This window comes from Marmota monax, unplaced genomic scaffold (assembly GCF_021218885.2).
Source record: "Marmota monax isolate L192 unplaced genomic scaffold, Marmota_monax_Labrador192_F-V1.1 WCK01_AAM20220418_F8-fsc00026, whole genome shotgun sequence".
In the NCBI taxonomy this organism is placed as follows: domain Eukaryota; kingdom Metazoa; phylum Chordata; class Mammalia; order Rodentia; family Sciuridae; genus Marmota; species Marmota monax.
The window spans coordinates 17,506,572-18,610,139 of NW_026693108.1; the positions used below are offsets into that span (position 1 = coordinate 17,506,572).

Sequence of the window (1,103,568 nt, forward strand, 5' to 3'; positions counted from 1 at the left end):
GATGACTTCTCTTTTATATACGTGATTCCTCTCTTTCTGATACTTCCCACAGTGAACCAGCCCATAATACTTACAAATGTAATCCCTTCTCATCAGGTTTGCCTCACCACCTGTTCCACCTACATGATTTCTTATCTATAACACAGAAAGAGCCTTCGCTCTTCTGGTTGGATTACAGTCCATTTTCAATTCAAAGTTCAAAGTGACCTGTTTAAATCCTCTTGCTACCATGTTACTCCTCTGCTTAAACCCCTCCAATGGCTTCCTCAGCATCTCTCCTTACATGGCCTCCACATCTTTCCTTGGATAATCTATTTCACTTCATCTCCATTTGCTCCACACAGTAATCTTGCTTCCACACCTTGACTATACCAGTTTTCTTCATTTTTAGGGATTCTTCATTTGTTGTTTAATCTTTTTGAATTATTTTTCTTACAGAATCTATCCGGCTGCCTGATGACTTCACAGGGGATTTATCTGATTACCATTTGAGCTATGGATGCTGCATTGTTAATTCTCCACATTTAATCATAGCATCCTGTGTTATTCTCTTTATGGTGGTAATTGGTATCTCCAATTATCTTCCTTATATATGGTCATGTGTTTACTGTTGGTGTTTAACTAGGAGGGTAGAACTTTCGTGAGGAGAATGTTGCCTTGCTCATCATTTCATATCTAACTCCTTGAAATATATTTGCACTTAGGAAGTAGTTTGTAACTATCTGTCGAGTGGTTAACACTTGTGGTTTATTTATATTAAGATATTTAAATGTACAGTCTCAGAATTAGTAGAGTATAATTGTATGGGAAAGATAGCAAATTCTGCATTTGCCAGATACCTATTCCTTAGTGCTAGTCAGCATCAGAGACTACCAATGTAGGCATATTTTATATAGTATCTCTGATCATTGCTTCCCATGTTAGAAAAAGTCTACTCTTAGAACTAATTTTTGCATTTGTATGTTTGAGAAAACAAATTGCAAGCCATTAAGTTTATCTAAAATGATTTTTATGTATAAGCTTAATGCTGTTTACCACTGATGATGCCTTTACTCTTGTTACTTAGGGCCATTATCCCTTTCAAAGTCACAGACTCGCTTGTAAGGTTTGTTACACCAATTTACCAGCCACATTCAGCAGGCTTTTAAGAAATTTCTCTGAAAGGCCACCCTTCCTGTTTGGGGTATTTCACTGAATTTTGATGATTTTCTTAATTCAGTGATGCTCTAGCTTTAATGTGGAGGAGAACCATCTGGCCATCAAGAGAAGAGTCACAAAAATGTGATAAAAATGTAGATTTATGCTTCACTTCCAACCTGGCTCTGAAAGCTATATTTTAAGTAAACACAGAAAGTGATACTGATGCAGGTGATGCCACATTTAATTCTCAGGTAACATCACTCTGATTGACCCCTTGAGGAGCTTCCTTTCTTAGTGGATGGCTGTAAAACAATATCTTGTTGGTAATTAGTATGTAAGAAATACATTGTTTTAAAAAATCCAACAGGTACCAAAGAAGTAAGTGTTAAATATTACTTATAATCCCATGGCTAAAGTTAACTACTATCAAATTAAAACACAATATATTTCTTCTTTCCCCCCTTTTTCTAAGCATATATAGTATGTCAGACATTCTACAGAATATATATATGATGAAAAATGTCCCTGTTCTCACACCTCACAAAGCTATATTAGTATTTTTTTCTTTTTCTTTAAATTTAATTTAATTTTCTTATTTTAAGGTTTGTGTGTGTGTGTGATGCTAGAAATTGAATCCAGGGCCTCATACATGCTAGGTGAGCACTTTATTACTAAGCTTCATTCCTAGTCCCTTAATTTTGTTATCTAGTTGATAAAAAATAATATATATTCATCATATATGACATGCTTGGAAATACACACACACACACACACACACACATTACGGAATGGCTAAATTCATGTTAAATAACACATGCATTATCTCACATACTTATCATTTTTTTGTGGTGAGTACATTTAAAACGTATTCTCAGCTATTTTAAAAATTATGATCCATTGCTAACTATAGTTACCATTTCACAAAATAGATCTCTTTAGCTTAATCTTTCTATCTAACTAAAATTTTGTATCCTTTGATCAATATCTTTAGAAAAATTGGTGATATGGCATCAATAATTTTTAATGGTTACATAAGATTTCTATCCAACCCATCTATTCAGCATTTAGGATGCACAATAATCCTCTTTTCAGATAAATATTCATGTACATTATGAATTATTTTCATAGATAGCTTCCTAAAAATTTTTCCAAGCAGGGAACATGAAAAAAACAGCAAATAATTATTAAAAAGGTTTTTGTCAATTTTCACTTCCAAAAGAAATGATCTTGTAAGTTTCATTGCTTTTTAGGAAAAGGTATATTTAAATTTTAAAATATGTTTTACTATTATAAAACAATATAGATTTATAAAAATCCAATATGTAAAGTGTTTTATAATATCTTTAAAAACAGACTTTAAAAATTATAATTTTAAGCACACAATTAATAATTTATGTATTGTTATTACTACCATTTATTTATTCCTGAGTTGTCACATTACAATGTGAATCTGTGCCCACTGGAATTGTACAATATGGTAACTCTCTTGTATCCACTTTTTGTTGGAAGGGAGAATTAATGATTTGCTTAAGGATCCCTTTAATAATATGAAAATACTTTCACAGTTATTTTCTCTAATTTCTAAATTTTCTCCCACTCATATTATTGATAGGAAATTATTTTAGTTATTGTGAAAACAACATACTTAAATCCTCCTTTGTCTTTAATATTTTTTCTATTCTCGATTTTTAATCTGCATAGGATTTGTTGCAATGTATTTTGGGCCCTAAAGTCAGCCAACAGTATTTACATTATTAATTTTCAATCCTGATCTCTTTTTTTCCTTACAGACTTCTTATATAGTAAGCTCACACATGTATAGGGAAATTGTTTTCTTTTAATGTCTTAAAGTCAAAAGTTTTACCAGACTTCTTTTCCAGCTATATATATTTTTGTTTAGTAGCATGATTTTATATTCAAAACATGATTCAGTACGATCAATTACTAATGGCTAGCTGTACAGAAGCATTCTTAAATTCTACCCTGGGGGCTAGAATGAATAAAGCAGGTGCCAAGTCTTATGTATGAATTTTTCTGTGGAAAATAATAAGCCTTTGGGTACACTTGGGATAAAATATAATATGAACTAGAGATGACTCTAAACTGTTGCTTCCAACTGATCATTGAAATGTTTGATATTTTCTTTTATTCAACTCAGTTTTCCAGAGTAAAATATATTTGAGCCAATAATGAGGAGGCACTCATCTCTCTGATGGAATGTTTGTAGGAAATAGGCAGTGAGAGAACTGATTTTTAGTGTGATACTAGAAAACATGGGCCAATCAGATGCAAGCTGGCATCAAGCGAATCAGAATTTCTGAATGTAACCTATGGAAGAATCAGTCTTCCCAGAGGATGTAGGAAAGACACAAGGTGTATCCTTCTTGTTCAAATGATGCTTTCACAAACAAATGAAAATAGGGCCCAACTCAGCCTGGACATCATCCAAGACAGAGGATCCTTGATCACATCAGCAAAACTCTATCTATTCTGATAGAAACCAGGTGATTACCATAGGTTGGCCAGAAATGAAAAAAAAAAAAAAAAGCGGAGAGAAGATATTTGGAATCAATTCTATGTATTTAGGACTCCTTCCCTTTTTTGCTGATTAATACATAAGAAAACATTTTGTTAGCTAAGCTATGGAACAAAACAAGGTGCCTTCAATAGATGGATGGATAAAGAAAATGTGGCACATATACACATGGAATATTATTCAGCCATAAAGAAGAATGAAATTATGACATTTTATGGTAAATGGATGGAACTGGAGACTATCATGCTAAGTGAAATAAGCCAATCCCCAAACACCAAAAGCTGAACATTATCTCTGATATGGGGATGCTGACTCACAATAGGCAGGGTGCTGGAGGGTTGAGGTTCACTGGATTGGATGGTGGGGGAGGGTTTGGGGGAAGGAAGAGAGGATGGAAATGGGAAAGATAGTAGAATGAATCAGCTTTCCTATATTCAGAAGTGAATACATAACCATTGTAACTCCACATCATGTACAACCACAAGAATGAGAAGTTATATTCCATGTATATATGATATGTCAAAATGCATTCTACTGTCATATACAACTAGAAGGAACAAGTTTTTTAAAAAATAGGCAAAAAGTGAAGGAAATGTTTTGTTTACAATATTCAATAAGCCATATAGTTAGAGAACAAAAATTGACATAGGCTTTAAACTAATTTATTAGTCCAAATTATTCTATCTTGGAAGTTGACTTAGTTCTTAGTTTTATTGAAACAATGCAAATATACTCTAATTACATTCTGGCAAATATTTCTTCTTTGACTCAACTTGCCATGAGTTGCATTTGTCCTCAATGAAGCTGTAATGAAGTGAATTTCTATTACTAATTGAGACCTTTGGATCTATCTTACTCATGCTTCTGAAAGCAATGCGTTCGGCTGGCATTTTCTGGGTCATGGACTTCAAAGATACATCTCACAAGATGACATGCTCCAATGGAATCATTAAAAAAAATATTCCTGGCGGCATCCAGAAATGATCATGCATATCTTCAGGGATTTACTAGGTTTGCAAATACAAGGAGTTCATAACTGTTTATAGCTATCTTCCTCCAGTCACTATTTAAGACAATAGGGTAATCAGAAAATTTCATCTAAATGCTGTTTTGCATCTTGTCACTCTCTCACTCATTGTTCTTCCAATCCAAAGCCATCCAAGAATTTATAAACTTATATCTCAGAGTTAAGTTCCAAGAAATAGTTTGCTCCTTCTGAAGAATTGTACATTTCTTTTATTGAAAAATAAGAATCACATAATGAATCATGTATCATTTTCTGGAAGAGGCAGTTATCTCCTGTTATTTAGCAGTCAGCAGCAATGAAATGGAGACCTCACTTGTATAGGAGTTAGATTTTAAAGACTGCATAGAAGTCAAAATAATATATCATCAAATTCCTCCTTTAAAATCTCCTTCATAGGTCACATCTTAGAAGCTAACCTACCATGTTCCAATAAATCAAGCACAACCAGCCAGCAGCTTCTTCAATATTGAAAATAATAGCTACTCCTTAGGTGAAATTGCTTTGTTTACATATTCAGACTCCACATTCACAAGCAGTGCAGTAAGACAATCTCACTGAGACAGGCAGCCAGGAATTGAGTGAAGTTATGTATTGGTCAGAAAAGTAGATTCATCTCTCTCGGCACAACCTCATTATGGGGATTTGTGGCTCAGTTTCCTGCTTGATTTAGTGGCTCTCTCTCGTTTCTCGTTTCCACAACTTTCTTAAAAGTTAATTCACAATAGTTAGGGGGACAGATGAGTTGCACTTTGTTTATAATCTATGGTCTGTATGTATCTTTTACTCTAATTTCTACTAGTTCTAGGCCTATCTCTTGCATTTATAATTTTATAAATTTCCAATTTTCATTTAACTTTTAATTTGTGTACACTATGTGATTATAGCTTAGGTGAAGAAAAAATAAATTGAGTAGAATTAAACACAAACATAACCACATAAGTCAGAAAACCCTTTGAGAGAGAATGTGTCTCACTTATTATTTTTTCCCTTGGATGAAAACTGATCTTACATTTAAGTTTTGAAATAACTTTCTGTTAAAAGCTTACAGGCTCAGAGTTGGCTTTTTGGAAGTATAGGGGAGAATCAAGGCCAAACAGGAGGGTTATGATGGAGAGACATTGGGTACTCTGACTTACCTGAAGCCATGTGATAGCTGACCACACATATACTTCTAGGAATGAGGGAAGAAGAGGAAGATTCCCTTTCAGATAAATTTAACAACCTCCTGGAAGAACTAAGTCTTCCATGGTGATCCTTGTAACTTCAGAGAAAATATTTTTAGGTTTGGAATCCCAGAGGCCTTCAGTGTTGGGTATTAGAAAAGTAGAAGTAGTCTAAATATCCATCAACAAGGAACTCATTAAATGAGTGTAAATACACTACAACACCGTATGGAATTTTAGATAGCTATTTAAATAACAATAGGATTGTAAATGTGCAGACATAATAATATCGGTGAGATTATTTTAAAAGAAAATAAAGACCAATAGCAGCTTTGTATAATATGCTACTGTTGGAGTAAAACAACATAAAATGAAGAAAATAAATAACCTATAAAATAGATAAAAGTATATGTGTATTTGGAAGGGAGAAGTAGTGAAAATGAGTTTAAGAAAAATGAACTGAATGCATACCTTTCCTAATGGGGAGCCAATAAGCATGGTCTGGATTTGACTTTTTAAAGCAAAGGCACATTATTTAGGATCCTGGGCATAGCTACAAGAAGGAAGCCCCCAAATGACTGACTCTTACAAAGGTTCTCAGAAAAGTGAAGGACATAGACTTCCTAGGCTTAACTTTGGACAGTCCCCTGCAGTTCACTGCTAAGTTGTGTGACTTTAATTAATTCAACCATTTCCTTCATTGTAAAAGGATGATAAAAATAGAATCTATGTCATGAGGATGTTGTAATTTTTTTATTTTTTTATCTTTTTGTATAAGGAATAAAAGTCCTTAGTATAGCACCTGACAGATACGAACCAATCAATAAATATTAGAAATGTTAGCTATTATTATTTCTGAGATAACGCATATATGATGGTAAATCTTAACCACAGATACTGTATACATTTAATTTACATACTTTTCTACCATAATTCATTGAGAGAAAAAATTTAAAACGTGTCTCATAGGAGAATTTTTCAAACCTAGAATCCCTAATAAGAAGCAATGGAGGTGGGAGAAAAATAAAGTAGCAATGGAGACCTATGTGATGGGTATCATGAAGGGAAGGGTTAGGAAATTGAACCTAAGCAAATAGAAACATAAAATAATATAATCATGAAAAAATAGAAAATGGTGGCAAGAGATCCAGTTTGGGCTAATGTTTAATTTAGATATGTTGAACTTTAGGAGACATCAACCTATCCAGACAGAAATATTCAAATTCATTTACACTTTGGAGCAAGGACTGTCTCATTCATCTTTGAATCACTAAAACCTGGTTTACTTGTTGTTTTGGTGTCAGGGATTGAACTCAGAGGCGCTTAACCTCTGAGCCACATCCCTAACCCTTTTTTAATATTCTATTTAGAGACAGAGTCTCACTGAGTTGCCTAGGGCCTCACAAAGTTGCTGACGTGGGCTTTGAACTTAGATTCCCCTGCCTCAGCATCCTGAGATGCTGAGATTACAGGTATGCAAAACCCGTGCCCCACAAACTGGTTTAGTTGTGTGGAGTACAGTAGCACTTAGTTCATGCTGTATGAATGAAGGTATGCATATACGGATGGATAGCTAAATAGATGCATATTGATTTAAGTACCAACTATACAAACATAATAGGGAAAATATCAAAGTGTGTAAGAAACAGAGGAAAAAGAAGAAAGTCTTGAGGAATATTCATAATTCAAGGGAAGTGATCAGAAAGGAGATTAGTGAGAAACCCAGAATTGGACATTATGTCATTGAATGATGGGAGGAAGGATGAGTTGTTAATAATATTGAAGGTTTTTTTTGTGTATTTGTATGGATGAATTCTGCATTTGATAAGATAAATTGAACAGAAATTCCTGTGTAGCAAAAAATATAAATTTGTGCCTTTTCTAGAATAGAGATGAAGTTACTTAGAATGTTTTAATAATTTAAAAATAAATAATGTTTCATATCTAGTGTTTGTTTATAGCTATTCAATAAACATTAACTAGATTAAATATCTTTGCTCAAAGGTAATGAAATCATTTCATTTCTCTCAAAAAAAAAAAATCACCATACATGCTAATTATAAGCAACTGAAAAAATTGCAAAGAAGAAGAATTTCCTTTATAGTAATTGTTTTGATTACTTTTGAATTTCTAAAGTTTTTATATTACATTGATTTCTGGAGAAACAATTACCTTGGAGGGATTTTCATATCATTGGATAAATTTTAATTTGTTAAAGGCATCATTTCTAGGTTACACTGGGAAATGTATATTTTATATCATATATTTCTCAAAGGACATTCAGTACATTTTAGTTTTCATGTTTTAAATGGTTTTCATCTTACACAACTTTTTTGTTGATTTTTGTATTTATTACACAATGGTGAATACATGTGGACTTCATATTTCACAGCATACCACTTGTGACAATGTTCCCTTTAATATTCTGAATCAATGGTAGATAAATTTTTGTGATTTTAATGCAGCTCTGATACCAAGTCTCGGTGGGATGTCTTAAATGCACACTGTCTGAGCAGACTTATAGTAGCCTGTGATAGGTCTTCGGGACATAGCTTTAACTCTTCTTTGCCTATGCAATGAAACATGTAATTTGACTAGTAATGATGCTCCTTAGGCTACAGGAATGTGAAATGGGTATTTTCAAAGTGAAGTTGCTAAGTAACATTAAGAAAATTACTATGAAAGCAAAGTTAATGATCTCAGTTGGTATCATTTAGCCAAGGCATTTAAGCTAATGGCAGCATCAGGTTGAATTTACTGTAACTCTGCAGTTCCTTCTCTGTTTTGCTAGAGACATCTTTATTCTCCAAACAACAATAACAGTTAGTGTTTTCATTCTTCCAATTGCTTAACGAAATTAACAAATTAATACACCCCATCACTGTGAGTGCTTTTTCTTCCCATCTCTCTATTAGCAAATAATAAACAAATAATGTGATTGGATGGGAAAATAAAAATTAAGCAAATTAAGAGAGAGTCTAAACGATGAAATGCATTAATAGCAAGACATCCATAGTTCTGCCTCAAATATTATAATTGTGTGTACATAATAATGGTTAAATTCTTAGAATATATTCTTATAATTCTAGATTTTATGTTTCAAGCAGTGCATTGCAATGGACTGGGGGTTTATATCTCCTTCAGTACAAAGATTTACTCCCAGTCTGATGGTTTTAGAAGGTGGGACCTTCGGGAGCATTAGGTCATACAGGTAGGGTTCTCATGTCTGGGATTACTACCTTTATGAAGGAGATCCCAGAGAGCTCATTCACCCTTTCTGCCATGTAAGAATGAAGCAAAAGTTCTGCAATCTTTGAATCTGGAAGAGGGCTCTCACCAAACACCAAATGACAGAACCTTAATCTTGGACTTCCCATCTTCTAGAACAGTGTGAGAATTAGTTTCCGCTGTGTATGAGCCACTCAGAATTCTGTTGTAGTATCCTGAAGAATTAAGACAAGTGTGAATACAGTATACAGAATCCCCAAAATAGAAATTAGTGGCCCTGATCAGCTGACTAGATTTGCTACTGTGGTTCTTATATTGTAGCAATATGGAATTTTTTTTAAAGAAAGACATTAAATGGCTCATAGAAAGTAATCATTGGTCTTGGAATTGTGAAACATGACTACATCTTTTGGAATTAGTACTACCAGCCACTGGGACCATCTCCTTTCTACAGGGTTTACTGAAAGATTATTGTTGAGAACCAGTCTTTTATGTACTCAATTTTGTCTAACATAAGAGAGGTGAGTAGAAGGAGGACAGATGCAGAAAGACATTGGTGCTTGTCTCAAAAACAGTTATTATGGTTTGGATATGAGGTATCCCCCAATTAGCTAATGATGACAGACAATGCAGAAATATTCAGAGGTGAAATGATTACATTGTAAGAGTTGTAACCTAATCAGTGGATTGATCCGTTTGAAGGGACTACTGGGTTGTACCTGTAGGTAGATGGAGTCTGGCTAGAGGAAGTAGGTCACTGGAGATGTTCCATTAGGGATTATATTTTGTCCCTTTCTTCTCCCTCACTCTGCTTGCTGACTGTCATTAACTGGGCAATGCTCCTCCACTAGGCCTTTCTGCCATGATGTTCTGCCTCATCTCAGGCCCAGACCAATGCAGTCAGCTGATAAGGGATTGGACATGTGAAAGAGTGAGCCCCAAATACACTCTTCCACATCCAAGTTGTTCTTTCCAGGCATTTTGGTCAGAGGTGAAAAGCCAAGTAGCATAAAAGTGGAAGATAATGTGATAATTCTTTCCATATGTGAAGTCATATGTGCTTGTGTGTGTAATGGAAGGGAAGCAGGGTGCTTGAAGAAATAGCTCATAAAGTTTCAGGGTACAGGGCACTATGGGAAATTGGCCTCTTGTTTGGGGATGAAAGCCCAAATTTTGACCCACAGAATTCATGGATTCATTGACTTGCAGAAATGTTATTTCCCAACCAATAAATGGGCCAAGGACCTGAACAGACACTTCTCAGAAGAGGATATGCAATCAATCAACAAACATACGAAAAAATGTCAACATCTTTAGAAATTAGAGAAATGCAAATCAAAACTATTCTAAGATTTCATCTCATTCCAGTCAGAATGGCAGCTATCAAGAATACAAACAATAATGAGTGTTGGCGAGGATGTGGAGAAAAAGGCACACTCATATACTGCTGGTGGGAGAAATTGGTGCAGTCAATATGGAAAGCAGTATGGAGATTCTTTGGAAAACTTGGAGTGGACCCACCATTTGACCCAGCTATTCCACTCCTTGGTTTATACTCAAAGGACTTAAAAACAGCATACTACAGAGACACAGCCACATCAATGTTTACAGCAGTACAATTCACAATAACTACATCGTGAAACTAACCCAGATGCTCTTAAGTAGATGAATGGATAGGGAAACTTTGGTATATATACACAATGGAATGTTACTCAGCATTAAAATAGAACAAAATCATGGCATTTGCAGGTAAATGGATGGAGTTAGAGAATATAATATAAGTGAAGCAAGCCAATCCCCCCAAAACCAAAGGCAGAATGTTTTCTTTGATATGAGGATGCTGACTCATAATGGCGATGGGGGTGGGTAGCATCGCATCAAGGAATGGAGGAAATTTAGATAGGGCAAAGGGGAGGGAAGTGAAGGAAGGGGGCAAGAGGGTGGGAACGATGGTGGAATGAATTAGACATCATTACCGTAAGTACATGTATGTAGACACAAATGGTGTGGAAATACATTGTGCACAATCAGTGACTTGAAAAATTATGCTCTACATGTGTAATATAAAATGCATTCTGCCATCATGTATAACAAATTAGAATAAATAAATAATAAAAAAAGAAATCTTATTCCACTTGAAATAGCATTCCAGAAAATTCTGTCTCAAGTATGTTGTCCTTGTTTAGACCCTACCTGCCGTCAAGAAGGGAAGTGAAGGACACTGTTCATGTATTCACTGAAGTTGAGAGAGATTTTTAAAACAGAAGCTAGAGCTTTCTTCAGTTCCAGAGACTTCTGCAGAGTAGTGTGTGGCAGCAGGGCTTGAAAAATGGTTGTAAGAAGATTTGCTTCAGAAGAATATGAAGCAACCTCCAGCGAGTCTCAGGTTCTCCACAGCCCTTGGAGAGGCAACTTTTTTTTTCCCTCTTCACTTTGTTTTATAGTTTCAATGATGGTGCATGAAACAGCTCTGGGAAGTAGAGTGGTAGGTAGGAGTTGTGTGACTTTCAGGACATCCAGTCCTGAGAAGGGGATGAGGTGTATGTTATGATTTGGATCTGGAATGTGCCCCCAAAAGCTCATTAGATGGAGATTGGATCCAATGTGTCAATGTCTGGGAGTGGGTTAATAATTTGAGTATACTACTGAGAGGAGGTATAAACTGTAGGCAGGTGGAGCATGTTTGGAGGAAGTGGGTCAGTGGGGGTATGCCGTTGAGGACTATGTCTTATCCCACGCCCCTCCTCCCCTGCTTCTTGGATGCCATGAGGGGAGCAGCTTTCCTCTGCGTACACTTTTGTCATGATGTTCTACCTCACCACGGTTTCAAAGCAATGGATCCAGCTGACCATGAACTGAAACCTCTGAAATCATGAGCCAAACTAAATCTTTCCTCCTCCAAATATTTTTTTAGTTGTAGACAGACATAATGCCTTTATTTTATTTATTTATTTATGTGGTGCTGAGGATCAAACCCAGTGCCTCACACATGCTAGGCAAGCGCTCTACCACTGAGCCACACAACCACAGCCTTCCGAGTTGTTCTTGTGAGGACTTTCCAAGCAGCTGCAGCCGTGTCTTCCCTGCCCCCCGCCTGGGGAGCAGGACACCACTTCGAGACCCAAATCCAAACCTGACCCTGAGGCACGGTCTCACAGGATCTTGCTCCCTGTGCCCAGTGACAGTTTGAGTCCCGAACTCTCCCTGGGGCCATCTGGGCCATCTGGGGCTGCCCAGGATGCTGCAGGCAGAAGACAGCCCATGTCCCTGAAGTTTGATCATTTCCAAGGCCAGTAACTACAATGGTTCTCCCACACCTAGAAGCTAATGAGTAATGAGCACTATTAAGGCTTATTTCAAATGTAAAAAACCTTGAGATAATGTACTAAATTGTTCTGAAGGTTGTTTTCTTAGTGGAATGCTACAGGATTTTCTCTAGCCAGCATTGCTGGAGTTCCTGCCTTGTCCCAGTGCCAGTGAAGACCAAGGTGGAAGAATTTCCAGTGTTGCTGAGAACAGGACAAGACTTCGGATCAACTAGCTGCCTGCAGAACTTACCTGGACTGTGATTTGCCTGGACTGTGAGTTAATCTATTGAGACACTGCTTTACCTGGACTGAGACAACAAATTGTAATCTACAAATTGTAACTCAGTATCTTTGCTAACATTGTCATTGCTGGTATAATTTTTCCAAGGGCTTCTTGCATGGAGCCATCAGTTGGCTTGGTATTGTGGCATTTTGTATCCTCCCCTTCTGCTTGTAGCAGATTATTTATGGTGTTTGTGTAAAAAACCACTATGGTCATTATTTAAATTAAACAAAAGGGGGAAATGTTAGAGTCTGTAAACAAGTCAAAATGGCACCTGGCATTTTGCAGAGGGAGTGGTTTGTGAAGTAATGCCAGGAGCCATTAAGTGTGGAGATAACCCCCCCCCCCCAGGTTATTTTGCTGCAGCAGGACTGTGGCAGAGACCACCATTAGCTGAGTGAGGTGGGTCAGGCAGTCCACGTGGTCACAACCACAGCTCAGGAAGAGCAAGAGGCGTATTTTTGATGGTTTTCTTTGAAGTCATCAGTAGCAACAGGTGAAAGTGTGCTCTAAACCAAGTAAAAGGAAATTTATGGAACTTGGCAAAGATGCCATTAAAGTACTTGCTACATAGAGGGAAAGAGACATTTAATAGTCTACTAATAAAAGGAATGATTGGGAAAACCATCAAGTCATTTCATGTTTACTTCCTACTCCCCAGGGTTTTAGGGTTTCTCACTTAAATGGTTCCATTCTATTTGTGACTAGTTTCCATTCTTTAGCAATAAGAAAAGGAATAAATGGGATCTATAAATGGAAAACTTCCAACATAATGTCACCTTTAGATTTTCTGCTGGGAGAATAATTAAAATAATAACTACCTAAGTCAATGTTGAATATTAAGTACATTTTGGCTTGAAATAAATGTTATCAGAAAATAATTTTATGCTGAAAAATAAAGTTTTAATCAGAAAACAATTGATTTTTAGTCTATAAATTATTATAGGTCATCCCTTCAGGAAAAAAAGGTTGGCCAATAGCCCTTTGACCCCGAAGACTAAGGTTGGATGGAGGAAATATGTCAATAGAAACATAGCTTTGAAGACTAAGGATAAGTCAGAGACAGATTGTGCCTTGAGGGAAAGGAACCGGGTGGAGGTAGGTGGAGGGAGGCTTGAGTTTAGCAGCAGGTCACAGATAGGGCTTGTTCATCCATCTTCTTCAGTCAATGACCTATGGCCAGAAGGCTTCAGAAAAAGCTATGCCCTTTGTGAAGAAAAAATGTCCAGACCACCCAAATAAAAAAGAATGAGGAATGGAGAGGGCAGGAAAGAAACTAACGGGATCTCTTAGTCTTATGTGAATAAACTCAATAAATTACCCTTTCCATTTGAGTTCTTGGTAAAGAATGTTTACAAATGTTAAACCATGCCAGTGGACTAGGGAGGAATTTCAGTATTCTAGTTTATGAAACATTTCCAATGATTGTCAAATGTCAAAATAAAATGACTATTATTTTTACTACAGGTCAAAGAGTTTATGTGCATAATATGAAATTAAAAGTCAAACATGTGAGTTCAATACTGCTAAATTTATTCTTTATTGAGGAAGCTGAGGAAGACATTCAATAATATTTAACATTGGCCATTTCACCTGGATATAATTATAGTCAGGATTCTATCTGAAATTCTTATTCTGGAGATTCACCTCTTTCCAATATACAATGTGTTCCAGCAAGAAAACACCATTTAAGAGAGAGCAATGGGTTATAAAAGGGGGAAAAAGTCACTTGTTAAGGCCAGAAAAAGCAATAACAATGCTACAATGCTTAACAGTTTCTCAGTTGAAAAAATATAGATACAGCTTGATCTTGGCTGTAGTCTAATGAAGGATGCGGCTTCTGTCTCATTTTTTTGAAAGCTCAGAATTGTTTTCCTGCAGTGGAGATGGTTCTGCTGATGACCCAGGTGGCAGTCTTATTGATTTTTATGAGTAAATGAGTTACGGCTGCTTATATGCATAACTAGTCTTAAGTGCTTCCCTGAGTGAAATTGACAGTTCATTTTATTTGGTTTGCACAGTCTTCTCATCCTTTACACATCTTATGAACAACGTGAGGAGAAGTTGTTTATCTACTATTTACACCAGACAGGCAATGTTTACTCTCCAGGGCTGTGGATGGGCTCCACTGAAGGGCTGGGAGGGTGGGATAATATTTTCATAGCAATGATCTTATGCTTTCAGCAGGCAAGAGTCCTATAGATAAAGTGCTTACCCAGTTTTATTTTTCTACCTATTTCTGCGATATTTCTGGTAACTAACCTTTCCTCCTGTCCAGCATGCAAAGCTGAATGTGAATCAAACTGGTTTGCAAGCTAAGATTGATCTGCCAATGTCTCAAGAGATAAAGTGATTATGGGAAGACTCAGACTAAAGTACAACTAGTTGCTCTCACCTACATTCTAACATGATGCCTTCAGACTATGTACAATATTTTAAGACCAAGAATGATGAATACATATTTTAGGGCTGGCTTTATATGTTTTTCACAATTCAGAATTTGATAAGTTAACGATCTCAAGCCTCTTGTCTTTGCTCCTCCACTATACCATCAGCTCTCTGGTAATGTTATCTTCCTCTATTTTTCATGTAGATTCTTTTTTAAATCAATGCATTCTCCTTTTCCCTAAATACATACTCCAAATTCCTCTAAATCTCAATCATCTGTGCTCCCATCTCTGTATTATCAGTGAATAATCTGGTCTCTTAATGCTTTTCTAGTATAAAAGCTTTATTGAAATACAATTCACATAGCATATAACCCACCCATTTAAGTGTCCACTAGCAGTCACCTCCTTCTCCACCTTGCCAGCCATCCCTGCTCCTCACAATCAATCTATTCCCTGTCTCTATAGATTTGCCTGCTCTGGAAATTCATATATATTGAAACATATACATTTGATTTTTTGTGTCCAGCTTCTTAGTTGTTACAAAGCTCATCCATTTCTAGCATATATCAATATTTCATTGATTTATTATGGCAGAATAATATTCCACCATATATTTGTAACATATTTTGTGCTGATACAAATATAAATAAATATAAAGTATCTTATCAGATATATATGTTCATCTGGTTTTGGACACTTGATTCTTTTTTGCCTTTTTGGCTTTTATGGATAATGGCTGCTATGGACATTTGGGTGCAATCTTTGGTAGAGCACATGATACCATTCCTGTTGGGCATGTATCGATTAGTGAAATAAAATCTTTGTGTGTAATCTTTGAGGAACTGTCAAACTGTCTTCCAAAGAAGCTGCACCATTTTACATTATTTCCAGTAAAGTATATAGTTCCTCTAGTCACTGCCTTTACCTATAGTTATCTGTTTTGTTGTTGTTGTTGTTGTTATAACCATCCTATATATGTGAGATGGTATCTCATTGTGGTGCTGATAAGCATTTCACTGTTGGCTAATGAGGGTAATGATGCTGAACATCTTTCAATCTCATGCATCTCTTGAACATTTGAAACACCTTTAAAGAAACAGCTATTTAGATCCTTTTCCTATTTTAAAAATTGGGATGCTTTTTAAAATTATTTATTTGAAAGAGTTCTTAGCTAGCTACAAGATAGATATAAAGTGTATTATCAGATATATATGTTTCACAAATTTTTTTTCCTATGTGATAAATTGTCTTTTTTCGCACACAGTATGGTATCTTCTGAAGTAAAACCTTTTACAATTTTGATGAAGTCTAATTTATTTTTCATTTTGTGTCTTGTGCTTTGGATGTCAGATCTAATAAGGCTTTGCCTAATTCAGAGTTATGAAAATTTACTCCTAGAATTTTCTTCTAAGCGTTTAATAGTTTCAGGTACTATATTTATATCTATGATACATTTTGAGTTAATTGTGTGTGGCGTGATGTAAAGGACTAAGTTAAATTTCTTTTGCATGAGGATATTCAGTTGTCTCAGCACCATTTGTTGTAAAGACTATTCTATCTCCATTGCTCTGTCTTGGCACCCTGTTGGTCTGTTTTATATACTTTGGTGGAGCATAAAGTTTCACAACCAAATCTGCAAAGTTGCCTCTATCTACTTCATTCTGACCTCTGTGTTTTGGGTCCCTTATACCCCAAACATCCCTTCTTTCTTCTAGATCTAGAAGGACAATATAATTTATCATCTAAACCTATATGCTCAGTGATGGAAAAAATGTCATTGCTAATAATTTTGTGGTGACAACAGATGTCAACTTAAACTTTTAGGGTAAACTAGGATGAATTTCCCTTCACTGAAGCCCCAGCTACATCCTTTCCCATTGAGTACCTCTTAGCAGCATTCTGATATGCTGCTTCTTTTTCTTGCCTTTTTAAAATGTTCAACCCCTGGAATTAACTCCTTCAGTGTCACAGTTATCAAAGCTCTTTTCTTCACACAGTTGCTTTTCTTGAAAAAGTCGTCTATACTTGTTTACTGTATGTCTTTACCTACAATTTAGGCTTAAATATATTTTCAATCTGATTTTCCCAAAGAAATATATCTTGCAAATTCACCAGTAAGCTTCCTGTTACTACATATAACAGACGTCTTTCAGTGCTCATCTTATTTCAGATCTCATCAATTGACTCATCTTCTTTGATATGACCAGAGCTCCTCAAGGAAAGTTTCTCAATATGCTCTTATTTCTCGGTCCCTCTGCATAGCCTACAATAGTTTGTTACTACCCCTCTCCTAACATCAGTTTTTATCTCTAGTTGGGATCTTCTTCCAAACACTGGATTCGTATCTAGCTCCATATCTTGACTAGATATTTCTCGGATATTCCAATTTCAATGTTTTAAAATCTAACTCATGATATTTCCCATGAAATTTTTAGCCTCAGTGTTCTCTCTCATTTGGTAATGCAATCATTCACCCAGTCACAGAGACTAGATTCTTTCTTAAACTTCTTATTTCCAATATCCAATTATCTACTACATATAAAATTCTTTATATTATAAAATGATCTATATGTATAGTCTTATTTTCCAAAAATATAGCATAACTATTTGATTTCTACTGGCTCTACTGACCCTTTATTTTATGTTCCACTTGGATCACATTACTTATTTTCTTTTTTTTTTTTTAATTTACTCTGTTTTTTCCCTTTATTCCACTCTCTGGAGGGCTTCTTTAAAAAGCATGCTTCCATTTAAAATCACATAGCTAATTTGAATTTTAGTAGGACAAAACATTTTCATCTCCAGTCATTGTCAAAGGTTATATATAGCCTTGCCTCTGCCCAGCTCCTCAGCTTCATCCTTTCTTCTCTCCCCTCACTCCCACATTCAGACACACTCTATTTAATTTCTTTCAATTCTTTCATCAGGTGAGCTTCCCTCCATGCTTTAGAGCCTGTTTAAGTGTGCTTGCCTCTGCCACATTGTAGCCATATTTAGAGAGAAAACACTTGCTGTGATCTAAATGTTTAAATGTCCCCAAAGTCACATGTTGAAAGCTAATCCCCAAGGTAATGGGATAGGTGGGGCTTGGGGAGGTAATGAGACCATGATAAACCCTCATAAGACATTAATGCCTTTATAAAAGAATCTCAGAGAGGTGTTTTTCTCATTCTACTCCGTGAGGACCAAATTAGAAAGAACCAGGACACAGACCCTTGCTGACACAGGATCTGCCAGTGCCTTGATTTTGAACTTCCTAGCCTCCAGAAATGTGAGAAATCTATTTATGTTGTTTATAGTTACCTAGTCTATGGTAGTTTGTTAAAGCAACCCAAACAAACTAAGATACTGCTTATAATCTTTAATTTCTTAACCTATATATAATCCTCCCCCCAAAAAATCTGTTTCTGATTAGATCAATTCCCTCTTAAAAGCTTTCAAAGTACCCTGTACTTCCCTTCATAAAATTTTGAATAATCTTAACTAGATAATAAATTATCTAATAAGCAGTTTGTTATCTGTTTCTACAATAGAATTTGAGCATAGAGAGGAAAGAATCATTGTGATCTCAGGGACCACATAGTTCTCAGGCATAGTATTTGACTTGATAAAGAAACTCAAGAAGTATTTATAATTAGTGAGTATCTCTTCAATTTTCTTTACTAATAATTTGTTCTGGCTTAAAAGTCTTATTTACATAATAAAACAGCAAAATATTAGAAACAGAATTAGAAAGACAAAACCAGGAAAAATTTAAAAAATGAAAACACTTTGTAGATTATGATCTCATCCATTCTTGGTTAGAAAACATGCACGATAAGAAATATATTGAATTTCTCATAAAAATGAAAAGCCTTAAACCCTCCCTTTATTCTTTAAATCTGCAAATGAACCTCAACATGGCCTTCCTTCTCTTCCTGGTCTTGGAAGTATAAACCCTGAAGACAGGCTTACTCTATAGCCTTTCCACTGACACAGGCTCTTGAGCCCAGTGCTCCCTCACCTGATCCCACAGCTCACATTTATCTCTGATTATCTATGCTGATGCTGCAGTGCTTTATAATATCAGTCCTTTTCCTGACATCTCAATCTTTCCTGGTTCTTTATTTGATGGTCTGTTATTTGTCCCACTATACCATCATCCAACCCACTAAAAATGAATAGTAAGTAACTAATATTCCTGAGTTAAGTAAGCATAAAAAACTTAAGTCAGGGTTAGAGTTTTATAGAGTGCACACGTTGTTCTTATGATAAAAGCAGAGGCAGAATTCATTAAATAGGAACATGCCTGTTTATAGTGTCTACTGAGAGGAATAATCTTTATATATTCATTTTATTTAGGATTTAGATATTAATCTATACACTTTCAACTCAAATTTCAGTGTCAACTGATTGCCAAGCAGTGTTAAGGAGCTATAAGACTAATATTCTTTATAATGAATGACTTAAGATAACTCTAGGATAGAAGGACCTCACTAGACTCAGAGTCAAGAGACCAGGATTTAATCAAATCTCAATCACCCAGGTATCTAACCTGATCATGGTCAAATATCTCAAATTTCTTGTATCTCAATTGTCTTTGCCTGTAAAATGGGAAGAGAAGTACCTATTTCAGTGGGTTGCTTTGAAAAAATAATTTGATAATGCAGCCAAGAGCATTTTGGCACATAGTAAGTATTCTATTATATTTTTAGTTTAATGCAAATCATATTTTGAATTCTACATTTGTCTAACAATAGAACATCTATTACTGGAGACACTTAGGAGACCTGACAGGTCTTTTTTATATTTCTTGCCATAAAACACCCCAATGTTTGAATTTTAATTTGGAAAAGCTTCTAGCAAAATAATGTATCCACAAACTGATATCTAGATCTGTGTACATACTTATTAACTAAATTTGAATTTGTTTAAAAAGGTAAAATACTACTAAGTTATTTAATGTAAAGGTTGGCAAACTTTTCTGTAAAGGACCAAGTGGTAAATATTTTAGGCTTTGCAAGCCATTTTTTTTTCTCTATTTCAGCTACTCAACTCTCCTGATACAGCACAAAAACAGCTATAAACAATATGTAAACCTCCAACATGACTTCACGTCAATAAAACTTTATTTGTGGACACAGGAATTGTCATTTCATACAATTATTGTGTTCATAAAATTTTTTAAAGTTTTTCAATCATTTAAATGTTTAAAACAATTAACTCACAGTTCATACAAACAAAGGTGGCATGCCTGATCTGGCCCAAGGTGTTAGTTTCCTGTTAGACATACTCTATCATTACTAAATTATTATATTTATTTTTTCATGACCCTCAACCCTTCATAATACATACACTCTATAAACTTAGGGTTCTTTATTTGCTTTCCTGTTAAATTACAAATACCTTGAATAGTGGCTGGCATAAGGTAGATGATAAACACTGAAAAACGAATGGCAAGAAAATGAATGAGCAAAATGTTTATTCCAGGAAAAAAAAAAAAAAAAAACCTTAACGATGGGAAATTCTAACATTAGCATCATTTTAAGTTTTCTTTCACATGTCTTCATGACACAGAGTAGAAGATTTCAAAAGATGAATTTTATCTTAATGATTATTACTCCAAACTAATGTTACAACTTAAACCATGAGAGAAGAGAATTATATTGTAAAGGGGCAATAATATATTTGTATTTGTGCGTAGGGAGTGTGCAATTATTTATAGAGAGATAACTATATAATTCACATGTATATACTTAATTATATATATTTATACATATATGGATGATATATGGATATGTATTCCATAAATATTTTTCTAAACATATAAATTGTATTTTTGATATCATATGTTACATAGCTAATTCATATATGATATATAAAAATTATTATGCACATGTAAATTTAATCTTTGAATATGATACTTAAACAGACGTTTGATCAGGACACTTAAATGGTAACGAGATGAATTAATCACAAAGTGAACATATCCACCTTAGAAAAACTAACACTATTAAAATATCAGCAATTAATTGGCTTTATTTGAAAATTGCAAGATAATTATTTTCACACAATGTCAAGTGTCATGTTGAATCTATGTTTGTATTCAAAAAACATAAGGTTCAAACCTCTTTCCATAAATCTTAATTTCCATTGGCCATGGAAAGGAAAATAATGTTTCTTAACAATGTTTACATATTATGATTTCTCAAAAAAATAGTAAAATAAATTTGGGTAGTTAATATTTTAATTTTCACTTTTAATAGTACCTGCAAATTACTGGGATGTTTTATATTGTAGATCAACTGGTCATTTTTAATTTTGTAGGAAAGTTAGCAGACTTTCTGTATCTCAAGCAATTTTTTGATAGGCAAAAGTTGAAATATATTCAGCTGTCAGAATTACAGCAAATCTTTAATGAAAGATGGCTAAAAAAATAAGTAACACTTAAATGATCTTACAATGGAGTTATTGCTATGGGATTTATTCAAATAGTATTAGCAAAAAATCACAATTCAGAAGTTACAAATTTATTGTTATACTTGAATGCTTGAGGAGAACAATTTAATCCACTTCTTAACTCAAGTTAATTAAAACGGTTTTTATGTTATTTGCAACCAACTCTTACTAATATTTTGGCACTCTTTTTGCATTGCAACAGTTCTCAATCATTTTTTTTTGTGTTTTTGTTATCATAGCTAGAAAGCTTAGAAAATTCTTGTTTTTCTCAGAACTAGAAAAAAGCATCACCACTAAGATTAATGGGTTAAATAAGTCCACTTTGTGCAATGTTAATATGTAACATCTAGTTCCCATTTTAGTAGTATTAATGACATCTTCAAACAAGTAAACAGAATTAAAAAAACCTCAGACACTTCAGACATATATATGGTATACAGACAACCATAGCACTTGCATGGTAAGAGAATGATTTAAGTATTATGCAAGGATTAATTGGCCCATAGTTTATATTTTGAAACAAAGAATTATAGAATATCAACAGTCATTTATTTCCTGTACTTCCTTCCCTGGAATAGTTGACAGTCACCTAACCCCCAACATAAATGTGGTCAATGCCAAATATATAATATAGAAACCCTCCAGACTGTTTCTCTGTAATTTTCATTAATTAGTGCTTATTTGAGTCTAAGCATGCAATGTTCTATAAAATATCAATTATCAAAGAAAAATTTTGCTTGGATAATATGTAAATGAATAACATATTCAAATATATGAAATTGTTATGGTTTGGATATGAGGTGTTCCCCAAAACTCCTATGTTGATGCAGGAATTTTCAAAGTTGAAATTATTCGGTTATGAAAGCAGTAACCTAATCACTGGATTGATCCATTCAATGGATTTTTTTTGAAGTTTTGAGTTTTTGTTGTTGTTGTTTTTGGATTTTTTTGTTTGTTTTTGTTTGTTTGTTTGTTTGTTTGTTTTTGGGGTTTTTTTGGTACTGAGAATTGAATCTAGGGCCTCTTTAGTACTGAGTTACATTCCCAGACCTTTTAATTTTGAGACAAGGCTTCCCTAAGTTGCTTAGGGCCTTGCTAAATTTTCTCAGACTGTCCTCAAACTTGCAATCCTCCTCCCTTAGCCTCCTGAGTCACTGGGATTAGAGGTGTGTGCCATGGCTCCTGGCTTGAATTAACAATATGAAAAGAATACTGTGCTAGGTAGTAACTATAAGCAGCTGGGGTGTGACTAGAAGGAGTAGGTCAGTCCTTGGGGACAGTATCTAAATATATAGAGTGAGTTGGAAAATAACCTCTTTACCTGTGTGGCACATGTATGCATACACACATACATCCTCTAAAACTCCCCTTGCAAACTGCTTGGTCTCTATCATCCAAACTACTTTCCTATGTATCTGTGCTTGCACATATACACACTCATTCCTTATTTTCATTTAAATAGGAGTATCCTTTGTGGATTCTTTCTTATCTTATTCTTCCTTTTTGACTTTGTGTCTTAGAAATTGCTACATGCCAGTATATATAGCTCTGTGGAATCCATATGTTCTGCAACCTATATGCATCACAATTCATTCAATTATGTTGATGTACCTTATATTGATTTGCATTTCATAATATGATACACTATGCTGCGGTGAACATCCTTTCCATAGACCTTGTTCATAACGGATGATTATTGTTCTAGGATTAATTCCTGGAGAGAAAGTGCTAGTTTAAATGGGATGCATATGTTAAAGAAGAAAATAGGGCTAATTTCTCCTTCAAAAGTGATTCATCTTTACAGTCACTGGTTTTTATATTTCCTTATTCACTTCAAGTATGATTAATCCTTTTGGTGATGGTCAATTACAAAGATATAAAATAACACACCATTGACTAATTATATTGCATACAATGTTAGTGAAGTCAAATAACTTTTTATATATTTTTGGAAATTTTCAGTAATTTTTGGTCTCTTAGCTAAGTATTCTTAATTGTTATTCATCTTTTGTTGGATTCTCTTTCAGTCACTGTTACATTCTATGTCTGTTGTGTTTGTTTAAAATATCTACTTTTGAAGAGAGGAAGATGGCGGCGAGGGGAATGCATTGCCCCCATGTGCCGTGTCACAGTGTGGGAGTATGACGAGTCAGGACGGCTAAAGGCTATCTTGTTAGGAATTTCCAGCAACAGTGGGGTGCTCCGGAACCTGGAGGAAGTATTTCCATCGCACAAGGATAGGCTACGGGGACTCAAACACGAGAGATTTGTCGCACGGAGGGTAACACTGCTTATTCAGCAAATCGCCCCGCGGCTAGAGTCTGCAGTGCGCGCTGGGAAACGAGGAGATAGCGACGCAGGGATACAGCGCTGCAGTTTCTGCCAGCCTTGCAAGCACCGTACTCAGTGCTAAATTCTGGGTTCGAGACGGGGGAAGGAAGCGGTGCATTTCGGTTCTCCACACCGGTCAGACCACAGAGGAGGCCATCAGCCACCATCTTGGAGAGCTGATGTCACCATCCCTGTTTTCGACTGACCACAGCTCATTCAGCCATAGAACAGGTAATTTCAGGCTGCCATTCGCCTGCGGCTTGCAGACAGATTACTCAGGCTCAGTGCTAAATAACCCACGGAAACTACTTCTTGGAGCCTGCTCTTATCAGAGCATACACCGAGCACGGAGCAGCCGAGTTCCGGCTCCCGGAACTGCTCTGGCCCAGGGCTAAGGAGCCCGCGGAAACTGCTTCTCGGTCCGGGTCCTGCTGAGGGCCGGTCAGGACTCACCCATTGCTTTGGTTACCCGGCAAAGGGAACGAAATGCTGCCATTCGCATAGGATACCAACATGGCAGAGATCTGATGTCATCAGAAAGCGGCAGAGGAGAGAACTTCATCAATACCAACGGCGACAGAAACAGTTGGTCTCCTGGTAGGGAGGGTGAGGCACAGATACCCGAGTCTCTCTTGATTTGTCATCGAGCCAGAGGGGAGGAGCCAGGCCGCCGCCCGCGCCTGGAGCAGGCCCAGCGGCTCGCCGGCATGGTGGTCGCGTGACCCCAATTGGAGAGGGGGCGGAGCGGAGCCGCCACCTGCGCCCGCAAGGTGGGCAGACCCGCGACCCAGTGGTACACGGGCGTGGTAGGACTGGCGGGTCAGGCCCAGCGGCCTGCCAGCGTGGTACACACGTCACCCCAACTGGAGGAGGGGCAGAGCAGAGCCTTCACCCGCGGCCGGATCAGGCCCCGCCAGTGTGGTGGTCACGTGACCCCAATTGGAGTGGGGGCGGAGCGGAACCGCCACCCGTGCCCGCAGGGTGAGCAGACCTGCGACCAACCTGCAGATCAGGCCCAGCGGTCAGCAGGCATGGTAGGAGGGGCAGGGCAGAGCCGCCGCCCGCGACTGCAAGGTAGGCAGACCTGCGACAGACCGGCGGATCAGGCCCAGGAGCTTGCCCGTGTGGTACACACATCACCCCAATTGGAGTAGGGGCAGAGCAGAGTCGCCGCCCGTGCCAGGAACAGGCCCAGTGACCTGCCGGCATGGTACTCACGACACCCCAATTGGAGTAGGGGCAGAGCAGAGCAGCCACCCGTGCCCGAAAGGTAGGCAGACCTGCGACCGACCAGCGGGACAGGCCCAGTGGCCTGCCGGTGCGACAGACACGTCACCCCATTTGGAGTAGGGGCAGAGCAGAGCCGCCGCCCGAGCCCGCAAGGTAGGCAGACCTGCGACAGACCAGTGGAACAGGCCCAGTGGCCGGCCGGGGTGGTAGGCACGTTGGAGTAGGAACAGAACAGAGCCTTCGCCCGCGCCCGGAACAGGCCCAGCGGTCTGAGGGTGTGGTAGACAAGTCACACCAATTGGAGGGGGGGCAGAGCAGAGCCGCCGCCTGCGCCTGCAGGGTAGGCAGACCTGCAACCGACCAGCGGATCAGGCCTGGTGGCCTGCTGGCGTGGTACACTCGTCACCCCAATTGGAGTAGTGGCAGAGGAGAGCCGCCGCCCGCGCCTGCAAGGTAGGCAGACCGCCGCCCGACCCTGCAAGGGAGACCTTTCAACTATACAAGAGCAATATAAATATATAGGGGGAAAAAACATTTCAAAAACACAACAGTTTCACCAAGCAGAAAGAAACGCAAGCAGTATGAAAAGACAAGGAAAGAAAGGACCACAAGCAATGCAGGTCAACTCAACTTTAGAAGAGGTAACAGCTGCAGCAGATGGAATGTCAGATAAAGAATTCAGGATATACATGCTTCAGATGATCTGGAGTATCAAGGAAGACATTAGACAGCAAAATCAGACAATTAAAGATCACTTCGACAATGAATTACACAAACAAATCCAGGAAGCAAAGGATCAACTATACAGGGAGATAGAGGTTATAAAAAACAAACAAACAGAAATCCTAGAAATGCAGGAAGCAATAAACCAACTTAAACCTCAATGGAGAATACTACCAGCAGAGTAGAACACTTAGAAGGTAGAACATCAGACAATGAAGACAAAGTATTTCAACTTGAAAAGAACATATACATCTCAGCAAGACTGTTAAGAAACCATGAGCAGAACATCCAAGAAATATGGGATAACATTAAGAGACCAAACTTAAGAGTCATTGGGATACAGGAAGGTACAGAACTCCAAACCAAAGGAATGAGCAATCTATTCAATGAAATAATACGAGAAAATTTCCCAGACTTGAAGAATGAGACAGAATCCCAAATCCTAGAAGCCTACAGGACGCCAAATGTGCAAAATCATAAGAGATCCACACCTAGACACATTATAATGAAGATGCCCAACATACAGAATAAGGAGAGAATTTTAAAAGCTACAAGAGAAAGGAAGCAGATCACATTTAGGGGTAAGCCAATCAGGATAACAGCTGATCTTTCAACACAGACTCCGAAAGCTAGAAGATCCTGGAATAACATATTTCAAACACTGAAAGAAAATGGGTTCCAACCAAGAATTGTGTATCCAGCGAAATTAAGCTTCAGGATGGAAGATGAAATTAAAACCTTCCACGATAAACAAAAGTTAAAAGAATTTGCAGCTAGAAAACCATCTCTTCAAAACATCCTCGCCAAAACATTACAGGAAGAGGAAATGGAAAATAACAATGAAAACCAACAGTGGGAGGTAGGACAGTAAAGGGGGGGGGAAATAATCAAAGAGGAAAACAAACCATGTTTAGTAACAGAAATAAACAAATATGGCTGGAAGAACAACCCATATCTCAATAATAACCCTAAATGTTAATGGCTTAAACTCACCAATTAAGAGACACAGGCTAGTAGAATGGATCACAAAACAAGACCCAACAATATGCTGCCTACAGGAGACGCATTTGATAGGAAAAGACATACATAGGCTGAAGGTGAAAGGTTGGGAAAAATCATATCACTCATATGGACTTCAGAAACAAGCAGGAGTGTCCATACTCATATCAAATAAAATAGATTTCAAGCCAAAGTTAATCAAAAGAGATAAAGAGGGACACTACATACTGCTCAAGGGAACCATACACCAACAAGACATAACAATCATAAATATATATGCCCCAAACAATGGTGCAGCTATGTTCGTCAAACAAACTCTTCTCAAGTTCAAGAGTCTAATAGACCACCATACAATAATCATGGGAGACTTCAACACACCTCTATCACCACTGGACAGATCTTCCAAACAAAAGTTGAATAAGGAAACTATAGAACTCAATAACACAATTAATAACCTAGACTTAATTGACATATATAGAATATACTACCCAACATCAAGCAGTTGCACTTTTTTCTCAGCAGCACATGGATCCTTCTCAAAAATAGATCATATATTATGTCACAGGGAAACTCTTAGACAATATAAATGAGTAGAGATAATACCATGCATCTTATCTGATCATAATGGAATGAAACTGAAAATCAACGATAAAAGAAGGAAGGAAAAAGCATACATCAATTGGAGAATGAACAATAGGTTACTGAATGATCAATGGGTTATAGAAGACATCAAGGAGGAAATTAAAAAATTCTTAGAGATAAATGGAAACACAGACACAACATATCGGAATCTATGGGACACATTGAAAGCAGTTCTAAGAGGAAAATTCATTGCTTGGAGTTCATTCCTTAAAAAAAGAAAAAACCAACAAATAAATGATCTCATACTTCATCTCAAAATCCTAGAAAAAGAAGAGCAAAACAACAGCAAAAGAAGTAGAAGGCATGAAATAATGAAAATCAGAGCTGAAATTAATGAAATTGAAACAAAAGAAACAATTGAAAAAATTGACAAAATTAAAAGTTGGTTCTTTGAAAAAATAAACAAAATCAACAGACCCTCAGCTATGCTAGTGAAGAGAAGAAGAGAGAGAACTCAAATTACTAGCATACGGGATGAAAAAGGCAATATCACAACAGACACTTCAGAAATACAGAAGATAATCAAAAATTATTTTGAATCCTTATACTGCAATAAATTAGAAGATAGTGAAGGCATAGTTAAATTTCTTAAGTCATATGATCTGCCCAGATTGAGTCAGGAGGATATAGACAACCTAAACAGACCAATATCAATTGAGGAAATAGAAGAAACCATCAAAAGACTACCAACTAAGAAAAGCCCAGGACCGGATGGGTATACAGCAGAGTTTTACAAAACCTTTAAAGAGGAACTAATACCAAGACTTTTCAAGCTACTTCAGGAAATAGAAAAAGAGGGAGAACTTCCAAATTCATTCTACGAGGCCAACATCACCCTGATACCTAAACCAGACAAAGACACTTCAAAGAAAGAAAACTACAGACCAATATCTCTAATGAACCTAGATGCAAAAATCCTCAATAAAATTCTGGCGAATCGGATACAAAAACATATCAAAAAAATTGTGCACCATGATCAAGTAGGATTCATCCCTGGGATGCAAGACTGGTTCAATATACGGAAATCAATAAATGTTATTCACCACATCAATAGACTTAAAAATAAGAACCATATGATCATCTCGATAGATGCGGAAAAAGCATTCGACAAAGTACAGCATCCCTTTATGTTCAAAACTCTAGAAAAACTAGGGATAACAGGAACATACCTCAATATTGTAAAAGCAATCTATGCTAAGCCTCAGGCTAGCATCATTCTGAATGGAGAAAAATTGAAGGCATTCCCTCTAAAATCTGGAACAAGACAGGGATGCCCTCTCTCTCCACTTCTGTTCAACATAGTTCTCGAAACACTGGCCAGAGCAATTAGACAGATGAAAGAAATTAAAGGCATAAAAATAGGAAAAGAAGAACTTAAATTATCACTATTTGCAGTTGACATGATTCTATACCTAGCAGACCCAAAAGGGTCTACAAAGAAACTATTAGAGCTAATAAATGAATTCAGCAAAGTGGCAGGATATAAAATCAACACGCATAAATCAAAGGCATTCCTGTATATCAGCGACAAATCCTCTGAAATGGAAATGAGGACAACCACTCCATTCACAATATCTTCAAAAAAAAAAAAAATACTTGGGAATCAACCTAACAAAAGAGGTGAAAGACTTATACAATGAAAACTACAGAACCCTAAAGAGAGAAATAGAAGAAGATCTTAGAAGATGGAAAAATATACCCTGTTCATGGATAGGCAGAACTAACATCATCAAAATGGCGATATTACCAAAAGTTCTCTATAGGTTTAATGCAATGCCAATCAAAATCCCAACGGCATTTCTTATAGAAATAGAGAAAGCAATCATGAAATTCATATGGAAAAATAAAAGACCCAGAATAGCAAAAACAATGCTAAGCAGGAAGTGTGAATCAGGCGGTATAGCGATAGCAGACTTCAAACTACACTACAGAGCAATAGTAACAAAAACAGCATGGTACTGGTACCAAAACAGGCGGGTGGACCAATGGTACAGAATAGAGGACACAGAAACCAATCCACAAAACTACAACTACCTTATATTTGATAAAGGGGCTAAAAGCATGCAATGGAGGAATGATAGCCTCTTCAACAAATGGTGCTGGGAAAACTAGAAATCCATATGCAACAAAATGAAACTGAATCCCTTTCTCTCACCATGCACAAAAGTGAATTCAAAATGGATCAAGGAGCTTGATATCAAATCAGAGACACGCCGTCTGATAGAAGAAAAAGTTGGCTACGATCTACATTCGGTGGGGTCGGGCTCCAAATTCCTCAATAGGACACCCATAGCAAAAAAGTTAATAACTAGAATCAACAAATGGGACTTACTCAAACTAAAAAGTTTTTTCTCAGCAAAAGAAACAATAAGAGAGGTAAATAGGGAGCCTACACCCTGGGAACAAATCTTTACTCCTCACACTTCAGATAGAGCCCTAATATCCAGAGTATACAAAGAACTCAAAAAATTAGACAATAAGAGAACAAACAACCCAATCAACAAATGGGCCAAGGACCTGAACAGACACTTCTCAGAGGAGGACATACAGTCAATCAACAATTACATGAAAAAATGCTCACCATCTCTAGCTGTCAGAGAAATGCAAATCAAAACCACCCTAAGATATCATCTCACTCCAGTAAGATTGGCAGCCATTATGAAGTCAAACAACAACAAGTGCTGGCGAGGATGTGGGGAAAAGGGTACACTTGTACATTGCTGGTGGGAATGCAAATTGGTGCAGCCAATTTGGAAAGCAGTATGGAGATTTCTTGGAAAGCTGGGAATGGAGCCACCATTTGACCCAGCTATTCCCCTTCTCGGTCTATTCCCTAAAGACCTAAAAAGAGCATGCTACAGGGACACTGCTACATCGATGTTCATAGCAGCTCAATTCACAATAGCAAGACTGTGGAACCAACCTAGATGCCCTTCAATAGACGAATGGATAAAAAAAATGTGGCATTTATACACAATGGAGTATTACTCTGCATTAAAAAATGACAAAATCATAGAATTTGCAGGGAAATGGATTGCATTAGAGCAGATTATGCTAAGTGGAGCTAGCCAATCCCTAAAACACAAATGCCAAATGTCTTCTTTGATATAAGGAGAGTAACTAAGAACAGAGTAGGGACGAAGAGCAGGAGAAGAAGATTAACATTAAACAGGGATGAGAGGTGGGAGGGAAATGGAGAGAGAAGGGAAATTGCATGGAAATGGAAGGAGACCCTCAGGGTTATACAAAAGTACATACAAGAGGAAGTGAGGGGAAAGGGAAAAATAATACAAGGGGGAGAAATGAATGACAGTAGGGGGGTAGAGAGAGAAGAGGGGAGGGGAGGGGAGGGGGGGATAGTAGAGGATAGGAAAGGCAGCAGAACACAGCAGACACTAGTATGGCAATATGTAAATCAATGGATGTGTAACTGATGTAATTCTGCAATCTGTATATGGGGTAAAAATGGGAGTTCATAACCCACTTGAATCAAAGTGTGAAATATGATATATCAAGAAATTTGTAATGTTTTGAACAACCAACAATAAAAAATTTAAAAATAATAAAATAAATAAAATAAAATAAAATATATACTTTTAAAACTTGGGATAGATGTAACTCATTTAACATGATAAAGGATATATATATGACAAACCCAAAGCCAATATCATACTGAACTGGAAAAAAAAAATTGAAAGCACCTCCTCTAAAATCACGAACAAGACAAGGATGCACAACCTTACCATTTCCATTTAATGTGGTACTTGAAATTTTAGCCAAGGCAATTAAGCAAGAGAAGGATATAAAAGGGATACTCATTAGAAAGGAAGAATTCAAATTGTCCATTTGCAGATAATATGATTCTATACTTGGAAAATTCCCCAAACACCACCATAACACTTTTAGAGCTGACAAACAAGTTCAGCAAAGTAAAATGATACAAAATTGACATATAAAAATCAATAGATTGTATACATTAATAATGAATCTTACAAAAAAAAGAAATAAGAAAAATGATTCCATTCATGATTGCTCAAAAACATATTTAGGACCACTACTGGTGATGCTCACCTGCAATACCAGCAACTCAGGAAGCTAAGTCATTAGTATCTCACGTTTGAGGCCAGTCTCAGCAACTTAGACCCTCGACAACTTATCAAGACCCTGAATCAAAAATTTTTAAAAATACACAGGACCGAGGATTTAGCTCAGTGGTAAAGTGCCCCTGAGTTCAATCCTCAACATCTAAACAACAACAGCTGCAATAACAAAAAAACAAAACAGAACAAAAAAACCTTGGGAATAAATCTAATCAAAAAGGTAAAAGACCTCTACAAGGAATATTAAAGAATACAGATGAAAGTATTGAAATAAGACAATGGCAGGTGAAAAACCTCCCATATTCATTGATTCATTCACAAAATTTATATTGTTAAAATGGTCATATTACCAAAATTGATCTAAAAATTCAATGAAATCTCCATTGAAATACCAATAAAATTCTTCTCACAATTAGAGGGAAAATTACCAAAACTTATATGGAATAACAAAAGATCCAGAATAGCCAAAATAATTCTAAGCAAAATGTCAAGCTGGAGACATCACAATACCCAACTTTAAATTTTGCTCAGAGCTATAGTAAAAAGAAAATGTCTTAATACTGACATACATATGGACATATCGTCAATGGAACTGAGTAGAAGACAATTCCACATAGTTACAGTCATCTAATTTTATATAAAGCTGTCAAAAACTTACATTGTAGAAAAGATGGCCTTTTAAACAAATGATATAAGGAAAACTTGTTTTCCATATGTAAAAGATTGAAACTAGATCCCTGTTGCTCATCTTGTACAAAAGTCAGCTCAAAATAGTTAAAAGAATAAAATCCAAAACTTTGCAACTGCTAGAAGAGAACATAGGGGAACACTCCGATATTCAGGTATGAGCAGCAGCTTCCTCAACAAGACCATATAGCTCAGTAAATAATACCAAGATTAATAAATGGGATGGCATCAAACAAAAAAGTTTTCACTCAAGAAAGAAAATAATTGCTTGAAGAATATCTACAGAATTGGAGAAAATTTTTGCCATATACTCTTCCAACAGAGGATTAATATCTAGAATACATAAGGAACTCAAAACTAAATTCCAAAAACAACAACAACCAAAAAATTCCACAAATACTTATTTAATACACGGTCAGATGAACAAAACACACTTGTGTAAACAAGAAGTACAAATAGCCAACAATTATATGAAAAAAATGTTTAACATTTATAGCTATCAAGCAAATGCAAATCAAACTTGTGCTGAAACTTCATCTTATTTTACTTGGAATGGCAAGCATCAAGAATGCAAATAACAATAAATGCTGATGAGGACATGAAAAAAAAATGAACTCATGTGCATTTGTTAGAAATATAAATTAGTACACCCACTACAGAAATTGATATGAAAGTTCCTCAAAAGATTAGGAATGAAACTATCATTTGATCTTGCTATATCACTTCCCAGTATCTATATAAAATAACTAATCAGTGGATCCAAGATGGCAGGCCAGAGGGAGGCAGGATTCCGTGTTGCTCTGTGACTTGGGATTCAAGTAGTGAGAATACTGTTTCTCTGCGAGCAATATTCCTGCTCCCACACAGGAATCCCACCATCATGCAGGCCTGCAGGTCTCAGCATCAGAGTAGGTCTCCCAACTACTTGCCCATGCAGGACTATTGGGTACCCGAGCAAGATCATTGGTGGCAGCAGCACTGGCGTAGATCTTTTGGCCACCCATCTAAGCAGAAATCACAGATGCCACTCCCATGCAGGCCACTGGGCAGCTTCCCACAAGTAGGAACTCCAGCCACCACGCCCATATGGACCCCCATCTACCAACAGGGGGCTACCTCGGTTGCCACCATCTTGGGACTCTACAGCAGAGGATATAGTCCCCTACGCCCCTAGCCTGCCTGCACCCAGGAACTTCATTTGCAAAGTCTCTGAAGTCAGCCCAAACCACACACTGCATGCCACAGAGCTCTCTGAATACATCATCCAGGACTAACACCATCACCCAACTCCCCCCATCCAACCTGGCGCCTCCATCTTAGGTCATCTTCATCACCATCTTTAGTGGGAGCAACTCCCAGTTTGGAACTCCAGCTGGCCAGGTACCCAGTTTTTAACTCCCCCGTGTCCCCAGGAGCCTCCAGCCTGGCACCCTGACTCTGGTTACCTTCGCCATCCTGACAGCGGAGATATCAGCTAACAACAGACAACCACATTATTGAGTGAGAAGGGAAGCAAAAACGATGCTGATCTACAACCAAAATAATCCTTGTTTCTTCCTTAAAGATTTTCTTTTTCTTTTTTTTCCCCTCCCCTATTCTCCCACCCTCACATTCCCAACATATGTGAAACCAAGTACTTTGCATGATTTAGGATTTTGAGGACTGGGATGTCTGAATACTGTATTACAGTTGTGTTGTATATTCTTTTTTCCCCACTAATTTTTACTATCTTAACATTTTTTATTTTTCTTAATATACATGTGTATTTGTTTTATATCCTCTACTGTCTTCCCACTTACTTGTCTACCCCAAATGACTTCCTCTATATTCTCCGGCTACTAACCTTCTTTAGATTTCTCTTCCACACATCCTAAGATGTAATAACTCTATATACTCACCTCAGCATACCATCCTACACCTCACCCCTGGTTCTTTGTCCATCATCAGAAACAGTAACCCTTTTACAAACCTACAGATTATATTGTAGAAAATAATTGAATTCGTGATTTCTGTACATTGTGACCAAACTGTAAACATCTTAATGGCAACTAATTGTTTTTAAGGTTGTATATTGTTTATATTGGGATCTGTTAACATTGTCCTTCACCTCAAAGGAGAGGTATTGGAACCCTACAGGGACACTGTAAGTCTATAAGGTAAAAATGGTAGTGCCTGGGATCCACAGTGCTAGAAGGGAAGATATACAAGCAACACAAAAAGAAAAGGGAGGAAAGTGCCACCGAACAAATTAAGACACCACATTATTAGAATCCATGGCCAACACAGCAGAAGAAATTACAGAGAAGGAGTTCAGGATGCACATAACTAAAATAGTCTGTGAATTAAAGAATGATATAAGAGAGCAAATACAGGCAGCAAAAGATCATATCGACAAAAAGCTACATAAACAAATACAAATACAGTAACAAATACAGGAAGAAATACAGAGATAGAGGTTCTAAAATATAAATAAATTAATGAATAAATAAATCCTTGAAATGAAAGAAACAATAAACCAAATTAAAAGTTCAATTGAAAGCATCACAAACAGATTAGATCCCTGGAAAGACAGGACCTCAGACAACAAAGACAAAATATATAATCTTGAAAAGAATGTAGATCACACAGTGAAGATGGTAAGAAACCATGAACAGAACATTCAAGAATTATGGGATAGCACAAATAGACCAAATTTAAAAGTTATTGGGATAGAGGAAGGCATAGAGTTCCAAATCAAAGGAATGGTCAATCTTTTCAATGAAATAATATGAGAAAATATTGCAAACATGAAGAATGAATTGGAAAACCAAATTCAAGAGGCTTAAAGAACACCATATATACAAAATCACAACAGATCCACACCAAGGAACATTATAATGAAAAAGCCTAAAATACAGAACAAGGAGAGAATATTAAAAGCCATGAGAGAAAGGAATCAGATTACATATAGGGGAACCAATTAGGTTATGTGCAGATTTTTCAAACCAGATGCTGAAAGCTAGAAGATCCAGGAACAATATATATTAAGTTCTGAAAGAAAATGGATGCCAACCAAGATCAGCAAAATTAAGCTTTAGATTTTATGATGAAATAAAAATCTTCCATGATATATGAAAGTTAAAAGAATTTACAGCTAGAAAATCTGCACTACAGAACATCCTTGGCAAATATTCCATGAAGAGGAAATGAAAACCAACAATGAGAATCAGCAGAGGTAAGTAAGTATTACACTAAAGGAAAAACTAATCAAAGGAGAAACAACATTAAGTCAGATAATAAAAGTAAACAAAAATGGCTGGGAATACAATCATGCCTCAATAATAACACTTAATGTCAATGGCCTAAACTCACCATCAAAAGACATAGGCTAGCAGATTGAGTCCAAAAAATAAAAAATTTTAAAAAGACCCAACAATATTCTGTCTCCAGGAGACTCATCTCATAGGAAAAGCCATCTACAGATGAAGGTAAAAAGTTGGGAAAAATCATACCACTCACATGGTCTGTAGAAGAAAGTAGAATTTTTATTCTCATATCAAATAAAGTAGACTTCAAGCTAAAATTAATCAAGAGGGATAAAGAAGGCTATTTCATACTTCTCATAGGAACCATACACCAACAAGACATAACAATTATAAATATATATGCCCCAAACAATGGAGCATCTATGTTCATCAAACAAATTCTTCTCAAGTTCAAGAGTCAAATTGACCACAACATGATAATTTTGGTTGACTTTAACACACCTCTTTTGCCACTGGATAGATCTTCCAAATAAAGCTGAACAAAGAAACTATAGAACTCAATAATACAATCAATAACTTAGACTTAACTGTCATATATAAAATATTTCATCCTTCAACAAGCAAATACACTTTCTTCTCAGCAGCACATGCATCCTTCTCTAAAATGGACCATATATTATGCCACAAAGTAACTCTTAGCAAATACAAAAAAAGTAGAGATACTATCTTCATTTTTTCAGATTATAATGGAATGAAATTAGAAAATGACAAAATAAAAACCCCTGGATACTAAATAATATGCTACCAAATGAACAAAGGGTTGCAAAAGACATCAAGGAGGAGATTAAAAAATACTTAGAGGTAAATGAGAACATTGACACAACATATCAAAATCTCTGGGACACTATGAAGTCAGTACTAAGAGGAAAGTTCATAGCATGGAGTTCATTCCTTAAAATAAGGAAAATCAATAGATAAATCATTTAACATTACATCTCAAAGCCATAGGAAAAGAAGAACATATCAACACCAAAAGCAGTAGAAGGCAGGAAATGATTAAAATTAGAGCTGAAATCAATAAAATCGAAACAAAAGAAACAATTGAAAAAACTGACAAACAAAAAGTTAGTTCTTTGAAAAAATAAATAAATTTGACAACCCTTAGCCATGTTAACAAAGAGAAGGAGAGAGAAATCTCAAATTACTAACATACATGATAAAAAAGGTAATATTACAACAGACATTACAGAAATACAGAAGATAATTAGAAATTATTTTAAAAACTGTACTCCAATAAAATAGAAAATATTGAAGGCATGGGCAAATTTGTAGAGTCATATTATTTGTCCAAATTGAATCAGGATTATATACACCATTTAAACTGATCAATTCAAGCAATGAAATAGAAAATGCCATAAGAAACCTACCAAGCAAGAAAAGCCCAGGACCAGATAGATACACAGCCGAGTTCTACAAGACCTTTAAAGAAGAACTAATACCAATACTCTTCAATTTATTTCAGGAAATAGAAAGAGAGGGAGCCATGCCAAACTCATTCTATGAGTCAAATATCACCTTGAGTTCAAAACCAGGCAAAGACACATCAAAGAAAGTAAACTTCAGGCCAAAATCTCTAATGAACATAAATGCAAAAATTCTCAATCAAATTCTGGTAATCAAATACAAAAACATATCAAAAAGATAGTGTACCATGAACAAGTGGCATTCATCCCAGGGATGCAAGGTTGCTTCAATATACGGAAATCAATAAATGTACTTCATCACATCAATAGACTTAAAGATAAGAATCATATGATAATCTCAATAGACAGAAAAAGCATTTGACAAAATATAGCACCCCTTCATGTTCAAAACACTAGAAAAACTACATATAACAGGAGCATATCTCATCATTGTAAAAGCTATCTATACTAAGCCCCAGGCCAACATTATTCTAAGTAGAGAAAAATTCAAAACATTCCCTTTAGAAACTGGAACAAGGCAAGGATGCCCTCTTTCACCACTTCTATTTAACATAGTTCTTGAAACACTGGACAGAGCAATTAGACAAAAGCAATTAAAGGGATATGGGTAGGAAAAAAAGAACTCAAATTAGCACTATTTGCTGATGATATGATTCTATACCTAGAAGACCCCCCAAACAAATTCTATCAGAAAACTTTTAGAATTAGTAAATAAATTTATCAAATTAGCAGGATATTAAATCAACACCAATAAATCAAAGCATTTTTGTATTCAGGGATAAATCCTCTGAAAGGGAAACAAGGAAAACTACGCCCCCCCCAAAAAATAAAGTATTTGGGAATCAACCTAACGAAAGAGGTGAATGACCTCTACAATGAAAATTACAGAATGCTAAAGAAAGAAATCAAAGAAGACTTTAGAAGATGGAAAGATTTACTTTTCTCTTGGATAGGCATAATTAATATTATCAAAATGACCATACTACCAAAAGCACTATACAGATTTAATGCAATTCCAATCAAAATCACAATGGCATTCCTCATGGAAATGGAAAAAGCAGTCATGTAATTCATCTGGAAAAATAAGAAACCCAGAATATATAAAGCAGTCTTTAGCAAGAAGAGTGAAGCAGGTGGCATCACTAAACTAGACCTTAAACTATACTACAGAGCAATAGTAACAAAAACAGCATGGCATCAGCACCAAAATAGACCTATAGACCAATGATACAAAGTAGAGGACACAGAAATTTACCCACTTAATTACAGTTATTTTATATTAGACAAAGGGGCCAAAAACATACATTGGAGAAAAGATAGCCTCTTCAACAAATGGTGCTGAGAAAACTGCAAATCCATATGCAACAAAATGAAATTAAATCCCTGTCTCTCACCTTGTACAAAACTCAACTCAAAGTGGGTCAAGGACCTAGGAATTAAACCAAAGACCCTGTGCCCTCATAGAAGAAAAAGTAGGCTCAAATCTTCATCATGTTGAATTAGGCCCTGACTTCCTTAATAAGATTCCTATAGCGCAAGAATTAAAACCAAGAATTAATAAATGGGATAGATTGAAACAAAAAAGCTTCTTTTCAGCAAAAGAAACAATCAGTGAGGTGAATAGAAAGCCTACATCTTGGGAGCAAATTTTTAACACTCACACGTCAGATAGAGCACTAATCTCTAGGGTATATGAAGAATTCAAAAAGCTAAACACCGAAGAAAAAATAACAAATAACCGGATCAATAAATGGCCAAGGACCTGAACAGACACTTCTCAGAAAATGATATACAATCAATCAACAAATATATGAAGAAATGTTCAACATCTCTAGCAATTAGAGAAATGCAAATCAAAACTACTCTAAGATATCATCTCACTCCAGTCAGAATGGCAGCTATCATGAAGACAAACAAAAATAAGTGTTGGCAAGGATGTGGAAGAAAAGGCACACTCATACATTGATGGTAGGACTGCAAATTGGTGCAGCCAATATGGAAAGTAGTATGGAGATTCCTTGGAAGACTTGGAATGGAACCACCATTTGACCCAGCTATTCCACCCTTTGACCTATACTCAAAGGAATTAAAAACAGAATACTATCCATGGGACACAGCCACATCAATGTTTATAGCAGCCTAATTCACAAAAGCTAAGCTGTGGAACCAACCTAGAAGTTCTTCAGTAAATTAATGGATAAAGAAAATGTTATGTGTACATATATATATATATATATATATATATATACACACACACACACACACACAATGGAATATTACTCAGCATTTAAAGAGAATAAAATTATGGCATTTGCATTTGAGAAGATAATGCTAAGTGAAGTTAGCCAATCCTAAAAAACCCAAATGCTGAATGTTTTCTTTGATATAAAGAGGCTGATTGATCGAGTAGTTGGGAGAGGAACATGGGAGGATTAGATGAACTCTAGTTAGGGCAAAGATGTGGGAATGGAAGGGAGGGAGCATGGGATAGAAAAGATGGTGAAATGATATGGATATCATTACCCTAAGTACATGTATGAAGACACACACACACATATACACACCCACGCACACAAAAAAACTAATCAGCATACTATAGTGATATATACATACCCACATTTATAGCAGCACAATTTACAATAGCCAAGTTATATAACCAATCCAGGTGTCCATCAATATATGAATGGATAAAGAGAATTTGACATACATATGCAATGAAGTTTATTCTGCCATAAAAAGGAATGAAATTGTCATTTGCAGGAAAATGTATGTAACTATCGATATCATGTTAAGAGAAATAAGACAGATTCAGAATGATAAGTGTCATAGGCTTTCTCTCATATGTGGAAGCTGCAGAGAAAATGGGGTAAAAGAAAAGGGATCTTCTGAAAGTAGAAAGGAGAACAGTAGGATAGAGGAAGAGGATCAGGAGGAGAGAGGGGAGGAAAACAAGGGGAAATTCTGGGAATTTAAATTGACCAAAGTGTTATATGCATGTATAAACATACTATTATGTATTATTATTATACCCTAGTAAACTATTCAGAAAATGTGGTTCTTCTAGTTGTCATGTGCATTCTTAAAGTTATATTTTACTTTGAAAAATATTTGGTATTTAGTCAATCAGTATTTACATTGTGGCTTCTGGGGTTTTGTTCTTACTTAAGCTTGTTTTCCTTGCCAAATATTATAAAATTATTTCTCCAATTATATCTTAACAGTTTAAATGTGTTAGTTTAATGTTAACTCTTGACTTCATCTGAAATGCATGTTTGAATATTTATTGGGCAAATGTGTGAAGAGTAACGAGGGTCATTTATTTATTTACCAGCACATAGGCAATATTCACAGTTGGCATCATTTTTTAATACATGGTAATAGTGGAATGCATTACACTCATTATTACCCATATACAGCACAATTTTCTGTAACTCTGTATATATAGTATGTTCACGCCAAATTATGCCATTATACATGTACTCTTTTTTTGCATTACAATTCTTAATATACATATATACCACAATTTTTCATATCTCTGTCAGAGTTGGCATCATTTATTGAGTAACCCTTCTGTATTAAAATGCCAACTCTATCATAAACTATATTCCTGATGGAGTTTGTAATCTGATATGTGTTCCATAGATCTGTTGTTCCTATACATGTATGTATCTCACTGTTTCTTTTATTGCAGGTCAGTGAAGTTTTGAAGAATATGGCAAGAGAGGATCACCATCATTGCTATTCTTTTGGAAAACTATCTTTATTCCTCCATATTTTCTCATTCCTATGAATCATAGAATAAGTCTGCCATGTATCACAAAAAATATCTTTTGACTATTCATTGATACTACATTGAACATATGTCTGCAAGGAAGCTTGTTAGCAGAAGTAGAAACACATGACCAGATGCCAGTTTCTCACTGCCCACATCTGAAAAGCTACCCCTCATTGCACAGGTGAAGACTGGACTCAGACTTACTCACAGATAACTCAAATTATAAAACATGTTCAAGTTTAAATGTATAACAGAAAGGATAATTGAATATTATGCCTTTGTGACAGCCCTTGCATCTTCCACGTATTATATTGTTTCCATGTAATGAGCTACAAGGGAACACAAATTATAATTTAAAAAGTTGATTGAGCATGAAATAAGAACAAAGGTAGTCCATTATTTAATTCGAATATTCAATGGTGTAATGGATACAACTATTCAATGGAGACTCATAAAGCACTTGGCTTGGATAGATAAACTCTGTGTGATAAGTTACCCTATAGGTCTTTTGTCAATAATTTCTTCTTCTCTGTGATATCCTCTATACTTCTGCTTCATAACAGGCTCCCTTCTATTTTTTATACAGATATTTTGCATTTGTTAAAAATGTGAGAAAATATGAGTAACTGATACCCTGATTAAGCAGCTTCATGGGCTATATAGTGAATGTAGTCAAAGGAAAGATGGCTGTGGATACGCAAAGTGCTATCTAGCCCACAGTATATAGTACCACATAGAGCCATTGCTCATAAGGTACTAAATAGCAAATCTCTTCAGCCTAGAGATCACCCTCTGATAAGAAGACTGAGAATATCCATGCTATAATTTTCTATGTTATTATTTAATAGGGCTTTGGTAGATATCTAATCTATATTATCTCTAAGTTCTTTGGAGCCATTTCATTCATTTTCAAGTGGTCTAGAAGTAATTGGCTTTCCACTTTCATATTAGAATTCTTCAATTGGTTAAAAAATAGCTGCCCTGCCTCTCATGGTAGTTTTACATTTTGCATATTTGTATGTTTTTCAAGTACTACCTATAATTAGGATGTCACTATTCTAGTCAAACTCTTATGTTTGAACTTTACTTAGTGTACACCAAAAATATAGAGTTGTGACTAGACAGAACATGTCTGCTGTTGGCTATCATGAATTCTTACTCCTTTTTGTATTGCAAAATATCCAGCATACTTCCTTGTTACACAGTACGTGATCTACATATTTTCATTATTCATGTTAATGGGACTCATTTTTCATCACTACAAACATATTTTGCTCCAAAATATCTCCTTAATACTTTTGAATCAATGTTTAAAATTTCTACCATTGTAGTAAAAAAAATGAAAAATGCCAATCCTTGTACTCATAGGTTTACAAGTGTATTACGTCACAGCAATCGAGATCTGCATGTTAAAATACAGCCAATGTTTAAAAAATGCACATGGTCCTCCACATGCCCACACTCAAAACCTTCCTTTGAAATGTTTTCCCATCAGGATGACTTTAGGTGAGGGCCCAGAGGATCCTGTGGCCCCTAGATAACCCCATTTTCTGGTCAAACCTGAGTTCACAGATAGATTCCTGTCTAGTCCATTTGCCTTGGAAGCATTTGATTCATCATCCACACTAATCCAAACAGACGCTTCCTTTCAGAAGTAAGTAACTGCAAAACTATAAAACTGAGACAAAAACTTAATGCCTATGGTAGAAAGGAAAGATCTTATAAAACAAGGCCTTAACAAAGTTACATGCAACTCAAAGCTGGAGGTACAATGTAGTCAAAGGAGCAGAGCAAAGCTCTCCCTGGAAAGGGAACTGAGGAAAGCAGAGCTGTTTGCCTCTGGAGGTCGAGGTAGATTGGGAGGCCTTGACTCATGGTTTTCATTTGGCTACGGATGGGGTTTTGTCCTGGATAGCTATAAGACTCCCCTGTGGCCCATCAGTAAGGACCTCCTTATTGGAGGTACCAGAGTGGACTTTTTGCTCCAAAATATCTATCCTTACAGTAACAGTATGAGTGTATAAATCAGGCATTGTAAGAACAACAGAACAACTGATTGTACTTTTTGATGTGAGGGAGTTATTCACTGAGAAAGTAGCATTTGTGCTGGGTCTTAAAGAGTAATATCAATTGATAAGGAAATGGAGTAAATAATTCCATGCAGGGAGAAATGATGAAAGAATCTGGATTATCTGGGGATGTTAAGGAAATAATTGACTACTATAAGAAACTGAGACATAGATAACCAAAACCAATTAAATGCTTAAAAGCATTAGGCAATAAGTGGGAGGGTGACTTTGTTTAAAGTCCTTAACAAAATAAGGGGGAAAGAAGGCATGCAGCTATCTAGGGAAGAGCACCAGACAGAGGGAATAGGATGACTTTGAGCCCTCAAGTAGAACCTGACTGACATGTTTTGAGGACTCTTAGCAAGACAGAGTGGCAAGAGTGAAGTGAACAAGGAGTAGTGTCATAGGAAGTGTAGGATTGGGGACCAGAGTATTTAGTGTTCCATTGTCCTAAGAATCTGGGTCTTTATGCTGGTACAGATGGGAAAACATGAAGAATTTTAAGCAGAGAAATGATATGATCTGAATTTAGTTTTAACAGAATCATTTAAAATGTTCTACAGTGAATTACAAACTCATAATGACTACTTGTAATTTACAGATGGCATCTCCAAGAGTGTAATAGTAATGCAGTCTCACTGTCTGGTTTAGTTGACATGAACATTACTGAAAAATGAGATTAATGGACATACTGTATATCCTTCAGGGAACCCACAAGCCTCTCATTATCTGAATGTTTAAATAACAATGTAATAGCATATCATGTGCCAGTATATCGTACAACAAAGACCCAGAGCAAAGAAAAATAATTTTTCAGATTCAGTATAACAAAAAGTGAAACATATATTCAAAAAACACCATATAGATTGGCACACAAAAGGAATGAAGTTACTGCTAAGCTTTACTGTTATAAATTAAAAATAAGAGCAGCTCCATATATTTTAAAAATCAAGTTACAGATCAAAGTTCAGGTTGATATTCTATTTTAAGAGTGAACCGCCTAATAATTACATATTGAATATCTGTTTAAAGCAATGTAAATTTGAGATGAATACTAACTATACAGATTAATCTGTTGAATAAGGTTGTTGGTATAAAACAACCTTATTAAACATCAAATGATATCTACCAAGCTGATGACATTTTGTTTTAAACTAGTTCATCTTCCACACATAGTTTTAAATGAAAATCCAAGGGAAATTAATTACAACATGATATATTCCATACTTCTATAATTATGTCAAAATGGATTCTATAGCCATGTATAACTAAAAAGAAAATAAAATAGCAAGGCCCATGTAAAATTTTCAATAGGATATAGGAATTATTTACATTGTTTTGAATAGAAAGTCACTTATCTTTAAATATAAGCTATTTTTCTTTCATTTCCACTCTCACATTTTGTTGCTTGACCATTCTGAATAATTAGAAGCTTCCAGAACACATCATTTACCTACCCTGTAACTTAGTCAATGTGGTTCTCTCCATCTGGATAGCTCTTCTAGTTTGTCTACCTGGCAAATTTCTAACCATCCATAAATTTCAGACAGGGCCCCTCCATGGGGCTTTCTCCTATGTTCCTATTCTTTCATCATCTCCTAGTTATCTATTGCTGTTGCAACAAAATATATCCTTCTCTGACCATAGCCCCATAGCCTGAAAAGTTTCTCCAGTTTGAAGGACTGATATGATTAGATTGGAGACAGGTTTATAATCCACACTAATCTCCCAATCTCAAGGTGTTTTTTTGTTTTTGTTTTTGTTTTTTTTTTTCTGTGTGTGTGTGGGGGGGGGTACCAGGGATTGAACTCTGGGATGCTCAACCACTGAGCCACATCTCAAGCCGTATTTTGTATTTTCTTTAGAGACAGGGTTTCACTGAGTTGCTTAGCACCTCACTTTTGCTGAGGCTGGCTTTGAACTTGGAGCCTTCTGTTTCAGCTTCCTGAGCAGCTGGGATTACAGGCATGCGCCATTGCACCCAACTCAAAGTTCTTAATTTATTCACAATTACAAAAGCTCTTTACCACTTAAAGTGATATATTAACAGGTTCTAGAAATTAGGATGTCAACATTTTTAGGGGCATTATTCAGACTACCAACTACCAATTATACTATTATTCCTACAACTTGAAAGCATCCACTACTAGGGAGTAAAATTATTGGTTTGCACAGTCTATCTCTGCTTGAAAGTGCACAGGAATATAGGGTTTACATCTGTTCTACCTGCCATATATAACATAGTGCCGTATTAATTATTAAGAACCTCAATAAATTATTGATGAATAAATTTATGAATCAACAACTATATGTTTAAATCTACATAGAATTGTTGAAATAGACAGCTATGAATAATCAAAGAAGAAGTAGTGACCATTCATTTTAGAGAATTTATAATGTAAATAATCTATTCATAGGGATTTTTATATTACATAAATATAAGGTTGTTATATATGATTTTGGTCACTTGTGTTTATTTTACAGAAAAAAGCAAAATAGAAGTACTTTATATTTTTCAGTGCTTTGGGGATATTTTTACACTGTGAACCACTTTATAAAATTAAGAGATAAGTTCTGAATTTGTTATGTGTATATTTTGATGACATAGATAATGAATTTTACAGATTTGTTAATTATGGAATTTTAAATAATATTGAGATTTTATTTGTTCTTTCAGTTCATAATTGTTTATGTTTTACTGCTGTTTGTTTATGTATTAACTATTTAAAGTAGGTCTTTAATTGCCAACATCTATAGTCTCTAAACATAAGGAATTGATGTTATTTTCAGAAATAGCTGGATATGAATGTGGATAGACTTTATTTTTTTCCTAAAAATCATACCAAGTAAAATTCATCCACTATTTTGTTAAGAAGTTTTTAAAGAGCTATTCATGTGATTTAATGGCAGAATCTTCATATATGGCTTTAAATTAATTGCTTTTACCAATTTAAACATTCATTAAGCATATGCCTAATATGTGTTTCTCTGAAAAATTACATGCAGAATGAAACCAAAGACTGAAAGATGAGTCTGCTTAATTTTACATAGTAGGAAATGAAGGTCTGAAATATCAAATAAGTCATGTAACAACAATGCGTAGCACAGTGAATGGAATTTGTGCATTTTTTAATAGGAGAGTTCAAAATATGAAGAAATTATTGTATATCTCATAGTGTCCATAAAGTAAGCATGTCATGATTTACTATATAAAATAAGCATATTCATAATTCATTCTTTGTGTTCAAATTTTGAGGATATTTAAACAAGGGCACATATTTCAACATATTCATTCATCATCTTGGTATGGTGTGATTAAATCCTCCATCTTGTGTTAAATACAGGCAATAGTGTTAGTATTCAGGATAATAATCAACTTCAAGTAATAATGAGCATTATCAAGTGCTTTGCTAAGATCAATGTATATTATGTTTGAGCTTTCCCTTTATATATAAAACTTCTATTTCCTTAAAATTGATTGAAATTAATCTTTTCCATAAACTTCTATTACTTTTCAATATTTATCATTTTATCTTATTCATTCATAGGTTTTTAAAAAAATTATTATGTAATAAAATTAGACTAATCAAATTATAATTGTATTTTTTATGTCTTCATATTTTCTTCTGGATTATTCTCTATTCTTCAAGTCTTTGAGCACTTTTGTTTGTAAGTCATCTACCTTTCCTTAAAGTGAAGCAATGCTTTGCATCAATTTGCATAGCTACCTACTAGGAAAATGAGATATTATTTATTTAATTTAATTGAGCAGTAATAGAAGAAAATGAGTCGTTGTTATTCATGAGATACCAAACATAGGAGGATATCAGTGAACAGCTTGGGTATTCTAAAAACATATTTTCGGTTAAACTCTTTTCTTAGTAATTTCACATAATCAAAATCATTCATATTTCAAATAGAAAGCAATTTATTGAGCATTAAGAATATTATATAATTTAATGACAGTTAAATGAACAAAGTTTATCTGGAAAAACCATACATCCTACAATACTGATTTGTTTTTGAAAACACAATTCCCAATAACTTATTTTTTTAAAGAGAATAAATTTTTTTCAACAAAGAATATTGCTAATACATTAATGTGTATCAGCTATTTATTTTGAGGAAACCATTAGCTCTATGAATATTCTGTCATTTGACAAGATAAAGATTTTTAAGAGTTTGCAATATACACATTATTTACAGAAATCTACATCTTCTTTTCCTCTCACGAATTAAGAAGAGACAAATAAATATTGTATGCTAGTATAAAATGCCTCTAGAATATTTAAAATGCTAGCAAGTTTCAGGTTGCTTTTATAATGCTTAATGAACAGAGGAAAACTATATATTTTTAAATTGCTTTAGGCTAGTTTATATAGCTGTTACATTCTTAAACCCAGACTAGTAACATATCAGCTGTACAGTAACTTGATACAATTTTGTAGGCAAACTCAGTAGCATAGAAATGTGTTAGACAAAAGTAAATATGAGAACATGGTACAGCAGTTCTATAGTGAAATAGGGAATTTGAGTTGTTACAGTTGTCTATTTATATGAACATAATGAATTAAAATTTGACATAAGAAACATTTTCAGGTAATCATTAAGGAGATTTGAAAAGAAGGCATGACTAAATTCTTCCAGAGAACCACAGTAGAGCTATGCAGCTGCAATAAGAAATAAATCTCAAAAATTTAAGGTTGGGTGGTAGAGAAGCATGAAGGGAGCTACATAGTTTTCTCTATGAATCATCCATGTTACAAATAAGATATTCCATGAGCACAATTAACTCAAGGGGGCCTTTTAAATAACAAAAATTCTTATAGATTTGTCAAGAGCTTCCTACTGACTTTCTAGAAAAGCTTTTTGGCTTCCATTTTGATTTAGCAGTGACAAACAAAGAAGCCAGGAGCTTAACCACCTAGATAAAAATAAATAAACAAGTATACACAAACATGGTGGAGGACGTTGATTAGATCATGGCATCATCCAAGAAACCGAGGAGGAGAAACAAGGAGCTAGGGACGAGATAGACTACTCAAGGCCATACCCCAGTCACATATTTCCTCCAGTTGTGCCCCACAGTCACCACCCAGTCATCCATTCAATTGTTAATCTATTAATGAATTAATCTACTGATGAGATGACATAAGTGCCTAACAGTTCCATCACTGAACTTTCCTCCACTGGGGAATATGTTTTCAATACTTTCAGAGGACATTTCTAGATTCAAATCACACCGGAATATAAATGAGAAAATCTTATCTAAATTTAGTTTATATTTTGGTTAGAATCCTATATAGTTGAATAATCATGCTTGCTAACTTCAGTCCCATTCAACAAATCATCAAGGAGAATATATACTTTGAGAAAAAGGAACAAACTAGTTCAACTGTTTTTAGTAAGGGGCTTTTGATGGTTTAGTAATAGTAATTAAAAATGATGATGTTGTCTTTCTCTGTAAGCAAACAAAATTTTTATACTATCGTTCCTGCCAATCTACACAGTCTGCCATAGGAAAGCTAGCAAATTGTTATTTTAAACCATTTATCTTTTGAAAAAGGTAGAGTATGCAACAAAAAGAATTGAAGACCCTATATCTTCATATGTATGTAGTATGCATAATTTATGTATTACTTTCTTAATGCACATGTTGTTTTTTCCCAATTGATGTTCAGGGAACTAAAAACAAAATGCTGGTATAACCAGTAAAATTAACTACAATGATCATGCTACTTAGCCTTCAACTGCTGTGACAAAATACCTGAGACAATCAACATAAACAGAGAAAGGTTTATTTTGACTCATTGTTTTAAAAATTGCAGCCCATGGTTACTTGGCCCTATTCTTTGGGTCTGTGGTGGCACAGTGCATCATGAGGGAAGTATGTGACAGAGGAGCTCTGTTCACCTCATGACAGTCAAAAAGAAAAGAGAGTTGTAGCTCAGTGGTAGAGTGCTTACCTAGCATAGGGTGAGGCACTGGGTTCGATCCTCAGAACCACATAAAAATAAATACATAAAATAGGGGTATTATATTTATCTCTAACTAAAAAAAATTTAGGTGCAGAAAAAACTACCTGAGATCGATCAGAGCATTTTTTAAAAAATTGACCCCAAAAGCACAAACAACAAAGGAAAAAATAGATAAATGTGATTATATCAAACAAATAAAAAGATATTGTATAGGAACTGTATGAAGAGACAACCTTCTGATTGGGGGGGGGGGAAGCCATATAGCCATTAAGGGCATTAATATATAAAATATATAAGAAACTCAATAGCACACCCCCCAAAATATCAAAAATGTGCAATGAATCTGAATAAATATGTCTTCAAGCAAACAAACAAAAAATAGACACACACATGAGCACAAAATGCTCAACATCAAGAATCATTAGAGAATTGCAAAGTAAAACCACAAAGAGATATATTCCACCTGTCAGAATGGCTATAATCAAAAAGATGAAAGATAACAAATGTTGGCAGGGATGTGGAGAAATGGGAAACTTGTATACTGTTGACAGGAATGCAAATTAGTACAAATGAAAATTAGAAAACTGTATTATGTTCCTCAAACAACTAAAATAATTAAAATATTAATTATAATATAATACAGGAATTCCACTTCTGTATATTTACTCAAAAGATTTGAAGTGTTTGCCAAAGAAATTTCTGCACTCTCAAGTTCATTGTAGCACTATTCACTATTGCCAACGTATGGAATCAACCTAAATATCAACAGATGAATGAATAAAGAAAACGGAACAATCTCTCTCTCTCTCTCTCTCTCTCTCTCTCTCTCTCTCTCTCTCTCTCTCACACACACACACACACACACACACACACACACAGAATACTATTCAGCCTTTAGAAACAAGGAAACTCCAGTTATTAGAGGGAATACTTTCAATTTTTCTCTATTTAGAATGATATTGGCCTTGGGTTTAGCATATATAGCTTTTACGATGTTGATGTATGTTCCTACTATCTGGATGCTAATTCACACTGGGGAGAGGTGGTGAGGGAAAAATTAAGTTACATTAGATTAGGTAGAGGGTAGTGAAGGGAAGAGAGGGGGTATGGGATAGGAAGGATATTAGAATGAGTCAGACATTATTATCCTATGTACATATATAGCTATACGAATGGTGTAAATCTACACCATGTACAACCAGAGGAATGAGAAATTATATTCCATTATATATGATGTATCAAAGTGCATTCTACTGTCATATAAAACTAATTAACAAAATTTTCAAAAGAAAATTCTGTCATTTGTAACTATATGGATGGAACTGGGGAATATTATATTACATGAAATAAGGCAAGCACAGAAAGATGAATACTGAATATGTTTTCACTTTAACTAGAATCTAAGACAATGACACTCATAGAAACACAGTAGAATGGTGCTTTTAGAGTTTAAGGTTGGGAAATGGGAAATGACAGTTCAAGTGTATAATATTTTAGTTAGATAATATATATTTTTTGAGATGTATTACACAGCATGATGAATATAGTTGATAATAGAATATTATATATTTCAAAACTGCTGAGAGTAAATTTCAAATATTTTAGCACAGAAAATGATGGGCATTTGAGGTATGGATATATTAATTAGCTTGACTTAATTGTTCACATTCATAAATCATAATTGCATGATATCTCATAAATGTATACAATTATAAATTTTCACTTTGCAACAAAAAATAAAAATTAGTAGCAAGTATGCAAACTATTGGCCAATTGAACAATGTTCTGTGCAGGTATAGCACTGGAAACTCCATTTGGGGAATAAAAATGAAAAAATAAGATTATTTTTTCATAAAGCAAATTATAAGGTCATGTTGAAATAAAAGGTGATAAGTTATATCCCAAAATATACCTAAGATTTCTCTAAATAATAAGAAAAAAATTCAGTTCCCCACCCAAGAACTGATATCACTTTTTAAAAAAATACCATATAATTTCAGACAAAATTTTATTTTTCAAGTAATCACAAGATTGAAATAGAGAAAGCAAATATGAATCTACCATATCTCTATTTTTAAAGTATTTAATTTACCAAATTATATAAAATACTCTTTTGAACTCTTATTAGCAAAATTAAAAGTAATTATAACACAAGACAAAATGATAAATGTCATAGGAAATACATTTGTAGAGGGTCAAGGCAGAAGAAAGACCCTCCGATACAGGGGGAAAGGGAATTTCATGGCTGTCATGGCATTTAGCTTAAATCTTTAAAAACATTAAAATTGGGGATTATGGGGAAAAGTAGGATGGACAATGAAACAGCATGAGTGTAAAACTAGACTCTGGAAAAGCAAATGGAAATGCAGAGGTTTCCATTATTAGGTTAGGTGGCATGAATTAGAACAAATGATGGGATATAAGGATTTGGGGGTTAGTAGGCAAATCATTAAATGCCATAAATACAAAAGTTACTGTCATGAAGTACTCCCAATGAAAAGAGAGAACATGGTTGACTCTAGAATCTTCAAAACACGTTTATATTAATAGCTTTGTCAAATGCAACTGGCTCATATGATATTGATTGACACTAGTGGTGCTTTATGTTTTTTGTTATTAAATACTTTTTTAGTTTTTGATGGACATCATACTTTTATTTTGTTTATTTTTATGTGGTGCTGGGATCTAAGCCAGTGCCTCACACATGCTTGGCAAGTGCTCTACCGCTGAGCCACAACCCCGGCCCTTGCTTTACGTTTTATCTCATTTAGAGTTCAGAATCTTATGAATAGGTCTAAGATTTGATTAGTCACCAGTTTGCCTATTCAATTGTTTTTAAAAAATGAATTGTGTAGAGGAGGTGATTCGTGAAGAAAAATGGCAATCCGTGGCATGTTCCACATGCCAGGGATGACTGCAAATTTGAATGATTTTTTTCCCCTAAATTAAGCCAATACCTGACCACAAACTGAATTATGAAAGCCTACAGTCAGCCACAAATAATTTTCCATTCCCTACTGGGGTGGATTGCTGTGTTAGATGCCCCTGGGAAAACAAGTGTGCAATGTAATTATTATACTGAAATAACTAGGTTTTCTAGTTGAAGACATGAGACAGAGGCACACAAAGTTCATATTTAGGCAAATATGATATATGAGAATGAGTCTGAAGTGATAGTAGTTTTTAAACTGTGGTTCTCAACTTGCTGGGTTTTGTGGTTAATAACTTGCTTTTCATAAAGTTATGTTTGGTATTACACAATACATTTTTGGAAATTCACCTTTATTTCTGCCTGGAATCATATGCACTCTAGGTGAAAATAATTTCTTTCATCAGGGCAACAATAGGACCCTGCTGCAGAGTTTTAATTTGTGTATGCTTGTACGTGTATGTTAGTTATAGCAGAGAAAGGAACAACTGAGTTTTAACTTGAGGAGTACCCTGGAATGAGTAGACTGGGTGAAATGATGTCTGACATTCCTTCCAGACCTTATTTTTATGAAAGGACCAGCACAGGATAATCTTGTGGGACCAGAGAATCGTCCCATAGATTATTGTCCAATGGCACTTAATAAAGGTTTCTGCCTTGATACTCATCACATTTCATGTTTTAATTATTTTAGAGGTCTCTATTTTATCTCACTCATTTATGATATTCTATTTATTTATTTATTTATTCATCAGGGATTGAACCCAGGGGGGCTTAACCACTGACCCACATCCCTAGTCCTTTTTTATATTTTATTTAGATGCTGGATCTAGTTGAGTTGCTCAGAGCCTCACTAAGTTGCTGAGGCTGGCTTTAAACTTGTAATCCTCCTGCCTCAGCCTCCTGAGGTGCTGGGATTACAGTTATGCGCCACCATGCCCAGTTGTTAATGTTACTTGTATTCATCTCTATAATCTCAGCCTCCATACATTTGCATATATTTGCCTAGTCTGCAATCAATAAGGGTTTGTGAAAGAAATGCAGATATAGAACCAAATCATGGAGTATATTGAATAAAAATTGGCAGGATCTAATCTGTGAACAGAGTTCTGAAGGGTAGTCTGTTTTGACCACACCTCTACTTTAGGAAGATTAGTCCAGTAGCATCATGAAACCAAGATTGGAGAAAGAGGTAAAGGGAGAGACAAATTAGAGACTACTCAAAGAGTATTTAATGGGCAGAAGGAGGATCTGAGGATGGAAAGTGAGGGAAAACAGGAAATGGATTTCAAAAGAAAATCAAGTGGATTTAGCAATTATTTCTATATGAGGTCAGGAAACAAAAGACACCCTATAGTTTCTGAGATTTTAGAACTGTACCTCTGGTAGAATCTTTAACAAAAATAGGAAGAAATATATTTTTTATTCAATGAAATGATTATTTTAGTTGGGGACACATGGATTTTAAGGAACACTTGATGTGATTACATGGTAATGTTTGGCAGATAGCTGAAAACTTAGAGAAATGATACTGGACTAAAAACATGGCTGGGAGAAACAAAGAATATTGCCCTATACATCTGGGGAAAAGGAAGGAAGAAATCAGACAAAAGAGAAGTAATGAATAAGTTTTCAAAGCATTGATGTTATAACTGTTTAAGACCAATGAATTGGAATTGTTTCAGAAAACAAATTATTCAGAGGCTGTAACATTTTATGATTTTTACACCAGGGAATTATGACACGAGTAGCTGCAACAAATGTTCAGCCCAATTCTTATGTAGATTAACATAAATCCTCAAAGTAAAAGTCTGTATTCAATAAAACATATTTGACTTTCAATCAAAAATTACAAGCCATGTCAGAGGCAAGATAAAATAGACTGGAGAAGCAAGGAATTATCAAAAACAGACTCAGAAATTACACAAGTGCTGAAGTTATCATACAGGGAATTTAAATAATGATGGCTAATATGTTGACTCTACCTTGCCATCATCATGAAGCCTAAGTCTGAGAAACTCAATTTGGCCAATTTTGTGTGAGACATGACCTTCTAGAGAGTGATAATCCATATGCCTTCAATTCTGTGCAAGTGCCTAAAGGACTTGGGGGTGGCCTCTTAAGGAAGCCAGAATAAAATTGGCTAATTTTAGTAGAAAAAGGTCATGAATAAATGTCATATCAGATGTTAAAGTAAAAATTAGAATATATATTATTCATATAAAGAATAGTAATACAGAAGATGGATATCATAATTTTAGTAGTGAATGAATAGATACATAGTATAACATTTTATCTACAAAATAGGGTCTTTGGAATACTCCATTATACCTGGAGAGGAGGATTATAATGTATGCAGAGTCTTAAATATTCAGTCTAAGTTCCCAAGAGAGGTAAAATACACAAAGTTGGGTTTCCATCCCAAAAAAACTTTTAAATCATCTTTTCTATTAAAGCAAATTACTGTGAGAAATTTATTATTGTACCCTATTATTCACAATAGTGTAATTTGTGTTCATGGTTGAATTGTAGCTTAATGGACAATCATATCTCATTACCAGTAAAAATTTAAAACTAATAGAATTGTGATATAGCCCTTATCCCTGCAAAATTAGTATTTACAGTCACAAAAGTAGCAACTAAAAATATAGATTGAAGAATTCACAACATTAATATAAAATGTAATTTGTTTTTTCCTATGTTTAATAAATACATCATGAATTCTATTAATAGGGAGATCTGTCCAAGTGTGATTTGTGATACTTCTTAAGCAGTGCAGGCGGCCAGTCATCTTGCTTATATAGAGTAAATTAAAGAGCCAAAAAAATACATAGAGTAATATAAATGAATATTAATTTCTTCTATGTTTGTATAATTTTCTCTCTAAATTTGAAGTGAATTATAATAATTATATCCAATTCTAATTCTCAGATTTAAAAATAAAATTAAACCATGCCTTGATAACATGAAAAATTGAACCAAAGCCTTACATCTTTGCCAGGCATTTGCTGAAAATAGATATCACTAATATACAAAATTTAAAATGAAAACTTCTTCATTAAAAATATAACTTGATAAACCAACTTCAGTTTCAGAAAAGTTGTACCTTTCTCTGGTTGAAAAAAAAAACACACTATAAATTTGTGCATAAAAAGTCAACAAGAATAAGAGAAATATACTGATGAATACAAAGAATCACAGAAACAGAGGAGACCTAAGCAAATATCCTGCCTGGGATCATAAATACCAGTGTCTGCAGAGGGATAAAGTATTCCAGGTGTGCGAATTCCCTTGACCACAGTCCCATAAAAGGCAGCTGCTCCTCAGCCCCAGCTGATTATGTCATGCAGAAAGGTGGGACACACAGATGTGTCTGTCACCCTCATGCTGGTTCATTGTTTACCTTTGCCTAGATCAGCTTATGTTGTTTTTTTTTTTTTTTTTTTCCCCCAATTAGATCAATACTCTTCAGACTAAACAAAAACGTGCCACCAGCTGCACTCTTTATAATCGGCTGGTGGTCTACCATCTTTAATCCAGACCATGCACAGTTCAAATAATCCACTTTCCTGATACAAATCTTCTGGGCTAATATTTGTTGCATTATCTTCATTAGATAATTTAAAGTCTCAAATAAAATAATTTTTGTCTGCTTACTCCAATTTTATGCTGACTTTCTAACTATTGCATATTACTTTTATTTTTTGACTTCTGGTTTGCATTGTAGATTACTATTTTTAACCCTTTTTTATGATCACTTATGTCATTTAAGCAAATTCCCTGAATTAAGACAAAATTCTAATCAAGTTGTGAAATGGTGATAAGATTATTATTTTAATATTACCATAATGCCAATTTTATCTGACAAGCTGGTAGAAGTTATTAGAAGCAAATTTTCTACATTACAAATTTTACCTGATTAGCAGCTAAATTGCTACAATTCATATTTTTAAATATACTTTTTAAAAATGTATTGCTTACATAAACATAATCAGATGAGTATCATTTCACATTTTGTCAACACAATTAATTACAATAATATTAGTGTTGTACCATGTTCATACACTGATGGCCTCAGAGTTTATTATACCAATTGTCTTTATAGCCAATGTTTCCAAACACATTTGTTCTTTGAATCCATGTGTCTGTTAATTAGGCATTTCTGTTGCACGCTTTCTCTACTAGTAGTTAGCAATGAGGAAAATGAACAAAAGTTTACCCTCTCCCGGAGATCTTATTATTATCATTTTTGTACATGTCTACTCAAAGCTGCAGCTGTGGCTAAAAAGTTTATTAGAACAGTACCTAATGTAGAGTGAGTAGATCCTATAAGAGATCTAGAATGGATTTAAAAGGAGCCCTTTTTTTTCCTCATGCTTGCTGATGCAGTTTTGAAGAAAATTGCCCATGCTGCATTTTTAAAAGATATGGGCCCCATCCTCTTTCTTCTGCATGTAACTCAAACACATGAAGGAAACATGCCTTAGTGGAAACAGGACACACTAGAGAAACAGTTTCAAGATCTCATCCTTCTAAAGTCTGTAACATTAGCTGAATTGTGCCATCTCTCTCAGTCTGTTTCCTCAACTACGAAGAAGGATGATATTCTCTTCTTGTAAAACCAAGACTTTTGTGTAGTAAGTATAGTGTGGTCATGTATTTGAAGCATCCAGCACAGTCTTTGGCACTCAGTTGCTATTCAATACATACTGATTTTATTTGGCAATATTTACTGATCATACATTATGAAAACAATAAGGAAGAGACACAGAGTGCCTGGCTGCTTCTTGTCACAGTGGGATTCTGGTGCTTTCCTGTTGAAATAAACAACTTCACAGAACATCACTCCATGACCATATGGGAGCACCACAAAACAAGACTTCATCATCATTTTTAAACTTAGGCAAAACATGTTTTTGGAAGAAACAAACTGATCAAACTTCTCCCTAACCTGGTTAATATGAAGCACTGTACTTCTTTGCCAATCACAGTTTAGTTTCATTCTGGTCTCTCCCCTTTTTGAAACTAGTAAAATATTAATCATAAAAGTACTTGTGCTTCCTGACAGTTTTCCTCCAGAGGCCAGAACTGCTTTCCCAATACTCTCCAAAGTATCCAAAGGATACATAAATCTTCAAGTCTTCTGAAAACCTTCTGAGTTGCTCCATGGTTCCTCAGGATGTGTTTTCCTTCTCAGGGTGAAGAGCAATACATTCAACTTGTTCAATTGCAGGTACATTCCTGGTCGTGTGAGGTTTGAAAGTTAAACTGGGATGGCCATTTTTTTTTTTTTTCAAAATGACATATACAGCCATGCTGTCCTTGTCACCATGCAGGCCAAAAACCACTTTACAAAGATAGTATTTCTTTCCAGTTAGATCTCATAAACTTAGATACCAGAGGCTATAGTAAATAGCATAGTTGGAATTAAAAATCTATTTGCATTTCCTTATACATATATATGAATTAAAGATTAAAATAATTAATTTACTCCCCCCTTTTTAATTAACTCAAGCAAGCAATGTATTAACAAAATGGAAAAAAAAAGTCAATTACTTTTCAAATTTTCTTAAAGGTTTTTAAAGTAGTTTTAAATTTTTCAAGTTAATAAGTGCTACTTTAAACTTTTAAGATATGAATTATGCTGTAAAAAGTTCATAAGGAATTTTTAAACCATACTAAAGCTATATTTTGAAGACTAATATAAAAAAGAAATCTACTTTAAGACAGAAATTATATATGATTAATTTTAATTTTGGTAATAATTTGATATACTAAATCATTGGTAAGTATGAAAAATCTAGAGTAACAAAATCTTAATTATAAAATATAGGTTGAATTGGGGCAAAACCTCAGTCAGCATAATTGAAATAAATTCATTATATCATGATCTATTAATTGTCTGCTATATAGGTACTATCCCACATGCCTCAGGAAGATTATCTGAACTATTTTAATATACCCCTTGGGTATAAGTTATAATAGTTTTTATTTTACTGGTATGGAAATCAGGGCTCAAATTGGTTAAGAAACATATTTGAATTTACATATTTTGATGATAGAGTTGGAATTCAAACCCATAAAAATCTAATTCTAGAGCCACATGTTTAACTAGGAATTCCTTCTGAATCTCCCATGGGTTCAGATTTGTCCTAGGAACATGGCACATTTCCCTACTTGGGAACTCTATGTTTGATAATAGGGATTAAAAAACTTCAGAGGGCCATCTGTGTTGAAGCTACACTATAAATTCCCAAGAAATCAGGCAGCGACTGCTTGGTAAGGTTAAATGACTCAAAGGCTAGTGTGTATGCTTCTGACTCATTGATTATAACCTCACTAAAGATATTTGCAAACAAGATAATTATAGGCCATGCAGCACATGATCTTTACTGGGATGTGATATCAGGAAAGCAAAGTTTTAGTGCTGACTCAAAGTCAGTGGAGAAGTCAAATAAACCGCTCTTCCTCAGTGGTGAGCAAACTGGAAGTTGAGCTCCCAAGGAGCTAGTAAAATGTCGGTCTTGCTTCTCATGGTTAATAAGAACAGAGTGTCAGAGTAAAGACATAGTATAACACAGTAAATTATGGATTAGAATTAAAAGATGGAAACTAGAGAGATGTTTAATAAAGATGTTTAATTAATATGTATTCTAAAAAATACATATTTTAAATACACAAAGTCAATGTCTTGTGATGAAGCATATCATGTTCAAGTTTGTGAATGGCTACTTGTTATCAAATATGTAGTGGGTATAATATCACAAGTATATATTTCAAAAGTAGCTGGAAATTGACTTCCCCATTTAGTGATTAAATCATACACAATGTTCAACTAAACATTGTGCTAGATAAAAATGGTATATTAAAAACAATTCATCTGGAAAATAGTTTACTATCTCTAGGTGAAGATATGTGGAGAGAAAGAGATTCATGCATGCCTTCCAGAATCGACCTTTTGATCATATACTTTCATCATATCCAAGTGTCATTTAAAGCACATTGATCATGTCTGCAAATTACTGTCCCTGACCTTATGAAACAAGTAAAAAGAGATGATATTAAGGTCCCTTTGGGTCTCTACATATAGTTAACAAGTTTGCTTTTGCAAAAGGTTTCAGCCACAGTGGCAGAAAATAATACTATACTTAAGAGCAGCAAATTGCCTGGGGTTCACATTTAGCAAATTCTCCATCATGAGTTTAAAAACGTTTCTAGGATTCTACACCTTTACAACATTCCTAGATTTTTCACGGACCATGATTTTTCTCATATGTTGAACTAAGGATTTAAAAGAAACTACATCTTACTCGGTTTGCAAAGCTTTAAATAGGCTTAGTTTAATTTGATGAAGTAGGCAAAGGTAGTTACATCAATGGATATTCTAAGGTTCATTACATTACCCTAGCTAGAAATAGGATTGTTTTATGAGGTATATATAGCTTCTTCACTTTGAGGCCAGCAACTACTTAATCTGCTAATGCTTAAGTGAGTCACTTGGGTATGATTTTATAGGTCCCTAAATGAGGTAGTTTATGTTTTATATCTTTTCCTCTTAAATTTTGTGTGTATATATGTGTATGTGTATGAGATACATCTACAAATAGCACATACATAAAGTACACAGTCCAATGGATATATGAGAGCCAAATTCAAATTACTAGTGTTGCCATAATAGCTAAAATTGAGTGAAATGTGTAGATAGAATATTTATACAGGATTAAGTGGAAAGGAGTAGGCTACCATCAGGGTGTTTCAACACTCTTAAATGAAAGACAAGGTACTTTGCTCCGCAATGACAATTGGAAAAAAGAAAGGCCATTTTAGGCCTAGTTTTCATGCCTCTTCTACAGATAAAATATTGTTATTTTAGTTATCCTGTAACATAAGCAACCTGGACTTACCAAGTTAGTAGTTACATGTATACATTGTAAATCAGAGTAGATTAGCCTGGAGTGTGCTTTCAAAGTCAAAGGCGGTGGTGTGAAGGGAATTCTGGATTCTCTGGCTACATATCTAGTGCTTAGTGAACACATTCAATGAACATCTTCTTGTCCTAGATTTCAATAGAGCATGATTCCACTCATGCCTCTCTGAATACAAATTGCTCAGAGGTGAAAGAAGATGATAACCACCGGGGGCATAGCTATTGTTCCCTTATGCCCACTATGCTGCCATCCTTGGCCATCACTTCCACACTGGTTTTCTTTCTCTGAATGATGGCAATGCTATTTGTGAGGGTACCTCACTCCTCTCTGGCCTCCAAGTCTATATGCTAGAATTGTCTGCTTCTAAAATCACTTTGAGGGATTTTTTTTTTAAAGAAAGAGAAGTGACACACATTGCTTTGTACTGGTGGGATATTTATGTTTCAGAAAAATATTATAGGATATAACTATAAGTTGATTAAATAAATGATGAAATTATAATTAGATTTCCTTGTCATGCTGTGTCTTAATAGAACTGACTACAATAATTTGATTTTTAAGAGCAAGTTTTGTCCAACATAGATGGAAAAACCAAACAAAAAATTATAAGAGCAAATAAGTTTTGTGCTTGTGATACTTCATCCTGTGTCTCCAAGTGAATTTCAGAGACCTGCAGCAGGAAGATGAGATTGATTACAAACTGGGCACAAATGCCATATTTGCATAATCATCCAATCTTTATACAAATGCTTCCTCATTTCCTATGAGATTTGACCAACCTACCAATTAGTTTTAGTTATGTACGTATCAGATAGCAATGGAAAGAACCCAAAGTGAAAAAAATATATATTTATATATACTCTCTCTATATATCTACCTTAATATGGCAATCTTTGTATATATTTAATTGAAAATATTTCTCTCTTCACTGGTCAGAAACTCTTATTTTTTTTTTTAACTTTCAAATGAGAGGAACTGATGAACAAATGACCTTAATTAACTGAATTGTACTGTAGTGGCGTTGATGAATACTTAGAGGTATTTGAAATTTAAAAGTGCTAAGTATTTAATTTTGTTCTCTGGGCAACAGTGTTTACAACGTGGCAGCTGCATTCTTAGTGTTACTATTGGTATTTCTGCAGAGTTACTCTTCATAATCTCAAAAATTATTTTTCTCAATAACTTTTTAAATGCCAAAAATTGGAGTTCAAATATAATTTATTACTTACAGTAGGTCTTGAGTTGTTCTTTAGTTCAATCTCAGTACCCCCCCCCCCCAAAAAAAAAAACAGGCTTTATTGAGATGATTAAATAAAGAGGGATTCGTGATGGTTAGTAGAATATTACTGAAATATTTTATTGATTAAAAATCTAGCAAAGATGCTTTCTATGTGTCGAACATCAGGGTTCCTTTCCCTTTGCAGACTCTTACTTCCAAAGAATTCAGAGTCAATATACCTGTGCACTAAATCAACGTAAGCATGCTAAAACCTTCATCTTTGTTCTTTTACTCTTACATATATGCAAAATTAAATAATATCTGCTTGTTTTCTTTGTTTGTAATGTTATTCAGTTATGTGACAATCAGCACTACATGCAAAACAAACGTGTCAGATACTGTCTCCTTTTGGTTTTGAAAGGCCATTAGATCAAATAATCTACCCTTAGGTTTTAAAGCAAGTAAGCATTTTATGAGTAGGTACTTGGACCATTTCTGCTTTATCCAGTGAATTTTAGTTCTCTAATACAGCATGGTAATTTCTACATAAGATATTGGTTTAAACATCCTTTACATTAACAAAGAAAAAAAGAAAAAGAAAAAGCCCCCACTACTTTAATGTTTCCTCTGGGAAACAAAATGGATTTTGAAGAGGATGTGAGAACAAGGAGTATCATACATATTAAGATGAGATTGTCCTTTTTATGGCCAATGAACTGAACAATCTTGTCCACTATCTTGTAATTATGGAAGTATTCGGCACATAATGTGGTTTCTCGTAATGTAGATGTTCCATTAACTAACAATTTTCTTATATAGCACTTGGTCAACATTTTTACTTTAAATTACACTTTAACTTTTGTCCATATAATGGAGTCCAGCGTGTACCACCTCAACCAAGAAAATTTTGAGGAATAAATTCATTTAAATATATCCCAAAACATGCTCTTCTCATTGTGATCAATTGTGTTGTAATTAAAGTAAAAATGCACTGTACCCATTCCCCAGATTAGTGAGATAACCTAGATCTCCAGCCGCATTGCAGAATAGGTGTGAAATCAGGCTTTTCTAATGTTCACGTATTCATTCAACATTACTGCAAAGTACGACACATATAATTAATGTCAAAAGCAGGAAACCAAGGACCAGAGAACACAATTTAGTTTGCAAAATTAGAAGCAGCTGGTGTTTGACAGACCCTACATCTTGTGCAGTGTTCTGTGAAACTTTGTTATAAAGAGTAGGAAAAAGATTTTACAAGGTTTAGGGTAAACACTCAGATCAGGAAGAAATTGATATTTTGAAAGTGTTACATTCAAAGCATATGCAAGGGCCTGGGTTCCATCCCTAGCAGCACAAAAATAAAGAAGCTTGCTACACTCTATAAGAGAATGTCGAAAGGAAATTTCCCTGTGGCCTTAAGACGGGATGAAGTCTCAAAGGCAAAACCTTAATATGCTCATACTCTAAAGAGCCTTAAGGAGCTTCCAGACTTACTTTACACAAAACTTGCTAAGTTGGCAGAGCTGGCTCTGTTTCCACCAGCCGACAACACTCCTCCAGTCTTCATGGGCAGAGCTAGTAGGAGAAAGGAAATTGAAAGCATTCTCAGGAGTGTAATGTTCTTGCTGAGAGATTATGTGGGGATGGACCTGGTTACCTGTCTCCCAGAGGTTAAGCTAAGTAAAGAGAGCCCACCAAGGGAATAGCTTGGGAAGGGGGCTGCCAAAGAAAGGGAGACCAATATCTCATTTCCTCACTGGAAATATACTTACGCAGTGGGCTTCCTAATCTCTGCACTCTGCCAAGCTGAGAGAATGAATTCAATTGAAATGGCAGGCTGCAGGTAGTTTAGCAGCAAAGCAGCCTGCATAATAACAGTTTGACGTGAGAAGGGTGAGTGACCTTTTGGCACATAATGTAGACACTGTTGATAGTAACCAGGATTGAGCCATCTTCCTGGCATGCAAACAAAGAGGCTGCTGGTCAGGTGAGGTCCTGCCAGAATATCCACTTAGCTGAAGGACAAGACGCAGCAGAAGAAGAAAATGTCAAGCCAAAGAGAATCTCTGCTCTGAGGCATGTACAAGCTCTGAAAGAGGGAACACTTGAGAACACAGAGAGGAACTAATAGTGCTAATCATGCTAACAGCTTTTGCCTCTTTATTCTAGTCCCTCATTTCCCCAATAATGAAGAAAGAGGAGAAGAGGGGAAGGAATAAAAGAAAAGAGGATGACATTTTAGGTGGCTCAGGCTGGGGCCTGGCTAGCTTTGGAGAGGAGAAACAACAGGAGCACTGACTTAGAAGGGACACCGATTCATTGAACCCAAGTGGACATGACTTGACTAGAAAAACCTGGGCTCTGCCTCCCATCATATCAATAGGGGAGTATGTGTGTGATCTCAGTGACTAAGGAAAGAAATGAGTCATGTCTGAATCCTACCAAATTAATAAACTGGCTAAGTAAGTAACCTTTGGCCAGTTACTTAATACACTTATTAAGCTACAGTTCTCTCATTTTGAAAAGTGAAATGGTTAATACCCACCTTAACGTGTTTATTGCAGGAACCTCTGTTAACTGCATATTGTGTGGCTGATATAGTTCTTCTGAAAGAAGATCAAGGAATTTGCATTATGTTCTGTGTATTATACAGCAGTGCAGAAAGTTAGAATGATTGCTCAAGGAAAAACTTTCAGGAAATCAAGGCAAGGTAAAAGATGCCTGTCATTTATTTTTCATGAACCACATGCCAGAGACTATATACTATGCACTTGGGAAAATCCCACTGCTCAAGGTACTTATAATCTAGAAGTGAAAACATGTATGCAAATAATTATGTTTTAAATCATAATAAACACAATGCTAAAGTTTCCTTTTCATAGGTCACAAAAAATTTGGTAAAGGAGGTCTCATTAAACCCAGTTTTATTGATGATAAAATTAGGTCATGTTGCCAAGGAAATTTATATGGTTTGAATAAAAGCCTTCTTGGCTCCTAAACCCATACTGTTTTGAATACATCGTTAATTATAATATCAAAGACAAAAACAGTGTATATCACAAATCAAGTTTACAACCTCAGTTGAATTAAAGTCTGGAAATAACATGTTAAAGGATGTTTGCTTGTTTTGTTTATAAATAGTCCTTCTAAAAGAATAATTTCAGTCTTCTTTTCATGATGAAATGATGAGCAGCCATGGTTTTCATAGTGGACATTTTCTTTAACTATCTTGAATCTCTTTGTACAAAGTACCACTGTTAATGTATTACGTTTAGTTGAGAATTAAGCCCCATCCCTTCCTTCTGTATGTATTACCAAAATGAGTCATGTTCTTCTGATCATTGTTATTTGTTCCAGGGTAGGCCAATCCAAAATCTCCATGGGTCTAGCAAGAAAGTGACATTTTCTTTGGGTGGTATCCTTACATGTGAAAATGTTTTAAGCCTGGAGCCTTGGTGGCCATATTTCCCAACTTTGAGGAGATCTGCCTGATAATAAAGGTATTAGAAGAGAAGATACTGTGGGTGGGAGTTGGCAAGACAGTGAGTGAATGGCAGAGATTGAACCTCTAACTCATTAGAAATACAATGCATAGCTTATATCATTCAGAATTTCACAGAAAAACATTTTAAACCTCAGTTCACAGATAAGTATAAACTCACATATGATTGCAAACATTAGAATGAATTTAGACTAAAAGTCCATTTAAACTACATTTGAATAATAGTTAAAATTTTAAAATTTTGTCAAAAATCATTAAAACGCATAAAAAAATGGTGGACTCTTCAAAATCTGGAAATTGGTGCGTCGTTTAGTGAATGTTCTCTCTGATCTTCAAGATTTATTAATCATAGGATATGGACTTTGTGGTTAACATAAGGACACTTCATAGATTAGTGTACTTTTCCTAGGTTAGTACACTTTAGTACTTTGTGCAGGCCTGACACACAGTAATCCTCATAAATCCTAGCTTAATGATTTCTAAAGATAGGGGAAGTTGAACAATTTAAAAAATAAATTATTATTAACAAAAATTTCTGGTTGGAATTTTCAGGTAACATTATCAAGACAAGTATTTGTGTCTTTGCTTCCATATTGTTCAGTACTTAACAATTTTGCTTCATGCCTACACTGCATATCGGCCAACAATACTTAGAATATTATGCTAATTCAAATGTAATTCAACTCACTGAACACTGTACTAATCTTGTCCCTCTCCTCAAGGGGCTTAGACAGACATGCAGAATGTAATTAAACTTCATATGAGAACTGTAGCAATGCAAGCAAAAGAAAAGTCTGAAGATAACCCAGAGGAGTGATTCATTCTGTGGAGGAATTTAGAAAGACTTCATGGTGAACTTAACTCAGAAACTAAGGTTTTGGGAACACAGATAAATTCACTTCATAACTCTCTCACCTCAGGGAAGTTTCTGCACCTTGCTCGAATTGATTAGAGATCCTGTTGAGAACCCCAATTGTGGACTGTAATTCAAAACTACAATTGAAGCTTATCAAACAGAATACACTATGTCACTAAATTAAATCTCCTTCAGAATATAGTCCTCTGAGGTAAAATTAGCCCAGATGGAAGAAAATATTGTACTTAATAGAGTTTGATTAGCCGAAGATCAAAAAATAAACCTCTATGTAGACAACAGGTATGTTGAGTTTGGTATGCTTTGAAAACAAAGTGATCGCCCTACTTCTGCTGGACCACTTATCGGGGACAGTGGGACAAGAAAGGGAACTTTCACATGAAGTCCTACCTTCCAGACAGGAAAGAGTTCATGTAAGGAACGATGATATGGAAACTAAAGAATATACTCCAATCTGTCACTAAGTTAAATAACTGATATTATAATCCCAACTAAACCCTCAAAGAAATCTCTGACAGAATCAAAAAGTCTATTGTAAAATACCAAGGCTTAGTTTTAGATCCTAAAATGGAAGAACGGAAAAACAATATGGCTAGGTTCTTCACTCAGATAATCTCTGGTACTTGGTAAACAGAGACTTGTTGGCACGAGATGACTTTGAATGGATATTAACTAAATTTCTCAATAAAAGTACTAGCCTCAGGGACATCTCCTCTGAAACTAGTCTGTGCCCTTCTAGGGGGAGTCATGGCAAAATATTGTAAGGAACTCATATACTATCCACAGGTCTATTACCAACTGGCTGTAGCTGCCCTCCCACAACATCATCTTAAAAGTCTTCATGATCTTCATTAAGGAGTTTTAGTGTGCTTCAATAAATGTCAGAGAAAAACTGATCTTCAGTCTCATTGGAAGACTTTATCTCATTAGGTATTGTTAACAGTAAATACAACAATGAAACTCCAAGGAGTTAATCTTTGCTTTCACATTTCACAAGTAAAGATTCAATTTTTTCTTTCTTTTCTTTTTTTTTTTTTTTTTTGGAGGGGGTGGGTACCACCGGGGATTCAATGAGTTCAATCAGGGGCACATGACCACTGAGCCACATCCCCAGCCCTATTTTGTATTTTATTTAGAGATAGGGTCTCACTGAGTTGCTTAGTGCCTCGCTTTTTGCTGAGGCTGCCTTTGAACTCCCCATACTCATGCCTTAACTTCCCAAGCCGCTGGGATTTCAGGCACACACCACCGCACCTGGTACAAGTAAAGATTCAATAGGGGACATGAAACCAAGGGTTCTCATAGATCTTGTACAAGTACTAGTCAACTTTTGTAAACAGAGAGCTGACCCAAAATCTTTAGAACTAATCAATATCCTTGAATAGTATACCTCTTCTATCCAACTCCCCTGCCTAATTTGTTTTTACTATTTTGCATTTTATCTTCTTGTTGATAATAATTTTTTAATTTTTAAACACTAGTCATTTTAAGGCCTCTTTTTCATTGTATTGCTATGTCAAGGATACTCAATATATCAACATTCTTAGATTATTTTAAATACTAGCAACCATGCTCAGTCCTTCTGAGGCTGGATATGATACCTATCATTGTAACACGATGATAAAAATCTCCAGGTGATTCCTATCTAATCCAACAAGACCATATAGAATCACTGATGATGGTGTTAGACTTGCCCACCTACGGACAAATTACTTCAAACAGATCAATTTATGACTTTGTTAGCATCCTCCCTTCCACAAAATAAACTTGGTCTTACTGTCTCTTTATCAGACCTCATGTCATTTTTATGTATTTGGATTTGTTGGTTTTGTAAGTTTATAGGCCAATTAAGTACTTGACACCTAGAAAACTAATAGAGATCCAAATATAGAATTCTGGCAGTATAAGGTCTCATCTCCAGCCTTATGTCATGAATAACTCCTTTTCTCCTACAACTCTGTGCCCTACCAGATACACCTTTGTGGCCAGGAATCTTCATTTTCTTTGCCTCAGCCTAGCCCCTCATAAACTCTAGGAATAGCATGCCAACACTTGCTGTATGGTAAAAATACTCTGCTCTTCCAAAATTCATATGTTGAAATCCAGTTATCAGTGTTTTGGTATTAGGCAAGGCTGTGGGCAGAAACTTGGTCACAAGGAGTATGACCTAGTCATTTATAAAGGCACTAGGATAGTATCTTATAAAAGATGCTGAGGAATCTTATTTGTCTTTTTATTCATGTGGGAATTTATCAAGAAGTTAGCATCTAGGAAGTAGACAAAGCAGAAAGAATCTTCCCCAGATGCCACATCTGCCAGCACCTAGATCTTGAACTTCCTAGCTTCCAGAATGGTGAGTAACAAATTTTGGCTGCTTACCCAGTTAAGATATTTTGCTCTAATAGCCCTCACTGACTGAGACACTTGTCTGTATAAAGATACTCCTTCCATAAATAGCTGAGTCTGGAAGGTCCTCCTCAGACATGATCACCAAAATGAGGTCAACTTGCCCCATTCAGGAACAATTTTAGGCTAGAAAAATTGCTAGTTCACTGAATATGAGAACAATTGGAGCAATGGTCCTCATCTTGGTAAATGTGTAAGTAAGAAGGACTAAGAAATTTATGAACTAAGAAATTTCATACATCATTAACAATGTCCCCTCTGCCTTGGATGGATTATCAGTCACAATTCATTGTCACAAGTAGTGCTGGGCAGTTTCATTGCTCTAGACTTTTTGTTGGCACATCATGATGATATCTGTACCATACTGCTAATACTTCTTGTTGTACTTATATCAATGTATCAGCTAAAGTACAATAGGCACTAGGTTGTCCCAAGGAGAAAGCTACAAAATCAGGGTCCACTGACACTATTGACTCTTCCTTTTCTTAGTATCCTCATCCATGGACTTAACCAACACCAGATTGAAATATTGGGGGAAAATATTATAACAAATATTTACATAGCATTTTTAATAGGTATTGTAAGTAAACTAGAGATGATACAGAAGATGTATCTGTGTTGTATGCAAGTGCCATATAATTTTGTATAAAGCATTTGACCATCCAAGAATTTTGATGTCCATGGCAAATCCTGGACCCAACCTCCTGCAGTTACTGAAGGATGACTGTAATTGTTCTCTTGGTCTGGGTAGGGCAATTGGAGAAAATGGTTCTGAAGTTTCTTTCATATATTTCTTATTATTGTTTTTTGTTACAGTGTTCATGATGCTGGTCTACTCACTAAATTCTATTTAGAGTATTAAATGCCTTTATGTAGCTACTAACTCATCATCTAATTGTCATAATGTTCTAACAACAACAAAAAAAAAAGATTACAAAGATCCTTGAAGATACAGTTAACTATGCAAACAACTGAACAAGTTTTGGCAGTGAAGATCTGAATTTCTAATCTTCCTTTCTATGGCCAACCTCTTCCAAATGAGAGAATGACCAAAACAGATTGAATATACTAATGGACAATACCTGACATAAGAAAACTGACCCACAATCTCTGCAAAAATCAGTCTAAAATAACAACGACGTGGTAGGTCACTGCCACCTTCCTGATTTTGTTGCCATTCCCAAATCACAGTTAAAGAAACTCAATTATGTTCTGCAAATTCTAGTTAGCCTACTCTCAGCTTCCTCCTACCAACAATCTCTAGTAAGAGCATACTTGAAACTTTTTTTCTTTTTTCCTGGAAAATCTTCCCAATCCTCCGCCTGACTGTGAGGCTCTGATGGTGACTGAGTCTCTATGAATGAATAGCCTCTCTTCACTTTTTGGTGGGTCCTCATTTATTTCCATATTAGCAATGTCACCAACTTAACATGGAGAAGAAAATATGAGAGATAAGTAACAGTTTTGACAGGTTTCCCAATTAAATTGGACTAGGATGCCAAGGTCTCACAATGCCTATGTTTTCCTCCTGCAATGATGTGCCTGTAATGGATTTTACAGAGCTTGATATGAACATATTTATCAACAGCTTAGGGTGACCGCTCAGTTCTAAACTGCAATGCTCATTTAAACTTTCTTCACCAAATTTTGCATCATCCTTATAGGACTCTATATTATGATCCATATTTCCCACAGAATGTTTAATCATATCTTGGAATAACTTAAAACATCACCTTTCTCAATCATTTCTCTTGTCTCCTCTTACTCAATTCTCACATAATCACATTTCAGTGTTGATGGATTTTCTTATGCATCTTTTATGTGGCTGTCATTTGTTCCTGGCTAATATCCTATTTTAAATTGCCAAGTCCCCAAGGCAAAGAAGGATTTCATTAATTTCCATTGTGACACCCCCTACACACACACACACACACACACACACACACACACACTTACACACAAAGAGCATAAGTTTCTAAGCATTATGGATAGTCAAGTCATGCTCGTGAAAGAACGATGCTACAAAAGAAAAACCCAATTAATTTGAAACTCTATATTTTTTGTAGATGTCCTTAAGTTAAAACCCAAATTCTTTAGGCGTCTAGATTTCTCTGACCACTGGTCTTCAAGGTGTGGTCTTTGGACCAGAATCCCTAACATCACTTGGGTGCTTGTCAGAAATGCAAATTGTTGGCCCTCTCCAGAAATACTGAATCAGAATTTCTGCTGATTAGGCCTAGAAAAAAAATGTGTTTAAAAAATGGCCACATGTGACTGGCATGCCGAAGTGTTATAGTGTCTTACTACCCGCTTCAACTGTGGTCTAGGACAGCAATTTTGGTATCATCTGGAAACTTGTTGAAAGTGGAGAATGTCAGGACTATACCAAACCAATTAAATAAAAATCTGCTTTTTAAATAAGAACCTGTTTGGGTGATTTGTTTGCATATTATAGTTTAAAACACTGGTCTAAGTGAGTCTCATTGTGCAGAAACTATTAGAATTATTTCAAGAAAATCAACAATCCATTTTATTTTTTATCTAGAAAAAGACTCATTGACTCATGAGAGCCAATGGTGCAAATACCTTATTGACTAAGGAGTTCGGTGACCTCGTGCTGACAGTTTTAAATCAATCATTATGGAAGTATTTAAACCACAAGCCAGTAAATACTACAAATCAGAGCCTCCCACTCTTGCCTTCTCTATGTTAATAAGCATAGCAAGGGTCAAAGAGCTCATTTTCTTAAATTTACTCTATCTAAGGTATGGTGTCTCTAGTTAATAAGGAATCTAAACTCACAGATGAAAGAGTTATTGTACTTCTGAAACATTCCACAGGTTTAGAGAGTGTGTTTTGAACCAAGATTGGAATCTATACCATGGTTTATTTCTCTGAAATGAAAAATTTACCAACTCTGATTCTATAGTTATGCAAAGAGTCAATAAAATAAGTAAAACTCACATCAAAGCTCAGAGTTTTGTTTCATTTGTGGGATAATTGCAACTCAAGGTCAAAGCTGTATGCTATAATATTAATAGAATTATTGAATAATTCCAAGAAAATATGAATGGCATTTTAGTAACTACACCTAGCAACACTATACCAATCATATTATTATGAATTATTTATCAGTTCCATGAAACTAACAATTCTGCCTCCTTCACTGTTAATCAGATGAAAGGACAGTATTGTGACCTTGGTTAGTTGTGGTGGGATTTGTCCCTTTTAGACAGAGTAAAATGAAACTAGCTTGGAGCTGAATACAATTTTCCTATAGTGAAAGTTCATTAGAATGGACTTAGTGATGTATAGAATTTCACCTCCATAACCTTTATGCAGTGCTTTAAAAGAATATTTTTCATTAGACATGTTCAACAACAGAATACCATTAGGGATATGAATTCCTATAAGGTAGACAGAAAGAATTTATCATCACAGAACAATAAAGCATTTACCAGAGAAGAGAATACAAAGACCAAGTTTTCTAATAGTTTGGACTGAAATCCCCAAAAGTGTACCTTGGGATTCTCATGTGAGAATTAAGAGCAAAGATGGGAGATTTGGTAGCTGCTGGCCGGAGTTACTGGTTTCCATGGCTAGTACTTAACACCTATCATTTCTTCCTAAGGAAATAACATAACATGTAGCTTATGGAAACTTTGGTGTCAATCACATGGGAATCTGTGTCTCAGATTATTAAAAGCAGTGCACATTAGTGTTAACAAGTATATTACATATTTAAACATTTTAAATATGTATATTTAAAATCTAGAATAATAATTTTTAGAATAACTTTAATTAAAACTGCAAAACTCTTTGCCATGTAATGTGTGTATATAAACATATATGTGTATATATAATATAATGCATATACATACATAGCATATAGATTTTATATATATATATATATATATATATATGTATATATATAGTCACACATATATATGGAACAGCCTGTTGCTCCTAGGCTACCATGAACAAGGCAACATGAGACTAAATCAAGCATAAGAGGAAAAGATGCATTTAACAATCATGGTAATCATAGATGCTGCTGGTGTTCATGTGGCATGGTGTTTTACAGTAAAGTTTGATTTTAAGTAGGAGTTGACTCTAATAAAACAATGATGAAAAGCATAATATAGTAAATATGTAATTTGATAATGTATTGGTTTATCATTATAAAGTACCATATACTGTATATATTTGCATATACTATACTTTTATAGACTTGGCAGCACAGTGGGTTTATTCACACTAGCATCATCACAAACCCATGAGTAAGTAATGTGTAGCACTGAACTTTGTTCCTGTTCCACTAGGTGGTAAGAATTTTTTCAACTCCATTATCATCTTACAAGACCACCATGTTATATGCAGCCCATTATTGATGGAAATGCAGTTGAGTGGCACACAACTGAAGTTTTAAACAGCTGTAGATGACAGTAAAAATTCTAAGAAAATCAGTAGCCTTAAATTTGAAATACTGTTTTACTGATCCTGTAGCAGGGGAGAAGGAGTCATCTACGGAGAGTGCTTACTAAACTGGTCTTAAAAAGAACTTCCCTGTAAACATTGACAGGATAACACATATATGAGCATCATACTACACGAGCTTATTAAACATGTGTTGATTTTCTTTAATAGAATTATAGAATTAACATTTGAAAGTATATAATAAATCTTTTTTGGCCTTTAGTAGAGTACTTATTTTGGTAACTTGTGAAATTATACAATAAAAATCAATTCTAATTACTATATATAATACAGCACAGGCACAAGATAAGGAAATGAAATGTTAATGGTAAGTGATTATGTATTAAACTGCAAGGATTTTTATGATGGGAAAGTCTGAGACTTGATATTATTACTGCTGTTAATTCATTTTTATTGAGGTTCATTGAGCAAATGGCTCCAGACTCATAGTTTTCCTGGAAGAATTGGTAGAACTCATCTCCACAGCTCCATTCGTTCAACCTTTGCATATTGAGAGCACTCAATTCAATATGCTATGTTGGGTACTGGGGCGGGGGGGGGGAATAGAGCAACAATTAAAGCACTAAAAGCAGCTCTACAGATGCAGGGATGATATGATAGTTACAATTTCACATATAATATTTAACTGCCTTATCTTTTTTACTAATCAGAATCTTTGTGGGAACATAGATAGAAACTTATTTACTATTATCTATAGATCTAGCCCAGTACCTTTCAAACAATAAGTGTTCAGTAAATATCATAATTATTATTTGGGGGAGGAGGACTAGGGATTAAAGTCAGGGGCACTCAACCACTAAATCACATCCCAGTCTACTTTGTATTTTATTCAGAGACAGGGTCTCACTGAGTTGCTGAGGCACCTTGCTGTTGCTGAGGGTAGCTTTGAACCCATGATTCTCCTGCCTCAGTCTCCCAAGCCACTGGGATTACAGGCCTGCGTCACCCTGCCTGGCAGTGAATACAATCTTGGATTTCTTTTGTAAATAGAAATCTAAATTTGACTTTGATAAATAGCAGCAAAACAGTGTACAGGTGTATGGAATTCAACGCCATAGATTCATGTTTGACTGCAACACATAAAGATGGTTTTGCTTCTCATACATAGGAATGTTAACAGACATTCAGTGGTTACTCATCTCCCTAGAAAACCAAAGGGAATTCTTGATTAAAAAATGTGTATATTTTTGTGAAGAATATCCTATTTTATTTTACATGGAAAATGTTAAAGGACAAATTCAACAACATCAAGATGGAGAATGGGAAGTCTAAGGGGTGCGGTATGATTAAGTTTGAGTCACCAGAGGTGGCTGAGAGAGCCTATGGATGATGAATTGCAAGAAGCTGAGTGGTAGAGAGATTGATGTTCAAATCCATACAAATGCTTAAGCAGTTGCCTTTTTAAAACATCAATACCAGACCTCTGAATTAGTATTTTTTCTTGTTAACCATTTTAATTTGTTGGTTGGATGCATACAGATTTTCAAAACTTTTTTTAAAATGTGTATGTTTCGCTTTAGTTAACTTAGTAGATTCCAGTCTTTTAAAGGAACTTTGGTTCATACTAAATTCTACAGCAATTCGAATAATTATCCTTACACATTTTATAATCAGACCAGAATTTTAAAGTGGCAGTTTCATATTTTAATTTTCAGATTTTTTTTAATCTTTAGAAATGTGTTTCTGAGGCTGGAAGAATGGTTGTCAGCTTATTGGTGACAATAAAGGCCTTTGTCTCAGTAATTTTAATGCTTTGCTACTGACCATTCCAATACACAAAGTTGACTTATCATCTCCAGAGGCAGGGAAGCCTTGGGATTCCTTCCATATGCATTGCCCTCATTTCAGTGCTGGGGGAAACCCCTATATTTCACATTTCATTCCTGATCACTATGACCCTAGAGAAATTGTGTTTTTTATCATATTGCCTTGCAAGGTAGGGAGGAAATGGGAAAACACATTTTAAATTCTCACATTTCTTCATGGAAAAATCCTTGGGTTTACCCAGTTAGACAAAGTTGTAAGTCTAGAATGTGGTGATCTTTGGGGATGAAGTAAAATAGTTTTCAAAAGAGAAAAATATCATTGTTACTGAAAGTGTTATATACCGAGTATAAATTGTCTCTTACGAACCTCAGACTTCTAATACCAACTGTATGACAAAGATGAAAAATGATGTTTGTTCAGAAAAAAAGAAACAGTGTGACAATGAAATGTTGTTACTGTTGGATATGTTAGCAAGTATATCTACATAACTCTGTCCACTCTGAAAATTCTTCATGAAAGAGTTTTGTGTCAACAAGTCTTTCTATGTAAATGTTCCAAGGGCCTTCTAGAACATAACTCTTAATGAGATCATCATGCCAATAAAATAAGTTTGTAGGTGGTATTAACAAAATTATTCACAAAATAATATGTATGTGCCATAAATGAAGTCTCATAGCTTTGAAAATGCCACTTTTTATTATATTAAGAGTAGAGAGCCTGACAGCACCAACTCTTTGCTTGAGGACTTTGTAGCTATTGTTAATGCAATATTCTTTGCCTCATTTTGTGTTCGGTTGTTTCTTTGTGTATGGTGAGGTACACAAAGAAACATACAGTAACAAACGGATTACTAATGCAACTGTCCTGTCTAGAATGAGTGTAAAAATGATGATTCAATACAGAGAATTTCAAACTATTCTTTGAAGTAAAATAAATCTAGACAATAGTGCTAAAAGCATACCAAGTAAACTGCAAATTAAGTATTTTTGCAATATGTCAATTCTCAAATCCCTCTATCTTGCTCTTCAAATAACAAAATTGTGTTCATATCTGTGATATGTGCACTAATCCTGAAGTGCTATTACCAATGTCTGAATAAGAATGCCATCAGGGATTCAATCAAAGAATGAAATTTGTATTGATGCCTGCATGACATTTTTTCTCAGGTGTAGTGCTGAACACACTGAGCATATGAAAGACAGTAATTCTCTGTCTTTTTCTCTGACAAATATTTAATGGAATAGCAGTAGCTGTAAATGCTGGTAGCCTTACCTTTGAATTGAAATGTCAGATATAGCACCCAAATCTGAATATATCTCTTCAGACACTATATTTAAAATTAAAACTCTTATAAAAAGATGTTTTAACATTTATGAATGCAATTGTGAAGAATTTCAGAAAAAAAAATCTTGATGCAATAATGATAACTTTATTATAAAAAATGTTATGCATGAAGCACCTATTCACATTAGGTATTAAATAACTAAGCAAATGAGAAAAAAACTAGAAAAATTTTAAAGAGGAAAATTTCTCAGATCATAGATGGAAAGGAAAGAAATAAAAGAGAAAAGCAGGCAGGACCAGAATTGAAATACAGAGAATCATGCTGCTCTGTATACTATTTTTAAAGAGTAATTACAAAACTTTATTTGTTGTCTCATATATTTATGTATTTACTTGTAGGATGTACTTTATTTTAAATCATTATTTATCTATGGATACTCTTTGACAGAGGAAAACATTTTACTCTCTTTCAACCTTGTACAAAAAGTTCATACAAATTGGCGAAGTATCAATTGCCTATTCCTTATTCTCACAGAGTTAACTGAGGGAGAACAAAGGGAGGCATTATATTTACAAACCTATTTAGGGTCAATGCTAAATTGGCAAAAAGAAAAAGATGAAAATAATATTTGAAAAAGTTATGATGAATTTCAAGAATAGAAATGTATCAAAACTGCAACATCAGTTGTTGATATCTCTTACAACTCATTAAAATTAGGCAAATATTATTTTATAACAAAGCTCACACCTTACTATAATTAGAAATAACTCCAGACCTGTTTGTCTTTCCAATATCCCTTTAGAAAATATGGAATTACTAACTATGTATTAAGTAAGTATAGTGCTCCCTACCAGCAAGAAAAAGATGAATGAGAATATATTAAAGTAAGCCTGTAAGGTATCTTTGCAGAATATTACCCATGCAGTCCTCTGAATTACAATTTTCACGATTTCTGAAATACTGACATATGCTCTAGTAAACCCTGTGGGATATCTTTGCAGAATACTACTCCAGCATTTCTCTGAATTTCACAGTTTTTGTAATTTCTGAAATATAACTAGACTTTCAATTTTCAAATTTATAAGCTTAATAAAACATTTATCAGTTCCTTTTTTATATCTTCCAATTCTCTTCTAATCATGGCATGTTCCCTCTACTCTCTGGAACATATGGAGTATAATTATAACCACAGTCAGTACATTCTTGTCTACTTACTTGTTCCATCATCTTTCTTAGTTGTAAATCTCTCTTTATCTATCTCCCTTCTTCCCAAATATGATGGCATGTTTTCTGTATTTTTATTTGGCTGTGTATTCATGATCGGGTGCTTGATACTATTCATTACTAGATTTTGATGTCTTTTAATCAAGAGTGCTGACCACTATTCTGACATTCAAGTTGCTCTTAAGTTTCACGAACAGATAGAAAACAGCCTTAGTCTAGGGTCAACTTAACCCATTGGTAAGAAACAAATTTATGATAATTCCATCCAGTAACCCATGTACTTCAATCTTTGCATTCTAGATGGTGGAAACAGTAACTATTCACAGCCTAGTGTAAATTGTTCTTTTGCTCTCTAGTGTTCCCCCAGTATTTTGGGTAGTTACTTTTTATTAGGTGCAAGTTATTTCTCAATAGTGAGAGGATTCCCCCGTCCACGTTCTTTTTCACTATGTTATTCTATTCCATAAATTTTAATGATCCTGGTCACTGTAAACTCTTGTCTCTGCTTCCTCAACTCAGTGACTAATACTGCTGGGTTTCACCATTTGTGCAATGGCTTGGAAACTCCAGGGAGCAAGGAGAGGCATTTGTCCAATCTCACCTTGATTCCCTGACTATTTCCCTGCCTTCTGCCTTCTTCCAAGTGTATGAAAATCATTTTAAATGTATAAATCATCCAATTTTCTAGTCACTTAAGATAGGAGGGTAAATCTGGCCCATTGTTCCATCTTGAGAAGAAGTAGAACTCCCCAATATTAATTATAACTTTAATGCAGATTCTTTATCAAAACCTATGAAAATATTCTTTTACCTCTAGCAAACACAGTTATTTTTTTGGGTGTTATTTATTTAGTTGGGGGCTTTGTTGTTGTTATTTTTTTTACCCTGAAGAGAAATGGAAGAAGTGAGCAATGGATTTTCAAGCTGAGGAAAATATTTCCTGTGAGTTCTCAAGGTCTTATGGATTTACACTCGGGTTCCTGGTGATGAGAAATCAAAGGACCATCAAAACCTATGCTTCTGCTGGGGTGAATTAAGTACTGAAATCTTCAAAGATAGAGGGAACATTGCTGTTGAAAATACTCACAAAAGAAGGATATTCAATCCTCTTAATAACTGAAACAAGGTGACTGAAATTGTCTTTTTCAATTTCTCTTAATAGAAGTAAATCCTGCCACAGTATGTCAAACAGGTTTGCTTCTTTCTCTAGAGACTGTGAACAGCTAGTAATAGTTTCTTTGTGGTCACATCTTAAAAAGACTAAAGAGTCTTTTAATCCTTAATCATAAGTTTCATTTCTTGTGTTCCCACAAATTTGTCTTGACTTCTGACTTCCTTCAGTACTATAACAATATCCAGTTTCATTATCTATGGACTCAATACAGTTTGAAATGAAACAATCCTATAGTCCAATAAAAAAGAGAGATACTACAAAGGCACATACAAATTCACAAACATGTCTGGATTTGAAGTAATTAAAGCATATAAAATGTTCACTGGGTAAGAGAGGATGCAGTAGTAGAAGATTGTTTGATTCTTCTGCATTAACTTAACGCAAACTGGAGTTAGTAGGAGTAATAATTATCTTTTATTACCCAATATCTCAGTTGAAGGATATACCTTTCCAAGATATCTTAAAAGTATGTCTAAGTTATAGAGCAAAAATGTAAAAATTGCATTAAACTGTCATGTCCATTTATATTATACACATTTATCCATATAGATCATCAGCATTTTATACTGTCATCAAAGTCAGAACTGGAAATATCAAATAGAACTCTGATAAGTATCATTTTTCTTGCCAGATAACCCACTAAAAGGTCACTAGATATAATGTATACTATGTTGAGATTTTTTAGAGACAGACCTTTGTGTTCAGTTTATTGCTAAATGATCAACACCCTCTTTCTCCCAAGATAGTCTTGGCCCTAAGAAGCAAGAATGTTACCATGCTTTTTGCTTGACAGCATCTCACCTGGTAAGCCTCACTTTTCACTCCCGCTCAGACATTGATATACTAGTAGGTGATGTTGAAAAAAGAAAGACCTTTCTTACCCTCTTTCATTTCATGTATTGTCATAAGAATGCTAGCTTTGGTGACCAATGTGGCTAGCTATCAAAATCTAGATCCATGAATCTTAAGAAAAAGATGTTGATTTTAGCACTTACATTTGCTCCTGCACTATGCCACCCTGCATCCCTAGAGCAAGAGACTGAGACAAAGACATTTTAAATGATTGGCTTTAGTAAATCCAACAGCGTAATTGCCCCAGTAGAATTTAATTTCACATCTTTCAATTCCAAGGCTAACTTTAGTTAACTTTAGGGTCCTTCCACCAGATATTTCAAGTTGTGGCAAGTAGATAGACTTATTTTACTATAGTTTATCTTTAGCATTACTTGTTGTGTTACTTTTTTCTTGACTTGAGTCAGTAAATATAATTTTTTAGTTTTTCTTTTTTGTTCTAATTAGTTATACATGACAGTAGAATGCACTTTGACATAGCATACATAAATGAAGTATAACATTATTATTATGGTTGTATATGATGTAGAATCATATCACATAAACAAGCAAATATCAATTTTAAAAACTAATAATATTTTGCTTTATGTAAATAAATATAAATATTTTTATAATTGAAATTTCCTGGAGTTAGTGGCAGATTCCATGATATGCCTACATAGTAGTCAGCTGTTACAACATGAGCTTCTCAGTCTCTAGGATTTCCTGTTGTTGTCTTAGTCTTTAAGAAATCTGAGTTTGAATTGTTTGTTAACTGGTACCAAGGTCACATCGTTCACTTATGTGACTGCTCTGCCCCACTGACATTTATGTTTGAAACTTTGTAACGCATACTGTATACTCACTCTCTGCAATGCAAGGTTAATAATACATAGGGTCACCAGGCTTGGTGACACACACTTGAAATCTCAGCTACTACGCAGGAGGCTGCGGCAAGAGGATCAGGAGTTCAAAACCAGCCTCAGCAAAAAACGAGGCATTAAGCAACGCAGTGAGACCCTGTTTCTAAATAAAATACAAAATAGAACTGGGGATGTGACTTAGTGGTCGAGTGCCCCTGAGTTCAATCCCTGGTACTACTACTACTACTACTACTACTACTACTACTACTACTATACTACTACTACTACTACTACTACTACTACTAATAATAATAATAATAATAATAATAATAATAATAATATAGGGTCAGAGTATTTAAAAATTGTTCCACGCTCAGTCTTCCCTTTCACAATAAATGGCATTCCCATCCTTCCAGTTTCTCATGTTGCACACTGTGGAGTCATCACTGACTCACTCTTTTGCTCATATTTATGTCCCACTGTCGATAATTTTTTGGGGGGTTCTTTCTTTAAAATATATTCAAAATCCAACAACTTCTCATTACCTCCACTAGTGGGGGTCTGGCTTAAGACTCTATTCTAACTAGAATATGTAAATACATCCTAGTCAGCCCTCCTGCTTCCTTTCTTGCCCCCACCCCAGATAAATATTGTAATAATACTTTTCAAAACCCACCAATAGCCCCCAACTTACTGAGTTAAAGCTGAAAAATTTACAAGAGCAAATAAACTTGTTCTAGCTTTCTTTCCCTCCACCCTCTTCATCTCTTTGACCTCATCTCCCACTGCTCTTTATCTGGGTCACTCCCTTCCATCCCCCCTAGACTCCTTGCTATCTTCATCATATTATATACATAAGTATGTGTATTCTCAATAAAATTTACATAATAAATGCTTAAGTGAATGAATTAAATAGTTACTATACCAGGACTATATTGGGTGTTTCTGGCCAGGAAAGACTTTGGAAAGGAGCAGGGAACTTATCTATTATAAGATAAAAGAAAACAGCAGTGTGCAGAGAGCTGAATTTATAATAGAGCTGAAATTTGCCAAATAGGAATAACGATGAGAAAGAGAGTTAAAGAGGTTCGTGTATTCATGGCAGAACCCCCCAAAAGTTATTTATAGGAGGAACCCCAAAAAATTATTTATAAAGAGACAATGTGAATCTAAGTCAAATAATGAGGGAAATGAGGGCTTAAGGAAAATAGTTTATAGTGAAAAGATGGTAGGGTCACTGAATGAGAGATGCTGGAGCAATCAATTGTTTCAATGAGGCTATTACAGATAGAAAGAAGGTTGTTGTTAGTAAGTGGGTGCTTATAATTGAATTTTGGGAAGTGGGCTCCTCCTGATAATGACCAGGTCTATGAAAGGACCAGATAGTATGTGACTGATGTGAGTAGTGGACAGGTAGACACTGTCCACCTGTAGTGGACAGTGGACAGAGTGGTGAAGTCCATCAGCTGGACTCATCATCTAGGTGGGTATCAAAAACATCACAAAAGGAAAATCATTAAAGAGAAGTCATAAGCAAACACTTAAATCTTTATTAAATGAAGGGGACAGACAGGAGGATGGAGTTGACAGAGAACATAAGAGGATCACATGATTTAATTTGATGGAATGCACCTGGTGTTAGTCAGGTTTTTTGTTCATGGGACCAAAATACATGACAAGAACAACTTAGAGGAAGAAAAGTTTATTTTGGGCTCTCAGTCTCAGAGCTTCAGTCCATGGTCAGCTGACTTCATTGCTCTGGGCCTGAACCAAGGCAGAACATCATGACAGAAGGGTGTGGTGGAGGAGAGCTACTCAGTTCAGGGCAGGTAGGAAACAAAGAGTGAGTGTAGTGCGAGGATCTGGTAGAAGATATAATGCTCAAGGCATGCCCTCAGTGATCCACTTCCTCCTGCCACATTTCACCTGTCTATAGATACCACCCATAATCCATTCCCATCATTAATCCATCAAATGGCTTAATCCATTGATTACATTCCAGCTTTCCTATCCTAATCATTTCATATAAAAAACTAAAAAATGTTTTGAGATGAATATTAAATTTGAATTTTTTAAATTTGAAAAATATATATTTAGATCAATTGCCCAATTTTTACCTGGATTATTTGAGGGTTTTGTTATTGAGTTTATTCCCTTATATATTTTGGTTTTTAATTTTTGTCAGATATACAGTTTGTGATTATTTTCTCTCATTCTTTAGGTTATGTCTTCATTCTGTTCAGTTTTACCTTTGCTGCACATATTTTTAGTTTGATACAATTCCACTCATTTATTTTTTGCTTTGGTTTCCTGTGTTTTGAGAATTTTCTAAAAAAAAATCCTTATCCATTCTAATTCTGTGAAGCACCCACTATGTTCTCTTATAATAAAATTGAAATTTCCTGTATCCCTGGAATAAGTAAGCTGAATTGTTTGTTAACTAGTACCAAGATCACATCATCCACTTATGTGACTGCTCTGCTATGTTTTTTCTAGTTGTTTCATAGTTTCAGGTCTCACATTTAGGTCCTTAATCTATTTTGAGCTGAATTTTGTAACTAGAGAAAGGAGTTAAGTTTCATTCTTCTGCATATTAATATGGGAAAACTGGTTTTCCCAACAGCATTTATTGAAAAGAATGTCCTTTACCTGATATACCCCTGTTGACAATCAGTTGACTCTAGACACATGGTTTATTTCTAGGCTATTATCCTCTGTGTGTCTATTTTTATGCCAATACAATGCTGTTTATATTGCTGTCACCTTATATTTTAAGTAAGGTAGTAAAATACCTTCTGCTTTGTTGTCTTTGTTCAAGATTTATTTGGCAATTTTGGGTTTTTGTGATTCTATCACAAATTTTAAGATTTTTTTTCTAGTTCTGTGAAGAATGTCTGTTATATTTTATTGTACTGAATCTATAGTTCATTTCAGGTAGTTTAGATATTTTAACAATATTGATTCTTTCAATCCATGAACACAAGATGCCTTCCCATTTGTGTGTGTGTGTGTCCTTTTTTATTTCTTTTATCAATGTTTCATAGTTTTCATTGTAGAGGTCTTTTATTATTTCAGTTATACAAATTCCTATTTTTTGAATTACATTGTTTATTTCTATTTCATATCATTTGCTACCGGTGTTTAGCGACATTATTGTGTCTTGCATATTGATTTTTTATCCTTCAACTTTACTAAATTTATTAATTTCAGCAGTTTTGTGGTGGAATCTTTGGGATTTTCTGTATATAAGTTCATGTCATCCACAAACAATGAAAGTTTAACTTCCTACTTTCCAATTTGGATGTCTTTTTTCTCTTGCCTAATCATTCTGGCTAAGATTTCTAGTACTTTGTTGCATAAAACTGGTCAAGATGTGCCTCCTTATTTGGTTCTAGATCACAAAGCAAAAGCCTTAGTTAGCCATCCCCATGCATATAATTTTAGTTATTGTCTTGTTATATATGGCCTTACGTATGTTGAAATATATTTCTTCCATATATAATTTGCTCAGAGTTTTTAATCACGAGGGAGGTTATAATCAAATGCTCTTTCTTTATCTATTGAGATGAGCATATGGTTTTTTTCTTCCTTCTTTTGATGTGTTCTAATTGTATATTGATGTGTGTATGTTGAGCCATTCTTGCACCCTGGGAACGAATCCCAATTGATCATGGCAAATGATTTGTTTTTTGTAATGCTATTGGATTTGGCTTCCTAGTATTTTGTTGAGTACTTTTGCATGTATATTCATCATGACACTGGCTTGCAGCTTTCTTTTTGTTTGTTTTGTTGTCTTTGCCTGGTTTTTGGTATCAGTGTAATACTGGCCTCCTAGAATGAATTTGGAAGAATTCCTTCCTATTTATTTTTTCAGAATATTTTTAAAAGAATTGGTATTATTTGTTATTTAAATGTGTAGTAGAACTCATCAGAAAAGCTATCTGTTCATGGACTTTCTTCTAATAGCATAATTTTATTTCTGATCTAATATCATTGCGTGTTATTGGTCCATTCAGGTTTTCTAGTTCTTTATGATTCAATCGTATAAGGTGTATGCATATGGGACCTTATTCATTTCTTTGGGTTATCAAATTTGTTGGTATACAGTTGTTTGTAATATTTTCTAATGATCCTATGTATTTCTTTGAAGTCACAGTTGAAATAGTCTAGCTAAGAATTTGTCAATTTTGCTGGGCAAGCCTGTAATCCCAACAGCTTGGGAAGCTGAAACAGGAGGATCTCAATTCAAAGCCAGCTTCAGCAACTTAGTGAGACCCTGTCTCAAAACATTAAAAAAAGGGCAAGTGTGGGGGATGTGGCTCAGTTTTTAGGCAACCCTCGCTTCAATAGATTGTAGCAAAAAGAAAAAAATTGTCAATTTTGTTTATCTTTTCAAAGAAATAGCTCTTCATTTCTTTTATCTCTTACGGGGTTTTTTCTTTTTGTCTCTATTTCACTTATTTCTTCTCTGATATTTATAATATATTTCCTCCTACTAATATTGTTTTGTTGTTGTTGTTGTTGTTGTGCTCTAGTTCCTTGAAATCCAACAATAGTTTGCTTGAGATTTTTTTTTTCCTTTGATGATGTGGGCATTGGTTAATATAAACTTTGCTCTTAGTGCTGCTTTTGCAATTAGAGTCTGATGGGTTTACATTTTCATTTGTTTCAAGAAATTTTTAAATTTTCTTCTTAATTTTCCTCGATCATTGATTATTCAAGTTTGAGTTACTTAATTTCCATGTGTTTGTCTATTTTCCAAATTTTTTCTTGTTATTGATTTCTGGTTTTATTGCATTATGGCCAAAAAAGGTACATGATATTATTTTAAATTTTTAAAAATTTGTTGAGTCTTGTTTTGGTACTTATATTATGATGTATGTTAGAGGATGTTCCACACATTATTGAGAAGAATGTGTACTATGTAATTACTGCAAAGACTGTTCTATACGAGTATGTAAAGACCATTTGACCTCGAGCATAATTTAACACTACTATTTCTTTGTAGATTTTTGTCTGGATAATATGTTAATTGTTAAAAATGGGTTGGGTTTTAAAGTCCTCTGCTTGCATTATATTGGTATCTCTCTCTTTTAGTCTATTAATATTTTCTTTTATATCTAAGTATTTTGATATTAGGATATATTTAGAAATACACATATATATGAAAAAATTACAGAAAAAAAATTATTTTGAGGCTCAGATTTTAGAGTTCTCTGTCCATAGATGGCTGATTCCACTTCTTGGGGCCTGAGATGAGGCAGAACACCATGCTAGAAGGGTGTATCAGAAGAAAGTGCCTAGAGGCATGGAACTAGGAAGGATGGGGGGAGGAGGGGGGAGAAGAAGAGGGAGGGATAGAGAGGGAGAGGAAGAGAGAAAGAAAGAAAGATAGAGACTCAGACTCTACTCACCAGGGATAAAATACACATCCTGAAAGTATGCTGCTAAGGACCCACCTCTTGCTGCCACATCCTACCTGCCACTCCATTCATCCCTTTCAGGGGATAAATTCACTGATTGGGTTAAGGCTCTCATAACCCAAACATTTTAATCTAAACTTTATTACATTGTCTCACTTGTAAGCTTTTTGGGGACATCTAATGTCTAAGTCATAAAACACACACATACATATATAGAGAGATTGATAGATATTGCTACAGCACAAAGAAGAAAGTTTATAGTAACCATCCTACATCAAAAAAGAAAAAAAGATCTTAAACAGCCTTTTGTTAAAGTTCAGAAAAGTAGAACAACAACAAACAAAACTCCAAATTACTAGAAATTAATAAATGATAAAGGTTAACAGTCAAAATAAATGAAATAGAGATGAAAAACAGTATAAACCAATATAAACACACAATTGCTATTTCCTCTGGCTTGATTCACTCCTTTATCAATATGTGATGACTCTTTTGTCTCTTTTTACTGTTTTTGATATAATCTATTTTATCTAAAGATGGCTACTCCTAGTTTTAAACCAAATTTTAGATAGGATCTCGCTAATTATACATGGTGGTAACCAAACCATTATGGATAAACATTAGGATGGAGCTTCCTACTACCTGGAATTCACAGTTAATGCTTTCTCACCCAACAAAACATCTTATCAAATCAGAGATTCACCACTTAATTCTCTTGGAGAAGAAAAATGAAAAGACTGCTCTTCCTAGATTACAAAATCCCCTACCTGTTTGAAGCAGGCTGGGAAGAAGAAATAACTATTAGAAATTATTTTTTCAAGTTTCTATTATCTCAGTTCCATAAAAATGCAAGTTTCTACCATTTTTCCTGAAGAAATGAAAGAGAAGGAAAATAAGCAGAATTTCAATAATTTGTTTTCCATATCATCTCCAAATAGCTGTCTGGTTGTATCATACTGCAGGAAAAAAGTATCCACTACAAACGCATATTTCCAGTAATGCAAGAACAGTTTCATAACAATACATTGTTAAGAAAAGGAAGCTCCAGGAATAGAGTAATAACATGTACCCTGTTTTTTGGATGAGATCTCTCTGAAACATCTTTATAATGCTTATTTTTTAGTAGGGTTCAATAGTAATACTGTATGAAATAAATTTTTCTGAGAAGTATAATGGTGATAAAAATTATTTTCATAATTTTTCTATGTAAACTACTTTCTCATTTTTATGAGAACACAACATTTTGATCAATACCTTTTAGAAAACACTTCAACTCTTATTTTTTAAAAATTAAGATGCATCCTGTCATTACTGTCAACTTCAACTATTCCCTAATAGTGAAACTGGACATTGGATGAAAGAAAATAGAATTGGATAATAATACCTTCATAGTAACCTTTGATAGGAAAGAAACTAAATATATTAATTTTTACATAGAACAGTCTTGGACAAAGTATAAAAACCCTGCCATATTTAATTTAGGTAAATTAGTGATGGCAATTTTGTGGATTATGTCAAATTTTGAAACTGTGATTTTATAATCATTATCAGTGTTTGAAATGTGCTCAGCATTAACAGGAATTTATTTATATCTTTATTTTATAATAATCATGCCCAGATAGGATCATTTAAGTATAAAAAAACATACTCATATTGTTTCAATACATTTCTAATTTCTAACAAAATAGTCTAGTTTGCCTAATTTGTCAAATGCAGAATTTGAAAATTGTAATATGGAATAAGTAGCTTTAAGAAAAATAAAAGTATAATGTTTCATGAAGTTATTTCAGTTTCATTTTAGAAGAAGGTAAAATAAATGTACTTTGAAAACAAAAAGATCAGCACAGCCATAAAAATCAAACTGAAAGCATTGTGAGTTTTTCATAACACAGGGCAACTGAACTTCACTTAGTCTTCCCAACCGTATCACTAATTAGCAATTTGCTGCTCTCCTGAGCTTTTTGGGATGGAGGCTCAGACATATCGATCTAACTGTAAATTATCAGTTTGCATTAAGTGTCTAAGTGGTGTTGCAACATCCAGTACTTTATTGTAGTTAGGAAGAAGGATATTACTAGATCTATTTTATTATTATGAAATAAGATAAATCTAGTCCCTTGAAAAATGAAAGAGAAAACTTATGGTTGTAACCACCCTACCATGGAAATGTTTCATATATTATCTATTTAAATTATTTTAATTAAAATATTAAATATATACATATGCTGCATAGATGGAGACAATTAGTTCACTAAATATTATATAAAAGTGAAATGTATGGAAAATTTTGTACATGGGTATGATAAAATAATACATAAAAGTTTAAATAAATGCCCTGAAAATTAAGTATGAATACCTGACTGAGGCTGGAATAATAGAAAATAGGCTTTGGGGTTTATTAGGAATTGAAAAGTCATCTTAAAACAATGAGAAACAATGAAAACTTTTTAAACCAGAACTGCATTAAAACATTTATATTTTGAGGTATCATTTGGCACAGTCAGTCTCTTTGGGCTGCTGTAATTTATAAATGACAGACATTTATCGTACACTGATCTGGAGGCTGGGAAGTTCAAGATAAAGACAGCAGATTTTGTGCCTGGTGAAGGCCTATTCCCATTGATGGTGCCTTCTCAGCATCCTTACAGGGAAGAAGGGATGAAAAGACTCCCTCAGCACTCTTTCCTAAGGGCAGTGATCCTGTTTATGAGGATGGAGTCTTATGACCCAATCACTTCCCAAAGGTCCCCCTTCTTAGACTCCTGCATTGGGGTTTAGATTTCAACCCATAATTCTGCATAGAGCAGTGGACTCCAGTACCCAAAGATGGAAGATCTAATAGATCGAAGTAGTAAGAAACTGCAAAGATCAGAGGTTGCGGCCAGGTTTAAGATCAGAACAATTGGAGGTGAGAGAGCTTCTAGGTGCCACTGGGAATTTGTGATTATGGTAAGGTGGAGAAAACGAGAATTGGAGATGTCGGGAAATTGGTTGAAATAATAAACTGATCATCAAGGTTTAGAATGGAAATTTTAGGAGAATAGCAAGAAAATGATAAATTCATGTCCCATGCAGGAAAACAGTATTTCTTCTCAAATCTCCCTCCCATCCCATAAGTATCATAACTTTTATTGTCCATTTATTTATTTATTTATTTATTTATTTATTTATTTTTTATTGGTTGCTCAAAACTTTACAATGATCTTGACATATCATATATCATACATTTGATTCAAATGGGGTATGAATTCTTATTTTTACCACGTGTACAGATTGCAGGATCACATTGGTTATACATCCACGTTTATACATACTGCCATATTAGTGTCTGTTGTATTCTGCTGCCTTGCCTATCCCCTTCCTATCCTCCTTCCCCACCCCTCCCCTCCCATCATCTCTCTCTACCCCATCTACTGTAATTCATTTCTCTCTTTTTTTCCCCTTTCCCCTCATATCCTCTTATATGTAATTTTGTATAACAATGAGGGTCTCCTTTTATCTTCCATGCAATTCCGCTTCTCTCTCCCATTCCCTCCTACCTCTCGTCCCTGCTTAATGGTAATCTTCTTCTCATGCTCTTCCACCCTGCTCTGTTTTGAGTCGCCCTCCTTTTATCAAAGAAGACATTCTGCATTTGTTTTTTAGGGATTGGATAACTTCACTTAGCACAATCTGCTCTAATGCCATCCATTTCCCTGCAAATGCCATGATTTTGTTATTTTTTAGTGCTGAGTAATATTCCATTGTGTATAAATGCCACATTTTTTTATCCATTCATCTATTGAAGGGCATCTAGGTTGGTTCCACAGTCTAGCTATTGTGAATTGTGCTGCTATGAACATTGATGTAGCTGTATCCCTGTAGTATGCTCTTTTTAGGTCTTTGGGGAATAGTCTGAGAAGGGGAATAGCTGGGTCGAATGGTGGTTCCATTCCCAGCTTTCCAAGGAAACTCCATACTGCTTTACAAATTGGCCGCACCAATTTGCAATTCCACCAGCAATGTACAGGTGTACCCTTTTCCCGACATCCTCGCTAGCACTTGTTGTTGTTTGACTTCATAATGGCTGCCGTTCTTATTGGGGTGAGATGGTACCTTAGAGTCGTTTTAATTTGCATTTCTCTGATTGCTAGAGATGGTGAGCATTTTTTTGTGTATTTGTTGATTGATTGTATATCTTTCTCTGAGAAGTGTCTGTTCAGCTCCTTGGCCCATTTGTTGATTGGGTTATTTGTTTTCTTATTGTTTAATTTTTTGAGTTCTTTGTATACTCTGGATATTAGGGCTCTATCTGAAGTGTGAGGGGTAAAAATTTGTTCCCAGGTTGTAGGCTCCCTATTTACCTCTCTTATTGTTTCTCTTGCTGAGAAAAAACTTTTTAGTTTGAGTATGTCCCGTTTGTTGATTTTTGATTTTAACTCTTGTGCTATAGGTATCCTATTAAGGAATTTGGAGCCGGACCCCACAAGATGGAGATTAGAGCCAACCTTTTCTTCTATCAGAAGCACAGTTTCTGGTTTAATCCCTAGCTCCTTGATCCATTTTGAGTTAAGTTTTGTGCATGGCAAGAGAAAGGGATTCATTTCATTTTGTTGCATATGGATTTCCAGTTCTCCCAGCACCATTTGTTGATGATGCTATACTTTCTCCATTGCATGCTTTTAGCACCTCTGTCTAATATATGTTCTTCCTTCCCTCTGTCCTTATATTTTTATTGGTAAACTTTTCCCCCACAATAGGTGCTACCCTCTAAATTTTCTTAACATTTGATTGAATATACTAAAACAATTACTATTTTATTAACAAAAACTAATTTCCATTAAGAGTTGATTATTTTAGTAAAAACTTCATGTAATTTGTAATCAATGACATTTTACACGATTTTACTTTATGAAATCAGCACTTTAACTTCTAATTATTCAATAAAGATATATTTGAAGAAAATCTGCAAAAAGGGTTTTGCTATAAACAAGTTCTTAAAACATTTGTATGACTGTTGTAAAATTACCTATACAAATAGTTTCTTTTAATCTTATAATATAATCCACATTTTGTTCTATGGTCTTAATAAAAATGAAAATAACCTTTATGGCTTTCATGATTATTTTATTTGTGAGTTGAAAGTTACTAGTGTATAGTTCACCAATTTACTTTTATAGATTATTCTCAGTATAAAGTATAAATGGAGATAGAGTATAAATTTATTTCTTCCTTTAATGCTTGTTAAGATAAATACATTGTGAAATATAAAGCAAAGCCCTTGAAAGTCCTTTTTATGGGTGGAAAAATTCAGACCACATCAATGATGCTTGTAATTTGGTGTTTTTAACCAAATATTTTATCAACAAAACTCTTCTTTGCTTGAGAATGTGGACATATTTCTTTTAACCAAAACGTTCTTGAAACCAAAACAAAAATGAAACATTATTTTCTTTATTGCTAGCACAAATTTCTTAAAATATGTCTACTATTAAAATGTCAGAAATTTTAACTAAGATGAATAAAGCAAGCAAATGTAATTTTGAAAAGCACTTGCAAAAGGGAAGAACACTTGTTTTTTGAAATATTTCAAAGTAAAAAAGTTTTAAAGTACTTAAAAATCTAATGTTTTCATTTTACAATTATTCTCAAAGGTTATTTTAAATTTAGGTTTAATCAGATTTCAGAAATTGGGAAAAATACATCTTTATTTAATTGCCTCCACTTTTTCAACATTCAATTTTGTTTTGAATTATGAACATTTCATTGAATGGAAGGCTATTACCCCAAATCCACCACTTTTTGTCCTTGAAAGTTAACAAGTATCATTTGGATACAAAGTTTTGGTACAAATATGTAATATGAAATTCCTGATTATGATCTTTACTTACCAAAATTCCATCTCTTCTCAAACATTAAATACTAAGGTAGTATTAATTTTTTTCTCTAACCTTGATCATTTAATATTTATCTTGAATATATTTTAGTAAAATATTTAAAGACATGTCTTTTCTTCATATAAAAAGCAAACAATACACTCATCCTTCTAAGCTGTTGTTCATAGGTACAAATAGTGTGCATACTTTTGCTTAATGCAAAGAAAAAAACTGAAGATATATGAGTGTGAATTAGCATCATAAATGCATTTAATACATTGTAAAGACAGAGATATAAAAATAACAGGAGGGTGGATGATGGGAAAGGCAGCGGAGCACAACAGACACTAGTATGGCAATTTGTAAATCAATGGATGTGTAACTGATGTGAATCTGCAATCTGTGTATGGGGTGAAGGTGGGAGTTCATAACCCGCTAGAATCAAAAAAAAAAAAAAAAAAAAAAAAAATAACAGCTGCCAGATATAAATTATTGATTAAAAATATGTGCTTGCTTGAAATAATCATAAATGTGACAATGCTTTACTTTACCTATCATTTGCAGCCTTCTGAGAAAGTGTAGATCTGCGGAAACACTTGCATAGTTTTATTGAAATTAATTTTAAAATAGCACTACAGTTGCAATAGTAGTGCCAATTCCTTGGATGTGAAACACAAATTTTTATATATACCCAACAAAAATTTTCTGGTATTAGGACATCAGTGATTTTTTAATCATACTTCAAAGTGCAAGTTGCTAACTAATTGAGTAGTTATAATGCCATTAATTCATTCTTTAATGGAAAGTTGAAAGAAATATGGTAGAAATCTGGTTAATGTTATGAAGGGTGATTCTCCAAATATTTCTTCTCATTTTGAATGAAATAAGATGAGCCAATCTTACAGAAAACACTTAATGGCTCCTTAAAAATGCCACTGATTACTCAAATACACAATCATTCTTATGTGAAGTCTGTGAAGCAAAGTAGAAAGTGATTCATCAAAATTAACACATCACAGCATAAAAATCATTTTACCCAACAAAGTAAGGAAGAGAAACATGAAAAAATATTGGAGACAGGGATGTTACAGATAAATACTATAGAATACATATATTATATTATATATAATATCATATTACAAAGAAATATATGTAATTTATTATATGAAAATATGATATATATTCGATTACATATAATATACATATATATATACATATATATATATACACATACATACATATGTTCCAGATTCACTTCTAGTTTTTTTCTTTGAATAGAAATATTTTAAACATTTTAATTTATGTCAAGCAAGTACTTTAGACCTTGTTTCATTTTTATTTTTCAGTGTTTTTAGGTTCCAGTAAAAGCTGAGAGTAAGATATATAACTTTCTCAGACTCCTGTCCCCTACATATAACAGCTTCCCCTGTGATCAGCATCCCCCACTGAGTACTACAGCTGTTACAATTGATGAGTCAACAGTGTTATATCATAATCACACAAAATCCACAGATTACATTAAAATTTACTATTGGTATAGTTAAAATGACATTTATTCACAACTACAGTTTCATACAGAGTAGCTTCACCACTCTAAAAAATCATGTTTATTCTACCTTTCAGCCTTATCCTTTCTGCTCAGCTAACCTCTGGAAACCACTGGCTTTTTTTTTTCTGTTGCCATAGTTTTCCATTTTCTAGGATGTCATATTGCATATAACCCTTTTGAAACTCTTATATTGGCTTATTTCTCATAATTTTTATTTAAAATATTTCTGTGTCTCTTCATGGCTTAATAGCTCATTTCTTTTTAGTGAAGAATAATACTCCATTGTCTAGATGTACCATATCTTATTTATCCACTCACCTACCATAGGGTAATATAGCAGCTTCCAAGTTTTGTCAATTATGAATAAAACTATAAATGTTCATATGACAGTTTTTGAGTGTACATAAATGATTTCAATTACTTTCAGTATCAAAATTGCTGAAATATATAATAAGTATAGATTTAGCTTTATAAGAAGCTGCCAAATTGTCTTTCAAAGTATCTACACCATTTTTTATTCCTACCAGTTCCTGTTGCTCCACATCCTCACCAAAATATGGTATCATTATCATTAGTGTTCTGGATTTGGCCTAGCAGAATGCAGTGATATCTCACTGCTGTTTTAATTTGCATTTTTCTGATTATAAAATTATGTGCAACATCTTTTCATCAGCAGATTTACCTTTTTTTTTTTTTTTGGTCAGGCCTCTTTTAACATCTTTGGTCTGTTTTTTAATTGGGTTATTTTCTTAATTTTTAGTATTAAGGGCTCTTTTTACATTCAGAATAACAGTCCTTAATTGAATATGTCTTTTTGGAAATATTTTCTACCAATCTACAAATTCTCTATTTATTTACATTCTCTTTTGCAGAGGTGAAGTTGCTAATGTCATTGCAATATAGTTTAACAATGACTGCTTTCATGAATGATGCCTTTGCCATACCCAAGAGTACCTCAATTTTCTTCTGTATTACCATCTAATATTTTTATTATTTTTGTGTTTTACATTAGATCCATGATACCTTTTGTGTGAAGGGTGTAAGGTCTGCCTCTAAATTTTTTTTCTTTTCTTTTTTTTCCATCTAACTATTGTTATTCCAGTGCCATTTGTTGAAAAGATTTTTTTTTTCTGCACTATATTGCCTGTATTCCTTTGTCAAAGATCAGTTAACTACTTATGTGGGTATGGTTTTGGACTCTCTATTCCTTTCCATTGATCTATTTTTCTATTCTTTGGACAAAAATATACTATCTTTATTACAGTGATTGATAATAAATTTCAGTGTCTGAGAGTGGTATCCTGCAACCTAGTTCTTCTCTTTCAACATAGCTCTTCTGTGTCTTCCACCTCCTCAAATAGATTAATTTGCTGCAATTTTGATTGGGATTACATTGAACCTATAGTTCAAGTTAGGAAGAACTAACATCCTGACTACTGAATCTTCTTATTAATAGAGTTTCTTCATTTTTATAATTTAGTTCTTCAATTTCTTTTATCAGAGATTTACTTTTTTTCAATGTAGATATTGCATGCATTTTATTTAGTTTATATTGAATTATTTCATTTGGGTTGCTACTATAAGTGGAATTGTGTTTTTATGTTGCACTTGTTCTTGGCTGATACATAGAAAAGCAGTTGACTTTTGCATATTAACCTTGTGTTCACAATTTTAAATCTTGCTATAAGTACTAAATATTCCTATGAGTTTTTGATTATTTTAAATATTTTTACATTGATAGTCAAATCATCTGTGAAAAAAAGTTTGATTGCTTCCTTCCCAATATGTATACGTTTTATTTCCTTTTCTTATTGTAATAGCTAGTACTTCCAGTATGATGTAGAAAAAGAGGACTACTTCAGTTTCAATGTTTTTGATCCCTAATACACTCTTTTTTGGTTCTTTCTTAAGATTTTCATCTCCCTGCTTACATAGCCAATATGTTCTGTCATGTTGTTTACCCATTATAGCCCTTAGCATAAAAATATACTTGTTTAAATTCTAAGTCTGATAAGTAGGTTATTTATGGCAGGTTTGATTCTGATGCTTGGCTTTATCTCTTCAATTTGTGGGGTTTCTGTTGGGGGGCTGCATTGTAGTATGACTTGTTTCCTTGACATGTGACATGAGTTACTTGGTAAAAGGAACTGCTATCATAAGTCTATGGGAATGGGTGACAAGGGATGGGAGGAAACAAGCATTCTATAGTCCTATTATTAGGTCTCCATCTTTTTTGAGCCTGTGCCTCTGGTCTATGACTGCGCCAGTGCTTCTTAGCACCACCCCTGCAGGAGTGCTACAGGAGGCTGAATTTGTATATTTCTCTTCTCCCATATGGAAGAATAGAATAAGCAGGGGTTGTGTATTTCCTTCTCTCCATTTGGAAGGCTAGATATTGATGAGGCTGGGTAGTTCCTTTTCACCAATTGGTTAGGTTCTGGTACAACCCCATCAAGATAGGCTCTGGTTAACCAGTTACTCCTGTGGACAGACCTCCTTAGAAAAAGAATGCTCTGATATATTTTAAAATGGTCCCTTTCTCTCCTCCTAATATCAGGCAGAAGGGATTTTTCACTGATATTTATGGAGAATGTGGTCAAATTCTAGGAGGTAAATCTCACCAAAGTTTGGAGGCCCCATGATGTTTGGGTCTCCCTAGAGATTTTAATTCTCAGACATCTATTTTGAGCTTCTACCATTCATCAGTTCTTCAGGTATTCTTCCACAGGATTGGGTCTTGGAGAGGTTTTCACAGTGAGTTTCTCCCCCTGTAAACCATGACTCAGTGTATTCATTGATCTGTCTCTCCAACCTATATGGTATGATGAGAGGAAAACATCTCCCTCACTGTCCTTTCCCTTTTATTTCTATATAGGGGATGAAATTCAGATTGAAAAGATAATTAGAAATAGCTATTTTCTTAGAAAATCAAATTACTTTTATTTTTGTAATTTGTGATTCCCTTCAAAATTAAGTTACTTATAAGTGATTGAAAATAATGATTGTTTTGCCTATAATAATAAAAACAATAATAATAATTAACATGTCAATTATTTATATTGTGCTGTGATATTTCATATTTCTATTAAATGCCTAGTGCCTTAGCTCCACTTTTAAAATTTAAAAAATTCAAGATTGAGGCAGCTATTAAGAAGAATTATTCCAGGAGATACCCATATTAAATGAATCTGGGATGGGGCCAGATCCCTAGACTTTAAAGCTCTTACAATTGATATTATTTCTGTCAATCATCTTTCATCTCATTGCTAATCATCATGTAACCAGTAAAAAAGAGAGGACAGAACAATATTACAGAAGTTATCAAACTGACACCCTCAGTTTGTTTATGCTAGTCCCATTAAGAAGTATTACATTTCAAAAGGCTTAAGTGGCATTCAAATATACCCTGTCTCACCTAAAATGTATAGTTTAGTATTATGTATTCAATCAAAACTTCTGAAAATGTATTACTGAAAAGAGCCGAAGGATTTCAAAGTTATTATCATGAAGAGAACCATTTAAGAATGGGGGAACAGTGTACAATAGACTGATGATATTAGCAATAAACTGCTTGGGAAATATTTTGAAGATTTCCAGTGCTATAAAAAGGGAAATTTGCACATGTATCTCTAATTACACACTTTATACATGGAGTTGTTTATACAGTGCTGAAAACTGTAATTACTTCTCACTCTGCTTAGTAATCGAAATTTTATTCAGTGCTTCAACTTTTCTTATTTTTGTTATTGAATTCAAATGATAACAATAAAGAACCCCCTACTGCATGCATCTGAGTAAGCATGCAAAAATACTCATTTCTAATAAAAGTTATAAGAGTTTGGCAAATATCTGAAGACAGCTGTTGAAATCAGAGTGCTTTTTTGGTGATCAAAAGATTGGTTATGCTGATATAAAATATGAGGTGAAATAAATATTCAGCTCAGCATTCAGAGAAAAAACTGATATATATCATTAATCATTTTTGTGAATTATTTTATATCAAGCTGAATAAATATTTACTCCTGGCCTAAAAGAGTACAAATTAGAGAGAGGCTATTTGAAACCCTATCAGTTATCAGCACAGCCAGTGTTTATATGGTGCTTCTATTTCAACCTAATATCTTAGTCACTTTTATTTTGCTTTATAATTAACATTATTGTGAATACAAAAACTGAGAAAACTATTTATTTTTCAATTTAGTCTTCTCTTTGGTGAAACTTCAAATTTCACCATTCATCAACTTCTCATTATGGGACAAAGAATTCAGAGACAAAGAGAGGATCCGGATGAGATGAAACAGCTTAACCCTGCAGACTTGATTCATTTTGAGAAGATATCAACTGGAGGCATTTTGTAATAATTATGCTTCAAAACATTTTCCTACTTTGTTTTCTGCTTCACTGAATTTAGGGTATACTCATGTGCATTAAAAGATTGAGAGGGAAAAAAAAGACAGACTGGATCATTGAAATTACTCCTTCAGATTTCACTCAAGAATGAGCTGAGATAAAGCACAGGTAATTAAAGATTCACCATGTGACATGTCCTTATTAGAGTGTCTAAGAAAGCTACTCAGATGTTTTCTTGTTAAATTGTTTACAATGAATTTAAAATGATAGGAGCAGTAAAAATTAATTATAATTTAAGTGACCTAAACTGTAAAAAATGAAAAGAACTGTCTGCTGTTTTTATTTAGAATCAGTCAAGTTTGAGAAACAATAATAGGTTATTGTTGTGGAAGCATAAAGAGAGCAAGCTCGTCATGTGGTCCCTTAGCCTTTAATAATAGGCTATGGTTGGCTGTGGCACCAACTGTGCTCCACTATTGAATTAGGTGCACTGTGTTCTGGAAAAGGTAACCCAGGTTAGACACATCTCACGTTTAGTTTTGGCTTTCTCTCTGGGAAAATTGGCAAAGCATCTAATAGGATTACTGTTAAATAAAAGTAATACATAAATATGTTTGTAAGGGAGTCAGTTAGAGAAGATTTAGATGAAAAATTCTCTGAACAATTTCCCAATTCTTGATTCTACTTTCAGCATGCCAGGAGAACAATGATCAGAATATTTTTATATATTTGTTTATTTTCACATTGTGGAATTATGCATATTCCCTTCTTAAATCATACATACATAGAATTACAATGTACGTGGAAACTGCTTGTTAGATTGATGGGTGAATCAAACTAATGGTAAGTGATGGAGAAATCTGTGGGAAGTGTTTTCACCCCTAAGATAAGCCAAGAGATGGTAACAGGACTATGTCCATATAAACTGAGGTGAAGGAACTTTGGAGGAGAGGGGTGGGGAGTGAGAGCAGAACCCCACCATTGGCTGCAGCACCCCTTCATGGCCACCTCCATTTACCAGTGAAGAGAAGTAATGGAGGGATTAGAATCAAGATTGCTGCACCCTCCCTCAGGGTCAGATCTTGAGTCTTCTTGGTATACCAATCTATTACTGAACACATTCTCTCACCCCCAAATGATTCACATTATTCCTCAACTTCTGAGTATTCCAACTGTTCCATTAATTCTCCATCTGACTAATTAGAAGTTGGCTCAGGGCAAGGATAAGTAAAGGAAAAGCTTCCATTTCACAACACAATAGTCTCATAACCACCTGTTCTCCATAGATGGAAGGGGAAAACACAAAAACTGGAAAACTTCTTCCAACTCAAGAACAATAGTAAGAGCCCAGTTTATCAGTGGATGTGAGACACCCTTATCGAGAGATCTCTACTCTGCATCCTAGCTTTATTAGTGCTTACCAAGACAGTTGTCTTTTTTTTTTTTGCCACTCTTAATATAATGCGATATTCATGGTTTTCTTTACTTTGCTAGGCCTGACATCTTTATTTGAAGACAGTCTTCAAATTAAAGTGAATAAATAAACTGCTTGACTCCGTAGAAGGCTCCATACCCTGAGCTTTCATCGAGGTTACTTTACTCAAAATTCAGGGTCATAATCCTGAAGTAGCCTGGGGCATAAAGCCCTAAGAAGGAAAAGTTGGCAAGGGGTAAATCAGGAGTGACCTGGTAGCTGAGCAAGTAAATTCAAGTTGGAAAACAGAAAAACAGCTTTGAAGGGCAAAACACACTGCATCACTTATTCAGAAGTCTTAAGTATTAGGGACTAAAAATAACAACAACCAAAATAAAATCATGCATGCAGGGGAATGCCTAACAGAACCAGAAGAGATACAGACCCTAGAGTAATTCTTTCACAATGTCCAGCCTTTTGATTGACCCTTCTCTCTCTCTCTCCATTAAGGTAGAGTGATAAGAATGAATTTGACCAGACAAGGACACCCCAGGATAAGTATGTTGTTGGTCATGGTCAGTTTAAGGAAAATTACATCTCTTTTTGGCTTAGATGTGATGTGTCCACTTAAAAACTCCTGTGTTATTGCATGAGGTTAGATGATTAGATTATGACAGCTATCATCTAATTAGTGGGTTCATCCATTTGATGGATTAATAATTTGAATAGATTACCAGGTGGTAACTGTAGGCAGATGGGGCATGGCTAGAGGAAGTGAGTCATTGGAGCCATGCCATAGGGATTATATATATATCTTGTCTCTGGCTCCTCTCTCTGGTTTGCTTTCTGGTTGTCATGAGTGGAACAACATTCCAACCCCATGCCCTTCTGCCATAATGTTCTGCCTCACCTCAGGCCCAGAGCTATGGCATTTGCTGACCATGGACTGAACCTCTAGAATGGGGAGCCCAAAATAAAATTTTCATTAGCTAAACTGTTCTTGTGAGGCATCTTGGTCACAATGACAAACATCTGACTAACAGGGCATGTCTGGTACCTTGTTCCTTGTTCAATTTGAACTTTGTACTCTAATTCATTTCAAAAGAACATTTCTAACTTAAACTCTAGTTCCTGTAATGGTTTCATTGTCTTTGTTCTATGTCCAAGACCTTAATTAATACTTTCTCTAAAACAATCAATTTCTCAAGAATAAAATTATCAGTTTTTTCACTTGTTCTCTTAGGAAAAAACAAGAAATCTAATTACTCCAGAGTCTACATCTTGGTCTCTTAGTTTATAATATAGTTTGCCCCTTTGGGGAATTTCCTACTGGATTGTATGTCTTCCAGATGCTATGCTCCATTTCCCTTATTTTTCTCACAAATAAAATTTGGGGATCCACTACAATGTGCCAAGCATGTGTATATTCCTTGAAGTACAAAGCAAAAAATCTATTTCCTACTTAAAATAACTCTCATTTTAATAAGAATTGTTTCTTAATGGCTGCCTGAATCATAAGAGGTACACACAATGCTTTCTTGGTCCCCAAACAACACAGTTGTATTTCCACAGAATGCAACTGTAAGAAGGTGACAAGACTGCCAAGGAAATTTTCACAGGGTCCATGTGGGGCTTTGGACTTGAGCTCAGACTTCACTCAGGTATGACAAGATGGAAGCATTTTCCAGATGCAGGGAACTGCATTATGAGTGGCATGGAGGAATTAGAAAACCTTCTGTGTGGGGAAGTGAAGGCATCTGCTAGTGAGCAAAAGAAGAATGGTAAGAATGATGCAAGAATTGTGGCTTGGGGACAAAATGAAGGGTCCTTGCATGTCAGACTCAAGAGTTTTGACTTTGTTCTATATGAAATTCAAGAGCCACAGATCACTTTTAAAATGAGAGCATAACTACGTCAGTGATTCACAAAGAAGAGGCTGGTGGTTTTGTGGAAGATAGCTGCTCACAGTAAGACCTTCACCAGCTCTTATTCCTGGGAGCTAAACATATTACTTGCTCTGCTCTTGCATATGCACCATTGCCACTGAACTTAGCTTCCTAACTCTTGGCCAGGGCAGCCCTTATATTTTTAAGGTTGAATGCTTATTATCAGAGAAATCTTACCCTTCAAAATATCTCAGAGAAGATCCTAATTTTCTGAACCAGACAAGTATAATTTCCTCCAGTGTGTAAAATGGTAACACAAGCATGTGTAATACCCAGCAGGAGACAGTAAAGAATTGGAAGTGTTTTAGAGTGGAAAGTGTTTTAAAGAGATAAATTGGGCTTCTCTGATAGTATAGCAGCAAGTCTGAATTAAGCAAGAACACTGCAAATTAAACTTGGGCATTTGGTTCTTTGCTATCAGCTGGGAGCAAAAGATAATGATTTGAAGAAGGCAAAGACAAAAACTATAGTGAAATGGGTCTTGGTTCCTAAAGTAAAATATCATTAATAGTGCTTTGTAAAGAGCCTATTTCTCTCTGCTAGGAAATCACCAAACTAGGGTAAACATTAATTCTCCAAATGTAATGAGCAAAGGGAACATTGAAACAGATTAGCCCAAGCAGATAGGCAGATTTAGAAGGCTGAGGGCATAACTCAAGAAGGGCCACACTGGTCACTGCAGTCAAAGCCACAGGCTGAGCAAGAGAAAAATGTTCATGATCGGTGAGAGGTATTCCTCCCCAACTCCACAGCCTGATTCAGACAGAGGTGTGACCTGGTGTCCTAATACCTGTCCTTAGTGAAGTAAATAAAAAAATATCAAAGAAAATATTTTAAAGTTACTCAAAGTAGACTTGAATGTCAGAAAAATTAAAACAGAACAAAATTACATCATTTTCTGCAATAGTTAACATAGTAAAGCAATAATCAGACTTCAGCCATATAGAATTGAGGTTAAACCTTGGCTTCATCACTTACCAGATGACCTACTAATGCCTGGCATCTGGCAAGAAGCTGCCCATCCCTTGCCTTTATTTTTTTTTATCATGTATAAAACAGAGATTCATTAAAACAGCTTTATTATTAAGTTTTTATGTGTAACAAATAGGAAACAAAGTAGGATAGTATATAGATTGTGCTTAACATAGAACCTACAAACATTCAATAACTGTTGTAAGAGAAAGATGCATATTTTCTCTCTAGACCAAGAGAAATATCTGCTCCCCCCCAGTAGTATAATTCAACTCATGAATGATGAGATGTGGAAGAAAAAAAAAAGAAAACTAATGACAAATGAATCTCCATGACAACAGCAGGAAAGGTGCAAGCTTTCCTCAATCAGACATGACTCCAACCAGCCTTGATACAAAAAAGCAGATCAGACTTGTGAGTACAAACATGAAATCCAAGGTCAGAAATCATCATCAGGACAGAGACTGTGGTTAAAATTTATCTTGTAAAATATGACCCCAAATTTGGAAATAGGAAACTAAAATTCATGGTGTGTTTTCAAAACAGAAGTAGTTCAATTTGCTAGAGGAATTAACTTCCTAAGTACATGTACTTTTGATTTCCTATTTGCTGTCAACAAGTACGTTTAGCAATTCTTTGAGAATTGGGTTTAGCATGTAGAAACCAATAGCAATGCAAATGATTATTGTCTGAGGATAATGAAAATGAGTTTTATTCAATAGCAATATAGATAACTTCTGTCCAGGATAAAAATTAACACCAGATGTTACTGTTTATTGCATTGAAAGACATTCATCATTTTTGTACCTATTAGAACATTCATTCCCCATTCCTTTGACTGATCAACCTATAAATTCCTTGATTTTCTTTTGAACTGGTGTTAACATCTTACTGGTCCCTTCAGTAATTAATATGCTAAATGAAATCTTTGGCATATAGACAACTTTTATGTTTGTATGAGGATCTCATTTTTAATATTTTGAGAATTATACTTGAGCACAAACTTATTTAAATGATAGTACAAAACACTTAGAGTAGATTACCACTTGAATTTTTCAATATTACATTTCAGTATAAATGTCTTAGTTAAGTATCTGTATGTAACTCAATCCAGATGTTATTTTTGGACCTTTGCAATTAATATCTCCATTTTTAAAGTCCCAAAGATTCTCATCCAGGTGTTGCTGAAGGAGAAACCATGAATCTAAGGGAATTGGATCATTGTTCTGGAGGGACTACACCTTGATGGATTCTGCCAAGGTTTCCAGACACTTACATTACTTCTCCTTACACAGCTGGTGCCTGATTTAGATGACAACAGGACATTGCATCTTCACAAAAACAGCTAAAGTACAAACACTTGGCTATCTTATCACTCATTATTTCTATGTAGGAAATAGGGGAGAGAGGCGAGGGGGATAGGCTTATCCATACATCACTTCAAGCTATGCCAGAGCAGCAGCTTCAGTGAACTTCTGCCCACACTCCTGTATCCCTTCAACACACACCCTACCCAGCACACTCTGGCCATAGGGAATGAGTGGAGATTTCATAGCACACATTCTCTCAAAGTAAAGCACACACACTTTTCTGAGTAATGCATGTTATTCTTTTAACTTATAAACAAGTTCTCACAAATGACATATTACTTAGAAATTAGTGTTCAATAAGTCCTCACTATGTGCAAGGAATTCTACAGATTGTATGTGTATGTACTAAAAATGGAATATGAGGCTTTGTCCCTATAATGAAAGTTTTATCATTTATAAAAATACAGTAATAGCAATTAAGTGGCCCTGAATTGTTCATTGAGAAAGGCCTAATTCACACAAGAATTCTCAGTTTACTCTAGACAAAGATGTTTCCTTTTCTTGATTCAACCAAGTATCAAACTGGAATCTCACAGTATGACCACTGAAACCATCCTTGGAACAAACAGACCAGCTAGGACATTAGGGCAGCATGTAAAAACAAAAGAGATTGTCTGACTGAAGTACTTACATTTTAACAGCTTGGAGAACAAATTATTTTTTAAACTATTGATATTTCATTAATTTTTAACAGAAACATGAATATTCTGTCCCTATTATAAATTTAACATGAAGTCTAACAGATTTATACAAGCTTTTAAAATAAAGAAAATCAATAAATCACCAACAGCAAACAATATAAATACATGTACATATTAGCTAAAGTTTCTCGACAAAACTAGTTTTTTTATGGAAGCTGTTTTATAAAATATTTTAATCCTAGACTATATATATTTAGGCTATAAAAGTTAAATGTTTCAGTAGTAGGCAGAGGAAAGAAAATATGAGAATAACACTTTCCCATTTTGTGCAAGTCTAAATTATTTTCATGGATACATAAACTACTTACTGGTAAAAGGAATTATACCTGAACATCAGAAACTTGATTTTTTTTTTCACTTTTTACCCCCCAACTAGCTATCCTTTACTCAGGTTGGCAACATATATATAACATAGTAAATAATATTTCCTGCCTACATGATTCCAATGTTTTTGAAAGATCTTAAGATCACATCTGTGATTCAAGGATTATTGATCAAACTGGCTCTTGGAAAGTCACTTTTTAAGACATCTTTATTGGAGTTTAACTTACAATAAACAACACACTTCCATGTACTGTTTGGTAAGTTTAACACATGTAGACACTTCTGAAATCCAAAATAATAGGCCAATAGCTGTGGCAGTGTGTTGAATATATATTGATGATTGGTTTCCATGTAACAAATGCAGTATTATTGTGTTAAACAATGTCGTTGTAATCTACAAAACCAACTGTATTAACTCTACCCAATCTAATCACTATGGACTTCTAAAGGTATGGACTCTTTCTTCAATTCCCTCTAGTACCAATGTACATAGTTCTATAAGTACTTTACTCTGTTTTTAAACTGAAAATATGTGTAAACATCCTTAAGACACATACACACACACACGCTCTGAGAATATATTTACTGTATATATTTTGTTAAATCAATTTGTCCTTCTACAAATTTAACTAATTATGCTTTTATTTTACATTTTTCAAAATTTATATGCAATATTAAGAATTGTGAGGATGCCTAGATAAGCCATTTGAAAAATGACTCTAAAACTGATATTGGTCAAAATTTGTCTTTTTTTTGTGATGTACAGGGCTACGATAATTTATTCAGATTCCTTAAATCTCTAGGGGAAAATATGGAAGAAATTGAAAGTCACCTACATAATAATATTTACAGCATTATTTTTAGTTTACCAAATAATAGTGTTTCAAGCTCACACTACAACAATACACTTCAATTATGTGCTATCATCTCATTATCATTTTTAAATTCATATTTCTCCCTTCCTATCTCTTGATTTGGATCTCATTTTCTGATCTCAACTCATCTACCATAAAAGGCCTGAGAGCTGCCTCCTGTTTAACTGAGTTTGACTCTCAGTTACTTGTTCTGCCAACTAAACACTTAAAATATTTTATTTTTATTGCAAAATGTTTCTTGTTGAGATAATATTAAGCATCCATATTAGATTACAAAGTTTTTTGTTTTAAATTTGTCTACAGAAAACATTATGTCTGATCATAACCTAGAATGCAAATGTGGTTCTAAGCAATTGTACAATGTTCCTCATTCAAATCTCTCTGTCCTTTGTGTGAGGTAGGTATTACAACCATTTTAAGTCTAGCATTGGAACTAACAATCAACAGATGTTTTCAGTATCGCATACTACTGAATATATTAGTTCTAAATGTATACAATGACCTATACCCATCTATTGGCTTTTTTATCACTAATATGGTAAGTAATATTAAAATTAATATTAGATATAATATTATCTCTAATATTCAATATAAAATTAAAATGTTATATATAATATTAAGTAATGTTAAAATTTTAATAGTATTAAAATTTCCAGACATATATTGAAGTTTTGTTCAGTTTACAGTACAGTACTATCTTCTACACATGCAACACACTTTATTTTGAGGTGTATACATTTCCTATTATATTGTAAAGTAAAATCTTCACAAAAGGAAGAATTCTGTCTTCATTGATTTACTCTTTCACAAATCTTTAATAAATAACTCCAGAAATCTCTACAGATTATATATGATATAGTTGAATCTCTTGACAAAATAGAATTGCCATAAAAGTTTTCCTAAATGGAAACAACATCAAAACAACAGTCCACAAAATACAGCAGATAAAAGGACATTATTAAAAGTGTTCTCATCTTTATACAATTTGTGTAAAATAATTTTTTATATAGTGAATCATTAATTCTCAGACACCTTGAAATCACATGTAATAGTGGGCTGTGGTTTCCACTACCTTGGTGTTCCATCTACATGCCTTATCTCTATAATAAATCGCACTTTGTGTGCATTATGTACACGAACACAGATATTAGTAGAGCAAAGAACTCTGTTTCTGATCTATTGACTTCACCAGACCTGTCCTTAAGATCAGGATTCATGCACGAGGAAACACTCCACTTTTTAAACATTTTTTTTGTCTTTTCTGTTCAAAAAACAAATTTTAGGCACAAAATTAATCTTTATTAGGGATTTGATAAATAATTAAAAGTAAAAAATTATTCTATTCACTCAGTTACTTGGTTGCTCACCTCTCTTCTAAGGTTATATCTAAAGCTCTACAAGCACTGTGTACATAGTTACCTTACACAGGTAATTTAACCTCTGTGAGCTTCAGTCTTCTCACTTGAGTTCAGAGAATATATATCATCCTCGTATTGCTAAGATGGGCTAATACATTTTGCATTAAGTAAATGCTTGGTACATGGATAAATTCATTTAATTTCTGCTGAAATTAATTTCTAAAGTGAAAAAAGAAAAAGTATATCAATTAAAATCACAAAGACTGTTTCACTATTATTATTCATGTTTACTTTTTCTCATTGACATGAAGTTTCATAGCGACTAGAACCTTTTCAAAGAAAGTGGTCAAGCAAAACAAAGATTTTTCTCAACCTCTTCAAAGTGTCTGAGAGACAGCAAGCAAACACAATAACCACCTATCCTGAATTACAACAGAAAATATAATAAAGATATTTAGTGGCATAATCATCACACTACAATTTATAAACACATAAAGATATAAATTGTTTCTGCCTGATTTCCTTTCCATTAATACTTTGATTTGATTCTGCTATAGACTCATCTTCAACCTTATCCTCTTTAATTTATGCATTTTAAAGTTTTTATGTTTAACTTCCTATCTCACATTTAAAAGTAATTTACTTGGAGATACATTGATGTAAAATGATGACAACAGAGAAGTCATTATCATTTGTTAAAAGGAGGGTTGAATAACTTACTCCAGAAAAACCTTCCACGTTTTCTTTTTAGGAGGTTATTTCTAAGAATCTGGTGCTACATTCTACAATAGAAAAAAATCAGTAGAAGTTGCTATTATCAAGCAAAATAATTCACACTGAATTTCAAATTTAATAAGATAGCATGTATTCATTGTCAATGATAAAAGAATGTTGATTTACATATTTCTGTGGATCATTACTGGTTTTTAGAATCCACATTAAAAAAAAAAACAACTTCAGTCTTTTCATAAACAGTGCTGTACTTCAAAATCTTTAAAACAATTCTATGTACATTCAGGCATTGGGGGCCTTAATTAATTTTCTGTCTTACAGTCTTTCCAGTTGTTAATCAGATTTGGCATTTGCCTTATGTTTTGATGAGAAGTTTGCAGCTTTGATTAGAGAGAGAGATTTTAGACAAAAGTATATTTTCCCTTATCAAGGGTCATTAAGAAATAGGGCATCCAGCAAAAGGCAAGCTGGAACTCATTAGTTAGCTTAATAAAACACTTATGAGGAACACCATGTACTAAAAGAAAGAGTATATTTATATGGCCTTTTAAATAAACAAACCAAAGCCAAAAATTACAAGCAAAATGACATAAAGTAGATTTATTGAAAGGTAAAAGTTGAATAGCTAGAGAAACCACCTGGATGTCATTATCCTATATACTATAGAAATGTGTTTTTCTTCAATAGAGTAAACAAGGTCTTTATGAAATTTATTTAATCCTATATCATATTTTATTTAACAAAATGGTTAATATTTTGGTTTTGATTTTTACTTTTAAATATTTGAAATGATAACTTAATTCATTAGATCATTAAACACAAATATTCATGAACCTCCCTATTATGCTAAGATTTTGCATCTCTTTCATATCTAGGACAGAACTTGAGAGCCACAACAAAAGAAAGTGGTATTAAATTTAAAGTTAATTCATCAGCAACGTCCCACACTACTTTCACTCAAAAAGAAGTACATTAATAACCTTGAATTAGAACTGTTTATTAATATGTGCTGAAGATTCTTAAAGTGGAGAAAAATATAGGGAGACTGAATGAAGCAAATGAAGTTACAGATTAATAATTCTAATTATAACACAAAACAATGACACATAAAATGACTCATGTTTTGTGCTCTAGAGAGGACTGTTTTTAGATAGATAGTCTTCAGAATTGGAATGTGACTTGGTGTGAGAATTTTTAAACTCCTTGAAAATTCTCTCTGAAAAAATGATGATGATAACAATGGTGATACTTTGTGTGTGATGTCTGAATGAGTGGGAAATCCTATCACCAAGTCAAGAGTATATGTTCAGTTAATGTGAGTTACTCATATCAATAAAGCAGATTATTCCCTTAACAAAAGTCAACTGATACTGTAGAAGCCATTTCAGTTACCTTATGGAGTTTCAGTATCTTTGTGAAAGACACACAAAGATGCTCACTTGCCAGACAGTGTGTAGATGGTGGAGAGGGATCAAGCTCTCAATATTAAGAGGGTTTCACACTGGGAGTAGAATTAGGCAACTTCCATAAAGAATGTATTTCCAACTAAATCAGTATTTTCTAACTGAATTACTTTTTTTTTTCAATTTTAGAGATGCATTCTCATGAGAAAAAATAAAAATACTTTGGTCCCAAATTGTGATAAAGTACATAGTTAAGATTCCTAGTGTTTTTACAGAATTTCTCTGCCTTTGGCAATATAAAATGCATGAATATTTAATTCATTAATTCCAATCCTAAAAATGATGGTGAAGAAACAGTCATCTCTAATCATTCACACATACAAATTATCCTTTGTTAAAAATGCAACAGATTTTATTTCTACTTTATCCGTGGTTTTGACTGAGAGTGACTTGAAGTTCACACTGCTGCTCTGGTTCAGATATTCTCAGTATTCATGGAAAGCCTGAGTGTATGGAAATACCTGTCACCAAGCCAACAGTGTATTTTCAATAAATGCCAGCTTATCGTATTAAGAAAGTAGCTTCATCCTCCACTCTCTCAGTTTCCATTGTCCACTCAACAACCATCTAGAAGAGGAAATGGAGATAACTTTGCAGAAAAGGTTCACATTTAAATAAAGGAGTCCTTGCTCTGCTCGGCCCATTAGCCCCATATCTGTCTTTCATTCATTCAACCAACCAAACAAGAAACATTCACTGAAGATACCCTTCATACTAGGTGCTGCAGCAGATTTTCATTCGAGGGAATGGGATGACACAAAAAATATTTACAGAACCAAACCAAACAAAATTCAAGAAAAAAAAAAGAGCAAATATACCATTCCAGCAAAGACTTCAGAGGTTAGTGAGGATACACGCAGATTAAAATGGTAGTACCTTTTGATAATGTCTAAAATAAGAATAAAAATGCAATCCTGTGGTAAAACAGAGGCAAAGACCAACTTTGTAACAATAACTGACTGCCTAATTGATCAATGCTTCTTAAGATGGATAGCATTTCTGTTCTTAAAAGAGGTGTACTACTGGTATGATAGCAGCGATTGTCAAGGGTTTGGGGATCCAGTTGTTAAAACAGTCTACTCATTGTGCTGCATTTCACAGTTTTCTATGCTATTGAGTTTATTTACCTCTATATGGTGGAAAAGTTTAAAAGGGTGTGTTACTGCATATCTCTCCCCTCTTCCAAATTCAGTGAACTCATATTGAAAATGTTCGATCTGTCATAAGAATAGTTATATCCCAGCACTGCAATTCAGGTTTGCAACAGTGCACATGCACACCTGGGTGTTCCTGTGTGTATTTTAAGCAAGTTACTTGTTAAATATTTTCCAGTATATCATTAAAAGTACTCAAAGCAACAATTGTTTCACAATGATATCAGTAGCAAAGAAAGAAAGAAAGAAAGAAAAGAATGGGTTAAAGTTAGTTGGTTTCTACGCTTGAAGATATTTTAAATATTAAGAATATTTTCTCCAGTTCCATTTTTAACTTTCAGATAGGAGGCCATCAGACCTACATTAATCACTGAATTCTGGGAGATAATTTATGCATTGGTTTACATTATCCAGAATGGAAACTCATTATGCTTGAAATACTTAAAAATCACATTACTTTCAACATCTTTCAGATTGTCAGAGCAGTTAGAGAAGCAGAGTCCAACAGAAATGTTAACCGGAATTTCAAGCACATATAGGTGAACACAAGAACACATGGGGAGTAATTCTATTAAAGTCCTATCTTTTCCTATAGTTGAAGCCCCTTTTCTCCCTAAAAAACTCAATCTCTCCATCAGCTATCTTTCTTCACCACCCACCTCAACCCATCCTTCCACCCAGAGCATTCCAGACTAATCACAAACAGCCTCGCCTTGCTGCCCACAGCCCCAGACAGTCTGTTCTGATGTCCCAGGCACAAAATCCTTCACTATGATGGCTTTTATCTCAAGAATCCTGCCCTTTGAGCAACTTCCAAACATGCTCTTCAGGCTTGAAGAAGGCTCTGGACAACCACACATTAATAATGTTTGGCTGATAGAATAATACAAACTTTGACGTATTTGCATTTTAAAAAATATGAGAGCTTATGAATAACATTGCATGCATTCTGATTTGAAATGAAATATGCTATGATTTCTTCTGTAATACAGAAAAAAACCCAGATAAGACCACATACAAAGGAAGGATAACAAATCATTACATTATTGAGGATGTTATGTAGTATATTTATCATCTAGAAATAGGAGCAATTTATGAGTGATAAAGAGAAAAAAAACCACCCTGCATGAAAATTTGAGGTAATTAGAGATAAAATGTTTTAATAGACAAGAAAGAACAAAGCAGAAGAAATAATGTTCAACATCAAAATTTGATCATGAAACCCTTTTTTTTTTTTTTCCATTCAGGATATTTCCTTCAAATCTTTAACCAATAATGATACATGTGTAACTTTTCAATAGAAAATATATCTTCAGTTACTGTATCAAACTCAATGACAATCTTTTAAAAATTCCTTATACATTTATTTGAGAGGTTACTTGAAGTTTATCCAATAGGGAGTCATTGCTTATTCTGTTAATAGGCAGAATCCATAATTTGTCTTTTATTATTATACTTTGCTTTATGGAAAGCTATTTAGTAAAATAAAAACAAAACAATGACAACAAAAATCTTTACATTTAAGCTGTTATCTTTTCATGAATAAAAATTAATTTTACTGAAATCTAAATAAATATATAGATTAAAATTATGACTCTATTAATACCCAAAACTGAAGGAAATATTACTTGAAGGAAAGGTAATAATTATCCTTTTATTTCCCATTGTTGAGAATTACTTTTCCTACTACTTTTTGAGAAGAAAATCAATTAAGATTTATACATACATACACACACGATATATTTACTTAAATTGCAAATATTTAAAATCTGAACTTTTGATTGGACAGAAGAACATTATTGGTCAATATTCATTTTTTCTAAATTTAAACTTGCTAGTTTAATTTTCATTAAAAATTTATACTAATTCTTACCCTCAGCATTGTACATGGATTTCGATGTGATGAAAAAGTATTTTAAAACAATGAAAGATTTAAACACAATGAACCCCTCCAAACCAACACTCTCTGAACCTGTATATAATTAATAGAAAAGTTTATTAAAGTGGCAATTCATTTTAATATTATACATGATCACATTACTTTTTGCAAAATTATCTTTAACAAATAAAAATTATGTTTATTCACTGGTCTTTTATGTAGAGATAAGTTCTCTTCTTTAGGACAAATGTTCACTGAATGATTGAATTGTCTTTGCATAAACCACACCCACCCATAATAATCATCTGTGTATCTCTCACTCTGTCTTTCTCAATCTTTTCTGGAATACCTTGTGTCAGTTATTTGTATCTTTTGGATTATCAAAACACCTTCAAGGTATGTGTACTACTATGGAAAGATAATCTCAGAGCTACAGAAATAAGTGTAATGAGAGACAGAGAGCAATGCAGGTGGTTAACATTTCCCAAACAAGAGCTATAGGATTAAATGATTTCACATATGGCAGTTATTGAATAGTAACTGATATATATTTTTTCATGAATATATATATATATATATATATATATATATATATATATATATATATGGTTTTGTTGTTTGAGACAGGGTCTCATCATGTTTCTCAGGTTTTAATTTCACTTTCTTTAAAAATAGCAAAAATTAAAGTATTAAAAATTCTTAATTGAGTGAAAGTCCCTCTTAGATATTTACTAATTGTTTTTCTAATCCACACCTAACCCAACAAAATTCTTTTAGTATTATACCTTTACTGGACTGTTTTGAAACTTGAGTTTTCATATTTTTAGAAAAATCTTCAGTTTCTCTTTTCCCTTTATTCTTGATGTTTTGTGTTTCATTAAATTAAGCACTTGTATATCAAAGCACAGGACCGAATGAGAGGAGCAAACAACCAACTTTGGAAAGTGAAGCGTTGAGGGGTGTTTAGGTAGCAATGACCCTGTCCTATGGACCTGAGCTGGAACCTTTTCCAGAGGGGGTGAGAAGACCTGGTAAAACTTCTAAGGAGCTGAAACTGAAACTTGAGAGGAAGAAGAAAACATCCAGGAGTCCAACTCTCATCCCCATATCTCCTTGAAATTCCTGGAACACTCTACTTTCCAGTCTTACTGCCATTACTCTAGCCCAGTACCCACTCTCCTGCTCCTGGCCTACCCCAGAGCCTTCTGTAAGTGTCTCTTCCTGTTTCCTTCACGCCCTTCTCTTATGTCCTAATATATTGTAAAGTTAATACTCTCTTACAGAATCTTCAGGATTATGTTACCCTTGAATTTAAAACCTAAAGTAGTGTTTTAACTGATTTTTGAATAAAAGCCAAACAATTGAAAAAAAAAAAGAAACCCTTGTAATGGAACCACCATTTGACTCAGTTACCCCACTCCTCAGTATATACCCAAAGGACTTAAAATTAACATACTACAGTGATGAACCCATATCAATGTTTATAGCAGCTCAATGGAACCAACTTAGGTGCCCCTCAACAGATGAATGGATAAAATAATATTGTACGTATACACAATGAAATATTACTTAATCTTAAAGAAGAATGAAATCATGGCATTTACCAGTAAATGGATGGAACTGGAGACTATCCTGCTAAGTGAAATAAGCCAGTCACCAAAAAGCAAAGGCTGAATGTTCTCTCTGACATGTGGATTGTAACACACAATAAGTTGTAGCGGGGAGAATAGAAATTCACTGGATTGGACAAAGGGGACTAAAGGGAAGGGAGGGGAAATAGGAAAAGGAAAAACAGTAGAATTAATTGGACATTACTTTTTGATGTTCATATATGAATACACGACTAATGTAACTCCACGTCATATGTAAGAATGAGATCCCAAGTTATCTCCATGTATGTATAATGGTCAGAATACACTCTCTTGTCATGTATATCTAAACAGAATTTTTTAAAAAGACATCTTGTAGTTCTCCCTGCCTCAGTGTCCCCATAATGCCATGATTACGCTATCCTCTGTTGCCTTGTGTTTTAGGTTTTCCCCCTCATCATCATGTTTTCAAACATAATTTCTCTCATTTTGGAAAACACTTCTGGACATTTTATTCAATTTCTCCACTCTGACTTCCATCTGTATACAATTATTTATTTATCTGGAGTCAGCTCATAGGTATTTCCTTACCTCCTGGAGCAGGTTGTTTGGGTAATTTTGTGTTCATAAAGAAACCCCTTCTATCCCACCATCCCCCTGGGATTGCCCTTTTATCATTTGCTGTTCTAGCTATGCTCCACACAGAATACCTAAGCATTTATAATCAATCAAAGAAAACTGATGAGTAGTGAATGAGTAAAACGAATAAGTGCTCTTTTGAAAATCATAGTTAAATCAGGAACCTTGGTGCATGCTCGCAGTGACTCAGGAGGCTGAGGCAGGATTGGCAAATTCTAGGCTAGACTGGGTAGCTTAGCAAGACTTTGTTTCAAAACAAAAAGATGAAATAGAACTGGCAATATAGCTCAGAGGTAGAGTAGCACTGCTTTCAACATCCACTACCACAAAAAACTTAAAATCACAGTTGGGCACACTTGTAATTCCATTTACTCAGGAGGCTGAGGGTGGAGTGCACCAAGTTCAAGACCACCCTGAGAAACATGATGAGACCCTGTCTCAAACAACAAAATCACACATACACACACACACAAAAAAAAACAAAATAAATATTATAGTTACTATTCAATAACTACCATATGTGAAATCATTTAATCCATACCTCTTGTTTGGGAAATGTTAACCACCTGCATTGCTCTCTGTCTCTCATTACAGTAAACTATCTTGTTGCAGTTATTTCTGTAGCTGTGAGATTATCTTTCCATAGTAGTACACATACCTTGAAGGTATCTTGATAGTCCAAAAGATACAAGTAACTGACACAAGGTATGCCAGAAAAGATTGAGAAAGACAGAGTGAGAGATACACAGATAGACAAAAACATCCAGCAACTTCCTAGATGCCCATCCTCCAAGAAAAATCAGGAAAGAACAGGTATGGGTGAACAGCAGGAAGTATTGTAATGTAAGATGTGATAAAAATATTCTTCATTTGCCTCACAAAACTTCAGGAAAATCCCATGAACTCCTTGATTCAAACTTCATGCGCATTTTTTGACAGTATCAGTGTTTTGAGCTGTTTTATTTTAAACTGATGAAAGGACCTATGATAACGCTGCCTTGCAGGGCCAGGTGAAGAACAGAAGTGCCTATTTACCCAAGTAATTATTACATCAGCATACGGGAAGACCTTTCTCATTTTCTTCTCTTTTTTGTGTGAAAGATTTTCTGTTATGAAAACGAAACTAAGGGTTGAGAGTATGTAAGACAAAGGAAAGGTCCCTATGGGACTTTTTCTCGCTGGCCCAAGATTTGACCTTAGGTAATAAGGAACTTGATAAAGTGTGGCATGGGGTAGTACTTGATCCCAATTAGCTTATGCTGATGACAATAGACTAGGGATTTGTGGTGAGAAATCTAGTCGAGCAATTTACTAAAGTAGCCTTTCTGTATCTCCTCTGTCTCATTGCTTAGGTAAACTGGCTACATGAAATCTTTTGGCCAAGGCAAGGGAAATTTGACATCTGGTACAATCAGCAAAATAAAACTTCAACTTCTGAAAACAGTAGATTTTAGGTACTCCATATGTATTTTGTTTTGAATAGCTTTTTAAATAATCTTATTCCTGTTGTGTTGCTTTGTCACAAATTATTTTAAACACCTGCAGTGCAGAAAGATCATTTCCTTTGGGTGCAATTTGGGGATTGTGTGAGTAAGGTAGATGAAGATAAAAGTCTGTTACTCTTCTCAGCATGATTCCCAAGGATTAACATTGGTGTGTTACTCTCTAGGGAGTGAAAACTAGTCAAGAAGTTCCCAGACCTCTGTTGGCCAGAAAATATGCTCATGTACGTGGACAGCTAGGTTTCAATTTTATTTCTTCCTCCTTATATTGGTTTTCTTGTTCTAGTTGTTTTGGTTTTTTTACGTTTGGAATTTTCACTTCAAGGACAGCAACTTGACAGAGTGGTGTTATTTAGAAAAACACTCCATATGAAGGAGCTGGTGGTCCACATCATGAACTCCATATTACTATCCCACTACATGTGGGATTCTTTGAAAACTGGAAATCTGAAATTAATGAATGGTATTGAAATATAGCATTCATTTGCATTAGAAAAACTAAATTCCTATTCCACAGAAGACATTTTAGATATAACACAGATATTGAATATTATAACCAAGAGCTAGAAAAAAGACTTTTTTATTTAATTCAAGTGATTAAAATCATTAAGCAGAAATGTTACTTGTTAACAATGAAGGCAAAATTAAACTCACAGACAATTATTACCTTCTAATTTTATATGAAGACTTACTATGTCTATGTCACTTTAAAATAATGTCAACAAATAATAATTTTATGATTAATTCAAGGTGGAATTTTGGGGAAGAAAAGAATACTTGGATTTTATTCAACAACTAATGAATATTCAGGGTAAAATATTAAGCAGTTAGTTCAATTATGAAAATAAATGTTAGGCAATAATGAACCATTACAAATGGGTATGAAATAAAAAGAAATACCTTTCTCATATAATCACTCTCATTAGTTCCTGGGCATGGTCACTCAAAGTTTATGTTTTCAAAATATATAACACAATGGAGTGAGTTTTGAATATATTACTTTGATAGACTCTTCTGGAATGTATTTCAGCATTTAACAGTGCTAACACATCATATACAAACACATCATATAGTGTTTCCCATCTCCACATGAATCGTATCTCATGGCAAATGCAAAGTGAAGATCCTAGAAAGAGTTTCAACATTTTTTCCTACAGAAAAAGCCTTGAAATCCACATCCTTTACAATTCAACACGGGTTAGACTTGAGCTAGTCCCACAGTCTACAAAGTAACCACTTAAGAAAGCAATTCTGATCTTCTCTTTGTCATAGTTAAAATTCTTTAATGACCTCACTTTGTACTGGGAATAAAGGACAAAGTCCTTCATGTGGTCACTATGCTGTGATTTATTGTCCCCATCTCACCTGGCTTATTGCACTCTCTCCTGCCTCTCAACTCTGGCTTTCACCAAATTCCAGAACTCTCCCTGCTCTTTCTGTTCTAAGGACCTTCACACTGGCTCCCTCCCCTGTGGATTCCTTCCCCTTTTGCTGCCTCACACTTTCCACTCCTCAACACATTGGCAAAAGTTCTTTCCTCACAGAACAAGTCATTAGCATGGAGATTATATCAAATTCTCCTATACCTTCCCTTTGCCTTTCACAGAACATATGATGACTCATGAGGTCAATAAATGTTTTTAAATGTCAATTTCTCCAGCAGAACTCAAACCAGGGGGAGCAGCAGCCACACTTCCTGCTCTAGGCTCGGTGGCTATGATAGATCTGGCACATGCTAGCTGTTTTACAAATACTTTGAATAATGACCTTTTTTTGTTTTTTTAATGACTGTGGCTTTTTTATAATTTAGAATTGGCTTAATCTTTTTCATAGATTCCCATACGTATACAGTATATTTATGAATTTATAATTATTTGTTTTTCCATAAAGAACATAAAATGTCACTTTTCTCTGTGAACCTTTTATTTTCTTTTCCCTCTACTTACAATTTCAGACTACTTTAACATTTGAAACCTAAAAACAATTACTACCAACACAGAAAATATTCATGAATGATGATACAATACATCTATCTTGGGTAATCCTCCAAATATTTATTCACCCAAACTTTGCTTCAAAAATATTTTTCATCAAAGCTATCACTATGAATCAGCAGTTAGCCAGTCACTATTTGCCTCCTACAATTTGGTAATTATTTGTATTCAAAGTGCAAGTTCAATGTTTTTTCTACATTTTCATATCTATTCAGAACATGCATATATTGTAATACAAAGAAATAAGGTCACAATTTTAGAAAAAGGCCGCAGAGAGGATAGAAAAAATATGATCTTATTATGAACACTTTTGTAAAACAATTGAGAAAATCTGTCTTTTTCTAAGACATGGAAAATCTGCAGATAAAGTATAGGTTTGATTTTCTTACTAATTTAGTTTCATGACACTTTGCACAAATGGCTTTACAGGTGGCCATCAAATGAAGCCTGCGTGAAATGGGATCTAATGCAACAATTATAACCACATTTCTGATTTCCTACAAGGTAGAGCTTTTCCATGGGGCCAAACTTTTGGCAAAAATACTTGCATCTTTCTGCTGCATTATTGATGGATACAAATAAATACAGAATTGAGTAATATGATGACGAAACACATTCATCAATTTTGCTCAGAGTTTCTAATCTTAGAATATATAGTACTGAAAAAAATTGGTCTAAATCAAATGTGTGAAAATTAAAAGCAAATAAAAAATAGGAAATGATGCATATGGTTATTTAGGAGAAATTTAAAATTATATTAGCAACAGCCAATATGTAATCAATCAATAGATGAATGGATAAAGAAGATCTGGTAGCTATGATAGATATTATATTTTGTATGTTTTATTTAAATAGAAAATGGAATATTATTCAGGCTTTAAAAGGAAGGAAATTTTGTCATTTATGACAAGATGGATGAACTGGCTTTATGCTAAGCAAAATAAAATTCAGAAAGACAAATACTCTCTTACATTTGCAATCTAAAAAATTCAAAGTTATGTTAACAGAGTGTAGATAGTGGCTACCAGGGGCTGGAGGGTAGGTAGGGTGGGGAGTGATACACTGATGTTGTTCAAAGGATACTAAGTTTCATTCAAACAGGAGGAATAAATTCTGAAGATCTACTGTACAGTGTGGTGACCACAGTTAATTATAATGCATTAGATACTTGCAAATTGCACACAGAATAGATGTTAGATATTCACACCACAAAAATAATTTTTAAAGATAATTATGCAAGGTGAATACATTAATTAGCTTGATGATATTAATTTCACAATGCACACATATATCAAAACATTATACTGTATACTGTAAAAATACACAATTTTTCTTTGTCAAGTATTCCTCAATAAAACAAGGGAAAATAAATTTCATCAAAATACGTTAAAATGGACCGGCAAGGTAGAGGGAACTGTGACCACGCACAGAGCAGGCCCAGCGGCCTGCTGAGGGGCAGAGCCACCCCCCACCCCCCGCGCCTGCCAGGTAGGTGGAACGGTGACCACCGACAGAAAAGGCCCAGTGGCCCTTGGCGGGACAGAGCTTCCAATCACTCCTGCAAGGTAGGCAGGCCTGCGACCCACCAGCAGAAGAGGAGCAGCGACCTGCTGAGAGGCAGAGCCGCCCCCTCCCCCTGCACCGGCAAGGTAGAGGGAACTGTGACCACGCACAGAGCAGGCCCAGCGGCCTGCTGAGGGGCAGAGCCACCCCCCACCCCCCGCGCCTGCCAGGTGACCACCGACAGAAAAGGCCCAGTGGCCCGTGGTGGGACAGAGCTTCCAATCACTCCTGCAAGGTAGGCGGGCCTGCGACCCACCGGCAGAAGAGGAGCAGCGACCTGCTGAGAGGGTGAGCCGCCCCCTCCCCCTGCGCCGGCAAAGTAGAGGGAACTGTGACCACGCACAGAGCAGGCCCAGCGGCCTGCTGAGGGGAAGAGCCGCCCCCCCACCCCCCGCGCCTGCCAGGTAGGTGGAACGGTGACCACTGACAGAAAAGGCCCAGTGGCCCGCGGCGGGACAGAGCTTCCAATCACTCCTGCAAGGTAGGCGGGCCTGCGACCCACCGGCAGAAGAGGAGCAGCGGCCTGCTGAGAGGCAGAGCCGCCCACTCCCCCCCGCGCCTGCAAGGTAGACGGAACTGTGACCACCATCAGAACAGGCCAGACCTGCAACCGAGAGACAGAACAGGCCCAGTGGCCTAAGGAAGGGTAGAGCCGCCCCCCCCCGTGCCTGCAAGGTAGGCAGACCTGCGACCCACTGGCAGTACAGCCCCAGAGGCCTGCAGAGGGACAGAGCCGCCGCCCGCGCCTGCGAGGGAGACTTTGCAACTATACAAGACCAATATAAATATATAGGGGGAAAATTCAATAGCACAACAGTTTCACCAAGTAGAAAGGAACGCGAACAGTATGAAGAGACAAGGAAAGCCACAAGCATTGCAGGTCAACTCAACGTTAGAAAAGGTAATAGCTGCAGCAGATGGAATGTCAGATAAAGAATTCAGGATATACATGCTTCAGATGATCTGGAGTCTCAAGGAAGACATCAGACAGCAAAATCAGACAATGAAAGATCACTTCAACAATGAATTACATAAACAAATCCAAGAAGCAAAAGATCAACTATACAGGGAAATAGAGGTTATAAAAAACAAACAAACAGAAATCCTAGAAATGCAGGAAGCAATAAGCCAACTTAAAAACTCAATTGAGAATACTACCAGCAGAGTAGAACACTTAGAAGACAGAACATCAGACAAAGAAGATAAAGTATTTCAACTTGAAAAGAACATAGACAGCTCAGCAAGACTGTTAAGAAACTATGAGCAGAACATCCAAGAAATATGGGATAACATCAAGAGACCAAATTTAAGAGTCATTGGGATACAGGAAGGGACAGAGTTTCAAACCAAAGGAATGAGCAATCTATTCAATGAAATAATATGAGAAAACTTCCCAGACTTGAAGAATGAGACAGAACCCCAAATCCTAGAAGCCTACAGGACGCCGAATGTGCAAAATCATAAGAGACCCACACCTAGACACATTATACTGAAGATGCCCAACATACAGAATAAGGAGAGAATTTTAAAAGCTACAAGAGAAAGGAAGCAGATCACATTTAGGGGTAAGCCAATCAGGATAACAGCTGATCTTTCAACACAGACTCTGAAAGCTAGAAGATCCTGGAATAACATATTTCAAACACTGAAAGAAAATGGGTTCCAACCAAGAATTGTGTTTCCAGCGAAATTAAGCTTCAGGATGGAAGATGAAATTAAAACCTTCCACGATAAACAAAAGTTAAAAGAATTTGCAGCTAGAAAACCATCTCTTCAAAACATCCTTGGCAAAACATTACAGGAAGAGGAAATGGAAAATAACAATGAAAACCAACAGTGGGAGGTAGGACAGTAAAGGGGGGAAAATAATCAAAGAGGAAAACAAACCATGTTTAGTAACATAAATAAACAAATATGGCTGGAAGAACAACCCATATCTCAATAATAACCCTAAATGTTAATGGCTTAAACTCACCAATCAAGAGACACAGGCTAGTAGAATGGATCACAAAACAAGACCCAACAATATGCTGCCTACAGGAGACGCATTTGATAGGAAAAGACATACATAGGCTGAAGGTGAAAGGTTGGGAAAAATCATATCACTCATATGGACTTCGGAAACAAGCAGGAGTATCCATACTCATATCAAATAAAATAGATTTCAAACCAAAGTTAATCAAAAGGGATAAAGAGGGACACTACATACTGCTCAAGGGAACCATACACCAACAAGACATAACAATCATAAATATATATGCCCCAAACAATGGTGCATCTATGTTCATCAAACAAACTCTTCTCAAGTTCAAGAGTCTAATAGACCACTATACAATAATCATGGGAGACTTCAACACACCTCTATCACCACTGGACAGATCTTCCAAACAAAAGTTGAATAAGGAAACTATAGAACTCAATAACACAATTAATAACCTAGACTTAATTGACATATATAGAATATACCACCCAACATCAAGTAGTTACACTTTTTTCTCAGCAGCACATGGATCCTTCTAAAAAATAGATCATATATTATGTCACAGGGAAACTCTTAGACAATATAAAGGAGTAGAGATAATACCATGCATCCTATCTGATCATAATGGAATGGAACTGAAAATCGACGATAAAAGAAGGAAGGGAAAAGAATACATCACTTGGAGAATGAACAATAGGTTACTGAATGATCAATGGGTTATAGAAGACATCAAGGAAGAAATTAAAAAATTCTTAGAGATTAATGAAAACACTGACACAACATATCGGAATCTATGGGACACATTGAAAGCAGATCTAAGAGGAAAATTCATTGCTTGGAGTTCATTCCTTAAAAAAAGAAAAAACCAACAAATAAATGATCTCATACTTCATCTCAAAATCCTTGAAAAAGAAGAGCAAAACAACAGCAAAAGAAGTAGAAGGCAAGAAATAATTAAAATCAGAGCTGAAATTAATGAAATTGAAACAAAAGAAACAATTGAAAAAATTGACAAAACTAAAAGTTGGTTCTTTGAAAAAATAAACAAAATCGACCGACCCTTAGAGATGCTAGCGAAGAGAAGAAGAGAGAGAACTCAAATTACTAGCATACAGGATGAAAAAGGCAATATCACAACAGACACTTCAGAAATACAGAAGTTAATTAAAAATTATTTTTAATCCTTATACTCCAATAAATTAGAAGATAGTGAAGGCACAGATAAATTTCTTAAGTCATATGATCTGCCCAGATTGAGTCAGGAGGATATAGACAACTTAACAGACCAATATCAATTGAGGAAATAGAAGAAACCATCAAAAGACTACCAACTAAGAAAAGCCCAGGACCGGATGGGTATACAGCAGAGTTTTACAAAACCTTTAAAGAGGAACTAATACCAAGACTTTTCAAGCTACTTCAGGAAATAGAAAAAGAGGGAGAACTTCCAAATTCATTCTACGAGGCCAACATCACCCTGATACCTAAACCAGACAAAGACACTTCAAAGAAAGAAAACTACAGACCAATATCTCTAATGAACCTAGATGCAAAAATCCTCAATAAAATTCTGCCCACTCGGATACAAAAACTTATCAAAAAAATTGTGCACCATGATCAAGTAGGATTCATCCCTGGGATGCAAGGCTGGTTCAATATACGGAAATCAATAAATGTTATTCACCACATCAATAGACGTAAAAATAAGAATCATATGATCATCTCGATAGATGCGGAAAAAGCATTCAACAAAGTACAGCATCCCTTTATGTTCAAAACTCTAGAAAAACTAGGGATAACAGGAACATACCTCAATATTGTAAAAGCAATCTATGCTAAGCCTCAGGCTAGCATCATTCTGAATGGAGAAAAATTGAAGGCATTCCCTCTAAAATCTGGAACAAGACAGGGATGCCCTCTCTCACCACTTCTGTTCAAGATAGTTCTCGAAACACTGGCCAGAGCAATTAGACAGACGAAAGAAATTAAAGGCATCAAAATAGGAAAAGAAGAACTTGAATTATCACTATTTGCAGATGACATGATTCTATACCTAGCAGACCCAAAAGGGTCTACAAAGAAACTATTAGAGCTAATAAATGAATTCAGCAAAGTGGCAGGATATAAAATCAACACACATAAATCAAAGGCATTCCTGTATATCAGCGACAAATCCTCTGAAATGGAAATGAGGACAACCACTCCATTCACAATATCTTCAAAAAAAATAAAATACTTGGGAATCAACCTAACAAAAGAGGTGAAAGACTTATACAATGAAAACTACAGAACCCTAAAGAGAGAAATAGAAGAAGATCTTAGAAGATGGAAAAATATACCCTGTTCATGGATAGGCAGAACTAACATCATCAAAATGGCGATATTACCAAAAGTTCTCTATAGGTTTAATGCAATGCCAATCAAAATCCCAACGGCATTTCTTGTAGAAATAGAGAAAGCAATCATGAAATTCATATGGAAAAACAAAAGACCCAGAATAGCAAAAACAATGCTAAGCAGGAAGTGTGAATCAGGCGGTATAGCGATACCAGACTTCAAACTATACTACAGAGCAATAGTAACAAAAACAGCATGGTACTGGTACCAAAACAGGCGGGTGGACCAATGGTACAGAATAGAGGACACAGAAACCAATCCACAAAACTACAACTACCTTATATTTGATAAAGGGGCTAAAAGCATGCAATGGAGGAAAGATAGCATCTTCAACAAATGGTGCTGGGAAAACTGGAAATCCATATGCAACAAAATGAAACTGAATCCCTTTCTCTCGCCATGCACAAAAGTTAATTCAAAATGGATCAAGGAGCTTGATATCAAATCAGAGACACGCCGTCTGATAGAAGAAAAAGTTGGCTACGATCTACATACTGTGGGGTCGGGCTCCAAATTCCTCAATAGGACACCCATAGCACAAAAGTTAATAACTAGAATCAACAAATGGGACTTACTCAAACTAAAAAGGTTTTCTCAGCAAAAGATACAATAAGAGAGGTAAATAGAGAACCTACATCCTGGGAACAAATCTTTACTCCTCACACTTCAGATAGAGCCCTAATATCCAGAGTATACAAAGAACTCAAAAAATTAGACAATAAGAGAACAAACAACCCAATCAACAAATGGGCCAAGGACCTGAACAGACACTTCTCAGAGGAGGACATACAATCAATCAACAAGTACATGAAAAAATGCTCACCATCTCTAGCTGTCAGAGAAATGCAAATCAAAACCACCCTAAGATACCATCTCACTCCAGTTAGATTGGCAGCCATTATGAAGTCAAACAACAACAAGTGCTGGCGAGGATGTGGGGAAAAGGGTACACTTGTACATTGCTGGTGGGACTGCAAATTGGTGCAGCCAATTTGGAAAGCAGTATGGAGATTTCTTGGAAAGCTGGGAATGGAGCCACCATTTGACCCAGCTATTCCCCTTCTCGGTCTATTCCCTAAAGACCTAAAAAGAGCATGCTACAGGGACACTGCTACATCAATGTTCATAGCAGCACAATTCACAATAGCTAGACTGTGGAACCAACCTAGATGCCCTTCAAGGGATGAATGGATAAAAAAAATGTGGCATTTATACACAATGGAGTATTACTCTGCATTAAAAAATGACAAAATCATAGAATTTACAGGGAAATGGATGGCATTAGAGCAGATTATGCTAAGTGAAGCTAGCCAATCCCTAAAAAACAAATGCCAAATGTCTTCTTTGATATAAGGAGAGTAACTAAGAACAGAGTAGGGTCGAAGAGAATGAGATTAACATTAAACAGGGATGAGAGGTGGGAGGGAAAGGGAGAGAGAAGGGAAAATGCATGGAAATGGAAGGAGACCCTCAGAGTTATACAAAAGTACATACAAGAGGAAGTGAGGGGAAGGGGAAAAATAATATAAGGAGGACAAACGAATGTCAGTAGATGGAGCAGAGAGAGAGGAGGGGAGGGGAGGGGAGGGGGGATAGTAGAGGATAGGAAAGGCAGCAGAATACAACAGACACTAGTATGGCAATATGTAAATCAATGGATGTGTAACTGATGTGATTCTGCAATCTGTATATGGGGTAAAAATGGGAGCTCATAACCCACTTGAATCAAATTGTGAAATATGATATATCAAGAACTATGTAATGTTTTGAACAGCCAACAATAAAAAATTTAAAAAAAATACGTTAAAATGATGTTTACAGATGTTTACATTTCTTAGTTATTAATCAACAAATAAGCTAAATGAATAAGCCAAACCAAAGCAGTAGCCTGAATTAGCAGTACCAAAAAACATACTAAGCAATTTTGTTTATATGAAAACAGACTTAAATTACTTGATTCTTATAACACTATGAATAAGAATCCATATGTGTAATTAAACATACATATTAAGTCATGCATTCTCCTAGTCAAATGTCTAAAATAACCCTTGAGAAATCATATAATTATGTCCTATTTCAGGTCTGGGTTGATCTTCTACTCATAGATTCCTAGTGAAAGAAATATATAATTTTTGCCTCTGTCATTGCAGTGTACTGCAGCTCTTACAATAAGAAAATTGCACATTTTACCTTCAATTACCTTTTCCCATTATATAAAGAAAATATACCGATACAATATACACAATAGAGTCTATATTCACTCCATTCTGCTGCAGATAATATCTTGTTTTCAACAGCTATTCTTTTTTTTAAAAAAGCTAGTGTTGCTTTTGTTTTTCATTTCATGAATGTGCTCAATATTTGCATAATGAATTCCTCTCAAAAGATGAGAGAATGAATGAGGAATAAATAAATTGCAACCTCCCTGCATAATGACTCTACCTTTAAAGATGGATCACACATGGCCATGCCTGAATGCATCCAATATATCAATATTTATTAAGCAGACAGAAAGTCAATTGAACCATAACTTGCTTTGTGCTAAGAAAAAAGAAACACAGAAAAAGATATGGGAAGATTATTAAAAAGAAACTTAAGAACCCTACTCAAAGTCAATACCAGAAGCTCCTATTGAATCTTTTTTTTCCTAAATCTGTATGCAATTGAATAAACCATATACACAGGGTATTAGAAAAAGATAACTAAATATGAAATGGCCATGCTCTGTCACAAAACCTCATTGGGTTTTTAAAACAAGGATCTTCAATAACCATTTATAAAACTCTTCTTTTACATTCACATACATTGTACGAGAGTTATTATTTTGTCATTATAGAGAAATATTTGTTTCCCCCACCTGGACTGAATTCCTTGAGAACAAGGTCAAGCTTCTCATGTATTTTAAGTTGTGGGAAAAAAAAGGTTTAATAATTGTCCACTAGTGGGTGATGGACAACTGATGCAGCATATTTGAAAGGCATCATATGTATAAATCATGTATATGTTATATATGTGAATGATATACAGAAACATACACACACCAAAAATATGGCAGTTCTAAGTATGACCTTATTCTTTTTTTTTGATTATAAAAATTCTATTTGTAGAAGATACTGTGTGCCAGGCACAGTGTAAGCTCTTTCCTACATAACTCTGCCAAATGCTATGGGTTGGGTTTTATTATTTTCATGTCACAAAAAGGGAAAATGAGGTTTGAAATCGTAGATTATTTTGTCCTACAATATGAAAGGAGTAACTCCAGGTATAGAACAAAAGATTTTTGTGTTTTGTTTGTTTTTGTTTTCCTGATTCCACAGACCAGGCTTTTAATTGCTATACTATATTTCTTGAAACACACTGTGATAACCTTGGAAAAGATCAATCTGAACAAGTGAATGAGTGAGAGATTTAATATTTAATGTAAATTTTCTACCATCAATTTCTGACAATCAAAATTGTAGTTCCACAAATAGAAAAGCAAATTCTTCCTGGAATCCTATTGATTCAAAATCTAAAGTTATATGGCTAAATACAGCATGGTTTTCTGGATTGGATCTTGGGAAAAAAGACACTTGTAAGAAAGGATAAGATCCAAATTAAGTTTGGAGTTTGCTTAACAATAATGTGCCCATGTTAATCTCTTGTTTTAAACAAATTTACCATATTTATCAAGGTCTTAACATTAGGAGAGACAGGATGAAGGAAATATGGTAATGCCCTGTTCTGTCTGTGTAAACTTTAAACTTATTCCAAAATGAAAATTTACTTAAAAAACTTGTAGCACCAACCAGAGGTATGAAAAATTGTGCTCTATATGCGTAATAAGAATTATAATGCATTCTGCTGTCACATATAAATTTTAAAAAATAATTTAAAAAATTGTAGCACCATACATATTTAAGATATGTATCTGCATGTATTAAACATGAATGTGACAAAATTTGAAAATATTTATCTCTAGATAGTGAGAAGAGGGCCAAGCTCTTTAATTTCTTACTGCTATGGGTTCTAAATCTGTTTCTTGGAAATAAATTGTTTGGGTTTAATATTTTAGTCTTTCTGGGTGTCTTTGTATTTCCTTTCTGTGTTTTCTACCTGGTTCAGTATTCAGAGATTTATCACAAAGTAGATGAGAGTAAAGTATCTTCAATCCTTTATGATCAAGTTCGATCTCAAAGGAAATTTCTTGGGCCAAAACCAAAATGCTAAAATCTCAGAGAAGAATAGCAAGCTTTCAAATAATGAAGGAAAAAAAAAATATATATATATATATATAGATAGATAGATAGATAGATAGATAGATAGATAGATAGTAAGTGTATGGTTGTATTTAAACAGAAAAAATTGCTAAACGTTTTCTTCAGGTTGCTAAATATTTACAAAACTTTCAATCTTCTGTAGAATTTGATTTAGTTGAAAATTTCGGTGTATAATCTTAATTTAAGAATCTACTTGTAATCTTAAAAAGGAGATAACATTATTTTAAAAAGAACACACATTTTTCCAACAATTATCACTTTTCAGCATGAATATCTTATCAACAGAGAGGTAGTTTATTTAAGGAGCTGAGAAAATATTCAAAATTTCACCTTTCTATAAAAAAATCAAATTTTAAAAAGAGGCAAAGTAGTTAAACAATAGACATTTTCTATGTGTTGTGATTCTTCTTCTATTGATTCTGGCTTTTGTGCCCTATCAAAAGATCTTTCTTAAAAAAAATTTAATTACGGTTTTCTGAATTAATTGGTTCTAGGGACTCTGAACAATTGATCTCAAATATAGAAGAATAATGCTGCCACAGGTTGAAGGTGAGATTGGGACAGTGACAAAGAATTTTTAAATCAGTAGATGAATGGGTAACAAAAAATGTGGTATATAAACACAATAGAATACTATTCAGCATTAAAAGAGAATAAAATCATGGCATTTGCAGGTAAATGGATGGAGTTGGAGAATATGATGCTAAATGAAGTTAGCCAATCCCCAAAAAAGAAATGCTAAATGTTTCTCTGATATAAGGAGGCTGATTCATAGTGGGGTTGAGGCGGGTGGAACATGAGAGAATTAGACTAACTCTAGATAGAGCAAATGGGAGGGAGGGGAAAGAAGGGGCTTGGAGGTAAGAAAGATGGTGGAATGAGATGGACATCATTACCCTAAGTACATGTATGAAGACACAAATGATGTGACTCTACTTTGTGTACAGCCAGAGATATGAAAAATTGTGCTCTATATGTGTAACATGAATTGTAATGCATTCTGCTGTCATACATAACAAAGTAGAATAAAAAAATTAAAAATGTATTTTGCAAATGTATTGTATAAAGACAACTTTTTCTTTAAAAAATATGCATCACTATATTAAATTTGACTTCAGTATTAGGCATTTCCCACTTGTTGAAAGATAATAGAACCATTTGCTAATACATTATCTGTATAGTTTAATGGTTTAACATTTACATCAAAATTTCATAGCTTTTCATCAGATTACAAAAAATTGATAAATGATCATTTTGAAAACATGAAAAAAATACAGGATAATGAAGTATAATGAAGAAAGTAAAGTGATCTCAAAATAATAGCATTTAAAACTTACAATAGGTTAAAAACATCTTTTCAGGTGTACTCTTACTCTTAGTCATACTCTATTGTCTGAAAGTGTGTATGTTTGGGTGTGTGTCCATTGCTCTACACACTCTATGAATTCAGATATTCTCACTCTACAATCTATTGTAGTACCTCTTTATGTCAGTTGATATAAATATTTCTCATTAACATCAGTGTTTGCACTTTATACCTTTTCATTAATTTATTTTAATAAAATTTATCAAACATCAAAAAAAATTAAATTGATTAAAAGACCCTCTGGGTCAACATTCACCATATGCTATCTGTATGGCTCAAGGACTGAGAGTGGCAGGATCTGGGTGGAATTAGCTCTAACAGAAGTGAAGAGACTCATCTGGCTGGAGCAGAGAATCTCCACTAATCTTTCTCTAACATGAAGGCTCCTCTTGTCACCAAATAAATTTGCTCACCTCTGAGGATACTTCAAACTCTCCCTTTCCAGTTTAACAGTTTACTGTGTACCTACTTAGTTATCCTCTTTCTGCTATTTCTTTCCTTCTTATTCTGTTAAAATTTTCAAAATCCTGGTCCATCTTCACTTTGCAGATTACATTGCTCAATACTCAATCTATGACCCCTAGGTCTCCCTGGGGAAAAAAAGGGAGGGATACAAATTCCACTTCATACCTGTTTAGATTTTCACACAAGATTTCATTTAAAAAAATGGACTTTCACTTTGGAAACAAAACATATCTAAAGCTCAAAAGCATTGGTCTATTCACACTTCATTTAATTTCTTAGTGCTCATTTACTTTCCAATCTCACCACTCCATGGAAACAATCCCTTAAGAGACACAGCTGGACTTAATGGATGCAGCCAGCTCATTTGTTTTTCTCAGTCCACATACTTTCCCATTCTTCTGTATCACTTTAAATAACTGACAGTTCCCCCTTTAAAACAAACAAACAAACAAAAAAACTATTTCACTTCTCCCTTCCTGGGCAATCTACTATCCTAGTTTCCCTCTTCCCCTGAATTCTTCACTGAATCCCATTTTTCAAGCCACTATCGATAGTCAAAGCAATTCATGGCAGGAAAAAAATCATCAACTTGGAATCTGAAGACTTGGGATTAAATTGTCTTGGACATAATAAATGCTTAATAAGTAATTATGAAAAAGGGAAATAGTAATATGATGAGGGAACATACCCTTAAAAATTTTTGGACATAAGTTTAAAATGATACACTTATTTGCTTTCGAATACTTTTCATGATGTTCCTTGAACTGAAAATTAGTATTTGAAAATTGGATGATTTAGTTTTATAATCCATAATATTTCCATAATAATAATACTGTGTGAAAGAAAAAAAATATTGAAATAGCCAGTTGATCTAGTCAGAAAAATGTCCTGCAGGTAGATGCTAAGGGACAACTATCTCACTTTTCAATGTAAACTAAAAAATACCATTCAGTCAACTGAATGTTTTAATGTCAGGAGAGTTATTTTGGATTTTATCAGAATCTATATATTTTATATATTTTTTAAGTAAAAAAATACATACTTGATTAGATAAATGCATATGATGTATGAATTTTGATAACTTTCAACTACCTTTTGAACACCTTTTTAAACATCAGTAACTTCTGCTTTGAAGGGATGGTGACATGCATTGTCCTGTGCTTCAGTGAATGTAGCTTTAATGGCTGATACTGATGATAATGGCACTTTCTCAGTATGAAGAGCCAAACATGAGCAATGACCAAAGTATTCTAAGAACATCAATTAACATATTTTTAACATCTTTGAAAGTAAACAATATTCTGTTCATATTTATTTATTTGAGATAATGGTGAGGACTATATTATTTTGCATCTTTTATAAAAGGCAGCAAAATGATTTAACACAGATCTTGACTATGATACCATGATCCATTTCTCACAATTATCCCATTAATTTCAATATAACAAAAGTTGGGGAAATATCTCAAAATCTAAAAGGAAACAAACTTTCCAATTTTACCAAGTAACAATACAAATTTATGATTTTTCTGAGAATGAATTTTAAATGAATACTGTTAATAAGCCAGAAAAAATTATAAAAATTGAAATAGGCATGTGTGGAAGATCTTTCAGAAAAATTACCACCAGTCACTCAAAGGAAGCATTTGAGGGACTAATCATCTTCACAATAATAAAGAGAATCACAATAAAGATCATCTATCTATTTATCATTTCCCCAAATTGAGGTTCCAAGGAACAATATAAGTTGAAAGTAAATGGTCACATCAAACCTTTGCATTAAATTCTTAGAGATTTCAGTACCTGAAAACTGTGAGTGAATAATACAAAATATGGCTTTTACCATAAACAGATAACATGAAGCCAGGAAAATTACACTTCATGGATGAATATTCACCATATTTCAAGAGTAAATAATAATGTGTATAAGTTGATAGAAGGACATCATGTATATAAAGAAATCATAGCATGTTCAGGGTCTTTTTCTACTAGTGTGAAATTGTTTATTTAAGTGCTCATCCTCTTACTTTGTGTATAACAAATACTGAGGGACCAGCGCTTATGAACTGCTATGGTCCCAGAACTTACTACAGAGTGCCACCAAGTAGACACCAAGTGCATACTGAATGAATGAGTAGATTAATATACCAATGCTACAGGCAATCACTTCCTAATCATTTGTTTTCTGGGCTTTGATTCTCTGTGCACAATGACCTTGGTAGGGGTTCAGGTCTTTGTAGACTAGCTACTTTGGTTTTGTGTCTGGCAATGCTGCCTGGTCAGTACCAAATCCTTGAGACCCACCATTGGGTGTTACTTTGCTTATAAACTAAGCCTTAGTCTCTATACTCCTAACTTGTTTCTTGTCTCTGAAGTCCTGTTTCTTTAGTACAATTCTACCTGGCCATCTAGATCTATTTTTCTTAAATTTTGATTATTATTTCCAATAACCTTTTACATGCTGACCTATTTTGAATCTTAACTTTTGTTTTTCCTACCCCACAGGCTTGAGATTGTTAGATTTTGAGTTTGGTCTATTTCAAACTAGGTATTTTTCACCTGCCTTTAACTTCTGAACACTAAGCCTTATTGGTTATAATAAACTTAGTAATTTCTCTAACAGGTTCAATGCTCAGGAATCCTTTGGATCACACTGAGACTCTGGCATGGTACTTTGGGTCTCTCTTACAAACAAGGACTATCCAACTTGAGTCTAAGCACTATTAGCCCCCACACCTCTACTCCATACTGAATTTACCTGTACTATTTTGACAAGACCTGTTTCAAAACTGTTAAGAAAGGAACCCGTGAGAAAAAATAATAATAAAATATTAAAGAATAAAAAGAGAAAATACAAGAGCTGGTTATGAAAAAAAAAAGATACAACTTAATTCTAGACCATAGGTGGAAAAGTAATTTGGATAACAGAAATGATGGTTTTCAAAATGCGGGAAAAGCAGAAGAATGGGTAAGGATATTAAAAAGTTTAGATCTTCTCTTCACTCCTTTGGTCCTCTTACAAGAATAATAGGAGAAAGACTTTATTTCAAGAGAGAAAATTGAAAATGTTGAAAATCAGATGCTAAGGAAATAGAGAATGTGTTTGAAACATTGCTATCATTCCCCAGGGAATAAAAATGCTATGAATTTAGGGAAACAAAGGGTATTAGTCCAGGTGATGCTGCACAGCAAAAATATGCAATTGGTCAAATCTCATTATCATTAAATGCTGAGAAGAGTTCCTACCCACCAACAGAAGTGGATCATGAATCATGATTAAACTTAATAGAATTTCTCATATGCTACTTTAATAATTTCTAAATAAAGGAATCGTCAAAAACAGAACACTTTAATAAAATAGTAGAACTAAAATAAATGCAACACTCAGTTTAAAAGCCAATTCTTTTCATGTCTGGTTTGATACATTCTTTCCTTTAAAGCAAACTACAATAACAAAATGGAGTTTCCATTTGCATTGGGTAATGTCCAAGGGCACCATTCAAATTCACAATTTTCACTCTAATAATTATACTAAGATCATTTAATTCATGCATAGAAGCTTTTAACAAATCTGTGTCAACAATTGTGGTCCTTTCTTTTCTCGAATGATATTATCTTACTTAACTGTCCTCAAACAACATTATGAAAAAAATAAACATTAAGTATATCATTAATTCAAGGGCAGACAATGAAAATCAACATTTCATTTGAAAAAATCTTAATGGAAGAATAATGTATAGAAAATTACTGTCCAGGGGGTCAAATTCGTATATATATATATATTATTCATGACATGATATATTATTAACTTGACTACTTCACTATATATATTCAATTATCTTAAGAACAAGTTAAAACAAGTGAATAAGTCTAACCTATAATCCTATTAATAAAAATAATAAAGGTTTAGGCTTATCTACAATTTCAGAATATATAAAATCTTTTAGAGCTGTGACACTTTTTGATAATGATCCTTAGGAAAGCCCAATGAAATAAACTAAGTTATAGTTAGGTTAACCTACATGTGCCAGGTCAGAAAGCCAGTAAAAAAGTCAGTGTTTTGCAAGAACCCATGTTTCCTAACTTTTAGATAATTATCTTGCTACTATATTTTTAAATATTTTGTGTCTATCCACACACCAGTATAATCTTCAAATCTAACAAGCTTCTCAGAAGTCTTTTCCTGCCTTGGCACATCTCATTCACCCATTTACAACCATAGGAATTGCAAATCTTCCATCTCTCCAAACTCTTATCCCACTCTTGACTTCTGTGCAGGAGATGATCATGTGATGTACCACTTCAAGAAATTGCTATCAAGAATGAATACCAAACTGATGCTTATTAAATAACCTATATTTTCCTCAACATTTCCTTTTGATTAAGAATAAAAGGAATCTCTCCTTGACATATAAGTATATGTCATTTGGTGCCATCTGCATTTTAATGTGCACTCCTTTATCTTAGACTCTGTGCTATAAGGTTACCCTGCTACTTCAATAAGGGCACAGAAGACTTCCCATGTTATTGTTAAAATTATATTGAAATCCTACTAGTCGGTAATCCAGATTTTTACCAATTTCCAGGGAAGAGGACCAGGATATTTATATAAAAACCACATTGTGTTTTGTCATGTTTAAATTAGCAAATCTTATTTGATAGCAACAAAAATAAAGTTATTCAGGTTTTGCATTCCTACCACACTTCCTAAGGAAGAAAAGAGTTTGGCTGATAGGCTAATGCAGTATCAATTGAAACTAGAAATGGAAGGAAAGTTTATATCATATTGCTTGAGAACCTGAAATATGATAAAAAGGCTGAATTCGGACATGTTTTGTTTCTTCATCACACTGTATTAAAAGATGTCATTTAGAAAGCCTTTAAGTTGGAACAGCACATTCTATTTACCATAGTTCTCACCAGTGCCTATTGATTATGTTTTCCAATGCCTCTTGAATTAACATTCCTGGCCTGGTCTATAAAGAAGTTTAAGTCAAATAATTAGACTCATGCTTTAGGTTACTATAATCCTTAAAATAGCTAGATCAATATCACTTGAAATATGTTAGAAGTTCATATTTTGTGGTTCTCACCAGATCTAATGATGATGCAGCCTAACATCTGTTCTTTAACACAACCTCCAGGGATTCCATGGGACCTCACTTTTGATCATCAGGGTGCTTGCAGTGAAGAAAATTAGGTAGAATAAAGAGGAAGCTGGAATCGCTAAAGGACTTTCAAAAAGAAAATCAGAGATATTGATGCAGTGTATTTGGGGATATGGGTTTTAGAGACCACACTGCTATATGTAGGTATTTATACTCAAAAGAACATTCTGGGATAATATTCAATATTCTACAGTCCTCTACAAGTGTGTGTGTGTGTGTGTGGGGGGGGGGGTGCTTCCAGAAGACCTATCTTTGGGAAAGAATAAGGGGTTCCAGCTCTATGTAGTTTCTAACTAAAATGAATATATTCTATTATATGCTATTAATCAATTGCTTTCACAATGAGTTTAATTTAAAAACATTAAAAATTAAACAATTCCCAATATTGTTATTAATATAACATGATAAAATCTGGTTCCATGGAGTGCAAAGTCAGTGGGTAGTCCTTACAGAGCACTCTCACCAAACAGTTATTCACAAACCTTGGGGTGACTAGATGACTTACCTACCATAAAAGTAATACATCAAAATCAAACACCGACAGCTTAAAATTATCATGCATACTATACTTAGATAAAAGACTCATACTGCAATAAACTTCAATTTAAAACAATCATTACTGATGACTCTTTAGTGAGTTAAATGGGCTTATGATTTTAGATACATAAGATTAAAAAAACAAATGGTTGCATGAATTTTTAAACTAGAATAGTACCAGTTCCATTTTTTATTGTGGCCTTCAGAAATAATCATAGTTATAAATCATATTCTGATAAATGAGAAAACATCCTTGTTACATAAATTTCTTTTTATATTTATTATGTTATTTGCTTATTACCCCATGTATATAAAAATTAGTTTGTTATAATAGCAATGTTAGGATTGGTAAGATCATTTCTAGACATTTAAAACTTTCATTTAAAAGGAATTGTTGGTATTGGAAAGTGACATTTATAAATCTGAACATTAATTACAGTCATTATTCATAGTCACTCCTCTTTTGGAGATCAGGATAATGACCCAGTGTTTCACCTTTCTTTGAATAGATAATGAACCACCAGAGGCTTTCTCCTATGTATATCAGTTTTTGTCTAGAGATCTTCATTACTCAGAAATGGACTAAGCTCGTGTATGGTTTATGATGTGGAAGTTTGCTCTGAAGTTCTTAATTATATCTTTAAAAATAGATACCTATAACAATCTTTGTTGTGTGTTGTGGAGCAAAGAAAAAAAATGTTGTAAGGCATTTTAAGAGTTGGAAAGATAAGCTTCATATGTTTCAAATGTCTTTTCATTAAAAGTACTCTTTACAATTCCATAAACTACTGGAACATACTGGAAAACAAAAATCATATAAAAATTTTTCTAACTGTAAATTTGATTAAGAAAATGTCCAGTTTCAGATTCACAGTTTATTTATATCTGTACTCAAAAAGTTTACTAAACTATATTTTTATCAACAAATATGCAAAGTAATGGGGTTTCTCACATTAATTATGGTTTATGTTTATAGAACAGTGCTATAATAAAAATAAGGTAAAGCAAATCCATTGTTCATATGAATTAGGTTACAATGGAGGCTTATATTCCTTACCAAGAGTCCACTGTCTATATTTTTATAGTACTAGGCAAATTCAGGATGCATAATCTACTATCAATTACTTACTTGTTGATTGTTCCACACATATAAATTATAAATAATCAAATCCATTTCAAAACAAAAAAGATAGTTTCAACAGGCCTATAATAAGTAGAAATAAAGACTCAATAACTAAAATGCTCAACTCAAAGCCAAGTCCAAAACCCAAGAAACTTCACCAGTGAATTCTACCAAACATTTAAATTATTAACAGAAATGCAATCTAGAGTCTTCTAAGAAAATAGGAGAAAAGCATTTTTAACACTTCCTTATAATAACATCCAAAAGATAAAGAAAATATGGTACATGTACACAATGGAATATTATTCAGCCTTAAAGAAGAATGAAATTATGGTATTTGCAGGTAAATGGATGGAGCTGGAGAATACCATGCTAAGCAAAATAAGCCACCACCCCTCTCCCCCGCAAAAAAAAAAAAAAAAAAAAAAAAAAAAAAAAGGCCAAATGTTTTCTCTGATAAGCAGATGCTGATCCATAGTGAGGGAGGGAGAATGGAAGAATGAAGGAACTATGGATTGTGCAGAGGGGAGGAAGGGGAAGAGAGTGGGTGTGAGGATGGGAAGGATGGTGAAATGAGATGGACATTTTTACCCCATATACATGTATGATTACACTAGTGGTGTGATTCTGCACCATGTACAGCCAGAGGAATAGAAGTTATGCTCCATTTGTGTACAATGTGTCAAAATGCATCTACTGTCATGTATAACTAATTATAACAAATTAAAAATAACATCCAAAAGAAAAAAATAGGAAAAAGTTAAGGAAGTGCAAGGTATATAAATTTGTACATTAAAACTCAAAAAACATTGCTTTTAGAGAATTAGAAACTACTCAAATAATGGAAAGATGGCCATGAATTGAAATACTTAGAATTGTTAAGAAAATAACATCCCCAAAGTATTCTGTAGTTTCTGTGCAACTCTTATCAAAATCCAAGGGGTCATTCTTGGGGAAATGGAAAATCTGATTCTCAAATAAATATGGAATTAGAAGTAACCCTGAATGGCCAGAAAATGCAAATGAAGTTTTAAGACTCACATCTCCTGATTTCAAACTTACTACAAGTTGCAGTAATCAAAACTGTGGAACTGGGAGGAGGACAGAGATATTGAAAAAGAGAATAGAATTGAGAATCCAAAAACAAATGCAAACATCCATGGCTAATTGATTTTGAAAGTGGTGCCAAGACAATTCAACTGAGGAAAGAATAGCTTCTTAAATCAGGATAAGACCACCAGATAACAAATGAAAAAGAATGAGGTTGAACCTCAATATTTAGATTAAATTTAATTCAAAATTAACCATGACCTAAATAAAAATCCAAATAAAAAAAATGATTGCAAGAAAAAAATAGGGGTAAATATTCATGACTTGGTATTTGGCAACAGGTTCTTATCTGAGCAACAAAAGAAAAAAATAAAGTGGGAATATAAAAATAATCATAAACAGTATATTGGCTACCCCAAATTATAGAAGTTGTTCTTTGAGACTCAGTTAATATTGATGATACTTTTGTGAATTTGATATTTTCTAAAAGAATAAAATAATATTTCAAATTTATTCATCATAACTATAACCTAATAGATAGGGAACATGTTCATATATGAGAGGAAAATTATATTTTAAATCAGATCAGAAGCAATTCTTGCTCTATATGTAGACTTAGTGTCCTCTAAGTACCCAGGAACTTCAAGATGAGAAGCACTGCTTTAAATGTTTCAGCTAACAAAAACAATATGAATTCTAAAAAAGGTTTAAGTACATAAAAACTTTAGGAGCTAGGGTTATAGCTCAGTGGTAGAGCACTTACCTAGCACATGTGAGGCCCCGGGTTCGATCCTCAGCACCACATAAAAATAAATAAATAAGTAAATAAATAAATAAAAGGTATTGTGTCCAACTACAATTGAAAAATAAATGTTTTTTAAAATAAAATCTTTAAACTTCAAATTCTTAGGGAATCCATTTGTTAAAAAAAAATTCAAAACCTTTGTTTATGCTAGTATGTGAAATAATATTTTCATATTCTTATTTTTGTTTTCCAAGTGTAATAGTTATTTTGTCAATTTTTCATGCAAGTACTAGGATTTTTGGCTAATTCTAGATAGCAATATCCTTCGGGATATTTCCGTTCGTTTCTTTCTAAATAACAATTTAAATCATTGTTTATTTAATAATGAGTTGCTTACATATTATTAATCAAATAGTATTTAGAGATCAGACTAAAATAAGAATATGTAACTGTATTTTTCTTGTGTCTAAATGTCATTAACCCAAGGATTAGAGATAGGGAAACATGTCTGCAAAGCAATTTTTATGATAAAAAATTTGAACAACCTCAGTTTTAAACATAAAAGCTTTTGATCCTTTAATTTTACAGTGGCCATCATCCACAGCAGAAAAAAAAAAGTGCAAGGAATTTTTAGTATTGAATTTGAATGTATGTTTAAAGTGACTTATTAAGCATCTTATTAGCAAGAAAAAAAGGGAATGAATCATTAGTTTACCCATATTTTTGAGTTTGGGGAGGTATTTTCAAACTGTGGCATCTTTCACTGACAATCCTAATTTTGCTATCCTAATTTTGACCATTCTCAAACATAATTCAGAACTATAATTCGGCAACAAATAGAAAAACTAACGTATTACTTCTTAACCCCAATTTGAAATCATTACTTTAGAATATATATAAAGTGATTAATTTGGTATATGGCATTTAAAATTCTCTTCTATACTTTCTCCTAAGTAACCTTTGTATGGTCATTGACTTTGCCTTTTATCCACTGCCCAAGGACACTCAAGCTGTTTAGTGTTTCCAGTCCCATGGTGCAAGCCTGTTTTCTATGCTCTTGGAAGAAAATCCACACCAATGTGAGAAACATAAAACTGAAATGGAAATTGTTTCTATTTTTCATTATTTAATAATAATAATTGTAAGGCAAAGGCAAAAAAATTGTAGCACTGAATCAATCATGTGTAATTTCGACTAATCCCAAATGTAATAATCAATAGCATATTGTTTTAGTATTTCCTGTAAATTCAGGGAAAAGCCAAAAAACATTACTAAAAGCAATGCTCACTCTTCATATTTTCATAGTAATAGAATAATACTGAAAATAAATATCTAGTCTTGATGAATAAAATTCTCCTTGCTTCATCGTTTGAAATTATTTTCTATGAACTTTATACTAAAATTTTATCATGTAAGGCTTTCATCTTTACTGAGGAAAGATGTTAACTAATGACAATGTTAAAAATATGATAATAAATATAATCTATAGCAAGTCATTACATATCTATTGGCTCATTGCGTCTTAGGATATATTCTAATAATGAAAAGTCATTAATTCTGAAGAAATAATTCACAGAGCAAAGCACAACACAGTGAAAACATTCCCTGTAATGTGTTTTGATAACTGCTAGGTAGGTAGGTAGTCAAAATAATCATAATTCAGTAAATAACAAAGATGAAAATCTAACACCTATGAATCACATTTTTTCAGAAGCCCAGGAAAATGTAATAATCAACTTAATGCTGAGTTATTTTTAGTTGTGATTTCAAATAAGAGTTATTTTTAATTCTCCAAACTATAGTAATAGTACAATAATCTCAAAGAATATTTTGTCAAAGGATATATTTGTTTTCAAGGGAAAAACTGAAATAATTTATGGAAAATTAGAATTTCAGATCCTAAGAATAGGTAAGAACAAAACATAATGGTTAAAAAAAAATCCACCATTTTTAAAATTAGAATGATTGGATGTATTGTGGATCACAAATTATTGCATTTAATTTTTAAATGAGTTTAGACATCTGTGAAATTTAAACCCTAGGGCCAATGAATGTGTGGCAATATATTACAGAAAGAACAAAGCTTTGACATGCAAATTCGATCTTTATGTTGTATCAGCCCAGGTAACCTTGCAAACAACCTTCATACATACACTGGAAGCTGAATGATGCCTCCCATATGGGTCCATTCTTCCTTTCCCCTTCCCAATCAAGTTGACAGCAATTCTCAGTTCATTTTCTAAACAGACTGATAAAAGCTATGCTAGGCCTATACCTGTTATTAACCTCCTTTGCACTATTATTACTCATATTTTTCCTTTGAGATATGCAACAAATGCAGAAGATGATCTTTGCATATGGTGGGCTATTATCCCTCCCAGAAAGAATTGCAAATGTCAACCTATTATTGGGTCATTAATGTCAGGTCATGATATTTCAGAGCTGGATATTTTTAACCTCTACAGACATTAACCCACGTATAATACAGTTTTGAAAAAGAGTTTATTTATCCTTGGTAACTATAAATACATGCCCTAAGAATATTGTCCTATTATATTAGGTACTATGTATTTGGCAAGGATCATTAATTACATTTCTATAATAACTACTTCTTCAGTTTAGTTAGGTCTGTCATCTATTACTTGAGAGAATCCAAAATCAAGGAGAAGAGAAATGCTCAAATGTCCTATAGGAGAAATAAAGAAGAAAACAGAATTTAATGGTGTTCCCTTTTATTAGACAATTATTCCCCAATTGTAATTTACTGTTTAGACAAAGATTGCAAGGATATTATCTTATTTCATTTATTTTTCATTGGAAATCAAAATTGTTTCCTGATATGAAATTCAATGAAGTCAATTTCACCGCATGAAGTAGTTTTACTGTGTAACATTAAAGTTATAATTCAAGAGGTCAAGGAAAATCTATAGTGAAATCATTTAAATAGGAGATTCTGCACACAGTTGTGGTGATGCTCACATTGCTGCAAATATATGTTATTTATGTAATGCAGATTTCAAAGCATTAGAAAGAAGATAGGGAGCTTTATTTTAAATAATATTTTTAAATAGTTTTGATGATTTAGTTTTGTTGTAATTATCTTTTTATTATGTCCCTACTTTTTAACATAACTAGTCATGTCTTTCAAAAATATTTTTAAAAGTAATAACTGAGGGAAAGTATGAAAGAAAGAATCCAGTCAAGGAAAAACTATTCAGTGAAGTAAATTAAAGGAAGGGATATCTGCTTATTTCTCTAAAGTAGTTGCCATATAAACCATCTACACCTTAGATGAATCCTTCATTTGGGAACTTCTGTCTCTCAAATCATTTTTGGGGGGGGGATCCTTTTTTTTTTTTACCATTGCTTTGATTTTCTAAATCTATATAATGAAATATTTTACCAGACCCCGTCTAGGGAGGTATGATTCCTTTCATTTTGATTAGAACATCAAACCGTCTTCACTATTACACCTAGTTTTATTTTGTTGTTCCTGTTTTAATATAATGATAGTTGCTAACATTTATTCTATATCTATTACTGGGCATTAGGACAAGTACTTTTTACATGCTATATCCCTATATGGCCTTAAAACATACTTAGATGATATTGTTACTATCCCTGTTTTAGAGAAGAAACTGATGCACAGAAGGTCATTTCTTCAAGCTAATGAGTGCTAGTGAGAGGATTCAAACTGACCTGCTCTGGGATGAATCTAAAAGTCCATTTTGATTAATATTAAATCATCACCCATAGATAAATTCAACAGATACTTAAAAGACATCTACAGTATTCAAGCATGGGATTGGGTAACAGGAATATTGTAACTACAGAAGATAAATCTCAAAATCTAGAAGACTTTTTAAAAGTTATTTTATATTTAAACTAAAGAAATCATTATATCTAAAGCAATAAATCTCAGCAATAAGAGAAAACCCTATTTGGTTTCAAGTAAATTTTTACCAAACAATTTTCAGAGAAATCCCAGGGAGTAATACCACCTGCTCTTTGATTCCCAACAGTTAAGCTCCCCAACTTCTGCCTTTACAGTGTCAGTAGTGCTTTTCTCACTGATATTTTGTTTCCTATTTCTGTATTTTGCTATAGTCTGGCTTCCTATTCTACTCAATTTGGAGTCATGCTACGTCTCCAGCATGCTATCAAGGATGTCAAATTACTTTCCAACATGTCTATGGTCGCCTTAGGAAATCATTTATAGAAGTGTGTTTTCCTTTGAGTCTCAGATTCTATTCCCTCCAATTTACAATATATTCTTCTGAGCCCTGTGGTGTTGGGTTCCATTACTTTTCGAATCCTTAACAACAAAGGAACTAGGCAAAATTAGCATATGCCCTTGGTTTTGATCAGTAGTTACACAGTGCAAGGACCAGGCTAATTCCTTCCTGTGTAGTGGAGTAGCATTTCCCAGTGCCAGTTCTCCAGTATGCCTTGGCCATGGTCCAGCATGGTCCTCTGACAAGTTAGTACAATTTCAATGTCTGGGAGTATCTTTCTATCGTAATTCAAATAGGAAGATCAGTTCTACATCATAAATCAAAATGTTGCTATATAATTAGACCATAGGGAGGGTTTGCAGTATAGCTCCAAGGCCTTGTGGCTTGTGGATATTCCTCTCAGGAACAGACAATGGACTAGCTCCCAGGCTCTTAAGCCCTATCATGACATGAGCTCCTCTTCCTCCCTTCCTCTGTTCCTGTCTTCTTCCTCCCTTCCATTCTTTGATTCTTGTACTATATTTTGCTAAACAGTTTTTTGGGGAAAGGTGTATTAGAATCAAACAGTCAAACTAAGTTTTACATATAAAGTCATTTATTCCAATGTTAACCTCAACAAGTTTTAAAACTTAGCCCCATCCCTGCCTTCAATGGATGGGTACAACAAATAGAGTTGTCAATTAGAACAGAGAGGATGCAGATTTTCCAGGTGAAACCAGGGAACCCCAACAGAAACTGTCAGAGGGTATCCTTGAGGGGTCCTGGAACCAATCGTTCTTGGATGTTAAGGGATGACTATAGAATCGAGGAGAAGGAAAAAACCATATCTTTAGTGTCACCTCTTTATTACTTACCTAGTCACAATAGAAAGAGCCATGCTGGACTCCTATCTACCATTTCATTTATCTCTAGATCTCTACCTTCTGCCTCTATTCAGCTATCCAGCTTCTTTCCAACCTCACCCTGTACTTCTTTATCTCAGAGGAACAGCTGTGCCTCACATCCTTACGAAATATGCTTACTATGCAGAGGTGACAATGGAGAACTTTCCTCTATTTTATGACTTACTGTGTCATATGCCTATAGCATTCTATTTCTGTCCATCAATTTCATTCTTGAAAAGATGGTTTCACCAGTTGATTTTATACACAGCAACACGTATCACCAAGCTGTATACTATTTAAGGCTTCTCTCTTTGACTCATGGCAAACTATGTTCAAGGGAGTTAACAAGTAAGGTACAAGTCATAAAAGCATAGGGTTAGAAACAGAGTGTCCATCTATCATGATTGCTGGGAAAATATTTTTGCTTGAAGTGACAGGTAGCTCTCATTCTAAACTTAGTTTAAATGTGAAGCCAAATATGACTGTACAATGTTTTATTTCTCCCCAAAATGTTACCTTTTGGCAAAGTGCAGTGAACGTCTTACCCTGCTGTTGCTCTGTACGGAAAATTACTTGGATGTTGTTCAGAGACAAAGAAGAGGTCACATATTTGTTTCACAGCACTGGGACTCCAAGGAATTAGATTCTAAATTGTTTCTGTAGAGGACTAGAAACTACTGTATTAATCAAATGATAGGTCAGTTCCCAAACTCCCAGTGTAGACCTCAGAAAACATGTTTACTGTTTGAAGGCAAAACTAAATATTTTTAAAAGGAAATATACTCCAGCACTCAAGCATATAGCAGTGATGTGAACAAACCTACACAAGCCACTAGAGCTAAAATGGCTCTAGGTGTGCAAAGATAGAGAAGTTTATATATTATATAAGCATACTATAGTTGGGACTAGTTTAACTTTTGCAATTGTTACTACTTTAGAAAACACATTATATTCTCTATTTTTTAAAGGAGTTTAGCTTTGTGATACACCCAAAACAGGATTTAAATGAATGAATTGAATTCAGTACTTATATGTGAAGATTTCTCTATTAAGATGAAAACACAGATATTTTCACATTATCTCCCTATTATGTACAATTTACATTATCTGGTACTATCTAATGAAGAGGAGTTGGTAATCATCCTCATTTCCTAGATACACAGTGTGAACATCCATTTCACTCCATCAGCCATTAAAAATAGCTTCTTATAACAGTATGTATGCTTGACATACTTATGTCACTATTAAATATGGTCCCTGTTTTTTCCTATTACTGTGACATGGGAAGCTTCGTCTCCCCACTGAAGCCCTCCTCACTCTGACTGAACCACAGGTCTCATATGACATCCAGCAAGTGCACATGTCTTACAGGGACACATAACATTATTCAAAGAATGTGACTGCAAAGTACCTGTGCTAAACTGGGCTTTGGTGAAAACAATAATTAGCAAGAAGTAAGAAAAATTCAGAAAATGTACAATAATTGAGTCACTCATCAGATCTGGGAGTTCTGAAAAAGAAGGAAATAGGGAAAAACAAACAAAACCTAATATCATGCCCTACCTTAGACAAATGGCTGTGACCCACAAGACAAAATAACTTGAAAGCTATGCAAGGATTCCAAAGAAATCCTGCAGAGTATGTACTATGTACCTTATATCATTTTAAATTCACTTATATAGCTATTTGATCTAAATGGCAAAATTAACTATTACTTTTATTCTAAACCTTTTTTAAGTGGTTGAGAGAAACCATAACATTATTTCTATGTCTACCTTTGACAAATTATTGATTTTTTTTTCAAAAACACTTTTCATATTGTTTAATAGGATGATTTATTATTCTTACTTGCACAGATGTATTATGCTCACTATGCTAGCGTGAAGTTCTTCAAAAACAGATCCCTCTTTTTTTCATTTTCTGCAGTTCTTAATACAGAGTTTTGCATATAGCACATGTTCAGTGAATAATTATGATGCTGAATATGTTTTGGGAGTACTTAGCCAACATAGAGCAGCAGAAGTTTTACAGAGCAAGAGAATGCTAGGTCAATAAAGTTAGGAAATACTTTAGTGACAAATTCCAAGCATCACTACTGTGATAAATCTAAAACCAGAGATGAGTAAGATAAGCTGTTTAAGAGTTTAAATTTAATAAGAATTTAAATATAAGTCAAATGAGAATTAAAATGCAAAAATGGATGTGGAAATGAACAAAGGTACTGTTATTAAAATAGCTTGATGTGGTTGACAAGTAGAAAATTGCAAAGAATACAGTAAAGAAGTAAAGTTCAATATATAGCACTCGGGGTATTTCAGTTCAGTGAAGAAAGCATGAATGAGCCCTTAAAGAATGAGTTGGGACAATTTACTCTACAGTTGCAAGAAACAAAATATTCCCAAATGCAGCATACACTGAAATCAATTCCAAAAGGATAAGGGGTCCAAGTATTACAAAAGAAATAAGAGTAGTTTTAATATCTGTTAAGTAGAGATCCTGAAAAATCAAAGTAATGAAGTGTCCCCAAGAGAATAGTTGGCCAACCTGATTACATTAAAAGTAAAAGTAACCATAAATAATGTTTAATGATAAGATGTGAGTTGGGAATAAAGCATCTAAAGATATAAACAGATGAAATGATATTGTTTTTCCACATGAACTTCTATGCATATATCTAAGAGCAAAAAAAACAGAGGTATATGAAATAATACTAACCTGCAATTAATGAAAACATGGATATAAATGTCTATTAAACATACTAAAATTTTGACAATATGAATGATAAAAATATCAACTCTGAAAGATTAGTTTCCTTTTTCATTGACAAATATGCATTTTGCTCTGAACTAAAAATGACTCCGATAATGCTCATTATCGGAACCTCAGAGATACCAATATCCTCAGAGGCTCAAATTTCTTTTATAAAATAATGTAGTATTTGCATATAACCTACATACATCATCCTGTATACTTTACATCATCTCTAGATTATTTGTAATATAAAATACCATGGAAATGTTATGTAAACAGTTATTAAACTATATTGTTTAGGGAACAAGAACAAGAATAAAATCCATATGTATTTGTTGCAAACACAATTTTATCCTGAATGTTTTCAATCCATGGTTGGTTGAATCTGCAGATGCAAAACTTGCATACATGGAGGGTCCACTGTGTCCAATAATAGAAGGCTAATCAATGCTAGCACTGACAAAGAGAAATAATTATTTTAGGAGATTCATGTTTGAAAGGAGGTGGTATCTCTGTTGTGTTTTGAAGGACAAAAATATCATTTCCCAAGAGACTGTAATTTCTGAAAGCATTTGAGATAGGGAAAAAAAAAACGTATAAGGACACAGATGCAAAGCATTTAAGGAAAAACAAATGCTTAGGAACTACAGAACTTAAAATGCAATTTTGAAACAAATCTCAAAAGAGTGTTAAGAAATAGATTATGAAGAGCCTTTCACATCCTTCTAAAGAAATTTTGCTCTAGACAGAGGTTGGCATTTTTTTTCTTCCAGGGTCAGACAGTAAATGTTTTAATACACTCTCTGTCAGAACTACTCAACTCTGCTGCTGTGGTCAAGCAGCCTGACAATGTATAAATGAATGGGTGTGGATGTTTTCCAATGACTTTGTTTACAAGAAAAGCCATAACCCAGCTCACAGGATGCAGTTAGCCAAAATAATTGAAGAAATAGTAGCTGAAACTTTTCCAATTTCAGTGAAATATATAAATTGAAAGATTTAAGAAACTGAGATCTAATCAGTATAAACTTAAAGATAACCACACCCAGACATATTAGAATCAAACTCCCAAGAAACTAACCTACAGAAAGAAAATTGAAGAAGCTGGAGAGAAAAATGAGACAAACCTCTCTTCTCCTCCACATATACACATGAACTGAGATTTAAATGATTACAGATTTCTCATGAAAAGTGGAGTATGTCATAGAACAATGGAAGAACCTTTTTAACATGCTTGAAGTGAACCATCAACCCAGAATCCTGTATCTAGGGAAAACATTCTTCATCAATGAAGGCAAAATAGAGATAACTTTAGCTGGAAGACAACTAGAGGCATTTGTCATCACTAGAATGCTTTAAAAGAAATGCTGAACAAATTGCTCCAGCAGAAGGAACATTAGAAATGAAGAAAGGTATAAAAAGGGGAAAGAACAGAGTAGGAAAATAAAGGGAAACTATCTTAATAAAGGTTGTTTGCTTTTCAAATTCTTCAAAATATGCATTACTTGTGAAAGAAAACTTATAACATTGACCGTGAAAGAAAAATTAAAACATTGATATTTTCACTGCAAGTAGATGTTATGTAAATGGCCACTCCGAGAAGGGGTGCTGATCAATACTCACTAGAAATATAAAAACATCAATTAAATAATACAAATACATTGTCTAATTAGACAAAAAACAAGATCCAAATGTATACTATAAAAAAACTTTTCTTAAAAAATGTAGGTAGATTAAAATTTAAATGCTGAGAAAGGATATCCTATGCTAACAATAAAGAAAGTTACATTCACTATACTAATATTACACAAAGCAGACTTCAGATCCAAACCAGGGAAATGACTAAAGATATTGAGAAACACTATACAATTAATGAAAGGATCAGTTCACTAAGGCAATATAACAATTCTAATTGCAGAGCTGGGGGTACAGCTCAGTGGTAAAGCACTTGCCCAGCATGCACAAGGCCCTGGGTTGAATCTCCAGGACCTCCAAGGGAAATTAACTAACTAACTAACTAACTAACTAACTAATTCTGTGTATGTACCCAACACCAGAACTTCAAAAGTAATAAGCTGAATGGAGAAACAAACTAATTCGAAACTATACTTGGAATCTTCAACATCAATAGAACATATAAACAAAAAAAAAAAAATAGCAAGGGTGCATAAGAATAAAACTTGAACATCACAGTTAACAAATTAATTGACTTTTGTGGAACACTATACCCCAAATTAGAAACATACAGGTTTCTTTTCAAGTGCACATGGGACGTTCATTAAACAGCAATGCAATTAACCATCACACTATGAGTAGGGGGAAAGAATTTGGTCTTCAACCATTAAGGATGTTTTACCAAATGTTAGCACTTTCTCTGAACATATTAGTTATTTTACTCGAATTGTTGTATCACTCCCTGTATTTCTTTCTCTCTTAAAATCTGAAAACTGTAGAATAAATCCTTGAATAGTATTCTGGTTTGCAGTTCCCTTTTATTTCTGTTTAGTGGCTATTTGTATTTTATTTTCATATTTTTTGCTTCATTAAATTTCCTGCCTGCTATATCTTTTTCAGACATTATCTCCATTATTATTACAAAACACTGGGTTTTGGTAATATTTAATGATGGCCTAAAGGAAATACTCATCAAATAGAATCCCACTCTTGCAGGATTTCACTGATAACCATCTTCCTGCTTTCAACCTCTTCTGTGCCTTTTACCTTTACATAAATTATTTCTTTGGTAATTTGCCAATTCTGCTATTAATTTCTACTCCAATATTAATTTCAAAACTAAAACAACAATTAAATGCAAAATAATATAACCATAAACACAATAATATAATAACCAACACAAAGTTCCCCATGATATTTAGCACACACTTAATTCTTCTCACTTCTCATTCTACTTCCAGGTTTGGGGATCATTTGGAACTTTAGATACCTTTTTATACAGAGTTTAATGTTAACAAAAGCACAGAATCATGATATAGATTAAATGTAATTTTTTTCCTATTACGAACATATAGGATGAGAGAATCTAATACTTAGTGTGCAATCTTTCAAAAAAAATCTTGAAATGATTGTGTACATTAAAGTAAAAGGGAAAAAGATGAACTTGTGCTAGATCTGGGATATTGTGAACTCCAAAACTTGCACTGAGCATCCATCATTCTACTTTGTTCTTATAAAGAACTTCAAGTTTGGTACTAAATCGTGCAATATAAAAACCCAGTTTCCATATTGCAGAGTATTTTTATACAATTTAACAAGCAAAATAAAACACATATTGACTATCATATATTAGTAACAATGCCAAGCTTAAAAAAATAACCGAAAGGTGGAATTTGACCTCACAAAACAACTAGTTTAATGGGGCAGAAAAGTAAATGTTAACTGCAATAGAATGAATTAGTGTACTGGAGAAGCAGAGTGATGGAAAGCTGCTGAGTGTAGCAGGAGATTGTCAAGGAAAATGGGGAGCTATAAGAAGCCAGAGTGTTGCCAGGGATCTTAGGCACAAAAAGCCTCAAAACTCTTATTAAAACTCTGGACCTTCTCCTAAGGGCAATGTTATTAATTCTAAGTTTGAGTAAATCAGAGCTTTAACATGTCATTATCCTAAATAGTAGGCACATTTTTTCTTGTTAAAAAGCTGCAAAATCCACATGTATATTGACAAAAATGACAACTTCAAATCACTTTCCAAGGGATCCCAGTGAAAACTAACACACAACTTCATGAAAGAGAAACATTACCTAGACTTCAAAAGAACAGGTGAAACAGGCATTAGAAGGCAAGAGTATAGTTTAAAACTTTGTGGTCAGAGACATTCAAATTGACGGCAATTTACTGCAATTATACTTCATAATGAGCGTAATCAGTTATTATACAGATAAAACCTGCAACAAAATATATTCTTGAATTGTTTCAAAACTTTATTTGTAATAAAATAATTTTTCTTTGCAAGAATTTTTCCCCGTATTTCTTAATGTTGACAAGAATCCTGAGAGTTTATCTCCTGCTGAGCCAAAACAAATACAGATATTATTTGCTTTCTCAGTAATCAACATAAAAATTACATCTTTAGTTTTGAAATGGAACTAAAGTTTAATAAATATTCAATAGTTACATCATCATACTCAAAGTGAATTATGGTTGAATACAAATGTATGGATTCATTTTTCAACGTCTAGGTTAAAAATATTTCTTTATTATAACTTTTTAAAAAATAATCTCAATAATAAAAAGTAGCTTATAAATTTGGAAGTAAGTTTTTATTGTCTTAATTATGATATGTTTTTAGAGGTAATCAGCATATCCAAAACAATGTGTGCTAGTATGAAGCATACATTTGCAACCCAAATCTATAATAACTACCCTGAACAATATAACATTGTCCCCTGCATTTTCCTACCTTGGCCCTAAAGTGTTATTTTTCTGTTGCCTTGCTTGAAAATGATCTCAATTTTTATTATTTTGTCATGCTATTACTATGTGAGAACCTGCACATATTATCATTACATTGTAAATTTAGGTTATTTTCAAAGTAACCATAGCTAGATAATATCTAAAACAAATAATAGCCAGTGTTATTCCTGTCTCTCTATAGGATTGCTTGTGGCCAGAACAAATGGTAGCACTTGGTATGTTCTCCATAATTATTTGTCAAACATTTGAATGAAGATAAAAATAATTTCAAATTTATTACCATACAATTTATTCACATTATGCACAGTAGTTATTTTTTTTATGAAAACACCAACTAACAGATACCAAACCACTGCCTATAGGGGAAAAATAGGGTAAGGTTGCTGGGACCCTTTGGTCACATTTTTATCAAATGATCAATGCATACCTTGTTTGATATGTTTTTCTGTTTAGAGACAGTACCTTTAGTATATATTGTTCATTCACTGACTTTGAACTCACAGCCAATAGTTCTAGAGCTCAAGCCTAAAGGCGTTTATCTCACATTCTCATTTTTCTTTGAAGGCCCAGTAGGCTCCTTGCACTTAGAAATACTAGGAAGCTATGGTGATAAATATGGGCTGTCAACTTAATTGGATTAAAAGACTTTGGGGGTGGTTTAGAAAGGGTATTTTCACAGATTATTGACATGTAGGACAGCAAAAGATTGGGGTAGACCCACCCTGAATGTTGGTGGGGCTGGGAGCCTGAAAGAAGGAGGTCAGAGAAAGGTGTAAGTCAAAGCAAATCAAGGTACCCCTCTCCCCCTTCCCCTTCCCTCTTTCCCTCTCTCTCTCCTTCCTGACCCCACCATGTGCTGAGCAGCGTCCTCCACTGGGCACTTCTCCCATGCTGTGCTGCCTCTCCTTGGGCCCAGAGCAATAGAGTTGGCCATCTATGAACTGGGACCTCTGACACCGTAAGCCCTCAATAAAACTTTCCTCCTTTAAGTTGTTCTTGTCAGCTATTGGATTCTCAGCCAAGCAAAGGCCACCTAAAACAGCAACATTTTAGTACTTCACTCAAGGGCCACTTTAAACAGCAAACTCACCAACAAAAGGCACAGAAATTATGTACATTGAAAACTGGAAAATACTACTGAAAATCTTTTAATAGGTTGAAAAAGGAGATAGAAATTATGTTCATGAAATGAAAGATTCAATGTTGTAGAAAGATCAGTTCTCCTGAAATAACTCTAAAGAGTCAATGAAATACAAATATACTTTTCATATATTTGTTGATTGATGGTATATCCTCTTCTGAGAAGTGTCTGTTCAGGTCCTTGGCCCACTTATTGATTGGGTTATTTGGGGGTTTTTGGTGTTTAGCTTTTTGAGTGCTTTATATACCCTAGAGATTAGTGCTCTATCTGATGTGTGAGGGGTAAAAATTTGCTCCCAAGATGTAGGCTCTCTATTCACCTCACAGATTGTTTCTTTTGTTAAAAAGAAACTTTTTAGTTTGACTCCCCATTTATTGATTCTTGATTTTAATTCTTGCACTATAGGAGTCTTATTAAGGAAGTTGGGGCCTAATTCGACTTGATGAAGTTTAGGGCTTACTTTTTCTTTTATTAGACACAGAGTCTCAGGTTTAATTCCTAGATCCTTGATCCACTTTGAGTTGAGTTTTGTGTATGGTGAAAGATAGGGGTTTAATTTCATTTTGTTGCACATGGATTTCCAGTTTTCCTAGCACAATTTGTTGAAGAGACTATCTTTTCTCAATGTATGTTTTTGGCACCTTTGTCTAATATAAGATAATTGTAATTTTGTGGGTTAGTCTCTGTGTCCTCTATTCTGCACCATTGGTCTACCCATCTGTTTTGGTGCCAATATCATGCTCTTTTTGTTACTATTGCTCTGTAATGTAGTTTAAGGTCTGGTATCATGATGAAATGTTGATGATCACTAGCAATTAGGGAAATGCAAATCAAAACTATTCCAAGATATCATCTCACTCCTGTCAGAATGGCAGCTATTATGAAGACAAACAACAATAAGTGTTGGCGAGGGTGTGGGGAAAAGGTACACTCATACATTGCTGGTGGGATTGCAAATTGGTGCAGCCAATATGGAAAGCAGTATACAGTTTTCCTTGGAAAACTGGGAATGGAACCACCATTTGACCCAGCTACCCCTTTCCTCGGTTTATACACAAAGGACTTAAAAACAGCATACTACTGGGACACAGCCACATCAATGTTTATAGCAGCACAATTCACATTATCTAAACTGTGGAACCAACCTAGATGCCCTTCAATAGATGAATGGATAAAAAAAATGTGGCATATATACATAATGGAATATTACTCAGCAATAAAAGAGAATAAAATCATGGCATTTGCAAGTAAATGGATGGCATTGGAGAAGATAATGCTAAGTGAAGTTAGCCAATCCCAAAAAAAACAAATGCCGAATGTTTTTTTCTGATATAAGTAGTCTGATTCATAGTAGGGTAGAGAGGGGGGTGCATGGGAGGAATAGAGGAACTCTAGAAAGGGCAGAGGGATGGGAGGGAAAGGGAGGGGCAGGGGGTTAGATATGATGGTGGAATGTGATGAAGATCATTATCCAAAGTACATGTATGGTGTGCATAAACTTTATATACAACCAGCAAGAAAGAAAGAAAGAAAGAAAGAAAGAAAGAAAGAAAGAAAGAAAGAAAGAAAGAAAGAAAAACTACAAATACAAAGTTTAGCAAAATATCTTTCTACATTGTTTGAGATGATTCTGAAATTTATATGGAAATCCAAAGGGTCTAGCCATGTTAGAGACTTTGGAAAGAAATAACAAAAATTTCAGTGAATTTATACTTTCATGCTTCCAGATTTTAGAATTCTTATAAAACTGCAGTAATAGAGATTGTGGTAATTGTGAAGAATACTATAAATCAATGAAACAGCCTCATTCACACATGATCAACTCATTTTTGGTAAAGGTACCTAGATAAATCAATTAGAAAAACAATGTCATTATTTCATAAATATGATCAACAATGGAGAAAGAATAAGTGATTCTTTAAACTATAAAATACTTGAAAAAAATAACCTTAATGAAAACTTAAAAATATATAAGTAACAATAACAGGATTAACTTTGGGGTATATTTAGCAGAGTGATAACTGAACAAATGCATTGTTTCTCATAATGCATCCCATTGAATCTATTAGCTATTTCTGAGCTCCCTGCCTTAGACCCAGCTCATTTCACATTACAGCACAACATGTGCACTTATCAATTACCTCTGGGTAATTTTAAAGAACATAGAGTCTGAATTACTAGTCTTGAAGTTAAAATTTTCTTCGTGAAAACACATGCTGCAAGGCATCAGACATTTTCTATTGGTGACAGAGAAATAGAAATAAAGAAATTTCTGAAAGCTGGTTCAATGTAGGATTACCACTGCTTTATGATCTTTGATATTTGTTATTTTTTATAAAACTCTTCCAAAGGTATGTATAAACTTAAGATGAACAATTTCTGAAAGCTTTGTTGGGGTCCAAATTACAGGTTCTCAAATTTCAAATTTGGTGAGGTAATAATAATATTTGAATAGCTCTAGAGCTCCAAACTTAACATAAATGTTTATAATCACATAAATATCTAAAATTCCAACCAAAGGAAGCTGCACTAATTAATTAATGGTAGCTTTTTAAAATTGATATTAACACCACTTTATTATATAATATTAATATCTAGGTAGAAAAGATAAAAAGAGTATATGTGTTCATAAGACTGGATATTAATATATGCCTAGTACTGAAAGCATTGATTGAATTTTTTAAAATGATTGAATTAACGTATGTATTAAAAAATGTTTCTTACTATATAGCTCCCAATATTTAAAACTACTTACACACACACCCTTTATTTTTACTATTTATCAAAAATAGCACACAAAATTTTTGGTTCAAAATAGGAGAGTCAGCATAAGTTTAAAATTAGCTGTTAGCAGCAAAATTTTCATAAACTTATTAAAATATAGGCCTAAATAAGTGGAGCAAGTCTTCTGTTAAGAAAAAATTGTTTCAAAAAAATAATTCTAATATTTTGTTTAAACAGATGTCATTATGACCTTGGTTTTGCTTTTTTGTTTTTTTTTTTATGATGGAATTTTGTTATCAGGGCTTATAGAAATATTCTGAAACTAATAAAAAATGAAAAATATATGAGAACAGAAAGTAGATAATAGTTCAGTAACCAGTAATGAACAGATAGAGCTCAACTATGTGAAAATGCTGGCTCTATATAAAGGAGTATAAAAAGTATAAAAGGCAATTGAACTTTAGATGTTTTCTGAGGAATTACAAGCAAGGAATGTAGGTACCAAGTTGCTTTACTGCCAAAGAGAAAAGAAAAATCATTTTCTGGAAATAGGAATTCTATGCCATTCAAACACCCATCAAATTGAGTAAACTGAGAAACCTTTTTCTATAGCTTATCTGGAGTTAGAATTGTTTTGTGAACTAAAACTGATGAAACATCAGTATAACCAAAATATCCTTCTCCACCCTAATATCACCAGAGACTTTACAGACCTCTTTTAGGACAAAAAATATCATATGGTATATTAAATTATCATAGTAAACTCAGACCTCTTCATTTCAGAGGCCTTAGATAAACCAAGTAACAAAGTAAATATAGTTGTGTGATTACTGTAAACTCAAGATATCTTATTATGAACCAACTTGATAGAGAAAAATAGAGCTTTAAGAAATAATTGTTATGTTGATATTCTCATTTTTCAAATGTTCATATAGCAAAATTTAAACTATGTGCTTCCTACCAGCAAAGTATATTTGGTAAACAGGAGTCACTGATTTCTTTGGTATCATTTATTCCTATTAGCCTATATTACAAGTTACTTATAAAAAATTTAAAGTTATTTGAATGTTATGCCCAAAACGGAATGTGAGAGAAAGGACTTAAGCACGTATTTAACTATTTTTTCTTCTAAACATTAGTAGGCATATTAGTAGGACATTTGTAAATGTAAATTTTCTACTAATTTAGTCTTAGTGACAAAAATTTTGCTAAGTACAGGGAATCCAAAGATAAATGTGTATGAGCCATCTTTTTTAATTTTTAAAACTGAACTATTAAATGTACACCCAAGAAAGCACACAATATAAAAGCAGAGTGAATGAGTTTTCAAACTATATGTTAAGTGTCTAGCCAGCACCAAAATCAAAAATGAAATGGTAGGTTTATTCTGGATTTCAGTAGGAAACTTATGAATTTTAACCATTATGTAAGATGTCAACTTTTGTTGTCAAGTTTATGCTGGCCTTATTGAAAGAAAAAAAGAAAAGTTGGAACTCTCCTCTTCATTTTTTTCTTATCCACTGAAAGAATTTTTTTTCTTAAATCATAGTAAAAATTGACTATTGAAGACATTAAACCTGGAGTCTTCTCTGTGGGAAGTTTTCAGGATTTGTTTTTAAATAAATATCCAATCCCAATAATAGAATTTGGACTACTGAAGTGTAAGATTTTATTATAAATTTGCTAATGTATTTTACTATGAATTTGTGCATTTCATCAAAAAAATTTTAATTTTTTTTCTAAAAATGGGATTATGCTGTTATGCTGCTTTCTTATATATAATACCATAATTCATAAAATAATGTTCTCTTTTGTTTGTGATATTAGAATTCTGCCTTTCTCCTCTGAGTTTCTCTCTCTCTAGTTCTTGTGTCTCTTTTTCATTTTATTTCTTTCCATAAAGTTTTTGTTTTATTCTTTCCAAAAAGAAATTATGACTGCTTGTTTTATAAGTTTCTACTTTTATCATTATGTGCTTGCTTCTTTAATTTGTAGTTATTTTAATTTTTTTTCTCTAAATACATATGTTAACTTTCAGTCTTATTTTACCTACATGAACATAAAGCTAGACATTTTCCCCTTGTCACAGCCATAGTTGCATACCACAGAATTTTGTGTCTTATTTTTGTTATCATTTAATTAAAAATATTGCTAATTATTTCTCCTTTGACAACATGATATTTAGAAAGAAGTAGATTAATTCCTGATGACACAGTTTTTTCTAGTTTTTGTTATTAATTTCTAGCTTAAGTACCCCATATTCATATAATATGTTCTACTTGATTTAGGTCCTATAGAATTTATTGAAACTATTTAACAATCTTGTGTGTTTCGGTGTGTGTATGTAGCAACTCAACAGCAAACCAAGAAAACACTTATAACAAAATGGAGTATGAAGGCATCCTCCCAAAGAGTAAAACAGAAGTGGATAGGAAGAAATAACAATCACAGGGACTATGGGTTGACTGTCATCATCTGCATGGGAGAAAACAGAAAAAAGCCACACGTTACCTGAGCACAGGAGAACCTGAAGGCTGATCTCAGTTCTTAAAGGCCAACTATGATGTCTACTCATGTGGGCTTTGCCAATGTGGTCTCTTCATCAGGCCTCTCTGGATGGACTCTGACTTGGTTTCTTATGCAACACATTATGGTTAGAGAAGTGACATCCCTGTCAACTTTGCCTGTTATCTTGCACTCTGGCCAAGCTGGTCTTTCCAGACAGTCCTTCCTTTCAGAATATTTCACTTATGAACCCCAATTTCGTATCTAATATGTGTTCCTCCAAAAGAAATGTAAAGGTCTGCATAGCCTCCCACTTTCTTGGCTTCCATATTTTATTCTCATTATTCTTCTATTCCACTCAGCTACTGCGGTGGTAGATCAGAGTTTAGAAAAGGCTTGGAGGTAAAAGACTGTACCAAATTCTGGGCTCACCTCTACATATTTCCTACTTCCAGGATCTATGTTGTTGCCTTGGTTCAATTTTAAAAATTAATTCTATATCCATGCCTCCATAGAAACATTTATTATTTTTCTTGTTGTTAGTATATTTGTCCTCTACCTAGATGAGTTGACAATTTAAAAATAATACTAGCATACAAAAGAAAATTTAGCATACAAAGCATAACTTTATTTCTTTAAGAATTTTAGAAAATATTTATGCTAATTATGCTATTATTAAACATTATGGAGAAATATATGTATGGTTTACAGCACTTTCAAATATCATAGCAACTGCTTTTGCCTCTGGATTAGATAAAATTTATTTTTATTTATTTATTTTTGCACTAGAAATTGAATCCAGGGGCACTTTACCACTAAACTAAGCCTCTATTTATCTATTTTTTGAGACAGGGTCTTGCTAAGTTGCTTGGGGCCTCAATAAGGTGCTAAGGTCAGCCTTTAACTTGTGATTCTCCTGCCTCAATCTCCCAAATTGCTGGGATTACAGGTGTGCACTAAGCATGCCCAGCTTTAACTTTGTTTTTAATCAATAAATAATGACTGTATTTATGGGACTAATGTGATGTTTGATATTCATTTACAATGTGAAATGATTAAATTCACAAATTCATTATTTCACATCCTTTCTTTGTGAAGCCACTTAAAAACTACTGTTTTAGCAATTTTGCAATATACAACAATTATTTATTATAGTCAACATTCTATGCAATTGGCACAGCAAATTCTATAATAAATGGAGTCTTTTCAATTTCCAAAAATTCAGTTGCTAACCATTTAACTAAATCTTTGACCTATCACTTTAAAAATGTTACAAGTAATTTTGGTTTAAAATATAGGGAAAATTTTTTTTTCAGGTGACCTCATGTCAGCACGGATTCTTAAGCTTCAAGAGAAAAATTGAACACCACCTGTCAAGTTGTTGTCCCCATGTATAAATGGGCAGCATAAACAAGTTCTCCACTGTAACCCAGTAGAATTTGAAGTATTTCCTAACTCCAGAGCTCAGTTCTCTACTCCCTACTCACTGTGGATCAAGCTGGATGGAAGATAGGAAACAGAAATGTAAAAGATCTAAGAAGGGAATGTTGTCCTTGGAACTCAGAATCATTCTTGTTCTTAAATTGAGAGCAAGAGAGGAAAAAAAACGATAGAAAGAAATATTGTTTTAGGGAGGAGGAAAGAAAGAAAACATATGTTCTCTGAAGTCCATGTTGACTTTCTTAGCTGAGTGGGCAGTGAGCTTGCGCTCAGGACGGCCAGTGAAGGAGCAGTGGGTTGGTGAACTGGGGGTGCATCCTGGAGGCTTCACATGACCTATGTTTCTAGTTTGGAATGTAAATGTCTCAACAATACTCAGGATAGCCTTCCGTTCCTTCCATTTTACCTCTCTAAAAAGTATTTCTTGTTTTCACCTTTCTGCACAAGGAAGAGAGACCTCCAACTCCTCCAAAAGATAAAATAGTTACTCTCAGTCAAAAATTCAAATAATTTTTATATTTTAACATTTTATAACCGTGTACAAAATATAGTGTCCCCCCTGATAGCTGAATAATATGGGAGTGATGGGACAGAGAATAATTGTGGGATAAGAAGAACAGTTTTATACAGAAGGATAAATTCATGAAGCACATGATGAAAATGTGATAATAGGAAATAATTCTCAATTCTTTAAGTTTTTTTTCTCATGATTCTGCAGGAGGCATGTTTTATATTAGTCTTTTAACTTGAAATTACCTATGATATGAAATGTGTTTGAACAAAACTACAGATAGATATGGATATATAGATTAGATTACTTGTAAGGCAATATAATAAGGAAACCCCAGCTTATTTTTACTATTGAAGCATTTGTCTGAATTCATGACTCATTACTGTCTAAGCTGTATTTTATTGGTATTTGACAATCATTTTGTTCAAAAGACCCTATTAAGTATGCTCTGAAAATACATGAGCTAAAACGCATGGCATTAATGCTAAATTTAAAGATTGTTTTAGTGTTTGTTGACCTTCTGGCCCAAAATCCTTCATTCTGAAAGAGAGATAGAGAATGACATATCTATTTTATTATATCAGGTCTTAACCCAACATTAATATCAACTAAATGAAATCAATTTTAAAACTCCCCCAAATGTCACATTATTCAAATAGACCATGTTGTCACAAAATGTACTATCTATTAAAGCAATAAAAGTAAAACAGAAATGCCCTGTGTTGACATTTCACTGCATAGCATCTCTACAAATAAGACTTTGGCTCTGGTTCTAGTTACATTGCACTTGTGAAATGCTAGAAACTAAGTATAAATCAGATGTTATGAAGCAGCTCTAAGCTCCCCATGACTGTCCAAGGACCTGAAGCGAAAAAACTAGAAAGAAAGGGGCAGAGAATTTGGCTTTTATTTCTCTCACAGATAGGCACACATTGATCTTTCCCTTTCCCTTTTTAGGTATATTTCATTAAAGCAGTAATTTTGGAAAAGGAAGAATCCAACTCCAAGTACTGAAAAGTCTCAACAGATTTTTTTAATTCTATCTCAAACCCTATTTACAATACTTCAATAAACTCCTTTTAAGGATATGCTTGCATGCATACATAGAATTGTGCATAGGATGTAGATTCACCATTATAGCCTTTGTTTATATAATATTTGATCATATGCTATTTCATATTTCCATGTAGTTTTTTTTTTACAGTTGCATTTAATGGTTTAGAGAAATTTCCCATGTAATCATTATTATTTTTCCCATCTGGGTCAGTTACCCTAGCTTTAATATACCCTAACATATGAGGTGACAAAAGGAAGGATCTGTCCTTGGCCTTACCCTCTTATCTTCCTTTATCAGTGAACAAGTTATCTAGTTTCTGTTGTTGTTGATGTTCACTTCTTCTCCCCCAAGTTTGCTATTTTAATGAAATTACTTTTTGTATGTTTACTTTAAATATTTTGAAGTCATTTTTCAAAAGCACCATTGGTTTTCTTTAATTTGCAATCACTTTTTTTATCAAAGCAATAATTCACTTAAAGTTCTTCCCATACTTTTTCTCCTCACACTTCCCAATTACTTAAAATTGGTCATATTATGCTTTCATTAAATTGAATTAGAGTTTGTTTTTGTTCATCTATATAAATTTATTCAGGAGATAGTAATAAATAGTTTTAGAAAGACACTAATACTTGGACAACTTATACACTGAAAGGTACTATAGTAGAGATATCTGGAGGGCTTTCACTTCCAGGAAATCTTTTAGTTAGCCTCTCAAGGTTACTTTGTGTACATTGATTTTATACCCCCCCAATATATATATAAATATAAATAAATAAATAAATAAATAAATATATATATATATATATATATATATATATATATATATATATATATATAGACATTAATATTCACCAGTGGAAAGCTATGGGATACAGTTTTATGTTCAAGTCATGCTATTTCCTTTGCTAAACCAAATGAATAGCCATATTCTGTTTTGTGAAGAAACAAATAATCATTTTTAGAGGAACACTGGGTAATTTACTTTGGCTCTTCATCTAATGAATCATTTTACATTAATTCTGGAGATTGAGATGCTACAAAGGATGGAAGTTAAATGTCAGCATGCTTTCATTGTCCTAGTCCTTATTAAAATTTAACAAGTGATTTTTTTATGGATTAATATCTTTTAAATATGAAAACAGTAAAGTTTTCCTATTGACCTATACATCATTCTGCTCACTTGTATAATTAGTGGTAATTAAATATTATCTGTCAATCAATTATTTAAAGCTGACAGGAATCAATTCTACATTCTTTCCATTTAAATGAGTAATGTACATTACAGAGATTTTGTTTCCCATTAAGGTGAAAATATACATTTCCTTTTTAGAGACAATGATCCAATCACTACATTAGTGACTAACCAATACCAATAACTCATATATAAATTTTTTTATTACAATAAAGAAACCGATTGGAAAATCTTATTCTCAAAACATTTGTGAGCTTTCAATTGCCTTGCTTATATAAGATAGTGAATGGAAAGATTATAAGATTGTATGGTTCTACCTAAATTTATAATTTTCACGTGAAGTTATATGAGAAAAAGTGACAAACAACAAAAATTAAAGAGCAAAAAATAACACAATTTTTTGACAAAGAGCTAACCAATGTTTACTAGTTATTTATCTACTCTTCACTAAGTAATATATCATAAAATTGTTTCCACATTATTTTAAGCAGGTAATTTAATGACTTAATTTTACATACTGAAAATGCTTAAAAACTAGATGTAATGTTCTGATGGACATTGTGGTACCCAACTGTTGTTATATAAGAAATGACATTAGTTTTAGAAAATTTATATGATGTATAATTCCCAATACGTTTTGTTATTTTGACTATTATAATAGCTGAACTTTGAGGTCCTCAGAATTAACGTTCTTAGGAAGTAGAATTAAACATGTCACTTTTGATTCATACTAAATATAAATATCTTTAAGCAGAGAACGTGTAAAGGCAAGAGAGAACTGGCTGGCTCTCAATTCTTATGTTAATGAAACCAAGTAATAAGGTAGAAATGAAAATGAATGTAATATAATAGGCTTTTCTATCAAGAAAATAAAAGAATATTATGAAGAGGTAAGAAGAGACAGAAGAGAAAGGAATAAAATCATGGCTTACAATAGTGACCAAATCTACCCTATTCATTTCCTATGGCTTATGTGCTGGTTTTGAAATCTCAGTGAGGAGTTGCAGGCATGACAAGAGGAATGAGAAGCCAACCGAGGCCCTAAGGCAGGACACAGTGGAAGTAAGAACAGAATGCAAGGTGGGGAGCACAGCCCTGAGCCGAAGGTACAGCCCAATAGCTTGCTAGGATGAGCATGTCCCGTTGTCTCTATAAAGCAGGGTTTTCTCTCCATGCTGCCATGATGCTAACTTAGTGTAATAACAGGGTATTGAAATGGAAGTCTTCCTGTCTTATTTTCAACTGAGGAATGAAGATAATAGATGCTTTACTCCGAAGAGAGTTAGATAAACCATATTGCAAAGTTTCAAAGAAGGGGCATAGAAGTGAGTAAGGAAATTCATTACATTGGAGATTTGAGAATCCCTCTAAGAGTTTCTGGAGAGCTGTTATATTTTTAGCACCTTCTCCATATGCAAAGTAGAAGAGAGGATAAGCGCTTACATCTAATTTCAGTTGGACTTTGACTGAATGTTCCAAAGAACTTGACATGAATCCCAGCCTCAGTGAAGAGAGAGAATTGGCTTATATGTGGAAACCTAGGGGGAGAGGAATGAGCAGTTGAGTTGCTCTGGTTGCAGACTATAGAAAAGTTGCTATAGCAACAGGCTTAGCCTATTTTTCCAGAGCTTTTTGAGTCAAGGATTGCATGACTATTTCCCATCGATGAGATTTGAGTCCCATACATGTGAAAGGCAGCATGAGGATTGCCTTGGACTTTAGCCAAATGGGCCACTTAACAGGGTGATAGAAAACTGAACCGCCAGAGGCCAACAGTGAATTTGTGGTCTGTAGTATAACAGAAGCAGGGAAGCATCAAGCCAGTGAAGAGGGCTTTGCTCAAGTCAAGAAAGCTCCAAGGTCCCCAACTGATGAAGACTGATGTGATCACAAGATCCTCCTTGTGAAGAAGGATTCTCTCTTCTTCCCTCCCTGATGCCTTTCCCTAATTCTGGATCAGTCACCCATGGTTAGTATTATGAGAAACAGGAGTCAAACTATATACCAGGAATGGGGGACAAGGAAGGACAGGCTATGCTATGTATAAATTTGAACCTGATTTTTTACTTAATGCCACCAAAGGGTTCTATTAATCAAGAGTGGGCAGAAAAGTATTAGAGACTACGGGAGTCTCAATCAGGAGTAGGGAAGAAACTTTCTCCACAAAATACATTATAAAGGGATGGTAGGAGACAAAATTTAGTCTCTTTCTCATTCTATTCCATGCATCTTGATTTTCAAAATATTTTATAAGCTTCTACTTATCCTTGGATGCCACCCAGACATAAATAATGGAAAAGAAAAGGCAGAATAAAGCTGAATATATATGATTAAATGTTTACTCCAAATGAAATAACTTATAAACCAAAAGTGAATGAGGAAACTTGAAGTGACAAATGTAAGTGGTCCCTCCTAACAGCAGAAATGGGAGCTTGGAAGCAAATTGATTCCATTTCAGATAGAAATGGCATAAGTCTATGTATCCAAAGAATGTTCTGTAAGCTCATGACTTCTGAAATAGCTTTAGGCAGAATTGCAGTCTAGCATTCCCTTGAATGGTAAATGAACATGTAAATTTCACTTCTCTCACAAGACAAATTTTTACCAATTTGACTGGCAAAAAATAGAATCTCAGTTTTAGTTACCAGGAAGCCACAAAACTGATTTTATGTAGTATATGTGTTTACATATATGTATGTATGGGCGTAGTATAATGTCTGTTTCAGGATTTACCAATTATAATTAATGAGATTTAAGAAAAAATCCACAATATTAATTCTAAATATTAACAAATCTAATATATTTGGAGCTATATTGTAAAAATAAATCCAGAAAGTGTTTTATCTTTGTATCAGCTCTGTGAGAAAAACGTTTTGGATTCTCTACTTTTATGTTCCATAATATTAATGCATTAACAAGAACATAAACATACTGTTTAATAATTTGAATCACTGGAATTTCCCAATTTTGTTAAAGTATCACAAAGGCTACAGCAAATAATAGTAATATAGCAAGTACTGTAGTTGTGATTTTTATCCAGAAGAATTAGATCTTTCACCAGGTTTTAGGATATATTTCTGCACACATTAGAAAATGCCTTACGATTTGACTTAACCAACACTGGAATTAGCATTTTCTGGTACTTTGAGAGATATAGCTCTATATTTTAAGTGATTTGCTTTTGAATCTTCTTATAAATGAAATTTTATCTTCTCACCAAATGTTATTATGAAAAATAGCCTAAGCATTTAGGTATTAGAAATTAACTTGTTTCTCACTGTTTTTTTTTCTTTTATATTATAATGCCTTTGATATTTTAATTCAATTATTTACTATTGAGCAACTAATGAGTCAACAATGTTATTATAATAAATTTTTGAAATTTTAAAAAAATCTAAAAATTATCTTTTATTTTACCTTTAAGAAACTTGCATTGCTTCTAAATAATTTGGTTTTATTACTATTAAATAGAAAGTTTAGTTTATGAGCTCTACAATTCAAATGACAATGACTTGTCAGAAAAATATTTGTATTACAAATTTTCCCATGTTCAGTTCACAATATATGCATGTATGGATTTGTCACAGTGAAAACTATTAATTTATAAAATTTAATATGTTAATAAAGAATTTAATTAGCTCATTTAAATGTTATGAATATATGTAAGGTGCCGAAATTTATGTGGACTCTTGCACCTAGTAGCAATTGCATATATTAATATAAGTGAAAATATCCCAAATTTCCCAATATCATTTTCCAGTTATATCATCATGCTTAAGTATCACAGGTTATATTCTTTTCAAGGACTTCCCTGAAGTTAAATATCTAGTCTCAGATGAGCAATTTCTTAGTTCTTTTTAAGCTTTATTTTGTTGGTGAAATATGTTAGTCACAGAAAGACAGCTAATGCGTGATTCCACTTATATGAAGTATCTAAAAGAGTCTAATTTATAGAATCAAGAGTGGAATGGTAGTTGCCAGCCTCGAGGAGTGGATAGAGAATGTTCAATTGAAATTATTGGATTGTGAGATTCTTAACCTCATCAGTGGATTGATCCACTTATATGTATTAATTAGGTGGTAGCTCGTAGACAGGTAGGGTGTACCTGGAAGAAGTAGGTCACTAGGGGTTTGCCTTTGAGTTTTTACTTTGTCTCTGGTGAGTGGAGTGCTCTCTCTCTCTCTCTCTCTCTCTCTCTCTCTCTCTCTCTCTCTCTCTCTCTCCTTCCTGTCGCCATGTACTGAGCTGTTTTCCTCCACCATGATATTTTGCCTCACCTTGGGCCCAGAGCTATGGAGTGAGCTAACCATGGATTGAATTTCTGAAACCATGAGCCAAATTAACCTTTTTTTTTTTTTTCTCCTTTAAGGTATTCTTGTCTGGTGTTTTGGTCACATTGAGACAATAGCTGACTAAAACAGGATAATTAATAACAGTAATTAAGCAAGCTCACTTAATGTTATGCGTTTTTAATATCTTAAGGATACTCAGAAACTATCTCCTTCTAGTATAATTTTTAAAAATTAGAATGCAAAAGAAAGGATCAAACAAATCAAACTTGATTTTGTATTTTCAAAAAGATGAAGGAAAAGTCTACAGAAGGATAACATTTTTGTTTTGTTTAGAAGAAGATAATAGAATATAAATCATCACTCCAGGAACTATTGATTCAAGGATTGGTTTTCACTGGCACAGATTCATATTGAGCTAAGCAAATGTTTTATTATTACATCTTTTCCTTGTCAATGAACAATCAATAGGTCAAAGTGAGAAACATGTTACATTTGAAAGTACAGAGTAAATTACTACCTTGAGAATTACAAGTAAAAAAGATAAAAGTAATGCTAAAAAGTAAATAATGAAAGTACATTTTCTCCATAGCTGCAGAAAGTCCAAGGACTCTCAAATATTGTGAAGTCTGGATAATCCCTGTTGATCTTCTAGATTTAAAAATATCTGTAACATTTAGAGAATTGACTTTGTAAATTAACCTACTTGATTCTTGTTTTTCTTTCTATGAAAATATGTCTGTTCCAAGGAGATCTTATGACTATTTGAGATTATATAATGTGCTATACATAATAATTTTTATAGTTGTACATGCATGTACATTCAACATTCAATACCATTTTTGTTTTATTTAGTAGAAGATAATAGAATTTGAACCATCACTCCAGAAACTATTGTGTCAAGATTGGTTTTTAATGGTACACCCACAAATAGTATCCCTCATGTGCTAGGAATTATATATATGTATCTACTCATATTCTAAATCAAAACCTTCTAAAAATAAATGAAGTCTTCTTCAAGAATATGTAATAATGGATATGGAATTTGTGGCACCTTAGAAAAAGAAAGATATTATTTTGAATCAACTTAATAGTGGCATTCAGAAAAATCTATATAAAATATTCCCTTCTTTCTCGATGTTATATGCATTTTTGAAATTAGCAAGGCAATGAAAATCCTTGGAATAGAGCTAGATACAACATAAACAAAGAAACAAATGCATAAATAAAATAAGGACAGAGCTAAAATAAACAAAATAATGTGTTCCAAATGCCTAGATTCCAAGGGACCCAGCTGTGTTACTGCTGAAATTTATCTGTATGCTAACATTCAGAAATCTATGAAGAGATCTAATGGGGAAATCTAGACTAGGGCTGATGGTATAAAAAAAAATCTGCCTGAGCCACTGTATTTTATTTCTTAATATGGAGCCTAGATGTCATGATATTTAAGCTCACACATGCTTATTACAATATTTTCAAATATTGAAGGACACATGACAATCTAAAATAACTCTCCTTTTTATTTTTCAAGCGTGTGTGTCTAGATGAACAGATGTATGGAAACAAAACCATTGCCAACCAAAACCTGAAGGGATTTATGTTTTTTAAGTTTAGATGTGCTCACAGGCAACTTCATGGATTTGAATTACCCTGGCTTCTACATTAAGAAAAATCATATTATTGTTTGATGTACAGATGGAAAGTGTGTACATCCTAATTAAGTAGAGAACTTTTGGGGGTCTGCTTTCACAGCTGTTTTACCAATATATTCTTTTCTTAAGGAAGTACCCTGAAGTATAGTTTCTTTTCCATTTGCCCAGCACAAGTTGTTTCTTTTTCAGGCCAAGTAGATAAGAAACTAGTTTCAAAGTACTTTAAAGTGAGTATATGAAAACTTTATTAAATGCAGAGTACGTGTCATGATCTGAAGGTTCTTCAAAGATGCTTCCATTGATCTTTGAGTTTGCCTGGGGTATTAATTAGTGAATACATTCTGAGTACTTGTCAGTACCACCAGAGCCCTTAACTAATTCTGCAACTCCATGTAAAGACTAGTAATTCTTTATGCCTATTAGATCTCTCCTTGCTCTCCAGGATTATTCTCCCTCCTGTCACAGAAGGCCAACATATATGGATTACATCAATTGGTTCTCTGCTGTTTGACTTCCTTTCTCTTCAGCCAATAGAGAATCTCAGCTGGATACTGAAGAAAGGGAATGGAGTGACATTCAATCTTTTGTTGTGGTTCAGGTCTTGTGATGTTGCCTTGGGCTGAGTGTAGCCTTTGACTTCTTCCAAGGCTCTTACCTTGAAAGAAATTATCTCTCCTTCCAACTCTAACTGCCTCCCCCACTCAAGCTGAGAGGTGGAGTCTGTTGAGCTGCTATGTGCTCAGGGTTTCTGAAGTACCCTTTCTCAAACCCTTACTACTAGTTTATGCTCTGTCATTTTGAAAACCAATTCTGTGTGAACTACCCTGCATTTTTTTTTCCTTTGGGGACCCTATATAATGAAATATCTTAATCTTGATCTTCCTAAAATTAAAATCATTAATTTCCCCAAAATATATTCTTTTTTAAAAATTTTCTCAGCTCTATTGACTAAACAGCATTATTTTCTCACCATGTTATTATGCTAATTCTTAATAAAACCAACAATATGATTCATTTAGAGTATTTTAATTAGAAAATCCATTTTGTGTACATTATCTCATTTAATTTCACAACCACCTATGCTATGCTTTATTATATCTGTTGTACGCATTTGAGATTTGCTTTGCAACACCATGCCCATAGTCATCCAGAATGCTATCTTAGCATCAATGCAATTGGTCTAAGCTACACACTGACAACTTCCTTGATCTGCATGGCTACTTAATTTATTTCCATTCTCTCTCTGTAGTGCCTTTAGTATCATCTCTTTCTTTTCTACCTTTCATTATTTCTATCTGTAAGGCTTTTAAAGAAAGCCCTAAATAAATTTTCCCACAAGCAGATTCTAGTGTGTCTCACTCATGCCTATCTATGAGCAGAACAAAACCTTTGTCAGACCTCTCATGGTACAACCAAGGCTCAAACCCTTCCAAGACTTATTATTACCCACTAATAATTTTCAGAGCTCCCAATTATCTAGCCACCCACTACTATTCTGAAAGTTACTCCCTGTACTTCAGTCAAAATAAATTACTATAATACAATCTTACCAGATTTTTTCCTATTCACCTTACATTTCTTCCTTTCCTTAATAAAATTTCTTCAGTTCTTAGAAACCAATAGAATATTCCCCATCTTAAAAGACCCAGTTAAAATGCCACTATGGGTTTCCTTGGCAAGAAGGAAATTGCTTTGCTCTCGAAATTCCCATGACACTTCATACCCTTCAACTCTCCTCATCTCATTGTCTTACAAGTGGGTTGTCTATGTAAATATTTTATATGTCCATCATTGTATGTTAGACCATTAAAAGGTAAAGAATGTGTCTTATTCATGTTTGTGGTGCTCAAGTAGACAATCTTAATTGACTCAAAGAATTAGGCTCAAAGAAAATGATGTTTGTAATTGTTTTTTTAGGAATGTCAACTCAATATTTGGTGAGTAGCAATGTTCCTTAAAAAATTTTGATTGCTGCTTTTAACAAGTGCTTTATAAAATCCTTTTTACTATTTATAAAAACAAAATCTTCTGAGGTATGTTGTATAACTTGATAAACATCAGCAGTAAAAATATAATCCAAAAGAACTCTTTTTCTAGAATGATCATTTTAATCTAAGAATGTAAAAGTATAGACCCATGTAAGTAAGTATATGCCTTTAGATGTAATTTTACTCTATTACATTCTAATATCAAGAACAAAGCCATCATTTTGCAATTTTAACAAAAGAAACTTTAAGTAAAAAGCAGGAAGAGTAAGTATTTCATCTACTTTTGTATTGATGGTGTTAAATACTTTAATACTTTGGTAGATATGTAATACCTATTACATTGCAACCACAGAAGGAACTTCTCTCTTATGTATTACATTATTTTCAGTTCATAAATGAAATATCCGTGGTTTACACAGTTAGCCAGAAACATCCACAGTTTACTTGATCAATCTCCTTGTACTACAAATAAAACCTAATATCATCTTCAAACACACGTATCTTCTTACTTCTTTTCTATCCTCTTTTAAAAAATAACATGGGCTCATGTCAGAGTCCAGCTGTGTCATTAATGCCTTCTCAGATTGAGTGCTACCTCAATTCAGTGTGGCTTAATGCTCCAAGCCACTTAAGTTCCAACTTTTCTCAGATAATTTATCTTTTCAGATGAGACATAACATTAAAGTATATAACCACATTGGAGATATTATTTTACCTTCTGACTGCATAAACTCAGTTTGAGATAATTACATTAGAGTGTTTGATGTTCTCACTGCTTCTAACTACATTTACCCTTGTTCTGCATTATTGGATGATGCTGTGTTATAGATGGGAACCAGCTTCCTCCGAATCACACATGATTTAGAAATGAGCCAGAATAAATACAACCAATTGGGGCTATGAAGGGTTGCTTCATAGTAGTTAAGCACATGTTGCTCTGCCTTAATAGAAGAACTCGTGAGCATTCAGTTTTATTCCACCTCTCACTATCACACTGATATTATCATTCAAGGGCTTGTATGAGTCAGGTTCTGTGCTAAGAAACTACTTCCTTCTGACTCCTTTTAAAAAGTGCATTTTAGGAAGATGGCCGCTGCGTACGGGGGTTGCTGAAGTGCTGAGCGTGGTGCTCAAAGCAGCGGCTTTAATAGAGATTTCGCACAGTCTGTTAAAGCTCCTTTCACCGTTAATCTGTAGTGGACCACTTTGCCAAGGAGCAGGAAGAACAAAGAAATCGAAAAAGAGACGCTTGGCTGCTCAGAGCCGCGGGCGCTTTGCTCCCATCTGCTTCCTCTTTCGCTTCGCTCCGGGCGGAGAAGCTGAATGTGCAATCAGCAGTGGATTGTAAGTACCCGAGGCAAAGAAAGCTCAGTGCGCCCCGCCTTTTTTTTTTTTTTTTTTTTTTTGAATATTTTTTATACAGGGAGAGTTTGTGGATTGGGATTGCTGGCGGGGCTGTGGTTTCTGTGCCGAAAATCCATTCCGCGGGAGCCGCCATTTGCTTTCTGCTTGCTGTCTTGATGGCTCCGTATACACTGTCCGGCAGCCGCACCTAGAGGTTGCAGCTGGGCTGCGTGCCGAGCCCTGTCCTCCGAAGGCTGGACTGCAGCCTCGAGCGTCTCTGTGGCCTGTTCGCCGCTGCACCTTCGGGCAGAGCCTGCTCTGGGGTCGTTCTGCACCCCCCTGCCAGGGGACCCGTGCTCCGGAGGAGGGGGACGGAGAGCCGCGGCGGCAGCCGCTTGGGCCCCTGGGGCCGGGCACCGGGCTGAAGAGCTGCGGAGGCCAGGGCGGCTCTGCTACGGGCGCAGACAAGCGCGGACGCTTGCCAGGGCGGCTCTGCTACGGTCGCAGACAAGCGCGGACGCTTGTCAGCGCGGCCCAGAGTTTCATTTCTAGAAATCTGGACTGGAAACAGAAGCAGCAGTTTGTATAATCCCAAGAACTTGCTTATACCAGGAAGCTGTAAGGGCAACATGAATATCACTGAGGAGATGTAACATGGTGGCAGGCGCAGAGAGATCAAGTCTCTGACATCTTCAACTGTGCGGGCATAGGGAGCCGTAAACTGTCTAAATGCTGTTTGCTCAGGATCACTAGGCAATGCTGAGCTGACGTGGATCTGGGGTGTACAGGCTGGGCCCCTCAGAACACACACACAGAGCCCGAATCGGAGGCAATTAAGCTCCGGTTCGCCTGCTTCATGTGACTCAGCACTAATGATCCCGCTGAAATAATTGGCCGGCCCTTAGGAACTTACAGAGGTAAAAGCCAACCGAGCCTTCATAGGCAGTGGCCACAGGACTGAAACGGGGATTGGGAGAGACAGTCAGGACCCACCCGTTGCATTGGTCATCCGGCAAAGGGAACAAACGGTCACCATTTGCATGGGATATCACCATGGCAGAGAAATGGCGTCATAGGCGGAGGAGATAACTGCAGTGAAACCAGCGCGACAGGTGTGTAATCCCCTAGCCATCTCTCTCCACACAGCGGGGGAAACCTTAAGGGCCACTCCCAGCTCTCCTGTGAACGCAATAACCAGACCGAGGGAACCAGGAGTGGCGCAGGACTCGCGGCGCGGAACTCCCGGCTACCGCTCCCACCAGTGCTGACAACTGAGGTCTCTTGCACCAGCTACCGGGGGCGTGGCTACAGGAGGGCAAGCAAATTCGCTGGGGGATCTCAGCCCCAAGCTCTACAAACTTAGGGTCTGAGGGAGGCAAACAGGGAGAGTGAGCCCAGGTGTTCATGAAAACAGGGCTCCCAGGAGCAGCAGACCTGGCGTGTAGACAGTATTGTGGTGAGCGCCACAGGTGAGCACGGCCTGGCTTGAGGAAACACAAGACAAGGCCCTAGACACTCAGGATTGGAGACCCGCCCAGTCTAGGAGAAAGAGCTGCTGCACAGTGAATGGTTCCCACCTATTGAGAGGAGAAGCTTGGCCCAGTGGGCACAGCTCCACCTACTGGAAGAGAAGTTAATAGAACTCTAGGACTGCATTTATTATTATTATTATTATCATTTTTTTTTCTTTTCTTTTTCTTTTTTTTTTTCTTTCTTCTTTTTCTTTCATTTTCAATTTTTATTTGTTGTTGTTCTTTAATTTTTTTTCAATGTTTCTATTTTTTTTAATTTTTTTAATTTTATTATTATTTTTTTTAATTTTAATTTTCATTTTTTATTATCACTATTATTTTTGTTAAAATTTTTTTTCCGTCTTTTCTTTCTTTCTTTATTATCTAATCTTTGTTATTCTTGTTTCTTTTGTCTTTTCATTTCTTTTCAATCTTCTTATTCCCCCTTCCTTGAATTCTACCTGCGTACTCTCATTCTCTTTAGTGACTTCTTCCCTTCCCTTCTAATATCTTTCCTCTCAAGCTTCAAATAAATCTATAAGAGTAAACAGTAACTCAGCAGTCAAACAGAACAAGAAGTAACATGAGCAGCATAAAAAAGCAAGGAAGAAAAGGAGTACAAACAATGAAGGACAGCCTAAATATTCAGGAGGACCTAGAGTCAGCAGAAAAATGGTCATATAAAGAACTCAAGGAATACCTTAGACAGATGGAATGGAACCTTAAAGAAGATACGAGACAGCAAATCCAAACAGTGAAAGAACACTTTGAAAATGAATTACATAGACAGATAAAAGAAGAAGTTAAGCATCTTTATCAGGAGATTGAGATTATAAAAAAAAAAACCAAACAATAATTCTAGAAATGAAGGAAACGATAAACCAAATTAAAAACTCAATTGAGAGTATCACTAACAGAGTGGAGCAAGTAGAAGCCAGAACATCAGATAATGAAGACAAAATATATCATCTTGAAAAGAGCCTAGCCAACTCAGAAAGGCTGGTTAAAAACCACGAGAAAAACATCCAAGAGATATGGGATAACATAAAGAAACCAAACCTATGAGTCATCGGGATAGAAGAAGGTACAGAGATTCAAACCAAGGGAATGAGTAACCTGCTGAAAGAAATAATTACAGAAAACTTTCCAGAAATAAAAAAGGAAACGGATATACAAATTGTAGATGCATACAGGACACCGAGCACACAAAATCACAGTAGACCAACGCCAAGACACATTGTTATGAAGATATCCAATATACAGAACAAAGAGAAAATACTAAAAGCTACAAGAGAAAGGAGGCAGATTACATTCAGGGGTAAACCAATAAGGTTAACAACGGATTTTTCATCACAGACGCTGAAAGCGAGAAGATCCTGGAACAACGTATTTCAAACACTGAAAGACAATGGATGCCAACCAAGAATTCTGTATCCAGCAAAATTAAGCTTCAGGTACGATAACGAAATAAAAATCTTTCATGATAAACAAAAGCTAAAAGAATTTGCAGCCAGAAAACCAGCATTGCAAAGCATCTTGAGCAAAACACTACACGAGGAAGAAATGAAAAACAATAACCAAAACCATCAGTGGGAAGTGCCTCTATAAAGACAGAGGGCGGGGGGAAAGCTAACCATGGAGAAACAAACTAAATTAAAAAAAAAAAAAAAAAGAAGATAAATAATCAAACATGGCTGGAAGTACAAACCATATATCAATAGTAACTCTAAACATTAATGGCTTAAACTCTCCAATAAAGCGACATAGGCTGGTAACATGGATTAAAAAAACAAATCCAACAATATGCTGCCTCCAGGAGACACATCTGATTGGAAAAGACATACACAGGCTGAAGGTGAAAGGTTGGGAAAAAATATACCATGCACACGGTCCTCGTAAGCAAGCAGGGGTGGCCATCCTCATATCGAATAAAATTGACTTCAAGACTAAATTAATCAAAAGGGATAAGGAAGGACATTATATACTGTTAAAAGGAACCATTTACCAACAAGACATAACAATTATCAATATTTATGCACCAAATAATGGTGCTGCGACGTTCATAAAACAAATTCTCCTCAAGTTCAAGAATCAAATAGACCACAACACAATAATTATGGGTGACTTCAACACACCTCTCTCACAATTGGACAGATCCTCCAAACAAAAGCTGAATAAAGAAACTATAGAACTCAATATCACAATCAACAACCTAGACTTAACTGACATATATAGAATATATCAACCATCATCAAGTGGATATACTTTTTTCTCAGCAGCACATGGATCCTCCTCAAAAATAGACCATATATTATGCCATAGGGCAACCCTCAGTAAATATACAGGGGTGGAGATAATACCATGCATTTTATCTGATCATAATGGAATGAAACTGGAAATCAATGATAAAAGACGGAAGGAAAAATCCTACATCACATGGAAAATGAACAATATGTTACTGAATGATCAATGGGTTACAGAAGACATAAAGGAAGAAATCAAAAAATTCTTAGAGATAAATGAAAATACAGACACAACATATCGGAATCTATGGGACACAATGAAAGCAGTTTTAAGAGGGAAATTCATCGCTTGGAGGTCATTCCTCAAAAAAAGGAAAAACCAACAAATAAATGAGCTCACACTTCATCTCAAAGCCCTAGAAAAGGAAGAGCAAAACAACAGCAAATGTAGCAGAAGGCAAGAAATAATTAAAATCAGAGCGGAAATCAATGAAATTGAAACAAAAGAAACTATTGAAAAAATTAACAAAACTAAAAGCTGGTTCTTTGAAAAAATAAATAAGATCGACAGACCCTTAGCCATGCTAACGAAGAGAAGAAGAGAGAGAACTCAAATCACTAACATACGGGATGAAAAAGGCAATATCACAACAGACACTACAGAAATACAGAAGACAATTAGAAATTATTTTGAAAACCTATATTCCAATAAAATAGAAGATAGTGAAGACATTGATAAATTCCTTAAGTCATATGATTTGCCCAGACTGAGTCAGGAGGATACTCACAACTTAAACAGACCAATAACAATAGATGAAATAGAAGAAGCAATCAAAAGACTTCCAACCAAGAAAAGCCCAGGACCGGATGGGTATACAGCGGAGTTTTACAAAACCTTTAAGGAAGAATTAATACCAATACTTTTCAAGTTATTTCAGGAAATAGAAAAAGAAGGAGCTCTGCCAAATTCATTCTATGAGGCCAACATCACCCTGATTCCGAAACCAGACAAAGACACCTCAAAGAAAGAAAACTACAGACCAATATCTCTGATGAACATAGATGCAAAAATCCTCAATAAAATTCTGGCGAACCGGATACAAAGGCACATCAAAAAAATTGTGCACCATGATCAAGTTGGATTCATCCCTGGGATGCAAGGATGGTTCAATATACGGAAATCAATAAATGTTATTCACCACATCAATAGACTTAAAAATAAGAACCATATGATCATCTCAATAGACGCAGAAAAAGCATTCGACAAAGTACAGCATCCCTTTATGTTCAAAACATTAGAAAAACTAGGGATAACAGGAACTTACCTCGACATTGTAAAAGCTATCTACGCTAAGCCTCAGGCTAGCATCATTCTCAATGGAGAAAAATTGAAGGCATTCCCCCTAAAATCTGGAACAAGACAGGGATGCCCTCTATCACCACTTCTATTCAATATAGTTCTCGAAACACTGGCCAGAGCAATTAGACAGACGAAAGAAATTAAAGGCATAAAAATAGGAAAGGAAGAACTTAAATTATCACTATTTGCAGATGACATGATTCTATACCTAGAAGACCCAAAAGGGTCTACAAAAAAACTACTAGAACTAATAAATGAATTCAGCAAAGTGGCAGGATATAAAATCAACACGCATAAATCAAAGGCATTTCTGTATATCAGCGACAAAACTTCTGAAACGGAAATGAGGAAAAACACTCCATTCACAATATCCTCAAAAAAAATAAAATACTTGGGAATCAACCTAACAAGAGAGGTGAAAGATTTATATAATGAAAACTACAAAACCCTAAAAAGAGAAGTAGAAGAAGATCTTAGAAGATGGAAAAATATACCCTGTTCATGGATAGGCAGAACTAACATCATCAAAATGGCGATATTACCAAAAGTTCTCTATAGGTTTAATGCAATGCCAATCAAAATCCCAACGGCATTTCTTGTAGAAATGGATAAAGCAATCATGAAATTCATATGGAAAAATAAAAGACCCAGAATAGCAAAAGCAATTCTAAGCAGGAAGTGTGAATCAGGCGGTATAGCGATACCAGACTTAAAACTATATTACAGAGCAATAGTAACAAAAACAGCATGGTACTGGTACCAAAACAGGAGGGTGGACCAATGGTACAGAATAGAGGACACAGAGACTAATCCACAAAGCTACAACTATCTTATATTTGATAAAGGAGCTAAAAGCATGCAATGGAGGGAGGATAGCATCTTCAACAAATGGTGCTGGGAAAACTGGAAATCCATATGCAACAAAATGAAACTGAATCCCCTCCTCTCGCCATGCACAAAAGTTAACTCAAAGTGGATCAAGGAGCTAGATATCAAATCAGAGACTCTGCGTCTGATAGAAGAAAAAGTTGGCTCCGATCTACATATTGTAGGGTCGGGCTCCAAATTCCTTAATAGGACACCCATAGCACAAAAGTTGATAACAAAAATCAACAAATGGGACTTACTTAAACTGAAAAGTTTTCTCTCAGCAAGAGAAACAATAAAAGAGGTAAATAGGGAGCCTACATCATGGGAACAAATTTTTACTCCTCACACTTCAGATAGAGCCCTAATATCCAGAGTATACAAAGAACTCAAAAAATTAAACAATAAGAAAACAAATAACCCAATCAACAAATGGGCCAAAGACCTGAACAGACACTTCTCAGAGGAGGACATACAATCAATCAACAAGTACATGAAAAAATGCTCACCATCTCTAGCAGTCAGAGAAATGCAAATCAAAACCACCCTAAGATACCATCTCACTCCAGTAAGATTGGCAGCCATTATGAAGTCAAACAACAACAAGTGCTGGCGAGGATGTGGGGAAAAGGGTACTCTTGTACATTGCTGGTGGGACTGCAAACTGGTGCGGCCAATCTGGAAAACAGTATGGAGACTCCTGGGAAAGCTGGGAATGGAACCACCATTTGACCCAGCTATTGCCCTTCTTGGACTTTTCCCTGAAGACCTTAAAAGAGCGTACTACAGGGATACTGCTACATCGATGTTCATAGCAGCACAATTCACAATTGCTAGACTGTGGAACCAACCCAGATGCCCTTCAATAGATGAATGGATAAAAAAAATGTGGCATTTATACACCATGGAGTATTACGCAGCACTAAAAAATGACAAAATCATAGAATTTGCAGGGAAATGGATGGCACTAGAGCAGATTATGCTTAGTGAAGCTAGCCAATCCCTAAAAAACAAATACCAAATGTCTTCTTTGATATAAGGAGAGTAACTAAGAACAGAGCAGGGAGGAAGAGCAGGAAGAAAAGATTAACATTAAACAGATACATGAGGTGGGATGGAAAGGGAGAGAAAAGGGAAATTGCATGGTAATGGAGGGAGACCCTCATTGTTATACAAAATTACATATAAGAGGTTGTGAGGGGAATGGGAAAATAAACAAGGAGAGATATGAATTACAGTGGATGGGGTAGAGAGAGAAGATGGGAGGGGAGGGAGGGGGGATGGTAGAGGATAGGAAAGGTAGCAGAATACAACAGTTACTAATAGGGCATTATGTAAAAATGTGGATGTGTAACCGATGTGATTCTGCAATCTGTATTTGGGGTAAAATTGGGAGTTCATAACCAACTTGAATCTAATGTATGAAATATGATATGTGAAGAGCTTTATAATGTTTTGAACAACCAATAAAAAAAAAATTAAAAAAAAAAAATAAAAAAAAAATAAAGAACAATACCCATGAATAAAAAAAAAAAAAAATAAAAAAAATAAAAAATAAAAAGTGCATTTTATAAATGAGGTTCAAAGAAGCCAGCTTTTTCCCCACAAGGAGAAAGTTGATGGAATTAAGTTCTAATTCTTTAGAACTTTCCTTACCTTATGCTGCATCCAAAGGACTCTTCAGAGAAACTGAGAGTAAAAACAGCTCTGATAAAGCCCAGCACCTTCTTGGAGATATATATATATTGTTTTTTGCATTTGGATATTTTATGGTTTTTATTCTTCCATGATGGCTACTTTCAGGACAATGTGAGATCAGAGATGTAGACATGGGAATAAATGTGTTCAATTGGCTCTTGTAAGCTGATAAGAGCTAGCTCAAGTATGCCCTTGAATATTGAAAAGGAGGAGACAGTATACTATCAAAAAATAAAAATGCAATGCAAATAATCCCCACCATCCATGGATAGTTAGTATTGAAAGGTAAGTATGAAGCAGACATACCTTCTGACCAGATATCGCTTGGCCACTCAAACATGACTTTTTTTTTAAAAAAAAGCAATTGTCAGCTTCAGAATTGAACTTGAGAGTGCTCAAGTGTTATTACAGAAATATATTATCATGAAAGAGTTTCAACAGTCAGAGATTGCATTAAGGAGATGAAGACACTTGACAGAAGAGGAAGGTAAGGTGTTAAAGGCACTTAGAGCATCTATCTAGATTCAACAAAAAGCAAAGCGTTAGGAAATGTTATTATGAATCCTTCCAATTTTGGACTAGTACATAATTTCATAATAGCAGTTTTGCATATTCATAAACTATTTAATTCACTCAACAAGTAATAATCATGCAACTCCATATGCCAGGCATTGTTTTGGACCTTGGAGATAGACCAGTAACACAAACAGATGATATATCCTGCCAAAGTGGGCTTATATTCTATTAAATAGTGACAGAATTCAAACAGTACCAATAAAAAGAAAATATTTCATATTCCATTAAGACTCAAAAAGTAAAATTTTACAAAGCCCAAGACAATATCTTTAAAGTTACAGATGACAGAAGAAATCAACCTTTAATGCAATGTGTTTTGCACCTCCATTACATTTCTTAAGTGGTATCCTAGAAACTTAGAAGAAACATCATTTAATCCTTCAAAAATATTTCTTGAATGCCTACTAGATGCAAGCAATATTATAGGAAGTAGGGAAGCTATTTTTCCAAGTCATTTATATTTCTTCCCCACAGGGGATTTATATGCTAATGTAGGAGGGAGACAAACATTCACAAATGAAATTCATGGGTAGTTTCCGGTACTGATATATGTTGTAAAAGTGATAAATAAGGGTGTATGACAGAGTGTCCAGGTGACAACTTGTTCTAGAGTGATCAGTAAAAGAGAGCCTGAAGATGTGGATCAGAGAGCTTTGAAAATACTACCCCTGGTACACCAAACAGCCCCCATTCCATTCCAGGCAGAGGCAACGTGAAATACAAATGCATTGAGGTAAGTATAAGTTATTGTATTTCTAAATATATAAGAAGGTTCCTGTAGTCCAAGAATAATTAGAATAATGGATTTCATTATTGAGATAAAGGCAGAATGTTCTGCAGAAATATGTCATAAGTAGTCCTTCAAGTTTTGGTAAATTATTTGGAATTTATTCTAATGCTAACATGAAGTCATTTGTACATCTTAAGTAGGGAAGTGACACAATTTGGTATATTTTTTAAAATGATCATTTTGACTACAGCTCTCACCCTTGAGGCCTATGATGGTGACATGGAATAGGGTATGGAAAGGAATATGAAGATAAATGGGCAGATATGGGAGTGCTTTAGAGGTAAAGCGGACATATTCAGGCATATTCAGACTCAGCTCATGAGTCAGAGAAGACTTCTGGGCTACCACATGTCAGAGGCTCATCTTTCCCAACATAAGGGACTATCTCCCGTAGACCTACCTCATTTTCATTGAAGCATTATCTGAAATTCTCAGTTTGCTTGTTTGGTGTCAACTCCTTTCACTAGAACACAGCGGCATGCATGCTAAGAACATGTCTATCATGTCCACCACTACATCTACAGTACACAAAACACTACATCTACAGTACACAAAACACTACCAGACACATAATAGGTACTTGTTAAGAGAATGAGTGTGCAAATGAATTAATTAATGAATACAACTTCTATCCAGTGGTTCCAGAGCCATATTTATAAATTTCTATTCCACAAGAAAGTCCTTAAAATGAGTGAAAGCCACCTCTTGATTTTCTCTTGTCAATGCTAATTATTTAAAGGATCTTCTTATACACAGTCAGCCCTCCCATATACATGAATTCTGTGTCAGAGAATTCAACCATCAATAAAACAAAATTACTTAAAAAAATTATGTCTTTATGAATCTTTTATTCCTTTTCCTATTATTCACTAAACAATACAGTCTAATAATAATTTAAATAGCATAGCATAGCACCTGAGAATCTGCAGATTTGGTATCTGCAACAGTGGTCTTGTTACCAATCCCCATTTGTAACAAGGGAGAGAAGACTATTTTTTGCTAATTTCCTAAATATCCTGGTCGATTTTAAAACTTTGATCCATAGAATGAAAAATTATGTGTTTCTATGCATTGTACACAAATGTACATAAATTATCAATGATTAAATTATTAATATTGCATATACTCATATTCATTACTAATACCTGATTTCAGTACATCCTATTCTATATTATTTTTCTGAGGGTTAAATAGTTATCATGGCAGATCATACAAAAAAGAAAAGAAATATTTTACTGCTCAGATTTGGTCAAACTAAATGCTCTCATGAAAATGGAAGTAATTTTATTGTCCATAAAGATAGTACTTAGTGGTAGAGACTGTTGGTTACCACTCATGACTGTTTTTCGGTAAAAGGAAGACTAACTTCATCTGGTACTAAAGTTATCCATTCTATCTACTGCTATTTGGCCATGACTGGTTCTGACCAAGTATATAAATATAGAAGTGTTGAGCTGAGGATACAGTTTAGTGGTAGAGTGCCTAGCATGCAGAAAACCCTGGATTCAGTCCCCATTGCTGCAAAAAAGAAAGATATTGTATAAGAGTTCAGAAAAGACTGTTTAAAGCAAACTAGCTATGTTGGAGGGAGGGGCCCTGTAGTCACCCTCCTGCTCCTTCCACCTTCCTACCACTTAGTAGATGTAATGTGATACTACAGGAGCTTCTGCAGTTATCTTGGACCAAGAATCAACGTTAGCCATAAGAACAGAAGAATAGAAAATTTGAAAAAAAAAATCATGGTCCCTCCTAGTGTAAGAGATGTTAATTGCTTATTTTTCAATAAACCCTATTTGGTATCTTCTGCTATATGCAGATGAATCTAATCCTAACTGATGAGGAACTTCATTTCTAAATTTTTATTGTCTTATAAAATCATTCCTTGAAATTTGTACAAATTATTTTCCCACTTCTTTGAAAACATATAGGAAAATTTCACTATAAGAAACCCCCAAACCAGCTCTAATGCTTTAAATATTGATTGAAACAACACCGAACACACTGTTGGACTGGTTTTCTTTATCTAGTTAGTTTATATTTCTTTTCTTTATGACTTCTTAAGCACTTTGAAAGATAAATTAAATTGCCAGTATTATTTGCTTGTTGGAAAATAAACATGATTATGTTAAGAATGAATTATTATTTAAAATTCACATTTTTAAATTTTCACTATTGTACTACAAATAAATAATCATTGTTACTGACATGATTAAGATAAAACTAAATCAGACATTGACTGACTATATTCCATGTTAAAAGAAAAATAAAACTATTTAATTAAAACTTATATGAAATACTTATGAACTTGATCTACCTAAATGTATAATCTTCCTTAGTCCACTTGAGCTTACAGAAAATAAAATCGAATCCATTTAGAAAATCTATATATATATTCCTAGTACCTATTATATTTTTGTCATAGAAACGTCATGTCTGCTTTAAGAATACCTGATATATCAAAATCCAAAAGTGCAAACACAAAGCCACAAATTAATATTAGAGTGTCCTCTCATATAGCATTGGTATGAAGTGACTTATCCTCTGTTAGTAGAGATGAACACAGGCGACACGACAGAATGGGACTCCTTAATGTGAATATTGTGATTGACACTTGAAGAAATTGCCATGTGATATGTGGAAAGGAAAGATTTAATCTGTATTGGCATTGGAGAGAGAGAGTCAGAATTCTTTAGCTTGGCCTGGAAGGATGAAGAGACAGCAGCAGGTGAAGAAGAGAAAGGAGAATTGAAACAGGAAGAATATCTTGGACACTGACATGGGCACTTACACAAGCCACCGGGCACTGGTATTTCCCAGGCGCAAACTTCAGTCTCACACATGGAAGGTGACGTCTGCAATGATTTCATGAACTCAAAGTTCCATTTTAAATGCTCTGTCTTGAAAACACCATCTCTTGTGTATCTAGCCTACTGTAGTATTCTCAGTTCATCAATCCTACCCTTAATTGTATTCCCAGCCTCACTTCCCGATATCTTAGATTTTTTTGGAGCTTTCCATGGCATCGCAATCTAATGGGGGCTATGTAGCATTAGGAAAGCATCTACACATATAGCATGTGAATCACAAAGAATACAACGGACTACAGAGAATCCTAAATATCGGCTTTTATACTTTGAAGGCATTACCATACTCTAAGGATTTAAACTACTTTAACTTGAATTTCTAATCCAATGCCAATTTTTGGAACAGATTTATTTTATTTTCATATATGCTATATAAACATCCTATTTAAAAAAAAAAAAAACAATGAAAATGACTCACCATATGCCATCATAAAGCCAGTCAGCGTTAACTTTTATTAGTTTTTTATCCTCCCTGAGTGGGACCTGAAAAAGCCTGAGAAAACTAATTACATCAGTCAGCCAAAAGTAGTTTTTAAATTCATTTTTTAAATAGATTTTACATATTCCAGTGATAGTTATTTCCTGTAAACAGTAACAAATTGTGGTTGTTTCACATGTCACAATTGGTAATATTGAAGTAGAGAAAACAGCAGCAATGGAGGTCAGCCACACTACTTCTGATGAGCCTTTCTGTGGTGTGGCCTGTGACTTCTAAGAGTTATTCTTTGTCTAAGTGTCTTTAAATATGCAGCCTCTCTACAGACATAAGGAAGGGCAAGGCGTGTGTGAACTCTGCTCAACTCAAGACACATGGTGTAAAGAGCATTGTCCTCTTGAGGACCATTTTGCACCACATTCAGTGACAGCTGTCAGCTGTGGCCATAATTATAAGCTGTCATTAGTGGGAGTTCATTCAAACCACTCTCCATTTATTTGAAGGCTAATATTAAAATGGACATCTGGCAGTTACCCATAGTATGGGTAAAACTCTGCCTAAAACCATACCTACGAACCTAAACACATAGTCATACACATAAAAAGCCATACATCTGCTGCACTAACACAAGTGCATGTGTAACACACAGAAGGCTGAATTGCTTTCTTTATCCCTCTCTTAATTTCTGTTGCTGAACATATTCAATAAATTTCTATCAAGTGCTTATGAAGTTATACCTCAATTTATAACCTGATTACCATTTTTAAAAGAAAAGTAAAGTGTATATCAATTAAAATGAAGGCAAAGGTGTTTATTATCCATTGATCCTTGTTACCATGTATTTGTAAGGAAGTTAATGATCTTTGGTTTTAAGTATGAATTTACATCAAATTTTGTTAACTAATTTACCATGTAAGATGACTACCAGGCGAATCATTCATTGTCCTGGAACTAAAGGAGATGAATGGATAATATTTCCACTGTGCAAAGTTTTCATGACATGTGTTTTAGAATATATACTTAGATATTTTGTTCAGGTAGAATAAGACGTTGACAAAATAGAACTAATTAAATAACTAACAGACCCTGAATGTCTTGCTATGCTCTTCATTCTCTACTTGGCCTCATTTTTACCTTCTGCCACTACCTTAAGTCTCCTAAAACATTGTCATTATCATATTAATACCCTCTCCCAAAAAATGTTAATATTCTCCTGCTATGTACTCAGACTCATCTGACCATGACCTCAAAGCTAATCTACAGCAAAAGAGAAGTAACAACAGGAAAGTTTTAGGACACACATAAAGAGATCCTGTGTCAGCTTTGGCTTCTGCTCATATGGACCATGTTGGATGTTCCATAAGAGAAGTCACACTGAAGACCCTTAGGAGCAGTTCTTTGAAGAGTCATTAGAGACATATTGACCTCAGATGCCACTGTATTAATCAAAGACCTTTGTACTACCTTTGTAACATTGGCTTAAAGCAAGCATCATATTTACCAAAATTCAGCCATCTCACAAAACTCTTCAAAACTTGAGGAACTCTACCATAGTTTTCCAATGCATGAAGGGCTGGATCAGGCATTCTTCCACTATTTGGGGTAGCAAAACCATCTTTAGCAGCAGAGAAACAGGGGTTCCTGCCGCAGTCTGGCTGAGCACAAAATCACCAGCCACCACACAGCTTGTAGATTCAAACAGCAACTCTTTATTCCCGAACTCACACCAGCCGTCTACAATCACATTCTGGGGAAATCCACGTTCTCTGCCCAAATCCACCCCCACTGGGCTTCTGTCTCCCAAAAAATACTGTCTGAATCCCATGAGAACTCAAGAGGAACTCAGGCAGCAGGATACGCCCTATTCCCAGCAGGAATAACCTTAAACCTGGAACGCCCTAAACCCAGATTATCCTAAACCGGGAACACCCTAAACCCGATCTGCCCTGGTCCTTGAGCAAGGTCACCTTAGATGCAATGTCACTGCAAAATGTCCTATTTCCACGAGTCCTTCCACTAAGCAACATGGGGTACGCTGGCAAGGAAATTGTCATACCTACTTGGCTAATGGCTCCCAGCAGGTTCCAATCTCATCACCTTGCATTCAGCCAGCACCTTGCGCACTTTGCAAGTTAGAACTGTAAACCTCCCTCTGCTGAGTTGAGAAATAATAATAGTTTAATTTTGTTATGAGTATCTCATGACCAATTTTTATATATTTTCTCAGTCATCCTACAACCCTTCATAGGGACAGTATTATTAGCAGTGTACACTTGAGAAAACTGAGGCCCAGAAGGCTACATAACTTGCTCAAGATCATGCTGTTAAAATTTAGTGAAACCTAAAGTATAAAGCAGCCTATTTGGTTCCAGAGACCTAACCTTTAGTTCCTATGGCTGGATACTTGGTTTTTTATGCTCAGCTTTCTTTCCTGTGTCTAACCTGTCACACATGGTCTGCTGGTAGATTACAGAAACACTAAGCTTGATTTGCTGGCATACTATTTCACCTTCCCTGATCCTAGTAGCCAGCCTTCCTGAATGCCTGAGCCTAATGGAATAAAAGTCCATTATTTTTCTATGGCCATGCCTCTACTTTGTGCTTCATCAACCCACCCAAGCATTCTATCTCCCCTAAGTTTCCCTAATGTCTATGTTTACATCCTCAGGAACTGCTTAGGTTGCCCACTGAGATATGATTTACTGGGCAGTTTGCCTGTTATCTCGGTCCCCAGCCATATGGAATGTGGTGACATATATTTGAACCACAGTACAACTATTAGGTTATTGTTCAATCTTAGATAAGACATTTAACAGATCTAAATCTTAATCTCTTCATAATCCATCTCACTGCTGTTTTCTTATGTGGTTCTCATGAGGAACAATCAAGGTTTCAGATAAACACATACAACACATATGCATACATAAAGGGTTTTGTGAACTTCAAAGTATCAGATATTCAAATATTAATAACTTTGGCAAACAGTAGTTTTCATTTTCTTTTCTTCGGTATCATTATATTTTAGAATGAAGCCAGATTAAATCACAGTAAGCGGCTTAAATGATATATTGTAATTGTTCAGTTGTATGTGATGTCATGCACATATCTAAGTATACTGCTTCTCTTTAATCACACGCAGGGCAACCATTGTAGTATGAGAGAATCATGATCCAATATGGCAAAAAAATGGAAAAGAAATAGTCACATCACATCAGAATCACTGAGCATAGATTTTACCACAGATACTTGGAGATTTTTGTCTAAGTGGATAATGAAAAGATTAGAGTTAGTGTACCAAATCTTTTACAATTATGATGAGCTAATTTAAAAATCAATGTTGAAAACCACAGTTAAAAAGATGAAAAACATTACACTGTGTCTAACCATAATAAACTCTAACAGAAAAATTGATTTATTCAAAAGAAAAACATGCTTTCATAGCCAGAAACTAGAATTCAAGAACTCCAAAGTTCACCTCTGGATTTTATACGATTTAGATTGTTTTTACATGTGAAGGATAGACCCTCTAATACCAGTATAAGCATCATCTGTTTTTCCAGAAAGCATTAGGAGACTGGGAACAGTCACTCCACCTTTTACCAAGTCTCCAATGTATCTATAATATCAACTGATAAGATGTTTTTCCAAGACCATGGGTGTGACATGGTAATTTACATGTATCATTTACCTCTGTGAATGACAGAGTATTCTGTCTTTGCTACTGAGGTCCCAATAAGGAACAGACAAGGACAAGCAATTAAAGCTTACACCATCATTTATTTAAACAATCATCTCCCACTGACTTAAGTAGCTGTGTTATCCTAGTGAGTGAATTCAATGATCATAATATTGTTCTATGGAAAACTAAATGTTTCAGTGTCCTCTAACCAACATGCTGATGAAGACCAAAATTGGATATAAAGACCTCTAGTTTAAAATGAATAATACCTTCCAAACCTAACATTCACAAGTAACTACTTTAGAATACGCAGAAAAATGTGCAGCGCAAACTATTCTTTGCAACTCAAATGGAGCAGAATGTTTTCCTATACTTATCTCTTATCTCTCAGTAACTCAGATCCAATAGGTTTGATCATGGGTGATACAATGGCTTTATGATTAATTTATTAGTCTTTTCCTGTGAATAGTGTCTACTTCTTATCTTTGTATTAAATAATAAATTATACAATACAGTGTTCTTTTTTATATAAATGTTAAAAAACAAACACAAGGGAAATCTCTTTTTTGTACAGTTAAATCAACATAAACCAAGGAGAGATTATAGGCACATGGCAACCAAAAAAAGGAAAATCAGTTTTCAAAGGAAAAGTAAATGACAAACATCATGCAACATTGGCAAATTGAAGTAACCCCAAAGCCCACAACTCCCCCAGTTTTAAATGTCTTACAACTATCCCATGGGGTCAATCCAAAAAGACCCTCTTTGAATCCATCCCTCTGGTCTTCTTTGCATTCTCCTGGAAGGGCAGCTCCTGGCAGTCTACCCACTCTCCTGGGGTCATGCCTTCCTGCACTCTGTCTGTCCAGTGACATTCTTCAGACACGCCCCAGTGATGGCACTGGTAGGTGAGGATGGTTGTACCTGATCAGTGATTTCTGCTCTCCTGCAGTTCCTCTAGCTTGGGCCATAAAGCTCCTCTCTTAATGTGTGTCCTCTCTTTGGATGTGTCGAAGCCAAAAGAAATGTGACAGACTACAGGAAACTAGCTTTTCACTCATTTCTGGTTTTTATTTTTTTTTTCCTGTTACCAGTTTTGACACTAGGCTTGAATGTATCAATCAATAGTCTAGTTCTTTGTATCTGTTAAAGGAAGCTCAAATGTTCATTGCCCCTTAGGTATCAATTCCTGGTAAATGATACCAAAAAATTGTTTTTTAAAAAAATGAAAAAGACACATCTTTGACATTCAAAGAGTTGGGAAAACCAAGTATAAACAATGGTAAGTTAGAAAATTAAGAGAAATAAGAAAATAGACATTTGCATGATTAAAACACCCTATTTTATTATTAAAAAAACCCACAAACTTAAAACCCAACACAGAAGTATACCCCATGCAGATGTTAAAATGAAAAATATTGTATGAAGTTTTTAAAAATATTCTGACTACATATATCCAAGTCAACATTAGTGAGTCTAGTATCCATTTGACTTATAGATTTAATGTTATGCTAATAAATTATCTTGAGAGCAAATAGTCAAAAAAACACCCCATTTTACACACTATTAAATCATTAAATCAGTAGCAGTAGAGGGGTGTCTGTACATATGTGTGAAATTTGATAGGTATAAAAGCACATAATCAAACATTTCATATAGTTTAACTCTGAAAGTATTCTGTGACTTAAATATCATGGTACCATCACCAGTGTATAAAGAAACAGGTGCAGAGGTGTTTATTAACTCAATCACTCATGCGTCACTCCTATTGTTTAGCACCTACCATAGCACCTTGGGTGTTAGGAATGCAATAGTAAATCAAACACATCAAATTCCTATTGTTTTGAGCTTTTGCTTTGGAATATAGGCATAGGGAGACAGATAAATAAATATAAAGTTCAAGTGAGGATAAACACTACAAATAAAAATAAATCATGGTAAGAACAAGTAAATGAGGGGGGTCCAGAAGCTATTGCAGATGGCATGGTAATGGGCAGTCTATTTGATATGATATAGGAGCAGAGATTTCAATAAAACAATGGTGAATGATGTATGCATACCAAAAGACTATGTTATAAAAAGAAAAGTTAAGAAAAAATATGAGGTAGTTTTGAAGGATGCCTATGTTTTAAGAGACACAGATATCCAAGAAGTTTGGAAGAATACCTGAAATGAATTATCCAGAAGGACAATATACAATTTTAAGTTGTTTTTTTACAATGATATGCAGTGATGAAAATGATGCTGCAGCTTGAGAAGGAAAAATATCTTATATGACTAGATCATTGTGTGAGTTGTTTGGGAGTCTAAAGATTGAAAAAAACAAAAAGCAGAGGTCTGAGTAAGAACTTCACTTAAGAAAACAAAATTCAAAGCAATAGGAAAAATATCTTGGATCTAGACTGGACCATGAAATTATAAATCTGAGAATTTATTGGAACATTAGGGAATGCATGGAGTTTTCAGAAGACGCAGAATATGGACTCTAGTCCTTTATACCTGGCCTATGATACTTAGGCAACTTATGATATTTCCTATATAGGTCAAAGTCACAATATCAAAAGTAAAATTCGGCCAAATTTTCTATTCTAGAAATCATCATGATTTCTAACTTCTGATGGTCTGAATTAAACATGTTGGGATATTGGAAAAAAAAAATTGCATTGTATCTACTTTGGATATATATATATCTATATAAATTGCTTCCTTCACCAATTTTAGCAGCAATAAGTTTTAAGTTATTCTAGGCCTTGAAGTTCAAAATATGCAACTATAAACTTAAACATTCAATTCTGTGTGAAAGTCTACCAAGAACGCCCATCTGTCTGATATACTGCCATATTCAAAGCCTACTCTCTACCCTAATCTTCCTCCACCTCTATGCCTCATTCCACACAGTTAACTTAGCCTTTCTTTTTAAAATTATTTATTTTTCACTTTCTGGCTCTATAATTCAGGGTCTTTCTTCTCCCTCATTTTCACATTTTCTGTTTCCTTTGCTGCAATATTTTCACTGAGCTACCCAAAATTATAGTACCCAAAAGGAAAGGTCCCTGGCGCTCCTTCTTCTCTAGCTATTCTCTATAAGAACACAGTTCTACTTCTGAAAGATTTAAAAAAAAAAAAAAACTATCATAAACTTCCAATTTATATCTGTTAACCAGATCTTCTTTGTAAATTTCAATCCCTAAAATCTTAAATTCTGCTCCTTCAGGATGATAAAAATTCATTTCAGTCAAATTGTGCCCATAAAATATATCTTAATTTCCTATCAAGTAATCAATTTCTTCACCAGGCCTCCTCACAATCAGCTAAGGACAGTATCATCGACATAGCTAATAAAACTAAAAATGTGGAATCAACTTTGTTTCTTTTTCTCCTGCCAGCCATATCCACTCCACCAATCCTAAGCGTGTCAACAGTAAAGATGTGCTGCAAATCTACCCATTTCCCCCATTTCTGTTGACAACAACATAATCCAAGCCAACCTCACATCTTTTCTATACTATTGCAGTAGGCTCCTAATTTATCTGGTTGCTTTTCATCAAACACTCTTTAATCTATTTCTTCAAAATAGAAGATTGCTTACAGATCATTTTTTGCAGCAGTGGGGAGACTTCTTTCTTGTAAGGTAAATTTGCAACTGGGTTTTAGGGAAATGGATCATCTGACAGAAATATTATGATCCACCCATAATGGAAAGAGTTCAAAATGTAGCCTTGCCTCAAAATAGATGGCTGTGCAATGTCTGTGAGAAATAGGTTTTGAGAGTTGCAAAAGAGAAATTAGGGTGAAATTATTGGACGCAGGTCAGATTAAGTCTGAGAAAAATATAGGCTTATGGGGAGTATCATTTCTAAAATAAGGCTTAAAAGCAGAGCTAATGGAAAACTTAACATTTAGTATAACTGTAAACAATGTTTATTGAGCAAAAACTATCAGAGAAAACTGTGAACTGGAGACAAATGTGAGGTTTGGGGCATATTGATTTAAGCTAAGTATTTGTTTAAATTATTTTGGATAATTACTAAATAAAATATATAATAGAAATTAAGTTAAATGTATAGAAACTTAGGGATTTAATATTTTTTTTTCTTTTAAATGCTTGTGAATACAAAAGTTCTTAAATGAAATGTCTAGTGTTTGGGCTACTTTCTAACACAAGGGCTAATGGTCTATAATTTTTTTCATGCTTAATGGTTTTGCATGAAGCACTAATGAATTTTTCTGAACAATTTCTGACATGACTTTAAAGAGAGTGACAATAATCTAAGTAGGAATAGAGTTAGATTTTTATGAAGTTCTAATATGAAAATGTTTTTGAAGCTGACTTCAAACCTGAGGAATAATTAGTTTTTAAAAATCTTAGAAAAAAAAGTGAAAAGCACATGCTAGAGTATAATAAAGGACTATTAAAAACTGGGACAGAACAAAACAGGACAACACTCAGTCCATTAAAATGGGAATCAAATTCTAGACATGTCTATTCAGAGATGAATGTACATTAGAAATTGTCTTCAAGGTATGGTTGTGGAGGCTGATACTGTGGTCATTTAAAATCAATTAAATTGTGTTTTGAGAAAAGCTGGATTTAACATCAGGTGGTAGTAGAAAGGTTTGAGCTGAATAGATTTTTTGTTTGTTTGTTCTTTACTTCTGCAGTTACAGAATTTGAATTTAGAAAGTATTAAGTTTCTGGGATGAAATCTTCTCTTTGGGAGCTAGTAAATATGTCACAGAAAATTCTATACTAAAACTCATTTAACAGGGTACTTCCTAAGATTTTTTTTCTAAGAGAATTTTTAAGACCTCTCCACACTCAGATGAAAACAGTACAGAAACTTCAAAGACCCATACATTTCCCATATTCAGATAAGAATATTGAAACTCACTTGCAAGTTCTTCTTTTTATTTTTTTCAGGAAATAAAATGACACATTTTGAGGCTTTCACTAAAATTGCTGCAGTCATAATCAATCCCTCAGAAATAAAGCCATCTAATGCAATGATTTTCAAACCGTGTTCCAAAGATCTGTAGTTTTCATCTTTTGTAGGATTCGTGACACACTTCCCCAACTTCTTCCCTTCTATTCCTGAGCTACTATTACTGTGAGCTGCTAAAAATCCAAAATTGGACACACTAATCATTCAGTATTTGATTATAGAATATTTTCCTTCCATGTTTTCTATGCAAGGAACATTGTATCTCAACTTTGTTGAAACCTCCATTTCCCTGAGGAGTTTCACATCTCCTATTTTTGTCAATCCCTTTCTCCAATTAATTTATTTTAATTATCTTTTACATAATATGCCTATGTTTTCAACAACTCATTTAGAACACATCAATTTCCCCCCCTTTAATTTTCTTAAGTAATTCAACTATTCGTCAATGTTTTGACATAGCAAAATCAATAAATTATGGAAAGCAAAAAATAAAACAAAACAAAAACAAGATTATTGTCAATATTACCTGAACAGCTAGCTCTAGCCCTCCCTGAACTTTGGCTATGTCTAAAATTTTCAGCTGTATACTCAGTCCATTCTCTTATGTTAGTCACTTGAAATTTTAGTTTCTATTACTTGTATCCAAAATAATAATAAAATACAGTTTATGAGTTTTTAAAAAACTATTAAAAAGTGATTGAGAGAAACTTTAATACCTAGAAAAGAATTTAAAGAACTTAGGGAAAATCTTCTTTAAAAACACTAACCAGGCATAGGATTTAGATTGAATATAGCTAAAAGGAGAAAATTATTTTGTCAGTGTATTGAATAATATTCTTCTATACATAACATTTAGTATCATTACATTCTCATGTTGGTTGAGAAGCAAGTGCAGAGCACTTCATTATTTTTTGTAGAAATATTCAATGATTTTTCAACAAGATACCAAGATAATTAACTAGTAGATAAATACTCTTATCAACTGATAATTCTCTGACAACTATATAGTCACATGTAAAGGTATGAAATTGGATTCCTATCTCATACCATATATGAACATAATTTTTTGAAATGGACCAAAGACCTATAATACTAATAAGTATTAAAACAATAATATTTGTAGAAGAAAACATAGCATACATTTTTATGACTTTGGGTAATGGTTTCTTAAATAGGAAACCAAAAGCACAACCAAAGTTTTTAAAATACAATTAAAAATTTTTGCATTTCAAATAACACCATCAAGATAATGAAAACTTAACCCATACAATGACAGAAATTTTGCAAATCACTTATATCACAATAAGTTTGTGTTTAGGATATATAAAAACTCTAACAACTCAATAAAACAAAGGTAAATAATCCCATTTTTAAAAATAAGCAAATACTATGAGTGGATATTTCTTCAGTAAGATAAACAGATAGCCCACAAGCAAAGGAAAATATTTTTAACTTCATTAGCAACCAGAAAAATGAAAATCATAATCACATTGAGATACAACTTCAAGCAAAGTAGGATGGCTTGAACAAAAAAGATCCATGTGCTGGTGAGGAGGTGAAGAAATTGAAAACCTCATATGCTGCTGATGGTAATAAAAAAAAATGGTGCAGCTGCTATGTAAAGCAGTCTGGTAATTGCTCAAAAGATCAGAGTTGTAATATGACCTCCACTTCTAACTACATAACCAAGAGAAATAAAAACATGAATACGCACTTAAAAACCCTAAGAATACTCACAGGAGTATTACTCAAGAGACAAGCAAACTATATGTCAAGGGAATAATGAATGGATAAACAAAATGTATCATAAAATAGAGAATTATTCAGTCATAAACATGAAGTACAAATAAATGCTACAACATGAATGAATCTTTAAAACATTGTTAAATGAAAGAAGCTAGACATAAAGACCATTTATTGTATAATTCCATTTATAGAAATATCCAGAATACACAAATCTACAAAGAAAGAAAGATTTGTGCTGCCTAGTTCTGGGGGTAGGGTGACGGGTGGACAGAGATTGCTCATGGATGTGTGTTTCATTTGTGGGTGATAACAACTTTCTAAACTTTATTATGGTAATGATGTCAGAACTTTTTGACTGTACTAAAAACCATTGAAATACACAACTTCAATGAAAAAAATGTAAGCTTTGTGAAATATATCTGATTAAAGATGTTAAAAAAATTGATGGAGTTTTAAAATACAGCCATAAAAAATATGGTTGTGTCAAATGTGCACATTCTTAGAAAAATCATATAATCAAGAATTTTCTTTTAATGCTAATATAGAAAACTTGAGACAATACCCTTAATTTTTACCCAGTTGTTGTGAACAAAAGATCAAGCAAAATCTAAAGTGCTTTTTACTGTTATCTGAGCTCATATAAAAGCTCAAGAAGAGAGACTTCAGAATATGTCAACTTCCCTAGGTTATCCTTCAAGATACCAGGTGTGGAATGCTTCTATCAATACTGTGATGATCAATCAGAGCACTGAAAATGTTTTGGTAACTTACATTAACTAAAGAATGTGATTTATACAACTCTGATTGCATGATGAGATATATAAGATGATGAGCATAAAGAAATGCAAGCTCAATGATTTAAAAGAGATCATGGGCAAAAATGGTAAGAGCAGAAGTAATCCAGGCAAGAAAGTGATACATACATGTGAGGAACATATAGAGCCCGATTGAACAATTTTAAGACATTTGACATTGTGCTAGTTTTATCATAAACACTTAATAATTATGAAGTTAAATCAACAAGAGATACTTCATAATTAATTTAATTATATACATTAAGCTAAAACTAAAAGATGTCTAATCTTCAAAAAATGTAAATAATGGCTTCAAAAAGTAAATGGTAAAAAAAGAAACAAAATTGAACCTCCATTAAAATAATTATCTTAGAAATTCATATTAAAATAACATGTAATTATTCAAACAACTTTAACATTGAAACGTTAACTCAAAGTGGGGCAAATTCAGTTCCAGTTCCAGAATTTCATTGTTTCAACACATATATTCCTCTAATTTTTTGTATTGGGACATATAGTATCTATCTCATGATTTTGTACTTCATGCAGAAGGTATAAAATTAAATTTCCATGTAGATGATTTAAATAGATTTATGTCACATGTTATAAAATGATATTACTATAATCGTCTTCTTTAAAATATCCTTTCTTTCTCCATTTTTTTTTCTCTTACTGGGGATTAAACACAGGGGTGCTTTACCACTAAGCCACATCCCCAGCTCTTTTTATTTTTTATTTTGAGACAGAGTCCCACTAAGTTAAGTAGGGCCTAAATTGCTGAGGCTGACCTCAAACTTGTGATCCTCCTGCCTTGAACTTCTGTTGTTTGTTTTTTTTTGGAGGGTTGGGGGTGGGGTAGGATGGAGTTGGGGGTACCAGGGATTGAACTCAGGGGAACTCAATCACTGAGACACATCCCCGGTCCTATTTTGTATTTTATTTAGAGAAAGGGTCTCACTGAGTTGCTTATTGCCCTGCTGTTGCTGAGGCTGGCTTTGAATTCTCAATCCTCCTGCCTCAGCCTCCCCAGCTGCTGGGATTACAGGTATGCACCACCACACCAGGCTTCTCTCTTTCTCTTACTTAAATCAGTGTCAGCAGCATCTTTAACTTCAAGTACAATTAAAAATATCAGGGGCTATCATTGTTAGGTCAGTGATAGTAGGATAAAAGGGCTTGAGGCTTTGGGAAAATAAATACAAGGAATAAAGATTTTTAATAAAACAATGAGAAAAATGAGAGCAAAAGAATATATGAAGAAAAGCAAGAACAAATTGTGAATAGCAGCAACATAGGACATTATCCTTGGGGGCTTAGCCAGAGAATTAAGTTAGGACTTCCAATGAAGACAGGAAAATTATCTTTCCTAGTAATGTAAGATGTAACTCTCCATTTGCTAAGTTAATCAGCCGATCTTATTTTTGGAAGGAAAAGAAAAAGGATTATTTGGGCCACTGCTCTGAATCAAACACCATCATACAGACAAGTACAAAATTCAACTAAGCCAGAAACTATGGTGAGTGTGGATAGGAAAACCGTAAAATTAACATGTAAAAATGGGATATGAAGATCAAGAAAAAACATATCCCTGTAAACATACAGCTTTTACCTGGGTAATCAGGTAAATTATTAAATTAAGTTATATTTAATATTAAATACTTAAAAATGATGGTTGACAAAATTAGTTCTATTTATCAAGATTCTTTGCCATTAAATGCAATATTAGTCATCAGTAACCCACAGTCAATGTAGGTGTGTTTTGGTAAATAAAAAGTAAAAATTTCCAAATTTATTTTTAATTATGTATTAAAAGGCACAAAGCTACAGCAGGAACATGAAGACTTTAGAGACAATAAAAGTATAGTCTTATGCAGAGTTGAAAGCTCAGAAAGGAAAATGATTTTAAAATCTCTCTTTTCTCAGCCAACATGTTTGGTTGTTTATGGAACGACTAGGTTTATCTATTCCAAAATCCTAAGATATACTTAAAGACTTCTTTAAGGAATTTTTTTTTTCAATGTTCCCTGCATTTGCACTCTTGCTCTCTCTCTCTCACACACATACATATATATGTACATATGTATATATGTATATATATGATTGTAGATGGACAAATATTTTTATTTTATTTATTTTTACGTGGTGCTAAGGATCGAACCCAGTGCCTCATGCATTCGAGGTAAGCATGAGCCACAACCTCAGCCCCTACATTTGGTTTTTTATCTTCATGGATTTATTAATCTCTTTCTGCTAGGTTATGTGATCTCAAATTGTTGACTTTTTTTTTGTACTGAAGAAGTTAAGGCTATGCTATCCCAAAGTGTGCCAATCGAGCTTATCGATTATTTTGAGCTAAAGGCTCTTAAGAAATAGCAAATACAGAAAAGGATATAACCTGCCTTCTACTGGGAGCAAGTCATAAAAATTTCTTTGAATAAAGAACCCCCTAACATGTAGATCCAGGCATACATATATGTCTGGATCTATATGTTCCTACACAGAGTTAAAATGGGAGATCAAGGCTAGTTGAATTCAAAACATTTTACCTCTTAATGAGAGGGCTAAATTTATCTCAGGATGAGAAAATATCCCTCATCACCAAGACTGGGAATTGCTGTTTCCATGGATCTGTACATGAAAACTAACCTTATCTTCCACCACTTTTATACTCCCCGCCTCCCCATATACTTCCTCATGAAAATCCCACTATTTATTGCCCTTAGTTCAATCCCCTTCACAAATTTATCATTGGTCTAAAAGATGTATACATTTTCTGCTTTTGCCACTTTTTTGGGTCTTCATTCTCCTGTGAGGGTCACCAAGTACATGTAAAATTAATAAAACATGCATGCTTTTCTCCTGGTGATTTGTCATATGTCAGTCTAATTCGTAGACCCAAAGATCCCATGGGAGGCAGAGAACTTCTCCCCAATAGTTTCTTTGTCCCCATTTAAAAACATAGTCTGGATTCTCAGCCACTGTGTAAATTATCAAAAGTCAGTGCCATCAGATGGACAAATGTTTGCATTGTTAGCTTCTAACACGTGAGTGCTTCAAATGCTTGCTTGGGAAGGCTCAATTGCTGCAAACTATAGTAAAATGACAACGCCTCTTTAATTACTACAAACTTTGTTTTATAGTAAAATGTGATGCTTGGCTTGGTGACAGCAATGGGTTTTCTCTTCCATTCATCCAATCTCATAATTAAATTTGTTGCTATAAGGAAGGTTTGCCATTTAAAGATCCTTTTCTAATGTGGTGCCATAGGCATTGAACTTCCGTTTTCCTGAAATGAGATGATGACCAAGTGCAAAAGCATTCTGTAGCCAGAGTGGCAATAAAGCAATAATGCAGAGATAGACAGCCCCGAAAGATTGCATGGCAGCTACAAAGAGTAGCTGACATTTAGACATGATAGAAATGCTCAATTTAGTTCAAGCAATTTTTGAAAGAGCACTATTCATATATCCTAAGAAGTTCTTCAGGTCAAGTTGAAGATTCTCTTGAAAACAGCTTCAATGTTCTTGCTTGAATGGCTGAAAAAATGTGGAAGTTTTGATAACTGCTTCAATTACACATTTAATATGGTCAGTTTAGAATAGGAAACGTACATCCTACATAATATGATCTGTTTAATAAGATTAACTCCAGTAACCATGGGAAACGTCTACCTCAAAAACATTTTTATACCCACTGAAGTGTTTCGTACTATATTTCAGGCTGAAAATTTCATGATAAATTTCTAAAAATCTGCTTGAACTTTTTTTTTTTTTAGCTACCTTAACACTTTCTTTTGGAGGAAGATTATACAGTTTAAAACAAGAATTTATCTGTCAAGAAGACTAGTACGAGATCTGATGTATTCGAGTATTTCCATTAGTGAATGATAACAGATAACCTGCCAACTCCTGAGAAATACTAGTGATCCTGGCTAGGTTTCATCAGACATTGTGACATTCCCTCAGTTGACTGTGAGGATGCGGAGATGCTATGATCTTTAGGAGAAATGGGCAACGAAAATATCCTAACAATATTAGTAGCCAGACTGTCTATAAACTAAAGTTTAAAGAAGAAAACAGTTTGAATTTGATGTGTTACATAGAACTGCTCCATGGGTATGCACACACAAACATATATGCACGTTTTTTCTCTTACTAAACAGATCATATTATGTAGGATGTGCCTTTTCTAATCTAAACAGACCACATTAAATTCGTAATTGAAGAAAGCATAAAGACTTCCACATTTTTCACAGATATTGTGTTTATGTTAAATTTGGCTATATGGACATGCCAATAATACTGCTGAAACGTATCATACTTATGAAAAAAGTGTCTGTTATTTTTCTTTCTGCAATTAATAAAGAAAATTAGCAAATGTAAGCCAATACTTACTGCCACATGAGATTCTGCCAAAATACTTTTTAATCATAAGCTACTCACATGAAACTCCATTTGTCTCATCATGAACAAGTAGATGGTGGGAGTCTACTCTTGGGGAATTTCTGCTTTGCATTCTGTTTTGTTGTTGTTGCTTAATAAATCAGGCAAATCTTAGAATACATATATGTCTGGATCTATATGTTCCTACACATAGTTAAAATAGGAGATCAAGCCTAGTTGAATTCAAAACATTTTACCTCTTAATGAGAGGGCTAAATTTATCTCAGGGGAAATTAATTTCAGAGGGATGCTTTAGGGGTCTCTGCATCTATTAATGGACCACCAGGTGTTCGCCAAACAATTAGTACTAATTAGCATTTTTGTTGACTATATTGAATAGGGAGCACTGGAAGAAACACTTAATGGTCATATAAATGATTATCTCACCCTTGGAATTTTCTTTGCTGGCAAAGAGGTAAAATGTACTATGGAGAAGCATGGAAATAAAAGGGGAAATGGCTTTCTCATGAGTTAACCTCTTTGAAGAGTGGCAAAACATTAAATTGTGCATAATTCTAACTAAAGTCTCATCTCTTGTATAATAAGGGTCTGTGTTAAATCCTTTATATAATCCTCTGGAAAATCTTACAAGGTATGCAGTGATATTACCAACTTTACCCTAAGGAAACTGATATTTGGAAAGAATAATTAACTTATCCAAAGTTACAGAAATAGCAAATTCCAACTCTTGGCATTTCATTGAAAGAGACTTTACACTTCCATGATTAACTGGGAGACAGCAAGTTTTCTGTTTTTTTTTCATTTATTGAAGATTTCATTTATGAAAAAGAATGAATTATATGATCACCAATTATGATTTTATAATTTCTAATTTTATGCAAAGTCTATATTTTTTTCATTAATCAGTGAAATTTTGAGAATCTGCTATGTGCCAATCATTGTACCGGCCCCTGAGAAAATAGGATAATTAAACCAGTCCTTGCTCTCAAGTAAAAGTATAATTGATCATATTTCTATGTAAAATGTTACTTATGTTTATTTTATATTATTACTGATACTCAAGCTATATCTCATGGATTTTCTACATTCTTGGAAAGGTAACTGACTTAGTAGAACACTAATTAGCACAGTGAAGTTATTTCTGGTTTTGAAATACTGTGAAAGAAAAATAAGGAAAAGATAATCACAGATTATAGAAATCTCAATATTAAAATTTAACTAAAGTCAAGAAGTACATATGGTGATATCAAAAAGTAAGAAAATCATATAAAATTACTCTAAAATAATTTGTGTTGAAATTTTAAATTTGTATTTCTTCATTGTATACTACACTGATATTCTCTAAAATAATTGGTAGATGACAAATATTACATACAATTTGACCACATTTATTTTTAAATTTTTAAAAATTACACATTGCCTTATAGCTCCAAAATACCTCTAAAAATATACTCCTAGGGTTTCTATAATTTGTTTAATAAAATATGTTCTCCTGTAATTCAACTTTTTAATTTTTACTTTGTAGTTAAGAGTAATAGAGATATTAATCCAATCCATATGACTTGCAAAGCTAACTTTGCTCTAGATTTTTCATATTAGACCACATCTGCTTTGAAATCAATGATCAACATAGCTCTAATATGACTTTTATTTTTTCTCCTGTAGACAAATATATTATTATTAAAAATCTTTTCAAGCCAGGATGGTGACATATAATTCTAGCCATTTAAGAGGTTGAGAAAGGAGGATCTCAAGTTTAAGGTCAGTCTAGACAACATAGCAAAACTGTCTGTCAACAGTGTAAGGAGGATAACTATTTAAAATATCTCTATTACTTACATCATGTTTTTCACATTTTACTTTTCTACGTTTCTGAAAAGTTAAAGAGTAACCTTTAGAACCTCGAAAAACCAATGAATATGTTTGCTAAATTATACACAAGAAGCTAAGTACATGCTCAACTCACAATACAAAGTAGTAGATTTGCTTTCACCATCCATCCCTACATGGTCTGGTATTGTGATACAGTCTCTTAGTCTTTCTATATGATGACTACATTACCAGTATATTTCAGAAAGGGGCAAAAGGAAGACACTAGAAAAGCAAGCAAATATCTGCCTGCTTACTCAAGTCTGAGGAGGGGATCTAGATTTCTAACATCTCCATGTATTGACTTTCAACAATTTCCATCATTTATAGCTTTTAAGTTTACTGGTCCAAGTTCAGGGTCTTTGGGGTCCTCTAACTGAATATACTTGCTACCTCTCCATATTAGAAATCACTTGATCTCCATCCTAGATCCCACTTCAGTTTATATCTTGGTTGACACTTTGCCATAGTTCCCCATTTTTAAGAGGGAGAAGAAGAGAAATTATATTTGATTAGTCTGCTGTGGTTATTGAGAAGTTTACAATATGGTATTAGAATTGTAAATGTATATTTAATTAAATAAATAACTACATAAAGAATCATCTCTGAAATATTTTAACATACAGATATATCTTCAGAATACTTTATTGCTCTTCCCATACATATTCCCAAGACAATTATGTCAAATGTTAAATAAAAATGGACTTAAAATGTAATGATGGCTTTTAAATTTTTTTCTTTAAAAAAATTCTAAACAGTAGATTAGAGTAATGTTAACAGAAACAGAATTTAAAAAAAGAAAGAAAGAAAGAAAAAGAAAAACATGAAATTGAACCTTTGGGAAAGAGTTTATGAAGGCATTTTGGGGAAGAATTTAATATTGGCATTAGTTTGTTTTCCTTAGGAATTGCTCTTTCAACTTAAGAGTAGTTGCTGTTATGGGGCATGTACATACATGTTCATATACATTTTAGAAATAATAATTCAATTCTCTAGAGTAATTTTTGTTTTCTTTTATATGTATTCAGAAAACTGGCAGAAGTCCATGTATTTTATTTCAGGTCAATTAATCAAAGTTATTAGATTGCACTAATCATTTACAGACCACTAAATTGCTTAATTTTCAAATTCTATAGTTTAGTTTAAGACTTCCCCTCAGATAATTCAAGTTTCTGTAGAGTTCCAGAGATCAGACAGATATTGTGAAGCATCATTTACTTCAATGACTTATCAAAATCATTTAATGTGGTATTTGTACATTCATTGAAGTCAAAGACATGAGTCATAGAGTATAAGCAGCTATGGGTGTCACAACAAATATAATGTTCCACATTCAAATAGCTTAAAGTCAAATTGAGTGGTAGTATGCATACACAAATCAAATTCATTAATTCGTGGCATGAATTAATCTAACAAACTAATATAGATAGCCAAAGTCAGGATGTTCCAGAAAGCTGGGCAACAATGAGAAAGTCACAAATAATTTGAGAAGGGGTCTCATCCATGCCAGCATTGAAAAATTCAGTCACTAGGCAATGGGGTAAGGGGTCATCTAGGAGTAGGGCACAATGTCAGCAAGTACCAGTGTTTTAACAGGACTCAATCAGGTAGCAAAGGTAGGAAAGCTGGAAGGGCAAATTGACAAAACAGGTTTCTAAGATTATTGACTGCCCAGACTTGGGGATTTGCTAGGAGGATTCATAGGACTTACTAGATAGTAGTATTCATACCTCTGATTTTTTTTTTAAGTGAGAGATATTTATTTATTTATTTTTAGTTTTCGGCGGACACAACCTCTTTGTTTGTATGTGGTGCTGAGGATGGAACCCGGGCCGCACACATGCCAGGTGAGCTGAGCACGCTACCGCTTGAGCCACATCCCCAGCCCATACCTCTGATTTCTTCAGCAAAAAGATGAAGAGCAAAATCAGTAAAGAGAAAAGACAGGGTGCAAAGCCCCTAAGAAACAAGACACAAACTCCTAAGAGTCCTCTCTCTAAATTCTCCTAGCCATAGAATCATGGTATGTGTGAAATATTATATTCAAGGAAAACTCACCTGATCTGAGACAGCGCTTTTTATTGGGACTAGATCAGGTGGGTACCGTCTACCTACCATGCACCTGGTTTCCAGACATTCAGAAATGAAGTTCAGCATAAGCCACATTGTTTGTGCAGTTGTCTAGGAAAGTGAGCCTCTGTTATGAGTTCTGGGAATAATGGGAACTCTTGTGAAATCTAAATTCCCAGAAGCCAGGCAAGGGACAAACCAGCAAGCCAGCCACTCTCAGGATAGCAGCCTCAGGCCTGCCATGTGAGTTCTCTTCTGTGCAATTACCAACTGCAGAACAGTGTTTATGAAAAGTCTTATCAATACCAAACCCAGAACCCTCCTGAAGCATTAACTATTATCAAATATTACTATGAATCTACTTTTGATACCATATTAAAAAACTGACATGAAAACATCTTACACAGTAGAATTATCTAAAGTTTCATTTGATATTCTCCACTGTTCTCAGAGAAGAGAAAGTTCTTGGTTTAATAACAACATTGCTGATATGATTACAATCCTGATGGCATGGTACATTACGTAAAGTTTTCATTAGTTGTTTTTTTTTAATATCCCAGAATGTTTTCTCTCACAAATCAGATTTTTCTTTAAAAAATTTCAAGTCATCAGAACCTTTCATTTATGCATTGTGTTTTGTTTCAAATATGAAAGCATAATTTTCATACAGTTGTTACAAAGAATTAGATAAATTACTTAGGGTTGTGTGTGTGGTATGTGTCCTGGGTGCTTATTTTTAAAAAATATGACATAAATTGCTTCACTAACACATATTTTTTTCCTTGCTTGTTTATTTCCATTCATACTCTTGGAATTGGAATTCTCCTATGAGTTTCATGCAAAATGCTTTTTAAGCAGTAAGGCCAATCTGAAACTGAAATGCTCTTCACAAAACTTTTTTTTTTTTTCCCCACACTAAAATAGGTTTTATTGTTGCCTCTTTGGTTTTGCTCCTTCAAACTTTGATTTTTTTAAAATAAACTGCCAAGTATGCTATGACAAAGCAAGCTTTTGTTAAATATAAAAAGCTAGTTTCCAACAAACCTTTTCAACCTACTTTTTACACTACCCAGGGTCATAATTATTAAAGAATCCAAGGGTTAGAGAAAAAAGACAGCAATGTGGTTTCAGCTTTTTATGTCACAGGCTGATAACTCAAAACTTGGGCTTTCTATCAAGGTGACTGAAGAGGCAGCATCCTTTTGCAAACAAATGAGGTGAAGGAAGGAAACTACAACAAATAGAAAAAAAAAAAAAAACAAGATTATTTCCTTAAATAGCTAGTTATAAATCATCCTGCTGATAAAAGACTTCTAGTTTTAAAGATAAGGCTTTTCTTTGGCTGCTAAAAAAAAAAAAGCCTGAAAGAAAGGTTGACCTCTGATGTTAAATTGAATTTACTTTATCTCCACAATAGGGTGGGAATAAGTTTGGCTATAATTACTGGGGTGTAGCTAACATGATGATTGTTTCCATGTGTTAAACACAAGAGGAAGAAGCCTTTCAAGTTTACCAAGTCCAACTTTCATGAAACAGAATGGCTTAGAGGTCAGGTATAAACACTCATCTGTGCTATTAAACTAAAATCGGTACCATAAACTAAAATTGTCATTTCTTTTACCTTCAATTTTTAATGGTCACACTTCATATAAAAATTAGTTAATCTTTTATGAACAAGGAGAAAATGTGAAAGGGAAGGGATTATATTCATGACTGCCTTGTTCATGAGAAATTGGTGAATACTACTTCAGAACATATTTTTCAAACATTCTGAAAGAACTTAATTCTTCATACAGTGTGAAAACAAGTTCTGTAGTCTAGTACCTGGTAATATCGATATTTGCCATTAAGTTGTGATGGTTTATTTTTATTGAATTAACACATCCTGATATGCTATGAATAACAATTGAAAAGTAGTTCTAACCTATTAGCTAGAAATACTATTGATATTTGAAATACTTGAAATTCTAAAAGAATAATTGGGAAATAAAATATTCTAAATTGGAAAATATTCTCTAAAATGAAAGCATAAGAAAATTAGGGAGGTTCTAGAGTTTTTAAAAAAAGATTTTTTTTTTAAAAAGAAGAGACAAGAAAATATTCCTGAGAAATGTTAATAATTATTTAAAAATCAGTGAAAGGAATGGAAGGCATTGTTTTGTGTCTGTGCTTCATTTCTTAGTTTCCTCTCAATGTTTCCAATAGTTTCAAATTAGCATTTTCTTCTTTGACCATCTGTTGTTTCTGCTCCACAGTGTTTTCTTCTCTTAATTTACTGTAATTAAACTTCTTCTCTAATTATTTCTATCAAGTCTCTGTTTATGTGCATCTCTGTATTTAATCAACAATTGCAAATGCATCAAATAAATAGTACAATCACTGGATCATAAAAAAATATATATATTTTGTCATCATTTACAATTAGTTATTTAGTGATACTGTTGCCTCCCATCTTCCCATGCAGACCAGGCAAGTTCAAGGATGCCAGCAGTACTGGCCTCCTGTGCACTGAGGATTATTTTTTTCCTCAAGCTCCCACACAGGGTCCAAGGTGCTAGAGATCACAGAATTGATTGGAGATTCTACAGAAAGATAATCACTTGGCCACAACACAAGAAAGTGCTGCTTCACTGCACAGATTAGTCTTGGGAAAACAAGGAGATAAGAAAATATCCACCAGCTAAAGGTCAAAAATCCAACTGATTTATACCCAATCTTCAAATATCATGTTATTCATACAATGCTTCTCTTTAACTGCTGTTTATTCTCTCTTATAACTGGAGGATACTAATAAGACAGTAAAAATCTATTGTTTTGAGTGATAATTTGGATGTATATTGGCACTTTTCTCCAGGAATCTTAAGGAGCTAAACCTTATTAGCAGGAGTGTAAGTGTTTGAGTAATATCAAGAGATGTAGACAGAATGGAACCACCATTTGATCCAGTTATACCTGGACATATATCCAAAGGACTTAAAATCATCATACTACAGTGATGCAGCCACATCAATACTTATAGCAACTCAATTCACAATAGCTAAGTTATGGAACCAACCTAGGTGCCCTTTGACAGATGAATAAAGAAAATGTGGTATATATCCACAATGGAATATTACTCAGCCATAAAGAAGAATGAAATTATGGTATTTGCTGATAAATGGATAGAACTGGAGATTATCATACTAAGTGAAATTATCCAATCCCAAAAAACTAAAGGCCGAATGTCTTTTCTCATATGCAGTTGCTAACAAACAATAAGGGGGTGGAGAGAGAAGAATAAATCACTGGATTAGACAAAGGGGAAAAAAGTTAAGGGGGGGATGGGAATGGGAAAGAGTAAAATGAATTGGATATAACTCTCCTATGTTCATATATGAATACATGACTAGTGTAAATCCACATCATATACAACCACCACAATGGGATCCTAATTAGAATAAGTTATACTCCATGTTATGTATAATATGTCAAAATACACCCTACTGTCATGCATATCTAAAAAGAGCAAATTAAAAAAAGAAGAGATAGATAGGGTATCTGTCAACTGGAGTCCAATAGTTAATGTATTATCTTTTAGATTTGGAATGTTGCCCAATGTCTGTGTTGAAGGCCTGGTCCCAAAGCAGTAGTGTACAGAGGTAGGGACTTGGGGAAGTGATTGGATCATGAGGGCCCTGACCAGTGTATTAATCCATTGGGGAATTCATAGTTTGAGTCTATTATCAGGAGTTAGTGTAAGCCATAGGAGTTGGGTCCTTGTTGGAGAAAGTTGGCCACAGAGGCTGAGTCCTGGAAGTTCTCACGTTGTTTTTGGTCTCTTCTATCCTCTCTTGGCTTCCTGACCTCTGTGCAATGAACTGCCTCCACCTCCACACAGTCCTGCCACCACGATGTTCTGCTTTTCCTCATTCCCAAAGCAAAATGGCATTGAGATCCCTACCACATGCCTATTCCAACGGGAACAACACAGAAGGCATGGGAGCACTGGGAGGGAAGTGCTCAAAATGGGAAGGGTGTTGGTGAGAAAGAAGCTTCTGTCTGATAAATCGGACTTCCATCTCTATAATTCCATAAATCTGCCCTAGAGAATGCATCAATCTCAAAGTACCAAATTTAACATTTTATTTTATTCATCTATATAATAATACCTCTTATAAGAGAAAAATTGTCATTATGAGAGTCACAAAATGGGGGAGAAAAAAGATAAGGAGAATGAATTAGTTAACAGCTATAGGCCAAATCAAAACCAAAACCAAAAAAAAAAAAAACAAAAACTATTCCACATTGCTGATTGATGTCAAAACTTGGGCTCCAGCCCCCGGAGGCTGATCATCAGGCACAATTGGATCCTACTTCCAACCCAAACAATCTAGAAGCAGCAATTACTTTACATTAATGACTGTGCTCCTATCCCAAAATTCTTCTCATTTTGAATGACCCCACCCCCCTAATTTATAGCCAATACAGGCTCGATGTAAACAACGTATACTTATTTTTTACTTTAAATTTTCCTAATTAGCTGGGTACGGTGGTCCATACTTGTAATCTGAGTTACTTGGGAGGTTGAGACAGGAGGATCACAAGTTCCTGACCAGCCGCCTTAACTTAGTGAATATGAGAAACACAGAAACACACTCACCTGTCCAAAACCAAAGAATGGACGTGGACACATGAGGTGTCTTGGAATCAAGGCTTTAATGATGGTCTTGCAAGATCAGGGGTCTGGTGGTCAGAGTTACCTAGAGCAGTTAAAATCAGTATTTTATTCCCTAGCTTGCAAGGTCTCTCCTCTGGTTCCTCATTGGCTGAGTACTATGGGGTGGACAATCTTCCCAGACATTGCCTAGGTTTTACTGTCTCCTATTGGGTTATTTAAAAAAAATGTACCTTTAAGTCTCTACCTCACTTTGTCCTCTTGTGGCAGGAAGGCCTTACTAGGTTGAGTAAAATTTGACATTCGGGCAGTTCTTCTTTATCCAAGTTTCTTTGGGCAGAGTGGGGCAAGGTTCCAAAGATTGAACCCAGAGGGGGCATTTAAACACTGGGCCATATCCCCAGGCCTTTTTTAATTTTTATTTTGACAAGGTCTCCCTAAGTTGCTTAGGGCCTCACTAAGTTGATGAGAATGGCTTTGAATTTGTGATCCTCCTGCCTCAACCTCCCTAGCTATTAGGATTACAGGCATGCACCACTGCTCCTGGACTAAGTTTCTCTTCCTTAAAAGAGAAATTTCTATCTTTGTTGGTCAGTCCAACCTCTTCCCCTACCTCCCTTGCAAGGTCTGTTCAGGTGCAAGTGCTTTTGAATCTGCTGCTATTTCCACAGGCCATTGAGCTATTGTATGAGTTAACTGCTGCTAACCACTCTGCTCTCTATTTGCCCTCTAGATGTTTTTCTTACATCCTCAGTAATTTTACATTTAAAGCTCAATTCTGTATTCTGAAAATGGACCATTAGACTTTCTATTTCTCATAGTGAGACGCTGTCTCAAAATAAAAAATAAAAAAGAGCTGAAGATGTAGCTCAGGGTCTAGTAGACATTTTTCCAACTCCTAGTTGGCTCCATTTCTGAAACTTGCAAGAACTTGTTCAAGGGCCTAGTCCTTTTCTGGCTAGCAATGTCAATTTTAGCTTCTATTTCAGAGAGCTTTCATTCTTGAAAGTTTTGGTTTCCCACCTCTTAGCACCAGCACCAGCACCTTACACACTGTATATAGGAGAACAAATGATAAAATGCCGTACTCCTCCTCCACAAGAGGAAATGGCAATATTTCTCTCCAAGGAAACTGACTTGTTCCCCTACCTTGAAAAGGTCCATGAAGAGTGATATTAGAGTGTCCGCAACAAAAATTTTCAGAATATGAGCAACCAAGATCTCTGTCCATGTAAACAGACATTCCAATGAGATCTTTTACTATCCCATTTTAAATATAACTAGATATAAAATGACAGTCATCAAAAATAATGACAGAAATCCATAAAAATAGGAAATTGAGGGAAACAATAAAACACACAAAGCTGAATATATTAAAAGATATAGAAAAAAATATCCAGCTTTGACCATTCAATTTAACATCATAATCTTCAAACTTGTCTTCCCTGTCTCCTATATGGTTTGGTTTTGTGTTTTCCTTTTTAACATAGCATTCCTAACATACTTTTTGAAGCTTTCCTTCTATATCATTTCCTGCCTGCATGGAGCAGTAGCTTGCTCAGAGTTACTCCATTTTGAGTACAAATGCTAAGGGAGAATGGCTCAACATCTTGTTTATGCAAATAAACAGCCGCCATCTGCCCAGCACAACCATAAGGTACAGACTGATAAGTGATTTATTCGTGCTAATAAAAAATTGCCACCTGTGAGTTTATCGGACATACCAGACCAACCAATGGTAGGACCACCTCATCCAAGATGCATAAAAGCAGAGACACCTCAGACTGCAGGATGGCATAACAACCTACATTAACCGCTGCAGTATATTCATCAGTCTCTGCCCAGGAGATATCCAGGTAATGAACTGTCTGTCCCTTGTCTCAGCTTATTATGATCCACCTTGCTACTGACATTGCCCATTTCTGTGTGAGCAAGACCCTTCACTTCAAAATCTCCAGGATTCTGGTTAACCCCATACCTGGCCACCTACAGTGACTCCTGGCATTTGTTTTGACTCTTTTCATGGACACTTTTACTCCTATAGACACTCTACTCCCTTCCAACATCTGCTACCTAATACAATTGTTTTAAGTGCGAGAAGTGATTTGAGTGTTAAGACAATAGTGATTAAGATTGGAATGGAATAAAGGACTTGCCATGGTCACAACTCCAACTAAAACCGGGACTACTTGGTAAAGTAAAGCTGACGAAACTGACACAGCTTGCGAATTTATTGATATTCAATAAATCCTGACATTTTGGAAAGACAGAAACGTGGTCTGTGTTTTTAGGCAGAGCATGCAAACACCACTGTCCAAAGTTATATTTACTTCCCTACCTTTATTACATTTCTGCAATTAGATTTGCATTTCTAACTTATAGATGAAGAAACTGGGTTATGGAAAGGTTGGGTAACTTGCTAAGGTCACACAGTTGTTAAGTATGAAAAAAATGTATATCAGTATTTGAACACAAGCAAAGTAGTTTCAGATCATTTGTTCTTAAATTCTTTGTTCTGCTGCTTCCCCAATAAAATGCAAGCCCCTTAGAGGATTTTTGTTTTCTTTCTTTGTATTAAATCTCATTACCCAGAAGACTGGCTTTATAAGAAGGTGGGGTGCTCAGTACATGTTCATTGAATGAATGAAAGAGGAAAAAAATGAAGCAAGCAAGTGTATACACAAGACACTGCATGTTGAACTGCAAATATTTATGTAGTCATAAAAATGCAAACATTATTATTAATTTACTAAAATTATCATGTAATTATAGGAAGGTAATGTGAAGACAGGCAATGTTTATGTGGGAATAAGAGAAGACATTTAAATCCTAAACTGTACTGTAAAGGTAATAGAAAATGATAAAACTTGTAAAATTTAGTAACAGTGGTCTTTTAAGTTCTTGTTATTTTAAAAATATAGGAATGAATGCCAAAAGGAACAAAATCTCCCAACGGAGGAGATGCTTTGCCTCTGACCTAGTAAGTGATACAATGAGGCAGGACAGCAGCTGCACACAAAATGAAGCGACCTCTTTCTCCGAGATGGTTCCATTGGAGAATGCCAAAACCCACACTCAACACCCTGGGAGAAAACATGAGCAAAGCACACTCAATAAACAGACCATTTCTCACCGGAATGATAGGATAATTGGAATAAAGTCAAGGAAGGTAAGAGATCATATAGCTGCAATGAGCATACTTCCTTTAAACTAAGCCTGAAGTTGATTTCACTCCACTGTGGACATTGTTTTCCAAGTTAATTTTTATTTCCAGGTTCTATCCCTAAACCTGATACAAACAAAATCAACCAACTGCTTTAGTGAGAGGCTTTTTGCCAAAGGATTGCCTTTCTAATTAAGCCCTCCAACTCTTTAACATGCTAATTCCACCCATTAACTTGTAGATGAAGTGGTTTCAGCTGTTATCAGTGAATCACCCACTATAGAACTTAATCTACAACTCCAGGAAAGCTGATTGGAAAATCTCTTGCTAATTTTTGTTAAAGAAACTTCCAGGTCTAATACAGCACCCAATGTTTTCAGTGTAGGTGCATCAAGACTTTATGAACTTTTAAGGTGAAGAAAATAAAAGGAATTCTGTAGTGAAGGACAGAAGGGTATAAAAAGGATGCTGTGTGAATGATGAAGTGAAAATTCTGGAGCACATGCCTGAGTCTCTAGCTTTACAGAGCTTCATAAAGTGAAAGGTGAAAAAAGACACTACAAAAAATTTATAAGTGATGAAAATTTCTGGAAATATTATCTAAAGTAATATTACTTGACTGTGTTCACAGTATGATCAGAATCCAGGTGGAAAGGATTAGAAAAATAAAGTAGCAAAAAAGAACACTAATCTTAAAGAGAATGAAATCCTGCTTTCACTTAAAGATGAATCTAATTCTTTGTAACTTGGAATTCTGAACCTGTGGATACCTCAGATTCTGGCTGCTAAAATTGGACTTAAAAGTGGTACCAGTCTCATGTAATTGTTGGGGGATGAAGACATCACAGGTATTTTATGGGTTGTATTATTGTTATCACATTACATCTTCCTATAAGGTTATGGTGAGGGATTCCTGGGTTTGCAGAGTGCTATGCAAGCTAACCCAGCCTACACAGGGAACTGGGTAGTAAAAGTTTGTGATCATGAGTGTTTTTAAAGAACTGAATTTACTTACACTCGTTAAAGCACAGAAAGGTACAGTTTACTCAGAACTGTTTGGATAGGTATAGGGACAACAGTAAATAGTAAATTTGAAACCTTAAGAATGGAGGTAGATAGAAGCAACCAGCTCCATAATGAACTTCTGATGTCACAAGTTTAATGTCCCCCCAGCTCTTCATGCAGAACACAACTTCCAGCAAAGGAAACACACAACCTTTGAACCTTTGAAAGGGCATTGACTGTTTGTGCAAAAATACCCCTAGGCCTCCAGATCTCACCATCCAATCAACAAGCAGCCTTGCCTCCTATAAACTGTGCCCCACCCCCCATACACACACCAGCAACTATTATTGGAAGGCAGATTTTATTAAGTTGTTGGGGTTTTTGTTTTGTTTTCTCCAGCTCCTGGTCTCCTTGCTAATTGACTACTCCATGAAGATTTCTTTTTTTGCAAAAACTCGGTGCCATAGAACTGGCTACTGGTGGTGTCTGATATGAAGCCCTGGTTTGGTATTGACAGCAAGGTGATTTTGCAGTGGTGGAGAGAGGTTGGGTTAAACCCTGGATATAGCATGAACAAATGAGAATTTACAGACCAAGATGCAGGGAAAGGATGTCAGTGGATAGAAAGTTAGTAAGAGGAAACATCAGGGGTAAAGAGAATTCTTGGCAAAAGCACCGGGCAGTTACTCTTCTCAGAGACAGGTTAGGGTGATGGCCAGAGGGGGAGGGTGGTGAAGGATGAGGAACTGTATTAACTATCATACCCAGGGTGATCTGACGGGAGGGGTTCTTGCTAAAACTGGATTTTAAGATGGGTGCACAGATGAGCCTAGGAGCTTGAGAAGACTGATTAACGTCATAGCTCAACAGCTATGAATAGTTGTCAGTATATAGCCATTGTGAGTTGAAAGCATGCTTCTGTTAAATCTAAGTGGCATGTTCTAGTATATGGAATTTATAGTTATTAAGAATGCATTCTTCATGCCTGAAAGAGGAAACGAATAATGACTATCTAAAGCAATAAGCTGCCACTATCTTTAGGAAAGGTCATGTGATATAAAGGCCACAAGCTCTGGGCTCACATGGCCTGTGTCTGGTGTTAGCCCTGCCACTTTCCAGCTGTGTGACAGTGGGCAAGCTACACAAACTTTCTGAGAATCATTCTCTGCATTTTTAAAATGGTAGTAATAATAGTATCCAGATCCTGGCACAGAGTAGTTGCCCTATAAATGTAAGCTGTCATTTTTGTCCTGTTCTGTATCTTTCGGTGACATTATTATATTTCTAATCTTATTTTGCCCTTCATCAGCGTTTTGAGACACTGAAAAGGAGAAACACATTTTCACTAGGTAGGAATACAACTGTGAGAACTTTGGCTGAACAAGGAACTGTTTGTCCTATGTCAGTAATGGTGGTTCCCTGGGAAATGCCATTAGGCTACAACAGCCTTTGGACTTGTGTTTAGGAAGCATGTACCTGGCATTACAGGTTGGGTGTTCCTAATCCATCTATCCCAAATCTGAAATGCTCTGAACATGTTTGAGTATCGACATGACACCACAGTTGGATCATTTCACACCACATGACTTCATGTGGTGGACAGCAGTCAAAGCATAGGTACACAATACCGAAATATCGTATGGAATAATATTCAGACTATGTGTACAAGGTATATATGAAACATAAATAAATTTCACATTAAAATTTAGGTTCCTTCTCTAAGATATCTCATTATATATTTGTGCAAATATTAGAAAAAGAAAACAAAAAGGACACTTTTGGTCCCAAAGGATATTCCAACAGTAGCCATAGCCTCCCGGAAGGAAGAATATTCAAAGAAATGGCTGGGATCCCTTACCCAAGGTTTCTCACCATGCACTGCCCTGTACATCTTGACAGCAAAACCTGAAACAAGGTGGGGTGACCAATATTTCCTCAAACTGAGTCCACCACTGTCCTGGCTGGCCAGGGCCTAACACAGAGAAGATGAGCACCACCAACAAGTAGGACTCATCATGGGTGGTTCTGCATCTCTCACCACCAGGGCTTTTAATGCAAACTACAAAGCTGCAATGGGTTTAGCAGAGTCCACATTTGGTGAAGCTTCCCAACACTTCCAAGTGTCTCTACCTCATATTCCTCAGAACAACTCGGTCCATTTTTGTATGGTTGTACAGAGTGACACTAAAGAGAAACACAGATCTCCAGAGTTACCAGCTCATGATTCCTCCTAGAATTTCTGATAGAAAGTAACACAAAATTATGGAAGAGAAGCTGCATTATTTTACTTTCCAATTCATTTGCCGAATAGAAAATGTTGACGTATTAAAATTGCCTTAATTATCTTGTTTAATTGTTCCAGCAATTACATTTTCTCAAATTAATTAAGAGTGTTGTAAGTATTTTTAATGGAAATAAACTTGTTCAAGCTGCATAAAGAGATGAGAAAATATTCTAAACATTGATAGAAAAATAGATGCCAACAAGGTTTAAGTCACAAAACTTTTATAATACGTTAGTTTCTTTAAATTTGCGGATTCTCACCTCCTTGTTTTTTACCTGGTTAGAATCATTTTTGCTAAAATGATACTTTACTGCTCAAATCTGCCTTTTAAAAAAGATTTAAAACAATTGGAGTTTCTTACTTTAAAATTATAGTCATCAGAAGTCTGAAGTGGATGTCAGGTGTGGAGTAACATGTAAGCAGCGTCTCATTCCTTCAGGAAGCTCTGGGGGACAATCCTTTCCCTTGACTTTTCTACCTTTCAGATTCTTTCCTCATTTCTAGGCTCCTGGTCCTTTTCCTCCATCTTTATCCAAATCAGCAATGGCCAGCCCAGGCTTTCTCTCATGGCTTTCTCTTGGGTTCTCTCTCCTCCCTCTTCCACTTTTTAAAATTCTATTGGACTCACCTGGACAATCCAGAAACTTCCCCATCTCAAGGGTAGCTAACCGATTTGCAATATTAATTCCATCTGTACCCTTAAATCCCTAACATATTCTATAGGTTTCCAGGGATTCAGATGAGGACATTTTTGGAGAGTCATCACAGGACAGTGATGAAGGAGAGAGGGCAGAAAAACAAGAATCTCCCAGTCTTGCCCTCACATGCAATACTACACGCTTACGTCGGATCAGGATGACATTCCACAGCAGACCCAAGCATCACCATGGCTAACGGTATCAGAAAGCTTAAACAATAGTATTGGCAGCTAATTATGCACCTACACGAACTCTGTTTTTAGGGGCTCAGAGGCTAATGTTCAGAAGGAGGGTATTGGTTTTTGAACAGAATAATACTTTTAAACGAACACTTCAGTGCTGCTCATGAAGATTAGTAAACTAAACGCCACTGGTTTTTCTGTAGTGCCATGCAAAACCAGGGATATATTTCCTTACTTTAAAGTCATTTGTAATAAACCACAAACATTGAAAAAAGAAAAAGAAAACATAGAAGTACTGTCTAAACCCTAAAACAGACTTGAGGATTCAGACTTGAGCAGCCTTGCTTTTCACATGAAGGATAGAAGGTCCTGCCATCCTAGAGAATGGCTGGGAAGCTCAACATGGTGCAGGACTACCACAACCAATGAAAATGTGGCATTCCTCCCATCATGAATGATTTTTTTTTTTTAATCCTTGATCCTAGCAAAAAGGAACCCACTCAAGGCTTTTATAAAGAAGAGAAATAAAGAGCAGATTACAATCAGATAAATCAATAAACTGTTTTGTCAATGAAAGCTGCAACACAGGTGAATTTGAATTTTCTGCCTATAATCTTATGACAATTCCCTTTATAAAGGTTGTGAATCTTCCACCTTTAGCTTGTGAGATACATTTAGGTGTGTGTAATGGAAGCAGGACTGCAAAAGAGCACTCTCAGATGGAACTCAAGTGACCTAAACTATATTCAGGAGTTGGCTATATGGGCTTTTTGATTCTGAAGATGTCTTCTTTGATATAATGAGAGCAACTAAGAACAGAGCAGGGAGGAAGAGCAGGAAGAAAAGATTAACATTAAACAGATACATGAGGTGGGATGGAAAGGGAGAGAAAGGGAAATTGCATGGTAATGGAGGGAGACCCTCATTGTTATACAAAATTACATATAAGAGGTTGTGAGGGGAATGGGAAAATAAACAAGGAGAGAAATGAATTACAGTGGATGGGGTAGTGAGAGAAGATGGGAGGGGAGGGAGGGGGGATAGTAGAGGATAGGAAAGGTAGCAGAATACAACAGTTACTAATAGGGCATTATGTAAAAATGTGGATGTGTAACCGATGTGATTCTGCAATCTGTATTTGGGGTAAAATTGGGAGTTCATAACCAACTTGAATCTATTGTATGAAATATGATATGTCAATAGCTTTATAATGTTTTGAACAACCAATAAAAAAAATAAAATAAAAAAAAAGAAATACTGAAAAAAAAAATTAAAATAATAATAATAAAATGGTCTGGGGATGTAGCTCAGTGGTTAATCACTACTGGGTTCAATCCCTGGTATCAAAAACAAACAAATATTTAAAAAATAACAGAAATGAAATTGATATGAGGAATCTTATGTTTTACATCATTTTATATAATTAATAATATATAAGATTTTTGGAAAAAAAATTATCATCCTTATAATAGAGTTCTTCATCTTCAAAAAAAAAAAAAAAAAAAAAAAGACCCATAAGGGAACCCTGTGCTCCTGTTACTGGGATAACCCACATAAGTGTTTTTCCTGTGATTTGGGGATGTCACAGATTATTAACTTTTGGGGGAATGCAGTTATAACCTCCGCTTCCTAAGCATAGTTGACATAATGTCTTGGCCAGATTATACAGTCATTTCAGGGGCAAAGACAGAAGTTTTAAATTCTTCAAAAGGAATTATTCACTATATAATGATTTTTGTTAAGCAAGATAAGGCCTCATTTTCGGACAGATTCTCAAAGGTAAGTGTTCAATAGATAGCAAACATAAAAATTTTCTCTTCCAAGGCATTTCTTTTTCTGAGCTGTCCTTCTATTCACTGAAAATTATTGTATGAAATAAAATCTGTCTTCCCAAGTTTTCCATTAAAAAACTGATTTGTAAGCTCTAGGAGGATGGGGAGTTTGTCATATGCGTGTTTGATGTGAAGGAAAACACATTGAAAATATACAATTTATATTTAGCAACTGTAGGGAACATCTGTTAACTGAGGGACACCTCTATTATTCAGGGTAATCATCAACATAACTATTTGATCATTTGTCTGAGAAACCTGAGCTCTGAGTTCAGAGAGAAATCTCCCCTTTCCTTTGGGCTACTGCAGAGGAGAGCAGAACTGTGGTTTGTATCAATCACAATCTTATCAAGATTATGTCCTTTGGTGGTGGCTCAACACCTTCACTACCAACCTATCTTTTCCATTGGATATACTGCCAGGTAATTTTGGTGATATATCCCACCCCATGGACAGCAGAGTACAAGGAGGATATGGAGATTGCTTACCAACCATGCCAGTGAAGGCACCTACCAATTAGAATGGGCACTAACAATAATATGAGATACTGAGGTCCCCTGTGTGCCAGGGGACTCTGTAGATCCTGGACCAGAGATAGCATCTAAGGAGCTACAAGGTTTTTCCAGCATGCCCAGAGGACATTAGTGGTACATCAAGCAGCAGCTGTTTTTTTGATCTGAAGTTTTCTAGTGTTTTAACAACTGTTCCAGAGAAACTGAATATAAACTCGAGAATAAGCAAAGGAAATTCACTTCTGTTTGGATCTCCCTGACTCCCAGTGAAAGGTAGACCTATATGGCCTTCAGTTTGATTTAAACATGATAAGAAGATGTAATATCCTCTCTATTTTGTTCTTTGAATGATTGTCTTAAGAAATGGAAGGGTTCCAAAGAAACTTAATAAAGCCACTTATCAATTCTGCTGTGTTATCCCATTATTACTAATAATAGAAGATTGTTTTTTAAATGTCGCAACACATCTTTGGAGGAAATATAACATTACGTAAAATACTCAGACTAGAACTAGACAGCTGTCAGTTCAAATCATGTTCCTATCATTTGTCACTTCTGAAACCCTGGGCAAGTTGGTTCAACTCTTTGCTTCTGTTTGCATGGTTCAAGGTGAGAGTGATGGTTGCTACCCTATTTCTATTCCCTCTCCATCACTGATCTCTCCACACATCATCTTATGACATCCTCTCAGGAAGTATTACTGGACTTACCATCTAAAATTGCAAAAGGCATGCTGTCATCTGCCTTGCTTTATTATAATACTTATCACTTTACTAAATAAGCCAATCTTTTTGTATTATTGTAATTACAGCTTTTACATCTGTCTACATTAATAAAAATATAAAATCCATTAAGTTAGGATGTTATTTTGGTATCCTAATTCACATTTGTATGTCCAGTTACTAGAACCATGGCTGGCACATAGTACAGATTTATTGGATAGACGAATTAATTTTGTACATGTCTTAGTCCTGTATCCATTAGGATGTTTTCTGCTGCAGTAACAGAAAACTTGAGCTAAATGCATTTCAAGAATAAGCAAATGCCTTGTTTTTATTTCAAGAATTGGGAAGTGCCTTGTTCTTATTCAATTGAGGTCTTAAAGAAGAAACATTTATTTCTTACAGTCCTGGAGGCTTCCAATTCCAAGATCACAGTGCTGGCAGATTCTGTGTCAGCTGGCCCACTCCTGGTTCATGATTGCTGTCTTCTTGCTGTGTCCTTACCTGGGAGACTGGATGAATGAGCACTCTGGGAACTCCTAATCCCATTCATGAAATCTCCAGTCTTGTGATTTAATCTCTTCTCAAAATTTCCACCTCCAAATACCACACAGTGGAGATTAAGTTTCAATATATGAGCTGGGGGCTGGGGAGCACACAAATATTCGGTCTATTGCACTCAGCAAGAGGAATTCTCTGAAGCTGTGGAAAGTCTGCCAGCAGCAGTTGGAGCAATTTAGTTCATATATAAATCGATGGGATGAGGTAAAGCCTGTCACATCCATGACATAAAAGCCCTTCCCCTGGATCAGACTGAACCTATCTAAATCAGGTGCTGATCCCTTAGCACATTTAATTCTCATACTTGAGAGTTCATCAGGATCACCTCCAGGGCTTACTTAAACAAAGATTGCTGAGTTCCCTCCTCACGTTTCTTCCCAGTAAGTCTCAGTTGGAGCTAAGAATTTACAAGTCTACCAAGTCCTTGGGAAGCCAAGGATCCTGCTTGGAAAACCTCAGCTTTAGCCAATATCAGTCTTCAGGGAAAAACCACAAACTACCTAAATAAGGCTGGGCTCTTGAACAAATATCTGGCAAAGGGATGGAAGAACCATAGTTTCTTTGGCTTTCAAGAGCCACCTTTAGAGCTGAGGGCAGGATGGACTCTCCTTGACTCACAAGGGGCATAAAGTATCAGGAACAGGGGGAAGCAAGACAATGGACTCTGGATAGAAATTAGCAGCCAAACAACCCTCTTAATGAAATTGGCTACTAGCAATCATACACTATGTACTATATACATTTTCCTTTCTTCTTCAAAAGTCTTCCTAACCAAGAATTTACGACTTGACTCCTTAGCAAGACCCTATCTCAAAGTAAAATTTAATAAAAAATTGTTGGAGATGTAACTCATGGAGAACTCTACTGGATTCAATCCCCAGTAACGCACGGATACACAACAAGCACACACAGAAATTATTTTTCACTATCATTTATTTTACTCATCAATTTATTATGTGTCTGAGGGCCTGCTTATCCTGGATACTTTAAAGCATGTCTAGATTATTTATAAAATCTGATGCAATGTCAATGTTATGCAAATAGTCATTATACTAAATGGTTTAGAGGATAATGGCAACAAAACAAATATGTTTCTTTGAGTACAGATGTGATTTTTTTCCCTAAATATTTTTAGTCTACTGGATGTGGAATCCTTGGAATTAGAGGGCCACTATACATTGTCTAACAGATCTTAATTGTCAGCTGTAACACTGATTATCTACATCATAGTTTGTGTATCCAAAAAATTATAAATGATTATTATTAGTATTATTAAAGATTGGAGGAGTTCATTAGTTTGCCTGAAGATAACAGATAGCTGTAGATAAAAGAAAGTCAAGTGAGAACTTCATTTAAATATTAGTTACAAAGAAGAATCAATACTTTTTAAAATGCTAAGAAGAAAAAGATGGGAACTGAATCCCAAATCTCAATGAAGAATGTTCAAAAATTTCCCAAAGCAATGTTTTAAATGCATATTTACACACTTAAACATTTTGTGTTATTTGGTAAGAAATTAGATTCCACATTGAATAAAAGATACAAAACTTAGTAATTTCCATGATGCATATTGAAACTCTGAATCTTTATGGCACTGGAATAAAATCAAAATATGTTCTTATCATTTTAAATATTGATAACATGTCTACCATCTAGCATAAGGGTGGATGAGAATGTAAACGTAATTTTTGCATGATATAATAACTAGGCATTAATTTTATAGTTACTGCAGGATTCGCCTACATAGTTTAAATTTATATATATGTCAAAAGGTTGTTGAGAGCATTAACTATAATCAAAGAACTCACAGATTCAGGGTCAAGCTTATTACCAGCAGTCATTAGACCTTCAGCAGATGTTAGCTCTAATTCCTCATATTCTTTCATAGTTAGCAGGCAACAATTTATTATAAGTATTTTATTAAAAAAATGACTAAAGTTTGTTTATTTATACCCTGCACCCGGTGTCACTGAACAGAGAGAGACAAAGCTATAACTTAACCTCCCTTGTTTAAATGACCCCTTATTCTTTCAAGGAGGTGACACTGTATTTCCACTTATAGCTTCCAAACTATTCCCAGGTCTAAAGTTTCAGTGTTTTATTGTGAACGTCTTTAGTAGTGTACAAACAATTTTTGAAGTTAACCTGTTATTATAAGTAGATTTGTTTCTATGTTGTTCCAAACATTTATATAAATTTAAGGCACTCAAAAATAAGTGACAAAGATCTGGGGAACCTATCTGTTCATTTCTTGTGTCTAGATCAATTAGAAGTTGTGATGTAATTTATGCAGAATAGATAAAAGGAATAACTTCAAAATAAGAGTTATATTTGTAGTTTCTCTGTTCGATTAAATTGGTTCCAGGGTTGCAGTGTAGCTGGTAACATTACTCTGTGTTTAATTACATAATTTTAGTTTGATTTTTTTGATTTTTTATGACCCAGGCTTATTATCGTTTGATAAATTATCGTGATATACTTGAAAAGAGTCTACTTTTAGTTGTTTGGGGGCTCAATGTTTTATTAGTGGATGCAGTGGTCTCTGTGTCAATTAGAGCAGATCTGTAAATTATGTTGTTAGTCTGATATGTTCTTACTATCTTTAATCTGCTTTTCTTCAGTTATTAAAAGGGTTACATAAATGCCTCCCTCTAGGGCTATAAATTCTATTATTTTAGTCTGTCAATCTTTGCAAATAAATTCAGAAGTGGTATATCATTTTGGCAGTTTGATCCTTTTATTTTTATGAAATATCCTTTGTTCCTTATTGATATAAAGTCCACAACTTCATCTGATATTCATAGTTACAGCAATTTTCTTTAGTTTTTGCATGTTCTATCTTTCCCCATCCTTTTTATTTTTAACTCTCTGATGTTATTTTATTTAATGTGTTCCTGAAAATACTTTGTTGGTTTATGTATAGATGGTAATTCTAAGATGAACAGACAGCATCTTGTTTGGAAGTCTTCCATTCTGAAGAAGGTAACAATTAATAATTCAGAGGGCTGCTTTCCATCTTGTTTGCCCCTATATTTGGGTTTCTACTGACTCATGATCAGTGGCTAATGGTCTGCCTCTAGGGTCAGGCAGAATGGAGAACCAGTTTAGTAAATGGAAAACCATATGGAATAGAGCCATATGTAAGTCACTCTAGGAATTTAAGAAGTGATATTAAAGTAGGAGAGATATTCTCACTGTAATAGTTCAAAAAAAGAATTGGAATGGGTAATTGCAACCATTGCTAACTAAATTAAGAGTAAACAAAGATGAAAAGGGCTGAATACACATTTGCAAGAGAGCATGCTCACATTCAACATGAATGTGATGAAGGGAGGGTTCCCACTAAAGTGATTCATTTACATTTCTGGGGGGTTGGGGAAGTAAAATTTGGGGAGGATGCTGGTAAAACTATGCTATTCTTTCCATGATGGAGGAAGGAGCACATGGTGATACAACTACATTTTTTCCCTTTTTTCCTCCCATATATTCTCGATTTTATTTTTTTCTATCTGATGCAGAGGTATCAGAACCATGATGCAAATGTGGGTATAGGAAGTATAAATGACCTCTAAGCAAGAAATTGGAAATATATATTTAAGCCTTTATACCAGAATTTCTAAGAATGTAATATAATTCCCAGGGTTGATTAGGCCTTCATCTACATGGTGAAATTTAGATTAAAGATGGGTAGACCTGGATTTTCCAGTGCTCAAGGTAGTGCACTATCTATCTATCTCTACTGAAATTAATGGGAGCAGAAAGGGAAAGAGGCATTTGCTGCCTAGTATTGCCACTGGCATCTGGATGGTGCAGTGGCTGAATCTAACATTGCTTCCAAAAGTGGAAAGCCTTAGGTAAAATGACAAATGAAGAGAAAAATACATATAATAGCTGAAGGTAAATGTATGAAGGAGTAATTATGTAATGAGGGGAATGCAGTATTATATAAATGCTCATGAGTGGTTCAGAGCAAGAGATGACATTGTCTCTTAGCTCAGTTATCTTAGATGCCGGAAAGGGGGAATGCTCCTGATGTGGGAAGCTGGAGAAGTTGAATGGAAACCTACAAATCTGAGAGCACTGCTCTTGGAGTTATTTCAGTCCTGTGGTCATGATGTGTGGATTAATTACTAGTGGGAATCTAGTAACATGCTAGTCTGTTTTGACTCTGGTTTTTCAGATTTCATGTGTCTTACTATGATATAGTGTAACACTGGCATCATTAGTACGATAATAAAATCAATATTGATGGTTGGATGTATCGGGACATTGAGTAAACATTTTCTTTGGATTCAATGCCAATGGCTTGGCTAAGGAAAAACTGGATTTAGCTGACCATCAGCTAATTTCTATGCTAAAAAGTTAGGTATGACTTTATCATATGATACAAATAATGGCATATCAAGGGACAAAACTGAAAATACATGTCATAACATTATAGGATGGAGTAGTTGTTCATAAACTTACCATTATTCCACACTAGATTATTCCAAATGTTAGCCATAATTATATTGATATCATAGCTCTATTCGTCATATAAATGTTTTATTAAATGGAAATACCAAACAAATATGGCTTTGCTATAAGAATGCTTGACTGAAGGCCAGAGTGTGCCCTGTATAGCAAAGAATTCAGCCATGCTCAAAGAGAAATCTATACTTTGTTTTCACTCCCTGAAAGGTAACCTCTAACTATGGTTATTTCTTTAATGATAGGCACCACTTCCAGACATTACAAGAGCGTTAAAACCTTTTGACTTCATTTAAAGTCCTCTAACTCTTATTTAATTTGTATATATATTAATCCTCATAAACCATTACAATCATTTTATGGGAGTAAATGTTCATTTATAATTACCCATGAATTTAAACTTCCAACTGCTGTACGTTTCTTCCTAACTTCTGTGTTTCTCACCGAGATCATTTTTCTTCTTCTGAACAACTCCCTTTAGTGTTTCTTTTAATATAGATTTGCTAGAACAAATTTCCTCCATTACTTTTGGGCTGTTTAGATACACCTTTATTTTACTTTCTGTTTTAAGGGTACTTTAATACAGAATGAACTTTAAGACTGGCTGTCATTTTCTTTCATACATTAAAGACATGAAATCATTGCATTCTGACTTCACTTTTCTTCTATTGAGAAGTTATCTGTAAGTTCTATTAATGGCCTTTAAAAGAAAGCCTCTTTATTTTGGGGTGCATTTATATCTTCTCTTTGGGTTTGATATCAGTGGTTTTACCTTGAATTACTATTGGAAAGATTGCCTTTTTGTTTATTTTGCTTAGGAGGCTTTGTAATTTTCCTCCTGTGACTTGATGGATTTTTGTTTCCTAAAGAGTTTTTGGAAATTCTTATACATTATCTGTTCAAATATAGCCTCTGACTCTGTCGTCTCCCCTTCCAGGACTCCAATAGTGCATAGGTTAGGCCTGTCCTGCATTCTTCATGTGTTCTGAGTTGTGTGCTTCAGGCTGGGTTTTACAGCATTTCCTTGAGACAGTCCAATTCCTATCTCTTGATTTACCTTTATTAAATACTAGTCTGATAATGACATTTCAAAGAAAATTTCCAGTTGGGGGATAAAAATGATATGAAAAGTAGATAAGCAGAAAACACAGTTGTGGTGATTGAATCATAAACACACACAAAAAAAAGCCTTGGAAGCAGAATTTTAATTGTCAATGAATAAATTAGTCTAAACATTTTGTACCTTTGGGTGGCTGGAAACAATTTTCCCAGGATGCACTGCTGAGACATCAAAACAGAGAAATCAAAGGGCTAGATAACAAAGGAAAGGCATAACTGATTGCTAGAGATTATTTTAGTTTTAAAGTAAATGGAAAGTGAAACATATAAATACATGATTGAAGTAAATGTTAAAGGGTCTGGATTCTAACTTCACTTTATCATCCATTGTTTCTGTGGGGTTGAACACTTTATTTAATCCCTTTGAAATTCAGTCTCTTAATTTATAAAACTGAAAATTGAATATATGATTTTAAGCCTTTCTCTTAGTTCTCATATTTTGTAATTTTATTTCCTATAAATTAAAAAGTGAGGGTCTTAGGTTTTCCTTTGAAAAGTTGGCACAGGAGACTAATTGTTAAAAATGCTTCATTAAAAATGCTTTATATGATGCTACTATAGATGACCATGGTATTCATTTATCTATTTGGTTGTTGTGTTTTGTTCTATACTAGAGAAACCCAGGGGCACTGTACCACTGAGCTACATTTCTAGCCCTTTAAAGAAAAGGGGCTTTAGACTTTTTAAAAAAAATTTTAAACATGTCTCACTAAGCTGTTGATGGCCTCACTAATTTGCTGAGGCTGGCCTCAAATTTGAAATCCTCCTACTCAGCCTTCTGAATTGCTGGGGTTATAGGTGTGCACCACCATCCAAGCTGTCTTTTATTTTTCAGTAAATATTTCAATTAAAAGAGTTTGACTGGGATGATTTAGTTTTTGTCCTTCTTAAAGATGGGAAAAGGATTACATAACAAGTTAAGCCACCTTTGGATTCTCAGATACTAAGAGACCAATAGGATAAAATGTTAGGGCTCAAGTTTTGTATACAAGGCACTATATTTTCAATAAATGAGCAGCAGAACTGCCTGTGGCATCTGGGAAAGAAAAGAAATTACCATCTTATTGAAAATCTCATGTTCTTAATAACCATTTGACCAAGTGTGCTAGTATACAACCATTTGTCTGGTCTGGTCACAACTTTTGGTCTAAAAGCACTGGGTCAAGATGATAATGCTTCACGTATTTCTGAATTATAATTTAGTCTGTAGTAATTGACTATTTGGTATCCACTCACTTGATTAGCTGTCCATGAGCATTTTCTCCTACTCATTGCTTTACTGATATGTCTGAAGCTGTAAACACTAAATCAAAACACTAAGCACTTTGAAGGTGGAAAACTCATGTTATGTTTTGCATGGTAGATGCATTTCAACTGGGAACATTAGGTGTGTGATTAGAACAAATTAATCTAGAAATAAAATTAATATTAAAATGGCCTCTGGAAGTTATACAACTCTAAGCAACAGTTATGCTATTTCCAAACCATCTTTCTTGAAGAAATAATTCCTTTTTGCATTTTTCACTCCATCTAGAACCATGTGACTGTGTTTGAGACTGAGTTTTGACATAATCTACTCCAATGTCTTTACAGATTAAATGAAGATACAAGTATTTAATTAACTCCTTCAAGACAACATAATTAGTGGATGACAGAATCAAGGATTAGAATTCACACAATCTGATTCCTAATATAATAACCTAGCCACTCCATAATGTTGCCAAAATGACTCCCATAATGTAAAAATCAATTTCCTTTATTATTATATTTCACTGACATCAAAACACCATCAATTATAAGATGTAGTACTAATTACTATAAAGGAAATAAAATTCCTGACAAAATATGACATATCTTAATGAGAATTCTATATAATTTGGGCATTTAAGGCTCTCATGTTCTCAAATTTCTTTCCTTTCTTTTTAATGCATCTACCCTCATTGTTAATTTCTGTGGAGCCTGGAGCAGTAGCCAAGCATGGCATCATCTACTCACAGGAATCCTCCTTTCATAGATTCTCCAAAGTACTAGGTATTTTCTTAAATGGATTGAGTTCTTCAGAGTCTAAATATTTACTTCATAAATACCAAGTGCATGCATCATTGTTCTCTTCCAAGGAATCTCTGCAAACAAAATATTTTTTTTGTTTAAATGCTGAATCATAGTGTAATATTTCTCTGAAAATATTTCCTTTGACAGTTGAACTTGGTACTTGTATTATCAAGCAAACTCTTCCTCCCACTTGGCCACAGCAACATCTGACAATATTAATTATTAGTTTTAACCAAGTGGCAGAAATGTGATTTAGAACTGAACAAATCCCATTTTCAAACAGTTGATTAAGAATCTTGGGTAATTAAAATGTATGTATTTGTCCATCATATGAATACCTTCTTATTATCTTTGAGAGTAAAAGGCATACATAATAGCATCTCAAACTTCTAAAAATGAAGATTATGAAATATATATATATATATAAAGTCAATTCCTTAGCATTAGCATTCACTAGAGTGCAGAGATGATGATCAGTACATGTCTGATGAGAGGGAACATGAAAAAGTACAAAAGAGACAAAGTTGAACTTCCTGTGTGAGTCTGTGTCTATGTGAACTTTGTTTTCCTTCTCTGTTCTCCTCTGATTTCTTCTGGATAAAGTGTCCCGTACCTTTCATTTTGGAGGCACTTCTTCCCAGAACACAACCCATTCATGGCAATTAGAAACTTTCCCCCAGAAAAATAAATCTGAAAGATAAATTATTTTTCCACTTTCTGCTCATAAAGATGTGAAGATTCAAGCACTGACAACATCAGAAATCATGATTTTAACCTGAACAAAAGAGACAGTCTGAGAGTGTTTGAGAAGCAGAAAATGGAGATAGAGAATCTCGACTGTTTTAATTTGCTAGTTCCTCTTCTTGAAACTCTTCTACAGTTAATGTGAGCCAAATTACCTGCTTTACTTAAGTATATTTAAATTGGAATTCTCACACTTACAGCCAAAAGAACTGTGGATGACTTGGTTATTTAAAGAAATATATGCTCAGTAAATTTTTACTATTAAGGATAATAGATAACTGTAATTTTTTGCATGACAATCAAATAAGTACACAATATTTTAAGGTCCAGAAATGTGGTAACTTTATCAAGAATAACTTTTTCTTTGGATTTATTCTGAGTTCATGTTTTAAAAGTAAACGTGTGAGCAAAATTTTATTTGGCACTTGGGAAAAGAAAAAATATAAAAGAAAGAAATTAAAACAGATAAAACATAGTCATCTTTTCTAGATATGTTGTTATACAACCAAAATAAATATTCTCAATGAGAATACATTGAGTAAAAACTTAGGCAAGACGAGGTGTTTTTCAGGTTGACATTCTGGCAGAACTGAAATAATTCTCAGTTTACTCTGAGGTTTTATAAAAAATATATTGCCGTCTTTTACCTGTACCTATTTCCTCAAAGGAATACCTGAGACACAAAGTTATATATACTAGTCTAGAGGGATTTCTTTTGGCTTAAAATAAAGAGAAACTGTGTTTAAATTGATACTGACAGTATCAACATTTCTGCCTGAATTTTAAAATAAAACCTCTATGTTTCTTTGACTGATGTAACCTGTCCATTTTTTCAAATGGGCGAATCTCCTGAGTGTACAGAAACTCCAGGGACAGATTCAGTACTAATATTTCTTTAACAGTATCAGAATCTTGGGCCTTTAATACTTACCTATAAAACAAGCAAATGTACATAATAATAATAATAATGAGTAATGTTCTCTTTAAGATTATTTTAATTGAAGGGAGGCAATATTTCATTTCAAACCATTATGAAACCAACTTTAAAGTTTTATGAAAGAATAAATCATTTTTCATCATTCATTTCAAACATGGAGAATTAACCAATTTTTGTCACTGAAGACATTTACAGTTTTGAATTAAATGAGTGTATTGATGAATTTAGTTTAATTTTGCTTCTAACTTAAAGGAGGGGTGACTAGAATTAATGACTTCAATCCCCTGATATTTTATATGTCCTTTAATTAGGTGGGCCACAGGCTGGAATTTGCTGATTTTAGAGACTGAAAGAGATCCATGTGCTGAAACAGTAAGATGCACTATTCAAGGCTCTCCCCTGCTCCTAAGCAGGGATCATACACACATTCTTTCCAGAGGGGGTGACACTTGTGGCCCTGAGGATTCATGTCCAGAAGGGTTGGTTCCCTTTTTGTAATGCTGCCAGAATATTGAGGTCTCTTTAATTTCCTTGGATGTGAAGTTCGCATGACAGCTGGTGGTAAGTTCTTTTTCCATAGAAGAGAGTCAGACAGTATTTTTTAACTTCCCCTTGGCTGTTAAACACTTTTAGAAATGAAATTCCAATATGTATTGCCAATTGAGCTTACTTACAATCATATCGGGTCTGCCACCTCGATGGTTATCACAATTTTGGCATGAAATTAATGGAATAAGACCTGGCTCAGGCGCACTGTTTTCTTCTCATTTTTAGTTTGTGAACATGCCTCTGTATCTGAGATAGAGACGTGACCCTTCCTCCCCAAAGTACCATGAAGAGCTTCTTTGGATCCTTTTATAACTATAATATCCTTACAACGATTATACCAATGACCACTCAGAATCAGACGCAGAACTTCATCAGCCCGGTATATGTTCTTTGTCAGTGATTTGCAGGGCTGGGCAGGTGGTAGTTTCCTGTTACAGGGTGGCAATGAACCCTTCCAAGGTTCTGACATTACTCATGCCAATCTGCCTACATTTAACCCACATCAGTCTTTCACTCATGACAGAAATAAGAATAATATTTGAGCTAATTATGTTATATAAATTTTAAACTACAGGTCATAAATTTAAATCTCAAAGTGCTATGAAGGAACCATTACCTAGCAATTTACTAGTAAATTAATAAGGAATATATCCATGACCTGTCAGTGAGCTATAAACTAACCTCTGAAAGGGAGAAATTTCTACTGGGCATTTCTGAGTGATGGACTCAACTCTGGGTGCTGTAATACAGGGGAGCCCAGCACTAGTAAGATTCGTTCTTATGGAGGTAAGATAAGAGAAACAGTATAGAATATATAATACATAAACCAATATGTTACTAAGCATTTTTAGATTGGGGTAAGTTGTGTGATGCAGAATATTAGGGTGTTATAATAATGAGAAGATGAATAATCTCTTTAGATCAAGTAAGAAATCATTTCTCAGAGAAGGTAATATTTGACCTTTAACTGAAAAGATGAGAAGGAATCTCAGATACAAAGATTTTGGCACAAGAATTCCAGGATGGGAAAAATAGTAAGTGCAAAGACTTTGAGGCAAGGATTTGTTTGGTGTGTTGTAGATCAAAAGGAGGCTTATGTGTCTGCAATGTAGTAGCCTTGGCATGCAAAGGGTTGGAGTGTTAGAGGTAAAGCAGAATTACCATACAGAATCAGGTACAAAGCAGTGGGACATATGGATTTTATTTTAAGAGTAGCAATGTGCTTGAAGTGATTTTTAAAAAGCTTTGAAGTTCGCATATACATCAAATTTTCCAACATCCCTCTTACTGCTGGATACTAATAGATATAGATTTCATGTAAATATAGATACATAGATATCTATAGATAGATGATAGGTAGATGAACCAATCTATGTATCTACCTATCCATCAATATCAGGCAATAAGAAGGAAGGTGGAAAATATGATTTATGTACAAATCTGTCTAGATACAGATATCCATATCTAGGTATCAATATCACCTATTTATTTATAGGAAGTCTATAAGAAGAGGCTGGATTGGGGGACTTCATCTTCTTATTCTGTATGCTTAGAAGCTCATAGAAGGGAAACTGAGTAAATAGAAAAGGAGACTTATAAAGGGTGTTAGGATCTGTGGATGGAGGTTCTTCAAGGGACTCTTTGTGGATGGAGCCTGGACCATGCTGCCCTCTTCACTGCTGTCTTTGATGCTACTCATCACCCTCCTCTTCCAAGTTCACTCACCTTTAGTTCTACAGTTGATATTGCTTCCACTGTGCAGTTTTCAGTATCTAAACATTTGCTATGTAGCAGGCCCTCCTGAATAAATATCCTTTTAACTCAGGATCATGTCATTCACTACCGAATACTTTATATTCTCTAAAGATTGGAAAGGAAGTGTCTACCCCACTTCCACCCACTGCTTTCTCTGCTTGGAAATGGCTTCTGTCTCTGTGCCCTGTTCATCAGTAAGATGAGCTGCTGTTGCTGTTGAAAGTTCTCCTGGTTACCCCACGTCTGACATGGGTAAGGAGAGGAAAGGGCAGAGTTCCAGATTTTGATGTTGGCATGTTAGAAAGCAGAAAACAGAATAGCTTAGCAGCTAGAGAAATGTCACCTTCGGAGTGTGAACAGAAGGGCCATAACAAAAGTTTTACAAACAAGAGTGAAATTTCTCTAAGATTTCATGACTAAAATCCTAATGAGGCTAGCTAGGTAGGTTTTAATAGAGTTTTCATCTGGAGAGTAATTATATTCTAAGACTTTAATCATATTTTAGGACTGATTAAATATACAACAATAAAAAGCTAATCAAACTTCCACTTCTCCCTCTTAAAAAATAATTTCAATTAGATTTTAAAATATATATTAAACATACATATTTATATATTAAGTGATTTTGTACATAGAAATCTCCATTTCTATTCATACTTCTGTGTACAAAGGAATATATGTCCTTAAAATGAAACATAATATCTCTAATTAAATCTTAGGAAATATCAGGTGCTATCAGCATAAATGGTTATAAAATTAATACTTATATTTCAAATTATGAAACTAGTTACTTTATTGATAGTGTGTCATGCAATAACTTTTATTCAGTGCTATACATCCTTTTTTCCAATAAATATTCCATACAGAAAAAAAATTTGAAGGTATTATTGAAAAACAAAATTAACTTATATCTAATTAATTATCAGCTGTGTTTCTCCAGGTTCTTTAAGCTCCTATTCCAAGGGCTCCCTCTCAGTCTCAGGAAGGCTCAGCAATTCCGTGCCTCAGGGTCTGTGCACAGGATCTGCTGTCCTTGTCAAATGCTATACATTCACCTGAAACACTTATTCACTCTTCAGCTTGCTCTCAGAGTGCCTTGCTGAGTGCTAGCATACAGTAAGCACATAATAAATACAAGATGAGTGGATGAATGTCTGGATCAATGAAAACGTGGGAAAAGGTCAATGGCAAGGAAACTTTAATAATTAAAGGCCAAAATAATGATTTCATTAAATACATTAATAATTTATTTCAAAGTATAATTTGCACTTATTTACTTAGAGAAGTTTCATTGAAACCTAATTTGCCAGAGATTTTCTATTTGCCTTGTGCCCTAAAATCTACCTTCAGTATATGATTCTAGATCAATAGCTTATTCTTGTGCCCTGCTTCTCTTTGCCATGGCTGCTGATACATGTCCATAAGTGGGAATATGATGCAGGATTTGGCCTCAAACCAGTTTGGATCTGAATCCTGGATTAAAATACTTGCCCTCTAATAGAAGCCATTTAATGTTAGTTGTTTTGGGGACCAATATATTTCAACACAAAGGGTTAAAAATTCAATTAAATCACAACTAAAAAACTAATAAATATAATATACTTTGTATAGTGCCAGACTTAAATTTATTTTATTCTTTTGTAAATTTTTAATAAAAGATACTGATTATAAGTGTTGGCGAGGATATAGGGAAAAAGGTACACTCATTCATTCTGGTGGGACTGCAAATTGGTGCACCCAATATGGAAAGCAGTATGGAGATTCCTTGGAAATCTGGGAATGGAACCACCATTTGCCCCAGCTATCTCTCTCCTCGGTCTATACCCAAAGGATTTAAAAACAGCATACTACAGTACACAGACACATCAATGTTTATAGCAGCACAATTCACAATAGCTAAACTGTGGAGCCAACCTAGATGCCCTTCAGTGGATGAATGGATAAAAAAAAATGTGGCACATATACACAATGGAATTTTGCTCAGCATTAAAAGAGAATAAAATCATGGCATTTGCAGGTAAATGGATAGCTTTGGAGAAGATAATGCTAAATGAAGTTAGCCAATTCCCTCCCCCTAAAAAGTGGATTTTTTCCTCTGATATAAGGAGGCTGACTCATAGTGGCATAGGGATGGGGAGCATGGGAGGAATAGATGAATTCTAGATAGAGAAGAAGGGTGGGAGGGAAAGCAAGGGGGCAGGGGATTAGCAAGGATGGTGGAATATGATGGACATCATTATCCAAAGTACATGTATAAAGACTCAAATTGGGTGTCAACATACTTTATATATAAACAGAGATATGAAAAATTGTGGTATATATGTGTAATAAGAATTGTAATGAAAAAAAAAAACAAAGTACATGTATAAAGGCATACATTGGTGTGTGTAAAATTACTTGATATACAAAGATATGAAAAATTGTGCTCTATAGGTATAATAATTGTAATGCATTCCATTGCATGTATTTAAAAAAATAAAATCACTAAAAAAAAAAAAACAGAGAAGCTACAATACCCCCCCCCCACACACACACACACACAAAAGATACTGATTAGGCCCTGTCTTAGTTTTAAATACTGCCTAACACTGATTATAAAAGAACATCACATACCTCTGTTTTTATATTATAGATACAAAATATTTTATTTTATAAAAATGCATATACAGGGCTTGCTTGATATCAAATTGTATTGTAATGTTGATTTATCTTGAAAGACCATTGGTCTTATTGACTCAATTTGCAGATTTGTATCCTTGTGTTTAATTGTTATCTATGCTTTCCTAAATTATCCTTAGTGGTATACAACCTGCACACATCTATTGTAGAAACCTTTGACTGCTAATGCTTTTCTGATTTAAGGGTTGGAATTTTCAAATGATAATTACCATGAAATAACCCCTTATTTTTTTTCCTGATAAAATTCTGAATCTGCATCCCTTTAGCTATACAATCATGACCCCAACAATCACTTTCCATCTCACTCTACCTTAGATTAAGGGGAAATGAATCCCAGAACCATATTGTTGGAGAAAGACTATTGGAAATCAGATCTGCCAGGAAGTCTAATTTAAAAGGTCAGAAACAGTCTAATGTATGCCCTCTTCTAATCCCTTCAACATCTGAATTGTATTTTTCCTAGTCTCTTCTCTGATGTATTTGAGCATACCTGCAGGCTATGATAAACTAGAATTGGTTTCTAAATTCATAGGACACTTATCCTGCAATGGTCAGTTATTTAATTTCTGAATGAAGATGCTATTTGTCTGTGAAAAAATATGCAAAAGCATTATAAGACAGGTTGAATATGTACTCATGGGATCTCTGAGTCCTGGCCCTTTTAATTTGCTTGGAGACATTTTAACTTTTCCTTTTCCTCATCTTCAAATCACAATACCTGAACTTCAGTGATAGTATGAAGATTAAGTGTTTTTGTAGCAGGGAAAGCCTCTCACATATCACACTGATATGTCTGAGTGCCCCAATACCCTGACAGGAGGCACCTGGGATGGCTCCAGTTTCAAACAGAAATGTCTGTAGTTTCCATCTCCGTCACACAGGATGCACTGTACATCTTCAGGCAAGGTGCTTTGACTTTCTGAGCAGTAGTTCTGTCTGGTTTGCTTTCATTGTGAAATGAGGATGACACTTTACAGGAGTGTTAAGAGAGTAAATTGGCCTGGGGAAGCAATGGTGTTTAGATGGGCTCAATAAATCATAGCTCCCTATAGCTAGATATGGAATGCAAGTTGGGCAAATAGGTTGAAGGTTAGCAGCTTGTGGCTGACATATTTTCAGACCCAATTAAGCCTAGATACAAAAAGTCATTATGTAAACACCTAATTTAAACATTTTTTGAGTAGATCTTACAAATATAAAGTTTGTAATATGAAGAACTGGCATCTTAATAAAACTAAAAAGTCATAACTATTAAAATGTCCCATGTTTTTTATAAGCTAAAGTATTTATTATTAGGTTACATGTAGTCTACTGGCACTAAGGCTATATGAAATAAAATGTATTCATTAAACAGGATGCTATTCAATGCATCATGTTGCTACCCAAAACGGCTGTCATTTTCCGTGCCAAACGCTGGTGGGTAGGGTGAAGAAGTGACATCAGGCAGGGGTGTTACAGAGAGGGCTGTAAGACTAGGTTCCTGGGATCACAGAAAAGACAGGTGGTCAGAAACTTTGAGAGCATAAAATAATGTCTACAGATTATATCTAGAATTTAAAACGACATGTAACTGTTCATAAAGATTGAAAATTCTGTCATGAAAGGACTTAAATAATTGCCATCCTTCCCTCTTCCCTTCCTTCATTTTTTTTCCATTTCTTCATGTTTCTGCTATAGGGAAAACACTGAGTTCACCATGGTGCTGAATTAGAATGTTATTTATTTTATTCTAAAGTTATATATAAAATACACAAGTAAAAATATAATAATACATTGTTACTTGTGGCTGTGGTTTGACTACCCCTTGCTTAACCCATGTTAACATTTAATTGTCACTGTGGGCATTGGGACCTTTAAAAATGATTAGGTCAGAGGGATTCACCCTCATGAGTAGATTAACACTTTTTCTTGGGACTGGTTTCCTGATTAAAAAAAAAAAGGATGAGTTTGGCCCTTGTTTTTCTTGTTCTCTGTCTCACATATCATGGTTTACACTTTGTAATGTTAATATGCAAAGGAAGGCCCCCACCAGTCGTGGCCCCTTGATTTTTGACTTCTCAGCCTCCAGAACTGTAAGATATATATATATATATATATATATATATATATATATATATATATTATACTTATATAATTATTTATATAATATATAATTATTTATATAGTTATTTTATAGTTATTTATATAATATATAATTATTTATATAACTGTAAGATAGATAGATAGATAGATAGTTATAGATATATTTAAATAAATTACCAGGTAAGTGGTATTGTTACAGCAAAAGTAAGTGGACTGAGACACCTGTGTAATAAAATGCCTTATGGTCTATAATGGCAGCCCAGAGAATGGCTGCCATCTTCTTGGCTGGTCAAAGGCTTTTGGAAGGGCTGGGGATGTGGCTCAAGCGGTAGCGCGCTCACCTGGCATGCGTGCGGCCTGGGTTCGATCCTCAGCACCACATACAAACAAAGATGTTGTGTCCACCAAAAACTAAAAAAAAAATAAATATTAAAATTCTCTCTCTCTCTTCTCTCTCTCTCTCTCTCTCTCTCTCTCTCTCCTTCCTAAAAAAAAAAAAAGGCTTTTGGAAGAGAATGTAATGGATCTGAATATCATTCAATTGTAGAAGTCTCAACAACAAAGAAAGACTTCTGGGGCAGACCTAATGAGGCTCTTCCCCTTGCTCAGAGTGCTAGCAGAAGTGGATGTGGTTGCCGGAGTTGTTTAGTCACAATGATAATAAAATGGTATAAAGTTTACATTTCAGAGTTCACATGTAGTTGTTCTCAAGAAGTATTTTATCATCTTGATCAAATCCAGACTTTAAAAACCCTCTCATCTATTATCCAATGTAGTAAAATGTTCTACGTACCTTCACCATTAGTTGCATATCCATGGTAACATGAATTCTAGCTAGGTTTTCATACTATGCATATTGAGCTCAAAATTTGTATCACTTAGCAATATAAGTATAAATGTGCCACTTTGGTTCCATCTTGAATTATGTTCCTGTAAATTTTGTTATTTTTAACAGAAAAAGAAATATTTTGTTTCAGTGCAGAACTTTGTACATGGAAATTGAATTAATAATATTCTTTAAATTTCTACAGAGCATAATATTCAATATGTTTTAAATAAACTCTCAATACATTTTCATGTTTATTGTGTCTGATAAACATTTCAAATGTCAGAAAAAGTAATAATGGAAAATGTGTATATTTGTCATGCAAATTCAATGTTTTTAGACTTATTTATTATAAATTATGTTCTGCATTTAAGTAATCTTCTATCCCAGGATTAGACATAGAAATAAAATTAACCTAAAATGAAATTTTTTCTTATTATTCCCTAGCCAAGTAAAATTAATGAATACTCTTCTCTCCCATAGATATCTAATTCCATAATTACCAGATGCTTCAACTAAATAATACTTCTTCCATCCACATTCCAAATTAAAAATAAACCAAACTCATATTGCTGAATTTTTATTATTTCAAGATAATTAGGAAAAAGAAATGTGAAAAGGAACAACTGCTGTTATTATGCAGTTACATTTACTTACTAACTAAACCTATTCTTAAAATGTTGAATAATTCCTCTAAAAAAATTGATTCCCCTTATGCCTCCTACTCTAAAATGCACAACTTCCCAACAGACCTCCTACACAAAAGTGGTACAGTGTTAAAAATCTATGAGCCTGTATTGAAATCATCATCCAAAGTCCATAGATTACGTTAGGGTTCACTTGTAGTGTGGTATACTTTGAGTTTTGACAAGTGTATAATAACATGCATCAACCACTCTATCATCATACAGAAAGCTCTCTGTGTTCCACCGATTCATCCTTCCTTGCACCCCAAACCCTGGCAACCACTGATGTTTGTGCTATCCTCATAATTTTGCCTTTTGTCAAATGTGATATTGTTGGAATCACATAGTATATAGTCTTTTCAGATTGACTTCTTTCCCTGAGTAATATGCACCTAGTATTCCCCCATATCTTTTCAAGGCATGCTAGCTCATTTTTTGAAGCTAAATAATATTCCATTTTCTGATGTATCACAGCTTATTTATCCATTCACCAAAGAAAGGCAACTTTGTTACTTCCAATTATTACTGTCAATTATGAATAAAGCTGCTATAAATATCCATATGCGTGTTTGTGTGAAAATAAATTTTCAATTTATTTGGGTAGAATGATTACTGGAACATATGGTAAGAATATACTTAGTTTTATCAAAACTGCCAAACTGCCTTCCATAGGGGCTGTCTATTTTATATTCCCATCAGCAATGATTGAGAGTTCATGTTGCTTGACATCTTACCAGTACTTGATGTCATTACTTTTTTGATTTTGGTTTATCCTTAAAGGTGTGCAATGATATCTTGTTGTTGTTTCATCCTGCAATTCCCAGTGACATATGGTGTTGAATATCTTTTCATATGCTTATTAGCCATCTTTATATCTTAATGGAGAGGTGATTGTCTATTAGTTTTTGCCTCTTGTAGTTTGATACTCTGGTGGTAGATGCATGCACATTAAGGATTGTTATGACTTCTTGGAATGACAACCACTTTATCATTATGCAATTCTCTTTTATATCCCTGATAATCAACTTTTCTTGCTCTGAAGTCTGTTCTGAAATTACTATAGCTATTCCCACTTTCTTTTGATTAGTGTTGACATTGTATATTTTTCTCCTTCCCTCTAATCTATATGTTTTTTATATGTAAGTGGGCTTCTTTTAGACAACATGAAGGTGGGTCTTGTTTTCTCATCCATCCTGATAATCTCTGCCTTTTAAACTGCTAAATTTAGACTTTTGAGGTAAAAGGTGATTATTACTACAGATAGATTAAGATCTACCTTACTTGTTATGGCTTTCTATTTGTTTCTGTTGTTCTTTATTTCTGTATTTTGTCTTCTACACTTTTTCTATCTTTTATGGATTTAATTGAACATATTTATAGAATTCCATTCTCTCGCTTGCATTAGCATATCAATTACATTTTTTAACTTCTTTTAATGTTTGTTGAAAAGATTGCAAAATACATTTACAACTAACTCAAGTCTACTTTCAAAAACACTAGGCTATTTCAGAGATAGTGTAAGAACCTTAACAAAATAAAATATCCCTAATTACTTCCTCCTGTCCCTTGTATCATGCTGAGGTTCCTTTCACTTATGCATAATCACGTGTGAGTATATATGTAGATATATACAGCCCATAAATATACATAACCAAATACATTTTTGCTATTATTAAAGAAACTGTTATGCGCTAAATCAATTAAGAATAAGAAAAATGAAAGTTCATATTTTACCTTCACTTATTCATTCTCTAGTGCTCTTCCTTCCTTTATGCAGAGCCAAATTCATAATTTATATCACTTTCCTTTCTCCTGAAGAACTTATTTTAACATTTTTTTTACAAGGAAGTTCCACTGGCAACAAATTTACTCAAATTCTATTTGTCTAAAAAGTCTTCATTTCTTTTCACTCTTTAAAAAAAAATAAAATTTGTTGTGTATATTTAAAGTTTATAATGATGCTTTGGGATACATATATTGTAAAATATTTGTGACAGTGATGAAGACTAGCATATCTCTTATCTCAGGTACAAATTTGTCTAACAAGAACAGCTAAAATCTTATTTGATAAGCATCCCAAATACAGTATGATTTTGTTAACTGTGGTCCTTTTATTGTACATTAGATTTCTAAACTTGTTCATCCTACATATATCTTATTTTGACCTATGTTTTCTCATTTCTTTTTTCCTGAATCCCAATCTATGGCTAACATTATTTCATCTTCTACCTCTGTGTATTTGATCTTGGTTTTTATTTTAATTTCATATATGAGATAAATATTTTTCTTTTTTATGTGGCTTATTTCAGTTAGTAAAATGCCTTACAGGTCCATCTATGTGTGGTATTAAATTATTAGATCTCCACCTCTTTTAAAGCCAAATAATATTCCATTCTATCTATTATCTATCTGTCTATCATCTATAAACACATTATATATACTTATACAATATGTGAAATTTTATATAAACATATGATTACATTGGAATGTTCATGATGTTTTAGTCAGCTTTTGCATCACTGTGATCAAAATACCTAATAAGAACAACCTCAAAGAGAAAAAGTTTATTGAGAGCTCATAGTTTCAGAGGTCTCAGTCCAAGGACACTGATTCCACTGCTCTGTTCCCAATGTGAGGCATCACATCATGGAGGAAGGACCCAGCAGAGGAAAGCTACTTCGCTCATGGTGGGGTCAGGAAGCAGAGAGAAAGAGTGATAGAGAGAGAAGGAGATAGAGGGCCACAGGGAAGATGCTCCTTTCCAGGGCACACCCCAGTGACCCACCTTCTTCAGCCACACCCCATCTACTTAGTTACCTCCCATTCAGTCCATTCATACTAGGAGGACTGATAAGGTTACAGCTCTCACAATTCAATTATTTGACTTTTTAATACTCTTGAAGTAACAGGACTTTTTTTGGGGGGGCACCTTATATCTAAACCATAACAGATAGGTATTATGGTTAAATCTATATATTGCAGAATAAAATTTCAATATATGAAAATCAGTAGTTTTCCATCCACAAATAATGACCTAACTGAAAAAGAAGTGAAAAATCCATCCTATTTATGATAACATCAAACAAAATATCTAGGAATAAATTCTTACAAGGAGATGAAAGGTTTGTACACTGAGAACAATAGAACACAGTTGAAAGAAACTGAATGATATACAAATAATGAAATGATATCCTGTGTTCCTGGATGTGAAGAATTAATATTGTTAAAATGTCCAGACTTTGCTTTCTGAGCTATTTTTCTTCTCCCTGTAGTGCCCAGCCCGTCTTCAACATCCTGTGTCAGTCCCTTAGAGTCCTTCCCCAACTGTTTCCTTTTCCAGAAAAGATTGCATTAATTTACACCCGAGCATGAATTTAAAGAGATGCATTTTTTCTCTTGGATAGTTCTAATTTAAATCTTAATGCTTCTGCCTCTTTTTTACAATGTTTTTATTAGTACACTATACTTGTACATAATAGTGAGGTTCATTTTGACATAATCATACATGCATGGAATGTAATTTATACATGCAGTAAATATAATTCTCTCCCTTTTAATCCCCAGTATTTTGTCTTTCCTTCCCCTTAAGAAATAAATGGACACTCTTCAAAAGAAGAAAGGGCCATAAAATATATGAAAAAATATTCAACATTGCTAATAATTAGAGAAATGCAAATAAAAACTACATTCAGATTTCATTTCACTCCAGTTAGAGTGGCAATCATCAAGAATATAAATGGTAATAAATGTGGGCAAGGATGTGAGGGAAAAGGTACAGTCTTACATTGTTGGTGGGACTGCAAACTAAAATAACCATTCTGGAAAGCAATGTGGAGATTCATCAAAAGAATAGAAATGGAACCCCATATAACTCAACTATCCCACCCCTGGTATTTATCCAAAAAAATCTAAAATCAGCATGCTTTAGTAATACAGGCAAATCACTATTTATAGTGATAAGATTCATAATAGCCAAACTCTGGAACCAGATTAGATGTTCAACCCAAGATGGAAGGATAAAGAAAATGTGGTATATATACACAATAGAGTTTATTCAGCTATAAAGAAGAATGAAATTATGGCATTTGCTGGAAAATGGATGGAACTGGAGAACATCATGCTAAGTGAAATAAGCCAGACTCAAAAAGTCAGAAGTTCAAAAAGTTTTCTCTAAGCTAGAGCAAAATAAGGGGGGGGGGGGAGGAGTTTGTGTGTGTTGCAGGGGAGGGGTGTCCCTTGAAAACAGAAGTAAGATTAACAAACTAGAGGAATGAGGTAGAGGGGCAGGGAGGAGCGATAGGGAAAGGGAGGGACTGAGAATGAAATTGACTAAATTATGCTATATACTTATGTGAATATACCACAATGAATTCCACCTTTATGTATACCTTTTCTAATCTCAAAGGTAATTTCACAGGGTATAGAATTCTCCATTGTTTTATTTGTTTTTGACAAATATCCTGCTTGGTATCTTCTGAGTTTCCTGAATCTGTGGTTTGGGGTTTGACACTAATTTGGGAAAACTGTCAGTCATTGTTGCTTCACATATTGCTGATTTTTTTTTTCTCTCTTTTCTTCTCTGGTATTCCCAAGTTTGTGTTCTTCATCTTTTGTAGTTCAGATTTCTTGGGTATTCTGTTCTTTTTTTCCATCTTTTCTCTCTTTGCTTTTCATTTTTTTAAGTTTCTATTTTCATACTCTCAAGATCATCGACAATTTTCCCACATGTTTCCATCTACTAATGAGTCCATCACCAGGCACTCTTCATTTACGTGACAGTGATTTTGATCTCTAGCAATTTTTTTATTCTCTTTTTAGAATTTCTATCTCTCTGCTTATATTATCCATCTGTTCTTGCATGTAGTCTACTTTTTTTTTTCCATTAAAGCTCTGAGCATATTAAGTTTTTTTTTTTCTTTTAATTCTGTCCTGATAATTCCAAAATTACTGCCATATCTTACTCTGGCCCTAACACTTGTTCAGTCTCTTTAAACTGTATTTTCTGCCTTTTAGTATGTCTTGTAATTTTTTTTTTTTTTTTGTGGAAAGGCAGACATGATGTACTAGATAAAAGAAACTAAAGTGAACAAATCTTCAATAATGTTGTGGCAACCTTTGTGGGTGGGGTGCACACAGTCCTATGCTCAGGGCCCAATCTTTCTGTGAGCCTAAGCTCCTGCACTAGGAACTCTACTAGTGCTTCTAGTTTTCTCCCTGCTTAGATGGGGACAGGAAGCCAGGGCCCCCTCTTGGGTATTTACTTCTTGGGTATTTACTTTGTCAGGCTAGTTATGCCCTGACAAAACCCCAGCAGGTTAGCCACTGGTCAGATTCTCCTGAAGGCAGACCTTGTTAACAGGAATAGAACACTCTGGAATAATTAAGAATGGTTCTTTTTCTCTTCAAATGGCTGGAAACATGCAGGTATTTTTTCCCCCAGTTATTCACTGTGAGGACTTGTAGTGCTCTTGGCGGTAAAACTGAGAAGTGTGGAGAGCCCTCATAAAGGGTCCCCAAGAGGTTTCTGTTCTCCTGGAAATCACCAGGTAGCAGTGAGGTTGTCCCACTCGGCACTGGTTCCATGCAGGTTTCCACAGTTCTGCTCTAGAGTGGAATTCTGTGTCTGCTGCTACATCTCTCCAGCAAGGACTGCCCTGTGATCTTACCTCCCTGACAGCTGAATTTTCAACTTTTCATTGGTTTTTAGAAGAGAGTGGTAACTTCTAGGCCCTTTGCAAGCTAAACTGGATGCCAGATGTCCACCAAATGCTTCAAATTAAGGGATACTGTTTTCTCCACACTCAAATTCAAAATAAACTAAATTTATATTGTTGCCTTTTTATTTATTTTGTAAATATAAATAAAATTTATATAAATATAAATAAAATATTTTAGAATATTTAATTATTTTCCTACTTATTTCTAAATTTATTTTGAAAAACAAGGAGTGGCTATATCATTATTGGCTATATCTGTTTTAGTTAGCTGTTTCACTGCTATGACTCAAAGACCTGACAAGAAGAATTAAAGAGGAGGAAAAATTTATTTGGGGACTCATAGTTTTAGAGGTCTTAGTTCATAGACAGCCTGTTCTATTCCTACAGACTCAAGGTGAGGCTAAACAACATGATGGAAGAGTGTAGCAGAGGAAAACAGCTCACATGATGATCAGGAAGCTGAGACAGAAATCTCCACTTGCCAGATACAAATATATACCCCAAACCACACCCCCAGTGATCCCTGCTTCCTCTAGCCACATCTTACCTGCCTTCTATTATTTCTCCATTCATCCTGTCAGGGGATTAATTCACTGATTGGGTTAAAATTCTCATAACCTAATCATTTCTCCTCTAAACCTTTTTGCATTGTCTCACACATGTGCTTTTGGAGGACACCTCACATCTAAACCATAACAGGCTCTTATCTTTTACTTATTGAATCTAATCAATAAAATGTGAAACAATTCCTTTAAACAATGAGCCCATGTGTCTTTTATCTTGTCTTGCTTTGTTGTATTTTGCTTTTATTTTAATGTCAACATTTATTATCATGCACTTACTGAACACAAATGAAACAACTTAGTGAAAATCAAAGTTACAAAATAAATGCATACATAAAATGAGCTTCTTTATTCTTTCCTACCCTTTCTTTCTACTTTTTGACAGGTGCCATTTTTAGTCTCAACCCTGGCAATTAATTAATAGAGGGCTTGTTCAAAGCTATGCTTGAACTAAAATTTTTCTTCTTACAGTTCTTTATATATAATCAATCTGAGCCTCTCAGCTGTCAATAATCTACAATTTTCTTTCTTTCCTCCTGCTGTCAGTTTATGATACATTTAGCTTTACATAAAATACTAAGTTATCCTAGGTAGAAAAAAAATTGGTTTGTTGATACTATATGCTGTACTCATAATTCTAGAGCCCTGTTCTCCCAAAATACAGATAACCATCCATAGTGACTGAGAGATGTATCCACTTACCTCTGATTGAGGTAGTGAAAGAGGCATCAAGTCAAAGTGGCTACTGTCACATAATGACATGAATAACTAGGTTTCAGAACAAAATTAGTTACCTTAGTAGGATTTCTATTGCAAGGAAAGTAAACAAATAAAAAGTGAGACACGATTTATGATTATAAGAGAAATAAAGAAAACTTTATTTTGCATTTAGTCATAACGTTCTTTACATGAGTAATTAATTCTCAGAATATTGTATTGAGCAATGATGATAGAAATTAATAGATTCTAAATGAAGCATTTTCCTTTTATTCTCAGCAGCTGTTCATTTTTACTTGGTGTGCACATCTTTCCTCAAAATGACGAAAGTCAAATTATTCTTTAGGAAATTAATCACATGTGTCTCATTATTTCAAATAAAATGTTTAAAATCCAGCTTCTTTTTAGATAGAGAATGATCTCTTCTGGATACCCACCTTAAATGTCATCCATGAGGAGTGCAGTGCCACCTTCTGGAGGAGAGGGGTATCTCTTTTAACTGTCCAGAGAATTATCTGGAACACTGGACTGCAGTTGTGGATATGCAATAGGATAAATTAGAAGGATATTCTCGAGCATTTGTTTCATTCATCCTATTATTTGCACCAAGTGTAAATTTAGTCCATTGAGAACATGATTCAATATAAAGTTAACAAAGTATTTATGAGTTTTCATGGGAAACAAACTCTGTATCAAACTAGACATGGCTTAACAATTTCATATGTCAAAAGACAGCAAACAAAAAAATTTGTTTTTAAAAATCTATCATAAAAGAAATATTGATTTCAAGATCCACCAATCAAACATTAAAACACACTGTATGCTATTTTTAAGATGCATGCTTTAATTTATTTTGGAGGTTGATTTATGTATGTAAATACATATTACATGGAAGATTTTCATACATGCTGAGTAAACAGTTTCAGAAGTACATTTCTGTATAATATGTGCAAATGAATTTCCACTGAAATATGTTTGTATATTCATTGCTTTGTTTAATCTTTATAACAGCCAATGAAATAGTTTACCACAGATGAAGAAACAGGTTCAAAGTGCATAAGTAACTTCTCTTTCAAAAGACACTATGAGTGGAGTATCCAAATTGTAACCCAGGGTTACAACTCAAATTTGCTATTTTTCTCAAAGAAATGCCTTCTATCAGTCAGTTCACTGACTATCTGAAAGTTGTTCTGTATAAGAGAAGCAATATTTATTTCTCTTAACTTTTCCCAGAGTATTACTGTTTCCTTCCCCATGCCCAGTATAGTCAGTTAACTACTAGTTCCCATATATAGTATTTAATTACAGAAACCTATATAATTCCTTGTAAAAATTTATTCATTATATACATCATATTTCACAAATATGATATTGTGTTTTGATGATGGCTACACTAAAACACTTAGGTGGATAGATGTATAGATGTTTTCAGATAAACTTTAACTCAGTTTCCCCTGCAGTCATATCCAATGACAATGACAATACATTTTTTAATCTTCCAAGCATATTGAGGTTCTTTTTAATATTTCATTGCTGAGATACTGAAAAATTTAAAAGACATTAGGGATCCATATTCAAAACTTCTGGATTAAAATGGTTAGAATTAAATATTTTCTATAAAAATTCACTTGATAACCTCTACCACAATAATTTCTTTAGAAGATAAATTTTCTGGCTATTGTGTTTTCAGAGAAACACTGTTATGATCTGGTTCTGAAGAATAACTTCCTTTGAGGCCTCTATCTTGTCACTAAATCTTTAGTAGTTCCTGATTATGCTGCTTACATTTAACCTTAAGTTAATAATTCATTGCTATTCAAAGTGTTGTCATTACTTTTTCTAAATTTTTTTTTCATTAATTGAATCACTGTTAGTATTCTGTATCTGTATGTATGTTTATTGGAAGGGGATCAAGTTGTAAAATGAAAATAATGCAAGCCTTACTTTGTTTATTCTTCTCTGCAGTTCACTGAATACCTAATGATAATTTCATATTCTTGTTAAAGTAATGTATTTACATGGTGATCAATCAACACATTATCTCTTGGTTACAACACAGTGCTATAAGTTGATTGACAATGATACAGAACAATTTTCAATCTTAAAACATAGGGTTAATGTGGGGCTATACTATTTGATGTTTTGTTTCATTTTTTTTAACTGGAATTAAATTGATATTAATAAATCCATATCATCAGGTAATTTGCCAGTTTTATGAATTCAACTAGATCTTAAAAGTCCTAGTTCTATGAACTTGAGGAAATAATGCATTTCTTATTATGGGGGTGAATAGTGGCTCATTTTTAAAAATACTCTAAAATAGCCCTTTAATGTAGTTTATTGTAGATCAGTAGAATAGAGGAAGGGGACCAAGGAGTGGGAGGAGGGGAATGAGTGGAGAAGTGCTGGAAGAGGACATTGGCCAAATTATATTGTTATATTTTGTGATTATACTAATATGAAACATCAAATACCACCATTATGTACAAATATAATGCACCAATAAACAAAAGGAAAAAAATACCTTCATGAAGAGTAATGTAACCAATTTATTTCTGTCTCTGGAGATCTGAGTCATCATTACCCCTTTGAGGTTCAAAAAAAAATGGAAAGGCACATTTTACTGAGTTGAAGAGAATTCAGCCTAATATATTAATCTGGAGATCAGGTGCATATTATATATTGCTATACTATCTTGGAAATCCAAATTATCATGTAGTCACTTACACACATAGTGTCAAACAGGAAAAATCTCCATGCACTAAGAATATAGCAAAATTAAATTTTATTTTTTATTCTTCTGGCTCTAGTGGGCTGGAAATTGATAAAGGCCTCAGAATAAATATGGAATGATTCCCACACAAGACACTTCCTAGTCAGAACTGAAAGACTGGCTCCTGATTAATCAACAAAGGGAACTGATGTAAGCAAGTGCATAGAGCCTTAGGAGTCTGTTCTGTACTACTGCAAGTGTTAGCTTCCAATACTTAATTTGAAAAATTATCACAAATTTTTTCCTTTCTAGCATTTAAAAATTCCTGATTTTCCCCCATTAGTAAATTTCTCAGAATTTCCTCATTGGGGTCCTGGCACATTAGTAGACATGGCTTTATAATTTTTCTAGTTCTAGTGTTCTTCGTTTTATTGCTTTAAAATCATTGTGTGTACAATTATACATTAGTTATCAAGAAAAGAATAAATAAAACAGAGTTTTAGAGCTAGAAGTCATTAAAAAATCATAGATACCCTTTTATAATATAATGATGGGCTAAGATATTCTAAAATCTCTCCACTATACACCAAGATATGTTTAACAAATATTAAACAAAAATATTGTAAATGAATAGCTGAATTTACAAGAATAAAAAAAAGGAATCTCCAGATTTCCTAAAAGAAGGGACTTAAACTTAGAGCAATAAGTGTTTAACCCTTGACTGGGGTTTCTCTGAATAGTGAATATATTGTTGATGACTGCTCTTGGTTATGCAAAGATTAAGTTTAATGATGAAACAGAAGCAAAAACTTAAGTCTAAAGAGGAGGTAGGGTGTGGAAAGTAAGAGTAGTCCACAAAGCTGGGACCCTCAGAGGCTGCCCTTTCAAAGACTATCTTGGAAGAATCTAGGTAATGGCACATGGACCTAAAAAAAGGTTTTCATGGTCTCTTGACTCCAAAGAAAATAACTTTTCCTGAGGTTTTGAAGGAGCTTAAGTTTTTAATTAATGTAGTTTTATATTCAAATTAATAGTATATGCATATATGTAACTAATAAGAGATATCTCATAGAGCTAACACAGCCATTCTATGATATCTCTTTCTAGATGTATTCTCCTTGGGAAAACAAATTCAAGGGAAAACAAGTTTAATAAAAATACCCACCATGAACAAAAGACATCACACATATAAGAAAAGAAGATTAAATCACAGAAATTTGAGATAATAGAATGATAATGTGGTATACAATATAAAATATATTTGTTTACAATAATTAAAATTTTTTATGCAATATTTTGAAAGTATAATAAACATTAAGTTAATAGAATCAGTGATTGAATTAAAACATAATAGTAGATAGGGTCAAAGAGAAAATTAATAAATTGAATATAATGTATTAAGAAATTACACAGAATGCATTGTTATTAAAAAGATAAATTTTGTCAAAATGACTAAAATATAAGGTAATTTAATATTATAAATGACTTTTCTCCTCAATTTTTTTACTCCCCAATTTTTTTATGATTAAAAAAATTAAACTATAAATTAACTGAAATACAAGTAAAAATTCTGTTTATTCAGATTTTGATCTTATAATTCAAATATAAGTGACCCCAAATTTGTAGCAATAATTTTTAAATATCAAATTTTTAAAAATTTTTAATTATGGCAATTAAATCGTTCTTCTGTGAGTTCAAGGTTATATGATTGGAAAAAAAGAATGATATGCTTTTTTTGCAATTTTATGAATTTTTTAGTTTTATATATATATTGGAGTTTATTTTGACATAATTATGTAAGAATTTTATGAATTTTTTAGTTATACATATATTGGAGTTTATTTTGACATAATTATGTAAGCATGGAATATAATATGCTCTAATTCAATCCTCAGCACTTCCCCATTTCCTCCCCTTGTTCCCTTTCTTCTACTCTACAGATCTTTCTTCTATTTATTTATAGTTTTTTAAAAATTATTGCCTTATGGATATACATAAAGATGAAATTCACTGTGGTATATTCATATATGTACATAAGAAAGTTTGGTCAGATTCCAAATGATGTACATTTATGTTGCATTGGCAAATAAAAAAATTCAAAAGTGTGAGTATGAAAGAAAATGATGTATTAATGAAGAAATTGTTTTTAAACCATGTGTGTCTATTTGGAATAAAGACCATAAAACCAGACTCCTGGGCTGGGGCTGGGGCTCATTGGTAGCGCACTTGCCTGGCGTGAGTGAGGCACGTGGTTAGATTCTCAGCACTGCATGTAAATAAATAAAACAAAGATCTATCAACAACTAAAAAAAATTTTTAAAAATAGACCCCTATCTAATAATAGACAAATACATTAATCCTGGTTGATTGGAAGATCTAATTGTTGAAGAGATTTTAAGAAAAATTAAAACATATGAAAAATAATTTTTAAAATATCAGAGTGAGAAAAATTCCCTAAAGGTGCAAAAATATGTCAAGCATGAAGAAATGTTTAATAAATTTAAAACAAGAATTTGTTCATCAGAAAAGCATACTTATTTTTAGAAGGCAAACAGACATGTTGCTGTTTAGGAGTAAAAATTTTAAAAACTGATATCTCACAAAAGAATGGGACCCATTATGAAAGAAATTGGTTAAGTCAATAGGAAAAATATGCACACAATTAAAAGAGAACAAAATATAAATATACCTTATGAGAAGAGGCTCAACTTCAAAATTTTTTTGAATAATACAAAGTAAAATAAAAATGAGATACCTTAAATCCATTTTAATCAATTTTGGCAACAATTAGTTCTGATAAAATCAAATGACATCAGATATGCAAATATTTACTTCTAGTAGAAATGTAAATGTACAAGAGCACTCTGAAGGATAATTAATAAGAATATAGCGAATATAGTCAATGAAATTACACCATGGTGCAATTTCGGGAAGTTTGTTATTTACAAAAGGAAATATCTGGAGGAAAATTCCAAAACAGGAAAAAATTTGGTTTGTTTTAACATTGTCATATGATAAAAAAGCTGAAATAAATTATTATATGAGTCTAGATATGAATAACTAATAAAAAACTTAGTGTTGCAAATGATAAGTAAATAATGATAACAATTTTATAAATTTTGAAACAAAATAGATTTTTATATGCATCATGACATTCACTTTTTGGTTACATGTATTTACAAATATTAATATCAAGGAAGGGATCTATGATAACTCCAGGTTAGAGGTTACTTCTATTAAAGTAAGGAGATAAATAACAAGAAGTACAATTTTAGCACTATATACTAGTTTTATGTCATTAAGAAACCACACAGAATTAAAGCAACATTGGAAATAAAATAGTCACTAACCTGTGTTTATAATAATTCTTGGTGCTAAATTACTTTCTGTGTTCTTCTGTTTGTTTGAAAGAGTTCCATATTCCATGGAACTCAGAATTCTTCCAGTGGGGGTGGGGACATAACTGTTTTGAATTTCATTTAAAATTATCTATTTTTCCATATCAACAGAAATCTTGTATTGGATTTTTTTTTTTTTTTTGGTAATGCCACATAAAACAAGAATAGGGTTCTAAAGTATTCACATTTCATCCATGAAGTGCTTACACCCTCCCACAAAATCCAACGAGACATGATAGAAGTTGTTCAGTTCTACAAGAAGTGAAAGAGGTTGAGAGAAAGACAGTTTAGAGGAGAGTTGTGGTGTGTGCCTTAACCCTAGATGAAAGAGAAGAGTGAGCTCATCTCACAACAAGTCACACTTGTGGCAGCAGGTTCCATTTATAGAGCATGGAGCTTAGGCACCTGGGAACTAGTATTTTATTAATTCCTGAAAAGCCTAAAAGCAGAGAGACACTGTCCAATGCCAAACACTATGTAATGTAGTATTTTAGTACCTAAAAAATTATTAAAAAGTACACAATAAAACAGGTAAAATTAGTTTCAAAAATATATTTTATTTTAAAAATATATTTTTAAAATATTGTTATTTCAATATGCAATGATTATTAATAAGGCACTTTTGATTCTTTTTTTCACATTCTAATCAGCTTGTTGTTGCTGTTACCAAAATACCTGATAAGGCAACCTAGAGGGGAAATGGTTAATTGGGCTCATGGGTTTAGAGGTTCAGTCCATGGTCAACTGGTTCCATTGCTCTGGGTTTGAGGTGAGGCAGAAGATCTTGGTGGGAAGGTGCGGTGGAAGAAAATTGCTCAGTTGATAGCAATGAAGAAGCAGAGTGTGAGGAACCAGGTACAAGATATAGAATCCCCCAGCCCATGCCTTTAGTGACTTACTTCTTCCAGTCATGCCCACCTGCTTTTAGTTTTCATCAGTTCCTCCATTCAAATTATCATTTCAACTCTGAATATTTCTGAATTGTCCCATGAGTTTTTGGGGAGGCTTTCATATCCTAATCATAACACATACTAAGTCTATGCAACCCAAAATATACTTTACATTTGTAGAGTATCTCAGATTAGCCATGTTTGAGGTGATCAAAAGCCACATGTGGCTAGTGGCTACTATATGACATAACACAGGGTTTCAGGACATAGAGGGAACTTCTTCAGCCTGCCTGGAAAGGCAAAGTGGGTAAACTGCAAAGTAACTGCATTTCTATCAGTGGTAGGCAAAAACATGTGTTCTGGTTAAATGTGAATCCCTCAGAAGGGAAAGGTTTGAGGTCTTGCTAAAAGGGATCCTGTGAAAGAGGACTATTTGGAAAGTATAAGTTTCCTCATCAAAAGAGAAAATAGCCATCTGAAGCCCATAGAAGAAAGGTATTGCTCTGCTCAAGAGAGATGGAAATCTCCAGGAAGGGCAAAAATTCTCTTTGAAATGGAATTTTGTCTTGCCAAAACAAAAATAAAAACTGTCCACAGCTGATAATCTATCTCCTTCTCCAACACCACGGGAAGGCCAGATGTATATCAAGGAAGAGTGGGAAATGGGATAGATGGAACTAGGAAAAAAATGAGCTGACCTCAACTCCCAATCTGACCTCAGTCTTCCAAGAATGAGTCAAGCTCACGTTGATGGGAAGAGAAGTTTACACAGGGTAAGAGTTTGTCACACTGGCCAGAAATTCTTGATTATTAGACTGAAATAGGATTTTAACACAATAATAAAATACTATTTATTTATTATATACCTGTGTCCAGAAGGCTATGTGGAAGAACATGTACACAACATGAACTTAATGGAGAGTGACGGGAGAGAATAAGTTGGTATCTGCTTATACTCTTATCAATTCCACATTATTTAACAACCCCTGTATGAAAACTGGAATAAAACAGTATATAGTATATACTATTATATACTGTAAAACAAACTATAATACTTTGGAGACACATTAACAACTTCTTCCCAAAACAGACACTATAACTTAGACTATAGCTTCTTCTCCCACCTTGGTTTGGATGACTAGGACCTTGGAATAAAACAAAAAGTATTAAACAATTTAATATTTCTACTATCCAGCAATAGGATTTTCTTCACACTGTGAAACCTCTCAAAATATAGGTTACTTTATTAATAAGTAAGTATTAAATAGGACTTTGTCATTACTCATAATTTTAAACATTTTACATAAATTAACTTCTGCTTTCTGAAGGAAAATCCACATTTCTCAACCTGACTCTCAATACTCTCATCCTTCCCAAACACAGGGTTATCTTGACACTTTATTTCTACCCCTTGCTTCTCACTAGAAACCTTCTGCCCTACTTATCTGGTCTCTTCATTCATTCCCTCTCAAATGTTCTATTGAACCACTTACAGCATCTTTTCACTTAATCAGCATGAAACTCTGGAACAAAACAGGCTCCAGCTCTCGTCTTTGGTATGCTATCTATCTGTTGTGTTTCCTGGGTTTAGCCAATTTGGGCGATTCTTTTTAAAACATTTTAATTTAAAATTTCACTAATATACTTTCCTCAACAGTTCACAATCTACATATTGAATACTTTAAACAATTACCTGAGTAAAACTGTACTATCTTAAAAAAAAACACTGTCATGAAGTTAGCAAGATACATAGCAATGATTCCTGTATTCAAATCATAAATTATCTAGCACACCAAGAGAGAACTTGTGTTTTTTATTTGCATGATTAAATTCACTCATTACTCAGATTTTCCCCAAACACAAAATACTTTCTGAGAATAAATTAAAAGTGATGTTACCTAGTCTAAATTTATTTTAATTTAGTAATAAGAAATTGTGTGTTGTGGGTCTAATTATGAATGCTTTTTTTAAAATGTTCATCTCAGTGATATCATGTATCTACCTTTAATTTTCTCCTTTTAACTAGGATTTACTTAAGAAAACTCAATAGGCTAACTATTTTGGATGGTTAGGAAAGAATAGAAGAACATAGCCGAGCAGTCTGTGGCAAATGAGAGGAAGTTTATTTATTTTTTTCTTTTTGACAAATGATGTCACACAAGCCATGAGTTTAAGATGGCAATTCATTTGCTGTTTTTGTAGCTGAAGGAGTTCAGTATTTTTATATGCATTTTTCTCATTATTAAAGTAATATTTACTCATCGTGGACAATTACAAAGTAGTAATTAGACAATCAAAATCACCAGCAACAACAATGCTTAAAGGTAAACACTTAACAGTTGGAGAATTTACTTTCATTCTTTCTTTCTACAAATACACATACACAAAGAAAAAAGTGGGCTTACATTATTGTTGCGCTGTGTGTATTTCCTATTTTATTTTGTTTTACTAAGTATTATTTTCCCATGGCTTAAAATATAATTTTAAAGGTTATGTAGTTCTTGTTTTAAAAACCCAACAATTGGAAATGAGACAAAAGAAGGCAATTTAGACTATAAACCTGTGAAGGGGGCTTGGGGCAGGTGGAAAAGGAGTGTACAGGGGGTGGGAAGAGGACTTCTCAACCAAACCTGCTGTTTTCCAGCATAAGCAGGGTCTCTGAACTACCACATGCAGAAAAGCTAATTGCCAATTAGGAAGACCTACCTTGGACACAAACATAATATACATCCGGGCATACTTATGACAGCAGTTCAGTCTACCCCAATGGAAAGAGTTGTGTAATCACTATGTGTCTGGCTTACGACTCAAACCTAAGTCTATATTCGGCACTATTTGTTCAAAGTAAAAACTACAGTAAATCATATCAACTGAATTTTATTTCAATGTACTGTTATAATATCTTTCCAGATGTAAAGTTATGCTAATTTTCCTGTAAGTTTTCATTGTCACTTTATGATTTCAAATCCTAACATTTATCTATTTAATCTGTATAGGTATTAATTTGCTGTAAAAAAACAAAAAACAAAACAAAAAAACCCCCAATCTTCTTATGTGCCATAATGGAAAAATATAATCACATAAATCATCGTAATTGAATTTTTAAAAGCAAGTAATAAATCTGAAAAGAAAAAAAATGTAGGCCCTAACTATTTTTCTCTTCTTGGCTAGATTTGACAATGTAACAGTAGAATGAATAACGTACTGTTAAATATTTTACAAAAGTTATGATTCGATAACTTCTTCTGACTGAGAGAAGGTAATTGTAGATGTTGTATCTTCCATGATTTGATTATTAGTTCAATTACAGAATTGGGTGTACCTCTAGCAAAGTACTGTAGACAGATATGAAGGATCAGGTCTTCTAGAATTTGGCTGCTGGACTAACATGAGGACACTTACTATGGGTAAACTCAGTGTACCCAACAACCCAGAAAAACAAAGACACGAGAAAACTTCCCCATAGACAGCTGTACTTGGCTCTGTCATCTGTACAAGAGAGGGACAGCCAGGTTAATTTGGAGACAGTTCCATTTTCACATCATTGTAGGTGACTGAGATAGTATTATGTCTTTCTTTTCTTTTTCCTTTGGTTAATTTAACAAAAATTTGGAGGAATATACATTTTTTTTTGTTTTTCCCCACAGTAAATTTAGCATTCTTGGCCCAGAAATGTCAAATCAGTTATCACTTAACTCCCAAAGACATATTAATTACTCATTGTGTGAAGAGAAAAAGATGCCAATGAACAAAGGTAGATATTTGACCACAAATCATTTCAGGTGTAAAAAATTCTCATAGTCTATGGTAGGATGTTTTCTTTTTTTTTTTTTTAATATTTATTTATTTTTTTTAGTTTTCGGCGGACACAATATCTTTGTTTGTATGTGGTGCTGAGGATCGAACCTGGGCCGCACGCATGCCAGGCGAGCGTGCTACCGCTTGAGCCACATCCCCAGCCCGTGGTAGGATGTTTTCAAGAAAATGAATTAAACTACTTATTTCTAAAATTAAAAAAAACTTAAAATTCTTATGCTAGTAGTAATATAGTTTTTTAAAAATACAAGATAACATATATTCATGTCATGAATTAGCAAATATTGATATATAATACTGATGTATTTCTTTATTTTTTTGAAGTGGGGTTTCCTTCTTTTGCACAGTCTGCCTTGAATCCACAATCCTCCTGCCGCAGCCTCTCTGAGTATGTGGGATTACAAAAGTGTGCCTTCATACCCTACTTAAATATTACCATATTTCTAAGAAGACTTGGAATATAAGATAGGTATAATATACTGTATAAAAGAGTAATAGTATATCTGTTACTTGACAGCAGCTACAAGTTACTCATATATCACAAATTACTGTAATACTGGTATGTATGCATTTAATACATTTATAGGCATATAAAATTTATAAATATATACATAAATTAACAAGTACACAAAATGGCAAATTAAAGTGGCAAATACTTCCAATTTTACATGCATTCTCAATGGAATGCTATGAATGACTTTTTAAATAAAGAAAACTCTTTTCCACAACTGCTGACATGCTTTTCAGGATTTTTGTTTGACTACTGCCAATTTAAATCCCTAGACTGGAATAAATGCAGAGCCATCTGTTCTGCTGTGGCTGTGCGACGGTCCTAGGCTCACTGAAGCAATTGTTTCTATTACCCTTAGTACTCGTGATAAGCTTCACTTTGCAGCATCCCTGGTGTATAAATCGAGCCTAACTTGTATTGCAAATATAATTAGGTTAAGAGCTTGGTAAAATTTCTATGCACCAAATTAGTTTAACCCTTTCAATTCCAAGCCTCTACATTGTTTATAGACTGAACTTTTTGTGTTATTCCCAGCAATTGCAATCTTCCTCTTCATTAGCAAATGACTTTTGCATGTAGAATATTAAAGTATCATTTTATATGAGTATCTAATAGACACAGACACTGTACTAATATATCTTGTTTAAACTGGGAGGGAATTATGGTATATTGAGGTTAGTTTTTTATTGAGCTTTGACTTAAAGGAACTGATAATATGCACACTATTTTATGACTAGTCTTTTCAAGGTAGGAAGATTTAAAATGGGAGGCTGAGTTCAGGCATGTATTCAGGGTTGTCATATGGAGGAGAGGAAAAATATATCAAAGACTGTGAAGTAAACATGATTTTGCTAGCATAATCGGAAGCTTCTGGGCTGCGAGAGATCATTTTGATCAAAAGCTATTCATATCTGATCTAAATAAATTAATGGTAATGTGAGTAGGTAACACTGGAGAACACAAACAACATGCTAGCAACCCACTTTTTTATTCATACAAGTTCTACATTTTATAGGATGACAGGATATAAAAAATGGTAAAAGATTACTTAAATGGGCCAAATTTTTAAATTATTTATGAATTTATAAAATATAAATCATATGAAGGCAAAGTATTTGAAATTGTTGGAAACAAAAATTTTCCCAAAAATGGTTAATGATTTGAAATGGTGAATTGAACAAGGTGGGAAATGATAACCCATCATCGGAAAGATCAACTGCCTTGTAAGGCATTATCATTATATTACCAATGAAGATGCAGGAGCTCAGCAGGAATGATGGATGATACTTAGGTTGCAGAGACAATGTTGGCTCAAGGATGTAGAATCCAGCAAGTTCTAACAGAAGCTGAGTGCTGTACAGGAGTTTTGGGCTTTCTGGAAGCCAAGACTGTATAAGTTAAGAAGTTAACTGAGATGGGAAATAAGTTGGCTACAAAAAGAGGTATCCAAACTCCCAAAAGATCAATCCAAACAATAATGGGCATCTCAAAGATGGTTTTACCACAGTAGCCATAGTGACTGGATGAGACAATGTTTGGCATAGCATTGGCATTTAATAACTGATGAGTGGAGAAATAGATGAGGAATTAAATTCCAGTTATAGTACATAAACAAGAAGCACATGTCTAGGAAAGGCAGAGGAGAATCATGCCTTAGAGTAAGATAGAAATCTGTACAAAAGGGGCTGAGAATTCAAAGATAAGGTCAAGTGGGTTCATGAGGCTGGGTCCAGGAATTTGGGAGAGTTCAAAAATTCGGGTGGACATGGGGTCCTAGGGATGAGGCAGGCAGGATAGAGAGAAAAGGAAAGGGAAAAGTTGAAAATCCAAGTTGATAAGCCAAAGGAAAATCACAAGCCACAGGACAATCAAAATCCATAGCTTTGATGCCTTGGGCAAACTCTTCTCCCACACCCCAAATGAGTCTTAATTATTGCTTACTAGAATATCAGAGCAGTATACCCAAGTCTGTTGATTAAGTTCGATCTTATCTAAGATAGCATGTTGGGTGCCTAGTGGTTAGAAGCATAATCATAATGAAAGCACAAACCATGCCTTATTTCTCCTAGTCTCTCAGTCTCAGTGCCTCGAAAGATGACTGTTGAAACAGGAGGGACAGATCATGAATGGGATGCACTTTATCCACAGAAATTTCAGAGGTTCTCAAAATATGCCTCCTGCACTGGCAGGATCAGCATCATCTGGGCACTAATGAGTCACTGGCCCCTGTTTCAGGCTCACTGAATCAGAAATTCTGGTGTATGGCCAGCAATGTAAATTTGCAAAGCTCTTCAGATGATGCTGATACATGTTGAAATTTGAGAAAACAGAACTTAGTGATAAAGAGCACCTTTGTGGTCAAAGATAAAGCATGTTTCTCACCCTAGAAAATATGAAGTAGAGCTTCCAAGGTCCTATATCTGAGATTTTGTTAATATGACAAGACAGTTCTGAAAACAACTATTAGATTGGGAATGGGATCATGCATCTAGCCTCTAAAAAGACAAATGCACCTGATTGTAAGCAGATTTGTTTTCTTACTTTGAGGAATACTACATTTGCAAGTGCAGTAGTTATGTTGCTAATATAAATAGATTTCTAATGAGAATTGCTTATGATGTTACAGTTAATAAAAAATAGCATAGGTTAAGGAGAAGTAATCCAAGTTGAAAAAAATAATAATAAAATCTAGAAGGAAATGCATTTTCCCAAACCATAAAGTACTAAGCACACAAGCCCCATCTAGTGGCCTTTGTACCAAGAGTTCAGTGAAGGTTTCTAAAGGGGACAAGCCAACAATAAAGCCACAGACCACAATAAAAGCACTTCAGCACTCAGGTATCTCGACTACAGCCCAGAGAGCATTGCAGTGAGATCATCATATCCCCTTACACAATCATTCTTCACCTTTATAGAACCCACTCATAAGTTTCAACAAAATCTAGAACCAGAAAAGAAGAAAACATTTATTGACTTCCAAACACATGTCACGTCCTAAACTGACACTTTCATATATTTGTAGATATAATATGTAATATAAATATTGACAAAGATGTAGATAAAGATACAGATACATATACAGACATAGAGAGACAGATAAAGCCTTGGACATGAAAGGTGGCCATTGATTCTGGAAATAGGCAAATAAATAAATGTTTCACTAATATTCCAACACATGATAAAAGAAAACTTTATGTTTCCAGAATGCGCCAATAAAGAAGTTCAAAGGGGAGCATTTTTAAAGTCAAATGGTATGTTATTTCTGTTGTACCCTGTGCTTAACTCTACTAAGTATTTTTTTATTCTATACTTTTGCTATTTTTTCCTTTCATGTATGATTTTATACTAATCTGGTTTTTATACTTGCTCCAAGCATGGGGCTCAATAAAGTTATTAATAATTTTTGTTTAATAAATAGGTATATGGTGGTTAACTGTATGAATGAAGTAATATATAATTCATTTAAACTTTTACCCTTGTATTTCATATATATACATTTATATACATACACACAAATATGTATTACTTTCATAATAGTAAAATAGAATCTCATAGTCCAGTATGGGAGTATTTCAAGTTATCTTTAGCATTGTCTTCTTGACTCATAATAAAAGTAACTATTGATTACATCAGGGGTCTTAGTAAGGGGAAATGAATATTTATATAAATAGTCATAATATACTATAGAAGGAGAAGATGAGAAGATGCCACCTGCTTTTTGTTCTTTGTATTTTAATAGGAGGAATGATTTTTTGTTTGAAGCAACAAGGAAGACTTTAGTAAACTGACTTGGAAAAAAATCAGTAAAAGTTGATGTGTTGGTCAGTTTTCATTGCTGTGACCAAGTACCTGACAATAACAACTCGGAGGAGAAATTTTTATTTTGAGCTCACAGAGGTTCAGTCCATGGTAGGCAGACTGTTGCTCTGGGTCTGAAGTGATATGGAACATCATAGTGGAAGGGTGTGGGGGAGGAAAGCAGCTCACCTCACAGTGACCGAGAAGCAAAGAAAGTAGGAGCCAAGAGGATGAGATATAATCCCCAAGGGCATACCCCCAGTGACCCACTTCCTCCAGCCACCTGCCTACAGTTACTACCCAGGATAGTTGTCCTTTTAAAGTATAACTCTGTCAAATGGCTTAATCCGCTGATTAAGTTACAATTCTCATATTCTAATCATTTCACCTCCTATACTAACACGGGAGCTTTTCGAGGGCACCTCATATCCAAACAGTTGAATAAGAAACTATGATAGAAAGTATTTATTAGGAGGAAGAAACTAAGTAAAGGATATGTTCTAGCCTCAGGCACACTTGTCTCTAGTGTACTCAGGGCACATTGGACAGGAAGAGAAGCAACATGGCACTAAAGCCTGGAAGTTAAGTAGGTCAGAACAGCACAGCTGTCACACACCAGAAACCCCCAGACCCACAGATCTAACCAGAAAGGGCATTAAGTTAAGAAAAAGGTAGCAGTAAAACGAACTTAATGACCCTCGTGATTAAGGCAGAGCTTTATCTCTAATACAGTAATCCTACTCTTACAAAATTCACTAATTATTGATTTAAATGGGAGTTGCCTTTAAATCAATTGATATACGTTAATACTAAGTTCACATATCACAGTATATGGAAGATGAAGGACTTTGTCTTTGCACGAGTTTCATAAAACAATTCCATCAATAACTGAGAATTTGTTTGGACTAGATAAGACTTTGCAATGACACAGGTTCCCTGTAATTACAACTGAATATTGCCTACTATCATGTTTCTCGTCTTAGTAGCAGGTACAGTTGAATTAAACAACTGCATTTTTTTTCTTAAAAAACACATCTATTAGATATTTTCAAAAAATATATATAAAGAATGCAGAAATGAGCCTTAATTCCTTTAGGATTGTTTAATAATAGCATTAAATTGTTGAAATTGGAAAAACTAGTTTCAGCCATCATGTTGCCCATTTTGGGTTTCAATGGAAATAAAATAACAATGAGCAAACCTTTTTTAAACAACCTGTAGGATAGTATCTCTTTTAAGTGGCAAGAAGAGCCAGCTTTTTATAAAAGGCTCTTTCTCAGAAAATATTTTCAAGGTGACATGTCAGTTAAATGAAAGGAGCATTAGATGAACAAGGGAGACATAAAATTTATTATGACTATAAAGCACATGAAAAATTTCCCATACACTAAGATATCCTCCCTTTTTTACTACTTTATTTTACCCCCTAGAACTCTTTCAAAATTGATTCTATTCCTCAGATCTCTCAAAATTAAATTTAAAGTTTCATCTAAGAGTAAATTTATAAGGTTATGTTTTGTTTGAGAGTTTCAATACTGTAAAACCATCTCAGAGTTTTACAAACCCTGAATAATTTTTAATTTGGGAAATTTTATCCTAATATTTTATGTGGCTGTGATTACTATTATCTGTTTTGGAATCATCTTCTTCATGTACCTTCAGGTAATCACACAATTCATCTGGATCCCACACTCCAAAGTGGAAATTCTGTTCTGAACCACCCCAAATCCATAAGTGCACAGTACTACCTTTTCAACCATCCCTCCCTGCTTCCACTCACCCATTCATTCTTCTTTTCAAAAAAGAATTTTAAAGTACTAGAATGTGTCTTAGAACTGGCAACACAACCTTTTAACTAGACATACACAAAACTGGCAATATTGTAGGTTAAAACAGGTGAGCTGACATTTAAAATTCCAGTAAATAAGACCTATGATAATGAGAAATGTAGGGATAGGATAGGAGTTAAATATCCTATAGTAATAGAAACTTTTGTTTCATGGAGAAATCCTGTTTTAAAAATAATTAACATAATCAGAAAATCAATACTCAGTTTTACCATTTAAATAAGCTTTACTATGATTTTGCAATGCATTGGAAATTCAAAGCAAAAGAACTTCTACTCATAATTTTAAATATAAACACTGAAACTAGTCAACCATTCATTTAATGGAAAAATAAATATATTTTGTTAAAGTTTCCCAAATATTTTGAAATAAATGGTCCTTGAAATAAGTTAGTTTTACCTCGTTTCAAATTCAGCTCTCTACCAATTATCTATCTTCATTTTCCTAAAAAGACTCTGATGGGTGGAGAATTTATTTGTAACATTTCTCTTGATGCTATTTCCATCATAGTATCCTTTGCTGGTGGCTACAGAATGAGAGTAACGAGAAATTTATCATTAAAAATAATATTTAAAATGAATATTTTAAATTAGGAAAAATATCTTGAAGTTAGGGACCAAATAAAAAATGCTGACCAATATACACTTAAATAAAATAGTTTTAAAGACTTAGAGTCTACATCAACTTAATTTAATGTACTTTTGAATAAGGAGCTTTTGATTTTCACATTAAGAACCATTATGCTATTTCAAATTATCACATAAATTTGCTCTTTCATTTGATAACTGTTACTTGATATACTAAATCTTATATATTTCTCTTAGGGGAAAATACTCCCAGACATCAGACTGTAAATTTTATTTTTTCTCTTACCATCCTACAAAGTTTATGAAAAGAAAGGTTAATACTAAATAAAAGGTAAGAAATTCAAAGTTTATTCTATACATAAGGGTTTGTGGCATCCAACATTTAAAAGTGTCAGTGTTTTATTATAATAGCTTTTTGCTGTTTCTTCCTAATTTTTTATAAAATCATCTTTGAAGTAAAAGATAATAAGACAAAACAATAGATTTTCTCAGAAAAAGAAATGCATCATAGAGAAATGTGAATTTTTAAACTTCAAAGATATTTAATGAGGGTTTAGAGGTTGTATAATAGACTCTTTTAAATAAGATGTTGGAGATATTTAAGGTGAGGGGGTCATTTGGATCTTCTACCAGTGGGGATTGGTGAAGGCATTCCTGCACACGCTGTCTGACAGGGTCACAGTGTAGGGGATGCTATGGCAAGGCCGAACTATCTGGAAACCGGAACCATTAGGAATGTTACGTGTTTTGTTTATGATACTCATGATATGGATAATAGGGCATACGTCAATACGTAGAAGTACGTATTGCCTGAGATTGCAGGAAAATTCCCAGAATGAGACAAAGGATACAATGGATACATGCCAAGAGGTGTGTTTCAATGTCTCTCAGGATACAAAAATAGTGTTATTCCTCAAGCCTAAGCAATGAGAAATATTTATCCCATGGTTAACAATTTATACTAGCCCCCGCCCCAACTCCATCCTAAAGCCACAACCTGTACAATAGCCTAGTTACAGAAAAACAATTGCTGTGCCAACAGTACAAGGACCTATAGCTTATGGTATCCCCTCAAAGACAAGAGGCTAATAAAAATACATTCCCCAACCAATAGACCCTCCTTTGCTTTACGCAGAAACTTATGATGAAAATGGAAAACACATAGTTAATATAAATGACAAATGAGTTGAGGTGTAAAGCCTGCCCTTTAGTTAAAGATTACAAAGATATAAGAATTGGTGTGCTTTGACCAAGGATCAAGGAAGTTCTTTAAAAAAACAGTTGAATAGGTTATATGAAAAAAGAAAATTACCTTGGAAATTAAAATAGAATAATGTAACATTAACATAGATATATTTTAGAGGCACTTCAGAGTAGTAAGCTTTTAAATAATAGACTTTCACTACTTTAAGTGTGTTTTACTGGGATTTTAGTTTAGAAGTAAGAAAGCTTACCAATAATTGTAAGTATTCTTTAAAGTTAAAGGTTAATGAAATAATTATAGGTAAGCTTTAAAGTTAGAAGTGAATAATAGGTCAGGAGTCATGTAGTCTAGTTGCTTCGCCTAGCACCTAGTGATTGAGGTGAAAACGTAAAAGCTTAATCATGATTGTCTAAGGTTACAGAAAAATATTTTGAACAATGTACTTAATATCTTAGGTAATCAACGTATGTCAGAAAAGATTGTAACTCTTGAAAATTATGTAAATCAAAAAAAAGTTTCGGGCTTTGAAGCTATCCATTAACTACCTGAAAAAACACCTGTAAAAAAGGTATAAAAATAAAGGTCCCTCCAGGGGCAATGAGATGTCTTCTGGAGGTTTCTAGTAACTTGCAACCTGTCATCTGGACTCTTCTTCTTTTGCCGACACCACTCCTCCTTCGGGACCACCCTGGACCCTCATTCCCTTGACAGGGAATACTCACTTGTACCAAGTAGAAAGACTCCTGCCTCAATGAGAAGTCTCCTCTACTCAAACTAGCAGGTCCTCATCAGGACCAGGACTGCCAAGAAGAAAGGAGGGCCAACCTTGAGAAGCACATCAGCTGAACCTAAGATGACCCTCACTAAGGGACAGCTACCCCAGTCCCTTTGCCATCACATACTTCAAGGTCACGGAATCACACAAGGTTTGGACCCCCTCACTGGATCTCATTAACAACATGACAATTCAATTTGCAGGCTTTTCGGTTTGAGACAAAAAAAAAAAAATTGTTCTCCCTCCTTCCCTTTCTGTCCTGATACTTCTTGGTCTTAAGTTGACAGTAAAAACTAAAGTTTAACTAAAATGAAAAAAATTAAATTGATCTAAGAGGTCAATTTAAAATAATAAATGACATTTTCTGAAAGGCATGGCGCTCTGGTATCCACATGATTCCCATGACAGCAGGCTGGGATCTGGAAGCTTTTGTGTCCAGAGGTGGTGCCCTGTGTAACCACAGCAGGTAGTCTGACATGTAACTTAGTTTTTAACTTACCTGAAGCTACCCTCTGAACCTTTTTCTGTATGTCAGAGTCCTTACAATCAGCATTGCTTTGTCCTAACTCCTGGTACAGAAAACAGTGCAGTATCTCTTCATACATTCTTACTTATGCTTGGTTTTCTAGATTTGACTCTCAAGTGTATTTCTTTCAGCTTGAGTCATTTAAATTGTATTTACTCACTTCATTTGAGACAACCATGGAATGTGGATTTTTGTATGACTTGTAACTTGGGTCTCTTTCTTCCCAACATTAAGAACCATTTAAAAATTATTGTTACCAAAAAGAAATTTTTTTTTCTCTCTCCACTTCAATGCCCAGTAATGAACACTAAAATAATATAAATATTGATCATGAAATATAAATTGTTATAGTCTACTGGATTATAATGAGTCATTAATACTGTTCAATTCTGCATCTATAATTTTGATAATCAATATCATAAGGTCTTAAATATGTTTTCATATAAAATGGGCCATAAAGTTAACTATGAGAAAAATTTTAAAACACCTTATATTCATTACTTTCCCTATAAAATTCTGTTGGCAATTAGAAAAGAAAATTTCACTATTTAGGCGAGTGTCTGTGTGTGCGTGTGTGTGTGTGTGTGTGTGTGTGTGTTATTGTCTCATTTTGGTTGCTATCATAGTTTCCCATCTGTGTGTGTGTGTGTGTGTGTGTGTGTTATTGTCTCATTTTAGTTGCTATCATAGTTTCCCATCTGAAATGACCCCCACAAGCTCATGTATTGAAGACTTGATCCCCAATAAGTGGGGCTTTAGGAAGTGACTGGGGTCATAGGGCTTCAACCTCATCAGTGGATTAATCCATTTGATGGTTTGATTACCTGAATGGACTACTAGGAGGAGGTGGAAACTATAGGCAGATAGACATGGTTGGAGGAAGTAGGACACTGAGGGTTGCCCTCCTCCTCACTCCAGGACTATATCTTGCCCCTGATCCTTTCTCTCTTTCTTTTTTGTTTCCATCTGCCATGGGCTGAGCAGCTTTCCTACACTACACCCTGCCATTAAGATATTCTGTCTCACCTCAGGCACCAGAGCAATGGAGACAGCCAGCCATGAACTCAAGCTTCTGAGACTATAAACCAAAACAAGTCTTTCCTCCTTTAAGTTGGTTATATCAAGAATTTTGGTCATAGGGATGAAAAGCTGACTGACCAACATAGATAAGAGATGACTACAATATTCCTAACAAAACCTAAAGCAATTTTTCTGAAAAACACAGCCAAGATCACACAAGTGATTATTCTTTCTTATGGATGATTTTTCAGGATAGCTTCAGCCTTCATCTCTTGAACAAAGATCATTTTGATACCCAAGAGCTAAACAGCCTTCCCTGGAGAATAGCACCTATTCAGGGCCAATCTATTCTCCTTTTAAGTTAATCCATAGACTTATTCAGCACAAGTGCAAATCTGCAAGTCAGTACTTACAACACACCTTTCATTAGTCCCTTCACAGGTCTTTTGTTATGTTGTTTCTCTGGATTTTTCAAACGAATAACCTAACTTTGGCAAAGAGATGTGTTTCTGGTGGTCTTTATACCATGGGTTTCAAAACTGTGGCTTTCATCAAGATCAACTATACCTAAGATCTTTTATAAGTAACAACCATTCTTTTGTAATATGCCCTTCTCTGAAATATAAAGTTTAAGAGATAAAATAGATTTTGTGAGCCTCTATGGCAAATGAGATCCAAGTCTTGTTCAAGGTCCCTGGACATTAGAAATAGAACCACAATTAGAGGTCATATTACTTTATACATTCTCCAGTGTACTTCTTTTATGAAACCTATCACTTTATTGTAAAAGGTCATCCATGGTCCTCTTTAAAAGTGCAATCAAACAAATCCTTGCTCTATATGAAGTATATAACTGAACTGAACACTACTCACTTTTTAAATTGCTTGTTCATAGATTTAGACAAATATTTAAAAATACCCTTTCAAATAAATTTCTTTTGTAGTTTTCTATTTTGCCCATCAATACACAAATACCTTCAAAACTTTTAAAATATGGCACAGAGTTTCTTATATATACTCTCCCAAGACTACTCTTACATTATTTTTGGTTGAAGTACTATTTTTTCCTGGCTCTGAATTTTGGCTCTGTAGCATGCTAGCCAAAGTTAATGTAATTCATGGCAAAGGATTCAATGTGTATGTGCCAACAATATTACCTATAGGTTTATGTTAAGGTTTAATATGTTAATGGATGGATATACTCAGAAGGAGGCTGGGCACTATAATTGAATATCTTTGGATATCTATTATCTATTATTTTTATGGTGCCAGTGTGCTCTTAAGATTATTTAAAAACTCAATTTTCATATTTTATATTTAAGTTTTGTTAATAATAAACTCTTTGAGATAGGAAATTTTTACTACATGACTGTTCACTGAGCTTGAGCAAGTTTTGCTGAACCATCATAGAGGAACATTATGTCATGATGACAAGTTATCTTCAAGACATCAGAGATGCTGAACTTAATCAACCCAAATAAAGAAGAAAATAAGCAAACTACATTGTCATGATATAGGTATATACAAAATTTTAAATTAGCAGATGAGAAAGAAATCAAGTTCACTTGAAGAGGTGGAGAAATCATCAGGGGAAAACCATTTGATTTTCACTTACGTCCATCAATACTGTGGACTTGGATTACAGTGATAGGCCCTAAACTTCCTCTCTACATACATTCTTAAAAAAAAAAAAAAACATTCTTAACATTGCAATTTGAGAACTTTTGATAGGGAAAAATCTGAGCATCAGTGACTGGATTATGGGCACAGCAGGGTACTAGTAATTGGCTCATGAGGTGGCTCATGCCAATCTCCAGCCTATATTGTATGTAACATTCTGAAATTGGATGTAGTTCCCTAAGAAAGCACAGCTTTCTCTAATGATCAGGTTTCTGTTTCTGCTGCTTCTTTCTCTTTCTGTAGTGATTGCTTCCTGGTTATCCATGACTTTATTAATAATTATGCCTTCAGGTGTCAGAATGTTTCTCCTTGAGAAAGTCTTTCCATCATCCCCAAGACTGGGGGAGTTATCCTTCCTATGTGCTCCCATAAAATCTGCTTTTTCCAAGTAAAATTCCTCACATTGCACCATAACTTCATGATTAGTCATGTTTATCCCCTAGAGTCAGAAATTTGCATGGTGACTAGGACAAAATAAGTACCAAGAAAGTATTTGTTCAATCAATGCATGAATGAGTGGACATTGTGGAGGTAAGGGGTTAACTGCCAAGAGAAGATAATTATGGGGTTAGGACTACAAAGAAGAAGCAATTAGTGACACAAATTTAATTTGGAGTTCAAAATTTGTATGAAATTAGTGCCGTGTTATTTCCTTCTGAGCTCTATAATGTAGTTCAGATTTCAGGACAAAAACAAAAAAGGATTATAGAGACTATACTTGTAAAGTGAGAGTAAGAGCTATTCATAGTCATTCTGAAGTGTTATAATATAAAAATCCATATTGTTTGCATATTTATAACCAGGGAACTGGAATTAAATTTTATACATTGCTTAATAGGTAAACATAATTATTTATATTCTAAAAATTAGCATAAGAAATTAAAGTTATATGAAAATTAAAGGAAGTCAAACAAAATCAATCAAAAACTACACTTGAGCAATACTTATTGTATTAATGTATCTCCCTCAAAACTGAGACATTACACATTAATCTGGAAAATTACACTTTTAAGTTCAGTACTTTACACTTCGGTTTAACAATTAGCACTTAATAATTACTTCTTGATTATTAATTTTCACTCAAAATAGCACATTTAACTAATGTAAAAAATTCTAGTCAGGTCTCTACCAGGTGAAAATATGAAAGTTATTTATATAATTCATACAATTCATATTTGTTGAAGAAAACTATACTTACCAAATTTATTCTGTTTTAACTCAGCTTTGGTCTTTGCATATAAACATATTTATATTCATTTTGGTTTCTGAATAATATTCTTTACTACAATAAATGTCAATATTTTTAATTTGTTAGAAAATTTGGTTTTTAATGTTAATAAAAGACATTTCTTAGAGACATGTAGATTATGCTCATATCTATTCATGCAATTCAGAACACATTCATTAACTGTCTTGCATTTGGAGGCATTGTGGTAAGCACTGTGAGGCAGTTGTTCTAAGCTTTACTGGAAATAATGGTTATTTATTATGCTTGTTGAATATGAGTTTCTAGGCTCTTCTATTGAAATGTGATTTTAGTATTTCTGGTAGAACTCTACAATCTGTATTTTAAACAAGCACAGAGATAAGTCTTATGTAAGTTATATATTCCATGATTAAAAAAAGGGTTGTCATGGACAGAAAAATAAAAAGATGTTTCCTGACTTTCTCTAAAAAAAAAAATATCTTACAATGCATTATGATTATTGTAACTCATATGGAAAACTAAACTCTTGAGTGGACCATAGGAACCAATAAAGTTATCAGATTAGATAATTAGTCCATACTAAATATATTTCTGATAAATAAATAGGGTGTTTAAGAAATACTTGATTGTATTTTACAAAGTCAATGCACATATACAAAGTCCAGGTGAACTTGGTGTCAGCAACAATGAAGTAAAGAGACTTGAAATTTGTTTCCAAGACACAAAAACATTTCCTACAATGCCTTGGCTCTGTTTACTTTTTATTTATTTATTTATGAATTAATTAACATATTTCAATCTTCCCTAACTCTATATTATTGTCTCCATGGAAAACCCAACAGTCCCAAAAAGTCCTTCCTCAGAGAAGTAGTTTTCCATACTAGTCTCATTCTTGGAGTTTGATACAATATCAAATTAAATCAAAGATTCAGTGGTCCAGTGCTGCCTCTAGGGTACCTCTTACCAACAAGACAACAATTTTCTCTTACTCTCTGTTCAATATCCAAGCATGAATGAGTTATTTCATTGAATTTTCTAGGTGATCATTTTCCTCTGGAATTTGGGAAGAAATGGAAAATAGATATCAACCTGCAGCAGAATATATATCCACAGAAAACTGTAACAGTTTGAACTCCCTGAAAATTGACAGGAAGACTGGTTTTCAGATCATAAATAAGTCTTGATTCTAAATTTAACTTGTATCAGATAAGTTCCAGTCAAGAAAACAGAAACAATTTTAAATACAGAAATTGATAAGTAGACATGTAAAGGGGAGTTGAGGGATATGTATATTGGCAATTACAAGAAGCAGCCTTCATTCCTAGTATTGAAGAGGGAGAAGGGATAGGATAGCTAAATTCTAAGGACTCAGAAAAAGTATACACCTCAGGACGGACAATGGGAGTATAGCTTTTTCTGAATGATGTTCAAATATTTAGGAGGCACTATAGATTGGCAGAAGAGGCAAAGGTAGCTAGTACAGGTATCCTAAGCAGTAAAGCATATCTGCTAATATAAGACCTAAAAGTGTCTGGAGCAAGAGAAGATCCTCCATCATGGATGGAATACTAACAGGAACTGGAAACAGGAAGAAAGTAGTGTCTCTTTTATTTAATTTCCTTTTAGCATCTTTCATTGGTAGAATAAGTAACAGCAAGCTAGCTGGAAAAAGAATCTGGTAAATTTATCGGTCTCATGTAGTTTGGGAACTTGGCTGAAGAGTTTAGAGAATGTATTTTGCATAATTATAAACAATTAATAGAAGGGTAACCTTGGAGCTTACAACAAAATAGGCAAATGACCAGCATAAGAGCTATGGAGTTATGTTGATTTTTAAAGTACTATCTTAAGAAAGAAAGAACAAACAAATGCTACTATTCATTTTACTGAGAAAATTTAATTTGGTCAAATGTATCTCAATGTCATTGAAAGAATTAAAATTGAGTATTTACCCAGGTATTTTGGCACATGTATAATCCCAGCAATTGGGGAGGTTGAGGTAGGAGGACCATAAGCTTGAGGCCAGCCTCAGCAACTTAGCAAGGCTCTAAGCAACTTAGTGAGATCAAAAATAAAAATAAAATTAAAAATAAATGTAAGCACCCTTGGGTTCAATTCCCAGTTAAAAAAATTAGGTGTCTGAAGGAACAAATAACAAAAAGCTATTGTTCAACTGTTCATAAAATTTTGACACTGAACTATCCTCCTCTTTTTAGAGGTCTAATTCTCTGCCTAATAATATCCCATGGTGGGCTGAAGTCTCATATCTCAGAAAAGAACCAGACCATTAGTTTAAAAATGTCATTTCAAGAGGAGCAAAGAAATGGTCCAGAGAGAGCAAAGAGACTTGTAAGACAAGACATTATACAAACAGTTCCAGCCAGGAAGTTGAGGAACTATGCTAACAAAGTGGCAATAGGGATAAGGAAGAGAATATGAATACTTACATGCAGTAAGGGCAATGGGTCTAATTTCATGTGGAAAGGGAGGGAACCAGATGATAGTGGGATAACTTCACTTTCCAGCTTTGAAGGATGGAGACTAGTTATGTATCCACTTAAAAAGGCAAAATAAACTCTGCTTTGGGAGGAAAGATGGTAAATTTCATTTTAGACTTGTCAATTGCACAGTCTAGAGCTGACTGTTGCTTAACTATCACTAGCACTTGTTATATAAATTGTACCTTGAGCATTGAATATATAGATTTTCCTTTGGATTCCTTTGAAGTTGTGTAAATCCATTATTTCCTATAGAACAAAGCCCAGCTACTAGCCAGGCAATTATATATATTCTTCTATGTTACTGAAATCTCTGGCTGCTTTCCTAGCCTCTTTTCTCATTATCTCCTCAAAAGGTGTGTTTCAGAAAGAGCACACACATTGTGCACCTCTGAAAACACTGTGGTATCTAAAACTAGTGTGCTTTTTGTAAATGCTATGCCTGGAATGAATTTTATCCTACTTTCCATTCGACTTTCTTTGATTCTGCATGCTCACTTAGCCCAAGTGTAATTTCCAGGATGCTTTTCCTAGAAAAATGTTACCTTCTAACATTAATGCCCCCTCTATGCCTCATACTTTCCATTGGTTTTAACTTCACAGTTCAACATTTACTTGTTTCTCCTTCTGAATTTTGAGCACCTTATGATTATAAAGGCAACACATTATATCCTTAAAAGACTTGCCAGAAGCAGGAGATAACTTGCCAATCTTATATACTGACAAAATATTATTAGCTAGGTTTATAATAAGATATTTCAAATCAACTTTGGAATAAGATATTAAAAGGGATAAAAAAGAAAATTTACAAAATAGACAGAAAAAATGACCAATAAACAAAAGTGATGATCAACTTCACCAGTAATCAGTGAAATGCACTTCATTAAGTCAGTCTTAATGTAATCAGTCTTAACCTTGGGCCTGACTACAGAATCATTTTTTTCATTTCTTCCAGATCATAAGTCCCTGAAATTCTTTTTCTTAGAGAATGTACTTTAGAATACGTGTTACCATTTGACCCAGCTATCCCTCTCCTCGGACTATACCCAAAGGACTTAAAAACAGCATACTACAGGGACACAGCCACATCAATGTTTATAGCAGCACAATTCACAATAGCTAAACTGTGGAGCCAACCTAGATGCCCTTCAGTGGATGAATGGATAAAAAAAAATGTGGCATATATACACAATGGATTTTTACTCAGCAATAAAAGAGAAATAAAATCATGGCATTTGCAGGTAAATGGATGGCATTGGAGAAGACAATGCTAAGTGAAGTTAGCTAATCCCCAAAAAACAAATGCCAAATGTTTTCTCTGATATAAGAAGGCTGACTCATAGTAGGGTAGGGAGGGGGAGCATGGGAGGAATAGATGAATTCTAGATAGGGCAAAAGGGTGGGAGGAAAAGGGAGGGGCAGGGGATTAGCAAGGATAGTGAAATGTGATAGACATCATTATCCAAAGTACATGTATGAAGACACGAATTGAGTGTCAACATACTTTACATAAAGATATGAAAAATTGTGCTGTATGTGTAATAAAAATTGTAACGCATTCCGCTGTCATTTTTTTAATCCATAAATAAAAAATGAAAACATGTTACCAGAAATTCTTTTTCTGCCCCTTTGGGATGGAAACCTTTTCCTAGCTTCTTTCCAGGTTTACCACCCAGGGTCATCTTTTTCAAGGACCTGGGATGCATTTCTATGAAACGCAATCATTAGGAAAGGTAGTACCCTGTCCCACATGGTAGGAGGGTAGTAGTTAATAAAAGCACCAGTTAGCTAACAGATGGCCTACCTAATCACATTGACCAGCCTTACCCCTATTGCCATCCCAATATTTTTCCACAAGCTCACCTCAAGTCCTAAAACTTCTCTGCCTTTTGGCCAGTGAAGTTGAGTTAAATTTCTCTTCCCTATTGTAATACTCTTGAATGATGTCTTTCTTGCGTATTTAATTTTGTCTGGTGACATTTTTCTGTGACACACATAAAAACACTTGTTACTATGTAAACTCAAACTTTGGCAAATTAAAAAGTCTATAGATATGAAATCATGGCAAAAAAATCTAATAATTTATCTTCAGAGATAGTTCAAACATAAATTTTTACAATCACTTTGAAGATCAATTTTACAACCTGAAATAACACAAACTCATGCATAGAGAGGTTTGCTTGTGGCATTACTTGTACTCATTAAATTTGGAAACAACAGACAACAAATTGCTGCACATTCATACATTAATTGTAATGAAGTCTATTTCATTGGCAGAGACATAATTGGGTATATATAAACTTAAAATCTCTGCGTTTTAATATCAAAACCTTATAAATATGTCAGGACCAAAGATGTAGAAAACATCAGCATATCATCTATTACTGTCACATCATTTGTAACAATGATGGTGACAACATAGGTTGTGGACACCCCCAAATCCTTACATGAAATAGAAAGGATAATTTGATTGCAAAACTAACATCAAATGATGTCATTTTAAGCAAATGTTAGTGAAGAATTATTCTCATGATGCTGGAAACAGAAATGAGCAAGGACATACAATCTGCATACTTCTATCATGTGTATAAAGCATAAGTTGAAGAATTAAACACAATAAGTAAGGCTAAGAGGGCTAGATCTCTGAAGCCCAATAATCTCTTGAAACAAAAATTGGCAAGATTTTTATACAATTTTAGGGCAAGAGGAGTCCACAATTGAAGATAAACTTCTGGATTTATAATTAAGAACAATGGGACAAGGATAGCAAAGAGCTAGAAAGAGAAGATATGGATAAATGTAGGGATGAGAGACAGATCATCTCAAAAATCGAATCATTACATTTTCTTTTAATATTCGTTGAAAATATCAGAACTTTAGAAAATCTATGAGTCAAATCTTAATAGTAGAATGAAACAGACATTATTATTGTATGTATGTATGTGACTGTATGATCAATGTGACTCTACAATATGTGTACTCAAAAAAAGGAGAAATTATATCCCATCTATGTATAATACATCAAAGTATATAAGTGCATTCTACTGTCATGTATAACTAATTAAAACAAATAATAAAAATGGAAAATTTAAATTAACACAAAAATAAAGAGCAGAAAATCATCAAGATAAAATACCACAAAAAGCATTCTTAAGGAATCAGCATATTCTGTGATAATTCCTACAAACAATGAAAAGTACACCAGAAAAGTATATTCGAAAAAATACAATTTCCAAGTGAGCTAAAAGTCAGTAAAGAATACAACAGCAAATAACAACATAAATCAGAATTAGAAAAACTCAGAAAAGAAGTTAGAGATCCCCCAAATTAAAAAAAAAAAAATAGAAATTCATTTAAAAATATATGGCAACCTAGAAGTAATGCCAAAGCAGAGAAACCTCACTTACAAATGCAAGGAAAGAGAATGAAAACCAACATCTTGTGCCACCAAAATTGACTTTCAAATATAAAGGCATGCACCCTCTCACCTTGAAAGGACTTGTGCATCGTTTTTCCAAAAGACCTTCCTAAGGAAGGCACTAGAAGAATCCTGAGATAATAATGATACTTGCTTTTCCCAGGATGCCTTCTCCTTTCCATCATCAGTTCCTGAAATCAAATCATAAGTCCACCCTCTCATGTGCCACTTCCTCATAAATATTGCAGTCACAATCTGTTTGTCTGTTTCCAGATTGCCCTTTGTCTGTCTCCTTCACAAAGTATTTTATGACTTCCCCATTTGGATAGTCGCTCTCCTTTCCTTGAGTACACATAAAACTTTTGATTTATCTCCTCTGGTATTTAATGTGATATAGGGGATTGTGAAAGTTATGTCTTCAGTGTTCATCACAACCTGGAGGAGGTGATAAATGGGAAGCATTTCTGCTGAGAAACCAGAGGTACTGATTCAAAATGGAAGCAAGGGTAACCTGAGGACTTCCTATCCCAAGGAAAGATGAAAATAGCTCTCTTTCAGTGTTAGGAAGTAAATGTACCGCTCAAAAATAAAACTGAGGTGGACTTCAAAATTCATATAGGACAAGCCACCATTATTGGCTCAGTTGTACTGTTTCCTAATGTTCTCATTCATATGATGCTCTTTTGCAATAATAATGTAAAATTGTAGCTATAATCTTTAAAAGTTTATTTTTTTACTAGAGACTTATTTTGGAGATATAAATAGAGAAGAACTGTAGTAAATAAAGATATAAATTTTTGCTCCTTATAATGCATTCCTTGGACTACAAGCAACAGCATCATCTGATCATAAGAAATGTCCTAACTCCGTCCTGCTTTACTTTGTAATGGGATACCCAAGTAACTTGTATATATAAGAAGTTTTGAGAAGCTCTGGGACCAGAGATATATGAAAATCACTATATGAAAATCACTCTTTCTACATAGAGATAAAGAAGTCGTTAAAGAGCTGAAGGTATACTAAAACTTTCCTAGATGGTATACTTTATTAATTAATCCTAAGAGAGAATATTACAATTTCAATATCTGTACTATTTATTTTCAATGGAATGATATATGGGTTTGTTTATGATTTTTGTTGACAGCTATCATGACAGTCAAATCATGATAAAATGTATCTGATATTTTCTTGGGATTTTAATTTTTTATTTCTTTTGTTGGTCATATCAACATAGCACTATGCTGTTCAAAAAAGATGATAACATTATTTTATGTCTTCTGGTGTGATACAGATTTAGTTATGAGACACTGCAGAATTGCTAGTTGATCTGGGCTGCAAGGTAGGAGGCTTCTTTAAATTTTAATTAATAAGTTTTCCCTTTTCACCTCAGTGATTCAACATCAGTATAAGTCAATGCAATGAAAATCAACACTAAGGCATTCAAGGACAAATGCCTTTATTTCAATTCTATTTCTTAAATCTGTGAATGCAATATATACATTTTCAAGAGAATTAAAGATGATTTTTACGTGATTCATTAGATACCCATATTCCATTACACACAATCATGTTTAAAAAAATAGCAAACAGCTAAGACAAGTGTCAATTATTTATAAATCAAAATGGAAATGTATAATCAGAATATTATATTCATAGTGATCACATATTAATTAAAATGCAATTTATCTTAGATATACATTTCATTTTTCTTTGGTATAATTTTCATCAGTATCGTAGAAGTTTCCCTAGTTAGTAAAAATCAAAGTATTTACAATTTTGAACATTGAACAAGATCAAGATCAAGAAGTATGTCTTTGTGAATATTTCTGTAGTTTTTATCATTCAGAGTTCTATCTGATCCTTCAGTATGAGACACTTGTAAAATGTAGACCAATGTGCACAGCCATTATTCAAGATTATTTTCAATATGCCACAAAAATTTTAATCTAAATAACCCTATAAATATGATTTATGTTTGTATGAATGGATAAAGTAAACACATAATAAGCTCAATGTATACAAATGTATAGTTTAGTATTTCTGGAAAGAAAAGTAAAGTCGTATTTTTTAGCTCTCCCAAACCTACATGCCTAGCTGAGATTTTGAGGAAAAGGTGATTTTTGGTAAAATAAGTGTAAGAAACCCGAGATTTTTTCACTCACTCTATAATCCTGCATTACAAATAAATCAGCATCCTTTATTCTTTAATAGTCAACAAAGGGTTATTTTTACTTTACTGTGCACATGGAAAAGATATTGAATACAATATTTCCTACCAAGGTCATTCTTAGTATCAGGATATAGACTCATTTGCTAAAGACTAATATGAGGTTGCTAAGTGAGAATGCAGAGCACAATATAAATAATAGCCCAACTTATTTTACATTATAGAATATCTACCAAGAATTATTTCAAGATTTAGCAATTTAATATTCCAATGTATTATCCTACTATTTCTAAATTAATCTTATTTAAGTTGAATACTTTGGCTCAGTAATTCTACTTCCTGAAATGTCACCTTGGTAAATGCTTATGAACTGGATAGTACTATGAGTGGCAGGGAATCTTATTATTATTGTTATTATGACTGAGTAAGAAGTCTGTGGAACAAGGGACAATTGTAAAGCAAGCTAATAAAAAGCCTGAGAACTGAATTCTAGGTTGTTCAAATATTTAGTGTTTGGGATGATGAGGAATAGGAGGAAAACCTCAGCATAGGACATAAGAAGAGAGCATGAAGATCCACAGTCCTTCTAAAGAAAGATCTTGGATGGATAGGTAGGAGACCACTGCACAGGGCCAAGGGGTCAGAATGCTGCTCTGGTACTCTGAATGCCCTTGTCTATGTGAACTCATATTATGACTGCCCTGCAGGGACTCTGATGCCACCACAAGGGAAAACATCAATGGCACACACTGAGCAAACTTTGATGTCATTTATAGGACTTTCAGTGGAAGTAAAACTTTAAAAAAAAAACCTGCTAAATTACACCACATACAATATCATATAAAAATAATGATGAAAGGGCTGGGGTTGTGGTTCAGTGGTAGAGTGCTCACCTCGCACGTGCAAGGCCCTGGGTTCGATCCTCAGCACCACATACAAATAATAAATAAATAATAAAGTTTAAAAAAATTTGTAAAAAAATAATGATGAATATACAGATAGAAATTAGTTATGTAAAATAATTTGAAGACTTAAAATAAGCTTTTTTAGCATCTGGCATCTGAATGAATTTATGACCTCATTTCACCTGAGATTATTTCTATGAACCACCTTATTAAAATGAATTTGCAAAAAAATATTACTCATGGGTGATATATGGTTTTACAGCAAAGGTATTACAATTTAAATCATAATATCACATAAGAATTGTTGGAAATGCTACCACAGATGTTCAAAATCATATGTGGTATATTTTAACTATATTTGATCTTTAGTAGCACTCTGGTTTGATTTTTTCCACATTTGAAGTTATGGGAATTTAGAGGCATTAGAATAGTAGTTACACTGTTAAAGAGGTATTGATTTTAATGATATTTGGTTTGTTCTGCATTCCTAAAAGAAGAGAACTTATTTTTTCCATTGGTGTTTACAACCTACATGAAGTAGCTACAGTGGCAGATATCAGGTATGTTGGCCAGGGAGCAAAGTGAAGGTTCAGAGTCATGCCAATCCTGAAATTTCAGGGTATTAATTAAAGATCCATATCTATGTAAAGAGCAAATTAAATATTATAAAACATAGAAAACATTTCCTAAATACTGAGATTTTAAGCCACTTTACTGAAATAGGAAAATATTTTTACATTTCCTAACAATGAAAACTACATAGTATAGGTGGCTTATTTCTGTAAGAAACATATTAATTCATACTTTATAATAGGCTACAGGTAGGATTACAAGTGCAGATAGTTTTTATATTTTCAAAAAAATGTTAAATAATTAACGAAAATAAAATGACAACTAAAAGTTGCATAAATATTTTAGTGGTAAAACTTTGCCAAAATAAATACTACACTGAGTTTATAGACCCCTGTGTTGCATGAAAAAAAAAACATGAACAGAAACATAAAAAAAATCAGTTCAAGAGTAATTAGGAAAATATTTATCAACTTGTATATTAGCATAAATGGAGCAGAGTCATTGAATTTATAGGACACAATAGTAGTATTATTCCTTTAAAAACTGGGCTTGGGCTGTGGCTCAGAGTTACGGTGTTCACCTAGCCTGCATGAGTCACTGGGTTCAATCCTTAGCACCACATAAAATAAAATAAAGATATTGTGTCCACCTATAACTAAAAAAATAAATATATTAAAATATATATATATATATATATATATATATATGTACATGCATATCTATTTGTGTGTATATATATGTGTAAATATATATATATATTTATATAAAATCAGACTTAATTCCTAATCAGATATATAAAGTCTGACAATGAAATTATAGTGCATGTAAATATTCTAGATATGATGAAAATAAAAGATCATGGAATTGAATATAACCCTGATAGGTAAGTCATAATTTCATATCAGACTTTTGTTTCTTTTAATTCCTAATCAGATGTTATTCCTAATAAGACTTTTTGAGGTAAAAAATGAACTTATATTTATATTACATTTTATAAAAAATAAACATAAGTATAAGGAAGAAATAATGGCACATTCTAACTTCTTAAACCATATAACACTTGGTAAACTTTATGGAGTACAATGTCTGTAAGATATTAAGAACATCTGAAATGACATCTTTACTTGCTTTACCAATGTATCCTACCAGCCCAAACAGGAAAAATATTACAGTCTTTTATAAAAATAGAAATGGGACCTACATTTTGGTAGCTTTCTTATCCTTCTTTATTTCAGCATTCTATCTACAGTGGTTTCCTAGCCACTTATTAAAAATTGAAAAGCAACAGTTATAAGCTCTTAGAAACATAATGGGTAACCCACTTAGAGCAAGCAGATGTGGATTTTGAAAGGATGTTTGCCTGGAGTTGCTGAAAATCATCTGTATCTTAATCTCCCCAATTCTGATGGGTAGTTGCTTTATCATACCTGTCTATTTCAACAGTAATTGAAACTAGGATTTTGGAAGTTAAAAAAAAATTCTTGCCATCTTGACAAGTATAGTTTCCTGAGAAAACGTTAGCTGAATATCCTTCACTCTTTTTCTCTTATGAAACAAACCAAAAAAAGTTATTTATAACAAGTCCTTGAGCTTATAAGTAACTTCAGGAAGTGAAAAACCCCATACAGATACAAACTCCACAGAAGCGTGCATACACACACACACACACACACACACATTATAGATGAAATTTTAACCTGTACTCTTTTTCTTGTAATAATTTTGATGTCATAAAGTCCTGCAGCATTTAAATAACAATAAGATTATAATGTATGTAAATATTGTAGAAAGATGAGAATAAAATATTATTGAATTAAATATAACCCTAATAGATAAGTGTCAAAATTCCTAAATACAGTGGAGAACATATTAACTTTAAGCAAAAATGATTTTTTCCTAGAGCAAACCTTTTATTTTCCTTGTTTTTTTCTTAAAAAATATAAAAGGACTGTGACTAATTGTGTTAACACCAATTACAAGAAGACATATCCTTATCTCTACATATAAATATAGATACTTGATTTGCAGTAAGCACTTCATGGTCTTTTGTTCAAATCTTGCTCAAGTACACTAACTCCTATTTATTTACCTTGTATGGTAAATAAAACTATTATGTCAAATAAAATACCTTTACATTAATTGTATTTTAATTTTACATCTCTATTTGGTTTCCATTTCTTTAACCAATATATTTGGCTTATAAAACTACATTGTAGAAGAATGAAGAATGGATGCATGAAGCATTTGTAGTGTTCTTAATTCCCTACAACAGAACTGAAAAGTGAACCAAGTCTTCTTTCACCATAGAACATGTCTAAACAGGTGCAAAGCACCTCTGTGTGATTTGGAGGGTTCCTTGCCAACCTCCAAGTGGGGCAGTATGTGCCATCAGATGGCTTTACCTTCATATTTGGTAGAATCAGAGTTAAATGAATGGTTGAAAGCCAGCTGCTCTGGGTACCTTGACATTTATTTCTCAGGTGGTCACTCTGGTTGTCTTGTTCATAAGAGCTTTTGTAGGCACATAACAATGGAAGGCATAGAGCCTATATTCTTCTTCTTTTATGTGAAGATCAGAAAGAGAAATCCATTTGGTTGTTTTTCTTTTCCTTTCTTATTTTCCTTTTTGTTACTCGAGAGTTATATTTTTCTGTGGTAGTAACCTGTCTAGCGATACCAGAAATGGCTTTAAATTCATGCAATTAAACAAAGTGATCTCACTTGGTGAGATTTTTGGAAAAGTGCAAAAGAGTTAAATCCAAGTTGTTTTTAAATAGAACTAACCATATGTTTACCAATTTATTTGTATTTTGTTTATAATGAAAACCTAATAGAGAAAAAAACCTGTACATATGAGCATAATAACACTTTAAAAATGCACAATTTGATTATTGTACAGCACTTACCAATGCTGGTTTCACATTACTTATCAATATGCATTTAATATCCATTATGGTCTAAGAACTATTCCACTTTAAAATTTTTAATTCTCAGAACTAATAATCACTCATTGTTTTTTATGGATAAATATAATTTCCATTTGAAGCCATTAGTTAAAAACACACAAAATCCCCAAGAATACATGTCCTAAATAACTACAAATAAAGCTCATTTTCATTTATAATTATTGTTGTCTGCTTCTGAATTACTTGCCATTATTATTATTATTATGTATATATTATATATATATACATATTATATATATTTTTTATGATCATCATAATGAATGTTCTTAATTATATTTCAGAACCAATTCTTTAAAATCAGTACTGTAATCATCCACTTACAGTTGGTGATTTTCAGTGTTCTCTTCACTTCTCCACTCCCCGATCCTCCGCAACCATCCTCATCATCACAGTCTCCACTGACTTGCTCCACCATGCCACCACCACTGCCCAGCTGAATAAGCTCCCACTTGTTGGGTTTGGGTGACCTACCCTGTAACAACTAAATGCAGACACCAAAAATATTTATTATTAGCAAATTCACATCTTCTAAGAACACAATTCTTAAACTTAGGTAGAAATAACAACCATTCTTATAGGGATCCACCATTTTGGTATAGATACCTTACTAAGTCAAATCTTCAAAATATTAAAACAACTGAATTCATAATAATGGGCAAAAACTTACATTCATAAAGAGCTATACTCTGCCTATAACTTTGTGATAAGTCTTTGGATAATGCTTTAGGAAACAAATAAAACTAGTTTTTTTTTTTTTTTTTTTTTTTGCTTATGGGTAGTTTGGCCAGAGGATCTTTTGCTGTTGGAAAAATAATGCTTAAGCATGGTAAAGCAAACTGCAAAACGACACAACCACCCTTGTAGTGTGATTGCTGGTAATAGTGTACAGTTTTGTACTATCCAAAATTTCTCAAATGTTAGAATATTATCTTTCTAGAAAATAATTTCATCTAAAGAATTCGAAATTTTGAACACAAGCATTAATATCTCTATTTAAACTTTCTCACATAAAAAATAAGGCCCAATGTCTATGGCCCAGAAATGAATTTGGGTCAAACGATTCAGGTAGTGTTTTCAATTTCTACAAGGTATTTAAGAATTTTAGTTAACTTCTCAGTTCTTAAGGATTTCATTTACCTTTATAAGTAAAATAGATAGAATAGCCATTCTCCTCTGCAGCATAGGAGTGCTGGTAATATTTTTAAATAATATTGGAAGTGTCTGAACTCCTTTTCACAAAGGTGATGTTATAAATAATAGAATATTTCACTTAAAGCTAAAACTGAGTAAAATAATCCAATATGTGACATTTTCTACTCTAAGGTAGTTTTGGGGAACACATAAACCAGTATATGTCCAAGAGGGACGTGCTATATTATGAATGATATATACCTCTGCTGCCCACTTAATGGACATTTAGATTCTCACGATACTTCATGAAAGATTTAGGATGTGACTTCTGTGATTTTCCAAAAAAACAGTATCAATTTGCAAATACTAATTACACAACCCACATTAAATATTTCATGTTGAAGAATAGTGAAATAGCTTCAGCATATCTAAAATGAGTATGTTTAACATTTAAAGAATACTTATATTTATCAACTGGACTTTGACAATCATAAACTTCAAAATTAAAAAAGTCATGAATTCTAAATTATTACATTTTTTAAGATTTTGTTTTTCTAAAGGTATGTAAAACAACTGGTTTAAATTCTTACTTTTTTCAAAACTTTTAAAAAATTATGTAAGATGTGTTAAATTTAAAAGAAGATTTCTTTCAACATCAAATGAATTTAGTAAATTACATCTAAGAAACCTTCTTTACTATGTTTAATGTGCTGATGTATATGTATTCTATTTCCTAGAAAAGAAGGGCAGGTCCATGGCAATGGGGAAACATAAATATGCAACAAACCATATAAAAATTAAAATCTGAAAAAGAAGTGTAAGTACAAATGGTTTTATTTTACACCATTTATCATGCCATTCATCATGCATTTAGTATATTCACAAAGGGATTGGACTCTGAGGTCCAACCTACTTACATATGAATCCTGATTCTGACATACGCTAACCAAGACACATTGGATTGGGATAACTTAATTAAAAATTCAATTTACTTATATCTAAAGTAAGGACATGAATTTATGTATGCCACATTCATAGTGTGAGAAAAACTTATGTAAAGCACTTTGCAAATACTTAGTGTGTCAGCACATTAAAAATAATTCATGTTGGTTATTATTATCTACTTTATCATATAGTCTATTACAATATTATTTGAACACCCAGAACACATTACTTGAAAGAATTATTTGATAAAGAATCCAATTACACAACTCACATTATATTTTTTAAAGTATTATCTGACAAGTATAACAAAAGCCAACTTCTCTGGTAGGGTCCTGCTCCCTTTCTGACCCTGACATCTTTTTCTAACATTTTCCATATCAACCATATTTCCCTAAGATTTCTGCTAGTATTTTTACTGGGATCTTTACCAGAATCCTGGTGAAATCTCCTTAACAATATAAACAATGTATAAATCACAAGGCCACAACCCAACGAATTTAAACTAAAAAATTCAAACTGAAAAATTGTCCATATAAAACAAAAGTTACTATATTAGGAAATAAGATTCATTTGAAAATGTTTGAATATATTCATTGTCAGAGAATTATTCACTTATTTGTAGTGACTGATACAAAATAATAGGGACTTTTTAAAAAAGCATTTATTATGTTATCTATATTTCTCTAGAGTGAAATTGTAGGAAATACTTAAGGACCTCAAACTTTTAAGATTTAGGACTGTATAAAACTATATTTCAACTCAAACTATCTGTGCTGAGCACAATTGTAAAACTGACCCCAAGACTTCCTACTCTAATCCTTGGGACTGAACATATGATGTCACTTTCATGCCTACTACCTTACATATCCAAAGAAATGTTTCAAATGTTATTAATGTCAGTAATCAGTTGGTCTTGTACCATAAACAAGATTTCTCAGGGATGGATTCATATAATCACATGAGTTCTTTAAAAGGTGAAGATTTCTCTGGCTATCACCAGAGTCAAAAAACATTTGAAGTATGGAAGGTCAGGGACATTGAATGCAAGGAAACTATTTGTTGGTATATGTTAGGATGCTGTGGGAGCCTATTAAGGTTCCTGTGGCAAGGAATTGGACTTCTAGTGTCCTTTAGCAGCTGAAAGTGGAGTGATCTGCCATGCCAACAGCAAGGAAATGAGGCCCTCAGCCCTATAACTGTGTTCTCTCTACTGCCTACTTAATCCTAGAAGTGGATGTCCTTTCAGAACCTCCAAATTGTGGCTGAAAACTTGAGTTTCGCCTTGTCAAGTTCTGAGCAATGAGCCAACTCAGACTTCTGATCAATAAAGCTATGCACTAAAAAATGGAAGTTGTCTTGAGCTTCTAAATATGTGGTCATTTGCTATGTAGCAAGAATAAAATAATGTACTCTCCAATCCCTGATTGGGACACACTTACTTCTTGGAAATTTTGTCTGATATCTTCTGATTCTTTACCACATTCTTCAGAACAAGAGGTGAAAATTTTCATAAGACACCACCTTATCAAGAAGATGTACCCTTGGAATCATGCTATCAGGTTTCACCTTTGCATCAGTTTTCATTTTCTCTGCCTTTTCATAATCCTTCTCACTGATTTTCGTGTCTCTGAGTAAGGGATATAATTGCTGTTTCCTGTAATCAACTGATCCAAATATATCCAGGTTCCCATTTGATCCATGACTCTAGGTCTCCAATAAGACCCTCTCCCTCTGATAGGGTCAACATTTACCCCTTCTCATTCATTTTCTCACTTCTCAGTTACTACCTGACTGCAAATGTTCATCTTCATTCTCAAAATTTTTAAACTTTACAAAAATATTAGTGAATTTCCAGTCAAAAAAACCAAGGGGCTTTTAACAATAAGAACTTTGCTCATATTCATATTCTTTCTCTCTCTCTCTCTTTCTCTCTCTCTCTCTCTCTCTCTCTCTCTCTCTCTCTCTCTCGGAGTATACTATCCAAATTTCTTCTTTTGTTCACCTTTCTCCCCCATTACTTCAAAATAAATAAATAAGTAAATAAATAAATAAGAGTTTTTAATAAATGTGTTTCAGTGAAGACTATAAATCATCTAATCTTAGTCTCTTTCAGGGAGCTCATCCTAACAGATTAACAGATTGTGCCTCCACCTGTATATACATTACACTCTGGTTTTAACTCACATTCCATGTACTGCTTACTTCACCTCTAAGCTGTAATTAGAAGTAAAGATGAACTCACCTACTTTCTATCTTCCAGCAACATTATTAATCTCCACCATTCACTTGGCATTTCAAACATCTTCTGATTATCCCATACTGCTGGGGTCATTAGTCTCTCTTACCCAACACCACCATATATTTTTATTATCCCCAAATCAATACTTTTACCATATCATTTCTGATTCTTAATGCTCTTTGAGACACTCTACTGTCAAAAAGCACTTATAACATGTACCTAGAAGAGGGAATAAATGGGTAAAGAAAACAGTGGTAAAATTTTTGGGAAATGCACATGATTTCCCCTTTTTGGTTCTGAAAGCTCATGAGAAATATCACAGGAAGCAAACTTGTCTAATTAGGATTTACCTCACATTTTCCAAATTTACATAAGCAAATTTCCCATCTCCCCTCACTTAGCACATGCTGATATACTTTAGAAATGAGTCCAAGAAAACATGTCCAAAGGTGACTTGGCAGTCAAGGTGCCATTGATACATTGCTTCTCTTTTTTAAAAATTGTATTTAAACACAGCTCCTCAGCACCCAAATTTTGTTACAGAGCAGTCAATCATTCTCACAGAAATCATGTGACTTTATAATTTTGTTCATGCTTGTTTTATTGTACCCTCACTTTCAACTCCTGTTTTGCCACACAAAGAATACACACTTTCCTTTCAACTCATTATATTATATCTAACATTCAAGTTCAAACTCAAATATATCTTTTTCTATTCCATTTGTATATCTGTGATCTTTTAAACTCTATGCCATTTGCTGGCACTTAATCCGTTTTCTTGAACATATATCACCTTCTTGATTAATGGTAAGTTTCTCAGAGATTAGACCAGTGCCGCAGTCTGGCTGGGCACAAAATCACGAGCCACTCAAGCAGGAACAAACTTTATTTTTGAAACTGCAGCCAATGCCCTGTACGCTCCCGGGAAGATTGCCGACCGACCCGATTGCCTACCAACCCACGCAGCTTCTCCCAGGTCCCAACAGGAACTCCCTCCTCCGGAATTCCCTCCTACCGCACTTCCCCAACCAATGGGAACTCTCCAGGAGTCCTGTAGCAGGCCAAGGTGAACAGCAGGAGTCCAATATCCATATGAATGCAAATCTTAACATAATCATATCATCTCAATGGCTTGCTGGCATCACCTTTCAACCAAAAATGCCATGCATCATATTACTTGGCTGTGGCTCTTAGCAGACCAGAATTTAGATTTCTCTATACCAGTCCCCATTATGAAGAGAGTGCTTATTACAAGATAAATGTTAAATGTGTATATATTGATTGATTTAAAGTTTAAAAATAATTAAGCTAACCCTGTCTTTAATATCTCTATATCCAATTTATTAAAGAGCTTTCACTTTTACTGAAGACATTCAAGGCTATGATATTCTGGAATAACTTTGAATTGGTACTTTTTGACTGCCAGATTGATTGATTCACATATTAATTCATTAACTTTTTTTTGAGCATGTACTGTGTAACAGGTATTTTGGAAGCTAAACATCTATATCAAAAGAAAATACAGTGTTTTTTGTTTTTAAAAAAATGCTCAATGTATACTTTATTTCAAAGATGATATTCATGAATATGCAACAAGATAAAATTAAAATGAATTATATAATCTGAAAAGCAGGAAAAAAAGAAGAAATAGCTTGAAGGCTTACTTTTGTGTTATTACTAATTATGTTTCTTTATAATCTTAATAAGAATAATTTAAAACAATCTTATTTCTGAGAACCTGGAGACTTCTAAGAAATTGTTTAAACAACAACAAAAAAATTGTCATTGAAGAATCATGAATCATGCCAAGATATATTAGATATATTTGTGTTTGCATCTAATTGCTATAAACTAAAAAGGAAAGGGATCTTTCAAAATAAACATATATAATTGTTTCATAATAAATATGGACATATTGTTAAAGGTTGATTAATGCAAAAGGTCTGTCTTCTAGAGTAGGGAGGAAAGTTTAGCTTTACGATTTGGATCACCTGGTAATGAACTCCTGCCTTATTCCTACAGAAGGGATCTGTTATCTTCATTCCCCTCCCACTCCAGACACATAGCTACCCTCTGCTCCCTTGGTTCCACCCCCAGACACAAGTACAATTTGATATCCTACTCTCAACTAATCTTGAGAAGTAAGCATATTTCTATCAAGGAGGAGACTCCCCAAATGATAATTTAGTAAAACAAAAGGATTTCCCTGTGTACACATTTAAAGGAACATAAAGAAATAAAATGAGTTCAGAATGGTAATGAAACCAAAATCTATGAGCAACACATGAAAATATCTCAATTTATGACCACACATTCGTGCAATATACTATAACAAATCTCCTAATTTTAACCACATATATGAGTAGATAGATGTTCCATACAGTCATATAATATGAGAATTTTTAAAACTTAAAATCCCCAATAAATTTGACATTATGTCTCTGGGCCTATAGAGTCTGTATCTGTAAAATGTGATAAGAATGTCTCTTTGGAAAGCTTTATGAGTATTATTTGGGTTATATTATGTAAAGTGTTGGCACATTGTATGTGATCAGTGATAGTTATTTAACTTGATCATTGTTACCATTATTACCAGTAGAAACTGATACTGTGAAAGGAGGAAACCCATGTGGGAATAAAAATCCCTATCTACAATCCCACTCTGCCTTGGCTCTGTCATTTGAATCTGCCTCAACAAAACATAAAATGATGGCATTTTACAATCTCAGCCTATGGCCTGTCATAGAAAGTCAATCAATACATACATATTTATAGAACAATTACAACAGAGGAAAGGGCATGATTGAGTCGCCGCCACACATTAATTATGTGCCTTAGGCAAATCACTTAAGCCTATTAAAACTCATTTTATTCTACTGAATGATAATGCATGGAAAAGCACTTTATACACTATAAAGCTCCTTGACAGGGTTCTGTGCATAGCCACGCATCCATAAAATTGAGAAACCAACAAAGTGAGGACAGAGTGAAAAACAACAACAACAATAAAATGACCACCCTTCAGAGGGCTCTTCTGTTCCTCAATGCCATGCAGTTTGTGCAGGCAGCTGATTAGCTGAAAATAGTCAGTTTTGATGACTGATGCTTCCTGCTTATGTTTAATTGGTTTAGGAAGCTCATTAGGGATGCTATCTTGGAGGATGAGTTTGGTGGGCAGAATATCTGATGACTCTAAGGCAAATGTACTTTCAGCTGTTGAATTAATTTCTCAATAGACTCAATTTGCTTTATACTAACTGTCTGGCAATACCCTGTAGCTGCAAAAGCCTTTCAAACACTTGTGATAAAATCTGGCTATAGATAGCTCATACACACGTTTGCTGTGAAAGAGAAACACTCATCACGTTAAAATAATCACCAGACACCAGAGTAGATGAATATGCTTTAAAACACCAAACATAATGATAATCTCTAAAAATTTCCCCCTTCCCCCTTCTCATAGTCATTTCCACAGATACATGAGAAGTAAATATGTGTCTAGAAAGCATTAGGCATCCTATAGGTCATCCTAGTCATCTACTCAAATGTAAATATGTCAAGATCTGAAATTTTACTATTTTATTCTAATGATGAGACTATGTAGGCAAAAATTAAAATGATGGGAAAATTGCAAACCAGAAAACTGAAGATCTAAAAACAATAGTACTGTTCACTTTATCATTGATAAAACATCTTCAAAGAACATTTTAAATATAGACTGAAAAATTTTCTACATATATACACATTCAAATATGTACATATATATGAATCTAATTTTGTCATAAATGGATTGGTATTTGCATTTTCATATATTTTAAGTAAAACCCATAAAGAAATGTATATGAAACAGGAAAACTATGGAAGCTCATAAAATTTTCAATTGAAAAACTGATTCAAAATTCCTCATGAGCTACTTTTAATTTTATCTCTATAGGATATTTCAGATGAGACCTAACATGTTTTTATATGGCATGCTCTTGTTATTTTGTCTGCAATATAACTTCACTTTCCCCAATCCTCCAGATGTGCATCCAACCAAACCCATCCAACTCCACTCCATTTTCACCTCCTTCATTAACTTCTTAAAATCATCTTTTATACAACTCTTTTAGCAAACTTCCCCACTATTGCTCTTTAAAAATTTTTTTAAAAATATTTTATCCATAAACTCAAATACCACAGATCTCTAGATTTATATTTTCAAAAACAGTTAAATCCTTATAGACTATTCTACCAAAAAAGCCAAACATGTTTTACAATATGTCATGTTATGTTAAGTTGACCGGACACAGAAGTCATTTCTGTAGGATTTCTTTTCAGTGTTTGCTTTAAGTTGGAGCTTTCTGATCTTGGCTTCTGTTGTACCAGTAATTTGAAAGGTCACTGCTCTGCTGGCATTTGGCTTATGCAATGCAGTCTGGCAATTTATAAAAGTCTTGTGATTTTGTAAATAGAACACTGAAGTTAGAAAAGGCTTACTGAATTCATTCTCTATGTGGTACTACTGCAAAGTTATTGAATCTTGTTCCCATAAGAAAATTCTGTTTGTCTCCTTACCCCTATGTCTGATCCCTATCTCCAACTCAAAACAAAACCAGCCCATCTTCTGAGCCATCACTCCAAAATGAACTGTTCAAGTTTATTATGAGTTTGTGTCCTACTCCAAATTCAAGACTTCTCAGGAGGGTGAAAATAAAAGCTGAGTTAATGCAGGAATAAAAGTGGAAATAGAAAACAACCTCAGATAGAACTCAGAAAAAAGCGTAGGGCCAAAGGAGGAGAGTGCATGCCAACTTTATCAATTCTCCAACGTTCTTGTGCAACAACCCCATGAAATCACTCTAAAGATCTGAAGTGAATTGGTAGAAAAACAAACAACCTTTCTCATAAGACAACTCTAGAGTTAATTCTGGAGCCTTCTGTCACAATACCCATGTTAAGCTGGCCAGAAAGGTACAGAGGATGAATGACAGTGGTGCCGGGGGAAACAAAGACATCTTGTGAATAAGCAAGATGTCTGCATCAGAAGAATGGGAGAAGTAGGGGAGAAGAAAAATGAAGGTTAGAAGTAAATTAAATAACTGCAACACATTTAATGAAATAAGTAGATGTATAAATCTAGTTTCTTAGGTCAAATATTATATTCTGTAGGACATGATATATTATAATTATAGTTCCCAAAATTAAAAGAAAAGTGAGATTAGGTTCTTCAAGCCACTCTTTTACTTATAATTTAATATGTTAATTCTATAAATCCTTATTGCATATTCACCTACATCCACAGAATTAACACAAATCACATACATATATAACCACACAAATATACCTGGACAGGGCCATTACAAATAACTAATAGCTGATCCAGGCTGGTCTATGGTCAAATAAAGAGCAGTTTAAACAAGAATGAGATATTAAACAATTTCACTCTTTTTTATTGGTTAGGTATAGAATAAGTTTATATTATTCACAGAGTGCTTTATTATCAAGGAGTCATTTTTATTCAACACGTCTAAAGCCTGCATCTTTTTAAGCTGATCTTCATATGCACAGGAAATGTTTAACTATCAAACCAGTTAATAATACAGATTATTGGTTCATTTTTAACATATATATTTTAACATATTTTTCACAAATTTACAGTTACTTGTGGCCTGGATTGTCTCAGTTAATGTTCTCTCCTCATTATGGGTACCATGGTAAGCAAGGGTATAGAAATTTATTGCTGAGAAAATGCCTAACCGTTTGCCTACACGTCCCATATCATCTTTCTAAAATTATAGTACTCAGTAACCTAATTTTCAAAATCGAGGAACATACTGAATATCTACTGAGTGTGAGAATAGCAAATAAATATATTCCAAAACATGGATGGATTGACTGAAGGTGACTTTTAGACAACTCAGCATCATCTGGGGAAATTGGGTGTCTACTAGCCATGCTTAACAGAAGTTAAAGCAGGACTTATAGTACCAAGAATGTTTTATTTTCCTAGTCAATAAAGTAGATAGTGTTGATCTTTATATACAGTACCAAGGAAACGGGTTTCTTCCTTTTTTTTTTTTTTTTTTTGTATTGGGAATTGAACCTTAGTACTTAACCACTAAGCCACATCCCCAGCCAGTTTTATATTTTACTTTGAGACAGGGTCTCACTAAGTTGTTTAGGGCCTTGCTAAGTTACTGAGGCTGGTTTTGAACTTGCCATCCTCCTGCCTCAGCCTGCTGAGCTGTTGGAATTACAGGTGTTCAACACTATGCTTAGCTAAGTAATTTTTTTCCCCCTCAATTCATTTGCTCAAATTTGCTTCAGCTGGCCCAATCATTAGGAAAAGAATGGGCAACACTAGCTTTTCACTTATTGCCAGGGACAAAGAGATCATGCATGTACTTTCTACATAGAATATGGAAATCAGCATTTTTCATAATTAGAGTTGTTACCTTGTGACTTTTTTTGTTATTTTTATGTATCAAGAATACATTTCTAACAGGATTACAAGATTTATGTTCTTCAGATGGATGTGCTTTAACCATTGTCCTTCTAGTCTCCATGAGACTGACATCATTGAAAGATAAAGAAAAAATTTTTAAAAGGAAGAAGAAAGAGGACATAAGGAAAAAAAGAAAAAAAAAGAGGGAGGAAGGTGGGCTTTAATCATGTTACATTATCATGTAGGGTTCCTTGCTTAGTAAAGATTTTCATTGAATTCACCAAAATTTCCATTGCCTTTCTAAAAGAACTCTGAGCGATAGAAATTAATTTAAAATCTGACTTTGGCAACCAATCTAGATTCCCTTCATTGGCCAGCTGTGCAGAGATCATTCTCAAATGCTCTATTAAAAAAGAAAGATTCCCTTAAAGTTTCCCAGTCTATTAAAGGTTTATTTCCAAAAGGAGCTCATTCTGATCCCATTTAGTATGACACCCCTGTGTATGCCAGATGGTAACAAGCATTACAGCTTCACAAATGTCATTCCAATTTTCACCTTTACAATTAAATTCTCCTACCTTTCTTTACCTAAACCACAAAATTGTGGACAAAGATATGCCAAATGAAGGGAATATTTTGCTAGAAATATTCTAGAACTTATTTGAGGAAAATGTGCAATATTTGAAACTTTAGCTGCTTGGGGAGCTGGTGGGTGGGTATTTGACTAGGATTTTAGGTCAGATTTTCCCACTACTTAAATGTGTGACCTTAAACAAATCACTTAATCTTTCTTCAACTAAATGTTTCATTAAAAAAAAAAAAAGAAATTGAGGACACCGAAATTTCCCAAATACGTATCATAGCTCTAAAATTTTCAATTCTTATATTTTAAATGGCATTCTAACATTTGGTTTCGAAACAGGTATTATATCTTCAAGCCTTACTGCAAGCCTCTCTGACATTCATTTTAATTCTATTTGTTTTTCTGCTAGATGTAATATTTGAGATTCTTTAAATTGAAATAATATGCCTTTTTCAGGTTTAATTGTATTTTCCCCAAAACATATATTGAAATACTAACCTTGGATACTTCAGAATGTGACTTTATCTGGAAATAGGGTCTTTTACAGTAAAGACAAGGTCTTCAGAGTAGGATCTAATCCAGCATGACTAGTTTCCTTCTAAAAATGTGGACTTAAACACAGTAGGTCTTTCTTCTTAATTGTTACATTTTATTCCACTGTTCTACTGAAACAGATTATTTTATGTTCTCCTGTTCGTGGACATTTGTACTGTTTTGAGGATTTGGATACAAAAATAATCTTGCTGTGAGAATCTTGAAAATGGCTTTTGGTGTATCTATTTCCAAAAAATGCTGTGTAAGAGTAGTTGTATTATTTCTTAAATTTTTTAAAGAAGTCACCAAATAATCCACCTGTGCTTGGAATTGTTTGGTGCGTCAGAAATGTGCTAAATATATACATAGATTCTATAATAGACGCAGCTCACTCAGATTGTGAAAGCTACTGCAATATTTAAAGGCTGTTTTCCCAGTGAAATTCATTTCTTCCTGCAATTTCATGCTTCTATCTAGGATTATTTCTCCTTAGTAGTAATACTTTCACTAGTGTTTTTATAGTCCCAATCTTCTTGTCAAACATTTGCTAAAGAACTATTTATCTAAAATATTTTACTATACCTCAATTTTGTGTATATTTTCACTGACTAAAGATTTTTATATTGGTATAATTTTTTCTTCAGCATGTTCAAATGCCATTTAATTTTCTTTTGTTTCTACAGTCTCTGTTAAATATTTTTTTTTCTCTTATGCTTGCTCTACTTTCATTTAGTTTTGGTTCACCAATGGATTTGTGATGGTTTTCTTTGTATTATGCTGCTTAGGTTTTGTTAAGTTTCTTGAAAGTGCATTTATATCTTTTTATCAGTTTTACAAAGTGCTTGACCAATTGGTCTTCAAATATTGCTTATTTCCCCATTCTCTCTTACCTAACTTTCTTCATCTCCAACTACAGGTATGTTATATGTTTTTACTGCATGTTTTTTATGCTGTGTTTTGGTTCATCCAGTCTCGTGAGCTGAGGTTATTTCTATAGATTAGTTTAGATTATTACTATAGATTTCTCTTCAGGTTAACTTTTATTTTGCAGTAGTTATTCACTTCTTGTGCTTCTTGAAAGAATTCCCCACCCAAAGACACTTCGCCGGGAGAATTCCAATTTTATTGCAAAAAGCAGTGTGCTTATATAGAACTAAGGGGGAGATGGTAGGGTTTAGATAAATGGCAGGCAACCCGTTTATTGGCAAGTTCTTTCAGATATCAGCTCTGGAGCCCAGGAATTAGTTCTCATTGGGGCTAAGGTTCCCCGCCAGCGAGATTTGAAATTGGCGCCGGCGGGAGAGTTCACACGGGCAGGAACTTTTTGCGCCACTGCAGAAAAGAAGAAGGTAGGAAGAAGAGGTGCTTAGGCGCCATGTTGGGGTTTTTTCTCTGGGGTATGGCTGCCATTTATACTTTTTCCAACATTCCTCCCTTTTTGTTTTCTTAGGAAGTGGGACGTCGTTGGTCAGATCCGGCTGCTTCCTGCTGTGTGGGGGCGCTGTGGGGCCTAGAAAGGGAAGTGGAGGAATGCTCGGGGGGCAGGTTTGGGGATATCATGGCAGCCAGAAATAAAACCCAGTGGCTATAGACAGCTACTTCCGTAGGGGTGAAGTCTGTGAAAGTTCCCTGAAGCCACAAGTTGTCGATGGCATCGAACCAGTCCTGGATGGAGGAGATTGTTGGTATCAGCCACTGGTTCTGTAACAGAGACTCTAGGAAATACTGGAAGCGTTGCCTGGACATGGCGTCACCAGCACCTGAAGAAGATCAGAGCGAATAAAAACATAATGAAGATAAAAATTAAAGCAAAGGTCAATTTTTGGCAGAAGTTCCATGTTGGGGGACTGACAGAGAAGAGGCCAAGGGCCATGAGGAAGCTTAGAAGGACATAAAGACTCATGAATCCAGGATGGCAGATTAAGAGGTTCTCCGAGCTCCTTGTCTCCCGCTGTCTGATGTCCGTTGCATTCCATCGTGCCTGGTAGTGAGCTTCAGCACTGAGTGAACTGTTCTCTTGGAGATGTTGGGGGTTCATCGGTCATCAGAGGCTGGTAGTGCCTAAGCAAAAGCTGGTTGAAAGTTTGATTAGAAATTTTTTGCAATTGGGTTTGAAGGAACTTCATTATACAGGGCAAGAGAGCACAAAAAAGGAGCATCCCAATAAGGGGCCCCAAGATAGGTAGTAAGTACGTGGCAAGAGAGGATTGGAAGAACCCCGTTATGGGATTAGAGGAGGTGGGTTTGAGCAGTTGGGTCGATAATTCCTGCAATTTAACAACATTTTTTTCTATTAGCCCAGACTCATTAACATAGTAGCAACATTCCTCTCTGAGGAACAGGCATGTACCCCCTTTTTCTGCAGTGAGAAGATCAATCGCCCTTCGGTTTTGTAAAGTCACTTGTGCCAATGAAGTAACCTGCCGCTGCAAGGAGCCCAGAGACTCAGCAGTGGTATCGAGTGCTTCCTGCAGTTTTTGTTGCAGGTCATTGGATGCCCATAGAGCATGACCTATAGCTCCACCAGAGAGTCCGAGACTTGCCACTGAGGTTGTTAAAGTGAGCCCTACCAGAACCTGCAGAAAGACTGCCCTACGGGTGCAGGAAGGTAGGGCCAGCTGCCGGAATTTGGTGGGAGTATACAAAGACAGCTGAGGAACTACAGTAACCAAGAAACAGGTGCCAGAGACATTGATTGTTGAGGTACTTAAAGACCCGTTACACCAGAGGAAATGTCCAGGTTGCATAAATGCAGGGCTCAATGGGGTGCTATAGCTCAAGGAACAAATGGGTAAAGGATTCATTGTTGGCAGGTGGAAACAGATGAAAGGAAATGAAGTATTGGTGGAATAACTTTCCCACAGTGGGATACGTGTCACATGTAGGGGTTGTCCTTTCTTAGAGAAATTGTAGATTTTTGCTGAAATATTTCCTGCCGCTAATGGGACTGCTGCTAGAAGTGGACGAGTAAGTGAAGCACAGAGAAAGCACTGAGAAGTAGGCACAGAAAGAGGGGTGGAGTTTAATAATCGAAGAGTTTGGTGTAGCAAATTGAGCCATGTGGGAGGGGGGCCTAAGGGGGTTGAAGGCTCTGAATCTTCTTTGGATGGGCTATGGATAAGATCTCGAAGTTTTGATTCTGACTCCTTGATGTGTTCGACTACCTGGATGGTTGCTTTAGGTGGCGTAATCAGGGTGCGGCCAACAGTCATCCACCCTGTGGGTCTGGCTGAGGTTGTCCGAGCATAGACAGCAAACTCAACATAGTCCCAACGTTTGGCCTTGGGGTCAGGTATATCTAAAGTATACCATCCATTGTTATCGCATGAAGAGCCTTTATGCCAGTTTAGGTAACTAGAAGTCCACCCTTCAGGGTAACCAAGTGAGTGGTAAGAATAGCTACCACGTTCATCATGGAACCTGCATGACCAATAGGGGCACCCATTATATATCTCAGGCCACCAATGACAATAGTCTTTGGTTTGATCAAAAAGGAAGCAAATGAAAGGCCAGTTCCAGCTACCAGGGACGAAGGTCCTTGAAGGTGAAAATTTTAGGGAAATAGAGGTGCAGTTGTGGATGAAGCAAGTAGTTGCATCCACTGCGCGGACCTTCTGCATGCCATGTTCTGAGTATCGTTCCCGAAGAGTGAATAAATACATGGTAGGAGAGGAGGGTAAAGACCAGTCCCGACAGAGCACAGAAAATAAGCAGAGCACAAAAAACAAGCAGAGAGAGAAGACTAGGGTGTTGGGAGAGCTCATTGTGCCTTCTTTAAGAGGAATTGGGCTGAGGCGAACACCGTGTGAGCCGCAACTTAAAGGGGTGAGATGGGTGTGGAGAGCAGGAGTAAAGGGGAGGTTCAGGAGGTGATTCTTGGAGTTCCTCTGGGGTGGTCCTGTCGTCAGCAGGTGGGGCCTCCTGGTGATATGGCTTCAACCTAGAAATGTGAATCCAGGGAGTGAGACGGTTGTCTGGTAAGGAGAGTTTGGCAGCGGTGGGGGTACAGAGAATGACAGGATAGGGGCCTTCCCATTTTGGGGCAAGAGGCCCTTTCTCCTCTGGGGTGTTATAATAGACTAGACTCCCAGGTGTTAAGGGAGGAGTGTTTGGAGAGGAGACTGGGTCCGGAAGAAGCCAGTCCTGATATTTCCAGAGTTCCGAGCGGAGATGAAACAAGAGAGGCAAAGACAAATCTCGGGTGAGAGGTCCTTGTGAAACGACCAGCCCAGGGGGTATAAGAGGTCTTCCATACATTATCTCAAAGGGAGACAGTAAAGATGGTTTCTTAGGGAGAGCTCTGATTCGAAGCAAAGCCAAGGGAAGGAGTTTGACCCAGTCTAAGTTTAATTCCATTGTCAATTTGGTAAGGACTTCCTTTAGAGTACGATTTACCCTTTCCACTTTCCCTGAAGCCTGGGGGCGATATGGACAGTGGAAATGCCACTTGAAGGAGAGGGCTTGAGAGACCTTTTGTGTGATCCTAGAAATAAACTCAGGGCCATTGTCAGATTGTAAGGAAGTGGGCATACCAAACCTGGGGATAATGTCTGTCAGTAAGATTGAAGCTACAGTGGAAGCCTTTTTATTGGAAGTGGGAAATGCCTCAACCCAACCAGAGAAAGTGTCCACAAAGACAAGGAGGTATTTAGTGCGCCGTACTGTGGGCATGTTGGTGAAGTCTACCTGCCAGTCAGCAGCGGGAATGTGTCCCCGGGCTTGGTGGGAAGGGAAAGGTTTGGGCCTTAAAGGAGTATGAGGGTTGGTCTGTTGACAGATCTGACAATTAGAGGCTATATTTTGGAGCATGGCTTTGTCAGAGGGGGTGAGGGAGAAGAAGCTGTGTAAAAAGAGGGTTAAAGACTGAGAATTGGAATGGAATAGAGTATGAAGGAACTTGAAAAGACCCTTGTTCTTACTGGAAGAAGTAGGGGCTTCAGATGAGCTGTCTAAAGTGGCCATTATATGTCCCCCAGGGGGGCCATAATTGGAAGTGGTAGCAGCTATTCGTGCCGCCTGGTCAGCTTTGGCATTGCCCTCAGTGATGAGAGAGCCATCCTTCTGATGGGACCTACAATGGACAACTCCCAACTGGGTGGGTAAGTGGGAGGCCTCTATCAGATTGGTTATAAGAGCCGAATTAGTGATCGCATTACCTTTGGTGGTAAGTAGGCCTCGCTCCTTCCATATTGCAGCATGAGATAATAAGATATGGAAGACATATTTTGAGTCAGTATAAAGGGTGAGGGATTTGCCTTGTGCTAGAAGGCAGGCACGAGTGGCTGCTATAAGTTCAGCCTGCTGGTTGGTAGTTCCTGAAGGCAGAGCTTTGGCCTCTATAATCTCAGTGGCTGAAACTACAGCGTATCCAGAGTAATGAGTGCCGTTCTGCCTAAAGGAACTGCCATCAGTGAACCAGATAAGGTCAGGCTTGGTGAGTGGTCCCTCAGAAATGGAAGAATGACAGGGGAGGAAATCATCTAAGGTTTCCAAACAATTATGAGTTGGTGTGTTAGACGTGGGAGTCATTGGGAGCAGTGAGGCAGGGTTCAGTGCAGAGCAGGGGAGGAAAGTAATATTAGGGTTTTCCAGAAAGGAAGTGAGGAGCGACAGAACTCTGGATGGAGGAAGGGTTTGAAGGCCCTTATAAGCTAAAAGATCCTTCAAGTGATGTGGGGAGTGGATAGTTAAAGGGGCCCCAAAAGTCAGCTTAGAGGCTTCTTTGTGTAAAATTTGTCCAGCAGCCAGAGCTCTTAAGCAAGGGGCCCACCCACAGATGGTAGGGTCTAGTTGTTTGGACAAATATGCCACAGGTGCAAATGTAGGCCCATAGTTTTGACCTAAGACCCCAAGTGCTTGTCCCCCTTTTTCATGGACATATAGATGAAATGGTCTTGAAAGATCAGGAAGGTGAAGGGCGGGTGCCTTTAGGAGGAGTTGCTGAAGCCTGCGGAAGTGGTAGTTGGGGGAGGAGGCAAGAGATTCACTAGGGGGTCCCTTTGCTAGGTCATACAGGGGTTTGGCTAGAAGAGAATAATTTGGGATCCAGGCCCTAAAATAACGTGCTAGTCCTAGGAATGATAGTATTTCGGCTTTCGTATGGGGCACTGGAAGATTAGAGAGGAGTTGCCTCCTATCCAGTGTTATTTCCTTTTTCCCAGGTGTAAGACGAAAACCAAGATAGGTGACAGAAGACTGGGAAACCTGGGCCTTGTGGGGAGACACCCTATATCCCTTATCTGCTAGGAAATTGAGAAGCTGGGCGGTGTGGGATTGAGAGTGTTCCCAAGAGGGACTACATAGAAGAAGGTCATCGACATATTGAAGGAGAGTAGAGTCAGGAGAGGTGGGGTGAAAGGATGTGAGGTCCTGGGCAAGAACTTGGCCAAAGAGATGGGGGCTATCCCTGAATCCCTGTGGGAGGACAGTCCAGGTAAGCTGCGAGAATGGCGGGTGTGAGGGTCAGTCCACGTAAAAGCAAAGATATCCTGAGATTCTGAGGACGAGGGAATAGAAAAGAATGCATCTTTTAAATCTAGGACCGAGAAGTGGGTAGTAGTGGCAGGGATCTGAGAGAGGAGGGTGTAAGGGTTGGGCACTAGCGGGTGGATGGGGACCACAGAGGAGTTGACAAGGCGAAGGTCTTGAACCAGCCTGTAGGACCCGTTAGGTTTCTTAACTGCCAGAATGGGGGTGTTGAAAGGAGAGTGTGTAGGCCTAAGATACCCCTTTTGTAATAAATCCTGGATGATGGGTTCTAATCCGAGGAGGGCTGTGGTTGTGAGTGGATATTGTGGTTGACTAATATATCTTGAAGGGTCCCATAAGACAATATGAATAGGACTGAATTTAGCCATAGAGGGTGTAGTTGTGTCCCAAACCTCGGGGTTAACTGGTTTAGATAGCTGTGGAAGAGTGCGTGAAGGAGGTGTATCTGCCCCTAGGAACATCATGAGGAAATGAGAGGTAGGAGAGGTGTGGGGTGATATGTGAATGGTGACTTTCAATAGTGAGAGTATGTCCCTTCCCAGAAGGGGAATGGGGCAATGGCTCATAACGAGAAAGGAGTGTGTGAAGGACAAAAGGGATCCCTGCATATAACATGATAAGGGGGGGGGGGTTTTGAGGGAAAATCTGTTTACCTCCTACCCCAACAATAGGAGTTTTTGAGGGTGTGGTAGGACCCCAATACTCCCTCAAGACCGAAAAAGCGGCACCAGTATCCAAGAGTAAGGTAATGAAGCGTCCATCCACCAGGAAGGTGACCCTAGGCTCTTGCTTCTTGATGGTAATAGTTGGGAGGGATGGCCCAGGGCTCCGTCAATCCTCCTCTGCCAAGCCCAGGAGAGGCTGGGGTTGCCGGGCAGCTGACCAACCTCCCTTCCGGGTTGTTGGGCAGTCTGCCCCCCAGTGTCCCCTTTGATGGCATTTTGGCAGGGGTTGGAGGGTGTCCTCGGCAAAGGACAATCCCTGGCCCAATGTCCCTCCTTACCACATTTGAAGCAAGCTCCAGGGGGTGTCTTATTAGGACAGCGTGGTGATGACCTTCTCTGAATGACCTGGGCCAACATTTGGAATTTGGCATTTTCAGCCCTCTGCCTACGGCATTCACTTTCATCTTCTCTACCATGAAAGACCTTGAAAGCGACAGCGAGGATTTCAGTCTGAGGAGTAGCAGGGCCCTGTTCAAGCTTTTAAAGCTTGGCTTTAATGTCAGGGTAGCTTTGGGCCAGAAAATATGTCATTAAGACATGACGGCCATCAGGGGTTTCTGGGTCGAGGTTTGTGTACTGTTGAAGGGCCTTGGTTAGTCTATCCAGGAATTCTGAAGGTGTTTCCTCCTTCCTTTGAATGATCTCCTGCACCTTTTGAAAGTTAACAGCCTTGCGGGTGGCCTTTTTTAGGCCCGCCAAGAGGCAGGATGTAAAAAGGTCACGAGACTGTAAGCCTTCAGGGGTGTTGTAATCCCATAGGGGATCCTGCTCTGGGACAGCATGAGGGCCCGTGGGGTGGTTAGGATTGGTCCTATGATTTTCATCAGCATGGGCTTGGGCTAGCTCCCAGACCCGTCGCCTTTCCTCGGGGAGAAGTGTATTGGCCAAGAGCATGTAGATGTCATGATGAGTGAGGCTATATGCTTGCAGGACCCATTGAAACTCCCGAATGTAAGTGGTGGGGTCAGTGGTGAATGAGCCTAACTTCCTCTCTAGCTGAGTAATGTCCGACATGGAGAAGGGCACATGGACTCTGATGACACCCTCGGGACCAGCTACCTCACGAAGGGGTGCGATTGTCTTGGGGGTGGGAAGGAGTCCCTTAGACCTGGTAACAGGAGGACTGAAAGAGGCAGGCGGCGGACAGGAAGGAGAGGGAGGGGAAGGGAGTGTCTCTGTGGAGGAGGAGGAGGTGGAGCAGGCAGAATAGGGCGGAGAGGAGGGGGATGAAACGGAAGGCTGAGGATCTGTGGAATCAGGCAGAGGAAGAGGAGGGTATAGTGGGAGAGAAGGGGCAGATGGGGCTGGGGGATAAGGTGGGGGTTCATCTGCTGGGTCAAATGAGGAAGAATCTGCGAAGTCAGGAGTAGAAGTAGGGGAAGAGAGGGGTTTGCAAGCAAGGAGGACCTGAGAGGGAGGGCAGGAGGAGCAGAGAGCAGGGTGCTGTGCGAGAAGGCTAAAACCTTCAACGCAGGGAATCTCCCTCCACTTTTTCAGACGCTGGCAATAGTTAAAAAGGTCCTGGAGGAGGTTTGGATCTAAGGAGCCTTCTGGAGGCCAATGATTGCCATTATCCAGTGGATATGTAGGCCAATCTTGGGTACAGAATTTGATTAGAAGTTTGGGTTTGATGTCTGGTGTGAGGGAGAGTGTGGCCAGATTTTTTATTAAACATTTGAGAGGTGAGGCTTCAGGTATAGACGAAGAGGTGCCCATAGTCACAGGGAAAGATGGAAGAGAGAGAATAAGAGTAAGCAAGAGAGACAAAGAGAAAACCCGGGCTGGACCGGCTTCCAGGAAGCCCAGGGCGAACGGGGGTCAGGTGGGCGTCCCCAAAATGACCAGCCGTCGCGAGGAAATACAGAGGGCACTACCTGGTCGTCACCAGTGAAGTGCGATCTGTGAGACCCAATGGGGTCGGAGCCACAGGCAACCTGACGTCAGGAAAGTTTTCAACCGCAGTGGAAGAAGTCAGTAATGAAAACAGAACTCCGGCTCCGGCAGAACGCAGTTCCAGGCCGGGAGTTCAGTTTTCCCGAGCAGAGAGGCAGCTTCAGCCAGACACAGCAGCCCCGCAGGAAACAGCAACTCTAGCCAGCGGCAGCGGCAGCGGAGGAGGGAAAAAACCACAGAGCCTCTCGTGTAAACTCAGAAGCCTCACGCCCCAAAGGGAAACGGATCACCAGAGGGTCCATTTCAACCAGTAAAGGTCTTAGTGGGGTGGATTCCCTCCCCCCACCGGGCGTCTGGAGTGTGCTGGACGATCAAGGTCACAAATCCAGCGATAGCCCGAAGGGAGTTGGCGAGCCGGGGTCAGGGGACGCTTACCTACGCCAGATCAGTGGTGAATGCAGGCAGCCGGAGTCTGAAAAGAGCGGACCAGGGCGGAGTGTCTCGGCGGAGCGGGGGACGGGGCTCTTGTTGGAAAGAGCTCACCCGTATCCGAGTCACGGCACCAGAATGAAAGAATTCCCCACGCAAAGACACTTCGCCGGGAGAATTCCAATTTTATTGCAAAAAGCAGTGTGCTTATATAGAACTAAGGGGGAGATGGTAGGGTTTAGATAAATGGCAGGCAACCCGTTTATTGGCAAGTTCTTTCAGATATCAGCTCTGGAGCCCAGGAATTAGTTCTCATTGGGGCTAAGGTTCCCCGCCAGCGAGATTTGAAATTGGCGCCGGCGGGAGAGTTCACACGGGCAGGAACTTTTTGCGCCACTGCAGAAAAGAAGAAGGTAGGAAGAAGAGGTGCTTAGGCGCCATGTTGGGGTTTTTTTCTCTGGGGTATGGCTGCCGTTTATACTTTTCCCAACACTTCTCAATTTTAGGTTGTCCACATGATATTTTAGTAGAGATTCCTTTGGTAAAATCATCATTATCTCATCCAGTTTGTCTACTTCTAATTTATTATGTAAGCAATAATTATTCTCAGTTTTTGTTAGTTAAGTTCAGAACTACATTATCTGAGAATCTGTGTTTACTGTCTCTGAGTGTTGTTCTATTGATTAATAGACACCTTTTTCTACTTCATAGCCTAGATTTTTTTTGTTTTATTTTATTTCATGCTGGACATTGTATATAAAATATTAATGAACTTTTCAAATAATGTTAGATTCCACAGAATGTGTTCCTACTTTCCTGTGATTATGCAGGTAGGATTAGTAGAAAGCCATATAAATACAATTAGTTATTAGAAAATTCAGGATTGGGCTGTAGTTTTAGCAAGACTCTGCCACCTTTGGTGCAGTTTTATTTCTCAAGTATACTCTTCCTGAGCTTTCTGATGGGGAATTGCTGTATGTATTTCTTCTTAGGCTTGAAATTCCGTTGCACATTAAATTCTAATTTCAGGGATATTGAGCTTTGCCCTTTAGCATCTCACTCCAAGCAGCTTCAAAATCTTGGCAATGTTGTAGGTGAAGTGAGGGTTAGCCATGCATTTAAATCAGGCTTTGTTCCTTTCAATGATTTTATCTCACTGAAATATTCTGACAGATTTCATTGTATGTATGTATGTGTGTATGAATTTATTGCAGTTATACCAGTGATGAGAATCAAGGCCAAGTCCCATTTCCCAGATGTGAATATTGAACACCCAAGAAACACTGAGGCAGGTGCAGAAACCAATTTTTATTTAAGGATACAACAAAAGGATTTCTTTGAGGAGAAGGGGCCCCAGAGCTAGGTGTCCAAAGAAGTGGGGGTGTCCTCCCTCTTTTATAGGTTTTTTATTTCCTTTGTTCTTATGCCCTCCTTCTCCCCTTATCTTGCCTATGTGACTAATGACCAAAAGGTGAGCCAAAAGATGGAGTGATCTGAGGGCAGGAAAGAAGCCAGCTGCCCAGAGATATTGAGCAAGAAGGGAGAGGCCCAGAGGGCATTCATTAACAACTCCTGTAACTCCCTGCCAAGAGGAACAATCCCCTAAAGGCAGGTAACCTTGGCAACAGGTTGAAGGAGGAGGGGGAAGGGCTCTGGGAGTATTAAAATTTTCTTTCCTTTCCTTTAGAACCAGTCCCCATCTTCCCAGTCCTACCAGATCATTCTTTACCTATGCTGACTATCCCTTGTCCTCCCTCCACTCCCCCCAGCATTACTGGGATTCAATCCCTGGGTGCTCTACCACTCAGCTATACCCCAGTCCTTTTTATTTTTGAGTCAGGGTCTTACTAAGTTGCCAAAGCTGGCCTTAAATTTGTGTTCCTCCCTCAGTCTCCTGAGTAACAGAGACTACAGGTTCAGTCTGCCTACTGGAATTTTCTGGAAAAGTTCCTCAGACTTGCTTTTTGTACAAGAATTCAACAAATATGCCAAAGGGAAAACATTTTATTATGCCACTGCTAATTTCATCCCAAGATATGTCTGGGCCAGGCTCAAACCTTAGCCTCCACCTACGATCATAAAAGACCCTGCCTCAAAATAAGAGAAGTAGATATTGGCAACAGTTAGCAAACATTGTAGTTATAATATGTAAGTTCTTCTTTTCCCAGCTCTTCATCTCTAAAATTTAGAATTTTGTAATTTATTGATGTTGAAGCAATTCTGCTGACCTACTCTAACCTCCACAACTTACTTTTTTAATCATTTTCTTTTTAATTAGTATTTTGTTTTTAACATATAACCTTCCTTAATGTTTTTTCCCAATGTATCTTATTATTTATAAAATTGAGCATCTTAAATAATTTTTGAAGAACTACTCTAAAAATATGCGCAAATACAGATTTATTATCTTTGTTTACATGCTCTTATTGGAAAAAATCTATCCAGGATTTCTTCTTAAATTTAAAGAATACCTAGACTTTTTAATACAAGGATTTAAAATGGCTATTCTGGAGACTTTGCTAATGGGTCTCTGAATTCTTGATATAGACATAAGATAGGAAGTTCTGGTTAATGTAATGGCCACTCCAGGAGATATTATTGAGATATACTCTGAGAATCTACCACACAAGTAGATAGCAATACCCCTAGAAAAAGGAAAGTCAACAGATTTTAACCAATATATACTGAGATAGTAGCTTAGAATGTGATTGTGCATCTTGTTTTAGGTTATTTGACATAAGGCAAATCAAATATGGGATACATAACCTTTAGAGGCTTCCTTGAAGAGAAATGTGTAATGTCAGGAACACTACTATTAACCACTTTCTGTAAGTGGTTCTGAGAGAGTGATTTACTTTGGATTGTAGGGCTTTGGATAATGAAGGAAAAAAAACATCAAAGAAACCCTGAGAATCATATTGGAGTGACAGACAGGTATATCAGCATCTTTTATCAAACTCTGAGAGAAAAGAGAGAAGAGGAGGGAAAGTTGAATGACTCAATATTAGGTAGGTTTTAAAATAAACTAAATATTTAGAGGAGAGAAAGATTGATCTCAAGAATAGTAGAGAAGTCATTAGAAGAAGAATGGGTGAAGAAAAACCTCAGAACCTTTAGCATTCATTCTGTCTTCTATCACAGAGGGAAATTTTATGGGAGACTCAAATTAGCCCAATAATTTTCTGGCCTGGTGAATATTACCAAAAAAATGATCTGCAGTGTTAGATGGGCATATTTGTGTTTTTCTTTCTTTAAATATACAAAAATAGGTTTGGCATGGTGGCACACTCCTTTAATCCCAGTGGCTTGGGAGGCTAAGGCAGGAGGATCACAAGTTCAAAGCCAGCCTCACCAATTTGGTGAGATTCTAAGCAACTTAGTGCGACCTTATTTCAAAATTAATATTCAAAGTGTTGAAGATGTGACTCAGTGGTTGAAGCATCCCTGGGTTCAGTCTCATTATAAAAAAATAGGCTTTATTTTTGTATAAATGATTTATCACTCTTAAAATTTTAAGCAATATGGAAAAGCTTCTGTAATTCAATAACAACTTACACATTTCCATTTTAAATGTCCATCTTAGTGTTGTTTTTAAATCACTGTTTATCTAGTATTTTATCCTGTCCTTGTACCAGGTATGTGTTTTTAGATAGTTTATCCTACTGAGAAGTAACTGTTTTTCCAAACCTCTGTCTTGTGTGTGAATGCGTATTTATGCCCTGCTCATTCAAGAATATTAGTCTTTAATATGTTAAACACTGAGCATAATACACATGATTCTGGCTCTTGAACCCTACATAGGAGAACCCTATTTAGTTCTATTACAGAATTTATTTATGTATTTGTTTATTGTGGGGCTGGAGATTGAACTCAGGACCTTGTACATGCAAGGCAAGCACCCTATCAACTGAGCTACATCCCCAGCCCAAGAATTTAAACAACAAAAAGAATCTGGTGAATTTTATTTAAAACATCATTGTATGTTTTACTCCATATTACTTCCTTTCACACTATAGAAGGTAGCATTTTAATTTTAAACCTTAGATAGTAGAATCTTTTGATATATATAACAATGGCAGTATGAAGGGTAATACTTAAGTGCAAACTGGCTTCTCTTTGATGCCAGTCTCATCTCCTTCACCTTTCCTTTCTCATTCATGTGTTCCGTGTCTTATCAATAGACAGCTATTCACCCAGGCTTTCCTAGAAACCTGCAATTTCCCCTCCTTTCAATTATTATGATTTCTCCATCAATATTGTTATTCCTTCTAGGTTGTTGATCCACCTAAGCATTACAGAAAGGCATGACCAAGCTGATTAAGCCTCCTGACTTAAGGGCGTGTGAACAACTTTCTCTCCAAAATTGCATTCATTACAAAGGGAGGAGACTGTCAATTCAAGACTGTGGAGTCATGGGTCATCAATGGATCCTCTTTTACATAGTTCATCACAGCACACACATAAACACACACACACACACCCGCTGATGTGTACACACGTGTACCATACAGGTACCCACAAACCTCTCCTTTCCATTTCGGTTGTTATAACCCACTGGTTCAAGGCTGTAACGATTCTGGCATGATTTTTTCCCCCATTTCTTTTTACTCATATCCATGTAGATCATGTTCTTCTGAACAAACTTATTCTGAAAAGGGATAGACAGTAAATATTTTTGGCTTTGCAGGTCACACTATCTCCTTTGAAGCCATAGATAATAGCTAATGCATAAGCATGACTATGTTCCAGCAAAACTATTTGAACACAAATAAGCTGTAGACTGGATTTGGCCCGGGGGCAGTAGTTTGGTGGGCCTGAATCTAGATAAATCCTCCAGATTACAGTTTTTTCTCATGTTCTTTCCTTATTTAATATCATAATTTCATTTATTTCTTTATCAAACATTAATAATTTGTTCTATGTGCAAGACATCAATTATCTGTCCTGTGATTGCCCTTTAGAATGAGATGCTGATATTTGGCTGACAACTGAGAGGCATTATTTTCCCATTAACCTTCATATACCTGCAGTCTAGTGAAATTAAACCATCCACTTCTCTGTATATATTTCTGATGAAATTTTTGCTCTGTTTCTCAAGCTGGCCCCTCATTATACCTTAACCTTATTACCCCAAGTCTAACTCACATACACATGTCTTCAACCTCACTGATTGGATAAACTTCTCCATTCTCTATACATTCACATTATGCTTCTTTGCACTATATCATCTTGAATACAGGACTATTTTGAATGTTCTATATGTATTACATAATGTATTACCATTACAGATGCTTGGAAAGCAATGGTTAAGTTAATACTTGAATAATAAAATTCCACTAATGGTTTTACAGTTGACTTAAATGCAATACATTGAAGTCATCTCTTTCTTCTCTTTCCCTTCCTCTCTCTGTGCCCCAACCCCCATTATTGGAAAGCCCTTTAAAGTCTCACACTCATCTTTCATGCCATTCACTGATTCAACCTAATTCAGACCTTTCACATATCTATGTTGGACAAATAAAATAGTCTCCTAATTCATTTCTATCACTTATTTTGTCTCTAAACCATCTTCATCAGTTATCTATTTTTGTTGTGCCACATATTACCCTGACTTACCATTTCAAAATAACATAAATTTATTATCTGATAGTTTTTGTGCTGGCTGAGAATCCAGGTATTAATTAGCTGTGTCCTTTGACTCTAGTTCTTTACAAGTCTACAACCATTGCAAGGCTCAACCAGGAAGGTTTTGTTTTTAAGCTTATGACATGGTTGTTGGCAGGAGTATTTCTCATGAGTTGTTGTAATAAGGTCCCTTGGATCCTTGCCATATGAGAATCCTTATAAATCATGCAAAACATGGTAGCTGTATTAATCCATTTTCTGTTGCTTATAACTGAATACTACAAACTAGGTAACTTTATAAAGAAAAGAGGTTTATTTTGGTACACAGCTATGGAGTTGATGGTCAGGGGGCTACATCTGATAATAACCTTTTGTTGGCATAGTCTAGAGCAACACAGAGTACCACATAATAAGAAAGAGGGAGTACCCACATATGTCTCTTCTGGTCTTTCTTCCCCTTATTATAAAACCCAAAATATTCAATCACGGGGATTTCACCCTAATAACCTAATCTAATCCAATCAACCTCCAAAGGCCTCACCTCTAAATGCCTTAGTCAGATTCAGTGTCCAACCTCTTAATATCTCACAGTGGGGATTTCATGACACACATGCAGGCTTGGAGGACACTTAAACCATGTGCAAACCATAGCAGCAGCTCTTTTTATCCCAGCAAGCCAGAAAGAGGGCCATAGCAAATAACAGCCAGAGAGAAAGGGTTCGCAAGATGAAGTTGCAATTTCATCACCTAATCATGAAAGTTTTGAATTAATTTTTAAGGATTACTACTCTTACATACATATTTAAAAGCAAATGTATAAATTTTAATCTTCTTTTATTTATAAGAAAAGTATAAGGTTTCATAAATTTTGTCACTATACCTTCATGACCTTTATATATTCAGTTTTGTCCTCTTGTTTACAGTCTGATTGAGCAGTAAAGGTGTAACCATTCACCAATCAAAATGAACACTAAAAGGTCAGTGTATTACAGATGGTAGTTGCTTTCCAAAAAAATACATCAAGCATTCAAATTCTGGTACATTTTTGCAAGTCCAAACTTGTACAATAAATCCATGGTGACATAAATGAGATCCTGGCTCCTGATAAGACTTATAATAAATATGAAAAGAAAGTTCAACTCCCTGTCTTCTTTTTTATTTTCATATTTTAAAATCAGCTTCCAAAATCCTAGCAAACTATATATAGGAAGTGCTTCTGTTATGGATGTCATAAAACTACAATCTTAGAAATATTTGCTAAGCTGCAAATTTCAAATTAAGAAAATATCATCATATTTACATATTTGTACATGCACATATTTTGGAACTATTTGTACGTGTTAAATAATTTCTATTATGATGACTGTCCATTTTAATTGTCAGTTATTTATAAATGAATTATAACTGTCATTTCAAATAGAGCATTTGGCCTCATAAATTATCTCAATGTGTGGTCAAAATGAGACCAGTTTTGAAGGATAAATAATTTTTTTCTGCATAAATAACCTGAGCAGAACATATTTGTTTTATTTTTTGTTCTTACTTGGTTTTATTTTTATTCTTTAATTTTTTATTAGTATACAATATTTGTACAAATTATGGGACATGTGTGATATTTTAACACGTTTACAGCATGAACTGATCAAATCAGGGTACTTAGCATTTCCGTGTCCTAATGATTTCTTCACATTTTTTGGAGCTTTTTAGTTTCACCCTTCTAGTTCTTCATAAGCTATATGTCAGCTTGTTGTGAACTATAGTCACCTTACCATGTTAAAGAGCAACGAACTCAATCCTTTTATCTTTATTTTGGTTCCCATTATCTAAATTTCCTCAATACCCCCTTACCTCATCCTTCCCAATCTCGACTAATAATTCTACATTCAGACTGACATTTTTTTTAGCTTCTACATATGAGAGAGAACATATGGTGTTGGTCTTTCCACATCTGGCTTGTTTCACATAGGATAATATTGTCTACTCCCATCCATTTTGCTGAAAATGACAAAAATTTTATTTTCCTTTATGACTGATCCATTGTGCACATAGTCCACATTTTCTTTATCTGTTCATCCAATGATGAGCACTGAGACCAATTTCATGCCTTGGTCATTGTGAATAATGCTGCAGTAAACATGAAAATGCAATATCTCTTTGCTAGTGCTGTGTATTAATTATATTTTCATTGCTGGGACCAAAATATCTGATATGAAATACTTAAATCAAGTTTCATTTGTGCTCACAGTTTCAGATGTTCATGTCCATGGTCGGCCAACTCAAAGGCAGAAACATCATAGTGGAAGGGTGTGTCAGAAGAGGGCTGCTCAACACATGGCACCAGGAAGCAAAAGAAGGGCAAGGGACAAGAGAGACCCTTCCAAAGCACACTCCAGGGAACTCATTTCCTCCAACCAGGACTCGCCTCCTGCAGTTTCTTCTACCTTCCACTAGTGTCACTGAATTTTTAATATATCAGTAGATTAATTCACAGATGAAATCAGAGCCCTTCCGATCCAATCACTTCCCAAGAGCCCACCTCTGAATATTGCTGCACTGGGGGACCAAGTCTTCTTCAGATGAATTTTTGGTGGCAATTTCTCCTTTTTTTCCCATATTTTTAATTGATGCATTATAATTATACATAATGATGGGATCCATTGTTATATACATATAACATCCAGAACATACAGCAGTATAATTTGGCCCATATCATTCCCCAGTGTGTTCTCTTTTCCCTCTTCTCCCCACTCTGTCTCTTTCTACTATTCTGCTGTTCTCCTTTTGTTTTTCTTGAGATACCCATCCCTCATACTTTTCTTTTCCTTTTTTCTCACTTGCTTCCTCATGAGAAAACAAAACAAAAAACACTTGACCCTTGATTTTCTAAGATTGGCTTATTTTGCTTAACATAATGTTCCCAAGTTCCATCATTTTTCCCATAAGTAACACAAATTCATTTTCCTTTTTGGTTGAATAAAGCTCTCTTGTGTATATATGCCACATTTTTTTATCCATTCATTTTGGAGACACCTCATATCCAAGCCATAACATACTGATTTCATTTCCTTAAAATATACCCATAAATAGAAGAGGTAGATCTATTTTTAGTTTTTTAAGGAATCTCAATACTGCTCTCCCTAATGGAAATACTAATTTACACTACCCTTCTCCACATTCTCATCAACATTTGTTATTTTTTTAATAATAGCTATTCTAATTGATAACTCATGGTTATGATTGAATTTCTCTGATGACTAATGATATATAGCATTTTTTTCCATATATCTCTGGGCCACCTGAATTTCTTCTTTTGAGAAATACCTAGTCAATCCTTTGTCTACTTTATAATAAAAATTTTAAATGTTCTCATTTACTCATATATTCTAGATATTAATCCTGTCAGATAAATAGCTTGCAAATATTTTCCCCATACTGTGGGTTTTCTAACGTGTTGATTTTTTTTAATTTCCTGCACAGCAGCTTCTTAGATTGATATAAACCTATTTGTCTATTTTTGCTTTTGTTTCACGTGCTTTTAGAGCCTTATCCTAAAAACCCTTGCCTACATTGATGTCCTGAAACATTTCTGCTGTATTCTCTTCTAGTAGCTTCACAGTTTTAGGCCTTGGATCCATTTTGAATTTATTTATTTTTTTTTTTGTAGGATGAGGGTCAAGTTTCAATCCTCTGCAGGCGACTATCTAGTTTTCCCAGCACATTTATTGAAGTGGCTGTCCTTTCTTCAACGTACATATTTGGTGTCTTTGTCAAGTTTCAATTTCTTGTGAATGTATGGGTTTATTTCCGGAATCTGTATTCTGTTCCAATGGTCTGTATGTGTTTTTAAGCAAGTACTATGCCATTGAGCTTATTGTAGCTCTGCAGTATATCTTGAAATTAGGTATCAAATTGCTTCCAGATTTATTCTTTTTGTTCAAGATTGTGCTTTGATTATTTGTGGCATTTTGTGCTTCCTACAAGTATTAGGATTATTTTTGTCTAGATCTTTGAAGAATATTATTGGGATTTTGATGGGAGATCACATTGAATCTATAAACTCCTTTGGATTGTAGGAATGTTTTGATAATATTAATTCTTTCAATTCATGGACATGAGAGGTCTTTCCATTTGTGTGTTGTTCATGTGTGTGTCCTCTTAAATTTTTTTCATCATTTTTTAAAAATTTTTCATTTTAGAGGCCTTTTACTTCCTTGATTAAATTTCCTCCTAAGTTTTTTGGTAGGTTTCAACTATTTACTTCTTTTGCAGCTATTGTGAATAGGAGTGATTTCATTTTCAGTAAGTTTATTTTGGGTATATAAAAATAATACTGATTTTTATATGTTGATTTTTTTTATCTTGTAACTTTATGTGAATTTATCAACTTGGTCTTTTGGTGGAGTCTTTAAGATTTTTTTCTATATGCAAGATTATCTCATTTAAAATATGAGTAAACTTCTTCCCTTTTTATTTATATGGCTTTTTATTTCTTCCTCTTGACTCATTGCTCTGGCCTCTGTACTATGTGCACTGAGAGTGGTGAGGGTAGATATCCTTGTAGTGATCCAGATCTTAGAGGAAATGTGTTTAGCTTTTCCTCATTCAGTGTGGTCTGTTGATGTGTCATATATAGTCTCCATTAAGAACATATAGTTTCTAAATATTTTGCATTTTCAGTATACAAAAGAAGATAAAGAAAGAATTATGTACTTTAAACATTTTTTTTAATTATTTTTCTTGTTGCCAATATACTTTAACTGTTCTAAAGTGAGGTGGGTATTCAAGGTTTAGCCTCTGATGGAATAAAATTAAGTGACTAAAAATATAAAAAATGTAATCTGAACTTTTGATTAAGAGAAGACCAGGAGCAAAGTCTGTTGATAACATGAAAGATACCAAAATCAAACCAGAAGCAATGAGTGCTATTTTCTGTTCTGAATGGAAGGTGAGTTCATAATGAGAAAACTGACTGCATGACCTTATTTATGGAGAAGTTTTGAGAAGTTGGAGAAACTATGAGAAAAAACAAATATGATGGTTTGGGAATTAAGCTGCACACAGAAGGTATTTTCTAAGGTGTTAGGATAAGCACCTAATTAAGTGCCAGCAGGCTGCAGGGAGTGGAGACAGACTTGGATCTATGATTTCACACCTCTGTTGCTGAGAAGAGCTCAAGGCAGCATCTCCTCGGATGATTTGTGCTCCCGGGCCTCTAAAAGGCCAAGAAGTCAGAGTCTGCTCAAAGCAAAAAGGCCAGCAGATAAAGAAACGGTGCTGCTGTTAAAACAGACAATCTCACCATGAGACCAAGGTACACTGCCACCCTATGGACAAAGTGCATCTCAAAATGCCTAAGCTTCGTGTCCTCAAATACAATGTTCTTTTAAAACCACTATACAAGGATAAGTAATTAGTGCCTAATGGGCACTTGTGAAACTATTTTAATAATTACACTTTTTTATATCACATGATACTAGGAATATTGCTTCTGTCACTGGAATAATGTCACAGAGCCTCTAGGTGTATGATTTACTTCAGACTTTAACAAAGACTGAAGCAGAGTTTATTTCTTCTCTGGCCTTGATTTGATTACTAGAAAAGGTAACTGGATGAAAATATCCTTGCCCTAATTTCAATTTTAAACTTTACCCTACATTATAATTTTGTGAGCAAATAGATTGGGCACTTTCATCACATTTCAGCAACCCATTCAGAAAAGATGTACTTTACTTTTGGCCATTGTCCCATTGAAAACCAGCCATAAATATCTTGGGTATGAAAGAAAAGGAGGTCAGGCAGCAAGAAAATGCAATATCTTTTTGGAATTCAGAGGGTGGATAGGTTTGTCATGATGATTCAGTTGGAAAGAAGGGACCCATAGTTCCAGTACATGTACTGACAGAATTGAGGCAAATTTCAAACATAAAATCCTGATGTATGATTAGAACTTTGAAGAGGAACAGAAATTAAGAAGATTGAGGCTGTTACCTATGGAAACAGCGATGTAGGTCAGCCTTCCACTGCTTCATCTCACCCCTCCCCTCAGCTACATCTCTTGCACACAGGATAAAGCCACAGAAATACTCCTGGGGATGGCTTTGTCCAGGACAGGCCTGGTGAAACATAGGTGACTGAGACCTCAACCTGACAGGTCAACTTAGCAACCATTTTTGTGACTTCTCCTCAAAGAGCAGAAGAGACTAGCACAACACCCTAAATGACAATGAGGTGCGAGGTAAGTTCAAAGAAGAGTTCCCGTCTGGATCCCCACAAACATGTTTTTTTCTCCATATGATGAAGCCCATTGGCTTAGGAGCAACCCCCAAGGAAAATGTTGAGTAGGATCATCAAAGCCACAGCAACAAAATAGAACAAAGAACAGAAATGTTTTCAATGATAGTAAAAATCGTTATGGTCTATGTTGTTAAAAAGAAGTACTACTACTTCTAGTAGTAGTGGAATTATATGTATATGCATTTGAAACAGAGGGGTTGGGGCATTTCTGTCCTCCCTTACATAATAAGAGATCAAAAGCATACTCAATGAAGCAGGTGCTCAGTCTTTTCAGAAAAAGATTTTTGTTGTGATTAAAAAGTTTTGGGGGGCTTGGGTTGAAGCTTAGTGATAGACAGATTGCTTAGTATGCATAAGAACCTGGATTTGATTCTCAGAACTGCAGGATGAGGGGATTTGCTTGTGGGTAGGAAATAGTTAATTGTACCTGATAATTTCTACATAAATTGAAAAGTTAAATGTTAAAAATTCATTCAAATACATGTTTTTAAAATCTGGTTTAAGGCAAAGTCACTGTTAATATGTAGCCAAAGCAGGAAACTATAAAGGAAAAGTTCATAGATCAATTAGATAGTTTCAAATCTTCATTTTTCAATTATAAAATTTTCCTATTTAGTCAAGTAACTTACAACTTAACTTTAATAATACTAAAATTATATTTATACAAACACAAGTATAAACATGGTTATTTACTTATGGGGAAGAAAATGATATAGCATTTAAAATAGATTTAGATCAACATTAACTCATAACTTTATGCACAAAAGTGACACCAAGGCCCTTGGTTTAAAAATACTCATTAAAAAGAAGGCACTGCAGCAAAATAAGAGAGACAGTAGATTTGTCATGAAGTGTAACTTTTATGAAGCATGTACTCCTTGTTATTGCAGAGGGGTTGTAACCTACAAATTAGTGAGTGGAAAATGAGTTGCTGCAACTTACTTTCATGAACAACTAAAGTACTTTATTAATGCTACTTTCAACACCTGCACTTATTGTCTGAGTGATCAACTTTTCTATGATCTATGTTATCTACAGACTCTCTCTGATACACAGATTTACAAATCCCAGTGGGATCTGCCATTAACCTGTCTCATTCAAATATAGACTCTGTGTTCCTCTTGTCTTCATTCTTTGTATTGAGAGCTCTTATGCTTGGATGAACATGCAGGTCAATCATGGACAATATACTGATTATAGAACTTATTCACTGAATGAAATAAAATGAAACTACAAGAATACTTATCTGAAATTGGAATCCAAAAAAGGACTTTTTTTCTTGTAAAGTTGTGGGAGAATTAATTCATAGTAACATAAAACTACTTCTGCTGTTTTGGATGTATATAGGCAAAGAGAAGGGATTGGGTCTGAACCTGCTTTAAATTATACAGTGTATAAAGTGTTTAAAATCATGTCTTCCATCATAAGAGTACAGAATGAAAGTGATGGGTACTAGTCCAATTTGTGAACAATCTAAGGATTCTTTAAAAATACTTAAGTATAGACTCCTGGCACCAGCGAGATGAGTAAGTCTCCTACTGACTGAAATTAAAGTCTAGACATAAAAAGAAACTAATGAGTTCTCTTAAAAGTGAAAATAGCAGTACTCTTAAAATTGAAAATAAAGCCTAAATATGAAAATGGCCTGTAATAAGGATGGGTTTAATGGATCTTCCTTTCTTTCTTCCCCCAGCTTTGAACTCAGGGTGGACAAATTTCTGAAACTCTTTTTACCTAGAGAACTAGGAAATGTGGCCTCTGTGAAGTGGAACACATGTGGAGGAATAATCTTGTGTCTTTCTTTTTTCCCACCTAGTCTTACCCAAAAGGCCTGCTCTCATTTTTCATATACATTCTGATGGTGAAAGTACTAGTATAGTGTCAACAATGGACAGGCACAGAAACTTTGAGACCCAGAAATTAAAAGAAAAGATAAAGACAAACCCATATCCCTCAAGAACATATATAAAAATTTTCAAAAATGATTAAGAAACAAAATAGATATTAAAGAAAATAAAATGACAGTACTTCACAAAGACTTATGTTTGAAATTCAAAGTTGGTTAAACATTTAAAATTTAATGAATATAACTCACATATTAACAGACAGAAGGAAAACCATCAGGTCATTTCAGTAAAGCATCAAAGCACTTAACAACATTCAATACCCAGTCTACAGAAAACTCTCTGCAAAGTAAGAGTAGAAGAGACTTCCTTAACCTGTTAAAGGATAAAAACAAAAGAGCAACAATAAAAATTACCACTAAACTACACTTACTGGTGAATGAATGTCTGGTTGATTCTCCCTAAGATGGGGCTCAAGGCTAAGAAGTCTGCCCTTTCCACTTATGTTCAACTTCACACTGAAAGTCCTAGTCAGATCAATAATACAGATTTAAAAAAATCAATGATTCCCACAACTGAAAGGAAGAAATAAAACTTTTTTAATTTTCTGACTACATAATATTCTACATAAAATTATCCTAAATAACCTATTTAAAAGCTCTTCAATGTACTATGTGAGTTTAGCAAGAGTGCAATACACAAAGTCAATATATAAAATCATATTTCTATATATTAACTATGAACATTTGGAAATAAAAATGGAAAAATGTACCACTTAGAATGACATGAAGTGCTTATGAATAAATTTCCCAAAATGTGTGCATAAATAGTATTTTAAACAGCTAAGAAATGCTCAGAAAAATCAAAGAACTTAATAAACAGAGAGCAATATGGTTTTCATGGATTAGAAAAAACAATATTCTTGAGATTTCAATTCTTTCCAAATATACTTCTAGGTTCAATTAAATACCAGTCAAAATCCTAGTGGAGTTGTATTTTAGTAATTAGCAGCAACTTTATTTCAAAATATATAGGAAAAGGAAGAAAACTTAAAGTATGCGAAGATATTTTTTAAAGAATCAAGTTGGAGAAATCATACATAATTTGTGATTTTATGTTAATATATAGAGGTGTGGTACTAGAAATATCAATGGAACAGAATAGAAAGTCCAGAAATAGATTCACAAAAAGAGTATGGTGAATTTATTTATTTATTTATTTATTTATTTATTTTCCTGTTTGTGTCTGAAATGTTAGGGATTAATCCCAGGGCCTTGCATATGCTAGGCAAATGTTCTTCCACTGATCCCTATTCCCAGCTCTGGTTAACATTTTTTAGACAAGTGAAACTTCACCAAACAAAGAGCTTCCGCATAAAAAAGTAAAAAAAAATGAATAGGATAAAGATTCAACCAAAGGAATTGGATAAGTTACTTGCAAACCACCCAAGAATGGGATAATACTTGAAATTCATAATAATGCCTAGAATTCTCCTTTGAGAAAGGTGTATTGGTAATTCGACAAAGATACTCTTTTAAACAAATGGTACTAGAACTATTGGACATACATATGCAAAATATCACTTAAATACTTTAAAAAGAACTCTAAACATATAAAGAAACACAGGGGGGAAAAGACCTTTGTAACTTTGGGGTTATTCAAATATTCTTAGATTCAAAAACAGAAATCAACTCATAGAAGAAGATAAACTGATGCAATGAATTTCATTATAATGAAAAAGTTTTGTTCTGTGAAAGATGCTCCATAGAGAAATGACCAGACAAGCCATGGACTAGGAGAAATGTTTGCAACTCACACATCTGATAAAAGAATCGTATTGTGAATATGTAACAGCCTCAAAACTCAATAATAAGGAAACAATCTACCCAATACCACGGAGAAGAAGACTAAATAAATATTTTAATAAACAATAAATATTAATGACAAGCACATAGCATGAGGTTGAACATACCAGTCATTAGAGAATGTAAATTAAACTGCAGCAAGGAACTACTGTGGAAAAATAATCACAGTGTCAAGTGCAGGTATGAATGTGGAACAACTGGACTCTCATCAATAATGGGAATGATGGAAAATCACACTGCCATGTTGAAAATACTAAGGCAGTCTATTTGTAATGTTTAACATGATTCAACAAGCCCTCTTCTTGGATTTTTCTTGCTACATAAAAAGTTATGTTTTACTGACTTGCCTATAAATATTATGGAAGTTTCATCAACTGACAACAAACCTGGTGTGTCAATTTACTATGACTACCTTAACAAAGTACCACAGACTAGGGGGTTTAAACAAAGGAATATTATTTTCTCCCAGTTCAGGAGGTTAGAAAGCAAAGCTTGTAGTGTTAGCAGAGTTGTTTCATTCTGAGACCTTTCTCATTCATGGTTTTGCTTAAAGGTACCTCTGTGTCCCAGTATTTTTTTATAAGGACACAAGGCCCTGGATTAGGGTTGGTCTTAAGGGCCTCATTTAAGCTTAATTATCATTATTGTAAAAAGTCTGTCTACAAATACACTCACATTCTGATGTTCTGGGGGCCTAAACTCCAATATATAAATGGAGGTGAGTATACAGTCAGATAGCTGACAAAACTCAAAAACATCTTTAATTGATGAAATAATCAACTTCATCTGTATGGATATGCTATGCAGCAATAAAATATAATGAACTACATACACTTCAATATGGATCAATGTTAAATACTAAGTAAAAGATACCAGTTTCATGAGGGTATATTTCTTGTGATTCCATTTACAAGAAATTCTGGAAATGGGTTTACTCTGGGGATTGAGAACAGATTAACGATCTAATGATTGTCAGGAACTGGGGGACAGTATGTGGGATTTGAATGAAAAGGGACTTCATAAGGGAGTGTTTTATTGGTAGGGAAATTGGACTATATCTTGATACTGGTGGTACATGATTATGCATTTATTCAAACTTATAGAACTATACAAAAAAGTGGATATCACTTTATATAAATTCCATAATAACTCAAATAGGCTTATTCTAATAGCCTTTATTAAAATATTTGGCTATGAGTGTACCTTTATTCTGAAGATAAAAATAAAATTGACCCTCATCAGATTCTGTGGAAAAGTATATATAAATACACTTTAGCAAGTAATAGAAGTAAATTTGAATAAATTCATTTCATAAAGACCAGACTTAATTTATTTATTTATCATTATTTGTAGATAAGAAAAAAATATATATATATATATTTTAAATTTTGAAAATTGCTCACCATTACTGGGCTCTAAACTCAACCACACCTCCCTTTCTTATTCAGGAAGAAAGAGAACAATAGATCTATAGAAACCGAAGCTGAAAATTGATGTGTCCATACGCAGGAGAGTATCTATTTATACAACTGTAATCTGTGTAGGTTCCCATACAGGACTAATTTTTATTGATTCACATAATCTCTGTTTCTGAAAACTGGGAGTACACCTGTATGTGGCAGAATATACAAAGGCCAGGCAGTGGGACCCAGATGGAGAGAGTTGTTTAACTGTCCTGTAATGACTTATTAGTTCTCTCTTATCACAATGCATTATTCCAGGGTTTTTAACCTTTGGTCTTCTAATTAGTCTAGAAACAACTTATTTGCTGTCATTTGTCTCACTTCTATAACATCACCTTGTCCAGGCAGAAACAAATAAAGTAGCCCCAACAATCTGAGCTTCCACTCTTGATATGGAAGTCAGAGCTGGGCAAAGAAAAAAGATGTCCAGTGAAGATCTGAAGTAGGGCTTTGTGTGTGTGTGCATTTGTGTGTGTGTGTGTTTGTCTGCACTCATATATGTGCTGATGTACTGGCCCTTGGGACTCTCCAGTGGGAGTGGACATGAGACTCTGCCATGGAAAATTCCTCAGTATTGCTATGTGTATATCAAAGCAAGAGAAAGAGCAGATGAGAATGCTCCAGTTCTATACTCATTCATTTAAAAAAATTTATTGGTGTACTATGATTATACATAATAATGAGATTCATTATGCTGTATTCTTACAATCACAAACATAGGTTGATCGATCTCAGATCCCAGTACCTTCACTTCCCCTCCACTCCTCCTTCCCCCATCCCCTTGCTCTACCCTACTAATTTCCTTCCCATTATTATTATTGCTAATATATATATATATATATATATATATATATATATATATATACACACACACACACACACACACACACACACACACATATATATGTGATTCGCTGTGGTATATTCATACATATATATAGAATAGTTTGGAAGATTTCATTCTCCATGGTAATTCATTTTTGAAGTACAAAGTAATTACTAAATCTTACTATTACTTGCAATCACCTGTTATTCAGGTAAACTGCTACTTGAGGAAAAAGAGCAAATGGATGATATCTGTTGAAAACAAAAGAACCCCCAGGAAAAAAAATAGCCCAGAGAAATGGATGTGTGGCTTTTTCTTGTGATCCAATATAGCCATAAACAATAACCCCACAGTCAAATAGCAAATATTATGAAGAAAGAGCTAGCTATTCATATCACCTTTAGTTTTTATTTACTGGTTAAAAAGAAAAGTGAAATAAATTTTATTCCAAGTGCTGGGTTAAATGGTGATTCCATTCCCAGTTTTCCAAGGAATCTCCATTCTGCTTTCCAAATTGGCTGAACCAATTTGCAGTCCCACCAGCAATGTATGAGTGTGCCTTTCCCCACATCCTTACCAACACTTATTGTTGTTTGTCTTCATAATAGCTGCCATTCTGACTGGAGTGAGAAGATATCTTAGAGTTGTTTTGATTTACATTTCTCTAATTATGAGAGATGATGAACATTTTTTATATACTTGTTAATTGATTGTATATCCTCTTCTGGTAAGTGTTCATGTCCTTGGCCCATTTATTAATTGGGTTATTTTCTGTTTTTTGGTGCTTAGCTTTTTGAGTTCTTTGTATACGCTAGAGATTAGTGCTCTATCTGATGTGTGAGGGGTAAAAATTTGCTCCCAAGATGTAGGCTCTCTACTCAGGTCACAGATTGTTTCTTTTGCTGAGGAGAAACTTTTTAGTTTGAGTTCATCTCATTTATTGATTCTTGCTTTTAATTCTTGTGCTATAGGAGTCTTATTAAGGAAGTTGGGGCCTAATCGCACATGATGAAGATTAGGACCTACTTTTTCTTCTATTAGACTCAGAGTGTCTGGCTTAATTCCTAGGTCCTTGATCCACTTGGAGTTGAGTTTTGTGCACGGTGAGAAATAGGGGTTTAATTTCATTTTGTTGCATATGGATTTCCAGTTTTCCCAGCACCATTATTTACCACCTCCATAGAGTACTTACTGCATAGCATTGTTCTTTTTCTTTTGGGCATGAGAACAAGTCTATCAAGATAGAAATATCTATTATCAGCTTACATTCATTTTGTTTCTTATTTCCTAGTTGACAGTATCTTGTTTCATTAGTCACAGTGATGTGTGTGGCTAACATCTTGATTTCCTAGGCTCTGGTGCCTAGAGAGGGTTGTATGATTGGCTGGACTTGTGCCAGTGCGATGTGATCAGAAGCCTACTTGGCCTAATGATGGGGAAAGAGAAATCCCACCTGTCACGTGCCACTGCCTTCTGACATTTCCCTCTCCTTCTCTGATTTATAGAAGCCATGTACATAGATGAAGTTACCATTTTGCAAGAGTCAGAAAGAAAGGTGAAGAATGGCAGAATGAAAAGAAAGGTGGTGCTGGTTCAGTGTTGATACCAGGAAGACACTGAATTGCCAGTCCTGACCCCTTTCTTAGCAATGCCACCACAGCTGGGTTTCTGTCACAAGTCAGAACCAAACATGGTTCTGAATGAAACATCTTGCTGGTTCGAAAGGGAGCCATTTTAAGGCAGGCATTGTATTCTACATTTTAATAAATGGTATATGTGAGCTTTTGACTGGAAAAACATAACCAAGACGATTCTGTAATAAAGATTTCTCTCCTAAAATTAGGACATTGAGGGAAAATGTTTAACTCTGAATGAGAATAGGCATATTATAACAAAAAGTTATGTAAAGACTTAGAAACTTCTATTTCCTTAAATTTACAAATATGAGGAGAGAATGATACATTATTAGTTAGAATATTGAGGCAAACCTACAATTTTTGTATCCTTCAATTATCCCTTTAGCCTGAGAAAACTAACATGACATTACAATTACTTAATTCCATAATACTGCTAAATTATTTTCTTGTCATTTAATTCACTAACTATTAAATGGCAAGTACCAATTTTCCCCTTTAAATTCTGACTGTTTGAAAGATATCTGTCAGTCATTTTATTGTTGTTGTTGTTGTTAGAACAAATTTCATTTATTCATTTCTAGTGAGCAGGAAATTAGTGTCCATCTGTCAATGACTGAATACTCTGACATACACCATGATAGACAGAATGATTCATGGAAGCTACAGAAGGATCACTTCAGATTTTTAGCAAAACATGATGAGTCTGATTTTTGTGTAGACTTTTCCTGTCAAATAGTTAATAAGGTCCTGCATTCAAATTTGAGTAGTATTGATACCAGTAAACAGAACTGCTTAAGTTTACAATCAATAAAAATTCCCCTCTATTACCCACTGTTTAGTCTGTGTCTCTATTTGTATATATTTTGGGGTAGTGATAATTTATGTGCATAATAGATAAGATGAAATCAATCCTGTGTTTTTTACTTTTCTTCATCTATCATATCTGAAACTATCAAAAGCTGCCTGTCTGTGGCTTTGCCAATGTATTTAACTGGACTAGTTTATTTTTGGCTGACTACCTTGTTATATGGATTCTACCTCCTAAATAAAAATTTTAATTCCCTATATAGCCTTTAATTTTTCCAGTGGCTAGACTATAATATGTTGATTATTTGTCTGTTTTTGTCACTATTTTTGTATGTTTCCTCAGTATATAAAATTGGTCTAATCTATTGAATGTGTATTCATAAAATATGACATAGTATAGTATATACTTTCTATAAATAATAAATGGACAAATCAATAAAAATTAGAGTATCACAAAAATCATTTAAAGTGTTGTTTTTGTTATTAACCACCAAAGTTAATGAGCATTCGATGTAATATAATAATAATTAGTATTAACATTTTTTTTTCAAATTATCCTTAAGAGTCCTGAAACACTTCAGTAAGGGAGAAAACATAGACCATATGTGACATGATAAAAATACAGCTGGATATTCTAGTAAAAAGTTTCAACTATTTCAGGGTCCCGCTATTCTATGGTATTAGCTTCCATAAATCTGGTATTTTATTGAATCCAAATTAAGGAGAATTTGCTCTTCCAAAAAAAAATTTTGGATTGTCAATACAGCTTAAAGGAAGGAATCATCAATAGAAAGATTTTAGACAGAAGGGAATCTGAAGAAAAGAATTTGCATAGAGTAAGACCAAGCAGGAGATGAAATATTATGAAGATATAATAAGAAAAGTGTGTATGGGGATACAGAATGCTCTAGAAAGAAAATAGCAAGGAGGTAAGATCAAGAGGATTTGATGACTATGATTATGAAGGTGTGTTAGAGAAAGTAGTAGAGAAAGTACATGTAAATGATAAAGGAGATGGCATGTTTTATATTTCATAGTGTAAATACATGTACCTTAGACATAATCTGCACAGAGATGGCATTGAACTTTGGAGAACTAAAAGTGGTCAAGGCCAGGTATAGTGGTGCATACCTGTAATCCCAGGGGCTTGGGAGGCTGAGGCAGGAGGATTACAAGTTCAAAACCAGCATTAGCAAAAGAGAGGCACTAAGCAACTCAGTGAGACTCTGTCTCTAAATAAAATAAAAAATAGGGTTGGGATTGGGGTAGAGCGCTTGCCTGGCAAGTGTGAGGAACTGGGTTTGATACTCAGCACCACATAAAAATAAATAAAACAGAGATATTGCGTCCATAAACAACTAAAAAAAAGATTTAAAAAAATACAAAATAGGGCTGGGGATTTGGCTTAGTGGCTGATTGCCCCTGAGTTCAATCCCCAGTACAAAAAATAGTGATCATACTGCTATAAACACTGATGTGGCTGTGTCCCTGTAGTATGCTGTTTTTAAGTCCTTTGGGTATAGACCGAGGTGAAGGATAGCTGGGTCAAATGGTGGTTCTATTCCCAGTTTTCCAAGAAATCTCCATACTGCTTTCCATATTAGCTGCACCAATTTGCAGTCCCACCAGCAAAGTATGAGTGTACCTTTTCCCCACATCCTCACCAACACTCATTGTTGTTTGTCTTCATAATATCTGCCATTCTGACTGGAGTGAGATGAAATCTTAAAGTGGTTTTAATTTGCATTTCTCTAATTGCTAGTGATGGTAAACATTTTTTCATATATTTGTTGATTGATTCTGTATCATCTTCTGAGAAGTGTCTGTTCAGGTCTGTGGCCCATTTATTGATTTGGGTTATTTGTTTTTTTGGTGCTTAGCTTTTTGAGTTTTTTATATACTCTAGAGATTAGTGCTTTATCTGATGTGTGAGGGGTAAAAATTTGTTCCCAAGATGTAGGCTCTCTATTCATTTCACAGATTGTTTCTTTTGCTGAAAAGAAACTTTTTATCCTGAGTCTATTCCATTTATTGATTCCTGATTTTAATTCTTGCACCAAAGGATTCTTAGTAAGGAAGTTGGGGCCTAATCCCACATGATAGAGATTAGAGCAATTCATAATAGCTAAACTGAGGAACCAACCTAGATGCCCTTCAATAGATGAATGGGAAAAATGTGGCATATATACACAATGGAATATTACTCAGCAATAAAAGGGAACAAAATTATGGCATTTGCAGGTAAATGGATGGAGTTAGAGAAGATAATGCTAAGTAAAGATAGCCAATCCCAAAAAACCAAATGCCATTATAAGGAGGCTGGTTCATAGTGGGGTAGGGAGGGGGAGAGTGGGAGAAATAGATGAATTCTTGATAGGGCAGGGGGGTGGGAAAAGAAGGGAGGGGTATGGGTTTAGAAATTATGGTGGAATGTGATGGACATTATTATCCAGAGTGCATGTATGAAGACACGAATGGGTGTGAATATACTTTGTATACAGCCAGAGATATTAAAATTGTGCTCTATTGTGTAATAAGAATTGTAATGCATTCTTCTGTCACATATAAATAAAAAATTAATTTAAAAAATGATTAGGGAGTCTTACATGTCTAGAAAATAAGCAGTCTTGGAATAAAGCCATAAATAAAATGACATGGAAAGACAATAGAATCAGAAGTAATAACAGTGGAATGAGAGAAATAGGTTCTAGTGGTGAGACAAAATCTTGAAATTGGCAGGGCATGCAAAGGAAAAGTATGTTTCTGCATATAGATTTGGTTAAGTATCCAATACTATATAAAATCTGTCCAAAATAGGGCTGGGAAGAGTTGAGATGAGGATTACAACTACCAGTAAAGAAATAAATTTCAGTAAAATACTGGAAATTAAAATTATATTGTGGTAATATCAATAGGTTTATTTAATAGAACAAAGACTGTGAGTGTAGAAAATGTTAAATTTTCCTTGTTTGGAAGATAGAGAAAGAAGCAAGAGCACCCTTTATAGCCTAAAGGAAAATCAGAGCACTGCAGTGTCCCTACATATGTGATAGAGCCTGCTGATTTTGTTGAAAATAAATTTCCTCAATACCCAATGGGTATTACATTATTGTTTCCTTGAAATATTGTTTCATTATTAAATTATTGTTGATGCATGGAAAAACAAGAAAAAGTATCTGTAAAATACTGATTGCTCCTATCACTTGAGGCTATCAAACTCTCACTTCTCCACTCTTCCAAAGCGCCTCTGCCAGCGATTCTCCAGGGAGTTTCCAGAATCCTTGGGTCTTGGAGTAGGGTAGCACCATTGTTCTCTCTTGTTCTGGGGCTTCAACCTCTTGGATTGCACAGCTACTGGTTCCTCCAGCTCTCCAACCTGCAGATGGAAGTCCATTGTGGACTATCCAGCCTCTGGTGGTACAAAGCCATCTAATAAATCCCCTTTTTATAATCATACTTTCTGTTGATTTTTTTTGCTCTAAAGAACCCTAACTATTACACTCATATAGTAATCACTGTTGGGTATAATTATTGTTGATGTTGATGGGAAGTTTTAGGATGGAAGAATTTCAAGAAAATATATAAGGGAGAAGCTATAGAGCCTAAGAGGATAGCTGTAACAAAGAAATAGGTGGGTGATGGAGCAAAGTAATTGGCACAGCATTTCAGATACAGAAAGGGGCCTTGGAAAGAGGAGAGTACTATTTTTTTTCTGAAATGGGAGAGAATAAAATAGAAAAGTAATAAATTGAAACTTTCTTATAGAGAAAAGAAAAAGTAATTTGGAGGAATTAGTACTGAGTTGATTTAGTCATTTCAAGGAAGAAATCTGCTCATGCTTAATATGGTGAGCCTCTAGTGGTACCTCATGTTGAGAAGGGGAAAGATGGTTGAGAACAGCTTCTGAGTAACCAGGTAGAAATTCAGCAATGGAGTGATTACATCAGTTGGTCTCTATGTTCTGATGTATTCTACATATTGACTTAGTCTGTCAACTTCCATGCTCACTTACAGGTTTTACTCTAAGTCCCATGATATATTTTTGGCTTTTTAGTCTGAGAGAATCTAAAAAAGAGAGTAACAGAAATATTTAAGAGAACAGTAAAAAAAATCTATATTTTCCAGAATATACTTTCTTCAATTTTTGGAAATTATAACCATTAACTTTGCAATGGAAACTCAAGGACGGGTACATTAATTTTCAGGGTAAAACAGTTTTAAAAAATGTTCTGTGTTATTCTGGAAATAAGTCTGTTGGGTTATTTGGAGCTCTTTAAAGTGGTTTGATATTGGGAAAATTTGACTTTTTAAAAATATTATGAAACTAAGAATATCATGTGAAAATGTCATATGAAAATATACATGAGCTCAGGAATAATTTTTATCTATGGTATTTCTTGGTTATATTGCCAATTTGAGTGAAACAAAATCTCAGCTCTCTGTTTTGGTAGAAATAATAAAAGAGGGAGTTATACCTTGGATTCAGAGATGCCTAGAAATCACCTTCCATAAAAGACACCAATGCTATAATATAATACAGAGAATATTATATGACAGATGAAAATGTCTAGAACTATTAAATTTTGAAAAAGTATTAGTGCTTGCTTTGAAAGTTTACTTTCACATTTTAACAACAGTTGAACTAGAATACATAAAGTATGACTAAATATATTCAGTAAAAATAGAATGAAAATGTTAAATACATAGATTTTACTTCAACAGTTAATTAGTCATTATCCATTCTTTTGCTTAATAAACAATTTTATGCTAGAAATAAGCAGGTTTCTCCCTTCATATTATCTTTACCCAAGAGCAATTAAATAAATATCATTGATTACTTGCAAATTACAGATTGTGGATTCAGAGCTCAAAACTAAAGCTCTAAGGATATAATTCAATTAAAGGATCCATAATTGTGAATTCCCCTCACAAGTGCCCCTAAGAGAAGAAACTTCTTTTTCACATCAAAGTGAATTATTTTAATGACCATGGTCTACACAGGAAAAATCTATTAAAAAGTTAGAAACATTCTAACCCCTCTGCAGTTAAAAAAAAATCAAAAGCAAAAGCACAACATCCTTCAGTTGCTTCTTTATACCTTAACCCTCATGTGTTCTTTAAAAATATGAACACAAGTATGTGGGTCAGATCAATGATGGACCTAATCCAATATTTTCTGACAGTCCCATTTATTAAATGGTGGTGGGGTTGTCAACTACAACGTCACTGCAAAGGATTTGCTAGGGCTCCAAATACTCTGAATTTCACATAATCCATTTTATACCTGTCACCTCTAATTTGCCAAACCAGTTTGGATTAACCCTCTCAAGAACCTGAACAAGAGACACAGAGATCCATCCAAAGTATCCCACTAGCCCCCTTCCTCTTACTCTGCCTGCACAATTCCAAACTTCTACCTCTGTATTTCAGCACTTTACGCATCACTTTTAGCAGAAGAAAGTCTTGAAGTAAGACTTGGTATCCTCCGCTCATGTTTACCATTTAATTTTTTCATCCACAATCTCTCAGGAGTATCCCATAATAAATGGGGAATGTATATGACCTACTTCCAGAGCATCTGTGAGAACATAATTTTAAAATACATTGTAATTTTAAAACACATTGACTTCTAGAATGGTAAAGACCTCTCAAGATATACTTTTCTATAAGTCAAAGACAACACTGGGAAAAACTCAAAGTCAAATTTTCAGAACTTTGAAAAAAGGAGCATAATAATTCCAGGAGTATTTCTTCAAGAAAAATACGGAAAGTCAGTAAGCTTTGAAACATTTTAACTTACTCTATTCCCATCCCTGTCTCCCCAGCTCTGTGGTAAATTTAAAAACAAGGAGCCCTTAAATCATGGTAAAATCAACAATTTAGCAACCATTGACAGGGATGAGTGGAAAGGGCAAAACGGGCTTTGAGCTCCTGAAAAGCAACACTTTTGAATTTATTATTGTTTGACGGGCAGTTCCTTCAAAACTTCTTACATACTGCGTCCTTACTTGACCTAGTGCACACACTCTCAATACAAGCATAGCCTTCACCCGCCAGGGAATTTGCCAAAATAATCAATGGCAATGCTTTATTCAGCTTTCTAAAATGATGAGAGTAGATGGAACAAGTAAGAGGTTGACCACAAATCTTAAAAGGAATTCTGAAAGATGAGGAATGAGACATCTATATGGTGCTATGAAAAGCCGCAATATATCCCTGGGAATCTACAAAAACAATTGCGTGTGCAATATTGTATGCATTTCCATGAGAACCTGAGAAAGTCATAATCTCATCTTGCTGGATGACCATGAGGCACTGTGAAAGCAGTAAGTGAAGGCCAAGTTCCCATAGGAATGTTAAAAGTGTGGCCCCACAGAGAAAATAGTGGCTGCATTAAGGCACAAGACATTTAAAGAAATCATCTGTATCCACACAAACATATATTTTTAATAGGAAAGTTCCACAATAATTTTGGACATTTTCCTGATTTACTAGGGACAATATCCTGATCCTTGTTTTCTCCAAAACAAACATACACACAAAAAAACCCAAAACCAAAACCAGCTACTATGCTAGCATTGCAGAAAATGGAAGGAAAAAATCATAATTTTCAGTGGCATATTAATGCTTTAGGAAGGGCAATATTTTTTAAGTAAGACAAAATTATTTTTATTTGTTCTAATTAGTTATACATGATAGTAGAATGCATTTTGACACATCATACATAAATGGAGTATAACTTCTCATTCTTTGGTTAAGTAAGACAAAATTTAAGCATTTATTTTTATATGTTAAAAATATTAGAAAAAATATTTAGAATGTCATGCATGTTTACTTATCTGGAATTGCATAGGAAAAGCAAAACAAAACACCAATAATACTCTGTCCCAAAATCTGATTCATAAATATGCTAAAATAATATCATAGGACCATGTTGTTCAAAACTTCAGTTTTGTTCTCAGCAGTCTCCAGAAAACTATTTCATGTTATTCCTTATTTTCCTCTTTCAAACTTTCTAAATATTTTTATAAGCTTTCCCCCCCTCAAGTTTACCATTAAAAACTTTTCTTGGTTTCATCCTTTACAGAGAAAGAACCAGCATTCAGGTATACTCCATTTAAATTTTCAGATCCAACTGGATACTGATCCTTACGTATATTACAGATCTTTCCCTACACAGGTTCTTTTAGAGGAAAAATGAATCCATTCTACAATCCTAAATGAATCCTTCTTATTGTGCTACATAAGCCTGGTCTTCTGTCCTTACCACCCTGATCAGGACATTTGAACTGTTAATACACTCTCTTTCCCACACTCTCCAACTCTCCTCTAATGTTATTTCTCCCCTCTTATCAACAGACCCAGACTGCTTATACTTTGGGAAAAACAGTTATTGTTTCTGACCATATTGGCTACATATAGTCCTCTTTTTACAATCATAAGGAATATCTTAAAAAATATATAAATAAATGAATTGCTATTCACTTCTTCTTTTCAACTTTCTTCTGGGCCCTCTGGTGTCTAATCTCTGTTTGGCCACCTCTCTTGCTGTTTAAAGAAAGTTAACAAAGACACACTAGTTACCTTGGGCTATGGTAATCTTTCAGGCTTGTCTTTGACAACCTTATACTATTTGATATGGTTAGGGGTCTCCTTAAAACTATTTATTTTTGCTTTCTGAAAATATTTCTGTCGGGCTTTCATAATTTCCCCCATCCTTTTACTTCTAGTTATTTTCCCTATTGCTTTTTTTAAAAATGGTATTTTTTTGTTTTTCACCCATCTTTCTCTTATGCTGTCTGCCTTTGTAAGGAAAGCTCATCTATTTACAGGATGTCAATCACTGACCATATGCTTATGAATGACAAATCTGTAGGCCCTATCTAGACCTTTTCCCAGACTCCTTATATTCGCCTTGCAAATTCTTCCTTCTGGATATTCCAAAGGTAAAAGAAAATCACTGACTGTTGACAATATCCAGAGAGCTCATATGCATTTCAGTTTGGCATTATACTATTACTTTGAATATTTTGAAGTTGCTAGTTTAGATTTATTTTTCCCTCTAAAATCATATATTCTTAATTTTTTCATCATATGCCTGAGGCACAACTGGTGTTAGCCAGGATTTATTTCAAGGTGGATAATTGTAAAATCTTGAAAGGAAAATTATTGTAGAATAGACTGACTTTTTAGAACACATCATTTTGTTTCCCAGAACCAACTGCAAAGTCTAAGGCTATCACTATTAATTTTGAATATTCTTGCTACAAATGACTTGAGGTAGAACACATAAATTAATTTGATATTATAAACTGTAAGTCACCCATGTTTAAACACTTTCATCCTAATTGCTGAAAATTTCAAATTTAAATTCATTTCTTCCAGTTTGTTTGCATCCTAATTAAATGATATCAGGGATAGCTCTGGAAAGAGTGAATATATGCATAAAAGCATACTGGGAATTCACTGTGGACATGGCCAGCCTATGGTAACCAACATAATCTGTGTATAGACACTTACAAACTCAACAGGGTTCCTGTAAACAAGCTAGCTAATTATATCCCTAAGGAGTAGGGTTGCTAAGCCCTGTATTTGTCACCTTTCAGTGAAAACTAAAACAAAATATCATCTTGAAAGTGAGCAGCTTATTGGTGCCTTGGCATATTAAATAGTAACATTTTATTTCCCACCAGGCAAAAAATTAAAAGCAGTGTGAAAAAAATTAAAAAATATATAAAATAATGGGATAAGATGATATTTAAATAATTTTATTTTTTCAGAATTCATTAACTCACAACTAATATATTTATCATTTGATATTTTAATAGGTCAGTTCCCTATCCCTTCATTGAATAGATGTGTGATGAAAACTGCATTGTTATAAAAACAATCCTATTATCTTTCTTATTAATGACCACAATTTATCACGCTATTGAAACATATTGGTAGCAACTCTAACTAGAGAATAAAAATATATTCAGATATTGCATTATTTTACTATGTCCTGTCTAATCTTTACTGTATATTGTGATAATCTGATATGGCAAATGGACTGTGGCGAAAGGTTATTCTTTATTGATGTCTCTAAAGTTGGTCATGCTGTAATAATGAAGATTCCCTAGATGCAAGAAGGACCTTGCATGTTTTAGCTTTCATGGTTTAGTAAAACTTGACTTTCAAGCTCCTTGGTCTTGGCCTTTCTAGTTATCCCCATTAAATTTTTCCAAAAAGATATAATAGTGGATTACAACTAACTTTGAGTTTCAAATATAAAATGCTACATCATATAACAATGTGTTATCCAAAACTATGTATCACCCACGACTTGAAGATATGATCAATCAGTTCACAGAAAAGTACATACAATTAGGCAATAAATATATGAAAAATTTTAAACTTGCTAAATTAGTATTGTGACTTTTTTCCTATAAGATTTTAGGCTTGAATTTTAAAAGAAGACAATCCTGTAGGTATCAAAACTGCTTCTTACTTTTTTTAAATTTCCATCATAATCACATAAACTAATAAATACATGAAACCAAAGGAAATGAGTCAAAGTAGTAGTATCTTTTATCACTTTATATAATGACCTCCATTTTGGAGATGTTATTCATTAGACATGTTCAAAGATTTGAAGAATTTTCTACTTAATTTTGAGTAATAATAAAGTGACATCTGTAGTATGAAATTCATTTTTAAATAAAGAATTATATTTTGACTTTTAAAATTTCAAGAATTAAATTTTAACTAAAACATTTAATGTTTATGTATTGCTTGGTCTTAATATTGATATATAAAAATGAGAGTTATGTCAAACTTGAGTTATGCTATAATTAGTGTAATTATTTTGAAGTATTTATTCTTCTGATGTTATCTGAATTTAACTTTTTTTCTTGTTGTTTTGTAAGGAAATATATTCTACTTGTCTCTTTATCCTCTTTTTTTTTTTGGAAGAAGTAAAGGTGAAAGTGAAAAATAATCTGTATTTTAAAAATACACACACACACACACACACACACATGCACATTTAAAGTTTGTGGGGCTATCAGAGGTGATAACAGATGTTGATAGTAGAACCATCATGAATGTGATTAGTGCACTTATAAAAGAGCCCCTAAGGGCTTCCTTGCCTCCTCACCCTGTGAGAACACAGAAAGAAGGGACCATCTATGAGTCAAGAAGCAGCTCTCAACAGACATCTCATCTGCTGACACTCTGATCTTGGACTTACCAATCTTGAGAAAAGTAAAAAATAAGTTTCTATTGCTTACAAGCCACAAGATATAAGGTGTTTTGTTATAGCAGCCTCTACAGACTGAGACATCCATATTTATGTTCTGCAATGAAAGTGGAAATGGCTGTGCTAGTCTAATTATCATCTGTAAGTAAAAGTTTCATTTCTGTGGAACTATAGACCAGAAGCACTCATTGGATTAAATTTGATTATGATTACTATGTTTTGTCTGATTCATGTACAAGGTTATGGAATAAGACTAACAGTGCTTAGATTTTACAATATCATATATCACATATTTTAATGGAATCTCCTAGGTGTTTTGAAAAATAAATCTTTCCTGCTAAAATTAATAAAGAAGATTTACTTAAATGACTATCATTTTGGTATATAGTAGGCTTGTAAGCAATTTTATAATGTTTTTATTTTGAAGTAATTTTAGACTTATAGGAATATTACATATACAGGCACATATATTCAAATTATTCAAGTAAGAAAGCTAACACTAATGTAATAATATTAACTTATCAACAAATTTTATTATCTAGAATCCTATGTGGCCTTTGGGTGTCAGTATTTTTGCTCCAATTTGGGAGAGTTACTCAGCTTTCCCTTATCTTTTATGAATGATCCTTTCATATTGGCTAGTTGTTTTGTACAATGTCCCTCAATTTGGGTGGGCCTAGTATTTTCTCATCATTAGACTGAGATTGTGTTCTTTTGACAACAAGCTACTGAAGTAATGTTTCATTCTTCTCAGTGCATAATATGATGCTGGCATGTCCCACTGCTGGTAATGTTAACTTTGTTTACTTTTTTAAGATGGTGCCTGCTTGGTTTCAAATATAAAATGAAAAATGTTAAAGACTGCTTGAAAGTCTAGGTGTAAGGGGTATATTAATTTTCTATTGCTGCATAACAAATGACAAACTAAGAGGGTCAAAACAGTGCACATTCGAGATCTCACTTTCCATGGGGTAGTTCTGTCAGGGATGATGGGGTTCCTGTGATCTGGGTGTCCCAAGGCTACATACAGTCAAGGTGTTGACTTGGCTGCATGCTCATCCCAAGGTTTGACTGGGGACGAACTATTTCCATGTTCATTGCTGACTGTTGGTGGGATTCTAACCTCCAGTCCTAGAAGCTGTCCTAGTTCCCCAAGACATGGCTTCCCCACAGATAGTTCACCACTGGCTGTTTGCTTTCTTCATATCCGCATGTCAATATTCAACATGGACCAGGACTTAAGTCCCTGTTTCAAGGACTTTGCTGTAAGTCAGGCCTGCACAAGTTAATCTCCCTTTTGATTAACTTCAAATAAAGTAAATTGAGATCTTAATTATACCTGAAAAAAATCCTTTCACCTTGACATTCTGTTAACTAGAAACAAACCACAGGTTCAGCTTAAACTCAAGGAGAGAGAATTATACAAAGGTATCACTTAGTGTGTGGGTGGGGTGGGGTGGGGTGGGGTGACAGTCACATTAGGCTGAGTCTAGCACAGTGGGGGAGCACCTTAATTAAACTTACGCAATCAGTTATTGATCAGCTACTATGCAGCAGGCACTCTGACTTTTACAAGCCTTTAAATAAATAATCACTGTTTATTATATTAAACATCAAGATAGCAATATGCTCAGCAAAAGAAGACAGCACAAAGCAGGAACAAAGCAGGAACCCTGCAAGTAAGGGTCAGATCTTGGAGAAGATGTAATTTTAGGAGTGTAAAAGCAGTTCACAGATAGGAACATTGTATATAATGGAACAGTAAAAGCCAAGAAAGAAAAATACCGAAGAACATGGTATTGAAGTAGTTCAGTATTCACTCAATATTAACTATTAACACAAGGTAGGTGAGGAGGGGTCAATTAGAAGGACCCTGTATGGAGAGCTCTGTGTAGCTTTAATAGCTTAGATATTAATCTCTAGCATAGGTTATGGGAAGTCATTGAAAGATATCAAAAAAAGGTTTGACTTGGTTAGATGGAGGCACTTTTAAGAATATTAATAGACTCTTTTTATTATTTATTTATTTTTAATTGATTTTTTAAAAATAAATGACAGCAGAATGCATTACTATCCTTATTACACATATACAGCACAATTTTTCATATCTCTAGTTGTACATAAAGTATGTTGACACCAATTTGTGACTTTATACATGTACACTTTTAAGAATATTAATAAACTCTTGTTAAAAATAATGAAACTAATCAAGGAACATGTAATTGGTGTGGAGACAAGATTTATTTTTGGAAAAATCAGGAGATCAGTTAACAACACCCATTAATTGATTAGATGCAGGGTTTAACAACAATAGAAGATGTAAGAATGATCTCTAGCATCTTATGTTAGGGAATGTTTTAAGAGGAATCTGTTAAACTGAAATAAATGAAGAGTCAAGAATAGATTATTGGTTTCCAATTACTGTAACAATTTACTACAAATTTAGTGGCTTAATACAAATGTCTGATCTTACAGTTCTGAGGGATAAACATCTGACATCTCACACTGGACTAAGATCAAAAAGAATTCCATCCCTTCCTAGTGTTATGGGCCAGGCTATATGGGCAATGACCAAACAGACTCCCATAGGAAAGCTTCTCCCATGGGAAAGCCCCACCCCTGTACCCATTAATAGTTACCTAGCATAATATACTTGGCAACACAAAATAGCAATTCTTATACAAGGTAAAATTGTTCTCTTTGGTTTCCATTTTTCTTGGGTGATGTACCCTGTCAGAGATTGATTGTCTAGATATTAGTAACCATTCTCTAACTTGTACTCAACCAGGGTCATTTTGACCCACTTTCCTTCTGCTTGCTTACTGCTATGCTGATCTGGAAAATCCTGTGGGAAATACCAATGTACCCATTGCATTGTCTCACTAACTGCCCAATCCAGCTTCTGTACCTGCTTGCTTATAGCTACATCAACCCAGATGTAGTTTTTACCTTTAAATATCCTAACATGCTAAAGCTTGGGGCTGTTCCTTGCAGAGACAGTTATGGGTCCTACAGGGAGCGGTCACCAGCTGGCCAGCTAAATAAAGACTCTTCAATTTGGACAAAACTGGGACTTGGTGTGTTTTCTGAGTGACCTGACCCACAACACTAGAGGGTCCAGGGAAGCATCACACATCCTTCCTCTTCCAATTTTAAGAATTCTTATGATTACACTGGACCACTTGGCTATCCCAGGATAACATTCCTACAATGAAGTTGGCTGGTTACCAACCTTAACTTCATCTGCCATCTTAAGTCCTCTTTGCTAACTTGGCATAACCACAAGGTTCCAGGGAATAAATAGAACATGGATATTTTGGGGAGTATTATTCTGCCCTCCATAGTTTTCTCTCAGACTTCCAATAATATCCATCCATCTCACACGTGAAATACCTTAATTACATTTCAATTGTACAAAAATTTTCATCATATTACAACAACTCAAGGTACATTTTATCTAAATTCCAAATCAGCTCAAAAGTTCCATATTATTCCCTAAATACAAATTTGGACAGGTATAAGATAATAGTGATATATATATATATATATATATATATATATATATATACACACATACATACACACACACACACACACACACATACACACACACCATACAAATAAAAGAAAAAACGGCATTACAGTTAGAAAGAGTTTCACAGCTCAGAGGAGAGCTCCAGTGGGATTTGATACTTAGGAATAAACCTCTGGTTTTGGATCCATTCTCTGGGATGGAGGCTAAGCCCACTGGCCTCAAGGCTCTGCCTCCTGGATCATCTTTCCCTTTCCATGAAGTACAGCATGTGTTTACAATTGAGTAGATTTATCAGCCTGCTTTATCTCCATAAAATTTTGGAATCTGATGGCCATCTTTTCATTCTGTGTCCTTCGTGTCCTTTACAGCCCAAGCTTGCAATGTCTTGCTTGGTATAGCATTCTTAAGATTTTTTTTTCTGTATCTCTTATAATACAGGGTTCTCTCTGGTAGATCAAAAGGTTGTCCACAGATAGTCTCATATAATCTCATTTCTATTTAAAGGTTATAATGAGATGTTAGAAGTATAGTTGTCACACATTTAACCTCATCACATAACATTTTCTGCAGTGGAAACTTTCCATTTTGATCATCCTCACTCAGGTTTATCAAAATATTTTCCAACCATAGCCTCAGTTATTTTAAAAGTATGCTTTACTTTCCTGAGAGACAATATTTTATTTTTTTTTATTTTTTTATTGGTTGTTCAAAACATTATAAAGCTCTTGACATATCATATTTCATACATTAGATTCAAGTTGGTTATGAACTCCCAATTTTGCCCCAAATACAGATTGCAGAATCAAGAATCAGGCGGTATAGCGATACCAGACTTAAAACTATATTACAGAGCAATAGTAACAAAAACAGCATGGTACTGGTACCAAAACAGGAGGGTGGACCAATGGTACAGAATAGAGGACACAGAGACTAATCCACAAAGCTACAACTATCTTATATTTGATAAAGGAGCTAAAAGCATGCAATGGAGGGAGGATAGCATCTTCAACAAATGGTGCTGGGAAAACTGGAAATCCATATGCAACAAAATGAAACTGAATCCCCTCCTCTCGCCATGCACAAAAGTTAACTCAAAGTGGATCAAGGAGCTAGATATCAAATCAGAGACTCTGCGTCTGATAGAAGAAAAAGTTGGCTCCGATCTACATATTGTAGGGTCGGGCTCCAAATTCCTTAATAGGACACCCATAGCACAAAAGTTGATAACAAAAATCAACAAATGGGACTTACTTAAACTGAAAAGTTTTCTCTCAGCAAGAGAAACAATAAAAGAGGTAAATAGGGAGCCTACATCATGGGAACAAATTTTTACTCCTCACACTTCAGATAGAGCCCTAATATCCAGAGTATACAAAGAACTCAAAAAATTAAACAATAAGAAAACAAATAACCCAATCAACAAATGGGCCAAAGACCTGAACAGACACTTCTCAGAGGAGGACATACAATCAATCAACAAGTACATGAAAAAATGCTCACCATCTCTAGCAGTCAGAGAAATGCAAATCAAAACCACCCTAAGATACCATCTCACTCCAGTAAGATTGGCAGCCATTATGAAGTCAAACAACAACAAGTGCTGGCGAGGATGTGGGGAAAAGGGTACTCTTGTACATTGCTGGTGGGACTGCAAACTGGTGCGGCCAATCTGGAAAACAGTATGGAGACTCCTGGGAAAGCTGGGAATGGAACCACCATTTGACCCAGCTATTGCCCTTCTTGGACTTTTCCCTGAAGACCTTAAAAGAGCGTACTACAGGGATACTGCTACACCGAGAGACAATATTTTAATTTTAATGTCTTCTGTAATATTGATAACATGAGAATTTTCCAAATAAGCAAGTCCTGGTTCCTTTTTGTTTACCAATTCATTTCTCCTTTCCCCAACATTTTACTACAAGCAGCAAGAAGCAGTTCTGAATGTCCAACAATTTCCTGGGATATTCCCTCAGCTAAAAGTACAATTTGCTTTGTGTGGTGGCCTATGCCTGTAACCCCAGTGAATCAGAAGGTTGAGGCAGGAGTATTGCAAGTTCAAAGCCAGTGTCAGCAACCTAGAAAGGCCCCAAGCAACTTAGTGAGACCCTGTCTCAAACTGAAAAATTAAAAAGGGGTGGGGATGCGACTCATGATGGTTAAGCAACCCTGGGTTCAATCTCCAGTACAAAAAAAAAAAAAAGTGATACTTATGTGCTTTCCTTTCCTTATAACTGCAGGTAACAATTCCACTAAACTTTCTGTCACTGAATAACAAGGACCTTTTTCCCTGTGGTTCCTAATAAAATGTTCCCTATTTTCTTCTGAACCCTCACCAGTAGATCCTTCAATGTCCAGGCTCCTACTGACAGTCTATTCATGATAGTTTTAGCATCCTCTGAGGGCACTGCTTGTGCTCTATCATGCTCCTCACATCCTTTTAAGTCCTAATTTGCAAAGTCATTATATCCACAGCTCTGACAACACTTTGTTAGACAATCCAGGATTATTTTATCATGTTCATCACAGTTCTTACAGCCTATATCCATCACCAAATCCCAAAGCCTCTTGCACATTTTTAGGTATTTGTTACAGGATATTATTTCCAGGCATCAAACATTTTCAGAGGCTACTGTATATCACAAACCTGGTGGCTTAAAACAGTGCAATTGTTATCTTACATTTTTGTAGTTCAGAAGTCTAACAGAGGTAATTCTCTAAAACTGAGGCATTGCCAAGGTATATGCTCCTCTTTGAAACCTCCAGAGAATAACCAGTTTCCTTGCCCTTTCAGCTTTTAGAAGCTATATGCATCTTTGATTTGATTGTCTCTTCATACATCTTCATAATCAGTTCCTGTGAGTCTCTCTGAGCATTCTTAGTAGTCACATCTAAAAGGTTTCAGAGATTATTCTCTTCTGTCTCCTCTTTCATTTTAAATTATACTTGGGTTATATTGGTCCCACCAGGATCAACCAAGTTCACTTTCCTATTTTAAGATTAACTGATTAACAGTTTTAATTCCTTAACTGATTAAAATTTTAATTTCATCTACAAATCTAATTCCTCTTCATCATTCATTTTAGCCCAAAATGAATGTTGCTATAACAATATATCTGAGATTGAGTTATTTATAAAGAAAATAAATGTCTGAAGGCTGAAAATTCTAAAATGTAGGCACCAGCATTGGTGTCTAGTTGGGTACTTCTTGCTGCTTCCTTGTAGGGCAGAACTGGGGAATGCTGTGTCCTCACATACTATAAAATGGAAGAGGAAAAAAGCCTAAGCTGGTTCCCTCCAGCCCTTTGAGAAGACAGTAATTTATTCACATGAGTAAAGCTCTCATGACCTAGTTATTGCTCCAAAGGCCCCACCTGTTAATATCACTACAATGGTGATTAACTTTCAACACATAAATTTGGGAGAACATTCAGACCATAGCACTGTGTAACCAATATATTCACTGTAATTATCCTGCCTACCACAGACACCTTGGGATACAACTGATGGGTTCACTTCAGGACACATTCAGTGAGAGTTTCACTGAAATTTCTGAGTTGATACAGTCATGAATATCTGGATTTTAATGCTTTTAGTGGTGGAGATTATTTCAGGATGACTCTGGGGAGGGGGTTTAGTGGAGTCTGAGGTCTTGGGACATTGATGGGAGAAAACAAACAAAACAACAAATCACAGGTGTTCCAATCCTGCCTGTTATTTGGGCTGGGGATAAAGCTCACTGTGAAAACCATGTCTGAGGCCATGGGTTTAAGCCCCAGTACTACAAAATAAATGCTGCCCCCCACAAAAGTTTCATGTTGTTAAGACAAACAATAAGTAACATAATGATGTATTTTTCTAAAAGGGCCATTGCCTATTTGACATGCGAAATACTGAGCTGAAGGGCTTCAGAGTTGAAAGGTGAAAGAGGGAATAGATAAAAGAATCTGGAGAGCTACTTGGTGATACTGACACTGACACCTGTAAGACTTGTGACCTTGTGAAGGTTACTCTGTCTCAATGATATATTTCCCCTTACCCATAATATGTGCATGTTGTGTTGCACAGAGTTCATGTGACAATCAAATAATAAATAAGAGATCTCTATAAATACAAAATATATGTGTGGACTTGCAAAATAATCATTTTGGGAAAACTATTACAGAGAAAAGAAGAATTGGAAGCAATAAGAACTCTTCTATGAACTGAATGAAACAGGAGAATTGATACCATAACTTGGTAAATTTACTTTAATAAACCCAATTTGTGTTAGTCCCTTGGTGTTTCTTCCTGCTCTGTGAATGTATATTCTTTACTTCCATTTTATACCATTTCTTCTTTCTATTCTTAATGCATAGAGGGTTGTAACAAGTTCTGTTCTCAAATTACATCAGGCAATAGATGGCTCTGATTCCCAACTCAGAAAAATCTCATTTTCAAGAAGTGTTTGAGCCTTGACTTTGATTTCATTCAGAATATTTTGGTTCAAAAGTCTTGCCTTTGTGTAAAATAAGAAAAGCAGTTTTGAAAACTACATCTACAAATGGGAATATATGATAAAGAAGATAAGCTAAAGTCTAAGGAATAAAATAAAACATAAAAACAGAAATGGAAATACAACATTACTGTATATAATGTTAATATTTTTTAAAATACAAAAATATCAACAAAAGCATTACATGAACAAATAAATTTGGGTAAAACAAAATATTTTGAAATAGCACAATCTGCTGAAAACATACTAAAGGAAAATTGGAATATTTCTGAAATCACTGTTCATAATATTAGAACATGTATGTTAAGAGAAAAAGGTGACTCTAAACATGTATGTGGGCTAAATAATACAGTTTATTACATTATAAGATAGTGTTGACAAAAAATCAATTTAAATTTCTTATTTGAAATGGAATGTTTTAGACAAATTTCTTTTGCCTAAAATATACTTAAATATTGACAAATTTAGGATAATCAATATCAAATTATATTTTAAGAAAATTATGATGCCTAAATGTCAAATTATCAAACATTAAATTAAATGTCATTAAATGTCAAAGAACTATCAAACATTAAATTGAACCCCACAAGAAAAAACATAAATGATTTGGACTAATTATTAAAAACAGTGCCTAAAAAGGTCAATAATTTATTGATACCAATGCTTTCAAAATGTAAACAGTAGCATTATAAGCTAAAGATTCATTTCAATGATATTCCATCATTTTCATAAATCAACTTACAGTCACCTAAAATGGACTGTTTAGTTTTCTATTATCTCTTTGACCAGGATGAAGGGAGGAAAAGTTTGACTCATTCTTTGTTTTTCATTGTAATTTTTTTTGTTAAAGTTTTTTATTTGTTCTTTCTATTGTTACACTTTCTAAGACATTAATAGCTGAAAGCTGAAATTAATTTTGAACCATTTATTGTTATATTTACCCTTAAACAACTTTTTTTTCAGTAATTTATGTTTGATAATTCATAGCTGAAGTCAAGGTTCTAGTCATTTTTGTGTACCCTAGTGGTTTTCATAATTGTTGGCACACAGTAGATCTTAATGTTGTGTTTGATCAAAACAAATCAATGAGGTAGCATTCTGCTGATAGGGTTTTATGCCACTACCTTTAATAGAGTACATTAGCATTCTTAAAAGGGAAAGGCTAAAGGTTTCAAATAGTGATATACAAAGTTCTAGTGTTGTTTTATTACATGTAAAATTAAGAATAACTCCTTGATAACATAACTTCAAAAAGGTAGCACAATTTTCAAAAACGTTATCTGTGTATAGATATACATATTCATACATACATATATAGCAGAAAAGATATGGATAATGTTTTTGTTTCTCTTGAAGAAAAAAATAAACTGTCATTAGGTATTTGTAATAACACTTAATTGATAAACTTGGTAATTGTTTTATATTCTGTCTCCTTTCATAAATTTTTCATAATACTAATTTAACAAAATAAAAATCCACTTAATGTTCACTACAAATAATTTTCAGACATTTTCTTGGAGAAAAATTGAGAGAAATTCTGAAATAATCCCCAAAGACTCTTAAAGATTTCAATAGAAAATTTTAGGTGATACTATAGAGTTTCTGTAGCTTTTGCTTATTTATTGCTTATTTTTCACCTTTTTGGTTTTTTTTATCTATTTCACAACTGTGTAAACTGTAAATGATTCTTGTCCATTGAGGTGAAAATTATGCAGGAGACATATTTTATCAGCTTCCTATAGATACTGACGAACGTTGCAAGTTTTGCAAGATTAAGCAAATTCATTGTAGCACTTCTGTCTTGCTTCTTTGTCTGTTTTTCATCACACTTTCTAAGATATTAATGGGCAATAGCTGAAATTAATTTTGAACAATTTGCTGTTATATTTGCCCTTTTAAAGAACACTTACTCTGGGTGATTTATTTAAAAGTTCACTTTTTGGGTTCTCCCTCGAATCAGTCACAACTTCTTACCTTAACTGATACTCGTTAATGAATTAAATAAAATCTTTAGCATACATCTAGTTTACATTTATATGAGAGACATAAACTTCCTTTAAAAAAATTATCTTGTGTTGTGGTATCATTTGCTTAAGACCTGCCAGAAATGGAGGCTGTCAAGTTTCTCAAGGTCAATTCCAGGGAAAAACTAATTTTAGTTGGATCTGATGTCTGACATTTCCCCTTCCCATAATCTTGACATTTGATGTAAGGCATATACCTTAATCTGGGGATGATATATGGTCCCAAATATTTCATCAGTGATTTTAACAGTACTTGATTACTTTCATTTATTTAATATTGAGTACAATGCTGTCCAGGAGCACTGTGGAATTAGGTAATTTTAACAGCTTTCAGTTCTATTTCTTCATTTTCTCTTTACCTATGTAGAAAATAATGTTTTATAAGTCAAAGTGTTGGCATCAAGGGGGCATGATTTTAATTTGTTGCCAAATAAAATGCCTCATCAAATTTGTCTAGAAAATAACTCATGATTTATTAGTTTTAGAGGTGTACACTCTGTAATCAGGTACAAATATAGTAAGTACCCATGAGGTATGCAGGGAGCATACTACTTCTCTTCCCATCCTTTATTTACAGCCATTTAGTCATGAGGCCTATTAACTATTAACGAAGCAGGAAAGAAAAAAAATCAGGTGGTACTTTAAAAGAATGAGAGATTATTAACTTGCCCTTCTGCAAGTGTTTGGAATGAGAAGAATGTAAATATCTTCCTTGGGACAGGGTGGAATTGGAATTGTGATTTACAGTGACTAGAAGGTGACTGTTTTCACAATCTCTATTTTCACTGTGGGAGTTGGAATACTTGACTGATTCATGAGTTGGGAACTTTTGAATTTACTAAGGAAATTGACAAAATACAGCATGACTCCTTATGTGACATTGCGGAAAATATTTTGTGTTATTCATGGCACATTTATCATATTTGCCTGTCTGTTAGTATTCTGTTATTCCACTGCTGTTCAAATTCTTAAAACTCCAAGTACTTTAAAGCCAACAGGGACTGATATACTATAATATGTTTAACGTAAGCAGCTATAAAAGCCAATGAAACCAAGTATCTACAGATTCCAGCCATTGCTACCATCAACATGAAGAATGTAATAGGCAAAATGTTTTACATGGCCAATATGCACTACTGAATCTTGTACATAATTTTTACAGTTTTAATTTAAAGTACACTATTTTGATATTTCATCTATGCCCTGGTATGGTAATAAAAATTTAGATGCTACTGAAAAAGAGAAAGCACACTTCCAAGTTAAAGTTTCAGCCTGACATTTAGTATTTCATTCCATATTTTTAATGCTTATTTAATTTTCTGGTTAAAGATGGTTATGGGGATAAAAGTTAAAATAGATATTTTATGTTCTTCTATCATATAAAACTTAAATTAAAAAATTCCATTACTACATGTAGTAATAGTAGATCTGAAGCACGGACCAAGGGACATTTAGGAAAAAAAATGTTACTATTAAATACCACCTCATTTAACAACACACACAAATATGAACAAAAATTATTCTATGTGGTCAAAGAGTAGTGGCCTCTAGAAAATAACAGCAAAAAGGAACCATGAGGCTTATAAAGATACAATAGATTAAGAAAGTATTGCATTCTGTGAGATCAAGTAACATATGAATAGAAAATAAAAATTTTGTAAAACTGGAAGAATAAGAAATTGAAACCAAAGGTGAGCCACTGGAGTTTGGAAATACAATGTGAATAGCCACAAAAGACACCATGATTCCTCATGAAGCAATGTGTGTGGGCTTCAGAACGGAAGCGCATGCTACTGGAGATTAGGAGACCACCAAGGCACTAAGTCAGGAGGTTGAACATATTTTTCACAATACCACTAGAGTTACCCAGAGTGATAGCAGGGGGAAAATACTGAGGGCTTGTAGCCAGAGTTTTCTTTAGAAAACAGATGCCCCTTCCTAGAAAGCAGGAAATTTTAGAACCTGGAGGGGTGTGGGTCATCCAGGCATGACTCACGAAAGTAGTGAAGTACTGACTTGAAGCAGCAATGCCCTTTGGGGAATGTGAGCCACATCTGGCACGTGGACATGAAACTTCAGGAAATTTAGATGAGTCCTCCAATGTCCTTTCCTTAGAGAAGGCGATACAGTGTCAATTCCTAAGTGACTATTCACATTTATATTCCAGATGTTGGAATGTAATGACCTATCCACTTAAAAACCTTGCTGGGTATCAATTGTTTTTGTCCACTATTTAGAGGGTCTACCAATTCAACTCATGGTTCATCAGGATTAAAATGCTTTAAACAACGTGAGCCATAGAGATACATTTATAATAAACTAGAATTTTCAGAAAAATTCATAATATTCCTATTGCATTTTATTTGCTTCAATGCCATATACTCGTTTCTCCTACAGTATTCTTGGATATGTTTTTAAAAATCCACAGATTTAGGTTTTACTGAATCAATCTCTCTCTCTTTTCCTATTTCTCTCCCTCTCCACTTGCATAGATGCTTGTGTGCATGTGTGTGTGTGTGTGTGTGTGTGTATTCTTTTGAAGCTAAAATAAATATATTGACTTGTGTTAAGGTCTGAATATACATGTCTCCTTAAAATTCATATTGAAATGTGATAGTAACAAGAAGTAGGGCTTTGAGGAGTTGATTAGGTAACCTCTCAAATGTTATTAGTGCCCTTATAAAACAGGACTTAGAAAGCTCCATCATCCCTCCCTCCAAGTGAGGACCTCTAAAGGGTGTCATCTAGGAAGCAAAAAGTAAGCTCTCTCCAGACACCAGATCTATCAGTGTATTGATCTTGGATTCCCACCCTCCATAACCATGAGCAATAAATTTCTGTTGTGTGTAATTAGCTCATCTAAAGTAGTGTGAGTAGATTAAGAAAATTCAGCAATATAAGATATCATAACTGTGACTTAATATAAAAGCTCATATTTTAAAATGACATGTATTTGCTAGAAAGATATGTCAAATCCTGTGAAACATGTTACATAAATTACATTAGTTAATCCTGACAACAACCTGAAGGTAGTTACTGTTCTTTGCATTTATAGACAGAGACATATAAGGCTTAGATGGCGTAAGTTTCCTAGGCATCCTACTGCCAACTGCAAAAATTGGGATTCAAACCCTAATCAGTCTGACTCCCATAACTCTGTTCTTAGCCAGTGGTTATACTGCCAAGAAAACAACTTCAGAAACACATCCACAGACAAACATCAATTTAGAGCTGCAGCACAAACGCAAGTGACTCCCAGCAAGACCTACCCAACTCGCATCTCACCTCTAGCCTAGCCAGTTTAAACATTCTATGCCTTACCATTTGTAAGAATTTATACAAGGATAAATATGTGAATAATATGACATAGTGCTATGGCTTGAAAAAAAGTTAAAAGGTGATTTAAAAATACTTCAAGCTTCTAACCTCATTTTGTTAATATCCCAAGGAAATATATAATACAAAGTAAACACCTTTATATCCTTCATTTGTGCCTTTCCTTGTTTTGTCTCCCTGGTTACTTTATATATATATACATATTTTTTTTTCAGAGGAAAACTCCCCCAGACTATGATGCATCTTCCTTCTCAGTTTATCCCCTTTTCCCTTCAGGTTTTCTAGTTCTGATTTCCTCTTAACCACTGTAATGATATGGACAACACCGAAGACCAAATCACCTGTCAGCCACCAGCAGTGTCAGAGAACAGCAACAGGGACAAGACTGAGCCGGCAAAGCCAGAGGCCCTATTTACAAGCAGAGAGAGGGAGCTCCTGGAAAATACATGCATTAATAATTTTTATCTCTCAAACGGTAGTTCTATAAAATAAATTTTATTACATTTGTATAGAGCAATTCTTTAAATATAACTCAAGTTGAAGTATTCTAAGCCTACCCAAGGTATTCACCTAAAGGAATAAACTTAATGAATCAATTTATAAATTCTGTTCACTTATTTCTTGTGGTTTTGGCCACTGATTTTAGAATGCCATTAAAAATAAATTTCTCCTAACTATTTTATTTCATGATCCCAGGTAGACACATCTCTATATTGGATTTCAATAAGTCCACAAAAATTAAATATTTACTTTCAGTAAATTTGATGTTCATTAGTTTAATTCCAACATTTAATAACAAAAAATGTAAAATAGCCTAGCACAAGGATACAACATATAGTGAGTATCTGGAAGGTGTTTTACTGTCTTTCTTAATTTAATGAAATAATGGCTCAATTATAAAGTGTTTCAGGGGAAAATTTGACTCTTGTTTATTAATTACCAATAGTTCTGGACAGAATACCCTACTCTTCAGTTTTAATAGAGACACTGAAAGCTTTTGCAATTTATTTATTTTAGGAAAACTACTTTTTACTAAGGATTTTTTTTTAAAAAAAAATGTTTTATGACACTTTAAAACAACTAGAAAATCTTAAAGTGTCACCCCCAGAAATGAATATTTGATAAGGACCCCATCTATAATAAACTACAGAAGATCACTTGGGTATTTATAATACTTTGGCTATTATAAACTTTAGACTTGGTCAAATAAGACCACGATAAGTCTACAAGCTTGAGCTATTTGCTAGTCCCTAAAAGATTTTCTTCCTCTTAATTTTTGAGGATAGATTACAGGTTATGAACTCAGGGGCATTCAGCTACTGAAAAACACAATAAATAATCAGGTGAACTCCATTTTGTCTTTTAATACAGATAGTTGTCTTTTAATACAGAAATTTTTCTTTTAATACAGAAATATTGTTGAAGAGTATTTTCATTTAATGGACCATGTATCTAATGTCTTAGGAAAGGCATTTACACATAAGTAAGTACTGCATAAAGTTTCCCCCTCCCCTTTGGGGAAAAGTTTCTTATTAATTAAGGGGAGAAATCCTTCAATAATGCTATCTTTAATCATAATTACTACCTTTGTTAGTTGGAATGAATACTTACATTTCCTTTTACCTGGGCTTTGGTTTTCTATTTATTTATAACTGCTCTGGATGGATACACACACACACACACACACACACACACATTTTCTTTTTTACACTATATGTTTGTGCTTTAGTATAAAATATTTTTTAAACAATATAACCATTACATAATTGATGAAACAATTAAGCTTGGTCTATGCACAATAATTATTGTGATTAAAATAATTTAGTTAACACATGGGTGTGGGAATTAACTTTTCCTTCACCTTTCCTATGAACTTCATTGAATTATGCTTCATTTATGTTTGGATTATAATCCCAAGTGAACAACTTACATAGATTATCAACATTATATGTTGGGATAAGAGAACATATTTAATTCTCAAAGTCCTTTCCTCTACTTGAGAATGTAGAAGTATAGGAATAAATCATAGGGAACGTTAATCTCCATCTGATCACAACTATAGAGACCTTAGAGTATACTATATTGGCATATTTTTTGTTAGAAATGTCCCCACTTGGATTTTTGGAATCCATTTCATTATCAATATTCAGCTGTTACTCTAACACTTTGCTATGTGATGAAAAACACAGTCCAAAGGATAAAATAGACAGTTAGATTAAAAGAGACATAGATATGATAGTTCTATGAAAAGAAAGAAAAGAGCAATCTAGAAGTATATTAAAATAACACTACTCCATAGTCTAGGGCGGAGAAGAAATTTTTTGCAAAGACAACATGTACACGAGCACTGTGGTATCAGGGAACATGGGCTGGGGGCACTGCAGGAAGTTTGATGTGGTCAGAATAATGTGTATAAAGGGGGTATCAGGTGGTGATGAGCTGGAGATGTAGCCAGGACTTATTTATATTTTATGCTACAGAGATGAGAGGTTATATCCAAGACAGGAAAAAATGAATGATTTCTAGCAAGGTAAACTAAACAGAAATATATTTTAAGAGCATAATGACATGAAAGAAAGAACTTCAAGGAGATCAATCATAAGAATTAAAGTCCAATAACCACTGTGGTGAGGAGCATGAAAATCAGAGATTCTAATAGATGCAAGAAGAAAAAATCTCAGCATTTGAGTGAAATGATACAGAAATCATAGTAAGAGATAGCTTGTGGGATGATTCACTGAGATAAGGAATTCAAAAGGGAGAAGCTTTGGAGAGTGGGCCTTTTCATTTTGTGGCTTTTTGAGTTTTATCATTGAGTAGTATATTCAGGTAAAAATTTTAGCAAACAATTATATACCTAGGTCTGGAGTTGAGCCAATGGCTAAATGTACACGCTTGGTTGCCATCGTGGGAATAAAATCATTCAAGGGGAGTGTGTACTGGGGAGATATTACAATTCTAGAGCAGAACCTGTGGAGTACTAGGTACAGGTAGAGAAAAATAAGAAACAGAATATGTAAATAAATATCTGTGTGAGAGTTGGGAAGAAGCCTCTTCAGAGAAGTTTGTATTATAAAAACCAAGTTAGAAAGGATTTTTAAAAGAGATTTGGTTAATTGTGGCAATTTCTGGAGGCAAATCAGGTAGAATAAAGATAGAAATTTCTAATGTATTAAAAAACACAGTGATCATTAGTGTCCTAGTGAACACAGATATAGGGAGATTGTAGAAGTTACAGATCACAGTAGGTAAATATAATTCAATGATACAATAAATAAAAATCCCCTCTCTGAGACAATTTACTATAAAAAGGAGGTGAGATGACAGTGATAGATACAGTGTTAATGGAAGCACTGCAGAATTACCAAATTGCTTATAATTATATAAAACTTTATAATTATATAAAACAAGCTTATGAAAATATGGATGTAGAGGAGAGTGGGTACAGATTACTTATACATGACAGAAGCATTCTGATGAGGTGGAAAGGTAGATAAGCAAGGGATATTGAATTTTTTTTTTGGTTTGAGGTTGGTTCATATGAATATAAGAATGATTACTACCACAAAAGGGTTAATGGTAAGAACTTACTAGTTAAATGTTTACATGGGGATCTAAGCTTGAAAAGGAATTAAGTAGAAAACAGCAAAAATCTAGTTTCCTAGGAGGATTATATGAGTCAAGACACCAAAAGTATAGATATGGATAAAACTTAGAAGCAGGTATTGTTGAAATAAGGAAATAAGTATTCTTGTATGAAAAAGACTGCAATGAACCATCTCTGTGAACATTTACATCAAACAATGTTAGCACATCTATTAGGACAAATGCTGTGAGCCACAGGTCACAATACTCCACCACGGGGCTCTACTCAAGCCTACCCCAATGTTGATATTTGCCCTCCTGCTCTTTTCCTCTAATGGTTCTGTAACCTATTATCAGATATTAGATTAACAATGTATCTAATCATACTTATTCACAAAAAGATGTGGTTACTTTTAAATTATTTTCTTGACTTTCTAAGTATTATTTGCATTTTATTAATTTAAATGAATCTATAGTTGGTAAAAATTTTGAGAGTATGGCAAAAACAAGCACATATCAGGTAGAACAAGAGTATTGTTATGATTGAGATTTAAACCCTTTTGAGAAATGGAAACATTAACTTAGTTTAAAACTAATTTATCCTTTTGTCAATGTATAAAAGCCTAGAGCAGAGGTCAGGAAGCTATGGCTTATAGATCAAATCTGAACTATTAATTATTACTTATTTACGTAAGTACAGTAGTCCCTCTTATCCATGGTTTTGCTTTCCACATTTTGTTTACCACTGGTTAACCATGGTCCAAAACATTAAATGGAAAACTCCAGAAATAAGCAGTTCATAAGTTCCAAATTGCATGCTATTCTGACTAGTGTGAGGAAATCTTGCACCATCCTGCTCTGTCCTGCCCAACACTAATTATTTCTTTGTCCAGTATATCACATCCAATGTAAGTTATCCCATTGTTCAGTGTATCCACACTGTATATGCAACCTGCCTGTTAGTTACTTGTATCCAATTTGGTTATCAGCTGCATGAACAGCAAATGCTTGTTTTTAACCCTTATATTATTTCAGAATGGCCCCAGAACACAAGAGCAGTGATGCCAGCAGTTTAGATTAAAATTTTTTAAAAAGCCATAAAATGCTTCCTTTAAGTAAAAAATGGTAAAAATATTGTTATAATAAGGAAAGCAGGAAAAATTATGTGCTGATATTACTAAAATCTATTCTAAGAAGAATAGGAAAAAATGTAGGTTCAGGATAATCCAAAATCTAAAATGCTGCAAAATCTGAAATGTTTTCAGTGCTAATTTGATGCCACAGGTAAAAATTCTGCCACTGACCTCATGTGATGATTTGCAGTAAAAACATAGTTGATTATAAAAATATAAAAATATTGTATAAAATTATCTTCAGGCTATGTGTATAAGTTTTATATGAAACACAAGTGAATTTCATGTTTAACTTGGGTCCTATCCCCAAGATGTCTCATTTTGTATATTCAAATGTCCCAAACCATAAACACTTCTGATCCCAAGTGTATTCAACCTGTTTATATAGGATTCACTACTATAAAAGGTTTCAGACATTGACTGTGGTCTTGGAGCTTATCCCCCAAGGATAGGGGAACTATTGGAACACAGCCATGCTTATGTGTTTTTATTTTTGTTCATGACTGTTTTTACACTATCGCAGCAGAGTTATATAGTTGCTGTAGTGACTGGATGACCCAGAAAACCTAAAATATTTACTGTAGGGTTCTTTACATAAAATATTTGCTGATCAGTGGGAGACTAGACTTTCCTAGTCTCTTTTTGAGAGGTGCAAGTTGATGGTAAATGAATCTCACCTTGATTCAAATCTTTGTAGTATAAAGATGTTAACAGGTATTATTCAAAAAAGAATTCCTTTTTCAATTAAAAAATAATAATAATCACAGTGACATGCTGAACGTCAAGATTTGAGAAGTGAGAGCATGGATGGTGAGTGGGTATGGGACCCAAGAAGTAGGATCCTGAAGTGGAAGGCGTAGACATTCAATCATAGCAGTTAGGAAAGGATGAGGGCAGGGAACTGGAAGACATCTCCATGGGGCACTGAGGAATCAAGGATTATGAATAGGTTTTTTGATACTTTCAGAGATGGTGAACCTGAAGGCCAAACCTTCAATGGATATCATCATAAAGACCAATAAAGAAGGGATAGATGATGGTACACAGCTGAATGGTGCTGTCTTGAACATGAGACAGCATAAGTATGGGTTACAAAATGTCAGCATGGAAAAAGGTGAATGATAAACCGACCTAACCTCACGGTAGACTAGCAATGGGCAGGCTGAAAGGAGAGAGAAAGCTTTTTGTTTGTGAAAGGAAGGTCTAGAAAACAATGTATAATGGAATGAAAATAAACAAAGTTAAATGTTGGAGCAAGAGTAGAAAAAGAATGATTAATGTTAAAGAAGGACAATATACTTTGAGGAAAAAAAAGAGAAGGGAAGATGTATTTTTGATCATAAAAATAATAATTGTATCTAACACTTAACTGTATTTATCATATGCTGGACTGTGTTCCAAATATGGTAAATATATTAACTCTTTTGATTTTGACAGTAACCCCATGAAATAAGCCTTATCATTTAATGGAAAATTTAAGAAACTTAACCAAGTTCACATAGATAATAATACAGAATAAGCACCAAAGCAGAAGATATGGCTCCTTGTCTGAAATATAAGGAAGTCTAAATTGCTTCTCTGGTGACAGAAATAAGAATCATCATGGCATCAAATTGGTAAAATGTTCACAGCAGCACTAAGAATAAAGGTACTTTATTGCTTTCTGAGACTCAGTAGAATGGCTTTAAATGTCTTTGACTTGAATCTCTGCCACAGAGAAACTGGATGAATTGCTAAAAACTATGGAATTAATCAGATTAAGACTCTGATGTGTATATATAGATACACATATGAGAAAATATTAAATAACAATTAAATGTGTATATTATACACATACACACATATGTAATATATACAAAAGTATCTTTAATTCAAAACATCTATCTTCTATTTCAATCTATATTCTCTCTTAACCCACCCACCTATCTACATCTACATATGCATGTGATATTAAGCTCTACTTTGCATTCTTCTAACATGAGGTATTTCTTTAAATGAGGTATTTCTCCTCAATTTTAAAACTTCATCCTCTTGTGCTCTCACCTACACTTTTGCTGGCTTTTTACTCTCAGCTAGAACGTCCCTTCTGTGCAACATACAACTTGTCAACTAATGTTGCAGCTGCTGCCAGAGCAGCATAGATAAGGAGGAAAGTAGCAATTTTGGAATTTGGCCTCTTTGTCTGATGACTGAAAGTTTTCATCTCCAACACAGAATATCTTCTTCTGTAGATGTGCATTCTGGGATAATGCTACCATGAAGCTGTACAAATCTCCAGTTGGCGATACCCCTGGAGTCACCATTCTAAAGATCCCCCATTGCAGGAGATTCATAGGCATAGGGCTGCCAACTTTATTAAAATTAGACTGACAAAAAGTCCCTTAATTTGCTGCTCTCTACATTTGTATTATATTAACAATGGAAACTCAGTTTATTTGGTAGAACAAGTTACTTAAAAATAATGAGTTACCAATTTTTTTTCAAAGATCTTCAACAGGTGGCTTGTGTATTCACATATATAACAACTCAGATGTAAAACAAATTTAACAAAAGTCAACAGAAGATCATATAGGGAAATTTATAGAAATAAGGATCTATGAAAATTATAATTTCCCTTTCTATGACACAGGTTTATTTGATCTCACACAGATGTTGCATATTAAATGTTCCTTTTAAAATTAAGTGTTCTCATTTTAGAAAGTTATAATCTTGAAAAAAAACTATTGGCTGTTTTCCTTAAAGTATAATAAAAAAACTCATGATAATTAGCAGACTCAGATAACATACACTATAAAGCTCAATTGATGTTATTGATTAACTTAAAGAAGTTTATTGAAATGTCACAGATGTGCAAATTAAGAATAATATGTCACACATATTTTGTACTGACTTTAAAATGCACTAAATCACTTAATTAAATAAAATTAAAGGTTGCAGGCTTTTAATTGCATCAACAGAAGTAGTAATAAGCCAGTGAATGAAAAGCTGCTCAAGGAGAAATCCTGGGTCACAATTAAAATGTTTCAATATATCATAATCTCATGTGTATTTAAAGTTTAATAATGAAAATACAAAAAACAATCCATTGAGACATTTTAATTTAGAATTTGACTTGAAGTGACTTGAAAGACACTTTCAGTATAACTAATTATTTTTTTAAAAATTTATTTATTTTTTTAAATTTTTATTATCAGTTGTTCAAAACATTATATAGCTCTTGACATATCATATTTCATACATTTGATTCAAGTGGGTTATGAACTCCCATTTTTACCCCATATGCAGACTGCAGAATCACATCGGTTACACATCCATGTTTTTACATACTGCCATACTAGTGTCTGTTGTATTCTGTTGCCTTTCCTATCCTCTAATATCCCCCCTCCCCTCCCATCCCCTCCCATCTACTCTCTCTACCCCATCTACTGTAATTCATTTCTCTCCCTTGTTTTTTTCCCTTTCCCCTCACTTCCTCTTATATGTAAATTTGTATAACAATGAAGGTCTCCTTCCATTTCCATGCAATTTCCCTTCTCTTTCCCTCCCACCTCTCATCCCTGTTTAATGTTAATCTTCTTCTCATGTTCTTCCTCCCTGCTCTGTTCTTAGTTGCTCTCCTTATATCAAAGAAGACATTTGGCATTTGTTTTTTAGGGATTGGCTAGCTTCACTTAGCATAATCTGCTCTAATGCCATCCATTTCCCTGCAAATGACATGATTTTGTCATTTTTCAGTGAGGAATAATACTCCATTGTGTATAAATGCCACATTTTTTTTATCCATTCATCTATTGAAGGGCATCTATGTTGGTTCCACAGTCTAGCTATTGTGAATTGTGCTGCTATGAACATCGATGTAGCAGTATCCCTATAGTAAGCTCTTTTAAGGTCTTCAGGGAATTGTCTGAGAAGGGGAATAGCTGGGTCAAATGGTGGTTCCATTCCCAGCTTTCCAAGAAATCTCCATACTGCTTTCCAAATTGGCTGCACCAATTTGCAGTCCAACCAGCAATGTACAAGTGTACCCTTTTCCCCACATCCTCGCCAGCATTTATTGTTGTTTGACTTCATAATGGCTGCCAATCTTACTGGAGTGAGATGGTATCTTAGGGTGGTTTTGATTTGCATTTCTCTGACTGCTAGAGATGGTGAGCATTTTTTCATGTACTTGTTGATTGATTGTATGTCCTCCTCTGAGAAGTGTCTGTTCAGGTCCTTGGCCCATTTGTTGATTGGGTTATTTGTTTTCTTATTGTTTAGTTTTTTGAGTTCTTTGTATACTCTGGATATTAGGGCTCTATCTGAAATGTGAGGAGTAAAACTTTGTTCCCAGGATGTAGGCTCCCTATTTACCTCTCTTATTGTTTCTCTTGCTGAGAAAAAAACTTTTCAGTTTGAGTAAGTCGCATTTGTTGATTCTTGTTTTTAACTCTTGTGCTATACCCATATATTAAGGAATTTGAACCCGACCCCACAATATGTAGATTGGAGCAAACTTTTTCTTCTATCAACGCGGAGTCTCTATTTTGATATCAAGCTCGTTGATGTTGATCCATTTTGAGTTAACTATTGTGCATGGCGAGAGAAAGGGATTCAGATTCATTTTGTTGCATATGGATTTCCAGTTTTCCCAGCACCATTTGTTGAAGATGCTATCCTTCCTCCATTGCATGCTTTTAGCCCCTTTGTCAAATATAAGATAGTTGTAATTTTGTGGATTGGTCTCTGTGTCCTCTATTCTGTACCATTGGTCCACCCAGCTGTTTTGGTACCAGTACCATGCTGTTTTTGTTACTATTGCTCTGTAGTATAGTTTGAAGTCTGGTATCACTATACCGCATGATTCACTCTTCCTGCTTAGAATTGCTTTTGCTATTCTGGGTCTTTTATTTTTCCATATGAATTTAATGATTGCTTTATCTATTTCTACCAGAAATGCCGTTGGGATTTTGATTGGCATTGCGTTGAACCTGTAGAGAACTTTGGGTAATAATGCCATTTTGATGATGTTAATTCTGCCTACCCATGAACATGGTATATTTTTCCATCTTCTAAGATCTTCTTCTATTTCTCTCTTTATGGCTCTATAGTTTTCATTGTATAAATCTTTCACCTCTTTTGTTAGGTTGATCCCAAGTATTTTATTTTTTTTTGAGGATATTGTGAAAGGGGTGGTTGTCCTCATTTCCATTTCAGAAGATTTGTCGCTGATATACAGGAATGCCTTTGATTTATGCGTGTTGATTTTATATCCTGCCACTTTGCTGAATTCATTTATTAGCTCTAATAGTTTTTTTGTAGACCCTTTTGGGTCAGCTAGGTATAGAATCATGTCTTCCGCAAATAGTGATAATTCAAGTTCTTCTTTTCCTATTTTGATGCCTTTAATTTCTTTAGTCTGTCTAATTGCTCTGGCCAGTGTTGCGAGAACTATGTTGAACAGAAGTGGTGAGAGAGGGCATCCCTGTCTTGTTCCAGATTTTAGAGGGAATTCCTTCAGTTTTTCTCCATTCAGAATGATGCTAGCCTGAGGCTTAGCATAGATAGCTTTTACAATATTGAGGTATGTTCCTGTTATCCCTAGTTTTTCTAGAGTTTTGAACATAAAGGGATGCTGTACTTTGTGGAATGCTTTTTCTGCATCTATCAAGATGATCATATGGTTCTTATCTTTAAGTCTATTGATGTGGTGAATAACATTTATTGATTTTCGTATATCGAACCAGCCTTGCATCCCAGGGATGAATCCTACTTGATCATGATGCACGATCTTTTTGATATGTTTCTGTATCCAATTTGCCAGAATTTTATTGAGGATTTTTGCATCTATGCTCATTAGAGATATTGGTCTGTAGTTTTCTTTCTTTGAAGTGTCTTTGTCTGGTTTAGGAATCAGGGTGATGTTGGCCTCATAGAATGAATTTGGAAGTTCTCCCTCTTTTTCTATTTCCTGAAATAGCTTGAAAAGTATTGGTATGAGTTCTTCTTTAAAGGTTTTGTAAAACTCTGCTGTATACCCATCCGGTCCTGGGCTTTTCTTAGTTGGTAGTCTTTTGATGGCTTCTTCTATTTCCTCAGTTGATATTGGTCTGTTTAGGTTGTGTATATCCTCCTGACTCAATCTGGGCACATCATATGACTTAAGAAATTTATGGATGCCTTCACTATCTTCTATTTTATTGGAGTATAAAGATTCAAAATAATTTCTAATTATTTTCTCTATTTCTGTAGTGTCTGTTGTGATATTGCCTTTTTCATCCCATATGCTAGTAATTTGAGTTATCTCTCTTCTTCTCTTCGTTAGCATGGCTAAGGATCTATCGATCTTATTTATTTTTTCAAAGAACCATCTTTTAGTTTTGTCAATTTTTTCAATTGTTTCTTTTTTTTTCAATTTCATTGATTTCAGCTCTGATTTTAATTATTTCTTGCCTTCTACTACTTTTGCTGTTGTTTTGCTCTTCTTTTTCCAGGGTTTTGACAAGAAGTGTGAGATCATTTATTTGTTGTTTTTTTTTTCTTTTTTTTTAAGGAATGAACTCCATGCAATGAATTTTCCTCTTAGAACTGTTTTCATTGTGTCCCATAGATTCCGATATGTTGTGTCTGTGTTTTCATTTATCTCTAAGAATTTTTTAATTTCCTCATTGATGTCTTCTGTAACCCATTGATCATTCAGTAACATATTGTTCATTCTCCAAGTGATGCAGGATTTTTCCTTACTTCTTTTATCGTTGATTTCCAGTTTCATTCCATTATGATCAGATAGGATGCATGGTATTATCTCTACTCCTTTATATTTTATAAGAGTTGCCCTGTGTCATAATATATGGTCTATTTTTGAGAAGGATCCATGTGCTGCTGAGAAAAGTGTAACTGCTTGATGTTGGGTGGTATATTCTATATATGTCAATTAAGTCTAAGTTATTAATTGTATTATTGTATTATTGTGTTCTATAGTTTCTTTATTCAACTTTTGTTTGGAAGATCTGTCCAGTGGTGACTGAGGTGTGTTGAAGTCTCCCATAATCATTGTATTGTGGTCTATTTGACTCTTGAACTTGAGAAGAGTTTGTTTGAGGAACATAGCTGCACCATTGTTTGGGGCATATATATTTATGATTGTTATGTCTTGTTGGTGTATGTTTCCCTTGAGCAGTATGTAGTGTCCTTCTTTATCCCTTTTGATTAACTTTGGCTTGAAGTCTATTTTATTTGATATGAGTATGGACAGTCCTGCTTGTTTCCGAGGTCCATATGAGTGATATGATTTTTCCCAACCTTTCACCTTCAGTCTATGTATGTCTTTTCCTATCAAATGCATATCCTGTAGGCAGAATATTGTTGGATCTTTTTTTTTTTTTTTTTTTGATCCATTCTACTAGCCTGTGTCTCTTGATTGGTGAGTTTAAGCCATTAATATTTAGGGTTACTATTGAGATATGGTTTGTACTTCCAGCCATATTTGTTTATTTATGTTACTAAACATGGTTTGTTTTCCTCTTTGATTATTTTCCCCCCCTTTACTGTCCTACCTCCCGCTGTTAGTTTTCATTGTTATTTCTCATTTCCTCTTCCTGTAATGTTTTGCCAAGGATGTTTTGAAGAGCTGGTTTTCTAGCTGCAAATTCTTTTAACTTTTGTTTATCATGGAAGGTTTTAATTTCATCTTCCATCCTGAAGCTTAATTTCGCTGGATACACAATTCTTGGTTGGAACCCATTTTCTTTAAGCATTTGAAATATGTTGTTCCAGGATCTTTCTAGCTTTCAGAGTCTGTGTTGAAAGATCAGCTGTTATCCTGATTGATTTACCCCTAAATGTAATCTGCTTTCTTTCTCTTGTAGCTTTTAAAATTCTCTCCTTATTCTGTATGTTGGGCATCTTCATTATAATGTGTCTTGGTGTGGATCTCTTATAATTTTACACATTTGGCATCCTGTAGGCTTCTAGGATTTGGAATTCTGTTTCATTCTTCAAGTCTGGGAAGTTTTCTCGTATTATTTCATTGAATAGATTGCTCATTCCTTTGGTTTGGACCTCTATACCTTCCTGTATCCCCTCTTAAGTTTGGTCTCTTTATATATTCCCATATTTTTTGGATGTTCTGCTCATGGTTTCTTAACAGTCTCACTGAGCTGTCTATGTTCTTTTCAAGTTGAAATACTTTGTCTTCATTGTCTGATGTTCTATCTTCTAAGTGTTCTACTCTGCTGGTAATACTCTCATTTGAGTTTTTAATTTGTTTTATTACTTCCTGCATTTCTAGGATTTCTGTTTTGTTTTTTTAATAACCTCTATATCCCTGTATAGTTGATCTTTTGCTTCTTGGATTTGTTTATGTAACTCATTGTCAAAGTGATCTTTCATTGTCTGATTTTGCTGTCTAATGTCTTCCTTGAGACTCCAGATCATCTGAAGCATGTATATCCTGAATTCTTTATCTGACATTCCATCTGCTGCAGCTGTTACCTCTTCTAAAGTTGAATTGACCTGCATTGCTTGTGGTTCTTTCTTTCCTTGTCTTTTCATACTGCTCACATTTCTTTCTGCTTTGTGAAACTGTTGTGTTATTGATTTTCCCCCTATATATTTATATTGCTCTTATATAGTACCAAAGTCTCCTTTTTGTGGAGAAAGATAATGTTAACAGTTCCCAATATCAATAGTACATCATCTAAGTACATGTTTTCCTTATTACTACATTTATAGCTAGACTCTATGTCTACAAATGTTGGTTTCAATTATCATTTACAAATATAGTCATTAGTTTCATGAAAGGCATACTGTTTCTGGTAGCATGAAGAAAACTGAATTTCAGGTGTAGGATGTTATGTTTAGGGGGAAAGGAGTGAGGGTATGGGGTTAATCTAACTTAGTAACTTTGGAGAGCTCTAACCAATAAATGGGTAATTTAAGTAAGAATGTATAGATTCAAACTCCTATCTGTATTTATAAGATTACCCTACTTATGAATAGTAAAATTTAGGGGGTTGCAAGTGGGATAGAGGGAGCAAGAAGGATAAAAACAAATAACAAGGAAAGAAAGAGAAAAAAGAGAGTGGGAAATAGAAAATAAGAGAAAAAAGAAAAGAAAAGGGGGGAGGGAGGTGAGGCATATGCACTTCCTCTGTATTATATTATTCTGGTGATTCAGTTGTTAAAGACCTTTTTCATGCACAATTCTTGGTTTCACATATGTTGAGGTTGCGAGGAACAGAGGGGAAAGGGTAGGGGAGACTGGATGAATGGATGAAGAGAGAGAAAGAAGAGGAAAAAAATGTCTCTCAGAACTCTGTTTTCTTTTCTTCCAGTAGGTGGCATTATCTATTCCTAGCTTGAGTCTCTGGGTTCAGGGTAGTGGTGGTAATCAGTGTGAGAGGACTTGAGCTTCCACCTGTGGCCCCTCTACTCTTATTCTCTGAGATGTAAATCAGGTTCCTTATCCGCTGCAGAACCAAGCTGGTAGCCACTCCCACTGGTTGGTGGGTTTTAAGGGTTGGTGGGATTTTCCAAGATGAGTTCCATCAGTTTTTCTCATAAGGTGTTTGATGAGGTGAGGGGTGTTGTGGAGACCTTATGTTTGTCCAGAGCTCCGTCAGGTGACCGCATGGGCAGGCAGCTGGGCCCCTCCTCCAGTTGGGGTGGTCTGTCTACCGCGCAGGCGGGAGGCTGGACTCCTCCTCCAGTTGGGGTGGTCTGTCTACCGCGCAGGTGGGCCGCTGGGCTGTAATTAATTATTGATTATATAAAATTTTTAGAATTTGGCCAAATTAATTTTCTACTCTGATAACTTAGTGAATATTTCCAAATGGTCTTGAGACTAAGAACTAAAAACTAAAGATGGTTCCATTATAAAGCATCATGGGCCTTCAAATGTCTTTGTATAGCTAATTTTAGGGTACCTTTCCAGTTATACTTTTGAGAAATTTTGTCATTGCAAATAGTATAGTCTTTAATACTACTGACAGTATCTCTAGGATGAAATTTGCTTGAGATGAGAGTTTTCTTACAAGGGCAATTTGACTTTGCTTATTATTTATTTATTCATTTGTAGCCACAAAGGGCTTATCACGTGGTAGAATAGTCTAAGTTAACATTAGTATCTGGTGATATCATTGAAGGTATGAGCAGGATATATCAGGTGTATCTTCTTGTCATTTTGCAAAAAGTTTCCCAAGAATACTGTGGATGTTATCAGTTGAAAATAAAAGAGGCAAATGCAAAGAAGTTTTATAGACCAGCAGAATCATGAACTATATTAAAAACACACAAACAAGAAAGCAAACCCAAAACAATAAAACACAGGCAAAATTAAAAAAAAATAGAAGGAAAATTAATTCCACAGTATGCAGACACTGTTTGTCAATAATCTAATGTGAACAATACACTACTAGGAAAAAGTTGCCCCTTCCTGAGCATACTACACTCGGGGGAAAATTAAAAAACACAGAAGTTTGGTGGTGACTTGGGAGGGGTCACTTACCTTTGGGGCTCAGTTCCTGTCACCCTCTTCTGGTTCCCATAAACAAATTAGGTATCATCAATGGGTTTCTATGTTTACAAATATTACTGCCTTCTATCCTTAAAGAGTCTTAGGGAGGGCCATTTTCTCATGGTATTCAATAATCCACTGAAGTCAAGAACTGGGATTAAGATAAAACAATGAATTACATAATTCTGTGTCACACTGTGGCACAAACCTGCCTATCCAGAGTCATTTTTTAGAAAAAATACTTTTAGCTATAGATGAACACAATACCTTTATTTTGTTTATTTAGTTTTTTATGTGGTGCTAGGGATCAAACCCAATGCCTCATGCATGCTAGGCAAGCACTCTACCACTGAGCCACAACCCCAGCACTCCCAGAGTCAGTTTTATTACCTACCAATGAAGATATCTAGCCAAAATGAAATGTTTACAGTTCCTCCACTCATATGCCCTTTGTGAATGTGTGCATGTATATTTCTAATTAAAAGCTTTTGCTTATACTTCAAGAACAATTTCCTTATATGTCTGTCAATTTATGTTCTTCAAAGATTTTTCTCAAATAGCTTCTCTGGTACATTTTTAAATAAGTATTATTTTTCAAGTCTCAACTCTCTATAAATCCCTACCCCCCATTCAGATATATAAAGATACTATATATATGAGAAACTATATATATAAAGTTTTGTTAGTTTTTACTAACGCTCAGCTCTTTTGCCCATTCTCTTCATAGCTCAACTTCTTGAAAGTCTTCTGCTCTTGCTGTCTATTCTGTTTACAGCAATTTAGCTTCTGCTCCCACTGTTCCCAAAACCTCTACAGTAAGTGTCTCAACTTATTATGTCTTAGCCTTGAGCTGAACACACACCAGCTGTTCACAATGTTTGCGGTGAACTGAACCACACTGAAGGAGATGAGGAAAGGAAAAACAGGTGCAGCAATAGAAAGTTAGGATGGGAAGCATTTCTTGCTGCTGTGACCCCAGTAGTTTTATGTAAAAGTGTGGTAAGTTTATGGTCTCAATGAAACAAAAGTTGGCTGCTCAAAGATATTTTTAAAACCCACCAAACTTTGGTATACTGATCAAGAATGAAGAAGCCTCAAATTACTAAAATAAAGCATGAAAATTGGGCCATTGCTGCTGCCCTTATAGAGACAAATAGAATACTCTGAATAATTTTATGACAGAAAATCATATAATTCTAGATGAAATGGACAAATTCCTAGAAAGATATGAACTACCATAACTGATACAAAACAAAGCAGAACATTTGAAAATATTTATCAAAAGTAACACTATTAAATTAATATCCAAAATATTTCCCATAAAATTAAGACCTATATTTCTTATAATTGGTTATCCATACTAATTTCAGGACTATCCTATTATTGGAGAACACTTTTAGATATGAATGACAGGCTCTTAAGAATGATCTATTTTCCTAAATGCTGTTTTTAAAAAAATTTAAATGGACAAATCTTTCTTTTTTTGTATTTAAAGAATAATAGAATCAATAGACTCACACAAAAATTAGAAAATGAAAATAACCCACAAGACTTAAGTATTAACATTTACTATTGATATTTTGGTGTGTGTCCTTATATATGCTTTATAGTCTGTGTATGTATATGTGTGGTTGTGGATGTAGATACCTGAGTGGGAGCATACACACACAGACACACACATATGTATATGTGAGAGACACACAGGAATGGAATTGGTTGGTGAATAGACGGATAAATTTAATTCTGCAATTATAATCTTCATATATTTAAAAATTATTCATATTTCTGAGTTTAGACAACATGGATTTTAACAAATACAGTAATTAAAGTAGAAAGACAGTTGTTAGGGCAAAAGAGGAGAAGGGAATGGGAAGTTATTTTTTTAATGAGTACAGTTTCAGTATTGCAAGAAGAAAAACATTTGTGGAATTGATTACTGAATGATGTGAATATATTGAACAATTCTGAATTGTGCATTTAAAAATGGTAATCCCAGTCACTCAAGAGGCTGAAGCAGGAGTACTGTGAGTTCAAAGCCAGGTTCAGCAAAAGCAAGGTGCTAAGCAATTCAGTGAGACCCCATCTTTAAATAAAAACACAAACTAGGGCTGGGAATGTGGCTCAGTGCTAGAGTGCCCCTGAGTTCAATCTCTGATATCTGTCCCCACCCCTCAAAATAAAAATAGCTAAAATGGTAAATTTTATGTTATCTCTATGTTGCTACCATTACATTGGAATTTTAAAAATAAAATAATTTTAAAAGCTTGAAGAAAATCCTAGAGTTATTTGTATAATGCACATTTCTGAAATGCTATTTTCCTGCACACACACACACACACACACAAACACACACACATATATAAACATTAATTACATTCAACACATGTTGCTCAGACTTCTTTCCTTTAGATTCTCATTTGAAGTACCAATTGGCATATCATTTGGGAATGTAATATGTACTATGTTGGAATTCTTCTTTTCCTAAAACATACAGCTTGAAAATACACATAGTGTTTTCATACAACTGGAAGGATGCACACATACCAGAATTTAAGACTTATAATTAGTCTCCTGCTTGCATCCTTAAGCAATCCTTGTAAATACCACTTTTCTTATTAACACTGCCTTCTGTTCTCATTAAGTTTCAACAGGGTACTCTTAGGAATTCAAAGTATATTGTTCCCTCATTTAAATAGATAATATCTCATTCAAAAAAATCTATGAACCTTAAAGTGAACTTGTGAAAATAGAACAAATAATTCCAAATATTTTAAATAACAGAAGCTATAATTAAACTTTGTGTGATGCCTTAATAGGATGACTAATATAACAAAGATTTGGTTCTCTGATTTTCATCCATGATGGTTATAGTCTCTTTTTTTGTTTTTTACTGTATTTGAATGGCATACTTCATTTCACACATCCTTTACTTGCTGTGTGAACCTTAATATTGCTAACAGAGGAAGCTTACCTAGCTCAATGTTTGTAAATGTCAACTAGCCAAAAGATATTTGGAAGCCTATGAATGTTCACCTTTCTAATATTTGCTTAAAGCCATCTGGAATTAATGTTCTCCACTACTCTCTCCTGTCACCATAAAAAAAAAAATCTGTATACAGCAATTGACACAGAATATATTAAATAAAGGCTGGCATTCAAATCTCTTAAAATCAAGCACAAGCACAAATTACACATGCATGTAAAAAAGGAATTATCTTGATAGTATGCTGTGTACTTATTGTCAAGTTACTCCTTGATATATCTAAAAACTTCCAGTAAAACACATGCTATTTATTTTGGATTAACAGCAGGCTCTTACAGGTCTACCAGGATTCATTTGCTGGCTGAAACAACTAACACAATATGCCCTTCACACCAAGTCTCATGTTTTAATATTATTTTCCTACTTTGATTGAAGAGCCAACATTTGTGAAAATGTGCAATTTGTAAGGTGGTACAGAAAAATAACTTGTGAAGTTAGCTGCTTGTGGAAAATCAGCTGCTTTTTCTGTTTGGCCTCTGGACTATGAAGTAGGAAAATGGAGTCCGTAGGACTGAACTCTTTCACTCTGGAAAACCTAAATCACCTCCAGATAAGCTGCTCATATATGACATGAAAGATCCAATGAATTGCCTGGGTGGCTAGCACATGTTTAGAGATCTTGGCCTTGGCTGTGCTCCATTAATCTTTTCTCTCATTCCCCTTTCTAGGTTCATTCTATCAAAACCTAATGTACCACAATATGAGTAAATCATAAACTTGCTTTCCTAATTTCCCTATTTTCTGGCATGATGCCCTCATTCCATAATCCAACAATTATTTACTAAGTGTTTACTAAATCCCTTCTCTGTAGAAAGCATTTTAAAGTATCTGATTAGACGTGGAATGACTCACAAATGGCAGCCTTAAACCTTAAATGTCACAGAGCCAATTTGTCTATTTTCAAGACCTTTGAGTATTATGTAAGTATGGATCTTAAGCACCCAGGTTTACCTAGTCAACATTTCCCCTTAAGCTTCTGCCTTCTTCCCCTCCCCCCGCCCCGCCAATTGTTATTTGTTCTACAAAAATCCTAAGAGAAATAAAAACTAATTTTCCAATAAAACAGATTTTTTTCACTTTATCAAGTAGTGACTCCAATTTCAAACTCCTAGATTCATTCTTGTCTTAGTTCAATCTTGTCTTTTGAACTCCTTCACATCAGTTACTATTATCTCAAATGACCATAGAGCTATAGTCTTTCAAATTATTCAGACTCTAATAAGACTTGAATAAAGAAGCTTCCAAAAATTTTAAAAGTGGCTACACTATGCAGTATCTCAAGAAAAAACAGTCAATGAAATTTCTACAAATATTTTAAAATATTTATACATCATAAACTAAACTAATAAAAAACATAAAACAGATAAGTATCTTATCAATTATTTTGACATAAAATTTTTTAAATGTAAATTTAATCTTTTCCTAAACAAAGAACTATGAAACAGTAGCCCACTAGTAAAGGGCATTGTCAAAAGTAAAACTCATTTTGAGTTTTTTAGGAACCAAATCGTCTGTCTAAACTAGAGCTAGAAGATACAGAATGATAAGAAGAAATGAGGTTTTAGCACAATAGCCATGAATATTGAGGCTATTCTCTGTTGGTTTGGAGTGCTCATTTCTACACTAATATTCAGCTTCAGGAATTTAGGGACTCATTAACTTTGCTAAACATGGAATTTAGGTTTTTTAAACTAATTATTTCTTTACTAATTTTATATCCAATGCACTGTTCTCATTACTCACAAAGGACAAATCTTCACCAAACCCCAACCCAACCCCTGTAGTCAGGGAAACAGTTTCATTTGAGCATCCCTTGAAAGCAATTATTTATGGTCTCCACAGAAAATTGAGTAAAGATTTTGTGGTCCCATTTATTTTTTGAGAGAATAAAGATTACCTGTAAAATAATTTCCATACCTGAAAGTCTGACTTATAACTATTTGGCTAATATATTTTTAAAAATAGAGCAAAAGCAAAGGAATGATCTCTACCCTCCTATCAGAAAAAAAACTTGGCCTAATTTAATTGACCTTTCAGGGACTCTCAAGGTTATACTGATTTTTATTTAACAAGACTGATTTGAGGAGGTCTTTCAGCATTATCAAAATTTTATAAAACAAAATTATTATCAACAATAGTTTTAACAAAAATTACGCTGATGATTTTTATTGTAAAAATTACTTACATTGTTGTTTTCACGATCTCTAAATAGAAAATAATATTTTTAATCCAAGCTAAACACATATTTGAGAAATCCTTCACTGTGTATTTTCCCTACCTGATGTGTCTTACCTTTGACTAATATGCATCAGTTACTTTGCCATAATTTCTGCAATTCAGTTGTTTCTGGGTCTCCCTTAATATCTCCATGCTTCTCATATTTCAATTTTCTTTGGAGCAGCAATTCTCAACTAGGGCTGCAGAGTCCTAATGTCCAGCCTGGACCCCAGACCAATTATATCAGAAACTCTAGAGGTGGAATTCAGACATCAGTAATTTCTAAAACTCCCAGGTGGTTCCAAAGTGCAGTAATGGTTGAAAAACACCATTTCAAGTGAGAAATGACCTCAGGCTATCCTAAACTTTCCTATTAATAACCTAACATATTACAAATGGCAAAACGGCATCAGTGAACAATTTATGGCTGTAAAATAGAGCTATTTGTTTGTCCCATTACTGCTATTTTTGTAAAGCCACTGTTTCTATGCCCCTGTAATTTGAAATTTGAGCCATTGAATGGTGATAAAAAATTATTGGTATATTTAGTTCATAGTTGGAATATGTTTATTTAAAAATGGCAGCTCTTGGTCAAATTTTAGCCATTTAATATGCATCTAAAAAGCATACTTTAGACATAGGGTCATTCTTAAATAAAGAAAATAAGGAAAATTTTAATAATTTTCAAGTAAATAGTAAGCTGTAGATTTCATTTATTAAGATCAATTTGTTAATACATAGAGTTCCTAAGAGCATCTTCACTTCTGAGAATTGACTTACATGAATTCTTATGTATTAAATACTTTCTGTTAACCTCTGTAGTAAATAAACTCCTTTGTGTAATATCATTAAGCATTTTAGCTTACAGAGAGGGAAAGTCCTTGTTATGGCACATTCTAAGGTGATGTTGATCTCACCTTTAAATTTTAGCCCCAAGTTATTTATCTATCTATTCATTTACATGAAATTTGCTTCAGAGTTAGTTTTCAAACTCTCCCCTAAGTTTGTTTTTTAAGTAATTTATTTCTTAGGTCCACAGCAAGGTAGGAATAAATAAGATACCTTTAATTCATGAATAATAAGCACATCTTTCCTCAGAAGATCTCTCTCAAATTTTTACTTACTGCACCATTTTAAATAGGCATAGGGTTGCTTCTAATATTTTTAATTGGAAAACAACTTTGCCCTTTTCTTTAATGGGACCTAACAAATTTTGAGTTACTGATTTTTTTTTTTGTAAAAATAATTTTCATATTACAATTTAACTTACCAAAAATAAAGTTAGAATGTGATTATTAACAATAATATTAACCCAACTGGTCTTGAAAACACAATAAATCTCATGATAATATGTTTTACCAGACCTCATTCCAAGAGTTCTTCTATGACCCTAACTAGAAAATTTAATTCAGGAAAGGGTTGTTGATCCAAGGTTGTTGTGACCTGAATTACCACATAAATTTGGTGTTTTCATTTTAAGTCAACCATACTTTTCATGTCAATTCTTAAATTGATGAGGTGGGATAGGAAGTAAATCTCCCTTAGGTAGTCTTTCTCAACCTGCATCCCTAAGTAGAACTGAATACTTTCATCATCTTTCCTTCCTGTGCATGTTAATATTATAGAACTCTGACTATCATATGACAAACCACTGTTCTTATCTTTCTCCCCATACTACTAGGGTAGTGAGTTGATCTGATTCATTATCTGTATCTTAGTGACTAGGGGCTAACCTTAGGTACTCAGTAAATATTTAGTGGATGAGTGACACAGAGGTTTAGAATTTGTTAAAACTCATCAAATTTCGCATTCAGTATTTGTATATATCATTTCATGCAACTCATACTTTAAAAAGAAAATGTTTTAATTCCCCCTTGGAACACGATTTCAGAACCAGATCCCAAACTATTATAAAATATGAGACTTACTACTTTGTCACTAAAAGATTACCATCATACTTGATGTTCTACATTCTTAAAAAAAAAAATTATTTTACTATTTTACAAAGCAGAATTCATCCTTAAATTTGCCACCAGTACAGATATGGATATTCAAATACTGTTCAGACATATGGGACAATTTCAAGAGAAATATCTTAAATACCAATACTTTCACTGGGATAAAATTGGAAATTTCTACAAATACGTATTTATGTATTTTATAGGATTATGCAAATTTGGGATGTTACTAAAAAATGACAAAAATCCCCTTTTTGTTTTACTTTGTATAAAGGAAACATGATGATTTATTTTTAGAAGTTCTTAGAAAATATCAGAATGTTAAGGATAAGTAATTAAACATTAATATTAAAAATGGCTATAAAATAAAACAATATAAATAAGCAGGGGGAAAGAAAGTATATATTTCCTACAAGTGAAAATCTTTCAATTTATAAATAGTTATCTAGCCAACCCTTTTTTACTGTTACCTAATTAATCATTTTAAAATGACATACAGAATAAGTGCATAAATCCCTACTACTCCCCCCCAAAAGCTCACAGCTTTCTGTTTCCTAATTTTAATATTCTTCTCTCTTTGACATCATTACTTGATCTTTTACAGATAAGAAATTTTGCAAAGTCTAAATTTTTCTTATGAACTTGACAACAGAAACTTGGTTTAACTGACATCAAAAACTTAAAACATATTAATTTAGAAATGGAATGGTAAATTCTTGCTATTCTAGAAAAATAGAATACTAGGCATAAAAAACATTAGAGTCTAGAGTTTTGTTTCTTAAGAATTTTTTTTAACAAAATATTCAACATGTCAATATATGAAAATAAATAGAAAGTAATAGAAATGGACGAATGCCCAAAACGTTAATTGCTGACTCATTCTTTCACCTTTTCAATGAATCCCAAGAGATAGCTACAGGAAAATTAACTTTAGAAGATAAATATTGTTTTCATGTAGACAGCAAAAGTATCCCATTTCCCTAGAGGGCATGACTGTTTCTTGGCCACAGAGTTAGTATTAGTGGAATATATTACATGCCCATGATTAATTTGCTTTTGCTTTATGTTTCTAGATTATATTAAAGACATAATCCCTTACAGAAGTGATCATTAACTTTTAAAACTTAATTTCACAAATTCATTCAGTTCCCATAAAACAGAAATAGCATTATTTTGCTCTGTAGTTTGAATTTTTCTTTCTTATCAGTGCATAAGATTGCTGCATATGTAAATGCACCATACCTCTTAGCATTTCTTATGTGCTTTGCAAATGAAGGTGTCTAAAATAAATTCTATAACTCAATTTCTCGTTTTGTTGTAAACCACATACTAGTTAATAGCTTAGCACACCTGATTTGACTTGACATTTTAAAAATTGATTTATTGCACTCCCTACAAAACTGATTAGCTCTAATCTTGCAAATGCAATAGGTTCCTCTTGCTATGATTATTATTATGCAGCCTATAGGTATGTTATGTCTTCACCCAGTTTATATAATTGTGATTTATCATCCATTTTCAAGAGAAATCATATCCCCATAGCAAAAGGTTCTGCCATTTTCTACTGACTACAGTGCTGCACATTATCTCAATAACAACCTGGTTACAAAGAAGGACATATACAAATCACCCTATTTTAAATCCAGAATGAATTCTGGGGAGGATTTAATGTGTCTTTTATGCTTCACAGTAGATGCAGTCAATGTCTTAGAATTTAAACACAATGTAAAGTACATGGTATGCTTTTATGACTATGAACAGTTGTGGAAAATGGGCTAAACATGATGGGATTTCTAAAGATTTTTAGAATAGGTTGAATAATTAAGTAGAATTGGTGATGATTTGGACTACATGAAGGAAATGACATATTTTTCTACTTTCTTTAATAATTTCCTTTCTCAAATTCTAATTCATTTTTTAAAACTGAAAACAGCAGCTTGACAAGCATTCTGCATGATTACACTTCCCAATGTTATCCAATGTGCAACAAATTATATTGATTCACAGTAAAAACATATAGATCTGCCATCCTGAATAGCTACTCCATACCCATATTAGCAAGTTACTTTTATATCCATGTTTTGTTTTCATGTTATTATTAGGTAACAAAGGAAACTTTGAAAATTCTTTATCTTTTCTGTGATTGATGAGTACCCTAATTATGTTATGTTTAAAGAGGTTTTGGAATATTACCAATATACTGTTTCTCTGAGATTAGATTATCAATAGCAAAAGTGGTGAAGCAATGGGGAGTCATGTTAGAGAAAATCATAATTTTTATATTGTACATGGGGACAAAGAAATGAAATAATTTTAGGAAAAACAAATTATTTTAATATATATTCAAATTAAAATATAACAGATAGAGTTAACACAAAGGCATCAACTATAATAATAAAAACTACATTTAAATCAATAATTCTTGTGTTTATATTTACATAAATTATATGAGTTATTCATTATTATTACAAGCTTCTTTGAATAGAGCTTTGATCTTTATAAAGGGCAATAAATGACAAAATGGGAAAATATAGATTATCCTTGAAAAATCACATGAAAATTCTATCTATAAAAATATATTATAATATTAAGAATACTTATAATATTAAACATATTAAATTATCATGAAATCCAAAATAAATATGAAAAACTTCTTTGTACAAAATGAACAATACATATGAACATTTTTATAGCTGTATGCAAAAGTCTGTTTCACACCTAAGGGAATATATTTTATATATGTTTCAGTGGTAAGCAAATTCATAGCTAGGAAGCTATTCATAGTATATTATTTATAATAATAATGGGTACATTGTAAAAGACAATCTTGGATAAATAAATGAAGATACACCATTACAAAGAACAACTAGGTAGTCATTATAAATTATATTGTGTAGAGACATGGAAAGATCTCCAAAATATACAATTAAGTGAATAAAGAAGCTTATATCCAAAACTATACATGGTTTATTTCCTTTTATATAAAATAATGCTAGAGTATATGTATACAGAAATATGCTTGTATATGTATTTAACTTATGAATAATGGTTTCCTTTGGCAAACAGATTTGTATTGAAATATATTTACTCATTTTAAGTCAAAATGCTAATAACATTAACCATCTTTGTGCAGTGAGTCTGAGTGTTTTTGCTTACCCTCCAGATGTGCCCCATTGTTGAGAAATTGAGACTACCTGTGGTTTTCTCATTTGAGGCATTGTAAGGTAATGTAAATACAAACACATTCTTAACAGTTGTAGTCAAATAAGTAATTCTTTTGTGAATATTCCTTAAATCTTTATTCAAAAGTAATAGAAAACATTTTGAGAACAAACATATCTTAGAGATAAACTGTTTTACATGAAATATATGGCTTTATGAGAAGGGAAAAAGTCAATTCAATTTACTAATAAACAAAAATGAGGAAAGGCAAGATAATTACAAAAGTGTGATGGAGCACAAAAAATTGCATAGGACCAGAGTCAATGGTTTTCTAATTATGATGGTAAAGGCCTGAATGTTTGCTCCCATCTCTGTAGTAAAGCAATAAAATAAAAATATAAAGACTTACTTCTGATCTGGACTTTAGGTGATAATGATGTTAACATTTGCCCACATATTATGACAATTATACTGCTCTCTTGTCGGATGTGGATGGTGGGGAAGATTGTACTTGTGTGGGGACATGGATATTTGGGGACTCTCTGTACTATCATTACAATTTTTTTCTATGAAAACAAAACTTTCCTAAAAATAAAATTTATCAATTTTTAAAAACATAAAGACTGTCTGCTAATTAAGTTCTGGAATTGTGGTAGTAGATATCTTCTGACCACTTTAGAAGACCCAACCAAGATTCTATCCATCTCTTCATTTCTCTCTATAATCAATAGTCAGAAGATTAGGACGGAGTCAATAAATGAAGGTACACCATTACAAAGATATGATCCCATTTATTTTCCTATCAAAAGAAAAGGATCTATGAGATTACAGCCCTCTATCCTGGACTAAAACTAATATATTTCAAAGGTATAGGAGAGGATCAAGATATCTCTCTCTCTCTCTCTCTCTCTCTCTCTCTCTCTCTCTCTCTCTCTCTTTCTCCCTCTCTCTCTCTCTCTCTCCCTCCATCCTCTCAGTAACCCAATGAAAATCTGCTTCAGAAACTGATATGAAGATTACAGAATTTGTTTTTGAAATACAAGGTTAGGAAACCATATACATACATGGAGAATGAACAATACTCTTTAAAATGAATAATGGATTACAGAAGAAAAAATACTTAAAAACAAAGGAGAAGAGTGATACCACACATCAAAATTTCTGGGACAATATGAAAGTAATTAAAAGAGAAAAAGTATATCAGTGAGTGTCTACTTTAAAAAAAATAGACAATTTCCAGATAAATAATCTAATAATAGACCCAAAGCCTTATAAACAGAACAGCTAATTCCAAAATCAGTAGAAGACAGAAAATAATTAAGATCGGAGCCAAAATTAATAAAATTGAGAATAATAAAACCCACAGGATCAATGCAACAGAGTTGGTTTTTTGAAAAGATAAATTAGATTGATTAACTCTTATCCAAACTAACCAAATTAAATAAGAAAAGTTCCAAATAAATAAAATTAGAGATGAAAATGATATATCACCATTTTGAAAACTTATATTCCAATTAATTGGGAAATATAGAAGACATTGACAAATTACTAGACACATAGAACCTGCCCAAATTGAACCAATAAAGAAAACCTAAGCCGACCAAAATCAACTAATGACATTGAAATAGAAATTAAAAGCCTTCCAACAACAACAATACAACAAAAAGCCCAGGACCAGATGGATTCTCAGCTGAGTTCCACAAGCAGTCTAAAGAAGAACCAACACCAGTCTTCTTCAAATTATTTCATGAAATTGAAAGGAAGGGAACACTCCCAAATACATTTTATGAAGCCAGCAGAACCCTGACACCAAAACCAGTCAAAGAAGACACAATAAGGTAAAGAAAACTACAGACCAATATCCTTGATGAACATAAACATAGATTCAAAAATCCTTAATAAAATATTGGCAATCCACATTCAAAACCACATCAAGATGATAACTCCTTGATTTAGTATGTTTCATCTCAGGGATGGATGTTGGTGCAACATACATAAATCAATAAGTTTATTCACCACATTGATAGAATTGAGGTCAAGAATTATATGATCATCTCAATAGAAGCAGAATAAGCCTTTGATAAAATCTAGCATCTATTCCTGTTAAAAATCCTTGAAAAAATAAGGGATAAAAGGAAGTTACTTCCACATTATAAAAGCCATATATGACACGCTAAAGCTAACATCATACTGAATGGAGAAAAATGGAAAGCATTTCATCTAAAATAAGGAATAAGACAAGGATATCTACTTTTATCACTACTATTCAGTGTAGTTATTAAAACTTGAGCCAGAACAATCAGGCAAGATAAGGAAATTAAGGAATACAAACAGGAAAAGAAGAAGTCTAACTATCTCTGCTTGCGGATAACATGATTCTCCATCTAGGAAAGAAAATAAAAGAAAACAACAACAACAATAAAAACTCTACCAGAAGACTTCTGGAGTTGAAAAATGAATTCAGCAAAGTAGAAGATACAAGATCAACTTTCATAAATCAATAGCTTTCCGATACTCCAATAGTAATTCTGTTGAGAAAAAAATATCAGGAAAACTATCCCATTCACAATAACCTCAAAAACAACAACAAATTTGGGAATTGATCTAACCAAGAAAGTGAAAGATATCTACAATGAAAATAAGAGAACACTAAGGAAAGAAATTGAAAACAAAAAGACATTCCATGTTCTTGAATAGGAAGAAATAATATTGTCAAAATGATCATATTACTAAATGCCTTATACAGATTCAATACAATTACCCTCAAAATACCAATAGCATTATTCAAAAAACTAGAAAAAAAAAAACAGTTATAAAATTCATTTGGAAGAATGAGAGACTCAGAATAGTGAAAGCAATCCCAAACAAGAAGAGCTATGCAGGAGGCAAGTTATACCACAGAGCTATAGTAACAAAAACAGCATGGAATTGGAATAAAAGTACATATTAATACCAGTGAAAAAGAATAGAAGACACAGAGAAAAACCCAAATTTATATAGCCTCTGATACTTTACAAAGGTGCCAAAAATATATGTTGGAGAAAAGATAGCTTTTTAAACAAATGGTACTAGGAAAACTGGATATAAGGTATGCAGAAGAATGAAACTAGATACCTATCTCTCACTCTGAACAAAAGTCAATTCAAAGTGAATCAGAGACTAGGAATTATGTCATCAACTTTGCAACTTCTGGAAGAAAACACAGGGTCATCAGCATCATATTGGGCAGGGATTGACTTCCTTAACAAGACCCCTTAAAGCTCAAGAAATAAACCAAGAATAAACATTAATTAAAAATCTGCAAAACAAAGGAAATGATGAAGAGCATTAAGAGAACACCTACAGAATAGGAGAAAATTTTTGCCAGCCAGTCCTTTGGCAGGGGATTAACATCTCAAGTATATAAAGAAGTCAGAAGATTTAACATCAAAAACAAAACAAAATCAAACAAAGCAAAACAAATAATCCAATCAATAGAAGGACCAAAAATACTAAATAGACATTTCTCAAAAGAAGAAATACAATGGTCAACAAATACATTGAAACATGTTCAAAATCTCTAGTAATTAGGGAAATGATGATCAAAAGTACACTAAAATTTCATCTCACTCTGGTTGGAATGGCAACTATCAAAAGTAGTAATAAAAAATATTGATGAGAATATGGGGAAAAGTACACTCCTACATTGTTTATTGGACTGCAAATTAGTATAGCCACTTTGGAAATCTATATAGAGATTCCTTTAAAAACAAGGAATGGAGCCACAATATGATCCAGCTATCTCACTCCTTGATATTTATCCAAAAGAACTAAAATCAGCATACTATAGTTATAAAACCACATCAATGATCATAAAAAAATTTACAATAGCCAAGCTATGGAACCAGTCAAGATATTCATTAATAGATGAATATATTAAGAGAACGTGGTATATATTCACAAATGAGTTTTACTCAGCCATAAAGAAGAATGAAATTATGGCATTTTCTGGTAAATGGTTGGAACCAGAGAACATCTTGCTAAGTGAAATAAGCCAAAATCAGAAAATCAATGCTTGAATGTTTTCTCTCATATGCAAAAGCTAGAGCAAAATGAGGGGGGAAGGGAAAATTGGATATCATAAAGATAAAGGGAAGATCAGTGGATGGAGATTGAGAGGGAGAGGAGGAATTAGAAAGGGAAGGAAATGTGGAACGAATTTTTAGAAAGCACCCTGTGTACATATTTAAATACGTCAGTGAATTCCATCTTTTGGTATATCTATAAAACACAAATAAAGAATAAATAAATATCCAGGTGCCTGTAGTCCAAGTAACTTAGGAGGCTGAGATAGGGGGATTACAAGTTCAAGGCCAGCTTCAGGAATTTAATGAGGTCCTAAGAAACTTAGGGAGACCCTGTCTCAAAATAAAAGACAAAAATTAAAAGGGGATGGTTTAGTGGGTAAGTTCTCCAGGGTTAAATCCTCAGTACCAACCAACAAACAAAAATAGCATAAATAAATAAATAAGTGAAAGGAAGACCAGTAGAGTTAGAGGAAGAAGATTAGGGGGAGAGAGAAGTGAAGAGAAAATGGAATGGGGGCTGGAGACAGAATGGAATAAATCAAATACCATGCATGTATGATTTTGTCAAAATGAACCCAACTATTAGGTATAAATGTACTATTGAAAGGAAATAAAAGAATATCATGGTAAAGAGGGCAAAAGAGGTAGATTTTGGTCAAAGTATATATAATTACAGTTAGAGGGAATGTATAATTTTAAAAGTACAGAATAGGTAAATACAGAAATACAGAAAGAATTTAAGAGACAGCCTGGGACCTGGGGCAGGTGTTGGTGGGGGAGATAAACTGGGAATGACAACTATTATTTATGGAGATTTTTTTTTTTAAATTTTGAGTGATGACATGTTCTAAAATTGATTGTGGTGACAGTTGCATAATTGAACAGACGAATAACCTTTGGGTTGTATACTTTAAATGGGTGAATTGATGATAGGGGAATTATATCTCAATAAACCATTTAAAAAATGGTTGTTGTTGAAAGCTATAAGTTCTCTCTATCCACATTACAAATTTGTCCAAGGTGATTATTGTCCTCCTAATAAAAATAAAATTCAAGACATTGTACTATCATCCTGGATCTACACTAAATAAAGTTAAAGCTTTCACCAGACAAAGATAATATAGAAGTAGCCGTTGTGTCACTGGGAGATATTGTATCATATAGACATTTCAAAAAAGATAAGAAAAAAATGAAATTTACTTCTGGATGCATCACAAAAAAAGCAAGAGGCATAGAGCTGATTCTTAAAGTCAGTTTACTAAAGAAAGTCACCATTTGCTTATCCATTAGTAAGGAACAAACTACCCCACACACACACCTCAATGGCTTTAAACACAACTTTTTTTTTCTGATTACACAGGTTAGAAGTTTGGGCAAGGTTCAGCTGGGATGTGTTCTGTTTCTACAGGGCAACAGATGGGGTCAGTTGTCTGAATGACTTTAGGAAGTCTCCACATTCTGTCACTACACATTGTCTCTCTCAATGGGCTCTCTTAGCTTCCTTTCTGCACAGAGGTCCCCAGAGACTTGGATATCCTATATGTGAGTTGTCTCTGAGACACAGTGACCAAAGAGGGAGAAAGAGAAAGTCATAAACCTTTTGACACCCAAACTCCCAGACACACATCATTTTCAGTCCATTCTATTTGAAAAAGCCAGTCCCAGAGCCTCCCAGATGCAAGAGAAGGAGGAATAGATTCCCTCTTTCAATGGGAAGAACGGGAGAGAATTAGTGGTTAACTTTTAATCTTGGAATAAGGGAAATCTTAATATACTGTTTTTGACAAAAGATTAGTTTCCACTGTTCTGTAAATGAGGTTAATCAAACTAGGAACTGTTTTGTTAGATTTAAACTAATATTTTCCTCCTTATCTGGGTTGGGGAGAGAATATAAAATTACAAACATTGCCTTAAAAAAGTAAGGTCATATATTGTTCTGCTTTATATCTTGAAAATTATATAAACTTATGGAAATGAAACAGAAAGAAGCATACAAACAAAAACCGCTCAGAATGTATACATTGGATCCAATTTGTACGGTACTGTACCACAACATTTTCTCTCTTCTTAAAAAAAAAAGTAAGGTACAGAAAAAAATGGTATTGAAAATAAGATTAATTCTCATATTTAATGCATAATACTTCCTTCTAAGCTTATAAATTAATATTTATATCACATATAATAATAAACAATGTTGTTACAGCAAAAAAGAATTATTCTTCCCCTTTACAAAATATTTCCACATCCAAATTTCCAAAGTCTGTTCGTACCTTGCTTTACACAGCAAAAGGGACTTTGCAGATGTGATTAGATTAAGGAATGTTTGAGGTGAAGGTTAACACAGATTATCTGGATGTACTCAATGTAATTCCAGGATCTTTTCTAGGTAAAAGAGAAAGGCAGGAATATGAAAGTCAGAAAAAGTTGTGATGAAAATTTAGGAGGATATGAGAAGCCAAAGAATGCAGGAAGCTGCTAGAAGTTAGATAAGGAAGGCAAGGATGAGATTCTCTTCTGGAGCTCCCAGAAGAAACACAGTCATTAACATTAGCCTCATGGGACCCATTTCAGATTCTGACCTGTAGAACTATAAGGTAAGTTTATAAAGCCACTAAATTGGCAGTAATTGGTTACAGGAGCAATCGGAAATTAATAGATTATTAAATATTTTGAAAATGAGCTTATAATTATTTATCTTAAATGATAGCTAACATAAAATAAATAAATCATCAGAAAAATGTTTTTTCCTAATTGTATGACAAAAGAAAAACTACAGCTATTTAAAGTATGACATGAGATTCAAAAACACTGTAATTTTTAAATAGTAGAATTGGAATAAGCGATCTTAATAAGGGATCCTAAGGCATGCAAAATATGCTTTGAAGAGGCATCATGGATATATAAACCCTCTCTGAGGTATATTATATAATCCATATTAAATTTTTTGAAATATAAATACCCAATTATAAGTTATTTATTATTTTATTTTAACCTATATAAGAGACATGGAATAAGTTTCTGACTTGTATATGTAGGACTACTCCCCATATAAAATACAAAAGTAAAAAATATTATAAAACTGATGAATATTTATACATATATAATCCATTGCAATCATTTAATTATCCACTTTTAATTTCTAATTTATACATATATGTATTTGTGTGTGTGTGTGTGTGTAAACATGTACACCTAATCTCTGTTCTCCTAAATAACTTAATTGAACAAGGCAACCTAGGGAAGGAGAAGAAAGAATTTTACTTCAAAACTGTTTAGTATGATAGGAAAGCAAGTACTAAACATTGCTTTACATATTAAAATAGCTGAAATATTTAAACTTTTGATATCTCAAGAACTTTTCTTTCACTTAGAGCAAATTCAGTAATTCAGAATATTTTGTTACCAAACAAAACACAACATGGTTCATGCAGTTCTCTCCATATATATTAGTCCAGAGACATAGTTTACGTCTTGAATTTTGTTAGCAATTTTTAAATTACAATTTATTAACTTAAAAAATTTATGAGTGTAAATCCTTTAATAATCAATTACCACATCCAATTAGTCCATAATCATTGAAATATACAATTGGGATTAGAGCTCATTTCAAATCTCCAAATACAAAGTCACTTAATTCAGAACTCCATCTGTGTCTTGGTCTCTAGAGTCTGACACACAGTCTCCAAATTGTCTTCTGAGTTTTCATCAAAACAAGACACCAGTTTGGAGTCTATTTTAACATTACTTGCATTGTATAGGGACTCACAAGGCATCTGGTTTGACTTTTCTCTAATCAAAGTTGCTAGCTGTTCTGTGTCAGGAAGGATGTAAGTATTCCCTAGAAACAGTGCTGTTATTTAGAACACAACAATAGCAGAATCGAAGCCCCAGATCTTATATTTCCTATTCATAAAATCGTAATTGGCCTTTTTATGCCTGTGTTACTCTTGAGACTGAATTAACTTTATGTACATATATAGAATACCCGTAATACTCAGAATAGTTCAGATTTTCATTTGCCAAAAATAATTATGAGTAAAATCTAAGTATACTTTTCTTTAGTCTTCGGGAGTATGAGTAGTTTAATGTTATCCTTGAGATGATATTAAATTTAATTTATTGGAAATAACTGGCAAAGGAAGAACTGTAGTATAATTTTGTAATAGCATTGTAAATAGAAAAAAACCCTCAAAATATTTATATTTCATTTGTAGATCAATGTGGACTCCTTGAAAATATCAAACATTTATATTCTACTTTAGGCCATATTGCCCTGTGTGCAGGTTTTATTGGGCAGTTCACTTGGTTCAAGGTCTGTTTTCACTACGCCTGTATGATCTCTGCTATGACTTGGACTCACTGACATCCAGTGAGCCTGCTTTTACTTACATGCTTTTGTGTTTAAAAATGCCTGCATCAGGCATCTACACAAATTTAGGCATATAAAATGTTCAGTACAATTTCTAATTCACAATGAATGATCAACAAATGGTTGCTAATATTAAGAGCAATCAAACTGAAACTGAATGGTTGTTGTCTCAACTCATGAAGAATCAAGGTTCCAAAGACAGAAAGTTTCCTTGCAAGAGCTAAGAAAATTAAGGATATCATTTTGCCAAACAACCAAAACTATGCCTTGGCCCTTTGTCTCTATTTATTATTTTATGTGTGTACTTAATAAGCAAAGTTAAGGTTTTTTCAGCCCTTGAATGAGAACTCACCAAAAAATTCCATAAAGCAATTAACAATTATGAAATAAATATACAATTTTGATGGTACAGACGATATTGATGTGTTTTGTACATATTTCCAGATATGTATGTGTTGAATTTTTTTTTTACAAATAGATTACCATGATCTGATATAATATCTCAAAATCCACATAAAAGAATGAAAGAGGGAACAAACAAAGAGCCAACTTAAAATTTACAAAGAGAAAAAAAATAAATCTTGGGTACACAAGTAAATTCTCTGAGTTCAAATTCTTACATTTTATGTAAAAGTGGTCCTTCTCTCTCCTCACTCAGTAAATGGGCCTGATTATTTGTATCGAAGCTCCTTTATTGATTCGAAGGTACAAACTGGAGGTAAGAAGCAGAGACAGTGGCCACAGTGAGAGGTGACCACTGACAATGGTTGAGAATAGATCTGTCCTAATTCTCTGTGACCAGAGTGTTGAACATGCCTGACTCCCAACATAAACAAAACATAGCTCACTTCCATCCTCCATCATCTCCGAGTGGAAATCCACTCAGCAGTCCTCTTGTCCATGTGTTCATGAATGGATTTATCAGATGACCATGGCTTTTTTGCTCATTATTAGATAAGAGAGAATTCTATATCATATTAAGTGCCAGTTTAAATTTAAGTGTAGTTAAAATTTAGAATAAGAAATCAGTGCAACAACTCAAGATTTTTTTTAAAAAAAGAAACAATTTACAGTTTAAACTTAAATTCCCCTATATTACCTGCTTTAAGATAGAAACCTAGAGGGGGACCATGGTAGGGAAGGGCTTATATCTCACTCTTCTCAGGACACTTGAGGCTTCTTCCTGGACCTTTCCTTCAGTCCCTTGACTCCGGTTGAGCCACCTGTGCTCATTTGCAGTAGTTCTTTGCACTGTCTTCATCACTTCTGAGGACACAAAACCTGACTCCTGGAGTTCTCTTTGTTCTGTGATTTATGGCAATCCTAATGGACATGACCTAAAACAGTGTTGTTTGGTATTCTCTTCAATGAGTTACACAACAGGTCTGTGGGAAATGATCATTTACCTCTAAATGCCAAAAGATTACATACAGAAGTACAGGTTAATTTTACTAGGATGTCACTTAAGCATAAATCAGACCTAGTTGACAATCTGTTTTAGGAGTCCCAAGAATGAGTCTGGTACAAGTACTCAGTGTTCCTCAACCTCAAGTAATATATTTCAACATTAATCATTTCTATTTTATCATCTGCTATTAGGTTCGGGTCTCTAAGGGCATTTCTCCACTTCTATTTTTTCAAAGAAAGGCTAGGACTAATCCCAGCTCTCTTGAAAGAGCCCTGTCAGTAATCTTTCTCCACATCTGACACTTTTTCATGGGTCTTGTCTAGAAAGTGATCTAGGAGTTATGGAACTGTCTTCTTTCCTTGATCTCTTTGTTAATTTGTAGATGAGAAGGCCTTATTCTTCTGTTTTATGCCAGCCAACACTGAAATAGAGGGATTTCTACTCAAATTATTTGTTTCACATCATAAGAAAAATAGCTGAAGCCATTGTGTAAAAGCAAGTATCTGTCCATATGTCAGTAATCTCGGTGGCACTGCATAGCCACCATGTTACAGGGCTGTTCTGCTCACAGCATGGGTCTAGACCACAGCCTAGGCATCTCCCGAGACCTTGTTTGAAGTAGAGTATCTCATATACACCTCTAATAAAACTGAATCAGAATCTACATTTCAGAATTTCTCTAGGAAATTCATATGGTATTAAAGTTTGAGAAACACTGAAATAGTGGACTATAGATAGTGAGGGTTTCAAAATAATTTTCCAAATTGTGCTCCTTATAAAATTTATATGTTCCAGAATATGTTCCCCAAGGAATAGATTTTATAATCAAATATTTTAAAAAAAATAGTAGGTTAAGTGTATTTCTTTGGGATTTCTTACCACCCAATTAAGCATTGTTATATTCTAAGAGAAAAAATGGCATATACAATATTTCTCCAAGCTATTTGACCTTGAAGAAATGTTTTGTTGAGGTTGTATATTAATGTCCCTTGGAACACTGGAATTTGTAAAAAAAAAAAAAAGTTTGGAAAATGGTATTTAAAATTATGAAGAACTGATTAAATTCTATCATACAAACTCTACTTAAAACATCAGAAAAAGCTGAGTGTGTATGGTGGTGCATGCCTGTAAATTCAGCCACTTAGAAGGCTGAGGCAGGAGGATCACAAATTCAAAGCCAGCCTCAGCTATTTAGTGAAATTCTAGCAATTTAGCAAAACTCTGTGTCAAAATAAAAATAAAAATTTCTGGGATATAGATCAGTGGTAAAGCACTCATAGGTTCAATCCCTGGTTCAAAACAATAATACCTGTTTGAGGTTTGAAATTACACATTACAAAAGCTGTTTATGTGAAATATCTTATTTTCTTAAAATTAAATTTTAAAATAGGTGATGTTTGCTCCCATTTTCTCACTGCTGCCTCCAGACACATTACTTCCATTCTGTCTTTTGGGGTCAGGGACTTAGTACATACCTGAATATCAACATCCATTGATATAATCAGACTCTAGATGTTCCCCTTCTCTTGGCCCTTATCAGAAAAAATATCATTATTACTTTCCTACTAAAGTACCACCATAAACTCTCTGTTCAAGCCATCCTCTGATAAGAAATACCTAAAATTGCCTGGATATGTTATTCCTTATTGGTTTTTTAAATAGAGAAGACTTAAGGTTAAAAATCTTCTTTTCAGAGAAAAAAGAATTATATATGTTGTTAACAATTCAAATAATGTTGTATCTAAAAATAATCTCTGTGAATTGCATAAATATGAACTTTGTTAGATCTTTGGAATTAAGAGCACTATACTAATAAATTACTAAATATGAAAAAAAACACGTTAGTATACTCTCCTCATTTCATTGAATGATCATGTTCTCACTGAGTGTTTCTTTCTCAGTTGTTCCATTACTTCAATGCCTTATAAATTTTTTCCATCATTTTGTAGGGTCCAGGAAGACAAGTTTTACAATCGTGAAGTTTCATTGCCATCTTTTCCTCCTTTCCTTAGAGCTTATATGGACAATTTTGATCAAAAGTGTAAGTTACCTGTGAATGTGTTGTCAAATTTTTTTCAGCCATATTATTTTCTAGCTAAAAAGTATATTATTTTCAGTCTCATTCATTTTCTCTTCACCGTTATCATATAGAGTTTGCTTTCTCTTATAATTACTTGCAACATAATAAAGGTTAGTTAAAATTTCAAATAATTTGCATCATAATAAAGGTTAAAGTTTCAATCTAATTTCAACTGACACACCAAATTATAATTATTTCACACATTCAATAACTACAGAGACAATAAATGATTAAAACATTATAAAACATAAATTTATACATTACAAATAGTCAGACTCATTTTGGACCATGTTCTCTACTCAGCATTTCATAAAGGAATTATTAACATCATTATGGATAATTTAAGAAACCAACTAAGCAGAATTAAGAAAATGCATAGAAGTTCAATGATATATAAACACCTATAATTCTTGCTTCCCTTGAGACTTTTTATTTGGAGCCCAGATTTGAAATCAACCCTTGTTTACTTTCCCTCAGTACTTATTTATTCAAAAGATATTTATCTAGTGCATATTAAATACCTTGCTTAGGGGATTTAATAAAAGTTTAAAAAATAAATACAGAATATCAGGTAGTGATATGTAGTAAGAGGAAACAAAATCATTTAAACAAACAGAAAATGGCTTGAGTAGGGTAGTAAGAGTTCACTTATTTAGACACAATCAATCAGCTATGTTTTAGGTATATATTTTTTTATCAGATTATCCCAGTTATACCCTGTCAACTCAGTTCCACACTCAGTTTTAGTTACTCTAAAATGATTAACTATTAATGAGGTACATCTCCATGAACTTTCTGTAACCCCTATTTTTCAGACCATATAAAATATTATCTCCAAATTTATTCAAAATCTCTATAGCTCTTTTTATTTGGCATGATGAGATAGAGAGAAAAAAAAAACCTCATCTTACAGAAATAAATTAAATCCAAATGAACTCTGTTTAAGTTGGAGCTTGTAATTAGGTTAATAATTATAATTATATTTTTTAAGGAAAAGTTTAAGGAAATAAAAATATGTATTGTTATATATTTTTTTCCACATTATGATTAAAATCTGGTCAATGTAACAATGGAATTGAGAACCATATTATTATGAGCTACTTGATATCACATAATGCCATGGTTTGTATGTGAGGTGCCCCTCCAAAGCTTCTGTGTTAAAATAGGGTTATTCAGAGGTGAAATGATTAGATTGTGGGAGCTATAACTTAAACAGCCCAACATAGTTTGAATGGACTGACTGTGTAGTAACTGTAGGCAGGTGGGGGCACAGCTCAAAGAGGTCAGTCACTGGGGGCATGCCATGGAAGTGTTCATCTTTTTTGTGACCCCCTTTCCCTTTTTCTCTCTCTACTTCCTGTCTACCATGAGATGGGCTACTTTCCTCTACTATGCTCTTCTGCCAAAATATTTTACCTCATCTTGGGCCCAGAGAAATGGAGCTGGCTGGCCATTGACTGAATCACTGAAATTGTGAACTGAAATAACTTTTCTGTCTAAAAATTACTCTTATCAGGTAGTTTGGTCATAGAGACAACAAGATGAATAACACAAATTGAGAAATAGGATAAAATCTAATAAATTGTATTTAAATGTTTTCTGTCAACTAAAAATGAACACCATCTGTTTTCAAATTTACACAAAATAAATTAGAAATTGATACTTTTGGCCTACCGTACAGATGCTCATTTAAGTAGAATTTGAGCATGCAAGAAATCTCTTCACCCTCCTGGTTGCCTTTTTATACTCTCACACTGAAACTCTGCGCTCCAATCTGCTTTTGTTTTAATTTATCTTTAGTATTTGGTGGGATCCATCAAGAGATTGTTGTGAATATCCAAGATTTTTATCATAATCTCAATTTTGAACACAAGTTTAATATAATAATATATCTTATCTGTAATTTAACATAAATTATGTAATCATATCAACCATATTATTACATGATATAACAATATTATATATGATTTTATATATATAATCATAGTGGAATAGTAATGTTTTAGTCACGGTTTTCACTGCTGTATTAAAGGATCCACCCAGAACTTAGAGGAGGAAAGGCATTTTTAGAGGCTCATGATTTCAGAGGTCCCAATCCATAGACCACAGGCTCCATTCCTCAGGGTTCAATATGAGGCTCCAATATTATGGCAGAAGAGTGTAGTGGAGGGAAACAGCTCACATGATGATCAGAAAGCAGAGAGGGATGTCTCCACTTGCCAGATACAAATATATTCCCCAAAGCCATGTCCCCAATTCCCATTTCCTCCAGCCACACCCTACCACTTCAGTTACCACTCAGTTAATCCCTGTCAGGGGATTGATTCACTGATTAGGTTAAGACTCTCACAACCCAATCATTTCTCCTCTGAATCTTCTTGCATTGTATCACATGTGAGCTTTTGGGGGACACCTCACATCCAAACCATAACAAGTATTACATATGTTACATAGAATTAAAAAACAAGACTAACCCTGTCAGACAGGTTTTACTATTTCAACTAACGTGTAAGGAAAATAAGACTGAACTTACATTTGCCTCCATGTCTTCACTTTTGTAGTATTATGCTATCAACAATTTAAAGTCTATATATATGTGCTAATAGGATATATGTTGAATTATTATATTTTAAGTAATAAGTCATAATAAGATACTACTGTACCATGTTTTCTATGAAAAAAAAATGAAGTAAGAAAAGAGTGGTGACATTTTTAGAAATTTCTTATTTTTATGTCCATTAGAAATGAGCTAGGCATAAGGCTGGATCTCCATTCTTCTTTCTGTCAATCATTGTTTTTTTGATCTTTGTCATATCATTCAGCTTCTCTATATTTCAGTTTCCTGATTTCTCTCTCCAACCCCCCAAGATAACTTAGATTAGTAAATTCTTTGTAGATTTAAAATTGTTACTCCAACACTTACTTGAGCACGTGCTACATCCTGCTAGAACACTGTGGTAGACATTAAGAAAAAAGATTTTTAAAAGTTGAATATCTTATTTCTTAAAGTACAAAAATCCTAGTTAAAATATGGTTAAAGGGTTTATTAAAAAAAAAAAACCTACTGTAGCAATACCTGTATATGCAACACAAGCCTTTCATTGATCTGGCTTCAAAAAGTTTAGGAGTAATTACAGTAATAATAATGCCAGCATGTCATGTGCCAGAATTTATGCATAATATGAGCCTCACTAGATTATGGGAGCAGATAGGGAATTATAATGACAAGGCAGAAATCAAGAGGTGTGTTCTCACAATCTGATAGAAGACGACATTGGTCAGTGTGCCAGGTGCATTTCGGTTATTGGAACCCATGTTCCTGGTGTCAGTTTTTGTTTTCATGCTATTCTACTGAGGATTCAGGTCTGAGATGATCTAATTAATGCTGTTTTTGTAATCTGTTTTTCTACAAAAGAAGAAAGTGATCAGGGACCACCTAATTTTGCTAGAATTTTGTAGCTGTTAGTTAGCAAGGGATTGTTTTCTTTTCCTTTACTCTGGGTTCATATTAAACCAGGTTCCTGAATGGAGAAATGAAAATGTAAAGCACTGCATAGGTCTGTGTTATCATTGTGTGTTCTTGAAAATTGAATTCACTTTGTACCAGGGAAGTAAAATAAAATAAACTGAAAAATCACTTAACTCAATGTATTTAATGAGATAAAAATAGACCTCACATGTGCTTTTGAATATTACTCTTCATTGTTTTATAAAAACATTAGTGATTTAAAAATGTTAAATGGGTATCATGTGCATTTAAGAAAATCCAAGCAAAAATAAGCCTACACTTATTATAAAGACAATAGACCACTTGCTATTATTTGCTGCTTAAAGGTAAGATAAAAGTATGTTTTTATCTTTCTTTCCAATAATGAAAAATTATCTCTTTGTATTCACTCCATGGCTTATTTATAAATACTTGAGCAGCAGAACATCTTTACATTTGTTGGATTTTCTAACAAGATGCAGAACTGTGTGACTAATTAGCAGAATAAATCAGAGGGACTCTTTATTAAGGTAAGAAGATAAAGGTTTTTAGGGACAGAATGAATGAAAATAAAAGTAAATTTTCTTCATGGAAATTAGTATTCACTTGAAGAAAACTGGGCTAGAAATGAGAACATTTGTTTTCCTTTGGTTGAATAATCTCAGCTTTATCCTCAAGATAGTTTAGAATTATGAAACATCGTATAGTATCCAATTGAAACTCCTAACATGCTTCTCAACTCTCAAAAGAAAATACAATGAAGAAAATAAGCTTTCAATATAAGGACTCTGGATGGTAGGGTTTACGTGGAGAATATGAAAACAGGATGGCTTGTTCATCTGAAATAAAAATTCTTTCTTGAACTTGTAATAGAATGATGAAATATATTTGGAAAAACACAATGTCATAAAGACTAGATTCAGAGAGATTTTAAGAAGAATTAATCATCTAGTGAGAAGTAGGTAATTAAGAATTACATCTCCTAAAAGATCAAACTCATTTTTTTAAAATGAAATTGTAAACTGGTCAGAGCCTCTAGTATGAGGTAAATCATGACTTTTCTTCCCCCTCATATCTGCATAAGAACTACACTCTGAGTTTCCACACCAGTATTTCTGCCAGACCAAAATTATACCTACCTCCCTGAGCCTCCTTTAATTAACTCCATTGCCACAGCTCTGGTGTGTCACTCAGCCCACACATACTTCCTGGAACTCTACTCTACCCAACAATATATATTCTCTAATGACAACTATAAATCTGCCTTGGGCTTTCACTCTCAAAATCTTCTGGGTCTTGAGTGCCATGGGAGCTGTTCACATAGTGGATAGCTCTGCAAATATTTGAAGTGATATTAGTGTTCCTTGTTCATGATCCTAGTGGCAGCATCAGTGACAGTGGGAGAAATCATCCCCTCCCTCTATAAATGTCCTGGTAAGCTCAGAAAAGATCTCAGGAAAAATTAGGGGAAGAGGTTAGCCCTGCTCTTTATACTAGTATCATCCTTTGATAGAAATGATCTTATTGGTGAGATCATGAGACATCTATTTGCTTAGGTCCTTCAGTTGCACAGGTTCAGAGTACTCTGTTACAACTGCTCTATTGAGAACTTTTTTTTTTTTACAAGTTCTATAGATGGGAAAAAGTAAGATAAAGGTCTTGTTCAAAATCCAAGATATGTTTTTCTATCCAGATTTGCACCTATGAAAAACAGATGATTTCTTCCTCTGTGACTGTCACACATTTCCATACAGGTTTGGAATCAGGAGAGAATAGATTTGTTGACCAAATGTGTAAAATAATGATGGTGGTCATGATACCGATTATTCTCACTAGCCTTTTCAAGCTTAGAAAGCCCCAAGTTTTACTTTTCTGCCAAAAGCAATCATCTGCAAATAAGACTTTTCTATTTAAAACTTTCTTAGGAAAATACTAGAAATTCACATATTGAGTTTGGGGTTGAATATGTATATAAAGTCTTTGGCATCATCATATTTTGTTAGTGCATTTAGTGATGTTACTCTATTCCAAATTAAATTAAAGGCCAAAATCATATACCTGATAGAAAATAGTCTAACATTCAACATTCACCCTAACACCTTTCTAGCATGTATGGGTTGGATAGAAACAAAAACAAAAACAAAAACAAAAAACCTACAATTTCCAGAATTAGAATCCCTTGCTGCTAAGGTTTCAGATATAGTTTATATTTTGTTAATCTAATATCAGGTGGAAAACCTCTATAGAGAACTGGGACTTGAAACAAAAGTATTCATTTGCTTTGAGGCAGCTGCCCAGAACCCAAATTAAATAGCTCTCTGACTAGTTTTTGCCTATGATGGCAGCTTCTGATTTCATAGCTTAGAGTCATATGGAGGTAGATGCTCTTGAACCACCAGAGTTCAGCCCTGTCTAGTAGGGGGCTGTTCTCAGAAGGCCTTGTTTTATAACCCTTTGAATTAATCCATGAGATAGTTTTGCACTTTATAACATATGTATTGTAATGCAAAATAAGATCTATGCTGCTTTTTGTGGATAAATACTTTGGTTAATACACTCAGTAAAATTATTCAGGACTGAAACAAGAATACGGTTAAAGAAAAGAATATAGAATGTAGATTTAACTTGCCCAGGAAATATTGTACAGAATAGAACTAAGAAAAATATACCCAGATTCATGGAGAAATTATGAGGTCAAAGACTATTGAACAGAATATAATTGCCAACCCTCCATGATCAAGTCAAAAGGGTCACATTATGATACACAATGAGAATTATAATTGCAGTTGAAGCAATTGAATTTTAAGCACACAGTCCACAGAAAAAGGGAACATTCAACTTCTGGTTCTTGATTCTCTCCTGCTCAATCCATCAAAATTTTAGACTTGCTGGGCGCGGTGGCACATGCCTGTAATCCCAGCCATACATGAGGCTGAGACAGGAGAATCACAAGCTCAAAGTCAGCCTTAGCAACAGTAAGGCGCTAAGCAAATCAGTGAGACTCTTCTCTAAATAAAATACAAAATAGGGCTTAGGATATGGCTCAGTGGTTGAGTGCCCCTGAGTTCAATCCCCAGTACCAAAAAAAAAAAAAAAAACCTCAGACTTAATGCTGGCAAGTTTCATATACATACACATGACTTTTCCAGTGCCCTGTATTCCTAGTTCCCTAAATGGTTCTATTCCATGTGGCACATGAAGGACTGCCCTTCATTAATATGATCTCCTTTCTCTGTTCCTCATTCCCTTAATGCTCTGGCCCTCCTCTCCTTATCCAGTCTAAATTCCCTGGTCTGTAAAATCACCTGTATGTCCCCTTCATTGCTGTGTGCCCTAATATTTTTATTTGCTTGTTCTGATTGCTACTCTAGTTCCATCCAGCTTTCCCCTAATGCTATCTGACCCACATGAGCAAATATAGCTGGAGAATTCTCCACAACTGTCCTGATTCATCCACTTGAATCTCACAGTTCTCAGAGACTCTGAAGGTGATTACTGTATACATCTTTGTGTTTCCAATGATTATTTCTTGGATTTTTTTTTCTGTCTATTTTTATTTTCTCCTTCTGGTATCTCATTATGCAATTTTTTTTTCTGGTCCTAGTAGTCTCTCACATTTTTTTTCTAAACTCTGTTCAGTTTTCAACATATTTTTTTTTTCTTTCTGTTCTTCAGGTTGTATGATTTCCATAGATTTTTGTTTAAGTACATGGACCCTTTCTTCTGTTTGTTAAAATCTATGGGAATGCCTTTCTAAAATATTCATATTGATTTATTAGATATTTTAGCTTCAGAATTTCTACTTGGTTCTCTTTCATGATTTCAATTTTTATGGATATTCTGTATTTGATAAGACACTGCTATCCACATTCCTTTACTTCTTTAAGTTTGATTCTTTTAGTTCTTTGAACATATTTTGAATATATTCATGATTGCTGACTTGAAGTCTTTGCTAAGTCCACCAACTGGGCCCTTTCAATGGCAGCTCCTTTCTGTTCCTTTTTTTTTTGCACACTAGGGGATAGATCCAGGGCCTCCAGCATGTCTGGCAAGTGCCCTACCACTAAACTACAATCCCAGCCCTTAATGGCAGCTTTTTAAAAAAATTATTTATTTTAATCTCTTGTTTGTTTGTTATACTTTTCTTTCGTGTGAGTGTCACTTGGGCAAAATTTCCCTGTTTTCAAATCTCACAAATTGTTTTGTTTCATAATGTAGATATTTTTTGTTTTCATTCATGTATTATAGTTATATATAATATTGGGGTTCATTTTGACATAGTAACACATTCAGTAATTCACTGTAGCAAACTTGATGAACACTTCCCTCAGCAGTTTCTCCCTTTTATTGACTCCTTGGTCACTTGTTTATTCATTTAATGATAAAGCAAAACAAATTCTGTGAAGTTTCCTTTTCCCATTGTGTGTGGCCTCTCATGTGTTTTCCCACTTGTTTGTATATTTTAGCCTGGCTACTTAACAATCATCACCCATAAGTTACCATAACCATTTACTGGTAACAGGTTCTGCATAACCCATTGGCAGGTTAGACTTTTGCCCTTTATTTTTTTATATATATTAGCAGCTATTTTCACAGTTCAGAGCATTTACATTTTTTGCCCAGTGTTCTTTACTGCCTAATAGTAGCATGGATGATCCCCTTTTAATAGCAAGGACTACAGCTCCTGACCAAAAATTGATGTGTGATCTTTCAGATCCAATGATAGGGCTGGGTGTGGTGGCACACTCCTGTAATCCCAGCAGCTTGTGGGGTTGAGGCAGGAGGATGAAGAGTGCAAAACCAGCCTCAGCAACTTATAGCGAGGCTCAAAGCAGCTCAGCAAGGCCCTGTCTCAAAATATAAAAGGGCTGGGGATGTGGCTCAGTGCTTAGACGCCCCTGGGTTCAATCCTTGATATAAAAATAAAAAGATCTACCTGGCAGGCCACATGGCAGAAGCTGCCCTCTCGATACAGGTGTGATGCACAGTGCTTTGCAGTCTCTAAAGGAGCTGAGGTGAAGGACTCAGCACCTCTGGTCAGCCTTGCTTTTGCCTACATGCATTACTAGCTCAGTGCCCTTTTTGGATGTTCCTTCCCAGGAGCCTCTGTAGATATTCCCTTATTAGGGGGTGGAGGGAAACCTTTGAAGATACTTCACTCTGAACCAGTAATCTATACTTTCCCACTATTAGCTCCCCTATAGTATGTTGATCTCACCTGTTGGTGCGGAAACAATGGGGGAGCTGGCACCTTCTTTCTGGGCTCTTGTTTACCATTGCAGTGAATGAATAAAATCTTAATCATTATTTTCATTTAAACACACTGTCTTAATTTCTTTAATACATAGCAGCTCAACTCATGACAGTCACTTTTGAGTGGACATAATCTAGGTATGCAGGTGGTTTCCTGAACTGCTTTTTAAGTCTTGTTTCCTAGGAGTCACCTCTGGATCAGAGTTGCTTATTGTTCAGTCAGTGTTTTTGTCAGAGTTGTTTTTAACCTCTGGGTGCCAGTGACACTATATTGATGTGCCTGTATGAGGTTGGGAATGCTTTAAAAAGTCAACCTCATACTTGTTCTGATTACTCCTGACTTGAAGGAGTCTCATATCCTTCTCAACCCTCAGGGTTAATTGTGATTCCAAGGGACCTTTTGGGTTTTCCATCATTTTGTTTGTACTGTGAAGCTGGGCTCATCTTAATTGCTTGCCACCAACATCTTTGTTGTTTCTAAGAACATTTTTATATAAAGGAACTCTGCATACTATAGCCCAAATAAAGTTACTCCCCCCAGCAGAGCCATGAAGAGGGGTAAGGCAGAATAAACACTGTTGTTGCCTGAATTAGAAGTCCTAACCCCAAGGACCTCAAAATGTGACTGTATTTGGAGATAGGCCTGTGTTACCTATATATGCATTTCTATGACCAAAATACCTGAAAAGAACAACTTAGAGAAGGAAAAGTTTATTTTGGCTCATAGCTTTAGAGGTCTTAGTCCATGGCCAGGTAACTCCATTGCTCTGAGCCAAAGATGGCACAGAACATTTTGGTGTAAGGGCATGGTAAAAGAAAGCTGCTCACCTCATAAGACCTAGGAAGTAGAGAGAGGTTTCAAAGGCAAATATATATATCCCCAAAGCATGTTCCAGTGACCTACCTCCTCCACCATTTCCCACCTGTGTTAGTTACCAACTAGTTAGTCCATTCAAATTATTAATCCATTAAGTGGATTGATCCACTGATTAGTTTATAGCTGTCACAATCTGATTATTTCATCTCTGAACATTCTTGCATTAACACAGGAGCTTTTGCAGGACCTAATCCAAATCAGAACAGGTCCTTTAAAGAGGTAATTATGGTAAAATTAGGCCATAGAAATCAAATAGGACTGATACAAGAAAAAAAAAATGAACACAGACATGTGCGCCGTACAGGAAAGATGATGTGAGGACACTATGAGAAAGCAGGTATTATAAGTTAATGAGATAAGCCACACAAGAAATTCAAAATGTGTATACCTTGATTTTGAAATTTTAGCATCCAGAACTGTGATAAAATGAAATCTGTTTTAGGAATCACCAAGTCTGTGATATTTTATAGGGAAGTCCTAGTCGACCAATATAGCTATGAGTCTTGCTGATTTTACTAAAATTTAGTAGATACATTTGAATTAATATTTCTTTACTTGTTTATGCCATTAGAACCATTTATAGATACTTTAAATAATTGTTGAATTTTTGTTATTATTTGTAACTTTCAAAAGTTATACTGCATTCTGAAAGGGCTTATTAAACTGACTTATAAAAGTTCTTCTGCCTCCTCTGTTCTTTCTTCCATTATAATTTTCTAATCTCTACTGATAATTTCCATTGGCATACAAATATGCTTCCTTTAAAAAACTCCTTTATTCCATTTCTTCCAACTCCTTCTCCTGTTTTTGGCAAAAATCCTCAGACAGATTGACTGGACTCACAGTCTCCAATTCCCCTCTTTTCTTTCTCTCCTAAATCCATTCCAATCTGGCTTTACTCCCACCACACTTCCTACACTGATCTGATCAAGTCACCAATTATCTCCTTGTTGCTAAATTAAATAGAAAATTTCAGACATCTCCTTATGTGACTTTCTAGCAAGATTTCACATAGCTGATCTCTCCTTCCTCTGATACTTTATCTTTATATGACTTCAATGAGAACACACTCATTTGGTTTTCCTGACACCTCAGTGGTTGTTTCTTCTCAGTTTAAATAACTTGCATTTCCATTTTTCAACTACTTTTTAGTAGTAGAACTCCCCAATGTCCTATCTCAGTTATTGCCACTTCTCTATTTTTTTGAGATATTAAATAACACGTAAGTGCTAAAGACATATCAAACTTATATACCCAATCTAGACCACACTTAGGTCCCATGTACATCTGCTTACCCAGCAGACACACAATAAACACTTTGTTTTATTATGTTTCAATCTTTGTCAACTCAATGTTTATTCTACCAGTATTCTCCATTTTGGTACCAACTCCATCATTCCTTTCATTCAAATGAAAATTTTGGAGCAATCCTAATCCCCCTTTTTCTTTCATGCCCCATGCCCAAGCCAATGGAAGATTTTTGTTGGTACCATCTTAACCATATCTCACCATCTCTACTGATAACACTGCCACCTACCATTACCTTTTACCTGATTGTCATCAATAATCTCTCAAGTAGGTCTCTCTACTTCTACCCTTACAACTTGCACCATTACGCTATCGCTTAGTTTTGTGGTGCTAGGAAGTGAACCCCATAGACTGGGAAAGGACTCTACTTTATCGATGGGAAATGAATCTACTTCTGAGCTATATCCCCAGCTCCAATTAGGTTATTCTTCAGAGTTACTAGAGAGATCATCTTAGACTACAAGTAAGACCATATTATGCTTCAAAATATTCCAGTGGTGGCCCATTTCACCCAGAGTAAAATTCAATGTCTTTCAAAGGCCCCAAATACCACACTGAATATGTTTCCTCTATCATCAACTCCACCTTTGATTCCTGACCTCTCTGTGCCTCACTTAGTTTGTATCAATCACACTGTTTCCTTATACTTCCTTCAACATTCACAACACCTCCCAGCCTTTGCCCTTTTACTCTAGCTATCTCTTCTGCCTGGGGTTCTCTTCCTCAAGCATCAGCATGGCCAACTTCTTCTTTCTTTTACATACTAATCAATCCTAAGCTTCTCAATTAAGACTCCTCTGATCACCTCATTTAACATTGCACTTGCGACAATTTCCACCTCTGACACTCTCATCAGTCTCTTTTATTTCCTTAATATATTAAAAATACACAGTCCTTGTAATTTAAAATATAGTTTATATGTTTACTGTGTTCACTGTTTCACAAAAATAGAATAGGATCTTCATGAGCAGGGACATCTTTGTTTTGTTTAATGATAAACCCCAAGCCCCTAGAAAGTACTTAATCTAAAACAGGTGCTCCATAAATAATTGTTGAATAAATGAAAAACACAAGGAGCAAATTTTAAAATATAAAACTGGGAAACTAGAAAAAATAGGGAAAAATAATAATGCTATGCGCAGTTATACGTGCCTGTGGTTTCAGCTGCTCAGGAGGCTGAGACATGAGGATCACTTGAATGAAGGAATCTGGAGACAACCAAGCAAGTTAAATGAATTAAATGGATGAATGAATGAATAAGCAAACAAAACTGAAAAGTTGGAAATAAGTAAGGAGAACTTAAGTTCAATTTCTCATTGGAAAACATTATGTCCTACCAGAAATTTAGGTACCAATCATTGCCTATATTATGATGTATCATTTAGTTTGATACTCTGACTTGTTATTTCACCAAGCATGTGTAAGATTAGAAGTGGTTCGTTTGACATAGAATTTTCAGGGACAAAAAGTGTTTAGATAGCATTTAATCTCATTTAATAGATTAAGCATAGGAGGTCCTAAACAAAGATCACCTAGATTACATTTAGCAAAACAACATCTTGATTGCAAAGATTAGTCATCTGCATATTCCTAGTTAGGCCTATGCAAAGCTCAAAGACAGGCAGAATTCTACATTGAACCTATCTTCAAGTACTTTTACAAACTATCCTTATCAGGAAAATGATAATATTTTTATTTTGTATCATATAAGGTTCTGATTTATGTACTTATAATAAATACATATCACTAATAAGTAATGTGTCACACTATGCAGCTAGTAATGCTATTATAAGCATAGATATATTTGAAATACTACCAAATTAGGGAAATTTAAAGGGCTCAAGTGCCCTCTCAACTTCATAAACAACTATAAAAAATTACATACTATGTGTCTTAAAGAGTTAGAAAAAAGGGTTTTGAATGCTTTCCCCATAAAGGCATGATAAAGGTTTGAGAAGATATATGAGATTAACCTAATTTAAACATTATAACAATGTTTATCAAAACAGCATATGGTATCCCATTAATATGTTCAATTTTATGTTTTTACATATCAGTTAAAATTAATTTGATTACTAAAAATAAGAAATCTTTTCCCATGTAGAGATTGTATATTTTTATACTTTCAGTTTTAAGGCAGTGACTGACAATAAATGTGAATTCTGTATGAGAAAAAAATGTCATTATGTGTAAAATAATTCCATTTATACTCTTGCAAAGACTTTTTATTAAAGATTTAGTATAAACTGTCACTCAAGGAGTTCAACCACACTTTATGCAATGGAAAGCCCTGGGTTGATAATGAAAATATTTAGATTATTTTTTAGCTTTGAGTTAATCTAATCTTTGAAGAGATGATAACTGAAGTTTATTCAGAAAACCTTTGTCAAAAGCAATTATTGCTTGACAAAACCCTAACCACCTTGGACTGTTTTATGAGTAATGCATACTTGCCCTCCAGAATCTCATCATGAAAAAGAGAAAGTATGATATACAAATGGAAAAAATCATAACAGAATACAGTAACTTCTTATTTTGGATCTATCTTCACATACACAAAAACACAATCTAGAAAAAAGATTTAGGGGCTGTGTTACTGAATTTTGTGTTACCCAAGAAGCAAACTTCCAGATGAAGATTAGCATGCAGAGGCCTCCTTAGCTCACGCTCTGAGATTGTCACCTAGAGGGGCAGCAGAGGAAGTAGCAGGAGAAGTTGAGCAGCAATGTATTCTCAACAGAGATCTCAGCTGACAAATAGGAGTTCCAAAGCTGAAATGACTATGTAGAAGTGTTCTGAGTTGGATCAGGGAGATGGTCCCCACCAAAAAAATCAGTCATCAGATGGAAGCCACTTGGGGACGAAATCTTTCCCAAGGCAGTTATCACCAGCCAAGGCAAGGCCTGTAGGAAGGGGCCTTTCCCAGTTAACTATAGGCAAGGTAACAAAGTCATGAGATAGTGTACCTGGTGGTCATTAGGATAAGAATATCAAGAAAAGGGGAATGGGTATGTCATACCTAACAAGGCAGATCAGATAATGTACTTTCGACTCAACTACATATATAATATGACTATATTAGTTTGCATGGGCTGTCACCACCCAATACCAAAGACTTGGTGGTATTAACAATAGAGATTTACTTTCTCACAGAAATGGGGGCTAAAAGTCCAGCATCAGGGTACCAATGTGGTTAATTTGTTATGGCCTTTCTTCCTAGCTTACAGATGGCTGATTTCTTCCTGTGTCCTCACATGGCAGAGAAAGAAAGAGTTATGGTGTTTCTTCCTCTTCTTATAAGGACATCAGCCCTGTGGGATTAGGGCCCTCTGATCTTTATCAGATTCTCACACACCCCATGCCTATAGTCACACTTGGATTTAATATTTTAATACATTATTTCAGGGAGGACACAATTCAGTCCATAGCAATGGCCTACCTCATGTTTCCACCACATCATATCCTCTGGTTTAATGAAATTTAACATGACCCAGAGGAAAGCAATCAGTTGGGCAATACAAAGGAGGAACAAACAGAGATGAAGGAGTGATTTAGGTTACTGACTAGTGGTACTTCTCTTGGGTGATTACACTTGAATTTTCTGGAGCACTGTAGCAGGAGGGTAACGAAGGACTGAACAGATGCTGTGTAGACATGCATAAATTTAAGACAATCAGCTTCCAGATCCTCAATTTCCTCATATGTATGCTTCCCAAAAAACTTATTTGGCTAAGAATATATCTGTGTTTTCTATTTCTCTTTTTTCAACTCTTTTTCTAAAATCTTTTTATTCTTCTTTACAAATGAAAAGCAAACTTCTCACCATTTTCTGTATTTCATGGCCTGCTATGTGAAAAACTGGAAAGCAAAACAGAGAGGGCAAAACATCATGAAATATTTATACCACACCTCAAAAGGTTTATGAACCACAAACCTTAGACTTAGACTCAGAACACCTGGTGGATAAAATAGGGGGGCATTTTATGTATTTATTTGAAAAAACAAAAATATGATATAAAATTTAATTTCCTGATGAGTTTAACACTGAAAGTGGGCTTTACCATGATTTTATTTATACATTAGAAGGGATTAAACTGAAGTTCTAATGTATTTATATAAATCATGTATACAGTAAAACTATCCAGAAAAATACATTATTTGCAAATATTTAATTTTGTAATAAATTTTGAGATGTCAATTTCAAGTGACAATGGAGGATATATAACTTTTCAAAAATTCTTTTAGGGGTTGCATGAGCAGTTTTTGAAAACCACTGTGTGTCAGTGAGCTATCTCTCAGTGTTTTCTAAACAATGCTCATATGGCATCTCAAATCTTAGCTCTTCCCTATGAGCCATAAACACTTGTCATTGTAGGTTACCTAAGAGCTTCTGTGTATATAAAAGTGGACAATATGGATTTGTATTCCAGAAAAACACAAATTCAATTTGATCATAAGCACATCCTTGCCAATAGACCATATTACTCACTGAATTTTGGGCAAGACTCCCTGCTTCATGAATAGTTCTCAGGATGATATTTATTCTCCTCACATCAATTAATTCTGTTTTATTTGACTTTCTTCAGATGTGTCTCTTCCTTACTCTCATTAATATTGCTAAGAATTCTATATTAAGCCATTACTTTTTATACTATATGTGATCTACATTTTGTAAAATCCACATTGTCCTGAATGTCAATGTCAGATATCCTAAAATGAACTTATAACCCTCCTATCTAAATTTTTTCTTCTTGCTTTTCTGCTTATTCCTGTTCAACAGACAGCTGCGTCTTGTGGAGTAGCTCCAGCTACATTCTGGAGTTGGTGAAGAGTGGAGTAAATGGATTTAAATATAATGGGCTCCTGTCACCAGGGTGCATTTAACTCCATCAATGACTATTGTAGATACTATTGCCATCAATGACTCCTTCATTGTCGTGAACTTTATGGTATACCTGTTCTAGTACAGTGAAGGCTGAGAATGGGAAGCTTATGATCAATGTAAAACCCATCTCCATGTTCCTGGAGTGAAATCCCCAAAACATCCATGGGGCTGGAGCTGAGTATGTTGAAGAGTCCACTACTGTTTTCACTCTCCTGGGGAAGACTGAGACTCCCTGAAGAGTAGACCCAGGTTATCATCTCTGCTTCTTTGCTAATACCCCCATGACTGTAATGGTTGTGAACCATGAGAAGTACAACTCCTCCCTCAAAATTATTAGCAATGTCTTCTGTGATACCAACTCTCTAGCCCCTCTGGCCAAGGCCTTCCATGACAAATATTTTAGTCAGCTTTTTGTCACCATGACCAAAAGACCTGACAAGAACAATTTAGAGGATTAAAAAATTATTTTTGTTTATGGTGTCAGAGGTTCAGTTGATAGATGGCTGACACCATAACTCTTGGCCTAAAGTAAGGCAGAATATCATAGATGAAGGACATGGCAGAGGAAAGCTACTCAGTTCATGACAGTCAAGAAGCAGTGACAAACCAGGGACAAAATATGAACTAAAAGAATGCCCCAGTGACTTACTACCAATACCCCATCTGCCTCTAGTAACCACTCCATTAATCGCATCTATGGGTCAATCCACTGATTAGGTCACAGCTCCCTTGATCTAATCAATTCACCTCTGAACATTCTTAACTCAAACATGAGCTTCTGGAGGAAAGCTCATATCTAAGCCATAACAACAACTTTGGCTTTGTGGAGCGAGCTATGATCATAATCCATACCATTACCAGAAGACTATGGGATGACCCCTGTGGAAAAATATGATGTGATTGGCCATGGGACTGCCCATAACATCACCTCAAAGGTGCAGCTAACTGTGGGAAAAGTTCTCTCTGAGCTAAATGGGAAGTTCACCAGAATGGCCTACATGTGTCCACCTCTAACATGTTGAATATTGATCTGATCTGCCTTCTGGTGAAATCTATCAAATATGATGATATCAAGAAGGTGGTATACAGGCATCAGAGGGAGAAGCCCCTAATGGGCATCCTGGACTACCCTGAGGACCAGGTTGTCTACTGTGACTTTAACTGTGATGCCCACTCTTTCACCTTTGATGGGTCTGGCATTGCCCTCTGTGATCACTTTCTCAAGCTTGTTTTCTGGTATGGCAATAAATTTGGCTATAGCAACAAGATGTTGGGCCTTATCATCTATCAGCCTCCAAAAAAAATAAAAATTTCCTGGACCACCAACTCCAGCAAGAATATAAAAGGAAGAAAGAGGCCCTCAACTTCTAGGGAGTCCCTGTTCCAACTCATGTCTCCAGAAGACTGAGAATCTCCCCTCCTCACAATTTATATCCCAGACTCTTTAGGGAGCTCCATTTGTCACATTCCATCAATAAAGTCCATTGTAATCAATAAAATAAAATAGTTATTTTCCTGTATTCTCTACTTTATGTGCTATTTCTAGTTGGTAATCTGGGAATCATTCTTGAATCCTCCCTTTTCATCACTTTATCATATTTAATCAGTTACAGTATCCTGTCAATTTACATAATACAGTTATCAAATCCTACAACTCTACTAAGTAAGGTAGAGTTACATCACTCTTCTCAAATATTGTAATACCTTTCTCCAGTGCCCTTGTCATGAAGTTCACTCTAGGGCATTTATCAAATACTTTAATATTCTTCTGGAGCTCTAATGCTTACAATCTTTTGCTTCTTTATAGCAAATATGAGTAGCTAATTTTTAATGTATATCATATCATTAACATGTTTTTAGAAAGTACCCCTTATTATAGAGTATTTATATTTAAGTCATGCAACAATAACTCCAGTACTTCTTTCCCATACTTTCTTAGATGAGTGTAAGGCCTCTTGCTGTTCACATCTCCCATATGAGACACTTTGGACTTTCAGGATTAAGACTAAATTTTGTCTTTAGCATGATATGCAAGGCTGTCCACAATCTGTTCTCCAGTGCATTTTTAATTATATTGAATTTATTGGAATTACCTATTGATGAAGCTGTTATTTTTGTTAGAAAATCACTTAATTCATGGGAGCTATATCTAATCTACCGCTTGTCACAAAACACTAAAACATAGCAAGCTAAAGACATGTTTGTTGTATAAGTGTCAAATGTTTTGCCCATACATCTTTTCCTTTTTAATTATATTATTGAACAATCCCACAATTCATTAGATTACTAATTGGCAAAAAGATTTATAGTTATATTGTTTTAATTCTGTAAACACCATTAATTCATTAAAATGTACTGGACATAAACAAATATAAGTTGTAGAAATATATTCATCTGATTCTGCTTAAGAATAGAAAGATGGTAGTTAGAAGGTAAATTAAAAATTTCAGCAGTAAATAGTAAAAGATAATGTGATTGTGGGTATTAAACTCCTCTGAGTAAATTATCTAGATAATTGTTTGTTTTGGATACAGGAGAAGTAGGTCGAGTGGCTAACATTATGGATTTTGGAGTTACAATGCATATATTTAGTCTGTCCTTTATCATTTTACTGTGTAGCAGGAAAAATTGCTTACCATAGCTATGACATCATATCTCATACAAAAGATAATGATAAACATTGTGCCTACCTGACAGAACTTTTATGAGAATTAAATGGGATTATTCAGGTAAAGTATTTGCAATATTCTAATTTGACATATAAATATTTATAGAATATTCACAGTTGTGCTAAAGAATATTTTAATCTACTGACAACTGACAATGAAGAAGAAGAATTGAATTTAAAATCAATTTCACTCCTGACAAACAAAATTCCAGAGTACCCAAACTTAGGATATAAGAACTCAGGTTATAATCACCAGTGCATTAGCAAATGGCAGTTTTTAAAGCCCACAGGGCATGAAAAACTTATATTTTTCATCAAAGTTTCCCATGACAGTATGGTTCATGCTGTGGGCTTTTTAAGTGTTGGTTGATTAAGTTGTACAAATTTACATAATAATTTGTTGATGACAGAGAGAAGATGTTAAGAAACCATGAACAGAACTTCCAAGAATTATGGGATAACATGAAAGAACAAATTTAAGATTTTTCAGGATAGATGAAGGCATGGAGATACAAACCAAAGGAATGTACAATCTTTTCAATGAAATAATATCAGAAAATTTCCAAATCCAAAGAATAAAATGGAAAATCAAATACAAAAGCTTACAGGACCCCAAACGTGCAAAATTATAACAGACCCACATCAAGGCACATTATAATGAAAATGCCTAGCATAGAGAATAAGGATAAAATTTTAAGGGGTATGAGAGGAAAATATCAGATTACATATAGGGGAAACCAATCTGGATCTCAGCTCATTTCTCAACCCAGGCCCTCAAAGCTAGGAGGTCCTGGAATGATCTATACCAAGCTCTGAAGGAAAATGAAAGCCAAACAAGAATCCTATATATAGCAAAATCAAGCTTCAGATTTGAAGATGAAATAAAAACTTTCCATAATAAAAATTAAAAGAATTTATAACCAGAAAGCCTATACTTCAGAATATTCTCAACAAAATATTCCATGAAGATGAAATGAAAAAAGTAAGTGAAAACTATTGAATATATCTTTATTAAAGAATCTTCATGCATTCAGGTACTTCTTCTAGGCCTTAACAGTCCATTAAAGAACATAAGTCCTATTTCTCATGAAATTTATACTCCGGTGGAGATGATATATACATCATTGTGACTACTCCTTGAGAAATGGAGGAGGAAGGTACTTGGCTACTTTGTTCCAGGAGAGGGGCAGTGAGTGAAGAATGTACTAACCTGAATGGAAACAGTTGGAGATTGTTAGATGGTAGACCTACACTGTTGAAGATCTAATAAAAAGAGAAAAGTCTAATATATCTTTGTGTAACAAATATTTGGTTTGAGTAACTATGTAAATTCTCATGGAATATATAGAGAGGTCTAGGGTTATAGTAGAAGCAGATATGGGGGGAAATCAAGAGTTGTCTTTAGGATATGAGTTACTACCTTGACATCCAAATTGAGAGAAAAACTCAGCAGAAAGGTTCTAAATATTACATATAGAGACTGGAATAAAGTCGGGAACAAAATCTATTTAATAGAAAGATTACATTAATTTTCTTCTCATGCTTTGATTCAAACAACATGAATTTTATATCCATTTTTTTCTCATAATAAGTGACTATTATGAACATAAAAGAGGAATCAATAAAAATCTATAAAAATTATTAATTTTATTTCCTTAAAATTGATAATTTTATTCCTATAACTTGATCAAGAACGTGCTGTTTATTTGGGCCAATAACTAGACATCAAAGCACCTTTTGTGCATGTAGTTTTTTTAACACTCTCCTATAAAATGAGATCTTTGCTCAACTGTTTCATTTATTTTGCACCAAAATATACAAGAAACATGAAACAAATAAATAGCAATGTTATAAAACCATTAATATGTCAAATCCATAGCAAAAGAGTGTTTGATGTATAAGCAGTCAGAGATGACAAGGCCCTGCTTGATCAAAAACTTCCTGTTAATCAAGACTAATAGAGGATAGAGCAATAAATAATCTCTGACATAGCAAAAGCAGCCACATTTAACTGGAAGATAGATTTTACATATGGTTGATGTGATAGAACTATCAAGCTAACAACAACCCTTGGGGATAGTTTGAATATTCATTAATCTGCCCTACTTTGGATTTAACTTAGAATGCAACTATCAATGAACAAATGAGCCTTTGTAGAAAAGGTGATAAACAAAATCCAATGAATTGGCAAATTGGAAAGTCTTGAAAGAGAATAAATGCTGTAAGATTAAAAACTGAATGGAGGATTTTAGCTCAGATCTCTGCAGGGAAGACAAAAGCTTCTCACCAAAACAGGTAGCTCCAGAGATTGTTTTTTAATATTTTCTTAGAAAGGAACATCTAGTATAATAAGGGTATATGTAAAATAGTTTTGAAGAAAAATTAAACTTTTTAAGACGCTTATTTTCTACTGTACTTTGAAAAGAAAGACTCTACATAGATATATTATTTTTCAGTTTGAAAACTACAAGTCTTATTTCCCAGATGAGGTGACTTCTTCAAAATGTACAAAGAGGTGGTTTTCTCCAAAGGCAGAGCAATAATAATGTTCATTAACACAAGTAGCAGATTGACATAATCGGTTTAGGGTGGTGATTCCAATTTAAACGCCTCCTGGGATGAAGTAGTTCAAAAGCATTCAGGTGTAAAAACAAAAAAGAAACAGAAAAACATAATCAAATCTATACCTCTAACTCTAACACAATGTTGAGTAGATCTGACACTTTCAGGGACAAGGAATGACAGAACTTGAGAAGAACTGAAAGTCCCACAATTTAACATAAATAAAATATGAAAACAAGAGAGTACATAAAACAAAGGTGTAATTTAACACAATAAGTATAGAGTAAACATATATGTAACCATCTCTCAGCACCAAGATGGAATATTTTCTGTATCCAAGCAGTTCTCAATGTATCCATTCACTATCAAAATCCCTCCCTCCTGCTCCTTCACTTTGTCATACTTTTTATAACAATTTCTTTGTTAGAGTTATCCGTGTTGGGTTTGTTGTTGTTGTTGTTGTTTTGTTTTGTTTTAGCTATACTTCCTTCATCTTCTTTGAGAAGTTGTGCTCAATTTTACAAGCACACCACAAAGTATTTATTCATTAATCTGTTGGTGGAAAATTATTATATTGTTTATAATTTTGGATTATTAAAAAAAAACAGTTTTTCTTATTTTTCAAATGAAGAAAATTAAGGCTGGAGGTCACAACCATTAAGCAGCAGGGCTGAGATAAAATTTCTTGTTTAATGTCTTATGAGTTAGTGCTGATTCTACCAGTCGGGTGTGTCTTACTGGCAATTTTTTTTCTGAGTGAATGTAGATTCGGTTCAACATCATAAAGACTGCCAAAGAAGGAAATCCATTCCAGTTTAAACATCAGGGAATTATATATTCCTTATATAACTTCATTAAATATACTCTTCAGAATCTTATTCTATTTAAATTGCCACTGAAAATTTTCAAAAATAGAAAAGAAAACCTACAGTACCAAATATTCATCAGATATCAATACCATCTGAAAATTGGATTAAATGTATCAGGTATATACATTTTCAACCTCCAACTAAGAAAATGATGATATTCAGCAACTATCTGTTTGTGCTGCTCAGATGTTTGATGGGAATGAGGTGCAGTTAGATGTCTGGAATCAAAGATATGAAGATGGTAATGAGGTCTGAGATTCCTCAGGGAGAGAACACCCAGCTAAAAGGGAAAGAGGCTTTAAAGCTAAGTTTTGAGGAAGTACATGGTGCAATGCTGGAGTGAGATAGGTGAGCCAGTGATGGGAATCTGTGAGAACTGGCCTGGCAGTAAGAAGGGAACCAATAGACCAGGGTGTCACAGAAAACAAGAGATGAGAACATGCCGGAAGTCAAAAGAGGGATTAAAAGCTACTGAGAGACTAAGAAAAAGGAGTGCTGAGATTTAGTGCCAGAAGTCACTGGTGGCCTTACTGAGAACTGGTTTGGTGGAATAACAGGAGAGAGATTTCATTGTTGAGTTTCATGGAATGAATAGTAGGAGAAGACAAAATGGAGACCATACTCACAGACAACATTTTTCTTTGAAGGTTTTGGGAGGAATGAGGGTTTTTTACTGAACTTGAATGAGGAGAAGGAGGAGGATTTGGCATTAGGATACTAAACCATTACTAAGAAGGAGATAGGATCTAAAGCAAGTAAAGAGGTGAGCCTGAGAAATAAGGAGAAATTACACTAACTAGTGTCATAAACAGAAAGAAGGGAAGCCTGGTAGAGAACTTATTATAACAGGAAATTGAGTGATTTCCCAGAAGAGGCATCATTTTTCTCCAGCCATAAGCTATGGACAGAAAAACAAAATTCTGAAACATTTTTTTTCTGGTTCTAACAATATCTTTCAGAGTATCATTAATTAGTAGTCTCGTTTTATGCCCAATATTCATAATGTTGTCTCAGTATTTGATCTAAAAAATTACACTGTATGCTTGCCAGGCAATGTTTAAATTGCAGGTATTTCTAGTTTCAGAGAAAATTCTCAGGAGGTCTGGTGCATTTTCTACTCAGTGTTATGGCCTGTAATTTTTATGATCCAAACTAATTTTCCTAGTACTTTTTCTTTCAGCTTCCTTCAGTAAGCAATAGATTCATGGTTAATTTTCTATAGACTGTATTAGTGTGCCCAAGCTGTCACATTTGATATTTAATGGGAGGAAGACTGGCATACCTCATCTGTTTTACCACCTCCCTGTGGAAACATCAAGTTGATGTTGGATATTGTATCAGTCAGGATCCATCCAGAAAAAGAGAAACTACTATAACTGAAGTGAAAGGAATTTAGCTCAGGGAGTTGGTTAAACAGGTTAAAGAAATACTAAGAAATCAAACAGCAGACAGTGAATCAAATTAAGGGCAGAAGAAACTACTTTCTCCTCAAAACTGGAGAAATACAGGAAGAGACAGGAGCACTAGAGTTTAGGAGCTAAGGTTGTGCATCAAAAGTTGCCATTACAGGGAGGCTGAGAAGAAGTAGAGCCTGGGACATGATGAGATACTATGGCACCCAGGAAGCTCAGGCAAGGCAGAGAAGGAAAAGGAGCATGTGTGTTCTCCCTTCCTTCTTGTTGAAACAGCCTGGCTCAGGAAGCCCACAGACAACTCTCACTTGCCATCTATGACAGTGTAGAGCAGAAGGTCAAGAATGATTCCAGCAGCACAGACCCAATGCATAGAGATCACCTGCCCTCTATGACTTGTGCAAAGCTCTACTGAACATCAGATTTAAGGACAAAATGAATTGCCATGGATAAATTACTGACTTAGTACATGATTTTTATAACACAATGACCCAAGCAATGGTATCTTTCCTCTTTTTTTTTTTCATTCCTCATAAAGATAATTTAATTTAGCGCCCCCCCCACCACCACCACCTTCATGATAATTTCTAAATGCTTATGCTAGGATGCTGTGCTGGCCATGTAAAAATTCCCAAGGGAAATTAGATAAACATGTAGACTTCTGGCTCATATAATAAGTTTAAGTAGAGATCAGAGATTTAAATTTAGAAAAAAAAAACAGTTCTAACAAATAGTTGTGTTAGTGAATCCATATTCAAGGAGGAAGTATAATCATATTTGTACATATATCCTATCTTACTTGAATTTCTTGCTACCAGCATCATGGGATATGACTTCAAACTTCTTCCTGGTTTTGTCAGATCCTTTGTCAAATCCTAAATGCTTAGACATAGCCATTTGACTCTTAATAGAGGGACCTGCTTCTTTATGACAATGGTTTGAAAACTAAAACATTTTCCTTTGTTCCTCCCATTTATCCTTATCTCACCATTTCTTAGATATTCACAGGAGTTACTTAGTGACAAGACTGTATTTTAAGAGAGCTTTACTTTAAAATAGAAATTTGGGGAATTTAAAAACAAGCAAATGAAATTTAAAAAAAAGAAGAAGAAGAAAATGTTAGGCTAAAATTCAATGCCAAACAAAGCACATAACAAATGGTGCAGTGAAATTACCCAGAACAAATACATTTTAGATTCTACATCAAAGGAAACCCTTTTAATTCAACAATTAGACTTACTTTGGAAGATGTTCACCTGAAGTTAAAAGAATATCATTCAGAGTAGTAACAATTCAAGAACTACTTTGCCCTCCTCTTTACAAGTACAATGCCTAACACAAGTTTTAATGATTTAACAGTTAGCATTTTAGTCCAATTACTAAGCTCCATATGCTATATGATATTTAAACAGCTGGATCTGGTCTATCTATATTAAACAATTTCCTTTTAACAAGTTTATGATTGGTAGTAGTGCTACTGATTTAATGAGTCATAAGAAATTCATTTTTTTCATAGGGAGATGACTCTCTCCAATACAAGCAGGTATAAACTATTTTTATAATGTTAATCATAGTGTTTGGTTTTGAAACAAGGCTTAAAATGGAAAGTCAGCTAAGCTTCTCTAGTTATCATTATGAATCTGCCAGCAGTATGCAGTTTTCCCCTCCACATCAACATCTTATTATTATTGACTTTTATTGGTGTTTTAGTTAACATCTGTATTTCAAAAGCAGTTTATATAATTAGTCCAATGCCTGTTTCATTTGGTTTTTAATTGTATCCATTTGATGAAAATTATTTTGTATATCAGTGTATTGGGTGAGAGGGGTTAAGGAATACTGGTATTTTATGAAGGGAGGAAGGGAGGAAGGGAGGAAGGGAGGAAGGAAGGAAGGAAGGAAGGAAGAAGGAAGGAAGGAAGGAAGGAAGGAAGGAAGGAAGGAAGGAAGGAAGGAAGGAAGGAAGGAAGGGGAAGTAAGTAAATCCTTTCTCTGAACCAGAGACCTTGTTATATCCGTGTCAGACAACTCCTCCTTTCCGGTTATCTCATTCAAGGCTCTTGTTCATCCACTAGGTGTTGCGTGGGTGAGTTCAATGCCAGTGTCATCAGAAACCATGGAAATTCCTTTGATGAAAGTGTTGGAAGTTGTGGAACACGATTAAAGATGAAATAAAGAGCATGTATTGAGATTTAGCACTTTAAACTACTGGGTAACTACATAATCACCATCCCAGCACTATAGGCACATTTGGAGGATGGAATTAAATAAAATGGTGACGTTTTTGAGATATTACTCTGCTTCTTTCAAACACTGTATGGTGTGTGGCGTCAATAGACTGTGACCAATTTTTGAAGGAGTTTCATACAGTTTATCTTTTACTTTTAAAATGGATGTGTAGAAATAAACCTAACAAAAGTTTTCTCTTTTATTTGTAACTTTATGTCACCTTTATTTCACTTTCCTCCTAAAAGGAAATTCTGTACTTATCAACATTGGTGATAAAAACACCCGATATGGCTCAATCATTTTCATATGAATCCTTTGTGATTTCAACAAAGACCTGTTCCACAATATAATTCACTTCTCCTCAAGTTACTGGCAGAATATAAGCTGATATTTCAAGTGAATACTTAAAAATTTGAACTTTTACAAAGGTCTGTCAAAATTACTACACATCCATTGAATCAAAACAAACCACTTAACATGTATCTGAACATTGGTCACATTTTAGAAACATGTTAACAAAAAGGAATCTTTACTATAGATACCGAGATAGTTTTACTGTGTTAGGTCTAAAAATACTGTAATCCATAGGTCTAGCCATCAAAATAATTTCTGCTACTTATATCAGTTTTCAGCAAAAAAAAAAAAGAAATTTAAAAGCAAAAAATTTTTTGAAAATATATTCTCATTAAATTTGTCTATACTTAGAACAAGCATAAATATGGAAAATTACATTAAAAAGTAAAAAATATTGTATGAGGTAGTAGGACTGGGTTATATGCATGACTCTAGAGTAATTCTATAACATACATTACTTTATTCTTTTTCTTATTTTCTTCTTACTTTACAGAAACAAGGATTCAGAATTTTTAAGACAGAAAGATAGGTACATCTGGAAAACAGTTTCAATTCTTTGGACCACTTGCCTTACAAGCAACAAATTTTGTTATAATTACAGCTCAGAAGTTCTGTGAAAATACTGTTTATGTGTGGAATCATTCAAATCTGTCCATGAATAAGGATTTATTTAAGCAGTCTTAAAATATTTCTGGCACCAATTTTGATTTAAACCAACACCAGATCAAGAAATTCATGAAAACCAACTTTGGTACACTATTTTTCATGTTGCATGTGCAATTATGTACATGTCACTGTGTACACTGCCTTAGATAATGTTAAAAAGAATGACTTAGGTATACATTAGCTCACATGTCAAGTACCACAAGTAACTGGGTTTGTATATAAAGCATTGGTTATCTATCATAATAAACAAAACCAAGAATGGGCATTCACATAGGATACAACAGATGGTGGTACCCCATGGGCATGGACAGTACAAGACACCTCTCCCTGTACTCATGCTAGGCATATGCTGACTCAATTGGCTAAATACTTTGAAACACTAACTTCCTGTTTCTAAAGTTCATAGTTAGATCCCTCTATGACCTGAAGTTAACCAGCCCCAGAGTCAGCTGTTAGACCATTTCTGACTTGAATTCTACAACAATGCTCTTTCCAGGGTCCTGTCTTTGCTTGTGGGCTGCTGAGACTTTATCAGCTGAGCAGGAGGGAGTGAAGAGAAAAAAAATACAAGTCAAAAATATATTTAGGTGGTTCCTTTCCTTCTTTAGAATTTTGTCATCTCTCTCTGTAAACAGAAGTGTTTGGGAGGTTTGAAGGTGGAGGAGGAAAGAACAAAAATATCACTTTTAAATGTTTTCATCTCTCTGCCTTTTGTTCTTGAGCTCTTTACATGGTCTTGGGAAAAACTGGCAAAAATAAAAAAAAAACAAAACAAATAAATCGAAGATCTTAATTAGACTTTGTTTAAAATCAATCATCACCCAAAAGCCAGATAATACCAAAACCATATTCTACCCACAAGGGAGTTAACAGGAATAAAAAGGAAAAATGACAACGACAACAAAAAGGCGACAAAATATGGCAAATGAGGATAGTACAATGGAACAGGCAGTTAGTGCCCGAGTTCTGTTGGACCTGAAGATTTCATTTGGAGGAGTGTTTCTGCTGTATGATGACGGGGAACAGATCTGAACGAGCATGGTGATTGTCAACACTGCTCACAAATTTAATAAAATCCTAGAGGATCATAAACTGGCAGCTGCTTAGTGAAAATGAAATGCTAATGTTCACAATTATAACTTTTATACCCACAGCCATAAAATACATAAAAGCATTAGGTCCCTTTCTAAAGCAGTAGATGTATGATTTATGTGTCGTACAGAAGATTGAATGTTTTGAGGTAAGAAGGGGGGAATCATTGGTAAGTACGTATTTACACATTTGAAATAGGCCTACAGTTTTATCTCCAAAGCACTTAAGTAGATAAACACCTAGTTGAAGGTAAGAATACAAAGAAAGCTTTACCTAAGCAAGAGTAGTAATAAACACCATCCTAAAAAGAGAAAGAGTTTTTGCCATGCTGCTGTAATTTTAAATAATCTCAGGTAGGAACAAATAATTTTATAGGTTAAGATAGTTCATTGTAGATCATTTTTATTTTTTTTAAAGTTTTCTTTAATGGAAAAAAATAGGGAAACACCAAATAAAGTTAATTTTTGGTATAGAACCTTAAAGTGGGAAAGTGTGCTAAGAGATGAGAGAGAAATATGAGCAACAGTTACAGTAATCAGATTCCCAGTGGGAGTAAACAATGAGAGGTCAAAGGTCCAGACATCACTGATGTTTATCTTTGAATACATGTTATAGCAGTGCCAATAAGAACTTTTAAAAGCTAAAAACGTGGAAAACAAAAAGGAAGTAATCTATAGCAGTTTAGGGGTAAATATGAGTGAAATGAATGGGTTTGCCAAGCAACCAACTTACACAAGTTGAGAAAGCAGAGCCCTCTTTCTGAAACTAAATATTGATTCCCTTTATTAGGAATCAATATTTATTAGGCACTATAACAAAGAGTTTGTGAGCATCAGCTTTAGAATGAGATATATGTGTGTGTGTGTGTGTGTGTGCGCTCGTATATATACATTAATATATGTATATATATATGATTAAATTCTGGTCCTACTATTAAAAGCTATTTAATCTAGGGTAAATAATTTCACTGCATAAGCCTTTTTTTTTTTTTTTGGTACCAGGGATTGAACTCAGGGGCAATTGACCACTGAGTCACATCCCCAGCCCTATTTTTATTGAAGGACAGGGTCTCACTGAGTTGCTTAGTGCATTGCTTTTGCTTAGTCTGGCTTTGAACTTGCAATCCTCCTGCCTCAGCCTCTCAAGCCACTATACCTGGCTATAAGCCATTTTTAAAAGATAGTGCTATAGGTATAATAATGTCACCTCATAGGATGATTAAGGAAAGTCAATCAGTTGTATTTTAAAAACTATACACACACACAAACACACACACACACACTTATCCTAGAAATAATTTTCAAAGACTTCATGTAAAATGAAGGCTATTATCCAGAGATGAATCCAATGGTTGGAGGACAGTAGATAAATACAATAATTTTTAAAGCAGTTAGTGATAGTTCAGGCATGTTGCCATTTATGGATTCATTTGTATGGGCAAATATATTTGACTTAAACATTTAAAATACATTTGTAATTTTATTTCTGAGTGTGTGTTCTCAGTAAAGAAACACTGTTAACGGCAAAGAGATCTATTCTTAAATCAAGATGTCACAGACATACACCCTCTGAAATCTCAATATTGTGTAAATAACCCCCAAATCAAAATCATATTAAAAGATATTCAAATTTAATTTGTTGAGACTAAAAACACAACTTTTGCTATAAAATGTTCAAATCTTATGAACCTGTCATTCATTAAGTACTTTACATGCATCTAGTAAACACAAATTTGGCTATTGATTTTTCTTACATAACAATTGAGTATGGATAACATTATTTTTCTTTGATGAATGAAGCAAATTATATAGAGAGTGAATAAATCTTTCACTTTGAAAAATATATTTAGAATTTTTTTGCTTATTTTCTGTTTGGCTTATAATTTCTTCTGGTCATTCATGACATAATTTGAAGACAACATTTAAAAACAGGGTCTATGAAATTAAACAATGATATTAATTTTTTTTAAAAAAATGGGTCTATTAAAGAAGGCAGGGAGATTCAATATTGCAGGTTTTGAAAATGGTGGAAGTAGATCATGAGATAAGAAAGGTGGATAGTCTTTAGAAGGCAGAAAAAGGAAGCAATGCATCCTTCCTAGACCCTACTGAAATTCATGCAGGTCTACCAACATCTTAATTTTAGCCCAGGGGTGCTTGTGCAAATTTCTGAACTACAGAACAAAATAATAACATACTTGTTGTTTTAAGATACCACATTTGTGGCAATTTGTTATAGCAGCAGATAGAAGTCTAAAGCACTATTTAAACTAGTAAAGAGTTGCCATCATTTCCTTTGTAAATTTCGATGCACAGTGAGTGCACCCTTATGACAGAAAGTTTTTCCGCAAGCATTACATCACAGAGATTTTACCCCTGTGTGAATTCTCAGACTGAGAGTACAACCTGACATGGTTGAAGGCTTTATCACATTGAGCGCATTTATACTGGGATTCTTCCCCCATATATATCTTCTGATGCATTGCGGGTTCTAATTTGCGAATGAAGTTTCTTTAACATTCAGTATTCATAGGTTTTCTCTCTCCTATGTGTTTGCTGATATTTAGTGAGTTTAGATTTTTTACAGAAAGTTTTCTTCAATGTTTACTGGTATAACCCAAATTCATTATATTTACAAAAGGTCTCTTGCATATGGATGTTGATAATTTTGCCTCTGTGGAAGGCTGTCACTTGTCCAATATATTCAAACGATTGATGCCCAATTTGAATCTTGTAATAAGATGCACATGAAGGCTAAATATTTCCCTGATATACTATGACCATCATGTTTATCTCCAGCATGGCTCTTATCAGGCAGATGATGGAGAATTTCATTATCACAAATTAAAACTCTCAGGATTTATTACTTCATAACTTTTATTATCCATAATTACATTTGGTAGTGTTTGAGCTCAAATTGAATGTTTCTCCAAATTCATTCTCTAATCTATTCATGTGTTGCTTTTGGTGATTTTTAAAACTTTTTTATTTGTTTCTTTTAGTTATAAAAGACAGTTGAGTCTATTTTGACATATTTATATTAACATGAAGTATATCTTATTTTAATTAGGATCCCAGTATTGTTGAGGTACATAATATTGAGATTCACTGAAGTGTATTTATATATAAACATAGGAAAGTTATGTCAGATTAATTCCACTATCTTTCCTATTCCTATCCCCCATCCCTTCACTTCATGCCCGTTTGTCTAATCCAATGAATTTCTATTCCCCGCCCCCACCAACCCTTGCTGTGTGTTAGCATCCACATATAAGAGGGACCATTCGACCTTTAACTTTCTGACAAAAGTCATCACTTATACATTGCAGAACTCACACAGGAGAGAAGCTCTAAGAATGTAATAAATGTAGAAACACATTTACTCTGAAGTCTAACCTCAGAGTGCATCAGTGGAATCCCACAGGGGAAAATCTGTATAGACATTAATAATGAGTGTGGGAAAACCTGTGTAAAGACATCCATATTTTACATTCCAGAATCTACACAGGAAAGAAATGCTTTTGAATATAAAGAATGTTGTAAATCATTTCACCAGAAGTCACTTGATTTCAGCAAGAACCAGAGAATCCATAGGAGAGGAACTTTATTATTATAGTTATAATGAATGTGGCAAATCTTTGGTATGAAAAATCACACCTCAGAAAACATCAGGGTACTCATGAGGAAAAGACCTATATGGTAGAGGATATATATATTCAAAAACCCACTTTCTTTTCTCTAGGACACACATATTCTGCATTTCTCAACCTCTTGTAAGATTACACCACATAATGGAAGTTTATCTGGGAAAATCAAAACATATGTGATAAACCTTACTTCCAGGTCTGACCCATATAAAAGCTTCAAGGCAGTCCTTGATCTCTCATAATCTTTGGTACTAAAATGAAGATGACCTCCATGGCAGGCTTGGGAACCACAGAGGATGTTACTACATTTTAAAACAGAAGGGACTGATTGGAGAGAGCAGAGATTTTCCTGTTTCTATCCCAAACCCCCAGTATTTACTTTATATGAGCTAGAATTAAATACTCTCTTTAGCTAAAAAAAGGGGGTTGCCATCATGTAAACAAGATATAATAAATAGCAAAAAAGGAAAAAAATATAGTACTGTTCTTCCATTTTTGTTTGGAGTTCAAGGGCTGTCTCCAAAATGCCATCTCTTTTATCTATATGATTTTCCTTAATTTTTATTGATTCCCAGTAAATATATTTTCTTGGCCAAAACCATGCATCTTAGTCATATAATTAGCTCTCTGTTTTAACACTATAAAATTTCTAATGGGCATTTGAGATCAATCTGACCATACTTAATCATCATTAATTGTAAAAAGGAAACAAGAGTTTCATATAATAATTGGAATGAATTTGCTCTCCCAATGGTAGAATCATATCATATAGTTATATACACAAGGCTTAACAAAATAAAGATAAAACAAGACTTAATTTTTTTCCTTTTAGGTTGTGCATATACATACACATGCTTATATACACACATGGACACTACTACAAAACATTCAAGAAGCAGCTAAGGGCTGGGATGTGGCTCAAGCAGTAAGGCGCTCATCTGGCATGCCAGAGGCACTGGGTTCGATCCTCAGTACCACATAAAAATAAAAAATAAAAAGATGTTGTGTCCACCGAAATATTTGAATAAATATTAAATATTTAAAATAAATATTAAAAAATTCTCTCTCTTCTCTCTCTCTCTCTCTCTCTCTCTCTCTCTCTCTCTCTCTCTAAAAAAAGCAGTTAAAATCATACATATAAGTTGCATTTTCTGTCTTAAAGACCAGCAGTACTGGGATATTTCTTTTGAGATAATAGATTACAATAATTTCTTTAGAGATAATAGTAAAACACTTTAAAATATATTTGCAATACATATTCATTTCAAATATATCATAACTGAAAGGAAACTTTAATGGGAGAATGTAAAACAACAAAGAATACAATACTTAAAAGATACTTGATTCCATTAGCATATACGCACACTTATGTTGACCTAAAATAATGGCTTATAATTCTCTTTCAGTAGAAACAGAATTAAAGGTATAAAACCATTACTGCATTTTTGGCTAAGTACCAAAGAGTCTGACAATATTTAGAACATTACTACTTGAACTGTTAGTGTACAGTCAACCAAATCAATCATTTAAACTATATTCAACAACAACAAAAAAAGGTGGCCATACATCTTTCACTTTTTCTACTGGGTTTCAAACTAGAAATGATTTTCATTAAAATGACCATGCTACAGAGGTAGATTTGCATATTCATTGCCATATCTATTGAAAAGGATACTCTGATTTCTTAGCAATTATTTTTGATTGTAACTAATCATTAAAACAATTATGTTATATCTTAAAGTAGAAGCTAAAGACACTGAAGAACTTGAAAATCTTGATTTCTAGTTATGTATTTTTGATGACATCTTTTGAAGTTTTCAGTTTTCCAGATTTATTCTTCAGTTTCACTAAAATATAACCTGACATAAATTGTCCCCTCCTCAGAGCTTAAGGCTCATCAGAAACATAAAGTGATTAAGTTTGGTTTTCCTGCTTTGTATTTTTTTCCTTATACACAATTAAAGCACAAATGTATATGCTGAACAAATGATATGTTGAACAAACCAAAACAAAACAGGTGCTATTTGTTTTCAGTATGGAAATTAGGCTTAATTCTGTGCTCTGTATTTTAAATTTCTGTTCTAAGGGTGTGATACATTAGAGTCTTCATTTTTTCCCCTCTCTCTTATGCATTTGAACATCCCAAAACTTTGTTCATATCTACATAAAACATCAATTAAATTCTTAGATGAACCTTTATTTTTAAAATGTTCATATGAAAATTATATATTTATTTGTAATTCTAATAATCCCGGAATATTTTGGAATCTAAAGCATATAATTGGATGCTGAATATACTTTTAAATAAAAGATTTATTACTTGTAAAGATAAATGCCCAAGGATTCCAGTCTCAGAAATGATGCACTCAGGTTTGCATTTCATTCTCATTGAATCTGGCAATTCTTGTACTTGCAAAAGAGATTAGTTCTGCAGGTAAAATACACATCACTAAAGGCCGAGATACTCTGAGTACGTGTGCTCCCATGCGCATATATGTCCTGTAGTTTCTAAAGGTCACTAAACACTGGTTTTTATGCCAGCTATGGAACCATATTATTTACATTAATTAACTTTTAATATAAAGACTCAACTAGTAGTGCTACAAATATGTGAAGCAAAAATTGATAGAACTGAAGTGAAAGATGGACAAATCCATTATTACTATTAGAGACTTTGACACCAATTAGTAGGTAAAGAAGTCACAAATTAAATAAGAATATTAAAGAACTCACCTTTAGTGACAATAGACACCATCGAACAACAACAGGATAAATGATCTTTTCAAATGCTTTTTGTTTGTATGCCAAGATACCCCAGATCCCAGGTTGAAAAACAAGGCTAACAAATTTTAAACGATTGAATTCATGTACATTGCCTTTCTTTTTAGCCACAATAAAATGAAACTGGAAATCAACAGCAAAAAGATAATCTCTAAAAACCTTTGAAACTAAACAACACACTTCTAAAGAAACGTGTTACTGGAAAATCTCTAGGGATATAAAAAATATACTTGGAGAATTTATCAGCAATTACACAAAAGTAAAGAACTAAAAGAAAAAGTGTAGACAAAACCATTATTAAAATAATTGTGAAACAATATCAAATTGTGTCAGTTTCAATAATCAGTACTAGGGAAAAAAAAGTTATAGCACTGTAGGCTAACATTAAAAAAATGAGAAAAAGTATCCAATTAATCTAACATCCACTTCAAGAACCCAGGAAAAGAAGAACAAAATGAACCCAAGAGACTCAGAAGGAAAGAAATTACAATTAGAAACAAAATCAGAAAAGCAATACAAGAAAATAAATTAACCAAATAGATTTTATTGTTTTGGAAAAGACAATCAGATTGACAGACTTTAACAATAATAATAATAAAAAAAACATATCACTACAATCTATAATGAAACAGAAGAAAACACTAGATCTTTTAAATATATATATATATATATATATATATATATATATATATATATATATATATATCAAAACAGTAATAAATGAATACTGTGAACAACTCTATACATGTAAATTTGACAAAAGTGGTAAAATGAACCAAAAACTTTTTTTCAGAAAATGAAAAACCAACAAAAATTCAAATTTTATCCATAATATTTAGGTCAGCTCATTCCAAACAGTTATGAATCTGCTTATTTTCTTGTTAGTTTTTTTCTATCTTGAATTGGATTTGTTGGTTAATTGCCTTGATTCTACTTATTTAATATAATAAAACAAAAAAAGATGGTTTCTTCAAGTACTTGAGGTTTATAAAAAAAAATTGGGAAGATATGGAGTTTAAACACCAGCAATTGTTGTTTTTGAGTATGAGGCACTGTAATTGTTACATAATGGGTATATTTAATTCAGAATAACTTCTTAGTATAAATAAACTGCTGCTAAAATATATTAAATGCTTACTTTGTTTTATACATGGAGTTCATCAATTATTAAAATATTTTTACAGAAGACAAAGCTGAGGCCTAGATTTTAATAATCTTAAGGCTAAAAAGCAGTAGAATCAGTATTTGGTTACTATTGCACATTATAGATACTTCATATATATATATATATATATTTTAAAGAGAGATAATTTTTAATATTTATTTTTTAGTTTTCGGTGGACACAACATCTTTATTTTATTTTTATGTGGTGCTGAGGATCGAACCCAGCACCCCGCGCATGCCAGGAGAGCATGCTACCGCTTGAGCCATATCCCCAGCCCCTATATATATTATTTATAGATAATTTTTCCTTGTAAAAATTAGTAGTCAGTACTACTTCCATTTACATATGAGAAAACTGAGGCTTCAAACAGTGAAATAAATTGCAAAAGGTAATTCGTCTAAAATGTAAAGTCAACAGCTGAATCAAAGGTTATCCACCCTAAATTAATGCTTATAACAACTACAAGGGAGGATGGGGATGTAACTCAGTGGCAGAGCATTTGCCTAGTGTGTAAAAGGCCCTGGGTTCAATCCCTACCAGTGCAACACACACACACACATACACACACAACAACAACTACAGGGGATTTAGCCTTAGGCAAACCTCATTATTAACATCATATAGTTGAAGTGCTTTCACAAGACATTCCTTGTAGCTGAGAAATGAAAATAACAAATAGGTCCTGTGTATATTATGTGAATAACAAAATAAATATGTCTTACATATCAGAAGTGCTGAATAAATCATAGTTATTTCATTTAAATTCTATACTTTGGTGGTGGGGGTCTGGTGGAGAACCTTTTCCTTTTTTATTGCTGGTCTGTCCAACAGAAATATATGTTCCAGGTGCCACAGCATGAAGTTGACACAGGAAGTAGGTACTTGCCCAGCCCTCCTTCCTCAGCCCTACTTGTACCTAGATGTAGCCATGTACCAATTATTGTCAGTGCAAAAGTAAAGGGAAGTGATTCATATCAAGACAGAGATTTTACAGGAGACTGTGTCTTTCCACTCCTTTCCCTGAATTACTATGTGGAGGAAGCTGCCCACTAACCAGAAACAATTATGGCCAACTATTATATAAACAAGAAATAAACTACTGTTTTATAAGCTTTTGAAAATTAATAAATTAAAGATTTATGTTCAGTAATGCATATTTCACCTGTGTCCCAAAGCAATGATTTCATTCACTCATTCCTTCATATGTAGGAATGTGTACATGCACAATTATACTAAAAAAATACACACACACACACACACACAATCTTAAATAGGTTCCAAGGGAAGATATATAAGATAAATAGAGATGGTCATCAATAATATTTGAATGGTGACCATGTAGAAAAGCTATTCAACTTACAGATTGTAAAATTTTACTGGGCATAATATCTAAGGCCCTTGGTGTGAATTCCCCTAATGAGTGACCTGGAGAAGATTCTTCTGAGTCTCAAAATGTCCAAACTACATTGTGAGGGAAACAGAAATACTGCCTCTCAAAAACAAATACAAATAATACACAGGCATACATAACTCTGCTATGCCCATTCCATTGTTTATTTGTTTGTGTTCTGTATTTTTCCTTTTGAAGAAAATATCTGGGTGAAAGTTACCGGGAATCATGTTTCTTCTGACCATAAAAACTAATTTCCAGAAAAGACTTTCGGCATTTGTTTTTTTGGGTTTGGCTAACTTCACTTTGCATAATCTGCTCTAATGCCATCCATTTCCCTGCAAATACCATGATCTTATTCTTTTTAAGTGCTGAGTAATATTTCATTGTGTATAAATCCCACATTTTTTAATCCATTCATCCACTGAAAGACATCTAGGTTGGCTCCACAGTTTAGCTATTGTGAATTGTGGTGCTATAAACATTGATGTGGCTGTGTTCCTGTAGTATGCTGTTTTTAGGTCCTTTGGCTATAGTCCGAGAAGAGGAATAGCTGGGTCAAATGGTGGTTCCATTCCTAGCTTTCCAAGGAATCTCCATACTGCTTTCCAAATTGGATGCACCAATTTGCAGTCCCACCAGCAGTGTATGAGTGTACCTTTTTCCCCACATCCTCTCCAGCACTTGTTGTTGTTTGTCTTCATAATGGCTGCCATTCTTACTGGAGTGAGATGGTTTCTTAGAGTAGTTTTAATTTGCATTTCTCTGATTGCTAGAGATGATTAGCATTTTTTCATATATTTGTTGATTGATTGTATATCCTCTTCTGAGAAGTGTCTGTTCAGGTCCTTGGCCCATTTATTGACTGGATTATTTGTGATTTTTTTTATGCTTCCCTGATATAGGGTGGGTGACTCAAAATGGGGTAGGGAGAGAGAGCATGGGAGGAAGATTACCTCTAGATAGGGAATAGGGGTGGGAGGGAAAGGGAGGGAGAAGGGGAATAGCACAGATGGTGGAAGGAGACTCTCATCATTATACAAAATACATGTATGAGGATGTGAATTTGTTGTATACAAACAGAGATATGATAAATTGTGGTATAAAGGTGTATTAAGAATTGTAGTGCAAATAATAATAATAATAATAATAGAGCTCATGTATATTGGCATAATTTGGCATGAACATACTTTATATACAGAGTTACGAAAAAATGTGCTGTGAATGGATAATTATGATTGTAATGCATTCCACTATCATTGTGTATGTAAGAAATAAAAAAAACTAATTTCCATGTGTTAAATGGTCTTCTAAAATGTCTAAGTTTAAAAGAGGATTTTGAAGAAAAAAAAAGATTCTTCTTCTAGATAGGTAATAAAAACAATAATACTAATGTTGCATGTTTTCTTAATCTAAGGCAGGATTTATCAATAGCAATCCCTATTTATGTTTTAATCTTAATTATTTGTTGTGGAGACTTGCCCATGTGCTGTGACATAAAGCAATCCTGGCCTCTGACACAGGAGATCAGTATTAATTAATTAATTAACCACTCAGATTATCAGAGTGACAATCAAAAATGTCTAGACTGAAAAATGTTTCCTTGTAGGACAAAATTTCCCCTTCATTAAGAACCTCTGGTTAAAGGAATTTATTGAATGTGTCTTAGAGTATTCAAGGTGGGAAAAATAAGGACTTTCTGAGCAAACTGACTAACACTAGAGTCCCCTGCACTGGACCATACATACACAGGGACTTTGTTACTCAAAGCAGCCACTGAAACTCTTCTGCTTCAAATAGTCAAGGCATTCCCACACTTACTGAGAATATTCAATTTCTAACCAAATTCTTTTTGACAATTCAGAATCATCTTTTTAATGCACAGATATGAATACATTATTCTACTACTAACAGTACAAGTATATTATAAGTCAGCTCAGAAAATATTCAAGATGTTACTAAAAATTAATTCAATAATTAGTACTCCATGACAAATCACTGTTGTGGTCAGTATAAAAAAGTTTTTTGACTATTCATATTGTAATGTATTGTAACATATACTTTCATTATAATTGATGTAATAACATCAGAGAAATTTTCATTATCAATTTTTCTCCTTAGGTTTTTCTGGATCAGAGTGTATTAGGAGGGCGCTGAGTGCTGTCAGTGTTAACCGGGGCACCGCTGACAACACAGGCTGAAGACCTGTTATTATCAAAAAACAATAACAACAACAACAAAACCACAGAATTGTAGTCTAGCCATTTCACTCATCCAAGTCACAGCATCAGAAATACCTGAGATATCAGTATATAAAACAAAGAAAACATGTTTCACAGTGAGTATTCTGCTTGCCCAATCAAATTTTGACTCTTGAATTTTTCGGATCTACTTATTGATCAACATTATACCACAGGGTTGTGCATGATGAGCATTTGCTGAGTTTCAGCTACTGTGCAAGAAGCTAAGGAGATTTAGGTAAGTTAGAAAGTGCTCTATCTTCATGGCACTTGTGATCTAGTATCTATAAAAATTATCAATGTGAAAAGGAATTTGGCAAGTAAGTAAGTTTAATTATCTTAAAATGTTTAATTATGCCAACCAGCAACTTCTTGGAAGAAGCATGATTACTACAGAAGTATGATTTCACTGTATCTGTAGGCTTTTAATGATACTGATGTAGATGACACCACTGTCCCTTTGGGAAAAGAATAAAAATATATGTCATGCTTTAGTTTTGATTAATAAAGCTTTGTATGGCAATTTATCATGATTCTCTTAACCCATACTAAAAATAATTATAATGTAATAATTTTTTTCTGTGTTAAATATATGAATAAAACTTTAATAATCATATCTCTATATAAATTCAACTTAGGCAATTTATCAGTGGGAAAAATGTGAATTGACTACTAATGATTCCTGTCTTGTTTCAAAGTCATTTTACAATGAAATATAAATTTATGGCAAACAAACAATAATATTTATGTAGAAATAAATACTCTATATTATTCTATGATCAATTTTTAGGTTGAAATACAATTTAGAACAAAACAATGATAACTTTTTTGTTTTTACATTTACAGCAACTAAGTAGATAAAATATATGCATAATTAATGAAGTTCAATGAGGTTGATCATGTGAACAATATGTTTACTTAACTTTCCCAAACCATCAGTAAAAATGTTATATTCTTTTATTAGAATGACTTTTTAAACTACTCATGATTTGTCCTAGTATTCAAATATACAAAAAGAAAATACTTAGGAAACTTTGGATTATAAGTAATTTAAGTTGAAAGTGGCAGCAGGGATAAAAATGTTTTTATTTATAAAAGTATCACTTTACTGTTCGGTATAATTAGCATGCTTTCAAAGCTTAAGTCCCTATTCACAATATTTAAATCAAACTTGTAGAGAAGAGGTGGTGAGGGAATGAAAAAAATTAAAACTTCCTAAAATTAGGCTTTTAAGAATCTCAGACAAATGAGGGCTATTGAAAAATGAAATTTATTACTGAAATGATCTTATAAAACAAATGGAAATAAAATTTAATTAATAAAATGTATTTTACTAAACTTCTCAGGCCTAGAGCTACTAGAACTACTATATGTTAGATGTTATTATATTATTTTCTAGATGTTCTACATTGACTTAGTCAATTATGTCAGGGTCAATTCCACAGCTTTTCTTATGGACTCCCATTTAAACTTCCTCATTCTAATTGAGAATGGAAGATATAGTAACTGGAAGGAAACTCTTTCTTGTAAAGATGAACTTTTAAAAATTTTGTCAATGTGAACTATGACCACTAAACATTACAGAAATTAATTGTGGTAGTGTGAATTCTAACTTTCTCAGTGTTCACTCAATTATAAAATGAGTAGATTAATTAATGATGTTAATATACTGATAAATATTTTATTATTTAATCCACTGCTGATTCCAAGCTAACACTTTATAAACTTTTTGGGTATTTTTAATTGACTGTAAAAATGACAGATAAGGAATAGTTTTACAAAATGGAGCTCAGTGGTTCCTTTAGAATTCCATTGTAATGTCTCCTAACAGGATGTCAATTTCTTCTATCATTTTTCAGGCAGCATCTTCAGCACTCAGAGGCAAATTAGGAATTAAGCTATTAATGATTGACAAACTCAAGGAGTCTTAAAAAGATGGATCAAAATTTAATATTTTGCAAATTTTGGATCCCCTTGTGGAACATGATAGAATATATGCTTCATCAGGAAGGGGCAGTTCTGTGATTGTTACTTTTAGACCAGAAGAGGGTAAGATTTCAGAGCTAAAACATTGTGGTTTTAATTTCTTATTTTTGTTTTATTTTTTGTACTAGGGACTGAGCCAGTGCTATTTCATCACTGAGCCATATTCCCAGCCCTTTTTAAAATTGATTTTAAATTTTGAGACAGGGTCTCATTAAGTTGCTTAGGGCCTTGCTAAATTGCAAGGTGGCCTTGAACTTGGAATCTTCCTGCCTGAGCCATGCATTGCTAGGATTACAGATGTGCACCATTGTACCTGGATGTGTGTTTTGATTTTAATTTTTTACATAATAATGGCTAAAAAGGATTCACAAACTGATATATTTATATTCATAAAACAATCTATTTAATACAGGTCAAGGAGGAGAGGGAGTAAAGGATATTACTCGCTGAATCCTATCATGGCCTAGATACAGTGCAATGTTTTGCCATACTCTGTTTTCAAATGAAGTAAGTGCATTCCTTAGAATGTGTTCATTTTACATATACACATGTGTGTATATGTTCTCTGTATGTAGTTAATATATATGTTTATCCATATTTGATATATGTAGTCATCTGTATCTATTGAGAATTATGATTCTAAATGCATTTTATACTGTTGAAGAGTATGTACCTCTTTCTAAAAAATGAGTAATAATATTTTGGCATATTTGCTCCATTTATTTTTAAAGAAATAGTGTATTATCATTTGTATTCAAATTACCAGGATGCCATAACAGAGTACCACAGACTGGGTAGAATACAACAAAAATCTATTTTCTCACAATTATGGAGATTGGAAGTTCAGAATCAAGGTTTAGGTAGTTGGTGTCTGGTATGGCTCCTTTTTCTGGCTTGTAGACAACAACCTTATTGCTATGTTTTTATCTGACCTTTATTTTGTGTACAGAAAGAAAGAAAGGGAGTAAGAGAGAAAGAGAACTCTGGCATCCCTTTCAATCCCAGCTTGCAGATGACCACCTTCTTGCTGTGTTCTTACATGGCCTTTCCTTTGTGTTTAGAGTGAGAGAAAAAGAGAGCTCTGGAGTCTCTTCCTCTCCTTATGAGGATAGAGTGCTGTGGGACTAGGGCTTCATTCTCATGACCCCATTTAACCTTAACTGCCACTCAAAATCCTGTCTCCAACTAGAGTCACTTTTCGGTTAGTGTTTTAATTAATGAATTATAGAAGACACAATTCAAGCCACAAGATTGCTGCAATTAAAATATCCAAAAAACTCTTCCTCCACCATGTCTCTTTCTTTTCCCTTGTCAGATGCAAGACTTACATAGTATTCATTTATTTACTCAATCAACTAATATCTATTCAATATCTACATATGTGATTTACTATTTTTTATACTGGAAAATAACAGTCTAAAAACTGTCAATATCATCACACATTCATGTGGTTTTACTCTGCTTTGGATATAGAAGGCAACAGAAAATAAACAAAATAAATATGTATATATGTAATAAGTTAAATAATTATAACTTAATTTAATATTTATTAAAGTATTAAACTATTTTTTCAAACTGGGAAATAGGGTAGGGAATGGGAATGGGTTGGGATCACAAATAGGATGGAAATGATAAATCCTCACTGAAAATTTGGCATTTCAAAAATATCTGAGGAATTTGAGTAAATATGCCAAGCTTATATTATCTTTAGTGCATATGTATTTATGTATTGTGCTATTTATCACATTATTGCATTTGTGTATATCTATACAAAGTCCTCCATTTTTGCAAAATCTTAAAATCAATTTTACTTCTTTCCAATATTAAAATAAGACCTAGTCTTATTTTCATGCCATAAATAAATGAAATTTGAGAGCATCTATGAAATAAATGCTTTGAACTTGAAACACATGTAATACAGGACTTTGATCTGTAAGAAAAGATAACCAAAATGGTGAGTCCTTTATTACTTGGGCTCTCTGCCTGAAGGAAATTTGAGAAGGTGGTTCAGGAATGTAGTCACCAAGTGAGATTGAATGGCCCACAAGTTGAAGAGACAAAGACAATTGTTTGTAGCCATTAGAATTTGCTGGAAATCCAGAGGATACGTCAGAAAGTGGAGAGTTACAAGGAAAACCACTTCCAGAAATTTGTACAGGGTTCCCTTTGTCTGTGTTGCTGAATACTAAGACATATATGTACAGGACAAAACTCCACATGCCTGGGCAAGAGTAACTGGGGACTGTAAACTGAGCAATCCCCACATTTGAACCTGCCAAAGAGGAGATATGAGATGTACACTGTGAAAACTCCTAAGAATATTTCCCCTGGAAAATGTACACATATTGCCTACTAAATTTTTCTGGTTTATCTTTCATAAAGGGCATATAATTCCACACTAACCACAGATTTACTCTATCATATTAAATGTCACAAGAAAGTGATCTATATGATAAATGGAATTATTACTTGATTAAGTAATATGATTATATTCATTTTATTAAAATGCAATTCACAACATCCAAAATTATTAAGAATGAATTATGTGATAAAACAAAGTTAATTAACAAATGAGCAGATCACGAAAAGCTAGCCAACTTGATTGTTCTCCAAGTCTATAAGCTATAAAATGAACAAAATTAATTAAGGAATATATACCTGCTAAACCTCTATGTTTGTGTTTGTGTGTGTGTGTTCATTTATTTGTGTATGTCTCATTCTTTTCAGTTTCATTATGTGAAATAATGAAAAGTCAACTGAGAATTGCAGCCATCTTTGCTAATAAGTCCTGGTACATCAAGAAAGTTCTCTTTGAAAGTAACTTAAATAAAAAGCGTTTTCAATTGCATTTGGCACTAGATAAAGAGTTTACTTGGATGTGGGTTTGCATTAGGAGAAAAAAAATCACATCCCAGTGTAAGACAAAAGTAGTAGTAAAGCACTTTTGTGCTAGACAAATAGAGTTTCAAACAGTTCGAGCCAAATGGAAATCAATTTTTATTTACTTTTTAAAAACACACAATTTCCTAGTCCCAGAGAGTGCTAATTGCTTATCACAGAAGTACAACTTTTCCAGATAAACCAACTAAACTTCATGTAGGAAACAATCTCATATCTCACATAGTCAAAAATGGATATTTCTATCATTTCTATATATTTAGTTATCAATTATCCACTTAATTTATTTTGTTACTTGTTCTCACTGTAGTTCTGGTTCTTCAGAATACTGAGAATACTTATTCTATATTGTTTGGCCATTTGTTATCATAAGTCACAATCATTATATAGTTATAATACACAAAATTGGTGAACTAAGATTTTCCCTTTATAGGTGGACTAGGTATTTCTCCAAGTGACGAGATTAGAAAGAAAAGGCTTTTTCTTTCAGGTCATGGCATATGTGCTCATTTTAGGCCCTGTGTGTCCTTCTTAGTTATAAAGCATGTCCATCAATATATTTGAGTCTCTTAGAGAACGCACAAGCATGTTCATTACTTCAGTAGCTACTGGTAATTTACTTAATGAACTTACAAAATCTTTCTTTCCCAGGGATAAAAACTCAGGAAATATTCCAACATTATTAACTCATTCATTCATTCATTTGTTCAACAGATATTTGTTGGCCACCTATTACAGGCTAGGCAATTCCTAGTGCAAGAGATACATCAGCGAGCACGATCACTGGTCCTAGTTCTTTTAGGGTGTATATTCGAGTAAGGAGATAAAAGTAATTAAACAAAGTCTATATGTGCATATATTAATGAACAGTGTACACATATATGTAATAACAAGATACACTATAAACAAAAGTAAGGGATGGGAGGAGGATAAGGAACATTGAAAAGAAGAAGTGGTAAATTCCTTCTATGATATCTATTTTAGATATCACTGGAAACATGATGTTGGTGTAAAAACTGAAGAGGTTGAGGGTATAAACAATGAAAATCCAGAATCAAGAAGGTCCTAGACAGAAGGGAAGGAGAAACCAAGGAAAAGCCTCAGAGGGAGAAGCCTGGGCAGGGAAGTAAGATTTGAGCAAGAGTGAGTTTTTAGCTTTAGATTTTTTAATAAAAGGCAAAAGTGTACCCTTTTACACTGCCACTATTATGTGAAGCATAAAAATTTTCCAGGGCTCTCTTTTGATTCCTCTTGATGTAGACATGGAAGTCATGCAAAGAAAATCTTAATGCACCGGGGGGGGGGGTTGTTTTTGTATAAACATGTGATGCTATTCTTTCTTATATTAATTTTATTTTAATCCATAACTGCATGATTGTATAGAGCCACATACACCTTTTAAGGTAAGTATTCATATTTGCATGCCAAGCTATACTGCCATCTAAGCGCATAAGAAAAATCAAAGCTTTGAGAAAATAAAGTCGAAACTACTCCTAGATTAATGGAATTCTGAGAAGTATATGCTCTACAGGGAAAACAGATTCAGCTAAATTATCCTATCAGTTTGTTGTTCAAAATTCTACTGATGATCATAGTACATATTTTATGAAACTCCTAGTGGTAAGGGTAGGGGAACCTTTTAATTTTTTAATCCACTTCTGGCAGCAATGAGGGATTATAAGGGGCTTGTTTTTAATCTTCTCATAGATCAAATTTAGTGATTTTAATTTTCTCTCATTCTGTGGTTGTGTTGCCTGAATTCTGAGGTGTAACATTTCATCAATATGGATCAAGACTGCTCATGATTTACTGCTTTATTGTTCATAGTAAATGTGAAAGAGCTGTTACTTCTTTATCTTTCTGCTTGTGTAGTAATCAAGGAAAGAAGGGACTTGTATAATAGCAAAAAGGATAAAAATAAAGAACTGATGTGCAATATTAACATCAAGAATTAACTAATTAAACCATTTGGACTGAACTTTTTTTTGCATCCATCTAATATACAATTCAGCCTTACTTTGAGATACTGACAACCTATGACTTATTAAATGTTATTTTTTGAATTCAAACTTCTGCATATAGAATTGACTCTAATTTTTAATTAAAGAAAACAAACATCCTTGACATTGATAAAAATATGTATTAGATTGCAAATTTCTGGTGTTTTACAGATTGGAACAAATACAAGGTGCTTATCTTCAATGTCAAACTTAATAATACTGTTTTTGCCAATGCGAATTCTGTCAAATACCTCAGGGTTTTCTACTCATTAGTTCCAATGCTCTCCCATACTTTGCTCTTTTTTTCCTAACTATCAACATAGGAGACCACTGTGGTTGCACAGAGTCACTTTTACATCCATTCTGATTCACTTCTGCAGTTTGTTCTCAGCTCATCTTAACTGAATAAAGACAAGGACTATTTTCTTTTTTACAGAAATGGAAAGGAATATCAGCCATTGATACATTTTTGCTTTACAAAAAGCTTTCTGGTTCAATTTATGGGCCCCATGCCTACCTTGCTTCCTGTTTAATTTAAATAGAACATTGACTATTTGAGTTGTTTCTTTTTTTTAATACTTTGCATGTATTTTACTCTTTTTCTATGCCTATTTAGATTTATTTTCTAACTTGATACTATGAAAAATGTTCTCTTCTCCAAGATATCCAACACAATGTTATTTATGTCAGCTTGGCTTGACATCTTGCAGTGGTATTTTGTTCTTTGTAGAACATTATGGCTTACTGATTCCTGCACAGTTCTGGGAAGGATGTTTCTGGTCTGTATTTTGGCATAAAAGGAGAGTATTTTAGTTCCTTATGGTGACAGATTAGAATTTCTTTCTTGGTGTCAAAGTGAAAGTGCATTACCTTTCACTGAGTGGCATCATGGAGGTTAAGGGCAGTGGTATGCTCTTTGTATACCATTTGACAGACCTCTTAGTTCTTGCTCTGCAGAAGCATTCCATTAATCCTTTCTTGCTTCTTTCCTTATGAAACAGAGATTGATATCTCCAATCTATAAGTCCCTCAGAGAAGCAGAATCAGTTTCTCCAAAATACTCAGAAAGCATTTTAAAAAAGAAAAAGAAAACAAAAAACAAAAGCAAAACAAAATGTTTCCAACTCTCATACATCAGTACTTGAAATGTTAGGGGAGCTAGCAGGTGCAGAGACACAGAAAGGGTTATTCTTTATTGTACACAATTCATTTTGGAATGTTTTACCATGTTTTCTGCTATGCAAAAATTTATGATCTACAACACATATAGCTCAATAATATAAAATTGATGTCAAAACTAGAAACTAGGATGGCAAAAGCAATTCACATCAGATGTATTAATGTTAGAAAAGTTAAATACCAGGTAGGAACTGGAAGAGATATGCCCTTATTTTCTAGGGGAGGGGAGATGCTGCCCCCTTAAATGATTTTCATTTGGTTTTTGTTTGTTTCAGAAAACACCCTCCAGAGAAAACCAAAAGGTGCCACACAAAATTGCTATAGTCATTCTATATGAACTTTGTTCAATATAATCTCATTATGATGTCAAATTCTCCACCCAGGAGATACTCCATTTGTTATTTTTGAACATGTGATATATGAAGAAGCATAATCAAATTAAGCATACTCAGGAAAGTATCTACCTCTTCATGTAATAAGTCTTTCCAATATGAAGTGTTTTAAGTTTTCCTACTAGTATGGAAGTATGTATAAACGTGAATGTATAACAAATATGATCCTGCAATCTGTACACGTGGTAAAAATAAGAATTCATAACCCACTTGAATCAAATGTATAAAATATGATATGTCAAGATCATTGTAATGTTTTGAGCAACCAATAAAAAATAAAAATAAATTAAATAAAAATAAATTTAAAAAAATCCTCCTGTCTCCTGTGTTGAGGGAGATACTACTTTGGGACTTACAGCCATGCTGTTCTTACTTGCTACAAATAGTAACCTCTCTTTCTCAATTTCTTGTTCTCACTCTCTCTCTCTGGTCTCTTTTTGTTTTTATTGGCTTTGCACTTATCAATGGGTGAACCCATTGTGTTCAGTTACAGAAATGCTCTGCACACATATATATCACAGTCACATGTGGCATAATGGTGCTTCAGAGAATAACAGAACACATATATGATGGTGGTCCCTTAAAATTATATTGAATAGTGGGTGGGGGCTGTGGCTCAGGGCTACAGTGTTTGCCTAGCATGTATGAGGCACTGGGTTTGATCCTCAGCACCCACCACATTAAGAAAAATAAACAAACAAAATAAAGTTATTATGTCCATCTACAAATAAAAATATTTTTTAAATTATATTGAATAGTGATATCATAGCCATCTTGGTTTGTGTACATATACTTTATGATATTCGCACAATGAAAAAACTGTATAACATATTTCTTAGAATGCATTTTGCCATTAAGTAATGCGTAACTATAGATCCAATTTGAGTACGTATATTTTCATATTTTTTTCATAATTAATTGTCACACAGACCACGCAAATTCAAGAATATCACGATCCATGATGAGCAAGTGAGGTAAGATTGGTAAGAATGTGTTATTTGAATTTAGTCCTTAAATCCCTAAATATTAATTCCAACTGCTGATTATTACAATAAGAAAAACAGATTGTTTGAAAAGACCCTGTACTTTCATAAAATAGTTTTACTATGGGAATAAATATATAATATGATGGAATACAAATTAAATTAATTTTATACTACATTTTGTGTTCCAATTCACTTTTCTTAATATAAAGTGTTAAAGGCTTTGCTTTCACTTACCAAATGGCCATTTTTTTCTAAAAATTTACAGTAAATTGATCTTTTAGCATTCCACTATTAATATTAACATATTATCTAGTGGATTACAATAACTTTTTTCAAAAATAGGCAAGGCAGATATCTTGGAGGAGGGGGAAAAACCCTAAGAACAATAGTACAAATGAACTGATGAAAAGTGCTTGGGATTAGAAGTGTTTCAGATTTTGGATTTGATGGGTTTTGGAATAGTTGCATAAACATGAGACTTCTTAGGGATAGGACTCAAATCTAAACACAAACTCATACATGTTTTCACATACACCTTACACATGTAACTAGCCTAAAGTTAATTTTACACAATATTTCTAATAATTTTGTGCATGATATAAAATTTCACTTAACAGATTGGGTATGGAGTTTTCCATTTGTGGTGTCATGTTGTTATTTAAAAAGTTTAGGATTTTGGAGAATTTCATATTTTGGATTTTTGGGTTAGGAATGCTCAGACTCTATTACAAAAGAAAGCATCAAATTTGTAATGAAATTGTGACATGTTAACTGCAATTTCATGTTGAATTATCAAGACTGACCTTCAAATAACTCTTGGCACTAGATATTCTTTAACACAAAGCCAAAACTCATAAAAACCTTTATAGGATAAAACAAAACCTTTTTCCCAGTAATAGAAGCATTCAAGTAGCTAATTTTCCCAAGGCTGATTGCTTTTCCAAGTAACACATTTGTGTTTAGTCAAGGAATGCTTTCACTAGGGATGAATATAAATTATATAATAGTACTGACAACTTCACCTTCAATAGCTTTGCTTAAAATAAACATACTATAATGTGCCTGTTTCAGTTTTAGAATTGTGAAGATGAATGTGATCAAATAGAAGTCATATTTTGATATCCATGGAAGGCATGTTTGCTAAAAGTATAGTATGTAGCAGGTACTATGCTGGGTGTGGCAAAAACAGAGCTAAGGTAGACCATCCATTTCATTTGTTTCACACTGTGTGGTGATCATTTAGTCCATACATTCAGTTTTCTCAGTGGCTTGAGTAGGATGTGCATAATCTGAGAACCTTCATAAATGCATAATGTACAAAAATGCCTGGCCATAGATACACTATTTTACATTGCTTAAGTTAAAAAAAATATATAAAATTTGTGGCTCCTCTGAGTTTCAGAGGCATGCTAAATATCAGGAAGTCCTATTGCATGATAGGTCTGCTACTTGCCAGTGTTTGAGGGTATGCTATCTGCCTCCCTTTGGCTATAATTAATGTGCTCCCCAGAGACTTCAGGCCATCCACGGGGCACTCAAACAACACATCTCTGTGTTTCAAATAAAATGAATTTTGGCATATTTCATTAGGGAACTAATAAATATCTATAGTCACTTAAGGTCAAAACAATACAATTTCCTACATTCTTCCAAATAATGACTATAATTTTAGATAAACAAATCAATAATATACTGTAGGGCTGGGGATGTGGCTCAATCATAGAGTACTTGCCTAGCATGAGCAAGGCATGGGTTCAATCCCCAGCACTGCAACACAAAATACTGTTTTATAATAACATGCTACTATTTCAATAATACTCAAGTAAATGTGTTTTACATTAAAGTCTCGTTTTGTCTTAAAAACGAATCTATATTTATTTTTGAAGAGTTGAATCTACAAAATATAAGGGTATTAGTCATATTTTTCAATACCTGTTTTTCTTTATCCAAATGTAGCACTATTTTTAAAAAACTCATATACGCAACAGTGTTTGTGCTCAGTGTCTCTGAAAAACCATCTTTCATGTAAGCACATGCTGTTCAGAATTTTCTTTTGAGAATAAAAAATATGAAAGTGACTACACAGGAACTGGGTAGCTAAACAGGTACCTATGGGGTTGAAACAGATGGTTGTTATTGCATTTAAAACTGTATTCATGGATTACATTTTTTAAAATGTTAGGTTGATTTCATCTTTAAGACTATAAGCTCTCTTAAAAATTAAGCCTATTTTGTAAAGATCACTGGCCAGGTTTCAGTTCAGTAAACATACCTTCATTTTACAAACAGACATTTATAGTTTATTGTATACATCAATGGATCTGATCATTTAATTTTCAAAGCAACTCCTTGAATTTTCAGATTTATTTGTAAATACAGAAAATGGGACTTAGCAAAATTTAATTTGTCCAATATGATATAATAGGATACAGAGCAGGGGTTCCATATATATATTTGTGTACTATTATCATGTCATTTCTCTATACTTAAATGTAAAATATAATTAAGATGTCAGAAATGGATTCTGGCAAAGATGGACCAAATCTGGATAAAAAGGAATGCACTATTTTTTGATTATGCTCTGTGAGTATTAGTTTTGCTTCTTAGAGGAAATTTAAGGCAGTGTCTAATATATTTAAAAAGGAAAAAACATCATAGACCTCCAAGCAAGTAACATCTTTGAATCTACAGGGAAACAAAAGATCTGAACAAGTCAAAATAGGATAATTTAAAGAGTTAACTTTTTAAGGAAAATAAAGTACATATAGATAAAATGATACCATAATTCTATTTTTCCCCTCCATGAGGTTGAAGTTGATAATGTGACTGTGGTCATATTAGTTTAATTATTCAAAATTATCTTTTGAAGAGATATTTTTACCTACTTATGTTCAAAATTCTGATGTGTTTAGAGGCCATGTGCTAGTACTCACTATGGAATTAAATATTAATTTCCTGTGTTAGAAGATGTTTCATAGTATTACACACACACAAAATTTATTTCGATGCACTAGAAGAAGAAGGGATTCTTCATGAAATGAAGTGAAATTTCTCTTTCATCAAAGAAAAAAGTTGATCCTATAGAGAAATCACAAGAACAAATTATAGCAGTGACCCAAACTGTAAAATTTAGGTCAAAGAGAAAAAATGTAAACTGTCAAAAAATGAGAACTTTCAGAGCATATTAAGCTAGAACTGTCTGCTACTAAAGTTCTTATTAGCTGTAATAGAAAAGGCTCAGGGAGATTCTATTGCCTACACACAAATATATATTATAGGTTTCAATTTAAAGCCATTCTCATTTAGTTGTTGTGCATGTCAGATAATTACATTTAAAACTTCATTTCTGGGACTTTGACTTTTGGAAGGTGAATTAGCTAACTCAGACCAATTTCTTGCTAGAAAAAAAGAAAACTAGAATAACTGTGGGTGAGCTTTGTGAGTAGCTAAGGTGTTGAATAGTACTTATGGCAGGAGGAGGAAGTTTGAAATAATATAGCCAATAAGGAAGGAGGGAGACCATTCCAATGCTTGGCTTGAGATCATTTGGAGCTACATAGTCCTTGCAAGACCCTCCTTAGTTACCCCATTCCATGATAAACATTAAGACTTTGGATTGTTCATACCACAAGTGCCTTGCACAAGGAAATACAAATCCCATCGGTAGCATGAAGAATTCACCATGGGCCTCAAACCATTTCAAGAAATTGCCAAAGAAATAAATCACAAGAAATGTTATCAGCCACTAAAAGGAACAACAAAACAATGAAAACAAAAAGCATAGAGAATGTACATGGGAAAAGATTCACAGTAACTTCAAATAGATAGCTATTGTACAAATAAATTAATATAATGGTGCTTAATATTCAAAAATACAAAAAAGAAAAGATTGTAAATTTTGGCAAAGAACAAGAATGGGCATAAAGTATTCATTGTATAAGTAGCTCCAGCACTGAAAAACACATGAACGAGAATTAAAAAATGAACAAATTCATTAAATAGCCAATTAGACACAGTTGAATAAAGAATTTTTGAAGTGTTAGATAAATTTAAATAAAACATCCAATAATAAAGAACAGAAGGATAAAAGAATGAAAAAAAACAGAGGAAAATAGTAAAGGGCAGTTTGAGAAAATCTGATATATGGAAACTCAGTACCCTAGGAGGAAGAAAAAGGGAGTCAGAAGAAAACCTTCAAAGAAGAAAGCCTTAAAAATTTTCAGAATTATTTGTATCTCAGTATATAGATTTAAGAAATTCTACAAACTCAATGTAGGAGTTTTAACATCTTAATTTAGCTTCCTATAATAAAATTAAATTACAAAGAGGAAAAGTCCAAATCATTTTCAAACAATAGGAGTTAGTACATATATAACATCTCAACAGAAATAATGTACACGAGAAGACAATGAAATATTTTCAAATGGCATACATTATATCTTGATTGATACATTATATATTATATATATATTTATGTATCTTAGTTATCAATCAAGGATGTGATGTCCTGTGAAAAAACATCCATAAAGTGACAGACTTAATTTTCTTCACTTTTCAGTTCTTATAGAATAATGATGGTCACCTAAATAAAAATCATACTGCTCATCTTCTAAAATCCATAGAGATCAATAAGGAGAGTAAATAAAATAAAATAAAATAAAAGTCTATTTCCATGCCAACTACAAACTAGAAACCAAAAAAAAATCACATTCCAATTTGCATACAAAAGGAAAAAGAAAACATTTCAGTTTCAGAATGCACACCAAAACAGAGTGGAGAGATTCAATAAACATTAATCTTTACCTTACTTAGGAATGTCACATGGTGATTGTAAGAGTTTGGAGGCATGCTTCAATTCCAACAGTAGGGCCTGAAAGTTAATTCTTACTCTCTTTTCAATCATTATTAGTTTTTACTTAAAAACTTTTGAACTTCAAAGATAACCAGATGATAGTTAAAAAAAAGGAAAAATTAAAATGGATAAGGAAAGTGAAAGGTATTACCTAAAGTCATTTAAAGGAAGATAAGTTTCCAACTCAAAACACTGTCAACCAAAAAAATAAGAAAATAAATAAATGAATAAGTGCACAACTTAAGTTCTAATGGAATGAAAGAAATACCAGAGGACACGAAATTAACTTCATTTCTTTTCTAATATAGACAGTTGCTAAAACAGAAACCAGGTTGATTCCAGGCAAAATTCTAGAACAGACTGTTTAGCAGATGACTTTTACATAATTAAAAATGGAACTAGTGAGTTGTAGTATGCTAAGTACCCTGTTCTATTCTCTGGCAATTTCTGGGGAGCTCGGTGAAAGACTAGAATATATATCCGGACTTGGGTAAGACAAGGGCCCTCACTGTTTCCTCCAGGGTAGATGAGATAGTATGGGCTTCATAGTATAACATTAGGTAGATTTATATGATTAGATGTGATAAGAGTTTAATTAAAAATCATTAAGAACCAACAAATTTCAACTAAAGATGTATGATTCCTTTTCTGTTTTAACTCAGTATAAACAGGCATTCAATAAATATTTGCTGGATTGTGAATGAATTTGCTCTGAATGTCATGTTTATTGGTTGCTTAGATGATGCATTAGTAATGTGTCAGGCACATTTGTGTTTAAATGAAATTGGGAGAGGTGAGTGAATGTGTTGGATGCTATTATAAAGATTCCCCTCCCCCCTAGGGCCAGTTCATTTGATAGTCTTCCCTTTTGTAAGGCATAAATTCATATTTGCTTTCAATATTGCATTTAGAAAACACTGTCCTTTTCTTACCATTGTTTTTTATTCCTTTGAACCTTCCACTAATTCATAGGCAACATATTGGCAATAGAGCTAAAGTGACATATACCAGTGAAAACGTCAGAAAAACATTCTCAGCTTGTAGGCATTTCCCTGGTTTCCGTGTAAAAAAACATGCTGACTATAAAATTGCTTCTGGGATTTATGTCATTGCATTTCGCTGTCCCCTTTTATTAAATTGGCTTGCTTTCTTTGCTCATTCCCCACTGCTCTTGGACTTCGTACTGTATCAACTATCACTTGATATATTATTGTTACAGACATTCTGGTCATTTTCTTATTTCCTAGCTCAGAACTAAGGTGACTGAATTGTTGAGGTCCTGCACTACAACTGACACTTTCAAGTGAGATGAAGACTTACTATTAAACATATGAGGTACTTTGAAATCAAGTTAAAAAGAAAGGAACTGGGCTTTCACCAATAAAAATGGGCATTTCCCTCTCATGAAAGGAATATTCAATGTGAATATTAAGATAAACCTTGAAGCAACATTAGTAGATACGCACACATGTGTATGCACATGAGTGCAACCCCCGCCACCCCCCGACCCCATGCAGCTTGGAACTCACCAAAAATACAGGAAAAGTGACCTGAGATACCTTAGATTTATATTGAATTTTGACAAATTCTATTCTTTATTCTTTCATCTGAGCTTACAAAAAATCTTGAGTATTATATATTGCTTTTGAAATCAGCATTCTTAAACAAATGGGGGAAATCAAAAGAGAGCCATAATTCAGGGAGGATTCATGCAGAAAAAAAAGTGTGCTTAGTTTTGAATGATGGTGGCATACATAATATGTGGCACATTTCAGAAACGGAATGGCAGTGTGATGGTTTGAAGTAAAACTAAAAGAAGGATCTGAGGCAGGAAAAGGCTGATCAAGGCAGGTAAAGAGAATCCAGACCAGGAGTGAAGGCATCCAGCAGAGTTGTGTCCTTCAATAAAATTTGCTCACTTTGAATAAATGTTTTTATTCCTACTGTGAAGAGCAAAGGCCACTGGGCAATATGTGTTTGCCTCAGAAAGAGTACAAATAATCAACACAAGTTATTTCATGGAAAAATTTAAGATATATTAAGATGGAGGTGGTACTAAAGGAAAGATGTTTAGATACTATATACACATTTTAAATGTTTTGAACATTCACCAAAAACACTAATTTGCTCCAGAAAATTAAAGTTTCCAACAAGTGAAACATAAAGTAACAAATTCCTTAAATGGTTCCCAAGTCACTTGTGAGGTTACAGCCACATCATGACACATGCTGTAAACAGGGGATGGGGTCAAATGAGTTAAATCTGTTCCTTTGTGTCACAGCTATTTCATTTATCCTGCAAGCAGAGGGACACCTTTACCCCTTTAGGTGACCAGGTGATTCTAAATGTGACATTTTCCTAGAACTACCCGCAGAAGACCTCTGTTGTGAACATTTTGTTGTAGTTACCAGTAATGATGTTAACAAGCAGGGATATGCTCATATCAAGGTTTGCATACGAACAATTACATAGAACTTTACCAAAAAGTAAACAGCTTTATTAAAATGTTAAAAGGCCAGATCTTTAAACCAATTTCCTTCTGTAAAACAATCTTTTTAAGTTTTTAAAGGAAAGCAATGATCATTCCTACTGGCTACTGGCAAGGTTATAACTATGGCCCTTATTTATTATCCTAGTGAATAATATAAAATTAAACAACTGTTATGAGTGCAGTAGGCACACATGTGAAAGTAAACCAACACTTAATTTTCTTTATATCAAAAAGTAAAAAAATAAATTTTCTAACTACACAGCTGTGTTTACAGGATGTTTAGTAAGACTGTGTGGCAAATCTAAGATACCAAGAGATTAATTATCTTGAGTTACCATTTGTACAACATGGAAGACAAATAATAGAATACATGATGCACTTCTAACCAAGAATATGCTAAAAATCATAATATTTTTCCTTTCATCACATGAAAAATATTCATAATATAATTCTTTTGGGAATTCAAAAAATTGTAATCCCACATGCATACTTCCCAGTTGTCTAATTTAACACATAGGCAAAAAATAATAATATAATTTATTATATCTCTATCTTTCTTATCTCTCTTTCTTTCTCTAAAGAGAGAGAAAGAAAGAACAATTTCTTCCTATTATCTCTATCCTTCCCCCTTCCTCTTAATAGTAGTTATACTTAATAATTAGTACTATCTTTCAAATCAGCTCACTTAAATAAGTACTGTCTTTGATATTTTCACAAGACATTACTTTTGTGCATTCTCAAAGAAAATCTCTCTCTCCCCTTCTCTTTCTCTTTCCCTACATATGTGAATTTCTTCCTGTATTTCTTTTTTATTCTGGCTTTGCACTCAGCCAGCCTAGGATGTTTTATGAAAATATCAAAGATAACATCTACTTCAAATGAGTCTATTGAAAGACTACTGCTAGTTTTTAAGCATAACTACCATTAGGAAATAAGATATACTTTAAATACTGTTATGGTTTGTATATGAGATGCTCCCCCCCTCCCTACAAGCTCCTGTTAATGCAGGAATAGTCTGAGGTAAAACAATTAGATTATGAGAGCTGCAACCTAATCATTCCATTCTACTTTGAATAGCCTAAGTGGTGACTTTAGGCAGGTGGGGCATGGCTGGAGCACATGGGTCACTGGAGGTTCACCCTGGAGGGTGCATTTTTGCGGTGCCGGCCCCCATCACCAGCTTCCTGACCTCGATATGAACTGAGCAGCTTTCATCAGCTGGGCCCTTTCCCCATGATGTACTGACGCATTTGGGGGCAAGAGCCATAGAGTCAGCTGTCTATGGACTGAAATCTCTGAAACAATGAGCTTCAGATCAACCTTTCCTCCTCTAAGTTGTTCTTTTTGGGTATTTGGATCACATCTTCACAAATCCTGACTAAATCAAACAACACTACTCATTCATCATTTGCTGACCAATAAGACAGGTTGTGTCTCTGACAGCATGAAAATTGCAAGCTGTCCTGCAATATTAGGTTTGGAGTCACCAAACTTTAGGAATTCTCTTGTTTAGCCCTTTCACTTCAAAGAAGAGGAAAGCACAAAAATACAATTATCAGAACTATGAAAAGGGGGTGAGATTCTAAATATAATGTTATAAGAGACAAATAGCCAATGAAAGCCATTGTCCTGGTTATCATAGGTGCATTTTTTTTAGGCTGCACTGCTGTTGACTAATCTGTGCTGTTGGGCAAGTTCCACTACTTTGACTACAAATGCTACATACAACTTATATGTTGGGAAATTTTCCTTCACAAAAACAGACATTGTCCACCATTTTTAATGATCATAGCTATATATTGAACATAATTAAATTGCCTAATAAACATAGTTAAGTTGCCTATTTATCCCATGGCTTGGAGATCTGGAGGTTGTTTCCAACCCCATCTCTGACACTTTTAGAGTCACAATATTGTCTCTTCTGGCAATTTGCTCACTTTTACTCAAGTCTGAGGATTGTAAACATTTTTTCAATGAAAGAGAATATAACTTATATCCCTCACTGGTATAAGTGATATTGTGTACATAGCTATAAAGAAATAGATTTATTTCCTTAAATCCAAATAATAAAAAAATCAAAATATTATTTGTATAGCCACATCACAGATAGAAACTCTAACATTATCTTGACATCTATTTGAAAATAGAGATGTTATTTATAGCTGAGGTATTTTAAAAAATACAGTTATGCATATGGAACTATGTGAGTTTTAACTTTGTATTACAGAAAGAAAGCAAAAAAAAAAAAGGAGGGCATTTTTTTCCCTCGGCCTCATCCTCATGTTTTGTGCCCACTGTCAACCCAATTCAATGTATGGGCTACTGAAATTACGGCAATAATAATTTTATATTTAATAAAATTAGTAATAAACTTATATTAATAAAATACACCATTAACACTTATGTAGTATTTTTAATATTATTGCATATTGGTGCTAATTCTTACAGAGAGATAATTGCTTACTACTAAAGGTTAATGATAATTATTAATAGCACTTACTTATTGAACCAGGAAATTATGCTTTGAAACTCCTAGAGAACTGATGACATGCCTGTTATACTTTCCTTCCTATTTCTAGTACCTAGCATATAGCAGGTACTAAAAGACACTTATTTTCAAATAATCTTTGAATGCAAAAATTCCACCAAAGTAATAACTATACATTCATTAAAAGCACAACTTTATGTTTCAGCTATACAGTTTGAAGTCACCTCTCACTTCTAAGTATTAGATTATTTTACATAAAAATTGATATTATCCCTATGCAGGAAGCATGAATTCAGCTTCTTTTGATTTCAGCATTGCAGTATAAGTCAGAGGCAGTCACATTCATCTTACACGTCTGGAGTTGTGGGAATCACACGAGTCGTAGAAGCAGACATCTGCAGAGTGGAGACTACATTTAAATTAATTTGTATAATATTTCTTTAACAAACTCGAACTCTTCTTTACCCATGATAATGCTGAAAGAACCCATTGAGAAACCTATTTTCTAAAAATGCCTGGAAGAACTAGGTGTTCTTTTTCAGAAAAGGAGATTTGTGGCCAATGTGGCTCCACTATAACAAGTTCCCTCTGGGGGCAGAGAGACAGTGGCAAAGGAGGGATCAACAGGAACCTTAATTCCATCTTTGCTTTTCTTCTTCTTGTTCTAGGACATTAATATAGTCCATTTCTTTTCTGAACTTCAATTACACTATCTATACAATTGCAATAGTGATACTCAACATGACTATTTTTAATTCTTTCAAATAATGCTTGTGAGGTACTTCAAATCTTGTATAGAACTTCAGTACTGAGGTTTTTGACCTATAGCTAATCAAGCCACGAAGATGTTTTAGTCAGCATTTTCATTGCTGTGACTAAAAGATCTGACAAGAATAATTTTAGAGGAAGAAAAATTTATTTGGAGGTCATGATTTCAGAGATCTCAGTCCATAGACAGTTGACTACATTGTTCTGGGCCCGAGATGAGGCAGAACATCATAGAGGAAGAGTGTGGTAGAAGGAAGTGACTCAAGACATTATATCAGGAAGCAGAAAGAGCTCTGCTTAACAAAGACAAAATACAGACCCCCAAAGACACACTCCCAAAGACCTGTTTCCTCCAATCATACTCCACCTGCCTACAGCTACCACTCAGCAAAACCCCACCAGGGGATTAATTCACTGAATGGGTTAAGGCTCTCACAATCCAGTCATTTCAGCTGAAAACCCTCCATCATAGTCCCACTCAAGAGCCTTTGGGGAATAGACATTGAAACCAGTAGTAAACCATCATTTTGGCATCATCAGAGTATTCCACACAATTGATTTTAAGAAAATTGTGTTTAAATCATGGTTGAAAATGTGTCTCTAAAATACTTTTTGTAGTTATTTATTTTTCTGTTCTACTCAGCATACCTTAAATTTCCTATGATGACTAAGATCATAAGCATGACCATCAGTAATTGTGTGACTGGCACTCAGGAGCTCTGATATATGTTTCTTCATGTTGGGTATCAGACCACTGGTCTGCTATTGACAAGCCTGTCTTTCACAATCCACTTTGTATTTGCTGCTTTTAATCAGCTTTTGTCTGAGAAATCAGATAACCTATCCATTCAGAAACCTGTGTAGTCAATTGGTTTTAAGAAAGTGTCTAAAAGACCTTTCTGAAAGTCAAGACAAAACTCTGAAACAAAGATTTCAGGCTAAGAGTCTTCCTGACTTCCATAGGCAGGGATCTTTGATGAAAGCCAAAATTCAACTGAGAATTGAGCCCGTGGTTGAATTTTGTTCTCTGTCTCCTTGAACTTGTGGCTTTCTCATATGAATGAACATTCATAACATTCCACACCAAATGTTTATTATATGGGTTAGAAAAAATACAATTTTTATTTTGGAGGAAAAACAACATGTGATTTTTGGGTTAAAGTGTGAAGGCTTCAGTCTCTCTTTCAAATGTTATCAAACAACAGAATTGAAATATGTACCTAAAAGCTTTGTAGGCCTGCTGTTTAGCACTATGAAAAAAAAATTAGAAAATGGATAATTCCTACTGATCACATAAAACAAGGATTAAGCAGTGGGTGGAGTGGACTTTTAGTCAACAATTTCTGGGAAATTATATGCAATCTCCATTTATTCATCTTCATTTGTCATAAATAATCATAATTTTTAAATAAGAAAAAATTTAAAAATAAAAGAATACTAAAACAAATTTAAAAAGCAACGTTTCTCCAGCAATATTGGAAAAGAGGCCAATATGATGCTAAATATTTTTCAAAGAAATGAAAACACTGTTTTTAATCTGCCTGATTTTTCTAGCAACAGTGAAATTCATAAAGGTCACCCTGACAGATGAACTAAAACAATATGCTTCTCACAGTCATTGCTGTTACAGTAGCAGTCAAGCAGCAGATTCATTTTCATTTTAATTATGTTTGTAAATAGTAGGAGAGGCAGGCAGAAGCACCAGTGAGCCTCCCACTGAGACTCCATTGGTATCTGCAGAATTACAAGGATCACCTTTGGAGGTTTCATTATTTTTCAGTAGAATTTTATTGACCAGGGAGGGGAGAGTAATACCTTATTAAAATTCTGTTAGTTATAAAAGTTGTTTAAGGAAACACATGCCTTTGCCATAATGTCTTCCCACCTGATTATCAGTTCATTTATGGCTTCCCAGCTAACATTTATTCTTAAGACAGTGTAATTTTTGTGTAACCTTGATTGCTATCTAATTTGCTTACCAACTGATAATTAATCCCTGATATATTGCCCCTGGCACACAAACCCCATTGCTTAATGAAGCATTCAGCTACAGTCACCTCACATCTACAAAAGAATCCATTGACAAAGCAGTCTTGAAAATTAGCTTTGGCTTAAGAATGCTGTAGCAACACCTAGGATTTTACTGATGTATATGTCATGCAGGCAATGTCAATGTGTCAACTGACTGTTCTGCTTTCATTCTAGGTGAGGCATTGTGATAAATGATATTGGAATATATATATATATATATATATATAAATGGGAGCTGACCTAAAGAAGCTAAATCTAGTGAGGATGATTATACACTTGCCTAGATAACAATTATGTAAAGTGCTATTATGCAAACATAAGACAGCTACTGAGAGATGCTGACCTCTGGAGTCTGGTAAAGCTTTCTAGAGAAAGTAGAACAAAACCTGGGGTAGGAAGTGACCATATGGAAGAACCACAGGAAAATGCAGCAGGGACTAAGAAGCAGTCAAAGGAGAAGGCAGGTCGTAGACGGGTGCATTTCTTCTAAAGGAATAAGCATAGTTAAGCGCCAACACAATCTTAAAAGGTTCAAAAAGTGGGAAATGAACCCAGTCTTTAGGCTAAGAATAAATTAGAAGAATGGGTTTTAACAGGTCTTGACTACTTGGGTAATAAAATTCATCTTAACAATTGAGAGGTTTGGCAGGATTAGGGTCCTATATGCCACTGAAAAGTGAAACTACATTTTTGTTTTCATCTTTTTGGATGTATTTCCTAAGAATTTTCAGAATGCAACTTTACTAAGTTATTTTGAAAGAGTTATACTATGTGCTGTTTTTAGGCATTGCAAGCTGTGCTTTCCCTGTAGGGTTTACAACATATGTAGAAATAAAATATATGACAAATATCTTAACAGGCTGGAGGGATGGGGAAGTAAAGTTAAATAATAGAAAGTTTCCTGGGTTGTTTGGGGGAAGCAGTAAACGTACTATTTTATAACTGGCCAAGATATATCAAGAATGTATGTTGAAAATGAGCTTAACTACAAAACAAATAACAAAAATGATTAGCTAAAAAGCAAGTTCTAAAATTATTTTAAATGAAATAAAAGTGATGAATAAAGGATTAAAGGGAAGATAGAGCAAATAGAAAATAAATAGCAAGATGACAAATATTAAGCACAAACAAAAACACTTTAAAGGTAGGTGAACTAAATACTTAAAAGGCAAAGGTTGTTACAACAGCATAAAATGTTATTTATAATATGTGGACAAACATCAATATAAAGACACAGAAGCATAGAAATAAATGATGATGAAAAGTTTACTTGAAATATATTCAACAAGGGAAGCTGCTATGCCAAAATAAGTCAAAATAGATTTAAAGGCAAATTTTAGAAGATATCATTTGGTTTCTTTGTGATAAAAGAAATAGCTCAACAAAACATGAAGCAAATTCTAATGCTGAATACAACAAATTATATGACTTCAAAATATGGATGACAAAAGTTGAGAACAGAAAATGGAAAACAGACAAATACATAGTCATAGCTAAATATTTTAGCATTCCTTTATAATTAGAAAAAGCATATAAAATGTCATTAGTGACAAAGAGACACAATTTGCCAATTTGAGTTAATTTGCCACATTTGGAACTGTTCAAAAAAGTGCATAAATACATTCTTTAAAGTGTGCATTTGAACATTTACCAAGGCAGACCATATTCTTGCATCATAAAGCAATTCTCAAAAATTTCAAATTATTTAAATCAAATGGAATATATTCTCTGTCCACAACATAATTAAGCCTGAAGTTAATACTGCAAAGTTAAATAGAAATGGACAAATGTAAATAATTTGAATACTTAAAAAATAATGTTAAAAAAATTAAAGAAGTATTTCACAGAAAGGATACTAGGCACATATTAGGTACCAAGGAAATGCAAATAAAAACCACAATTCAATACACACAACAAGAATAACTAAAATTAAAAGTCAGCCTTCCTGCTAGGCATAGTGGCACATGACTGTTATGATGTGGTGAATCAAGAGGCTAAAGCAAGTAAATCTTGAGTTGAAGGCCAAATTCAGCAACATAGTGAAATCTTGTCTCAAGATTAAAAAATAATAATGATAATAATAAAGGAGTGGGATAGAGCTCAATGGTAAAGCATCCCTGGCTTCAACCCCGGTTACACATAGAAAATGACTACATGGGCATGCTTATAATAGGGCATCCCTGATTGAACCTTAGAAAGGTATGCTTCCTAGCCAAGAGTATTGCCTGCAGTTTAGGTCAAAGAATTCACCTGAAGTTACAACTGATGCCACTGGCTGTCTTATCTGCAAGTTATTATCACTGTGGACAGATGTAGCATTCTATCAAATTTGTTGATGTCAATGGCCATGTTCTTTTATTACTGAACCAGACTGAGCCATGATCTGTGGTTATGGAAACAGATACAACAATTTGGTCACAAAATCATCAGAAGACATAAAGTCAGCAACTCACAAGACTCTCCTCCTAAGTGACCTCTCTGCATCTGCCTCCTCTAATCTGGTCTTCACATTATTGCCAGTATATTTAGCATAGACCTGACCATGACATTTTCCTAATTCCTCAGTCCCCGTGAATTTTAGAATTAAGTATTTATGGTTTACCACAGCAAGGGAGGACCCCTGAAGAAGGTATTATATTTCTGAAGAGGATGTATACTATACCTCTTTTCTCACCTCTAGCCAACTCATTCATTACTTGCTTTTTCTTTTCTGCCTAATATGTCCTGTTGAAGCATATCAAACTCTTATCCTTTTGAGTCTTTCATTATTCACTGCTGCATGTTCAGCTTCTGACACAATTGAAGAAACAGATGAAAACAGCCCATAACACTTTTAATGAATAAGCTAATGAATCAGGATTAAATGGCCCTCCTACAAACTAATATTACATCTGGTCCACATATCTTTAATCCTACCAATAATATTTCTTTTTAATCAATTTTTCTTCTATGCCAGTTTCATGGTGATAAGGACTATACCTATTGCAAAATGTTAGTTGAATAAATAAGTAAGTGGTTGAGTGAAGTCTATGTCTTTCACATTTGAAGATGGAAATCCTCATGCCTATGGGTGTAGTGTCTCTTCCAGTGAAATAAAGCTAATTTAAGTGGTAGAAGAAAGTCTAGCTATCATATCACTAGTTCTTAATTTAGAACTCTTTCTAGTAGGTATGTGGCATTTTTATAGAAATATATAATAATTTCTTTTCCATAGGATTGTATTTTTTAAAACTGTATTTGTATTAAAATGTAAAAGAATTTTTTCTCCCTATGATTGCTCTCCTCTTTAATAAATAGATGACCTAGTCCCTTTACTCTCTTGTTTAACTTCAGTTATTCATTATGATAATCTCTGGTTCATCTACCTCACTCTTTCATTGTGGAGGTTAAAATAAAAGATGCACCTATTTATGAAAGAAACAACACATTATATGAGTGATTTGTGATTACCACTGTTTAACATGGTCATATTATTAACAATGCCTTATGCAAAGATGTTTCTGATCACACAGAACAGAATTTGAGGACCTGTGGACCTATGAGAGAACAAAAACTGTTGGTACAGTCTTATATTTGTGCCTATTGGAATTTCTGAAAGCCTAAAGAACATGAGACAAAGAAACAGAAAAGTAAATGTAGAAACATGATACTGATGCATATTTTCACCAAGCTCCCATCATATCATCATAACATCAGTCTCAATTGCTCTGTGGCTAAGATGCACAAGGTTATCACAGATTTTGGAGAGGTTTATCATGCATTATCTAATAGCTAAACACATCACACCCATAGCACTCACAGAAAGGAGTCATCATCTGAAATTGCTGAATTGAATTAGAGATTGACTAGCACACTGTGTATGAATAAGCCATGTGCATGGAAGAGTAATAACGTAACTCCCATACAGGCAACAGGTTTGAAGACGTAGTACTAGCAGGGCATTTGGAAAATATTAAAACATGGTATAATATGAACTTGAAATATAAGTTGAATCAGTGAAATATGGCTTTGTAATGTATTGGGCTTTCATTTTAATCCCTATTCTCTACCTGCTGCTTCCACAAGGAAACCTATCCTGACAAATGGCTCAGAATGCTTACTTGCTGATGATGACAAAGGTTTTTAAAAAATAATTCATTGCTTTGTTGTTTTGTTTACTTCTACATCTCTCTCTCCTTTGAGATAAGAAAATGTGCAACTATCTACCTGCTCAGCATCCCTGCTTCATGGCTACTCAGGCATTTCATAACCACAACTGTAGACTTAATCTCTACTGTTACCCAAACATAGCTCTCTTTCTATTACTCCTCAGTAAATTGTAAAACCATCTACCCAACAACTAGAGCAAAATACTTGTAAGGCCAATTTGCCTACTTCTTTCACTCCCTGCATTCATTTTATCAACCTGTTCTGTCAATACTTTCTTCAAAGCAGATCATAAATCTTCCAAGTCCTCTTCGGCTCTGCTACCATAATCTCATTCCAAGTCATCATTATATCTTACCTGGACTGCTGCATCACTGAATCAATCATCCTGTCCCTGGAGTAACTATTTCCCACAAAGCTGATAGATGGATTTATTTTTCTTAAATGATGTCTTTCTTCCCTTAAAACCCTGAAATGACTCATTAATACATTCAAAATAAAACTAAACTCCTTCCCATAAACCACAAGGCTCTAGATGAACAACAGTCTCCAACTCCCAGCCTTCATCTCTACTTTAGGAAAATCTTATTACATATATGTCTCTTGGTCACAAATCAAGTGTCAACTATAGAGACTTAACCTCATTATCTAATCTACAGTAGCCTTACCCTGTAAGCCTCTGTCTCACACACATACATTTGCCAGTGTTATTCTAGCACATGCCTACCACAACTAGAAGTGTCTTATGCATTTATTTATTTAACTCTCCATCCAAATACTGTACCATAAAAGTGGGGACTACATTCTAGGTGCATAGGAGACATTTAAAAAGTTGTGCGATGAATGTGCTCATTCATAAATTAATAAGCAAATAGAAGTTTGGAACACAGCTGAATTTCTAGTAATAGAATTTGGGGGGAAATAGCAAGAATCAGAACATGCTGATATACAGCAGGTAAAATTTTACCTCTACCTCCTTAAGGGTTGCAGCTAGGCCTAAAAATTAAATTGATATAAAACATAATCTGGCAAATAGAGTAACAGGAGAAAAGAATACAAATTTAGTATGTCTCACATGATATACAAATCTTCATAAGGAAGACCCAAAGCAGCAAAACATAAATGATCTGAAATCAGATTGGACAAAGAGAGATGATTGTAGAACACTATTTTATGTGGAAAGGCTAAAGATAAGAATTATTTTAACAAGGTTTGCTTGAACAAAATCCTCTTTGCTGAGGCCACTTATTCAAGAATGTTCTTTTCTCCTGGTCCAAGGAAGGAATCGTTCAGATGAGATTCTGTTTTTTAATCTCTTGATTTTAGGAAAAAAGAGAGAGATGAAAATATCCTCTTTGCATCTGTGAATCTTCAAGTGCCTTTAGCTCAAAATAATCCTTATGCCTAAATGGTACACTCTACTATTGAAGATGAGATTCTAAAACACATCTGGCCTGTTAGGCAGTTGTATGACAGAGACTGAGTTAGAAAAAGAAGTACTGCCTAAAAAGGGTATTCCCTCAACTGTTTAATTATAACAAACTACTTTCTTTCTTCTTTCTAGGTTGAGGGAATATTTAGTACTGCATACATGGTTCATTCCTAAGCACTGATTTTTCCCTCATGGTGTTATGAATAAAATAGAAAAATAAAGTCATGAGTTAAGAAAAAAAGTATAATTATAAATGTACATTCTAAATAAACCTCATGCTTGTCCTTTTATTGTTTGAACTCAATGTGTCTCTTTACATATTTTAATTTTTAAAAGTTTTGGTTTTAGTCACACTGTTTCTAATGTTTTCTTGTTTTTTTCTCTTCATTTTTCCAATTTACTAAAGTATAATTGAGAATAAAAATTTACATATCTAAGATGGACACTGTGATGATTTGATGTACACATACACTGTGAAATGATTCTCACCTGCATTTGTCACCTCCCACTGCTGTCATCTCTTCATTGTCATCAACTCTTTGCAAATTTCAAGTATGCAGTTCAGTATTAACTGTAGCTGCAATATTCATAGCAGGAGATGCCCAGGACTAATTCATCTTAAAACTGAAAGTCCGTGTCCTTTGACCAACAAACATCTGCCCCTACTCCATTGCTCGCCCCAACCCCTGACAACCACCATTCTACTCCCCTTTCTATGAGTCCTACTCTTTGATCCCACGTTTAAATAAAAACTCATGCAGTCATTGGCTTTTTTCATTAGCTTAATGTCTTCCAGGTTCATCCATGTAGTTACATATGGCAAGATTTCCTTCCTTTTTAAGGCTAAATATATGTACACAACAAAATGGAATACTATTTAGTCTTAAAGAGGAAGGAAATCTTGCCATATATAACAAGAGCATGGATGAAACTGGAGGACATTATGCTAATGAAATAAGCCAGTCACTGCATGAGATTTTACTATCAAAATATTCCCACCCTTCAATGAGTAGAGTAATATGGTGGCAGCAATAGAGTAGAATGTGCTATATAGACAAACCTATATTAATATCATATATAATCGTCTTGCAATTTAATTCTACACATATGTATACACACATACACACAACATATATACATGGGTGGGTATGCGTAGTACTTTTGGTATGGACTTAGTTATATTTTGAATATTAATACCTTATCAGATGTATTTTCTTCCATTCTAAAGGCTATACTTTCATTTTGTTGCTTTCTTTTGCTGTGCAGAAGCTTTTTGTTTCAGCAATTCAACTGGTTTATTTGGGCTTTTGTTGCCTGTGCTTTTAGTGTCATTTAATGCTCCCCCCAAAAAAATACTGTCAAGATCAATGTCAAAGATTTTATTCTCTGATATCTTTAAGACATTTTACAGTTTCAAGCATTATATTTAACTCTTTAATTTATTTTGAGTTAACTTTTGCATTCACATTTGATTTTGTAAGGAGATAAATTCAGAGATGCATACTATTTGGTATAGAGATATACTTTTAATAATATCATATATAATTGTCTTGCAATTTAATAATAATACTTGAGCAATATAATAAATATTGGGAAAAAATCTTACATACTCATACTATATATCACAATTATATCTAGAAAAATTAATAGATTAAAAGTAAAAACTAAAAGGCTTTTAAATAGAAAACATACATACATGAATATAATTCAATTTTTGGAATGTATGAGGAAATATTTACTAAGTACAGAAGCAATCAAAACTAAGTAGAGAAGTCACTGTACATAAATAAATAAAATAAATTTCTAAATGAAGAAAACATGGTTAACAAAATAAAAGCTGAATAAATTTAAAATCTGTATTCTACAAATCTGACAACTAAACATTAATGTAATTAATATAAGAAACTTATTTGAACTCATTGGAAAGAAATATAATAGCTAAATATAACCATGGTGGTAACAGAAAATTTAGAAAAGGAACTATTTTAACTGATAAATATTTGACCCAAAATACTGAATTTCAATAGTAATTAGAGAAATGCAAAATAAAACAATGAATACTTAAAACAATGTTGGCAAGCATGTGATAGGAAAAGGAATTCTGATATGAAAAAGGGAGTTGTGAATTTTGCAAACTTTAGGTTAAACAATGTGGTAATAAATATTAAGAAATTTTAAAAGGTGTGCCTTTTATTCTAGAAATGTCTGTTTGGAATTTTGAATATAAAAATAATTATAAGATTAAAACTACATATACATGTTTATTGTTAATGGCTATATTATGGGACATTCACCTAGTAGCATATTATGTAGCCATGGGAATGATGTATTTAAAAGCACTGATAATTTTCAAAATTCCTTATGATGCATTTTATCATTAAAACAACATGTATATCACTGAGCATATGAGCTTGTATAAAATGAATCTAACTACATTTCCAAAAACAGGGAGAAGGCAAACGACTATAAAAATAAATGTAAAAATGTAATCATTTTTCAAAATATGGCTTAGTTTAAGATCTTGATAATTTTTATAGTTTCAACATTCTAAATGAGTATAATTACTTTTATAAAACTAAAATATATAAATATTTTAAAAATATAAAAACAAATAATTAAAAGGGAATAGTAAATGAGTGTGACTGTAACATATGGAAATAGGGTTTTAATTATTTAATTTCAAACTTTTAGAACTGAGGGGATACATTTCTTTGTATATAATCAAATTGCAATTTTTAATTTAAAATCTCAGTTGTAAACAATGACTACAATGGTTTCTGTTTCTTTATTCTCCCTCCTTTTAAAAAATCAGTATTAGTTTTTAAATGATGCAAGTCTTTTATAACTTACACAATTGTTCAGGTAAAAAATAATAATAGTGATGCACTTTTACAACTGCAAATATCTGATTAAGGTAACTAAACTTTTGACTGCCAGGGTCAATGAGATTTTGGACTTCTGTTGTCTTTTGATTGATCAAGTAAGAATAAATAGAATAAACACACATACATTGCAAGGAAATATTATCCTATAAATAAACACAATTGGAATGTGGGTGTATTCACCTATCTCAATGGCTATCTGCATTTCTTTCGTTTAATAAATGCACTAAAAAATGTCACTAAGAGGCTATTTGTTGGTTATTCTATCTTTTTAATTGCTGAAACAAAACACAATTTTTTGCAATCTCTAGGTTAAACCATATCCCATGAACAGTGACAAGGAGTCATCATTCTGACTGTGTACTACTCTTTATATGCTTTTGATTATATTATAGACGTTTATTACTTTTTCCACTACTTTTTCTATGCTAACTCTAAAGGGAGATATTAAATTAAGTTTGTTCTTGAATTTTTTAATCCACTGATGTTAGTCTGCTGAACAACCTAAAAATGAATCTTTATAGTAACATTGCCGAGCTTAAAACAAAACAAAAATAACAACAAAACAGCTGCCTTCACATGCATGTATGAGGAAGGAATCTTTCAGTTGTCTAATTATTTCTATTTAAAAGTTCAGGAAGTTATGAAGAAAATTTCTATTTTCTAGTAAGTACATCCAATTTTGCCATATGCCAATAAATTGCAAAAAATAGCATTCTTCCCATATGGAAACCTACTTTACAAATTAAATTTATTTAATGTTTAAATCAAATATTCTAAGAATTATAACTCAATGGACTTATTCAGTTGAAATTTGCATTTCAGAGGAAATTTCATGATAATTACATTAGGAAAAACAGATCAATTTATCAGGAAGGGAAAAAATTCCACACAATGGCAACACAGCTCAAGCTCCGAATCAGTGAATGGAACTCCATAACCACAGAGTGATTATTTTGACACGCTCAGCTGTTTAATATCATGCCTGACTGCCCCTTTCTGGTTGATGATTTTCCTTTGTAGGATATGACAGGCCTAAATGAATTTGAACCCTTGTGAATTAAAACCCTCTCATTCATTTACTTTGGCTAAAATCCCTTATGCTCTCAGCAAATGTGTCTTTTTCCTCTTGTGATGCATTTGAAGATACAACTACACGTGAGGATATAAGATTCCTATAACTGGAAGGACAGAAGAACTAGTTAAGTGAGGATAGAAGAAGAAATGGGAATGTTCTAAAAATCTAATTATTTATTTATTTATATCACAGTAAAATAGGTTAATGAGTAATGTAAGGTTAAAACACTTTTCCCAATGAGCATTCATTTATACCTGACTTCACAACTAAAATGCCTTTGGAGTCAAGCAAGTTACATATGTGAGTGTACAGCTGACAAGTTTTGAGTACTCGTGTACTAGGCAATATTCTAGGTGATTTTTAAAGTATTTACTTTTTTAATTCAATTCTTGACATATCTTTTGTTATTTTTTTTCTTTTTTGCCCTACTGGGGATTGAACCTAGGAGTGTTCTACCACTGAGCTACATCCCCAGTCTTTTTCGTTTTTACTTTTAAGATAGAGTCTTGCTACATTTTCCAGGTTGGCCCCAGGTAGTGGGGATTATAGGCTCTCACATTACCTTCTACAAGGAAAGCACTATATGATTGGCATCCCATCAGATTTCATTTAATTTCATTTTTGAAAAAAATAGTAGAATGAACTCAGAATGTCCCATTTGATTACGGTTTATCAACATCATTATCATTTTTTATTGTTTTTAATTTATTCCTATTCTTATATTTTACTGCCATTACTTTCTGCCTATGCCATTTGGAGTTAATGATTAATGTGTTTATCTACATCTTTTTGTTTTCCCAGGTTCTTGCAAAAATGTGTATGTTTGTTTACATATTTTTCATTCATTTAAATCTTGTCATAATCTATATTTCAATGTTTTTAACTTTCTCTGTCCCTGTTAGCCTTTAAGCTCCATCCATATTGCTCTGTGTGCATTTATTGTGTCTAACTACTGCGAAATTCTCTTTGGTGTGTCTCTGCTACATTTTACCTACTCATTGCCTGTATATTTATATGTTGCTCCATTCTCAAAAATTATTCTGTTCTTCTGTAATATTGATCCTTGTGCTTATTCCTAATATTCACAAACTTCTTTTATCCACAGTTTGAAGATGAGAAATCAGAGGTACCAAAATATTAAGTAAATACCCCAAATCACATAGTACAGCCAGGATTCAATCCCAGGTAGTCTGGACTCAAAGCACGCAATTGGTCACTATTCTCTACTTCGATTCTAGAAGGCAGAAATAAGGCTCCAGGATGAGTAATAAACTGAAGAGTGTAGGTACTGCTATGTGACATTTAAATATGGAACAAAACCCCCAAACAATAACTGAAGAATATAGTTAAATATAAATATTATGGACTTAATAGTGAAGCCATTATTATCTGATTTCTATATAATGATTTTGTTCCCAGGAGAATCATTTCTAAACCTGTTTTCATTTACTACCACCAATGGGTAAAGGACAGATCCCATTGTGAACCAACTTCATCTGTTTTGTGTGGATTGTCCATGGTTTGTTTGTTTTTTAACAATTAGGCAAAGGCTATCACTACTGGCAGTACTTTTTTTTGTCATTTTTGAGTCACAAAGAAAATTTTTAAATGTATATCTGATGCCATGGGTGATAACAGATAAGTACATTAAATTGCTACCAAGATTATACAATAAATTTCTGGCAATTCAAACATAAAGGCCAAGAATGTATAAAACAATCCTATTGTTCTATCAATCTATTCTAGAGATCACATAGCCCATATGTTTTAGTCAGCTTTTTTGCTGCTGTGACTTAAAGAACTGAGAAGAACAATTATAGGAGGAAAAGCTTATTTGGAGGCTCACAGTTTCAGAGTTTTAGATCCATAGACAGTCAGCTCCATTCCTTGGGCTCCAGGTGAGGCAGAACATCAAGGCAAAAGAGTGTGGTGGAGAGAAGCAGCTCAAAGCAAGAGGACCAGGAAGGAGAGAGAGAGAGAGAGAGAGAGAGAGAGAGAGAGAGAGAGAGAGAGAGAGAGAGAGACACGAAAGAGCAAGCAAGCCCTATTCTACTTGCCAGACACAGAACATGTACCCAAAGGCATGCATGCAATGACCCACCTTTTCCAGACCTACCCTACCTGCCTTCAGTTACCATTGTTAATTCCTATCAGGGATTGATTCACTGATTGGGTTAAGGCTCTCAGAATCCATTCATTTCACCTTTTTGCATTGTCTCACACATGAGCTTTTTGGGAGACACCTCATATCCAAACCATAACAACATACAAAGCAGAAACAAAATCAAATCATATTCTTTGTTGCAACTATCTTTAAGTCAGGAAAAAAGTTATTCCTCTAATGATTTAAACAAAAGCTTGTTGAAGAAGAGAATGCATATTCATAAAAAAATTTGAGATTTCTCCAACACAATTCTTTATGCCTAGCAAAAGGGTGTTAATCTAAATTACAAAAAGGTCTTAGCATTTTGGCATTTACTAACACTGCTGTGTCTTTCCCCAAGCACTTTTCAGCACACTCCATTCTGTATCTACCCCACACCACTGCATCTGAGACGCTTTTTAGAAAGTCATCAAAGACCTTCTAGTTATGAAATTCAATAACTGTCTCTTAGTCTTCATCTAAATTTAATACCTGTCTGAATTAACCAAAGTCATCTGTTTTATCATTTACTCTTTACTTTTTCTTTCCCTTTAGTATAAAAAATATTGTTGACCCACAAACATAGAGCTACAGATTAGTAAGTTTTCACAAAGTGTTCTTGTCTAGGTAACTTCCAAGAGACAGAATAACAAGAGACAGAATAACACCAGCATATCACAAGTGTCCTTCCTGTCCCCTCCAATTCACTCACTTCCTTCCTCCACAGAATACCATCCTGATTCCTCTTAAGATTTCCTCATGTGCACTTTCTTGGGACTACAGACAATTTTCTCTTTTTTGTGTTTGACATCTTTGGCTTGAAATTTTGCTAATGAGATCCATCTATGATATATGATTTATATTTATAAATATTTATGAATTTGCCACAATTTGTCCATTCTCCTTTTGAAGGGTACATGTTGCTTTTGTATTCAGAATTCTACATAGAATTCATATAGTTATGAAAATTCACTTCCTTCTGAAGCCAGTGTATAAATGTTCCCATTATTCCACATACTCACAAGATTTGGTATTCTCAGTCACCTGGGTCATTGATCAAGTGGCTATAGATGGGAATACCTCTGTCAGAGCCCTATTCTGTCCCATCATTCTTTGTCCTTAATTAATTAACCTTTATATCTTTTTTAATAATGGCTTAATGGTGAGTCTTAATATGTACAGGAATAAAGGATTCTAACTTTGTTCTTCTTGAGAATTATCTTGAATATCTTTACCACTTGTATTTCTCCATAGTATTAAGAATCTTATTAGTTTAAAAAGACACACAGGTGAAATTTTATTGGAAATATATCTCTAGAATAGTTTGGGGAAAATAGGCAATATTGTGATATTGAGCTTTCCAATACCTCTGCAATTATGTTTTTCTTTAAATTTTCCCTTAATAAGATCATATAGTTCTTAGGTTATATGTCTTACACATCTTCTGATACTTATTCCTATGTATCTGATATATCAGTGAGATTTTGGCATTTTGTTTTGTTTTACTTTTTACTGTTTCCTAAATTTTCTTGTTAGAGAATACTTAAATGATTGATTTTGTGTTATTGAATTTACATCAAAAAGCCTTGCCAGAATCAGTTATTAATCATAATCATAATTATATTTATATTCTTTAGGGATTTTCCCTGATAATCGCATCATTTTTCAATGAGTGATTTTATTTCTCTTTATTATGATACTTACAGTTATCTTTTTTATATTTGTTCTATTTTACTATTTGTCCACTATAGTAATTATAGAATAGAATTAATCATTTCAAGCATTCTTTTGCGCCTTCTCCATTTCAAGAGAAAAAATTAATTATTTACATTTACTTACAGTATTTGTAGTGAGGCTTTTTTTTAAGTAACTTTATTGGGCTGGGGTTATAGCTCAGTTGGACAAGATAATGCTGAGTGAAGTTAGTCAATCCCCAAAAAACAAATGCCAAATGTTTTCTATGATGTATATAAGGAGGCTGACTCATAGTGGGGTAGGGAGGGGGAGCATGGGAGAAATAGATTAATTCTAGATAGAGAAGAAGGGTGGGAGGGAAAGGGAGGACAGGGGATTAGCAAGGATGGTGGAATGTGATGGACATCATTATCCAAAGTACATGTATGGAGACATGAACTGGGTGTCAACATGCTTTATATACAAACAGAGATATGAAAAATTTTGATGTATATGTGTAATAAAAATTGTAATGCAAAAAACAAAGTACATATATAAAAAATAAAATATGGCAATATCTGAAAATAAAAAATATAGCAAAGGAAAAAAGAAACTATCATATTGAGATTCCCTTTTATTGTTAAGTTAAATGATAATTTTATCATGTGGTTATTAAATTTTTTCAAGTTCTTTTCTGTTTCTATTGAGATGATTGTATGTATTTTCCAATTTACATTTTTCATTTATATTTATTTGGTACCTTACACTAATTAATCTTTTAATGTTAAAGCAAGCCTGTACTTCTGAAAAAACTGATACTGGTTTAGATGTGTTATTAGTTCAATATATGTCTGTATTTCTTTTACATATATTTTATTTAGTATTCTTAAATTTATATTCATAGAAAAATTGAACTATAATTTTATCATTTATTTTTCTGCCATGCTTTAATATACATGATTTTCTGGCTTTATTAAATGTGTTGGGATAGCACTTTTTCTCATCTGTAGCATACTTGGTATAAGAATTTTGACATGCCTTCCTAATATGTCTGGAAAATGGTATTGTTGAAGCCATATAGGACTGTATCTTTCTCTACAGGAAGATTAGATCACAGAATCAAATACAATAATAAATATGGGACAATTCAAATTTCTATTGTACTTTAACATCGGGAGCTTTGTGTTGACATAAAGTTATTCTTTATACCTTTTCTATGATTTGAATGTTTATGCCCCCTTAAAAGTTTTGTGATGAAATCCTAATCCCACAAGGTGATAGAGGTTTGATTTTTGGGAGGTGAATAAGCTAAGAGTCCAGAGACCTCATTAATGGGACTAAATCCCAGAGAACCAACTAACAAAACTATATGAGGACACAGTGAGAATGAAAGAAACAGGCTTTATAACCAAGAAACAGGACTGTTTTAATGTTTTGTTTTGTTTTCTTACTGTGACCAAAAGATACAAGAACAATTTTAGAAGAGAAAAAGTTTATTTGGCACTCATGGTTCAGAGGTCTCAGTACATAGACTGCTGATTCCGTAACTCTAGGTCCAAGGTGAAGCAGATTATTATGGCAGAAGGTCATGGCAGAGAAAAGCAGTTCAGGACTTGACTACCAGTAAGTAAAGAGAGAGTTTTGCTCACCAGGAACAAAATATAAACCTCAAACTCAAACCCTGAGTGCCTATCTCCTCTAACTACACTCCACCTGCCCACAGTTAATCCACATAAGTGGAGTAAACCATTGATTAGATTATACATCTCATAACCTAAACATTTGCCTCTGCATGTTCTTGCATTGTCTCATACATGAGCTTTTGGGGATATCACATATCCAAACCATAACAAGGTCCTTGCTAAATGCCAAATTTGTCAGTATCTTGGTATTGGACTTATCTTCCAGAAATGTCAAAATTAAATTTTTGTACTTTACCCTACAGTCTATGGTATTTTGCTGTAGCAACCCAAATGAAGAAAATGCTCTGATAATTGCATACTCTTGTGAGCAGTGTACCTTTTCCAGTCCTCACACTGCTAATGGATGCCTCTCTTATTTCTTCTGATAGGTTATACTAGAGATTTACCTATTTTATTTTGTCCTTTCAGAAAACAACATATGTCTTCTACATACTTATTATTTACTACTCTTCAGGCTAACCCCAGAGAGAGTACATATGGAATCCAACTCCACTAAGAACCAGTTCAAATTTAGAAATATAAATTGAATCCCAGCAAGGAATTTTTGGAAATGGGAGTTCTCAGCCTTCCAGACTGTCAAACACAGAGGATAGTACTAAATAACAAGAAGCCATTTTCCACATAACTTCCAGCTTCTTACCCCTAACATTGTAATATTCATTGGTCCGTTTCAGAAATATAAAATTAAACATATCTACAAATCAACCACTTATTCTAGCCCAGCTTGTTTGTTATCCTGTTTGTTTCTGTTAATATCAATATGCTATTTAAGCCATAAATCTTACACACAATTTTGAATATCAAATTTCCTCAAGCCACATCCAACTACTGGCAAAGTTTTACGACTTTACCATGTTTTAAAATATCTAACATTTATTTCTTCTTTCCTGTTAATAGCACACCATATTATCTGTTTCATGAAGTGAGGCAGTTACTTTTTAAGTTAATAATCACCTGTGATCCCACCTGATCCAGTTTATCTTCTAAATTAGGATACTTAGAATATGAACTATAAAATGCAAAACAGAATATTTCACTTAAACTTATTTGGCTACCATTACAACTAATTTTGTTGTTTTTACTTCTTCTGCCTTAGAGACACACCTCTCATTTTATCCCTTAATTTTGTTGTCATCAATAACAAGGAATCTGTATGAAAATATATTTTAATGTTTTTAAAAGTGTAGCTATTTGACAAAAAATGAAAGAGTCCTCTGCTTCTGCCATGAATGCTTTAAAAATGTAAAATTTGTGCAAAATTCCATGTAGGAATTCAGAAATGTTGTTTCTAACACAACCCTCAGACATGCTGCAGTTATGTAAACTGAGCTAAAGGGATTAAAACCACCAGTATACTTTAATATTGGAGACTAATTGTTCTTATTTTCTATCTAGAATTTATAATCAAGACACTAAATGAACATATCTTCCTACTCTGTCTTTACATACATAATACATATACACCTACACATATGCATACATAAATAAATATGCATATCATATATACACAGATACACAAGGTTTGTCAATTTTAGTAACTCTTGACAGTTATATTTCATGATGTATAATATGTTTGCTAGCACTATAGAAATTGGTACATAGTTGTAAAAAATGATATTCTTGGCCATTTATAATTCCTAATTTCTTGCATATCTATTGGAAATTTAAATTCATTATTCAGTAAATAATTATTGAGTTTGTAGTATGGGCCAGGCATACTAGATTGGCAAAAAAGATAAACAGATCACCCTGAAAGAGCTCTTAAATTAGTTGTAAGGTAATATAGATGAAGAATAAAATATAAAGCCACATGATTAGTGCTAAAACTGTGTGAGTAGTCCCATCATCTGGAGGAATTGTCATAGTGGTAGAAGTGGCGTGGTGGGAAGTGGGTAGGGTCTGCAACCACACCTTAACTTTATCAGGAGTGAAGGTCATATGCAGGAGTTCTACTGAAACTTTACACACCCATGGGTTCAGATTCCAACTCTGCTTCTTACAGGCATGTGACATTGGCAAGTTTTTAAGCTTCTTTGTGCCTCCTTGTCTATTTTTTGTACTAAGGATAATAAAAGGAACTATTGAGTTATCACATATCAAATTTATTTAGAAGAGTGGTTGGCTTATTGAAAATACTAAAAATATTCACTAGCATCAATACCAGAAAACACATTGTGCACAGCAGCATTTAGTAGATGGCTGTGCTGCCCTGGATATCTTATAAAAATTGACTTATTCTTACTCTCACAAAATTCAGGGATATGTTATTATTATTCCAATCTTTAAAAGGAAAAAATTGAGAATCAAAATTACTAGTGATTTGTCCTAAGTCAAACAATGAATAACTTCTAGACCTGGAATCCAGTCATGGCTGATGATTGCATGTATTTTGAACCAACCACTTAGCACAGAAGATGGAGCAAAAATGTTTTCTTTTGGAATTCAGACAATACTGATTAGAGGTGTTTAGTCAGGTTTTCCTCACTATGACCAAAAGACTCAACAACAACATCTAGGAGTGCTGAGAGCCACGGCCGAGTCTGTATGGCCCCTGGCATTTTGCCAACAGTATTGATTGACAGGCGAGGCATTACTATCCGCCTCTGCCGCAACTTTTGAGTTCTCGCACTATTTTGGAGTTCTCATGGGGATTTCCGGGGATTCCCCGAGAGTTCCTATTGGTTGGGGAAGTGCAGGAGGAGGGATTTCCGGGAGAGATATTTCCGGCTGGGGGTTCCTGGACAAGCCTCGTGGCATTTGGGAGGATTCCCCGGAAGCTGTGTGAAGTGTTTTCCTGCAGTTTAAAAATAAAGTTTGTTCCTGCTTCAGTGGCTCGTGATTTGTGCCCAGCCGGACTGCAGCATTTGGCTGCCCGTGCGGGGAACGTCTGAAGCTTCGGGGTAAGTGAGATTGCTTGCCCCTGAGGGAAGGCGAGAGAATGGGTGACCATTTCAAAAAACAATGTGTTCTTGTTTTGATTTGTTTTGTGTTTGTTTCAAGCTGCCTATCCCTAGAATTTTCTCAGGCAGATTGGGAAAAATGGTTGGCTCAAGGTTTGAAGTTGTTCGCCCCTGAGGAAGAGATAGAAATAGACCACAAATGCACATGTCAAGAAAATAGGAAAATTGATACAACGATTTTTTGTTCCGTTTTTGTTTCATTCTGTTTCGGTTTTGTTTTGTGTTATCTTATTGGGTTGCATTATCTTTATAACAGATTAGAAATTAGTAAAAAACAAACTGAAAGAGTGTTAAGTAAATTGTTAGAGGTTCAGACCATGGAGAAAGACATTTTAGATCAAGCAAAAGAGAAGGTCTCTCAAGCTAGTCAGACAGAGGAAGAAAATTTAAAGGAAGTAAGCTTAGAGGAGAAACAGCTATTAGGGAAAAAGCTACAACAGGAGGCTGCTACTAACACCTTTCTATCACCAGAAGGCGTAATTCAACCAACAGCTCCCCCTATGGAGATAGCTGAGTGGCCCTCAAACCCTGTAGTTGATAGATGGGATCCTGAGACAGGACCTCAAAGATTAGCATGCCCTGTACTTGAGCAGGCAGGAGGGCAGCGAACTCACTGTGCTTTAGATTTCAAAACAGTGAAGCAGTTAAAGGAGGCTGTAACAACCTATGGTCCTCAAGCACCGTTCACTGTAAGCATGGTCGAATCCATTACCAACTTGGACATGATGCCAGCAGATTGGGCTAGTATGTGTAAATCTGTGCTAAATGGAGGACAATATTTGTTATGGAAGGTTGCCAATGAGGAATTTTGCAGGGAGACAGCTAGACGAAATGCAGCAGCCGGTTACCCTCAAAGAAATCTAGATATGTTTTTAGGAAAAGGACCTTATGAGGGTCAACGGCAACAAATTGAATATGATCCTGGCGTATACGCACAAATTGCTGTAGATGCGGTTAGGGCATGGAAAACTTTACAGGGGCATGGAGGTTTACAAGGTCAATTATCTAAGGTAATACAAGGAACTAATGAACCTTACGCTGAATTTGTAGATAGGCTTATTCAAGCAGCTTCCAGAATTTTTGGGGATACAGAACAGGCAATGCCATTTATAAAACAACTGGCTTATGACCAAGCAAATCGTTGTTGCAGAGGTCATTAGACCATGGAGACATGAAGATTTAAACACATATATTAAATTATGTAGAGACATCAATGAACAAGGGCAAGTCTTAGCAGCAGTACAACAGGCTTTAGATGCCAGGCCAAAAACATGCTATAATTGTGATCAAACAGGACATTTTAAAAGGAGTTGCCCCATAGGAGGAGGGTTTAACAAAGCTAGATATCAAACGAATAGAATACCGGGTATTTGCCCACGATGCCGTAGAGGGAAACATTGGGCTAATGAATGCCGTTCTCAAACCACCATAGAGGGTATTCCGTTATCAAAAAACAGACAAGGACCAAGTGTTTACCCACGATATCGTGGAGAAAGGCATCGGGCTCCATTGCCAAAAAACGGACAGGGGGGCCCAATGCTCCGGGGCCCACGACCACAAATGTACGGGGCACTGGAGGAACCCAGAAACACCATGGAGGAACCCAGCAACAACATCAGGGTAGTGCCCAGGACACATTATCCATCAGATCTCTCATCAGACGAACCAGAGGGAGCGCAGGGTTGGACATCTGCGCCTCCACCAGAGCAGTACTAACTCCAGAGATGGGAGTTCAAATCATTCCCACAGGAGTAAAAGGACCTCTTCCCCAAGGACCAGTAGGCTTATTGTTAGGACGCAGTTCTTCTACGCTAAAAGGACTTATGATAAGTCCCAGGGTAATTGATCCCAATTATGAAGGTGAAATAAAAATTATAGCTAGTTCTCCAAAGGGTATATCAGTAATTTCACCAGGAGATAGAATAGCACAGTTATTAATAATACCCAGCCTACATGATAAATTTTCCAGTAGTACTATAGAAAGAGGTTCCAGGGGATTAGGCTCCACAGGTGTAGATTGGGCTATGCTGTCTTTAAATTTAGATTCTCGCCCCATGCTAAAACTAAATATTCAAGGACATGAATTTAATGGGCTACTGGATACAGGTGCAGACCTTAGCATCATATCTCGTCAAGAATGGCCAAAACATTGGCCGTTACAACAAGCCACTCAAATGCTTCGAGGCCTAGGAGTGGCAACTAATCCCCATAGAAGTGCAATGGTATTAGATTGGAAGGATCCTGAAGGATGTGAAGGAACTATACAGCCATATGTATTGGATCATCTTCCTATAAATTTATGGGGACGAGATGTCCTAGATCAATTAGGTTTGACATTAACAAATAACATCAATCCAAATGCTCCCACTATTAGGGCTAGACAAGGTTTCAGGAAAGAAAAAAGATTAGGAGAACAAGGCATAGCAGCACCAATTCAAATAGATCAGGGAATAAATAGACATGGACTGGGTTTTCAGAAGGGGTCACTGAGGCAATAAAAATTACTTGGAAGTCAGATAGACCAGTATGGGTTCCTCAGTGGCCCCTGACTAAAGAAAAGATACAAGCAGCCCATGACCTGGTCAAACAACAATTAGCGGAGGGACATATACAACCTTCCGTATCTCCTTACAATACTCCCATTTTTGTCATTAAAAAGAAATCTGGTAAATGGAGATTATTGCAAGATTTAAGAGCCATTAATAATGAGATGGTTATTATGGGACCTGCTCAATCGGGGATTCCTCAATTGTCTGCTTTGCCAAAAACCTGGTACGTTTTAGCTATAGATATTAAAGATTGTTTTTTTTCAATTCCAATTCATCCTGAGGATAGTCCACATTTTGCATTTACTATCCCTGCACTGAATCATGAAGGTCCTGATCAGAGATATGAATGGAAAGTACTCCCTCAAGGGATGGCTAACAGCCCAACTATGTGTCAAATTTATGTTAACAAAGCAATCCAGCCACTTAGAAATCAAAATCCTAAACTACAAATATTTCACTATATGGATGATGTATTGTTAGCACACAAAGATAAAAACACATTGCTAGAATGTTATGCCACACTTACAAATTTATTAAAAAATTATAATCTAGAGATAGCAATAGATAAAGTACAATTAAATTTTCCAATTAATTATTTAGGAGTTCTATTATCCTCAACCATGGTCCGTCCACCAAAAATTCAAATACAAGTAGATCAACTCAAATCACTTAACGACTTTCAAAAGTTATTAGGAGACATAAATTAGATAAGGCCTTATCTAGACATACCAACAGGAGAGTTGGGACCTTTATTTGATATCCTAAAAGGTCCATCAGATCCAAATTCACCCCGCATGTTAACGCCTGAAGCAAGAAAGGCATTAAAAATTATTGAAACATATATGGAAAATATGCATTTGGATAGAATTGATATAACTTTGCCTTTATTATTTATTGTAATATCAACAAAAAATATTCCTACAGGAGTATTTTGGCAAGAAGGTCCATTATTGTGGATACATTTATCTTATTCTCCTAACACTATTCTTACTAGGTATCCTGAGGCTGTAGGACAATTAATACTCAAAGGAATAAAAGCAGCAAAGGGAGTGTTTGGAATTTCTCCCAATAAAATTATTACTCCATATACTATGGATCAAATTGATGAGTTAGCTAATGAGTTAAATACTTGGGCAATAATCATGTGTAAATCTAATGTTTCATTTGATAATCACTTACCATCTGATCCTTTGTTGTCTTTTTGGTCTTCACATCCTGTAGTTTTTCCAAAAATGACAAGAAAAACCCCTATCATGAATGCTCCAAATGTATTCACTGATGGGTCAGATAATGGTACAGCAGCAGTAGTTACCCCTGATCAAACTTTTACATTTTTAGTACCCAAACAATCAGCTCAAAAGGTATAGCTTAATGCAGTTTTACAAGCTTTTGTGATGTTTAAAGATTCTGTATTTAATTTATTCTCTGATAGTCAGTATGTAGTTAATGCTATAGTATCCCTTGAAGATGCTGGCAGGATTTCCCCTTCCTCTACTGTTTTCTCTTTGTTTTCTGCTATACAAAGTCTAATCTGGGACAGAAAAGATCCATTCTTTATAGGACATATCAGAGCACATACAGGATTGCCTGGAGCCCTTAGTTTGGGCAACGATTTAGCAGATAAAACTACACATGACATACATATTTTCTCTACACTAGAAGAAGCTACACATTTTCATAAAAGGTTCCATGTCAATGCTAATACTTTACAAAAGCGTTTTAAAATAACTAAGGAACAAGCTAGACAAATCATAAAACAATGTCAAAATTGTGTGACCTTTTTACCACAAGTTAATCTTGGAGTCAATCCTAGAGGACTGATACCTAACCATATTTGGCAGATGGACGTCACACACTTGCCACAATTTGGAAAATTAAAATACTTGCATGTTACAGTTGATACTTCTTCCAGATTTTTGATGGGCTCCCTTCATTCCGGAGAAAAAACTAAAGATGTTATAGCTCATTGCTTACAAAATTTTGCCACTGTGGGCGTTCCAAAACAATTAAAAACAGATAATGGTCCTGGTTATACTTCTACCTCTTTTAAACAATTTTGCTCATCATTTGGCATTACTCATATAACAGGAATTCCATACAATCCACGGGGACAAGGCATAGTTGAAAGAGCTCATCAACCTATTAAAATGTACTTACTAAAGCAAAAAGAGGGAATTGGAAAGGGGTATATGTAACCCAAAGATAAACTTAAAATAACCCTTTTTACTCTAAACTTTTTAAATTTGGATTCCTCAGGGCTTAGTGCTGCAGAAAGGCATATGTGTCCAAAAAATGTACCTAAGCCTAAGGTACTTTGGAAGGATATTCTAACAGGACAATGGGAAGGTCCTGACCCAGTGATTGTCTGGAGTCGGGGTTCTGTTTGTGTTTTTCCACAGGGAGAACAGCAGCCGATTTGGATTCCAGAGAGATTAACTAAAACAATTTCTACAGGCCAAAAGGAAGATGATTTGACTCAAATCCATAACAGCTGATATCCAGAACTCCAGTTTGGCTATTCTTACATCTGCGACAGTGATTAACCAGGATGCTTTTTTCAATATTTATTTTATTATTTGCCTTTTCCCACATCATAAAGTTCTATTTTATTTTTGAGCTCATACAGACCTAGGTTAATGTTTTTCTGATCAGTTTTATTTTTTGACTGTGGAGTTTTTAAGCATTGCAATGGAGATTTCACCTAGGTAAAGCTACAAGGCCTTTACTATTGTCTTATGTGTTGTATGTTATGTGTGCACACTTCTGTTTTGTGTTGTATGTCTGTATGTGCGTATGTCCATATATCATATATGAGGAGCGCTCATGAATAAATGGATCTGAATTTTTTTATTCACGTGATTTTAATGGTTTAATTTAGATTTGGTAAACAGCTGTTGAAAATTGTTTTAATATGTGAATAAGGAGGTTAACAGATCTGTTTGTTTACTTTCACCTTTCCTTCTCATTATATTTAATAATTCTGTTCAGGATAATGTAAATTGTTCAAAAATTGTTTTCTTAGTGCCTGTTGGAATGTTACATAATTTTTTTCTTAGCATCATTGCCAGAATTCCTATCTTCATCCCAGTGCCAGTGAAGACAAAGATAAAACCAAACTACAGCTTCTTCCATAGTTATCACAACAAACTGTAAAAACTGATGCATCAATGAATAATAACTCAACAAGTAATGCTCAATTAAGGAGTCGATTTACTTTGGGAGGAAATGGACATATTGACAGATTCCTTTGCTTTGAATTGCTTGCAGACCTTGCCTGGACTATGTATCACTTGTATGCATTGTGAACTATCTGTTGGTACAGCGAATTGTGGTAGTGCTGGAGTATTTTTGCTGATGGTGTCACCAGTGGTACAGTTTTTCAAAGGAGCCCTCAATTGGCTTAGTGTCATAGCATTTTGCATCCTCCTCCCTTCTACTAGTGATGGTCTAAAATTTGGGGGCCAACAGAGGTGAGGCAAAGAACCTCACCCCCCCACTGATGCAAAGGCCTATCCACAAGTATGGCTGTATGCTGGACCGGTAGTCAGTGACAGGTATGATCCAATTGCAGTGGTACCAACCTAAGACAGGAGGCTGACGCCTAGAGGTCAGTTCATCCGATGACGGGTAAGGACCATATGTTGAATTGGACAACCTAACAGGCACGGTCCCTAAGCCACATTGCTTGTTGTTTAATTAAACAAAAATGGGGAGATGCTGAGAGCCACGGCTGAGTCTGTATGGCCCCTGGCATTTTGCCAACAGTATTGATTGACAGGCGAGGCATTACTATCCGCCTCTGCCGCAACTTTTGAGTTCTCGCACTATTTTGGAGTTCTCGTGGGGATTTCCGGGGATTCCCCGAGAGTTCCCATTGGTTGGGGAAGTGCAGGAGGAGGGATTTCCGGGAGAGATATTTCCGGCTGGGGGTTCCTGGATAAGCCTGGTGGCATTCGGGAGGATTCCCCGGAAGCTGTGTGAAGTGTTTTCCTGCAGTTTAAAAATAAAGTTTGTTCCTGCTTCAGTGGCTCGTGATTTGTGCCCAGCCAGACTGCGGCATAGGAGGAGGAAACATTTATTTGGGCTCAATTTCAGAGGTTCCATCTGTGGTCAGCTGACTCCATTGCTCTGAGTCCAAGGGGAAGCAGAACATCATGGCAGAAGCAGATCAGGACATTGCAACCAGCAAGCAAAGAGAGCTTGAGGGCAAGGAGCCAAGGATAATACAATCTTCAACAGCATATCTCTGGGGACTCATTTCTTCAAGTCAGATGCCATTGGCCCACAGTTACTACACATTATTCCATTCAAATTATTAATCTATCAAATGTAATCCACTGATTAGTTTTAGCTCTTGTAATCTTATCATTTCACCTGTGAACATTCCTGCATTGTCTCATAAATGTCTTTTTCAGGGGACACCTCATATCCAACCATAACAAAGTGGGTCATTTGGATTGTAATTGAAACATAAGTATCAGTTAAGGAAAGAAAATAGAGAATTACATTCCAGCTTGAAGGAAGAGAACATTAAGTATATTAATCTATGAAATATGGTGGTTTTAATAATTAGGGAAGAGTCCTCTGTCTATCGGTGTGAGGAGAGATAGGGATCAGAATATGAAATATGTGATGGTGTGTGATATGTAGGAGTTCTATTGAAACAATCAGCTGATCTCCACTACTGTGAAATGAATGAAGCCCAACTCTGAGCTGACTATGCCCAAGTTTTGAATATCTCTCTTCATGCTAATATTTAGAGATGAAGCATTTATATTTTTTTTAATTGGAGCTACTATATTTCAGCATTTGGTTTACTCAGATGCTCTTTTCCTAGTTCTGTTTTTTTCTTTATGTGGCATTAAATTCTCAAAAGGTAATCAGAGAGGTTCATGTTGTCCAAAGATAAAGTGAAAGGTTGATGATGACATGAAAATATATAACAAAAGGAATATACATGTTATCATATGAAATCCGATAATCTCTTCTTTCTACCACAAAATGCATATAATAGTTATTAACTGCAATTATACTAATTTTGCATTAAAAAATATCATTATGCTGACCTCTGCTTCAATGCAGTTAACCATAAGGATTTGACTTTCCCATTTAAAAAACAAATGTTTGGTTCTTTCTCTTGCTTTTTAAAAATTCTTTTTAGTTAGGATACAACACCAAGATACACTTTGACATAATCACAAAAGCATGGAACCCAACCTGCTCTGATTCAGTCCACAGAACTTCTGCCTGCACTCCTGCTCCCTACTCCTGCTCTCTTCCTTCCATTCCACTGATCTCTCCTCAATCCATTTACAGTTTATTTATTCATTCATTTTAAATTAGTGTCCTATGGATACACCTGATGTCGGGACCCAGGGTGCCATATCCTTCTTCTTCCTCCTCAATCCCCTTCATCTACTCCACTGAACTTTCCTGTATTTTGATAAAATTCCCTCTTCTCTCCTCTTGCCTCCTCATCCCCCTTCCTTCCTCCCCACTTCATGTTTGTTTTAATTTACTAGCCCCATATTTTGGAATAGCTTCCACAAATCAGAGAAAACAGTTGACCTTTGACTTTTTGGGACTGGTTTATTTCACTTAGCATGATAGTCTTCAGTTTCATACATTTTACCAGCAAATGTCATAATGCCATTCTTCTTTAGAGCTCAGTAATTCTTATTGTGTATATATAACACATTTTTTGTATCCATTACTTTGAAGGACATAAATTTTGGTTCCATAGCTTGGCTATTGTGAATTGTGCTGCTAGAAACATTGATGTGGTTGTATCACTGTAATAGGCTGATTTTAAATCTTTGGAAACACACTGAGGAGTGGAATCCTGAGTCTTATGGTGGTTCCATTCCTAGCTTTTTGTGGAATATCCATACTGCTTTCCAGAGTGGTTGCACTAATTTTCAGTCCCATCAACAATGTAAGAGTGATCCTTTTTCTTCACAGTCTCACCAATATTTATTGTTATATGTATTCTTGATAATTGCTATTCTGACTGGTGTGAGATAAAATCTCAATGTAGCTTTAATATGAATTTCCCTAATTGATGGAGATGTTGTAAACTTTTTCATATATTTGTTGACCATCTGTATTTCTCCTTTTGAGAAGTATCTGTTTAGTTGTTTTTCCCATTTATAGATTGTGTTGATATTTTAGTGTTAAGCTTTTTTCATTCTTTGTTTATTCTGGATATTAACTCCCTGAGAAGCAGGTGGCAAAGAATTTTCTCCCACTCTGTAGGCTCTGTCTTCATGCTCTTAATTGTTTCCTTTGCTGTGCAGAAGATTTTTAATTTGATGTCATCCCACTTATTGATATTTTATTTCTTGTACTTTGGGAGTATTGTTAAGGAAGTTGGTTCTTTTACTTACATGTTGAAGTGTTGGACCTACATTTTTTTTTCTAGCAGTTTCTCTGGTCTACATCCTATGTCTTTGATTAACTTTGAGTTGACTTTTGTGCAGGATGAAAGCCAGGTGTTAAATTTCAGTTTTTCTACATATAGATTTCTAGTTTTCTGAGCACCATTTGTTAAAAAGGCTATCTTTTCTCCAATGTATGTTTTTGGCACTTTTGTCTAGTAACAGATAATTGTATTTATGTGGGATTTCTCTGTGTCTTCTATTCTATTCCATTGGTCTTCATGTCTGTATTGGTGCCAGTAACATGCTGCTTTTGTTGCTGTAGCTCTTTAGTACAATTTGAGTTCCAGTTTTGTGGCGCCTCTTATGGCACTTTTCTTGCTGAAGTTTGCTTTGGCTATTATAGTTTTCTTATTTTTCAAAATGAATTTCATAACTACTTTATCTAGTTCTGTGCAAAAATGGAATTTTGAATGGAATTATGCTGACCGTATAGTGCTTTTCTAGTGTGGTCATTTTGATAACCTTAATTCTACTTATCCAAGATCATGGGAGGTATTTCCATCTTTTAAGGTCTTTAATTTCTTTATTTAGTGTTTTATATTTTTCATTATAGAGGTCCTTCACCTCTTTTGTAGATTGATTCCCAAGTATTTTATTTATTTTTAGCCTATTGTGAATTATATTGTTTTCCTAATTTCTATTTCAGCAGATTTATCACTGGAGTTTAGGAATGTGATTGCTTCATGAGTGTTGACCTTGTATCTTGCTACTTTCCTAAATTCACTTATGAATTCTAGAAGTCTTTTGGTGGATTTTTTTTGATTATCTAAATATAGGATCATGTTTTTGTCAAAAAGAGATAATTTGACCTTTTATTTTCCTATTTGTATTTCTTTAATTTCTTTCCGTTGCCTAATTGCTCTGGCTAGAGTTTCAAGGCCTACATTGAATAGACTTGGCAAAAGTGATGGTCCTTGTCTTGTTTCTATTTAGGAAATGATTTCATTTTTTTCTCCATTCAGAATAATATTGGCCTTGGGATTGTTATGTATAGCCTTTACAATGTTGAGGTAAGTTCCTTCTATACCTAGTTTTTCTAGTGTTTTGAACATGAATGGATGCTCTACTTTGTCAAATGCTTTTTCTGCATCTATTGAAAAAATCATGTGATGGTCCTTATGCCTATTTATGTGATGAGTTATGGTTAGTTATTTCCATATGTTGAATCACCCTTGCATGCCTGAGATGAAACTCCCTTTTTTCATGGTGAAATATCTTTTTAATGTGTTTTTGTATGTGGTTTGCCAATATTTTATTATAAATTTTTGCATCCATGTTCACCAAGGATATTGGTTTGATGTTTTCTTTCCTTGATATGTCTTTGTCTGATTTTGTAACAGGGTGATACTGACTTTGTTGAATGAGTTTGGTAGTGTGCCTCCCTTTTCCTTTTCATGGAATAATTTGAAGAGATTGGTATTAGTTCTTTCAACATCTGGTAGAACTCGGCTGAGAATCCATCTGGTCCTGGGCTTTTTATTTTTGTTGGAAGCCTTTTGGTAGCTACTTCAATTTCATTACTAGATATTAACCTGTGTAAATCTTCTATTAACTCCTGGTTCATTTTGGGTAGGTCATATGTCTCTAGGAGTTCATCATTATGTTCAGGATTTTCTAGTGTTGAGTTATAAATTTTCTCATTTTTACAACCTAAATTCAGTAATCAAAATGGTTATGGCAAACATTTCACTTGCTTTCTATCTTTACTTAGCTATCCACCATCATGAAATGGGAGTGTCACTGATTTCATATATATAACTTCGCCTACCACATACTATGGGAAACTACTACTTGATGCATCTTTTCAAGTTGTTTGCCTTATATGAATGTATTTTCCAAACCATAAAAACTTGCCCAATATTTTTTTTTATTTTTCTTTCACAATCCATTAATTGAGTTTTCCTATATGTAACCTTTTGAAATAGACTTTGTATTTTAGAATTTTGCTCTTTTTTTCATTGTTGACTTTTGATTTTTTTAGTTATAATTTACTTTATAGCAATAGTAAAACATGTATAATATTTATAGTTTGATTGAGTGCATACACATGAATGGGGAGCTCTAGGTTAATCTTGGGAGTTTTGGGTTCTTGTTTTTGTTTTACTTTTTTTTTTCCATTTCAATTCTGAAAACATATGGAGGTGAGCTTCTTTCCTCCGAGTGAGTTGTTAGAGGTAAAGGTGATAGGGGCAGTGAGTCAACATCTAAGTACCGACAGCAACATACAAAGAATGTTCAAAGAAAACATTGATATTTAAAATGTTGTTTGAGTCAGTATATGTTTAATTCACTGTGGTGGTACAAACCTATAATTGCAGCTACCTGGGAGACTGAGACAGGAGGCTTATAAGTTGAAGGCCAGCCTGGGCAACTCAGTGAAATCCTACCTTGAAATAAAAATAAAAAGGGCTGGGGATGGTAGAGCACTATGTAAGATATATGAGGGCCCAGGTTCAGTCCCTAGTAATACAAAAAAATTGTTTGGACATGTACTGTGAGTTATAAATGAACATCAAGGACAGAAGACAGTAGCAACTATCTGGTAATCATTTCTGCTCTTATGCAGCTAAATACCATCTGCTGCACTTTCTTAATATTCCTTTCTCAAATACCTTAATAAGCTGAACCATTGACATACCATATGTCTCTTCTAGATGGTAATAACTGTGTGAAAAAGAAAAAAAAATTAGCTGACATGTACACCAACAAGTTATACTAAAGTTGCATTGGTGATACTATATAGATAATTTACATTGACTTTGCAGCTTTACAATCTTTCTGGTGTTTAATGCATGTTATAACTACAATATATACCAGTGTGCCACAGTATGGGTTCAAATATACCTATCAAGTTAACGTTGCCTAAATATAACCACTAGAGAGAAACTACGAAGTTAAACAAATGGTTTTATTATTAAAATTACATGAATTTTGTCCAACAACACATATTTTATGTATTTATGGAGTATGTTTTACATCATTAAATAAGTGATCTAACATAGAAAAATAAATTACTTGATTTTTATAAAGTCAAAACAAAATATAAGTCTTCTTTTTCCAAATTAGATGTGAACGCCACAAGGGAGAGAGTCACTGATATATGCCCAACACAAAACACTGCCTAGAATATAGTAGGTGCTCAATGAATCCATTTAATTCATGGATGAATATTTACCCCAATATCTCATTTAATTGATTTTTAAAAAATTCTGCCTATACTCATTGCATATTATTAGCCTAAAATTAGTAATGCTAGAAATAAATATAATTATTTTATATCTATTTAATCACCATTTCCTTATTCAAAAACTACCAATTTCTTTCTGTAAGCCAAATACTGCACTCAGTGAGGGGTATAGGGGAAAAGTCCACCCATTGGCATCCTACTACCAACAAGCAAAATATAAATGCAAAATAGGAACCAAAATAAATTGTGAGAGAAATAAATTAAATTTTATTTTAAAATAGGAAGACAAAAATATAATTTTAGCTGAAATGTTTCAAAAGACAGAATGAGTTTTATCGGTTACCTTTTCACAGTCATTCTCTCAACTGCTATTGTGGCCAGCACATTATACAGCAAGATCATCTGAGCTGGCCCATTAAGGGCTATGAAATTAAGATTAAATGTCATACTACTCTGATTGGGTGTTTTTTCTATGAAAGGGTTGTGAAGCAAAATTAAAAATAGTTTAGTAGGAATAAATTATGAAAACCAAAATTAGAAACCAAAATTAAACATAATTAATTAGTAACAATATACCAGCTGCTTATAAATGGTAATTTGGAAGATCTTCTGACCTAGAGTGTGAAAAATTACTTGAAAAGTAAGCAGGGGAATCAGCAGGATAGTATAGACAAGTCAGATTCTAAATATCATAGACTCATTCAGGAATTGCTGCTATTTTCTTTTTTCTTACATGAAACAAAGGCTTTGTGAAAATTAAAAGTATCTGGATTTAAATTCTTACTGTGAATATATTGAGCCATGAGCCCCTGAAAATGTCCCAATGCATAGCAAAATATATTGGGAAGTGAGTTTTAGAAGATGAATATACTGAAATAAAATCTTGTTCAATTCTACATTTTACTATTAAATGTCTCTTACTTAGATAATGGTTACCAATGTCATGTTATCTCACTGTTTGAACAGACAGAATGCTGCTAGAGTTAAACTTCTAGATCTGTGTTTCAAAAAAAACAGGAAACAATATCACAATAAGACACAAGAAATCAGAATTCTAATATCATAAGTAATTTTTCATCATGCAAAGTAAACTGAAAAAATATGTTTTTTTTTAAATGAAAAAGTTCAGTTAATTGTACATGGCTTACTCCCATGCCCTAAGGTACCAGGCCACATTGTGAAACTTAATCAATGTTTTGAATTTAATTGTTTTTCCTCTTTATCAGTAAACCCCAGGATTTGGACTCTAGAAAGCCACTCTCCGAAAAGGTGGCATTCATAGAATGGCTCCTTTCATCCAGCAGTGACATCTGCTGTCCATTTCCTAGATTTACAGAGGCTGCATGAAACATAATCTGAAGGGCTAGCAATAACTTGGCACCCATCTAGGTCAAGTTCGTATTAAAGAAAAGTGCACAGAAATGAGGAATTAAAAACCAAACTTCTGAAGTAGTTGCGCTTCACGACTTCCCTACAAAAAAGATTCTAGATTATTTAATTATTCTTCAAAATCTGTGTTTTATATATAATCGTGTTAAAAATAAGACTTAAAAGAGACAGAAAAACTATTTTTTTTAAAGAGGTAGATGTAGAAGCATATGGAGCTATGGTAAATTTAAAATTGTAATTCTAAAATTTAACATATGCAAAGATCTGTATATTTCCATGGTAGCACCTGATTTCCAAGTCATCTTACTCCACCCAGAAGGAAAACAAACAAGTAAACCCTTACAAAGCTATAAATATTATTTTTATCCAAACCAACAGACAAAGAAAAGGTCCTAACTCCAAATTCTATCATATTTTGTCACAAAAAAATACTAAACTGAGCAAGGAATAGCTGAGGAAGTCCTTTGGCAGTAGCAACAAGAACTGAGAGGGGCCAGACCCTAGTGGTGTACAGCAGTAGTAATTCATGAGCAAAGAGATGAACCCAGAAGTGGAAAGCTACACTCAGAAATGCCGGGCAGGGTTAAGTGCTAACAGGGAGATGAAAAAAGAACATTCCCCCACATGATTTTTGGGGCTCAGAGTTCTTCAACCACAGAAAACATCTGCAAAATAAAACTAGTAAAAGTGAGTGAAGTGCTTTAGAAGGCCAGGATTGTTTCACTTGAAGAAGGGGCAGAAAGCATGAGATGGAAATTGTCCCAAACCAGTTGGGGCTCTGGGAAGCAGAACACAATGGTTCCATAATATCCTAAAAATGAGGCAAGAGTCTGTTGTTGTAGCAAATGATAAGAGCACTCTTGAGCTAAGGTGCTTGGGCACATTCTATCCCCTTTCCCTCTTCATATAGGAAAACTTCTGCTTTTATCTGTTCAAGGTAATGGGTTTTGCTTAGCATCATGTGACTATGCTATCGGAACAAGGGTAAAAATGAATCTATAGCTCTTAATTACCAGAAATATGTTATTATAAAAATGTGAAAGAAAGGAATGAGTATTAAAATATTCCAACATAAAATTTAAGAATGTGATGAAACATAAAGACACCATGAAGAAACATGCAAGATCTGGGGAAAGATATGGCTGAAAGAAAAATAGAAGATGCCAGAATTCATGATAAAGATAAGATTTAAAAGACAAAATCATTTTGGAAAATTAGAAATTATTAAGAGAACAAGGAAAATAGGACTCTAAATGTAAGGATTATCAAGGGCATAGATGGGAGAAGAAACCAAAATAAAATGAATCCTATTTCTATTCTAAAAAAGTAGAAATTTAAAGGATAAAATAGAAGTAAAGAAAAAAGGTATTATCTGTATTAAGCCATGAAAGATCATTATAGACATGGTTATTTATATTATATTATATTATATTATATTATATTATATTATATTATATTATATTATATTATATTATATTATATACTTACATATTGTCATATTGCCAGAATGCTCAACTTCAAGGTCTATAATTGTATGATAACCTGGACTTAAAAGACTAAGAAAGAATTATTTGGGAGCTTAAGCAAAAGGACCAAGTAACTTATAAAAGAAAACCAATTTCACATCATTTTCTACAGCAAACGTTAATGCCAGAAGATGGGGGAACATACCTATAAGTTATCAAGAAGAGAAGGAGAAGCAAGTGCTTTATCTTTAGGCTCACAAGACATCTACTGAGTGTTGGGCTGACAGCTATGAACACCCATACATTCAGGAAACTGTTTATGGCAAGATCTTGAGGAATCTCGCACAAGACAAATTTCAATAACTCTAGTGCCAAGTAGATTGAAATACCGCAAGTTAGACAAGAAGTGAGCGTCAAATGCATTCATCTTTAGATTTAAGGGAAGTATGGCATCGAAAATGTAAAAAAATATATATATTTTACTGACAATTCTGACGATGTACAAATAATCCAACTACAAGAATTAAGAGAATCAGAGTGGAAAGTAGGAGTTAGGATCCTGGTTGCCTTATCTATAATAAGTGAGAGCAATAGGTTATATTTTAAAATCACAATTTGCCCATCATAATTTTAACACAATTAACAATACAAATGTAAACATTAAGAAATATCCAAAATCAAAATACAAAAAAATCAAACAATACAGGAGGACTGGAGAAATTAGAAATTGAATAGAGTCTATTTTTATTGCCTCTCACAGTAGGGAACCATTCTAAAGAAATCGAAGAGATTTAAATGCAGACAAAATTATAAAAATATTAATTACCCAGCAGCTCAGAGGCTGATGCATGAGGATCATGAGTTCAAAGCCATCCTCAGCAAAAGCTAAGTGTTAAGCAACTCAGTGAGACCCTGTCTCTAAATAAAATACAAAAGAGAGGCTGGGGATGTGGCTCAGTGGTTAAGTGCCTCTGAGTTCAATTCGTGTTACCAAATAACAATAATAATAATAATAATAATAACAACAACAAGAATATATATCTGCTCTATCAATGAAAATTAATAATTTTGATAACAAAACATTTTCTAATAATATTAGAAAGTAATATTCCATTTTAAGATATATTTAATAAATACACCAATATCAAAAAGATCCAAAATAGTTTAAAAATAAAAGGGCTCAGATAAACCAAAGACAAACAAGAAAACTTTCAGTCTATTTTTATGTCATCTTATTCTTTGCTTATATATGTTTTTTGTTTTCTTTAAAAACTTGTTTATTTTCAAAATACTCACTTCACATTATTTTTGTGATAATTCTATCCTTCTGGTTCTAACTCTGTTTCTTGTTTCTGCTGTATCTATCATATCTACTCTCCTTGCATGTTTTGTTGGTATTGGTTTTTTTCTTGCTCTGTTTGATTGATTGATCAATTGAGATAAATACAATGAATCTCATACCAATGCAAGGTACCTCTCCAAATTTTGATTATTTCTCATAATGCTCCCACTATTGTTTGCTTCTCAGCTCCCTCAAGTTATTTTTTTCCTGTGGTTTTCAAATTTTCAGTTCACTAAGGAGAAGAATGGACTTTAGGGAGCTTACCCTGCCACAGAGAACTAGAAATTCATCTCATTTTCTTAAAAAGTCAATTCCTACTTGCAGCTTAACAAAAGGAATACAGAGCTAGAGTCATAAATTTTCCATGACATGGAAAAATCATTTAAGAATGTAAGACTCTATTCCAGCTAATACAGAAGAGATATGGTTGACAGAACAAAAAAGTTGACAGTAAAGGGCTCACATGGAAACATGTCTTAACAAATAATAGAATCCATCCTACTCTCAGGATGGGAAGATTTGTATTAGTGAAACTTCAAACAGCTATCACTTTGACCTTAGTTAATCTACAAAAATTGAGTCAGCAACACCTTGTGATCAACCATATCAAAAATAGTTGATAGATGAAATGCCATTAAGAGAATGAGCAGCTATACATCATTCAGTAAAATTCATCCATCACCCATGTACCAAACTCAATTCTATCTTATACTAAAGCACATATACTATACTGAAAACTGTCAACTTCTAATGACCTAAACCTTCTCTTCCATGACCATGTGATAACATTCAAAGAAAGAATACAGAAAATTCATGAATGATCAGTTAAAAAAAATATTTCCATGTAATAACAAACTTTGTCAAAAATGCTAAAATAATAAGTTACACTACCTAATACTTTATGGTGTGTCAGGTATATACCATATATAATCTGATGCCAAGACATTCTGTTAAGCAAATATCTTATTTTATATATAATTATATATTTAATACCAGCATTATGCATTTTCAATTGAAATAAATCAAGAAGCACAAATGAATCTTACATGTGAGTTGATGTTAATCATTGTCTCAAGCTCAATATCACAAACATGCATAATTATGGTAGAAGTGCAGATGAGTGGTGATTAAACCATGTCAGCAAACAGATATCCCTGCATATAGATGCTCAATCTAATTAATCATCCTCAAGTAGAAGACAGAGTTTCTATTTATTTCCTATTAATGAATGATATCTATTTAACAATTGTGTAGCTAGATGCTTTTAATGTTCCTATGAAGAACTTAAACACATTTTTTGCTGGAGATATTTTGATAGTTAATATATTGTTTAAGTGCAGAATTACTGACTGTGGCTAAAAGATATCAAAGATGCTGATTTGTTTGGTGTCTTACAATTGAGATTTATAACTTTATCAAAAATTCACCATACAACAATAATTGTTTCCTTTAAAGTATGTATCTACACAAACTTATATGTATATATACACACATATGCACAACACAAAAATGTTAATCATAATGAAAACTGTGGAGTTAAATATAAAGCCTGTGATGAATTTTATACACATGCACATACACACATATATGTATATGTGTGTGTGTGTATATACATATATATATATATATATATTTCCAACAAGAATTTTCCAAGTACTGTAATTTTTCCTTAAATTTCAACTCAAGTAAATGGAAATTTTCATTCATATAATATATTGCATATTAAAAATGAGCTGTGTTTTTATTGATTTTGAAAGCAACACTTCCAAGTATGAAAGTAATAGCTTTTTGATTGATTCAGTCAGGATGAGTTAGACGTTGAGAACAGAGGGAAAATTAATAAGAAAGGGTTGATATAAGACCTGTTCATAGTATAGATTTCCATTTTTTGTGTCATTGTTCTCTTGTTAGAGACTTGATGGACTGTTTGCACCAAGTTGAATGATAAAATGACTATAACTAGAAAGGTAGTAAGTAAAAATATATAAGAACTAAATCTATTCTGAAATTAAAGGTAGAGATCAAACCTCAACTCAGAATTCTGAGTGAAATTGTGCATTTTTTTAATTAGATAAAAACTTTATCCTCATAGGAAATAATTAGTCAAATCATATATAAGCAATATTAAGAAAATAACTTCCTAAAGATTTAATATAAAGTATACTTGAAATTTGCTAAGATGGCAGATATTGAGTCTTCTTACCATATATAAATAAGCAAACAAACAAATAAATAAATATTGATGGGTGTGTTTATTAGCTTAAGAATTTTAGTGTGGTGATCATTTAAGTATATAAATATTCAAAACAAAGAAATACGCACAATTCCTATTTGTCAATTTTAATCTCAATAAAGACAGGAATGGAGAAAAAATATAACTTTGACTTACTTTACCAAAGAAATGTTCTATAAAATGTGCACATAAATTATATTTATTGCCTATCAAATTACTAATAGATAGTACTCTTTGGCTTTGATACAGAAATATTTTTATTTTTTACTCAAGTGGTTCAGGAAACATGTTTCAAGAGCCTTGTTAGAGCTGGACCCTGGAAATGAGACATAAATCTGGATAAAATATGATCCCTTCCCTTACACTGGAATCTGAGCCAATATGGTAATTACATTACATTTATTATCTTGAGGAACAGGGAAGTATAAGGTGCTCAGTTTACCCGAGAGATCATAAGCAGGAGAATATTGTACAGAAAAGCTAAACTCTGAAGAGAAAGGAGGTAGGGCTTTCTCTTTAGGGACATTAACCATAAAGATCCAACTGCTTGTCTAGGAGGGTAAGTTACAAACTAGTCAATGACCCAAGAAAAATAAATAACTGAAGGAAAATTAGATTGGAGATGTGGGGAGATTTTAATGTGTCCAAAAAGCCTGGTAACAGAAGAATGTTGAGAAGGAAAGGCAGCAAAAATAAGGTGAGGTCCATGCAGAGGCAGGTGAGTTGTCTCAGACAGGAGGAAGGGCTCATTCCGTGTTCTTACATGAAAGGAAGGGGAAGAACACGGAATATAAATGTTTGTACCATCCCCACTTTGCTTGATTTCATGATTTTCTCTAACACATTCCAGCAGTCCAGGTTTAGCTGTGTTAATCCAGGAAGAATTCTCCATGCAGGGACAAAATGAGACAGGGAAATTGAGACTTTTTCCAAGAACTATTAAATGACAGATCATGGTATCTAAGCTGAATAAAAACATCATGAGGCAATGTGAGCATTAAAGAACAGGAAGTCTAAATAGGGCAAAAAATTAGATGTAAGGGAACCGACAGGATGAAAGAGCTGACAAGACGATAGAAAGGTTAGGTATTCATGATTTCAGAGGTAGAACAATGCCTAAGTCAAAGGTCTGTTTAGAGAATAAGAAGAGTTAATTGTTAAGTTGCTTACAATGGAATTCCGACACAGACTCACCCTCCTTGGCCTTCTCCATAATGGAAGGAATTCAATCTAGAGAAAGGGTTGATATAAGACCTGGAGTTCTAGTCCTCTTTGGCTATATCTTAAGTTAATTAAAACTCTCAGAGTAACTAAAACATCTCTGAATCGTGTTTTCTTTATATGTAGAGAGATAAAATATTTTTGATGATGTAGTATTCTGTTCATCAATGTAATTATTTAATTTGCTATTAAATTAGCAATCAGCTATATATAGATAAAATCCTATAGTAAGTTAGTCATTATAAAAATTAAAATTACCTTTTAAATAAGAGTATTCCCTAATAGAATCTCTATTTGTAATTTTTCTCTCATTAACTTAATAATTATACAAATACATATTGATAGACACTCCCAGAAGGCAAAAATGGATAATACATATTTTCCTAATAGTGATATTTTTACTTAGCTCCTAATATTGCATTATCTGAGTAAAAATAAAATAGTTACCATTAATATAGTCAAAGGAGTAGGTTATCAGAGAAATTGCATTTTTGCATATTTATAAAAATCAAAAAGTTAATACAAAGGTATTGCTTTTCATTGTTACTAGGAAAACTAAAAACTATCATTGCAAAAACAGTTTACATAATTTTTAAACATCTTCCTTCTTTTGGCCAATGCATACAATATTTATTTCATTTTTATATGAATACCTTAATCTTATACCAAACAGTGAAGTAATTAGAGGCAAGTAATACGTTGATAAATAAAATATACCATGAAAGAATGGTTTTAGTTTTGACTAAAAATGAGAAGCTCACCTCTTATCTTTCCCTGAACCTTTGGGATACAGGATGCTCTTTAAATACTGGACAGAAGGCAATGGCTTTAACCCCAATTCTGTAAACTGGCACTCTATCACTAGAGCACTTAGCTGGAAGGAACCAATTTTAGCAGAAGTCCTGAAGTTCTAGGCTGCTAACAATACTGATTTAACTTGCTCCAGAAGTCTCTAAGGATTTCCACTGTTTCAAAGGGTATCCTGACTTCTTTAGATTGCAAAATATTTGTCCAATACATATCATTTCTGTCCAATATAAGAGAATTAGATTTTAACTACCTATCACTACTTTTTTATTCTCTGGAGGAAAAATCAAAGGTACTTAAGTTCTGGGCTGTCCTGAGATAATATAATTCATAGCTCCCTTGAGTCATGGCTATTTCCCACCCTTAGGCTTATCTTTCTGTCTTCTACTTACATTTGTTTGTCTTTATTAGTTTCAATAAACCTACATACAATTCAGGAATAAAGTCAGAAATTGAACCTAGTGTGTCTATATATCAAATTCTGGAAAACACATTTTCCCTCTCCTAATGTGTCTTTCAAAACAAGTCCAGCTCTATTTTTGTAAAATCTTGTGTGGAGAAATACAATCTGAAGAAAAGTATCTATAACCTTCATCTCTAGCCACATAAGTCAATAGATCTTCATGACAGCTCTTCAAACCCATATAAAAGATCAATATTAAGGCATTTACCTGTGAAGATTTCAACATGTGCCATAGATTTTAACTCCTTGGCCCAGTTTCCCATCTTCAATTTGCTCTTCTATAGAGCACAGCTAACTCTAATAATAAAAGTTATATTAAGACTAGAACTTCATTTTCCAAATTATGTTTAAAATTTTGAAAATTAATCAGTTGTCATACTGTTTCTCTGTCATTAAACAAAATGTGCATATGTTAATTGAAGTAAGAATTTTTGAATAAAAATAACTGAAGAGAAAGAGAGATTCCTACTCCAAGGCATAACTATTTGATGTGGTCCTCACATGATCCTTGACCCAATTATCGGCATTGTTAAGGATCATGGGCATAGAAAAGTTGTGATGACCAAAAGATTATAATTTAAGTAAGGAAGTTAAGATGTACTGTTTCTTTTGTTGTGGTTACTTCTTGGAATAAACTTGAGCAACAAATAAACCAGAATGCATTCACATCTGCTTATCACAGCACACTGTGTGATACAGTTCTTCACCACTGTGCTTATGAGATGTCAGGCATACAGAAAGAATTCAGTTGTAGTGGTTATATTTGCATAATTTTGATAGCCCTGGTGGTAGGCAGAGAAGAATGGACTATTGGATTGGAAAATGTCAAAGCTGTAATAGAATTTATCCCTAGGTTACTTAGTAGATGGCTCCGAAGGACACATCAGGGGAGCATGCAGACTCTGAAGTAAATGGACTCCCAAGTTTTGCTCCCTTCTATTTATTTTCTAAGAACCTGAGCTAATTTCAAGAGATGTCCATGGTATTATTTGACATATTGTAGAAGTTCCTAGAGAAATGAGATGAATATTTGCTTTCTATTTTCTCTAGAAAATGGAACATACTAGGTACATCCCTTTATGTGGAAGACTAGATTCCACAATAATAAGACTGCATGCCTTAAGAAAAATAAAAACAACCATAGCTTTATTACAAGGATCTGTAACTTAAGCTATATTTTTAAAATAAATTTTTAAATTACTTTTAAGTTGTTTATAGACCTTTTATTTATTTATTTATATGTGGGGCTGAGAATCGAACCCAGTGCCTCACACATGCCAGGCAAGTGCGCCATCACTGAGCCCCACTCCCAGCCCTAAGTTATGCTAGATTTTTGTGGCACTAATAATGCTTTGTGGTCATGAAAACCTTTTTCCTTTTCCTCCTGAACACCTAGTGGTATTATTTTACCCAGGCTCTCTCACACATTGTGCCCATGATGTTGTTAGAAGAAATGATGTAGGTTACTCCCAAGTGGATCCCATTAAAATCTACTTTGGATTCAGCTTGACAATTCAAGAAGTAGGATCCACATGATAGAAGAAGCCTGGAACACTGAATGTCTTTTCAATAGAAATCCTATGACTGTTCATTACAGTAGTTTGCTTATTCTAATTAGGATAATTCCAGAATGTCTAAAACATATATAACTTGATAACTAAAACCCACTGCTATAAGGAAGGGGAGATAGGAGTACGAAACGGGGAAGATCCTATTTAAAATTAGGTAAAGAAAAATTTCTAACAGTGCTAGAGTAGTACCTGATATACTGTAACCATTATATAAGTATTTGCTTAGGTAGATAGATAACAAAGATAGATAAGATAGTAATTGTTTTGTTTAAGCTTAAATTACCCTAAATGTTACTTCTGATTCTGTGTAGAACATAAGCCTCCTCTATCTGAACACATTTTCTGTTGAGTTTCTTCCTCAATGCTCAGTCCTAAAACAATTTTTTTTGTCATTTTGTTACTCTTTATAAGCAATTTCAAGCAAACCTACATAATCTATTTTCTCTGTTGAATCATGATGTATGGTGTATTTTTCTAATTCTGACTTCTCCTTTGAGGTCAAAATCATCAAAGTCAATTTTACATTTGACATTAATTCTTAAAAAATTTTCCAGTGTTAATATATCTAAGAGTAAATGAATGCACCTCCTCATGTATTAGTTCTGTTACAGTGATTTCCATCTTGGGAAATTCTACTTTCCATCTGATTGTATAAGACAGAAAAAAACCCGGGAGCTGTATCTGATACCATGTGTCTTAGTCTGTTCAGGCTTCTAAAACAAAACTTCATAGAATAGTTGGCTTATAAACAAAATAAATGCATTTCTTACAGTTCCAGAAGCCAGGAAATCCACAATAAAGGCACCAGAAGATTCAATGTCTGGTAAGAACCAACATTCTTGTTCACAGACAGCAACTTACTGCTGTAACCATACAGAGGGGGAAAACCTAGCTTTCTCTGGGTGTCTTGCTCATGAGGGGACTGATTACCATCATGAGTCCTTTGTTTTCATGATCTAATCATCTCCAATACCATCACCTTGAGGGCTAGGATTTCAACAAATGGAAACAAACTATAGCACTATGATGTCCCGCTATCCTCAGAGCAAAATGACCAACAATTCAGACAAAGTAGTTTCAGTAGTTTGCATAAACATCTATTTTTATCCTGTTTATGTTCTCTTAATCTATAGTACTGCTATGCATTGCTGATATAACCCATCAAATAATTCCCATATATATTTAGATTCCATTCAATCTATTCTACCTACTGCAGTGAGAGTGATAATTTTTTTTCAAGTGAAATCTAATAATTGCCTAAGCTTAAAACTCCTTTATGTCTTTCTATTTTTTTTGATAGAGATCAAATCACTTATCCAGTACAAGGCATTGTGTGATTCATATACTTTCCTACTTCCAGAACTATTTATCCCATTCCTCCTTCGCTCTCTGAACTCAGTCATAATGGCTTTCATTCAAATTCTCATAATGGCTATCTCAGTCATAATGGCTTATTCTCTCTCTCTCTCTCTCTCTCTCTCTCTCTCTCTACCTAGTCTCAAACTATTTTATTCACATTTTTTTGCTTCTGTGATCAAAAGATCTGACCAGAACAATTTTAAGGGAAGAAAAGTTTATTCAAGGGTTTACAGTTTCAGAGGTCTTAGTCCACAGATGGCCAGCTCCATGCCTTGGGGCTTCAGGTGAGGCAGAACATAATGGCAGAAGAGTGTGGCAGAGGGAATCAGCTCAAATGATGATCAAAAGCAGAGAGAGATATCTCCACTTGCAAGATACAAATATATACCTAAAAGCCACAGCACTAAAGCCTCATCTCCTCCAGCCACAGCACACCTGCCTTCAGTTACCACTCAATTAATCCTACCAGGTGATTAATTCAGTGATTGGGTTAAGGCTTTGTAACCATAGCATCATCCCCCCCTCCTTTCATATATATAATCTAGATATAATTAAACATATTGCCATTTGATTCAGACCCATCCTTTCCATAAAACTAAGCTCAATGAGGGAAAAGGCTATGTATTCCTTGGTCTTCCAATCCTTGAATTGCCAATAATGCTTCTCAAAGAAGAAGTGCTCAGTGCACTTTTTTTTTTCTGGAACAAATGCAGGTATCTGGTAGGAAGAGGGGCATGCTGATTTGTTCCTTCTTTCCAGGGAAAAATACATCAATAAATCTTCAGAAAAAAAGAAGGGTAATGACTAATTTAGAAATAAAAAGTTTTGAGACAGTGATGTGATAAGCCCCACAACAGAAAAGGTGACTATAATTTTAGTGCTGAAATTTTCTTTAAAAAAATAGTACAGATTTTAAACTTTTAGAAGAAAATGGCTTTGATGGGAGTGAAAGAAAATACTTTATCCTTTGGAATGGAATTTGAAGAATACATCTGAAGCATTCCTGTGAGTGTAGCTAAATCCTAGTAAAAGTAAGGACACTGTTACAGTCTGGTATTAAATTTGCTTTGAGGAATTAAGAAAAAGGCCTTTATTTTTACTTTAGACAAAGCCAGAAAGGCAGCACAACATTATTCTACAAACTTCTGATTTGAGATGGCAAAAGGTGACCCACATAAATAGTATTTATATGCGGCAAGGTCACACTAACAGATCAAAAGCAATAAGAACAGATTTTAATCCAGTGATGTATTTCTCAAGACTCTGCATAAACTATATGAAGAATCCAAAGAAGACTGGATATCCTGTGGTCACCAGTGGTGGGTTTTGGAATAGTCTCTTTCAGCTTGAAGTGAGGCAGGACCCCTGAAGCTTGACAGAACTGAGAACATCTGGGTTCCATTTGCATTTGGAAGGAATATGAGGACTCTCAACCATATATCTTTTTTTTCTAGTATGTAATGGGATCAAACACATCTTTCAATAATCTAAATCATTCTGAAAACACCCTTAGTGTTTATGAACCCAAAATCAGGGCAGTGTTCCTGAAGGAATCAGTGTAAATTCTTTTGCTGACATTTACTATGCTTTGAAATAAAACCTAAACCCCAAGTTTGACCTTGGAAGATACCCAGTTTGTTAAGATAAAAATGAAGAATTCCTATTTTCAGTGACTCTCAGGCAGCCAACATTAGTCATAGAATACAATTACTTTAAGCGTATGTTTAAAAGCAAATATTATTCTCAAGATGATAATTTAGAGAGCAATCTGCAATGCATAACTGTCCAGGGACATGCCTGTATCTACTGAAGAAAAGCATTTTTGAGCTTTCCTTAATATTTAACCCTTTCTTTAGTATACTTAACTTCTGCTCTGGGAGCAAGGCACATGTAAAAAATACTTTCAATTAACTATTTAAAAAGTTATGCCTTTGGGTCACTGATGACCTCTCTCTAACTTCTGATTTTTCCTATATCAGTAGAGTCCTAGAAAATATCTTTACTTTTTATATGCTGACATAGACTATGAGATTTTACTGCCATCATTTTAAAGCAAATTTATCAGTAAACTTTAAGTCATAAAGTCTATCCTGGAACAGGAGAATTGTCTCAGGGAAGCATAGCACAGGCATTTGGTTCCTGTAGATACTTCAACAGGAATTTGAATGAATACAAACGATGATGCATTATATAGAAAAGAACAAAATGTTATAAGAGTAGTTGATATAACAGAATTGATCAACTCCAAATTAATATGTAATCAGAAAGACATGCAAATTACTATATTTATACAGCTAAGGAGATAGTTTCTTATTAGAGCTTGCATTCCAATGGGAATGACTTCTGACTACAAATCACCAGAATTCATTAAGAATATATTAAGTTCTACAAAAGAAATGCAAATCAAAACTACTCTGAGATTTCATCTCACTCCAGTCAGAATGGCAGCTATCAAGAATACAAACAACAATAAGTGTTGGGGAAGATGTGGGGGAAAAGGCACACTCATACATTGCTGGTGGGACTGCAAATTGGTACAGCCAACCTGGAGAGCAGTATGGAGATTCCTTGGAAAACTTGGAATGGAACCACCATTTGACCTAGCTATCCCACTCCTTGATTTATACCCGAAGGACTTAAAAACAGCATACTTCAGGGACACAGCCATATCAATGTTTATAGCAGCACAATTCACAATAGCTAAACTGTGGTACCAATCTAGATGCCCTTCAGAAGATGAATGGATAGGGAAACTTTGGTGTATATATACACAATGGAACATTACTCAGCATTAAATGAGAATAAAATCATGGCATTTTCAGGTAAATGGATGAAGTTGAAGAATATAATGCTAAGAGAAGTAAGCCAATCCCAATAAACCAAAGGCCAAAAGTTTTCTTTGATATGAGGATGCTGACTCATAATGTCAATGATGTGGGAAGCATGGGAGGAATGGAGGAACTTTAGATAGGGCAAAAAGGAAGGAGGGGAAAGGAGGCGGCAAAAGGGTAGGAATGATGGTGGAATGAGTTAGACATCATTATCCTAAGTACATGTATGAATACACAAATAGTGTGAAAATACTTTATATACAATCAGTGATTTGAAAAATTGTGCTCTAAATATGTAATATGAAATGATTTGCATTCTACCATCATCTATAACAAATTATAATTTTTAAAAAAAGATATTTTTACAAAAATAAAGTTATGTGGAATATAGTGTAATCAACAGAAGGAAATTTTGGTAACAGGTACATTTGACTTTAAATCATAGTTTGGCTAGTAAATAGCTGAGAAAAATTGTACACATGGAATTAGGTTTACTAATATTTTCTCACCAAATTAATGAAATGATTAAATAAACTAGGAAATATGTTGTCCGTTATTGGGTATATAGTGAATATGTCATTAAAGTAGAACTTTTCTATCCTTCAATAGAAACATCCTATGGAGAGATAACTAAGGACTTTGTTATGTAAAAGCAGGGAAATCTTAATAAATCTCAATAGAAAAGGAGGTGGATTTATTCATGATTAAGGACTTATATTTTTTCAAAAGATAAAAAACTGAATTAAGGTGAAAAAAATCCATGAAAAAAACATGTAAGACTAAAGACATAGAGTGGAAGACTGACAAGTTAAGATTTAAAATGGACCTAAGCAAAAAAAAAAAAAAATACATAGGAGAAAATGGAAGAAAAGATAGACTTGAAATGTCCACTAAGTCTGTTGTTTGGAGCCTTAAATACAATGTTAATATATTTGGATTTTTTTTTGTAATGAGAATCCCCCAAAATTTGAAATATGGAAGTTCTGAAAGAATGCTTCTAAGAAAACAGGTTCTTTGGTTAAACAGATTAGAAACATTCTATATATGAAATGCCTTTTTATAAATGTTCAATGCATATCAAAATTGCAAGAGCCTGATTCAACATTGTTTAATCTAAGTTTTCTCTTCCCCACCTGTAACACATATTAAATGACCTCATTCTAGTGTCACCAGAACATATCTAGAGAAATAGGGTCTAAGTTCTACTTTAACAAGAAATTCTGACAGAACTATCATTCGGAAAAAGGAGAGCTTGGATGCTTGGAGGCCATCATCATAGCTCACTTGAGAGCTAATATGTACATGACTTAGACTGGAGAACATAAAATTGAGAGAAAGACATGAATTGGAGGCAACCATCCTTGAAATGTGACTATAGAGAGTAATGAATATGGAAGACCCAGCACAGACTCTAAAATATTATGTTCAGATGATTGTCTGACAGGTGGTATCTGTAACAGAAATTTGGACCTCTGAAGGTAGAGCAAGATTCTGAGGAAAAAAAAATAAAAACTCATTTTTGGATGTGCTGAACTTAAGGGCCTGCTTTGGACTGTGTGTCTGGCAGGCGGATGAAGATTTCATTTCCTGTCAATAAAACTTAATTTATAAAACCCAGCTAGTGCCTAGTTCAGAGCTCAATGTGAAGGACAAAAGGATGAAGAAAGCACAGTCTCTGCTCTGAAGGCCTTAAATTTCATCTATTCACTCCATCATTAGAAATCTTTTAGATTTGAAATCCTGAGCATGCCCCTGTGTCTGCTGAACCTGTCCATGAAGTTCAGAGAGACCAAAGATAATAGCACCCCTGCTTCACACCTGTTAGTCGGTCAAAGTAGAGGTCCATCCTTCAGTTGATGTAATTTTGGCATTACAGCCTCTTTCAGAAAATACAGCATGAATTTCTTTGTAGTTAATTTGTTATGACAAGTTTGTTACTGGAGAATAACATTTCACAAAAATGTTATTTCTTACTTGAAATGTAAGAAAATCATTCATTTAAATTAGGGGTGTTTTTAAATATATAATTCTATGTAAAGTTTTAGAAGAAGAGTCAGGGAACAGCTTAAGAAAATACAAAGGCATCGAGACATTTAAATCCCAGCAAATATTCATTCACTCCCAGATATTTCAGACTTCTAGTTATATTGGCATCATGTGAAAGTATCTAACGAATAGATGATGAGCTGAAGTACCTGTATCACTGTGGGACTGAAGCAGTAAAAAGCTCTGCCCTATTCTCAAACTCCTTTTCTGACTACAGTACCTTGAAAGTTTTATGCAGTGTGTATCACAGCTTAGCAATAGAGGAGGGCAGCCTGATTGACATGGGACTTGATGCAAGCAAACAAACTTTGTTTGGGTTAAGTTACCAATAATTCAGACTTAATAGCTTGTTGCTGTTTTTGTTTGCCAATAGTAGGGTTTCTACAGGGCCCAAGTGGATATAGCAGCTCAATATGAGCAAGAATTTTCTCATGTGGAACTTTTGTATAAAATTTTCTGATGAGAATTCTGGAAATCCACTGCTGCACGACTGTATCAGCATTATTTTGGCCTTAGTTGAAACCAGCATAAAATTATATATTTAGACCATACTCTTTAGCAGAACAATATTTATTGATTAGTTCTTTGATGTTACACATGGCCCATACAGAATCTATAATTGTATTCACATACCAAGATTATGCAGCTTTTTGAGCACTATGTAAGATATGACTATGAAAGAACACTGCAGGATTGATTCAGATAAGGCAAGAACTATGATTCTCAAAGGAAACTGCTGAATTTTTAATGAAAAGAATGATGGAAACAGTAAGATATAAAAATATAAAGAGGTGAAAAGATAGTATATTATTGAGGGGATTACATGCTGGCAATAAAGATAAGAATATGTGACATTAATATTCTTTAGGTCTCACATATAAATTGCACAAATTTATGCTGGTATACCTACTGTTCAGAAGATTTAAAAAAAAAAAATCAGAGTCAGGGTTTCCACTGTTTTAGACCAAGGAACTAGTAAGCCATGTTCACCATGGACATATGGATCATTTGTCAACATATGGATCATTCTTTTCAATAACGACTGCCAAATTGTGAGGGAAAGATTAATAAATGAAATTATTACAGCCACTCAGCTGACATGTTGAAGAGTCTATAAAATTTCCCATATGAATAATGAGTGAAGAGTCAAGAATAATTAGCCTGGGGGACAGAAGACCTGCTGGGATGTTTGGAAAGGGTTATGTGTACGTGTTTGAGAATGTTTAGGGTGTATGTTTCATGGTTTCTACTTTCATGTATTTAATAGGCTGTCATGTTAGGTAGAAACACATGAAACTCTCATTGTTGTAGGGCAAAAAAAGCTGAATATAGACAATTTCACATGGTTCCACCAAGAAGAATAGAAAATAGAGCTATCTCTGGATGATTTATTTAGGTTGAAATTCAGGGCAATAATTAGAATTTCCTGAAGTTAGGTTTTAGGCTAAAATAATGTAAAAATGATATCTAGAGACATCCAAATATAGAGATATCGCTGAAATATTAGTTCCTGTCATGGAGTTCACATAGGATTTCCATAGTTTCAATCTGATGTTGGCTGTGTGGTTTTACTAATAACTTTTATTTCTATGGCTCTAACAGTCTATAACTTTTAAAAGATTTAGGTACAGATATTCGTTAGTTTTGCTTTTCTCAAAAAGAATTTGCTTTCAAGCCAAACACTAGGACTTAATAAAAAAGAAAAAGGAAACACACACAAACACATTTCTGAAGTTCCCTGTGTGTTTGTGAAAAAGACCATGCATTACCTAGAGCTATGGTCTTGAAATTCTTTGTAACTTATGAATGAGGCTCTACATTTTCATTTTGTACTGCATCCTGAAAATAATGTAACCGATACTGAATACATGGTCTTAAATTTGTGTGAAGATTAAAACGATGAATGTACATTAGATTCTAGGTCATCAAGGCTAATTTATCACTCTTACATTACATTTGGGAATTGACATGACATAACAAAATTTATTGCAACAACTAAATAATCTACATCAATGTGCATTTTTTAAACACTGAAAATTTTATAAAAAGGTTCTGGCATTTTATGCATCAATTAATCATAAAATATTTTCAGAACTGTAAATAAAAAGTGAGTATAGATGAAAATCTGGAAGAGACAAAAGAATTCTCTGATAACTTACGAATCCAATTTCTTGAAAATAGATATACACAAAATGATAAAGGAACAGCAGGAAAATATACCACTATTGTGTTTACAGCTTCTAGGCAAACCATAAAAATGACATCCAGATACAGGTAGCAACAGATGTGTCTATCAGCAAAAAAAAAAAAAGTTAAATTAAATCAAGTGAAAAATCTCAAATGAGGTAAATGTTCAATGAAAAGGAAAAAGAATAAAAATCACATCTGTTTACAAGGTGATAAAATGAAAGATTCTGCAAAAAGTTTATTTTGAAAATTAAGATATAGGTAATGCAATCTATGGGCACTCATCCAATAAACAGGAAATGAATGGGTAGATCAATTTCAATTTTAATTTTTTAATCCTCAGAATAAAAAATAAAATCAAAATTGTGGTTGGTAGGTTTCTGCAATATGTCGGGTAGCCCAGTCCAAGCTCAGGAATGAATAAAGCATAATCCATTTTTCAAAAAATGTCACATTTCTGTTTCTTAAAAAACAATTGAATATGTCATTTGTTGTGGTTCTATTTTTACCTCAATTGACTTGAAATCCTTTAGGGTCTTATGATAGATTTAGAGGTATCTCCATGAAGGAATAAACCCCATAGTTATTTAAGAATAAAGTTACAAATTGTTTATGATATCAGTAATAATAGAAGAATAGCAGAGGGAATCCACTAACATTAGAAAAAGCTGAGGTGACATGGAGTATTGAGGCTGGAAGGCATCTTGAACTAAACAAAGATTTCCAGAGCAGTGAGAAGGAAACCAGAAAGGACTCAAGACTTTGGACCCTTCAGAATAGAATTGCAGCTATGTGGTGGTAAAAATTGAGCTCAGTTACCCTATTCTGAACTTCACTGTGGGAAAAAAGAGGATTGAGAGAAAAAAATATAAAATTATGCTTATAATTGTGATTTGGGTGTTGAAAGGATAGTCTATGAAGTACTATTGTTTCTCTGGAGTAAATATTTTCTTAAAACACTGGTTAGCATTATGCCCCTGTCCTCTCATGTGTAGCTTTTTCTCTTCTCCCTCTTCACATCTTTCCTCTTTGTTCCTCAGATCTGGGGGGCTTGATGTAGCTTTGTAATTATTTTGTTTACCTTATATTTACTGCTTTTTAAAGTTGATTTTTGATGTTGTAGTGACCATAAATAGTATCTTACTACAGGAAAACAGGTGTATATTTCTGAAATTCCAGGACTGTAAGGTCAGAGAAGAGATTTCTGAAGTTCCCTGGATGCCTGCTCCCAAAAGTTGCTTTCCTGACATTATGAAATTCAGAAATATTGCCCTGTCTTTGTTTTTTAATCATTGAGCCCAATTAAATGTCGCCTTCTGTTCTGAATTTGCACCAACATGAGACTCCTTTGTAACCTTGAAATGTGCAATGTTACCAATAGTTGGTTGCTAAAACAAATAAATAAACAACTTTTAGAACTTTTCACTTTGGCCTCCTATATTAAAATGTAATTCATAGCTTCCTGGTTATTAGAAGGATACTTTATCAAACTGATCTCATTCTAAACACAAATTTTCTTTCTTTACTTTGTAAAGTCATGGAGAAGTATTTCAGGTAACTCCTTTTGCTCCCATGGAGCATATCACACAAAAATTGAATTAGGATAAAAGGAGGTAGAGTGAATGCTTATTTAAGTCATTTACAACAAAGCCAACCAGCATTATCTGAGTGGAACAGATGTTTAGAGACCAGTTAAGCAAGGGCCATAGTAGGGAAGCGAGTATCTGATGCATGAAGGGAAGTGGTACGACAACCAAGTATTTGACATTGTCGCTTCTGCAAGGAGAGCCTATCTGGTTAAACACAATCAATGATTAATTAATTCAGTCTAACCATTCAGTCACAAAACAGACCGAGAAAGCATAGGTAAGTAAGTATGTGTGCACACTCATGCAAAACCACATACTCTGAGTTTATTCATTTAGTTGGATCTACTTTTTGAGTTTGACAGGAATATGCACTTTCAATACCTCAACAATTTCCTGTTCTTTATTATTGAGGAATTGTCTTAAAGAGAAAAAAAATATTGGCAAAAACTCAACATTACCACTGGCTCTATTTCAATATCCCTATCCTAGAGAAAAATTTCATGGGTTGGGAAGAACAGTGAGATGTCTGCAATATAGACATACTAGTACTATTAATTTTAGCAGCTTGCTTGAGCAAGTTCTTGGTATAGACTATGAGGAACTAAACAAATAATGCATTATGTTTGAAAACATTGGAATGCTACATACAAAACTTCAGTATATACATAGTTCTTCCTAGATTAAAATTGGAATTAGTCCATTTCCAAAATCATCTATATTTTTCTAAAGACAAAATTTTCAAAAATATGTTGCTACTGATAATTGTCATAAACTACAAATGTTCTGATCACCCTACATTTCTGTCTTGTTTCATGTTTTTATATAAATTTAACACATCAATATCAGGAAAACATAACTGTTAAATGTTAACAGAATTTTAAATTTTCTAGCGTTTCTAGAAAAATAAACTACTGATAAGTTGCATTTATAAAGAAATCTTATCTACTACAATGAAGTAAAAAATCCAGGATATTAAGACCTCAAGAAACAATTACTTAAATTATTTAATTACAGCACATGTTTTACTACTGATAATGTTATAATTATGCTTTAATAAACCAATTCTAACAAAATAATTAGAGGCCAAATGTTTAACACAAAAATCCAATCCCATTTGTGGTTAGACTAGTTTCTCAAGTGTAATTTCTCTCTCAGTAATTTAGTCTGATAGTTATAATTGTTAAAGTAAATCAATATGTGGCTTAGAAATAGCTTCTATGATTCCTAGTATTTTTCTATCAGATATTAATGATATCACCAACAAAAATATTAAATATTTCTTATATGATGATGTAAGTGGATATGATTTTCCCTAACTAATAAGTTCTCAAGTTTTTAAATTTGTAAACAAAGACAATTATAAGAGATATAATTGTGATGAACAATATGTAGCACTATTATGAATATGGAAAAAGATTTCAAAAAGTACCTTTGTATTTCATTGTTTCTATGCAAAGTCTTACTTAAACAATAATAATGTTTAATTTTATTAAACAATGCTAATTTTATTCTCCTAGAATTTTTAACAGGAATTTGGTAGAAATCATATGACCTCTTCCCCTGTTTCCCTCTCTGACAGGGGCTATAATTCCTCACTGCTGAACTTTGGTCTTTGCTGTGTGACTGCTTTAGCCCAAGTTTCATCGAGATCTCCTGTCCCAGAAACATCACATTTTTGCAGAAGAAGGCTTACACTACTGATATTTGCCATCAAAATAACATACGTTATGGATTGTGATCTGAGGAGAACAACACACAAGTGCCACAGGTCTGCATACAGACTGTCCATCAAACAGTGTTAGTTAAGCCGAGCTTCAATTGGCTGATTGGCTACAAATTCTACAAGATGCTTCCCTTCTTTACCTGTGTATTATAAATATGTTTCCTTTTTTGTTTTCTGGCTTTTAGTAGTTTTGCAAGGAGTTATAGCTTCATTCAATTTTATACACAAAATTCTAGAAGAGCTCTTGGTCCATAAAAGAATCTCCATATTGTTTGTTGAATGAAGAGATTATTTTTAGCCTTTCCTCCTCCAGACTACTCCATACTAAGTAGAAGTTATTGCTAGGACATCATCACTTTCTTCCATGTCCTAATTTATTCATTTTTCACTCCCTCTATTTATCATCAGGATTGCCACACAGTAGGCAGTAAATAAATATTTGGTTAGTGAATAGATGAATGAATTTTAGGGGTTTTAAAATTATAATCCAAGACTTGAATGCATATGCAAAACTGGCTTGATATGTTTGAGGTATGTTTTACTTCAAGACAGGAAATTATGAAATTTTTAAGCTACATATATTTTTTAAAGAGAGAGAGAGAGAGAGAGAGAGAGAGAGAGAGAGAGAGAGAGAGAGAAAGAGAGAGAGAATTTTTTTAATATTTTTAGTTTTCGGTGGACAGAACATCTTTGTTTGTATGTGGTGCTGAGGATCAACCCTGGCCGCACACATGCCAGGTGAGCGCGCTACCACTTGAACCACATCCCCAGCCCCAAGCTACATATATTTTAATGGGTACAAATAAATATGTTCAAAACTCATAATAATAAGATTTGGTTTCAAGAACTATTTACTATCTTAAGAATGTATTTAATTTCTTAGAAATTCTAAGCATCTCCTCTAGCTATGTAATTCTTCTATGGAAATCTTAAAAGAATTTTCTTATTAAATGAAAATGAATCTATATGATAGGAAATTACTAGAGTAGTGAGAAGATAGCAAATATCTTGTTTCACTATATATATCTTATAAATTAAAATTAGACTTTCATAGTTAAAAACTGACAAGCTCATTTACTTTTATAAGATTAAAAGAAAGGAGTATTAAAGGAAGTTAAATTAGATTTTACCATCCATTTAATGAGTTTCAGGCTGGTTTGATAATATATTTCAAGATATAAAATTTCAAAATGATAATTTTCAGAAATAGTAACTGACCTGCCATGTATGTATATATATATATTTTTTTTTCAGACTCCTTATTACAAAACTCATGATTTGTTTTATATCTAATGAAACTGATTAAATTTCCATCACTTCAATGTGAAACACATAATAACTGCAAAATTTACATTCATAAGACATCACATTTTATAGGGTTATTATAATGCATATTTTAATTTTACTATAGAACTTTAAGTTAGTTTGGTCTTTAATGAATCATTATATAGTATTTATTTCATTTTTTCAATATTCTATGCCTGAGAAACTCTCCCACTGATCCCCACCAACTGTCTTCTTCTCATAAGTCAGCCTATCTTCTAGGTGCATTAACTGCTCCAAAACTACAGGGGGCCATCTGGTTAAGTGCTACTAAACTGCAAGAAATATATACAAGAACTGTTCTGCTCTGACGAATTACATCTTCAGAGCACATTCATAAAATGACATTCAAGTGATTAGAGTACATTTATTGAGTCTGTAAAGCATTATGGACTTGTAATATACCCGCATAAGGCTGAGATTATGGATGAGCCAGTCAAAAACTATATATGCCAAAAAAGAAGTTCTTAAAAGATCATTAAAGAGGGATTATTTTTACATGTCAAATCTTAAAGTGACTGAAATCAAGTTGTGACACTTGCTAGGGGTGAATTGCACCTGGTCTAGGAAACTAAGGACAACAAGAGTACAAAGACTGGATTGTTCAATTTGGGAAGCTTATGAACTTCTATGACTACAGAAACCCAGATTTCAATGGTTGGTGGTAGAACTCTGAACTTAAGTTAACACCCAGAATAAGCTAATAGAAGGGTGTCTCTGGAACATTTAGTTAGAGAAAAAAAAAATCAGCCAAGATGGACTGAAAAATTAGCCAAATATGTGAGATATGACTCAATATCTAAGACAGGGAATATGAAATTATGGTCAGAAATAATCAATAGTAGTATGATAATCTAGGAATTTGGGTACAAAAAGTAAGTGAATTGCTAATCCACATTAAGTTTATGCCACCTATTTGTTTGTTTTCTTTCTGTGAAAAATTATTAATATTAATATTAATATTAATGTCGTCTCACCAGCAATATTCAGAAATTTTGCAGTGACTGTCATGTGAGTGAGCATTTGCATTCATTGTGATCACTTGTTGGGCTTACTCTGGAATTATGGCTCTTCATTTCTGAAGATAATTTCATATTATGTATTTCATTAATCCCTTATCCATATTAGGCTAGTGATTTTCTCTGAAATTCTTATTATGTGGATTTCTAGAGTAAAATTCTAATGTCTCATCATTTTATTTCCTATTTCCTTTTCTCTTATCATGTAATTACTTATTGGACTATTTCCTTGACTTTATCTTTAAACCTGTCTTTCAAATTATGAATTTTATATTTTTTCATATTTTTAATTTTCTAAAGTTAGTTTTTTGTTCTCTTATTGATCCTTTGGAAGCAATTTTATGTTGTTTTAACATTCTACTGCCTCAATTTTTAGAAGATATTTATATAGTTTTACAGTATTTTCCTCATGCTCTCTGTTGTCTATATTATTTATTTCAATATTCTTTTGCCTTGTACTTTTTAGATTTTCCTAAAGTGTACAATGATCATTGATTTACCATTGATATTGTGTTTTGGAAGCTACCTGGTAGTTCATGTATATGGAGAAGGCACAACAGAAGATTTTGCTACCATTTAATTAGATGAAAAATTACCTTCTTAACAGATGGAGGCCCAATCAGCATATAAAATTATTTTCTCTAAAATTCATCATTTCATACAAAGAGTCTTCTAAGTTTGTTGTTGTTGTTTTGTTTTTGGCCTGGGTAATGTGTACTTAAATGTCAGTTTTCTGAAACAGGTAGATCATTACATGAATTTTCACTTAGTTCCCCTATTTTCTGCTCTGTGGTTTATTTTGCTTTATGTCCCTGGTGAGAGTTAATGAGCCAGGGACAATTTTCCCCCAGAAAATACTGCAAGGGAACAAGAAAAGGAGAATAACCTGGGTGCTGTGTTGACTTAGGGAATTGTGATAGTCACCTTTTCATCAGTGTGACAAAATATCTGAGATAATTATAAAAAGAAAAGATTTATTTGGGCTCATGGTTTTAGAGGTTCCATCTCATGATGTAGTGGATCCATTGCACTTAAGTCTCTGGTGGGTGCTAGATAGCAATGGTGGTGAGCACGTGATAGAGTCAAAGCCTCACTCCATTTATGACCAGGAAGCACAAGAGATGGAGGAAGGGCTAGAGTCCACAGTCCCCTGTGGGGGTTCACCAATGACCTAAGAACTCACACCAGTTTCCCTCTCAAAGGTTCCACTAACTCCAAATAGCGCCATGCCAGGGAGCAAGACTTACACATGGGTCTCTGAAGGATATTTAACATCTAAACTATAGCAAGAATGAAACAATATGCATGCATTTCCCAAGGCCCTCCGTCACTGTCTTTCATGCTAACTACAACTTCCAGGTACTCCAAATTCTGCCAGATGAATTAGCCTCACATTTTATAAGTAAATCTCTTTGTATTAATTTGTATTACAACTTCTGCTATTTATGTCACTATCACTCTTTTAACTGTTTTTGCCTGTTTTAAAAATGTACTAGACTTTTTCTTTGTGATTTAATATATTTAAATTCATTTATTTCTATTTTAGAAGAGTTTTAGAAAAGAGGTACATAGGTTGTCAGATTTCCACATTTAACCAAACATCCAAGAAATCTGACTTCATCATAATAGAATAGTGATTACAAAATGGGTTTAAAATGGTTACTGACATAACCAGTCTTCCAAAAGATTGCTAACTCTCTATCAAATACTGCCACAAAACATAACTAGTGACTTTGCAAGAACATTTCAGTGGGTAGAGAATACGTGATTCAGGCATTAGTGTGATGTGCAATTTTGATTAAGAGAGGAATTGGAGATGGTAACTATAGTTCACTGTCTTCAGTCATTTTCTGAACCAGTGATTGCAGAAATGTTTGGGAAACAGTTGTTCTAGTGTTCATAGCTAATACAGTGACCATGCAATCAAGAGCAGTGCACAGATTTAACAGAGTTTAGAAAATAAAATTAAGACTTTACTAATGGATTAGTACTAATAACAAAGGATACGTAAAATGATACCCCAGGTATAATCTGAGGCAACTAGAGAGAACAGAATGGAGTGCAAATCATAGAAAGAGGGGACTAATTAAGATGGAGTTCTGTTCTGGCCATTTTGAATTGAATCTCCATGTTTGTGGCCCAGTACAAAGGTAGACTGAAGTTTCTCAGTCTCAGACGAAACATCCTGAAAGACAAATTGGTGGCTATCATGAAGCCATGAGACAGGAGGATGCAGAGAAAGGGGAGAAATGAGAAGAAAAAGGAACTGGGTAAGATCCCAGAAGATTAGACCTTTTAAAGAAAGATACAGAGATCCTGGAATGAGAGTAGTAAGAGAGATTCTTGGAAAATCAAGAGAGTGGAGAAAAGAAAAGGGGTAAGCAATGTAGATAAGTGCTCTTAAGTGACCAAGTGAGATAAAAACTGATAAAAGACTGTTGGTTTCTGAATATGCAAGGAGCATACCAAGATACCAAGAGCATTTCAGTGGAGTGGTAGAGGCAGTGTGTTGGGGAATTAACAGTGGGTGAGGAATTAAAAAGTGTAAAACTGATAAAATTTTGCAGACATACAGATATCAAGGAAAAGATTATAATTAGCTAGCACAGTACTTGTAAAACCATTGGTTAGGTGCAATAAGGCTCCAGTAACTAATAATACCGGTTTAGTATAAAGAATGTTCTATATACAAATGAAAATTGATTTTTTAATAAAAATATAACATTTTCTCAGTATTCAACATACCATTTAATCACACAATGCTTTCTATTGTGGTAATTTCTTTCAATTAGCATAATATTTTAAAAGTTTATCCATATTCACTTTTTCAGTCCTCTTTTGTGTCTGAATAATAATTCACTGTATGAAAATATCACAATTTATTCTTCTATTTATCAGTTAGTGAATATTTGAGTTACTTCACTTTTTAGATATTATGAATAATTCTATTATGTACATTCATGTACAAGATTTTGTGTGGACCTATATTTTCTCTTCTCTTGAGTAGACAGGAATGGAATTCCTGAATCATATGGTAACTCTCTGCTTAATCTTTTAAGGAGCCCTGATCTGTTTTCCAAAATCATTGCAAAATTTTACAATTCTACCAGCTTAAAGATGTCAGGTAAGGTTACTACAGACATACAGTTAATGATTACAAAAGCCAGAATTTATCCATATGCCTTCTGCTAAGTGGTAAGCATGTTTTATTGAGACTAAAATGAATTCTATTTGTTTTTCTATCATTGTTATTTGATATTACTAAGTAAATAGTTCAGTCAAGTTATTTTTCTTACTTAATATAATTCTTTGTAATATTATGCTGCATAATTATATCCTAGACAATAATCCTGCAAAAAATTAAATCCCAATGATTTTAATTTATAAAACAAATCTGAATCTAGTAGGAGCTGGCTATACTGTGGGACTTCATTTTGTGAAATAAATAATATTCTGCATTATTTTTAACAGAAAGATATGAAGTTTTAGCATATAAATGGCTATAGATTTTTCTGATTAACTAAAGGAAAAATATGAAGGTTCTAATTTTCAAAATTCTTTCAGAATATTACAAACAGAAAATATAGCTAATACGTGTATGAAGTTTCAATGGGTAATAATAACATAAGATTAGCAGCAACACAGCATTGGAGTTAATGTAAAGTTAAACTTCTATTCAACATAAAACAATAATATACTTTTTAAATAATAAAAAAATAAAATACCAATGGTCATCCTTAATTCCATTACTTTCAAAAAGAGTTCTTAACTCATCATTTTGAGTTGATTGTACACTGATTGAAAAGGTTCTTTATGCTGACAATTGATTTTTTAAATGGAACAGTTAGTAGTGAAGTCAGAGCTTTACATCAGGCACTCCAGAAAGCAGTTTCCATTGAATTTACTCAGACAAACTAATTGCTAAATTAGATGACTACGCAAAGCTATTGAGTGTATTTCAAGTACTTTCTTCTTATCCAAAAGACAACTGCATGTGTTTTGATTACTACTGTGTTGTGATTAAAATGAAAAAATTACGTTTTTCTAGTAACAGTTTCTGAAATCATAAACCTGGAGACCTGAATGTTGCATAGGAAAGCGGAGGGGGAAGAAGTCAGAGTCCTATGGTGCATTCCCTAAGCTAGGAAAACTTTGTAAAAGTGAAGGAAATTAATGGAATCAGTTGATAGTCCTTGATTGAAGGCTTTGCAATTAGGAATTGATCAATCAATTATGATTAACTGGTTCTGTATCACTATTATAAGCCATTAAAAACAGGGACATTTTTAAAAATGTGTTTTATAGTAAGTTTAATTAAGAAAGCTTGGACACTTTTCAGAATTCAGAAACTTTGAGACATTAATATCTTTAGAAATTCTTGTCATTTTTTGTATATGCAAACACTATCCTTATAACTATTCATTGAGATTTAAATTAGAACTTCTTCTCAATCTGTCATAGTTCTAAAATTACTATCTATCATATTGGTATTCTAGGAACAGAATGAAAAAAGGCGAAGAGTCTTGTTAGAACAGTGGCTTCCCACATCAAATAAGAGTTTCATCTCTGCCTCAATCCAGTACATTGTGATTATTGCAATATGTAATATAAAATATCTAGTTATTTTTTGGTTTTAAACAATGGTTATAATTATTGATTTCATTTATTTGAAAATCAAATTTATTTTATACATGAAAACATGTTTGTAGAGAAGTTTAGCTCCGATAAAATGAATATTTAATAGAAACAATATCCTTATATGTATTACAATTGTGAGGTTTGAAGAAATAAAATATTACTTAAATCTACTACTGTAAAATGGTAAAATGTTTATTGGTTGTGCAGTGAAGAATTATAGAAAATTGTGATGATAATACTTTGTATGTTTCATATTAAAAGTGAATAAATTAATTTTAAGCAGTACAGCATTAGCATGCACAACCAAAAGTGCTTGGCAGTTAGGATTTGACTGCTGACATTATTTTTTTTAAATTATAGATGTTATTTACTATTTAAGGATTAACTGCTGCATAATTGTACTTTTTGCTGACAAATTTACCTTAAACAAATATAATCAATATGAACAAGAAGTTTCAAAATAAGTTTTTAAGGAAAGCAAATTTGAGTTAACAAGGTTTGTTCATTTCATCATATAAGCTAAGAGGAATAAAACATTTTTTTCTAGTCTATATTATCAAAGGGAAATTCAGTCTAATGCAAACATCTAAAATAGCTAATATTACATGTCACTGAATTCTTCACTGGCTGTTGGTGTCAATATATTTATCACAGGTGATCATCAAAGATACAAGCACTGCTACCTCAGGGACAGGCTTTAAAATGTGGAAATATTGAAATATTGGAAATATTGGAAATAATATTGAAATGATAATAATATTTGAAATATTGGAAAGTCTTCTGAGAGGCTACACAATGTCTGATACAGAAGAAGTTATCAGAATCACAGGTGGAAGAGTGAGATCATGACTCTGATCTTTTCTGGAAGGTTCCAGTTTTAAATTCAGAAAATAACTGCAGGTTTAGTGAGGGAACACTGAAGTGCCTCAGACATCCCATGAGGATCAAGTTATAATCCACAAGCTTCTATTTATATAAAATCTTCTCAGCATTTTTGTTTTCAGGGAAAATAATCAGTATAATACTTGCCTAAAGGATGAAATAAAACTAAGATTGTTTGTGCTATGATCTCTCTCTAGGAAGCCATGAAACTTTAAATAAATTGTCTTTTGACTAAATTATTTCTTTTGGCCATTCTTGGACACCAGTCTTTGGCTAAGATTTCTAAAGGACTGCTACTTTGGTCTCTAGAACCATGTAACATTCCACCTGACTAATAACTCTTGGTCAACACCAGGCTTCCACCCACTCCCTTAATGTGACTTATTTCCATATACTGGAATGTGGACAAAAAGGGCAAGAGAAATATTTCTTTAACTCTATCGGGAAAGATACATTTAGAGATGTACTTAGCATCCATTACAATAAAAATAATTCTATCCAAACACTAAGGGATCATCTGAAACTACAAGTTGATTTTGAAATATGTCCCCGAGTCTATATCTTCCCTTGGTCCACACTAATTCAAAATTAATAAATTCTCACTAACAGAAGGCAATTTTCTGAACTCTTTCATGGTTGAAACTATGGGGATCCTGCTAACTGCCCCTGTATACCACCACACAGTACAACAGCACCCCCTTGGCCAGGGCACACACACACATTATCAGCAGTCAGAAGTCTGACAGAATCAAAAATTTCTCTATCTCCAGGAGAGTTGGTTTATGAAAGAGTACATTCTAAGGAATCAAAGGTTAATATTTTAGTGACACCTGTTCAAGATATAACTTTGTGCTATCCTCTACAAAAATCTAATTTTCAATCATGTCATACTCCTAGACTTTAAAAAGGTAGACCTCAAAGTTGACAATGTATTTGATATTCTCTAGTAACTCTAGAATAAAAATTAAGCATGAATAATTGGAACTTTGCACATTCTTACAAAGATGAAATAATGGGACTAAATCTAACACATGAACTAAAAAAGAAAAAGTAGAAATATTTCCCTTTGCCACCTTGAAAAGGCTACGGCTTTGAAACCTATTCAACAAAATGGAGGAATGTTAGGCTGAATGGTCAACAAATCAGAAAACTCTGCTCCAAAGGGCTTTTATAAACCTTTGTATTTTGGATACCTATGTATTCTTATATCTGAACAATTTTTCCTGACAGCAGCTCCATCCTCACTATTTATACAGGGTTTCCATTCTGTTTCACACATATATTATAAAGTATGTATTATATATTATATAATATAATATAGACATAAATATTATATGGGACACGTATATCCCATAAAACAGTTTGAATACATATGATATGTGTATTTATATATTGATATGTATATATAAATACACATATCAATATATAAATATAAATATTATATGGGATATATATATAAATAAACTTATATGGGATATGTATATCCCATAAAAGAGTTTGAATACATATAATATGTATATTTATAATATACACTTGATATGATATTTACATATTCACAAATTATACACATTATTGCACTAGTATAGTACATATTTTAATATCTTCCTACATGCCTCTAAAATTAAAAGGAGATAGAATAAAAATACACTAAATTTCTAAGCTTTTTTTCTGTAATCAGGGGGTGATCCTGTGCGCTCCCTGAATAATACTTAGCCCACTTTGAAAGCCACTAAAAATGTGCTATGTGCAATAAAAGAAGCTGATTAATATTATTGCTGTTTTGATTATACTATCAATTGGGCACAGTGGTTTCAATTAACCTACATCTATGTGCCATCTCTTACTAAATGTTGTGATGAATACTGCCTTGACTACGGTTATTATTCCTCCAGCTGCAGGTGGGAGTACTGGCTGCTGTTCACTCAGCTGAGCTAACATGTCCACCTCTACCCTAGAAGCATTGGCCAATGATGGTGGGTCAGGGGAATGGAGACATGCGTATTGGTTTCACAACAAGATAGTGTGAAAAGGCCCTCCTAGCCAGAATTCCTGTTGGGTTCAGATGAGGCTTCAGTTCCAACTGCAGCCCAGTCCTGTTCCTTCTTCTGCACAGTCCTACACCTCCCAGTTCCTTACAGATTGAAGGGGTACTTGGCCACGAATTCCTATTCTGCAGTCTTTTTCCTGGAGAACTCCAGGAAACACAAGAGTATACCAGCATATACGAGAAATCTATTTTGCTTAAATATCTAATTCCCAATATATTGTTTATTGAACCACTGGAAAGTCAAGAATTAAAGTAATATTATAAGTGTCATGAAGCCTCATTCTTTTCTCACTGAGTCTACATCACTTTCCCCAGAAGTACTGTTTTTCTTCTGAAAATTTTCTAAAATACATTCCAAATAAGAGAAAATGTGGCAAGGACAATGACTTCTTCTGAGGCATGAATGATTTTCACTGATGGATGGAATGCAATTGTTTCTGAGGATAAGAGGCTCTCTCCTTTTGACCTCAGCCATCTAGCTGCAGCTTCCATAGCTCACTCTGACCACTCCTTCCCTGTCACTTGAGCTCTTGACCCAATCTAAGGCTGCTCATCTCCAAGAAATGCCTCAGTGGTTGGCCCACTAGCGCATAAGGCACCTACTTTACTCTGGAGGCTTCCCTTCCAGGGAATCAGTTCAACTCACTAGAGGCTGTGAGGCTTACTCACTGGTGGTCCTGGTGCCACTCTCTTTTTTTACCCTATTCTCAACCCTATTCTCAGTGGAACTTCCTTTTGGTTCCCTACCCAAACTATGCTTTCCCAATACATGCAACAGAATAAACAGGGTAACTATTACTGTAATGGATAGTGCAAATGAAATCTGGGCCCTATAATGAAAATAGGGTCCTATCAACTAGACCTGCATTAACTTAAGCTCTACAGAGCAATTATGAAACTCAGACCAGTGATTCTGGAATGTGCTATATGTGGATTCAGTACTATTTATATATTTTTTCTGACAGACAATACCAAAAATCAGCATCATCTATCCCTAAAAATTTTGCTTAAAAATAAATATATGTGTATGTGTGTGTATCAACATGCACATACATATTTTTTATGAAATGACTAATAACTAAAAAATAGTTCTTCTTACCCCCAAAACCAGTTGTCATAGGAGGTGGTAACTGCAACATGTAATGAAATATTTTGTCCCAATTTACAGATTATTTCAATGTAATAGTCTTTTGCCAGGTTATATTCATTCCTCATATGTTATGTATTAAAAATAGCAATATATATTCACTTGATTAAATAATATTATTAAATATAAAACAGAAGCATTATTATAAATAAAAATGTATTTGCTAAAAACTATTAAGTCAATTATAAAATAGCATGTACAAAACGATATAAGAAATAAATACTAGAGATGTGATTATTCATTTATGGCTTACGTATTGTTGAGAATACAGCAAATATTTTCACACCAAGGTAAAGAGTTACCTGGAATGTAATGCTGACATTTTCTCCTCTCTGATGTGTTTCTTCAGTGGCAACTGTTGTACCTCTGATTGACACTTACTTGTGGAGGATGAAATATTTTCTCATTCTTAAAATGTTGAAGCAACAGCTTGCTTTTCACAGGTACAGATTGTCCACTCATAAAAACACCACTATACATTGACTATATGACAACCACTCAACCAAGTATTTCTAAACCTCCAGATAGAAATAAGTGATTCCAGTACCCATTTTTAGGTAGGACTATCAGATACAATTAATAAAATTATTAAATATAATATAAAGTAACATTTATTACTTACTGTCAATAAACCAAGCCTGTATATACAGGATCTCCTTACCTGAATTATATGCTTCAGCTTATCAATTATCTGATTGATCACAGGATCAGTTCCTTTGACTTTGACTTCAGGATTCCCAGATTGGGCCTTGATTCCATTTCCAACCACACGCTGAGTATAGCTAAAAAAAGTAGAAAATGAAAGACACATGACTTAGTAAACTGCTGAGTATTATCTACCCCAACTACTTGAACTAATTCAAGTTCAGAATCTCCTCCTTGATGAACATACACCAAAGTATTTTTTCTTGGAACATAATCCAGTACAGCTGAAATGCTTTTCCAGGTAAAATATTTATACTGAAAATATAGACTCTTCTAACACTAATATTTTTGTCTTCCAAGACCCAACCAAATATACTTATTTTATAATGATATTTATTAATATTCTGGTAATAATCAATATTCATCGGACTTTGTTACCAATTCTTTGTGAATTACACATATATCTGTATCCATATTCCCTGGGTAATTTTATTCTACTTTATACAGCATTTAAATAAGTCCTGATAATATTGTTAAATTTATATATATTTAACTGGACAAGTCAAAATCATTAACTTTAAAATCAACCAAAGTTCTGCAAAATCTTTTGTAAGTAGAAGAACAATTTTCTTTTACCAAGATTCATTTGTATGTAAAAGGATGATTTCCTTGGCAATGAAAGTCTTTTGAAAGTTCACTACCTTCCCAAAATGACAATAATATAATGTCAACTTAGTATTCATAAAAATATTTAAATTCATCAGTTTCAAAGAAGTATTAAATGCCTACTCTAGTCAAAGGTCTATACTAGTTGGCTGGGATTATAAAATGGCATAATTCTTGTCCTCAAATGCTCCTTACTCATGTAGGAATTTATTAATTAAGCCATTCATTTACACATTCATTCATTTATTACATTTTACTATAATTTAAGAATACCTAATAGATTGCAGCCCTACAAATGCCCTTGTTTTCTGAACAGGATAGCTGAGCCCAAAGACAAGTGAACAGTTTAAATGCCACACTGTGGGAACAGCTGGGAGGAACCCTATAGGCTATGTGTTGTAGGTATTCTGACTGTGGAAATATACAGGGAACCATTCCTCCAGTGAGCAAACTCCTGAGGGGGGAACTGGGGCCCTGTTGATGCCATGCTTGGAATGCCCAGCAGTTTCCCCTTGAAGCTATTAAGGTAAATATACAGGTGCACTATCTAGTTTCTATGGTGTTGTCATTGGAGAGAAGGGGCTTTGTATTTGTACTAACCTAGACCTTATCTCAGTTAGCTAGCACTCAGGGTTAAAGGAATACTAGTTAGCATGTAGTCATGGTAACGGGAGCTATGTAACTTTTGAGATAATAAAGGCGGCTGCTGGGAGTAGCAGCCACTTGCTTTCTTGCCCCTGCACTGTATGTGTGTGTGTGTGTGTGTGTGTCCTTCTTTCATTCGCTTCTCGACAGGTATTTTTGTAGGTTTTCTTAACAGTGTGAGGTAGGATAACACACACCATGGGCATTTGGAACATGGAGAAGCCCTTCAGGGCAAAGACACTTGACAAAATATCAAGGAGAAGTTAGAACTTAAGTAGCACTTTAAGTAATAATGTAGGAATGGGTCTTACATGGTGTGCTTAATGAGAACTCCAGAGCAGAGGATAACATACTGGCAGGAGAAAGGGCAAAGGCTCATAAGCAATCCATACTGAGAAGAATAACTAGACTTCTGTCTACAAAGTGGAGACACAAATGCAGGAATGTAAGGAGCCAAAGACAGGTGTAAGAGTGTCTTCTGAGTAATCTGTATGCTTACATTCATATAATAACATAGCCTCAGAGACTTTTCAATAAGAATGTTCATATTAATTTAATGTAATTTTCTTTCCCATTTTTTTCTTGTTTTGAAGTACCAGGAATTGAACCTAGAGACACTCTCCCATTGAGCTATATCCCCAGCCATTTTTTGCTTTCTTTTGAGACAGGTTCTAAGTTAAGAAAGAGGGACCTCAAAATTGTGGTCTTCTTGCTCAGCCTCCAGAGTTGCTGGGATTATAGGTGAGCACCACCATGCCTGGCCCCTTCCCACTATTTGTGCAGAGTGTCACAACTATTAATATTCTCCCTCTGAATTTTCTTCAGTAATGGAAAAATCTTTGAAAGATTAAAGGAATTTACACTGTTAAGAATATTGCCATATGAAAGAATCTTTAAGGAATATTCAGTTCTAAGATTATATACTCCCAATGACCAATTTTAAAAAGTGAACCAAACAATTATTAAGTCCTCCAACTTATATTAAATAATAGAATCCTTTGAAATTGATAATATCAGCTGGATATGACAAATATAATAATATTAATAAAACAAATTTGAACCTACTTCTTTGTGCTGCCATAGAGGAGTTCAGAGTTAGGTTTTCTAGTATCCATTTAGGATTCAGAAATACACACACACACACACACACATACACACACTAATAAAAATAGTAGAAGGAAAACTACATTTATGTTTTTAATGTGTAATATTATCCAACTTGAATGAATCAAGTAAAATTTAATCCTATGTAGCATTGTTACATTACTATTCACTTTCTCAACATTCCAGGCATATTGTACATGTGGCACTTCTATTAAGTATTAATAATGATGATGATTAGTAAATTAAGTGGATAATGCATAACTGTGATGCAGATGTTGCTTTAGTTACTCTATTTGGAATTTGTCAAATCATCTTCATGATAATTATCTGTGATAGCCATGAGTCCCTCCATAGCTTCAAGTATAGGAAGCTTGGTTGATTAAGGTCAACTGCTGCTTTGCCTAAACTCTAGTTCTGCATCTGCCCTTACTTCCCCCAGTGACTGAGTGTAGAAGAATTACTAAAGCAATTCCAACATAGGAAGACATACGGCTTCTCCAACAGCCAATTTTAGTGCAGGATACCCTGGAGTCCTTGGTAAACCTTCCTTAGACAGGATGGGACTAGTGTGCTTCCACTTAACCATCCTTTTCTCTCTCCTTCACTTTTAGTCAGACTTGTTTCACATCCAACAGCTCCTTCAGCCTTACACAGCTAACCCTCTGTATGTCTTACAGGGATTCCCCCCAATAGTGAAGCTGTAATGCTTTTCCAGGTAAAATACTTATACTGAAAATATAGGCTCTTCTAAAACTAATATCTTTATCTTACAAGACCCAATCAAATATACTTGCTCAACCCCTTTTTAATACCTTTCTTTTGGAGAACCCATCCTAACACACCTTGTAATATCTGTGTTATAGTTATATCCATTATATAGCTTGGGAATCTGGGATCTGAATAGGTTAAGTAACTATTCAAAGGCCACACCATTTGTAAAGTGTACAACAAGGATCTGAAATCAGGAAACGTGAACTCCAAAATACAATCACTTAACAGCTACTAATGAAAACTATTGAATCTAGCTAATATACATTAAAGATAGGATTAGCTTGGTGCAGAGTATTTTTTCCCTCTAATTACAACCTTTACAAAGCCTCCATTGTTTAAGAAGAGATGTACAATTTCCTTCAAAACTCTCCTTAGCAAGCAGTTACACGGTGCTTGCTAAAAACTAAAGTAACAGATGTTGGCAATGTGAGAAAAAACTAACAGAATTACATATGGCCTTCCTATGTTTCTTTAGAAACACAAATATAATGCAGGCAATGGAAACAGAAGCATCTCGTAATTTCATTTAAGCTATGAACTGACTCACATTCTGGTTCACTTACAAATCAGGAAACTTTCTTTTTAGATACAGGAGTATTGTTAAATTTTAGTCAGAGGAACTTATTGCCTTTTGTTTTTGTTCTTAACTACCATAGTTAATAACACAGTTGAAAAATTAGAGAGATTTAGGTAAAAATTATCAGAATTATAATTGATCAAGAATCTCAATTCCAGCTGTAGTACTGTTAAGTATTCCAGCATCGCTATTCTTATTATCATTTAAATAAGGAAAACTATTGCAAAGTAGGACATCTAAAATACTTTGAATGGAATATAACTTATTAAAATTAGTTATTATTTTCTATTTTTGTAAGGTTAAAAAGAATGCAATTTTCTTGTACATGTAATTTTTCACAATTTTCTTATGCCATATATAAATGTGACAGTGCTACATAAATATCTAAATGAAAAGGAATAATATCAAGTACTGAAAAGGATGGAGAATGACTGAAACTGTCCCATTGTGGACGGGAGCATAGACTAATATAATATCCAACTATGTTAACCTAAAGACAGACACAAGAATACTCAGAGAAGCACCAATCAAAATATTCCCGAACTGAATACAACCCAAATATCCATAAACATGATCATAGGCAAATAAATTTATTTCTTCTACAGCAATGAAAATAAATAAATTAATAATAAGTCAATGATTGACTAATCCTACAAACTAAAAATTAAACCAATGAAGATGCAGAATATATAACCTATTATTCATTGATTAACATTTGAAAATCTTATGAATTATATCCCAAATCACAATGAGTTTCTGGAAGAAAAAATATCATTCTTCTTGATTTGGGTCTTGATTATTGCAGAGTGTTTATCTGGTTAAAAATAAAATGTTGAGTTGATAGTTAATATTTCACATTTTACTGTATATAAGAATTTTCAAACTAAATAAAACATTCATATTCAAAATTGTTGTGTTCTTTTTCTTAATATATTTACAAAAGACAAATCTGTATTAAGAAATGTATAAATTTGTATATTGCTTTATAGAGTGGTTGTGCCAGTTTGCACTCCCACCAGCAATGAAAGACCCACACAGGCATATAATATGGGAAAAATAGTTCTGTCATCAGTAAGTGAGTAACTTAGGATCCTAGTTTGATGCAAAATCTTATTGCATGTACACTTTAATTTGCATTCAAATATATAGTTTCTAAATTAATTGAAATTTTTCAAATAAGAAGGTTTTGGATTTCTCTCATTATGAAATTGTAATAGATCATTATTCCATTTCCTTCTAAATGTATGTTTATATTGGATAAAACATTTCACGGATCTTTTATTGAGTTTTCTTGACTTGAATAATTGATTAGGCCTGAGGCTGTAGCTCAGTGCGTGCTTGCCTAGCATATGTGAGGCACTGGGTTTGGTCCTTAGCACCACATTAAATAATAATAATAATAATAATAATAATAATAATACATATAAAGGCATGCTGTCCATCTACAACCATAAAAATTTAAAAAAAAAATTGGTCACATTTCAAGGAGAAGGGGAAAACAAGAAATAAAAAAAAAAGTGTTTTTCTTTTTGTTTTTTAGAAAAGTAATAGACTCACCACATTGCTTTACATCTTCTCAGTAGAACTGTGAAATGAATGATGGCAATTTAATAGGAATACTCACTCCCAAGCACTTGTTTTTCACAAACAAGGAAGTTACACAAGTACTGAGATATTTATTTCTACAAAAATGTTTCAAAATGCTGATTAAATAAGATTAAAGTTTTCTTTGTGCTGAACATATAAAATTTTAAGGAAAAAGCAAATAAATCTGTAAATAGAATGTTACTGGGAAGTTACTTCTCCTGACTTTACCAACATTCCATATTGAAAACTGATGCCATACCCTGTTGGCCAATATTAATTTCATTTTCTTTCTAATACAACAGAATTAGGTTCAGAGTCACACTAGAAGTATAGTATTTTGATGAGTATGTATATAATATTTTGGCAAAAGTATCAGGAATCTGATGCTGGGATTACAAATCAATTAAGGAGTCTATTGCAGACATCTTCAATAACTTCACTGGGACAAGATGTAAGACCATTGTCACTGATGCAAGATGAGGAAAATCCCTGATCAGGATTTTCTTCTCTTTTTACTATTGTTTCTACTACCAGTTGGAGATTGAGAATGGGAACCATGCTGCTGTTGCTATTATTTTTACTGTTTAATTTGTCCATTCATTACTTTGCTGTATGAAGTGGTAGATGATTGGATACTAACATTCCTTCCATCTCTAGGGTTCTAACTTCTAGGAGATAGAATATTGATTTTATCTTTGACCCTGAAATATATGTTGCTACCTTAGATTCAAAGAAGGTATGGTAAATACATTGTAAGTATTTGCCCATAAATCCCTTCTGCAAAAACAAATATACATTCCAAGCCATCTCTTGACCTCACTTCCTGGTTCTAGTAGCAAAAGTAAAAGGAAGCACTGGAGATTTGGGTTTTGTAAGTTTTCCTCAAATTCATGGGTGACAGTGAACACTACTGACAGTGCTACTTTGTTTACACTCTGCTTCTATATCATCTTTTCTTCTATGAAAGTTCTAAGTTTTGAAATCTCAGAATGGAAAGAATCGTGATTGATTTTATGTGCTAGATTTATGGAAATAACATCTTATAGTATATACAGGGCTTACAGGAGATTTAGAGAATAAAATCACCAGTAAAATACATTCAAAAATTATATCTTTCATGATTCCACTATCTAACTTCAATTGTTGAGCTAAAGAAAAATTTTAAGTTAATCTGTACTATTTATTTGGCCTCATAATAATTATGAATAATGTCTAAATATGAGAAGTCATTTATGAATTTGATGTTCAAAAAATAGAATTAATGAAAACCATGTTATAGTCTTTTTTGTTATTTACAAACAACTCATTTCCTATTTAAGACACCATATTTTGTGGTATCTATTAGATAACACTCATTTATTTTAATATAATAAGGCAATCATGCTTTGTGTAACAACTAACAAGGGATGTTTAGCATATCAAATATAAACCCAATAAGAATATGTTTAGAAAAACTCATAAAAATAAACATATTAAATAATGGATATTCTTCACTCCATATGAACTTCATTTGGTAAGGCATGCATTATGTTTGCCTGTTTAGCCAGGTGAACAAAGGTAAGTAGTTTCATGACATCTTATAAAATAAGCAGCTGGGTGAACTTCAAAGATCGTATTCCGTATGAAAAATTACTGACTACACATACAGATTTTGTAGTATTTAAGAAACTGTCTTTTCAAATAAGTAACTACTTAATAAAAACCAATGCAAATGAACTTTACCCTATGTTAAAAATAGTACTTAATTGGATATGAAATCAACACCCATAAATAAAATGCATTTCTGTATATCAGTGACGATTCTCAGAAAGGGAAATGAGGAAAACTACCCCATTTATAATAGCCTCAAAAAAAATAAAATACTTGAGAATCAACTTAATGAAAGAGGTGAAAGATTTATATAATGAAAACTACAGAACACTAAAGAAAGAAATCAAAGAAGACCTTAGAAGATGGAAATATCTACTTTGCTCTTGGATAGGCAGAATTAATATTATAAAGATGACCATACTACCAAAAGCACTATTCAGATTTAATGCAATTCCAATCAAAATCCCAATGACATTCCTCATAGAAATAGAAAAAAAACAATTATGAACTTCATCTGGAAAAAATAAGAGACCAGAATAGCTAAAGCAATCCTTAGCAGGAAGAGTGAAGCAGGTAGCATCACTATACCAGATCTCAAACTATACATACAGAGTAAGAGTAACAAAAACAGCATGGTATTGGTACCAAAACAGACTGGTAGACCAATGGTACAAGGACACAGAAACTAACCCACAAAATTAAAATTATCTTATTTTAGACAAAGGAGCCAAAAACATACATTGGAGAAAAGGTAGCCTGTTCAACAAATGGTTATGGGAAAACTAAAAATCCATATGCAACAAAATGAAATTAAACTTCTATCTCTCACCATGCACAAAACTCAACCCAAAATGTATCAAGGACCAGGAATAAAGCTAGAGATCCTGTGTCTAATAGAAGAAAAACAGGCCCAAATCTGCATCATGTGGGATTGGGCCCCAACTTCCTTAATAAGACTCCTATAGTGCAAAAATTAAAAGCAAGAATCAATAAATGGGATGGATTCAAACTAAAAAGTTTCTTCTCAGCAAAAGAAACAATCTGGGAGGTGAATAGAGAGCCTACATCTTGGGAGCAATGTTTACCCCTCACACATCAGATAGAGCACGAATCTCTAGGGTATATAAAGAACTCAAAAGGTTAAACACCAAAAAAACAAATAACCCAATCAATAAATGGGCCAAGGACCTGAACAGACACTTCTCAGAAGATGATATACAATCAATCAACAAATATATGAAAAAATGCTCATCATCTTTACAATTAGAGAAATGCATATCAAAACTACTCTAAGATTTCATCTCACTCCAGTTAGAATGGCAGCTATTATGAAAGCAAACAACAATAAGTGTTGGCGAGGATGTGGGGAAGAAGGTACAATCATATACTGCTAGTGGGACTGAAAATTGGTTCAGCCAATATGGAAAGCAGTGTGGAGATTACTTGGAAAATTGGGAATGGAACCACCATTTGACCCAGCTATCCCTCTCCTTGATCTATACCCAAAGGACTTAAAAACAGCATACTACAGGGACAAAGCAACATCAATGTTTATAGTAGCACAATTCACAATAGCTTAACTGTGGAACCAACCTAGATGCCCTTCAATAGATAAATAGATTTAAAAAATTGGCATATAGGTCAGGGAAGATGGCGTCTAATAGAGTGCATCACCCCCATGTACCGCGCAGGTGAATAATGAGTTAGAACGGCCAAAAGCTATCTTGTTAGGAATTTCCAGCAAAATTGGGGTGCACCTAAACCTAGAGGAAGGATTTCCATCACCCGAGGATCAATTACTGGGGATCAATCACAAGTGAACCCTGTGCCCGGAGATTCAGGCTGATTGATCGGCGGCCCGCCCCGCAGCCAGAGACTTCCTGTTGAGAAACGGCGTGCCAGCAACACAGAGAAACGGCACTGCGGATTCTGTGGGGGCCTGCCAACTGTGCCCTCACTGTGCTCCAGGCTGAGTTCTGGGTTTGAGACGGGGGAGAGAAACAATCCAGATCTGTCCTCCACAACGGACAACCCACCGAGGAAGCCAGTGGCCACCATCTTGGAGAGCTGACGTTACCATCGCAACGTTCATAAAACAAACTCTCCTCAAGTTCAAGAGACCACACCGCTCTCTCCATTAAACAGATCCTCCAGACAAAAGCTGAATAAAGAAACTATAGAACTCCATAACACAATCAATAACCTAGACTTAACCGACATATATAGAATATATCAACCATCATCAAGTGGATACACGTTCTTCTCAGCAGCACATGGATCCTTCTCAAAGACAGACCATATATTATGCCATAGGGCAACTCTTATTAATATAAAGGTGTGGAGATAATACCATGCATCTTATCTGATCATAATGGAATGAAACTGGAAATCAATGATAAAAGAAGGAAGGAAAAATCCTGCATCACCTGGAAAATGAACAATATGTTACTGAATGATCAATGGGTTACAGAAGACATAAAGGAGGAAATCAAAAAATTCTTAGAGATAAATGAAAATACAGACACAACATATCAGAATCTATGGGACACAATGAAATCAGTTTTAAGAGGGAAATTCATTGCCTGGAGTTCATTTCTCAAAAAAAGAAAAAAAAAAAAAACCAAAAAATAAATGAACTCACACTTCATCTCAAAACTCTAGAAAAGGAAGAGCAAAACAGCAAATGTAGTAGAAGGCAAGAAATAATTAAAATCAGAGCATAAATCATAGAAATTGAAACAAAAAAAAAACATTTAAAAAATTGATAAAACTAAAAGTTGGTTCTTCCAAAAAATAAATAAGATCAACAGACCCTTAGCCATGCTAACGAAGAGAAGAAGAGAGAGAACTCAAATTACTAACATACAGGATGAAAAAGGCAATATCTCAATGGACACTACAGAAATACAGAAGATAATTAGAAATTATTTTGAAACCCTATATTCCAATAAAATAGAAGATAGTGAAGATATCGATAAATTTTTTAAGTCATATGATTTGCCCAGATTGAGTCAGGAGGATATAGACAACCTAAACAGACCAATATCAACTGAGGAAATAGAAGAAGCCATCAAAAGACTACCAACCAAGAAAAGCCCTGGACCGGATGGGTATACAGCGGAATTTTACAAAACCTTCAAAGAAGAATTAATACCAATACTTTTCAAGTTGTTTCAAGAAATAGAAAAAGAAGGAGCTCTTCCAAATTCATTCTTTGAGGCCAACATCACCCTGATCCCGAAAGCAGACAAAGACACTTCAAAGAAAGAAAACTACAGACCAATATCCCTAATGAATTTAGATGCAAAAATCCTCAATAAAATTCTGGTGAATCAAATATAAAAGCATATCAAAAAAATTGTGCCCATGATCAAGTAGGATTCATCCCTGGGATGCAAGGCTGTTTCAATATACGGAAATCAATAAATGTTATTCACCACATCAATAGACTTAAAGATAAGAACCACATGAGCATCTCGATAGATGCAGAAAAAGCATTCGACAAAGTACAGCATCCCTTTAGGTTCAAAACACTAGAAAACCTAGGGATAACAGAAACTTACCTCAACATTGTAAAAGCTATATATGCTAAGCCTCAGGCTAGCATAATTCTAAATGGAGAAAAACTGAAGGCATTCCCTCTAAAATCTGGAACAAGACAGGGATGCCCTCTCTCACCACTTCTATTCAATTTAGTTCTCGAAATACTAGACAGAGCAATTAGACAGACAAAATAAATTAAAGGCATAAAAATAGGAACTTAAATTATCACTATTTGCGATTGACATGATTCTATACCTAGCAGACCCAAAAGGGTCTACAAAGAAACTAGTAGAGCTAATAAATGAATTCAGCAAAGTGGCAGGATATAAAATCAACACGTATAAATCAAAGGCATTCCTGTATATCAGCAACAAATCTTCTGAAATGGAAATGAGGGCAACCAACCCATTCACAATATCCTCAAAAAAATAAAATACTTGGGAATCAACCTAACAAAAGACGTGAAAGATTTATACAATGAAAACTACAGAACCCTAAAGAGAGAAATAGAAGAAGATCTTAGAAGATGGAAAAATATACCCTGTTCATGGATAGGAAGAACTAACATCATCACAATGGCAATATTACCCAAAGTTCTCTATAGGTTTAATGCAATGCCAATCAAAATCCTAACGGCATTTCTTGTAGAAATAGATAAAGCAATCATGAAATTCATATGGAAAAACAAAAGACCCACAATAGCAAAACAATTCTAAGCAGGAAGTGTGAATCAGGCGGTATAGCGATACCAGACTTCAATCTATACTACAGAGCAATAGTAACAAAAACAGCATGGTACTGGTACCAAAACAGGTGGGTGGACCAATGGTACAGAATAGAGGACAAAGAGACCAATCCACAAAATTACAACTATCTTATATTTGATAAAGGGGCTAAAAGCATGCAATGGAGGAAAGATAGCATCTTCAACAAATGGTGCTGGGAAAACTGGAAATCCATATGCAACAAAATGAAACTGAATCCCTTTCTCTCGCCATGCACAAAAGTTAACTCAAAATGGATCAAAGAGCTTGATATCAAATCAGAGACTCTGCGCCTGATAGAAGAAAAAGTTGGCTCCAATCTACATATTGTGGGGTCAGGCTCCAAATTCCTTAATAGGACGCCCATAGCACAAGAGTTAATAACTAGAATCAACAAATGGGACTTACTCAAACTAAAAAGTTTTTTCTCAGCAAGAGAAACAATAAGAGAGGTAAATAGGGAGCCTACATCATGGGAACAAATTTTTACTCCTCACAATTCAGATAGACCCCTAATATCCAGAGTATACAAAGAACTCAAAAAATTAAACAATAAGATAACAAATAGCCCAATCAACAAATGGGCCAAAGACCTGAACAGACACTTCTCAGAGGAGGACATACAATCAATCAACAAGTACATGAAAAAATGCTCACCATCTCTAGCAGTCAGAAAAATGCAAATCAAAACCACCCTAAGATACCATCTCACTCCAGTATGATTGGCAGCCATTATGAAGTCAAACAACAACAAGTGCTGGTGAGGATGTGGGGAAAAGGGTACACTTGTACATTGCTGGTGGGACTGCAAATTGGTGCAGCCAATTTGGAAAGCAGTATGGAGATTCCTGGGAAAGCTGGGAATGGAAGCACCATTTGACCCAGCTATTGCCCTTCCCGGACTATTCCCTGAAGAATTTAAAAGAGCGTACTATAGGGATACTGCCACATTGATGTTCATAGCAGCACAATTCACAATAGCTAGACTGTGGAACCAACCCAGATGCCCTTCAATATATGAATGGATAAAAAAAAAATGTGGCATTTATACACAATGGAGTATTACGCAGCACTAAAAAATGACAAAATCATGGAATTTGCAGGGAAATGGATGGTATTAGAACAGATTATGCTAAGTGAAGCTAGCCAGTCCCTAAAAAACAAATGCCAAATGTCTTCTTTGATATAATGAGAGCAACTAAGAACAGAGCAGGGAGGAAGAGCATGAGGAAAAGATTAACATTAAACAGAGATGAGAGGTGGGAGGGAAAGGGAGAGAGAAGGGAAATTGCATGGAAATGGAAGGAGACCCTCATTGTTATACAAAATTACATATAAGAGGTTGTGAGGGGAAAGGGAAAAAAACAAGGGAGAGAATTAAATTACAGCAGATGGGGTAGAGAGAGAAGATGGGAGGGAAGGGGAGGGGGGATAGTAGAGGATAGGAAAGGTAGCAGAATACAACAGTTACTAATATAGCATTATGTAAAAACATGGATGTGTAACCGATGTGATTCTTCAATCTGTATTTGGGGTAGAAATGGGAGTTCATAACTCACTTGAATCAAATGTATGAAATATGATATGTCAAGAGCTTTGTAATGTTTTGAACAACCAATAAAAAAATTGGCATATATACACAATGAAATATTACTCAGCAATAAAAGAGAATAAAATCATGGCATTTTCAGGTAAATGAATGGAGTTAGAAAAGATAATGCTAAGTGAAGTTAGCCAATCCCAAAGAAATAAATGCTGAATGTTTTCTCTGATATTAGGAGGCTGATTCATAGTGGGGTAGGGAGGGGGAGTATGGAAGGAATAGATGAACTCTAGATAGGGCAGAGGGTTGGGAGGGGTAGGGAGGGGGTATGGGGTTAGAAATGATGGTGGAATGTGACTTGGACATTATTATCCAAAATACATGTATGAAGAAAGGAATTGGTGTGAATATACTTTGTATATTTACAAAATTGTGCTCTATATGTGTAATAAGATTTGTAATACATTCTGCTGTCATATATAAATAAAAAATAATTTAAAAGTACTTAATTTTTTCCTAACCTCCCTAGCCAATCTTAATAAGAAATCATAAATACCTTTATTATAGCTGAAGCCCTGCTTTTAAAATTTAACTTTTTTATTTAAAGATTCAGTTGTTTTGAATTTACTTTGGTTTAATGTGTAATAACCTTCTTTTGATTCAAAGTGACTATTGATATTTAAAATTATTAGTTCAAACTCTAATCAACCAACTTTACTAGAAAACTAGTGCATTTTGAAATAATAGCTAATTCCATTTTCCAGCACACATTTCAAAATTAAACTCTTCTTAGATCAAGGATCTCTTTCATGAATTTACACTGATTGATAATCACAATTTGCACTGATTTTCTCTCTCACTTCACTATTTGATACCAATATAAACAAGTAAAAATATATTTGGGGGGAAATTATTATCTGAGAATTAATAATATTTGAGCTAACAAGTAGTCAAAAGATTAAGGTTATGAATTTCATGTAGTATTTTATTAGAGACATGATGAAATCTTAAACATTTCTAGAATCTTACATATTTATTTCTTCAAATGTAATTGACATTAGCATTAAGTAAATTTCAGATAAAAAAAAGTTACTGACTATATTACAATAGTTTAAAATCAGTTGCAAGATATAATAATTCCTAGCAAACTAGATTACTAACAAACTATGAAAATGCAATACCCTGGTTATTTGTGCCAATAAACAATATAATGAAATCAAGGGAAAGAACTTCTAAACTATGGGATAATATAGTTTTCTAGGGTCACTACAACAAATTACCACAGACTACAAAGACACAAATACATTTTTTCACAGTTCTGAAGTTCAGACATCTGCAATCCACGTTCCAGCAGGGCCATACTCTCTCTGAAGATACCAGGGTAGAATTCTCCCTTGTCTCCCCCTAACTTCTGGTGGCTCCCAGCAATCCTTGTCTTTCTTTAACTCACAGCCACATCACTACAATTGCTGCCCCAATCTGCATACAAATTTTTCTGTGTTTCTGTATTTATTTTTATTTCTCATAATGAAACCTAGATTAGATTTCAGGCCCACCCTTATCTAGGAATATCTAATCTTTATCCTTATATTAATTGCCAAATAAATTCACAGACCCTTGTGGGCATTAACTTCAGGAGTATTCCATTCACCCCAGTACACAGAACACTATAAAGGTAAAAATCTGGAAGTTGTCTAAATGAAAACAAATTTTCCTTTTCTTCACTTGGACCTCATGAAGATCATATTCTATTTTTCCACAAGGTAAATTTTGTTACTATATACTGTAAACATTGGCACATGCCTGGAATACAAGTGACTCCAAGGCTGAGTCAGATGATCACAAGTTTCAGGCCAGCCTCAGCAACTTAGAGAGGTGCTAAGCAACTGAGCAAGACCCTGTCTCAAAATAAAAAATTTAAAAGGTCTGGGGATATTGCTCAGTGGTAAAGTGCCTTTGGGTTCAATCCCCAGTACCAAAATCAGCAGCAGCAGCAGCAGCAGCAGCTTTGGAAATTATCAGTATACATTATCTAGCTTTTTCTATATTTTTAATGACTTCTAACTCCCATCAAAAATAAACAGTACAGAGGAAAACTTCTATGTTTTACTTTACACAAACAGGAACAATCCTTTAAAAATGATTTCTCTGAAGCAGAGGCCCAACCACCTGCTCTGAAAGTGTCCAAAAAGCACTGAAGGGCTGGTTTATCATGAAGGTGTTGACAGCTGACGCCATGGGGACCCATATAGGCACATAGAATAAATTTTAATCACACAAATGTTAATATGATAGCAAGATTGTGACAATAGTCAAATGTGACTAATTTCATTAAATTTGTTGCATTCATTAGACTCATCTTAGTTATCCAAATTTATATAAATGACTCAAAATAAATAACCAGGGTCTTCTGTTTGTTTCATTTCTTATTTTGCCATCGTTCATGCTTATTAGTAAAAAGTGGTTTTGACTGAGATTTTATTTTTTTAGCAATCAGTTCTCATGTTTTATCACCATAAAACTGTGAGGATCTTTAGCAGGCTGCTGAATCTGATGCTCTGCCTTCAAGAAGAAATATACCTAAAGCAGGAATATAGTACTTGGCATTCATCTCTTAGCCTATAGCCTAATAGATTTTCTTTTTGTCTGTCTTTGGTGACAGCAACATAAATTTAGAGCTGGAAGGGACCTTAGAGGTCATTTAGTTCAACCCAAGCATCTTTTAAAATGAAACGAGGAAGTATGTTTATTTCATCATTTTGTATGTATGCACTGTGTATTTCAGGAAAGCCTCTGAGACAGTTTATAATGAAAGGCACAGACACTATAAAACAAGGGTAAATGACATAATAATGAAGAGAAGGAAGTGACAATTATACAAAGAGACCTAGGGAAGGAGCCCAATCCTCAGGCCGAAACTTACCCTTAAGCTTTGGTCAGCAAAGGCAACAGGAAAATCAGAATTCAAAGATATCTTATTAGCTAAAAAAGAGAGTATTTGTACATGTAAGTAGCTATCTTCTGGTAAATTGCTAAACTCTTAAGCAGGATTTGAGTTTTTAAATAACAAATAACAATATAATGAAAACATTTCAAAACACTTAAGATGTAAATAACCATAAACTTTTCTTATATGATGCTTTGTTGAAGCTTCTTGCATGATGTTGAATTATATGATTTTAAATTACATGATGTTAAACTGCCTGCATAATATTATTCTGTTGGGATCCGGTTATGGTGATTTGGTGATAAAATGTAACCTTTGAGAATTAGAAGAACAACTGACAAATACTTTCCTGACTTTACTTTTGTTTTAACTGATAATTTACCCCTCATGGAAAGTATGATCTCTGGGTAACAGGTTGATCACTAAAGGAAAAGAATCTCAGGGTTGAAATGATATGAGATGAATCATAAAGCAGAGGCTGGCTGTTTCTACTACATTGTGCGGCAAATAGGGACAAGGGGGAGCAATTTACAAACAAGGATGAGAGTGGGAACAGTCATAACATAGCTGCATTTTAATAATAGTTGAATATTGTCTAATAGTTTATTGACCCCGTGTTTAATGAAGTCACTGTCTTCTTCTTTTACACTTTTGCACATTGTTATATTTTTAACAAAATAAATGATTTTTCAGACTTTTTTTTTTAAAAGAAAGAACTTTTTTTAATATTTTTTATTTTTTAGTTATCGGCGGACACAACACATCTTTGCTAGTTTGTGGTGCTGAGGATCGAACCCGGGCTGCACGCATGCCAGGCGAGCGCGCTACTGCTTGAGCCACATCCCCAGCCCCGATTTTTCAGACTTTTTAAGTCAGGCCCATTGTCAATGCTTTATGAATCAGATGGTCTCACTATGTGGTTCATGTGCATTTGAATTTGGAATGGGAACTTGTCAAATCAGTCAAAACCTGTTTGTTTATCTGTTTGGGGTGTGTTTGTGTGTGTGTGTGTGTGTGTGTGTGTGTAACTTTAATTATGAATACTTCTTTTTCTGCTTTTATTTTAGAATTTATCAAAAAAAAACAGGATACTTAAATACCAGGTATAATAACATGAAGATGAAATTAATGTGTGTTTACTTACACACATATGCATGCACATATACACACGTATCTTCCTATATTTGATTTTACTTTTAATAACAAACAAGATGATTTTCTGTGCCAGTGCAAGAGGCTTAAAGTGTGAAAGATTTGTAGATCACTTTTTTTTAATAAGATAGCACTTTAGTAATTAGCATTTGAAAACAATTAAAATTTGAACATAACAGTTTTAATCTTATCTCCAATTCCAACTTAAATTCCCATCCAAAAGTTCTATTTTATGGTCTATTGAATCACAAAATAAAAATTGATAAATTTCAAATAATGGTTATTATAAAGAGGGAGGAGGAGAAGAAGAGAGATGGAAGAGGAGGTAGGAAAATGATGGAACTTTCCATCAGTGCTTCCCCTTAACTGCACTTCAGCCAAGTTCCTACTATCAAATAGTCCTGAGAAAATCATCCACATGAGTAAGTGAATTCAGTTGGTATCCACTTGCATATGTGAGAAAATTGCTTCTCTAGCCATTTCTTGGCAAACCCAGTTGTGCAGAAAACAGCTAAATTCAGCTCCATAGAACTAGACGTGTCTAGGGACTTTTGGATTGCTAATAGCTGTGGTTACTCACAAACACACTTGGCTGACTCAGCATATGAAAATGCACACATGAGATTTCTGAAAGTATCTGGAGTCCAAATAGAATAGATGTTTCTGGTCCAGATGACCTAGAGATTTCACACCTAGAGGTAAATTTGGCCAATATCTCCCTCACTCTCTCACTATTCCTCTAATCCTCCTCTTTTCAGCTCCAAATGATTTCTGCCAAGTTCCTCAGGATTTATACACTCTGCTTCCCTACATGAAAAATTGTAACTCATTGAACTCTTTCTCCAATCAACTCTAGTAGGCTTAAAAAAGAGTTTTTGCAGATATGATTACATTACAAGTCTTAAAATGGGGAGCTTATCCTCGATTGTGTGATACTAAATATGATCACATGTATCCCTTTAAGAGAGAAATAGATAAAATTTCTGTTTTTAAAGACAGAAAGGAAAAGGTAATGGGAACAAGGAGACAAGATTGAAGTGATGTAGCCACAAGCCCAGGAATGCCAGAAACTGGAAGAGGCAAGGAGTGGGTTCTCCCTAGAGAGGGAACATGGAACTATTCGCACTTTAATTTTGGCCCAGGGATTTCAGACTTCTGACCTCTGAAACTGTAAGGGAATAAATTCTGTTTTAAGTCACTCCATTTGTAGTGGTTTGTCACTATAGCCACAGGAAACTAATACAGTCCCCCAAATAGGGCATCCTCCTGCGCTGCTTGCTGCCATATACTATTGCTTGGCCACACTTTCTGTTCCAGGATGCACATATCATGGTTGTAATTAAGAAAGTAATTGTGTGAGGTACATTTCTTGACATCAAGCAGTGCATCTGTTTTAATCATCAAGTTCCAGGGCCTGAAAAAATGTTCAGACCATGAGAGAGCTCAATGTGTATCTGTTATCTTAGTGAATGTATGATTGATAAGAAAGCAAACTGAAAACAATTTTTAAGGAATTGTTTATGTTCTTCAGAAATGGGTCTTGTGAAATTCATACCAGTCATTCCTAAACATTCCTGACTCTAGTAACAAATCCCATGAGTGTGTAATTTCCTTTTAATACTAAGTTAGTCCAGTTTTAAACAGCATCTGAATGGTAGCCTGTAATGGAGTCACATCCAAGTCCCTATGAAAGAGAAAGAAAGATTAAAGAAAAAAAGGAAGAAAGAGGGCTGGGGATATAGCTCAGTTGGTAGAGTACGTGTCTCACATGCACAACAACAACAACAAAAAAGTAAATAACATGACTTTAACACTGAGGACTAAAATTGGTACTCAATACTTAGACTGATCTTGTTTTTACTAACTGTATGAACAATTAAATTAAACTGTCATATTCATATTCTATTTTTTTTAGGCAAGAATTTCCTGGATATGTAAAGGGCTAAGGAAAGTAGTAAAGATCTTCCCTGTCCTTGTGCCTGCTGTGACCTTTGCTCACCCTTGAGGCAACATCTAAACAATGCTGATTTCTTGGTGGGTTTGGCTCACTCAGGGGAACTCAGTCCTTCACTTATCTCAAGGCTATCACTCTCTCCCTTCAGGGACCTGGCCAGTCCTGTGCAGATGAAGTGTACTTGAGGGAATCACTAGGTCACACAGATTGTTAGAATGGAGCTCTTTTTGCTCTAACTTGTATTCAAAGAGCCCCAATGGAGCCCCACTTGTGCCCCACTTGGGAGTCTCACCCATGGAGAGGATTTTCTGCTCGAGACTCTCCAGTCAGGACCCTGAAAAGCTGCCCCAGGACTCCCCAGCTACATGGCTTCAGGTGTTGATGTTTTCCCTGATCTGGTTTTGTATTTTCTGTCTTTGTCTCTTGCCTATCACTTTTACTTTTGCTCTTACTTCCATATTATCACTAAAATAAGTGCTATCTTGTATAAAAAGAGTTTATTGTCTATTGAATTCAACCTGCCAAATTCAGGTGCTACACACATGCTAATACTTTAATGTTACAATATGAAAATCACATGAGATGGTAGTTTATTTTCCCAACCTGAGTTAGACTCCTGGAGTGTCCCAGGTAACAGGTAGTTGTTTCTTTACAACTTCAGCCCTGCTTTTGGAGGGACCAGATACTGGGTCATTCCCACAAAGATAATATAGGTAAATTCTTTAGGAGACAGAAGCTATAACATAAGAACAAAATGCATCAGGAGAAGCCAGGACTGGCCACAGGGCCCTCAAGGAAAGCCTTGGGGGCAGAGAGCAGGGTTGGGAGACAGTGGAGCAGTCTGGGTGCTAGAAGCAATCTGTGCCCATGCAGGCCCAGGTCTTAGTCTCATGGCTTTTTACTTAACTCTGGATGATATATAGAAAGGTATGTCATTGAGCAAAAAGAGATGAAAGTTACAATGACAAAACAGGCCCTATGGCAAAATTAGAGATGGCTGAGATTAGAAGGTTTATAGAAAACTAAAACATAAGAGCAGATCTTCCATCCACAGTGAAATCCATGGAGAAGAAAACTGCTATGCTGAAAAGTTTAAGCAGTAATTGAATCAGAGCCCAGCAAGGAAAAGAAAGAGATACAATAATAGGGAGAAGAAGGCAAACAGGGTGCTGGGGTAAGAGTGTTGACTCAAGAATAATTTGTGCACTGGGGAATGAAAAAGGAGGAAATAGATCTAAAACAGTAACAAACAAACAAAAAGACCCACAATTCCAAGGGAGATAGGAGAGAAATGGGGCATAGTTACTCACATTAAGACTAGCTAAGCTCCTGAATCCTGAAAATAAAGAAAATGCTATATATGCCTGCCATTACCACATACCAAGGAAAGTTCCTTATAAATAAATTATGCCAGATTTGCATCAGACTTTTCTTCTGCTTTATTTACATTTTTAGAACTCATGAAGGTTTTAAGAGTAAGAATAATGACCAAGAATATATCTATCAAGTTGACTAATTCTCAATGCAAAAGAATGGCATCTGTATACTGTATCTTGACATTGATTCATACTTCCAATGAAAAGTTACTCAGATACATGATTATGTATTAGAAATCAAAATCTTCAAAATGAATGCTTCAAGAATTAATAAGTTGCAAATCTAGATTCCTGAAAGGAGATAACTAAGTCAGTTAATTGAACCTTACAAATTGGCCTGTCAGTTGAGTATCACTGGGTCACCCTCCTTGATGACATGAGAGTAGAAGAATGTCCCAGAGGAATCCTTCTGAATTCCCAACCTACAGATTCTAGGAGATATAATAAAATATTGTTTTCTTAATAAACTATGGTTTAGTTTCTTAAGCAGGAATAGTAACTATAACACTACCTTACATCTACTGATCTGCTGCCCTCAATCAAAAATTTTGGTTAACAACACTGATTTATTTTCCTCGTGTTATATACTCTCTGTTAAGAAACCAAACAAATGAGCCCATTTATTTTGTTATGCCCTTTATTACAAAAGGTATTTTGTATGTTTTATTCACTAGTATAAAAACCTATTAGCTGTCACTCAATAAATTTTGTTGAATATTGAATGGGTAATATTAAATGGTAATAGAGGTTACATATGTAGGTTTTTACTTACAAATATAAAATCAAGCTGGGTGTGGTGGTGGATACCTGTAATGCCAGTGACTCAGGAGGCTGAGGTAGGAGATCAAAATTTTGATGCCACCCTCAATAATTTAGTGAGTCCCTCAGCAACTTAACAAGACCCTATCTCAAAATTGAAAATAAAATCAAAATCTAGGGATGTAGCTCAGTGAAAAATGCCCCCAGATTTAATCCCCAATACCTAAAATAAAAAAATAAATATATGTAATAAAAATATATATATAATGTATACATATGTACATACATACACATGCAAAACCATATTCAATTCAATGAAAGAGTAAACAAACAATGCTATTTATAAAGAAAGCATAAATAAGTTCAGAGAAATAAAAAATAGGTATAATAAACATGGATGAATTATACTATTTTCTATTTTACAAATAAGACTCAAACTGGATTTAACAACATAAAAAGCTCTATTCTAGTTCCAGAAAATGTACAAACTGTATCTAAAAGTTTAACAATACACAAAATGTACATGTTAATAAGAAAAATAAAAATCAAAAATTTTGGTTAACATTGATTTCAGATAAAGTAGCATTTAAATGAAATGATTTCATGTAGTAAACAATATAAATATCACACAGCACAATAAAAATAGTCAATAAATGTATAGCAGCAATAATTCCTTTTCCCAATAGTCTTCATACTATCAATATTTACAAAACAAAATATATTTTAGAATCATGATTATGTATTCAGGATAATGATTCATTATCTACTCAAGATATAATTATGATGTTATCGTTTGTGACAGATTCGCCATAACTTGCATTTATGACTAAGTAAACAGGTAAAAGTTTTAAAGGGAATAACTTGAATATTATAATAGGATTTCACATACACAAAAAAATGGATGAAACAAAATATTTTTCTTTCAAATCTTCATCATAAGACTATAGATCATATCAAAGACCACAGTAAGAACCTCTATGTTTTTTTTAAGTAGAAATTACATGGATTTTATTACATGGAATTTATTAAAATTCATAAAATCAGAAATTAAGAGAGAGTTACAACAGAAATACCACTATCACTACTATCACCCTTCTGTAAATAATATTATAAAATAGATTAAATTATTAAAAAAAAAGAAATATGATCAATTTTGAGAAAGATAATCCCAAACTGAGCTCAACAGAAGATGCATAGGTATAAATATAATCATTTACAAATAAAAATTTTAAAGCAATTTTTAAAGCAAATTTAGAAATAATTCAACAAAACTTACCTAAGCAAATTATAAGATACACTATTTAAATATTAAATCAAAAGGCAATAGGATACAAATACAAAATAATAAAAATTTATAAACACATACAAAAGTTCATTTTAAGCAAATAACCTATAATAAAAAATGATGCTAAGTATAACAAAAACTAAGAGAAATTGAAATTTAAAGTAAAAAATAAAGGCAAGGAATACTTTGTTCTTAATACAGATTATATTACGCTAGAAAGTTAATTATGTTTCATTAAAATGAACATGTAATGGGCAAGAGAATCTTAAATTTACTCTAGAAATGATACAAAGGCTAGCCACATAAAATTTTTGCACAAAACTTTAAAAGTTTATTTTGAAAATGTCTGTTAAATATGCTCCATAAACTGACAATTTAGTTAGTGAACAAAATCATGGTAAAACAGAGCCCAACTATATATTTATTAAAGCAAGAAATAGTAGCTTCCTTTCCATTCCATTTTAGAAAGCAAATGTAACTCTACCCCAACTCTTGATAAAGTTCATACAAAAGATATAATAATTAAACAGTGTTGTTTGTGATCATAGTTAAAATTGGCTCAACTAAAAGCAAAACAAGTTGAATTACATACTTAGATGGAAATCACCCATCCCTATAGTTTGGGATTCAAGATTCAAATTTAGGCAGATGAGGATGGCTCAGTACCAGGAACTGTCAGTTTGATGCAACAGAACAATAAATGGTTCATTTACTTATACTGCACATTCATTCAAATGCTGTAGACCTAATACTCTTAAGGCCCCAAATTCATATGTTAAATCATTATCCCAATGTGATGGTATTAGAAGGCAGAGCCTCTGAAAGGTGATTAGGCCATAAGGGTAGAACCCTCTTGAATTGGATTAATACCATTATAGCCCCAGAGAGCTGCCTTACCTCATCTACTAGGTGAGCCACTATGATAAGACAACCACCTAGAAATCAGGAGTCTGCCTGCACCAGACACCAAATCTGCAGGCACCTTTATCTTGAACTTCTCCACCTTTAGAATTATGAATAATCATTTTTTGTTGTTTATATTTTGGTCTAAGGTATTCTGTTAGAGCAGACCAATTGACTTAAACATCTTCTTAAATAACTGACAAAATTCAATGAAGTCATTACAGAATATGACTTTACCATGATTAAATAACTATTTTAAACCATTTCATTACTATTTTATTATGGTCAAAGCATTAGAGGGAAGCGCAAATAAAAATAATTTATATCAGAAAAGACAGAGTAAATGATCAGCAGTAGCTTTTTAAAACTAATTCAATTACGATAAATTCTGTGTGATCATAAATGACATATGGAAAATACTTAGGAGGTTAGGCAACTATATCCCAAAATGAATCTCTATCTTTGTGTAAGAAAATATGGTTTCATCACAAAGATTTCCAATGTCAAACACAAAGCTTGAATGTGAATTCCATATCAGTCTCTAACTTACAATCTGGACTTGTTAATTCATTATGTCTTCTTGAGCCTCAATTGTCAAATTTCTAAAATAATAATACTGTATCCTATTTTTCAAGATTGATCTAAATGCTAAATGAAACCATGCATGCATAACACCAATATTCATGTGTTTTTTATAAGGCATTTAACAAATATTAGTTTCCTTTATTCTAACTAAAAGAAGGAAGGCAAAATTATTTATTTTAGGATGATTCCTTTTCCTCCAATCATAGATATAAAGAAAATATACAGAACAAATAAAAAATACATACTCAGAATAATATTTCTGAAATACAACTCTACCCCTTATGCGAATGCTACCTATGGATAGTTCATAATATTAAATAGACTGCCAAGACCTCATGTACTTGAGTTAACTTAGTCTAGTTAATTATACTATATAAACATTAATTTCTTTGGTTTTATAATGTACATGAAGTTACCTAAAATGTCATCATTGGGGGAAGCTGGGTGATGACTACTTGGGGTTTCTTTGCATTTTATTTGTGATTTTTTTGCAAGTCTATTAATATTTCAAAATTGAAAAACTTAAAAAAATCAACCCAAATTGAAATCCCAGAGAATATGCTTCAGGAAGAGAAAAACAAAAGTTGCAAGACACATTATAAAAGGAAATGTCTTACAAGTAGTGGATTTCATCCTTCAAAGTGAAAGAATGAGGATCAAATACAAATGTTATCTGAGGAAAAAATATTTTGTAACATGATTAAATGAAATAGAAATTTATTACTAAAAACTGCCTATTTTTAAAATTGAGAACTAGCAAATCTCTTTGTGATTCTAGATCTACCACAAACTGAAATTTTCTAAAATATTAATTTGCTTTTTAGATTTTCTTGATTAAAACAGAAAGGTAGCCTCTTAAACACAGCTTTATCTTGTGGTACTACTGAGTATTAATTACCACTAAAAAGGAGCTTAATATGTGTGAAAGCAGCTACAAAAACAAAGGTTACTACCCTGGGAAAAATGCAAACAAAGGGAAGATATGAAATTGTCAAGCCTAATTAGAATCAAATACAAGAGCACAGATTCCAAAGAGGCTGAATATTTCTGTTTTATAGAGACAAAGGGCATCCAATAAAGGACACATACAAGCCTTTACTCAGGAGACCAAACCTTAGAGACACAAGTCTGACATTTCCTATTTCCTTTAAAACAATTCTGCAAGTCTCTTGGAACCCACAGCAACAGCCTTGGAGACTTGAGATTACCTGATAATTTCAGAACTGATGTTTGACATAACACTGACATGGTGAATATTTTCCTTTAACCACAAGGGATCTCCAGCTTCAGCATTCATAAGTCAAAGGGGCATACACTCAATTCATTCTTTGTTATTGAGTGGTTTGTTTTTGCTAGATAATTTATGGAAAATTAGCACAAAATGACAGCTAGGATATGGTATAAGAATACCAAGCAGATGAGAAACTTGAATATCATTACCAACACAAGATAAAAAGGGCATTCAGCAATAAAGGTCAAGTGAAAGAATCAACCTAGGTGTATATGTAATGTCAACTCTGAAATGCAGTTTCAGCAAAATCCTGGACAGAAACAGTTTGGCTGCCTTTTTTCTTGATTAAACTATATTTTGAAATTCTCCATAGCTGAAGATAGTAAACCATTATCAGAGCCCTACCAAACGTTAGTTACTTTTGACCCAATCGCTTGACATTTATAAGTAACTGAATAGAAGAGTAGTCAAAATATATGGACAAAAATTTTCATCAAGAATTATTTTGATGAGTAAAAACTCAAAACAATAGAAGTATACATAACTGAATTGTGAACTATTAATTCTAGTAATTATACAAGTATTAAGATGTATTTATGAAAAAAATTGATTGGCATGGGAAAATTCTGACTACACGATGTGAAGGTGACAAAAGCAAAATTATCTAGTTATTACCTCAACTTTGATCATACAGAATTAAGAATATGCATAGAAATATTAGCAAAAAAATTCAAACATAAAATGTCTACTCAATGGCACTAGTGAGAGTGAAAGAGGGTTTACCTGTAATCTATGACAACAGACCTAACCTGGGATTCACTTGGAGACAGGGGGTATCTTCCACACCTACCTATGCTGTGCTTTTTAGTACTACCAGGCATGCCTTTCAGTACTTTGTGTATTTTATCTCATTTAATTCATGGGAGAACACAGGGATATGGATAATATCATTAAGCACATTTTATGCATGAGAAATCAGAGGCACAGAGGCATTTGATAACTTGCCCCAATTTGGTGTTGTAGAATTTAAAGCAAGATAATCTGGCTGTAAAGTCCCTATCCTTAATCACTATGAAAAATACTCCTCAGAAACACTGGAAAGTAACATATCAGAGTACTAAGAAGAAAGCCTGGACTTGCAGAAATGTTTATCTTTTTAAAACAGTTCAAAATTGTCTAGATTGTCTATGTTATTTGCAAATTATTTGTTGTAAGAAAGTCATTTAAAATGGCTCAATAATTCATTGATAACAAAACAAAGCAGCTATTTGATCACTATTGGTACAATATAAAAATAAAATAACAGTGATGGTGGATTAATAAATCCATATCATGTGACCAGTTGTGGTTCTATTTTTTAATTATTCACTGATTTTATAAGTAAAATCATCATTAAATTTCCTATTTTGTCCTTTCTTCTATAAAACTTTTTTGAACACCATTGTACTAACTATAAAATAGAATTTGCTAGGTTTAATACTGAGTTATTTTTCTTCATTGAATGTATTCTAACAACATCAATAAAGCATAATGGTAAAATGTGTGGGATATACAATAGGGAAACAGTATCCATATTTCTTCTCTATCACTTTCTATCTGGTTGGCCATCAAGTAGGTTATACTACATATGTTATATGGTTTTTGTGAGAAATAAGTCAATTTCAATAAGATAATGCACATTTATAAATATATATATTACATATATACTATATATCATATATAGTACTTTGACTTCAGTGAGCTATTTCTCCAGGCCTTTCTCTACTGGTTTATTTTAAGGATCTCCTGTACACTAAATACTACAATAAGAATGTAGAGCCTGGAGAAAGGCAGCATCACCATCATCTAGTTTAATTCTTCCATTTCTAAACAGGAAACTGCCCAGGAGATGAAATGAAACCATCCACACCTTGTTAATCTCTCTTCTCAAGTGTTTTCATAATGCTACAGGTTCAGTTTTCCTTTGCATTGCCTTGCTTTCTCTGACCTATTTATTTTCTTGTCTGAGATAGTAGATATTGGCATTCCTTCCTTATCCTTTTTATCCTTTCTATCATACACATTGAGCAGCTTCTTTTCATGATCAACTGGAAAGAAGTTTTAAGCCCTTTATTATCTCTGTAGATAATAAAGTGGTAATTTAATTTCTTATTGCTCACTCCATTACTGTATAAAGAACAGTGGAGATTTTTCCAAAAATAAGTCATTTTAGAGATGTAAAATCTAATTAAAAACAACTAAAGAAAATAATCTGAATTTGCAAACACGAGTCTTCATTAAAACCCATATAATTAACATACTAAAACTATACAGACTTATCAACATTGGATTGGAAACTTACAATGGTGATTCTGAGCCAAAAAATAAATTAGAAATGACATATTTATCATGTTTTCTAAATTTAAAAGTAGTATTTCACTTTATTTCTATATATTCTACTTTAGGCAAATTTATATTCTGTCCAAATGAAATACTAGCAACTAAATAAATTTATCAAGCCTGTGTATTTCTAACATATTATTGTTTAAGCAAGAAACCAAAAAAACTTCACTCAAATATACTGATAACTCTGTAAGTTCACGCTATATTGTATGCAAAATAAACTCCCAAACTCTTAAGACTTTCCAAGCTCATCGATTGCATCTTTATTACATAATTTTCCAAGGTTTGTGTCTCCAGTGTGAAGAAGCCAAATGATGGAAGAAATTACTCATTGTTGCCCTGAAGGTATTCATTCATGGTAAGTTCCCTATTACTAGAGGTAAAATAAATGGCACTGTAAGTATCCCATTGTATCTTCTGTTTAATAGGTACATTTAATCATAATTATATTCAGAAAAATAATGGTTAGCCCCTGTAGGACTGTGATTATCTTATAAGAGCTTAGTGTGGTTGAGCTTCTCCTTTTACTTTCTAATATTTTAACTGGTTTTCAGCATACTTTCCTCTTATAGACAGCCCTATGGGGTGGTAAGTTAAGGCTCAGGATAAGAACCTCTGTCTTTTGTTTAAATATCTTTACCTACTCATTTTCTAGTGAACCATTCTCTTGTTCTTGAAGCATTTCTTACTCTATGGTGCATAAGAGAGTTCTTCATTTTTAGGGAGGTAGGAGTTATATTGGTACAAAAAAGGAAAAATAGATTTTCAATTTACCTTAGTGAATGAGAGAAGTTGATGTAGTGTATTAGTCCAAATAATTCTCAATGTACAAGTCTTTATCAACAGGAATATCCAAGAAAGTGGAAAAAATATTATCAGAAAGTCATGCTGTACTTATACTATGAAAACCAAATCAGTCCTGGGCCTAGACAGGCCTTAGAGGCACTGAAATAAAAATCCCAATGACAATATAGGTGGAAACACATGTTACTTGCAGAATAGCAGTAATGACAAAGATAAATATATCAAATAGTAAATAAAAGGTTTATTTATTAAAGTGAATTTCACAAGATCTTGATTTCTTGTGGCACCTTTATCTTTTTTTCTGGTGCCCTGGTTTTGCCTAAGAATGTATTTTATAATCTCCAAAGAGCATATATAAACACCATCACTGGATAATTTTGTTTATCTACTTGTAACCACACTGATTGTTTTTTTTTTTTTTCTTTCCTCCTCTTCCAACAAAGGAAACATCTCTCCTGTCAAAGGCCAAGCTTCTTGCATGACCAAGGAACTTGGTCCTTGCCTTATGTACCTCTCTAAAATGTCACACATCTTTCTTTTGCACATCAGCCTTACTATCTCCCATATTTAAAAAAACAAAACAAAACAAGTAAACTCTCATAAATACCTCCCAGCACCTCTGACCTCTACCTCATTTTTGTGTTCCTTTTTAGATAAATTTATCTCCACTATTTTACCTTTTATTACTCTTATTTCTCTTTACTAGGTGTCTATCACATAATTACTCTAAAACTGACACTTTTAAGTTTCTACTAACTGCCATGTTGTCGCATCCTATGGCTGCTTTCTGGCTTCATCTTGCTGGTCATCTAATGTTAATGTTTTCCACATGGTGGACCATTACCTGCTTTGGCCTTTCTGACACAGTTCACTTCCCTTTTCTTGGTGGCTGCTCTTTGTCAGCTTTCTGTGCATCTCACTTTTCACCACGACCTTAAAATTGGATGATTTCTTGAATAGTAACACCCCAATTTAATACAGTGGTTAAAATATGCCATATTCCTGTATCTACAAAACTATAAACATTTCACACAGTGCTTTAACCAGTTAGCAAATTTGTGAGCATATTATTAAAAAATAATCACACTTAGAAATCTAGCTATATCCTGTTTTGAAAAATTCTGAATTTACACAAAATATTCCAGAAACGTGAATAATGTTTATTAGACAGGATTTCCAATGGGAATGTCCATTGTTTTGAAATACTATATGCTTTTTGTTTATTTATAGTAAAATTAGGAATATTTGATCATAAATATATAAATTTTAAATAAAATTTGTTATTATTTTTCTTTGTTTATATAACTTAGTTGAACTTCCAAATAATTCACAGCTCATCTCAATTCATAATGTTGAATTAACAACAAAGCATTTGTTGAGTTTTGAGAAAAAAATCTTTTTAGTAGAATTGAAATTTGAGTAAATGACAGTGAAATTGGTGAGAGAGAGAGAAAGAGAGAGAGAGAGAAAGAGAGAGAGAGAGAGAGAGAGAGAGAGAAAGAGAGCAAGAACACTGAAAATCACCCTTTGCACTTGAGATAACATTAGAGGATGCATGTATCCCTAAGACTTTATTAGAATAAAAACATCTTATTAAAACTTCTCTCTCTTTTAATCACACTACCTTCTTTATTTTTTATAGTTAGTGACAAAGGAAAATACTGACTAGACATCATTTCTACAATTGGCAATCTACCCAGGACAGCCACTTTTTCATCTTTTCTGTAACAAGTGTGGAAAATCAAGGTACCAGCAAACATGGATCATGAGTTGGGGTGACTCCCTGCTCCCCTGGGATAAAGGTGAAGCTGAGGGTAATCACACAACAGCTAGTGCTACAACAGTGTTTCAGTGAACTATCTACCTCAATAGTGAAAGCTAATACTTCCTGAAACATAGCTAAAAATAAATTAATTTTTAAAGCATATTGAAGTCAGTTAAAATGTATTATTAGTGGAAAAGTGGAAGGCAACCACACAAATAAGAGAAATGAGAAATAAAATGTTAATATAAAATGTGGGTATGTATTCAGTCTGTTGCCTTTTATTGTAAGTGTATTCATTTTATTTTACACACAACTTGTTATTTTTGATAATTACACTTTTTAATTCTTTAAAAGTTTCTAAAATGTAAGAGCACTCAGTGCAGATTTGAGACCAGGTGAACTTGAATGTTATATAGTGCAGGGATGAAACAGAAACAGAAAGCCTGGGGCAACAGGTGTGAGTAGTGGGTAGGGAAGAAAAAAAGAGATGAGAAGGGAGAATAGGAAAATAAAGAAAGAAGGGAAAAGGAAAAATTCTTAGATGTTACCTGATGGTTTCATTATGGGGATCTCTAAGAATTTAAAATTTCAGAAAATTCAAAAGTTGTAAAGAAAATGTGATTTTAGTATAGTAAATTTCTAAAATGAACAACAGATGATTCCTTTTAAAAGGACCTCATTAAAAACTTTGTTTTCTTAGTTGTTCTTTTACCTTTTCCATTTATTGTAGATTTTTAATTTATTATTATTTTTTATAGTACTGGGAATCAAATCAATGATGCTCACCACTGAACTATATCACCATATTATGTTTCATATGTTTTTGAAATTTATTTTAAAAAATATTTTTATTAGTGTATTATAATTATACATAACAGTAGAGCTTATTTTGACATAATATTATATACATTACATTCCCCAGTATTACTTCCCTCCCTCCCTGATCCCCTTCCTTTCTTCTTCTCTTCCCCTTCATCTACTCTACTAATTTTCTATTTATTTATTGGTTTATAACCAGTGTTTTATAGGTACAGATAAAGGTGAAATTTTCAGTGGTATTTTCACATGTATACATAGCATAATTCCATGAATTCCATTCCACAGTTCTTCACCTTTTCCATTATTCCTTCCTCCTACTCAATCTCTTTGCTCTATCCCACTGGTCTTTTATTTTTATGGAATTCTCTCCCCTCCCTTTTTTCTCCTTATTTTGCTATAGCTTCTGCATATGACAAAAAAAGTGTTAGACCCTTGACTTTCTGAGTCTGGCTTATTGCACTTAACATGATGCTCTCTAGTTATATCCATTTACCAGAAAATTCATTAATTTCATTCTTCTCTATGATTGAGTAAAACTCCATTGTATGTATATACCACATTTTCTTTGTCCATTCATCTGTTCATGGGCACCTTTGCTGGTTCCATGTGAACTGCACTGCTATCAATATTAATGTTTATAGTGCTTGTATTACTAGAGTATGCTAATTTTAGCTCTTATGGATAAATATCAAAGAGTGGGATAACTAGGTCATATCTCCACACTGCTTTCCAAAAGAAGTTGTCCTAATTTGCAGTCCCACTAACAATATGTGAGTGTAGCTTTTACCCCACATCCTCACCGGCATTTATTATTGTATTCTTGATGATTGCCATTATTGTGAAAAGGTTTTCACTAAGTTGCCCAGATTGGCTTCAAACTTGTGATAGTCCTACCTCATCCTCCTGAGTACCATCAGGATTTTAGGAGTGTACCACTATGCTGACTGTTACAGATTTTTTTCCTCTACATTTTTGTTTTCCTTTCTTTTTGGGGGGTGGGTGCATTATATGTTACAGATTTTTATTTCAGGTATTTGTGCATTAGCAAAACTAATGCCTATATGAATTGCTGCTGGCCAAAGACAATCATTTGTTATTTTAAAAAGTAGTATTATTTGTATAAGAGATATCTCTTTAAGAGAAAGTAAAATACAAAAATGAATAGGAAAAAGCTTTTTAAACTTTACTTGGGGATTTTTCTATTCTTCTCAAAGTAATTTAAAAAATACTGGCATTTTACATTGAAAATTAAAACAAAATCAAATTGTAGAGATGTGCTTACTATAATTTTTTTGCTGACAGTTAAAGTTTCATAATTCCAGAGTGAAACATTCAAAAGAGTACTTCTAATATCTTTTCCTGAATATGATCACAGGTATTTAACTTGAAAACTCTGGTTATTCTATCTACTTTTTAAGCAGAATGCTTTTTTTAAAAAAATCAAAATCTTGCAAATACTTAATTTAAAAGGCACTTTCTTTCAATGTTATAATGGCACTTGATATTAAAAGTAAGACTTCTACCCAGTTTTATTCATAGCTTAACTGCTAAATTGATTTTGCTAAAGATAACTCATATTAATGTTACTTATATGTAGTGTGGCAAAACTTGCTACATGGTCCAGATACCATTCAGATACATTTGCATTTAGAATCACAGAACATTCCACTGCATCTGGAGGACTTAACAGATTCTATAACATAATACAATATGAATATTTTTGTACTAATAAAGACAGGAAAAAGCTTCCAATTTATAATGCACCGGAGGGAAAAAAAAAAGCATGATTTCCTTTAGTTTTTATAAGTAAACCTAATTCATATGTGAAAAAATGAACAAATGGTCATGAATGAATGGTAAAAGTAATCAAATCCTCCAAATCCAAAGAAGATATCATCTTAATCCAAGCATTGAGAGTGCACACAAAGTTCCTTAAGTCCGACAATTTACTCACCCTCTAAAATTTGGACCCAAGTTATGAGTACACAAACACATACTTTAATAACAGACAAATCTCCGTTTATCATTCATTCTAATAACAACCAACTTCATAAGGATTAGAACAAGTTTTAATAAGAATAAAGTAAACATAAACCTTGATGTAAATCTATACCCAGACATAATCTTTAGGCATCTATATCAGTAAATACATAAATATTATTTACTAACTTTTTGTATTAGGGTTCTCTAAAGAAATAGAACTAATAATAGGCTGTATGGGTATGCATACAAGTGATATTACACATATGAGTTAATTATCTGTATATTTCATGTACTCCCTTTTTTTATCTAGTTGAAAATAACTCTATCCATTGATAGAGTAATTTTCATTCTCACATTATATGGAAGAGATGAACCCAGGGTAGGTTTGTGCCTGAATAAGTTTCCATTCTACTCTTGGTTTTGCTGCATGATTCTCCATCTCAAATCATAGAGGACTGGTGGACCTCTCACTATATTTGTAGGATGATAAAACTTCAGATTCTTGATAATAATGTAGATTCAAGGTCTTTAGTTATTTTAGCTAAAATCTTAGCTTGAATACCTGTGTAGTTGGTGGTATTCCTACTGACAAAAACATTACAGGAAGACAAGTTTGTGAATGAAGCACAGACTTCATTCCAGACATTTGTTAAACAAATGTTTGAGTATTATACTAGGTACTATGTACTAGAAGTACAGTAAAGAATAAAACAATTTATTTGAAGGAACAAACAAAACTCAATTTTTAAAAAATCACATAAAAATTCCTATTGCCTGTTAAGAAAAGTAACATCCGATAAAATAACAAAATTTAGTCAGAGAATAATAGAAAAGATGCTTGGAATACACTACTTTGATTTCACTATTAAAATAAGTATAATAAGGGGCTGGGGTTGTGGCTCAGTGGTACAGCACTTGCCTAGCACATGTGAGGCATTGGGTTCAATCCTCAGCAAAATAAATAAATAAATAAATAATATAAAGATATAAAAAATAAGTATAATCAATAATGAGACAAATTCAAATCTTGCACTCCCTAATAAGACACAATGAAAAAGAGAGAGCTTCAATTGTGCAATAGTCTTCTTAAAATGAATTAATTTAATCTAATCACAAGGAAACACCAGAACCCCTAAACTGAGGTATAGGGAAATGGAAAAGAGGAGGAGAACTGAAAAATGGAGAGGAGGGGAGAAGAGAGTATTAAAAACAGGCTAGAATTCTTCCAGTGTGTCATGAGAAAGTGAAAGAAAGTCTAAAGATCTCTTCCTGACAAAAGACCAGTAAAAAATATGACAATTAAAGGCAATCCATGTGTCTGAACTTGATCATTTTGCTATAACATACATTATTGGTACTGCCGGTGAAATTTTAATGGGTCTTTAGGATTAGACGGTAGCAATGTATTGTACAAATTTCTGGGGTGGTGGTTGTATTCTTCACACATTTGTATGTGTGTGTGTGTGCGTGTTTGCGCGCGTGCGTGCGCAAGCATGTGTAGAACATATAAATTTTATATATGTGTGCTTAATCTGTAGAAAATATAAACTAACTCTGAGTTCTTCAAACTTAGAACAATCATTATTGGTCTAGACCACAGATTTCTTTTTTTGTGGGGATTTCTTTAAAATTGTAGGATGCTTAGAAAATGCCCTGCCCCTATTAAGTAACTGACAGCATCACCCACCCACCCTGGCCTAAGGTTAATAAAGCATCTTTAGATGTTATAGAATGTTCACTGGAGGCAGAAACTGCTCCAGTTCGAGAACCACTCTACTCAAATATTTGTAGAAGATGGGGCATCAACTTGGAAGCTTAATATCAAATGGTTAAAGATCTAAGAATTGAGGCAAAATTTAACCAGAAAAAAAATACAGCAAAACAGAGCACAGAAAACACTATCCTCAAACTGGTACAAAGCAAACATACAGAGAAAAATCTTAAAGGACATGGGAGACTGTTTCTATTGCTGTGCAAAAGCTTCCTAGTTTGATACAATTCTATTTATCTAGTTTTGCTTTTACCATCTTATTTAAAAACATCTTTGTTTAACTCACTGTCTTGGAGTACTTCAACTGTTTTTATTGCAAGTTTCATAATTTGGGGACTTACTTTTAGGTCCTTGATCCAGAGGTTAGGGTCAGTTTCATTCTGCTGTATATGTACATTGAGTTTCCCCAGGACCATTAATCAAAGAGACTTTTTTTTTTCCAATGTATGACTTTTTATGCCTTTCTTAAAAATCAGCTGGCTGAAACAGGTGGATTATTTTCTGGATTTCTATTCTGTTTCATTACTCATTACAGAAAGCAACATGGCAATTACTCAAACAAATGAAAATAAAACGACCATATGATTGAGCAATCCCACTACTGAGTGTACTTCCAATGGAAATGAAATCATTACATCAAAGAAATACCTGCATGCCTAAATATATTGCGTTGTAATTCAGAATAGCCAGTATATTAAATCAACTGCTATGTTCATGAACAGATGAAAGGATTTTTAAAAGTATTGGTATACATAAGGAATATTATGCTGGCTTTAAAATGAATAACATTCTGTTGCTTTCAGTAACATGGATACAACTGGAGGACATTTGTTAATTGAAATAATTAATTAACAACAAGTACAGAAAGATAAATAACACGTGTTCATTCATTAGTTAGAAGAAAAAATAGTTGATCACATAGAAGTGAAGAGTAGAAGAGAAGTCATTAGAGGCCATGAAGGACAGGAAAAAGGAAGAGAATAATGATTACTATAACACGGGGTGGGGAGCAGTTATGCTATATAGTACAATAAAGTAACTCTAATCTACAATTATTACTTATACATGTCAAAATAACTAGAGGAATGAAAAATTCATAGGATTTCTTCAAAGTAAAAAAAAAAACAAATAGCATCAAAAGCCTATTAAGATAAGAAAAGGTCAAGTCATAGACTAAGGTAACATATCTAAAATAAATATGCTGAACAAAGGCCTTGTATTCTGAATACATAACTTTGTATGCAACCAGAGATATGGAAAATTGTGCTCTATATGTAAAATAAGAATTATAATGCATTCCACTGTCATATATAAATAAGAACTAACTAAATAAAAAGAAATTCTAAACTACAGAATATAAAAGATAATCAGATTTAGAAATTGATAAAAGACTTGAATAGATCATTCTTGAAAGAAGACATAAAAATGGCTGTGGTGCACATGGAAATGCACCTAGCATCTTAGTCAAATGGAAATGCAGTTAAAACCGCAAGGATATATTACCTCACCCCATGAAATGAAAAACGTTACTACACTAAGCTTTGATGAACATGACACAGCTCAAACTGTTGTTATTTGTTGATAGACAAGATAAAGATAGTAAACACACTCTTGAAAACAATCTCAGTTTCTTACAAATTTAAATAGTATTCCAAACCACTCACCAATTCTACTATTTTACGCAAGATAAACAGAAATATGTCCACCAAAGTATTTTATGCAAATGTTTGTAGCAGTATTATTCAAAGTAGTGAAACTTAAAAAAAACTAATGTTCATTCAAAGAATATGTATATTAAATTCAGTATTTCTATATAATGGAATACAATTCAACCATAATAACAATGAACTTCTGATATGTAACAAACGTGAATGAATCTCAAAACATATATTTGAAATAAAAATGACCAGACACAATATATATGAAATACAAGAATAGATAAAACTAATACATGGAGATAGACTTAGAGAGGACCTTGCTTCTGGGAGCTGTGGAATGACTGGAAAGGCACAAGGGGTACTTTCTAGGACACAGAAATTTCCTGTGTTGTCTTCATGGGTGAATATATTGGTCAAAACTCACTGACATGCAAATTTTCCATCTATATAATAATTTTTTAAAGTAATGTTCCAAAAATGATTAAAAGTTAGGACTAAAAACACACTAAAGTCTATCATTAAAAAAGCATACCACTGAAACTAAGATTTACAAATGTAATCAGAGATCTTAAGGCAGCAAAATTCCTTTTATGTCTTCAATGTTAAGGCACTTTGGAATCACTCTTAACCTGAGATTTATATGCATAAAAATAACCATGCTTTCCATTCCTTGTGTGCTAGCAGTAACTTCCTTAATTACTTTAATGAAAAAATAGTGGATAAGTTAATTTTAAATTACTAGGAAATGTCAAATTCAATTCTTATTTACCTTTCCATTTTATAATATTGCTATTATTCTAAATTAGCACAGTATAATGATTTATATAAACAGCCTTTACCCCATGAGGACTAATTTTCTGAAGCTTTAATATATCAGGAAAGAGCAATCTATTTCATATGCATCTTTGAATAAAGACTGCAATAGTAGTAACGGCTAGTGGGAAAGAACACACTTTACAGACATTTTAAGTAAAATAAAGCAAGATTTCATTGCTTAGAAAACTGTACTTTTCAGAGCTAGAAAGTCAATGGAGTTTGAAGCTATATATTTTTATATTTGTTCCATAGTTACTGGAAAATAAGAAACATGCAAACATATGTAAGGAAGATAAAGTCTACCAAACTCTATTACATTTTCCTCTTTATCAGTTTTTACTGCCATATTTTCTGAAATTTAATCTATAAATTTTGAAAACAGGATAAAAAAAACAATTGGACAGGTTGTCTTTTGAAACATAGAAACAGAAATGTTTCAGTGTATTTTAATTTGTATAAGCAGGAAGATTGTTTTTCAATACATTGATTCACATTTCTAGGCAACTAAAAATAAATAACATATTAAAGAATGGAGAAACATCAAGTGCACCTTGATGGTACTGAATTATCACTTAAACATTATATGGTCATTCTAAGAACCAAAAGTCCTATTTTTAAAGAAGTTTTGAAAATATATCTATCAATAATGCCAGAGTGGAGGCCTAGATATCACATATTTTTTTTAAATGAATAGATACTATTGAAATGTTCCAGGCTCTTTTTTAGAATAGATTTAATTGTTTCTTTTTTCTTTTTAATACTCAAACTTCTCAGCATATTATTTGTTTTTTTTTAAAGCTAAAATGTAGTTCTGATTATAGAAATATTCATGTCCGACTTTACATAGAATAATGTAACTGGTCACAGCATCCTCCCCCTACTCCCACTTGCTCATAGAACCCTGATACCTACCTTGGCCCAACATAAAAAGCTTGGAAAGCAATAGAATAAGTGCATATATAGACCTTTTCACAGCAGAGATTTCAGGGGAAAAAATGATGATAGTGAAATTGGAAGACTTAAGGAAAGCTATTTATGTTACTCTGAGGAATACAAATCAATAAAAGTTCATGGCTTAAAGGATCTCATTGATTGGAACATACTGGTAGCACAGTAATTTCGAAACCCAAAGTAGGGTTTGCCAACCACACCACATTTTCTGATTGTATCCAATAAAATGTTATGACCTAGAAACAGCTATCTCCAGTATAAGTTCCCTGAATGACTTCATTTTTTATTCTAACATGACTAAACTGAAATCAGAACACTGAAAAATATGGTTTCAAAGAACTGTAGAACCATTTTAAGTTAAAAATTTCAAAATCAACTTCATGAATATTATCAATGTAAACATTTGAAGATGTTGTGAAAAATAGTACATATGATAATATGAGTATTTCTAGAAATTTCTTAAAAGAGCATTTTTTTAAGAGTGCTGATAACTGACTCTCCATTAATATTTTAGCTACATCTCACCCACTGGAGGCTGTTTTAAACTTTTCCATGCTGAAGTGCCAGGGTAAAGTCTCCACATGTTTTAGTGTAAGGGCCATGTAATTGGAACATACCCTTTTCTGAAAGGTCTTTAACTTAGCATGGTGCTTTAAAAATGACCATTCTATAAGTGCTACTGGTCAGTGTATCTGCCAAATCAACTATGTTTTAAATGAAAAAGGAGTAAAATCTCTCCAAGGGGGATAAAAAACCTCAGCCACATTAACCATTATATTCCATGGGAGAAAAGAAGAAACCCCAAAGGATGGCTTGCGGAATTAGGAACTGAATATCAAAATTTCTTAAAGAAATTTCTAATGGATCTCAATTTAACAGCAACTTATTATTTTATGGTAATTTTATATTCCATTAACTTCCTACTCAATGCATTACACAGTCTATGAGAGTACCTGTACTGAGTGTATAAAGGTTGAAGTCTGCTAGTGGGATGCTACCCACATAGATTAATAACACTAACAAACCACCACACTGAAATGTAAGCCACATGAAGACAAGGACTCCACTTATCTTCTTCAGGCATTCTCCTGATGCCTGGAACAAGGCCTGTTCTAGAGGAATCATTGAATTAAATGGTTCATAATTAATGAACTTATATGAAATGAAGTTCTCAAAGCTCTAAGTTATCTCATGAAGGTATTTTAAATTCTGTGGAGCATTGACTGTGCCTCATCCTCTAAATATTGAAGCACATTTTCTCTTTCAGAGATAATTCTTTTGTCCACATCATTCATCAGGTCTCAGATCAAATATCACTTCCCTGGTTATATGCCACCATCGTGTACATACACAGCACCCTCCACATTCTTTCCAGCCACATCATATCTCATTTATCAAACATTTATGTATGCCCTCCAGAAAGCTAAGCTCCAGAGAGCACGTATGTGTCTAGCTTGCATTCCCTGGACTCAGTAAGCATTTCTTCAATGTATTAAAAAAGCATTATTAATCATCCCATGAAATAATTAATCAATAGTAAGGATATAAACCCAAATGCAATACATGGCAGAAAACACAGATTTATTTGTTTATAGATCTACAAGAGAGTCTCACCTATAAAATACAATATTTTTCTATATATCTAAGCATATCTAACAAATGGGGTCTGAAAAATCAGAAAGGAAAAGTAATGACATTCATGTGAAATTAGATTCTGAAAACAGACCTTAGAAAAAAATGGGAAAATTCTATAAAATAAAGATAAAAACATTCATAACTCTTCACCCAAAATATGAACTATTACAACACAGAAGCAAGTACAAGTGCTTAAAATCCAACAAGATAGGGAAAATCCAACTTCTTTTCAACTAGTATAGGAAACACGTAATTTACTGCATATAGATACTGCAGAGAGCAACAATAAATCCCCTAGAGTGGGTTTAATAAACCTTAACATTTCAGGCTAGAAAATTCTTTACTATGACAAGCAAAAATGGCTACAGCCAATGGGTAAATGTTACCTGAATGTCAAAAGTGCCCCTGGTTGTTCTACAGACTCAAGGAAGATTTAGCAAAATGCATAGATGATGGAAACAGAGTGGTGGTTAATTTAATGATGTGATCATTAGCTAGATATTTGGTTATCAAAGGTTATGTATTACTGGCCTTCAAAGGTGAGATTAGTGATATCCCAACAAAACACTAATGCTATAACTTTCACACAAATATTGATGTGAAAAAGCTCTACTGTAAAATAGATATAAGTAATCAGCATTTAGTAGATTACTATTAAGTTCCAGTTTGATATACTGGAAGAGAGATTAAAGAAGTATTAGTGGCCAAGTTATCTTTGCCTCTACTCTTTGAGAGCATAAGCAATAACCTTTTCAATTTTGTCCCTCACTTTCCTCATTTTCACACTGAAGGCCTGAATTATTTCCTAGTCTATACCTCTAATATTTCATGATCATATGACCCTATCTTGAGTTCATTTTGTCAATTAAATAAAAACATTCCTTTCTTGACTTATGCATAGAAATGTTTCATCTGTAAGAGTTTTGCATAAAGCGTGATTGTTGGAGTTTTTCTTTCATAAAAAGATATTTGTCTCAATAGCAAGTTGCAAGTGTCTCTTTGATTTAAGGCAATAATTTTCCAACCTTGCTTTATGGATATTCAAGGGAGTACATTAAAAGGCAGCTAAGCAAGTGATGCTCTAGACCCTCTCCACTGATTCAACATAAAACAGAAGTTTTAATGATTTTATTTTGAGGTTTGGCAAAACATCTTTGTTTGAGCATAAAAATTGGTTAAATATGGAAAATACTGGAAGGTATTTTCCTTTTATATCTATGTCCATATATGTATGTGTATGTGTATATATACACTCAGCTATAAATACATAGCAGAAACAAGAATATACTATTCAGAAATATTGGAAATCTTTATTATTGTGGTTTATGAGATTAGTTCAAATATATTATACCCTTAATTTAGTTACCCACAGATATTCCTCACTTAGGAAAGAAGTTAAACCAGTTGAAAACATATGTATGTGTAAAATGCCTATGGAACTGTTAAACCATGTTCATTGGCAATGGGTACAAATTAATTCATTCTACTTTTCATGCCAGCCTTGCTGGGAAGGAGAGTGACTCCACAGGAGTGTTTGAGAAAAATCAGCCTGGAAAGTCAGATGCTAAAATACTGGTCATTCTGAGCACAGTAACATTTATCACATCACAACACAATGAGGGCAGATGGAAGTGTACTGAAAATCACGTGGCTTTAAGACACATCTATGTGAAAACAGATGAGGAGCAAATGTATTCATCATTAAATCATTGAAAGGATTGTAGCATATAGGTAGAAATGACAAACTGCACTTATACCTTTTCTTATAAGAATACTTCAAATTTTGTCTTCAGTTTTATGGCTATAGATAAATATTTTAATAGTAAAAGTTCCTACTGAAAAGCCTTTTCTAAATAATCATCCATGGTATTTTTTCATCTATTGAGATATCATATATTTTTGATCTATTTTATTTTAATGTGCTGATATATATGGATAAATTTAATAAAATAAGTCAACTGTGGATTCTAGGGACAAGACTTCTTTGTTAATGATTTAATATTTTAATACATCACCAAGTAAAATTTGTTTTAAGAAAAAAAAAAAAAAGAAATGACAAACTGCAGGGTCAGGTAGTGGAATGAGTCAGGAAGAGGGTACCTCCTTCTTTTAATAAATGAAAGCTAAGTTTTAAAAGACAGGGGTTGATCTGCCCTGTCATCTCTAAAAACAGCTTTATATTTAAGCATTTCTAGATTCAACATAATACACAAAATATCAGCAATCGACATTATTAAATTTTGGAAATAGCCATATTGCATAAAAATATCTTTTTTATAAATACGTGAATTGTTTTTTCTAAAACTATTTAATTACAAGTCAATAGGTGTAATAACTTGCAAATTATTTGAATAACAATGTATTTTAAGTACACAAAACTTTCAATGAATCAACCTTTGGAATGTCTCTGTAACTAAAGCATAATTATACTACTTGGAATCTATTAGAAATCTTTACTACTTTGGTTTAAGAGATAGATCAAATACCTTATTGCCTTCATTTCATAACCTACAGATATTCCTCACTTTTGAAAGAAGCTGAACCACTTGAAAACATCTTCTCTAGTCTGAACCTTGTCCCTGTTCTACTTCCTCTCTGCTCCATTTCCACTTTCTGCTCTTCCCACTGGGTTAGGCACAGCCTCCCCCAGAAATCGCCCCCAGGCATGTTTCCAGGGGGGCTTGTCTCTCACTGCATTTTCTTTACCCTTCCCTATTATTAGAAGCTTTTGAGGATAGAACTTATGGTTTAAATTCATTTCAACTATTGCATTTAATATGCAAGAACCCCCATTAAATATCTTATGAATTAAAAACTAATAAATAACTTTTGTCAGATATATATAACAAATGAACTGAGGTGACACCCCCCCAAAAATTGTGCTTTCTCCATTATAAAATAGACCAAGCTACTTTTTCAGGGTGAGAGTAAATAAATAAGAAACAATATTGACATTCAAATAAAAATTGGCATTCAAATACTTGGCATCAGACTTACTGAAATCAATAATTCTGATATGTGTATGAAAAGTTACGACTGAAAAGAAGTGGTTTGTTCCCACACTATGAACTGATTTCTTTGCTTTCGAAAAACCAGAATCTTGCAAGAAATAATTATGTGATACTAGCAAAGGAGCTACTTCTATATGTAGATATTAAAAGTATTTGTGCAACTAGATAAATGATCTCCCAAGTGATGAAAAGAGTATGGCACTCAAGGCTGTAATTTCTACTGTAAACTATAAGGAAAATCCATTTTTAAAATCATATTTATAATTATTAAAAGACATTTTAAAGAGAGTTAAGATTTATTCCCCAAACAAGTCTTTCTTTATAAAATAATCTCAGAAATGAGTGAACAGAACTAGGGGATATAATTTCCAATCATATTCCCAAAAACAAGAGGGGATAATTTGTTTTAATTACCAATTTATTTCTAAACACTTCCTCCTTCCTGTTATAGTTACTAAATTATATTCTAAACATTAATCTTTTATATAAACATTAATCATACTATTCTTTTGAGTTTATTGTCTTCTTTGTTCACTTTGCAACTTGGAACTAAAGAAATATTACTACATCAATTTTTTAAAAAATAATGACTAGTGATCTTCATGCATTTAGGTATTTATAGTCAATATACTAAGAATGACAAATATACAGGCTTTCTTGTATGCTGTTTCTTTTTAACACAGAATATTTTTTTCCAATTGAGCTATGATCTACTTACAGGAAAGGCCATCATTTATTTCAATTTAAGTATGTGTGTTCAAATATATATACACACAATATTATAATAAATGTATATTTAGAAACCTATTAAACTGCTATCCAAGGTGGAGGCATCCTTAGAATCACAACTTCTAGTAATCATGTTATGAATTGTCAATTATATTTTCACATATATTTCAGCTGCACAAAACACTAGTTAAGCATCTATTCTCTTTGAACTTAGAGTTCGCACTAATAATTTCTCTAAGGATGTTTCCATCAATATTGTCCATTTTTTCAATGTCTCTTTAATTCCTTTCAATGTTGAAAGTTATTATCTCTTCTTAAAGTACTTTCAAAATTTAAAGAATTTAAGATGAGTTTGGCTAAAGGAAATGGGAGAGAGCAGGGTGTGGTGGCACACACCTATAATCCCAGCAACTCAGGAGGCTGAGGCAGGAGGATTGCAAATTCAAGGTAAGCCTCAGCAATATAACAAGGCCCTAAGTAACTCAGCAAGACCCTGTCTCAAAATAAAAATAAATAAACAAATAAAAATGGCTGGGGATGTGGTTTAGTGCTTAAGCACCTCTGGGTTCAATCCCTGATTCAAAATAAATAAATAAATAAATAAATAAATAAATAAATAAATAAATAAATAAATGGAAAGAAAGAAAAGGAAATGGGAGAATAGGTAAAGAAATAATACTTGGCTATACTTACAGAGGTTTTCAAGTACTTAGAAATTATTCTAAGTCTTTATTTCAGTCTGGCTTCAGTATGTGGCCAATTAAGTTGTAAGGATGGAAAGAATAAGCAAGCAAATATTCCTTCTCTCTGTGACATTGCACTTCAAAAGGATCTAGGTATCCTAAAGCTGCTTAGTTTATTTAAGTAATATTTGAACATCAAATTCAGTTTAGGTATTTATATTGATTCCTAAGAAATACTAACCTACTAAACCAATAAAAAGTTAAAATTTCCATAAAACACTTATGTACAAGTCAAAATTGTCACACCATTGTTTTTAAAACTTGGCTTCATTTTATTAAAATAGACAAATCCATTCCTTTTAGCTAATCCCACTAACCCCGCAATTCTACCCTCCAGTGTCTGTTCATGTTTCTCTCTCCCTCTGTAATGCCTTGATCCTTCACATACCCATTAATTTTACTCCTGTTTTTTAAATCTCAATGATTCACTTTTTAAGTGATACTTCAGTCAACATATTTTCTCTCCCTCATGAATCTGTGTTATATATTTATATCTCTATTTTGAAAGATTGACATTTGAACCCATTTGGAGTTTCATATGTACATTTGTCATTCTTAGTGTGTTGACTATAAATACCTAAATGCATGAAGATCACTAGTCATTATATTTTATTTTTACTCTGTTGTATAGCACAAAGCTTTATACAAAAGAGATGCTCCATAAACATTTTTAATTCAATTCTAAAATAATAAATGATTGCAAAGTCAACAATCATGACTACAGATGATTTATTTTTCTATTCAAATAATCCTTTAAAAATATGAAAAGAAAAAGGGAGTAATTGGATGTTAAAAGCAAAGCAGGAATTGAAATATTTCCAAACACAATAATACATCTAGTAATATAAAAGCATTAAGTAATACAAGAGGATGAAATTCATATTACCTTACTCTACTTTCACCTTAGAGTATTAAGAGAAGTCCATTAATTTGGGTAACTAGAATCTATTCTGAGAGGTCAACAACTTTTAGAGAGTATATGTCATCATTTTTCATATTAACCTTACATCAGATATTCTGAAGATCTTTAGAAACAAACATAAAATTAAAATATATCATTCTTTTTTTTATTGGTTGTTCAAAACATTACAAAGCTCTTGACATATCATATTTCATACATTAGATTCAAGTTGGTTATGAACTCCCAATTTCACCCCAAATACAGATTGCAGAATCACATCGGTTACACATCCACATTTTTACATAATGCCCTATTAGTAACTGTTGTATTCTGCTACCTTTCCTATCCTCTATTACCCCCCCTCCCCTCTCCTCCCATCTTCTCCCTCTACCCCATCTTAAAATATATCATTCTTATGAGTCAAGTTTGCCCCTTGAGTTCCTTTGGAAAAACAACATAGTTCTCCCTTGGCAGCATTAAAATTCAAAAAAAAAGAATTTTTAAACATTTAAGGATGAAATAAAATATTTTTTGATGATAAACTTCTGAAATAAATTACTTTGAAATTTTTCATTCTTGTATTATTTTCCTTTAGTTACATGCCATTGATCAGATAAATTTAAAATGAATGCTGTCTCTTTAAATATGTTCCTATTCCTGGCTCTAAACACAAATATTTATGAATAGAAAGAAAGCCTTTTTTTTTAAATGTTAGAAATGGTCTGATGCTTTGAGGTTACAGATGTGTAGCATAGACAAAAATCAAACAGTGTGAAAACCTCTGCACTACCATTAGTACCTGTGCACACAGACAGTGAAAAAGTTGAAAAGGTTACATCAAATTCCAAATGAGTCCTTCAAAAGGATTCTCTTCCCTGGCACAAGCTGAAATCTACATTATGCTGTGGAATGCAGGAATCATTAAGTCCAGTTGATACTGCAGTATCCATAAAACATGGCACATATTGACAATAGTGCTTCAGGCTGCCCACATGGCCAAAGACTCAATGAGATAGCTTGTCATTGTATTAAATGTTTATCCTCCCTTGTATAGCCTACTGTTCTCCTTTCTCCCTTCCTTCTTTCTTGCCTTCTTTCCTTCCTCCTTTCCTGTTTCTTTCTTTCTTTTCCCTCCTTCAATTGGCCTCTAAGCTATTATAAATTTCTGGTATAAATCCACTTTTAAGATGTTCTTGCAAAGAGTAAATACTACTAGTATTATTCATTGGTCACCTTGTTAAACCTGACTACTTCCATGACTGCTGAATTTCTATCCATAATCTTTATATGGGTGAAATAATTTAGAAGATATAAACAACATTTAGCACAGTATATTACTTGGAAAAACAGATGAATTTTTTACTTAAAAAGCTACTGAAGCATTCACTTAAACGTAACCCTTCAATTTTCTACCTCAAGCCCAAAGGCTCTCTTTTCTGGCATAAGGTATTTTTCTTTATCTAGCATGCCTGATATTGCAGGGTGCTTTCTCACTCCATATTCTGCAAGACAGGCTCAGCTTCTCTTCCCATTCAATTTATGACATGATTCATTGAATGCTACAGCCTATTTGAGGATTTTTTTTAATATTTTCTAGCCCTGCAGTAGAAATCCATTTTTCCGATAAGAAATGTAGTGATGACCCTGTCAGCTAAGTATCCTAATTCATCTGTCTATGTGAAAAAGTTCTTCCCTCTAGGCTCCTTCAGAATTCATATATGGATTGTTCTGTGTGTATTAGCATCTACAGAGAGACTAGCTTTCACACTTCTTTTAATATATATATATATATATATATATATATTCTAGAGTAGTAGAAAATAAATAATATATATATATATATATATATATATATATTCCAGAGTAGTAGAAAATAATCAATTTGAAATATTATGATCACATTTTTCTAGTTTTTAAGGATATTTCTACAGTTATGAGATAAAAGAATTTCTAAAAGACAGCACACTACCAGAGTTTTAAAAATGAGACACATTATTCTTGACTCACATTGTGCTGTTACCAGCAGAAATTTTCCTAATCACTATAATATTTACTAAGGAATAAATACCAGGAACATACAGTAAGAGTTTTGAATTTATACTCAAATATTAGTCAATATTTTTTAAAAATGTATTTTTTAAAAGCATAAAAGTGAAATCTTTAAATCATTGTTTACTAGCATTAGAACCCTCCCCAAATTAAGTAAAATTCTTTAACTACACATATGGGATGATGCAAAGAAAAAAATGTATTGTAAATATGAAAATACATGGTCAAATATAGATACCTACAGGGAGGAGAAGCAAGACAATTTTTCCTGTGTCTCACATTTTGTTTTTATATAATCTATTGGCCTGTTCAATTCCCAGAAGGTTTTGTGAAAGGGCATTCTGACTGACTGCAGCCTTCATTATATCCTGAAGTCCTTAATACAGTTTTCCCAGGATTTATCACCAGCAATGGACATGGACAGCTGCACCTCCTCCAACCTGATTTAGCTAGCCTACTTCATCATCCACACATACTTTGACTCATTCAACTGCTATTGAGTGTCTCCTATGTGTGAGGCATTAAGATAGGTGTCAGATAATATAAATGGTTATTAAACAGAAAGATGAGTAAGACAAAGTCCCTCATCTCAAAACTCCTAAAATCTAGTAAAGAAGACAAGGACATGTAGCGTTAGTGATAATAAAAATAGATCTAATTGAAAAAAAAATGGACATAAAAAAGTTTAGAAGCATATCAGGAAAAATTTTGGCGTTGAGTTGGGCCTTGTCAGTTGAACATGACTTTCCCCAGAAGGAAGAGGGCAAAGGAATTCTAACTCTATTCAATAGTTTACACTGCTATTGAAAGGGATGCACATGCATGGCAGATCTCAGGAATAGTGCTGGCATATAACGAACAAAGAATCTAGAAGGAGGATGATTATCAAGAGCAAGTTCTAGACCCTGATAGATGGCCTTTGTTGCCATCATCTCTAATTTAGATTTCATTCACTGTTATTGAATTGTAAGTGAACTTTGTGGCATAAAATTCTAACATCTTCAATATTCTGATTGTATAGTATCTCAAAAGGAATCATTATCACCCTTCTTATGATAATTTATAATTCATAATTGAAATAATATCTTGATAAGAATTTGAAACTATTATGTCTTCACAACTTATGAAGCTGATATTTCAACCCTGGTGACCAGCAGAGCTTGGCTACTATGTGTGCTTACATTTCTAAACAGGGAAATGGACCAGGCTCCCAAGGCATTGAAGGATGAGCGACAGCTTGAACCAGCTTATTTTTTCTATAGTCAGAAAACTTTGCATGCAACTCAGTTGGTTATAAGTAAGAGATTTTTATTAGTTACATATGGATTAACTTTCAAACACATGTAAAGAAAAATAGAGTACTGGCCCATATTTCTACCTTCCACCCCAAAGCAGACAGAAAATACTACTATTCAGTGCTGGTATGGATACAGAAAAAAAGGGTTTCCATAGATTGCCTGTGAGATAGAAACTGCTAGATCTCTTTGAAAAATATATATTAAAATACCAAATATCTATTAAAATTCAAAGCAATATAAAAATATGAGAAATCTTTATACAAGTAACAATATGTTTACAAAAAATAAATAACATAAAAGTTCATTAAGAGAAGAATAATTGAATTAGTAAAAGCATGTTATTAAATACTATATAGTTACTTAAAAGATGAATTAGATATTTACATGATAACCTACTAGAAAGACTACTACATGTTGATGAAAGAAATATTAGAGCTTAATATACATAGCATTGAGAAGGATCATATTTTTGTAAGTTCTATCTTTAACAAAAATTTTATTATGTCTAGGTATGTATGCAGAAACATGGGAAACTGAGGGCTATATTTTATGCTATTAGTATTATCACTCTTGAGATACATATTTTTTAATCGAAGGAATGAAATACATACTAGCATTTGATCCCTATCTTAAAATTTATTCAATGATAGGAGATCCCTACAAAGAGCAGATGTTTCACATTACATACAGGAATTGTTTTCCCACGCCCCCTATTATTCCTGACCTCTTTGGAATGTAATGACAGTATCTCCTAATTTACACACAAGAATATACCCTGGCTAGGAGCCTGCCATCTTCCTACCCACCATTGTGCAGAGTTGCCCATGCTCAGTCTTTTCATCCATTCCAGGGAATGACTGCCTCCCCCTCACCCAAGACTAATATGTACCTCTGTGCACCTTAGGATTCTTCTCTCGCTCCCTCTCTTCTTGACTTCAACACTGATTTCTCTATCCAACCCTTCTCCTCATTTTGTAAACATGCATGATCTCACTCTTAAAAACTGTAACAAAAAATATAACCTCCTTTGAGCTTGTTGTTACCCTCTTGGGTGATATGAAAGAGACTGAATGATAAAAACAGCACTATTTATACAATAGCCAGAGAGCTTTCTTTTAGTTGCAGGATCCTGGGGATGACACTTAGTCCCTGTGGCGTGTGAAAGCTGAGATAGCAGGGAGCATTAGGAAAACCAGGAGCAGTCGTTTTCTACCATGCTTTCTATTCCTATTACTCCCCAAATTTTGAAAATTAAATTTCAAATGTTGATGATCCTTTGTGTGCTAATTTAGTCTAGCCTCATTTGTATTGCATTGCTTACTTTCCTTTTTCAGCAATACTCTTGAAATAAAATAAAATAAAAATCCACCAGGCTATAACAATTATCTGTTGAACTCCTCCATTTTTTACTCTGTTATGTCTATTCAGTTGATTTTATGTTTATCACAGATATGTTTCCTTTTTGAGAAATCCACAGATCTTATTGCTAAGACTGCATTACATCATTAAATATGTCTGATAATTGGCCTCTCTGCTTTATTTGTCACTTAATGTTGAAATGTCCCCCCTCATTTTCTGTATGTTATTCTCCCCAGGTTCAATACTACATCTCTTGCTGCTCTGAACTGAGAATTCAAAATCTTATCTTCAGCTCCCTGGATTTCTGATTCTAAACACTCTCCCGAGTGACCTCATCCATGTAATTTTTCAACCTATCACCATGACATCCAAATTCATGACTTTGTCTCTCATTTCTCCCTTGAGATTCAGACTCTTAATCCCCAACTACTTTTTCAGACTTATTAAAGCCAACTTCCACTTTGCAGCAAAGGTGTTTCGAGTTCACAGTGTGAAGAGTATGACACAATAATTGTCTAACTGCAAAAAGTTATTACCATGGAATATTGTTTAATATATTTAGACATGTTCCAAAGTTAAATGACAGCAGAAGTTATGCAAAATTTACCAAAATATGACTCAAAGAAGTATTTCATAGGTAAGGAGTACTAGAAAGCCAACACACCATGGCCTCTGAGATTATTGACTTCAGATTTTGTTTCTTTCTTTCCTTTTTTGTTAATTTAATGTTTCCCCTGTGGCCTAAAAGGCTAATGAAGCTTTGAAAGTTCCTGCATGGTCCCAGACTGTAACTTATGCAGAAGAAGCTGGGTCATTAAGCTAAAGGTCTCTGGATGAGCATCTTCTTTAACAAGCATCAAGGTGATCTTGACCCATATTGTCATTCAGGGAATCAATTCCTAATTCCCAATAATAGAACCATAACTGACTTTCACACAGGAAAGGCAAATGGATCAGTTTCTGGTGAATTTTTCTTTCCTATAGGATGAGACCCTGACAAAGTCCTTTTAAAATAGGGGATTCAAAAAAAATTAATAAGAAGGAGGTTTATAATAAATAGTAATTTAGACATTCAGTTGATTTCTCAGAAGAAATTGGAAAACACAAACAACTTAGAGAATTTAAATTACTTCAGAAGTCAGAAAAATATATATTTTAAAATATATACACATGCAATGCCAAATCATACATCCTGGTTTAAATTTCAGATATAAATTTTTTAATATTTTTAAAACCTCTAATTATTTAAAACCTCCAAAATATTCGATCAGGCAAAATCATTTGCCAAAATTTTCTAGGAAACCAAACAACATAGTTGATGCACTATGGGAACAGATGTTTTTTCAAGTATAATAATGATGTTTTTAAAATATTTACGTATACTTAAGGTAGTAAATAAATTTGTTAATTTTTATAATTTGCACTTGCCAGTAAAAACTAAGGACTCCGAGGTATATAAATCTAAATGATGGAAAATATGAACAGAAATTGTTTTCTTAAATATAAAATAAACTTCAAAATATACTTTGGGTGATATTTAAAAGTATATTGAAATGTATTGTCAGATTAAATTAGTATTTATGTGATAAAATAAATTCATGATTAAGAACACACATTCTTTTATAAATGTACCTATTATATCAAAAAGTGCTAATTTTTAAATTGATTATATGTTAATAATTGAAACACAAATAGTAATATGGAAAGGTAAATTTTAGGCAGAATAAATATATGTGTATATATGGCTGGAAGTAACTCTACACTGGCACCAAATTTAAATGCATAACTCTTTTTCAGAAGGAGAGCAAGAATATTGACTATACTGCAAAAGAAGAAAGTGTTCAAAAATTCAATATAAAATATTAGAAAATAAAAACTGAAAAGGAACACAGGACAATGGTATAGAAAGAAACAATTTCCTAAAATACAGTTACTCAGATTTTGGTGTTTATGATAATATCAATTTCCTAAATACTAATAAGACTATTCAATATTTTCTAATTACAACATTTATATTATTATTAATATTTTTTCTAATGAGCACATAGTAACATTTAATGTTTAAGTATAGTCTTAGTATTTTCTTCCAACTGGCTTCTTCCCTCACTACTTCCTTTCCACCATTTTCATTGCATTTGTTTTAATCTTAAAGAGACAGAATAATCACAGTAGGGTAAGACATTAATAAATTGTGTGACTGAGGAATTTTAAAGTATTAGATCTAAAATCTTTACAATCAGTCTTTCTTTTCCTCTGTCACAATTAATTTAGTTTATTTAATTAATGTAATACTTCTTATTTTCTGAGACGGTAACCATATTTATGTCCCGAAATTTTTGCAGAAAAAAACAGAACCTATAATATATAAATAATAATGGTAAAAGGTATGCATTTTATTGTTTCAAAGTTATAGAATATTTGTGAAAATTGTGCAAAGATTCTATTATGGTTTCACCAAGATATGTTAATCATTTAGGTTTTGCTCCCTTTGCTTTTTTATTCCCATTTCCCTCACTCTCCCATGTGCACACACTTTAGTGTATACTTCCATTAATGAAGGAATTATCTTATTAAACCAACAACAATTATTAAAATCAGGAATTTAACACTTTAATATAATTCTGTCCTAATGAGTCTCCACCACCCCCCAGGGGATTATTGAACCCAGAGGTGCTTAACCACTGAGCCATATCCCTAACCCTTTTTGGTATTTTATTTAGAGACAGGGTCTCCTGAGTCTGATTCCTCCTGCCTCAGCCTGTGGAATGGCTGGGATTATAGGCACACCCTGGGCCATCATGCCTGCCCTTAATGAGTCTCTTGATACTTGTTTGTCCTTAGTCCAGGAACCAATCCACAACTTTGAGAAAGGAGCAAACACTACTTGCCAGTTCATATAACCTCCCTTTATGATCTAAGTGTCTGTTCAAGTCTTTGGTTTTTCTATTACCTCGTCCTTTGCAAAAATTAATTTATAGTATTCTTCATATATTCTAGGTAAACCTTTGCCCAACATAGATTTTATGCATGTTCAGTCCAGTGTGTGCCTTTGTACTCACTTTGTCTTTTTCTCAAACCTACTTTTCAAGAAGATTACTGCTGTATTCTTTTAAAAGCTTTATAGATTTTATATTTATGTTTACACCTGTGATCCATCATTAATTGATTTTTGTGTATGGTGTGAAAAATTGTTACTCAGATTTTGGTGTTTATGATAATATCAGTTTCCTAAATAATAATATCACTATTCAATATTTTCTAATTACAACTTTTGTTTAATTATTAATATTTTTCTAATGAGCACATACTAATATTTAATACTTAAATATATTATTAGTATTTTCTTCCAACTGGCTTCTTCCCTCACTACTTCCTCTTCACTTGAAATGCATTTGTTTTGATCTTTAAAGAACACATTCAGTTGAATGGAATTTTAAAACCATCTGAGGATACTTTCCTTTCTTAATTCAATTGTTTTGCCAGCTTTGCTATAAAATAATTGATCTTACAATTCTGTTTTGGCAATACAAATGTATTCCACTGTCAGCCGGATACCATGTTGAATGCTCTGGTTTTAATTTAATTGTGGTGTAAAGTGGTATAAATCCTCCAAATATAGGCATTATTTTCAAGACTTTTATGGTTATTTTATGCCCTTTATAGATTTTTAATTATTTTGTTATTTTACATAAAATGACCTATTTAGATTCTGATTAACATTTCATTGAATCTACATATTAATACAGGGAACAACTGACCTCTTAACAATGTTAAGTGTTTCAATCCATACATGTGATATATTGCTTCGATTATTTAGAAATACTTCACTAGCTAAAGAATTCTTAGCAGAGAAGCTTGTATGATTTTCTTACAATGCTTCAAAAATACCTTTCCATAGTCTTTTGTCTTAATTCTTTGGGAAAAAAATTAGTTATTTTCATCCAGCAGGTAAAGTATTTTTAAAAAATCTGGTGGCTTTCAAATATTTCAATTCATCTTTGTTTTTTGAAAGTTTTACTCTGATAGACTACTTCATTGTTCTTCCTGTATATCCTGCTTTGAGTTCACTGATCTACTTAGTTATTTCAATTACTTGCTTTCACTAAATTTGGAAATCTTGTCTATTCTTCAAATACATTTTCTGTCTTATTTTTTCTCATGTTTTATATTTCCAACTACATACAGGGCAATTCATGTTATATCACCCAAAATGTTTCTGAATTTCTCGGTTTTTTTTAATTACTATTTCTTTTCAGCAGAAAAAAAAAGTCCCTTATTGTATACAAACAATCTTTTTATAGTATTGTGAACAAAGAAGGCAGCCTTCCAACATCAATAAATCAGGTCTTTCAGCTAATTAAACATAGCATACAGAAGTTTTACTTTCTAATCAGAAGTGACCCACTTCTCATGGCTAATCTTCTGTCGGCCCGGAGCATGTAGAGCTCTGCTCTTTGTCAAGAACAGATAATACAATTTTTCTTAGCGCCCTCCTAGCCCACTTGGCAGAACATCCTGTTGGCAGGTAAGTCCTCCCCAAAACAGCAGACATCTTGTTTTCAAGCATGTCCGCTGTTACCTTATCTAAACCTTGAAGGAGCCTCTTGTTTGCGAGTAGGCCCTCCCAAGGACAGCAGACACCTCGTTTTCAAGCATGTCTGTTGTTATCTACCTTGATAGAATATCCTGTTTGCAGGCAGACTCCATCAAGGACAGTGATTACCGGTAACTCAGTCACATGTGATTCTCTATAAGTTAGGATAATTGCTATTGGTTTGAATTCAAATTGATTTACAGAACCTTCTTCCAATATCTTGTTAAAATCTTCCTAGAAAAAGTATAATTTTCAGTATTTTATTTTTCAGTTCCATAACTTCCATTTAGTACTGTCACTATATAGATATTGATATTCTGCATCAGTTTCTCAATATAAACGATTTTCATTCAATTGCTTAAATATATTTCATATATCTGCTCCAACATCTTCACCTGCTAATTGCAACAGGTGGACATCTCAAGTTTATGGTTTGTTGAATACTAACTGCTTTTTCTCTTGACTCTAGATCTTATTTGTCATAATTCTTTGCATTTAAATATGTGTATATATACATATATATGTATACACACATATTTAAACTGAACTTTGTAGATATACAATTAACTCTAGATAATGTTACTTTCCTCTGAAGAAGGTCACTTCTAGTTCTTGCAGTTAACTTGGCTGGACTGACTCCAGGTGTAACTTCTTTGGGTGGGCAGCTGCTAAGCTCACACAGTTCTTTTAGCCTTCTAGTTCTTACATTGGTTTCAGATATTTGAGCCAAAGATTTGAGAAGAATTTATATGTAGGATTGTACTTTCCTTCTTCACTAGATTCCCCTCACTTTCAAACCTTTCTTGTAGACTCAAACCTCACCCTCTGACTCCTCCAGCCACTTCTGTGGCTTTGTCTTGGATTCTAGCCACGTGGTATCATGTGAGGTTGAAAATTTTTTCTGATAAAAAAACCATTTAAACATGAATCTCCCCAGTTACAGTTCTCTTCTTTATGGGTCAAATCACTTACAATCTGCTTTCTTTTGGTTGTTCTCCTGTGCTTTCAAATAGCTGTTTTTGTATTTTCCTCATAGTTTATATGTCTTGGTTCCAACTCTGTTGCTATTATTGGAATTGGAATAAAGTGGTTCACTTTTTATTTCAGTCATCATGAGGCCTTATGATTCAAATATTTTCAATCTATAAAAACTGGCAGCTCATTTTCTTAGTCTGCCAAGAATAGTGCTGTGCTATACACTATACATACAAACGTGCTTAGACCTAACCCACGAACATAATTTCATTTAATCCTAAAATAACATTTCAGATAGGAATATTTATCCAATTTCACACTGCAAAATTTAAGACTGAGAGATACTGGTGCTTGGACAGTTTCAAAAGTAAGGAAGAGACTAAAAATCAATCATAATCATGCCATACTCTATTGGTATTCCCTCTAGGTCTTTCACTCACTCTCTCTGGAAAACAAGCAGATCTTAAATCTGTAATATCCAAATGTTAACACTATTGATGTGTATCAATTAAGTATATAATTTAGTGGTGAAGGTCGTGGGTTCAGAGTGAGACATACTTAGCTTTCAGTCCTGGCTTATCGCTTACTCCCTGTATGTAACAATCAAATCTCTGAAAGGGATGACAGTAATAACATGTAAAATTGCTGTGAGAATTAAATGTGGTATCTCAAACAGAATATGTGATATACATAGAAAACACTCAACAGAGATTGGATTTTACAGTAACTACTGAATAAAGTTTTATTTCAAGATACTAAGGGTTTAATCTCCTTGCAAAAAAATTAAGTAAACTGTCTTGTGGTATATTTATACCAGAATTAATCTATCACAACTGGATAAAGAGTCTCAAGAATATTAAATGTCCGGAAGGGGAAGACAATAAAAAGTTATAGGAGGTATATTATACCAAATACTGAGGCAATAATTTTTGAATATGATTGCATTTGGTTTTCATAACACTCTGTAAATCTGACTTCCATTTTTACAGATGAAGAGTCTAAATCTTAGAAAACTTGAAGTCATTTATCCACCATCATAAACCATTAAGTATCTCAGCCAGTATCAGAAGCCTATCACATTTCACTTCCTCATGTTGCAAAATTGGATTATTATGAATCTGAAGTGAGCACTGAGCCATTTAAACCTCTTATTATTAAAACATTGCAGTTTGAATGCTCTCTGGACTTTCTCTCCTCGGACTGTCTTCTCACACCCTCTTCAACTTAGTACTCTAAATTTCTTCCTTCAAAATTTCCTGCCACCAAAATTCAATCATGACCTGAAACTTCTTTCTTTTTATCCATTTATTTCATTTGTATTGGATTAGTTCCAAAATTTAGTTTTATGATGCTTTAAAATTTTTCACATAGCACATAATCACATATTATACTATTTTAAGCATTGAGGAGAGTAAATTAGACTTAAGTCTTATTCCTTCCTTGAAGTCTTTAACTGCACTGGTTTTATTAAATCACATATGACCACTTACTGTTTTACCTAGCTAATGCATTCTGTACTAGCCAGTCCTAAAGTCTCCATTAGGACACTCTGCTGAAAATACAACACCAACTATATTGACATTTCAAAGAGTTCATTCAGCCATGAGGGAAATGGTCTTAGAAATAGAATTATAAATTTCAGGTATTATATGTAAGATTCTAAACATTAGTTCTAGAAATACTGGAAGGTCTGATTACATAGAAATGCAACAGTCATCAAGAAAGGGAAGACACCATTACATATAATGATACTGGATGAAGACTGATTTTGATACTAGATTTTATCCAAAAAATGCCCTCCTGGATACTAGGAATCAGTTTTATGCAATTTATGATACTTCATAGAGTTCAGATCATAACTTTTAAGAGATTAATAAAACATTAAGGATAACAATGAATCATATACTTCAAGTTAAAGAAAATGAAAGAAATACAAAGAAGGTAAATCTTTGGAACCAACTCTGCTTCAAATGTTGAAGGTATGCCTAGGAAATTACCAAACAGTTCTTTTACTCAATTGTAGTGGTACATAGATTTAATTTCTTATGCTGGTTGCTAATTGTACTCTAATTTAGAATTTGTAATGAGGGGTCTGTTATGTCATAATTCATATCTGGGGAGCATCAAACAAACCAAAGGAACAAATTTTGTTAAGAATGTGTTTTCCTTTTGTCTTAGATCTAGGCTGAGGTGAGTGAACCTCTAAATCTGTGTAAATGATATATCTTTTCCACATACTGGCAGTTGAGAGTTAGTGGCATAACATACAAAGCTTTCAGCTGTGCACACTAAGGGGACTGGGTGATTGAATACATTTTCTCTGCTCTTATTTTTTCATAGTTCTGCAGGTTAAATAGCTGAATGCTATTCTCCTCCCCCCATTTTTTAAATTTTATAAATTTCCTTTATTTCATGTCTGTACTCCAGACAAATTTTCATTTATTAAAATAGTTCTACAGACACATTTACAACAAAATAAACTCCTTTTCAAAAGGCACAGGAGAAAGTAATGCAGAGATTTAGGAATACTTCTCTTCCATCTCTAACAAAAACAGGGCTGTCCCCATTGGTCTAATTATTGCCATGTTTATGGGTTACCTTAAGACATTGGATGCTGGAGAGTGTCCAGCCATGATGATGAGCCTTCAAGAAGTGAAGCCCTCCTCAAAGTGTTATGTCTTCTTAGCTCCTTGATCATCAAGTACCAAGATGCCAGGCTCAGGGAAATAAATGCTCTTCACCTGATTCCATACGCAGAGTGGCCCGAACACAGTGATTTCCACTAGGTTCCCAGGGTTTCTTGTGTGCACCCTCAGTAAGGCCTGGCTCATCCACTCCATTTCTGGTACTCTGGATTATTCTAGGCCAAACATTGCATCCATCAGCCAACCGTCCAGTGTGAATATTAAAGGACACTTAGTTTCTGCACAGGAAACCTCAAGGCAGACGCAAACCTGTAATGCAACAGGATGACCACAGCAGCTTCTCTAGGTACTGCCTGTCCCCACTTTGTCCGTGCAGGTTCAGAGGCTTCAGCAGCACCAGAGTGGCCTACCATGTAGAGCCACGGCCCAAGATCATGCACTGAACAGCTTTCTCCAACTTCCTCCAGATTGTTATTTCCTCTCCCATTATACATAGTTTGTTAATTCACCCTCTTCTTTCTGTTTTCTTCTGTCATCCCCCTAAAATATTGACTTGAATGTGTACATTTTTCAGTAGATGTCATAATCTACACATTTATCACAGTTTATTTGGGAGTAAATAAATAATTCTGAGATGTTCATAATTGCTAATGACACTAAACAAACATCATAGACACTGAAGAGTACTGTAAATTAAATTGAAAAAAATTTGTTTTAACACATCAAACTGAAATATCCAAAACTTTATGACAGAAAATGAGAGAACTATCTAGTCACAGGATCAAACACAGATGATTTTGATAGAGTGAGCACAGGAACACTCTAGGTTTGAGGTAACTCTGATTATCTTATTCATCCTTCTTTAACACAAACCTTTCCCTTTTTCATAATCACTGTTTTAAAAAAAAGTATGAGAATGAATACCCACAATACTTTTAAAAAATTTATTTTAGACAATATATTTATTCTTGAGCTAAAAACTAATTTTTAAAGCCCAAGAAGTAGCTAATCATAAATTATTTAATTCCATTTGATTAAAGTGAGAACATCTGTGCATCAAAAGTCTCTATGAAGTTAGAGAAACAACAATCCACAGTATGGGAAAAGATGTTTTTAAAAGTAAGACTAAACAAGAACTAGAAAAACAAAACACCACCACTAATAACAAAAATTCCTATCTCAACAACTAAGTACTAAGAAAAATACAGACTACCCGGATAAAAAATGGGCAAAATACTTGAACAAAAGCTTCACAAAGAGGGAACACAAATAACAAATTATATTAGTAATAACAGAAATGTAAATTAAAAGAAATGACACAGAACTATAAACTTAGTAAAAATGTATAGTCTGGTAGCACCCGTGTGCTGCTCAGAATATGGACAATGGGAAGTCTCCCATCATTCCTGTTGAAAGGTAGCATGGCATCATCTAGCAACCTCAACGTATGCAAAACATGATTGTGTAGGTTCACTCCTTAGTGTCCACCAAGAAAGACATACATATGAGCAGTGATACATGAACAGCTCCTGCAGTATTGTCCTGAATCATCCTAACATAAAAATACTCAAATGCCCAAACACAACAGATCAATAAAGTGTATTATAGTCACAAAATATTCGAAAATTCAAATGAATTAGTTATAGCTGTGCACAAGAACACAGCTAGATTTTGCAAACAAAATATCAAGTTTCACGTTTCAGAGACAAAATAATACATAGCTCATACTTGTTCAAAACTAGGCAAAACTCAGTTGTTTAAGGATGAAATATATATATAAGGATGAAATTGAAATATACAACATATATATATAAGGATGAAATTGAAATATACAATACACACAATAGGTGAAATAAAATGTGTATTTCTGTGGTGTATATACACAACAAAATATTATTCAGCCATAAAGAAAAATGAAATTATGGTATTTGCTGGTAAATGATTGGAACTGGAAATTATCATGCTAAGTGAAATAAGCCAGTCCCAAAAAACCAAAGACCAAATGTTCTCACACAATAAGGGAAGAAGAAGAATAGAATTCATTGAATTAGACAAAGGGGAATGAAGAGAAGGGAGGGAGGATGGGAATAGGAATGACAGTAGAATGCATTAGACATAATTTTCCTGTGCTTATATATGAATACACAACCAGTGTAATTCCACATCATTTTCAACTACAAGAGTGGTAAGTTACACTCAATGTATGTACAATATGTCAAAATACACTCTAATGTCATGTTTATCTAAAAAAACAAATTAAAAAATGTGTATTTTTTCCTAAACACAAAGGCATGATTCTTGGTTAAGTCAGGATATTGGTTACATCAAGGAGGAAGCAGCGTTTTGCAATTTGGCTAAAGACCCATGTTTTTAAGTGGGGCTGTTTTAATATTCTGTCTTCTAGCTTGATGATGTTTATATGACTTCATTTTATGTTTATTCATTAAATTGCTCATACATGTTTTGCACTGTGAGTCACATTAACAATTAAAAATACAAATTAAAGTAAAATCATCCAAAGATTGTCACCAAGACTTAGTTCCAACACTTAAAGCTTGACCCAACTTCTTCAAGCAAGCTTAGTTACATATCTTATAATTCTAGGTTTGTTTTATTCTGTATTTGCAAGTTAATGATCTCTGTACAAAATTATTGCCTCTCAAAATCAGGGATTCCATGTTTTCCAGTTTTGTATCTATAGGGCCTAACACAGTACTTAGCACTTGTTGGTGTTAAAATGTCTTCTACTTAATGCTGACCTTAACGCAGGCATATCAACCAGTCTGCTAGAATGTGGCATCTTAATTATTTTTTGTCATATTTTTCTACAATGGAAACCTGACATAGTTTAGATCTTGAATGTCCCTCAAAGTCCATGTGTTGAATTCTTAGTCCCCGGAGTGGTGCTATTGGCAGATAGTGGAACTTTTCAGAAGTGAAGTTTAATGGGAAGTCCTTAGATTATTTGGGGTGTGACTCTGAAGAGGACTGTTGGATCTCAGTCTTTTTCCCTTTCTCTTTTGCTTCCTGACCAGGAGACAAGCAGTTTTGCTCGAACTACCACCATGATATGGTGCTTCACAACAAGCCCAAAGTCTTTGGGACAACTCACCATGGACTGGAATCTCCAAAAGTGAGTCTAAATAAACTGCTTCTCTTTATAAATTAATTACCTCAAGTATTTTACTATAGTAATGGAAACTTCACCAACACATTGCTAAAATAAACTATGGAAAGTAAAATGATTCCTTTATAGAAAAGTTAAATTTAAATATTATAAGAACTATACCATTCACATAATTGTAGCTGTGATCACATTATGCAATAATTACCTTATTAGGGTCATTTTAATAATATCAGCTATAAATGGTAATTATTATAGTTCATAATAAGTAGGAAGATGAAAAGTTGAGTGTTATTTACTATTATCAGTGAAGGTTGATGCAATATTTGTTCAAGTATGATTTGGTTAAAGTGGATATGGACCAACAGTTGTGTACACAGATTGTTAAACAATAATGAACAAAGAATTTATAGTTCATAGGAGATAATGATATCATGCTTGTCTTTAAATCTCTGTACACTAACTGTAATTTAGAATAAAAAATAAAAAATAACCCACACATGTAATAGATCATGTTAGTGAATGCCAATTTTCAAGACAAAACTATACAATGTATTATAATAATTTATTCCAATAACCAAATTATAAAACATCCTTTTGACAAAATTTCCATTAATGTTTCATAAACTATAAAAACATAAAAATAATGAAATATTAGTACCCTAGCCAGGATTAGAAACACAAAAACAATTATAGGTTCATTAAATAAGAAATATAAATAAATTGTGAGCAGTTTACATAAGCCAGAATAAATACAAGTCATAAGAAAATAAAATAGCCATGAAAGTTCTTTGTGACATAAATATGCTCACGGAAAGGAGGAAATAGATAATTTTATTTTGAGGGTAGTATAGGACTGACACTGATCAGACTAAGTCCAATTATTGTGGTCCTTTATAGTTTAATTAAATATTTCCAGAAAATAAAGGTGAAACGTTTTATCTGAACGCCTTTTCAATTTTTCTTTTCTTCTCTAAAATACTTTTTTTTTAAAAAAAAATAGCACAATTACTATAGCACCTAAGACGTTGTGTTTGATTTCCCAACTTTTTCTCAAAAGTACATATCAACTTCCCACATATCTTTTCCCAATTCCAAATACCAATATCATGGATTCTTAATCATGGACATCACGCTAAACTGGTTGATTGTTCTGGGAAAGATCTTGCATACTTAATTACTGTCTAACTCCAACTGGTGCAAGGATGCCATCTACAGACCTGACTGCATATTTTCACCAGCTACTCTGAAAGTATTCAAAATAAATGCTTTACAGGAAAATTCCAAAAGATGTAGTTCTTTTCCTGATTTTCTAAATTTTGTAACATCTGTTCTTTATGAAGTATAATAAATTCTAAAATCTATTCATTCCAGTTAGATACCATGCAATGCTCTTATTTATAATACAAGGGAATTCAATCCCTGTGCCTAAAGATAGAACAAGATATTGAAAGTTGGCATTGTATTTTGTTGTCTTGGGAGAATCACAAAATAAAGAAACTGGTATATAATATCAGCTTCTCACAAAGTGTTTAAAATCAAGCTAAAATTCAAGATTTAATACCCATCAAATAACTCAAATTGAAATACGTCCTAAATTGTGTGATAGACTTCCAAGAAAGTAAATTTTGTACTGCAAAGGTAGGGAAAGAAAAACTTTTTTAAAAAAATTTATTTAAAGCACAAGCACTCTCTCTTAGTTCTCACCCTGTGAGGGAAGTATTAACTGAGCCACATCTAAGTTAATTCATTTATCAAACTCACACCCTACCACAAGGTGGTAGGGGGAACTTTCAGACCCATGACCTTAACCTCAAGGCTAACCCTCTTTCCATTCTACCCAAACTGAAAAATCCAGGGGAAATGTTCTACGGCTTTAAAAAAAGGTGGGGTGAGCTGATATTTTGCTCTTATAGGGTAATACATAGGAAGTCTTTTCATGTAGCTGTAAAATACACACTATTTCCAAACAGCTGAGCTCTGCTGCAGTGGATATTTTTCCTGCAAAGACACTTTTTATATATAAATTTTAATAAAATATGATCCAGAAAACAGTTGGCTGCTAGAATGAAGGCAGATAAATGACTAAGTAGTTCATCATCTTCCCCTTGATTTCTATGCTGCATGAGTTCACCCTTTATTAAGCTAGACAGAATAGGAATCAGAAAAGAGGGACTCTAGTGAAATATACTTTCCCACTCTGAAACTAAGTCTATTGTGCCCTCCTGTGATGGTTTCCCTCTGAAGTATCATATCACTGAAAGAAAAAAGGACATCAATGCTCTGATTGCTATTCATTTGCATATTCACTCAACAAACATTCCCAGTGCCCACCATAAATGTCATAAGCAAGTGTGAACAAATTTGAACAAGACAAATACAGTCCTTGCCCATGAAGAGTCTATAACAGCAGAAGGGTGCATTCTGGGAGTCTACTGCAGTCTATAGGCAAATAAATTACAAACAGTGAATCATCATTAACTATTTGTTAAATGAAGTCTTCTGTGCTAACTTAGACCTTACTGATCTCTCTCTCTCTCTCTCTTTCTCTCTCTCTCTCTCTCTCTCTCTCTCTCTCTCTCTCTCTCACACACACACACACACACACACACACACACACACCCCTCTAGGTAAGCTTCTGCAGGAAGGGGGCAATGTGTTACACTTCTTTCCCATCTTGACAAATCAAGTAAATAGTCAACAGGTATTTCATAGTGTGCTGGTGGAAGGAGAAGACTTGAAAGGGAGGCATGAGATGACAATAAGGAGTGGAGGAAGAAAAAGGGAGTTTCCTTTGAATTATTCCTCACCTTTAAGGAAAATAAAAATTTCAAATTTATGAAAAATATTAATTCTGTGTATCAAAACTGGAGGCGACATGGTGTAAAAACCCAGACCTAGACAGAGGCAGGCACTGTTCTTATCTTGAGTGAGACTGGCCCCATGTGGGTGTGAAGGAACTGCTGGAGCAGGAGCCTAGCTGGTCAGCATCACAGACAACAGCGGGGTATATCAACATTACACTCAAGTAGGAATCAAGATGCCCAGATGTTCACTACTTTGGGTCAGATGACTTATATGCTGCCTTATCCCCTGCCTTATTTGGTGAAGAGCATTCTATGGAAACTCCTTTGTGAGTCCCGTTATAAAAATAAAGAGATTCTGGGTGCACGCTGTCTTTTCCAGTGCTCTTTCCAGCATGGAAGCTGACCTTTAAGGTCACAGAGCAATCCCACCCTCGATCTGAAAAACTTAAGTCTGTGCTGAGTGATTTTTTTGCCACTTTCTTAGTTTAATGTTTCAGCCAGTTCTTTTAAACCCAGTTCATCTTGTCAGTGTGGGTCGTTGGCGAGACAGTGCTATAAAATATAAATTCTAAAAGAATTCCAGAAAAGGAAGGAAAATAGGCAAGTAAATGGAATGAAGTTACTTTGCCTCTTTTACCCACCAACAGGAGTGCACGTTCTGGGCTTCCAGATCTGCTTCTTTAAAGAAGGAGGTACGCTTTATTGGCCTTCTCTTTCAGGTTTATTTGTGATGACTTCTAAAACTGGCATTAAGAACAACTATTGATTTCCATACTCAGTTTTAAGTAACTCTTTAAGAAATTAGAATGCAAGTTATGGCTATACTGTTCTCAAAATCTTCCAAATGCATGCCGTAGAGAAAACTGAAACCTAGGTGTTGACCATGTATAATGACATTCAGCCAATAAATACAGTGGCAGTATGACAACAAGCAATCAAAAACTATTGCATTCCAAGAACTTGAGAATAAATTTTAATGCTATATTTGTAAAAATTCTGAATATTTCAATGGCAGGCGCCTTTGTCACACATACCCTGTTGAAACAATTTACAAAGTCCAAAAATGGGAGTTCAATAGATGGATCTGGATGTATGAGACATACAGAGAGGTACATATCAATAGAGAACTACATGACAGAATTTCAAGAATACTTACAGATATCCCTAAAAGTTGTATTGAAATTTTCAGTTAAGATAATCCTCAAACATCAATCTAAATATCAATTATCTTACCAAAATCAGTATATACATGGATAAAATTTAACTGGGGTAAGAAGATATTTTAAATGTTGAATTTTCTAAGTTCTACTTATGTTTTATTTATTTGGTTTTCTAAATTAATTATTATTAATATTAATATATTATTAATATGTTATTTTTATTCCAGAGTGTACTGTTTTCATAAAAAGAGCAGATGCTGGGAAAAATTAGATTAAAATCAGTATCTGGCACCTTTTCTAAATATCCCCCATACAGACCATACTTGGCAAGGTCATCTCTATCCACTCACCCCTGACCTGGAAACCACGTGTAAGGAAACTTCTGATTTTTGACCTTACTGACTTCACTGAATCTAGGACCAACTCAGCCTTGGCACCAACCACTTACTGCAGGAATATGGTTCTGTTCTGCCAATGCACTTTGCTTTTGTGAGGTCTTAAGTTTCTCGCTGTCATGCAAAGCAGGACCTTGAGACTTGGCAGCCCAATGCTTGACCGCCTCTGCTCTGAGCACAGCAGCCAATGTCTTGGCAGCCAGTCAAAAGCTAATGAAAATTTCAAAGGTACAAAGCTTTCTCAGAGCTCCAGAGAAGCAAGAGCGCTTTCAGTGAGATCCTAACAGGTGCATCAAAGCAATCCAAAGAAGGGATACAAAGGCTTCTTGGACCTAGCAAAAACTGCAAATTATAAAAATAAATATGCACATATAAACCATTTTATAGGTGTCAAAAAAACTCTTTCAATATTTAGCAAGTAGCTGCAAGATGATCAAAACAGACAAGAGGTTACAAATATAGGATTTTTTTAGGTCTAAAGAACAAACTTATATGTCTGCAGTTTGAATGTCTCACTTTAACATTTATGTATTGAGCCCTCAGAATGTAGCAGCTGTATCACCCTTCAATTTGAACTGTATTGTGCAAATATAATTTTAACCAACAAAACATATGTGGAGACAATGACTGTGAACTTTATTTTGTCTTATAGTGTTTGTGGATAGTAATTCAAAGAAGTCAAGATTTTTTCTACTAATATATTGGAAACTGGGAAAATACAAGGAATAAATGCAAAATCTTTCTGACTTTTCAACAACTATATTTATTGTCGCTATTGAATTAATGCTGTTCCAATAATTAAGTGGTTGGTAATAAAGGATTAACAAAGCATGAGAAAGCTGTTCTATTGGCCAGTGATTAGTACTGTAACACTAAAAGGAAGAAATACGTACAGGATGGGAACTCAATACAGAAAATTGGGGAATATCAGATAATAAATACACACCCACACAAGGACTGAAAGAAATGCTGAAATTAACAGGGAACAAATGCTGGTTTCACCAGGAGATGTAACCACGAGGGCAACTATTTAAGCTTCCTGGGTCTTTGTTTTCTCATTTGGAAAACATTACTAAAATATATTGAAATCTCTTCCTAAGTTTCCTGCACTGTGTAAATTAGAGTTTTGAAGTGCTTCATAAATATTTTTCTTATAAAACATATTTTGGGTTTCCCTAATTTTTTTTCATTTTCCTAGCAGTGTTCCTTTATTCTATAGTTTTAAAGCAACAAAAATTGATGCACTTTAAAAAAAAAAAGTGCATGTGAATGTAGACAGGCACAATTTCCTAGTTCCAAGAAATAGAACAGGAAGATTTAATAGTCTTGAACACAAATACATTTTTATATCTATGACCTGGACTTCTACAAGTGTCACTCTGAATCTCAAAGAGCTAATTTCATTTTAGGTAACGCAATCAGAAGTATTTTCTTCACTGAAAATGCAGATCTTTCTGATTCAGCCTAAAGCAAGCTTTCGGGTTCTGTCTTTACACTTCATTCAGTCTGTCTAACATATTTGGTTTCCCTAGACTCAGCAGGCTGTCTCGGTGCCCAGGATGTGGCTCATTTACATTGCAGCTCCACATTGTGGTTAGACTGTGAAAATGTTCTCAGAGCTAAACTGTCTCAATGTGTATTTAGATTTTTAGTGTGACATGATAATATCATTTAGAAAATAAGATGTTATCAATGTGTTGCTGTCTTTTATGAAGATTCTTATCAGAGAGGAGATATGAAGACCAGAGGGCCTTCGCATCTGGAATAGGATTATATAACCCATAGTTTAGCATACAGTAATAATGATTTTGTTTTCTCCATAAATGAATTTTGTACTAAATAAAAAAATGACCTATTATTGTATTTTTGAAAAGAAATGCTCTCTCAAAAACAATCTGACCTTAAAGTTGCTTTCTGTTTATGGTATTAAGTTATGAAATTGAATAGACAGCAACTGCACATTGTAATAAGATACTATGCAACAGTTAAAGTTGTACAACCAGTATAGCTTACAGTTCCTTTCAGTGTCTCCAAAGAAATATTTATTAATATTTTCTTTTTGTTAATAATAAATTATCATTATATAACATAATAGGAAAACATGGTAAAGGAAAATAAACCTAAAACATCAAGTTTAAAAATGGATTACATAGAGATATCAAAATCAGTGAAACACCTCACAGTTAAGCAAGTTAAGCAAGAATTATCTCTTTTCTCTGAAAGTTAGAATTAGTGTAATTACTATTATGAAAGTTAAAAAATTTAAATATCCCACATACATCACAAGTCTTTAGGTCAAATTCTAACTGCTATTTAGAAATAAAATAATTTTGAAGGTCAAGACATTCAAAGATTTAAGATTTCATTCTGTGCTCAATAAAGCACCCAGACTACTAAACAATATGGGATAGCTCAAGTTACTTTAAAAAAATTTGTGACAATTTTGTAGATTTTGAAATTTAAAGAAGGAAGAAAATGGTTAGGACATGAAGAACTTTTACTTTTTTTATTCTGTTTTGTTTTATTTTGTTTTGTTTCCTAAGTGGTGTTGCTGAGATTGTTAGTAGTTTTAGGATATGTGAAAAACTTCCTGGTTTTGTTTTCTTTTCTGGTTAAATGAGATCTGTGTGATTTTAAGTAAAAAGAAAAAAAAAGAACTAAGAAAGCATTTCTTATAATACAACTATTAAGTGATAAAATGTTGATTATTATGTTATTAAGATCCTGTTTGGTATTAATTATTTTCCCCTTGGTTTTATAATATAATATTTCAGCAGGTAATTAAACGCTGTGTTATAAGGTGATTTGAAAAATGTGCCACATATTGTAAAGATCTAGCATCATTTGTTTAATCATCTGTTGCTGTTGGACATTGAGATCATCCTCCCTTACTGTCCTGTGAGGCACATCAGAGTTATAAAAGGTTTTTACTCTATATTAATTTATTGTTTGTCTATAAAATCGAACTCTTCAAGAAATTAAATTATACTAGTTTTACTATATTAACTGAATTGATTATTCCATTCTTTGAAAAGAAAGAGACATCTCTTACAGAAGCTAAGTATGTAATTGTAGAGTTTTTAGAAAATTGACTTTATATTAAGGTTTGTATTTAACTCTAAGCTCAACCATTCACTGGCCCTATAACACTAGGTATTATGACTATCTTCAAGCTCTTTGCCCTAATATGTAAAATGAAATTTAAAATGAATGATATAAGAGTAATCTTTATTATCTATTAATTATCTAATAGAAATTCTACAACATAAAAAACAATTCCTTCCATTTGCTATCTTAGCAAATCAGGAGGAAAATGACATCACAGGACTTAGTCACATATATAATAAACTTGCAATCTCAGATTTAGTAGTCTACTATTACAATGACTCCCTGAAATTAACTTGTTTTATTATATTCTGAATTCTCTCTAAACTTGTAGTTTTGATGTTAAAAAAAGTGATTTTGCTTTCCTTTTGGAATAAAATAATTGAGCACAATTATATACTAGTGCCCACTAAAGTATTGCTTTTTAACGATACAAAATTTCATATATATGGAATCTAAAATACACACCCCCCTACACACACACCTTGGTTTTAGATTCTACACCATAACCTTCCTAAAGGCCCACTGACATATATATTCCCCAAACTAATAAACTATTTATTTCCTTAGGCTCAATTATTAACAGAGACCAAAGAAATTTACTTTGTAACAGAGATAACTTACAAAGTAATTTTCCTTTTTATTTAATATTAAAAATTCATTGAAAAAACTTTATATACATTTTTAATGTAGATGTAACTTCAATTTTTTATTTGTTCTTTTTAGATATATGTGACAGTAGAGTGTATTTTGACATAAACATAAAAAGAGTACAGCTTATTCTAATTAGGATCCCATTCTTGTGGTTGTACCTGGTGTGGTGTTCCACTGGTGGTGTATTCATACATGAACATAGGTAAGTTATGTCTGATTCAGTCTGCTGTTTTTCCTATTCCCATTCTTCCTCTCTTCCTTTCATTCCCTTTTGTGTAATCCACTGAACTTCTATTCTTCCCTCCTACCCCCACCTGCTTTGTGTGTTAGCATCCACATATCAGAGAGAACATTGGTACTTTGAGTTTTATGGATTGGCTTGTTTCACTTAGCTTGATAATCTCTCCATTCATTTCCCCGAAAAAGTCATAGAGTCATTATTTTTATGGCTGAGTAATATTCCATTGTGTATCTTTTTTATGTCACATATTCACAAGAATCTTTCAGAGAAGTAGATATAAATTTTGATGTAGTCTACTCAACATATGTTTCACCATGTCTTTGTAGTCTGTGCTACAAGTTTCTCTTTATAAAAAACAAAGCAGTAAGTAGGAATTTTACTAGTGGAAAATGAATTTGATTGCTGTAACACATTCTAACGTAAATCAGAAAGGGTACTAAACTTCTAGTTGATTCTATAACAAAAGCAGGCTGAGGAAATCATCTGAGCTGGCATTCGGTCTGATTATGTATATATATTTTTTTTTTCTCTAGCAAAGCGACAACCAACAAGACAATTACTGTTTTATCAAATCCAGTGTCAGCCAGTGGGTAGGTTACTTATAGTTTGACACGGCAAGGCAAGACAAAGAAAGTATGAAAGGATTTCCACTTCTTTTTAGCCAGACTTAGTATCATTAGTTGTCAGTCACAGAGTAGTTCTCTGTCATTGGAAACTGCAGACAGGATAATTGCTGTGAATAAACAGCAATGGACTTTAAATTTCAGTGGTGGTTAAATAACTGTTAATACTGATGGCATTGTTCCAGGTGAAAGATGTAAACCTATCAACTAATTATTGACAGTATAAAACAATCTAGTACTGTACAAGTATAATACAAAGAACATTAAACACATACATATTTCTTATAGATATAATGAAAATAACAATCAAATTTTAATTTAAAAATTAAATCTTAGACCATGTCCTTTAAGATATACAATTCATATTGCTGACACCTAGCCCTTATTATGTAGTTTACTCTAAACATTGCTTTTAAGTCATAACACAAAGGTACAGAGGAACTTCTCTGTGTTAGCCACAAACTGGAAAGCAAAATACTAAAATACAGAGATACAAAATAATGCTACCCACTGCTCAGAAGTAATTTACTGACTGATAGTGTAATTCCCACCAATGGGATGGGGGTTGCAGCTGCCTCAGACTACTCCAAAGGTGTTATGGTTTGAACATGTCCTGTTCCCAAAAGTTCCTGTGTAAATCCAGTAATATTCAGGGACAAAATGATTGGAGTGTGAGAGCTGTAATACAATCAGTCCATCAATTTGAATGGACTGACTGGGTGGTAATTGTAGGCAGCTGGGGCAGGGCGGGAGGAGGTGGGTCTCTGGGGGAGTGCCCTGGAGGGGTACATATTCTCTGGATCCCCTTTCTCCTCCTTCCTTGCCTTGTGACCCTGCCATGAGCTGAGCACCTTTCCTCTGCTGGGCTCTTATCCCATGATGTGCTGCCATAGCTTGAGTCCAGAGTAAAGGAAGGACCTCTGAAACTGTGAGCCCCAAATTAACTTCCGCTTCTCTAAGTTCTTCTTGTCAGGTATTTGGGGCACAGCAATGCAAAAGCTGACTAAAACAAATGGCATGGCATGTCCTAAGTGGAAGTCTGAAGGCACAGCTCTGGAGAAATTAGAGCTGTGGACTGTTTAAAAATCAGAGAAATTTCAAGGAACTATTGTCACATGGCAGAGTCCATGGGCTTAAGTAGATAGAAAAAGTATGTGGTATTTCCTCTTTTGTAGTATGAGTTAGTTGATCTAAATTTCCCATTCACCTGTCTTTGAATCCTATATTGCAATGGAGATAGTGAAGAACTGTCAGGAATCCATGAGATATCCAATAAACAAGAGCACAGTTCAGGAAATTGTAACAGAACTTATCAGGGTCCCTGTGTCAGATCAAAGATTCAAAAAGGAGCTGGATTCTCAATAGATAGGATGTATCAGAATCCATCAAAATGGCAAATATGGGAAGGTATGAAATCGCCAGAGATATAATCAGTAACCAATGAAATAGTGTTCTCTTCCTTCTTTGAGGCCTCTGGATTATTATATCATGTTCAAAGTCATTTAAAAAAATTACTTGTGCCTACCTATTTTAGCAAGAGATGCCTTGAGCAGGAAGGAGGGCTGGGAGGTTTTAATACTCCTACAATAAGCCATACTTAGAACATCCACAATTCATCTGTTTCCTAAAAAGACCAGTCTTAAGTAGACTAGAAATAATAAATTATGTGTTTTGTTGGTGCTGTATACTCTTAAATTCAAATTTCCTAAACTATGCCCTATACTATACCAGTTCCACAAGATACCTCATTAGAAATGTTTTGTTGCAAATTATGTTTAGCAAACAGTGCACTATACCAGTGCCTTCAAGAAATTCACTACTAAGCTCATTAATTGTTTTAAGGAACCTTGCAGTTAAAAACAAATAAAAATATATCTAATTAAAAAATAAGACCTCCAAATTTATTAGAAACATTTTCCTCATTGTTACTCTGAATATCTCCTAAACCAAATCCCAGAAAATATTGCTTTTTATGATTTATCTTCCATTTGACCTACACTAATATTAATGTCTATATTATGAAACTGATCAGCTCATTTTTCCAGTACTTTTAATAATATTTCATTAAAATGCATAACAGATAATCATCCCTTAAAATTAGTACTATTACCATTGGTAATTATCTGCCAAATTTACACCAGAAAACAAACAGAATGTACAATAGCTGATTGTTAGATTACATAGAAATCAAAGGTTAAAATAAATTTCAGAAAATAAATTTTTGACACTTCTCATCTTATTTTCCAAAGAATAATATTATTAACTAGTATTTGATTGGAGGCATTTACAGCCCTCAATACCCTTGCATTACAGCGTACATGTGTGAATGTGGGCATTCACTCATTTTCTTTATTTCCAACTTTGATTTCCAATTTAATTTATTATGTAATCTCCTCTATTATACATAAAATAGTATTTTGTAAAAAAAATTGATAATTGGAAGATTTGGTAATCATAATCCTGTTTAGATATTTCTACTTGTGTCTATATATTTTTTTAAAAAGTAAAATTTGTTGATTCTCAAAACATAGTAGCCAAATCAGAGAAACTTGTTGAAAATGAAGATATCTTAATTCACCACAAAAATAAATAAATAAATAAATAAATTGATAAGGTTTGGAAGTCTGTATTTTTAATAAAATCTTGGTGAATTTGATATTAGAAGCAGGTTAAAGAAACACTGGTCTGTTAACAAAAAGTTCACTTCTCTTTGAATACCTAAAAAAAAAATACCATGAATCGAATACACAGAAACCATATAGAAATGGTTCAATTAAAAATGCTGATGGAAACTAAAATTTTTGTAATTTTCAAGGTAATGCTGAAAATTATACTTTTTCAAATGACAAATTCATCTAATTGACTTTTCTCTCTATCCTTTTATTACCAAATATTGTATCTGTATCCCTTCAATAAATATATTGTACATTCCCACTAATTAATATATTTACAGTTCCTTTTGAGTTAAAATGCTATTGAATTTTCTTATGCTCAAGTAGAAATCAAGAAAAACAAAAGGTATCATTTACTACTTAATCTGGGAGAAGTTACTCACTTCGTCTAAATTCTCCTATTTTAAAAAATTGATGTAATGCATTAAGGGTGAAATAAAAGTGGGAAATTACACCCTGTCATGGACTAATTTTAATCATGTAATTTAAATATGATTTTTGATGTGTTAAAGTAAAAATAAAAGTAAATTAATCAAACTAAAGTTAAATTAATAATTAATAATAACAAGACTATGTCTGCTAAGGTATGGACAAATAAATTCAATAAAGAAAAAATGTATTGCATTTTTTGAAGATGCACATAAAACAAAATATGCCGTTTAAATTCCAGTACAAACTTTCCCCATAAGTAAAAAAGAGTCTCTTAATCAAATACAAAAAAACAAAATTTTGATGAACTTTCATTTTCGTTTGCAGACAAGATGATGGTACTTGATACTAGAGGATAATCTTAGATACCTCTGCCATCTAGTGTACAAAGCCATCCCAGAGAATCTAAATGACTTAGTTTAATTGCCTTATTTGCTACATCTGGTCTTCAGAGAATTATCTTTGAGAATGTCCAGGTCAGATTTGAAGTTATAATTTGAAGTGGGAATAATACACAACGCTGCATTTTCTAAAGAGCATCTGGCCTGAAAATCAATATAACATTTCATTTTCATTTCAACAGCACTTTAAATTAAAGTCCCATTTATAAATGTTTTAATATAGCAATAAGAGACTCCTGGGTATGTTTTAGCTTTTCATTAATATATGCCTCTTGTGTGTTGCAAGATACATGCTAACTGAATAAGTCCCTTTGACCATTCAAGTGCTAATTAATGATGCAATAAAGCAAAGCCTAGGGTATCTTAATGGAAGCAAAATACAACTCCTTAATTTGGTAAATAAAATATTGTATTTTCCCTTCCAATAGCTCCTAAGTGCATACATAAAAAAGTATCAAGGGATTAAGTAGCAAAGCTTCTTTACTCATATTTTTCATGCAAAATCTCTTCCTACCTCTCATTTTTACCTTTAGCTTTAATTATTTTCAGTTCAATTTTATATGGGAATAGAGGACAGCACTTGGAGTGGCAGCAGAAGAGGAGTTTGTGAAGTTTTATTATTAAAATGTGTTTAAAAGTAAAAAGTCAGATACACCACTAACTTTCTGTTGGCTTCATCATTTTTTTCACCCCATCTTTTTTTTTTTTTTTTAATTCTTGAGTCACTCACTCCACTAACCCAGATTGTTAAAGGCAGAAGAGAGAGTTGGGAGAAATCTGTGGTGGTCACAGAGTTAGTGTTCCCCTCATGCTCTGAAACTGTGCACAGGAAACAGAATTAAGCAGCATGCTCTCACCCCTGCTCATTCCACCACCTGACACTAGTGACAGGAACCAGATGGCCTTCATGTCAACCAGGCCTGCCAGACCTGGTATTGAGATTTCATCCCCTTTCCTCCAGTTCCCATGCCTGAGTGAAGGTATGCATGTGCGTATCTCCAGTAAAATCTCACTGTAACAAGCAGGTCTTTCTTGCACTGATAACCCTGCCTCTCATAGAAAAGTTGACATAATGCCTTGCTAACCTAATGTGCTATGCAATTATCAAACTCTTCTCACAAGATCATTTTAGCATATTTAAACCTATCAAAATTAGTAAGAATTATCAGAAAAAGAGCATAAATGAACAAATAATTAAACTCTTTTTTCCCTCTCCCCTGCCCTCTATTCTGCAAGCCTCCTTTGGTGCCTTACAACAACTAGTAGCAAAAACCATGCACCCATTAAATGAAACATCTCTTGCCTTAAGTAAATGACTTTAAAAATTATTTAAATTACTTGTAATGAAAGCTCGTAGGCGAGCACTGGGATAAAAGTCAATGTCATAATTATAAAGAATGTGCTAATACCTTGGCATGAGAGTACAACAGCAAAGACCATGTCTGAATATAAACAATTCCAAAGCAATACTGCTACACTTTTATGGGGGAAAAAAAGCAACTTACTGTTCAGAGATTAGCAGGCCTTTAAAACGGTGACTTTTTTAAACACTGAAATTTATGGTAATAAATTACATTGATATCACAAATGAACACATCCATACATAAGACCAAGAAAATGTATATGTCTGTGTGTATGTGCAAAACCAAATAGTAAGATTCAAAAAATAATACTGAAGTTTACTATGAATAATATACTGTGTTTTATTCTGTTCTTCTTTTGTATTGAAAAAATAAAGATGATGTCTAAATTGATTTCATAACCCTCAAATGTACCACAACTCAACAATTTGAATAAAACATGTTTTATAAATGTATTCTTTTAAAAATTGTATGGTCAGGATCAGTCATTTAAACTAGCATTTCAACAATTACAGTATTAAAATGATTAATCAACAAAAGTTATTATAAATAATGGTTTAAAATAATTAATTTGGGCTTCAATTAGAATTACCAAAAATCAAACAACCCTCTGTCAAAAACTGGATACTTTTAATAAATTATTTCAACTATTTTTAAACTATCTGCTTGGAAAGAAAGAAGCAAAAATACTATCATATTTATTTTCTACTATATTTCTTTACTTTTAGCTTTATATTCATCAGATCATTTAATCTCTAAAACAATCCAGAGAAAAGTATCATTACCTTCCCTTTAGGAATGAGGAAATATTCAGTGATGTTCAAGTGATTTGTCTAAATCATTCATTTATCAAGTAGAAGAGAGAGAATGAATCCATATCTTCTGATGTAAGATCAGGGTTCACATTTTAATGTTATGTTGATACTCAGTTTGTCTACTGTCTTCTAAGAATAGTGGGCTCTGGGATCTGACTTAGTATTGTCAACTTCGAATAGTGGTCTCTAGGATCTGATGTATAAATAGACCAACAGGTCTGTGTTTGTGTTTTGAGTGCACAGTATCATTTGCTTAATCTGTGCTGTTGAAGCAATGGAGAAAATGCATCCACGGAGTGTCTTCTCATTTAATAATGTGCTGTGAAGAAGTGCTCGGCCATAGAGAGTCATCTTCTCCATGGCACTGTGGCATGCATGGATTTGCAATGTGGGCACTGGTATTGGACTACACACATCATCTCTGCAAGGTGCAAATTGTGATAATAGTAGCAGTATGCACCACAAAGATGTTACCACAATGTCCTAATATATAGGAAGTATTCAATGAATGTTAGCTACTAGAAATATTTCCACTGTTGACATGTACTTATAGGGCATTTAAAAATCATGATATGAAGATGTAGAGTAATTAATCACTTTACCTCTGTTTCTATTGTTTGGAGATCATCTATTTGATTTTGTTATCAATTACATGGTATAATCCATAATCTCAAGGACACATTTCTTTGGGACAGCCACAGAATTTATTCAGAGAGGAACAACACACATAAGGAACACAAGAAAGAATGGTGCCAAGGATAATTAAAAATGCTGTATAAAATTTGTTCCAATTCAAGTCAACAAACAATTATAAACTCTAAAATGTGTTTCCAGTGTCAGATTGCTAAACTTTCAGAAAACAAACCAAACATTCTGATTTTTTAGGAAAACACACACATTCAAATATATCCACATATAAAGATGAAGGTCACAGGAATTTGTCCTGTTCAACATCTGGTTTGGATTTAGATAAAACCACGTAGAGAGTGATGATGAGATTAAACAACTGCTTCTCACTATTAATGGTCTTAACATTTTTTATGCAATGACTAGGCTAACAAAATATCCCTCATTATTTCAGCATAAGAGAATTTCAAAGCTAAAATAAACTGGCAGAAAGATTTGCCCCCAGTATAAAACCTAACTAGTATGTTTATTTTCTCAGGCTTGAGTAATAAATATATAGTAAAATAAAAAGTTAATGATATTTTTAAAAATTAAAAGGAACAAAATATAGTTTCATAGTTAAGAACTCAAAACATACCAACCCATTTTATCTTATGAAAATACTATGGAAACAGAAAATATAAAACTTTAAAATATGTAAATATACGAATTACCCAAAGATGAAAAACATTAAATGAAAATATAGCTCTAGATTCCATGTCTGGAAATCTGCCATACCATATCCAAAACTTTAGAAACAATATGATTAGAGCATATTCAAAAAATATATAGGGGCAAGCAGTTGTAAATCTACCTTTAAACCCAATACTCTTATCTAAAAATTGTATTGCTGGAATGCTTGCCATTTGACTCAGTTATAGCCTTAACCCTCAGTGAAAGGCACAATGGTCCTTTTTAAATTTCTGTTAACAAAAGACATTAAGCATACTCTAAGCTCTGCACAAAAAATGCCCACTTTTGTGATTAGAGGATAGGAAATGAGGTTACTGCAGGAGGAAACTGGATTACTCTGAGCTAATGGAGAAGGCTGAGAGGAGATGATCTATAGCGTTCAGACAAATTCCTTTCTTTCAGTTTCAGGAGTGTGTCATGAGTTTCAGCTCCTATGTTTACTGTTTTAAACTGTTGACCTCTAAGATTTAGGAGCTCGTTTCAGTACACAGAATATACAATAGAATGCCAGGTGAGTGAGACTCTGAAATAGCTACTAAAATGGGCTCATCCCTTTCTTTTGAATCCAAATCAGCATCATTAACTTTCAGGTTCAGAATTTCATAAGCACTACCTATTTTTTTTCTACATGCAATATCAAGGTAAAAATCACTAGCTTATTAACATCATCTGCAGGGAAAGTACAAATTATAACTACAAATGTCAATCAGTGAGTTCAAGGATGTGCCTCTGTTATATAATGAGTTAAGTTTTTTAAATAGTGAAATAATCTTAATTGTTTAGACATAGAAGAAATTAAAAAACAGGGATGATGCTTTTATTTTATTATAAATGAAGAATATATAAAAAGGGCATATAATTTAAAACTTGATATACTACTGGGAAAAAAAAAGCACAGCTTCCTATCCTTTGAAAAAGATAAAAATAAAGTGAAAGGCAGAGGGGGTTTGAAGCTTGGTTGCAGACTGCTTACCCAGCACGAGCAAAGCCCAGGGTTCTATTCCCAGCACCACAAACAAAACTAAACAAAACAAAAAACAAATCAAATGCTACCATTAAAAAAAAAAGCATACAAAAGAAAAGCAAACAAAGAACAAAACTAAATTGACCAATAAATAAATTAAACACACACAAAGGAACCAAACATCCTCTCATTTAATATAGTAAAATGAAGATGTGTATTACATCTTTTTCTGATCCCTTATTATAATGGAAGTAAAAAATAATAATTTGGGGTTTTTTAAATCTCTGGTTTACTGCTTAATTAACAATACTGTGATACAGAAACACACACTAAGTGGTATAAGGAAGCAACTGAACGCACTTTACTCTCTAATGGACGTGCTGGCCATCAGCCTTCAATTAAACACAACAGACCCTAAAGGTGTAAACATGTTTAGTTGTTGTTACATAAGAAATTAAACTCTTCTGTTGGTTTTTAATTAACATACAATATTTGCATATATTCATGGTTTTGACAATATAATGTTTTGATGTGTATACAATGTGCAATCATCAAATCAAAGCTTTTAGCACTTCTATCACTTCATACATTTATCATTTCTTTGTGGTGAGAATAGTCAAAATCCTCTCTTCTAGCTACTAATAAATAGTGTGTTTAAAAGCCACAAATACAGAGGTCAGTAATACATTAAGCCAGGATTTCAATACAGTTCTGAAAGTCAGAATTCAAACAGGTGGTGTTGAGAAAATCAGTGGAGAAAGCCCAGAACACTCACAGAATGAATGGCAGCCTAGGAGCCCACATGTGCTCTCCACTCACAGAATAAGGAGGGCCATGAGGGAGGGCAGATTGGCCTTTGATAGGTAAACTAGAATATAAAGGTTTTGTCATTTTATTTAAAGTAACTAAGGAATCCTTGATAAAAAAAAATTAAACTTAATCTCAAAGGAAATGGGCCAAAGATAGGGAAGAGACAGGAGGAGATGATGTTTTATTCATTGACATTCATCAAAAAATGTTATAAGCCATATCTAAAGAAGATATACCAAGAAATATCAATAAAAGCATCTATTTAAATAAAACGAAGGCACATCATAAAGATCCCAAAACAGAAAGCTGTGGTTTGTTAGCATTGGGGTTAGGGCAAGTTAAGTTTGGGAAACTATTACTTTCTTTGATAAATGTCTTAATAGTACTTCACTTTTTATAGGTGCATTGCTTATTCAAAAATAATGAGGTAATCAATAGAATTTTGGACCCAGGTGTGTTTTTTAAAAGAAATAGAATATTTTTTCTAAATTTCAAAATGTCTCAACAGTTTATATATAAGTCAAATTGTCATTCAATAAGTGTTCATTAGTATATTATAATAAAAAACCATATATCTACATATAAATAAATATTATATATATATACATATATATATGATAATACATGTATATATATATATGTATATATATATGTATATATATTATATATATATATACATATATATATACATATATATACATGTATTATCAGAGCTATCATAGAAATCATTCTCACTTTAACTTAACCTAAACAGATATCTGTGCTTCATCCTTGGAGAGACTGTGATGTTTGATCTTGCCAGATATCTTTAGCAAATGAAACTATCCTTTTTTCTTTCTTTTCTCTCCTCACCGCCTTCCCTCTCCTTACACTGAGAAGTGTTCTGTGACTAACATATTCAATATTCAGTAGCAACCCTTTCTATTAGGTTCTAGAACACGAAGGTATATAATAAAAACTACCTCAAATATCTCAATGGATAATAAGGAAGGCATACCTATAAATTAATAATCATGATAATTATATGATAAACAGTAAAATAGTGTCAAGTTCTTGTTCAAAAAACCTGATTAGAACAAGTTTTTAAAATTGACATGTAAATGTGGTCAAGCTCGCTGTTTGAAAAGACGTAGGAATTAACTCTGAAGCAGTACTTACAGGTAAAGAGAAGAATCACTTGCTAGAACCAATTTATCTCAGCTATTTACATACTGATTTTAGCAAGTAGTCACTTACTGATTACTGAATTGGTACCACAGGTTTACTACCATATTAACAAGAGCTACCTCTTCAAAATTTTCTTAGCATCCAGATGTAAGATCTTAGAAAAAATTAAAGCCCTCAAAGACTCCTGGAAGAGGAAACCTTTCTGTGTGATGGTGATTCAGAACCTGTCACTTTTGGAGGTTTACAGGTATATGAATAATCTGACGGGTTGAGGTGGTATCTGCCTGTGGCAAAGGCATAGAGGGCCCTCTCAGTTTATCTATAGAATGCAAGGGAGACTGGGGGAGAGATCTTTGAGGCAAAAATAAAAATAATTAAGTGTTTACAATTCTGGACCAAGGTTTACAATTTCTAGCTCTGGAAATCAGATCTCTGTTTTCTCTGGTCTAAGGTTAAAAACTTCAGGTGACAGAAGGAAAAGAAGTTTTGCACAAGAGATTTTATTTTGGAGAACTTGTTCTGGATACAAATGGATAATAAATCAGATGGTAGGGGATGAGAAGGAGGAATACCACTGAGGCATTGTTACATCACTTATAATTTTACATACAGTTGTCCCTCTTTATCTGTGGGTTCCATATCTGCAGATTCAACCAAACACAATTATAAAGTATTCAGAAAAAATTGTGTCCATACTGAACATGTGAAGACTCTTTATCTTGTTATTATTCCCCAGACCATACTGTGTAACAAAAATTTACATATGATTTACATTGTTTTAGGTATCATAAGTAATCTAGAGATGATCTAAAGTACACAGAAGAATGTGCATAGGTTATATGCAAATACTACACCATTTACTCTGATAAGGGACTGGAGCAGCCAAGGACTTTTGTATCTTCAAGGGTCTTGGAACCAATCTCCTGAGGATACCAAGGGACAGCAATAAACTTTTACTGGGACATTGAAATACAAAATATATCATACTACAAATGAATGTGCCAGACTCATATACAAAATATCACATAATTTTTCAGAAAGTCTTGAACCTCACAAGGATGTATAGTATATGGTCAGTGTGAAGGGAGAATAAGAAAAAATATGAGGATTTATTTGAAGTGTACTATGCATTTCTAGAAGGGATTCTTCAAATCCTCATACTCCCACATGTTATAAAAAGCATGGAAGACTCTTCCTCAGAGCATGGAAGACTGATGAAAGATTTAAGAAGAAAAATTTCTCTGGAGAGAACTACATTTGTTGGGTAAATGTCACCTCCTTATTGTAATCTAGTGGGAAGGGTTTCAATGAACTATTTCAAGCGTTTGATATAACCACCCCTGCCACAAAGGGCTTTCCTCAAAGTTCGTCTAGCTAGCTCTACTGTTGAGGGTCACCTGCTAATATCAGTATTTCTAATAGAGTGCTGCCATTCCTTAGGAAGAACCACATGATAATCTCATGTATTCTATGCAAAATTGCTTTTGAAAGTAAAAGAAATGCATAAAACTCAACCCTATGGAATTCACTGGTTTTACTATAAATGGCATCTTGCAATAGTTGATAGAAAAGAACAATGAAATAGCTATTCAAGAACATAGTGGCTCCTTGCAGGAAGCAATATCCTGCTAATCTGAGATGTCATAATGGAGAAGGAAAATATACTTTGAATGAGCTACCAATAGATTATACTATTTTTCTTATAAACAAAATACATGGGTCTAGGAATCAAAGTGTGGGAATGATAGTTGCTATTCTTATTATAAATGAACACCCCAGCAAAAAGCAGAGTTTTGCTTTATAACACTATAATCATGGGCTTTGCTTGTTTAGGGGCTCTTAACCCCTAAGGAGAACTACTTCTACAAAAAAGACACAAAGGTTTTAAATGAATTAGAAATAGAGACTGTCATTTTGTTATTTTGTGCTCTTCCCATGTTATTGAACCAATAACAAGGCATAGAATGCGTGTATTCTTATAGTAGATGGGGTAAACAATGAATGGCTATCGAGGTTATCAATCCTGGTTGTTAAGAGATGATCTGCTGCTGTTACACAGTGAGAACAAGGAAAACTGTTGGTAGCTGGCAGTTTCACTGGGGCATCTCTTAAGAACACCAAGGAACCTTCAGGAAGGAAGGTTTGAAGCATTCAACCACATAAACTTCTACTCTCTGAGATGCTGGCTGCAACCAAAGAGAACATGGAATGGGTGATGAGAAAAGGAAATGACAGTTACCAGTGTGATCTTGTTACTTATTGAGTAAAAAAGAATCATAGTCAAATATGTGAGTTAATGTATGTAGCAGCATATTTTAACCAATTATTTGTTTTTCCCCTCTGGCATTCCTCTGTTTCATATTACTCAATTTTACATTGAGTTTATAAGTTATCAGTCCTGAGAAACCACATCTAGACATGATATACCATCAGATAGAAATGCTGAACTTTGACATGCACATGGTGAGAGTTGGGGCACTGCAGTGGGAGAAACTATTTTTGTATGTGCACTGGAGAGCTGCCCCATGGAGTTGTCATTGTTATAACAGACTTGAATGTATGGGTAGAAAGATGGGAATAGAGGCTTAGTTACAAAAGAGTTGAGTTGTACCAGTCCTGTTTTCAGAACCAACACTTGATCATAATCTGCAAGTTACATTTTCCACGCTTGCTTGCCAACTGGCTTTCCAGTAGATATCATCCATGAGAGACCTTCAGAGGAGACTGGAGTGCTGTAGCATGTGAGAAGTCAAGATAGTTTAATTCTTCTCTCATTCCACAGGGCATCGAGGCAACATCTGTGTTTCATGGTTCCAGCTCCTGCAGCACTGGCTCTTCCTCTGCATTCCTTCAAGACTTCCACCAGCAGCCTGCACCATAAAACCAGCTTCCATGGAGGTTCCTTGGGCTATACTAATACTATCACTTCCCTTTGTTCCTCTGCTACTTAGCTTTAGAGAGAATCATACAAGTGTTAGGCTAGTGGAGACAGATTTGTCTCTGTGAACCACATTTATGCTAGTTCTCACAGCATTTATTTTCAGAGAACAAGCGAGGGCCTTGTGTTTGAAACTGTGAGAGTAGAAAACAATAATCCAGTCTTTGTTTGAACTCTGATTGAAGGATCATCCGCCTTTTCTAAAATCTGTCAAAGACACTTGCATTCACAAAAAGTTTACTCAAGGTAATGTAAGTGCCACAAAATGGGGAGAAATATGGGTATGAAAGATACAACTATTTCAGATAATGTTATCCCAAGTTACTTTGTCATTACAAATAATTCTTTACAGGAAATATGCAGAGAAGAAATAAATAGCTATTAAGAATTCATCAACATATATTTGTATTTCAAGAATCCAAAAACTAGCTTGCTACCCAAAGGAGACTTTCCTGTTGCAGTCATGATATACTTTAATTTTTTAGAGTAAGGAAAGGTAATTACAAGTGCTTAGTTTATCATGTTGTGTCAGTTACTTTTTCTTTTTCTTTTTTTAAAGAATATTTTAAATGCTCTAAACATGTCAAAGAAAAAGTTGCTTCTCCTTTTTTAAAATAAAAACATTATTACACATCCTATCTAAAATAATGAGACTTACATATCACTCCTTTTTAAATTTCTGATTTTACAACTTAGAGCTAATCATTATTATCTTTATCATGAACTAGAATATAGCTCAAAAAATTAGGAGCTCTGTTTTGTTCAAAGTTGTACCTTCAGCAATTAGAAGAAAGTGTGGCACATACCAACAACATAAATATATTTGCAGGAACAAATGTCTGAATGCAAGAGTTAACAATTAAATAACAAATTGAATCTACCAGAGTAGTTTCACTTAGACCTAGAAGACTATTCTAAGAAAAATTACTATTGAGATTTTAGGTCTTTTTAAAAGAATCTGAATAGATATTTCTCAAAGAAAAGATATACAAATAGCCAAATGGTATATGGGGGGGGGAACCTCAATATCACAATGAGATATCGCTTTATACCTTTTAGAATGACTGTTATATAAGAGAAAATATATAAGTATTGGCAAGGATTTGAAGTAAAGAGAACATTTGTACATTATTGTGGGAAACATAAATCAATACAACATTAAGGAAAACAGTGTGGACATTCTTCAAACCATCAAAATCTGAACTACCATATGATCCAGCAATAGCACTGGGTACATATCCACAGGCTATGGACTCAGCATTCAGAAGGTAACTGTCCTCCTATGTGCGCTGCAGCATTGTTCACAATAACCAGGATATAGAATCAACCTAAGTGTCCATCAACTTATTAATGGATGAAGAAAATGTGGTGTAAATACATAATAAAATACTATTCAGATTTTTAAAAGAAGGAAATGCTAACATTTTTTTAAGCAACATGGATAAATCTTGAGGACCTTATGTTAATTAGGCATAGAAAAGAGAAATACTGAATGATCTCTCTAATATGGAGTATGAAACAGTCAAATTTACAGAAACAGAGTAAAATGGTGGTTACCAAAGGCTAGACATTAGTTAGGGTGGGGTCTGTAGAAGTGTTGAGACACACAATTTTTGAGATCCAAGATGGCGGGCTAGAGGGAGGCTGCATTCTGTGTCTCCAGGATTAAAGTAGAGAATACTCTTTCTCTGGGAGTTATTAGAGGACCCCCGACAGCTACTTCCATGCAGGAATCACAGCCGCCGTGCTGGCGCAGGTCCCCAGGCCTCAGCATCAGTGCAGGACTCCTGGCCACTTGCCCATGCAGGACCACTGGCATCAGCACCCACACAGGACACCTGGCCACTGCCCATGAGCAAGATCTGTGGTTGCCACTCCCATGTGGACTCCCACTTACCAACATGGGGTTCCCCCAGTCACCTCCATCTTGGGACACTGCAACCCATGAGATAATGCTTTATACCTACATGTGGTAGCCTGTACCTGGGTACACTGCACAGGGTGTGAAGACAGCTGTCAGCCATGATACCACACACCACAGAGCTGTATCTCTAAACACACTGCCCAATGCTACCACTTGGCCCCACCCAATCTGACAGCCCATCTCTGAAAGTGGCTGCCTCTATCTTGGGACACCTTTGCTGCCATCTTTAGTTGGGGCAACTCCCAGCCTGGGACACCGGCTGGGGCCTAGAAGCAATATCAATGTACCTGAAGTCCCCAACTCCTACCTCTCCCCTGCAGCCACTAACTGGCACAGTGCTTGTATCTATGCATCTGGTCCATAGCTCACAAACCTGGTCCTGAACTGCCCAATTCAAAACAGCTCTCTGTGACAGATGCACAGCCCCCAGAGCACAGCCCATAAGGTTCTTGAGTGGAAATTAAAAATGGAGGGGGTGAGTGAGATACAGTTAGAGACCAAATTAGAGACCAGGAATTGTGAGGTCTATAGGTGATATAAGGAGATAAGAACATATGCCCATATCACACAAACAGCCCGCAAAGGAGATCCTTGTGTGCAGTCTCCCAACAGGGAATGGCAAGTGCTATACCCCACCTCCAGAAGCTCTGCTCCAAGACCAATCCAACCGCCCTAATAACCTTCACCATCCTGAGTGTGGAGATACTGGCAAAGGACAACCCCCCACCTACTGGATGAGAAGAGAAGCAGAAAAGATACTGAACTCCAACAAAAATAATCCTTGTATCTTCTCTCAAGACTTATTTTCTCCCCCTGCCTTTTTTTTTTAAATTTCTTTGTCTCTCTTCTCCTGCCTTCATATCCCCAACATCTGTGAAACCAAGTACTTTTCATGAATTAGGCTACTGAGGACTGAGATGTCTGAATAGTATATTACAATTGTGTTTTTTATTCTTTTATCTCCTATTTTAACACTTTTTATTTTTCTTAATATTTATGTTTGTTTTTATACTCTCTCCATTGTCTTCCCACTTACTTGTCTTCCCCAAATCACTTTCTCTCTTTTTTCCTGCTACTAGCCAACTTCTTTAGATTCCTCTTTCATGCTTCCTAAGATCTAATAACTCAATATCCTCACCTCCTACCTCCTTAATATCTCATCATATATACAACCCCTGGTTCTCTCTTTGTGCACCATCAGAAACTGTAGACCCTTTTGCCAACCTACTGTTCATATTGTAGAAAATAACTCAACTCTCCATTTCTATAAATTGTGACAAAACCATTAATGTCTTAATAGCAGCTATTTGGTTTAAGGCTGTATATTGTTTGTGTTGGGATCTGTTAATATACCTTGAAGAAGAGGTATCCTTGCAGGGATATCATAAGCCTATAGGATAAAAAACTGTGACACCTAGGATCCACAATGCTAGAAGGAAAGACAAATAAACAACAAGAAAAAACAAGGGAAGAAAGTGCCCAAAACAAACCAAGATTATTAGAATTATTAGAATCCATGGCCAGCACAACAGAAGAAATGACAGAGAAGTAGTTTAGGATGTACATAATTAAAATCTTCTGTTAATTAAAGGATGATATGAGAGAACAAAAACAGGCATCAAAAGACCATTTCAAGAAAAGCTACAGTAAATACAGGAAGTAAAAGATTACTTCAATAAGGAGATAGAGGGTCTATAAGGAAAAAAAAACAGAAATTCTTGAAATAAAAGAAACAATAAACCAAATTAAAAACTCAATAGAAAGCACCACCAACAGATTTAATCACTTGGAAGACAGAACCTCAGATACTGAAGAAAAAAATATATAATCTTGAAAAGAATGTTGACCACACAGTCAAGAAACCCTGAGCAGAACATTCAAGAATTATGAGATAATACAAAAAGACCAAATTTAAGAATTATTGAGATAGAGGAAGGCATAGAGTTCCAAACCAAAGGAATGAGCATTCTAGTCAATGAAATAATATAAGAAAATTTTCCAAACATGAATAATGAATTGGAAAATCAAACACAAGAGGCTTATAGGACACCAAATGTACAAAATCACAACAGATCTACACCAAAGCACATTATAAAGAAAATGCCTAGCATACAGAATAAAGAGAGAATTTTAAAAGCCACAAGAGAAAGGAATAAGATTACACATAGGGGGAAACCAATTAGGATATCTGCAGATTTTTCAACCCAGACCCTGAAAGGTAGAAGATCATGAAACAACATGTACTGAGCTCTGAAAGAAAATGGATGCCAACCAAGAATCTTACATCCAGCAAAATTAAGCTCTAGATTTGATGATGAAATAAAAATCTTCGATGATAAACACAATTTAAAAGAATTTGCAAATAGAAAGTCTGCACTAAAGAACATACTCTGCACAATATTCCATGAGAAAGAAATGAAAAACAACACTGAAACCCAGCAAAAGGAGGTATTAAACTAAATGAAAAGCCAATCAAATAAAATACAAAGTCAAGTTAAATACAAAAAAATAAACAAAAATGACCAGGAATACAAATCATATCTCAATAATAACCCTGAATATTAATGGCCTAAATTCACCAATCAAAAGACACAGACTGGCGTTTGGATTTAAAAAAAAAAAAAAGACCCAACAATATGATGCCTTCAAGAGGCTGATCTCATAGAAAAAGATACCTATAAACTGAAGGTGAAAGGTTGGGAAAAAATATACCTCTCACATGGTCTATGAAAACAAGCAGAGGTTTCCATCCTCATATCAAACAAAGTAAACTTCAATCCAAAGTTAAGCAAAAGGGATTAAATTAGAAATCAATGATAAAGTAAAAAATAGAAGCAACTCCAACACATGGAGACTAAATAATATGCTATTGAATGAACAATGAAGAAGACATCAAGGAGGAGATTAAAAAAATTTTAGAGGTAAATGAGAATGCTGGTACAACATACCAAAATCTTTGGGACACTATGAGGCAGTACTAAGAGGAAAGTTCATTGCATGGAGTTCATTCCTTAAAAGAAGGAAAAGTCAGCAAATAAATGACCTCACATTACATCTCAAAGCCCTAGAAAAAGAAGAAAAAACAACACCAAAAGCAGTAGAAGACAGGAAATAATTAAAATCAGAGATGAAATCAATAAAATTGAAACAAAAGAAACAATTGAAAAAATTTACAAAACAAAAAGTTGGTTCTTTGAAAAAAATAAATAAAACTGATAAACACTTAGCCATGCTCATGAAGAGAAGGAGAGAGAAAACTCAAATTACTAACATCCATGTTAAAAAAGGAAATGTCACAATGGACACGAGAGAAATATAGAAGATAATTAGAAATTATTTTGAAAACTTGTACTCCAATAAAATAGAAAATATTGAAGGCATCAACAAATTTATACTCACATGATTTGCCCAAAATGAATCAGGATGATATATATATATATATATATATATATATATATATATATATATATATATATATATATATATATATAAGTTAAACAGGTCAATTTCAAGCAATGAAATAGAAGATGCCATCAGAAGCTACCAACTAAGAAAAGCCCAGGACCAGATGGATACACAGTTGAGTCCTACAAGACTTCAAAGAAGAATTAATACCAATACTCCTCAAATTATTTCATGAAATAGAAAAAAAGGGAACACTTCCAAATTCATTCTATGAGGCCAATATCACCCTGACTGTAAAACCAGACAAAGACACATCAAAGAAAGAAAACTTCAAACCAATATCTCCAATAAACATAAGAGAATGCACCACGATAAAGTGGGGCTCATCCCAAGGATGAAAGGTTGGTTCAAAATATGGAAATCAATAAATGTAATTCATCACATCAATAGACAGACTTAAACATAAGAATCATATGATCATCTCAATAGATTAAAAAAATGCACTCAAAAAAATATGGCACCCCTTCATGTTCAAAACACTAGGAAAAACTACAGATAGTAGTAAAATATCTCAACATTGTAAAAGCTATTCATGCTAAGTCCAAGGCCAACATCATTCTAAATGAAGAAAAAATTGCAAGCATTCCCTCTAAAAACTGGAACAAGACACTGATGCCCTCTTTTACCACTTCTATTTTGCATAGTTCTTGAAACTCTAGCCACAGCAATTAGACAGAAGAAAGAAATTAAAGAGATATGGATAGGAAAAGAAGAACTCAAACTATCAGTATTTGCTGACAACATGATTCTATACCTAGAGGATCCAAAAAATTCCACCAGAAAATTTCTAGAACTAATAAATGCATTCAGCAAAGTAGAAGAATATAAAATCAACACTCACAAATCAAAGGCATTTCTGTATATCAGTGACAAATCCTCTGAAAGAGAAATGAGGAAAACTACCCCATTTACAATAGCCTCAAAAAAAAAATACTTGGAAATCAACTTAATGAAAGAGGTAAAAGATTTCTACAATGAAAACTACAGAATGCTAAAGAAAGAAATTAAAGCAGACCTTAGAAGATGGAAAGATCTCCTTTGTCCTTGAATAGGCAGAATTAATAGTGTCAAAATGACCATACTAACAAAAGTATTATACAGATTTAATGCAATTTCAATCAAAATACCAATGGCATTCCTCATAGAAATAGAAAAAGCAGTCATGAAATTTATCTGGAAAAATAAGAGACCCAGAATAGCTAAAGTCAACTTAGCAAGAAGAGTAAAGCAGGGAGCATCACTATACCAGACCTTAAACTATACTACAGAGCAATAATAACAAAAATAGCATGGTATTAGCACAAAAATAGACCTTTAGACCAATGGTACAGAATAGAGGACACAGATATTAACCCACATAATTACAGTTATCTTATATTAGACAAAGGATCCAAAAACATACATTGGAGAAAAGATAGCCTCTTCAACAAATGGTGCTGGGAAAACTGGAAATCCATATGCAACAAAATGAAATTAAACCCCTATCTCTTACCATGCACAAAACTCAACTCAAAGTGGGTCAAGGACCTAGGAATTAAACCAGAGACACTGCACTTAGAAGGAAGAGTAGGCCCAAATCTCCATCATGTCAGATTAGGCCCCAACTTCCTTAATAAGACTCCTATAGCACAACAATTACAATCAAAATTCAATAAATGGGATGGATTCAAACTAAAAAGCTTCTTCTCAGCAAAATAAACAATTTGTGAGGTGAATAGAGAGCCTACAGCTTGGGAGAAAATTTTACCCCTCACACATCAGATAGAGCACTAATCTCTAGGGTATATAAATAACTCAAAAAGCTAAACACCAAAAAAAAAAAAAAAAAAGAACCAAATAGCCCAATCAATAAATGGGTCAAGGAACTGAACAGACACCTCTCAGAAGACGATATACAATCAATCAACAAATACATGAAAAAATGTTCAACATCTCTAGCAATTAGAGAAATGCAAATCAAAACTAACTCACTCCAGTCAGAATGGCAGCTATTATGAATACAAAAAACAATAAGTATTGGTGATGATGTGGGAGAAAAGGTACACTCATACATTGCTGGTGAGACTGCAAATTGGTTCAGCCAATATGAAAAGCAGTATGGAAACCTTGGAAAATTGGGAATGGAACCAATATTTGACCCAGCTATCCCTCTCCTTGGTCTATACCCAAAGGACTTAAAAACAGCATATTACAGGGACACAGCCACATCAGTGTTCATAGCAGTACAATTTACAATATCTAAACTGGAACCAACCTAGATGTCCTTTAGTAGATGGATGGATAAAGAAAATGTGGTGTATATATACATAGTGGAATATTATTCAGCATTAAAAGTGAATAAAATCATGGCATTTGCAGGTAAATGGATGGAGTTAGAGAAGATAATGCTGGATGGAATTAGCCAATCCCAAAAAACCAAGTGCCAAATATTTATCCTTATATAAGTATGCTGATTTATAATGGGGTTGGAGGTGGTGAAGTATGGGAGGATTAGAGGAACTCTAGATAAGGTAAAGGGTGGGAGGAGGAGGGAGGGGGCATGTGGTTACAAAAGATGGTGGAATGAGAAAAACATCATTACCCTAAGTACACGCACGTATAAAGACACAAATGGTGTGACTATACTTTGTGTACAACCAGAGATATGAAAAATTGTGTTGTATATATGTAATAAGAATTGTAATGCATTCTGTTGTCATATATAATAAATTTGATTAAAAAATAAATAAATTTAGAAATTAAAAAAACAGAAATCCCATTTTGTTTAAGAGAAATATATTTTCCTCACCTCTGCTCACATATAAGTTTCTAAGATGGTTCTAGAAGATGTTGCTTAAAAGTTATTTCCTATATATCACATCTGTGTCACAGATAACAACTTGCCCATCTGGGAAGAAATCATCCACACACATTTTATTATCTTAAATTCTCCATTCAGAGTTTTACATTGGTGAGATATTATAAATGAGAATGCCATAAGGAAGCTAGCATTTGATGCGTTAATCACCAATACATAGATTTATAGATTATTCACACTGGAAAAAATTTTAATACAAATAATTTATTTCTAATTATTTTCTGAAGGCAGAAATGTTGGTTATAAATTTTGTGAGAAAAATAAAATAACTAATTTTTCCTTAATTAGAACTTACTGGTTATTTAGGTCAGTATCTAGCTCTATTTTTATCTTTCTTAGACTCAGCAGGAGTCATGGCTAAAATCTTAATTACATAAAATGGACATGTATCATTCGCTTTTTGAATACAAAAGATAGTCTGCTTCGAAAGTGGAGGGATTTCCTCTTTTATTCTCAAGTGAAGTATGTGACTATTGCCACTGGATGGCAACCAAAGATACAAAAACAGTGGGAAGAAGCAGCCTGAAGAGTCTCGCATTTCAAAAGGAATTTAAAAGGATCTTACTTTAAAGGAAAATGCATGTCTACATGTAAAAAAAATATAGAAGTAATTATAATTTAGTTTATGTATTAAATGGAAATTGTTTAATTAAAATATAGTATATTTTAATGAATCATATTTTACTGTATTTTGAGAAAAATTATCTAACATCATGATAGTCTGATTCTTATTAATTCAGACTAGCTCAGAGTGTAATAAATGTTTAAAACTCAGCTTCCAATGTATTCCTTTGATGCAATCTTCATTTAAAGAAAGGAGAAGTGAGAAAGAGTGGGAAGTATTGTCTACGGTACTTTATCAGAGGCAATATTGCCAAGATAAAGATCATTGGCTTTGAAAAGGAATTTTAATCCCCAGTGCCTGATGAGTCTATGAAACAGGGTGTATTTTTTTTTTTATTTATCTGGGCAACAGTTGGCTCACATATGAAAAAAATACCTATTTCATAGGATTGTAATAGGGAAAAACATTTTCAGGCAAAGTTGTCAATTGCAATAAAAGGCATATAAAAGACACAAAGCTACAATATGATAAAATTGGATGACTTTTGATTATATATGACTCCATTACAATCAAGATGTTCCACATATTACCTCTCACTCATTCTGTGTGATGCTTTTCTAAACAATGTCTTATAAATAAGTTTAGACTTGTTTAGTGAGTCTTGAACCAAGTAAACATCCTCTTTTTTTTTTCTGTTCAATGGCTTTTACTTACTGCCACAGTATGGCAAGTGCTCTGTTAGACTGAGTTTTTAGGTATTCCTCTTTTAAGTTGGGAGTCAGTGTTGAACAAGTAAATCTAGCTTCAAATGATAACAACCATCTTATTTTTGATAAGGATACTTCATTAAGCAAGTCAGTGGTATATCAGGTTGAAAATAACTAGCATCACTTTTAGACTAAAGAGGGTAAAAGAAGTGCCCTTATAAAGAGAAGAGCAAGCTCCAAATCACAGGGCAAGTATATGAGAAATTCTACATTAATGGAACATAAAGCACATACAGGGGATGTAAAAGGAAAGTACATGAGGTTAGACACATTTAGGTAAATGCTAGCCTCAGGCATCAAGCAAAGAAGCTTGAAGTTCATTTGAACTTCTGAAATGGCAGGCATTGGAGAATTCATTAATTAAAACAACCCAATGTTCGTATTTATATTTTTGGAAAACCATTGTGTAAGTTGTATTAGAATGGAAGAGAGAGTTAATTATGTGACCAGAAACCCAGAGATGAATGAGAATCCAGTTTAATGGATAAAGAATGGAGATGGGAATAGGAGGAGATGGCCTAGAAACTACTGAAGTGCAGAAGACCAAGACCAGTTCCATAATCTTTGGTTTGAATGCTCAGTTTAACTTTTGCTTTGTATACTTCATTTAACTAGCTACTCAGATGAACCTAATAATATAAGCATCGCTTGGATTCCTAAAGATTTTGCTATAGTTTTTCCTGAAAGATGTTGTAAAAAGAACAAAAATACGAATTTGGCCCTCTAGTGAGTTGTTTCATAGCCAAGGCACATTTTTGTTTTTTAAGAATTCTGAAAATCCTTTATGAAACTTTTGCATATGAGAATTTGTGGACTCTGATGAAATGAAGTTGATATTTGAGAAAGTAGTTTTAGCTGTCTTTAGAATTTAGACAGCACTTGAGTAGTGTTTATGAAGGTGGGCTTTCTGAAGTGCCACTGGGGGATGAGCTTCAACTGACTGTTAGCTGCTTAGAAAAGACAGCCTGTGGTGGTATAGAGACAGGCACACCCCTGAGATTCCAACAGTTAAACACGTTACTCTAAAGAAGTTACCCAACTATTCTCTTAAATGTTTTTTAAATGGATTTTAGGAAGTGCTTTTAGATAAAGAAAGCTGAGCAAGGACACTGAGGAAAACAAAAGTTAGAAGTGTTGGTCCAGAGATTGAAGAAGAACAAATACAACCTTCGGGTTCCTGTCTAGGATCTAAATTTACTCAAAATCCAGATCAATCTTACATCCTTACATCAAGGTAATGTTTTAATTAATAGACGAGAAATTTTGTATGGAACCTGGAAATGTAAAACTTCAACAAATTTACAAGACCTTTATAGAATATAACTGTCCTTGTATATCTAAGTAACAGAGTCAACAGAATTAATTCTGGAATTGAGCACTGACATTTCTATAATCATCTATCATTTTCAAAAAGTATGGATTCACATGTTTGCATGACTTCACATACTGAGTTTCTCTGCATATGTAAAGATGAAAAAGTAGACTGCTTGGTTCAGATCACAACACTCCCAGAGCACAATAGCTTAACCAAGAATAGAAGGCAACTTCCTTATTCCTTCAATGAATGCTGGTTCAAAAAGTGGGGGAAAAATAAAAACACCAAAAGAATACAACAAAAAACCCAAGCAACAATTTTGTTGTAGAAAACAAACTATTTTCATTAAATGTTAATTAGAAACACAGAATTACCTCTTAAATTAAAATGACAAATAATCAAAATGTCTTGATTCTATATTATCCAGTAAAGAAAGTAATGTTGATGAGGGAGGAGGAAGAAAGGAAATCCTCAAAAATGAGAAAGGAAAGGATTTGATTGTTTAGAGGATAATAAATTATGCACAGTTCTGAGGGTTAAAGGTTAGCAGGAAGGGCTTTAAAAGCAATTTTATTGGGCAGTTACACATTACAATGTTAAATAGGTGTGTGTTGGAAGGAGCTAAAAAGAGCTTTTGAAGGATCATGGAAAGAGATTTAATTATTTTCTGATGGTTGCATGATGGTTGGCAACAGATTGGGATTTGAACCATAAATTCGACTGCAACACTGTCTCATTATGTGGGCCATACCAGACACTTGAAAAATATTCATACTTACAGTATACACATATGTGCTGTTTTTGAATGAAAAATTAAACTAGTTATGTTCACAACCATTCATTTAGTTGTTCATCACTGACATGTGTAATTTATTAGGGACTGGCACTGAAGCATAACAATGAAAATAACATGATCTGGCATCAGATTTCCGATGTTAGCTCTGCTACTTGCTACTGATAGAATCTTGACTTAGTGACTTATATCTCCAATTCTTGTTTTTTCTTTCTCCTTAATAGGGTAGTTGTAAAAAGATAATACAAAGTACTCAGCTATAGCTAGGCTTCGAGGAAATAGTAATGTTCTCTAATTAACTAAACAGCATCCCAATACTGACAAGTAGGCTGTCAAACCCTACAAGGTTCTATAAACAAACAAAGCTACATTAACCTAATTTCCAGTTCATTGTGTCTGTTCCTCTTCTCTGGATAAATATTCCAGAAAGTAGTATCCTAGCTATCCATGGTCCCAGTTTCTCTTTGCCATATATCTGAATTATGCTCAGATGAAACCTGGGACTCTCAATCATGAAACCATCTAAGATAGACATATGAGCAAGTGATTAAAGTACGTCTTAGGTAAATGCTCTCACAGAGGTACATACCAAGTGCAAGCAACTCCAGAGAAAGAAATGGCCAGTTGATCAAGTCTTAGAGGCAACATTTAATCTTGATTTTGAAAGACTGAGACCAAAAAAAAAAAATACACTCAACAAGACCAATGTTTACCCCAACCCACAGAGATATGAAGAGGTATATTTAGTATTCCTGAACTGGAGACATATGGGAGAGAGTAGAAAGATAGAGTAGAAAGAGAGATCTGAAGATGCAGAAAAAAATTCATACTATGAAGGAATTTATACGTACTGAACTGAATTGTTGATTTTTTTATGGAGAAATTATCACAAGGGAGGATGGCACAAAAATGCAAGTGGATGGAATAAAAATCCAGAGAGAATGGGAAATGAGGACCAAAGTGAAAGACGAATGGTGGCAAAACAGAAATACTAGCACAAGAAAAAGGGAGGAACACAATTCCAAGTTAATTTCCTACTGAGTATTCCCTACCTCTGTATATATTTTCAGGTCAGTGTACTTGTAGATAGTCACATATACACAATTTGCAACTAGACAAATAGAAATGCAACATTAATTACAACACAAATGGTAGAGAAGAATGGAGTGTGAGAAAATAACTCTTCATTTAGTTTTATGTTTGGCAGTAATTTGTAATACATAATTTTTTTCCATATTTATTATATAGATTATAGAATATATCAGAATGAGCAGGTTGAAAACTTGTATTACAATGAGGTAAATGGAAAATGTTATATGAAATACACATTTTCCCATAGGACTGTTAAACATTAGGCTTTATAGACTTAGACTTCATTTCACATCTGGGGATCTTCCTTTGGGGAACAGAAGGAGAAGTCCACCATTCGCAACACTGTCTGCCCACAAGCTGCATCTTTAATACTGAGGACTAAGATAAGTAAGGTTGAGCACAGATGGCCCTTTGGGAGTAATCAGATGATGGTAGCCTCTTTCCTGTAGTACAGTCTAAGGAATTCATTTTAGAACACCACTTTGAAATATCTTTTCTTCCCATTTTTATTGGTACATTACAGTTGTATATAATGGTGGTATTTGTCAATAAATATTCATACATGCACATAATATAACAATATGATTTGGCTAATATCATTCCCTCATATTTCCCCTTTCCATCCTCTTCACCCTCTCCTGTCCCTTTCCTCTATCCTACGGGTCTCCCTTCAATATCCATACGATCTTTAAGTACATAAATAATTTCAAATATCACATATTTTATATAAACTAAAATACAGGCAATAATCTGATGTTTCTCAACTTTTTGTCATTGGGTTGAAGTATTTGCAACTTGACTTACAATGTTTCTTAATCCTTTCAACATCATCTCACATGTCTCCTTTGCCACCTACTACCAACTCTGACACCCTGCCCCAAAACATATCACTCTCTTCTTTAATCAGCACTCTTGCTCTCCTGTGTGCTGGTTCCCCACTATAGCTGATATCTTCTCCACATGGAAAACCCTTTTCTTCCCTTACCCTTTTCCTTTTAACTATAGCTACTCCTACTAACCTCGCAGGTTTCTTTGAAATGATTAAACTCGGTTAAATCACTTTCCCTAGAAGTGTCTGATTGTTGAAGCAGTTTTATGGGGGAAATGCTCTAAGGGGAATGAAAATGACAGAAACAAGATAGAGCAGGAGATACAAGTTGTAACAAATGAGGGTTGGGGGTGTCAGCTGGCATATAATGTCCTCTGGTCCCACCAGGAAGCAATAAAACAGAAATTGCAACATGGAGTTCATTCCACTTGGAGGCACTGGGGCTGTTCCTGTGAACCTCAATGGGAAAGTGGGGGTTGAGGAACCAACAATGGCTACTGCCATCCTGAACTGTCTCTGACTTCCAGGTGCCTCTCCAACATACTCCCATAGCACCCTGTGCTACACTATCCCATGACCCACAGGGGTGATTCCCAGGGTGGCAAGGATCACTGCTATGTATTATTAATGCCCTGATCTACAGCCTCACACGTGGTAGGCACGCAATAAAGATTGTTAATGTTCAACTGAGAGGAAGTTAAAGTCCCATAACAGAAATTTTTCAATAGGAAATTTCTTTTGAAGCAGTTTACACTGTAAAATGTCAAGCTATTTGTACTTGTTTGCAAGCAGTTACAAACCATCTGCTTCACTGAGGTGCAGAAAAGAGAAAGAATGTTGATGGTCACATTCATTTTGTAAGAATCCCTTGGACAGGTACGATTTTGCTCCATACTGTACCACCCAAAAGTTGCTCTTCAGTTTCTTATGAATTAAACACAAAACATTTGTTTTGTTGGTGAAATCTTCAGGAAGCTGAATAGTTTGTCATTTGGGCTGTTACAAAACTTTCAGAGAGGAAAGCAAAGCATTTGCAAGTAAAATGAACAGGAAACTGCTAATTAGGAATCCCAAAACAACAATATGTTTTCTCAGGAACAGCATCACATTTTTTTAAAGATAAGTAATAATAAAAATAATAATAAAGTTTGTGGGTGAATAGTTCCCAAAAGATACACATGAGAAAGCATGATAAATGACGTTAGTATAAATAGTAAAGGATTGGGTCTGCATAGGCATTATGATGCTTTCTGTGTTGAATTGGACAGAGTCCCAAAGAGAAGCTGACTTGCATGTCTGCATGAATAAATTCCTAATTAGCTGTCCAGTCCTGAAGCTTTTACATTCTACAAATAGCTTGATTGCTGGTCTGGACTAGACAGGCAATTTTAGCCAAGGAATACTTAAAAAATGTAAAACCAAACATTATTGAAAACCATGTTCAAAATAAAAATCTTTATCCCAAATACCTGCACTGAAAATTATATATAAACATTCAAACTTCCTTAGAGACAGTCTTTTTTCAGTCCTAACATTTCTTTTAAATGAAATAACCATTATTAATAATCCATGAGTTTTCCTTCCAGATTTTTCTGCAGTTGCTATATTAAGAATAGGTAGGATTGATCTTTTATCTTCAGTTTTATCTTTTTATCTTCAGTTACTCAGCAGTGTACTAGGATCAGTATTTAGAAAGCCCAAAACAGTCATTATTATGCAGAATTCAATATTATTATATTTTGTATATGTTTATGAAAGAATGGTTATCTTAAAACACTTCACCTCCTGACTGTTAAAGATCCAAATGTATTTAAATAATTAATTTCCATTGGTGATACTAAATAGCTAAGGAGGATGTGATCAATGCTTTTCTTCCGGAAATATGCAATACTTAAAATTCCATCTGTGTTAAAGGCTTCATCCATTTGAAATACAAAATTCATTTTGTAGAAGGTGTTCTGTATATCAAAATAGAATCCTATCATATATCAAAACTGCTCTAAAATCTTCATCCAAATGAGAATCTCAGCAACATTTCTATAGTATGATTTGTAATATCATGATATCTGAACCCCTTGTGATGGAAATGTTATTCTTTCCTATTTAAAAAAAAAACTCTAAAAATCTTAGGGGGGAAAAACATAATTATTTCAAAAAATAATTGTGGTGCCCTAAGATAAGGTTCTCATACTTGAAAGACATCATCATCTGGAAGCCTTGTTAAGACATAGAATCCAGGCCCCAACTCCTGCAATTTCTGATTTACTAGAGGTACAGGGTTTGGGGACTGAGACTCTGGGAACCACACACTGGGAATTACTGAACGTAAGGTTTATGAAATAAAAATATATTTAAGAATCAAGTTCTTAAAAGTTTTTTATTATCTCCTTCTGGGAGTATCAAGTTGCATTTCTCCTGAAGATCTTCATGTAATATAATTGGCATTTCCCTTAATCATCTTTATTCTTCACTAATGAATTAGATGACATACAATATACCTATTTTATTGTTCAAAAAATCTTTAAGGGAAAAGAAGAGTGATTAAATGGAAAGAAGGCAAATCAACACATAAATTTCAAGAAATAGAGGCAAATGTAACACCACCTATGACTACACAATTATATTCCTGAATATATGGTTTTATATTAGGAAAATCAGATATAAAGTAATAATTTCTATGTAATTTCCAAATGCCATCACTTGTGTTTTCAGTATCTGGTTAACTTTTTTTTCTTTTTAATTATACCATCTCTATTGTCTCTATACTATAGTACTAGTGAATTTCTAAGTTTATGACATACTTCACTTTAAAACATAATACACCATTTCCTGATAGACCCATGTGCTCTAATAAAAAACTATAGGAACTCTAATTTTTAAAAAAAGACAAGAGCAGTCATCATCAGTGATGAAGTGCTCTCCTTATCCTTAGCCATCTCCAGATATGGTATGGGTACCACCACGTGGTTCTGGTTTTGTCTCACAGGGGTTGGCAAAGCAGTTTTCAGTCAGTTCTAGTCCACTACTGGGCTGACTTTCAGTGTAGCAACCATCGACATTCTTTAAGTTCTGTACAATTCATTTCTTAAATAATTATAAACAACAATGAAAAACATTTAAAATTTGTTATTTGCTTTAATTTTATTTGCCAATTTGCTTAAATTTTATTTAAAATGCATTTACATTTCAATATATTGTTCTTAAGCAAGATATCTTTCTGCATTTTATACAAATGACAATTTTCCCATCACATAACAAAAATGACTTGATATTTATTTTTAATTGTTTTTTTAAAAGTACATGGTAAATGGGGTGAAGATGAGAGTTCATAACCCACTTGAATCAAAGTGTGGAATATGATATGTCAAGAAATTTGTAATGTTTTGAACAACCAACAATAAAAAATTTTAAAAAAAGTACATGGTAAAAAAAATATAAAAGCACTTTCCTCATAAACTTATCATCCAACTCTCTTCTTCCATAGTTATTTCAATATACCTACCTATAGAGCTACCTCTTTTTAAAAATCAAAAGGTATAGTCCATTATTAAAGTTAACCATAATTATTTGCCTACTAAAGAACATTTTGGTTATTCCTAGCTTATGCTAGTGTAAACTATGTTGAATGATTTCTACAAGTGAAATAGGTGATTCAAATGTCATGTGCCTTTGAAATACTGATATATTTTGCCTAGTTGCCCTCTGAAAACACAGAAATAATTTTACCTCTTATTGGGATATAGAAATATCTTTGCCTTCATGCCTTGGACAATGCCCTGAATTTTAAAATTTCATGACATTTGCCATAATAATAAGCAAAAAAATACTTATTGGATTTTTATTCAATAGCATTTATTTGATTTGTTAGAAATTCTTTAATTTGGTTTGTGTAGGGGCAAAGGGAAATTTCCTCTATGCCTTCTGAATGTTTGCTGGAATAAACTGACAAAGAAAGTTTAACTGGAGAAAAGACACACAAATTTATTATATGCATGGAGACAATCACATAGTATAATTAAACACTAGCCCAAGGAGATTCAGAACTTATATACCCCTTTTCTGTAGGGGAGGGGGATAATAGGAATGTATGCAATACCTAGGAGGAACAATAAATGATTTTTAGGGGAATCCTATCAACTTGGGAAACACACAATGTCTGGCACAAAGTCCATTTAGCCTGGAGAACAGGCATTGGCTTCAAAATCATTCTCTTTGGAGTACTGAATGGAACCTAAATAAAAGATAAAAGTCTATCCAGGTATGTTAATCAATTTCAGTCCTTCTTCCTGTTTAGTCTCCTCTGATTAATTCCTGACACAGAATTAAAAAAAAAAACAAACTCTTTTAAGTATGGATTTCTATAGCTTGAATGTTTGTCTCCCCCCAAATGCATGTTGAAATTGCCACTGTAAATATAGTAAGAGATATGACTGTTACAGGACTGTTAAGAGGCAATTAGGCCAGGAGGGCTCTGCCTGCCTTTGTGAGTAGGATTAAGTCCATTGTAAATGAGAGAATTCTGCCCCCTTTTCCTTTTGCCCTTCTGCCAGGTGATGATTTCTGCCATGTGAGGATGCAGAAAGAAAGCTCTCTGCAATACCAGTATCCTAATCTTGTACTTTTCAGCATCCAGTACTATGGGGAAATAAATTTCTTTTCTTCACAATTTATCCAATCTTAGATATTCCAGTATAGAAATAAAAAACAAAACAAAAGATCTGAGTGACAGTAGTATTTTATATTCTACTGAGGTGATTCTGGGTGGGTTCTGGATGGGACCATTCACGAGAAACACCAAGTCATGATTAGAAACTGGAACCTTCAGCCTTACCCCCTGATGCTTCAGGGAGTGGCCCTCCATAAAAATCCCAGAAGTACAGATTTCTAAGAGTTTCCAGGTTCCAGAGAACGTGGAAGTGCAGGGTAGACGAGATGTTCCAGAGAGCCGCAGAAGACTACATTCCTTCCTCCATATATTGCTCTATGCATTTCTCCCATTCGACTGTTCCTAGGTTGCATCTTTTTAAATAAAAGGATAAAAGTAAGTAAAGTGATCCCCTAAATTCTGTACATTATTCTAGCAAATGATAGAATTCAAGAATGGGATTGTAAGAACCTGCAATGTGTAGCCAAGTCATACAGAAGCTATAGGTAACTGGGAACCTACTACTTTTTTTAGATTGGCATCTAAAGTAGGGAGTAGTCCTCTGGGACCAAGCCCTTAACCCCAGGGGTCTGTGACAATTCGGATTATGTCAGACTGAACAGAATTGTAGGACATGCAGTGTCTGAAGAGCACTAGAGAATCTTGTAGTGTGGGAGACACCCCTATATTTAGTCACTGAAGTTTTCTGTATTGCCTATGAGCATAAAGGGGAAAAAAAGATTGTTTTTTCCTATCTTACAGTTTGAAAACTCCAATGACCTCTCAAAGTTCCTAGAATGAAATCCAGACTTCTTCCCTGGCTCATGTGATCCAACATTTGCCCCATCTACGATCTCATTCCAGACAATCCACATCATTCTGCTCTGCACATGCTGATCTCCCTTCTGTTCCTCAGACACACAAAGCATGATGTTCTCTGTAGTTGGAATGCTCACATCTTCCCTTATGTTCAGCTTAAATGTGATTTCTTTTTAGAGAAGTTTTCCCTGGATACCTCATCTAACATAGCCTCCTCCTTCACCCCCACTCTAGAACATCAGCCCACAAGAGTGCAATCTGACACCTTGTTCATCACCCAGAGCATTACTTATGATGATTCATTTTATTTAGCTCAGCTAAGCTACTGTACTCAGGAGTTTGGTCAAATAACAGTCTATATGTTGCTGTGAAGATTTGTTTTTAGGTTTGATTAACATTTACATTAGTAGACACGGTATAAAGAATATTACTCTCCATAATGTGGGTGAGCCTCATCCAATCAGCTAAATGCCTTTGGAGAAAAGGCAACGGTCCCCAGAAAATAAAGAAATTCTACCTCTAAACTGTCTTTAGACTCAACAGTGCAACATGAACCCTTACTGGAATTTCTAGCCTACAAGCTTCCCTGAAGATTTTGAAGTATCCAGGTCCTGCAATTACATGAGCCAATTCCTTAAAGTAGCTCCCTGTCTCTCTCTCTCTGTCTAGCTAGCTAGCTAGCTAAATATTTTTGTTTGATACAAGATAAGCTAAACTCATTTATGCTGAAATCTTTGATGTCAAAAAGTCTATATTCTGTCTAGAGTAATTCAAAACAATCCATATATATTTGTGTGTGTGTATATACATACACACATATATCTCTGTGTGTGTGTATATAAACATACACACACACATATACGTGTATGTGTTATAAATTGTTTAAATCATAAATGTGCCCCCAAAAGTCCATATTGTAAAGACTTGGTCCACAGATGTGCTACTGGGAGTGTCAGAACCTACTTTTAAGAGGTGGGGCCTTGTGAGAGGTCTTCAGGTCATTGGGAGTATGCCCATGAAAGGGTTGGTGGCACCCTAGCCCCTTTTCTCTTTCCCTTCTTCATTTCCCAGCCATGAGGTGGGTAGTTTGGGTCTGCTGTTTGCTTCCACCGTAATGTGTTTCTCTGCACAGGCCCAAAGCAGTGGGGCTAATCATGACTGAAAACTCCAAAACTGTGAGCCAAAGTAAACTGTTTCCTTCATAAATTGATGTATCTCAGCTATTTGTCTCAGTGATAGAAAGTTGACTAACACTGTATTTGTATGTGTATAACAATATGTATGCATGAGTAGGAATATAGATGTACATAATATGCATATTTATCCACATATATATAAAACAAAAAGATTTCAGAACAATGGGAGAGAATTAATCATGCACACATTTGAGAGAGAGAGAAGAGAGGCACAGCCGTTTTTCTGATCAATAACTAACATGCTATCCACAAAGGCACAGCAAGTCCTTTGACTCTGGGACTATCATCTTATAGCTCTTTCTAGCCCACAGAGTATCATCACTTACCTCTGTAGAAATACGTATTTCAATATGATAAGCATGATGTCAAATTCAATAGTCATGACACAATTCCAAGCCAACAGTTTCATATACTTTTTAATACTTAGCAATACTTTGTATATTTAAATATGTCATGCTCACTAGACACATTTAAAGTAAATGGGTTTATTTTTTATCAAACAAAAGTACATTATACATAGACAGAAAGTCATTTTAAGGGATTGACTCATGTATTTACAGGGGCTGAATATTCTAAAATCTTCAGGGAAGGTTGGTAAGCTAGGTTTTTGATACAAAATAAGTTAAAACAAAACAAGTTTACTCTAACTTCTTATTGATTTAATGATTCAATCAATGAATCTTAAAATGTCTAGATTCTACCTAGAATAATTTTAAATAACCCATATTTAATCCATACATATAATTGATTGTATTTTATATTTAATCTATGTAAACAAATATATTTGCAACATCACATACCCTACCAGCTGATAAACTACCAATAAGGCTTTAGATTATTAGGCAGAAGAGTTTTCTTGCTATCAAAATTACATAAAATGGGGCCCCAAAATGGACAACTTTGTACCAATTAAGGTATAGGTTGTCTGAGGATGATAAAGGGAACTCAAGAGTCACAAGGTATTTCTTAAAATAGAAAGATGATTTTTTTAATAGTAATAACAATACAGCCATATTATGTAAGAATAATCAAGCACTCTGCTGAAGTGAGCAGAAATCAAAATTTTATTTGTATATTCCCTTCTCCCAACCATTGTTTAGAGCTTTATTTGTAGAGAATGAACTGATTTTTAGGCTTTTTTTTTTTCAAAAGTGAGATCCATTTCTTTCATGATTCTGAGATTCTTGAGTTTCTTACTCATTACCTCAAATATTTATAACATCCACCTTCTATGACTATGATCATATAAAATTGTTTAAAGATGTAACTTTGAAAATGGATAAATGAACACAAAAATAATTTCTATTCATCTGTTGCCCTAAGAATATAAATAAATAAAAAATATCTCACTTCAGAGTAGTCATGGGGTAATAAAAATTTAGAAAAAGAAAATATATAATTATGCTACTTGTGCAAGCCAAAATATACCATAGTACACATGTTACTCTTATTAATGTCAAGTAATTTCAAACCAGATTTCTGAAACTCTTTTTAACAATATCTATCAGTTTATTGATTTAGTTGCTTATTTACTTATTTTGAGAAATGTATCAGAAAACAAGCATTTGACAGGCAATAAAACTTGCTCATAATTGATAATTTATTTTTAGAAATTAAATGAGAATACACTGGAGTCTATTTTAAGGAAAGAAATATGAATAAATGACTATTCATTTTTCATTTCTCTTCTAGTAGTTTACTTAAAATGTAATAAATCATTCCATGATAAATTTATAGACTATAATATGAAAATTCAAGAACTAATACTCAAAGTAAAAATATTTACATCCATTTTACTGACAAGGGAATAGCTTTTCAGACAGAAGCCTAATATAAAAACAAGTGCTAAATAATAAAGTCTCTGACTAAAGTAAGATTTGGCATCCTGGAGTCCTTTAAGGTTGCTGATGTTTTGCAATAACACAATCTGGAAGTCACAATCTATGGAACTGCAATGAAATCCATATCCCCACAGATAACAACTTCTGTGCTAAACAGACGGGAAAATGTCCTTTAGGTTTCCACTTCAGTGAACTTTCATCTTGCTGTCTTATATCTTTTTATTTTCCTCTGCTAGATGCTTTGTACAAGCATGTAACAAGTTAAAAATAGTCCACTTGTACAGTGTCAATATGGGGAGAAACTGAGCAGGCACATGGTGATGGCTGGTGTTCAACCTCATTTTGTTCTAGGGACCCTGTTTGTAATACACATTTGCCTCAAAAATTCAGTGGATGAGGGGAAGTGACAATGAATACAGCAGCCTTAGAACTGTCATGTCATCCAAAACAATCTGTCGTATGATGCACTGAAATTTAGCATGGCTGAAGAGATTTATTTCCAGTCAACTGATGGTTCATTGTGATCAACTATAAGCCTGACCAGCGATTCATTCCTCAACTACTGCTCAGGAACAAAAGTTTTCTTTTGATTTCTGTAATGCTTTGTCTTTGTATCTTAACTTTAAGTTCTCCCATGACAAATATGATTTATTGATTGTACAAGACAGAACATCCCTGCACAGTTGCAGTATTTGATGAACTGCCTATTAAGATAGATTTTCCCTACTTCTAGCCCTAATGAGATAAACTTCTGGTGCATTAATAAAGAATTATCTCTTACTCTCAACCCCAAGTCCCTAATATTGATTTTTGTTGTCTCGTAAACTAACCTTTGCACATAATTGTTTTCCCAATGGGCGTCTTCTGATCCAAGATAGAATCCATCCAGTGAAGAGAGACATTCAGTACACGAGAGAAAATGTATGTATCTTGTTTAATCATAATATGATTTAACAGTTGTTGAATGTTTACTATGTGACAGCTAGTATTCTAAGTTTTTTATGTAAATAATTCTTTTCATTTTCAAATACTAGGTAAGCATTGCTTCAACCATATTTTAAAAATAAGAAAACTCCTACACTTAAAGTTTAATAAATATACCTAAATTTATATTAGTAGTAAGTGGCTAATCTTTATCAAGAACCTTGGTAGCTTGGCTCTTGAACCAATGAGTTTTATCAGCTTTCTGAATGAATGGGTATACTATACTGAATGAGAGAAGAGTTCATTCTAAGTAGTTAGAACATGACCATGAAGCTGAAATAAAGAGACCAGCAAGAAGGAGAAAACAATATGAAAGATTTTGCACAAATGGAAATAATGTGGTAAGGAGGCCTCCAAACTTGGAGCATTTCACTGAAGAATACATTTGCTCCTAATCTCTCTCTTGCTTCCAAGATTTTGATTAAAATTGTATCTGATCTTAAACATCTTGTAAACTAATCACATCTGAATTTGTTCATGATTTGTCTCCTCTATATTCTGATCTATATAGGAGATAATCATAGGTCTGTCTTTTCCATCACTGTAACCCCACTGTCTAGAACAGTGTATGTGACAGAGTATATACCCAACAAGTTGATTTTATTGTGCTTTCCTATGTTTTTATATTTATTATTTTCTTAGAGTTTTCAAACATAACAAATACACAGAGAATACTACAACATCCCTGGACCATCTTAGAGCCTCAGTGATTAACCACTCAGAAAACCTTGTTTCTTGTGGAGGATGACTCTCTTCCCCCCATTCACTGAATTATTTAAAAGTATTCTCAGACATCATCTCATCTCATCCATAAATATTTCAGAGAAGTTATTTTACATTAAGGAAAGGAGATACATATCACATATTGCTTCTTTCATTAAAAACTTTGAAATCCCCTAAATCAAATGGAATGTCTTTCACACAAAAACTTGTGGGATTTTATGCCATTTTTATTTCAGAGTCTTCTTTGTTGTGCATATATTGTGAATATGTTTCTACACATTTTTATATTCCAAATTCCTTAAAAATTGAGACAATATCTTACATAACTTTATGTTCCATTCAAAGTGTAATGCAGTTTCTTGAACACGAATCCAGTATTTTTGCCTGTCCCCCAACTACTTTGAAATACACATAAAAGAATGCAAAGTACTTTGTTTCCATCTCAGCTAAGAACAAAAAATAGATGGCACATACTCCCTCATCCTCCAAAGTGAGGTACTAGGCATGAAAAGCAAATGACAGAAGCATGGTTTTTAGTTCCACAGCTTGACATTCACATTAACTATATGATAGATACTGAAAAGGTCAAATAGGAGAATTTATTTTAAAAAAGTTGTTTGGACTGCTATGGTATTCCTTCATTTGTTCATCCTAAGTGAAAGAGATTGAAGAATCCTTAGAGCTAGAAGGAGCTCTGTAGTAGACTTGTGGGAAAGAAGGAAGGAAGGAAGGAAGGAAGGAAGGAAGGAAGGAAGGAAGGAAGGCAGACACAGCAGAGAAGGGGCCAGGTTTCCAACACACCATGTGGGAGATAAAGAACCCACCAAAACATCTCAGCAGAAAGGGACCAAAGGCTTACCATCAAATAAAGAAGTGCAAGGAAAAGTCATTGTCATTGTCATTGTCTATAACCCTAAGGAAGCAACCCTTAACACCTGCCAAAAGAGGCATAAAAGAGATATCAAGAAAGTTTCTGTCAAAAGAGCATTCTTTTGCCTCTTCTTTCTCCCATTCTTACTCCATTATGGATTGGATACTTTCATTACAGAATTTAACTTCATAAGGTTAATCAGTAACCAAAGATCATTTAGACACTAACAGTAACAGTAACCAAAAATGTTTTGAGAACTGTCCATTATTCCATTCTATTGACAAATAGCCTTCCAGTAGATTTAATACCACCGATTTAATGCCTTTCTGAGTACAGGTCTCTGAGTATAATAATTACATGCCTAGCAATGAGATAAGTGATTGGGCTGAGGTTATAGCTCAATGGCAGAGCACTTGCTTAGCCTGCGTGAGGCCCAGGTTTAATTCACAGTACAGCCAAAAAATTAAAAAAAAAAAAAAGGATTACCAAGTCCCATTTAAAAGAAAGGATTCAAAAGAAATGTCTAAGTTTGGAAGATGAGATAGCATGCAATTTATTGACCAATTAATGTAGCATTTCAGAAAGACCAAAATATGTATATTAGCTTGAGAATGACGGGTTGTTTCCTGGGTTTCAACAGCAGTTAGGAGTGTCAGTATTTGGAGAAAAGTTGATAAATGTACATTGCCCTGTTAACATCTTCTATATTGTTGGCTATAGACCCAAACCATGGGATAGCTACTTCAGAGATTGCCATTTAAATAAGAATTATCTGCCAAGAAAGTATTCTAGAGTAAGGCAGAGAGAGGTTTCCAGTGGTACACAGTGCATAGCCATGAATCTTTGAGATTTATTTTTTGTTCATTCCCAATCTCATATATCAGCTGCACTTGTATTTGTCCAGTTGGGCCTAGAGTGTAGACTCTGCAATGCAAGGATTCCCACAGTCCCTTTCAATATATCTAAAACTACCTTTTCATTTCTGCCACCAAAGAACTGAAGTATCTCAATTCTTTCCTTACTGAAGATCATAAACTCAGACTTTCTACTTTGGGCAAGTGTTTGTACTTTTATTCACCCCAACCCCAGTGCTTCATCTTTTTTGTTTGGGAAAATCCCAGCCCAATATGTTTTTAGTTCAAAACAGTTGATACTAGTAGTGTTTTCTAGACTTTGGTTTCACAAAAAAAAAATCAATGGAAGTACATTCTATACATGATCTTAAAGTTAAATCAGAAAAGAAAAAAGAAAAAAACCTCCCATTCAAATTTAGCCACAGGTAGAAACTTTAATGATTCATTTCTCTTATTCTATTCTTCCTTTCAGATACCCAACTTCACTTTAGAAACACATATTACATACTAAAGTATTTTCGTAAAGCCGCTTCTCAAAGCACCAAATCTCTTAGTTCTCACGAACACTTATAAAAATTCCATTTCCTCATAGTCTTCTTATCTTCAAAAAAATTACTCAGAGGGGCTGGGGATGTGGCTCAAGTGGTAACGCTCTCGCCTGGCATGCGTGGGGCGCTGGGTTCAATCCTCAGCACCACATAAAAAAAAATAAAGATGTTGTGTCCACCGAAAAACTGAAAAATAAATATTAAAAAATTTTCTCTCTCTCTTTAAAAAAATTACTCAGAGATATTCAACGATATTGTTTTTAGCCTCTCAGATAATAGAGGAGTTATATTTTTAAAGAAATTATAATAGATAAAGAAAAAAATATAAATCATATAAATGCAAAAAGTATTATAGTGGCCTTGCTGTACTTAGGAGTAAAAATAAAACACAAACGCTGGGTTGAGGCTCAGTGGTACAACTCTTGCGTAGCACATGTGAGGCACTAGGTTTGATCTGTAGTACCACATAAAAACAAATAAATAAATAAGATAAAGGTATTGTGTCCATCTATAACAACAACAACAACAAATTTAGGAACACAAATAAAGGGATTCATTTCTCTAGGATTCAAGATAAAGTGGGAGTTTGAAAAGCTGTCTATACAGTTACATGGGGAAAATAATGTAGTTGAAAATTATTCTGTCAATATTGGGAATTTCAAGCTCCATGGTAAATTGCTGAGAAATGAAAGGAGACATCTCCAAATCACATTTTTTGAGTAACCTCTAATTTTGGACTAAATACAATGGGGCATAGATATGAAAACACTATTGGGAAGGTATTTTTCAACAATATTAGAAAACCTGATTGGATAGGTAAAATGTGAAAGTAAAACAAATAGGAAGCAGATGGTGTTTAAGATGTGAAAAACATATTGCTTTTGCACAGAAAACACAGCAAAAGCAACTAGTTGTTACATTAATAAAATAGAAAAATCCTGAAAACTGATTCTTCTAAAAATGAAGTTCCTGACATTTGAAAACTAGGCCACACTTTTAAAAAGGAAAAACAAAACTGAATGCTGTAAGATCAGGAAAAAATAAGATTGAAAGTAAAGTGGCTTTCAAGATACATAATAGATAAAAAGGTAAATTGAAAAAATAGAAAAATTGGCCAGGGAAAATGCAATTGACTGGGTAGAGTGGAAACTGGTAATAGGTAAGTACAAAATTTCAGACAGTTCTGTTTTTCTGTTTTTATCTGGTTTTAAAAATCCAATTATAATTATTTGAGAAAAGGGATCACCTTATAAAAGCTAAAAAAAAGTGGATTATGATAGAAGCATTCAGGAACATTAACTAAATCAAGATGAAGTGGAAATACTATGACATTAATTTTACAAGAGTACTTAACAGCTATTGACTAGTTTAAGAGTTGTTGTGGAGATCATAAATTCCTGGCGATTGAAGGAGAATTACTAGATTATCTGTCTATTAATCAAAAAGGAAGAGGAAGTTCTGGTAATTAAGAAGCTGTCACCTGAACTTCAATGCCCAGAGAGAGGAGTACAAATCATGGAACAATCAATTTGCAGTCACAGAGAACTGAGAGCAGAGTAGGGACTGACAAGTCTTTCAAAGAACAATCTCCTTTCATGCTAAATAAACAAAGGGGCTTGATAAGAGGGATCTCAGGAGATAAAGACTATGTGGATTTCAGTAAAAAATTTCATCTTAAAATTGTTTGAACTGTTGACCTTGGTGTTGCCATCCAGTGTATGTATAATTCAGTCATTAACATCAGTTGAATTAAAACAGATTCTGCTTCAGAAATTAAACTTGCTTTATACACTATACATATTTGAGATGTTTTCATGTACAAGCACAAAGGAATTTCACCTCTTTTGATGAGCACATCGGTGATTTCCCCCAGTTTTTACAGGACTGTAATGATATTGAAACAGTCTCTGTGCTTCTCCTACTCTTTGAGGCAGCACATCTGTGCACATAAATAATCTTATCAACCACCTCCTAAAAAATGCCTGCAGGAGAAGAAAGCTTGCCAAAATAATCACTCTGCTCTTATAATGAATGATAAACTCAATCTTGGCAACCAATTTAGCCATTGATGTGCTTGGTGTAATTTTCCAGGATGAACTTCAGTATTATAACCCACCATAAAAAGGAAAATAGTCTATATACATTCACTTGGCATCCATTTTCTCAAAATTGAATGGCATTATTTACCTTATCTAACTATACAGTCTCTGAAATGAATATCTTATGTGAGGATCACATTTAGTTTTTCACTCCTGCTCACTGCTATACTTCATTTTTTCTCAAGGAGAAAATGCTTAAAGATTTAACACTGCTATAGTCTTCTGGACTCAACTTCATATAGGAATGTTCTTAGGTAAATTCAGTAGTTCAAAATTGAACCATATCCATTACTGCTTTGACACAACAAGGTCACAAGTCATGGAAATCTAGTAGAAATTTAATGTATAAATAAATGACACTGTAAGTAGTACTCTTTGCAAATGAATTCTTACTTCTTTGCAAAAAGTTATAAAAAAGAAAAGAAAACAATAATGTCCCATATAAAGATCCCCTTCTTGAATCGCTACAACACCTGTTTTTATTAAAAATAAATATGTACGATAAAATTATAAAATAAAACTCCACCCATAGGACTTTGTTCTAAATTTAGATTAATAATTTCCTATAACCTTTCAGAAATAGTCTATGTAGAACAAATATTTGTATCCATTTTATTTATTTATTTAAGTATGCTGGTAAAAAATGATAGTATCTTGTTGCTAGCTACTTTTACTTAACAATTATTTCATAAAACATAACAGCATTTATAATTATGCATAATTTCTGACTGCTACATTTATTTCATGCTGGATACATATAATCAATCAACCAATGTATGAATATTTAGATTTTACCATTGAGTTTGCACTAAAAAAAGTCATTCTAAATTTACAATAAGATTTGAGTCAAAAATGGAATTATAATTAAAATTTTAAAAAGTCAAAGTAAACATGAAGTTTTTTCAACATCAAATAAAAAAGAAATATAGTCCAATCAACTCATTTTAGAGTATTAAAGTCTTGAAAGAATTAAACAAGCTAATGCTTATAAAACCCTTAGCTCACTGCTACAAAATAATCAGGGCTGAAATGCATTTATTTTGGAAAGAATCTAGTGATAGTCGTAAGAATGTAAAGTGTGTCTGTATCTGTTGGTTGCAAACCAAGGAGAGCAGGAATGGGTAGAGGACCCATGCAATAGCCATGAAAATTAAAAAAAAAAAAAAGAAGAAGAAGAAGGAGGAAGGAAAAACTGTCCACGAAGGCAATGAAATTAGAAGATTTTATTTGAAAATAGATGGACTCCAAGTGAAGCTTGTTCACAGGAACCTGGAATCTCTGTGCACTTGGAAGGGGCTAATAGACAGGAGGCCCAGGTATACAGGAAAGGAAAGGCATGAGCTTCCATCAGGACAACTAGTTGGTCTCTAAGTTGGAAATACTATCTCTCCAAAAATTTTTGTAAAATCATGGATTTCTCCAGTAGTATTTCCTATCACATAAACCTCAGACCAACTAGCAAGAAAAGTATGAGGAAAATGGAAACTAAAATTCTTACAGCTATAGATTTGGATGATGTAATGTATTTAATATATTTACATTATATGCTTATTTTTTCATTAATCACTGTGGGAGTCTCATTAGTCCTTGTAGAAAAAAATTATTAACACACATAAAATGTTTATCTGAAGTTGGAATAGTATGCAAAGAGAAAGCATAAAATATGATAGAAATGAATTACCCTAAACTAGAAATAGAAATCATATTAACATAACTACATTTAGAATTAAAAGTCCCACACATGCTATGACTGCTCTCAGTAAAAGCCAAATAAATATTTAGGAAATTCTTGCATTCTAATGTCTAAGAAACATAATGAAAATATAGCACTAGCCATATTGGCCACATATTTCATTTAAACTTCAAATTATAGCTCTTGTCTTCAAGGACCTTTTTCTAAGAACTTTAATAGTCTCTATGAACTATTCATATATATACTGTAAAATAATTATTTAATATTTCAGGAATGTAACTTTTAACAATAATGAACATTATCAGCCAGAAATGTGTAAATAGATTCTATTATATAAACTGACACTAAACTTGATCTTAGTATGTATTTATCATAGTGTAATGAATTTTTTGAGGAATACCCAAATAAGCTCAAATGATAGACAATGCAGGAATGTCAAGAGGTGAAATGATGATTAGATTATGAAAGCTGTAACTTAATCAATGAATTAAGCTACTTGATCAGTTATTAATATGAGTAGATTATTAGGCCTTATGTAACAGTAGTCATGGTTAGAAATAGCTCACTGGAGTGGTACTCTTGGGATTATATATCTTGTCCCTCAATCCTCCTGCACTCTCTTTGCTTCCCAGAGGCTATGAGGTGAGCAGATCTCCTCCACCAAGCCCTTCCACCCTGAAGTCCTACCTCACTCCGACCTATAGCAATAGAGTTGGCTGATCATGGATCAAACCATCAGCCAAAATTAACTTTTCCTCCTTTAAGTTGTTCTTGTCAGATATTTTGGTCACAGCAACAAAAAGCTGACTAACACACATGCTAAATTTAATTTGGTAAATAACATTTTAAATGAACTCATTGCTTTTCTGATAGCTGAATCACCTGTCTTCATAAGGAGTATGTGTTTTGTTTTTAAGTAAGAAAGCATACCTAATCCTATATTCTTTTTTGTAGACTGTTCAAAATAAGCACATTTTAACAGATACAAATCCAAAGTACACATTTTAATGAATAAAGTACATAAATTAAAAAGTCTATTTTATTTTAGGTTTTAAAATTCAAATATATACTCAAAGTCTCATCATCCCACATTCTATTAAAGTCGCCAGCATTGGCAAATCAAGGGACTAATTTCCAACCAGTTTAATTAACCATAGAGGGAAAATTTAAGACTTTCTCATCTTTAGGAGATTATTTGAGAGTATAATCAGTGATAAGAAGCCAAGGAGAAGAAGCTGTCAAAGATATTCCACATAGGGAGGGAAAAGGGTAAAAGTGAAATTTTACTCCTAAGTATGAAAACAACTGACAGATACAAATAAACAATGCTTCAAACAGACATACATAAAAGTGCCCCCAATAATAAACATATGCTTTTTCTATCTTTTTTTTTCCCTTTATCTCTCTCTTAAACAGACCACTGTAAGAAGAAACCATTAAAATTACTGAGGCACATTTTCATATATCAATGAATTCTTGCGTGGTATTTTCATTCTACTGAATTCCCTTATTTCTAATTGTCATGAAATTAAACTCAAAAAAGTGATAAAATGATTGGAGGATAAGTCATACTTAAAATAAAAGTAGGATTGTTGTATAATTTACAAGTAGGTGGAAATGAAAAGAGAACCTTTTAAAAAAACTACAGAATATTATATTTTTAAAATGTCAAAAAGAATCAGATTTTCTTTGAACAAACTAAAGAGAAAAAATTGCTCTCTAACTTGTGTGGCAAAGTTAAAACTGAAGTAATTCATTCAAGATTCAGGAAAAGAAAGGGAGGATGACAAGCAGTTATGTTTTCACAGACCATGAAACATAAAATACCTTTTTACTAGATCTTCTCCATTCCAGCAGGGCAGCCCATCCACAGCAGCTAATTCATTAACACAAAGCTGATCAGCCAGGCTGCCATAGAATGACCTGTACAGTCGAAGACTGTTGATAAATTCTCTGAAAGAACAAAGAAGACAATTAATCCTCCAAATCCATAATGACTGTTAACACAAATGACATATATTGTTGTATATAATGTTTAGAATGCAACATTTTTGTTTTCTCACGCATTTTCACATATTTCAGATACTTTTCAAATAATCAGGAACAATATATTATCCTGAAAAAAGAATACTAACATTCAAATTTATTCTTTGAATAAAATTTTTCACTGGGTATGAATATTATATAATTCCAGGTGCAAGACATTGTGAATACTCCATACCAGTGTTTGTTATCTGTCTCTCTCTCTCTCTCTCTCTCTCTCTCTCTCTCTCTCTCTCACACACACACACACACACACACACACACACTCATGTACCCTTCATTAACCTCCCTAAAGTCCTCACTAGCTGCTGGCATCAAAACTCAGTGATACTAATTATTTTCTTTTTCCATGAACAAAATGTCAGATGCTTACAACATGCTAATTAATTGCCTACTGATTAAAAGTTTATTAGACTTGGGTTATTTTCCTATCTGGATCTTCTCTTTGGTATCTAAGAATATAAACTAGTAAGTCTTTACTAACTATGACCCAAAACCCCAGCTATACAAGATTTTCATAAGCATGAAAACAAAAGTGATAAAGTAATTGGAGAGTTTAATATTTAATATGTTAAATGAAGTTTTTGTCCTCCCACATTACTTCCTGTCCCCCTAAAAATTATGGGAGAAAAAAAAAACAGAATAAAAATCCAGGTTCGGGTATTTTTAATTTAGAAGGTCAAGACTTCTGAGTTGTAAAACCAAGACTTTGAAGTACAAAAAACTTGAGTCTTAGCATTTCAAAATATCAAGACCTAAAGAGATTAGCTCCATATTTTTCACATAAACAAATATTCTAGAAAAAGAAATGACAATCTCTATCCTGTTACAGAGGAGATATTCTCTTCAATAGAAGAGAGGAGCAGGAGAAGGAAACATTGGGAGGAAAGCAAACTACATTTCAACTGCTCATTTATGGGATGAGCAGTTGAAATGTAGCAATTATGGAATCACATATTTGAAAATGAGATCAAACTGGAGTGATGCTAAGTTATAGCTGGAATAACCAATTTTGAAAAAATTAATTCTGATTTTGACAGCACTGTTGATTAACTGCATTAATTTTACAATTCTCTTTCTTTTTAGTTTTTAAATAACTATGGAAATTGTTGGAGTTGATATGTAGGAAGAATAAACACGATTTTAAAAAATGTAGCATGAGAAAACATATTTTCACATGATTAGAAGTTATCATAGCAAGAATTCATTTTTAACAAAACTTTACCAGATTAGTAACCACAAAATGACTATAAAAGGCATAAATCTCACTCAACTCTATCTTATGATTGATAAAAAATTTTATTTTCTTGATTTCACAGCAGTTATATTTTATATTACTACTTTAAGTCAGCTTCCTGTACTAGAAAATAAGTCCCTCTCTGATAGATATATCCTTAACTTAAATGCATGAAAAAATATCAATTCTTTCACCCATGACAACATAATTATTTTTTTGAGAAAGTAACAATTACTTTTTGAATGGAAGGATTTGTGACTTCTGCCCTAAATTTTATTTACTATAAATAATCATTTGTTTGGCATCAAAATTTTTTTTCTAGAAATGAAGAGGCCTTGCACAGATTGTTGAGAACTCAAAAATGATAGTATAAAGCTGAATACATATTTTTAATGGACCCCAACCCACCTACTCCAATCTTAGTGATAGTATCTAGATTCATTTCTCCCTTCACAACCAGCAGCCACCAGTAGAGAAGCCTACATTTTTCTTTTCCTGTCCCCTTTTCACAGTGCTATGCTGCCATAGCTTTAGTCCAAGCCCTTATTATCTTCTCTGTACTTATTGCACAGAGACTCCATATCTCCAACCCCAGCCTCTCCCCTTAATAAACACCTCCCATTCTCAATGAGAATCTCCTTCTAAAATTCAAAGGTAATATGCCATTGAGCCTGTCACTCACTTGCTTAAAGCCAATCAATGGCCATTCTCTAAGGCATGAAATCCAAACTTCTTAGAAAGGCATATTAAGATACTTTCTCATCTCAATTTGGGCAGTAACTGAAGCCATACTGTAGGTCCCATAAAAAAAGGAAAGGTATCTGATGTTCCCCTCAAATATCTTCATACCTTTGCACATGCTTGCTCTGAATGGTAACTCAGAATATCTCATTCTATGAATAATCAGCTATCCTGTTTTTGTCACAAAGTACTAAGCACGATTGGGTACCCAGCTCTAGGTACTTGGTGTGTGATACAATCCCAAGTGTTGGCACTAGGAATTCACTAGTAAACAAGACAGTCCCTGCTTTCTAAGAATATACACTTTGATGAAAATCCACAAGAATAATGTGATTAGAACCAAGGTTTAGGCAGGAGAAGAATCAGGAAATATTTACAAACAAGGTAACACTTTAGTGTTCCACGCAAAACAAACAAAACAAAAACCAAAAAATCAGGATGGGCAAAGGTTAGAAGAAAATATGCTAATATTTTTTGGGGATGTGCTTATGGAAAGAAATTATGGCAAAAAAATAGGAAGAAACTAATTTAATCAGCCTTATTGATCATCATAAGGTATTTTAGACTTATTCAGAAGGAAGTTAGACTCATAAATGATTTTCAGGAAGAAAGTGACATCATCACAGAACAATGTAGAAATAGAAAAGTAGTGAAGTCACCTTGCGGGCTATGAACCAAATTCAAGGGGAGAAAAATAGAACATGAAAACAACTTGCCAGTGAATGTCATGAACAGTTATATGTTTAAAAGACATTAGGAGTCTAGAATTGGCAGGTAAAGAAAGCACTCTATAATAAATTTGAATTAATTTTTGCCCCTGTGATGACTGCAGCAATGATTGTATCATACATCAAGTTTAAAAATGAGGAAGGGAATATCACAGTGGGCCACACTACACTTACACCTACCCTCATCCTGTTCAATATTTCCATTGTCTTTGACACATGTCACTTTTTAACCTATCATGTAATACATGTGCTCAATATACCTCACTGTTTCTTATATGTCTCCTGGCTCTAGAATAAAAGATTCAAGGAGGTAAGGGTATTTGTTTGTTCAGAGCTGTAGATTCTAGAGCAGTGAAGATGACATAGAGTAAGTCCAGTAAATAGTTATCAAATTAATCAGTGAGTAAAAATCATGGAATTAATCCTTCCAATCTCAATGTGTTTGGTTTGAGATTTCTTTGGAAGACTCAGGTTTAAAAAAAAAAATCAAGTAGAACCTTACTTTTCAAATTTTCTATGTGTAAACATGATCTGGGAATCTTGCCAATAGGCTCATTGAGATTTAATAGTTCTATGGTAGGGATCAAAATACTCCATTTCAAAAAAGCACAGATGAAGCTGCAGCTACTGGTACAAGAGACACGGGTGTTGTGGAGGTTTGCTGTCAAAGATGAGGCCTTGGAACTTAACATGGAATGCATTTGTGACCGTGCATGATCCACAGAATAAGGACATTACACATTACACATCCTTGGAAGAAGAGAAAGAAATATGAGGATATACATGAACAAAGAAAAGGCCCTATGAAAACAAAGGGAGAAGGTGTCCATCTCAAGCCAAGAAAAGAAACCTCAGGGGAAAAAACAAACCTGTTGACACTTTAACCTTGAACTTCACCCTCCACAACTGTGAGACAATGTGTTTTGGTATTTAAACTACTCAGCCTCTAGAATTTTAGTATGGCAGCCCTAGATGACTAATAAAATAATTAAAACATTTGAAGTAGAGTCATAGACTTGGAGATATAGATTTGGAGAGTGATGAGCATTCAAAGAGGATGAGAAACTAGAGGTAGCAAGTCTCAAAAAGGAAAATTACAGCAGATTTTTTAGGATTGTGCTTACTTGAACATAAGAGAAAATTGGAAATATTTGTATATAGAGGAACGAAGATAACAATTGTCATTAGCTTGTTCCCAAATACTCCAATTCTCTGCTTTCTGGGCATTTGACCCCCTGGAAGTTTAGCTGTGGCCTCAGGACTTGCTTTGGGTGTACCCGTTCTTTCATGGCTTGTGGTTTCAGAACTACCTTGTTGGTTATTCTTATAGAGAGAATAGAGGAAATAGAATACTAGTAGTCCTAGAGAGGACTACTGAAAGCCTTAACCACTGCCACAGAGCCAATTAATGTTGGTCTATTACCAGAATTCATACCTCTCTTCCCAAATCAATGTTCATCTTACTACATACATGACTCCTTTCCCAGTTTTAGCTGAAATGTCTCAGTGAATATAATCTTACATTCTTAAGATGATTCTAAAATTAAGTACTAGAAGAGTGACTACAACCATACAATTATTTTTCCACAATCATGAGAATATTTCCAGTTAAAATCGGGAGCCTAATAAATGCAGGGAGATATTAGAAGTTCCAGCTAATTATCCTTCAAGAACTGTACTACTTGTGACAGTTTTTCATTTTGTTCTTGAAATACAGAAATCAGACATAATTATTGAGAGTAATAGTTTAAAAATATTTAAAGGAAAAGAGGAAAATGTTCCTGGTCTCAGTATTTATTTGAAGTCTGTGTGTCAGATCCATATAAAAACTTAAACTCTTACTTGGGCTTGCAAAAGTATAACAGATGGTCCCCTTGCCCATAGTTTTGTCCTCCTTCTTTCTCCCCACACACTACAGCAAAAACCATATTACACACATTTCATAAAATGTCTCAGTATTTACTGAACCCGTTTCCAGGCTTAGCCCACTCAGTTTCCTCCATCCAGAACTGCCTTCTCCTCCTACTCTGTCTTTCTACCCATCCTTCAAGATCTCACTTAAATCTCACTTTCTCTCCAACTTCTTCCTTGACCAACCTGTGCAGCATTGTGAGGTTCATCCCTGTTTCTCGACCTGCACTTGTCCACTCACATCTTGTTCTCTGATATTATTATTCCTTTACATGTGAGTCTGTCTTCCTGAGTAGAAGATGTATTCTCTCAAGGCAAGAGCCATATTGTTCTCATTTCTCCAGGGTTTGGATTATAGCTGGTACCCAACACACATACAAATTCTTGCAGTCTTAGTTTTTATCAACCTCTAAAATTATAAGTTCCTACAAAAGTACATATTTTTTTAAAAATTATGATACCTTTAGAATACAGATGACTTTGAAACTTAACACTAATAAACTTAATACTAATAAACTTAATACTTAAACTTAATACTAGTGGAGCTATTCCTAGATGGTGGAACAATACTAGAGACCTTCCTAGAGTGTTGATTAGAAAAGAGGAGAAAAAAATCTAAAAGGCAGTATTGCAAGCTGTGTCAGACTCTACTTCAAGACAGCGTCCATGTACGTGTGATGTTGAAATTAACATGTGGAGACACATTAGTTGCACCTCTGTGTGATACAGCTATTATAATTAATACATCATAGATGTAATGTATGTAGACAGAGTTAAATCCCTAAGGGATCATCCATGATCATCCACTCCAGCAGCTCTCTGTCCTAGTTGCACATCACCACTAAGAAAACATTTTAAACTGTATGCCTAGATTTTTCTCTCAGACATTCAGATTCATTGATTTAGGGAATGATTCAAGAGTTTGGGTTTTGTGAATGCTTCCTTCAGGACCCTGATGTGAGCTGAGTTTCAAAACCAATGATTTAGCTTAACCTTTCATTTTATAAATTAGGAAAGTGAAAATCAGTGGAGTAAAAAGAAAATTCTGACTAGTTATTATTTAGTCAGGAATTTAGTCAACGCAGACTTCCATATCTTATTTAATTAATTAGCTAATTAATTAAAATGATATATCTTAGCAATATCTTTAGAAAATATTTCCACCTGTCCTTAAATTTTCATGTAAATTATCCTTTTTAACAAAAACACTTGTTCTTGGGTTGTTACAATAGAAAACAGATGAATCTCTTCTTGCCAAAGTCTACAGAATGCTGTATGTTCAGACAGAAGTGATCTATATATTGTGACTCATCTAAAATGCCCAATGCAGGAAGCAGGGAGTGGGGTAAATTCTAATCACTGGCTAATGACCATCTTTGTGCACTGTGCTAGCACAGTAAAGAATAAAAAGGCTTCAGCACAATTGCTCATTCATAGCCTGCAGCCTTGTTTGCCCTGAGCTTACTAAAGGCAAGGGAGAAACATGGACTAGCATAGTTATTGCTTCATTGCTTCCCATGCCCTTGAGGCCAACAATGCCAGAAAGGTCTGCTGACATATTACATGGTAAAAAATTAAATAAGGAAATGAAACCCACCCTGAAGTTGTCCTTTCTGGGTCTGTTGACATAATACTGCCCAGTTACTACTGTATAACTAAGCAACATCTCCAATTGGCTCTACTATTATCATTAACTTTATTTTTAATTTAAAAGTTACATATCTTCTACCAAGTGGTAAAATAATTAAAAGTGCATGAAGAGCAGGTTATTATGTGTCTCTCCATAGTATTTCCATCCCTTCTTCCTGAAGGAACCATGTCAACAGTCTGATGCTTGTCCTTCCTCAGCTTTCTCTGCATGCACACTGACAAGCAATCAGACAGGGGAGACAGACAGCTAAGATCTAAAGATAAAGAGACAGAGATTTATAGATGACCTGGTTTTGCAAACTTGGTACCAATCTGTATACATGGAGAAAACAGGAATTTTCTCACTATACAGCATATCCTGAACTCCTTTCAAGTTAACAAACATAGGTCTCACAGGTCTATATGTCTATAGAGCTGTTACACTATGTCATAAACTGAATATGGTAACAGTCACATAGTCTAACAAGATATTTCACTAAACTAATTTGGGTTTTTATTTATAAGACTAGTATACTCCTCATATGTATGTTTTGAAGAGTAGTGACCATGTAAGTCTCAAACTTTGCTGATTTTCTAGGGAGATGTTCTCCTTTAAGCATGTGGCAATAATCTACATTTGATTTTATGTTATACTTCCTAAGACATTTCTGGAAACAGCTATCTTCAAAAGGCACACCTCTCCATCTAATGGCCTCAACTAGTAGCAATTTGTTTCATTTAAAACATTTATAAATTGTCACATACTGTACTTCCACTCCTTTTTTCCCCATTGACTATAATACAAAAGAGACTATTTCTAACTTTGACCAAGGCTAATTATCTTAAAACATATTGGAGAAGAATCTTATTTTCAAATGGAGCTTTTCTCTATGGAATGTCTCAGACCACATGTTTCTTTATTTAATGACATGTATTGATTTTTTTTTCTACTCCTAAAGTCAGTCCACACATAATACAGAACCCAAATTAAAAGCAGGGCCTAGCACACTGTTTGAAAATATCTGTAGAACAAAGGTCAAATGTGCAGTTTGCTAGTTAATGGCCTGAGGCAAAGTTAAGGTTAATGTGGCACTAATGAGCAGGCTCAACCCTGTAGAGATGTCTGACCACAGCTGTCAAACAGTAGACATTTAAAATGTCAGTCTCCTGCTCAGCAGAGGAAATATATAATTACATGTTTCTAGATAAGAGCTATTTTCTCTTGCAGTTCTGAATCTATATTTAATCATTTAACTTTATTCTTACCTAAGTTATTCTATTTGACAAAATATTTTTAGCTTTCTATTCTATAGCAGTAACAGACCCATTGTAAATGCTTGAAAATAATTAAATTTATGGAATTAGATGAGGTATAGGGAGAGTTGAAGTCAAGTTTCTTAGCCCCAGAGAGATGGGAGGAGTAGGAGAATTCATCACTGGGAGCAATATATGGCACCAGGCACATTTATCACAAACATAAATGTGTTTCAAATATATTACATTCATATTTGATTAAAAAGAAAAAAAAAGTATTTGTTCTGAAAGAGAAATTCATGAAGTCTGCTCTCTGAACCTCACCTGAACTCACTGCTCATTATGGGAACTGTGACCTAAGGTTCGACACCATTTTCAGAGAGAAGAATTTTATTTTTTCTTTTCTGGTTAAGTGATTCCAGGTTTTTCCTTCTTCAGAGGAAGTCTTGTTCACATGACAGGATTTTCCTTCATTAAAGGATTGACTGTGATTTCTCAGCATAGCTGAGGGGTTAAGAATGGGTGGTAGGCTGAGGAGCAAGAGGGAAAATAATGGGAAAGAGAAATGGAAAGAAGCCCATGAAATTCACTAATATCCTTGATATCCTTGGCAGAGAGTTCATTTCTGACAGGTGCTTCATTTCTAGCCCTTTCTGGTAATTTTATGCGAGTCCTGAGCTAGAAGTTCATAGCCACCTGCACAATTAGGATATTTCCAGTCGTCCCTCTTCAAAGGCTTTTCAAACCCAACATTTTACCATTTAGTGTCCCAGTAAAACTGAAGGGATCCTTCTCTATGGTGATTTCAACCTACTTCCAAAACTAGGCTTTCAAAACTTGTTCTAATATCATTGTTCCATGATCTAAAAAAAAAAAAAAGTACCTTAAAATTAAGAACTGACTCTTTTCTTCATAAAAAAGGACTTTAAACAAAGTCTTTAACCTATTGTTTTAAATAAATACCAGACCACATGTTCAAGATTAAAAAATATATCAGATAATAGTAAACTGGACATGTATTTTAAAAGAGATGTGATATAATTACTCTACTTCATAACATTTTTGTTCATTTTAATTCAAATACACAATTAATTTCTCAATCCTAGTACCTTAAAGAAGTATTCTATTGATTTTATTTTTTCACGATTAAGTCAAAACCAGCAAGAAGGTTAAGTCGAATGTGGTATTTGCAAATGTGTTGATTTTCATGCATGTCATTCATACAAAGAATCGTTCTTGAGAACCTATATTCTGCAATTCAGTATTTTAGGTAAAAATCTCAAAAGTTTTTTTTTACAATAAGATATTTTTTTGTGGCTACGAATATTTTAAAACTAAACTTCATGACTTAGGGAACAGGAACATATTTTGTACAATGTTTAGTATTTCCTCTTGGGATGAGAAAAACAATAATAAAATATATTCTTTTTAATAATGAATGGACTTATTTATCCTATTTCTTTTTTCATTTTGCTCTTATAATCAGGTATTCTTGGGCGCATCCAAAAATTTATCTTATTGATGGACATATTTACCTGGTTTGAACTGTTCATGCATATTTTCAGATACTTTCTCTGTTTTAGTTCAAATAACTGTGTCTCTGGACTCTAATATAAAAATGGGCTTTAGGGTCAGGAAATCTACCACTTACAATCTATATTTCAAAGGCACTGGTAGATTTAAAATGTTGGATATGTTCTTTGACATGCAAAAGAATAAAAGAGGAAGCCAGTGCTTGATACTCTTGATGTAGATCAAGGACCCATGATGCTTCCAATGGAATTAATTTGGCTACTTTAGTAAAAGGAACAAGCTTCACTTAACATCTTGTTTTATCAGCTCCCATAGATTCTATGAAACATTCTGATATAATTTTTATATACTCATAAAAATAATCAATTTCACGATGTCGTGTACCTTGAATTCTCCTCACCTCTTTGAGAATTTCAGTAGGAAAAAAAATGGTAGCCCAATGTTAATTTCTTTTCAATCCTGCAGATGTTTACTGGCTTTCCCATCCCCCCCAACCCCCACCCACCCACCTTTTTTGAGGAAAATACACTCTCAGGCATATTATTTGGGGAAAACTTCATTCATAGTTTGTTTTCTACAGTGAAGAGATATTTTGAGTCATTAAATGAGATAACCTTAATCACCATTATGAACATTGTTGAAAGCTCTTGTTACATCTGGCAAAACTGCTACTTACAAATAGAAGGATTTTGCAGAACCCATTTGAAAACTGTCCAATTTAAAAACCATTCTTCTTAGAGCATAAAAATACATATCTGACTAATCTTTCAGTAATGAAAAATTTAGGAAGATTTACTTCTACTCACATTATCCTAAAGTTGACAGCCTCAGTATTACCAACATCATAATTTAACTGGAGGACCAAAGTCTTATGGAACACTGGTGAAAACTGAGGAATTTACAATAAATCTCATGCTTCCTGAAAAAAGCCTCTCCTTATCTAAGCCAGCAAGCTTATTAAAGTTCTAATTGTAGCCAATGATAGTTACACAAGATTTCTACAATTTTTGGTTCCTGTCACTATCAAAGCACAAAGTGGGATTCTGTTGGATACCAAACTATGTGCATATAGGCTCATCTAAGGTCAATCACAATTTGAGCTTATATTTTATAACAAGCAGTTAAAGCTGTCACTCCTTTCAGAAGAAGATAATAATATTTAATATTTGTTGAATTACTTGGGTTTAAAGATATTTCATGAAATGGCCATGAATTTTTCCATAAACATATATAGAAGATAAAAACAAATTCATTAATTTAAAAAAATATATATCTTATTTTTAATGTTCATTTCAGGAGAAGCAAATTGTTTTCCAATGCAACACAATTCTGCATGCATTTGTTTATGAACTTTCTTTTCCTGGGAATGCTTTATCACATTCTCAGTGGGATATGTGATCCCCAAATGTTAAGAACTAGCCTAAACTTTTGCCATATGTTTGTTCTGCCTTCTGGCATTCATTCTTCCTGTGTGCCTGGTTTTTGACCCCCTGCAGGTCCTGATCTTCATTATTCATGTAGGTCTTGACTCTGGCCTGCCTTGGAGCTTGTGTTCCCTCAGCGCCTGTCTAAAAGCTTTGTCTTGGCCTGCCCTGCCCTGGAAGCACTTACCACCACCACCTACCAAGCACTGTTTTAAATTAAACAGAAATTTTCTCACTGAAGGGAACATGACCTTTATTTTAGTAAATTAAACTTACAGGTAATAAATAATATTGGCACCTCAAAGAAGCACTAACTTCCTTTAGGAAATAGATTGTAAATTGCTTTCTTTACTACTATAAGTGATATTAAATTTTTCTCAAAGAGTTGATTTTTCTGTGACCTATGAATATTTCCATGGAAGTAATATTTGCATTTTTGATATATCATATTAAACCCAGTATATATCAATACTAATTACTATGTTTTAAAAAAACACATATACCCAGTGTACTATATCAAAAATTTTTTTTAAAAAATAAAAATTAGTTTATTTTGTTTTCATTAATAAAGTATTTTGATAGATAAGATTTGATTATAAAACTATAAACTCATGTATTTAAGTGAGCCAATTTTATATGAAACTATTCTGTCTATCTTAGCAATAATTCTAAATAGGATTAAGTGCTCTTATTTAATATAAGACTAAAGTTCTCCCAATTTAATCATTTCACTGTTCTTGATGCCCTGTCTCATTGTCTTCTTAAACTCTGCAATTTTGAGAGTCCTCTTCAATTTTTAATCTCAATAAATAAAATTGTTAATGTTCCAAGTGATAAAGTTCTCACTCAAATCATGATTTAATAAACACATTAGGATAAAATGGAATTGCCTGATATGATGTTCCAATTAATTCTGAAGAGAAATTTTGGGGAAAAAGATCCATAAACTACTTATATTTTGTTTGAAACATTACAAATACAATATTTTTTAAAAATTCCCCCCCAACGTGGCATCAAAAATTCTGCCTGGTATTAAAACTATCTTATTTTTATTAAGCACCTAGGACAGTCCTTACCAACAAATACACACCCATGAATGTAACCAATCCCCTTCATCCTGTGTTCTTCAGTGAGAGGCCTGGCTAATTGGAATGCTTGGTGGCGAACAGATGGGGCCCTGTGTTGAGGTTCTGTCTTAATTTATTGTCCTGGGGTTTTCCTAATTACCCACTTAATTGGCACAGCCACACCACTTTGAAATAACAATGTACAGCTAATTATCACCGATTTAAGCTTGCTAATAGCTTATTCTTACCAGCTAACTTCAAGAAATCAAGCAGAGAACAGGAATTGCCACAGGGAGATCCCTCTGCCTGGGATGGTTTAGACATCTATATGAGTGCAATATCCCATACAGCTGTACTGATTGGTTTCTGCCCAAAAGGAGGAAATAGCGATGTGTTGTTAGCTGTTTAAAGGAGCAGTAGCTCTTACTTGCTTTGCTCAACTCTGGAGACTACTGAAAGTAGCATGTATCAATAATCCAGAGTCTTCAATTAGACTGCACTGTGCATATAGAAAAAAAATACGGAAGATTGAACTGGACAGTCACATCTCCAAAACAAAAACAATCCAACTCCAGTTTGGTTCCCTTCTCTCCAAACTGAAAGATTTACATACATTATGAAGTTGTTTAGCACAAGTCTTATAAAAGGACACATTTTAATAATAAAATTGTTCATTTTCAAATGTTAGTACAAAAGAAAAGCATGTATCTAATAGAGAGTTTTCTATAAAGTGAGCAAAAGAGCAAGAGGGAGGAAAGAAAAAGTTATGAATTTGGTGCTATGGAAAGAAATATCTATAGTTATGATACTAAAATTCTTAGTTTATACTCATTCTGCATTTATTTTAGCTACTTTTCCAAATTCAGACATCTCTAGGTCAGATTTCTTAGAAGCAGTGCCCAAGACAGGAATTTGGAATCAGATAGATAATTCTTTGGAGAAAGGGAGTAAGGGAAAGAGGAGAGGGTGGGGAAGAAAAAGTTTAGCTGAAAATGTGAGTTTCAGCCAAAAATCACAGGGAGTGCTAAAGCACTAATTTCAATATCTTAAGAAAGGAGCAAACCTCTTACATCACCACATCCTGTCAGTTATTGCCTGTCAGCAGCTGACAAACAAGTGAGGTAGGTGAGAGTTTACCTACTCCTTAATGTAGATAAGATGGGTGGTAGCCTCTCTTGAAGATGACCACAACAATCTTCCCTTCATGCCATGTGTATCCCCTTCTAACAGTGAAAAGAGCTAAGCTGTGTAACCTATGGGATGTTGCAGAAATGAAAAAGTGTGGCTTCTGAGACTAGATTATAAAATTACAGCCCTTGCCTGGCTCTCTCTTAGATTCCTTGCCCTCAGGGAAGCCAGTCACAACACTCAGAAAGCTCTAGGGAAGTTCACCCTGGCAAGAAACTGAGTCCTACTGCTAACAGGCACATCACTGAACTGTTGTGGGAAAAGATAACTCCAGCCTGCAGATGACCAAAGCCCCAGAGACTTCTTGACAGCAATCTTCCTAGAGACTGAGCCAAAGCCCCACTGCTGACCAGCTCCCAAATTCCTAACCCACAGAAAATAGAATAATAATTTCTTATTGTTGCACTAAGCACTAAATTTTATAATGACTTATTTGGTAGCAATAGATAAGAAATACAGATGGCTCTGATTTGTTCAACACAGTTTCTCAGAGAAGAGAGAAGCAGTGAGTTAGCAGCCAGGACACAGCAGCCAGTCAGGAAAATGGCCAGGTAGAGGGCACATGAGTGGGGCAATAGCAGTATCAACTACCTTGACTCTCACTTATTAAATTGGTTCCCCTTAACTTTCCCTACTACTTACACATAATGTCATGTGATGAACTTAATGTTGGCTTAGAAATTATGTCTAAAAATGATAGACTGACAACATTCTAAATGCTAGACACAGAGAAAATATTTTGCAATAATGAAGATTGCACAGACAAGGAAAAACTAAAATAATTCATTGATAATAACAATCAATGAAGGCTGGGGTTTAATTCAGAGGTAACATATTTGCCTAGCATGTTCAAGGCCCTATGTTCAATTCTCAATCCTTTCCATCCCCACCAAAATCAATGAGAGATACACTAGGTAAAAGTAAAATGATTATAGATTAACACGTGAAATGAGAGGGGTAGCACCAGAAAGAATAAAATGTGAGTATTTATAAGTAAGTATTGACTATCTAAACATAAGAACAAAACTAATGTCCTAAGAGTTGTGAAAACCTGAGTAGAAGTAAGATATTTGCTGATATAACCACACAAGACGGAAAAAGAATGATGGAGTAAATCTGTTCTAAATTGCTTTATTGCTCCACGAAGTGATACAAGTCCTTATTTAAAATATTAAAAATGGAAAATGCATATTGTGATCCTATGGTAACCATTAAGAGAATAATAAAGAAATACATAACTAAAAGCTATGAAATGATAAGAAATAATAAATGTCATTTTAATTCAAAAGAAGGCAAGAAAGAAGGAATAAAGAGAAATACACAGAGTAAAGGGAAGATAAAAAGCAAGATGATACTCTTAAGCAAAACTACTTATGAAAAACTTGAATATTATTTATGACTACAAAAATGGACTAAACATTCCAATTGTATAACAAAGACTGGTTGATTAATCATCACTTCACACTGTTGGCTAGTCAAAAAGAAAGGAAGCTGGTCAAATTTTTTATAAATCAACAATGTTTATACTGTGTGTATGACATACCATCCCAAAATATCAAAACATGACTGGGGGAGACCAGAACATGCCACTCAAAACTATAACTCTTCAGCTATCAATTACTTCAAGCTGGATATTTTGAGAAACTGCAGATACAGGAGTAGTTTTGAAAAGCTGCCCTCTGTAAAAAAAAAAAATTATATATATAAAGGAAATTATTATTAGTAAACAAAGCAAACTCTATTCACCATACATTTTCCCCTCCCCCTCTCACAACTTATTTCCACCACCTCCAAGAATCCATAAGCCTTTTGGTAGATCTAAATGTTATCCCATAAGAGCCTCAAATTTGAGTCTCATATATTTTGGGGACCTTCAATGCCTACCTACATAACTGAAATAGATTTTCTGGTTGATCTGTCTTATGTCAATTTAATTCACACCTCAGCCCAAAAGCCTGGAGGGTGGAGGGAAGCCATTTTTCCTACTCCTACATTTGTATTAACATACATTGAAAAGAATTCTTTGATGTCATCCAGGCTATACAAATTAAACTCTTCCTAAAATGATTTAGGGAAAGAAAAAGACCTAAAATGATTTTTTTTAAAGTTAGGATTCCATCATTGTAGAAATTTTAAACTAAGTCTAAAGTAAACTGTAAAAATATAATTTGAAAAGGCTACAACTTATTTCTATAAAATGCATTTTAAAATTTTTGACAACATAATATAGTTTTATCTTCATTTTCACTGGCCAAGCCATAGGTACATTTTGTAATTGAGTATTCTGGGCTACCACAGAAACTATATTAAACTATAAAAACTACTAAGTTATTTTGTTCCATGTCCTTCTTTTAATAGTTGTGACTTGGTTTAAATTATAGAAAGTAGTTTCTGCTAGTAGTATTCTCATAAGAATTGTCCAAACTAAATTTAAAAAAATGAATACCTAAGAAAAACTAACATGTATTTAACAATAATTTATAAAAATTAACTCGAGTTACATAAACTTTTTTTAACTTCACTTTTTAAAAGTAACTAAGGATACATAAACTTTTTTTTTACTTCACTTTTTAATGAATTACACAGTTATTTTGTTAATGATCTAGATGGTCATTTAGAAATTCATTTCTTTTTTGTCTATTTTTCATGTATTTTTAAAAATTTTAATTATTGAGTCATAGTGGGAAATCCAAACAAGTCAACAGCTATACTTGTCCAATTCTATTTTATCTCTGTATGGTAACTATATTTAATACACACTACAATGAAAAACAATATTAACATGAAATGAAAAAATTGAGTATCATCAGTTTTCATGAAAATTTTAACTGAGAATATTAACTGTTTTTTTTTTTTTTTTTTACTTAGGGAAAGATAAGTTTAAAAAACACTTTTCAATTATAGTGTGTGTTTTAATATATATTCATGCTCAAGCATATCTGTTTCTCAGATACAGAAGGATGAGTTGAACATCCTTCTAAATTCCTGCCATAGTATCCTAATTTATCTGACTACTCCTTTCCTTATTTGTTTTATCTTCATTTATGTATTTTCTTCATTCCTCATCCTATTTCCTATGTTTCTGTAAGTATCTATTACATATAAGTACTTTACTATACACTACCCTTGAAAATATTGGCAAAGACAAATTGACAACAGATTTAATTAAAGAACTAATGGGACTTTACTTGCCATTCATGAATTGGATAGCCTTTATTCTAGTATTAATACAAGCAATCAGTCTATAACAATGGCCACCCCCACAATTTTTGTTTGCCTATATGTATACAGTCAAGTACAATTACTGACAGTTTTAAGAATTTTTTAGCTTAAGTACCAATTATCTAGCAAAGGAACACTAATAAAGGCTTTAATTTGTGAGGTAATGATGGGCATGGTCTTAGAAATGTGAGTTCTAGAAGCAAGCCCAGCTCAGTTATTACCATTCTGTACCAAAACACAGCTGTTTTCACTATTCCAGGTAAACTGTATGGAAACTTTTTTCTATCCAACTATTTCTAAGAGATGCTAAATATTCAATAATGCTGAACCCAATAATACATTATTTAAATTTATTCTGTCTTACACTATCCAGTAGGGTCACCACTAGCTGTATGCAGAATTCAGCTTACAAGTAAAATAAAAAACTCAATCCCCAGTTGCACTACCCACATTTCAAACGCACAATAGACCCGTGTGTCTGGACCTAGCATATTATAATATAGAATAATTTCCATTACTGTAGGAACTTTTTTATTGGTCTCACAAGCTGAATCTGTCTTCCAAATTAATGGGACAGGTACAGCCACTGAATTTCAAAGTTAATGAATGCTGATCTTTTTTCTTCTATACTGTATTTGGGTCTACTTAATGAATACGTTCTATTCTGTTGTAAAATGAATGGCTTACTTTCTTTTCTCTTTCTGGTTGTAAAACAAATGTCTTACTTTCTTCTGTTGGCAAGTGTCTCTTCACCATTCCTTGTGGAGATCTTCATTCCATGCTTCTCCTTGCTAGGATCAAAAGAACAAGGGGGGCTTTGTGTAGGTGTTCTTACTGGATGGCCACAAATCTTATTTACCTTTTAAAGAGAAAACATTAAAAGACAGTTAGAAATCAGCCTCCAACTTTTCAGGGAATGTAATGTTTTACAGTGGCCCAAACAATGACATGTTCTTGCTTGTATTTCAATATTAACCTATAATACATATTACTCTTGTCAGTTTTTAAACAGAGGGAATCAAATTATATGCAGAAAATGGCAACCATGATACATGGTGATACATTTATATGGGTTACGGTATGCATATGCAAATATGCAAAATTAAAGAACTAAATTAATAAACTGAACTGTTTTTCATTCAATGAATAGATAAAATTTATGTTTTACATTTATGAATATGAATAATCACATCCTTGTACTGATTTTAAAACAAACTAATTTGCTACTGAACATGCCCTAATTATTAAAATGAGTACTAAGGGTAAAAGAAAACACCTTTGTAGTTTTCTTCTTATAGTCTTTTTTCAGAAATGTAAGTATATTTAATATAAATATCTCATTTTATAATCATTCTATATCTTCTCTCTTCATCTGTTGTGATTTCCAGAGTGTTATTATAGTCTTTTGAAAATTTATCCAAGTGAAAAATTTACTGTTTTTAAAAATTCTAAACTAGCAAATATATTTGTATAATTTACATAATTACCACTGTAAAAAATTAAGTAATTAATTTACCATGTAATGTATCAAAAAGATTCATATAACTTATATACATGAAGATCCAGAGCAGCATAACTAGATAATACATAAAATCATTGCCTTGAAACCAGGAAACTATTTCTTGTTGAATTTTCTTTCCTTGATGCTAAGACCTTAAAAAATGACAGAATCTCTGAATCTGATTATCTGATATGTATAATGAAAGAGATTATTCTAAACTTCTCTAAAGTTTTAAATTTCTTTGATTTTCCAAGAGTTATAAACTTATTCATTTATTTCACCCATATTTTTTCTAATATTTGCAAAGCTCATATATTAAATGATCTGAAATAAAAGGTAATTAAATTTTCTCCAAACAGAGTATAGAGTTTAGAAGAAAAAGGTATTTACAATCATCAAAACCCAAGTAGCATGTGTCAAAAATTTGGAGCCAGGCATGGTGGCACAGGCCTGTAGTCCCAGCAGCTCTGGAGGCTAAGGCAGGAGGATTGAGAGTTCAAAGCCAGCCTCAGTAACAGTGAGATGCTAAGCAACTAAGTGAGACCCTGTCTCTAGATAAAAATACAAAAAATGGGTTGGGGATGTGGCTCAGTGGTTGAGTGCCCTTGAATTCAATACCTGGTACCTGCCTCCCCCCCAGCCCCCCCCCAAAAAAAAATGGAGTTTACAATATGTTCTGGATTAGAGGAAGATGGGATCCTTCCCAGTTGGTGTTGATATAAGAGGAGGCACACTAAGTGAATACCCAAAGAAAGATCTGGAGTATCTGTTGGATCTGGATATGCTGAGGTTCCTTTTAATTCAACCTAGATATTAATAAATATTTCTCATAGCACATTATGTTAAGTACTAGAGATGAAAATATGAACACACACTTAAAATAGAAGTCCCACATGCAAAACAACCATTGTATAATTGCATGATAGCAACTGTAGAATTACATGAAAGTCAGTAACATTCTAACACTTACATAGAAAATAGGTATATTAACTCTATTTGGGGGTACTCAGGAAAATGCTTCAGAAAGTCATGTCTGAACAAGTTAAAGGATAAACTAGCAATTTGTGAGGTAGAAAAAACAGGGGCAAAAATTTCAGAAAAGAGTAGAATAACGAACATATATGCAACAACTTAAGCTGCACATCTAGAAAAAAAAAGTACACCATACAGTCAAGAAAGAAGGAAGAGTGGTGTGAAAGATTTGAAAATGCCATGATATGAGTTGAATGCCAAGCTCAAGGACTTGCTTCAACACATGGACTGTAGCCAAGTTTCCAAGGAAGGAAATGAAGACTGCCACAAGAGAAAAATCATCATGACAGCAATGTGGAGAGTGAGGGCCAGGCCAGCAGAGAAATGCTAGGGCCCAATGTGGCAGAAGATGAAAAGGAAGAAGCAGATACCACAGATGCCAAGGAGGGAAAGACAGTAGCTCTAGGAGACTGATTTGGATAATGAACAAAGAATATGATAAAAGAGAAAAAATCCTGAGATGGAAGTACAAGAATACATGGGTTGGATCTAGAAAATGGTTAAAAAAATTTTTTTCTGGTAAGAAGGGGTCATGGAGGTAATATTAAAGGAAAATTCTTTTTAAGGATAGTTGAAAACTGATCAATGAATACCAGGCTAAGAAGATGTCTTTATTAGACAAAGGCAACTGCTGGCTGCCAAATGGAAAAGTAAAATACCAAAGCAGGTTTTTAGCAAGTGCATCAGGCAATACTGGAGAGAAAGAGAAAAGAAAAAAGAAAGAAAGAAAAGAAAACTACTAAACCATTTACAGATTCCTTGAGCATTCCAAAAGAGAGATATTTTAGTTCTGAACTACACTAGTGACAGTCATGCCTTTTAGATAGAAGTAAAATCAACATGCTTTGACAAATGACTTTAAGTGAAAAGTAAGGGTAACATAAAGGCTAAGGTGTTAAAAGACTCAATTTCCAATCCCAGAGACTAAAAAATAGTGAGAGAAGAGTATAAATACATTAGCAAGGTTCTAAATAGAGAATCTCCATTGTCAACAACTCCTAGTAATAAGAAAGAAGGGAAGATGATATAAGTTGATAGTGGAAATGTCCAGAGTAAGATATCTGTTAGGATATTTTGGAGCAGAGAGAAAAGAAAACAGAATCTGCAATCATCATCCAAATATGACTAGCCATGGAGACTGCAGTAAGTTACGGAACTTCTATGAATCTGTTTTCCCATCTTTGAAACTCAAGAAAGTAGATCACTTAGCAGTCACAAGTTAAGAGAAATCTTATCTCACCCTGCCCCTCCCACGTTGAACCTAAAACCATGTCTGTTATTGAATGTTTCCTAGGTAAGCCAGTGGAGAGCTGTAAAATGCCAGCCTCACAGGGTCTTTATTCTTATCATAACCTTTGCAATTATTGCTTACAAATACAAGAGAATGTGCAAACCAAGGACTCAAGGTATCTTTGATTGTATCAAAAGATACAAGCATGTATAGCAGATTCCAATAAATACAAATGAATTTCAAAACCCTTATATTTGTTGACTTACTATCAGGGAGTCTAGCTTCACACTTTCTTGAAAGGGAATGGAAAACCATCTGTTACCAGCACATTAGCCTGTCACCTTAGCTCCCCTGAGGTGAGCCAATTTGGGTGGCATATTTCAATACAAGTTCCTTCTTACTATTGAAAAAACCTTCACACTTACATTGACAATTTTTCATCTTTGACTTGTACTGCAATTTCTTCCTTATTCTCCTCCCTGGTCTCTACCATTCTCCACTGCAATCAGTCTTACATGTCTCAAAAATAATTGTTTTCCTCCCTAATGCTTATCAACTCCTGCTTGAAGTTCCATCTCTGACTTCCCACTGATTTTCAAGTTCCCATCTCACCTTGAAATGACTCTCTTAGTTGCTTCTAACCCATATCACTTCTCCCACTCCAAGTATTTGCTTCAACAACTCCTTGTCACTTAGCTGGCTTCCCCATTCTCAAAGTAATCTTGGCACCATATACAGAATATAAACTTATCTTTCGTTACTGCATCCCTGTGTCTGTTCGCTCAGTACGATTCAAATCTTCAAATACTCAAAGTTTTCTACTGATAATTCTAAACAGTTTTGTAAGGACCAAACTAATTTATTTTTCATCTCACTTTCATCTGCAGAGACTAGGAATCTTTCACAATGCTATTTTAAAGTGTATATTATTAAAAATACAAGTTGAAAAAGGAAATAAGTTTAGAATATTACAAATTGACAGTCAACAATTACAGATATGCTATGTGTGATTATTGAGCAATTTGGTTCAGAGGCTGAGGCAAAGGCACACTCTCCAGCACCTTGAATGTAAAAGTGACTGGATTTTATTTTCTCATGTTCAGTACCTTTATGATTTTTAGAAGCAATTTGTCAAGAGCAAAAATCTGTTAACTTTCCCAGACAGAGATAAAATCCATGACCTTATTTTTTTATTCAATAAAAATAAATTTAGGAAAAAAGTAAGTTGAGCCAGACCTGGAAGCAAAAGAGGGACACTGGTTAAGTGCCAGGTTCATTAGATTTAGACTTCATTTTACAGACTATGATAACATATTACGAATTAATGAACAAAGAACTGGAATTGTCAAAGCCTATGTTAGAAAGATTTGGCAGTCATGGCACCCAACAAGGAGACCATTCCCATATATAAGAGAATATCAGAATAAACTCAGCAAGAACCAGTGGAATCAGAGGAAGGGGAAGAAAAAGCCCTTTGATGAGCCGGATGAATGGAATTTGGCTTCTGGTTGGTTCCGTTTATGAGTTGAAAAAGGAAAAGCTAAAGCTACTGGTAGTTTTATACAATGTAACCAGATCATTCTTTCGGGTTAGAGCCGATAATTGATATGAAAAAGTATTGGGTATATCTGTGCCTTGGTATGGGTGGTTAATTCCTTTTTAGAACTATACTCAGGAGGAAATTTCTTTTTTAAAAATACTTTATTAGTTGTTGATGGACCTTTATTTATTTATAGGTGGCACTGAGAATAGAAACCAGGGCCTCACACATGCTAGGCAAGTACTCTATCACTGAGCCAGAACCACAGGCCCTCATGAGGAAATTTCTAAAAGGCAGTTCTAAATGATGAATTAGAGATAAAAAGCAAGTTTATGTACAGAATCATGTGCAAGGAATCAATAGTTAAACTCATGAAAACAGATGAAATTACAAAATGTATGTAGAATGTAAAAAGTTCAGATGGAACATCACAGGCAGAAGGAGAAACAGAACTCTAAAGTACTTCCTCTCTGCAAAAAAAAACACAAAACCAAAAAACATGGAGGAAGAGAAAGAAAGAGCATTAGCTGTTTGAATCAATAGAAGTGAGAAAATAAGTGATTATGTAATCATGACCTAAAACTATGAAACCACCACCATCCAAATAATGTGCATGATTCATAGAAATTCAAGGTACAAATAACTGCACAATTTGAAAAAGATAAAAAAAATTACAACCATAATACCACTTTTTAAATATGCTATCAATTGGAGAATCCCAAACTGGTGTAAAGTGACCAGTTTTTCAGGACAAGAAAATAAAGCTGGGTTAAAGTTTACCAAAGAGGGAAACACCCGCTATTTCCACTTTGCAAGGACTAGAGATATGTTTACATTGCAGTTATCTAAGAGTACAGAAAACTCATTTTAAAAATGTTCACTTGGAAGCACAGAATATCTAGGCTTGGGCTGTTGGCTTCTCTTTGTCCTCTTTATTTCCTTTTAATTTTCCAGAAGTTGCTTCTCCACAATTGTTTCTGCTAACTATCATTTTAAAGGTCCCCATTCTAACTCATAATTACATTTCACATTAGAAGAAGAAGGGAGAGGTAGGGAAAAGAAGGAGGACAGGGAGGCAAGAAGAATATTTCAATCATCTCTGGGCCCACTATGAGCAGTGTCTTCATTCTGCACTGTTTTTGTATAGTTACAAATTAAACCACCAGAGGGAGCTTCTGCATTTCAATCCTATTCATCATTATTAATTAAATTTATGTATGGGTTCATTCAAAATCATTTAGTTCAGGACTCTTAAAGAAAAATCCAACTTGTAAGCTGAAGTGACATATGTTCATCTGCATGAAATTTTCATAAAAATCCAGTCTTTATATAAAACTACCAGACTCATGCTACAAAGCCTTTGTGATCAAATGAGAAATGGAAAAACCAACTAATAAGTGATTTGTAGAGTCTGAAAAGGCTGTTTTCTCCTGTCTAAACTGCCTTGTTCTCAGGAATAGATATGGAAAATGACCAAGGGCTTCAATGTTTCCTCTCTCATTCCCTGCCTTACTTCTTACTTCCCCCTTTTTCCTTCCTTACTGTTCTTCCTTCCTACCTTCTTTCCTTCTTATATCCCTTAATTTCAGTTATAGGGACATATTAGTTTAGCAAGTTCTGAGGACCCAGAGCCAGACATGGATTTTGGTTCTTGTTTAAACACAGATTACAATGCTGATCAATAAATTGAATGACTGTTATTTGTAGGGCCGTATTCTAAGAGGTGGGACAACAGCACTAAACCTGCTCTCAAGGAGGTTATTCTACTGGGAGAAACTGAAATTATAACATTAAATAGATTAATCTTCCTAAAGCACAGTTCTGATCATTCTTCTCTGATGCAAAGCCTTTGGTGATTCCTCCCATGTGCTAATGAGTACAAAGCAAAGTATTTCATGTCAATTTACAGCTGAATCTCCAAATTTCCCAGCACTCCACTTTAAACAACCTACGTTTCAGCTACATTGTGTTACTTATGGTCTCCAGAGTTTCCCTGTACTTTTCCATCTCTGTCCTTTTCCTCTTTTCTATCTTCCTAAATATTACCATCTTTCAAGGTCCAGTTAAAATATCATCTGTGAAATTAAGCTGCCCTTGATCTCTCAACTTGAGGTTATTTATCAATCTTGCAAGCATTTGTTGTGTACATCCCCAATAGGATTTGTCTATAGCAGTCTGGAGTGAAGAAGAGGAAATATTTTCTTTGGTTGTATTTTTTTCAGTTCTCAGATATAAACATGCCCCCAACATAGCTAATACACATTTATTTAAATGAATTGTTAAATTTTCTTCTCAACTGCCTCGTTTCTTGGATATAATCAAATGACGATTCAGAGAACAATTTAAATATTCTCTTCCCTATCAGTTCTCAAAGAATTATATTGTGTCTTGCTACTTACAGAACTTTTAAAAGTCTTTCTATATTTATTTTCAATCTACTGACCCATACCTGTCATTCAATATGATAGTCATGTGTCCTGAAATTGAAATTATAAAGGTAGTGAAAAGAGTCACTGCTGCCTGGGAAAATAATGTCAACATATTTAATAAGACAAACGCTTATTGTTCAGAATATTAGAAAAACCAAGACAAATAATCTAGTGAGAAAAATAAATGAAAAAGAATATGATACATAAGTAACAGAAAAAAATATGAAGGCAACAAACAGAAAAGCTGACTAAAACTTGATGTTCATTTGTGAATTTCAAAGTACAATCTTATCCATTCAAATAGAAAATATTTTAAAGACTGACACTATCAAATGTTGGCAAGGAGGTGTGGGAATCAGATGATCTGTTAGCTAGAGAATTTATCTTAATGGTCCTTGTGAATATTAAAACTCAGTTTATATGGGTGAAAAATTAAGTAAAGTGGGTTAGAAAAATATCATTCAGACAAATATATTTATCTCAGCTGTGTGGAGTCATATTTCTCTACGGAAAAAGACCACCTTTTAAAAGTCAATAGACTGTTGAGTTCTGATTTCACATTGCTTCACCTGGGAAAAATCTAATTTAACCAAATGCACATGTGTTTTTCAAAGAAAACCCATTTCTCAACTGTATTCCAGAGCCCATGGTAACTTTTAAAGTAATATATCCTTTCCCTGATGTTGGGGACCAATTTGAGGAGGATCACAATTGCAATACTCTAGCTAAACTTGAAGCTACCTGGAAGAATGCCACATTACTTTGCCTTTCATATCCCCGAAAGTAATTTGCCTGTGCACAATGCCCCCAAATACAGCTTGGTTAGGAGAATTACCACTTCAGAAATCATGAAACATACCTCTGAGCAGCATTTCCCAAAGTGTTTTTAGCAAAACGTCCATAAGGTGTCCAGACCCAAATGGTTTTCTTGGTTAAACAGGAATGGAAAACATTCTATATAGTTAATAGATATCTAGGCAAAAATTATTAGAGGTTTTGACACATAATTTGCATAAGACAACCTGCAATATTTTTCTAGGAAATGGGAATTATACAGAGTTTCCCTCAGACTGAAGACCATGTAACACTTTTTTCAAAGAATACCTACTAATCTAAATGAACACTAGTGAACTGCACAAAGTAACTTTAAGAATTCCTCTGATGAACCACTGGGATTCTGTGAATCAGAAATAGGCTTGTAGAATCTAAAGAGCATTTAGGTTGTCAGTGGAGACTGTGCTCCTCCAGCATCCCAGACAGCTCTGGTTGCCCTGGAAGCCAGAAGTGAGATGGAAAAGTCCAAACACTTGACATTTGCATTCCTGGGCTGAGAACTAGAAGCTGGAAGGCTTGCTGTAGGACCACTCCAAGAACTATTTACGGCAAATTATAAGAACCTCTATCATGATTTTCTTTGACTGTTCATTATTTTTCTCTTGTCCTTAGTTTCAATAAGCTAATTTGATAAATAGGATTTTTGATTGGACTTAAGATAAATGCAGATACAATATTAATAATGCCAAAGTGTCTGTATAAAAATTTAAATGGAAATATTTTGTGCATTCATTAAAAGAATCATAGATTATCACAGTTGTCTTGCTGTGCTCTCGGGGGAGATATGAAATGTTAGTAATTTAAGTTTCAGTGAAAAACTGTAAATGACAAATTAAATCTAATTCAGTACATTAAATCAAAAAGCTTCTACTGTTGAGTTTGAGGTCATTTCAGATCAACGAATATTGCCAGACACTTTAATGAGTACTGGGGACAAAAAGATTAAGAAGACTCAATGAATTATCTGGACAATTTCCCAGCTTCACTGGTAAGGTAGACCTGGTAGGAGAATATTCAGACAACATGGGGTAGTGGAATGAGTAAAGGACTACATGTATTTTGATAGGAACTCATAAGAAAAGAGGATAAATCAGGAGACTTAGAATGAGCCAGACAGATGAATAGGGCCAGTAACCCCACACAGAGGACTTCTACACCATGCTAAATTTAGATTCTTTCATGTAGACATGAAGAAGGCCAAGATGGAGGCAACAGATCAATTTGGAGTCAGTTCTCCTAGTTTAGGTAATACATGAAAAAGGTCAGATTTATTCAGTTGATTAATAGATATTAATTGTAAAACCCATATGTCAAGACTTAGACTGCAGAGATACAGTGATAAGTGCAAGTAATGAACTTTGCTCTTCTGGCACCTAAAATTCAATACAAAATGTAAACAAATAATGCATAGCTGCATGCAAGCAAAATTCTACAGAAGGTACAGTGTTATAAATATATCTATTTATATACTATGATTATATATTACAAAGTTACCTATGCTTTGCTTCTAAAATCAAGGAAATTTCCTATAGCTATGTATATCTAAGATGAGATAAAAATAAGGAGTAGCATTAGATTAGATAAAGCTTTCAAGGAGAACGTCAAAGATAAGACTATTTTAATCAGAGGAACAAGATTCAAGAGAGAGGATGGCACTCCAGCCTGGTTACAGTAAGGGATCATTACCTGAGGGTAAAGTGGTCTAGCATCCAGGTTGTACATATCACTAAAGATCAGTATAAAGCTTTTAGATTTTATTCTGTGGTCAAAGGAAGCCATTGGAAGACTTTAGGCACCATCTATTTTGTATTTTGGAAAGACTATTCGGACTTCTGTGTGAAGAATACACTAGAAGTGCTAAAGAGGTCATTAAAAAGTGAGTTAGCCTATTTTAAGTTCCAACAGTGCAACAGCATGCCCAGTGGGCATGCACCCAATGTCTAGTTGTGCCTCCTACATGGAAAGCACTCAATGCTTATCAGTTGAATGCTTGATTGAATGAATGAGATCCTCCTCCCATTTAATTTATCTGACCCCCCAATGTTTTTAAATGATAAAAAAAGGTTTTCCAAGGTCTGAAAGTTTACCATCTGTGGGGAGAACAAACATTTTAATATATGAGGATTTTTTTTCTCTGAAGGACCTTGTAACATTAAAGTCAAAATGTTTCAAAAAATATATTTAATGTGTCATTGTGGGTGACAAATGAAAAGACACATTGTTCCTCTAGAGTTCCCAAAGCCTCAAGAAAGTGTGCCAACAAAAAGAACAAAAGAATGAACCCACAACTAGAAATTATTCACTGGAATAGACTGGTTTTCTAACTCTAAGAACCAATTTTCAAAATTATACATTGTAACATTTTTGTAACTCTACTGTATTATGTGTATTTTACTAAAACCACATCTTATTTTACAATATTTCTACCACCACCCCAAAATAACTCACAGTATATTAGTAGTCATTCCCCATTCCCCTGTGCCCCCCTCCCCTGGGAACCACTGAACTACTTTCTGTCTTAGCAGATTTGCTACTGTGGATTTTACATTTTATTAGAATCATATAATATGTGGTCTTTTCAGACTGATTGAACATAAGATGTGTTCAAAATAATTAATTGGGAGGCAAATGGATTGAGGAGGCTCCAGCCTTCTGGGGTTTTATGCAAAAAAAAAAAAAAAAAAAAAAAAACCAGGAACCCAGCTCAGTACACTTCATCTCCTAGGAAACAGAAACTTAATCTTACCAATCAGAAATGGCCAATTAACTTCTAAGACTATGTTGCCACTTTAACCAATTCAAGTAATTTCTGTGATGAAAACCTTATAAAAGTTTTCTGCTTGATGCCCTTCAATAGACCCTGAACCATTTGCAGTCTGGGGTTGTCAGCTCAAGTAAATTCTAAAATTCTACAGTCACCAAGTTTGTTTTTACTTATTTTTTCACTGTCTAATCATATTATAGCATGTATCAGTACTTCATCCTTTATTACTGCCAACTAATTTTCATTCCATGAATGCAAAACATTCCATGAACATTTGCTCAATTTTCATTTTTGACTTTTATAAATAATGTTATGATGATCATCAATCAATCTATACTTTCTGTGGACATATATATTATATTGTATATAAAATCTTGTGTGAAATTTCTGAGTTAAATGTTAATTCTAGATTTAACATTTTAAGAAAATGCTAAGCTGTTTTCCAAAGTTGCTGTACCATTTTACATTCCCTGAAGCAATCTGAAAGTGTACGAGTACTGAAATTTCTCCACAACTTCACCAACATTTGTTAGTGTCTATATTTTTTATTATAGCCATCCTATGAAGTGAGAAGTGGTATTTCATTGTTTCATTATGGTTTTGACTTGCATGTATCTAGACTGATGTGGAACAACTTTTCATATGCTTATCGGCCATTTGCAGACCTTCCTTGAAGAATGTTTATTTATTTATTTGTTTGTTTGTTTGTTTTAAATATTTTAGTTATAGTTGGACACAATATCTTTATTTCATTTATTTATTTTTATGTCGTGCTGAGGATCAAACCCAGGGTCTTGCATATGTGAGGCAAACACTCTACCATTGAGCCACAACCCCAGCCCAAGAAGAATGTATATTTAAATAAACCCTTTGCCTATTGCTTTACTTGAAGAGTGGTAAGAATTGTCTAATTATTTTAAACACTGCCTCCATGTAAACATTAATTAATATATAACAGTAATGTCTTATTTCTGAACTTAAAGCAAATGTTTCCAGTAATTCCATTATAATCTTGAAATTATATATTTTTCAGTTTTCTACTATGTTTTATTCTCATTTCATTCTTTCTTTCATGTGTGTGTGTGTGTGTGTGTCTGCATGTGCATGAGTGGGGTTAAACCCAGGGACTTACACATGCTAAGCCTGCCCTTGCTCTACCACTGACTGACACATGCAGCCCTTATCTTGAATTTTTGTATTTATTTCTACGGTGTTTTTATTAACTTATTGTGACTTGTATGTTGTTGCTATTTGGTGCATTCCTAACTAGTTGATATTCTTTATGGGTTGCATCCTTTATTATTATAAATTATACCCTTCATTTCCATTATTGTTTTTGCCATTTATTCATCCTCTAGGGACACACTCTAGGACTCTTGGTTGAAACACAAAGTCACCCGAGCCCACACATGGCTCCAAGGTGGGAATATGGCCCCAGAATGTCTATTTGGAATGCAACATAGGCTGCAGGAAGAGACAGAGGCCCAAAGTCAGAGCAAAGAGCTAGAACATAAGAATATACTTAATATATTTTCTCTTTTGTTTTTAGATATAAGAGATCTTTGAGTAAATAACTAGGGTCACCCAGAGTAAAACAATATACAGCAAACAAACTGCTAAAAATCAAAATAAATACCTTAGTTCTGTGAAGTTTCCTGCACTACAGAGCCCTTACTATTTGATACATTTCATGTAATAAATTGGTCTCTCACCATTTAAATTTTTTCAAACTATTTAAAAAACTTCCAAATTTCTCTTCTCCTTTTTCTGCTTGCAAATTATACACATTTTCTTTTAAATGTATAAATTTTTTCCCACTTTGGGATGCTAATTATAGTATTCAACACACACATATAATATGTAGAACGTTGAATTTTAGCCACCTTAGTGTGATATTCTATTTAATGTGAAATCTATAAATAGGGGTCAGTTATTAAAAACTTCCTCAAAAATTAGCACAACTTTTAAAAACTTTTGTACTGCTTAAATCACTTGCACTAACCTTATACAATTTTAGCACAGATAGGATGATAGAGATAAACTTTCTGAGAAAACTAAAGGGTTAGTTAGCTTGCTTGTCTAAGCTTAAACATCATAAATGTAACAATATCAAGAAAATACCAATAGATTTTTAATTCTAGAGATCCTTTCATATGGTCAAAAATACTCAAAGCAAGTTAATAACTATGAGATCTTCTCATGGCCAACACAAAACTTTCAACATTTGGTAAATTGGCATTAGTAAACCACATGTGAGTTTGAGGCATTAGAAACTTCACTGAAGAACTAGCAATGAAGTTGTTAGTAAAGTTGCTGGGTTTCCCCAGATAAGAACAGATGCTCAATGCACTAAAGCACCAGCTTCTTTATCTCTGCATGTTTCTCTTGAGCATCCTCAAAGATGCCTGCCAATCTCTGTCTACTTCATCTTTGTCTTGTGTAGTACATTCCTTAATTTTCTTACATAAATTCTCAATTACCTCTTGCTCTTATAACTCAGCAGTAGAGGATTACTGGCACAAATATGTCATCCAGGTTATCAGAAACTTGCTCTGGTTTCCAGCCCAAGTCGATTCAGTCTCTGCTCTTCTATTGGCCTCAGCCTATATCTTCATCTTACAAGTATTTTCAAATGTGGGGCTACTTATCATATATAACATCAAGTGATTTTAAACATAATATGAATTAAAAGCTCACCATATTCCAATGGTAATTCAACAACAAAAACTTACTAAAAAGTTGCAAAATTCACACAAAAACTTACCATAGAACTTCACTAGATTTTAGCAATGGAAAATAGGTTCAGTTTTTTGTTTGTTTGTTTGTTTTGTGTTTGGTTAGTTAGTTTGTTTGTTCTTGCTAAACCAGAAGAGGATGAGCCTTGTAATATAATGGCTTATCTTACTATCACTTGGGAACAGTTGCCTGAGAAACAACTCATGTACATAAAAACTTCATTGGGAAGGAAAGAAGAATTCTGATAACATTTATGAGAAACGAGATAAAGTCAGTCCTTTAGTTATCTATACCTTTAGACTTTTTAGTTACATGATTTACATTGAAATATTCTTCTAATGTTAGATTTATTTGGTTACTATTTTTCACATAAGTAAAACAATATTTTTTTGCTCAATCAGACAAAAATCTCACTTATTTTTAGACTCTAAAAAAGTGAAACCATAGAGGTAGAGAACAGAATAATGCTTCCAGAGTTGGAGGTGTGGGGAGGGGAAATAGAAAATGTTGTTCAAAGCATACAAAGTTCCATTTAAACAGGAGGAATAAGCTCTGGAGATCTATTGCACAGTATTGCGACCATAACTAATAATAATACATACTCAAACACTGTAAGAGAATAGACTGTAAAGGTTCTCATTTCCAAAAATATAAGTGAGACAATGGAAAACTTAGCTTAATATAACCATTTCACAGTGTTATGCATTAAAATATAAAATTTTGTCAATTAAAAATAATTTTAAAATTTAAAAGTTCAAATTTAACCTGTAAAAAAAAATCACATCAAGTTTTATGAAATATCTTATTTAAAGAGAATTTACCCACAAAAGTAGCAGAGACTATTTCCACAGCAGTTGAAAACATTAGTGATGCATGTGAAGAGCTACATTCTTATAAAATTGAAGAAGATACTATTTCAGAAAAATTCTACAGCATCCCTGAGTATTTATTAAATACTTATTATTTAATAACAATATTGTGGGACAAAAAGCTCATAATACTGGAATAATAAGAGCTCTGTCAGTTCAGAGGAACCTTAATAATTAACAACAACCAAAGCATACTTGATATAAAAATTGAGAAAAATTTTAAGTGGTTATTTTACCTTTATCACTTTTAGATTGAAATAGGGATGTATAGATAGGAAAGAAGATGGAAACAACTGGAGTTGTCTACAAACATAGTGGAACACTGTTCTGGGAGAATTTCAACCAGATTCTTCTTTATATACTTTCAGCTATTCACAAGACAATAATTCTTCTTTAAGGAAATTAGTTATATATAAAGAATTATAATTTTCAGTATTGATCCTTACCAAATCATGCCACAATCTTTTCCAGAAAGATAAAATTCCAATTAAATCATATAAAATTTTCAAAGTTCTATGATATATTTATTCAAAAATTATTCAAGCCTGTTTTGTAATGTGTTCCTAAACAAGTTTTGACTTGCCTCATATGTGATATGTGGTTTTGACTGTCCTTCACTACTGTCAATCACTTCATCCTCAGAAGAGGCTGGGGCTAATTTGAATCCACACACTACCACCACCTTGACAGCCCAGTGATCCACATGTGCTAGGGACAAATCTTCAAAAGGTAAAGAATTCATATCTAATCAGGCATGGAATAAAAAATAAAATAAACAACCAGCAGAGGCTAAAAACATTATAGAATAACGTTAATATACTACAATATTTGTGTGAATAAAAAAATCAATGTGTAATAAAATTACTCTGACATATCTCTAATCAGAAAAACCCTCATTCCATATTGGACAGAAACAAATTTAGTCTAGCATTGAAGAGAGAAACCACCAATTGTCTCCACATGCTTAAGATGGCCTCTTACGGAGAAAAGATTCCTATCACTATTTAGTGTCCAGAAATTACTGGGAGAAAACCCTGCAAGGTGATCTCTGTATAGAATGGTGAGTTGTAATGGATGAATTTCTCATCTTCCTTTTCTTTGTTAGCTTATAGAATTCATTCTCTCTCTCTCTCTCTCTCTCTCTCTCTCTCTCTCTCTCTCTTTTGGTCATCCCACCTTAATTGGATTCATTCTGATCTCTCTTTCCCTAGAAGTTTATATTTCTCCCCCTTGTTACTAATTTAATTCTTATATATTTCCCTTTTCTTTTGTCTAGTTCCAGCCTCATTTCTCAGAAAGGCCAGTTCATTAGAGCACTGTAATTATTAAAAATTGAACTTCAACCAACTACATAAATTTTTAAAAAATAAGCAAAGGTAAAAATTACATCTTCAACATAATGTGAAAATATCAATGGAGTTCTGCCCAACCACCCACAAACATTATCCATGAGGTAGCTGATATAAAACCTCGAATCACCATCTTCTACTTTATAGCAGTCAAGTACAAATATGTACTTCAATAAATACATAAATGAGAGCTCTTAAAAATTTGTTTCATAAATAATATCTTCTCAGCTTTTTATTTAGCATAGATCCTGGAGTATCCTAGAGATTCTACTTACTTCGTTCATTTTGATCCTGCCTCTTTATGTATGTGCATATGCATTTGTATGTGTTTGTGTGTGTGTCTGTGTATGTTTGTGTGTGTGTGTGAATTCCAATATATAGCATGGCCAAAAGAACACACTACATACTATATATCCAATGTAAATTTCAAAATAATTGCAGACATTCATTAGTGTGCACAATCCACCTTACACTCAATTTTGAAATTAAATGCTAGTCTAAGATGGAAGGAACTAACTCTACTATTGGTTTATTTCGCCCTAAGAATAAAGATGTCCTTTCTTTAACCCAGGGATCCTTATACTTCTGCCTGTGGCCTCACAGAATAAGCTGTAAATTTCTTACAATTATATGTGATAATTTGCATATGTTTGTGTATAAGTGAGCATCAGATCACTAGGGGGAATGGATTACCAGCTTTATGACTGAGAAAATGTCTCAGCCTGCAAACACAGATAGGCTCTACTACATCTTCATTATTCAAAAGCCCCACACTGCACTACTTTGACTGTCACTAGGGAAACCCCATAATTGTTAAGTTCAAGTGAGATATTTATTAAAGAATATGATGTTTAAGATAACCAATTTAAACCATCTAAAACTGCAATGGCATTACATTTAATTGGGTTATTTTGAAAACTGAGATTTCAACTATTTTCCCCCAATCTTATTTGTTCCATAAGCAAAATTTTTGAAAAAAATCCCTCACACAGGGATATTTTAGGAACGTGTATACAACATTGTAGAAATCAGAAAAAAATATGTGCTGTGCCCTAATTAATCTAAAGTTTATTTTTTATTTTTTCCTTTAATTTTTATATAAAAAAACAAGAATATTTACTATAATTTTTAGATATTTAGATAAATGTTTGTACAGATAGAGGAAATGATGAGATATTCAATTTTTTAACAGCTAATTAAAGTTCATTAGTGTGCACAATCTTTCACTCAATTTTGATAAGATTGATTATTTTAAAGTGAATCATATACTGAAACTGATTCTAAGGTAATCTGGATGCAACAAGTTGAATGTCTACTAATACTGCATAGGTAAAAGAGATGAAAATAAATTAAACAAAAAATAGAGCTAGATATTTCTTTTTGGAAATTATGTTTCTTATCCTACTACAGATTTTCTGAAATTATTTAGATTTAGTATTCAGTAGTTTCCTCATAATATCTGTTTCATTTAGAATATGTTGAAACACTGAAATTAATACCAATTCTGTGTTCCTGTGCCTTTAATAAGTTGCTAAATTATAACAAATGTCATACTAAATGTATTAATAAAAAGTATAATTAATAAAAAGTATAATAAAAATATAATTTCAAAAATAATTTATTTATAAAATTAATAAATGATTAGCAAGAGAATGATCTGTATGTAAAAAAATAATATTTTTAAATACTCCAGTATTTTCTCATTCAAGAAAAATCTTTACAATCATTTGCTTATAATCACTTAAACAGATCATTAAAAAATACAGATATTTTTTGAGCTCTATATCATTGATATTTCTTTCAAGCTCTGTACTCCTAAAAAAGGAATATTTACTTTTAGAGCATTTATAATACCAAAAAATCAATAAAGCGTTTATAAAGAGTATAATAATAATTATAGGATTTAAACATTATGCATGAGAAACTGATCTGAACATGAAAGCTCATTTTATTCTCACAAGAAATCTATAATGTAACTGTTCTTAACCAAAGAGGAAATCAAAGCTAAGAGAATAAATACTGAGATAGCCAAACTCACAGCTAGTAAGTAGTACAGAGAGATGTGAAATCCATCCTGACACTATAACCTGTACTTTTAATCCCTACTTTTTTCTGACATTGTTTTTGTTATAGATTTATATATAAGGTGTCCCCCAAAAGCTTCTGTGCTAATGCAGGAATATTTGGAGGTGAAATGACTGGACTGTGAGAGCTGTAACTAATCGTTCTATCCTACTTTGAATAGATTGGGGGTAACATTGCAGGTGAAGCATGGCTGGAAGAACTGGATCACTGGTGACCTGACCTGGAAGGATGTCTCTTCCCTGAGGCCCCTTTCCCCTTCCCTCTCTTTGCCTCTCTCTGCTTCTTGTTCACCACAAATGGAGCAGCACTCTTTAACCACACCCTTTATCATGATATTGTGCCTCAACTTGGGTCCAGAGCAATGGAATTGGACCACCAGGATCTGAAACAATGAACCAAAATCAACTTTCCCTTCCCTAAGTTTTTTTTTTTTTTTTTTTAAACAGGTACTTGGGGAATGGGAACACAAAGTTAAGTAGTTTCTGACTATAAAATTATAACTATAAAATTAACACACAGTCTCTCATAAATTGGCTTTTGTTTCTTAGAAGATTTTTCCAAATATAAGATACAACTTTCTCAAGAAACTGAGAACATTTTTTTTCCAGTTGAAATTCATCCAACATACATATGATATATCAGGTTACCTCTATGGATTTCTTAAAGTGGAAATATGTATTTACTGAGAACTAGACTTGGAAGTAGTTGATCTCACAGATTGCTTTGGGAATGTGAGAAAGTCATTATTTGCTGGCTCTTCCGTAATTTACTTTGAATTTGTTAGATTCATTGATGTGTGAACTGGTTATCAAAGCTTGATAAACAGCTTATAAATCACTTTGAAGTTGGCATAAATAAATATTAATGAGTCAATTTTCAAGGAACTTATAGTTAGTTTATTTTTCTTTCCCCATAAGTAAAAAAGATTTCAGTTGTTTTACTTAGAAAAGAATCTACAATTTATTAGTAATGATTGATGTTTTTCAAGATAATCATCAGACTATTTATTATATGAAATCAGACTATTTGCTTTAAAAAAAAGAGTGCTCTTTGAAAATCCACCAAAAAGTTTCATGTGATAAAAATTCTATGCAAAACTTATTTATAAAGCCCATACTTGATTCTAATATTTTGAGATACTAAAATAAACTGCTTCACCATGATCTGTGCAGGGCTGGCCCCACTTAAACCACTACTTCCTCCCAGCCTTTCACACAGGACAAAACAGGCTCCAACAGTTTTAGTAGCTTACCCCGATCACAAATAGGAAGAAAACAAAGTATGTGAAAACATGCCTATCTACTATAATCCTTTGTGACATAGCCTCTATAATAGGAAAAAGATATCATTTTTAATGTTACGAATTTTAAGAATTCAAAAAGTCTTTCTAAGGTCAAAATAACAAAGAGGATATATATATATATATATATATATATATATATATATATATATATAGAGAGAGAGAGAGAGAGAGAGAGAGAGAGAGAGAGAGAGAGAAATATATATATACACACATACATATATATATATATATATATATCTGACATAAAACATATAAATATGCTCTGACATAAAACTTTAAATGCCATACCCCAAATTAATGATCTAAATCTGGACTTAGATTTCTTATGCTTATTTTCCCTTGTGAAGATACTTGATATCCCAATATGGACATTTTATTCCCTGCATTTAAATGCTTATTTCCCCTAACTAGGAAATACTTGAAATCTCAGGATTCATTTGTACCTCCATTTTAAATCCCTTCTAGAGGTTCTGGCTCATGTTTGATTTTCATAAGCGATGAGAAAGGATGAAGCGACCTGACTATTACAAGAAGTTAGGAATCCTGTTCATTGGATAGGGTAACCCAGCTGCATGGAGTAGGGAGCATACGAAATCCAGCTCACTCTACCACATCACCTGCTGCATCCACCTAGATGGTGCCAGCTCTAATGTGCAGAAAGGTATCATGTAGGCTCATGCAGGCCCTACAGACCTGAGAGTTAGGAAAACAAGGGAAGGAAGCAGTTAAACACAAAGCTTTTCAAGTCCAATTTCTATCAGAAATTAAAAGAACAGAGAAATAGAGCTCATGATGAGAATGTTTATTAATTCAGTAAATCAGTACCAGGGTAGGGAAACACTTTTTTCTTGGTACTAGGGAGTATAATATCATTTTAGGGGAAAAGATTTAGGAGAAACCACTAGCAACATGTCCTCTTTATTGTATGGGACGTGAGAACCATTACTAAGGAAGACTATGAATATTTAAGAATATGATTCTATGGATGTGGGAGAAAGAGAAAACTCTTACATCCCTTGATCTGATGATTCTGTTTCAAAAAATTCTCAAGTCTACTAGAAATAAAACAGCATGACAGTATATATGCCACATTTGCCACATTTTAAAAAATCATCACACTATCACTTTGACAGATCCTGAAGAGGCTTTAAAGAAACACTTTGAACACATGGATATCAAGTCTTACTTTCATGGATACACAACTGATGTTTTCTACAGTATAGATGAATACCTCTGAAATTCTAACAATAACTACCCATTTGTTCAGTAGTAGATACTATACCAGGAAAACACTTATCTCCAAAGAAGAATATTTCAGAAATTATGTATTACTATTTCATATTTATCAATAAGGATTGAGGGTCAAAAAGCATAAGAGATTTGCCTAATTTCATGAAGGTAATTATTGCTGATTGCAGATTCAAATCTATGCTGTTCTTAATTCAGAACCTGAGTTTTTGCCACTTCAATAAACTAAACTTTTGATAAGGCTGTTAATGCTTAGGAAAAAAAGTGGTACTTTTACCAATCAACATTTTGAGATGTTATATAAAATATAATATACCGAATCAAATATGTCAACCCCATGCATCCTCCTACTATTTCCTAAAGTATATACTTGTTAAACTGCCATTGTTTTAAACTGCATAATGATATGCTAAATCAACTAAATTTATGATGTTCTGGTTAATGTTTGAGAAATGAGACAGGAGGCATGGCATGACTGCTTACCTGTTCTGCTAGTTTTTGTCCATTGAGGTAAGCCTGAATCACAGCGTCATTTACAAGCAAATGGAAGTTCAGGAGCACGTGTTCAACATCATAGGTTCCATGCATTGCATTTGAAAGCTCTTCCAAGGACTGGATATATGCATGCCAATGTGGATTAAGCTCTACCATGTGGGCCAGGCAGCCCCTGGCAACATTGAGGCAGTATCCCATACAGGGCTTACTGAGAGTCAGGCCCTGGCAATGAGGGCAGTACTGCATCCTTAGGAGGGCTCTGCTGCACTCTTTGGAGAAATGAAGATGGTCAGTGGTGTTGATGACTTCAATGCCCAGATTGAGGGCCTGCAGAAATGTGCGGCTGGGCAGCAGAGATCTTCCCATCTGCCCCATTACTCTTTTGGGAATGTTACCAAATGGACTAACATCCCGGCGGGCCATGCGGATGCATTCCGAGTATTCCAAGGAGCTGTCAGTCACACTGGGATTAATGAGATGGTTGTAGACCAGAGGAAAAAGACTGTCGAAAAACCTATTTACAAATTCTTCGGGATTAACATCCACACCAAATAAGTAGAGCCCTACATCGGTGAAGAACTCCTGAACTGCAGTAGCAGCCTCTAAGGCCATGTTTCTGTAGGTGTTGCAAAAAAGTATACTGGTATAATTTTCTGCTTGTCTGATGAGAGTTTCAAGGGTTTCTGTAACACAGCAAAGGTAAAAGATGAAAAGATTTAATATTCATTTTAAAACTGTTCATCCATTTGCTCCAGACAGTAAATGAATTTAATGTACCATAACTAATTTAAGGATCTACCATAATTCTCAATCTACTAAACCAACTTTAATTTTCCAAGGATAATGGCTGGACAACCATGGTCATTACGTGCAACATACAAGATTCATACTGACATGTTTCCTAGAATCAAAGTCTGATAAAAAGTACAGAACTAAAAACAAGTTACATATAAAGGCAGTTTCTTACTATTTCCTCTAGTCATTCATAACCCACTAATAATAAATGTATTTCATAACCTGAGTTCATTGTTTACAAAAGATGATAACATTAAATACTTGAATTCCAACCCACTATATTTCTGTACTTTCATCATCTTTTATTTTCCCAGAATGAAAGCTAGTAGATTACACACTAGTTGGTACAAAGAGAAGCTAAACTCCAAAGGAAAACCTAACAATCCTCAGACCTTTTAACATGCTCAAACTAAAAAGTAAAACCTCTCATTATTAGACTACCTGCAAATTATCACACCTCATTGAACAGTGGGAAAACCATGAGTGACATTATTTGATGATAGTAAATAATTGTGACCCCTTATTAGGTATATTCTGTTGTTTTTATCATCTTATCTTCAAAGACTTCACTGTGGGATAATTTCTTTTTTTTACTTAACTGATGCTCTCAAATCAGTTTTTCCTCAGGAGGGAAAAAAAAAGAATAATTTAGCTACAAATTAAAGAAAAAAAATCTAAAAATGGGAGATTAGAATAATCAGGAAGTTAAAATAGTGTTTCAAATTATAGCATTAAGCATTGGCTATACCAATAATTATATATTATAATTAGCCTAAGCAATGATACTAGACTGTATCAAATCATAATTAATTAAGAATATATTCAATAAAATGATTTCCCTTAGCCCCAATCTCATAGTTATTTTATGAGGCTGTAAAAGACCACAAAATAATTTGGGAAGCAAATTTCTGTTTAAGTATATTATAAAAGGAAATGAAGAACAGTAAAAAATAAAATAAAATGAAAGAATAAAAAACAGAGGTTCAGGGAGAGCTGCTAATAAAGTAGCTGTATCATGAATATACCACATGATACTCACCAAAACAAGACATTCAAAAAACACATTTTTATGAAGAATACAAATATATGATAAAACAATCTCTTGTGTTCTTATTTTGCCTGGAGATAGATTATTTTGGGGTCCCAGGTTTTAGGGTGATGTATCAATATATATTACCCTGCAATCAAAGGCAGCAGCTCTTACAGGCTACAGCAACTGTTTTAACAGAGCACTACAAACTAGATGGTTAGGATTCATGTGTTATCTGTGTATCTCCAGTGCCCACTACACTGACTACACACTAGCAACTCAATAAAAACGAGATGGTAACTGAAGGCTTTAATTTTGACTGGCATCTCTGCCAAATGAGACAGCATTACTACCAAGTTTGCCCAGTTGACCTGATCATGAGGCTGCAGTAGGGGAAATACAGATTACCAGGCCTCTGCTTTGAGAATTCTAACTCAGCAGGTTTGTCTTGGTCCAGAAATATATATTTAATAAGCAGCCCAGGTGATTATTTCAATGCAGCTAGTGTTTGAAACACTGAAATTACAAATGTGGCCAAATGTCCTCTGCTCTTATAGCGTAGGTAAGCAAGCCTTCCTCTGGCTTCTCAGCTGCAAACTCAGCCACTATACTTTGTACTTTCCACAAGAGGAAACCAGATTGACCGGTTGTGGTCTGAACTAAAGTAAAATTTCATTTTTTTTGGTGGGGGGCACGGGGATATGAGGGATTGAACTCAGGGGCACACAACCACTAAGCCACATCCCTAGCCCTATTTAGTATTTTAATAGACACAGGGTCTCACTGACCTTGTTTTTACTAAGGCTGGTTTTGAACTTTCAATCCTCCTTCCTCAGCCTCCTGAGCCATTGGGATTACAGAAGTGTGCCACCACACCTGGCTAAAGCAAAATTTCCAAACTTATAATTTTCTCCATAATATAGGCTACTTTTCCTTAATTGCTTGTGTGTGGCTATTAATTGTGAGGTAGGTCACAAATGATTTTGTTTACCAGTAACAGTTAAACAGCACTGTTAGCAAATTAAGTTCTAAGATAAAAAAGGACAAATTAAAAGGTACTCTGTCTCTTTCTTACATGCACTCTTACACGATTTCCACTAGGCTTCTAAAGTGCCCTTTATTTAACAGATACCTGCCATTTATTCTCGGTGGAATAAAGTTTGAATGTTGCTTACCCTAGTAATACAAAGGTTCTATCTGATGTTTGCTAATTCTAAATGATGCTCCAATGTGAAACTTTTAGAAGTCAAAAGTAAAATGTTTCTTTATAAATTCTTAATATATAACACACTTAAATGTATAACACACTGACTTAAAAATACATGTAACTTATCTTTCAGTAACCATAATTATAAGTTTTACAAAATAACTATTTTATTAAAGCAACATCAAAGAGAATGTAATATTTAGAAGTATCCATTCAAAATAAAAATGAGTATAGTAATTCCAGATATCATTATGTCTTAAGTCCACTTTGTACTACTGGCATCAAACTAATTTTGATTAGTGTTTGAGATTATAATTAAAAATAAATTTCTGGACAAAGTCTGCAGTTCTGATGGTATTTATATTAGACTAGTTCTCCTCTGATTTAGTTTTATTCTTTCTCTAAAATAAAATAACAAAAAACAGTTAAAGATTATAAGAATCATTATGTGAAATTTTTTAACTTTAATAACATCCCCATTAAAATTTTAGTTTTCATAAATATGTACTGATTTCAGTACCCTTTGCAGGAAGTATTATATATTGCCAAATATCAATATTCTGATTATTTTTTGAATGTCTAAACAAAAAAGTGGATTTTAAAAATTGAGTTATTATGATAGTTTTTCATTATGTTATTCACTCACTAAAATATAAGGATTGGATTTTTTGCTTTCAAACTGTATTAAATCTGATATTGAAACATTCCTTTAATTAAATTACCTAAACATATGTTAGCTGTGTATTTCCATCCTAGTCTCTTCAAAAAATTGAATATATAAACACCTATAAAAATGAACAATCTAATAAACCAGCCATTGGAAGATCTTGTTGATAACTGGTTACAAAAAGTGATAAAATCAGGAGTTGAATTTATAAAAACAAATTGTTTGTATTAATTCTGGATCTAAAAATCCATCACTTTGTTCTCATAACATGTTTACCAAAAAGTTGAGCATTTCCATTTTATAAAATTAACATAGTGTATTAGCAGGAATTTATACATTCACAATTACAAAATATTATTTTCTGGAGTGAAAAAGAACATTCCACATAAAAAAAAAATCAGCACTTACAAATCCAAGTTAGGTTAAGTGCTAAATAATTTGTATATCTACTTAGTTATTAAAGAGAAACTGTACCTTTTATTTCAAAGATTTAATATATATGAAACATCCTTCAGCCTAGATATATTACTAGCAGCATTCTATGCAAGTGCTAAAATAGTTAATGCATCTTGAAAATAAACAGAAACATTTACCAGGTTTGGTTAAGGAACTTAGATAATAGACTACAAAAAAATAATTCTTTTTGGGTTTGTCATTGACAATTTCAATAAGATCTTCCTTCCAGTAATCTATCAAGACAGAATAATTTCCAGCTTTCCTTGTAATGCCTGAGTGGTAGGCAGTATAAAAGGCTGCAGTCTAGTTACTGTTGGAACAAAAAATATAATTCCTCCAAGCTTTATGGGAAATTAATTTATCTATACATAAAATCAGTTATGTGTAATCGAACTAAAGAATGAAGTTAAAATGCATGAATCTATTTTAATTTTTAGCATTAACATTCTGTGATAATTTCATGACAAAATACTTAAGAATGGAAATTTTATTTCTACTTTTCCAGACCATATTCCCTTTGATGATCTTTTATCATGCATACCAATGATTACTGAAACATAAATCAAGAATTTAAGTTTAAATAAAACACTGTAGATAGAATTGTGATAATTATTTTAAATTAAATTTAACAAATCACAAATTCAGTAAATATTCGTATGTATGGGATGTTTTGCAATGGAAGAAACAATATTTGCAAGACTTTTATTGGTTTTAGATAAAATTGACCCCAAAAGGTAACAATCATGAAATAAGTATTACAATAACTTCTCCATCATGACATGAATAACATTTTATGACTCTTCATACTTCCTAGTATTTTTGATATATGAACATTTTTAAATACAAAATGTGAAGTGTCAATTACAATTTAAGGCCACAGATATTCTCAAATACTGAAATGAAATAGATGAAAAAGATTAAATCAATCATATCAACCATGGGTAATCAGATGATTTTACAATGTATATCTAGGTTGAAGAAAAATTTTCAGAGTGAGTGTATATTTTGTCAATTATAATTCTCAAGCCACAGATTACATTAATGCAACAGATATTTCATTATCACTCTGCTACTTCAAACTTATTTTGTTCCTGACACTATGTATCCCTGTGCATTAAATTATGGATAGATGAACAGATAGATACATCACTGTAAGAGTAATTTCTCAATAAGTTTTTAACCTATGTATATTAAAATAAGTATTAATTCCATCTACTTAAAAAAATGCCTTCCAATGATTTTAACACTTTCACATTAATAATCACTTGAATCACCCAAAGACCATTATAGACACTCTGAAGATATGCATATTAAATAAAGAATTACATATTTTTCAGCCTGGAAGTGTTTATATCAAATTCATTCCTTATATTTGCATACTTCTTCAATTGTTTCAGAAAGCAAATATGTAATAAAAGTTCTCTGGAATATTAATCTAATGATTTTTTAAATGTTATGCCATATGATTTATAATTCTTCAGAAATTAGTCATCTATACAAATAAATAGTGGAATATTAATCTGTATCACCAAGAATTAGCATACTGGTAATTAATTTAGTCTTCTAAGGCAAGCATTGCATGGAAAAATGCTTTCTCAACTTTTCTTCTTCATTTCCCTCTTCATTAATGCAGTTATCATAGTGCATCAAACTTATTTCTAATATAATTTTATAGTCATTTATTTTCTGAAAATCAATATAGGTTTTAGTAAAAAAGTTAACTCCATTAAACTCTTATGTGACAGATAAAGATCAGTGCCAAACAACTAATGATAGATTATTTCATAAATTATTGTGAAATGAAGACTTTAAAATCAAATTTTCCGATAGTCTTTAACATGAACTCAGAAACGCAATCTGAAAATGCAAATCAGCCATATAGAGCTATTTCTTACTAATTCATATAATTTTCTACTTTTATACAGAACAAATAAATCAATACCCCTTTTCATTGGTTATTTGTCCTCTTTTTTTTTCTGTTCTTTTCACACTCTAAGACATGGGTCTCCCTTAGTTAAATAAACAAAATCTTTCATTTATTTTTTCTCTTGCTGATATCTCAAGGAAATCAAATGATCTGTATTTTTTACTTCCATTGACACAATGCTTGTTCCCTCTTCAATGTATTCACATCTAAATTTTTTAAACTTAGTCCTCCATTTATTCATTCAACCAAGATTTATTTATTTTTATTTTGAAGGGTACAGAGGATTGAACTCAGGGGCACTAGACCAATGAGTGACATCCTTAGCCCTATTTTTGTATTTTACTTAGAGACAGGATCTCACTGAGTTGCTTACTGCATCACTTTTGCTGAGGCTGGCTTTGAATATGCAATCCTCCTGCCTCAGCCTCTGAGCAACTGGGATTATAGGCATGTGTCACCATAGAGGGCTCAACCAAGATTTTTGAATACCTATTCTAGACCTTAAAGCAAGAGCTAAGGAAGCCATACAAATTTCTGTCTCATAAAGTTTATTATCTTTGGAGTAGGAAAGAAAATATAAAAGCAAACAAATAAAAAACTATGATATATAAGTACTAGAGAGGTTAGAGTTGGGGTTAGAACAAATGATGGGGCACTGTTTTACACAGCTTCAAGACAGTTTGTCTATAATCAATGCATTAAAAAACTATAAAAAATGAGTTCCCTGGCCAGGCACAGAGGTGCATGTGTGTAAGTAATCCCAGTGTCTCAGGAGGCTGAGACAGGAGTATCACAAATTCAAAGCCAGCCTCAGCAATTTAGTGAGGCCATAAACAACTTAGTGAGACCTTGTTTAAAAAACAAAATAATTTTAAAAGGTCTGGAACATGACTCAGTGGCTAGGTGCCCTTGGGTTTAATCCCTAGCACCACCACCATCACCCCAAAAATAAGAAGTTCCGTGATTAATCTATTTCCGAAAGAAAATTTTCTGAATTTTTATATATATATGGTCACGTGGCCAAAAAAATGTATTTAGGCAAATTTGTTTAGTGACTTTCTAAAGATTGACCATTTAAAATAAGGTGAACAAGAGAGCCCTCTCTCAGGAGGCAACTTTGAGCAGACTTCTGCAATAAAATGAAACCAGTTTTGGTAATGTAATTTGTGAGTTTATTCAAAGGAACTGGGATCCAAGGCTATAAAAGAATTTTAAACATGAGAGAACTATGACCTGTTATGCATTTTAATGGAATATAGTGGCTGCTGTGTGGAAAACAGACTGTTGAGGCAGGGCTAAGTGAAAGAGGGGAGCCCAGGTAAAAGGCTTTGGTAAGAATATGAGTGAAAGACCATGGTGAATTGGACTGTGATGGTGGTTGTGGAGTTAGTGATCACATTGGCCATACATAATGAAATAATAGACAAAAGAACTTGCTATTGTTTGGAGGCTGTATAGGCAAAAGGCACAAATGAATAACTCTGAATCCTGGGCATTAGCTGATGGATACACAGTAGTATCGTTAACAGAAAAAGTAAGACTATGTAAAAAGGTACATGTTTATATGTGGTGGGAGTTGGAAATTAAAAGTTCTATTTTGGGCATGTCAAGATTGAGATGTTATTTACAAATTCAAGTAAAGTGTATATTAGCATACATTTCGGTAAAGTAATTCAGATCTCAAGGAAAGAGCTAAGGCTGGTGATACCAATCTGAGAGTGATTAACATGGAAGATAAAGTCATGGTACTGGATAAAACAACATAAAGGCAGAAGATAGGTAAGAATACAGATGATCAGAAAAATAATCAAGAAGAGAGTTAAAAGCCAGAGAGCTTTAAAAAAAATCAGGAAAGTAGTACTCTAGAGATCAAGGGAAGAAAATGACTCAAGTGGAAGAAAGTAATCCATCATGTCAAATGCTATTAAGAGGTCAACTCAGATGAAGAGTAACAACAACTGACCATTGGAACTGACAGGAGAGAGGCTCTCAAGGATCTTGATAAGAGCTTCTTCAGCAGAACATAAGCACTAAAGAGAACAATAGTTGAGCCAATGTATAGACAACTTTTTACAAATGCTGACTATAATAGAATCAGAGATCCAAGGTAGACACTGGAGGGGAATATGAAGTCAAATGCTTTTGTTTTGATGAGGAAAAAGAATTTACTGAATATTCAAAGAGCAATAAATTGATGACTTATTAGGGGAATGGGAACTTCAGGAAGAAATTCCTTGAATAAGCAAAAGGATTTGATCTTGAGCACTCACAGAAATCAGAATATTGAATATTTTAATGGATGCTGAAGTGCCAAGAATGACTACAAGCGAATGTGAAGAGAAAAAGAGCAAGTCAGAAGAGGTTGACTTGCTAAAGGTACATGATCAGAAGTACGGTAGAAGCCAACATTGAAGGCTGGCAGGTGGTCAAACTTCTGGTATCCTTGTTCAAGGGGATTTTTGAGGAGAATGGTGAGATTTCTGTAGATCAATAAGCACACCTCGTTACTTACAGAGGACACTTATGTTAGTTTCTTGCTACTAAAACAAAGTGCTGCAAATTTGGTGGTTTCAACAACAGGAATTAGAAGTAGTTCTGGATGCAGAAATCCAAGTTCATTAACTCCATGCTGAAAGCAAAGTGTGGGCTGGGCCCACACCTCCCTTTGGAGGCTCTAGAGGAGAAACTTTTTCTTTGCTCTTCCAGTTTTGTGTGGCTGCTTGCATCCCCTGGCATTCTTGGATTATGGTCACATCACTCTAGGAAAGGTAACTTCAGAAAGGGCCATATGGCCTGTCTGTCCTCACATGCACCAAGTCTTTCAAATCCAGAGGCTGAATAACAGTCTTTGTCACTAGAGACTATTACTTAGGGTGCTATAAACTTGAATAAACAAATGCCAAAGCAACTTTAAATATAGCTTATACATTTCCCCCGATTTATCTCTGTACCATCCCTAGAGTTTACTTCCCTAGTCCAGATATCCATTTTTCCTATCCTTTCTTAACAAATTTATTATTTTTTGTCCAAAATGCATAAAAGCATCATGTGTTGTTCACTTTTTCAGACTTCACTTTCTTGTGAAGATCCCAAGGTATTTGTAAAATTTAAAAAAAGTTGCATGTTTTTTCTCTTGTTATTCATCTCCTGTATTAATTGGAATCCTAGATCAAACCAGAGAGCTCACATAAAAACAAAGGGTGCAGGGCTGGGGTTTAGAAGGGATCTCTCTTTCTGCCACAAGAAAAAGTTCTGTGTGTGTTATGTTGGAGAGCACTCAGGTGAGAAATTTCTATTATTGTAATTACAAACTGAAAAATGTGCAATCGTTAGGAAACAAAAATACTATGTAAATTCTTTATCACCAAACACGCTGTTGAAAAGTAAATAAATACTTCTGCCCTTCATCAGTTTCTCCTACCCAAAAATATCTGTGCCATAAGAGAACACATGGGAAAAATGTACAAAATTTTAGTTAGAAAAAGAAGGTGAAATTCTTTTCAGAGAATAGCTTGAGAATATGTCTCTGGTGAAGTGCATCAACTCCATTACAGAACTGTGGAAGACTTAGGCAGGAAGAGAGAGATCTGATTAGTTCAGACAACAGGTTGTACTGAGCCCCTGACATGGCTCACAGGTTTCTGCCAACCTCTTCCTTAGCAACTGCAATCAATGACTTATTCTCCAGGCTCAGACTCTGCTATTTACTCAAGCTTCTAAATCTGGTGCCTCGGATTTTTCTATGTCCTCTATTTACTGAAAGTACTATTTTGTTCACTCATTCCTCTACATTTATTCTAGATAGTTAAAAGTCTTCGTTCTTTTTCCATGTTTTTTCATTCAAAACACAGCACAACTTTCACAATATCAAATGAAAGTCCAAGCTGATGACTTCTACACTTACATATGTAAGTTAGTAATCCTCAAAGATTTTGATTTAAGAATCTTTTACACACTTAAAAACATACTGAAAAACTTGAAGAGTTTTGTTATGGTAGGTTTCATTTGGACATATACATTCTTTTATAAAAAACTGATACTATCTATAATATGCATTTATTATATTAAGATAACCACAACAAACATAATTACATTAGATACTTATTTTGTAAATAAAGTAATTATATATATATATATAATTAGCTTATACATTTCCCCCGATTTATCTCTGTACCATCCCTAGAGTTTACTACCCTAGTCCAGATATCCATTTTTCCTATCCTTTCTTATTATATATATAATTACTTTATTACTTTATTATATATATAATAATATATATTATATATATAAAATAAAAGAAGAGTTAGTGTGAAGAGCACTATTGTTTTATATCCTTATAAATTTAATTAAAGTTTGTCTCAATGAGAAAGGGCTAGATTCTCATATCTATATGTGAACACAATCAGTTAAAGTACATGTTTTTATTGATGAATGAAATAGACATTATTATTGCTGTGTGTATATACGTGACTGCATGACCAATGTGATTCTGCAACCTGTACACTCAGAAAAATGAGAAATTATATCCCATCTGATTCAAATGTATGATATGTCAAGGTCATTGTACTATCATGTGTAACTAATTAAAACAAATAAAAAATTTAAAAAAAAATTCAGCTTCATACAGATGAGCCATTGAGAAAGATAGAGATATTTAGTAGCCTTTCCACATCTTTGGTAACATTCTTCTTTGGTTTTATATCAAAAAATAATAAATTATTTCTTCAAATTTAGTTGCAATGTAGAATATGAAAGTTTATCAATGACCTTCTCATACTCTGTTAATTAACATTCATTGATCATTCTTCCACTATGAATGGTTCAGCTACCCAGGCAAGATTTTGTAAGTCATACATTGACATATGAAAAATATTTTTTCACAGGTTATGCAGATTTCCCCAAAAATGACACATCACTTTTTAAAGTATTAAGAATCTGTCAAAGTCATGGTGATGGATATAAATTTTCTAAGTAATCTTGAAAGCTCAAATGTTATTGCTATGGTTGAGATAAATGGCTCCAAAAGGTCTATGTGTTAAAGGCTGGTCCCCACTAGTGGCACTATTGGGAGGTGCTATGGACCTTTAGAAGGAGAGATCTATGGGAGGTGTTTAGGCCATTACAGGTCTGCACCTGAAGGGTATTGCAGGATTCCAGCCCCTTCCTCTCTCTCTCTCTTGCTTTCTGGATTATGAGAGGAGTGGTTTTGCTCTGCTACATGCCCCCACCACAGATCCAAAACACCGGGTCAATTGATCAGGGACTGGAACCTCTAAAATTGAGAGCCAAAATAAACATTTCCTCTTTATAAATTAATCATCTTGGGTATCTCATTACTGTGCTAGAAAACTGACTAATACAGTTATCCTTGGAAAAAACAAATACAGTAAGCTGTTTCCCTTAAAGTTACAGAAACTTTAGGAAAATGTCTGCTAAACACCCAAATCTCAATCCAGAAGACATACTTCTCATTTTGTAACACAGAATATGAAAAATATGCACATGTGTAATTCAAGGTTTATATTTAACAAAAGGAATAAAGTATAGTGTTCATCAGGACATTCCTAAATGAATCTGGTTTTTTAAAATGTGTTCATATATGTAAAACATACTATTATTGCTGATACAATATGGTGCATCTGTTTTAATTTGTGTTAAAGTCTCCATAGTTTTGCTCACCTTTGCTTTTGCACTATCAAGGCAAATGTCAATGCAGGAAGAAAAAGGAATATAATGACTTAATTGTATTATTAAAATAGTTTCATGTCCCAGCACCCCAGAAAGTTATCCAGAACTCTGAGAACTCTTGTTTAAGCAAAAATCTTCACCTAAGATCTAGTTATTTTTCAAAACATATCAACATATCAAATTGGATCTTTTTTTGACAATTATTCCTTTCTATTGTCTTAGTACCTTCCTGATTTCCTTATCTTATCCATTAGGATCAATCTTCTAGGCATGAAGATACATGGTCTTAAACTTTCCAGTGTCTAGTCAGTCATCAATAACTGTACTTTAAATTTTCTTTTAATCTTTTCATTGTTGGAATTTTTCCCTAAAATCTATCTCATCTAACCTATAATATTAACAAAGCTCCCACTGAGTTGTAAGCACAGTTTTATTCATTCTTATATTGAACATTCTAGTTGTTTTCATACTTCTTCTCATACATTTATTTAAATACAATGTGCACTCCAGGACCCAATCCAAACCTCATGTACTTGAATAAACCAACAAAATTTTATTTGCATTATGGTATCTCCAAAACATACCTAAAAACATATCCAGATGCTAGCAATGTCATTTTCATTAAGTAGCACATGGCATTTTAAACTGAAATGAATTAGTTGGAATGATCATTCCTCTGACTATATGACAACTAACCTCAATCTTTTTTTACAGTTATCTCTATACAATACATAAAAATACACAAGGAAATGGCCTCCAGCAAAATCTCTTAATATCCTTTAAACAGCTATACTAGTTTTTCTTTGTCATCATATTTAATTATATTTTTATTTTACCAGTTCACCAAAAGTCATTTGATCACATTTATCATTCTTAGAATTACTATTAATTCCCATGCTTTTCTTAAGACCTAGAAGGTTTTGGTGTTTTTTTTTCCCCAAGAACAATATATTAATGTGCATCACAGACTTTTATATCTTCCTCTTCTCATGGTAGTTAGAATATTTTCCTACAGTATAGTGTTAAAAATATGTCTGATTCTATTAGCTGTACAATAATAGCTAAGGTATTTCATTTAAAAACCCAGGAATATTTTCTAAGTCATTATACAAATGCACACTGAAGTTTAATATTGATGAGTTCTAACAACCATATGGTCTAACATAAGGGAATTAAAAACTGGTTTCAATTCCATTCTGGAAACTCCTGAATTTTGAACATTCTGATCCTGGTCCTACAGATCTGCTGGATCACATTGCCAAGTGTCATGTTTTAGTGCCTTCTTCCTTACAGATCAGCAAACAGAGAAAGAAATGAATTGAAAGTTTTCACTCCAAAGTTACAGACAGTTTAATAAATATACTGTGTCTATCTTGACAGAGAGAAACTCCTTTAGAAGGTAGGCAATCTTTTAGACTATTACATTCTTTCCAAATAGCAGGAGGAAAAATTGCAATACATTCTGATAACCGAAATGGGTTATAAAGCACAAAATCAATCAGACCAAGAAGAGTTCGTTTTACTACAATATCCATTCCTGCTTTCATAGCTGTTATCACAAAATACTCCAACAGTAACACAGTCAAAAGTAGAAAGACTAGGGTGTAACAATTATGTGATGCTAACAGTCCTTTCACTAGCAATATAAATTTTAAAATAAAAGTGCTCCAAAGGTAAGTCTTGTAGGAATCCAAATTTCAAATAATTATGATTTCAAAGACATGAAATAATATGTATTTTATGAACATCTACCAATGCAAAAGAAATTGCTTTCCTTATTTATGGATTTTTAAAATAAGAGTTTAAAACCATATTGCCACAATTTTGCAGAGCAAGGGCAAAGTGTTTGGCATATTAGTATGTTAGAATAATATTAGTATGTTAGAAATGCAAAATAACTTGACAGATAAACTAATTTATCTCCAAAATGCCCCCATAACCAGCTCAGGGACTTGAAGTTCTCTTCTATTAAAAACAAACAAATACAAACAAAACTTCCAAATTAAAAACCTCTCTCAGTGATCCACTGTCATTTTAATACAGTCAAAACTTAGTGGCTTTGTAGCTAATGCACCAAATTACATAAAACTAACTAGAGTTAAAATCCATTTTGTTTTCTAAATTTGTTTTCTTGGAAATTACTATTAGCTCGCATTTGAAAATCATTAAAAAGTAGAAAGCATCATTTAAGAAGGGACTAATCGATGTTGAGCGTTAATGGAACCACTCCATCATAATTCCCATGCATAGCACTTCTACTTTTGATTCCTATTTTCTTTCATTTTGAAAGAATTATCCATGATGCTTCTTCCATTATTTCCACAATGGATTCCAACGGAATCATCAACATTATTTATTTCAAGAGCTTTTCTACATTGCTCATGATGTAGACCATACTTGCTATTACTCCACTTCATTTTATTTTCAATTTTCATGCAGATTCCACTTTCACATAATGTGATGTACAAGCTGTCCCTTGCCCAGGGACAACATTCAGACTGTGTTCTAGAGTCCATCAACAGCCTCAGCCCTTTGCCTGCCCAACTAAACCTGATGAGGTAAGTGCCAGCCCACTTACCACTCCAGCCATGTTCAACAGTGGCTTCTTTAAAACTATTCTCTGGATGAAGCTTATAACAAGCTTGGTAGTTTAAATATAGTCACATAGGCCTCCACATATAATTTGTGGTAGTGTTTTCAAAAACCTCAGTACAGTGGAGAAAATCTATAGTTATTCTCAAAGCACGGATCATGTTTTAATGTTCAGAATGATTAAGTTATTTAATTGGATTTATAGTTCTTAAGGGAGGGTATAAAAGAAAAAACATTTGGTAAAGTTTCATCAATGACATTTTAGTAGAGATGTTATATGATCTCACACAGTCAGCATCTACCACACAGGAAGCTAATGCTCCAAACAGACACTTGATAACTGTCTTGCTTTCTCAAGCCCTCATGCCTTCCCTTCCTTCTTCTACCTTTCTGTTTGGAACACTCATCCTCACCCTTAAGAGCAAATGCCACTTTATTCATGAAGTTTCCCTGATCAATCAGACTGTTCATTATTCAACTGGTTCTTCCTATCTATGGGTTCCACATTCATGAGGTCAATCAACTGTGGATAAAAATATTTGGAAAAAGATTGTGTCTGAACTAAACATGTACAGACTTATTGTTATTTTCCCCTGAACAATACAGAATGGCAAGTATTTACATTGTATTAGGTATAATCTAGATTACGTGTAATCTAGAAATGAATTAAAGTACATGAGAGTAATGTACATGGGTACATGCAAATACTATGTCATTTTATATAAAGTACTTAACGACTTTTTATAAAAGGACTTTCTGTAAGAAAGTGTGAGCCTAGAAGACTGAAGCACTAGTAATACCAAAATGACACACCAGTGAGTGTATGTTCTACAGTCTATGCTTTGTTTACAGTTATAGCTTTGCTGCCTACTCCCTGGACTCTGGGCAAATTATTTAACTTTTCTGTGTTCTTGTTCCTTCTTTATAAAATAGCAATAATAATACTTTCTATTTCATAGATTAATGTTAAATTAAATCAGTTAATCTTTTTAAGGGACCTTGGTCAGTATCCATAAGATAACATACTACTTTTTATTAATAATAAAAAAAGAATAAAAGTCTTGAAACCCTTCATCTGAATTTTTTTCCTGTATTGTATAAATAATTCACATTTACTCTTTATAATCATAGGTTCCCACTGCTAGTGAAGTATTCTTTAGATATTTAGATACTTTGGAATTAAATGTTATGATTGTATCACTTAATATAAAGTGCTTTTATTTTTTACAAAGCAGTCCTTATACATGTCTTGTGGTTGAAAGGAATAAAAATGAAAACACTTGATTGTAAACTCTAATACAGGAAAAAAGCTAAACTTGTTTCTTTGGTAGCTACCAAGGGAGATGCAGAAGGACTTGTCACTTAGCACACAACACTTTCCTGTTTGAAACTGTCCAAGCAGGGGTAAATTCTCTTAGAGGGACCACTCTGTAAATTGCATCATTACCCTTGGTTCACTTTAGAACCTTACCCACTCAGCTGTGAGCTTCTTGGGGGCAGGAACAATGGTATTCTCAGAACCTCCTGTAGTGCTGGCCCTCAGCGGACACTTTGCACAGGGTTGTTTAGCTTATGTGCTCTGTCCTTGCATCTCGGTTCCCATTACTGCCAGTGCTGATACCCAATGGGACGTTAAAACACAGACTTGCTGTATCCCATCTGAGCAGAGGGCCTGGGGAGGAGGGAAGTTTTCTGGAAAGTTTTAAATATTTTATTTTCTTTCTAAGAAAAAAAAAGATTATTAAAATGCCAAAGGAAAAACTAAAATTATCTAACTTCTTTTGACATAGTTTAATGTAGTATTGCCTTTAATTGCCTATAGAAGGTAACATAAACTTTTGTTGCTCAGAGCGTCTCTACAAAATTCTGTATCCTCTGTCTCCAATAGACAAACACAGTTTTGCTTACATTATCTTCCTTTTTGGTAAACACCTGCCCCCTCTTTAATTGGGCTGTCTCCTAATCCCTTCAAGTGTCACTTCTTCCAACCCTGCCTCCAGGCTACTTCAGTCTTCTCTCACACTGGACTTCAGCATGCTTCAGTTCCCACCCCGTCTCCCCCACACACTGAACAATAAGCATTCAGAAAACAGGTTCTAAGTTTTATTCATCTGAAACCTCCAGTATTTTCTAGGGTGTCAGCCACAATACTTTCACAAAAAAAAATATTTGCTGAATTAATTATTTATTCTGTCCAGTTGAAGATTTTTCTTTCTTCTTTAATGTAAATATACTCACTTATTTTGTTATCTACCTGGACAACTTTTTCAAGAAGCTAGTTTACTATATTCCTAATTGAAATAGGCATTTGTATCTTTTTGGTAACTTCTTTGTAGGAAAAAAGATGAGTTCATTTTTAGAGGATCAATGACTATTATATACTACAGGACCACGTTCTATTGATAACCACCATATTATATTAAAATTATATAGAAGTATGGAAAGAAGAAAGGAAAGCAAAAAGAAAGGAAGTGAAAGAGATAAAAAAGGAAAGGAAAGAAAAAGTGTGAGGAAAATATATAAACCTTTAGTTCTTTGAGGAAATGAAATAATGTTCCTACAATTTTAAGATGTGGGTTCTTCGTCTAAATGTCAATACACAATTAGAAATCCAGCAAACTATAAACTAAGCATAAATATCCAGGAACTTCTTTGGCTTACTTTACTAATTTATTCCTTTGTTTCAAATTTTTCAGCTGATTTGATAATCAGTTGCAACTGCTAATACTATAATATCAGGTCAAAGTTAGGAAAACCACTAGAGTTTGTGGTTTAAGTTCCAGTCTGAGTCAGAGTCAAAAGGCAGAAGATAATGTCTTAGATCAAAGATAATGAGACTAAGGGAAAGAATTCTTTCTTACCCAGTTGTTCATTCTATTCAGGCCTTCAATAAATTGGGTGAGACCCACCTCTATTGGAAAGGCAGTCTACTCTACTCAGTCTACTTATTTAAATGTCAACTGCCTTCAGAATTTCTTTGCAGAATGCCAAGAAATAATGTTAAACCAAATATCTAGCCCACTCTAGATATTATACCCACATAACACCAAATGCATGGAAACATTTGTGAAACTTGTGTTCTCTTTTCATACAGTTCAAGTTCAGTGATATCTGTGAAGTTTTGGGTCATAAAATTAAAGAGACAACACTTATAATAATTAATTTAAAATGACACTCTCTGGCTTGTGCTCTATGCAGGGAATTTTTGGTCTAAGACATGTGTCTAGTAGATTTACAGACTTTATTTTGTTGTTTCTAAGTCGATGCAAGAATGGAAAAGACAAAAATGAAAATAAATGCTATTATAGTGTTGATATTGGGCTTCTTTAGGTTGTCATGAGAATATCAACACCCACTTCTGTCTTTAATCAACAATTAATAATTAAACATCTACTATCAGCAATAATTAAATCCTTTTAGATCAACCAGTGTTATGGAGAGATGTCAAAGTAAAAAATAAATAATAAATCGATTAAAAAAAGCACTGATGAGGAGTAGCGGGTACCTTCTCTGGGGTGGTGTTTCCTGCACTAATTTATCAGAACAGGAGCTTCTACTACCATCCTCAGGAGATCATGCCCAGAAGCAGCTCCTTTTCTACCTCTTCATAAGGGTGGAAAAGATCTGCATCCTCTAAACTGTTTATAATATGTTCTCCTAAGAGACATCATAACTCATACTAAGAAGCACAATGTGAACAACTGGAACATATTTGATCGATTTGGTTATTAGATAAGTTCAGAACAAATAATCAGTAACAAGATAATATTTAGTCACTTGAATAGACCAAATTCTTTTGAAAATGAGGTGTGAAAAGATATACATCTCCTTTTGATTAAATATATTGCAGCTTTTAATACAGAATTATTCAAGTCTCAAGACTATTCCATCACAGCATAAAATCTAAAATATATTACTAAAGTTGACTGTGACCATGTAGCCATGAATCCAGTAAGACATGAACTAAGTGAAAAATAAGCTAAATCAAAAAGGAATCTTTAGGCTTATTTTCATTATATCAACCCAGGCAAATATTGCCCAAGTTAATCAACTTAATTAGGGTTAACTTGTTCAATGCACTAATTATACCTACATATCAAAAGCAAAGCTCATTGAGATGTCTAAATTAAATCTAATTATCCTTTGTGATCCCTTCCTGGGATTTAATTGCTACCAATGTCAAACATGAAGAGTAATACCCAAAGATATGAACAACAGCTGTCATAATAGTTGGCTTTCTGTATGATTTAGGAAAGCTAAAGGAGGGTTATAATATTGCGGGGGATGGAATCCTATCAGTTTCCTTAAAGAAGAAAATATTTTGTCAATTTCATGCCAAGCTAGTTTGTTTTTCAAAACTGTCTGCAGTCAGGGAGAGATAATCATGCTGAAGTTGTTCTCAGGAACCAAAAAGCAGCCTCAGAAATTATTTCATATTAAATTATACTGCACAGTTTAAGCCACACCCTCAAACAGGCATGACCTCAGCAACGGACAAAAAGAGAATTCCAAATTATTGACTGGAGTAGATCCAAGGACAAAAGACAGTGATTGGTGGTAAGTTTCTGGAGATGCTGCAGCCTCTGATGTTTCTAGTTGAAAATCATCCGTTTATGTTTTTTAATAGAATAGAGTGCATCTACAGTAAGATTTGCTTTGCTTTAATCTTCCAAAATGAGTTCCCCTTCTGATTTTTATCTCACACACCTGCCTAATCCCATGCTAACATTAAAGTTGTCTTTGATTCTTTCTCCTGGTTCACATCATTTTGTCAGATTTTATTACTTTTTACATTGTGGTAGCCAGTTTGATCTCTACATCCATGTCTTTGATTATTGCAATAGACTCAACATTGAACTCTTTCCTAAATCTAATTCCAACAAAACACTAATACACTTATAATCTCCAAACACTGCTATGTGCATTCATTCCTCAAAATACAGAAAGTTTCTCTATTGCCAGAGAGTAAATCAAAGTGATACGCTGACATTTAAAGCTTTGTATCAGGAGCTTTACTGTACTTCCATTCAAGCGCCAACTTGAGATTCTGCTTCTGTTCATAACACTCTTCACAGTCCTTCAAAACATAGCTCACATCTCAATTCTCCCTGGAAACCCATTGTAGTCACCTTACAGCGATCCTTCTTTTACTCTGGATGCACTCAGTGCCCAATCAAACAACTGACATACATGATATTTTGAGATCTTAACAAGGCAGGCTAGGAAGAATTACTGATAAAATTAGAATTCAGATTTTCAAAAGACACATTACTCACTACTCATAAGCATCTACTTCACACACACCCAGACAAATACATCTCTTGCTATCAAATAGGTTTAGGGTCACTACAGATTTTTCAGACTTCGGTGAGGATGAGGCTTTGGTGAGGCTTTAGCTGTGATAACAATGGAAACATCACTTTTATAGACATTTCATAATATAATCCAGAGATAATGAACAACCCCCTCCTTTGAATTACCTTACTTTTCTTTTTTGTTGGTTTATTTGTTTTAATGTATTCCTCTCCTACTTTCTGAGCTGTTAACATCCAACTAAAGTTCCACTAATTTTTTCCCTGGCTCTTTAAGTTACGGATATAATGAAATTTCTCTTAGAAAATCAGTAGAGGACATATTGGCTAACAAGGATGGCTACTGAAATCTTTATTCTTATCAAATACCCCACTTATATTAATGCCTATTCTCTGTTGCCTGATTGTACCTGAAACTTTCACTATCCTATTGTGAAGTAAGTTCTTCGATTTGGCTAGAAATTGAAATCATATTCTGACTCACATCATCTTGCTCCTACAACAACTGTTAAGTCATTCAGACCTGGATCATCATCCTTTGAAAGAAACATGTACTCGTCTCACTCTTGCTTGCTATATTCTTGTAATATATATTTTCTATATTATCAAAATAACAACTATCAATGTCTTGCACAGTGTAGTCCTTCAGATGCAAACATATTCTAAAGATGATACTGGAACCATATTTCACAGTCTATTCTGATATGTATTCCAAGCACAGCTGTTGAGTTTCCTAATGCATTTGTAATTACTATGCAGGATTGCACAATATTATTTTTTATTTAAGCACTATCATTTGAAAGTATTCCTCTGTTAAGCCTTGTAAAGTCAATGGTGTATTAAGTAGTTAATCAATGTGTGCTATTTTACCCTGACGCCTATTTTCACTTTATAAAAATGGATTGGTTGAATTCTCCTTGTTAGAAAATGCCACTGCAATTTCTGCATTCATTTACAAAGATAGAGAACAGTGATAAAGGTATATTTGTTAAACATTTCCTATTTTATTACTTATATTTCGAGTTGTCATGCTGAATGTTTTCCCATAAACAATAAGATAATGATTAACAAGAACTGGACTTTTAAATCATTACTATGGTCTGGAATTATTTTTTATTTTTGACAAGGACAATTCATTCCCCTGGCATTCTAGTATCTTTCTTTTTCAGAGAATGTATATAAACAGTGGTAGAATTCCAAGATTATCCTTCTAAAATCTGAATATTAATAAAATATTATAATTACATAGATAATACAATAAGGCCAAATATTCCAGTAATTGTAATACATGCACTTGAGAATTTAGGGTAAGAAGTGGTTGCATTAAAAAAATCAATTTAGTTGGTGAGAAAACAAGTTCAGTGGGATAAAATGTCTTGCATTAATTTCCCTTCCTTTCAATCCTACGTGCTGTTTGCTGATATGGTAGCTTCTATGTGAAACAGGATATGGTACATGCTTATCTATACCAGAACCAAGCATTTGAGAAGCAAACCACAGCTGGATGTAGCCTCTATTCCTTTCGGTGGAGTGCTCAAATTGCACTGCTGTATGTAGTGAACTGTGTGATTCATAAGTGGCAGAATCTTGATTCAGATGTGGGTCTGTGAGCAAAGGAATAAAGAAGACAGGATGCATTTGTTCTAATATCTAAATATCATCTTTCTATTGACTACAGTAGAAAGTAGAAGCCATCGCAGTTCATTTAATAAGGCCATCAAATATTACTAATAAACCTAACAAAAACAGTGTTGTGTTATCTGAGCAATGGAAAAAAGAAGAAAATATATTCTTCACAGCCTCAGTTGCAGCAGTCTACACTGGGGCAGTGCAGTGCCTTATTCAGGGCTCAGGAGCTTCTGACTCTCTACACATCAGAGCCATGAGTAGACCACACCAGGTCCAGCCTGATCTCACATGGCTCACTGAGCATATTCCCCACTAACTGCAGGTCCTGGAGGCTCTATTCCATGGAGCTGCACCTAGAGCCAGAGCACATGGCAGAGAAAGAAGCTGATCTGTTAGAGCTGAAAAACATTATAAGTCTAAAATGCATTTAGTATTCCTAGACTGCCAAACATTACAACTTAGCTACACAGTACACTGTAGATAGGGGGTTTATTCCACATGGAATCTCAAGGCTGGCAGGCAGCTGCAGCTTTTCTGCTACTGTACCAACAGAGCTACATACCCCAGCTCAGGAGGTCAAATTTGGAAATTTGAAGTATGGTGTCTACTGCATGTGCATAGCTTTCATACCAGCATAGAGTCACAATCATAAACCAAGTCTTCATGAATTATTGACCTTCTGTGTACATGTATACACATGCAAAGGAAAAGGTTCATGAGCATCTATACTAGAGCCAAACACTAGTATACATATTAACAACCACTTACTTGTAGTTCATATGGTTAATTCATTACAAGAGCCATCATAATAGAAAACAAGGAATAATTGAAAGCAAATATTTATTCTAGGGGGTAAAGATGATTAAATTAAAATAAGCTTAATATCACAATCCACAACTCCAATAACCTACAAAGTCCCATCATATTGATAAACCATGATCACTAACAATCATTAATGATAGATAGAAAAATATATTTGATAAAAAATTCTTCCATTGTGTTATTAAAATTCCAATAAAGTAGAAATGGAAGAATTCTACTTAAGTATAATAAGAGACTGTTTCTCAAAACAAACAGCAAACATTAATCATTCCAAATGATTAAATGCTAAAAATAATAGTGCCCTTCAATGCCATTTGCATTAAAAATTATTTTGAAGAGTTTAGTCAAGTGAATTGGAAATTAAATGATAAATATATGTGACATGTGACTTTTTACCTATAAACTGAAAGAGGCTATGGAAAGGAAGTAAGATAAGTTGGAAATTTGGTACAGATAAGTTAAAGAAAGATATCAGTAGCACTTATCTAACATAGCCTAACCATCTGAAAATGGAAAATTAAAATATACCCTATATACTTGTTTATAAAATGCTAAAATCTCACAATTAGTGAGATATACAGGTTTTACTTAAAAATATACTTGTTAATTTAAATAAAATAGAAATCTAAGTAAATGGAAAGACATACTATATTGTTAGATTACAAACATTTAATACCATAAAATATCAAGTCTCCTAAAATAAATATATTTATTGAATGCAATCTCAATAAAATTGTTTGATTTTAATTAAATATCTACAAATGGCTTCCAAAACACAAATAAAGATAAATACTGAATGGGATCAGGCTTCTAGGTATTAAAATACTATCAATATACAAACTACATGGTACGATTGGTAGAACACTAGATTAATAAATCAGAGAAAATATAACTAAATTAGTAGAGATATTATCCATATTTAAATATATTTTAATAGCAATTCCTCAGAGTTTGCAATTATAGAAGCTGGAGTTCTACCCTGGTGTGTCTAAAACTCAGAGTATTTATATTTATTCCAATACATTCTTCTGAGAAGCAGAGGCAATATTCCAACTCCCTTTAAGGTTCCCACATTGCTATGCACATACTGCTTAAATAATATTTAGGGAATGTGTGGAAGTTTCCATAAGAAATTTAAAAACCTTTATATAGAAAATGGATTCAAAAAGTTTTCTAGATATGGGAAACCTGAAGAGGGCATATTTTAGATTAATAAAAGCTTTTAAAAAATGGAAATGGTTTCTCTGCAAAAATAGTAAGTACCCTGTTAAAGGAATCTAGTAACAACTGATCTGAGATAGTGGAGAGATTAAAGAATGAGATAACATCAAAATTCCTTCCCACTTTGAGATCTGCTGACAAGTTTAGTTTTATGATTTCAATAGCACAAATTAACTCGGTTATGCTTAAGAGTTGGGTGAAAATAAGTTTACATGTAAGTGACCTACAACACATGAACTCAAATGACTACCTTTTCCTCTGTACCCTTTACCATAGCTCATTTGTCTGAGCACTTGTAGTTTAACCTGCCTAGCCACTAATGTGGACAACCAGGCAGGTGGATACAACACAAAAAGACTTTCACATTCCACACAAGAGTTTGAACTAATTCTACTTAGCAATATTTCTAGCCTTCAAGGGACTGTAATGTCTATGTAATATTCATAACATGATACCTTGAACAAAATACAAAGTTAAAAAATTACCTAATTGCAGAACTGTGAGACACAGATAAGTTAAACTGAAGAAAAAATATTGAGAAGCCTTGAAAGCATTTTGTGGCATGAAGCAACTTAATTCATCCCAAATGTTATGCTACAGTAAGTTATATGATTCTGCCAGATGCTTCTCTTTAGAAGAATTTTATTATACCAAAGAGAGCAATTTCTTTTAATGAGAATATTTTTGAATAATATTTGTTCTTGAAACCACTGCTTTCTTTGTTTCATATCTAATGAGAATAATTTCCTTTGATTCATAGGCATTTTTATTCTTCTGCTGGTTCAATCAAAATACCAATTAACTACATGCATAATATGAGAATGAAGTGGGCACCTTCCAGCTTAGTTTCAGAAAATGTGCATCAATCATAGAAAGCTTGTGATTTGCCTCACAGAGGATATACATGTTAAGGTCTATAAGCAAGAGCTGTGGTTAATGTCCCCTTTTAGTATCACCTTTGCATAGGTTGCTAATGTAAAATTTAAATAGTGAAAAAATTGAAAAACTCTAAAGAATATGAGTCTTAGTCATCATGAACAGTAAATAATATATAGACCTTAATCTCAAGGCAGAACATGAATGTTAGTTCCTGTTCTCACAATGTGCATGAAATATTTAATGATACAAGTCATGTCATAGAAAATGAATAAATCTGTTTTGAGAGAGGGCATATACTTAGAAAAACACTATCACTTAAAATTTGTCAAAAAAAATCAGATGGTAATTTCCTTCTAAGAGTGGTGAGTAAACCAAAATGTAATTCAAAGCAGAAAAATAAAACACAAATATGTGGTTATGGAGGTGACTGTAGAACATAAAACACAAGGGACAAGGCCAGCACTAAGGGATAAATGCTTTAATTAGAATATTCATAATACAGGGAAACTTCATAGAGTTGAATCACATGATTTTACAGGAAGCTTTTGAGTTCTTGTCCTCTGGCTGAAACAGAAATTAAGCCATCAGCATTTGATCAGAAACATCTGATCTTTTCTAGTATGAATAACCTGCCTGTAGTATCTCAAGGTCTTCCAAAATGTCACCAAAAGTTATAAAAGGCCATCTAGTTAGAGCTTATTGTACGTTGATTTATAATATGTGATATTATTGTGTTAAGTAACCTTTGATTTCAAGACATATAATTCCTTAAAAAACAAAAAAGTATATTTTACATCAAATTATAATTCTTTTTTTTTATTTTTTTTATTGGTTGTTCAAAACATTATAAAGCTCTTGACATATCATATTTCATACATTAGATTCAAGTTGGTTATGAACTCCCAATTTTACCCCAAATACAGATTGCAGAATCACATCGGTTACACATCCACATTTTTACATAATGCCCTATTAGTAACTGTTGTATTCTGCTACCTTTCCTATCCTCTACCATCCCCCCTCCCTCCCCTCCCATCTTCTCTCTCTACCCCATCCACTGTAATTCATATCTCTCCTTGTTTATTTTCCCATTCCCCTCACAACCTCTTATATGTAATTTTGTATAACAATGAGGGTCTCCCTCCATTACCATGCAATTTCCCTTTTCTCTCCCTTTCCATCCCACCTCATGTATCTGTTTAATGTTAATCTTTTCTTCCTGCTCTTCCTCCCTGCTCTGTTCTTAGTTGCTCTCATTATATCAAAGAAGACATTTGGTATTTGTTTTTTAGGGATTGGCTAGCTTCACTAAGCATAATCTGCTCTAGTGCCATCCATTTCCCTGCAAATTCTATGATTTTGTCATTTTTTAGTGCTGCGTAATACTCCATGGTGTATAAATGCCACATTTTTTTTATCCATTCATCTATTGAAGGGCATCTGGGTTGGTTCCACAGTCTAGCAATTGTGAATTGTGCTGCTATGAACATCGATGTAGCAGTATCCCTGTAGTACGCTCTTTTAAGGTCTTCAGGGAAAAGTCCAAGAAGGGCAAGGGCCTAGTTTATCATTAGTACACAAAAATCTGTCTGGATTCAGTAATTGTTTAAAATGTTATTGAAGCAGTAATATTTCTGCATCAACAAAATGAATGGCGTTTTATTATTTAAAACAAAATAAATTCAGTTCTAAAACGAGAGGAAAGAAAATGTGATGCTAAAATATAAGCATAAAACATATATTTGTAGAGAAAATAGTTATTCATAATGTGGATAAGCACATATTGATATGTACATGGAATGTGGCAACAAACATCATCTAATGACCTAAAAACCTTCCGCATGAAGATGAAATGGAACCAATGAGAAATTAACATGGAAAACATTGTGATTCTTCAAAATGTAGGTCCTTAAAATCATCTGTGGCCCTAAATCCAACCCCCAGTATCACCTGGATGGACAACAAAGGAGACATAAATCCGTACCTCTTATATTATTACTTATAAAAATCAGACTTTGGTCACTGAAAGACCCTGACTAGGAGTAATGTTCTGCATGATTTTGTAGACACTGCAGATATTACAATTGTTGCTCCATCCTGCAGACCATCCTTCCAGTACAACCTAGGCCTAACTTTCTCTCTCAACTCTGATTTACGCATCTTTCTTCCTGTGTTGCTGAAGATTAAGAATGCTTAGCAGCTACAGCAAGCTATGTTTGAGAGGATATTATAATAACAATGAGATGAAAATATAGCAATAATGAAAATAGTGAGATATTAGGGTAATTGTCCAGAGAGATAAAACATAGGAACAGAGGAAATTCAACAAGGTAATAATAGTAGATATAGGAAAATAATGTTAAAAGCTAAAAGTGGAAAGGGGGACAAAACTTGATATCCAAATGTCTCCAGGGCTTAAGATAGATTTCTTACTTAGATCCTAAGGAAAATAAAAATAGTCTTTTTCATACCCCCACTTTTGCTGCCAGCTACTACCAGGCTGGCAATAATTTAAGAAATATTTTAGAAGCAATAATCTGGTACACAAACTGGGTTATGGTGCACAGATGAGTTAGAAGATGAAAAAATAAACAAAGGACACAAATTTCAGGGAATAATAAGTACTCTAATACGAGGTGATTGGAGTCTACATTGAAAGCATATAGGAGGGAGGGATCAAAGTAGAGGATATTTTGAAAAAAAAAGAATCTAATTGAAAACACAGAACTAAAGTTCTGAAGAAAAATGGTGGCCAAATGTAAGAATGTAGAAGCTAGATATACATAGAAACAGGTGTCATAGGCAAGAACTGCAGGAGAACTCCATAATCCAATTCTCTTTAAGATTAACGCATTATCATTACTTCCAATTCTCTTTTTCAATTGTCAGTAAAAATCACTTTTATCATTTTCACCTCCACTACTCCACCAAATTAATTCTGAAAATCTCATTGGTAACCTCCATTTGATTGCCAAATACATTAATGAATTTCAGTTCCCATCACAGACAACATGTCATCAGTATTTGACAGTTGCTCATTCCTTCCTACTTGATATGTTTTCATTGTTTTCCAATACACTATACTTCCTTGGTTTTCTTTCCGTCGACCTCCCTAGCTATTCCTTACCAGCCTCCTCCCCCCACTTTTAATCCATCCTTCAAATTTTAGAGAGCTCAGGGCTTGTGCCTAAGTTCTATACTGACATTCACTTGTAGATGATCTCATCCACTCTCATGGTTTTAAATATTATATGTGAGTCAATGGGTCCCATTTGCCTATCTCTAGTCTAAACCCTCTTTCATAAATTCCAGATATGTCTAGACTGTGCTCAAAACACTCCATTAAAAATTTTAAACATAAGAAAAACCATATCTGTTCACTGCTGACAACTCTCTAAAGGCTCCTCATTTCACTAGAAATAAAAACAAGGTTCTCAAAAAAGTCAAAAAGCCTGAATGAGCTGACTCCTCATCACTTCTCTTACTTTCTCCTCTACTTTTCTCTTTCCACTTCAGTTCTGCTGGCTTCTTCACAGCTCCTCACACACAAATCACATTCTTTACTTAGAGACAATTGCTTTGCCTCCGGAAATGTTCTATTCCAGATTTCCTCATGTTTAATGCCCTGATTCAAATCTGCACAAATGTCACATTCTCAATGAGGTTCTTTTCAACAAATCTAGTTAAAATAAGAACCCATCCTCCGTGTTGCACCCTCCAGCCCTACATCTCGTGTGCGATTTTTTTTCCACATTTTACTTATCACATAATATGTTGTATAAATGACTTATTTATCATGGCAATACAATGAGCAGAATTTCCAGAAAGTGATTGCATGAGCTTGTAACAAAGAACTGGGGGATCCCCCACCACCATCACTAATCCTGGGTAGAGGACCTAAAGTGAAGCTCCATAGATATCCACAGGGTTGATGGATAAGGGTTTGAATCTTCCAAGGGTCTGCAAGTGTTTGGACAACTGGCTTTCCCAGGTAACAACTTTAACTATTGTCTACATAGTCTAAGTGCTGAAATAGTCCTTCCAACAATGAATGTAGTTGGTCCCATGTTCTCACAGTAAGATAATACCCAAAAGGTGATGTCCCTTCACTGACTGGAACATAGAGTTGCTACTTTACCAGTAGTACCTGTAAGTTTTCTTGCTGCCCTTTGGCTTACAGTGTGTATTAACAAAGCCTATTCTTTATGCTATACCATGTGATGATGTAGAATATGTCTTTACACATAAGAATTAAATTCATTGTTTATTTTTATATCACAGACAAACCAACTTGAAGATATTGAGCTACATTACTTACTGATCTGATTGACAAAATACCTATCTTACCAAACGTAATAAGCATTTACCATCCTACACTTTCTGTCAAGAATCAGACAGCAACTTAGCTGAGGACTATCACCCTAGAACCTTCCATAGGGCTATGATCAGGAAACTTCCCACAGCTTTTGTCATTTCAAAGCTTCATTGGGTGAGGATATCCTTCCAAGTCTAGTCGTTCTGCTTCTGAACTCACTTAGGTGCGCCTCTGTGTAGGATTGTCTCATAAGAGATCAAACACACAAACAGAAAATGGTCAGACACTACAAACTGCCACAACTAATTAGAAACCAAACCACAAGCTCTGCAGAAAACTGACCAGGAATCATAGTTTCTGTAGCAGTTAGCCCCAGATGGCCAAGACTTGATCAATAACTGATAATTCCAGTGGAGAAACAACTGAAGAAAGCCAAGGATGCTCCTTTAACTAATCACACGAGATTACCCACTTCTAATCACCCTGCCTACCACTTCCCCACCCTTATAGAGTCCAATAAAAGCATATCTCAAGACGTCCTTTTTTCCTCTATAAAGGTTTCCCATTCTTTTGCCTGCCTTTGATTCACAGCCATATAGAAGCAAATGGAGACTGACTACATTGCCTACCTTATTACAGCAAGCTCTGAATAGTCTGTTAGTTATGATTTAAGTAGTCCCTATTTATTTAAGTCCAGCCTACCCTCAAGTGGAAGATTTTATACAAGGCTCAGAACCCCATGAAATAGAGATCCCTCGGGGCTTATGAGAGATGGCCACCATATAGTCTTACCTACCTCTTTCATAAATACCTCTCAGCTAATTCAAGTTTGGGATCTTAAGCATAAATTTCTATTTGGATTCCTTGAAAAAGATTATTCTTAGACTTGTCCCATTTTCATACACATTGTAACTCAATGTTATTTAAATAAATGGTACATCTTAGAAAATACATAATTAAATGATTGTTCCTGAATATTCATAGGCACATTTGGTTCTTTGATTTAGTGACATCTAAGCAGTTCTGTGTTAATGACCATATTTAACCATCTGCCCAGATTAGTGTCCCATGGTTGCCTCTGCTCCAAGATTTCAACAGCTACCATACTTGGTCCATGGACTTAATATTGTTATTCACTGACCTCCCAGATTATTAAAAGTATTCGACTCTGAATTCCAAGGGCTTTAATTATCTACTTCACTACTGTCCTGAAAATTTTCATCAAGCTCCCTATTGGCTTAAATAATTTTTGTTACTTTCTGGATTTTATGTTCATTTGTATTTTTGATCACTGGGCTAATTTTTTGGCTTTAGAAACCCATATGTACAAAGGACTCAAAATTAAATGTCTATTTAATTTTGAGACTGATGGAATCATTCATTCACTCATCTATCTATCTATTTATTTATTTATTCAACAAATGCTGCTGGGTATACAATGGTGAGTTGTTGCCTAGGGCTTGATGCATAATATTAACAAAATAGAGATTAAAAATAGAAAAATTGCATTAGCTTATATAATGGAAAATTATATGGTAACATGATAACATTAAAATGAAGTGGGGCCATGAAATATTCTAGAAAACCAGAAAAACTTTTCTGTAGCTGAGATCCAAAAACCAGTGCAGAAGAGAGAGAATCAGCAAGCATGAAGGCCCTGAGGTAGGAAGCAGCTTGGCACATTAATGGCACTGAAAGTATGCCAATGGCTGGCACAAAATACATAAGAGAGATAGATGAAGAAAGATGAGCCTGGAGAATCGGGTTGAGGACAGACTCCATAGAGCTTAGGGAGATTAGCTGATAATGACAGAGATTACTTAGGAGTAATTATATTAGTCAGATACAGTAATTAAACATGGGAGCTCATTAAACATTATTCAAATACAATAATTAAACATAGTCAGATACTGTAATTAAACATACGCTGAGTATAGCAATTCAAATAGTATTTCACAAGAAAGGTCAATTTGAGTGAATAATTGGATCAAAATTTCTACTTTGGAATCAATTATCTGAAGAAGTTGGCCTGATTAATTGAATCTTGAAAACTAACAGATCTTTGAAAAGAACAGATATGAGCCTTTTCCCTAAAAATTAGAACAAATCCATTTGAAACAAAAAATGTGCTATCAATAAATAAAGTCATCATATTGATGTTAAGTTCCTATTTACTAGTACAATTCAGCTGAATTATAGAATATTGCCTAGTTTGTAGACTGTTCACCCTGTAGGAAAATGTTTGTACTGGAAAAGAATTCTTTGACCAAAAGTATAAAAATATACAAAAAAAAAAGCCCTTTCTGACCAAACTACAACAGATTCATGGAGCCCCCTAGCAATCTGTTGAGTTTAAAACAGTATATGTCTGCTTAATTGCACAGTGATAATCTTGATAGATCTAGTAATCTATAACAGAACCTAGACCACAAAAGCCTGAATCTTTGGACTAGAAACAGAGAACCTGCATCTCTCTAGTTTCCTGAACTAGTTTCCTAAGAAACACCCAAATCACTAATTCGCTATCCAATAAGTTCTCCACGACTTAGTTTCCTGAGAAGGTAATTTCTTCCCTGTCTCTAGGAGAATGTGACATTTGAAAACACATGTTTAGAATTCCATAATTAATATATTACATTTATTTTTTTTAAATCAGCTTCTTTAAAAGCTGGCACCTAAATGATTGATTCTAGGGAAATGAATAAAGTTGTATGCTTACACATGCAAATTTAAAAATCAAATCTTACACAGACAGTGAAACCTCCAAATTTAATCATCTTCTGAGATTCCACTTTCACCATCTGAATAATATATACACAGACAAGTCTCTTAAATGAATATTTGAAAAATATGTCATGCCAAAAGAGCACATATGGTTAAACTCAGGGTCCCAATAGAGATATCAGAGATAGAAGTATCAGAGATAGACAAGGGATGGGTGGTGCTGATAGACAAATGTGAATACTGAGATTATACAACACTATTAGAACAGCTGTCAGATATGTTTTCACTCATAATGTGAGAAGACTACAAATATCATGTAACAATAACAAAAAAAAAGATATTCGTAATTTAAGAAGCTGAATCACTTTGACTATTTCTGCAGAAGTTTTAAAGATATGTACTCTTTGGGGTATTTACATCTACCTGGAGATATGCTAAAAATCATAACTGTTGGATAAAATTTTTTACAACCTTTATATATTAAGAAAGTCAGCAAACTAATAATGCACTCTCATAAAACACTTGCTAGTGTAAATCACCACTGAGAACTTAGTCTGACATCTGAATTACTTGAATTTATATCAATGACTTACTGAATATTCAGCAATGTTAGAAATATACTCAATATTAATAACAACTTTGAAGGAAAGCCTTTGCTTAAAATTGCTGGATAGAAGGCACCTACATAAATGAAAACTCTTTTAAACTTTATCAGAAAATGTTATAATTTCATTTAAATTAAAAATATATGTTTCCAATAGAGAACAAATGACTTTCAGCCCTCTATGTTAATAAGATCTTAAGAATTTTGTGTCATAGACATTCATACTTTTTCTGTACTTGCTTTCCATGGAGTCTAATATATAGTAAGATATAACTGAGACCAACTATTTCCTTTCACTTTCAGTTTAAGTTAAAGTTGTTTCTATTTGTTTTATTTAAGTGAAAATTGAAAACCAAGTACCTCTATAATACTTTATATCTGCCAAGAATTTTTTTTTTCCTTCAAAGTTTTGTCACACCGTCTGATACTATTTTATATTGCTTCATTTTGTTTTGTTTTCCTATATCCAAGAACATAAAGAAGTCAACTAAGTGTAATGAAAAGTTATTTGCTGAAATTTGGATACTCAATGTCCCCCAAAAGACCATGTGTTATAGGTTGATCCAAGAATGACATTATTGGGAGGTTGTGGAGACTTTAAGAGATGCAGACTACTGGAAGGTCTTTATGTCATTGGAAGAATATCCTTGAAGGGGATTGTGAAACCCTGGTCCCTTCTTGCTCTCTTTTTTTGGCTTTCTGGCTCATGGTGTAAGCAGATTTTACTTTGCCATATGCTCCTGCTATGATGTTTCCTCACCACATGCCCAAATCAATGGAGCTAATCAATCATGGACTAGAATCTCTAAAACCAAGAGCCAAATAAACCTTCCTCTTTATAAATTAACATTATTGGGTAATTTGTTATAGTTACAAAAAACTGACTAACACAATATTCATGATATATATATATATATATATATATATATATATATATATATAGTTAAGAAAAAAAGCAAAAGCATATTGAAATTGTATTACTGTGTGTTTATATGTGACTGCATGACCAATATGATTCTGCAACCTGTACACTCAGAAAAATGATAAATTATATCCCATCTGATTCAAATGTATGATACGTCAAGGTCATTGTACTGTTATGTGTAACTAATTAAAACAAAATAAAAAAAAGAAATTGTGTTTTGTGAAATAACTTAATTTTAATAGATTACATACTCCAAAATTCCATTTATGTAATATTCTTGAAGTGGCAAAACAACAGAAATGAAGAACAGGTTGTTGGAGACAGGGACACAGATGGGAGATGGGTGTATTTATAAGGGATAACATGATAGAGTTCCTTTGGGATAATGGAACAGTATTGTAACTTGATTATGGTGGTGGGTATAAAAATCCAACTATATGATCAAAGTACATAGAACTACATACATATATACACACATACACACCACCTACACATGAATACTGATAAAATCTGGGTAGGATTTGAAGATTTGTAGTCCACTTAACAGTAGTGTTCCATGTCATTGTTCTGTTTTTTGCTGTTGCACCATGGTATGTGAAATGCCAACAAATGGAAAAAGTTGAATAGAGAATTTGTGGGACTCTATGCAGTATTTTTATAACTTCCTGTGAGTCTCTAGTTATTTTTTTTTAAATAGAGCTATGAATTTTACAAACTTCACTATATTAATCAGTGGCAACAAATTAAGTTTCTGATGATTTGTTACTTCCTAGAAAAATATCATCAAATTTAGATGATATGTTTGGGATGATCAGAAGAATACAATCCACATGGACTACACTAAAATACATTTAGAGTGCACTAGTGTGGGTGTGTAAGCATGTAAAAGAAATATAATCAGGCTACAAGGATGCTACACGACTGAGGAAAACAAAAGCCCTTGTGAATGCTGGTCACTATAGTCATGCCCTTCATAGCGACATGATGTGGTCAAACAATGTGACCATGATTGTAAATCTAAGTCTTATTTACAATCACAAGGGCAATCCAGAGTGAACAGCACTGAGGATTGACTACTTTTATGGGAGGCAGTGGTTTTGTAGTAATATCAGGAAGGGCCAACTAGTAGTGTAGTAATAAAAGCAATGGCTCAACACTTCCTATAGGCTGGACACATCTAAATAAGAATCTGCTGTACATTCTCTAGGAACATTTGTGGTAGTTAGGGCTATTATTCCATTTTAAAGTTGCAGAGCCAGTGTCAGTTTGGCATATCCAAAGACAGATAATAGTACACAACAGAGACATGATACCCAACTGGCCTCACTCTGGAGTTCATACTCTTTATACTACTCTGTATTGAATATCAAGTTCCAGGAGAGCAAGAACAATGTTTTCCTTTGTTCTCTGTGTCTACAGCCTTCACACACTGTGCCTGGCACAGAAAAGATGCTCACTAAATATATGGCAAAATGAATGATGGCAATATATCAGGAAGAGAGAGAAAGAGAAAGAGAGAAAGTATGTGTGCTTTACGATAAAAACAACAACAACAAAAAATCCAGATGGATATAGATCACAAAGTTAACAGTGATTATTTCTTGATGCTAGAGTTATATATTATTAGCCTATATTTTCTACATTTTATAATAAACACTTTATATGTAAAAAGTTAAATAATAAAAACGACCCTAAATTGCCTTATGAATGACTGTCTGCCTCCAGAAAAACCACATATATATGACCTGTTATTAAATATATATCATAATAGCAATTTCATATTTTACTTTAGTTTTCACATTTTATTACAGAAATAATTTTTCAATGCAATTAAAGACAGTATTTATTTTGCTTTAAATTGGAAGATGAAATTATGCCACTTCTATAACAAGAAATCTTTATGCCCAACACATTGCACAGGTACTCCAGTGTCTAGGATCAAACCTGACAGAAAATCAATCAACAATAAATGCTTGATAAATGAATGAAAAGGCTAAAGGGAAGCAACCTAGAATAAGAATAGCACTGTGTATACTCAGGTACTCTTCCATACTAATATATAATCCTATCAAGAAGTTCAAAGAAAAGAGAATCACATTTCAGTGAATAAAAATTTAAGGAAAGTTCAGAGATGAAACTCCTTGAGATTCACAGTTCCAGCAGTAGTAAGGAGCTTTTCAGATATCATGACTGACACTGCAGTCAGAGAACAGAATCACAGGCTCTCATTAGTAGCTTCAGATTTTTTAAATGTACATGCCTCTTTTGCAGCTGGTTGTATAGTCACTGATGCAGTGCATTAAGGAGAAGATGCCAGTGTCTAAGAAGCAGGTACCAGAATGTGATTCATCAACTTTTTGAAAGGATCTTATTAGGGACTATGCCAATGACAGAAAATTGAGAAGGATCCAGAAAATGCTGGGAGAGTTTTCAGACCATGACACAAGTCTGACCCAGAGATCAAGACAGAAAAAAGGGAAAGTTAAGGAAATGTCCAAGGTGATGAGGTCACCTTGGAACCAAAGTCAGTACTCATAGAAGTCCCAGGTCTCTCAGGGAGAGACCTGACTTAGTGGCCCTGCCACATTCACACATGCCTGATAAGGACCAGCCATGGAGGAATGTCCTCAGCAGAAATATAGTAACAGTGCTCTGGGCCTGGGTCCTTGATCAGGGCCCAGATGTAGATAGCATACAAGACAAAATTATCATCTAAATAATGCATTCAAAGATGACCTTTTGTTTTAAATAATGATGTGAGATATTAATTTTGACAATGGTGTCAAATGTAAAATGTTATATCTTGCTAACTTACAGGGTGTGTTCTTTCCATGAAGTAATCACATATTAAATCACAATACTTTCCATGAAGTATTACATATTAAATCACATTTCCTTAAATGTTAATTATTTTCAGCCAACAACAAGAAGGATTCATTTTCTATACCAGGATTCTTTCAACTAAGGTTAAATCCGTATTTAAAATGCATACTTATGGCCTAGGGGTGTAGCTCAATGGTAGAGCACTTGTTTAGCATGCATGAGGCCCCAGGTCCAATCCCCAGCACCAATTAAACAAATAACAACAACAATTAAAAAAAAAAAAAGCATACCTGGTGAAGACAACTAGTTGTGCATTTTAGTTAGGTCATTCCCTTTCATTACATTATGCTTAATATAACATTCAGAAACCAAAGAATTATCAATAATTTATTTTTCTTTAGATAAATGATGTTGACATGTTTGCAACCTATTACTGACATGTTACCAAGTCATTTCGGCTGAACAGTCTCCTGGATATTTACACTGTGTCAGTGCTATACAAAGTGAGTCAGAACAATACCGTCAGTATCACCAGGGTGCTAGATGGAAGGGCAAATTTGCAGGTTCCATATATCATTTAAATCAGAGTCTTTGGGGTGAAGGCCAGAAGTCAATGAGCTCTCTGAGTGACTTTTTGCATGCTAAAGTTTGAGAAGCAATGGTAAACATGACAGCATGTCATGTATTTTCCTCAGAGACAGAAAAACAAATTTAGATTAACCAGACTTAATTTTTAATGTGAAAGTTCCTTCAATATGTAAATACAATAGGTTGGGGAAATCCTTTATCCAAAAGGCCACACACAATTGTGTAGAAATTTCCAAATTCATTTATGATAAATTCTAATTGTTCTCAGAAATTCTTATAAAAGAGCCCTTAACAAAAGGACTTAAAGGTTCTTAAGAGGGATAGTGTTTGCCAGGTGTTACTACTGAACTACACAGAGGAGGTTAACTTGAGTCTTAACTGTAATCAAGTGTCAAGCTCATAAAGTTAAGGTATAAAATAATTACCAGGAGAAGTCTGATGGAAGTGAAGACCAAACTATTGTGTCCAAATGAAAACACAAAGGTCAATCAACATCAAAGGGTAAAATTGGCAATAGTTATGGGTGAAATGAAGTATGAGTTTCAAACTTAATACAAGGTCAAAGATGATGCTACAGAGATGGTAAAATAATGGGATATTGAACTAAAGTCAAAGGTAAGAACTTCAGTCCCTGAAGTACCTGTTGAAAGCTCTGAGAGTTAACCTCAATTGTGTTGATTCATTTTGTCTACCTAAGACAAGATCATATAGTAAGTGATAAAGCCAGGAAAAGAAAGCAAAGTTTCCCAAAATGTTCCATTCAGCTTTCTTTCAACATAAACATATTCAACTTTATGAGCACAAAGCCTAATATTTCTTTAAACTTAAATCATTTAAATATCTTTCTTACTTGGAGTAAAAAGGCTTTAAATTATTATCATTCCCTCAATAAACATCATATTTGGATTTTTTGTCACAACTCATTCCTTTGCATTTTTCCATAATCTTTCATATATAGTCATTATCTACCACAAAATAAATACTATTCTAAAGCATACTGTGTGATTTTCTGTAAAAGAATTATACAGATCTGGGGCTGGGGCTCAGCAGTAGTGCACTTTCCTGGCATGTGTGAGGCACTGGGTTCTATTCTCAGCACCACATATAAATAAATAAAATAAAGGTCTATCAACAACTAAAGAATATTTTTTTTAAAAAAAAGAATTATACATGTACAGAAAATTTGTTACCTCATAACAGCTTGAAGGTTTTAAAACAAAAGTCAAGGTAAAATAGCAAAAATACATTGCTCTGCTGTACAAAGTATATAAGTCAGTAAAGTACATAATAAAATACACATTGGGTAACCAGAAAAATTAGATACTGATTAGTAAAGGATGCTAGAGGTAAAAAGCTATCATAACCAAAGCTATAATGACCAAAGAAAAATGGAAGTATCTGAAATTAGAGATGTACCCAGTGCCAAGTAATATAATTAATATTTTTAAAATTCCCACTATTGAAAATACATACTAATTTCTTTATAAAGATGGACCATTCTATAGCAGATTAGAGTCCAGATTCTAGAGCCAAGACATCCTTAACATCCTGTCAACTGAAGAATTTAAAATCTTTTTGTTATCCACTGTCTTTAATATTTGGTGTGTGTTTTACACTACAGCACATTTTCAGTTATACTAGTTACATTTCAAGTGTTCAGTAGCCTCTATGGTGAGGGACTCCCAGATTGGACAGTGATGCCTTAACTTACGTTGTAAAGTTAAACCTTAAGTTTTCACCATTCACTGCAAATTCTACCATACAGGACTTGTAAGTGCATACTGATAATAGAAATCTTAATTGAAGTTGGCATTACTAATTTTCTGATTACGAATCTCCAGTTCCATTTGGATTGCTCTTTTTTTTTTTTTTAACAGACTCAATAATATACTCATGTATTTACACCTAATCCCTTCCCATATTGTCAGGACCAAATACTCTAGCAATTGTCTACCTATTGTGATTTATCTATTTAACAGTTATGTATACAACAGTTTTAACTATTTATTAGATTTATCTATTTAACAGTTATTTAACTATTTCCAATTAATAGTTCCCAGTCTAATGCTTCCATATCCTCAAAATATAACATGTTTACACCTCATTTATAAAAAGGAAAAGCAAAGTTCTTTCTTAACTTTATGTTCCCTAACTCCTCTTCCTCTCTGCTTGGTCAATCCCACTGTCTTCGGATTATCACTTCCATTATTCTTGTCTCTGGTATCACTAATCATCTCCATATCACCAAGTTTCACAGATGCTTTCTAACTTTGTCATTTAGACTTTTCTGTGGTGGCTGGCAGTATTGATATTACCATCATCCGTAGAACCCTCTCATTTCTGATGACATCATTCCTCCTCTTGTTTTCCTCATATTTCTCCAGTCATTCCTTCTCAGTCTCTTCATGTGTTATATTTCTGGTGCTTGTTCCTGATTACTAGGTGTGTGTTATGTTTTTCATTCTCAGGGTCATGGTCCCCTCACTGTGTTATATCTCCCTACTTCCCTCCCAGTGACTTCATCAAAACCATACCTACCATCACCAAGTCTACCAGTGCTTCTTAAACATTTTGAGTCACAGATTCCAAGACAAATGGAAACCTAAGCATTTATCTTTAAAAATTATTTGCAAAAATACAAACACAAGAGCCTGCATTCCCTGAAGTTCAGGAACACATAATATACAGATTATCCACCCCCCACAAATTTTTTTGATGCCTATCACTCTTAAAATCACCAAAATAAATTTTCCTTCAACTATCTATTCCTAAATGTTTGTATAAGATAACTTTACCTATTTGTTAAACTACCTACATCTTTAGCATTATCAAAAATCCATTCAGGCAATCCATAAATATAGAAAAATACTTTTGCATTTAAAGTTGTTCCCATAAATTTATTCTCTAGCATTCATTATCTGAAACATATCTCCAGTATCAACCTTAGTGTGATCCTTACCCTTTTTTCAACTAGGTGTCCTTCAGTAGGACCAATTCCCCAAGACTACCAACTTCACAACAAAATCCTTCAAGTCTTCCACAGCTTTCAGGATGACTCCTTAGAAAAGCACTCAGCTTTCTTCATACACAACCCATGTTTTTATATCTATAACTTGTATGTAGCCATTGATAAACTAAATATGATATCTTGTACTAGATGAGTATGTTATGGTTTGGACACAACTTATCCCCCAAAAGCTCTTCTGTTAATACAGGAATATTCAAAGGTGAAATGATTACATCATGGAAACCTTAATCTAACCACACCCTCTGCCATGATTCCTTGCCTCACAACAGGTCCAGAGCAATAGAGTCAGCTGACCAGGGACTAAACTTCTGAAACCATGAGCCAAAATAAATCTTTCCTCCTCTAAATCGTTTTTGTCAGGTATTTTCATCCCAACAACAACAACAATTGACTAAAACAGAAATTGGCACCAGGAGTGGGATCACTGCTATGACTAACCTGACCATGTGGTTCAGATGCCTTTGTAATGTGTCTGTCAGAGGAGTCTGGAAAAAGTTTAAGATGCAAGCTGGAAATGTATCAGAATGTTGTAAGTGGAGCTTAATGGGCAATTCTGGTAGGAATTCAGATGCCAGTAGGAATGCAGTAGTAAAGATTGCTCATAAAGTTTTAGAGAAAAGCAAAAAATTGATTAGGAATTGGACTAGAGGCCATTTGTTATATTTTATCAAATAACCTATATGCATACGCCCATGTTCTAAGACTTTGTGTGAGGACAAATTAAAAGGTGATAGACTAATAATGTGGTGGAGGAAATATCAAGCCAGCAAGACATTCAGGCAGTGTCATGGATTTTGCTATCAGCTTTTAGCCAGCACTTTGATAAGAAAAGTACATGTAAAATTTTTTTGGAGGGGGAGGTAGGGAGGCAAGTAAGGTGTAGTAGTTGAAAACATTCCATCACTAAAGAGAGGTTAAATACTTTGCACAGAGACAACAGGAAAGATGGCTTGAAGGCATCTCAAGAATTTGCAAGACCACACCCATTGCAGGCTCTAGAGTATAGAAGTGGAAACTCATTTAATAGACCTTGTGGGCACCGGCTCACAAAAGGAGGCCTAGGGAGCTGTTTCCTCAGGATTAATTTCACTATGCATAGCTACCCAGGAATTTAGTTTGCTGGAGCCATGGTGCCAGAAGGCCCAGCTACTGCTCCAGCTGGCAGCAGACCTTGGCATTATCAGTGTGGGTACTAGTTCTGCAGGAATGCAGGATGCAGGAGTTAGGGGGTCATAGAGGTTGCCACTAAGATTTCAAAAGAAAGTGGATGGGATCAGGAAAGAGTAACAGAGTTGGAATCCTGCAGGCTGCCCTTGATAGGGTGATTCATGGAGCTGTGTACGTGAGCTGAATCTAAATAGAGACTTCAGGAATTGAGAGATGCCAATAACATGGACTTGCTGGGCAAGGAAAGATACTGCTTATGCACAGAGCTAAGCTAAGAAATAGGCCATAAGCACTGTAACTGGTAAGGCTATGGGTTCAGGACTGCCCAAGACCTTTGAACCACCTTGTACCCCAGATGCTAAAAGTGGAGGTACAGGAAATATATACCTGGCTATGTTTAGGTCTGGTTTTAGTTCCATTCCTTCTTTATATGTCCCTATCCTTCCTTTTTTGGAATAATGAGAAACCAGCCTCTACCTCAGAGCAAAGCCTGTCCAAGGAAGGGGGCTTGACCCTTGTCCTTGGAAAGACCTACAGAGCACTCCTAGGCACATACACACCTTCTGAGTTGTTTATCTACAAATAACAGGAGAGATCTGCTGCTCCAGGTGTCCCTGACTCAGTTAGGCTAGGTGAGAACCCATAGCAACCCTCTAGCAACCACCAATCAACATGGGACAGGGAAAATACCTGGGATGCCAGGTGACCCTCCCAGTAGTTTATGGTGGTTGATAACATGTTGGGAAACATGTAGTTCATCATGTACTCCCCTTATGGCTTAAACGAATCAGTTCAAACGAACCCCCCTCTTGTACTGACCAATCACCTTTACCAAACTTGTTCCCACCAGTGAATGTGCTAATCATGTTTTAAGAGTTGTTTTATGATTTTCCCAGGGTGTATGATGATTTGCTAAGAGATGCTATGATGTATGTGAAATCCCTGCCTTCCCCAAAGAGTGTATAAAACTGCTGCAAACCCTGGGCTCGGGGCCTCTCAGCGTCACCAGTTGCTGTGTGCTTGTGGAGGACCAAGCTAGCTCACAATAAACACCTCTTTGCTGCTTACATCGATCTTGATCTCTGGTGGTCTTTTGGGGGTCCCTAATTTGAGCATAACAATAGGAAAATCTATTCTGTGTCATTATATATTGGATATACTTTGCTTTTGATTTTTACAGAGGCTCACAGCCATGGATGAATGAGTTTGCCTTGAAACTCAGGGAAGACTTTGGTTTTGGACATTCAGGCAATGCTAAAATTGTTAAGACTATGAATATTCTTGGAGGTGAATTAAATGAATTTTGCATATGAGATGGATGTAAGGGGCAGAGTGTTATGGTTTGGATATGAGATGTCTGCCAAAAGCTCTTATATTAATGCAAGAATATTCAGAGGTAAAATGATCATTAGACTATCTTAGTTTTAATGGAATAACTGGTGGTAAATAGGCATGTGGAGTATGGCAAGAGAATGTGGGTCACTGAAGGGGCATACCCTGGAAGGATTCATCTTCCCCACAGACCATTCCCCTCTCTTTTTCTCTGCTTCCTGGCAGCCATAACCTGATTAGCTTTCCTTTACCACTCCCTTCCAACAAGATGCTGTGTCTCACCTTAGGCTCTGAGCAATGGAATTGGTAGATGAACTAAAACTCAAAAATTGTGAACCAAAATAAAGTTTTCCTCCTCTAAATTGTTCTCATCAGGTAACGTTAATGTTTTATAATACAACAAAATTACCTATGAATTACAAACTTTTAGATGGCAATCTTTATGTGACTTTTAATATAAATGTAATACTGCATCATTACTTATAAAAAATCAGCTGCCTTTCCAATGAATTCTAAATAATAGAAACACAACTTTTATGGATATGGTTTCTCTTTCTGTACAAAAAACAATGGGAAAAAAAGAGAATTAGAACTAAATATGTCCATACAGGAATATCGTGGCATAGTAAATAAACTACAGAATAGGACTGACTTAGGTCTAATTCCTTGCCTTAGAGTTTAGAGTTTGAAGGGTTAGGGGAAATAATATTCCTACAAGACAGCCTGGGAAAATAGAAAGATGGTGTGGCTTGGGAGGTGGGAGAGAAATTAGCCAAACATTAAACTTCTTCCAGTAAATCCTTTTCCAGGAACAATGGGCCCTAAGGAAAGGAGGTAGATACTGAACACTGGGCTCTAAACTTTGACTCTCCCCCATTGCCAATTAGTCCTGAACCCAGACTCAGTAAATAGTGAAACACTGGGAAACAATGAATCCCAGAGGAAGCAAAAAACAATGGGTAGGATTTGAGTATTCATCCCTTGGGATACTAGCTCCTATCTCATCCCAGTAACAATGAGTTTCAAACTTTTTACAACTGCCTTCCTGAATTACCTGTACAACTAGTTAGCTGATTGTCCAATGGGCAAATCAGCAGTTTCCAATGACTAAACCATCCTCATCATACCCTATAAAATTCAAACCCTATCTGTAACCTATGGCCATTTTTCTACCCAGAAAACAAACCCCTTCAGTGCCTGAGTGATTGAGTCCACAATAAATAAGCAGCTTTGCTGAATCTGTTGAGGTAAGCATCCATTGTTTTGCTTTTACAGAGTTAATCTCTCTTATACTCAATTGCCTTATTTGTAGAATGAGGAAAATAAAGTCCATTTTCAGAATTCTAATAAGAATTAACTGAAATAACACATTAGAAGGACGTGGAATAACATTGGAACGTGGTATGTCTTCAGTTAACTGGAATATGAGAAAGAAAAAAAAATTACTTGTGCTAGACAGCCTGCCAACCATCTCCTGCAGCCCAGGACTGTGCCTGTCATTGTGACTGAAATCTTGTGTTCTATAGGATTTCTAAGATTAAGTGGAAGTGGAGTTAGAAAAAAAGCATGTGAAGAATAACTTAGTTCTTAAACTTCTGGCATTTAGGGCAGTAAGAAGTGTCACTGCTACCAAAACCAAATTCCAATTTAAAGATCATCAGAATTTTTTTTCCTGTAATTTAAGTTTAACTTTACATGGCTTCTATTTGGCAACAGTAAGGGTCCTGGGACACCCAAAACTTTGCTTGCTTGACACATTTGAGGCAGAGTTATAACACCAAATCCAATTGAGGGATTAAAATTGAACCTGATTTTCTTTTTCCCCACCAAAGCAATAAAGATCTTTCTGAGTTATCCTTTGAAGCCAGTATTTTTTCTTATCAGCTCCTTTCTCTCTTCATCTCAGCAGTGACATCTTTGGTTATATTGTTTCCAATTTCTTCTAATTGGCATCAGTGTTTCCTGGTCTTTTCCTACCCTTTTTCCTCCCTTTTCTTGTATATTTTTAATGATGTTATAGCATTTCTTTTATCTACTTTTTAATTTTTCCAGAATCATGAACTTATCTGGTATCTGATTCCTTCTCTCCTTCATAACTGCATGCACCTTTCACACAGATGTAGGCATAATAAAATTTATGTTCCCTGAGAATTTGCTCTTTGTAAAACATTTTATGTTTAAGAACATATATCATTCTTACAATGTAAATCTTTACCCTATATTATAGATTTACTCCTCACTCTCTTAGGGACAGTGATATTTGAATGTGCCTAGATAATGTAAATATATTTTGGGAGAAATATAAGTTTATTACACTCAAAACCAATTTTAGCAAACTTTTTTCAACCTCTGATATTCTCCTTCATTCTATATCCACAGAAATAACTAAGAGGATTTCCTGTGTTACTTAGCAGTTATCCAGTCCATATAGATCTTATTGTTTTCACAACAGTCAAGGTGTGGTCAACTAATTTATATTAAGGTATCAAAACTACTTTAATAATTCACTCCATTAATTTTAATTAATGAAGGAGTCACTGACAAAAAGCACATTCATTAATTTAAAAAGAAATATTTTCAATCAGATTTTGCCAGCAAACTATTATTCCATAGTGAGATTTAGTTCATCTGTTAGAAATTGTTTTATCAAAACCTGAAAAATATTCTTATTTATTCATATTATATCCCAAATTATAAAGTGCTACTACATGTTTCCTCTAATTGTGAAACAAAAATAGTTATTATTGCATAGAAATTTGATTTTGCTTTAAAGGGATATGTACACATATATAATATATTATATATAATGTAGGCACATGTAAACATATACACACATATGCATAATATGTATGTTTTTAATAAAAGCAGGACCTCTTTTTATATATTGTATAAGTCAAATAAGAATTTAATATATGCTTGACACAGTCAACATGCTAAATGATAAAACAATACTAACATTTCTATTGAAATCAGAGGTTTATAAACAATACTATCATTTGCATTACAAAGTAAGTGCTAGATAATACAACTTAAAAGACAGTAAAATAGAAGTATAAATATTAAAAATACTCAAAAATGATTATTTTTGATATGTTATTGCAGAATTTGAAAATTCCAAACACATAAAAAAAGAACCTCTTGTCCTGTTAAATATAAATGAATGGTATGGATCCAACAATAACAACCAAAAAAGGAAATAAGCAATAAGGATGTGCAGAAAGTATAATGAAGAAAATATAAAACTACTCAGGGGGATAAAAGAAGATTCACATAAATGTAGAGACATCATCTACTTCTTCAATAGAAAGACTCTACATTGTAAAGATGTCAGTTTTCTCCCTAAATGAAATTTATAAATTCAACAAAATACCAAGGGGGTGGAAAATATGAAATTGACAATATAACTCCAAAGTTTATCTGCAAGCATAATCTTCAGAATACCTGGCATCAGTAAATCAGTAGAGTGAAAAAAAAAAAAGATAGGCAATTCAGTAAGTAGTGTTGGGAAACTAATTATGTTCTTGGAAAATATAAAGCTCAAACTCTACCCCATAGCCTTTTCTCTAATACCTTCGAGATGATTTAAAAGTATCACTGTAATATAATTTAATAGTAAAGATATTAAATCAAATACTCATTAATATTTTAATTGCTAGAAAAAAACATAAAAAATGCCATTGGTGAAAACATGTCCAACAATAGGTGAATATTTGCATACAATATGGCATATCTTTAAATTGGGCAATCATGTTGGTATTTCAAAAAATAGTACATAGCTTTGTGTTTTCATTATTATTATTTTTTCTATTGCTGAAGATGTCTGCATGGGTTTATATTAATTTTACATGCATAAAGAAAAGATTTTCTTCTCTGAGAAATATTAAAATACGGAGTAGAAAAACTGAAATTTGAATTAAGAGTTTGAGACCCTAGTCTAGGTTCACCCACTAATGGATCTATGACTCTGGCCAAACCACTTTCCTGGGGTTCAATATATTCATCTTTCATTTTCTCCCAAAATCTGGACCTTACTCTAAAATTTAACCTCAGGATAGAGCACCATATACACATAAAGAGATAAAATATAAACTATACACACTCTCCAACAAAGACAAAATGATGAAATGAGGGAGGGCCAGTTATTAAGGAACATAAGTTCTTGAGGGTATTGAAAAAAATGTTGGTAACCAAAGAATAAGAGAGTGGGAATAACACAGTCATGACCAAGTCATTCTATCTGTCCAGCCTACTCACATGCATTTATTAAATGGCATACTCTGCCTAACAGTGAAAGCTACTTCTATGCTTCTCTTCAATGAGTTAAGCCCGATAGCCATCATGGTGCTCACATAATGGGTAACAGTGGTATATGAAACTATATTAATTTCAAGCTCCAGTAGAAACACAGAAAGACATCAGTATTTATCAAGTGAAATAAAGAATGTAGAAAAAAATTATTACTCTCAAAAGTGTAAAGAGTGTGCCATAAACAACAGAGATCACTTGATTGGAAGACTGAGCTAAATTAGGTGATTTGTTTTAAAAGCAGATCCTGGATTTATGGGACTTTAGTAATCATTTATTTTTGTTCTAATTCAACTACAAGTATAAACTCAGCTCATGTCAAGGTTATAAAGAAAAAAAGAGAAATCATTCTTCCACAAATTAACTGTGTCCTAAGCTGGTATCTTATTTTTTCTCGGTCTTAGTTTCTTCAGCTACTACTTAAACATAAAAACAAACAAAAATGGGTTAAAATAGACAATTGCAAAGACCTCTTGGCATTTAAAATCATGACTTTTAGAGGTTTTTTCACTGAAGACCCAAAATTCTTTAATAAATACTAAAGTAACTTATGCCTAATCAAACTCAAGAAATTTTAGAAATAGATTATATTTGACTAATAATTTTTTTTATTTTAAGAGATTTATTTAAGATTTATTTTAAGATTATTTATCTATACCGTTGAGACATGCCATGATTCAGGATAGAGTATGAGGAGTCCAGTAACTGATGTCTTCATTCCCAGCCCAATATTGATGTCAACTGAAAGACAGTCATAAGAGTCAGGCTACACTGGCGTATAAGGGTATTCAGGTAAGCAAACTTGCTAATTATTTCTGCCTAATCCACTCTGGGAATATCTAACCAGTCATGAGCATGGCTGAAAACAAGAGGCTTCTCCATAAGGAGCTGCTTCACTAAATCTTAGGCCACGAAGAAGCAAGCAGAATGTGTGCTCTCTGAAGCCCATCAGACCCTGAAGGAATAGAAAGAAGGGGTGAGCTACCTTTGTTCAATTCCTTCTCTAAAAGCATAAATCCATAAGTCCCCTGCCTCCTCTGAGGTCAAATAAGCCTGAGAGTATAGAGAGATGCAAATTGTTACTCTAATTGCTCTCTCCACATGGGTACATGAAAGCCAAAGAAAAGGAAATTCCTTCAGTCTGAAAATTCCCAGACTTCTTCATTTATGTGAATCATCAGGGTCATTTTACTCTCAAAATCATGGGAATGTTTCCTCCAAGCTAACAATTACAGTTTTTTGTTTGTTTGTCGCGACCCCTTGCCCGCAAGGAAGACGCAACTCAGGAATCTTCTTTCAGCAGTTTATTCAGGCCTTTGATATTTCTTCTTCTCTCCCTCGGATGCCCCTCCCAGCCTTAATAAAGCATCTCAAACCCCAATGCGAAGCTGCCACGTGGAGCTTTCTCATAGGGTGGTGAAAAACCATGCGCCAACTCTCCCAAATAAGGAGTTGTTTGTCACAGACCACAGCGGAGCCAGCGTCATCTTGTAATGGCGACCATAGTCTGCAGAAACGGCAGAAGCGGCTCACCACAGTTCCCCCTTTCTGTTTTCTTAAAACAATACAGGCGAGAGTAGAGGTCCTATCCCACTGTGCAGAAGTGGCTGCATAGTATGGCTCAGTCCTAAGGAGGGCCCTTCCCCAGATCTGAGGCCATATCAGCCGACGCCTTTTTTCGTGGGGCGGGGCGTGGACGCGTCTAACCCGCATGCAATAGGACATGCTCTCCTTGAGGTCCACGTCAAGGATCACTCAAGTGCAGTGCCTTGCCTCGCATCCTGTATCGTGACGATGGTGGACGAAGGGGGATAGCTGCGGCTGAACTGTGGCTGTTTATAACGACAAACAAGTTGACAGCACCCTGAAAGAAAGGCACGGACTTTAAGGCGATAGAAAAGCACTAGTGTGGAAACCCATCTGCGTGCAATGGCAGTAAGACCGGCAGAGTGCAAGGGCTTTCCAACACTAAGAGAATAACAAGGAAAGTCATGTCGATCCCAGTGCAATGTTATAATAACTTGGGGTGTAACGACCATGTCAAAGGTTTACTGTTTAAGATGCGCAAGCCAGACTTGAGGTGAGTTGCCATTTTCTAAAGCTGCAAGAGCTTGTATGATCATAGCCTTATCGTGAGCACTGCGGGCCTTAAGGCGACAGAGAAACCACAAACAGAGGAACATACTGAAGCAACACATTGCACCAAAAATGCCTACCCCCACCCACTCTTTGAAGAAGGAAAAAGCAGAAGATATCCAATCAGTGAATTGACCCAAAGTCACGGGATCGACACGGGTACTGTTCAAGACAGCTATCTGGGTTAGTTGAGACTGGATCAAGTTTTCTGCTTCCATGGACCAGGTTCCGGATAGATACTCCCCAATGATGCGGGAGGCATTTCTGGAATCATAAAATCTGACAGAGGTTATGCATAAATGTGCACGTTGGTCAACACAACCCAAAAGCACCAAATCAGCCAATTCTTCTACCTGAGCTTGGAGTAAATCTATTCTTTGGTTGGCAGCTAAAATCCCTGACAAAATATGTTAATTAATTATATTTTGGGATTCAAGTATGGTGGAAGTTTGTTGAACAACTTGATTAATGGTGGCAGCAGTTTGTACTTGACTGGCCATGGCCACTCCGGCCGTAACCGCTGCAGCAGCAGACACTGCCACAGCTGTCACTATAGCTGCCGTAATTCCAAAATCCCTGCGGACTCTAAGTAGCTCAACAATGGGAAATTTATCTGGGTCCACAGTGACTGGGATTGGGACAAAAATTGGAATTTTCATAACCACTGCTACAGTCCAAGAACCATTCCAACACTCAGATAAGAGACAGGTAACATTAGAACAATCCAGCATCCCCGACGAGGTGTCATTAGCCAAAAGGAACAAGAACGGGGATTGGACACAGACCCGTGCAGGGGGCCATGTGGCATTATATAGCAGAGAGTTGAACGAAACAGATGTAAGTCTATTACCTCGTTCACTCTCCCTAACAGTGCCAGAAACATTAGCCAGCCAGCTTTTGGCTCCCAGCAATTGAGCCAATGCAGAAACATCGGCTGAAGCCCCCTTCTCATTGGAAATCAGCCATTGAAACCAGGACCATTTTCCAAAGGGGTATCACCCCACCCTCTAATATGCCCTGCTCAGAAGCAAAGTCAAGATCTTTGCCTAATTTATCCCAACTAGGTACAGTAAGGCTGCCCGAAAATGCAAACCACGGTGCAGCGATATCTATCTTTTGTAAAAATCTCTGTAAAGTACTATGTTTCACTTCCAGGCCCTTGGAACGTAACAGGCCATCTAGGGCCAGGAGAAGTGGACTTGAAGATGCGGCACCCATGACACAACAACAAAAGAAGCACAAAAAACAAAAGCGAAATGACACAACAAAAGAAACACAGAAAACAAAAGCGAAAGTAGAAGCGAAAGTACACAGTGCAGCTGCAATAAAATGTAATGCTCTCTCTTTCTTTACAGAGGAGCTGCCCCGCTTTGGTCGCGGATCCCACTTATTGGGACTAACCCCGCTTTGGTCGCGGATCCCACTTACCTGGGACTAACCGGTGCACCACCCCTGACTGCTGAAAGTTCTGGTTCCCGGGTTTCGGCACCACTTGTCGCGACCCCTTGCCCGCAAGGAAGACGCAACTCAGGAATCTTCTTTCAGCAGTTTATTCAGGCCTTTGATATTTCTTCTTCTCTCCCTCGGATGCCCCTCCCAGCCTTAATAAAGCATCTCAAGCCCCAATGCGAATCTGCCACGTGGAGCTTTCTCATAGGGTGGTGAAAAACCATGCGCCAACTCTCCCAAATAAGGAGTTGTTTGTCACAGACCACAGCGGAGCCAGTGCCATCTTGTAATGGCGACCATAGTCTGCAGAAACGGCAGAAGCGGCTCACCACATTTGTTTGTTTTTGATCTTTCAAAACTACTTATAGGCAATACAGATTTGGGCTCTGAAATGAGATGAACCCTTTCCCTCTTTCTTTCATACACACACACACACACACACAAATACAGTGATGAAAATTTATTTTTCATTATAAGCCTAATCGCAAATATTATCCAACATTTGTTTGATGTATCTCATAGGGTTTGTAATAAAATTAATAATATAAAGATTTTTCAAATTTGACTGTAGTTTTCATTGTCTAAATTTCGGAGAAAAATTGCCCAAAACATTTAAATTCAAAGCCAAAATCTGTTACTGTTTTGAGTTGATGTTCAAATCCCAAACTTAAACTAGAAATTCAAATATCAGCTAAAGTCATCAAATTCCCTGTTTTTTTATTGACTTTTTTTAAATTAACGACAGCAGAATGTATTATAATTCTTATTACATGTATACAGCATATTTTTTTATAATTCTGGTTTTATATAAAGTATGTTGACACCAATTCATGTCTTCATACATGTACTTTGTATAATGATGTCTGTCACATTCCACTATACTTGCTAATTCCCTGCCCCCTCCTTTGCCCTCCCACCCCTCTGCCCTATCTAGAATTCATCTATTTCTTCCATGCTCCCCCTCCCTTCCCCACCATAAGTCAGCCTCCTAATATCAGAGAAAACATTTGGCATTTGTTTTTTGGGGATTGGCTAACTTCACTTAGCATTATCTTCTCCAAGGCCATCCATTTACCTACAAATGCCATGATTTTATTCTCTTTTATTGATGAGTAAAATTCCATTGTGTATATATGCCACTTTTTTTTTATCCATTCATCCACTGAAGGGCCTCTAGGTTGGCTCTTTATAGACTTAATCAGAAGTACCTGATACCAAGATTAAATTATTTCTTTCAGGATCTCCTCTCTGAGCCATCTTATACATTAATCATCTCCCAACTAATTAAAATTAGTTTAATATCCAAAGAACTTATGAGTAGAAAAGTTAATAGGACATGTAAGACTATTAGGACAGTGGCTCCACACTCACAAAATTAAGAAATCAGTGCAATCCCCAGCCATTAAAGCAGTCTCTCCAAGAAAAATGACATTTCTAAAACCTAATACTTAATCACTGCCAAAGACCATAACAACACACAATGACATCCAAGGCGGAATAGATTATCAGCCTCACCAGGATGACATCCAACTATAACAAATGTGGCAAGGGTTTATTCTGGGAGCTGAAACCCATCTAAGAGCAACTTTGCACAAAGAGGTTAAAGTTGGCTCCCTTCTTTTCCCACACTGGGAGGAGAACTTCTTCTGTGTTTACTATTTCTCTCCTCAGAAAAGCATTCTTGCTTTCCCATAAAGTTTAGAAAATAAAGTGAGGCAAACCCAGCTGCCAGGTATTCTTTTATGCATAATCAAAATTCCTTGGTGCCATTTTCATTGGAGCCCCATATTTCTCGCCCCTTCAGCTTTGCTTGCATATAAGCTCTGCTCTCAGTCATAGCGGCTGGGTTACTATCACTCATCAGGAAACTGTTAAGACCTAGGAAGACTTATCTTGGGCCCTTCCATTTATAAGACTTTAAGACCTCCTTTGCCTCTCTTGACCATTTCAATTCCCTTTTATATCCCTCCAGTGGTCCTCTAAATTGTCATGCTCTCCATAATACAACCTCTCTCTCTGTCCCTCCAGCTTCATCAACTTCTTTCTCCCTTTACTATTACTTTCTCTCCTTTACTATTACTGTCCTGATAATGAAACTGAAGAGTATTTTCCAAATTCTCTGGTTTTATCTTGAACCCATGAACAATTCATTTCTATAATATAAGCACACAAGTGTTTTCAACTTCCAGGTGAGTGACGCAACTATAATTGCAGTAAAAGGAAGATAGATTTTTCCGTTTATCAGTGCCTATCTGCAAACAGTACAAAAACAGCTTACAATTCCATGACATAGGTAGCTCTTGGCTATGTTGAGGATTTGGTGTGTTTGTTTGTTTGTTTGTTTGTTTTCTGAAGCACTATTTACTTTGAAACTGAAACACTTTTTTAATGTTTTAATTTCTATATGCTCCTTGACTACAATACCAGAATCTTACTGTGCCTATGTAGTTCATGCCAATAGCATACATGCTCTGGCCTTCAAATAGCTACTGCTTTATAAAGGCATATCTTATATGACTGTGGTATAAAAATAGTTGTATATATTTGGACAAAGTCTTCATGAAGTATAGTACTGACCTCTATTGGCAGTACCCATGTTTATTAAGCTAAGGCAGGGAGTTACTCCTCCAGGTCCCACCAGTTAAAAAACAACTACACAAATTAAAGTCTGCTTAATATAAGCCACTATATTATTGCTAATACCTAAAGTTTTAAACCACCAATTCTGGCCATGCTAGGAGTTTTCACCCTTAAATTCTACTCTCTTTATCAAATTTTCTTTATCCAAAGCCTAAGATAATAAAGTTTAGTGATTCCAATAAACAGATCACATTTCCTTTCTGGGTTCAGAACTAATTGTGATAGAGCAATCAGTCAGAGACAAAATTTAACCTTCTGAAATTAGATATTGGGCCTATGGTTAAACCACTGGATAAACAGAACAAAACTGTGAAATGTTAGAGAAGAATATATCCCTCTTGAAAGATGTTCATTAAAGTAGCTTCTTGACCTCTGTCTTCCCTCCTTCTCACTTTTCCCCCAGAGAAGGAGTGTGAATGTTTTCTGATTGGTACATTTGGGAGCTGGAACTGAACATGGGTAGCTCAGCTCTGCACTTCTACCCTTTTACAGCCACCAATGTCCCCACGGAAAGCATGCTCCTTCATCCTGTAATTTCCAGAGGTTGGCCGTCTTGAGGGAGGTCTACTATCCTTTCAAGCTGCCACTGGATATAATTGGGTCTCTGCAATTACCTGTGCTGAGTCTCTCTCCTTGAGGGGAAGATTGTTAGCAAACTCACTTGGCTAGAAGACCAGACTTTCCTATATTCATCCCCATCAGTGACACGATGACTATATATATATATATATATATATATATATATATATATATATATATATATATATATATCCACCTGATTTTATGTCTTCCTTCCTTATTATGGCTTCTTTATCTGGGGAAAATGGGGATGGAAAAACAAGATAGCATTATTTATTGAGCCCCTCAAAACTTGCTTCTGTCCTCCAATCATCTATAAAAAACAAGGAAGAAATATATATTCAGAGTCTAAATGTTCCCTGAAATCTTTTCAAAAAAAATAATCCTTCAAAGAGGTTTCCTTCTACTGCTATTTTGAAGCCTTAATAGAAGCTACTCCTACAAAAAGGTTAAAAAAAAAGAACAGTTTCTATAACATTGTTTGAAAGGAAACAAGACCCTAATAAATAGACATTACAGCCTCCCTAATGTTTGGAGTCTGTTTGCTGTCGTTAGCACAAATATAGCTATAAGAACTCATTCTTTGATTCCTAGAGCATGAAGGAGCATACCACATCAGTGTCTCCCTGGAGAGGGAAAACCTAGCAGCCAAGAGAAAATTCTGTGCCTCATAATCAACATGGTCACTAGAAAATATCACAGAAAGGCAAAGGGGAAGTGTTGAAAATACCCTTTCCCAACTTCACAGTGTGGTGCAGGGACAGTCCTAGCTTACCTGGTTCACTCCACATGATTTTCATTTTTGCATTAAAGTAGCTTTTTTTTCACATTTAGTGCCCAAAACAGTGATTCTAAACATTAAGCAACCGTGGCACAAAAAAGTCCACAATTTAACTGGTATTTTTTAACTTTGTAAGAATTTCCTTCTGTATATTTAAATTTCTTCTCAATCCTAGTCACCTTTGAAAAATTAAATTTAGATCATTCCTAACTAAATCTTTCAAATGTATTCAGGTTTTATGACAAGAGAGGCACTGTAGTGGGATGAAAAGGGTATTAGTTTTGAAACTAGCCTTCTAGAAATCTGTTTCCTCTTCTGAAATCCAGACAAAATAATTTATTTGGTACTCCCAGTTGTGACCTGCATTAGAGCTAAGCATAAATGATTTATTTGCACACAGATAATTCCTAAATGATGATCACAGTGATGATGTCTCCTGAGCTCCTTCCACATAGCAGAATACAGGGTAGTCATGTATATACTCATCATCTTTTACTGCCACAGTCACTCTTCAAATATGTTATTATGTCTACTTTACATGGAAGAGGAGCATATCCATCCTGAATCCAAACTTCTGCATTCCAGTGTATACTACATCCTTGCTACCCAAAATGGATCAGTGATCTATTTGTTTATTAGACATGCTGAACCTTGAATTATAACTCAGATATGCTGAAACAGAATCTGCATTTGAAGAAAGACTTCCTTAGGATAGACATGCCTATTCACAAAATTTGACAAGCATTGAGTAGGCAGTATTACCCTCTGAAATCTAAAGAGACATATTTAGCCAATGTCTGTGTTACTATTGATAAATCAAGTAAGATAGAGAAATTTAGTGGCTTGAAAGTTATAAAAAAAATTGATAGTCTTTTCAAAAAAATAATCCTTCAAAGCGGTCGCCTTTGCATGATTAGGGTTAGAGCTGAGGGTAAAATCAAGTCTTATGTGATTTCAAAGCCCATAATTTTTCTTTTATATTATGCTATTTTCCTATTGGAATTATATTCTATTTTACTTTAACTGATAGATGATAAATAAATATGTAGGTAAGTAGATAGATGGATAGCCTGAAAGATGGACAGATAGGTAGACAGATTAGGTAGATAAATACAAACAATAGGTAGATATAGTCAAATGCATTAGTTAAAATTTATATGTGAATTATAACATTCAAAATAGTATCCACTGCCCTTCATTTGAGTCTATTTCAATCCACAGTTAATGCCATTTTTCATTTATTCATGTGAATAAAGAAGTAATGTTAATATTTATTATAAACTATTATGATGACCTAATAAAAAAAAATTAAATCTGTAACCAGGACCAAGCACTTAGAAAGACTAAACATATTTTAATCACTCATGTTATAATCATGTTATAACAGAGTTGTAAATGCTGAAACACAGTGTTTCAGGTTCTAAGAGGTAATGATAATACATAGGCACCATTAAAACAAATAGTTAACATCTTTCATTAACAGAAAGTTACCCTGTTAATATAGTCTTTTGAAATTTATTTTAAAAATTAAATTATTTTATTTGCATGTGTTAATTTTTTATGAATTGTGATTAAAGAAAAAATACAAGTATATAATAATGTTCCAGAGTGTTGTAAATAAGTTACTTCCCTTATACACAAAGAAATAGAATTCTTGTAATACTGGTAAACATCCACTTGTAGTAATTGCTTAGAATTACATAATATATTTACGTTAAAAAATACTATTAGAGGGAACATAATATTTTATTATAGCTTTAGATCATATCCTTCAGAAGGCTTTAGAGAATCTGGTACTACATGAAAATTGGATCTTTAGTCATTTTATGAAATCACATTTTACAGAATTAAAATGAGTCCAGGTAGACAAACTTCGTTTGGTATTTTAAGTACTTGTTGCAAGATTGAACACAATTATACATCTCCCTTATATGGTACTTCTTTCATGCCATGGACAAGAATAAAACAATGTTTTTATTACTATTCAAACATCATCTCTAGAAATTCAAATTTTGTACTACTGATAAATCCCTGCCTAGACGTTATGCACAAAATGACAAGTAAAATCTAAGGTCTAACAGAAAAGTTTATAAAATGCCTTCCTCAAAGAAAAATAGTATTCAATCACACTGTGAAAAATATTATTTAAGAATGTAATTTCAGGCAATGCTGGCCATCAAACCAACTGGGCAGAGCAGAAGGCAGGACTCCAGGGGAACACAGAAGTCCTAATGTATACATAGAGAATTCTTGTTTACAAATACCTTTTACATAAAGTATTTATTTGATCTTCACCCAGAAACCCCATAGCAAGGTAGATCAGGATGATACTGTAGTCAAAAACCAGACCCAGGAGAAATTCAGTAACAGGTCCTAAACTCTATGGTCAGTTAATATCTGCAGGAGGACCAAAGTAGGTTTCCAGTACTTCAACTAATAATACATAGTATTTCTATTTTAGAAATGAGCTATTGACTTTATATGTCAAACTGATATATGATGGTGATTTGTGTTCATTGTAACAAATGTCTCTCCATACTGGTAACCTTGAAATATGGAATGAAAGAATTCCATTCCTAAAAAAACAAGTTAGGGATTTTCCTGTTCTAAGATTTTAAGTAGGAAAAAAAAACCACTCCAATACCATAATCTTTTATTAGGAAATTAGTTATTGCCTCTTAAGAAACAGGCTATTGTTTCATCACAAAATAAACCCTGTTTGACACAGGTCAGGCCTTAAGCAGTTGATGGGGCCATTACTCCTTCAAAAATATATGGCAAGTGAATTTGAAAAACTATATGTCTGCTTAAAACTGATTAAGAAAAAAAGATTCATGGAAGTAAAATTGAGGTTTGAAGGGAAGAAACACTAGTATGTAAGTCCACACAAATAAGACACTTCTGATGGGCTGATCAACATACTATTTTCAATGACAACTTTATTGTTTAGGGTGGATGAATCAGAGACCCTTATCATATCACACTGCTTTATAGGATCTATGATTCATTCTCCCTAAGTAATATAATTAAATGGGATAGTTTTGAGTTTTAGATACTTAGAAAAATCCCCTCACATTTGGATTCTTCTACCACATAAGGTACTTGCTTGATTGAAGAACTGTACAGTAGAGAATCTGTAGATTTTCTACCTAAAGTCTGTATGCATTAAAGCTTTTCCACTTGTTTCACTCTACTCACTCTACCCTCTCTACCCAACCACTAAGTGACCAGTGATGATAGCCTAGGATGTAGTCCTTCCATATTTTCTCCAAATTAAAAAAAAAAAGTCATGTTACAAAAATCTATTAATTTTTCCTTGACTTCATTTATGTTTTTGCTAAAAATTTATCTATCTTTTCTTTAATATTTACCAGGTTTCCTCTCTTGATTCATTAGTTCTTCCTGAATCCTAGTCCATGTTTATGGAATAGGCTCTATTTTCTTCTAGAATTTTGATTACTTTGATTTTGCATATAGTATTTGCCTATGTCATTTATCTCTTCAGTTTCTATAGTTTTGTGATCTTTCTTAGCCACAAGCAGGTACAGCTTTGCTTCCTTTTTTTTCTTTGCTTCAACAGATTTTTATTGATTTTCTTGAATACATACAAGTGAAACAGTTTCACTTTAGCCTTTGTATTTCAGTTTTATTACAGAACTTGAAGTTGGTGCTTCCTATTATCTACTTTATATTTTGTTGTTCCTTTTCTTCTAATTTTTTTAAAGCATAAAGAAACTTTTTTTGTCATTGTTTGAAATTGTTCCTCAGAGTAAGACTTTTGTTGAGTCTATTGGTTTTATAAAGAATTCTTTATGGGCTGGTGATGTAGCTCAGTTGATAGAATGCTTCCCTTGCATGCACAAGGCCCTGGATTCAATCCCCAGCACAAAAATAAATAAATAGTTTTCTTCATAATGTTTTCAAAATAATTGTCAATCTATAATTTCTGTTTGTGCATGTAATTTGTAATTTTATTGATCCGTAAGAAATTTAATACCATGGTTATTAATCTCCAATAGTTGAGGAGGTTGCATCTCCTTATTTATTACTAATTTCATTTTATTATGATACAAAATGTAACTTATAAATTGAAAATTTATATTTTTATGTTAGTTTTCCTCATGGCTAAGTATATGCTTCATTATATGTATTTATTGATATATAAAACAATACTTTCTACTTTTAACTATAAAATTCTAGACATATATTTTATATGATATTTATTGATATCTGATTCCTCCTTGTTCTCAATTATTTTGTCTACTAGATCTGATTTCCAAATAGGCATATTAATATCTTATACTTATAACTGAATTTTTTATTAATATACAGTTCTTTCAATGCATTTTTAGCAATTATGTTGTTGGTGTATTCAACACTGTATTATTATATAATGTCTATACATTTGTAAGTGCCTTTGACTATCTTTACCATTTATTACCACTTGTGCTTCTTATAAATAGCATATAGTATGAACAGATTGTTAATCTCTAGCTTAGCTTAAAATTGGCATAATTATTTTTATTTAGTTGTTTTATTTTTTATCTCCTTTCGAAATTTAGTTTCTTTATTCCTGTTCTGATATTTTTCTGATCTGGTCAAACTGCTTGCTCATTCTCTTTCACTTACTTGCTTCATGTTGAATTGGAAATTCCACTCTACTTTTCCATTCTGTTAGTTTCTTTCCCACTTCTAATTAAATATCCCTCAATTATTAAAAAATACATATATAATTCTCCTGCCCCCATTTCTTATACCCCATTTCCATTTGGAGAATATATTTTCGTGCCATTTTTATATCCCATTTCCATATGATAAGACCTTTATGATATTCTTATTTTCCGTACTCTTCTTCTCTAGATTAGACATTGGGACCATCTGCTCCCCATTACCAACTTATTATATAAATAAGCCAAATATAGTCCCTGTATATTGGCCCTGCATTGTTTTTAAAAATTTATTCTAATGAGTTATACATGACAGTAGAATGCATTTTGACACATCATACATAAATGGAGTATAACTTCTCATTCTTCTGGTTAAACATGATTTAGAATCACACCAGTCACATAATCATATTTGCATATAGGACAATTGTTAGACCAGAATTTTTCCAGTGCCAAATTCAAATATATATATATATATATATATATATATATAATTTCTTTAACTGTAGCACATATATGCAGAATTTTGACCTTTAAAGACTGTTCATTATGCATACCCCATGAAATAATACTCAAGGTTTGCAGACCATAGATAAGACAAAACCTGGGAGCCATAAAAGACCCCAAAGCATTGCTTCCCCTTGAAGTTCTCTTGACCAGACTCCCTGTAGTGTGTCTGAGTGACATCACCTAGACACAAAAAATCCTCCCTTCTTCAAAAACTCCTTTAGCCCTTTCTTTTTCCACTTGGTGCCCTGCTGTGAAGGACTTCCCCTCACATGCAAACCTGTCAAAGTCCCACCAAATAAACTTCGTTGTGTGCTCTTACCACTTCAGTCATCATCCCTAAACTCAGTACACCCATGTACACATTTCGCTGGAGTAATATAGTACATTGAGTTCTAGATTATTAACTACTTTCTTTTTATTGCTTTTGTTCTTCAAAAACTATTACTTGTATTTTAAAAAACATATTCCTTCACCCTATTTTTAACCAGTTAGAGAGAGAGAGATGATAGAAAATCTGGCAAATATAGAGATATAAAGTTCTATTTAATCACCACTTTTCCTCTCTTCTTCCTCTACCTTGAAGTCTCTGAGCTGATACATTACTATTTTTACTGGAGCTTATTCTCAAGCTACTGTCATGAGTACATAGGTAATACACTCTTTGGATCACTGAATGTCCACAATGCCTTTACTCTATGCACCATTAGACTAACAGGTGACACAGAGGGTTTTGTAGTTTTCTGTCAAGTGCTTTTCTCTCCATAATCTGTAGCTGCCCTTCAACCTTTTTCAAACACTGGTGTTGTAGATAATAATCACAATCCTTTTGATCCTTTTCTATTTTGTAAGTACTTTCTTTCAGTCTATAAGCCTGCACAGTTTCTTTGAGTCTTTAAAGTTCAGAAATTTTGTCAGGATTTACAAAGGTATGTATCTTTTTCTTTAACCTTACCAAAAGCTCATGGGGATTTTAAATCTACAGACTCACGAACTCAGCTGAGTTCTTATCTATATATTTTCTTAAAACATTGCTTCACTTCTATCCAAAACTTTTTCTTCTTTACAATTCCTAATATTCACATGTTCAGTCTCTTTAATCTGCCCTCTGACTCTCTTCTTTACCTTCATAATTTTCATCACTTTATATTTCTGTTTAATGTTTTATTTCTTCTACTATATCTTTCTAACCATAAGTTCTGATTTTAATTTGGCCACCTTCTCCAACTCATCTACTGGATATTTTAATTTACCTTTTTTCTTTTCTTTGTTTTTATTAGATGCTCAAGACAATACAATGATCTTGACATATCATACATTTGATTCAAATTTACCTTTTTTCTTTTAATGTCAAAAGTGTCTTTTTGTTTGTTTTGTTGTACTTGACCTTATTTTACTTAAAAGCTTTTATGCAGTGATAGCCAGAGATAAAAATAGAGAAATAAAGAGTGAGTGAGTCTACTACTACAGCATATCTCTTGGTTAGGAGCTGTTGCTGTAAGAGGTTCTGATTGTTCTCTCTCAACAGTCTACATATCCGCTCGCACTGATCACTCCTTTCTTTCTCCTCAGAGCATGGAAACAACAGCCATTCTTGGAATGTTGGGAACCACAGGGCTGTTACCATGTGGGTCACCCTTTACCATTTGGAAAAAAACAACACTTTTTTTTTTCTTTTTGGCTTCTTGGAAGATTCTATGTTGCTGGTTGATGTCCTTAGTAGTAAAAATTGACAAAGACTTAAGAAGTGGTAAGTAATTTAACAGAGTCTCAGAGAAAGTGTGTGGAACAACTGTGTTGAGAATCAATTTTTTTTCTTTCAAAGGTGACATGTTTTCCTCTATAGCATCTGTTTTTTGAATTAGAAAGTGTCTAATACAAATTTTGTATTTATGTAAGTATAATTAACATTACCTATTCAACTAGAAAAAAAATGTGATTTGGCTTTGCAAGGGAGCCCTTTGGGAGGTGAGGATGTGATACAAGAGAGTACTTCAGAGAGGCAAGAGCTGTAGGCATTGGAGAAGGAGAGATTGGACTGAAGAAAGGAGATAAGGCAGGAAGACTTCCTTGAGGGCTAGCTCAACATACTGACATGGTAATGGAATGCAGAAGACCAGCAGGGGAGTACCACTCCTAGGGCTACAGTGTATATCTAGAAGTTGGGGCCACATGGGAAGGGCAATTATGTATGACTTGGAGAATACTGCTAACCTCTCTCCATCCTTATGGGGTAAGAGATATAGCAACCAAAGGGGAGGAGCCAGGCATGCCAGTAAGCTCCCCTTCACTCTCTCCATCTTAGCATCACAAATAGATATCCCAACTACACATGCTCAGGTTGTATAATTCTCTGAGCTCTGTTTAAAAACACAAAAGCATTTCCTGCCAGATGCAGCTGTTTGAAGATTCCACAGCCTATGTTCTATTGCACAATTCATTAGTTTTCTTGATTTAGTTTTAACCTCAGATCAGAAATGATTCTTGTTTCTTAAATTTCTATGAAAATTATTCATTTGATCAATCCATATTTAAACTTTTTTCATAATAGTTTGTGAATATTATAAACTGGGACAAAATCAAAACCTAACCTACAATATTCTTGCAATAACCAACATATTCAATATATGGCCTAATATATAAAAGACTTTACACACTTTGAATTAGCAATGCCATTTCTATATCTTACAAATGTACCAAATGCTGATATATATTACTGCTCATTGAAAATAAAATAGTAAACAATGAAAGAATGACAAATTATGGCACAACTATATGGTAGGATAAATGAATGTTACACAAAATATTTAAGTAGTTAAATATTCTCAAGCAGGCTGTCTCCTACTGATGGCAACTGTAGGCTTGCATTCCACTTTAGCAGTCACAGCCATCAAAAGAGAGATTTGTTGCTCTAATAATTCTTGAAAAGAAGCCTGGGATTTCTCTCCTTAGTTCTAATGGGCCTCCCTGTTGCTGAATGAAATAAGCACAAGTTGAGCCAAGCTTCATCACCTGCCCACATCATCTAGTGTCCAGGTTAACTTCATTTAAACCATAAGGATGGTACATGCGAATGGAAAATGAGTGTGTTGCTCTTAGATGAAAGGGACATGGGCATGAAGCATGCAAAACAATAGTTATCTATTTTCAGTATGATGTTGATTTCTATCTTTTAAAAGAAAGTATAAAAATATATCCAGCCTTTAAAAACTTCCTATCAGACAAACTAAGTTGTTTGTTTTCAAATCCATATTACCAACCAGTAAGCTAGTGAGGTATGATGGAATTAAACAGACATATAGCTTATTCCTCACATATTACACAGAATAACAGTAGACACAGATCTCTTGGCTGTGGACATCTCTGTTGCATGAATCCTTTAGTACCAGACCTGATAGTGGCCTGGAGATTGCTCAGAAATGTCCATTATAAAATTTTATTATTACAAAATTTCAAACATATATTATCTACCCTCTGGCAACTCAGCTGATCATTTTGGGACCTAATATAGTAAAAGCCCCAAAGCAAATAAGATTTTGCAGACCAATAGATATACCCCATAGTGATGCTTATGTGAGACCATTTCAAACCTCTTGAACAATTCCATCAGCATGACCTGCAAATAATTCTAAACATGAAGTGACAAAACAGGCTCACTCACAAAGACTTTGAAGGTGAGGAAAAGTCTGCAAGGGCTTAGAAGTTAGCATAGTTTAAGACTTCATAGTAATAAAGGTGAATATTTTGGGGGGAGAGAAGAATTATAAGTAGCCAGATAATCTTATTGTGGTGGAGATGTCAATGTAGACTACTCAATCTAAGAGTTCACTAGAGAAAGAGGCAGAAGGGAAGGGTCTCTTCATGATATTGGCAATAAGAAATGGAAGCCAAATCTTTATGGGTGGTCAAAGAGGAAATAATTAGAGGTTGATTGTCATTTGATCAAAATTCACTTATTGGAAGACATGACAGCTACATTTTCATGTTCAACCATAAACACAATAACAGCCTACAGATTCATGTTGATTTCATAATCAAATTATTTAGTTTATGTTAAAACCTAGTGTCAAAGTTCTGACCATGGAAATGTACAAGGCAGTGTTCCTAAGGTGAGCAAATTCCCAGGGGTAACAGGCACCATGTTTCCCATGGTTGGAATATTTTGCAATCTTTCCTAGGTACTCTTGAGATAACCAATGCATGCTTGGCCAGAACAAATGTCTAATCATAAGCAAAACATCTTATATTGTGACAGAATGTAATCTATTGATACTAATAAAGCCAGCAGCTCAGACAAGCAGCCATTTTGCCACTAAGCCATTGTTGTCCCTGCATCTTGCTTCTGTCTCCTTTTGTTGTCTTTGCAATCTATCTTTAGTGTAGTTCTTCATAATTTACAAACTGAAACTCTCTGAATCAGTACCATTACATCTAGTATATTTTTCTGCATGTGATCAAAAATATAAATAAATTACATAGAGATTTTAGAAATGACAGGTGAGACCTGATGGGTTAAAGCATGATTTAGAAAAGAGGGTCAAAGTAGCAGCATAGGACAAGAAAGGGAAGAAATCAGGTGGTAATTAAGACATAAAATCAGCCATTTTATATCTATCTTTTCTCAATCTTCCTATTAATCCTTTCCAGATATTAGTTTTATCTCACTGAAAAAAAATTGAGGGTAGGAGAAATAATTCACTCAAGGATTGATAGAAGAATTAATGGCCATGTATGAATCAGTAAAATTTAAATAAATTCCTTGTGCTCAGAACCCTAAATATTTAGTTAAAAATATGTTTTTATGTTCATGTACATGTACAAAAACATTGAGTAAAAAGCAAACTGTAAATAAAAATGTCTAGGAATCACCTTGTCTTTTCTATCTGTTGAAGAAAACCTCTAAAGCACAAAACCTGTAAGGACAAATCATTAGCATTTCACACAATCTTATAAAGATCAGAACATCAATATCTCCAGTCTGCTGTGTGTGTTTGTCAAGTCCTACACTGTTCTACAGTTAAAATATACTATGATTCCTCAAAGGTCTAAATCATTTGTTGAGAAACAAAAATGATACTTGACTAAGAGCCATGGAACCAATTAGAATTCTTCCCAGAAATGAAAAGAAAATATAAAACCTCTTACTTGTGTCAAACCAAGGTAAATTCTGAGAGTTGAAAAGAGCATACTCTAATTTTAGCAACTGAAATCAACAGTGGCCTTGTTGAGACTTCAAGTCAAGATGTATTATAGTTGTTCATACTGTTCCTATCAAATTTGGGAGTCCACACCACACACAACATTAAATTAACAAATGAATATGTCTTGTGCATGGCTTCAAAAGAATTATAAATCCTTCATTTAAAAATGCAGTTGACATAGTAAAGGTAATTAACCTTTCCTAAATTAAACTTTTTGAAATGTTTAACAATTGATTTTGTTCTTTCAAAATGATATCGCTCATTTTTAATTTCCTCTTGTATTATCTGAAATATTCCTAGGATTTTAAATCAAGATTTTTTTTTCTGAAGTAAGTTAATTCTCTCCTCTTTCTAATATTTGTTCACTATTAAAAACAGCTGCCAAAACTGTGCTAGGAGAAAAGTACTGAATTTTATCTGATTTCCCATAATCTCAGTAATGGTAGTAACAATTAATTTTTGTATATGCAAAATACTTTGTTATGTGTTTTGTAAGATTAAGATAATTATTTCATTTAATGCAACGCAACATCTGTATAAGTTAGGTATGAGTATCATTCCTGTTTTTTAAAATAGAAAACTGAGGCTGACAAAGCCCTGATGATGTGCAGTGTCACACAGCTTCATTACAGTTAGGCTTGACCTCTAGGCACCAATAACTTTAGAACTTCAACAGTGAAGCACAGTAATATTGTGAGCTGATTAAAAGCATGTTATTAAAATGCATAGACAATGTCTTGCAACTAGTCTGAAGGCCCAATAGCTTATTTTCAGAAACATCTGGATTATTACACTCATTCTAATTTTGCAGCCCTCATTTGAGAAAATCATACACTAGACTGTGTTCACAAAAGTAGGTGAAGATAAATAGTGATAATGCCTAAATGGACTCCGCAATTTGATGACAGGAACTTGGTTCAGCTGAACTCGGATCCTGAGATACCTGGGATACCGCCAGAATAACTTATATACAAAAATTCCATGTGAGTAAAAGCCTGGGCATTGAAGGGGGAAAGTGAAATTCCAGAAGATCTGATGTGACCTTGACTTACTTAGGTGTTAATGTTCAGGACTATCCCTGTCCCAAAACCTTCCATTTGTGTGTCTCTTGCAGAATTGGATAATTTTTCTGCTTTACATTATAGTTACATGGACTACATTCTAAATTCTTTACATATGTTAACTGGTTTTGATTCACCCAGATAATGTCAATTAATACATCCATTAATCTGAACCTCTAGAGCAGGGCTTGACAAACAATAGCCTGTGAGCCAAATCTAGCCTACCAGTTTTTGTATAGCCTTTGAGCTATGCATGAGTTTTATTTTCCTAAATGGTTGGAGAAAGGAGGAGGAGGAAGAGGGAGAATAAGAACAGGAGGAGGAGGAGGATAAAGATTTTGTGACACAGGAAATTTATGAAATTCAAACTTCAATGTATAATTGTAGTTTTATAATAAAATAATATCAGCTGTGATCATGTGTTTATGTATTATCCATAGTTTTCTCACTGTAAGAGTAGAGTACTTCCAACAGAGATTAAATGGTTTGTAAAGCCTAAAATATTTACTAACTTGCCATTTACAGTAGCAATTTTCAAACTGCTTATCTACAGTATAAGCTGCACTTTTAGAATGTAAGCTCCATGCTGACAACATTCCAGTTTTGCTCACTTCTTTGTCCCCAGCACCTATGAAGGAACAGTCAAATAAATTTACTGGAGAAGGAAGGAAAGGAAGGAGGGAGCCAGGAAATTGCTCCTTTCTCTTCACTCTTATGTATAGCACACTAAGTCAATAATTTCAATATATTATAATTTGCTTTAACTATTTTGTTTCTTAACACAATTATGAGACCATAAAAAAGAATGATGATATTTAATTGATAATCAGTGTTTAATAATTGTTTGATAAAAAGATCAATAACCAGCCAATACTCCTTGTATAACACTAAAATATCTAAAATATCTAAACAATTGTTCTGATTGTACTTTTTTAAATAAAAACTCTTGTAAAATTAAATTATAATTCCATTTTAGGTGGAAAATTCAAATCCCCTAATAAAAGGTTTTATGCAAAGATAGTAGCATCAGAATCAGTATAAAGGCTCCTAATGTGACAATTGAAAGGATAGTATTACTCATCTCTTGATCAAATTTTGAGTTCCTTTTTAAAAAACCATAAATAGTACATAATATACAGAAAAAATACCTAAATTTGCCAAAATTAAACCTATCATAATACTAGTTCTTTAAATTTACATAGCAATTTATAAAATGTCACTTAGAAGAATCTGTTGTTTTCAGTGCCTTAAGAACAATTGTATATCCATGGATTAACAAAATTCTTAGTTTATATGTTTAAAAATGACACTGAAATCAGAAAAATGGGCAGAGATAAACACATTCAGCATGAAAAATTACAAGTCATAAAAATCCTTAATGAACATAAGACAGCAAAATAACCAGGTAAATACAGTTGGACTGAAATTGAATTACCCTTAATGAGATAATCTGTATTTAGTGGTGTTATTTTTACTCCCAGGCTGCCTGAAGATTTTCCATAGTTTATCAACCCCAGAGATAACTTTGTAGAAAACACTGGAGGGCACTCTTATTCCCAAGGTTTTTAAGCCTAATAGATACTATTTCTATACTCATTTTACCAAACCTTGATCTGTTTAGTTTGAAGACAGTTATATTTAATTACTTCATAACAGTTTTGGTTTTTAAAACTGAAGCCAATTCAATGGAAATATTGTCAGAGTGTCCAGCTCCATAATAAATCAAGAATAAGAAATTAGTAGTCATACAGAGGAAATTGTTTGACCTGAGGCTGTATGTACTCTATGAGACCATGTAAGGCTTCTTGCTACAAGATTCTTCTTCAGGAGACCAGTGTTTTTTTTTTTTTTTGTTTTTTTTTCTTTTAAACTCCTATTTTTTGCTACTGTCAATATAATTACTGGATTGTTTTTAGTAATATCTCAATTAATTTTTCTAAGCTTCAAATGTTAATAATAAACCTAATGGCACATTAACCAGTTCAATCTAAAAATACCTTGAAAATCCACCAATTAAGATACTAGAAATTATTCTAGTAATGTAAATAACAAAGTTGTTCTGATCAGCTTCTTTGTCACTGTGACAATAATACTGACAAAATCAACTGAGGAGGTGTTGAGAGCCAGTTTATTTTGGCTCAAGGTATCAGAAGTCTCAGTCAATAGAGGGCCAACTCCATTGCTCTGGATCCAAGGTGAGGCAGTACACCTCAGGAGAAATTCCTGGCAGAAAGATGCTGTTCACCAAATGGTAGAAGGAAGCAGCAAAAAGAGAAGGGGGAAGGACCCCCAGGGAGGATGAATCCTTTCAATGACATGATCCAGTAATCCACCCCCTCCTGCCATGTCTACAGTTATAACCCAGTCCATTCAAAGTAGGATGGACTGATTAGATTACAGCTTTCACAATCTAATCATTTTGCCTCCCAATATTCCTGCAAGATTTTAGTGGACCCTCATATCCATAACAAGGGATGGGACGAAGGTGTTAAAAAGTGACTAGCAATGGAAATGTTAGGATGAATTAATTATCTATCTTTTTCTCAAAATTTTGTGAGTTACTCTGGGGAAATAAATATATTAAGTAAAACAAAAAGAGTATTTGACATGGGGAATGCTGAGTGCTAATTCTGGTAATAAAAAAGACCTTCAGAAAGGACTTTGCAGTAGAAATCCTGGCCATGAGACAGTCCTATGAACTCCCATGACACTCTACCACTGTGACCTCTCTGAAATTTATGGAAATTGTGACTTCACCTGCCTATAACTCCAAGAACAGTGGCTCTGTGTGTGAGAAATTTCTGTTCGTTTTTCAGTATCTGCTTCTCCTTTTCCCCCCCTAGATTTCTTAGCTAGTCATAGGGTCATAAAAAGTAAAGACTTTATTTTGAGTCTTTTCTGAAACTAGGCAAGATGTGATTTTTTTTTTCTGGCCAAAAAAATAAGAACTAAAGAAATTTGTGCAACTATTGCCGGGTGTGGTGGCACACACATATAATCCCAGCAGTTTGGGATGCTGGGGCAGGAGGATTACAAATTCAAAGGTAGCCTCAGCAAAAGCAAAGTGCTAAGCAATTTGGTGAGACCCTGCCTCTAAATAAAAATACAAAATAGGGCTGGCGATGTGGCTCAGTCATCAAGTGCCCCTGAGTTCAATCCCCAATAACAAAAAAAGAAAAAGAAAAAAATTGTGCAATTATCAATTCAAATTTTGGACTAAAGAGTGAAAGCATACACTTTCCTCCTTCCCCTGGTTAGTATGTGGATATATGGACTATTTCCTGTTACATGAATAAATATATGAGATGGTAAAAAGAGGGAAAGAACCTGAATTTCTGGAACGACTTAAATAGAGAAGTATGTATCTATCTTGGTTAAGCTGAACCTTTATCTTAATTAAAATACCCTGTGAGAGCTAGTAGCACATAATCCCAGTGACTCAGGAAGCTGAAGCAAAGACTCATCAACTTTGTAAACCCTAAAAAACTTAGCAAGACCCTGTTTCAAAAAACCAAAAGGGCTGGGAATATAACCTTGGGTTCAATCCGTATAACAAAAATTAAGTAAAATAAAATATCCCATGAAAACCAAAAGCATCATTCATACTGTTTTGTATATTCCCAATGCCTCATTATGAATCATGGTGGATCAATCAATAAATATGTGGTTAATGAAAGAAAAATTTAAGTTGTCGATATGGAGGGATATGTGAACAGATGGATGGATCAGTGAGCACAAGAAAGGATGGAAGGATGGATGTGAATAAAGGGACAATGAAGTGAAAACATACAAGAACCATATAAAAGTACTATTCATATTATCACGGTTATCTGGGGAAGTTTTTAACCACTTAGGAAATGAGATGTCCCTGCCGTTTAGTCTCATTTACTATTTCCCAACATTTTATTAAATAGTGTTTCCCAAGTTGGAAATAAATACAAGTAAATGACTAAATAACATTAGTAGGATACTGTTGTCTCTACGAAAGCTCAGATGATTTGAACATGCCTCTCTAGATATAGGTAAGAACACAGAGACCACTGACATGGAAGAAGTGATCAGAGTGGATGCAGTTGCAGACCATGCAAAGAAGTCCTGACAGGTAGTGAGTCAGGGAGTCAGCAGCACAAAGGCCCATCAGTGTGCAGGTGTGTATCTCATCAGGCAGGAAAAAGGTGCATCAGAGGAGCCGGCAGAAAACAGTAAGCAGATGACCTGGCCAGAGTGTCAGGATTGTCAGGGAATAAAAATAAGGATTGAAGTCAGATGAACTTCAGAGATTCTTGTGACAGGATCACAGTTCTTGAGGAATTAGGAGAACTGGTAAGGAACCAAAATCTGGATTTAGGCATATTGCAATTATACAGATACCTGAGAACTGAAACTGGAACATTAACTAGGAGCTTAGTCCTAGAAAATGATGACAAATCTTGATTAGATTTCAAGACCAAAGACAGCCAGTAGTAGACTGAGTTTATGCTGAACATAATGGCTGAAGGTTCTTAAAATTGTTCCAACTGGGGACAAAACTAGATCCATAATATGAAGTCAGTCTGGGTTTGATGGGAAAGAAGTAAATCCAATGTAGGGACTTAAAGTCTGAGAGAAAAAGCAGGGTTCACAATTCTATATTTATCATTTTAAATCATGACCTTGGACAAAGAACACTGTTGTCATTTATGCCTAATAGCCTTGACTGCTCAGAAAATCGTTATAAGAAATTCATACAACAAAGATGTTTCATAATTCCTTAGCAAAGAAGTTTTATATTCTTTTACTTGTTTGCATTTGTTGAATCTCCTAATCTACATATCTCTAAAATCTTTAGGCTATTATTTAAAAACCCAATGTCATATGCCCTCATTAAGGAAGCAATTTAGTTAACTAATGTCATTATATTACTGAACATTCTAACTAATCTGACAAATTTTTCATAACCACCCAGTGAGATCCAGACTCCCTTGTAATTTCTATCAGACAAGCTGATAAAAAAGAAAGAAAGAAACCTTATCATCATTGTCAGTTTTAAAACCTCATTTGCTCTAGGATAGAATTAAGACCCCGTTCTGTTTATAAAATCTACCCTTCAACTTGAGGCAAAATCTTAGATTACTCAACATTTAAGCAAATCTTTATAGTTCCAAATGTAAAACTCTCCACTAGAAGATGACATGTAACCTAACAAACCCTCTCCACTTTTTGGACTAAAGGACAGAAATAGAAAGAATTAAAGTGTCATTATTATTTTAATTTGGAAATTTAGCATTATTTGTATTTATCCCCACATTAAAACGCTACTTAATAATAGCAGGTTTTGTTTTTCATTCACATAAATTAATACATTCCCTGAAAAATTAAATGAAGTCAACAAAAGAGTAAAGCTAAACTTACAGCAAGGTGATTTAAAAGATGAAAGCCACCAGGAGATGGTAATTTATGACTCAGAGCCATACTCACTGATGAGCTCCTGATGGGGTGGTGACATGGCCATAATAGCCCTGTCTCATTTAAAGAAGATGATGTCTTATTCTTGATGGCTTACATTTGTGTTCACCACTTGGCTCAAAATGAGTTATAAGGATAAAATTAACCTGACATTTAAGGAATATGGCTAAAGTTTGTGACGTCTGGAAGAAAAATATATAGTAATAAAGCATGTTATGTTAAGTGTCAAATGAACTGTGGGGCACAGTGGCTCATGCCTGTAATTCTAGCAGCTCAGGAGGCTGAGGCAGGAGGATCACAAGTGCAAAGCCAGCCACCGCAACTTAGTGAGACCCTGTCTCAAAATAAAAGATGAAAAATGGGCTGGGGATATTGCTCAATGATTAAGCACCCATGGGTTCAATCCCTGGTACCAAAAAAAAAAAAGTCAAATAAATAACTAAACAGGAGCAAATCTTTTTTCTTACTCTTTTCCAGAATCAAAGACATTTGCTGACATTTATATTTGTGGTATATAAAAATAAAATTTGAACTCAGGCCAGCCATGGTGGTACATGCCTGCTGTGAGGTGAGGCATGAGGATCACAAGTTTGAGGTCAGCCTTAAAAATTTAGCAAGAATCTCTGCAACTTAGTAAGACTGTGCTTTAAAAGTAAATAAATAAAAGGGATTGGGTATGTAGCTCAGTGGTAAAGCACTTCTTGGTCCAATCACCAATACATCCCCCTCGAAAACAATTGGACTCAGAAATGTCTAAACATTTTATAATCACACTATAATCTATCTTCCTACTGATCTGACACAATTAAGAAGTATCCATGGTCATTAAGTGCTGAGCAAAAAATAAAAATCTGTGATATTTATGCTAACTGGTGCCCTTGTAGTAATAATTGTATAGTTGATAGTAAAGACTCAGCTGACACCACCCATGGTACATTGAGAGTAATCAACAAATAGTTGCTGAGTAACTGAGTGGATAAATGAATGTACACAAAAAGGGGTACAAAGGGATAGGTCTTTGAATGGCCTTCAGCACTCCATCTCTTCTCTTCTCAGTAAGGATATACTGAGAATACAACATCCTAGGACAAAAGGAACAGTGTGGAACAGTCTGGGTTTCACTCACATCCCTCCCAGAACAGGATGCCCTACAATGCTTCAGCATGAGGTAATGGTTGCCCTGGGATGTCATACCCAGAGTGGAATGCTTTTGGGGTCCCTCAACTATGGTGCAAAGAAGACAAGACTTCATCCATCATGCACAGCTTTCCAGTATTTGAAGGGCAGGCTCTCCATGTATCCTTAGGCTTCTGTTTCTGTTTATTCTAACTGTCTATCAGTGAGTAATGAATTTGCTGTGTCTGATGTCTTATGCAAATGATACCTAATTTGACTCAAATTCCAGTAGTGAGGTTTGTGCAAAATCTTCTAAACGTTCTAAAAGTCTTAACAGAAACTGGTAGGGTGTTTGGAGTCATCTACAGGATTGATTCATTGCATGGTATTCTGCTGAACAAGGTGGCTCTGAAGAAATTTTTAAAACAAACCTCTTCCCATAATATTATAAAAAGATTCTACATGCTGAAATACAAATAAGATATAGCTTCTATCCAATAAATTATTTTTACAGATGCATTATTTTGAAGAAGGAAGATTGTTTTATATGAAAATGCAAAGCTAGAAAGTCTGGGTAACATATCAGTTTCCCTTAGACAAAGGCCTTAAAAAATACAAATTCTTCTTGAAGAATATGTGGAACTCTAGAATTTAATGTGAAAAATAAAAAAAAAAAAACAGGTGAGCACAGAAGACATGGAAGAATATAGGCATATTTATTTTAGCTCAATTGTCAGTATAATATCAAACCAGGATTGAGATATTTTATCTATTTATTTATAGTATTCCAAAAAAATCCTTATCTTTTCCATAAATAAAACCAACAACAACAATAATATTGTGGGGGCATATGATTATATGATGATTTTGCCTGATAAACTCCACCATGCGGCCTGCGCAATGGTTTCATTAATGAGGTTCTTGGCATAAAGTTAGCTAGAAGAGATCGAAATAAAACACACAGACTCAGTTACCTTATTTCTATTGCCAGGTCCCAGACGGCTCCCCTCTCTGGCTCCAACCTCTAACCGCCCAGCAGGGCAGCAAGGATTACTCAGGGCTAGCAGGAGAGAGAGAGAGTGAACACGCCAGGGAGTAGCCTTTTATTGGGGAACAAGAAATTCAGGGGATAATTCCATCCAATGAAGGTTGAGGGGGGACTGCACTCCAAGGTCAGGGTCAGTGATTGGGCCCCCAGGGTCAGTGGTCAGTCACACCCCCACACGGATGGGTTCTCTCATCAGGAAAGGGCCAGGAAAGTTCCGACACAGCCAGAACGCCTCAGACCCTTAATGGGAGCCGCCCAGTCACGTGTCAGGATGGCTTCCCACAATAAACATCCCTTCAGTTAGGAAATTCCATTTCCACAATTCTACCTCCATACCTCAAGAATTGGTATTTGACCCATGCCCAACCAATCTATGGAAGACCATTCCTTTGACAACATAAATTGTTCCACCTGTGAACAAAATCTTCACAGTGGATTAAGATATACATATATCTTAATAAAGCAGCAATTAAATATAATATTTGTTTTTCTACCAAGTGGTTTAGCTTCAAGAATATGAGAATTTGGCTTTATCCTCTCTGACATTTGGAAAGACATTTAATTGTTGGGGAGAAAAGGGGGAGGAAAGGAGAGGAAGAAAGAAAGGAGGAAGAAGAAAATAGTGGAAGAAGACAGGAAGGGAGATATATCTTGCTGTACTGCCTACGTTTCAACTCTTTTCCTTGGCCCTTGATTCCAATGAGCAAAACCAAATTGATTGCTTCTCAGCTCTATGACCCAGTATGGTCCCTTTATGCTTAAGGGAATTTAGGCTGAGTTTATTTCATTTGCAACTGAAAGAAAACAACAAGTGCAGCTACTGGGTAAATTTATTCATCTCTGGGGTAACCATCTTCTCATTTTTTGCTCTTCCAGACTTCCAAACTTGTAGATTTTCTACATAAATGTCCTCTTTTAAAATATTTAGTATAGTTTCTGTTTACCTTTCTGGATTCCAAATGATATAATATCTGCCTGGGGTTTTGGAAATAAGTCTTGAAGACATATATATTAGACTCATCATATAGATGGTAAATGAAACTATAAGATGGGTGAACTTCATGGAAGATAAGGTTCAGAAGGAAATATGCCAAACTAAGGTGATCTGGTTTATGGAGTGCAGATTTACTTTAATCTTGAATATAAGTTAACTTTGTCTAAAATATATCCCACAGAGTAGGTAAAAATGTTTGATAAAAAAATAAATCTAATGAACTTAGTCAGAAATCATTATCTGAAAGTGGCATTGTCCATTAAAGAAGAAAGCACTAGGACTTAGTAAGACTGAGACTGAGTTCTTTTATCTGGTTACAATGATGACCTCATGCCACCTACTATATCTCCTTGAGCCTTACTGTTTATCTGCAAAAAGTTATAAGAATACTTTCATAAGCTGTTTTGACATAATGCAGGTGACATGATTATGAAAAGAGTCAACCTCATAATAATGATCACTACAAAGCAGCTATGACTATTATCAATGATATTAAAAACATGAAAAGACTAGCAATAGACTAATCTAATACAATGCTTTCTCTATATATTACGCATAAAATATATAGATGTAACACATATATATCTAGTATGCTTTAGTTTATAATTTAATAAACTTTATAATATGATAAATATAATAACATAGAACATAAAAACAAAAATCCTTGGGATAAACCAAGTTTGTTGCCAAATGAAGTTTTTGATTTCTGCCTCTCATATTATCCCTGCATATTTTATAGTTCTCTCCTGTTTGTTCTTTGTATCCATTTACTCCAAAGTACTATACAAAGAAGCTAATTGTTCCTGTTAAAATTCTCCTGCCAATCCTGGCTCTGAAGCTTTAGCCACTGGAACCTAATACAACATTTGGATCTCGTCAGATACAGAATTACATGGCCTGTTAATTTCAGAGACCTGGCTCTGTGAACTGGCATCTTAGTGGTAGAAAGATATTCTAACAAAATATTTACCTCATTTAATATGCCTGAAAGACTGATCTTCCTTCCTTGACAAGGACACTATCACCAGCTCCCTCTTGATTTGCTGGTCACATCTAAATTTTATACCTGGATGACACACACCTGCAAAGTTGTCATATTGAATTTGACTTTTTATTAATAGTCTGATTAAATCACCCCAGATAAAATCTTTTCTTGGACACAAATCCTAAATAAACAAATTTAAATTTAACTGCCAGCTTCCACATCTATGCTCAAAGAGGAAAGCAAACACAAGATTGATGCTCAATCATTAACACCACATGCCACTGAAACCAGCTCAGACCATCTCAATTTGGAACTTTCTAAATCTTACTGAGCAAAACTAAATATGATTCAAATTAGCAAATACTTGTTTTCTTTCATTTCTTATCTGTTCTATTATAACCTTTTTTCTTGGTTTAGCACTCTAAGCCCCTTGAGCAGCCCTAGATAACTGCAGGCATTTAAGATTGTACAAGCTGCTTTGTACATATTTGTACTCTTTTTGAAATCAGGACTAGTCTCTCTATAACATATCTCACTGATGCAGCTGCAGTCACAAGGCACTCTCAGGAAAAAGTGTGTGGTTCTGCCACAACTTGTACATGTAAGCAACTAAGCATTGCAGTATAACCTAAAATCAAATCAAATTTTGTAAAGATTAAAAATACCATACAAGCATTTTTCCCCTAGGAAAATGAGGACAAATTCTCTTCTTTCCTGTTCTCTACTGGCAGGAACCAGCTCACTATTGTATTTCAGCCCTAGCACTTGTAGAACATAATGGATGTTACACAAATGATTACTGAATAATCAACAAACTCCCTGAAGTTATTACACCTAACCACCTTATTCCCATGTACCTCAAACATGTCACTTGAGAACAGTGTTTGAACTTATCACTTCCTTAGGAGAAAAATCATTTAAGCGGTCATATAAAGTAAATTTGCTTAATAATATTAAAATATGAAAATTTCCCATAGGAAAATCATTAAAATAAATATATTATTTGAGAATAACAATTGTGGAACTAAAAAATATTCTTCAGAAGAATCTCAAAATTGTCATTACTGAGAAACTCAGAAAAAAAATTCTAAAGCAATATTAAATATTATTTCCATCTCTACTCTCTTTTCCCTATTTCCTCTATCTGAAAATGAATAAAAGGCCCATTCCTTTTCATGTTTATGATACAGATATTAGGAAATGTGAACTGCAGATTTTCTCCATGTGCTTTTATTTGGGGAAAAACTTTCTAAAAATGTGGTCATGAATACTAAACAACACTTGGATTAGGTAAGGATTACATCTTGTAGTAAGCCAGGAAATGGAACCCTTGTTTATGTGCTTAGGCTTCCTTCTTCTAAAACCCTTTACTTAGATTCATATATAGAACCAAAAATGTGTTTATTATTTCATATATTCGCCAATCCAAAGGATTGTTCTATGACCTGGTATTATAATCTGAACCCTCTGAATGAGTTTTGCTGGCTGCAGGGGACGGGGGAGCAGTTCTCTTTTATTTTGCCATCCATTTTCCCCTCTGGCAGGTAAAGCACATAAGACAAGTGGGAGCTCTTACCCCAGCCTGTGAAAATTGTATGTGGCAAGGGTAAATCACCCAACTTATTTGAGGAAAAAATAATTCCTTCAAATTCCAAAATCTGATAAGTACTTTAGGATTTATGAACTATGGTTTCAGCCAGCATCCCACCCAGACACAGAAGGATATGACTCTCAGAGCCAAAATGTGCCCAGATCTTGAGGAGATCCTGTGATTTTCAGGACTGTATACATTATTACTGACATGGTCACCTAGAAACCTTTATTTACTGCTTGCTTGTTATTTCAAGTATTTTCTTCAAAGGTTTAACTCGCTAAAAATAAGGGAGTTTGAAGGAATTTGTAACATCCAGTCAAGACATTTAACCCAGATATAATTAAAGAATATATTAACAAAGCCCAGGAAGTTTAGTAGTTAACATTACATGATACATGCTTATAACTAAACATAGCACAATCAGGGGAGCCTAGGAAGAGATTTTAGATGGTCAGAACAGAGAAAAATAAAAAATAATTATAATAATACTTCTAAATGGAAGTGTTATAAAGAACTCTCCTAAACTTCAGATCATTATTTCAACCCATATTTAGCATAATACATGTTCAGGAAAATATTGAGTTTGTTAAAATAAATATGTGCTATGTAAACCATAAAACAATTATGGTAACCAGATTTGAGGGTAGCCCCCATGAATCATGAATCGTGCTTCCTAGTAGCCACACACTCATATAATCCCCTTTCCTAGAGTGTACACAGAATCTCTAACTTGCTTCTAATAAAGATATGGCAAAAGTAAAGAATCACTCTAAAGGCTCTTACTAGGATATTCATTCTAAAGACTCAGCAGGCCTCAGAGGTTTGTGGCCACGCTGAGAAAGCAGAGGGGGCAAAGAAGGATGGACAACCTGCAAGAACAGCAGGATCTGAAGGTAATCTCCACTAACAGCAATAAGAAGTTTGGGACCTTTGTCCTATAATCACAGAAACTACATATTGTCAACAACCTGAGTGAGGTTGAAAGTGGCTTCTCCCCTCTCTGAGTCTCCAGCCAACACCTAGATTGCAGCTTTGAGAAACCCTGGACAAGAGACCCATCCAGGCCATGCCTGGACTTCTGACATACAAATTCTTGAAATGACAAAAGTGTTAATTTCAACTGTTAATTTTGTGGTGATTTCTTATGCAGAAATATCCAATAATACATAAATATTAAAGTGTCCATTGTTGGGGCAACATTCAGTGTTAATATATAAATACAAAAGAAAGCTTTATAAATGTATCCACATTAATCCATCTTCCATAATAGCTAGATGGTTGCTTTGCTTCCTTAAGAAGAAGCACATAAAATAGAACAATCTTTTAGCTGATCTCAAATTTCACTGTAAAAATAGTTTCAGATTTTCACATCAAAAGCAAAAACACACATGTAGCTATCCCATGTTTGTGAATTAGATCATATTAACTTTTATGTACAAATTTCAGTAAACTTAGAAATAAATAGTACCTGCATCATTCTGGTTGTAGTGACATTCAAAGATATCTCTTCAAGGGCTGTGGTTGTAGCTCAGTGGTAGAACGTCTGCCTAGCATGTGTGAGGCACTGGGTTCAATGCTTAGCATCACATAAAAATAAATAAATCCTTCAACTAAAGGTATAAAAAATACAATAACCTTTAAAAAAAAAAGTGTGTCTTCAGCCATTATCACTGCATATCCCAGTGGGAATTTCATACTATTTGGAATGGGACAAGGACCACTTTTGCCACCACTTCTGAATTGCATTTTGATGTTCCATGAGTATTAATAACTGTGAAACAACAATGGGCACTTAAGAACCACTAGCCAATGCCCTACCCTTACTAAGAGAGCTGGCCAGGCTGACACTGCTTATGACTGAAGCAACTCATTGATCTTACAGAAGCCCTGCTGCAAACTGCTTGAATCAGGACATTACATTTATGGAGAGAAGTCTTGAGAATTTCACATGTAGCCTATCTTCCCTGCCAGGTGGTCTGGATGAGAGCTGGGTTCAAACAACAATGATCTAACTCTGTCCTGAACTAATATGGCCCTCTAGAAACCAAAACAGATAGCCAAGTCAAGCTCTTCTGCTTCATGTTATTATTACCCTTGTAATAAATTCTCAGAAACCTTCTTTTTCATTACCAGCCCACTACTGCAGTCATGCCCAAGTGTTTCTAAATTTGTATCATAGTGGTTACTTTTCAAAGAGAGAATCCTTACCCCCTTGTAACTTGGTGGAGTCAAACAAATGTGAGTTGAAGGATGCCCCTATGATTCACATTCTAATCCTATATGTTAATATCCTTTTGACTATTTTAATTCAAATAATAGAGGAAGAAAAAGATTATTTCTTTTAATAATTATAAAAGGGGGTTTCTTAAAGTATGCTTTATAAATGATGACCTTAGATCAATCAAGAAATACCCAATCTCATACAAAATCATCCATTACACACAACCCTATCGAAAGAATCTAAGCAATGTGTTTAAGAACTAGAAAACAATATCATGAATCACATCAGACTGACAGTCTTTTTGTGGTGTGAATACTGATCATGGTAGAAATGCTACAAACACTAAAAAGCTATGACTTTTTGGATCATGGCCTTTAAAATTGATAATATCTTTGCTGCATGATTTTTGTGCAGTGGTTAAAGACAAACAAAGAAGCTATTATAATATAAATAAATATCTTGATGTGCAAATGAATTCTCACTAAAATATTTATTTGAAGTTAATTAAATTCTATTATTACATCCATCATTACAAATTATCTCCTGCACTCTAATCACTGGGTTAATTGTTTATTATCTTGCCAAGATGGAAAAATGCAAGTCAAGACACTCTAAAGATTGCTACTTTTGATTTCAATAAGGGTAATGATTTACTTTTATCTTAAACAACTGCTTAAGTTGTTCACCACATTCATACAAATGGACTCCAATTTATCTGAAATAAGTGCTTACAGAAGCTAGAAGAATTTGGATGTATAAATATTTCCAGAACGAATATAGAAAATACCGCATTATGCAGAATTATTGTGATTACATATGTGTCATTCTCCTACAGATAAACCTTGAAGGAAAAGGTAAAGGAGGCACTGGAGGCAACATTCCATCACATTATTGTACGTGGACAGTGAAGACAATGTATTTCCTTTACCTTTTACCAATGACCTTTACCTTCCATTCCTCTCCATTAGTTAATCTGCAAATTTATGTCTAGTAATATAAGATATTTTAAACATCCACTTGCAAAAAAACAGGCCAAGATTGGGCAAGTATGTCATTAGTAATATTTTCTTCATACAATCAGTAGATCAAAGAGTCATATATTTTTGGTACCCAATTGTACCAAATATTGTTAACTCAATATTTCTAAGAAAGTTGTTGTATGATTGTTTACTTTAAAAATAATCTTTCAAATCATCCACTAAATACTCATTTGTTCTCAAAGAATTTAAAAAATAAATCTGGAAGATAGTCCTAACAACAACAACAAAGAAAAAACATTAAGAATAGAGGCTTAGGCAACCCAAAAAAACCAAATGCCAAATATTTTCTTTAATATAAGGAGGCTGATTCATAGTGGGATAGGGAGCAGGAGCATGGGAGGAATAGACGAATTCTAGACAGGTCAAAGGAGTTGGAAGGGAAGGGAGGGGACATAGGGTTATTAATGACGGTGGAATGTGATGATCATTATTATCCAAAGTACAGGTATGAAGACACAAATTGGTGTGAATATACTGTGTATACAACCAGATATAAGAAAAATTGTGCTTTATATGTGTAATAAGAATTGTAATGCATTCCACTGTCATATATAAATAAAAAATAAATTTAAAAAAAAGAATAGAGGCTTACTGCTGGGGTTGTGGCTTAGTGGTAGAGCACTTGCCTTACATGTGTGGAGCACTGGTTTCAATCCTTAGCACCACATAAATAAATAAAATAAAGGTATTGTGTCAATCTACAACTAAAAATAAAAAATAAAAAAAGAATAGAGGCTTCATGATCATGTTCATTTACATGTATACATGACCTAACCCAGTGTCTTGAACATATTCTAGAGAGAAGAAATTATTCTAGGCAAGCTTAACTCAACATGTATTAACAAATGTATACCTTAATTATTATAGGTTAAGATGAAGACAAATACACCAATTTCTTTTATGTATTGACTATGTATTTTCTAATGAGTTCCCTGAAAATAATTTAAAAAGAAAAGACAAAGGAATGTACATCTCCCTATGAGATTAAAATCAGACATTAAATCAATGCCATAACACTGAAATACATAATGGATGCAAAAATGTGAAAGTCTGTAGTTATGCCCCAGTGTAACAGCATCAAGAGAATAATTATTCATTATTTATAAATAATTGGGTTCTTCTTTTTTTTTTTTTTTTGGTACCAGGAATTGAATCCAGGAGTGTTTAACCACTGAGCAACATCCCCAACACTTTTTATTTTTTATTTTGAGACAGGGCCCTGATAAGTTGCTTAGGGCCTCACTAAGTTGCTTGCTGAGGCTACCTTAAACTTGAGATCCTCCTGCTTCAGCCTCATAAACCATTGGGATTACAAGTGAGTGCCACCATGCTTGGCAATAATTGTGGTTCTTGTTTGTTAATATTATTATAATGTTTATTCTCAGTTTTATTGAAGTATAATTTACAAAAATTGTACAGATTTATAATGCATAGGATATTTTGATACACATTGTGAAATGATTGTTACAATCAAGCTAATTAACATTTTCATATATTTAGCTAGATCAAGTAGTTACATTTTATAATAGAAAAGAAAATTTTAAAAGGAAAACACATTCACTGAGGTCTTACTATGTATACTGTGTATGCTTATTTTTCCATGTAAATTTTTGCCACATTTCCACTAATTAGAAAACTCCCAAGACTTTTTAAAAATTTTTTTTTAGAAATTAATGGGCCTTTATTTTGTTCATTTATTTATATGCAGTGCTGAGAATCAAACCCAGTGCCTCACATATGCTAGGCAAACGCTCTATCACAGAGCCACAAACACAGCTCCCCAAGACATTTTTGGTTTCAACAAATCACATCAATAGACTTTAAATGCATGAGAATCTTAATATATTTAAATAGCTTGTTCAATTTATAAAATGTTTTCATGAAAAAACACATACTTATCATTGCTCTATATTCTACCCTAAAATGGAGGGTTATGTAATTAAAAATTAATGAGGTGAATTTTCTTTTGTTCTTTCTGTATATTAATTTTACTACTTTATAAAAGTAAATTGTTCCTATAATAACTGCATTCAATATTTTTATTTATTTTTATTTCCACTTAATTATACTATTGAATTTTAAAGTACACATTGTTTTTGTTTAACAATTTCAATGAAAAACCAGACTCAATGTGAATCAATTATGATTCAATTCATGATGATGTTTGCTTAAGGCTGCTCTGTGTCCAAATGCTCAAAAGATAACAATTATGATAATCAATTACTAAGTCTGGTATATAATAAGAGGAAAATGAACAGAAACTTTATAAAGTTAGGAAGAGACTCAAGTATCCTGAACATGCAAATGTTAAGAGTATTTAGATTTTTAGAACTATAAAGAGAAAACTGATAGCAGAATGAGAAAAACAAGTAAAATTATATAATACCATTTCTGCAAGGAGAATTATAAGAATAAGAATTATAAGAACATGGACCAGTATTTCCTAGGAGAGTTTTAAATTGCTAGGCATTTTAAAAAGATGAGTAAAATATGATAATAAGAGTGACTCTTAGCACTTATTTTTTTAACACAATTGGAAAACTTCAACTATTACATTATATTTGTGAAAATACGTGTAATGTGAAATTATTGCCTTGTCTTAAAACAATGAACTACAAAGAAAATCAAGGTAAAAATGGACCAAGGTATACAAGGCTTTTGGAAATTCTGGAGTGCGCATCTCAGCAAAGACTTGAAACATAAAGTCAGTCATAGAGTGACCATAACCGGAATCTTTTTTTTTTCACTTTTAAATATTCTAATCAGATTTTCATTCTTTGTATTCCATTTGAAAGGTCTTGATAAAATAGCTCTATCTGAAACATATTTTTAAGAATCTATATCATTTAAGTTTTTTTTTTTTTAGTTTTAAAGGATGTCTCTTTTCATACAATATAAAATTGCACTGTCACTAATACTTCACAAGTTAGTCTTACCTTCTTTCAATTGTTATCAAAATTGTGGAAAACACTAGTATAGCAACAGCCTCATCAAAGACTGTTATCATCCTTCTTAAATCAGGCTCTTAATTTTTTAGTCTTTTAACAAAATGTCTGCCAAGATAAGCACAAAGTCTATACAAAATAATTAAAAATGTAAAATCATAGAATTTCAAATAATACAGAATCATAGGTTACTAAAATAACTCTTTACATTCCCCCTGGTCTTCACTTTCCATCATCTTTTAAAACCTATTCTGGGTTAAATATCAGATTAAACACAAATTGAACATTTCCCTTTTCTCTTCCAAAAGTATAAAATTAATAGAAAACATTCCATGTTTGAAAAAAAAAATCCAAGTAAGCAAATTTCTATGAATGAGAAAGAAATAGGGAATCCAGAGGAGAAAACAGGAACTAAAATCCATAACCCACAGACAAGAAGGGACTGTAGGTATCAAGAATAAGGTTGTCACAAATATGTCCCATTTTGGACCTCAGGGCAGAAACAAGTATCCCATATGAAACCAGGAGTTAAATATAGTTTCTATCATGAATAAGGATAGGAATAGTGTCTCTACTCATCTACCTAACAAAAATAAGTGGTTCCCTGTGGCGAGGATGCAGGTACAGATTTACTTAGTGAATCTGGTTTGAAATACGCTTATATTTCATGGAGTATGGCGGAAAGGACAAGATCTCATAACTATACAATGAGCAAAATTCATGAGTTGAGGCCTTGACATAAACTGAGGTTGCACACCCAATGATGCAAATGAATTGGCAGACTCAAATTAGCTCACTGGGAGGTTATATGCTATGGTTTGGATATATGTCTCCTAAAGGTTTATGTGTAAAGCCCAGATCATCAGCATAGTGCTATTGGAAGGTTGTGAAATTTTTTAGGAGATGGGGCCTAATGGTTAGCCTTTGATCACTGGGGCATCCCCTTGAAGAGAATTGTGAGACCCTACCCTGAATTATTTTTCTTTCAGTTCCTGACCATGAAGTATGTGATTTTGCTACACCACATGATCTCACCCTGCACTCGCACCATTTGCCCAAAACAATGGGGCCACTGATCATGGACTAAAACTTCTTGAACTATAAACCAGAATAAACCTTTTCTCTTTAAAGCTGATTATCTCAAGTAACAGTGGTGAAAACTAACACAGTACATAAAAGAAAATCTTTCTCAGAAGATAATCCTGGGCGAAGATTTGCAAATTATGAGCCAGTTTGATGCTGAGAAGATAGTGTTAATAAGTGCATAAATAAGAATTAATTTTGTTACGTTAGTTATACTAAAGAATAATTTAAAAAGAATTTTGACTTCTGCTTCTGGCCAAAATTAAATAACAGGCACTAAATTTAGCATCATGCCAGAAGTAAACAATCATAAAAAATAATAAAAATATGTGAATCAATGATTTTCAAGATCCTGGATATTTTCAATAAAAGACAGTAATTCTTGAGATGTAGAAAAAAATAAGGTGAGTCCTGCAAAAGTTTTATTTTTCCAGGGCTTTCATTATGAAGGGAAACTCATGCAGACTCAGAAAGATTTGCTTAATTAGGGGATACTGCTGAGAGTCTGCAGAAGTCAAAATAGCTAGAGTTTACAAGATGGAGAACCAAAAAGGAGGGAGATGCACAGTTAGAGGAGAACTCTAGAATTTTGTTAGGCCTCATAGTTAGCTAGCTTTTCATTGCTATGGCCAAAATACCTGAAAAGAACTTAGAGAAATAAAAGTTTATTTTGCCTCATGGTTTCAGAGATTCAGTCCATGGTGGGCAGACTCCATTTTTCTAGGTCTGAGGTGAGGCTGAATAACATGTAAGAGGGGTATGGTAAAGGAAAGTTACACAGGTCATGGCCATCAAGAAGCAGAAAGATGGAGAAGCCAGAGGTCCAAGATAAAGAATCCCAAAGGTACACTACCAGTGACACACTTCCTCTACGTACTCCCCACCTGCCTACAATTACTACCACAATAGTCCATTCAAACTAGAATGAACAGCAGTTACTGCTCTTACAACCTAATTGTTTTACCTCTGAATATTCCTACATTAATGCAGGAACTTGGGTTGGGGTACCGCATTCCAGACTTTAAGTCTCCCTGAACTATTCATCGGAATATTAATCAGACCATGTATATATGGTTAATACCAAGAAAAGGAGAAAGAGTTACCCAAGAATTAGAGGGAATATTAGGGACTCACAGAAGAGACAGTATCTGTTCCTACCAGCAACACTTGGAAATATCATAATTCACGGAATACTGGGTAGAGTACACAAAGGGTCTTGTTTCATGTAGAGAATAATTAACCCCAGTAAAAACAAGTCTCTTATTTCCCTTACAAGGGAAAGCCCCCAAAATACCAAACTTAACTGTATCTAATAACAAATCTCAAGAATATTTATATAGGAATGTAAAAATATGCAACACTCAAGAAGGTAAAGTTTACAATGTCTTATATTTAATTTAAAAAATTACCAGGCATGCAAAGAAACAAGAAACCACAACCCATACTTAAAAGAAAGATCAATAAATCAAAACAAATGTAGAACTGAAAAACATGTAATTAGCAAGAAAGACATTAAAACTGATCATAGGTTTAAATCTAACCATATATTTAATCACATAACATGTAAATTACCTAAACACACTAATTTAAAGGTAGTGATTAACAGATTACATAAAAAAATCATAAGACTCAACTACATACTGCCTAAAAGAAGCACACTTTAAAGATAACAATAAATTAAAAGAAGAAATATACTAAAGTATATCAGAATTATATGTTCCTTTACTAATCAAATTCAACTTGAATGGCTATACAAATGTCAGAAAAAGGTATTTCAGAATAAAGGTTATTATCAAGTTTAAAGAATACAATTTCATAATGATAAAGGGGTCAGTTCAGCAGGATGATACAAAGTCAGTAATGTTTATGCACTCAATAACAATTCAAAATACCTGAAGCAAACAAAAAAATGACAGATTGCAAAGAGAAAAAAGAAAAATCTACAATTTAAATCAGATTTCAATACTCTGTTTTCAGTAATTGACAGAAGAATGGACAGGTAATCAGACCAAAATATCACCACTGGATTTGGTAAGATAAAGGTCATTAAAGCAATTGAAGGAGAATGGTAGAGACAGCAACCAAGCTAAAGTTGTTTGAGAAGATAATGGAAAGTCACCGAGTGGTAACACTGAATCTAGAAGGGCTGTTACAAAGAGATGCTATACAGGGGAGCCAAGAAATTAGTTGAACAAAGGTCAATGTGAGGCCAAAAACTTTCTTTGCTTTTTTGAGATACAAAACAAACTAAAACAAATATATACAAGTAAAGGGAAGTTTAGGTTCAAGTGGAAAAAATTAAGTACCAGACAGAAGAAAATTACAAGAGACAACTTTATAAGAACAAGAGGAAAGAAGCCAGTAAAAGGAGGATTATGTAACTCACATATTTGAAACTTAAATACACATGTCTAAATAATTCATAAGCTAAAGAATAAATCATAATAAAAATTATAAAGAACATTAAATTAAGCAAAAATCTTAGAGGTACTAGAGATAAAGATTTGGGTAAGGGAGCCAAAATGGTATCAAAAGAAAATTTGTAATCTTAAATTACATATTTAAAAATTTTAAAGGCTAGCTACTAATTAAGAAGAAATCTACTTGGAAATTAAAAAAATAGAAAGGAAGATAGCTGCTCTGTAAGCTTATTACTATATCTGGACTATTTAAGAACATAAGACATAAAGTTTTCTTGACAATCTTATCAACCAGATAGCAGATCAATGCTTAAAAGCCAAACCTGCAAAGCACTAAGAGAGACACGCTGGAAATATGTTGCCATTTGTATTTGCAAAACAAACTAGAACAAATATATAGAACAAATATGTCACTTCTATTTCCTACCAAAGGCAAATAGAAATATATAAGATCAATGACACAATGAATTCTTGTATAAAAATCACTAAACCATACATTCAATATCTCAAAAATGCATACCTAAGCCACTAAATATTTTTGAAGGCCTCTATTTGGGACTATATGCTATTGACATATGTTCAGACACTGAAGTCACAGAAACTAATCATACTCGTTTCTATTTCTATAATAAGATGATATAACATTATTTTCTAATCTTTTCCCTTTAGATTAAAAATATAATCTGCATTAACCTCAAGAAAAATTAATTCCTAGTAAAAAGCTATAAAGAAAGATTATAGCAACATGGAATGTATTGAATTGTTGATCATTTTGAAACACTGGATAGTTAATTTTATAATAAATAATATATGAGACTTTCTCCCAAGTCAGAATTTGTTAAAAAATAAAGTTATTCTTGTCATTTAGGCTATCAAGTAGCATCCTTTTATGTTTTTTAAATTCTTGGTGAGAGCATATTTGTTATTAACCATGGCTAGAAAGAGAATCTCTTTGCTACTTAGAAGGTTATACATTACTTTACAGAAAAAGATTCATACAACAGGACAATAAGGGGTTTATCAAATTCAGACACTCATTTATTTTGCTGATTAAAAAACAAAACACACACATATAACTGAGACCAATGATTTTTTTGAGGACATGAGACAGAAGAATACATCAATGCTTTCTAAGAACACTCATTTCTGTTGGGCCCAGGCAAATAAAGCAACATTTACAAGTCAGTGTGGTCTAGGTTATGAGGAAGGCATGCACTTGATGCTCTAGCAGAGGAGGTTAAAAATGTAAAAATCAGAACAATGTTCAGGGCAGATAAACAAGGTGGGGAAAAAAGAATTCTATTCAAAGGAAAAGTTCTACATAAAGGCCCAAAGATGATAGCATATTAGAAATATCTCATCCTACCACAAAAAAATTTTTCACTGTGCAAATATAACATTATCACAGATGTATGATGCCCAGCCCAGCTTGAGAATATTAAAAGGTAATTTATGAAATGGGGAAGATCCCTGAGGAAGTGAGGGACATTAAGAATCCATGTTTGATTTGAAAATTTAGACTCAGAGAAGCAACAAGGCATTTTTTTCTATTTAGTTGTGATGGAAGAACACACAATGTATTTAACCAGAAAGAACACACATATGTATTTAACCAACACTTCTAAAGTAGTCATTAAGTACCCAGCACTCTTCCCAGAATATCACAAACATCAATAATGTTTTTAACAACCCTATGAGATAAACTCCAGAACTTGTGATTTTTACTACAAGGTGATTTATTTTCATACAGAAGGTTAAATCATAGAAATTATTTAAGGCATATTTTTAAATAATTTTAACACAATAAAGAATTTCATGTCAGTGATTAGTATAGGAAACTGAAAAAAGAAAAATGAATAAAAAGAAAAAGAAGTGAATGTTTTAAAGAGGAGAAAATGAAGCAGCATATAAAATGAAGCACCTACAAAAGGCAGAAGTGGGTGAATGTATGGGAATCCAAAACATGTTATTAAATTTTATCCAAATATTGCTCGTATCTTGTCCCTTTCTCTCCACACCATTTTCTATTACTCAAATTCAAAACCAAAGATCAAAAAATCTTAACAAGCAGGGAAGGGCTGGAGTTGTGGCAAAGCAATAGAGTGCTCGCCTAGCATGTTTGAGGAGCTGGGTTCGATCCTCAGCACCACATAAGAATGAATAAATAAATAAATAAATAAATAAAGGTATTGTGCCAGCTACAACTAAAAGTATTTTTTTTAAATCTTAACAAGCAGACACAGGAATCTATTGTATTTCCAGTCCAACGTCCAAGTATAGGCAAACAAGAGAATTAAAAAAAAAAAAAAAAAAAAAAAACCCTGAGAGAAAAAGGTAGGCTACCATGAGGTAGAATTTTACTTCCTATGGAATTATATTATAAAATATTACTGCAACAAAAATGTCAAAACCTTACATACAGGATCAGTGAAGAAGAATGTAGAAAGAGGTTCCTAAAAGAAAATGCTAACACCCAATGTAACAGATGCCTAATTAGTCACACAAGTGAAAAAAGCAAATAAAAATGATACATGTGTTACAATTTTATTTCAGTGCTCTGAATATGGTGGCTAGCATGGGACAAAAATGTATAGAAATTTATAGATTTTTTGTTTCTAATGATTTCAAATGGCAAAATTCACTTTAGATAATCTGAATCTACATGTAGTCATGTAGCACATGCCCAGAAGGTTGGAAGTATAAAAGTCATGCAAGTCTGAAACTTAAGAACATTTATTCCTAGTGGTATGTAAAGATTACTGATATATGATTAGTATCAGCCAGTCCAACAAAGCAAAGTACCTATAGTTGAAACAATACTTCTCCAAGTCCAGTGAAGAGCACATCACTGCTGTTAATGTCCACTGGTCAATTGGCCTTTCAAATACATTCAGTCTGTGTAAGGTACCATGGAAGATCTCTAGTGGTTTATATGTGAAACCAATATTAAAGCTAACATGAAGCTGTTCTTTATCATTTCTTACTGTGAAGTTCCACATTATGAGTACTGAACCAGAAATCTCATTACTTTAATAGCAGCAGAGTAAGGATAATATACAATGCAGGAGAAGTTTTATAAACAGTGATCTCCCACAAATATTGCACTTCATACATACAAGCCTCAACCTTTAACTATACAACCCTAGTTGATGAGGGTGTCTTGGGTACATTCTGTGTTCTTTGTTACAAGAAAAGGCATTTCCTACTGTCAGAAGTTTATAAGCTCATGAGAAAAAAAAGAAGAATATGCGTCAAAGAGCTAAAAAGTAAATAATAAAATGATGACATTTCAAAAAGTAAATGCAATTATAAGATCAGAAAAGTTGATATATACAATAAAAGTTTGCAAAGTGTTTCATAAAAGAAGATGAAAAAGGTCCTCCCAAATATTGCTGAATGACTGTCTAAATGTAGAAAGAAAGAAAGAGAAAAGGAAGCAAGGGAGGTTAATCTGAAGGTTAAATGCAAAAGTCAATCTCTTATCCCAGCTACTTCGTATTTTGCTTATTTTCTTAAGTTGTTTATATCAGGCCACCAATACCAATGTGTCTTACTTTATACATAAATATAGACTTGAAATTTTTATTTTAAATATATATTTAAACTCATTTCTATTATCCTTATTAAGGTTGTGTGTCTACACAATATTTCTATTTAAAAAAACCATACTAATCAAAATTAAAGAACTCTCCCAAGATAACACAGTCATATTAGGCAGGATGATTCTAGAACTTCATCCTTGACTAGTATACCCTTTGAGACAATTGATATTCCCACACACAGCCAAGTAGCATATGCCTGGAAATCAGGAATTTAATTCCAAAGATCATATTATGCAAATTCAGAATTTAAGAAATTTACCTAAACGTATGCCTAAGTAAATAAATAATTACCTAACTACCTATATGTAACTAAAACTGGGCTCTATTGTATGCAAACAAATAGATTCGTCCATTATATTTAAGGTATAATCATAATTGAGCTTTAAATTGCCACAGTACCTGAAGGATCTACTGTTAATTTGGATTATGATTGAGATTTTCATTTTTTAAAGAATACAGTTTCTTGTTTGCTTTTTTCAAAATTTATCTTATTTTCATTTTTTCATGTTAATATGACTTAAAATAATAGTAAAAAGAAAAAAATGATGTCAGAAAAAAGTATATAAAATTAATAGAATTCAATTTTAAATTATGCACAATAAATTCTCTTTAACTCTTTAAAGTATAACATGCTTACATAAACATTGTATACTCATAGGTTAAGTCCTCCTACCTTCTTAAAGAGTTTTACAACTTTCTTATATGTTTTTGTCTCTTTGATTTTACATATACATTAAAGAGTCACCATTTCAATTTCCACCAAAACAGAAAAAGAAAAAGAAAAAACAATATCACAAATTTTGCCTGAAACCATTTTGAGTATATACAACTGCTTTTTTTCAATAAAGTTTCCCTTATCCTTCACAGCAATCTTATTGATCCTAGGTATTTGCTTTTATAAATGGCATCTATTTTTTGAATTTTATTTTATTATTGGTATATTTCATTTTTAGCTTATAGTGTTGGTAAGCTTTATTTTATTATTGATATATTGAAGTGATGTTTTAACATTGACCTTATATCTATAACTTCAGCAAAGTTCACTTACTGATTTTAACAGCTCAGTTTTGTCTGTTATTATGGAATTTATAAAATCATGTTGTTGGTGAATAATAAGTTTTCTTCCTTTCCAACTATGTACCTTTTATTTCCTTTGCTCACCTCATTGTGCTAACACATCTGACAATGTCTGAACAGCACTGATGAGAGTGAGCATCACTGCCTCCTTTGCAATCTAAGAATGTCGTCAACATTTGATTTTCAAATGTTTGCTGACACTCTTTTAGCTATTTTTACCAAATCATTTACCAGTAGTAAATGCCAAGTGTCTTTACCATCACAGATTTCAAATATTATCAAATGAGCTTGTGCTTATATTGAGATGATCCCAAAATTTCTGCTCCCCACTCCCTTTGATCTCTCAAAATAGGAAATTATTAAATGATTCCTGATATTAATCAAACTTCTGTTGTCAAAAATCTCAACTTGTATTTTCTTTTTCTAAAAAGAAATATCATGTATTTTATTTTAAGTTGGTGCCTGATATTTCCTGCAACCTCTGTGAGCCCCTTTTTGGAGTAGCTATCATGTTTTCAAATCGTCTGCCTTTTGTTTACATGCCAGATGTTGCCTATGGAACATTAAAGAGATAATCTCAAGTCTCTGATGACATTTTATTTCCCAGAAAATATTTACTTTTGATTTTTGGAGTTTGCCAAGACTATTAGGAAGCCCATATCATACTGATCTAAGCAGGAATTGAGATTATTCAATGCCTGGCTCCTATCCCAAGAAGAAATAGTTCACTCCTACTATAAGTTTACTCTGACTAACCGATACCGATACCCCAATCTTGGCAGGTCCTAATTTGAAGTTTTATCTCCCCAGTCATGTAAAATCTGTTAAAATCTCTGCTTGGTGTCTCAGTCTTTAGTTCCCTCTTTCAGAACCTAGAAATTTAGAAACACAAGGGAGAAAATCTCTCTAAACCAAGATTACCATTCTGAGTTTCATTTTTCTGTTGGACTTTGGCCCTATAATTATTTACTATCATACCAGCTCTCCAATGCCTTCAACAATTTTTTTGAGATTTCCTAAGTAAGAGGTTGATCTAATTTATGTTGTCCCTCATGTTTATTGGTGATCAGACCTGTGGCTAGATCTCAGGTAAAAAAGAAAAGAAAAGAAAAAGTTCTCACTGCCTAAATAAGGCTGCCAAAAATTTCACTCCAGGAAAAGAAACTATTTTTACTCATATGTAACATTTTTATAGAGAGAAATTCTCAATAATCTTTAACTTATTTGGTTAAATTTACTGTCTACTAAAAATGTTTAAAGTAAGCACCTTAAAGTGAGATTAATTATGATAAAAATGTATCCACTTAAATGCTAAATCTCTCACACAATATAAATTTATGACCTAAGTAGTACCTTATAAAGATTGAAAAGCATTCTGAAGCATTAATTCTGAATCTCTTATAGACAGCAATGAAATTACAGAAAGATATCATAATGCAAACTCCCAATTTTAAGGGCTTAATGAATAAGAATGGTAGAAAACACAAGTAAAACAGGTAGAGCCAAATCCTACTCAACATATTCAGGTGACAGATGAGAGCTGAAAACCAATAAATCAGGCATGATTCCACACTGTCACAGGACTGACAAGAAGGAACAGATACATCAGAGAAGTCAGAACTATAAAATGTTACAGCACTCTCATAAATGCATGTATGGGAAAGGCTGAGGCCTAAAACAATGAGGTAATTGGGAACAAGACGCATAGGTAAAGATAAAACTTAAGCTGAGTTTTGAAAAAGCAAACATTTAGCTGAGAAGACATTCCAGGCCCAAAAGGCATCCAAAACAGACATGCAAGGTGCTGACCTCTGAGGAAACTTAGAAGTATTCTCTGTGATTAAATCAGGCATGACAGTGCCTGACAGTCACCAGAGACTGTTTCAAGAGATTAAAATAACTTCAGAAGGAATATGACATATTTTTGTTTTGTTGTGTGTGCTTTAAGAGTAAATCTTCAGAATTCAAATTCATTAACAATTAATTTAGAAAATATTTTAAAATAGACATAAAGCATTAGCACAGCATATAAAAATAAAAGACTCAGCCAGGTACAGTAGTGCATATCAGTAATCCCAAAGGTTCAGGAGGCTAAGGCAGGAGGATGGCAAGTTCAAAATCAGCCTCATCAATTTAGCAAGACCCTATCTCAAAATAAAAAAATAAAAAGGGCTGGGAATGTAGTTCAGTGGCTAAGCACTCCTGGGTTCAATCACTGGTACCAAAAATTTAAAAAAATAAATTAAAGACTCAAAACTACAGTTAAGACTAAACTATACATTTTTCCTTATAGAAGCAAATCAAATAAAAAAGAAGGTAGATTACAGAATAAAATTGAATTATCCTAATATAAGGACTATCAACTTTAGGGACCAGAGTAAAATTTGAATCAAACTTCTTTTCAGGAATAGAACACTAAGAAATTAGCAACAACTCTCCTCTATCACAGGTGGTAAAATAAGAAAAGGAATAGTAAATTTTGAAAGAAAATGTAGTGCTGAATAAGCAACTAGCTAGAAGTTATCTGCTTAAAACAACAACCCTTGGTGCTGGCGTTGTGGCTCATTGGTAGAGTGCTTGCCTAATACATGTGGGGCCCTGGGCTCTAGCCTCAGCACCACATAAAAATTAATGAATGGAATAAAGTTATTGTGTCCAACTACAACTAAAAAATAAGTATTAAAAAAAACCTTATTATCTCACATATTTCATGGGTCAGGAACTTGGAAACAGGTTAGCTACAAGGTTCTGGCTGAAGGGTCTTTCCTGAGGTTGCAGTTAAGCCTTTGGTCAGTGCTGCTGTCATTTGAAGGTTTTGCTGGACCTGGAGGATCTGGTCCTAAGAAGGCTCACTCACAGGACTCTCAGCAGGCCTCATGCCCTTGCTGCAGGTGGGCAACAGGCCTCAGTCACTACATAAGCTTCTTTAAAAAGTCTACTTGAGCTTCCTTACAACATGGCAGCTGGCTTATCCCAGAATAAGTGATCCATGATCAGAGAGGAAGGCAGATGCCACAGCATCTTTCCCCAAAAATCATACACTTTATTTCTGCCTTATTCTATATTAGAAACTTATTACAAAGTCCAGCTTATACTCAAGGGGAGAAAAAGTAGGCTCCATCTCTTGAAAGGGAAGTCAAAGAATTGGTGGACATATCACCAACCATCACATATACCATAAATATGTTAGTATAACGAACGATGAAAGGTGTCAGGAGTTTTTGCAAAAGACAAAACTATTTAAAGCCAAACAGTATTTCTACCCTTAAATCAACAACTTTCTGGGAAATCCACAGATAAGCCTTTAGAAGAGGAAGTTCAGTCCTAATGGTACCATTTTTTTCTTTCTAACCGTATTTCATAATAATAACAAATCTGTCACAGTAAAAAAGGATTGTGATCTATAAGTTTCTGCACAGTACATGGAGAAAGAGAGGAAGAAACACACTGAACAATATTTGAGGAGCCAATTACATACAATGCACTACTAACAGCCATGAAATTTGGCAGTGTGGAAAAATGTATCATCAGCGTACCAAAGAAAAGTTCTTAGGCCCTAGAGCTTTTCTGTAAGGGGACTTCTTTTCAAAGTAGCCAAAGAATTGATGTTTCTGTGAGGGGTAGAGGAGTGGTAGAAAAACCAATTTATAATTCAAATAGTTCTTCCTACTGGGACGTCATCTACTCCTTTACTAACTGATCTCAACTTCACTAGCATTATTTCAAAAAATAAATGGAGAAAATGAAGCACATTTATTAAGTTTAATTGACCAACTGCTTCCACAACCCCTATCTCACAGTTTATGTGGCTAAAAGGAAGTCCATATCACACATCCTTTCAGTCAACTTACAGCAGGAAAATCAATATAGTACCTAGCAAGACAAGAACCAATAATCTACTTAAACTGTTTTATGGAAAATACATACCTGGCTGGTAGAGCACCCTTGCAAAAATGAGTAAGGAATGAGTAGACAGTTGAATATAGAATGTATGCAAAAACTCTGACACAAGAAAAGGAGAGAAACATACAAATGTCTTTTCATATGTAAAAAAATGTAGCTGGATCAGAGGCTGAAAACTGTAAGTAACCAACTGATTTTGAAATCTCTAAAGCATGACATGAAGTGTTATATGTAAATACAAAATATCTAAAACATTTCTTTAGCTGTGACTTCCACTTGAATTTGTCCAGTAGGAGGCAATCATAGGAGCTTTCTGTTTCATCTCTGTTGATATGAGGCATTGGCTTAGCTATGTACCTTTTACTGCTGATGTGATGTACTGGCTTAGCTACATACCTTTTATGACACAGTTTCTGGCAGGAATCTCTCTCTACACTGTTCCAGCTCTCAGCAGGCTCTAGTAACACATCTCTTTCTCTTGTCCCTTGAGGTGTGATATCATCCTGATGCCGCTAATCCCTGCATGCCTTAACACACACTGTGTCTCTAATTTGGCACACACCTTTGAAAACTGAAAGTTTCCTCAAAAATCCCAAATCACAGTGCTATTCCCTGCTGGGATCCTGACATAACATGAATTTTTTTTTTTCCAATTTGCTTTATTCTAAGCAGTTTTAGTTCTCTATACTACTTTTGCTTTTTACTACCTATTTTCAGTCTTTGACTTTGCTCTGGTTTCTAATTCATTTTTTAATTGACAATCAAAACTGTATATATTTATTTATGTATTTTGAAATCTGCATACATTGTGGAATGGCTAAATTAAGCTAATTAATATAGGCATTACCTTGCATACTTACTAGTTTTTTGTGATGAGAACACTTAAAATCTACTCTTCTCAACCATCAAGAATATAATACATCACTATTAACTATAGTTGCCATTTAGCACAGCAGATCTTTTTAATTTATTTGTTCTAAAGAAAATTTTGTATCCTTTGACTAACATCTGCCCAATGCTCCCACCCCAACTCATGGTAACCATAATCCTACATTGTTTTTGACTAACAAAATTCAGGATATTTGTACTTACTATTTTTTTGATACTCTTACACTGTTCGTTTTTATACTGAATAAATTTGGCCTAAATTACTGGATTATTAACATCTATAATAATCTTTTTAATACTTATTCAATTATTTGTTCCTCCCTTTATTCTGGTAAAACTCTTTTTTGGCACTAAAAGTAATGTAGCAACTAGAAGCCATTAAAAACATAATTGATATAATACAAAAATAGCTTTTCAAGTGTATAGCTGCTTACACAAGTACACTATTACAGAAAATAGCTCCATTATTCAAATTATTAATAATGGAACAAGTCACAACTTTCTCACTTTGTAGCGACCAAATTGTCCTCATATATTTTTTATTTCTCAAATAAAAAAAAAACTTTAAAAAATGACTAATTAACATGTAGATAGGAATAAAAAAGCTGCAGGCTATTGAATTAAACATCATGCAGCTAATCCATAAAACTTTTCTGACAGTGTGCTAAGTTTTAAACATGCATATAAAATGATATGTTCTCCTTGGGCTGAGGTGGGGGAGGGGGGAGACTATGCAAACTAAAGGATATTTTTTAATATAGGTCTATTATTCTCAACTTGCCTATTTTCCAGTTGCAAATGGCTTTTTCAGAACTTTTTTCTTCAATATACCCTATCTTTAAGTGGGTAATACTAGGACTTTTCAAAGTGTCAATTAGCAATAGGCTTCAAATTCATGGAACAAACACAATGTGATTCATGTGGGGTTTGCATTTCGTCTATTTCAATAACTGTGATTATACTTAGAAACTTGACCTTATTGCACTATAATTTAGGAGGCTTTCTTCCAAGAAAGCAAGAAATGAAGATTTGTTGTGTTGTTGAATACTTTACAAACAAGTTCTATGTAGTAAAACAGGTAAAGGAAGAAGGTTTATAGGTTTTGAAATGGATAAAATTAGTATATTGAGAAAAACTTCAGAAGTACCTCAATAATCAAATATAAATTTGCATACACACATTAAATTATTGCTTAGTCTTCCTCTCTGCATGGACTCAGGGAGGGCTCTGGAGAGCTCTCTTGCAAAGTAGACTCCACACAATCATTTTTTGATTTTTGTTCTTGTTTTCTCAAAATGGAAATTGAGGACGAGGCCTCACACATGCTAGGCCAAAGTTTTACCACTGAGTCATACTTGAAGCCTGATTCCATGGCATCTTGCTCACATTTTCAATTCCACTTGTCTAAGATGACTCTGAGAGATCTGTATTTTTAAACTGCATCTACAGAACTTTAGGTTTTAGTAATCATTGTTATAACTAGTCAGTAGCCATAGCAGAACATGGCTAGAATTCAAATTGTAAGGCACTGTACAATTCATTTAACCTTTACTGCAGATACTTTATGTTGGGGGTAATGCCTTTACTTTCATGACACTTGAAAAGCAAAAGTTAAACCAAGTGATGTAACCACCTTGAGGACTGGCAAGAAGTAGGTATACACATATGGTGTCCTTCCTCTTGGTAGGAATCCTATGACTTTCTAATATTTTTGGTATTATTTCTGATAAGCAGACTGATCCTCTGACTGGCTATTTATTCTTCTTTCTTTCCTGAGAAGAATTTTCAGTACTAGGGCTTGCCTTATTTTTGATCTTGTAGAATCCATTGAGTCACTTGATTCTGACACTTGAAGTTGCCTAAAGCATCTGTCTCTTACCTATTAATACCCATGGACTCTTAGAATTACAAAGTACTATTTTGAGCTAAATATATTTTATTCTACAGTTGGCTAACCAAAGCCCAGAGAGTTTAAGTAACTGAAGTTACACAGGTAATGATAGACTAGAAACTAGATGTCCACATTTCCAGAATCATATTTTTGAGGTACTTAGCTAAATTCAGTTCCAGAACACAAAATGGAAAATTAGAATTTAGTTCTGGTTGTATTCAACATATATAAAGGTTTATAGAATGTTAAAATTTACATTATAGTTATCAATTTTACATTTCTATCAAAAAAAGTGATAGTATCATTTCTTCCTGAAATTTTTGAGGCATATTTTCATTTTGAGTCACTTACTTTCATATCTGAGTCTATTTGAATTTAATCTCTTCATGTTTATCTACTTAAATAATCTATAATGTAATCTTAACTGCCATATTGACTAGGGTTCAAGAATGCAAAAGGATTTCAATGTTTATATAATATATCATTAGAAAATTAACCTGATATAGCTACCAAAAAGCTATCAGTGAAAAATTTTTCAGCCTCAAATATTTGAGAATAAAAGTATCAATACTATAATTAATATATAGCTACATTTTGAACTCTTAAAAGCATTTCATATAATAATCACTAAGTGCATTTTTAATGAAAATAGTCAATAACTCTAAATACATTAAAATCCATTACTTTGTAGCATGAATGGTACCAGGAAACAAGCTTAAAAAAAAAAGAAAGATTTGACGAGCAGTCATCTTCTCTGAAAAATCCTTAGGACTACACAAGAAATGATCTGTATTTAGCAAGTTGCTTATACATATATGTGAAACTAAAATACTTAAAAGTAGCTATCTTAACTAGATTAAACATTGCACAGGCAAATGTGGTTGTTCCACTGATTTCCATATGAGCAATAAACCGGAGGATGCCTGTGAGTCGACACCAATCTCACATAAATTCTTGACAGCTTTCCTTAGAAATAAGGGACCAACTTGCACTTTCCTGAACCTTAACTGTGATAAAACTTGGCCCTCTTATAGCCACCCTGGCTTGCCAGAACCTACTTTCTTCCCAGAATGTCAAGGAGATAAGGAAGTAATCAAAGAAGTAACATGGACATGGTTCCTTAGCTTCTCTCAGTATTGCCAGAATGTTCTGAATTGAGTGAAGGTGTGTTAAGAGTTGCTTTAATTTTCAACAATATGCTTTTATGGCCATGGATTTTCAGTGAGTATTATAATAAGAACCAAGAATCAGGAGTAAATACAAATCTCCAGATTGGCAAATGCATCAAGAAAACAAGAAACTACAAAAAAATTAGAAATTGAATATTTAAACTTTGTATAGTCTAATACTGGGAAATAAAAGTTTTTCGTTGGTCCAAGGTTAAACTGTCTTTTCTTGGAAAGAACTGTCCTTTAATTGAAGGTAATTTTCTGCTACCTGATAGTGTAAAAATATTTTTTACTTATAAATTTTATGTAATTGTTTTCTTTGTTGGCTTTAAACATCCTTATGTGGCAAAATAAAAAGTTGACAATTGGAGGAAAACAAAAGAATGCAGAACATTCTCCATTAATGATCAGATCTTTTCCTCCTCCCCACTGTCAGCAATGTCTACAAAAGGCTCCACAATACTTGCCTCTATTGGAGACAATTCAAGGAATTCACAGAGAATTGAAAGCAAATAGTTTCTTTCCCAGTGCAAATGAAAGGCATTATTTATACTTGCATACTAATCATTGATTAAAAGTGAACATTGGCTCTAGATGTAAAATAAACTCTGACTCATCCTCCAGGGAGGAACATCAGTGTTTTGTAAAACATTTGTTAGTCAGTAGCACAAAGATAAGAAACATTAAAATAAAGCTAGGTGCAAAGAAAATTTAGGATGCTGTATGCAAACTCAAGCATCAGACAGATGCTTGAGACAAAAAAACAGGAAATCCTTAGGAAAAGAAAAGTAACTATTGAGATAAGTTATGGTTTTTAAAATTAAAGTTGTTGATTCCATGTATAATAGAAACTAACTAGAGGGCTGTATAGTTTTATAATTAAGATATTATTTGAATAAGAAACTTGACTCTGCCAGAGTCCTGAGGTAATATTTTTAAGTATTTGTGTGCCAGCCACAATGCCCATGACAATCAATCGAGGTTCTAAGATCTTGTTTGGTTTATTTAAATAACAGTTTCTTCCAACGTAGTATCTCCTGGATCTTGCATAGGATACACTGTAGGTTAACTACCCTACCCCTTCCCCAGAACACTTTACTAATTATTTACTTCTTTTTTATTGCCTTTTCTTTGAGGCTAATGAGTTAAATGAATATTCTTTTTAATATGCCAAATAACTTTTTGTGATAAGCCCATGTATCTAAATTATAAGAGAGCTAACTTCCAAATATATGGGTAGAGTTAAGCAGGTATCTACAAAGTTGAATTCTATTTTCAGAAATACACAACACTATTGTAAAAAGTCTCATTAAATATCACAACATAATATTTGATCCCTAAATTATATATTCATGGAATTTTCACTTGTAGTTTGATAAAATAAATTTAGTGCAACTACAAAAGGTGTCCTTCAAAAATTCAATAGTATACAAATGCTTTAAGTATAAACTCATAGCAGGATTAATGCCACAGTTCTAAAACATTAAGTAATATATATTTAAAATCCTAGAATCTTATTCTTATTGTACAAAGGATATTTTTATATTTCCCTATAATTAAGTAACCAATTAATAAGTCAATAATATTTATTGTGTCCATGTCTGAAACATGCTAGTGAAATCACAGTAAGTCCAGAAAACATGGACACTGAATATGAAATGGTAAGAGATTGAATCCACATCTATATAGCTTCCTAGGGATAATATTTAGGAATTTAAAAAATTCCTTTAGTCATTTATAAAAGTATAGCAAGACCTGTCATTAATGGAACATTTACTATTTTAAATATTTTATGCCAATTAATTACATTAACCCTTATATCATCTCTAAGAGTTGAGTTTATATCATTTACATTTTTATAGATGAGAAAACTAAGAACTAAAAAAGACTAAGTAAATTTCCCAAGGACACATAGCCAGTTAGTACAACATTAAAACTCAGAGAGGACTGATTTCAAAGCTTCCAAGTTTAACCTTGTCATATACTACATTCTTTTATTGCCACTGGGTTAAAATTAGGTGAATAATTAGGTTCTATAAACACAGAAATCTATCTCTGACATGTCACCAAAGCAACTGTTCACACTTTCAAAGACAGGTTCAAGGATATGTTTGGTATCAGGTCCCTTATGATTTCAGAACATAAATAATAAACTAGTTGTCAGAAAATCATAAGTTGTGATAAAAATTAATATTTTGAGATACAAGGAGAAGACTGCTGTAGTGACTTACTGGAAGCTTATCCTCCTCCCTAAAATAAATGCTCAGGAAGGCCCTTCACACTCTGCTTTAAATGTAGTTATAAGAAAATGAAAGGCCAGTATCTGCAGCTGCCATATTGTCACCACATGGGGACCAACAAGAAGCAGAAAACTCATATGCTTAGGAAAGTGGAGGAGAAATATGAAAAGTACTGAGTTCTTTGGTAACTCTGCTACCACTTAACTTTGAAATTGTAATAATGAAATAATATATCCCTACTGTTTATGACACTTTAGTTAGCATTCTGTTATAACTTGAATACCAAAACATCCTAATTGATAAAAGCAATGATTCAAAATTCTCTAACAACTATACTTTAAGCTATAAGTAACTAGACTTTGTTTGAACTCTAGTTTTTCATTGAAATATAAGTATTTAAAAGTCAAAACTAATCTAGACCTAGGGAAAAAAATCTTTTAGTTTACTACCTTGACTAATTTCATATAACTTATGAAATAAAAAATATTTTATTTGAGTTAACATATAGTATAATTTGGAAACAACATATTGAGAAGACTAGTAAAATTGTTAAAGATGAAACAAAAATCACCTGAATACATGATAATTTTAAAATGTAAAAGTCCTATTTGATAACCTGGAAAGAAATTGAAATATACTATTTATCTCTATTTACACCTATATATATCAGGGATACCTATAAACAAATTTGCTAGTCCATTAAGATAGCAGAGATTAGAAAACAGTTTGCAGGTGATTTATTCTGCCACATGCTATTCTGAGTTACATGCTCATGAGATTGCTTTGCAAATATGTTAAAATTCATTTGTGTCTGCCAATTATTTTCTTAGATTGCTAAAGCTTTATCTGCATTATTCATGTCTATCTGTATCCCAGGGATGTTACTTGAAATTGTAGAAAACATAAGCCTCCTAAAGAATACAGTACTAACTTTCTACATAGAATTAAAATGACAAGGTTGTCTGAAACCAGGTATAAACAAATCCTGCCAGGTAGTCCTAAAGGCTGAATTGATCAATATGTTAGCATACCTGTCACCTCTTCTTGACATACAAGTGGGTCATGATCCACCAATAGAAAGTTCTGGCACAGATCATATTTGATCTTTCATGAACACAACTGACTGTTGTTTATAGACTGAATATAAGAAGATTCATCACCAAAATAATGGTAAGGAAACAGGAAAGGTGCATTCATTCAAATAAACAAACAGAAAGAACCAAAAGCAAATGTCTTGTTTTAGGAAACATGTCTAACATTAGCAATGCTTAAGTTTGAGATAGGTTCAGGTTATTGGGTATTGTCATTTAAATACTTTTTAAATTCATCCTTGTGGAGCATTTGTTGAGGCCCAAAAGGAGAGTTGTCTTCAGTAGGCAAAATACTCATTTCCAACTAATTTCAGAGGCATTAAGCATTATTCATGATGAGAGAATCCAGCTTATATTCTAGTGAGACCCCCTCAGAGGGGGAAAACAGCAGTGCTAAGCAGGGAATCAGTCAGAAGGAAGGGGACAGCATGCAGAGGAGAGGGAGGAAAGATCTTTGCTGGTATTGTCAACAGAAATGAGGATTACACAGTTTGTTATAACACACATATCAACATTGTTAATGTATACACACATGTATACTCCTTAGCATGTCAATTCCTGATCAATATTTATGTGTCTCAACTGAAAAAAAAACTGAAAAAATTTCAAGGGCAATTAAGTACTTTTACTTGCAAGTTAGTAATAATACTTAAACTTCCATTAAATTGTTAATAATTTCATTTCTCTAAATATGTAATCTTGATTACAGGTTTCAACATTGAAAGATGTCAAAGATATTTAATATGTCAGCATAAAAATATTCATGTAAATATAAAATCATTTTCATTCTCTCATTTGCATTAGTATCTGATGCAGAATAGTTTTATGAAATTACTTCTGATATTATTTTCTCCTTTTATGGTTGGACATAATTAGCAGGCAGTCAGTATCTATGTACGTGTATATGTTTGTTTAAGTGAATCTATGTGCCTGATTGGTTGACCTGGGATGTTATTTTTAAAAATAGCACCCTTGATGAAATAACATAAAGAAACTTGACTATATATGTAATTTTAAAATTGTTACTTACAGTTTTTTTACACAGAATAAATTTTGAAAAAGAATAGAACAAAAATTGACAATACAATTTATTTTAAAATATTATTTTCTATGCTAGTGAACAATGAACCTAAACATAATTCAGGATAGTAAATGACATTTTAAAATAAAACATTAGTATATAAAATTAATTTTAGCGAAGGAACTGATTTTTTTTCTCAATGATACAAAATAACACATACTCCCTAACAAAATTTTCAAATATGAGACCTTCATTTGAAATTAATGATGGTTTAAAGACAAGTTTAATTCCAGGAACAAAGGTCTCATCAACAGAAGTCCATCAACAGAAGTCCCATCAAAAGCAGCCTTTTAAGTTTCTGGGTTGTTTCCAGGAACATAACTGCTTACCTTTCCAATGATCTTATTCATTTAATAACTAGTAAGAATATAAAAAGCAATGGTAAATACAGGGCATTGCTAGCAACATAATAAATTTTTGCTGATGATTCATATTTCTAAATGTTTAGAGACTTTCCCCCATACATTCATGAAAGTGACCACATATATATCACTATATGAATTTTCATGGTATATTTATTCACTTTTTCCACTTTTTAATTATCCACAAATCATCAACCTGCTCCCTTTTGTCCTTAATATTTGTAGTGTGAATTCTCTTTTCTTATTTATTCACTACTGTTCTTTTCTCTATTACACATTTGGTTTTAAGGGTCAGACAATAAGATTTCCAATCAATAAATATGTGTTAAGTTACTATGTACAAAAGAATTTTTAAAACACTGTAGTAAATATAAAGTAAATATCATTAAACACTTAAACTGTATGCATTACTGGTAGTAACTTTCAAATTAGTATGGATTAAATCACTACCCAAGGTCAGTAGTAACAACTATCAGGAAACATGTTCACTTTTCGTACTCCACATTGTTCATCTGGGAAAACTGCCAAAAGTGTAATGATCACTGATAAAGTTTGCAATAGTTCAAAGTTATTTTCCAAGATCCAAACTGATGAATTAAGTGGGGGTGTGACAGGTACTGACTGCCATGTCTAATGTTTTTAAGTCTGTGATAATGGCATTAATATCTTCAATTTCCAAGAGATGTAGTATTGCTGCTGGTTTTGCCATTGTGACAGGTAAAGACAATTCCAGGGGCTTCTATTTATCTTTTCCTACTATAATGAACTTCCCTCCTTGAGCCAATATACCAATGTGGTTACACTGCAAATTGTTTAAAGGGTTTATTAAAATTTAACATCCAAGCTGGGTGCAGTGGCACATTCCTGTAATACCAGTAGCTCAGGAGGCTGAGACAGAAAGATCATAAGTTCAAAGCCAGCCTCAGCAACTTAGTGAGGCCCAAAGCAACTTGGTGAAATCCTGTTTCAAAATTTAAAAAAATTTAAAAATGGCTGGGCATGTTGCTCAGTGGTTAAGCGCTCCTGAGTTCAATTCTCAGTACAAAAAATAAATAAATAAATAAACAAACAAACAAACATTCAGCAACTGGAAAAATAATCACAGGATGAATGATGAACCAGCTGGATAAGGCAGAATCAAACTAAGACTCCATCTATCTCCTGGCCACCATAAACCTCTACTTAGACTGATTAGTCAGAATTTTTAGGGGTCTCTGGGAATTAACAAGAGTTCCAGAACAGTGTCTAGTAATCCATAAAAGGTCTGTTATTTCCCATCACTGAATGCATGGTCACTCTATTAAATGGGTGCAGTCCCACTGGGAAAAGCTCAGAGAAACCTTGTATCCTTGTGGTACCATTGGAGGAGCATTTCTCAAGACAGGGCCTACATTTCAATCAAAGGGTTCCATGTTTTTGTATTAACTTAAGTGTGAAAACTGAGAAAGAGCTCATGATTCAATTGGAGGTTTAAGCTTCTGGACCTATAGATTTTCTACTCATATAGATCAGTGTATCAGTGGGCTGCCTATCTATTTGTTCTCATGTTCATTCTGGTCAATTAGCAATTACCAAAAATCTCTTTAAGGCATTTTGATTATGGGTACATTTCCACTTACCTTATTGTAAATGAGTTCATTTTGTCTTGGGTAGTTAAGTGCTGCCACAGAGAGTCTTGACTATTTTGGTATTCCCATTATTACTACTGAAATTAGGAAATCCATCTCAGTGGTAGAAACCTCTACATCTGAATGACAAAAGATCACAGATCCAAACCCATCCTTTTAGGGATGTGGGTACCACACTCACCCATGAATTTCTCAATGTCTTAGTGAAGAGAACGTCTTCAGAACTATCTCATAGAACACTGTAGGGTATATGTGACAAATTCATTCCAAAACCATTTTCTCCTTTGTCCAGTTCATGCCAAGTAAGCTCTTCCATTTCCAATTCATTAAACATGGACCACCACTGAGTAGTCAACTAACCAAGTAAGCAATTGGTGCTGCCTCAAGTTGCACAAGCAAACACTTTTAAATCTAAACTCTTTAATAATATACTCCTATCAAAAAATTCAGCCTTACTTCCTATTATATTTTGCACTTTTTTTACTTAATACCCTCTGAATCTGCTCTTATAGGGTTCCCATATTTTAGAACATATACAATTGTAAAGTCTAGCACATTTTTTGTACATAAGCTCTTTACACCAGGACATAATGTTCCCTGGTCTTTAAGTTAACCAACCAATACGAAAACTAAGCACATAAACTTGCTATGAGCTCCAGGAATTTCCTGTTTCTGAATGATAAAACCTGTGAGCAACTGAACATGTTACGTATCAGCAGCAGCAGCTTGCTCATTAAGACTTCATTCCATAATCTTACCTCTCAGTACCCACCTATCCCAAAGTTATACCTGTTAAGCAGAAACTGGTCCATGCCAACTAGTTTGCTACTCTGTAAACTCCACCTTAAAACCATGCAGTTTAAGTGTTAAAATTCTCTGACTTTGAACTTCTAAAAGTCTACTACAAAAGAGTGTTCTCCCTAATTATGTTAAGCCTAATAAATTTAGCTTGCTTCAATCCCTTTTTTTTCCTGCTGGTCTTTTGGTGTGTTCTGAGTCAACAATAGAGCCCATAACCCAATCAGGATTAGTTGCAGAACTTGTGCTTTAAAGGGCTAAAAGCACAGCAGGGGCTAAGATAAAAAAGCTGTTGGGTCAAAGGCAGAAATACCTCTTCACACATAATGTATGTCTTCCAAGAACATCTTTTTCTTGCAAAGTTATTTATTCCCAGGTTGATTACTTATTACTGTGCTCCTATTTAAGCAGTTTTAGAAAACAAATTAATTGGTTTAAATGTGGAAAATTGTGAAATAATAGTGCATTTTCAGAAGGTCAATGTAAAATTCAGTAGATATTGAAGTCAGGAAGATTCTGTATTCTGTATTCTGTCTAGAATCTAACGCTCTGGCACCTCCACAATTAAGAACAACAGGATACTGAGCCCTGGGCATGCACATCAGCCCACTCAGGGTCAGAAGTCATCTGCACTAGAGGCAACAATGAGGCTGGTTATGTACTTTCTCAGGAACCAAAGGCAGACATGAAATAAATGGAGCTAAATTTTAGATTTGCTGATCTAGGTGAAGGATAAAAAGAAAAATAAAAACAAAAGTTAATTTATATTTAAAAAGCAGGGAAATCAGCACATGGAAAAGATTTTCGACATCATTAGCCATAGAGAAATACAAATTAAAAACACATAAGCTATCAGAACAGCTAAAGTGAAAATTTTTTTACAATAGGAAATGATGGCAAGGATGCTGAGTAACTCATACATTGCTGGTGGAAATGTAAAATGGTACAATCACTTGAAAAGACAATTTGGTAGTTTCTTATACAATTAAATGTGCAATTACCAATATCATTCCTAGGTATTTACCCCTATACTAATGAAAACTATGTTCAGACAAAAACTTATACATGAATGTTCATAGCAGCTTTACTCCTAATAGAAAACAAAACAAAACAAAAGAAAACAAAAAGATAGATGTTTTTGACCACTGGATGGCTAAGCAAACTATAATATATCCAAAACCATGGAATGTTACTCAACAACAGAAATGAAAAAAAACTATAGATTCATAACACTTGGATGCATCTCTAAGGAATTATTCTGAGTTTAAAAAGATAAGAATAAAGGAAGAAATAGAAAAGAAAATCAATACTAATGATCACCTACTGTACGATTCCATTTGTATATCATTCTGGAAATGACAAAAATTATAGAAATGGAAAGATTGCAATGGTTCAAGGAAGGAGGGTATGACTGTAAAGGGCAACAGGAGGGATTCTTGTAGTGATGCAAATATCTATACTTGTTTGTACCAATGACAACATCCTGCTGGTGATGCTGTACTCTAGCTTTGTAAAATTTTGTCATGGGGCAGGGAGTGGGTAAAGGCTACATAGGATTTGTCTACATTATTTCCTAATAATTGCCTATGAATCTATAAAATCAAAATATTGATTAGAAAAACATAACAAAAGGCCAAGAATCACCAGAACAAAGACAGAGTGTATCCTTGGTCCATATCCCCTCATAATGAAGGAAAACCTGGGGGTAGGTTAAGGCTTTTTTGTTCATTTGTTTGGTTCTTGTTTGGAGACAAGCAGGAAATGGGACAAGAGAAGTTTAAATGAAGAGCACCATTAGGGTATCTACTTTCACCTGATGTCTCGCCATACCACCTTGAGGATTTTGAAATGTTTCAAGGACTTTTGGAAATTTATGTGGGTTTGTTTAAATTCAACACCATGAAGAGGTCATATGAAAACTGAACACTGTGCTTCACAATGACATTATAACAAGAAAGGAGAACATGGGGTAATCTAATACACCAGAGACTCCTTGTTGGATATAAATGAAGACCCTCCTAACAAAAGAACAATAGATTTTGTATGGAAAATAGGTATTGTTTTAACCAAATATGTATGTCTTTGTGGATTTACTTGTTCTATGTAGAGAGCAGACTATTTATCTTAAATCAGCATGTCCTACATAAATCTTGTAGGGAATACTTAAAATACCCTATTTTGCCCCTTTAGCAAATTGTCTTGTGAATTTCTTTATTGTGTGTGTGTGTGTATACATTTATGCCTATTTTCCATGCCTGGCAAATAAATTGAGTAATCTCAGTGCAAAAAATATTTTAAAAAAAAGAAAATAGAAAAACTCTTGCCTTTTTAAGTTCTTTATCAAGCTTTAAGATGCAAACAAGAAATTCCAATTTAATTTTGGTTGAATATTTATTTACTGGGCAAACTGTAGTGTTAAAAGGCAATCATAGGGCTGAGGTTGTAGCTCAGTGGTAGAGTACTTGCCTCATACATTTGAGGCACTGGGTTTGATTTTTCAGCATCATGTATAAATACATAAATAAATAAATTACATGAAGGTCCATTGACAACTAAAAAAAAATTTTAAAGGCAATCATAAATAAACCAAAAAGACTTATATTAAGCTTGATTATAAAGGGAAATTTAATGAATATTTAAGAATCTCCAGTTCTAAACCCCATTTAAATTTAAAGTCTTATTATAATAAAGGATAACATCATGTTGCTTGATTATTACATCTTTCATTAATTTCTAATCTCTTTGATTATTAAAATAAACACTCTTTAACTTCACTCTTCTTAAAAATTAAAACTGGTCCCAGCTGTGTATTATTAAGAGAGCTTTGTATTCTTTTTGCAATTTCTATGAGATGCTTTTCTTTTATTAGAAGTGCATAATTAATGTTTTAGTCAGCTTTCTATCACTGTGACCAAAATACCTGACTAGAAAACCTTAGAGAGGGAAACTTTATTTTGCCTTATAATATCGGAGGTTTAGTCCAATGTCAGCAAACTCCATAGCTCTGAACATAAGGTGAGGCAGAACATCAGGGCAGAAAGGTATGGCAGAGGAAAACATCTCAGGACAGGACAGTCAGAAAGCAAAGAGCTCAGCTCACAGAGCCAAAATATCAACCCCAAAGGCAAACTGCCAGTGACCTACTTCCTCCAGCCACACCCTACCTTCCTATAGTTACCACACGGTCAATCCATTCAAGTGAATTTATCCACTGACTAGGTCATAGCTCTCATAGTTTAATCATTCCACTTCTGAACATGCCTGCATTGTCTCACACAGAGCTTTTGGGCAACACCTCATCTTCAAACCATAACAGTACCATTAGACATATATACTTTTTTTAATATTTATTTTTAGTTATAGGTAGACACAATATCTTTATTTTATTTTTATATGGTGCTGAGGATCGAACCCAATGCCTCATGCATGGTAGATGAGCTCTTTGCCTCTGAGCCATAACCCCAGCCCTAGACATATATACTTTTCACTTAATGAAATCACATATAAAAACATTTATTTCACTTTGAATCTTCTAAGATAACATGAAATTCTTAAATAAAATAATGCCTTATAAAATAAAAATTGCAAAAATTAATACATCAAGTTCAAAGACAAACTAATTGAAAATAAAAAAACTTCCTGCAAGTTCCAGGCCTTGCAGAATTTACCTCATATACAGACTGAATCAGGTAACAGAAGATTCATTTTGATATCTAAATGCACGTTGTAATAGATTTAGTTCTATAGGCATTTACTAAGCACTAGCTGTATTCTTTAATAAATAATAGAAAAAGAATAAATTTGTACATTATTCCTGCCTGCAGGGGGTTTGCATGTTGGTTAAACTTTGGTAAAAATTACCTAAGTAGTAAGATATTTCTGCCCTCCCCCAAATCAGAGCACTTGGCTTACTTCATTTTTTTTTAGAAATGAAACAGACTGCATTAGTCAGCTTTTTGCCACTGTGACCAAAATACCTAGGAAAAACAAACTAAAGGAGGAAAGATTTCTTTTGGCTTATGATATTGGAGGTTTCAGTCCACTATAGACTTATTCAATTGCTTTGGGCCTGAGGCAAAGTACAATATCATGGCTTAAGGATGTGGCAAAAGAAAGCTGTTCAGCTCATGGTAGCAGGAAAGCAGAGAAAGAGGGGGCCAAGAACAAGATTTAGTCCCCAAGGGCATGTCTCCAGTGGCCTGCTTCCTCCAACAATACCCCACCTGCCTACAGTTTCCATCTCTCCCAGTAACCTATTCAAATTATTAATCCATCAAATGAATTAATCCACTTAGAAGGTTGGAGCCCTCAAGATCCAATTTCTTCCTAAAAGCTCTACCTCTGAGCACAGCTACATTGAGGACCAAATCTTGGACAGACCAGACCTGAGGGGCATTCCAGATCCAAACCACAACAGTATCTGAATAGAAAGGGAGCTGTAATTTGCATCATAATCTTGTGAAAGTAAAGGGAAAGATATAAAGAAAAAATGTTATCTGCTACAAAATCATTTATCTAGACTGACTTAAATTACTACATTCCCCTCAGATTTATCATCCAAATCAATTAAATTGGCTCTTCAAGATGTACAAGGGATACCATATTTCACCAAATCTAAAATATCAACTATAACATTCATCATTATTTTATATTCTATTTAGAAAGGGAAAATTCTGCCAGTAAAACTATGATGCATCATCAAATTTAATCTAATGCCTTGATTTTAAGATAAATTCTAGGTTCAGAGATGGTAAAATATTTTAAACAAAATGTATTCAAATCCATAAAACACAATATTCCTTACATGTTAGGCAAAACAAAGAACTGCTTATTTAATAAGCTGTGCCCATCACCCATACAACTAATAAGCTTCTCAAATAATATTCAATTAGCAGAGAAACCCAAGAAATAAAGGACATAGAATAAAACTTCAGCCCTACCATTGGGAAATTCAATTTTTTGAGTTGCTTCTCCTGTCTAAAATGAGCACAATAATCATTAAAAATATTATGAATATAACATTATATATAATGTTCATGAAGATTGAAACAGAACAATAATAATGCAGTATATATGTTTTAATTGTAAAAAATTTTATTTATATAGGACAGTCAAATGCATTACAATTCTTATTACACATATAGAGCACAATTTTTCATATTTCTGGTTGTATACAAAGTATATTCACACCAATTTGTGTCTTCATACATGTACTTTGGATAATAATGACCCTCACATTCCACCATCATTAATTACCCATGCCCCTCCCTTCCCCTCCAACCCCTCTGCCCTATCTAAAGTTCATCTCTTCCTCTCATGCTCCCTCTCTCTATCCCACTATGAATCAGCCTCCTTATATCAAAGAAAACATTTGGCATTTGTTTTTTTGGGATTGGCTAACTTCACTTAGCATTGTCTTTCCAAGGCCATCCATTTACCTGCAAATGCCATAATTTTATTCTCTTCTATTGCTGAGTAATATTCCATTGTGTATATATGCCACATTTTTTATCCATTCATCTATCGAAGGGCATCTAGGTTGGTTCCACAGCACAGCTATTGTGAATTATGCTGCTATAAACATTGATGTGGCTATGTCCCAGAAGTATGCTGTTTTTAAGTCCTTTGGGTATAGACCCAGGAGAGGAATAGTTGGGTCAAATGATGGTTCCATTCCCATTTTCTAAGAAATCTCCATACTTCTTTCCATATTGGCTGCACCAATTTAATAATGCAGTATATTTTTTGTAGTAAAGCAAAATAAAGTTTGGAAATTCACTTCCATCCCTATGTTATTTTGTGTTAATATTTATATTGATATTTCAGGTCTAATTTCTTAGCCTAAAACATTAAGCAGACTAAAATAAATGTTTAATATATATTAATAAAGTTGAAACTATTAATAAACTATTTTATGTTTAATATCAATATAAATAGCATTCCTACAAGGAAAAAAAAAATACACACACACATCCTAAAAGAAAACACTGCATCGTGATCATAGGTTTTTTTCATTAATTATTTTGTCCTTTGTCCCCTGACATTATAAAAAGTGCAAAATACATTTTCATTAAATTGCTTAATTTAAAAATTCTACTTTTCATGTCTTTGTATAGTGATTAGCATAAAATAAATGAAAGATAACTATCACTTCATCATAGATAAAGAACTCACAGGGCTAAACTTTGCCTCCATACACATTTAATTATACATTTTTCTTTAATCTTCAGTCCCAAAATTAACCTGTGATTCAATTACCACTGCAATACCTAAAATAGTATGGGATTAAACTATTCCAAGTGTCTCAAAACTTATTGTCACTTTGATAACTTATGCCATTTAACTCTTGTCATTTTATTTTATGGGTGTTCTATGAAATGATGCCCTGTCTTGTCTTCCTTACTCTAGAAGATATTAAACAGAGATTGACACAGTATCTTCCTTAGTTTTTAAAATTCTTATAAAATATAATGTATTATTGGGTAATGTACAATAATAATTTTTCAACTATGAGCAATTTTCCATTTTACTCTGATTTTTTACACTAAAGATTTTACTTTCTATTCACTGAACCAAAACAAAATTCACTTGAATATTAACCTACTCATTTTACAATGATGTTCACCCTCCTAGAATTACTATTTAGTGATGACTAATTAAAGAAGACTACATGAAATTCTCTAGCTCAGGTATTTCATTCAGTCTTCACAATAAGCCAGGACATGGTTATGACTAGCCTTATTTTATGGCTAAGAAAACTAGATTTAAGATTAGTTAATAAATTCATCCAAAGCTTCCCTACTCCCTACTGGCAGAAGTACAATTCTGATGTTCCTATTTACATAAAGTTTGGAGTCCTTTAACTATAATTTCTTATCAAAGAGAACATTAACAATGAATAAGTAAATGTACCTTTAGTGCTTGTGCTGATATTCGTTTAAAGACTTTAGTTTTTTTAGAGCAGCTTTAGGTTCATGGTAAAATTGATCACATACTACAGAGAATTTCCATGTACTCCCTAGCCCTAGTCATGCCTGTTCTGAACATTGTCAACATCTCCCACTGAAGCGGTACATTTGTTACAATTGACAAACCCACAATAACACATCATAGTCACCCAAAGTGCAGTTTGCGCTGGGGTTCACTCCTGGCCCTGTACATTCTGTGGATCTGGGCAAATGTAAAATGATAGTTATTTATTATTATTGTATCATATAGAATATTTTCACTGCCCTAATCCTTGGTGTCTCACCTACTCATACCCTGCTCCTTCCACAACAACCCTTAGCAAGAAATAATCTTTTTGCTGTCTCCGTAGTTTTGCCTTTTTCAGAATGATAAATAGTTGGAATCATATGTAGAGTTTTCAAATTGACTTCTTTCACTGAGTTGCTTTTATTTAAGATTTATCCATGTTTGTTAGTAGTTTAATGTTTCATTTATGTTTAACACTGAATAATATTCTATTGTCTGGATGTACCATAGTTTATTTACCCATTCACCCATTGAGGGACTTCTAGATTCCTTCTGAGTATTTGGAAATTATGAATAAAGAAGCTATTGAGATCCATGTGCAGATTTTCATGGGCATACATTTTCAACTTCTTTGAGTAAATCTAAGAGGCACATTTTTTTTGGCGGGGGGGATTGCTGGATTGTATGGTAAGAGTATGCTTAGTTTGGTCAAAAACTTTCCAAATTGTCTTCCAGAGTGGCTGTATCATTTTTCATTCCTACCAGTCATTAATGAGAGTTCCTGAAGCTCCCAATCCTTACCAACATTTGGTATGATCACTGTTCTGAATGTTGGCCATTTTGATAGGTGTAGAGTACTATCTCACAGTTTTTTGCATTCCTCTGATAACATAATGTTGAACATCTGATCCTATGTTTATTGAACATTCATATATCTTTTTTGTTAAAGTATCTGTTAGATTTTGGTCCATTTGTACAGGTTGTTGGTGGCAGAATTTTAAGAGTTGTTTTTGTATTTTGAATATGTCTTTTATCAAATGTGTCTTTTATAAATATTTCACTTCTAGTCATTAGCTTTCTTCTAATTTTCTTGATACTTTCTTTGTCAGAGCAACAATTTTTAATTTTAATATAGTATAACATATTAATTATGTCTTTCATGGAGTATGCCTTTGATGTGATATAACTAAAAAGTCATGACTATCCCCAAAGTCATCTAGATTTTCTCCTCTTAGCTTCGAGGAATTTCATAGTTTTGCATTGTACATTTGGTTACATAATCTATTTTAAGTAAATTTTTATGAAGTATGTGAGGTCTGTGTTTAGATTTTTTTTTTATTTGGTGCCCAGTCCTTCTGGGACCAATTGGTGAAAAGACTATCTTTGTTCCATTGTATTGTATTTGCTCCTTTGTCAAAGACAACTTGACTATATTTATGTGAGTCTATTTCTTGAATTCATGTTCTTCTCCATTAATCTATTTATTTTTTGGCCAATGCCACATTGCCTTGATTAATGTAATTTGACAATGTAAAGATGTCTGAAAATTCATGAACATGGATTATCTCTCCATTTATTTAGTTCTCTTTTACTCCCTTCCATCAGTTTTGCAGTATTTCTCACACAGATCTGTGCATACTTTATTAGACTTTCACCTAAGTATTTCATTTTTAGGATGCTAACGTTAATAGTACTATGTTTTTATTTCCAAATTCCACTTTTCATTGCTGATATATATCTATATATAAAACTATCAACTTTTATGTTTTAATCTTATATCCTGCAGTTTTACTATAATCACTTATTATTTCTAGACTCTTGTTTTTGTTGTTGTTGTTGATTCTTTGGGATTTTGAACTATGATCCTCTACATAGATGATCTTTGTCATCTGCAAAGAAAAACCATTGTATTTTTTTCTTTCCCAATCTGTACACGTTTTATTTCCTTTTATTGTCTTATTGTAGTAGGTAGGAAATAAAATACAATACTGAAAAGTAGTGGTAAAAAGGAATACACCTGCCAATATCCTGATCTCACTGAGAAAATTTCTAATTTTTAGCTATTGATTTTTATAGATATTTTTATGAAGTTGAGGAAGTTCCCCTTTGTTCTTGGTTTATTGAAGTTTTTATTGTGAATAGTTGTTAAAGTCGTAAAAAATGTTTTGTATCTATGAGATTATCATGTGATTTTTCTTGTTAAGCATGTTGATGTGATGGGTTACACTGATTTTCAAAAGCTGAAGCAGATTTCCATACCTGCAAATTGATCATGGGATTCAATTTGCTAATATTGTGTTGAGAACTTTTACATCTACACTCATGAGATATATTGATCAGTAGTTGTCTTTTAAGTCTTTGGGTTTTAGTATTAGGGTAATGCTGGCATCAGAATAAATTATAAAGTATTCACTCAGATTATATATACATTCTGCAGATACTCCACAGAATAGATATAATTTCTTCCTTAAATGTTTGATAGAATTTATCAGTAAACCCATTCAGGCATAGTGTACTCTGTGTTGGAAGTCAACTTAATGAATCAATTTCTAAAGGAGATTTAGGCTTCTACTTCTTATGTGATTTTCAAGGAACTGGTCCATTTTATCTTGGCTATCAAATTTGTGGATGTAGAATGTAACATTAGTTTGTTTAGTCCTTTGTAATGCCCATGGTGTCTCTTGGTAATTGGTAACTTCTTCTTTCTTAGAAAACAATACACTATTTCCATTTGAGGCCAACATCCTAAATTTCAGAACAATATGGCTGAATATATCCTAAACATCTCCAGCAGGATATGTCACAGAACGTATCTGACTTTTCCAATACTGAACTCATCTACTTCTTCTCAAACTTATTGGTTCTGTAGTGTTTTCTCTATGGGAAAATAAAACTAGATCCACTCAGTTGTTCAAGATCAAAACCTGGGATTCATTCTTTGACATCTTTTTCTCTTATTGCACACCAAAATTTATTCATATATCATTGGAATTTTCTATTTTCTTTCCATTCTCATCATCATCCCCCTATTCAGTGCAAAACTATTTCTGCCATAACTGCTAAGCTACTCTTCAAATAGTTCTACCTGGATTTACACTATCTTCTCTGAGTCACAGTCACACTCAATTTTAAGCAGGGAAATCAATTCATACTTAATTTTAAGCAGGGCAATCTTTTTAAATGTAAAGTGATCACTTAATTAAAATATTTCAATGTTTTCAACTATCTTTATGTCAAAGTCTAAAGTCCTCAATATGGCTTTTAATGTCCATTTTGATCTTTTTGATTGTGTTCTGCTTCCTTTTACTGGTCTTTTTTTTTTTTAATTCCTCCAGACAAACTGAGTTTTTTGCAAAAAAAAAAATGAAAGTAAACAAAAATACTCCTAAAACACAAACATCTTGTCAAGCATAGCAAATAAATTCCATCTTTAAATGTCTCTGACCTATTTAGAAAAAAAATTAGTCTAGAATTAAAAAGAAAATCTTTTATAGAAATTTAACTAAATATCACATGGCTAATGGTAATCACATGGCTAAATTGTCTGAGCTTATCAAAATTACTAATTACAGACTTACTAAGTTTCTTGACAGAAACTGAGTGGGATATTTTATCATTTTCAACATTGTTTCTGCGTCATATATAATGTTAATTTTCAGGCATTATTCTATTTATTCAAAATGCACAGTTTTGATTTCTGAAACTCAACTAGGCATACTTAAAGCCATCTGAGGACATCAAAATATAAATTTATATGTTACTTTACATCATACTTTATGCTGTACCATTAATTTAAATCGTGTTTTTAAAAGTAAACACACAACGGTTATGGTCTTCTATTGTACTTCTGTAACTAGAAAGGCATAATAGATATATTAATTTTCATTTTATTGAGATCATGACATTATACTAAATGATCTGCAAGGACAATGCTTACATTATTCAATAAAAATTGGTTATTTCATGACCACATCAATTTTAATATGTCACTTGGACTATATAAATTTATGTTAAGTGGAAATATTTCAGGAGATAAAAACCCAGAGTGATTATTCAAATACTAGAAACAAGGCCAATATTAAAGTATAATAAATAAAAGACATGGGTGAATACTAGGTAAGAATATTATTTAAGTAGTAGTAATCAAATAAAAAGATTATTATATCTAAAATATGACTGCATACTACCTTACAGCAAAAAAACAAAATCAATGTTCTGCTATAAATCAATTAAATATCCATAGAATTAATTAAAACATTATTTTAAAAATATCAAGTTAATGTAATTACTTATAAAAAGAATATCTTTTATCTTTGTAATGAAAAGTTAAAAATTAAAAATTACATTCTATATTCAAAAAATACAAAATAGGGGGTGAGGGAAATCAGGAAACATAAATTATTACCTTAAAATAACTAATATACTGGTTAAAATATGAGCTAAGAATTTGAATAAGCTATTTCCCAAAAGAAGCCTAGAGGTCCTTTTCCTCTCTGATAGAAACCACTCTCTTCCTTAAGAGTGTTCCCATTTCATACTCCAGTGCCTTCTAATAAACTCATGCCTGTTACTCTGAGTGATATGTCTGCAATATTTCTGGCATGATTGCTGGAATCCAGGTGAAGGAATGATCTTTGCAGCTATCTCACCTCACAGTGGGTCTGACTTGTGACATTTGTGTTTTCCACCTAGTTATCAGAGGATACACCAATTCTTTTCTGATTATTTTCTCCACTCAGTCTTTTGTGAACCTGAGTTCACCTCGTATTCTTGGTGACTAGAGAAAAAAATTTTGAGATAATTGATGATTTGGGGCTAGAGCAAACTCTAGTCAAGAACTCAGCCTTTAGGGGTAAGAATTGAGACAAAACTCACCTACTTGCAATTGAAAGATTTTTGGCAAGGGCAAAACTCTTGTAGAGTCTGAAGTTCAGTGATCACAAGATTTTGAACTCTGACCTCTTTACCTCTTTCTCTTCCTTTTATCCTCTCATTCTTATCTCTGAACCATAAGAACATTGTAGGACCTCACTCAAGGCTCAAATTGGTGGGAATTCAAATTCACTACTAAGGTAAAGGGGTACCTTCCATCTGTGGGTGAGGTATGACCAGTTTCATGCCATTTACCCATCATGCTCAAAGCAGAAGCTTTTCTTACTCCTTATCTGACTACCAGATATTTCTCCCTCTGAGGCTTTCATTGGGAATGCTAGCTGCCAGAGCAACTACTCAAGCCAGTTTAAGAAAAAAAAATCCAAATTTCTGTGGAAACATAAATGGCTCTTTTCTCTTTTCTATTATTCTGGGATTCTGCTCTCTCAATAAGTTCCTTCCTCAATGCTAGAGAAAGAGGGAAACAAAGAATCAGGGGATCTAGAAAGGCCAGCTATGTCAGGTCCCAGACATTTTGAGGATGCTTAAGAGGTCTACATTCTACTTTGGGGACAATGCAGCAGGTATTATCCCAAACCAAAGGGATTCAGCTTCAGTAAGCTAAGACACAAGCCCAGGAGTGTCAGGGGACATCCTACTTCCTGCAGGCTTTTTTCTTCTCTCTAGATGGGAAACAATTGTACAAGAAAGGAAAACAGAACAATCCCATATATGCAAGTTCTAGTTTTCTTGAGAATCTTTTCCTGAGATCCCCCCTCTTCATAGGTTACCACATTATTTAAATATCTAGACTGACTCTAATATGATCACAAAGAACACTCTGGTCTAAAATAGATGTTCTTATGCGCTCCTTTACTAATGTAATTACAGCCACGTCATTTTGTTGTTGGTATGTTTGTTTGTTTGTTTAATTCCTGTCTCCTTGTCTCCTTTCTTACAGCTTGTTTTCTAGTTTTTTTCTTTTTCCTTTTTTTCCCTGGTAAATTCACCTTTGGTCCTGCTCACCTAAATTAATATATTTTTGTTCTGATTTGTTTTGTTTTGTCTAACTGGTGCATTTTTTGTTTGTTTTATTTTATTTTGTTTTTTTTAGCCTTCCATTTTTTTTTCCTGCTGTCTTTATTCAGAGGCCAACTATTCAAGGGTAAAGTCTCAAATACACTGGACACTAAAGGTGATCTTCTCCTTGGGAAAGTCCTAAGGAAGGAATATTCAGTAAATCTGCTCCCATGGAGGATGAGCAGCTCTCAGAACCTTCAATTTTAGCACAGCTGATAGACTCTACTACTAACATCCCCAACTGCACAGGCTCTTCCCATATCCAAGTCACACTGTAAAAATCTTTGGCATACTCTATTTTAACTTCTAAAGAGTTAAAATTCACAGTCTATATAATAAATATCTCTAGTTGTTTAGTCTCCTATATGTGGGGAACAAATACCTATAAAACACTATAAAATCTTTGTTTCCTGTCTGATTAATGTATATTTTGCATGCCTGCTTTCGTCTAAATAGTTTACATCATATCAATATTGGCTTATAGATAATTAAGCACTCATAAACTAAGAAAAAAATGGATCATAATGTCTTTAATTCACATGACTTAATCAAATTATTAATAAAAAAGGTCAATTTAAATTGATTAAAAATAAGAGTTAAGATATCTTCAAAATTACTAACCCACACATTTTCTAAGTGGTCAACCAAAAAAAGTGAATGTTGGTTACTGCAAAATGTTTGAAGTATAATGTCCATTGATTTTAGGATTTTTCTTCAGTAAGAAAGAGGTGGATTTAAATGTTAACTAGGTTTGTGGGATATCTTTGTTTTCACGGATAACCTAAAGTTAGCAGTTAAAATTGGGTGAATTAATTTTAGTATGAATAGGATTAATCTCTATATATGTATTTATTAAGAGGCATACAGTTATTATGCAAAGTTAAAATAAAACATGGCAACTGCTAAGCGTGGACTCAAGTACTCTCGGATTTTTTCATTCTATAATACAACACATATTTATTTGGGTCTATTAAATGTGCTTCTATAAATTGATGGTAAATGAAAAAGCAGCTTAAGATTGCTTTGTTTCTAGGACTTCACTAAAAACAAAGTTATTAAGAGGTAACATTCTGACAGATATAATCCTATATACAGAGTACAAAAAATTTTGGCTGTGTTTTGATTAAAGTACTGTAGAAAACAAAGTATTTAATCTTATTAAAGAGGAGTAATTAGTCTAAATTCAGAAATTTCATAAGGAATGTTTCAATAATATAAACTTGGAAAGGATCAGCAACTAGGAAAGAAAAATAAGAAAGTTATAAGTATGAAAATATATTTCATAAGTAAAATTTTTTAAAAGTTGTTTTTTATGAGAAAGTATCAAAATAAGATTTTCCCCCTAAAGTCCAACAAGAAACAGAGGACAAAACTAAATGTACAAAAGGTTTATGGAAGACAGATCTCAAAAACTGTGTATATAGCTATATAATTAGCACAAAGTTATTTAATTTTTTTTCTAAGGTCAATTTTTAATGTGCTGATATAAAAACAAAATCTAATCCTCTGAGTTAAAACAACAAAGGTTTCTTAAAATATTGATCTGTTCTGATCTATCAAGATAATTTCTTATGTCTATTAGGTTTTATTACTTAGGAAAACTAAGTCTTGAAGGAATTAGGGTTCATACCTATTTTAAAATCTTTTGAATGACTGCTTTATAAAGCCAGTTAAATACACAACAGTTATGTAGGTTATTATAATATAATTGACATCCTAAATATATGTGACTACAGATGTGTATAAATCTGAGAACTAAATATGTTTCAAGCTTTGTCAAAGTGTTATGTAAAAATTTGTAAAAAGAAGAAAACTGTGCAGATTTAATATATGCAAGGTAACTAGTAAATGCTCTCTCTTCAACCTTGTATTTGACAAAAAAAGGTCAAACTGCCATTTAAAAACCTGGCTTACATCTGTTTGCCTTGACTACATAAACATTTTATATTAATGAGATGCATTTACAAATCAGATAACAAGTTGAATTCTGAACATTAACACTGTTTCCTAAATTTATAAGAGACTTAAAGCTATCCTTTGATTTGAGGCAGTGATGTGATTATAGTTACCTTACAATATAGATTTTAAATTTTACTTTAAAAGTTCAAATTAAGTTATTATAAGAACATCTATGTAATTGTGATGCTAATTATTACTGGCTTATTCATATATCAGATGTGTCCATGTTTTCCAAGTCTTTTTAAATGCAAAGCTTAGGGGAGTACTTTACCAAGCTGGTGTTCTAATTTAAATCTGTCTCCAGCAATAGTATTTCAGACTTATGCAAAAGTTTGGAGATTATTTATGTCATTTAATGTTTTCTACCTGGAAAAGTAAACTGTTATCAATAATATTACAGTGGGCTTGGAATTTAAATATATTATTGGAAAGTAAGAAGGAGAATCTAATTTGCTTAAAGATTGACAATGTAAAACATGCAACCATTTTGCCACTTTTCCATACACATACACACAAAAATGGAAGTTAAGACTTCTCTTAAGCCTTTCTATTTGATTAATGTTTCAGATGTGATGTTATATTAACTGATATTTACATAGTGTCAGGTAACAATATATGAGAATTTTGTAGAATGATATTTTCAAAAGTGGCAAAGATGAGCTTTAAAAATAAAACACTTTACGAGGATTTGTCAAAAGGCCAGCCTCACTTGAAACAAGAACATACCACACTCATCCTACACCATATTAGGATGGCTCCAAAGTGGATCAGAATTAAGCTTATTTAAAAATTATGTTCAAAAGAAAAAAATTTATAAAGATGATTGTGACCTCAAAATAAAAAGGAATATAATAGGAAACTAAGTAAAGGTTTGGGTAAATTATAAAAAGGTATTTGAGGGTTGTAAAAGAGTTTTTAGAAGAAAATAAAATTTGTGAAGGATATCATATGTGATTGAGTTGATAAATTTATTAGCCCCCTAGGCATTAAGGCAGAGACCCTGTGACTACTAGAAGAAAAAGTAGGCCCAACTCTCTATCATGTCAGCTCAGGAAGTGACTTTCTCAATATGACTCCTAAAGCGCAAGAAGTAAAATCAAGAATCAATAAATGTGGTGGTATCAAACTAAAAACCTTCACAGCAAAAGAAACAATCAAGAATTTGAACAGACAGTCTACAGATTGGGAGAAAATCTTTGCCACTTGCACCTCATTTAGAGCATTAATCTCCAGGATATATAAAGAACTCAAAAAACTAACATCAAAAACAACCAAATAACCCAATCAATAAATAGGCAAAGGAACTGAACAGGCCCTTCACAGAAGAAGAAATACAAATGTCAAAGAATATCTGAAAAAAATGTTCACCATTTCTAGCAATTAGGGAAATGCAAATTAAAACTACACTGAGATTTTATCTGACTCCAGTCAGAGTAGCAATTATCAAATTCAAGTAACAATATATCTTGGCAAGGATGTAAGGAAAAAGGTACACTCATACAGTGTTGGAGGGACTCAAACTGGTGCAACCACAATGGAAAACAATATGGAGATTCCTCAGAAAACTTGAAATGGAACCACCATTTAACCTATTATCCCACGCCTTAGTATACACCCAACGGACTTAAAATAATCATATTATGGTGATGTGGCCACATCAATGTTTATAGCTCAATTCACAATAATCAAGGTATGGAACCAATCTAGATGCCCTTCAATAGATGAATAGTTAAAGAAATTGTGGTATATATACACAATGGAATATTACTCAGCCATAAAGAAAAATGAAATTATGGCATTTTCCAGTAAATGGATGGAACTAAAGACTATCATGCTAAGTTAAATAAGCCAGTCCCCCAAAACCAAAGGCAAAATGTTCTCTCCAATATGTGGATGCTAAGCCACAACAAGGAAGGGGAAGAATAGAAGTTCATTGGATTAGACAAAGGGAAATGAAGAAAGGGGGATGGGAATGAGAAAGAAAGTAGAATGAATTGGACATGACTTTCCTATGTTCATATATGAATACACAAACAGTGTAATTCCACACATGCACAACCACAAGAATGGGATCCTAATTGGAATGAGTTGTATTCTATGTATGTGCAATATGTCAAAATACATTCTACTATCAAGTGTATCTAAAACTACCAAATAAAAAAAGAAACATAAATATAACTAACCATAAATACATATGTAAAATAAACTATAAAGCATTATTTAAAAAAAGAGAGAAGACAATATTAAGGAAGACTGATTTGTGAGATTCAAAAACTACTGATGAAGAATCTCTACATGGGTTCATGTATCATTCTATTGCCTGGAAGACAGATCCCAATGCAATATCTCAAGACACTAATAAGAAGGCAATTTACATGGAAAATATGGGAAAAAATAATTAAATATCATAATCCGGGGCTTAGGTTTTGAAAAACCTAATCACATGGCAGGCCTGTACTGCAATATTTTACTTCAATAAGTTTTTCATAAGTTATGTTTATTATTTATAAAAAAAATTATTGGTCTTTTGTATGGGTTAAATAGATCCCAAAGATGTATTAGTGGTGTTACCAAAATAATGTTTCTTAATTCAAAGCCATCATACAAACTGAATGCTTTTGCTCTTGTTAGTTTCATTTTGTATTTTCCTTGTCAAACTTTATAACAATTACCTGTTAGTGTTTTGAGGAAGGACTACTTGCTACAGAACAACCTGAGTTAACTTAAGGCAATAAGCCATATATTACAAGACAGTAGATTATGTGTAGTTCTGAGTCAAAAGTACTGGACAGTAGTTCTGAGTCAATCTGAGCATGATTCCACAACTTCAAAGCTTTCTAACTGCCTACATAGCAGACTCGACCTATGTTTTCACTGGTATAATTATCTACTTCCAACATGTGTTCCTTGTACTGGTATAAAAGATGTGTCACATAAAAGCACTAACTTTACCAGGAGAACTCTAAAAGTCACAGCTAAAAGGACCCCTCTACTAAAACAAAAGCAATGCTAATAAAATGCTATTTTACACAAAACATATGGTATTAGACACCTTAATTATATAGTTCAAGAGGACACCTGTGCCATTATAAAAACTAAATGCTATGTATATATTTCTAGCAATTCTGCTAATGGTTCTAAAGCCTTAAATGGCCTCCATTCACAATTTGGTGGCATGCTGGATTCTATCTTATGCTTTAATGAGTTATTGCCTTCATGGTTGTCAGAGACTGGTTGATAATAGTAATTGCTCTTTTTTTTTTAATTGCTCTTTTTTTACTAATTGCTTTTGTGCTAACTGCTTACAAAAAAAATAAATAACACTTTTGTCTTATTTGTTGTTGTCTTAGCATGATCCCTTCCCTACGTATGCCTCATCCAGTCACCACTAATGGCCACCATGGACCTCTGGACTGCCCAGATACAAAATACCCTTAACTGTCCATATCAATTCCAATTTACCCTAAAAACATTCAGGGATCCATGTCCTTAAGCAGAGAAATATTAGACAGCTAGTTAGCCATCAAAGGGTGAGCAGGGAAAAGACAATGAAAGATGACTGAACACCATGAGGAAGCTCATATTATAGAAAAGCACCTGAAAGATGGAGGCTTGGTGTTAGTACAAAAGGACTGAGCCCAGTGAAAACTTCATGGATCAGTGGAGTCTTTATTCAGTAACAGAGTCATACTTCTGATGGACTCACTTTCCTCGTGGAAAATAAGCCACTGGCCAAAGGGGGAGTGTGTGCTTATACAGGTTATCCTAAGAGGTGACTTGAATTAATGAGCGTGTCAGTTTGGGCCCTCAGGAATTTGAGATCTGTTTTTACTGGGTGAGATAGAGGGTCTGGGGTCAGTGGTCTGTATCTGGGATTTGTATTTACTGGGCCAGATGGAAAGCCTAAGAAAGGATTTGTTTGTGCTTTGGCCTCTTCTCAGAGACTGTCATTCCAGGCTTAATGGAGATCTCCTCCCCAGGGCTTGTGTTGTCACTGGGAAAGAATGTAATGGGAAAGGATCAATGTTATCAATGTGTTGTCTTCTTCCTCATTCCCTCTTCCCAGGACACACTATTTGGGGGTTTGTTATTTTCTATATCTAATACTTGACATATTAAAATCTCCCCAACCTTAATTACATCCTTTTAAGAAAAACTACTGCTTCAAGATCATATCATACAAGACCAGGTGGCCTGGACCTTCTCTTATCACTGAAACTACAACAATCCCCAATCACTCTGGCAACCAAAACATCAATACCCTCACAAGGAAAGCTTGATGAGGATTATCTAAAGGATAATTAACCAATTAAGGGACAGGAAACTAAGACAAAAACAGGGACCCAATTTCTTTTAAAAATCCAACTCTGTGAGCACCACAACATCCTCTTTTAGAGACAGTTCATGCAGTTCCAATGCTGTCAGTTGACAGTCAAAAGGTGGGCCTGGATGAGACTCTGGAAACTTCAATGAGACTCCCAATAAAACTGGAGAACAGGAGGGGGGTTCTGTCCCTCTCCTCTCTGAGAGGACAAACTCCCCGCCCCTTTGAAATTGTCTCCTTTTCCCCTGTCCTGTGCCTTCTGATAACCTCATATCTGTAACTCTGAAAACAAAAAGAAAAAGAAGCATACAAATTGTCAGTAGGTATGCAAAAAAAATGTTCAACCTCACTAATCATCAAGGAAATTAAAATTAAAACAACAATGAGATATCATCTCACACCCATCAGGATGGTTATTACAAAAAAGAAAAAAAAAGTGTTGGCCAGGATGTGAAGAAAGAGAAATCTTTACTGGAAATGCAAATTAGTACAGCTGCTCAATAGAAATTCATTAGATTAGACTAAAGGGAATAAAGGAAAGGGAGAAGGGATAGAAAGACAGTGGAATGAATCTGACATAATTTTCCTATGTACACATATGAATACACCACAGTGAACCTCACCATCTTGTACATCCATAAGAATGGGTCCTAAATAGAATAAGATAAATTCCATGCTTGTATAATTATATCAAAATGGATTCCACTGTCATGTATAACTAAAAAGAACCAATAAAAAATTAAAAATTGAACTGTCAGTTGATCCAGCAATGTCCCTGCTGGGTATTTATGCAAAAGAATTTAAATCAAGATCTCAAAGAAATATTAGCACTCCTATGCTCACTGTAACATTATTCACAATAGCCAAGATGCAGAAGAAACCTAAATGTCCATGGACAGAGCAATAGACTGAGAAAATGTGGTATATGCATACAATTGAACATGCTTTGACCTTTGAAAAGAAGGAAATTTGGCTTGGAAGGCTGAGACAGAAGGATGGCTAGTTCAAAGCCAACCTCAGCAACAGTGAGGCACTAAGCAACTTAGTGAGACCCTGTCTCTAAATAAAACACAAAATAGGGCTGGGGATGTGGCTCAGTGGTCAAGTGCCCCTGAGTTCAATTCCCAGAACCTGTCTCGAAGAAGAAGAGGAGGAGGAGGAGGAGGAGGAGGGGGAGGGGGAGGGGGAGGGGGAGGGGGAGGAGGAGGAGGAAATTCTATAATTTGCAACATGAATGAACCTGGAGAACACTATGCTAAGTCAAAAAAGTCAATAAGACAGACAAATATCCCACAATTCCACTTACATAAGGTATTTTAAACTGTCAAATTCATAAAATCAAAGCAGAATTGTAGTTTCCAGGGCTAAGAAGAAGGGCAAATGGAGAGTTACTAATCAAAAGGCATCAAATTTTAAAAGCCAGATTATAAACTTGAGAGATTGGCTATATAACATTGTACCTACAATCAATAATAAGGTATTGCTACACATATAAACATATATAAAAAGGATAGATCTCATATTAAGTGGTCGGGAGAACAATGATTTTTTTTCAAATATAGTGATAAAGAAAATATATTTCTGGAAGGAAAGAGAAAAAGAGAAACTTCTGGGTAATGAGACTGATCAAATCATTATGCGCATACATGAATGTAACAATGAATCACACTGTTACGTATATTTATAATGTACCAATAAAATCCAATTTTTTAAAAAATTAAAGAAAAATAATATATTTATATAAATATGCATTTATGAAAAAAATTTATTCCTCTTACCCAAATTTAGACATAAATCCACAAATTACAATTAATTTTAATGTCATCTTCAAGACACCAACTTAAAAGAAAACCAAAAGATATATAAATATGCATCAGTCAAATGAATAAAAAATTTATCAGGAGAGTTCAAAGTCAACCTCCAAAGCTTTAACTTACTTCTAGAAGATCATTTTGCAATAGTAAATTTTAATGATAATGTAAAATATACAATAAAGATTTATAGATACAAATATTTAGGTTCTTGTGGCAGTTTTAAAATATATCCAAATGTTTTTGCTTACTCCTCCCTTTAAAAGGTGGAGCCTAATACTACTCTTTTGAATACTTGTGGGATTTAACTCACTTCTAAAGACCAGAACAAAGCAGAAGTACCTCATCTTGTGAATCAACACTTAAAAAGTATTTAAATGCTTTAAATAGAAATACATCTGGTAACCAGGTCACAAAAAGCACTAAGACTTTCTCCTTGCTTCCTCTGGGAGAAGTAAGACACCATGTTGTGAGGAGCCTGTTCTTAGATCACCAGAAAGAAATTGAGGCCTCCTGTGTTGGATGTGGAAACAGTGAGAAACTGAGGTTTCCAGCCAATCACCATGGAGTGAGTCTTGTGATTAGCAGATCCTCTAGCCCCACTGGATGGCAGGCCAGCTCCTGAACCAGAAATATTCAGTGAATCCATAAAATATCCCTAACAGAAACCATGTGAGAAATGAGAAAATGAAATTTTTGGATTTCAGCTGCTAAGGCTCAGGGTGATTTCTTATGGCATAATAGATAACGAGTATAGTGCTGAAAAAGAAAGTATCCAAATTTCTACAGAAAAAAAAACACAAAAACATAAGGAGGAAATAAAATACTTAACTCTTTAAATGCAGTAGCTAAAAAGAGAGAAAGAAAAAATCTAAACAAATATAAATAGCATTTCAATAACAATTTAATGAGACATTTAATAGTTATAGAATAGTTATTTGTTCATGTTACCTTAAAAACATAAAATACTAATGTCAATGAAACATCTATAAAATGATATGCTAGAGACCATAGAAATAAACACATATTGCAAAACAGAAAGTCACACTATTTACAATTTCTGTCTACAATATAATGTAAGATGTATTGTGGGCACAGAAGACACCTGTAGTATATTTAAGAAAATTGAAATAGTAGGAAATAAAGAAAAAAATCTTTTAAAATAATTGGAAATACAGAGCAGATTACATTGACACAGAACCAAGTAAATCAAAGAATGAAGTTTGTAATAAAGGAGGTATTATAGGTTCATACAGAAGGGACTTATAACTCACTCTTCTACAAGAGTGACAGAAAATATCCAGGGGAAAATGTCACTGGCTATACAATTATCTAAGTTTTAATTTTTTTGCCATCTGAACAGTAAATGTATAAGAAAAATCATCTGTACTCAGAGGAATAGACAAATTACATAAATACACAACTTGAGAACAAAAAAAGCAACCACATTGAAACATTTAATTTTATTTTTAACAACTCAATTTCAATTACAGTACATAGAACTTTCATCTTGTGAATGAACACTTAAAAAGTATTTAAATGCTTTAAATAGAAATACAACACTGATTTGATTGTAGGCATTTATACACAAAAATTAGAGAAATTTCCTACTGTAAATGAAACACTTTTTAAAAATGTATCTCAGCTGAACAATCTTTAGAAAATGTGGACCAAGACTTGTGAATATATGCATGTGTGTGTTTTTAACTTTTTAAAATTGAGATAAAATTCACCATTCTAAAGTACAAAATAATGTAAATGTTTATCCATTCACTACCAGAAATGTAGTTATGAATTTTGACTCATAAGTTAACCACCATGTCGTGGCCACTGGTTACCAGTTTTGCTTTTTTATTTCTATATGACCTCATGTCTTAACATGAACTCTGAAGGTTATATTCATGCAGTTGGTTGCCATCTGGGACTCATGCTTTTGATCTACACTAAGACTCATAACTGCAAGACAATCTGGCTGTTTTGTTCACTTCCCCATCCACAGCATCTAGAACAGCTCCAGAAGTGCAATAGAAATGCATACATAACTGTTGAATAAACTAATGACAAGAATAAAATTTCCAAATGCACATTATTTTTGTTCTACTTTCTAAGTCCATCCACTTACATGTTTTTAAATGTATATCCACTTGATTGCTATATATGTAAAGCACCACCTTAAGTTGTACAATTTAATGGTTTTCACATTGGATTGTACAATTTCAATTCTATTTTCATACTTATGTAATCATCAACTTAAGAATATTTTTGCCATCACCCAAGAAACCCTACATCCTCACTTTCCTCGAGTCCTATGAGGTCTCCTCAAAGATTTAGGTATTTCCTATCACCATAAATGCATGCCTTACATAAAATTCATATAAATGGGGAATCATACCATGTGTATTCTTTAAAGGATTCTAGGGCCTAGCTCAGTGACTTTATGTCAGGTCTTAGAAGACGGAGATGTGTTGGAGAGTGGGAAGAATTTATATTAGATTATTTTAGCACTAAGAATATCTTGAAGCAAATCTTGAAAAGCAAGCTGTTACATTTGATATGCAAATAAACAGTTTCCTCATGTTTCTTCCAGGAGTAAGCATTTCCTATAATATTCAGCTAAATTACTTTGCTTAAGTTCCAGCACTATATTTTTTTATTTGTTCTTTTTAGATATACATGACAGTAGAGTTTATTTTGACATATTAAATATGCATGAAGTATAACTTATTCTAATTCAGATCCCATTCTTGTGTTGTACATGATGTGGAGTAACAGTGATGGTATATTCATATATGAACAGAGGAACATTAAGTCCTATTCATTCTACTGTTTTTCCTATTACCATCCTCCCCTTCTCTTCATTTTCCTTTGTTTAGTTCACTCACTTCTATTCTTCCCTTCTCTCCCTTTGTTTTGTGTTAGCATCCATATATCAGAAAGAACATTTGGCCTTTGGTTTTCTGGACTGGCTTACTTCACTTAGCATGGTAGTCTCCAGATCCATTCATTTACTGTCAAAAGTCATAAAGTTATCTTTTTATGACTGAGTAATATTCCATTCTGTATATATACTACATTTTACTTATCCATTCATCTGTTGAAGGGCATCTGGGTTGGTTTCTTAGCTTAGCTATTGTGAATTGAGCTGCTATAAAATTTGATGTGGCCACATCAATATAGTATGCTAAATTTTATTGCCTACTGATAATATAATTTGGCAGTGCATATATAATTATATATAATCATCTGTAATTTATAATAAATAAGTGTAGTAGCCCAATTTATATGCATTTATATAACTATTCATAATTGTTTTATATATGTGCACACACACACATATATATGTATGTATATATGTATGTGTGCATATATATATATATATAATTTTAGATGTAAGAGAGTAAGGTAAAGAATAAGACCTATAGGCAATAAAGTTTTACCAGATAAACAAACTTGAGATTGTGACCTAATATTTCAAAATGGGCTAAAATAAATTCAGAAATTTAGAGACAACATGAACTAATAACATAGATTATAAACTTGAAATAAGATGAGTAACAACATGGGAAGACAGCTGAAAGATAATAGGAATAAGTTATAAATTAAAGAAAAGCTAATCTGGAGACTTCTGTATGGAATGCCAGAGTACACAAACTATAGGTATTGTCTTCAGAGAAACACAAGATGGAAAAGTGAAAACCTTTAGAAATCCAAAGGGAATTAAGAGTAAGTGATAAAGACACAGGAGGACATGCTAGGTGCAGTGATGATAACATAGCTTCTGGCTCCCCTGTGGGGCTGAGCAGCAGTAGTGGAGTGGTGGCCTGGGTGGGATGGAGCACCTGTGACAAGCAGGACCTGCAGCAGCATGGAGCCCACCTTGCAGGGTGGGGATCCTTAGCTGCTGCAAGCAAACTTGTCCTGACCTGTCACCCTTCTGTGGCCATGTTGTAAGCATGGTACAAAAGCCTGCTCTAAAAGCCCATTCCATGGGACACTGCAGTCCCATTGAGAACCTCTGTAGTATGCTTATTTTAAGTCCTTTGGGTATATGCCAAGGATTGAGATAATGGGTCAAATGAAAGTGCCATTCCAGGTTTCTGAGGAATGTCCATACTATTTTCCATAGTGAGTGCACCAATTTGGAGTCCCACCAGGAATGTATGAGTACCTTTTCCTCCACATTCTTGCCAACATTGTCACTTGCATTCTTGGTAAATGCCATTATGATTGGAGTAAGATAGAATCTCAGTGTACTTTTAATTTGCATTTGTCTAGTTGCCAGAAAGTTGAACATTTCTTTACATATTTGTTGACTGATTGTATTTATTCTTCTGTGAAATGTCTGTTCAGTTCCTTCACTTATTTATTGATGGGTTTTTTTTAGTGTTTATGGGTGTTAACTTTATATATTGTTACTTTGCTGAACTTGTTTATGAATTCTAGAAGTTTTCTGATGGAGTTTTTTTGATCTTCTAAATATAGAATCATGTCTTCAGAAAATAGGGATAGTCTGAGCTCTTCTTTTCCTATTTGTATCTCTTTAATTTCTTTCTTTTGCCTAATTGTTCTGGCTAGAGTTTCAAGGACTATATTGAATAGAACTGGTAAAAGAGAACATCCCTTGGGATAGATGAAGGTTCAGAAATACAAACCAAAGAATGCACAATCTTTTCAATTAAATAATATCAGAAATTTTCCCCAAACATTAAGAACAAATGGAAAACCAAACACAACAAGCTTATAGGACTCCAAATATACGAAATTAAAACAGACTCACACTAAGGAAAATTATTATAAAAATGCCTAACACCTAATAGAACTATAAAGGCTGTCAGAGAACAATGACAGGTCACATTTAGAGGGAAACTAATCCGTATCTCAGCTGATTTCTCAACCCAGATCTAAAAGGTAGGAAATCTTGGAATAACATATACAAGGCTTTTAAAGAAAATGGATGCTAATCAAGAATACTATACCCAGAAAAACTGAGCTTCAGAACTGACAATAAAATATAAACCTTCCATGATAAACAAAAGTTAAAAGAATGCTATAAAGATACAAAGCTTTCCATTTTATAGATGTAGATACCAAATCTTAGAGCTTAAGTAGCTTTTCCAAGGTGAAAAGGTAGCAAATGCCAGAACAACTACCCAAACTAGAAAGCCTGCATTATTAAAACATACTCAATAAGATACTTTATGAATCGGGCACGGCGGTGCATGCCTATAATCTCAGCAGCTCGGGAGGCTGAGACAGGAGGATTGCGATTTCAAAGCCAGCCTCAGCAACCATGGGGCACTATGCAACTCAGTGAAACCCTGTCTCTAAATAAAATACAAAATAGGGCTCAGGATGGGGCACAGTGGTTGAGTGCCTCTGAGTTCAAACCCTCATACCACCACCCCTCAAAAAAAGATATTTCATGAAGAAGAAATGAAAAATAAAATTGGAAACCAGCACTCTTTAATCAGTGATGAAGTATTACCTTTGTTTCAGTTATGCAGCTTCATCTAATGCTTTTCTATTGTGAAATATATTTTAAATTTCTGTTGCCTTGCAACATTAATTGGTGCCTCCAACGGAAACACTGACTTGCAGTATGTAAAACATGAAAGGGATATCTTATTTTTTATTTTAGAGCAATTACATCAATTATTTGCTCCCAGTAATTATCCTTTCTTCTCAGGCAATATAAAGCAGTGCTATAACTTGTCCATTTTCTAATTATATTATGTTTTTACCTTAATTTTATTCTTTATTTCTGCTATGTTTTATTTGATTGTATGGCTGCCTATATTATCACTATCTGGCATATTCTAAGTAATTAGATATGCACCATGAACATAATCTTTGAGTTTTGTAAAATTTACATACTTATGTCTTAGATCTTTTTTCTATATATATTAGTTCATATTATCTGTAAATATACATAGTTTTTACCACTCCTTTCCTATCTGTATGCATTTTGGGTTTTTTTCTTGCCTTCCTACTCTTGATAGAACTTTCTGATACAATGTGGAATAAATAGTAAAGCAAATACCCTGATTTTAGGGGCAAAGATTTAATCTATTCAATTAAATATAGCATTAGATTTGAGTTTTCATAAATGACCTTTCTCAAGTTGAAGAATTTTCCTTTAGGTATTTTTAGTGATTTTATCAAGAGCATATGTTGGATTTTATTAAATATTTGCCCATGTCTATTGAGATAATAATGTGATTTTTCTTCCTTTATTTCATTAATATGGTATATTATTTTAATTAATTTTAATATGTTTAACCAAGTGGCACTTCTTGGAAACCTCCCCTTTCTCATAGCATAAAATGTTTTTACATGTTGTGGATTTGATTTGCTATTATTTTGTTGATGAATTTCCTATCTATAATCATAAGTGATACTAGTCAGAAGATTTTCTTTAAATGGTTTTATCTGGTTTGTGTATCAGAGTAACACTGACCTGACAGAATGAGCTAGAAGATCTTCCCTCATCTTCCATTTTTTTAAAATAACTTATGCAGGATTGGTGTGAATTCTTCAAATGTTTGGAAGGACTCATCATTGAGGCCATCTAGTTCTAAAATTCCATTTATGGAACATTTTTCGTATTGATATAATTCCAGTATATCCATTCAGATTTTATATTTATTTAACAAATTTTGATAGTTTGAATTTTTCTAGAAATATGTCTAAATTTCACTGAGGTTCCCTAACTTGTTGTCATACAACCATTCAGAGAATTCCCTTGTAATATTTTTTATTTCCATAAAGTCAGCAGTGTTGTCCTCCTTTATTGCTGATTTCTATCACTTCAGCTTTCTTATATTCCTTTTTGGCTTAGCTAAAAGTTTTGTCTATTTCGCTTGTTCTTTTCAAATACACAACCTTTAATTTTGTTGGTTTTCTTTATTCATTTCCCCTTAAAACTTTTATTATTTCTTTTCTCTTCAGGCTTTGGGTTTAGTTCTTATTTTTTCACAAGGTGAAAGTTTAGGTTATTGATTTGAAATATTCCTTCTTTCTTAATGTAGTCATTTATAGGTATAAATTATCCCTTGATCACTACTTTTACAGTAAGTTTTGATCTGTTGCATTTTCACTTTAATTATTCTCAAAGTCTTTTTAAATTCCCTTGTGATTTGTCTTTGACCCATTCATTACTTAGGAGTATTTTTTTTTCTATAGACATTTGTTTGTCCCAAATTGTCATCTGTTACTGATATCTATTTGTATTATGATTTAAGATTCAAGGAAATAGTATTAACCACTAATATTTGTTAAAAATTTCTACATGTTAACACTGATAGGTGATTTTCATGCATCATCTCATTTTATTTTCACACCAATGCTATAAAGATAGAAAGCTTTCCATTTTATACATGTAGATACTGAATCTGAGAGCTTAAGTAGCTTTTCCAAGATGAACAGGTAGCAAGTGTCAGAACAACTATCCAAACTCAGGCATGTCTGATTGTAATAGCCATCTCTTAACCAATTAAGTATGAGATCTCTAGATATGCTCTCCCCACTCCTCTCTGTCACATCGACCCAAAGGCTCCCTGCATATCCATGATATATGAGATATGTTTATTCATCATCACCACTTGCTAACTGCTTTACTTTCCACTGAAATGTGAATTCCTAAGGAGAGAGGCTGTATCTACATGTTAATACTCTGTCTCAAAACACTAGACACTCAAGAGGAACATAGAAATTATTTTTTGAAGGATTAATGTCAAATAAATGAATATACATATAATATTTTATTAATATTGTTATAAGTTAACTGTATTAAATAGCACTTTCTTTTCAGATGAAAGGAAAGGCAATGGAACATTATTGTCTGAACGACACATGCCTCAGGCTTCCTGATGCAACAAAAGATACAGTAACTGGTATAGCTACACAGAGATTATTTGGCAGACTCATGTATCTGATAAAAATTAGGGTTTACAGCACAAAATATAGGTGATTTGATTATATCAAGGATACCATAAATGAGCTTTCTGATGAAAGGGTGTCTCTTAACTAAGTCCTATATTATAAGTACCAAATATTATGAATGCAAAAGAAAAAATTCCAGACCAAGAAAATTGTCCATGCAATTCTCCTGGGGTATGGGAGACTGTGATTAAACTCATGATACTGAAGAAAGAGAGCAAATGGGTAGAGATAAAAATGAAATCTGAGAAGAAATGGTTTGCAAGGCTTCATAGAGTCCATTTAAAGGACTTTGGATCTGCTATTAAGAGCAATGGAAGACCATTCAGTGGGTTTAAACAGAAAATCAATATACTTAGAACTGCACTTTTAAAAGAGCACCCTAAGTACTCTGTGATGAATAATGGGGATCAGAATATTGCTGTAAGAGTCCACAGGATATAGCAATAAAATGGTGACACGTACTGGGGTAAGAAAATAAAATAGAATTTTAGAAAAATTAAGGAAGTACAATTGGTAGGATTAAATGATTCATTAAATAGAGTAAATAAGGATGGTAGAAAAATTAAAGATGATACAACCCTCCCCACAATAGTATTCCATGAGTTACATTTTCAAACCCTCTCGATCACACTCTACTGATCTATCATTTTTTCTCTATGAAGATTAATTCCAGCACAATGAGTGCTTAATTTTAGCAACTTGATTTTCAATAAAATTAACTTTCATGGTAGGAATTGCTATATATATATATATATATATATATTTAAATTCTATGTACAGGATAGCAATGCTCAAAGTGCTTCACATTATAAAAAGCAGTCTCCATTTTACAGCTATGAAACTGAGGCACAAGGAATTTAGCTAACTTGTCAAGGCTTATATAGGCAATGAGTAAGATAAGTAATACATTAAAATACACAAAATGTGCAATTAACTAATAAATTTATATGTATGTGTATGTGCAGACACATAGGGTTTCTATAACTAAAGAGATATGAACAGAATAAGGTTTTCATCTTTAATAATAGAAAATTATTTTCTGTCCTTCCTAAGTAATTTATACTTAAATCAAAATACATAATCATAAGTACTCCAACTTTAGGTGAGCAATATATAATCTATTATGGCCTTTCAAGACAAAACGTGCTTTGTCTTCTCAGCAGGGCAGACCATTCTTTCTCACACACACACACAAAAAAAATTGTATTATTGTGCTTGAATGCAAATTCTCAGAGGGGAGCAGCTGAGAAGAAATGCTGCTTCCTATTTCATTAAAAATATTAAAGCACAGATAATATTTCATTTGAAATCTCCCCTTCCCCATTTTCATTAACTGCATTATTCTAGATGTCAAGTCTATGATTCAGATTTGGAAGGAGTATGCTTTAGAGAGCTCTAAATCTTTGAATTTAGAATCATACATAAGGCTCAAGTACCTAATTACCTCCAAATTAATATATACTGTACCGAGCAAGTGTTGGGGAAAAAAATTTATGGAGGTTACTCAAAGACATTCATAGAGCTGCTCAAGTTTCACATTCTTTGGTGTCCTCTGCTAACCATCTTATTTACATTTTAAAATGCTCCAAGACCCTTCTACAAATTCTCTTATACAGCACTTTCTCTATTGCTAATTATCTATCTTCCCCAAACAAGGTGGAAAGCTGAAGATTGTTATTTTCTGGCAATAGCCCAAATCTTAGTTCACACATGGAACTAAGGCACATTTAATCTCAGATTACCATGTGGGTTCTTTTATTTAAAAAAATATAAGCTGACCCTTGGAGAAAATGAAAACATAACTATTAATGATAGTTACAGTATGCCAACTAATTTTCTCCATAAAAATGATTACATCAGTTCCTTGAAAATCACTGGAAATAACAGAAAGAACTTGGGAAATACCATGTGTTAGAAAAATCACCTGGTCCCCCTCACTCCACAGTTATCCCATTTCCATCTCTTTCCTACAGTTACCAGATACATTCCTGCTTTTAAATTTACCCACAGTTTTCTTTTTACTTCTCAAGCTTCAAATTATAGTTCAAATTATCTTATCTTTGCAACATATTCAAAGAATAACCATCTAACTCCAAATTCTGTTTCTTCTCTTCTAGAATGCATAAGTAAATGTAACCATCCATGCATCCATCTGCAAATTTGCATGAAAGGTGTCCCCAAAACTCATGTATGAGACAATGCAAGAAGGTTCAGAGGAGAAGTAATTGGGTTGTAAGAGTCTAAACCCAATCAGTAAATCAATCCCCTGATGGAATTAACTGAGTGGTGACTGAAAGCAGATTGTATCTGGCTGGAGGAGTTGGGGCACTGGGGGCGTGGCTTTGGGTATATATTTAACTGGCAAGTGGAGGTCTCTCTTTGCTTCCTCAAAATCATGTCAGCTTCTCTCTGCTACACTCCTCTGCCATGATGTTTAGCTCCACTTTGAGACCTGAGGAATGGAGTCTGCTGTCTATGGAATAAGACCTCCGAAACCGTTAGCCCTCAAATAAACCTTTCCTCCTCTATAATTTTTTAGTCAGATCTTTCAGTCACAGCAGCAAAAAAAGCTAACTAAAACAGAAATTGGTACAGAGAAGTGGGAGTGTTGCCGTCACTAATCTGACCATGTGGTTCATAAGTTCCTTGAGCTTTTTGGAATTGGTGGAGGAATTTTGAGATGCCTAGCAGTGCAAGCAGGAAATGCTTGAAAATGTTATAAGTAGAGCTTAATGGCTGATTCTTGTGGGAACTCAGAAGACCAGAATGCCAATAGGACTGTGAACAGTGAAAACAGTGCTCAAGAGGGTTTAGAGGAAAAAGAGGATGTTATTGGTATCTGGACTACAGGCCATTCCTTTTATGTTCTGGCTGAGAAGTTTGCATTTTGGTCATGTCCTGAGACATTCAGTGAGGTTGATTTTAAAAGCAATGGACTTCTCAGGCTGGGGTTATGGCTCAGTGGTAGAGCACTTACCTAAGATGGGTGAGGCCCTGGGTTTGATCCTCAGCACCATATTTTAAAAACATAAAAATAAAAAAATAAAGAATAACAAACAAATAAATAAAGGTTAAATTATAAAAAGAAAGAAAGAAAGAAATGGAATTCTTTAGCTGGTGGAAAAAAAAATTCTAGACAGTATAGCCTTTGGGTGGTGGCATGGATATTGCTGGCAATTTTTATCCAAATTTATTGTGATAATCAGGAGCAGAAAGCAGAATAGAAAGATTTGAAAAACTTGGATTTGAATGGTGGGAGTAAAACTGGGGCTAAGGAAGTTGCAAGTTGTTAAAGACATTACTGCCACTGAAGGTATGCTAAAGACTTTGCCCAGAGACAATGAGAAAGATGACTTGGGGGCATCTCAGGAGCTGGCAATATTATAACTATCTCAAGCTCAAGGCAGTAAAAGTGAAAATTCTCTTGAAAAGAGACCCATGGGGAATCCTTCTTGAACAAGAGGGCTTAGGAAGGTTTTTCTCCTAAGTCCCAGACACTCAGCCACCCAGACACTCAGAATCAGCACTCATGTTCCCTGTAGGCTTGGCTATTGCTCAAGATGGTGGCAGACCTTGGTAGAGATAGGGGGTCATTGAGGTTTCCACTAAGATGTCAAAGGAAAGCGTTGGAAGCCAGGCAAAGTGCAGCATGGTTAGAGTCCCTGTGGGCACTCCCTGAGAAGGCAAGGTAAGCAGATTTGAGGAGAAAGCAAAAGCTACAGTGCAGAGTCCCTGCGATTAGTCCCAGCATTTAAAAAAAATGTTGTCTAAAACAACCAGTAATTTGTTTGCCAATATGTATTTTCTATTTTCTATTAGATCACATATCTTTTAATAAGGGGCACTATTTTATTATTTTCCCCTTACTGACTAAATTCACCAAAGCCTAAATAGCTCATAAAATATTCAAAACAGATTGTAAGATATAGAAGTAAATGAATATATCAAGCTATATGTGAAAGAAAGACTTTAAAAAATTCCTGATCGTTAGAAACTTTATTGATGAAAAAAAAACAGATATGCTTGTGAATAAATTAGAGGGAGACTGCAATTAGCAACACAGTTCATTTATTTTGGACCTGAAGTTTCTTTGGTACTTGTCTCTACTTAGAATCTTTTAATTGATTGATCTTGGACTCCTTCCTGCATTTTGGCTTATATAACTGCTAAATTCTTCCCCTTTCAAGACCATTTACAATTTAATCATTTTTAACTAGTCCTTTAATAATGGCAAGCAATAAATGAATATTCAAGATTTTTGTCAAAATTGTATTAAACTCTTCACTCAAGTGTCAATTTCCTTAATCCTCCCTCTTTATGTTTTCCAATAAGGAGTGAATTGAGTTTCTTACAATCACTTATCTAATTCCCATGCCAAATCATCAAATGCTCAATAACTGGGTAGATTTGAAAGTTCTATTAGTTGGATGCCCACAAAAATGTTTTTGTGACAAAATCATGTCACTGCATGTAACACATTTAGTCTTATTGAGAAGGTCTAAGAGACTCATGGAAAGGATGAAACAGCATTTCAATCACCTTTTTCAGTCTCAGAGTAGAAGAAAGCATCAAGTTGAATGACAAACTACACAGAAACTGGTAAAAATGCAATGTTAGTTCCAAAGTATTTACCCTCTAGTTTTACCACACATACCAGTTACTATTAGAGCACACTTAGCAGGGTTTCTATCCAAGCTGCTACTTTCCTATAAAGAGCAAGGAGAAAGAGAAGCACATAAACACAGCTATTCTTTGAATAAGGACTGAGTATAAAGATATATGTCTTCTAACATTTTATAATGTACCTAATACCTAATGAAATGCCTCCCATATTCTTCCACAAGAGTGAGAGAGGACTTCCTAAAGGAATCCAGAGTTACAGTTTCAACATTTACACCAAGAAATATATTGCCTTTGTGAGTTTAAAAGAGCAAGCTAGGATATTTCTCTAATAGCTGTTTTTCCTTCCAGTAACTCAGAGAGAGTCACTAGGTTAAAACAGAATTTCTAGAGTAAAAAAAATCTGTGATCTTTTCTTTATTCATAGTAACTTCTCTAAAGTCATTTCAGGTTTTAGAATGACCTGGATAACAAGCTATCCAATAAGAAATAAGCTGCCTTAGAGAAAACAGTGAACCACTTCTTGTAAATCATTTTTGAGCAAACCTCTATACCCACAAAATAAGACTTTAAATACAATATGCTACAATGATATTTAAGCTGTAAATCATATCATTACTCAAAGGTATTATGAAGTCTACCTCAGTCAGATCAGTATTCCAGTAGTATTCTTCAGAGCTGGATCTAGTAGACACAGAAAAATTGAAGATAAATGCTCTAAAATAACTCGCTAAATGAGACAATTTTGAGGAATTCATTATCAGCAGTAAGACTGAGCAAGTTTAGGAAAAGAAATCCAACAAACCCAAATTTCTGAGAGACCGACCAATCCTTACTATGGTAACAAATGACTTTTCAACACAATTCTCAGAAGAGATTTTTTATAACATAATAAATAACAGGATCAAGAATATGACCAATTTAGGGGGAAGGTTATTCATTAACTCTAAAGATGCTAATGTAAATTAAATAAAATATATGCTGCAAAAATTACTTAAGAAAAGCAATTTAAGCATGCTAATAGTTTGTTCCCTTGGTAGCATATATCCTGTGGGGCCTAATATAATCACAGTCTGGTTTGGTTTGTAGTAAATTAAATCTAACTGGCTTTTACAAATGTCAACATGCACTCTATTATTAAACAGGGTGGAAAGATATAAAAAGATGGTGGCTCTGCGCCATGGGAGCTCCTGACAAAGCTAAGGTGAAATCAGCACAGAAAAAATTTTAGGACTTTTATACATTTTTTTTTATTTTGAAAATGAGAGAGGGACATTATTCATTGACTAATACCTTAGCTCCAAATGTCAGAATACTGCCTTCAGAGGCCCAAAACTAGAACTCAAGCCAGTTCTGGGTCAGGGAATTCCTGGTTTTTAGCATTTGCTGATCATGGTGTAACAGTGCCAGTATAGCTGATTTCAAGCTACCAAGATGACATCAGCCTGCTTAAAAAAATCCTAATCACCTTTACTAAGTCCGCATGAGCTAGCTCCAGCAACCTGCTAAGAAAACTAAAGGTAAATGAATGTTGGAATCACTGTTGGTTTAAATGGACAATAATGACCCAAACGTCAGGTTTTTCACAACACCAAAGTAAGGGAAAACCTCCTATGCATGTATGCTGACAAGATTTTGTGGAAGGTCTAGCATAAAGGTGTAACCATCCATCAATCCCTAAAACATGTTCACGTAATACAAGAGAAGGCAGAGACTATTTTTAGTTGAAATGCTACTGTGAGACCCAGGCTATCAGTGCACTTGAGGGCTTAGCATTTTATGATGTATCTCTATCAATGTGCCTAGTAGAGTAAGGATAAGGAAGGAGGCCAGGTAAACACTGCAGAGCCAGGAGCTGATGCCCCAGCTCACAACCATCTTAGGTTATAGTCAAAGACTAAATAACTAGGGCCTTATTATACAGTCTAAAACACCCCCGCCCCAAGGACAATCCCTGGGACTCTTTCAAAGGATCCTGGAAATACAAACATATATACATACGTATACACACACACACACACAATCTCTTTAACAAAATTGCTGTTATTGTTATTAAAAACTATCATTTACTATGTGATTACTTTTGGAAAGATACTACTTTTAACAACTCCATGAATCATAGACAGATGAGTATTCTCAAAGCATAAAGCAGGAAACAAAGATAGCTAAAGCTTAAATCTGGGTATCACTTCACAGCTATTTCTTTTTCCTTTAAGAAAACAAGTTTTTCATAAGAACTTTTTAAAAATTTTTATTTGTTTTAATTAGTTATACAGGACAGTGGAATGCATTTTACTTCTAATGATTTTACTTCCTCTTCCTTACTTTTCTTTCAAGATAAACTTAATGAAATTGGGGAAAATTCAATAGCATACATATTTACAAAGTAACTTTAAGAGTTTCAATAGTTCCAAAAATATTTTAAAATATTTAAAAGTAAATTAAACTTATTTTTAAAAAGTCAGGATAGACATTAATAAAATTTAAGAGATACAAATATCTAAGATGTCTGAAAGAATAACCATTACTAAGCAAAACAGAATCTTACTCCATAAGCCAAAAAGTAGTTTCGCTTTTTGTGTACTAATCATACTGAGATTTCATACTTAAAATATAATAATAAAATCAACCATTATTCAACATTTTCAAATCTCTAGCATTAAGCAAAGAAAAACAGCACTGAAAATGACAAGTGTCATAGCCTCTGACATACAGACTTGTATTTGTTTGACAAGTTCTGCAGTACCCTTTAGAAAAGCAAAACTCCCTGTCAATCACATAAAGGCAAAAACTATGAAAAAGGCAAAAATTAAATCTAGGCTTCTGGATTCTAAATTTTCTAACCTACCTTTCTCTCACAGTTTTTGAGATGATATTACATTTCTGATCTCAATTTTTACTTCTCTTGGAAGAAATAAGTATTGCCTCTCTACAACAGAGCAGTACTCACTATGGTTCTGTCATGTGAAGACATGATTGCCTCTTATCTTACCACTCATCACTTCCCGAAAGTGGCAAGCTTCTTGAACTTAAGGAAAAAGAAATTCATCTTTCTATTCCCATCATCCAGCATCATGTGTTCCATGAAAGTTGAATAAGTGCTGGAAAAAACTAATGACAGTTATAAAGGGTGCAGCAGTGTACCTCACAAATGTATTAAAATATTCCCTTCTGTCTCCACCCCATCCCTTCATGCCTATGCCTGAATTCAGATAGCACTTTCTAAACTAAAATCTAAAAGAACCATACATTTCGATAATAGCTGGATAATTTTTTTTCATCTCACCCTCTGATTTTATCAATACCCTGTCTCTCAAACACCCAAATTCTCAATTACTTCCCCTGAAGACCACCATACTTCAGTTTGTACATCTTATGAGTGAGTGATAGAAAACAAATGCTAAGTTTTCCACTTCCCCTAATTCCCAGAATAGTTTAGGTATGTTGTACATGATGAATATTAAAATATATGTTGTTATTTTCTCTGGTGAATTTTTGATTGAAGTCCCATTTTTATGTTAAATTCTAAGCACAAAATTATTGATAGAAAAACACTATGGTAATTGCAGTGAAATGAAAATGAATTCAGAACCCTACACACAGTAAACCAAAAGTAGTATATATATTGAAAAGAAAACAACACCAGTTGAATAATGAAATTTCTGGGCACACAACATGAATTGTTCCTTCTCTCTCTAATTCAGGAACCTGGCTCATTTTATCCCATACTTTGTAGACAACTGTCATAAAATAGTGGTGTACAAAAAATACAAAATCAGTACTCAGGTCTGCAGTTCTGTAAATATCCATAATTAAGCACAAGTTTTACTGGTGCTAGTATGTAATATAACCAATTATTTGATAAGCTCCTGAAGTTATGTATAACCTAATGAGAGGTATATGCCATTAATACATTTCAATATTTAGTATCAAATAACATTTAAATTTATCAATGCATATTAAATATTGACAAACAACATACTTTAAGATTTTTATTGATTGCACAAGTTACTAAATCCTTCCAGATGCTCTAGAAAGAATTTCCACTGATAGAATACTAAAAGTATTTCCCAGAATAAAAAGTAGAATCCTTTGAATATATGCACTTTTTATTCCCACATGAAAGACACAAAATTCTTCTGGATACAGAAACAAGCTGTACATATATAAGGAAAAGAGAAAGGGATGAAAACTCAAGAGGAAACTGTCTACATAAATATTAATAAAAGTTTCTGACAGTGTACTTTGCTAAAGGAACATCAATGTTTGCATTTGCATATCTGACTATAATTTGATAATAATGGCAAAATTATATCTTTTCATTAGGAATACAGGAGTAATTTTCTAAAAAACATAAACAATGTGGTAGACTTATATGTAATTTCAATTGTTTCAACCTTTTTAAAAGAAAACAGAAAAGAGCATTTAACTAAAGAAATATTCTTTATATATTTCCACTTTGTACAGAGTATAAGATACCAAGGAAAGCAATACTTGAGAAAGGATAAACCATGTTCTCTCCTCTACACATAGTGGCCCTCAGCCCCTGTTATCTAGGGAAGCAGTCAATTCCTGGCTATAGCAGTGAGTAAATACACATGAAGGCAAAGAACTAATTCCTACTCTTCATGGCCCCAGAAGAAGTAAAGCTGAAAGCAAGATAAATAACTTAATGGAAATAAACCCTTAATTGGTATATTAACAAAATATAATTATCATTTTTTTTCTTGAAAAAATAAGGTAGCCTACAAATTCTAGATATCCAGTGTTGTAGGAGACTGTAGAATTTTTTTCACTAAAAATCTTCCTAGTGTGATCTGACCTTGTTTTAATTTCATAGTTTAAGTTCATATTTATTAGTTGAAATAAAATTTTGAAATCTTAAAGTTAATTGTGACCACTCTGAACCAATCAAAATATAACACCATACTAAACTTGAGTCCCAACATAAGAAACTCACCTTTAGGGTGATCATTTCCACCACAGGGCATCAGGTACAACATGTTACGCCAAGAGTCCAAAGTAATAAGGGTACTAGTCCTGGTTCGGCAAATCATGCAGTTAAAACCTGTGAGTCTCAGCTTTCACCTTCTTAAGTATTGGTGTGGAGAAGGGATAGGAATTTTAAAGAAGCTTAAAATTATTTATTCTTTTAATTGTTCATTTTAGAGATTTTTGTAAAGTTCCAAGAGTATCCCTATTTGTAGCTTTCCTTTGAATTTTAGAAATTTACTTACACTTATTATAGTATTCTTACTATAACCAAAAAATAGAGAAATAAAATCCAGATTTCCAACAATAAATAATTTTTTAAATTATGATTTTTCTATGCAAGCAGATAAAACTCTTCCAAAGATGTCCTCAAAAATACTTTTTTAAAATTCACTGGCATTATGCACTTTTTTAAAAATAAAAATCAAATGTATTTAAGGTGTGTAATATGTTTTTATACACATACACATTGTGAAATTATTACTGTAGTTAAATTAACATACCTATTACCTCACATAGTTACATTTGTGTGTATGTAGCAAGAATACTTAAAATCCACTCTTAACAAGTGTTAAATACACAATACAGTATTATCAACTATAATACCCTATTGTACTTTTAGATCTCCAAAATAATTCAACCTCCATAATTAAAATTTTGACCAGTGTCTCCTCATTCTAAGCCCCACCACTCCCTCCTACTAACCATTGTTTTATTTTCTGCTTCTGTGAATTTGACATTTTAGAGACATTTAAGAGAGATCTTTCAGTATTTTTCTGAGTCTGGATTATTTCAATTAGTATAATGTCCTCCAGGTTGATCCATGTTATTGTAAATGCCACAGATTTCCTTCCTTTTTAAGACTGTATTCTATTCCATTGGATATACACCACATTTTCTTCATCAGTGGACACCAAAGTCAACTCCTTATCTTGATTACTGTAAATAATACTGCAATTAACATAAAGTGCAAGACTCTATTTGACAGACTGATTTAACTTCTTTTTATATATACCTAGGGTAGGATAGCTGCATCACACAGAATCTCTATTAATTTTGAGGCACCTCCATACTGTTTTCCACAATGAATTTACATTTCCACCAACAATAGGCAAGGTTTTCCTTTTTGTGTCCACATGCTTACCAGCATTTGTTATCAATTATCTAATTGGATAACAGACATTCTAAACTATGTGACACCCCCCTTTTTTACATTGATTTCATTCTGCATTAAAAAGAATGCATCAAAACCCTTAAGAAAAGTGTGCACAGCTATAGGGGACTCTATTCCAGATTTTTATATAACACTATATGTATTTTCTAAGTTAAATGTCATTGTTATAGTAAAAAATCATATAAGAAGAACTCTATGCTGATAAGAAATGAAAAATTTAGCCAAGGAGGAAAGGAGGGAAAGAAACATACTTGTATTCATCCCTTTGATGGCTCTCACATTTAACTAAGTCATGGGTAGAAAGAGGCACTCACTGGAAGTGCTCTTCAGTATGTGCTTATAGTTCTCTCTCTCTTTCTGCAGAAGTTGTCTCAGCTTCAATTCCTAGAATAATATTGAATACTGTGGAACTTAAATGAAAAGCAGAGAAACCCACTAAGATTTTCATTGTATTAAGACTGTGTTTTATATTAATTTTCTTGAATTGGTTTCAATTCTTATGAAACAATGCCAGCCTGACAATTCCAGAAACCCAACTTCTTTTTTCCACTGTGTGAAGAAGAAGAAAAGAGAAACAGCAGGGCAGATAGCCAAATACAAACAAGAGGTTTGGCCTTGCTCCCTATAATGAAGGATGATTTAAATTATCATGGGGTCTCATTTTGAACCTCTCTTAGAACATCCATTAAGGAGTTAACTTTTCTAATACACAAATACACCTATTGGAATTTGAAATTATTTTATCAAATTAAATGACCAAATCCCTAAACAATTTTTAAATGATAATGACTTTTGGTTATTCTTCAATAGTTACCAAAATTCCCAAATCATCATTTCTACAGAAAATCATTCTCTATTTCTGTTAAACTACCCTAGTTACAGAGCTTTGACAGGTGCATTTTATTGCTTCGAGATAAGCAGTCTGTTTTGTATTAGTAGTCTGAATTCTACAGGGAAACAAAACCAACAGGCTATAATACTTAGTAAGGGAAATTTATTTTAAGGAATTGGTCACTAGTTGTAGGGACTGGCAAGCCTGAAACCTGTGAGGAAGCCTGCAGGGGAGTCAAGGAAGAGCTGAAGTGCAGTCATGAGTCCAAAGATGTTCCCCAGGCAGAACATCCTTCTCCTTTGTGGTCTTTCTCTCTTACAGCCTTCAACTAATGAATGAGGGCCACCCACATTATGGAGGGTTATCCTCCTTAGTCTACTGATTTAAATGCTAGGAGCATCTAAAAATACCTTCAAAGCAACTTCAAATGTCTGGGCACAAAGCATATCTATTAGGTATAAGAATGTACACACCAAAACACTAATCATGATTAGCTCAGCACTGAGGGGTAGAAATTTATAGACAATGCAGCTTGCATTTTTTGTGCCATTCACTTCATTTGTCATTTTGTTTTTATAATTTAAACTCATATTTGGATAATAGCTATAATAAGCAAATATCCATCAATTTAATAAGCAGAAAATACCCAGAACATCATGTTTTACAATCTGATTTATTAATAAAAGTCATCTACATATAATCCATTTTATCTTAAAATTCATAACAACATTCCTGGGTTTTAATTTTGATGTCTAAAATGTATTTTGTCAGTCATTTTTTTCTATAACTCCATTTAAATATTCTGCCTTTCTCAAACACTCTGGTGTTTACAGCGTGGAAATAAATTTTACTTATTCCTTTGTTAACTACTTTGTTTCTATATTATCCATGAACTCAAGGAGTTTATTGGCATATAGCTCTTCCATCGTTTTAGAATTTTATGTAATTTTGTAATATCTGGCAGTATCCTGTTGAGGAAGAAAGAATCAAGATAAAACACTGGAAACCAGACTACACATCAATACAACAGAGAAACTCATTATTAAAGCCTATAGAAACAAGAGAGAAAAATTGATGGCTGTGAACATTAGAGGATAAAACAAGGTATAATGGTGGCTTTACCATATTGTATTTTTCATCTTTATCTTCTCATCTTTAAATATAACTGTTTAGCTTAGAATTATTTTTTGAAGCTATACTTAAGAAAATAACTATTCATTTCTAAACAGTACTGGGTTTACTCCTAAGAGAATAGAAGGAATATAGTGAAAGGATGAGCTCTGGTTAGGCCTTCACTTCAATATGCTGCTTATTTACTTACTGATCTTAAGGAAAGTTATTAGTGTCTGACATACTTAATTTTTACTCATGGAGTTGCTATGAAGTTTTAAATAAGGGAATCCATGCAAAGCCCATATCTCACAATAGGAGCATATTGTGTAAATATTACACAAATATTAACTACCTTGTTTTAGAATAAATCTTACCTATAAAGAAAAGGGAAATAATATAATAGCACTTTTAAACCACTTAAAAAATCCTTGCTGTTTTCTGAGATTTAATCAAAAGTCTGAATTTAAGAACAGAACATCTGGAAAATTACCATAACATTCTTTTTTCAAAAGGAATTATTGGGGAGAAAGTTTACAGTTTAAGCAACATCTTAAATGCATACATTTATGGATGTCCCTATAAAATTTGTACTAAAGCAACAAACATAAGAGTGGGAAAGGCCAAGACCAAGAGAAGAGAAGGAGCAGATAAGGACAGCTAAAATTCTGGAGCATGGACACAGTATAGAGGAGTAGCAACCCACTTAGCATATGTTTGATTAGTTGGTTGATTTTAGTTTCCATTTTGTGAAATTGAACACAGTTGAGTTTCTTGTTTGGACTGATGTAGCACAGCACATAAGAAATTAGAAGTGCAGAAGATAGAGGAGGGCATGGGAACGTAATGTCCCTGCTGCCAGACTGGAAGTATGTAGAAATTTGGGGAAGGGCCTTCTCCTTCCACAGATGGTGGAACGGGGTTCAGGTTAATGGTATTTAAATATTTCTGGGGCAAGTGTGATTATCCAAATTATCATTCTATATATTTTTGAGTCTGTTTCTAGAGTGTTGTTTTTGTTTGTCTGTTTGTTTTGCTGCTGTTCTCTTGAACTATGTCACTACTGCCGACTTCTGTTCTATTATTTTAATTATGTATAAGAATGTTCAATATCTAGTAGGGCAAGATTATTAAGATGGATCTTACCAACTATATTTATTGTTTATTTTTCCAGGTTTACTTTAGAAATATTTGTTCTCATTTTACAGTTCAAAAAATAAGTAAATGCCTTAGAGTTTTGATTAGAGTTACATTAAATATATGTAAAGAATTTATGTGGGCTGGGGTTGTAGCTCAGTGGTAGAATGCTTGCCTCCCAAGTGTGAAGCCCTGGGTTCAGTCCTCAGCACCATATAAAAAAATAAATAAATAAAAATAAAAGATATTGTTTCAATCTACAACTAAAAGAAAAATGTAAAAAAAAAAAAAGAATTTATGTATTTAAATCATTGGCTATTCCTATCCAAGAAAACAATATATCTATCTCTTATGTCACACAGCTTTGTTCGAATTTCTTTCATAAGTCTTATCATTTAAGGCTAAATTTATCCCTAAGGATATTCTATTTACTTTCTATCATTCTGTATGGGATTCTTTATCATTTGTTTTTAATTTCTATAAAGTTACTGTCATTATATTAGAATAATCCATAACTTGGCTATATTCTATTATTTGTAATCATTTGCTTTTATTTTCTTTAATCATTTGGTTTCATAAGTATTATAATATCATTAGAAATTAGTTCCCCTGCCTGATAACTATATTTCAATATATTTATCCAATCACATTAATTATCACTTACAATGATTATGTGATTCCTGGTATTCTTTCTGACTGCACTGAAAATGCTTTTGGTATTTCAGGGTTATGAATTAAGCTTATAGAGACTTTGGGTTTTTAAAATAACATGAAGATGTAACTTCTTGTACTTTACACTTTAAAAAATTTTAGGTGGTAGGTATAAAAATGCCTGCCATGTTGTCTACTCATTTCAGAGATTTGAATTTTTTTGAAATATTAAGTTTAAGGGAATTTCATCTCAATGTCAGAAATAAAAGTTAACTTTCATGAAATCTTCTCAATATATTTAGAAGAATATTTATCTTTAAATTATAATGAAGCCTATATTGTAATGATCCTGGAAAAAATCCTTCAAATTGTAATATATTATTTAATATACTATTGGGTTTATTTTTGCACACATATTTTACTTCAATAATAATAATGACAGAACTAGTTCTTGTATTTTTTTGTTTTTTATTTGATTGTTTTTGTTCTACAGATTCTGTGTGAGATTTTTGAGCTATGGCAATGTAGTTCTTGGAAAGCCCACTTTCTTAGTACTCCAGGATGGCTTCATTATTAATTGTAAATATCTGTCTCTTCACCATCTGAAAGAAATTATTCAGAAATTATCTTGGGTCTTCTAAAGGCTTTTAGTTTTCTTGTTTTTTGAAAGGGGTAAAGTTTGGAAAGGAATGGAATGGTGAACATTATTATCGTATTGCAGTTTTTCATGATTCTTCCTTTCTTTTAGTCAATTTTTGTTGGATCATAGTTCTCTAAAAATTTTAGTCAAAAATTGGAGACTGAGCCTCTCATAATCCTGAAAAGCTCTACCATACCTATGTACATATTCATGGTTTTTTACTGATTTTCCATGCTTGGATTCTTATTCTCTCTCTCCCTCACTCCTACTGATTTTGTTGCTTTATTTTTTAATGAAGCATATATAGTAATTATTCCAAATATGTGGATGTTTTTCTAAATAATTTCTATTTTACTTTTTATTTATTCCTTCTATTTTCCTAAAACTTCAGTACAATTTTCCTAAACATGTGGCTTAAAAGTATAGTTGATGTATTTGAGATCATTTTTGTGGAATAACGAAGTTGTTTAAAACTATGTCTATTCTTCTGAATACAGTATATCCCAGAGTATACGTACATGATCCCTGGAGTCATGAACCAATGTACACATGTTGGTTTCACTATTTTGTTATGAGTACTCTAAAGCTTTTCTTATTTGTGAACTAGATATAAAAATAGTATTTGCCTAGTAAAGAAAAAAACAAAATGAAATAATATGAAAATAAACTAACACAGTATCAGCCATACTATGAATGTTAGCTGCTTTTGGTGGTGATGTTGTAGGGAGGGAAAGGGGGTCCTAGAATTTATAGCTATTGCTTTATTTAATAAGCCTGGTATGCACTACTCTCATTGAATCACTTCCTAAATACCTTGAAACTATTGTTCTGAGTTTTCATTCTGATTTTCCAACCCTTCCTTGCTATGTTAAAAAAACTGACTTCCATAATTATGAATTAATCCACCGAGAGCTGAATGAACTATTGGGAGGTAAGACTTAGCTGGAGTACATAGGTCACTGGGGGTATGCCTTGGAAGGAATTCTTTTCTCCCCAGCCCCTCCTCACCTTCCTACCACCATGAGCTAAGGAGCTTTCTTGTGCTACACCCTGCCACCATAGTGTTTCTGTCTTGGAGTCATTCGACCATTAATTGAATTGAATATTCTGAAACCTTGAGTCAAAATAAATCTTTCCTCCTCTAAGTTGTTCCTGTCAGGTATTTTAGTCACAGTTTAAAAAAAAAAAACAAAAAAAGCTGACTAATGCACTAACAGATGGAGTTCTGATGTTAAATGATAAACACTGTACATCTGCAATACAATATCTATATTAAAAAATCTGTGGCTGAGGGCTGGCGGGGGAGGTGTAGCTCAGTGGTAGAATGCATGCTTAGCATTAGAAAGACTCTGGGTATAATTCCAAGCACCAAAAATGGGAAAAAAATCTGTAGATGTTTTTATTAGAATATAACATTGACCAGAAACAAAGAGATCAAAAGCCCACTATGTTTTTGAGGAAAAAGAATTGCCATCTAGACAGGTCAATGGATAGATAACACAAATCTCCTGGCTTGGCCAACAATAGTCCATAACTACCTGGCTCCAAAGACAATCTCCAAATGGTACAATAGAAAGTAGGTTTTACAAGCAATGTAGCCCAGCTACATGGTATATATATAACCAAATATTTGTTGTTTTTTCTGAAAGTAAAATTTTACTGGGCATTCTGTTTTTTTCTCTTCATGGGAATCCTCCCTAGATACCAATCTGGGTGTGTTCAATGGATTACAAGTATAAGGGAGAAATGTACCTGTATGAAGTATCAGATGGTCACACTGGCTGACCCAGGTTCTTGCCTGACACTTCTCTATTTCTCTCTATTCTGCCAGTTATTTAAGAAATATTAATTAAGTAAATGCTTCATGCAAGGAGCCATCCTAATTTCTAAGGGCCTAGTAGTGAAGAAAACAAAGACTCTATCCTCAAGGATTTGCACTCAAATGGCAAGAAAAAAACAATTATAAAAATATGGCAATCTGTTACATAAAATGAATTATGTAAATACTTCTAAGAGTAGAAGGAAGAATACATTTGATCTAGGGTAGACAAAGAAAGCCTGCCTGATAAGCCCGTGCTTAAGCAAAGAACTGAACTGAAATGTGATCCAAAAGGATCTCTACGGGAAGAATTTCCTGGGAGAGCAAACATTAAGGACAAATGAAACACAAAACAAGTTCAGAATACAAAACCTATTAGTAATTGCTATCATGGAGCCCATTATAGATACAGACAATAATTAAGACCAACTCATGAAGATTATCAAGTAGTGGTAAATTTTATGTAGAAATTAATACAGGGTGATGAAACAGAAAGGGAATGTTTAAGATCAAGGTGTTAGGAACAACTAATCTGATGAATGGAGATGAAGCTGCTTTACAGATGGCTGCCCCTGACAGGACTGCCTGTGAAAAGGGGTGAAAGAGTGACCAGGTCAGACAAGCCTGATGCAAGAAAGAGTAAACAAACAGCACCAAAATGCAAAGCACATTTCAATGCCATTGTCATTTGCATGACTCAGAAGAAGGGAAACAGGAATTACTAGGAAAAGAAAATCAGAATAACTGTGAGCCTTGTGCAAAAAATAAGTGGCGGATTAACTGATGAAATCATATGTTAAGGAAAGCTTGATTTTCAAGATCTATTTGGTGAAGAAGGTATGGCAAAGCTGACTAAGAAGAATTTGGAGCATTATAAGGAAAAAAAAAAGGTATTTCTCTTTCCTTTCTCTAAGGTTTATCTTTTTCCCTCTGCTTACCCCCTCCTGTTTCAGTACTTACTTCCTTGCTCAGGGCTAATATTTTTGTCTCTCAAGATCTAAATGCATATTATTTATTGAACATAATAACAGAATACTGCCCCAGCAAACTCAACCATACCAAACCTGGCTCATTACACCTAATAACCTTTCCCTACTCTTGGATAATAACAATCATCCAGTCACTGAGGGAGAATCCCAAAGCCATTTCTGACTAGTTTTCCCTCCTTCATGGGCCATGTGAATCCAATTCTAGCCCCCCACCCATGCAAAAAAAAAAAAAATCATTCCTGTTCCAATTTCTTTCCATATTCTGCCACTTCCTAAGTTCCACTCATTATGGCCTATGGTGGCAGCTTCATAATGACTCTGCTGTGGCTATTCTGCCCACTATTCTGCTCATTCTCTACTCTCCTAAGATACCTTTTTAAAACATAACTATGGAATTAGGAAGATGGCGGCGAGGGGAGTGCATTGCCCCCGTGTGCTGCTTCACTGTGTGGGAGTATGACAAGTCAGGACGGCTAAAGGCTATCTTGTTAGGAATTTCCAGCAATAGTGGGGTGCTCCGGAACCTGGAGGAAGGATTTCCACCGCACGAGGAGGATCGGCTACGGGGACACAAACGCGAGAGGTTTGTCGCACGGAGGGTAACACTGCTTATTCAGCAAATCGCCCCGCGGCTAGAGTCTGCAGCGCGCGCTGGGAAACGAGGAGATAGCGACGCAGGGATACAGCGCTGCAGTTTCTGCCAGCCGTGAAAGCACCGTACTCAGGGCTGAATTCTGGGTTCGAGACGGGGGAAGGAAGCGGTCCATCTCGGTTCTCCACACCAGTCAGACCACAGAGGAGGCCAGCAGCCACCATGTTGGAAAGCTGACGTCACCATCCCTGTTTTCGACTGACCGCAGCTCATTCAGCCATAGAACAGGTAATTTCAGGCTGCCATTCGCCTGCGGCTTGCAGACAGATTGCTAGGGTTCAGCGCCTGGGGGCTTCTTAGAACCTGATCTTATCGGAGCGAACACCGATCGCGGGGCGCCAAGTTCCGGCTCCCGGAACCGTCCCGGAACCGCCCTGGCCCAGGGCTGCGGAGCCTGCGGAGGCTGCTTCTTGGACCCTGCTCCTATCAGAGCATACACCAAGCACTAAGCGGCCGAATTCCGGCTCCCGGAACTGAGCCCGCGGGGACTGCTTCTTGGAGCCTACCCTTATAGGAGCTTACACCGAGCACGGAGCGGCCGAGTTCCGGCTCCCGGAACTTCCCTGGCCCGGGGCTAGGAGCCCGCGGAAACTGCTTCTCGGTCCGGGTCCTGCTGAGGGCCGGTCAGGACTCACCCGTTGCTTGGGTTGCCCGGCAAGGGGAACGAAATGCTGCCATTCACATAGGATACCAACATGGCAGAGATCTGATGTCAGCAGAAAGCGGCGGAGGAGAGAACTTCATCAATACCAGAGGCGATAGAAACAGTTGGTCTCCTGGTAGGGGGGGTGAGGCACAGACACCCGAGTCTCCTCAATTTGTCGTCGAGCCAGAGGGGAGGAGCCGGGCTGCCGCCAGCGCCCGGAGCAGGCCCAGCGGCTCGCCAGCATGGTGACCGCGTGACCCCAATTGGAGAGGGGGCGGAGCGGAGCCGCCACCCGCACCCTCAAGGTGGGCAGACCCGCGACCCAGTGGTACATGGGCGTGGTAGGAGGGACAGGGCAGAGCCGCCGTTCGCGCTTGCAAGGTAAACAGACCTGTGACAGCCTGGCGGGTCAGGCCCAGTGGCCTGCCAGTGTGGTACACACGTCACCCCAACTGGAGTAGGGGCAGAGCACATCCTTCTCCCACGCCCGGATCAGGCCCTGCCGGTGTTGGGGCCAAGTGACCCCAATTGGAGTGGGGGCGGAGCGGAACCGCCACCCGTGCCCGCAGGGTGAGCAGACCTGTGACCAACCTGCAGATCAGGCCCAGGGGTCCGCAGGCGTGGTAGGAGGGGCAGGGCAGATCCGCCGCCCGCGCCTCCAAGGTAGGCAGACCTGCAATGGATCAGGCCCAGGAGCCTGCCGGCGTGGTATACACACCACCCTAATTGGAGTAGGGGCAGAGCAGAGTCACCGCCCGTGCCAGGAACAGGCCCAGTGTCCTGCAGGCGGGGTAGTCACGACACCCCAATTGGAGTGGGGGCAGAGCAGAGCCTCCACCTGTGCCCGAAAGGTGGGCAGATCTGCGACCAACCAGCGGGACAGGCCCAGTGGCCTGCCGGTACGACAGACACGTCACCCCATTTGGAGTAGGGGCAGAGTAGAGCCGCCGCCCGCGCCTGCAGGGTAGGCAAACCTGCAACCGACCGGCGGATCAGGCCCGGTGGCCTGCCGGCGTGGTACTCTCGTCACCCCAATTGGAGTAGGGGCAGAACAGAGCCGCCGCCAGCGCCCAGAACAGGCCCAGTGACCTGCCGGCGTGGTAGCCACGACACCCCAATTGGAATAAGGAAAGAGCAGAGCCGCCGCCCGCGCCTGCAGGAAAGATACGCAAGCAGTATAAAAAGACAAGGAAAGAAAGGACCACAAGCAATGCAGGTCAACGCAACTTTAGAAAAGGTAACAGCTGCAGCAGATGGAATGTCAGATAAAGAATTCAGGATATACATGCTTCAGACGATCTGGAGTATCAAGGAAGACATTAAACAGCAAAATCAGACAATGAAAGACCACTTCGACAACGAATTACGCAAACAAATCCAGGAAGCAAAGGATCAACTATACAGGGAGATAGAGGTTATAAAAAACAAACAAACAGAAATCCTAGAAATGCAGGAAGCAATAAACCAACTTAAAAACTCAATGGAGAATACTACCAGCAGAGTAGAACACTTAGAAGATAGAACATCAGACAATGAAGACAAAGTATTTCAACTTGAAAAGAACATAGACAGCTCAGCAAGACTGTTAAGAAACCATGAGCAGAACATCCAAGAAATATGGGATAACATTAAGAGACCAAACTTAAGAGTCATTGGGATACAGGAAGGTACAGAGCTCCAAACCAAAGGAATGAGCAGTCTATTCAAGGAAATAATACGAGAAAACTTCCCAGACTTGAAGAATGAGACAGAATCCCAAATCCTAGAAGCCTACAGGACGCCGAATGTGCAAAATCATAAGAGATCCACACCTAGACACATTATAATGAAGATGCCCAACATACAGAATAAGGAGAGAATTTTAAAAGCTACAAGAGAAAGGAAGCAGATTACATTTAGGGGTAAGCCAATCAGGATAACAGCTGATCTTTCAACACAGACTCTGAAAGCTAGAAGATCCTGGAATAACATATTTCAAACACTGAAAGAAAATGGGATCCAACCAAGAATTGTGTATCCAGCGAAATTAAGCTTCAGGATGGAAGATGAAATTAAAACCTTCCACGATAAACAAAAGTTTAAAGAATTCGCAGCTAGAAAACCATCCCTTCAAAACATCCTCGCCAAAACATTACAGGAAGAGGAAATGGAAAATAACAATGAAAACCAACAGTGGGAGGTAGGACAGTAAAGGGGGGGAAATAATCAAAGAGGAAAACAAACCATGTTTAGTAACAGAAATAAACAAATATGGCTGGAAGAACAACCCATATCTCAATAATAACCCTAAATGTTAATGGCTTAAACTCACCAATTAAGAGACACAGGCTAGTAGAATGGATCACAAAACAAGACCCAACAATATGCTGCCTACAGGAGACGCATTTGATAGGAAAAGACATACATAGGCTGAAGGTGAAAGATTGGGAAAAATCATATCACTCATATGGACTTCAGAAACAAGCAGGAGTGTCCATACTCATATCAAATAAAATAGATCTCAAGACAAAGTTAATCAAAAGGGATAAAGAGGGACACTACATACTGCTTAAGGAAACCATACACCAACAAGACATAACAATCATAAATATTTATGCCCCAAACAATGGTGCAGCTATGTTCATCAAACAAACTCTTCTCAAGTTCAAGAGTCTAATAGACCACCATACCATAATCATGGGAGACTTCAACACACCTCTCTCGCCACTGGACAGATCTTCCAAACAAAAGTTGAATAAGGAAACTATAGAACTCAATAACACAATTAATAACCTAGACCTAATTGACATATATAGAGTATACCACCCAACATCAAGCAGTTACACTTTTTTCTCAGCAGCACATGGATCCTTCTCAAAAATAGATCATATATTATGTCACAGGGCAACTCTTAGACAATATAAAGGAGTAGAGATAATACCATGCATCTTATCTGATCATAATGGAATGAAACTGAAAATCAACGATAAAAGAAGGAAGGAAAAAGCATACATCACTTGGAGAATGAACAATAGGTTACTGAATGATCAATGGGTTATAGAAGACATCAAGGAGGAAATTAAAAAATTCTTAGAGATAAATGAAAACACAGACACAACATATCGGAATCTATGGGACACATTGAAAGCAGTTCTAAGAGGAAAATTCATTGCTTGGAGTTCATTCCTTAAAAAAAGAAAAAACCAACAAATAAATGATCTCATACTTCATCTCAAAATCCTTGAAAAAGAAGAGCAAAACAACAGCAAAAGAAGTAGAAGGCAAGAAATAATTAAAATCAGAGCTGAAATTAATGAAATTGAAACAAAAGAAACAATTGAAAAAATTGACAAAACTAAAAGTTGGTTCTTTGAAAAAATAAACAAAATCGACAGACCCTTAGAGATGCTAGCGAAGAGAAGAAGAGAGAGAACTCAAATTACTAGCATACAGGATGAAAAAGGCAATATCACAACAGACACTTCAGAAATACAGAAGTTAATCAAAAATTATTTTGAATCCTTATACTCCAATAAATTAGAAGATAGTGAAGGCATTGATAAATTTCTTAAGTCATATGATCTGCCCAGATTGAGTCAGGAGGATATAGAAAACCTAAACAGACCAATATCAATTGAGGAAATAGAAGAAACCATCAAAAGACTACCAACTAAGAAAAGCCCAGGACCGGATGGGTATACAGCAGAATTTTACAAAACCTTTAAAGAAGAACTAATACCAATACTTTTCAAGCTACTTCAGGAAATAGAAAAAGAGGGAGAACTTCCAAATTCATTCTATGAGGCCAACATCACCCTGATACCTAAACCAGACAAAGACACTTCAAAGAAAGAAAACTACAGACCAATATCTCTAATGAACCTAGATGCAAAAATCCTCAATAAAATTCTGGCGAATCGGATACAAAAACATATCAAAATAATTGTACACCATGATCAAGTAGGATTCATCCCTGGGATGCAAGGCTGGTTCAATATATGGAAATCAATAAATGTTATTCACCACATCAATAGACTTAAAAATAAGAACCATATGATCATCTCGATAGATGCGGAGAAAGCATTCGACAAAGTACAGCATCACTTTATGTTCAAAACTCTAGAAAAACTAGGGATAACAGGAACATACCTCAATATTGTAAAAGCAATCTATGCTAAGCCTCAGGCTAGCATCATTCTGAATGGAGAAAAACTGAAGGCATTCCCTCTAAAATCTGGAACAAGACAGGGATGCCCTCTCTCTCCACTTCTCTTCAACATAGTTCTCGAAACACTGGCCAGAGCAATTAGACGAAAGAAATTAAAGGCATCAAAATAGGAAAAGAAGAACTTAAATTATCACTATTTGCAGATAATATGATTCTATACCTAGCAGACCCAAAAGGCTCTACAAAGAAACTATAAGAGCTAATAAATGAATTCAGCAAAGTGGCAGGATATAAAATCAACACGCATAAATCAAAGGCATTCCTGTATATCAGCGACAAATCCTCTGAAATGGAAATGAGGACAACCACTCCATTCAAAATATCTTCCAAAAAAATAAAATACTTGGGAATCAACCTAACAAAAGAGGTGAAAGACTTATACAATGAAAACTACACAACCCTAAAGAGAGAAATAGAAGAAGATCTTAGAAGATGGAAAAATATACCCTGTTCATGGATAGGCAGAACTAACATCATCAAAATGGAGATATTACCAAAAGTTCTCTATAGGTTTAATGCAATGCCAATCAAAATCCCAACGGCATTTCTTGTAGAAATAGAGAAAGCAATCATGAAATTCATATGGAAAAATAAAAGACCCAGAATAGCAAAAACAATGCTAAGCAGGAAGTGTGAATCAGGCGGTATGGCGATACCAGACTTCAAACTATACTACAGAGCAATAGTAACAAAAACAGCATGGTACTGGTACCAAAACAGGCCGGTGGACCAATGGTACAGAATAGAGGACACAGAAACCAATCCACAAAAATACAACTATCTTATATTTGATAAAGGGGCTAAAAGCATGCAATGGAGGAAGGATAGCATCTTCAACAAATGGTGCTGGGAAAACTGGAAATCCATATGCAACAAAATGAAACTCAATCCCTTTCTCTCGCCATGCACAAAAGTGAATTCAAAATGGATCAAGGAGCTTGATATCAAATCAGAGACGCGCCGTCTGATAGAAGAAAAAGTTGGCTACGATCTACAGACTGTGGGGTCGGGCTCCAAATTCCTCAATAGGACACCCATAGCACAAAAGTTAATAACTAGAATCAACAAATGGCACTTACTCAAACTAAAAAGTTTTTTCTCAGCAAAAGAAACAATAAGAGAGGTAAATAGGGAGCCTACACCCTGGGAACAAATCTTTACTCCTCACACTTCAGATAGAGCCCTAATATCCAGAGTATACAAAGAACTCAAAAAATTAGACAATAAGAGAACAAACAACCCAATCAACAAATGGGCCAAGGACCTGAACAGACACTTCTCAGAGGAGGACATACAGTCAATCAACAAGTACATGAAAAAATGCTCACCATCTCTAGCTGTCAGAGAAATGCAAATCAAAACCACCCTAAGATACCATCTCACTCCAGTAAGATTGGCAGCCATTATGAAGTCAAACAACAACAAGTGCTGGCGAGGATGTGGGGAAAAGGGTACACTTGTACATTGCTGGTGGGACTGCAGATTGGTGCAGCCAATTTGGAAAGCAATATGGAGATTTCTTGGAAAGCTGGGAATGGAGCCACCATTTGACCCAGCTATTCCCCTTCTTGGTCTATTCCCTAAAGACCTAAAAAGAGCATGCTACAGGGACACTGCTACATTGATGTTCATAGCAGCACAGTTCACAATAGCAAGACTGTGGAACCAACCTAGATGCCCTTCAATAGATGAATGGATAAAAAAAAGTGGCATTTATACACAATGGAGTATTACTCTGCATTAAAAAATGACAAAATCATAGAATTTACAGGGAAATGGATGGCATTAGAGCAGATTATGCTAAGTGAAGCTAGCCAATCCCTAAAAAACAAATGCCAAATGTCTTCTTTGATATAAGGAGAGTAACTAAGATCAGAGTAGGGACGAAGAGCAGGAGAAGAAGATTAACATTTAACAGGGATGAGAGGTGGGAGGGAAAGGGAGAGAGAAGGGAAATTGCATGGTAATGGAAGGAGACCCTCAGGGTTATACAGTGGAGGGGGTAGAGACAGAGGAGGGGAGGGGAGGGGAGAGGTGGGGAGGGGGGAGGGTGGAGGATGGGAAAGGCAGCGGAGCACAACAGACACTAGTACGGCAATATGTAAATCAATGGATGTGTAACTGATGTGATTCTGCAATCTGTGTATGGGGTGAAGGTGGGAGTTCATAACCCACTTGAATCAAAGTGTGGAATATGATATGTCAAGAAATTTGTAATGTTTTGAACAACCCACAATAAAAAATTTTAAAAAATAAAATAAAATAAAATAAAACATAACTATGCTCATATCACTACCATATTTAAAGCCACAATGTTGTCCCAAATCCCTATGCTTTTGCACTTTTGTGGACACATGGCTTTGGCCATCCCAACCCAGGTCACATACCAAGCATAGTGGAATCCTTGCCTCCTCTTATTACACAAACCATCAAATCATGACCCATAATGTCTCTAGACTTCTGCTCAAACAGTAGCCTGCCCATAAGGCAGGCTGCTCTTTTTTCCCTTTTATTTACTCATTTAGTCAGTCAATCAGTAAGTTCTGCAACTTACAAAATGAGTAAGGAAATATATAGGTATATATAAATACATACATATATATATATATGTTTGTGGACACATGGCCTTGGTCATATTATATGTACATATTATACATATGTTACATGTAATATATATATGTTATATGTATTATATATGTATGTATATATGTTAATATATAATATATATTACATTATATATATATATATAATATATCACATTATATATAATATATATATATATATATAATGTGATAACCATGATGAAGTAAACAAAAAAAAAACATTTAAGGTAAGGATTTCTGAAAAGATGGTATTTAAGACAAGAGGCCAGGAATAGAATGCAAATAGCCAAAAAATAATGAAAGGGATGATGTGAAGGAGCATTAGCAAAGATGAAAGAGAGCTTAGAGACCATAGTGAAGAATCTGAATATTACTCTGTGTAACTAGAAGTCATTGGAGAGTATTAAGCAGTGGAATATTTAAGTCTTCACTTTAAGATAAAATTGAAAGAAATGGTAAGAATAATTTATTTCCACTTTTAAATTAAATAGATTGAATTTATCTTTTTACAAATTCTGACATTGGCAAACACCCCAAACTGTTCTACCTTACTCAAAGTGCAGTTTCAGTTATCTACCTTCCTCTTTAGTCTGTGCCTAAGTATATCTTACCTAAGGAGGAATTGTATTGATCTTCATAGGCTAATTTGTGCATAGTTAAGAAGATACATGTATACTCTAACTATTAAATCAAGCTAGAAGGAATAAAGATATGTATTTGAAGCATGAATAAGGGAAGGGGCATTTGAAATAACTTAAAAATTATTTTTATCCCTTCAAAGGAATTAGAACAAGTAAAGAGAAAGTGAACCATTATTTAGAGAGCATTAAGGAACTAACAAAATTTCCAAGCCAGACTAATTTAATGACCCTTCTTTTCTTTGTAGTAGAGAATTCACTGCTTAAAAAAAAACAATAATAAAAAGCATAAACTATATCTGACTCCAGTAAGATATCTGACACATAATAGCCTAGAGAAAGATTTTAAATCAAGTTTGTTTGGACAGAAATATGATTAAAATAACTCTAAACTGCTAAGTATAATTATAAATGGCCATACATCTTTCTTAGCAATTATGACAAGTATTGTCTCATAAAGAACCATTACTGGTCTTAAATATTTTTTCACAAAAATAACCTGGAAGCTAAAAAAAAGTATATTAATTGCTTACTCATATATAAAAGTGAATAAAATAAATAGAAAAACAGTGAGTACATTATTAAAAAAAAGCAGATGGTAGGATTATCAATAAAGAAATTTAAAATGAGAAGATCACCTTGCTGGAAAAATGAGAAAGTGGGACAGAAGGTATGAATGACATCGAAGAGATGTTTGGATTGAGTAAAGCCCTGAAAGAACTGCAGGACTGTTATCCTGTGGAAGTGGGTGCCACTGGATGGCTTTGAGCAGATATGACATAATTTGATCCCTCTGATATCATTAAAAATACACCACAGTAAGCAAGGAAAGAAACAGCAAAGCCAGCAACAGAATGTAAGAATATAGATTTTAAAAAATAAATTGCAGTGCCTGTACTGGTAATAGTAGAAGGGATGAAATATGGTCAGACTGTGGATATATTTGGGTTGCAGTCAATAATATGTGTTCATCTTAAAAAGATAGAAGCCAAGCATGACCCCACATTAGAATTTCCATTCATTGAGATATGAATGGAAGCAAGTTTGAAGAATAAATCAGGAGCTCAGTCTGGGGTTTAAGATATCCATTAGAAATTCAAATAAAGATGTCCAAAATATAGCTTTATATATATTAGTCAGTACTTGGGATGGAAGTCTATGATAAGATAGCAGTTCAGAATTTTAAAGCTTTATGAGAGTTGACATAATTTAAAAATGTAAACACAGATAAAAAGAAGAAAAAGAGAATTAAGAACTGAAACTTGGCACATTTTAAGTTAGCAGGAAGAAAAAAGGAGGAACCAGCAAAGGAGACCAAAGAAGGGCAATCAATCAATCAGAAGGAGAAAAACCAGTAAATTCAGTAACCTGGAAGTCAAGTAAAAAACAAATTTCCAAAAGGAGTGCTCATTCTGTCACATGCTACTGACAAGTCAATCAAGATAAAGATAGAGAATTGGCTGTTGGATTTAACAAGGTAGAGAGCAACAGGCATGTTGATAAGAAATGTTTCTGAGGTGACATAGGGGAAAGTTTATTGTAGTAGATTCAAAAGAGAGTAGGATGAAATTGTAGACAGCAAATATAGACAGCTTTAATGACCTTTTTAAAATCCCAAGAACAGGGCTGGGGATGTGGCTCAGTGGTTGAGTGCCCCTGAGTTCAATCCCTAGTACCCACCCCCCCCAAAAGAAAAAAGTTATGTCCAGCTGGAACCTGAGAAAAGGGATCTTTGCAGCTATCATTAAATTAAGAATCTTGAGAAGAACATTCTGGATTGCCCAGGTAGTCTCTACGTGCAATGAGTTAAATGAGACAAAGACACCAATACCAAGGGGATGTAAAAATAAGAGACAGAGAATGGAGAAATATAGCCAAGGATACCTGAAGCCACCAGGAGCTGGAAAAGTCAGGGACTAGCTTTTCCCCTAGAGACTCTGGTGGGCTTACAGTCCTGTTCTTACCTTGATTTTGAACTTTTTCCCTATGCAATTGTGAGAAAATAAATTTTTATCATTTTAAGTCATTTCAGTTATGATAATTTGTTGTGAAAATGAATATAGGGAAGCAAATACAATGGAAAAATCTCACAGAGATAGATGAACTGAATCTTGATTTAAAAAAAAAAGATAGGAGTGTGAAAACCCAGAAGTTAAAAGTGTGTGGTGAGATATTATACCAGACAGTATGTTCAAAGGCAAGGAGTAATGAAGGAACAGGACATTTCTGAAAGGGAAACAAGGTTAGGTGCCCAATACTGCACATGTTGCATAGCAAGTACAGGAATTTTGATTTTATTCTGAAGATTCCCATAAAGCAATGAATATTTTAAGACAGAGTTATATGATAACTGTAGGGATGAAGAAGAGGCATGAACACAATTCATGATAATATGAAGTATGGATTGGAGTAAGAAAATTCTTGTAACTGGAGAATCAGTTATTACAGGTAGCATATTGCACTGGAAAGTAATGCTAATAGCTTGACCTAAGCAATGACCCCAGGCTAAGAAAGAGATTAATTGTCGGCTGCAACTAATAGCATTTCATGATTGGCTTGCTATCAAAGAAGAAGTAGAATTTAATTTAAGCAAAGAGGTTTCTACCTTAGAGAAAGAGAAACAGGTTTTGGTGGAGGGTGAAAAGCAGAACCTGATTTTCATTTTGAAAATAGAAGTCCCTGTGGAAAAAGACTAGTACACAAAGAGAAAAAAAAAGGGGTTTTCTGGGAGGAGAATGTATATATCTGGATTTTAAAAAGTGAAGAGCTGCAGGGACATGATAAATATAAACTGCAAATTGAAGAATTTTTATAGTAAACGGAATAAACCAGAAGAGGAAGCAAAGAAGAAAGCTGTTGGACTGTTCTCTCCTTGAGTGAAGTTTGAAATTTTAGTCATTTCTCTCTGGGCTAAATCCAGAAAGAACATAAAATAAGTCAAATTTATATTCATTTTTATTCAAAGGACTATTTTTACTCTTATTGTACTAAGGAATTGAAACCCTAATTTAAAATGCAAATTGGGCAATAACACCAACAGTCCTGAACATTTACTCATAATTAGTTTACCATATTGTTTATTAATACTTAACCAGGCTAAATAATTGAACTTGATGGCTAAAAAGTTCTGATAAGAGTTAGGAAATAAATAAAACAATGAGCAAAGACCTGAGAGAATGCTACCTAAACATCCTAGTCTACCGTCTGACTGTTTTGCTCAAAAGTCCAAAATCAATACCTTTCCCCTAAAACCATCTGAAAGTGGCACTCTCATCAGGATCCAGGTCTCAAAACTTGACATTTCTTCTTCTTGCCATCAGAGAGGTACCAGAAATTAGTTAGATCTAACTTGGTCATATGTATTAATTCACTTATTCTTACCATTACCTTTAACATACTGCAGACTTGATTCTGTGCCACTTATTTCTATCCTACTTTTAAGACCCAATTCAAGTAATTACAGCTTCCCTTAGGGAACCAATTCACTTTTCTAATCTCTCATAGAAAATGACACTTTTTGGCATTATGAAGGAGAAAATTACAAGAATTCAGTATATACAGTGAAAATTAAGCATAGCATTGACTTGCACCCTAAATACAAAAGTACAAACTCTGAAATGCTCCAAAACTGGAAACTTTTTGAGTGCTGACATTACACTGCCAAGTGGAAAATTCCACACCTAATTTCATGTGACAAGTTGCAATCAAAACAGACACACTAAAAATATGATGCAAAATTACCTTCAGTCTGTGTGTAAAAGGCATATATGAAACAAATAAATTTTGTGTTTAGATCTTGGTATAATCCTCAAGATATCTCATGATGTATATTTAAATATTCCAAAACCCTCCAAAAATCTGAAATCTGAAACATTTCTGGTATCAAGCATTACAGATATGGGACACTGTACAAGTATAGTCCAGATAATGCTTTCTTGTCTTTTAAATTTCCCATAAAAGAAAGAACCTTAATTCTGCATCAAACTCAGCCAGTGAGATGCTTCCTACTAAGAATATCAAGGTCTTATTACACCATAATAGTAATATGGAAACTTGGAATAACTGGTCCATTTCTCCCATTGTGTCTATTCTTTGGATCATATTATCTTCGTTAATGTAACAGTGTATTTTGTCATAAGTATTTCTCTCTTCTTTTCTCTCCCTCCATTCAAAAACTTATGTTGAAATTAAATGTGTATATAGTGCATTTTCTCTAAGCATGCTATCTTGTTTACTTTTTATTGACATATCTCCTTAGCAATACTGTACATATCCCCAAAGAAATCTCTTTGCTTCATGTTAGAATTCCCACATGGTAAGAGCTCAGCAAATTCTTTCTGATGACATTACTTGGAAGGATAATAAAAACATATAGGTTATTGCAATGAAGATAGAAACAAGGATATAAAATGGAGCCTGAAGAAATACTCACAACAAGCTTCATCAAATGTAAACATCTGATATATGAAGGAGAAATAGAGGTAACAGATTTCCCATGTGGTTAAAAATTAAACTTGCCTCAATCATAAGCTGATCCATGAAACACTCAATTTTAGATATCAAAACTTGAATGAAAACTCAATTCATATATTTTTATTTCTCAGATAAACTCTATACAAGCTTCAATTCCCCCTTGATATCATTCACATCTTATGTACTTCAGGAATGTAGGTTTGACACAGAGAGCCACTCCAGCAATATATAAGAGAATCACTCTTCAATCCAATCTACCCCTTATTTCTTTTTTTAATCTCCCAAGACCTGGCAAGCTGGTATCAAATTAATCTTTAGCCAACCTTGCAGATGACTATAGAGTATTATTCCAGGGTCTCTTTTAAGGTCCCTAAAAAGAACCCAATGGGTTTGACACAGTTGAAACTATTTTGCTACATTAAGTTTTATTCAAATATATTGAAAAGCTTCAGTGAGGAGGAAAAGGAGGTCAATGTCTATTTAAGAAGCAGTTTAGCTTGAATAGAGAGGCAAATTGTAAATTGCAGGGTTTATTTAAAAAGTAATTCATTGGTAAAGACCAATTCATCATGACGAAGCAGGGGGGTAAGGGGGGAAGGGGGAGTTAAAATGAGCCCAGTGGTTATTCTAACAAGAAGGGGATCCAGGAATAACTAGTACAGAATCTTGGTTACCCAGGTGACTATTTACAGTAGGAAATTGAACATTATAGGATCTTAGTGGGAAGAAGAAGAAAAAAAAGATGGTTCATTATTTATTACCAGTATTAATTTTTTTCTATTCTGACATGGGAAAAGAAGTTGAGAAAAATAACATAATAAAAAGAAGATGGGGAAAGTCTTTGGTAATAGAGAAAAAAGCATACAAAGTTATATGGAATTTTAAAATTAAAACCTAAATTTGTACATGTGATCTAGAGCAGTGTTTCTCAAATGCTGATACACACAAAGCATCACCTGGTGATCTGCTGAAGTGAGAACACTGATGCAGCAGCCTGGCAGGGCTGAGATTCTGCATTCCTGCCAAGCTCGAAGGGGATGCCCATGTTGCTGACCTGCAGACCAGGCTTTGTGCAGCAGGCAGGGAAGAGAGCACCATTCACTCACATAGAGGAACTTTCTGAAGGGAGCTTCACAGGACAGGGAAAGTACAAATGATGTCAAGGTACCCACAAAATATCAAGGAAAAAGTAAGCATTCAAAACTCATTTCTTCAACAACAGTCTCTTTTAGGATGCTCTGTTTTCCAATTTTAGAGGTTGGGATTTTTTTGTTTTGGTTTTGATTGGGTTTTGGTCTCTATCACTAAAGATATCTCAACTATTTTAAAACTAAATTTTCTTTTATTTCCCAATAAAATATGTGAAAGCAAGACAACAAATGTCTTTTATTTGCTTACAGTTTCTCCAACTCCTAATATAATTTTACCTGTGGATTAAAAAATAATAATAATTTTAGGCCTCAAAATCTTAATCCAACCTTTCTCATGATATTTCACCTTTCCATTTAAACTTGGGTCAAAATAATCAGGATAAAGTTATTTTCTTCTCAAAAGATTAAATAAGATTTCATGGTATATATAAAAGAAAAATTATTTTTACATTTATCTTAAGTTGTCAAAGCAATAATCCTTTCAGGCAGACAAAATATTTAATTATTTAGAAAAAGAAATTGAGAAGGAGGCTCAGAACCCTCCAAGGATTGCTAAACTATGGGGATTTCAGCCAACACTTGGATCTTTGTTCTCCAAGTGATTATCCTCCATCATCCCATTTCTCAATAAATCAAAGTGCTCTCCTCAATCCACTGAAAATTAATGTAAAAAGCAAATGAGACCTCATAGTATAAACACCAAATAAATAATGTCAAACATTTGAGAAAAGAGAGCTCATTCAAATAAAAATAAACAAACAAAAAAAGCATTCTAGAGAATCACCCAGCCCTTCCTTCTGTCTCCAAGAAACCAAATTAAAACAACTAGAATGTAGCTGTTCATTAGGGTCAGTGACCATGAGAGAATGTTGGGGTTCAGTGGTGAAGTTCAAGGCAGAGATTTGGTGAAAACCAGTGACACTGGAGAGTAGAAAAGAAAATGCAGACACATAGACCAATGGAACAGAATAGAGGAGTCAGAAATAAACCTAAGTATAGATAGCCAACTGATTCTCCAAAAAGGTGCCAAAAATATACATTGGAGAAAAGACAGCCTCTTCAACAAATGGTGTGGGAAAACTAGATATCCACATGTAGAAGACTGAAACTAGAATCCCATGTTTCACAGAAATCAACACAAAATGGATCAAAGACCTAACATAAGACCTGAAACTTTGAAACTACTGGAAGGAAGCATAGGGACACACCCCACGATATTCACACAGGCAACTGACTAGAACTCCAATAGCTCAGGAAACAAAAGCAAGAATTGACAAGTAGGATTATATCAAATTATAACCCTGAGCAAAAAAAGAAATAATCAGTGAAGAGACAACAACAGAAAGGGAAAAAAATATTTGTAAGCTACTCATCTGACAGAGGATTAATATCCAAAATATATAAAGAACATAAAAAACTGACCCAAGAATATATAATCCAAAAAAAAGTGGGCAAATGATCTAAAAAGATACTTCTGAAGAGAAGTACAAATGACCAATAGAGACATGAAAAAAGGCTCAATGTCTTTGCCATCAAGAAAATGTAAATCAAAACTACATGGAGATTTCATCTTACCCTACTTAGAATTACTATTGCAAAAAAAGAAAAGAGAAAAGAAAAAACACTAATACTGGTGAGGATGTAGAGAAAAAGGAACCCTTATACAGTGTTGGTGGGAATGAAAATTAGTACAGCCACTATGGAAATCAGTAATCAGTATGAAGTTTCCTCAAAAAAAAAAAAAAAAAGCAGAATTACTGTATGATCTACCTATCCTACTCCTGGGCATACCTGAAATAAATGAGTCAGTATATAATAGAGATACCTGCATACCCAGATTTACTGTCACACTATTCACAAGAGCTAAGATAAAGAATCAGCCCAGGTATTCATGGATAAATGAATGGATAAAGAAAATCCATAAAAGAAAACATGCCATTTGTAAGAACATGGATGGAACTGGATGACATCTTGTTAAATAAAATTAGCTAGACACAGAAAGACAAGTAGGGTATGTTTTCTCTCATATATGGAAACTAAAAAATAAAGACATTTTTAAAAATATGTCCTGAAAGTAGAAGAGGAACTTTTTAAGGGAAGAAAAGGGGGGGGCTAGGGAAGAGGGTATGAGAGGGCAGAAAGGAAGGGAAACATGATCAAGGCACACTATATGCATGTGTGTAAAGGTTCTAGGGAAACCCATTAATTTGTAAATTGATGTGTTATTATTTATAATAATTAAAACATTCTACAAAGTAAACATTGTAATAATGCTATTTTTCAAAGAGAATATAAGCTTTAGTTTGACAATGCTTCCTATAAAAATGAATATGAAGCTAATACTGACACACAGTAAATTCATGGAAAGTATTATATGTTATTTAATGTTAATCTGCATAGGTCTCTACTACTCCCTAAAATGAGAATATTATTAAGAGAAATATTTATGTCTTCAATAGCGCTTTGACCAACTGTTACCTCCAAGTCAGAAATGTTCATGGGCAAACTTAGTGTAAACCCAATTCCAATGGGGATCACAGGAACCCAGGATGGCCAAACTCAGGTAGCAGCATTTAATTACCAGGAACATAGCACATGAGCATCAGAAAAAGCAGCAGGCTAGAACAGTCATCAGAGTATACATAACAGTCTGACATTAAAAGACTACTGGATATCATTAATTAATCAAGATATCTTCAGAAACACAATTATTACACATTCCCTAAAATCTTGACTAATTGCTATAAAATAAAACAATTCCTGAGCTTAGGGACATACTTGAGTCACTAGTCTAGAGAACATAGCTCTAACCTAATATCTAGATCAGACTTTAGAGTCCCTTATATGAAGAGAAGATTAGCTACTAACAAGGACCTGTTGGACCTTCACCAACCTGTACTGTGATCCCTCATTTAATCTTTAACAATAAAGGACTAGATGGCTACAATTTACATAAAGGGGACTGAACAAACTTTGTGGTTATAATGTGTCACGAGCCATTCATGGGGGGCATATGGGTCACTGCACATGGAAGCCTCATGCATAAAGACATCTGGTATCTGGGAATGGCCAGTGGACGTTTCCTCTGGTTAACTTCCCAGGGACAAGGTGAACTCTTTCCCATTCTTAAAGACCTACACAGCACCTGAGATGGGTGTGCCCTGCCAAGATGTCAATCAACCTGCTGACTGCAAGACACCAGGAAGCAAGACTCTGCCCTTGAAACCTTATCCCTGCCTTTGACGTCCCCAATATAAATAAAGCAAGTGCCGGCTCCATTTTGCCAGAGTATAGAAGCTCCATCCGTATGATCAGCTAGCCTGTCTTGTCCCCACTTTCTGAAATTATTTTCTGTGTCCTGTGGTTTTTCTGTCATTCTATTTTTCCTAGCTTTTATTTCTCACCCAGCCCAACCCACCAAGGGGAATCCCATTTGTGTCACCTACGAGGGACACGGTTGAGAATAATGGATAATAGTTCTCTGTTAAAACTAGATCCTATGAACCTTGGAACACTGCACTCCAATTTGGCTAAAGTAAAATACTAGCAAGTCTACATAAAAATTACCATGATTATAATAAATATAATCAGAGCTATACTCCTAGCATTAGCTGCAATCCTAAATGTGGTCTTCTAATTGAAACAGACTTATAGAACTCCCAATAATATAACAAAAAATTCCCTTCATTCTCACACACAGAAATCATGAACAGCAACTGTCAATAACCTGAAGGAGAGCTGTGGATTTCCAACCTTCCCACAGAGCACCACACAGACACACTGCATTAATGATGCCATGCTGATAAGATCTATAGAGCAAGGAAGAACATGACAGGGGTGGAGATAAATCCCTAGGAAACAAGCAGCCTCCTACTCCAGTGCTTTTCTACTTTAATGTGCATACAAATCACTTGATGATATTATTAAAATATTGGTTCTGATTTAGTGAGTCTGAAATGGATCTGATATTTTCATTTCTAACAAGCTTCTAAATGATAGGGTACTATTTTGTGGATCACACTAAAAGCATAGTTGAAAAGCTGACCTATGTCCTCCAAAATGAATCATTCTGATCAAGGAGGCAGAGTGACAGATTGGGGATATTCTGCTCCTACCCTTTTATTCTGTTCTTCCAAGGCTATCAAATTTGAGCCAGGTACAAAGCTGAAGAAAGACCTCTAGCTGGCCCAGATTCCAGTACAAATGATTCTGCTACTTAGTTCTCAATAATGCATGAAGCTTATGCCAACCCCTGACAGAAGAATCTGAAAGAGGCACTTAGGGTTTGGGGTTAAGGCCAACATGTTCTTCAACAAGTGTCATCTTTCTGTCTGCTATTTGGCTCCAATATTGGATGGCATCTTAGGTGATCCTTCAACCCAGCAGCCATCATCAAGTAGATGCTATTAAATCAAATTAGCTGTAAAGTTTGGGTTACCCAGCAGCTTTCTACAATATAGTATAGGTGATTTATGCAGTTAGGCTGCAGAGATTCCCCACATGCATGAGTAAGTTGCAAGGTATTATTCACATTGCCAAGAACACGACACCAGCCACGCCTCTGAGCCTCCCTCAACCCAAACCATCATAGCAAAGGAGTTCCTGAACATAAATTGGATTTATAGTTTCACAGTATGCTAGCACCTGCCAGACTTGTACTACATTAGGATTACAATATCTCCCAGAGATGACACTGAAAAACAATGTAGAAGGCAAATGTTTTCTATGTGCAAAAATTTGGGTAGTCACTTAGGATCTTCTGCATTGCCTAAAATGAATAATAGACTGTGATTAGGGTTTAGATAAGATACCTCCACCATAGCTAACATTTGAACTAATTTTTGCAAGAAAGAAGAATGAGGTTAGAAATATTTCATAGAGATTTGGGGACCATAGCTTTAAAATAATTATACCCCATGTCTCACACTAATACTCAATAGAAGACACTCTGAAAAAGGGCTGGTAATAACCATGTGGTAGGATAATGTATTCTGAGGATATTCTCCACATGGAAAAGCAAGCCAGACGTTTGTTTAATGAACTTGTGAAGATAGAAGCCATGGTGGTTAGGCACAAACATGGACTATCATTTACTGAAGCCCATTTGCCCTAGTTTAAACAATCATACAACTTGAGGTTCTGTTATTTTGCAGGCTTAAGGGAAAAAAGAGAATAACTCCAAGACAGAAAACAAAATGATTATTGCTCCAACTGAGACTGCCACCTGGCTATCTGGGAATTCTCATCTAGTAGAAAAGGTAGATATGGGAATAATTGTGTTGGTTAAAGTTCCTTGTCCTGTTCATCAAGAAAGAATAAGGTTACCTAAACACCCTGAGTTGGAAGGAGTAAGGATATAGCTGTACTTGCAACTCTGTTCAGCTACAACTATAAGGGATGCAAACCCTTTATAAATGAGGTTATGCCTAAAGATCCTTCTCCCATCCACTAGTGATATAGTCAGCCAAAAGAAAGATGAACTTGAAATTGTTCTCAAAAATCAACTACCATCTGTATTTCTGTCCCTTGTAGAATCAAGAATTGTAGTCTCTGCTTACAAGTTCTTGCTTACTATTCGGAGACTATAAGTTCTCTCAGTCATTTCATATAAATATGTGTGTGAGTATAGTGTAATGTGTATGTGTGTGTGTGTGTGTGTGTGTGTATATATATATATGTGTGTGTATGTACATAATATATATGTTCAAAAAGTAAATAGATACTAAACACATAAAATTTATTTTCATAGCTTCTTTCTTTTTTCCTTACTATTATTCTGTATTTATAGATATTCAAGACACCCTAAATCATAATGTAATAGTAAAAAAATAAAAATCACCAAGAGACTTTTGGACTCAGAAAACAGAAATCCCATAACACTGACTCTCAAAGCTATAGCTGAAGTGACAATGGGTTATTTTCAAGGACAAGGATTCAAACACAAACACACACACCTTGGGTTTGTACATTGGGCACAAAATATGTGATTGCTGAAATCCCCTGGTTATGTGGACACAATGTGGTCTTGGCCACTAGCAAAGCTGATTTATCCAGTGAAACAAGTATCTGATACCTTATGAAAACTGAACCAATATGATTCTCTGCCTCAGAATTTGAAATATCAACAGAAGCAAAAGGAGACTAGGAATGATTAATAGGACTGTGTTCTAGAGGAAAAATTCCACAAACTATCTAATGAGGTCCCTCAAGTTGCCTTGCTCTTTCTTTCTTTGGGCTCAGTTTTTCAAAGTTTTCTTCAATTCTGAGAGACCGCTCAAAATTTTCCAAGAAATCCCTCTTTCACTTAAGTAAAACAGAAGCAATCTGTTTATTCACAATGAACAGAAGCTATGAATCTGAAAATTATGATGATATTAGCCCATGACATCGCCAAAATACTAAGTGGAAATTCCAAAACATTAAAAGTTAGTAGCTCTTTTTTTAAAATTGTAGGTGGACTTTATTTTTATTTATTTATTATGTTGTGGTGAGGATCAAACTCAGTGCCTCAACTGTGCTAGGCAAGTACTCTACACTAAGCTACAACCCCAGCCCCAATATTAATAGCTTTAAAGCTATTGGATATATGGAAAGTTTTTCTCCCAGACATTTCTTAATTTAGAAATATTCTTCCTATCCTCAACTTGTCTTTTCAAGAAAAAGCCTAACAGAAATCCCACTCAGTATATCTTGATAGAAAACTGAGCCTCCAGTGAATTATTTAGAAAGTTTTATAAAAGAGCCTTTTAGTAGTAAGTAATGGATAGCCAGGGTGAATTTGGCAATGGATTTTAGAAAGTGGTTTTCCACACATTCAAGTAATGGCAGCTCAACTACCTCTTCCCACTCATCACTCTTTATAGAGAAGCATGTGTGCATGTGGTGAAGGACTTAACACTGAAGGAAACCCACAGCAGGGGAAATTTAGAAAATTAATTGATTAGTGCTCTATTTTTCTCTCCATACTATAAAAGCAATCATCTGTTTTAGGAGAAATGCCCTGTCCACAACGAAGCTCTTTGTGGTTCTATAAATGAAGATGTGTTTATATTTTATACAGCATACATTTCACAACAGGAACTTAAAAGAAGACAAATGTAGAAAGTTTGCCAAACCGAACGAAATGAAGCCTCCTCATTAATTAAAAAAAGGTGTTTAATTATTCTACTTATAACACTTTTAACTCTGATATAGCCACATTCAATGCACAAAGAGATTCCAGTACCATAGAGTAATGGGTTTGGGCTGCAAAGTCCATATAAACACTACTTACAGCCTAAAACCTATACTCTTCTCTAATTCTATAAATTCATAAAGTCCAAAGAAGGCATTTCTTTTTCTTCACAAATATTCTTAGCAAGTTTTTACCCTTAAATTTCATCCTCTACTGCTAATGAAGACTGAGAATGGAATCATAGAAAAGCAGCCATTGATTTCTACTTTCTCTCACTATACCACATAAGTCATTCCACATTATTTAATAAAATAGAAGATGTACATTAATCATTACTTAGTATTAGTACGTATGCTGATTTAGAAAGTGAAGTTATATTCTTATTTAATTCAACAACTTATTATTTGTGTCTTCTATCATTCCTTACAACTTGCACTAGGAAATGTTAATTTCCTATTATCAAGCCACAAACAAAATCTTTAAATAGACTACCTTGTTGGGAAATTTCTAAGCTTTAATAACCTTCTATCTCAATTTCCATTATCTGTTACTAGATCCTGTTTCTCTTTATTCTTACCTTCAGAAACCCAAGTGTGTTCATAATTACTGCCCAAGGATGCTGACTGCACTTGTGCCTCAGAAACACACACTGTGCAATTTAGTCTCTGCTCAGATTATTTCATGCCCCACAGTCATGCACTACTCCTGTTTTAAAACATACCTTTCAATGAATGTTTAGATGCTTTCCTGATGTGATAAAATTCATTTTTCAGATGCAAATGACTAATAGTTCTAAAATCCCAAAGATTTATTTATAGCAAGTGAAACTTGAAAATGTGGGTGAAGGAGAAATAACCTCACCAAAGTTACATCATTACTCAGCAAGCCCAGTGACTTGAACTCAATTCTCCCGATTCATAACTGATCTCCATTACGTTATTAGGCTTCCCATGTAAGTTTGGATCACAATAGGAGAAATACAGAAAAAAATGGAAGGAGGGCAGTAGTTTTTAAAAATAAGTTTGAGCACTCAAAATCCAAGCATTTACAACAAGAAACCTTAAAGGTTTTTAAAATAAACTGGTAAATAACTTTAAAAATACAAAGGATAATGATTTGGATAATAAAAATACAACAAAAATATAAAACAATTGGCAATATATAAAACATCCTGACATATTTTAAATAATGATAATTACATTTCATAACACTAAAATTTTTAAATATAAGAAAGAAAAAAAATGACTCAGAAAAGAAAAGGCATTGAAATAAAATAAGAAGGGACTGAGTGATTTTTGTAGATATAAAGTAAGTTTATGAATGCATATACCAGTGGAAAGGAAAAATCCTTCAAAAGAATATCTTTCTTTTAATTTTAGTACTTTAATTCCCTTCTTGAACAAAAAGAGTAATACCAAGTATCAGACACAAAGATTAACTTTTTGAAAGTTTTATGGACATTTTAAGGTATAGATAAACTTAACAGTGAAGCAAAATAAAGACAAAACAGATGATTCTCATATTAAAGTCCTCTTAATATCAAATTATGCCATCCATATGTGTATATTTTTTCCCTCCAAATTCTCTTAGGAAATTTTCCTAGACTAAAGAAACATGGATAACTTGGAAAGTCTTCTGGTGCATCAAATAACCACCTACTTTCCACTTTCTTTTCAAAGAAAACATCTTAAAAGTATGTTTCTCTCGCGTGGTGTATCTTTTGTTACCACAAGCCACTGCTATTTCACTTCCAACTCTGACTTCTGCCCAGAAACCTACATGCTAAATATAAAGATGGCACAACACCACATTTGGCCTTTCCTTGTCATCTTTTATATTTCCTATTCCCTTCCTCTGAGAATTCCCTTTGTCTTGGCTTCCTTGACATGGCCCTGGACACTTTAACTCACTGTATGCCTCATATTTAACACCAGAAATACATTCGTAGCCTTTTTCTTCTCTCAATAGGGCCTTCTTCTTGGAAAATGTCACCTAAACAGATCACTCTGCTTTTTGTTACTACTAAAGCTATAATTCTCCATCCCTACCTATCCTAAATTCTCAAATCCCCTTCCCAACAGACAACTAGGTACCTTCTCAATGTAGGTGCCCCCAAGGTACTTCCAGAATCAAAACAGAATGTTTCTTCTTCCCAAAACATCTATCCATCTTCTTAAATCCTACTTTTTATGAGTTGTTCAAGACAGGAACCCAAGGAGCCTTCTGGACTCTTCCCTTTCTCGCAATAACACCCCACAAATCACATCTTAGGAGAGACATACTCCTAAATCACTCTCAGATAAATACTTTTCTTCTCCATCATTATTTGCTTTTTGACTAAATTGCCACAATGAACTATTTTTATGAAATGTATTGTAATAGTGCCCCCTCAACTATACCTAATTTCACTCTCGATAGTTTGAATGATCTACAATAGGCTACAGTCCAAAAATATTAAATGGAAAATCCCTGAAATAAACAATTCTCAAGTTTTAGACTGAATTCTAAGTAGCATGAAGAAATAACAAAAAAATCCTCTAAGATGAGGATGCATCATTCTTTTGCCAGCATATTCAGACCATATGTCTTGCCTCTCTGTTAGTCACTTAGTAACCATCTCAGTCATTCATATATTACTTAGAGTTTGGTAATATCCACAGTTTCAGGCATCCACTGGGGGCTTCAGTATATACCCCCAGCAGATAAGGGGAGACTACTATACTTTTTACAAAGCAACATACATTTTCACTGTAGAAAAATTCAAAATAAATACAATTAAAAGAAAATTAAGGACATAATCTTCATCCAAAAGCAAATATTCCTAATATTTGAATATATTTTCTTCCACATAATTTTGTTTCCTCCATAGCAAATTTTCCTGTCACCAGTAATACTCCCTCTGATCCAACCTCCACAGGAGGACTGAGTAATGTTACCCAGGGAAAAGGCTTAACTATGTTTATGTAATTTCTCTGTTGAAAATCCTTGAGTGGCTCCAACATTGCTTTCAGAATTAAAGCTCAAGATTAATAGCATGGCTTAAATCACTGTTGGTTTACCTTTACTTCACATTCAGCCATTTACCCCATTTTTTACCATTTTCATTGTTGAAGCCATTTCCATTTTCTGAAAATAAATATAAGACTGTATAAATACTGCTCCTTCTATTTAATGAGGCCTGTTTTGCCTTCCTTCAACTGGTTAATTAACATTAATCCCTTAGTAGTACAACTAATCCTGCTATTGCTTGTCTCAATTGTATGAGAAGAATAATCTTCCTCTGTTCTCATCATTACCTCATCATTTCCTGAGCACACCTTTAGAGATCTTACTATCTGAATATTGTAATTGCTTTTTCTGGTACACTACTGAAGGAAAACCCTATCCAAATCCACCTTCTTTATTAGCTCCTAGCAATACATGTAAATCCATGTATTTTGGAATTAAGAGATCTGAATTTTATTCCCAAATCTGTTATTTACCTCAGTGTAACCCCAGGTAAAGCCATTTTTCTGAGCCTCAGGTTATCCATCTTTAAAGTACTCTCCTATTGCAATGATTGCCAGCATAGATAAGTCAATAAGGATTCTTAACTGGGAGCAATGTTGCTTCTCAGGGTGAGTGAGGGGATACTTGGCAATGTCTGAAGCCAGTTTGAAGAGGGAAGACACTACTGGCATCAGGTGGGTTGATGCCAGGATGCTCCCCAATATCCTACCACATTCAGGCAAGTTCCTCACAACAAAGAATTACCTAGTCCCAGAAGTCAGTGGCACAAGGTGGAGAAAGCCATAGGGCAATACAGGCATGCTTTTATCATAGTACGAATCAGTATTAGTGCTTGTAAACAATAGTGACTGTAAATATAAAAAAGATTCATTTATTTCCAATCTCTCATAGAATTTGAATTTGTGTGATTTCACTAATCACATTTCTCTTGTGGTATATGACAACATTGTTCAGTAAACATTCACTCCCTCCCTCCCTGACATCCCCATCCATTAACATACTTTGAGCTATGGGATACAAAGAGAAGTTTCAATGTGCCAGTTCTAAGCCTTGCCTTTAAGAAAGCATGTATGCATTTGCTCTCTAACACTCCTGCCAACAACAAAGAAGTTTTCTCCTCAGTGCTTTTCCCTTTATACAGGCTTTAAAATGGACACATAGGGAACACATCTACACACATCCCCGTTAGCCAGAGCTTGAAATAGACCTGTCTGGATCCAGAGTTTTGTTCAAGCCAAGAACTGAACATATATCAGCCAAGTCTTAACAAATGTGCAAAGAGGAGTAAGAAATAAATGCTTATGATTATAAACCTCTGAGATTTTGTGGCTATCTGTTATACGGTAACATCTGACTGATAAACCATATGCTGTTTTACTATTACTTTCCCTACATTAAAAAAGCTAAAAAAAAAAAAAAAAAAACTTAACATCAAGATATATTCCTACCAGAACTGAATCTCTCACAGAAGAATATAATAGCATTAGCATCACCTACTAAAGGATTTTCTTCCCTTCAATTTGTGTGTAAGCTTATATATCTATGTATAAAAGGTTTTATTTCTAGTGGAAAATGTCCAAAAAGTGAGACTGTTGATTAAGTAAGTATTCATTAAAAAAAAACAGGAGAGTGGCTCAGGAGGCTAAGACAGATGGATCACAAGTTCAAAGCCTCAGTAAAAGTGAGGTGCTAAGCAACTCAGTGAGACCCTGTCTCTAAATAAAATACAAAAACAGGGCTGGGGATTTGGCTCAGTGTTCAAGTGCCCCTGAGTTCATTCTCCAGTACCAAAATAAAAAATAAAAACAAAATTTAAAAACCCACAGGAAATGAATATAATAAGAATCACGTTAATAGTTGGAATACATTTTTTGTCACTTCATATGACTAGGAAAAATATATATATTAAGATTAACTTCTCTACAGGGGGACAAATAAAGTTACTCTTCAGAATATTTTTAAGTTATAGATACATGCTTTATATTTTTAAAAAATTATTTTTACATAATTATAAAAGCATGGGATACATCTTGCTCTAATTCAGTCCCTAGTACCTCTCCTTTCCCTTCCCTCCCCCACCCCACTCCCTCTCTCTATTGATCTTTCTGCCATTTACTCATAGTTACTTTTTAATTAATTTCTTGTGGTTGTACACAATGGTGAGATTCACTATAATATATATGTACATAAGAAAGTTATGTCAGATTCATTCCACTATCTTTGGTTTTCCCATTCCCCTCCCTTCATGTATCTTATATCTTTGGTTTTTGATTTCTTCTTGTTTGTGTGTTATGATTACACAGAAGATTAGTATATTACCCTTCTTAAATCCTTGTACACTATGTACTTTAATAGTAGTGTCCCCCTACTGTGGGGACACTATTATTAAAATATGCATGTTTTATTACCAAAAAACACCATCAATCATATATTGTCCTTAGCTTCTAAAACTGCTAACAAAAATTTTATTGTTTAATAAAAAGATATTTCCACAAATTGTCTGTGGTAGTCAGGTCCCATTAATATAACAATGCTAAGCATTTACTCTTTTCTCTTGTTTTTTTTAAGTACCTACAAAAGAGTAGAACTATTAGAAATGGTTATTCTAATCATATATAGTCAAATTTTGCCTGTAAATCAGAAACTAGGACATTTTATTTCTTACATTGTTTTCACTGCTTATATTTGCATAATCACATGTATCAGACTCTCAAAGGTAGATATTGAGAAATGATAGATTCAGCTCAACTATTAAGGAGGAATCGCATATAATCATATGCACAAATCTATACCCCCACCACATATGTAAAAGATTAAGGATAGATAAATTGCATGTTACATTTTTAGTTTTTCTTCATATAAATATTGATTAACAAAGTTATTAGTTTAGTTGATATCCTGTAAAACAAAAAATTTATCTGAATTCAATGACTTGAATATTTTGGATACTGCATTCTTTCAAGAGCTTCTAGGTAACACAAATGTGAATAATGATGAAGAAAAACTGCCAAGCCAAGAGAAGACATATATAAAGCACAAGATATGAAATATATCTCTATGAAAAATGACTTTAACACTTTTTTCTGTTGAGAATCTAATTTACTTTTATTGAACAATTATAATGAAACTAGCATGATTTCAAGCTACACAAGCAAAGGTTTCAACATGCCTGGTCTCTCTACAACTCACCCTGGGCATCTCGTCTTCCAACTTCTCTCAGTGCATTTCAAATCTAATATAAGACTTCAGAATTCAAAAAAAATCTGCAATATTCTTTCATGCAGAGTGAAGATCCAGTTAATGAGCAATAATTAGTCATAGCAGCATGCTTCAAACTATATTCTTGTTGAGAATTATGCAAAGCCTATAAAATTGATAGCTTAGAGTACCCTGAAAAAAAAAGAAACTATTTTTCCATAGTATCCTTGCTCAAGTAACACTGTTAAAATATGAAGCATCTTAGCTGAAAGAAAAGAAATAGCAGTCATAAATAGGTTCCTTACTATTCCTGCAGTATGAATAAAATTCTGAACTGCCTATTTAAGTTCCTTTGCTTTCTAGTAGTATTCTGTTTTGAAGCTTTGTTGATGGATGTCAAACTCTAAATATCACCTGTGAAGGAGATAAAACTGAAGTTTACAGTAAGGTATATGACTATGTCATGGCTAGGAAGATTTGGTACAACAATTTTATAGCAGCCAGAAAAAATATTCTGGCTTAATATCAAATATATGGAAATAAAAAGAAATATAGCAACTAAATTGCAATTAAATTGTAAAAAAAAAAAAAAAGAAATCACATGCTGTACCCCTACTGGGAAGCATTCCACAACCAAACATGTTTATGTTTCTCCTCCTAAAAACTTAATCAATCCACTGTCTGAAACACACTTCTATTGCTCTGTTAACCACCCTCTATTATAACTATTTATTTTCTTTCTTATCAGCATATATGAAATACCAGGGAAAGGACTACACCTCAGGAAGCCCTATACTTTAGCACCTGGCAGAATCTCAGGTCCAGAAAAAAATATTGAACATGTTTGTTTGGTTGAATTCAATAGTCATTCCAATACATTTTCCCAAATCTTCACTTTGGGATATATCATCAAGGCAAAAATGCTATAGAAAATGTTAAATTCTGCTACAAAACAGGAAAAGTCAGATTATTCTCCTTATTGAATAGTGATGTTTTTCCAAAACATTTTAAAAGATATTACCAGAAAATGCCATTTAACATTTTAATAATTTTTAAGTATTTTGTCTCATATAATAAAAGTAGTGAAAAAATAAAAGCCTGTACCATAAATAACAAATTCCAGCAAATTCTACACTATAGAGAAACATTTTAGACAATGGAGGATAAAGAAGATAGAGAAATTAAGGATAATCTCTAAACTTGGCAGTTTTCCCATCAGATAATTTTAAGAATAATAATTTTAATCATTTAACATACTTATACTCTTATGTAATAATATATGTTGTCTATATTTTGTGGCAAATTTTTGCCTACTATTTTGTGAATGTAACGTACTTTACTAATAAAACTCAAATAACAAATTTTTAGTACTCTATAAATGATAGTGGTGATGGTAGTGGTAAGAGGAGTAATAACAGTATTAATAATAATCTAATTAATCTTTAAAGACATTTAGTAAATCCAATATTCCTACTGTCATCAGCACGTAAAAGAAAATTTTCATATATCAGATTCAATAATACAAAATCATTTATGAATCTGTGAACACTTTACTATAAAAAGAACATATGCATTGTCAATGACTAGGAATAAAATTAAAAATTGAGTTTCACAATTAAGATCCTTCTCTGTATAACTGCTCAATTCCTAGAAATGTTTTTAGTAATATCAATTTACAAAAATATATTACATACCCCAAATCTCACTGATAATTAGTTGAGTGCTTCCTAGGGGTATCACTCATTCTCTTAAAATCCTATACAGGGATCTTATAATAACTCTTTTAACATTACTATAGATGTTATCTCCACTTTTCAGATGAGGAAAATGAGACCAGAGACCCTAAGTAAAATTTTCTAAGGTCATACAACAAGAATTAGAGATTGTCCAGAGGACGTGACTCCAGAGACCATATCCTTAAGGTCTAAACCAGAATGAATGTTAAATCACTATACCATCCATCTAAAGTTCAACTCCATTTACACTGAAAAACAAAAAAATCTAAAAACAAAAATCACATTAATTGAACATCTCTCATGAATTAAACATTGTGTTGAGGAAAGTGATATACTCATGATTACAAATTTGAGATACAATTTTTGTTCTCGGTAAAGTAACAATAATGAATGAAAGGAGAAATCTGGAAACAGAATCTACTGTGGGAGAGAATTTATTGAAATATGTAAGAACTAATTTTGAATAGATATAACACAAATTACAGCAGACATTTAAAGCTATGAATATTAAAAATCATTTTAAGCAGGAGTAAACTACAAAGCATAGAAAAAAATTAATTGGAGAGAAACACATGAATGTCCTAACTTAAATCTTTATCTGTTAGGTTATTTGGGATCAACAGATGACAAAATAGAAAGTTGTTAGCCCTATCAAGAGGTTGTTGTGATAAAAGTATCTATAGGAACAGGAGGGGGAAATAAATTCTGCATTAGGAATAAAATATCAAAAATATTGACAAGAAAAGATGAAAAGAGTTAGGAAGTAACCCTAGAGTAAGGATGAAGGATCAAAACAGGGTTGCAGAATCAAAGTGAATTGTAGACAGTTTTGAAGATGGGGAAGAGAACATTTATTTAGTAATGCTATTGTGAAAAGTACATACTTCAAGTTAGTGATCCCATCTAATAATGCAAAATTAGATAATCTAAAGGCTTAACTGTATTAAGATATATCAAAATGAATTGCAAATATCCTTGAATGTGACCAGAATCAATTAGTGGTATCAAAAATTTGAAGACTCTTTTATGTGAGATACTATCATTTGGAGAACAGTAAGATTATTGCATTCATTAAGCCAGCCATTTAATATTTTTTCACGGACTCTGTCCCTTTGCATCATTCTGTTAGTCAAAACTTAAAGATTTTAATATTCATCTTAGCTTCAGCTTCAATGAGAATCAAAACATTACAATTAAAAACCATTTAATGAAATTTTAAATTTCATCTAATTACCAGTGAGGCAATAGATATAAGTCTGTTTTAAAATGTACAAATTATTATTATTCACCAAAAAAGTTTTCTCAATGGCTTGCCTTCACAAATGTAGAACATGTTTGGCCATAACCCCAAGCACTCACAATGTGACTCTTGGAAACACCATGAGGCACACTTAATCCAAGAAAGAATCTAAGAGTTTGTATTGCTTAGGCCCTTCTCCCACTGGGCCACTATAGCACTTCTAATAAACTGACAATTGAATTCATACAATTCCCCTTAACCTTCTTACAGAAAAGCCATTAGACAATTTCTTCCCTGAAACATTCCTACTGCCTATCAAATATTGAGGGAAAAACATACTCCATAAATAAAGGAAGAAGAATAGCTAACATATGCTGAGCGCTTATTATGTACCAGGCACCATGCTAGGAAATTTTCAAGAATTACCTCAGTTAATTAATTAATTAATTGCAACCTAGAAGAGAATACTATTATCCCATTATACAAGCAAAGAAATCAAGGCCCAGCAAGGGAGTCTAAACATAGGAAATCCAAACTGAAACTCTTAAACTCTAAGCCCTTGTTCTTAAACTGTGAATTTGTATATTGCCTATCCAATTACAAGAAATGTTTTCCCACAGCAAAGAACAATGTTTGTTCTATTATGGAGTATCCTCAATTTATTCCTATTTAAGGAAAAAAATATTGAATATGTTTCCTAAGGTACAATTCAAGTCAAGTTTATACCCAGTGGGGATAAAGTCAAATAAATAGTACAAGAGAACAATATCCTTTAAGGTACAAAAGTTCAATTATCTTTGTTTATACAAAAGTTTGCCCACAGGCAGAATTACCCTAGAATAAAAAAGCACAGCATAGCTATCTAAGAATTACGCTTTATTTATTTACTATTATAGCTTTGGATTTTGAGATATCGTTTCAAGCCTTATGCCTTCTGCATAAAAGCTATAGCATCTATATCCTATTTATTGCTAGATATATTTTATGCTAAAAGCACAGAGATATGCATGGATAATTTCCCATCATGAACAGCTACATTGAGGAATGGTTGTAAAATTTAAGTCCCCTGTTTGAGGAAAGGGAGGTATCTTATTTTCCATTATATCTTATCACTTTGCCAATTGCATATTATGGATGGTGCTATAATAATTTTCATCTTAATCTGCTCTTCCTCCAAGGCTCTAGAAAAAAGGCTTAAATATTAAGAACATTTCCACATTTTTAATAAAGGGTATTCATGGTTTACAATAAATTGTAATATTTAAAATTTTTAGCTGCCACTAATGCTAGTTAAAAAAATTCTAATTAGATAAAAGATAATAAAATAAAAAGATATTTGATAACAATTAATGTTGTTTGGAACACAGAACTTCAATTCATTTTCAATTTGTATAAAAATAGCAAATGTGTTCTTAATTTTATGAGACTTACCTCTTCAAAATTCAGTTCCAAGAGCCTTAGGTTCATCATACAATATAGTTGCTGGCTGAGTTATGAACTAATAAAGAATTTTATTTTCAATTGTAAGATAACCCTTTAATATCTTTTTGTTTGAAGCAAATTTCTCACATTCAAACTCTTGATTTTGACCCTAGTTACTAGTATGCAATTTTATTCATCACTGTCTCATTACATGTATTCTGCCTTTAGTGCTCCAATCTTTTGTTCACAAATTTCAGTCTAGTTGATTCTATTTGTGCATTATTCATTTTTATCATGCCCTGACTTTTTAAATTACACTAAATATTGAGAATATTTTATCAAATAGAATCATGAGTTAAAATCACTTGTTTTCATCTCTAGATATTTTACTATAAAAACTACATTTCTATCACTTTACAGAGTCAGACAGTAGAGAAGCATTAGAAATTTTCTGGCTCTGCCAAGCCATTACTCTTTCAATCTGTGTCAAAGATTAGCCTCTACCAGGTAATCAAATAATGTCCTGGCCACAACAATCAATGGCTTTCTTTCATTGAGTACTTTGGGAAAACAGGTTATAGTGTGTCTCACATCAACTCACATCAAAAGTTTCAGATCCTAAAGTCCATGTGGAAACCCATCCTATACCTACAGCCAGGGCTTCTGTGACTACTACGTTCCAGGCACCCACCACACAGCACAACCTTGGTAGATCTCACCACACCCTGGCCCATCTTGGCTTCAATTCTTTTCCTATTATTCCCAAGGCCCACTGATGACAACAATATACTCAGAATCTGACTACTTCTTACTTCCATTACCAACACTCTGGTTTAAATCACCATGATCTCTCTTCTAGATTATTACAATAACCACCTAACTGGGTTTCTTGATTCCAGTGTATCCCTGTATCTATAGGCTAGTCTAATGACTAAGTATTTTTAAATATAGCCAGATCTATAGCAAAAATTCCTGTTTCAGAAGAAAAGCCTAAGAGGCCCTACATGGTCTGCCACTGATGCCCAAAATGTTTTTCTTCCAGATATCTACATGACTAATGCCTTCGCTTTTTCCAAGTCTTTGCAACACTTAAGTATTTCTCCCTCACCTAGCTCTATGCAATCTGAATTATATTTGTTATTTGTTCATTTTCTGTATTCTCTGGATAAAAATGCAAACTATGAGGATAGGGATCTTACTTTTATTCAATGATACACCCCTAGCACTTAAAACAATGCTGGAAAAATAGCATTAATTCAGGAAAAATTACTGGATGAATGAACAGGTATTCAATGACCCATCACCTTTTGCTGTATGTGATGAACCATATATATGGTCCTACTCTATTTATGTCTTCTTCTGGGCACTATAAAGGACTAAAAATGAAAACAGTCAAGACATTGTACATAATAGTGTTACTATTAATTATCTATCTCTAATGTTAGTTTTCTAATTGCTTTTTGGTTAATTTCCACTTGCTTTTCCCACAAAAGCTATTTCAAATCATATATACACTTCTTATTCCATTTTATATCACTCCCTTTAGCTACAGCAGAGTTCACTGTTCCTAAGCACACTGCCATTAAGGATGGTAACCCCCAAAATTTGGTGCTCCAACAACCAGGTATAAAGGAGAAGAAAAAGTTGTTGTTATATTTGGGGTCTTAAAATGCCCCCTAATGGTTCATTTGTTGAAGATTTACTCATGAGCTGATAGCACTATTAGAAAGGAGGGGTTAGTGAAAGGAAATTAGGTTATTGAGGTATGACCTCAAGGAGATGTTGGGATACCCTCCTCTTTCTCCTCCTTTCTCCCTCCTTCCATGGGTGAACTTTGCTCTCACACATGTTCCCTGCCATGATCTTCTATTTCACCAAAAGCCCAAAGCAACAGGGCCAAGAAAACATGGAATAACACCTCTGAAACCATAAGTCAAAATCAATCTTTCTTCTTTTAATCTATTATCTCAGATACATCGTCACACTGATGGAAGACTAACACACAGTTATCATGTAACATATGTTACACAACAACCATGCCAAAACATAAATTGATATCTCATGATAAACTGTTATGAAGTAAATGCAAAAGATGAAAAAGATAGGTTATCTACTTGTAAAATAAATTCTTAAATATTTTAATAGTGTCATTATTCTATCTTTCCTATAAAAATAACCAAGTTATTATTAATCATATTAGATAAAATTTTGTATGGTCTTAAAATATCTAAAACTATGAATTCTTAAAATACAGTCTTTGTTATTTTTTTAATTAATTAGTTGCAGTGGCTATTTAACAGAAAAGTCACCCTTTTTAAAACTAAATGTGCTAACAACTATTAAAACATGCCCTATGAGAAAAGCTGAAAAGTCATGGACTACATTTGCAGGTAAATGGATGAAGCTGGAGAATAACATGCCAAGTGAAATAAGCCAACCACCCCCCCAAAAAAAAAAACCAAAGATGAATGTTTTCTCTGATAAACACATACTAACCCATAATGGGGGGAGATTGGGTCGGGAAGAATGAAGAAACTTTAGATTGTGCAGAAGGTAGTGAGGGCTGGAGGGGGTGTGGGAATGGGAAGGATGGTGGAATGAGATGGACATTATTACCCAATATACATGTATGATTACACTACCAGTGTGACTCTGAACCATGTTCAGACAGAGAAAGAAGTAGTTGTACTTCATTTGTGTAAAAAGTGTCAAAATGCATTCTACTGTCACATATAACTAATTAAGACAAATTTCAAAATAAAATAAATTTTAAAAAGAACATGCAAAATAAATAACTGTGTGTAAAAAGACATTTTAACTCCCTAATAATCAGGGAACCACATGTTTTGAAAATAAGGCACCACTTCACATCTATCTTTTTACTAAAACTTTCAAAATTCTGACAATAGGTTTTGGGAATGATGTAAAACAATGGCAATGTGCACAAACTACTATTGGGAATGTAAATTGATTCAGCTACCTAGAAGAGCAACTTTAGTTAGTAATCTAGTAAAAGTGACAATGCAGGATCCTATAAGCACAATTTCACTTCTACTTATAAAAAGAGAAACACACCCATGGAAACATTATCAAGAATGTTCACCACAACATAAATGTAAAAATAAGTTGGAAATTACTGAAATGCCCATCAACAGGAGACTGATAAATGTCACACATTTATAAAAAGTAATTTTACCTGAGTTCAATCCCCAGGATAAAAAAGGAATTTAATAAATCAAATAAAATGGATGGGATAAATAGGTAGACAGCATATGGGATAAATAGATAGGTGAGTCTCAAAACATAACAACTTGTCATCCCTTAGATAGTCTGCTTTTCCCAACAAACAGCTTTTAAGAATCATCCCTACGATTCCTTATGCAAAAGTGAGATTAAACTATTATTAGTGAATATAAAGATAAAATGATAATCTGATTAAATGTCAATTCATCTTCTAGACAGTACATGTACAGTCCTCATATTGAAAAGATTAACTGAAAATGTACATAAAATAAAGAAAGAATTGTTTTGCCTACTATGAGCAAGTTTCTATGCGTGTCAGAGTGAGATTATCATTGCCATAGGTAATATTATCATAGCTACCATCTATCAGAATTAAGACGATTTAAAGTTCACTTCTTAGAGTTTGCAAAGATAAACCCAGTTTTAAGTCCACAGTTAATTTTTTCTAGTATCAATAACATTTCATGCAAAGCAAGCTTTATTTCCAGCTGTAAAGTAATTTAAGCTCTTATAATTTTTACCTAGAATACAGAAAAATTACTTCTCTTTCATAATTAATAGTAACCTGCTAACACAGATTCAAAAGAAGCATTTTTTAACATTTCAGTGATAAAGGACAGTTGGATAAAGACCAGTTGCATGGATAGCTGCTCTATGAGAACATAATAAACCATGAGCTGCCTAAAACTGCAAGAGAAGAAAGAGCAATTACATTCAGAATGTAGAGAAATGCTATAATATACCCCATTCTGGTTTATAAATTAATAAACTAATAAACATATGTTAGGACTTTAGAAGTCTGAGGGAGCCAATAAAAGTGAAATACATTGAGTATTTGGATACCATGTACAACCTTAGCATGTGATAGTTCTGGTATTGGTAAGTAGTAAACAAATGTATTAAGCATCAATAGAAAGAAAGAGGGAGGAGAGAGAAAGAGAAAGGTAAAGAAGGAAGAGTGAGAGGGAGGGAATCTCATTTTAATTGGGAACCATCTTCTTGCTCAGTGCCATTGGTCCTCTATATATTCATGCAGTTCATTTGGCATTTGCTGAGTGTCTGCTCTAAGTGCTATAGACTGAGAGAAACAAGTCTCCCCGACACTGCCTGCCTAAGGCTATCTGATCTGTATCCTTGAGCTTTTGATAAAAGAATCCTTAGTGATAGAAATATCATTATTCTATAATTCCTTCCACCAAATACTCCTTCAAGAGATTATTTTAGATATCCATATTTTTAAAGCACAACTGAAGTAAATAAAATGAACTCTCTCTGTGCTTAACATTATAACATTTATACAAATATAATTGCCCTCCTGAGCATTATAATATATTCAAATACATTGTGTCTTTGACAATATATGTGTATATACATAGACAATTTAGTTTCCCAGTAGCTATATACTATCTCTGCACATTACAGTAGCTAGATCTAAAGAGAGAAATCCATACATTATATTCATATTTTCATTTCACCTGCTTTTTTTTAAATTTATGCTTATTTTATTTTAGAAGAGTCTGTAAAAATATTACAATGCTGTAAATATAGTGTTAGCAGCTGAGAAAAGAAGGTAAATTTTTGTTGTGGTAAGAAAACTTAACATGAGATCTACCATCTTAGCAAACATTTAATTGTGTAATACGGCATTGGTAACAATAGGCACGCAGTTGTACAGAAACTAATTTTGGTGTTGTCAGATCCTTAAAGTCCCTAACTAAAGGAATCATTTAATTTTTAGAATAGCTTAAACCAACAGCATGAAAAGTCTTTGTTATAAAATGCAGGCAGTCGTAATCAACATTTGCTCTTGTTGCTTTTTTTTTTTTTTTTTTGAAGACTGGTCTCACTTTTTTTTTTTAAATTTTTTATTGTTGGCTGTTCAAAACATTACATAGTTCTTGATATATCATATTTCACACTTTGATTCAAGTGGGTTATGAGCTCCCATTTTTACCCCATATACAGATTGCAGAATTACATCAGTTACACATCCATTGATTTACATATTGCCATACTAGTGTCTGTTGTGTTCTGCTGCCTTTCCTATCCTCTACTATCCCCCCTCCCCTCCCCTCCCCTCCCCTCTTCTCTCTCTGCCCCCTCTACTGACATTCATTTGTCCCCCTTGTATTATTTTTCCCTTTCCCCTCACTTCCTCTTGTATGTACTTTTGTATAGCTCTGAGGGTCTCCTTCCATTTCCATGCAATTTCCCTTCTCTCTCCCTTTCCCTCCCACCTCTCATCCCTGTTTAATATTAATCTTCTTCTCATGCTCTTCGACCCTACTCTGTTCTTAGTTACTCTCCTTATATCAAAGAAGACATTTGGCATTTGTTTTTTAGAGATTGGCTAGCTTCACTTAGCATAATCTGCTCTAATGCCATCCATTTCCCTGTAAATTCTATGATTTTGTCATTTTTTAATGCAGAGTAATACTCCATTGTGTATAAATGCCACATTTTTTTTATCCATTCATCTATTGAAGGGCATCTAGGTTGGTTCCACAGTCTTACTATTGTGAATTGTGCTGCTATGAACATTGATGTAGCAGTGTCCCTGTAGCATGCTCTTTTTATCACCTGCTTTTTAAAATAAGACATTAAAATCTTGAACATATTCCTACGTTGCATTAAAAATAGGAATGTAGTTTTCACTAAATTCTAGAATTTAACATTTCAACCTGAGAGGACAAGCTTGCCAATCTTTCAAGTACTTATAATTAAGGAATGAATATTTAATTAGCCAAAAGAATAAAATCATAAAAAAATGTGAAATCATTCCTCTTCTAAATATCATTTATCACTCAAAGTTTTGTAATAATATTCATTTTAGATGACATATATAAAACTAGAAATTTTCAAAAAATAAAGACTATCTACCATATATTTTATAAATACATGGATATATTTGAAGATGAGAGAAATATAGAAAGTTACACATATAAGGAAAAATATAGCACTAACTTCATCTCCTCAAGATTTCAACAAAACGCAATCTTCAAATAGTGCCCTCCAAAATATTCCTTAATTTTATTTTTGAAGGTGAAGCTAAAATTTCAGTTATTTTTTTTAATTTTAAGAATTCCCATTATCTTATTTGAAGGGATTTTAAAACTGACAAATTTGAACACTAGATAAGAGTTAATTTTTATAGTAAGTGACATATTCTGTCAATTTCCCCTATTTCTTCATGATTCGCAGTATACTTCAGCGTAAAAAAATATATATTTATTTGTTTTAAATTCTAAAATACTTTTAAAGAACAAAATCTCATAGTAAAATAGTAGAAGGAAAAGGAATTCTTGCCTCACTCCAGGCAGTTCTGTTTTATTCCTGAACACTGTTAAGCCCCTGCAAATGAAGAATAGTTATTGTCTGCACTATGACAAGACCAGCACTTCTCTTGCAAACAGCACTTCTTCACTGTGAACAGAAACAGGAATATCAGCTTGTTCCTTTTACTTTCTAAAATCCTGCATGAGTAGCCCTTAGGAAATAATGACATCCTAGGTCACAATTATGGGCCCTTCAACAACAGATTTTTGTATTAACTATTTTGTTTATTTTAAGGAAATTTGACTGAAACAAACTACAATAAATTCCTTAGGGGGAAAAAATGTAGAGTTGTCCCAGAGGCCAACTCTTGCCTAACCCATACGTACCCTGGTGGCAGACTCCAGAGCTAAATGCAAACTCCACATAGAATAATAATCTTATGATTCTAGTAGTACCTGGAGCCAGCCCACAGGGCTTCCTCTCTCCCCTTTGCACTTCCAAACTCACAGCTTTCATCTAAGAGTAGTGTGGGAACCACTAAATACGCAGACCAGAGGGATCATCCCAATTCAAGGGACTGTTCAAAAAAAAAATGTTTCCATGGAGTCCCGTAAAAGCCATAAGGGAAGACACCATAATATACCCCAGTACAACGTCTTTAATAATACTCAATACCACTTAAAAGAAAGTTAAAATTGTTGATGTAATGCATAGTAAAATATACATGAAGTATTTAAAAATTAAAGATCAAAACACAGCAAATCTACTTACATCATGGGAGAAGTGAATTGATTTTGCTATTAAATTTCTCTCAAGCAGACTAGATTTCCTAATAAAAATGTGTTGACTTTTTTTTTCTTGTGAAAATAAAGACCTGAAAATTTTTCAGCTCTTTTGATTGTATAGAAACTAGATAGACAGCATTTTACTTATTGAAAAATTATGCTAATCTGCTCAGTTATGATACAGCAAATAAGATCTCTCATATTGCTTTTAGCATATATATACTTATGCTTGTTTTCATGAAAATACGCCTAAAGCTATTTATTTTATTCTAAATTAAAGTCTGATATTCTTGAACAATAATTTATTCTAGTAAAGTTGGCCTTTGGGCAAATTTCTTCTAAATTTGTCTTGCCTATTCATGCTTCTTAAATAAAATTTGACATTCCAAGAAAAGAGAAAAATGACAATTTTTTAGAACAAATCATATTTAAGAATGTTTCTACCTTTTTACTTTTATAATTAAGTTTTAAATAAACAGCAAAAATCAACCTATTAAATGCAGAGGTGCAATTTATTAAACATAAAATAACAAAAGGCTACATAAAATTACCTGGCCCTCTGGTAGTTAAAGACAATCTCATACCCTAATATGCATTTCTGTTACTTAAATAGTTACCAATTTTTAGCAATATCACCAAAAGCTTTCAGTAGCTTCAATTCATCTTAAAATCTAAATATTCCAGGTTTTCCAATCTTTTGAATTGAATATGCTCCATCTTTATCAATTTATCTAAGAATATGTGAAAAGTCTGTGTCTGTGTCTTTGAAGGCAGCAGAAATGTTCAGCTACACTGAGGGCCTGTTAGTAACTGTAACACTTGCTCTTACCTACAAATACTGCTATTCAAAAAAACTGACTAAATTCATCATGATCTTCAGGCATCTTCTTATTTGGAGAAATGTAGTTTTGACATTAAAAGATGATAAATCATAAGAAAGCTTCCCAGTTTAAAAAATTCAATAACTCAAACTTAACATCTGTGTTTGAAGTCTTCTTCACTGAGTCTGGCTTACCTTTACCAGCATCTGTTTGACAACCACTAACCCTCTGTTTGGCTCAGGTTTTTCTATTCACTGCCCATTTACCTCTAAAATGCATCTTCTGTATTGTACACACTATCATTTTCATGAGAAATAATCATATCACTTCCAGTGGGTAGCTGCAACCTTCTAATTCAACCAGTTCAAACCACATTTCTTGGTCTAAAATGTATATCAAAAATTTTTTCTTCAACAATTTCATATGAATAAATCCCATGTCAGAATAAAATCACATTCTAAGCCATCTTAACACAATGTAAAATTAATAGCATCTTAAAATCTAACATTTTAACATTTATATAAAAATATCATCAATTCATCATGTACTACATTTAACTCAACTTAAATTTTATTCTGATTTGTTGTATTTATTTTATTTAGTAAGTATGGCTTTAAAAATTAATCAGCTATGTGTGCAAACAAAGCAAATTATTTAAATACATTGACATTAATATACTTATTAAAAAAGAATATTAACAGAAGTTATATCCTATGTTGAACAAAAGCAATAAATTTGTTTGAAAAGCAATGTAATATAGATATATTCATTCTAGTCATATACAGAGTAGCTAATGCTTTATAAAAGGGAAAAATAAATTAAGCTATTTTATTGTAGCAATAAGAAATTTTATGGAAGAGATGACTAAAATAAGAAAAATATCATGTATTTTTCATTTTGCTCCTTAATTTTATAACTCATTAATTTTATTTCTGAACATATTGTTTGAAATATAGCTGAGTTGTGGTCTTAGCTGACCCTTAAACATCCAATTAATATTCCCCAGTTGATTATTTACCAGGCCTACCTGCCTGCACTTTGATATAACTGAACTGATACTCTCATGAAAACCACATAAGGGAATGGGGTTGTAACTTAGTGATAGAGTGCTTGCCTAGCATTCATGAGGCACTGGGTTCGATTCTCAGCACCACATACAAATAAATAAAATAACAACTAAAATTTTTTTAAAAAAAAACACATGAAGGTACAGGGGAAAACTCAGACAAATATTTCTTCAAATCATATTTTTAAAAATTTACCTATAACTACCCAGATAAAAGCAATGAGATTTTATGCTGTAGACATTTTTCATGAAACTTAATAATTATGTATGTTCACACTTAAGTAAAACCATGGGTCAGAATACTGGAGAACCCAAAAGAACCCTATAAATTTAGGCATGTGTATAACGACAACTTTAGTAATATAACTGTTTCTCTAGTCCAACTCAAAAATATGCCCAAGATAACCTCCAAAACAAATTATAAAGGTTAGAAAAAGATAAAACTTCACTTTATGCCAAAATAGTATGCAAATATAAGGAAATATACCTAGTCACATTTACCATTATCACTGAAATAGGCAAATTACACAGAACTGGTCCTTAGTTCCAAAGCTCAAACACATTTACCTTGAAAAGCAGCTGCATTTCGAGATATTAGCAGCTTTAATGTAGAGGTGGATGCTTGAAGCACCTGCTGCAGATCTTGGCGAGCTGCAATTTGGTATCTCTCCTCCATCTTCCTTGTGCAACATGTTGGCTTTTTAGATATGCAAACCTGAAGATCAGGTCCTGAAACATATATAAGATTTTCCAGAATGATCATCTATCCATTAAAAAAATATTACATGTTATATGTCATGCATTATAAGTCCTACATACAAGGGGTTCATATTTTTATTAAATTATTCAGTTATTGTAATTTGTTATACATGATGGCAGAATGCAATTCATTTCATATTACACATCCAGAGCACAATTTTTCAAGACACTGGTTGTACACAAAGTATTTTCACACCATTCGTGTCTTATACATGTACTTAGGGTAATGATATCTAACTCATTCCACCATCATTCTTACCCCCTTGCCCCCTCCCTTCCCCTCCCTCCCCTGTGCCCTATCTAAATTTCCTCCATTCCTCCCATGCTCCCCCCACCATTGCCATTATGAGTCAGCATCCTTATATCAGGCCTTTGTTTTTTCAGGATTGGCTTACTTCATTGAGGGTGATATTTTTCAACTCCATCCATTTACCTGAAAATGCCATGATTTTATTCTCTTTTAATGCTGAGTAATGTTCCATTGTGTATATATGCCAAAGTTTCCCTATCCATTCATCTACTGAAGGGTATCTGGGTTGGTTCCACAATGTAGCTATTGTGAATTGTGCTGCTATAAACACTGATATGGCTGTATCCCTGTAGTATGCTATTTTTAAGTCCTTGGGGAAGTGGTTAATATTCTATGTGAGGAATTGATTTACCAAAACTACTTACTGTAAGAAAAATTCTCTATCATCCATTAATACAACCATGAAAAAAATTCCAAACCACTAACTCTTTGCTCAATAATTCAAATTCTTGATCTAATATTAATTATGTCTACCAATATGTGGCAAATTAACTACTACATAAGCAATAGATCAGAAAGAGTTAATTTTTGCTTATTTTATCAATTTGGCCAAACTTATTTAAACTAAATATGTAGTAGAAAATCATACAGGCTAAAATGGTTTTCTTCATGAAGAAGTGAAATCAAATTTTGTGCATCAAATAAAGGTCAAAGAACATCATCTGATTTCTCAACTCCCATGATGCTTGTGCTTCTTGAGGAATAAATATCCTCTGCAATAAAATGACAGTAGATTGAAATCCCCTGTGGGCCCAAATCCAAGATCCAAGACTCTACTCACTATATATCTGTCTAGAGGCAATTCCTACCATTAAATCACTTTTTGGTTGTATAATCATACATAGAAAACCCAGTGAGGATGAATGTTATATTAAATGTAAAGTCATTACACATACAGAAGACTTGTACTTAAAAAATAATTTTCTAACATGATGAACAATTCTCATCCTGGATAGAGATGCTAAGAAAGCACCTGAATACACAGCACATGTGGTAGAAGACAAACAGGAAAAGGTATGACACAGGGGACAGTTAGCCTCTGAAAAGGGAACCAACCCCTAATGGAACACCACAATGTGCAGGCATCCCAAGCCTACAAGTTGTTTTCTAATGCTCGTGACAAGTTTACTTACAAGCCCTGAAACAGTTATTCCCTAATTTCAGAACAGGAAGAGTGCTGTGGCCCTTGTTGTCTGGGGAGTCTCATAGCTCCCACATTAGCTCTGCATAGACTGATTTTAGATCAGTAAAATATGCCTGTGCACGCACACAAATGCATACATGTGACAGCCTTCACACTGTTCAAGCTCTTCCTATTTCTTCACACAGTCAGCCTCAGGTTTTACATTTCCAAAAGTTGGTTCTGGATAAGATCAAAACATTTGAAATCACTCTGAGCTTCCTGCCAACATAAGACACCAACATTTCTAATAATTTCAGCTTTGGTTTGTTGAAGATAGACAACAACTGACAGCATTTGAGCATTTTACAAAGGCTAAGAAGCATAAAATATTTATAAGTGTCACAGTAGGTAACATGTTGGCAATTGTTTTTCATTTATCTTACCTAAAGTTATACAAAAGCTAATTCTATTTCAAATAGTAAAATTGATTGAAAGAAACAAAGCTATCTTCTCAGTTTTATTCCTAAATGGAAGGACTGAGGAATTAGCATTCAGAGAAGAGCAACAATAGAGACTGGGGAAAAGAACCAAATGAATAAATATTGAGGTGTACAAATCTATTTAGTGTGGGAATAACTACTAGGGGATTTTAAAATAATAATAACAATAATAATCTCTCACTGTAAATATGCCTATTGAGGTCAAATATCTAACACTGTTTGGCTAGATTATATTCAAAAACATGGTCTATAAAGGACCCCTGAGATGTGACCCTTCTTCCCACTCCCTGTCCAGAAACAGAGGCCTCAGTACTCTTCCTTTCACAAGCAGGCCCATTTCAGTTCCTCATATTCACGATGCCACAGAGTCATTCCCCAATACTTTCTTCTATCTGGGGCACTCTTGTCCAGCTATGTTCACCCACACATGCACCAAACACCTACCATTACCTAGTTCATTACTATCCATTTTTCTTAAGATCCCCACTCTGTCTTCCCTAGAGAAACTTTCTGTAAACTCCCAGTTAACACAAGTCCAGATAACATGACATTAGGGCCACATATCTCTCCACTGCACATGTCATCTTTGTACTTTTATATGCTTTCAGGTGCTTCTAATTAATTTGTTCCCTCACCAATACTTTAAGTTCCAATCAGGGAACCATTTTGCTTGCTTTTATATTCCAGTTGCACAGAACATTGCCTAATACATGCTAAACACACAATAATGCACATGTATTATCTAATTTAATCATCACTATGATATTACTGCCACATTTACACATGAGGAGATGAACACATAAAGAGGCTATCCAGTGTCAGGGTTGGGTACAATGTAGCTCAATGGTAGAGTGCTTGCCTAGCATGCAAAAGGACCTGGGTTCAATCTTCAATACTGCAAAAGAAAAGAAATGGATAAAGAAAAGGAAAAATGAAAACTGTCCAGATTACAAAATGGTAGAGCTGGTATTTGGGAAGCAGGCAAACTAACTCAGAAGAACTATGTTCTTCACCATTATTCCACTAGAGGAAAGAAAGTCTTAAATTTATAAATGGATTGTTTATAGACATAACTAGCCATCTCCTATTCCTGTTCTGAAAGAAGGCATCTGTTTAGTAAGTTGCAAGAAAATAAATTTTAGGTTAGGAATTATCCAAGGAGATTTATCAAAATAAAACAGACTAAAATACAAAGCTATAGACTTGCCATTTGCTTCTTTGCCCAAATTTAAGTGGTAGAAAATACATTAGAAAGATGCAACAAATTGCCTCTACTGTTATCCTAAATATCATGTAGGAGAAAAACCATTATGCCTCAGCAACTCTGAGTAAGCAAACATAGCAATTTAGACCACTTAGCCAAAGTACATTCCTCAAGTTGATGAGAGTGTGCACTGATTAATTCAGACTTTCATTTAAAATCTTAGAAATTTGTAGTGACAAGATAAAATTAAATTCCAAACCAAATCAGAACTATAGCACCATAACTAGGCACAATACTTACCTATTAGGCACGATATTTTTCATTAATATCACCTACAAGATATGCTTAAATAACTTAGAATTGGGGTGCCAGTAGAAGGAAAAGAGTTGGTAAAAAAGATTCCAGTTCCCTTTGTTCCTTCCTGTATCAGTCCAAGAGACAGACAAGATGGACTAAACAAGATCCTCAGGGAAAGGACCATGTCTTACTTGTTTCTAGAATAAGCACAAAGGACATAAGATGCTTGTTGATTAAAAAAAAAAAAAAAAAAAGCCCAGACTACAGTTTTCCTGTTGTAAGTAAAACAGGCATCATAAGAAAGCAAAGCTAGAATTAACCCATAACATACCACATGGCAATAAGAGATATTTTAAAAAAGATTTCAAAGCTTGGCTTTAAGAAACATTGCATAATTTCAGGATGATATGAAACAGTGAGAGTACCCACGCTCTAGGGCAGCTGTCAAGTTTCTGAACAATAAAATCAAACTTTGCAAGAAATACTAAAAACAAAATAAAATAGTGTTCCTCCAGTCAGAAGCCTTCAACCAAAATCATTGGTGCTTTCTGGATTTCTTACCTAGAAGCAGCAGTATTGTTTAATAGCTACTCCTTTCTGTTCTCCAGCATAAGAAACCTGAAGCCATCTACCTGCTGGTGTGTTTAGTATGCTAAAGTAGAAACATTTTAACAGGGAGGCATTCTGAAAAGACGGCGGCAAGGGCAGCATGGTTTTCACTATCTCCAAATCCTCATATAAAACCAGACAGTACAAAACAAATCCACAACAACTACTACAAACTAGTTAACATGATATCAATATACCCCCAAAACTTCAAAATACAAAGAGAATGGAACAGACCAGCAATAGCTACAATATCTTCACAGTATCAGTATTTGGACAAGAGGGAAAAGAAGGAAGCAATGAAGGAATGTCTGAAGGACTTGAGAACAAGAGAAACCCAAAGTATTGAATAGAATTCACAGGAAGGCAGAACAGACTGATTTGGGAATAGCAGTGGGGCTGGAAGAATTCTGCCCTCTCAATTATTGAATGTGTGTGATGGATCAATAAGAGAAACAAATAAGTGAACAAGGGGCAACAAGTCTCCCTTCCAAGACAGACCCTTCACAGAAGAGAAACTTCTAGAAGTGGAAACAGAATTCAACAGAGCAGGGAATAAACAGACATAGAAAAAGAAGGTCTAGACCAAAGCAGAAAGGGAAACAAATGCAGGAAATGCCAGGAAACAAGCAACCATGTTTTTGAATGCCAAATGAAAACATCAGAAGAGGAAATCCAGTCAAGTTAGAACAGCTATTCTGAAGCACGTCTCAACTGAAATGTTCAGAAAAACTAACTTCACATAAAACAAACAACAACAAATATTGGGGTCAAATCTCACACAGAGTCATAATAAAAAAGAGAAGAATAGAATAACATCCCTACACAGAAAGAAAACATGCCATTGAAAGACATACAACAAAAAACATCAGATAGAAACTTAGCTACACTATTCAAAACAAACCAAAAGATAACAACACAAGACATGAAAGAACTACATAAATCAGAATTGGAAAAATCAGATAGGAGGTGATGGTATTCAGAAAAGAATTAAAGATGAAAAAAAAATTCTAAATGAAGACTCAACTAGAAGGAACAAAAGAGTCTATCACACAAGGGTAATGCCTCAAGAGGAAAAATAAGAATTCTGAAAAATCAAAAAGAACAAAAGGATTTGAAAGACAATTACAACTAATATTGAACAGAGGTACAAATAACATAAGTCCCTTAAGAAGAAAACAGGATAAATACTAAAAGCTGTATTTTAGGTTATTCTGAAACAGTTACAAGTTTAATATAAAATAAAACAAGTAGCTGTGAAATACTCAAGTTCTTTTCTCTACTTCTATACTATATCCTTGCAAATTAGAATTTTTAGTGTGAAAGAGAGACAGATATCATTAAGCCATTGGGAGAAACTCTGTAATCTTAAACTTGAAAGTATCAATGTAAGTCATGAAAAAATTTTATCATTGAAAAGTTTATGTTTCCTAGCTTCATTAAAAAGGCCTAGAAAAAAATGACTAAGCAAATAGCAAAGGACATCCCTTGTGCCTTGTAACGGTCTTGTAATATTTTTTCTCTTCAAAAAGAAATCAGGGCTCCTTAAAGACATGGTTCATTTTAGAACAGAAGCAGGAAGTTCATGAGATGACAGATACTAAAACATCTTACCCACCAGACAGCCAAGAAGTTTTCAGATAACTACTAGACTCAAATCAAAATAACTAAGGAATTGCATTAGTCCACCAGGTTTACCATAACAAAATACCACAAACTTGTGGTTTAAGCCAAAGAAACTTATTTTCTCAGTCTTGGAGGCTGAGGTCCAAGATTAAGGTACCAGCTGAAGAGTCAGTCTCTATCTGGCTTGCTGATGAGCTATCTTCTCTCTGTGTCTATCACATGAAGCACTTCTGGTGTCCCTTCTGTTTTTCATAAGGACAATAATCACATTGGATTAGGGTCCTATCTTAATAATTTCACTTAACCATAATTATTCCCTTAAAGTCCCTATCTCCAAATACATTCACTTTGGGGGTCAGAGCTTTAACAGATGAGTCCAGCATGGTGACACACTCATATAATCTGAGAGACTCAATAGGCTGAGACAGAAGGATCACAAGTTCAAGGCCAGCCTTGGCAATTTAATGAGACCCTATCTCAAAATAAAAATTAAAAATGACTGGGGGTGAAGCTCAGTTGTAGAGCACCCCTGGATTAAATCCCCAGTATCACACACACACACACACACACACACACACACACAAAGAGCTTTAACAAATGAACTTTAAGATAACACAATTTAGTTCATAACAGAAGCCAACTTCAAAGGTGGTCAATGGTCAATATGGGACAATTTGAGCTTCAATAATAATTTCAATGAAATGGAAACAACCCATGTGATTAAATGTAAATACTTACATTTAATTTTAAAATTTTATTTTAAAAAATAAGTTTATCACCTTCAAAAGATGAAAGAGAGATCAGTTATGCTAGAAACTAGTAAACAAAGAAGCAAATACTTATTCCATCTTTCAGATATAAACTGTACCCATAAGTACAAATAGTAAATTAGGGAAGCCTCACTTTATAATAAATGAAAGAGAAATAACAAAATTAGAATACCCTATTTATTAAGCCCAAATGAATTAGTAGATATAGACATTAACCAGCAATTGCTGCCAAAATCAGAGACAAAAAAAAAGAAAGAGACAATCAGAAATTAAGTGCCTCTCACAATCTTGCCAAATACCAACTAATGTCTTGCCAAAGGAACAAACCTGAATCTAATCCAGTCTTTGAATCCAGTTGCCAATTTGGAGGAAACATAACGTACTAAGGAACATTTTTTTTTTGCGTCACCATAAATATTCAACCAGCAATATATGAACTGAGAAACTGAAAGCCAAGTGGCTTAGATTCTCAAAAGATGTATCAAGAAGAGTTTTATTTTAAAACATTTTTATTATAAAATAAAGTACAGACACAAGAAACCACACAAAACACGTTTGGCTTAGTAAGTTATTATAAGTTAAACACCCTTGTATCTACCACCAAAGTCAAGAAGTTGAACTGTGACAGAGTCCCTTCACGAGTCCCATCCCAATGAGAAAATTGTCTTCCACTTTTAAGTAACCACTGTATTGAATTTTATAAATATTTCTTTGTCTTTCTCAAAATAGTTTAATATGTTGTCCATTTTAAAAGAATATTTTATACTTTCTCTTTTTTATTATAATCAAAAATATAATGGGAGACTTATCCTCTTAACAAATATCTAAGTGTGTTATACTATTGCTGTACAGAGATCTGTACAATAGATCTCTGGAACTTTTTGTCTTGCATGACTCTTGATATACTACTTATCTCTCCATCCCTTTCTCTTCTTTTTTCCATGTAAAATAAAAAATACTCAAGTCTAGCACAGAATTATTAAGTGGCATTGAATCTGGTGAGAGAGAGCCAATTTCGACTCCTGGAATTTCCTTTAAAGGTTTCTTTCTCACTCACATACATGTAATTTAGATGAGACTGATTCCACATAAAAGATAGTTTATTGGCTAAAGCATTGTGTCCTATCCTATCAGCATAATGACTATGTGAGAAACAGCCAGTCACAAAAAATAAATTCAAAGAGGTATTTGCTGAGATACCTAGGAGAACATAGTTCTCACTGTTCTGTAAGAACTGAATTTAAAGATGCAAGAATGAAAGCCTTGCCAATACCATAATCATTTTCCAGCTCTGAGTGAAGACTAGATCAATCATAGATTCTCCTATCATCTGCAATATAGAGAAATCTACCCAATACAATAATAGCATTGCCCAGAGTAATAGCAGGTCAAACCATTCCATTTTCTTTTATAGTTTTCCAGAACTTTAAAGAGACTTTATACTAAATGGAGGGACAGATAACAGCCTTTGAATGCTGCTCAAGATCCCCATCCTGAAGTGGAAACAAACTTTATTTGGCCAAGAAACAGGAAGGGTTCCACACATAGTAAGGCTGTGCTATATTAAGCTAAAAGCCATTAACTCTGCACAAAACCATCAAAACCCTAGAGAATGAACTAAAGGGGAAAGATTCTGTGGAGGAATCAACATTCAAATTAAGGGGTCAGAGTAAGGTTAGTTTCTCATCTCTGTGGCTTTGGCCTGAGGACACTCCCTATATAAAGTTACTAAAATTCTAACAGCAACTAACAGTCTTTCTGGAATGAAGACCACAAAACTGAGCTCAGAGCAATCACAGCTGCTAGAAAGTGAAAACCCCAAGTTCTGTGTAAACTTTACCCAAATCTCTGGTTGACCACACCTCACATATGAAGGTTTTGATGAGTGTGAAGGAAATGGATAAAGACTGTAGTTGTTGTTGGCCTAGGGTTGTGGCTCAGTGGTAGAGCGTTTGCCTAGCATTGCCTAGCTTGCCTAGTGACGCACTGTGTTCGATTCTCTGCACTGTATATAAATAGACACAATAAAGGTCCACTGACAACTAAAAAATATTTAAAAAAAAAAAAGATTGTAGTTGTTGCCCTAAGAGGCACAATTGGCAATTAGAGCACAAACCAGTTAAATTTCTCCTAGGAGGAACATATTAACACTCTTTGGAGGAATGTTATAGACTCCATAATCACAATAATATTACACTCATAGTATCCAAGAGACAATATAAAATTCCTGCACATATGAAGAATCAGATATATGGTTTAAATACTGAGGGTTTTGATAAGATCACCTTAAGAAAGTGTTTAGTTAATGAACTTTGGAGGGTTTCTCAATTTCAACACTACTGTAACTTGGGGCAAGAGAATTTTCACGATGTTTATCAACATCCTGAACACCACCGATTTAAGGCCACTAGCAACACACACAAACACAGAGAGTGATCATTAAAATATACATTCTAAATGCCTCCCTTGGGTATAATCACCAATGGTTAAAAACCACTGGCAAGACAAAGCCTAAGGATGCCAATGTGGATTAGAAAAGAGGAGGAATCTTTTAAAAGATCTTGAGGAGTGGCCAATGAAGTAGAAGGAAAAAGAATGGAGGTAGGAAAAGAAGTGCAGTTTCCTACACTTCAAGGCCCTGTGTAAGTGTTTTTAAAAAGGAGATCAATATTGTTTAGGGAAGTAGACACATGCAAGAAGTCTGAGATTTGTAAAGACCTGCAAGCATCTGGGCTACCATTTTGGTTGTTTCCTTAACTGTAACTGCACAGCTGCTTCATAAACCATCACAATTGCATTTGGGATCCTATACATTACAAGGAATAATGTAAAGGTCAGCTCACCTCACTGAAAGCTGTTGTACTAAAACCTGTTTAACAATTTTAACACTCATCCCTTCCAATTTTAATATTCATTCTTTCTAACTTGCCACTCTTGATAAGAAGGGCTGCCCAAAATTCCCTAATATCACCTTGTGTCTGGCTTTCTTGAACATTTGCATATGTGTGCTTACTCAATACTATTTCTCAACCAAATCTATAAGTTCCAACAGGATAAGGACCATCTTTGTTTTATTTCCAAGCATATTGTAAGTAACTGAAACAGTAACTGGCATAAAGGAGTTTCAATAAATTATCAGTCATCCTCTTTTTCCTAACTTGCACATAATTTCCTAAGAAATCTAAGAAGGCAGTGCCTTGCCTCAAAATTAATGAAAAAGCTGTGTGTGTGTGTGTGTGTGTGTGTGTGAAAGAAGATATTGCTGAAGACACCAAAAACTGATTCAATAAACCATTTGGAATAATGTTTGTGGTTACTGTATTTACATTTTTACAAATATTACTCATTTTAATGTATCGCTATAATTTATAGATTCATCTTTTTGTTTTAAAGACTAAGGCATTATTCTACAAATGTATGCATTGATATTATTCATTAAAATGAAAATAATTTCAAAGGAATATTGGGTATTTCAGTAACTATGAGTTTTTATAGTCTCAGATTCAATAAAAACATTCAGCACACTACAAATTAAAAAAATAAGGTCAACACAATATTCACAGATAGAATAATAATGTTGTCCTTCATATATATAAATGGCATCATTGATCCTTCAATAGATACTGTGCTCAGAGTTTTTCCAGCAACAGACGATTAATGTTCATACAAAATGACATACTTAAATATTTTCTTTTATTACTAATAGCAAGAATTTCTAATATGAAAGCATATGTTCTCTGTCTAGAAGCATAAAATGTATGCTAAACAAAATGCTTTCTCAAACTTCAAGTCATGAATTTGGAGTTAACAGTTAAAACTCTGGGGGAGAAAAGGTACACACACACACACACACACACACGCAGCAGCAGAATAGCTTGTACTTAAGGGATGAAAAAATGAATTTCAATCTTATCCCACACATTTTAAAAGAGGTACGAAATTTTTCTATTGCTTTTTAACCAATTCACTTATCTTTAGTATCCAACAATCTGCTACCTCAATAACCCACACCATTTCTCCAAATGAAACCATATCCATGTGACAGAGCTCCTCAAGGCAGGGCTAAAGCTGAGACTTTGAACTGGCACTTTAAATTAAATGTTATCTCTTGTTTTTCATGCATATATTTACTTTAACTGATGCATATGGATTGAAGACTTGCTGGAGTAGGGTTAGATGTGGGAAGGGGGATGAAGATTTTAACCATAAATGGAGCTCGAACCAAAATAACTTACTTAACTTCAACAGATAATGTCTTGGGTATCAGTCCACCTCATAATAAGCCCCATTTCCTCTGAGAACTGTTCTTTCAACACCCCTTCCTTGGGGGAGACACTTCCCTGCCACATTTGTGTCAAGTAACCTTACATTTCTGATTTGTTTGTTGAAGTAAAGTTGGATCTATGATTCAAACAGAACCAATTGGATTCTTTCACCTGGGAATTTAGAATTATAACATAAATCTAATCTATTTGCAGTAGAGCTGTTTTATATATCATTTAACAGTGAAATACCCCTGCTATTTCACCATAGAGACAAAGAAATCTCAAAAACAAAAAAGAAACCAAAACAAAGAAGCCCAAAATAATAGACAGGAAATCATTAGACGAGGCTCCCCATAGTTCCTGTTTTAGTCCTTTTCTGAGGCTCAAGTATTTCCTACACTTTGGATCTCACCTAAAGGTTTACAAAAAAATTATTTTTGCACTAAATAGGCAAAATTAGCTTCAATTTATTGAAATGAAATTGTCTAACACTAGTAAGAGGGTATTAAGGGAAGAGGGATTAAAAAAATTATCTTCAATTTATTGAAATGAAATTGTCTAACACTAGTAAGAAGGTATTAGGAGAAGAGGGATTAAAAAAACAATCACACAGAAGGTTCTCAGGAACTCTGAAATAGCAGAGGGAAAACCCAGTCAAATAAGCCAAACCTAGAACCTATGTGTAGGAAGGCAGAGTGGTTTGGAATGCAGATAGTTACTGATACTTGAAACTGTCCCAATCCTAATTATCTGGATATTTCATGTCCCAAGAAATAAATCATATATTAAAAATAAACTGCATCCTGACACTTCACCAGCTTTTCTGTAGGGAACTCCCATTACCATGTTTGTTTAACACAAATAACCTTAAAGGGAATTGTGTCATCCAGATGTTTATGAATGAAAATAAACAAAAATCCTATGCAAATTGAAAAAAATAAGGGTTTAATTGATTCAGAACTCTAAAAGTACAATTATAATTTTAAGCAATCTTTGATATAGCTGCTTCAACAGTTTCACAGAAGACCTGCTGCTCTGACTCTTCATTTTGATTCCTGTAGACTTTGCCTCATCCTTAGTTTCCTTATAGGGAGCACACCAAGAAACTCTAGCCTCAAGTAGCAAAATGGCTGCTGTGATTCAGTCTACACCAAGAAGGAGTAGAGAGAATATATTGAAGGTAGTTCTAATAGAAAAAGACATAATGTATTTTTCAGAAGACTCAGCAAACTTCACATGTTATTGGCTCTGGCTAGTTTTAAAAACCCATACCTGAATGATGACTGTGGCCAAAATATGATGTATGTTGATTGGTTTAAGCTAAGTAGAAGGTCAAGGTTGGGTCAATCCAACTCAAAATCCATGTGTAAGAAAGAGTAGTTCAGTTTCAAACCAAAAAATAGTATAGTGTGGATGATAGTGACTAGAAAATGGCCAGTGGACCACTACAGGAGCAATTGACTTCTTACTTCATGAGAGAGTGCCAATTCTTATACCACTGTATAGTGGAAATCCAAACTAATTAGTGGGTACACAAAACACACGTTGGAGTCCCTGGGGATACTTACTGACAATGGGGAAAGAGTTTCTACATTCCTACCAAGAATCAGGTTTGCTTTGTTTTGATTTTTTATCATAACACGAATAATTTTGTCAGCTTCATTCTCCTACCCAAATTGTTGGACAGAATTTAAAACAATAAACTTGGAAGCAACAATTCCATTTGAAATTTGAGCAAGCATTAATATCTACTAAATTAAACAGCAAATATGAATTCAGATCCTTCTACCTCCATGCCTTCAAATATCCCTACATTTAAACATATCTTTACTTATGATCTCAGGAAAATGTGTGTCACTTCTCTGGAAGTTAGATCCAGCACCCTCAGTTCAACCCCTGTTTTAATAGACAAGATTCTCCAGAGAAAAATATCTAACAAATGTTTGCACATTAGATTCTACATATAGAAAAAGATTTTTTCAACTTTATGAAGTACAAATGACAAAAAGTATACATATTAAATGCATACAATGTGATTATTTGATATACATATATCTTGTGAAATGATTACCATAATCAAATTAATTAACGTATACAGAACCATACTTAGTTATGATTGTGTGGTGGAACTGAGGAAATGACAATTAAGACCTACTCTTTTAGCAAATTTCAAGTAAAAATACAGTGTTATTCACTATAATCAACATGTCATATTTTAGAGCCCCAGAACTTATTTATCTTATATTAGAAACATATATCTTTTGACCAGAATCTCCCTATTTCTCTGCTTCTGTGAGGTTAACTTTTTTTTTTTTTAGATTCCATAGAGAAGTGAAATCATGCAGTGTCTTTCTGTTCCTGGTTTATTGCACTTGGAATAATATCCTCCAAATTCATCCATACTGTCAAAAGTCACAGGATTTCCTGCTTTTTTAATGTTAAATAATATTCTGTGTATGAGGGTGTGTGTCTATGTTTGTATATATAGTGGTAAATGGTATATAGAGAGAAGATATATCACATATATGGCATATTTTCTTTATTCATTAATCCATCAATTAACACTTAGAATAAGACTTATTATAAGCAATCAGCTCATGTAATTATTGAGGCTAAGAAGTCCTATGATCTGCCATATGGGGATCCAGGAAAGCTAGTGGTATAAATCTCAGTCTGAGTCCAAATCCCTGAAAACATGTATCAATCCCAGTTCAAAGAGGAGAGCAGTGAGGTCTCAGCTCTTGCAGTCCAGCTAAGAGACAGAGAATTCAACAGTCTTCTGCCTTTTTGTTCTGAGCCAGCAACAAGTTGTGTGATACCCACATACCTTGGAAAGTATATCTGATTTATTCAGTCCAGCAATTCCAATGCATCTCTCCTAGAAAGACTATCAAATACAAACTGAGAAAGAATCCTTAATAGCTCTCTGGAAATCCTGTGGTTGACATATAAAACTAAACATCAGCTGGGCACGTAGCACACACCTGTAATCCCAGCAGCTCAGTAGGCTGAGACAGGAGAATAAAAGTGAGGTGCTAAGCAACTCAGAGAAACTCTTTCTCTAAATAAACAAAATAGGGTTGGGGATGTGGCTCAGTGGTCAAGGACCCATGAATTCAATCCCCAGTATTAAACACACACACACACAAAATATCTCACCTCCATAACTTTACATCCTCCACTCATTGGGTTATTTCCTCCTGCTTATTTACTTCCATCATCTTTCTTCTATCTACCTTCTTATAGACAGTACTGCTTCTTTGATCCAGACAAAAGAGGCCTCTGACCTGGCTCTCCAGCTGTGCTTCCCTAATACAGTGAGAAATTTGTAGGCCTTCCTGGATGTGCCCAACCCCTCTTTTCCACTATATACATAGAAGTCATTATCCTGAAATTCTCTACTCAAAACAGTTCCAAACACATGTTTGAGACCTGCACAAGCCTTAGTGCTCACCTTTCCTCTCAAGAGCACTCTTGGCTACCAGAGTGGGTACCCCTAGGCCTGAGGTATGGCACATGAATGTATTCAAATCAAAAAGATACAAACTTCAGGGTATCTCCTTTAAAAATATTTGTGCTAGACACTTCTTCCCACTATCCCTCTCCTTTCCCATGGCAATCTAACAGCAACTCTAAAAAAGTCTTAGGGGCCACATATTCCTTACAGTAGAACCCATCCTTGTAGCCTTGGGCTATTCAATTCCTAAAGAATAAGACTTCTTATAACTAAGAATAAGAGATCATAGTGAAGATGGATTTAAATGTAGAAATATTTGAAGGCATCGAGGTAGAAGGATCTAAAGTCCTATTTGCTCTTTAATTTAGTAGATATTTATGCTTGTTCAAGTTTCAAATGGAATTGTGACTTGGAAGTTTATTTTGTTGCCTTAAAGAATAAAATTAAATTAAATATTATTTAAGCTACTGTATGTCATGGCTTGTGTTGCAGAGCTTTGGCCTAGTTTCCCTAATAATGTCATTTCTCTAATCTTGCACTCTTTCGTATCTTTTACATTGTTGCCATAGTGAACAATGTAACACAAAAATATCCCAGCTTAAAACTCCTCCTTGCATTCCTGCTTCTTGAGACAATGACATTGATACAGACATTTCATGAAAATGAACAGTCCCAAACTGGTTGAATCTGGACGTTTAGAAGACCTTTATTTCTAAGAGTGGCTATGTTCTTGTCTGGCATATGAACATTTGAGAGCCACTGACCTTTGCCTTGCCTCCCACTTTGCTTCCTCTCACACCATCCACTCCAGTACTGCTGAATTACTTGGAATTTTCTGAACACAGATTGGTGTTCCATCACTTCCATGACTTTAAATTACTTCTCCCTCAGGCAAGGATGCCCTTGACCTCTGTTTCCACTTTCTTTCTAACTACTCTCTCCTCTTTTGATATTCCACTCATTCTGTCTTGAGGGCCTCCATTAGGATTAGCAAACCCACACACACATCCACTTGGGTCCGCATTCAATGCTGCCAAGACCACTGTAATAGTATGTAAAATATTTTAGTATAATTTTATTCCAAATATCTTTCCTTCCTCCAAGTAGTCAGCTTCTTGAGCACAAAGACCAAATAATATTTCTCTTCTATGCAGCATCATATTAGTGTTTGCAAACAAGAAATAAAAATCTAGTTATTCTGTTAGTCCATGAGTTTTCTTGAAAAACAAATAAATTTCATTAAAACAGAGGCTCATAAATTAAATAGATTTTTTAAAACTATATACTCTACCTAAAAGTCTTTTTTTTCCTAAAACAAAATTCAAAATTGATAAGGCAAATAAAAATGTCCATTTTTAAAGGGGTTTATATTTACATAAGCATTTGTTATTTCAGAACTACTTAAAGCTTAGCATTAGCCACAACAAAAAACTGCTTTTGAATTTTTTGAATTTGGAGAAAAGAAAAGTTTCTACTTCTTGATATATTTCACCCAGGAAATGTGTGAATAATAAGAGTTATTGAACTTTCTCAAATACTGCTAATCTAAAAGCTGAAATCCATGGGCTAGCATGCACGGGGCACTGGGTTCAATCCTCAGCACCACATAAAAATAAAATAAAAATGTGTGTCCACTGAAAACTAAACAATAAATATTAAAAAATTCTCTCTCTCTCTCTCTCTCTCTCTCTAAAAAAAAAAAAACTGAAATCCAGAAAAAAAATGCAAATTGCAATTTGAAAATTGGTTACATTTCTTGAAATCTCTGCTGTTGTGTCTAAATACATTAAAATTAACAAAAATGTTTATTTAAAATCTTAGCAAATATTTGGCAAAAGGAAAACTATCAATAAATATTTGACTTTTATTTTAATATCAGATTAATAACTGCACATCCCATTTAAATAAAAAATAGCTGATTTTTTTAAGTTTAAAATGTTATTTTGACTAATATATTGACATAAAAGTTGTACATATTAATGGGATACCATGTGATGCTTTGATAGATGTATGTATTGTGTAATATTTAAAACAAGTTAAACATGTCTATCTCCCCAAAACTTATCTTTATGGTAAAAACTTGAAAATTCTGTTTTCTAGCGTTTTGAAATACATAGAACCTATTATCTGTAGTCACCTACTCTGCAATAATACACCAGAATTTCTCTTAGCTATCTAATTGTAACTTAGTATGCATTGATCAAACTTTTCACAACAACTCATTTTAAAATTAACAATCTATTTAGAATTCTTCACTTTATTCAACTAATACACCCTATTCTTACCTGCTCCTCCTTCTACTCTTGATCCTAATATTAACTGAATTCTTTTCAAGGGTTCAATTAAGTCCTCAAATTCCATTCAGTATTTGTTCAACATGTTTAAGTACCTTTTTCTCCTAACTTACCTGAATTCCAGTAACTAGATTACATTCTTGCTGGTAATTGCACTTCCAACAATGGGGTCAATTTTTTCTCCCCAACCATTATTAGATTGCCATCCTCTACAGGGCCTACTGTCCCCTAAGCTCTTGGGATATTGGTCCTCACCACAATATCCAATAGGTGTAACTACTTTCTGAGTATGCATCTTGAGAAAGTGTTAGCTTCTGCAAGGCACAGTCTTCATCCACTCCATTCTACCCTGTCTGCCACCAATCCCCCAAAGAAATCATTCTTGTTTCAAGAAGATACAGCAATGTCTTGATGAAATTGATGCACTTGTCACTGCATATCCCAAGACCCTGTAAATCATCAGAAACCCACTTTGAATAAAGCTCATGGGTCACTGAGTTCCCAATCTGATCTACAATGATACAAGAGTTTGGTTCTCTCATTATCTTCAGCAATTTAATAGCAGATTTATGATTTAGAATCAACAGTAAACACAAAATTGAAATCCAGAATCTTCTTTATTTCCCAAAATTATTATTATGATTTGTTTCTCTTCTGTTACAGGTCATTTTGTTCCAAGTGTATTTATTATGAATGATTATTTGCAATTATGTCTCAATTGATTTGGAAACTTTTAAATTAAAAAAAAGGAATCATATACCTATAATAGACTTTTTATGGCTACGTGGCTCTGAAAATGCTATTTGTCCTTTTACTAATCTGGTTTTTGTTTTTTACTTTTTTCTGTTTTTTTAAATCATAAAAATTTAGAAATTTTACCAGAATATACACCATTTCAACAATTCAAATAGGAAAAAAATAATAATATAAATATCTAATAAAAGGCTAAGAAATGACTGTGCCATTGCAGCTCCAAAGCCACAGACTACACCAATAAACTATACTGCTTTAAATGTTTGATTCAGCAATATTTCTCCTATTACCTCTAAGATTACCTCTCCTATGCAATCCACCTTTCACAAGCTTCAACAAATCCTTTTTTAAAAAAGTTATTTTCACCAGGCATAGTGGCATATACCTGTGATTCCAGCTACTCAGAGACTGAGGCAGAAGTACTGCAAGTTTGAGGGCAGCCTCAGCAACTTAGCAAGACCCTCACCAACTTAGCAAGACCCTGTCTCAAAATTTAAAAATTAAAAAAGAAATGGGGATGTGCATCAGTATAGTAAAGCACCCATGGGTTCAGTTTCCAGTACCAAAAAAATAAAAACACCTGATTTTTATCTTCACAAATCATTTCCTGTTCTAATATGACTTTCAAGGTTTTGCTATTTTGTCTTTATGAATGCAACACAAAATAGGAATTTGAGATATGAAATACTCTTTTCTGTACATCTCTTTTTTAAGTTCTTTTTTTTTGTTTTGTTTTTGGTAGTTGTAGATAGACAGAATGCCTTTATTTCACTTCTTTATTTTTATATGGTGCTAAGGATCGAACCCAGTGCCTCACACATGCTAGGCAAGCACTCTGCCACTGAGCTACAGCCCCAGCCCTTGTTGTACATCTCTTAAAGTAAAACAATTTTGTTTCTTTGCAAATCTAAAATTGTTGTTCTATTTTTTATATGAACCCATATAGAAGTTACCTATTTTATGGAATATTTGGAGTTGAAATCTGGTTTGTCAGATTTTGTAACTTTCTGTTCTCAATTTCAGGACCAAAAAGGAATGTTGAGTGTTTTCTGCTATGCTTCTTCAGTACTGAAAGACTCAGGCATCCAACTGAGATGGGAAAGGATAATCATCACAAAGATGCTAAGAAGAGAGGAGATCATCAAGGCTCTGCCCAATTTTCCTTTCTGTGTTTCTGTGGTCCCCAAGTTGATACTTCCTTCTCCAGGTGATACAAAGTCTTCACTGGGAATCAATTTAGCAATAGCCTTGCTTTACATAGCATGCAGACTTGTTAGGGTACATACCTTTGTGAATTCCAACAAGTGGAAGGAGAACCTTAGCAGACACGAATGCAATCAATTCTGTCTACTCTCATTGATTGTCTAATGGCCAACCTTTCCCAGGGGACTCTATAGAGTTAGTGAGGCTATTTAGAGAGTAGCATTTCTTAATTTTGGAGCAAATTTATTTTTAAAAGTGATAGCAAATTAAGAGTTTATTGGTCTTCCCTACATTCTTGTCTTCCATGAACTTTATCACACAGAAATTTGTCAAATATTTTGGTATTGGATAATATTCCATTATAATCTTTCCTGTTTTATTCCATTAGTCATTTTATCATAATTTGGAGGATAAGGAAGGAAAAACCAGAGTTAAAATATTAGGATTTCTGGGATGCACTTTGGAAGATATTTTATTATTCCCTTTTATAAAGTGTTCTTTTGTAAAAAGATTAAAAATTCTGGAGAGGTATGACACTGTTTAGAAAGAAAAAGACAATCACAAATCAAAACTCCAGTGAGAACTCTAGTCAGAATGGCATTTATAAAGAATATAAGCAACAATAAATATTGTGAGTATGTGTAGAAACAGGTACACTCATACATTGCTGACGAGAATGAAAATTGGTGCAATCATTCTAGAAAGCAATATGGAGATTCCTCAGAAAACCTGGAATGGAACCACATTTGACCAAGTTATACCACTCCTGGGCATATACCCAAAGGACTTAAAATCAGCATTTTATAGTGACAGCCACATCAATGTTTATAGAAGCTCAATTCACAATAGCTAAACTATGGAACCAATCTAGGTGCCCTTCAGTAAATGAATGGATAAAGAAAATGTGGTATATAAACATGATGAAATATTACTCATCCATAAAAAAGAATAAAGTTATGGCATTTGTCAGTAAATGAATGGAACTCAAGACTATCATGCTATGTGAAATAAGCCAATCACAAACAAAACAAAGGTTAAATGTCCTCTCTGATATGCAAGTGCTAACACACACTAATGGAAGGGGAGGGAAGAATAAGTTCATTGGATCACACAAAGGGGAATGAAGGGAAGGGAGAGGAATGGGAATAGGAAAAACAGAATGAATTGGACATAACTTTCCTATGTTCATATATGAATGCACAGCCAGTATAATTCCACATCATGTACAACCACAAGAATGGGAAGTTATATTCCATATATATAATGTGTATATATATACACATTATATTACACACACACACACACACTATATATATATATATATATATATATAGTGTGTGTGTGTGTGTGTGTGTGTGTAACTTCACAGGCTAAGTGAAGTTAGCCAATCCCAGAAAACCAAATGTGCATGTCTATGTGTATACATATACACACATGCATTTTTTTGATATATGTGTGTGTATATGTACACACACACATATATACACATGTGTGTGTGTGTGTGTGTGTGTATATATATATATATATATATATATATATATATATATATATATGCGCCACAGTCCGGCTGGGCAAAATAACTGGGAGATGACAAGCAACTTGAAGGTTGAAGCGGGAACTGCTTTATTACGGAACAACAGTGGTATATATACCTAACTGATTACACATAGCTTGACTCAATTAGCATCATCCAGATTCAGCAATCAGCCAATAAGGAATCCCCATCATCTTAATGGCCCGGTGGCGTTGCCTCACAAACCACTCCTCCTGGCAAACCGCCAGGCACCATCTTGACTTGATTTGTGGTCCCCAATATCTCCTCCCTTTTGTTTTATTAAACAACAAGTATATGGTTTAGGGACCATGCCTATTTTAGGTTGTCCAATACTACATATGGTCCTTACCCGTCATTGGATGGTCTGACCTCAAATCGTCAGCCTCCTGGCTTAGGTTGGTACCATTGTAATTGGATCTTACCCGTCTTTGACTACGGGTCCAACATACTTAGCCATACTTGTGGATAACGACCATAGTGGTTTTTACACAAACACCATAAACAACCTGCCACAAGCAGAAGGAGGAGAATACAAAACGCCACGATACCAAGCCATTGATGGCTGCAAGTGAGAAGCCCTTGGAAAAAATTGTACCACCGATGACACCATCAGCAAAGATACCCTGGTACTATTACAATTATCAATAGATTAGTTCATAATGCATATAAGTGATACACAGTTCAGGTAAGTTCTGTAAAGCAGAGGAATCCATTAATATGTCTATTCCTTCTTGAAGTATTGATGCAGCAGTTTGTTCAGTTTGTTGTGATAGCTATCACAGAAGCTGCAGCAGCAGAAACAGCAACAGCTGTGATGATTGTAGCTGTAATTCCTTCTTCCTGTAACTTGCATATGAGTTTGAAGGTATTCCCACAAGTAAGCCTCAAGGTATTTTACATTTGAAATAGGCCTTAATGGTACTCATTATTCATTAGCCTCCAGGTGTGGGAGAACCATCATCACAGATGTAAGGACAGCTAAACTGGGGTTCTGGATATCAGCTGTTATGGATTTGAGACAAATCATCTTCTTTTTGGTCTGTAGAAATCGCTTTAGTTAGTCTCTCTGGAATCCAAATCAGCTGCTGTTCTCCCTGTGGAAACACACAAGCAGACCCCTGACTCCAGACAATCACTGGGTCAGGACCTTTAATGATAATAACTGTAAGCTGATGTAGCTGTGGTGAAAGCTGTAAAATCCTTGGTAGCTGTCCCCTGACAACCTACGGACCTGGGGAGTGTCCCTCACTCGAACTGCCACTGGGCCGCCCGGGCTCCTTGCAGTGGCATCCTGCTCCCTGGGTGGGGGGCGGGGCGGGGCCGGATGGAAAGTCCCTGCTGCTGCGACATGACTGGCTCACGCTTGCTGGGGCTGCCGCGCCTCACCACTTCAGGCACCCTCTGGTGACAAAAGTGGTTAGTAGCAAACTTTTGTTGTAACTCCTTCCCTGATAGTCCTTCCTCCTCTGAACTTTCTTCCTCTTTCTGACTAGAGTTCCTGGGCTTTTATCTACATATGCCCTAACTGTTCTAGGTTTTACTGGGGTGCCTCCTTCCTTTAGCAATTTACTTAACACCCTTTCGATTTGATTTTTACTAACTTCTGATCCCGTATTTCCATAACAAAGACAACACAACTCACCAAGATAAAACGAAACAAAAACACACTGTATCAATCTTCTCCATTTTCTTGAAATAGCCATTTGTCCTCTCGCCCTATCTGCTTCCTCAGGGGCGAATAGCTTTCCTCCCGTCCTATCTATTTCTAGGGACAGACAGCTTTCCTCCCATCCTATCTATTTCTAGGGACGGGCAGCTTACCTTGTCACTTACCCCCAAGTGTCCCAGAGTTCCCCTGTACGGGCCACCATTTGCCGCAGTCCGGCTGGGCAAAATAACTGGAAGGTGACAAGCAACTTCAAGGTTGAAGAGGGAACTGCTTTATTGCAGGGAAACTCAGCGGGAACTGAGCGGGAACTCAAGGTAGCGGGCACCCAAGGTAGCAGGCACCGCTTTATTGCAAAACAGCAGAGGTATATATACCTAACTGATTACACACAGCTTGACTCTATTAGCATCATCCAGTTACAGCACTCAGCCAATAAGGAATCTCCACCGACTTAATGGCTCGGTGGTGTTGCCTCACAAACCACTCCTCCTGGCAAACTGGCAGGTGCCATCTTGACTTGATTTGCGGTCCCCAACATATATACACATTATATATGAAATATAACTTTGCATATGTCAAAATATATTCTACTGTTATTTATAACTAAAAAGGATAAAGTTTTTTTAAAAAAACTAAAAGTAAATTTATAGTGAGGAGTTCTTTATGACTTTTAGAGAATTTTCTACCCATGGATACAAGGAAACAATCCACCAGACTCTTTAAATACAAGCTAACAGATAAAAGTGAATGATTCTATACTGTTAAGTCTTTTTTTTTTTATTCTAACTTGTTATATATGCAGCATAATGCATTACAATTCATTTTATACATATAAAGCACAATTTTTAATATCTCTGGTTGTATACAAAGTATATTCACACCATTCATGTCTTCATACATGTACTAGGGTAATAATGTCTATCTCATTCCACCATCTTTTTTACACCTCTTGCCAACTCCCTTCCCATCCCTTTGCCCATGCTTTCCCTCCAAACCCCATTCTAAATCAGCCTCCTTATATCAAAGAAAACATTTGGCATTTGGTTTTTTGGGATTGGCTAACTTCACTCAGCATTATATTCTCCAACTCCATCCATTTACCTGCAAATTCCATGATTTTATTGCTGAGTAACATCCCATTGTGTATATGTACCACAGTTTCTTTATCCATTTATCTACTGAAGGATATATAAGTTGGTTCCACAGTTTAGCTATTGTGAATTGTGCTGCTATAAACATTAATGTGGCTGTGTCTCTGTAGTATGCTGTTTTTAAGTCCTTTGGGTATAGACCAAGAAGTGGGATAACTGGGTCAAATGATGGTTCCATTCCCAGTTTTCCAAGAAATCTCCATACTGCTTTCCATATTGGCTGCACCAACCTGCAATCCCACCAGCAATGTATGAGTGTGCCTTTTTCCTCACATCCTCACCAACACTAATTGTTGCTTGTATTCTTAATATTTGCCATTCTGACTGGAGTGAGATGAAATTGTAGAGTAGTTTTGATTTGCATTTCTCTAATAGCTAGAGATGTTGAACATTTTTTCATATATTTGTTGGTTGATTGTATATCACCTTCTGACAAGTGTCTGTTCAATTCCTTGATCCATTTATTGACTGGGTTATTTTGATGTTTAGCTTTTTGAGTTCTTTATATCCTAGATATGAATGCTCTATCTGATGTGCTCTGAAGCTGTAAGCTCTCTATTCACCTCACTGATTATTTCTTTTGCTGAGAAGAAGCTTTTTAGTTTGAATCCATCCCATTTATTCTTGCTTTTAACTCTTGAGCTATAGGAATCTTATTAAGAAAGTGGGGGCCTAATCTGATATGATGGAGATTGGGGCCTACTCTTTCTTCTATTAGACGCAGGGTCTCTGGTTTAATTCCTAGGTCCTTGATCCACTTTAAATTGAGTTTTATGCATGGTTAGAGAGAAGGTTTTAATTTCATTTTGTTGCATATGGATTTCCAGTTCTCCCAGTACCATTTGTTGAAGATGCTATCTTTTCTCCAATGCATGTTTTTGGTGCCTTTGACTAATACACGATAACTGTAATTATGTGGGTTAGTCTCTGTGTCCTCTCTTCTGTACCATTGGTCAACTAGTCTATTTTTGTAACAATACCATGCTGTTTTTGTTACTATTGTTCTGCAGTTTAAGGTCTGGTATAGTGATGCCACGTGCTTCACTGTTCTTGCTAAGTTAGCTATTCTGGGTCTCTTCTTTTTCCAGGTGAATTTCATGACTGCTTTTTCTATTTCTATGAGGAATGTCATTGGGACTTTTGATTGTAATTGCATTACATCTGTATATTGCTTTTGATAATATGGTCATTTTGACAATATTGATTCTACCTAGCCAAGAACAAGGGAGATATTTTCATGTTCTAAGGTCTTTTTTAATTTCTTTCTTTAGTGTTATGTAGTTTTCCTCATAGAGCTCTTTCACCTCTTTCATTAGGTTGATTCCCAAATACTTTATTTTTTGGAGGCTTTTGTAAGTGGGGTAGTTTTCCTCATTTCCCTTTCAGAGGATTTGTCACTGATATTAGAAATGATTTGATTTATGGGTGTTGATTTTGTATCCTGCTACTTTGCTGAATTCATTTACTAGTTCTAGAAGTTTTCTGGTGGAATTTTGGGGTCTTTAAGGTATAGAATCATATCATCCACAAATAGTGCTAATTTTGAGTTCTTCTTTTCCTATCTGTATCCCTTTAATTTCTTTCACCTATTTGCTCTTGCCAGTGTGTCAAGAACTATGTTAAATAGAAGTGGCGAAAGAGACCATCCCTGTCTTGTTCCAGTTTTTAGAGGTAATGCTTTCATTTTTTCTCCATTTAGAATGATGTTGACCTGGGGCTTAGCATAGATAGCTTTTACAATGTTGAGATATATTCCTGTTATCCCTAGTTTTTCTAGTGTTTTGAACATGAAGGGATGCTGTATTTTGTCAAATGCTTTTTCTGTGTCTATTGAGATGATCATATGGTTCTTATCTTTAAGTATATTGATGTGATGAATTACATTTATTGATTTCCATATGTTGAACCAACCTTGCATCCCTGGGATGAACCCCACTTGATCGTGGTGCACTATCTCTTTGATACGTATTCAATTTGCCAGATTTTATTGAGAATTTTTGCATCTATGTTCATTAGAGATATTGGTCTGAAGTTTTCTTTCTTTGATGTGTCTTTGCCTGGTTTGGGAATAAAGGTGACATTGGCCTCACAGAATGAGTTTGGAAGTGTTCTTTTTCTATTTCCTGAAATAAATTGAAGAGTATTGGTATTAGTTCTTCTTTAAAGGTCTTGTAGAACTCGGCTGTGTATCCATCTGGTCCTGGGCTTTTCTTGGTTGATAGGCTTCTGATGGCATCTTCTATTTCCTCACTTGAAATTGATCTGTTTTAATTGTGTATATCATCCTGATTCAATTAGGGAAAATCATATGTGTTAAGTCTTTTTAAGTTCTTTGTTCTTAATATTTTTTTCATTGTAGGTGGACACAATATCTTTTTATTTTCTATGTATGTATTTTTTTATGTGGTGCTGAGGATCGAACCCAATGCCTCATACATACTAGGCAATTGCTCTACCACTAAGCCACAACGCCAGCCCTCTTTTTTAAGTTCTTTATATATCCTGGTGATTAATGCTCTAAGGTGCAGGTGGCAAAGACTTTCTCCAGTTTTGTATGTTCTCTTCACACTCTTGATTGTTTCCTTTGCTATGAAGCAGCTTTTTAGTTTGATAACCATCCCATTTATTGATTTGTGATTTTACTTGTTATACTTTAAGGATCTTGGTCAGGAAGTTGGTACCTAAGCCAATATGATGGAGAATTGGGCCTACTTTGTCTTCTATAGGCACAGGGTGAAAGATAAGGGTTCAAGTTCATTCTACTACATATGGATTTCCAGTTTTCCTAGCACTGTTGGTTGAAGAGGCTATCTTTTCTCCAAAGTATGTTTATGGCACCTTTGTCTAGTATGAGATAACTTTATTTATGCAGGTTTGTCTCTGTGTCTTCTCTTCTGTTCCATTGATCTTCATATCTGTTTTGGTGTCAATACCATGCTGGTTTTGTTACTATAACTTTGTAGGATAATTTAAGATCTGGTATTGTGATGCATCCTGCTTCACTTTTCTCACTAAGGGTTATTTTGGCTATTATGGGCCTCTTATTTTTCCAGATGAATTTCATGACTTCTTTTTCTATTTCTATGAAGAACAACATTGAAATTTTAATAGGAATTACATTAAATCTATATAGCATTTTCAGTAGTATGGCCATTTTGACAATACTAATTCTGTCTATCCAAGAACATGGGAGATCTCTCCATTTTCTAAGCTCTTCTTCAGTTTCTTTCTTTATTGTTCTGCAGTTTTCATTGTAGAGGTCTTTCACCTCTTTTGTTAGTTTGATTCCTAAGTATTTATATTTTTTGAGGCTAATGTGAATGGGACAGTTTTCCTAATTTCTCTTTCAGCTGATTTATCATCAGTGTATATGAACACAATTGATTTATGGTTGTTAATTTTATATGCTGCTACTTTACTGAATTTGTTCATGAGTTCTAGAAGTTTTGTGGTGGAGTTTTTTGGGACTTCTAAATAGAGAATCATGTCTTTCAGCTAATAGGTGTAGTTTGAGCTCTTCTTTACCTATTTGTATTCTTTAATTTATTTCTTTTGCCTAATTGCTCTGACTAGTGTTTCAAGAACTATGTTGAATAGAAGTGGTGAAACAGGGCATCCCTGTCCTGTTCCAGTTTATATAAGAAATGCTTTCACTTTTTTGTTTCATTTAGAACAACTAACCTAATCAGTAAATGGGCAAAGGAACTGAACAGGCACTTCACAGAAGAAGAAATATGAACAATCAACAAATATATGATAAAACTGTTCAACATCTGTAGCAATTAGAGAGATGCAAGTTAAAACTACACTGATATTTCATCTCAGTCCAGCAAAAAAAAAAAAATCAGTAGTACAAGCAACAGTAGATGTTGGAGAGGATGTGTATACTCCTACATCGCTGGTGGGACTAAAAATTGGTACAACCCTTATTGAAAGAAGTATGGAGGTTCCTCAAACACTTGGGAATGGTAGCACCATTTGACCCAGTTATACTACTCCTTGGTATATATCCAAAGGATTTAAAATCAACATACTACCATGACACAGCCACATCAATGTTTATAGCAGCTCAACTCACAATAGCTAAGCTATGGAACCAACCTAGGTGCCCTTCAACAGATAAATGGATAAAGAAAATATAGTATATATACACAATGGAATATTACTCAGACAAAAGGAATAACTTTGTGACTTTTGCCAATAAATGGATGTATCTGGAGAATATCGTGCTAAGTGAAATAAGCCAATCCCCAAAAACCAAAGGTTGAATGTTCTCTCAGATTTGTGGATACTAACACACAACAAGGGAGTGGGGAGAATAGAAGTTCAGTGGATTAGGCAAAAGGGCATGAAGGAAAAAGGAAGAGGGATAGGAATAGAAAAGACAGAAGAATTAATTAGACATAATTTTTGTATGTTCATATATGAATATACCACAGTAAATCTCCATATCATATACAAACAAAAGATTGGAATACTAATTAGAATAAGATATACTCCATGTATGTATAATATGTCAAAATAAACTTTACTGAGATGTATATCTAAAAGGAATAAATAAAAATGTTTAAAAATGAATGACTCTAAAACCCTTGGAAGTATTTATTTACTAGTTTTACAGGCCTGGTGACTACAGAAGGTAAGGTTATTTTGCAATGAATGACAAAAATATACTCATGGTAGCATAATTATGCTTAATAAAGTGAGAACATGAGTTGATTTCAAAGATCTTCCCTTGCACATTCTCCATTTTAAGATATTAAAAGATATACCATAAATTTATTCACATATTATTTGAAGAGGAAGAAATATATTTTATTAATATAAATTTAATATGGTGAAACTTCTGAAAACATTTCAAGGGTTATATAAAGGAATAAATAATGGTAGCTATATCGAGTAAGAATTGAAAAAGATGAAGAATAATGTCTTGACATGCAGAAGGCCAGAAGTCCCAAAAATAAAGACTCCTTAGTTTCCCAATCTTAAGTAGCAGAGTACAGAGGTGTGTGAGTCAAGGAGATATAACCATTTCAGTAATTTCTCAACAAAAACAAGATGAACATCCACCTTTGATTAGAGGAAGTAGCTATCACTTATCTAACAAAAATAAAATTTTGATACATAAAATGCAGAAAATAAAGGAATAATAAAGGAAAGCCATAAGTATGAAAATTCACTATGGTAGAAAGCTAGATATTTTAAAAAGCTGGATTGTAAAATCAGACTCACAGAATTAGACATCAGATCATGGTATACTAAGAGTCCTAAGGTTATAGGATTATGAAACATAAGTAATTAATAAGAAGACATCTGAGGCAATCCCTGCAGCTCTCCATGTCCCTCCTTGCCACCTGAGAATAAATTCAGGGCTCATAAATATAAGAGGTCACCAAATACTTCACAAACAAGAAAAAATATTTGGTCAAGAAATATCTTTATTTTATACTCTGATAATTATAAAATTTAAAGTAATATTTTCCTGTGATCTATACCCATAGATACAAATATCCAGGTTTGTTCCTCATAAGCCCAGACTAGGTATAGCCCACTATAAGGAATCTGTAAGTAACTGTCATCAAGAAGATATACTTAGCATCTTTACAAGATAGACCTATGGGATCTTGACTTCCATTCTAACAGTATATCTCAGTTCAACCTTATTACATAGAAAAAGTCTCCTATTCATTTTGTCTCTTCCTGGCCAGGAAAACCAAAATCCAAATATTCCACATGGAGTATTCTCTTAAAGACATCTCACCTTCGAACTTATTGTTCATAATGGCATATAATCCATTTGAGAAGGATCTGTAGAAAAGTTCTTGTTCCTCTATCTTTTCCACCCAGCCTTCCTAATAACTATTCTAAATAATTTTACTTTGTAAATAGAAATTCTTTGTAGTAGAAAACTCAAAACCAAAGTTTTCATCACAGTTCACACTTTTGATGCCTTATTTGCTAAAATAAAATGTTCATGTATTTTGTGTTCTAACCTTATGCTTGATTGCATACTATTTTTCCTATTCATGTTTTTAACATTATTTTTAATTCTTGGATTCATATTTTTTAGTATTATCATCCTCAGACTATATTAACCTGTAAATTTATGTAAACTAATATAGAATTGAAATACATGAAAAAATCTATAGCTAAATATAAACAAAAACTTAATCACTTAATTCCTTATTTCTCAAATTATTAGCTCTTCTAGAAGTTTTGTAATTTATACTCAGATGACCAGAAGGAACCTATAGCATAAGACTAATTGTGTAGTGAGAAGTTTATATTATATGATTAGCCAACCACAACACACAATATAATTAAGATATTCTCACAGTCATGAAGCCAAGGTCAATATATTACCATTGCCTTTTTGAATTTCAGCTGCATGTGCAACCTAAAAATTGTATTCATGGCAACCTAAACAGGTTCTCATTGCAGGATAACCAGAAGAAATAAATCATAATCATATTGATTCAACCTCTTAAATAATGTTTGAACCTACTTCTTCAGATCTGTATTTCCACCATTCTAATCTCACACCTATAAAGGAAGTCTTAAATGGATACCCTACAGGCAGAAAATATCTTTTAAATATGCAAATCTGATCATGGCACTATGCTGAAAAATCTTTCATGTCTTTCTATTGCACTAGGAATAAACTCCAAAATCCTTAACAAAGCCAAAAAAGGTTTTATGCAACTGACCGCAGCCTCCTTCATTCACCTCTTCTGCACTCACCGTATGACTTTCTTAATATACAGACACGTTCATGAAATCTGTACTATACAAAACAAACACATGCAAGAATTACAAATAATACTATAGATTCTTCTTTTCTATAAAATTAAGCTTCTTAAAAGGGTAGTCTGAATTCTTTTCTCCATTGCCTTCCTGCGCTACTTTTCTAACTTGAACTTTGAGCCTGCCTGTCCTTGGTAAATACATACACTTAGTAACTGATGAACTACTAGTTGCAAATCTAAGAACTATTTATCCTTTTCTAACCACCCTTGACCTCTTTGTGAAATCTGACACGATATACCATCTAGGTCTCAAAATCCTTCTCTTTTCTTACACCAGGTCTCCAAAATCTTGACCTGATGCTACTCTCTCAAGTGATATATGGACCCATATCTCTATCTATTATACATTACCACCTTGATATCCACAATAGCCTCAACATTGACATGATAGAAGTTATGCCTTCTTCCCCACAGAGTAATTTCTACTTCCTGAAAGCTATCTAAAATCTGGGACACCTCCTTCTCCCTCAAAATACCTAACAATTCTACCTTTTTAATATCTCCATCTGCTTTTCCAAAAGTGATTCTCTGACTGATGTTAAGTTAAATAAAATACCAGGGGAATGACAGAAGGTAAGCCAAGTCACAAAACATTTCCCTATGAAAATGAATTCATTGTTCTCAATAACCAAATAGATTCTCTCAAGTGTAGAAATTCTCAGAACTTTAATATTTTAATGTGTATTGTGGCTCTTTAAAAAAAACCTGTATATAGTTTACAGGATTTCTTCCAACATTAATAAGCAGCTAACCGAAATGAAATGCAGCAGAACACAGTTTGGATTCTACTTCTTATTCTTTTCTGAGGTTAACTTCACCAGAGTTCTTAGAAATAGAGTGTTAAGCAGTGACAAACTGGCAATCTATATTGTGGAAGGAGTGAGTAGCCCTAGAGTATAAATGTGCTCTCTGTCCCCACTTCTCAGGGGAATTTTCAGGAGATGCTGAGTCTTCCTTCCACCTGTGCTGAATTACAGAGTAATTTCCTGCTCTTTATTTTGATTAATAAATCAAATGAATTCATCAAATATTGATTAAGCACCTGTTCTGTACAAGACACTATGATAGCTATTAAGGGTAACAAGAAGGATAATATGCAATTTCTCAGGGCCCAGGCTAGAGGGAGGCAGATTTGTTAAAAAAAAAATTAATGTTATAAAATGTCATAAAAGATGTACTAAGTTCTGTGGGAATAGAGGAAGGAAGGATTTCTTCTTGCAAAAACAAAAAGAATTGGTCAGAGGAGATTTTTGAGCAACTGCTTGATATTATCTTTAAATAGATGCTTAAAATTGTAAGGTAAAACTAATCCTATTTTATAAATGAGAAATTAGGTTCATTGTAAAAATTTCTCAAAACTTATAAAGATTATGAGTAGCAAAACAAATCTGAACTCAGTCTGATCAAAAATGGGAAGAAAGAGGAAGGCAATGATATTCCAGAGAGGGTGTGGAGGTGTGACTCCCTGGGGAAACCTAAAGCATTAAAGCTTTGGCTAAAATGCATTGCCAGATATATGTATGGTTTTGGAACTGGGAGAAGGTTGAGGGAGTTGTAAGGGTCTAGAATTTTTCCCTACTTGCTGTTTCTTAGATGTCAGCAGAAGACATGAGACACAACTTGACAAGCAGCATGAACATCATGTCAGTCACCCAGGCCTACAGGGGTTCTAGAGAGATGCCTGTACAGATACTGGATTGCCTTACATGGAGAAACATTGAACTTACTGGTGTTCGTCTATTTTACAGTAAACCTTAGCCTGTTTTTTGTTCTGGGAGGGTACCATTCTTCTATGAGCTGCTAACACAACACTGAAAAATGGTCCAAGGAAAGGGAAGCCAGAACCTTGCATTGTAGGTGTACCCAGTAAAAACATGCAAATCCAGTCAGAGGCTGTGGTGCCTTACCTCTAGTATCAGGGAGGTGAGAGAGAAGGAGTGACAGAACGCTGGAAACAAAACTGGAAAAAAAGGCAAGAGTTTTATCACTGAGAATTTTAAATGTAATACATGGGAGTTTGAGCCTTTGCCATAAGCACCAGGGAATGATGAAGGATGTTTTCAGATGTGTATCAAACACCTCTGGATTTATGGATGGCTTTCATAGCTTTTCTAGGACTTCCTCTTCCCAATGCCAATGGATCTTTACAATTCATTAAAAAAAAATTATGTCATCCCCTTCCTGAAATACTTTAATTTGCACCCAGGAGTTGGGTTAATTTCTCATTTTTGGTAGAAGTTTTAGGACAGCCGTTTTTTTGTTTGTTTGTTTGTTTGTTTCTGCCATGTGAAGAAGGCAACTCAGCAGCAGGAAAACAATCCTAAAACCACACAGAATTAAGAAATCTGTAAGCATGTTCATCCCAAATTTCACTTTTTTAGTCCATCTTCATCCCTGTACTTCCTTTATCTTCACTGCCCATAAGACCCCTTAATATACTTTCAATAGATTCCTTTTTTAAGACAGTTTTAGTTTGGCTTTTTGAAAGAGAAAACTAAAGAGGATCAATTGCCTAAGGTTTATCATTTAGAAACATCACCTTTGAAGCAGTAAGGAAAATGGCTTCCAATGAGGACACCACTACAGATGAAACCAGTAGACTGACATAATAGTCCAAGGGAGAAATGTTTCTTCACCCTGAAAGACATGGCCATACTTAGGTACTCTGACTCAGAGATGACACCAGAAACAATTCCTGTATCTGAAGTTAGTTTAGAGCACCTCATTTCCAGGCATAATTTGTAAGAAATAATTTTATTGCTCAGCATCAAAAATTACCCTTCCAAATGGAGATAAAGATCATATAAAGAAGGGGCTAGATTGTGAAGGGACTGGTAAGTTACATCAAATCCAAGACCATTAGGATAAGGAGAAATGGGGTTCCATTTTCATTGCCATACTAGACTCAATCCCAGGAGTCTTAAAGGTGTAATTACACAGAGAGCCCCAGGAAGGTGAAATTGCAAGGACTTCATCTCAGCGCTCCTGTAAGGGGAAATCACAAATCTTTATAAACTTCAATTTATCACAGGATAAATTTAAAGATATGATTCACTTTTAAAATCATCTTTAAGAATTCAAAGGACATATTAAGTACACCATTTTTATTTTTAACTGCTTTTTCTCCTATTTTCCAATGTTATCCACAATTAATGGTATTTTGTGACATTATTTGGGGGTTGTTCACACATAAATTGATAAGCAAGTAGTTTGTTTTTAAACACAGCCATAACTTGCTTTTCCTTTAAAAAATGACATTAAGTCACCTCTTCTAATTTGGTTATGTACCTTTACCCCTCTTGATTTAATTAATGTCATTTAGTTGACTTTAATAGATATTTGCATTACCTGCAAGTTGTATGTGCATTAAACAAGTATGTTTGGAGATATATATATATATATATATATATATATATATATATGTACACACACACATACATTTGTTTAAATTTGTCCAATTACTTTCCTTTGAATTGGAATTGTTGTGGCCAAAGTTATACAATATGTACATTTTAAGTTATACTACATAATTCTCCTTGAATGGAGAGATAATCTTTATCATCATCATTCCCAGTGTTTGTAGATTAGGATGCACTGTTTTCTTTAATCACAGGAGCATTAGATAGTGCTATCTTTAATCTTTAACATTGTGATTTAATGAGAATTGTTTTTTCCTCTATTAATTTGAGCTTAATCGTATTCACATATCCTTACTAGTCATTTGTATCATTTCAATTTCCTCCTTATGTTCTCTTTCATTTCTCTCAGAATAGTAATGTCTTTGCTGCTGATTTATAAAAGCTCAGTTATGATCAAGGATACCGATCTTTTAATTGCTATGTATTACAGATGAAATGCCAAAGGGACCCCCACCACCATTTATTTCACTGTGGTATTTTATTTTATTCTGTTGTATAGAAGTTACATATTTAAATATAATCATATTCTTTTATTTTTAAAGAAGGCAATGAAAAATCATTGCAGCATTAAACACAAGACATAAAGATAAAATTTGAGTTTTATTGGAAACTCAACTGGGAACCCAGTGGGGACTGAACTGGCAAGGGCCAAAAGCAGATGTAGGCTAAGTGAGTAATTCATCCATGAAAAGACACCAGGTTTTCAAAGCATGATCGTAGCAATGGTAGTGGGCAGGGAAATTACAGAGATATTTCTGGAATATAATCTATGATAATTTGGTGACTGGCTGAATTGGTAGGACACCTGTGAGTAAACACAGTATGTTATCATGAGGTGTCATCGATTTAGTCACATTTCCAACTGAAGCTTAAAAAGTAAGCAGCACTAATGTTCTTCATAAAAGCAGGGGAGAGGGAAGGAAATAAACAATTAACAAAAACATGATTATGAGGAAACTGAATGTGAAAAGAGAAGTCATCACTAATTGGAACTTCTAAAAATATTTATAAAGTACCCCTAGAAAAGATTTATGTTTCTATACATTTTAAATGCAAATCAAATTATCTTCTGAAAGCTGTGGGCTTAAATTTTTAAAGTATATAAATGTTTATCACAGAGAATCCTGGGAGAAAATAGGTTGGCACTCTCAAATTGGATTATTTAATTACATTTCTATAATGGGCAGGGTCTAGAAAAACTATAAGGTTCAGTCCAATTCTTCCTAGCTAATCATGTGGATAGGGCACTATTATTCCCCCTTAGGGAACAAGGAGGAGAATCATTTACCAGAATTCAGAGTTGTGAGGTCACTTTACAGGTGCTGTGCTTTTAGGAAAAGAAACATTGGCAGCTTGCAGTGACGCTACAAGGTGAGGCCTGGGATCCACTTTACTCCACTTACCCATCTCCTTCTCTAACCTTTGTTTCCCATTAACTGCTGGACACAAGAATGCACACTGATATAGTACAGAAACAGATTTGGGTTGAGTCCATCAGAAGGCACACTCTATGCTTGCACCATTTCTATTGGTGAAAATCCCTATTTAAAATATAAGGGGCAAGCAAAGATCCAAAAGCAGAGAATTATATCCAACATGCCTGATAAAGTCAGCCACACATTGTAGAACCTATCCATACAGGCATTAACTCAAGTTTTAAAACCATCTCATATTTTCAGGTGAAGTACTACCCCCTTGACCTTAATTGAATTAATTTAAATAGCATTATTTTGCAAAAGCCCAGTCTTTGGTTCTTGAACTACATATACGAAAAAACAAATCCGATTTTACTAAGGATTAAACTACAAAAAATAAATTATTAAGCTAAATAAATAATGAAAGCATGGACTAGTCTCCTAATAGTACAGGATTAATACTTTGAAGGTGAATGATGAGTGACAAATATTTATGAGTTTGGTATTTTATTAGCATGAAGGAAAATGATTCTATTGATTTCTGTGCTTGCTGCCTGATCTATCATGAAAAATTTTTTAAATACAACTAAGAAAGAAGTTTGGTCATAGAATTATGTCACATTTTATAAAAATGTTACAAAAAAATAGAAAATTATTAGAAAAACGTTAAAAAGCACTATTACCAAGCCAAGTGATCCTTAAAGCCACCAAAAGGTAAAAGCCACAAGCCTACATCACTATCTCTGTGAAGAAAGAGAAACATTTTCTGAGAGATTGAGTTTTTGCTAAAGGTCACACAGCTACTAAAGGATTGTATCATATCTAAACTATTTAAAAACTACACATGCATTTATAGTCACTATAATATGTAACCATAATATGTGACAAATTGTTAAGGTATATGTTTTTTCCAGTTATTTATCCCATGACAGCATTTCAGTGCTTTTTTAAAAATATTTTTAGTTGTAGATAAACACAATTTCTTTGTTTATCTTTATGTGATACTGATGATTGAACCCAGGGCCTCAAAAGTGCTAGGCAAGCACTCTACCACTGAGCCACAACCCCAGCCTGTTTTCAGTGATTTTTCAAACTATTTTTCCTTACTATAAATGTAGGATGCTTCCAAAGATAAATGAATTTTAAATATTTAATAATCTGAATCTCTTTGATGCACCTTTACTTATAAAATGAATGTACGGGCTGGGGTTGTGGCCCAGTGATAGAGCGCTTGCCTAGCATGTACGAGGCCCTGGGTTCAATTCTCAGCAACACATATAAATAAATAAAATAAAGGTCCATTTACAATTTAAAAAAATTTTTAATGAAAATGTAAAATTTAATTCTGCTTTTGACAACTAAAGCTCTTAACTGTACAAATCACAGACCCACATAATTTCACATGACAAATAGTACACTAAAGAACTCATTGGCTTCTCAGCTTTTTAAGTCTTGCTATGTTATTCCTATTTCCTTTACCTTTTAAGTAGATCAAAAACATTTTCTTTTTAAAAAATGACTGTTTATTTTACCCAGAGTAAAATGTGTTCCAAGCCTGGTGAGGATGGACTGTTAATCTCTTCATTTTATTGACCTATTTCAGTTTCAGCTCATTAAACACAGACATCTCAATGATCAAAAGAAAATGAACCAAATGCAACTTAGTATTACCTTACTGAATAAGAGTTATTCAAAAAGCAAATAAATCTGAACAGGTAATTTAATATTGACAGTCTTCCACTTAAAGAATATAGATATAATGAATAAGGACATTCAAAAGTAATCTTTTCTCATTCATTTCATTTGATCAATACAGGCACATTTGTACACTTTTCATTCAACACTCTTCTCAGATTGTGTCTTTTTTCCAAACTGTAAGACAAGGAAAAGCAGAAGATCAAAAGGACAGCTGCAAAGATTATTTAATTATATCTCCTGAATAGAACTAAATTGCCTCTATAGAATTATGAAAACTAAAATAGATTTGGTCATCACAACACAGAGGAAGAGAAAAAGTAACTCAATCTCAATATCCTAATATGAGTAAAAAAAATCTTAACAAAATGAGAAATGTTTAATAGCTCTTAAATATGACTACATTAAGGATTAATATTTAGAATATATAAAGAACTCAAAAAACTAAACACCAAAAAAGAGCCCAATTAACAAATGAGCAAGTAAATTAAACAAACACTTCACAAAGAAGAAATCCAAATGGTCATCTAATATATGAAAAAAAATGTTCAATATCAGCAACAATTAGAGAAATGTAAATCAAAACTACACAATTTTATTTCACACCAGTTAGAATGAAATGGAAGCCATCAAGGATACAATAAGAATGGAGAAGATGTAGAGAAAAAGGAACACTTTTACACTGTTGGTGGGATTGTAAATTAGTTATGACCAGTATGGAAATCCTTATGAAGGATCCTCAAAATACTAGGAATAAAATCACCATATGATCCAGCCATCCTACTCCTCACTATTTATCCTAAAAAATTAAAGTTATTGTACTACAGTGATACACACATACCCATGTTTATAGCAACACAATTAACAATAACCAAATTAAGGAACAAGTTTAAGTGTCTATCAATGGAAGAATAGAGAAAAAAAAAAGTGGTAAATATAAACAATGGAGTTTTATTCAGCCTTAAAGAAAACTGTAATCATGTCACCTGCAGGAAAATAGATGGAACTTGAAACCATTATGTTAAATAAAACGTCAAACTCAAAAGGTCAAGGTTCTATGTTTTCTCTTATATGTGAAAGCTAGAGAGGAAAAAGGAAAAGAAAGGTAAAAGGGGGGATTGGAAATCTCATGAAAATCAAAGGAAGAGAAGTAGAGGAAAGGGGACCAGGGCATGGGAGGCAGGGAAGAAAGAGGAGGAGTGCTGGAGAGTTATATTGGCCAAATTATATTGTTATATTGTATGCATGTATGAATGTGCAACAACAAATCCCATCATTATATACAACTATAATGTACCCACTAAAATGTTGAAAGAAGAAAAATATAACAAAATACAGCTTTTAGTAGTATTTAAAAAAAAGGAAGCCAGGCATGGTGGCACACACCTATAATCCCAGCAACTCAGGAGGCTGAGGCAGGAGGATTGTGAGTTCAAACTCAGCCTCAGAAACTTAGCGAGACCCTAAGCAACTCAGTGAGATCCTGTTTCTAATAAAATATAAAAAGGGGCTGGGGATGTGGCTCAGTAGTTAAGTGACCCTGGTACCAAGAATAAAAAGGGGTGAGGGAATAGGGTAAACATGCATGAATATAGAGGAAGGGAAAAGATATTCAATCATCCAGCCAAATAATATTTCTTATTTTGCAAGGTGCAAAAGAGTGCTAGGGATAGCAGTGATGGTCACCCAACAATATGAATTACTTAATATATAACATAGAACAGTACAGTTAAAAATGATTAAGAGGAGACATTTTATATTATGTGTACAATAAAAAATGGAAAAAATAAATATGACTGTATTTGAAGCATATATAATTGAATAATTGAATACTATCAAAATGTGCGTGTTTTATTAGCACCGAATTAAGTAATTCTTCTATTTAGGTAAGATTACTTCACATTTCTTATAAGATATCCTAAACAAATAATGAATCACACTTCATGCAGGAAAAAAAAAAAAATATATATATATATATATATATATATATATATATAAAGAAGTCTTAAAGACTAGATATACCAAAGTATCCATCAACCAATACACAGTGGAATACTGTTCCACCTTAAAAAGAAGACAATACTGTCATTTACAACAACATGGATGAACCCAGAAGATATTATGTTAAGTGTAACATGCCAGGTACAAAAAGACTATTGCTGCATGGTCTCACTCATATGGAATCCAAAAAGAATCTCATACAAGTGGAGAGTAGAATGGTGGTTACCAGCCATCATTTGAAGGAATGTACTAGTTTGCAAAAGTTATTGGTCAATGAAAATAAATACAGTTCGAATAAATCAAAGAGATTTGTTGTCTAGCATGGTGAATATAGTTTGATAATATATATTTTGTGAATTAATAGCAATTATTTTCTTAAATGTAAAGGAGGGGAAGGCTGTGGCTACCACTTGGTCTACTTGAAGTCTAAACTTCAAGTCAGTATCTTTTAAGAATGATCTTCTCAGCTTGGAAACAATTCCACAGATCAACAATAAGTCTTTCTCCTCCAGCACAGAATTAACAAAGGTGGAATATAGAGAAACTGAATCATTTTCTAGTTCTCTGCTATTAATTTCATTGTGAAAAATCTAATTTTGCAAGAAATAACATCCAAACTAAACATAAACCACCTAATTCAGACCCAAATACAAATAGTATTTAGTCACCTTTATTTTTCTCTAGCCTCTCAACAACAGGTCAATAAAATGCTGAGGCAGATCCATCACACTGGCTACATGATGACAAATAAGCTGTGCAAATGAATCCTTTAAATGTTAAATAATTTCCCTTTCTTTCCTTCCAGGACATTTAGAAACGTTCTTCCATATATTTGTCTGGTAATTTATTTATTCCATTCAAAAATATTAGATAGTATAGATAAAAATTCCTTTACATTTAAATTTTTTTATGATTATATGTTCTTTACTTATAAGCTTACTACATTTAAATTTAAAAGGGTCACTTTGGGTCACTTTGTAGAATTTGTGACAAAGTTACCTAAGAATAAAATAACAAAGAAAAAATAACTATGAAAACAATTTACTGAGCAACACAATCACGCTCAGATTATATTTTAATATATTTTGTCTATTATATTTTTCATTATATTAATATCAACCAAAAATTATAACTAAGCACAATAAATGAACTATTAGGTAACTATAAATATAAAACTAATTATACACATTAAAAATGCATTGATTAATGTTGGCCTAATAACAAAACAAAAAGAGAAACCAATTACAGAGCTTGATCTCAGGTAGACTATGGTCTGCTTTGACTCTGCTTTATATTAGAAATGACTAAGTATTGGCCCATATGCAGTGAGTTTCAAGATTTTAGGGTGGTCAAGAAAAAGACAAGATTACAAGGTAGAAATGGTAAACAATGAGCTTTATTTGGAAGTCCCTCATGAGACCTTCTAAGGATAGTGTTTCAGGGCCATTGCAGAAGAGGAAGAGCCCAAGAGAACTCTCAAGGGAACAGGAAATTGGAGGGGACTCACATGTCTAGGTGATATTCCTCAGCAGCAAGACATGAAGTCTCTGGGTCCCTGAGAGCTAAGAGAGACAGCCATGGCTTGGGGTCTTTCATAGCCCCAGGGGTTGTTTTATCTACCATTTGCAAATGCTGGGTGCAGTTTTATGGGCTATGCAAAGTAGGCAGGCTCTAAATGGCTAAAAATACATTTAGTTCAGCTATGTTTAAAGCAATTGGATGTGAAAATTTAAAGTTAGGCCCTAGGGGGCTTTAGGCTTTGGTCACAGCCCACTGTGAAGAATAAAAAGAATGGAAACCCTTTATTTAACCCATTTATTTAATACCATAAAACATTAAAAATTTTCCCTGTGTACTAGTTACTGAATCTCAAAGGCTTACTGCTAGAGGTTAACTTAAGAATCAGAGAGATTCAAAAGATGTACCAAGATGCTCTTGGCAGTTTTACTAAATTAATAAATATTTCAACTCTTACTCTGAGCCAAGCTGTGCTCTAGACACCAAAGAGTCTACAGTGAAAAAAATTACACATTACAACCAACTACATCGTTTGCAGGGCCCAGTGCGAAATATAAAATACAGGGACTTTTGTTCAAATTTCAACATGGTTACAAAAGAACACTAAACCAACCATGGGGTCTTTCTGAATGTGGAATCCTATGGGACTGCACAAGCTGAGCACACATCCATGTAACTGGCCTTAGTAGATATGGTCTCCATTTTCATTATGTACTCAATCTAGTGGTGAAAGATCTTGAGTTAAAAGAAATAAATGCAGCATCATAATAAGTGCCACATGGGAGACAAAAGCGACTCCACAATAACTGCTGTAATCTAGTTTAGTGACCCTTAAAAAGTTCTCTCTGAATAGCTGACATTTAAACTGAAAATTGAAACATGTAAATAAGACAGCTGTACAATCTCTGTATGTGTGTGAGAGAGAGTGTGTGAGTATGTCTGTGGGGGTCAACAGTTTGTACAAATTCTTGCAAGTTGTTCTCAACCAAGATGATTTTTCCTTCCACAAGACTACAGGCAATGTCTGGAGACATTATGGGTTATAATAAGTTAACTTGAGAGCTGGTAGTATTGTTAACAGGATCTAGTGAGTGGATAGTTCTTCATTATGAGGGCCTATTCTGTCTATTATAGGATGTTTAGAATAGGCCCTCATAATGAAGAACTATCCATCTCCACAATAGTGTGGAGGCTAAAAATCTCTAGTGTAGAATGAATGCAGATCATATGTGAAACTGTGATGAAGTAAGATTTTTAGAGATGTTTGCCTTTCCTGACCTAAGCCACATGTCTTTAGGGTAGTGAATACTAGAAACCTACATTTCTAAGAACAAGGGAGAATTTAACCTATACTATGGTGATTCACTAGAGTACCATAGAGCCACCAAAAATATGCTTAGATAAATGTTTAAAGGCATGGGAATTACTGATACTATATCAACTATACGGATACTGATACTATTACCAACTATAACATATTCATAGTTGGAAAAAACATGTTACAAAGAAAGACAAAAAGATTCTATGTTCTTTCAAAATGATATACGTTTAGCAGAGGTTTGATGCCGGTGCTGAAAAGAAAACACAAGGAGTTCTGTGGTTACTTGAATATTACAATTATTTTACTGTATTTCAGTATTTTAAGATTTCAATAGAATGTGTATTATTTTATGAACCATAAAAATACAAGACTTCATTTTATTTCTATAAAAGCACATTATACATTCAATTTACATGGTAGCCATATTCAGACCTAATACAGCTAATAAGAAGCTTTATATTTTTTTAATTCACAGAAAAATGAATAATCATATTAGGATGATTTTAGCAGCATAATTAGTAAAATCTAAAATTTATTACAGATAAAATGTAGAATTGAGGATAGTTGGACTCTTCTAGTGGAAGGTCAGACTTCTATGAAAAAAAGATAGATATTAAAAATGGCTATTTTCTATTAAAATCAAATTTTATCATTACTTGAGTAGACCAAGTACCACATTCATAAAATCTATTTCAACAAGGCATATGTTTGAAATCTCCCATGACTTCATTTTAACAAACTGACAGTTATGCCAAAAGACCATTCATTTATAAATCATACATAGAAGACAACAATGAGACAACACCTCTTGAGACTGTGATGCAAGCAGACATGGACAAAGATACTCTGCAAACATAAAATTACTGAACATTTTCCTCTTTGACCTACTCTGGTTACCATTGCCTCTTTCATTAATGACAACTATCCCCACCTTAATCTTCCTAATACCTAGATAAAAGTTACCAAGATAACCAATCCCTGAATTGCCCTACTTCATTAAACCCTGCTTAATTATCACCCAGCACAAATATCACCCAGGACAAATCCTATACAAAACATTCCCAACTGCTTATTACCAAAATACCTATGGCTCCTGTAGTGTGCAATCTTCATTGTTGCAGCAAATAAAGGGAACTTCATTTATTTGACCACAGTCTCGTTTCCAGCAGTTCTTGCATGGTGGGCTCCAACACAGGGCAAACCTCACACGAATAATACACCCCTATGGCAGACCACAGGTCTCAATTTGAGCTTTGGAAATTTGATCACCATGATGACACAGTTCAAATAGGAAAAAAAGGGGTTAGTTCAGGAGAAACAAAGTCCCAATATTTTTTTATTTTTGATTGGGGACTGAACCCAGGAGCACTCTATCGCTGAGCTACATCCCCAACCCTTATTTGCCACAATCCTCCAAGTAGCTGGGATTACAGGCATGGGCCCACATTTGAGAAGAAGCCCAGTTTGAGACTGCTGTCAATGAGTGCCTCTAGCCACTAGCCAGCTAATTATGTGAAACCTTAAATTGCACCTTATATACTATTTTGTCACTGCATACAGACAGAATAGTGGCGGTGGCAGTGGAGGTAGTGGCTATGGATGCTGCTGTAGCTAGCAGTGGTTCCACCCTGTTTCTTTCTTAGTTTTATTTGTTAACAATAACAAAAAAAATGACAATAACCTAATAAACACCATTTGGGACAGAAATATTCCCAATTTTAGAAATGATCATTTTTGACTGAAAAAACAAATGATTATAAAATACATATTTGATACACAGGGATATAAATTTTGAGTTAAAAACTTAAAAATTCATCCTTAAAAATCAAGTAAAGTTAAAATCAAGACATGAGATAAAGAATTATGACAAGAATATATTTAAACACTTATGTGCCTGGATTTGTGTCATTTTACATACATTATTTCATTTCATCTATGCAACCACCTCTTAGACTATTTCCATTTTACAGATGATGAAAAAGAGGCTCATAGATAAATGATTAACAGAACTACAAAAGGAAGGATCGAGTTTGAGACTAAAATCCAGATGTCTACAATTCCAAACTTCAAGGTTACCAGGTAGATTGTTTCCCTTGGATGTGAGAATGAAATGAACTGTCCTTGGAGTGATTATAAGATTTGATTTTAACGGAGGCAGTTTAAAACAAAAAAAAAAGCTACAGAGTACTACTTAAAGAGTCTAATAATATTAGAATTTCATTTTGCCACATCAAATTTGTTATTATTCTATTCATAGTCAATACCTAACAAGGAAAATTGTATAGAACTTTTAACTATATAGTTTGGAATGCTAAACGTACCCCAGACATTAAATGTCCCCAAGGTGGCACTACTGGGAGGTACACTGGAACATTTTGGAGGTAGGGCCTTGTGGGATAGTCTTTAGGTCACTGGAGGCATATCCTCAAAGGGAATTGTGGGTCTCTGGCCTCTTCTTCTCTATGCTTCCTGGCTCATGAAGTAAGTAGTTTGCTCCTCGGCCAGGCATTCCTGCCATGATGTGCTATCTTGCCAGTAGCCCAAATCAATGAGCCACTGGATCTTGAACTACAGCCTCCAAAACCATAAGCCAAAATAAACCTTTCCTCTTTACAAGTTAATTGCCTCAGGTATTTTGTCATATTAGTGGAAGTTGACAGTTATCCTTGACAAACCACTTGACATGGAGAGAGTATTCAACATAAAGTTCTCTACCAAAGAACGCTTGGCTTTTAAAAATTGGCAAATAAATTATCTGAATGTAGTCTTCGATTATTTTTTACAAATCTCTGAATTATCCTCTCAAAGAGACTATAATACATGAGTGAACAATGCATGTGTGAAGAGAATTTCAATGGGAAAGCATTATCTCCTCTCCCCAATAAATAAATTTAAAATAAAAGAACCTTTAAAATACACTAACAGTTCTTTCCTGAATAAAATAAATAAGAGCAAAGGGCACCTTGACTACTACTTAGGAAATAAAATCAGAACACAAGGAAATCTGTAATTCTAATCACATTTACACCTTCTTTCTTTTTTTACATTTCTCATCCAAACATTCTTAGGAGCTCAATAGGCTTAAAGAACTGGAGCAGTGTAAGGAACAAAGGTAAGGGAAATCTGAGAAACAGCTTGAATGGCTGTTCTCACAATTTTAATAATTTCAAATTACAAAATATTTTAAGAAGATATAAAAGTCACAAATATAAGAAACTGTAAGAAGTTATTCTACCTGCTTGTATTATAAAAACAGCATTTTGACTAGGCATTTCAGGAATCAACCACTGTGGAAAAACTAAATGAAATAAAAAGCACTAAGAAATATACCTTCAAGAAAAACAAATATCAAATTAATTGTATTCATGTTAGTCAATGAATGGCTGGGTGCTAAACAAACACATTTTATTAAAAAGAATATTAACATTTGTATCCTCATGTGGAAATGAGTACTTATATATTAACTGTATTCTCTCTTGAGATTGAGGATAATTTTAGAAAATAAGATATCCAATTACTAAATTCAATCATGGTAAACATTACAGATTACATATAAATACAGAAATAAAAAAATTATGAAACATATGTTATATGTGATTTACTTGAGATTTTTTTAAGTGGGAAGAAGAAAGAAACCAATATGAAAAGAAAGAGTTTAATATTTTCTTGAATTATTCAAATAAAAAATCACCAACAATACAGAAACAAGAAAAATTCAGAATTATATCAAATCCAAAGATGAATGTCTTCTATTTGGTGAGCCTAAATCAGAATAAAACATTCACATGACTTTTTCTTAATGAAAATATTAAAGGAATTTAGCATATCTTTTCACCAGCACCACTAGGGTTTAAGTGTACAACTTAAACTAACCCCGTTAGTGGGTGTTGCTGTGAGTTCTCCATCCCCGTAAGCCACACATAAAGACAGGGAAACAATCCAAAATGACTTAGAAGATCATTGCCACCCTGGCACTTATTTGTGTCCTGTGTATCAACTGTAATCTATGGCCCCCGAATCCCTTAAGGTATGGCAGAGCTTTGGTTTTCCCTTTTATCCTGCTAAAATGCCACCTCATAATGTGTTGAGAACTTCCTCTTCAACAGAGATGAGGCACACAAGCTTTCAGAAATGCAGTACCTTCTAGTCTATGTGTTGTATTCAGCAGGTACCAGAAATATTGAGATATGAGAAGGGACTGAAGTCAAGGCCTTATTGGGGAGATGTCAACATTCACTTAAAGTATCAACCTAACCTATCATGTTGAGGAGGCAAAGTCTAATAACTCAATTGAGGCTTTCACAGTTCAACCCCACCCCCCAACACACACACAATTTTAGTTTTATCAGCAGCTAAGTGAGATTTATTTCTTAATGAAAAGAATACACTGAAATAAGAAAATACATATTTATAAGTACGTATTTTGTATGAGGAGAGAATTATCCTAAACTGAGAATATCATCTGGTGGTACTGAATAGGCATTCAAATAAATATTAATGTGTTTTAAAATGTTCTTGTAGCCAGGTGCATTGAGGGTGTCAAGTGCGCCTGTAATCCCAGCTACTGAGGAGGCTGAGGCAAGAGGATTCCTAGTTTGAGGCCAGGCTCTACAATTTAGCCAGACCCTGCCTCAAAATAGATAATGATAAGTGCCAGAGATGTGGCTCATTGGTAGAGGGCCCCTACATTCAAAGCCAAATACACACACACACATACACACACACATAGGGATTCAATGTCCCCAAACAGATTTCCTGTGGTTTGACAAGAATGGAGTGCATGGCCAGAAAAACAGTCCAGGGAAGACCTCACTGCTGGGTAGTGCTGAGTGCAAGTCTCCTCACCTTGGAGACTCAGGCAGAAAACGGATTTCAGACAAGAATTCTCCACAAGTTCTTTGTTCAACCAACAACCTCAAAGCATTCAACCCTGTGTGTTGGCTTCATAATCACAGTTGAAGAGGTGCATTGTTCCAGTAAGATCTAAGTTAGTTCCAGACACCTGCTATTTCGTTGACAACTGAGACCTATTCTTCCGGACAGAAGGAGCACTGGATCTGCTCTCAGGGGACAAAAATTTGCGTGATGAGGACTGGGAAGAGGTGATAAAAACGCAGGCAAAGGGCGCTTGCAGGAAGCATATTCTACACTGGCCACACTAACTATATTCTTTCCCTTTGTATCTCTGTTATCTTATCCATGCTAAGTGGCTCCCCAATAGGTTGAGTTTGATCCGCCTGTTGCCTTAACATCTATCAGGCTCGAAACTACCTCGGGGTTCCGGAAGACACTGGGCAATTTGCGCTCCTGAAAGGAAGGGTTGGTGCACCGAAAAAGCCAGGAGTACCGGGTCAGGATCCTAATTACAGAAGAGATCAGAGGGGCTGCCCTTGTTAGTGGCCCAACTGCCATACTCCAACAAAGGCACATAATGAAGGTCTGTGCTTTTAGTATCCAAGTTGGGACGACTAATCCAATTCCTTCAGTTTATGAGAAAATGGCAAACCCAGGACACCCCGGTGACATTCTGTCCCCCAACAGAAACACGGTCAGACCGCGCTGTCCCCACACCTCTGCTTTCCTAGCTCCTTCCAACGCATCATCCGAGACTAGGGAAGCCCGGGCGGGCTGCGAACGCCCAAGCTCAGAATAGCCGCAGACGCATTAGGGAAAGCCCGGAGCCGCGCAGCACACGGGACGTTCCCCAGGCGCATCCCCAGGAGCCTCAACGGGATTCACCTTGCGCGGCTGGAGGGCCCCAAAGGTCATCTTCCCGCGAAGTTCCACCTCCGAGAGCCCCGCGTACCGCAGGGCGAGCGCTCAGAGGACCTCACCGCGCCCAAGTGCAGTGCCCTGCGCCGGCTAGCGGCTCCTTACCTGCCCGCGGCGAATCCGGCAACCCCTTGACAGCGCCCACAAACCGCCACTGGAAAAGTTTCCGAACTTCTTCACAGGTCTGTCCACCCTCGCTTCGGGTAGACCCCACGAAAGCCAGAAGAAGGAGACAACGAAAGCCCATGCGCCAGGTCTGTGCGTCCATCATCGGTGTCCCGGCACCCCCCTTCCCACGCACTGAACCCCACTCTCCCCACGCGCCCTGCGCGGCAGGCGCTAGAAGACGGGCAGCGGGGGGTTTTCGGGGTGCGATCGGACGTCGGGCGCTGAGGGACTGCGCTCCGACACTGGCTTCACCTGAGGGACTCAGCTTTCTCTTCAGTCCCGAGGCTGTGCCACTAGTTTTCAGGCTGATCACTGCCAGGTGTCCCTCCCCAGCCCAGGCGAGTAGATGTGGCGCAGACGAAGAGAAGCGTTGGAGTCAGCCGCGGAGAGCCGGCAAGCATCCGGCTCTGTTCACTGCCGCCGCCGCAGCCGCCGCGGGCTCGGCTCACAGCAGCTAACCTGGGATGTGCCCGCGCGCAGCGCTCCACGGGGAAGCCCCGCCCCGCGTTCAGGCCCCGCCCCGCCCCGCGTTCAGGCCCCGCCCCCGGCGCGCGGCGCCTCTCAGCACCGACTCAGACGCTGTCAACCCGGGTCCCGCGGCTGGAGAGCCATCCGAACATCCACGACTGGTGTGAAGAATCAAATAAATAAAAGCAAAGGGAAACCGTCGTCTGAGGAAAAAAGGGAATGTTTGAAGAGAATCAGAGAATACAGGACATAAGAAACATCTATTGAAACTAAAATGAAACATTTCTCTATAAATTGTGTTCTCTATTCATAGGAATTTGTATTAAAATTGCATGAAATGGACCAGGGCATAATACAAAATACTATTTTGCGGGAGGCCTAATAGCACTTAGGTTTCAAAACAGTACATGTGAAGAGTTTTTTTTTTATTTTTTTATTTTTTGTTACTGCTTGAAGATATTTTTCTAGAGCATCACAATTTTCTGAAAGAATTTAGAAGTCATGAGAATTGAAATCAAATATTATCACTTTCTTATCATAGTGAAGTCTAGTTTATTCTCTGATCATTCTTTAACATACTTTACTTCAACAATTTGTTTCTATGGAGGCTTTACTGAGTTTTTATCAGATTCTGAATTTCTTTGAAACATTTCTTAGAAAACAACTAAGGTAAAAGTGCTCAGGGAAATTTCTCATGAAAAGGAAAAAACAAAGACTTTTAGCAATTTAAAGATGACAAAAGAATTTTGTCAATTTACTGTTTACAAACAGAATTCATGGGAAACCATAAACCAAAAGGCAAAGCATGTTTTGGAAATGTGATTGACTCAACAACTTAACCTCTATGAGTGACAAAGAGTGTCCAATCTTCAGCTGTGGCCACCTGAAGAGAATGCTCCTCCAGCAGAAGAAAACTATTTAAAAGCGTTAGGGGACTATAAATACTTTAACCACTTTAGGGGAATTTCATCTCAAATCTGAATGCTTGCCTAGAGATAGTGTTGAATAATTTTAAGTCTTAGTGAAGTGTCATGGGGTTTTTAATGGCCATTTGATATCAAAGACAGCACTTTCGGCAGGAGATTACTTGCTTTAAAATCATTCCAGGGTGATGGCTGGGACACTGTTTCCCTCTGAAATGCGCTCACTTGACTTTTGACATCCATTCGCTGAATATTAGACTATTTTCTTAGAACATCTCTTAATAAATCTCTTAAAAATAATCTCATAATAAATGAGATCTCTTAATAAATGAGTATAGCACTTGTAAATTCTAGACCTTCAAGCAAAGCTTTATTCCAGAAAAGAAAATTTCCCATGAATATATTTTGCTTGCCCACCCCCATCATGGAAAGGATGCTTGGAAGTCTATGGGAAGAAATGAGGAAATTTTTATAGTGAAGTGTATATAGTAAAAAATATATAGTGTTCATGTACCAGATAATATGTTTCCTATGAACTCTAAATCACTTATTTAATCTTTATAATAACCCTATAAAGCAGATACTACAATTTTCATTGTTTCATAGATGAGGAAGCAGGCACCGAGAGGTAAGATGGCTTGCACAAGGTCTAAGATAAGGAATCAAACTGGGGCATGGGAAGCCAGAACCTGTGCTCCTCAGTCATTCCCTGCTATACTTAAGCACCTAACAGGTTATAGTCAATTACACTAAACACTGTCTATCATACTTTTTTACTAGTAATATATATAATTTTTATCTACATAATTTTATTCTATAGAATCACTTATAAGTTAATATATGTCTCATAAATTCCTAAGTTTTCTCAGAACTACTTTATTGTTACTAAGATTTCTCCCTGATAGAGTTAATCACCATAGACTGTGAACATTAAAAGAAGTTTTATATTACCTGGTACAATTCATTCACTTGGAGTCTCTAAAACAATTTGTCTTGCAAGGAGAAAATCACAAACACAACTGGGAAGTATTGATGAATCAATAAAAACTAGTCAACTAACAAATATTGATTGAACACATGACATCAAAAAACACTATGTTAGGCATAATGGGGCTTACAGTGACATGCAGGCAAGTTTTCTTCTTGGTGAATTTACAGTTTATCTCAACTAAACAGGTAGGAAGTCATATATAAAAAGGGAGTAGGATTTAACAAGAAAATAAGTGTGTTTAGTCTGTATAAAATGTCTACAGTCACAAATACATTTTGTTACTAACTGTTATCCCCTACAGCTATCACAGTGGATGAGTCAACAAGTAACTTGGAAGAGATTTTTTTTTTCTTCTATGTATCCCTATATCCAAATAAATAATATGCATGTTCTTCTCTGGAATTTCAAGACAAGTTCCCATCTTCCAATCAGAATACAGTTTAATATTGCCTTTTAGATGCACATTTTGGGACAACCTTTGCAAACTGGACTACAACTAATCTTTTGTTCAGTTTACTTGCAAATATTACAAATGAAGCTACAGAGGGATTACCATAATTGAAGAGCTATAATGCCTCATTTTTCAAAAGCTATTCAATCAAAATTTATTGAATGTCTTTTATGTAATAATAGGCCCTGGGCCTTGCTCTCAAAATACCAATACCCTTATAAGAGAATCTTTAAAGGGTTATTATTTAAAATGCACCTTAATAATTTTATAAATGCAGAGCTTCCCTAATACTTCTATGTAACAATTTATAGTTTGTCACTTGGGACCTTGTAAAGAGAAATAATCTCCAGTATAGTTTAAGTGTTCTTAATGATATTGCAGAGTCTTAAACCCTGACTGCTACTTTAGGCCAAGAGCTAACCACTAGTTAGCTCACCCTCAGAAGAGGTTTGGGTAACTTCTGTGCCCAATCAATAATAATAGATATTATCTATTAGGTATTATCTCATTTAACATTTTAGCCATCCCATGAGACAGTTACTATTATACTACTAAGGAAGAAACTGAACTACAGAGAGATTAAGTGAACTTCCATAAGCCACAGGTCTGATAAGAGCCCAAATGTGTGACAGTTTCCACACCCCTTACCCATGAACTCTCCTGCCTCTGATGAGCCATACATTGGGTGTGTGTCACCCCTTGAACTCACCCTTTCACAGGAGTAGAAACCCTGGTATTCACTATCTTGTGAACACTCAGCTCTACCTCTTCTTTATAGTGGCTGCATTGTGACCCAGTAGTTTTTCATTGCCTTGCAGATAACCCAGGTACTACTTCCTCCCGCTGACAATTCCTAATCTTTTAACCATGGGAAATATAAGACTAACATTCTCATACTACCTTGACTTCTTTAAGCATCACAGGATCCAAAAAGCATAGCTACGAATACTCCTTCTCTTGCCAGGGAATGGCCACCACCCAGTAGTGAAGGATCCTGTGAGGTGGAGAGCTAGCTGAGAGGGATCCTTCACTTCTGGTTGGTGGCCATTCCCTGGCAAGAGAAGGAGTATTCATAGCTATGCTTTATCTTGACCCTACTAGGTTTACCACCCTACCAGAGCAATATTCAAACAAGCCAATCATATCTTCCTGTGGAACCATGAGTCCTCCTCACCTTCTTTTCACTAGAAATTTTGCTTTCCACAGCCCCTGTTGGTTCATTCTGCTCCCAAGTGCAACCTCCGTGTAGTCTTGCAAGGCATGTCCTCACTCCAAAGGTGTCCTCCTTCCCTGGGTACTAAGTTTGTGTGACTTACAAACTGCTATACTATCTCACCTGATCAGTACTGTCTGTGTCCTCATCTCATATTACTTAGGGAAAGTGGCTCCCTTCTTCATCAGCAGGGTGAATAAGATCATTGGAGTAAGAACATCTTCAAAACAAATACTTCCATTTAGTTATTTTTTTAAAACCTGACTTTTGTTTTGCCCTACCTTCTATCTCTTTCAAAGGTCAGCTATATGCCCTTAGCTGCACTAACAAAGGGAACCAAATTAGAGGTTAGCCCCAGCTGGCCCTGGCAATGAATTTCTGCCACCTGGTATCCAGAGGAACTTGAGGAATCCTCTCCAGAAGTTTTCTCAAGTCAAGATTGCAATGGTTTTGAAAAGACCGACGACAGAAAAGAACACAGCAAATAAAATACTCCATAAAATACTCAAAGCCTTGAATTGACATTAATATGATAGTGAGAAAGTTTGATTAGCAAACACATTTTACAGAAAACACTTTCTAACTATATACATACACACTACAAGTCTATTGCTTCCAATTTGAAAAATCCTCATCTTCTCATCATCAGTACAATTGTCAATGATTTTGAAATAGTTCAGATATACTTCAGTCATTATCTCATAGTTATTAGGCCTCAAGGCAAAGATAATATATTTCACAAGAAGAATTAGATAACTAAACTATTCCTGTTTATTACATTAATAAATTTAAAAGTATTTCATATGATATTTAATTTTATACATTTTGTATCTGCATTTTCTAGTATGAGAATTTTTATTTCTTTCAGAGGACAGAGAAATAAAAAATATTGTTTTTTAAAAGAAAATGAAAGTATTAGAAAAGACACTTTGATAAGAAACCAGCAATATTCAATAAGTTTATGAAACTGAATATCTTTAAGCAATTTATTTCTAGTCTATAAGTCATGTGAAAACAATGTCCTTCAAAGTTGCAATATATAATGCATGTATAAATTACTGTATATTATAAAGTAAATGAATACATACAAATTTCTCTCAATTTCAAATGTACATTTTGCACCAAAATTATGCCATTTTTTATTTACAAATAGAGCAAACTTCACACCCAAAATTCAATTCCATAATTAATTAAACCAATATTTTCAAGAAAAATAATTGCATTTAAAAATAAATTGTTTTCTATATGGACTACATAATATTCTTCCTTAAAATTAGTGTTTTCTAGAAATTAAACTTAAAAAAAAAGCTTTATTTTACACCTGATTGTTGCTGGTCATTTAAAATAAAAACTAAGGGGCCACAGAAGTCTAACTGCCAGACAGGAAACCTCATGAGGTCAGCTGAGCCTCCTTGTATTCATTCACCTCCACCCTCTGAACAGCAAGTGTAAGCACCATTTAAATTTATTGAATGGACTCAGCCCTAAGTCTGACATTCTCATGTATCCTGTATTATCTTCATCCAAAGTCTTTATTTCTTAAGAAGCACTAAACATTTTAACTTCAGTTCAATCCCTAGATTTTTATATTATTTTCAAAGTAGGAAAAAATTACTATCAGATGGAATAGTATCAATAAACACATTCAAACCAGGTTGTCATTTTTTAAGCAAAGTTATTTATGGACCACTGAGTCATCTAGTATTTGACTTTCAGTAAATATTTAATGTCTGTTTCACTTTTTATTTATTTTTGATGAAATAAATATATATGCTTGAAGACTTTAATGTCACTACCAAATAAATTATTGAATCAAGAATTAAAGAATTATTTTCCTAATTGTTTTCCTGCAACATCTGACATGATAGTATCTTAAATACTAATAATTTAGGTAAAATCAACTTTAATACTAGATTAAAAACATCTTCCAGAATTATTATTCAGTGTCTGTGTTAGTTTGGTCAAGTCATTGAGACCACTCTCATACCCCCTTTCTTTATTATGTAAAATGAGGGGGGAAGTTTAACTTCCATGTTATAATGTTGTTCATGGAGTAAACTGGAATAATATGCATAAAGAGTGTTTTACAATTTTTGGTTCATATGACCTTTCAATAAACAGACATTCTTCTTCTCCAGTAGAAAAATACTTGTCATTAATTCATGATCTATTAGTAACATCCTGGATAATAATTCCTTCTCCTTTAAATCAGTAACTATTCAAAAGTAAAATCTTTTTCTTTCCCTATATTTGTAATAGGGTCCTTTTACATTATTTCGTGTATACCCATCTATCAAATCATTTTTTTTGAATAACAGGAAAAATGAGCTTTCCATCTCAACTCAGTATAGGTGTAGAATAGTTCAAGTTGCTCAAGGTCATGAGTGAAAAGTCACTTTTAAAAGAGAGTCACTCCTCTCAGAACATATTGAGCCCTTGGAGCAAGATCTGGAGACTAATTATAATCAGCTTTTTAAGATGCATAATGTAGACACTCTACTAATGATTAAGCCTCATAATTGATAATTATCTCTGATTAACGAGAAGGAAGTTCTTCCAGAGGCTTTCACTGCTGTATACCATTGTCGTAATTGATCTTTAATTGTTCCATGTAAAGATTCCTTTTATCATATGTTTAATCTTGGCTATTTATAAATAAGGTCCATGTACAGACCTTATTAACTGCCCCTAGATGTGATATTACTTTACAAAAGTCTTTGCAGTCTAATTAGTATTCAGCCTAATTCTTCATATTTGCATATGAAAAGGTACAAGCAGTTCATGCTCTCAAGCAGAAAAGAGAAATCCCTTGCTCTGACCAGTTCTGAATACTCTTCTTGATCCACATTTTCAGAGGAAGAGAGAACAATCCTCTGTCTGGATATGCCAGAGGAGACTTCATGCAATTGCCAACTTTCTGCTCCTGGAGAATTGTTTCCAGTCTTTCCCAACTTTAGCAGATCTCTAGGGAGCATCCTAACTTTTTCTCTCTACTTTATCTACCCCTATTTCCAAATGATCTTATAACTACTCTGGTAATGTCCATTAGCATATTTGTCTAGCTCCTACATGCCATGTGTTTGCATGGATGTGCTTAACTTGACATATTAACCATTCTTTCTTGAAGTCCCTCCTTTACTCAGCTTTTCTAACAATGCACTACCCTAGGACTCCTAGTTCAACAGTGTTTCTTTTTCTGTTCTTTTGCCTATTTCTCCCCTTTGTTCTGCTTTCAAGTTTCCCAAGGCTTTGGCTTTAGGGGTTGCTCTTCTTTTTCTACATGTAATTCCTAGGAGGTGAATCTCTCCCCCTCACAATTCACATCCACCAGTGAACTTGGAACCTCAGAATGTGACTTTATTTGGAAATAGGGTCTTTGCAGATATAATTAATGAAGGGTTTTCAACTAGAATCATTCTGGATTTAGGGTGAACCCTGACAACCTTACAAGGAGAAGAAAGGAGAACAGAGACAGGAAAGAAGGTGACATGAAGCTAGAGGCAGAGATCAGAGTGATTCTGCTGCAACCTAAAGGAAGCCAAGCATGCAGACCACCACCTGAAAGCCAAGAGTCTTGAGATGGTCTGTCTCTTAGAGCCTCCAAAAGGAACGTACTCTGATAACACCTTGATTTCAGATTCTGGAGACTGGTTTTGTGAGAGACTATAACTCTGGGTTAAGCCACCAAGTTTGTGGCTGTGGCAGGCCTAGGAAATATGCTAAAGGCTTTTGGTGTTCATGCCTTCACTCTAGCATCTGTACTGAATATCTGCAGATGCTTCCCTCCATGTCTGCCTTCTCATCTGCCTCTTCTTCTTTTTCATTTGGGTATCCTGCCATCATCTCAAACTCTATTTTTACTAAGGGATTTTATCGTCTTCTCTCCAGTTCAACACTCCCTCATCCATTAATTTATTGATTTGACAAACAAAATTTGAGGTCTGTTCTTTTTCAGCAATATAGTCTTCCTTGATAACCCAGAATTGTTTGTATACCATCTCCTCTTTTATCTCTCTATGTAATATGAATTACAAGACTTTCCCATTTATCCACCTACCTCTAGTATTCATCTTTTTCATACCAACTTTCCCACCACTTCTCATTAAATTCCAAGATGATTGATTGCATTAATCCTGGAAAGGGTTCATTGCCTCAAGTCTCTTTCTGATCTAAATCAACTGCCATGCTGTGCACAGGTTAGTCAGTGTGCATCCTTTATTATATTCAAAGAAATCAGTTATTAATGACAAAGCAGACCCTAGAATCTACCCTTGTGTTTCTTCAAATATAGTTTAGGGAATGTCAGGATCATATTTACTGAGATTATTAGAATACACATTCCTGTATCATATCCAAATCATAGTCTTGGTTTGGGATTCAGATAATTTCTTATAAAATGCTTATTCTAGCTCAAGATTTAGATTTAGTGAGTTCCCTCTATTTTGCTGTAAAGCTACTTTTCTATTTGAATCCAGAGGCAGAAAAATCCACCATTTATCTTTCTTAAAATACACCTTGTTCATTTCCACTTTTAAACATTAGTTAAGCTTAGTTTACTTCCTTCCTCCTCTCCACTTCTCTTTCTTTAGAAGCTCCACTCAAGTTTCATATTTATCATGAGAACTTTTCCAGCTATGCAACTCACATTATTTTCTTCCACCTCAGGATTCCTACAGCATGTTAATGGCCAATTACTATTTGCTGATTATATGTGATTATTTGAGTATCATATAGTTTTGCTTTGTTTCCTTAAAAAAACTTTAACTGTCCAGATTCCCTCACAGAATCTAGTTTATAATGACCCATTTACACATTCAGTAAATGTGTGTTGAATGAAATCCTAAGGGTAGCACCTTGAAAGCTTACCAATAATTATAGGAGACCAACCAGGATGGAAACTGCCTCCTTAAAAATAAAATAGTTGGGAGGCAGACAGTTATATTCCTGCCCATTCCAATTTGAGCATAACTATGAAGGCTAATGATAATGTAACAGTGATAATATGTCTTATATTTGCTCCTCAGGAACCTGAGAGTAGATAGCTAGACTTAAACTATCAATTTTAAATCATGTTGTCTAGTAGTTTAATAGTCACTGATTTATTCTTTTTTATTTTTTAATTTTTGTCAGCATCCCGTATTGAACCCAGGACCTTATACAAGCTAGAGAAGTGCTCTACCACTGAGCCACATCCCCCGTCCCATGAATGATTCTTAAAACAATAAAATTTGATGAACACACTAAAAAAATAATTATTATATAGATAAAAGTATAATTTAAAATTGAAACCTATCAATATTCATTATTCACTCTTAAATACTCTTAAATATAAATCACTGATTCACTTTGACAGATATCTATTGAGCATTACCACATGCATATAAATCAAAACAATGATTTCTTGGTCTGAGGCATATGAACTTTGGAAGATAAATATAGAATGATCTCTATTGCTCTTTATGAAGAGGAAAACATAAATATAGTAGAGGAGTATCTACTATACATAGATTCTACAAACCTGCTTTATCTTCTTAATACAAATAAGTGTAAACACAAATGGCACTTTAAGAAACCTTTACAATCAAAAGACAACATGTGTTTTTAAATGGTGCCTTGGCTTTCACTAATTAGCTTAGCTTTCTCTCAGAAAAAAAAAGGAAGTTTTACTTTACAAATCTCAGAATTCAAAATGCATTCCCTGAATTCTGTATTCCTTATTCTCACTTCTCAGATGTTACACAGAGAAAACTGGAGAAACAATCACACTGGATCTGCAATATCATCCCTATCCACATATTTAACACAGTGAATGTTTCCTCAGAATCAGAAAAGCATTACCTAAACCATTCATTCAGACTAAACCCCATTGACTTCTTTATCAACTCTCAGTATACCCTGAATCACTTCATTGATTCATTCAAACATCAAAGCATCTACATGCCAGGCTCTATTCCAAGTACAGAACTAGGGATGCAGAGTTGAATCAAATGCAGTCCCTGCCCTCAAAAAATGTACAATTCAGAAGCCTAGACAAGCACATAAACAAATAAGGACCATGAAAGGATACAGATGCCCTGATCAGAGTACACAAAGAAAGGCTGCAATGCCTCCACAAGACGTGAGGCTCGGCAACCAGGCTGCTTTCCCTGTGTAATTGCTTAACATATGTTCTTAATATTTCAAAATGCAATTTAATCAAATAAAATTTTTAAATAATGCATAAGAATCTCCTTAAAATAAGTCATTTGGATAGGGGAATGCTGAAAATCATAGTGTTTCCAAAGCATAGATTCGCATTCGGACCCTGTTTAACTCACAGAACTTATGAAAACAATCCACATACCACATCATCAATATGATGGAAAGGAATGTAGTTAATAAAAACTATGTTTTAAAGGTTTCAAAAAACTTGAGGAATGTTGGATGGGAAGACTTAGAGTAAAACTGTACATAAAATATGACAGCAGCTGCAATACATCGAAAAGAGGAAGATAAAAATACACTATCTGGTTATTTATGGTTTATTACTTCCTTTTTGTGGGTCTCAAGTATTTTCCATATTTACAGCTGTAATTTGAAAATGAATGATACACAAATTCCACACTGTACTTACAGGAAATATCCATGTTCCCCAATATTAGAGGAAGAAAAGAAAGTATACAAAATAAATAAATAAATAGTGGAAGAAGAGCTCTGAAAAGAAAGCTAGCACTCATCTTACCTTCACAGCACAAAAGATTTTCAGAATATTTCACAGGAGCTTGTAAATGCTCATTTTGCAGCTCAATAAATTTTTATTAAATATGAATCTTTATATCCAAATTAATTAATGAATCTTAATGCAATTTTAGGAGCCAAAGTCAATGGGATGGTAGTTAGATTGAAGCCAACTATGTACTTTCAATTATTCAAAGTATGATGAAATATCCCTCTGTCCTTCTTGCCTGTGGTTTCCTCTCCTTATGGCCTCATATTCCCCTACCCACCAGTAACTCCACTGACAGGGAGTCAGGAAGGTGGCACACAGAAGGCAAAATCAAATCAATCTGAACACTAATGGTGAAATATAAACAGTAAATATAGCAACTATTTTTTAAAAAACCAAGAGGCAATGGGTAAGTGGTGTTTTGTGCTGTTTGTAGGCTAATTTGGATAATACTATAAGTAGAATAAAGTATTTTCCAATTACTTTATATTACATATCCAAAGAATTCTCATAAGGTTCTTCGAAGTATTTTCTGTGTTAAGCTCTTAGGGAAAAAAAATCACTTTTAATCATATTACATTAACAAAAACAGGAAGGAGGAGTAGGGAAGATGAACAGTCCCTGGGTATGATCAAAATGTCCTTTTATTTTTAGTATTCTATTAACTGGAGTCAGTCACCACACTCTCAGCTTAAAGATACTCAAGAGGGGGCCAAGCTAAAAGGCCTATTAGTCTCCTGCAGGTATGAATTCTTTAAAGAGAGAGAAAGAGCAAGAGAATTACTGACTTTAAATAAAGTCTCTTGAAAAACAATAAACAGAAAAAGCTTAATTGCTCAAAATAAACAGGTACTTATTCTAACTATTTAGGTAGATTTGGAAGAATCATACATAATTTTTAGTCTTCATGTTATACATGTACATAAACACAGCACCTAAAATATAAATAATTAAAATAAGACAGACAATCAATAATAATACAGAAAATAAGTCTAGCTCTGCTAAGGCATGGCAGTGGATAGTTTTGTCTCATGATTTGAGTAATTAAGGAATTAAAACAATTTTATATAATGCAAAAGTTAAGGCTATCTTAATTATTAGCATTACAGATATTAGCAGTTGCTTTAAAAAAACACCACTTAGAGTGTGATAATGTCTGATGTTTAACACTCATTTTTAAATCTGATCCACATTACAGCCTCTAGGTACAATTACAACTGATGTTACACAAATGAAAGTAATCAGGGCTCAGAGAGGTTAAGTAACTTGCCTGAGGTTACAAAGGCAGTGAATGGCAGAACAAGACCTTGGACATAGGTCTGTCTGATTTGCCTGTGTTCATAAACCCTTTTATTCTGCCCAACAACACACAAGCATCCATTACCTAGCCTACTGTTCCGCTTGAACTAACTAGCCCACTGTTCTTGAACTAAACCCCACCTATCTCTTTAGAATTGTAATTCACTGTTCCATTTCATATGAACTTCACTTCAAATCAAGATGAAACATTTCCTTTCCCTGTTTTTGTGTCTTTAGCTGTTTCTTTCTAGATCCTTATTCTCAGTCCTTAATCATGTTTCAAATTATATCCATTGTTCCTGAAACCAGTTTTTCTGATTTGGAAGTCATAATCCCTTCCTCAACTGACATATAACTTCATCTGTGCTCCTCATATGACATTTATCACCTTGTTACTGGGTATTACATTTCAAATGTCTTGATTTTGTCAGTTCTTATAGAGTGAAGTCCTTATACACAGAATCAGTGAAGAGTTCATTTTTATATCCTCAAAACATCTAGCACAGGAGGAAAGATTTGATGCAGAATATTACTATTTGTTCTCAGATATTCAGAAAGTTTTTAAATGAATTTTTTTAAAGCTTGGTAACATGGAAATTGGAGGCAGTCTCATCAAGATATCATTTAAAAGGAAAAAACACACACTCTTAAATTAGAAAAAAGAAATACAAAAAATACAAAGAGCTGATAATATTTTTTGTTTTGTTAACTTTCACCAAAATGTTGGGAAAGCATCAATTTGAGCCACTGAGCTCCTTTTAAAATTCTTATTTTCATAATAATTGTTAATACTTTGAATAAAACAGTATATCAAATAATTTTTAAAGTTCATCAAAGAAAATCACTTTTACAATTTTAATCTCATTGACTTTTCAGGTTAACCTATAGAACTTCAAGATAAAAAAAACCATAGGAATATCTTCACAGTAAAAATATCTATATGTGGATAAATTTGAAAAAAGTTTTCTTTTTTAGGATGAGATTTCAATTAGAAGCAGAAAATATGGATCAAAAAACAGAATTGATCCCATCCTCTCAGGCCATGGAGTTCTGTTGCAGAGCGTTTCATTGCCAACTATTTGTGGCAAAAAGAAAAAAAAAACAGTATATCATCAAACAGTATCTTGGCTTGTTTAAAAATACGTCTGTTCAACTAAAGCTTCCTGTCTGCTTCACTGCCCTACAAACCTCTTCAAAAACTGAATCTATCAGCCTTCTGCTCCCCAAATAACTATGGTTATGAAAAAGAAAACCATCTTATCTAAACGCCTCAACTTTCACCACAACATGAATACTAAATAGCTACCATCTTATTATTTTATGTTACTGATATTTATTTCCCTTTTAACGTGAGTATTTAGTCAATCATTATACAGTAGTTCCCCCTTTTTCCATGTAGTTTCTTTTTCCATGGTTTCAGTTACCTGAGATTAACCATGGTCCAAACATATTAAATGGAAAATTCTAAAAGTAAATCATCCATAAATTTAAATCACATGCCATTCTGAGTAGTGTGATCAAATCACCTACCATCCCCACCAGGATGAGAATCATCCTGTTATGCAGTGCAACCATACTGTATGCTCTACCTGTCTGATGGGAATACAAGAGTTGTCCCCGTGATCAGATGGACTGTTCTAGCATCACAGTGTCTGTGTTCAAGTTTTTATTTAATTATATTTTATTTAATAATGGCCCAAAGTAGAAGAGCAATATTCTGGCAATCAGGATATGCCAAAGAGAAACCACAAACCTGAAACTTAAGAAAAAAATGTATGCTGAGGTTGTTTATATCTATGTTAAAAACAAATCTTCTATCCATGAAATTTCAAAGAAGAAAAAAGAAATTCATTCTCATTTTTCTGTCATACATCAAATTGCAAAAGTTATAGCCACAGTGGCTGGTAAGTGCTTAGTTGTGATGAAAAGCATTAAATTATAGGATTTTGTACTTTCTGTGGTTTCAGATGTTCCCTGGGGGTCTTGGAATATATCCCCCCAGGATAAGCGAGGGACTTCTGTGTCATTAAATCTCCCTTTAGAAACTTTCAGGGATTTACCCTTGTGGGATTTTTCTTAACCTTTAGACTAATCAAAGCTTCAACTACCAATAACCCATCCATTCTGTGGAGACCTCTGTGAGCTACAACATGAAAACTGTCCCTTCAAAAGAATTAAAAAGTGATTAAATACAAAAGAGGTCCAAATGTGTGACAATTAAGTTAGTTAAAAGATGTCAGGGGCCTACACACTACTGAAGTTAGAGATGTTATCTATACATTAATTAATTTAATGGCATAGAGGATTAAAGCATAAACATGGCATGTTATTCCTGTATAATTTCATCACAAATTATTCTATGATATCCTTTGCGTGTTTTCAGTTCCTGACTTATCCCAGATTTTTATTGTCCAGAAGTAGATTTAATAGCTGTGGCCACTGATGGAAAATGCTTACCAGTTGAAAAGCTCAGATACCAATGATTACACAAATATTTTTCTAGCAGTTGTTTTTGGAATTGTTACCAACTTATGGTTTTCATCTCCAGATCATTACTCTTGAATTAGACAACAGCAGATGGTATAGATTACTTGTTTTTCCAGATGTTCTGGATGTTTTAATGTGAAAGCTAGTATAACTGAAAAAGTAATAAACACTCTTAACTAGCTTCAAAAACTTATTCAATTTCTATGAAATTAAGTAGCAAGTTGAGTTTACTCCCTAAGATCCAAATCTAGTTTGCTGTGCTCAAACTTTCTAAATTCCTCATTTTCCCCTATTATCCCAATATCACAACTATTATTTCTAGCATTCCATAATTATGAAATAGATATGCTGTATGGATGTACAGACCCACCATACTATAAAAAGTTGAATTTTTACTTTTTTTATCAATAGAATGGATCCTGTATTATAAAGAATAAACAGCATAGGGAACAAGAAAATCATGCATTTTGTTTGAAACTATGCTTTCCAAAATATTGTTCACAGCAATGCACTGCAATCTCTTGAGCTTTACTCAGCACTTCCTTTGTGAAAATTTCAGAAGATCCTTTCCTCCACTCTGAGGAAGTCTGACCTAGACTCTTAATAGATATCAGTGTAAATAAAAACACCTTCTAATGAAATGCCTCATAATCAATATGCAATTAAAATACAAACAAGGCCAGACCCGGTGGTGTCTGCCTGAGCTTGGGAAGCAGAGGCAGGAGGATTGCAAGTTCAAAGCCAGCCTCAGCAACTTCGCCAAGCACTAAGCAATTCAGTGAGACCCTGTCCCTAAATAAAATACAAAATAGGGCTGGGGAATGTGGCTCAGTGTTTGAGTCCCCCAGAGTTTGATTCCCAGTACACACTCCCCCAAAAATAAATAAATAAAACAAAGGTCTAGTGTCAAGCCAATTCATTTTGTTAAATAAAACAAATCTGGTAAGACAGAATACTAGTACATTTGCCAAATCTATAGATTGAACTAAAACATGTGTGTGCTGGTACTTATTGTGTGCTAGATATCTAGTATTAATATATCTTGTTTAATCTTCATAACAACCCATGAGCCAGATACTATAATTTTCTACATTTTTAAAATGTTATATGATGCACAAGGAGTAATTGGTCAAGGTTCACAGGACTAATCAATGGTGGAGCCTTCAGAGCCAGGTTCTTTACAGCCCAGATAACAGCAGCCTGTAAAGTGTGATGCAAATATTGAGTCCAGTAGACCTTCTAAATGCCAAATAAAATAATAGATCACTTAAATTCTGGAAATATAGGGAAAGAGAGTCAGAAAGTGAAATCCAGCATTTGGGGCAATTGTACAATCTATCCAAAATGCTAGGGAACAACAAAGTCTCTAGAGAGATCCAAGAATTCTTTAGTAATGTAAAGCCCTAGAAATGCAAATACCACAATACTAATGTGCTGCTAGCTAAGCTACATATTTCATTTTTATCTCATCACCAAAATTGTGAACCAAATTTTCTGAATTATTTTCTGTGGGAAAAGAACTCCAATGTGATGACAAAAACTAGTGCAAAAATAATATTTCCTTTACAAAATTACTTTTCATCAAATATTCATAGAATGTATCTAATGTGAATAGAAGGGTTGGCATTAGTTTCTTTAGATCTCAACTTAATAGTACAGCAGCCACTGGATGCATGCAGATACTAAGCAGTTGAAATATCACTAGTCCAAAGTGAGATATGTTTTAAATATAAAATACACTGAGGAAGACTGACCTAGATAGACTCTTATTAGATATCAGTGTAAATAAAAACACCTTTATTTTATTTATTTTACCACTTTAATATCATCACATCTTCACCATAGGGCGAAGACTTAGCACCAAAGAAAATCATAAAATATCCAATCAGTAATTTTTATATTAGTGTTGAAATTATATAAATTTGGGTGAACTGAACTAAAATATGTTATTACTATTGATCATCCATTCCTTTTTATACTTTTAGTACATGGTTACTAGGAAATTAAAAGTTACAAATGTAGATCATATTATATGTCTATTAGAATACTTTAAATCCTTTAAATGCACTTAGTAAACATCCTAATAGGTATCACACTGTACTCTGAAGCATATGTTAGTATTAAACTTTTCTTTTGAATCCACCTGATAAAAAATCTTTTCATTTCTCATAAAATGTCTATAACTACTCAAATGAATTTTGGTTTCAAATTATATCTTGAACAGTTAAAAGAGAGCCATCTTACTTTGGTACCACACTTACAAGACAGTTGCAAAGCATTGGAGCCACCAACTGTTCAAAAGTGGCAATACCCAGCTTGCTGAATTCTTTGCAGAACTAGAACTAAGTATGTGTGAGAAACACAATTCTGTAATAAAAAGAAATGTTGAGAATATCATGTAGATGAAATGCATAATTTCTACTTTAAATTAGAGTGGTTTGTCTATCAAGAAAAAAATACTGGCATTTCAATAAGTTCTATTTGGAAAATAGATGGAATTTTTTCATAATAAAAGAATACTGATAAGAGTATACAAAACTGTAAAAAGACTATGATACATAATAAATAGATTCACATATTATTATGCTGTCTGAAATTTTTAATTGGAAGAAACCAGAAAACAATTAATAGCTCATGCAACATTTAACAAAACAGATTACACATACTTTTGAAAATAAATGCTCATAAATTTGAGAACTTCTTTGTAATTTGAAAAAAAAAAAATCTACTGACACCTATGGGACGCATGGCCTCCAGGGCCCTTTTTCATCCACTAATGTTGCTAATGACAATCATGACTAAAGTTCCCCTAAATGCAAGTGGGTATTTCATTCAGGACTAGGTACTTCCTGTAATGGCTAAGACCTGATGGACCCTCCTGGGTCTTTCCAGAGATCCAGGGTCCCCAGACTGGTTTGATGAAAAATTTTGCAGGTTTACTTGGCCCCAAGAATAAGGAGGTATTCATTTTCTGCTGAGGCTGAAAAATGCAGGCTGCACAAACTTAGCTAATTTAACCTTTCAAATGGACAGGATGTAGTTCCAACAATAGAATTTAACTCATTTAGTTTGGTCTTTCATGGTATTTAAGAAGCTCAGCAGAGCTGTCCTGTAGTTCTGGGAAATCTTCTCTAAAAAAGGACAAGCCATTACTTTTATCTGTGATGTTTGCAGCCAAAGAGAAATCTTAAACTCTGTACTTTCATCCAGATAGAAACTACTACCAAACACTTATTTTTTGCTAACAAAATGAACTTTAGAGATGCAACATGTGAAAGAAATATCTGTGCTTAGAGAACATCAGAATGAAACATGACACATTTGTACTGTGGATGGCATTAGAGAAGAATTACAAGAAGTAGTAGCCTAACTGCACCAGCCAATTTGGAAGAGAGACATAGTCTTAGTCCACTTTCTGCTTCTATAGCAAAAAACCTGAGGCTGAGTAATATAGAGAGAAAATGTTTACTTAACCCACAGTTTTAGAGGTCCAAGAGCATGGTACTGCATCTGCTTGGCCGTAGCAAGGGAATTCTGGCTACATCACAACATGGCAGATGGTAGCAGCCTGTGTGAGAAGGTGACATCATATGGCAAGACAGGAAGCAAGAGAAATTCAGGGACTAGGCTCACTTATTTTAAAAACAAAAACAAACAAAAAACAGCTCTTGTGGGAACTAACTGGGATCTCAAGAGAACTATACTAACCCCTTCCAAGGGAATGCCCACAGTAACCTAATCACCTTCCCTTAAATCCCATCTCTAAAAGATTTACTACTTTAACACCATCACAATGGAGGGAAAGTTTCCAGCACATGACCTTTTGGAAGCCACTTTCAAACCACAGCAGACATGAAAACTGTGTTTGGTAACTTAAGCAATCTGTATTTTAAGACACATATTTTTAGGCAAGTTAAAAAAATTAAAACTTTAAAGAGATTTTTTCAGTTTTATGATCATCGTACAATCTTTTCCTTTGTGGACTTATATCAAGCTTTTCAGAAATTTAACATTTTAAGATTTCTTGTCTGAATTATATGGAAAATAAAATCTTTCCTGTGAACATCCCTGGAACTATCAGTTTCTTGGTAAATGTCTAAATTCAAATGTACTTTTTGGCTAAAACTTTAAGATATTCTCAAATTGCTTTTGATTGAACACCTTTTAAGTGTGTCTATTGAAAGTCTCATTTTAAAAGGTTTTGTTTAAGGTATATTTTACAATAAGAATTATTCTTTTGAAAAATAACACTTGTTTGGGGTAACAAATATATGTGAAAGTTTTGCAACATACAACATGTTATCATTAATGCAATTTCAAATGAAAAACAATAAATTGTTAAAGTATGCCTTGAAGGTAGAAAAGAGAATCTAGCTGTTTTGTGTTATACAGAGGAAGTAGAGACTTTATTTCTATTCTAATAGAAATTACAGACTAGTGGTGGGGGCAAAATTGATACATATGGCACAGAAATGAAAATTACAAAATATGCATGGTGTTAAACTTAACAGTGGTTCAAAGAACCTTCATATACTACACCAAAGAGTAGAAATCCATGAGGGATTTGAAGAACAATTGGACAAAAAGGAAGGAAAGAGAAAGATATTCCAGAAAATGAGAACAAAATGAGAGAATAAAGAAAAACATAAATTTGCGTTGCTTGTGGAATAATGAGGACGAGAGTTTGGCTAGACTGGAATAGGATATTGAGAAAACATCACAGTAGCAATAAGAATAAAAACTGGGCAATCTGACTTCAGAACCTGTGCAGTTTCCACCACATTAAAAATATGTTGAAAATATTAAACTAGAAAACCAAAGGCCAAAGTACTAGAGGAAGTGAAAGTGTTAGCCTTTATGCTAGGGCAAAAGAAAGAAAGAAAAAACATGACTAATTCATTTATTAAATATTCTTAATATGTAAAATGTACAATATTCTGTTCTAAACACCAGAAAAATAAAAGTGATAAAGATAGACTTACTGCCCTCAATTCACAGACCTATTGGTAACACAGACAAGTCAATAGGCATCATTTTTTTAATTTTTTTTTCAGAAAAAAGAAAGGCCCCACTTTTTTAAGACACAAAGTTCTTTTGTTTATTTCTTTCCTTTTTCTTGTTTATTTTCTTCTTTCCCTTTCTTCCTCCGTTTCTTCCTGTTTCCTTCATTCTCTTTTCCCTCTGTTGGTCTGTCCTTTTTTTTTTCCTTTTCTCAATATGTGTTCACTAAGTTTTTGGAAAGATAATGTATTAACAAAATGTTTAATACAAATGTCAAAGCAAGTTTTCAAGTGGTTACTTCTTATAATGATCTAATGTAAATTTGAGAACAGTTATGTCAAAATTAGAGAAGATGATTCTGAGGAGATACTACTACTGTTAATAAAAGAATAAATGTTGGTGGCCCTCAAAAGTCTGTTATTTATTTATTGCCAAAGTCCTTATAGTGAGACCTGATTCTGTTAAAAAAATACCAACTTTCTAAAATATTACACTTTATTATATAAGTAATATGAATAATGACACTACTTTCATTATTAAGGAAGAATTAAAGATTTACTTTTATGAAGTCAATATTCTAGAGTCAATAGTAAAGATTTTACTATTGGAAGTAAAACTATTCAATGAACACTAATCTTCATAAACCTTTTAATGCATGGATCATATTCAAGAATAATATTTGTTTTGGGGAGTTTGACAATTTAAAATCATAAATAAAATTATCAGCCATCCCAAAATGATACGAGTACATGTTGAGCATTGTAGAATCTCAAAGAGGTTTGACATCTCTCTTAAGTTGAGCACTCTTTTATATCTATACAAATATAAGAAATTCCTGCTGATAGAGAATATTAAAAAATTATTATATTCTTTCCAATTACCTAATCTAAAACTATTATCATTCTCTAAACATTTATTAAATGTTATTAAAATAGTTTAATTCAGTCAAGTTGTATTGTGAGTACATGTAAGCATAATCAAAACAACTTATAATAATATTTATTTGAATAATTTAAAATTAATTTTAGTCATTGTTATTTTTCCATTCTCCTTGAAATGGGGATGAAACAAATACCAGCACAGTTAACTCCTGGTTTTTGTCCATGGGAAGGCTTTCTCTTGTTCTGCCTGTCTGTGTTTTGTTTTATTCTGCACGTAAACTCCCCACCCACTCCACATTGTGGAAATGATGGTCATCCATAGCTTAGTAACCCCAACCCAAAGATGGAAGTTGAGTTCCAAGAGCTCTTGTGTCAACTTCTGATCCCACTACTTATCGCCCATATTTCAAGTCCTGGGTATGTACAGCTTGCAAAATCCTCAGGACTATGAATTTGAGCCATTTTATTTCTGTGATTATAGTATACGATTTAATATTAATAATCTTGAAATAGGGAGATCCTCTTGGAGAATCAGACTTAAACGAGTACTTTAAACAGAGTTTTCTCTGACAGCTCACAGAAGGGAAAGAGAAATTAGTAGGGCACAATGCAGTTGCTGAGATGGAGGGGATCTCTTGGTAAAGGAGTGGCAGACTATGGAGATCCACCTTAGGAACTGAAAGCTCTCTTCCTAGCTGATAACCAGCAAGGAAACAGAGGCCTCAGTCCTATAACCACAAAAGCTAAATTCTGCCAGGAGGTTGAGCTAGAAAAATGAATTTGAATCCCATGTGAGAATTTGGCTGACTGACACCATATTGTTATATTGAGTACAAAGCAGCCATGCTATCTCTGTACTTGTGATCTGCAGAATTTGGCTAAGAAGTGGGTACTGTTTTAAGCTGCTAGATAAATTTGCAGTGATGTGTTATATAGCAGTGAAAAAGGACTACAACAACAAAGGTAGTGGGAATAAATCCCTTTCAGCACTCTGGAAAAGCATACATTGATGCGACATGGAGGGGCTTTTATGTACAGACTTGTTCATATAGTTACATTAGGAGTCTCTACTATACTCTGAGGTTTGTGGGGTATTGAGGTGTTATCACTCAACTTTAGTCCATCAAAAGCATGTATAGTGCCCCAGTTTACCACACACATTTGATCTAGACAAAACTCTAAGATCCATGTAGGATTGAAACTCAATTCCATTTAGCATTTTGGTGTAAAAATGTTTGCTAGCAGGTGATAATCTAAGGAACTGGATGATAGAAAAATCCTATCCTTAACATATTGTCTCCAAATCACTTCCCTAAGATATAGAGTCAATTAAAATTAAATGAACTTTATAATGATCAGACTAATTGTTTTACTTATAGCCCAATAAGTAAATTCAAGTTTTAGAGTTCTAGTTTGCAAATTGGTAATTTACAAATATCCAAAAACCACAAACACAATCATAAAAACCCCAAAAGTTGTTAAATGCCATGATAATTTTATTTTCTTATAGCAAAGATGATTACAAAATATATTATTAAATTGTTTTGGGCAAAAGAAACATTCCTGAAAAGTTGGGTCTAAAGAAGTTTTGTTAAGGGCTGGGGCTGTAGCTCAGTGGCAGAGCTCTTGCCTAGCATGTGTGAGGCACTGGGTTTAATCCTTAGCGCCACAGAAAAATAAATAAAATAAAAGCATTCTATCCATCTGCAACAAATAATTTTTTAAAAAAGAATTCTTGTTAAATAACATAATTGCTGTTAAGTATAAAATTTTAGAGATACAGTTCATTTGGGGGCCTTGCCATTTGCCTTTAGCTCTTTAACTATAGTCATGTGAAGTCTGAACAGTTTATGAAGGTAACCTTATTAATAACAGCATACTGTGTCAGAGTCACTCTCCTGCATATAGTCTATTCTGAATTTTATTGGTTTGCTCTAGAGCTTTAGTATGTGGAAGTGATGGGAGACATACCTATTACCACCATTTGTGACTGATGGCCTTGCACACTTTTGCCACAATGAGATTTTGAATCCAGCAGATTTTTAAAAGAAAGTATGCCTTGAATACTTTAAGATTTTATGTACTGCTGTGCTATATCAATTTTTAAAGTGTAGAATGTGGGTGATGTATGATGATATAATACATAGCACACCTAAGAATATTTTTACTTAATTAGGTGGTTATTGATTGTGTATTAATATGTGTTCTTTCTACTTAATGAAAATGATATGTGTTGAGCATAATACTTATGGCAAGTAACACCATATGCTTTTTAAAAAATCAAACACACTTAAGTAAAAATAGAATGAAATATAATAAAAAGATCTGGTAAATATTATTTTAGGTGTCATGTGTATATGGAAAAAACTGTGAATGTGATTTTAAAATTATTAACATTGGGGAAGTCCTTTATTTCTAAGTTCTTAGATCTATTTGACTTCAAGTTCTAGTATTTAACCCTTTAGGTTTCCAAAATACATTTTCAGAAGGTATTGTGTTAATGTCAGCAATTATGCTTATCTACTTTAGAATTGGAAAGCATTTATTTTTAATAATTGAATATTTTTACTGAATCACAAACTACTCTCTCTTCCATACTTTTAAGTTTTGTGCTATGTGTTTAAAGATTCAATCAGGGCTGGGGATGTGGCTCAAGTGGTAGCATGCTTGCCTGGCATGCGTGCGGCCCAGATTCGATCCTCAGCACCACATACAAACAAAGATGTTGTGTCCGCTGAAAACTAAAAAATAAATATTAAAAAATTCTCTCGCTCTCTCTCTCTCTCTCTCTCTAAAAAAAGATTCAATTAGAATAATTTGCAACTTTCACTTCATATTTAAAACTTCAAGATTTAAAATAAATAATTTAGCAAATAAAATAGCTGTTCAACAATCACCTTACAATGACTGCTTTTATGTGCATGTTTTTAGAGTTCTATATGTGTAAATTTTTTACATTTAAAAAGTTTGAGCATATTTATATAGATGAAAGTATTTTCATATTTGTATGTTAGTTTTAGATTACATAGTAATGGAAACCAATGTCTAACACTTTGTTCAGTATTTGTGATTTGATGATAAAAAATACTGATGTTTTGTTAATAAGCCATTGTGTTCAGAATAAACAGAACTAAATCACATGGTAACTTTTGAAGATGAACAAAAATACTATTTTGTTATGAAACATTTTGCGCATCTCTCAATCATATTAGAATTCTCCTACTCTACCCTTAGGCCCTCTATGTTATCTGAATTCTTCAAGATCATCAGCAATGAAAATGGATAATGTTTTATATTGTGCTCTGCCTCATTTAGTGTTAGTTACTACACTATTGCCTCTATCTATATCTTACTGTGTGATTGACACCAAAAGCAATCTTAGGTTGGAGAAGCAGATTCTTATTTAGGTGCACCCTGGAATGCATTATAATTACATACTCAAGGGGACTTATGCCAAACACAATTTTACATTTACAATATAGGCTCTGCCTGCAGGCAGTGACAGTAAAAGAGTAATGAGATGAAACCAAAGATTTCTGCAAACACTTCTAAAAAAAAAATGGGAGAAGGAGACTCAAGGGAAAGAAATACTGTAAAAGTTGCATATCCAATAGAAAGAAAATATTTAATTTGAAATGCATATGAGAGAGAAAACTGTGTTTGTTAGGAAACAGGTTAGGCTGATATAATAAAAAGACCAGAATACACAAATTCAAAAAGAGAAATTTATTATTCTTTCACACATCAGTCCAGAAGAAGCAGGAAACATTGTATAAGAAGGGTACATTCAGGAACCCAGGTTTTCTGTATGGGATTCTTTGAAATCCTTCAAGAGCTCCTTCTTGACTACATTTCAAAACTGGCTCACAAGCACTGTGTCTTTACTCAAAACCAAGGAAAAGAGTAGAGAGCGGAGTATATACCCAATTGTGCTTAAAATAACACTGGGCAGTCACATGTATCACCTCTCCTCACATTCCATCATAAAGAACTCAGCCTTACATATCTACAAAGAAAAAGTGAAAAAAATGTAGTCTCTGGACAAGCACTCAGCAAAAACACAAGGGATTTTATTATTAAAAAGATAATGGGGTGGGGGGATGTGGCTCAAGTGGTAGCACGCTCGCCTGGCATGAGTGCGGCCGGGGTTCGATCCTCAGCACCACATACAAACAAAGATGTTGTGTCTGCCGAAAACTAGAAAATGAATATTAAATCATTCTCTCTTTCTCTCTTTAAAAAAAAAAAGATAATGGGGAAAGTACACTGGGGAACAATTAGAAGTCACTGCCTTTGGCTTCTACCCCACCCCAATTATACACATACAACAATCTTTTCACACTGAGAACACAGACCCTTCCCAAGGAATAAAAAGATCATCCAGTTACTGTTCCCAGTTCAAAAATCTAAGATTTCTAAATATTTATTTCTCCCCACTTGAGCTAACAGGGGCTCTTCAAGGACCACATATTTATTATCTGATTGACAAGTTACTTTCAGCCTAATATATCTTGATGCAAAATGGAGTAAAATAAAGAACTGCAATGAAAACTATCATTCTGAAATAAGGAATGGGAAACCCGATGATCGCTATGTTTTCCTATTTGGTATCAATTCAGAAAGACTCCTTCCCAGGAAATCAAATAAATTCCTTCATCAGGCTCTATATAACTGGAATGAACTCCTTTATATCCTACCCACAATGTCCACTAGACTTCCCTCTTGGTAAATGCATTGCCTCCAATTATCCATTATCTACATGGTATAATTTTATTTCAGTTTAAGTCCAGTCAGGATATAAACCATACAGTAATTTGAACAAGGAAAGTTCAGTATGTTACTCATTGTAACAGGGGTTTGTAATAATGAGAACTTAGTAATTAAGAATTTTAAAAAACTCAAAAGGAATATAGAAATAAAGATATAAGAAGCAATAACTATCCCTAGGGCTGGGATAGTAAAGGAAAACAGCACACGAGGACTGAGATATGGACATCATTGGAGAGGGTCAGCTTGGCTCACTGTATGGCAGAGAATTCCACAGGGTCAAACCAGTGAAATTTCTCAGAAACCCATCCTCTAAAGTATTTAGGATAGCTGTTCATAAGGCAGTGTCCTGCCATACAAATCCTACTATGAAACTACCTAAGGAAGCTGTTGTCTCGGGCTACTGTTATACCTTGAAGGATCTGGACAATGAGCATACTAGAAGCATTAAAGAAAACCTCTTCCTTCTGCTATTTCTAAAGCTTAACACTATATCATCTGACATGGCGAAATATTTGAAGCTCCATTTTTGCAGTGCACGCAATGAAGTCTAAATTTAGAGCTGGGAAGCATCAGTTAATTGGCACACATCTGAAGTGAGTTGTTGAGAGTAACCCTCTTGGTAACTACATGACTTTTACAGTATGCTTTCTGCTGGTATTTTCTAACTGGCAATTACTAGACACAGGCACCATGACTGTGATTTCTTTGGGAAATTTTACCTCTACATTCAGTAGTTTCTTAGACTACATATTCCTAGTCACCTGTAAGTGGATACAACCTCAGTCAGACATCAAGTTTTGTTATTATAAGTTTTCATTTTCTATTTTCTGGTCATTGTGTTGAATGCATCCTGTTCTCCTTTAATTTATTAGTAACTACCTTGTGGCTACTTAAATTTAATAGGTTTAGGTGGGAATGGAATGACCTTAAACTACTGTTGTAGAGCTGGCTCCCACTTCCTGGCTGATATTTATTTCAGGTACTTGAGACATGCCCTGATGAACAATGATAGTTCTTACTTTGGGGTACAGAAGTTGACTTTTCTAAACCTGGGAGTCCCCAAATATTGTCAAATCAGTCAACTAATGTTTTTTACTATAGAATAAGAAGGCCTTCTTTATTCCTTTTCACTTCTGCTTGTAATGTGACTCATTCTTACATGACAGTCATTGTCTAGCCTGCCATATCTATTTCTTTACCATCCATTTCCTAACTGAAAAACTACTCGCACGTATTTTAAGTTTTTCTTATAGCAATACCCTATGTCCAGGTAATAATGTCTACATTAACTCAAGCAAGGCTTAAACTGTCATAACGACTGTGGTTCAAACAATAGATACATCTGTAATTCTTCACATCATAGTGTAAGAAGTAGGCCAGTGTCTATAGCAGGAGTAATGGTTAACTCTGATGTACCAAGAAACTAGCCAACTACCAGGGACACAAGTTGATTACATGACTCAAACTTAAACTTTGAAGGAAGAAACAATTTGTCCGTCCTTAAATAGATAACTTCTCCAGATATAGATTTTCTAACTCTTTTTATAGATTTGTCTCTATAGCATTACTATCTGAAGATTTACAGAGCATCCAGTTCAGCATACTATCTCACATATTCCTCTAATCAAGAATCTCACTTTCTAGCAAAGAAATTGGGGCCACTGACACATTGTCCAATAGTCTTAAACACTGCTCCTCACTCAGAAACAACAACATCATCATCATCATCATCATCATCATCATCATCATCATCATCATCATCAATGGAATAGCTGTTTAAGACTCAGAGAAGCACCAGGTCAGGGACAACCCCTGCTGAGTTAGTACAGGCCAGCATGAATTACGTGCATCCCATGGCTAAATGTTGTAGTCTCAGTATCTAGGATACGTGTTGCTTAGAACATAAGGCAGAAGTAAGATTTCACCAAGAAATCTTTAAAACATGAGAGAACATAGGATTGTGGCGTGCTACAACCCTGAAGGGAGCTCTGCTATGGATTAGATTAATGTGCAATACAAGCAGAGTTGAAAGCCCAGGGGTGTGCTGTATTAGACACCCTTTGTGCACTGTCTTAAATCTCACACCTCTTACTTCATTCACTTCTGAGACAATAAGAGAAGAGAACCAGTGGGGAAAAATGACCCCACTTTTCATTCCTCGGCAGTTTGGGGAGCATTTCATAAGGGTCCTTAGAGGATTTCATGGGCTGGAAACCAGATAACTTTCATGGTGGCAACTTAATGACTCTTTTCTCATTTCCCTCCCCTCATTCCCATCCCTGGAATCACTTCTAAAATAAATTATATACTTGTATGTATATCAATGTCTTTGACTTTAATATGAAGGCAAATTAATTAATGGAAGGAGACTGCTCCAAAAGGTCATCTAGGGAACAAAGCCTTTCACCCTGTTTCTCTCTCAAACCCTGGAGTTCCACTCTTTTTCTGCAATAGTCAAAGCTTATTTAGTGGTACCACCTTGGTATTTCATCCCAAAGGATGGGGAATGGGGAAGAGACAGAGAAAGCAGAGCACATTACTTTAACCTGGAAGTTGCACATAACACTTCTTATACTTCTCAGGGACAACTTAGTCAAATAGCCACTCCTCCAGTAAGGAGTCTGGACAGAAAGTCCCTGAGGGAAACTTTGCTGAGCTTGTTTCTAGATGGGAAATGAGAGAAGCAAATATGGGAGTGTTTATAAGCAATTCCTTTCGCAACATACAGAAAATAGTAATATTATTGAACAATTTTCTAAAAATGTTCCTTCTACCTCCAAGTAGAAATCCCTGGATGTCTGGCCAGGGCCCCTGCTTGAGGGCCATTACTATTAATCAGCACATACCATTTTTCATTTTCCCTAAATTATCCATACCTATCTTTTGCCTGTTTACCTCTTACAGAGCTTTGTGATTTCTTTTATAATTATTGGCTTAAAATTAAGCAGAATAGTCCTATTTTCCATATTTGCTTCATGTTTTCCTTGATTAACATATTATATTTTTGGTTCTGGCATTTTCTTAAATATATCCTTTTGGGTTCTACTTATATAGCAATGGCTTTGAGATCTATGTGTTTTGTTCCATTGACTTATCTTGATTATTGTCAGTTTATCTCATTTTATTAGTGTAACTTTGCAAAACATTTAATATGTCATGTATTTCCCATGTTGTTCAAATTTACTCATCTTATCACCTGTTTGTTCTTTTATATGGACATTAGAATTATTTTTCTCAAGTCCAAAAGTAAATTTTACTAAGTTTTTATTGGAGCACTGCTGCCCACATAATATAGTAAGTGTGTTGTTTTTTCTCACACAAAAAACTTGGTAGCTCTTTATTTATTTACCATTAACTCTGTCTGTCTCTTATATTTTCTTTTCTAGATATTTTATACTGTTGCTACTATTCTGCAGATTTGGAGGGGGTGGGTAACTGTTTGTTAGTATCTAAGAAAATCATTGGTTTTTATATTCTGATTTTTTTGTTGAGTTACCTTAGTGAAGTCTCTCAGTACTCAATTTTTCTAATAATTCCTTTTGAGTTTTCAAAGGACAATATTTGAATAGCTAATATTGATATTTTTGCTTCTACTTTTCCAATAATTATGCCTATTATTTCTGTGCTCTTTCACTGAGCTTTCTAACTAATCAAAGCAGAGCTAAGTATTAGTGGTGACAGCAGTTATTTTAATATCTACTATATTTGTTTTGATTTTATTTGCATTATTTTATGTAGTTATGTATTTATCATGAATGGGAATATATTTTTTACATTTTTTATATTTCTTAGATTTTAATCTAACTTAATGAAACACATTAGGAAGCCTTTTTACCATTTCCTCTGTTAACAATACATAACAGCATTGGAATTCACTTATTTTCAGAATTTTTCCTTTTTTTTTGTACTAGAGATTGAAGCCAGTGGTTCTCAGTCTTTTTAATGTTTTGAGACAGGGTCTCACTAAGTTCCTTAGGGTCTTACTAAATTGCTGAGGCTGGACTTGAACATGATCCTCCTGCCTCAGTCTCCCTAGGTGCTAGAATTATAGGTGTACACTACCATACTTCAGAAATTTAAAATAACTCAATACCCCAGATTCTCTAGGCTCAACGTCTTTGATGGAAGTAATAAACTATGTCTTAAAGTGTTTCTTGATTATTAATTTGCTGACAATTTCCTTGTTTTCTGAATTATTCTTGGAAATATACTTTCTGTAGAAAATCAGTTATTAAATATTGCTGATATTTTAGCATAAAAAAACCTATATACAAGTTCTACTTTAGTTTTAAAATCTATAGATTTAAAACTAAATACCAACAAATGAAATACAGAAAAAGAAAAAAAGTCACTGAAAACATCACCACTCATCCTGAGACATCAAAGGGCATAAAGGAAAAGCCAACCAAAAGAGAAACTAAGTCAAGCTAAATATCAAAAATAAACAAAAATAACCTTTAATACAATTCATGTCTCTTTCGATTCTTTTTGATAAATTTTTTAACTACAATATCATCTAATTTTTCAGATTTTTGTTTATTTCATATTTTTTTGTTTTCAATTTCTCTTCACAAAGTTATACAAATACGTTCTTTAAAAGTTTGAGCATTTTATATGTTATATTTTAATATATAATTAACCTAGTATGTGTATATACATTGCCTGTGATATGAGATGAGGTATATTTTACTCTCTTATAATTTAAAATCCATTATTCAAGATTCAAGGATGAAAAAGTTCAATTAGAGTAAAAATTGTTTAATAAGATATTTATAAAAGTAAGGGCAATGTTGAGGGTAACTAACAAATTTTGTGAAGCACCTTTCCTTCTTTAAACTTGGAGAGATAGGAGGTGAAATAAAGGAGAGCCATTATGAAAAAACTTATAGGAAAAGGTGACCTAACTGAGGTTATTCCCACCAAAAGCATGTAGAAACCAACTCAGAGTCTAATAAAGTCTGATAGGGAGGAATAAAACACCTCGCTCTACTCTTGTACATTCTAAGTTCATCTCTTTGGTATCCCTTTCTGATGGAACTCAACGAGAAACCACATAACAAGGGAACTTATCATGCAGGTTACAACATATGTCTCACCAAAAGGTGAAAGATGGACAAAGAAGCCAATGTGGCAGCCATTGATTACATGAGGCCACTGAATATTTGAAACGTGTCTAGTATGAATTGAGGTGTGCTATGTGTTAAATAGACATTAGATTCCAAATAATTACTAGGACCAAGAAGATGAACATGAAATATCTTACGAACAATTATTTTCTTTGCAAATTATGTTGGTAATCCATTGGGTTAAATGAAAATATATTAAAATTAATTTCTCTGCTTAAAAGAAGTAAAGGAGAACAAGGTAACATATTCTGTATCTTGATGGTAGTACTATATATCCATATATATGTTGTCATTTTTATATTTGTGTTGTCAAAATTCATATAACTATAAAACTAAATGGGGTAAATTGTACCATATATAAATTATACCTCAACAAACATGACTTTAAAAAGAAATCTAGTTCATGAAGTGTTTTAACAGTATTGGTCACATACTAACCACCTGATAAATATTGGCTATTATTATGATTCATTAAAACAACCAGCATCAAGCTGTTTCATATTGGGGTAGGTAGGGGGAGCATGGGAGGAATAGACAAACTCTAGATAGGGCAGAGGGGTGGAAGGGCAAGGGAGCGGGCATAGGGTTATAAATGATGGTGGAATGTGATGGACATGATTATCCAAAGTACATGAATGAAGACACGAATGGAGTGAATGTACTTTGTATACAACCAGAGATATGAAAAATTGCGCTCTATATATGTAATATTAATTGTAATGCATTCCATTGTCATACATAACAAATCAGAATAATAAAATAAAATAAACTTTAAAAAAATAACTACTCATAATACACAATGAAATATATTGTATATATTTCTCCCAGGTTTTCTGGTTTGAGTCTTTTATGTAAATCTTTCAAAAGTTTTTGTAAAAATTTTAAGTATTAACTTTTTTCTAAATGTAACAGTAATGTAATTATTCTACAAAATGTGGTAAGAGTATAAATATAGGATATCAAAACTTCCCAAATATTTCTGCTCAATGCTTAACAATGTTTTTTTTTTATTTCCTTGAATTTTGTTAACATAGTTATCATAATGTGTTAGCTGGCTTTAAAGTCAGTATAGCAGTTAAGAAAACTGGTTCTAGAACAAAACTTCCTACTTTTAAGTCCTGGCATAATGTTATGGCATAAGTCCTGGCATAAGTCCGACCATAATGTTAACTTAGCCCTCTGAACCTGTTCAGCTACCACCTCTTTCTGCTTCAGTTTTATCATCTATACAGAAATAATCTTCATAGTAACTTATCTCATAGAGTTTATGTTAAAATTAAATGAATACCCAGTGCTTGATAATGATTATTAAGTTATCATTATTAATTTTAAGTAGACTTAATATAATAATGTTCATAAGAATATCACAAGTCCTGTGGATTCTCTCTTAAGAAAATCGTTAGCCAATCTTCTGACAGAAGATTAATATCTCAAGTGTGTAAAGAGCTCAAAAAACTTTACACCAAAAAATCAAATAACCTAATGAATAAATGAGCAAATTAATTAAACAGACATTTCTTAAATAAAGAATGGCAAACAAATGGCCAACAAATACATGAAAAAATGTTTAACATCATTAGCAATTAGGAAAATGTAAATCAAAACTGCACTGAGATTTCATTTCACACCAGTCAGAGTGGCAGTCATCAAGAATGCAAATAATAATAAATGCTGGAGAGGATGTGGAGAAAAAGAAACATTTTTACATCATTGGTGGGACTGTAAATTGGTACAACCACTATGGAAATCAGTATGGAGGCTCCTATGGCCCAGATATAAGATTTCTCGGTACTTATCCTGAAGAATTAGATATCTTACAACAGAGATACATGCATACCTGTGTTTATAGCAGCACAACTCACAATTCATAGTTAAACAATGGAACTAGCCTAGGTGGAAGAGTGAATATGAAAATGAGGTATATGTATACAAATGGAGTTTTATTCCGCCATAAAGACTGAATTAAATTATGGCATTTGCTGGAAAATGGATGGAAACAGCGACCATAATGTTAAGTAAAATAAGTCAAACTCAGAAGGTAAAAGGTCATATGTTTTCTCTCATATATGGAAGTTAGAAAAAAGGAAAACAAAAGTAGGAGTGGATCTTTTAACAATCAAAGGGAGATCAGTAGAGGAAAGGGACTAAGGGGTCAGAAGCACAGAAGGAGGGGGAAGTGCTGGGGAGTGATATTGTCAAATTATGTTGTTATACTGTGCATACATACAAATATGTAACAACAAATCCATCAATGTGTACAAATATAATGCCAATTTAAAATGTGGGGGGAAAAGGAAAAAAAAATATTCACAAGTCTTATATGAAGGATGGAGGGCTGAATAACTTTTAACAAAATTACTCAAGTCACTAAACATGATATTTAAGATCATAAAAAAACATCATTCTTCCAAGTTTTTACCCAGTGAAATCATTATACTTCCCAAGGCAGTTTTTCCATGGAGCAGATTGTCTATTACTTCATTTCTTCTAAGGAACTAAATAAGTAGGGACAAAGGCAGTTGTAAGAGGTATACCTTTACTGTGGGGTCAAGGTCCAGAGGAGGAGGCACAATAGATTGTTTTGTTTTTTAGTAGGATCCACTTTTATCCTGTCAATGGGTAAGAGTAGCTGTGGCCCTCTTGCACTTTTTTGTGGGCCCAGAAGTTAAAGTTCATGTTGGACAAAGACTGTTTCTAATCTCATCTCATCCCCTCCTCCTATAGCTACGCCTCCCCTCCTCTTTTCTAACCTACTCACTATATTAAATGATTCCAGACCAAACTCTTCAAATATTTTATTATCTTCTACTCCTAATACCTTGTACACAATGAACTTCAGCAAGCAAACATGCAATCTTACAATTTCAATTCTTCAAATAAACAAAATCTCCTAAACATTGAGGAACAGTAAAGGTCTGTTGTCATTGAGTAAATTTTCTGAAAATCACTTTTATTAATTTTATCCTGTATGGTCATCTGCAGTGTTCAAATTTGCCAATCAATTGCTTAACTCCACTTCAGTTTACCTTTGCAAACAAAGTCATTGGGTCAACATAAAAGATTCAGTTTCAAAAGTGGAACATTTTGAAAGCATTTTGCTTGCTAACACAAATATACCTTATGGTTAACTATTTAGTAGAGATCGATTTCCTCAAACTTGACCTGGTTATTTGATGAGTTTAAGAATAGCTTCAGTAGCACCAAACTATTAAAATATACTGAATGTATAAAAACAATGATCAATCAATCTCAGAATTTTCTTCTGTATCTTATTAGCATGTGCTCTGTAATTAACTAGCATTTTATTCTTTCTTAAAAATGAGCACAGGTCATGGCTAAATCATTCTCAGTGTTTAAAATAATGGCATTACATGTTTACTTAACTGCTGCATTGTAACCTTACTGAATTATCTAAGTATGATTCTAACATTCCCCCCATAGATTTTTTTTTAAGTTCATCAGTGCTTTCTTTTTCTAGATCCTATCATTATCCAGAACTGGATATGTGTAAGAAACCTGTAATTTAGAGTTGAATTACATGACTGGTAAATGTATTGCTGTCCCTTATTTTTTTTATAAACCAAATGAATACAAAGTAATAAAACTATACAAAAAAATGAAAATTACTTTTGAATGGCATCCTTTCGGAGACAGACCTATTATTAAAATATTATGGTAGGTTTTAAACATCAATAGGATTGAATAAATCTTTGAAATAAATAAAACATGCTTAGGGTCTTTGATATTCTAATATTCCATCATCATTTTAAGTACATACAGCACTTCTACTCCAGTAAGATGTCTCAAATCCTATATAAGAAATCAGGAATTTATTCTCTGACAGTAAATTTTATCAATCAACTATGACTGAATTAATGGTTTTACTTGGTACTAACTTGCACATTTCATTTTTGGCTTAAAAAATGTTAAATATTAGATTCTTCACATTAAGCAAGGCTCAACACACCATGACTAAATTTTAAAGAGTCTCATTACTGTATTTATGTATGCTAAATTAGACTAACAAGTCTGCCCTTTTAATTACCTGTGTTATAATGTGTACCAAATGCACATGCTACTTACTGTATTAGTCATTTCCCCTTCTGAATTCCAGAAGCACACTTACTTTTTTGGTCTTTCATTTAGTGTCCATTATCAATTCATTTTACTAATTCTAATTTAACCCTGAAGACTTATCTCAAAATTACCTATATAATCTCCTTGAGGGCACATAGCCTTTAGTATAGGATTATGCATAAGACTACAGAGATCTGGTGGAGAATGGTAATAGCTGAAAAGTAAAAAAGAAACTAGTGTAGAATTTTACTGGTTAATTCTGCTTAAGATATATTCTAAATCCTTTTATCACACTATGACCCAATAGTAAAGTTCCCAGAAACAACCAGGTCACTTTCTTCTATTCAGCCATCCATCTCACTCTTAAAACCACACATAGATTTGTGTAGAGCTTTTTCTTTATATCCACTGTTCCTGTGCCCCTGCCACACATCGAGTCTCTTGCTAATCTTCCCAACAAACTTCACCCTCAGTCTCTACTTCTGAACAAATTTTGGCATAAGGAGATGAGAAATTTATGAATGGTATGGAAATATCCACTGCAGTGCATCAAAGAATATACTAATGGTAAAATATTGTTCAAGAGAAACTTTCATTTAAAATAGATATTTTTTTTGAGTTGTTTTGGGGACGATCTATCCCTTGTTTTCAAGGACCTGAGATTTAACCATTCTTGTTGCTGGGAGAGTACTGAGGTAAGGAAGAGGATATACCTTTGACTACAGACAAATCACCAGTTGCTTATGTTTCCAATGGCTGAAAATATAACTGTTTTCATGTTATGAAACTTAAGTATAACTGAGTTAAAACACAACCTAAATATATTTTGTGCTTAATTTCAACTAAAATGCCTTTTTTTTTTTTTCAAAGTGAGTTTTAAACCCAGGGCCATTATACTACTAAACTACACTCCCAGTCCTTTTTATTTTGACATAAGGTCTAAATTGCAAAGGCTGGCCTTGAATTTGTGATCCTCCTGTCTCTGCCTCCCTGGGATTATAGGCTGATCTCTAATACGTGGTCCTTCTGCCTAAATTGTTCTGGGATTACAGGCATGTGCCACCACGCCAGGCCCTGTCTCGTTTGTGGACTTCTTTTTTTCCCCTAGTGATTTCCAAGTAGTGTTTTGCTGGTGGCTTCTTTGAAATAAAAACAAAACATTCAAACCATTCTTATAATTAATAAAGCAGAGAATAAATTGCTTGTTTACTTTTTACCTGTCTCCAAAGGCTCACTCCCAATGAGCTAATTTTAAGATTTCAAACCCTGGTGGTCTCCTAATAGATTTTATTTCCAAAAGCAATTCTTTAATGTTTACATTTTTATTGGCTAACAAATATTTGTTTCCCCATAGAGGTCTTTTAGTTAATTTGCTAGTTGACTGATGTATACTTCCTACACTGAATTTTGAGATGTGCACTATAAGCTCTTCCAAGCAATATTTCATTTCACATAGACTAGAACAATTGGGAAGTTGATTCAACTTACCTTTTTCTCCTTAAGTCTTTCAACAGACATTTAAATACTGCTGAGGAAAATCCCTAACATAGCCTTAGTGCCCACCCCCGCAATGAACTTTCCTTAATTCATTTACTAAAGCTGAGTGAATTAAACCCTCAAGTAGTTATGGGACATGTATTAGTTTTGCTGTTCCCTTCCCTTCTGATTCTAGTAATATTAATATACACTTCCACTTGTTCATTGAAGGTAATTATGTATGTTCTTTACCTCAGATGTGATTTTAATGAACCACACATCCCCAAATCCTTACCCTCAAGAAGTTTACAAATTAATTGTAGCAAGGGAAGGGACTCCTTCCATTATTAAAACTGAACATGCCGATTCTGGTTTGGAGAAATGCTCTGGTTCTCTATTTCTTGAGAAATAATGATACCACAATTACGTTAGGGGAAATAATCAAAAAGCTTGATCTGACACTTGTACACAAAGAGTACAAGGAGAAAAAGGTTAAATCAGTTATCTGGGGCAGGACTTCTAGGCTAGGAACAAGTATGGAACCTACGAAATGCGAAGATTCCTATGAGGGGTAAAAGGCAGGTCACTGAAAGATGGAAGCCTTGAATTGTGTAGGACTAGGGATTGAACCGAGGGCCTCCTGCATTCAAGGTAAGCCCCCCAGCTGAGCTTTATCCTCAGACCCAGGGAAGTTTTCAATTTTAAAAGGACGCTGTGTAATTCAGAACAGGATCAGGGCATACAAAGTAGAAATGATCAGATGAAATGAAACTACACCTAAACTGAGGTACAGGTTCAACAATCCTTTTGAGTAACAGGGAAGTGATTTTTAGACAATTCAAATATGTGTTCCTGAAGGTTGATTCTGTATTCCCTAGCTTAATTACTGTTTAAGTGTTGTGAAAAATGTACACGACCCTAAATTAAGGCCTCTGGGTCTTATGATGTACCCAATAAGATTTAATTACTGAACACTTAAGATACTCATGTTTTTGTTCTTCATGTTAAATATTTACCTCACTTAAAATTAAACCTGTTTAAGATTGACAGTGTGAGACTTGAAATTTCCCAGCTTTACTGACCACAAACAAGCACACTGTAGTACCTTACACATTTACGATTGTTTGGTCACCTAGAAATTGCTGCTTCCATGAACCATGTCAATTCGTTTTAAACAGTGTAGACCCATTATAAACATTCAACCCTATAATCAGCATGTGTCTACTTATCAGATAAGTTAGGGGTAAAATACGTTTGTCTCTTCTAAACTTCAATGTATCACTAGGATATAAACAACCTAGTCAAAACAAACATACATGGATTAATAAAATCCTGACTGGCTAGATTTTAAAACCTAAGTATCCAAATTAAAAAAAAAAATTGAGCATGACTTGAGAATTTATCAGATTAAGCAAACAAATAAAGGACAAGTTTTAAGTATGTGTTTGAATATCAGCTTTGTATCCTTCAAATAATTTCCTACCTATAAAAATTAGGATATAAAAACAGATTTCATAGAAAATGAGAGTGAACCAAACAACTTTGGTATTTGGCCCCACCTTCCCAATTAAGAAGCATAAACTTCTGGATCATTTGTAGTAACAAAAAGAAAGTAGCCACCAGGAAAAAAAAAAGCTACAATAAATAATTTTTATTTCAGTGTTTATTTTGAACAACTTCTTAACAAGCAGTTTAAAATATTTTTAATATTAAATGCACTAAAACCTAAATATCGTGACCAAACTAAATACATAATTAGGTATGCACCTCTGTATTCAGCTTATTAGAAGTAGAAAACTCTTTGTCAACAATTTTTTTAATGGTCTTAAAATTCACAGGGATACATCCATGTTCTTAATGACCCTTTAAAAGTTCAGAAATATAGACTGATTTTAATTTACCAAAACAGAAAATTACATTAATTCAGGCTTCAAGCAGAAAGTGAACTAAAATATCCTTAAGCCAAAGAATAGTCTGCAAAGTCTCAATGGGGCATGAGACTCATCATTTTCAAATACCCCAAACTGGACTTGCATGCTGAGCTCTCCTTATCTTTATTGCTTAGCTGATAGGCTCTCAATTCTGTTTGACAATCTACATGATTATCAATTACTAACAATAGTATTTCATTAAACATGGAATAAACTTTTAAGGTGATAGTGAATTTTTCTCCAGGCAGTTGCAGGTTGCATTGTCAGGAATCAGCATGTTGGGCTCTTCAAACTATGATTAAGGGAAACCCAAAGTCTGGTTTGCTGTGCTTAGACAAGTTTGCCTGTAAAAATGAAGATCTCAAAAAAGTTTTCAGTAAAATCACCAATACTTTTGCAAGCAGTGTTAAGCATAACATGCAGAAAGTCCTCTTTTCCTAAAGTTTTAAGGCTTGAAGCAACACCAACTCCAAATTACAACTTGATTAAAGCACTGTGGGAGGAATGTCAAAACAGTTTCACCCAGATCAATTATTGACTCATCTGTACCTCAAGATGGTTAATGTGAAATTAATGTCAATGTTTATATATTTACATTTGTTGGTATGTATGTCATCATCCCTAAGGAAAAAAATCAAAGAGAATCAAAAACAAAACTTGCCATTCTAAAACCAGAAACAAATCAAAACAATTCCCACTAAAACCAACATTAACTTCAGCTTACTGCCAACCCCACAATAAACACACTTATTAACTTTTTTACTGGAATTAAAATGTCAGTTCAAGTCCAAATAAGTTCTGTAACATAGGTTTAAAACCCAGGGATAGAGGTAACCATTTAATGACTGTTACAAATTTTGACATATTTAAAGCACATTTAAGAAACCACCATGCAGGCTTAATATCACTGCTAGGATATTTAAAAGCTTTGAACAAGACATTTTGATACACGTATACACTTTTTTTCACTTATAACCAGATAATACCATTTTGCAGAGTACCATTAAGATAGGTTAACCTTATGGAACTTTTAAAACAGTTTAAAGCCAATGCTTTTCATTAAATAACCAAAACAAAACAATTTTTAGGTTTCCTTCAATTCAAAAGATTCGGGTAAAGAATAATTAGATTTCTACTTCATTCTATCACTGTACAATTCTGATTATTTTCTTTTCTTGAAAGTTTACCACGTAATTCCAGAACTGTGTAACTCTTACCTTTCTACTCAGGTGTCGAAGACTAAGCTTCTTAAAATTTCTAAAGAGATATATTAGAGGTGAAAACGTCCATTAAGATTTCACCCAATGTATTTTAAAAGACATTCTCTAAAATTTATCAGGTGAGTTAAGTGCTAAGGTTATGGAAATTTACTTCATATTACTAAGCAACTTTCATTCAAAATACACTGATATTTTGCAAAATGAAAGCATCAAAGTTTCCCTGGATCCCTGCTTGAGTTCAGTGTGGTCCTTTCCAATGTAACAGGTCAAGATACCCATGTTTTGTGTTTAGCACCAGGGTTGAACCCACGGGTGCTCAACCACTCAGCCACATCCAATATTTTTACACATAAAAATAACAGACTAGAGATGAAACAAAAGAAATGCAGAAATGTCATGTTAAACTGCACTTCTTAGTTTCTACACCAGAGACAGAAATGACAGCAACCTGGAATCAACTCCCCTTTGAACTCATGCTTATTAAATGGGGGGCAAACATATATGTTCACTAGACTTGGATAAAAAAACTTTAAATTTTCACCTCACCACATTCTTGGCTTTAGAAATGCATGTACACAAACAGGTACTTGTCACTCTTTTAGTACCAGTCTTTCTTTTATTCCAACTTTTTAAAGTTTCTAGATGGCAAAAACAGCAACCCGGGTCACTTACAGGACGTACATCATAAACAAAGAATTGAGTGCATACCAGCTAACTGCTGTACATCAAGAATTCATGTATTATGAGGCCTTAATCCTGAGTATCAAGCTTAATAAGACACATGGATTTAAACAGACTTGACATTTTTATCCATTTAGATACATGAATATATAACTTAATAACTTTTTGTCATGCATTTACAATGAATTTTTTGTACAATCGCAATCATATTGGACCACTTGATAGCCCAAGTGTTAACTCCACAAAGTGTCAAAATTTATACTGCTAAGTTGAACATGAGACCAAAGTGAACTGTTTAGTACCAAAGCAACACTTGATTTCAAGATACAAAGTTAAACATTTTACACTAACAAAAAGGAACAAATTTGAAGTTACAGTCTCTTTTTTAATACTTTGTGTCTTTTTTTAACATTTTACAATGGAAATTGGAATCTTCAGTAATATTTAATTTTCAAAATCTTCTGGTCACAATCCCCACCAAACTCAACAGGCCGGGACAAGTGCAATACCATACAGAAACACAGCATTGCAACCGATCCCAACCTGTGTAGAAAGGGGTTTGATTTTCCCTTACTTTTCTACAGACTTTTCACTACCACAGTCAGTTTTGCATGGATTTGCACAGCAGAATATCACACAGCTGGATGCAAACCTGCAAAACTAACCATAGAACAGTGTTCAGTAACAGGACAGTTTGACTGGGCGACAGGCCGAAGCTGGAGTTCTACAGCTCGCAGTACTTTAAGTGCTCATAATGCAGTAGATAACTAAACACTACCTGCACTATAAGCACTTTAGTGCTACAGAAGCTGTCACATCAGAAACACCAGGCAGATTCTACATCGACACAATAAAAGTACACAAATTAGTAAAAATCACTTGAAGGAAATAGCAGGCCACCATCAGTTTTGCATAGATTTGCACAACTACATTCTTCTTGTAGTGCAACTATGCAAAACTAACAGAGGACTGCAAACAAAAACTATTAAACCCCTATATACTTGCTTGACTTGAATTATTGGATGAAAACATAACTTCTTATGCCAGAAGGAGCACTTAGGGCAGTAGATGCTAATCTACTTCACTATCTGCACTAGATGCACCTTAGAACAAAAAGCACTCAACATCAGCAGGCCCTGCGCTTTAAAGCCCACCTTGGCTCCCCGAGGCAGCTGTCACCATAATGCTACAAGTGCCTTCACTGCAGTAGATGCACATATCACTACCTGCACTGTAAGCACTTTGACATTATTCTGACTGGTCACAATCTTCAGTTTTACAAGGTGATGTTCTCTTTAGTCCTGCTAAATTTGAAACAAATAATTAGATAAACACCTCAAACTAAGAGCTATGAAACACAAAATTCAGCTTAAGCTCTAATAAGAAAAATCAGTTCATCTAAAAACGAGTTCCACTTAGACATGCCTTAGAACTAGAAAACTATTTACAGAAGGCATAAACTAACCACTACTTCAAAAACCATAACAGAGTGGTAGTGGCTATTCCTTGTTGGCCTTTCCCAAATACATACTACATACTTAAAAATAAAATTCATACCACACACAAGTAAGACTTAATATCAGCAAGGCATTTTGACTCATGAGTACCTTTCAGAGGAAATCTTCACATCCAAGTGGCAAAACATTTCCTTTTCTTCTGGCTTCCAATTAGCAAATACTTGATAAAGTGATTAATGAAATTACCTTCAGACTTCATTTCAAGTTTAGTACTTATTTGTACAAGTTAAATGTACTCTTTAAAATCTTAAATTTGCCATCCCAGATTAGGTCTTCCTTACTCTACAACTTAAAAGAAATCCTAAGATTACATTTTGTAATCTGTATTCATTTCCAAAGATGTTAAGGGTATTAACACTGCACTTTTATTACCTTAAAAACTAGCTGACCGAAACTTAATTTTCTAAAAGAGGTAAATAGGACAAAGTCCAAAACACTTATTTCATGCTTTAAAAGCCCAATCCTATTGTATTTACTCGACTCCAAATTTTTCGAGTAAAGAGAAATTTAAGTTAAAGAAGAAAATTAAAACATACTCACCCATTCCAGTAAACTTCCTTCGCAGCAAAATATCCTTAGAAAAGCTTTTGGTGCGGTTAGGTCCACGTGTATGACTGGGGTGGGGGTGGGGGAAAACAGGGAAAAGAGAGAAACATTTGCTCAAAATTACCATCATTCTCATAATCCATATTTGCTCTTTTCCAACCCCACTAATGCCAATTAATTCCACCCACTTACAAAATCAAGTATAATCGAGCTAAGCAATGTTAACAAGATTTAAAAGACCAAAGATGTATGGGTGAAAATGTGTAAGATTATTAAGTTGAAAAACCCCTAGGTATCAAATTCATGCCTTAATTAATAAGCTCCTGAAATACTTCAGTATGATCAGCAGCAATCATTAACTCTACTGTACAGCTCCAATGAGAGGAAAAAAGCAGCCAAGGGACTATTCTTCACTACCCCTCCCCCAATCAAGACCTCGTGGCTGCAAGCCGGGATAAAGAGTTGTTTCCCCAAACTGCTGTGGTCCTGATGGCATGTTGCTAATTTTTGTTCTTTTGAAGATATCGCAGCAATGAGTTCGCCTTCTCCAGTTCTTTTCCACCTTTGCTTGGCTTAAGAACAGAAAACCCGGCATGATCACCAGAGACGGCAAAGTGCCCGCCACGCTCATGGAGCCCGGGCCGGCAGCACATGTCGCACAAGGGGGCGCGCGGCCCTGCGATTCCCCGCGCGTCCGCCAGGGGGCGGTAGGTCAGAGACGGGCCGCGCCGGACGCGGCAACCCCCCTCACCCCGTTTCCCGGCGGCAGCCGCGCGGCGACCGGCGTCGCCGAGGCCCGAGTGCGGAGGGGACGCGGGCGCGCCGCCCCTCCTTTGTGTCCCCCGACCCCCCCCCCCGAGCCCGGCCCAGAGGGGCGGGGGCTCCGCGGTGGCGGTGCCCGTTGCACGCGGCCCGAGGCCTAAGCCGCGAACAATCGGCGGCGGCGCGCAGTCGCCGCCATGTCCCCCGCCCTCACCCCCGCGCAGCCCGCCCCGCAGGAACATGGCGGCGGGGACGCCGCTCCCGCCGAGCCGGGGCGGCCCTCCCGCTCCGCGCTCCCAAGGGCGGGCGGGCGCAAGCGGCTCCTCACCACGACCGAGGCGGGCTCTGGCCTCCTAGGAGGGCCATGTCCAGGGAACTTGCGAGCCCGACCCCGGGGCTGCCCACGAGGGTTAACAAAGCCCACGCGGAGTGGGGGTGGCGCCCAGGCCGCGCCGCCCGGAGCTCCTGCGCCCCTCCGCCCACCCTCGCGCGCACAAAGTTTGGGGGACGGTAGGCTCCCGCCCACGCCACGCCGCCCGCCGGCGCGCAGGTACCTCGTGGGCGCGCCCCCTCCCGGCCCGCGGCCTGCCCCATGTGCTGCTGCCGCCGCCGCTTTGTTCTGGAGGCGCTTTAACTCTCGCCCCCGGGAGAAACTTTGCCTGCCCGGGACCCTGCGCGCCGCGCGCACTACAAGCCCAGAAAGGGGCGCGGGCCTCGCGCGTCCCCTCCCCGAGGGGCCATTGTGTGCGCCGCGCGCCCACCAGCCCTCCAGGATCGGCCCAAGAAGGGTCCGCGCGGGTCCCGGGCGCGGCCGCCGCCCCCTCCCACCCCGCCTTCCCCGCCCTGCCCCTCCGCCAGCCCGCGTGCGAGTGAGGGGCAGCGAGTCCGGTTGCTACTCGCCGGGCGGCCAACGGCCCGAGACCCGCCCGCCTGCCGCCGCCACGCTGCCCCGGGCCAGTCTGCCCCGGGCCATTGCGCCCCGCCCGCCGGACCCGGGCCGCACACAACAGGTTTCACTCAGGCTGCGGAGGGGCGGGCACACTCACCGGGAGGAGTAGCCGCCACCATCTTCGCCTGGCCCGCCGCGGGCTCTCACTCCCGCCTCCCCACCCGCCTCCGCTTTACTACGACCCGAGGCCCCAGGCCGGGGGTGCGGCCGTCCGGCCGACCCGCCCCGCGGAGGGGGCTTCGCAGAGGGGCGCGAGCTGCGGCGGCGCGGCGGGGGTCGTCCCCACCCCCTCGGCCTCGTTCGAGGGCGCGAAGTGGCGCGAAGGCGCGGGTCGGGCGGCGGCGGCGGCACCTCGAAGGACCATGTGGGTGAATGAAGGGCGGCGGCTCCCGCCTCAACGTAAATACGGACAAGCCCCACTCCCTCATTAGCATAAAAAACAAAGTACTTCCGACCTCCCCGCCCGCCCGCCAATCACCGCAGGCCCCGCCCACGGCGGCTCGTTCTTGGCGGCCGGGAGAGCGGGAGCTGAGAGCTGCTTGCGGCGCCGCGCAACCTTCCCCGGGCCGCGCTCCCCCGCGGCCCGCCCGCCGCCGCCCGCCGTGCGGAACGCCTCGCCGGGACACCTCGCGCCACGCCTCCGGCACGCCCTCCGTTAACATGCTGTGCGCGCGTGCAGACCCCCGCGCGCCGCACACCCTCCTGGAAGCGCACATTGCTTGGGGCTTTCCGAGAGCAGTGCACTTCCCCGGACGGGGCACGACGGGACGCGATGGAATTAAGGTTTCTTACTTTCTTGCCCCTAATGGGGCTCGGTGGTAATTAGCGGCCTGCTTCAAGCCACCGTGAATCAGAGATAAATAAAATCCAGTGACTTACTCGCACATCGAAAGAGGATTACTCAGTGCAAAGATCATTCTAGACCAGAAATAAACACATTAAACCTGAGTCTGTTACGAATACACAAATCGTTGAAATCTGTTTCCTTAACCTGGCCATGTGTAAACCAAAACGCAGGACTGAGCAGAGGTTTCACAGCTGCAGTACCTGATCCTCCCATGCCCGCCTGCGTTTAGTGAGAACTCTCCAGGAGAAAGAGCATAGCTCAGAAAGAACCTCATCAACAACCACAAAACTGAGAAAAGGAGCCCACTCAGGAGCACCTCTTTTTACACATTGTGGTTCAGGAAATTCCAGAATTCTCAGAAATGTAATTGTAAAAAGAAGTGAGGATTCATTTATTACAAATACAGTAATTTAAAACTGGCTTCAAATAATTCAGTAAGTGGTCGTTGGAAAGCACATATCACTATTTTGTGTTTTCATAGAAAGTAACTGTAAAAACACCTTTTACCCAGAGATCTCTATAATATCCAAATGTCAAGATTTTTGACATTGAGTTAATATTGCCATTTACTACCTTTATTTTATCATGCCTCACTTAAATTCAGTTGTCAAACTAGTGATCATATAAAAATGGATTAAAGTCTTGGTTTTGTTACTCTTTTATATTAAGAATCTATTCTAGACATTTCCTGCTTTGTAACTCTAAGTAGATGGCCAAATCTGAACTTTTACAGTATTTAAAATATCTCTTTGTAATATAAAAATTTATGAATCTTTCAAAGGGGAAAACTGATTTCTAATTTTATTAAAACTCTCATTTACATTACTTTTAGCCAGCAGTGACTAGTATGCAAATTTTTCTTTAAAACTTTATCTTCCGCTTTAAATTACAATGGTTGGGGTAAGAGGGTGATGAAAGTGTTCACCATGTTCTCAGAATCATGGGAAATCCCACCTATAAACAAGTTTCTTAGCAGGACAGAGTTATTTATCTCATAGTTTCCTTCCAATTAAAATCAACACTGAAATACTCCCAGTTTTAAAAAGCTGTTTTTACACATCTAACAATATCTCTCTGGAAATCTGACCATCAACTGTTTTCTGTGATTACAGTATACAAGATTTAATTCTTAAAATATATGCATTTTTTTTTACCGTAATCGAGATTTTAGAAGATGTAAATTCATTTAAACCTACTGTATCGGAAATCCCAGAAAGTTTCAGAATTAGTAGGTTGCATTTTATTTTTAAGGGGTACACTCATACTTCCTTTCAAATTTTATAAATTATCTTAAGAATAGTTAGAATAATTGAAAAGTTTCAATCTCAATTTAAAGCTTAGCCAAATATTTTATGTATGTGTGTGTATACACAAACACACACACTGACATTCACATACATTCATACACTAATTAGAAACTCATTCTCCTCAATTTCAGGGGCCACAGCTTAATATATATTATAACTAAAGGAAAGATTTGTGGATATGTTTTGGAACATTACAGAAATATCTAAAATGCTGTTAAATGCCTCCTGCAACCAAAGAATATAAAAATAAAGCTATCTTCAAATGTCAACGTAGATATACAGCCTCTTCAAGTCAGCTAAAACACCATACTATTTTACACAATCCAAAATATTTTAGAGGAAATGAAAAGCTAAGTTCAACATCAGAACAGTACTATATCACTCACTGTTTAAAAGGTATAGAGCCTTTAAAAGGTTGATGAGTATCTGTATTTTTCACTTTTCACTCATGTTTCAGTCATATAGGCATAGATGTTATGAATTGAGGTCATATAAAAAGCTCTTCACTTTATTAATAACATTAAGAATTTATTTCATATCTTTTGCTATTTAACTATGTCAGCGTCAATTGACTCAATTGTGTTGAATTCTCAAAATACAAAGTAGTTAAGGGGCTGGGGTTGTAGCTCAGTGGTAGAATGCTTGCCAAGCACTTGTGAGGCACTGGGTTTGATCACCAGCACCACATAAAAATAAATAAATAAAACAAAGATACTGTGTCCATCTACAAGTTAAAAAAAAATTTAAACAGTAAAAATTTTTTTAGAATAATGTAGAATTTTAAGAAACTCAAAGTGACAATCACATTCACATTATACATGTAAAAACAGAAATCCTGTAAGAATATAAGATTAATATGAATCCTTGGTGTTACTTTAAACATGTGTATATTTAAGTAGTAATTCAGATATAATCTATAAATTAGTTATAGCAATTAAATGTATTTCATATTTTAGAAAATTGACATTTTTTAACATAGATGCCTAAACTCTAGTTATTTATTATTTTCTGAGTATTGCATTTAATGGGAAAAATAAAATATATAAATATCACTTTGAGTTTAGAAAATGAACTAGTTTAAAAACATTGTGGATTCTTACAGTGCAACACACTGATCAGTGACACAAATTTATGAATTTTGGGATTTTTTTCAACAGATTATTTCTAAATATTTGAAAACGCATAATCTAGTTCCATCATATTAATTATGTTTAATATTTAGAATTTTAAAGAATATTCAAGTTAGCAATCATGTATTAAGTGCCTGCTATTCTTCCTATACCAATCAAAGTTATACCAAAGAATAAGATAGAGCCCATGCCTACGAAAGTTCAACAACTACAGTTACTGGTTACCAAGAATCTTTCATAAATAAGCTGAAAGTGTCATGTCTGCAAGCTTTATTTGCTCCTTTGATGTGTAATCAAATAATTCTCTAACAGCAGGTTTATTTAAATTTTTTATATGTTATTTGATAATTATGCATAACATAAACAGGAATTATTGGCTATAAATAACATTAAAAATGCTATTAAGGATAGTAAATTTATAGTGAATACAAAAACCATGATTACTTGATCATTTAACTTGATGGCTCCATCTATGGTTTTAGAATTAAGCAATTATAAATCATAGAAGGAAAGCTGAATAAATGTGGGCTTTTAGTAAAGAAAAAAACAATTAGAAGAACATGTGAATTGAGGTCATATAAAAAGTTCTTGACTTTATTAATAACATTAAGAATTTATTTCATATCTTTTGCTGTTTAACTTTCTTTTTTCTTTTTGAAATTGTCACTGTGGTACTCTGTAGAACCAGATGGGGGTAACCGATGAGTTTTTAAGAAAACCAGTTCTATTAGGTCCTACTTGTCACAATAAAGTGACAGTTTCTACCCTTAGGGAAGTTTACTTTTTTGGTATGCTCTAACGTCTGTCAATATGTGTAAAACTGCATGAATATCATGAAAAAGAAAAAAATCCTATGTTTTTACAATTACACATTTCAAGAAAATGTATCATTATAGCACATTAGAGTAAAATAGTTCACTGGTTTCCCATGTTTTTACTAAAAGAATACAGTATCAAAATTAGAAGCAGCTTACTTTTAATTTCTTATTCTCAACTTAATTCAGAGCTTTTCAAACTGGCTGTACTTTATGATCATCCAGGGAACAATTAAAATATGTAAATGTCTGGCCCTTATTCTCAGATATTCTAATTTAGTCACAAGTGGGGCCAAAATCACTTTTTAAAAATTCCCAGGTCATGCTTGTGTGAAATCAAGCTGTCAAGTCTGGTACTCAGTTGTTGCAATAGATAAAAATATTTGACTAGTCATCATGCTTAGCTGGTTAATCCTGATAGGTGCTTGTGCCTGTGTTCATCCACATGGCATATGTTTCTTTCTAACAGACACAGAAAAACAGTGAAACAGTGGCCTAGGATATACTGGACCCCTCGTCAGTATTTATAGGAATAAGGATTTTTTTAAAAAAGACAAAACCTTCAGAAATAATTTTTAAAGGCTTAATGTCAACTGTAGCACCCTTGTGTTATGAGGCATACTGTAAACTTTAAACTGCTGTTTTATATCTTTGCTATCTGTTCTTGCAAAATTTAAGAAATTGTCTTAACAATAGAAGATTATTCCTCACATAAATTGTGTTGTGTTTGAAAAAAAAATCTCTGAAGTGTGCTTATTTAGATAGGACATGTTGAATTTTTTTCTTCTGTCACTACTTAGAATCAGAGATCATCTGGGTTATCTGTAACATTTTAAAAATAACAAGATAGACAACAAGAAGGGTCTAGAGTAGGAGATACTAACAAATGCTATTACTTTTAACTAATTTCATTAAATTCTTTAAAAGCTTCTTAGATTTTGTTTATATATTTGTTTTCAAATATAGGATTTAACTATGTATCAAAGGAATCAAATTGATTCAGCCTATTATCTAGGTTAATTCTATTAGATAGTAGTTCTAGGAACAAATGAAGAAATTGATGATGTAATTTTCTCTTTAAGATTGGCCAAAATAATAAAGTTTCACATTTGTTATACTGTTTACAAAAGTATACTTAAGTAAATAATTTCCATCCTAACAGTCCATCCTAATACTTTCTATATATATCAAGGTGGTGAAAATTTTATTTTATGTAATATGTTATTGAAGTTAGTGTCTTTAATAATTGGCCTTTCTGATGGCACTCCTGCAAACTGTTCTCTGGTTTTCCTACATACCAGTTAATTAAGCCTTTTCCCATGTAAGCAGTAAATTCCAACATGGCAGGTTATTTTTCTCACATATCAATGTTCAAAACAAACAAGTATACTACAGAAGTTTGGCCAAATAAATCCCAAACTGAAGTGGAATAAATGATATCATTTTTATGTCTGAAAAGATAAAAGTGTAAAGGCTGATTAACATTATGAAAAGTGAGTGGGAAGTCTGCACTGTAATTGTCCAAAGAGAAGTCAGTGTCCACCCAAGCCTCAGAAATTGTCCTTAAGAATGTGAGCTATTTTATTTGTTGTCTGAGAATGTACATACGATGATATTGTTTTGGTAGGAAGATCAGCTATGACTGACACATTGATTTATAGACATTTTCCAAAATTATGTGAGAATGAATTTAAAAGCAATTGATATTAGATTTAGCTATATAAATTTAGAAGTGCTCAGTGTTAACTTTTGCTTACAAAATATTTAGAGAAAATCATTTGTGCTCCTTTTCTGTTGGGAATAAGGGCTGCAAGTAAAACAAATTCAAGAAAGTATTAAGCCATGTCAAGATAGGAAAGGATGAGGAAAGCTGAAACAAGGAGGAAGATAGAGTCCAAAGGAGAGGAATAGGGTATGAAAAAAGGCCTAAGAAGGTGAATACTGGAAATGATCTGTATTTGGATCTGATGATGGGTGACTACCGGGCTATTAAAAAAAAAAAGGGGCATCAGTAGACACTTATGACTGTTGTACATTGTGCACGATGGTTATATCTCAAATATTTTTATCTCTCACACCTCAAAAAAAATAATACTGAAAGGAATAACAAACAACAGCAACCAAGAGAAAGGGATCAGTTTAAGAACCAAAGGCGGGGGCTGGGCATGGTGGCGCTCCCCTGTAATCCCAGTGGTTCCGAAGGTGGAGGCAGGAGGATCCGGTGTTCAAAGCCAGCCTCAGCAATTTAGTCAGGCGCTAAGCAATTCAATGAGACCCTGTCTCTAATTAAAAAAAATAAATAAATACAAAATAGGGCTAGGGATGTAGCTCAGTGGTTGAGTGCCCCTGAGTTCAATCCCCTGTAACCGTTCCCCCTCCCCCCCAAAAAAGAACCCAAGGGAAAGAGAAAACAGGGATTAATGAGACACATACAAGGTCAGTGTGGTTACTCACTTGCATATAGTCTATTGGTGTTTGTTCTCTAAGTGGTTATAAGTGAATGAACTCGTAGCAATTATAGAGCCATGGATAAAATGGACAAATTAGTATCAGGTATGATTTAAGAAACTATTAAAGAGATAGCTTTTATGATATCAAATATTAAGAAAATCTCAACTCTAACGTTAGCCAAGAGAATCCTCTTTTTCAACATAAAATGTTTAAGAGATGACTGCATCTTACATTATCCAGGTATACTGCATTGTTCAGATCCCCATAAGACATTAGCTATGGTGGCTGGTTTTTTCAATATCTAGTGTTTAAGATAGCTTAGTGCCAAATATTAGTGACACAAATTAGCTCTGTTTTTAAAGTCAAATGTGTTCATCTAAAATAATTGCCACAGAATATTGCTCAAAAATTGTTAAATTAATCAATGAACATGAAAATTCTATCTGCAGAATAATGAATATAATCCCCATATTATTAATGTATCTTTTGAGACATATTTAATAAATAAGTTTTGTATCCTATCTGAAAAGGGACACAGACTATCTTTGGTTTTATTTACACTCATCTAGTGTATTATAAAAAGTGGGAGATTATAGATCAGAAGGTTCCAGGATGAAGAGATGATGGAGATACTAATACTTGAATCTGTCAATGTTGTCAGGCTTCTGAGCTATGAAATCGGAAGTGAGTTGGAATCAAGGAGTAAAATATTGATAATGGTTAGGGATAGGGAGTGTAATCACAATGGCAATGAGGCAGAAAAATGGTTAATCAACTGATTCAGGATCAGAGAAGCAGAAGCAGAGGTGAGGTGCAGAATCACTTGTTGGTGTCATGAGTGAATATTAGGAAAGCATGCTCTATCTGGGATGGCTCCATGATTCCCAAAGCGTCACTGACTCCCAGGTAAAGATCTGCCTTGAAGAGCATTGGAAACTGCCTTTCTCCACTGAACATGAGTCATCTGAGTCTTTCTGACATCAGTTACTTTTTTGCAAGTGGAAGAATTCAGACATGGACTAGATATAGGTTGATTAGTCAGATTTCTAGGGAGCTGTACAGAGTATCACATAATACTGACTTAAACCCAAAATAGATGTGGAATAGAAATGGATATTTATATCAGACAGACTTGACCAGAACTCTGAAAGACCTTTAAGAGATTGTAGTAGATTATACTATGATCCTTGACTAAATTCTGTCCAATTAGAAATTTCTTAAATATTTCCTTTGCAGATGGTATCTAACCATTGGCAGTCCTGAACCAAGAAGGTAGAGGAGGCAAGAAAGCTGAGACTGTAAGAGTGTTAAGAAACCAAGAACATATAGATTCTAAGATAAAGCATCAGAGGCCACCTTTTACAGAGCTCCCTATGTTTATCCTCTTACCTGGCTCTAGAAACAGGCTCCTCCCTAGTTCCATTCACTCTCTGCAGACAAGACTACACGTTACACTTTATTAATACTTCATAGGTGTACTACCATATTTAATGTTTCAGAAGACATTAAAACAATATCAGCTAAACTACATTCAGAGGTTTAAAGAATTAAAATATCTCCTATACATTTCATTTTCATTTTTATTTAGGAATATTGTGTGTTTTTGTAACCTAAAATTTGGCAAACAAGCCAGGAACGGTGGCACATGCCTGTAATCCCAGTGACTCAGAAGGCGGAGGTAGGAGGATTGCAAGTTTGAGGCCAGCCTCTGCAACTAAGAGAGGCCCTAAGCAATGTAGGGAGAAGCTGTCTCAAAATTTAAAAAAAAAAAAAAAGTAAAAAGGGCTGGAGATGTGGCTCTGTGGTTAAGTGCCCTTGGGTTCAATCTCTGGTATGGAAACAAAAGAAAACAAAACAAAAAACTGCCAAAGGAGAGGTACTGGGGACTGAATTAGATAGAAAAAGATATATTCCATGCTTTTATAATTATGTCAAAAAGGATTCTACTCTCATCTATAACTGAAAGAACCAATTTTTTTAAAAAATGCCAATTTAAAAGAGTATTACTAATTTTATAAGGGATTATTGGTCACTAGAAATTGGCATGAATGTTTTAAATAAAAATACAATAATTAAAATGTTAACATTTTCAAGACACCTAAACTCTTTTGGTGAGTCTTCAAAGATGTAATAAAAATTTACCAGTTTAAAATGTGTCTCACTTTCTTTAGTTCCAAAGTGATTCAATAAATAACAAAGTCATTATTGTTCTGATTGCTAGAAGAAACAAAAGCTAATAATTATTCTCATGTTGCCATTTAATCTAGACAATAGAAAATTGAGACTATAGCATAGATTAAGTGATATTTCTTAACTTCTCTTAAAGTCTCCTGTATCTCAAAATATTTTCAGATGGTCCATAAAACACTTGGCATTTCCAAAGCTACTTATTAAAATAGAAATAACTTATACTAGTTTCAAGAATGTAATTCAAAGCCTTAGAGACTGGAGGGTGGTCCCAGACCTTTTACATCTAGTTTATAATCAGGGTCAACCTTCTAACTACCCAATTTCTTCATCTTTAGAATTAGAACATCTATTGTTTTGAGAATTAAATGAGATGATGTAAGTAAAATGGCTGAGGGTCATGAAGGCCATGCAGGGCTTAATAAATATTAACTATTAACTATTAACTATTAAAGTTAAAATATAACATGTAAGATTATTTTTCAACATTTAGATTCTTCTTTATTGTTGAAAAATATTACATAATATAGTTATACATACTGAACCACAGTTCCAAATATCCTCTTTTCTGAGTAAATTATTATTTTAGTGTTTTCACCATAAAATGGTTTATTTTTCTACAAAAGTACTTAAATACTGCCCTACATAGACTCATATCTACATACCCATACATATGTATGCATACATGTAGAAGATGCAGAACTGAGCAAATGGTGTTTATGAAGTAAAATGAACAATTCATTTGATCCTAATTATGCAGTTAGTACAAAGGGAAGGAAAAAATTATTTTATTTCAAAGTCTTCTTTTCCCGTTAAGATTTACAGGAATGACAACTTAACTTTGAAATCACCTCTAAATGGGTACGTTTGCTCTAAATTGAATTTGTTCTTATCCTCCTTTGGAGCATGATAGAACCAGTTTCGCTTTGTTTTGTTTTTCCTTCTGTCAAATCCAATAGTTCAATAAAGGAATTCATTCATTTATTCATTCAACAAATAATCCTTGAGTGGATACAGAAATGTATAACACAGACAGCTTGTTTTCAAGGAGAAATATCCATGGAATGGACGTGTGTGCTGGTATTGTATAGGAAAACAGACAGCACAATGTCTTGCAGCGAGAAGATGCTGGGCACAGGGTTTCTTTGTATGTGTCTATACATTTCTAAAATAAATATACAGAAAGTAATCTTCTCCAATCTGCCTGTATCATTCAGTGTTGTTTGGACAGAGAACTGAGGTTAAGAGAGTTGCCAGCCCTGGCTCATGGATGGGCGAGGGGAAACAGGAAAAGGAAGGGAACACTAACTTCTTTCCTCAATTATTTAGAGAAGTCTCATCCATATATCTCTAAACACTCTTTTACCAGGACATCCCTCCTGCCCCAAATCTGGAGCCAAATGCTGTTTTCTGTGTTCTTTATAGAATGCATTTGAAACTGCAAATCTTCCCCAACATTTTCTATGCTCTACTATTTAGCACTTATCTTAAAACTTTCTATTCAACTTCCTTTCTAATCATGTCTATTGTTTATTTTCCGCCTCTCAGTTTAAATATAAGGTTTACAGGGGCAGCCACTTTTTTTTTTTTAAAGATTCTTCACAACATAAAGATTCTAGTTCCTTGATCGACCTTTTTCTTAATTTCAATTTTGTTTCTCTCACAGTCATTTCTAGCCAGTCTCCCCTAGAGACTCCCCTCTCTGCCAAATGGGAACCAGATAAATGCACCAAGAGAAAAACAACAGAGAATAAGTTTTAAGGTTGAGTCTCTAAGGCTTTGAATTACATTCTTGAAACTAGTATAAGTTATTTCTATTTTAATAAGTATAAGTTATTTAATAGTATAAGTTATTTCTATTTTAATTAACTTTAAACCTTGTTAAAGTTAATTTATTCTGAGTGGTGTAGATATGTGCATCGAAAAAAGAGAACCCTACTATTTCTCAGATTCTAACCTCATTCTAGGAGATGTTAATTCATTATTATTAGCTTCACAAAAAATGCAAACACCTCAGTTGATCGTCATAATTGCATACTGTGTTGTTCTTATGGGCTGGGATTCTCTGGTTTTCCAAGGGTAATCTTTATGCAGTGAAACAAGCAGCTATGAGGATAGGATCCAACAATCTGGATCAATGGAGCTCTTTATGCCTCTTGGTGTTTGTGGACTCTCTAATTAAGTATTTTTAGATATATAGCACTTTTACCAACCAGAAGCTTTTAATAGTCTTCTAAAATGAACTGTGTCTGTAGTCAACTGTCTTTGAAAACCTTGCTTACAAGCAGGCCATCAACCGGTGTCGATACATTTTAAAAGAGACTTTAAAAAATGTCACTTTTATAATTATCTTTAGTGGTTTACATGGAAGGAAGCATATAATCTTCATCTAAGCTGTCAAAACTATAGAAAGCAAGACAGTTCAGAAGTCTACTTTGGCAGAAGCCAATTTTTAAGACTGAATCTTAATTCCTTGCATGGAAGATATACCACAAAACTATCTACTAAAAAAGTGGGGTGAATTTAGGAGTCACATCTAGAACTTAAAAAAACAAAACTCCCTCCCCCCAAAAAAACCACTTTGAGGGCTGTGGCTGTGGCTCAGTGGCAGAGCGCTTGCCTAGCATGGGTGAAGCACTGAGTTCGATCCTTAGCACCGCATAAAAAAACAAGCAAATAAAATAAGGCATGCTATCCATCTCCAACTACAAAAAATATAATAAATTAAATAAATAAAAATAAATAAGCCACTTTGATCCAGAAAGCCTGTATATATACACACATACATATTTTTGGATACTCTTGTTTATACATCCCTAATGGATGAAGACAAATAGCAGATATTTTTAAATGATTCTATTTTTAGATAGGTAAGGATGTGTGGTGATTCTAAAAATAACTGAACAGTGAAAAGAGCTTTTGAAAAATAACCTACTTTAAAAAATGGTGATGATGCACTTATAAAAATGATATTGTCTCAATCAGAATTTGTAGAATCATTTTTTTGGCCTTAGATTTAAAATGGAGCATATAGAACTTCAAAACCAAAGGAAGAAAACAAAGCTTCAAAAATGCTTGAAAATTATTGAATGAACTGGATGCCATATGTACTCTTCTCCATTTTTACCTAGACTTTATCTCCAACATAACAAACACTTGATTGTACTTGCTGTAAACTGGCATGGACTGAGAATAAATGTTTCCTTTCCCTGATTTATGGAGCTTGGGGAAGAAGGATTTCAGACCAACTCTAAGTTTGGGGAGAATCACGGTGCCAGTGGCTTGTGGATTATGGCCACCTAGATGCCTGTTAATAAAGTTGTGACTCTGTTCTATTAAGAATAATCCCTTTGCAGGATCTAAAATGAAATAAGCACTCCTCTAGAAATTAATATAGCTTGCTTCTTTTCCTTCGGAAATGTATACTTTAACAAGCAGGCCAAAAATATACATACACACAGACGCATGCCCACACACATACACATACACACAGAGTGAAACTGACATTCTGGATCAAAATAAAATAAAGGTAGTTTTGAGTTTCACATGCAGCTTGTGAATTTGCCCTGTTTCTTTGGAAGAGATAACTTTGTGTTTGTCTTTGATACAAGAAGTTAAGAGCTAGCCTTAATGGTTAGAACAATTAAGGGACTTCTATAGTATTAATTTTTAAAGAGGGCTTAAAAATATAGTCATTGAAAATTCTCTTCCAATCCCTAAGTCTCCCAAAGGATCAGTTAAACTTCCTACTATTAATCATACCTTTTTAGTGAGGGATTACCTCCAAAAAATTTCTGTTAAACTTCACAGTTAGTGGGGTAACACAGTAACTTATGAGCCTTTGCTACACATTCGTGTGTTAGCTACAATAAGATATTCATGTTAATTTACCTGTTTAAGTACTTTAACTTACAAAAAACAGAATCTGAAGGACTGAAACACGGAGAAGGAAACTTCTGATATGGGAGTATTTTGAGGGGGTAGAATTTTGGAGACCAAGAATTAAAAGCACTTGACCAACTAGAAAGCAGCTTACCATATTTACTAGAGGATCGAAAGAAGCAGTAAGAAAAAAAGGGGGATAAAAACAATGAGTTTCTGAAAGAAGACCTGTGGATAGCAAAACAAAGGAAACAAAACTTGTCTATATTATAGTTTATCTATTACCAACTAAAAATCTCAGGAAAGAGCAGAGTAGATAAAATATTGCTACCTCAGACCTAGAGTCTTTTTTTTTTTAAAGCCAAAACACTCCAGTTCTAACTTTTTTAAGTTTTGTGGTTTGTGCATGTCACTGTTACAATTTTCATTGTTATTTAACATGACAATGCTAAAAATGTTAGTATCTGACTTATGATTAGCATTTTTAATAGTTCATGAAATTAAATGAGAAACTAGACCAAATGTATGTTTTCTTATACTCACTAGATGAACCAAAGCCTTCTCTTTCCCCTTACAAAACATACTAACCCAAGGCCAGAATGTTTACTAGAACTAGGAAGCTTCCTTCCACTGTACTCCATGTTTCTACTTCCACCAGGCAGTGTTGGGGGTCTTGACAAATGTCAGTTGCATTTGTTTCCAAACTGGTTGTTATTGCCAGTTGTTACTGTAGTCATGTAATTGCATTAAATGTTGCATGAACTGGTAAAATAAGACTTGAAAGAAAAAAGGTGTTGTATTTAGGAAAACTAGATTGAGTTCTTTGGAAAGACTCCTTACAAGCAATATAATTTTAGAAGTAATATTGTTAAATTAGATGTGTGTGAAAGACGAAAAATTTATGCAGAAAACAAATCCCAAATCCACAAAATTTTCATATTATTTTGCTAATAGTTTATGTTTTTATTTTCCTTTTAGAGAAGCTAAATATTAGAAATCTCAGAGGATGCTTTGAGGTCTGGCATCTCTGTGAAGGATATGAACTGCAATAAAATTCTAATCAGTGAAACTATACTTGAAAAACAGTCTTGGTCTTACATCAAAAATATTGCAGAGGGTTAGGGTTGTGGCTCAGTGGCAGAGCACTCACCTAGCATGTGTGAGGCCCTGGGTTCGATCCTCCACACTACATAAAAGTAAATAAACAAAATAAAGGTATTGTGTACAACTAAAAATTAAATATTTTTTAAAAATTGCAGAATAAAATGCATATGCGTATGTGTTTTATTTTAATATACTGTAATGCTAACCTAATTTGAATAAAAGTTTGCCATTTTGCATTGTTTTGATATTAATACACACTATTTGCATGAAGTTTGTTAATTTTCATGTCACAATTCTTGGGAAGCCTAATTTCAATAATGCAGTATTAAACACTGATTATCTTAGCATTTAGTAAAGTTTTTGGCCATATCTGAGACCTCTAACTAGTTAGAATAACTTGGGTTTGTAAAGCAGAAGACAGATTCCTTTTATCATTACCTAAAATCAAGGTCAGTTTGTAAGACTTGGTGTATCTCAACTTGAAGGGACAAAGGTAGGAAGGTTCAGGAGACGTGGTGTTGTATGTGGTTAAACTGTCTCATGAGTAGTGAGGTCTACAGCAGTGTCTCCCGCACTGGTCTCTGAACTAATAATGTTGCCTAACCCACAATATAAACAAAAAAATAAAGACAATTTATTATTTTAAAATCCAAATGTAATCATGGTTAAGAACTGATATTTATTCTAAAGTATGTTCATTTTATGTTTTTTGTGTTAAAATTGACATTTAAAAAATTAAGGTGATAGAAACAGTTTTAAAATGTCTTTAATGGGCAAAAAGAAATTTTGGATATTCTGAATCTCTCTTTGAAGATATGATTCTCATTTTAAAAGGTAATGACACTGCAGCACAGAGAGGTTGACTCATTTCCCTGATGTCACACAGTTGGTTAGGGGTGGAGCCAAGATTTTCATTTGACAGTCTGCCTACAGTCTGAGCTCCTATCCTCTTCTCTAGTGAAGGATATATTTGTTCTGACAGCTGTTAAGTCACATGCTCTTCTTGGTCTGCCTCCATGTTTAGACCCTCAAGGTCATAGAAACCCCCTGTAGTGCTTAGTGAGCATTGTTGCCTCTGACTACTTCCCAGGACCTCCCCTCTGTGACCAGCTCATTGCAGACTGATGTGGTGAAGTCTGAGAAAAACTATTTGGCCACAACTTCTGGAACAGGCATTCTGATGTAAAAGGGATAATGAGACTCCTCTTTTCCTTATTCTTTCCCTTTAAACCTAAAGAAAAGTCAGGAGTTCAACTCAATTTTAAAGTCTATGGGCCCACAAGTATACCTACATATCTGAGCTTTCATCTTTCTGACCTGTAATTGTTGCAGAGTCTCAAGCCAAAGAAGTCTGTGGAACCCAATTCTTGTACTCAGGCAGGGATAAGAGAGCTTATCTCCTAAGATTTTTCTGCACTCCCAACCCAGATGTACAATTATCATGTGCAGGCAGAGTACATAGCTTCAACTTTGCTAATACTTCCAATTCATAGCTTTTTTTCATGTTTAACTCATTGTGTACATGTGTATAGATATTCTCTCCCATGTAATTATGTTAAAAAAATATCCTTTCATGGGGCTGGGGGTGTAGCTCAGTGGTAGAACGCTTCCCTGGCATGTGTGAGGCACTGGGTTTGATTCTCAGCACCACATATAAATAAATGAAAATAAAGTTGTATCAACAACTAAAAAAATTAATTTAAAAATATTCTTTCATATAACACTTAGAAGTTTTAATTCTCATGATGAGTTAGTAAAATAAAGATTACCACTATTGTTTTGAAAAAGACAAAAATGAAGCTCAGAGAAGCAACAGAATTTATTCTGAATCTTTGCACAATCCAGTGGCTGAATCAGGAAACAAACCTAGACCTGTCTGATCCATCAAACCCTACTAACACTAATAAATCAGTTTATGAAGTCAGCATGTGCAAGGAAATCTCAAAAAGAATATTATATGCATTCCTACCACAGAGATGAGTTACTATATGAACAGATCTTTATCAGCTTTCTCCATTGATCACATGGAATGCTATAGAAATATCCTAGAGATAAGTTCTTTTCCTTTCCACTTGCATCATGCACGTGGCATGTCACCTTGGTGAACACTATTCTGCATCCCAAATTAGAAACTGCCTTAATGGAGCATGGGACAGCAACAGCACCCTAACCAACAATTTCACATAAATATATTTTCTGAAAATAGCCTAATGGTTAGACTTTATTCGTTTCATGATTAGCATATATACCTCTATCGATGAACTGGGGAAATGGAGTGCTATGGCTTGGATGTGATTCAAGTACATACTTCATGAGTTCGTGTGTTGAAAGCTTGGTCCTCATTATAGTGATGTTGGGAGATGGTGGAACCCTTAAGATGTGGGGCTTAGTACAAGGTAGTGAACTCGCTGGGTTCACTGCCCTCCGAAGGGACTAATGTAGTTTGTCCTAGTTCTCCTGAAACCCATTAGTTTCCAAAAAGAGGGTTATTATGGATGAACAAGAGTGGCCCCTGCCTGTTCTCTGCCTTTCTATCTCACCTTGTGATTTCTCTTATTAACACTCTTGCCAAGATGCTGTCCTCCAAGAGGATCCTCACCAGAGACCAAGCAAAGGGGGTCAATACTAAATTTTCAGCTTCCAAAACTATGAACTAAATAGTTCTTATTTCTTTATGCATTCCCCAGCCTCAGGTATTTTGTTAAAGCAATGGAAAATTGATAATGCAGGGAGATTTTTTTTTCAGTGAGTCTGGATGGTGAACAAGGGCAATGATCATACAAGCACACCTCTAAGAGTTCTCTTGGTTTACATATTAAGCTATCAAACTGATCTAGGAAAATATGCCTTCATTGCCCTCACATTTGTGAATTTGCATGGTTAGGGCAAAAACAAGAAAAATAATTATGGCATCAGTGAGTTTCTGTACGTTTTTGGTTTTTGTAAATTTTTTTGGATTTTGTAAATTTAAGGAATTTTTTTTGTTTGTAAATTTAGTGTTTTCGATTTTATTGAGATTAGAGTCTTCTTATTTCTATGGAATTAAAACGCCCATTTCAAAAGGACAATCATGATCATGTTTAAGGAATGGTATTTATTTTTATTAAATAATAAAATGTAAAATTTGAAACATAAATAAAAGACTGGGTTATGAAATACACATGTCTAGGGCTGCGCATACTAGTGATTTCAAGTCTTGAAAATTTCCTCCAAGCCTTGATTTTACAAAACAAGTATGTCTCCAGCTGTTGCATTGAGTGTCATGAAATTCTCAAAACTCAGTTGCTTCAAACTTATTTCAAAGGAAAGATAACTCTGCTTGCTCAACACTTTTAAAAGTCAGGGGAGGAATCAGGGTCTGTCAATCCAGGCAGTCCTTGCACACACCTGGTGGCAGATGTGGTTTAGCTGGAGATGTCGTAGCTAGTTACAGCCTACTGAGGGCAGTCTGAAGAAGGCAACAGAAACTCCAGGTCCCCACTGTATACAGTCCTAGAGGCAGAACCACACCATCCGTTAGGAACATTTGTCCCCTCCAATTCTACCAAATTTCAGTCTCATGTGAGAAGGAAGGGATCTTCGTCTATGTTTTTTTTTTCCCCTCTTTTATATGGTCTTTTAAAACATTATAATATATTCATTTCTGAGTTTTTGTTTCTTATTTTATATTCTTATTATGTAACCAATTTCAGACACTTCTCTGTATAGAAATCATAGCAGTAGTCCACAGAGGTTCATCACCTCCAGTCCTGCTTGAGGTGGGTCTGGGAGGGACCTGCTCCTGCACATCCTATCTCTAGGCAAAGTGGGACACAGAGCAGCCAAGATCTTTTCTGTTTCCACTCCCCCTGGGCCCACGCGGGCCCCTTTTGGCTGTGTCCTTACTGGTTGGTGCTTCAGGAGCAATCCCTTGTGTCGAGTCTGAGCCTTTGTGTGGGATCCACACTTCTGCCCCAAAGAGCATCAGTACTGCTGGCTCTATAGGAGTGTTGTGAAACTCAAAACTTAGCTTCTGGCTGTTGTTTTGTTTTTCACAGTGTGGTTAAAAAAAAAATCAATGTTTTCATTTTTTAATGTAGTTTTTAATGGGGTAATGCCAATAGGTTGTGAAAGAAATTTTCTTTCAATACCTAACCATAGGCATTTAATCTTCCTTGGGGATTCATTAGAAACAGCATCATTTTTATTGCTAACTTTAATAACAACTGCTTTCTGTGTTATATTTTCTTTACGTTGTGAGTGGTAGCTATGGGATAAGAATCTGGTAGAAACTTTGCACCTATTGGTATGGACTGAAGACTATACCAGTTGAATTTTCAGGGGATACTATCACCTACATAGAAATTTTCTTTCCACAGAATTCCCCAGAATTCCTGTTCTCTTGCTCACAACATTTTGCTGTTATTGTCATTTTTTAAAAAATAATTTTTAGTTGTAGTCAGACACAATGCCTTTATTTTAATTTTTTTTTAAATTTTTATGTGGTGCTGAGGACTGAACCCAGTGCCTCACACAGGCTAGGCAAGCACTTTACCACTGAGCTACAACCCCAGCCCATCATTGTTGTTTTGATAGAATTTATTCTCACAACCTGTCTCCTCCTAACTGATTAACAGAACTTCTTCATTTGTTTCATAAAATAGGCTGACTGATAACAAAGACACTGAACTTTTAAAGTTAGCAAAATCCTCCCTCATAGGTAAGTTTGCTCATCTTTGATGCCAATAGTTAAGTTACATCCAGCCGGTCCCCAGGTTAGTTCCCCAAACTATGTGAGGTTCTAAACCCATTTATGTCAGTGGTAGTTGTTATTTTAATGGCATAATTTAGGTACAAGATAAATTTGAAAAGCAAATAGTTATTTAGGAAAACTAAGTAGAATATTTTAGGATGTTCCATGAGAAAAAGTTAAGCGATAAAAATCACTATTAAATTAGTTGTGGGAGATTGAGGTTAGGAGGAAAAACACCCGACTACCCCCCTCCCCCCAAAAAAATTCTGCTCTTGGATAACTGTCTTTTAAGATGATGGGTTAAATAACTTTTAGCCAACCTTTGGCTCTTGTTCCACCTGAAAGAAAATGAACCGTGAAATTGAACACAGTGCATTATGGGAATATCTTCGGCTTCCTGTCAGTGGGCTCATACCCAAAGAAAAGGACTTGACTGTACAATGTATCAAAAGATCGGTGAATGAACTGTAGGTGCCTATGTGTAGTTATAAATGTCCACTAATACACTAAACACTGGTGCTAATTCTATCAGATAAGTGACTAATACTTGGGGTTTTTTTAATTTCAGAAATTTTAGGACTTTTTATTTCTTTTGTTCACTGCTTTATTTGACAAAGTGCCTGACACATTGTAGGTGCTCAGTAAGTTCTTGTTGAAGGTGTATGGATGAAGGTGATGATTGGGATCTTCAAATGGAAAGAAAAAAAAATGTAAAACTGGGGAGGCAGCCTTTTTCAAACTCCTTCACCACCATTCTGACTTAGTATCAGTGTCAGCCTTGGACTTCCTCCCTCCCTCCCCCCCTCCCTTCCTTCCTTCCTTCCTCCCTCCCCCCCTCCCTTCCTTCCTTCCTCCCCCCCCCTTCCTTCCTTCCTTCCCCTCTTTCTTCTTTCAAGATCACACCACCGTTTTGCTGAAAACTACTGCATTATAATTTACCTCTGACAAATTTATACTCAGTTGCTTATTCATTAGAATTAATATCTTTTTAGGTTTACTCTGAACATGATTGTGATTGGGAGAAGAGAAAAAAATTACTTGATAGATTATTTTGAATCTGATCAGAAAATTACCATCAGTTTGTTAATTTCGTTACGTGACTAAATTTATTTCTTATTTCATTTTCTGTGTGATGAAATGTGACATATAAAATAATTAAAAAAACAGTTGCCAGTATGAAAAGAAAAACAAACAAACAAACCTGGAACTCTTGTGTACTTGTCACTGATTTCAAGGAAAAAAAAAATCTCATAGACACCCTTGAAATTCCTGAGAGTGTACCCTTGAGTCCTCTGAGTGTACACCCTCATTTCCCTTTCTTTTCTTCACCCCAGAAGTAATATCTACCTTGAATTTGGGGTTTATCACTGCCTTGCTTTTCTTTATTATTTTACTATATTTGGTTGTATTCATAAACATTCTATTTAGTTTGCCTGTTTGGGAAATAAAAATCTATGTAATCATATTGAATTTCTCTGTTACTTAATTTTTCATTTCATGTGTTTTTGAAATCCTTTCTCATTGATGCTTATAAATGTAGTTAATTGATTTTCCATCCCATAAAGTATTACAGTATATTAATATGTCATGACTCGCTTATCTTATCCATTGCCACTGGACTTTTGATTTACATACTTTTTTTGCTATTGTGAACAATATTGTATGAACTTGGATAAACATGTCTCCCAGAACACCAGTGGAGCAATTTTTCCAGATTATAAGATCATACACAATGATGGTCATACAGTGTGCATATATTAAACTTTACCATGTAAATCAAATTATTTTTCTGCATTGGTTTAAGCATTTTATACACCCAACAGCTGTGTGTGTATTGAAATTAAACTTTTCAATACAACACAGACATGTGTAGATTTATCTACATCCTGAATTGCTGCTGAATAAATGCAGTTGGATGAAAGAAGAATCTTTCCCCATAGGAAAAGGGGAGCCAGACAGTATGTATGATAGTTTATATTAATTTAAAATGTTGGTTAAATGAAGAAACACTTAGTAGATCTGAAAAATAAAAAAAACCCCTTTATTTCCTCTTAAAGGCATCTTCAAACTTAATTGTTTAGAAGGTGAAGGGTAAATTCAGAGAATATATGTTATGCTGAACATATGGTAATACATCCTAAAAACGTTTTGTCCTTATTTTAAAAGAACTGTAATAAAGCAAAATTGAGGGTTGACTACAGACTTTTTTGAAAATCATTTTGTTAATCTATTATTTTCTTTCGATGCTATCAGATTACTGAACATTTTCTAAATTAAAATTTTCTTGAAATAACATTCCTAGAATTCTATAAATTGCTTTTGATGTTTGTACTTTTTGAAAAGAAAATGTTTTACATTTTCAACAATTAACAACTTTTATTTCTTAATTATTCCAAATGATACTAGTGAAATATTTTTAAAATATTTGGAAAACAGTGACTTATTTGCCACCTATGACAAAGATTCTAATTTTTAAAATTTTGAATTTAATCATCTTATCAAATGTTTTTAATTTCAGGTTTCTAATATATTTTAGGCAATATAGCATTTTGATCCTAATTTTTAAACTAATAAAAACAGGGGATTCTAATAAATGTAGGACATACAAGAAAATTACAAATAAATAGTTTCTATGACCAAGTTGAAATTAACAAAATATACTCTGTTTTAAATACATCCAAATTGTTCATTTTTGCTATGTATATTTATATGATCTATTTCTACAAATATAATAATTTTTAAAATTATTCAGCCAATAATTGCTTAAAATAATTATTAATTGTTAGCTAAGAAAAAATATTTAATCAATTCAACTATTTCCCCCCAAATGTTTCATACACATCTAAAATACACCATGAATTATTTTGCAGCAGAATTTTGCCTAAAATTACACTAATCATCAAAAAAAATTTGGCATTTATTAACTTTTACAGAATCAGCCAATACATGTTATTTTAGTTATTCAGTTTTATACTTTACTAATATTTTCATTGGTATAAAATATGTTTATGTTTGATAAGTATTTGTGAATTTACTATTTCCTAGCAGGACCCAGGCTTATATTAAGACAAGAAATCAAGGCATATGATCCTATTTAACAATTGTCCTTTAAAAGGGAAACAATGGATTTGCTACTGGTTTTCTTTTACTTGTGCCCTCTGTCCTAAGCCACAGTTATGTATAGTTTGACTATTTTAAGGAATTGAACAGCTGCTAATTAGTGGCTTTAATAGTCAAGAAAAGGGTGAAGCTTGTTGTACACATAAGCTCAACCTAACTGCTCTTCTTTCAATAGGTTGTGGAAGAAAAAGCCTTTAAAAGTTGTTTTCTTTATTATCCAAAATAACCTGACTCTTCATACATTAATCTCTATGTCCTCCTTTGTCCAAATTGCTCACAATGACCCACAAAGCACATATTTTAAAATTATTATTTTCAACTTACAGATTTTAAAATACATAGTAGTTGGCAGACCCACCACGTCATCTACCAGGAAGTCTAATTTTCCCTAAAAATGTCACTGTGCCTCTAGGTGTGTAAATTAGAAGCCTAACGGTTTTTCATATTTAAACGATATTACCTGAATTTCTCAAGTAATGTTAATGAAAATGGATAACAATTGAAAAGTTGGCTTGTCCAGAATCATTCAAACAGATTTATTCAGAATTTATAATGATTCTGAAGTCCAGAGAACATAAATGCCTTTAAAAAACGAATTCTACTTCTAAAATGTGGTTCACATCTGACTTAAGCTAAGATACTAAATATACAAGCTTTAAACTTCTGGATGTCATAGAAAATTTTATGTAACACAAAAAGTTGAGGGACTGTATTGAGTATTTGCTGCTATTTTGTGTCAGTTATAAACATTTGATCTAAAAAAGAAAATGAAATTCATGTAAAACCCTGCATATTTATTTATTATGAAAAAATATTTTATTCACTGTTTCAGCAAAATCAAAATTTGCAATGGTAAAAGATTTACAAAAAAAAAGGTTTTAAAAAGGAGATTTAGGTAACAATAATAAATAAAGGAAAATTTTATTTACCCCAAAATCTAGGTGGTCTGCAGATAGGAGTGAGGCAGAATTCTCTTGATGTGTTGAGAAGCATTTGCAGAAACCAAAGTACATGATGACCAGAGAATTGTTAGAAAAAACAAATAAACAAACAAACAAAACCTGCCTGTGTCATTATATTATTTTTGCAAAGTTTTTATTTTCAAATATCTTTCGTTTTCAGTGTGAAAAGGTGGAGCATTTTCTCCTGCTCAGTGGTAATGACCTTAATTCAACTAAATGTGTGGCTTTTTTTTAAAGTGATTTTGACTGACAGTCACTTTCATACCACCATTTACTGCCTGACTCACGCAGTCTGTATTGTAATATGGCTCTCTATCCCGCTTTCTGACATGGCATTTGCAGCTTAACAGAGACACCCCAGGAAATCATCCTTTGAGTGCTAAACAGCACGATTTTCTGAAAAATGCTTATTTAAAAAAATTATTCCAAGAAAATTCCATACTAAATGCTTTCCTTATTTAGATCCCCAGATCTTTTAAAAAGTCTTTTTTTTTCCCCAAACAATTTTAGAGACTCAAGTTTGGTTTCATTAAATGTTGCTATTATTGTAAATTGCTTTAAGTCTGAGATTTGTGATTTTTGCAGACTTCAAAGAAAAATTCCATGAAGGAAAGGGAAGCAGCTGAAAACTAGGCTGTTCATCCATTTCTCTTCATCATCCTAATCATTCTCCTTCAGATAAGGAAGATTCCCAGTTTGTAAATTTGGAAATTATTTCTGCTGTTGTCCACTTGACAATTCAGACACTCAATGCTGGTCTCCGCTTCGTTCTAAAATTTCAAGTAGTAATTTTCAGTTTCACTGATTTGCCCTTATCCTGCCTACCCTCTGGTGGTGGTATTTAGTAATAATGTAACAGCTTCATAGAGAACCAAGAAGGAAAGCAAAGATCTGTATCACACCCAGGCTGGGGCACACGAACTCTGGCAATCAAAGTTTAATAGAGGTACCAGAAATACCCCAAAACAAAAAAAGTCAACAACCCCATAGTGGATGGTGATAGTTTGTGTAGCAAATATCTGAAGTGACTTGGAAAGTAGAGGAAATCATCTGTGTTATTCAAATGAAATAGAGAATTCCTTTTTATTATCTAGATATTTAGGTAGAAACAGATTCTTTTTTTTTTAACTATAATTCTCTTATGTTCACCCTTAGGCATAATTTAACTACTTAAAGCAGTGTGTAGTCAGCAGAACTGAAGACTTAAATTTGAAAAGCTATAAGATTGTGTCTGAGATTAATTATATAGCATTAAAAATTATTTGAATAAGGGAGGAACTCATCGAGTCAGGAAAAATAACAGGCATATTAAAACATAGCAAGTCTACTTATTAGAGTGTTGTCAAATTTTACCTTTGTATGCTCTAATAATTCTTCCTGTGATTGATGTATATTTAAAATGATTTTAACTTTAAAATGTTCTTAAATTAAAAAGATTTAAAAGCTTAAAGGTGTTTTTAATTTTAAAAATTTATTGTGTTGAAGCCCCTTTTTGAATTTATTTCTAGGCTTTACATTTATTTGTGTGTGTCTGTATGTAAATATAAAGGAAACAGAACTGTGAATCATTGCATTTGGTTCACTTAAAAATTTGGAGTTGCAAGTAAAGAAAAATATGATATTTTTAGGACAGTTTTTTTTTGTTGTTGTTGTAACAACAAAAGTTTTTAAATCTAGGTAGACATGGCTAAAGATTGTTTTAAACTAATAGATGGCCATTAAGGTTAAATATTTTTGCTATCCATTCCTAGAAAAAAGATGGGTTATGATCTACTGTCCACATTAAGAATTAGGAGGAAAAATTGTACTATCAAATTATTTTTCCCAGAGGACTATTTGATTGTGGGGTGGGGGGTTGGGGGGGGAGGGTGTGTGTCACCGGGGACTGAACTCAGGGGCACTTGACCACTGAGTCACATCCCCAGTCCTATTTTGTATTTTATATTTAGAGACAGGGTTTCACTGAGTTGCTTAGCACCTTGGTTTTTATTTTATTATTCAATCTAAAAAGTTAGCTACAGGTTATTTTTATAAGGCTTAAAAATATTCACAGCTAGATAGCATCACAGTAGCGCCCTTGTATTTTTTGGTGTATGTGCATGCACATGTGTATGGGGGAGTACTAGAAGAAGATTCTTTAGAACAGCTGTACAGGAAAGAAATAGCTGCTGTCTCGGTGAATAACAAAGATGGCTAGACCACTAGAGCACACTCTTGATTATTTGCTCTTAGATTCATTTGCAATTTGCAACATGGTTCCAGGTAACAGGACCCTGAGACAGTTGTAATCTCTAATTTTATGATCAATGCCAATTTATGTATCATAGTGCTAGCTACTCATGCATTTCTAAACATTTAAATTGAACCCCATGATATTCACTAGGTAAGTCTGGGTAAGTCTGGTAATGCTCATTGGGCACAGTCTCCTCATGTATAAATTGGTTATAATAGAAGTGACTAAGCTAATCCCACAGGATCAAAATATAATATATAGTATTTTATAAAAGTCTTAATCCTCTAGGAGTTCTTTTTAACAAAGAAAGAACTGGACACTATGTTCCTAAGCATATTCTCCATGAGTATAATTTCTTTTTTTTAGTGGGGAGGGTACTGGAGATTGAACTCAGGGCACTTGAGCACTGATACACATTCTCAGTCCTTTTTGATATTTTGTTTACTGATAGGTTCTCACTGAGTTGCTTAGCAACTCCCATTTGCTGAGGCTGGCTTTGAACTCTCGATCCTCCTGCCTCAGCCTCCTGAGCCACTGGGATTACAGGCATGTGCCACTGTACCTGGCAAGTGTGATTTCTTTACACCTGTTTATCTCCTTTTCATTCCCCTCCTCCTGCTACACCCCCAACCTCCCAGTGTTTTTGCTGGCATATAGTTTCAGGTTTTCAAGTCCTTCCCTAAAGCAGACATTTCAAAGATGTGTTTCATTACTTGATCTCTGCAAATTATCAGCTTATTAGGCTCTAGATTTACCCTTCAATTCCTGTTCTGATACTCCAGATTAAAATCTTCAAATATTTTTCTTTTTCATGAGCATGATGTAAATTTAGCCCACAAGAGTGGGAAGGACCTTGCAGGAGGGAGAGAGGAACTTCTCCTGGTTCTTCTGTGTATGCTATTCTCTGTTCTTGCTCCTGCTTGGAGGTCAGTCAGTAGTGGTCATGTGTGAAGACATGCACTGGGGCTCTGACTGACCAATCATCCTGAGTGTGTAGTCTCTGGGAAACCCTGGATCCCTGGCCTGGGCCTCAGGACCATCTTCCTGTGGCCCTTGCGATGTTGACACTGGAGGCTTTTTACCCATAGCAGCTCCCCTACTTCCTTTGCACACACTCCTGGTACCTGTTGCTCCTTTTATTCTCAAGAGCTTTTCTAGCTACTACCTGTGACCCAGCAATGCAGCAAAACCTCTCCACCATCTAGAGGACTACAATAATACCTTCTCCAATCAGCCCTGAGAAGGGAGGCCCCTTCCAAGTCCATCCTTCCATAGGTACTTCTCATCAACCACAGGGTTCCTTTAGCATTCTTTTTACATCCTTATCATAACGTAATAACTTTTCATTTTAAACATTTCCTCCTTAAGTTACTGGATGGTTCTTCTCTCCTGGTTGAGCCCAGACTAATACATTAGCTGATAAAGTAACACATTATCACATGAGAGATCTATGATGGACACAAAATAGTTATAATACTTGTATTATTTTTGTTTTAACATATTTACTGACTTAAAATAAGCCATTGTGTTTCCTTGTGTTTATTATTATCAGAGAAAGAATTCATATAGTATCAGTGGGCACAAACGATATGAGTGATATCAGTACTCCAGATTTTGTTTCAGTTCTATTCAAATTTCTAATTTGCTTATAGCCAGATTTCTTTTTCTCTTTTTCTTTACTTTGCAGTGCTGGGGACTGAAGCCATATGCATATTAGTCAAGTACTCTATCACTGAGCCACACCCCTGGCCCTGTAACCTGATTTCTATAGGACCAACATTCTTTTATAGAACATTGACTTTATAAAAGTTTAATCAATCATAATTACAAATGTTGCTACCACAGTTATTAAGCTCTTAAATGTTAGAAAATCAATTAAAAAGTAAAATTCAAGTGATAAATTACTTTTCTGTATAGTTTTATATGCAGTTTTTCTGTATTTCCAATAGTAATTATTTACATTTTTAAATTGCTTCTTGGACAAAGTAGTGTTGAATTCTCTTGTAGTGGACAAACTGTTTTACTTTTGACCAAAAGAGGCCAACTCCTTTAAAATTTGTAAAGCATGTAATGGACCATTTTGTAAATAATAGGAGAACTGTTATATTTTCATACTCTAAGATAACACAATGGTAAGAAACAGAAATTAATTACTTAACATATGTAGAAAGAAAAAATTCCAGAAATAATTGTGATACCATAAAATGCAAAATACGCTTTAATTTCAGATATGAAAATGTGAAGGAAAATAGAACACTTAAAATTGGTGAAATAGGGGCTGGGGGTATATTCAGCGACAGAGTACTTAGCTAGTGTACCTGGGGCCCTGGCTTCGATCAAATGCACAGAGAGAGAGAGAGAGAGAGAGAGAGAGAGAGAGAGAGAGAGAGAGAGAGAGAGAGAGAAAGAAAGAAAGAAATATGATAGAACTCCAGGTAACTCTGAGGATGAATAGCCTTGGTATCATTGCCTTGCTATTCTTGTAAAGATTTCAGCTGAAAGAAAAGCTATTTGGGAAAATTCACTATAATATACACAATACAATCATTGCAAATATTCTACAAAAGCTTTAAATCCTAGGATCAGGATCCTCAGGTACAATGGCTTTCCTACTATTTTAACTACACATCACAAATAGTAATTTTTATATATTGGTACAATAGACAGTTATATAAAACAGAGACAAAACTTTGACAACTTTTTTTCATTATTATGTTTGCTGGACTCTAATATTTTCTCTTCTTCTCTGACTCTATTTTACAAATACCAAGGCAAATGAATTCATATATTTTTCTTATACACTTCTCATTCTTACTTTATTCTTTGATGGTTGTGCTTGTACCTATATTGTAAGAGTACATGGCCTTCATATATTTATGTTATTTCCATTTTAAACATTAATTAGTTACAGATAGGTCAATATATTGTAGATGGACACAATGCCTTTATTTTGTTTGTTTATCTTTATGTGGTACCAAGGATAGAACCCAGTGCCTCACACATGCTAGGCAAGCGCTGAACCACTGAGCCACAACCCTGGCCGTTTTTTTTTATTTTTTAAACTTTAATGTCTCTCCATTTTCTGGATATCTGAAGTTGCTATCTAGGTAATTTTTCATGAAGGGCCTGTGGAAACAATCTTCCCTGAGTTCTTGCATATGTGTGTTAATTTTTCTTTCACTTTTGTACTTAAAAACTGATTTAATTAGAGATAAAATCCGTGGCTTCTATTTTTTTCCTTGAGGATTTTTAAATATACTTCTCTATTTTACATAAAATATTTTGTGTGCAAAAAACAAACAATAATGTAATTTTCTTTCCTTACAAACTGATAGGTCTTTCTTTCCTTTGCCTGAAAGGATGAAAGTCTTCTGTTTTTATACTTACTAGGCCAGCAGCTTTACCAGCAAGATAGGGTAGTCCATGATGGGTCAATTTACCTAGGCATGTCATATAAACTCATAATATTAATTTTAAAGGTTCTTATTTTAGAAAAAAAAATTTGTTAAATTAACAAAATAATATTTTTCTCAAATTGCTCAGAAAATTTTCTTAGATTATAGATTTTAATATTTTTTGTTCAATTAATATTCATTGTATGTGTTTTGATTTTCATTGCTTGTCTTCTATTTTATCACTCTTTCAAATTTTTTTATCTTTTTATTTGTTTGTAACTTTTAGAAAATTTTCTTCTTCCCATATTCTATTTAGTGAAGTCATTATCTTTTGTGTTTATTATTTTCTGTATTTCATTTAATTTAATCTTTATCAAAATATTTTAATTTTCTTACTTGAGTTATCTTTCAAATCATCTTTTTTCCTTCTCTTTCCATATTTTCATTTTGCCCTAATCAACTCATTTGTAAGTTTTTATAAATATGATCTCTCTTGAGCAAATCTTTCTGTCAGGATTACCTGAACTTCAGGGATGTTTATTTATCAAATAAAACTTTATTTTATTCACCTTTTTTCTTATAATAAATATGAATTGGATTTAACCACAATGTTTTCTGTTCTGTATATATAAATACAAAATTCCCTCTACTTTCAAGGAGAGGGAGGTGCCATTCCAAACCATTAAAGTGACTTTATGAATTTCTTATAGATTTGGATATGCAATTGAAAAAGCAATAGTCTGCATAGTCCATGGTTTTACATCTTGGGACTTATGAAAATATTGGACTGGCATTGGATGTATTGTGCTTATGAGTAGTTTTCTTTGGATATGTTTTATCTGCTCCTCTCCACCCCCTTCTCTTCATATTGATTTCAGAAACAAGCAAAAAGAGAGAGAGAGAGAGAGAGAGAGAGAGAGAGAGAGAGAGAGAGAGAGAGAGAGAGAGAGAATGCTCAGAATTATATCCATGGATTAGACCAGACAGACCAACAGAAATTTATATGTGGATTCTATTGTTTTATAAACCTATTAATCCATAAAGAATCTCTTTTATGGTATTTTTAAAATTTTTTTATTGAGTAATCATTGCTTTACATTGAGGCAGATTAAAAGAAACAGCTGTATTTACTATAAGGAGGCATGCTTTTTGTATTATTATGTTCTCTTAAATATCCATAGGGGAAAAATTCTCCTATATTCTCAGTACCAGGAATTGCCAAATGTCTTCATTATTATTTGAAGAACACAGAAACACACAGCAAATGACCTATGAATATTTTTAGTGTACAAATAAAAAAATATATATACCGACTATTTAAACTCAACATTTGATTAAAGGCAGAATTATTTTAATATTGTAGAATTAAAATGGATACTCCCATAGTTTGTCTGCTCAGACAGTACTATCTTCTTTACATAACCCTTCTTCATAACCTTTCTCCTCTGCTTTTTTAGTGCTGCAGTACTCAGGATTGAACTAGGGCCTCATGCACACCAAGCATGTGCTCTACCACTAAACTGCACCATCTACTCAAATCTATTATTTTTCTTGTCCACTTGTGAGACACTTTTACCTGAGGCTAATAATTAGAACCTTGAAATGAAGTGAAGAACATGGATAGATCATATAGTAGTTTCTTGATATAGTATAATATCTTTAGATTTTCAATCATGAAAAATCTAAGGAGTCTGTCAAACAATAGTATGTACTCCTCTTTTATTAATTGCCTTGTTTTTCAGAAAAAGGAATACTTTTTGAAGATATTTTAACATTTCTAGTATTATTCCTGAAGTAATATTTCTATTATGCTCTCTTTAAAAAATGAGACTCCAAAATGGAATAGAATATTCCACCTCTGTAACTTGAGCAAGTGGAAGTATTATCCAATAAACATAAACAAAGTTGAAACTTTATGTGTATTTTTCAGAATATCATAACAATTTTCTCTTGTGACTAAATCCTTTGAAAAACAAATATTTCGACTTCAAAAAAATTTACAATAGGAATTTGATGACTAAAGTAAAAAAAAATTAAAGATGCTTTGATTTTATAATGTACTATCTGAATTCAAAGATATAAAACTTCTAGAAATTTGGATGAAGAGGCTAACTTTTAGAAGTACAGTGTTTTAGTCACATATTTCAAATTTGCTTGAGCCCCCTTGATGCTCATCTGAATGTTACTACCATCCTATGGGCACTGATGACCAGACACTTACTTAGAAAAAGAAGTTTAAAGAAAGAGTTTCAGAAGCTGGAAAAGGAATCAGTAAAATCTTGGAGGGGCTTCAGTTCCAGGGAGCTCTGAGCATTTGGCCCAACCGGACCATAGAGAAGCAGAAGCAAAGCTGATCCTCAGCTGTCAGACCCAGAACACTCTGCTGGCATTGGCCTAAGCTTCAGAGTGATGAGTCACAGAGAGTGACTGGGGCCAGTTGCACTTCCAGGGTCTCCATTCATTTTAGTCCTCAGAACCTTGTGCTGGGGTGTGACTTAGAAGTAGGCATCAAATAAACATAATTATGGGGAAAGGAATGTATTGATTTCAGAAATATGTGGGTTGGATAATTAGTATAGTACCAGGCTCTCACTACTTTCCTGAAAAATGAATTAAAGGGGAAGAATTAGTACAGAAAACAAGTGGCATTAAAGTGATCAAGATCCAAGAATACAAGTGGGAGTGACAGTTTTTTTTTTTTTTTTTTTTGTCTTGGGTATTTTTTGGTCTTTGGGTATTTTGTTACAGGAATAGAAGAGACAGATTGGCTCCTACTGTTCAAATCTGGAAAATCTGAGCCCCAAGATTATGAGTTCCAGTAATGAACCAGTCTAAATGATGGAAGACTGTAAAGTCATAAAGCATGACATAAAGTGGCTTCTGCTTGATTCCTTAACTTTGGCTCGAGGAGTTGGCCCAGTGACATGTTTGGTTTAGTACCTGAAGTAGTGCTGGGGAGGGGGCAAAAGATCTTTATGAAAATGTGACCCATCCAACTTCAGGTATATTCTTAGTATTGTCCCCGTGTGAGAGCCTGAGAGGAGGGATGTGGTTGATTTTTAAGGCACTGGAACTCTAACAAATCTTAAATCTGAAAGGGGGTATAAAATTATCCATAATAATCAAGTGAATTTATTGTAAAGTAGACTAATTGTGAGAACAAATCTAAATAATTTGGCAAAGTCTCACAAAATTTGGCAGTTCTGTGATTAACAAGAACCTCTGTTAGCATCCCCAAGGGAATGGAAAAGGTCCCAAGGGTAGCACAGTCTCTAAAGATACTTTCATGAACAGGGAAGACGGTACTTTAGGAAGCTCTAAGAAACGTGTCTTGCTTTTATCTCACTTTCTATTTTTAACTTAGGGTTAGTTCATTAGTAAAAGGGATAACAACTTTTTGAATCTATATTATGATATATGTACACATTTTAAATATTTAAATACAGATTTACTGTGGATAATGTTGAAATCTGACATAAATTACACATTACAATAGCACTCAGTACACAGTAAACACCATTTAAATCTTCAATATTATTATTACTATTTTGAAGATGTAATTCTCTTGCTTAATTAAATGTTCAACAAATAATTAATTTAAGAAGAATACCTAGAGTTTGATGTATGATTTGGAAGGAAATGTTGATATAGAAATATGAGCTATACAAAGTATGAGCTATACATTTCCTAGATGGACTTAATCTATATTATTGATTGAGAGAATTTTAATAGTGTGTTTAACTCTCAATTCATTATCTTATTGCCTTCTTGACTTGCTTTAGTATCTTCCTTTATAACAACGGGATAGTAATGCCTACCTTTCTAGATAATTATGAGAATAAATTTTGAAAAAATTAAGACTGTATGTGTACCTATATCACTGTACAATATGGTAGGTATTATTATACAGTCATTATTGTTAATTCTATTATTACCACCTAGTCTCTTCAATTATATTATGTACAAGTTCTCTCTCTATATATCCATCCTTTTAAACAATCAACTATCCTTTTTATAAATATCCCCTTGTATCTCATGTAATAACTCACACTATGTTTGAAATATTATCTTCTTTTCCCCTACCTTACCTAGTTCTTGAAGAAAGAGGAAAAATATTACTTTTTTTAGATTAATAATGCTTATTGTCAGAAAGTTTTTCCTTATAATGATCTGCCATTGACTTCGTTTAATTTCTACTCATTATTCCTTGTTCTGCCTGATTCAATCCACTCTTTAAACAATAATTGGGTAAGATGATATGCTGCTGAAAATCAGAAATTCTAAGTTAATATAAATAGTGCTTGCTAACATTTGAGAAGGAGATATTTGAGAGTGTGAATAGCATTTCTAGTAGGGTTATACTAATTTTACCAAAAGGAGTGAAAAATCTTCATAAATGCCAGGTTATTTTATTAGTCAATCATTTTTTTTTAAAAAAAGTATGTTACTAATCAGGATTTTTTTAAAAATTGAAATCTCCTTTAAGTCTTTCCTAATCCTCCTTTCTTTATTTATTACATACTGCAAGTGGTTGCAAGTTGGATGAGGCCTGTGTTTCATATGGATTCATCATAGTCCCTTGATGTGAGCAGAAAGGACTCCAGATCAAGGATGAATATTTGAATAAATGCACAGCTTCCACCAGTCAAAATGATGGAAGATTGTAAACTCATAAAGCATTAAGCTGAAGCAACTTCTAATGTACCCTACAAAGCTTTCTTCAGTCTCCTAGCTGCTCCACTAAAATCTTAATGTGGTCCTCTGATTTGGGATAAGACATACAGTTATTCACTGAAGATGTTAAATAATGCTATCTACGTGTTCCATGTTGGGTTATGATTCTTCCTACCAGATAACAAAGCCCTGGGGACATGTGGTCTCTACACTCAGGTACCCTTCGCTCTGACAGAGAAGATAACCATCAGTCAAGAAAGTATGAATGTAATGAGTATTGTTATGCAGCAAGTCAGGGGACCATATTCTACTCCTGATAAGAATGGGGATCAGAGAACATAGCCCCAAGAAAGTAGAACAATTTATAACAAATCCACTAAATACCTCAGATTTGAAAAGATTTTATATTATGCCTTGGTGAAATATATTAAAGTGAGACTCATGTCATATGTATAGATAAACAGAGGTGGAATTCCAAACAAAATTTAAAGAAGATTGCGGTATCATCTATGAAATTATTTTTTTCCCTTGTCAAAAGTTACAATAATTTCACATTTGATCAAAGAAATTAGTTTTCCTTTCAGATTGATCTGAACTGTGTAAAAGAATATCTGCAAATATCCTATGGTCTTTGTGTAATGCAGAGACCATTATGCCAAGGGTGCCATCATGTTGTAAGTATGTACATCTTTTAAAAGATTTTTTTCTTCATCAGAAATGCTTTATGATTTTTCATTATCTGTATGAACTCTCAATATATAATAAAATAGAACTGGGTGTCACTTACATAAGGCAGATCTCATGTAGTCAAAAAATGGATTCCACTGTTTGATAGCATTTAGCTAATTTTTGACAATTATTACAAATATATTTGGAGAGCACCTCCAGCGCTCAGATATTGGTCCCTATTAGCATTCCTCACCAGAAGGAATCAGAGCTCCTTGGAAAAATGACTGATCCCTAGGAGGAGATGGAGTAGGAATAAGATGTGCCTGAAACAAAAACTTGTGCCCAAAGTTAAGAAAGAACTAAAAACAAACAAACAAGCCAATAAAAAACAAATGGAAATACATATGTTACAGGATTAGAGGTGACAGATAGGCTCCTACTGGTCAAATATGGAAAATTTGAACCCCCAAATTCATTATAAACTAGTGTAAAAAACTCAATAGGATGCATGAGTGCACCTTAATAATCAGTTGATGAATGAATGAATGAATGAATGAATGAATGAATGAATGCAAGAACAAAGGAGATGGGACACTTTTGGATCATAGCAGGGTTCTGAGGATCAACTGGTAAAGGTGGAGGGAGTGCTAGAGTTAGAAAATTGGCCTTTTGCAACTATCATAGTAAAGATCTGATAAGGAAAGAATCATCAATGGACACTAAACCTGAAGGATCAGAGTATTTGTATGGTGTTGAAAAGTCCCTCTGTAGAGTGTTTCTTAGTTACATGGGGGAAAAATAGTAATTAGTGGAGAAATTAGACAACACTTAGGCTATGACCAAAATTAATTTCATTCACAAGGAGCAGATGGCCATTTTGTGAGAATATAAAGTCAGTATTCTCACCAGGAAGGCATAACCTGAATCCAGTCACAAGGAATATTAGACAAACCTAAAATGAGAAACATTCTATTTAAAGGTGGACTCTATAATTCAAAAGTGCTGATGTTGTAAAAGACAAAAGGTAAGGAAATGTTCAAGATTAAAGAAGGCGAAAGAAGCTTGACACCTAAATTCGGTACTTGAAGTCATACTGAATCTTGTAGTAGCAGAGGAAAGTGTTATAGAGGACATTATTGAGTTATTTGACAAAATTGGGATAATGGTGATTGACTAACTAAAAGTAAAATTAACCTGTGTTAATTGTTGAAGTTAATTGTAAATAAGTAAAACAATAATCCTATTCATTGAGATACATGAGGACAAAATCTTGAAATATGTTACTTTCTCTCAAATTTTTCAGAACACAAATACACACAAGTGTGCACCTATCATATTATAAAGCAAATAGGATAAAATGTTAACCATAGTATATGGAATTTTTTGTACTATTTTATTTTTGCAACTGTTTTGTAAATTTGAAATTATTTCCAAATAAAAAGTTTTTAAAAATCAATCTGTATTTTAAAATTTTAATTTGCCTAGATTATTTTAATGAAGTTTAGATAAAAATGAATTCCTATATTAAATAACTAAAACTTTGAAAAGAATAAGCAAGTAGTATTCTGTTTGTGAATCTTATTTTATTGCTTTTAAAATGTTATTTTTGGATTCCTAAAAAATGTCCTTGGGATAACTTTGATTATGTGTTATCTGTGTGTTTTATGTAATATCTGAAAGCATTGATTAAGGATAAATAAATCAATTGATCAACTAATACATAATATTTTAAGGAAATTCATAAAATACATTTATCTTTAATTTTTCCTGGAGAATTAGAAATAAGATGATATTTTAAGACAGTTTTTTAAAAAATCAAGTGTTCATTTTTTTCTACTTTATTTTCTATTCATTTTCATTTTAGTTTTTTACTATTTCACTTTTTAAAATTATTTATCATTGCTTCTGATGAATATAGTTAATAAAACAACTCTTAAGTAAACATAGAACTGATGATTGCAAAGATATTGAAACTAACATTTTTTCCCCCAGGGACATAAGAGCCCTTATCAGTTGTAACAACTATGCCCTCTGTTCATTGAAATTCAATTAATAAGTGAATGTTTTTGTTCCATAGTTTAAATAAGAGGTATTCAGTTAACTCTGTTAAATGATGCACTGTGCTGGACCAAAGATTTAAGCCTTAATATTATTCCTGCTTGAAGAATATGCCAAATTAAGGGCAATTCTGAAACATTTCCACAAATATCAACAGTGTGTAATCCTTTTAAATTCTTAATTACCCTACATCCCACAACATTAATGTTTGAAGGGACAGTCATCTTACAAAACAATTTGTGGTAAAAATAATAGATTTTGTATTACAATGTTGTATTATTTATATACAGTTGTCATCACTTTGGATTCTGTAGTAAAAGAAAATTGCGTCCTAAGACATATTTTTTATTTATGAAATTATATTATGAAAAGACTAATCCTATTCATATATAAGTAAGTTACATACAAAAATGCTAATTAAATTTAATTGCATTCTTATATAGAAATTAATGATGGTTGAAGTTATTTACCCAATTTCTTGAAAACACTTTGAAATCAAATTTGCCTTGGGTAGCTAAAATTTGAAGATGTTTCTGTATAATCCAAATTATCAGATAATTTTAAAAATATATAAATTATTTTCTGTTGGATTCTAAACCAATTAAATTTACTAATTGTAAATACCCAGAAAATTGACAACTAATTTTAATTTTACTCTGATCTTTGTCTCTGGTATGGGCATGATATTTGTAGTATAAAATTAAAGGAAAGGATGACAAATATTATGTGTAAATAACAAGAAAATGGCTAAGTTTTGTACCTGCTCTCTCCATGTACTTATAATACATTGCCCACATTATCCATGATCTATTCTTATGAAATTATTTTGCTATGTTACTGCCATTTTAGTAGGCACTGTCCCCACTAATTCTCTACTTCAGAGAAATTGAAACCAGCCATATAGCCATTGGTTAACTTTCTTAGAATCCAAAACAATGGGTCATTGTTCCTCATGGTAGGAAAAAAAAATAATCCCCCACTAAATTAGTCAACATCTGACATTGATATTCAGAAAAGCTGAAGTGAAACATTGTAATTGTGCAAAATTGGTCAGTAAGTCTTTTAATACTACAGAAATCCACTGCAACTTGTAGGATTAATTCCATTCTAGAATTAACACATTTTATTCTATTACTGATATTAAAAATTAGCTGTGAAGAATCTATATAGGAGAATTGGGAGTTAAACCACATACAGCCAAATTTTAAACTTAAAATAAGAAAACATGAAGAAGCATATGTTTACTGCAATTTTTTTTGACTGTAAATCATGGTGCTAAATTTTTTAGCATATAAAAATACATCTATATGTAATACATATTTTACAAATACATATATATTTTATATATATTATATAAAACTGAAACAAAAATTTCACAAAACAATGATCTTGCTAGTTGGTTTTCACTCATAAATTTTGTCTTCCTTTCTTTTTCACTGAAAGAAAAACACTGGTCAAAACCCCCTAACCTGATTTCATGGTCTGCTAGTAGATTGTAAACCATAGCTTGAAAAACACTTGGGGAAGAAAACTGTTTTCTACTGTTTATTAGATAAAATATACCCGAAGATGCAATGCTATTTATAAGTTGAAGGCACTGCATTATTTTTCTCTCAAAATCACTTAAATCTGGCATCTGTGGCACATGTGTGTAATTCCAGAGGCTTAGGAGACTGAGGCAGGAGGATTGCAAGTTCAAAGCCAGTCTCAGTAACTTAGTGAAGCCCTAAGCAACTCAGTGAGAGACCCTGTCTCTAAATAAAATACAAAAAGGGCTGGGTATGTGGCTCTGTGGTGAAGTGCCCCTGAGTTCAATCCTCAGTACTAAAAAAAAAAAAAAAAAGTCTACTCATGAGTCATTTTGGCTGCCTGTTTCAGGACACTAAGTAAAATTAGTTCAGGCCTTTAATTTCTGGGTAATGTTGTAAGGACAAGATATATACTAAAAGTTCTAAAGATGGATAGATAGACCAATAAATAAATTTATTTTTTATTCAGTGTCTATTATAATACATGTATGAAAATCTACTGATGAATGTGTGTAGTGAGTTCACATGTTCTTTCAACAAACATTGGTCAAGTTTCTATTATGTGTCCATCACAGTGCTAAATACTAATAATCCACCTGTGGACATAATTGGAAGGAAAAGCAAATAGATAAATTCTGAAGCTTTTAAAGGAACATCACTAGGGAACCAATGTGTCTAAAGACCAAGATTTCTAGAAACACTTGCAATTGACATTTATGTAATCTATTGGAGGTTTTAGGTTTACCTCTTCTAAAATAGATTCAGCTATGTTTCCACTGGGCATTCTTAAGGGCTTAGGTTGGGGGCCAGGGAAAGCACTTTGAGGAGTAGAATTTGAAGTGGGCCTGCGAATAGCAGGAATTTTTTGAGGAGCCATTTAGATAATTTTTCTTTAGTAATTTTGCCCAACGTTGTTCTAAATTTTTGAAAGTCTTTCTTACTTTCTAGTACTTTGTTTTCACTTTTTTGAGATAAAGATTCATCAATTTTTAAATGAAATGAAAGAATGTGGATCTTTTCCTTTAACCTCTGTCAGTGCTAACAGTTATCCATTTCTTTTACTTTTAAATTATTTAAGCATAGAGAATATAATTTTAAGATTCACAGATAAATTAACATGTTTTCCTACCCCCTTTTAAATCATTCATTTATTCACTCAGTATTTAGAAATAAAAAGCAAATACAATGAGCAGTTTCCTTGGCAAATTATTCTTCTAAGGAAAATCAGTCAATACATGCTTCTTCATGTTTTCTTATTTTAAATATTTTTTGTTCAAAAAATCTTTCTTGAACAGGTATTATGTGCTGCTTGGAGTAGAGGATGCAAAAGGAATAAACTGAGTCCATTATTCACAGATACAACATTTAATTTGTAAAATAATGCTATAAAATTGCTATATGAGTGCTATAAAATTGGAAATAATAATCTCCTGAATATTTTATAATCAATATTATTCAACTAAATCTGTCATCTGTTGATGAAAATCAATCTACATTGCCTGTTTAACATTAGAGCTCAAACTTCAGAACTATGTGAAGGACTTGTTAAATCACTGATTGTGACCTCATGCACAGAGTGGCTGATTCATGGCACCTGGGGTAGGATCTAAGAATTTGTATTTCTAACAAGTTTTCAGGTGATGCGGATGCTGAGGTCCCAGGAGCATATTTTGATTTTAATTAGGGCTCCACAAACTAAAGCCCATGGGCTAAATCTGGCCGTTCCTGGGTTTTGTAAATAAAACTTTATTGGCACACAGTCACATCCATTTTTACTTTGTATGGCTGCAACTGTGCTTCTGTGACAGAGTTAAATAATTGTGGCACAATAGATCTTATGACCTGCAAAGCTCACAGTGTTTAGTAACTGGCCCTTTGCAGAAACAATTTCCAAATTGAGTTAAATGGATGATCATTATATTATCATTGGAGTCTCACTTGAGATTATTTCTGTGATTTTTGGTTAAATGCTATCCTGACCGTCACAAGTCTAGGCAAGATTTACTTGATTAATGCTTGCTTTCTTTTCTTTTTTCTTTTTGGTACATAATATGCAGCTTTTAAGACTTCAACTAGACAGGCTCCAGAAAGTGTTAACTAAAGCGTAAACCAGAAATTCTCTTGAACTCTTCCGGAGTGTGATTATGCCAGTATATAAAAAAGAACCAACAATGCAGCCTAAAGAGTGAAGAGTGTTTAATGGCCAGATCTGTGTTATTTGACTGATAAGCTTAGAAATTATAGATGCTCCATATTAGCAGCATATCAGTTGGAAAAAATAGGGAGTGATTATTTGCATGACTTTTTTTTTGTCTGAAATAAAATGATAAGTTTCACTTCTTTCAAAATAAAGAATTTTTCAAAAGCAACTAAATAGGATCATAGATTTTTTTCTTTTAGAAAATTAACCAATAATTACTTATCAACCATAGAGTTGTCCATATTGAGGGAGTACCAGAGCAAATGAATCTCGCCAGGAGGTCACACCAGTTCTGTCACTTGGTGGTGGCTCAGTGATGCACTATGTCTAACTGTAGTTGATCCGCGTGCTGAGTTCAGGCTTTCAAAGACCTCACCAGAAGAACACAGTTGAAACTTGCTACATTTTGGGAAAACAAACAAACAAACAGACAAAACTATTACTTTGCTGAGACACAGCTTTCAGCTTTACTTTTGAATTGTTTAGATTTAATGCCTGTGGCTGTTTCAAAGCTTGGCTATAGGTTATCTGACACTTCTGCATGGAGAAGTGGTGTCTATGTCCCTTTCCCTTAAATCTGGGTGGGCTGTGACTATGTTGTTGAACAATAGAGATTGATGGAAGTGATGATATGCAGTTTCCAAGATGAGGTCGTAAAAGGTCAGGCAGCTTGTGCTTTGGGCTAGAACACTTGCTTTCAAAACTCTGACCTACCATAGAATAACTCCAAATTCTCCCAGGCTACTATGCAGTGAAAAAACCCAAATCACATGAAGAGGACACACAAAGCTTCTTCATCAATATCCCAACTGCATCACAGCCTACAAGTCATTCCATCCCAGGCACCAGACATGTGCATGAAGAAGTCTCCAGATAATTCACGCTTCTAGCTGTTTGTGTCATCCCTCATCATGCAAGTATTTTCAGCTGAGACTTCAAGCACTATGAAGGGAAAAAAAATGTACTCAAACAACATAGTCTCTGAATTCTTTTTTAAAAACTTTCTTTGTAGTTGGACAGAATTCCCTTATTTGTTTATTTTTCCTTGTGCCTCACACATGCTAGGCAAGCACTCTCCCACTAAGCCATAACACTAGCCTTGTCTTTGAGTTCTTAAGCCATGGATATGTGAGTATTCAGAGTTCGTTTGTTAGGTAGCTATAGATAACTAACTGGTAAAGCATTTCATAATAAGAGTGGGGTATGGTATAAAAAGCCGTAATCATGAAGCAGTTTGGGTGACAGAGCAATGGATAAAAGATTGACAGGATTTAAGAAAGCTGCTTGTCAATGCTTCATGAAAGCAAGGAAAATACTTCAGAAATTTGAAGGAAAGGAGGCCCTTATTACATAAGTGTGGAAAATTGGCATCACGGTTGCTTGCAACATTGTGGAGAAATGATAATCTAAGGAGATTTCCAGGCAGTGTACTGAAGGCGCTATTTGGCTTCTTTTTATCTATTATAAAACATAATAGGAACATATTTGAATTTTCATATAGAATTTAGAAGAAAAATTGAGGGCTGAAAATGAACTTTTCAAACAGCAAGGGGCAATATAATAAAGGATTACAGGGCAAAAATTCAATCCAGGCTTCTGTCAGTAAAATGCAGAGTCACAGTCAAGATGCAGGAATGGTGGAAGAAGCAGAGATCAGATGCCTTTAAGAAAAGGCAGGAAGAATCCTTAACTTATTTTATCAATAACTACCCTATTCTTGTCTACCACCATGGTATTCTTGTTTGCTTTTTGTAAAAGATGTATTCACTGGCTTTACTTTGAACGTACATTTATTATCCTGGAGATGTAGAACCAACCTGTAAGCCTTTTAATTAGTATGTGACTTATGTTCTGACTATTTTAGGGAAAGTAGCATTAGATATCAAGCTGAAGCTGCTGAAAATTCCTTGGCTGCCCTTCAGTTTCTCAAGGGAGTGGATAAGGTTACGACAATAGTTACTAGATAATAGTTTCTTTGCTTAAATTAATTTAAAGGAGGTTCATGAAGGTTGAATGCATTTGAAAAGAAATAGAACAAACAAAATATTCACAAAGAATATTTTTTTTTCACCTTTCTTCATTCTACCCAACTAACAAGCTAAAAAATTACATGTAAAACATCAAGAAGATAAAACCAAATATATGCCTGTATGCATATATCAGAAAACACTAGTTACATTTTATAGCAATGATTTAATGTGTTAATTTTATTGTGTTAACAATTATAGAAAAATGTTAGAAATAAATATGTACAATAGTTAATGCTGGAACAAAAAATTCATTTTCTAAGTATTAAAATGTAGAATAAAAAAGAATGGAATAATTTTGTATTTCTAATAACTAAATTACTTAGCATTTCAAGGATTTAAAATTTGTTGAATATCCCCAATAATAGCAACAAGATGTCTGTTTAATATAAAGATGTAAATTGCAAATCATTAGTAACAATTCTCAATGTATAATTTTGGGAAGTACTAATGAACTCAACTGATAAGTAATACTGTAACTGGATCATTCATATATATAAAACACTAGTAGTTATAATAATAGTCTCTAATATCACACATTAATTAATGCTTTTTAAGTAGGTAATTCAAGTTAGACATCACCTAACTGAAATTTAATGGTGAAACCAGTTAAATTTCATTAATTAAGGATATTTACTTTTTCCTTATACATAGGAATAAATGTAATATGTAGCCACAGTATAAGGTGGTCTTCAGTCAAAATGCAAAATAACCCATGATTGTATGTTTGCAAACTAGTTCTCTATATCAATCACAGCAAACACTTGAAGAGATAAAAGAAAACTCAGATTATCTTGTTGAAATATTACAGCCACAAGGCTTAGATTGCTTAAGTGCTCTATCTGGGGTCATTCATATAAGTATAATAGAAATTCTCTAATTTTAAATTAGCTTATATTGAAAGCATTAATCTGCAATTTGACTGCTTAAAATTGAATAAATAGTATAAAATAATGTAAAAATCATTCTTATGGTGAACAGAGAAAGAAACTAACAATAGAATGTCCTCCTCCAACTTTATACTTGAATTGAAAAAGTGAGAAACTATTTAGTATTATGAATTTAAAGAATAACAAATCAACATCAAATTTTGAAAATGCAGCATTGATCTGGGAATGTATCTCAGTGGTAGAGTGCCTGATTTGCATTTGTTAGGCTATGGGTTCAACACCCCACAATGCAAAATGAAATAAATTAAAAAATTTTAAGTGTAGCATTGTTTTGAATGTGTTTTGTTAATATAGAGAATTCCAAATCAGCCTCATTTCTTTTTTTGTCCTGGGCTCTGAACTCATTGAAAAATCAAATACCAAATATCAAATCAATATTACTGATAGAGATGACTTGGAAGATATGTTTTTATGTGACAGACAAATGAGACTACTAATACTGAATCATAGAATTAAGCAGTCATACAAACCAGTCTTATAAATCCAGGCTCCTAATTCCTCCTGCAATTAAGAAGTCTGGATATCATCTCAAAATGAAAAAAAAAAATTTCTTCATCCTGTAGTCAGGCTCTGTTGTATCCTATAACTTCCCTTTTTCTACTAGCATTAATATGAAACACTTCTTTTGGGATTTCAGATTTAAACTTTTCAGACTCATTGACTTATCTTTCTCATTTTCTCTTTAATTTATGAGAAAAACATGGCTATCTCCTTTAGTGAAGTTATCTTTACTTGTTTATTTTCCATTCCTAGATATACTTGCTATCACTTTGTGCAAGGATCTCTTAAATTATTTCAAGTTTAAATCACTACCTACTATTTCTAAATTTTTCTACTTTGGCCTATAGCTCTCTGACGAACTTGTATTGTTAGACCTATAATTTATTATCCTGCTCAAAATCATTTTTTGTTTCCCATCTCTACAATAATGCTTTACAAAATGGGATACACAAAAGGGTAGGTGAAATTTTGTGTTTGAGTGGAAATTAATGCATAGTTCAGAATATTCACTTCCTAATGATTCTAATTCTATGGGGATTCTGCATTTTTCATTACCTTTGAACAATCTTACAAACAGTACTTGTAGGTAAATGATAGCAATGCAAACTACTCCTTAGCTATAGTCACGTAAACAAATTCTGGCATGGGGATGTTCAATATACTTCCCTCCTCTCTTGGAATGTTCATTTCATTTGTTTTGATCCATAAATGTGACTGTTCTTTGTATTTTCCTTTGAATGGATTTTAACATTTTACCAGTTTCTTCATCAACTACGAGTTAAATAAAATCAATACCATATTCATTATTTATCCGTATGACTCATTATTTGACCTTAAAAATTCCTTTGAAAAGAAACAACAGTGATCAGATTTGTGATTTAATATAATTTTTTCTTAGTTTTCAAAACAAAAAGATTTTTAAATGTGTTTTCTACTGGGAACATGAATTAACTACAAATGTGAAAGCAATAAAATTATAAATGGTAGTGAAAAGATATCAGAACAAGTTTAAATTCCCAAGGTATGAAAAAGGCATAACAGTATCTCTGCAATTCTTCTCAATGGACTTACTAACTAGAAGCAACCAATGCAACTCTATTAAGTAGCTTTAGCCCCATAAATGAGCATAACACATATACGCCTATTTTAAATGTAACTCTTATTATTTGAGATCAAATAAGAGTAGGTTTTACTTCTCCTTCTAAAAAAGACATTAGCAAAATCAGATACAACTATTATTTTTGCAGAAATAATTGAATACAAATTATAAATATTTCAAAGAAAAGGTAGAAGAAATTTTATATCTAAAAGGAGAAAAAAAAAGCACAAGTCTTGGCTAGGTGGAGTAGACAAAATAAAGGAACAAAAATAACAGGATGGTTGAGACATTCATTCTCTTTTCTCCAAAGAACAGAAGTTTAGTAGAGGAGACAAATATAGAGAAATAAATACAAAGAATTAGGATAATATATCTGTTTCTTATTGCTGTGATAGCAAATTGCTACAAATTTAGTATCTTAAAATAAAATGTATTACCTCACAGTTTGATGGATTTGGATTCCTACATGGACTTCACTGGACTAATATCAAGGTGTTAGGAAAGCTACTCTCTTTGCTGGAGCCTCTAGAGATTGTTTTAGGTTGTTGGCAATATTCAGTTTTAGGTGGTTGTTGAACCAGGATGTTTTTCCTTGCTGGCTGGATGTGAGGGCCATTCTCAGCTTCTAAAGATCACCCACATGCCCTGGCTTATAGCCCCTTGATCATAAAAGCCAGAAAGGGCAGGTCAGGTCTTTCTCCCACTTTGATTTTCTAACATCTCCTTCTGCTCATTCCTTCTACCTTACCCTTGAACATTTCTCTTTGACTTTTAAGATCTCACATGATTACCTTGGACCCACAATACCTTAAGATCAGCTGATAACAATCTTAATTACATTTGCAGGGTCTCTTTACAGTAATACTTAGCTTAGTGTTTGAATTACCTGGTGTTGGGTATCTTGGGCAAGGGACATCTTCAGAATTATGACTAAAGTGTCCTAATAGCTGTGTTGCATACAGGGGAAACTCAGAGCATAACATCTGGATACCCACTGATGGCATTTGAGGACACTGAAGTTATCAGTACAATACCTGTGACTTTACATTTTTTGTGTGTGTGTCACTACTATGATTATTGCCTTAGTCATTGATTTCTATCACAGGTTATGATGAGAAATTTATGAAATTTTAGTTGCTAAATATCCTCATGAGAATACTTAGGAAAAGTGCATTTAATTCTACTCTTTCCTTTTATGGTCTTCTTTTCCCAGGACTTAAGCAGAAGACCTCAGGCATTTGTCCAAACAGCAATTTAAAATAATAATAATAATAATAAAACACTGTATAAATCATCATCATCATCAACAACACTGTTTTCCCTTGAAAACAATTCCATTTTTCTTGAAATAATCTCCTTTACATCTATATTTGTCTCTTTAGAATGAGCTTCTCCAGATGGTTTCTTCTATTCTCCTGTAAATAGACTCCCATCATTCCTACTTCCTAAGACCTATAGTCTCCCTAGTTAAGCCCAAGTTTTAGGATAAATGCAGATCCAACTGAGACTAAAATTCTTACTATACAATTCCACCAAGATGTACAGTGGAATCTCTATTTTTCTCAGATTTTGAGTATAATTTGAACTCTCTAGTTTAAGGTCTGTGAGAATCTAAAGTCTTCCCCATGGTTTCAGAAAATTCTCCTCCAGCTTACTACCTCATGTTCCTGTCTCTCTTCTCTCCTTGGTTTGTGTATATTTATTAGTTAAGACTTGCTTTTAGAAGTTTGAAACAGAAATACAATGGCAACAGCTCAGTTCAGGGTGTAGTTTTCTCAGTCTGGTTCCATAATGTCATCACTGCCTCAAGTTGCTTCATATTTCTGGTCCTTCAACCTCAGCATGCTGCTTTCATTCTCCTGGCTGCGAGATTATGGGCTCCCTTTCAAGCTCTCGATCACACTGCTGGTAGGAAAATAGAAAAGGAAGAGTTAGGATGGCAACCAAATTAAGAAACCAAAATCTTCTTCAGTTCACCATTTGTGTCCCATTGATCAGCACTGTTGACCTGGCATGTTTTCACCCTGAAAAGAAAGGGAAGTTTTGTTAATAAAAAGAAGAGGATATGACATAGGAGAGGTGTTTGTAGGATTGCTGCAATGCGTTCCTTCTAATTGAAGCTAACTTGAGCGGAGAGGTTTGTCACGCCTCAGTCTCCACCAAAGATCCCTTCACATTAAACATTTTGATGGTTTAATAATCTGACTAAAGAAGTAAGATGAGCTCAGGAATGGAGCAATTTCTCAAGTGTCTTGCTAACTCTACTTGCTACTCTTTCTTTCTCCTGTGCTATGGTTTGGATGTGTTCCCCCAAGGGTTCTTGTGTTGAGAGCCAGATCCTCAGTGTGGAGGTGTTGGAAGTTAGTATGGAAACTTCCAGATTTCACCTGATTAGGTCATTGAAGTTGCTGCCCTCAGAAAGAATTGGTGTTGTTCTTGTGGGATCCTGGTTAGTTCTTGTGAGAGGGTTAAAAGAACAACCTGGCCCTTCCCTGGCCTCTGACTGCTTGTCTCAGCATGTTATCTCTCTCCTTGCATGCACTCCATGATGCCATCTACCAGGAGTTGCTCACCAGAGCTGAGCTGATGCTAGCACCATCCCCTGGAACCTAAGCTCTGTTTTTTGTAAAGTACCTGACTCAGATATTTAATTATAGTTGACAGAAAATAAACTAATTCATCTTCAGTTCACATAAGCAGGGCCACCCTATCCAATACAGAATTCCTAAGATGAATACCTCTGCTGGACATTAATGTAATAATTTCTGACTTTGTTATATAAATGGGTGCCTTGATATAAAAGTATATAGTTCAACAAGAAGGAAATATTCAAGCTTTACACATACATTATCCAAACAATAATGTGTTTTACATTCAGATAATTGCAGCCTCCAGGAAGTCAATATTATAGTCTATATGGAGAAAAAAATGTTCTCATGCTATGAGAAAGCAATGTTTTGAAACAATTCTCCTGGGCCTCAATAGTTTTTTAAAATTCCATAGGCATAAAGTTGTAGCAGTTTGTCAGTAACCAAAACTAGGGTCCTATTTTTTTGTTCTAACACTTAGAGTGATTGCTGTAAGAAGTGTCAGGAGCCACTCCGAAAATACACACCCTTAAGTCCTGACCAAGAGATACTGAACAATTATTGTGCCCCACAATAACTTGGGCTTTACCTCCACTCGGATAATGAGGTATAGGCATCACTCGGTGGGGTTGAGTTACACTCACCTGTTCCTTTATAATCCTACCCCTTGGCCCTTTTGGGGATAGAATGTTTCATGGAACCTTCCCTTGTGTGTCCCCTATATAAGAATCAAGAATTCCAGTGGCTCTCTCATTTTCCACAGACCCCTAAGATCACAGAGCCATCTCTGGATTTTGAAAAGTTACTCTTTTGTGTGTTTTCTTTGCCGTTTTCTTAAGTTATTGGAATAATCAGATTTTGTGAGCCCAGCATTAGGTTGCCAGCTAGGATAGACGGTGATAAGTTAGAAAAAGGATGTTTTGAGCCTCATGTTCCTTTTCTGTATAATGGAGTAGATCAGGATGATCTTTAAGTTCCAAATATACTAGTAACCAGCTGTTGCTTTGACTGGAAGGAAAAACATAAGCAAGGAACATGGGGATGGGAGGAGAGATTGATAGAGAGGCAGAGAGGCAGGTAAATGGAGGCTGGGAAGGAAGGAAAGAATAAGGGGAGGTGGGACACTCCTCACCTAGCCCAGGCCCTCAGTCATGAGCTAATGGTAGGCCTGACAAAGGGAAACCTGCAACGACTCATCTTCCACTTTTGGTTGTGGGTGAGCTTTTCTGTGTTGTTGGTCAGTTAACTTGAGAGACTAGCTCTCGCCTCTATGCCGTCATACGTGCTGCTCCCTGAGCAGGAAGACACCAGTTCTTATCTCCTCCACTGTGTATGGCTTATTCCTAGACCACATTCCATGTTGGCTCAGGAAATACCATTTCTGCAGGAAAGCATCAACCCTTTGCCTGCCTCCCATCCCCATTTTGAGTTATGTGCTCTTTTATTTCCTTATACTGTATTCTATCAGATGTACCTTTTTATACAGGTATAATTATGTATTAATTTGGTAAAGCATTAGGTCAGCAAAGTTTATTGAGCAGATACTATGAAGGAAAGCACTGTTATAGGTATTTCAGTTAAAGAAATTAAATACAGTATTGTTTTCTGGGACTGAATAGTCTATCAGAGAAAGTAAAGGGAAAGATAAATGCTATATGAGGAGTGTGCACATGCACAGGCAAAGAGGTGCAGCATTTAAATAAATTTAAAGGAAACAGAGGAGGCTTTGTAGAGAAATTTCCTAAGCTGAAACCTGAAGAATAAGAATGATCTAGCAAAAGAGGAGGTTTCAACAGGCATGCCAGCTGAAGCCACAGCACAGGCAAAGAATGAGGGAAACTCAGCACAGCTTGAGCCATGAAGTCACTTGACTACAGGTGTTGCAGGATGCCACTATCCTGATAGTGGTGAACAGGGACATTCATGATAAGCCCTGCATACATAATCTAAGTATATCCTAAAAAGAGAAACAGTAAAGAGTTTTCTTTTTTAATATATTTTTTAGTTGTAGATGAACACAATACCTTTATTCAATTTATTTATTTTTATGTGGTGCTGAGAATCAAACCCAGTGCCTCGCATGTGCTAGGCAAGTGCTCTACCATGAGCTACAACCCCAGCCCTGTGAAGAGGTTTTAACTAGGGATATGATGCAATCATTCATACTCAAATGCCATGAAAATGCATTTAATTTTTTAAAGTGTTGATTTTTAAAAAATGTTACTGTATCGTAATCATGTTTCCATCTTTGTCTTACCTACTGGACTATGGATTTCTTTGAAAGCCAGAACAATATTTTACTGGAATCTCTTTACTTAACGAAACTGCCAAACAGTAGGCATTTAATAAACATTTGTTGAATGAATGAATAAATAAATGAAAATTGAATATGTGAAGTTGGGTGAAAAGAAAAGTGAGCATGTTAAATATAATCAGAGATGCTGCCAATCTGAAAACAGAATGGAAATGACCCTGAGGCTCATTACTTGGAGCACAGAGCTATTTTTTAGTGTTTTAAATCTTGAAAACACCTTTATAAAACAGTAAATAGAAATTTACGTTTGGAGAAGGGATAGGTAGGAATTGTTTAAACGTATTTTCTTTTTAATGCTAATATATAAATAGTATTTAATCAATAAACTGTAATGTTAATGATATGATTTTTAATGAAAAAAAAGCAACCTTGACTAGATCAAGTATATCTTTTTTTAATATTCATTTATTTTTTAGATGTAGTTGGACACAATGCCCTTTATTTATTTATTTATTTATTTTTATGTGGTTCTGAGGATCAAACCCAGGGACTTGCACATGCTAGGCAAGCACTCTACCGCTGAGATACAACTCTAGCCCCAGATCAACTACATTTTTGAGATGAACTTTCATGTCCATCTTCTATGAAACACTTAGCTTTTTTTAAAAAAATTTTAGTTGTAGATGGACACTTACCTTTATTTTATTTACTTATTTTTATGTGGTATTGAACCAGTGCCTCATATATGCAAGGCAAGCGCTCTGCCACTGAGCCACAACCCCAGCCCCATAGATTTTTAGATTTTAAACCAGCAGTAAGACCCATCCCATGCCACTCCTAGGAACCAGCTCCAATATTTTAAATTTCAGCCATACCTCAGGAAGGGTAAATACATGCAAATATCTAAAGGACAAATTGCTATCATCTCTCATAATTAACCATATCAAGTGGGCAGTCTAGTTATTCAAGACCATGAATCCCTAACTAAGGTGGAACCACATATTGGTATCATAAGACATTAAACCACAGGCCTAATTCTTAGGAATAAGCTCTTTCAAGGTAACTGGTCTTGCACACTCACACCTATAAAATACAACAAATTTTACATATGGGTTTAATCTTTATTACAAAGACCTCCAAATGCTTTAATTAATCCTCAGAACCTCTATTTGGAAGACAGCAGGTATTGTCTTCATCTTATAGAGTGAAAAATTGAGTCATCTGAAGATCTTGGCTTGGATCCAGTTCGCAGAAGTGGAACGTGAAAGGAAAAGAAAAAAAGCACCTTAGATCTGTTGCCACTTGGTTTAGAGCTTCGGTCACTAAAATTTGGCACCCAACTACATGCTAATTATAAGCTGATTTCATCCTGAAGTTCATCTTGACAGATGCTTTCCTATTGGTAGATTTTGAAATATACACTGCCTATGAAGGAAAGGCTTTTTCTCCCAGGATTTCCCCTATTTGAATTTGAAAATGTTTGGTAAGAACAAATTTGCCATTGCATCTTTTTAAAAAATTTAAATGAATGAACCATTTAAAAAAACCTGTATTTTAAAAATATACTGTGAATGTTTCAAACTATTATTTTTCATTTTAAAGAATTAACTACTTTAACTAATATGTGTAATGAACATATTATACCTTCATATAAAACTCTTAAGTGTGATGTCTATCCTATAAAGATACAGGTATGATGTAAAAACAAATGGTGAAAACAAACACTCGTGGATCCACTATTCAGCTTAAGAAATACATTTCCAATAACTTTGTAGCCCTCTTTCTTCATCCTGAAAGGTAGCCACTCAATGATATGTTTATAATTTCCTTAATTTTTTTAATAGTCTTGTCACATGTGAAGCAATTCCTTTAACAAACATGGCATATTGTTTTGAACTCAACATAAATTGGATTATACTATATGCATTCTTCTTTGGTTTGCTTCCTATGTCATCTTAACTTCAGTACTTAATTCAGTTATGAATATACCACAGTTTATTTTTTCTATTTGTGAGTCAAATAACATATAAATTATTTTTTCCCTTCTCCTTCCTTCTTTTCACCCTCCCTCACTCCCTCTCTTTTGGATTCCCTCCCATTTCCTTGCTTCCATCTTTCCTTCTTTTATTTCTCTATTATTAACAGTACTATTATGGGAATTCCTGAATGTAATTCCTGACCAGGGAGATAGCAAGATTGAAAGCAGAACTTGGTCTACCTGTATATTAATAGATTATTTGGAAGGTGATATTAGGAAGTAAGAGTGAAGAACTAAAGTTCTCTGAGTCAAACAAGAAGGAGAGGAACCAGTAGAGGGTGTAGTCTGCTGTGGACTGAATGTTTGGGTCCCTCCAATATCCATATGTGAATCCTAATCCCTAGTGTGACTGTATTTGGATGTAGGACCTCTGAGGTGTAACTAAAGTTAAATGAGATCCCATAGGATTGGAGACTTGATCCTGTAGAGTTAGAGTCCTTTAAAGAAAAGACCCCAGAGCGTATCTCTCCCTTCCTGCCATGTGAGGACATAGCAAGAAGGTGACCATCTGTAATCTGGAAGAAAGCCTTCACCAGGAACCAAATCCACATGTACCTTGATCTAGAAATTTCTAGAAATTCCAGAGAATTGGACAAATAAGTTTCTGTTGTTTTGAGTCATCTGGCTTGGTGTCCTTTTATGACCAGCTTATCAGACTAAGATATTGAACACTGCAGGAACAAAAGTGTAGAAACACTTGTAATTTTATGTTGCATCAGCATTCACTGCAAGAATAGGGATGACTGCCTCATATCAGAAGCAGTGTTTGTCATTCAGTTTCCTGCTCTGATCCAGATATCTGTTCCATATAACAACCTTCTAGTAATTGCCTCCCTATGGGACAAGTAGATACAAGCTCCTGGGCTCATCACACTGATGCCCACACCCTGCATGGACCGTGCAGATATACTGTAGTGACCATTCCTCAGTCACAGCATGGCCCCACTGGACTTGTGTCTGCTTGCTAGTTGTATCAGTTAACACTCCCTGTAAGAAAGCTGCTTAGATAACACACTGGACCACAATAAAGGCCAACTTCTGTCCAGCTCCCCATCTGCTGGTTGTGTGCGATGCCCCTAAGACCTTGTCATCATTCCTCATTGATAACTCTTTTCTCTCCTGACCTGTAAGTAATAAAGCAATTCTGTTATTTAATGTGTTTTATTGTGCTGCTTCCTTTACAAGTCACCTAGATAACACACACAAACCTAACTTTTTTTTCACATTCAAGGCTCTTCCAGAGAGTGGTTATGTTTGCCTGAATCTTTGATGCAGGTTAGACAAGAATCACAATGGTTTCTACCAGTTCAAAAAAGCTTCCTATGAGAGGGGACCTTGCCATGGGTTGGATACTTAAGAATTACTCTGACCGCTAAGATAAAGAGATAAAAGTATTGCATGAAAGGTGCACTATAAATATCCATAACCAAATCCTCTGGTGTTCCCCACCAGGGAAGGGCTAGAGTTTATTATAGCCATACCCAAGACAGAGACCTTAAGATGAAAGTATAGAGAAAAAAAGACTGGGGTATAATATTCTCTTGATAATCTCTGAAGGGGGAATCTTTGGAAAAATCAAATTGAAAAAAATAGACACAAATGTAATTTTTATTGTCTTTTGTATCTATGTGTTCTTTTGTCTGATAGTGTACTTTCATCATGTTCTAGTCTGTCTAATATTCTTTCAGTTCAGCCAATGGGGCTCTTCTTTTGTATTTTTGATAGGATCAACATGCTAGAAACCGATTCTTTTAGATTTGCTTATTTGAGGGAACATTAATTTATTCTTTGGATTTTGTTTTGCTGGATATAAAATTTTTGGTTGACACTTTTTTTTTCTTTCAGCACATTGAGTATATCATCCCACTGCCTTCTGGCTTTGTGATTTCTGATATAAAGATGAGAAAGTTCTTGATTTATTCCATACAACAGCATAGCATATTGGTCAGAATTCTAGCTTTCGAAAGAGACAGCTTGAGTTCAGATTCTTTCTCTTCACTGGTTGTGTAGCCTAAGACAAGTGGCTGCTTGTAGGCTTAAATTTATGTCCTGTAAAACTAGAAGGAAAAATAATTGGCATAGTTCTAGTCACATAGAAATCACTCAGTAAGTTATAGCATTAATAAAATGATCATTAATGCCACTATAGGAGAATATTTCTCTTATAATCATAAGAGAAAACTCTGCAATGTATAGACACAAAAAATCTTAAATAAAATGCTATTTCATACGATTAATAATAAGTGAAAACAAATTCATTATTGGCAAGTAAATTTTCCCTGGAACTCAAGAATGCTTCAACATATGGGATTCTAATAATAGAATGGATTTCTTTGTCTCTGGTCTTCCTTCTATAAGTGAGATGATATTGACAACCCTGCCAGATTACAGCTCTTAAATTACCATACCTTTAGTAATCTATAAGCTTTTCCCCATTGGATTTGTTTTATCTATACAATCAAAGATTTAACTTGATTTCAAGTCCTACATCCATTTTCTTGTCCCCAACATTTATTTGAAATTTTTCTTTAGCTCTTCTCCCTTGCTAACTTTAGATAAATAATAAAGAATAAACATATGTCTTCTACTTTTCTCCCTCATTCCTGTGTTCACATAACACCACCTACCCCCCAAACTGTAACTCAAACGCTTTCCTACAGATTATTTTCCATAATTGTGTGCAGTTATATAAATTATATCTTTTATATATTTTTCTGTATTTTATATATTTTGTACCAATTATCAATTTGTACTCTTATTATTTAGAGAAGCTTTAATGTCCTTTTCTTTAATTATATTAGTCTATAAGAGAAATAAAATAATACAATTACTGAGGGAATATTTGGTGATTTTAAGATCATCTTTACAAATCACACTTTGTAAAATTTTAGTCTCAGCCAGCGATCTTTTTCAATTATGAAGAAACAAATTTATCTTAGTTTTTAGAACATTTAATATGTTCTGATCAAATGCGTCTGCTTAAAGTTGTGTTCTAACAGAAACTTAAATTTTAAATTATATGCTTTTCACATATGAGTTTATCAAAGAGCAGATGTGTCTAACTCTCTTTGAGATGGTGGTCATAAAAATAAATGAATGGGGTTGGGTAGAGGAATAAAGTTGAGAGGGAGAATACTCTACATATGTAATTTAAGTATGAATTCACAATGACAAGACAGAAAACTTGATATGGGGAAAGAGTTGCTGGGTTTCTGTGGTCTTTCTCTTTTGGCTAGTGTAGGAGGCTGGAGAAAGAGGACTACAGATGAAAATTCTGTTTTTCAGAATCTACCCACTATCCTTCTGGGGCAATTGCTTTGTTTGTATTATATGGAACTGGGAAAGAAAAAGACAATTGGAAAACATTGGCAATTTTTTTTAGAAGATCAAATGCTTTTATTGCCATGTAACACTAGCATTCTGAATGTGTCCCAACAACAGAGAGAGAGAGAGTAGGGAAAACTGTTCTGTTCTTAGCAAAGTATAGGGGAAAAAAATGAAAAAATAATTGAGAATAAATAAAATGAGTGTCTAATGTAACCCTCAGTATCCTTTAAAATTTACTTCTTTAATATGTACTATTTCCCTGATATTATAAAGAATTGTTTAATGTAGACATATCATTTTGACTTGCTCTCATGTAATGAAAATGTAGATTATTAGGCCATAAAAACTTTAGAAGTGCACTTATTATGTAGCAATATATTTAAAACAAAAGGCAAAGAACAACAACAAAAAAAGAAGTAAACAGCTTCTTACTTCTTCTTACTAAATCAGCAATGCTGTCAGGGAGTCTATTTCATATTTAATTGGAATCCTTATATTCTAAATTTGTTATAAGTTTTTGGTTATGGAGAAGAAGCCATCCTACATCAGAGATGGATTTATAATGAAACTAAATGGAGTCCTGTTTCTTGCCTCCTTACCTACATAAGCTCCTTCCAAGACTTGGGAGGGACTCAGATACCGTGTTATGTGGGCTTATATTTTCACAATGTTTGCAAAATTAGGATATTTTAATTGCATTCAAACTGTCCTTACTTTGTGTTATTACCATTGCAATGTTGTCCCTTGGTACTAGACAACAGTAGAATGGACATGGGCATTTTGGGGATCCAGCTGAAAGGATGTGGAGGGTTAGATACATATAGTTTGGGTGTCATGGACATATTTTTGTGGTTTACAATCACTTCTTTGTGTATTACAGTTGTTGCTAGTTACCCCATGATAGGAACTGCATCCAGAAATATCCATAATTATGGCATACTGGTAACTTACCTGATGTCATGAAATGAAGATTTGGGGCCACATATTGTAAAATGATAGGAGCTTGTCCTAGGCACTTGCTTCTGGACCTATGTGGGAAGAAAGAACACATAAGGGGTTAAAGTGTATAGATCCAGAAACTAATCTGTGGAAAATTCTTCTATTTGTCAGGCATGTAAAACTTTAAGCAGAGAATGAATTCTCACAACACCTAGTCAAAATGGAAATTCTACCTCATCAGGAACACTTATCATGCAGCACAAACAATCATCAATGCATCACACATAATTTTTTCCCTTTTTGTCAGGAATTACACAGTGGAGAACTGATTGAAGTTCGTGTTTGTGGAGAACAAACTTGTGAGTACTAAAAAAAGCTTCATTTTCTATAAATACAACACATACATACCTTTTTAAAAATAGAGTTTGAACCACACACACACACACTAAGCTTATATTTGTGTGAAATCACATTTTTGTGCATCTTAATATCAAATTAAAAATTCAATTGACCAATCTAAATGAAAGATTGACTTGCTTTCCTATATATCATCTAAACATTACACAGGAACTTTGTTGTAGGATTAGGGAAAATGATGTTCAATATAAGTAATACATATTTAAAATTATTAATATTTGTGCTATTTGTCAGTATTTTTAAAGTTGCCATTTGTTGTGTTCTTTCCTCATTCTGAATAAAAGATATTCTTCTGAGTAATGAGTTTTGTTTTTCTTTTCCTTAAAATAAATTTACAAAATTATAGGTTTGATTCACAATATCTGTATTTCCCCTCTGTACCATGTAACAATAGCTAAAACTTATAGTCATTTTAATTCAAAAACTAAGATGAAACATATATTTTTGAAATAAAGTTTTCATATGCCATAGAAGTCACTCATTCCTTTGTTCCTAAGAGTAATGATCCTTGTTTCTTCAATCTTTTTTATATGTTATATTTTGAACACCCTCACTATCCCATAGAGCTTTCTCTGGTGATGGAGATGTTCTATAGCTATGCCATTATTATGATAGACATGGTCTGTGGCTCTAGAACACTGGAAATGTAGCTGGTGAGTCTGAGGAAGTGAATTATTAATTTTATTTAATTTACATTTACATAGTCAAGCAGAGTTAGTAGCTTCCATATTGGGCAACATGTTTATACCTTTAATCAACTTTAATATTAATTCTTCATGTTTAGGCCACATCTCTATCTAAGTCATTGAGGACAGAAATCTACAACTGTATGAGTAAAATCCTAACTTATAACTAATGTAATATATGTATGATCCAGAAGGCTGGCTCTTCATTTTTCAATAACTTCTCAAACTATGTATTCTGTGTTCTGAATAAAAGACATTATGGGCATTTTTCTAGGCAGGGCCTTATTTATCATCTTTATTGTTAGCAGATGCTGGAAAGCTTAAATAGTTTGTAGAAATTTTCCTTTGAAACATGCTTTATTTGGGTGAAATGTAATAAATCTATTGACATCACAATTGTCTAAAACTTGTGCTTATTCAAAGTTAGCTTGACAAAAGTCTGCAAATGAACAAACGAAGACTTTGTGTTATATTTCATAGATCTACAAGTGGAGAGTGATGGACAAGGCAGATGCACCATGACCTGCTCCCTGGAAGATGACTGTTTATGCCCAAGAGCAATTCCTGGAATGCAACAGGAAGCTGCACGTGACCACGCAGCTAAGTGGGATATTTTTCCAGACTTCCTCTTAGAGGAATGACTGGTTTTCATTCCCCACCAGGCTCAGAAGAAAATCACTCTGAAAACCACACAGAAGAAAATACATATTTAAAACAAATGTAACTTTCCCAAGATTTAGGATTCTTTACAGAATAATTCCCAGATAACTATTGCAACAGCAGGAGTTAGAAATCTAAACAAAAGCTTCAGAAAAACCAAGAGTCTTGACATTGAAGTCTGGTATACTGCAAAATTATACTGAAATTCAATAGCAGTTTCTAAGCGATCTCTCAATTTTTAGGACTGCACAAATTTACAGAAGACTGCAAATCTGAGTCAAAACACTTTTCATTGTTACTTCCCATTTTTCATTGCTTATGTTTTTGGATAATGTTCTCCTACAACTGGATTGAAAGAATACAATTCTTTTCCTATTGAATATAGTACTCCAGATGTATATAATGCTGAACACAGAGATAAAACTTAAATGGTTAGGCAACCACCAAGATATTTTTACTTATTTATTGTGTTCTTAGGCTAATAGGTGAAGAATCATTTCATTTTTGTTTAGAATAAATCTCAATGCTGAGGGATGCAAAGTCAGTTTACTTCAATAGTCCTAAGAAATCCAGTAATAAAGACTTTTTGAAAGTTCGATATTAATAAGTTTTATATTTTGGTATTTAAATTCTCAGGGGTATAAACATTTGTTAATTTTTGTGGCTTAATTCAGCTTATGTAGAACTATAATTATTTTCATCAAACTTATGGACACAACATAAGAAAAAAATAATATATAATACATAATGAGAGTTCAGAAGTACATCTATACATATTAGCAAGTGATTCTCAAAAAGGCATATAGTCAACTCAGTGGCAATTTAGTCTCTTAAACAAATGGGGCCCAGAGCAAATGGATATCCTCAAGCAAAAAATTAAAAAGTCAAAGATAATCCTACTTCATATTATTTCAAAACTTAACTCAAATTTATAATTGAGTTAAATATAAACCCTAATACTATAAAACTTTTAGAAGGAAGCATGGAAAATTTTTGAGCTCTTAACTTAGGCAAAGAGTTTTCAGCTAAGAAACCAGAGCATAACTAAAATAGAAAAAATAATAGATTGAACTTCCTCAAAATTTAAGATCTTTCACTTCTTGAAAGACATTGTAAGACAATGAAAAAATAAACCACAGACTGGAAGAAATATCTGAAAACCATTTTTATGATAACTACGTGTATCCAGAATATTCAATGGACTTTCAAAATTCTTAAGAAAACAAAGACAATTTAATGAGCAAGAGATTTTAACAGACATACTTCACTAAAGATATCCAGATATAAAATAAACACTAGATGTCCAACAACGTTATTTGTTGCAGAACTGGAAAATAAATATTGAGGGAGATAGGACTACATACACTATAATACCTGCAATTGGAAAGAAGGACCATATAAAGGGTTGGTGAGGATGTGCAGGAACTGGAATTTCCACACCACTGGAATTCAAAATGCTACAACTACCTTGGAGAGCCATTTTGGCAGTTTCTTCAATAATTAGACATGCACCTATATATAATACAACCATTTAAATTCTACGTGTTTCTCTAATGAAAAACTCAAAGAAAGATGTGCACATTAGTGTTCATAGCAGACTTATTTGTGATAGTTTGGAAAATGGGAAAAATAACCTCAATAGGCAACCAGAGGTGAATATACAGACAGGAGAATGTATAAACAAGTATGGTTTATTCATATAATGGAACACTACACAGTACCAAAAAGGAAGACATACCTCAACATGAATAATTCTCAAAATAATTACGTTGAATGAAGGAAGCTAAGGGGATTAAAAACACCTATTATACTTGCAGAAATTTAGACATTTTTATTTGTAAAATACAAATATATAAAACATGAACTTTCAGAAAAAGCAACTAACCTACCGTGACAAAAAGCAGATCCTTGTTGTCTGGAGCTTGTGTCGGGTGAGAAGGTGTGTGAGAAGGATAAATCACAAAAGACCCACAGGAAGCTGTTAGGGGTCTTGTTCGATGACCTGTTAAAAGATTGTGTTTATGGTAATGGCTACACAGGCCTGTGAGTCAAAATTTTCACATTGTACCCTTGACATAAATGCAGTCAATTTTATGTCAATGTTATCTTGATAAAACAGTTTAATTAATTAATTAATTAATTTTAAGAAGAGAAAAAAGTTTATTTGGCATTCGTGGTTTCAGAGGTCTCAGTCCATAGATGGCCGACTCCATTTATCTGGGCCCAAACTGAGACAGCACACTATGGGGGAAAGGCCCAGCAGAGGAAAACTACTTAGCTCCCTGCAGGGTCAGGAAGACACAAGAAGAACAACTTTCCAAGGCATGACCCAGTGACCCACCTCCTCTAGCCAGGCCCCACCTGCCTACAGTTATCACCTACCAGTCCATTCAAACTAGGGTGGACTGATTAGATTACAGCTCTCACAATCAATCATTTCACTTTTGAATATTCCTGCATTAAATGGAACCTTTGGGGGATGCCTCTTATCCAAACCACAACAGAGACCAGGTCTTCAACAGATAAGCCTTTGGGGGACATTCCAGACTCAATTTATAACAAATATACATGACATAAAACTGTTTAATTTTTTAAAATTTTAAAAAGAGTGCTCTAAGAAGTCTGAGGACTAAAAATAAGTCCTTATACTCAAATCATTTTCACAGTCTTATAAAAGAGACTCATGAGGTCCCAGCAAATACCAAATAAAATACCAAAGAAGCAAATGGTCAATCTCCAAATAAGTCCTAGTAAACACCAGGAGGAGAGAAAAAGAGAGTCCTATGATACTATCTCCTGTCTCTGTCAATGGCGTCAGTAATTTATTTGCTAAAGCAAAACCTTGGGTGTCCTCCTTTATCTCCTTTGCTCTTTGTCAAATTCCAAAGTTATGATTTTGTTTCTATCCTATATTGAATAGAGTCTAAATGCATCTTATTTCTGTCTTGTTTTCTCTGATTCATAATCCATTGCTTGGTCAGATCACCTTTATTTCCTATCTGCCAATACTTTCTAACCCTTTTCTGTTTCCAGTCTTCTTCCCCTCCAATCCAAAACCATGTGACAGAAGGGAGCAGTTACGTGCACTGGCTGGGGAAAGAAATTGCTACCAAATGGAGAAAGTTCTAGCTGTAAGAGGGCGGGTGACAAGACCTAGGCATTTGGTAGAGGAACACAGCCCAGAGCGACACAGGGAACCAATACTAATTTCACATTTTCCCTCCTTTTCTGTCTCCTGACAATCTCTTTTATTGGCCAGACTCAAACTGAAAACCAGGGAACCTCTTTGATCCAGTCCAAGTTCAGTCTTTTAGAGCACAGACCAGGGCAGAGAAGGGAGAGAGTGAATTTTGGAGAGGCACAGAGATATCAAAACGTGCTTCTAAAACACAGAGTGGTCATATTAATGCTTTATGAATTAGCTTTGTGTGTTTTGGGGAATAGAAGTAGAACTTTGCCTCTATCTTCAAAGTCAAAAAGTAAAATTTTGTGTCTATCATTGTTTATTTGAAGAAAAAATTATTTGATGAACTAATTAGATAGTTGTAATTTATTAAGTACCTTTACTTAACAGGCACTCTCCTGAGTACTTAATATACACAATCTTATTGAATTCCCTCAATAGTTCTTTGAAAGCTATTGTTAAAGATGTTGTATTCCTGATTATCCTGATGAGAAATTGTGTCTATCTTTACTTTGGTGTCATGTTATACATCAATAATATTAAGGGATTCCCAGACAATTTTAGGGAGGAAGACATGAAGCAAAATGACAATTTAAATAATGCAAAAGTTTCTACCTGGCTCTTTAACTCTCTAATACTGAATGAGAAGGTAGAGTTTATTTATTTTGTATCCTGTGATCCTTAAACACACACCAACTAATTTATCTGGTATTTGGTGGAAGAAATAAGGCAAGAAGAAAACTAACTACTATGAATTATTAAGAGATGATATGTTGTTTTCCAATGTGCCCCAATTTGGTACCTATTTTCACCTTATCCACTGACTTTAAAACGTAGCTTTGGGGCTGGGGCTGTAGCTCAGTGGTAAAGTGCTTGCCTAGAAAGTGTGAGGCACTGGGTTCGATCCTCAGCACCACATAAAAATAAATAAAGATACTGCATGTTCATCTACAACTAAATAAATATTGAAAACAAAATAAAACCTAGCCTTTTGCTAAAATGGCTCTAGACTTAAGAATTTGAGCCCAATTAAAGCAGGCTGGTTATAAAAGCATGTCTGATTATAAACTCCTTGCTCTTCCGCACCATAATGTATAGCCTTACTAAATAAAAGAATAGAAACTTGTCAACTTCTTTTTCCAGATAGAATTGGGAGCTGGAGATTATTTCTCCTTTTTTTCTCAATTTGCTGTTACTTGATATGTTTGAATGCTTATACCTTAAAAGGCAATGGAAATTTTATATATCTTGCCATTGTCATTTGTTGGTATGATTTTTATGAGGGAGGTACTCATATTTTAGTGTGTAGGAAATGTCAAAATTCTATTGGATATAAACAAGTTTATTTCCATAACTTATACAATAAATGCCAGAAAAATGTTAACGTCTTCAAGATTTCAGTTTCAGAGTAACAGACTATTTAATAATCAATGATAAGTTTTGATAAATTTTCTCCTTTGAAATTAAGTAAATGAATGATTGGACACAAAATTTGTTTTTGTACTTTAAGTAGGTTTTCAATTTTTTGGATTTCAGCCAAATTTGAATAGATACCTGATAGAGTATCAAAAAATAACATTTAATTTTCATTTAATAGATAATTTTGTGATTTTTGACAGATAGCTCAGAAAGTTTAAAAATTTAGTGACAGCTGAGTGCCAAAACTCATTCTATTCTTTCCTACTTACTTATGTAAGGTTTCTCAATGCTTACATTTGTTAAAATGAAAAATTGCAAAAGAATTGATGCTGACACCTGTATCTGTCTGACCACATGAAATGTAGAATAATTGGGGAAAAGAACCTGTTCTCATCTGCTTCAAGTAAGAGATGCATTCTCAGTAAGTTTTTTTATATTTATCAGTAACGATTTATAATGTATCTGTGTCATTTTAATCAGTTGTTTGTTAATAGTATGTAGAATAAAATTTATATATATTAGTTATAGATAATCTGATATGTAATCATCAAAAGATACCCATGATTTTCAATTTTTAAGCATGATACAACATATAAGAATACATTTCAATGAAGAAAGAGAATAAAAACATAAGCTAAAAAAGAAGTGAAATGAATGGTAAAAATGAGTTTTGTTTTAGTTGTGATGATAATGTAATATATATCATTAAGATATTTAGCTTTCCCTTGATAAAATTTAAAACAATGACTTAATAGTTTTAATTTACAATGTCATATTTACACTATGTTATAAATTGTATGTATTTTAATAATTTACACTCATGATGAAAAATTTTAGGTGATTTAAAAATACGTGAGGGGTACTTGGTTTTTTCAAAATGAGTTAGGAGCTGTGTGAGCAAAATGTTCCTTTAGCTTTTGAACTTGTGAACTGCTTTAAGGTAAATTTGTGTGCACAACAGAAAATGTCTTAATTTGAGGGAAGTGGTTCCAGAATGTTTAAAGTTAATCTTAAGGAATTTGTACTAATTTCTGAAAGAGCCTCCGTATTTAGAATGCACACTCCTTCCTGAGAAAGAGAAGAACTCTGTGATACAGAGATGAGTGGATTCCAATGCATAAAATGCATGTTTCACTAATTGAACATTGGGCTGATAGGTAAGAGTGCAAAGAAATTAAAAGTTCTCAATGTAAATATCGAAGCTTAGCTTTCATCAGGTTTACTGCAGTATAGAATAGTCTTAATTCTCTTTCAGGAATATTCTTCAATGTTGGTATTTAAAAAATAAATTAGGAGAAGAGAACTGAATTTAACTTTTCTTTAATTTATATTTATAGGTTAGCATAATCTTATTCAGTTTATTAAATGCTAATAAGCACCATAAATAAAAATAATTGTTGAATAATCAGTTAAACACACAAAAGTATTTTAATGACTTAAATTATAAACTTTCAGGGTGCTGTTATCTCCTTTGATTTTAATTCTTGCTTATGAAACCAGGGAGGAAAAACATAATAATCTTTGTTTTCTCAATTTCAATACAAGATGATATTTGAGAAAGACATAACTAAAAAGAAATGATCCCCAAATGGAGGTGATGTTAAAGAAGTAAGGAAATGACATGAACTATTTTTCTTTTTTGACAATGTAGTCTTCATGTATACCAGCTCCAAAGTCAATCATAGCAATAGTAACAAGCTCAGAAAATTATAATAAAAAGTGGCATAGTTTTCATTAATTAAATCACAATGAAGCCTGTTGCAGTGGCACCCACCTGTAATCCCAGCTACTCAGGAGTCTGAGACTAGAGCATCAAAAATTCAAGGTCAATCTCCACAATTTAGGGAGATCTGGTCTCCAAATAACAATTAAAAAAAAAAGGTCTGGAGATGTTAAAGCTATGATAAAGTCCCCTTGTTTCAGTCTCTAGTATTAGAAGAGAAGTTGGGAGGGGGTGTTGTGAATGAATAAACAGACTCTGAGCAGAGTAATCTTGTCTCTGTCAAATAGTGAATTATTTTTTCAGTAAATCTAATTCACTTCCCAAGCACAGGTCTTTTTCCTTTCATTGGTGGAAAGAAGGAAGGACTGAAGTCGCACTGAAAAATCAGGGGGCATCTTTTCCAGCTGAAATGAAAGGAAGCCATGTACTTAGGAAAGTTGCCAGCACCAGCAATTATTACCAATGGGTGAAGTGACTGCATACTTGTTATCTCTGGGTTTTTTGTAAATATGGTGTGGGTTCTGGTGATGTTGGTAGATGGTCCAGTGAAGGGTTCTACTACTGTCCCTTGTTGCTCAACTGCATTAAAGATGAATAAATCAAGACTAAAAAGAATGAGTAAGTTGCCCACATTAGATAATATGTAGATGGTGGAACTGGAATTTTTAATGTCTGATTCTAACCTGATATTTTGAAGTGCGATGTTACCCTGTTATCCAATACACTTTGAGTTTTCAGAAACTCACAGACTGAGTTATAGGTTTTACCCAGTTCCAACTTTTGGCCCACCTGTGTCTCCATTGCTTGTTTTGAGTGAGGCCCTCAGGACTGTAACTCTGCAATCCCACCTGGCTATGTGGATACTTTGAGGTATTTATCTACCTGTAAACCTGAGGATGAAAACTTGAAAACAAAACAACCACCACAAACAAAATCATGTTAAGGTATCAATAAAATCACAATTGATCATTTCACCTTTTTTAAAAATTAAAGTATGTTTCACATAACAACTTTAACATCAATCTTGAGACAAAAATCTATGTAAACATTCAATGTATATCAGGTGTAAATTATCTTTAATTCAATTCTCAGATACCACTTAAGAGATTCTACTACATGTAGCAAAAGAAAGCATTCTTCCTGGGATTATATGATGTGGGAGAAAAAATTTGAATTTATTTTCCTAAAAATCCGTATAGGTTTCCACAAACCTGCCTCATTCTTGAAATTCATGACATATTAAAAAATACTCAGGTATCTTGGAAATTTCCTGTGCATTTTTTTTATGAGGAAAATCATAAAGCCCTTAAGTAGCCCCAATATCCTTTTGTTTATTTTTGTGACTGCTTCACCCTGACCATAAAGAGAATCAGGCTCCTTTATGGTTCTTGCTTTACTTAAAACCATTATACCAATAGAGGGAAAAATAAATCAGTCTTTTAGATATTATCACACAAGGCAAAATTGTTAGAGCTAAATAATTTAAAAGAAATTTTAATTAATTATTGAATTCTTTTTTTAAAATGCCAATATGCATAGTATATAAACATGTGCTAGTTAATACCCTCACATCTGCATTCCATACTTTAGATTTTAAGTTTATACTAGACAAAGATTTGTTTTTACTTATGCTTGCAATGAAGAAATAAGACTGAGTTCATGTCTTCTGTATGATATGTTATTTGTTGACAATTAGAAAGGCAAATCACCAAAACACAATTTTTGCATGTTTCTTAATTGATGCAAACCTTCCCTCCATAAACTCTACTAATTTCTTTAGAATTTCCCCTTTTGTTTCAATGTTTCTTAATTATGTTGAGGGGTTTATGAAAATATAGAAGATTCCAGTTATATTATTCCTCACAAACACAGACTCAGACACATTTCCTAAAACAGTTAAAAAAGAAAAGCCTAATCTGATACATTAACCTGCTGTTTTGAGTTCTTTGGAGAAATAGAAACAATAGGCTGTTTATTTATCCGTTTGTTTATCATAAGGCATTGCTTCATGCAATTATGTAGGCTAAGAAGTTCCATATTCTGCAGTCCAAAGGCAGGGGATCCAGGAAAGCCAATGATGGCAACTCCAGTCCAGGTCTGAAGTCAGAAGACTTATGTCCCAACTCAGAGACTCAAACAGGGAAACTGAAATTGTTTCCTGCTCAGCCTTTGGTTCTATCCAATCCTTCAGTGTATTGCATGAAGCTCACCCGCAATGGGCGTAGCAAAATCTCCCAATTCAAATGTCAGTCTCATTCAGAAACATCCAGGATCTTTAACATAACATCTGGGTGTCCTATGGACTAGTCTATTTGACATAGAAAACTAATAATCACATTTAGCTGGAAGTAATTTTTAGCAATATACTTGTGGCCATTGTGTACAGTTGTGCAGGTTAGATGACAATAAAAACCTAGGGAGCATCAATCATTGAAGCAATGAGAGATAGATTTATATATATTTGTAATTTTCTGGCATATGGCAGTAAAAACTCTTAAATGTAAGTTTTCCTTCCAGTGTGCACAAAATTACTATTTAAGCTGGATAGTGGATTGCCTTTACTTATCAATAATACTGTTAAGAAGGGGTTTTCAAATTGTGATTCTAAAACTGCCACTCAGACAATGAGATAATTAGATAATCCTCTATGTAGTAGAACAAAATCCTCATTTACTTTAAGACATTTAGAATCTGAGTTGTCTCTGTTCTTCATTTAGTAATTTCTAGCCTAGAGATTTTTTTGAAATACAATTGTTTTCTTGATTAAACATATAATATTTTATTCTTAAAAAAAAACACCACAGGGCTGGGGTTGTAGCTCGGTGGAATAGCACTTGCCTAGCATGTGTGAGGCACTGGCTTTGATTCTCAACACCACATACAAATAAATAAAAGAAAGGTCCATCAACAACTAAAAGATATTTTTAAAATATTAAAAAACCAAACAAAAACAAAAACCCACCACAGATGGTACCTTGTAACTTAGAATGCTAAAATGCTTACAAAAGATGACAAAATCAAACTTGCCAAATAGAAAATAAAAAGAAAAAGGAAAAACATTAATTGAAGTTCCTGTATAGTTATCTCTTCAGGTCACAAATAATCAGTTTGCTTAAACTATTGACAACAATGAGAAAATATAGCTTAATAGATTTAAAAATGTTTTATCTTTTTAAAAAGATAAATGACATTCTCAGACTTGTTTGCCATGCTAAAATAGCTATTATTTTAAGGTTTATTTGTTGTGAATACTATTCTTTCTTCAAGACACAGTGACTGGCAAGTCAGAGTCAGTCTAAAGTGAGTTGTTGAATGGTTGAATGCAAACACAATCCATTATTTTGAGTTGGGATTAATTGCTTCAGAAATCTTTGCAAAATGACCCTGTTCAGTGACCCGGAGGCCTTGTGAATTTCTGTGGGAATAATATCTAGCAAGCAACTCCTAAATTTGATTATAAATTATTTCTTACATTTTAAGCTTCTTTCTCACCATCAGTTTTATTTTTTATTAGTTCTTTTTAGTTATGCATAACATTAGGATTCACTTTGACATAATTATAAAACCACGGAATATAATTTGCTCTAATTCAGTCCCCAGTACTTCCTCTTTCCCTTCCCTCCTCCACCCTCTGTTCTCTTCCCTCTACTCTATTGATCTTTCTGCTATTTACTTATAGATTTTTTTAAAAATTAATGCCTTAAACTCACATAAAGGTGAGTTTCACTGTGCTATATTAATATATTATGATAGTTAATCTGAATTCTTAACTTGATTGGATTAAGAGATGCCTAAGATTAAGAGGCTACTGGGTGTCTCAGGGTGTTTCTAGGAATGATTGGCATGTGGGACAGCAAACTGAGTCACAGACCCACCCAAAGTGTGGGCAGCACAGTCCAATAGGTTGGGGGCCTGGATGGAACAAATGTTGGAAGAACAAGGAAGCAGCAGCTGGATCTTCTTGAGGGGCTCTTGGTTGCTGCTATCATGCCTGAGGATGTCAGACTCCAGTTCCTTCACTCTTCCACACCACACTCTGACCAGTGACTCTCCAGGGAGTTTCTAAGCCTTTAATCCCCAACTCTGACCACATAATTGATTCCTCTTGTTCTGAGGTCTAATTTCTTCTATGAGCAGCTACTGTTTCCTCCAGCTCTCCAGCCTGCAGGTGACCACTGTGGGATTCTCCAGCTTCCAGGCGTGTAAGCCAATCTTATACCCACCACCCCCACCACGTATATATTATTTTCTTTATCCATTCATCTGTTGGTGGGCACATAGGTAGTTTCCATATCTTGGCTATGGTGAATAGTGAATAGTGCTGCTATAAACATCAATGTGGCTGAGTCCCTATATTTTAGATTTTTAGATATACACCAAGGAGTGGGATAGCTGGGTAATATCTCACCATAACTTTTTAAAAAAGGTGACCCTAACATTAACCTAAAAGTCACTGGTTCGGCATCTCAGCAATGTGTATGTGTATCCTTATCTCAATGCATCATATTCCTTCCTCTCTTCACATCCTTATTCATTCTCAAATGAATAAACTCTATTTTCTTAGTCACCTTGAAAGTTTTCCTTTATGCCTCTCCTTTACTTGCTTTGAATCCAGTAAATGAGAAAGGCATAGTTATTTTTTCCTCATCTTTGATTTTAATTCCCATTGTTATTGTCTTGGTACCAGAACTCATCATGTCACAAAAGGACTATTTTGATAATTTTGCAGCTGACCTTGATCATTTTGACCTCTCCAATATTTTCTCTATGCCATTGTTGTCTTTACTCAGTTCATCTTCCTTCTCAAAATCCTTCAAGATTTCTCCATAACCAACATAATAGCTTTTAAATTTCTTAGCCTATCACTTAAGATGTTTTATAATATGACTCTACCATCCTAGTAATTTAACCTCATTGATTGACTCACTCAGCAAACATTTCTAAGATACTCTGCCCCTGGGACTGTGTTCTGATCTCACAAACAAAGATAAGCAAAGGTCTGGCCTTTGGTCTTGACAAGCTCACAGTGCTTCTCAGCAAGAGGTGTTAGAGGTTGACTGTGCTTTTCATTGTCTTTCCATTTCAAGGCTCTATCTTCCTCCAATCAACAGTTCATTCCTCACTTCCTCCATGAAACCTTCTTTAACTACTTTGGCTCATTTTAATGTCTTCCTCTCTTGACATTCTATCTTTTGACATTTGCTTATGATAATCAGAATCACTCTTAACTGGAGGTTGACTTTGCTCCCCAGGGGACATTTAACAATGTCTTCAGACATTTTTAGTAGTCATGACTAAAGGGGGTAGTGTTGGCCTCTCATGGGTAGAAGCAGGAATTCTTTAACATTCTAAAATGCACAGGACAGTCCCCACAACACAGAATAATCCAGCCCAAATATCAATAGTGCCAGGTTGAGAAACACTGTCTTGGAGGCTATTCTGTGTACATAAGCTTTTCTTTTGATTATGCTGTAAACTCAATGAACCAGAAATCATTTAATTTTCCATATTTTTTTTGCCTTTTAAAAATCATAGTGTACTGAGTTGAATGATGCCCACCCCCAAAAAAGTAAGTCCACATCAAATCTCTGGAACTTGTGAATGTTACCTTACTTTGAAAAAGGTATTTGGAGATATAATTAATTAAAGGGTGTTGAAATGAGGCTATCATCCTGTATTATCCAAGTGGGACCTAAATCCAGTAACAAGTGTCCTTGTCATTGTTCCTCTTTGAGAAGCAGAGATTGGAATGGTGTGACCATAGCCAGAAACACAGAGGAGAAGATGACAAGAAGCCAGGCAGAGATGTGGTCACAAGTTGCCGCAGTCTGGCTGGGCACAAAATAACCGAGAAGTCACGAGCCACTTGTAGGTTCAAACAGAATCTACTTTATTGCCCCAACCCCACGGGAACTCTCTAGAACTCCCCTGAAACTCCGCGAGAACCAACGGGAACTCAACAGGAACTCCACGAGAACTCAAAAGTAGCGGGCACCCAAGGCAGCAGGAGCCACCCCACTGCTGGATAGCAGAGGTCCACATACACAACTGAATACACAGCTTGCCCCAATCCAGCATCATCCAGTTACAGCAATCAGTTACCATCCCAATAATTATACACAGTTTAACTTAATCACCATCATCCCAATGGCTCGCTGGCGTCACCTCCCAACCATTCCTTCTGGCAAAATGCCAGGCACCATCCAGACTTGGCTGTGGCTCTCAACAACAAGTCAAGGAAGGAAAACATTGCTGGCAGCCCCAGAAGTTGTGAGACAAGACCGAAGTCTTTGGGAGAAACTCTAGAGGGAATGTGAGCTGCCAGTACCTTGACTTTGGGCTTTTTCTGCCTTTAGAACTGTGTGAGAATACATTTCTGTTATTTTAAGTTGCCCAGTTTGTGGTACATTGTTACTGTGACCTCAACAAACTAATACAGACAATAAGTACAATGCTTCAGTCATAGTAGGTACTTACTAAATATTTCATATTTATAATGAAAACTGTCTTTGCTTTTGTAGAAATTAAATTATCCCTCCTTACAAAGCATGATTAAATTCATATTCCACACAATCGCATTTCCATCTAACTTCATTGATACCACAGTGTCACTAAACTTCTAGATATCTTAGTGTTATGTATGAATGAAAAAAGACTCCCTCACCTAGAGCAGAAACCACATGATGGGAACAGAAGATGTCAGTGTGCTAGAGGGGAACCCATCCGTGTAAGTAGTCGTTAATTTATTTAAAATGAACTCCATATAGATGTAGTTTAATGGAAACTTAACCTACCCTACTAAACTTATTAGCTATAAAATGTACTATTATAATTTAGAAGCCAGTTGTGGTTAATGTAGCTTGTAGCAACATCAGCTTTAATCTCTAGATGGCACTATGTTATAAGGAATCAGACTAAGATCTGATTACAATTTTCATATCATCGTTTCCAAAAAATGAAAAAAAAATCTTGCTAAATTTTTCCAAGGAATTATATACAGTTATGATAATTGTTCTATTTTACTACATATGAATAGGTTTCTAGTTTTTACATTACTGTGGGATAATAAAGAACAATAGAGAAATCAAGTCCCTAAAACATAGTAGCCAATAATAAAGAATTGATCAGATAACTTTATCTTCATTCAAGGTTTTTGGATTCTTTCACATACAGTTTGTTCAAAATGTATAAACAACAGATGAGGTAGTTCTAAGGTTGTCGTATAAGAATGGTCATATTACCTAGACTTTATCTTTGATGGTTATTGGAGGCTAACAAGTTACCCTTTACTTTTGCTTAAAATATAAACAAGGTGACACATTTTATCTTAATCCTCATTATTGAAATTCCACCTTCAGTCTCTGCAAAGAAGACAAAGCTACTTGTGACATCTCTTCCTTAATTCTCTTTTTAACATTTTCGGCCTCTCTTTTGAAGAATATTTTTTTCCCTTGAGTCTCCAGGGACTTCCAGGGATTTACAAAGTTCTTTTTAGTTCATGAAGGTTTTAGTAATTAGATTTCTCTTTATTTGCATATGCAGAAAACTCAATTAGCCTATCAGTAATCTGTTATCCTCAAGTGTTTTGAATCACTGCTAAAGTACATTTTAATCTATTGTTTTGTATTTTAATTATTTGCATATAAATACTACCTTCTGCACAAAATTACACACCCCTGGGGGAAGGTGTCCTGATTTATTTCCTTAATGCACATGTTAAGTGCTTAGTAATCACTTACTGTATCAAATAGATTTGGTAGCACACAACATGATCTGATGCAAAGTAAAAACAAACAAACAAACAAACAAAACAGCTAATTTGAGAGTTCTGTATTACTTCTTTCTTGACCTTAAAAAAAAAATCGGAATATTTTTGAACCAAAATATAAACCCATTTTTCAAATAAAAATGCATATAATTTTCTTGTCCAGAGTAATGTTTTAGGGATTAGTTATTTAGTAAAAATCTGGGGACTTTAAAACCAGTTTGTTAGAGTTGGTCCCCCTTTCACCTGCAAATAGAAAACCAAACTCTGTTAGCATCCCTTCCAATCCCAATCCCTTAACTTTTATTCTTCCTTTACATCTCCATGTTCCAATAATTCTCAATGCAAAAATCCTTTGATTTTCAGAGAAATGGCACCCTTTTGTGTTCCTAGATCACAATGCACATTTCCCATATTATAGTACACATATTGGACTTTCATTGCTTATTTTCTTATCTTTGTCTTCTACCAGTCTTTGCATTTTAAAGGATAAGAACCCTGTGTGTTTTACTTTTTTTTTTTTTAATTTTTTTATTGTTGGCTGTTCAAAACATTACATAGTTCTTGATATATCATATTTCACAATTTGATTCAAGTGGGTTATGAGCTCCCATTTTTACCCCATATACAGATTGCAGAATCACATCAGTTACACATCCATTGATTTACATATTGCCATACTAGTGTCTGTTGTATTCTGCTGCCTTTCCTATCCTCTACTATCCCCCCTCCCCTCCCCTCCCCTCCCCTCCCCTCTTCTCTCTCTGCTCCCTCTACTGACATTCGTTTGTCCCCCTTATATTATTTTTCCCCTTCCCCTCACTTCCTCTTGTATGTACTTTTGTATAACTCTGAGGGTCTCCTTCCATTTCCATGCATTTTCCCTTCTCTCTCCCTTTCCCTCCCACCTCTCATCCCTGTTTAATGTTAATCTTCTTCTCATGCTCTTCGACCCTACTCTGTTCTTAGTTACTCTCCTTATATCAAAGAAGACATTTGGCATTTGTTTTTTAGGGATTGGCTAGCTTCACTTAGCATAATCTGCTCTAATGCCATCCATTTCCCTGTAAATTCTATGATTTTGTCATTTTTTAATGCAGAGTAATACTCCATTGTGTATAAATGCCACATTTTTTTTATCCATTCATCCATTGAAGGGCATCTAGGTTGGTTCCACAGTCTAGCTATTGTGAATTGTGCTGCTATAAACATCGATGTAGCAGTGTCCCTGTAGCATGCTCTTTTTAGGTCTTTAGGGAATAGACCGAGAAGGGGAATAGCTGGGTCAAATGGTGGCTCCATTCCCAGCTTTCCAAGAAATCTCCATACTGCTTTCCAAATTGGCTGCACCAATCTGCAGTCCCACCAGCAATGTACAAGTGTACCCTTTTCCCCACATCCTCGCCAGCACTTGTTGTTGTTTGACTTCATGATGGCTGCCAATCTTACTGGAGTGAGATGGTATCTTAGGGTGGTTTTGATTTGCATTTCTCTGACTGCTAGAGATGGTGAGCATTTTTTCATGTACTTGTTGATTGACTGTATGTCCTCCTCTGAGAAGTGTCTGTTCAGGTCCTTGGCCCATTTGTTGATTGGGTTGTTTGTTCTCTTATTGTCTAATTTTTTGAGTTCTTTGTATACTCTGGATATTAGGGCTCTATCTGAAGTGTGAGGAGTAAAGATTTGTTCCCAGGGTGTGGGCTCCCTATTTACCTCTCTTATTGTTTCTTTTGCTGAGAAAAAACTTTTTAGTTTGAGTAAGTCCCATTTGTTGATTCTAGTTATTAACTTTTGTGCTATGGGTGTCCTATTGAGGAATTTGGAGCCCGACCCCACCGAATGTAGATCGTAGCCAACTTTTTCTTCTATCAGACGGCGTGTCTCTGATTTGATATCAAGCTCCTTGATCCATTTTGAATTCACTTTTGTGCATGGCGAGAGAAAGGGATTCAGTTTCATTTTGTTGCATATGGATTTCCAGTTTTCCCAGCACCATTTGTTGAAGATGCTATCCTTCCTCCATTACATGCTTTTAGCCCCTTTATCAAATATAAGGTAGTTGTAGTTTTGTGGATTGGTTTCTGTGTCCTCTATTCTGTACCATTGGTCCACCCGCCTGTTTTGGTACCAGTACCATGCTGTTTTTGTTACTATTGCTCTGTAGTATAGTTTGAAGTCTGGTATCGCTATACCGCCTGATTCACACTTCCTGCTTAGCATTGTTTTTGCTATTCTGGGTCTTTTATTTTTCCATATGAATTTCATGATTGCTTTCTCTATTTCTACAAGAAATGCCATTGGGATTTTGATTGGCATTGCATTAAATCTATAGAGAACTTTTGGTAATATCGCCATTTTGATGATGTTAGTTCTGCCTATCCATGAACAGGGTATATTTTTCCATCTTCTAAGATCTTCTTCTATTTCTCTCTTTAGGGTTCTGTAGTTTTCATTGTATAAGTCTTTCACCTCTTTTGTTAGGTTGATTCCCAAGTATTTTATTTTTTTGGAAGATATTTTGAATGGAGTGGTTGTCCTCATTTCCATTTCAGAGGCTTTGTTGCTGATATACAGGAATGCCTTTGATTTATGCGTGTTGATTTTATATCCTGCCACTTTGCTGAATTCATTTATTAGCTCTAATAGTTTCTTTGTAGACCCTTTTGGGTCTGCTAGGTATAGAATCATGTCATCTGCAAATAGTGATAATTTAAGTTCTTCTTTTCCTATTTTGATGCCTTTAATTTCTTTCGTCTCTCTGATTGCTCTGGCCAGTGTTTCGAGAACTATGTTGAACAGAAGTGGTGAGAGAGGGCATCCCTGTCTTGTTCCAGATTTTAGAGGGAATGCCTTCAATTTTTCTCCATTCAGAATGATGCTAGCCTGAGGCTTAGCATAGATTGCTTTTACAATATTGAGGTATGTTCCTGTTATCCCTAGTTTTTCTAGAGTTTTGAACATAAAGGGATGCTGTACTTTGTCGAATGCTTTTTCCGCATCTATCGAGATGATCATATGATTCTTATTTTTAAGTCTATTGATGTGGTGAATAACATTTATTGATTTCCGTATATTGAACCAGCCTTGCATCCCAGGGATGAATCCTACTTGATCATGGTGCACAATGTTTTTGATAAGTTTTTGTATCCGAGTGGCCAGAATTTTATTGAGGATTTTTGCATCTAGGTTCATTAGAGATATTGGTCTGTAGTTTTCTTTCTTTGAAGTGTCTTTGTCTGGTTTAGGTATCAGGGTGATGTTGGCCTCGTAGAATGAATTTGGAAGTTCTCCCTCTTTTTCTATTTCCTGAAGTAGCTTGAAAAGTATTGGTATTAGTTCCTCTTTAAAGGTTTTGTAAAACTCTGCTGTATACCCATCCGGTCCTGGGCTTTTCTTAGTTGGTAGTCTTTTGATGGTTTCTTCTATTTCCTCAATTGATATTGGTCTGTTTAGGTTGTCTATATCCTCCTGACTCAATCTGGGCAGATCATATGACTTAAGAAATTTATCTATGCCTTCACTATCTTCTAATTTATTGGAGTATAAGGATTCAAAATAATTTTTGATTATCTTCTGTATTTCTGAAGTGTCTGTTGTGATATTGCCTCTTTCATCCCGTATGTTAGTAATTTGAGTTCTCTCTCTTCTTCTCTTCGCTAGCATGGCTAAGGGTCTGTCGATTTTGTTTATTTTTTCAAAGAACCAACTTTTAGTTTTGTCAATTTTTTCAATTGTTTCTTTTGTTTCGATTTCATTAATTTCAGCTCTGATTTTAATTATTTCTTGCCTTCTACTTCTTTTGCTGTTGTTTTGCTCTTCTTTTTCTAGGATTTTGAGATGAAGTATGAGATCATTTATTTGTTGGTTTTTTCTTTTTTTAAGGAATGAACTCCAAGCAATGAATTTTCCTCTTAGAACTGCTTTCAATGTGTCCCATAGATTCCGATATGTTGTGTCTGTGTTTTCATTAATCTCTAAGAATTTTTTAATTTCTTCCTTGATGTCTTCTATAACCCATTGATCATTCAGTAACCTATTGTTCATTCTCCAAGTGATGTATTCTTTTCCCTTCCTTCTTTTATCGTTGATTTTCAGTTCCATTCCATTATGATCAGATAGGATGCATGGTATTATCTCTACTCCTTTATATTGTCTAAGAGTTTCCCTGTGACATAATATATGATCTATTTTTGAGAAGGATCCATGTGCTGCTGAGAAAAAAGTGTAACTGCTTGATGTTGGGTGGTATATTCTATATATGTCAATTAAGTCTAGGTTATTAATTGTGTTATTGAGTTCTATAGTTTCCTTATTCAACTTTTGTTTGGAAGATCTGTCCAGTGGTGATAGAGGTGTGTTGAAGTCTCCCATGATTATTGTATGGTGGTCTATTAGACTCTTGAACTTGAGAAGAGTTTGTTTGATGAACATAGCTGCACCATTGTTTGGGGCATATATATTTATGATTGTTATGTCTTGTTGGTGTATGGTTCCCTTGAGCAGTATGTAGTGTCCCTCTTTATCCCTTTTGATTAACTTTGGCTTGAAATCTATTTTATTTGATATGAGTATGGATACTCCTGCTTGTTTCCGAAGTCCATATGAGTGATATGATTTTTCCCAACCTTTCACCTTCAGCCTATGTATGTCTTTTCCTATCAAATGCGTCTCCTGTAGGCAGCATATTGTTGGGTCTTGTTTTGTGATCCATTCTACTAGCCTGTGTCTCTTGATTGGTGAGTTTAAGCCATTAACATTTAGGGTTATTATTGAGATATGGGTTGTTCTTCCAGCCATATTTGTTTATTTATGTTACTAAACATGGTTTGTTTTCCTCTTTGATTATTTTCCCCCCTTTACTGTCCTACCTCCCACTGTTGGTTTTCATTGTTATTTTCCATTTCCTCTTCCTGTAATGTTTTGGCAAGGATGTTTTGAAGAGATGGTTTTCTAGCTGCAAATTCTTTTAACTTTTGTTTATCGTGGAAGGTTTTAATTTCATCTTCCATCCTGAAGCTTAATTTCGCTGGAAACACAATTCTTGGTTGGAACCCATTTTCTTTCAGTGTTTGAAATATGTTATTCCAGGATCTTCTAGCTTTCAGAGTCTGTGTTGAAAGATCAGCTGTTATCCTGATTGGCTTACCCCTAAATGTGATCTGCTTCCTTTCTCTTGTAGCTTTTAAAATTCTCTCCTTATTCTGTATGTTGGGCATCTTCATTATAATGTGTCTAGGTGTGGGTCTCTTATGATTTTGCACATTCGGCGTCCTGTAGGCTTCTAGGATTTGGGGTTCTGTCTCATTCTTCAAGTCTGGGAAGTTTTCTCGTATTATTTCATTGAATAGATTGCTCATTCCTTTGGTTTGAAACTCTGTCCCTTCCTGTATCCCAATGACTCTTAAATTTGGTCTCTTGATGTTATCCCATATTTCTTGGATGTTCTGCTCATGGTTTCTTAAGAGTCTTGCTGAGCTGTCTATGTTCTTTTCAAGTTGAAATACTTTATCTTCATTGTCTGATGTTCTGTCTTCTAAGTGTTCTACTCTGCTGGTAGTATTCTCAATTGAGTTTTTAAGTTGGCTTATTGCTTCCTGCATTTCTAGGATTTCTGTTTGTTTGTTTTTTATAACCTCTATTTCCCTGTATAGTTGATCTTTTGCTTCTTGGATTTGTTTATGTAATTCATTGTTGAAGTGATCTTTCATTGTCTGATTTTGCTGTCTGATGTCTTCCTTGAGACTCCAGATCATCTGAAGCATGTATATCCTGAATTCTTTATCTGACATTCCATCTGCTGCAGCTATTATCTCTTCTAAAGTTGAGTTGACCTGCAATGCTTGTGGTCCTTTCTTTCCTTGTCTCTTCATACTGTTCGCGTTCCTTTCTACTTGGTGAAACTGTTGTGCTATTGAATTTTCCCCCTATATATTTATATTGGTCTTGTATAGTTGCAAAGTCTCCCTCGCAGGCGCGGGCGGCGGCTCTGTCCCTCTGCGGGCCGCTAGGCTTGTTCTGTCGGTGGACACAGTTCTGTCTACTTTGCAGGCGCAGGCAGCGGCACTGCCCCTCTGCAGGCCTCTGGGGCTGTACTGCCAATGGGTCGCAGGTGCGCCTACCTTGCAGGCGCGGGGGGGGGCGGCTCTACCCTTCCTCAGGCCACTGGGCCTGTTCTGTCTCTTGGTTGCAGGTCTGGCCTGTTCTGATGGTGGTCACAGTTCCGTCTACCTTGCAGGCGCTGGGGGGAGGGGGCGGCTCTGCCTCTCAGCAGGTCGCTGCTCCTCTTCTGCCGGTGGGTTGCAGGCCCGCCTACCTTGCAGGAGTGATTGGAAGCTCTGTCCCGCCGCGGGCCACTGGGCCTTTTCTGTCGGTGGTCACAGTTCCCCTACCTGGCAGGCGCGGGGGGTGTGGGGCGGCTCTGCCCCTCAGCAGGCCGCTGGGCCTGCTCTGTGCGTGGTCACAGTTCCCTCTACTTTGCCGGCACAGGGGGAGGGGGCGGCTCAGCCTCTCAGCAGGCCGCTGCTCCTCTTCTGCCGGTGGGTCACAGGCCCGCCTACCTTGCAGGAGTGATTGGAAGCTCTGTCCCGCCGCGGGCCACTGGGCCTTTTCTATCGGTGGTCACCGTTCCACCTACCTGGGAGGCGCGGGGGGTGGGGGGCGGCTCTGCCCCTCAGCAGGCCGCTGGGCCTGCTCTGTGCGTGGTCACAGTTCCCTCTACTTTGCCAGCGCAGGGGGAGGGGGCGGCTCAGCCTCTCAGCAGGCCGCTGCTCCTCTTCTGCCGGTGGGTCGCAGGCCCGCCTACCTTGCAGGAGTGATTGGAAGCTCTGTCCCACCGCGGGGCACTGGGCCTTTTCTGTCGGTGGTCACCTGGCAGGCGCGGGGGGTGGGGGGTGGCTCTGCCCCTCAGCAGGCCGCTGGGCCTGCTCTGTGCGTGGTCTGTGTGTTTTACTTACTCCCCCATATTCAGCACCTTTCACAAACCTGCATCTTAAAGAGTAAATACCTGTGAATGAGAGAGGAATGGATGCTTTCAGCATGAAAGGGAACATTTGTAACATTTGCATCACAGATATGTTGTAATATTTGGCATGTGCTAAGAACAGTGTAAGACAAACAACAGAGCAGTGACCATAGCAGACAAATTCTCCTAGCTTCATGGAGCTTCCATCTCACTAGGGAGAAAGCGGAAAGTCAAGAAATAAATATAAAGTAAAAGAGTGAGTACAAAATAAAAGATATGCAGAAAAAATTTAAATATATTAATAAACAATTAAATACACATGTATATGTATTTTTTTCTAATTAGACTCCATGTTTAGTCACCTAGGTTGAACACAATGGCATTATGTTTGAGTCAATGTCTCTACAAGTCATCAGGTCTTCATTGATTGAATGATAATGCTTTCAAATATTCCCCACATTTCATTTCCTTTGAAGCCCCTCATCCCAGCACTTTGCCCCTAGGTGTTGGTTCACTGGTGTAAACCTTACCTTGGCCAACCCCAGGGCCCATTTTGACCATAGTCATCAAAACCTTTCTTTCTTCAGGCTACTCCCTTGTTCATAAATTGCCTTCTCAGGATCTGATCTTGCAAAGATCTTGGACTTGTAGTGGTCTATAGGTTTAGCTCGCTCCTTGCAAGAGGAAACTGAAGCCAGACAGGTACACTTTCTACTCAAGGTCAGAGCAAAGGGCAGGGGTGGGGGCAGGGAGGCAAAGGAAAGCCTAGAGTCAGAGCTCCTGATTCAGTTCTGGGCTTTTTCTGTTACCCAGTCCCTACTTCCCACAATAGCCTCAGGGCTCACCTCTGTCAAACCTGACCTCTCCCTTCTTACCTTCATTACTCATTATCCTGAATCTTTCACTCCAGAGACACCCATTTCCCAGCCATCCTATCAATGTATCTGACTTGATTTCTCCACCCAGCTGATGCCTACCTTCTACCTACATAGATTCCTCCTTTTTAAAAAAATTTCTGTCAGCATTCACTATTTGTAGCATTCATTAAAACAGAAAGTTTTCGAACCCCCTTATTTGGCTATTAATGTTTCATGAGTGAGTGTCTTATCTTTTCAGGATTATACATCCCAGATGCTCCATTCCAAGAAGATTACACATTCCCAGATGATACCTATGGCTTCTCTTTCATTTGTAGCCAGCTCCATGCCTTGTCTAACATAAATAAGTAATGCAGTGAATTAAATGAGCCTTAGTGTCTTCTGCACTGTTTACATTTTAAGTTGATGAGCATTTATTGAGGGTCCATTAAGTACTGGGAAGGGGATAAAAGGTGAATTAGGCTAAATCTCTGTCTTCAAAAGGAACCCACTATCTAATGGGGAATTTGGGCAAGTGAATTGTTCTGAAGTAATATGATGAATATGTTGCCCAGGGAATCTTAGGGATGTACTACTACTACTACCTGTGGGATGATTACAGGGAGGCTGCTCTTGTCTGGACATGGTACTTCTCCGGGGAGGATATTCGTTCCTGCAGGTATCTTATCCATGCTAGATGTTACATTAGTCCCATGGTCTAGGTAGTTGAACACATTAAGATAACTAAAGAACATGGCAGCAAAACCACATTTTAAAGGCATCTGCTATAGCATGGATTCAATTATTCTGGGTAAATAACCTATCTGATTAGATGCCCTATTGTATTTTCATTTGAAAAGTGCTCTGATCCTGAGCCAGTTAATTACAAACCTATTTTCAACCTGGTCTTTTTTCATATCTAACAAACAGGCCCTTACCATACTGTGAATAATTTAAATTTTAGAATATTGGCCCTTCGAAAACACGCTGTAACTTAATTATAATAAAGTTCCATGGCTTTGACATTAGCTACAAATGAAAACAGATCTTTTCCACATAATGCTTTCTAAAAAGGCAAAAAAAGGGAAAGATGAAAAAGTCTGGTTGACAAATTGCAATCAGTCTGCACCAGGGTACTTCAGTACATCATTCAGCATTACTGAAATGTAAAGAAGCTTTGTTAGGATTTAAAAATCGAGGACTTGGATTTCTACCCAGTTGCAATAACACAGTGTAGCATTGTTAGCTCTGATTCAAGTGCAACTGATCAAAAGGTTATTGAATATTCCTTGTCTCTCTGCCAACTCTGAATGTCTTCTCCCTGACTGGAATATTTGGATCCTGTTGTTGTTCATTAATGCTTATCTCACATTCCATTCACAATCATTATCTACCTTTCTCAGTAATTAGCTAATTATATTTCGAGATAATTAGTTTAATGAAAGTGTGGGAAGTATGCAGTAAGAATCTAAGTGATATTTCCATGACCTCTACTAGTGGATTAAGTAAAAAATAAGGAACACACACACACACACACACACATACACATACACACAAATAAGGAATATGTACCATATTATAATGTTCAAAGGATTGTGTGTGTTTTATATCTCAGATAAGCTCTAGTATCCTTTTGGTTTCTGTTGTCACTTGGGAGTATGTATGGTGAGTGGGATGCTAGAGATGTGGAATAATTATTTCAAGCCAATGGTCAGTTTTTGAGGGCCTATTTATGGATTTCTTAGCTATCAATAAATATGAATACACTTAGGGATATGAAGTTAAATAATATTAGATGTGTAAAATAGCTTTATTTGTAGAGGGGAAGGAATATTTTCATACTTGTAGTGTTTTTCTATTTTAAATAAAAAGGACATAAATAAATTAAACCTAAATTAAATGTTTATATATTACCCAGTAATGTGTTTGTGTAACCATGTATGCATGTATGCGTGTTTTTGAACATGATATTTTTCCAATTGCTGTGGAAGAGAAAAAAAGCATGTTGGACATGCTTTCTATCATTAAAGTGGTTATTATTATCTCTTTAATGATGGTCACAAGAATGTACCTCTTAGTTCTTCTACTGTAAGGAGGGCAATTAGCAAGAGACTTTTGCTCTTGTGTTCTGAGGTCCATCACTGCCACAGAGGCACTGTGTCCATACTTCCTGGAGACAGTCTCAGTAAGCAACTGAGCACAGATAAGGCAGTCTATTCCGGAGAGACCTGAGACTCCTGTGGTAGTGGACTTTGGCTCAAGGAAAGACACTTCATGCAGTGTTGTGCTGGACCTTCTAACTGTACATCAGTTTATGATGTTTCTACCCAACCTTTCTCTCCATTCTTCTTTTAGGATCCAATTTGCATTACCTTGGCTGATTCTCCCAGTCTTCTCCAGCTAGCTCCCTTTCACCTTCGCAGGCATTTCCCCTAATAAAATTCTTGGCATGCTTAATCACGTCTTGACATCTTATTCTTGGAAGACCCTGGGTAGCGCACTAGATGATGATGAAATCAAATGCACTCAGAGAAATTAAAAACAATTTTACAAGGAAGTAAAAAAAAAAAATAAGAGTCAGAGAACAATAGAATTGAAAAATCACCCAAAAAAATGACATAATGTACTAGATTCATAGAGGTAAAAGGGGGCAATGTAAGAATTAAAATGCCTAATTTATTTTGAATACAGTAATTGAGTGGAGTACAGAACTGAAGATTTGTTTGAAATGTTTGCTGAAATCAGGTTATAGAGGACCTGGACTGTCATGCTGAAGATTTTTTCTTGTCTTTTTTCTCTACATTCCTTCTTAGAATCTGGCTGCTGAGGGCTTCCAAGGTTTTGAGAAGCTGGTACTAGCCAGTGCTTTTTATCTCTGGCTTTTGGTACTAAGGCATGTCTTATATCTGGTGGAGTTCAGCAGCCCAAGAAAAAAACTGTGAAAAGGAACCTTAATACCAGATAGGGATTTGGGGTCCTCAACCTGTGAGGTTTTCTAATGAATTGAGGTATGTGCCTGCAACAAAGACTGTTTTTGGAATCAGGTCTCAGCTTTGCTACCAAGAACAGGCTCGTGGGTTTTCCTCTTTGTTTTAGAAACTGAGTTAAACTTAGCAGTATATGAAATATTGAAAGATTTCATTTGGGAATTCAACACAGTCTTTGTTTGCCAATGATAGTGCTTAAAAGAAACCAGAAATTTAGCATAAAAATTGGGATCTGACTATTTTAAACAATCAGTTCTATTGGATTTTTATTCTTGTATGGCCACAAAGCTGGAGTTGAATAGCAATTGCTCTGTTTAGATAGGGCAAGGGTTTTCAGTGTGCCACAATCCCCATTCTTTCTTATCATCTGTTCCATGCTGCAAATTTATAATCCTATAGAGTGTGTGTAGCTGTCTGTGTATGTGACCCCAATCTAAACATATATCTAAACCTTTGCCTTTTGGATCTTCCCCTACTAGTCTTAAAATGTACCGGCTATCACAAGGGCAGTGTATTTTTGTTTGGGGGCAATTGTTTGTGTGTGTGAATTAAAACAGCTGAACTGAATTGGACCCCTGGGAACCTTCCTGAGAGATTCTTCTTGTCTGATCAAGAAGTAGAAAGAGTATCATCTTTTTACTAAGTATCCAGAGGATTTAGATGCCAATAGTGGCAAGCAAGCTCTGTGCAGTTAGCATTGAAATCAAGCATGGAGTCTTGCTTCAAGGAGTAAGCAGAGTCCTGAATTGCTCTACAGACAATGAGAAAGAGCAGGACTTACTCAAGTGTAATAGAAAGAGCTCTACAATACATTATCACATTGTTTGAAGTGTGGTCTACATTATGTGAGAACTTGCATTATCTTTCTTCAAGCTTTTAGAAAATGATCCCAAGACCCCTTTTATTGTGTCCTAACCATGAGAATTGTTCACATTTTTAAATTTCATTCATCACTGCTCTTATTAGACCCATAGATTGTGGATCAGTAATTGTGGATCAGCTTTTTCTATGAAATGCCAAATAATAAACATTTCCAGCTTTGTGGGTTATATGATCTTTGTCACAACTAGTCAACTTGGCTCCTGTAGTATGAAAGCAGCCATAGACATTACATAAATGAAAGAGTATAGTTGTGTTCCAATAAAACTTTATTTACAAAAGCAGGTGTTGGGCAGGATTAGGCCAGAAAATGTAGTTTGCTGATGCTGCCATGCAGCATAAGGAAGAGGATATACTTACACAGCTTTCTAAGTTGCAGCTAAATTCTCCAAGAATTTAGAGAGATGTTCAAATTCCAACCTCTGCTCCACATCTTACAGGTTTCCTTCTCTCTGGTTAAAATATAAACTTCTCCATGTTTTCTCTTAGAAAATTTTGCTTTTTCTTCCTGACTCATTTGTGAATTCTTCATCAATTTTATCCTTCTCGAGATTCCATAGTTTTTTAGCCTTAGCAAAACCTGGTTCTCCCCCTGAACATAACTCCTTCTAATATTCTGTGCAAGTGAATTGAAACATCCAGACATGGTCCCTCCATCACTGATCTTCTCATGTTTAAGAAACTCATCTTTGCTTCCGCTATCCATTTCTCTGACTCCTCCTGTTAGCCACCTTTGCTACATTTATGCCTGTTATTTTCAAATTTCTATCTGGAGTCCTAAGAATTTCACTTTGTTTATCTTTCCATGACTGATATCCATTTAGAGACCTAAGAAACAATTCAAAACTGAATAGTGCCAAAATAGATTTCTTATTTGTGCCCTAAAATCTGCTCTATCCTTGTTTGTCTTCCTCAGAAAATGATGCCAATTTTAGCCTTGTTCCCTCCATGCCTTGTCGTTTTCTTTTTCTTATTTCCCACATCCCAGTTACTAAACATGGACTCCATCTCTTACCTTCTCATTCTCACCTTTACATAACTTTACCTTCATCTCTCCCCTGGATCCCTGGAATGACTACCCTCAACCTATCCCTGATCCTGCTGTTCACAGTCAACACAACTGGAGCCAGATACATCTTTCAAAGCATAAAAGAGATCACTCCTTCACTTTACCTTTCTGGAAAAATAAAAAACCAACCAAACAAACAAAAAGCCAAAGAAAGAAAGAAAGGGAAAAAAGCCCCCTCTCTTTTTCTATTAAGCTGTACACAATACGAACTATGTCATTTGGATTTCATTCTTGTCATTCTTCTTGCTGCTGTGGGCCTTCTTTCTATTCTGAGCTCATTTCCATCTTAGGGCATCTGCATTGCTTTATTATCTTTCTGAATTCATCTTTTTTTTCATGCTTCAAAGCTGAATGTTTCTCATTATTCAGATTTCAACTTACATGGTATCTCCTCAGAGACCTTGACTACTCCCTATCAAGCAGCCACCCTGTCCCTCTCTGTCACTTCATGGTTTTTCAGTTCTCTCCATGGTATTTACCACTTCTTCACTCATTCATTTATTTGTTTATTTTATTCTCTGGTTGGATGTGAATTTCAAGGGAACAGGAATTGTCTGTTTATTCAATTACTTTAGTTCTTTAGTCAATTGATCTGTCAACTCCTCTATGTTTCTTTTTTTATCATAAATTATCTTGATTATAATTTCAGCAACTTTACTGCCAGTTGTTCTGGTCTCTTTTCTTTTCATCACATTACTCTGGCAAGTCATCATCCTTGGATGAATCTAACTTCTACTGTCTCTGTGCCATTGCTCTGCCTGATAAGACTTGTTGTAGAAAATTCCATAAGCAAGAAGACTGGTACCATTATTAATTTACAGTCATCACCTCCCTGGGGCTCTCAACATTGCCTGGTAATTTTAATATACCTCTCAATTGGCTCATGTTCCTGTGGTCCACAACAATTGTTTCAAAACTCTACTGTTTAAGAAAATGACTTCACTATAAACAAACAAACAAAAAGAACAAAAAAACCCCAACAAATCTCGAGAGGCACTACCTCAATCTTACCCTACAAATCTTGTTTTCTTCCTTTCCTCTTGTCATTCCAGCAGTGGGTCCCCTTTTGTTAACTTATATGCCTTATATTTTTGCACTGAATTCTAGTAGAATCCCTTATCAAGACCTTCTTCTATTAGTTACCTTCTACTGTGTATATAAAACTTCCCACTTCTTACTAGTTCTCCCTCGTGATTGCTCTGGATAAGTTGATATTTTTTTTTCAATTTCTAGCATCCATCAATCTTCTTTCTTTCTTCCCTCCTCCTCCTCTTCTTGTTCTCCTTTTCCTCCTTCTCTCTTTCTCTTCTTTCCTCAGTGTTTTGTGATTTCTAGCAGATTTCTCTACCTGCAGTACTCCTCCCATTTCTTGTGCTACTCAAGTGGTTAATTCTTGTTCTCTTTAGATCTGTACTTGGATGTCAGTTCTGAAAAGTGGCCTTGCAGGATATATTAGGGCTTCTATTATTGTTTCCATCACATCCTAAACTTCCTCCTTTCTTATTCCCATCACTGATGAAATTATTTGTTTAATATCTATCTTCCTTGATCTAGGAGGGAAGGGACCATAAGTGTCTTCTTCAACCTATATTTGGAACTGAAACAGTACTGGATTCATACAGTGCATATTTGTTGAAGGAATAGAAGGAGGAGGTGAGGAATAAGGAGGGTTGAGGAAGATGAAGGAAGGAAGAAGAAAAGATGACAAAAGAAGAATGAAGAAGAACATCACAAAGAAAATAACTCCTTAAATCTTGCAGCAGATTTGGCCAAGGGTTCTATTTCATACTCTTTCAGTAGGCATAGCCCAGGGCTTTCAGGAAGGTGCTCCGGTTCCATGCAGGACATTAAGACTGATATGCACCCTGATGAGTGGCTCCATGCTGGCACCAAACTATTGACCTTCTCTAGTGTGCTCTACCCAATGTACCTTCTCCTGGAATTGCTGCCCAATGAGTCTGGTACTGACTCAGGCATCCCTAGTGGAGGAATGGGGAGAAGGTTGTCCTCTAGCTAATGTCCATAATATGTCCTTTACAGTGAAGTTTTAGGTGGACCATGACTTAGATTGGAATGATTAGGGCTTGTAGTTATAGTCTGGGACAATGGCTCAGAAGGCATTGCAATAGATGAAGAAAAAAACTGATAGGATCTAAATTAGAATGGTGAGAGCTACAGTTATATTGTCAATCATATAGATCTGAATATTAATGTGCAATTTAAAATTTTAATTAACAATCACTAAAAGTAGAGAAGGAAGTCAAACAGGTGTGTTCTAACATATTTCTGCCTCATGATAGGTTCATAAATTAATAAAGTCTTTAAAAAAGTAACTTGAACCTATCAAATTGGGTTAGTAAATATCAATAGTATTGCTTTAAACAAAGAAAGAAAAATAAAAAGTATCAATTTACTATTTTAATTAGTAGAGTTAAAAGAAAAGGAAAAGAAATTAAAAATCCCTTAAGAATTCAGTTATAGAATCCTCTTAGATAAATGCTATGTTATGTGAATTTGATTTTCCTTTTATAATTCTTACTGTGTCACATAAAGAGTAGCAGATGACATAAGCAGATGGACTTGTGTTATCTGCTACTGCTTAAAATCTTCTTTAACATTTTTTTGGGCCATATTCATAAACATAGGGTATGGTAGAAGTAACTTGCATCTGCTTAAAATCCTGGTAACTTCTGTTAAAATTTATTTTAGTAAGTTATAATATGGCAAGACTTTTTATATTATGGACAATATTCTATCCATTTTAGAAATAAGGTGTAAGATATATTTCAATACTTCTAGATGACTATATATTTGAAAAATGAAATGTGTTTTTTCTTGAGCTTTCATATTTTTGAGAATTCTAAAGAAAATGATTGTTTTTAGATAGTAGTTTTAATTCATGGAAGAGGAAATGGGTGAAAGAGATGGAAAGACTTTTGTTCTGAATAATTATTTCTATGGCTTTACAATTTTCAAAGTATATTTCACTAATAATTTCATTCTTATTGCTTTGCTATTTTCATAACAAGTATGTTTTTTCAATCAACAAAAAAGAAATTATTCTTTATTAAGTTCATTAACCGTATCCAAGAAAAGAATAATAACTGTCACTCTTCTTTGTTTAAGAGTTTCCCTCTTGTAGTTTGAGTAGTCATTGGGAGTCGCCTTGAGCACTGTACCCAGGAAATATGATATAGATTTCAAGAAATCTTAACCAAACTTAATGAAAAAAATAGACCATTACTTACATAGTTACTGTTAAGTTTATTGTAAAACAAATCAAACTTAATAAAATTTGTCTATTCCAGTTACCTTCTATAGAAAATTATTTATTGTAATGGAGCATTTCACAAGTATATTTAGCTGTAGGAAGGAATATGCTTTGTAAAATATTAGTCATAAATTTCAAGTTCTGATGGAGGACTGCTTCTTATGTGAGAAGAAATATGATGCCTTTTAAAATTATTTTATAAAGCAAAATTTTAAAGCTAGTATCTCAGAGAAGCTCAGGACAGACAGTTATTTGTAGAAAAAGTGTTGGTTAAGTACACAGAAGCTACTTAGGGGACTATCTTTAGCCGGAATCACTGAGGTAGAACAACTCTCTGGGATGTCCATTTCCTAAGCTTGTTGGGCTAGGCCACTGAGTTCAGACAGACCTTTTGGAATCCTACTGTCCCATATTGGCCTCTAAGAACCTCTGAGAGGGGAGAAAGGAGATTGAAGCCAAGACTTTATCCCTAAATGTCCCCCTTCTATAGAGCAGCTCTACTTTTATAAATTTAACTTGCTGAGGTTTCATCTAAGATTTTTTTTGAAACAATGTTTTTTAGTTCTAAACACAATTACCAACCACCAGACAAAATCATCAAAATGATCATCTCTTACTCGAGGGTGCAACAATGATGAGCTGTATTAAATAGCAATCAAATCAATCTGCCAATAATTTTCTTATTGGAATTTTACCAGGCATTTACAATATAGTCCCAATATCTTTTCTTGATTGTTTTGGTATAACAAATCTGCACTAGAATTTTTACAGCATACTTGTCTCCTTAATTCTTAATTCATAAAATTTCTCATTGTACAATTCGATACTTCGACAACTTGCTAATAATGCAGAATTTTTTAATCTGTGCATTTTCAATACAGTTCAAATAATTATTCGATGTATAACTGCATTAAAATAATGTCCAATTTTACTCAACTGAGAACCAACAGTAGGGAGGCTTAGCTAGGAGCAGCAGATTCTGAAACTTATACCTGTTTACTATTATTGTGTTCAACAGTTGCAGATGCTCAGAATCAGGCCAGAGAGTAAAAGGTGAAGTTGATGAGTCAAATGAAAAATGATAATTTAAAAAAATAAGAAATCAGGATTTACCAACCCAGAACAGAAAAGGAAAGTTGAGAGATGAATAAGTACTGGTGTGTGTATTAATATTTCTGATTCCTGGTGCCTGAGGCTACAAGACCATCAGTGACACTTCTAGACACACTTGCTTATACTCTACACCAATGTGTTTACTTCCATGACTTAATGATGGGGCTGAAGCCCTACTATTCAATAGTGCCAATAGATTAAAAATGTCACCCAGGGAGAAACAGTTGGTCTCCTGGTGGGGGGGTGAGGCACAGACACCCGAGTCTCTCTCGATTTGTCGTGGAGCCAGAAGGGAGGAGCCGGGCCGCCACCAGCACCCGGAGCAGGCCCAGCGTGGTGACCGCGTGACCCCAATTGGAGAGGGGGCGGAGCGGAGCCGCCACCCGCGCCTGCAAGGTGGACAGACCCGCGACCCAGTGGTACACGGGCGTGGTAGGAGGGGCAGGGCAGAGCCACTGCCCGCGCTTGCAAGGTAAGCAGACCTGCGACAGACTGGCGGGTCAGGCCCAGCGGCCTGCCAGCGTGGTACACACGTCACCCCAACTGGAGTAGGGGCAGAGCAGATCCTTCGCCCACGCCCGGATCAGGCCCTGCCAGTGTGGTGGTCACGTGACCCCAATTGGAGTGGGGGCGGAGCGGAACCGCCACCCGTGCCCGCAGGGTGAGCAGACCTGTGACCAACCTGCAGATCAGGCCCAGGAGCCTGCCAGCGTGGTACACACATCACCCTAATTGGAGTAGGGGCAGAGCAGAGTCGCCGCCCGTGCCAGGAACAGGCCCAGCGACCGGATGGGTATACAGCAGAGTTTTACAAAACCTTTAAAGAAGAACTAATACCAATACTTTTCAAGCTACTTCAGGAAATAGAAAAAGAGGGAGAACTTCCAAATTCATTCTATGAGGCCAACATCACCCTGATACCTAAACCAGACAAAGACACTTCAAAGAAAGAAAACCAATATCTCTAATGAACCTAGATGCAAAAATCCTCAATAAAATTCTGGCGAATCGGATACAAAAACATATCAAAAAAATTGTGCACCATGATCAAGTAGGATTCATCCCTGGGATGCAAGGCTGGTTCAATATACGGAAATCAATAAATGTTATTCACCACATCAATAGACTTAAAAATAAGAACCATATGATCATCTCGATAGATGCGGAAAAAGCATTCAACAAAGTACAGCATCCCTTTATGTTCAAAACTCTAGAAAAACTAGGGATAACAGGAACATACCTCAATATTGTAAAAGCAATCTATGCTAAGCCTCAGGCTAGCATCATTCTGAATGGAGAAAAACTGAAGGCATTCCCTCTAAAATCTGGAAAAAGACAGGGATGCCCTCTCTCTCCACTTCTGTTCAACATAGTTCTCGAAACACTGGCCAGAGCAATTAGACAGACGAAAGAAATTAAAGGCATCAAAATAGGAAAAGAAGAACTTAAATTATCACTATTTGCAGATGATATGATTCTATACCTAGCAGACCCAAAAGGCTCTACAAAGAGAGCTAATAAATGAATTCAGCAAAGTGGCAGGATATAAAATCAACACGCATAAATCAAAGGCATTCCTGTATATCAGCGACAAATCCTCTGAAATGGAAATGAGGACAACCACTCCATTCAAAATATCTTCCAAAAAAATAAAATACTTGGGAATCAACCTAACAAAAGAGGTGAAAGACTTATACAATGAAAACTACAGAACCCTAAAGAGAGAAATAGAAGAAGATCTTAGAAGATGGAAAAATACACCCTGTTCATGGATAGGCAGAACTAACATCATCAAAATGGCGATATTACCAAAAGTTCTCTATAGGTTTAATGCAATGCCAATCAAAATCCCAATGGCATTTCTTGTAGAAATAGAGAAAGCAATCATGAAATTCATATGGAAAAATAAAAGACCCAGAATAGCAAAAACAATGCTAAGCAGGAAGTGTGAATCAGGCGGTATAGCGATACCAGACTTCAAACTATACTACAGAGCAATAGTAACAAAAACAGCATGGTACTGGTACCAAAACAGGCGGGTGGACCAATGGTACAGAATAGAGGACACAGAAACCAATCCACAAAACTACAACTACCTTATATTTGATAAAGGGGCTAAAAGCATGCAATGGAGGAAGGATAGCATCTTCAACAAATGGTGCTGGGAAAACTGGAAATCCATATGCAACAAAATGAAACTGAATCCCTTTCTCTCGCCATGCACAAAAGTGAATTCAAAATGGATCAAGGAGCTTGATATCAAATCAGAGACACGCCGTCTGATAGAAGAAAAAGTTGGCTACGATCTACATATTGTGGGGTCGGGCTCCAAATTCCTCAATAGGACACCCATAGCACAAAAGTTAATAACTAGAATCAACAAATGGGACTTACTCAAACTAAAAAGTTTTTTCTCAGCAAAAGAAACAATAAGAGAGGTAAATAGGGAGCCTACACCCTGGGAACAAATCTTTACTCCTCACACTTCAGATAGAGCCCTAATATCCAGAGTATACAAAGAACTCAAAAAATTAGACAATAAGAGAACAAACAACCCAATCAACAAATGGGCCAAGGACCTGAACAGACACTTCTCAGAGGAGGACATACAGTCAATCAACAAGTACATGAAAAAATGCTCACCATCTCTAGCTGTCAGAGAAATGCAAATCAAAACCACCCTAAGATACCATCTCACTCCAGTAAGATTGGCAGCCATTATGAAGTCATACAACAACAAGTGCTGGCGAGGATGTGGGGAAAAGGGTACACTTGTACATTGCTGGTGGGACTGCAGATTGGTGCAGCCAATTTGGAAAGCAGTATGGAGATTTCTTGGAAAGCTGGGAATGGAGCCACCATTTGACCCAGCTATTCCCCTTCTTGGTCTATTCCCTAAAGACCTAAAAAGAGCATGCTACAGGGACACTGCTACATCGATGTTCATAGCAGCACAATTCACAATAGCAAGACTGTGGAACCAACCTAGATGCCCTTCAATAGACAAATGGATAAAAAATGTGGCATTTATACACAATGGAGTATTACTCTGCATTAAAAAATGACAAAATCATAGAATTTGCAGGGAAATGGATGGCATTAGAGCAGATTATGCTAAGTGAAGCTAGCCAATCCCTAAAAAACAAATGCCAAATGTCTTCTTTGATATAAGGAGAGTAACTAAGATCAGAGTAGGGACGAAGAGCAGGAGAAGAAGATTAACATTTAACAGGGATGAGAGGTGGGAGGGAAAGAGAGAGAAAAGGGAAATTGCATGGAAATGGAAGGAGACCCTCAGGGTTATACAGTGGAGGGGGTAGAGAGAGAGGAGGGGAGGGGAGGGGAGAGGTGGGGAGGGGGGATGGTGGAGGATGGGAAAAGCAGCGGAGCACAACAGACACTAGTATGGCAATATGTAAATCAATGTATGTGTAACTGATGTGATTCTGCAATCTGTGTATGGGGTGAAGGTGGGAGTTCATAACCCACTTGAATCAAAGTGAGGAATATGATATGTCAAGAAATTTGTAATGTTTTGAACAACCAACAATAAAAAATTTAAAAAAAATGTCACCCAGGGAATACATTAATGTCAACCTCTATTCCTCTTCATGGGAATCCTTTCATTCTGAATTCTTGCAAAGCACCTTCCCTCTCTATGGGGCACACAGTTCTGGAATATATAATGAACAATGGGAAAAGATAAAAACTTTTGACACTATCTATTTTTTTTAGGCCAAAGGGAAATAAACCTGACTATCTCTCAAGCTTGTCATAGGTGACCTTTTTTGTCTGACAGGAATATGAAAAACCACCCATTTTTTTGTATTTGGTTTAATAAGGTACTTGAGGTAGCAATGTTCAATAGCCAAAACTGACTGGTGATTCCCTTTCTAGATGACCCATTAAAACTGGCTGAATATAATGAATTCATCCATCATTTATGACTAAGTGCACTGTTCCCTGCATGCACTCAGGATAATAGCATTTTAGAATGAAGGGTACTAAAATCATCAGATAAATCTAACATTCCTGTAGAAAGTCATTTCACATGATCATTCAGAAGGCATTGTTATGCACATTCTGACCAGTTTCTAACTGGTTGAAGCCGGGAAGAGAAGAGGACAAAAACCATTTCTTTCAAGTGACATCAGTATTTTTCATCTACTAGATTTCTCACCTTCTTTGAGAGTGAGAGAGAGAGAGAGAGAGAGAGAGAGAGAGAGAGAGAGAGAGAGAGAGAGAGAGAGAAGTCTTTCTCAGTTCTGGTTTTATAGAATTTTTCTGCTTTTTATGAAGTTGAACTTTTGTGTTTATTAATAATATTAAGTCACATAAAGGCATAAAATCCACGCAGAATAGGACTGAGAAGTGCTGAAGAGTGGACAGTTTTGACACAAAGTCCAGGAGCAGCTTTCTTCTGTAAGAGTGTGGGTTGTCTTCAGCTTCAATCTGTTCTCTCCTATTTACTGCCTGGAAACTTTGGACGAGGTATTTAGCCATTCTTCAAACTTTGGACAAGATATTTAGCCTCCATAGCCTCAATTATAAGTAGGGACAATAATATTAGCTACCTAGTGGGGTTGAGATGGAAATGAATGCATTGATATATGTAAAATGTATATCACAATGCCTGGTGCATAATAAGACCTTAGAATAAGTTATTCATGATATCAGTAGTAGTATCATTTCTCGCTGTTCTGGCTGGGTAACTGCAAAAGAGAGAGAGAGAGAGAGAGAGAGAGAGAGAGAGAGAGAGAGAGAGAGAGAGAGAGAGAGAGAGAGAGAGAGAGAATATACACTGTATTTTGCAGCCTTTCTTGGTTTTCTTTGTTTTTCAACCCTTTGCTTTAGGACTTTCTCTAAGCTGGCTTGAACTTTTCTCTTATCAGTCATATGTTATAGCACTTTCGATGAGGATGAGAAACTGTTCTTGTTTAACCCCATAGACACATATAGTTTAGAAAACCTGAGATCTTCAAAGTATAATGTTGGGCTTAGTTTATGGTAAGGGTGGGTGAAGGGCAGGGGCAAGGACTCCAGAATGGTCAGAAACCTCTGGAATATAAGCAGCCTGATTTGTGTGTGGTTCTTCCATCTTAGGGGGTTATAAAAATATAGGATCTATCGTGTCACTCGACCAAAACCTTCAGTCTAATTTTCATGTGGGTGACTGTTATGGTAATGAAAAATGGCTAAACAAAGAGGATGTTGGTTAAGATACTACAAGCAGTTTACCTATAAAACAGAAAGTCTGTCTTTCTGAAATGGACTTCCGATATGATACCTGGTTGCAACTTTAGTTAAAGAATTCCAAGTCAACCAAGCAAACTGGCTTCTATGATGATATCTTGATTTGAGAGGTCATCACCGAATTCATAAAATATGCCACATTCCCCTAATCTGCCTTCTCTCTGTTACCCTGGGAAATTATAGAACCTGAGGTAGGATTCTATTTCCTGATATTCCTGAAGATAGTATATTCCTTTGTTTTCTTTTCCATGGTGCTTTTCATGATCACTGACCACAGTATTCATGGTGAACTTGCTGATTAAAAGTTTTCCATATTTGCAGCCCATTTTTATTAATAAATATTTGCTTAATGTCAACTGACCCTGTGTTTAGATCCTGGGACTACAAATATAAATAAGTCCTGTTCCCTGCCTTCAGGGATCTCATAGTCTAATGAGGAAGGAAGATCCTATGCTGTAGTGACTGTATTCAGTCATCTAAGTGTTAAAAATTGCTCTAGAAACTGAGAGGAGGGTGAAGCTAATTGACCAAATAATCAGTTGCTGCTGACCAATTTTCATAGCATCAGTGTAAATTCATTCATTTAAATGAAACTCATTCAAACAGACAGATGGCCTCAAAAACTAAAATATCCCTAGACGGCTTCCCTGAGTTAACATCTCTTGATAGAACCACTAAAAAGAGGGCTTCTTTATGCTTTAATGTTTTCTGTATTGTAGCACAAAAGGATGTGATCCTAATTCAGCAAGGACTTCTTACTTCCAGGCATTCTTGGTCTCTATGTTTGCATTCCAATTCTATTAATATTTATAGAACAGCCAGCCACAGGGTGCTCAGCACAATCACCAGTTATATAATTTCATTGAGTTTCACTCTTAAAAAACGCAATGTTGAAGCATCCAACAGGGATTAATATTTATTGGTGGAACTATATTTCAGAAGAAATCATTTAAATTCATTACTCACTGTGCCCCTGAGTTATAATAATATCCTACAAAAGACAAAACCAAGAATAAACCCTATAAATTCCATAACTGGGCTTAGGATTCAAGACAATGTGTGCACTATGAAAATTCTATGTTTCACAAAAAAGACTATTATTCCTTACCATGGTAAATTGAAATATAAAAGATAAGAGAAAGTGTGAGATTGAGTGTATTGACCTGGTGACTAATTTAATTATATTCTGTCAGTTTTATGGACTACATCTACTTAATTATAGATATTGGAATGTTTTTTAAATACAGTGAAATTTTGGTTGCAAAGTAACACATAAAATTCCAATAGTAAATAAATTTCATTTAATTTACGTATCTATCCATCCTTTCTTCTGGATTTACTTATACATGTATTTCCTTCTCATTTTACCTTTTATCACCACCCCCACAGCATTTCTGATATGGCCTCAGTGTTCCTAATAGAAAACATATTCTCACTTATGTGGATAATATTATTTAACATTATTATTATTGTGGTACAACACATAGAATTAGTTATTCTAACTATTTTAAAGTGTACGCAATATACATATACCATAACTACCCAGTTCCATGAGTTTTTAATCATCCCAAAAGGAAACTCCATATCATTTAGTAGTCACTTCCCATTCCCTCCTTCTCCCAAATCCTAGAAACCACTAATATGCTTTCTGTATCTATGTATTTGCCTCTTATGAATTTTGTGGTTTATTATGATGACTAGTAATGACTTGGAAGCAAATATTTGGTACCCGATTTGCTTACCTCTTAACTAACTATGAGAAATATCCTTTTAACCTTTTACCTCTTCAAATTTGGTATGCATGCTCCAACACTTATCAGTACTTATTCTGCCGCAGGATATGGATGCAACCCCACTTTACCTTTAAGTTCATGTTTTATTTTGGACGATCAACTTGTTACAAGTGTCATGTGTATCTATAGATGGATGAATGTGAAGGGGATAAGGATAATATAATGTGGATGAATGTGAAGGGGATAAGGATAATATAATGTGAAGTTAATTCAGAGAAAGGGAGCTACTACTTGGGGTTTACGCCCCATAATAATCTTGCAACTTAACAAATGTTTATTGAATGCTTCCTATACACAAGGTGCTATAAGTGGATTAAGATAAAATTTCTTGGGACTGTAGGTAGATGCATAACGCTCCATCTCTTCATCAGTCAAGGAATAAGTATTGTGTCTTTTGTCCTTGCCACCAAAAAGGAGACCCCTCACCTTATTGAGTTTTTTTGTGTATTAAGGACAGTATGTGTCTCATCTGGGCATTTTATTTGGCCCTTTATATCAATTACTCTACAAATCAGCCTCCTTTGGTAGAATTTGAATCAATGAGTACCTTGAGAAAATTGTTCATAAAGGTTTCAAGGATGACATCAGTTCATGTAATTATGGTTTTGCTCACTGGAGTGCCTGACAAAGGATGGCCATCTGGATAATTTATGCAGATAGTCATTGTTAAGAAGCTGTTCCCTGATAAAAATGATTGTAACCAAGCTGCTGATTGGGGCTGCACTTTCCTGAGTGACAACATTACTGGCTTGAGTAAACTACCAGTCAAGATATATGATAAACCTTCCATGATTTATGTCATTCATCAAGTATCTGGTATTTTGAGAATTGGAATGACCTTCTCAAAAGTTAACTCAAAAACAATTTTGAATCTACTTTCATTTCTTTCTGATCTGCATAACTTAGTAAAAGCAGTTTGGTCACTGAATGGCTAATTTCAGAAAGGGATTATTTTCTCTTAGCTACTTCCTGAGTTAGGTGAATAGGGTTGGACAGGGGTTATATAGAACTATTGTGAAAAAATTGGGACTTTTCCCCTGACCATTCCTGAGCATGATGATTCTTCTTTTCCTTCATAGTACCCACAGTCTAGTCTGGTTCATATACCTATTGGGGGAGCGGGGTGCAGCCTAGGTTTGGAGACTTAAATTTTGATTCAGTTACCTGGATTCTCTGGTTAGATTTATAAGGTCTAAGAGCATATGGGTAACGAACATATAGGTGTGTATATTAGTTGATGAATTTCCCCAAGATGGAACACATAGAACAAAATAAGAAATATGAGGGATCTTTGAAGGGTTTATAAAGTTGTACTTATCACTTTTGGGTTTGATCTTCTTAGTAAAAGGAGCAGGTACAAGGAGAGGATTATTGGAAATAGGTAGAGTTATGGAATAGAACATGCTAGGGTTTTTGTTTTGGGGAAGGTGGTAGAAGGAAAACAATGACCTGGGAAATAAACACTGTAGATTCCAGAAGGTACTGAGGAAGGAGGGACATTAATTATTTCAGTCTTTCAGAATGAATATTAAATATTTTCTCATAAAAGAAAATAGTATGATGTTTCTCTCTCAAGGTGTTGTAGATACCTTAAAATTAACTAACTTCTGATCTGCCATTCTTTACCATGTGACTCTGACCATGATTTGATCTCCATTTCTAAAACTATGCCTAAAAGTCTATTGGAAACACCAGGAATGGTCCAAAATTCTGCATCTCCTATGCAAAACATCTGTATATCTTTTTGAACTTCATTCTTGTAGTTATTTTGGTGATATGGAAAGACAGGGAGGTTAGATTGATGATCCTCAGACAATCTCTCCAAAGATATACTGATTCAATTATTTGAATGGAACTACCAATCACCTGTGTGTGTGTGTGTGTGTGTGTGTGTGTGTAGCAAACCGCCTTGGAATATGGAGCTATTGTCTCTTTCTGGAGAAAAAGAGAAGTACTCTGACTGCTAATTTAAAAACATATTGGTACCTTAAATTCAGGCTTGCTCTTCTCTAATATAATCCACTCCACAGGCAGATGTTACCGGATCCTCTTCACACTGTCCTATCATAATTGGGACTAAGGAATCAGCACAAGAAAATTGATGCTCTGACTAATACTTTTTTTTTGCAACTAATAAACTATGCTTTTTTTGATGACCTAGGTTCTGTTGTCTTCTCCTAGCATCCATGAAACTGGGCTTCCTTGTTAGTTTAAAAATAGTCTATAGTACTTGAGAAGCCTAGCTTGAAATAGGATCTAAGCTGTGATATTGATGGCAAAACTGTTCTTGAAATAAAATTTCCAAAAGCTGAAGCCAGATCTACCAGCCAGAATTGCTAATAGAAATATAAATCGTACCAAAATGTTTTGGAAAAATCAGAGAAGTGATCTTGAGCTTTGATTTGTTTTGCTTAAGAAATATGAATTTTTGGTGAACAAATAAAACACTTTCCTATTTGATCTAAATTGAATGAATAATATAAGCCCATAGTAATCATATTTTTAACCAAAGAGTAAGTATGCTAAACTTTCCCTGATTACAACAACAAAGAAAGAATATTTGCTCATTTTTACATACTTGTAGAAATCATGTTCCCCCATTTTCAGAAAGGAAGCACCATTATGACAGTGTAAATTGATTGGGGAATCCATACTCACTGCCAGTGCTATGGTTTGGATAAATGTACTACAAAGGTCCATGTATAAAAGAACTGGTTCCCAGGTTGGCACTATTGGGAAGTGGCAGAGCATTTAGGAGGTGGGGTCTTGTAGGAGATCCTTAGGTCATTGGAGGCATGCCTCCAGTGGAGATTGTGGTACCCTGGCTCCCTCCTCATTTTTGCTTTTGATTCCTGGAGATAAGATAAACGGTTTTGGTCCATCATGTACTCTCATCGTGTGCTGTATCACATAGGTCCAAAACAACAGAGTCATTTGATCATGGACTGGAACCCCCAAATCTGGGGACCTGAATGAGTCTTATCTTTTTTTAAGTTAATTATCTCAGATATTTTGATTTAGTGACAGCTGACTAACACAACTACTGATAAGCATGGGGACACTGGGTGGTTTCAAAGATGTTTCATAGTACTGTACAAATAGACAATTCAGAGTGAGGGACGCCAACAACTGCTGATGTGTACTAGGGAGTATGACATCAAACTTAACACACAATGTAGAAATCTAGATAGCTTGAAGTTTTTTGTTTTTTTCCAAGATCATGCTATCTGGGAACTGACATATTTCTAAAAATTAAGCTGTGATGACTTAGGGCTGGGAGGTGGTATGCATTTTGCATTTGGTAGATCCCTGAAAAGGCTGAGAAAGTCAGGGTATGGAAAAAAAAGCAAGGATCTGCTTGATGCCCTCTTGAAATTTAGTGTCTGTGAGAATAACACAACCCAAGGAGCTGAAAGAGGGAAAAATAAAGACTGCTTCAGGAAATAGGAAATATAACCTAAAGGAGAACTAAGATAATGCCATATGCATGCTTATTTGATTTCATAATTTTTTTTTCAGAACTTCCAGCAAGAATAGACTCATCTTTACATACAGAGGACAGATGCTTATTGTTATTATTGGTACCATTATTATAGCATCAATATTTATGATTATGTCACAATAAAATATGTTTTTGAACCAGGAATTAATAAAATCTTCTTGTTTTATTACTTTTTGGAGTTGCAAGACACATAAATATGTTTTATTTCTCTTTAGTTCTGAAGAATGAATTTGGGTGCTTTCCTTCAGTGGCAATATTACTTTTAGTAATATTCTCTAAAGAGATGAGAGAGGAGATAATTTTGGATGGAGGAATATATGGTTTTATTTATAGGTTCTACAATACACATTTCCTCATGAAAATATAAATGTGTTTAAGATATACTTGTAATTCTGATTTCCTAACTTATAGTAGCCTAGGGTAAGGATTGGAAGATAAATTGTGGGTAATGTTCACTGTGGTATTCCTCCACTCAAATCTTGAATTTTATGGTTATGTTTGTTTTGAATTGCAATCCTTATTTATTATTTATCTCATTTTGGAGGTGGGGAAGGGAATACAGATTATTTAGGAAAGTGATACTGAATCAAACTCAAACTGAGAAATGGTTACAGAGTAGCAGGGATCAGGAAATCTGTTATCAGAATGAAGGCCTTCGTGGATCTTAGCTCCTTTTAACTTCTGATTCTCTATGACTCATAACGTACACATACTTTCTGGGTCCAACAATAATGTAGTTCAAAGGTAATGCACCAGGCCCCAGATGGGATATCAACTCCTTTATGTTTTCAAGTAAAATGACTGTAAGTCATGGCAAGAATGACTTCCTTCTTTTTCATAGGGCCCTTCTGTCACAATAATACTGAGACACAAATATGCTTATGCAGCAAAAAGTCAGTTCTAGTCACTGCTCAACTATCAGAGAAAACTGGAAAACTGGCTGATTCATATAAGACCAATGTTAAATACTATGTGTTTACACATACACACACACACACACACACACTTTTTTTTTCTAATTTAGATATCTCTGCCATGTGGTGATAAAGATTCTTTGGCCAAATTTTGGTCAAGCTTCTGAAATTTCTCTTAGACCTAGTCAGCTAATTTTCCTGTAGTGCACTGAAAATGGCTCAGGTGTCTCATTTTAAGGAAGCAGCTCAGCAAGATTCCCCCACCCTGGATATGTGATCAGATTTTTCAATCCCCATGGCCCCTCAGGTAAGGTCTGATCACCCTGACCTGTCTCCAGCAAGAATCCTGTTAGGCTGGTTTAGCCAGAATCCTTCATATCCATCCTCTGACCCACAACCTGCCCCTAGGCTATTAATTTCCACTTTTTCATGATGAATTTGAGACTGAGCACAATCCCCACTGCAAGACCACATTGCTGTGACCCATGCACCTATGGGACAGTTCTGAACACAGTCTTTCTCACCATGCTTTAATGAGTGTCATTGAATACTCTTTGTTTCATTTTTTTTTAACGATGCTGTGACATGTTTGATAAAAGTCTCACCCTGCTACTAGCATAGCAGTGCCTCAAAAATGGCATGGGTGTCTTGAATGGGGTAAATCAGCATCACAAGGCGGCAACACTGGTAGTCACCAGCCTGGTGGGACTCAGGAAAGCCTGCATGGGGGTCTTTCTGAATGATAGCAGCTCCTCAAATTAGGATTTGACATCAGGGCTCTGTCATTGGGTTTACAGTACTTTCTCTTTAAGAAACTGTAGGAAAGTATATAATATATATATATATATATATATATATATATATATATATATATATATATATATATATATATATATCTATCTTCAGGTAATGCTGGTGTGAAAGAATGAAATAACAATCTCCCATCAGTCACAGCCTAAAGGGGGCAATAGGGGCACAATTCCCATAACAAAGAAAACATTTTTGTCCTCAGCTCACTTATGGCCTTTTTGCTGGGGTTAATTCATTTACATTCCTTAAGTCGTTATTAGCTAATACCTTAATAAGGGTCTTTGAGAGACAGTTTGTGATAATTAAAAGGGGAAGAGAAAATCTTCCAACACAATCTTTGCTGTACTTTTTTGGTTTTTGCCCATGGTTTGATCACATCCAAAAATTGGAAAGAGTCTTGGTTCCTCCACCTCTAATTATCCATCCATCACTCCTATCTCAGGAGCACTTGGTGCATCCAACAAAGATGTCTCACAGATGTGGTGCCTCTGACACAGCTTATTTTTCATCGTGCCAAGAACTTCCTGCTTTCCATGAAAGCAGTTCTTTTAATTTGCACCTTGAATATTTCTTTTTCGAAATTCTTGCTCTCAAATGAAGAAATGCTTTGAATACTTCAGAAAATCTAAGTAGAAAAAAGGACTGGGAGAACAGACAGCAGCCATCTGGTACACTGGCTATCCTTATGCAAACTGAGGAAGCTGTCCTTTTTCTTTTCTTTATTATTAAATGTGCAAAACAGTTTAAAAGGACCCATGTCATATACTTTCTAATAAGTATGTCTACAAAATAATTTGATTGACTTTTCTCACCTTCTAACATATAAACATTCAAACAAATATTATCAAAACCATATTACATAATAAGAAGTTTTATTCTTACTCAAATAGCATCATGATCTAAAACTTTTCAGAAAGGTTGTGATTGTCTTCAGAACTAAATTAAAATTAGACTGAAAATTACTCACCTTATTAATCATAATTTCTTGCATTTTCCCCAATTTTTTTTGGTCAGATTTGGAGCTGTAGATATCCTGGCTTGTTAGAGTCTGTAAACAAGTCAGGGGCTGGGGATGTGGCTCAAGCGGTAGCGCGCTCTCCTGGCATGCGTGGGGCCCGGGTTCGATCCTCAGCACCACATACAAAAACGGAGATGTTGTGCCCGCTGATACCCGCCCGCCAGTATCCGATAACTAAGGTGGAAGAATTTCCAGTGTTGCTGAGAACCGGACGAGACTTCAGATTAAGCTAGCTGCCTGCAGAATTTACCTGGACTGTAATTTAAGCTAGCTGCCTGCAGAACTTACCTGAACTGTGAGTTAATCTATTGAGACACTGCTCTACCTGGACTGAGACAACAAACTATAATTTACAACAAATTGTAACTCAGTATCTTTGCAAATGGTGTCATTGCTGGTATAATTTTTCCAAGGGCTCCTGGAATTTTAATATTTATTTATTTATTTATTTTTAGTTTTCGGTGGACAACATCTTTGTATGTGGAGCTGAGGATCGAACCCGGGGCCGAAGGCATGCCAGGTGAACGCGCTACCGCTTGAGCCACATCCCCAGCCCCTGACTTGTTTACAGACTCTAACACTGGCTATTTACAAAAATTCAGATTGTTATCAACACAATTTGTCATATTTATATTTTTCAAAACATTTCTTTTGTTTTCAGAAGAGATCCATGATTTTTAGGCTACTGTAGCAGCAATACAAAAATATGACTAAAAGCTCAGATGAAAACAAGTATTATAAAGGGACAACATTTATTTCAGTTTATGACTTATGGCAGGTTAGTTTTTAAAAGTCACTTTGCTAAATGTCACACCACATATATTTATCTGTTTTCGAAGTCAATGTGACTGATGGAAATTAACTTTGGATGTCAGAACTCCCTTTGTGAGTTTTTTTGTGCTTTTGCTTCTTTATTGTTGTGAGGTTGCTTATCACTTCCATTGAGCCATCTCTTATTCTTCTATAAAAATGCCAATGTCAGGAGCTCAGCAGAAAAGCAGTCAGCAGTTAAGATCCTTTTCTGGAAAAAACAAAATAGACTCATGCTCCTCCTCCAACAGTTATGTGTCTGTTTTGAAAATGACTTTCTGGGTCATTTTCTTAAATGCATGTTGTACTACGCCCACAGCCACAGTAGTGAGGTGTTTGGAATCTACAGTAAAAAGCTCTTAACAAAAGAAAACAAAACAAAAGAGAAGCAGGCTCCTTTAGTGAAACTGATACTAATATTCACTATATAATGAAAGATAGCCAACTGCATAAATAGCACCCCGAAGCAAAAAGAATATAATTACACGAAGTCATTCTAAGAAGGCATTTGTAAATGTTTAATGAAATTAAGTTGTTGTTTTAATATTTAAATTCCAACAAGATGATCTCAGTAGTTGAAATTAGTGGGTCCATGTGCCTTGGGTAAACTGCATCAAAATAACCTGGGGAATCTTAGAATTGTTATCATTCAAAAAATTTTTATATAGTCCCTAAGAGCTTAATTTAAAACTCTTGAATCAAAATTGCAGAGACTGAGAAATCTTTAATTTAAAAAGTATCCCGTGAGATTCTGACAGTTATGCCTTGCATTTAATATCTCCTGGAATAAAGGAGAGTGTCTTTAGCAATTGACTAAATTATTAGAATTGCTGAAATAAACTTTAGAGACCAGTGATGAACAACACATGATTCCTGGTTTAAGGAATTCCATGTAAGGGGTAAGAAATTTGGGTGAGAGTTTGCCAAGAATGAATGCTAAACAGCACTAAAGAGAGATGAACCCCAAATATGGAGAATCTGGATGAACTTGCAGAAGTGTTAATGCTTGAACTGAGTATTATAGGATGCTGAATTAAACAGGTGATGGAAGATATAGGAAAAACACTATGTGTGCAAAGGTAAAGAGGTCTGTAAGTGATCATGTTAGGATCCCTTGAAATGTTCCCGGCCTCCCTTCTTAGAGTTACATTTCCCTCCAGGGGATCTTTGGCAGATGTCCTTTGAGCTGAAAGTAGAAGGGCAAAGGGCATGACCCTTGCCCTCTAGCCTGGTCCCTGTATTCTCTTATGCAGCTGTTGGAGATGCTTATCAGCCTTCAAAAGGCGCCTGCAGGGAATCCCTGCTGGGTGCCTACTGGCACGTAGAAGTCCCCTCTCTTTGGGAAGACTCTCCTGAAGCCAATCTAACCACCACGTGTTCAGTTAGGGACAGTATATAAAACCCTTTTGTACGCATCATTTCATCTGATCTTCACAACAACCCTGGGAGACAGGTATTATTTCTTAACTTTTTTTTTCTTCTTAGAGGATTAAGTCACTTGCTTAAAAGCATAAACAGCTAATAAGCTATGCAACCAGAAGGAAACCTCTGTTTTTGGTTCCAATTCCTGTGATCATTGCTTACATTTGTGGAGCTTCCCTGCTCCTGAATAAGCTGAAATTGAGATTCACAGTTTATAAGGCTAAAAGCCGGTTATTCACCAGCTATGCCTCCACCTTGAGATTTCAAGTGTCCTTGGAGTGTTGTTTTAGAAGCCTATGGGAATCAGTAAAAGCACAACAAATATTTGTTAGAAAATAAACATATATTTTACACTTTGCGAGTCTCTGACAGACTTGTAAAGATTAATCTCCATTAGAAGTTTGATTCAGAGCTATTTTATCTCTTCTAGATCTCAAAAATCATGTTCTTATTCATCTAAATAACAGAGAGAAAAGCATTAAAATAAGGCTTTAGCAATATGAAGAACAAGATATTAACTGACACTGAAATAAGGGACTTACAGTGCTGGAAAGGTGTGAATGTTGACATAGGAGGGAAAGTACTTAAGATATTGGGCACCAAAGGCATGAGACTAGAAGGGGATTCTGGGACAGGCTTAACAAAGTGAAAACCAGGGGCTCACTCTTACAATTGTCTACACCTGCTATTTGTGCACACACTATTTGTGCACGCTCTTTATGAAGCACTTGGAGTTATTTGGCAGGTTGACAAAACTCTAACTCAGTTTCCTGCCATGTACTGCTGGACCCTATTCCTCAGCAGATTAAAGGATGTATAAATAAGAGATCAGATGAAATACATTAAAATTTAGATATCAAATTATGGTTTTCAAATCTATGTAGAACTGAGCCCATCCTTTAAGCAAACATGTGGAAGTCCAAAACGTAAAACGAAAGCAGAGCTGGGTCATGGGGTAAGGAAGCCAATCTCTATTTCCTCCTATCTTTGGGGGGGGGGGAACCTTTAGACCTGTTGGTGAGGGAGTTGAAACCCTGGTATTTAAAGCAAATAGAATCTTCAAGTTTTATTCTCTATAACACATAAAGCAATGAGACCTAGAATACATTTAGTGTGAGTCTTAGCAGGCTTCACTAAAAAGAAAGTTTGGGGCAATGAGAGATCAGGTGGCACATCCACAGAGTCCAACAAAAGGGGAAGCAGGAAAACCAGGCTGAGTCGAATCAAATTTCCCATTGAACATAATTTCTTTTTTAAAATTATTTTTATTTATTATAACAGTAGAATGCATTGCAGTTCTTTTTACACATATAGAGCACAATTTTCATATCTCTGGTTGTATACAAAGTATATTCACACCAATTCGTGTCTTCATACATGTACTTTGGATAATGATCATCACATTCCACCATCATTAATAACCCCATGCCCCCTCCCTTCCCCTCCAACCCCTCTGCCCTATCTAGAGTTCGTCTATGAACATAATTTCATGAAAGAATAAATGCTCTGTCATTTTCAGAATTCAAAGAAAGGGATGGATAACTTTAAAAAATACCGAAGGTTGCATTTTATCTCTTTGATTTGTTGGTTAGCTCCACCAGGCATCATAATTTTGAGAAATAGCATGAGACCCTTGATCATCAATCCTTCCTCTTGCACTTGTCTGTGCTTATGTCCTGAGATAAACATAATCTGTTTCTATTATATATTTTTCTGAGAAGAGTTGAATAAATTGAAATATAGAAGCTTTTATTTTAGGGATTTTTTTTTTTGGTAGAATTGAGTGACTTTGGAGTTTGTCTTACAAGTTTGGTCAGTTAGAAATGGAGTAAATAAATCATATATATTTTATTTTATTTATTTTAATTTTTATTTATTTATTTTTGTTCTAAGCAGTTATACATCACAGTAGAATGCACATATTTTATATTATATAATAACCTTTGGGCTTGCCTGCTTTCTGCCAGACTAGAGGACTCCTTCTGTACTTTGGTCAATCACAGGATAAGATATTGATGAACCTTTTGTGAAAATTATGTAATTTTAAAGTGCTCTTTCTATCAAGAATGTGTTTTTTCATTGAGTAAAGAATCTGCAATATTCTTCTGCCTGTGTGTAATAGCTAGAACTCTTGAGAGAAATTTTAGTCAAGTTGAGCCTGCCATTGTTTTGTATTTCTCACCTGTAAATAGTTTCTAGTTTTACCTTCATAAGGAATGAAATTTCTTTTTAAATTCAATCACATTCTTCACTTGCATCCTTCACCTAGTCTCAAAACTTCGAGGCATCTGAGTTTTCCAAAAATTGAGTCCAATTAAACATGTCTTTAAGTATATACCAAATATTTCTGAATCCTAGGGAAATTTAAGGGGATGCTTTTTTCATTCATTCTTTCTAATTATTTCATTAGAAACCAGAAGTCTTCTATTTCATCCAATACTAACATCAAAGGGTCAAGAAATACAAGAAAATTTAGAGGTATAGGTATGTCTAGTTTTTTAGTTTTACTTTGTATTCTAGAGTAACTTGTTTAGAGAGTAAGTAGAGTATAGAATAGTAAGGAATCTCACAGGAATTCAGAAGCAAACTAATCCTGTGGACCAGACAACTTCTTTAAGGGCAATTACCACATACAGAATATACAAAATTTTATTTTACTACGTGAGATCAATTTTCTACTTTTTTATAGACATGGAGTGAAATTAGTTTTACCAACAACTTTTATTGGGAAGCATCAGTATAGTGCTTTGGCATTAGTGCCCTTTAACTTTCTGAGCCCTTACAATGGAGATGTAATTCTTAAGATGGTTATGTGAAGAGGTATTGTGAAAATAAATTTTAAAATGGGTATGGAAGTTAAGAAAAATGAATGCAAGCTAAACGTATATATATATATATATTTTTCTCCATGAGAGTGAATCAAATAGGGTTGATGAATTGATCATTCCAAGTTCAGGTGCATGTTACCTTAGCACACACATCCCCTGTGCTAGTACTCAGACCACCTGAAATTCCCAAATGTGTGAGTTTTTCAAAGTTTAGGTTTCTCAGAAGAAGGTGAAAGAGAGGAAATGACTCAACATCATTGAAGAAAAGGAATAGATCAAACTTGAACTTGAGAGCTCTATTTTCGGTTGAGGAAGTCTCATTGCTAAACCATGGTTCTGTTCCTTCGTTGTACACACTAAGCAACACTCATTTCCTTTGCAACCTGTTGTTCTTATGACAGAACATGTGTACATCAACATTTGTGGCCCTTTATAATGCTTCTGTTTTGAAGCATTTTGCTTCTGTTTCAGTCACATAGTTATGGATTTCATGCAAGAGTTTTCATTTGAGACTAAACTTCATTCCTGAAGTGTTGTATGTAGGTTCCTCTAAAATTATTTATTGCAATAATTCTGTAATGTGAGGTTTTGTAGGACAATAACTTCCATTGCTTACTGTTATTATCTTAGTTACCAACCATACTTGCTAATTAGACTGTGTGAGAGCAATTCTAGAATTGTAGCAAAATTGAACAGAAAAAGTAGGAAGAATTCTGAATGCTCCCTGTCCCCACATGTACACAGTCTCTATTACCATCAGCAACCCTCACCAGAGTGTTATATTTGTTTCAACTGATGAGACTATATTAATATTTCCTAAGCCCTATCATCTACACTAGGGTTCTCTTGGTGTCGTACATTCTATGGATTCTGATAAAAGCATAATGACATGTATTCACCATTAAAGTGTCATTTCATATCACCCTAGAAATCCTCTCCACTCTAAATATTCATGCTTCTTCCCCCTTTCCTAGTCCCCGACAACCAATCCTTTTATTCTCTACATAGTTATGTGTTTTCCAGAACATCATATCATTGGAATAATACATTAGGTTACTTTTCAAAGAAACCATATTTTAAAATTTTTATTTTACTTATTTATTTTCAGAGCTGGGTATCAAATCCAAGGCTTCATATATGCTAAGAAAGTGCTCTGCTACTGAGATATATCCCCAGTCCAAGCATAATTTTTTTAAAAAACAGAAAATACTTAGTACCAAATCATAAGATTCATTTATATTTGTAGCTATTTTTAAGAATAAAACAATTAGTAACAACTGCAAAAAAATAAAATAAAACAAAATATTTTTCCCCAAAGCTATGGGGAATTTCATAATTTCAGGAACCATTTTCAAGTCCTAGAAGAGAAAGACTATTATCCTGAGAATAAGCATATGTAGTTTCCCTGCCTCCAGTTTTTGTATTTCTGGCTAAGATACCTGCTGAGAAAAGAGACCAGTAAAGCTAAAACATTAGAAAAAGTTAGATTTACTTTTTGACTTTCAGATTCCATTTTTCTATTTTCATCTACTTTTCTCTCAAGAAAAAAAAAATTTGAATTCGACCAGGGCATATCATCTCAATATATTTCCTCCCTGACTGGAATTTAGAAGGCTTAAGATTTTCAAAACAGCTAACTTTAGGCTCAATTTTTAATTACTTGTTTTAGGTAAGCCTCACTGTTCTTCCAAGCTAAACCCTAAATAGTTTGTGGTTATGTATATGTTGGCCACTGTGAAGTAATGTGGCTGGGAGGTATCCTTCTGTTTGTCAGAAATAACTGTTGTGGCCCCTGTTAGGCTGTGGTGATTCTCCCTGACTGCGTGATGGTGTTAAAGTCTTGTAATGCAAAAATTTAAAATCTCATAGTAAGAAATCCATTTTCCTGGGAGATGCTAACCAAGTTTTCATGTTGCAATTTGTAAACATCATTATAGTGAAAACTGCTGAGAAGTTCTAGAGAACTGTGGGAAGAAACAGTTATGTGTGTGAAGTTTGCTAGCTGTCAATTCCCAAGTGTTAAGTATAGAAGCCTAAGGCAAGGCAGTGGGAGTATTTAAAGACAGGAGGGGTACTGAAGGAACAAGAGCATTAATTTTAATATCATTGTTTGGAGTAGAATTCAGTTCCATTAAAATAATAAAAGTGCCTTAAGCTTTGTTCCAAGAGTTATAATGCTAATGCTTTTATTTTTATTAAAAAATTGTTAGTTTGATCTTCTTTTTATCAATGGAGGCCATTTGATTTTTTAAGAATAATTTTCAGTGTTGGTAAAGATGAGGAAGTCACAAAACCAAGAGACATTATTATGTGAAGAGGAAATGGTTTAGGAAACTTGTCAATCACAGTCATGACTAGGGACCCACTCTGGTCACCACTTCCCATCCTTACTAGCCGTTATCTGGAGAAGAGCAGGTGGTAGCACTCAGGCTAGATACCACACTGCAGAAAACTGGTTGGGGGTGGAAGTGAGGCAGAATGATCAAAGATAGACATATCCGTGTATTGTCTTAATTTGAAAACCAACCTTAAAAGTTTACTTATATTATAGTGATTCGTTGATCCTAAAATGCAGTTGTCCTTCGATGGGAAAAGTACGTTATAAAGTTCTCATGAGAATAAATTATGTTTAACTATGTTATAAAGGAAAACCTTAAATAAATCAAGTTATGTGATGATAGATGAACTGGTTGAAAATTGTAAAAGGAATAGATAAAACATTAAGCAAACAAAAAATATGAGATTCAAATTTAAATCTGGATTAAAAAAATTAATAAATAAGACTTTGCCAGCATATGACCTAAAGGTTAGGTGGAAGAATGGTCTAATAAATATTCTTTCTCAACAGATTGTGGTTGTTATAAAAAATCTCAATATGTGGGATATCTTTATAAGAATCATTGTTTATTGCCAATCCTGGCACATGACCTGTTTCTTTTAAATGCAGCAGGGAAGTCTTTTAGGGGACTATTGTTTTTGTTCATGCAACATTCACTGGAGCAGTGAGCAACTGAGGGCAAGAAGTAAGAGTAAAAAGAAATTGTGGGGCTCCTTTAAGCCAGAGTGGGAAGAAACAGAGGGAAGAAATAGAGAAGGCGATGGTGTGGGATGGTGGAGGTGATGTGTGGAATCACAGTAAGTAAGGTTGGATGCCACATGGCCTTAAATCTGTTCCTGAGATGCCCTTAGAGGGAGAGGCTGCAAACTGCCTCCTCAAAATCACCCCAATCTCCAGTACAGGTTTTGCTACAGTTGATAGGCTTGATTTTGTTGTTGTTGTTGAAAGGGATTTGAAGAGGAACCTTTGGTCTACCTTCTTTATAAAGAATCCCTGAGACACAGGACAGGGAACAGAATTTAACATGAGTCAGAAGTCACAGTAGAAGGGATATTAGGAGAATTTCAGAGACCCATATTGGCCCCACTCCAAGAATTTGGGTATACTACATTTAGGGAAATTTCAGAGATTGAACAATTCATGAATAGATTATTTCAACTAATCTCACTTAAAATTAAAAACTTTAGGAGGTCAAATGACATTGTGGTTCACAATAACTTGTGATTTCATCCCCTGATTGTGTGAGAAACTTAAAAGGGGTTTCTTGTTCATGATTTTATAGGTTCTCCTATTTCCTAGTAATTTGTTGGAGTTCTTTAAATATATGGGTACTAATTCTTGGCTAATTATCTATAAACCAAATATTTTCCCATTATGTGGTTCTTACTTTATAGCTTTAATAGTATCTTTTGATTAGCTGAAGTTTGAAATTTTGATATATTGTATTTATCAATATATTTCTTTATAATTTGAGCTTTTGGGATTTTAAGAAATCTTTTCCATTTCTGAAATCATGAAGATAAACTGTCCTCTAAAACTAGCAAGTTTCATTCATTAATCCTTCTAAAATGATTTCTGTGTATGATGGAAAGTATGAATACAATTTTACTTTAGTTCACATTTTTGCAATAGCAGTAATAACAATGGCTGTCTTCATCATAAAGTTGCTTTATCTAAAAGAGAATACTTTCTACACTTTACCATTATGTATGATGTCTGTTTTAATTTTCTTTTTCAGGTCAAGGTAATGCATTCTCTTGCCATGTTCTTGTTTATCTGCTTGTTTGCATTTCTTATAAATGATACTGAATTTTGTCAACTCCTCTTTTATATCCATTGAGGTAATAAAATATTTTTCTTTTTATTTCCTCTTAGAGTTGTGGATCCTGTTAATAATTTATCTATTATTAATTCAATCTTAGTGTTTTGAAATTATTGCAGCTCCAAGTCACAATGTATTCTTTTTAATATTGCTATATATAATTTATTGAATTTATGCTCATGAGATTGGTGGGTCATATTTTCCTGTTTTTAACCTTGATATCAAAGCCTGGGAGCATCATAGAATATACTAAGGAAGATGAAACTTTTATTTTTTTAATTATCTAAAAGTTTGTATAGGATTAGAATTTTGTATTATAGAGCCATCAGGACCTAGTTTTCTCTTTGATGAAAGATTTTTAACCATGATTAGTTTTTTATTATAAAGCCATTTGGACTTTAAATTTTTAACTTGATATAGTTTCTTTAATGGTTATGGGACAAATAATCTTTTAAGTGTTTTTTGGCAATTGAATTAAAAAAAACTTTTTTTAGTTGTTGATGGACCTTTATTTTATTTACTTTTATGTAGTGCTGAGAATTAAACCCAGTGTCTCACACATGCTAGGCAAGCACTCTACCACTGAGCCACAACTCCAGCCCTGGCAATTGAATTTTTATAGGATTTATCTATTTTGTCTATATTTTTCAAAATCTTAGAGCCTCTAATCACTTTTCATCTTTTTAATCTCTGTAGCATTTATAATTATGTTCTTTTTTTTATTTGTTCTAATTAGTTATACATGACAGTAGAATGCACTTTGACACAACATACATAAATGGAGTATAATTTCTCATTCTTCCGGTTGTACCTGGTGTAGAATCATACTAGTCTGTAGTCACATATGTACATAGGGTCAATTATATTCTCTTCTATTAAAAATATATTTTTTATTTTTTGTCTTCTCTTCATCTCTTGAATAATCTGGTCAGTAGCTTTTCTGTATTATTAATCTCTTTAAAGACTCAACTTTTGACTTTGTTGATTCTTTCTATTGTTTGTTTTTGCTTGGTATTGTTATGATTTTATCTTTAACATTCCTTTCCTCTACTTCCTTTGTGCTTAATTTTCTGTTCTTTTACTAAATTTTTGGATTGCACACTAAATTTGTTAATGTTTAACATTCTACTTTTCTAATTCAGGTTTAGTTAAATATATTACACTATAAGAGCCATAGCTTTACCAATTAATTTTTTTGACAATGTATGTGCTTCTTTTATTTTTCTTATCTTTTATTTAGACTGAATTTATTTCCCCTTTTCATCATCTTGCTTATTTCTCATTAGCTTGTTTAATCAGTTTTTTAAATATATTCTTGTAGAAGTTATCCTATTTATTTCACCTGTATATTCAACAGAGTATAGAATTATGCAAGATATTGACTATATTTCTGAAAAATGTAAGAATCTTAGAATTCTTTAATTCTTATCATATTTTCTTTCCAATTTATATACCACTGGTGTCTGATATTTTAGGTACATTACATTTTTTTAAATTAACATTATTTTATATTATCAACATTGTTTAGATTTAATCAAAATTTTACAATTGTTTATGGTTCCTTCAGAGCTTCCCTCTGGGATAGTTTTCATTCTGCTTAACATATACCCTTGGGCTTTCCATTATTAAGGATATTTGGTGATAAACTGTTTTATTATTATTTCTTTTTTAGTTTTTCAAATCTCATTATTAAAGATATTCAGTTCCACCTCATTTATAACCTCCTTCACCCTGGAAAAGAATAAAAGGAAATAGAAGTTAAAAAGACAGGCAGTGGGGGCATGGAGTAGGAGAAATGAAGATTTATTATGTTAAAGACATAGAATTTTTGTCTGAGAGGATGGGGGTGATGGTGGTGGTACAGCATTGTGAATATACTTGATGATCTTGAATCATGCACTTTGAAAATGATTAGAATAGTGAGTTTTATGTTACTATATTCTAACACACACACACACACACACACACACAACACGTAAAGACTGACTCTGGGGATTAGTTGTTTATATTCAAATTGTCTGTCTTGTTAACAAAATGACCTTAGCTAAGTAAAGTCAACTCTGTTCTGCCTTTGTTTTTTTTATCTGTCAAATGGAGATAGATCATTATCTATCTCTGAAGGCTTTTTATGAGGACTGAATTAGTTAGTAAAAGTAAAATACTTAAAACAGTGCCTGCCCCTATTCATTCTTCTAAAACATGAGCTATTATTATTGTTCTTTTTTTCCCCTAGATAAATCACTATGCAGTGATAAGAACTGAGAACACAGATCAAGGAAGACCATGTAACTCAGAGTGCCAACTTCCTATTAAACCTGAAAGTCTACACTTCTTTCCCCCAAATCTTGGCTGCACAATGACTTTGTACAATTCAATCTTTATTTTTACTTCCACTTTTCTGCTGTATTCAGGTATATTAGCGTGTAACTTGACAACTACTTTCCAGGTATTCACTTACTTCTTAGTTTTTGTGATTTTATTTAAGCCCATCGTTTGTAAATCGCGTTTCAGTCATTTAATAATTTAGTGTTTAAGCTGGTTTATGAAATAAAGTCTTCTTTATTCTACCGCTAAGGTAACTGTCAAATCATTTCATGTATATCGTACTTCAGTATCTGTTGGAAAACAAATAAATCTTTGGCTGCCATTCAGTTCTTGTAATAGCCCGAAGATGCTTGTGAATGTGATGAGTTTTGGCTGTCTTATGAAATTGTTTGTAATTCCAAACAAAGGTGTAAATATATCCTGGATTTTGATGCCCAGATTTTTTTTCCATTAAAAAATTTCTTTTTCTTTTTTTGACAAGTATTGAGTAAAAATGATATTAAAGATATCACTATAGTTTAGGAAGACAATAAGTTAAACAATATGAAAGTATCTAGAGTCTTGATCTGAATATTTTATTTGTATATAGTATATATTTTGAATATTATTAGGTAACTTTTAAAGATTTGTTTGACATAAAGGTTTTGATGTTATTTTCCCAGTTTTAAAAACACTTTCAACTTCAGTCATTGAATTGTTAACCCTACATTTCAGACAGTTCAAGTATCTTTTAAAGCTATGTAGAATGTTTAAAACACTTATACATATGTAGGCTGGAAATATTTTATAATACAATTTACCCAATTGTTTGTTGGAAAAAATGTATATTTCCATAATCACATTTATAATGTGAAAATGAACTATAGTGGAGACAGAAAGTAATCAAAGTTATTAAGTCAGAATTCATCAACAAAGAAAAACATTTTAATTACATATGGTACATTAGAGCTCAGAAGCCCCGGGATATATAGGATCTCTCAGAGGCACAACTTCTTCAAACACCCCCACTTCCTCCTCTTCCTAACTGGTTATCTATTTCATGGGCATTCCTCCAGGACAAAAATGTATTTTAGCAACAACAAAACTTAAAAAAAATTAGTAAGATGTTCTAAATTGACTCTCCAGCTTTTTTGTTTTGTTTTGTTTTTTGGTACCTGAGACTGAACTCAGGAGCACTCAACCACTGAGCCACATCCTCAGTCCTTTTTTAATATTCAATTTTGAGACAGGGTCTAACTAATTTGCTTAGGGCCTAGTGAAGTTGCTGAGGTTGGCTTTGAACTTTCGAACTTCCTGCCTCAGCCTCCTGAGCCCCTGGAATTTTGAATCAGTGTATTATGGTGGTATACAAGCCACCATGTTCGGCCAGCTTTTCTTTTTAAACAAGACAGTACATTCTAATGACTTAGGCTAGCATTTTTTTTTTTTAGTGGTTGAATTTAAGAAAAACATGAACTCCTATGTTTTAATGTTATAAATGGAGAAAGATCTTGTTGCTACTGGTTTTAAAACCAAATAAAATTATTCGATAAAAACTTAATGATGTCTACTGTCTGCTGATCTTTTTTCATGTAATACTTTTAAGAGTTAGTTGAGTAGAGGCTTTGTCTCTGGGAGAGATTTGTACTAATCGTTAATTGTAGTTTTTCCTTATTTGATATAAGGCTACAGGGTTGAAAAGACTACAACACACTCTTGAAATCAACACCTTTAATGATGAAGTATTGAATTATAAATCCCCAAATTACTGAGTCATAGAGCTGCAAGGGATCTTGTTTTATATTTTTGTTATGTCATTTGCCTTTAGAAGGATGGTAGGTAAAGCAATATAGTCAAATAAGTTTATATTCTGTCTTTAAAATTGCCCCAAAGAAATGAAGGTAATATATATTTCATATTTTCAATACTAGACATAGCTATCTGCCTTAGCAAAAGAAGAGAAATCTAGGGTAACAGTTTAATTTTTCCTAGCTTTTAAAGGTAATGTCTTATCTTTTGTTATTTAGAAATTTGCTGTCAGTCTGGTTGTTGATGCCCTGTCAATAATCTCTACTTTTGTCCTAGTTACTTTAAATGTCTCCTCTATAACTATTACTCTACAATTTCACTATCTGCCTGCCTCTCTGCTTACCTACCTTCCCACCTATCTACCTACTTAACTAATTATCTATATATCTATCATTAAATATCCATCCATTCATTGATCTTGGCAGGTTCTTTTACTTTCTGATTCATGAATGACAGTTTTGTTCTTTTATCAATTCAGGATTGTTCTCAGCTCTTTCAAAGTAATACTTCTATATTCTTTTTATATTTTTATCATCCTTTAGAGCTCATTTTTAATGCACTCTATATTGAATTATCTCATTTTGTCTTCTTGGGCTTTTAAATTGTCTTTCATTTTCCTTACATTTTAATCTCTCTGTGATATATTCTAGGCAATTTCCTCAGATCTGCTCAGTTTCATTAATTGTGACATATTGTGTTTTATCTACAATCCGTCTATTAAGATTTAATTTTCATGATTGTATTTGCCAATTTTAGAAGTTTTAATTGTTCTTTTTTAAATATTCTCAACTTTACATTGCCTTGTTACTTTCTTAAGGTTGATTTCTCTATTAATAATTTTAAACTTCCTTGTTTCTAAGTGACTCACCAGATCCTCCCATTATATAAAGTTTGTAGGGTTCTAATCCTTTTGCTCACTGTGACTACTGAACATTGCTCATTGAAGAACATCCCAAAGCAACTGTAAACACATTTTAGCATCCCAACCTCAGTGTGCTTGCACATGTATGTGCAAGAGTAGGGGAGAGTAAATTGAGGTCCTGCTGTCTAAGGCAGCTTGGTTTTGCTTCTATCAGACATCCAACAAGTCATTCCTGTCCAGAGTTATTTTGTTATTGTTTTTACTTATTTGTTGGTTTAGAAATTCCTAAACAAAATGGGTAGAAGAATTTTGAATCAAAAACCCATCTGAGGTGTTTGGTCCATGGCTCAGATTTTCAAAGTTTTATTGTATTTTTTTCCATGAAAACCCATGATAGAGACAGAGCTTCCTGCCCTTGTGGAGTTTATGAGTGCTTTTTGTTCTAGTATTCTTTTCACTAATAAGGAGACATTTTTAGGTCTCAGATTATGCCGGAATTTTAGTTCTAACTAAATGGGCCTCATTTCTTGTCCCTCATGGTATTTAAACTTATGTCCTAAGTATATGAAAACTGTCCCCGTTTATCACTCCAAGCAGGGGGAAAATTACCCATCAGTATGTTCACTTGCAGCTTTAGTTGTCAACACTCTTTGTTTATAACTTCTCTGTATTTCCCTCTTTTGGTCTTTCAACTAGGATTTAAGTAAAAAATATATATATATATTTGGTACTGGGGATTGAACTCAGGAGCACTTGACTGCTGAGCCACATCCCCAGACCTATTTTGTATTCTATTTAGAGACAGGGTCTCACTGAGTTGGTTAGCACCTTACTTTTGAATCTTGGGTCCTCCTGCCTCAACCTCCCAAGCAGCTGGGATTACAGGCATGTGCCACTGCACCTGGCTGTATTTAGGCAAATTTTATATAACATTTCTAGGAGTTTGTTTCTGGATAATTTTTATTTCATTTTATTCTACCATCTTGTCAGTATATTCATATAGCTATTAATAGCTTCTTCCTCAAAAAGCCAGATGAAGCTTTAAAATGACCTCTTCACAGTTCAAGTGCCATTTTTCTCCTTGTTTTTTTTTTCTGAAGAAGCCTTAGTTGTAGTTATAATTTATTGAATTTTTACTGTGTATTCAGTTTTAGTTGCATATTTTAACTATCACAAAAACTCTGAAATTTTGAGCGGATGCACATTTTCTGAGTGTGAAAATTAAGATTCAGGTTAAAGTACTGACCCAAGGCCTCATGGTAGGAAAATGGCACAATGTCAGGGAAGTTCTATCTGATACAGGAAGCTTTGATTTTAAAACATTTATCTCTGTGGGCCACTGAAATGACCACTTTCAAGAGACACAATTTTATGTGCATTATCTAATATGCTTATTGTAAAAAGTTGCACAGCTTTCTATATGTGGCTTTAGAATTTGGTATATACACCTTTGTTTATTTAAATGATGATTTCTTCCTATTAATGTTTATCTTTAGAATGTATTTATGATTTGAGAGAAATTTCTCCTTCATGAGTTTACTAGTCAGATATGAAAACCAACCAATGTATATTTATCACTAATAATAATTTACTGAGCATTTTATAAATATATATTTTTTTCTTACATGACAAGGCAATATTAGCAGTAATTTAAGACAAAACTGCCTAAAATATAATATTTGGCCTGTCACTCAAAACCATTGTGGGCTAATCCTATTTCCTTACCATTCACCTTCTCAAACACTGTCTTGTGCTTTTGGAGCAAAAGGTGAAGAAACTGCCGCTAAGTATGCCACCTCTGATTCTCACCTAATGACTAAATGGCTTGGAACCAGGTGCTTATAGATGCAGAAGGTAAGCATCCAGACTGGAGAGAGGAGACAAGCTCAAGTACTGTATATGGTAAGTTTTAGTCATGGGTAGATATCCCAAAAGATGTCTAGGAGACAATTTGATTCTGGAGAAAGGGAGAGTGGAACTTTTGGCTCTGTCTTCCCAATTGAAATGAATTCCCTGGACACCAGGAGCTGAAGATAATGTCTGGCTGAGCAACTGTTCTATGCCTTGCACTTTAATCTTTAGTTATTTGGTTATAATGTGCTTCCATGTATTTTCTGAACATCCAACTTATTTAGGTCTTACCCCTTTTCCCACTTTATGCCTTAGCTATTGTTTTAGTCAGCTTTATTGTTTCTGTGACCAAAGACCTGACAAGAAGAATTAGAGGAGGCAAAGTTTATTTGGGGCCTCACAGTTTCAACAGTCTCAATACATAGATGGCCAATTCTATTCCTCTGGGCCCATGAAGGAAGAGTGTGGCAGAGGAAAGCAGCTGGGGACATCGCACCAGGATATAGACAGAGACTCCACTCACCAGATACAAAATATATACCCCAAGGACACACCACTAGGGACCCACCTCCTTCAGCCAACCCTACCTGCCTTCAGTTACTCAGTTAATCCCTCTCAGGGGACTAATTCACTGTTTGGGTTAAGGCTTTTATAACCCAATCATTCAACCTCTAAATCTTCTTGCATTGGGTCAGACATGAGCTTTTGGGGATACCTAATATCTAAACCATCACATATATTACACTGTATTGAAACTTTCTGCCTAGTTTCTGTGCTCTTCACTGATTTTTAAGCTATTGGAGAGTAGGGATAGCTATCTTGTTTATTATTGTAAATGGTATTTGGTGCTAAATACACTCTCTTGGAATAAATTGCTAATTATATTTCTAATTCAATATGGCATTACAAAAGCACATCAGATAAGGCAGAAAGCCAGACAGTTGTTATGGAGAAATGAGTAGCAAGTAATTAAGGGCATTCTGTATTGACTAGGCCAGAAGGAAAGAACAATGAATGTATAAGTCTTTGTGAAATGCGCTTGTTTGAAATTATTTTTTGCTATTTAGCCTGAGAATGAACTGGAATAAACTCATTTACTTCTGCTCTTATTATGCTTTAGTGTGCTACACACTCCAATTCCTTATTCATTTTTCACAAGGTTAAAAAGGGTATTTGGAATTGTACAGAATGTTCTTCCATTGCTATGGAAGGAATGTGCATTGATAACTCCCATTAGCATTTATCAATGTTTATACATACTTCTCTCAATGTAAACAAAATACTTCAGATTCACATTCCTTACAAGCCTTATATGTCATTAATAGTTTCACTATTTAAATAATACAGAAATGCACATGCTTTAAAACTATATTAGTTCTTTAAAAATGTCAAGAAAGGCAAAGTTTATGTAGTCTGCCACCTGCTAATGCCTGTAAAATCACTCCTGCTGGAGATACTGAATTGTTTTCCATTATATTAACATTGCATGAATAAAATCCAAGCCTTTTAAATCACAAGTTTCACAAGGTGTTGATTGGCCCCGAGCAGGATAAATTCAGACAAATATTTATGTTGCCAAGAGTTGTGTACATAAATATTCTTCCTTGAAAATGTTTCCAGTGTACTGTTAAACTGCCAAGGTGACATAACTTAACAGGTAAAGCAGTAAGTAGAGAGCCAGGGGTCATGGAATTTGAATTCTTTCCCCATTCCCACTTTAATATATAATCCCAAACCATTTGCACTTTTCCAAAGTCAAATTCCCACTTTGAGAAATGGAGAAAAATTAACCACATAACCAGAGCCTAAGGCAGGGTCCATGGTTATAGAAACCTAGAAAATATAAATTATTAGGAAGATATAGAAATGCATACCATTGCTGTCTTAGTTCACAGGGGCTTCCATAACAAAATGCCATAAACTATTTAAATAATACAGAAATGTAGATTTAAAACAACAGACACTCATTCTTCACAGTCTGGAGTGTGAGGAGTCTAGGATCAAGGGGTTGGCAGGTTTAGTTTCTGGGGAGGGCTTGCTTTCCAATTCATAGATATTGCTTCTGGCTGTGTCCTCACGTGCTGGGAGAGGCAAGGGGGTCTCTCTCAGCTCTCTTTTATGAGGGTGTCAATTCCAATCAGGAGGCCTTCCCTTTCAAGATGCTTAATCACCTCCCAAAAGCCCCACCTCTCAATATCATCACTTTGTGTTCACATGTCAACATCTGAATTTTGAGGGTACACAACTATGCAGACTAAGGAAATTTTCATTTACAAGGAGATTGGTTTGCCTTTATTGTAAATCTTCACAATGCACTTGCAAATCAATTTGTAATATTACTTGTTACCATTCCTTGCATACTTCTTGTTATTCAGACACAATCCTCTGTGCTCTACTACCCCATCCACTCCTTGTACAAGACCTTGGAGGCAAGTGTTGTCATTCTCATATTAATGAAATTAATAGAGAGCATGTGATGAGCTCAAGATTTCTCAGCTTGAAGATGGCAGAGCCAGGATTCAAACCCATGCGATTCTGAAGCCAGAAGTCTGGATTCTTGTTCTCTATGCCACACTGTCTCTATGCCTTACAAATTAAGCATCTGAGACTTAGAAAGTTTAATCATTTTGCTAAAGCTCACAAGCCAACATCACGCTGGACTGAAATGAAAGCCCTGATGTGTTTGACAAGGGAGCCCCAGCCATTTCTGTGATTGCTTCTCTAGTAATATTAATGTGCTTGGTATCTTCTGTTCCACCTTTCTCTCTTGAATTACCAGGAAAATTGGAGTCAGTGCCCTGCAAAGTGCTCTGACCTCACTAATCTCAGAACCCCAATCTTGCTAATGAATTCTCCTTCAGCGGATCAGAAGGTGGATTATGTATCAAAGGTGGAACCAGTTGCATTTAAATCTTTAGGAACTCACTTACCTTATTGCTTAAATGAGAGATTTGTATGGTAGAGTCTCTGACTTTACATTGAATTTAGTTTAGCTTGAGTGAAGTGAATATTTATATTTCATCATGGAAGCTCTGTTACTTTACTTAGTTTTCAGAACTTTGTAGAAATACCATATGCCACAATACTTATAAACTCTATTGAGGTTGCATTAAATTCTTTGATTTTAAGACTTGGTCAAATAAATTGCCCATTTTATTTCATTGCTTATTAAAATAGCAAATATCTTGTTTCCTCTACAAGATAAATTCATTTAAAGGAATTAAATATAGTGGCCAAATGATTTACTTGAATTGTTTATTAGACAGAAAATAGGAGATGATGGCAAAACTGAATTAAGGTAGAACCACTTAGAATCATCCACTTGCTTTCTCCAGGTGAAGCTGCCTAAACAGTTGTGTCATCTTGCTCAGAATATTCAGAAGAACATACAGTGTGACAGAATACATAATGTTGTTAAGCACTAAAGCTACAGGTAGTTAGAGCATGAGATGTATTGATTAGTGATAGGAAGGTGTTTTCAGAGAGTTCAAGGATTTCAGCCTAAATGAATTTATTTTCACTCTGACTCTTGCATACTATTAGCGTAGTACTTTCTTAGAAAAGTTATATAGTATATGATTATTTCTAAATTCATAAATTTTATTCTAAGCATGATTTCATGTGAATAGAGGAAGAATTGAAATTTCTTTAGGATCGATTTGCATGTTACCAGGGAGATTCCATGCAAACAACAGCTGCAGCTATATCTCAGCTCCTGCCACTCGTGCCACAATACAGGGAGATGATGGCAAAACTTCCAGTTGTTCCCATTGCACCTTTAATAGGCAGAAGAAAAACTCTTTAAAGATGTGCATTTTATAATCCCTATACCCTATGAATATGTTTTCTTACATGGCAAAAAGACTTCACAGATGTCACTAACGTTATAGACCTTGAGATGGGATGATTATCCTGGATTATCTTTGTGGGTACAATTTAATCACATGAGTCCTCAAAAGTAGAGTACTTTTCCTGGCAATAATCACAGTGATGTGATGTGAGGGCTCAATCCATTATTGCTGCTTTTGAAGATAGATTAAAGGTGCCATGAACCAAGGAATGTTGGTGTTCTCTAAAAGCTGGTAAGGCAAAGGAACAGATTTCCCCCTAGAGCTTATGGAAAGGAATGCTGCCCTTTTGGTTTTAACTTGGTGAAACCTGTGGTGGATTTATGATCTATAGAACTGTGAGATAATAAACTTGTATTGTTTAAATGGCTAAATTTGTGGCAATTTGTTACTGTAGCAACAGAAAACTAATAGAGTGTCACTCTGCATGATCTTTCCTGAATTGCAGCAGTGAGATTCAATAAGATGAAATCATTAAGCAGCAACTGCCTTAAAAAAAAAACAAAAAAAACCCTATATGGTTGTTTCTACTGCACAGATGAGAAAAAGTGAAGCTTGAAAAGTAGCTTACATACATCACATATCTAGTAAATGGCAAAAGTGTTACTTAAAACCAGGTCAATCTGGAGTCAAAACCTATAAAAAATCCATGTATACGTGCCATGCACATATAAAATGTTAGTTTTATTTTAAAGAATGCAAGTATGACAGAAGTTCAAAAGCAATGAAGTTCATGTAAAACAGACTTTGTCATAATATAAATGTCAAAACACCCTAGAACAGCACCTTATATATATTATAGGTACTCAATATAGGGGTAATTAAATGAATGAATGATCATTGTTGAATAAAAATAGTGAGAGTAGGATACATGTGTTATCACATTTATTATATTTCACATATATATAACATTATATATATATATATATATATATATATATATATATATATATATATATATATGCATCAACATTTCATTGTAAAAATTGCATAGAGATATTACTCTGTGCCATGAAAATCAAGGATTCTAACAGGTTTCTTTCATATTCATAATGTTTGAATTTATAATTACATATTATGTTTAAGAAGTGATTTTTAGGTAATCTGTGGTTCACTTTTATATTTAACATCAGTAATTAGAGTATATTTAATAAGATAAAGTGATTGAAGTGGAGAAAATCTACATAAATTTAGGCATGAATGTTATTGCTCATTAAAATATTTTTAAAAAGATTACTGAACAATGTAAAGGAAATTAAATGACCTTTGTTTTTTCAGGCAAGGTCTTTCATTTTCTTTTTAGACTTGCCAGTAAAATTAGAAAGATAACAGTGTCTAATTAAACCATGTTCTTTTCATTTGAAAAATGTTCACTAAAATTTAAATACAAAATTATGAGTAATAGTACAATCTTATTTATTAGTTAATCTTTTTATCCATATTATTCCATTTGGAAATGATAATTAGCTTTTTTCATGGAAGAATATATATTCTACTGCAACTTCAATTTCATAAGGACATCAATTGCAACTAGAGTACAATTACAACTAGAGAATTAGAACCAACCCAAAGAGTGGTTGTCACAATGCAAACGGTTTGGGCACAACACAGGGACTTGGAAGGACATGAAGTCAGGATGCACTTCCAAGATCTTGGCAGCAAGGAGAAATGGCGTAGAACTAAACAAAAACACCAGAACTGGCAAAGCAAGCATTTTGGCAAGGAGCAGCTAGTCACATTTGCTCTTTCTTTTTCATTTCCCCTCCATCTGAGGAACAGTTGATTTTATGCATTTCCTTCCATATGAACATGGCCCTCATTCGTGGCTTCTCTTTTGGGATGTTTCTCCCTGAGTATCCATGGCCATCTTGAACTCTCTCCCTTTTCCTCCTTTGCTTGATTATGACTAACTCAAGCCCATCCACAAAACTCTAAACTTTCCTGCTAACTTTAAATGTATCTAGTGAATTCCTTTTTCAATCTGGTATTCCCTGCAGATATCTACATATATTGAGCCCAAACTATCTTTATTAGTCTCTGTAATTCTTGCTTTGCATAAGCCCTAAAATGAAGTAATGTGTGCATTGATTATGCTTTGCCATTTACTTATAGTTTCTGGGAAGGAAAATACCACTATTTTTAGTTCTTAATCTTAAAATAACTCATTTTGAAATGTGGTAAAATCTTAATGAATATCCAAATTCGTATACATTATTTAAGCTATAATTTCGTACACTAAACAGTCATTAGATTAACATACATCTTTAGATCTCTTCCCAGCTGTACCAAATTAGCTTTTCTGAGTACTTTTGGTTTATGATTTGAGGCAATGCAGAAAGTATTGCTTTTTCTAAGTGGTATTCTAAGGTTACAAACAGCAATTTGACTTTAAAATGCCATTTAGGATGTTTCCTCCTGTTAGTAGTCATGCAATAAAAACGCAATTTTTTTCCCCCAAGAATTATTGAATATTGAAACATAGCCTGATTTACTCATTTACAGATGAGGAAACAGGGAAATTTGAATGGTTTCAAAACAAGTCTGTAATTGGAGGGCTCTCTCCATCTTTTCTCTTTTTAAAAATGCAACTATGACAGAATTATTTTGAATAGTCATTATCACTAAGAAAAAATGCAATAATAGAAATGATGGCAATGAAAACTTACAGCACTGTTATAAATCTTTATTTTTTTAAATAAGAAATATTTAAGAGTGTACAAGTCTAGTGGGTGTTTGTAGGTAGCCCTGGCTTTATTTTTTACCGTATTCTTTTTCTGAGTCTTTCATTACCTAGCATATATAACAACATGGAAGAAGTATTTCATCTGTCTGAATAAATGCATTTCCCTGTATTTTCCCTTCCCAACCTCTAGATTTGGGCTTCTGTCTTTCTGTTTCTCATATCACTTAGAGATTCTTTTCACATACTCCACTCTCCTAGTTATTAATGCTCCCTCTCTGACACTTCCTTATTTCTCTCCTTTTGAAAGGGGAACCCTGCTGCTGTCATTACTTTTTCTTAAGATTTCCTTCAGATCTCTCCTTTAGCCAGCTACTCAATTCCCAGTTTGTAGAAAACCTGCTGGTGGCAATATCTCTTTTCCTTTAGTTGTTGTTATTCAAAATACTAGGAAGGCAGTTTGAATAATAATAATGATAGGTATATTATGTTTATAAATTACTGTTCATCTGATGATTTAAATGTAATTTATGGGCATGAAATCATTAGTAGGCTCAATTTTTGAGTGATGTGGTGGGTGGATCGGTTGGTTTCAGTGAGTGAAGAAGTGAAGAACAAAAGCAAGACAGGATTTAGAACTGACATTATCTAATATTATGACTATGTCCAGTGGAATAGGTTTTTAGCAATATGATAAATACCTGTCAAAAATTTAGTTGATTTAACTAACTTTAATAAAATGATATTAAGTGGGATAAAATTATCGGTTTTTAATTTTATTCCAATAAATTCTATTTTTAGTTTCCCCTGCCCTCCTAATACTTCTAGATTGAGACAGGGAATTTGTGGTAGTAGATCATATTCTTTTTGCTTATCCTTAAGCTGGGTTCAATGCACCCTTTTTGTTTTATTATATTGTCCTGTACACTTGCATTTTAGTCTTTGATCCCAAGTTGTGCCCCAAGTAACAAAATAAATCTTAGAAACTATCTTTTTCGTGTTTCCTAAAAGCAAAACTGGAGATGGGATTTTTGTGCAAATGGTTTTATTGCAGAAGATATTGCAGATGGGAAGTGAAGGATGGAAGATGGATCAGGGAAGAAAACTAAGCAGATTTCAGGTGGAAACTAACCTCCCAGTGAGGACCTGTGGATCATGAATTACACTGGAGTTGATCCCATTTTGAGGTGAGGATTTGACTTATTTGCTTACAGTCAATCATCTACTGTGGGCTTCAGCAGGGGCAGAGTGTAATTTTCTAGGTAAGGCAATTCTCAGGAAGAGGGTGATGTTGTGGTCCCTCAGCAACCTCACAGCAACTGGAGAATGGGTGCCTTAGACTGGTAAAGAAGCTTGGAATGTGTATATTGTTTAGCTTTTAAGGTTTGCAGCATGACAAACAACTTAGAGGCTGAAAGGCCATGTCTTCTTTTCTGTTTTCTTCAGACTGCCCATTTGGTGGGGCTCAGCTGGACAACCCTTCAGATCTTAGAAGTTTCAGTTTTTCTAAGCTGGGCTTGCTTACACATCTGGGGCCTCAGCAGGGACCATAAGGACAGTTGGAATAGCTATGGTCTCACATCAGATCATTTCTTAACATGTGTCATGGGGAGCTACAAAGTATGGGCCCAAGGAGCCAAATCAGTTTGTTGATTGTTTTGGAAATAAATTTTCTTGGAATACATTTGTTTACATTTTTGTCTATATTTGCCTTATCACTAAAAAGGCAGAGTTGAACAGTTCTGCCAGAGACTATAAAGCCCTCAAAGCCTAAAATATTTATCATCTGATTCTTTCCAGAAAATGTCTGTTGACCCTTGATCCATAAAGATGGCTCAGGCTTGCCTGCATGGTTGAAGGATTCCCAAAGCAGGAGCAGAAGCCGCAAGACTTCCTGAGACCTAGGCTTGAGACATGCACAAGGTCTCTGTTGGTTAAAGGAAATCACAAAGCTGATCAGATTCATGAAATGGATAAATAGACTTCACCTCTTGATGGGATAGACTAAAAACATATGTGATTATTTTTAGTTATCTACCATAACGGGTACATGATGGGTAAATAGGGGTAAGGTAAATGCTATAATAATACTGTAGGAGCATCAGGTTCTTGAAGGGGTATGTGTCAAAAACAGCAGAAACAACTGGGAAGATTAGAATCACTGCACAAAATGGTCCACCTTAATTACTGGGTGAGAACAGGACAACAAAATAACAGATACTTTTCTCAAAACATGGGTAATTATTGCTCAACATAATGTACATATATTTCAGTTCATGGTGAATGATTCAGGGAACAGAACTTTTCCCAGACCCAGAAGACAAAGGAAATTCACTAAGCTGAGCAGAGAGAAAACCACCTTCCTTGATGCTGTCTTACATCTAAATAGTAGTTTTTCAATTGTAAAATAAAATTTATTGGAATTAATCTCTTAAGATCAATGAAGCTTTCTCTTCCCCCTCCCTCATTTTAATTTATGTTCACATTAGTTTTGGAGCTGTATCGAGGAATGCAATGCTGATATTTTTTTTCCCTGAATGTGTATTTTTCAATATTCTAACCACAGAGTGAAGAGTCTTAGATGCTAAAAACATTAGCTTGCAAGTTTTTTCCTGCACTCTTCACATTAAGCCTGTGATAAAAAGCCCACTTGAGGGCTGTGTTCAATGCCTAAAGTGAATGTTTTAAATTTAATGATACAATCAAAATCATTTTTCCCTGGTAACTACTATTGTGCTCATTTGAATAGATTCCAGTACTGTTGTCTTTCCTTTTCCAATATTCTTTGTGTATAAATACAAGTGAGCCGGTTTAGTTCATGTATAACAAGTATCCAACTAATACAGTAATTTACTTTGCCTATTATTTATCTCTGTCAGGATGAATGTCCGCCTATTTTTCGTCCTTGGTTCATAGCCATTATTATAATAATGTTAGTTCTGCATTTTAAGAATTCCACATGGAGTGGCTGAAAATTGCTTAGAAGTACTTCATACCAGAAGGTTAAATCTCAAAGAATTTTGGTCTTGCAACTAGCAAGCTAAATTGCTCCTAGCAACATTATATTAATTAATGTCAGGTCAAGCTATTTCCTTTTCTTTTTGTTCAATTCCAAATACCCCAGCAAGTGATTTCAGCTTTGCCAACCACAAACTGATTTGAATAGTAGAAGTTGAATGGACTGAAACCACTTGCTACTCTGAAAATAGCGACTTAGTTACAAATTCGGCAGTATTTTTTTATGGATGTCCAGAATCATTTTAACAATAAATCGACTCCTTAAAAAAAAAAAAAAAAACTCATAAAATTGCATAGGTACCATCTTTTCTTGTTTTCCCATCCTATGATTATGTAAATATCATAGGATGGAATTAATTGGTATCTCTAGTCCTAAATGATTTTCTGCTTCTAGACAGTTAACCACACTTTTTGTCAGGGCAACAGGCAAATCTGAGTTGAGGGCAAAGGGGAAGGGTGGATGATAGGTGAATAAGCTATGGCAAACTCACCTCCCACCTAAGAATCCTCTGTCTTGACCCTGATACTCCACTCTGTACCCTGCTCAAGTTGTCCTTCCACATACCACAGGGAATCTGGGTGGATCCATGTCTTAGGCCCATTCATGGTGTGAGAATTTTACTTGTGAAGCTGATTAACTGATGGTTCACTTGTGGTTTCGCTGTACCAACTGAAGCAGTTTTATTTTGGGGAAGTTGAATGATCAGACGAGTTTTAGATCATGAATTCTAGGTATAAAATATATGTGGTTATTATAGCAATAGTTATTAAACAATTGCTCAACCATGTTAACAAAAATGAGATATAATTAACAGAATACTACCATACATTAAAATAATACTATTACAGTTTGAGCAGCTCTACTTCAAAAATCCAAAATCTAATATGCTCTAAAATTCAAAACATTTTGGGTGCTAATATGATGCCACAAGTGGAAAATTCTACATCATGAAATTTTGTTTTATATACCGAATTATTAAAAATATTATATAAAATTACATTTAGTCTATGTGTATGAGGTATGTGTGAAACATTGAATTTTGCATTTAGTTTTGTGTTCCGACCCCAAGATATTTCATTATATATATGCACATATTCCAAGATCCAAAAATCCTGAAATCTAAAACAATTCTGATTCCAAGCATTTTAGGCAAAGGATACTCAACCTGTAGCCAACACTTGAATTTTTGAGAATGTAATAATACATAGAATATTTTAAGTGTAATATTTAACATGTAAACTCTCTGAAGTATTGAGAGTCAAGTTTCTTTAACTTTCTAGTATATAGGTTACAATAAATAACCTTTCCTTTATTTTATATCTAGCTAGCCAAAATTTGTTAGTACATTGTCTACTTGTACCAGGAAATAATTTTCAATTGAGTATCAAGAAATAATCCAAGAGAGTTACATTTGAAAAATTTGTATTTACATTAACACATATATGTGAATGTGAAAATAAATTGTACCTTTTTAAATTTGTTGAATGCCTGGCTCTATTTTCAGCTTTCATTAATTTCTGCATTTTGTCTTGGTGTGTTGCTAAGGTCAAGAGAAGATGGGTTTTATCAATATGCTTTTCAAGAAGAAGCTAGAAAGGAAAAAAAAAATCTGAAAAATATGAAGAGATTTAAACAGAGACCAGAATAAATACTGATTCTAAGATTAGGGTTTTACGGTCACTGCTTTGTGATGTTTGTTTTATATAACACGGGAAGTTACAATGAAATTCCTTTTTATGACTAACCACATTGCCCTAACACTGAAGTTGTCTGAAGCTAGACTATTGTTAAAGAGACCAGGTCTCTTTTTAAAATTTATCTGCAAATGATTGATGCAGTTATAGGGTCTTAGCTGATAACAGTTCATGCTGCCATCTCTGTCAGTAATGCTGGAGGACAGTGCTAGGACATAATTCAGTGTGAACTAAATTTGGATTTCTCCATTGGACATTAGATGGCAGTATTAATCAAGCTATTCCAAGCTGACTTATGTTGCAGTAATTTTTAAAGGTACTTACGATTTTCCCAAGAATATTTCAAGAATTAGTTACTTATCTGGTATTTTCTTCTTCTATAAAGAGAAAGCATAAAATGTACTTCAGGTCTGGTTTTGTAATCTTTTGCATCATTTATTAATTCTTGTTTTAGGAAAGCTGCTATAAGACAACTGGCTTTTATTTCAAATTAGTTAACTCGACTGTTATATCCAAAGTATTTTTTTTTTTACAAATTTTATCTTTTCTCTTCTTATAGATATAAATTTCTGTGTGCCAATGATTACAATTTCAAAGCAAGAGAATGGCTTTATTAAGCTGATTTATAATGATCATGTAAATAGGAGTTTACAGTGCCATTTGGAAGGAAGCAGAGCACTAGAATCCCTTATCAGCTCCCTAGCTATTTCCCGAGTTATCAATTGAACTCTTTTGTGCCTAAGATTCTTCATCTATAAAATGGCAATGATACTAATTTTTAATCTTATCATCTTGTTGTCAAAGATTAAGTGAGTTATTATATATAAAGTGCTTAGAACAATGGCTGGCATACAGAAAGCACCTTATAAATGTGTGCTGTGTATGGGGGAAGTGGTAGAAGGGGATGTCATGGTGTTTGTGATAATAACACTTAGTATGTTTGTATTTGCAGTGCACAAAATATCAGGAATGACATTCATGAAAAATGAAGTCTCTTGGCTGCTGTCCCTCAGTTGATGTTCTGGGGAGCTAGATAGGCTCCATGACTGACTTGTCACAAAAGAAGGGATTCTTTTCATCCATGACCAAACTCAGGGGTGATTCTTCCAACTGGAAATGTCATGGAATCAGGTTCCCTCCATCCCTGCAGCTGAGTAGAGCTCAGGACACAAATCTGGCAGCAGGGAGAGGCATCAGGCTCAGAGCCCTCAGAGAGGAACAGGAAGCTGTGGGAGAAAGCATTTTCTGGGACATGAGTAATCTTTGGCAGGCATTCAGAAGAGCACTTTGGAGGAGAGGCTGAAGATCATTTACTAAGGTAGACAAAGACTTGGATATTGAAATGTGAACTTTTGAGATATTGCAGATAACATCAGAGAATTCTCAGCCCTGATGTAGGAAGGCATCTGACTCCCATGGATGGTAGAATAAGAACCTTGTGAGGAACTCAGAAGATGGTAAGAAGAACTCAGAGATCAAAAGAGAAGAACTGAAACTCAGAGCCTCAGCATCATTCATGACATGGTGTTCACCAATCCTCTGTGAGGAGGAAGTATATTTTCTATGATATGCATGATAAAAAAATAGCCCCCAAATTTAAAAGCTAGGTGCATGTTAAGCACTTTTTTTGCATAATTTTTAACCCACAATAATGTGAAGGCATTCTTTTCCATTATGTTTCTCAGGAGGAAAATGAAACTAAAAGATTTTAGGTAACTTGCATGTTAAATAACTGAATTAAGTAATTCAGTGTCAGCACTTAAGTTTACTGATGAGTAAAACTGAACATGAGTCTTTTACCATGTCTGTCTAACCATTCTCCATGAAGTCTTTTATAGTTTTATAAAACTCTAAATTAAATAACCCATCTGGGTAATTTCATAGATACCTTTAGATGGTTACAAATACAATAGGACTGAAAGGATTTTTACCTAGTGACCTCAGTAAAGATATGGAGTCCACAGACAGACAATCAAAATAAGTAGCCTTCTTAACAGAATGCTGCCTTAATAGAACTTACTCGAGTCTGGTAATAATACCTGTGTACAGGTATGTGTACATATGCATGTATTTATCTCTATTTATATGTGTATATTTACATGTGAGTGATTGTATCATGTTTATGGATCTCACCTCCTTCAGGCCTATCATCTAACCAAAGTTAGCTATGATATAACTTTCATTGTTTAAAGATTGATATTTTAGAAGTTCTAAGCATGACTTCATATCTTATGTTTTTAAAAAATTTTCCAAGATAAACATGAAATTCAAATTTGACTTTATCTGCCCTTTTATTCTTATCCATCTGAATTACCTTATGGATCAACATCAGAATCTAGTGTTAATACCTATTAATGTAATTCAGGTTTTTCAAGTAAAGATTCTCAAATTACTCTTTGTAATAAAGAGTTAAGCACCTCATTTAAGAGAACTCAAAAAATAAAAAAAACCTTTAAGTGATAGGAATGAGAGTCTTATTTTAAGTCTCCTAGAGATCTCCTTTTCTCTTATATTCCATAAAATTTATCATCAGCTTTCAAGGAAGCTACCAGTGATGTGTATTTTCTGTGCTTGCATCTGACACTAAAGACAAAAAAAAAATGTGACTCATCTGCCACAGTAGTTGGATATAATGTCTGAAGGCACTGTTTACAAGGCCCATTAGTGTTTACAGCTCTGCCTCTTTCCTTCATGGTCTGCAAAGCATTTTAGTTCAGACTGAGTTATTCTTTCATAGGAACCAATTTTCTATAGTGTGGATACCTCTTCAATGTGGAAAACTCCAGTGGGAGTTCTGGTGTCTTCCCTGTGAAGGCCAGATAATACATTAGTGTCGCCATGCAGCAGAGCCTAGCACCCTGCGATTTGTTTGTGGTACCAGAGGGACTTCGCATTCCAAACTCCAAAATCAAAATGGTATCAGAGATGACAATGTCCAGTTTCCACCAAACAACTTAGAAGCTTGGTTTATTGTTTGTTTCAGGTAACTCTGTTTTTCTGTAACAATTTTTGAGTGTCATTGCCAATTCAGATCTATTGGTAAACACTTTCTATTGGTAAACACTTCATGCAGGAATATATACACACGGCAAAATATGATTTGAATGGAGACAGATCTTGGGCTAACCATATTACCTATAAATTCATCTGTGTGTTCATATTTAGAAAGACTAAGTTCAAGAGATGTATTGTATAGCATGGTGAACTATAGTTAATAATTACATATTGTATTCTAGAAGAATGCTAAGGGAGAGAGAATTAATGTTCTCACCACAAAAATAGCAAACACACACACACACACACACACACACAAAAGATCCAGCTCTTTTACAGTGGAGTTCAGGAAAATCTGCCTGACCTTTTCCCCAGAGTAAGATATTATCTTTCTTGTACTGGATTGAAAAAAACAACAAAACCTGACCAACCATACAAATTGTGCATTTGTTAAACAGCTGGATTTAACCATTTTACAATGCATATATTCTTTGAAACATTATGATTTGAATGATAATTACATATTTTATATATCAGTTTAAGAAGTGAACACATTTGAAAAACATTCATCCATGAAATGAATAACGATCCTTAGTATATCCAAGGTGTGGAGTGAGATCAGGACTGGAGTAAGAGTGCCTGCAGCAGAGGCCTCAGCAGGATCCCCACAGTGAGTGGTCTGAGGTGCCTCTCTTGACTTACTCTGGTCCCATATTCCTAGTGTCTTTCAGAATCGGTCTGAGATTTGATCCTCATTGCAAGCTGATAAGTTAGCCTGGTGCAGTTTCATGGATGCCGGGAAGAGATAAAGGATTCCTGGGTCAGCAACCAAGAACACGTCAAGTAGCCTGAGTTTCATGTCCCAGTTGGTTCCATTTGCCACCCAAGTGTGATCTGTGATAGTGAACACCCCAGGCAGGTGCTGGGTACTAAGTGGGTCTGCAACACAGCTCAGGTATCTCAAGCTTAAAAAAAGAATTCTGATCTCTTTATATAATGATGTACAATCAAACCCATCTGACATTTGTCCAGAGTAAGATATTATCTTTATTTTACTGGACAGTAAAAGCAAGAACAAAGCACTACCAACCAACCAAAAATCCTGCCCTCTGCCTCTGGAAGGAGACACCATCTTTCAAGGCATTCACTTGAAATTCTAGAACAAAAGCTGGGAGAGACTTTGCATGTAAATTGTGCACAGTCATAAGAGACCCCAGAGAACTGTCTCCTAACACAAGATTTTATTAGATTAAGTAAAGCAGTGTTGTTAAAACACTTGGTCCAGACTGGGGAACATAGGAGGAGCTCAATGCATGTCAGTTTATTCCTTTCTCTTCATTCTGAAGCATGGAAACTCTTATATCATTGTCCTATAGCTGGAAGGTTAATTGAAGGCAAGAACCATGTTTTGTTGCTCCTACTATGGAAAAATATTTTCAGATGGTTTCTGGCTATTTTATGCCTGCAGATGAATCCAATAAAAAAGGGGGGGGGGTAGGATCTTTACAGAAATAAAGGTTAAATGAGGACATAACTATAGAACCCTGATCTGATTAGATTAGTATCATTATAAGAAAAGACAGAATCTTCTCTCCCCATCCCTTGTGTGGATGTAGTGAAGAGGAGGCCCACTGTAGGCCAGGAAGAGAGGCCTCACCAGAAACTGACCATGCTGGCTTTCTCATTGACAGCTGGAACTGTCTAGTATACAAGGTCTCACTGAAGAAGATTAGGCTGATGTTGTTACATCACTTCTTAATGGCAAGCAAGGTACCTGAGTGTCAGGCAGTGGCCTTGAAACATAATGGTAATTCCAGTGGGAATGAGTTTGAGGAAACAAACTTTTTTTTCCCCCTGAGTAAAAGACTACCCTAACCCAAAATGATTGCCTTTCCCCAAATTATAATATGACGTTTTTGGCATAGCAGTTGAGTTTAATAAAACACATAATACTGTGCTGAAATGCAATAATTTTACATTAATTCTGGATTAAAGGAATCACATATTTTTAAGCAGATTGAATGCTAAATGGAGAGCAACTTGTGAACATATCTGTTACTTAGGATGTTTTCTTTTAATAGAATTCATTTTAGCCTCACCACAGCCAAGTAGTATTAGTAATGGCTGTCATCCAAAGCCTAGAAATAGCATCATTCAATTGAAATGGATGCTATAATTCTAGTCTTTCAAATTGAAACCTATATGTACACATTTAGTTGGCTAAACTTATGAAGAATGTTGAGCTGGAAGGTGACCCATATAAGGCGAAGAAATAACACTAACATTAACCAGCATTAGGTTTTTCCATCTCAATATTTACTTTGAGTGGCTAAAGATTTACCCCAGTTCATGAAGGACACCCTGTTGTGTCAAAGGTAGGCATTATTTATTTTAGGAATACATACTTTTCACTATTTTGTATGCTGCAGGGTCTTTAACATTTTTCTTTGTCCCTTTAACGGAAAGTTGTTACAGTTCCCCTAAATACCTAACCTTGCTCATCTGCAGTGTTGGTACTACTGTCTTAAAGACTCTTTACATATAACTAGTTTTAAAACATTTATTGAATATGTACACATTTAAGTAGAGCATGTGCACCCATTGTTCTACTTCAGGCCACACTACTACAGAGATAAGTACAGTCTCTATTTTGTGTCCCCAAGGACTTGAAAGGTTCCTAGGGAAAGCCAAGACCACCCACCAACAGCCTTGGTAAGGACAGAGCTGCTGGTGTGGGATGAATACAGAACCAGCCTGCTTCGGATTCTACCTGGAACACTGCTGAGACTCAAGACCTATCATCCTTACTTGTTTGCTTGATGCTAATAATAATACATATCTACAAAAAAGAGAGCAATCTTTGATCAATAGTGATTTTAGCTCATTTCTTAAGCATGCCTGGTTTCACATGATTGAGAATAAAATATATTTCCTTTTCTCTACTCTTGATACTCCCTGTCTTTCCCTACATTCCAAGCCCTTACTTCATAAAACTTCCCAGTACCCCCATGCTGCCAGTATCTGGTGGGATAACATATGTATGACACAACAGTGTGGAATGGTGTCTTTTTCTGAAAGAGGCCAGAGAGTAAATATTTTAGATTTTGAGGGCTGCATAGGACTGTTGCCCAGCCTTTTTGTTTGTTTATAGTGCTTTAAAAACAAACTATGTTTAACTCAAGAGTGATATAGATCAGACAACCCCCCCCCCCCCTGCCGTGGATCTCAGATATTAGCATGCCTGAGAATGATCTGGAGGGCTTGTTGAATCTTATCCCAGATTCCCCCATTCAGTCTCTCTGGGGTGTGACCTGAGAATTTGCATTTCTAACAAACTCTCAGCTTATAATGATATTGCTGGTCCTGGAACTGTATGTTTTTAACTGCTCTACAACAGCAGTTCTCAATCATTACAGTATTTTAGAATTTCCAAAGGAGTTAAAAAACAAAAAGTAATGCAAAACCCCAAGATTATATCCAGACTTCATCTTAGAGCAAAAGAATAGTCTTTATTTTTAAAAAATGGTTGATATATATTTAAGCCCATCCCCAGTGCTTTGAGTGTACACCACAGTACCCTTTCCCCAGAAACCCAACCCTCATTCCAATGATACCTGGTAAACTGAGATATGCTTTTAACCTGTGGGTTTATATTGTGACTTCTATTACCCCAGAGTCTATCCTTATCCCTTTCAACACAAAGATGATCCTGCCTGCAAGACCTCAAGGTCATAAAGGGTTATCTGGAGAAATAGTGCAATTAATGCAAAATGAAGATTCTGTGATTATGACAAGGTTCCCACATCTAAAGAAAATCAAAATATTAGTATAAAATACACTGAGCAAAAATATGAGGTCTATTTTTTTTTTTTTTTTTTGTTTGGAAAGGACTTATCTTCTCAAGGGTTGGGGCAAGGGAGAGACTTGGTAGGAAGGAGAGGAGGGAGAGACAAGTCCAGATGCAGGGCAGAGAGAGGAAAGCAGGTGTGGGCCAAACCAAGGTGGAGCCAATATATTCCAGTCACCCAGGAAGCCTTGAGCAAAATGAGACAGGATGGAGACCCATTTCTCTTGGGTGGAGAAAGACATAGTACATTCAAGTGACTTTTTGCCCAGGGTTAACCACTCTATAGGACTTAGCTTTCAGGTGTGCGTGGGTGGGGGCGAATGGAAGTTCATCGAAATAATTTCCGAAGATTCCTTCCAGCAGCATTTGCTTTTATATTTTCAAACCACCCTGAAAGGTGCTTTCAGGAATGCTCAAGGTCAAGAGTGCAGCAGGGCCACTGCTCCCTCCCATGTTTCTAGAGCAGAGGGGGAACAAGGTGGGCAAGAGAAGTGGGGAAAGGGTGGGGCGAGACAAGGAGGAGGGCCCGGAGGCCAAGAGGTTCCCGGATCCCAGCGCCCGGGGTTCCTTCTCGGCTCTGGGCGCAGCGCCCTCAGGTCCCCTGGGGACCACAAATCAGCTGAGCTGGACGGAATCCGGCCAGAGGAGGACACTAGCGCGGGGCTTGCTGTTTCCCAGCGAAAGGCGGGGTGAACCTGACGCTAGGTCTCCTTCTGAACGCTGATCGCGGTTCCTGGAGCCGAGCGCGGTTCCCGCCTCCCGCGACGCGTGCGGCTAGGGGCTGGACACTGAGCGCACTGCGGACGTGCAGGGACCTGGGGCCAGCAGCGCGGTCCTTCTCCCGGTGGGAAAGGGCAGAAGACGAACGTTTTGGCTTCTTCTGTTGTGCCTTTTCCTTCCTTCTGGGTAGCTTTTTTACCAAAGACTTCTTGGGCTGGGAAGGAGGCATACCTGGGGTTTATCTGGAGGGGTGTGTGTGTGTGTGGGGGGGGGGGGGGCGGCTGAGTGTTGGAGTCTGGCATGGGTTTGGTTTGGCCCTGGTCACGTGCTCCAGGCTGCACTGTGGGGAATGAAATGAGAGCCTTTAAATTCAGCAAAAATTGACTGGTCATCTCCTGGGAAAGAGTCAGCGGGAGTGGGGGCACGGGGTAGACCTGACTTAAGAACCCAAGGAAATCCCAGTTGCCCTTGTGTTCCTTGTGCCTGGACTCATTCTGTAACTGGGGCAGCAGATCTCTTCGGAAAATGGGCAGTAAACTGGATACTTAGGCTTAAGATAGCCAGTTTATGATCTGTGTTGATCCACCTGACATGGCGGTGTCCATGGCCAGGGTCAGATCTTAGGGCCACAATAATACTTGAGAAGCTGTTGAAAGGGCTGTATGAAAAGCCTTCCCACAAGGAGGCTTCATTTCTTCTTCTAGATTTTTCTAGTCCATAAATTAATCTTTCCTAATGATGTTTATCACATCGAATAGATTTATTTCCATTTCATCTTGGTAAGCAGTGTGCCTGGTCACAGGAAGGGCTCACACAGTATGTTGGAATGACTGACCTAATGCAGTGGCTCTCAAACTTGAGCCTGTCATAGTCACCTGAAGGTACTGCTAAAATAGTGTTGGGCCCCCCTCTTGAGTTTCTGATTCAGAAGGTTTGGGGTGGAGCCCCGAGAATCTGTATTTCTGACAAGTCCCATCCCAGGTGATTCGGAAACTGCCCATCTGGGGACCACATTTTTGAGAACCTCTCTTGTAGGAATTGATTCTTCTTCATTCTTGCTGCACATTAGCATCTGAATCAACTCTGGAGCTTTAAATTTAATCAGAACAAACCAAAACCAATAACAGCGATAAAAATAACAAAAGATATATGCCCTAGCTCTGCTGCCAGATATTCTTATAAAATTGGTATGGCATGAGACTGGCCATTGATTTATTTTAAATTCGGTTTTGGTGTCATCCTCAGGTGCTGTTCATTTGCTGCCAGGGCTGAGAACTATGCCATGGTGCCAGCATAAATCAGCATTATAGGACCACCTGTTTAGTTTAAGGCTCCAGTTAATAGACTAGCTCACTGGATCCAAAAGAAGATGGACAATAGGTATATCTGCTACCTCATTACTAGGAATGGTTGATTTAGTAGTTTGGCTGATTTCCTTATTTTGGGAAGTGGAAATGGGACACAAGCCCTCTCATTTAGGAAGATAATCTGAAAAAAAAAAAAAAGAAGGCCCAGTCTTGATGGCAGATGATCCAAAAAGTGGATAAAGCAGGGAGGACATTGAAACAAAGATGGGCTACTTACCAAGCATGTTCTTCTGTGAGCCTGAAATTCATTCCACATGCATCCCCAGCCCCTTCAACCTTTTCCTAATTAGCCAACAGATTTTTCTTATAGGGTTCTAATTCAGCTGTAGCCAACCAAAGTTCTTATTTGACAATTGGTGATATTTTTCTAACATCTTGTGTGCTTGATCATTTTTAATGATGTAAGTCCCAGAAAGAACCTTCTAGAATCCTAAGTATAGACAGCAAAAGTGATAGTAGGTGTGAGTAAAGGACCATCTTGTGAAACTGTAGAAGTTTAAAACAAAGGGAAGATATTTTGTAGGTTTATAGAAAAGACGCTGCTGGCCCGGGTGGTCCAGGTGGCAGGGCTTCATAAACCTTAATTTGCATTTACTCCTTGAGTTTGCAGTTCTCCTGCTAAGGGAATTGCCTTGTTACCAGTCTTATAGTTGAGGTCTCACCCTTTGCTTTTGTTTTGAGTTCAAGTTTTATATGCCCCTGGAACTAAACATGGTATGCTCTGTTTTAGTCAGCTTTGTGTCATTGTGAACAAAACATCCAACTTAGAGGAGGGAAAGTTTTTTGGGAACATATCAGTTTAAGAGGTCTCAGTTCACAGACCACTTACTCCATAGGTCTGGACCAGAAGTGAGATAGAAAATTATGGCTGATGGGTGTGGCAGAGGGAAGCAGCTCAGGACATGGGGACCAGGTGGTAGAGAGCTCCGCTCACCAGGGACAAAATACAAACACCAAAGGCATATTGCTAGTGACCTACCTCCTCCGGCCTTATCTTCTTGCCTTTTGTTACCACCCAGTTAATTGATATAAGTGGATCAATTCACTGATTAAATTACACGTCTCATAATCTGAGCATTTTGCCTCTGAACATTCTTGCATTGTCTCACACATCAGCCTTTGGGGGATACCTTATATCTAGACTGTAACGTGCTCACACTTTTAATTTACTATTCTATAACTGATTATTCAAATTCATTTTCCATCTTAATGACTTGTAAGAATTTTATGTGTTTTAAGGACATCGATATCTTTTGTGTATTTTCCATTTTTGTCATTTTCTTTGAATCAAAACATTTGATAATGAAAATTTTAACTTTTTACACAAATCTATTTTTTTGTTTTGAAGGATCTGCTTTGTCATCCTCAGAAATTGTTTTCCTATCTCTTAATTAAATAAACACTATGAAGTTTATTTTTTCATATATGGCACATGTATGAGACTGGCCATTGATTTATTGCAGGGGAGAGTGGTCTGGACATACATGTTGCTATGAGAGGTGAAGTAGAAGTAGATTTTTGCTTCTTTTTCAAGGAGAGCTAGTTGTCCCAGCACTATTTTTATTAACAGCTTGTATTGGGTGTGTGGGAGACTCCCCCTTCTCCGGAGAACATCATGGAATCCCTTACCCCTCCCCCTTCTCTCCAAAGGGCGCCAAGCTGAAGAGCACCAAATTCAAAGGTTTTCTTGACCAATCCCCATGGGACTCAGTGTTGGTTCGCTCTTCCTGAGTCACCTGCCAATCAGCACCTGCCACATCACCTACGCAACCTTTCTTAAGCCCAAGCTTGTGAACTCACTCTCACTGCCCTCTTCCTCTCTGCTCTTTCTCTCCTCTCTTCTAATCTCTTTCTCTCTGCTCTCTTCCTCTGCTCTCTGCTCTCTTTCTCTATGCCCTCCTCTTCTCGTCTCTCTGCTCTCTGCCTCTCTTTTTCTATGAGATGCCCCCTTTAACCCCAAAATATATCTGTATTAGTTCATCTTCCATTGCTATAATATAATACCCCCAAACTTGATACTTTATAAAGAAAAGAGGTTTTCTTTAGCTCACAGTTTGGGAGGCTAAAAGTACAAGATTGGGCACCATGGTTGATTTAGCCTCTGGTGAGCCCCCTTAGTTGCATCACATCTTAACAGATGGTACCATGGCAGGAGCATGCACACGTGAGACAGGAAGCCAGAGAGTGGGGAATGGGACAGTCTTGTCTTTTCGTGACAACCTGCTCTTTTTGTAAGAACCAATTTGGGGTTCCAAAGAACTACATGTACCCCTTCTGAAGGCAGCTCCCCCAATGACCTGATTATCTGCACTAAATGTTACCTCTTAAATGTGTACCACCTCCGTCATTACCACACTGAAGGCCAGGCTTCCAGCACATGAAACTCTGGGGAACAAATCACATTCAATCCATAGCCATATGTAAATGTAAATTTATATGTATGTGTGTACATGTGTGTGTATGTGTTTGTGTGCATAATACTTTTATATTTATGATCTGTCCTATCTGTATGTTCTCATCTGAATGAATTCACTTGTATCTTCTCTGACCAGTGCATCCCCTTTAAAAAGTGATCACAGTCTTTTAAAGAGTCTTTTACTATTTCAAAGGGAAGAATCTCCTTATTATTTTTTTTAAATCCTGTCTTTTCTAGCGCATTTATTCTTCCAAAAAATTCCTTGGTCATATGCTTCCTCCTCTCAAAAATTGTATTGGTGAAAGTTTTGAATTGGAGATGTTTAAGGATATCATTCAGATGGAACAACTTCAACAATAAAACATCACTGGGAAAGCACAGCTCATGTAAACTTTTTTTAAAAATCAGATACAAATAGCATTTGCTTTATTTTAGTTCAAGATGGCAAGAAATTGAATATTCAAAGCCACTTTTTGATTAATAAGTTACTTCAAAATGAATTAACTGACGAGTGTGGCTATATTGGATATGTGAGGCATATTATTTGGGATCAAGTTACAAGGAGACAGAGGCTTAAAGAATATAGAAGTTGGTTTCTTTCTTAGGTGATGTATGCAGGTCAGTATTCTGGATCCTTCTGGGCGATTAAGAAACAGAATTGCTGCCCTGTGTGGGTTGCACAAGAAGGAAGGGGAGAGAGCCCAGAACAGGTCTGTTCATGGTTTTAAGGCACAGCCTTATTTCCCAATGACAGTTGTTTCACTTTCATCCATAACTTCTGCTGTATTCCTTTGCCAGACACAGAGTGATATGATCACTCTTAGCTCTCAGGAAGACTAGGAAATACAGGTCCTGACTGATAGGGGACTTGGCTAGCTGAATTGTCTATACTGTGGAAGAGAGATTATACTTTGTTAATCTGTTTGTAGTCACAGTTCAGAGACTGTCAGCCAAACTGCCATCACTACAAAAGGCATGTGGGTGTAGTTGAGTCTCACGATGGTCATCAGTGTTGAAAAGAGCAAAAGCAAGTTCCTCCCTTTGCCAACCCATAGCTGACTTTGATGCCCCCTTCTCACAGGAACAATTGTGATATTGTAGGAAGCTCAGGATTACCAGTAAAAACGGACCAGCATTCAAATGAATAGTGATGACTCCTGTTTCTCGAAAAACTGTAAAACAAGAATAATGCAGTCATTGCAGTTTTATGATTGGGCATGAGGAATTCATGGGTCCAGCATTTCAAAGCTCCTTTTCTTGATTATATCCCCATGTCTGCTCTCTCTACTGATGATTGTGTACCTCAGGAAGGGACAATATAGACTTGGAATAAAAAGACAATATAGCCATATTCTGAAGTCTCAGCTAACTCCTGCCTAGGCTGAAACACCTGTGTGCCAATAGGCAGTGTTTGAGTGAAGACTAACACATTTGCTTTTGTTTAAGGAACAGTTGGTTGAGATGGTTGCTTTTGTGTTTGATAAAGTGATAATGCGAAAGCAAAGTCACATGCTCTGGAGCTAAGCAAGGAGGTCATAAACCAAGATTTAGACCTGATCAGGTGGCAGCCAAGCCAATACTGAACATAGATTTAAACTTCATTTTTATTCATCAGAAGTACTGCATTTACTGTTATTTTTACAAGCAAAGATTTATAGCAGTTTAGGCATATACTGTTTTCATGCAGCTTTAGTGAAATTATGCTTGCCGCCAGGTGAAATTCTTCCCAGTATTCTAAAATTAAAGCCATTCTGTGGCAGTTTTCACCTCCCACCCCCCCCAGGGTCACTTTTTATTTTTTAATGTCATGGAATGAAGCTGATTGCAATTTAGTACAGATTCATTCTAATTAACTGAGGTATCATAGATTCCTTAAAAAGTGAGAACTTTGGTCTGATAATAGGAAAATAACATTTGATCTCTGTACTATGTTTTTTTCTTTCTTTTTTTTTGGTAATAGTAAAGCACACCAAGCTATTTGGATTTCCTTTGTTGAAATATCTTGTTTTCTTTACCAATTACCTCATGTCTCTGATGGAAAAAAAACAAAAGCAAAACAAAAAACTACCCCGTTTAACCATATGGATTCCTCGGTGCAGATGAAAAACTTCCCAATATTCCTTGCTTCCTGGTAATAAAAAGCCAAGCCTGTGCGAAGTTCCATGATGAGACTGGAGAAAATGTCCCAGAAGGGGATAGTCAGGGGATAAGATATCAGAGATAACAACTGACAACTAGGCAGATCACTGACTCTGTTTTTGCCTTTGAGAGTATTTGTTACCACGTTCAAAAAAACTATTTTTCCTGAAGCTGGGCCAACCCAGCTCTCCAGGTAAGCAAATTACATATTAGTGTATGAATATGTGTGTGTGTACCACGAATCTACTTTCTTCTAACACCACTAGGATTTATCTTTCCCCTCTGCAAAAAGTTAGACAGGTTTCTCTTAAGTAATCCAATTTCTGTCCCTCAGGGGTACAAAATGGTATCTTAGACTATCCCTGGTCCTTTTCCTAAAACTCCCCACTAGACTCAGTTCTGTTAAGTAGGCTTTTCAACTGTTCCCAGTACACATCCTGCTTATTTCTTTTCCTACCAGAGATTCCATACGCAGTAGGTTTACTTACTGGATGAACAAATGGATTCCTGACTGAGGGGACTTGCCTTGGCTGATCCCCAAGGGGGATCAGTCATGGTCTTTTCTGTATTTGGTTTCAGGTCCCCAGGTCCCTATTTCTAGTTCTCTTTTCTCATGACAACTGTCTAACTCTTTCCTTTTCCGTAAGGCCTTTCATCCTGGAGGTAATTATTGTATATTTTGGTACTTAATTTTATGATTACTTTAGCACTTTAGTGCATAGTTTATTATATTCTTTAATTCTCTGTGTCACAGAGAGTTTTAGTTACACCAAATTCTAAATGTTGGTACTCTGTCATATCTTTTCTTTATGTCCTCTAAGGAATTTATCACTCACTATCAAGCCTATAATAAGCTTTTAAAATAAATACTTTCAGAATTGGGAGGATTGATATGGATGAATCGTTTTTAAATGTGATCAGTTTGTGTTTTTGATGCAATCCAGTTTGGTACTTGCTTCTGCCCTAGTCCCATTAAACTAATGAATCACATGCTTGCCCACAGAAACAGTAGTCTGCTGGAGGATTAGTTTGAAGTAGTATGTGATTCAATTAAAAAAACAAAAAGAGGTAATTTGTTCACCTTCTTTCCCAACCATCAGGGAAACCATCATAAACAGCTGAAACTGCCCTTACTCCCTCCCTACCAACGCTGAGCAAGGCTCTGTTGTTAAATAGTTACCCTGCTTTTAATGACTGCTTTGCCATTTATGAACTGTGTGACCTTGCACAAGTTATGGAACCTCTCTGAGCCTCAATTTCCTCATTTTAAAATGAGGGTGATCATGTACCCTTTCATAGACACTTCTGGGATTAGCAGTAATGTCTACAGTAGTCATCACTGATCAAGATTACCATGTGCCTGGCAGTACACTGTGTACATAAATTCTCTCCCTTAATTGTTACAGCGTTTTTGGCACAGCCTGCTAGATGCTTAGTAACAGTGGCTATTATATTTCATACCTTGGCTTACATGTACACTGAGTCAGACTGGAGATTTCCAAAGACTCATTTTTCATTTCCCAGAATTGGCAGAAAGGCTTACTAAAGTCAGGCTACCACCAGGGGCTTGCGGCCAAAGGCCAGTGTTATGGTTACTCTGAGCAGAGGCTAAAATTCTGGGTTTTGCCATGGGTCCGTGAAATGGTCTCGCAACAGGGAAGCTTGCTCTCACTGGTTTAGGAGATAAGCAGCATGCTCCTTTGAGTGGCTTATTAGCTGATTGACAGTACAGATTGGTAGAAATGGTTGATTTCATTAAGTACAAAAGAAGCTCACCTTGTATAAATCTAGATGACATTTGAAGGATGGAAAGGGGTAAAATCTGGATGTTGTGAACAGTTCTTGTTTCCTTTGAGCTAAACTAACTCTGAGCTATAAAACTGGGACTTAACTTTCAACAGGAAGGAGTTAGATTAGACTCTGGTAAGAATTTCTTAATTGTAAAATTTTGAGCCAGTAGGCACATGAGCCACCCTACCAAGAATGTATTCAGGGCTTTTATCTTTTGTGTACAGATCTTTTTTTTTGAGAGAGGGAGGGAGGGAGGGAGGGAGGGAGAGAGAGAGAGAGAGAGAGAGAGAGAGAGAGAGAGAGAGAGAGAGAGAGAGAGAGAATTTTTTTTTATTTTTTTAATATTTATTTTTTAGTTTTTGGTGGACATAACATCTTTGTTTGTATGTGGTGCTGAGGATCGAACTGGGGTGAGCCAGGTGAGCGTGCTACCACTTGAGCCACATCCCCAGCCCCTTGTGTACAGATCTTAAGGTGCATTTAGGAAGTAGAAAAATGACCCAGATGACCTCACACAGTAACTTTGCTGGACAGTGATTCTGTACAATCTCCTTTTTTTTCTAAAATTAAATTTTATATAATTATGTTTAAATTATATTTCTTTCTCCTGTTAATCCAGCCAAGAGGTAGACTTCTGGGGTTGGGCTTGGAGATTGGTGTTTTTGAAAATAACTTCAAGTGATTTCATCTTGCAGCCAGGTCTGAAACCATCACTTTGGATAAAACACAATCCAGAGACTGGGAACTGGTCTCCAATCCTGTGATGATTTGACTGTGAGGTTGTCCCTTTTACTATCACATTGTGGTTGCATCTTCCATGATGATCCACATTGTCAGGGCTGAGGTGCAAGAGGATTTTCTCCCCATTGGTCTTGCAATAATTTTATTAAGTTCCTGAATGTAGTAATCTTAATCTTTGTTTCTTACAGAGCTGCTGTTACATCTTCTATTTAGTTCTTACTTGCACCCTCTCATGGGGGAAAATTGTAGAACCTTTCCTCATATGGTATCCACCAGAAGCTTCTGTGACTCAGTTAAGCACAGTCATTGAGATAATTAAAGACATTTTTTATGTTCCAAATTCTTTAGCATCCTCATTATACAGAAGATGTCCATGAGGCCCAGAGAGGTGAAGTAACTTGTCTAAGGTCACAAATCTTGTAAGTGGGAAAGCTTGATTCAAAGCCCCAAAAGTCGAGTCCATCTGTCGTCCTACTGAGGTCATGGTAGTAGGATCCAAACACTAGATGGCTAGAGATTGGCAGCCAACTGTCTGGTCAGATAAAAACTGGGCTATAGTCCTAGAAGGGGTTGCTGGGATTCTTTTTTAAACCCCAGTATGGAACTTCAGAGTAGACACAAAAGGAGAACTTCTTCTACTCACAAGGTAACAGCCTTAGTAGGTTGTGGCTCAAGGTAAAGGGGGTTGACTGGACAAACTGAGTAAACCAGTCAAGATCATTGATGCAGAAACCTTACATTAGGACACTCCTCAACTCTGGGAGCAAGAGAAATAGCAGATTAAGAATCTGTTCAAACTACCCGCCTGCAATGCCTGTGTTGGCACCACAGTGGGAGGAGAAGGGGCTGCAGTCTCAGTGTAAGAGCTGCTGGCATTTTATCAACACTTGCCCATGTTCCAGGCAACATAATAAGCAAGTTGGAGGCGTCAATCATTCCTTCCTTAGAGTAGCTCTGTGAGGTAAAGAGCATTGTCATTACCATTTTTGCTATCACCAGCATGAAACTGTAAAAGATTTACCCAAGTCCAAAGATGGTAAATGTTATAACTGAGATTTTAAAGAGCCTTATTCTCAGCCCTCCCCACATAATATGTTATGATCCCCACCCCCAACACCCAATGCTTCTGTTTTGTGATGAAAAGATCAATTAGGAAAACCAAATTCTAGATGTTTCTGTTTGTCAGTCTAAGTTAAACTGATAATGTTATGAAATATTCAGTATCTGGGGCGGCCATTGATGTGTCTTATTTTGTGTATGGGGGGCTAAAGGAGGAGCTTCTGTCTTCGAGAAGTCCAGCTCCCTTCCCCATTGCAAGTCTGTAAGCTGTGGTGAGAGACATGGCTACTTCATTCTAGAAGTGGTCTTGTGACTCAGGCTCAGTCAACTACATGTCCTTGCCTGGGACTTTGCTCTTAAGGGAAAATGTGACTGGGGAGGAATTTTCCAGAATGGTGATGAGGATGTCTTGAGGGCCCACTGAGTGTGGTGTTAATAAGAGAATATCCTAATCAGGATGCTTAGTGGGGGCCTTTAGCCATCTCCTGTCCCCTGGGTGTCGGCACCTATTTCTCAAACTCATTCTCCAGTGCCCTTCTCCCCCAAATCAGTGATACCCTTTAGTAGTTTCCCTCCTTCCTCCCTCCCTCCCTCCCTCCCTCCCTCCCTTCCTTCCTTCCTTCTCTCTTTCTTTCTTCTTTCTCCTTCCTTCCTTCCTTCTTGGTTTCTTTTCCTTTCTCTGTTCTTCAGTTTGAGTTGGCTCCTGTTGCTGAAAGCCCATACTGATTGCTACCCAGCAAGACAACTTACAAATAGATTAATTATGTACACAAAATACACAGACTCCTGATACCTATAAGTAGCTTTCTTCAGTGTTGTTTGACACCCATAAATCATGTCATATTATAGAAAAGGTTTTTTTTTCCTTCTCTTTTAATTCACTTCCATTTACTTTACTCTCAATCTTTCTTTTTCATCTACTTTTCTGATTTATTCTCCAGACTTCTTTCCAGCCAGGTGGGCCCCATATGGAGTCTTTAATACTTCCGTCAGCTCTCTCTCTGGGTGTTCTGCACCTCAGCTTCCCTAATCATAACCATGATTGCCTTGTGCTTTTACAAGACATTTGCTTATTTAATTTATTTAGCATACTGTTCAATTAACGACTTAGTCACAGTCTGCTTAATGTTTCTGTACCTCTCCAACTTGGAAATAGAATAAAAGAAGTGTTGCCTTTTTCACATCTCGGAACTGGTTTATATTGAAACAGAAAATGAGGATTTTAATTCTTTCATCACTGTTGTTATCTCTTATGACTCTGAGTTAGGCTGTTATAAATCTCCCGCAAAAGCACTTCTGAAGCTTGAGGGGTTTCAGGGACTCTCTGGTTATTATGACCCTGACATAACGAACTACATTAGCTGTTGTTGAATGAAATAAAGTAACACCAAGGGGGAAAAATGCTAGTTAAAACTACAAATAGCATAGATGCTTTTGCCCCTAAGGAAGTGGCATAATTTTTCTCTGGAGTCTTTTGTTTAAAAAAATGTTTAATGGCCTGACCTTGGGAACTGATGCTTATAGGAATTGGAAGGAGACAGCACAACAGAAGGTTGGTAAATTGGGTTCAAATAAAATAAAAAAGAAATTGGATGGTGGGGAGCTGCCCAGAAGGGAGAGGGTCAGTCAGATAAAGCAGGAGTTTACCCAAGTAAAAGGGACATTTAGGAAACATTCTCTAGAGATAGTGATGGTTCAGGGATTTTTTGAGGCCAGAATGTCTAATGTTAAATTTTACGAGGTTTGTTTAAATATTCCAGAAAAGAAAGTTATACATACCCTTGATTCAATGCCTTTGAATGGGTGGGCACAATGGCCCGCTGGGGAAGTAGAGGTCTCAGAGGGGAAGGAAAGTGGTGCAGAGTGAAAATGGCTCAGTACTGGATGGGAAGCATATAATACAGAGGAAGGGGAACCTGAGGAGGGTGAGGGTGGACTAGAGGCAGTTGAGTTATCATTGTTGTTACATAGCCAAAATTTGGGGGGAAGAAATTGACCCATTGGGAAAGCAGAAAAGGAAATACTATAACAAGAACATCGAGGAAAGGATCAGTTGGATGAATAAAAGCAGAATAAAGGTCATGTTTTCATTTTTTTTTTCTCCTTGTCTCTTGCAATGCCTAAATGTGACAGAGTCTGCTGTTTCAGTAAACATAGGTCTTCAGTGTGTAACCACGTGGCATTGGCTGTGTTGAGCACCTTCTAAAATGAGACGACCAGATCCAAGATATTTTCCTCCAAGAGCATTAGTCAAAAGCAGAAAATAGAAAAGAGTATTTAAATATCTAATAGAAATATATACTTAGAATGTAAATTTCTTAGTGGGAGTGTTTGTGGAATAAGATGATTTTCTTACAAATGATGGGCAAAGACCATTATTTGTTATTTTCCAGTCCTGTTCATGATTTCAAATACAGGAAATATGACCATAGCCATAAATATTTAGTATCAGTCTTCTATGACACAGAGCAACATTCAAATTTAAAAGATGGGACTAAAGTCCAGGGGAATGAACAATTCCTCAACTAGATTTCTAATAATCTAGACTAGAGAGATATAATGGTGGGGAAGGATGAAGTACTGATTAGGAAAGAAAAATGATTGAAGAGAAGGGCTGAAAATATTCTTTCCAACTTTTATCTTGTTTGGGATAGATTATAACCTTTAGGAGGTACAGGAAATAAAATTTCTTCTTGAGAAGTAAAAATGGCTATTTTATTCTAGGCTAACCCATTACATTATGCAGCAGCTGCTCAATAATCATGAAATTTTAGCTATACTAATGGTGTATAATCACCATACACAGAAAGCTCACAGGTACCTTACAGTAGTGTTGAAAATAAATGTTTTGGTTTAATGTTCCTATATTTGAATACTGTAAACTTTTAAAGAAATTCTTAATACTTAAAGTATTTATTCAGTTCAGAGTTAAAACTTAGAAAACAAATTTTATCATACTTCAGAGGACACATAGGTTCCATAGGGCATTGGCAGACACCCAAGCCCGAATCTCCCTACACCTTCCCTGAAAAACCACACACATCAAAAACAGTAGTGAATGGATCACCTATAAGCCACTTTTACAGCATAACTAGGACATGGTGACTTTACCTACTTAAGTTATGTGTAAGCAGGGAAGGACATGTACACATAGTTAAATCTAGAAGAGTCACTTCCTTAGCCCACAGAGAATGAGGATTTGGTTGGAAACTGAGTAGAAAACTATCAGAGGCCTGGCATAGATGAAGACTTCCCCAGAAGTAGACTGTTAGTTGATTATCTTTCTAAAAGAAAGTATTTAGATATTTTCAAAAACAACATTATTTTTCCTAATACAGATCGCTGCATTGACTGGGGACTTGGTGAAAGAGAAAAACAAACTTTAGGCAGAAAGGCATCAATTTGTGTGAACTGAAATCTGTTCATCATATTCAGTGTGTCATTTTGCTTCCTGTTCCTCATTTAAAAGTAAAATGTAAGAGAGAAAGAAAAAAAAAGAGAGCAAAACATGACTCATTAGTTTAAACATTAAATGCAATCCAATACAGTGAAAAGATAGAAACACAATTGATAGAACCAGCAGAAGAGACCAGATAAGAATCCTTGTGTAATCAAACAGAACTAAACAATATGGACAGTCACTGTGACTCGGGGAATGGACGGGGAAAATGGTTTTTATGGTACAGTGGTGGGAGAGAGCTCCCAAAGCTCAGGTGCTCAGTTGAGTACCCTTGAAGAGAGAGACAGTCCAGGGGCAGGCCACCATAAGGCCCGAGAACAGAAGAATATCATTCTAGTTGATGTAAATATAACTCCTGCCACCTGTGGATGAAACATGCCAATTTTCAGGTAAAACAGTTTCCTTTGTGGTAGGATCTGTTACACAAACACTTCTCTTCCAGCTCTCAGATTCTGGACTTGACCAGAAGCCCAAACCCACTTCCTACTTCCATTCCTCCCTGCTCCACCTGACTCCATGGCTCAGCATCCCATATTGATCAGGGGTCTTTCCCGTTTCTGGTGTCCATTGAACTTACTTTCCTCTTTGCCCTTCTATGGCATTGTTTCCTGTTTACTTATCTTCTGCTGGACTGGAAGTTTGACTTATTTGCCTTTAAGAACTGGGTATCTATCATGGTGTTTGGCACATCCCATAGACTCACCAAACATTGGCAATGAGAAGACCTTCAGTATTCTCCAGAAAAGAAAAAAATTGAGCACAGATGATTGAAACTTCTAGAGGTCTATATGAAAATATGCTTATAGTTGTGGTCACTTTTCCATATGTCCTGTGCACATGAATGAATAGAGTAACTCTCTAACCTATTTTCCAATAGTGCTATCCTCCTTGTATTTTTCCGCAAATATAGGCAATATGGTTCATCTGTATGGTAAAATACCATATTCATAATGTTATTCAACTGCTACCTTTCTCAAGTTTTAAAACATTTCCTCACTGCCAAATGAAATTCCATGCCCAAGAAGCAGTTCTTCCCCATTTCCCCCCTCTTCCCAGCCCTTGCCAACCACCAATGTGCTTTCTGTCTCCATGAATTTAACTATTCTTGGTATTTCATATAAATGGAATTATATGATATGCGACCATATGTGTCTGACTTCTTAACATAATGTTCTAAGTTACATGAAGGTTGTAGCATGCATCAGTACTTCATTCATTTTTATGGCTAAATAATATTCTACTGCATGAATCTGCCATGTTTGTTTATCCATCCATTTGTTGATGGACATTGAAGTTGTTTTTATTCATTGATTATTGTGAATATTGCTTTTATGAACATGTGTGTATACGTTTTGGTTTAAGTACCTGTTTTCATGTCTTTTGCAAATATAAGTGGGAGTGAAATTTCTAGGTCGTATGACTATTCAAAGCTAAATTCCTTGTGAAAGTTCCAAAATATTTTTCATAGCAGTGGAACAACGAGCGATGTAGAAGGTTGCCAGCTTATCTACATACTTGCCTACATTTCCAATTCATTTTTTATTATTATAGCCATTTTTAGGGGTATGAGGTGGTATTTCACTGTGGTTTATTTCCTCAATGACTAATAACCTTGAGAATCTTTTCGTGTACCTTGGAGTGATATCTACTTATATCCCTTGCACACTTAAGAATTTCATTGTTTGTCTTTTTGTTGTTGAGCTTAAATATTCTGGATACCAAACTCTTATCAGATATATTATTCACAAAGATTTTCTCCCATTTAGTAGACTGTCCTTTCATTTTCTTGATAATGTTCTTTGCTGTGAAAAAGTTTAAAATTTCGTTGAAGACCAATTTATCTATTTTTTAAATTTTGCTCATGGTTTTGTTGTCATCTGAGATTCCATTGCTAAATCCAGAGTTATGAAGATTTACTGCCATGATTTCTTCCACGTGTTTTATGGTTTTTAGCCCTTGTATTTAGGTCACTGATCTATTGTGAGCTAAGTTTTCTACATGGTGTGTAGCTGAAGTTTCCCTCTTTTTTTTATGTCTTTCATCATCCAGGCAAACACAAATAAATGCCCCTGAAATGAATTCCTGTCTCTAAGGCTTTGTTGTTTCTTCTGCCTACAATGATTTTCCTTATCTTCATCCCACCTAGGCTTGCATTTCCCATCATTCAATGTGAGGCACAAATACTAACTCGACCTTGTAATCTTTCTTAAACTCCTGTGGCCTCTCTCCACTTTCATCTCACCAAAATCAGCAGAAATAGTCTGAACTCTGAATTCCCAAGACCTCTTTTCCAGCAGTAATTCATATACCATTCACTTATTTATCCAATCAGTTATCCACACATCCAAAGATTAAAAAAAAAAAAAAAAAGGTTGGGCACCTACTCTGCTAAGTACTATAAGCTTTTTAGGTTCTGTCATATGTCACACACACACACACACACACATATTTAAATATTTATTTTTTAGTTGTAGTTGCATATAATACCTTTATTTTATTTATTTATTTTTATGTGGTGCTGAGGATTGAACCCAGGGCCTCGCATGTGCTAGGCGAATGCTCTCCTGCTGAGCTACAACCCCAGCCTGTATGTAATACATTTTTGAAGTTGCCTTCTTCTCTTACTGGTGAGAAGGTTTTAAAAGAGGCACATCATGTCATTGATCTCCCCCTCCCCGACAGCAACGGAGAGAATTAATAAGTATACAAATGCAAGCATTATTCAAGCATACTACCACTTTCAATGTAGACAACTGGCTCTAAATTCTTGACCTTCCTTGTATCTTGTACCAGCTTGAAGTCCTGATCTCAGCTGAGGCCAGGGAAGTTTGTTACAGTACACTTCTCCCAAATCTATCAAATTTATTTGCACTATTTCTCCTTTGGACCACTACTCATCCTTTGTATGTTAGTGGGATTTTCAGTTTTTCCCGGGGGTGGAGGGTATTGTTGCAGCAAGGTAATCATCAACTATTTTCTGGGAGCAAAACCCCTCAAATACAGTACTATTTCTCCTTCCTTGCTTATAGATTTGTATGAACGATGGTGCTAAATACATTTTAAGTTTTAGTAAAGCCATTTAACAAAATGCCAATGGGAGGAGTGGTTCATGCATCCTGAAGTATTTCTGAAATATGCCTTATGCAAATACTAGAGGGAGCTCTGACAGAAGGGTTCACATCTGGGGTTTGTCTGGAGGTGTGTGTGTGCCTGGGGGTGGGGTGGGATGGGGTGGGGTTGGAGGAGGGAATGAGTTATCTTTCTTTTCCTTCTTCCTTTGTAAACAATTTTTCATATTTTTGTTTCTTTAGTCATCTTGCAGTGATGAAGGTGGCTGTGGTGAATTCAGGACTGATCATTTCTAACACAACATCCGACATTTTAATCATATCGCATGTTGCAGAAAGACACATTGTTGGATCTTTTCTAGGCCTTTGGGAAAAGGCCTAGAGGTTTTTGAATTGATAGATTTCAATTACCTTATTTCTCCAAGTTACATAAAATATTCCTCTGATAGGAATTTTCTGAATTTCAATACTATTGAATCCACAGTAGTGGTAAAATTTTTTTTAAAAAAAATCTATTGTTTGAAAAAGGAGAAGATAAAAGAGGCCAGGAATCACCGAATAAAGTCTGTTGGTCTCCTGAAAAAGAAGGTATAAGAGCCGTGACGCATTTCAATAGTTTATTTAATTTAATCTTAAAGTATAATTCTGATAGCAGCATTTCTAATTAGGTGGCTATTTTCAGTCTCTCCCGCTTCCCAGCACAAGTTCCCAAAAATACCTGCTGATTTTAAGCAGTGCATTAGATGGCACTATTCACATAGTTTAGAGCGGCATCGGCTTCAGTCATTTTTATTGCACAGACCCAAACATACACCTTCATTTTGAATTTCACACTGCTCCAGCTCAATTTCTAAAACTGCTATTTTCCTGGCTTCCTTTTATGCCTTTGGTGAAACTAGGGTGAAAACCCCCCACATGTTTAAGAATGTGAGTGCTTGGGGATATCCCTTGACAGACACAGAGCATGTTAGATGTCTTCTGAGCCTTGATAGCTTACTTAAGCAATAAGGAAATATGGCAAATTATGGCTGTTGCTTATTCATGGCTACTTAAGATTCACAGAAATATGCCTTGCTCTTTTTTGCTTATACAAACCACCCAAGTTCACCTAAAAGTAATGGGATGTCTTTATTATTTAAAAAAAATGATTAGGTTTAAATCACATTCTTCACTAAAATTTTTTCCTAATTTAAAACTCTTATTAGATATCTCTATATTTTTTCTTATTACTTTCTCTATTGCCTTTTAATTGAATTTGACCCTTTGGCATTTAAAAAGAAAACCTCTATTCTATCCCCCCTTATGCTTCTATTTATTTTTAGCCTCAAATCCAATAAGGATCATTTGCCAGGTCCAAGGCTGACTTAACTTCCTCAGAGCAGCGTCCATGTGGCACATGGACCAGATGCCAAATAATTTAATATGTCTTAGATGCCATCAGGAAAATATCCCAAAAGTCTAAATCAACATGCCTTACATTAGGGCATAACTTTCTTTTAGAAATTTAGCTTGAAAAAGAAATCAAATCATCAAGTCATTATTTTCCTCCAAATAGCTGAGGAGTCTGCCCTCTTCAGTTTCCACCACCCAGCAAAGTCTGTTTTCCAGTTTTCCTGAGACCCTGGGACCTCTTGACCTGGGAAGGTACCACGCCATATGTTAAATCCACTTAGACTAAATTTAGAAGCATCTTTTCCCCTACCTCAAGTGAGATCAAGCAGACTTCGAGCATGGGATAGACAGGGAGGGCTTCCCGAAGTAAGGGCTGCAGGGTCAGAGAAAGAAAGGGGGCTTTGTAATTCCTGAGACTTAACCCTTCTTATTCTTCCCAGAAACACCAGAGATTTTAGGACTACTGATTATAGCACACATTCTTTAGAATACCATCTTCCAGTGGGATGAACTTTCAAAGTATATTTGTTAAACAAATTCCAGCTAATTGCCATATAATAATATATATCTCATTACAGTTACACAATTTTCACAATATAGACGCCTGAGATTCTATTATCCTATTTCATAGATGAGGAAACTGAGAATTAGAGAAGTTCAGGTTCACAGATCTAAGACTAACACCCACATCTTCTGACTCCTAGCTGAGCATGCTTTTCATCAAACTCTGAAAGCTTGTCAAGTTTCAACACTTTATTGCCCCCACTCAATGATGGGGATTATGTGTGTCCGACTTAAAAGTTGGCTTAAATTTGTCTTGACTTGTTTGCAGAGCAAAGCTACAGTTCATTCTCTTCTCTGGTCAGGATATAATTATGGTGCTAGCTAGAAAGGGCCCACGTTCTGCTTTGGCTGGTTTGTCCCATAACTCCCAGGTTGATCTCAATACTATTAGGAGCTACCTTTGTTTGGGTAAGGATTTTGGAAGGGAGGGTTAGTGTTTTAGAGAATTCATGTCTTAAAGGAAAATTCAAGCAGAGAAATGCCCTTTAAGTGAGAGTTTCCATCCAAAACCAAACAAAAGTTTAGGGAGTTGTGATAGACTACATTTGCTTTTTAATACCCACCATATGTCTGATTTTATTCAGGGACTAGAGGAGTGGGCAAGTGTGTATTTTCACAGATTATATAAATAACAGCCCTGCAATCACTGATTTCTTCTAGGTGATAACATTTTGGATTGTACTAAATAAAGTGCTAGGGAAAAACTTAAAAACCATCACTAATTACTGATAGAGACAGTCCACTGATAGGTCTTTGGCTAGTGCCTGCAATAGTTTGCGCTGTGAATTTAGTTTAGAGTGGATTGTTTACAGCTAGAGATAAAGGTGGTCCCTTTCAGGGGTTTCAATAGTAATATTCCCATTTCCTGTTGTTAATTTCCCCTCCCCCCCTTTTTTTAAATGTTTCACATGATGAACTATAAATCTAAAACTGAGCTTAAAAAAAAAAAAAGGTCCAGCCATATTCTCTCCTTCTTCTGGGTCCTTTGTCTTCTTGGATGGCAAATGTCAACTTTTCCATTCTCTTTTCCCTCTATCTCTCAGTGGTGGAAGTGCAAGGAGATAGTGGGGCTCTGGTGCCCAGAGGGAAGGAAGGCGTTAACATTTGTGGAGTGTTCCCTGTGTCCAGGCACTGGGCTAACCTGTTACATATGTGGGGGTATAATATTTCAAAGTGCTAATTGTCTGGTATAACTGCCAATTCTCCCCAGCGTGGCAGCTAAATGGAAAAGCAACATGGCCGTGGGGACGATTTACAGGGGGGAAGAAAGTTCTTTCGCTTTTAAGTTCAAAGGGCACCATCTGGGTATGAGACAGGAAGAAAATTTGAAAAGGAATGCAGTCAGGGAGAACAGGTTTTTCTTCCTCATTTGAGACGAAAGAGATAAAGGAGACTAGAGCTTGCAACCAAGTCATCCTAAAGTCACCCAGTTCTGAAAACACTGACTGGGTGTTCCTTTTAACTTTCTTTCCTTCCTTGATATGTGTTTGTGGCTGGGGCTTCTGAGGCTTTCCAGAACCTATAGTTTTGCATAGGATAGCAGATTGAGCTCCTTTCTTTGGTATTAGTAGCAATAAAGGGAGTACATTGATACAATAGACGTTTACTGAAGACCCGATTAAGCATAGTGGGCTAAGTGTTTGAGATGTTGCCACACTTCTTGAGGACTCAGGAGGTTTACAGGCTGAACTCTGCTGCAAACAACATCATCTCCTAGGAGGGTGCCAATGAGTATTGTCTAGCCTTTGTGGCAAATCTTTGTAAGTTCCCATTTTTTTTTTTTAACTACATTCTGCTTATCCACCCTGGGTCCTCATAACTGACCATCTGGCTTTTTCTCTCTCGAGTTCAATTCTCTTCTCTGCATCTTTTGTCCTGTTTCCTCCGGCACCTGCAGCACACTGTCCTGTGTTCATTCTTTGGCACTATGCAGAAAAGGAAGGATTATTTATTTTCTTTAGTAGACTGTCATTTTGGAAGGAGACGCCTGACTTCTAGGAGGGAAAGAGTTAGCATGCAGCTAGGAGAAATCTTCCCCATTTCCTCTTTCCCCAGAAAATAAACCAAACCCCTTTTGAGTTATTTTCTGGCCTTCTATTTTTAAACCATCTCTAAAGCAGCCATTTTCCTACCACAGTGACCACCAGCTGCTGGGATTGTGGAGCGGAGATAAGAGATTTTTAACTCTCTATTGCACATGCTATGTTGGCTGCTCTAGCACCGTGGCCACCTTGAGCACGCTGGGCTAGAGATTTGGGTCTTAGGTTCACACATAACCCACTACAAAGATGTCACTTTAGACAAATCATTTGTCTCTGTCTCAGTTCTTCGTCTGCAAGATGGATTTCTACTGCTACCAATAGGATAGAATGAGATGAAAGATATGCAAACATTTTCAAGATAAAGGTGTTTTTAAAATGCAGAGGAGTGGTATTATTCTGTGGAGATAAGGTGATATAAAATACCCACTATATAAAATATGTGTACTAGTTAGACTGGATATCTTTTAAGATTGTATTTTAAAGGTAATCTATTTGGAGGACAAGTACCATTTGAACTGTTTTGGACACCTTTGTGTTTCATGAATCATTTAAAGCAAACAATTTTTATAAAGTAGAGCAGATTTTCTTGGCTATAAGTCATTTTCTTCCATTTTAAGCTAACAGGATAATTAAAAGGCATCATGTGTGGAAAGCAAGTACAAAGGACAATGGCTATGGGATTCTTTCTGCCTGTGATAAGTTGTGGTTTACTTCTAACCTTTGGAAAAAAGTTATCACTTTTTATATTTGCTGGTGACAATCAAATGGAAGAAAACAGTTTTAAAGAATAAAAATCTAAGATGTTTCATGGCTATGCAGATCTATTTTCATTTTCACAGATGGAAATTCTGCAGAGTTGGTTATAACATATTTATTTTATTCAGAACAATCCCAGTTGGATCTTCCCTTCTATAAAAAAAATTGTAATTTAAATGAAAAAGTATGCATTCATGTCACATCGTTGTCCTCTGTGGCCTACATTTTGATCTTGGTAGGTGGTGTATGTAATATTTTCTATCTTGTTAAAAACCATAATCAAATTGTAAGTTTGTTTCTTTATGTGTTGTGATGTGGTAGAAAAATAGGAGAAGACTTAGTCAGGGATTAAGGCTGATGTAGTCCAGGTAGTTGCAATATGAGAAAGAAAGGGGGAAGTAGGTGACTGCAGAAAAAACATCTTTCCTATCTGCAGGAGAATGATGGAAAGTGGAAGAAGACTGAATTTGCCTCAGAAATGTAAAGCCCTCCCAGGATTCCATTAACTACATTCCTGGGATGAGACTCACAACTATCATTTTTCTCATTTCACCCCTGCACCCCCCAAATATTTGCCCAATTTTGACAGAATTTTAAAGTTGCATGCACAATGACGTCAATATTTTAACTTGGAATTGTGAATCTGCTGAAAGGCAAGGCACTTCCTCTCCTGCAGTTTGTTCCACATATAGGTGTTTTCAGTAAACATTTCTATTTCCTGCACAGAGTTACAAATCATTTTGAGATCAGGGAAAACTCCTCCTCCTATGGTTAATTGTATCTAGGAGCAGGACTTACTGCCATACCATGCTGATTTTGAGTGCTTACTAAATGCTCTTAGTGAAATATTGAGAAATGATATGTATCTCGTTTACATGGAATTTGCTTACAAAAGGTCTAGACACATCTTCACAATGAGTAGAATAATGTCTATCATACAGCCAATTAGGCAAAGGCCCACAGATAATTGAAGAAAACTAGTGAAAATTTTCCCCCAAATTAAGTATGATTTTAAAAAGAAAATCTTGCTCTTGGAAAAACTAGAAGAAATTATTCCCATGTGGAAATAATGGTAGGTTATCCCATTTGCCTCTAGATCCTATTCCTGAGGACATTCCCTGCTTTGGTCTGTTTTCTAAGAACACAGCTTCTATGAACTTTCATGTATAGGGTTCTGTGTGACCATACATATGTTTTTATTTCTTTGGAATAAAAGCCCAAGAGTACCCTTGCTGGGTGAGTGGTAAGTACATATTTAGTTTTGCTCATTGGTTCCATTTTAACCTCATCCACAGCTTTATAAATATTCTCTTCACAGCACTTTGAATTGGCCATATCTTTCGTCTCAGAACTGATGATACACTGCGGGTTGAAATGCTGGAAATCAAAGAAATCTCTAATGTCTATAGAAAATGTTTAGCCTTGTGCTCTTGGCATATAAATATATATGCCTCCATTTTACAAAAAGCAAATAAACTCATATCTGTAAATATAAGATGGACAAAGAATAAAATTGCCCACCACATATCAGATGAAATCCCAAACAGCATTATTTTATGAAATATATCAGCAAAAGCTTAATTAGGCTCCAGTTATATCTCTTAGATATTGTCTTCAGTAGATTTTATGGATTCTATATAATAAAAAACAAAAATGGAAATATCAAAAGGTTATAAAATTTAAAAAAAGCACTAAAAAAGAGAATCACCTACAAATAGCTGAACATGTTGAATCAGGAGTTGTCTTTCACTGTCTGGCACAACTGTGTAAATTGGTGTGAAGTGCAGAGAAAATATCCCGTGTCTCTGGTATAATTGTAAAGTTGGGAATACTCTGAGCTTTTCCCTAAATCCAAGTGCCATGTTTGTAGTACATGTATCTTCATGTATTTATTAAGAGAAATATACATACTGTGATGTGTCTTTGGTGTATGATATAATGGATTTTTAAAAATGTATATACTCATGTAAATGACACTTCAGTCAAGATACAGAATATTTCTCTCAATCCCCCAAAGCTCCGTCGGCCACATTTTGGGCAATCTTATATTCCGTAGATGACCATTATCCTCAGCTCTAACTCCAGATGTTTAATATCTACTTCATATAAATGAGTCTTATCTCATGTAAAGTTTTATATATGGTTTCCTTTATTCCACATGAAATATTCCTACCACATATTAGTAGCTTATTAGTAGTGTTACTTTGTATGAGTGTTTTCCTATTGATGTAAAATTGAGCTATTTCCAGTCTGTATATAATGAATAGCACTAATATAAATCAGTTATATGTACACATGTTCTTATTTTTCTTGGGAGAAAAGCAATCAAGTGAAATTGCCAGGTCATGGGATGCATATTTAACTTTTATAAGAAACTATCAAAAAGTTTTCCAAAGCCATTGAACTAAGGATTTACAATTCTAGGAGTTTGTTTATATGTAATATAATCACCAATATATTTGACATTAAATCTGCATTCTTATTCTTTTGTGTTCTATTACTCTGCCTCTTTTTCATGTGGGATTTTTTGTATCCCTTGAATTCTATGAAATTTAAAAAAATTTTCCTTTTCCTTCCTTAACTTTTTAGTTACACATTAAATAATCACATTAGAAATCATAATGTGTATCTGTGACCTGTAAGGGTGTTATGTCAATTGTATGTTTATCACTTCTCAGATCATATAAGGATCTTAGGCCACTTTACCACTACTTATTGTCATCTTTGGTTTTGTATTACATTTCTCATGCATTTTAATTCTATAACTTATTATTATTTTATTTTATGTTAAATTATGTTAAGGTGAAATGATAATAGCTTTCAGTCAATATCTATTTATATTTATCCACACACTTAAGATTTCATTGTGTTTTATTCTTTGTGGCATTTCTGTGCTCACATTTGTTATAATTTTCCTTTTGCTTAAAACTTATTTTAATATTGGATTTAAGTGTATTGGCAGCAATTTGCTGCAGTTTTATTTTGTCTAGAGATATCTTTATTTTAGAAGACTGCTATCACTTGATATCCATTTCTAAGTTAGCAGGGTTTTTGCTGTGGTTTTAACCTGAGAGATATCATTTCATTGTTCTGGTTCATTTATTTATTGCAGTGCTGAGGTTCAAACCCAGGGCCTCCAGTGTGTGAGGCAAGCCTCTACCGTCCTACATCTCCAGCCCTTGTCTTTATTTATTTCTATTGAAAAATTCACTATGGGATTATTTTGCTCCTTGAAAGGAAAAGTTTATGATTTTTCTTTAGCTGCTTTGATGGTTATCTGTTCTTTTGTTTTCAGCAGAACTTAATAGCATACAGAGGTGTGGTTTTCTTTGTATTTATTCTGCTTGGGGTTCATATTGCCTTTTGAGTCTGTTGCTTG

The 1,103,568-nt window shown here is 34.5% G+C and overlaps 1 protein-coding gene and 1 long non-coding RNA gene across 4 annotated transcripts; both read right to left on the reverse strand.

The window, feature by feature from the left end:
- Nucleotides 1-275,860: 275,860 nt before the first annotated feature.
- Gpc5 (glypican 5) lies at nt 275,861-900,250 on the reverse strand. Of its 3 annotated transcripts, none has more exons than XM_046454999.2 (7): nt 899,710-900,250; nt 852,683-852,844; nt 658,160-658,854; nt 637,481-637,614; nt 620,606-620,731; nt 506,020-506,140; nt 275,861-278,506 (listed from the first exon to the last, which is right to left on the reverse strand). In XM_046454999.2, exons 1-7 carry the CDS (start codon nt 899,873-899,875, stop codon nt 278,303-278,305), a joined length of 1,608 nt encoding a protein of 535 aa, XP_046310955.2. In that variant the 5' UTR covers nt 899,876-900,250; the 3' UTR covers nt 275,861-278,302. The 3 variants fall into 3 exon arrangements, with proteins under 3 accessions (XP_046310955.2, XP_058438773.1, XP_058438774.1); XM_058582790.1 differs by lacking the exon at nt 275,861-278,506 and adding an exon at nt 290,298-291,644; XM_058582791.1 differs by lacking the exon at nt 275,861-278,506 and adding an exon at nt 357,688-357,853.
- A 37,036-nt stretch (nt 900,251-937,286) lies between these two features.
- On the reverse strand, nt 937,287-943,461 carry LOC131424570 (uncharacterized). The gene is made up of 2 exons (XR_009227851.1): nt 943,345-943,461; nt 937,287-941,604 (listed from the first exon to the last, which is right to left on the reverse strand). It is a non-coding gene; the product is annotated as an uncharacterized LOC131424570 (long non-coding RNA).
- Nucleotides 943,462-1,103,568: the final 160,107 nt, after the last annotated feature.

Excerpts from the sequence above, each read along its gene's own strand:
- Gpc5 (XM_046454999.2), bottom strand. The coding sequence starts at position 899,875 with ATGATGGACGCACAGACCTGGCGCATGGGCTTTCGTTGTCTCCTTCTT. Across the intron at positions 852,845-899,709 it reads GCCGGATTCGCCGCGGGCAG|GACCTGATCTTCAGGTTTGC; the intron begins GTAAGGAGCCGC and ends TATATGTTTCAG. Across the intron at positions 658,855-852,682 it reads AAATGCAGCTGCTTTTCAAG|AAACCCTTGAAACTCTCATC; the intron begins GTAAATGTGTTT and ends GCTGTGTTACAG.